Here is a 1,008,326-nt window from a genome sequence, read left to right as displayed (position 1 = left end):
AAGAAACACGAAATAACACCAAATTTTTACAATCAAAAGTGATTAAAAAAATTCCTTTGTTAATTATTGCCTTTTAATTTGTAGTAATTCATGAACGCCTTTTTAATCTGTAGTATTTTAGGAATAATTTATTGGTTTATGATTTAAAGTTTATTTTCAATTTTCTTTTAAACATACTGTCTACATCTTCAACGTTAGGGTTGCGATTTTACCTAATAAACTATTACTATATTATTATTATTATAATAGTCTATAACGGCACAGTGTCTGTTCGGTCTGTTTGCACCGAGTTCTGATATCGGTATATTACCAAAACAAAACACCCTAAAACAAAATATAGGCCCTATAGGTGCAGTTATATCGGCAATCGTAGAGTGGAAAAGGTCACCTCAAAATCCTATTACATGTATCAGACTCATATGTGAGTCCCATGTTTTCTATTTCAACGTTTTGACCAAGTTTAACTCTAGGCCTATCATTTTTTATTAGTTTTGTATCTACAGTATATAATGGGCAATAGGAGTCAATTAAAGCAACTAAAATACTAAACCCATGAGTTTAACTTATCTTTCAGCCATCCCATTTCAAAGCAGATTCTTCTATCTGCCACCAAAGAGTAGGCCTATACTTGCAAAATGAAAGCTAGAATTAACAGAATTCTACCTTACACCAACACATTCATGAACGAAAAAGAAAGTTAAAGAAAATTGCAGCCATATCATCTATGTGTTAATTTGCTTATCTATTAATTAATCTGTGAGAATACTACCTCATCTTCACCTTTTTAATTAACTAATTAATTTTTTTTTTTTTGGGGGGGGGGGGGGGGGGAGGAGGAGGAGCACAGAACAGAGTGATGGCCTAAAGACCATGGCTTGTTGCCAGTATCTTTAAAAAAGAAACCATCCAGCTGCATCCAATAACGTTTTTTTAACTGTTAAAGAATCCCTATGTAGGAACTATGTCGACTGATTATTTTCTCCAGGCATTGCCTTCATGCCGCCCTTTGCTTGCGGGCAAATGTTACCCTGTAAGATTACATCGTTAAAATATGCTTTATCATTTTATGATAACAGATTGATTAGAATTGCAATTTTTTCTAAATTAAACTGCTGGGATGATGGTTATCAAGTATGATTGATGGAGAAATTTAAACATTTTAGCTGTCTTCAAAACTTTGATGAATGCTATTTTTTAGATTTTTCAGTAATTTCAAGACACTTGTGCTGAATAAAACTTACTGATGTAAACTACCAATCAAAGGAATAACAATAAAGCCTATTATTAAAACATGCAAAAAACAGAATTATAGTATTTTTACATAATTAAGTAATTTTAGAATAATAATAAAATTAAATGATTATAGAATATTGATGAAATTAAGTAATTTTAATGCTATCTCTATCTTTCTTGCGAATTGAGGACGTTAACCTCGTTGGAATTTTATCGACAGTAAGAAAATGTTCGTATCGTGGGGGTGATCGTTTGGTAATTAGTGTATTAGACTGCCTCCTTTTTGTTTGGAATAAAACAAAGCTAGACTACTATTTCTTTTTATAGTGAATTTTTAAAGGCACAAATCCGGCTAATGACTTTAGTCATATTTTCAAATAGCCATTAGATCCATGAAATATTGGTCTAAGGATTCATTGGTCTAGGAGGGTTACTTTAGTAGCTTATTTGTGATATCTCTTAAAAGTCAAGGTCCTTACATGTTATGCTGAAAGCGTTTTCGAGATGTTGATATTCCACCGCTATCATACGTGATTTTCCCCCAAATTCTTATGGGTGTTTATGAATTTTATTAGCATAAAAAACATTGGATGAGCTTTGACTAAATGCGAAATATGTCCTAGAAAGAAGTCAACGTAGTATTATCAGCTTTCTCCATGCGAATCGACCACCTTAAAGATGAAAAATAACTATCATTAATCATTAAAGCCAATCAAGCTAAGCTACAATTATGTGGTCGAGGGCACCGGCAAAGGTCAATTCCGGGTTCAGTTTTATGTAAACAGTACTCTACTCACACGACGTTTGTCACACTTTGTCAAATAAATAAATAAATAAATAAATAAATAAATAAATAAATAGTTAGATAAATGAATAAATATAAAGCACTTTCTGGAATGGAATCGGTAACACTCAGAATTTTCAAGGTTTTAACCCCCACCCACCGATGATTGGAAATCCCGGTTTCCAATGGAATGTGTGTTTTCCCTTGCCTGCCACTCTCTTCATTCCCATAAGAGTGAAGTGAATCATCTTAAAACGCAGACGCTTCCTAATTAGATGAGGTCGAATGACGTGCAATAAAGTTCAATATAATGCATTTTTAAAGTATAGAACATATTTTTGGGCCCGGCTTTTGTCGTTTGTAAGGCCCCATCCCCAACCCCTAGTATTCCAGGAATTGATCGTGCTATGCGGGCTGGGGAGCATTTAACAAACATATTTCTGAAAATAAAAATTAGTGCTGCTTCGAGCGGGTCTGAGATCCAAAGTCTGGTATGATAATTATGTTCTTCTAACACTGTATCATTCAAGATGGTTTATGGTAAATATATGCTTCATCGGGTATTTCTGACCTTCAACTGGATTTCAGGCAAGTACGTTGTGCACCATCCCGCAGCTCTACAATCTGCCAATCCCGGGAGTTTACGGCGAAACAAAACCGCAGAGATATTCAAAATAAAGATGAGAATTAGTTTAGTTATACCATGGACCGTTTCTCCATATTTTGTTCAAACAAACTTCGTCTTCATAAAAGAAAACAGAAAATAAGTGAATTGGCTCTGGAATAAAGTGGACCGCAGGACGTATTGATTTAGCGAAGATACAGGTGCACTCGGTCGAAAAAAGAGACAGAGAGACTCCAGCCCACCTGTGTGCTCACCTTATTGTACACAGATCACTTTTGCTCTGACGGGGCTCTATTGTGACATTGAATGACGTAGATATGATTCAGTTAAACGTAATTTAATACTGACATCGAGTATATTTCCGTTTAATAATTGTTTCCGGATAACAAGTAACGCAGGAGAAGAAGGGGGATACAAATGCTATAGTCAATCTTATAAAAGTGACATTCATCCTCAACGTGCTGTTTCCTAAACATATTTCAAATATCATTTTATACAAGGAGGATCTCGCCTGAAATAAGTGAAATGTAAGTTAATATTTTAACATTTAAAAATGAAAGCATCTACGTCAGTCGCAGGGAAACAAGGCAGAAACAACAAGTTTCCAACAAATCATGAGACATAGAGAAGAATCTGTGTCTGAAAGTCTCACATAATTGCAACTCTAAGTGTGAATGAGGGACCTGGGTGTACACCTTTTTTATCATAATACTGCACTATTATGATAATATGATACAATCATTGTGTCTTTCATGTAAGGAATCAGAAGTATTATAAATATGTAGACGGGCATTGTCAATGGCTTACAAGGCACCCTTTTCCATTTTCATACAACATTTGTGCAGTGAACGTGAGAGGCTTTAGATGATGTTTTGACAAATTGGTCCTCTTCAGCGAAAACAGCAAAAAAAGAAATTGAAATAGGCAGCTGTTTGAGTCAGTTATTATCTGGGATTGCGATCGATCATTTATCACGAAATGAATTATGTGACATGGTATGCACTGGTAAAAAAAACTGACGCTGGTCTCTTATACTGTCACACCCAGACGCTATTTATATACAAATTAGATCCAAATTAACCTGTCACGAATAAGTCCGTAATATTCGTCACCACAATGACTATATATATTTAAGACGGCACGACGGACACGGAGATCATAATTGCTTTGTATTTCCAGAGATCAAACATTCAGTTGAATTCCATTGCTGAATACCACTTATTGCTACAGATGTTGGAGCGTTCTGCGTGCCCCAAGGTTTCTTGGCTGTGGGTTCTACTGGCTTGCGCCCGTTTCGTCACTTCGTCATCCGAGCAGTGTCCATGGCTTGATGACCTTACGCCCTGGAGTGATGCCACCGCCTGGCCGAGCAATCAGGTATGGGTTGAATACCTCATCTTATAAGTTTTAACACTGTTGTTTCAGGGAGTATGCATACATATTAAGATTGAAAGCTGAAACCAACCTGTGGCTACGGATCCAAATTAAATATTTCTTATGCCCTTAACTTTTTTTTCATTTTTTGTCTTTTCAATATTAATTAATTGATATTGATATTAATTAATTGATAAGATGATGGCGAAATAGTACTTAACGAACGTTTATGATTCATTGCATGCAAAATCTTTTTATTAACTAATTACCTGTACTCTAACATCCGATTATTTATAAACGCTTTTTGCCTATTTTTGCTCATTTTGTCGTGCTTATATAGTTAATATTAAAGCGTCTATAACATAAATGAAAAAACGAATGTATACATAAAGGTGTCACCGGTAGCTATGTGGAAATTGTCAAGCCGCGCTTAGTAAGTATGAAAAACTCAGGTAAAATAATCTAAATTATATGCATAAACTAATCCCATGTTCAGCATAAGTGATATATGCACATCATTTGGCGTTGAAAAAGAATGTGCGAATTATAGGAACAAATTTCGTTTGGAAGCCCGTGACCTTATGGTGGAAAAGGTCGCTGGTCAAAGGTTCCGTATCAAAATTGTGAGAGCACTAACGGGCGCGAACATATGAGAGAACATGTTCTGTATGATTGTCCTCTCACCGCAAACATTAGGGAGAGGTTTATTATTGGACTCCAGAAAGGCCACAACCATTTGGACAAACAGATATCGTGGGAAGAAAACATATTGTTAATCTTAAAAACTTGGATTCCTGCTCACAATTCAGAATAAATGAAATATCTATCTATTTATCTCTCTGTGGGTGTGGAAATAAAGTTTCATGTGACTCTACAATACTGCATTTATTTGGCAGAACTAGTGACTAATGTTATTCTGTATTTCGACGTGAACGCTGGGTCACGCGGGTCGTTCTGTACCATTCCCCCAATCATGTTTCTATTGTGAGTGTGACAAAACCAGAAAACGAATAAAAAACGTCAGCCATACAAATGTTAATCTTCTGGGGGTATTCAGTGAATGATTTACTTATCGGGCGGATTGTGAAAGATGAACTTTCAAACTGGCAAGTACTAAGGTACGTTAACTGAGTATGTTGTGCGTATACAGGTTATTGAACTTTGAAGCACACCACAATTTTTTGCCGAATAACGAGCATATAAACGTTATATTCATCATTTTTAAAAAAGATAAGCACTTAAAAACATCAGGCCCCAGTTTCATCTTCACTGCATGGCGCTATCCTCTGGATACCACTTTCCATTGGGTGTAATTATTATCCTCTAGACAGTTAGCTTGTGGGTGAAGTAATGTTTCACAAATGCTGGATACTTATATTGCTCTCCAGTGGTTAATATGGCTGCTTTCCTCTAGGATATCTTTGATGAAAAAGTTTTGATCATGTTAACCCAAAACAAACTAAATAAAAGAACAGAGACCCCAAGATGACGTACAGTATAGTGTAGGTGACACGTTACGTCGTCGCTGAAGATCTATTTGAATAAACATGCCTCCTGATGATCGGACATGCCCATAGGAGTTGGGGGTATTAAATACGTCTTAGTTTTTTTATAATCGTGTAAGATATGTACAATATAAGTCAGATTTTAAATCCGCCAAGGCGAGATTGAAATTTCAGTAATCCTGTCATATCTTTTTTGCGTTAAAAAATCTCCAGGGCCACTTAAAAATACTAAATATAGAAAAGGGGATAGGTTTTTACCGTGTCGCACTCCTATATTGCAGGAGAAGTAGGCCTATTCCGACAATTCACGCAGCATTTCTGTTTCTGTTAGCCTATCAACAAATGTTCCACAAATTCAATTCCATTCTGAAAAAAATCAAAATTATATACAAATTAGATTAAAATTATCCATCATATTTCAATAACTCATTTATAGCATGCAATTTTCATTCTCTCTCTCTCTCTCTCTCTCTCTTTCTCTCTCTCTCTCTCCCTTTCGCATCCTTGAGGAAACTTGGTGGAAAAAAAGATACAGCATTTGCCTATGAATAGAAGGAAAAGAAATGTACGGTAGCAATTGAAACCAAGCCTTTAAAACCCGAAAGGAAAACAGCCTGTATGCTGCTGATAGTATCCTATAAACCGCAGCGCGCTGCACTTGCTAAAACCCACTTTACACTGGACGGCGTCCTTTTTGCGACCTTTGTGCGACCATGAAACTGGCATCGCTGTGGTCGTAGAAAGGAGCGAAAGCATCACTTTGGTCGCAGAGTGAATGCTCAATGATCCTCCAGTTGTCGGCACTTGAAGTGTTTTTTTTCTTTCGCTCTGGTCGTACTCCGGGACGCAGAAAGGACGCTGTCCAGTGTAAATGGGGCTTAAGTGACGTTAAATTATAAATACAGAAAAAAAAGCTTTGGGTTATATTTAACTAGAAGAAGCCAAATATATAATAGCATTTCTACTGCTTAAAAACAATATTTTTGTTATCAGTTTCCTTGGTATCAGGGATGTTTATATATACGTCCTGCCGAGTAGATATTTAACAACTGTGCATTTCTGATCATAAGTTAGTAGTCACTCTGATAGTTGTATAACCTCCATCGCCTTGGTAAAGACAGGCAATAAATTCGATTCTCTCTCAAATATAAAAAGTGGTAGTGACACCGGTAGTGATCACACAAAAATCTCTGCAGATATTTGAATATGGATCACTCGAAGTAAGCCGTTGATTTCATTTTTACAGCAAAATAAAGCATATTTTGTTACTGTTGGTAAGTTTATTTATTTGTTTGTTGTTTTATACATATATCCTTAATTTTATTCGTAGTAAAATAAATCAAACTAGAGACACTCCTAATGACGTAAGATGACAACGAAATTTAAATTGATAATGTGTTAAAAAGGATAACGAGATTATCATCACGATCAGACAGTTAACACATCGAGATAAATAAGATTCATTACATCAAATAGCATGGTCCTTGGCTGCAAGGGAGGAGGAAGCCCTTTCATATTTCACAAAAATAATTTCTTGAGGATCTTTAAAAAGAGCTCCTACTATGAACTAAACAGCCCCCCCAAACACACAGACACCGGTTTCTCTCAGCCTGCAACTCAGAATAGTAATAATATTTGATTTGTAAGAACCTGACATATTTCCAATCTAAATAACAATTAATATTTAATAAATATCGATAGATGACCTGGGGGATAATGACTGGAACTGATTAAATTAACAAACAGGATAAATCTAATATCAGTGATAAACTCCACCATTGTTTGAGAGGAAATTACAAAGTTTATGAAGCTATTGCCGTGATGTGCAATAATGTGTTCAATAAGTACCATTGCCATTATTGCCATGGAAGCCTGTAGGTCTAACTTAGAATGCAGTTTGTTTTGTCCTGCGAGCTGTGATTGGTTAAAATGCTCCACTTCCCTATTCTACGGCTTCAGGGTACAACTTGTTTTAAACAACCATCCATAATTTTAAAACACGTCCTTGAAATTTGAAACTATTTGAGTTAACTGTTTGAGGATTACGGGAAGGGTATCAAAAGAGTCCCTTACAATCCAATTTAGCTTTATTAGTCATCACCTTCCTTAGTCATGTTGACAACGTGACTTTACCTACAGGACCCAATGAATATTTTACACTGTACACGTGTGCTATTTTATTGTCAAGTGTAATTTATGTTATGAATTTCAAGTAAGCGCTCTTAAAAAAAACGTTAACCAGGTGCAAGATGATAAAACCATTGAATTGAGCACGTGCGGGCTTTTTCACGTACTCTGTAAGTTGGCATGATGGAACATCAAGTATTATTTATTGAACGTATTTTGTCATCTAAATTACCGCTGTCACCACCATTATTACCACTACCATCATATACTCCGTACTGTTTTAGGCTTTTTTTTTATTGAGCAACAATTATCATTCTACGTCGGTATTTGAGTGGTCGTAGGAATTGTAGAAAATCTTTAACCCAGTCTTACGAATTTTTGCAGTAGGTGCCATTTTCATCCCTGAACAAGATTTTATCACGAAAATTGGCAGAGTTGACCAGGAGAGTATAGGTTACAATCCCGTGCCGCCATTTTGGTTTACATGTTTTTGTGATGAAGTTAGGAGCCCCTAATTACAGATTTTCCTTAAACAAATGCATCATTTTGCTATATCAACGATAAAATCTGAACTAAGACTTTAGAAAAATCGCTGTCACGGTTTTGGAGTACTAAATGGTGTCATTAAATCGGCGTTAAAACGGTGATCGTGGGTGCTCAAGTAAAAGAGAAAGAGAAACCGATTTTCAGTTTTTACCCCAAAATCGCATTATGATGTCACCCTTAATAGAACATGTGTAAATCGTAATTTAGTCCCTGAGCACTGAAGATTTATTTATTACCAAAAAGAATGTATGTAAGGCAGTAAATAAGGAGTTTTGGGGGAATGGTGACAATATCCTTAAATTGAATATTCTCAGTAACTTAAACTTATTGTGACACACATTCATTTTAAGGATATTGTCACCCTATTTTGAAAGTCTATCAATAAATTACATGCATTTTCGTTTCACAGATTTTTTTCAAACGAATAATAAAACAAATAAGCTTTAAATGAAAATATATAGCAGTTTACAAAGACGCGGCTTGATCCTGTCTGTGTAAGCCTTCCTACTCTCTATACCAGGAGGCCATCTAGCTGGTACAAAACTGGACGAGGGGCTTCTTTCGCCCATATTTGTAATATCTGATAGAGTACTTACTTATTAAGGTGTCTTATAGCTAGAAGGGGCCTCTGGTGGAGAGGCTGCTGACGAACTGAGGTGTCTGCACGCGTGACACGAAGAAGTTTATTATAAAATTTACACTTGTGAATAGATTCTCCGACATAAAAATACGGATAGCAATTTTTTTTCATTTCTTTATATGCCATCTTTCTCTATATCGTAAACCAGTTTATGAGAACAAAACTGTTTAATACCCCTATATAATAATAATAATAATAATAATAATAATAATAATAATAATAATAATGAAATTATGTCGATATATAACCATCTCTTTAATGATCAAAAATAAAGTTCAGTTCTTGTATTCCGTACTCCACAGGAGTCTCTGTGTGGTTTACATTCGCCTGGTTATTTTTTGGCCCCTGATACAGACTGGATGTTGATGCTCTTTCCTCCGTGAGGAGGATACAGCCGTATGAGACTCAAAATAAAAATATCTTTCACGCAAGGACTCATGGAATGGCGGGATAAAATGATCCCGACTTTTTTTTTTTTTTTTTTTTTTTTTTTTTTTTTTTTTTTTTTTTTTGACAGAAGTGTCCGGATAATAACATGAAAAGAGAGAGAGAGAGGGAGAGGGAGAGAGAGACGCGTTATAGATAGCAAGCAGGCAACTTTGCCGCCAGTAGTCTCGTTCACTTAGAAATAATGTTATAATTATCTTGACAGATATATGATGACAAAAAAAGCCGAAACTGTGCATTATGACATTTTTAGATGTCATGTAAGCACGCGTAAATGGGAAACGCTATTTGAACGCGATTTGAGGCTAAACTCAAAAAATAACTCAGCTTTGTCACTAAGATGATTTATAAGGTATATAATCGCTTTTTGCATGGGTGCTTAAGATTTTACAGGCATGATAACTGTTACAACTTAATGACGAAAAATGACTAAAACATATCATCATTTCATCCTCATCTTTCAAGATGCCAAAGGGAAATGACACCCTGGTGAGTGAGGATAATCAAAATAATCTTGTATATGATACTTTTCGAAAAACTTGCGTGCTTGCACATGTCAAAACTAGAATCCCCCGCCTCCAGGGACAGCCTAGGAGACTCCTAGGGTCTTACAGGTGTATTACTGTTGATCCTTAAAATAAAACACACTATTACAATGTAACATCCAACGTTCCTTTAAGATCCATTAATAAAAAACATGCCATTTTAAGTCCATGCTGAAAAAAATTAAATTACCATGCAACAATGTTTTTGCCCCCATGAAAGTCTATGCCGCTGCCTGGGAATTGACAATTGATAACAAACATGATAATAACAACTTAAGAAAACTGCTTTCATGCATGGGTATTTATGATATCAATGAAATTTGATTATGTGAAAAATGAAACTTCTCTACCCGCATGGACAGCACCCCCCCCCCCTAGTAACATTAAAATCCACAAAGTTATACAAACCTTTTTTCCATACCAGAACACGTCAAAGTTGTCTCCGATACCAAGACCAGAGATAGATTGGGATCGTAGCGATATTTGTTTAGTATAGTAGAATACAAAAATATTCTATTTTACCTGTGTTTTATTCAAGGTGCCGCAGGCAAACACCAGCGTAATAATTGACAATCGTCAGATTCTCTTGGACGTATCCCCGCCAGCTCTGTTCAGCCTCACCATACGCAATGGAGGGCGACTTGTCTGGGGAGTTAATGGTGACCATGAACTGCGAGCTAATTATATTCTCGTGGAGGAGATGGGGGAGTTGGAAATAGGGAGTGCTGTGTGCAAGTTTCCACAACACAGAAAGGCGACCATAACTCTGACCGGTAATCTTTAATGGAAAGATACGATTTTAAAAGGAAAACTATCTCTCTCTCTCTCGCCGCGAAGGCTTACAATAATTTATCATTTGCAAATAAACATTGACTATGATTTGCAAATTATTTGTACTTTGGTTTTACAATTATAGGAAAAAGAGACGATTATCCCGATGTCGGCAACTTTGGTCAAAAGTTCCTTGGGGCTCGAACCAATGGGACATTGGAAATTCATGGAGCAAATACTTTCACTTGGACCGTGCTCACCCAAACTGCCAGAAAACCAACCATTGACGACGGGCTGATATGGGATCATGATGTAAGGGCAGTACTAGCATAAGTATAAAACTGTTTTAGAACTTCAAATGGCACATGTACCAATTTTTCCCTTTCGATAAAATTGCCTGACCTTACTTTTAAACTGATGTCATTTTAGATCTCATGCTCGGTATACATATTACGATAATAGAACACTTTACTATGTGCACACTAAGTGAAATGTCCTGCCCGAAACTATACACCATGAACTGATCGCAAAATTTCACGCTTTCTTTAAAGCTATTCATCAATTTATCATTTATGTAGGTCAATGGTAAATGGAATGTATACATATCTGGAGTTTATCTCTATACATTTGAGCCCAATCACGGTAATATGACGTTCGATGGACAGTATTCGAGCAATCAATATTCCTCTCTTGCAAATGACATCGGCAGTAAGTACCGTTTTTTTTTTCATTAACGTAACACACATTTATATAACGTCTTATAACACACGCCGTGGATTGTGTTGAACGAATTTGTGTTGAAACTTGTATAAGTGCTCAAAGTCATTCAAACGTTCTATGCAATATATATTTGTCTGGTCATAATACTGTTATCAACACTTGGCGAATGAAATATGCCATTCTTGCATTGCTCATTTATTGTAAGAATTACTGAATTAAGCATTTGTTATATATTTATCTGTACGCTATATACTAAAAATGTGAACCTTTTCTTACACCTTTAAACACCCCGGTTTAAGTTTTACTTCTATCCCCAGATATACCGCATGGTACGATCGTCATGCTAGCAGTGCGGGGGAAGCCATTAGGATCAGATCGCACAGTGTTTGATAATGCCATAGAGTCTCTAGGTTCCACAAAAATCCGGGAATTTGTCAATGGCAACGCGTTTGCTATGGTGGCAGTTAAAGGTAAGTGTTCACTTGTATGATTTACTCAATCTGCTCTCCTTTGGTTTTTAGCTTAGACCCGTTTATTTATCCATTTACGTTCGTGATTTACAATTGTTAGACCGTTTCTGTGTATAAATTGCATTTAACTTAACTTTTAACTTTTATCATAGCCACAGTTCATTTTTCTGGAGTATGAATAAAAACCAATGACAAGTCTACATTTTGATGGCTGGCATAGAGATATGATCTTGTGAGTGTTTTCACTTACAAGTCCTAGCTATTGAAAAACGAATTGTGACTATGATCTAAGTACATAACTTATGATACTATTTAATCATTGAAGATATTGAGTTGAAACCGACAATAAGTATGTTTTGAATTAACCCACAACTACCTATCAGGATCATTTGACATGCAGGTGACTCCAGTTTGACAAAAGAGACGCTGTCATCGGAGATCGGGTTCACCCATACATCAACTGGACCTGTGGACATGACCACGGGAACACTCCGCTTCATTGCTGAGAGCGCTGTTTCTGTCAGACACATGACAAAACTTAAGGCACACCAGGCAAACTACGTACGATTTCGTGTTATTTTGTCGACAATGCAAACAATATTAAACGTTTTGGATGACGTTTCCTCCTTGTCAGAAGGTAAGACGGCCTTTTTGTCAACTTTGTTAGGCCTATATCGTTCGCACGTGTATTCTCGCCTACCTCACTACACTAGGTATCAAGTGGGCGGAGAATTCTGTCTCAGCTGAAAAATGTTCGCGGAGACACTGTTAACTTAATTCCCATGTTTTACACCATACCTTTCAATTCCTGCGTAGATCTCAATATTGTGTAAGCATTTACTAAACAGAAATAACTAACATGATGTTCTTTAAAAAGATAGATAAAGATAAAAATTCAACTCACGAAAACCCTAACTGAGTGTTAAGAGGTTAGTATATACAGTCATGTTGGCACATTTGTTTCACAGTCAGTAGGGGATAGCCAATAGTCCCAGATTTCAGTTTACAACGTCCCATGATGATAATACAATATTTCTACATGTAGAAACCAATCTTTTTTTCAGGAGACAAACTGGTAATTAGTTCCACCGATTTCGACATGATTCAAGCCGAAGAGAGAGTTGTTGTGCCTTGCCCAACATGTTCTAATTATCAGGTTGCAGTAAACGGTAATAATATAAACGAGATGTGGTGACCGTTGGTAAACTTCCCATAACAAACAGAAAGTAAAATAAAGAGCGCTTGTCAGTCAGAACATTATGTACGGTTTGAAGCCCTTTCTTGTACTATTTTTATTTATTTATTTATTTATTTATTTATTTATTTATTTATTTATATAGAAATACATATATGGACCGGCAAGTTAGAAAATGTTGTACTTCTACATGATAAGTCAACGAAAATTAGGAGTTTTACTAGTTTAAACAATTTTACTTCATTTTTTCGATAAGAGGAAAAAAGACTGAATTAACTTTCCCTTGCAGTTCCCCTGTATTATACTCACTGGGGAGAGGTGACCAATAACGTTGACATGCGGGCAGAAGTGGCACTACTCAACAGAAACGTAGTCATTCGCGGCGAAATGCAACCCAGGTGCTATGGCAACAACCCGTGTGCTTTCTATGACATGGACACATTTGGCGGACATGTTAAGGTATAAGTGACCTTTGACATTGAAAAAAAAACGTAGTTATTTAGTCGCTTATCAGTGTGCACTTGAGAAGAAAAAGTGAGACAGTTTACAATATCGAGAAGTTTTGACTATTTGCCCAAATTTACTATTTTAAAGGGATAATAACTCTTCATATGAGATCTATATTTCACAATAAAAACAATGTGAATAACTCATAAAAATATAATATATTCTGTTTTACCACAAAAACGGCAGTTATAACTATTATTCTGATATCTGAGCTTGTCTTTAGACCACGTGACCTCCATTGATGGTTATACTCTGTTAAAATCTCTTAAGAGATTTTAACAAAAAACCAAACTTTTTGGAAAAAAACAGGGACTAACTTTGAATGTAAAAATGGATTCATTAACCATTGGTAAGAATGGGAAAATTGTTGTTTACTCCAGGAAAATTCATTTTTTGGCCGAAACGAAGAGTTATTATCCCTTTAACATATGTTTGACTGTGAAGAGAGAGGGAAAGAGAGAGAGAGAGAGGATATAAATAAATATTTTAAGTGATACAAAATTATTCTCTTTTAAAAGGCTGATGGTGGATCTTTGAACATAGAAGGAGTTGAGCTGTACCACATGGGTCAGGCAGGCGTGCTAGGTAAACTTTCCATTTGTGCTTTGCTTTGTTTTTATCAAGCGGATAGTCGTCTTGCTTTCTTTCACAGATTAAAAAGCGTTTCGGGAAACCAAATATCGGGATTTAAATCGAATATAATGAGCTCACTTGATTATTTATGTTGTTTACTTTTTCATGTTGACTTTCATACATGCATGCTCATTGATAGGGACATGCAGATGTCGAAGTAATAGTGAAGTAAGTTAAAAACTTGGACAGTGGTCGAAATTAATTTTACCGGATTATGATGAAAAAGTGCATGAAGAAGTGTACATGTAGGACTAAGGTATTCATGTAGACAGTTTTAACAATACCAATGTAACCTTGTCGTACGGTTTGCTTTTGCAATACAGAAATAGCTAGTCTTTTTATTGCAATTTTATAGCATCATATCCCATCCATTACCATTTGCTGCTTGACGATGCTGGTGCCATAGTCAAAAATAACGTGGTACGTCACTCGTTCCAGCGGTGTATTGTTATCCACGGTACATTCGGGTTGCAGGTATGTATTTTTTTCTTCTCTCTCTCTCCCTTCCTCCCTCCCTCCCTCACTCTCTCTCTCTCTCTCTCTCTCTCTCACACACACACACACACACACACACACACACTCACACGTGGCACCGCATAAAGGTATACTTTCATCCATTTGCCGAACAAAATCAGATTACATAGCTGTAGTTGCCGTTATTTTATCCATTAATTTTTCTTGATGCTTTAGGTTATGGATAACATTGCCTACCTGCACTTCGGTCATTGCTACTACCTAGAGGACGGTGGAGAACATGACAATGTCCTGAATGGAAACCTGGGTTTGGGAACATTGAGCGGCCATTTGCACCAGGCTGATAAAACGTAAGTTATGTCTTTGGCATGAGGAATTATAGTTTTCACAATTTATACACTTGTAAGAACTGTCAAGTATACCCCATTTGGTTAAAATGTTTAAAAGGGATACATTTACTTTGATACTGCTGGTTGTCTTTTTCATGTACTTACATATTTTATTCTAGACCAGCAACATTTTGGCTGACAAACCCGTATAATTTCATCAAAAACAACGTTGCCGCAGGGTCAGAAGTACGTATATCTATTTCCCCTCTTTATTTGTAAAATTTATATGCCTTAAACCAAGACTATAATAAAAGATAAACGAATTTCAGAGGTAGCTATTTCTAGTTGTGGGAACTTGCTAAATTTAATTTGTTTTACATGGTTTTGTTTTAGTATTAATTTTCAATGAATATTTTTTTTCACAAATTTTTATCTGAAATTAACTTTTTTCTATTAATAATATTTAAAAAAAACGCTTGTCTTCACAATATATTCTCTTTGCTAATTGTATATTTTCTTCAGGAATGGGGTTTTATGATCATATTTCCTAAGTATCCGAAGGGTCTGTCAGAAGGTTTAATTCATCTACAATCAAAATCTGATAGAACCGCTCTTGCACAATTTGAAAATAATAAGGCACATTCAAATACGGTAAGAATCTTGTTTCAAAGTCGAGTATTTTTGGGTACTGATATGACTCCGACTAAATTCAAAATGAAATCGGTATGAATAGAGTGGTGTATGCCACTAGAGGCTTTTTGTACATGTAACGGTGTTTTGAAATAATGCAACCCAGCTAAAGTCAAACGGTTCAGAAAGTCGCAGTCCAGTGAAGAGTTTGTCTACTTTTTCCAATTTTCTTCATGAACACATCACGATTTTTACCCATACAGATAGGAACAAAATTTTCTCATGCCATGAGAAGATCTCTACACCTATTTAGACAATTTGCTTTCTTAACACAAAACTTACTTCATGTGATGTTCGCATGGGTCATAGCTTTTTGAATGTTTTCATGTTTTTTTAGGATGGCCTCTTTGGTGATTTCATACTCCAAGGAGATTTGACATCGGAGAGCATACTGAAAACTGGGAACAATTACAAGCCTAGATCTGAGGCTCAGATAACAAGGTTTACAGGCTACAAGAACAAACATCAAGACTCCTGGTATCGTGGAAGTCCTATCCATTTATCTCAAAGCTCGTAAGTGGTATAGGATGGCACTTTCTGTTTTTCTTGTTCAATTTTACGGCAGTGAGCCTCTGTATTTGTAGTTTTGACATGAACTATTTACCAATATAAAGCTTTCTGTATAAACCACACGCTTTCTTTGGTCTGTCGGTCTGTATAAACGCAGACGATATATGGTCGAATGGATATGGATTTGCGATCATTTTGTGTTAAAAATGACAATCTTCCATACTTTGATATCCTAATTCTATATGTGCACTACAGCAATAATCGTTTTTACCTATGCATGTGAAAATACGTTTTCAGATACATACTCATATAGCGTGATGAATATTGAAGTTGTTTGTGTAGTGTTTGCAATGTTCGTCTTTCCAGGTTTTCAGACAGTCCCAGGGGACACACGCACGCGGTGTAAGTACGGCAAACATCTGAACCGTTTAATTTTTAAAATGTCATTTTAATTGGATATACTGAATGTTATACTTATTGAAATATAGCAGAAAAAAATCTGAAATTCCGAAAAATTCTCCCCTAATTCGACATAAATATGTAAATGTTTATGGCTATAAATTTGTGGTTCTAATTTTATTCTAATAGCGTCATTAGTAATTCGTCAGTTTATATCTACAGCACTTCGAAAGAATTTTTAATAAATGTCTTAACCCACCACTGTGTTATCTATAGTGCTGGATACAGAAGGGTCTGGATAGAGAACTCTGTGTTTGTAGGCCAGTCAGACAATCTTGGAGAGCCAGAGATCTATTATGACCGTACAGCTTCTGCTTGGGTAAAACTACCGAGATCGTTCCCGTCTAGCTTGTAAGTGGCTTTTAGTTTTCCTTGAATATAACTGAAATAAATCCAATGGATTTCTAATTTTGCTAAGATGTCCATATATATAATGTAGCATGCTAGCGTTTTCGTCGGTATACATACAGTGGTAATTATTGTTGTAATTATGAAAGAATCGTTTTAACTGTGCTCCACATTGAATGTGACTGTTCACATCTTCTTAGTTGAGTAATTTTTTAAAAACATGTTTTCATAGTATTTTGAATTTTGCATTCGACTGCCGGTAGATAAGTGACACCTATCAAGGTTGTTGATAAAAATTTATTAACACCAGAGCTTTTCTACTTTTGATTTCTTTCGCATCGATCAAGCAGGAACGTCTTTTAAAAAAAAGACCAGCTACCTTGTCTTATATTTGAGATGAATTTTCTAGATCACTTTTGTTGTATCACTCTAGGGGAACACAAGTGAATGGTCTTGTTATCTATGACTTGAACATCCATTTGAGGAACTGCTATTTCAATGGTTTCCAAACAGATCAATACAGGAAAGCCGGAGGAATAGGATGGAAGAGAAATGCTGGGGCGTCCTTTTATACGTATAATTCTGTGGAAAATTTAACATTTGGATTCAAAGATGGAGAGGTATGCTTTAGTTTAAATAAAATAACAGCGCAAGATTAAACACGTGTAGTCAAATCCACCAATTCAAGTATAGAAACGTTTGTAAAGAACTACGCTCTAAATAAAAAAATTGTAGATCGTGAACGATAACTTCACATGTTTGTTTTCGGTTTTCCATTAGTTTCTTTAAGGGTGAAGGCTACCCAAGCAGTCTGGTTCTTTGTCTGAATTGGCGTGCATTGTGGAAATAATGGAATTGAAAGGGCAGAATATCCTCTTTCCTTTTATTTAACTGACAGGGACCTCTCCTGGCAAATGATGTTTTGCGAACTATTTTAGATGTAAATTTTGATAAAATTTTCGTTGGGGTAATGTAGCATTCACTGGCACGACGTTGGTGCCAAGGGTTGAATATTAACATGACGGGTGCCACTTGGGTTCAGTATATTTTACATGTAAAATATTGTAAATAATTACTTGCTGATTGGGTTATAATACGTAGATAACAACACTTGCTAGAATCTAAAAACAGCACTGACAAACTGCAGGGAAATGAATTGTACTCCATGAGAAAGGTTGTATTCAAATGGTTTTCTGCTATTGTTGAGCTCGATAAAAAAGTGTTTATAAATTCTCGGGGGGGGGGGGGGGGGGGGGGGGGGGGGACCGTTTTCCCTAATATGTCCATCATTTTGTTTATATTTTGAGTTGCTTTGTAGGCTACAGGAAACCGTGTCTTTGAAGAAAGTGGAGGAAGAAATGGCAACAAAGGCGCCATGGTAGTAGATATAGACGGGTCCTTGACAGGCCACGCCGGGGCATCTGTCGTGAGAAATGAACCATTTTACTATACCGCAAACTGCTACGAGAAAACAAACTGGAATATGAGAGTTTGTCCAGAAAAGTATGGAAAGGTATTATTAGCAGTCACTCAGATAGGTTAGAAATGATCCACACAATATTGTGAAATTTATCGCCAATTTTGTGATTTATCGAAACATGCACAGAACAGAGTGTTTGATAGTAGATCATATTCTAACTCGGAATAGAAAAACATAGGATAATAATGATAAATTATTTGTAATTAAGAAAGTTGTCTTTAAACGATTTTAACCATTTAAATTCAGATTCGCATCCGCTACATGAAAACAAGCACGAATACGTTGTTCAAGAGTGACGTTCAGATGGTCAGAGATGATCTCCACCATCACAGGGAAATTTTTACCACTCGTGGTGGTATCATTTCCGTTAATTTGATTTACAACCATAACTACACGATGCAATTTATTGGAAAGGCACCAAACAAGATTAGGATTGAAACCTATGGCTTTGAAAAATACGCACAGTTTACGTAAGTGTTCATCTTTAGACTCGCTACAGCATGTCTTTGGTGTCACAAATAATATAAATTGAAATAACTTGTATTGCACGAGAAGAGATTCACCATTGAACACTCTTCTGATATTAAGTAGGGCAGTTACCCATTAACAACAAATACTTCTGCTTTTAATTATAGAAAAATTAATTGATAGTGATCAAAACACATAGGTCATTTTGGAATGATTACAAAGTCATTATGCAGTCATATTCTGTTATGAATTATCATGTTCCTTTTGACACATAGAGATAAGCCAGATTAAGTATATATTATCGCTTTCGTCCAGGGCTGGGGGTCGTGTCCGTTTGGGCATATGTTTCCCGAAAAACTCGGCTTTTACTAAGATTATCTACGCCAGAATGGTCGTGACTCTGAAGGCAACCTGGGAGCAGTTTGAAGCCGCGTCTCTTACAGACCAAGCAGTAGCCTTCTGGGACAATGATACAGGGTATGAAATCCATCATCAACGCATTCTTCACATATAGCAACACGCCTTCAGTAAAGCATTTGGTTTAGGTTTTTATGCACAGACACAGTATGTCTGAGCGAACAGTCAACACCTGCTCCGCGTCTGTCGTCTTTTTGGCATGATATTTGCATGATATTCGCCATTGTTTCAACTGATGTTTCCTGATATTTAATAACAGTTTTATTACTATAATTTTTCTTTGAATTTAACAGCTTTGTTGCTTTGTTCTCTTTTGCGAGAGAAAATAGAACTTTTTACTTGTGTCTTGCAGGTTGCTGTTCTTTTATCTCCGAGGTCAACGTACTCGTGATCCCACCGATCTTCTAAGATGCCCAAGGGGTGCCTGTGCATTCCTTGACATCGAGCGCACGGGACCGTATGAGGTGGCTGACTGCTACCAGGACGCTTATGGGCCGTATAGTGCAGACCCGCTGGTATGTTGAACACTACACATTAGCAAATCCTGCTGAGAATGTGAGATTACCTTTCCATAAATATCTTCAAGTGGACATGACATTATGTTTATCGATGAATATATTTATGGATATTTAATATTGTGACATAATATTGGAAACTCCTTAGAACCATGGTCAAATGTTTTAGGTAGAGAATGCAAAATTAAAAAGTGACAATGTGTAGGACCGGTTATTTTAATATGAGCATATTTTAAAGGACACTTATTTTTTCAGCCTCCAGACGAGAATGCATTATCGGACATGGTTTTGAACAGTTCGCCTATGCCATCGGGGGTAAATGATTTTTATCATTTTGGTGTTGATTTAGAGTAGTTTTAACAGTCCACGTATTAAAAATAGTCTTAATGAACATATGTGATCGTCATCCGATTTCAATGAACAAGTTGGCAGATAAGGTAACAATAAACACAGAACAACGATATCATTTCTGAACCTACATTTGTTACAGATAGCCTGTTGCTGTTTCAGGTTGGAGCCGGGAGAACCAGAGAAGCCAAATGAAAAAAGAAAGGGAAAAGTTTATATTCGGATGGATTGTCCTAATTCCATATTCAAAGTGCATTGTACATGTATATTCCACTTTGCAGTAATTTGTTTGCCGCACCTTTTTTGTAATCAACCTTTTTTTGCATCAGTCTGCAATGTTTTTCTGGTGTCTCACACTTTATTAATAACGTGACATGAAATATCTCTTGTTATGTAACCAAATGCATACAGGACGTTGCTTTACATTCAGTTATATTTGACTTTTGACTTACTCTGCCGTATGACACATATTTGTTCATGAAAGCCTTATATGCGAACATCAGAATGTCTTCAAATCGGGGACATGGTTCTGGGGCATGGAAAATTGGAGTCACAGATAATAGACCAGAGTCTGAAAGGAGAACAAAGGGTTGCTGTGATATCCAGGACAGCTGACTTGGGCCAATTTTTCTTCTCTTCAACAACTGTCACAAAAGTAACTTTGTTAAAATCGAATATCATTAGAGAAACACAGAAATAAACACATGAGCTTCAAATCTCTTCCATGCAGTCTCAATGTAAGTGGTACACATGTAGTTGCAACAACATTTAACCTTAATTCTGGTGAAATTGTTTTGGGTTATTAAGTCTCTTTTTAATCTTTATTCCAGTGTTTTTTATTGTTCACTGCAAGACTTTCAACCTAAGATAAAATGCTGTGCTTTTAAAACGCACGTGTTTATCTATTTGTTTATTTGAACTTCTACTCTCAGATATTATTGTCAGGAATATGCATCAATCGGATTTTGCAACTTGCGTTTAACGTCAAGCCTACGTTGCTGTCTCACCCTGAAACTTTTCACTAGGTAATGACCTAGATGGACTGGTCACCTCATTTAGTGACGTACATTCACTCGATCAAATATCTTTGTTTTGTGTTGGCATTGCTAAAATGTAAGGGGGTTAAGGGCGAAGTTTAGAACTCTTCTCTGTCCGTTCTTCAAAACTTGATCGTGGCTGGGCTATGCGTTTTCCTGTTTTTCTTTACCGTTCTCCCTACTATGACGTGTTGAAACACATGTCCAAAAAGGACTGGGTACTTTATCAACGCAGGCGACAAGAAAGGGGGGCAGTCTTTGGTCCATGCAGTTGAATGAATTTAAAGCTATATAACTCTCTTAAACATAACCGCAAAGTCATTCGATAAAGAATTTCTGCATAGAGTTAAGTTCTCCTGTACTTTATAGGAACTCGGATGACTTCTAGCCTTCAGTGTTCTGCATAAACTAGTTCCATCTCTGGCTGAGATCAACCCAGTCCAAGACAGAAGCGTTGTGCGACCTCTCTTTCCTACAGCCTGATCTCCTGTGTCTCAGCAGTGCTCTATCATCTTCAAATCGGGTAAAGCAGCAGGTCTGTCCAGATGCTCAGTCTCTCTGAGGAATTATGTTAGGTGAGCGACGTGAAGTGGGGCAGTGGCATGTTGGAACCGATTCTTACGATCAAATGGGCTCTAGCATATGGCAAACATTTTTCATTTTTGTTATCAGAGCTTGCCTACAAACGCCAGCAGTTACTTTTCCCTTTAGTTCGCCTCTATAGTTAATGACAGTCTAAACGTAGAATGTCAGTCTCTTGTTAGAAAGAGTGTATTAGAACTTCAAATGAACCCGCTGCATATATATATATATATATATATATATATATATATATATATATATATATATATATATATATATATATACTTCAAATTAATCTTACACGATTATAAAAAAAGTTTAAACGGTGAATCTGCATTGCGGTGACGACTCAATCTCTTCAAAAGGGAAATTGTGAATTTTACAGATACTGTATTTCTAAGTCTAAAAAATTTTTGATCTGCATATTCTTATTGAGTGTTAGCAAGAAAACTGAAAAGCAGGGTATTTTATAATATTATTCTACACTTATATTCTATGATAAAATCACCACAACTGCTACAGAGAAATATATTTTTAACGATTTCAAAATTATGAAAGATGGCTAAAGATGGAATCATTACCGTACATGTAGTATAATAAAGAACAAGGAGTTTTGGATCACTTATAATTTACCAATAAAGGTGATCAAACAAAGTACTGACTGCTACACCACTTATAACAGTTATAGCTGTCGATATATGATGTGGCCTGTTTTTTTTCCGTGCATGTTCTTGTGGAATGAAGCCTAATAGTAAGGGGCCTTGTCCACTTCTTGAGTTAATCAGCACACACACACATATGACAGTCATAAATATATTGCATTATCGATCGAGATCCCAGCCAACCGATGACAAACTTCAAGTGCATAATTTTTGCTGTTATCCAGCTCCCTTTGTCGCTATTTATACCTTTTTCTGAATATTTAACTCCCGCTACTGAACATTTGAAACTTGCTTACTACGCACATGGTCTGAACTTGGACATAATGACGAATATTCGTTATTATGTCCAAGGTCTGAAGTAGTAGACACAATATAGTAGCCTGTAGTAGTATGTAAATCTATTACAGAGGAAGACACATATTCATTTTGCCAATCCTCTTGTATTTGAATTATATCCATTAAATTCTTTTGTCAAATGTATTTATGAACAAATCACGCAGGCATGGTGAATATAACATGAAAAGTAAACCAACCGAGTGATGATTGACTCATGAACAAGGTGATTGTTATATCCTCTCGAGCTGAACACTGGTATTGCATATATGAACAATCCAAAATATCTTATATTGCTGTACTTGGCTAGACTGTAATGAAATAGCCGAAAAACCGCCATTGAGTATAAATGGCTTAGGTTTTGCGATAAAAAATATGAGCAGGCACTATTGTGTTAGTGCTGACGGTATAGCAATCTCAAGGACAACTGTCTTAACATTTGCGGTTATTTAAATCAATGCAAGAGCTAATAACCACACAATCCAGTATCACTGGTATCGTTAACCAATTCCATGGACTTGTGCACTTATGTACCCCCTTTTCAAAGTATTTTAATTTGAAATATTTAACCCCCATCTGTTTTTTCATTGATGTAATAGTAATAACGTTATAGGAATGGTAGGCATAACGGCGTTGTGGTATAGTATGCAAAAAATAATAACAAAACCTAATATAAAACAACATTTAAACAACATGCACTTTTTATTTCAATATATGTGCACTTTCATCATACTCAGTTTCTTTTAGTAGTCGTAACAGCCGTATCCGCCTGGGCAGTGTGTTGGTCACTTATATTTGGTGTGCACCCATAGGGTTAAAGGATTCCCTTCTTTCCCATTTCTGTCTGAAATGTCACATAAGTTGGCTGGGTTTTGTGGTAAAGTTTTTCTTTGTATACTTTTAAGAAATATGCGAGAATTTTCCAATATTTCGTTATAGATAGACTCTGTTATTTGTCATCGTTACAAGACGCAATGGTATTTTTTAAGAGAATAATCGATGACATCTCTTAAACTAGTGAAAAGGTATGAATAAAGAATATCAACATTAGTTTTTTTAAATATTTATTTAGTTTTCTTTGTAGTGACCGTGCACCGTATCCTTCCCTTTACCAAATTATGCGTCGTCGTGACACCTGCTATTTATAACATTTTACTGCATATTTCAAAGGAAAACAGATAAAGCCCTAGATTAATGCATTAATATCCTGTTTTAAATATGATGAACTCACATCTATTATTAGTGTTGAAATCACGCTACGAATAATATCTGGGTTTCAAGACCGGTATTTTACTGATTTTAAATAGAAAAAAGATGGCACTGAATTTCGCAGACTAAAAGACTAGGAGCACGAACGCACGCACATGACGTAGCGTCCCATTTGGAATTTACGCACGTAGGGTACAATATGAGCATGGACACGTAGGCCCTTTTGACGGCGAGTGGTCCACTTCATATCATCTACTTGGTGAGGTCTTAACATGTCTTATGTTCACGATGTCTACACAAGTTGGCTTCATGCAGTTTAATAAGGTTAATCAAATGGTCGTGTCGATCGCGGGGGCCCCGTTAAGGTGACTATCTTAATTAATAGTTAAGCTATTAAGTTGTCAATCTGTCACAGTGGACCGGCCCAGCTAAGTATTCACCTCAATATGTTCATTTTAACAAAAGGCCATCGATCATTGTCAAACTTGATGGTGACAGCTTATGATGTTTTGACCGAGGACATGAATATTCTTTTACTTTCCATTCATTTTGTATTTAATTTATGTGTTTTTACACAGACATGCTGTTGACAGTGATATGGGTTTATACTGCACGGTTGGCGCACTGCACGGGCAATTGGGACTCTTGCATTCCATAAGTACATTGAAACTTCTGTATTCCGCTTCACATTTCCAGTCATTGCAGTTTGCGATTTCATGCCTGATAATGAGAAAGTAGATCGTGAACATTTGTTTGACAACTTGTTAATTCGTGTTTATCCCTATCACAACACAATGAGATTAATCTCTTTTCTGCGAACTATAATGTTTAAGATGAAAATGAGGAGGATATATTTCACTTACAGACACGCTTTAACTGGTAGGACTTGAAGCATATCTTCAGGTTTCGGGTTGGCACAGTCTCCTAACTGGACTGGTTCCCATGTCAATGTCTGCCCATCGACGGTTTCTGTGTAGGTGTCGAAGTCAGCATTCGGGCAGTAGTAAAATGAAATCCTAGAAAAATGAATTTATTCATAGCAGCTTGGTTATTGTTTTTTTTTTCATATTTCGTTCTGAAATATTTATAATATTTAAAAAATCCAACCCTTGAATTAATGATTTATTTTTAATCAGTCGTAATGTTTTAAATGAAAAAGTGATCTTCTACCAGCTATTGGAAGGCCCTTTCTCACCTCAGATGAAGCGATTGGCACACTAACACTGATAACGAAAGCAAACGGCTGCCATAGTTAGCAGGTACAGTCAGCAATGCACCAATGTCTGAATCTCCCTTGTCATGGAAATTAGCGTTTTTCCACATGTATGGTCTTTGCCTGACTTCATTGTTGCTAATGCATATTTCTTACGCTACATTTAACGATTTAATATAAATGGCATCGTTTCATCTTGCACAGAGTAAAACTAAAACATTAAAGCAAATAAATAAATTATTTACCCGGTACAGCATTTATTTCCATCCAGATTCAGAATGCTTGACGATTTTTCTGGTGTAAAAAGTGCCAAAAAGAACCTTTGCAATGTTCCTAGCACTCGGTAACGATTGAATAGTATTGGCCTTGGCCGACGACCAGCTAGTCTGTCCATACTGGCAATTTCAACAGGGGTTTTGAGAAGCCCCGTTGCAAAGTTCAAGGCGTCTGTCTTGATGAAGTTTCTACAAAAAAGGCCTCCAAAACATACGCTTTGTGTTTTTAGATCGGAGCTCTTGCAATTTTCTCCCCTCGCCACACTGGATATGAATTCGGAGAAAACAAATATCACAAAAATGACAGAACAGCTATCTAGGAGCCAGCATTTCATTCTGAACTTTTTAACTTTTCGACTACTCTATGATCAGGTCCACAGTAAACACCTATGAGGAAGTGTGCGAGAAGCATTCTTTGTTGCATAGAAAAAGCTTAAAGTGGCTCTTAAAGGAAAAGAGTGTGTCACCTTGCGGTTACCTATGATGATTTATGGATGGGATCGACCGGTAATTGCTTTACAAAGGGCATAAGTCACATTCTAGTTTATTCTTTCCGACGCCATTTTTTTAAAAATAATAACATAGTATGGACAGGAAATCCCTTTATTTTCCTACACTTATTCGGCTCACAAATTATATTTATATTGTATGGCATAAACCGGCTGAGTTACGAAAACAAAAATATTTTATTATCATTGCTGCGGGTCTGCAAAGATTGTCTTAATTTATTCCGACTCGAGTAAAAATCAAATTCCTGTTGCCGTTTGCACGCATTTTGAGAACATATTCGACACCACGCAGAATTACCATGACAGGTTTGTGCATGGCACCAAAACTTCTTTCCATTTCATCGTCACATCGCTTGTGCTCTCCGTACATGCTTGATTTCCTTGATCACGACTTCATTTTCCGGCGCGTTGTCAATGCAAGATCCGTGTAAAGCTGGTATACATTAAGAACGTTTAAAGTGTTTGGCAAAAAATGAGAACTGCACAAAACGCAATTATAAAAATCTAATCAATAGAAGTAAAACAGTGTGTAAAGGAAGCAAAAGTTTTTAAAAAAAAAATGCTTTTATCCAGCACATGGAAGTAAGATTCAAAATTATATGAATCATCAAATTAAAGAAACATAAAACATTTCACCTTATGAATTATACTGTTGTAGTGGATAAAAATTCCTCCCAGATAGTGTTTATCAGTTTTTCAATCTTTTCCGGTTAACTGATGGTGTTTGTCAAAATATCGGCTTGTTCACGTATCCGTAAATATCGCCTCAAATCACACACTGAAGCTACTCCGTACTCGTTAACATTCCCAAGGGTGATTTACTGTCAAGTTGATGGTGAGCAAAGAATCCATTTGGAGTTGACTGCCTGAACTACAATCTATACCTAAGAATAATATATGGCCCTTATGGATGGGGTGTTTTAAAATTATGAATGAAATACATAATAATGATAATAAAATGAAATTAAATTATGATGAAAATCAACGTTACATATACAACTCAAGAATAGGTGGCGCTAGCTCGTAACTGTACAAAGCTCTTGTTGGTCCCGTGAGGAAAATTTAAGTTGGACAGAGTTTAGTTGCTCTGTGTACTTTGTAAATAAAAAGTCTTACTTTTTTAATACTTTTATTTGACACATTGAAATAACACAGATTTTGCTTTGAAGCAACGCATTACACGTGACAGAATTCCAGAAGAATTATCATTTGGAAAAAAATCACTGAGTTTTAATCACGTCAGAACAAATTGGTTTCTTATGCATGCTCTGAGACTAGACTATTTAACTGGAGCTGCCACAAGGGATGCAGCTGTTGACCGGTAATTCATGAGAAAGGTAATTGGGTGTATTGCATGAGAGATCTGAATTTGTTTTCTCTTTCCTGCTTAGATGGCCGTTATAGCATCAACTAATGTCTCCTAATATCTCACTGGGTTCGAGTCCGTTCAACAACATGCACTGCACCAAATTTGCACGAACCATCTGTAGCGGACAGTCCAAAAGGCGCGTGACCTTTATCAAAGAGTTATACAGTATAACTCCTTCCTTTTATTTGGAAAAAAATCAGTTTGGGTGTGATTGAATGCGAAAGGCTCACTCAGTCAACAGGTGATCCCCGTATGCTGCCATGGGATTCAACGATCAGGTGGTCCCCAATAATAAATAAAAGCTATAAGTGAGGCTAACTCAAAAAAGAAAAAAAAAGTTCAATAAAGGCTTTTGCTACACTTGATACACAATGGACGGGCATCAATTGAGATACATGTGCTTTTCGCTTACAAAACTATAAATAAAAGTTCGAACTACGTTAAATATAATACTAGTGTAAGGCAGTGACATCAATTACATAATAAAAAGGCATGAAAAGCATATATAAGGCATCATTTTACAAATCACCATGAGTACAATGTTTTGTGGCATTATCAGGTAATCGGTATAACCTTCCTGTTGTTTAAAAACCTCTCACATCTGCACTTGGTGGCAATAAAGGCTGAATGTTCTGTTACTGTGATGGTAAGACATGCCTCGTCGCACGATGTATCACTCCTCAGTGTGTATCTCATTACCACGTTGGTCAAATATAAGAATGTACCTGAGACGAAAACTATAAATACTTAAAGAACACTTGAAATAAAGAATATGACGGCACATTTCGCAAATTCTTCCGTATACAAATGCAGAATTCAAAGTACACTGACTAAAGATAAGATATAACAAAATTTTGTGTCCTAAATGATTGGGATTTTCCGATTTACAACAACTGCTGAATTAGAAAGACACGCACATAAAAAATAAAATAAACGTGGTCGTCTCTTAAAAAACGACGTATCTAATGCACTTTGAATTTTCGATTAATTTTCTTTTTCCGCGGTGGTGGCGCTACTAGTGGTTCCAAACAGGAGGCTTGACACCGTTTGGCGGAAGCGAGCACTGTGCCAAATATGGATCCACGGATAGAAACAGGTTCCCAGCTTGGCCGACACGGGAGCATAGACCCCAACTATTTTCGGCACGGTCTCAATGCTGGCAAACAATGGCCAGGCTGCCGCCAGACCGTATGGAATCCAAGCAATGATTGACACGAATATACACCAACCAATTACCTACAAGAGATTCATAGAAAGTGAAAGGAAGAAATGGGTAAATAGGAGGACTTTATTAGCATAAGCTAATTTTTGTACGAGTCCAGAATACGAAGAATGATATAATATGAAATCTAAACTATTAAGCTATAGTATATAAATGTAAATATAATTAAAAACTTCAGCCTTCTTCGTCGCGCAAATTGCATAAATACCAATACTTTGCCGGCCCGCACGGTGACCCCCCACTTACCGTGTTTATCTCCGGGTAATTGGACCAATCTTTGGGATCAAGTTTTTGCTTTGGGATACAAGCAGTGCTCTTGACCCAGTTGATGGACAAGAAGTAGGGAATGACAAAGCCAAATGCCCAAATCATCACGGCATAGGTGACATAAGACACATTTACCACCTGCCAGTTAAAAGTGCAAGAAACACCACCTGCTTCTATGCCATAGCTGCAAGGTAAATAAGAAGTATTCACAATAGCAATCATCGTGTGTGGTTTTCCATGCGGTGGGATAAATGGTTATTGTGGATGATATGGGTTTAGTGTGGTCTGCGGCTTTTAAATGTTGAAAAAAACCTTTAAAGCAAAAACCGTCTTTACCTGCTCCATCCAATCAAAGGACCAATTGCCCACACAGATGCAAAGAGCCAGCCAAATAAGATGGATCTCTTACGAGAGTCGGCATCAGCATCAACTGAAGTTAGAGAATGAAAGTGTGGCATAACTACTCAGAAAATTATCATGAGAAAAAAAATGTCATAAGCAAACGTCTACCGGCAATTGGGAAATCAAATAGGATTTCCTGTTAAGAACAGGCTTCCTAAACCATAAGCCAGTTCTGACTTACATTTGCAAGGATAAAACGAGATTAACAAGAGCAATGGAAAGAACTTACCATTTGCCTGTCCCCATGCTAGGGCCGTCAAAGCTCCTATTTGGCCCATGCCAGCGATCATGCCTTCAAACCCGTACGACTGGCAGGCAACCTCACCATACAGCCATCTAGTAAAAAACTTTTTTTCATTACAAAATTTTGATTCGCTATTTAGATACATTTTTATCCACATGGCCTCTTAATGCTGAAAATAAAAACAACAAATTGTGGCCCCCAAAACGTATTTGCATTTGTATGCAAATGTGGTCATGTAAGTAACCCATAAACCAAAATGTCGTCAAACACAGATATGAAAGTTATAGGAGGAGAAATATTATAAATAGTTAGAGCATCAAGTGTTGAATTTGATTATAGATATAAACAATATTTGTAAGAAGATCTTTAGATTTCAGAAAGATGGCCTAAAACAGCTCCTCAAGGCAGAGAGTGTCTATCTCGGCAGAATTTTTTGTCGAAAAGGAACGGTTGCGACAGGATTAGACAACCGATTTTCCAAATTCTAGATAACCTTCAAGTAACAAAACTGCTTTTAAGTCATTTCAATGCTGAAAATTTAGAAAATAAATTTATACAGGATGTACATAAAATCAAAAATAAAATAAGCTGATTAATGTGTATCAACGTCAATCTTTGAAATATGATCAGGCGATTAGATTTTCATTTTATAAAAACTGTAAAATTTGAGTTTTAGCCATGTAAATGGAAGGATTGAAACCACCAGGATTGTTGATTTGATAGATATGCCTGGCCAAAGAAAAGAGTTACTTAGCTTTATACGATAAGTGTAAGCAATCAGTTATTTATATAGTTCCTATACAGTAACGTACAAATAGCATACTGTACAGCGTAACCGGGTTAGGCTAAAGGTCACTTCGCCTTGTTCGTGGACCGCCGTGTATCTAACCGTGCATTCATTTCAGGCGGACTGTAATATACTGGGTAATACACTTAAAATGCTATTTAAGTGGCTTCACTACACAAAAATATATTCTTAAATTATTCCGCCAATAAATAAATAAATAAATAAATAAATAAATATATAAATATAAATTACGTGAAACTCACCACTTAATAAACGACAAATAGGCCAACTTCAAGTGGCAGAGGCACTGACATGTAGTAGAATTTTTTGATTTTTATAATATTAAAATCTGAAGTTATTATCCACCTTTTATCCACCTGTATTTCAATCTTGTAATCCTTAAACAGTTATAGTTTCATTCCCGAATTCTATCATTCATCGTAATAGTTAATATTAATCAGAAAGGTTTACTGCACATTACGTAAAATAACGGCTCCTTGGTACCATAAACTTGGCATAAGAGCACAGACATGCAGTAAGGAAAGAACCCAAACCTTTTATCCTCCGGTTTTGAGAGGTTTTGAGAAGTATGGAAGGTGTTTTGCAGCAGAACAGCGCAGGCACCTGGGGGCTATGCATTCAAAGCGGTCAATCACATACACAACAAGTGGCATTCTGACAATCAGGTGCTGTTTCTAATTTCCTCAGAGAAACACTTTGAATGCTAAATTGATTCCGTTTGACGAAAGTGCGTCGCTCAGTGCGAGATAAGAAGTAATATGATACTCTTTCGATCTCCTGAAACTGCCACTTGAAGAAAAAAATGGGATAATATAACCTTTAAATGTCTTATTATAATTTTTATAAAAATAAAATCTTACCTTCCAGCGAATGCAGATGAAGCCGGAAAGAAAAATACGACAACAATAAGTATGTTGGACAGAGCAAAATTCATGTGCAACCAGGCACGGCATCCCAATTCCTGGAGTCCCCGGCCCCATGTCACGAGAGTCAAGAGATTCCCAGTAGTCCCAAAAATACCTGAGAATAGAAAATGTGAGTAGCTCCAAAGCATATACAGTGTACAAGATAAAGCAATTAATCATCACTCCGCACTTTATGTAAAAGGTGTCATTCAATCCGAGGAATCTTAATCAGGCAAACAAGATTTGAAATCAGCTCCGCCAGTCGTATCGTCTCTTGCATGATTCAGAACCAGATTGAAACAGCCACTGTGTTATTCAATTATACTGTGGTTCGTTTTTATATATGGAATATGAAATCAGATTCCTATATTTATAATTATTAATTGACGCACATTCAGTTCAAACACACCAGCATACACACACGCGTACGCACACACACAAACACACACACACACACACACACACACACTATTGACACACTGATAAAAACGCATTCTCAACTTCAGTGTTTGCTCTAGACTATACGATCAAATAAGATCTGAAGGCCTGCGGTGGTATTTCGTACAGTTACTAGATCACAATGTAACGTGTAAGAGGTTAAGCTTCGCTTTAATGCATCCATCAGCATCGTTCCAATAACTGGATACAGTCCTGTCAGTTGGTTCCCCTAAGTTAACATATAGATAGGTAGAATGCAGGTATAATGCAATTGGCGTCAAACCTTTTGATCTAGGCGGTAATCTTCGCCGCGGTGTTTTTGCAGAAAACACGAATAGTGCAAAACCATTCAACTACATCATTTTCATAAGATTGTTACTCACCTGCAATAACGTACAGGCAGCCTAGAATACCTCGCTCCAAGCCAGTCAGTTCCCAGAGCCCCGGCATCGTTACTGTCTATGTTATTGGCTTTTGCGGCCGTTTATATGAGTCTGCAGTCCGTAGCGTGCAGCCTGATAATGAGGCGGCGATTGTGAGAAAGTGTCGTTGCCATGGAAATATTTCACTTATGTCATTTACGACCTAGTGCAAATCTCTGCGATTTTCTTTTGCCATTTTGAGATGAGGGAATATCCGGTGATAAACACTATTTTTCACAAGACACGAAAAAAATACTGCCATTATTTCCAGGGTTTTCCTAGAATCACGTTAAAGTGCCGTTTTATGTCTTATATCATAGGTTCATTTCCACAATCATCTCTGATAAATTGAAAGATATGATATTTATTACTTTAGAGGCGCATTGAGAGCAGTCTGGGGGCGAAGAATGGTGCAAAATTGCTAATACATAGAAATAATTGAAGGTTCATAGATAGAACTTTCCTGTTGAACGACCTCGAGGTTAACGTTTTAATAGCGTTTAGGGGGTAAAATGTAATTGTTGCTTTCAAGGTTTTCAGCCCTTGGAGAAGTTTAAACCATATCCTCAGGACATGGTATAGCTGGGGAAGGACTACGAAATATTTCTCAATATCCTGTTGAAGATGACCCGCAAAACACCAAATTGTTAAAATCCCCCTCACTGGGATTCTGGGAGTCTTTGGAATGTGTTTTGATCTACACGTTCCTTGGCAATTAACCTTTAAAACATCCTAGTTTTATCGTGATTGGACTTCGAGTTCTACTTTAATATTTTGTAATCTCTTTCCAATTCGGAAAGATGTTAGATGGAGCAAGAAGCTTAGGGACAGAGTCCATGCCAACTTGTATGAGCCCTTCTCTTTCTTGAACAATGATTAAACAATTGGTCCTTTTAAAAACCAACTATAAGAACCTCTCAGAGACCAAGGCAACTCGCATCTCATTATTATTCATTATTAATTTGTCAGCTCGTAGATAAAGAGTCAAGCTATGTTTCAGATAATACACTGTCACCTCAGCGACATACGCCAGAATGCTGCGAGCGTCAATGATATATGTTCAAGTCATAAATCGCGAAACAGTGTATTATTTGACATGTCCACCGACAGAAAGTACTCACATTTCACCGAAAAAAACACCTAAAAAGAATAGACCGTGTATAATAACATCTCTTGGTATGTATTTAATTGATGCATAAGTGGCATACAAGTATACCATCTGATATCAGGGGCTTCTAAAATATTACGCAAAATTAAATAATAAGCTCATGTTGAAAACATCCATTTGACTGCCTGGTGTTATGTAACTACCCCGTCCATGGCCGCCCCTTAAACACTGGCTCAGCACAGAGTCCCATACAATCATTTTGTAACAGACAACCAGCGCAGTCTGTGGGCAGAGAAAAGGTTAAGTACGGTCATGTTGACCTATTGCAGTGGGCGGAAGTTGCAAATGGGAAAGATTGGCACTTTACTTTCCCCACTTTAATGATTGTGTTTTCGTACCATCAAAACCGCAGCAAGAATATGATAACTACCGCTCTCGCCATACCAAAATCACATAATCATCAAAACTAGCAAATTATTCTTTAGTCGATATGTGCAGATTATAAATTTTTAAAAGTAACGCACGTTGCATCAATCTCGACTGAGTATTCAATATCCATGAGAAGTCAGAGGGCTGGAGGTCATAGTCCATATGTTACAGGACGGATAGAGAAAAAACACGCAGACGGGAACTGTGCAATGTCGCGTTTTACTGATATAAATAGGAAGGATGGTGATACGGATCACCACCAAAATGTATTCACTTTTTTAAAACTTAAAAGTTTCTGCATCTGAGACCTATCCTGAAAATTTCATCAAAATCCATCTATGACTTTTTTTTGTAAGCTGGTGAAGAACAAGTAGACAGACAGAAAGACAGACAAATGGATGAAAAACATATATCCTTGGCGGAGGTAAAGAAGACCGAATTTCTTTTTGTCCACACAGATATTCAGTCAGCGGGCCAGCTCGGACAAATAGGCGTCCTACATATAACATGACAACAGACTATGTGCATGTGAAGACAAACAGGCAGACAGACAGACAGACAAATGGTCTTTATACATTAAATCTGTTTGGCGTTAAAACAAGTACGGTGATGTATAGTGTTCCGTTTCATTGCTCTAAGAACACCCTCAGCATTAGGAAGAGAGCAGAAAGCAATGGTTGTCTCATTAAAAGTGTGAGATGTTGGTAACATTAATCAAGACAAAGAGACAATCGATAATACGTTTCCCTTTGATTTTTACGCGCGAGACACATTCTGAACTTATTGTCATGTTATTCACTGTCGAAAAAAATTAAATGTCATTTGATTTGAAGTGCATTTTGGGGCTCTTTACAATGCTGACAATTTTCAGAGCTCAGACAGCCGGATAACATATTTTGCCACATACAGTGTAGTGTTACTTCCGATAACAATTATTTCAATGGTGTGATTTAACACGTTAACACGCAGATGCAGATAACACGCAGCTCCAATCATTGAGTACAAAATTCCCAGAAAGCCTCTGCTTTGGAATTTGGAACAATAAATTTTCAGTGAATCTGAGTGCCTACATATCTAGTCATTACCAACCACTACCACTACCCTAGCCGAAACTGAGCAAGCCTTGCGTGATTGTGTGCGCGATTGAAGCAGAGACAGTTTCATTGTTCATTATCTCTCGTCTGACTACCATCTCCATACCACCATAGGAAGATACGAATAAATCAATAAATAAATAGGCAACGATAAACTGGAGCGATCAGTTAATGCAGTAAATTTATTGTCATCGATGATCATCTAATGAAATAAAGAGAAAACGAATAGTTCATACAAGTCAATTTAATTCTGTTCAGTTGATTTTTGTCGAACAAATACAAGCAAGATAAAATCAAATATTCAGGAGCATGAATCAATAATAACTGGAAACAAACCATTGAACTTTAATTAGGATATCTCCTACTCTGTGTGCTGAATATTCACAATGTGTATGATCTGTTATTAAAAAACAAAACAGGGATTAGACATTTTTAATGTCACTATAAATGCAGTACTTACAAAGAGAGGAAGAACTTAATCATAAAAGACAATTCAAGAATATTTTATTATTTTTTCAACCATTCTGTGAGATTTCAGCTAAACTGACGTCGTCAATAACAAGGACAATCTCTTCACACACTCCTCTTAATATTTGCCAAATCTTCTATGAGGAAGCAGAAATAAACGAAGAATTAAAGACTTGTGTGAGGAGCCATAAAGGTAACGTTTTGTCAGTACATAAAGAAGTTCAAACAACGTCGTCAAAAAATATATGCTTGATTAAACGTGCCGCGTGCCTGTCCAAGCGATCTACCTGCGATAGAAAAAATATTTTTCTGTCGGCGTCTAGTGTTAAAATAATGTTTGACCCTGTCATCACTCTACACATATGCACCCGGAGTCGAGTTCCGCGTGATAGAACGTAGTGCTGCATCCACTCTGACACACCACTGGCCAGACACAGTGCACGAGGAGAGGCTGGGTGGAGGTGGTATTCTGGCACGTGCCGCTGCAACCCCCAGGCTCGTTGCTAGAGTAAAATAATAGAGATGATTTATCAAATGGAAATTCATTTTAAAACACTGTTGTGTAGATTGGAAAAATAACACTGAGGTAGAATGATTTTGAGTGACCTTATCTCCTCCTAAGCAGTCATAGATACAGTTATAATATCGTTTTATTGTAGTTTACACTTTACATTAGGAGGTTTTCAAAAGGAATTTTTCAAAAGCACAAATGATTTGAAACAGACAGTTATGATCTGGCCAAACTCAATAATGATTCAGAAATATTTATCAAACTAGATCATCCACAGTTACGTGTGAGAAAATACACTGTCACCCGAGCGATATATGCCATAACACCTCGAGCGTCAGCGAAATGTGGTCAAGGCGTTTACCAAAATGGGTGACATTGCATATATTTGACATACAAAAGTTCTCGCATTTCAACGAAAAACAAAAAAAAAAAAAAAAAACAAAAAAAAAAAGAAAACCCGAAGAAAAATATATCGCCACGGTCACATTATATATGTAGGTATGTATAAGGTTATCACCACTCTGAACTATTCTTTAGCTGCATTACTGATTTTAAAACAACTTACAGATTAAAAGAAGAAGAAGACGGTTAGGCTTTACTTAAAGGTTACCCATCGTATTATATTAAATAATTTTCATCACAAGGGGGATAAGTATTTCCCCTTACACTATCTACTGAATTGTTTAATATCGATTCTAAGACACATCTGACTCCATGTACGGCAGCTTAAAAAAGAACTCACTGGCAGTGTGCTATGGAGAGGACTTGATAATTTCCGCCGCTGACGTCTTGTACCGGGTATATTGTAATGCCGCTTTTGAGCACGAGTGTCGACGGGGCCAAGTAAAATTCATAGCTGAAAAGAATTAAAAAATTTAGAGAATTTGAGCAAGAATACATGATACAGTATATTAAAACACACTGTATTGATATTTATTTTATCTGTATGGGTGAACGCTTACTTGCAGCAACTCCATCCTTATTCCTTTTACAATTCTGTAATAAAATTTTCTAACAAACAAGATTGACATTATCGTGACGATTACATGTATCTTTGAGATGTATGTATATTTTCAAGCATCTCAACAAGTGTTGATTTCTATTTCAATCAGTAAAGATTGAAATGGTGTAATGTGTAGTAATGGAAACTATCAACTGTTACTTTTAAGGCCCCTTTACACTGGACGGTCCCGTCCCGTTTGAGATTAAAAAGCAATACTTTACGTGTCGCCAACTCGCCGATCATTGAGGATTCATTCAGCAACCAAAGCAATGCTTGTGCCTCCTTTCTACGACCACAGCGATGCCAGATGCATGGTCGAACAAAGGACGCAGAATGGACGCTGTCCAGTGTAAAGGGGGTTTTACGTGTTGCAATATTTATGCCCGCCTCCTATATATATTAACCAAAATACATATCGCTTTTCAAATTATGTCAACTTACGCTGGACAACAGGTGTCCTCGCTTTGCACGGCTCTTTTACTGATATGGGCAGTGTTGCTTTTCAGCGCTTCATTGGCTTCTTCATAGGACCTGAACAGACTTCGAGAGATACCATTGGTTTTGCTGTATCTCTCAAGTTGTCTTCTTGTCTGAAAGAATCCAGGCAATAAAGCCTCCAGATCAGAGACTTTCTGAGCACCACCATCAGCACTACAGGTTGTTACCGGACAGGAATTGCTCGAGACGGCTACTAGGTCTTCCCCAGTTTCTGTCCCTGTGGTAGTTGGCGGATATCTGTTTGACACCGGAATCCGTTTATTGAGAAGATTGCGTAAGTTCTCCGTGGCTGATGTCGCTTGTGTCGTGACATAGCTATAGGTTAGTGTAGACAGGACCATCAGGGCGGTGATATAGATAAACCGCATCTAACATGAAATATAAATAAATAAATAAATGAATAAATTAAGGAGCAATAAATAATATCGAAATTGTGTTTTATTAAGCTGGAAGTATACAGTATTCTCATCTGAATCAGAATTATAAGTTCAGTACAATATTTTTATTTTGGAAGTTTCACCAAATTTCTGAACCTGATTACCTTTCTCTGCTCTTATATCTCAAGACTTTATGTTTTACATTAAATCATATAGCACATTTAAGTAGCATATTTATTTTGCAGTTTTGTATTAACACATAATTTTTCACTTCAACTGTAAACCAGGGCAGCCTCTGTCATAATGTTAACATGTTGCTGCACAGTACAAGGTTTAAGTGGGTTCCATACGTTATGGAGACCTACATTTGGCAAAATAGCTTTTTCCCCCATTTCTTTTATGTAAAATACTTAAATTAATAATGGTGCAAAAACGTTGATACTTTTAGAACAAAAACTCTATTGCTGTTGTATTATTCACAACCACCCGCGCTTCTGTACAAGGGATGGCCAATCTTTAATTGTCATTTTTGTAAGATAGTGATTGGTTTCCAAGGTACCCCTGTACCTAAGTAAAATATTATCATGGAAATTGGCAAGGCTGTGAATTACAATCCGGTGACAGAGATTTATTTTGTATTTTTGTTTAGGAGATATAAGCCCCTAGGAACTAAGCTCAATCAATCAAAGACATTGTTTTGCCTCTTTTCTGAAAAAAATCGGAAGTAATCCTTTCAAGAAAATTTCCTGACACCGGAATGTATGACTTATTGTTGTGATTAGATAGGCGATGAAACGGCTTTGATAGCTGTTCAGGTGAGAGAAGTCTGTTTGAATTCGATTTCACCATGTTAAAAAAACGCTGCTGTTATATCATCAGTTCGAATTAGCAAATTCATCCTGATAAATCTGATATATGATATGACAGCATTATCTCATTATATGATATTATTTCCACATTATACGGGAAGGAAGAAATCCCTACATATCAAACCCCCTTCAGTATGCCCTTAAAATGACCGAAACCACAAAACCGTTTTCTTCTCTGTTGAGGTCTAAATCAATATCGTGGCGAATCTAATGTCACATCGTCGGTTCCCTACCCTTTTGTCACTGCTGAGGTTTTATCGTGTCGGTTTGGCCTAAACACGACACCCGGCAACAGCATGGCGTGATGTAACATTTTACATTTTGTAAGAACGTGCATTAATATTTTGTAAAAAATGTCAACTGGTTTAAGCTTACATGAAGTAACATGATATACATTTTCTTTGCTTCAACCGTCGTGTCCTGTGATCTTTTTTTTTTTCGCGGTTTGATGACTTGTGCAGGTATCAGTTCCGTTCTTTGAAGGATCGGCCTTTAATTTGTGCGACTGGTAAAAAGTCAGATCACCCGTTATTTTTTTGCTAGCCACAAAAATCTTGATTAGTAGCTTGAAATGTAAGTTTCGTTTTAGTGTACCCCGTGTAACTATCTAGGTGGCTTGTTTAATGGGCTAAAAGTAAAGCACAGGCCTACTTGTGAAATGCAACAATCCAATTTTCTCTTTAACTGAAAATTTGATTGATTGATCTGCAAAAGCTGAACTGTTTTACTTGCTATGTTTAAGTTCTTATTTTATTATTGTGACAATGGGTAGGCCTATACTCCCGGTCCCATGGACCTATTTGTCACAATAAATCATGTTTCTCAGGGACAATTGTTTATACTAAATCAAAAATAACAATGATACAACAGTATGAACCACTCCGGGGATTAAAAAGCCAAAAAGGTTTTCATTGCATGTTTTCAGTCGCTAGAAGCCACCCTAAAGTGGGTTCAATTGTTTGTGGTCAGAATGTTATTAATGGCGACCACACGGAGGAGTAACTACCCTGTATAATCTCATATTTCTTTCTTATTTTCTACCAGCTCACATGATATCTTAAAAAAGAAGTAATGTCAAGCAAAGGACGGAAAATTACACCACAAGTACCCCTACCATGATATTCAAAACAGGGAAAAAGGTTAAAAGAGAAAAACATTTACAGTACCTTGACAATGAGAGAGTTTTTCCCTATATGTTTCCCACCTATATTGAATCGCCACTTGATGTTTACATGTACATCGTCAGCGCTCCACAGGACAGGTTTGAGACAAAGATTGTTCGTGACTTTTACTTAAACTCTCCAAATTACATGCTTTGTGAATCGGGATATCAGCACATCTCCGCTCTAATTACGGGGATAACTCACCACACTGGGATGGCCAAGAATGCTTGCTTGTGTCCGTTCCATCTATTTTATGATCTAAATGTAGTTCTGGTCATGCCAAGCTTATAAAAATATGCTTTTAAAGCCTTCTGTTCTAAGGACGCCAGTATTAGTTAGGTCGAATTATTTCCGGGTTGCAAAAAAATGAAGGGTGAGATTAAATGATTAAATTTAGACACAAAAGTCCGATATTCTGGTGACTTTGGACCCAAAGGGATGGCTTATAAAATAAACATTTAAAAGAAAATGCGCTCCTGCAATGTTGGATCCAATGCCGGTATATAAAGTCATAGATATATATGTACATATACTGGTATTATGTAAGTAACAAATGCATCATTCCTGCATTTTTGGACCATGATTTTTGTATGGGGTGCTAGAGGATTTTTTTCGCTTAAAATGGGTAGTAATATATCCTCTAAGGCTTATCTTTTCAAAACTAAATATTAACATTACAATACGATGACTTTTCATTGCAATGTTAGCTTTTTATGACCATTCTAACATCTTGATTTATCGAAAATAACATCGAGTTTATTATCGCCCAGTAACCACTTGTACCAGTACTGTACATGTACTTGTATACTTGAACGGTGACCGGCCCACGGAGCAACAACCTTGCAGACCTTCATGTACATGTTGGTAACAAATTTTGGTGCGGGTTATGTTTTAAGTAGTCCAACAATTATTATATCAAATTACAACTTGAGTAATGAGCGGTATGATAATTTAATTTTAACCAAATATTAGGAGTTTAATAAGTTATTTTATTTTGGATTTAACATATTGGAAGTTAGATGCTTAGGAAGTGTAGGGAAGGAAGTGGGTGTGAGGAGACAGGGCATGGACCCGGTACTTAAATAACGCTGTTTTGTATATTCTAAACCACAACTTGTAAGCCTATAATCTTGCTGCTGACGACTGCATTTGTCTACACCGGCTGAGTTTGACGCAGGGATATGTTCATGTGACAGTTACCAGTAATTTCGTATGGATGGAGACGGGGGGTGAGGGTGGGTATGGGGGGGGGGGGGTATGGGGGTGCAATATCTATATGTGAGCCCCAGCTTGAAATTAAAAGCACGTGTGCTCGTGTACACAACGCACTCCAGTCAGTATACACCGTGGAACATACTGAGATGAAAGCATGTCGCGTGCTTACACTATCTGGGTGAACAATCTAGACAAACAAAGGCAGTGGCAGTCTCCAGAAAGGGTTTGGCAGGATTGTACTACGGTAATTCAAGCTGCTACCGTCATCATGGGTGTTTTTTTTTAAAGTCTGATTAAAATCAAACTCGGGTGCCAGCAGATATTAATCAGAAATTCATAAAATATACTGTAAGTAAATGCGTTCTTTCGTTCTTTTTGAACATTAGTCTAATAGACGACTAAAATCTACCGCAAATGACATGTTTGTCAACCTCTGCCAAAATTGTAAGTACAATTTGTTGGCAAAATTGAGCCTTTATTTTTGTTGTCGAACTCGTCCACTTTACACTGAAATGTTAATTACCTTGCCGATGTTTCTGGTTTCAACATTAGGTGCGCTCAAAATCAAACTGTCGTACTAGGTCGTTTGAACTAACTCTTCATTAACTTGCAATGTAATCTGTTTATGTAACTGAAGCAGGAAAGCTAAATTTTAAATTCAATTTTTTCTGTATCTTAGGGTTACTATTCTCAGCGAAGCGTTAATTCCTATTGCGATTGGTAGTGGATCGGCATAATTAATCAACATACAAGTGACTAGTATACAGACTTATCTTAAAAATTTAAAGTAATAAAACAAAACACATTTTAATGTGTATTTTACATATTTAAAAAAAACCGTCTGCAACTTATTGGTCACAGGGTTGGTACACCTGTTACTATTACATTTCCATCCAGACAAGTGTCCTTCTATTTGCAATTTTAATCTAAAGACAGTTAAGAGTTCTCACCTTCACTTTTAAATTAGTAACTTATGCTAACTAATTGAGGGAATTCCCTGCAGATCATTAGTAAAGCAGTTGCATTAATGGAATTTATTGCAAACAAACTACCAGTTACGACTAGTTACGACTAGGTTACACTTTCCGCCAGCTACATGTCCAAGGCAGCGTTTCAAGGCGAGGTGATATTTTACCATTACTTTGACCTTATTCACGCGTTAGAAGAGTTGTATCAAATTTAAGCTACCTAATGTTTTGCCTTATTGCACATTAAACTATTACTCACGACCAAAAGGTGCCATAAGCTTTCATGTTTTGAAACATGGATGGCAAGATATATGTAGGTTTGCGAAAATTTGTTATGAGGCATGGTCGAGTGTTACGAGAAGAGGCAGACGCCTAGAGATTGGGTTATGCGGTACCATTTTAGGGTACATAACATGTACATATCGTGATTTTCAAATTCGGGTTGTTGCCTGGCGTCGTAACTGATCTTGGTGGCCTGCATTCGATACCCATCCCGCTATTGTGAAAATGTTTTTTAACCAGATATTATCTGTACTTTTGTAAGTTTTGGTGATGGAAATCATCCGTCGATGTTTGCCGCCATTCTACACTAAATAAGATGCGAGAATCCACGTAAAGTGTGGTGAACTTAAATGCGGCGAAGGTGAAACTTATGCGCCGGGAATGTCGTCTTAGAAAACAATATGCAAGAGACACACAAAATATACAAAATTCACCCTGTTGTGACATAGATTGCAATTTCTCGTAAAAGAGAAAACAGCCCTAAAAATATCTGTTAAAGATTTTTGTCAGGTTTTATCCGTTGCTGCACCACACTCGCTTGTAGATCACTACCAGTAGCTTGCCAGCATTTCTGACCCCACTTCCCCTAAAACCCCTTAAAATCTCGCTCGAATTACGCTAATGCGGAGATTCAGACTATCTCGGTAGATGCAGGGATGGAAACGGATGGCAGCACATTGAATAATGCCCTGAGGACGTTCTTGAAGATATACCAGCCTGCGATATAAATGTATCTATTCTAATTATTCAGGATAATTAGTGCCGCAGTGTCGTAATAAAACCAATTAGTGGAGAAAGTTCCATATTCTTGCATGTCAAAAGAAGCCATTTTTGACAGGTAAACAAGACAGAAAAGAAGTCGTTAGTTGATTACGTTGATAAACTGATCGTGTTGATGTACATTGATCGTGGATTTTTGAGCTTCATATGGCTATGTTATAAAGCTCGAAATTCACATGGCCATGTCTTGTTCGTGATTCACTGAGACCCATAGATGCGAAATTGACCAGGCCCGCGCTGCATTTGTCTTATATACTGTGCATCTTATAAAACACGAAATTGACATAACCATGCTTATTTCGTAACTTGCTGGCTCCCGTAAATGCAAGATTGCCTTGTGCCAAGTCGCATTTGTTTTTTTTTTACTGTGGAATTTATGCTTTTAAATGACAATGTTATAAAACACGAAATACACATGGCTCGCGTGATTTTCGCAGTAGTGTCAATCTAATTAGTTCAGTAAGTGGCGAAACAGACACAGCCATGTCATTTTTGGGGCTCAAAAGCTCTGTAGTAAAAGACGTAGAATTAACGCCAAACCATTTATTAGGTGGACTTTCGTTCAAACTCTTTTTAATGAAATGAATGTCTTCCTCAATCAGTTATTGCTACTTTAGACGTGTTGCATCTTCGATTTTGTTACAGCGTGACAACATGCGTTGTGAAAACAGAGATCTTCTAGCTGTTACAAACTTGTGGAACTAAGACGTATACAGTTTTGTAACAGCTAGATGAGCTCTGAAAGACAGCAATCAAATTCCTACATCAGAAAAATGAGAGATTCTTTCGTTCGATCATAATCCTAAACTGGGCTTTGTCTTTATCACTGTGGATATTTCGAACAGAACAGAAGAGCTTACATACCCCAGCAGTACTTTATTGTTATCATATTTGTTTTATTATGGAAAGAAGATCCCAACAATAACTATTTGCAAGAACAGAATGAATGAAACTAAGAAATAGAAGTTATACCCAGTTTTTACATACAGGGACAAAATCAATAACATACAAAGTGTTTATAGCAGGCTTATGTCTTTGGTTGCTCAGTGGACGCCAGGAACGCAACAGACACTGAACTTGCGTGCACCCGCGATAATGATTGGCTTTAATGAAGCCTGTACCCTTTACCGGACTCACAGATTGGTTTTTTCACTAGATATTCCCAGATATGGCTTTGGCTCATGGCACGATTCTCGCGCTGGAGACAAACGCCGTGGTTTATCTTCGGTCCCTGTAGAAGGTATCAAGCCTGTGCAGTCGGGGCTTATAAATAAACGTTTGCGATTCAAGCCTCGGATTTGTGAGGAACGCCGAATTTACGCCTCACGCTGCGATATCATGGCACGGACGTAAAATAAATGGTTATGAGCTACGCACTACCAAGAAGTTGTAACATCTTGTCAGTACAAACCACTAACCGTTAATCCGTTATCACAAGTTCGGTACGTTCCAAATGTGCAGCGCCGGCCAGAGATTGTCTAGAACGCATTACTTTCTATTAATTACGCGATATGGATAGTAGATTATAGCAATACATCATTTTTATATGTTTTGAGGCTTCTTATTTATTTTTTCCATTGATAAATATAGAAATTTGTTAGATGATGGAAACAATAGTGGAATTGATTTTCAATTTACTCTTTCGTTTAATTAGTAGAAAAAGGAGAAAATATCACTCATTTCCGTCTTGGAATTTCCGACAGCTCCAACGTGCAGTTTCTTGTATCTTCCGCCATACTGAAAACAGCTTGGGTTCAGAAAACGGAGAGGCCTGTCAGCGATAGATTGATTCTAAGACCAACATATGGACATACATGAACATGCATGCATTTCACACTTATATAATGACCCACTTCAATTATTTGCCAATTAAGCAAATAACCAATTAAACTTTATCTTTTAATAAAAGACACTGATTTCGAAGAGAAAACCTGAAAGGGGTTCATTTCACACAATAAATTATTTAATATATTGATAAAGACAAAATATACTATCAATTAAAGATATTTCTTCCCTTCTCTACTTATGAACTGATCAATTACTGATAACTTTGAAAATTTCTGATAACAGTAACATTATGAGTTGCGTTAAAAATTAAATGAATAAAAAGACTGAAATATTCATGTACTCACAAATTTAATAAAAATACAGTGACCAAAATTTAATATCATTATAAACCAAAAGTTATACTTTGTGCAATTTTTAATTGAATTTTACTTTCATTACTATATGACAACACTCTCTTAATAATTTTCAATCAGTGCATTTTAGAAGTTTTACAGAAAAATGATTTATCTTATGAGATTAAGTTTTTTAAGTATTGACTAAGGTACTAATCACAAAAGGAGAAAATATTACTTAAATGAGGGTCCCATTGGGTATTTTCGTTGGCCGTGAAAGCAACTTTTTTATTTCCTGAAATGTGTGAAACTTACATATAATTTAGCACGAAACACCTCATTCCCATGACTCGTGAATGCAGCTTTTTATTCTTCGCCCTTCGTGATGTCCAAGGTGAAATCATACCCGGCGATTCAAGATTTCCAGGATTTTCGACTGGCACTATCAGTAAGATATGAATTCTGTGATTTGTGAATAGATGATTTCGTTTCCAGTGAACTCTGATCACTACCCCCTCCCAATTGAATCCTCTTCAATTTATAATTCCATTCAAACTAGCAGCGATGCCATATTTCTGCTTTCTTTGCTTACACAATTAATTGCTACCTTAAGGCACCCACAGTTTAATTATGCATGACATCCCAACTGGTTGATATCTTACTTGTACCTGTAAATTTGTTAACCTACTTATTTCTGCTGTTAACATAAGATTAGCCTCAGCGGATCCAGCATCTGCCTATATTGGGATGGGAACTGCAAAATACATACTTAATTCATATGTAAAACAAAAAGAAAGAAATCATTATCTATTCCAGAATGCGGTCCTTCATTTCAAGTTAGTTGATGCCTTCACTGCTCTGTTGAAAACCACAAAGGATTAAGACAGTAATTTAATATGACTGCTAAATTTACCACCCTTAGTCTGAAAAGACAGATAACTGATATAAATGCCATCTTCTCGGGGAAACAATTATTCTCCCAGGACGACCTTTATGCTACTTTTTACGAGCCCATATCACGCGAGTTGATGGGTTTCACAAAGCGTTATCAATTTCTCGGCTGACAGCTTCAAAGAAATCGGGTTTTCATCTCAAAATGTTATCTCAACCTTCATAGCAAATACCTTATCACCCTGGTGTGTTAGAAAAAGGTAACGGTTCCCTGTTACGCCCATTTGATACGACGTTTATCTTCGCCTGATGCAGCTCAAGTACCGGTAATCTGGTGCGCCTCCCCCCCCCCCCCCCCCCCCCCCCCCCCCCCGTGTAATCAGGCCTTACGACATCTGATACTGCACATAAAGATTTCGTGTTGTTCTGTCAAATGCAACTCGTTACACGCTATAGAAAAATATAACTGCACGAAGCATTCAAAGAACTTTTTGATAATCAAACAACTTAATTGTTCCTCACTTTGTCACTCCGGCACATTTTTCGACAAAAATAGATGCTGGCAGGTAATCTCAAATCCAATTCTATGGGCAAGTATCAATATCTGTGTGCCTTTAAACATAAGCCATTGAAAGAAACCTGATTAGTTGGTGGCAATAAATCAAATTTGTGGGAATTCTGACGGTATCATCAATTTCAAGATAATCAGGTAGCTCTAAACAGAAGGAAAAAAAATGATAAAACACTGGTGAAACGACATGTTGTTCGTTTTATTTAAATTCAGGTATATTACTGAAGTGTCAAAAAAAAGTGAAATACAATAAATAGTATCACAGGCACAAAAAAAACCATAGCACTTTCATTCTTAAAGATTGTGGAAACAATAGCAGTAACGTTAAGTCCAAAATGACAACAAACGGTTTAACAATGTCAGTGCACAAAATGTTTTTTTGTCAATTAAGATGCAATAAAACATACTGCATAATTTGTAAGAACGACCAATTTTGATTTTTACACTACTGAGTTGCCATTTTGAAGGTGTAACAGGCACAGGGCTTCATGCCCAGATGACTTTAAACCAATACTCAGAAAATGCCAATTTATGAAAACCTCTTAACCTTAAAAGAAGGAATCCAATCAGGATGATTGTTTACTCTAGATTGCATTTTAGTCCTGTAAAAAAACTGTTATAGTAAGTTTAAGGATAACAAATAACATATTACATCTATTGCAATAAGAAGACAAAATGCACATCAATTCTGATGCAACATTACATAATATCCAAAAGCATAATCATAGCCACATTTCAGTTATATATGACTGTTACAGTGGACATTTCAGAAAAAGTCTAGTGCAGGGCCGGTTTAAAACTGCTGTATTTTGATCCTTAATCATTCTGTAAATTTGGGAATAATAAGTTAAATGGTTTTTTAGTCAAGGACAACAGACACAGGTGACGTCTATAGGTTCAGATACTTAGTGCCTAGCCATATAGAGCAAAAGAAGCTAAATTGCCTTAAAAAAATTACCTAAAATGACAACAAAATAGTTTATTAATAGAAATACATTTTAAATGGTATTTTACATGTAAGATATAACAACACATTTTTACTCCATATCACATAATTAGTAAATAATTAGTGGTATAATTATTAGTGACATAGAGTTTTATAGAATGTTTAGTTTCTCAGCACCATATCAGTAAACAAAACTGTTACATTAAAAAATATTGGTGTAATAAATATCCATATAAGTTCTTTACAATATTTGCTTTAATGGTGTCTTAAAAAGAATTCAAATTCCATGAAACAAAAAAAAAAAAAATAAAAAAAAAAAATAACACCAACCATATGGCATTTGAAAACAAATGTTTTTTAAAGGCAACAATGAAATCTCTCTCTTTCTTAACTTAAACACAATTTCACTGAATAAATTCCATATATTTACATAATGCAAACCATACACATGTATTTAAGAGACTTATTTTCATAAGGTTCTTTGAACCTATCGTTAAATGCCTTACTAATTCCTCCTAGGGTACAGGTGTGAATTCTTTGAATTATTTCTTTATGATGGTCGCCAGCCTGCAGAAGGTCTGTCTCAGTACCTAGGTGAGGCACTCCTCTGTGCCCCAGGCACCTCGCCAGCCCCTAACTCTTGGTATCTGCTGGGGTCCTCAGGTCTGGGCTTGGGTTGGCGATTTGGGCTGTGGCCAGCAATGTTCTCCAGTAAAATGCTTGACAATTTCAGTATGGTAGCATGCAGCATATACTGCAAGCAGAGAGCACCAAACCCTTTGTAGAATCCAAAAAAGCCCTCCTCCTTTACAATATGTTTAAAGCAGTCAAAAAGTCCATCATATGCAGTGGTGATGGGTACCACCTCCAGTCCATTGTCTGTATTATCTATGATGGTGCGGGTGCCCTGCATGAACAGCCGGTTTACCATGGTTTCTAGTGGGAACAACATCACATCTGCTACCAGATTAGCTGTGAAGGAAGCCAGGAGTTCTGGGAAGTAGGTCTCATAAATACTTCTCTGGGCATGCTGTAGCTGATCCTCATGCCTTGGGTCCTGAAATAATGCAATTAAATTATGTTACTGGTCTCATTAATACTTCTCTACTGGTAGGCATGTTGCAGCTGATCCTCAAGCTTTGAGTCCTGAAATTTATCAAAATTTGTAACTGGTCTCATAAATATTTCCCTGGGCATTATGAACTTGATCCTCATGCCTTGGGTCTTGAAATATTGCAATTAAAATTTGTAACTGGTCTTATAGATACTTCACTGGACATGCTGTACCTGATCCTCATGCCTTGGCCCCTGAAATAATACAATTACATATCAGTCCCTAGAAAGATAATCGCCTTGTATTGTGAGCTCGAGCCTTGTGATCATGAACACTAAATTACAGACTCAAACCATGAATTCATGGCAGTGATGTAAAAGTAACAGGCAAGGGCATCACATAAAAGAGCCCAAACAATTTGGTTAGCCTTGTTTGCATACAGGTTCTTTTTATGAGCCGTGAACTATTTTCAACATGACTCTTGATATACACAACATATTGAAATGGTATGTTAGCAGTTAAACCATTCTTGTTTTTTACACTGCAGTGTTCCCAACCACTAGTTCTACATTTGCACCATGAATTGTCATTTGAGTTGTTACTTTGGCAATATGTGAAAACCACAAATCGAAGCTAGACATAACAAACTACTATTTTGCTTATAAGGCCTGTATATAATTGATGCATATAAAGGCTTCGTTCACATGCAATGTCTATTTTCTAAATTCTATTTTCGGTATGTCTTATGATCACGGTCTGTGCACTGAATATCCCGCGGCGTAATTACTGGCAGCGCGAGCCAGTTACTATAAGTTACTATAAGTAACTGGCTCGCGCTGCCAGTAATTACGCCGCGGGATATTCAGTGCACAGACCGTGATCATAAGACATACCGAAAATAGAATATAGAATTTAGAAAATAGACATTGCATGTGAATGAAGCCTAAGGCTAAGGTGATCACAGTTAGACTGGGTTCCCATCCCTAGATTGATCTAACAGGATTGGTCCATCTCCAAGGGGTTTCTCACTAAATTGCTTTCAGCTTAAGTGGCTTAGCTGTCTGGGATGCCTACTAAAGCTGCTAAACAATACTTAACTAGAGGATCAGAGAGGCGATACCGCCTCCGGATATTGTACCACCAGCTGGAGTAAGCGCATTTGTATGCCCCCCCCCTCCTAAAAGGGACACCATCACCAGTCTTGTGTTTGACAAGCTCTATAAGATGCAATCAACAAGAGTTCTCAAAATATGCAAAAAAATATAACTAAAAATGGTACAATCAAGCAGATTTTCGAATTGACTTGCATTTTCCTACCTTTGATCACTACTGTATTCTCTAGACAAAAGGCCTATTGGTTTTCCTTGAAATGTGTTGTCAATGGTGCATATATGCTGACAAAAGAGAAAACCTATGGGAAACATGGGCACATCTCTGCTAGTTTTAAAGATATGAGAGGCAAGAAAATATGCAAAGCTAAGTTCATGGTGAAAAAGTAGGTCAAAGGTCAATTTCAATATCATAGTATATGAATTTCTATTCAAGTTCCATAGCAACCATGGGCATTTCTTTGCCAATTTTGCAGATTTAAAGGCCAGAAAACATGCAAAAGTAGGTCAAAGGTCAATTTCAAGGTCACAGATTGCTAGTGTATTACTTCCTATTCAAGTTCAATAGTAACTATGGACCTATCTCTGTCAGTTTTGAAGATAAAGGTGAGCAAAAATTTGCTAAGTTCAGTTCATAGTAAAAGGAAGGTCAAAGGTTAATTTAAAGGTCACACTTAGATAGCCAGTATATGACTTCCTATTTAAGTTCAATAGTAACTATGGACCTATCTCTGCCAGTTTTGGAGATAAAAGGGAAAGAAAATCTGCAAAGTTCAATTCATGATGAAAAGTAGGTCAAAGGTCAATTTCAAGGTCACACTTAGATTGCCAGTATATAACTTCCTATTCAAGTTCAATAGTAACTATGGACCTATCTCTGCCTGTTTTGGAGATATAAGGGAACGAAAATTTGCAAAGTTCAGTTCATAGTGAAAAGTAGGTCAATGGTCAATTTTAAGGTCACAATAAATTGCCTCTAATGACTTTCTATTCAAATTCAATAGTAACTTTGGGCATATCTTTGCCAGTTTTGGAGATAAAAGAGAACAAAAATTTGCAAAGTTCAGTTCATGGTTAAAAGTAGGTCAAAGGTCAAATTTAAGGTCACAGTAAATTGTCAGTATATGACTTCCTATTCAAGTTCAATAGTGACTATGGACCTATCTCTGCCAGTTTTGGAGATAAAAGGGAAAGAAAATCTGCAAAGTTCAATTCATGATGAAAAGTAGGTCAAAGGTCAATTTCAAGGTCACACTTAGATTGCCAGTATATGACTTCCTATTCAAGTTCAATAGTAACTATGGACCTATCTCTGCCAGTTTTGGAGATATAAGGGAACAAAATTTTGTAAACTTCAATTCATGGTGAAAAGTAGGTCAAAGGTCAATTTTAAGGTCACAATAAATTGCCTCTAATGACTTTCTATTCAAATTCAATAGTAACTATGGGTGTATCTTTGCCAGTTTTGCAGATAAAAGGGAACAAAAATTTGCAAAGTTCAGTTCATGGTAAAAAGTAGGTCAAAGGTCAAATTTAAGGTCACAGTAAATTGTCAGTATATGACTTCCTATTCAAATTCAATAGTGACTATAGACCTATCTCTGCCAGTTTTGGAGATAAAAGGGAAAGAAAATTGTCAAAGTTCAATTCATGGTGAAAAGTAGGTCAAAGGTCAATTTTAAGGTCACTGTTAAATTGCCAGTATGCGACTTCCTATTCAACTTAAACAGAAACTATGGACCTATCTCTGCCAGTTTTGGAATTATAAGGGAACGAAAATTGGTAAACTTCAATTCATGATGAAAAGTAGGTCAAATGTCAATTTCAAGATCAGAGTAAATTGCCTCTAATGACTTCCTATTCAAGCTCAATTGTAACTATGGACCTATCTCTGCCAGTTTTGGAGATTAAACGGAACCAAAATTTGCAATGTTAAGTTCATGGTAAAAAGTAGGTCAAAGGTCAATTTCAAGGTCACACTTAGATAGCCAGTATATGACTTCTTATTCAACTTTAATAGTAACTATTGACCTATCTCTGCCAGTTTTGGAGATAAAAGGGAACAAAAATTTGCAAAGTTCAGTTCATGGTGAAAAGTAGGTCAAAGGTCAATTTCAAGGTCACATCTAGATTGCAAGTAAATGACTTCCTATTCAACTTAAATAATAACTATTGACCTATCTCTGCCAGTTTTGGAGATATAAGGGACTAAATGTTACAATTCTGAGTTACATATTTTATGGCCGCTACTCCCGTGAAAATGCACTGATTGACCCCAAATTCATGGAGATGAAAGATGACCCAAAGGGTAACACTTTCCAATATAATTATTGGTTAAGTCTGTGTAGTGTCTGAATAACAGTGCAAATAATATTTTTTTTCGTAAAAAATTTCATTTTTTTGAAAATTTTGGCCCATTTGACCTTGAAATAAAGGTCAAAGATCTAATCCAAGGGCATATTTGAAATCTACACATATGACTTTTGGAAAGCCGTCTGTAGAAAATTTTCCCATAATTCCTTCCGTAGGGTAGATAATTGGCATTGAATTTTCAAAAATTTTGACAAGGGTGCATTTCAACTAGCGTCACGCCCAGGTCAATGCACCGACTGAGACAAAAAAACCTGGGGGTTCAAGTTGAGGTTATATGTGACCTAAATCCAAGAGATGGGGACAGGGGTCATTGCGGTCTAGGAGGAGAAGCGGTAACGGTGACTTGTATCCGGCGCCAGTACGCGGAGCCGGCGGAGCCAACGGAGCCGGTGGAGCCGGACGAGACGGGTCGGGACTAAAACCATGAGTACCGCCAGCGTACACGCTGGTGGTACTAATTACCCTCTATCAGCTTCAGTAGGCGTGAAAGACATCTAAGCTGCTCAAGTAAATTGCAATTAAGCGAGAATCCCCTTGGAGATAGTTCGATCCAAAGTTTGTACGATAGGGTCTGGGAATGGTCTTTTAATTTCACAGTTTACTGTATAAATCTTAATGAAATATGAAATTTTACCCATGTTATACAAAGAATATGACATAAAGACTTTAAAAAATGTAAGTTTGTCAGAATCTAAGAATTATGTTTTTTTGCTTATTTTTCAAAGTTTTTTGTGTCAGCTTACGGTTATATTGAATTAAAAAAAACTTAACTGAGAGTGATCTGGAAAACAACATATTTAGTGCTGCAGTGCAGAAAATAATGAGTTTCTGAGAATTATGCCTATCTGCTATCAGAACCATGGATCAAATTTGAAAATTAACTTCAATGAAGCATTGATGATTTGCTCACCAATTAAGGGCAGAATGGAAGTGACAAATCATTCAGTATAAAAACCAATCTGAAGAATGGTGTATGTAGACTAGTCACAAACAGTGGATGCACAATTGAAAAGATAGAATATTCTCTATGTGATAGTTTAAAAGCATAAAAATTGTACTCACATTTGTACTTATTTAACTTCTACTTATAAATATTAACATATGCCTGATTTCCTAACATATATATATGGGCTATTGAAAAATAATGGCTTATTTTGTCAATTGTCTCAAATTTTGTAAAAACTGATGAAACGTTAAGCTAATTATATCATTATATCTCTCATTTAAGGTAGTTCACAGCTGCACAAATATTAAATTTGTCTCCAATAGTAAAAATAAATTACAGCTGAAAATAAAGCTATCAAAAGCCAGGCGTATAGTACTTTTAAGCTGAAACTGATTTCAACCTCTTTTTTTTTTAAATACGTAATCATATCATTCGAAAACTTTCATTGAGGTTCATTCAACATCTTGGTTGTTGTTTATTGACATGACTTAGTTTTTGTTTCATATAAAAAGTTTTATCATTTATGAATTCTTTCTTTGCTGCAAATGAATAAAACTGACCAAAGATAGAGGTAAAAATGTGTCAGGAGTGAAACACCATCTGAAACAAATTGTAGCTTACCTCAATGCTCTATTATATAAATGCAATTAACTGTCTCATTTCATACTGTAACAACAATTACACCAATTGTGTTCAAATGATCAAAAGACATAATTAAGCTATATTTCTCTATGGCTTTTCATTGTTATATCACAAACACTGCTTGATCATTTTAAAAAAATCTTTTAGAATGACATAAGTGTAAAACTGTCTTAAGGGATATAGCTGCAGGATAAAAGCTGTATAAAAATAATTTTACTACCTGAAAAAACTCAAAGCCTGGAGTTACTTGGTAGAAAATTAAAAGATGTGAGCTGGATGGAAACTGCTCCTCATATTAGACAGTTTTATTTACTACCCTCTTGAGGTAAATAGACTGAATAGCAAGATCTGCCCTAATCGGTCACTTGCCAATTTAACTACTAGTAACTTTTCCAATGTTTTTTCCCTCTAAGGTTGAATGCCCACGCCATTAATCATCACAAAGACTAAAAAACCTTCTATAACAAACTTGTAAAATTAGTTAAAATGGATGCATTTTTAGTAAATGCTTTCAATTTCTTTCAAAACTGCATTTGCTGCACTGCCTCTTTCTATACTTTCATGGTGTTATCACTCCAAGTTAGTGCATTGTTCAATTCAATCCCCAACAGCTTATAATTACAGACTTGTTTAACAGCCTCACCGCCAATTTCAAATAGGATCTTTACTGTTTTGATTCCTTCTGTAGTCTACAATCATCTCTTTTGTTTTGCTAACATTCAAGATCAAACCATTGTTTCTACACCAGTTAACTGAAGATGACACCTATTGTCTGTACTTAGACTCATCATTATAATGACTAATGTTGTATCACTGGCAATCTTCATTACACATCTGGGATGAAGAAAGCCAACATATGTAGCTACTACTACTGCATGTACATATCATTTTAAGTTAACTGTGGGTAAAAGAGACAAAAAGGCCAAAATTATCTTTCTACCTACCAAATTGTGCTTTTGGTTTGGTTCTTCTTGATTAAGCCAAAGGTAACATCAATTAGATGTAAAGATATAGTGATAACTCTGTTATGGCTTACAAAGCTACAGCATTATGAAAAATAAATCCCTTAGAATAAAAATACTTAGAATAAGTATGTAATAATGCCTAGAGTATCAATCCTAGGGTGTATTACATCATGGATACTTACCATTTCTTCCTCTTTTTCTGTCTTCATTGTATGCAGGGCTGTATATTGAGCTATGGCCATGGTTATGTAATGGGTAAGTCCAAGAAATACTGAAGGGACGACTAACTTCCAGATGGGTAATATCCTGGTGGTATGGGGAGTGCCAACACCCACTAGCCTTGCCAAGCCCTCCTTCAGACAGTCAAATATACCTGGGCGTTCACTGGCAATGTCACTCTGAATAAAAAAGGTGACAAGAACTATTACGTTATAAGTAATAATAAAAATTATGTATATTATACAGTTGTCTGGCAAACCTCTGGAAAATAGGTGGACATTATTGCTGTCACCAAAAAGAATGTCTGGCCTGTAGCCAGCAATTTTAAAATGAAGTTATTTTTTTTAAAAAGTGAACCTTTTATCATAAAACATACATTTTAAATTTAACTGGTATGTGTTTCCGAATCCCCTCCCTCCAAGCCTATGGACCTGACTGTGGAAACTGTTTTCAATTTTACGACAATCCCTGTTGTCTGGAGACTTCAAATCAACATGTAATGCTGGACTATGCAGTAGGAAATAGGAAGACTAACGATGATGTAAAATCAGTTTATGAGTCACATGTACCTGAACAGTTTCCACAAGGCTGGCTGCAGCAAAAGGAACAGTGATGATCAAGGCTAGTCTGGAACACAAATATATGGGTCTCACCATTTAAAATGTCAGCTGTACATTGTTTTAACATTAAAATGAACACGACATTATTTTTTATTCTGTCCTTGATCACTGCATCAAAGCAAGGCAAAAAATGAGAGAAAGATGATATCATACCATTTAATGCCAAAATTATGACCAAATTTACTTACTAAAAGGGAACAGTCTTATAACACTCTTATTGTTTAGAAATTGTTTTTTTAAATTAAAATTCCTTTTCTCAGGTTAAATATTCACTGTTATTGATTTAATATTTTGTCTTGGAAATATAATAATATTGTGTGGCCTAAAGAACACCTGCAGAATTAGATTAGCGTCTTACATTCCCCCTTTAGAAAACCTGGTATAGTATTTATCAATTTTATTACATTAACACTTGCAGGGTTTCTATGATGAAAGTTATTAAAGGAAACTTGGCAAGCTGGCAGGATGTGATGTCAAACAGAAGCATAAAAATAATAAAGGAACTCCTGTATCGCTCTTCAGACCAAAGACTCCTTTACTTCTCATTTTTTTTATTCAAATCTAAATCTCTGTCAAAATTGATTATTACTGAATACTTCTCAAGGTCATGGGATTATATTACAGAATAACAAAAATTTTACCTACCCTTTTAACAATAAATGTTGGGCCATTTTTTTGAGTGAGCTATGTCTTGAAACTTCCCTGATAAAAAAAGAAATTAATTATACGAAAATATATATCAATTGGGTATCTTTAAATGTATTCATTTTGAAATTTAAACATCACTTGATAATAAACACACTAAAACTGCATCAATGTGTTATATGAGCAACAAGATGGCAAGAACAGACATACAATGACAAAACTGATAGGAGTGACATCAAAACAGTCTTTTAATGATGAACAACCAATTTAATGAAAATAATAAGAATAATTTATTTAGCTTATTGCTCAAACACACACACACACACACACACACACACACACACACACACACACACAGGATATGAAATGATTTTATGCATGAAAAAACTACCAATTGTATTTTTAATGACATATTACTGTTACTGGGAACATTAAAAATTGAAGACATTCAGAGACATAGAATTGAAAGCCACACCTAGTAAATGTAAAGTAGTGAAATAAAAAAAGAAAACTTTGTTACTTCAGGAAAATTACTTTGTCAGATAGGTTTTTGAACTTAAACTGTATTTTAGTCTTAAAAAACATTCCTTTAAGTTTGAAAATAATTAATAGGCTAAGCATAGTTTTCCTTTTATAGTGATAGTATCCTGAAAAGGAAATTATATTTTCAATGACAGTGCACAAATTATTTTTTACAATCTTGATGAAATATATTATATAATGCCAAACAGCACAATCACCATCAATTCATAATGATTTACTACTGTTGCTATGGAAATTCAGAAAATGTGACTTGTGTATGACTTGAAAAATGACAATTTGTAGAAAAATAAAAAATTTACAAAAAAAGAAAAAAATCATTATTTCAAGGTAAGTTATCCAAGCAGACTGGTGTCCAAACTCTAGCCATATGTTAGTTGTGAGAATCATTTTTGTAATAAGTTTGAGAACAATACATAACATGAAAAGTGCACTGCAATCCAAACACTATGAGGGATGACAGGCACAGGTGATGGCTAAATGTCCAGACTGATATAATGTCTGTCAATAAAACTTCAACATTATTTACATAAAGAAAACTTACTTTGGAAATGGCGTAAATTCAGCTAGGACACCTTCACTGGCAAGTCCAATCCCTCTCACTATGAAAACACTTCCAATTCCCTTCCACAGACAGGTCATACTCTGAAAAGGAAATTATATTTTCATACAGTTAATTAAAAAGAAAACACATGCTCGAACAACTGCATCACCAAACGACATTCACCTCATACAGTGGTAAAATAAATTTAACGTATTACAATATTACCATGGCATGATGTAATACAATTTAAAATACATATATTTTAATGCTAGATACAATGATTGCACATGTGATCTCAAAGAACATCAAGACTAGAATTCACCTGACTTGTCTGTATTCGCCATATCACTGGCACTAGAGTAAATGGAGTCAAATGATAGTTCATAGACTGGTGATGAACCTGCAATTAAAGAGGCATGGATTTTAAGCTTTCCCAGTACATTTAGTTGTACATTGTAGTTGACAAAGACTGGTCTCTTTTTGTCACTTATAAAACATCATGACAGCAATATCCAGGTGTTAAATTGTAGTGGCAAATAAATCATGCTATACCCTTTTTTGAATTTTGAAAAGAAAAAAACAAAAACAGTTTAATTTCAATTCATTTAAAGATGCATACAAAGTCAATTTTTTGTCACAAAAACCAACCAAATGCCAGCATATAGTTTCAAGTAGTATAACTAAGAGAATTATCAAAAGGCATTGTTTAATTTTACCCGAAAATGATGTTTGAATGGATTTTTCTGCTGGCATTCTAAGCTGTATGTCAATGGGGCAGGAAAGTAGGTCACGAAAGTAGGTTAAATTTACAACCAAAAATTTAAAGAAAGGAGCAGTCTAAAGGTCTTTTATGGCTGATCGAGTGATCTATTCAGTTTATCCCTTGGCATGTCGAATTTATTTGAGGCATATAAGAATCTAGTAGAAGTGGTTTACATGCGTTACTGAAAATCCACGCTCCACTGATGCTCGGTTCGTATGTACCTTTAATGCCTTGATTTGAAATTAAACAGTAATCTTACAATCATACCTTCTTCCTGCAATTTCGTATCCAGAGATGTCTAATACCTGCATTATACCTGTATCAGTAAGATATTTCTTATTCTTTCATGTACATTAAATTAAAAAAAAAATTTGCCCACTAAATTTTACTTCCACTGACCTGAGATGACAAAAAATTGGGAAGCAAAGGTTCAGCTCACCTGGCATTGTCTTCTGAGCACAATACAAGGATGGGAAAGAACATTTTCAGCTAACACACTTGCCAACCCTACACCAAGACCAGCAAACCTCTGAAGTTGTTCTGGAGACAAGATAAATAATCATTATTAAGTTTCAAAACTTAAAGAATGTAGAACAATCTTAAGTATTAAAAATTCAGTTTTGGGGTAAAATTGTATGTACTGGGTGGCTCACATCACTCACTATAGCTCACGTTGAAAACTTTTCAAAATTATAAAAGAAAAGCAAAGCAATGTAGCTTATAAGGTAAAGATATGAAGACAAAGTCTGTACAGCTGTAGGTCATTTGATGGTTGTTTTCTTTTTCAGATAAAGATTTGAGGGTGCTCAAAGTGATAGTCATTTACCAGTTTTACAATTTACAAGGTGTTTACTTTTATGCATTAGAACATTGTGCACATTTAAGAAACCATAAATAGAAGTGCTAAAGCATGGGTTTCATGTTAGATTTTGTGCTAATTAAATCCGTGTTTAATTTCATGGGGGCTAACTGGTGGACAATCTGATTTATCTTATCTGGTGTCGAAAAGATAATGTGTTGGCTTTTCAGGAGTGTATAAGTTGAGGAGATGAGAGTTCAGATAAAGATTTGAAAGCTCTGGAATCACACTGAAGCCGCAAGTTTGTCATTTTAGGCACCCACATCTTACATGTACCCCTGTACATTGCATTAATTACAGTAGCTCAATAGTATATATCAGCGACTGTATAAAAGAGTGCAAACACATGAAATTTTGTGCTATATTTAGGGGATGAAAACCAAGATGGACAACTTTTGATTTGTAATTGAAAATGAAATCTTGCAATATTTTCAAATATGGTGTCACTAAATTAAAACATGAATATCTGATCTGGAGGAGATAGGTGCAATAATGGTGTGTATACAGTAGCGAATTTATCAAATTCAGTTGGAAATACTAACGTAGTTTTATGTGGTTGAACCACACAAAGAACTAGGTTTTACACTAATTTTATCCGCCTAACTAAGTGACAGCCGAGCTTTAGTACTCTGGGGGGGGGGGGGGGGGGGGGGGGGGCGGCTAGATGTGAAGAACGTGACTAACCGTTTTGTTGTTTCTTTTGTGTATTCATCAATATTTCGGCCTGACTTGAAACATCATATGGTGGAGCTCTTCTTATTACATTGGGGTCTGAAAATGTTTGCGGCCGTCGAGGCGAATGTTGACGGTCAACGCCGGAAAATCTGAGTTCGGATCCCATCATTGGTATACCGGAAGATGAGGAAGAAGTGCAAGGTGGGAAAAATCTTTTACATAAAAAGTAAAAAAACAACATGCGTTTAAAGGAAACTATCCTTCGTAAGCAAAAGAGCGCTGAACATGTCTTTGAACACAAAGTTGGATGAATTTTGTAGAAAATTACCCAAAGTAGTAAGTTTCATTGCAAGCACATTTGTAAATGCTCAGGTTAATGCAATAACTGTACAAGATTGTGCAGATTGTCAGACTGGGCTGCACACTGTTGAAATACGGCAGTGAATCGGGTGCCAAGTAAAGCCTTTACTTAAGGGGGGGGGGAGGGGGGTGATACGACTTTTTGTGGCGCGCGATCAGACCGTTGTGGTTAGACCATGCCCGTTATTATTATTATGATGATTATTTTGGGTATGAAAATACTGCAAAAAGAACCTTAAAACGGAATTTTTGTGAAATTTGGTAATATTATTAATATTAGCGTATCAGAGTGCTGATAGCTAGAGTCTGATAGACTCGGTCCCTGTCTGAATTTTTTGACACCACGATTCGCCAGTTTTTCAGTATGTTATTTTCATATGTCATTTTTATGCTTTACTCTATTTTCATCCCCTAAATATTGTCATAAAGTTTTGAAATTTGTCACTTAATGAAAGCTGTATTTATAATTATTTACTGGGTCAGATTGCTTACAAGTACTTGTTGTTGTTGTTGTTGTTGACTTTAGCTTCTATACCTGGAAAATTATGAACAATAAATGGCCATTACTATAAGTCTATATCTGTGGCCATAGATAGCTTCAGGTGATGCATTTATTTTGTATGCATAATTATATTTTCTTTCCAGGAATTACATGCTCATCTGAATGGGTCCATCAGTGAAGCCACTCTATCCAAGTTGATAGAAAGGAAACTGAAGGAGTTTCCAGATGGGGTTGAATTGGCTGTGGCTCAGAGAACAATAAACAAAGGACAAAGGAGAACTTTAGATGAGTATGTTCAGGGGTTTATCTTATTGTTGGTTCTGAATGAGTGAAGTTTTTGCATTTTCACCTTTATTACTTATAACATTTAGTAGAGTTGAAATTGTATGCATGCTCTAGACTGAGAACTTGTGTAAAATAACAAACTCAGTTTAAAAGAAGCAACCAGGTTCCAGGCAGATATATACTGTCTATACTGTGGAATGCCCTCCATTTTTTATTATATTCATCTTCAGTTACACAAAAGATAAAACAGAAAGAAAAGTTTATGTTGTTATGTTTTTATGTAAGATTTGATGGTTTAGAAAAGAAAGTTCACTGTCATGTTAACAGGTTTCTTTATATCATTTTAGGTGTTTTGCAATGTTTAGGATCATTCACCCACTTACAGATACAGCAGAGACAATATATATGGTATGAGTAGTTCATATTTTCACAAATAATACTTTCAACTTTCAATGTAGATAAGGTCTATTGTGATTTTGAAAGAAATGTTTTATCTGTACTGTACCTTAGTTTTAGAGGGATCTCAATAAATAACTGATTTCAGCCCTTTGCACTTTAGAACTAATGCCACGTGTTCATTTTACCTGCAACTGAATCTTCAGTTTATTTCTTAGGTGACCTGTGATGTTATAAGGGACTTTGCAGAGGATAATGTCAAATACTTAGAACTGCGTAGCACTCCTAGACATGTGCCTGCCACAGGAATGACCAAAGAAACATATGTCAGAGCAATACTTAAAGCTATAGAAGACTGCAAAGAATCTATGGATATTATTGTCAAATTTATGCTGGCAATAGACATGAGGAATACCCTTGAAGGGGCTGATGAAACAGTGGAATTAGCCAATAAGCTCAAAGATTGTTCTAATGGTGTTGTGGTTGGAGTAGATTTTAGTGGTGATCCCAAGGTAATTTGATGCAATTTTGTATAATATACAAAATTGTTTGGTGTTGTTTTGTTATTTAATAATATTTTCTGTGATTACAATAACAAAACAAGCCAATTTCTTTATAATCCTATTTCAATACATATTTTACATATATTGAACGCCCATTAGAAAATAATTTGAATGAAATACCGCAAAATGAAAACCCAGGTCAATGACCATTTCATTCATTTAAAATGCTGCATCTGCCTTGATGAAAATGTATTTTCTATCATGCCCCCCCCCCCTTGCTTGATTCCAACTAATGGAATATAAGTTTTAGGATGCTAAGCCTTACATAAGTTATCAGGCATAAAACTGTGTTTACTTTGAAACAAAAAAGCATCCACATATGTCTTTAAGTATACTTTATTTTTGATAATATGCAGGAAATCTTGGAATATGAAGCGTGACAGTGACATAAATTGTCTTCATATTGTTTCATTATTTCTAGGCTGGTGATGCACGGTCTTTTATACCAGTTTTTCAGAAAGCTCAAAGTTATGGCCTGAAATTGGCACTTCATTTGGCAGAGGTAAAAACTTTAAAGTAATAGATCAATCTGACTGTTATGATTTTGTCAATGATAATGTTGTCCTTCAGTTAGTTTTGATGTGCTTTTATCTGTCCATGCTGGATTGCTTTCATTTATTAAAATAAGTTTGTTTTTGTTATGAACATTGTCTCATACTGATTAATTAAATTTTTTCTAACATGTGTTATAAATAATCAACTTCATTTAAGTAGTGCAATAAAGCACAAATTGATCAGTCCATATTGCAAAAGGTTTCATTTACTGAAGCTTTCCTCCAAGATCATTTTGACTTGTCATGCAGTAGACAAATACTAGCATGCATGTCTTTGTATGTATGAGTGCAATATTGTGTGATCATAAAATATGTGTTTGTTGTTTTTAGGTGCCTGAGAGAAATGAAGAAACTCTTGAAGTATTAAAGCTTATTCCAGGCCGTGTTGGTCATGGTACATTTCTCCTGCCAGAAGATGGAGGAAACCAGGAGTTGGTGGATGTCATGGTGCAGAACAAAATTCCCCTAGGTAACTAAAGCTAGCTAGTATTAGAGCAGGACAGTAGACTAACAGATCCATGGACCAAATATGGCTGACCCACTGGAATGCTTGTTGCATAATCCCTGCGGGTAATCTATTCAGTGTCTAAGCAGGAATTAAGGGGCAAGCATTTTAGTGGGTCACCATTTTTGATCTGTGGATTTGTTAGTCTGCTGTTCTGAATGTGTTTTTACTCTAAATTGTGGTTGTTGAACATAGGGGATGTCACACCTAGCACATTGTGTTTCAAAAGAATTGATTGTTAATAAATAAGGTAAAAAGTGCCTTCATGAGCACAGATGTTAAATCAAAGCAGTCTAGAGATTTTGGTCAAGATATGACTTACACTTGAATGATTATTTACTATAGCTGTCACTATCAGTCTTTCAACTTTAAGATGACTGTGGAAATAGACAACAAAAGTGACAATAAGTTCTGATTGTGCCAAAAAATGATTGTGAAAATATTTTAAAGAACATTGAATGACTTTAATTTAAAACTGAAAATGTTTCATCAAAATATTTTTATATTTTTTTTTGGCATCAGCATTATTGTTTCTAATTTTTTTAATTACTGAAGCTTTCCCCTGCACTCTAATTGATGTAATTGTTTTGTTTATTCTTTGAGACAGTACATCGTACTATGAAATTCCATGTAGATGGAAATATACCAAAAAATAGAATTAATTGTACCCTGTATGTCTGTATTTACTTGTAGTTGTAAAGTCATGCTTGTTTATGCCCCAAGAATGCAGCCCTGGTCTTTATTAGCCAGTAGTCTGCGCAGTGGGGACAGTTTAGTCAGCAGGGAGACATAAAAACTGCTACTACACTATATTGCAGACTTTTGTTTGTTCAATAAACCTTAAGCATAATTCCAATGTATGCACACATGTTTTGCCTTATATTTGCACACAGCTTTAAAGGAAGTTATTCCTTGAAAAAATTAACCCCAAGTTTTAAAGTTTATGAAGTCTCACTAGTTGATACATTTTGTCATAGAAACACATTGTAGATAGGGTGGTACAAATGTTGAAAAGGGATTGGATTTGGAGTTTCAGTGTTTAGGTTAAGTCCTCTTCCCTTTATTTAGTAAGTGCACATGGCTACTGTTGGTTTTTGTATTTGTTTGGTTTCCAGGATTGATTTTGGTCGGGAGAAATGTATGATAAGATACTTGGATTGTTTTTACAATTTCTATCAGCCTTTCATTATAAGTGAATTTTAAGTTTTTTGGGCACTGTGTGTGTGTGTGTGTTTTTTTTTTTTGGAAAGATCATCAGCTTTGTCTCTTAAGTGTTAACCTCCAATTTCCATAGTTTGCAGCTTGTAAGCAGAGAATACATTTAACAGATGTTGAAGTTCGTCATTTGTTTTTGCTTAGAGCACATTTCATCTATATCTGCATTATTTTTAGCAAAACATCAAAATCCTTCTTTAAATTTTCAGACAGGTTTTAAGCCAGTGATGTCATGATTTTTCATAAATTCTTCAAGGCTAGTAAGGAAAAAAACAATGTTGACACTAAAAGATATGAGCTGCCTCAAGTACTTTGCAGCCATTATACTTATTTATAATAATTCTTTAAAATTTCAATTTATTCCATTTGATACAGTTTTTTCTTTTTTTCTATTTTTTTTTTTGGCAAAGTCAGGCTCTCCAGGATCATAAAGCAGTATAAAGTTAACATGCTATCCTGCAGACATGCATGATGTATAACCATGTCTGGTTTTCATTTTTTTAAAACTGTTTGTTTTCAGCAAGAAGTTTGTGCAGATTAGTTCACATTAGAGAGGTTAAATATTTTCTTAGACAGCTGAGTGAAGTTATGGGGGTGTAATTACTAGGGTTAACCTGACTGCCTTTTGTTAGTTGTTCCATCTACCAATTTGTGACAGAGTTGTCATGAACTAGGAGTAGTGTTGGTGATTACATTGATTCTCAGTTGAATGGGTGGAGATGGGGGTCATTTAAGTTTTTTTTGTCTGGGAATGAATATTTTCAATATAATAAATGTATCACTGAAAGGAGGTTTGAATGAAGGAAGTCAGTCAAAACTCTCTATCACAGTGTCTTCTGTGTACATTTTCAAAATGATTTGTATTGCAAATGATGATATACACTATTTATATGTGACCTTATGCCTTTTAAGTTACTAATATATGACAAACAGCAGCTACATGCTTTTAACAAGCATGAAAATTTTCCACCTTTTTTAGAAAGGTCACTCTTGAGATTTATGCAGTTCTGATATGAAAATAAAAAGGTTGGGGGTTGGGGTATTGTGTAGAATTTCTGAATTTCATCCTTTGGCTTTCTTCTGAACTGCAAATCTGTTTTCTATTTGAAAAATGATGCAAAAAATATATTGGATGAAATTAAATGTTTCAGTAAAATACAGTCATATTGTATGGTTTCAGAGTTGTGTCTTACTTCCAACATCAAAGGCCAGACAGTGGCAGCGTATGACAATCATCACTTCAAGAAATGGTATGACATTGGTCATCCTATCTCTGTTTGTGTAAGTATTAGGAATTTTCTTATATATATATTTTTTCAGTCATGAACATCAACAAATTTCTTATGACAGAAAAACTTAAGACTGAGAATTGGTTAAATTCTAGTCTAGTTAAATTCTATTCTAGTGATGACAAGAAGACAGGAGTGGTCTGCTTTGTGGTGTGGAAATATAATGTACTAGTTGAGTGATGGCACATTGCTTTCATCTATATCAGATTATATCTGATTAAACCCAATCCAGGCCCACTCAAATGAACAAATTTGCAAAATTTTCTGACCTTGCTTGACAAAATTCACAAACAGAACTGGTAAACTTAATGCAGGATCATTTTAGTCTAAGAATCAAAGTGGACAAAGTAACCTGTAACTGAACAGATTTGTAATGTCTTCTGACCTGGTTTGACAAAGAGGGATCAAAATTAACAAACAGTACTGCTATCATTTTTACCATCCTTTCTTTTTTGTCATTTCAGACTGACGACAAGGGGGTGTTCAGCACCACACTGTCAGAGGAGTATAGCATACTAGCACAGACATTTGAGTTAAGTCAAGAAAAACTCTGGGACATTTCCTACAAATCTATAGACCTCATCTTTGCAGATGAGAAAACTAAAGCTTATCTAAGAGGTGTCTGGGAAAAGGAGAGAGAAAATGTTTTCAAGCTTTCATGAATGTGGGATTCATTTGAATTGCAAAGAATCAAAATAGTGTCATTCACACTTATCTTTATGAATGCTTACTTAATAGAATTGGGAATGCATTTCAGGTATGATAACTACATGTAAACATAAGAATCTGCTGGTACAGTAGTGTACAATATGAGGAGTTATATGTCATTGTTACTAGTCACTAGAGCTGACAAATAGCCCCCGTCAGTGTTACGTACATGTATGTCTACCACGGCTGGTACAGGTATGTCACCTCCAGGCCTCCGGTCAATCCATACGTATACAATATCTATCAAAACACGGACTAAAGAAGGGTGGAGGTGGGGCGGGGAGGGGCTGCTTCACTCTAGTAGTAGCAAGGATCACACTTTTCTGAAATCCACCGTGTTGTTTGTTCTTCACTGTTGCGAACTTGGACCTAACAATTCTAAACGGAACTGGTAAAATTAGCGGGGGAAATGCTTTAGAAATTTGCAGAAAAACTCGCTGCCTTCTACCTACATGTTGGGTAAGATGTCTGCGTCTGTATGTACAGTGTGCATTGTGTGTTATATACCCGTGGGTTGGTCCTAAAGGGAAACTAACTTGAAGTCGGATATTATTTTCCTATCGTTATTTATGGACGGAAAATGTAAATAATAACATTTGCTTAGTTAAGGCGTCGTTCGTAATATATTTGAAATGATACAGACCCAGTGTTGTGGAAACAGTGGAAAACAATGAAATGGCTACATTTTTGAAATTGTTATCAAGCTTGGTCCTACATTTCGTTTATTGTTTTGCATTTTCGGTATCCTGTGCATAAACTTGCGCTGATATTTTTAAATGGAAATGGACAACTTGATAAAATGAATGTTAAATTCTTCGGAATTTTAAATTTTTGGTCATAAGTTGCATTGAGAATACTATTTCATGCACTGTTGCTACTACCACACTACTACTATTATTACTGTACTACTGGCAATAAAGGAGAAATGCATTAAATTCGACTGATTGTATTACTCTATTTTTAATGGCTAAACGACGAAGCCCACTATTGCGAAAAAGTCAAGGGAAAAGTGTTAGGCCTACTGATCACAACCACAGCGTCAAACGGGCAGGTCTGGCATCTTTTTATTACTTGAATCTTGTGTGGGTCCATAAAGGGAGTAACTTAATTACCTTTCTTTCAAGAGGAAATAAAAGTAAAGCAATCACCTACCGCCAAGAACTTCCAGGCAGATGTCAGATGTATTTCGGTATCAGTATGCACAGTTTACAGGTGTGAACTGTATCTTTGTGTACTGACAGTTGCCAAAGTTCTTCCTAGTCATCGAACGGCAAACACTATAAGATCGTAGCGGCGGTATTGTTTAACTCATTTGTGCGTAGTGTCATTAATTATACTGTCATTTACTAAACGCAATTACAAAACGCAACAATTATCGTGCACTAGTACAACGCAGCATATAACCGAATATCTGAACTGTTTCAAGCTTCGATGGAAAATCTTAAGATCGGCACGCTACTTTTCTGCCCACACAGGAACACGAGCGTGTGCACTCCACAAACGCACTGACTTTTACATCAATAACATCCGTCGACATATTTGCGAGAGACTAGAAGATGCATCGATAGCATAGATCTTGTGGAGTTACTCTTCGTTAGACTATTTTATCTGTGTAATATCTCTGACTTCTCTATGTTATTGCTTTATCTAACAAATATCTAGTACAACGCAGCATATAACCGAATATCTGAACTGTTTCAAGCTTCGATGGAAAATCTTAAGATCGGCACGCTACTTTTCTGCCCACACAGGAACACGAGCGTGTGCACTCCACAAACGCACTGACTTTTACATCAATAACATCCGTCGACATATTTGCGAGAGACTAGAAGATGCATCGATAGCATAGATCTTGTGGAGTTACTCTTCGTTAGACTATTTTATCTGTGTAATATCTCTGACTTCTCTATGTTATTGCTTTATCTAACAAATATCTCGTTCTCGTGAAGTCGCGTGATGTGATGAGGTGAAGATACTACACGCGAATTCTGAAATACAATTATTCTAGAACTACTACTGTAATATCTGAATTGAACCATTTTCGTAGCAGCCATAGCAGCCAAGTTTTTCAATACGTATTGGTCTTTGTATAGGAATTAAAATTACATTACCGACCGGCGGACGAACTCTCTATTTGTCCTTCGTCGTAATAAAACTCATTTGCTTCTTTTTATTTGATTTTGCCTTTTTTTATCATGCATTGTAAAATTCATTTTGACAAAGTTACCGCAGAACATTTCAACCTATGTCTTTTCTTGCATTTCAAGAAGCTAAGATTGATTTCACCCTTTCAGTCACCTTCATTAGTTAAAAAACTTTTTATGTACCAAGTGAGGACGTTTGTTTTTTAGGAAGTATGGCGAGTAGATCTAGAAAGGCTGAAGCTCCACGTGGAGTCGCATCAGTATATTCAGATATATGCTAAACGAGTTATCTCGAGAAGCTGTTATTCATCTTCCATCTCGCTCGGTAAGAAGAGCTCAAGGAATTCAGATGTATTTGTCCAATATAGCAAACGAGATACACACCTCCATGTACCAGTATGTAAGAGGAGAACATTTGATTTTAGAAGTAATTTCTGAGTATCGATTTGGAAGGGATTACGAAAAAGAAAACAAGAAGCCATCTTTAGTCCTTAAAACTACAGGCAGTATTCAGGCGAATTCTATAGGTTCAGTAAATGTGACAATGTGACATCTCAAGATACACGACACCTATGTCACGCCTTCGTCCCCATGGATGTTTTGATTACATTGTATGCGTTGTTTATCGTTAATAGCCCGACAAAAGTGGTTTGTTTATAGTGTTAATCATCTCTTGAACCGCAGTTTAGCTCGATGACATCTGTACCTCCTCGGCGTTGTCGTATGTTTTTTTCGTCCCCTTTAAGTCTAACAATTGTTAATTCAGTATACATGAGCTCACAAAGAAGTCACATTAGCACTACTTTTTCACTTACCAAGTCTATTTGATAGCCTGTTTAATTTGATATGCATCAAAATGAATAACTTTTATTTGGAAAGTATCGCGTTTAGTTTATAATCATAACAGAACCCCCGCACGGACTACTTTTTCTCTCGGCAGCGCACACAAATCGTCTTGCGGTCAACTCAAGAGGGTAGAGTGAAAGGTACCTTTAGCTGTGTAAAGCGTGCTCGCCAGCGAACTTTTCACCAAGACCACTGACTAACCAGAGGGCGCCTTATCACAGACTGTCCTGCAATGTAATGATACAACAGAGCAGAAGATACCGGATTCTCCCTACTGGTTGACGTAGATTTGACTAGCCGAGCCTACTGAGAGTCTGCCTTGGAAATCATGGGGAATTCAACGAAGAGACTTTTCCTGTCTTTAGCCATGCTATTGACAGTGTTTTTTCAAGGTTGGTAAATTGTATTGATATTTACAGGTGATAATTGGCTTGAATTAGGAGAAAGTCGTGCTTTTTTATTCGTCCAACGTGAATAAACCTCTTTCCTGAGGTATGGATGGTAAGAAAAGAACGTTTAATAATATGTAACACATTGAGATGTCCCTATGCATCCAACTAAGTACATATTTAGATAACGCACACGAAGTTTGCATAACCGTTGAAAACGATTTGTATGTCTGTGGTGCTTATTGTGCGCAGAGGAACATTGTTGACCATGAGTGTTTGATTTGTATTTCATTTTCGCTTGTAAAATAGTTATTGAAAAAATTCGATGCATTGATTTCACTTAGTTTCATTAAACATAGAAATTAAAAATAAAAATATGTGCTCTTTGCCGATTCTTAGTTGACAAAGAGAAAAGCAAAAACTGGCTGACTGCTACAGATATATATATATAAAAGTTACAAAACAGAGATCTCCACCTTTCTTTAAAAAGTTATGATACAGCAAACATTCGCTGGGACCGCTTGTTGAAACTGCTTGTGTTTGCCCCCCACGGGTGCGGTAAGAAGTTCGTTTTGTAAAGTTTATGTCAACACTTGCACCAAGGAGTACAAGAGAACACACGGAAACTGTGGAAAGGTTGGGAATTGGCCCAGGTAAATGCCCAGTGGCAAGGTAGACCTTATCCGCTGGGATAACATGCTAGTCATATATTTTCACCTGTAAGAGTTCTGCATATACAGGTGTGGAAACCAAAAAATATTCATTTTGAGAATTTATAGACACCCAACGCATTGGCTATTAATAGGTGATGTCAAAAAGCCCACAATTGCTGGAATGGAAATATTTTCGTATTATGTAAGAAGAACAACTTCACTGGGTATTATGCTCATCGTCTTGTTGCTTTTAAGTAGCACAACTGTAAAACCACTACAAAAGAATACAAAATCGGGGAAATAATTGTGTTTGGTTTATTCCCCAACTTTGAGATTGTAGCATAACATTGGCGCTAAGGTGACGAGAGACAAAACAGGGAAAATTTAATTGTTACAACACAGGCGTATAAATAACGAGTTTTCTTACTCCTATGCTTCTACACAGTTCGCTGGTCGAGGCATGTTTTTCTTGTCTCATTAGATAAACACTCCATTGGGGCCCTTGTGTTTTTTCTCCAACTAACCAATTTAAAGTTTATTACAAGCTCATGAAAGGCCCACATTAAAATAAATATAATGGAATAAATGCGCTCCGTTAAAACCTAATGGGGTGGAATAGATGTATAGAACTCGACAATCGGTCCGCTGAGCCAATCCGTGATTTTCAACCTGATCGACAGCGATTATGGGGATAAGATTTACTTATTGTTAATGTAAACGACGATAGTCCGAATATTTCACAAAACTGAGCCCCCGGAGAAGGAGTAGCAATTCTATAGATCTAAGCCAAAAATAAACAAGACGTTTAAACATCTACGCAATAATATGGTATTGTATGGTGTCTCGAGACTTCTTAATTCTTTCTCTAAAAGGTAACTCTTATCAGCTCAATAACAATGCGAACCAACTGTCACTCGTTCAATGATAGAACTATATGGACCACCACTTGGAAGGAGTTCAGAACAATATTGCACGAGGGAAACCCTGATTATCACGGTCACATGACTGTTGCTTTCAAGGCGCATAAATCACACAGGATACTCCGAATTTCTGTGAACATTTATACTCACGAAGGATCTCTTTACTGATTATATATAGAGACCCGTGTTTGAGTTTTTATTTTTGTAGAAATGTATTGCTTCAAATAAAAAATGAAATTAAACAAAAGGAAATTCTTGAAATGAAGGTTGTGATTCCGGGATGAAAAATAGTTCTTTTTATTTGCAAATAGTATTTATTCTGGAGAACCATTGCATAGCCACGAACTTATAGACTCCCGCTCGTGCGTGCTAAACGGTAAAATGTATACAGCTACCGTTAACAAAGATTACAAACCATTAAAGGGACCCCTGACAGATACCAGTTTATTTTTCTAAAACACGCATATTTAGAGTGTTTGCGTGTAAAATATCACACTTGATAAGTACCTCTCACCTACAATTCGAAACAGGAGTTAGGTTACCTCAACTACCCATCTCCTTGTCCGTAAATGCTTCCTCGGGTCAGATACTGTGCTTTTTTATTGAAGTCAGCATGTGCACCGGGGTGATGCATAAGTTACCAAGAAATATCTTCTATAACAGCGGTAAGAATATGTAACCTCATCATGACCCTAGAGCGGGGGGATAGCGACTGCTTTTAGATTTCTTTTAAGTGCAGTGGGTTTGCAACTTGTCTCTGGCGAATTCTTCACAAATGACTCGGTGGAAAGAAGGTAGAAACTCCGCAGGGAGCTCAGGCATATGAGAGAAAGTATTTGCTGCTGCACCAATCTATTATTTCCCCACCACAAAATACTCATTTGTTTTCCATGTATTGTTGTAAAATTGTTAAGAAAATATTGACACGCAAAATTGGAAAAAAATTAGAAGAAGAAAAGCAAAGAAGAGGTTCTTAAGCACCATTGAGAGGGTGGGAAAGTAAACACTTTCCACATGAACACCTGTGCTTACCTGAGATAGATAGATATTTCTCTACGTGAAATGAAAAGTTCTGATTATGAGGTAAACGGACCCCGTATTTACTGTACGTAGGGGTATATTGCACAAAGGGTAACTATACTGGACGGATTTATGGTTTTCCTTTAAGTTTTACAATATTATTTACTATAATTTATTCAGAGAGGATATAAAAATTTGAATATTTGAAACTCTAGGAGGAAACACTGTTGCACGAGGAAATGCTTTCCGTTGTATGCATCACGCCGAGAAAAAATGATCAGGGGTCATCTCTGGCAATTGCTTTGTAAATGAAACCTCCATGCGCTCATTGCTAGAATGGACACATACACCAGTGGAGTAATGAGAGTTAGTTACCGTCTATTTCCAGTCTGTCTGTTCTCTTACTATTAGAGAGAAATGTCATAAGAGGTGCAGGAAAGGAAGTAGTTTTCGTTAATATTTGTCGAAGTTTTTAGGGCTGCTCGGTTTTGAGATATTATAAAAATACATATTCTGTTTCCCTGCCTTTTTGACCCGAAATGACCAAACACTGCAGGTATTTGTACAGATGCTAATATGTGTGGTCGATTAGCTTCGTCAGCTTCAGGTGGTAAACTAGAAATCGTTAGAATGCTGTAACAACGTCTGCTCGCTGATATAACGTGGAGTTGGCAGCATGAAAAACTCACGCAAATGACTAGGAATCCCTGACCGCCGTAATGGAGTTACCAGATCTAGGTCTAGGTTTACACATTAGATTATGTCTTTTAACAAACATCTGTCAATTTGTAGTTTGATGCTAGGGTGTCATAGTGAAAAAAGTTAAAGCTCGAATACTTCGAATACATGCCAACGTATCTGTCCTCTCTCTCTCTCTCTCTCTCTCTCTCTCTCTCGGGGAGGGGGGGGGCGGGTATGCGTATTTGAATGCCCAAATTATCACCCAGGATTGAATTCTTTTAGAATATATGCATGTTTTCATCCGAACCCCAGTGCAAATATATAAACGTTTTTATCATATGATTTTACACGTCTAACAGTCTCAGATATAAATTATCACATCTAATTGGTTGTTGTACGTCTGTAAGATACCTCGCTCTCTATTCATTCTAAATATATTCATGATACATGAACTCATATCGTCTGCTTTGCCAAGTGCAACCAAATGCTCCATAAAGAAAATCACTATGGCGGAACCGATATGTTAAGGCCAGCTGTGCATGTCTTAATGTCGCATGTTTCTAGAAGTCTACATATCTGTTATCCTGCAATATGATATACACCTGCCAGGTGTGCCCTCAGAAAGAAATACGTAGAACTCTGCCTTGTTACCAGACATAGCCGCAAAAATGGTACGCCAAATTGGCAACGTCAGTGGAACATTGCTAATTTTTTTACATATCTCCAGTTCATTTTTTCACACTTTCTAAAATGTTCGTGTGATATTGTATGAAAAGTGCTATTCATAAGAAAACTTTTCATTCAATGATTAAATGCATCATACCTGTGTTATCAGTGTGTTATCAATTGGTTATCTCCACTGAACACAACGCTATGTTATTTTGCAATGCTTTAATTGTCTGTATGGAAACCTACATTTTAATACTTAAAACGTTTACTTCTTAGAATCTCACCAAGGAAAGCATGAGAGGAGACTGCTTGACACGTTGTTTGTGGATCGAGCACACAATGTTCTAGAGCGACCCGTTGCCAATGAAAAAGACGTGCTGAACGTTACGTTCAGTCTTACACTACAGCAGATTCTGGATGTGGTAAGAGGTGTTATGTGTAAACAATTTTTTTTATCAAAGCTGGATTAAAATCCATTTGCATTTTCTGTAACCTAGAGCACGTTTTCAAATTTTCTAATATTTGTCTTGAACTTAGCAATAAATGTCAGACTACATGTACCAGAAGCCCCCACTGTTCACTGTTGCATTTTATGTATATAGTGGTCATATCGCACGGCGCCCATACGGCACTAACACGACGATACAAATTAACTCGACCGACTAAACTTTCAATTTCAATTTATAAAGAAATGTTTTCTAGAGTTACATAATCGATGTCAAGCTCACCGCGGATCAGTGCCGTCGACGCCTAGCATTGTGTAAGGATATATTAAAGCCATTTTTGAGAATGCGGTGTTCGTATACATTGCAATTATTATATTTTCATTACAAACTCAACCCTGTCCAAGCTATGTTAAAGCAATGAGTTTGGTGGACTATACTTGTATTCACAGCTGTATATTATCCACATAACGTAAGTAAGGAATTGGAAAATGGTCAGCCTACATACTATGTGAATGAGAAGCATAACGGGTGATCTACATCCGTAATTGACAGTTTTAAGCTTTGTTTAAATTAGAGGCCAAACTATTGAAAACAATAGGTCCATTTCTAGTGTGAATGATTTTCATTGACTTTAACCGTTTGGGTTTCATTTGTAGAGTACATAAAGAATATATAAGAAACAATCTAAAAATTTCATGAAAGCTGTTTGCTTACTGTGGTTAAAATTACGTGCTCTATGTGCCAGGTTTACAAAAGAACGTATGCGGTAGGCTGGTCTTAACTTTATTACCGAGGATTCTAGTCGCATTTGACCCAGGACAGTGAAGTTGCAGTGCACTTGAAATAGAATTTTTGGACTATTTTACAAAAAGTAAAAAAAAGGCTATTGTCTAAGTCAGAAGCTTGGTTTATTCTGTTAGATTACCACAGATTTATCCTAAAATAAAGTGCACCGAAATTTCGGATTGAATGCTTCACATGAAGTTTGGACCTGTGTTCTTTGGTGAAGCTCTGCCTGTATTGTACATATTACCACACGCACTGATACCTGGAAGGTGTTTTTACGCGGCTACTTAGTGCTCGTACGTGTAGATCTACATTCCAACTTAACCTTTTATAATTATCTTCACTAAGATTATCTTATCATCCCTTGCGGCCATTTAAAAAAGTAGTCATAAAAAGTGTTTTTCAAATTCACTCGTGCTAAACCGCATGCTAATTCTGTGTATGTTTGCATTGCGGAGCATAGGAAAATATCTTTCCATAAGATAAATATACTTCCTTTTGGTATCATCGTAACAAGTGTTTTTTAGTGAGCGCTAAGCTGTTTTAACAGGTTATTTCAGCCCTGGATCACTGTGGTATAAATACTTTTGTATTGGTTGTCGGTACACAAGGGTCGTAGGTTCATGTTCTTATAAACTGCCGCTGTACCATAAATAACCGAAAAATAACAATTCTTTTGATTTAAATTTTAAAGATAATAGCATGTTGTAAAATATTAATTGTAACAGTAAGGTCAAGGGTTTCCTTAAGTAACCAGCACTTTCTATGAAAGCATTCAGCCGATAGCGGGTCATTTGGTGTTCTGTGTTCTTTCTTCAGGATGAAAAGAATCAGATTATCCACACCAACATTTGGCTGGACATGGTGAGTAAAATGCACTAGAGAAAGAGCCATCAATGTCTTCTCATTGATTTTAATATTCTTTGCACAAAACCAGATATATTGGGATTTGTTTAACTGGCTTCAGTTGATTGTAAAGCAGTTTAAACAAACTACTTCTTGTGAACTTTACGATGATACATTTATATTCATTTCTTTTACCAGACATGGACAGATTACACATTTATTTGGAATGAAGCAGAATTTGGAAATATTTCTGCAATTCGAATACCCGCTGGCAAGTTATGGAAACCCGATGTTCTTCTGTACAACAGGTAGGCCTATTTGTCTTGAGACAATTATATAACGGTACCCATTAGAAAGTTCTTGTTCGACAACGTGTATAAGATATACTTACATGTCCGATAAGCAAACTAAATATAGTTTTGTGCACCTCTAGCAACTGTGTGAACCTGTAAATTTCAAAAAGACATCTATTTTATTTTCCTTTCTCCTAGTGCCAGCGAAGCCTTTGACGGAACCTACCACACGAACGTTGTGATCTACAGTAGTGGGTACATGAACTGGATCCCGCCCGGCATGTTCGGCAGCTCCTGCCACATTGACATTACGTGGTTCCCGTTCGACATGCAGTTCTGTAAACTGAAGTTTGGCACATGGTCTTATGATGGCTCTCAGGTGGACCTGGTTTTAAAGTCCGAAAAGGGCGATATATCGTCCTTCATCAAGAACGGCGAGTGGGATTTGTTAGGTAATCAGATTGAAATGGATGAACTTGTAAACAGCAGTTTACTTTTAAACGAGAACACAGTTGCCGTCATAATATTGTCGTACAATGTTAATTTTGTTTGTTTTTTTTTTATATATAAATCATCATTATTTTTCCCTTATAAAAGTCAGAAAAATAATGCACACGCATACATCTTCATGCTACTGTACAAAAAGTTATATTGCTTTACGTGGGCCATCTAATATTTTTAGCGAACCTAGGATTAGGTTTAAGAGTCAACTTGTATATCAAATATATATTGATTGCGTTGACCGACCTACTGTAATAGCTTATTTACATGTTTCTTTTAGCAGCATGGGTATCAGCACCTAAAATATAGAGACCCCAGCTTTCGATAGATGCACCGTACACCCAGGAATCATTTCTGTCTATCATCATTGTTCTAACACCAAACTTCATATTTTGTCCTTTTGGTACTTGAAGGAATGATATTTCATTCTTTCAGGTGTCACCGCCAAGCGTAATGAGATCTACTACGACTGCTGTCCAGACACCCCGTACGTGGATGTCACCTACACCATCAACATTAAGAGACGGACATTGTACTATGGCTTTAACCTCATCATTCCCTGTGTGCTGCTGTCGCTGCTCGCCATCCTGACGTTCATGTTGCCACCGGATGCAGGAGAGAAAGTATCACTTGGTGCGTAAGGAGAAAGATTTAGTTCGAATAAGTACATTTATAAAATAATGTTTTATCTTAGAATATATATTTCTTATCACCTTCTGTGACAATTCGTTAAATGAGAGTGACAATCCATCAAAATATGAACACTCGAGTCAAACGCATATTTACTGAAGAGTTAAAAAATCATATACATTTTTGTAGAATGTAGAAAGGTAGACGTTTGATTTTCTCAGACTTTTAAGTTATTCAATTTTTTGTTTTACTCTATATGGTTTTATTTTTTAATTTCAATTCCTTTGATAATAACTTAACCAAATATAATGCTCTTTATGTAATCTTTTCAAATGTTTAGTAGCTCTTTGCTGATATGTGAATCAATGTAGCTGCATTATTATATTTTTATTATGCATAACACGCATGAATGTATATGGGCTTCTGTTATGTAAATTTGAATTCTAGTTTGCATTTTAACGGCAAAAGGATCTATAATTGCATGTATATTTGCTGAATTAATATCAAATATCGATGCCGATTTCTTGCGTAGCCATGTATTTGTGGTCACGAACGAACCAACAGGTGATTCCTATACTCTCTGTTTTTTTATCAATGGTTACAATTTCCAGTTAAGAAACTTGCATGTGTTGAAATTTTCAGCTGTGACTATAATGCTGTCATTGACCGTGTTTTTGATGATCGTGGCGGACGTCTTACCACCGACGTCCGATGCGGTGCCTTTGATAGGTAGGGGGCAATTTGCTGTGACGTTGAGAGACCGTGTGTCGCACCACTGGACGCACGCGTTGGTTCATTGGCCGAGTTTGACGTAGTGTGTGGGTTGCAGTGCTTGTTACATTCTGCTTGCTTTGGTTTCAAATTGATTTCAAAATATAGTGGAAACCATCTGGTATTAGTCGTGCAATTATTCACACAGCGTGACTGCACCAAATAATCCCCAGATATAACCTACCGTTTTATATACTCATTTTCACCAATTTTCCATTCCTATGAAACATTTTCATGGCAGTGCTAAAATATGACACTTACTTTGTTTTACCCTGAAAGGTTGGCGAGAGGATTCTTAGTGGGAACCCCCGAAAGGGTCTGGTGATCCAGTCTCTGTCTCACGAACGTGTTGCAGTACTTGGCTTGCAGCAGTTGAACCAGCTGCAATGCAACTAGACGCTAATCGTCGATTAGTTTGTTTCAGCTCTCAGTATAAAATAACATGCACTCCGTTTTGTTTATGGTGACGTTATGAACGCCCTGCCCAAGGCTAGGAAGCAATAAGCGTAGTGACGTAATGCTGCAGTAGTAGGATTTCATCTTGCTCTTCTTTTTGTTTTTATGTATTCTAACATACTAATATTTCTTCCTATGGAAGAGGTAAGTGTAGACCTCCGACACCAGTGAGTATTTAGCCTGTAGGTGAAATATAACCAACGGCTTGTATATTCTTTTTGTTGCTTTATTTCAGCCGTCACTATTATGCTGTCACTGACAGTATTTTTAATGATCGTAGCAGATGTGTTACCGGAGACGTCTGATGCGGTGCCCCTGATAGGTAGGGTCTACCATATGTAGACGATGCGGCTATTGGCAGTTTCCTGTACGCTGAGTCCCTGTAGCTAATTTAATGGCATCTCTAACAGGCAGCTTCTTGTCCCATTAAAAATCTTTTCGTGCGCTTGGAATGTTATGGTGCTGCATTCCCCCTGCTGCTTACTTCATTGCTCTAACGATGATCTTTTTAAATAACCTGTTTTGTTTTGAATCAAATAAACTTTTTTAAAAAAACCTTTTCTGTAAAAATTGTAACATTCGATTTACTTTAGTCCCTTGGGTAGCACGACATTGCTGTATTTTTTTATCTGTTATATTAACTTTAAATAACTTTTCTTTGTTTGATACAAAACTTTTATCCATTGCTTATGTCATCGCTCGTGCATTTTCTTGCAGATTTTGTTATTTAGACGAAATCGTGCAAGTATTTTTCTCTTTTGTCTTTGTTGGTAATCAAAGCACTCATTTTTACTTCTCCGTAGTTATACTGTCCGTACAGTAATGGTTTTATTACCGATTATTCTCGAAAGATATTAAATTTAATGACGATTCCCTCTAACAGATATAGATTGCCAACACTGTTCGGAACTCAACGTTCATGATCGTGTTTATTTGATAACTAAACTATTTACGGCAGTTGAGGGACCCCAATTGTATAATTCTTTATTTGGATGCGAGAGTGGTTCAGACATACAGTAGCTGTTTGAGGTCCATTCACGATCCGTGCTGCATAGTCCCCGCCTACCTTGACCATTTAGTTGAGGACCGGCGATATTACTCTATTACTAATATGCTGTTTTTCTAATTGACATAATGTTTACTATTGTATATAATGATCTGTTCATTACTGTACTTTAATCCATATGCTTACTTATTGATACAGTATCTTTGAATTTCACAGCGTGAATGCTCATTTGTCTATCCTTTTTAACATGCATGCTCCCTCCTGAAGACCAGCGGTAAGGGTTCTTCTGCTTTTGAATGAAACATAATGGATCTATATAAAATATGAAGCGTTTTGAATTAATAGTGATTATTTTAACTTCATTATATTTTGCTCTTGTTTTGCCTTAAGAAGTTTGAATACATTAAGCGGATTGCATGATCATAGATTGATCCTTAAGAAATTATAGCGTTGTGCTAGATAGTTACAAAAGGTTTTGCAGTATTCAATATTTTAGTAAGATTTTGGCACATTGGTTCATTAATCTGTTGGAACTCAAATATTTATCATCAGTTCATGATTGCTTTAACGCTTGTTTTTATGATGCCACGTATATCATGATTTTACCTGTATTTTCCATTTCACTGAGGATTAATATGAAACATTTAAGGAACACTGATGAAAAGACATGAATGAAGCACGAAAACGCTTTTGCATATTAATTTAATCCCAAGTCGAAGTTTCATATTCATGTTGTATTTTTTATTTGCTCTGTGACAGATGGACCATGGCGTTTTCTCTCTTTACTTTCCAGTGATATACTTTGGAATGATACTTGCCCTGTGTTCCATGTCGGTGGTGTTTTCAGTTCTTGTGCTGAGTTATCACCATCGCGCAGACGACACACACGACATGCCAAGCTGGGTGAGGAAAATTCACGTAGTAAACTGATGTTACAAAATATGAAACATGATTACATAAAACTTAATAGGCTCGTGCAGCATTCAAACCTTTGATTTATAGTCTAGGTATACAAAATGTCAGTCATCAGTTATGACTCTATAGAAAATATTTAGCGAAAAAGTATTCTTTTATTTTATCTCAATATAGTGTTTTTTTTTTTATAAATGTTATTCAGTAACTGATATATGATACACCTTCAGACTGATTATTATAATTATATGGGTGACTAATTACTTGCTCAATGATGTTCTAGGTGAAATATGGTATATGTGAGTGGTTGGCATGGATCCTTTTCGTGTCACGCCCAGGTAAGGACCTGTCCAGAAAGGCCATCCTACAGCGTCAGAAGCTGCGCAAGATGGAGGAGAAGCAGCGAAATTCCCCCAGTCTACTCGCTAACGTTGCAGAGGTCGACGACTACCACAGAAATGGTCTTATGGGCGTCAAAGTGGACCGCGACACCCGTTCAAAAGAACACTTCAGCTCCGACAGCCATGCATGCTCCACTCGTAATGAACTCCGCAATATTTACAAAGAACTCAAAGTCATTACAGACAAGATGAAAGACGACGACTCGAGTTCGGTGGTTTCGTCTGATTGGAAGTTTGCGGCCCACGTGATCGACCGTTTGTGTCTCATAACTTTCAGCGCTGCTATAGTAATTTGTACTCTGGTTGTGTTGGCATCCACACCACATGGTATCATGTAACCGTGTTATGTTGCTGAACGTCACTCAAATGGTGACTGGTTGCCAAAGGGAACAGTGGTGCATGTATATATATATATATATATACACTTCCATCGGTTTAAATACGACCAGAATGTACGTGCTGCCCACTGCCGAACGAGGACAAAATGTTGACTCGTAGCATGACGTTTTCAGGTAGCAAAACATGTCTCTGATCTTCGTTCATGTGGACTTCACAGTTTTTGGTGGGTGGCGATAAATTGCGTCGTTTTCTCTTTTATGCACAACGATCTTAATCCAGTGAAACTCAGCAGACGATTGTGTTTGTCTATCAGTCTTGGAACACATCCTTTGATAAAACTGTAAAATAAACCAACCCGACTCCTTTTGTATATACACATTGTATAACCCTGCCATTCCAGTTCAATAACTGCCATTCCCCTTGTGTGGTTGCAAGCTTTCGATGTTGCAAATATTTTCAGCAAAATCAAAATCAAATGAATATCCAGCGATGCCAAAGAATACATGTGCTGATAACAAAGTGAGGGTGGATTTCTTTTTGTGTTTTATTGTGCACGGCTGCTCTGTATTATCTTGACTGTCGTGTATCTCCCTTTTGCAAAGTGAGTTTTAGCAATTTAAGATGGATTTGTCCATATGTCTCTATTGAAATTTTCTAACCTGACTATAATACTCACTCACGGTTGTGCTAATTCTGTAAAGCTAAGTGCACATGTGTATATTAATATATAAATATATGTCTTATGTATGCACGCGTGGTTAGTGTACTATTATGGAAGCAATCCATGACAATGTTTGACTGAGATTATTAATTAAACGAAAAATGCATTAAATATCTTTCGAGATCACAGTTTTGACTTTCGTATAGTCTAATTTGTACCAGTTGCATTAATAAATCAGTTGACCAAATGTTCATTAGTATAGAGGAATCACAATTCATTTCTTATAAAGAATAAAGAGATTTGTAGTGTCTTCTTTTTTTCTTCTTTTTTACTTTTAAGATTTTTTGTCGTGTACCAGAAAGTCACCCATGACAGAGAGTCCGCTTCCCATTACTTTGTGAGCCTCGCCCTAGATTTTGACCCACATAGGTCAGACTAACCCTAACCATTATAACCATATGGAAGGCGGACTTTCTGTTACACGGACCCTCAGTTTCGTGACACCAGGCTTACAATCTCTTGGAGAACGGTTCTGGTATGAACGGTGACTCATCTCGTGCTAAACGTTTAAATTGGTATAGGTTTTATTAATTAATGTTGTTTATTAAGATTAATAGAAAACAAAAAGAAAAATATTCGTGTGTAAATTCTGTCAGTTTTAATTCATTGTCGCACCGCACTCGCTCGTCTGCCATCATTTGTCCTCCAGATCCCGGGAAACCTTACTTGATTCATGTATTACCCAAAATCGCAAGATGTTATACTGTATGTTATCCATTCTCATGGTCTTTCCCAACTGTTCATTCATGAATATAATATTATCCTAGTCAAGTTATCTTCACTTGACTTTCACCATTGGAAAGGTTTGATAAAATCAGGGGTTGTTAATGCAATATTTTATTTTATTTTCCCCTTGTGAACTATCTACAGTACTTGTGAATTGAGGGGGACGAGGTTCAGGCTGGCGGTTTACAGTGTACATTATGGAAATCCTAAATGAGGTGTTATAATGTGTAGACAAGTGTTCATGTATAGATACATGTATAGGCCTATGTTTGCTCTTGTTATAACTTATTACCTTAACGTAATGTTTTTGATAAAAGCTCGGTGACTTATAGGTCCATGAAACCGGGTGGTTTATATTTTAATAAATGTATATTCACATGTCACTTTAATAAATAAACACTATCTATCCATCCATCCATCCATCTATCTATCTATCTATATGTGCGTTTGCAGATTGTATTTAATATATATATTGTATATATATATAGTCCTTCGTTTCCCCCCACTCACTTTCTTTTCTTAATTATGTGTTTGTGTTTGTGGAACGTCTAAAATGTAAAGGATTTTACAGGAGGCAAACATAATCATATTTATCCATAGCATTACCAATGGTGCGATTCTGAATTCTGGAAGAATAAAAATTTAGACCATGAAATTTAATGACACGAATAAAAATTTCTGTTTATTGTACAATGTTTCCAGTTCAACTAGCCATTCCGTAAACTTGATAAACAAAAATAAAAACTGCATCACAAAATAGAAACATCCAACACAGCAAGCTGCGTGTAAATGTCACATAACAGAACATACTCTGGGGTATATTTATCATACTAACGTAATTGCAAACACTTGATAAGGGGATCTAGTGTGGGTATTTTTAATTCTAGCAGGTTGTCTCCAAACATGCGCCACAAGACGTCCGTATCAGAGACTAAATCATTTCAACAGCGTCATGATTATTAGTTTCATTGGTATTTAACTGACATTTCAACAATATGTCAAGCGTTAGTGTCCAGGCGATAGCTCCCTGCCAGGATCTGAGCCACAGGTCAGACTAAGCGTCCAGACCAGACGCTGGCCGTATCCTCAGCTCTCCCACCTGTAGGCCGCTGCGGGGTTCATACGGCCCATGTTTACTATGATCACAAAGAGGTGGCAATCTTACATACGCAGATTTTATTGTATAACCTGTATTCTAAAAACAACAGAAAGGCAGCTGAATAGGCACATTTTGGAGTAGATAAATGTCTGCAAATGAAAAATAAAGTTCAGCTGTTAATAGCGCACTGTTAGCTTGTGCTGGAGCCCGCAGAAGAATTGCCAGTTGAATGATATGGATATTTGCTCAAAATTCGAATAATAAGAAGCGCCTATTATTGATCATCGACTATTATATTTTGATTAACGAATTAAACATTCGCTGATTAAGATAAATGCATTGCGCAGCTGTGGACATGAACAGACGCCAAGTTCAATAGCCAGATCATGTAGATTCCAGCGGTAATCTTTTATTGAATAATAACGACTGGCTTTTGTGTTAGTTATAATTGTTCGCTCCTTGTTTCGCTATCATTTTTTCCTCCCCCAAGATAATCCGCGTGTGTTTGTGTGCTTGTGTGTGTGTGCGTGTATGCAAATGGTTACACAGACAACCTTATACGATTTTGACGTTATTTTCGTATTGAAAGGAGGACATACACAACATATATCTACACATGTGTTGAGGGAAATTACGCAATATTGGGCAATCTTATTCAACACATGTGAAGGTACAAGAGGATATCTATTAGTAACATTAGGCAGAACAACCTCCTGGAAAACAGATCACGCTTGTGGTAACTCAAAAATCAAAAGAGAAAATCGGTAATTAACACGCCCAGGGAGCTAAGCCTGAAAATTGCAATGCGAGTCCATCCAGTTGTCCTTTAACCCAACAAAGGAAAAGCATGCCCATTACGAAGAGTAGGCGCATTATTTTTTCAAGATCAATAACCAAAGGCGCGCGGCTTAATTAGTTACAACTATCTTGGGTAATTACGCTTTTTCATTCGAAAGACTGGCACCGAGTTGTTCATCAAGCAGGATTGAAAGGAGTACTGCTTTATTGACGGAGATAAAGTGGATTTAATTACTACCATAGTCATTTTGGTGACATTTGATACATTCAAAAGAGTGTTGTAAAAGAGCGCCAACATAGGAACGATTTAGAAAACATTACATGGAAACCACGTACATTACTTCATTTTGGAGCTTTTAAACTGCATATGTGTATAAATGAGAGAGAGAGAGAGAGAGAGAGAGAGAGAGAGGTAGAGACAGAGAGAGACTATATATACATATTCTGTACTTGAGGTTTTGGGTCAAGTCCCCCTTGAGCAGGTAAGATTGCACTCGTGATTTATTGAAATTACCATTGCAAGCAGAGTTAAACATACATATAGGGCGATCATATGCAGTAAATGTTTGCTCTCTGTATAACTTATATAAGAGATGCACACGATGACTGATAGTCTGAATATTGACTTGGCAACAATTTGACTAATTGCTGGTGTATGTGGGGAAATGTACAAATAATACATCGCACTCGGTTTAGAGAGAGAACAAGAGGGAAAAAGAGCGAGGGAGTGTGCGTAAATTGAACACGAGGGATTGAAGCCCGGTCATGATATACAAACCATCTGTTGAACAACAATAAGTTACGACAGGCAGGGATCAAAGTCGGAATGGAATATGCCACAGGCATCGTTCTGTAAGAAGTACTCCACATCATGACTGATACGGCACCATTTTCTACTAATCAAGCTGTTCTATTTTGACTGTTTTCCCTCAAGCCAAACTGAAACTGAAGAGGAGTCTCAATTCGATTTCCTATACATAAAAGATATACCAAGACTTATTACGCGGGAATCCATTGAAAGGCAGTAAGTAAAAAAAATATCAGTGGTTGGGCCACTTATGCATTCTTTTTAATCTGTAGGAGTTTAGGAACATCTATTTTCTCTTGCTGTTATGCATGGTATAAAAAAAGGCATTTTTATCAAAGTACCGGATTACTTTCTAATTCAAATGAAGTAATATATAACAAATTTGATATTAAAAAAATGGTCTGATTTGAATATATCAAAGATTAGTATATACAGAACTGATGACTAGTAACTCTGTATAGTAACAGGTAGCATTTCAAATTGCGTTGATCCGTACGTGTTCATTTGTATCTCAGAAGGCAAATACTAAAAATACGTTTTATTGTGAAATTGTTCCATGTGATAACAGATGCACATACATTATTTCATATGCACCAAGCATACATGTACATCTTATTAATCATATTTTTATTTAAGTGCGTACGTGCTTGCATGAAGTATAACACCAGATACATGTAGTTTCAAGAGCATTGAAAATGAAACACATTGGGCAATACAAAAGTATTGTTTAAGACAGTCTTCTGTCACTGATGACAGTGTTGAGTCTACATGCTCGTGTTACCCCAACTTTCCATTGTCTCTTTGCCTGTCACGTACATTTGCGTTCACAAGCCTACCGCAATAAAGTACCAAAAGGGTACAGGTACCTTTATCATATTTATTGACTCATTGTAACATTTTTACTTGTACAACAATCAGAGATGGTTTGGGGATTTACGTTTCTATGGCGCTCCTCATAAGACAGAAGCTTTGTGAGTATACCTGCAAGTTGGCAAATTTATGAAAAAAGGAAATTTGAACTCAAAACTGAATTTGAAATGAGACAAAATCAAAACAACAATAACAGCCACACAATGAAAAAGGCATGAGGCCAATAGTTCTTAATAATACATTGCTAAACAACCAATTCTTAAGAGACTGAGCACTGTTATAAAAGAAGCCACTTATGAATTCTTCCAACGGGAGCGCGACTAAGCAAATTAAGCTGTTAGGAGTTTTGCCAGAGGACAGCCATCAGGGAAAATGACGGTTCCACCGACGAGGAAGCCCAAATTACTTCCGCTTATGCCCGAAGTGGAACCCTGTTGGGTAAACAAAAGACATTCCTTTCCTCAAAGCAAACACACATGGTCTGTAGCCACCGAATAAGTGCAAGACGTGTTACACAACGACCATGTACAATTGTTACTGGGATTCAGTACCCATGGAAAGGAGCAGAACTTGATGGAAGGAAAATTGGATGACATCTAGAACAAATGATAATATTTATGATTGAATAGTGTTTTAGAACGAATTTGTCTAAAGACGACTGCTGAGATAATGAGCCTTTCTTGAGGTGTTTGATAATCAAGGCCTAAATTTGAAAAAAATGTCCAGTGGATACTGCACTGTTTGAGAGAGAGAGAGAGAGGAGAGAGTGTGTGCATAAGATGAGAACATCTACTTTAAGTCTTAAATCCGTACAAAAAATTTTAATATTGAACAAGAAGGGAATATAGGGGTTAAAGACAATGTTAATGAATTTTACCTGTGCATATATATGTATGTAGTCTATATTAATTTGGTGATAATTTATAAGCCATTTCCTTTTTCTGTTCAGAAAAAGAATTGAATGAAACGCGTGCTCGCAGAGGAAGCTAATGAAATTTCACTGAAATTGGGCACTGTGGTTGTGTTTGGGGGGGGGGGGGGTACACCCATCAATAGACTGGTAGACACAATGCTCTAAAACGTGATACTGTAGTTTTAATTACATTTTACGGGTTCTATATAAAAAGTGAACTGCTATACACCAGTTTATATTTTACAGAAGCGTGGACGAACGGATCTTTAGAATATAATATAAGAGACTTCGTGTTTGTTTCGAGACTGCTTAAATACAGTAAAAAACCGACAACGTAATGTCGACTTTGTGATATTGGACTAAGAGCATTTTGCGAACGATTTGGCTGCAACAGAGTAATTGCCTTACCTTCGTTGTCACACCTGGAAGTAAAACTAATTGCCAAGCCAATGGTCTTGGAGCTTAGATTAAACATAAAAAAAGGAGATAAAAAGCGTTTTGAATTTTTGTGGAACTTAGCTTACACGGTTAATAGCATTATTACTAAGAACGATTTTGGACTTTAAAAGTAGTTTTGATGAGCCTGTGTGTTATTTATAATATTGGATAGCTGTCTATCCATAAATTTCGTGCTATGGAAACAGACATCAGTTTACATGCATGGAGAGGGACATGAAGCACTCTGGCATGGTCTTATCATTCGCCTGGATTAATTCAGCCTTCAACCGCCAAGTTTATTCCTAATCATCCGCGCCCTCTGGTTAGAAATGCAGCCAGTTTCTATGATATTTAAAGATGATGACTATCGTAACTGTAACTCGTATAAAGACCCTAGCGGCAACTTGGTGTCATTGATATTGGTGCTTTTATCTGCAGTGGATACGGAGTTATTCCCCTAACCCACTGCCATCTACACCCTATTAGTTTAAATACGCTTCGAGGCACTCGAGAAACTTGTTTGAGAGTAAAAAAAGTATTTTACGTGCTGAACACTGGCCGATAATTGAGCATTGGTTCTGCAACCAAAGCGGTGATTGTGCCTCCTTTCTGTTTCCCTTGAGCGACGTTGCAGCGACCAACCTTCACTGAATCCTTTGTGCGATTGCCCTGTTCAAAACTTTGCGGCCACCCTGGCATCCACGGCGACCCGTGAACGTTCTGTGCGAGATTTGAGCGATCACTGAGACCCCTTTTAGCGTCCAACAGTTACCTGGCCAGTTTCATGGTAGCAAAAGGGCCGCACAAAGGACTCCTTTCAGTGTAAATTGGGTTTAATATATTCCAGTATTACATTTCCCAATAACAACGCCTTGATAATAATCTTGGATTTTGTGTATAATTCTGCACTTCAAAGCCAACTACCCTTCATTTCAGTGCATGTATGTCATTTTTCTTTTCAAGTACACACATAATTATGACCCATAAAACGTATAGTCGAATCTCAATAATATTTTGTGATTGAACTTTGTAGCTTGTATATCTGCATTACATCGCACATGTTGAATATCGGGTCTCGTGGCATTGTAGCCAATTTCATCACAGCTGTAATTAATACGATTTGAGACCAACAATCAAACACTCGAAATGAACGATAAGACTTTTAGGCAGGAAGAGCAAACGGTAGCATTATCATCTACAGATCTGGGATTTGGAAAGTGAGCTAACGATAGAAGTACACATTGGAAAAGGCAATTTATCATAGCTAGGTGATATTGTATAGTAATGTAGAAAATAATGTTAATTCCTTAATCAATTAAAACAGCAGATTGAACTTCCTGTATTTGTGTACGTGACCAGACTTTGACGCAAATTACACGTCAACTAATGACACCGCGGTACTTAGCGTTTAGGTAAAATGTTTTCAAGAAAACGCTTCTGGTGGTTTTATGGGTAGTTTTCTAGGATATCTGATGCCACTGGACAACGAAGTTATGAATGCTGCAAATCTATTTACTCCATACCATAGCATTTACTTAACATTTGAAGAATGTCTGCGCATCAAGAAAAATAACTTAGTCGAGAATGAGTTATTGATATTGGCCACGAAGATTTCTTGTCGGAGAATAAACCGCCTGTGGCTATAATCTCCTGACGAGGAAAGAAGCAGATTTTGGTTCATCTTAAAACTTGATATGTTTTCACATCCTCTCTGCAAATATTGTCATGGTCATGAATGCAGAACTCTGTGATATCTTGCATAATTTGACACTGCCAGTAATAATACCGAGAACTATCCGAAACATGATATAAACAAATCTTGTTTATATGGGAAATAAACTAAATTACATTGTTTCAACATGCGTTGGCAGTAAACCAACGTTTTGTTAAATTGATGACCCAATTATGGGCTAGCATAAGGGGAAGGTCATTTCACAGTGTACTGATAGCGAGCTGAAGCGATGGCCATTTCATGACCATTTCACCACTCATATCTGTGCACTGGCCGCTGTGGTCATATTACATGGGAATCTCGTAGGTAAACGCACTGATTGTGCACGGAAGGATAGATAACCCTTAACGACCAAATCAGCAACGGTGATATTCCATTCATTAAGTAGTCTGGCTTCCGGTGATTCTACAATGGCTAATTGAAAAAAGACAGAGACAGACACGTAATGGGGTCTGGTTTCGTTTGGCTATATTATCAAATAGCCTCTGACGTTAAGATCGCTTATGTCTTGGCAGTTTGGAAAGTAATTTTTTTATGATTGTTGTGCATGCCATCATCTCTCAGTTGCAAAAGTAGTACCTACGCATGCCCACGTGCTTAAAGTTTGATCTAAAGTGCCCGTCGCAAGAAGAATTTTACAATTATCTTCACCAATGCCGATTAAAACTTTACTAGCAGGTGCTATAGTTCTTGGTGGAATTAATGTTGTTGTGTCAGCGTGTCTACTTAACTATCAACTAAAGTATGTGTGAATTAATTTCATTAGGTAAATGTTTTCACTTGATATGATTATGCCAATAGCTTTTATTATCAATGTATTTGAACGAACGAAATGATAAAAGCGCGGGTCACATGTAAGGAAATAGTTTGTCACGTGTGGGAATGCACAAGATCACGATTATCGTCTTAACATATGTAACCCCCCTGGCCATCAAAATGCTGTTTAAAAACGCAGATAGTTCATATGTTTTTAAAAGAAGATAAACGGTGATTAAATTTTAAACAGTCCTGTGCGCCGGTCAACCACTCGGGTTTAATTCGTGACCATGGGAATTCCAGCTGCCACTTAAATAACAAACGCACGGCAATTTTGACGTTTTATTAGATAAAGAAATTAATTTACTGTGCCTGCAGAAAAAAAAAAGAAAAACATACGACGCCACTTGCATGACCATACAGTAGATTTCTAGGCAAATTTATTCTTGCAGTTGTCATGGTAATTGCATCAAATTAAAGGAAGTGTTGAATCATGTGCATAGAATGACTTTTTGGTTTCTTTTTTTTTTTTTTAAGAGAAGAGTGGTGTGCCATTATATATATATATATATATATATATATATATATATATATATATATATATATATTCTAAATGTTGAATACTGCCGAGAGGTACCTTTTACGGCGAACACAATTAACGAACACCCTTTTTCATACAATGTAAGACAAGTGCCTCATAAGGGCAGTGAAAAGTAAAGGGCAGAGATAATTCTGGCACTGTCAACTATGAAACAGAGCATCAGCATTAAAAACACCTATAGTATACTGTCATTGTCGGTTCAGCATTTTCACATTTTTACCTAAATAGTAAAAACAACATTTGGGGTATCAACATGATCACGAAGTTGGAGTCACCGGTTAGCGGCCTATATATGGCATATTAAATATATTGTATCTTTATCACTTCAAATATCTACTTACATGAATAAGCACATGTTTCAAAGTTAAGTGGGTAAAAACAACAATAATAAGTAGAGGTCTTGGTTCTCGAATATCCTGATTACTTACGAGAGCAAACAGTGCTATTCCTTTTATGAAATAGCCCCTTGACACCAAACCCGTTGTAGTAAGCTAAGCGAATTACTGTTCATTACTAAAATGCGGAGGGAAAAAAATTAAAAGCTTACACATGGGATAGCACCGATAAGCCCAAAGAGTGAGTTGAATCACGTAAATGCGTTATCACAAGCGGTAGAACTTTCTCTATTAATCAAAGCCTAAGAATACAAATCCATATTGACATACGTGGGACCCTGAGATTCCCTAATGGTGTGAATCATGGCGGAGATCTGGGATTATGCGGGGCGTAAACGCAGTTATCGATTATCATACAGTCTATGAGAGATCATAAGGTACCACGGAAATCCTAAAGCAACTGGAAACTATGATCCCTTTTCTTCTGGTAATCTTGTAGTGCTTAATGTATGCATGCGTAGGAGGAAGAAAGAACCGAAGCGTACCTTTTGAACATTTTCTGGAGATGGTTCTTAAGGCATGAGGCTACTTTTTTCACTAAAGTGCTAATTTGATATTCATGCTTGTGAAATATTTCTTCCGTGTGAATTAACCAGAAGGATAAAGTACCTTTGGATGTTAAAATTGATTTTTCTTGTTGTTAACCGCACTTTCTAATCTTTGATCGGTTCTATCCTGTTACATTTATTATGGGTCTTATCCTGCTCTTTATAGACTATTAGACTATAATTCATAGTGCTCTCGTGTGGGAATTAAAGAGTTATCAACAAATGTACCATTCATTTAATAAAAATGACGTTTCTTTTATTAAAAGAAAACTTTAAAACATGAGCTCTTGTGTTAAAATTTCAATTCAACTATATCTGCCACTGTACTGGACTTATTTTGGTAGGCTGACTTTTTTTATTTAGCGCTATAACTTGATAAATGAAAAAATATGCTTAGCGTTTTGTTTTTTTCTCTACAACATTAAGATGTATTTTAAAAAAGGCATTTCACCTCAGTTATATGAGACTTTGAGACTGATAGCTATAATTTCCAATTGCCTTAACCAGCGTGTCAATCATAATACCTATCGTTTTATCATTTAGAAATTATTCGCCGGCTATCTGTCTAGGTATTTCATTTAAACCAATCCTCAAATCGGGCGCCAGTGTTTGTGCAAAGACTTTCATTCAGATCTAAAAACATTTTTTTCTGTTATCAAAGAGAACACTAAAGACAACATATTTCTAATACGTCAGCCAGCGTTCTCTGTAAATTCAAAATAAAGGTATAGGGCGATATTAATTACAATAAAGTATCAAAGAGTTTCAAAATGCACACATTTGGCTTTCACCATGGTTCTATGAAGCGTCAACCATTCTTAATCAGATTGTTTCGATAAAACAGTGATATCTGTCTTCACCGCTGCAGATTAAGATTATTTTGATTTTACCACGACATAAAACCACATCGATACCAATTTCTGAAAGGAAAGTTTTTAAGGGGAGGCGTTCTGAAAAACGTTTATAAACAGGTAACACAGCGGCACAGCGCCTGTATGTTCTAGGACGCATGCGTGGAATTACCAGCGTTGATCTCCTAAGCGTGAATCAATGAAAAATCTTTGCCCCCCGACAGTGTATGTGCTAACAGGGATCTTGCATTGTTTTCAATCATCCGTCACGTGGTTATTGCGCTTTTTCTTTTCAGCTGCTGGTAGATAATACCGAGCATTGATTTCAAGATAGGGTCAAGGTGCCAGGGATTTTCGTGGTGATATTGCCCATCAGACAGTGTCAGGAATTAATCAATGGGAGAGTATCTGATGGGATGGAGATGCTTAAGAAGAACTGCTTGTGTACGATATTCCTACCATTCCTCATAATTTTTTGCTGTTTTCCGCCAGGTGAGTGTAGATGAAAGCATCTCAGGCGTTAAAATACATGTACGCGTTGAAGTGTGGGTTTGATCTCACATCCTTAAAAATTAAATGGCTAATTAGTAAAAGACACACAATGGTGCATAATGTTGACAAACTATTATATAAAAAAACATCTGTTTTTTTAATCTGAAACGACTCTTATAGCAACAGACTCAGTGAATTGTTATGTAAATTAATGTTGTTTCACGGTTAGACGGCTTAATTATTTTTACGTGCTCAGTATAACAACCAACATAAAATCGCAAAATAAGTTATTGTCATGTGATTTCGTAAATGAATGACCGAATATTGAAGCAATTACTCGGTATCATGGTGTACCAAAGACGCGCATTTGCTTCTCATGATTAGTTCATTTTATACTCATGTAGGCAGCGGAATTGCACCTAAATATTTCCGAAAATTGTTTTCAAAAAGCGTATTTACAAATGTGGTTCGCTGACTTTTTCAAATGCGATTTAAAGTTGCGAAAAGTGACATCTTCTCACAAACCCAGCCCGATATCGAGCTCCACACATTTGTGGCTTAAAAGCTAATTCAATAACAAGCACTTGACAAATTAACTCAAGCACGAATAACGAAGGCGATTAAGTTACATTGCGACTATTGTAGACTGCAACTATTAAAGAGTGCTTTCAGGTGATTGTTTAGAAGAAAAATACATTAGTGCAGTTTTGCACATGGTAGAAATGAATGAAATTTTGTAAAATCGAAAAACTGTAGGATCTACAAAAGAAAGTAAAAGCGGAAGAAACTGTGACAAAAGAGTACAAACACATAGCTGTTTATACAAAGATCGATTATGAATAGAACCATTATGGTTCTTGCGTCTCTCGTCTCCAGGAGTTTTTATACTAAATAGAACAGTAACTCAGAAAGGCAAAGGAAGTGTGGTAGGACAATTGATTATATGGGACATGCAATACAATTGCGATGCTTTATTTTCTTAAGGGTGCCTATCGCCATTACACCCACCGGCATTATCTTATATTAGGAAATATAGACTGAAAAATAAAATCAACTACGATCATTTGGAGGTGCATGCAATCGCATTTTTTTGAAAACCATTTCCATCTAAATGGTCATTAAAATGCGTGCAAGTACCTTTATGAATGTTGCTCTTTGACTTTTTAAAGCTGAACGCTCGCGCTTTCTGTATCAAATGTCATCCGTTTTGTTCGTTTAATGAACCCAAGTCTTCGATAAATTGTTTAGTGACATACGCTTTACAATGAATGCGCAGCCAATTTTGTTTGTTAGAAATATTGAAGATATGTTGCGCATTGAGTAAAGAGCTATTTCATTATATTAATTTGTAAAAAGCGGATATGATTAAAAAGAAACACACGTCGATACACATTACCTAAGGAAGGGAGAGAAGTCTGACTGATGTGCTAAATACCTATTACCATTTTTCTTTCAAATGTTGAATCGGTGCCGTCGTGCTTGCCTTTTAGCTTTGATGGGTAAAATAGGTGTCTTTTGATGATCGTTAAAAAAGATAAGAAGATTTTCTTATGTGATCATACCGTCCTATAAGTGATCATTAGTATAAGGTATAAGCATGGAACGGGTGATAGATTAAAGCCTAAAGCTGGCAGTACTAATGCCTATTTTTCGTTCTTGCTGCTATAATTCCAGGGACTCCTAGTAGATCGATGTCAGACATCAAATTGGATCAGTTTCAGTAGTGTGCTAGCCATGTTTTGTTTCCCTGACGATTTGATTATTCGGACACTGCCATCGACTGATGTCTAACGCATCATTGAAACATATTTTCCATTACATTCGTATTTTAATTGAAAATATCAAATACCAATTTATTGAAAATGCAAAAAAACAATTTAATCACAATAAAATGTTGTTATACGCCCTAATTGTAAGAAAAAACTCGATGATTTACCGCCTATAAGAATAGCCTGTGGATTTCCCACCAAGGTAAAGTGGAGAGGCGAATTAATTTTAAATCTGCCTATATACTAAAAATTAATTGACACATATTGTATAATTCTGTGTCATCTTTTTCTTTGTGTTTGCATTTAATGCACCCCATATATTTCTGTTTACAAGCTTCTCTTTTCTGATATATTCCAGGCACGGAACAAGGGTATCACCAAAGACGTCTTTTGGACGAAATATTTAAAAATAGGTCATATAACCTTCTTGAAAGACCAGTGAAAAATGAAAGTGAAGCCTTAGAAGTGACATTTGGATTAACATTACAGCAAATAATAGACGTGGTGAGTATTGGTTTAGCATTCATTCCTACATTACATACACATTAACTGTTGTAAAGATATCAAGTGACACTTTCAGTTTGCATGTAATTTTGTTTGGACCAGGATGATTTTATATAGTAAATAAACTATTGCCTCGTTTACACCGGGCTACGACCCTCTCACCACGATAACGGCGACCATGAAATTTTAAAAGCGCTCTTGGCCTTTGCCACCTGTTCACTTTGAAACCAGATGGAGAGCGACAAGAAACCTGAGAGACCATTTGCGATGGACAATGGGCCCAGTTCCATAAACTCGCATATCTCTTGGCGAACGATGCCAATGAAGTGTGATTGAGACCAAAAGAGACGCCATGGAAGACTATCATGATTACTTAAATCCCACCTTGCAACCCCAGGGCGATTCCCTGAGTCTGTTGGTGAGAGTAGGCCAAACGTCCTCCAAGCATCTCAAGTTCGATGTTAACGAGGTGTAATTATACCACGTGAATAAACAAAAGCTTTTCATTTAATCAAAATGATTTCTTCAAAGCACTTATTTATTAAATTGCTCCATCACAGCGTTCCAAAATCTTGGCAACATTACAGAACATTGGTTTGAGACAGAGGGCAAAAAGTCAGCAACCATTTATATAACTTAATTACAAAAGCCGGTCTTTACTTTTCTGAGCCTGTTGAATTCATTTAGTTACATTTAGCGGTTAAGGCTAAAATGATAAGAAAATTGATCAGATCTCCCTGCCAAAAACTGCTGCTTACTTTATTGTCAGCCTAAGCTCATCGGGCACTCTGGAAAAATAACCATTGTTATTTCACGCAGCGCAACTGCAACCGCATTCATTATTTGCCCTGTAGTGGGAGAGATCTGATTATTACTCATTACTGATGTCTCACAAGGGACATTTACTATAATTTGTGATTTTATTTTGACAAACATCAGACAAGCCTGATAAATTATAATCTAGTCCGGAATGTTTGGGTGCATTAATGGTTTCATTCATCATACGAATATTGAACTGGATTCTGTGAATTTGACGCAGTTTCAAAGGATTAGAGTACATGGGGAATATGTGGGAATTCTTTTTTGCTAGCGTGTGAAATTGCCTTGTTTTGCTAATTTATTCTTTGCTTAATTACACTGTTTGATGCGACAAATAGATCATTTCTAAGAAGCATATCTAAATTTAGATAATCACTGTACTGTGAATAAACTTTGCACTTTCTATCATCGTATTTTATTTTTTATCACATAGGATGAAAAGAATCAAGTTATCAACACCAACATTTGGTTGAACCTGGTAAGTCGAAGGTCGGTTATTTTGTATTTTTCATTGAAACTTAACGTTCCAGAAACATATTGCCAAATTTACTGTTATAACCTTACTTGAAGTGAGATAACGTAAATAATGGACATTTCAGTTCGCTAATTCTATTGCTCTGTTGTTTGTTAGATTGTTTGCGACTGAAAGATCACCAGTTATCAGGTCATTTACAGATCTATAATATGTTAAATGGTTGCAATTGAAGTATAAGGTACTGTAGTAATTAATCATGCAGTTACCGGACTCCTAAACTCTCATTAGTGGTTTCAGTTTTTTCAGTTACACGTGAAGAATGATGTTCATTGTATCTATTCATCTTCATTATATTTGCATGACAGTTATTATTAGGTTATCATAGCGGAAATGTTTTCAGATAATGGCTAGTCACGTTTTTCGATATACATTGGAGATAGATTTGTCATCGTGGTTCGATGAAAAGTTCGATGTTTCGTTAACTCTTTATATACACAGGAGCTACCTGTAAAACGTCCATCCTGCAACTTTTTGTCCCGAAATTCCGTGCAATATTTTGAATCATGATATTAAATTGACCCCATGTAAGATAATTATCTTGACATTTACACATAAACTGAAGTGAGGGTAGTAGCCTGACCTGTTTGGAAACATCCTCATGATAATCATATTAATTGATTGATGAGTAGTAGTCAGTGGCCTTTTTATGAAACATTATGGAAAAAATAGTCGCAATATGTCAAATCTTCATTCCGCTCTCAAGGGATATCCTATTGGTTTCTTAAGGCCACCTTTTGAATCAAATGTTTGCCACTGGTTTTATCAATGTTTCCATCTACCTGGGTTTTCTGATTTTTCCTGTAACTTCCATGTAATCACATACTAAAAACTGAAATAAAAAGGTATCTTTTTCAAATTTATATACATGCTAAGAAGCACATATATATGAATATGGCTGGGTATTTAAGGGCGGAAATATCGACCAGGAGATAAATTGTGTTGGGCCTCTTGGGAATAGGTATTTTCTCAATGTTTTTTATGGTTCAAAAGTTGGACTTCCAGAAAGATGGACTATTTGTCTATTATAAATGCATTAGAACTACTACAGGGGGTGACAAAAAGTATTGCACCATCTGTGTGAATAGTGCGCTATGTGACATGGGGAACCCGTCCTTGAAAAGTGACTCGCGGTGTACTCCTGGAGTACCCAAGATGATACCGCTACACCACAGGGCCAGGGCTGTACAAGAGTGACATTACCAGCATGGCATCAACAGGGTACATTGGCCTGCCCAATTACAAGATGCAAACCCCCAAAAAAAACTTTTGCAAAGTACCAACCCTTTACCAGAAACGCTCCAACCCAAAGTGTCTCCAGGGCCTGGGCCAACATAGACCCTAAAAGAATACTGAACCTTTATCAGTCTTTGCTTAGAAGGATGGTTGCCATATTGACATCATGTGACTATCCTACCAAAACATAAGTAGTGACATAATAACATGCGTTTACAAGGGCAAAGCACTGGTCTTTAACCATTTTTCTAAAAATTATAATTGAAAAAAAAATCTAGCTGTTGTTCACCGTTAAGCAAAATGGTACAATACTTTTGCCAACCCCTGTATTTTAAATACTCTTGTCTAAACCTAGTTATGGTCGGATGAAGGTTAAATGCGTCAGGTAAACATTTGTTGAGGAGACATACCTTTTTATTTATTTTCAGTACTGGCATGACTATACGCTGACCTGGAATTCATCAGAGTATGGCGGGATAACGTCCATTAGACTGCCAGCTAAATACTTGTGGAAACCAGACGTTCTTTTGTACAACAGGTAAATGAAGTCGTTGTATTTCTCAGTTAACGCAAGTATTCTAATAAATTGAGAATTTAATTTTTTTGACTTTTATTGTTTATATATAAAACCCTTTCTGCATACAGTTTGCTGAAATGATAAAACCATAGGGAAGCGCTAGTTTCATACCAAATAACAAACAGTGATTCATGATTATGAAAATGTCGATGTATGTATTATTAAATAGAAATTACTAAATCATTTCTTATATCTTTAAATTTTCTGGTTCATTTCATTTAAGTGCGGACGAAAAATTTGACGGCACGTTTCCTACCAATGTCGTAATCTACAGTAACGGTTTATGTCAGTGGGTCCCGCCTGGAATGTTCAAAAGCACGTGCAAAATTGACATCACATGGTTTCCTTTTGATGACCAATTGTGTAAGATGAAATTTGGTTCATGGACACACGATGGAACCCAAATAAATCTCTTATTGGAGAAACCGGAAGGAGATACATCATCGTTTATTCCCAACGGGGAATGGAACCTTATTGGTAAGATATACTTTAAGACACATACATACACATACTCATCATATCTTAATTTTTAGGATGATGGTCTTATTGAATGTTTGATATATATTTTTATCCCTAAGGCCATAACATTTAATACAGGCAACAATTTGTTATATTGTTAAAATTGTTAAAATCATTAGGATAGTGGGGTTATACAATAAAAGCGATCTTGTTTAGCCAAATCTCGAACAATCGATATACTTTGTTGCCTTCTTTCTTGTTGTGAATGGGACTATGAAAGTTTGCGGTACACTGGGATGGAGAAGACTTTAAATAAATGTTTACCGTACCGTAATTCGGCAGGTCATTTTCACCATTTAGTGGGTTATGTGTTGATGAGGTTTTATCACAAGGGATATTTTATTTATTTCTAGTACAATTATTGGTATTTTTTGTTAAATGTCATGGAACAACAATATAGCATGTTAAATTCTTTTCAATAGGAAAGTTTATATAGGGAGTTGAGACATCACAGAAAATATTTTTTGTGCATGTCGTGAATTTGTCTTTCATTTGTGCATTTTGTCAGTGTTTGTTTCTTGAGTGAAAGTTGTCTTGTTTTTCCTTTATTCTTACAAATATCTTTTGATTCCTGTCACTGTGCTTACGTAACAACATGCATACATTCGTTTTTGCTGTCCGTTTTGAGCAATAGTCAACGTACATGTACATGTACATGTAATGTATGTGCTGTACCCAAGAGGATTTAATATAGAGAACATCATTTGGTGTGTTTGCCTATATTTTGAAGGCGCAAGGAAGTATTGGTTGGACAAAATGAATGGTTTCTTGTGAAATTTCAAAGTGAAAATAGGGCACAGTAAGTATTCTTTATGACCGTATCACTAGTTTATGTTTACCATTTTCAGGAATGCCCGGGCAAAGAAATGTGCACTTTTACGACTGTTGTCCCACTCAACCATACATTGACAATACCTACACCTGTCACATTAGGAGACGGAGTCTTTATTACATGATGAATGTCATTGTTCCTTGTTGTCTTGTTTCTACACTTTCCGTGTTAACCTTTGCAATACCCCCTTCATCAGGCGAAAAAATTAATCATGGTAGGTTTCCAACGCACTTTCCCATTTCCCACTGAGTTAGCTTAATGATCCACTTCACACTATCTTTGGTTTCGTCCCTTTTTTAATGGATACGTGTTTTCCCAGTGGCATGTATGCATGTGCGCATGTGTAAAGTATAAATATTTTGATACTTTATTAGAGTAGATACATACCCCGGTTTCGTTCCATATCTTCAAAGGCTTATGAGGGGTGTCACCTAGCTACCACCGTTCACCCTTTAAGTCACGTAACAAAAGTGTTTTTTTTCTGTGATCATTTTTTATTTATATTATGGGCTTAGTCTTGTTACACGGCTGCATGCTTGTGTTTTAGGCATCACTGCATCAGGGCACTGCCTTTTGTTCCCGACAACACCTGGCAATACACGTGCTTGCTGAAATATGTTTCAGTTTCTTTTAAAACTGGAACTTTGCATGTGTGCATGTAATGGCTAATATTGCTGTGTATATAGAACTGAGTCTCGTTCTCTTGTAGGCGTGCCGGGGAAACGGAATGTCCTTCTGTATGATTGTTGTCCAGATAATCCGTACATCGATGTTACTTACACCATCCATATTCGTCGGCGAACGTTGTACTATGGGTTCAACCTCATCTTGCCATGTGTCCTGTTGTCCGCAATGTCACTTTTTATATTTCTTTTACCACCCGATGCTGGTGAAAAGATCTCACTAGGTAAGGCTAGAATTGGCAAAATACCTATGCATTCCATAACTGCTGTACCTGTGCACTGGTGCATGGAATGATATGAGCTATCACTTTGTATTCATTATGTGTCAGCATATTTCATGAGAATGACTTTCTTGTATGTTTATTGTCGATGGGATTTATGCTATTTAAGTGCTGATTGAAAACTTTTTTAAATGATATTGGCGATGCAATGAAGTGCTTTTACTGCAGATAGGAAATTGTTAAGGTTAAAATGAAAAAAATATTGTCAATTACTTAAAGTACTTCACTTTATTTTCATTCATAACATGACAGTTTTTACTGCACTAATTAGTCAGATGGTTAGATTTTTATATCAGTATTACAAAACTAGCCACTTACTTTCAGGTGTCACCATGCTGCTTTCTTTGTTTGTGTTCTTACTGTTGGTGGCAGAAACCATGCCGCCTACATCTGATGCAGTCCCATTGATAGGTGAGATTGAAATCAAGTTCAAATAAGAGACTCTGCTTTACAAAATATCTGACAGAATTTTGATAAACGCTAAACCCACTGCTATTTTACGCACAAACGATATGGCCTTCATTTAATAAAAAAAAAAACATCATTTGTCGAAGAGAAATGTTTTTGCTGAATAAAAAAGGCAAATAAGTCACAACCGTACTGTACATGTATATTCAAAAACAGATAAGAAAAAAACAGCAACAACAACTACAACAAGAACACAAGCTTCCACATGGATAAATAATTCCCTGTTTCCCTGTATATTTTTACATTTGGACATTTCTTCAAAAGAGTGAATTTTAGTTTAACATACAAAATTCTACACAACAGGAGCGCAGGTGACCAAGTATTTGTACCTAATTGATTCTTCCGAATGGGGAATTAAGTCCAAAATTAAAGTCAAAACCTTAGATTGATTTGGCTCGTCAAGTTGGCCATCATAGACAAAATAGTGGAATGAGTCCTCAAGGGAACTGTATCGACGGATGGGATAGGCACTGATTTCACTTTTGTAGTAATTGTTATCGTCGTTTTTTGACTTAAACTCAGAATCGTCTCATATGAATAAGATACTAATAATACATGTCATAATGATAATAATAATAATAATAATAATAATAATAATAAATTAGGAAATAGATTTTATAGTCAAAAAGGACTTATAGCTCTTACCATTGTGATTTATTCTAAAATTGACTGAGGTTTATCTAAAATTTTCCAATGTGAGACTGTCACAAAGATGAACATGTGATTTGGAACTGGACATAAACCTAGGATCTTTCTTGTCAAAATTCTGTTTAAATATTTCCTTTTATCTTTATGTTTTTATTGTAAAAAAGAAGAAAAACTTGGCGTTTATTATTTGATGCGAAGCATACCAATACCCGTTGGAACGGGAAGAAAAAAAACCTGATCCATCAAAGCGCGTCACAAGAAACGACTTTGTTATCTTCATCTGACAACCATCTAAGAGCTTCAGGTCGCAAGCAGTATGGCCAACTTCTTTTTGATTAGTAAAAGCCATTGATTTTTCTTTTGGTCAGCACGTGGAATAACGAATTTGCCTGATTTTTTTTTCATGATGGCTTACTTTGAGTGGTTTCTTGGCCACATAAAGAAAAGCTGCAGGGTTACTGTTAATTCCCCCCACGCATGACATGAACTACCGTTTGTTAAGCCCTTTATAGTATTTGTTAAGTGCCCAAACGACATAGTCTCCCTTAAAGAATTGCGCTCAGCAAGAAATAAAATCATCTATTTGCTATTATTAGTGTACTGGAGCAACAATTTATTATGGAAACGAAATTTTGAAGTCTCAACGAATCCATCCATAGTTTTCCTCTGTTAATCATCTAGTGTGATAAAACATAGTTAAAATGTAACACATCGGGAGGTTACATTATAATATGAACAATGACAATTTTCCACTAATTTTTTTCGTGTAATAAAGCCATTTTCGGGATCCCTAGGAAATTGTATGTTTTTCTGAGGAAGCCAAAGATGACTAAAGTGGAAACTCTATATTTTACAGTTATAAGTTTTATCTAGATCTGACAATTGTGTTCTGCGCATATTCAATTTCAATCAACGCTCGCTCAACAAAAAGAGATGAAAAACCAATACAAGTTTGAATGGATCTTCCAATTACCACGCTCAACTCGACTTACACATCTTTGACAAAAAAAAATTGATAAGATAAATGGATGAGTAATCAAATGTGAATAAAATCGGTGCTCTTCCTATTTGGGCGTATTCTTCTACTTTCAGGCATGTATTTTGGCTGCATCATGATCGTCTGCTCGTTATCTGTGGTATTCACTGTGCTAGTACTTAATTACCACTTCCGTTCTCCTGACACCCACGTGATGCCTAGATGGGTGAGTCTGTTTTAACCAGCAATGATAACGTGTGAACGCAGTCACGCAAATACACGAATTCCTGCAGACTTCAAGATCCATGTTTTCAGAGATACTACTCTATAGTCTTAGTTTAATAATATTGAATCTTGCCTTTGGATTTGTTATAAATATAACACTCTGCTGCTTCACTCGACTAAGGTCCCATTGGTCACGTAACAAATGGTAGTTTGATAATGATTTCAGGTAAAAGTTGGAATCTGTGAATGGCTGGCATGGATTCTTCGAATGACCAGGCCGGACAGAGAGCTGACCAGAGCAGCGATTATCAGAAGAAGCAATATGCGGGAACTGGAGATGAAAGAGCGTGCTTCCAAAAGTTTGTTGGTGAACGTTTTAGACATGGATGACGATCACATCAGATCTCCCAAAACCAATGGAACTCCATTCAGAATAAAAGTTGACAATGATATCAGATTCTCACCAACACATCATTCTAACCCCCATGCCTGTGCCACTAAAATAGAACTGCGTAATATACATAGGGAGCTCAAACACATATCAGACAAATTGAAAAAGAAAGAGCAAGCTGCAGAAGTACGTAGCGAGTGGATGTTTGCCGCCCGCGTCATCGACAGACTATGTATTTGGCTCTTTACCATATTTACTGTGACATCAACGTGTGTTATCATTTTCTCTGCTCCTCACCTGTTTGACTGACGGTGAGGTGTTTTTCAGTGGTCTTAAGAGGTATTGTTGAAATCGGTATCAGAAATTCAACCAAAGGACCGACAATAGTGGTCGTTGTCGTTGACATGTTACAAGCCCCAATATGCGTATGGTGCGGTCACACAAGAAAGATACGATTTTCAGTTAGGAAAAAAAAGTAGCGCAGTCCATCTTGAATAGCAGATGCACATTACATCTGGAAAATAACCTTAGTGCCGAAGTGCTAGAATTGTTTGGCGTTAAGTTACACCTAGAGGTGAACGTTTATAAAGAAGCAAAAGTACTAAAAGTTCGCTTGACTCTCCAGATACGTTGACTAGAAAGATGGAATGCTCTCAGTATGCAGTTTTTAATTTAGTATCTAAGATAAAAAACCCAGCTTAACTGTAAGTCAGATATTGGAGTGAACTATTTCAATATTAAGCTGTTGACTGAAGAAAAAATCACTTCATCCTTCCAAGTTAAATACTGTATAATCGACAATTCATATAAAGTTATCATGCGAATACCGCTTTTGCACTGACTCTGTATTGTTTTGTCGTCTATGGAATCGGTGTATAAGTAACAAGGCAACAGCCTGTACAAAAGACAATGAAGAAAATTCGATCTTGACACGGACTCTGTTACCACCACTGCGTACTGCATCCGGTGGATCCGGGCTATCTAGGGGGGAGGATGGGATGCTCCCATTCTTCAAAGTATGTCTTTCTTCTCTTTTGCTAAAAGTTAAAGTTTGTGTCATTTTGGAAAAGGGGTATGGGACGGCTTTCCCTTGTTACGCCTATAATACATTGTATTTTTGCTCAACCTAATGACTGTATTCATAGACTGCAGTTGATGCCAACCGTGTTTGGGTCGGTAGGGACGATAACTTTTTAGGTATAAATGTAACTATGGAGCACCGGCGACCATTGCATATGATGATATTCAATATTACTGAGCATTGGTGCTACTAAATGGAAAATGTATATTTATTACCTTGTGAATATTTAGTGCCCCAAATTTGATGTATTCAACGACAACCCAGATGTTATACATTCACTTCAAATGTCGTGAAATATATCAATCGTCTAGCCAATTTACTTTGCTATTTTTATATTCGGACAAAATGCACTTATGTTTTCTCTGTATGTGTATGTCTAATCATTTATATATGGAATATTTGCGAATGTCTGTGAATATCTACTCTACAAAAGGGACATTTATTTTATATATTCATGTAATAAATTAGAATGCTTTTGAGTTATTTAAACCGTAGTGAAATCTATGATGTACGCGTACTGTTGGATTTTTTTTTGAGATGTTGCGAGTATTGTGCTGTGAGGAATGGAGCTGTATATGAATGCGTTTGGTGAGATCCCGGTGTTACCATAGATTGCGTTTGTTACCATTTTAACGAAGTTGTATCTTGTTAAATTTGAGTGGGGTGTCTTATTTTCTTAACATCCGAAGAAAGCAATCACAACTTCATTAAAAATGTACCATTCTGATTATTTATGAATGAAGGTGTTCTTTTCCATCTCGTTCTTTTTTTTTATCAAATAAGTTCGCTGTTCAGGATGCGGTATTTCCACACAGTAGATTTAGTAACGTTGTAGAATGAATATACTGTCTGAAGATAGCACTGACATTTTTATGGCCACCACTACATAGTGGTTCCAAGTTCACAACATCTCATTTCTGACAAAAACTGCATCCCAACCCACACTGGTACAAATGTACAAATCCACAATGCACAAATTCATCAAAATATTTACACGGTGCATTTTAACGATTTACCGCATTCCAATACAGAATACCACCTAATGGTAGGCGAAGCAGTGTTCATTTTGTACAGCCACCAGATACACGAAGCCACACACCACTCTCTCTGTTTTCTTAGCTTATTGTACGGAACGTAATTTGCCGAACAAGAAAAATGAGTAAAAGCCGATGCCGTGAAGATAACGAGCTTTATTGGTACTCATTACTGGTGCAGTCAAAATAGTCCCTCAAAGGTTATCACACATGTTAAATAATCATCCATTCAGAACTGCGTAAAAGTTTTGATTGACAAAATTGGCAATTGCTGCTTAGAATAAAACATTTACACGAATATGGAATCGTTTTTATTGAGTAAAAACACTTCGCCCAGAACAGAAAAAATAACCTTGATGTGTTACACAGAGAGGAAATCGTTAAACGATAAGCATGTTTTATTCTGTATTATTCCCACAAAGTGAGTATGATAAGAAAATATCTCTCACAGCAATGAGAGAACAACGACCACAGATGTAGGGAAGGTATATGTTCAATTTTGTAGAACAATCTAGCTGTGACTTCTCTAAGAGTGGGTGATGAAGAAAATCGCCACGTAACAATGTTAGCAGCACTTCGCCCCGGTTGTACATTAAATGTGGTCGATTTCGAACGTTCGATACACTTGCTACCGTCGGGCAAAGGCTTTGCTAGCCGCTGACTAATTCAACAAGGCGTCGATAGAACACAAACTGTTTTATTTACTGAGCTGTTGCAGCAGCAATAAAGGCTTGAGAAGATACATGCGGCTGGATTAAGCGTCAGCTGCAGGCTTCCCCGCAGCGAATCGCGTGAAAACTATTCAAGCGAACTCATCTCGCTGGAAGGGTGCGAATTTTTCTATCGAGTAAAACGTCTTCGACTCAGGGTTTCAAAATAGATTAAAAATGCTCGAGAGAAGTCCGTTAAAGTACTGATACTCCTTTCTTAGTTGACTCTGTGAGAAAGCTAACGCGGTTCTGGCAAATTTGAACAATTTAACGAGGACTTCGGGGGTATTATATATTGGCATTGCTACTTAGGTCACATGGTGCACGCCCAGCCCGTTCTCGCTCAAACATACCGTGGCTAGAAATATCAATCAACTGTTTCTTCTTATCTACCTGACACTGGCAGCACGTGCCGCTATCTCAGTGACTATTTTTCCATTGAACCCAGATTTTGGACCAAATTTCCAAATACTCTAGGGAAATATATCCAAATTCTATATGGCATTAAGCTGGACATTCAACTGTTTCTTTTTCATACTTCGTCTGATGACAGACACTACGATGAAGTGACAGCTTTATCGACCTGCTGAAATCAATATCTAGGTTTGGTATTTTGACATTTAATTACTAATAGACTACTGGTCTTGTCCTGTAGAAAAAAAAACGCGTATGAGTATGAGGACTTCTTGTTTAAAGCCGCATAATGTAATTTTTGTACAGGAGATAAAAAAAAATTGATGCAACGTGTAAGAGCACTCTTTACTGCCAATGTCAATCCGCATGCAGGGTTTATGGCAATCCTGGTGTTAGCCAATACCAGTATTAATCTAACTTGTTCTAAATATAAACATGTTGTGAACGGTTTTATTAACCAAACTAGCATGAATATAAAATCAGGGTCTGTTTACCATGTGCCATCGTTTACACGTAAAAGTTGACATATTGAGCATAGCACGATAATCCCCCCTCTCTCTACAAAGGTAATTGGATGACATGAAAAGAAAGCACAATGTGGAGAACTGCAACGAGGAAGAAATATCAGCATTTGGTGGACCCAATCTTATATTACCCGCTTCTTTTGCTTAAATCAAGGTTGTGATTCTCGTGGACAATTGTTAACACGTTGGAGAAATTAGGGTCTTATTTCCAATGTTAACTTAATTAAATGTTCTCATTTAAAGACTATCCTCTGGCGTAGGTTGACATTTTGGTCTTATAGGAATGCTTTTGGCGCCATTATAATTGATTTGTTAATTAGATAAGCCACTATATAACCTCCATCATAAACGAAAAATAACAACAAAAGTGCATAATTGTAGAATAGTCAGAAGTGGGAAAATAGAAACCATATAATAAAAAAAAAAAGAAATAACTCCTTATTCCAAATTATCATTTATGTTAATTTTTGTTGCAAACAGCTTGTTTTGCATTTTCACCGATACAATGTTGACACTGTGTAGCGAGAAATATACTCAGGAAACAGTGATACCGCAATAATATCCGCAATAAAATGGCATGTGTGCATTCGCAGGTAAAAACAAACCAAGAACTAATAATTTTTTAGCTATTTTCTGCTCATATCCTTCAGGCAGCTGCTATCATCAATATCTCACTTCATGTATGTATCTACTGCAGAATACTGGTATTCCGTTTATGCTGAAATGTGTTTTCTCCGCCAAGATATATAAACGTTGCCACTCTATCGAGTTTTCTGACATTCGAAGTGGCATCTCGGTTTGCATGACGATATATTAGCATTTTAAAAGATAATTTCAGCGCGGTAACACTTCTGTAGGGTAGGGAAAACTTTGAAAAGATGGACCCATTTTAAAGCAAAACGAGGTATATTTGCAGTATCAAGACTATTGCTACTCACCCAATTTCAATATATCAATCAGTCTTTAGACAAGCCTTACTGTAACATAGCTTGCTACAAAACATTTTGAAACAGACAAACAAAACAAAAAACAAAAACAAAAAAAAAAAAAAGAACAAAAAATAAAAGAGGTCCGTTTGTACAGGTGAAATTACTCTAGGTAGGCCTATTCATACCCTTTTCAAGTCATTCCAGTATGAAAGTTACTTCGTGTTGCATTAACACAACAAAAACGTGTACTGCGCTAGTTTTGAAAACGACAAAATACATTGTGCATTCTTAAAACAGTTTTTGTGTATGCTGCAATGAATTGGTTAAACTTATTCTGATAAAACTGTTCATTTTCTCATGTACAAAGGAAGCGCTCCACTCATACAAAATTCAAGGTGAAACCCCAAATATTACATTGGAAAGAAAAATATTAGTTTTTCTGGTCAAATTATTACATCACCCGGGTATTGGGAATGTCCAGGGGATGTGATTGCTCGGTGTGTATCCGGGGGATTGTCCCAGAATAATATTTTACAGCATTTTTTCTGCCTCCATATTTCTCCGTATTCATATACTGCTCCATCGGTTCTTAAAATTTCCTGACATACTTGCATGAACACTGACTGTTCTCCCCTTGGAGTTTTTGATTTATATGGATATTTAAATGGCAGTTAGCACTGGTCTGCACTCTAACTTAGCCTTATTTTATTTGCTCCATCAGGCGCACACTGTCAGTGAGGGTTCATTGCCTCGTATCCTCGAATCATACAATGTGACCAGTGCAATGGCCCCTCTCAATGCTTTTGATGCTCTGCTTTCTTGGGATTTGGGATATCGGAAGGTATTGACAGTTCTGTTGATTGAAAACGATGCAAAACTGTAATCAGACGTAGTAAGATGAGGAGAGACGACAGAAGTGTAATTGCCAAAACACATCATATACTATCACTTCCAAAACAACACACTGGCGGTAAATTGCTGTGAGCTGTGGCTTGCTCCCCGAGGTTGGCCGTTGAATATTTTTTTAAAGGAATATGATTTCCATTATGATAAGGCGCTCTCTTATCGAATGCTGCTCGTTCAGAAATATTGCAGAATGCTGGGAAAATTGCAGCCCTGACGAAGGCTCTGTAAATATTTTTTTAAATCTTCCATAACTCCTCACACATTACCTTTGACAAGAATGTGAGAAAACGTAACTCCATTCTTAAAATTCAATAGCCAAAACTCAATACCCGACGAATATGTTTACATTCATTTAAATATATTATCAAGGGCCTCTTATTTAAAGTGCTTGCTCATTAATGAAAAGGAAACATCTGTTGGCAGCCCCTGGTTCTCCAAACTATTGATTTGGCAAGGGATATGCCTCTGTATACATCAGTGTTGTAAAGCAGGCGCGACTGTTCTGTTCCGTGTACTGTGTGCGTGTGGCCGGAACCACGCTATACAGGGCTTATTTCTTCCTTATCAAATTTAAGTTGTCTAAGTCAGTTTGCATTAGGATAGAAAATAAGAATAGAATTTTATACAGAATGTGACATTTTATTGAACGGTGCTCCATAAAAGTGGATTAAATATTGATATTATAAACAATCATCACATATTTGTAACAAGAAGAATTTCCAATTTGTAATTTAATTGCTGATTTTAATTATAAATTAGAGTAGCATAAATAATTTGCTTCTATCTTTGCAATTGGCAAGCAGGCTTTTTATCCTCGATATGTTTATAACTGGAGGGGGTGTATACCGACGACCACTCTAATGCTAGGACATACCGTTACGACCAAATACTAAAACTTTATAAATACACTTGGAATATACTGGTCCATCTAAGTCCTCAATCTGAACATACTGCACCTTCTGGAGATCCAAACCGGATACATGATAGGGTAGGGGAGGGGGTCCACGTGCCTGTACACTGAAACTTTCGACTATGCATTTCAAGCAAACACCATTCGATCGCCTTCACGGTTTTCCTACCAGCTTATTAGATGCCAGGCATCAAACGGTGGTTACTGATTTGATACACATCAATTCTTTTTTCTTCTTTGCCAAGTGTGGTCAGAATGCTCAGAACTGATTCATTACTAAGGAACTTCGAACGCTATAATTTTTTAACCAGTCATTTATTAATTAGCTGTTTGTACATGCACTTGCTTCAGTACCGTCGTTGATTTGCTCTAATTTCAGGACGAAAAAATTACACTACACAAGCAGTGTTAATATTAATAGAAGCATTTTATATTTTATAGTCTTTCTTTATCAATTGGGTCTATGTAAGTCGTGTTTTTCTATTTTGAAAGGTATCCCAACATTAAGTTAACAAGAAATTTAAAAGTAAAAAAAAATAATGAAAAAATACGTCATTAATCCACGCAATTAAACCGAGTACATGCATGTTATTCCCTTTCCCTGTGTTTCACAATTTTTCCACATGACTTTGTAAGTTCGACATATTTAAGTAAGCATCAAATGTAAACAGATTTTTACAGAAGCATGCATAATTAGAGTTACTAAATTAGTAATCGAATACCTTTGGGCCACTTCCACGGGGACAATTCAGCAGGAAAGACGGCCCTTAATGCCTAATGCGCCTATTGCGGTCTAATAAGTAAACATGTCTTTGATTGGCTGAGATGCTGTTATTGACAAATGTTGGATTGAAGCATTCGGCCCAGTGAAGACGGGGCGACTCTTTTGCAACTATTTGACGTTAAGACTGTATTGCATGCGAATCGAAGAAAAAAGATAAAGTAATCCTACCCGATGTTAGGATAATCCAGATCCATTCCTTGAAGGAAATAGTTATGCACATGGAAAAACAGAGTAATACAAACTAGAAAAGGTACCATTGTGGGGATATTTAAGCCGCTTGCCATGTTAACATTAATACACCAACACGCTGTGGCTTAAGATTTATTAAGGAAAGGAATAGGATACCTGCGTGCGCGTTCGTCTAGGTAGCCAGGCTGCTGCCTTGATTCAGGTGCGCGATTGGTCTGAAGTCGGCCCACAAAGTGAACTGGAGTACTTGGCTAGAGACATGTTTGAACGACGCAGGGGTGGGAACTGTAGGAAAACATGTCATTTCCACACAGGATGGAACACTTACTTGTGATATTAACACTGTTGCTGTCTCTGCTAGTATATAAAGGTACGTATCTAACACCGATCCAGCCTTTAAATTTCAATTGTATATGTGTAGTGATGAAATGTTATTAGTCGATGTATACAAACTCACATACTTGTGCTATATGAAGGTAATATAGATTTGTAAATATGATGTTTACATACCGGTTCTCCTTTAGCTTAACCTCCCAGGTTTACTTTTGCCCAACATAATACCAATACACATAACCCTTCAGTCTGGTTTCATTATTTTCCAGTAGATTTTTCAGTGGCACATGGAGTCGTGTCACTGATCACCCGATTATCATTATTTTCCAAATTTCATATTCGCCTTTTGGATGCCCCGTTCACTGACTTGCAAAAGTACCTTTAGCTTCAATGCCCTTTCATTCGGTTGTTATTTATCTATTCTTAGCCATCTCCGCTGTATTCTGGCGTATAGAGATGGTTTCTATTAAACAGTGACTTAAACATAAGATATTTGACAGGGTCAATTTCAGATAGGAATTCATATATCTGGTCAATTATAGATAAGGCTATAACGGGAAAATATGAGAATATAGCCGGCGTTTAACGTAGAGGTTTGGACTGCAAGAGTTTCCTTTTTAAAGATTAGCTAAGCCTCTCTCATTGACACTCCATAATTTTACTGTAGACTCGAGTCGAGAGATTATCATAATGGGAGAATCAATCGCGCAATTACTTCTCACGCTCGGAGTCTTTCATATTAACCAGACGGCCGTTCTATGTGAAATATTACCGTGATACACCAAAATTAGAGCGCTTTTATTACTTTGTAGAGCCAACGTCGTATTTCGCGAGTTCTATTAAGGTCGCGATCAGCCATGAGATCATTTTACGCAACTTTCCTTTATAAAACTACGTAAATACAGCAGCAAGCAAACAAGCAATGGCCTCCATTATTCAGTATCACAATATACCTGCAAATGCATATTATTGTTGTTTTGTTTTTGCAATTCAACCATGCATCTTCACCTTTTCTCGCCCCGTATTGTGGGTATTTGTCTGCTCTGCACGTCAACACAGAGGTGGTTTGCCAACAGTGATTATTTCTCTTTGGGAGCTTTATTACCTTTTCCCTTAATACTACAAAACGTTCTTTGTGGGAAAAAAACACGAATTTGGACCAGGCATAGTTGACTTGCGCAGACATTCATGTAATCTCCAACTGTAGTTATGCTAAGCACTTAAAATAATAAGACCGTGGCTTTCGAAACAGAAAGCTAAGTTTGTGATAAAAATATACAGATTAATGTCAGAGAATAAAACAGAACTTTTTGCTTATACACTGGGTACAGAGGTCGAGATGAATGGCAGAATGAGCCGGACACGAAGGAATTGTTCATTAAGGGTTTGCTAACCACCCCATGGATCGATTTTCTCAGACACTGTCTTGGTTCTTAAATGAAATAAATGATGGCATGTATTAACACTTTAGACTAGCTTTTATCTACGGCAATCTCAAAGATGTTATCAGAATCAGCATTTAGAAAATCGCGGTAGGGATTTCACGTAAAATATTCATGGGTTTGGTATTCTCAGGTCCTCAAAGCACAAAGCATTAGCTTCTGTTTATATATCTCCGAGGCGAGACCTCTCCGTGATACAAAACCATAAATCAAAAGACCTACGAAGAGAGAGAGAGGAAGTGAATAAAATCACCTTAGTAACATGCAATGAATCCGATAGCATGGATTTGGCTCTTATAGTTTAGCTCAAAAAAAAAAAGGCGTAAAAGAAATTTTAGCATGACAAAATTGCGTGAAATAAGCAGTGTAATCTGTTAAGACTAGCGTAACGGCTGTCTTCCAGTGGTAGAACAGATACATAGGCTTATTTGTTAACCACATGCCATTTTACTTTAACTTTAGTCGGCGTAAGTGAACAGAAGATATCTACGGAATATATCAGTATTTTTCCTACGTTTAATCGACTGGTCATATGCAGAGAGCTAAATTTTATACAAGCCTTAATCGTCTTTAATATTTCCAGAAAAGTATTGGCATTCTACATGTATTATAGATCTCAGTTTTGCCTTGGGGCGATATCGATTTGGTTCGGGCATTTCACACACGTTCACTGCTTGATCAAATTGAGCATGGCCCACGTGCCTACGAAAATTTGACCTCATTTCTCGTCTTACTTCCTATGAACAAAGAATCGTTCATGCTGAATCAAAATGTGAAAAACCGGGCAAAATAATGCATATCACACCCGAGGACAGGGGCATTGTACTATTACACTTGCTCAGATTATATTGGCAGAAACTGCTGATGGTGAAATTCGCTGAATTAGGGCCTAGTGAAGCAGAACAGATGTGATTCTGCATCTTATTTGATCTTTGGCCTAGTACGGGGCTTGGAGGGGATCAGAGGTTATATATGCGGACAATAAGATCGATGCAAGAGGGACCACTCACATTAATCATACTAGTGCTTTTCAGAAATCGCAAAAAATTCAATCTTATATATTATATTTTTCCAGTGTATGTATTAGTATATTTGTCCTGTTATTGTTAACTCGGAAAATATGTGTAGCTTTTTTTCCTAAGCTGTTATTGGAAAGGTTGATGGAATCGGTCTACCCGGTTTTATTTAAAGATCTTTTTAAGGTTTGGGATATATATATATATATATATATATATATATATATATATATATATATATATATATATATATTCCAGCTGTTTCAGAACTCCGAAAATGAATACATTAACATTGAAATATTACACGCGTAGAAACAGGCGACACACATTGCACATTCTAGACAATTAGTCAACAAATGCCACCAGTTCATAAAGGATGACAAATAACTTGTGACCGAAAACCAGTCGCAGAGGACGATATCAGAAAAGTAATTAATCGCACTCACTATAATACGTCTATTGATATGAAGATATTTTATGACTTTAATTCGATATCAATTATTATTCTTGTCAGGCTATCTCGCATATAATATGCTGAAGGAAAATCTCGTTTGGACATCATTTGAATCCATATACACAAATGAACTGTATTGCGAAATAAGTCGCATTCCTATACGCTTTTCTTTATCTTTTATAAACGGTTGCGTATGGCTTCTTGCCAAAGACAAAAAGTTTACCTTATTTTTATTGTGTTCATGTTTTAAGTGCCTGGAAGCTGCCTTCAGTATGTTTGTCTTTAGGGCGAATGTTGTCCCCGATTTGTTGCTGACATCATCTCCGATGTTATTCAGGGAACAAGATTAGACGCTGTGTTAGGTCTATTTGGCCCGAAGCTAGTGCCTGTATGCAATGGTCCACGTGTGGACTTAACGCTCGCAAAATAGAGGCCCTCAGCTATCCGTGTCCAAGATTGAAGACAGTAAAGAGGCGGATGGGTGTTTTTCAAATGGCGGCAGTTTTGATTGATCAGCGATTTGTTAAGGACATACATTCAAGGTTTTCTTCCCAAATACATAATTTTTGTAAATAATATTAATAATCTTAATGCTTGTACGTAAGCCTAAACATGCCTCGCTAAGCATTCAAACCTCATTTAACCATTTCAAATCATTTTAAACAATTTACACTATTTGAAATTTAGTCAGGTTTTGTAGTATTTGTAAATCTCAATATGTGCGACATTATGTCATGTCAAACCAGGAGTCATGATGAGAGTAAGGTGAATCACTCATTGCCTCAGCAAGAACCAGTGAAATCAATGAATTACACCAGCAAAATAAGCCTGTATGTAAGCACAATCACCCTGGCTTACTAATATACGGTTCGGTGCCAATGGTTTGTTAAATGGAGAAAAAATTTCTGTAAAACATTACGCTCTTTGAAACTAAACAGATACGCGCATCTTGTCTCGTCAAAGGCATTGAGTTAAAATACGCGCAAATTGGACATTTATCACCAGTTAATTGATCATAATCACGCCGTTCAGTAATGACGCGAGACTACTCTAACCCGATCTCGTTCTCGAACACTGGATAGCAGAATGTCTATAATAACTATTGCTTGAACTACATGTTGTGTTTTTAAGGGTTGTTACTGTTGCTAAATTGCTAACCTCGCTCAAGTATTTTATCTCAGTATTTTCTCTATTTATCGCGCCGCTCGGTCGTCAAGGTGTTCCTGCTCGAGCAACCCAGGGTGACTCCCGCGCCAACACCAACCAATTATTGAACCGGGCAAATAATTTCTTCCTCTAATTCCATATAGCAACTATGAAAAAGGACACGAACTAGATGGAACTACTGAAAATAACTGTCATTCAACCCTCTGCGTGTCTTAAACCGTTACACACAAAGTGTCAGTTTATGTCATTTCGATAATTCAGTCCACCAGACTGAAGTGATGTTTTAATCAAGAAAAGTGGTTGGCCTTGGGCGTAACATTCCTACTTGAACTCTTAAAATCCAGCACGGCATCTGTCTACTTAACTACGCTATCAATATCCCTAGCCTTCAGATACTAACTTAGGGTAAGGGCAAAATAGGAACTGAAAGCAGGGTGAGATCATGAAGCCCACATTTCACGCTAAATCAATTACAATTTTATAATATACTGAACCTCTATGCATTCACTTGCATGAGCAATTAGTTCTGTTGTCACTCTTTGTATTGGCTCAATGCCTATACTGGACGTCCATGTACGTCTTATATTATTCATATGCCGGTGTAACAGGAATGGTAGTCCTAGGAATGGAAGTCCGGGGTGCCATTTGATTAGTACAGGTTAGGGTTAGTCGGAGTATTGGGGTTAGTTTATGGGGCAAATGTCACCTGTGCAAAGTACTGGGGAACGGATTACGGTTCCTAGTGGACTACCATTCTCTTCACACCTGGTACCAGCACATGTAGTTCAATGGCTGATTCATCTTAATATACACTTCAAACGTTTCCCAATAAATTTAAAATATCGTTATTTGAAAAGTGGTTAAGAGTATTTGAAATTAATTTACCTATCGTTTAAACATTTCTTTTTCACCAGTTACTAGTATATCTCAATATGCGATATCAATTCCATTGATAAACCTGATTATTAGGCAAGTCTGCCTTTATCTACGACTAAGCAGGAATTTAAAATAAAGGGTATGAATACGAGTTTAACTTGAAGTTTGTTTTTAATATGTAACTTAAGGAAACCACGTAAGTGTGTGGTGTAGTGTTTCCACCGTGTGAGTGGACGTCTTGAGTAGAATATTTAAGTAAGTTTTTAGGATCATTAGCTCCATAGCATCTGGTATATGCAAACCATCATTCTTTAAGAAAATAAGTACTGTAAGGGCGATATTAATTTTAAACAGCTGTTTTAAAAAGAAAAAAGACTTTGGATTGGGCGTTTTCATCCGTTAGATTATTACTATTTACCTGCTGGTAACTCATACAAGCAACATTATCCAAGAGAGATTAAAATTACGATAAGGAATTTTGAGTTGAACATATGTTCGCCAAGCCGTGCGTAAAGTTTGTATTTATAAATGAGTCGGATATACAGAGCAAAAAAGCTACATATAAAGACCTGGTTTAGTTGCTCTCCACTCACCAAATAATCAACTTTATGCTATCTTGAAAATGCAGTATGGGCGGAGTGGTCAGCGCGGGAAATTAACTGCGCGTGCAACCCAGGCTAAAATAAGATTTTAGAAGGTCAAAAAATTATGAACGCTTTCAGATTTCTTTGATCTTATAGCACATCGCTATGACTGGCTTTAGCTACATTCTGCGCATTAAGCTACAGCAACTGAAGTGCATGCCAGGACATGCGTGATAGGGGCAACAGTAATTTCATTGTAATCAGTTTATATTAAGCATTCAAATGAGCTATTACGTTTGATAATACAGATAATCTTTATTTAACTTAAGGCCAAAAACCCTTATTTTGCTGACGTTATATACCGTGATATCTGAATCAAATCAACTGTGAAACTAAACAAGATTGACATTTAGTAACCGCCAGATGACGTGCCTTACCCGTCCGTCTCCCGATTTTCAATATCCCTGCTGAAAATAAAACCTGGCTGCCCTGCAAATTGTATGCTGTGGATTTCAGTATCTAACAGTATATTATTTTTATACGTGGTGTTCCTGGTCATTTCACGGGCAAGACATATGGGCACTAGTGCCTAGTGATATTGCTGAATAGATACAAATCAACTGAGCAAACATAACATTACCGATGTTAGTACTAAATGTTCGTGTTACCTGGTTCGATTTGTTCTAGGTAATGCCATATGGCTAAAAGATTACCTGGGAGCGTCATTCTGGTAATTGCATGTCTACAGTTTCTGATATATTTGACCAAACGCCCGCCATTGCTGTCGGTTATGCATGGGATAAATAAAGGAAACATGTGCTCCGTACGAACTTAAAGGGCTACGTCCAATCCTCTGGGTTCATTGTAGAAAAAGTTAACATTGTCGTCTAAGGTTGTCAGGACGCTTCTCCATGGTAGGGGCACACCCACTCACCGACTGCATCTCTCCTGCACATCCTTGAGCATGTCTACCTCCCGGAAATAAAATTTTAATAAACTACCGTCTTATAGTTAAATATCTTGTAACTACCCCGTACATCAATAAAGCATTCTTTAGGAGGATTAAATAAACATCGTTTACGTAGACATGGATTATACACAAAAGCGTCCTTGTTTAGATCGAGTGTTCACTTAAACATCGACATGATATAGCACTAATGGTAGTTCCTGAAATTGATTAATTGGAATGCTACTTTTCACATTTATTGTGGAGCTAAAACGAAAGATTTGTAATAAAGGAATTATCAAAAGCTACATGTGTGTTGATCTCGTTCTAGCGCTCCACATTGTGGTTAGGTAAAAATCCTGAACGATAAAAAGCAAGAAACTAACTCTAATACGGAGTGTGACAAACCAACCACAAGAGAATCAATTATGGATGTACATGAACGTGATTGCAAAAAAATTGCCCTGCTTTCATACGAAAACACGATGTCTTCAATGAATTGTCTTTTGGTCCACACAAACATTAGTCAGTCAGCCCAGTCGATAAACCAAATATCGAATGATGATTGACTGATCGATGAGAAAGTTATGGAGCAATGCACAGCTTATAACAAGTACGGGCTCACACAAACGCCTCCTCCCTACCAGTGCATTAGTGCTCAATGGGAGCTGAAACAAGTCCTTAGAGAAGCTTAGAATTTAATTAATCTAGTCAATGTGAGTTAGAGTTGGCAATCTCCCCGAGCAAAATAGAATATTCCCAAGGCAGGGTTATTGTGCTTGAAATTAACCAATTCTGAATGGATCATTCTGCTTATTAAACTATATTCAAATCAAATCTTGACTACGATTGGATTTTCGGAAGGGGGAAAAGTGGAAATTGAAGGAAAATGCTGTCAGTCCTTGTACATTTATAGTGCACAAGCTATTCATCTCTGAACTAGAAGTCGGCGCTTCATAACGGTGGCACATGTATGTGACCACAGCTTGTGTCTACAATGAGCTGTATTATGTACAAACTTTTAACAATTAATGAAGCAGATCTTGATTTACGCACATAGAAATAATCTAATATAGCAAAATATTTGATGTCAAGCGTGTTTGCTTATTTAGTTGCTTTCACTTATTACAGAAAACATATTAGGCAGACACATTTTGTGCAGATACAAACTTCAGTGATTCTTTCTATAGAATCAACTTATTATCATAACCTACTGCTGGGTTGATCTTAGATATAGTTCTTGACTGAAACCAAAGTCTAAGTTTCTTTACAGTGATTGAGTGGTCCATCTCGAGTTACGCTTCAGTAATTGAATGCGGGTTACACGTGATAAAAGCGATTAAGTTTCGATGTATACACATGTCATAACATGGAGCCAACACGTATTTTATACGTTTTAGGTATACGTATGTAATGATGGTATCGTGGAAATACGGCTTGGCAATTACAAATCTCATTTGCAGTGTGTGCGAAAATGCACCAATGTTTGGAAAAATATAAACTTTACATTACCCTATCGCACACGTCAGATTTATCACAAAAAAGATCGACTTCAACGATCACATGTCAAATTAAAATTTGACCGGAGAGAAAATCAATTTAATCCTTCACTAAATAATAAACGAAAACGGGAACAAGAAAGGTAAACAAAGCATGTATATTCGGCAAATCTATCAAGGAGTTCGGCCTATACAGCACCCGAGGAGGCGAGCCTACTACATGGAACAAAAAAAATAGTAGATCTCCGTTCAGGTGCTCAATATATTATCACAGCTCTCAAAAAGAACAAACCATAACACGCCGGGGCCATTAAGCTATCCGTGGCATTATACAAAACGACCCTTTGCGACCTCTGCTGCAGTTGAACTATATTACATTGTTTTCTTTGTCTCGATAGGAAAATAACTGGTAGAACACTGCTGCGATTTACATTGCATTGCCATTTAGTGGGGTAGAAATATAATGTTTACCTATTGCAAGATTGCCGTAAATAAGTTTACAAAAGTAAGAAATCAATCACCACCCTTCTTTCATATCATGAAGTAATCACTTCGAAAGTAATCAGCAGGTGTCAGGTTTAACAACACAACTAACCTTACAATATAAGGTATTTTTCGTGGCTCAAGATAGTTGATAAAGCAGAGTTATTCTTGATTTCAAGACTAACTAGCGAGCATTATATCGGACGTTTCGGTCCGCCCTTTAAGGACCTTAGCCACGTGAATAGTGATTTCGCGCCGTATGGCGGGTTTTTACAACCGATCCTGTTTAAATAACTTGCAGCAGAAACGGTGCGATATGATGCGCAGAGAAGTGTGCAAGCGGCAATCGTGACAGCGGTGCTCTAAATAACTGCATTCACTGGGATTGTGTCGGCAGCGAAAGCGTTTAGGTTGCGATGTCACCTAACGCATTGGTTTGGATTAAGTCACAGCACTGTTTTAGCGATTCGATAAGGCGATAAGGCCGTGAAGTAGCCCAAACATTGATCTTTATTTTACCAAGAAAGCTTGTGAATTGGCCGATGATACCATCTTAGTTGGTGTATTTCATGAAAATGACGAGTCTGAGCACAGGCAATCGGCGCCCTCTATAGTTAACTGGTTCACAGGTGACAATTTAACCTTGAATGTTAGCAAAACGAAAAAGATTATGGTAGGCTACATAAGAAATCAAAGCTATAAAACTCCTAAAGAAATTGGCGGTGAAGTCACTAAACAAGAAACGATAATTTATTGGGTGTTTTTTAAATTGAACAATAGTGTAACATGGAGTGATACAATGGAACATCGTGAAATTGAGAAGGGCAAGACACCGACCGCACTTCTTTAACAAGAAATTGAAATAGTTTAGCCCCTTATAGATGCGTTATAGAAAATATTAATTCTTAGGTGTTAACTGTACGGTATGCGTGTGTAACGATATTGATTATTTTATATAAATGTATAATTTGTTGGTAAAATAAATATTTATCTTATCTTATCTTTCCTTTGGATAAATGCAAAATATGCAAATTGTACGCCCTTTCCTTCTTTTGTCATTTCATGCCCAAGGAAAATAGCCAGCGTCCGCCTTTATCTTTCACCTAACGCGAGAACTTAACAGACACACCCAGAGCTGCTATAGTCAATACATGAAGAACCCGATTATAGTGTTTAACTGCGTGGATGGAAGTCCGATAAACCTTTAACAAAATCAGTCTCTTGCGAATACGTACCTTGAAACATTAGCCTCATTAAGTATCGTGACATTAAAGGTTTTATATAGGCGCATTTGGCATTATAAAACCAGCGCGGCAGGTTAAAAGCTTTCCTTGGTTTCTTGGGCAATGCAACAAGGAGTTTCAATTAAATTGATTAGTCAGTTTTCGATATATGTTCTTGGAAGTGGAGCATGCAGTAAACGATTTTATGATCTTCCGAGGTGAAGAATATCGACACTGTGTTGTTATTTACTAATGGATTAATGATTCCGGACCTGCGTTTATAAAAGTACATGTATATCTCAGTAGATGAATCCCGTTCCTCGCTTCTGTAATCTTTAACACAGCAGGATAAATTGATTTCATCTTTCGAAATGTAACTTGGTTTCGTCATTACTTAAATGCATGTCGGCATTTGTACATGTACCACTCATACTGTATATTGAAATAGCTAAATGTGGGTGCCAGATATCTTAAGACGGTAGAAATATTTAGTGGATGTGGTAAATACAAGTGACAAGAAGTTATGTTGGTGGTGAGCAGACACGTACACAGTCACAACTGTTCTTAATTATGCAATATGTTATTGGGAATGTTGATACGCACTCGACAATAATGTGTCTATATACTAGTTGTAATCAAGATGTAGGAGAAATATTAAGCCGTGTTGATACTCTTTGGGATGTTATATGTTCCCACGTGCCACACCATTGTCTGAAACTTTTATGATATCAAAGCTAATACACGTTAAGATCGCAAATAAACAATTCACGCGGGATATTCAATAAAAGTTAAAGGGCGAAGTTACCATGAATTAAATAGTACTAGATAGGTTTTGTGTCCTCTGCTTGCCGGGAGAATCAAGTATCGGCTATCGGATTTGATTGTGTGTCGACAGCGCGGTCGCTTCAATGCACACGTATTTATACAGCTGCAGTGCGCTTTTAAGAATACGGTCCCGTAACAATAGGAATAAAAGTTTCATCGACGTGAAGTTTCATATGCTGAGAAACTAATAAAGTTAATTCAGTCAACACCGAGGAGCTGAATTATTTCAAAGTCCCGGTCACATTCTAAATGGAAATTAGAACATGGTTAGCCAAGTAGAATAATTATAGAACAATTCAATAATCAGATGTCTAGCTGACCTGAAGAGCCGTCATATCCCTCAATTTATCTGTGCTTGCCAGACGAGCACAAGCGTTGAGTTTTTATGTAACGCGCAGAGAACAGATCCAGTGCCTGGGCTCAGCTCCGATTATCCACCCGATCCAGTTTTAAACAGTGAATAACACACATCTGGGCGATTGTTATAACATATGAACATACACAGAGCTTCTTTATCTTGCAGTTGCTTTCTTTGAAGGCATCTTTGATTTTTCTCCACAGTTTGCCGTAAATCACTCTTGAGAAAAATCGTGATGCTAGGGTTATTGCTTTTTGTATAAAGGAAATACTTATTGATAAATGCATTAATTGAAGAAAAGAAGCACATGTTATTAATGACAATGGCAGGTCATAAAATCTCGTCCTATCTTTGACTAAAAAAAAAAAAACTCATATGAAATACATATACTTTATCTTATTTGTATGATAACACATCGTCACTAATATAAATCTATAGAGCGTAGTTTCCATCGCATTTGGCTGCAGTAGATCAGTGATGCAATTTGCCCTAACACAATTTTCTCTTTCTGGAAGTAATTTTTCGCATTAAAGTACTACGTATGCATTCGGAATCAATTACATCCCATCTAATATCACACACTGCGCTTGTCGCAAAAGTCCCCGGATGTCCACTGATTGATCTAAAGAAAGTGACCATTAGCGCATGCTCAGTGCAGTAGAAATATTGATGTGTCGTTTGAGGCAATGGTGGAAACAGTGCCAGAACTAGACTATAGAATCAGCGTTACTCTGCCTAAGAGTTCAAACTATGCATTGTTTTTATCCTCTGGATGTCTGAATGCATCAGCATGAAATATGACGAGGAGTTGTATCGGGCTTTATTTTGTCTACGTTATATTAACATCTATACGAATCCAATGTTTTGTGTCCCGTACAGGTAAGTGGAATGTTTCTATCAGTGTATTGTTAACCAAAAACTATGTGATGCAGATTATATTGACATTATCTAATTACAGTATTAAATGGGTTTAATCAGGGTTACAAATGTGAATCTATCGGACGGATGAAATCGAAATACAAATTTTCATTAAATGTCTTTCTCAAAGGCAGAATCACATGATACCTTCCATTGTCATTTGTTGGAATAGAGTGTATAATGTATACACGTTAGAAAAACAACACACCGTACTGAATGTAAGCATTCTTTCAGAACCATGAAGTCAGTGATACATCAAAATGTCATATGCCAGAGAATTTTGGCAGCAAATCTATAACTGCAAGAGATCGAATTTTCACGCCTGTCCATGAGGCGTGAACTATGTCTGAGACTAATGAAGCATAATAAAGCATAATGAGAACATTGCATATTTCTATACGTGTATGGCTTAGTTTGAAATTGATCTAATTGTGCCAGTTTGGTTATTTCTTTTAATAAAACATGCTTCGTTTCGCTCTTTCTGGGCGCTTGTGTGAAAGGTTAAGTTATCTTGCCTCATCTTTTCAACAGAAACATAAGGTGTATGCACAGCCTTGAAATAACGGATTAAACGGGGACAATTCAAGCGTTCTGTTCTGGTCTCCGTAATGCGGGCACAGCTTGCTAAGGTCAGGCTTATCTGGTGCATGGGTTCGTGATACCTTTAGTTACCTCACCTTGTATTGCAATCTATTTTGAAAATGTGTAGAACCATTATACATGATAATATATTTACAACCTTTTAGGAGTGATCATAAATAAAGACGCAGATGTCTGATAACTGTGATGCACTGTATATACATTTATACGTGTACTAAATGCATACATAATCATCATGTAGACCTAAGTACATGGTATAATTTGTCCAAAACGTGCATTAGACAGGTAGGCTTCAATTCGTCAGTCGTGAAAAAGTGCCAAATTATTGAAACCTCGTTGCTCGCCTTTTCGTAAACTTACCAAAAACATCAATTGTGCGCCATGCATTGTACTATGGATATGGCATTTCTGGTGAAAACAGGGGTTTTCTATGCTATTATATTTAGATAATGCTTATTAAGCCAAATACTGTACAGATATTTCTTCAGAGCCAGCGATAAGGAGAATAATACAACACTATTGGATTACATGGTATGGAGTGCGAGAGAAAGTGCATTACTGAATTAATCATGGTCGACTAACAACCCACGGCTGTGGTATGGCGGACAAAGCCCGTCTTGAGGCGACGTGAGATAGTTCCTTAGGCGTAAGCCGAATTGTGTAACCCAGTCTCACTCCTTTCCATTAGTCCGGGAGGTACAGAACATTCCTTCTATTCATCTCAATAAATAATCGGCAAATATTGAACAGTGGAAGTCAAGTTGTGCTTCTCACCTGGTCCATTCATAACTGTATCTCAAATACCTTGAAGTTAAATATGCATAGGGCCCAGTTAAACTGCGAAACAAAACGAGGGTGTTAGTTAGTCAGGATCACCGATGTAACCTTGCACTGAGGGCAACATGTAGAAGGTGCAATGCGTCTGTACATACATCACATGCACCCTCTGCGGTCGAAGTTGAACGGATGATAACAATTGAACATGATGGATTGGGGCTACGCCTCGCGTAAGTTATCCCCAATAAACTACGTTACTTATCGCGTTTACTATCAAATAAAATTGAGCGTGAGCACCTCATTCATAAATGCTATTGAAAATATTGGTTATTATTGTTTTCTGTAGCACAAAAGGTTGATGTATAAATACAATACGATTCATGATAATGTCACAGTTTCATGGGTAGGTAGCTTTTGGATAATCGGCCTCCATTCGAAAAGTCGATTGTAATGTTTATCCCCCATTTGTTCTCAGTGCTCAATGACAACATGCACACGTGATCATACGATTTTTAATGGCGCGTCTGTCATCAATTAAATATATCCACCTTCCCCCTGTGATATAGGCTACGCTGTTCCCTTAACTCTTATCCAACTAAACCTAATAACCGCACATTCTCTCTCGACTTTTTTCTTCCTGGAGTTAATTACCATAAGGTAGCGAACTGTCGGCTTTCATAAAGCTTCATAACAAGAGTAAACAGATGACGAAAACAGACCGCGATAGTCTGAGCAGAGCTCCAGAAAGCTCGAGTCATGTTTGGGATCGCTGGCAGACGCACCCCAAACATTCAAGCTTCCTAACTAGGATGTTACTCTATGGGACTTTTGAAGGCGCTGTTGCCGTTCGGAATTGCCTTATGTAGTTGCCTACTTACATCTTGTATTCCCAATGTGGTCGGGCAGTCGGGACACGGGTGTGAACGCAAGGCCCCGAGGATGGGACGCAGGCCTTCATTCTACCGGCTTAACATCTTTTTTCAAAATATTATCATTGACGAGCTGTATTCTCTTCCATTTTTGCTCAGGTTTAGGTAGCGAAGACGAAAGCAAACTGGTGGAGGACCTCTTTGACAAGACAGGTTATAACCCACTTATACGACCTGTGCAAAACCTGTCGGACAAGCTAATGATCAATTTTGGACTTACTATGATTCAACTCATCAATGTGGTAAGTAGTTACTCATAATGTGTTTATGACAGCTAAAATATTCGAAACCTCAGAACTATGGTAAACGACGTGCTTAGTTAAAAGATTTAGAACGCAGATTTAATATCCTTGATTCTTTTTTAGGTCAAGCATATCTCTCTCTGTTTGTGTGTATACACACACACAGACACACACACACGCACACACACGTTTATTGTCTTTTTCGACTACTTTCCCTTATTTTCAACATTACTGCACCTTATATTAGCAGAATTCTGTGCAATTTCAAAGGAATCACATAAGTGATTATTGCACCGCATATTTTTGATTTATTACATCTTACTACGAATTACACATTAATTGCTGCTGTAGCACTCCTGGAGATTGGGACTATCAAACACCATCGTGTTAGTGTGCATTTCATTTCTGTCCAGAGGAATTGTTCAATAAAGCATCTTATCAGATTTACGGCTCTCGGTTTGCTTATCAACCAGTAAGTCGAGGAAGAAGATAGATCTTTACAGGACGAAATATGGCTGTCAAGGGTGCAATTTATATTAATATCTTAGTGTATATCTGATTATTTCATATTATAAGCATGAAGAGTTGCGTGGCAGAAGTCGGTGGGATTACTAGTGGAAGTAGTGGGTATGTTTTACGATTCTGATTAAAATATCGAATTCAAAACAAATGGGGCTTAAACCAAATGTGGTAGGTTATAAAGTGTACGCCTTCTGTGTACACCTCGTTGGTATTTTGTCATTTTAAAGCTACACTGATAGAACAAAAAAAGGAAAATAAAACACGACGTTGAATAGACAATACAAACCACGGCGTAATAATTAAGAACCAAGGGGCGCAGTATAACACGCTGATATAAATAGTATGTTTCGTGTAGACGCACAATAAGAAATGAAAAAATAGGTGAACTTCTTATCAGACTAATTTTTTGCTAAGATTATTTCCGTTGCGAGTGCCGTAAGCAGATCCCATCTCTAATGCATTTTGACACGTACAAGCTACCCATTAAAGGAAACTAACTAGAGGAATTTTCTTCCAGACATGAATTGCAGCAGTGGCTATCTAGCTCACATTATGATCTAAACAACCCTAAAATACGACACAATGTACCTATTAACCCAGAGTCAGTTACTGTGAAGGCTCATTCACTTGTGCTGCCACTGTGATTTCAATTCTGCCACCAGAATATAACGCCTGCGCAAATTGTCATTGCCTTCTTCAGCACAGAATACCCCGTTAATATTTAATAAACCTCTGTGTGGCGGATCAATCTGTTAAAGTTCTAGCATTCTTCACGTTCTGGTTTTACACTCGACGCACGCGCAAACTCGCAACACATTTTCTAACCCAACAGTCTGTTTGTTTTAATCCAACATTTTCGAAGTAACTGTTAGATCTCAATGATGAGGACAGATTTCCAAACAAAATTAACAAGCCTAAGGGTGCGTAAAGGCGCCTTGAAGTGGTTTCCACTGAGAGAAGTGATGTTGGTTTAAAGCAGGGCATGATCTTTACAGGAATGTTCAAGTAGAAAAAATATGTTTTCCTTTAATGTCTTCAGTGAAGAGCACATCTGCTTCTGCTGAAAGACGCAGTTAGGTGTTCTCACCATGCGTTGCTCTACTGAAAGGTTCGAGCATAGGAAAAAAACGCTACAAGTAAAGATATACAGCATTTGCTTTCAGACAGAGGGTTAAGATTTTGTCAGGAAGTAAGGTCATACAAAAACACAACTAATCAACTTCTGATTTGTGGAGGTTATTGTATTTGGGGTTACTCATTAGAAGTAGCAACTCAGCAACAGTTGCTGTACTGTAAAGAAGTTTAAAACAGTAATCCGAAGTGCCACTTGCCAATTACAGCTACCTGATACTTACGTGTGTTATCATGTTTCTGATTTGGCCTGCCATTGGGGCTGCAGGTTGTTTAAAACAAACTAACATAAAGCCAGGTGTACAAGACCTGTAGCAATTTCATAATCACAAAGCATCTCAAGAGAATATCAAACAGCGAAGGGTCTCAAAACATTTTCTCCCATTTTCTAAATTTGCAAAATGGAATTATTTGCGGTTGATTCTTCTTTGTAACCGCCATGTGCCAGATTGCGCCATTAGACTCGCTTTCCGCCATCTGGATATGACTTAGGGATCGTTATATGATGATGCGCACTTTTTGGTTGACATTAAACACAGAAGTTTCTGTATCATGTTATGTCGTGATCTTGAGAATTGTATTTGGTCTGGCGTATCCAGTTTATGGGATGTAACACTGATTGAACAGCCAAGGCCTGCTCAGCTGCTATTGGGGTGCATTTAAAAGACTGCCGGACTCATTATGCTATATAACAAGTTATCTGCAATTTTATCAGAAATTGTCCCAAAACACTTAAAACAAATTTTATCCATTTTACATGGTATAAGCGTAAGCATATACAAGTTGCGTTTCCTCAAAACTGTGTGATATTGTTAAAGTCAAGGGATTAGAAGACTTCTTGTACTCTAAGGAAGTTATGACGGGAAGTAGGTTGTACGCTTGCCAGTAGATAATAGTGAAACAGTTTGGTGAACTAATACTATTTGTTGTTTAATAACAACCAATGCTTCTTTTCGAACTCGTTCGCTAGCAAAGTGCGGTCTGACAATTGAAAGCCTCATTCAAAAAATATCGACTGGTCTTTTTGGTCGTCTTCCACCTGGTGCCCTTTCGTGGGTATAAGAACTACATGATCAATATCCTTCCGCGTGTTTATCAGGACAGCCTCAGACGCCCAACTTCCCACACTGAATCACGGCCGCATTTACGGCTAATCATAATTTATTGTTTATTGAATGTTCTGCCGTGTTTAATGATTTTTATAAAACTGTACCCATGAGAGAGAACGAAGGATCGCATAGCATCTGTAACATCATTGCGGTTCTTTATTGCTGATCTCTTTTTAGCGGTATCAGTTTCGGGTCGATTTGCTCGTTTCGACTGTCTAGACTATGTCTTTATAAGTGTTATATATTTTTAAAATGTTACTAGTTCGTGTAAACACCACATGTTGATTTAATTCTATTCTGTTATATCACAAAAACAGTTTATTATTTCTCTGGGTTAACGAATTGGCTAATTTGTACCTCTATTAGAAATGCGTGTATCAATTTTAAGACCATTTATCATATGAATGACGTCTTTTTTGCAGGACGAAAAGAATCAAATCATGAAGACTAACGTATGGCTGCAAACGGTAAGTGACTTTATTGACCAGTATTGGCTTAAATGGCCCTAGCGGTAAAACAATCTTAATAGATCAACTGGTAATATTCGAAGCTACTACTGTTCTTCCCTGAGGAGTGTAAATTACACATATTCATGTAATAACGACTTTAACATATCTGTCGACAAAAGGGCAGATAAATAAAAGGAAGGCATTCATTACAGTGTTTCATATAATTCAGTGGTTGCTTCTCAGATCGAATGTGTAGATATTTCAAACATCGAAATATACTTCAGAAAGAAATATACACACAGCAGTAAAAAAAAGAACAAGACATGTACACTTGCTAGCTTAGCTAAAATTCACTACGTATTCGTTTCCAAACTCAGAAAACCCGTTAATGAAGTCGACTATGTGATTATGACGGGTAAATATGCACTTGGGACTTGGAGTTTCTCGTCATTTCCGTATGACCTATGTCTAATCTGGAATTCTTGTAGCTTTGAAGTCGAATCATTGATTGTGGCGATGTGAACATTTTTCCACGAAACGGTATCAATTCTGAAAAAACATCGACAAGACAGTTCGTCTGGACTTTGTTGCCTTCATATAGCTTGAAGATGACCTCAGAATAATTCACAATATCATGTTTTATATTCAACCATTCCCACATACTGTTTATAGCTAACCAAGTGTGGTAAATTATGACTCCTCAATCACGCACATTTGAATAAATCCCATATACATGTATGCACTCTTGTAGACGCACATACATGTATATGTGCGTGCAAATATATGCACTTATTCATATGGTATGTGAGAATCGAGGATACAAGAGAACGCTCAGGCACATTACATACTGAGCACGCACGTACATGCAAGTGCCAGGTCATTTGCATACGTAGGCCTGCAGGCCCTGTGCAACATCAGGGCCGTAGCCTCCGGGGGGGCAGGGGGGGCAGCTGCCCCCCCTGGGATTTGAGGCGCAAATATGGCAAAATGGCAAAATGAACCCACAATTTTTGACTTCTGATTGAGCAATAAATAACAGTTAAAATGCACCAGAATGCAGTATTATACATACAGTTTTTTACAAATTTTCCACACCCACCCCACCCCCTCGGGGGCTTTGCCCCCTCGTGTCCGCTTACTGCTCCCCCTGGCATTTTGCTCAGGCTACGGCCCTGAACATGTACAGCCGCCCATTTTAACACTCCATTTTCACAATATACATATTGGTGAACCGCACCTTTCACGCCGCCACGTGTCTGTTTTACTCTACGTGTGAATCACCAAACACCCCAGGCTAAGTATTCTTTATCTGTGAGAATATCGAACAACAGCAGCAACATGTTATTTTATGTAGTCGTTCTGTTATACATTGTTGTAACAGGGAGTGGTAATATACCCACAAAACCCAACCGAACGTTCATACTATCCAAGGCAATCCTAATTACGAATAAATTGTACATGTATTGTATGCTTATGCATGTACTTGCTCAGGAAACGGAGTGAATAATTCAGGGCCGGGTGTTTTGGGATGTTAAAACAGAGGCAAATTGAATATAGATTAATGATGCGCGAAGAAGGCTTAAAGCTATTACAATGAATTAGTTTGGCGTGGGAGAATGGTTTGGCAGAACGTGCATAGATTTCATAATAGAGGTAATTCCGAACACAAGTGTAATGATCGTATAATGTTGGCAAGTGCCTGGTGTCGGTCACGGCGTGCAAACCAGTCTGAATACCAGAGGAAAGATCACATTTTTGGAAGAAAGAAGTCCGTGATCCTCATTTTCAATCATATGAGGTATGCAAGGAAGATGAAAGTCACACTGGTGGGTTTATTTTAACAGGTGCAGTGTATGGCATCGCCATACATGAGGCGCAGTGACCATTTATAATGGCTAGCGCAGACATTCGTTTCCTGATGTCTTTCTTTCGGTTATCTGAATGTTTATGTAATGCAAATCTTTGATAACAAAGCACCTGCCAAAATACCAAAACAGGAGGAACTTTTGAGAACTGAAATAACCTTTCTATTACAGCCATGCATTGTGCGCACCGAAATGGCGTGAAAAGACCAAACTAATTATTTGGTTATTTTAACCTAACGATTTTGATCAATTTCTCTGTCAATTATCTTACTACTTTTTATCAATATTAATTGAACCCTTGTCAGTGGTCTAAACCGAAGGTCGACAAGAGTCGGGAGACATCGACTACCGCCTTTTGTCGAAAACAAAAAGAACAATGCACACTAAATCTGATGATGAATTGTCACAATTCAGTGCCTAGCTTTCTCTTTTACTTGATTATGTCCTGTACTCGCGCCATTTTCTCTCTAAAATCAATAATTAAGTATCAAAGTATACGTTTTTCTGCTGCTGAACTCAGAAGACCTTATCGTGAAGCCTTCATGCTTAACATTTTTATGATTGATAGACTAATAGGGAACTATATACCTTTGACAAATTTGTAAGACCGTGCCCATTTAGAACGGTCTTATTCTCCTCCAACAATATGTAATTAAATGTATCTGCCCTATTTAATCTATTCTAAAGTTAATCAATAAGTATACATGACTGGGGATTATGCCCAAAGGAAACTGGGAAGTAAAAGGGCGTGCTTTATAGTGTGCACCTTGTGTATACAAACATAACCGATTGGAAATCATACTTATATACAAACATCATTCACTTTTACCTGTTAATGGCATCTTAAATGGCTATCGATAAACAATACGCTTTTCGATTGTTACACTTATAGATGCTATTGTGTTAAAATCGGATTACGAAAGGGGTGATTTCGCTGAGATTACATCGGAATAAATTACTATTGCCATTTGTGCACAGTGCAGTTGAGGGGTACTTTGTTTTGTCAGAAAATCCTTGTGCCAGTATAAATGAAGTCAGCGCAATGATTCTTGGGCATGTCAGAAGATTTTTTTGAGTTTCTCATTGGGTCTCATTTAACTACAATTTCTAACGGTTGCAACAAAATTCATCGAAGATGTGGGTCCATTGCAAGGTGAATTTCGTTCTCTGTGACTCTGACAGATCCAGGGCAGGCTCTGAGGTTATCATGTCAGCCATGCAGTTTCTGTCTGAAGCTTATGTGCACTTGTTTGGACTTATACAATTATTTCTATCCTTTAAATAATTAAAATAGATTAATTCATTGAATTTAGTTGTAAATTGAAAAAAACATTATCAATTTAGCATTTGCACAATAGCTATCAATTAGACTTCTCTTAAATATCCCAGGCAAGTTTTTTTTCTGTATTTGGGTTAATCCGATTCAGAAGGCCACTTCCATGCATAATTTTGTTCACATGGTCTTACTCTTTGATAAGTGGTTATGGTTAAAAAAAGTGAACACCTGGTGTGGTGAGAAAGTTGCCTGTTTTAAACGTGTTCATTTAAGTTTATAAACACAGCCTATATGATTATTTGTTTGCAGTTTTGGTGAAGTAAGCGCCTAAGCTCCTCGCGTCCTGCATGATGTGATACTCTCGAATGCCACCATGAATTTGTTTTATCTTTTTATTCATTTTTCTTGGAGGGGGATGGGTACTAGGTAATGCTGCTTTTGTTTGATGGTCATTAGGTAAAGTCGATTTCGTATTATTGGTGTGATGCCGTTTACGAACGATTGGCCCACAATAAATGTAGTTGACATACTTAAATGGGCTTCTATCCTGGAGAGAAAAACATCGCCGAGAAGATCATAGGCCGTAAAATAGGTTAGATACTTTGCGGAACGCAACTTATACAACATTTCCATAGATTTTTAGATCGATCTATCCCTGTGGGGAGTCTCACTAGATTACTGTCAGCTTGGCCGGCTTAAGCGTCTGTCCCGCCTACTAAAAGCTGTAAGGGGGTAATTAACTATGGTGCCCGCTCGGCTGACTGCAATTTAGCGTGAACCCCCAGGGAGTTAGGTCGATCTAAAACTTAATCTTTAGATCGATCTAAATCTCTGGGAAAGCACCCTTAGAGCTAAGATTCATAGCAGTTTTAAGCAAAGACCGATTTTTAACTTAAGCTGTTCTGTGAAACATTCCATCATAATAAAGTTTGTACTTAAATGCTACGTACCCTAATAAGAGACCATTCCCAGAGAATATCGTACTAACTTTGGATCGAACTATCTCCAAGGGGATTCTCGCTTAATTACAATTAACTTGGGCGGCTTAGATGTCTGTCTGATAGGGGTAATTAACTATCGCTTAGCAGCTTTAGTAGGCGTACCAGACGTCTAAGCCTCTTGGGCTGAAAGCAATTTAGCGAGGGACCCCCTGGAGATGGACCGATCCTGTTAGATCGATCTAGGGATGGGAACCCAGTCTAATCCAATCTCCTGTATCTCCCCCCAGGTGTGGTATGATTATCAGCTAGTGTGGGACCCTGCAGACTATGGAGGGATCTCGTCAATCCGCGTACCCATGGACAAAGTATGGACTCCAGATATTGTCCTGTTTAACAAGTAAGTGGTTGATATTTTTATAATTGCATGGGTGATGTATAGCCTCGTATCATGTTGTAAAACTCATTGTGCATGTTGTTATAAGTGCTATATTGGACGTTGTATGCTTGTCGACTTCACTTATACCTTTTTCCCCTCTATACAACAGCCACTTCTAACCCCCAACCCTGCTTGTCTACTAAGTAGTCCTTTAGTATTAGTTATCTCAGTTAGCAGTCTACGGAGTGCGGGATGCATACGGTATAGCATGTGATACAACCTAACCGCACGTCATTAAAACAAATAGACAACTATTTCGAGCTAGTCACTTTCGTACCACACCATTTATACTGGGTCATTAAAAGCAAATGGCTCACTGTATGTCTGCCGCACATACTGAAATAATACCTGTTTCTTTTAATGCTATCATAATCTAATAAATGATAATGATTTTCGAATTACCTATGCAGGCCATACAATGAAGCTTACGCTCGACCAAACACCTCCCACGCTTTTGGTCGCGCGTAGGCCTTACCAGTAACATTTCCTATAGTCGATTTCATTTGTTTTAGTGTATTCCACTGAACCAAAACGTAAATCTTTCATATTGTGATAAGGAGGCAGTAATATAGATTGTAAAAGGAGACATTTTCCAGCAAGCTACTTGTTAGTGCTATGCTGGGACACGGGTGTATTTACTTCCTCTACGTTGGAACAACGCAGCGGGTTTTCGGGGGTTTTGTCGAGCTTTTTTCAAGTTCCAGTTCTCATCTCTTCGTGTTAGTCTTCTTGGTGAAGGTAAGCCTTTGTTTTTTATGTTTTTGTATTACCTTTATTTTATAACTTTGAGTAATTTTGTTATATATCCATTAGACTTTTATTATTATTATTATTATCATTATTTATCACACTATCTGATTTTTGTTAATTTATAATGGTCGGCTAAGGCCATTTAACTTGTAAGGTGCTCTTGGGTAAAATAAGCTATACACGTCAAAATTATTTTAATAACATTTAATTTCTTCTGCTATGTGTTGATACTCTTTGTCATTCACGTTATTGATTTACAAACTTGATCCCCCCTCTAAAAACAAAGAAATACAAGAGTTTGCAGACGGTACAGAATAGCGCCATACACCAAAGTATGGATAATTTCACAGGAGGGCTGTTTTAGATATTTTGTTAGCATTTTGTGTTAGAGCGCAACAGTGTTTTCACTCTCTGTGTCACTTCCATGCTGCACCGTCCAAATGTAAACTGGTCTCACACTTGACAGTTCCTGTCTCTAAACTTATCTTCATAATCTTTTTTTATCATATTGTAGTCAGGCGACGTTTGTAGGTCATACTGGTCCAAATGTTTATGCACACATTTATTTGAACATCGTGGTTTTCCAGTATTTATAAGAGACGTAGTCAATGTTACATTCTTTTTAACCATTTTTGACGTATATTGCATGTTGTGCTAAGATGAAGACAATACACGTACTATCAGGTACTACATTTCATACTGCCAACACATTATATGAAAAATTACCTTTCGCTTGCATAACAAACACTTTGCAGTTTATGAAGAGAGTAAAATGTGCTTTGTTCCTCAGGTCATGCTTTGACGCATCAAAATGGCGAATCGGGTAACTCACGGGCAGTGACACGATGCTAGCAGGGAAGAGACGGGTTCTTTAAAAATAACAGATGGGGAATGCGTATTTAAAACTGAATGCAACACTGACCGCATACATGTACATGTATCAGCTGTTCGTATTAAATGTAATTTTTATTTCCAGTGCTGATGGAAAATACCAAGCTTCTTATAGATCTAATGTAGTAATCTACAAAGATGGACTCATGCTGCACGTCCCTCCAGCCATTTACAAGAGTGCCTGTCAGATTGATGTGCAATATTTTCCATTCGACGAACAAGAGTGTGAAATGCGAATGGGTTCGTGGACATTCAATGGCGACCAAGTCGGGTTTTTGTGGCACATGAACTTATCCGAAGTGGATTTTAATGACTATATGCCAAGTGGGACTTGGGATATACTAAGAGGGCCCGGGCAGATTGTCGATTTCCCCCCAAAGGACGGCAAACCAATGGAAACTAGAGTTATATTTACAATTAAGATAAGGAGAAAAACATTATTCTATACTGTGAATTTGATAATACCATGCGTGTTGATCTCCTTCCTAAGTGTCGGAGTGTTCTATCTACCATCGGACGGAGCAGAGAAAATAACACTTTGTATTTCTATCCTTATCGCTTTGGTAGTGTTCATACTACTGGTGTCTAAAATGCTTCCTCCGACGTCACTGACGATACCACTCATTGCCAAATTCCTGCTCTTTACGTTTATCATGAACATATTGTCTATATTCTCAACTGTGATCATCATCAACTGGCACTTCAGGTCGCCCAGATCTCACTCTATGCCAAAGTGGGTGCGAATTGTGTTCCTGAATTATCTCCCACGGCTCCTGTGCATGAAGAGACCAAACCACGAGGAGCAGTATCTTAAGGGCCTACGGCGGGCTGAGCAAAAGCAAGAGATATACACTCATATTGACCATAACAGGGACAGTAAGCCATATGGCCTGTACACGCCTAGCCCAAGAAACGAACTTCTTGAGTTATCAGAACTACACAATCTGGGTCGCTCCCCCTCACGGGATCGCAATAAGAGGACTTACGGTAACTCTCGCAGTCCTGAACATAATAGCTTGCCAGCGGACTTTTATGATGCCGCAGATAATGTCCGTTTTGTTGCCCAGCACATGCAAGATCAAGACGAATACAATGACGTGAGTATGAACAGTCTTTGGGCTTTGGACGGCACTATTGGATCCAATACGCACGTTTACCCATGGACGCTCATTAATTACTGTTCTGCTCTTACTTAAGAATATTAGAAGTTACTAGCAACTATTGGTTGGTTCCATTACCTCATGTAGAAATCCTTATGTAAGACCTTGGGACAGCACATCGGGCGCTTTCCAGCGTGATCGTCATCATGTTTTACAACGTGGTCCAAATACCTGAAAATACGACTACAAAGTTCAACAAAAAGTTATTTAAACTTTACAAATTAATTTTGATATTCCTTCTGTTTTAGATTTTAGAAGACTGGAAGTATGTGGCTCTGGTCATTGATCGTCTACTTCTGATGATATTCCTGGGTGTCAATATTGCTGGGACTTCGGGCATATTTCTTCAAGCTCCCAATATATTCACTGCTGTTGGAGAGGGATCAGTGAAAGCGCATAGCTAGTTAATAGACACTGTTCTTCCAAACACTAATTTTAGAGATAGTTATCAATTTTCCATTATGAGGGGCACTAGAAAAATCAAACTTTTGACTAATATATCGTGAAAACAATGAAACCCAATGAAAGTAGACCGTAATGAAACTAGTGTCTAGACTGCATCTTTTGGTGCGAGTTTAACACATAAAGTGTCCGAGAGGGCCAGCTACATTTTTGCTGTAGCTGTATCCTTGCTGTGGGCAAGTTTTATACATTGTGAGATACCATTACCTCTCTTGTGCAATTGTAATTTCAAAGTCAAATGTTAAATTAAAACGGCGCGTAATTCGGTAGTCTTCCGTTATGTATCCATCAATGTAAAGTGACAGAAACCATTTTATTTGTTTAATGGCTCTATACTCCCTTTGTTAGCAAAGAGCGGATCCACAGCGCCGTAGAGGTTGGTTATGTGTATAGTGATTGGTATAAACCCGTTTCTCCTTGGTGGTGAAAGTAGATGTGTGTTGTATATAGTGGTCAAAATTGTCAAGCAAATATACATAAAACGTCGTTGGGTTTCTGTATAGCAATTAAGGAAACTGATGTATAAGATAACGCCATGAAAGTTGTTATTCAAAATATTTTTATATGATTCAATTGTAAGTAATGAACTGTGTGCACGTGGAAGTCTCTTGTCGCGTATTGTCTTATTGTTGTAACATTAAGCTGTGCAGAAAATGGTGTTTGGTTCTTGAAGGCCCGCATTTAACGTAACAATTTGCGCTAATCAATTTTTTCTCGAGAGATACTAGTACTGGTGCATATAGTTGCCGATTAACAATAAACGTACACTATAAAGCCTTTCTAGATGCAGTGACGATATATAAGTATTTATCTATATGATTGTGATTTATTAGTTATTTTATCATTTGCACAATGGCAGTACGTCAACTTTGTACTATGAAATAAGATGCAACATAAAATGTTCTTTTTATCATATTGTACAAGAAGGTTCTCTTCTGATTATTTTATAGTTTGTCACAATACGCTATTTAGTAGACTTGGCGGACGTTAAACTACTATTATGTAGACGTCGTGAATATGAGCTTGGTTTAAAGGCACTGCAATGTGGCAGACGGAAATTGAAAACCGAAGATGACTAGTTGTGTACACGGGGAACAGATGAGACATCCCAAAAATCGAAGAACGAAACCGGATAATCATCTTTAAAAGGTACATATGAAAGTTAATTGATGTTTTGGTGGCATTTACATGGGTAAAAAAAATGCACACATATACTGTATACACTGTATACGTACTGTGATGTATATTCTTCCACGCGCATTTCGCTCTGTTTGTGTTGCAAGTCACAAGGTGCCGCCACAGGCCCTGTGTAAGTGTCCTTTTTTGTTGTTGTCGCATGCTTTCTGTGCTGCAGCTGCAATGTCGCACGTTTCTGGTCGCAAAAAATCGTCATATCGCCACCTGTTGTTTAGAATTTGCCTTTATGCAGTTAGGGCCACATTAGCTAGCCGGCGCAGCGTAGCTCTATCCCAATAGCAGAGGCATATATTTTGTATTTCTTGATTTATTTGGTACTTAGAATTATTATAAAAATTACCTATTATTGTATATCTATTTTAGGTTGTGAACTATTTTGATTTTTGGTTCATAATTGAAACATTTAGTATGTTTCTTTTTATTCCTTAGAAACTAGAATTAAATTAGTACTAATTCAATACAGTAATTTACATCAGCAAAATAATCTTTCCATATCATCTGTGCAAAGTCTCCTGGAGACATAGAAAGCGCTCTTGGTGCTCTTAGTATCAATTTTAAAACTGCGTAATGCGTTTGCTGATGCGGTCCGGTCCTTTTCTAGCGCTGACGGTAATTACCAGGTCTCATACAAGTCCAATGTGGTCATATATTACGACGGGACTTTGTTGCATGTTCCCCCTGCCATTTACAAGAGCACCTGTCACATGGACGTACAGTATTTTCCATTCGATGAACAGGACTGCCCAATGACACTTGGCTCGTGGACATTCAGTGGAGAGCAACTTGGATTCCATTGGTATGAAAGCGAGGGTCAAGTTTACAGCACGCTAGATCTAAGTGACTACATGCCCAGCGGGACGTGGGATATTATTAAGGGACCGGGAGAAATTATTCATATTCCAGCTCAAGATGGCAAGCAAACTCTTACAAGAGCCATTTATACAGTGCGAATCAAGCGTAAAACGTTATTTTATACAGTGAATTTGATTATTCCATGCGTATTGATCTCTTTTCTTAGTGTTTGCACGTTTTTCTTACCAACGGACGCCGGTGAGAAGATAACGCTGTGCGTCTCTCTACTTATCTCTCTGGTTGTTTTCATACTTCTGATCTCCAAGATGCTTCCACCAACATCATCCTCAATACCTCTTATTGCCAAATTTTTACTGTTCACCTTCATCATGAACATCGTTTCCATCTTCACGACTGTGATTATTATCAATTGGCACTATCGGTCGCCGAGATCCCACAGAATGAATATGTGGGTAAGAATATTGTTTTTGAATTATTTGCCTCGTTTACTCCTTATGAAAAGACCAGATCATTACGGCCAATATATGAGAGGTCTCAAAAAGAGAGAAGAAAAGAGAAAACAAAAGGAGAGAAACATTCGTGATATTAAATTGACTAGTTCCTCAGACCGCAGAGAAACTGAGAGTGCATACCAGGATAGAAGTGGATCCGACACAAAAAGAGAAGTGCTGGGTGCTATTGAAAATACAGACTTTATATCTCAACATGTCCGGGACCGAGTGGACCATTCTTACGTAAGTGTGCTAGAATACTGAAAACACACACACACACACACATACACACACACACGCACACGATCAAATTAAAGGTCTGCATCCAAGATGTTCATTTTTTATCATACAGGCCTACTGCATGTAGCAGACGTAATACTAGTTACAAAAATTGTGATGAAACCATCTTAAATATTGATTTTTAAAACCATTTTTCTATATGCCAAAATGGTAATCTAAGGCGTGACCAGTATAAGTTTATTTCAAGATTGGAAGTCTATTATTACAATATCGTGCCGTATAGGTGTATAACGAATCAAGTGATCGTTATGGCCATACATCAATCTCACATAATGCATCCAAAAACACGAATTTAATAAGGTGACGCAATATGTTTATTCTTAAATTTGAATTTGATAAATATTGTCGAAACTTGATCACTTGAGGCATGATCGAGACCCACCTTAGATCATCCTATATCATATTGGTTTGACCTGGTTGGTCCGAACAGAGGATATTTTCTCAGAATACCACTGGCCGCTGGGACATACACCAAGGTTTATCAGGTTTATTTGACAGCTAATCTATGTTTTCTATTGATTTTGCAGGTTCTCAAAGACTGGAAATACGTTGCCATGGTGATTGATCGGCTACTACTCTATATCTTTTTGCTTGTTAACATCGGTGGAACAGTGGGGATTTTCTTCAATGCCAAAACGATATTTGACATAGGAAGTGATTCTAAGTGAAATGCCTCGTTTTGAAGAGTTCGTTGTATATTTTACAGAGCTGTACACGCATGCGCATAGACTTATGAATACCACGTTGGTATCGATTGTGAGGACGTTATGATTATTATTTCGCAGGAGACACCTTTGGTGGTTCAAGTTTAGAACCCAAGATTATGTCTTGGCAGAGCGCGTAAATGGCGTGACATGTAGGATGTTGTGGTGACCCGGATGACTTCCAGCTCACCATTTCAAATGTGGGGTTATCCCTCGAAGCCGTTTTTGTTTTAAGTGCTTCGCAGGTGTTGCGCCCAATTGCTGGGAGATAAATAAACGGTGAAGAGAGAGAGAGAGAGAGAGAGAGAGAGAGAGAAAGAGAGAGAGTTAAAATTAGTGGATTCGCAAATTGCTTAATTTATAAAAAGAAAATCTCCGTTATCAACAGCCATAACGATTAAAATTATACTTCCGATTTCTCGGGGGGAAATTAATTTAGTTGTATAGTGTGAAATATCAAACGGGATGTAATACTCTCTTCGAGAATTTTATTCTAAATCACGTGGAATGCAGAGAACGTCGTTATTGTATGTATACAGTGTATATTGAGATATATACTCCCCTACTAAGAAAAAAAGTGTCACCCCTAACACAATGCGTAAAGTGATACAGAAAGTCATGCCATGAACATATATTCTCTATTCAACTTCTAAATAGAATTTTTTCACAAAAATTTACTGATTGTACCACCAATGAATAAACTAAGCATATTAAAGAAAACCAAAGCCACATTTTAGTATTTTGTAAAGTATCCTCTGGATTGGAGGACGCACCTGTCGCGTCTGTGCGTGGGGTCAAAAAGTTCTGTCATGTTTCGCAGTGATGGCGCTCCACATAAGGTGCAAAGATATCAGATCATTTTTGTTTGCAAAATTATCCCTCATTTATACATTTCTGAGGATATCCTAACACATTCTTAACGAGGTTTTGATCCAGGGAATGAGCTGACCATTGGGGGGTCTAAATTTGGTACGCACATAACCAGCCTACTGTTGCATTGGCTGTACATGGAGTAGCATTACCATGATAAGACATAAACGGGGGATAATTTTCCCCAAAGATATTCTCGACAGAATTCCTTAAGTTTCCTTTCCAGTACTTGGATGCAGGGGTTTGTGTTAAGGTTCCCACTGCCAGCTCGCCTACACCATGGTAGGCGATACGCCGCATGCATAACTTGGGTTGGGCGAGTCCTGTCGACCGAAGGCAGAAATTGGGAATATACTTCTTACCAGCTGTTCTCCAAACCCTTTCACGTCCATAAATTCTGACAACACTGAGCTTGCTTGCTACTGATAACAATTTCAAAGCCTAGTTATTGGCTGCTGTCCATGCCAGAGTTCCGGTATACCAGCTGATTCAAAGAAGACGGTTCCTGGCAGTGATGACTGGTCTCCTTAAAAAAAACTGCCAAAATATCGGCGATTGTGCAGACGTCTTCTGACGGAAGCTCAGAAACTTAGTTTGCCTTGTTCTTGTTAAATATTGCAGTCACGTTCCTAAATGTCATGAAACGTTTTCTACGAAGAGGGCGTATTGACATTTTTCTTTTCTTTGGGTACACTTCCTTCGGTCGGCCTTACCCAGTAATTTTGCCATGTGCCTGTTTCGTTATGATGTTGTCTATCCCTCTGAATGGTCCTTACGGAACAATCCAACCTTCTGGCAATTCGGAGGGTCAAAACTGCCTGCTATGTCAACCACTTGGTAAAAAATGTATCCCACTTAGGAGCTACATATTAAAAATAATTGGTTTTGGAGTATGTTACTGGTGACACTAGGTAGGTCAATGTTCTACTACTCACATCTGCAATTTACACGATGATCGGATGCCTAGTTGTTATGTAATACTAAAATTATAACTATTGATACCCTTGTAGCAAGGTGCATTATTGCGGTAGGGTTAAAACTTTTTTGGGTAGGGGTGTATAGATCAATTTGTATTAGATAATACAAGAATATGTTAGCATATTAGAGATACATTCTAAAACAGATTTGTTACAAATTAATTACAAGCATGGCGTGTTTTGTTTATACATACTTGGATACCATTGCCAAAGTCCCTTTCCAACTTTGTCATGTATATGAACAGCAGTATGGCATAGATGCAGTTACGCCGTATAGTATTTTACATACCAGTAATACGTATATTAAAATCATTGATGTGAAATAAAGTTTTTTTGTTTCATTATATGATATTCTCCTTTAACAATTGGAAAAGTTTCTTTAAAACATTTCCATTTTGCACCAATTATCGGAAATGTGAATTCGATATCTTCAAATTGCCGAAAATAAGATACCTGTTTTACCGTGTTATTTTTATAGGAATCATGCGTGCTTCTCAGTATTATACATGTGTTTGGTATCCACCCATATACGGGTATGGTAAAACTCTCCCTCTCTCTCTCCCACTCTCTCTATCTCTTTCCCACACACTCTCTCTCGTAATGACATGTGCTAATTAATAAATCAAACATGCTTTTATAAACAAAGGTAAATGTGGCTTTGATATGGATGACTAAGTATATCTACATATTCTCGGCTATAATATCTGCATCATGCTTATATTTTGAGTCATGGCACTTTGACAACCCCAGATAGAACTGTATTGGAGAAGCACTAATATATATATATATATATGTATATAAATATATACATAAAGCATATGTCTTAGCTCTTTCATGTAACTAAATCGTAAGTAACGTGACTTGTGACAGCTTTGCTGGCTTGATAACACTATTAGACCATACACTTAACTATGGAAATTAGTCGTCCAATCTGTGCAGTTGACTAGGACGCATGGTTTTGTTGAGAGTACACTGAGTGATAGCGATAATACAAAAGCCGACGTCTGTGATTTCAGTTTGTGTGATGGAACAGGCCCGAGACTTCGCACTGCAATGCCTTGGCCTGGATGGAAACTATAGTGAAAGATTATATACTACTGTAGTATGCTTAGCTTCTGACGTAGATTTTTTTCTAATAGCACTGAACTATAGTCTGCGATTGACTTCCAGTCACGGGTCTTCTTTCCATACTATTTTTTCTCATCTGCTGCACTTCGCTTGAAAAGAATGCAACGACAAACATCGTGTGCGAGAGTGTTATTTCTGCCTTATCGGATAGTCATTTTTGAACAGATTGTATATGTAAGTAGCAACTGTTTTGATAAGCATATAGGTATGACATAATAATATAAGAAAACCATTGGATTTTGTTTTACCGTAAGCTTATATTAGAACTTATCGCAATATTTTTCAATTGATTATTAATTGATTGATTGATTAATTGCACATGCTTTTATCTGTTTGACCTCTACATGTTGTTCATATTTTATTTTAGCGCCGACGGGAAATATCAAGCAGATTACCGCTCTAATGTAGTCATGTATAACGACGGAACAATGTTGCGCGTGCCTCCAGCTATTTTCAAAAGCTCATGTGAAATCGATGTCAAGTATTTCCCTTTTGATGAGCAAGAATGTGAAATGCATTTTGCTTCATGGACATACTCTGGCGACCAACTCACGTTTGTATGGTATAAAAACGATGACAAAGATTACAGTACTGTTGATTTGGCTGAATATATGCCAAGTGGCACATGGGACATCGTTGTAGGACCGGGGGCTATCATTAATAAGCCAGGTAGAAACGGAAAACCATCCCAAGAACGAGTGGTTTATTACCTGAAAATAAGACGAAAAACTCTGTTTTACATCGTGAACTTAATAATACCATGTGTATTGATATCATTTTTGAGCGTTGGGACATTCTACCTACCGAGCGATGCATGTGAGAAGATAACGCTCAGCATATCCATTTTGATCGCATTGACTGTGTTCATTTTGCTGATGTCAAAGATGTTACCCCCAACATCGTTATCAGTCCCACTTCTTGTAAAATTTCTTATGTTTACATTTATAATGAACATAATTTCCGTTCTCCTGGCTGTTATGACTATAAATTGGCATTTTAGATCTCCAAATTCGCACAGGATGCCAACATGGGTCAGGGTTGTGTTCTTAAACTACTTACCAAGACTTCTCCTTGTCAAACGTCCAGATCACGAAGGACAGTATCGTCGAGGCTGGGAGAAACGAAAGGGAGTTGAACAGGGTTCAGAAATGATGACCCCGGCGACTTCGAAGAGAAATATGCGAGATTTAGAATCAAAAGAAACTTCAGGTGGTCAGAGCACATGTGTACACTCTTACATGACGAACGGCCATAATGAAATGGAGGATGAAAACAACCCCCGCCGCTATTTGCCAGAAATCTACAGATCGGCAGATTCTGTCTCTTTCATTGCTAAACACTTGAAAGAAAGTGATGAATATGAGAATGTAAGTCTCTCTCTCTCTCTCTCTCTCAAGAAAAAAATACTAAGCCACTTTGCGGAGAATGTTTCTGTGCTAAATTTTTTCTTTTACCGTATATTTTAATTTTTTCTTTTTATTGCAGGAAGTACAAGATTGGAAATACTTCGCCTTGGTGGTGGACCGATTGGTTCTCTACTTGTTTTTCATAGTCACCGCAGGCGGGACATTGGGAATGTTTTTTGATGTTCCACACTTGTTTCATCGCCAAGAGGCCTTAACTGGATGAATCAAACGTTTCTCTCTCACACACATACGCGCGCACACACACCAACACGCGCATGAGCTGCGCGCGTTTTCTTACATGAAAAAAATCCAAACTCAAATATACATGAAATAAACTTACGTATTCACACTGCAACAACTGCCAACACATGGAAGCACTTGAATGCGTACAAGATTTACACTGCAGATACCTTTTTGGGGGACAAAAGAAGTGAATTGTTTTAAGCATCTGTTGTAACTTAGTTATAATATGCACGAACTTATACACGGTTCAGTCTCATTGAAATAAGCTATTGACATTGAAAATTAGCTTTTTCTAATTACATATTTTACATTACCTGTAAAATGTTGATATGGGATCTTAATTCTTATTGTGCCGAGGTTTTCCTTTACAGAATAAGTCAACGTAGTAAATTTATGTTGGAAAAACCTCAACTTGTCCTAAAATGCTTAATGATGCTGAATAATGTAGTATATATAGGTCCTTATTTGCTTGTAAAAATGCTTTTAAAGTTCACTTAGCGGTCATAGTATTTTTTACGATCTGAATAATACCCACGTAGGGAGCGTGGGGGTGCGTTTGAATCCAGATGCCCCCACTTTCTCCGCCTCATTTCCGGGAGTCACCACTTATTCCTGTTTTCTGCTTTTTATTTCATAAGGCTGCCCGGAGATAGTAGGATATATATAAAACTTAATGTTACTTTAAATTGAAATTACGGTGATTGTTAACGTAAATGAAGGTCTTTGATGGTGATATTTGTATGTTTGAAATTGCTGTACATGATATTCTACGTGATTGCAATATTTGTCAGTATTATCCAAGGGGATATTGTTAATAGGGGAACAGTTTGTGTATATCGTTTAGTCGAGGTATTTGAATGAAGTAAATTGACCTTGTTGCTGATATACAGCCGTTAAGGAGCCCCCCTTAGCATACTATTGTCTATTTAAACGTTGCATATACATGTAGTTAAATCCAATTTGAAATATTGTTAAAAAGACTTGTGTAGCCTATGTTTCGGGTCCAAAATATAGTACAAACATATGCATAGCGTGTGATACACGTTATGTTTGATAATTTAATTGTTGCACGGTTGTGAAAATAGTACATTTAGAGATAGAGATTTCAGGAGTTCTGTAGAAATCGTCATGGTTTGTTTCCTTGTTGATGTAAGTGTGACCACCGACTAGCTGACGTTTACTTGGTTGGGCTCAGTGATTTGCTAGGATTACCCTTTTTAGGAAGTATTTAGATAGAATCTTCAGTACTAGGCAAAAAAAGAAGACTGTATATTTCACCTCATGGATTGTAAAAAACGTATTCATTGTGTAGATGCAACTATACTTGTACGTGTACGTGTAGAAGAAAGGGGAGTTAACCAGCTGCTTCATCTAAAAACCCTGCTTTGATAGAATTGATAATTACAAACAATGGATATTTATTTAGGAAGTAGTACCGAATGCTTTTGCTCTAATTTCCTTGTATTTTGTATTACATAATAAGGAATAGCCATTTTACAAGCTTTTTGGTATGGGGCATACAAATGTTTAATGGAGATATGAAAAATACCCCGTACAGACATTTTATTCGGATTTGTCGATTAAAAGAAAAAGAAATGTATTGAAACACCAGATGAATATGATTTAGAAATATTTAGGATGCTTTTATTAATAAAAACAGCGACAAGGACCATAGCAAGCAAATCAAAGTCGCATCTCAATTGAGCCAGTTTGAAGAGATGTCAGTTTTTCGCCTAATGTACATCAATCATATTCAAGAATAAAAGCTTGCAAACGGGAATGCTTTATCCTTATGCCCGTTTTTTTTTATTCAACTCATTATCTGTTTTTTGTAGTTGAAAGCAACCAGTTTCTATTACATATAGATATTACATCTTTAAAATTTCTTTATTTTTGAATAACCACATTGGATGTACATGACCAGTTGTATTTAGATTATACTGACCACGTTTCATTGTTTCAACCTGCTCAACCTATATCATTCATCGACCAGTTTCTCCTGTGTGCATTTTAAGCTGCAGTCCCTGCTTTCCCGCCTTGTCGCTGATGTTGGCAAAATAAATCAGTTGATGATGATATGAATTTCTGCGCAATTTTATCTTTGTTAAAAAGACGTTCAGTCTGGACATACACAGTGTGCTCTAAACATGTCAACTTTGCACATTCATGTCGAAGCTGACTTGTAGGCCATCGGGAGAAGCGGCGAGCAGCAGAAAAGCCAAGATACCAGTAGAAAAGCCAAGATACAAACAACACACAAATATTTCCCATTATTATCCAAACAACTTAAGAAATTTTTGTTATGGAAATAACATAAAGATGCAAAATGCCATCGTTCTTCAAAACTGTTATTCTTCAAATCACTGTTACTTCACTGTGAGAGCACCTTACAGAAGTACATGTAGAATGTTATCAAGGTTATTTATCACACAGTTGCCACATTGATCTCCCAGCTGCACTCCAATGTTTTAACTCAACGAATATCTTATGCATGGATTTTACGTAGGTTTGTTTTTAGTAAGAATTGTATCTGTTAAAACTGTAATCTTTCTGTTTGTGTTGTCATTATTTGCTTACTCTTATGATTTCTAGCTATTGGTATATTGCAATCCTTTAAATACAACTTTATATTTAGTTTATTATGTTTTTAAGTTTTGTTTTTGTTGAGTTTTATTTTACTACTTTTAATTAATTCTAGTGCTGATGGTAAATATCAAACAGATTACCGGTCCAATGTAGTCGTATACGAAGACGGAACAATGTTACACGTCCCGCCAGCTATCTTCAAAAGTTCATGTGAAATCGATGTCAAGTATTTCCCTTTTGATGAGCAAGAATGTGAAATGCATTTCGCCTCTTGGACGTACACTGGGGAACAAGTTGGTTTCGACTGGTATTATCAAGAAAAACCATTTAAGAATTACAGTACAGTAGACCTGGCCGACTACATGCCTAGTGGTACTTGGGATATTGTAGTAGGCCCGGGGGCCATTGTGTATCGAGCCGCCAAAGATGACAAACCTGCAGAGACGCGAGTTATTTATTACATACGGATTCGAAGAAAAACTTTGTTTTACATTGTTAATTTGATCATACCTTGTATATTGATTTCCTTTTTGAGCGTTTCAACTTTTTACCTGCCAAGTGAAGCCTGCGAGAAAGTTGCCCTCAGCATTTCTATTCTTATCGCATTAGTAGTGTTCATCTTACTTATTTCAAAGTTATTACCTCCGACATCGTTATCGGTCCCACTAATAGTCAAATTCCTCATGTTTACTTTCATCATGAACATTGTATCTGTTCTTCTGGCTGTAATGACTATAAACTGGCATTTTCGATCCCCAAATTCTCACAGTATGCCAAAGTGGGTGAGAGTAGTATTTCTGAACTACTTACCACGACTGCTCCTTGTTAAGCGACCGAATCACGAAAACCAATACAGACGAGGCTGTCCAGCAGAGAAACAATTAACATCCGAGGAAAGGTGGATGGCAACATTGAAAGAGTCCTCATTATCAACAGAAGTCACGGGCACTAGCTTAAAAGCACCAAAATCTACAAAGGCAGAGCAAATATACAAGACGGCCAGCAATCAAAATCCGAAAGATGGCCGTGAGAGCAGTAAGCGAAATGTACCAAAAAGGTTGATGGATGCAGCCAATGACGTTGCATTCATTGCTAGACACTTGAAGGAAAGCGACGATACCCAGAATGTGAGTTTGTATCTGCTTCCTTCTCTCTTTATATTATCTCCACCCTTCTCTGTGTGTCCTTTCTCTTTTCCTTTTTTTTTCTGATCATCTATGGCTTATGAGATAGCGATAGCGAAGAACTCAACTCTGTAACCGTGCGCCTAGCCCTAGACATGCATACTACACAGTACATACATGTAAGTATGTAGGAATGCACGGTGCGTAATAAAATTTCATTAGGTTTCGGTATTACATGTCGATTACACATAATAGGATTTTTCTTTCTATAATTTCAGGAAGTTCAAGATTGGAAGTACTTTGCTTTGGTGGTGGACCGTTTGCTGCTTTATTTATTTTTCATAGTGACCATTGGCGGAACATGTGGATTGTTTTTTAATGTTCCGCATATTTTTCATAGGCAAGAAGCGTTAACTTCATAACATGGCGATATTCGATGATAAGAATGTCTCAACTGGAAATGTTTAGGAACGAAAAAAAAAAATAAAAAGGATGGAACTAGTATTTTTGAGCAGACTGTAACGTGGTTGTCAAAGAGAAAACTTTTACGGCGCTGTTATTGATTTTGGATTTTTACAGTGATTACGAAAATAATGAATACAGTAAGGGATATCTGAATAATTTTTTCCGTTGAGATGTGCATATTTCTTACCTGAATGTCGCTATAAATGGTAATAGATCTCTTGGACATTAGTGATAAAAATGTTAAAGTCGTAACGTTTATTTGTTTGTTTTCATTATGATTTCATAATTGACGACTATTTGTAGTCATTCATTATTATATAGTACACTCACTATATTTTCACTTGAGTAAAATTAGAATCAATAAAATGAAGCGCATGGCGTTTTCAAACCCTTGTTATTCGTTGGTTTTTGAAGCATTGGTAAACATTTGGCAATTCGTCCAAAAATTCGATGTACTTGCTCTTATAGAGATGCAAGAAGCATTTAAGTGAATCTGCACACAGGGTCTTAGGCAGTTTAATACATGTAGGCCTACCTCGGTTCTCAAGGAAACTATTTTGCACCAACCCCTTTCCTTTTTTGTATTTCTGCTATTTAGATTTTGAAATAAATTCAAGAAAATGTGCACTTTAAAGTCTGATAAGCACAAAGCACAAGCTTAGAATTAGCAAACATAGCGAGCTTTAAAAAATATACACTTTCGAAGCCGTAGGAGTGATAGATCGTATTTGAGAGAAAATGTGCTTAGTTTTGTTTTGTTTTGAAATTAAGAAATAAGTAGCAAGAGAAAACGAAGTCCACTGCACCATGCTTCACGCCCTTTTCTCCTCTGGCTTATCGTTATTGATCATGAAATAATAATCCAATATTAAACCACCTGCTGTTCTACTGCAGGGCTTAACAAAATAGCAATAGGCGGTTTGTGCTTTTGCTTTTGCTGGAACCCATTTGCAATTAACTTGGTTTGCCCATATTTTGTGACTCTTGCTTAACACCCCCGCCCCCTTCCCCCCGTCATTAAGCATTTTTGATCGACGAGACCTGCTACATACATGTATATTTACAATATTAGTGCTTGATGAGTGAAGCAATTGTTGATTTTTTCAGAAAAAATTATTCACAAACATTTAAGTTGTACATGTATCAATAAATTTCAAATTAACCGTCATGGGGCAATAAAAACTAGTGGGTGGCCTTAACGGTTTTGGTGTTACACACGCCAAACACGAAAGTTCCTCAACATTGTCATCAAAATTATACCTTTTTAGTCAACAGGGCCGTCATATTTGTGTTTCGAATTTCAAATAATTATTTAACTGTCCCTTTTTGAATAATCTTGAGGAGAATTTCATTTTATTGGACAGTTTTCAACGTCTGAGACCTATGTGGACAACGTACATATTTTGGTTTGACGCACTGCGCGCTTATCCCAACCTGTGTTAAAATTAACTGCATATCAGCAACACCCTTCAGTTCATTCTACTTTGATAGAACCAACACGCAAATGCTGTCCTTGCATGTTTAAAATTGATAATATTTGATATTTTACTCAGCGTGTATTATGCTTAAAGAGAAAATGAAGATTGTAGCACCTGCTTTAATCCTTGGAAATTTGGTCATTGCTATTAGCCGTGATGCTGGCAGTAGAAGTATTTTAATAACTACTAATCTATTACGAATCGGGTGATAAAAATTTCATAATACCACAAAGATTTACCCATTTAATGTCAACTACACACAATGGACAATAGAAGTGTCACCCCCTGAATCAGAGTAATCAAATCATAATCAAGTAATCAATAATCAAAGTAGGCAGATCTTGAGTAGTTATATTGCCCGGTCTACATTTTGTGAAATTTGATGATAATAAAATAATACCAGGAGTACATCATTCCACAGTCATTTATCTCCCCCAAAGTATTGGTTCAGTAGGGGTGACACTTCTATTGTCCATTGTGTGTAATTAAGAATGGCATCCGGCTATCATTTGACGTATACAGAAAAGCTGTAGAAATAAGCGCAGTCATCATTTTAGTTTGCTTTCGGCGATAATGGTGAAGCGTGAGTTCGTCCAAGACGGTGATAAGTTTTCTGTGCTCGACCTTAACGCTCCATGAGAAAGCATAAGATACTGGCAATCTTGGTCTGCTAGTGGTGTTGACTCCATACTCGACTTCACTTCATAATAATCCTTTTATGAAAATCAATAAAATCAATAATTTTTAAAGTTTTCCCCACAAAACTAAATTCAAGGATGCAACATATGCAGCGCACTTATCTCCATTTTAATTTTAACGCTGCCGACAAGAACTGCCTGGCTACCGGTTGATGTGGTCATTTACAAGAGCCCACATACGCCATTTCCCATTCGACGACAAAATCTGCATGATGGAATTTGGTTTCTGGACTTATTCTGCTGATCACCTTCAATTCGTCTACATTTAAACACCTCGACAGTTGACTTATTAACTTACTTGCCCAACCTGCCCAGCGTCTCCTGGTATCCTCCGCTAGGAGGCGCCACCACTAGGGGGGCCTACACAACATAACACTATAAAAATTAAACGGAGGAAATTATTCTGCCTGATTGTATCATACCGTGTATGTCTAACGAGGCGCCACCAATGTTCATATCATAGCCGTTATTTTCCCGTTTTCAGCTCTTTATATTAGTCCTCAATAACATATCAATCGACCATCATTACTAATTTCCATTTTCGGTCACCAACCTTTCATACATAACATACCCGTGTGAGTGCGAGCTTCGATTGTGTTTTTCCAGAGACTATATACGTGCTTCAAAAGGAGAAATATGCGAAGTTAATCTACCCACGTAACGAAACAGACACCGGTTATAGACTCAGTAAGACAGAGGATGCTTTACCTAAATCGAGCAGCAGCTGAAAGGGGGTGGGCACAACTTTTTTCTTTGACCATTAAGCTTTGAACCTGAACCGTGTTTCAGAGGAGAAGGTAGCGATTACGGCAGTAAAGCGCCAACTGAAACCAGTAACAATTACTCTCAACAACAAAGTTCCATGAAAGAAGAGAGATGTTGTGGTAGTATTTATTTTTTGTAAAACTACACGTGGAAGTCATTTGAATTTAGACTGGGACAAAGATTATTGAGATGGTACAAGTGATAAAAAACACGAAAACCTTTTTGTGGTAATCTTGCGAGTTTAAAGATGGCTTTGTTGTGGCATTTATGTTTTTAGCTAAGTATGCATGCTTTGCATGGGCTATGTGTTGATCTCACTGAAAGCAATATCTACCGTGCATTAAAAACGACCCTTTTTGCCAACAACTATCTTGTCAAATACGTTTTTAACCCTTTTAACTTCACATTTATGATGATCTTCGAGTGACATCATAATATTTAACGTTACCTTGCGAGTTTTAAAGGTAAAGCAACAATAACGTAGCAGGGGCAGATCCAGAGCTATTTTCTGACAGTCTTCCAAGTTATCTTTGTTGCTCCATCCTCTATTTTAGACTCTCTTCCGACAGAAAAAATTAGATATCCATAAATGTAAACTCTAAAATCTGACCGTCTTCCAGGAGACCCAGAAGACGGCCTCAATCCGCCCCTGCGTAGGTCGGATTTTAGCGAGACGGGCGTAGGCTGATTACAAAATGTAGAATGTGACATGCAATTAAAGCTGATGCTTTTCAATCACAGAATATAACAATTAAATAAACGATATGTTGTCGTAATATAATTAATTGATAACTCATCATAATGAAATATATCGATTGTGTCGATAAAATCAGAATGGATACCTAAGATTACTTACTTATTCACGTTACCGCCTGGCCTCATTAAAGGAGTTGAATAGCATTTGATTGAAGTTAATTTTACACAAGAAAAAGGACAGAATAACAGAGGTTTTGGTTTGTAAGCATTTTTTTCCTTATCCGCTTGAAGAATGCGTAATGAACATTGTGATGATATGAGATAATGTCCTCGCAGCAAACATACTGTACATTGGGGTGATTTTGCTTATTCGAGCTGATGACGTAACAGCAACGTTTTTGGGGTGAAAACTAACATCGCTTTCAAATATCTGCTTCATCCAAACAGCTATCAACACTCCGTTAGTTTCTCAAGTAAAATACTCCATCTACCGAAAATACAAAATAGGAAACATCTGTTCTCAGGGGATTATAGATGTCTCTTAACGCTTTACACAGTGCACATTTGATTATATATATAGATATGGTTGGGTGTGTGCAGGAGTGTAGGTGTGATGAATGCGAAGGTGCAGCATTTATGTGTTTGTTTCAAGTATTTTGTACTCAAATTGTGTTACTGATTATACATTATATGTAAAGCATATTGTATCTGCACTGTAAAGTGTATGTCTTCATAACATGTGTGGATAAATAGCTTAGGAAGAAAATAAATTAATGATCCTTTTCCTGTAATCTCGAAAAATGTGAAATGCAGAGTTGTTTGCATGCACATCCAGTTATGCAGTTTTTATGTTGTGATTTAATTCCTATACTCACGGTATCAGCATGTGCGTAAAAAAAACTTTACAAATAAATAATGTACTTTATTTTATACTTCTTCTCCCAAAGAATTCATTTTAGAAACACAAGTATGGGTTTTCTTCTACATCGTGGTTGTATAGTTTACTTTAAGAGACAGTTCTTTTATACCATCCTTTTATTTAAACCCTGATGTGTCATTTAACAGGTACCAGCTCACTATTATTAACCGCTATATTTTCTGTACTGTCACACGCGAAGTAAACACTGAATTGGTTGACATCCCCACATAAATTTTCTATGATTAAACTCACGCATTTGATTGAAGAGTCATTACGCACTTTTTGTTTTCTCTTGTTCCACCTAGCGCCGACGGCAAATTCTCAGAGGACTACAAGTCAAATGTTATCATATACAGTAACATTTCCGACACATCAGGTGGCTCGAATTATCTTCTTCGTGCTCCGCCCGCTATCTACAAAAGTTCATGTCAACTGGATGTCAAATATTTCCCCTTTGATGAGCAGATTTGTGATATGTATTTTGGCTCATGGACATACAATAGTGAAGAGTTTGGGTTTGATTGGTACATAAGTTATTACGCCGACGGGAGCGTCTTCTGGAACTACAGTAATACTGACCTAATGGACTACATGCCGAGTGGAATCTGGGGCATAGTCGACGGAGAGGGAAAAATTATAGAGATCGAAAAGGGAAATACTAAGACAACACGAGTAATTTACACTTTGAAAATAAGAAGGAAAACTCTCTTCTACATCGTGAATTTGATTATTCCATGTATGCTTATTGCCACCTTGAGTGTCTTTAATTTCTATCTGCCCGCAGAAGCAGGGGAGAAAATAACATTGACAATTTCAGTTCTCGTTTCTCTGGTTTTCTTCATTATTCTTGTGTCTAAGCTTCTGCCACCAAACTCAGAAGCAGTCCCTCTTATCGCCGAGTTTCTGTTCTTTACGTTCTTGATGAATATCATATCAGTCTTCAACACAGTCATCCTAATTAATTGGCATTATAGGTCTCCTAAAGCACATCGAATGAACCGCTGGGTGCGAGTAGTCTTTCTTAACTACCTCCCCAAACTTCTGATGATAAGACGACCCAACCACGACGCTCTGTATATTCGCGGATTGAAGAGGAGAAAAAAGTATCAAAAAATGATCAATCTTGCCTTTTTTGGAAATTCTGATCTGTCGCCCAAATGGGCGGATGGAGTTCTTCAGGTCCACGACGGGAGTTGCCCGCAGTGCATGGGTCATATAAAGAGTATCAGCAGTGACGTCATCGGTTCCGCTGAAAGAGTCGCTTTCATAGCCGATCACCTGCAAAACGTGGATGAAACAGCCATGGTAAGTGAATTATAATCAGGCTTCTTGTATGTCCCTTTTTAAGTCATTTAAAAAAAGTGTTTGTCTTCAAAAAGAAAGGAATGGATAGAGATAAAGCCTTTTGCTGAGAGATACTCACGTGTATTGATTTATCTGAATAACTCTTTCAGGTACTTCAGGATTGGAAATACATAGCTCACGTGATCGACCGTTTACTATTTTTCATCTTCATGATCGTCACTGCCGGAGGTGCAACTGGGATCTTTTTTGATGGGCCCCATATTCTGGCTGATCGAGGACCTACCAAAGCCTAAAAAAGAACTACAGTCGCCAATCAATAAGAACAATTGATCTGGATCCTCCTCGATATATATCCCCGTAGCGTTTTCTTTTTGTTTTATGCTTAAGCATTTTAATATTATTACTGCACACAATTGAACTGCTGGTCTTTCCTTCTTTCCTTTCTTCTTACTTTACTTTTTTTGTTTGTATTCAACCTTTTTGCTATGTTTAATTTAAAAATGTTGGTATCATGGTTTGCATATCTACACCACATAAAACACACTACTAGCATTCAAGATAAGCGATTTATTTGTATACTGAATTGCAGAAACTTATCAATTATAACAGCAGAGAATCAAATACCACAACGTGGCTTTCGAAGGAAGATTCTTTCAAAGGACAGGACACTGCTGGTGTCAAATTCTTCAAAACGATCTGAAATCTAAGATGTTTACATCCTGAATACTTCAAATTCTGTTATAAGGTATTACATTCATTGTTATCCTACACAATACAAAACATTTTCACCCAATACCAAGTACCTCATTACTGCAATTTTCCGACTGTCCCAAAGTCAGATATTTTTAAAATGTCTACATATCCCGCAAAACTACATATCTCTGCAAATTCAGACCTAAAAACGAAAATAACATTTCAATTTTCCGTCTGATATGTACAGTAGTATATGTCGTTCTTATCGTTACGAGAAATATTTAATACCTGAAAAATCCAAATTGTATAAAACACTCAATCCAAATGTAAGAGTCGAACAATGGTCCTTGAGTAGGAGAAAACTGCTTTTTAAAAAGAAAAATTCCGGATAAGATGCCTTTAATTTATTACCTCAAAAAAGCGTATCCTGGTACATGTACCAGGAAAACAAGATTAATGATTCCCCGTAAAATATTCAGCTTATGTCTTCGGGTATATTTATACGTTGAGAAACGGTTTCAATTCCTTGTAAACTGTATGGACCTATTCATATAAACGAAATTGTAATCAGTTGGTGTAACTCGACATATTCAAGTAAACTATCTCGAAAAGTTACTCGCCACCTTGAGAGGGCCTCTGCCTTCGTGAGTTTACGTTTTTCCACGGCATTATATTGGCCTATAAGTGCAAAAGGGGCCTCTTACACAAGATGATAATACAGTGTACACGAATAGCATTCTCAGTTATTTTATCTCTAACATTAGCGTGACATCAGTCAACATTCTGCGCTAACATTCTGTCTCTCTTCATTCCCTTATTATTCCTAAATCTCTTTTACCAGTCTTTATGTAAAGACACTATTTAGTTTTGTGGGCAATACAGCTCCTTACTGCTGACAATTATTTAATGAACTAGAAAAGAGGCAGTGGATCTATTAGCTATGCAAGCCTTTTTATAAAAAGAATAGCGTTTCATATGCTAGGCAACTGTTTTTGTTCTGATCATGAACAAAACAGACCTTTGCAATATTTTTACTTATTAGTGGGTATTTAACTATTAACATATTTATAATCGATTAATTTGAAAATATGTATTGTGTTTACATGAGCAATATTTCAATGCTGTTCATTTTACTCAGGTTCATTACGCTTTTAAACATTACTTAATAACAAAACTTTATAGTTTGTTAAAATTCAACTGATGTATTTTGCATGCGCTTTGTATTTCTTTTGTCGTTGATAATAAACTGTGTTTACTGTATCACTTTTTCAAATTTGTACGAACAAGGAATAATTCAACTTAAGATGGATTAGCATCTAGTTTAACATAAACGCTGCGGGAATGGTTTCAATTATTAACCCATTTACGCAAGAATGGGCCACAAATACGTATAGTATCTATATAATAAGCCTAATGTCAGCAACATCGCCACCGTTTTTCGGATAATCTAAATACATCGAATGTTTGAAGTAAATACGGGTGGAAAATCAATGATATATCACATCAAATTACGCTTCAAAAGTTCGTCCTGGTAAATGAAAACAACAAAAATGTTCTAGTGCTTTTCCAGTCGCGAGGATTACAACACGTTCTATTAATCGCAGTGTGTTAGGTGAGAAATCTCTCTCTCTCCCTCTCTCTCTCTCTCTCACCTAAGCTGCCACTGGCACGAACAAAACTGTCGTGCTTTTCGTTTCATTTTGTGTGTCTGTAGAATTCCACGGTTACTTCTTTATTCCATCATATCTGAATGCGTACAGTAGCCTATGCTTATAGAGTAAGTCACGATAAAGTATTTAGAGATAATCTGTCGGAATTTTTCGAAATATTTACACATAGAATCCGCCTACACATGTCATCAATCTATTGAGTAAAGTAAGATGAGATTACTCTTCCGCACAGAAATTTCATCATATCAGGTAAAATAATAATAATTTTAACCCAGTCTTTCGTTAATAAGAAGTCAATGTTCTCGAGCTCAGGTTTCTTTTCGGACTGGTGTTTGGCGACAAATATAGTTATGAATTAAGGCGAAGTCAAGTTAGCAAGAGCCCACTCAAGCATAGCATAATGAAATAAAGGAGGATCAATAGAGTGCTTGGGTAGTCTGTGTACACCGCACAATCCGCCTCTCCACTGGTATTTTCAATCAAAACACGTACAGTCAAATAGAATAATATATTAGGCACAATTGAACCTATTCCCGTGATATATTGTCGAAATGTGGCATTTAATGGCAAATACGCCATCTGAGGAGCAGTTCGCGGAGAGCAGCAGAGCTAATTAACTCTGAATATATCTCGCTTGCACAGTGTGTGCGCTTTCTCACAAGAGTGCACTGTGCAGTGGCTTGGTTACCAGGGAGATCATACGTACTTGTAAGCCTATTTGCGCTTTCAACCAGCTTTGGTTTGCTACAGCCGTTTGAACATTTTACAGCTACGTAAAATTTGGTGTCCTCTTGTAAAATCTTGATTCGTCAAACATGAGAAACGAAACGGTCTAAGCAATTGAACACATATAAAAATTCATTTCTACTACTACTATACAGATGGATGACTTAAAATAAATAAAGATATATTATGATCTAACTCAAGTTAAATTTTATCTTGTCGATAGTGTTTTTCCTATAGCCAGGATGCATAAGGTTGTGATCGAAGCATTGATCTCAATCCAATACTTCTACCTCGTTTCCACAAAGAGGCTCACTTGATCAGAAGGGGTTAGAATCTGTTTGTTTGCAAATACTCGACGGTTCTTTATGCAGGACTCTCCAGTCAGGTGTAAGCAAGATTTACCTCAAACTCGCCTTAAAAGAATTCATTGTGGAAAACGAAGAACGCGAGGTTGGAAATAAGTTCAAGTTGACACCGTTCACAGCATGAGTCCCAGTATCGCACAATATCGGTGTTAACCACCATTGATCAGAGTCGTTAGCAGTAGAAGAGGACGGGGAGAGACAATCCAATTTCCAGTGATTGCGTCTTACGCCGTGGGATATCAATTTTAATACATGGCAGTACTTCTGTTTATATATGCAACGCACAGATTTCTTCAAAAGTAAGTAGTCTGCTCTCAAAACCTTCTGTTTTAATCAACAAATGCCTTTAGATATAGTTAATTAAGTACATATCTGCGGCACCTACTGTATACAGGTAGACGCAGAGCTCGAAATAATTTCAACCAAACCCTGTGATATCATGGAAAACACGTTGAAATGATTTCGGAAAATTAATATAAATAAACCATTTTCATAAGTAATTAACAAAATGTGCAATACACCAATTCCCCACCCAGGGCCAGATAAATATGGCTTCCTATATAAAATAGGTATTGGAGAGTTAAGCTGTGTATAATGCACGAGCATCTCACCCAAAAGACTCTTTTTTAGCAATCAACGGAAGATTGGTAGCGCCAGCGTGCCCTATCAATCACCCAGTCTTGCCAGTCGATACTTATTCCAACTCGGCTACCGATTTCTTTAACTCTGCCTGCCTTCTATCCCAACGGCCATGTTGAGGTTATTTTCAATTAAAAAGTGTCGAATCGAAATGGGGCATTAGTATCCTTCCTTACTGCATTGTGAATGGATGCACGAGACTTCATTTCAGTATATACATGTTCTACACAGACTGTATTGAATATTGTGGGAAATCACTGCTTTGTTCAGGTACAGCTGTGGTTTTGTGCATCAGTTCTTCAAATCAAATCCTATAAATAATTTACCAAGAAAAGGCATTATCGTTATCTGAAATGCTGCAAAAGTGTACAGTGTCATGCTTCAAAGCCTAAATGTAAGGAAAACAAGCAATGGAATACGTCGTGTTTACAAAAATTGATAATTCCACTAATTATTAAAGAAGCTTGAATTAATCAATCAAAACACTATTGCCTATTGGGGAGTAAGACAGTATACCGTTTGTATCCATTGAAGCGGATCTTTATTTAGCCTGCGGTGAAAGTTAAATGATTGGCTCAATTTTAAAATCAGGCTTTTTTCGAAGATATCGTTCCCACAACTACAGAGACCTACATATATCGACTGTCAAACTAATGTCTTTTTATCATTTCTTGTTCAAAACACTTCGTCATCAACTTTGCTTATATTAACTGATTCAAATGTGTGTTATTTTCAGGACAATAACTTTGGATAAGTTATTTCACTTAAAAGTGAAAACAACATCAGTTTGACGTTATTTTTGGTATCGCCGAGGTTATTAAAAAGCAGGCTCACAGGTTGCATGAAAACTGGGAGATGCCACTGTCACAAGTGAACCATTGCCTAGGACGGGCCGTTCTTCTGCACATGTTGAGCCTTCTCTTATTAGAGTGTAGAGGTAAGGGTTTATTTTCATGCATGGCATGTCGGGAATGGATCCTTTTGACATGAACCAATAAGTGTTCTTTTTATCTTACAGAATAAAAAATACATTTTTTGCAGAGTAAGGTTTGTGACGATGGAGTGAAAAGCCTGTTCACATTGATTCGTCTCCAGACACGAGATATAAAATAACATAGCATATCGACCTATTCTCACAGCTGTGCCGTACTAAAGAAAATTTTCAATAAATAGGATACAGCAAATACTGAGCCGTTTTAACGACTCAAAAGAGCTCATGCTGCCAAACTGTAAATGTTTTACACCTAAATACTACTTTATACATGTGACTAGAATATCACCATTTATATCAGTAACACTAAGTTTAATTAATAATTTCATATAAGATATTATGTTTGATGGAATGTTTTATTTCTGCGACCCCAAAATCCGTAAACATGGAGTCTCCTAGATTTAAGACCGATGGCAGCATATAGTCCGTATAGGGGTTTAGAGGCACTTGTGGGAACAATTCAGACAACGGATCTGTATGAACGGCCTAATTTCAGTACACAATGTAAAGCGAAAATCTCAATTTGCGTGCTATATTTATACTACTCGTATGTCTACCTCCCGTGGGTATACAGCAAACAAACAAATATTGGCTCTGGATTCAACAGTCACGGGGTCACGGCGGGACTCAGGTGGCCTATGTTGCGCAAATATGCCCTATTATAAAAATAACTATAGTGTCTATGCACAGCTAAGTGGTGTCGTTCATAGCCCACACTGTGCCTTTACTTATGAAAACAATGCTACCATAATTTCTTCATTTATAAGTGACGACATAACAACATAAGTATCATTGTTATTGAGCAATTATTTTAAAACAGTTCAATAAACATTATGTTAAACGCACAAAAACTTTGATAATGTCTCTCTTTGTGCAATGAAATATGATATTTGTCGCAATGTATATCAGATTGTAATACTTATTACATGCACACTGAAATTCTTTGTTGAATTCCAAACGTGAACGTGGTGCAGTAAGGTCGGATAGACACATTTTTTTTTGTAATTAAATCTGCTGAATAAGCTGACCTGAAAACATCTATAACACTAGCTGTGGCAGTAATTATGTTTTATAATCCCTACGTCAGGCCTTACGTAGTTAATGGCATCGGGGAAATATAAATCTATGCCCTTAAATGATATGCATGACCGGTTACATCCCTATTTATTATTCATGAAGATATATCTGACTGGTGTTTATTTTTTCTGGTGGCTATTGGTGTCCATTTTCAACTTCTATAACAAATGCAAAAAAGTGATTGAAATTCCGTTCAAGGCACCGTCGGATAGATTTAAGTAATGTCGAGAAATCTTTAATCTTCTCTTAAGTTCGATCGTTAAATCATTATGCAATTGAACACTGAAACCCACTGGAAATGCGATGTTTGAGTAAAAGTACAGAAGTATAGAAAAAGTCGGAGTTGATAAGTTTAGGGCTTTTAATTTTCATTGTGCACTCAATTTTTCATCTAAACGCTTGAAAAGATACACACAATTATTTTAATAAAACATAAATATAAAACCTAGCAGTGCAGACGGACAGCACTGAGATCAAAATACATATGTAACCTGTGGGACTGCCTTAGCAGCTAGACTAAAAATCATCCAGTACAAAGCAGCCGTCGATCATTTTCGGTTTGGCCCCACAAGACGAAAGTTAACAGACCGAATAAGATAAGTAAACAAAGAACAAATAGAAAAGTTGCATTTTAACAAAATTTTGAAATATGCCACTTCTTAACAGACGTGCGTAATGTGCGATTATAGTTATTTTGTTTCTAACTTATTTTTAATGTATTTTTATTGCCAGAATGAACGTGTTTGTTGTATAGATAGTAAACCCAGATGATGGCCAAATGTATGTTAATATAACATAAACACTTCAAGTTGATCTTTAAGCAAGCACTGTTGTTTCACGAAAGCTGGCGATAACTGGTACATCTACCGTCAGTACTTGAGCTGTGTATTTTGGGAAGTGAGAGTTCTTATCTTTAGTTTACGTGCACATGGACACACTCATACAATTAACTAGTCCAGTCACTTTCTTTCTAAACAGCACACAGCATAGAGAAACTAACAGTATCTTTCATTTGGTTGATACCGATCCAAGTTCTTCACGGAATTGATTTATTTTGGGTACTCATTTTTTTTCTTTGGTATTCAGTGCGCAAACTGCCAGACTTAAACGCAGACGACTCATCACTTCGCGCGCTGAACTTTGGCATACCAGCAGGCTGCAGCTTACCTTGCTGAACTTTGGAACAGTGCAGTTAGCTGTATCTTGTTGGGATACCTGGGGAGCGGGATATTGATACCAATCAAGAAGCATGATTTGTCTGTAAAAATGTAGCGCGTGATTTATCATCGCCCCTTAGACTTTACTGTTTACCTTGTACCCCGTAGCGTTCTATCCACAGGAAAATGCTGCCACTGTATTTCTTTCCTAAAAAGTTCGTGCTACGCATCACCTGGACACATGTTCTGACGAGAAATACGGGCATCGCGGAGGTTCCTGCAGACGTGATGACAGGAACCTTCGTGAAAGACAATATTCGTAGTTGTCTTTTGAAAGAAGGTGTGAAAAGGTGCTCATTTCTCTAGGAAATTTAGAATTTAAAATGGTTATGTACGTTAATACTCATTATGACAAAAGTATCCTGCTCCCCTAAAAACTTGATAGCCATTAATCTCTTTAAACCAGTCTCTAATGCCAGCTTATAGCGCTTTAGTGAAACAAACAGCAAGGATATCCTCTGAAGCATGAAATAACAATAAGTCCCTTTTATTTTGCTTACAGGTAGGGCTTTTAAACTACAATGATAACACAATACCCAATAATTTTTTTCATAAATCTAAAACATGCCTGTATTAATTTTAAAATCTTTAAAGGGGTTTTAACCTATAACAATTAATAGTACGCATTTAAGGATTGTTGATTAATGACAGGTTCGAGAAGGGATTTCCAATAATCCCTTGAAGTACCGGAACTGCTATTGTTAAATCAATAAAACCATTCATGGTGGAACGCTATTTATCATTTGTCGACAAAATGGGACGGGAAAAGTGAGCTATTCCGAAGTAGTCGAGATCGAAGTGATAAAAGCAGTCTATTCCCGGTGGGGATATGATATGACCGTGGACATAGTCTTACGAGAAAGGCAGCTAGACGGAAGCTGCACACTTGTCTAGTCTGTCTTCATTGTCACAAAAAGTCACGGACCGCCGGCAGATCTGACGAAATGGCGGGGCTTCTTAGATATCTCTACAAATATTATAATAAAAAGGCATTATGCAGGATTGTCGATGTCGTACATCTTCCCGTTTTCTTTTGGGGTAACCTGTACCGGTACCGTTGTACACGGGTACGCAGCGTCTTTTTTACAGTAATGTAACAACTACTAACTCGTCCTCGCTTACAATTACATTTTTACGCAAGTTGAGATTTTGAAGGAAGACAAGTAACCTTATGCGATCACTTGGCTAAAGTGAAGAAATGTGTGCTTAGAAACACAGCCTGTCTGTCCAAATATTTAAACAAAGTTTCATAAGTTCAATTTACAACTGTCCTTTTTAACACAGTGCAAAGAACACTTTTAAGATGAAACTCTTATTAACGTTTCCCTGCAGCGGAGAGTTTCCAATTGCGGAATTTATTGGCATTAACCGCTGCAGATTGAAACCAGGCTTGTAATCTAATTAGGAGTGTTGATCAGTCGCGTATTCGGTTTATGTTAGATCAATTGGATAGAAGCAGCGAACGCTGAGAGCAAACCACTCCGTGCCAATGCCAATTAACCACCAAATTGGCTGCAAGGGGGGAAGGATGTTTTCCGTATCTTTTTACGAGCTCCTGTCGACCAAGAGAGTGCTTCGCCTGATTAAAGAGCTCGTATTTTGAAAAGAGAAAAAAGATACAAGGGCCTCCACAAAAACCCTTTCAAAGTGTAAATAAAATGTTATTAAACACATTGGGGATGAAGATTCTTGAAGGTTCTTAAAATGCCTTTTTCGATAATGTTGTAACAGTTGATCTGTTGAAAGGACTTAGATAGTAACGTATTCAGCGACGTGCTTCTTTTACCGATGCATTAATAGATACTGACATGATTAAGTTAGGGTCTTTTGAAAAACACTGCAATCGATTTACAAGAGAGAGCTGCTATATTGCAGCTATGCTGAATGATGCAATTCTAGGCACCGAGATTCTGAAAATCCATTATTAAATCCTCTGCTATTCTGTTACTACAGTGCGTGCTGGTTGTATTGTATAGATAACATTTTTTTGATAAAACTCGCTGACAAACAGAATGTATTTGCATAAATATGGGGATTTTTGCTGATAGATGGCGGTACTTGACGGTCTCTTTGCTGCAAATGATTGATTATATATATGTTACTTTTTTTGTGAATATTGTTTGCAAGCTATTAACTCTTAATTTTAGTATGCGAGGGGACAGTCGATGCCAAAAGACTTTACAGAGATTTACTTGAAAAAAGAGGCTACAATAAACTGATTCGTCCTGTCAGTGACAATAATAACAACCTCACAGTCAAACTGGGCCTTCGACTGACACAGCTTATCGATGTGGTAAGTGTGAGAATAGCGGTCAGTGTAGTGCAGTGCAGTGCGGCGCAGTGCAAAGAGAGTGCCGTTTCAATTCACCCGTGTATTTAGTCCAGCATCTGGTCCAAGCATGTTGGCAATGATTTTATAATAAGTTTTATTTACATGAATGTGAAGAATGGTGCTCCACGTTTTCTTAATTGGGTGTCTTTGCAATCACGATTTTTCATTACCTATTATATATCAAATACCATACATGTATATGTTTGTAGATATCTGAAGAAAACCATGTTGTAGTAAAATAAATAGAAATATAAGCAATTGATAAAATCATTATTTTGTTGATGCTTAAAAGGACTGCTTTCTGCCAAACTGTTGTAAAAAATTGACTTTCATGTAAATGTCTGTGCATTGAACCATTTTTCTTTTATAGGATGAGAAGAATCAGATTATGACCACAAATGTTTGGCTTACACACGTAAGTGCAGCTTTCAAATTACAATAGAAAGGAAAGTTTTATTGGATTCACACATTTAACACATACCGTTTGAAAAAAGAAAAAAAAATATTGAACTCATTTGAAGGAAGATTCCATCTGGCAAAGCATTGCTCCAATTGTTTGAAATTGGAACCAGTAGTAAATGTTAATATGAAACAAGATTCAAAGGTTATCACTTCAGTATTTCATTAAATGCCCCGTTTCGTGGCCAGCATAACACCGGCACAAGAATGCGTATCATTGTTTTCCGTGCTGCAAATCATTCTTCTCCCCGTACTTAGCTACCTTACCTTCATCATCTCACATCTTCTCGCCTACAAAAATAAAATAATATACATTTAACTGTCTGCTTATGCCAAATGTGATCTATTCTGGAGTTGGCAACTGACAATCTGTATTGGGTAATAATATGGATACGCAACCTAACGTACTGGTATGTGTGTGAAATCGCATGATGAATATAACTGTATAAATAAATGCACTGACTACATGGTCTGGTCTGATTCATGGGTTTGAAATGGGTCAGGACACCCTGGACGCACAGGGTATTTTTTGTGACAAATATTTTAAGTATTTAGTTTCCTAGATATAACAATTAGATTAAAATGCTATATTTTGTTCCAAATTATAGGGCTTATCTATTTACTCTTAAACTCAACATTTTTTCATATATTATTGTAACAAATTTCACAATGCTATAATGAATAACACACAAAGGAAATCTTCGGATTTGCTGTCAGGAGTTGTTTTATATTTCTCCTTGAGACCGTGAGCTTGAACCAGAATTTTAGCTATGAATTTTATAAAATGTTTCCTCTCTCTAGGTCCATCAAAAGCTTCTTACTTTACTTTCAGTCTAATCAAACCTTAGCAGTAATTGCGCTCATTTGAACATGCATAATATAGCAATCACATTAATTGTTCCTTAGGAGTGGGAAGACCTCAGTTTACGCTGGGATCCCAAAGATTACGGCAATATTGATGTCCTATATGTTCCTGCAGAACAACTATGGAAACCCGACGTGGTGCTGTATAATAAGTAAGTTATGAAAAAAATAAAACACAATGGGGCTATCCATCGCCACTTCGCTTATGTTTAATTTTTTCTTTTGAATAACCGTTTTAAGTAATGAGTGATATTTTGATACTTTGGAATGGAATGCCTATACTTATTTATTGAAATAGGTTTATTCAAACCGCATCATAACTAGAAATGTAACATTTGCCACATGTAGAAATACAAATATTAAATATGGGGTCGACATTTAGATGTTCCAAATCAATGACATCACTAACGTTGTGTGCAGCTATCTAAAGAGGAGCATGCAGCTGCAAACGAACCGCAATAAACAGCTTAGATTTGCTTTGATTTATATTACTGTGTACATGTATGAGTTCACAGAAATCAGAGCTAATCAAGTGCTGTTGTTTGAAATCCGTATTAAGTTTGTGTGTGTGTGTGTGCGTGTGTGCGCGCGCGCGTGTGAATCACTGCTACTAATAAACTGGTTTAAGCTCTCGTTTCAGGCTCTACGCTTTTTCAGCGATTTATGCAGGAGTGGCTTACTTTAACATTCATATCCCCTGTACAAATGTACTAGTATATATATGCATCTTTTGATGCATGGGTAACATCTTATCTCATCGTAGGAGTGTAAATATTATAATTAACAACTGCTAAGGATGTTGAGAGTATCAGCAGAGTGGAGATATACGACGTAATCGCTCAGCTTCGCTGACTTCTTACATGCATGCGCCACCTGAGAGAATACGTGTGCCTCAATCATGTAGCGTCATAGAATATATACATGTAGATGTTGACCATTTGGTCTTCTTTCGGGCATTCTATTACACTTTGGTGTATAGGAAAACACGATCTGTCTGTTCATCATTATTATTATTATTTAGCTGCACGAATGGCACCTCATATTTGTCTTTCTTGCTTTACTAAAACTACAATATGCCAGCACGTATTGAAAGATTGGATTGAAACAAACACAGTTTGTGGAAATTTTAACTATTGCCTGTTTCTAACCCACATGCTGACATGAGCAATGATACATGTAATTGCACACAACTTAAGTACGATTTGTGCGTACAGGAGTCACGCCTGTTCACCTTACCCGTGCGTCATACGCATGTCAGTATCTGGTGTATACCAAATGCATGTATGTTCCGTAACTTTAATGTTCTTATATGACCATTGCCTTATTTATGTCACAATCGGTAAATTGATAAAACAGAATTATTCTTAACTTAGAGACTAAATAACATCAGTCGAACACGACATTTCTGTCCGCCACCTTTGGACCTTGTGAATGTTGATTTCGCGCAGAATCAGCAGCTCTAAACACCTTGAGACAACAACTCGTAAAACTTAAAGACCGTACTCCAATCCAACGACAATCGTGGTATATAAATCACAGGTGATCAAAAACCATTACAGGGGTACGAAAAGAACATTTAAACATTTGGGATGCGTTGTTAAATCAGACATTCCTACGGGCATCAGCCAACATCTTAAGACCTGCAACCATACTGTCAGTTGAAAAACATGCTTCGATACTTGTGAAAGACGAAGATTGGTACGAAATGCTTTTTTTTATTAGACCCCCCCCCCCCAACTCCCACTCACTGCGACCAGGATCTACTCCCGAGGGTTTACGGTAGCATCCTGTTTACTGAGCGTCGTATTCTGGCAAAAAATCGTGATTAATTTCCGTGGGTGGTGGACCGAAACGTCGTGTTTGACTGATGTTATTTAGTCTCTAATTTAAGAAAATTCATCTTACAGCTGTATCTAGATAAACCTCTTTCCTAGCGGTATATCCAGGTAGTCAGAAAGGATATATATACATATTAATGTGTACCATCTTGGAAAAAAAATATCTATGATGTAACCTGGCGGAGACGGGAATTAAAGCACTTGACCTTTCCACGATGCATGGACTGCTAATCTTTTCATCTGTGGTTGCTTTTATATTTTAGGGGATACATCCTTCAAATTTTCCATGGGATTCTTTAAAAAATAATTGTTTTTTAATGTTCCAGCATGCATAATTCACGTTTTTTTAGTAGTAAGCTTAGTACCTGTGGTACCGATCATTTGTTGCTTTTTTATGTTCACTAACTCCCTTTCTGCATGGGGTTTGTTTCATTTATGTTTTATTGTCTATTTGCGGGCTGAGAGCTAGCTTAGGGATTATAACCATAGAATGACAAAATTCTTAAATTTATCAATTTAGTTGTCAATTACAATTTTCAGCGCGGACGGAAATTATGAGGTGACTTTGTTGACGAAAGCCACTGTGTACCCAACTGGGAGAGTGGAATGGGAGCCACCAGCTATATACAAGAGTGCTTGCCCAATAAATGTCGAATTTTTCCCATTTGATGAGCAGACCTGCACTATGAAGTTTGGGTCATGGACATACGATGGCCTGCAAGTGGATTTAAAACACATATGTGAGCTTGATGGTCATCGTGAAGAGTTTTCCACTGGGTACGGAATAGACCTCAAAGACTACTCTCGCAGCGTGGAATGGGACCTCTTAGACGTTCCAGCCAAGCGAAAGGCAAAATACTACAATTCCAAACCCGAGCCCCACCCTTTTATTACTTTTAATGTCACTCTGCGTAGAAAAACTCTTTTCTACACTGTTAATCTGATAATCCCCTGTGTGGCTATTTCTTTCCTTACTGTTTTGACATTCTACCTCCCATCAGACAGCGGCGAGAAGATTACTTTGTGTATCTCCATTCTGCTTTCACTCACTGTGTTTTTCTTGCTATTGGCCGACCTGATTCCACCAACGTCACTAGTTGTTCCACTCATCGGCAAGTATCTGCTCTTCACTATGATCTTGGTGTCACTTTCAATTATCGTGACGGTCGTGGTGCTGAATGTCCACTTCCGAAGTCCATCTACGCACGTGATGTCACCTTGGGTTAAGAAGGTTTTCCTCCAGATTCTACCGAGATTGCTGATGATGCGGCGGCCCACGCCGGAAGGGGAAAAGACGCCAAAGGTGATGGTGCGAACTTGCAATGGTGTAGAGGTACGGGAAATCTTCGGCGACAGGCGCCACAGTCGAGAAGAAAGTCTCCTTCGTGGACAAGATGACAGAAATTCCGTTTTGAAGAACCGAAAGTATTCTTCAGAGGTCCGGAGGGCGCTGGAAGGGGTTGCATTCATCTCCGACCATTTGAAAAGCGAAGATCTTGAAGATATGGTGAGTTCAAAGAAAAGGAAAACAATACATCGCGTGCTTCGTGTGATACTGTAGCAGCTACCTAGCTCTAACAGTGCTAGTGTTTTTTCTGCGTGCCTTTTACATCCATGTATGAAAATAACAATTTATTTACTGTTTTTCCTACATGTATTTGATTTCAGTCTCCACACCGAGGTTGAGAAATATTGTGTTCTTTTTATATCTATTTTTGCGCATTTGCTGTATAAATAATAACCCTTGTGCTTCAGGGATCATTTCATCGCACCAACCGGTAATCGTTTAAATAGATATTCCCCTGAACATTTGTAATCTTATTTCTTTTCATTTTACGCTAACTGCGGGTTTCCTTTTATTTTGTTGATCAAACAGCTTTTTATTTCAAAGTAGCGTTTTGCAGTGAAGAATTTGTTTTTGTATTTCGTTTGTGTGAACTAAATGTTTGATTTTTCTATGGGCCAGATAAAGGGTAAGTATTTTTTTATGATTTCAGCATTTTAAAAATGGCTTTACTTCAAAGTCGCCGTTGTGATTTCGCACAAACATTCAAATTCATTAGTATTATTTTATAATAAAGAGGCCATACACTAAAATTCAAATTACGTTTAGGTGAACCTTGACATGTAATACTTGATTAAATACACTTTAACATTGAAATATAAGACTGATCGATTGATTATTTAACTTTGGTAATTTTATTAAAAGGAATTATAAGGAGTTACAATGTATGTGCATGAAATTGGTGTGTGTGTGTGTGTGTGTGTGTGTGTGTGTGTGTGTGTGTAGCTACCCATATAGGGATGCTTATTTTTGTAGGTAAAAGAAGATTGGCGCTATGTGGCAATGGTGCTGGACAGGCTTTTTCTTTGGATATTCACAACGGCGTGTTTAGTTGGAACTCTTGGCATTATTCTACAAGCGCCCACGCTCTATGACGACAGAATGCCACTCCAAACCTCAAAACTTGAACTGTGCCGCGTATGACAAGTCACACTGTTTTACAAGCCACTACGCATGGACTGACTGGCTATCAGTGGACTCCTAGAAGAATGCTGCGGCTGTTGTTAACTGTATGATATGAAGGCTATATTTGTGTAATAAACTCTTGGAAGGAGTGGACAATGACGTCATTAACGCTATTCCTTTAATGATTTGCCAAAACAGAACAGATTGACCGTTGAGATAGTTAGAAGTGACATAGATTGATGCTGAGCATCAATAACTACACGTTCGCGTATATCATACAAGTACATTAATGAAGGCCTACCATCACAAAAAATGGCCAAACGACAAATCGTGGCCGAGATTTGAAGCCTTAATCATGGCATAAATTGATTTTTAGATGATATAAAACCTATTTGTAAAATAAATAAATAAGTAAATGAATAAATAAAATCCTGATGTAATATCTCTTACTAAGCGAATTAAACTTTCAGAAAAGTAAGGGACAATCCACTCCCTTTGCACGTACTGGAGACCTTACATGGTTATTATTGTCAAACAACAATTAGTACCGTTAGGTCGCTCTTTTATGACAAGCACATTTGACGCAATTCAGCAAACGCAATCCCTGTAGTAACCAGGGGCGGATCCAGAGATATTTTTGACAGCCTTCCAAATAATCTTGTTGGCTTATCCTCCATCCCCATCCCCACCCCCGCACGCGCTCACACACACACACACTCACGCGCGCACACACATGCACACAAACACATATATATATTTTTTCAAACTTACTACTTGGACTTACTTATTTGCAAATTCTTGTAGTCAAATGTCAAATATATCCAGTGTTTGCCACTAAGGAAAATAAGTTGCTGGTGGCTGGTTCGATTGGAGAGCTTGTCCTGAAGGATGCTGGACCAAACATCCGACGAAACATCCTTTCTACGAACACAGCGACCTTTCTGCGTCCTTTGTGCGACCATGAAACTGGCATCGTTGTGGTCGTAGAAACGAAACACAAGCAGAATAATGCTCAATGGTCGGCCAGTTGTCGGCAAGTAAAGCAGAAACGACGGCGTCCAGTGTAAAGGGGCTTTACAGGTATTAGTTTTACGCGTTCATTGCATCCTGAACAAGGAACATGCATTGCATAAGTCGTTTAAACTAAAGATGTCCCCAGAGACATTGCTCATGATATTTTTTAAATCTTCGTTTCTTTTTCTAACTTTTGAAACCACATCCGACTAACCAACACTGCCTCTTTTGGCCCAAAAGACATTGAAGGAATAACACCTGTTCATTTTGGCCAAAATGGATTTTCCTGGGGTTAACGAATATTTTCCCGTACTTACCAATGGTTAATGAATCCGTTCCGACATTCACCATAAGTCCCTGTTTTTTTCTTTTCTTTTTAAAAAAATTCGGTTATTTGTCATAATCGGTTAAGAAATTATTACAGAGGGTAGTCATCTATGGAGGTAACGTGGTCCGATGGCAAGTAAAGATTCCAGAATAAATGTGATGACAGCCATTTGGTGGTTAAAAAGAATTTATTGTATTTCTTTAAGTTGTTAACAATGTATTTATTGTGTAATATGAATCTGATACGAAGAGTTGCTATCCTTAAAAGAAAGACCAGAAGTATTTTAATACTTAAAAATTAATATATACATTTAAAAATAATTAATCTTTAAATTTGTGTTATTCAAAGGTTATCTATACCAATCAATGTTATCAATAATATATATATATATATATATATATATATATATATATATATATATATATATTTGCAAATATACGTAAATAACATAGTGTAAACAACATATTTTTCAAATCTGGAAAAACAAAAATAATACAGATAAGAGATCTGGTGTTGTCAAATTCAGCTCAAAGCCTGGGTCCGGTTGGGCAACACAACAAACATATCACAACATTTTTAAAACTGAGTAACCAATATGCCCTTTTCTTATTTCTGTGGGACGCAGCGATTTACATAATCACAGGTACAAATGTATATAGGTCTAGTTCTACCACACACAGGTGAGCGTGATGAATGCAGTAACCGCTAAGGGCGGATCCAGAGATATTTTCTGCCAGTCTTCCAAATTATCTTTGTTGGCTCATCCTCCACTGCCCCATCTCCACCCTTGCACACGCTCACACACACACAATTAGGATTACATGTAGGAAGCATTTATTAGAGCTTTTCCGAATCTTTTCTTTCTCCTCTTATATTACCGCTCTTTAATTTTTTGCGTTTTTCCTCAACCAAATTTTGTCATCTTCTTCCTCAAAATTAATGCCTGGACATGTGCTTGCTTCAAGATACACTGAAAGCGATCTATTTCATGAATATTAGCGACCGTGTTTGAATTCACTTGTTTTAAATATCGATATCAAAAGTTCAATAAAGAATACCAATAATATTACCCCATGAAATAAGGGGGAGATATTGAAAAAATATTAAAGCCTACCAAGAATCTTACAGGTCGAGTTACCTGGCATTACCTGGCTTGGGGAGTGTGACGGTGCGTATTTAACAAGTTCATTGTGTACGACCTTTAGCGTACCCTCTGATAAACTACCAGTCCTTTGAATTGCATCAGCAATTATTAAGCTTGTCAACTGATGATAGTTAATTTGGATGACTGTCAGCTTTTGATTTGATCTAAACCACTCGAGGCGACTATAGTTTCATGACATCTACATTCACCGGCGTCCTTTCTGCATCCTTTAAGTTATAGGTGAAACTTGCATTGCTGTGGCCGTATAGTAAGGAGGCACAGGGTCGCTTCGATTACAGAATGATTGCTCAATGATCGGCCAGTTGTCTGCACGTTAAGTATCATTTTTTTACTCTCAAACGGAGCCGTACTACGGGACGTTGAAAGGACGCTGTCCAGTGTAAAGGGGGCTGTAGAAAGTCACGGAAAGCAGTAACGAAATCTTGAAAAATCTTGACCGTCTTCCAATAAAAAATAGATGCCCGTTAATGTAAACTTGAAAAATTCTGACCTTCTTTCCACCCCTGAATAAATAAGTGATTTTCATGCACATGTGAAATGTATCAGAGTGATGTAATTGATGATAACTGAAATGAAAATAAGAGAATGGAAAATTTGTTTTCAAACAATACGGCGAGGACAGAGTAACTGCATGGTGGGCGGAAGGTTTAAAGGTGACTTTTACAATATTTTATCGTGAGGACAGGGCTTTTCCGAAACATTTGGGAATATTTTTTCTATGGAATGGAGATTGGATTGGTGCCTGCGTCATACACCACAACTGTAACAGCAAAACGACACTCATATACAGGGAGAGGGAGTAGAGACAAAGACCAGGCCTACCCAACTACCAGACTCGGCACCGAATGATCCTGAATTTACCAGTACATGTAGATCGGACCACACTACCCGTTAAAGTGTGCGTATAGATATAAATAATATAATAATAATAATAACTTTAGTTTTATTTGTTTTAATGTGTAGCTACCATTGTTATTAATAATGTACAAGATGGTATAGACAAAAATGAAGACCCTATAAAGACGGAGAGTTTGCGTCCACAGATATGGCGAAACGTCTTCCTTATGTTTTAATTTATACCAAAGCAAGCTATATTAATTAAAGCAGTAAGAAATTACGTTGGCTTATCGAGGCTATATGATTTCAATCTGTCGAGCCACAGAGTATTTCTTCGGCCACGATTGTTTTCATGACTTGAAGCAACAGATCTTTTGGCTAGTGTACTAACGAATTTAGTCATTCCGGTTCGGTAGCAGTGATGGGATGCACTCGATGTTACGGGAGCTGAAAATGAAAAGCCTAACCAGGAAGCCTGCATTACTTTCAATGAAATATTTAAATCTGACAAAAAGCAAGAAACCTGTAAGAAGGATAGATATAATACGACGATAACACTGATGATAATCATACATGTCGTTGATGATAGGCAAACCTCTGGGTGTTAGTATTGACCTATGTGGCACTAATATCTAATCTTGGTTCATCTATAATGCAGGGTATGTTATTTCAGGTTTAAGCTTAAGAAAAATGAAATTTAGAACAAAAACTGCATTAACAAGTTATTTTTATTATTCTACGGATGCATAAACATAGACGCATTTATCTCACACAGAAGTCTATTCATTGCATTTGTTGTGCAACACACAAAGGCTTTTGATAGTATAACGAATGATCTCGATCGAACATGCTCTCCGTCGCTTCACTAAAAGGAATTCATTTGATCAGGAGAGTAGTGGCGCGGCAGCTAAAATAATCGAAGATACTTCTCAATTTTAGCAGTTGTTCAATCATTGTTCGCACGGTCCGAATTAACCCTGGCACATTCATTGAATATACTGACTATAAAAAGTGACGAGTGCGTGTTTAAGATTAGTTGAATTAGACACCAGTTTGAGGACGTTCTCTGCACAGCGAGATGGTTTACCAAAACTGTAACGCAGCTAGTAAGAAGCTTTGATGAAATAAGCGAGGGTTGAGAGGAAACGTCTGGGACGATATCACTGCCCCGGGTGCCATAGGCATGATAGCGTAGGAAAACAGAGTTAACCGCGTGACATTGGTCAGGACAGAGCCTCCCAACCGTGGCACGGGTACACGAACTGGAACGTAAGTTATTTGTTTTAGGCGCGCAAACATGTACCTCAAATCATTCATCAAGTAAAATTCTTCTGCATGCATACATTTCGATGTAAAGCGACATATTCACGACCAGGACGAGAGTAGAACTCAGTAATAATAAAAATAATACCACATATACGTAATTCTCATTGTTTAAACTGCAATTTCTTTATTTATTTGTGGTGCATATTTTTGAAAATCACCAGTTTAGTAGCCCTAGCTATGATATACTGCGTAACCGTTGCGTAGTGATTTCATCAGTAAAAAGAGAAACAAAAATAAGTGGAATGCACCTCGTGTTGCTAAATGCGTTTTAAGTACGTATTCTGCAGGCACAGCAAAAAGTTGCAAAATGTAGTGCAGAGCATTTGACAGACATCCTTGATCATCTTAAAAATATCCGAGCGTGTGCCTTAAACAAAAAGCGCTTTAGTTGCCTAATGAACAGTGTCAGTTCCACTGTCCTGGTGTTGATTTTTCTATGATGAATGTGTAATCTATTTCTGTATTGCTGAATGTAGATAGTTACAGAAATTATAATGGCTGGTATAGGAACATACTATGCAATTAAAAGTTGTCATTTAATGAAAAAGTCCTGTTCAAAGAAAACGCTTTTTTATGTCGATGTGGCATATGTTTTTCCAGTAATTATTCCACGCTGGAGTAAAGAAAAATGATTATAGAAATGAAAAGAATTGTTTTTTCCTGTCGCAGGCATTAACGCGCAAGAGCTCTGACCACTTAGTCCAATGGAAATCACATGGTGAACAGAATGGTGTTCGGAGCGTCTGTCATCCTGTTGTTCACGTTTAAAGGTAAGTATATTCTCGGTATTACGAAAATAAACGCGTTCGCGATCTTGATCGATAACCATAACCTCTTTTCATTGCGAACAATTGCTGACACACACTATTGTCGTCCTTTAGACTGCAAATTGTGAGAGAAATATTGTTATAGTTGTCATTGATTTGTTATACCATGCGAAAGAATCAAATAACAGCTTATTGATCCCAGTATGAGGCAGCTGCCTTGTACCCAGGGTGTTTAAACAGGGGAGACCATTTGGTGAGGGTGTTCGATGACCCGATGGGCAGTATTTGATATAGATCAGCTGGAAAAATCAAGTTAGATAGTGCTATATTTTCCACTGTTTTTACTCAGTAGATTTAGAATTTGGGATAACAAAACGTGCACAAGAACATGCGACATGCATCAAAACATATTGCGGTAATTTACTCCTTATTTTCTGGTGACCGAAAAAATATGGCATAACTGGGTCAGCCAACCACTAGTACTAGTATACTGGTATTGAAATCCTAAGATGACTGCTTAATACGATTGCATATATATCCAAGTGTAGTCACTGGTCATAAAATGTTCCAGGGCTGAATGCCATGTAACCTCTAAAAATTATATCCCAATGTCGTACATGCATGACCTCGTTAACCACAAGTTTTATGTATGTAGATACCTTCAATGACGTCGAAATGAATCCACCACCCCCCCCACCCCCCCCATCAAAAATATAAAACAGTGATAATACAATATTTAAAGATCATCTTCGGAGTCAAAAGTAATGCCAAGCATAGAAAAATGATAAAAACCGTCTGATGAAATTTAAAAAGAAGTTTACTTAGGCATAGTTCTAAGCATAAAACGGATTGAAAATCTTTAAAATATAACGATGTTTCAAAGGAATTTTAAATAAGTTATTTGAAGCTGAAGTGTACTATGCGTTTGTTCTCCATTAACTCCCATTGCAGAGGAGAATCGCAATAAGCGACTGTCGTGAGTTTTGCTTACACCTCGTTATTTGTCTCATAAAAATTAAATGAAAATATTTATCAGAGTTCTCTTCTGTAGAATATTTTCATTATTCAAAGCTAAGAGTAGTTTTTGAGAGAGGAAGAGAAGAGAGTCTGACCTGAACGCGTAGTAACATATCGCGCAGAGATACCATTGTGGTTCCAGATTATGGAGATGTCCACTTATTGAGCCCATTGGTAAAACATCGTGAACTCAAAAGGTGAACTTAATCGATGGTTGTCTCTGCGCATTGCAATTTAACACTTGATGCACCCTTTGGACATAAATATCTTATCTTTACATGTGTTTTTTCACCTTTACTAGTACATGAATTATGGCTATACAAGTATTAATTTCCCTCAGTTTTCAGGATTCCTACAGACATCGGAAATATCATGAAAGAGGGCTAAATTTCATTTTAGTCGAAAACAACATTGATGGGGATTTTTTTTTCTTATTTTCTGAGGACGCCTGAGCATTTGAGTAAGAGCAAGTTGGCATGAGAAGTGAGATAACAACAATTGGTTTGCGACTAACTCATTGATTAAGTTGCATGTGCACATCACACGCACTAGATGCAATCAAATCTGATATTACAAATTATACGGAGATAATAGAGGGTAATGTGGAAGATAAGTGTAAACTTCACACGCTTTACCCTCTTAAAATAAAGATTATTATTTTCATTAATAATACAGTGTCTCTGTCGTTCATGCAGTATGTGTCTTCCCCTATCTTCGCTTGGGTTGGGATATCATTAACCAATTATTAATATTTCGACAATGAAAAAGTCACCAAAGGAGTTATAATTCATCTAGGAATAATGTTAATCTATATCCATTAATTATTCCATAGAGTCCACAGCAATGTGCACGTGAATACTTACTTTTATTATTAAATCAGCTGCTTATAATCAAATAGAATCCCTACGATATAAATACTGTCTTCGAAGAAACGGAAAGGAAATCAATTAGATAATAAATGACGCATATGAAACAGTGGCATTTGTATGCTGCCTTTCGTGATAATTGAAAAAAACCCTCAAATAATAATAATAATTGTTAAAAGACCGCGTGTTTTGCGTTAAAAAATTCGTACAATCTAAGTAAAACTATATAGGTCAACTAGTTAGCAAAATAGCAATTAAAATGACGCACAATATATACTGACACTTTTTTCTGTTTGGAGTATATTTCCAAGCATTCCCTCTGGGTCTGTCTAATGAGATCAGCTGACAAGAGCCTTCGTTGAACTCAGGGGAGTACTATCGTTTACAAGCAGCAAGAGGATATTTTTCTCTTGACAAAGAGAGCGATCAATGAAACATATTCAGACCCATACACTGGCTCATGAAAATGTGGTATAGAACGCATATCTTAATTGTTTACTCCAATAATATCTATAGTCACAGTTTCTTTTCAGCAAGTCGTCTGAGAATATCATACAAAAAATATTAAATACATGTACCTTGCAAAGAAAAAATTAAAATAATTAAAATAAAATTAATAAATAAAATAAAATAAAAATAAAAAAGAACCAAAACGTAAGTCAACGACATACACAGGTTAGCTAGAAAATTTCCTCCTGGCCTAAACACACGTACTAAGTTCAAAACCGCGGGAAAGAGATTGAAACAACAAAAATGTATAACCAACGTACATAATGTACATTATACGTATAAAGCTTTCACTTGCTACGGCAGTATCACTGGAGGTAGAGTAAGTACAATGAGCTAAATGATTCTAGCACAAATTAGACCCAGACCTAACCATGTCAAATGGTAACGGCTCCATCTACATGTATAATTCAAGTTGTAGACTACTTGAAAAATTGAAATATAATCAGATCCAGCATAACCCCGCCATGATCTTAGGTAAGTACCCGGTAGCTTGATCGTGCAGTAACGAGGCGAGGATAGTTAGAAATATGAAAAAGATTATAAAGATGATAGGCCACAAAAGAGATGAATGAGGAGAATGGTAGCTAAGGAGAGAAAATTGAAAAATAAGAACATACAGCTTGAGATGTAAGACACAGCAGCGACAAAGTGTGAACTATACGGCCACCCTGGAATTAATTATCTTCATGGCAGAAAATTTGTTTGAAACATCTTTCAAACCGACAATGACCGATAAGAGACGTCCTCCATGCATTCACATAGCTCTGGGTTCCGCACAGGCACTGCAGGCGTTTTTGATTTATGAGATTTATTTGAGCATATAGCTATAGATACATGTTTATATTCCATTATGGGTAGGGGGATCAATATTTGCGCCGTTTTTCCTTCCCTATGAAAATATCGGTGACATTAATTCTACGATTAAAAGATAATACACCGGTGATCAGTAGCACAATCTGGGGTATATGTGCTACATGAACTAAATAAACTTGGCATCTCTTCTGATTCAGAATTTCCTTCTGTTCGAACGAACTTAGCCCTTATTTTAAAGGAAATCGTGTCATTCTGATTAGTCAAACAAAATACACGTACATGTTTTTCTTCGTTACAGCTTTGTCGCGGAATTAACAACATATTTCCCCCGTATATCTGTAATGGAGTTAAGCAATGATGAAGGTTCCTTTTAATTCATTGAACTAGTATCTGTGTTTTCTGGCAGTATTTAGGACATACAGACGGGATCAATGTGGAAGAAATGCTGCTTTGTTTTTTCGCAAAGCGGGGTAGATTTCGATTTACTGTCAAACATGAAGAAAGCTTTGCACCTTGGGATGCTTATGACACGGTCTTCTTTATTTGAATACCAAAAAATAAGAAGTAGGCCAGATCAGTGCTTTCTAAAAATAATGTTATTCAAAAAGACGCATTTTAAAAAGCAACTATATTCTAATGCGCATGAAAAATATCTTATATATCTATATCCAGAGTTATCGATTAGAAGTTCTTCTTTATTTTACATTTCTGTCGTATCTTGTGGCATTTTTTTCATCCACTGCTACCAAATAATAAGCATTTGTAATAATTAGTCATTAAAATTGATTCTCTCGGTGCTGTGGGATATCCCCGAAAACACCTTTCAAATATCTACTGACTAGTCTCATTATACTTGTAACTGATTGAAAACTAGAAAATTGAGTTAGGGCCTCGTGAGAAGTATGTCTATTGATTTGCCCACTGGCAATTGTCTCAATGAACGTTAAAGAAGTAATAGACGAATCGCTGGCGGAAAACACTACACAAAAAAGTTTTAATCGCGTTTACGATGCATTTTTTAGAATTAAAACCCATGGCAAGCATTCAACATGCGCACTTTTCTTGTCTTATTTCATTTCTGTACTTCCGAACTAAAATCTTTGTTATTCCTTCGTCGTCACAAGTCTCTTGTGCGATCTCAATTTTGTTGTTGTTGTGATTAATCTTGGTCAAACATTTTAACGTAAATTATTTCCAAAATACATACACAAGCAATCTGTAATATGCATTGTTGTGCTACACTCACGGTAAAAGCTTATATTTATTACATGTTATCTATTAGTAATAATAATTTTATTGAGCATTAAAATGTGTACATTTACATTTTACAAGCTCTCTAAACTACAGTTTTACATAAATTGTAATTGTATACATTAGTATAATATTTGAGAAAAAATTTTGTTTTTTTTAAAGAAATATGATATATCTTAAGGGGTTTGAATCAGTTTATGGACACACAGTCGTGAAATGAATGTACAAAATGTTGTAAATCGCAATTTATTACACGCATCATTATATAATTGCTCTTTTACCCTATATAGATTTTGGTTGATGGATGTTAGTTTAAGCCTATATTCTCAATAGAGTTCTGGATGAAATCAGTGTCTGCATCTAATGATGTTAAGGTCTATCTGTTCCTTCACTTTATGTTTTTTTTTTCTTTTTGACATTTCAAGTTTGTGAGGGAACAGCAGATGCTAAGCGACTTTATGACGACTTGCTGTATAAAAGCGGCTATAATAAGCTTATCCGTCCAGTGGGGAATAACAGCGATAAGCTGACCGTAAAACTGGGACTCCGGTTGACACAACTGATTGATGTAGTAAGTATTCCCTTCATACTCAGTCTAGTTTAATATTCAAGAAATAATTTATTTCATTTTTGGAAAACCGCTTACGAAAGAAAATGCATATACATTGTCATCAGCGACGGAAATTAAATGCCAGTCGAGGGCATAGCTGCTGGAAAGAGTTACATGGTGAATTATTAGGTGAATTATTGCCCAATTATTGCCCAATTGCATAAGAAAGCTTACAGCTGAGTTCTTATAAAATTTCTAAATTAGAATATACCCAATGGCGATTAACGGCTCGTGCACAAATGCCTCCTTTAAACAATAACTCGAATCAATTCTCTATAGCCAAGAGCACGGAGAATATATGACACGAAATTAGACTAATCAAGTCCAATGATTTGGTATTCTCCTTAGGTTACACGAGTAACATTTTACATGTTAGATGATACGTTTTAAGGCTCAGGGGCGAATCATTGTCTAGAAACACTCCATCGAACGGATTTTGATAGCGTTTTCGATGCGTTTTTCTTCATGTTTTATCTCAAGTAAATTGCATGCCATGTATATTAATTGAACAACAACCTATTTCTCACTGATTTCTTCATTCTTAAGGATGAGAAGAACCAGATCATGACTACCAACGTGTGGCTGATGCATGTAAGTAGGTCTTCAAGGAGACCGCTTCAACAACTAATGCAATTCGCTGTCGATTTCCACTGGTCAAGCCACACAATGCACGTCGGCGGACTCCTTCCTGTTGGAGAGATTTGCGCATTTGGCATGTCCCAAGTTCTCAGAATCTATTCCTGTCGAAAATGGAAGTGATGATATATTGCAAATTGCAATTTTTTGGTCAATCATGCTCTGAAAAATTACTTTAGTTTGGAATTAAGTTTTCTGGATATATTCACTAATGTATAAAGAAATGTTTCGGTAAATTTAGACTACTACGGCAGTGTAAGCTAGCGCTCACAAAATGATTTTGTTTTTATTTTAAAACTTAAACTACCGAAAAGAATGTTCTTAAACTACAATTAAAACCACATTGTGTTATGAAAGTATAGATAACATATTCGCGGAAAGCCCTCAAACCTTTGATATCTGCTGTTTATAATAAAATCCATTTTGAAGTGTTGCACTAAACCTCTGTGCTGGTATACATAGAGCCTTGTTGCAACCTTGCCAGCTGATCAAACAGATGCTTCAGACGTTGTTGCCAGTGCCATACAAAGGGCAATATAAATTATATGTGTTTTTTGAATATACATTTACAAATGTTTTTTACACACTTACACCCTTGCTTTTGATGCTGAAGTGTGAGTTTTCGTCAACTTATTTATGATTGTTATGGATTTTGTCATCATTTAATTACGAAAATCAATAAGTACGGGCTGGAAAATGTCCTAAGAAAAATAGCAAGGAGTTAGGTTTCGATTTGCAAAAATAATTAGTTTTCCCCATAGCTATGTGAAACCTGAACCCATGCCCACGGACTGTGTTAGGGTAGATTCTTGCACTTTTCAAGACTCCCACTCTTGTGCTTAAACTTTTCTGAATTGTACAAAGAAAAAGTTTAACACACTATTGAATGTCATCAGAGTAAAAGCGAATAGGCCCTCCGCATATCTACGTTTAGCACTATAAATTGTAGCTGCAATTTTCAACCGTTATATATATATAGCTGTTACGTACGACCAGTAATATCTACACATTTAGCTTTAAGAATAAGATAATGTGTCAAAAATTTAATTTACAAGTGTGCATTTCATGTGATATGCTTACAAATTGGTTTCTCTAAACACATAGGAATGGGACGACTACAAACTGCGGTGGAACCCTAAAGATTATGGTGGGGTGAATATCCTGTACGTCCCTGCAGACAGAATCTGGCTTCCGGATGTAGTGTTGTATAATAAGTAAGTGACGTTGCTCAGCTCAACTAAGACGCACGACGTCTATAATGTAGTACTTTCACTGGTATATTTTAAAAGGTCGCTTCATAAATCGCTCGCCATTTCAGAAGTTTTAGTTTTCGATAAGTATTTGTCCAATCTACTGACATTCCCCTCTTCAACTAGATTTAGCTTTTGTCAGGAAACAAAAATCAGCCGATTATTTTCTATATGTCATACCCCGGTAGGATTGATAATACAAAAGATAAAGCTGTTGCTCGACCTTTGAAATCATCCTCAGTGGCAATATCATTTTTGCATTACAAAATCACATATGAAAATATACTAATGATGCCAGATACATTTCATGAAATTAGTACTTAGTCATGAAATCTTCTCAAGACAATTTATTTTTACATTAAAATAGACACTAATTAACGGCAGCTTTCAGTTCTGATTTCAGACTCTTAGATTTTTCAGAAGTACAAAAGCATCCTGAATATTTTTTTGCTGCAATTTGTCTTCTCGGGTCCCTTGGAATGCAGCCACATAAGACAGCAATATCAATATCTTCTTATAAGGAGAGGAAACAGAATGGAGATACATGACGTAATCTCTCAGTTCAGCTAGCTGGTGCAACACTAAAAAACTAAATTTCTATTTCATTTTGAATGTATAGCATTAGCACCAGCTTTAATGGACCATGCATGTCGTAAAACATACTAATTTTCGAATATATTAACTCTGATATCAATCAAAACTTTTCAGTCTTCATTCCCCCGATACGTTGCATGATTTATGTCATTAAAAACGATCCCATCATTTAATTTTATCTTCGTTGCCATGTTTCCCCATTTCTTTTACCCTTGTTCGTAGCATACATGTTTTGTTTGCACTGCACTGGAAAGAGAAAATCTTAAGTGTTTTGAACACATAAAGAGGATTGGAATAATTGAGTTAAGTTTATCCAGATAGTTTGGAAGCAAAACTCTCTACTTTACAGTTTATATTCCTTTGTCATTCTAACGCACAATCCTCTTTGTATGTGATGCCTATTGGGCATAACGCATAGCTATGATATATATATATATATATATATATATATATATATATATATATATATATAGATAGATAGATAGATAGATGTATAACCCATATGTTAGTGTACAAACATGTAGTTATTTAGTTTTGTTACATGTGACCCGTTGTCATGTTACCCAAATCCCGAAACTTCAAGGCATTGAATACAGAGTGATCGTGGTCGCCCCGTTAATACACGAGTAATCAGCCCAGTTGTTCATTGCGAATTTCAGCGCAGATGGCAATTATGAGGTCACCTTAATGACGAAAGCAACCGTTCATCCGACAGGAAAGGTGCAATGGGAGCCGCCCGCTATTTACAAGAGTGCCTGTCCCATCAACGTGGAATTCTTCCCTTTTGATGAACAAACTTGTATTATGCAATTTGGGTCATGGACATACGATGGTTTCCAAGTGGATTTAAAGCATATATGCCAGCCAGATGATTACAATGATGACTATGAAATCGGCTATGGCATTGACCTGAAGGACTATTCACGCAGTGTCGAGTGGGACTTACTAAGTGTTCCTGCCAGACGCAAAGCAAAATACTATACTTGCTGTCCTGAGCCTTATCCTTTTATTATTTTTAACGTAACCTTGCGTAGAAAAACTCTTTTCTACACTGTCAATCTGATAATCCCCTGTGTGGCTATTTCTTTCCTTACTGTTTTGACGTTCTACCTCCCATCGGACAGCGGCGAGAAGATTACTTTGTGTATCTCCATTCTGCTTTCACTCACTGTGTTTTTCTTGCTATTGGCCGACCTGATTCCGCCGACTTCAATTGTGGTTCCCCTCATCGGCAAGTACCTGCTCTTCACCATGATACTGGTATCTGTGTCAATTATCGTGACGGTCGTGGTGCTGAATGTCCACTTCCGAAGTCCATCTACCCACGTGATGTCACCTTGGGTTAAGAAGGTTTTCCTCCAGATTCTACCGAGATTGCTGATGATGCGGCGACCCACGCCGGAAGGGGAAAAGACGCCAAAGGTGATGGTGCGGGCTTGCAATGGAATGGAAATGCGAGACGCTTTCGGAAACAGTCGACAAAATTGCGATGCAAATCATATGGGTCACGAAGAAATCTTGCTCCTTGGGCAGGAGGAAAGGAACCCCGGACTGAGGAAACGAAAATATCCTGTCCACATCCAGAAAGCGTTGGAAGGTGTAACATTTATCTCCGACCACCTAAAGAACGAAGATGTTGAAGACATGGTGAGTCACCCAAAGGCTGGAGCTGGATGAAGAATGGCGCTTGCTTGTTTTCTTTTCCCCGCAAGTTTCTTTCAGCTTTACGGTTCTTTTTGGTTGGTATTTTTAACCTCTATCTTACGCTTGTTTAAATGAATTTTTTACTTGAACCTATGCTTTTCTATAGGAAGGGAATTAATTGTTTATATCTTCTTTTTATTTAGTTTAGAGTAGGTCTCTTCTCTGCCTATAGCATTACAAAATAATAAAATGTATGTTTTTATTCGCAAAAACAAAATTGTTTGTGCACAGAGTTATTAATTTTGTGAATGATTTATAAATTTGAAAGGTGATAACTTTTTGTCAGAGGTAAGTTTAATTGCGATAGGTGAGATCAATATTAGAAATGAAATCATTACAGCCAGGTCTGTACTCATCCGGACGTCACCATTAGGAGAAGCATTAAGCCATCAATTAGCGTCTTATTCGGTGATATTAAAACCCAGCAAGCCACATATTATTACATCTGCTTAGTAAATGGATTTAAATAGTGCATTTACGTCAACGACGCTCGGTTTGAAATGCGTTACTATAATCATACGTCTTTACGATAATTTCAGGTAAAAGAAGATTGGAGGTATGTAGCCATGGTGTTGGATCGGCTTTTTCTGTGGATTTTCACTACAGCATGCTTGGTTGGAACTCTCGGTATAATCCTGCAGGCTCCCACACTCTATGACGACAGAATGCCACTAAAAACCGCTTTATTACAGAGCTGTTTTCCTTTCAACCAATAGCAGACATCACACAATGCTAAGTAACATAATGCTTGGTAGGGGCTCAATGGAGTTTCACTGCGACTGAACCTTGATGCCAGTTTTTATATTTTACTCATTTTGTGCAATTTGTGTCGCCGGATTCCTTTAATATAAACTTAAGTACTTATTACCATATATTTCTTCATAAATCAACTAATGTACCAACTAAACTTGTAATTTTTTTCTGGACTGTATGGTGCATACATGTGTACATGTATCGTGAAGACGTACGTTTCTTGCAGTAAACTATCAGCATAAAATCCACTTTAATATATGCAATTACATGTGTGTAAATACTGAATGATGCAAATAACAAAACATATCGTCAATGTAATGTGTGTGTGTGTGTGTTGATTCAGCCTATTTAAAGATACAAGGATTAGGACAAGGTTATGAGTGACACAGTGTTTTGCCATATACTGTAGATCCCGACCACTCTAGGAATAAAGAGACGTTGACAGAAAGCAAATTATTAAAAAAATTAGTTTTAAAATTGCCGGCGAGGCACTGGAGCAAATGACATCGACGCTGAAGAATTGTATGTATATGAACCATTTCTGAATTAAAATAATTTAAAGTCATGGTAAACAAATAACAAATATATATGTATTTTTAAGGAACTCAAACTTTGTGCCAACTATCATTTAGTGTCATGAATAACTAATATAACCATACTGGCAATATTTTTATTTTAAACGGCGCTGTTGCTTATTTTTCAATACACAAACTTGAAAATGTTTTAGTGACCACAGCAAAACGATCAATTGTTGATTTTTGTAATTGTAGCAGTAACAATACAACCTGGAGGATTGGAATGTTAGATTAAAATGCTTCAGGCTTAAAAATGAATTCGGGTTTTTTAATGAATGCAAAAATGATGAAAAGAAACGTCAATCCGAAACAACCCGTAATATCGTCAGTTGTCTGCATTCATTTTATTGACGGTTTAACGTGAGCCAATGTCAACAGCGAGAAGTGTATTACTGATTTCTTCCTTGATACACTACCGGTGCATCTTCCATGGAGTGTACAACATGTATTATCAGGATGCATGTCTTAAAAGGATTTTCTTGCTTCGCAAAATTAATTTTGTTGTCGCGTAATTTTGACAAAAAATCTCTCGATGTGGCCTCTCCATAAGCCAGAGAACCAAATGACCATCCATTTATCTAAAGACATATCTGTGAATATCTTGTGTAAAATCAATCTGTCGTCCTGGTAGAGGGTATCCTCGTCGTGGGTGTAATTGTGTAATTTAATAGCATTAGAAGCGAAACACCATCGGTCTTTACATAAGTACATATTCTGATAATCTCTGTCGGTCTATGGCGTCGCAGTTGCTATAGCTGTCGCCATTCGGCAAATTTGCTCACACCATAAATTATTTTAAACTTTTGTTTAACAAAAAGACAGGTTAAGTAAGCGTGATTTCTTATTGGATTTTATGCATGTATTTTGTCGTTCGCTTGGTCTCTCTCTCTCTCTCTCTCTCTCTCTCTCTCGTGTACCTCTTAAATTTCCGTTGTTTGTTTGCTCTTAGTTTTCTGATATAGGTTAATGACAGTGTTACATGAACTGTTAAGTTGATTCGTACTTGAAACATGGGATATGAAATGATACAGTTATGGGTATTGATGTGTTTAAAAAAAACAAAGGAATTGTAAACAATGTAAGACATTTACTGCTTAAGCAGGTCACAGCTGTTGTTTGGGTGAAAGGTTGTGTTTCTTATCTGTTCAGTGTTTGTGCATTTGCCATCTTCGCTGTCTCGTTAAACATTGGTTTAAAAAAAGTAGGATACTGCTTCGCCACCTCCATGGCAAAATATCGTTGCTGCCTTTAGAAACCTTAACTAAGCGCACTTCATCTCATCTATAAGTTACATTTTGATTTAGCTAAATATTTCCACAGTTTACGCATTTTCTGGGAAGATAGGTATATCTTGGCTGACAGCAACATCAAGAAATTGTCTCAATGGCCCGGTAAAATTGGGTAGAATTGTCACATTTAAATGGACTAATCGCCTTATCCATATCCAGACCAAATCCCTGCAGGAGAGCCACCTACTGGCCTTAAGATGACGTAGATAGCAGGCTTCCCACTCAGTTTGTACGATAATGTATCCAATTATAACAGATTTCCCTTCCATAAAAGGAATGAGACCAGTCCACGGTTAAATAGATGTTTCAACGTGTCAAAAGTAACGGACGCTTGCTCATCATAAGTTTGGTCACCCTGGCTATATTGAAGGCTTTCATTTACAGGCGACAAAATCAAGTAAGTACATGTCTAGCAAGATGTACAGTTTGGAGAATAACGTTATAAGTCATAGATAAAAACATTTTAGTCAAAGCAACGGTTCACTGAAAGTTTATATAAAGTTATTAATTTTGAAAACTGTGGAATGCGTACATTTAACCTCACATTCTGCTCTCATTTGTCACACAGAGTTTCAAAATTTACAAATCGCATCCACCTTCACTGTATGTGCAATACTCAACTTTTTTGCTATAAAGCGGGTGTAGCACCATTTTTAATTGCCCCAATTCAGTAGAGAAAAATTAATAATACTGTTTATCAAAGGTGGAAAAACGTAGCACGCCCTAAATGGTAGCTATTGTATATTTAAGAATAATTCAGAAGTCGAACAATCACCAAAAAGGAATGGCGACCGTTAGAAGATTTCAGTTAGCAAGGAATTTGCCAAAATGGCTTTACTCCAAGAAAAGGAAAGGTGCTTTTGACAAGACTGTGAAGAACGCTTCTTCAACTAACCTTAATGCATCTCACCAAGATCCAGTTAGCAAAGTAAGTGAGTGCTGTACGTGGATTAATAATTTCTCAATAAAAAGTTATACCACTTAGGAATAAATCAACTGTTTTAGTTGGTTTCATTTAACTTAAGTATTTGATACTTTAAATTTAACCGGTATATAATCTGACTGGGTATACATTGTGCAACAAAATTCTTTCATAAACAGGTCTGAATAGACAATTTCCCTTTATTTCAGTGTCCCTTTGACAAAAGTCAGCCATCAGCGGGAGCCAACACTTCCACTGAAAACTCCTATATGCCTTCCGAACGAGTCAAATATAGACCCTTCCACGAGATCCCTGGCCCTAAGGGCTTGCCTATAGTGGGTACCCTGTTCGATTATATAAAAAAAGATGGATTTGGGCTTAATAGATTATTCAAGGTAGGCTTGCATTGGTTTATTATGCATGGATAAAATATGAAGTTCTGACCTGACAGCACGGTGGTGGATATCTCTCAGTGTCTGGAGCGTTACATGAAATACCGTTTTTCAACGCTGTCAAAATTACTAGTAGTTAATATTTGTCTCCAATACGTTGCCATACGATGTTGCATTTATTACTTAAAATCCCCTTTTTCCTTTTTTCCTTCTTTCTGTTCTTAGTTTTTTTTAAAATCCTTGTAGTCTGTGTTTAATATAGTTGTGTAATGCAAATAAATACTGAACATTGCATACCTGCAGAATTCTTACATAAAAAAATACATTTTTCCCGAAGGGCGATCACCTTCACCTTCTCATTGAAAGCCTGATAGTTCTTTTTTAGGATAGGGAGAATATTCTCTCGTTTATAAAATTCTAGAAACACCCCTGTGTTAGTAAATAAAACACTGTCAGAGTATTTTATCATTATTCCAATTCAAATACAGCTTTGAACCTGATTCCATATGTAGTAAAACACCGGTACCATTATTGTCATATATCATAAGGTGCAGCAAACACGCTCTCAAGAATACGGACCCGTATATAGAGAAAAATTGGCCACCGTAGAGAGCATCGTCATTAGCGACCCGATCGAGTACAGCAAAGTTGTCCGAGCAGATGGCAAATACCCCCAGAGAACGGAGCTTTTGCCTATAATGCACTACAGGAAGCAAAAAGGAATAGGGCTTGGGCTTGTTAATTCGTAAGTACATGTTTCTTTTAGAATGATGCATCTATGAAATTTATGTTGTAATTAAGAGTCAGAATATTGCGATGGTATCAGATTTATTTCTACTTATTGATGGTGAAGCTCACGCGGCTAATCTGGACTAAAACCCTTATATACATAAAACGTCTTTACAGTATCATGGTTAGGCTGTGCATTTGATGTGGCGAAATCATAACAAATAATAGTATTTTCAACAAAATAATTAAAAGAAACTGTGAAATTACAAGGCTTGAATTTCTCACTAGGCAAGGAGAAGAATGGCATCGACAACGCTCAGTCATCGGCAAAAAATTACTAGTTCCCAAAGAAGTTCAACAGTATATCCCGAGTATGAACACGGTCACTGATGATTTTGTCCAAAGACTACAGCAGATTAGAAATCATGAGAATGGAGAGGTGGAAAATATGGAGCATGAAATGTTCAAATGGGCATTGGAATGTAAGTTTTATCTACGCTTTTCTGCAATTTGTACAATGTTTTATTCTACCTGCGATCATAGTATCTAAATTCTAATTTTAATTAAAATGCGTGCTTCACGGCTAATGGCCGTTTATGCTTAATTTCTGTGCTTTACTGACTGTAGTGAAACAAGTACACGAAGTTTAATTGAAGACCAGAAATTTGAAGAAGGTGCAGTTTTAAAGTCCTTTTCTACTGCCAGACATGTTACAATATTAATTTTGCGTTTTATTTCACTTGGGTTCTATTTGTGTTGCGTAATAAAAACTGGTACTAATATATTATACACGTTACATTTACGCTAGCTTCATATGTGTCTTTGATTCATGTAACATATTGAATAAATTAAATTTTTGAAAAATGGGGAAATGGTTAACTGTTGATAGAGTGGAAGATCATTTCATAGGTCTTTAGTAAATACTTCATTTATCAAATGTCATCAGCAATAATTCTATTTCCATGACAGCGATTGGAACGGTTTTGTTTGAGAACAGAATAGGCTGTTTCGAAGACGTCCCTCTGGCTGATGCCAAAGACTTTATTGATCATCTCCTGTGTTTCTTCAAGTATATGCAAACCCTGGTGTTTGGCTTACCTATATATACGATATATCCCACAAAGACGTACAAGCAGTTTGAGTTCCATACAGACAAGGTGACGGCAATTGGTCAAAAATTCGTTGACAAGGTGAGATACAATCAAGCCTTCTGAAAAGGTTTGTCCTCATAATAAAAAATAATATAATAATAATTAATTGTTTCAAGTGGAAATTACTCAAACCACAGCATTTAAAATTAATCTTTATTTTTTAATTTAATCTTATCAAAAAATATATAATCGTATTTCAGAAAGTTCAGTCTTTGAACGAAACCAGCTCCTTTATCAAAAATGAAGAGGAAGGAGAAAAACTTTCGTTCCTTTCTTACCTACTTAGCTCGAAATACCTAACACCTCAGGAGGCAAATTCTCATGTTATCGATCTTATGATGGGCGCCGTAGAAACTACTTCCACGGCGACTATTTGGACACTCTATTGCCTCGCAATCAACCCGAATATTCAAGACAACCTGTATCAAGAGTTATGCAAAGTTTTTCCAACATCGACAGAGATAACTGCTGATAAACTGCAGCATTTACCGTACCTGAAAGCGTGCCTCAAAGAAATGTTCAGGTACGTATATGTATTATTTCAAAACAACCAGAAAATATAATGTTGAACACACGATAGGAGTGTAGAAGTGTGGTGTGTCAAACCCCGTGTGTTTCTTGCCCCTCCACATACCTAGGGGTAACATCCAGAAACTTCCATCACCGCTTTTGAGAACACACAAAAGATGTACAGGTCATAGTATTGCATGTCGCAGGACTCCTACTCGGCCTTCCCTCAGTATTGAAAATGACAGAGTCACCAATGACGCACTGCCTAATAAAGAGTTTTGTTCAAATACAAAGCATGCGACCACCTTGCTATTCCAAGTGTCCCATTACATTTTATGCACTACATTTTATCATCCAATATAAAAAACGTGGATAATATTTGTAATGAAAACTTGTCTGTTTTAGGTTGTATCCTATTACATTTACAACAAGCAGAATCTTACAAGAGGATATTGAAGTCTGTGGTTACCACATACCTAAAGGGGTGAGCATTTTAAAACATTAGTTTCTGTTTTAAATTTGTTTTTAAGCGAAATGGAGATTGGTCGAAGTGTGAAAAGATGTACACTTGATAAAACGTCTTTTTTTCTCGATGTAATGACAAATGAAAAAAATTGAGAATATTAAAAGTCATATTTCCTCAACATAACTTTAAAGCATAATTCTTACTTGTTAAAGAACATCGTTAACTCGATGAATAAACTAACATTTTTCTGACGCAGAAACACGTCCAGGCTAATCTATATGGCATGGGCCATGATCCCAAGTTATTTGAAGACCCCGAAAAATTCAATCCTGAGAGATGGCTCCGTGATGGCGCCCATGCCAGCATGGGTATGAAAATATTCTCCAATATGAGATTCGGACACGGCGCCCGGATGTGTATTGGCAGGCGTATTGCTGAACAAGAGATTTATATTGCCCTCGTTAAAGTACGATAATGTCAAAATATCTTTCTTAAACCGTTCATAAAAAACAAAGAATTCTATAAAATAACGAAGACAATTTTTGCACAGGCATGTTTCCTCTTTTAAAAAACAGAAATGTTCAAAATTTATATGATGCCATGTTTACATTACAGTTCGTTCATGTATATATCTTTTTATTGCATTCTTCTTTGTTTTTCAGATTTTAAAGAATTTCAAGTTGGAGTACCACCATGAGCCAGTGGAACCAGTGCTAAACCTAGTCATGACTCCAGACAGGCCAGTCAAGATCTCTTTTATTCCTAGAACACACTTAAAGACACTGGACACTGAATGACTGCATTTACATCATAAGAGTCAAATAGATGGTAAATCTGTTCTGCATTATATTGGATATCTTATTTTTTCAAGCATATTTTAAAGTTGCTGGCATATCGGCCGATATAGCCCATCTTCTTATTAACGCCATGCATGTTATGCTATTCAAGGACATCTTTGTGTCGCAGGGAACACGTTTTGGCAGAATTGTTAATCCTTGTAAAACGGGGGGTTATTTGCGTAAAAACAGCGTGAGTGCAATCTAATTTAGAAGCTGGAAAGCCCTCTGAAGATTCGTGAGCAAACGTGTGGTACCTGTACGTCACCGTCACCGTTAAGTACTGTTATACATGAGTAGGGGTGCGAAAGGGGGGACCACCGGGCATTACAAATTGATTGCACAAAACAACATAGTTTTAGCCCAATTATCTTTATGGTGACCAAAATCATAGAAACAGGGGGCATTACGACTGCTAGCATTAAGCATTATATCATGGCTTAGCATGTCAAAAGATTCAGAATGTCAGAGATGCAATCCTGGTGTGACAATGGTGAGAAAAAATTACATTTATAATAAACAATATAAAAAGCCCTTTGAGGATAGATGTTATTTTTATTAGTGTGCATGTTTGGGAGTCACCTTACATGTTATGTGAGCTGAAAACTGCAATATCAACTTGCAAGTCTTGTAGCAATTGTTCAACTGAGGTGGAACCATTGATGAAAGCACGTCATCATTTTGATAATCTGACCTTTTTTCATGAACTTTGATAAAGGCACTAAGATTGCACACTATGGACTTCATTTCTAAAGCCTGTAACCAGTGCTAATATCCTCACAGTGAGAACATTTAGAAGTTATCAATGGCTGGAATGTTTTCAAAATGAATTTGGACTTAACAGCACTTTCCTTTTATTATATGAAGCTTCCTTGTGCTTGTAGACCAGGGCTCCATAACTTGAAAGCATCACGTATTGTGAATAGCGATATCACATAGAGGCTACAATGTATTATATGGGGTGAGTATGGGCGAGTTATGGAATCTAGATGCTTGTGCTTGGTCGCAATGCACAATGCTTTTGAGTTACGGGGCCCTGACTGATAAGTTAACCTGGTTTCTGATTCTCATCTGACTGACGGGTGTCAAGAACTAGAAATGGCATAATACAATATTAAGGGTGGGTCCTGAAACACAAATAAATACAAAATTAAGTCAACTTAACCAGCATATTTTTAATTTGAGCAAACATTCAAGTAATTCAAGCTCAGAAAAGATGTTTGTAAATTTCAACCATAAAATAAGCATCCTAGAAATCTTTTAATAATTATGATTCAAATATACGTGAACCAAACAGGAACGAGAACCATTGCCTATTACTTCATTTTAAGGATAAAGGCAAGGTTCATAATCATCCAAATATCTTGAGACAAGTTTTAATATGTCCTATGTAATAAAAAGGCAAAGCAATCCTTAGATTACCTTTAATGTATTTTGTTAAGTACATTAAAAGTTTGTTTTGATAAAATTAAAAGCATAATGTGGATTCAGCAAAATACTTTCCATACCTTGTCTAACCAATGCTGCAGCCAAATCTGTTTAAGATTCCAATTGTCATCTAAACCACTGGCCTCACTACATGATATGGTAAGCTGAAATGTAACATCTAGCTGTTTATGAAAAATAACTTGGGGATGCTGTAAGGAATAAAAATGTGCTAAAGTACTGTATCTAGAAAGTCACTTTAGATTCCAGTTTACGGTAAAAGAGTATATATATATAAACAATCCACAAACATTCTCTATTATTTATATTGGGCAGCCAAGTTAGCAAGTACAGACACTGTTAAAACAGAAACAAGGCAGCAAAGCTTTCTGGACAGAAAGATGAATGACAAAAATGATAGAAACAATGACATGAAAATAATGAAGAAACAATATAACAATGGAAGTGCACAAAATGATATGTGTCAATGTTTATATCAAAACATCTCCAAAAACCTGTTTGTAATAGAATTCATCTCAGAACAGATTATTACATTAATTTTTTTTCTTGAAAAGTGTGAATCTGAATTGAAGTTATGATGGTGTGTTTCTGATGAAAATTTCCAAACAATACCCTTATAAATCTTTTTTACCTTGAGAGACTGAGACAACACCAGCTTTTTCCTAAGGAGTTTCTTAACATGTGCTATCCTGGTACGTGTGGAACATCTGATGAACTTTCTGTCCAAGGGTGGGATGTGAACTGGTTGCCCATTTATGTTTTGCAGTGGAAGCAGTAAACTTGAAGAAAGTATTTCAGTATATAGAAAGCATCCTGAATTATATGACACTTTACAATTCCTGAGATGCTAAATGCATCCTTCAAACATTACTGAAAAACAACCCGTTTATCATTATTCCTTTCCTTGTACACCATTCCAATGGGTTTTTTATCATTGCCAAAACATATGCTCTTCTAAAACTGACATTCCAACATCTTGTACATGAAAAAAGTAAACATGAGTTATATAAAAAAAAAAAGCTTACACTCCTACCTGTCTCTCTCAAGGCACAATGACACCAGTTCATCGTTACTATAGTGGTGGCCAGTGGGGCTATCATAAACACTGGTTAATGGAACATTTTGATCAGCTGAAATAAAAAGTTTGCTTGAATATTTTTCCCCATCTGATATATATTCAATATTTTTTCCTTAAATGCACAAATCATAGAATTTTTACACACATTAAAGACATAAAAAGCCTGTGCAAGTCTGTGCAAGTAATACATTTTGATGCTATTTTAATATCTTTTAAGAATTAAAATACTAAGAATTGATGTCACCAAAATAATCTAATTTATCACTTCCTGTAGAACCTGTTTACAAACTTGTCAGTTTTGTTTTGTGAAAAACACAGAAATAGCAGAATTTGAAAAATCCTTCTTCAAGCACAGGTTAAGGACTTATTAGTACAGAGTTACTGCCAGTGGCAGGAAAAGAGATTCAAAGGTTGGTTAGTTGGAGAAAAATAATGATTATCCCAATAATATTAGCTGAATGTGTTTTTGTGGGAAATTTTTACACTGGGGACTTTCAAGTCATTAAAATTAATTTTTTAAAAATGTGATGTTATATATTTTCAAAATCAATTTTCTTTTAAACGTATCTTAATGGTTGCTTGAAATACAGATTAACTATTTGAGAAGAACACACCTTCATTCAGCTCTTTGGCAACATTTATTCCTCTAGACTTACAGAATTCTTCTTTCCTTTTTTCTTCATCTGAAATAACAAGCAAAACATTATATTTACAGCCCGATTCCCAGATCAAGAACTTTTCATTTCTAAATTCTAAGTCAACGCATATCAAACACCAGTATTTTAAGTTCAATTAACATGTGACCATGTCAATATGCATTTCAACCATTAATTTATCTTATCTTGTCATGTATGATCATGAAAAAATTAATTACAAACTCAATAAAATATTTAGTGACAAACATGCAAATTTGAGACGATTCAATATCACTGGAAAGAGATACATTATTTACTTACTTTCAAATAAATTAGTCACCAATTTGTAGACTATGTCTTGCATCACATTATCTGCTTTGAGACCTGAAAGGGGCTGTGTTTCATGAATTTTGATGCCACACTGAGGGCAGTTTTTACTGGACTGAAGATATTTCACAATACAGCTCTTGCAGACTGAAAACAAAAAGGTACATAGCATTCTTCATCATAACAAAATATATTTCAGAGGTGGATTTCCATAGTCATCTTTGTCTTTTGGAAGATGGTCAGAATTTTACTGAATGAAATTCTTATAAGTGGAAACTTTATCTGCTACATGTGGCAGACTAGACAAATATCATAGGTAGCAGAAGTAATAATCTGAAATAATAATTTAATTTCATCAATCCATATTTTATATATTATATAATCTATATAGTTTCCATTTTCTCAAAACTGGCTCTCAGACCCAAGCAGTCTCAGATCGCATTCACAATGAGTTGAGCCAGGCTTTACAAATCCTGGGGACTAAATATGGCGGTCGTACATGAAAGAAAAACCGCCTAATCTTTTAAAAGTCTCTCCACCTCTCACACGCCTTCCCACACGTCGTCCCTGCGGGGGGACAGTCATTAAATCTCGGCTCCATTGGGATGACACATGGGGAGGCATGTGAGAGGCGGAGAGACTATTAAAAGATTAGGCAGTTTTTCTTTCATGTACGTCCGCCATATTTAGTCCCCAGGATTTGTAAAGCCTGGCTCAACTCTTTGTGAATGCGATCTCAGAATGAAGTGATTAGGTAGAGGACCCTGATCATGGCGATTTCATTATTTTCTTGTATCAGTTTTGTATTATTTACATGCAATGTAATAAAAAAATCTTCATTTGGGGTCCGATTATTTCGGGGCCTATCTTTAGCCTACTGTCACTGAGAAAATTTATAAACCGAATACAACTATTAATGTGTACTACGTTGAACATTACAGAAATAAAACTAAGTCACAGGAAAAGAAACAAAACAGTTCTCTGATTTAAAATTTCAATCATTCAAGACTTACAGGTGTGTAAGCATTCCCTTATGGTCGTAGCATCCATGAAGTAACCTGCACACAATGAACACACAATGTGCGGATTTAAGTTACGGATCCTAATTTTTAGAACCGGCTGTAAATAGAAGTGAAAATAATGCAAAGAGAGGTACTGATTAACGTCAAGATCTCGAGTTAAAGTCACTCACCGTTTCTGAATCTAGCCAACGAGCACATACACTGTACACCTGTAGAGGTTTGGCCAACCGCTGGCTTTTTAACGGTAACTTGATTTGTTAAGCAGACTGTAAATTAACCAAAAAAAGTCTGCCGCGCAAACGTACACTAATCACTTCATAAAACAAAGGACTAGAGTTCGCAGATGTCATTTTACGAGTGAAGTAACTTAAATGCAACTATCCCTGATAGTTTACATACCTCCATGTTTCTTTCTGATCGCACTCTACTTTTTGCCTTTTTCAAATAAGTACAACACGTTAAGCATTGCATTAGATGTACAACGGTGTGGACCGACCGTGATATGGACCAAAGCCACCTAGCGCAATATTACTTGATGAGTCACACTTCTCTATTTACAATTGCCTGACGTCACTTGACCTACTTAGCTTTCACGACCCAGCCCACATTTCATCCAGTCAGATCCGAAGCGGCTGCATCCCATTTCACGGTCCCGAAGGTGAGCGAGTAAACACAGGTAACAGAATAGCTCTAACAGTGAACCTTCTTAATATCAGCATTACTGTGCTTCACCTAACCTGCCAAAATGTATAATTGTGTTTGTAAGTTAATTTGCACTGGATGTTCGATGGTCAGACACACTGCATGGCCTTTACCTGTATTTCTCAATTATAGGGAGTGAACGCGGAAGTACATGTAGAATTAAAAGTCGCGTGTAATTAGTATTGCTTTCTGTACCGAATGATACTCATTGCCAGTGATATCAAGGTTGACATGGTTCATATTGATGTATGACCACTGTATGTTTTCACAGGGTAAATTGCTGCGTTCTACTATAAAGCTATTCTGTCTCTCAGTGAGTCACCACTGATAACATAAAATTTATTGACATGTTGGTGACCTGTTGAAAAGAAGATCATATCTACTATGTATTACAGTATCGATATAAAGCAGATATAGATTCAAAGGAGAAGACACTCGTGGTGACAGTTTGGGATTTGCATTATCATAATTAATGCCTTTGTCTGCACTTGGCAAAAGATAATAAATTGTTTATTCATTTCATTACTTGATCCCCTGCTGAATTTAATTAATCGTCTTTTTTAAGAGCTGTTGGTTTAAGTACACAATTGCATTTATCCCCAGACGAAATATAGTGGATTTCCTTCCCCTGCGTGCATAAAATATCGGATACAGCGTACCTGTCTGATATCGTGGCGTGTTGTTTTTGTCATTGTCGTCTGTCATATTTTCACTGCAGACTATTTTTTCCTGTGCGTGCAGACAGACGCCCAGAATTCCACGTTGCGTAACACAATATTTTCATCTTAAACCAGTGTTGGTTTGTTTCTGCATCATGAACCACTGACTTCTTGGTATGTGACCATACCAACGCACGGTTTGTCCGGAGTTTAAAATGACAATGTTATTTTTAATTCTAAAGGAATGGAGCATTGTGCAATTGTATATTTCTCTAGTATAGGGGGAAAAAACCTAATGCCATTGTCTGATTGACATGAGTATTGTAGTTTAGCTTGTGCGGCCAGAACCTTTTCCCTACTAAGAAGGACAGTGCATTCCGTCTGGGCCTCTATTTATGCAGTCATTTAGCAGAGGAGTGGTCACCTTTTTAGGAATGTGGTCAAGACCGATAACCTAAAGTGGGCGACAATAACGATATGATAATTTAGCTAGATGTGTATTTTTGTACCGAAACCATACCATCCAAAATGATAAGGGGTGTGCTGTAATGGTCACAATTCTCATTTTACTAAAATTTTTAGCGATCTTTGGGCTGGATGATAACATTTAATATGCCACTGAACTATTTGCATTATGCACCGATTTGTCATTGTAGGCAGATTAAATAAATGATAAAATATCTGTTTATTTACTCTTTTGTTACTTTTGTTACTTAGGTACCCGCACCTTATCAGTGTTGCCCACACGCCTTGATCGCGAAAGTAATTGATTTACCTGATAAGACTTGTCAGCGAGTAACGCCTACGGATCTTGTGACTAACGTGACCGTATGACTGTGTCTTGCAGGGGTAGGGCGGTGGTGAAGGGATGCCGAGAAATTTTTGTTCTCATTACATTTTGCATACTTCTTTTCACAGGAAATGTATGTCATTGCCGGTTGTTGCGCTTATGTCATTTACTTATTTGTATACCGACACTTTGAGTCGCAACTCCGTGATATTAGCTTCCCTTGCGCCATTGTAGCAAGGAAAGCAATAATGAAAGATAATGACCCTCTTTGTTAAGCCCCCTCGCTCCCACACTGTGAATCAGAACACCATATCATCCGCGATTGCAGAGTGTTGTCTAATATTGTAAGGTTGCACCAGAACTAGTGCCACCAGGTGAAGCATAAAGCAGCAGTACATCAGGATATCATATCGTGCGTTCAGAAGAATAGAATATGCCTGCCCTACTTGTCGTCGCCCATCTTACTCTGTTGTCGTTGTGTTCTGGCCCTCATAAGAGGTTCACGGGTGCACGTGCATTAAATTTATCCAAAAACATGCGTAACAGGATGCCAATGCAAACTGAGTTACATCTACATGGTGGATATATAAAAAGTTTTTTAAAAACTTTATTAATAATGTGTTTGATCTGGTGCATAAAGGGCATGTATATTGTAATTGCCTTTGAAATATACATGTAATTATATCATTTTTGACGGCTTGTTTTAAGTACTTTGCTGTACATAACAAAGAATTTGAAATTTTCTTCGGAAGTGTGTCATCGTTGCCCTTTACAATATCATATTATATTTGTATTATTCTTTCATTTTTCGCTGCAAGTCGTCAAGGATTTAATTACACTTTCTTTGTTTTCAAGGTAATATCAAGGTGAACAGACAATGGCAGGTGAGCTGTTTGTAGTTTTTCATTAGATACCTTATGAACAACGCAATAGCGTGACATTCAGAAAAACATATCGCTATAAATAGACTTTAACGAGTGCATTTTGATGTGCCCTAGAGTAAGTTTGATGTAAACACATGGTGTGACCTCCGTGTATAGTCTGCTACCGTAATTGTCATTTTTTTTTACATTATTTGCACACCCCACGCTTTCTATATTAAAGGCTTAGTCAAAGCGAAGAAGTATGACTGGAAGGATTCCAACCTGGCCCTCTTTGGCAGTAAACTTGAAAAAGATGTGAAGAGTGAGTATCGTTACTTTTCTCCTTTCTAAAGTACATTTCAATATTCTCAGATAAAGTCAAATTTTTTGATGTTTAGAATTAAAATATATCTAACAGTAAATGCCCAATATTTCCCAAGTAACCAGAGAAGGTATAATCTAAGGGTTAGTTGCCGATTTTCTAGTACGCCCTCTACGCAAGTCTCCCAGTCACTGCGTTTCCCCCCGTCATTTCCTCTACCACATACACTGTATGCAACTTCCGCTGTTTAGAGGAAATGAGTGTGAAATATGTCTTCCACATCATAACGACTTAAATACTTACACTCCAAAAAGCGGTCTACGATGTTTTCATAGTATTTGATGTCATGTGGTTACGGTACATGTTTATACGCTGAACTTTCCTTAATATTTCTTCGACCTCTCATTAGGCCTATTATAGATGATCTCATTATTACTACGGATAAGTTGTCAGGGCATTTGTCAGATCCTGTCTTGCTGTATGTAACTGTACCTGTAGCTGTAAAGAACGCGAGTGGTGTATGTCGACAGATGTCGCACTGATGCCCTCGTCAGCTTTATACCCCCACGCAGACTGTCACCACGAGACACCGGTGACAACACAAAATTAGTTCACCCGAAGAAAGCCTTGTGATCAAGTAGAAACGCCTTGATATTCGTTTTAACGTAAGATTCAGTATTATATTTAATTTTCTTATCATGTTATTATAATACAACTGGATGAATCAAAACATTCATTTTATTATTTATACCCGTCACTTGAACTTCATTGAATTGCCAAGGACGCGCTGTGTTTGCATCAACCAGCATCCCGACAGGTTTTGCGAAAGGCACGGTTATCGATCTATGTATGATTCAGGTATTGCTTCCTTTCCATTAGGTAGTCTTTTATCAGTGGAGATTAAGATGTGATTGTTTGACCTTCCTATTGTTATTTGATAAATAATGTACGTGTGTGTCGTAACAGGTTAGAACTACGTGCACTATTCATTGACGCTACTGTGAAACTCGATAACGATAAGAGAACATGAGACCGGAGTGTTTAGAGAAATTGTGCTCAGACATCAACTGTTTTAGACAGAAGATTAAGCCCCAGTGATATCTACCCCGACCCCCACTCGATACGAAAATTCAGTAGCAGTTATTTTTCTCTTTGCCATATTTCGTAGATCTCAGAGAATACCAATATTATTGCGCTGCAGTAATGCATACGTCTTGAAAAATAGTATGCTGATGGTAATGTTTTTTTTTTTTACATTTGAATGAAAAATATTAGTTTTTGTAGTTCTCGTCTTTGGGTTTTAAGGGGTGTCGTTGGATACCCTGGACAGGATATCTGCATTCCACACACAGAAACAAAATAGTACGTTTCAGAAGAAAACTTGAATAAAATAAATTAACGTATATATTCTTCTTCAATTCAGAGGAGTCGGCAGAGACAGAGCCTGCATGGCAGGGGGCCGGGCTGGAGGTTGGTCTGCAGATTTGGCGTATTGAGGTGAGTAGTCTTAATATCTCCTCGACACAGCCTCCCTTTCGATGGCTGCGAAATTTATGAGATTCATATACAAAAGAGACTTGTGTTTCTAACATAATCTTCACTGAAATAATATGCAGATGATGCCGCGTTATTTGTATACAGTGGCTAATGTAGTACTAAATGTATGCTTGGAGTAAAAAAAACGACGCTGTAGTAATGATGAAATTACTAATGGCATTTATGGTTGGTTACGTATTAGGAAGCTTTCTTTTTATTGGCACACGCCGATTGAGGTAAAGATAGTCACAGTGAGCATGCCTGTTTCATTGTTTTCCAGTAGGTATAGTGATATGCGCAAACACATCTCTCATAATATCTTTAATTTTTTCTTTCAGAAATTCAAGGTCAAACACTGGCCCAAGGATGAATATGGCACATTCTATAATGGCGACTCTTACATTATTCTGAACGTACGTTAACCGACTTATATTAATTTTTGTCATCATTTGAATGTGTGACTATGAATTGTTAACAGTTTACCAAATGTTTTTGAAAATGAAGTCACAAAAATGTGGATAAAAGCTCAGGTCGTTAGAAAATCATTACGATAATTTTGTCAAAAGCGCAAGCAAATTCCGTGTCGAAGAGTCCACATTGATACTAAGTATCATGTCTTGAATTACTTGCATGGCTCACATTACCAGTGCACAAAGTCTAAAATGAGTGCTTTTGTAAGGAAACGTGTGCAACTTCACCCATTTTTACAACTTTATTGCTAAATATTTCCCCCACTAAAAATGTAAGCTCTTGTGCTTAATTAGTTACGTCATTTTTTTGTCAAAAAGACTCATTAAATCACGAGGTGTAGGTGAGATGTACTGTCATGGTACCCTTTATCCCAATTATTCCTTTCCCTTTACTTAGACCTACAAAGATCCGGATACTGATGCACTGAAGTGGGATGTTCACTTCTGGATCGGCCGATACAGCACACAGGTGAGTTTCTAGATACAAAAACATAGAACATAAAGAAAATCGTTTCAGACGTCTTTTAAAAAGTCTTTTTCTGCTTCAAGTAATGTTTTTAAAGAAGTGATTGAGCGGAGTTCCTATATAAAAATTGACTATATTTTAATAACTGTTTTCGTAAGTCTTATGAAGTTATTAGATCCTATGGCGTGCTATCATCAGATGTTATCTCCCTCCTCTGCAGTAAAGTTTCTATTTTAGTAAGTTATATTCGATCAGTGTTACTAATAACCAGTATTTTAACACAATTTTTATAACTCTAGAAAGATAGATACATTAAAACAAAAATAATAAAGTTAAATTACAGAACGTGTTTCTCATATCCGTGCTGTAAGATATGAACATGCAGTAAGTTTTTATTTCTATAGGATGAGTACGGCACTGCGGCCTACAAGACCGTGGAACTGGACACTCTGTTGGACGATGGACCAGTGCAGCATAGAGAAGTGGAGGGTTACGAATCCGAAAAATTCAAGTCTTACTTCAAGGAGATTTCGTAAGTTGTGGCTGAAAACGCGCAAAGGGGAAAGGGCACGGATTTGCTAATTCTGAAGTAGAACGAGCAAGTACTTGTACGACATAGTTCTGCTGTACTGATCTGAAGATCATGATTGTAGGGCCTGCATTGAAAATAGACTTGATTAAAAGAGGAGTGTTTTCATGGTTTTCTAAATACTTTGTTACATAAAAAAAGAAGAAATCACCATAATAAGGCCTTTTGGTTGGAATTCAGTAATTCCGAGAATTAGAATTTGATGAGGTAGGCCTACATCTAACACCAAGAATTAAATGTTCCGCTGTTTTATATTTAGTGTGCTGAAAGGAGGATGTGACACCGGATTCAGACACGTGGCCCCCGAACAGTACGAGCCTCGTTTATTGCACTTCAGTGGCGCCAAGGGTCATATTGAAGTCAAAGAGGTGCGTACTCGAATGTGGTGAAATAGGGACCATTCCCACAGATATTTGGATCGATCTATCTCCCTGGGGAGTCTCACTAAATTGCTATCAAACTAACCGGCTTAAACGTCTGTCACGCCTAGTAAAACTGTTAAGGGGTAATTATCTTTACCCCTAGCTGATTCGGTAGGCGTGACAGAAATTTAAGCCTCTTGAGCTGATAGCAATTTAGCGTGAACCCCCAGGAAGTTAGGTCGATTCAGATGGATCGATCTAAGTCATAGAGCGACACCAGTTTGGTCAGACTTGGTTTGCACATTCTATTAGATCTCTGTACCTGTATCGTTAAAATTCCAAGATTTGATGCACATCAGAATGCCAAATTAAACTGAATTAGTATATATCAACTATGGTAGCAAACTTGAGAAAACTTGTTTACCTTTTTTATTTTTTATTATATAGGTATTTTTAATAGATGTATGAATGGAAACGACCATTTACTATTTTTTGTTTAAAAAATAGGTTCCACTGTATAAGTCGTTGCTCAGTTCTGGTGATGTGTATATTTTGGATCTGGGACTAAAACTCTATCAGTGGAACGGCAGTGGTTCCAACAAGGATGAGCGGTTCAAGGTAGTGTTTCAAGCGGATAACTCTTGGTCTTTTATAAGGCAGTCTAACCAGCTACTGCGGTGGTTTCCTATATATTGTGTGTTTTCTTTAGATTTATTGTGGGTAGGTGGGTGGGTTTTGAGATCAAAGTAATGTCATATGCATGGATTTCTGCATCTTCTTCCTATTCATGTGAAATACTTAAAAAAAATTACGTAAGATATGAGACTCTACCAGATGAGAGTGCGTTTGTTGTGCATTTTGTCATCAAGCACAGTTGTCTGTACTACGGGTAGCATTGAAACCAACTGAATATTTAGTGTTACAAACATGTGATACATATGGATAGTATATTACATTTAGTGGTTATTACATTGAAGTGAGGTGGGGTAATACGACGTGGAGCATGCCGTGCTGTTACAGATGAAGTACAGTGTACTTTGTATATCAAAATTTTGTTAGCATAATGGCGTGAAAGGTTGTATGTGTTTGCGTGTGCCTTAAGGAGATATACTTTATTAAATATACGTATGTGATAATTATGTACACATATACTTTTACATGATTTAAGTATATATGCTTATAGGCAGTGCAATATCTTCAAAAGATCAAAGACGAAAGGAATGGCAAAGCGTCTGCAGAGACTCTTGACGAGAATGATGTCTCTACTGCAGTAAGTATTCATTCTGTGAAATTTCTTTTTTAGGTTAAGGTCATGTTATACATTTTTGCTATTTATTCTTAGGTCCTTTGCTAGCAGCTCGAAGGTAAGCGCGGTGGTCGCGCGAAAAGTGAGCTTCTTGAAGAAATCAGTAAGTTGCGGTGTGACACTTTTTTGCATCAGTGTTCCTCGACCGCATGCAGTGAGCTGCACGATGTCAGCAAGACTGACATTTGAGTTTTATGCAGACCGTCATGAGCGCAATTTTGTCTCTTTTATCACTGAAGTAACTTGAGTGATATTATAATAAAAACTTTAGCAGTGCAATACTCATCACTATAGTTGCTGTGAAATCGTTTTATGTAAAAAGCGCAGTTTACACTCCATTTTGCAATTAGAATGTATACAGCATGCTGCAGTTTGGATCTCGCTGTAAACATTAAGGGCAAAGTTTTTGGAACATCATTCCCCGAATGCTATAATACGGTGAATTATAATCTATAATGTAATGAGTGCATCATACTGACAGGACTTACGTTTTAATTTTCATTTGTATTATACCTTTCAACAGTGTTGCAACCCTGTTGTACCCTTTTATAACATGCATGGACGAATTTGCTTCCCCAATAGTGTTTAAGCGAAAAAGTTCACTACTACATAGCATTGAAAATCGTCGTGATTGATTGCTTCTTATATTGAAGTGCCTGCAATCCATGACTCTGCAAAACCGACGAGAAGACTGCTTATATTTTATAGTTTAACAAGCATTCTCTCTCTCTCTCTCTCTCTCTCTCTCTCTCTCTCTCTCCTTTGTCTCTTTCTCTGTGTTTATATGTGTATTTTCACAGATGGCATGAATTTAGTGCACACTGTTATTTCTGCTGCAGTCTTAAACCCTAGGTTGAGTATAAAACTTTTTAATGGGCAAATTGAAAAGTTGGAAAATTAGAAAAATAAGTACAGATCATTGCATTTAAACGAAACGAACGTTACTGACAGCTAAACCCAGTCATGTCCATCTGAACTATCGTGCATTTTTATATCTAAAGATTTGATGTTGCAGCCCCCATACTTTTAGTTATTTATACGTAGGCCTATATGCACATGTATAAAAACGCTCAAACCTACATTTCATAGAATAAATTCGGAAATTTTACATCCTGACGTATATATATACCTTCGTTCTTCCCACAGCACGAATTCTACAGTCATCTGCAAGACGGCGAGCCAGAGAACGGCGATTCGGAACCAGCGGACACGGGAAAAGTGAAAGAACTTTACCGGTAAGTGCGCGTGCATATACCGTGTAAGTTAACGTTACAACATTGACATCATAAATGCAAACATGATGCGTAGATTTTTACTTCACCGTACATGGTTTGCAATAATTAAAGGGCATGTATGTTTTATTTGGCAGCTAGATATATGAAAAGAACACTCTTCACTGGCAAACTTGGTGTCAGATGATAATTCTGTGACGGATAAAAAGTTTTAAAATATGGTAAAATGCGTTTGGCACTGGTTATTGGGTACTTTGATGCCTCAGCACTTAGACGTCAAGAACATGTTTTTTGGATAAATTTGGAAATGGCATCATTATTCACAGTGATTTACTCATATTAGATTTACTCATACTTATCATAATTAAAAGGAAATATATTTAATATGTGAAACGAAAGCAGCTGTTTTATTTTCTTATTTTCCCTGATCGGTTTCGATTTCCAGTTTGTCAGACGCCGATGGATCTCTCGACATGAAACTGGAAGCAGAAGGAGATGCTGTGACGAAAGACCTTTTGGACCCTGCGGTAAAAAATTGCATTTGCATTTTTAAAAAATAATAGTCCTTTTACGCTAACATCAATTGAATTAAACTTCGCGCTGCTGTATATTTTCTGTCCTAGAGTTTGTATGCGCACCTGGTATTTCATAAAATCCGTTACCTACTATTGCTTGAGGGAGTTTCCTCCCTAAAGTATAAAGTTCTATTGGATCTAAAATTCCATTGTGTCAGCGGCGTCTTTTGAAAAGTAGATTATATGATATATATTTTACTCGATTTATTGTCTGCAATTTCATTTTGGTAGGATGTTTTCCTTCTGGATGATGGAAAGAACTGTATCGTGTGGGTAGGCGAAGATGCTTCTAAAGCAGAAAAGACCAAGGGCATGACAATGGCTCACGTAAGTGCCTAAAGGTCACGTTGCTCACGTCAAGATGGTTTTACAAAAATAAATTTGCCTTTTAACTGAATCAGAAAATGTGGATATCGTATTTTCCCAATGTAAGCTTACCATAAGCTTAACCTGGTGTGCCTTATTATTTGGTCAACCAAAGAATCGAGTTTAATTTCTGACATAGATAAAGCATAACCGAAGCTTCATTCAAGGTGCAGGCTTTATATGTGACAGTTCTTAAATCGATTGCGATTATTTTTACCAAAACATTAAAAAGTATAACACTGACCAGCTCTTGTATCGACAATAACTGTCATTAATACTGTAACAATTTTGTCATCTCACAGGTTAAAAAAAATTTTTGTAGTATGTTTTAACATAATTAAAATAATTAAACCCTGCCCTTTTTGCTGTGCATTTACTTCTTTCTTAACAAATGGTTTTTCTCTACCGCAGCAATATCTGATGAAGAGCACCAACCCCTTTATTCCAATAACCGTTGTAAAACAAGGTCAAGTGGACGCAACCATGGACATGGCGTTTGCTGCCTAGATATGAGCACAGAGTTCCTCTGTCGGTCACTTTACAAGGGATGGCCATGCCTTCACTACTAAATCATTTTAACGTGAACATCGTCCAAGATATACAGAACTAGTTATTGCTTATTCGATATGCAAACTTGCAATGGCGTCATGCTAAGAGTCGCATCGAACAAAAGCCTTAGCTTATATTAAAGCAGAACATTATGATACAATGGATACACTGGAAAACACATCATGAATATATGACATTTTCGAATCAATGACTTACTGCTGTTTTTCCCCTCTCTTTTCTATATTAACCGTTATTAACTTTGTAAAATGTGGGCTCGTGTAGGAATAAGCAAGAGATTATTCATTTTGATTGTTATAATTAATGTTGAATTTGCAGATCATGGATTAAATATTGTTGATTTTGCCTTAGCCTTCGATGAAATAGGCGGTAAGACTGGTTTTGAAGTGGAATAAACTTTTGGAAAAAGTTAATCGTCTAGTTATTGGTGTTATTGGGGTACCCTGTAATTTTTTTCAACTTTCAGATATTTTTATTTTCTTTATCATGGTTTGACCACCACTACACAACATGAATGTATGACATTTTTGAATCAATGCTGTTTTTCCCCTCTCTTTTCTATATTAACCGTTATTAACTTTGTAAAATGTGGGCTCGTGTAGGAATAAGCAAGAGATTATTCATTTTGATTGTTATAATTAATGTTGAATTTTCAGATCATGGATTAAATATTGTTGATTTTGCCTTAGCCTTCTATGAAATAGGCGGTAGGACTGGTTTTGAAGTAGAATAAATTTATGGAAAAAGTTAATCGTCTAGTTATTGGTGTTATTGGGTACCCTGTAATTCTTTTCTACTTTCGAAGATATTTTAATTTTCTTTATCATGGTTTGACCACCACTATAAATATCTACTCCATGCCAGAGGCCTGCTTACTAATGACAATTCCATACATAAATTCTCACTGGACAGACCGCGCATGTTTGTGAAAAACTAGTAATAAATCAAACTGTGGTCATGGTACAGTGTAACAAAGATCCTAGTTCACGGCCTAGAGTAAAAAGTTTTGTCACTAAATTGTAATTATGTAAGCATGTTTCTAAATAGAAACAGAATTTGATTTTAAAGATATTTATTCGAATGTTGTTATGTCTTGCATTATATCAGTAAACTTTTATTTCTTTATGGTTTTATGAGGCTACTTTTAAGCTTTTTTTTGTTGGAGGACACCCTTTCCACTTTTCACAAGCATTTAAAACTGGTTTAATGTACCTGTAGGTGGAAAACGAATTAATTTCACCATTAATTATTGTCGCTGGTACTTGCCACTGCGATTAGAAATATATTGGATTTATAATTGCTGTGTGCTGTTTTGACATATCTACATAATGCAGTGTAAGCTTCATATATCTTTAATTTAGAATAGTTAATGTTATGATAACGAATCGCGTGAAATGAGATATGCAAAAACAGGCTCATAAAAAAGGCATCGTTTCCACAGAACTATCAGAACGAAACACTTTTGTAGACTTTCACAAGATCATTTTCAAAAGATTTGCTATGTTTACTAGAAAACTAAAGCACGAAAATAATAAGATTTAATTGACAAATCTTTTCCTTTTGTTGCTTAATAAAATTTATTAAAACTGCATAATGACAGATAGAATTGCAGTAGGTGTATACACCCATTAGAGGTGCAGGACACAATTCTGACTCGAATTATACACCTACCGCAGTGACTGAATGCGTCAATCGTTTCCATTTACACGTGCATGACGTCACTTGGCCTACTTACCTTTCACGGCCCAGCCCACATTTCATCCAGTCAGATTCGGAACGGCCACATCCCAATTCACGGTCCTGAAGCTAGGTAAGTAGACACAGGTATGCTCTGAACAGTAGGACAAGAATAATATCAAAGGAAAACGTAAACTGAATCTCGCCTACAATTTGTAAGGCCAAATGGAAATATGTAAGGATCGAATGATTACGTTACACCTTATTCGCGATTCCAATTTCAATTACAATACTAGCGATTTCAATTTTGATGCGTCTATTTTAGTTGCAACACCCCCTCTTCAATCTTGCTTCAAACAATTCCAATTCATAAAGCGCTTGTTCATTTTAGCGAGCACGTTATCGTGTTGATATGACTGTGTGCTGTATACAAGTTTGTTATTTTGCTCTAGACTTTAATGTGGGTCAGGTCGAACTGACCTTTGTCGGCGAGCTTTAGTAATGTTGAGTAAAGTAAAACGTAAAACTAAAAGTTGCAAATATATTTACTATTGCTATGTGATGTCAACTAGGCCGACTAGGCGAGGTAGACGTTATTGTTTAACGATCAATTTACATTTTACATAATATACTTGGTTCTTTTAAGTTAAAACATTATTTTTGTGGGATATTCGACTCTGGAAGTCCATGAGTAATTGATGGTATAAAGCCCACTGCTATATGAGTGGTTTGCTGCTATGTAAGCGAAAGGGGGAGCCGAAGTGTTTATATTATATTTGCGATATAGACCTGCACCTTGGAGAAAAATGTGTGAGTCAACGCACCTGGCAAATGGACATCTATGCTATAATATGCCTGTATCCTTACTGATTCTCTAGTTCATACATCTGGCGTTAAGACAATATATTAACTAAAACGGTATATCACTCCAGTAAGCCTGTTCTGGCAAAATTACTGAGCTGTTTTAAGAACGGTTTCTTTAGGTGCACTACCCTCGCCCCAGATGAAATGTTATGATCTCCACTGTCTGCGAGTGTATGTCTACTAAGTCGGACTGTTTACATTCAGCAGATAATTACTACACTTAATGCGTTCTTCTCAATATTTTATGATATCTAGCCATGCCTACGCTTTTTATTACCGCCAGCCATATTTTTATTGGACTTTTTTCCTCCTCTACCTATAGACAGGCGCCAAAAATTCGTGGTTACGTAATGAGATTCTTCTGCTCAGATTTAGGTTTGTTCATTATGAGTCATTGAGTTTTGGGTATGTCCCGTTACCAAGTTGAGGTGAAGCTGTGCGAACAAAACTTGCTAATGTAAATTAAATTAACTTCTCTTCGCTGACAAGAAACACCTAGAAGCATTGACAGGTGTTTCTTGTCAGCTAAGGTTACCTAGTTTTCCTACCCTTTCAAACTTGCTAGTTTCGTGTACAAACGTTTCACCACCGAATAGAATTGTTTCCGGATATATCTATTTTAATTCTAATTTATATTAAAAAGTAGCACATATTGAGTCTTTTTAAATTGAGTACATAAAGATTAAAATCTTGCATGACTCATATTGTGGTGATTACGGACAAAAACAGCCTCAACCCAAAATAACAGAGTTTATATCAATTAACCAAGTTTATTTGATTTTTAGAGTTGGGGAAATGAATAAGCGAAATATGTGAACATCTTTAATTTAAATCTGCAGTGTTTTCATGGCTATTTACAGCATTAGCTCGTGACATCTTTAACTTTCCACTTGATTGACTCTTTTAAAATTGTCTCTTTTAATTTAAAAATCTTACTTGAATGTTTTCAAGGTAATATCAAGGTGAACAAACAATGGCAGGTGAGTTGAAATGTTTTCAGCATATTATGATACATAATGTAGATGTTTTAAATGCAAGAGCGTATCGTTTGTCAAAAAAGAACATTGACAAATAGAGACAGTAACACGTGAGTTTTAAGTAATGCGTTAACTTTTTAGCTCCCATATTATATACAGGTTTTTTAAAAAAATTATCTGAAATGTAGGAATTGCAATTTTGATTCTTGTTTAAAACTGATGAGACGGGCAATACGCCCCCCATTATACAACACGTCGGATGTGAACACTTCATGACCTCGCTGTCTTGTTCACAATCTTTCCTCTGCTCTGTATTGTAGGCTTAGTCAAAGCAAAGAAGTATAACTGGAAGGATTCCAACTTGGCCCTCTTTGGCAGCAAACTTGAGAGGGATGTAAAGAGTAAGTGTGGTTGACTTTTCCCCATTAAGTCCATTTTAATATTTCCATATTCTGCCCAGTCTGATTCTAGCTATATCCGGAATTTGTTATTATACATGTATTAACACATTAATACCCGTTATTTCCAGCCGTGTAAACCTATATATGTATAACATTCCAACTACGGTGGTCATCCTTGCACACGGGATTTTCATGATTGTTTTTCGTTCAGCCATTTCATTCTCGCTCCTAATTTACTTGTGTATTAGTTTTAAGTGCACTCTTGATGAAGTCTAGATCATAATGGGAGCAGGGAATTATTTCCTGACTAAGACAGAGATGAGGATAGCGTTACAGCGAAGTTTTGCTAATTAAGAAATCGGGAGTTTCGTAAAAATATTATAATCTGAAATAGGGTTTATTGGCCAATCATGATTTGCTTGCTGTCTCTGGCAGTGCCATGTATAACTGAAATATTAGTCAATGTTGTCGGTAAAGGCCCGCTGTAAAGCCCTATCTGATAAATCTCGTAGCTCGTGCTGCGTTTATGAAGCTTGGCAGATGGTTACCTTTCCGCTGGGCTTCAGCGTTTCTCTGTTAAGCCTACACTTAATCCGTTCCATATTTCATACCAGCCCTCTGCACATGGGTCTCGACTAGGTTTGAGCCTCTCTGGCAACACACATGAAAGAAGGGCTTTATCGGTCCAAAATGCATGGGGGTTTTATCAGTGTTAAATATGGATTGTGAATGGAAATGTTGGGAAATTATCTTTCCTACAGGTGTTGCAAATTTAAACATCCTGTTTATTACGTATAGCCCTCTACCAGTGGAGGTTTAAGGGGGTAAGTTGCATTTGTTAATTATTAAGGAATACCTGACCTTTCGAAACTTACTTAATGGATTATATAAGAATGACCATCATGCCTGATGCTCACCTTTGGCACTGATATTTTGTTGTTAATGACAGAAGTTTCCCACAGACTTTGACTTGTTTAGGAAGCGGTCTAAAACGTCAGACTTCTGTGTGTGATGCTTCGTATAATGCCGATTTTCGCTCATGGTCTGGTAGAGAGCACAGTGATGTTTACTACGTGCCTAGCGAATATGATGCTCGTTTGTTGTTGGGGAAAAAAGCACAATTTACAGGCCACAAGGATGTTTATAAACGTGCAAGATTGTGCTTAAACACTGATCGAACGGCTGACGATCCGGTATGATCTATTTTAACCCCATATTATATAGAAACCTTGACCCCGTGTGCGTGCATTGCAATCTTATGAATAGTGATACTATATGTCATTTTATGAATTACGACATATGTATGCACCCCGAGTCTAAATCCATATATACTAAGTTCTGAGATAGCCAAGTGCAACTGCAATTTCCAGGTAGGCTCTCAGAAACAGCATTCGGCCCTACTTCCAGACAGAATGAGAAAAAAACGAGTGAAGTGAACCTTCTCCTTGGCAGGCTGAGATGATTTCCTTTACCGATACCTACTAAAATGTGTTCATTGTAAACGAATAGCTGTTTTTGTCAGTGCAAAAGAAGACCCCTATATGAAGACGATATAGGAAGCTGTTACACTCGTTGGAGCCTCTTCCCAGGAGTTTTTAGGAAAATCATACTGTGACTGATATATCACTCTTGTAATATCTCCCGGTACTTACCCGGCCCCTGCAATAACATCCCGTAGAGCTCAAGATGCTCGTGCTCCCATGAAACGCGCGACAAGCACGCACACGCACACGAGGTCGTCTTTACACATTCCAAACATAGTCAGTAACAGAAAAAAATATCACAGCGAAATGAAAACAATTTGTAACGAGATGGGTGGACCAAACCGAATTAATTTGTATAATTTTCAATTCAGAGGCCTCGGCCGAGACTGAGCCTGCGTGGAAAGGGGCCGGGCAAGAAGTTGGTCTGCAGATCTGGCGTATTGTGGTAAGTAGAATCCGCTGTAAAACCCTGCCTCTTTGACTCAGTCCTACAATAAATTATATGAATGCCCTTCTACTTTGTTTGATAAACACAAGGGGATCCCTGCAAATACACTAAAGTGAAGATGTTGATAGCGTACAGCCCGCCAACTAATGTCATGTGTTTTGTCGCGATAAAATGATATCATGGGCACTCTTGGCTACCATACGTCCAGATAAGATGGCACGGATTTATTCGAAGGGTGCCTGCTTGAACTGATAGCTGGTGGATGCAAATTATAATATTAAAAAAACTCTGTTTTTTACATTTAGTTTCGAATATGCTCAGACACATGTCTATAAACTCATAATTTAGCATCCAAACGAGAGCTGTTTTTCGTCTGTCTATTGCACTCCTATGTAGGCAAAATCTGAACATTTCCCCCAATCGTTAACAGTCAGTGTCAGGAAAATCTTGCACAGTGTTCCTATTGTTAACCCAGTCTTTGAAAACTAATTATTTTAAAGCAATATCAACCTGATTACCAGAGAAATGATTAGTCTCATTAAGTCAGAAACATTAAAAAATGTACAGTTGATCTCCATGAAATGTAAATGTACCCAATAATGTGTTGCCAGCGAAACGTTTGCATCCCGTTTTTCCATTTTCCATCCGAAAAAGCGGTATTGGTAGAGTACACTGATAGCTCTCGCTTTTCATTTATTTTCAGAAATTCAAGGTCACCCACTGGCCCAAGGAAGATTATGGAAAATTCTATAGTGGTGACTCTTACATCGTATTGAACGTAAGCGTATCACGCATAGTGCTGTCATTTTCTCCTACCTTGAATTTAGATATAAATGAATTAAAAAAATTATAAATCAACAATTTGCAGGGAATAGAGGCCAAAATAAGGACAAAAGCTACCAAACCTCATACGAAATTCCCCCAAACAAAAGTCAGAACGCAGTTCAGGTGTGTACGGCTTTGTAAGATAACGGATGCGCATCCTGATTCACCAGCCCGCAAATTTTCCCCATGAGAAGGAAACTCCATAGATTTTAGTGGTCACGGTACGAAAATAATGGCCTATATGCTTTCTTGGTCCGGCTAGGCTCATTTACTGCAGCTGCGTACCTAATCATTTAAATAAAGGGTTATTTTCTCGTGCAAATGGAAGATAAAGTATCTGTTGTAGTCACTTGATCTTTATTTTTCCCTTTCTGTGCGATCAGACATACAAGAAGGAGGGTTCCGAGGAATTGAAGTGGGACGTGCACTTCTGGATAGGTAAATACAGCACACAGGTAAGTTTCTAGTTACAGCGTACCAAAATATAGAAAAGAAAGTCGATTAGTCATATATGTTCTTTTCTACTAATCTTATCAAGCCGAATATTAACAGAATTGAGTTTTATCTTATGGTTTATTATAAAATGGACAAGTGAATGTGTTAATCTTCACTCGTTGTTGGTCAGCCTGTTGGTCGGCCGTACAAGCTGATAATATAATCCAATTTCTTTGATTCGTAAGCTCCCAGAATGTTTTTTTCCTCTTCTCTGCGTAACTTTCTTCTTATAGTGCAATACCAGTCGAGCAGTGCGAGGGCTTTACAAATCTCCAGGGAGTTCATGAAGCGTGTGCTTCCAAGAATATGCGATTATTATCACCTAAGATATTGCCATTTCAGAAGGAAGTAATTTGTTAGCGGAACGACAATTAATATTGATCTCCTCAATTTGTTGTCCCAGCGTTTTAATGGTAATTAACATTCCCTCTCCTTTTTTTCGTTTTTTTTACACAAGAGACGTTTCTTTTCATGCGAAGTACCTGCACAGTGGCAAAACATGTAGTAATTGTTTTTCTTTAGGATGAGTACGGCACTGCGGCCTACAAGACTGTGGAACTGGACACCCTGTTGGACGATGGACCAGTGCAGCATAGAGAAGTGCAGGGCTGGGAATCTGATTTATTCAAGTCTTACTTTCAGCAGATTGTGTAAGTGAAATGCTTGCAGGGGAAGCAATTTTTAAATTCTTTTTTTTTTTCATTTATTGACAAAGCAAAGAATTGAAACAGAAAAAAAAAACAAAAGTTACAAAGAGCAAAGAAGACACAACATCATAATTTTACTTAATTTGTAATGTGAAGAGAGGGAATTGAAAAAGGCAAAATCACAGGGGGGAGTAACGTTTCAATAGATTTCAAAATGCAGTATTGTTGTTTTTAAAGAAATATTCCACAAGTGTATAAATTTGATTCAGTAACTCTAAAAAAAGGAACATCTTCATGTATTACTGGATATATGACGTTCCGTTGCTTTCAATTCAGTATCATGGAAGGGGGATCTGACACCGGATTCAGGCACGTGACCCCAGAGCAGTACCGACCGCGTCTGTTGCACTTCCAGGGCTCGAAGAGAGTAGTTGAAGTGAGAGAGGTAAGCAGCAAAATAGAGACACTCGACAAAGTAATTTTGATAAATCTTGTGCAGTGTCGCAACCGTATTGGAATAAGGTAATATACCGTTGTTCTCATACGTTCTAAGCCTGTTTGTGCATCTACGCGCACTAAAAATAGTTTTTATCCATCAGCAGTACGTATTTTTAATGAACAAAATGTATTTTAATAATTCCATTGTATTACATTTTATCGACAGATCCTACCAATTTTCATTTTATACTTGTATAAATATGACAATAAATTATTATTATTATTATTATTATCACAAAACTGAGGAAGGATGCATTCTAGAAGGTAGCGTAAGTCTTCAACTTTTAAATTGATGATGATTATCTCTCAGTAAGGAAAGTATTATTTAATATTTTTATCACATATTAAATAGGTCCCACTGAAGAGGAAGTCGCTAAACTCTGGCGATGTCTTCATTTTGGATCTGGGACTCAAGATCTACCAGTGGAACGGCACCGATTCTAACAAGGACGAGAGGTTCAAGGTAGTATTAGTCACTGTGTACAACTATCCGGACAATAGGAAGCTCTTCGCTCGCTCTCTCTCTCCTCTTTTTTTACCGATGCTCAGTTAAGATGTTCAGTAACTCTTATCTTCACAGCAAAGAGATATTTTTTACATGGTCACACGTAATCCCATGGAAAATTTTAATAAAATAAATAAGACTAAAGAAGTAAGTGCTTTCAAGCATTAGAAGTCACACCTAACTGTTCATAAATTTGGAATCAGAATGCAATTACATTTAAAATGAAAGGATATTTTGCTAGTTCCCTTACGTTCTTGCTAAAACATCTTGCTTTATTTTGTATTTTTAAAACTAGAAAGTTGTTTTATGAACTTATCTTTAACCATTTGAATCAATCACATTCACTTCCTAACTTTGGTGTATATTTTTAGCCTATGTGTTATGTGGCAGCCCATACTTATATTATTGTTCATGAAAGTGTGTCAGTTGAACATTGTTTTATCAAGCAGAGGTCAACTGAAACAATGATGCAGGTCTTTCATATATGTACATATCTCATACAGTATATGTACCATTTTAAAGTAGAAATGGGAATGGTGACGGGTGTAAATTGATACCCTAACCCAAAATAACGCATGTCATTAGTAAGAGAGGGCGAGAGCTAGCAAAGTACACATTTTATTTTATGGTTTGACAAGACGAAAGTACGTTTTGAGTATTTTGAGTATTATTGTGCGCCTGAGTGTGTATGCCTAAGTGTGGTTACAAACAATAAAATACATTTATTGAATGTAATTTTATATGCTCTATTATATATTTATTGTATAAAATGTTCACACCAGGCAAAATATCGGAGTTGAAGTATTAGTGAAAGATTATATTGCGATTTATATGTCATTGGCAATAATGATCCATATCCATAGGTAGCGCAGTACCTTGAACAAATGTAACAAACGACAAACAAGGTCGACCTTTCTACAGAAATAAGCGCACCTTCTGGACAGCTCTTTTATTGATTTGTTGAATATTACAATATTTCATTACCATTATTAGGCAATGGCCCTTTGCCAGCAGCTAGAAAGTGAGCGCGGTGGTCGTGCGAAAGCTGACGTTCTGGAGGAATTTTCCACGTCCGTAAGTTCCGGTGTGATATTTATTTGTTATAATACTCCCGAGCCAAACGCTGCGAGCTACACGCCGTCTTCGAAAAGGAAATTTGAGTTTTACACGATATTTCATTTCTTCGGTTTTGTTTCTTTTTGTAACTGTGGAGCGTAGAGTATAGTTAACAAAGGCTTGTACAGACAGTTAGCCCACGCCTCATTATTGTGTCTTAGTTGACGTTTCCCAAGCATGTCGTGACCTCGCAAGTAATGAACATGGTAACGCCAGCCATTTGTCACTTTGCCACTTCCCACGTACACTTTTACAGTGCCATTAAATCTTGCTGATAGAATAAGAGCACCATGTTTACAGGAATTATGACTAAACCGCATATACATGTAGCACCATTGTTTTTTTCTCGTGACGTAAATTGGTTGGAAGCCTGGGGTATCAGTATACTAAGTGCATGTAGGTTTAAGTGCTTCTCCTGTAGCTTCAACACGTAAATAAGTAGGCTTAAAAGTTTGTTATGACCTTGAAAGTTTCCCATGTTTCACTTCCCTCCACGCTGATCCAGAAAAATCACAATGCCAGACGTCTGACTGTGCATCAGACTGCATTTCATAGTTTAACCTGTCCCCTTGAAACCATCCAGATGAAGGCACAATTTCTACATATTTTTGACTTGCAGAGGTTATTGTGGAATAGTAAATTCATTGCATAGGGCATTCGAAACCAATGTACATATCAATTACCAAACCAAAACGGCAGTCGGCTGCAAAAAATACATTAGAATTGCTCGCTCTCTATCGCACGTGTGAGCTAACTTTTATTGGACATTTTAAACAAAAGAAAAGAACTTTACAATTTATTGTACGGTTTTGCTCATACATGAACCTTGTTTCTCCTTACAGTCCGACTTCTATGACGCCCTGAAAGACGATGAGCCAGATGAGGACGAGGATGATTTCGAGGACGTTGAAATCGACAGACAGCTTTTCCGGTTTGTTGTTATATTTTTAAGAATGTCAAAATAAGTACAAAATTCATATCCTACTGAAGTATTGTGTGCATTTTGAGACTTGCAAACTAAAAAAAATCAAGGTAACAGACTAAGTCCAAAACTTCCAAGTGTACAGCAATTTAGTCTTTTTTAGTCCCAAGATGCACATAATAAAAAGATGTCCTTGTCAATTAAAGAAACACCAAAGAGTGACATATATACTAATAAAAAGGGGTTTTATATCAGTTGAAATGGGACATAAATGTTATGCATTTAGCATCCTGGCGGTCGAATGGAATGATGGTTACTACTTTGCTTTTTCATCTGAAGCAAATTTCTTTAGATGGCCTTTTTGTACAGTGAGTCACTCGACTGAAAAATGTCGTTCGTAACGAGAAGAAAATGACATTTAAAGTAGAAAAAAAATGAAAATTGCAAATTTTGTTTTCAAGTCTGACAGACGCACACGGCTCTCTGGAGACCAAACTTGAAGCCACCGGCGCTGATGTGAAAAAAGATCGCTTGGATCCTGCTGTAAGAATTGCCACACTTGTTTTTTCTGATAAATTGGTTTTAAAATATAGCTTTTTGTAACATTGAAATTTATAGATGTTGCCTCACCTATGTATTTAAGTTTTTCTTTCCGCCAGTATGCACACATTTTTATATTTTAGAATTTTACTTCTTTCATTCGCGAAGCCTGACCGTCAATAAAGGAATGTTAGTACTTTGAGGCGTATCTGTTTCTGTTTAATTCTTACGCGTTGCTGCCATGAAGAATTTATCATATACCTCTTTCGTGTGTGTGTGTGTGTGTTTGTGTTTGTGTGTTCCCGCGCAATCAAATACACTTTCCGTAGCTCTTTTTTAACTTCGTTTGTCGTCATATTTTTATAGGATGTTTTCATCGTGGACAATGGAAAGACCTGTTTCGTGTGGGTCGGCACATATGCTTCTAAAAAAGAAAAAGCGAAAGGCATGGTGATGGCTCATGTAAGTTTAAACATTCTAATTATTGTTAGGACAATAGGTAAAAGAGCAGTTTAGCTTTGGACTCCAAGGGCTCATTCCCAATGAAAAATATCGTTCTATGTAGATCGATCCAAGTCCCCGGGGACTCTCACTGAATGCAATCAGATTAAAAGATTGACACGTCTCCTCCTGGCGTTGAATAGAAGACAGAAAAGCTGGTGATTATACCAGCTCGTTGAAAACAAGAGGAGGTGTGTTAAGCTGTTAAACTGATTGCATTCAGTGAGAGTTCCCGAGGAGTTGGATCGATCTACATAGATCGATATTTTTATTGAAAATGAGCCTTGTGCTGTCACTTATATATTATAGAAAGCTCTAGGCACTTACATTTAATTATTCTGTTTACAAACTAACCTTAAGTACCATTTCAATCTCTAAGGTCAATATCCATTTATAACTGTATTGGTGATTTGTTTCAACTCTACACATTGCCAAATCAATTTCGTATTGATGTTAATGTTATTGAATTTCTTGTTATCTTAGGAGTACCTGAGTAAGACCAAGCACCCCCTGGTCCCAGTAACCGTTGTTAAAGAAGGCCAAGATAACGAGGCCTTCGACATGGCATTTGCTGCCTAGATAAAGAGACAAAATCCCTGTGTCAGTGACTTAATAATAAGGAATAGTCTTACCTTCGCATTGGGACAACTTTCCTCCATACCATTATTGGCAGATATATAGACTACCAGTAATTGTTTGTCAGCGTTGCAAAATTACATTAGCAGCGTGTTAGGAGTCGCCTCGAGCAATGGAACTGGATTCTTGATAAGTAATTAAAGGCAAAAATCAATGGGAGTCACATCTTGGAGATATTATATTTCATACTCAATTGTTTGCTGTCATTTGTCCCTTTTTTCATTTCCTAAGAAGTACACAAACTGCAAAGTCGCAAAAGCAGGATGTTAAGAAAGATACACTGGCTACATTATAAGACAAAAGATCTTTAGATTATTTTAGCTAGCTACTTGTTTGCTTTTGTCCCTCTCCTCATTTTATATTACCGGTTGTTAACTTTGTGTTTCGTACCTGCATGTAGAGACACTTTGATTTTTATGCTCGATGTTGAATGTTTGTAGCATGGGTTATATTTTTGGTTAGACCATGTACATGTACCTTAGAGGCGGAAGCCGAAAGACTCGTAAAAATCTGAATAAAATTTAGAAAAATTTGATGCCACTAGTTATCAAGAGAAACTCAAAGACATATGGGGCAAACATATTTGTCTCAAAGCTCCATCACTGATTGGATAGCTTCATCGACTGTAAACTTGCGTGAATGAACAATGAATTCCCTTGCCAGCATAAGGAGATTTTCCCCACCAGCAATATTCATTAGTGACGGAAAATCCGACTTCAAGATGTATGTGTTGAGTAAAAAATTTGCAGTCTTCTTTTTTATTCAGTCAGCGCCCACATCAGTATCACAGGCGGTACAAATACTTTGAATACATGTTAATGGCAAGCCTTCGAAATCTGTCCCGTCCAGAAGCATACATATGCGTCCCCTGCCTAATTATTGCCGACTCTAGCGGCATACATGCGCATCCCCCTCAATACGTTTTCAAAAGACAATTATCTTTACTATAGGTATTTTCGCTTTTTCCAGGTCACATGTAATAGGAGCCATGCCTTGGTATTTTCATTCCTCATATTCCCTCAACAGCTTCTGGTTTATGTATTGTGTCCATAAAGAAAACTGATGTTCGTCAGATTGAGGTTTCCGTTTTTTATGAATAAGACTTTATTAGCCACAACCAACAAGGCTAAAGAAACCAGAACAGAAGAAAGATTATTTGGTTAGTGCAACAAACACTGCAAAAGGTCTGTCTTCCTGCTGTTCACGCCATTTACATTTATGTGAAGACCATACCAGTACCTTTCATGCTTCGACCATATCTCAGACCACATTGACCAAGGTATTAAACATGTTTTGCCAGACGCCCCAGAATAATTTTGTCAAGTTCCTCTCCATCAACGGAGAACAATGTTACTACCCGGCGGTTATATATTTTATGTGTTACCAAACTTTGTGTTTGCTTCTGTTTAGTATGAGCAAGTCATTGGGCCCAGCAATGAAGCGTCTATGTGTGTGCCCACCGATTTGAACGGTCACTTTATGTCAAGATCTGATACGTTGGGACATGTCATATCAGTAATTGTCTTGATTTTGTTCATTCTTCAGCAGAGGCTTAAGCTTTTACACAAAGAGGACATTTGATATAAATAAAGTCAGTGTTGCTTGCAAGTGGACTTATCGTGGTGATATGGACAACAACAGCAGGCGTGGGGAAATACCTGAGGCTTTCCTTGATTAAATATTTCCTTCCAAATATCCGATTATATCTGTGAACTCTGGTTTATCTATCAGAAGATCGTTGGAACAAAATAAATATATATAACATATAAGAAATATAACTCCCGACACTGCTTTTATCTTTACAAAAGTGGATGATTCGACTTTCTGTACATGTGAATATATTTCTTAGTCTAGTGCAACGTTTTTTTTCCAAAAAATGTCACGCATCATTATGCCATCTTTTCATAGCTATGTAAAAGAGTGACTGAAAGGTACGGAAAAAAGTGAAGTGTCAAGCTTTTCCATCCTTTCTTTACCTGGTAGGGCCTACTTGAATCGAGTGAACATTATTCTTCGTAATATTGATTTTTATTTTTTGCGTGTTTTATTGTTGGTAATTTATATATAGTGTCAACTTCAAATAACTTTTATTGCGACTGCCAATGGACTTGATAACCTGCAGATGAATTTAGGTATGTTAGAAAGAGATTTGCTTTAAAACACTCATTATTCCTTTAGTAATTGACAAACTGATATGTTATTGTCATTTTGAATTAATTAATTAAATGCAGAATTGTTTGCTAAAATCAGTTTGACTATATATGCGTTATGCAAGGCTCTAATACAGTATTATATGAAAGCTAGGTTAACCGACTGGGGCATAGAAAAAGGGGCAGACCCAAGACCACATGGAGGAGGACAGTTATAGCAGAATTGAAACAGCTGGGTGAAAGATGGGGGACAATTCAACACCTAGCGAGAGACAGAGAGGAGTGGAGGACCTTTGTTGACGCCCTAGACGCCCAACGGCGTAATAGGAGATAGTAGGTTAACCGACTGAAATTTGGCTAAAATAACCAATTGAAATCAGCTTTTACCATTTAAGACAAAGGGTAATGCCACACCACCAGTGCTGAATGCACACCTACGCTTTTTTTTTTTTTTTTTTTTTTTTTTTTGAGAAAGAGGAAGCAATGTATAACGGAGACTCGTCATACCTCAGCACGTTATGCACAAGTTTTTCAAGTGGGGAAAGTGTGACTCTTGGGAATAACATATGCGGTTTTAATGGCAGTGGGCGTTTTGAACGTGAATCCTTTTACGACTCCTGATTCCTCAATGAATCAATGAAATAGCGTAAATTATACAACTATAACTTTATTCAGATAGTTTTACATGTACATTACAAACAGCAATGGGGAAACGAAAGAGAAACAGCGTAAGGCGTACAAACATGGCATTACATGTACAAGCATTGCGCCATCTGCTCAGCTGCAACAGATAACTAAGAAATATCAATATGGAACATCACTTAATTAGTTTGTCATGGTGGTAATTACGTTTCACGTTACGTAGATTTGTCTGAAAAACAGATATTTACTGATAGATACAATATCTTTTGTGTGCTTTACTGTACAATGGCCTAAGATAGACCTTTGCCACACGACATGCCAAATCTAAAAGTGCAATGCTACGGAAATCTTCAGGATAGCTTGATTTCAGACAGAGTCCAAAGTAGCCGGGTGTTTGTATTTATAAAGCACTATTACACCTTTCACTAAGTGAACACCTGAATGGACTGGTCACTCATTCAATGTCGTATAGGTTAGGAAAGTCTCCAGTGCCTCGTCCCAGATGTGCGAGAGGTCCTTACAGGCATCACCTAGTGAAAGGTCCCGAGGTGAGACTACAACCTTTTTGTCGTTGAATTCTCCAAGGTAAGTTCAATTAATATACATGCATTTGGTTCTAATTCTACTGGATGACAAAAAACATTCACTCAGCTCTTTACGTTTGTTTATGATAATTTCACTTGAAAGCAGTATAAACAATTATACAAACGATGAAGATAAAGCTAAAGTCTGATTATTAGCAGTAATAAATCAAAGCAAAATGTTATCTGTAATCATGCAAGATAATGTCATAGCATTATATGTCATCTCGATATTCATTATATAACATCTCCATTATTTAGCATTGTCTTGCAGGTATATCACAACACAGCTTGAGAGCTGAAATATCTCAGGCCTTAAACAATGATTTCTTTGGCAATCCGCTCCTAGTCATTCGGTTTCTTATTCTGATAACGTCACCTGTTTCACTGGGTCAAAAACAAATCCTTCTTGTGGAATGTCACGCACAATAAGCTCAAATATGGATATCTGTTGTGACTGCCACGTAGGTGCAACTTACATTAAAGCCAGTCAGCTGCCATGGGGCCTAATATTGTATTGCAGCTGTGGGATTTCACACTAGCTACATATTTCTCTATTTTCGTTATTTCTGTCCGATTCTCCTGTCTTTCTTTTCGTTCTTTCTTTCTGTCTTCTTCGTTAACGCGCAGCATCTGAAAACGCGTGCCGATTTCTGTTTGTCGTCCTTTCTATTTACTTGCTTTCTTGCCTTTGATTTTTTTCTTTTTCTGTTTTTCTTCTCGTTGACGCACAGTAGTTATGTCTGTGGAATTTTGCGTCGTCTGTGCGAATGTTCATTACGACAGTTCATCCAGATATACCGATGCGTCCGAATAAAGTCACTTCCGTCGACATGTGCTTCTCAGTTTATATCCATTAGTCCTTATGTATGTCTAGGAATACGCGACACACGGATACAAACATATGATTCGAAGCGTTCTTATGTTTGTGTAAAGAAGGTGAGTGACATAATTATGGAATGTCTTCGCTACATTTGTCTTCAATCTTGGTTAGATATTCTGCTGATCTCGCTGTCTATAGTGTACGACCCTTGAGTCAGCTTGGAGGACTCACTCTGCCGCCTTTCATGTCTTCTTCTGCTGCCGCTGAAGTGAAAGTATCCTTTCAGTCTGTCTTTCGTAGAGTGAGACATTTGCCAAGATGCAAACAAAATCGGATTTGAGCACGTTGAGAGGAACCCAAAAAGGACGAATGTAGTGTAAGTGACGTCAAAATGGCTCGTATTTTCTTCGGTTTCAAGTACAAGGTTGGTTACCAAGTCAAGAATCTGCACTGGCCACCAACACAGCCCAAATGTCACCACCATGCAGATAAGGTACTTTTGGGTCTGCTTCTCTTGACGGACGTCCAAATCATCCGTCTCTTCTGCAAAAACAGAATAATTATTGGAATCTCCGCTATTACCTTCTGCTTCTATGCCATGGTTTCGAGACCAAGTTATCACTGGTTCGCGGCACGAGTTCTCGAAGCTGTTCGGCGTTTCTTGCGATTTTAGGTCAGCTGAAACCTTAACGAACAGAAAACTGATGAAAGCCAAAGGCAAAATGTAGAGTGTGACAAAAATAGCCCGTACGAAGTCCTCAGTGCGAGTTTCGTGGTTCAGGCCGCAAATAGCCGCTCCTTTTAATAACGGTAGGTAGTAGCCAATATCAAGGTACTTCACATATACGGCATAGGGTAGGACCAAGCAAAGTGACACAACCCAAATGGCAATGATGCACAGGCCCGCGGGTACCCGTGATTTCATTGGATACACAACCTTCCTGTAACGGTCAATGGCGATGACGACATATGTGAGCATTGAGGCGTGATTGGGATAACTCTGCATCATGGGTAAAAAATAGCACAAAAAGCTGCCAAATATCCAGTCCTGGAGAGTCAGATTCGAAACTGATATCGGCAAAACAAAAAGGCATTTAAGAATATCTGAAAGTGCGGCATTGCCTAATAGAAAGAAAAGAGGGTCTTTGTACATCCCCCGTTTGATGACAACAGCAATGATAGTCAGGTTTCCCAGTAGCCCGGACAGTCCCACCAGTACGAACAGAAACAGGAATACCGGGTAGACATCCTGCATTGACTTTTTGATATGCGGTGTTGTCCAGTCAATGTCGGAGTTGTTGGGGATGTCACGTTCATTAAGCCAGTGTAGCACTAAGTATCTGTCACCGCCATCAAGCTCTTCAAGGCCCATCATGCGTTACTGTCTGAATGCAAAAAATGTATAATTGAACAAATCTTAATGAGAAACATGTGACAAACGCAAAGATATCAAAGATATAAAAGAATAGTTTTTGTTTCAACTTAAAACCCAGTAAATCATTGAAGAGAATCTGGGGTTCACGTTTTTGTTAATAAACCTGAACCAGACCAATGAATAACATTTTGCAGTTCATATTCACAGCTGCAATATAACATCCTAATCAGCTGCATAGTACATCATAACCATAGAAAAAATAACCCATGTCACCGATGACAGAAAGAATTCAGTCTACCAATGGCGGGAATATATAAACAGTTCTGAACAAATTACTGGAGACACAAAAATACCTAATTTCCACATCGTCCAGCAATCTAGTTAAACAATAACGATACGTTGTAAACCTATGTCAACACTTAACATGGGTTCAGTCAGTATAAATAAGCATATTATTAGCTTTTAAAATGCACAAAGGTAAAATATGTCAAAAGCAAAAGAACAAACGCCAAACAACAACACACTTGGAGAACATCGTCTTTCTGTTTGCTTGATGGTGAATGGACTTTACAAACTTCAGAAAATGTATCAAATTGTGTGTGTGTGTGTGTGTGTGTGCGTGTGTGTGCATGTGTGTGTGTGGTTGGGTGGGTTGGTGTGGGTGTGTGTGTTTTAACCGATCAAGGCGACTGCCGAGCGTGACCTGGGCAGCGTTACTCTTTGATGTCGCCATCATTCATGTTTCTTATTATCATTTCCGGAAAAATTCTTGAGCATGGTCGACTAGAAAGGCAACCCCGACCGTATACATGATATCAAAGCTTTGTCACCTGCAATACGTTACACAATCTCCCTGTTAGGCAGACTAATGTGTCGTCGGTGCCATGGGTTATAACGCACTGATACTTGTAATAATCTTATCCAGGTAGCTGATATCAATTAGATACATGTAGCTACTTGAGGTGCCTTTTGGAGACCTGGCAAGAAATGCGTTTTACCAAGAAATATATGACTGCTGGAGGCATAAGAGATATTCTTTAAAAAACTGCCTGGTTTCCCCCGGATCTCCGTCCCTTATATAAGAGTTGCATTTAAAATTTGCGATAATATACAGTCTTATAGCTGAAAGGGTGATAGGTGACTTTGAGGTCGTAGACGTGCCACGTGAATATGGCGGTCGCTGCGAAAAAAAACTTCTAAGTGCGTAAGATGAGGTGGGAAACCAAGACAGTTGAGGAAAAAACGAAGCTAAAATCGCGTTTCTGATGAATAATGTACTTACGTTTTATGTTCATAAATACTTGATATTTAAATGAAAACTCCACGGGATTTTCCTGGAGTAAAGATATTTTCCTCCTACTCACGATTAATTGCTTGACCCGTTCTTAGCCTTGCACTTAGATTTGAATACTTTTAGAATAATTGCCTGGCTAATTATTATAAACGGCATTTGCCGTCACACGGATTGCCTCGTTTTCACACAGGTGGTTTGTTTTGTGTTACAAAACGATGAAAGCTGGCAATGGCTCTTGGTGAGACTAAAAAAATAATAACGGCACACTGTACGCTTCATATTAACTTTAATTCAAAGAGCTTTATTGGTCTTTATTTTCTTTACAGTCTGAAACATAAAAAACTTTATAGAACATACATGTGACTGTGGGTGGATTTGAAACGAGTGGAGAGAATCTCTAACAATTCATTTTGGCGGGAAATCCCATTTAACTATTCCAAACACCATTCAGGGGCCCTCTCAAAAACAACATCGGCACTTTTATACGCAACGGGGAAAAAAGGTCTCATAGCACTTAGAGGATTTAAAAGCCAAAGCAAAAATAGTTTTGCTACACGAATTATAAGTAGATTATACATCAAGGTAAACCATAGGGGTTTCTTTTGGGTTGCTCCTGGCATCTGGCAAATCTTTAAACGGCTATCTAAGCATGATAGCATGGCTATCTAAAAATCTGTAAGAATGGTTATCGGCTCTTTAGTCAGAAATGAACAGTGTTTTGAATATACAAAGTGGATAAAACGTCATTTGTTTTGATAAGAATCTTTTCCTGGTAACGAGTGTAAAGATTTGACGACGAAATGGAAGAAAATTGAAATTCTCCAAGGTGATAAAAACCATTACTGTATATAATGCTTCTACAGATTCTGCATTGTTTTCCTAACAATGAATGTTGCAGTAATAGGATTCTAATTTTTTTATCCTCAGTAAGGATCTTTATCAATGACCAATATATGACTTAAAAATGTCATGCATAAAATACTGTCATGTTATTACAGCAGTTGTACGTAAAACATCTAATTTCGAGATCGCATACAGATGTCTCCAACGTTTACAATATTAATGGATATCAGTGCGGATGACCGATATAAAAAAAGTTTGATCACCGCGTTTACGTAGCACTGGCATTACAGGAAAAGTATGCAGGTATAAACAAAATCGTCTTCATGGAGCATTTCGTTCCAGTAATTCGACGGCTATGCTTTTTATAAATTTTCTTATTATTGCTTCTCCCTACAGATTTCTAATGATATTTCCTATAGTTAATTTCCTTTGGACTCCAGAAAGTTCATGTAAAGATCCCCCGTGGGTTCTTATAGGAAATAAACAATGTTCCAAGCTATTTCTGTAGGTTCCACAATATCATACATGTATATCAGGTCTCCTTCGAAAATTATGCAGTTGTTTTAGCAACCCATCACATATTCTCCGCCACTACTATTTTGATCTGCAGGAGTACACACAATGGACAATAGAAGTGTCACCCCCTGAATCAGAGTAATCAAAGTAGGTAGATCTTGAGTAGTTATAATGCCTGGTCTACTTATAATGTGACTAATAAGTATAAAACCGCTGTACCATGGAATTGTATTGTAGGCATTTTTGTGAAATTTGATGTTAATAAAATGATACTGTTGTCCATGACGTTAGGTCAAATAAGAAGCCAAAAATAATGTCATGGACGTTTGGTATAAGACAAATTCAAGTAGTTGGGGGAAATGAACCCGGGGCAGCACAACAAAATCGTATATAATTTTCCGTGCGATTTTCTACATTGTAAATATCGACGGGCTACGGCAGTGGCGGATTTAGAGGGAGGACAGGGGGGGGTCCTGACATCCCCCCTCCTTCGATTTCTGGCCCCCTCTTGAAATTAGAATTGAGACTAGCAGAATCCTAGTTCTAAACTGCACCAAATGGCACCGTTCGCCCTCTAAAATACCAAAAATTTTCCAGGCCCTTCGGGGGGGGGGGGGGGGGGGACCCCGCCATTCAAATTATCCTGGATCCGCCCCTGTACGGCGTTTTGTTCTCCATCATGACTTTCAAGTCAGGTCGAGAAAACTCGGTTAATCGGTCGAAAGATGAGCATATGGCACCCCTTCAAACTCAGTGCAGTTGCTGTTCACCCTCCTTGATTTCCTTGATGATTGATACGTTATCGGTTGCAGTACCCGTACTGGAAATTTGCAATGTCATCTATGATATTGCTACGGCCTACGGGGTTAAAAATTTAACGGGAGTTTCATCTTGACTTAGAATCGTAAAGCTCGGGAGGTCGAGAAACCGCTCGACGCTACAGCAAAAAAATCTTTCAAAGCGTGTCATCGTCAAGGTGCTGCATGTTGGAGCAGTTGACAACCGAAATACAGCTGACGATCTCACACACGTCATACCGTACAGCGTGTATGACCCTTTTTTCGTATATTTTGACATAAAACTGGCTTTTTCGCGATATGCCTCAACTGAGAGTGACTATGCTTTAGCCCAATGCGGACATTACAAGTGACGCTACTGTGTTGGATATCAACGCAACGCAGTTAACGTTCTACATAAATGACATTAAATCGATTTTCTTCATCTTTAAGAGCAGAATTATGCACGTGTTTATCTTTCTGTCCGAGAGCAAATCTGTGACAGCATTCAATTAAGCATGTCTAAATGATAGTTAATTGAAGATTGACTTTTCGACGCTAAGGCGTCGGAATTTATGTCCATTGTTGCACGTCTCCCGTAAATTACTACATGCAGTATCCTCTGTGTTTTCATCCTAATTACTCTGTCTGCGTAGTTTCATTTTCCTGTCTATTTTCAATTACAGTCATGTTCTTTACAAGCCATTGCATCGCCTCAGTAGCTTCCCGATTCTCGACTGGTATTTCTAAATACGGTACATGTAGTTATTGGCAATAATCGACCCAGTGCGTTTGCTCTTTATTCTGGTTTCGTTGTGTAAAAAAAAAACAATTATGAGCAAACAACAGGGTATTCTTCAGGCATATTTCGTATTTATCAACATTAGGCACCACGTGAGTGATCTGCCTTTAGATTACCTAGGTTAAAAAATTGTATTCATTCATCTCGTGTGTGTGTGTGTGTGTGTGTGAGAGAGAGAGAGAGAGAGAGAGAGAGAGAGAGAGAGAGAGAGAGAGAGAGAGAGAGAGAGAGAAACGCGGTTCTGGTTTCATTTTCAAGGCGAGCCGTATCTTTTTTTCTTTTTTTTTCAAACGATCTTTTGTATGACCCTGATTGGAGCCAAATCGATGACCATCCGCTACGAGAAGTTTATACCATTAGAGTCGGTTCGTTTCCAGAACTATAAATATTGTCTGTTTGAATGTTTCTTAAGCCAATCTTTTTTCAAAAAAACTAATTCCAGCAGGTCTAAATAGGTGCTAGTAACATGTTTTTCATGTAGCGTAAGGTGAAAAGGAACATAAAAGCAGCATCTTCAAGCCATATTTTTATATTCACTGTTACCAAGAAAATCAATGCCTTTTAAAATAAATTACTGTTACAAAAGAGAGCAAGGCTGAGACTCTAGAGACAAGGTAAGGGAAGGAATTTACCTATAAACTTCAATTAGCGTCAATTTGAGCGACAAACCTACAATTAAATGGACCTCTTGGTTCGTGATACGAAAAAAATGGCAATGACGGCAAGATAAATCCTGCCTGCTAAACAACAACCGTTGCTTTGGAAACATGTTTTAATTAAGGTAAACTTCTGCTTCCTTAGCAGGAAAGTCTTACACAAGGTCTTAATGAGCAGTGGGCTGTAATTCTGGATTCTGTTCAATCCGTGGCTCATTCCAAGAAACCTGCCTTAAATGACGCTGACGCGTTAAAAGCTATCCATTTGATCATTAAAATACAGGTTGTTATTGCCATCGAATTTTTATAATTATCTCGCTTAACGCTGGTAATCTGAGTGGACGAACATAGAGAACAAAATATCATAACCAGCGAGGGTATCGATGTTTGCGTTAATGAAGTTTCACGCGAAACATGATTTTCACAAGAACGCGTTTGATCAAATTAATCTTAAATGTCGGCTCTGAAGGGTTAGATTGACACAGCCACGCTGTTAGTTGTTGAAAAATAGTAAAACATCGGCCGTGCACTTCTCAAAAAGTGCACTATGTCCGAATTTTTTATAGATGACAGATGCAACCTAACTATCATGGATTTAAGCATTGGGTGGTTATGAATTACTTCATCGAGGCAGTTTTACAAATGATATAGGCCAATGGTGTTACCAAGTCAGTTTAAACTAAATCAGATGTACATCTGGAGATTCCTTTAGTGTCGTCTCATTCTTGAATGCAGATGTCTCCAGATTTGAGTCTTCAAATTTTTTGTGCTACATGTATACACTACTGAAAAGCTAATAAAAATCTTATGCTTCTTCATGATTGGTTCAAGACAGCGGGGATCATTACTGTAGCAATAACAAATTGGTTGGCGGTTATTATTGAGGTAGGTGTGAGCGGAAAATTAGTTTGAGTTCTAACGGTGTTTATATGTATATAATAATCATAAACACTCGTATCACGGAGTCATTTTCCCTGAACACATCGATTCCCAAGAACAGGTGCTTTGAATTTTTATTTTTAGTTTTGTCAATATACCATCAATTAGGTGATGATAAATTGCATGTTCTTCATAAACACCCAGGTACACGTCAATAGGTTTTCGCAATGTCACCACGCTCACACGGTCAATGATTACAAGTTTATTGAACCTCGTGTAATTAAGCACGCAATTAAGCGCATCTTTACCAACCACCTTTGATCATGTACATAGCAGTCTGCCGTTCTTTGTCCTGACATATTTTATGAAGCAAGTTAATGGCCAAGTATCTGTGAACTGAAGCCCTATAACAAAGCAGATGGACAACGACCTTCCGCTCTAACGTCTTCTGATTACAGCGGGAAATCTAGTCTAAATCGTCTGCCATTTCTTGACAAGATTTGTCTCCCCGCAAAAAGTTCTAAAAGGAGAACATACAAAAGCCAAAATGAGAAAGAAATGATGATGACGACGAAGCCTACTAGAGGAAAGTATCAATTTCGTGTCGACGATCCATCCTAAAGAAAGATAAATTTGCAATTCATTATCTCAAAATTGAAAAAATGTAACAAGATCTTTGTTGTGGTTTCCATCCCTCTATAATTTCATCAGTTTCGATAAAGTGCTTTCCAAATACTTTAGAGCAAGAAACACGTTCTATATCATGCCAATTTTAAATACAAATTATGCACTGCAATACGGTCGTGGCAACAAAATAACAGCGTCAATAATTGAAGCGTGGACTTTTCTGACAAGAAAAAACAACATTTTAATCAACTTAATCTTAAGCCTTTACAGGAAGCAGAGTAGACTTTAATCAGAAATGTTATATAACTGTAAAACTGCAAGACTATATCTATTTCTAGATGTTTCCCTTCGTCCTAAAAATTTACTGGCCATATTTATGTACTGGTATTGACGGCAATGAGTTCTAAGTAGGACTCATGCGTCGCAATATTTGGACCGGTATTGTAACAAGATATCTGCATTTGAAACAAAAGATAAGGAAATACTTTCTTAAAAACCAGCAGAAAAAGCATGGATCTTGTCACGTAGAATAGCGTTTTTGAACTATAACATTCATTTGGAAAGAAAACCTTAAAGTCGCTCACCGGTTAATAAACCGTATATTTGATTGTGTACAATGTTACTGAGTTAAGTAAAATGAAAGAAAGAAACCCTACATCTCCTGTTGCCGCCAATATTTCAATCACAGATCCCAACATGACCTGTCTACTAGCAAGTACTAATGTGCATGGCCTGTAATATTGGCATAAAACCCTTTGTGTACAACCGCATGATGCGTTAAACCAAATTTTTCAGTTACGTTCTCTAGAGATATCTGTATTCAAACAGTATATGTTAGGCAAACTGCGATCTGTTTATCGATGTGTTCATCTTCATGATTGCAGCCGAGCGAATTTTCTTTAAAAGCTTAGACCACATTGAATGACAAATCCGGTAGAAAAGACACCGACTGTAAAATACTTCACCTTTAAAACGGGAATCAGCAGAATATCTTTGGAAAGAAAATGCGTGTATTAATTGCGCAGTCAGTCACAGATGGAACATTATCAGATATTGAGGAGCATTATTCGTTTCATCTGTGTCATAGACCATCGGCGTAGTAGCCGGAGTGTAGGGGGGAGAGCAATCCTACGCCCAGCAAGCAAGGGAGAATAAGCGACTCTGGTCACTTCTTTAATTAAGATGTATACTTGAATAAGCAATTTGCCTACCACCCTTTAGTCGCTATTTTTATAAACGGTTCAACAATCGCCCAACTCTTTACTATTTGCTTCCTACATGCTTTGATCAAAGATCCTTTGTAACAAAGTCAAGACCGTACCATTATTATAAACTACCGTCATCTCCTTTCAGTGATCTTTTCGATAATTAATGAAGCATAATAAATCATCTTCTAAAATTCAAAGAAATGCTAGTAAAATGAATGGAAAACTTGGCACAATATTGATATACACGGGTTTCTACTTAGTTATATCTAAAATAACAATCTATTTGGCTCTTTCTGTATTTTTATATCACCCAGAAGGGACAGGATTAAAATATAATATAATAGAATATATGTTTCTACGAGGTTGATATCTCGTGATTTTAAAGATACATTTGAACCGAGCGTGTATTCCCAGTAACACATATAGATAATGACTGCTAGTTTCTTATACAACTCAAATAAAGTCGACATGCCAAGGGATAAACCGAGTTTATCACTCGACAAGCCACAAAAAAAGCTTTAAAACTGCACCTTTTTTCAAATTTTTGGTCGTAAATTGACCTACTTTGCTGTCACGGTTTAAAAACAGCACAGATCCCTATCAAATATTATATTTTGGGTAATATGAAATGATATCCTTTGGTATATCTGTAAGTAACACTACTTGAAACTATATGGTGGTATTTGGCCATTCTTTGCCACAAATGACTTCCAATGCATCCTTAAAAAATAGTCTTAATATTTACCTGAACATTGGAAAGTATTGTTATGAATTTAACCATGTACAGAGACGATCCAGCAACTGGAAGGGCATTAATCTGTTGTGTGACCCTTCATTTGTCAGAGTAGGCCCTACTTGGACGTACTGGCATTCTAACGTAAATTCTCCAGTGCATTCTTCATATTTACTGGAGCGGTTATAGAAATTTCTGATAAGCTACTCTTCGTAATTCAATATGATATGAGCTCGATGAGATAACTAGCACTATGTGGAAAAATGAGTAATTGTCTCCTAAACCCTTTGCTTCATGTTTTTCTTAGGCGTTTCATTGTGGCACGAAAGGCTTTTATTTCATTTAACCTCGCTCTGCTTGACTCTTACTATGCGTATTTTCTAAAAACAAACCGATGTACTTCTGAACGATTTTGTACTTAAGACATTTTTACTGCAAAGATAACCGCCGGTAAAATACAATACTAATTTTAATCCATACAGTCATCTATCGTGACCACTATATGTTAATATCCTAACAAAACCAAAACATTGTTCTGATAAAATATATTTTCTTTGAGAAAGCCTAAGTTGCTGATTGCATTAACTAATAAAGCAGAATGAGAGTGCCACATTACTTTTGTAAGTCGGAAAAAACGTCAAACTTGAATGTCAACTAAACTAATAAAAAAATCAAAAGACCACAGTCACAACTTACATAGGTATCCCCAAAGTGCACGGCTTCAACTAGTTCGTTTTTCCCCCAAACATTCGAAAACCTTTTTCGGCAACAAGCTGCCAACCACTCGGCGTAGCATTTATGTAGACATACACTACGGTCCGCTATCACCTGTTGTCATCATACGCACCAATCAGATCGCTTGAAATCACACATACCATAGAGCAACTCAGAACAGCTCCAGCTTCAGCCATAGCGGTTGCCAAGGTATAAACGCTGTTTATGGATATTGCTGTCGTGAGAACTTAATCTCTTTGCGTGACAGCCATACCACTGTCAAAGTATAAAACATCGCTAACTTGAAAACTTCTGAATACTGATACTATTGTTGCGTTGATTCTTAAATACTAAAAGACAATGCTACAGCTGCTTAAAAAATGATGTCCTAAATGTGAGGAGAATTGTTAAAATTAGATTTCAACTTGTCGCTTTTCACCTTGTAAACTAGATAGCAAGCAGTACACAATGTCAAATAAGCATCTGCCTCACTACAAACTTAAAAAAACTGAAAATTGAGTATGGTGATTGTAAACCACTTTTATCGACATTGCCTTATTTTGTTGTTTATTTTGTTAGCTATCCATGTGATAAACTAAATATCACAAATGACAGGCTATAAGCGGCTTTCACATGCTAGAAGCAAACACGTTGGGGGAGTGAGAGATTGAGAGTTATAGAAACAAATTAAACAATTATCTTCCTTAAATCCGAGATCGTAAAACAGTTTCTGTTTTATGTGTATTTTATAATATTATTATTACAAAAAGGCTTTTGTTCATTGTTCTGGCCATAAGCCCTATTCAGGCGTATCAAATATCTACATCCCCACAAAATTTAAAGTGCATTTCGACACAACACACTGAATGTGAAACGTTTCCACTTGTCTCTGATTATTCAATAAATATCATAACAGTCAATAACTTCAGGTTATTCAAAAACTTAGAAATTATTAAGTCTTGGGGAGTTCCTATCCAGATGGATTGTATTACATCGTCACAGACTTGCTTCATGCTTTTCACCGTTACTCAAAGAATAATCAAGAACGACATGGCTTTAAATAACGCGAACCAAAGAAACCTGTTACATACACTATCAATAATTCCACCCGTCTGAAAATGAATATCTTGGATATCCCTTTATTCATTCGGCACACAAAGGACAGTCCTTTAGCTAAGCTCCATCATAAATTAAAAGCCTCACAGAGGAAAATAAACACCTAAAACGACATTAGGATGTGTGCCACCCTGCACACAAATGCCAGTGACACTGCATAAATGGCACCAGAGAGTCATAGAAAATGAAGGGCTAACCCCAGCGGTAGGCACATTTACTATCAGGTATTTGATTAGGAGGAACGAAGTAATCAGCAAAGGTTTAATGTCATACAGACCAGCGTCCCTTTAACACCAGCTTATAGATTCTATATCTGTCCGTCAGTGCGGTATAAAAATATATATTGTGCTTCAATCAATGAGGAAGGCTACTTCCAATACACTGCTCGAAACGCTTTCAACGCTGTTAAACATCTAGTCAAGAAATCCATTCAAATGTCAGAGAAATACAGCGGAAAACTGCGAGTGGCTGATTTTTCAGCGCCGATATGGAGAGACTATTGGGCTTCATTTGACATCTAAACGGCTTTAATTTGGCTAAGTATAAAGAAATGGTTTTTAGTTGGGGTGATGGCGTCATAAAAGCTTTTCCCAGAGTCAGAAGATAATAGTCCGTCTCCCATTTAAAAATGAAAATCAGTAGCTTGTTCTCGTAATCGACGTATGGTTTATTGATTATTTGCCAAATTTACCTCGTTTCCCCCTGAATTGTAAACAAAATATCAAATGAGGTTTTATTAATATCTGGTATTAAAGCGTATCGATAAGTATGTTGTCGTTTTATTTTAAATGCACCGCGAGTCACTTTGAATCTTTCTCTTTCTGCAGAAAGCCCTCATAATAAAGCATTTCTTTCAGTTCAATCAGCAATTGATGCCGCGGGCTTTTACTCTTTAAAAAACCCATCCATAACAGACGCCACAGATAAGAATTGCTCAGGGTGATTTCCAAGAAAAGTGTCTAGTAAGTATACTTTGGAAATGTTCTGTTGTTGAACTTCAACATGTTGTGAGCTGTGTTAAAACCCTGTATTGGTTTTGTCAGCCTGCTGGAGATGGCATTGTGTTCAAGAGATATTATTCACCACACGTTTTATCCAACGCCCTCGTTTCTTTCGTCAGTGCACTGTAGGTAATTGTAATGCTGGAGTTATGCCTCTTCATCACTGGTCTGACAGGTGCACGTACATACATTCATACATAAATGCAAACAGTCATACAAGCATATATATAAGGTACGCTAAAAAGGTAAGCACTCGCAGGTGCACGTGCATAGGCCTACCTATGCACACACATACTGTACATTTCAATCTTACAGTATGTTTATCGATGTTTCATGTGCAAAAGCAAGAATTAATACTTTCTATACTTCTTACTGTCATATGCATATTGCAATTATGTTTGTGAAAGATCAAGACTCAAAAGAAAAATGCAGAGCGCACATTGTATTTTCTTCCTCCTCACAGAATATGAAGACATTTAAATTTGAATGTAGGTGAGCATCATATGGGTGGTGATTGTAAAGTCGAGGGTTTTCGTAACAAAGCAACAATGTTGTCTATGACAAAGTACTGTATGCGCTGTCCAAGTTTCCAAAGTAATCAGGAGCAGAGTGGAATCTCGCGTGAGAATCTAATAGTAACTGTCAACAAATAACGGTCATTTGCGTTCTAGCGGTCTGCATAGCGTTTTAAGAACCTAATTCGACAAGGTAAACAATAATTTTCCCACAAAAACATTGAATCATGGTTGAAGGTTCGTTTTACCTAGATAATGCCGTTAGTAAGACGCGTGTCAGTTACTGCAGATATCCAGGCAACTTATTGACATTACTGAAGAACGAATGTCTTCAAGACAAACTCCTGCGTCTCATGAAGGAGATCTAATACAATACGTTTTAACTTCGTACTTTGCTGTCGGAGTTGTGCATCAGACTGTGGAATTTAAACTAACTTCTAAGCAGATTAATTCGTGTTAAAATGCTAACCCCATAACTGAAGAAATCACGCCACAGAAAATTGAATGCGTTCAAATAAGATCAACATTCTCATTTTGTGGTTACAGATAAGATAGGCTCTAAAGGTAATCTTTTGCGCAGTTTTTGTTATGTATGTGAAATTATGTAATATCGAATGAGGAGAGTGGCATTTCGGTTGAATCAAATTACTGCTTTAGACGTATGTTAAAAAGATTTGTACTGCTTGCAAGCTTTAAACATTCCACCACTATTATACCAAAGGACACCTTTAACATGTACATATACATACAGGGTTGCTACTTAATATGGATATTTTTTATCATTGTTATTTTTGAATGCTGATTAATTTTTTTTTTTTGGCTTGAGTCATTAAAAAAGTATGTAACTGAGTGATAATAACATCCAGTCTTCTGTTGTGAGATACTTTGGTCAATGATAATAAATCTGACATAAGATGCCATTCAAAAGAAAGGAACACCCCCAGAAAACCATATCAACAGTTTGATGTCAGTATAAACTTTAAGATAAGATATTAAAGAAAATGATAGCCTCCGGACAGTGATATGCTACACAGTCAAAGAACTCACTACAGTAAATCATGAAAAGTCAGTAATTGCGGGTATGACCTCCAGCTGCCGCTTGCAGCGCACTCATCCAACATGGCGTACCCTGTGACACGTTTTTTAGAGTTTGGGTGGGGATATCTTTCCACGTAGTGATATTTGCCTGTCGCAGTTCATCACTATTTACCGACCGAGGACCATAGTTATTAATTCTGTGAGTTACTTCCGCCCACAGATTTTCAATTTGGTTCATATCTGGAGAGTTTGCAGGCCAGGGCAGTTGCTGAACCCATTGGTTTTGAAGAAAAACAGTGATCTCTGCGGCCTCGATGTGGGGTTGCGCAGTCGTCTTGGTACACAAAGTTGTTCCTGAAGATGACTCTTACCAATCGAAGCATTGTTGTCTGTAGAATGTCTCTGTAGGAATCCTGGATGAGGTTGCCTCCTAGAAAAACCAACTGGTTCTGGGCACCGACATGAAATGCTCCCCAAACAGAGACGTTACCATCCCCTGCTTGCACCCTAGGCAGTACACAATCATCGTTTTATGCCCCTCGTACACGTCGGTGGACACGGATTCGACGATCAACCCTAAAAAAATCCATATCTGGCCTCATCACTGAAAACGACGTGATTCCAGAGTTTTGGCTGCAAATGCACGTGGTCCCCAGCCCACTGCAGACGTCGCTGTATATGACCTGCTGTTAACAGTGGTTTCCCTACTGGCCTTCGTGCAAAATAACCGACTTGCAGTAATTTCTTGTTCACGAGGGACCTTGAAACGGGCGTTTGAATGACATTCTGCCTCTCTTTTCTGAGGACACTGGTTGTCTTTGTACGACCAGCACGGCGTCCTCTAAGGAGAAAGCGATCCTGTCTTCTTGGTGTGATACGCGGACACCCTGGTCGAGGTATTGGAGTAGGTGCTCCTGTTGCAGCATTTCTTTGGAGGACTTCACAAACGGTTCCTGATAAATGTTGAATTACCTGGCAATGGCTGTCCGTTTCTGGCCATTTTCTCTGAGAGCAAGAATCCCATAGTAAGCTGCGTTGCTTAGCTGTCGAACCATATCTTCACTAAAATCCTGTCAAGTTTCAGAGCGATCCCTTTGTTGCTTCTCTAAACACACTCCAAAGATTGACCAAACCCATGCGTTTTTATACAAGGGCAGAAATTGCCGAAAATACCACCCCTCACATTTCTGACCACAGAACATGCAACTGCATGCATCAATTGTTTCGAGAGTTGTGTGGTAAATAGGTAACACACCTGGCTACACATGGAGTGACACCTCCGCTTTGGATTTAAAGTAGTTAGAGAGAAATTGAATATTTTGTAGAAAATTTACTCGCCAAAAATAATATTCCATATTAAGTGGTAACCCTGTATATATGCACAGCAGTGTTTAGCTTCTTGTCATAAAAACGATGGAAGGACGGTGATAGCTGTGAAGAGAAGCTGAAAAACAGTTTAACGTTTCAAAATTTGTAGAGAAGCGTTTAATTTCTCCACGCTGCCAATGTTCGTTTGCAGTATATGGACAATATGATTTATCTGAAGGATAACTGTTAACAGTCTCTGATTAATATAACTAACTAACTAAATAACTAACTACTAACCAGTTAAAAGTTAAGAAAAAATTGAGCAAACAAAATTTGCACATGAACCTCTATCACATAGTAACGGGTGGCTTGTTTCTCCAAGTAAAGGTCCTTCCACTTGGTCGAGAAATAACTGGAGGGAGCTGGGCTGTGAAGGTCTGATGAACTTTTCCTAACTTATCGAATGGCCTGCATTTCAGGTTCGTCAAATATCCGTTGTTTGCTGCTCATTTTATTTTAATATGGAGAAATTCTCATTTCCCTAGGGTTAATACAGCGAAAAAATAACAACAGCCAAGAATATACATGTACATATGCCTTGCCTTCGATACAACGATGAGTGGCTTATATCACCCTACGTTTAGCTTGCTTACATTTTTAGCAAGTGACAAAAGGCTTCTAACTTTTAAAGGAAGTTAGAAGTCTTAAAAAAAGTTTAACCCTCTTGCTGTTTCCAGTTTTAACTCTAATTTTAATTGTAATTATTAGCCATTTATTCTTATTAGCCATTTTATTTTCACATCTTAAACTTCAGGATTTTACTATAATAATTACTATTTTCATCACTTTTAATAGCTCCGTTGGTATTCAAATTGCTATTATATTTTGTGCATATATATATATTAGCTGAATAATAAGAATTACTATCATTATTATCATTATTATTATGTTTGTGTCAAGTTCCTGTATTTACCTCTCTTTTGTCTAAAATATATGCAGCAATATTGGTAATTGGCACTTTAGGCCTTGTCCTTACTACTAATACATGTAAATAACAGATTTCTTGCTCTAAATGTGAAAAGCCAAAGTTATGCTTGGTTTTTCACTCGTACATCTAACCGTAGTTTTGCAACGAGGGCAAAAGAGCTTTTTTTCCCCTAACGTCGATCTGCGGATGACAGCAGATGCATAATCTTAAACATAATACCTTGAGCATAAATCCCAATTGGGCATGGAGATTTAATTAAGATTTGACACGTTGTGTTTTTGCTACATTATAAGTCATAATTCGCCCCTGGACACCTTCCAAATGATCACCACACTTTATCAAACACGGCGGTGTTTTTGCTGCGCAACCTTTTCCAAGTCCTTAGACGTACAAGTTGCCCGATTATATGTTAAATCTTTGACATTTCAACATGTCAAATAAAGCTGCTTTATTCGCAACGTTAGTCATTTTGACGGGTGTTGAACCTCGGGGCCTACCGAGTGCTCCAGTGCTGCAGATATGCTAATCCATTAAAGATGTTGGTGACATTTGAAAATCACAATGTAGGTGACTTCAAACGTATCAGCTTGATCAGATGGTTTTGATAAAAATTGGACAATTATCAAAAGTCTAAAACAAATATCGTGAGAAATCCGGGCTTCTATTAAAATATATATTTCCTTAAAAAATCTCTGAAGCATCTTGATAAAACATGTTGGCTGCTCAGTAAAGAACTCATTGTTCCAGATATACCTGTAGGTATTCGTAATAAGAAAACCTTTATTATACTTGTACTTGGCAATGTTGACTTTACTTTGGCAGTCACAACCACACTTTTCCATCAACTTAGTTTATAGACATTATGACAAAACAAAACACAAAAAAACGCATTAGTTCTACAGTTTCATAAGTCCAAACAATTACAGAGACTGGTACACGTTAAACATACATTAATTAATTTGGCTAGGTCCTTGGCGGACAAATTGACCGTAGGCGTTTAATATACTTACATCTAGATTAAATAACTGGATATATACTGTATAATAAGAACATATCAAAATTGAATGATGACCACCTACATGATTTTATTCCTCTCCATGCTTATATACGGTGAAAGTTAATTTTGTTGTCATAGAGTATAACAATCAGAGTACAAGATGGGATTGTACATAATTAATAGCATTACATTCAAAAATGCAATTGTTTTAAGAATAGATAACATAATGCACAGCAAATAAAGTATTAACAGTAGCAAGACGAACCGCCACGTTTCAGTTCAAACAGATCTTATTAATAACGGGTATGTGGATATAATCAGCAGACGGTGGTTTACTGGTAAACATAACACACAATGGCCGTGGAAAATACTCCGTTCGTGAAGAAAATATTCCTCAGCAACCATAAGATCTCTAGAAACTGGGTGCATGCAATGAATTACGTAACCCAGACTAAACATTAAATTACTTGAAAACGATCTCATTGAAATTGCAGCTGAGGTTACTGCATTATAGAAACATACTTCTTGGCACTTATTAAAGGAAAATTTACATAATTAATAAATTATTTAGGGCATATTAGTTGTTCAAAAATAACTATAAAATAGATAAATATACCATTTTACGTGACGTTCCAAAAAAGAGCTCTGTCACCTCGCAAGTTTCAGAGTTGGGGCTCATGACTTAGAAATACATAAAGGTACATGGATATAGCAAATAAGTCTCAATAACCCCTTTTGAAAAATAAGTAAAATGCATGATGGTATTGAGGACGAAAAACATGCCCATGGGAGGTTACCATGAGACACACCTATACATATACTATGTGTGTGTGTGGGGGGGGGGGGGGGGGGGGCAGGAAAACATACCGACGATTCTTTTGTACCCGACTTAACAATCGAGAGTGTTTTTTTTTTTTTTTTTTGTTTTGTTTTTTTTTTATCTATTCATTATATTCTACAAGTATAAATCAATATGTTTATAACATAATACCGTTAGTTTCAGAGTAAATATGTATTATTCCCGAAACAGACAAAAATAGTCTTTTATAAAAAAAATACAGTTAAATGTGAAAAGGCCTGTTTTGAGTCAAAGTAAACTGCTAAAATATGATAGCCAACTTTGTAAATCGATATCGGCATAAGAGCGTTACACGAACGATTAGACTGCTAAGCCAAAGTCAGCTTCCGATGACTGTGCCGTGTAAATTGCTAGGCGATTTAAACTGAAAAGAAGCCACGGTATTATTTGATGGTCAATGGGTCATACGAGGTGAAACATTTAGCTGCATATTACAAAAAGCAAAATGTCTCAAAGATTGTCATTCAGCTCAAAGATTGTCATTGTCATCCTCACTGGTAAACCAATACCACATTTAATTAAAATTAATTGCTTTAAAATTAAAGGTGCAAACTCACAACACCCAATTTATACACAAGGTCTCATTAATTCCTTAGGCCATGAGACTAATATCAAACCTGTATAATTATTCGCTGACGCACACTCGTGAGATTTTCAGTGGGTTAATTGGTCTCACGAGAGGCAGTAGCCTTTTTCGGCCAGTAAATGAACGACTGGTGTTGAAATAAGAATGCTGAAAAAGATTTTTGAGCTGATTCTGGTTCATTTGTTATCCAACAGAGCACAGTTAATTCCCCTGCAGAATTCACACATGGTAAACTTTTTAATTATTCGCTTACAGGCCTACTGTGTATAACATAACCAGGAAAACGTGAACCATTCAAACTAAGTTTTGGTGTTCGGGTATGCAGGAGAGATGATTGAAAAAGTAGTCACAAACCTGTAAGATGAAAACAAGTGCATGTACCGGTAATGTCATGCAAATCCGTCATTGCGGCCATGGTATAAGGGTGGTCTAAAGACATGCTTTTGTGGCGAAAAGCAGTTTTAAATCATATTGTTAATCAATTATTTTTATGTACAGACACAGATGTGTCAGCCTATTGTCTTGCAACTCACAGGAGTGATCAGTCTGACGAATATGCAGATCCAGTTCGAAAATAAGCTTAATCGGTTAAGTTTTGATGAAGTTATGCCTTTTTTGCATATGAGTGGTTTTTCTTCAGATTTAATTGTTAGGCACGTTAACAGTCTCATTATTGAACTAATTAGATATAAAAATGATGGTAAACCTGTTATCCTTTATTGCGTAATAAAGTGTCAAAAATGAAAATAAACTCATATCATTGCAGTTTGTCAGAATGAATCATTCGCTATGTTCAGAATCTCAGAATGGAGCCAATTGGACATTTTAAATTGTTTTTCTGATATTTTTCGTATGTCAACCATTTTCTTAGTTGATCCTATAAAATGACTGGAAATTGATTATTTTATGTGAAAAAGGTGTTGAAACTGGAAATAAACTCATTACAGTACTGTTATTTCTTGTTTACATTTCGGCATTTTCAAGGTGTGACAGCTATATTGGATTATCATTTTTTTAATTGAATTTATGCAATTTTTGGTGAAATTTACATTTTTCTCATTCTGGCATTTTCTAGGTATAAACTTGAACTCTCATGGGCCTGAAGCCTTATGCTTTTACTTTCATCGGTATTACCTGCTGTGCATAATTAAAATTTGTTGTTGACTATGCAGTTAAGCATAACAGTATCCTATTTTTTGCATTATTATTTTCTGCTTTTTGTATGTACATTTGACAGCTTTGCTGCCTTGTTTCATCCTTATGTCAGTCTAAACATATAAATCTTTTTTGAAACCTGTTATCATTCTACAGTGTATAAAATTGAAAGGACAGTTTTAGTATAAACCGTTTTGGCAGAAACACAGGTTATTTAAGAAGACGAGAACTGTTTTCATCAAATTGCCGATCAAAAAGATCGGCATGATACATTTCATTATGTGTTTTTGTGAAATGTTATTAAATTCCCAGTGTACTAGTATTCTATTCAATAAGCTTTTGATGTCGACTCTATCCATGTAAAATATTGTAGTTAAAAAACTTGAATCCGATGCACTGCGGTCGGAACAGGGATCACCCGAAATAGCCCAAAGTATCGCAATTTAGCGTAAAGTCAGGTGGGATCTCGCGGGATTTGGAGTTGGGATCAGAAAAAGACAATGATTGAGGTGCGGCGGCGAATGAAAGCTAACAGAATTTATCTAAGGATATTTTCTGGCATGTTTTCGCTTGCGTTTTATACGTATAATTAGACGCATTTGAACACCAAAGCATATATTCACCATGCTTTGCATTTTACTAAACAACATTTCGTATTCCTAACAAGTTAATCCCACCTCACGCCGATTCTCGCACGTTTTCGAGTCTCGTATGACGCCATGCAATGCCCACAGCCTCGTTTTCAGCTGCCTCAAGATGATTTCCATTGACATTAATAACGTTTAAATAGCCAAGCTCTGATGCTCAGGGCGACATATTCTAGCTTTGATTAAAATAGACTTCCAAAGAATGAGAGGACAAATTAGTCCTCAGATCACTTATTCCTGAAACCATATGAAAGGAGCCAAATTGAAGAGAGGACAACAATTCCATGAATCAGCTAATATGATCGATATTTTGTCGACAGAAGGTTATGTCCCCTAAGCTAAATGAGAAATTAAACAAAATTCTTTTGCCATTTTAATGGCAATTTGTTTGAAAGAGGGGAGGCGAAAATATAATGCACAAAACGACCAAAATACAAAATTAGTTCCCGCAAAGACCACTAAAATTTGAACAGATAAGGTACAATTCACTTATAACATTTAGGGTTGTTTAGTTTGTTTTTAACCAAGGCACCCTGAGCGAACAGTCATGTCTTGTCATTGGTTATTACTCTCAGTTGTGACAAAAACTTTCACGCTTACGCCCCGGTGATACTGAACGTGCAACTGCTTTGAGAGCAAAATTCGTTCGCCAAGAGGTGACAAGCCCGGTGTAAGAGCTCTGTTACACCTGGCGTAAATGGGTACCTGTATGTACTTGTATGAGTATCGTATGCCAAACCGATACGTGCATCTATGAGTGTATGAAAGCAACCTTTTTCCAGCGTATGAAAGTGGACATTCCTGTATAAGCAGCCTATTAAATTGGTTTTTGTTCATGCTCAAATCATTTTATCTCCCTCTTCGTATGCGAACGTACACCAACGTTTGTCTTCGTACATGCGACGTATACGGCGTATGTCTAAGTCTAACGAACCGCTTGCAATTGGGCAATTTCTCTCAAACGTCAATGTTATTCGCTCAGTGTGACAGTACCTTATAAGGCCCTGTAACACATAGCGTATAGCACCAACGTACTGGAAAATTTACACATACGCAGACAAACATGAGAGATTCGTTTCTAGTATAAAGGTAAACGTTGGTGTACGCCCGCATACGCAGAAGGGGATAGAATATTTTGATAATGTTCATAAATTTTCAGCTTTTGCGAGCGTTTGAGTCTTCGTTATCCATACGTTAGCAAAAGGGATACGTAATGCATGCAGTAGAATAACATTAAAATTACAATAAAGTCTGTTTCTCATACAGTGACCAATATAGCTTTGCGTAGTAACGCAGTAGTTGCGAACGAGTAACGTATTGATCGTATTTGTAACCATCGATTAGCCTATTTTACGTATGCCTAACGCGTGATTAGCGTTTGGAAAACGTATCCCATCGATTTATAGTCTGTGGTATAAATATAGCACCATTATCACACTACCATCATAGCTCTGCCAGTTGGACAGGATGGGGATAGCTCTTTTACAACACCGATTGGAACCGATCCAGTTAACAGCCCACCATTATTATGGTTAAATTAAAAAAATGGAATTTATTTAAGTGTTGTCAATGCCAATAATGAACTGTATTTCGTGTTAAGTTCAATATCATAACCTTAACGTTACCTAAACGAACCAAAATATGGGGCACTCTCACAATACAGCGTGTTGCACTAACATATGAAATACGCAGACAAACACAGTGAGTTCGTTGTTTTACGCCGTTATACGGTTTGCATATACATGCAGACGTTGGTGTTCGCTTATTTACGCAGAAGGAGTCGTACGTTACCCGTATGTTACGCATACGTTAGGAATACGCTAGGCATACGGCAAATAAGCTAGACTGACGCTAAATATACGTAACAGCTAATTTTTAATTCGGTGGTTTGATAAATGCAGCGTATGGGAAGCGTATATGAAACGTAATACTGACTGACTAACTAGTAGCGTAATATTTTTTCATATTTGGCGATGTCATGTTTTTCCGATATGTATTCTATATTATTATATTTTTATTTATTTATTTATTTATTTATTTATTTATTTATTTATTTATTGCGATCTTGTAGATCTGGTAGATCGGATACTTGATGTCTTATCTTCCAAACATTAAGTAGTAGGACGAATTACTTGTGCTGTGGCGTTTGGCTGTGTTGTTCAAGCGAAAAAAAATGGAAGACAGAGCCTTTGCTTTGGATTCGAACCCACGGGAATAAGACCAGTATCTAAGCATACTTACCTACAACTACAATTTCGCAAGCTTCTGTTTTTTTTTTTTTTTTTTTTTTTTCGTATTTATAGCCTAATCTACTGTTGCATATTGATAGGACTTCATTATGAGAAATAGATTACAGTCATGTACCAGAAAGTGCCCCGCGACAGAGAGTCCGCTTCCCATTACTTTGTACAGGTGAGCCTCGCCCTAGATTTTGACCCACTTAGGTCAGACTAACCCTAACCATTATAACTATATGAAGGGCGGACTTTCTGTCACACTGACCCTCAGTTTCGTGACACCGGCCCCTACTGTCACAAACCTCACTAGACCGGTGTGACAGGAATGTTAGCTCTCTGGAAGTGCAGGGTCCCACATGATTAATATTAGCATAGGTTAGGGGCAGTGGGGGTATTAGGATTAGAATATGGGACAAATGTCACTTGTACAGGATAATGGGAAACGGACCACAGTTCCTAGCAGACTACCATTCCTGTCATAAAGGCAACTCAGTTCAGTGTCTATATATGTCTTTGACAAGTCTTTTGGTCTCTGTTTTGCAAAACAATTTATGCCTCAAATAGGTTTTGGCAAAAGCTGCTAAAATTACCTCAGACTGGGCCTCTTTTTCTTTTTCTTTAATCAGGGAGCAGGTCGCCGCTGAACATCTTGTAATCTTGTTTTTCCTGCAGCAGAGTCCTGTTTATGTATTGCTGCACTTGTGATTCATGCCTACACAGCGCCTTTCCTCATAGTTATCAAAATCTGTTTTTGCCAGTCTTTTATCTCAGATATCGAAATGTTACACAGACCTTCATCGGATTATGGTAATTAAGGCGTGCATTATATTGCAATTCTCGAGTAAGTTGCTTTTATTTGGTATCCTAGGCAGGTATTTAATTCTGTGCTAGAGGACATGAAAGCAATAAAGAAAGAAGGCAGTGGGTTCGGGGCAAAATATTAATCAATTTTTATTCTACCTACACTTGCTTTGATTTTTTTGCGATGGCAGTAGTGATTTATTGATATCAATCCTCTTGATATTTTAGACAAACGGTTCGTCACACGACACAAAAGCAACATTAATCTTTTTGACATAACTCAAGGTAATCAGAGGTGAGATATGAAAAAAAGTATTTTTGAAAGGAAGGATCTCATTGTGATTGTATACATTCTTGATCAGAAAATTGTCACACACTCAAGTCCATGTGTTTTTGTTTACAATTAATCACACCACAGCTGTAAACCGTTTGAAACGGTGTTTTTGTTTATTCCAATGTGGTGAAACTATATAATGATATATGGTTACATAATGGGATACGATTAAACAACACCTAATTAAGGTTTAAGCATATTTATTTTATTATTATTATTATCATTATCATTGTTGCTATTATATCTCTGTACATTTTCACCAGCTCAGTCTGGTGCAGAAAGTATGAATAAAGCATATTTATTTATTTCTCATTTTTCTAAAAGGTAGACTTTTTGGACCCTAAAAAGCAACATTATGCAAAGGCAGTGCGCCTGTGGTCGATTGAAATACTCTGTGCAGAGACAAACAGCCTGTTGTTGCATCATTTCCTCTTGAGTTGCAGAAAAACACATTGTTAAAGGGATAACAACCGTTCCTAAGATATCCATATTTCACAATAAATACATTGTAAATAACTCATAGAAATACAATAAATTCTATTTTACCCCCAAAACGGCGGTTAACACAAATTATTTTTGAATTTGTGCTTGCCATCACATCATGTGACCTCCATAGATGGCTACACTCTGTAATAATCTCTTAAGAGATTATTACAAAAAACCAAACTTTTTTTTAGAAAAAAAAACCGGGGACTTCTTTTGAATATTGGAATGGATTCATATACCATTGGTAAGTATTGGAAAATTGTCCTTTACCCCAGGAAAATTCATTTTTTTTGGCCAAAATGAACAGTTGTTATCCCTTTGAAAAATATGTCTTACTAACAATCTCTTACTAACAATGATGACTAAATCGAACTCGTACAGACTGACAAACCCAAACCTACAAGTTCATTTTGTTTAAGGAAGTATATAAGCTTGGGGAGATATATTCAGATGGTTTATCACTTTACTGGTCTGATAAATAATTCTTCAAGAAAAAGGGGCGAATTATTTGTGCTAAATACTTCATAAATCGAATGTTAAACAAGTTTTTTGTGTGTTTTTATCTTTATTTCTGAGGTAAAATTAATTTTGTTCGCCAATTCATTCTTTTTTTGTATTCTGGAATTACAAACTGATATTGCATACCTGACAACTGCATAAACATGCCTGATCCGGGCATGATTCGCCTCCGATGTGAGCGAATCACGTTTATTGACATGAATTTCTTTAAAAAAAGGCACGAAACGCATTGAAGCTCTAATTAAAAAAACTGGCATAAACTAAATGCTGCATGCCAGTTAAGGGTGAACAGAATTCTTTAAAAGTGTACATCTACATTTAACCGCTGCAGGACTTAGTTTAACCCACAATTTTGATGACGTCTTGGCAAATTCTACTCTAAAATTTCCTGGTATTTATTGGTGGAAACCCAGCTCTCTAGTAGCGTATAGTTTCCAACAGACATTAAAGCCGGGAAACAAATATCGTCAAGAAAATGTCTTTGAAGTGCGGGGTGCTTTAACTATATTTAGCAAACCTTTTTATCACCTACATGAAAGGGAAAATACATTGTATAACGGAAGACTTAGAAGGCTAAGATTTCTGCATACATCACTTGTCAAACAGAGTGCTGGTTCATTAAGTTCTTCTCTCCTGACTTCTAACAGACGTCAAGTACAAGTAACTACATAAGGTGCCATGTCCCCTTTCACTGCAATCTATTAGATATACATTCATATGCCGTTAGTATACCAATTTGTTTGCCATAAAACCATTATGAATGTCTTCGATATTAGACTCGTTGAGTTTGTTATTCATGACCGTCTGCCTGCAAAGGTGTACTCATTTCTTCAAAAATATCTGCAGTAAATAGATGAATAAATAAAATAAAACAAAATAATCACATGGATAAAGTAAGTACTGTAAAATTAATGAATAAATATACAAGCTGCCTTTCCTTTCAGAGCGATTGGGCAACACTGGATTAGGATAAATGCTGCCGTGTTAATTAGAGTCAAAATAGGTTCGCTGTTTGTTACTTCTGAAATGAAACATCGGCTTATTCCTAGCGGATCAGTCGAGCATAAATCAAATCAAGTTAATAAGACGAGCAATACAGCTGCTTAGAAATATTCTTAGTTTGTATTTCCGGATACAGTAATCTACGCCCACCATGCCTTTCGAGTAAGTTACACAAGGTATTTTGACAACTGTAACGATCAGATTTATTTGTCCATTCGTCAATTTTTCAAATGATATATCCTTACCGGAAGGTAAAATATGGTTAGTTTTCAAAAGCCTTACCCTATGCAGAAGTGTTCTCACTCTTCTTAAAGTTCGAATGTCGTTTAAGGGGGGCAAAAAGTGGATTCTTATTCATCCAAATGTGGAATAGTGTTGAAGCACCAACTCAACAAACAGCCAAAGGGAGCTCAGCAAAGAATTGTTAACATTTTGAATAATGTTGACAAAAAGGAGAAAACTATTGCAAATCAGTTTTTAAAATCCGTAGACAAACAATACGTAGACAACATAAAGTGTGACTTCCAGGAAAAGATCACATGTTAAATATGTTTGATGTTTATTTATGTTGTTGATTAGTTCATGTAAACAGGTCACGTCTGACCAAACTTATTCCATCTCTCCGTCCATTCAAAAGGACTTACAGTGGAATTGCATTAGCTGTGACCGGCTTTGGACTCACCAGATTATATGACGAAAAAGCATATATGTTTATGTTTTAGCAAGGACGTTAACTGAATTTAGTTCACGTCCTTGGTTTTAGTTAATAATTGAGATTTTGAATAAAATTATTTTAACAACAATGAAAGCCTGTGTCACGGTCTCAAAACATTGTCTAGTTCCGATACGTGCTGAAATCGTGACCGTCTCAGACAGTCCATGTAATACTGACTGGAAGCCGATTTGTTCTTAACTACGGTCGAAAATACAGTATATTTTGGTCCATAATTTGCATTCTTCCCACTGCCCATTGTGTCATATACATTCAATCGCTTTTCTTCTTCCACAATGATTCCAATTAAAATAGTTTTTTAAATATTTGTATCAGAAATAAGACTGAATCTTGACTGCATCAAAAACTGTCAAGCTCTTGCGCGTGGCACCAGAGTGCGACGACTTTCTTATTTTTTCTAAGGAATTTATATCGACTCGTTATTTTATATGAGAATAATGGTGTCACTTGGAATATGCCCGTCGATTTTCCGTGGGTAAGATGTTCCCCGGTACGGAAAGGAAGATTTTATTCTCTTAACTTAAATCGTACCACCATTAATTTCTGTATTTTTTTTATTTCCTAACAGATCTAAGCGGTGCCTTGTCTTTTCTTCAATATTTATGACAGAAAAACACAATTTCGAAAAATTCATTGAATATGTTTTTCATTGAACGCAAAGATTCCAAACATACATTTCGTTTTATATCATTATTTTGCAAACCTTCTGGAGCATTCTCACTCTGTAGAAGCATCTAATGTTCTATCTTTTTTCAATTTCTTAATTTAAATTTTCATGTCTACTTACACACTGTCTCCTTCTTCTTGTTCCCAGGATGTCACCTTTACTCACCTGACCCGATTTGCTTTCAAGACTACTTCCTTTCTCTGTCGGCATCATGCCCGGGTCGCTTGGTTTCGATTTGAGAGCCTAACCCACTGCGGCACCGACGCTCATACATGTACATTGCATGCATTGGAATATTTCCCTGTAGCAAACGTTATGCAGCATATATATTGCATGCACTGGAATATTTCCCTGTAGCAAACGTTATGCATCTTCCAACAAACATCATAAGTTTCGCTTACATCGACCGGTTTTCGATTAGCCAAGAGGCAGAAAAATAAAATAAAAAAAATGATAATGAAAAAATAGAAATTATACTTAACTATTACATCACCATCAACATGTCGTGATCTTTACAAGATTTTCATCGATGCATTTGCTGACGATCAAGCCTGAGTTTCTAAATGTTGTCACTTGGCAAATTGTCTGTTTTCGCGGACTTTGTCTGTTTTCATATTATTTTTTACCTTTCATAAAAAAGTTTTTAGCAACATATCATAGTTATAAATTGCCCTTTACCTAGCTAATTCAAAAATGAAGAAAAGGTAGTAGAGGCAATGCGAGGCAGTAATACTCTTTACCCGGGCCGCAGAGAGATTTTTCTCTAGAATGTCAAAGATATTTCTCTGGCTAATTCTGTGCACATTTCTGCACTGTGCCCAGTAAATGTGTTCAGCATTGACTCCATTGACATATAGCCCCTGGTAGAGAATGAGGCAGTGAGTTGAAAGCGAGAGCTTGTCACGTACACCTTAAATGGCGATAGCTGTAACACATTTAACCTCGACTGATGAAATTAAAGTAAGCGCACACGTAGAATGCACACAGGCTAGATATGCTATACCTGGGTTTTTTTACGATATCCGTCGTGTCGCGTTCTCAAACATGCAGTGCATGACTTTAAAAACGACCCTTGGCGTATTTCTTTTTGTTTGGTGTGTGTGTGAACAGTTTTTTAATCAACGTAATGGAAGTCAGCTGCTTTTGTTACTGAATGTCTTTTATCTTCTGAAGAAGAGCAACCACACTACTTCCTTCTTTTCACCGGACTCGACCTTTATGATGCAATTGGTGAGTCAATAAAGTTGTTGCTTTATATCTGTTTACTTTATTTCCCTTCCCTTCACTTATTGGCTATGAATAAAAGAAATTAAAGGGATAATAACTCTTCGTATGAGATCTATATTTGAAAATAAACACACTTAGAAAAACTCATAGAAATATGATATATTCTGTTGTACAAGAAAAGTGGCAGTTATAGCTATTATTCTGATGTCTGAGCTTGTCTTTAGACCACATGACCTCCATTGATGGCTATACTTTGTTATAATCTCTTAATTGGTAAGTGCGGGAAAATAGTTGTTTACTCCAGGAAAATTCATTTTTTGGCCAAAACGAAGAGTTATCCCTTTAAATGATCCGTTATCTAATCAATTACCACTTTTTCTTTCCTCTGATCATATTTCTATTTTCAGTCTTTTTTCTGCCAATAATTCGCACGGAAAACGTTATACTATCTCTTATTTATTTCCTTTGTCATTGTATTTTGTGGTTTAAAGGGTCGCAACACGAATGGGAATACTCGGGTTTCAAGAACTTAGCGCTTCTTTGCCTGAAGGGCAGCCTTTGTACAAGATATACAGAAATAACATCTAACATTAACAAGACCTTTACGTGCTCTAAACCATCATCTTTTCTACAGGCTTATATCCTAGGGTTTGACACCAGTTGAAGTAAATTGAGAAGCACAAAGGTAAGGCCGTATCATTGCTAAAGCACCTTTTTAAACTCAACATCCCACCATCTCTTCTAAAACCCATTCCTTAAGTAACTTTTTTAAAAGCTTGAAATATTAATTCTAGTCATTTTAGATGTATCACGAGCAGAAATAATGAATTGTGAATACTGAACTACAGATGCTCAGAGAAAGAACTAACAAAGGCCCAAGTCATATCTCATGTTGTTAGAACGCAATGTTTTATTTCAGTTGTTTTTTTTCCTTTATTGAATACCAGCAAAGTTGTTCATGCTGATGTAAATGAACCACCTTTTGAGAAATTTCAACATTTTTTAAGCTTAGAAATATCTTTGTATGAAATGTTTGTTTACAGTCCACTCATGTCCACCATAATAATAATAAAGTTCAAGTCTATTGGACAGTGTTGCCTTGGTGTCATTGCAATCATCATGTGGTCAGCACTGGACAGTTTACAACTTCAACTTTGTTCTTCTCCAGTGACGCCTCTTAGCATTGTATCTGAATAAACAAATGAACAGAGAGTCAATTTGTATTAAAATTTAATACATTTTCTACGCAACTTTTGTCACCGGTGTTACGAACACAACTGGTGGCTCATCTAAGAGAAGCTAACATTAGATGACACAAATGTTCATTATATTTGTGAATTGAAAAAGGTGGCCCTATTTGTACAATTCTGTGACAAGACGTGCTCTACCATTGAGACCGTCACCCACAACAGTAAAATTCTACAGAAGGATCCACCTAATCTATCTGATTAGTAAATGTAATTGGTCTATATGATTATGACAGTTGTATCTACTATGATTTACTGCAAACGTCTTTCCACAGATTTACGAACTAAAAAGGCCAAGATTTTATCCCATGTATACACATGCATCCGAAACATGATTTAAATAAAGACCATGAAAAAAAATTGACGTCCTTAGGTTACCATGACAACAACCTACTGGTAATAACCATCACTTTTAGCACTGACAACTAATATAATTTTGTTTTAATCCAGTGTGCAGAGACCAAAGGAAAAGTTAATGATAAATATGAACCATGATAAACCATGAAACCAAAATTTAATTGTTTAGCTTCAGAGTATACCTACATTATACAAAGTAATAGTTTTACCTGATCGTGTTGCCAGTTCTCATCCTAACCCACTGTGGAATGGGGCGGTTCTGTTTCATAGCCTTAGCCAGTTTGGTCTTTATTCTAAATGTCTTGTGGGCAGGCTGGTGAGAAAATGTAAAAAAAAAGAGCATTCAGCAATTTATTATCTTAGTGGAAAATAAAATTAACCTTATCAGTTATTATTCAGTCTTAAAAAAAAAAGACTCATAGCAGTTCAGGGGCTCCGTATCTCGAAAGGTTCGCTATGTTGCGCACGTGCGCAAGCATCTCGATTCCATGGCCCCGTATCTCGAAATAGAATTGGTTATGGAATCGAGACACTTGCGCACGTGCGCAACATAGCGAACCTTTCGAGATACGGAGCCCAGGTAATCAAGACCTAACAGTGACCTGGTGATATACAAAACTTTCATTTTTTAACTAGCCCAGTGCCTCTAGATGTCCAAGTTTCTTGGACTAGTGTCCAATGGTACAGCTTACAAATTTTATAAAAATATGTAAGTTAACCAAGACTGCCATACATAAGTATCAATAATTCGTCAGTGCTCAATCACCACCTCCTTTGAAAACATCAAACAAAATTGGATTCATTTGCACCCCCCCCCCCCCCCCATAACTCTAGTGCTTATTCATCATAATGAGGTTATGCAATGAACTTGATCCACGCTCGGCTGTCACAAGCTGACTCTATTTTAATGTCTCTATGGAGGTATATGGGGACTTTACGACATTCGGTTTGAAGGCTTTAACCACTTGTTATAGTTTATTTTTGCATTGTATTGGATTAATGTGGCAGTCTAAGGTTGTCCTAGGTGGTTTTCAAGTTTATGAACCCGGTTTTAATATCATTTAGCGATTTTACGACAATCGTTTACTATCCAATCAAGGTGACAGCCGAGCGTGACTTGATCAATATCTCTGCTATTCAAATAAGTTAAGAAATGTTTTACTCTATTAATATTTTTATTAACTTTTCAAGCTGTTTGACCTATGAGATTATAGCAAATTTTCAACTCTGTGGTGGCTTCTGCTCTCCAAATTTTACGGGCATGAATGTATTGGTAAAATACATTAAATTAGTAAATGAATTGCCAATATGACTTAATTAAATGGCAGAGACATTGCTTAAAGCCACCTCATCATTTTTAACAAAGATGTTGAGAAATATAAGACTTACAGGGTGGAGAGAATACTGCAAAATTGTCAAAAACTACATGTAAAAGGTGCATCATAACAAGCTGTGTGAAATAGACACGCACCCGGGCCCCCCCAAGAAAAATCAGTTTCAATCTGAAACATCTTTATGCATCAGACGCCAAAATATAAGTACACGATAACATCAGACATAGCTTGTCAGTTTCATGTTTCAATGATTACAAATATGGCCAACTAATAGCAGAATATGATGTTTGATTCGTACCATTTTCCTTTTGTGGTCAAACCACTATGGCGGATGGGTGCCAAAGAGGAAGTAGGATCGGGCTAAAATTCACACATCAAATCATGATTGTAGATTAAGTGACTTTTGTTTCAGATATGTATATATAAAGAAATAAAAAAGATTAGAATAAATTTAACGGTAAAAATATTTATGAATCAGGCCATATCATATAAATTACTCAAAAAATAATTAAGTGCGGTCTTACTGAGCGTGTAGCAACTATGCAGATCAATCCGCTTTTCTTATCTAATATAATAAAAACGTACTTAATAGCCACGAAACCGCATGTTTTAAAGACTACTTATTATTAAATTTAAATAATTTTGTAGGGTTTTGGTTTGGAACAACTATTTACAATTATATGAATGTAAACGTATTTTGTACTACTTTTCAGTGCGAGGGATGTGTGGCGGAAAGTGAGGTGCTCCACTAAAGTTGTACAAATACTGGCGCTTATATGGAAGGGTGCACTGACAGCACTTTTTATATAATAGGCTTGTTTACTTATTTACTTAACGATTTAAGTTTATGTTACTTGCAATTTATTATACAGAGCCAGTTTACTAAGCATAAACGGTAAACTCTTAATAGAATAGCACCGAAAACTTCGCCTTTGGCATTTTCAACTTTTCAGCATAGTAGAAGTTTGGACAAGTGAAGCACATGTATACGTACTAACTGTAGTATGGAGTTATATGACTGGTGTTTGTGGTGGTTAGATGAAATATTTTGAATGTTTAATTCTATCAATGGAATTTCATTACCGAAAAGCAAAAATCTGAATCTTGAAGAAGTTCTTTGAGAGTGAAGAATTTATGGAACTTTAAAATGGATGATGAATTTCGTTTTGATTTGGTAAGTAAAGTTTTGCCAGTCAAGGTTAACTTAGCTGCTTGGTAAGAGCTTTGGGACTTTTAACTCAAGAGGTTCAAGTGCTGGTGTGCTTTATCATTGGTAAATATATTTTGGTGGCTAATTGTTGACACTTGTTATTACCACTGATAAATCTGTGGCTCAAATTGCCATTTTGTATACCATACAAGCAATGCCACCCAAAAACATTGTTTCTTGTTTTGGATTTATCAGATAACTGTAGTGGAAAATACTGCAGTATTTCTGTCACAACTCCTACAACATTAAAGTGGAATATTAATATATATTTAGAAAATCAAAATGTTGCATTTAATTGACTGACTGTATATATGGGACTATAATTAAAAAAAAACCTATGATGTTGCTTGGGGATATCAGTAAATATATAGTACCAGCTGATCATCATTCAATTAAGTTCTGAATTCAGCAATACCCTGTAAATACACAGCAATTTAAGACATTTTTCTTCACTTAGTTGTTGCATTCCCTACATGTTCACTTTACCTTTAAATGCATGTTTAGCATAATATAATTATTTACAAGGTAAGTATTTGTTCATTAAAACATCTACTTGTTTCTTAATTAGAAATGGTAATATTTATAAACATAGCATGCAGTTCTTTAGCTGCAATGGTCAGAAGTTGTACCCTGCATGTTTTGTTAATATTATGATAGTATTTTACTGAATTGAATGTGTCTAAATCAAACCTCTTTTTTATTTTTTTATTTATTTTTTATTTATTTCAGAATCCATATGACAGTTTCATGAGAAAACATTTGGAACACTATGGATATTACACAGGTATAAATAAAGTGTGCCATTCTTTTTTTGTTAATGATTACATTATACTGTTTGCAAGAGAAAATCCTAGTATATGATCAAAAGGAGATGGAAATATGAAGACCTGTGGGATGTACGTTTGTCAGTCACATACCATACTTGTTAAAATGGATGTGTGTATCTTTTCATTGGAATGGGAAGAAGAGAATTTTTCCATTTGGTTTTATGGGGATAATACTAAGTATTTTCACAACACATACATACTGATGCCCAGGCTACCTATAAGAAAGTCATTGATCAAAATTACTGAGGTCAGGCATCAAGATTAAATTATTTTGAAGTAAACATCTTTTAAAAAATAAATAGAGCCTACATTATGAGAATTGGGATAAAAGAGCACTTTTATTGAGATAGCCAAAACATTATATTGTTATTATCAATAGACTTCATACAAGATGACAGCACAACTAAGCTATAAAATAAAATTGATGTTGTCAAAGATCTCTAGCATGCATAACCTTGGCCCATTTCAAGTTGAACCCCACCCCATGTAAACTGAGCATGAATTGTGACAACTGATTTGCCTTACCACACCCTGTCTGATGTTAATTTGTTCTTATTGGGGTATTGGTGTATGTGGACTGTCATTTTCATGTGATGCATGAACTTCTGGAAATATGTTGATGTGAAGTATACAGGTAAAAAGTATGATTTTATTTAGTAAAAATATCCAATTTATGGAGGGCAAATAATCTCGAGTAGGTACAGTATATATATATATATATATATATATATATATATATATATATATATATATATATATATATATATATCAAATCCTGGCCTGTTATTGGTAGCTAGGTGCCTTAGGTAAAATATAGACTTATTAGGCATATTGGTTTTTACTATGGCAGGAAGGAAATATATATTGATTGGGCATTGAGGCACATATTTGCTAAGGTCAGGAGTGTAACTTTCAGAACATTAAAAATCCACATAACTTCTGGTGGGTATATAGATCAGACGGAGACCCTGGTATTTTTCAGAATCTGGTATTGTTCACATAATGGCCCAAGGACAAATACTGAAATGCAGATGACATGCAGAGACACAATATTGATTAAATGAATTGTTGCGAATGTATAAATTGTTAAATAATGCCAATTCAAGATAACATAAAGCTTTTAGCAACCTACTTGATGCTTTGGTATCATCTAATATGTTGATATAAAATGGGGTAAAAGATAAAACTAAAGCTGTCACTTTAACTGTGGTACATTTAAGTAGGAGGCATTATTGAGCTAATGTACCTAGTACTGTTTCATTGATTTTTCTCCTTTAATTCATAACTAGATCATAACATATTTAGTGCACTACTCAACCATAGAATTATATCTTGTTTACATGGTATATAATAACATTTGATTAATTCTTAACAGTCCCACCCAAGAATGTAGTGCTAACAATCACAAGTACTGGAAAATTTATTTCTTGCAAACTTTGCATTAAGTTGCTGGCTTACAGTTTATGACTGCAAGAGCCTAGACCAGTCTCTAGAAAGGATGCATAGAACTGCAGCTAGGATATTACATTACAATTTAAATTAATCTTGCTAAGAAAATCAACCCTAATTTTTAACGTAGGCAATGGTGGAATTTGCCATAATTTAGTTAATTTTACTTTTCAACTTTTTTTTGCACCATTCCTTGGTAGTACATGTAGGTTCAACTTTTTCCAGTGTTTCCAACATTCTGTACATTCAAATATTGAACATGCACAGAACTATTCATCGAGTGGCAGCACCAGTTACACTGTATGTGTCTAGTAAAATCTTAGATCAATAATAAGCCACTTGATTATGATATCTTTGTGTGGAGATGTTTTGGTAGGTGGGAATAAAACTGCCCTGAATAGAACTCTGATAACCTGACACTTTAAACACCTAAGCTGCATTATATTGAATGAAAGAATAGACGAACTAGTTTATAAAAGAAAAATGAATGCATAATCATATGCATGTTATATTCAACTAATACATTTCTGTAATTGTATTTGGATAGCTGTGCTATGATATATTACAATACAAGGTTCTCAAGGTTTGTTTGCATGTACTAGCTGAATGCATTTGTATTTAGACAGACTATGAAGTTGAAATAAGGAAATTTTATGCATCATAAACCATACACTGATAACTTAATTGAGTTCAGTGTTAGGAAAATATTAGGGATAAACCTATGCATTTTAAAGATATTGGATTTTTTTTTCAAATGTAGCTTTGTGTACATAATCAAAAGTAGGATAAAAACCCTCCTACATATTAGCACAGTCATTTATGTAGAAACCAAACAGAATCATTAAAGTGAATTCTTTTAAGTTTTGTCTGAAATCATAGGCACAGTGTCATAAGCTCTGTTTATTAATATGTAACTTTTGGGCACAATCATTTTAAAATTGTGGTGAAATGTACCTTACAAATTGATAGATTAACTGACTGGTACCTACTGTAAATGAACTTTCAGGGTTGCATAACTAGTGACTTAGATCTTCAGGGAGACAAAAATAATCAATATGTACGAGTATGGGATTAGTTTGATGATATATGATGTTTTTAGGTGACTTATCTCTCATCTAGGAACCTTACCTGATCCTGAGGATTTAAGTATTCATTTGGTCTAGAAGGATGTAATAACATTAGACTTATCAGCCTTCAGTTGCTGCTTATTGCCATTATTTTATCTCTAAGACTATTTTCTGGCACCTCCAAAACCTACTCTTATTATTTTTTGGCAGTCATTTTTACAGCAGATATGAATTTTGTTTTGGATAGCCTTAAACTTCAAAAACATATATATGTTTGATTGATACATATTTTTTTGCATCAAAGGACACACATTTTTTTTTGCATCAAATTGAACATAAAAACTGCATTTACTAGTGTTGAATTTTAATATTTTTACATTTAGAACCTTGTTAGTAAGAGCGCATTCTCAACGAATTAAGCCAGGCTTTACAAAGCCGGTGACCTAAAAATGTCGGACGTACATGAAAGAAAAACCGCCTAATCTTTTAATAGTCTCTCCGCCTCTCACACGCCTCCCCACACGTCGTCCCTGCAGGGTACAGTAATTAAATCTCGGCTCCGAACATTAATATTTCCGTGAATATCTCTGGTGATATTATCTCCGTAGATAGTCGATTCATTGCTGCTCTACGGGCCAAATTATTCCTTTTTCGTCTCTGTTTTCAAAGATAATAGAACAGAAGAGCATGCGCACTTAATATTTCTCAGGTAGCTTCCGCATGGCGAACGGAGATGCGATTTAATTACTGTACCCCGCAGGGACGACGTGTGGGGAGACGGAGAGACTATTAAAAGATTAGGCGGTTTTTCTTTCATGTACGTCGGCCATTTTTAGGTCACCGGCTTTGTAAAGCCTGGCTTAATTCGTTGAGAATGCGCGTTGAGAATGAGAATTTGCATTGGGGCAAGTCCAGTGTGTTAGGTGTGCTTCAACACAATCATAAGACTGCCCAGTAGGATTTACTCAACTACAGCAAAGCATGTAACTTATAATTCAAAAGCCAGTTTACACAGCATAAATGGTAAACTCTTCATAGAATAGAAAAATCTGCCTTTGGCACTTTCAGCTTTTCAGCATAAATTCAAGTTTGGACAGTAGAATTGATCAATTATATGTACAAGTTGAAGAATGGAGTTAAATATATATGGCTGGTGTTTACGATTTCATTAATTACCCAAATTATCTAGCTGTATGAGAGGACATAATTAAAATACATTCATACCATTATCATTACTAAATGTAATTAATAATAATTTGGTTTATGTGTTGATGTAAATTCATAATATGTCAATCTTAAAAAGGTATAGCACTTGTTAATTTGATGTCTGTAATCCTTGTTATTGAAAAGACCATTTTTTTTATTTTTATATGTTTTTCTTAACAATGTCTTTTTTCTTACTGAAACTTGACAGCGGGGTTAGCTTAGATTTCAAATGTGAAGTGACTAAAATAAGAATAAAGGAAACTGCTCTGTTATGTGATGATCAATTCCATTTGACACGATGTTTTTCAGGTAGCTATATGTCATTTTCTCTTTTTTCAAATGTTGAATACGTTATTCTTAAAGACATTCATTTATTAAGTGCACTATTTACTCAGGAGACTAGGCTTAACAGTTCTGAGCAAATAAAATGGCATTTAGTTATTCAGGTTGTTTTCAATGCTTCGATTATTTTTGTTGGCCATTAAATCCTTCAGTCCGACGTTGCATACATTAAAGTCAGGTGAAGTGTTAGCCTTTCACTGCTGTGCCTAGAAAAGCAATTTTACTACTTATTACCTCTGTCGCTATGTTCTTCTCTTTTATATCAGTGTGCCACTTGGGTGATATAACTCATGCAGTGAGGGAAGAATTTCTGTTAGTGTCATTTGATTTGGCAATAATTTTGCTTTGAATCTTGATTGAGCATAAACTGCTTCAGTATTGGTGCAAGACTGCCTCTCAAGTTACTGAATAGGCTGTGTTTATTTTGTTGTTCGATTGACTCAGTTCAAGTGCAGCATTAGATTTGTTAGACAGCTAGGGCTCGGACCCATGGCCGGTGAATACGGTTTGAGGATCTGAGGTTGGATGTTCATATAACACATGGACTGAACCATTTGAGAATGCTAAAATGTGGTTTCATGAGATAGAGTTGAGTTTCAAAAAGGGTGAGTTTTTTAGTGAAAACACTGAAACAATTTTTGTTTTGGCAGAATCGAGATGGGGTAACTTCATTGTAAATATGCACTTAAAAGGGTATTTCAGACAAGGCAAATCTTGTATTTTCTATTTTAGAATGTAGTGCTTCATAGGTAATTACAGATTAATTGTTTGACTAATAATTCCATAATTTGACCAACCAAGATGTGCTTAGTTAGACTGAGAAATTTACAATTTACAAGTATTATCATATTTACTTTTGGTTTATCACTCAACAGTTTTGTTATTTCTGAATTGATTTAAGATTAAATTTAAGGCACAATAGTTAAAATTTAATAATCATTTGACCACACTTATACCTTTTTTCTTGCAGGTCGAAATGAGCGCTATTCCTCTAACCTTCTAACATTCCGTGAGTGGGATAAGACCTATAGCTACGATGTCAGCAGCAGTGATTCCAGTGATTCTGAAGATGAGGCTGAAAATAAAGACAGTAAGTACATGTATTCATTCTGTATTATAGTATTTTTAACACTAACAGATTTCTTGCTCTCTTACTAATTATTTTTATTTTCAAAGAAGAGAATTTTTTCTTTATTAAGTGATGTTACCAATGCTTAAGTTTTATGTTTGAATTATTGCATATTTAAATTGTCCATTTAAGTAATAAGTTAAATTAAAAGAGGGTTAATACATACCTGTTAGTTTGGTGAAAGCAGATGGAAATAGAAGGCTTTGCAAAAAAGTCCTTTTTTGTGTTTTGACCCAAAGCTTTACAGCATACAGGCAGCTCCTGGTGGCAAAAGTTTTGCCTTGCCTAATATTTTAGATACATTTGACCCAGTAATACATGTGAATTTGTGTAAAACCTGTAGTTTCATGCTTGAAACCTTGCAAAATGTTCTTTCACTACCAAAAAGGTGGCATAAATAGGGAAAAGATAGTACAAAGTGGCAGAAGTTCTGTCTCAGAACTCTATCTCAGTACCAGTGAGCAGGGAACTGATGATGATAATGATGACGACAGTAACAGTGTTCAAGAAAAATCTGCCAACAGCAGTGATTGTAATAGTAAGTGGCTGTGAGCTGCAGCTTAGAATCCTGGGAGCTGTGCTTGGGTGCTCTGGCTAGCTATACGTGGTAGTATGCCATTATATAGTATCTAAATAGGGAGGTTTGTGCTCCTTGTCTTGTCTGACAAACATTATTGCTTTGCCTTTTAGACTGCATGAAAGTGCATTCATTGGCAGTAAATTGAATATCAAATAGGTTGAATTTTAACTGTACACTATTTTCCTTAGATCTAATCTTATTGATTTTCAACATGTCCTATAATTATAAGAGTGAGGCGTAGGAGAAAATTATTTCAGTCATGGGAATTGTGTGTTTGATGGATGTGGAATTTTATAAAGAAGGGTTCTGAATAGTGTACTGTCTGTAACTTATTCTAAGAATTAACAATGAATTACTGATAGTTCCAGTAAAGGACAGGTTGGTTTAGGGGATTTCAGTGTTGTAACAATATATAAGAAGATCAATGAGGGTTAGTCTAGTGCTTACATTGATTTCTGAGGGATTTCAAGTTCCCCTGTCAAATCTTAGTGTACAGCAAGTGCATGGTTAATCCACTGGCTTTAGCATGTGGTTTCTGTGTAAGATTCACCCAGGGTTTAACCAAAATCAATTGCATGATATTATTATCCAGTGGAGGGGATGGCAATGGGAAATCTAGTATCTACTGACAGATCACATTGACTGTTTTGTAATAAAACATAAGAAGAAAGGACAATAGTTTGAAAGGGAATGCTAAGCAAACAGGCCTCCGGGCAAGGATACATGTAAAAATGGCCACTCAAATAGAATGTACTTTGATCGTTTGTTAGTTTGAATGTTTCTCATCTACCCTCTCCCCCTTCCAACACCAACTCAATATCAAGGAAATCCTGGAAGGAAACAATGTATTGTTTCCATTAGATCACCTGTCTAAAGAAAGAGAGATACATGCCGTTCTTGTAATGGATGTGTACAGAGAATTTGTTGGGTTTCCTTTGATATATAATGTTGATTGTAATTGTGAAGATAATGACGATGGTTATGATGAGGATGAAGATGAGGACACACTATGTAATACAGGTATTACCTTATCTGTACATATATACAGGGCAGGTGCATAAACCATTACAAAATATTTTAAAGTAAATATTTGAACTTTTAATACACTCTCCTTATCTCAAAGACTCATTAGAAAGATTGATTGTAAGGTAGGAAAGTGTATAGCCTCTGATAAAAAAAAAGATAGACCACTTACCTTCCTGGGTTAGAGGTCATTCATATTGTATGAATTTGATCTATGTACATGTACATAAAATTTATGTGCATGTTGGTGGGGAAGGGGGGTGGGCAGATTTTTACCTTGATTGATTATGCATTGATTATGGATTACTTTAAAAGAAAATAGTTATGTTTCTTCTGTATGTCATGTAGATTGAAAAGTCGATGTATTATTATTGCCAGAACTCTTCTATGAAACATTATGAGGTGAGCAGCAAGTGTTACTAGTGGCTTGTTATGCCCAAAGGGTAACCCTGACTTCAACTGTTTGCTCACTGGCTTAGCACAGGTCCACTGTGATCATGTTAGCTGAATAGCAAACTAATATTTGCATTAACTGTCGCACAGAAAGCTCTCTGATGTTTATCCAGGCTTAAGATTTCCAAATTTGCTGCTGAAAGGAATCAGTTATAATGGTTGATTCTCTCTGACCGGTAGTTTCATTCTGATGAAGTCTGCAATAATAATATAATTGAGAAAACCCGATTGTTGTGGTAACTTTTCAGACTTGTGAAGGGGACCTTTTTTGTAAAGCTTATAATAGATATGCGCATTTAGAATTTTAAATTATGCACAAACAAAAACATATTTTGTGGAGTGACTCTAAGCTTGATTCTCATAGATATCAGGTTGTGCAGTTATTCTAGTCATGTATACATAGTATTTGCTAGTTCACAAGAAACTGATAAAATCAAGGGCTAACACTTCAGAAAGATGGTAGTAATAAGGTGTAATGGCATTGACAGGGGTTATAATATGGTGGCAGAAGTTGAATTTTAAACACTGTATATTTTTCACTTATGCATTAAAAGTGTGAAATGTTTCCAAATGCTTTTGTGAAGTTGATGTATTGTGAAAATCTAGTTAAAAGATACAGGGGCTCAATAATTACTCAGAATTATTCTGTTTAACAACTTTTGATTGTGCCCTCAATACTTTCACTGTATGCCAAGAGTTGGCTTTGCTTTCTTTATTCATTCAAAACATCCAAATGCATCTTCTCAATTGTTTTTGAAATTTTATTTCACCAGTTTAGCTGAAGTTCATCAACATTTCGCCATAAAAAACCAGCATGCATGAGCTCAGATTTATACTTTTTAAACTGCTATTTAAACATCAGTGTTGTACACATGTTGATAATGACTATTATAAAGGCAACACCTTTGTTTTAAAATGAAAAAAGATTATGGTTACTAGTAAGCAAAAAGTACCTGGTGACTATATTTCATATTATTATTATTATTATTATTATTATTTTGGTCAGATGCTTGTTATCATGGTATTGCTATGGCTTTTTTTTATATGCTTGTGATTTTTTGTTTGATCAAAATATGTATTGTGACACAGATAATTGGAAAGCTTTGGGTAGAATTTTATGCTTCAGCTCTAGCTTTATTTCAATTCAGCTGCCTACTTGCTTCAATATTTTACCGCCTTTCTTTATAATTTTTAAATTAAAAGATAGGCTCTTTTTTTGAGAATATCTGCTATTCTTGAAAAACACATCAATTATACATATTAGGCAGAATGTTGATATTGATTTTAATTTAGATTTTAAAACATTTTTTAGACCTGTTTCGGGATGATTTCACAAGAACAACTCAGTTGGTATACAGTTACCAGGCCGGGAAAATGGTAGGGATCTTGAACTTTTCAGTTACTTTCCTGATTATTCAAGAAACATTGCTAAAAAATGTACAAGGGAAAAAAAGAAATAAAAGAAAGTAAAACATTAAAATAAATTTACAAAGAAAGTTGAAGTTGAATATACAATGTACTGTATTAGTATAGAAATGATGGAAGTCCTATTGTATATAATGGTATATCTCTGAGGCAAAAAAAAAGGAAAGTGTGTCTTTGACAGCTGTTATTTAAGAATGTTGGCCGCTTGATTAAAAGATGAATTATTGGATCTTACATTTGTATCAACTGTTCCAGGTGCCCAGGTTACGGGAGCCCAGGCAGCTGTATGCAATGGAGTTTGGACCACAACAGGCTGCAAGATGGTGAGTTGTGTTCTAAGTGCCTAGATAATGAGAGGAAACAGTCCTCCAACCTCCCTCCCTTGAGAAATGTTTTGTTATTTGTGCTAAAACCTATTGGATATATTGCCATCTTCTATTTCAAAATAGATCTATGCTGCATTTTTATATATAAATATACACAGAGATGATAACTTGAATATCAAGGTGACAGTTTTTTAGGTACCTTTGAAACCCCAGCTAAGTGACATGTTGTTCACATATAAATTTTGACTGTGGGTTTAGTCGCGTAATTCATTTATTGATATTTTTGTTTATTTATTTATACTTAATGGCTTGGAAAAAGTTCAAAATGTGGTCCACCGTCCAATGCATTTTTTTATAAAAAAAACTTTTGCAAATAGCTCTTGGTATTTGCAACAGTGCAGGTGATAAATGATACATATGACAGGTATCATAAGTCAAGTATGCATGCATGTCAGTTTTTTTCCACATGAATATTTCAACACATACATGTATATTGAATGCATGTTTTGTTTCAATCCCCCAGAGACTTACCAGTCCAATTAACTGTAGGGGGGTGGTTAGCCACCATCTTAATGCCACAGGGCTCAGGTATAGCAGCACATGTAATGGAAATGAATTGAAATATGACAGTGAATAGAAATCAGACAATACTAACTTCCTTTATCAGTTTCATCAGCTCAAACTTTATCTTCAGTGTCAGGTGTGCTTCCCTACATGTATAGAGTATCAGACACAGTGTAGGCAAATATCTTGTCTGAGGGTAAGATGATTTTGATGATGTACTTTATCAAAATTTGGCTTTAAAAAGTTCAGTCCTTCAATTATATTATTAGTGAAGGATGAGAAATCTAGGCAATTGACTGTGAAAAGCGTTATTATATAGAGGTTTCAGGTCATTGACGATTTTTTTACAAAGGGATTAATTTAATGATGGATGGTTTTGCAGTTTTGTACCATATGGCTATTATAAGCACATGTTTATACAATGGTAAAAACACCCAGTTACATATAATTTCCCTTTCCACTAGGTTTGTTCAATTTATCACAGTCTTTTCACCTCACTGATGTCTCCTAGAAAATCAATACCCATGCACATGAAAGCCCAGCACAGGTGTCTATAATGGACTTGTTAGATTTTTATGGATTGTCTATTCAGAATAGCTGTCATACTCTGCAAGGATTCATTAATATACAGCCCCAACATCTCAATACTACGGAAATGAAGTAATTGTCGTGCATTGTATTTAATTGATAGATAGCACGTATTCTATCATTAGTGCTGTGAAAATTACGAAAATAATTGGAGGCATAGTAACAGTGCTGGGTCCTTATTCAAAAGATTTTCATGTTATAATGACCAAATTCTGTTTTAAACAAGAATATATTGATGAGTTGGATCATATTGGTGCAATTCTTTTAATCTGGATACAATAGGAGAGCATACTATTTTAATTTTATTGATTATACTTTAGTTTAGCAATACAAGATTGAAGTACATGTACACTGTAGATCTATGTATGTTATAAAGATTCTAGAAGACAATTTAAGACTTCAACAAGCCATCTCAATCCTTTCTGATGGGCAATGGCAATGTTGTAAAATTGATCAGAAAAACAATGAAGAAAACCAACACAATGTCGTATGTGTTAAGGTGGAGGTAATTGAGGATGAAATGTTTACTGAGCAGTGACAACAGGAGTTTTGTTGTTAATAACAAACAGATGAATAGATGATTGTCAAGGGCAGAGAACAATTTAACTTGCAGTTGTCACTTGGAGTCATTTTCACCTGTCTGTTCTCGACAGTGTTGCAGATTTGAAGGGGGACAATATGTAATGGAGAAGTTCAAACAAGCTTGACTGTGGCAATGCTGAACAGTGCATAATTCTAAGTTAAAATTTGATTGTCTGTTGACTTTCAAATTGGTTCTTAATCTTTATTCATAAAATGAATGGCAGATTTTACTTCACTTTTGGTTTTATTCGCAGGCCATCAGAAATTGAAGTGCTGGATGAACTGATAAAACACATCAGTTATGTGCCACCTGAACCTGAAGAATTCTACCGTCCAAGTAAGTGTTTGCACAAATGAAAATAAAATTGCATCAGATCATTTAAAAGATGTGTATTGTAGTTACCAGGATCCAACTGGTTCATATTTGTATAATCTGTAGTTAAGTGGCTTGGTTCCAATTTAGCGCTTTTATTGTATTTTTAGTTGTCTTTATGATATACATACATGTAAGTAAGTATAGAAGGCATACTTACTACACAGAATTTTTCATGTAAATGTAGCACTGCTGTCAAACTTCAGTTTTCAGATCATATTAATGATTAGCTTTTAATGTTTTTTAATTGTATAAATTTGAAGGATTTGACTAATATTGAAAATTATTTTAAGAATTACATGATAATTCAGATTGCCTATTTTTTCAGCTGGCTCAGAACTAAGGCCTCTTGCTAAGGGAGAGGATGAAGGCCTCTGTGTTTATTACTATGATCCACAACCAGGACCATTTGTAAGTCTTATATTGTACTTAATACATGTTTCTTAGTAGTGGCAACAAGAATTATCTGCATGTTTGAGCAGGGATGATATTTTATACTGTAACATTTAAAAGTATATAACATGCATTTTAGATAATAAGTTAATAAAAGTTTATTGCTGCAACATTGCAAGAAGTAATGAAAATATGCAAAAAGTAAGTTCAAAAGTTTCATATTGTCATAATAAATTAATATTAAATGAGACAAAATGATATTTGTTTTATGCAGCTGTACATGTATGCTATTATTCATAAATGTACATGAAGAAGTGGTATATTGATTCTGACAGGTGTGTCTGTCCATGCTGATGATGTGTCTACATACATTAGCACCAGTAAACTCACAGTTACAAATAGTTGTAGTAGATTTCATACACAGAATATTTCTTGGTTTCATTTTAGTTCATGAAGTCTCGAGTTGGTGGGTTGAGAAATCCTCTTTCCAGTACAGCCTATGCTCACAAGCCTCAGTCTCCAGATGACACCACCCTAGTCTTTGAGTCCAGGTTTGAAAGTGGAAACCTTTTCAAGGTGTACAAAGTGTAAGTTTGTTTTTAGGAATTGTTAATGTTATCACGTTTCAAATTATATTGTCCTTCCTCTAGTGGCAACCATAGCACGTAATCAATAATTGTCTGCCAGCTCTAGCATGTTTGAATAATATTATGGAATGAATAGCAGTGATCATTTAATTGTCTGTTCATATGTAAAGAACCTTTTAACTTTTTTGTTCAACACGTGATAAATCCATTTTGGCAAAACTTTCACTTTAGGCACTAAACGGTGCAGGTGTAATGATGAATTGTGGAATTTAAAAAACCTGTGTCATATTTCTCTGTGTAATTTTATTATTCTGTTGTTTTATTTTCCAGTGGAGACTATGAGTATGAACTGTGGTTGAGGAATGACTTGTACACTAACAAGCACACACAGTGGTTTTACTTCCGTCTCTCCAACACCAGACCAAATGTCAAATACCGGTTCACCATTGTCAACTTCATGAAGGTCAGAACACTGTAATTTGAATCATATCATAAAACATCTACGAAGTGATAGCAAGTGTGGCATTACCCATTCTTTTATTTAGATTTTTACCATTATCAAGTTCTGTCAGGCTTGCTGGCATTAACGTCATCAACAGTCTACATTTCCATGACACTGCCTCCTAAAACAGTTCCAATAACAACTTTTCTTTGGTGGCTTAATTAATTATTCTCAAAGCAAACTTAAGGGAATGAAACAAAACTGTGTATGTTTTGTTTTATCACACTGAATATGTCATGTTATTATCTGAAAATATTTCTTCAGTAGCTGAGAAGTTTCCAGTGAGATTTTTGTGTCTGCTTTCAGCCTGACAGCCTGTACAACAATGGCATGAAACCCTGCATGTACAGTGATAAGAATGCTGCCAACAACAAAATTGGCTGGGTTAGGGCAGGCTCAGAAATCAAATACTACAGGAATAATCTAAAGTAAGTGCTTGTTCAATCAGTTAAATGAATTTATTTGTTTGGTGACTTTTGATATTTTGATTAGTTTTAGGAATGTCCTGAATTAATTCTGAAGTTGCAATTTGTTTATATAGGTATAATTTTGGCAAAGGAGGTGAGAGGAATTACTACAGTCTAACCTGGACATGGCAGGCTCAGTACAAGGATGACACTTGCTACTTTGCTCACTGCTATCCATATACATACTCAGACTTACAGGTGGGTGTGACCTAGTGAAGGGTGCATTGAATTGGAGTTGTACATCTTTCAAGTTTGCTTAGGGATATTTTTTCTTTTGCCAAAATTTGTGAAATAATGCTATTGGTGGCTAAGAGTTTTTTTCATATCTAAAATGAGTAGTTTTAGTCCTAGATATAATGTAATGATTTTGTGTTTATTTGAAAACCAAAACTAAAGCTATTGTCCTATATAAATTGTATTGCAGGAATATCTTATGAACATTGCAAATGATCCAATCAAGTCACGGATCTGCAAACAAAGGGTGCTGTGTCGTACTTTGGCAGGAAATCTAGTCTATGTTCTCACCATAACTTCTCCTGTGTCAGCCACCCAGGGACATGATAGTAAAGCAAGAAAGGTGAGTTAAGAAATCCCAGACATCTTCTCCAGATTATCTTGAAATATTCAGTTTAATGTTGAATTCTGCCTTATATGTCAAACTTTTCTATTGTCAGTTATATACAGTTATACTCTATGGACTTTTAGTGCTTGTTGTAAAATATTGGAGATGATATATACTGACATTATTTGATAATTGATATTATTATTATGTTGGTTATCTGTAGCTGAAGAAGGCAGTGGTGCTAACTAGCAGGGTCCACCCTGGAGAAACTAATGCTAGCTGGATGATGAAAGGCTTCCTGGACTTCCTTACTGGGACTTCACCTGATGCCAAGGTTAGAGAAGAGTATATTAATTCTTATATTTGAATTAAACCTGTAGTCATTCTCTGGCAATCACATCTTTGTGGAAAGTATCATCACTGCAAGTATCTCAATACATTTTTTAAACATTAAGATTATTTGATGAGTTTTATAAGCTGTCACTTTGAACATATGGATATTTGACTTTAAAAAATTTGAACCACTTGTTTTCTCTAGGAACTTTCAGTCAAATGAGCCCAATTCATTCTTTTATATTTTGTTTCTTTTTTATATGCAACTTTATCCCAAAAAGTGTAATTTTTCTTCCAGCTCTTACGTGACACATTCATCTTCAAAGTTGTGCCAATGTTGAACCCAGATGGAGTGATAGTGGGGAACTATCGCTGTTCCCTCTCTGGGCGAGACCTCAACAGAAATTACAAAACTATCCTAAAAGATTCTTTTCCCTCCATATGGCACACAAAGGCCATGATTAGAAAGTAAGTTAAATAATAAAAAAATTAAACAACTTTTTGAAATGTTGATTTACCATACTTGTGAGTGAAATTTTCTTTGTGAGAAAATATTGAAATTAAATTTTTTTCACACTCAGAAAATGATTTAAATGATAATCATTATAAGAAAAAAAAATTAAATGAAACTGACTAACATTTTAATAGAAATAAAATTGACTTTACAGTCTGTATGTGAATTTATACATATTGCCAAGAGGTGGTTCATATGAAGGGTTTTCATGATCATTAGAAAATAAAAACAACTTGTGTTCAACTTATTTTCTAGATTGAAAGATGAGCATGAGATTGTCACATACTGTGATCTCCATGGACACAGCAGGAAGATGAATGTGTTCATCTACGGCTGTGAAAACAAGTACAATCCAGACAAGAGATTTAGAGAGAGGGTCTTCCCAGTAATGCTCAGCAAGAATGCCTCAGACAAAGTGAGTTGTTTGCATTGTTTCCACAAACATTGTTATTATAATGTTGCATATTTGATACCTTACCTGTAAGGAAAGTATACCATTTAATAAAAAGACTGCAAACTGCACAATCACACAATGTAAGATGAATATTTTTTTTTTCATGTATTTCATTACTGTTACCAAGGAATTAGTTGTTTTTTTCTGTAAATTACCATTTTCTCTTGCTGTCTTAATATTTCATGGTTTTTGTTTCTAGTTTTCTTATGAGTACTGCAAGTTCAAAGTTCAAAAGAGCAAAGAGGGCACAGGACGCATAGTGATCTGGAACATGGGGATAATGAACAGCTACACTATGGAGGTTGGTTTACTCTTATAGTGATTATGCATATTGATCTGATTATGAATTAAAGAGAATTAAGGCATGGCCATTATCTTAAATTATGTTGTTACCATTTAAAGGGGTGTGAAGCTTAGTAAAGTTCACATGTAAGTAGGTATATGTATTGACATGTACAGAAAACAAACAAATGTAAGAAAAAAATGTTATACATACTCTACTCTAGGCAACATTTGCTGGTTCTACCCTTGGCAAGATGAAGGGGTACCACTTTAGTACTGCTGACTTTGAGGCCATGGGCTACCACTTCTGTGATACTCTGCTGGACTACTGTGATCCAGATAAAACCAAGGTCAGTGCCCACATGACCTCTGTAGTTTATATTTAATTTGAGAGCTTTTCAACATATATGTAATTTTTTTATATGAATGCATGTAGGCCATGTGGTAGACCATTCTGGCAATTTCAGGTCCTAATGGCAGAAAGCTGTGTCTTTGTATGTAATATTTTATTATTTTTTCATTTTACCATAATAATAGTGGTATGCTTAACTAGATTTGTATGTGAAATGAATTAAATGTCAAAGTAAATAGTTACATATATTGTGACATAGCAGTTGCTTAAATGTGCTAGTAGTGAATGTTTATGTATAATACTAACATGTATTGTGATCATTGTGAGTAATAACATGTTAAGTGCTTAATTTTATAGATTAATCAAATTGAAAAAGGATTGGTAAATAGCTCTAACAACTGTGTTGTTCCAAATTAACCTGAAGTGTGATTGTATTCTGCATTCTATGCTGCTTTGAGTAATATTGATCTTATTAGTTGAAAGTGAAGAGAAATCAAGAAGTGTGACAACCCTCTAACAATTTTGTATATGTTCTTTTTAAACTCTTGATGCTGCTTCCAATACAACATCATGGTAAAACTTTCCCTCTTTATTTGGTTTGGTGCACACTGAATTTACAATTTGTTTGGTTCTTTTTTATTACAACCATTCTTGAATATATTTTTGGGTCTTTTTATCAATAGGATTTAGACAATCTTTTGAAACATGTCTCAGTTTATGAGGATAGGCTTGATAAAGTCAGGGAGGGGATTGCTATAAGTAGAATTTCGGTAAGTTTTGGGGTTAAGGACATGAACAATATTGTGTGCAGATCTGTACTTAAATGAATAATGTGAACTTTGGCACCCCTGCCAGTTACCAAGTGCAAGTATTGTTTTTAGGAAAATAAGAAAAATAAGAAATAAAACTGGTTATTTTTATTTTGAATAATTTGTACATGCTTTTATTTAAGATGTGTTCAGCAATTTTTGTTGTGCTAATTTAGTTTTACTTGCATGTTAGCATATTTAGTATCTGGACAGTACTTATCAAAAATGCATTGCCTGAATTTATTGATTTGTAGATAGTGCATGTGCATGTATGGCCACATTGTAATACCCCTACCTTACCAGCACTAACAATGCATGATTCTTAATTAGGAATCCATTTGAAAATATTTATTTTTATGTGTGACATAATGTAGATGTGAAATGATTTCAGATACATCTATCTTTATCTTCATAGGAAAAAACTTTTAATTTTTTTTAGTTTCCTTAGAATTTCTATGATACCCATTTGATACTCCTTTCTTAGTAAGATGAGGTTATATTAATTTTGGTCTCTTTGCAACTCTTCATATTTGAAGTTTCTAAATATATGATTATTTGACTAATGACTTGAAAAGCACGATGTGATTTTAAAAATGCAAATTAATTCATCAATTTTTTAAAAAACTTAAATGTGAATAGAATAACCAAAATATGAAAGTATGATTCATCATTGATGTAATTACAAATATATGAAAGTAGCAGTATCCTTAATGGTGAAAATTGGGTAAGTATAATGCAAGGGTATGTCACTGTGATGCGTTTGGATATCTTTACTTGTATTACATGGTTACAAGAGCCTAAGATATATTTTGCTGTCTCCATAAAAGTGTTGCTACTGTCTTTCATGTCTAAAATTCTGCTATAAGGTAATACTTTCAAAAAAATAATATACATATCTTATTGAATCGTTTCAGTGTGACAACATTCTCCTTGAACTGGAGGACCGTCTGAAGCAGGAGGTTATGAAAAAGTTGCAGAAAGATGGCGGTGCAGAAGTCATCAACCTGGAGGATGACTTCACCAGTGAAATGGAGTCCAGGTACTGAATCCGTACTTGTCTAGATTAATTTGTGGCATATGATCGATGCATTCGTTATTTTAATGGAACATGGGTGTCCCTGTAAATCGAAATCCATTAAGAAAATAAGAACAATTGACTAAGTGTAGCACTTAAATTTGGCAAGTGTGATAGATGATGTGACAGGCTCACTCCTGTAGACCAGTACAACTTTGTATGTGTTATTTCAGTGATGGTGGCTCAGACAGCTCTGTGTCAGATGGGCTTCCTGTACATCTCCAGTACCTGGCTGACAGGGTGAGTGACGACATGATTTTGTTCAGTAGACTGAAATAAAAAGAAAGAAAATTGACACTCTTGAATTTCTGTGAGTTCTTGGCATTTGCTCACAATGATGATATTGTTCTGTATCAATTAAGCATTGTTAAAGTTTTCATATGCAGACTTTTTGTCATTAGTTCTTATCAATCTAAACAGTTTTTATATTTCAATGACCAATGTGTAATTTCCCAACACAGCTTCCAAAGAAAAAGAAAAAACTAAAAACTAAGAAGGAGAGAGACAAACACCAGTGTATTGCCACTAAAACAAAAATACAGGCCACACCAATATCAGTGGTAAGTAAGGGAAGCAGCTATTTGTTATCTTTTAAGATAATCAATATTCATTACTCTTAAAGTTAGATTTCAACTTAAGAATAGCACCAATCTAGCAAGGAAATGTGGCCCATTGAATAACAAGGAGATAAGTTTGACAAGTCTGTTTCCTGATCCGAGATGGATAAGAGGTGACATATTTCTATGTTGCATTATTAACTTATCATAGTAAATAACTTTTCTTTGATTGCATTCTCAATGATTTAACGCAGTAATTGGGTCTTCCACATGGTGTACCCTCTCAGCATCATTAGTTTGCTATATATGCATGCTTCCCAATTTCAGCCAGTGCCATCTATATCTGAGGCCACTAGTGCTAATACTAGTAATAGTACTGGTATTAAAGTCAAACCCAGGGAAAGTGTGCTGCCAAAGGTACCAGAACGGTTTGAAGCAGCCAAAATACAAACCACCGCTTTGTTTTTGATAATTTGCTAAAGCTATTTTTTTGCACTGGACAGTATATCAAACTGGCTGTTGACTTAATTGGGGTCATTTTATTTCATTTCAGACAATGAGAAACACAACTTTTGATATGTACCATTGCATGCTCATTACTTACAGTGGCTTAGCTTTTTTCAGTTTTATTAACTGCCAAGTGGGTCAAGATGTAGAATAGTTTTTTTAATGATCTAATAAAATAAAAATATATAATACATTTTAATGGAAATGCACATGCAGCTTTAAGATCACTGCTCTGAGGAATACATAATGCTATGTTTTAATACATAATGGCATTAAATATGACATGTACATATGCATCATAAAAGCCAGGACAGTCACTGTTCCATAAAAGCTTGGACAGTGTAAGCTTAGTGTGTATATTACAGTGGCAAACACATCTGCTTATTGTGGAGTTCATATGGTGTACAACTAGATATTTAGACAAATTGGGTTTTTAGTGCATATTGTTTTATGCTAAATGTTTGTATGTTACTAAAGTGGTTTATGTGAAGGTACAGGGGACAACATACATATACATTACTTCAAACAACACATTGAAAGTTATTTTTTTATTAAGAATTAAATACTATATACCTGCACATAAGCACATAATTTCATAGTTATTAAATGTCATAAAACCACAATTTATTTCTAGTTTGTTAATTGACATATATTTTATGAAGGCTCATGTCTGACATAATAATGTACTTCTCTGCTCATATGTAATTATGAAATGTTTATTTTTAGGAAGAGAAGAAGAAACCACAGGTAAAATAAATGATATAAAGTCTGCTGCACTCAGAAGGGATGAGCATCCCAGACCATAGGATTAGAATTATGCCATTAAAAGAAAAACTTTTTTTACACATCCAGTGGTTCAGCTTAAGATGCAAAGATTTAGTAGTGATTTCAGTTTTTAAAAATCCCATTAATGATAAACAAATTTTGACAAAAAAATCTGACATTCAGACTGATCATTAATAATGCCTTTAGGGGCTTTTAACAATTTTTTTACAGTATTAAATGAAAACAGTTCTTAAGGGTTTTATTCTGTCTGTAGCCTGCCATGATCCAGCCCCCACTCAAGTACACCACAGTGCCTCCCCAGCGCACCAAGTCGCGGGATGACAGAACCAACAATGGTATTCCTATCTTTGTACAGGAAAGGTGTGAAGAGAGAGCTACTAAGAAGGTATGGGCATTTAGAGGGTGATGGGAAAATATGTGACCTCAATATTGAAATTTATATCAAAATAACTATAATCCAAACATTTTATTAATACATTTTATATTGCACTTGGAAAATAGAGCTGACCCAGAATGGGTGTAGTTCTATGCATTCATCAGCACATTTACTAAATTTTTAGTTGTCTTTTTGTTAAGCATGATAATTTTGTCAAAGTATATCATTTTATTTGTAACATATTAACTGCATGAATAAAAAAAATTGACATTATGTAATTGCATATAGCTTAAAGAATTCGCACTCAGTAATACTAGCACCATATTAAATGTATCTTTTTTGACAGTTTAACAGTATGCATGATATAGTGTATTGGATTTTCAAGTTAAAAGAGGAAGCCATGGTTCGAAAGCATAGCAATATGGCCTTGCAGTGTCGCAGCGCAGCAGCTTATAGCTTGCTTATTGCCAAAGTTGTGTCGTAGATTTTAATAAAGTAAAAACACTTGTTTTTGTCTGTGTCAGTACAATTTTATGCTGTTATGCAAAATGTTTGAACTTCTGCATCATTTATCTGATTTTGAAACTGGAAGTATTCCATACTTTTGTATTAAATCAAATCAGTAGCAGATATTTGGATTGTAAGACCTGCATGAAGAGATGCTAGTTTTGGATTTTGGATAAATTGCATGGTTTCCTCTTGGTGAAAAAAAAAATTAGATAATGGGATAACATTTGCTTTCTGTGTATTTGTTATGTCTGACTTGCATCCGCTATATTTTGTTTCTTACCTAGCTGTTGAAAGAATTAGCAAAGAAGGTTTGTATGGTGTTGGAGGTAGATTTAATTTGTATGGTATTAATCTCTAACCTAGTTTGAAAAGATGTTTACTTTGATATTTTGAATAACTTTTGACTTTGTTCACGTTTGATGTTTTAACACCTGGATGTGCATTTGTTTATTTGACAAAATAATTTTACTTTTATTGTTGCTTTTTACACATAACTGACACCAGAAAACTTCATTTTGAAATCATTTTACTCAATTTAACAAAGCAGTTAGAGTTGTTAAAGATTCTGGCTTTGTCATTCTCTAAATGTACAAGAATCGCCACTAATATTTATGAAATGTTGCTGTAAGTACATATAAATTATCAGATAGTGTGGCTTCAGCTTACAGGTATTTGTCTTGTGACACTTCATTTCACAAAGACTGTGTGATTGCTGTTGTTGCATTGGATGAGGGGCTTATTATAAATTATTAGAACATGTACATTGTAGGTACTTGTATACAGGTTATAACATAAATTGTCAGGTACCCAGAAAATGTATGCAATGTTATAACTTACTGCACTGGAACTGAAAAACTTAAAAAAAATATTTGGAAATATAATATAAAAAGAGAAATGAAAACTTCTTAAATTGTATCACTCAAACACAATATTTTCCAAGTCTAAAGGTGTTTTTACAGTCAAAGTATTGACCAGTGCAGATGAGTTAGATAGTACTTTAATATCTTAAAGGAATAGTGAATCAGCTTAAAGTGATAATTTGACATAGTTATACTTAACAAAGTAGCAAGTATGATGACCTTATGCTGCTTTGGCAGTAGGAAAACATTAGAAGCATTATTTTATAATGATAATTAAGATGTCTTAGAAAATCATGATTTTTTTTTTAGATTTAAAAAAAAGGTTGCTTCTTAGTTTTAGAAAAGTCACTAAACAGGAGTAGTTGCTGACAGTTATTATTTTAGTGAAACAGAAGATCATTTGCCTCATAGATGAAAATATCAAAATCTTCCTGAGCATCTCTTAATTTTAGAGTTTTGCTTTTAAAATGCTAACTAGAGGGCTGGGAAAAATTCTTTGCATTGGTAAAATAGTTGCAGATATTAACCAATGATTTCCATTTTGAAATTCCAATTTGCAGTACAGTATGAAATAAAGTGTTTTCTGAATAGTTAAAAGATTCTGTTTTCAATGGAAGTCTGATTTTTAAATTCTGTCAATTTGTAGTATTGTTTACACATTTTTATTTGTTTTCATTTGAGATAAATATTTTATCCTCAGACTGAGTACCTTGATGCCTTGACCCAAGCTTACCTCAGAAGTGGAGTCCTAGTTTCCCAAGATCCCACACCTTTCAAAGGTAAAGATGCCTTCCTTGTCGCAGTTTTAGCTAGCTTGTGTCTCTGTTCTCTTGCTGTGCTCTATATGTCTGTTACCAGGGAACATTCTGGGTTCTTTAGCCCTTTTTGTCTCTGGAATGATTTCAGAACAGCCAACTTAAGGTCAAAGTGAATGTGGCTAGAGTCTAGATTTTGACTTTCATTAAGCTCTTTTTATGGTAGATAGAAACTCTGTTTGGTACTTTCTTTTTATAAAAACTTCAAAATCTACGTAAGTAGTCCTTTGAAAATTTGTATTTACTAGTAGTTAGAACAAGAGAATCTAGACTTGACTAGCTGTTTTGTTTTTATGTATTAGTTGAATGTATTTGTTTTTATTGTTTCTTTCTTGCACAGTACCTACTGCTAGTGCTACTTCTTTGCCGTCAGCAGTAGGCAATGGGGCTGCTGGAGTCACTCCGCACCTCCGCTACTCAGCAAGCGGAGACAATAATTATAGTAACCTTTTCCTGGAGAGTAATACTAGTAGCACTGCAGTCAGTGTCCCACCTTCTTCTGAACACTTAAGCCAACACCATGAGAGAGCATATGCTGCACACTTAATGAACAACCAGCAACTGCATTCTGTTGTTAGAGAAGGTACTTTGTGGGTGATATTGTGCTTGCACGGCATGTTGATATGCTTTGTGGTGGGCCTCCATGTTGTGCACTTACAGCTCCCAGCTATTGTGTTGTGTGTAGTGTTGGTGCTGTGACATCATTTTCAGAGTGAAAATTTTGAAATATGTAAAAATATCAATCCGTTTTTCATTGGTGGATGATAAGTATATCTGAAAAGCCTGTTCTTTTATGCAGTGTTATGAATTGGCTTTTAGCTCATTGCTACCATATGGTATTGCTTTAACCTATAGACCATAGATGTCAGTGCATGCTTTATAAAGAACATTTTAGGACTAATGTATGGTAACAGTGTTCTTGCAGGTTTTGATACACGATTTTTCAGCGTGCATAAGAGCCTTGAGCTTTTCATAAATATTGTATTTGGTACTAATTTCCCCCTTATTTATTTTGAAAATTTGTCTCAAATGTTTCTTGCAGATTGTATATCCCATAATACTGTTCTTAAACATTCTTCTTTTTATTGACACAAATTTGTTTTTTAAAATATATTATTTTCAATTATTTGTATATAATATTTGCAAGCAGTAGTTACACAGAGGTCTATTTTAATTTGGATTTCTTTTATTCATTTTATGCCTTTTTTACATTCTTATTGTTATGAATGTTTAGATAAATATTTGAGACATTACTTTTTAGAATAACCAAATTTGCTTTGCTACATATTTGTAGCACATGCACAATAAAAAGAACCCATAACAATGTCTTAGAACACAAGTGTTTTCAAATCTCAAACTACTCAAGCTGTAAAGTGCACTTCTTCATACTGTAGGAACAGTTAAGTGTTTCTAAGTATCTTATGTGGAATACAAGTATTATTTACATTGAATAGGAATACCTTTTTGGAAATGATCACGTTGCCCCTATGTGATACATCATGTTAACCACTATCTACTTACAGTGTCAGTTCAGTCTGTCCATCCCTACATTGTAAAAGTCAGTTGTAAACTATATCACAGTTTTGTGCCTATATTTATTCAATTGAAATGTTTAACCAGTTTTTTTTTTTTTTACAAATGTATGCATATTATATAACTGATTCTAGGTTAATTTTAGTAGTCTATATTGCAAAAAGCCTAAGTGATCGTAGTGCAATTTTATAACAGAGTATTTAATGCTATCAGAAATAGAAGTAATTTTCTCCCCTGTTGTGAATCATCAGGTGTTTGCACATTCTGCTTTTTATTTTGGTTTTCACATGCAACTAACTCTTTTTAAAACATCACAATAACTTAATTTTGTTTTTGATCTGTCTTTCTCTTGCATGTTTTGCTCTCACTGACTTTGTGTTTTGGGTTTTCCTGATCTGTAGCTTTGCATGATGTTATTCCTTGGCTTGAAGCACACCAAGTTCTGATGCATCCTAAGTACAGAGATCTCACTGCACAAAAGATTGTGCACCATATTAAAAAAGGTATTCAAAACTGATACAGCTACAGTTTCTGTATAGCATGTAAAATATGAGACTGGCAGTTTTAGATCCAAATTCATGCAGGTGTTTTGTTGACATGTTACTATCCTGCCAGAACACAAATTTGCAATTTAGATATTTCTGTTGAAGATTTAGTATATGAAATTCTGAAAAAAGGAAAGATGAAAATTAAAAAAATAATTTCACATTTGAAAGGTGAGAAGAAAAAACTATTTTAAGCTTGAAAGAAGCAATTTTGATTAAAAACAACTTCCGGATTATTTTTTTGCTATACATTGTGCAGACCAGCTCAGTTCAGCTTCAGATTACTGTAGTATAGTAAGCACATGATAGATTTCCAGTTAAAACTGCTATATTAGTAAGTAGCTTTTCTCTCTTCCATTTTATATTTTTTCCAAATATTTATTTTCTGTAAACATTTATTTTTTCAATCCTCATGATGTAATTTCTTGTTTCCCACTCTTATATTTCAATATAATCTACAAACTTTAAAAAAATTAATTTTTTTTAAGTATAAGGTCTGCCTGATATTATAGCATTTAAATTTTATAAGAATTTCTTCCCTGTTTCTCCATAGAAGATAGAGGTGGAAGTCGTGGAGGTCGTAACAGTGGCGGTGGTAGCACTGGGGGCAGAGACTCCACTGGGGCCAAAAGTGTCAGCAGTTTTTATCAGTGGGGACCCAGTCCTCCACCTGGTGCCAAACCGTCTTCTCAAGCAGGTGCCCCTGCTGCTGCTAGCGGTGGTGGCAGTGGTCGCCATGTTACTGGAGGGAATGGACTGACTGAGTATAAGCCTTCACATAAACACCTTGTAGAACTGGCAGCTGGTCAAAAGAGACAACAAGATCTGCAGCACTGTGAACATGGGAGAAAAGCAGTAATGACCTTAGATATTTTTATGATTCAGTGATGATGTAATTTTTGTAAGTGATTTGACTGTAAGTTACATGGAAGACCAGCATCATATCAACAGCAGTACTGTAGCTCATGATATGTTTTCTGAAAAAATGAAAAATTCATATGGCCAATATAAACTTAATATGTCATGTCAATTTCAAGAACTTTGTATGCTTAACCCTACAATCGGTCTTTTCAGAGGTCTACACCATACCTAACCTCTCAAGATGATGCTGACAAGCCGGCACCAGACGGACCAATCAAATTCCACCCCCCGCCCTTTGACCCCAACATCGATCATAATGCTGATGGCGGAGCCAAGAGAGGTATGACAACTCTTTTTTTTATATGATTCATATTAATGATGCAATTGTTGAAATTCAATAATATAATTTAATATATGTACCTTGAAAAGGGTCTACCTTTTTCTGTTTTTGATGACAATTTGAACTGATTGAATCAATCACCTCAAATGCTTACATGATGACAAACGGAAGGTTTTAATGAATATCACTTTTAAAAACAATTGGCTGTAACAGTTATAACTATTGCATCGTGGTTAAAATAAGTGTGTATATTCACAGGTTACTCCACTAAAGGAAGTCTGTCCAAGCCTACATCAGCATCATCTGTCCAGTCTAGAAACGCCAAGTCTCAGTCTAGCAGTGCCTCCACTGACAGGAGACTCACTGAGGCCTCCAGCTCAGAGCAGATCAATGGAGAGGGAGCCACGAGGCAGGCTGAAAGTAAGATGTTCACCTTGGTAGAATCCACTAAGAATAAACTGCCATTGTCAGTGCTTAAATATATCCTGTAGAATAAATTATGGTTTTAAAGACAAGCACTCATTTGCAATGAACCCATGAGTTGCAGTTGCAATCTACAGTTTCCTTGCAAAATTATTTTGGTGGTGCCCATTTTTATTTTCTAAAGTGCAAAACTATTAAGTTAACAGGGGCTTACTGAAAATTTGGTTTCTATTCTAGATAAGCCTAGGCAAGGTTTCTTAAATGCAGCGGACAATGGCACTGTTGCTTTGAGGAGGGGCAGTCTCTCTGGGGAGAGCAGAGTTAACAAAAGTAAGTATAGAGGTGAAATAGGCCACTATGGGACATATTAATATTACTGAAATAAAGATGCACCTGTGAGTATCCAAGTTGGGCCAGAATTTGATCAGTGGTTGTAGACTCTCTTGATAAAGAAAAACAATTCTCATAAGTTTTTGTATTTCTTGTAGCTAAAAGTAACATTTTTTTCTATATGATATGAACTTTTATTTTCAGTGGTTATTGAGACAGAGGATACATTGGCCATGTTGAAAAAAGCTAGCAGTGTTCCTGCTGTTCACAAACATGGTCACCATAAGCACAGGGCCCTGTCTGCTAACTCTGACATTTCCTCCACTATTGAGTCTATACAGGAGCTGAAGCAGTCCCTCCTGACATCTGCTCATAAAGCAAACTTAAATCCAACCACAGGGTAAGCATACACGTGCTTCAGTCGTTACATGTGTGTGCATGCATGTATGTGCATGTTTATGTGAGGTCTCTTTTACATTAAACAAAAGAAAATCAGAATTACAGTCCTTGTTTTGGTTAATTTTGAAGCATTGGTTAATTCTTATCAGTGATTATATAATTTAATTAAATTTTAAATGTGTTTTGACTTCCTTACAGGCGTTACATAGAGCGCATTGTGCATCAGACAGACAAAGAACTGGAAACAATAGCTGCAGAACTGAGAGAAGCTGAGGTAAGACTGAATATCATGTTAATGTCCTAAATATACAATCTTATTTTGTAAATTTTTAATTCCTTGTAGGTGAAACATTAACAGCAACTGTTTTGATTTTAGTTGGAGACTGGAGTACTCTAGCACTATCTAAAGTCTGTCATTACAACATCTGTGTTATAAGACAAGATACTACTTGTGTTATTTTTTTAAACCAATTTATGACTGAGATGCTAAAACACTCTTTTTAAATATGGGTACACATGTAATACATTCCAAAATTTTGTGAAAATAGGCATGAACCAAATATCATAGCTACGTATTTTGTTAATCATTGGTTTCAATTTCTTTAAGTATGAAAAGCAAATGGAGTCAGACTTTCAACAAGAAAGAAGAGAGTTCTCTGTGTCCAGTGACATGAAGTACAGACTCAGTAGAAATAAAGACTCAGTGGAAGTGACACTGAAAGGAGGAGAGTATGTTAAGGGGGAGTTTGTTCCAGTCCAGCCCATGGTGCATACAGCCCAAGGCAAACACAGTAGACAGTGGCAGTACTTTTCCAAAGATGAAGAAAGTGTGGGGACAGTAGAAAAAGGAAAAAATGAAAACAATAACAACAGTATGCAACAGGGACGGAGTCATAATAATAATGGCATGGGAATGGGAGATAAGAGTAGGAGTGTAGAGATAGAGGAATACCATGTGATAGCTGATGAAGATCTGAATGGAAGGTTTGGAAGTGGTAATAATGAGGAAAGGCAGCAGAGGAGGAGGTTCAGCAGCACAGACAGCAGCCAGGTTAGAAAGATAATAATGCCAAAAGTTAATGTAATTGATTTCAGCATTGTGAAATGTGATTTTGGTCTCGCACATATGAATTGGGGGCATTCCACATGTATTTTCTCTCTTTACCATGTGTTTTTTTTTAAAGTTAGATAATATGTAAAATTGAATGTAAGGTAATTTTTTTATGTATAAAATACCATATTTATACAAAATTAATAATTGAATATGATATACAAACTGTATATGTACAAATAAGTTTTAGGTGTCATTCAGTTAAAAAGTTTTTGGAAATGAATGTGAACATGTATTTGTATTGCAGATGGTCACCAAGTGCCGATCAAGACTTTGGAATCTGTCCACAAAATCTCAGAATTGTAAGTTTACTTGTATTTTACCTATTATATCTAGTGTAGATAAATTGATTAATTGGTATTGTGGTAGAGATGACATAACTTTGGTACATCTAACACAGCCATATTGTTATGTGTACGTGTGTTGTTGGATTTGTAAGTAACATTTTCTTTTTGTCTCTTTGCAATTTCTTTTTTGTAAATTTTTTTCTATGACATTAAGCTATAGACTAAACACTGAGGTGTAAATATTTCAGCCCAGCAAGCGCCCACAAAGATTTCTCTGATGATGACCAGAGGTCATGAAAGGGAGACAGTGGACGTCCCGTATGGAGGAACATTCCGTCCCATGTCCAGGTCACGCCCTGCACTGCTCAGAAACATGAAGCTCACATACAATAAAAAGAGGTAGCACATGCAAGACCTGGCATATCTGCTAGGAGAATACAACTGAAATGTAGTTTGAAGGCCATTTTTAGCACACATGTGACGCAATCTCAATTTTTTTTTTTTTTTTTTTAACAAAACAAGTTCTGATAGTAAAATCCAACTTGGTTTTTGATCATAATGCAGAAGTGTTATTGGTTCACTTCTATTTTAGATTTGTTTTAGCAGGTAATTGGTTTTTTTTTTTTTTTTTTTTTTTGGGTAGCTGAAGAGTTGAGCAGATGCTATAGTTCTGTGAAGGGTTATTCACTGATCAGGGAATTGTAGTGTTGCAATTTTTAAAAAAATGTGTAAATATGAATAACTCTGCTGTATAATAGAATTATCTGTATGGCAGAATATTTCCTTTTTATTTTTTGATTTATCACAAAAAATTGATTTTTTATGTATGGAAAGTACTATCAGAAAATATCATTGTTACCTTAAAGAATGCTTTTTATGTAAATTGAGAAAGTTATTGTACAGAGTTATTGCTACGCACAATCTTGTAAGGTCGATTTAGTAAATTTTGTAATTTTCATGTGCAACAATTTTAGAAGGTGCCTTCTAAAGTAGTGTACTTCAAAGTCTTTACTTTTGTGTTCAAGACTTGTAAATGCAAGCAATACTCAAACTGTATAAAACATTTTGAGCATTTCACACATATGCATACATTTTATCTTGTATTTAATTAATTTGTGCCATTTTATAATACATTAATAGGAGGATATTTGAATTGTCATATTTGCAGAAACTTACAAATTTTATTATGTGATATTCATGACAGCTGGTGCCAAATATATCTAACATATTTAGCATAAAGGAAATAATTTAAATCAAGAGTCTGAATGTGACACTATTATCAGTATGTATCATTGTCTGACATCTGCAATATATTCTGTATTTATTATCTTGTTATTGGTTTATATCTATATGTTGTAATTATAGACTGGCAAGCTGTAGTGTAGGACTAAAACTTTGATTCTTTTTAAAATCTTACATGTACAGCATCACCACATTTTCTTCCAGAGCAATTATTAGCATCTTCCTTGAGTATTCAGGTTAAAGTTTCATCTGTCAAATTGGGTATAGTATGAAATCATTGTTTTGATTTCTACACAAGTATCCACCTCCAAGTTAGAAGTATTAGGTCTTTTGGCATTTTTTTTGTTCTAGTCTCAAGATGGCTCTGTAGGCAGCACTGTTACATACTGCTGTGTTGTTTGGCTTCCAATGTATATTTGCAGGGGTTAAGTGTTTACATTTGAAAATACTAATTTGGTGATCAAAGGGTCAAAATGTGGCAATTTTGAGATTTCACCTTAAAGAAAGCAAGCTTGCTTTTCCTGTGAATTTTTATATTGCTATGTTATGGGTAAATTGCTGTCAATACGCAGCTTATAATTTTACATTAAAGGTATACTCCATGGGTTTGAAAATCCATCAAATACTTATTTTTGCCATTATTTTTGCCATCCACAGCTCCTATATGGCTTTACATACACCCTTACCCTTTAAATAACTTTTTCAGGAGAGTACCTGATGTTGATATTTCCATTGGACTTGAGGTACAGTAGATGGTCACTGGTTATAATGACTGGCCAGGCATTTTGAACTAAATCTTCCTTTATAAATACAATTAAAGGTGGAATCCAAGTGCAGAGAGGGATAGATACATAGCTCGTGAGTACGAGAAAAATTGCTTTTTTTCCCTGGGAAAATTCATTTTGGCAGGTAAATCCCATGGAGTTGCCATTTAACTAAAATGGGATATGTGATTGTTCACAATAATTATAGGGAAGATGCTTATTTTATAACATATTACAAGTAAGCAATATGAATAAAGCAAAAGGTCAACTGGGAACATTTATTCATATCACTTGACTACATTTTCAGGCTTTATAAAAGGAAAAACTTTCCTATTACACATGCATAAGATATAAGTAAATTGTGAAATATGTATCAAAAATAATTTCCATCTTAAACAGAAGTTTCATTTATTTTTTCCTTATTCTCTAAAGTGATTCAAATGTTATTTTTGTGTTTCATTTTACTCAAGTTTTAAAGCTGTCATCCATTTCATTACTGTAACACCGATATATAATAAAATAAATCATTTATCAAATTTAATGAGTACTTAAAAGTTTCTTTCATAAATTGCATCATTTAAATTTTTTTAAATTTAATATGCTAATGTTATTGATTCCCAATCAGTCATTTGCAGGGTCTAATGATATATCTCTGTGTACAACATCAGCAATGTATTGAGCACATAACAAGGTACAAGATGAAATATATCTGGCAGTTCAGACAAGGGAAAGAATGTAACCCTTCCAAATACCTTGTAAAACATGTCTTTAAATTCTTCAATACAAATCAAATGCTGATGCCATCAAAGAACTACACTGGTAACAATTCAAAATTAACCTGCTGTCTTATCTTTGGTTCATCATGATGACTTGTAACGCAAGTACAGTGTTATTTGTGATTTTAATTTCATGTAGACAAGATGTCAAAGCTTGCTCTGCTCCTCATCAGGAAATTCCACCACTATTTTTCCCACACTTTTTCCTGAATATAAATACTGAAACAAAAGAGAAAGCAATTCTGATCCAAAAAAAAAAAAATCTGTTGAATATTTCTAATCTTTGTATATTCTATTAATTGTGAGATCTTAATTTGTTACCTATTTATTGTAAATTACCTCCTTTTGTAAAGATAACACATTCAACTTACTTCCATTACTACAAATTAGTGATAGCTTTCTTTTTTAACTGGAAATGAAAAAGAACACTTGTTACTATTTAAAAAACTACTAATTGTTATCTCTTAACTCTTTTTTCACTCACATCAACAGCGTTTGGTATAGAGTCTAGTCCCCTGAAAGGTCCTGTTTGCCAGTGTCTGCCATTGTCCACTACTGACTTCAGTTTCCCTGCTGAAATCAGACTGATCATGTGTTGAAAATGGTTCTTGAAATGCTGGTAATGGTGGAACAGGAAAAATCCTCGCACACTGGCTGATTTGGGCAGGATCTAAATGGAGAAGCAAAAGATTTTGTTTCACAGTAAACTGTTCACTGTTGTCTACTGACAGAGATTGCTAGTTAATGGTCGCAACAGAAGCATAAAAACACTTTGAAAATTCTTTGAAAATGGCAATCAGATCTTTTTTCAACTTTTCTTAGTTATGGAGTTTGCTAGGACAAAACTCACCCTTTGTGGCAGAGTGGATAAGTTTGTGGGGATAAAACCAAGATCTGTTTCATAACCAGATATGAAACCAATAACAATGAGACGTCCATGAAGCGCAAGCCTACAAAAATTAATCAATAAGTAAGCAACAAAATTATAAAATATGTTAATGTGAATGTTACTTAAACTTGACACTAAAACATCTCTACATAAAATTCCAACTAATTTATACACAGGCCAGGATTTGCAAGTGTTTTCGTTTTACAGAATGTTATTGTAACCTACCTTCCTAATGCAATGTTAAACATTTCTCCTCCTACAGATTCATAAACAACATCTATTCCCCTCTGAAAATAAATATTACAACAATATTTTCTTGTTTTCTACTTACATAATATATTTTCCCCAATTTTTTGAAAATTTATTCATTTCTGTTATTTTGTTGTTCTTTTATTATGCAACACAATTATGTACATCTCTGGGCCAAATCCAACAGTGAACAATGCAAAGTAAATGAGATATTTTTACTGACATAAAAAAAAAATACTAACCAAAGACTGTTTATATGCTAATTTATTTTTGTAAATACTTACTGGATATTCTTTTTTTAGCACCTCATTCAGGTTTTCCTTCTTGTAATTGACTGGCCTGTCACAACCAATGCTCTGCAAAATAATTAATTAAATAAACAATAAATTAAATTGCATTTGTCCACAGTCCACAACAATATTGACTAAAAAGAAAGAAATAAAAGACAGAAATAAAATACTGATAATGCTATAAGTTTAATACAGAAGTACTTATAGATTAATTCCAATTAAATCAATGTATGACAAAACACCTTAAGAAAGTCCACTTTGTCATCTGTAGAACATGTTCCAATAACATGGCATCCAGCATTTTTGGCAAGCTGAACCTAAAGGAAAAGGTTAACCAATTAGTTGAGATAAATATAATCATAATAACCTTACATATTCAAACTTATCTTTAAGGCAAGCAAAAAATTAGCAAAATAGATTTTTCTTTTTTTTTCTTTTAAAAATGTTTGATTTGTTATTAGTATATTAAAAAATAAATAATAAATAAGTTACATACAGCAAACTGTCCTGTGCCCCCAGCGGCAGCTGAAATATATTTAAGTTCAAAAACATAATTAATATCATCAGCATTATGAAGTTTAAAACATATATAAAATACTTGTACAGAACCATTCCCCAGAATTTTCAATACACTCATTTAAATATCACTTAAATTCAGGAGAGTTAATGATAATTTCAACTGCCTTTATTTCTTTCTAACAAACATTTTAAGAGAGGAGAAAAAATTTCTAGAATGGCAAAAGTTTATAGAAAGGCAGACAAAAGAGACATAAATATCTGGAGTCTGTTACTATAGACTTACCTGTCACTAAAACTGTCTCCCCCGACTTTATTTCTCCAACCTTATCCAGGCTGACAGCAGCAGTCAACCCACTAACTAGACATGGCACATACTCAGCTTTTGCTTCTGGCAGTGGGAAGACAGTTTTGGCTGATAGGACCTTTCATTGTAAAAATCATTCAATAATTAAGTCACAATCAGATATTCAAAATCTATAACAATATTTCATTTGTAAGTTTCACCAAGATCCATCATCCATGAATATCTATAGAATAACTATATGTCAAATCTATTCAAATATTCAGAAATAAAACACATAATACAGATTGCAATCTGGTCACTTTCTATGCCATAAAATGGTTAATTAGTCACTGGGTTTTCATTCAACATCAAACACACACCAACCACATAATCAGCAAATGATCCATATTTCATGTAGCCTACAGGCTGCCCAAGACTGAAGCCTTTGCAGGCATCTCCCATGCCAACAACTACTCCAACACCCTGCAAGGATGAAATGAACATGCAAAAACATTTTGGCAAATCAAAGTTTGCATAACAATCTATTTCACTCAGTTTTATATCACTGGTACAATGACTTCACATCTTTAAATTACTTATATATCAAAGGGCTTTTCATTTTACTTTAAAAATAAATTACTTGTGAACATATTAAAATCATAAAGTCATATTTTTCTGCAAATTATGTACGTTGTTGTAAAATCTAAAAGTCCCATAAACAAGTTCCTGTAAAAATGTTTAAAAAAAGATCAATCAACTAAAAACAGTGACCTAGCTACATGTATACTACCAGTAGCACTGTACCATGTAACAGATTACGTTACCTCAAATCCAGCATCAAATGGTGGCTTTTTCTTGGGATCATATTTACCAGCAGTGTAGTTTATGTCCGATGCATTGATTCCAACAAACCTGAAATTATTGTGAATACAATGAATGTAGTATATCTTTTTTTTTTTAATTATTGTTTAATTTTTTTTCATATGATTTTTTTTATTGATTCAGAAACCTCTGCTGTAAACATTAACTAGGTGAAGTCTAGAGATATATTTGCCAGTCATTGTGGTACATGTGACTTCATGCACTTATTGTCTTCTTGTATCTAGTAGTATAGTGTCTTAATTCACACTGAACCAACAATTAAGTGACTGTTTACATTAGCCAGCAGCATAGTACCTTGTTTTGACCAGTAAGTCAGTAGGCCCTAACTGTGGTATCTGGACGGAGACCGTCTTTACAGCATCTCGAAACTTGTTTGTAATGTTGTGCACCACCAGTTTTCTCAAATGGCTTGGAATGCGAACTGTTGCCATTGTATACAATCAGCCGTACTACTACAGGGCAGTGACAGACTAAAGTTCTAAGGTCATTTTATTAAACAAGACGATCCTCTCTCAAGGTTAGGTAAACCCAAGAAAAGTAACCAAAAATAACATTCGTAAAAGCAGAAATTAAACATTTTCTAAAAAAATGAATATTTTGAGAGATTATCAATTCATCTGCCCGATGAATATTTACAATTTGAATAACAAAGTGAGTCTTGTCTTGGTAAAGGTCGGCTTCCCTGCCGGTGTTCGTCTCAAAGCCAGACGTTGTTTTGACTGCTGAGTTAGCTGATTAATATAACGATTTAGTGGCTAAAATGACGGTGCAGTTTGGCAGCATGGCTGCTTTTTGGTTTATTTCCATTCTGGCCGTTACTTATACCGTCATTCTGACTTCACAATTCGTCGCCTTCCTGTCTACGCAAAGGGGAATTCTCCTCACCGAAGGTACACGCACCTGCTTTTCTAAATTCTATCACAAGTCTACCAGCGCTGGAACACGATATAGCAGGTCAAATAGGTGCGCTAGGTAAAAAAGGCCACGACAGGGTAAAATTGATGGTTGGTGAATTAGCAGGTTAATACATGCTCGGCTGTCATCCAGCAACTGAGCAAGAAGTTCAATGTGTCAGCACCCTTTCTGGGAAATAATGTGGTGACAGGAACTTTGAATGCCTGTAGGAGCTAGTGTCAAGGCATAGATCTTTGTGCTATGCTGACACCTTGATCGGTCAATTAATATGAAAACAGCATTAACTAAATGGAATTTCAGGAAATATATACAAGTACATTTGTAGTTAGTGTTGCCCTCAGCTTTCAAGGAATAATATATATATATATATATATGAGTAACATTTTATTTTTATCTTCAATTTTCGGTCATTGATACTTATGAGTCCCAAGTCCTCAGCTGTCCCTGATAATATGGGACATTTTATTTTTCCCTTTGTCTGTCATAGACTCTAGAGAGACCAACACTGAATAAAATATATGAGTGGCATACACACACACATTTTGTTCACTACTGTAGCTGCAAGAAAAGTTGTGACCATGTAAGATTGTTTCCTTAGTTACTGTAACAGACCCACCAGGTGCTGTACATGTATGGACAAGTTTTTTTTTTTATCTACATCCATGATTTTCATAAAATGAATGACTGTTAGAACATAAGGGTATCTCTCACACCAGGTTTGTAAACCAGCAAGATAATTGGGTGTAAAGTACATGATACAGTATTCTTGAATGTTTATACTTCAGAGGAAGAGCCAATCTTCTTTCCCCTTCTTGTGGACAACCTGTTGATGAACCTATTCTTCTGGCAGCACACACTACTGGCACAGTCGTGGTGGAAGGGATTGTTGCATGGCTGGGGTCTGGCTGTGATAGACAGAACCATCTATAATGTGCTGACCGCAGTTACTCTACAGGTGAAATACACACGAATATGATAGGTTGACAAAATGATTTCCTGTTGACCCCATTGGTGGTATTTTTTAAATGTCAACTTTAGAATGTTAATTGTTTGCCTACAGTATGGTATAATCACTTCCACCCCCTTCCACCCCCAATAACTTTGCTAAATTGAACAGTGTTTATGTAAATATCTTTTTTACCTCTAACGTTTCAGTCTCTGTTAAAGAAATGGCAATGTTAAGATGAAAAAAAAGAAACTTGTGATGATAAGGGAAGGAAAAACACAACAAGGTTCTTTATTAAAATTAATGGTTCCTGTAAAACGTTTTCACTGATATCCCATCCCCCTTATTCTGGTAGCAAAATACTCAATTCCTACATGATTATTTAAGCATTCCAATCAATATAAGGAATCTGTGTTTAATATCAAAATAAGTGTATAGTTTTTTATTGGAGATGGTTCTAAAGTACAAGTTACAATGATAGAATGAATTATTTGTATTTTATATTTTGGGTGTGTTTGTTCTAACCCTTTAAATTTATTAGTTATAGAAATAGAGCCTGAAGTTTGATATTTTGATTGCATGTTATCAGTCTCTAGAGAAGGAATTTAAAGGAAATATGGAGTGCATCCATGTAGGTCTTTTTGCAACGCAGCCTGGAAGATAAACATCTATGTCCAAGATTGCGTGCATTTAGTTAAATTTTTCTTAGTTACTGGCTTGATGTTTCCTGTATATCTGGCAAAGTGAATATATCCTGTACTATACTGTGCAAGATATAACGTGCCAGATTAAGGAAAAAAAAAACAAAGTCAAAAATAGAGGCAGGAAGTTTTCATCTCTAATATTTCCGTTACAGGTGCATGTACAGTTAAATACAGAGGTGTTTTATTACAAAATAACAGATTCAAGGTAAAATGGGTCAGGAGATATAATTTGGATTTCTTTTTACTTCAGGTCCTAATGCTCCTCTGGCAGAGCCCTAACTATGCCCTGTGGTACATAGATACGTCAGAAAGCCCCACACTCTGGCTTTTTTTCTTCCTGATTCATTTAGTTGCATGGGCTCTCCTGATTGGTGCAACACTGACCATGGACTTTCTGGAATTAATTGGTGTCAGACAGGTAAGGGCTCTTTCTGTGAGGAAGTGTATAATAACTCACCTGCCTGTACAACCTACCTGTTTGAAGATCTGCAATCAATTATGTTCTTATGACAAAAAATTGTTAATTGTTTAAGATAGACTCCTCTTGTGACATAACTTGAAACTGATTATCAGATTTAAAAAATTTAGGAATTTTCTAAAAACGATATAAAACAATATGAAATTTAAAGCATTTTGTCCTTAATATTTTTTGATAAGGTGAGGAGATACCACAAAAATCAAAAGTAAAATTAAACAATATAAAAATATTTGACTGTTGCTCACAACCTGCAATATGAAAATAACCTACTGCTGGTTACACCCACCCACCTGTACTAAAGTGCATTGTAAATAGGCTCATAACTACTGTAAAGCTTGTGATTAACACAACAAGACCTATTAGTATGCACTTAGTATACCTTGGTGTGTTCCCCGTTGATGACTGGGGCTCAGTGTACATAAGCAAATGATACTCTGAGGCATTTTAACTGTTTAGTCATGAAGACATTTATTTACAAAAAACATACAAGATTGTTGTAGATATAATGAGGTGCTGGTCCTGCCAGATGACTGTATATATATTACTCACTTACTACAATGAGAGTGGCAAAAGAGACCAGCTGTCCCTTGGGATTAGACAATTGTGGCGTTTATGACTCTCCATATGTGTATGTGGATGTACTTGTATATGTTTACTTGTTATTATTTGAAAAACAATACATTAAAGAGCTCATATATGCTTTATTCTGTGCAATCTTACAGGGATTGCTGGTTACTCAATATATTAACAAGATGGGGTTGCATAACAGATGTCTTAAGAAAAAAAAACAATAATTATGTTAGTTTTCCCTACATTTTGTAAACCTGTACTAGAAACTTATGTCAATTTATTGGAGGTTCATCATCATATCTACTTTAATACCAAAGGTAAACAAGGCACTTTGGTTACTATAATTTCAGATAATGTGCATGTACAAAAAATGTCTTTACTGCTTTGGGCAAGCCCATATAAAGATGACGTTTACTTACCCTAACATAGCCTAACATAGCCTAAGATTTATGCCAGTCAGGCAAAGGTCTTTAAACTCTGGCCTGCAAAACCCATACTTATTCTTGTTTTACTATTTGCCTGCTTGCTCACACCAGATTAAATCACCTTTTGACCAAAGGTGACATTTTTTTTTCAAGTTGATAATACACTGTTTTCCTTTCTAGTAGCCCTTGTAATGAAGCCCAGGTTTCATGGGTTTTTGTATGTAGGTCAACTACATCATTTGCTATGAAAAAGCTAATGACAATAAAACAATAAGCAAACCCCTGGATTCACATCTTATTGTATGTAGATGATTTGCCAGGATATATATTGGCTGGGCTAGCTACCTTAAGGCAGACTGAGGTAGTTCATTATGCATTAAAAAGTTTTTAAAGAGCATTGTTATATTGATTAAAGTCAAGTTGACACTGTATATAGGTCATTGTGGTCACAGCTCTGGGCTTGTGTTGAAATAAATAAATGGGATATTTCCAGGGGGTTAGCTAGGCACTATTGATTTTGATGAAGAATGTAACAATTCTTTTATTTATGTTTTAAAGTCCATCTGTCATTGATATGAACAAAATTATTTGATTTGGCTGAGGTAAGGTACATCTTTTTGGCTAAAGAAAATTTTACTGGAGTGAGTCTTGGCATGATTGTCAATTTCTCATAGCGTCATAACTGCCACCTGCAAGAAACTTAGCTTTGGGCAAAGAAGTGGATGGAGTGCAGCCAAGGTTTTTAGACTGTGGACACTGCAGTCAACATCCAGAACACGGAAGTGTTTACAGTCTTATACAGTGCTGTTCTTAATGACCAGAAAAGATAATGCTAGTGTAATTACTTGAATGAATGAGTACTACATAGCTAAATTTTTGAAATGTTAGTGAGTCTAGATGAGAAGGAGATGCATCTAACCATACTTAGATGAAATCCGTTTCCTAAACCCTTCTTCCCTAGCACTGATAAGCTTTCAAGAAAGAATTTATACCCCTCGCCAATACATTCCATGTACATTTCTTGGTAAGTGTTATTCATTGGCTACTTAACAAGTTGCGTACAAAGTAATTAATGTGTTTTTTTCTTTTTTGGATAATGCAACTTTTTTGTGAAGAGGGTAAGGGTAACAAAATTTAAATAATTTGGGACTAAATCTGTTTTCCTAAACTTGAAATAAAACCTGCTGTACATTATACTTTCTGCTTTGTATGGTTAGAGTTTTGAGACATCCAATTTTTTTCAACATTGAATTGTCTTCACTTTAGAAACGCAGCCTACATGTATCTTTGGATATCTACAAAATCTAACAAGGTGCAGCCCAAAAGATGAACTGGCTAGTAGTAGTACTTAAGGAGATACCAACTTGAGACAAAATGGCTTTTTAGGTTCTCTCACATAAGTCAAGGCAGACCAGGGTAACTTGGATACAGTGTCCGCAAAGTGTCAAGACCTGCAGAGTCACCACTGGTCAGTGCTTGAGCCACAGGTAGCCGGATGTCAGGCTTTTGTCCTATGGAGGCCGTGTATGTTAGACTTTCATATGCACAGTGGTTGTTGATGTAGAAGTACTTCAGCTCAGCTTTACCAGGCTCAGTTTTGCTTTCCACCCAGAGCAAGTGTAGGCGCTGTTTCTGTCGACATGTTCCTCCTTCGGGGCAGCTGTGAAATAAGATGAAAAAAGCCACAAGATTAGTCATATTAGTCACAATGGGAATTGTATCTCTTTTGACAGTAGTTTTAATGGTCCTAGTTATTACCATGGCTGCCAGCTGTTGGTGACAGTATGTTGGTAATCAAATCCATGAAAAGACTTAAATGAACAGCATTGTTCTTTTGTCTTATGGTCATGGGTGTCATCTAAAGTGCTCATAGCTGCTGGTTTTTTGTGTCAGTTCCATATTGTTAATTTTGATAGCTTTCTATAGGACTTAACCTTTTGCCATTGAAAGATAAATGTATCAAGTTGGTTTATAATAACAGTAACAAACAAATAAGAAGTTCAAATATTTACTAATTTTGTTTCTGAATGATGACTAGAGGTCTTGTATTTATTTAAATTTCTTTAAGAAAAATTTGTTAGAATGGTATCTGACAAATTTTTACCTGTCACAAAGTGAAAATTCCGTACCACTGCTCTGCAGATATTTTACCTTGTCATGATTTTGATATTTTCTAAAGTAATGATTTATGCTCCTGAGTCTTAATGATTACATGTTATCAAGCAGAGTTTATAAAGTCTAAGTAGCTGTATCAAAATTAACTGTATATAGTGTATATTAGTGTTTGGCTTGGAATAAATACAAACATTCCAGCCAGAATAATTATGGAGAGTTTTTCAGAGAGTAAAAAGGAACTTACGGTGGTTGCGGATTCTCTGCCCCACAGTCTCCTCTGGCATAGGCTTGAAAGGTCTGTGCTCCCTTGAGAAAGGTGTATGGGCCCTCTCCCTTCCAATCCTTCATACTTTCAGGTGCAGAGCCAAACCACAGATTTCTTAAAGAAATTTAAAAAAATATATCACATATGCAAATGCCAACCATCAAATAGCACCTATCCAAAACTTTTCTCTCTTTTGAGCTTCTTGATGTGAATAAAGATTTCGCAACATTACAAAAATGTTCACCAAACTTTTGGTCAAAACTAAATTGTGTTATCTGATGTTGATGTTTCATAAGTTAAGAAGTTTTAACTTATTATTTGGACAATGCCTGTCATGGGGTTGTCAGAGGATGATCTGTGTCACAAGTTTTACATATCAGCCTATTTTAGCTTAATTCACATAGTATGGCACAGAATATTGGCAACCTTTTGAATAACCCTTAGACAGCCTGATATCTTTCTTTCATAAATTACTATTTATATGAAATGTGCCAACTTACGTTCTACAACAAATGTCAGAGTCCAATGTTCTTTTCTTCCTGTTACTTTGAATCAGGTTAGCTTTATTCAACACATTATTCATAGCCCTGATTTCTTTAGGGGTGAAAAACTGTCCAGGAAATTCGCCTTGGAGAATGGTATCTTCCTTTATACTTGACATGTTGCTCTGGGATTTTGTAGCAAGGGTTTTTTCAAGCTCAGGCACCACAATTTTAGGAAGTCCATACATGCTCTCTGGTTTAGACTTTTGGAGAGATTTAAAGCCCAGGGTTACTTTGTGTTTCCTCTCTGTAACTGGCAGAACTGCTCCATTTGATGTAATAATGGTAATGGCAGCAATGAAATGATACTGAAATCAGAAAATGTGAATATTTCTGAGATTTAAAAGAGGGTTTTCTTTTACAGTTTTTGACATCATAATGTGAAAAAAGTCTTCAATTGATATACCTGTATTAAGAAACACAGTTATTCTGAATGTTGCAGGTCTGAATATTTTGAGAAAAAATAGGTTTGAAAAAATATTTACAGCTAGAGCAAATCGTGTCTAATGATTTTTGAAAAATTGCATTTGTATATTCAATACTTTTTGGTTACTTTGCAGCAAAAGGAGAATTACTTTGACATAGTTTTAGTCTTGTAACTTGTTTGTTCGTTCATATTTTATATGATAAAAAATTACAATTGAAGGGGAAAATCCATTTATAAAACCAATAAATCATATTTACTATGAAGGGTGGACAAATTATGGTAAAAATTTACTAACTTGTACTTGATATAAATTATGTGTGACTACATACAATTTAGTTAATCAAAGCAATAAAGCAAAACCATTGCCCTACTATAAATATCCCCTTTGATTAAAAATGTACAGTACCTGGTCCCATTTTCCTCAGCTGTTACACTTAATTTCAGTTGTTAAATTTAATTATAAAGTCATTAATGGCCTGTACTGGCCTATATAATTACCTGCAATAAATCCATCTTCATTGAGATTTGTCTGCAACTTCTGTGAATCTCAACAGTGAATGGTGTTTAAAGAACAAACCAGCAATCCCCTTCTTATTTAAATAGCCACATGTTGATGGGTTAATCATACTGTTTATGATCTGAACTCTGATTGGCCTGTTGGAGGGTATGACACATGTTGAGCCGGCTGGAAGAGGCTGAGCATGTTCATCTGCCAAATGAATTTTGTGTGAGGGGTTCACCACTTCCAAAAATGATTGACAGAATGTTCAGCCACAATTTAGGAAATGAATTTTGAATTTTACTATGATTATTTTTTATCTGAATTTGACTGGAGAGAATGTGTCATTTAATATAGCTATATGTGAAAAAATCCTAGGCAGATACTAATTCTCTTTTACTTGGGTTCTCAAAGCATTTTTAGAATCTGATGTAAAACATGTATATATGATAAGTGGGGATTTTTATGTGAAAACAAGGCAGACATGGCTTTTCCAAATGTACTTCATTTACTGCTACCGGAAGCTGGAGTTACTCCAGCACAATTTTTGTCAAAGTCAAATAACTAAAAGTTGAAATCATATTCAGGTATTATCTTTTTAAATGGAACATATGCTCCCTGATAAGCATGTAGCCAAAGTTTTATGGATGTCACTATCACATCCACAGACAAGCAAAAAATATTGAGCCATTGAATACTTTATTGTAATTTTAACAATGGTACTACTGCAACATGATTTACATGTAGCTGCATGTTCTACCTGACTTTTTTCAAATTCTTTCCTAACAAAAAAACTGATAGTGCAACAAAAGAAAACACCACTCTTAATTAAAAGTATTTCATGTTTATAAAAAAAAGATACCATTGGTCAAGGAGTCAGTGTAGTGGACAGAGGTTAAGAATGATGTCAGTTGAAAGGGCAAGTCACCCGCAGCCATAATGTCGTGACGGTTTTCCCCTATCTGACTCAGCTAGGTTAACTGTGTGGAGCAGTGCTAGCCCCAGGTGGGCACATGGCAGCTCATTGGCTGCCTTTTTACTGGTATATGCAGATATATGAAATGTTTTCTGTAATGTGATTGGTTTTTGCAGATCTATCAGTGTGAAATACAGAAAATTAATTTTTATTTTCTTATACCAAAATAAAATTCTGGTAGTTTTTTTTTTAAAGTATATTGCCATTATTATTATTTTTTTCTTATTTTTATTTTATTACTTATGACAGTTTGTGTGCAGAAGCAGGTTTACGTTTAATTGAAATACACTGAGCCATACTGGAAATGCCTACCATAAATTGTGTCTTAATCATCAGTAAATATCTAAGTTATTTCTGGTGCAAAACTTTTGTTCAGGCACAATTATAATTTTTCACTTGGAAGTCATTATTTCTCATTATTTTGCAACCTTTTTCAATTGTCATTTTCCTTTGTAGATAAAGATAGTTTGTGGAAATAATTTGAGTCAGTGTGGTCAGATTTTATCTTTCCCATATTAGGGCAGAAAAGTAGTATTTCATAGCAGTTAAAGATTGTAATAAGATATGTTAATAAATACACAGTGATCAGTTAAAATATTTACTGATGTTATTCACAGGATGTGACATTTGCATACAATTTTATTCTCTTGAGATGCTATAATTAGTGTAGAACTGTGGATGCCTCCCATCTATGATCTATCACAACTTGCATTCTGTGAGAGAGGAAATGTCTGTGAAATGAGAATATGAAATGCAATTAAGATGAATGTGAGTGTAAGAGTTTGCTTTTACTTATATAGTCCTTCCCTCAGAAATTGAGGGGCTATAAGTCAAAAATTGTAGGTTGTCCTTGGAAGGTTCGGGACATGTACGAAAGAGAATAAAGTAGATCAGTGGAGCAATCAAGTAAACATGTTTTAATCAAAATATGAATATGAAGGTTAATAAGTACACGTGCTCAAGAGATTTAACTTGGTCTGTCCTTAAACATTGTCTTATCACATACACCTGCAATCCAAGCAACCCATCTCTTTGTACCATGTTGCTGAAATAACCTTTAACAAATATATTAAATCGTCAGTAATGTTAATACAGGCTTCTTGCCCTCTACTCCCCACCTGCCTCCTTTTTCATAAAAAATCTCAAAATAAGCAAAAAAAAAAAAAAAATGTTCCAGATTAAAAAGACATACTGCTGGCAATTAAGTTTGGTTATAACCATTTTCCTTTATTTGATTTCTAATTTGTATGCATGCATGCGTCTGAATGTTTTGATGTATTAGTGGACTTGATTTAATTGCGCCAGCCTCTGGTCACTTCCACCTTTTCATACATTTTCCAGGTAAATAGGTAATGCCAAATGTATTAGTTGTGCATAATCATCACTAACCCTTAGGGACCATTCCAATAACCCTATCGTACTAGCAGGATCAAAATGTCTCTGAGGGGATTCTCGCTAAATTGGATTCAGTTTAAGCATGCAAGAAAGTTAATTTCCCCCTTGCAGCTTCAGTGGCCGTGACAGAAATTTAAGCCGCTTAAGATGAATTCAATTTAGTGAGAATACCCTCGGAGTGGGATCGATCCTGCTAGTACCATAGGTTAATAAGAACCCAGTCTTTGGTTTCCTTTAATGCAAAATGAAGAACCTGGACATGGATACTCTCAAGAGGTTATGTAGTGTAGATAAAGTATTCAGTTGCCCTATGATTTAAAGGGAAAATATGAATGGATGATGTCAAAAGTGGTTTCTTTTTAAAATTAGAATTGATTTAAAGGTTAATTAAATTCAGCACAGTAAGTGCTTGGTACCTAGTCTTGGACATAATAACGAATTTGTTATTATGTCCAAGCTAGTGCATTTTGATCAACTATGGGTTGTCCCTGTTTTAAGCAAAACCTTAACTTTCTTTCAAAAGTTGCAATTATAGTAAGCATTGATGGACTGGTGTGCAATAAAATCAATAGTGCTGATCATCAGATTAAGCATTTTGGATCTGCTATATACATAGTTGAGGAAATAATTTCTGTGTAAATAGTTTAGATCTAACCTTTGCTTTTTTATCTTCACCTTTTTTTTTAATTTTAAGGTAACTTTTTTGAAAGTGGACAGTTTTGTAGTGTTAAAAACCTTGCTGTTATTACTAAGTACCAACTCCAACTTCCAGGACAATTATTTGATGTTCTTCATTGTAATTATAGTTATGATTTTTATAATTTTAATATATATTTAAAATATATTGTAATACATTGTTAGTCACAGTGTCTTAAGAGATTTCAATTTTTAAATTAGAAAGATATATAACTTTCAGGTGCATCATATTGAAAAGATTTTTTCACCCTTTTTGCTTTGAGTAGTGTGCTTTCACCATGAAAACCTTAATGAATAAATTTGCTCTAACATTTGAAAAGTTACCCAGTGTTCCAGTGGATAACGTAAAGAAAAAACTAATACTATTTTCTGTTAAGCTGTTCTCTGTCCCTTGTGCCTTGAAGGCTTCCTGCATAGAAACTAGAGTTAGATGGTGAAAATAGAAACATGGAACACTTAAAACCTTTAGAAACAAAGATGATCACATGCCAGAGTTCATGTGACTGTATATTTATTTAAGTTCAGAAAAGACATAATGTTGCTTTTATGATGTGGCCTTCAAACATTTGCCTGAACTGCTGTTATGCTAGTTTACTGGTATGTTTAAAGCCATCTTTTTGACTGCCTCAAGCTTTGTGTCACCGCAAGAAGCTAAGCAATGTCAATTCGTAGAAGTTACATAAACGTATCACATTCCTGCAGGTGTGCGATCACCTAGCATTGCTGCCCTAGGACATGTCAGTCAGTTAAACAAAAATGGTCTTAGATGTTGCAGGTGGTTAAGAAAATACTTGGAAAAGATTGCTGAATAGTTACAGAATTCCTGCCAAAAAAGTGAAGTTGACTTCAAGTTTGCAAGATAAGGGCGGGTTGTTTTTCCTATGTTCAGTTGAATGTTTGTCACAAAACATTCTTGTTGTATTAGTAAAGGCATTGTCCTGCAGTCTGCCAAGACTTACAGAGTAGGATTATATTTTCTTGCTGTCAATAAATTAATGATTTATATATGGCATCTTTATTTTTCTTTTGTTTAATTAAATAACTTTTTTCTTGCATTAGTTGTTCTATATATCTAATGAATATAGTTTACTAGCATATGTCATTTTATGAGCTTATCCAGATCTTTAAATTTTTTAGAGTTGTCACTCAAATTCTTCAAAATTATCAGATTAAAAAAACAAATACACTTTTGCATGAAAATTTTTAAAAAATCTTTTTACCCTGTCTTTTTAGGTTTATTACTACAGTGTTGGAACTGGTCCTCCAGAGGAACACACATCACGCAGCATGCAAAGACTGTACAAGCACATGCGTCATCCTGGAATCTCGTGTTTTCTTGTGATACTGTGGCTTCATCCTGTTATGTCGTACAGTAGATTCATCTTGGCAGTAACTTTCAGCCTGTACCTCTTTCTTCGTTTCAATGTCAAGGAGGAAGATTACTTTGAAGCAGTAGAAACTGTGTATACCTGGCACGAAGAAAGGCGCTCTCAAAGACAGCTGCGAATGTCGCGGGTTCATGCAGAGTGATAAAATATGTCATCTTTAATGCTCCTTGTTAATGTTAAGTATTTTATCAGTGTTCTTGATTGGGCCTCAATCAGAAATGATTAAATGTGAGAAAACATGCAAAGACTTGTGATATACATGTAGCTTTTCCCTGATTATGGCTATTTTTTTAATTAGTATTTTTTAAAACGTTTTATTGGAATAAGACTAATGGGGCAAAGTAGAAAAAATTACTTGCATAGTCCTAGATTGGTGAACTTGGGTATTTGTTATTAGTCGAAAACAAATGGGTCTATATTTAGTGTATATCAAAATTATATATATATATATATATATATAGAGAGAGAGAGAGAGAGAGAGAGAGTTATGGTATAAAGATGCATAATATTTTTATTAAATGCGTAACATTTCTATTGCCTTTATTGTTGCTTTGCTTAGGAAATTGCCCTTTTTCTTTGTTTGCTTTATTGGACTTCAGCATTGTATAATAATGTGTCCTTTTTGTCAAGAGAATAGAAACTGATGTAGAAGATATCTGGTTTATATATTTATGCATTATATATATTTGACTACATTATATATTTTTACTACATAATATATACATTTATTCATATTTTGTCCATTTCATAATATTACCACATAAGTTAAAGTTTGAAAATAATCTTGTTTTTTGGAAAATTTCATCCAAGACTTTTTAGTCATAAAGCCTTTTAATGTTTGCAGTTTAAACATTAACCAAATCGGCAGGACCTGTGGATATGATAGACGGTGATTGGAAGGCTTCCAGTTCCATAGTCTTATACAGTACAATGGAATTTAATGTTCTAGTGTTGTCTTATTTTGATATAAATATTATATAATAAATGGTTATAATACACTACAGTAAGCTTATTTGCAGAGTTAGGAAACTGCTGTTAGCTGTTGTAAGAAAACTTTTAGTGGTTTTTACTTTATACTATAAGATTGAAGCTGCTTTGTATTTTTCAGTTTCATTTTTAGTAAAATGTCTTAGTTTTTAGACTAAGTATAAGAAAACAAAGTAATGCATTTCAATAAAGGTTTCTTCCATAAGGAGGAATACTTTTAAAATGATACATGAATTTTATTCCATAGTTTGCATATTATTTACACTATACTTGGTTTGGGTATTTATTTTAATATACCTAAGTCAATTTGAAGAAAGTTGCTGAAAGCAAACACTATAGTCATGCTGGTACGTTGCTTCAGTTTATCATTATTGTAAACTAATGAAGGTTAATTGTGACATCTTGGGTCACTTTTGCCACATAAAAACTGATATCCCTTCTTTACTTGCCTCTGGGGTATTCATGATACCAATCAGGTGTTGTGAAATTGACAAACCCTCCTAAAATTATATAATTAGAAATCATACAAAACATCAAATCCAAGTGCAGGCAAAGGTTGAGCAATGGTTTTTAAGAAATTTGCTATTTTCCCAAGGAAAACAGTGTTGACAGAGTCTGACTGCTGTGTGACTGGTACTACATTAAAATAATATATTGACAAGATAAGAGGCACCTTAATCAGTTTGTCTGCACCCTGTTCCAAAAAGGCATTTGATAGTCTAAGATATACTCTGGCCAGTGGTCAATTCAACTACTAGCTCCTGAGGTGAAAACTCAGACAACTTCAGCCATTGAAATTAGTAGAAATAACACCTCAGTCTTCATAATATTGCTAACATTTTATTGCTATCAGTTTGCATTTGATATGTTATAAGTATCACAATCAACTAACATTGATAATAGCTAAACTATCTTTCCCCAAACAATTCAAACTCAATTTAATCTAAAAAAGCTTACCATATTATGTCTAACAGCAGTGAGTTTTGAAAGCATAAGAAAACCATCTTTAAATTTAGTATTCGTAATAATTGCATATGGTAGGTTTTATAAATGCTACTACTTAACATCTGTAATTAAATAAATTAGCCATATCTGAAAAAGAACCCTAAACCAGTGGCGTTTTACTTGTTTGGGAATCAAGTGTGCTACTTTGCGTATAATATTAGTGTCAATGGTTCTTGACAATACAAGTCTTTGAGTATTAACATGTGAAAACCTGACATGATCACTCAATCATTTTCAGGGTTTTGATTTGACTACAATAATAATAAAGAATTGAACCATAATATTTGCAGTAGTTTTGTAAATGATAACAGGTCAGATCTGCAAAATTTCCACATAACACCATTTGTTTTGTATCCAACGTGCTACATTATTCATCTTTAAAACATAATAACAGCAAAAACTAATATGTATAACAATAGTTTTGAAATAAATTTTAAATCAATTTAATAATAACATTATTATTTGCTCCTTATTGCTCATAAACTAACTTGATAATAAATATTGACAAAAATCAACAAATCAAGCATAAACATCCTACAAACTAAAGTAAAATAATATAAAGATGGAATCAATATTGCTTGGATGCACAAGAATCATGTTGAACAAGAACAGATGGCATGTATAAAGTGTAAAATGATTTTAAAAAAGGAAATGTTTTTTTTAAATCCCTCTACCCAGTAAAAATAATAACACAAAATGAGCTGTTTTGGTTACAATACAAAGTGAATATCTGGCCTGAACATCTAGTATCATAAAGTAATCATTTACATCTTCCTAGCATTCACAGTGACGAGAAAAACCCACACTTCTGATAGGCTTCACCATGATACTGGCTGTTCATCTTGTGTTCAAATTTAAACCTAGGACTTGTATGTTAAATTGTTGGGGATACCTTATTTATTGTAATCAGAAAAACAACCTTTGTAATTCCTCTGCAAACAACACAGATGATTAACCCGTGGTTGCAAACTATTATAGTGCTAAATGACTTGCTGTAATTACTGATCTTCAACTGTCTTGTGCCGGTGACAGCTAGAATATATGACAGTTGAGTCAATTTCAGGTGATATTGGATCTCAAGTTCTCTGTTTTGTTTCTAAAGAACCAGGGGATGAGAAAGCCTAATGCACAATATAAATGATGATTGTTTCATTTGTACACTTTAAGGCAGAACACTTAATTAAACAAAAATAAATCCCAATAATATCTTATACCTAAACAAAAACATGCAATCCCCTCTTTTTACATAACACTGATCACAATAATAAAAACCTTAACAAATATTATTTCTGGTGTAAGCATTCCCCTTCAATGGATTTAACTGATTGGCAAAAGTTATAATGGAATGCCACCATAATTCAATCAAAATATACCTGAATTTCATACAATTTGAATGAAGTATACAATAAATGTAAAATCTGATTTTACTTGTTATAAAATATCAACATAAACATGGCTATTTCATGTATTTGGAATGCAATTAATAATAACTAAATTCAATAATATATGATAGATTCATTATTAGAATTAGTTAAAAATGAAGAAATAAAACTAATATGATATACAGATATAAGGAGAGTGGTGTCAAATACCAAACTGAAGAAAGACAAGGCTGTTAAAATTTAATACCATCATAAAAAACCAAACTGATGTATAAATTGAATTGGGATTGAAGGAGTATTTTATAATAAGTAACACTTTTTCCACCCCAGTAAAATAATTTTAAGCCACTGGTGAAATTATAGTAAATCTTATTGCAAGGCCTATACTTCATTAATGAAATGATATTACCACTACAAATTAGTGCAATACAACGAAGACACCTCTGATAAAAATCACAAGTAAATAAAGATGGAAACAGTGATCACATACAGAATAAATCTTTTCGTGATTTATGTACAGAGTTACTTTGCACAGGTTCTAATTTTTAACCCTATATAATATAATATTAAACAACATGTAAAAATTCCAAGTCCAAAAATGAGGGGACTCCTTAATAAGTGAGTAAAAGCATCAGACAGTTCTGAAAGCTGTCCCATCAAAGAAATAGAACCTCCATTACATACAATCGTACCTTGCAAAATGCGCATGCAAAAGCACTTAGGTAAGCAAACATTGTAAACAAACAACCCAAAAAGTAGAGTTGCACAAAGGTATTCACCTAAACATAAACCCCCTCAAAAATAACTTTTCCAAAAAACAAAATAATAATAATAAACAAAGCAAAATTTAGTACTTCTTTTATCAAATGGCATCAGTAAACAAGGCATCCTCTGGTTATTACTTCAGATGAGCTTTCTGTCATGGAAATCTGTGGAAGACTTAGTGCGGTGATAGGAAGGTCAATCAGAAAGGACAGCTTCCAACTCCTCCAAACCTTAAAACAAACAGGTTCCAGATGAGTATAATATAACTTTTTCCCAGACAGACAAAACAAAATGTTATATATGTAATCTGGCATTTTAAATTAAAAAAAATTAATCATCTGATAAACTGAAGAATGTTTTCCTTATGGCAATGCATACCTTTTCTATTGTGTTTTACCATCAACATTACTGAAGATGCTGCAGGAATGGACTGGAAAATACAAGAATCTGATCTTAAGAAAATGTAAGACTGAAAAAATAAGTGCTAACATAACTTGTTAGTCATTTCAAATATTAATAATGATTAATTAAAATTATTTTCACTTTCCTTTACAAATGACATTACATGACATTATCACAGACAGAAAATATATCACCTTGAAAAGTTGTGCTGTCTTCACATAGGACATTCGGTCTAAAATGAAAGGATATGTACTGATAAATCAATACATCTGAATGATTCCAAACAAAATTTCTTTAAGTTAACATCAATGATTAACATAACATGATAACAGCAGAATAGAAAGAAATGTTCCAAGATCAACTGGCAACTTTACTTAACCACATATTTGAAGCACCAGCAGAAAAACAAACTGCATCAGTATATTTCTGGAACACAAAACAAAAGGGCTGGGAGACACCACTGGTCTTCAAAAATGAAACTTTGAAGAACTTTCACTTATTTGCTTTAACACCACTCAGTTGCAAAGTTTGAGAATTACCTATCTTCATATTATTGACCATAATAATCTGGTCTCCTCTGTACAGGACACCATCACAGGGCCCACCTGGCAGGATGCCAGTGACATAGGACCCTGTCTCTGTGGAGCCTACAAGACTGAACCCAAACCCCTGATCACCCTTAAACAACTCAACCATTCTTGGCTCTGAGGGGAGATACATCTGAAATAGTTAGGATAAATAAATCACTGTCTATAAACCTAAAAAAACGGTACAAAAATGGGCATGACAATAATCTTTCTTGCGCAGCAAAATTCATCAAATACTAAATGAACATCTGTACTTAAATTCCTTAAAACAGACCACAAACGTACCACTTTAAATCACCTTACTTAATTGCATTTTCATTCAAAGGGGCATTTTCTTATTATCTTACATGCAAGACACTAGTTCAGTGACTTAAAATCTAAAATAATAATTTGTGCTTTAATTAAAACACCAAAGACTGCAGTCTTAACAAACATTTTGAAGCACCAGTTTTTGAAGGCCAGTGATTCATAAACTAAGCAAACAGAAAAAATATCTGGAAAAAAAAACAAAAAAATATGTGTGACTGTATATTATTTGAAACTGAACCCTGGGCATTACCTTGCTCCTGGAATGATCTTTAGAACGATGACTTGGAGAATAGAATCCTTCATCCTCTTGTCTTTCCTCTCTGACATGTTTCTGTGTACTCTGAGTGCTGCCTGTCTTGACATCTGTGGGGCTGGCAAGTTCAGTGGCAGAGGAGGCCAACAACCGATTCAGGATGCCAACTTCATAAAAAAAATTGGGAATATTACAGCAAATGTTGCTTTCAACCATTAATCAAGAAATTAACATTTATTTTAAGATATTATATAAGAAAGAGACAAATACCTAACAGCAAAGCATATCAACCAAGGCAGTAAAATTTGCTTTTAAAAAAGTTACACAGGCATTTGTGGGTTATTCCAACAATTTTTAGTGCACAGTATAAGATTCATTTTATGATTAATATATATAAGTCAGCTGGGGCATGTAAAAGGATTTACACAATCATAAAAACTCATGACTCATCATTTAAAAAGAAACACTTTTTTCACAAAGCAGATGTCAATATTTTATTAAACAAAAGTTATTAATACCTGATTCACCCCCAGAAACCTGAGCACCCAGATCTCTGTAATCTTCCCATCGCAGACGTCGATCTTCAGGAATGACAGAGTTGACAGGATCACTACCACTAGCAGCATGGGCACTAAATCCAACATTAGCCTTGTTCCAAGTTACCTTTCTAATGTCTCCATCATAACTGCCATCCAGATGATTGTCAGACGAATAGTAATCTTCATCCTTGAAGTAAACTGTATCATCATCATGTGTAACATAGTCTTCACTGGAAAGTCTACTGTCATGGTCACTGTGAGTATTGCTTGATCTTAACCCAGATCTTGTGTGCGACTTTTTGGTACTCCTGTGACCCATGGAAAGTACAGGAGAATCCATATGACTGTGTCCATTTCTGTTCATAGAGATATCAGGCAAACTAGTTGCAGCGTCCAAAACCCTGGCCCCAAATGGACTACCATACTCTTGGTGGACACTGCTCTGCTGTCCAGGGTGTGGCAAGGTGGCTGAATTCAAAGTGTTTGCTCTTAAATGCCCATTTTGTCTTTTGTTTGCTACACTAGTGTGGGAGTGTCCATATACATGCCCACTATCATGGGAGTCACTTATTGCAGGTCTTGGGGTTTGTAATGTTAAGTGCACCTCCTGTTCCTGTGGAGGCAGCACATCAATTGTAGGTTGGAAGAACTCAGACACACTCCCTGGGGGTGTACTGAATGGAGACACGCCCACATCCCTGTGGCTCTGAGCAGGAGAGGTAACACTACCTTCTAATGAAATAGACTGCCCATGATCCTGTCGTACCCTTGGCTGAATTTTCAACATACCAAAAATTTCTTCCAGATTTGGGGGTGGAGGTGGAGGAGCTGCCTCCTGGATTGTCTAAAGAAAAAAAAAACAATAACAGAAGTTAATCAGCTGAGTGAATTAGAAAATGATATACTGACCCTGATTTTAATATGCAGACCAGGAATTAAAGGCCTTTCTGAATGTGACAGCATAATCACATAATCATGTGACCTATGATGCAACTGTAAGGGATATTTGCATTTTTGAGAACCATTAATGGGATTGATACAGGGTTTCCAATCACTTGTTTTGGCCATTAACATGACATGATATGATAAAGAGTTTTTAAAATAGTTTATAAATTATATTTTGACAATTTTTTCATTATAAAAAAAAGTTTATTGAACTTTGGTGCACTTTCTTTATCAATCAGATATAAACTGAGATAAAACTACATTATACAAAAAATGATGAAATATACACAATTCTTTGTTGGTGTAGTGAATGTACAACAACCTCAGTGCTGAATAATGCACAAAACATCCTTTGTAATAAAAGTGTTCAATATTCAACTTTGAAATATTAATTTTAGGTATTTTTTCAGAAACTAAGCGTAGATCACAACCCAGAAAATGTCTAAGCTACGTATAAGATGAACATCTCTACATGTCTAACTGCTAAACACTGTACCCCCCCCCCCCCCCCCCCCCCCCCCCCCCCCCTTATGACAATTTAACGTGTTAGCTTAATAAAGAGCGGGGACTGTAGCGTGAACTGTATATAGTTAGTAGTTCAATGACAGTTAATACGTGTGCATGTGCATGTTGTTTCTCAATGCATCTGTGTGGTAGTCATTTGACAGTGAGTGTGTGGCTGAGTGTGTGGATGTTGATAATTAGCTGTTTGGTTATACAATGCCACAATGTATTCCCTTATAGTGTGTTTTCTTTAGGTTATCCTAGACTATTAAGCGTCTTTACACATGGGTCACATTATGCTAGACCCTGGTATATCACAGTAGAATGCAGGTTTATAATTATATATATATGTATATATATATATATATATATATATACCAGCATATGTATTTATACACTTCTTTTCACTTTTAGAGCCGTATGAAGGACACGATAAACCCGATAAAGGTAGTCTCCTGTAATTGTCAAGGCCTGGGCACCCCGGAGAAGAGAAGAGATGTCCTAAATTTTTATAGAACTAAAAACTACCATATTTTGTGTTTGCAAGACACGCATTTTAGCACAGAAGATGAGAAACGAGCAGTTTTAGAATGGGGTTACAAGGGTTACTTTAACTCCTTTTCTACAAATGCCCGAGGGGTGGCCATTCTAATTAATAATAACTTCGAGTTTGAATTTTTTAAAGAACAAAAAACAAATGATGGCAATCTCTTAGCGTTGGATATTGGTATAAACAAAGTCCGATTTACTTTAATTAACATATATGGTCCTAATAGAGATAGCCCTGATTTCTACGAACAAATACGACAAACTATTGTCGATTTTAATAATGAAAACTTTATCATCTGTGGAGATTTTAATCTCGTTTTAGACCCGGTGCTAGATTCAAGCAATTACCGTCATGTAAATAACCCCAGAGCAAGGAAGAAAGTAATTGAAATAATGAATGATCTTGATATAATTGACTTTTTCAGAGTATTGTATCCAGGAGAAAGAAGGTTTACGTGGAGAAGAAGGAATCCGTTGAGGCAAGCTAGGCTCGATTTTTTCTTGATTGCCGATAACCTACAAAATTCTGTAAACAACATTTCTATAAATGCAGGTTACCGTTCTGACCACTCATCAATAATACTAGAACTAAAATTAAATAAATTCATCAAAGGCAGGGGGACTTGGATCTTTAATAATACTCTCTTAAATGACGTGGAATATGTAACTAAAATTAAGGAAACGATATTAAAAGTTAAGAGACAGTATACAATCCCCGTATATAATTTGGAACATATAGAGGACATTCCGAACAGGTCTATTACCTTCATAATTGATGACTCGCTATTTTTTGAAACTCTTTTAATGGAAATTAGAGGCGCGACTATATCATATTCCTCTTACAGAAATAAGCAATCCTGTAAACTCGAAAATGATTTGGAAAACTCAATAAATGAACTAGAAACTAATCCTCAATTCCAAGACATTTCAGATCTATTGGAAGCAAAAAAGACAGAATTGAAAAACATAAGACAGAAGAAACTAAAAGGTATCCTTTTGCGAGCAAAAGCAAGGTGGGTGGAAGAAGGTGAGAAGCCGACAAAATACTTCTGTTTTCTAGAATCTAGACATTACGTGAACAAAACTATACAAAATCTAGAACTGCAAGACGGTACTGTTATTTTTGATCAAAAGGAAATACTTAATGAAGCTAAATTATTTTATGAGCGTCTGTATTCCTCAAAAAAAGAATTTGTAGAAAAAACTGATCTTCGAGTCCTTCTTGACCAATTTAACGTGCCTAAATTAAATGATACCGAAAAAGAACTGCTACAGGGAGAAATCTCCAAGACAGAACTTCTTACAGTCCTAAAGAAAATGAAGAATAACAAATCTCCGGGTTCCGACGGTTTTACAACTGAGTTTTACAAATTTTTTTGGTCAGATTTGAAAGAATTTATGGTCAGAACGGTAAATGAAGTATTTCGTAAAGAAAGGTTACCAACTAGCCAGAAACTCGGCATTATTACTTGTATCCCGAAAGGGGACAAGAATAGAAAATTTTTACAAAATTGGCGACCTATAACATTATTAAATGTATTTTATAAACTAATATCCGGATGTATAGCTGAACGAATGAAAACTGTATTAGACAAACTAATTTCCCCTTCTCAAACTGGGTTTTTAGCTGGCCGCTATATAGGAGAAAACACACGGTTGATATATGACCTAATGCACATCACAGAAAAACGAAATATTCCAGGCTTGCTTGTTTTGATTGATTTTGAAAAGGCTTTCGATTCGGTTGACTGGGATTTTATAATTAATGTACTGGATTTCTTTAATTTTGGTGACGCAATTAAAAAATGGTTTGGGATATTAAATTTTGACTGCAGCGCCTCCATTAGTCAGTGCGGTCATTTATCCGAGTACTTCAGAATCTCGAGAGGATGCCGTCAGGGTGACCCCCTCTCCCCGTACATTTTTATTTTATGTGCTGAAATACTTTCGTTATTGATCAAGAATAATAGTGATATTACTGGTATAAAGATAGAGAATACAGAATTTAGAATATCACAATATGCTGACGACACTACCCTCATTCTCAACGGCAGCAGACTCTCATTTCTTGCAGCATTTAATACACTTGATTTCTTTTCAAAAATATCAGGTTTGGCGATAAATAAGAGTAAGACTAAACTAATTTGGATTGGCGCAAAAAAGTTTAGCAAGGAGGTGTTTCACCATGTAAGATGGAAGATGAATTGGGTTTATGACAGTTTTAATTTGTTAGGTATTGAATTTACATTGAATTTGCAGGATATGATAAAAACTAATTTTGAACAATACATCGTAAAAATTAAAAGAATGTTGCAACAATGGGAAAGGAGACCTTTGACGCCCATTGGCAAAATCACTGTACTGAAAACCCTGGTTGTACCCATGTTAAACCACCTATTCATTTCCCTTCCCAATCCAGATGAAACATACATGAAATTACTAAACACAATGTTCTTTCAATTTATATGGGGCAAAAAGACGGAAAAAGTGAAAAGGAGTGTAATAACTGGTAATTATGAACAAGGTGGTCTTAAGATGCTAGATTTATTTGACTTTATTGCTTCTCTTAAATGTACTTGGATTAGAAGAATTTATCAGACAGACAACATATATGCTCCACTTCTCCAAGCTATTTTTGATCGAGATGTAATAAGTTATATATTTACTTTTGGGAATGCATATCTAGACAAGCTTATTAAGGATTGTAGTAACTGTTTTTGGAAAGATGTTCTGGTTTCCTGGAAATTGGTGTTAACACGCTTACTAGAAAGAAAAAGTATAATATCTGTGGAGCCGATTTGGTATAATGATAATTTTAAGATTGGGGGCAAGCCTGTGTTTATAAGAAAATGGTTTAACAAAGGCGTCAAAATTGTTAGCGATTTTCTTGAAAATAACAGAATTTTAACAAAGGAAGAATTTGAACAAAAATTTAGCCTACAAAACTGTTGTGCGCTCACATTTTATGGTATACGAAACTCTATTAAGCACAGGCTTATGAATAAAACGCATAACGATGTTCTTGAGATCACCTCTCACCCTTTTTTGCCTCAAGCAATAGAGCTTCTTATCAAACATAGTAAAGGCTGTAGAGACTTTTATCAAACTCTCTACAAGCCAGCTACACGAATGACAAATGAAAAAAAATGGAACACAAAGTCAAATTTTGATGTACATTGGAAAGATGTCTATAAGAACTGTTTCGAAACAACAAAGAACACCAAACTGCAGTGGTTCCAATACCGCATAATACATAGGCTCCTGCCTGTTAAATCATATTTAAAAACTATAGGGATTGAAAACGATGACGTCTGTTCTCTTTGTGGTGTTGCAAGGGAAGACATTTCGCATACTTTCTTCCAATGCGCGTATAGTAAAAAAATTTGGGAAGAACTGAAAGCTTACATCTTTAACAGAACGAATAAAAACATTACCTTTAATGAAAAATGCATCATTTTCGGCTATCCAACAAACCCAAACAGCCCAATTAATTTTGTTATTCTTTGTACGAAATTTTATATTTACAAAAGTTTCAAAAAGAAAGAATGTATGCGTCTTTCTTCACTCATAAATTACATAAAGGATCAATTTATAATAGAAAAATTCAATGCATTAAAAAAGCTAAATTTAACAAACTTTGAAAAAAAATGGGAAAATTGGTCAGACATGTTTGAATTTAATTAGCTTCAGCAAACTAATATTTTGCACTTTTTGCTTGTTTAATAATATGTTGTAGTTATGGATGAATACATTGTGGTATCGATCTTTATTATTATTATTATTATTATTATTATTATTATTATTATTATTATTACACCTATTGTTCATGAGATTATAAACTTGTATTCGTGTGTGTGAGAGAGAGAGTGTGTGTAAGAGAGAGAGTGAGTATGCAGTGTGCATTTACCATACTTGGGTATATGTACTTTCTTATACTGAAATTTTTCAAAAAAAAAAAAAAAAAAACACTGTACCCCTTCATAGTCCTCATAGATGTCCACCAGAGCACTGAACAGCTGTGTCTTGAGCACCCTCAGCATGGACACCACTGCCAGCCTGTGGTGGGCATCAGCAGGGGTCCTGAGCTCTTCTGCCAACCATTCCAGAACTTCAATGGCTCTTCTGACATCTGAAATCCAGAAGATGGGTGCTGGGTCAATCCAAGCCAAGACATCCAGGTCATCTACCACTACATCACAGAATTCTCAAAAATATATATACCAAAGCAAGAATAAGACCTAATACCTATTAAAAAGCCTTGTAAATCTTTTTTAAAAAGTTATAGCTGTTTGAAGTACCCCTTTACAGAAAGATGCTAAAAATGGCATGTTTCTAGACCATCTTTGGAGCTTCATGAAATTGCCTTGCACTGAAAGACATTTGCCATTTTTTGAATTAGTACTCATTAATATGCATATTCCACATGTGAACAAAACACATGTATATGCATGTGCAATGAAGATTCAAAGGCTGACAAGCTTCATTTGCAACAGTGACTTTCTCACAGTTATGTGCACAAAATGTTATGACTTATCAAATAACAATCAGATCACTACAAAAATATACACTGTCACACATATTTAAATATCAAACATCATCTGATTTGCATTTTGTAATGGGGAACTCCATACTTGTGTATTACAAAATTTTCAACTAATTTCAATACTTTTTTCTTATTCTTTTTTCTAGGGCTGGCTGTTTGGCTGTCTGTGCAGCAAAGATATGTAGAGAATTCCTTGCAGTGGGTACCAGCAGGTGTCATTTCACGCTGTCCATAAAGATTATGTGATATGATATATGCTAAGGCAGTTCATTTAATAGATGACAAATTCTTAGGGGGGTCAATGAGATGAGAGGGGAGGTGTCATTTAACTAAGTTTAATATTATAACAGTACTAAGCCATACATGGTAAAAAGGTCTTCTTTTTCTGAAAATGACCCCCCCCCCCCCCCCACCTAAAATTGCTGGCAAGCAACAGGCATATTTACTGTATTAATTCACTCGCGAGTTTTATTTGAATGCATTGTTTTAATTCCAACAAGTATTTTATTTGTTTTACTTCCAATTCTCATAAAGGTTACTGCATATGTTGTTTTGAGAGTAAGAAATGTTTTGAATCATTCAGGCATGTAGAAATGCAGTAGAGGCAAATATTTGCTGAATGATGTTGTTACTGTGTATAAGTTGTGTGGACCTATTTGAGAACTGATGCTTGAAATATTTTGTGCACTTCAGAAGGGTGAGTTTGAATGACTGCTGGCCCTTTTGGGCCAATTCATCCCCAAGTTTTATCAAAATTATTTGATTCAGCATGACTGCATTTAAAACATAAAATAGTACCAGACTGATAAAAAATCTCTTTTATGTACATGTACATGTTCCTTTGTAGCGCGAAAATTCATGCGTTATCACTCCTACTGATGATTCTGATATGTACTGGCATGGACATAGGTATCTTATTAAATTCAAATATCCAACTGTTTTTCCCATTATGGTAGACTTGTGGTACTATTTAGTCTTTTTATGCAGTTTTTGGATTAAGTGACTACTAGTAATCAAGGTAATGCCTGTTAGAGGGTGTATTGATCGAGGAAATGGTGATTTTGTGAAGACTAAGAGAACACAAGTGCATTGCTTTACCTATATTTTTCATGCTTTAGCACATATATAACATATCAAAAAACGTAAACAGGGGTGCTAAAGCAAAAATTCCTGTGCTACATTCTATAGCCTACAGGCAACTACACGTACATGTATTAACCCAAAAAGGAACTTTCGGATGATGTTAACATTACCCCACACAATTTAATTACTACAGGGATAATTATCTTACCATTCTTTGTAAAAGGCATAAAGATACAATGATGCAGTAAAATAATGCGTCTGTCTGGCAATATCACGTCCCTTCTTCAACTCATAGCTAAAACTTCTGCACCACAGACCTATGTTTGAAAAACAAAACAACTGGCATCGATGTACAATGCTAGCACAAGATGGGCTTCTTAAATATAGTTCCCACATTGACCGTAAGCATCCCCTCACTAGGTATGCAGTTTTAACACAGTCTAAAAGCAGAATAAATTTTGAATATCAGTTACATTCTTTTTGTTCCTCGGTAACTGCATTATCCACTCAGCGAATCAGTTTTGATACTGTAGTTGACCTGTTAGTATCTTTTTTCCTTTATATATTTAAAATTCATTTGAGTAAGATGAATATTTTGGTAATTATCAGTGTAAAGAAACCTGCTGGGCTCGTTGAACATTGTAATAGTTATTTAAGCCCTGATACTGGAATCTACCTGGATAAGGCTATTACCTGTATGTAAAGTAGGCCTATGCAACCCAAGTTAACCCAGGTGAGCTTTAACCAAAATCTGACCACTGCTCTACCCGTGTAGCTTTTGGTTATAGCCGCAGTTATGCAAATGAATCAATACTACAAATGAATCAATACTACAAGTCAAATAAATGTGATTGGTTTATCTGTCCCTGCATAACCTCTGCAACGCAGCATTTACTTAACCATGATTATTTGATATGTCATTATAAACTGTTGCATAACCATTGCGTTAGGTCATCTTACACGTCTAGTACCTTCAGGTACCGTAGCGTACCTCAGAATATTTTGTTTCTAATCAATGACCCCCACTTGGCAAAATGATGCAACAGTTTTGAATGTTTTGATAAGGAATATGTAATTAAGGTCCACTGACCGCTAGTACATGTGGTTTATTACAAATTTATACTTCAATTTTGTTTGCTGTTTTAGAGGTCCTTGATATAAGAAGAGGGTAGGCCTACCAGTCACGAAGTCTGTCAACTTTTTTACTTTTGCACTTAAGTCCACTTTCTAACATTTTTTAGTTTTTCAGCTGGTTTTACGTTTTAATCTCATCATAAAATTCCGTTTTCACAGCGTTTTAAGTTAGGGCTATGTCTTAACATGTAATTATCCTTTACATTAGGTCTATTAATTTTAGTGTCTCACTTTCAATCGATTTTTTCTAAGGTCTTAGATTCTCTTTATTTTTATGAAAACAGCAATGAAATGCATGTTAAGTGCGGTTTTAAAATTATTATTATTATTATTATTATTATTATTATTATTAAAAACTAGAATTCTTTTAGTAAATTGTCGAACTATTATTTTTGAATAGAGACATTGATCAAGGTCAGTACATACATGTAACTGAATTTAGGGAAATATCGCTACTGGATTAACTGGTACGAGTTGGAGGTAGCTAATACTCCATAAGTAGGCCTACCTTATATATTTTATGCTATACTTAAAAGATAACATCTTAATTTCCTTTAAAGTCCCCATAAGTAAAACGATGTGCAAGTAATGCAGCATATACTCTGTAAAATAAGTTTATGTATCTGGCTTATTTCACAACGTACAGTATTAGTGCAAAGTCAGACCATCTTTAAAAAGTTCGTGAAATCGTCAGTGTCATTATTTGAGATATGTCAACAGAAATTAATAACAAAAAATTACAAAGAGATTTCTTTTATGTCAGCAACTACATATCGATCTTAATTTCCATTGTTGATCAATGATGAGCCCGACTGTCCCTTTATACTGTGACCTGTTGATATCTTTTTCCATTTATATATTTAGAATTCATTTGAGTAAGAAGAATATTTTGATATTCATCAGTGTAAAGAAACCTGCTGGGCTTGCTGAACATTGTAATAGTTTTTAAAGCCCTGATACTGGAATCTACCTGGATAAGGCTATTATCTAAAATAAACAACACAAGTTAACCCAGGTACGTGGTGAGCTCTAACCAAAATCTGACCACTGCACTACCCGTGTAGCTTTTGATTATAGCAACAGTTATGCAAATGAATCAATACTACAAGTCAAATAAATGTGATTGGCTTATCTGTCACTGCATAACCTCTGCAACGCAACATTTAATACTTTGATATGTCGTTATACACTGTTGTATAACCATTATCATAGGTCAACTAGTCCCTGCAGGTACCGAAGCGTACCTCAGAATATTTTGACCCCCACTTAGCAGAAATGATGCAACAGATTTGAATATTTTGATTAAAAAATGCACATGTACGGTACAAACTGTGCTTTTTATTACGCTCACGTTTTATTCTGTTGCAAAAAAGGCGTAACAAATACTGGGTACACCAAAGTTGATTTCTTTGCAAGGAATGCCAATGTCATATAGAAACACATTAGGGCTTCACGCCGATAATGCTGTATTTTTGTAAATGACATCAATCATCTTTTCGTTATCCACCAAGGTACATGTAAAACAACGTGAAATAAAGTCGTACCCTCTTGTCTAATTTAAAGCATTACAGTTTTTCGGGAAGTAGGCTATTAGACAACACTCTATAGTATTTCTTGAAAGGTGCATTTAAGCAAAGTTTTTGCCACAAACCCCGACCTAATGCCACGTAAATGTACCATATATTTACAAATCGCATAAGTTAAAAGAATACCGAAAGGTATGGTTCATATTTGCCGAAAATGATATTTTAATGGATATTTTCTGCTTTCTTTCTGTGCTATTATCCTCGGTTGTAACGACAACTCGTTTGAATTACTATGCTGTTGTACACGCAATAGTAAAGCACACTGCTTTACTACGTCATTTGGCAAATTTTTACGAACTGTAGGGACGGGTAAGTAAGTCAGATTTACGACCAGAAATTTGAAAAAGGTGAAGTATCCGCTAATAGTCTGACAAAATTATGTTTACATTTTATGAACTATTTTAGAGGCCCCTGATAACAGAGGGTACCAGTCACCAAGTCTGTCAACTTTTATTCTTTATTTGCCCTTAAGTCCAGTTCCTAACATATTTGAAAGATAGCTTTTTATACCATTCGAAAATCCCATAAGTATGTAAAAAGATGACAAGCAAAATGCACTGCAAAATGTGTCAGTATGGAACTGGCTTTTTTCACGACGTATTAGTTCAAAGTCGGATCATCTTGGTTCGTGAAATAATCAGTGACACAGTATCATTGTTTGAGATATATCAAGAGAATTTAATAAGAAACAAATCAAAAGCAGTCTCCACATTATCAGCAACTATATATCGATCCTTATTTCCATTGATGGTCAAGAAATATATAGCAGCAACACCACAAGTTTTTGCAGTCCCCCCCTAAAAATCTCTCATCTTCTAGTGTTAATATAACACGGTAGTGTTACAAATTTTAGTAAGAACTTAATTTAAGTTTTAAAAACATTTAAAATTCATTAGTTACAATAAGATTGCAAAAACAACATAAGTCTCATTAGACGTTCAAGCACTGACCAAACATAATAACCTTCCGATCTCAGGCCAGCGAATGAGTGCCGATATATAACACGGTAGTGTTACAAATTTTAGTAAGAACTTAATTTAAGTTTTAAAAACATTTAAAATTCATTAGTTACAATAAGATTGCAAAAACAACATAAGTCTCATTAGACGTTCAAGCACTGACCAAACATAATAACCTTCCGATCTCAGGCCAGCGAATGAGTGCCGTAATTAATGACCTCTAGTGGTCGGCAAACGCGTCAATTAAATTGCAAGCAGAGGACAGAGCAACAGCAGATATATATAGAAAGATTGATTATCTCTTGGTGTCATGTATTAGTATTTAATAAGCACTTCGCTAGTTCAGGAAAATGACCAGTTCCGGTTCGGTCAAAATTAAATATTAAGAATCAAAGAACCGGGCAAATCACACTATTTAAATCGAAGGTCTAGAATCAGTATTTCCAATAATTAAGTAAATGTTGAATCAAAAATGTCCATCCTTGACGTGAGATGTGAACCACCTGTCGCCCTAATTTTGTTATAAAAATGCAGCATTTTGCCGCATTCGGTGTGTTCGGTAAATGTTCTGCGAGTCGGGAAAGTAGTAGCATAGGAAGGAGTAACTGAGGGAGAGACGTTGTGGTCACATCTTCAACTTGATGTAGTCCGTGTGCGCAGAATAAAATTCCTTTTAGAGGAAAAAGAGAGTTGTTTATAACTTTACAGTGACGCGCTTTTATCACACGTAAAAGCCCCCGTCACATTAATCAAAGTTAAGTTATGTGGTGACTGTGGTCATTGTATCTGTCATTCAGATTTATTAGTTACGAAATTTACTCACTAATTTTTTTCATTAAACTTACATACTCTTTTTCCAATGAGATCAGAGCCAAATTTTCACACATTTCCAGCGGTGGCCGCGGCTTTCATAATAATATTTTGGATGGCATAAGGTTTCATGTAAAAAAAACATCGTTCAATTAATAGCTAGTTAATAAGTTGCCAAACTGATTTATCCTAATTAACTGCTCAAGTCACAAATTAATTTAGAGAAGATATAAAAAAAAAATCAAACACTGAAAGTCAAACAGTCTCTGAACAGAAGAGAACCTCTGATGATGATGAAGGTACCACAGCTATTATTGTAACTAAGATCCAATAGCCACGATTTTCTAGGACGATGCCATTTAAATTTAAATAAACGACGGAAACCCATCAAATCTCTTTAATGAAGTTATCAAAAATAACCGTAAACCATTAATCTTGACTTTCATTCTCTTTAAAATTTGGTTATTGGTCTATTTTCCTGAAAATGCATCAAATTTGACATGAAGTGACCATTGACTTCATTGGCTTACATGTTATTCAATGTTAGGCCTCCAATTTTTTTTACTGATTAAGTTAGAATTATATATCTTTCAGATGCATAATAATTTATAAATTATTGATTTATCTCACTTTATTTTCATATTATGGATGTTTTCTTTCCCCTACCCCCATTTTTTGGATGCGGCCAATTTACCAGCAGGTTGTTATATAATGACCATTTATGTGCGTTAAACTTTATGGACCAAAATAATGAACAAGGCTCCTAAGGTACGTTTTTCTTGGTTAAAGAAAGGGGCGGGTAGAGGTTATTTAAAGTAAAGTAGGTGTCTGTTTTACTAAGTTGAAAAAAAAAAAGGTACGACTTATTTCTACGTAGATGGACAAAAAAGGGGTTTGTGAAGTCATTTACAAGGACGATGTATCCATGAGCCTACTGTGTTTCAATATGACTTTGATATTCCTTTCATTAAAATTCATTTCAAGGGGCCTTAGTAAATAAGTACAGTCATGGGTAAATGCCACAGGTCAGATAAAATTCCAACCCAGTTCGGTCCTGTTCTGAACTGCAGTGGATTCTAATCTGGCCTGTGATGTAATACTGGTAGACCGTGCAGGGGTCCATCGGTAACCAAGGTTGATTGTTGTCATGTGAAAGCTCATTTGATCAAGAGTCAGTTACTGTGTGGAAGTACTATCAAATCAGTACCTCTCATTATGTAAAGACATTTAGACAAACTATATGAGGGTTATTCTAGACATTCTATACTTCTCTGCTTGCACTGATTTTTTTATTTGGTTCACCTTTAGAAAGCTGATCCAGTCGAGGTTGTTGTAACCCCCGCCTAGACCTAAATACTTGTTTTGCTTTATTACTAGCTTTATAGTGATCAATATGATATGTCATCAAAACTACATAAGAAGAACCTTTTGTCTTAATTTCATGTTTTTTTAAGGCTAAACCCTACACATATTGACCCGTCTCCAGACACAGCATTCTATTTTCAGTTAAAAGTAGGTCACATTAACCAGGGCAAGCAAAGCCGATGAGATAATATTTCCTACACTCCATCTGGTCATTCAAAATGATTCGGACATATGCTTTCGCGCGCACTTTGTACTGCCGGTCAGTGACTTCCAGCCAAATATGGAAAGCACCGAAGGGGGTGTGGCGAGTGCCTTGCTGCCCGGGCTTATATCAGAATGTCAACTGCCTGTTCGACTCGGGCAAATCTTTTGCCACGGAGATCCCCATTTGTAAAGAACGGGACTCGCATCACACAACACTAAACATGTGTCCTCACGGTGTTCAGGTGCGTGCTGATGAAAACACGCGCATGCTGCATGTTGCCTCGGAGGACGGCAATATGGCTAGCTTTCCATACATCTGGCTACGCGATAGTTGCTTGTGCAGCGAATGTCATTCACCTTCTTCAAGATCTCGGAGTTTGCTGATGGCTGAATTGAATGTGGACGTAAAGGCATCTGCCTTTCAGGTATGGAGCATTAAAAAAAGGAATAGTGATTGAATAAATATAGAAAAAGATATTATTATTGTCCGTGTACTGTTCGATTATGCATTTATTTATTGAGTTAGGCCTAATTTGAGTGTGAGGTAATGCATTTATTTATCAAGTTATGCTAAGTATATAAACATAAACAAATCTTTCACAGTACAGAACCAAGATGATATGTTATTTGTAAATGAAAGATAAGAATAAAGAAAATTTATTCAGGGATTTTAGCATTCACTTTTTACAGTGACCCAGACTGGTTTTCCAGGATCCAAGCAATTTTTTATTCTGAAATATTCATCAAAATCCGTCCATTACGTTTTGCGAAATGTTCTCCACAACAGTTCTTAAGGTTCTGCTCCTAAAAAGCTGATATACTCAGTAGATACAAAGTTCATATTTGGATGTTTATCTCTGACATTATGTGAATAGGCGCAGTAACCCAAAAGCCTAGGTCCCAACCGAACGTACGGGCTGTTACGTGTGGTTTACGGCCAAAAAAAATGGGGAAAATGTGGGAGTTCGTGCGTGAGGAGCACGTCCATTGTGCGACTTTTGGGAGGACGCAAACAGCACGTAGAAACTTTTCACCAATGCATTACTTGATTCCTTCCCTGCGATCTAGCTACGTCCTAGCCGGACGCAAGGAACCTAAAAACCGTGCGTCCAAAACGTAGTTGGGACCTAGGCTAAAGGGTAATGTGGGAAACTGTCTGAATTTGACAAAGAAAGTGTATTTGAAACTCCGTGGCAAAGGATGCCTATGATATAACCTATATGAGCCCTCTTTGTCATGTTTACAATGAAATTGGATTCTTTTTCTTGTCATTGAGTGCTGCAATGTAAATTATTTACGCTGCAAAACTACTTCATCGGTCCCATGGATGCATTAACATTATAAGTCTTTGATATCTTTGATCAAAAGCTGGGACGCACACAAGTGCTCTCTTACATAGGCCTAATCACGCCTAACCAGTCAGACTCAGGGGAAAATCCAGGTTTATTTGAAGAGGGGGGGGGGAGGGGTCTGCGGATGCGAAGCCGACCCTTAGCCCCCCTCCTCCTTGCGTTGGGTTTGGGGCCCACTGAAGGGCCCCGAAAAATATTGGTATTTTAGAGGGCAAACAGTGCCATTTGGTACGATTTAGACCTATGATTCAGCTAGTCAAAATTCTAATTTCAAAAGGGGACCATTCGTGTGACTTTTTTCAGAAATCGAAGGGGGGGTAAGCAGGGGCGGATCCAGATATATTTTCTGACAGTCTTCCATATTATCTATGTTTATCCATCCTCCAATTTTTGACCGTCTTCCGACAGAAAAAATTAGTTACTCATCAATGTAAACTTAGAAATTTGACCGTCTTCCGGAAGACCCAGAAGACAGCCTCAATCCGCCCCTGGGTAAGGGCCCCCCTGACACCCTCCTAAATCCGCCACTGAGACTGACCTGTCAACGGACAAGTCTGTACTTAGATTGGAAACAGGTGTGGTAACGGCTTTATGTATATAGTGTTTACCTGGCAAGGAAACCAGTCAAGTTTTCCTGGCAAGAAAGATAAAACGTATCACTGCCTTCGCTCACACTGGTATGGATGTTGTATTCTCATCGCACAGTAATCTCTTCTCAAGCTGCCCACTTCCAAACTCTTTGGACTTTGCTTTTAAATACAAATCCCAAATTTTTCTCTCACTAAGGCGTCAAAAGTGATAAGTAGCTCAGGACAATTTTCATTCCCAGATAGCGATAAGAATACCTGTATTGTAATATTACGAAAGATCTTATTTACACATTCATATTACATAATAATTCATTGCCACCTGTAATCTGGTGCTCAAGGTGAGGTGCGACTACCAGGAACGTGTAGCTATCAGTTTTTATTCCAAAATTTTCTTCTATCGAGGGAACTCTTGTTATAAAACAGAGCATCACTACAGCCGTCAGTATACTGCTATTCCGTACCAAGAGGATTTTCTCCGCTTACCATTGTAGCCAATTACGCTCACTTTATTGCATCTGATACGCCCTACAGTGTACATGGTAGTCGAAATGAATGGTTTTGGTGCTTGCTTTACAGTTACCTAATATAATAACGAAAAGGTGGATACAATTCAATTGGCGTTGCTAATACACAAATTTCTGAGGAAAACGTGTGGTCGAAACGGCAAAGGATATTATGCTTTTTTTCTGTTTTAGGTGGATCCAACTACAGGTGATATAGAGGTCACTTGGGACGATGGTCACGTGAGCACCTATCAACTTGACTGGCTTAAGAAACATAACTTCAGTGCTGAGGCTCGCCGCTGTCGTTTGAGTGATACCTACCTTAAGGGAGGTAAAAAGTTTTGGGGAGCCGAACTAAATGGAAACATTCCTAGATTTGATTTCAAGGAGGTACGTAGTTAAATTTTTTACTTCTGTTAAGTTTTTAATGAACTTCAAACTGGGATAGAGCCAAATTCAAGGACTCTAGCTACAGCAATGATCTTCAACAAATAAGATATCTTACTGTGTGTTTTCTGACCGCCAACAGTTTCATAAATGCTTTCACTTACCATGGAGTTGAAAAATCTTAAATGTAAATGCTATGTATATAGACAAAACATTATTTCCTTTAGTAAGAAGTTGCGTTGGATTAGAATACGCTTCCATGCCCATATTTGCAAACAAAAGTTTGAGTGCATTTTAAGTAAATTTCTACACTTAATTTCTGTTTGTGACTACCTGATAGTATTGATTACACATTTAAAACTGAATTGCTCATTGACCGTACAATCAGTTAACGGCGTCGGCATGTGGAAAATCATCTGTGATCGGCGATGTTGTCCTCACATATTTTGCACTCCAGGTAATATCTGACAATGAGCAAATGTACCGCTTTCTGGACACCATACGGGTCACAGGGATTGCGGTGGTTCATAATGCGCCACAAGATACGGGGGCTGTTGTCACACTCGGGAACGCCATAGCCTTCATTAGACCATGCAACTATGGGTATAGATTCGTTGATTTTCTCCTTAGTTAAGATTTACCATGTAAAGCATAATGCGAAACATTCCCATCATTTTTGTAATGAACTCATTTTTAATAAGTATTACATTTTATACATACTGTAATTATAACAGACTTTTGTAAAGTAAAAAGGGTAAAAATGAATTCAAATCTCGCTTAATTCAATTTTAAACAAATGTTTAAAAGTGCTTTCATTATTTACAACTTCATTGACTCTCAACTTTTCAACTTATCAATTTGCAATTTTAGGTCATGTAGAAACGTTTGCTTATCCATACTTAATTGTTTTCCTATATTTCCAATGGTTAGGGACACTTTTCAAGTATACACGCGTCCTGATCCAAAGAATGCTGCCTATACAGCCGGTGCATTGGAAATGCACACGGACTTATCTTATTTTGACTACATGCCAGGCGTAAGTTTACATTATTCTTTTAGTTTGTGAGACGTTCATAATACATTTTATAATTCTACAGAAATAGAGACAAATGGTCTCCCTTTCGTCACTTTCTTGCCATGTCTGTCACCTTTATTCTTCATTTATGCTTAGGTCCAGTTTCTTCATTGCATCAAGCAGTCGAACATGGGAGGAACAAATCAATTCGCCGACGGATATCATGCTGCCGAAAATATTCGAAAATCCAATTTAGCCGCCTTCAACCTACTCGCCGAAACTGTTGTCGACTTCCATGATATGGGGCACGACCAACATGTTGGGGATTATCTCCAGCAGTCAAGGGGCACGACCATACAGTAAAATGAAATGCCTTCTAGCTTTTAGTTTTAACCAGGGTATACACTGAAAGGTTCTCCAAAATATACGCCAAATTTTGTGGCCGCAATTCTGATATGTAAAATTAAAGCTGACGTTATCGCAAAGTCACATAATTTGTGGGACAATGTTTCGGTTCTCTGCTAAACTGGATAGTTTCCTTAATTCTTCAGTTCTTGACGTGCTTCTCATATTATTTATTTCTTACTTCTCCCAGACTGGATGGCGATGGGAACTACAACCATGTCCGCATATCAAACCACGGGAGATGCGACTTCTTAAATACCGACAAGGAACATGCTCGGGAGTGGTACAAGGCGTACATACTACTTTACCACTCCTTTTACGCCAAGGAAAATATGGTGGAATACAAAATGGAACCAGGTAAGAGGCGATAGTCACCACGGAGATGCCACTGGCTGCAAACTGGTCGTCTCATTTGATACAGTTGTGTGTCCAATGGGAATCATCCGAGGTAGCCCCAAGTCGCACGGCCTATTGTAAATGCAAGCTTGGTTAATTACCCCTAAGCCGCTTAAGATGGATGCAATTTATAGAGAATCCCCTCGGAGATAGATCGATCCACAGTTATAAGTACGATGGGGAATGGTTCCGTAGTTTGCTACCGGGGATGATTTCCGTTGATACGTTTTCACTGTTCAGTCGTGTTCAGTCAATTTTAAAGAAAGTCTATATAATTTCTATTGATTCAAGATTCACTCAACCATGCGCAGCGGGCCAGCCCCCTACTTAGCAATGGTCATTAAAATATTTTGCGGTAGCCAAATAATTTTTTCTTATACCCTAGTCACACTAGAGGCGGAATGAGCTTGAATGTAGTCGGAATGAGAATCCTTGTATATTCCTGGATATTCGAATTGCGTTCTAAAAATTCTGAGTGCATTCCAAATATACGGGCCCATTCTTGTGTCCGATCGGAATGTTTTGCTCATGCTCAAAACTTTCGAAGTGCATCCCAAGTGTATTCTAATTGCACTTTGAGTGCACTCTTAACATTCTTACGCCATTCCAACAGCATTCGAAACATTCTGATCGCATTCGAGGGAGAACCGAAATGGCAAAACGCTTCAAATCCTGCTAGAATGTTCTGCAGTGCCTCAAATGAGACGGAATGCAACTCGAATGCATCTCGATGGCTGCCGAAATACTATTTCAGTCGGCAATCGAACTACACTCGTACGGCATTCGTAGTGTATTCTTATTGTTCTGACTGCATTCTGACAGCATTATCGATATTCCTAGTTTTCCAACTACATTAGACCTGCATTTGAGTGCTTATACACCCGAAATGTGAACAAATCATTCCAGGCTGATTTAAGCGCATTCTGAGTATTCCAACAGTATTCTTATTAGGTCATCAGTATGTAGGTCAATTTGAAATTTCTTCCCGAATGTGGTGCGAATTTTGAAAATTCTCCATTCCAGCTCATTCTGCTTCTCATAATTACTAATGATTCGTTTGCCTACTGACATGCATGTATGCTTTGTTACAGGTGAAATTATCTGCTTCGATAATGTCCGTGTCTTGCATGGTCGCTCCGCTATCTTTGCAAACTTCGGTGGTGAAGGCAGTCTACCAGAACGTCATCTGGAGGGAGCGTACGTAGACTGGGATGCCTGGAACTCCAAACTGCGCTCTCTCAGGGAAGAACTGGGACGTTAGAGCGACCTCCTCAGGGCGCGTTCCACTATGTACTGTAACTGTGAAAACAAGGCACCCTTTCTTGGGTTCATGTTACGTCACATTGACATCTATACTTTTATCTTAGCTGGGGCGTTGGGTGACCTCCTCAAGACTCCGAAAGTGCACACAATGAACTTCTTGTTGTTTATGTCATATTGACATAATAATAAGTTTTGTTGTTTATGTCATATTGACATAATAATAAGTTTCTCTTTATTTTTAGATTATTCTAATACAGCAAGCCATTCATTTTGTTTTGAGTCAGGCAAATTATTATGAAGGCCCAAGCAGAATCCAGTTAATTTTAGAACTACACGTAGCTTAGATCAGGGCTAGAATTCTTGAATAACAAAGTTTTCACTTTTCAAACAAAATGGCATTTATCAAATGTTGATATTCTGGTTAATACCCTGATGAATAAAGACTTTTTTATTTACAAATTATTTATGAATGGTGTGGAATCCGAAAGGTATAATCCCAACATCACTGTCATGAATACATGTGCCATTACTGTCATGAATACACATGCAGTGATGCTTTCCTTTCTTATCTTGCCCAGGTGAAACGTTCTTTAACCTATTCCAAACAAAAATTCTGATGGGTCTAAGCTAGTTTCAAACTGGATTCTTATCTGGTCTAGCCTAAAAACACCTATTTGTTGAATAATGACACAATATTATCTATACAGCAACTTGCTACAAATTATGTTATCAGAATACAAATAGCCTTGCACTTTTTTCTCTGAGAAATATAAATAAAGCTATTTACTTTATTCAGTCACTCAAAATCAAGTCCTTATCAATGTTTATCACTAACAAGATAGTTTTGTGTTAAGCTAATAAAATATATACAAGAGGTCTTTCATCACTGGGAGATGAACTATTTCCGGATTCAACACATTATCCACCAATCCTTAATATTAAAATATTACATTATTAGTCATTTTTCTCCTTTGTAGGATCAGGTTCTTCATGTGGGCCTAAAGAGTCGGGATCACTGTATCCTATATCATTTTCTGCTTCCACACTTGTCCCTGGTGACACTGCTGGAGTCTCAATCTCCTCTTCTTCATTTTCCGCAGTCTCTGCACCTTTAGCATCTTCAATTAATTGTGTTTGAGATGGTGTACTTAGAGTCTTGTATATTGTCATTGCCTGAAAGTCAATGGGAAAAGTTCAATAATGTTTGGCTTTATAAAAAGCAATTTCTTTTTTCCAAATATCATGTGAAAGGACAACCCCTTCAGTTTTCTAAATGATTGTAACATTTTCCAAAATAATCAACTGACAGATTAGACGATGATAAGTTTTACCACAGATTATTTTAGCAATCTGTGTATGTATGTTCAGGGGCAATACACAACCAATGTGTACATGTCTGTATGCATGTGTGTGCATGCATGCTTGTGTTCATCCATAAACACATACAAAACACGTACCTGCCCCACCATGCTGCTTATATCTCCTGTGTTTGTTGGCAGAAGCACAGTATTACCAGTCTTTGCCAGATTGCCAAATGCAGAGATGTACTGCTCAGCAACAGTCATGGACACTGCATTCATACCATTCTGAAATTCAAGGCAGAGGTGTGAATTCACTAATGATTCCAGTCACTGGTTAATTTCAGTTTTCTTGAACATCTAAGGAATCCTACTCTAAAGACAATTTTTTTTTTGTGCAGAGTTGCTCTAAGTATATGACACTGGCAAAACTGTTAATAAGAGTCTTTTTTAACAATGCCAATGTGTGAAAGACCAAATGTACAACTTAATGCAAAGTACCAACTGGTTTTTAGTTTTTTCATTCAAAGATTTTTTCAAACATTTAACAATAGATTGTTGGTATCCTAGCAACAATTGGGGATATTACATTACCTGAGCTCCAATGGCTTTGGCAACTGCCCGTGTTGCATCTGCACGCGCATTAGCTATGGCTAAAATAGCCTCTGCTTCACCTTAAAGTACAGTTATAATCTATTCAGAAATCTTTTACAAGTTTCAATTATATAAGAGAAATGAAGAGTGTTCTCATTGTCTGTAATTAAGAAATTACAAATAAGATAAGATTTTCAGATTCAAATTTCTAAAACATAAAATGCTAGGAAAGGAGAAGTGGTCAACATGTGAGAGTAAGAACTGTACCCGAAGCTCTGTTGATATTCTCTGTCCGCACAGCTTCAGAGGCGAGAATTGTGGCCTGTTTCTTGCCCTCTGCTACGTTAATTTCAGCCACTTTCACACCTGGAGATACCAAGAATAACAATTTTCTTTTAAAATCTACTCTCTGACATTATGTCCAGGAACTAGATGTGATATTATGTCCAGGAACTTCATGTGATATTAAAATGGATGCTCAGGATTTATGACCCAGTCTGCATAGTTTTAGACTTGACTGTCACTGTTGAAATTTGTAAGACCCAGATCATAGTATTTTGTGTGTGAACAGATGTCTTCTGACACCAGCACGATGCAATAAATGTGTATTTCAGAACTAGATAAGCACTCAGAAAGTGTAGACCTCCACAAAAGTAAATCAGTCTACAACTCAGGCTGTTAATGATTGTGCTAGTTGTCCAAACACAATGGGCAAAAGTAGTACTAAGGGATACTTTCAAATTATGCACAAATGAGTTGAGCAGTGGACTTGCAAATGTATTATGGGTTCATGAGAAGTGAGCAGGGTGGAGCTTATGGTACATGTTTGACAGGATGGATGGAGATAATATACACAAACAAAGCCTTTGAAGTACTGCATTTGATCCACATAAATAGGGTGAATGGTGATCTAACCAAATCACCACCACAATCTAATCACTTTTAAGACAGCCCATTTCTTAGTTCTTGTAAATTTCATCAAAACCTGTCCTTTACTTTTTAAGTTAGGCTGGTGATAAACAGAAAGAAATGTAGGTGAGAACATTACTTCCTCCTTAGCAAAGGTAATCAAAACTGCTCATATATACAGCAAACCACATTTACTATATAGACACCGCACTAAAAAGTAAGAAGTCTTGAAAATCAAGTCAATATCACACCTACCTTCTGACTCCAGAATGGAGGCTCTTTTCTTTCTTTCAGCTTCAACCTGCAACTGCATAGCCTCTGCCACCTTTTCTGGCATTTTTATATCACCTGGTTAACAGCCAATAGATTAGTATGACAAAATAGCATACACCTTTTCAAAATTTCAAAAAAGTTGCCTTCAATTCAAAATGAACTGCAAGTCAGAAAATGTATTGACATACCCTTCAATAAAACGACAGGATCAAGAAATTGATGAAAAACAGAATTACTAGAACATTTTTTGTTGTTTTTCTAAAATGCTAATGCAAACAATCTGTCTTGTCAAGTAAAATGAGTTGTCTGATACATAGTATACAACAGAGCATTTTCATGATTACTTATGTCTTCCATACATAAGATTCAAATTTTGATTATTAAATCTATAATATGCATGGTTATTAAAATCTGCATTGCATAGCTATGCAATCTTTTGCCTCTTCCCGTCGCATTCTTGAAGGGTGAGTCTACATGTTGCACAACTGTCTCAAGGCTTTTGTGGATTATTTTCTTATTTATGACACAGGGACTACAAAAATAATTTTACTTACGAATTTCATATCTCAAACATTCAATTCCCCATGAGTTTGAAGCTTTGTTTATTGACTCTGAAATAAAAATTCACAAAAAGTCCATCCTTGTTATAAAAACTTAAAAGTGATATGAATAACTAGCTTTCTACCATTTACAAAATATTTCATGCATCTCAAGAGGGAATATAGAGAAGTGCAACAGTAAATATTATTCTATGCTTACACCAATACAATTAAACACATTAGATGAAAAATATTTTTTAGGACAGCCCACTCTTTTAGAAACAGTCCTGTTATATATATGAAACTTTAGGAAGTGAAACTGGTAGTTTTTTCTCTCATTTATAATAATTACCTACAATACATGTATTGAGGGTCTCCCTCTCCCTGAACACTGTATCTAGTTCAATTTTACCAATTTCTGATCTCATAGTTGTCTGGGCTAATTGTGTAATGGCATATTCTGGGTCTTCAACACCATAACTAGCCTAAATAAAAGAAAAGTGCACCTCTATTGCAAAACTCACTCATCAAAGCAACAAGGTTTCATTATCTTTGTTCAAATAAACTAAATTCATGAGAAAAAATACAAACCATACTTTATGCATAAATCCTTTATGTAGTGATAAAATCAATGGGTTAACATTTATCTTTACATAATACTTTGCTTTGTTAATATAAACCCATATGAAATAAAAAGAAACAAAGAAGTTCTAGTAATATCCTAGAAACTACTTACTTTATATGGATCCATTACTTTTAGGTACAGAACACCATCTATTGCTATGGTGACATTATCTGAGAAAGAAAATTTAATAAGCTATTTAAAAAATCAAATTTTTTAAAAAAATGTTAAAAGATGTTAATATGCTTTACGCTTTTTTGCTTTGGCTTTGTTGTAAGTTCACACTATGACAAAAACCTTTTTAAAAATAATAAGAAGCATCCTATCAGGGATCTCACTACAGATTCAACCATGATTAAAGTAGACTACATTTTTTGGTCTTCAAGTTAAGATCAACTTCTGCATTAAAGGCACTTACCTACAGTGATAGCACTTTGCTGAGGAATATTTATGGCCAACTCTTTCAAACTTTGGACATATCTAATGGAATCTATCACAGGAATTTGGAAATTCAAACCCTGGAATGAATAAATTGTGTGCCACTAGACCATACATCAAGTAAGCATTAGCAAAATATTACTTTAGGACCTAATCTTGGGGGTCCTAGTACTACTACAATATATTTATAAGCAGCACCTATGTGCCAACTGAAACTTCATTTGTATTGTGTTTGTAATAAAATTATTTTAATTTTTATTATTTTAATTTGTACAGAGGTTTGAAAATAAAATGCTTACAGGTTCTAATATTCTCAAAAACTTGCCAAATCTTTCCACTACCCAAGCTTCTTGCTGAGGTACAAATAACACCCCATAGTTAATAGGTAGGTCACTCCGGTATCGAGTCTGATGATGGTTGACTTGCTGTGGCAAGGGGCGAAGCATCTAAAAAAAAAAATTAAACTAATAACCATTTACTCGTATGATTGATGATTTCATCAAGTCTGCAGATAAATATATAAACATATAAATATCCATTTTAGTTGGAGTTTTCATAATTTTAGTCCAAACTAGTCAATATACAATGACAAATGCTAAGTTTTGGAGTCCATCTGGATAAGAAAGAAGAAACACACCATGAACAAAGATTAGGGAGCACACAATGTATTTGGTGACTTTTTTAAGCTTACCCTGGGGGTGTGAGGTCAAGAGGGACTAACAAGTTATCATCAAGACTGAGCTTATTACCTTTTCACCCTCACTTGAACAGGTAATTCAGCTATGACCAAGTATGTCAAAACAGTCAACAGCTAAATCTACTTGTGGATCTGTCATAAATGAAAACTTTTAAACTAAGCTAAAAAAAAATCAGTATTGAGCACTCTTCTTTACATTGAAAAAAGAAAAAAACAACACTCACCACCTAAGTTTGGAAGAAAGGTTCAGTTTATGTATCATTTATTTCCATTAAAAAAACTACCGTTTTGGAAGCTACTTATTTTCCCTTATCTGGAGTTCAACTGTTGCAAGCAATTTGCCATTAAATTAAATATATTGAAATTGAACCTACCAACACATCAACATAAAACCACCTGGTTAACTAGCCTACCAAATCCTAGAATCTTTCAATCCTATCATTAGGAAGATAATAAGTGCCATTAAATATTTGTTTACAAAAACTGCCATAATAAAAGTTCCAAGAGTATAAGATTTCTACCAATTTTCATATTGGACATTTGTATGCTGCCTTACAACTACTGCTATTGGAACTGTATATACTAGTATACGTAATTGAAACATGACTAAGAACAGCTAGTACTGACACATAGACACACATGCAGTAAATACCAAAAAAATGTGAATATATATGTAGACAGAGAAAACTTGGGTAAGACTTTCCACAGCTACAGCTATCATTATTATTATTATTATTATTATATGGGGCATAATACATGTAGTTAACAAATTTTGCTTTATGCAGAATAATTTTAATGAACAAATGAAAGTATTTAATGAAATGAAAGTTATCGCTTTTGTGATGCATTCTGGTGTTAAAAAACGTACAAACAAATTGGTTCCACAGTTGTGTTGACTGACTGTGAAGTTGTGAGGACACAACTGGAACAAGTGACATCACTCCTCAAACTTCAAAGCAGTCCAAATAACCAAATTGTAAGAATATATAAGAGGTCCATTTTTTCCATTTTAGGATGATACAACAGATATAGCATTTAAACGTATATGTTTATATGAACCTTAATATATTAAAAAGGCTGAAAATTAAAAATAATTTACTAGTAAAATTGCATAAGAACGTCCCTCAATAATTCGTAGGTAGACATCGTTTGCCTAAAGAAAACTATCACAGTTGCTTGAATAAAAAACAATATTTCACAAAAAATCAATCAATCATTTAGAGTCAACTTCTTGTTAACATACCCTTAAACGCAGAATATTTTTGGAAAGCATGATTACGATACGATCGTCCTCTCGGTCCTAATTTTACAAATCGCCATGTGCTTCCGGTCCAGCAGCCAATAAATGCTCTTCTTTTAGAGCTGTAGGTTTTTAAAAGTACCTGTTGATTGGTTGGTAATCACATTGCCCTTAACCTTGAGTGTAACCTAGATTATTGTTTTGTGTAGTTACAGTCATATTTTGAGGTTTTTATAGTAGAACATGCCGATCGCAGTGAAAGATTATACCTGGGAAGAAACAGAAAGTAACGTCAATATTGTAGTACCTCTGAAAGGAGTTAAGTCACACAAAGTTGATATATTTTCGACGGAGGAGTATCTTAAGGTGAGCATTTACTAGGAACTGTTTGTCTGAGTTTTACAATGAAGATCTTATTCGGGGCGCCTTATTCGTACATACAACCTGCAAGGTAGTTATAAGTCCTCTCTCTCTCTCTCTCCGTATGTGTGTAAACAACCCGATTTAAAAACTTACGCCACTGCTTAATTGCATGAAGTTAGATGAATAATAGGAATGTAATAACTTTTACTTACAGTGTATAACATAAATATCTGCACGTCCGGGATACTGGATAACAAAAATGGGAAATGGGCATAAAAATTTCAACATTCTGCCGATCTTATGAGCATGCTTTCCACTTACAGCATGCATCGTATTTTGCTTTATGTTCATAAATTTTGGTAAAGGTAACATGAAACATACTGTATAAAAATTATCAGGAAAGGATACTTAACTTCACAGAGTTGGGAAAGCATGCTGTGATCCTGAATCGGTGGTTAAACAACGATGACATGAAATCGACTCTCATGCGCATGCTTTCTGCTTAGAATATGCAACGTATTTTGCTTTATATTCATAAAGTTTGTACATACATGTACAGGTATGTGAACAAAAACCAAGTGTACTCATATGTGAGTAGAGGTACTGGTAATACAGGTACATAGGTTGAGTCAAATTGACCTTGAATCAAATTTTATTTCTAAATGTACTGACATGTTTTTTTTTCTGTTTTTTTCCACCCACATTATCTGTTTAGGTTAGCTATCCACCATATTTCTTTGAAGTGCTGTTATTTGCTCCAGTAGAGGACACAAAGAGTTCAGCACAGGTTGGCAATGGAGCTGTTGTTTTCAACCTTACAAAAAAAGAACCAGTGTTGTGGTCTCAGCTGCAGTCACCAGATTTTAGTATGTTCATTTAAAATTTTGTATTTATTTAAAAAAAAGTAAGATCCAGCACCAGGTTTGATTTAGTTACCATAACTCTAAAATATCTGGCATTCCATCATACAATGATTTAAGAAATGTAGACTCCAAATCCACATGTGTTTAAATTGGCAGTTACTTCTATAAGCACCAGTACTGTAGTTTGCAATTACAAGTTACAAGTTCAAATAATTTTTAATATATTCAAGTAACATATTTTTTAATGAATATCTTTCATACAGAACAAACTTACATATATTATGTGTCTGCCATTTGGAAGTTTGAAATAAAAGGGTTCACACCATTAAAACTGTTACAGTATTATTTCAATGATTTGTAAATATTTGTCATAGTATATTTTACCAAACAGACAATAAAGAATTCATGAGGCAGAAACGAGAAGATGTCATCAAGAAAGCCCATGAAAGAGCAGAACAAGATGCTAAAGACAAAGCTGACAAGAAAAGAGAAGCTGATAGGTTTTCTATTAAAGAACAAATGAGGGTGAAGTATTATTTTATTATCATTAATTTTTAATAATCTAGTTATTTAATAACATTTTTATAATAAAAATACTGAAAAGCACTTTTCTTGATAAAAAGGCACTTAATGATTCATAATACTAGCCATGTACTGTTACTCATTTCAATTAGAATTCAGGTCTAGACTATTCATGTAATGCCAAGTAAAGGAGCCATTCTGTAACTTGGAGGATAACTAACAAATTTTGCACTGAAGATGGATTTTTCAGAAAATGCATTTATTGCACCTTATAGAAGTAAGCATTACTTACCTTGTTAGTTTTATTTGGATTTGTTTCGTTTTTATAAGGTTGATGATGAGGAAAGAAAAAGGATTGAAAATGCCAAAGAAAAAGAGAGGAGAAAAGCTACAGAGGAATTAGAGCAGTGGAAGGCACAACAGAAGGCTCTTGCTGAGGAGGTATTTTTTGGTCTCTTTTACTCCCATTTTACACTTTATGTGTCCTGCAAAAAATGTACAGTAGAAAACTTTGAGACAAGTAATTTGTTCTGAAGGTAAAACTTAATTTAAAAGAAATTTTATCAAAGGCACAATTTGGATTGCTTCTACTGTCACCTAATTAACATTTTGTACCTGCCAATTTGGTAAGAGATGCTATGCAAATTTTTTTCTAAAAATATGCGTACATACTTTGGATCTGTTATTGAAAAGATTTTCCTATATATTAAGTAAGTCTTGTAACGTCTGATAATTTCCAAAGAGAAAACTTTATAAGAGAACAGTTTCATTAGCTCTGTATGTATCAATTCAAATTGTTGTTTTTCTTTTTATCAAGAGCTTGTAAAATATGTGGGTATTACCTCCGATATTTCTGTGCAAAATATTGGAGGTAATACCCACATATTTTACAAGCTCTTGATAAAAAAAACAAAACAATTTGAATAGAAAGCTTTATTTATTTATTTATTTATTTATTTATTTATTTATTTATTTATTTATTTATTACCTTTTTTTTGTAAATCTTTTCTGGAGATCAGATGGATCTATATGGAACCAATAAGATAGAGGTGATCATTGAAAAAACATACTGATGAACAAATGCCACCTTGTTTAATTTTCATTTCTCAATTTAAAGGAAAAAATAAGATTACTGGAGGAAAACAGGCTGAGAGAAGAAGAATTTCAAAGAGTCAAATCATTAGAAGATGAAAATTCAAAGCAAGAACAAATAAAGAAGCAACAGAAAAAGAAAGGTAGTAATTCCCAGATGAATCATAGTCTTCTAACCAAATGCTATGAGAATTAATTCTGCAGCTGTCAGTCACTTTTTTTGCTCTCATTGGTGGTCATTTCACTTGAAGAACCAGGTCAGTTGACCCTTATCATTCGTGCACCACCTCTTGCATTATACACAAATAGGTTGCTAACATAGTATTTAACGTAACCCACATTTGATAACAAAATATTTAGTTTGTATTAAAAACAATTTTGTTCAATTTTAGAGAAAAAGAAAAACATATTTGAAAGTGAGGCAAAAGGATCTGAAGTAAGAAAACCCGGTCACATCTCTGTCTCCTTCACAGAGCGGGTCTTCCCAACTGCAGCCAGGGAGTCCCAGGCTGAGCAAGAAGATGAGGTACTTCTTTTACAGCGTTGCTAACTCTGTGCCTTTGTAAGACGATCTTCATTTGTACTCTTGACTCATTTTGTTTTTTTTAAGGTGGAATAATTGTGAAAAATTTTAAGAACTCTTTTGTTTATGGTCTCATGATATTTTTAATGAAATCTGAAAAACACTTATATAATATGATTTTATCTTGTCTGTGTACAGTATTAACTCCATTTATTCTAACATTTATTTTATTTGATTCAAATGTTTTTAGGACATGCTTATTTTACTTAAAGTAATAATAACTCTTCGTTTCGGCCAAAAAATGAATTTTCCTGGAGTAAACAACAATTTTTCCATACATACCAATGGTTAATGAATCCATTTTTACATTCAAAGTTAGTCCCTAGTTTTTTTCTAAAAAGTTTGGTTTTTTGTTAAAATCTCTTAAGAGATTTTAGCAGAGTATAGCCATCAATGGAGGTCACGTGGTCTAAAGACAAGCTCAGATATCAGAATAATAGCTATAACTGCCGTTTTTGTGGTAAAACAGAATATATTATATTTCTATGAGTTATTCACAATGTTTTTATTGTGAAATATAGATCTCATACGAAGAGTTATTATCCCTTTAAATTTTTAATTCATTTGTTGCTGTATTTTAGATCACCTATGGTAATATTTTTTCTTACTTTTATCTTATTTATTATAATATTAGTGGTTAAGAAAGCAGGCAGAAACAAGAAGAATAGCAGAAATGTTTGACAAAGATTTGACAGAAGAGGAAAAAAATCCACAGTGGCTCAGGGATAAAGGAAGGTGTGTTGTACCAGAAGTAGTTTTAAAAACTTCTTTTATTTTGTAAATTTAAAATTAAGTTTTGGTTCCAGTTGTCTGTTGTCCTGCATGAGAGAGAGAGAGCAGAAAGAAACAGCCATATCAAGGTTTTTGGCACTTTTTGCTAAATTACCTGAATAATTTACAATGGATTATTGATCTGGGTCTTTATCAGTCACCAGTTTCAGGTACGAAAAAAAATTATAAACTATAGAAACTTTATTTTTTATTCCAGTTCATTCTTCAAGGCAGGGAACTATCATGCAGCCATCAATGCCTTCAGTCATGGAATTAAACTAGACAGCAAGATGCCCTCGTATCCTTGTATAGCAATTATTTCTGCATAGAAGTGTCCAGTTGTTTTAGAAGTGATTGGATAATTGTGCTATACTTCAATTTGCTACAAAGATATTGGTATTACTATTTTTTAGACAAGAATCTTTAATTTTTACCATTTTTTCCTGAACATTTTCACCAGACTATACTCCAACAGAGCAGCTTGTCACCTTAAGTTAGGAAATTTGATCAAATGTGCAGAAGATTGCACAAAGGTGAGAAAGCTTTTTCTCATAGCAGGTCTTACAAAGCACTTTTTATCTTTAAGGTCCAGGTGTTTAAAATGGTTTTCCGCAAGAAAAACTAAATTGCTTATGAATTAACCATTTCTTTTTTCTATTAAAAAAGTTGATGACCTGCACTTTATCATTTGGATTTTTTCTTTATTTTTCTATGTGGTTTTCACATTTATTTGGATGGAATGTTATAAAATTTATTAAACCCATTTCTACAAAGGCTCTAGAGCTGCTGACCCCTCCTGTTCCACAAAATGCCAACAGCAGGTGTAAGGCCCATGTGAGACGAGGGACAGCTTATTGTCACTTACAGCTATATGTGGAAGGTAAAGTGCTAATACTATGAAGCATGTTTTCTTTTACATAAAATATACTAATATATATATTATATATATTACTATATATTATATTTAATATATTTAAAAGAACATTGGTGTACTATATATTATATTTAATATTATATATTTAATATATTTAAAAGAACATTGATGCATATATTGAATTAAGAACAATGTTTTCGCCTTCCAACACAGATTAAAGTCACATGCTAAATCTCATATTTACAGGACTTATGGACTATGAAGAAGCTCTAAAAATAGATCCCAGCAATGAACAATTAAAAATAGACGCAGAGAGGATACGAAAGATTATCCAAGGCACTGAAGAAGTATGACACGTAATAAGCCTTTCAAGACGATCATTTGGGCATTAACCCTTCATTCCAGAATCAGTTTTGCAAACCATTCCAGTCAAAGATTCCAGAGGAAATGAGATTATTGAGAACTTAAAATGCAGGGAATCTGAGGCCAATTGAATTTCATTTTTGTCAGTAACAGAATTCCGTCCAAAATAAGACTTTTTAGAGTTTTTATTTTGCTGAAATAATATATGTAGATGTCAGTTATGTATATATGTGGCCAAATAAAAGATAAGAAAATTAACATTTTGGCATGTGATGCCTGAATTTATTACTTTCTCCTCAAAAACTAAATAACCAACACAGAACCATGATTGAATAACATTGCATTAATACCAAAGTAACCCCTAACAAACAAACCTGTTTAACATGAAATCCTTTGAAAATATTTAGTACTAAATCTGTGAAGGCAAAGTTTGTGTGCATTTCTTCTCATATGCTTATAATTGAACTATATCACATACTAGTACACAGCAGTAACAAGTCACTGTATGTAATTCAGTGTATGTTCCAACCAGACATTTTAACAGTCTCATACAGATCTTACGGTGAACAAATGTATTTTTCATAATAATAAGAGCATCATCAACAGGTGCCAACCTATTTCTATATTTGAAGGCCTGCAGTATGCTCAAGTGCTCTCCACCATCTTTAAGGATGGGAAGATTTCTAATATGCAGGACATATTACTTTCAACAGCAATAGACAGTTCTACTAGCAGACTAAAATGACAGATAAGTGTAGGAGCAAATCCATAACAATTACTGATGAAGGTGGGGTTGATTTACTTCAATTCTACAGAAGATAAATACTAAGTTGGTATAATTTCAAATTTACCATTCAAATATCATTTACTTTTTTGACCACAATACATAAAGGCATTGGCACACTATAGAGCTAACAATCACATAGTTGGGCAACATCAGAGACAGTACGAAATATGCAACAAATGGGTATTATGATGTATCAATAAAATACAATTTCACAATTAATTCTATCACACAACAAACAACATTTCAATGATTTATCAATTGTAAAAATCAGCAATGACAGTTCAAACCCAAGAAAAAAATGCATACTTGTTTTCTTTTGTAAAAGGTCACAAATTGAGGGATTACTCCTCTGACTAAAAAAGTCAAATATCATTTTGCATGCCAACATTTGAATGTGTGAATAAAATTGAACATGCCATTTGCAACCTAATTTCATCACTCTTTACAAACATATTATGTACTACTAGTTGAAATATCAAATTTTGGATTTTTTACAAGCTGTACAACTTATTTACAGAAAAATATAACATTCATAATTATCACTACTCTTTAAAATATATATAATCATAACTTATATTTGATTATATTAGATTTTAATTTTACTTATTCATGAAATTCAGTCAAATGACTTTAACGTATGGTAATCCTTTAAACCAATTGAAATTCAAATGTCTAAATAAGTAAAATATGTAAGTAATTTCAAGGGGGGGGGGGGGGGGTTAAAGTTCAGAACAATCAGCATATAAAGTTTTTGGTAAAAAAACAAGTTGTAAAATAACTTGTAAATGGTCTTTGACTATTCAAATATATCACTGAGTTTCCAGAGAGTATCAGAGGTGTTAAGCTGATTATCACATAGGTGGTCATTAAGGTGAATTATATTTAAGAACTTTGAACTTTTTAAGCAAATAATTGTTACTGTAAATACTGTATGATGAATAAATTCATATCAAATAGTTAAAAGAATGCTGTATACTAACAGATACAATTTATGTATAAAAATTCAGAAAAAATCAACATTTCCTACTCTATATTTTAGGACAAATTAATTCAGCATATTTTCATACTATTCTTCATACAGACTCAATATCACAACACTCCTGCAAATCTGTTTTAAGTGAAACACTGCACAAAATCCCTGCATCAATATTATTACAGGCAAGATATTGGGGGGGTTTTCAGAGCAGAATAAGAAATCACATCAAGCTGAGATGAAGTAAAATAGTAATTGATATTCTCATATGCAATTTTTATGCAGCTTTGCAAAACCAGTTACAAACCTGAAATATATTCAAAAAGTACCCAATAGTTGCTTGTACTTTCCAAAATGTGTGCATTCTAGTATAATGATCAGTATTTTGCATCATTTCACACCTTGCACCAGTTTTTTGATTCAATGTCCAGCCAACATTAGTATCTTGCACTATGCTATATCTCTGCATCTCAGTAAAATTGCATGTCTTGCTCAACAGGACTTGAACCTCAGGCGGGCCGGCTCGTGCACATGGCCACTTGCAATAAAGGAATTTCATATTCGCATCATACATTTACCTATGCAATATTTAAATCCAGCTTAATGAGGTGCATTGTTTCCTTGACTATATGGTATACTGACATGGGGAGGGGTCACACCTTGATGCAGGTGTTGCTGAGACCCAGGGGGAGGGGTCTGCATGCCTGAGTGTCCCGCCTGTCCCTGTCCCCTGGGGGGTGCAGACCCTCTTTGTAATATCATCACTGGAGAAAAATGCTGACCTGGGGATTGAGGGTTTGGGATCATGACCCCTCCTGGGGAGCCAGCAGCTCCGCCCCCTGAACCCTGGCTCATCATGGGATTGATATACAAGGGGTTGAACTGTGCTGCCATCTGCTGGGCTGCTGATGAATTGTAAAATGGTTGCCCGTGGTATGAGCCACCTGGAGAGCCACCCTGATGTCCATAATGTCCACTTATTTGCACATGCTGACCACTAGGAGATGTCCATTGTTGCTGCTGGTGATGGTCACCAGATTTGTAATTTCTGCCTGGAGAATTCCCCTGGGAACCAGGTCTTGCACTGTCCCCAGAGTGAAAGGGCTTAGATCTTGACTGAGGGGAGGTCTTGAACTTGTAGTCGGGAAGTTTATCCCACAGCTGTATTAACTGGGCCCCTATACTAGGCTCTATCTCCTTGAAATATTAAGGTTGAAATTCAGTGTCATTTTACATAAAATGTTCCAAAAATGTTTAAATGCAATGTTTTCCAATAAATAAAATATGGACGTATATTTCACAGTACCATTAACATACACTATAGTATTACATTTTTGAAACTTCTCCACAGTTTTCCAAAATGTATTAAAATCCAATTTGATAAACTGATCATGAAATTTCATAGAAATGGACAGAATGGCATAGTTGTAGTAGTTTACCTGTCCATCCCTGCTAATCTGTACTCTTCTGTTCTCATTCCAAGGGTTGGTTAAATGATGGGTGTTTTTGAATGGGAGGTTGGCCCTGTAAAACCCAAAAAATACAGAACTTACTGGCATAGGGCTTAAATTTTAGCCATCTTTTTCAAAAACGAAGCCTTCTGCTCCTGTTAATCTTGTACAAGTTTTAGAAATGAATGCATCCATATCTGATAGAAATCTGTACAAATAAAAATTCTATCAGGAGAGCAAATGGATAAGTCCAACTTCACTTTTCATCTTAAAAAGATTTATATCCCCACCTTTTAATCCACTGTATGCTAAGAGTGCCACCAAGCCCTGGGTAGTTGAACTCGGGAGCTTTCTCTTTGATAGGTTCAGCCAACATCTTGGCAAAACCCTGGAAATGGCCGCTGCCTTGAACTGAGAAGATCAGATAAACCACCTTGCCCTCCTGAAAGTTAACATTAAGTATGCTCAAGTTTTCAATGCAAAATAAGTGTTTTTTAAATGTTATTATTACAACATAACCAACATTATTACCATAACATACCAGCAAGTATCTTTCTGAAGAAAAAAAAAGTTCAAGAGCCATACCCCATATTTCATGTTATCAGTTCAAGATACTTTAAAAAAGCATCTCTAATTCACATACCCTGAATGCCTTGACAAGTTTCCTCTCAGTCTGTATCTGAGGACCCCAGATCCCACGGTTAAAGGAGGCATCCAGCTGTTTATCATTATTGCATTTGATCACAAAATAGCAGCAGACTACAGAGCCACCACTCCCAGCTGTAGATGGCGCCACTGGCTGACCTGTCCTGGCTGGGGAGTTTGGCTGCTGGGGGAGATTGCAGGGACTAGGACAAGGACTGTTACTGGCACTTCCCTTCAGGGAACTAGATGCTGACCCTGGGGCACTGTTACTTCTGGATGACCCTGCTGACCGATCATCATATCCTGATAGAATAAAGCATTATGCAAAACTTACTACATGTATATGTGATATAATCTTATATTCAGTGCTGATAAAATACTTAAAAAAATAAAATTTAACATTTACAATATCAGCTATCAAACTATATGCCCACTTCTATGCATGCATCTAGCTAAGTCAAATGAAACAGAGCTTTCAGTCTTAAACCAAAAATAAGTTTCCATTTTCAATGATAACACAATTTTAAGTAAAAAAAAAAAATCAGCCAGTTACAGAATTTAAAACAAAGTCTCCACTAATGTCTTATGTATAACAAAAACCATCCTACTCTTCCGTCTCCCAAGATCTTCCCTCCTCTGTCTACCATCAGAGTCATCTGACTGCTCTGATCCTCTCCTGCTGCCATCATGCATAGAACTCTCTGCAGCTAAAATGTCAAAGTCATCGCTTTAGAATAAATTTAAATAACAAACTTTTATTTAATAAAGACTTGGTCATCTTTAAAAAAACCTGTCATCTATATAAAAGCTATAATTCTTACAAAAAAAGTTATTTCACTTGACAGAGAAGAACGGAGAAAAGCAAAATCTGGTTGTCTCAATATTGGTAGGTATGAGGTTTATCTATCATTTATCTAGCTATAAAAATAGATGATATAATTACACATAGGTCTTGGTCTTTGGCCTATACCAGCTGGCTGTTGCAGTCCCAGGGCCTGCTCTTCACTGGTGATAACATGGGTTAGAGTGCGCAAGATACTCTGGAAAAATAAATAAACACAATAGTTCTGCTTCTACCAAATATTAAAGACTATCACTTCCCAAATATGTACATTAAAAAAGCTTTGAAAAGGCCTGAGAAAACTCCTGTGAAACACAAGGTCTTTCTTTTGATCCAGCCTATAACTGATCAACATAAAAAGGCATGTTTCTAAAAAAATCAGACTAAGACTACTAAGACAATTACTATACCTCATCAACTTGTGACCAAGGTTTAGAGGGTGAACGCATTCTGCGAAGAAGTAGGGAATGCCACTTTTGTCTCAGTTGCAGAGTAAGATTGGCAACCTAGAATAATTATGGAAACATTTACGGCATTGCTTTCAAATCTAATAATCAAAATACTTGAAATGAATATCTGCAGTTGTATTAAATAATTGTTTTCCCGCCAGTACAGCATTCAAACAATTTAGTCACAATAAAGGTGAATATTTTCGTAAGACATGTATAATGTACATAAACAAAGGAGGAATCAAACATAGATAATACATAGCCCCAACTTGTTTCTTCAAAGCATGGCATATAGCCCAGCTAGCCTACCTCAGGTTCTAACTTGAAGCCCACCCAGTCATCCAGCTGTAGTGAACACCTCTTATTGTCCTCCTTGTCTTCTGTTTCACTGTCACTGTTTTCTTCATGGTAACCATTACCCTGGACTAGCTCTGAAATACAGTACTTCTATCCCTCACTGCTTTGCATTATCAAAATGTTGCCACTAGTAGTGCAGAAAATAACTATGTTGGTTTTAACATATGCTTCTCTTCTCAGTATTTCATTATACACTTTTCCAAATATATATTCACTGTATGTTTTCATTCAACTCTGGTTTTTACTAACTAGAATAACAAACAACAGTAAAAGTACGGAGCACCCACCTTGTAAATTGCCCTCAGCCTCCTTGACCACTTCAGGAGGCAACTTGGATGGTCCAGCAAAGAGAGACACTGTGATTGGTGACACCACTGTACAACAGCGCACACTGGCAAATCTCTGTGCCCGTGTCATCTCATCATAGATGAGCCAGTTGGTGGGCAGGCTCTTCACTGTTTGTTTATGACTGCTGGAGAAGACTGTGGCACTGGTGGGTGCCGGACTACAGACTGACAGGTTGTGAAATTTGATGTTGTCCTCTGATCTGGATGTGAAAAGGATAATCATTCAAGGGGAAAATGTGCATTTATATTGGGAATGTTATGTCTTTCCATTTGCATGACTGTATGTTGCAATATATGTTGTACACTTAAAATATATTATACAATGGAAGACATCTTCACAAGAGTAAATTCTGAAGCCGTTAAGTGAAGTGTGGCCCTGAAAACATCTAGTATAATACAGGCAAGATCAAGTCTTATACTTACTGTGACATCAGCTGGTTCTTTGTTCTGTTTACTTGTATCAAGTTGGGATAAAGCCCAGCACAGAGGGCAGCTTTGACCACTGCCCAGTTCTCTGAATTAGCGTTCAGGTCACGTATGTCACCTCCCCCACGTGCTCGAACAAACCCTGAAGCTCGCAGCTGACCAAGTAGTTGTGTTCTGTAATTGACATTCACAGTTTTCACCTAAGAGCCAATCTACTGTATTTAACCTGCATATTAATACAACCAAAAGTCAAACCAACTAATTATAAAATTTGTCCATTTCTATCCAACAGTGATAATATAAGAACAAGAATAACTACCTCATTCCCACAATCATTTCCATAGTGGCTGCAGACAGATAGTTTCTTTCACAAAAAGATTTCTCCCAGCCGTCTGCCCTTGCCTTCTGCCAAGCCTGGAATGCTCTCAGTAATGTCATGTGGTCACTGAATGTACCAGAGGCAAAGGTTTTTCTTATCATGGCTAAAGACCGCTTCTGATATGGCTGGGATGGCAGGAGAACTGGCAGAAAAAAAAAACAATCAAATACAAGCAATTACTTCTCAGGACTTTACAGGTTTTATTCAGACAGGATTAAATAAATTGACGATAAAACAATTTATTTCTTAATTGCTTCAGTAAAACTTACAAGGCCTAAAACCCACAACACACCTGATTTAAAAAATTGAGCCAAAATGACACAAAGTATAAGAGTTATTAAGACTATTACAAGCTGATTCAACAGCAATTCAATTCAGCTTCAGTTTTCTGCCTCAATGTTTGGAGAAGAACATACTTTCCTGCCAAACTTACATGGGTCCTTGTAGGCCAGAGCACAGGCAACAGTGAGGATAGGATCCAGACACTTGAGGACCACTGAGAACAGGACCATCTTGCCATATTTGGGCTCTACTGGGAGATCAGACAAGTGGTGGCCAAGCTCTGTCAGGTCCTCCCACTGGTCCAGGGCATCAATTTTCTGGAGAATAATGGGGGTTTGTTTCGTAAAAAAAATTGATTGCCTTTTTAAAAAGTATACAGAAATAAAATCATCTCTTTGAATTTGACATTTTCATATCACAAAACGATTAATATTATGTAGGATTGTGATGCGGTGAATGCGCATACATATTAACTTATCAAGACCTGAAAATTACCCAGGAGCACAATGTACACATTTTGCAGTTATAACAGCAGAGTTCTGTGAAAAGATGTAAGCCATTCTCCCATGCCTCACCTGCAGCAGCTGCACAGCATTCATGGTGGTCAGGTAGGCAGGGGGCTCTGGAGCCTTAGCCAGGAAGTCAGCTATCGGGATATTGACAGGGGTCAGCAGTTTGGTATGCAGGCATAGTTCCTGGTATAAACGGGTTTAATTATTTATTCAATACATAATAGCAAATAACAACACACTAAATAACCAGCAAAAGCATGAACATTATTGACCATGCAAAATGATAGAATTGATGGTCTGGCTATCAACCAAAAAATTAGTTGCTTTATCCAGGACTGATATTATCAAGAAAGCATTAACATTTTGGATTTTTTTTTTGAAAAAGTGTACCAGGAAGACGGCAGCATGTTCAAGAAAAACCCAGCACTTACCTCAAGTGGAAACCGTAGTATTTCTGGCAGCTGGAACTCCTGCATGTTGTTGTAACGTATTCTACTAAACAGGTGATAGCATGTGCCAGCACGGCAGCGACCAGCTCTGGAGAGAGAAAAATGCATATTGTCACTACTATGACTAAGCATAAAAAAGACTGAAATTATTTTTATATTGTTGAATATATTGCGGACTTTAAAAAACAAGTCTTAATAAGAATTAAGTGTAATAAATGAGCACAATCAGCAAGAAGAGGTGGCTTTTATAAGTTCAAAAATCTTTCTGTAAATAAACCCTTATATCATGATTATTTACGTACATTTCACTGCATTTACATGGATGTTTTTTTCTTCTTTTTTTATTTATTTCTTTTCCTTTTTGCCATCTGTGAGTCTACTTCAAACAAAAGACTAAATTCAGGAATTCTCAGATATTCTCTGCCATGTGCAAAGTTCTCACCTTCCTTTCCTCTGCAGTGCACTAGCCTTGGAGATCCAGTGACACTTCAACATGGACACTGATGTCAGGGCATCAAATGATTTCTGCAATAGTCATGATTCAACATAAGACTACATTTCCATACACCAATTGTAACATGATGACATTTAATGTAAAAAATAATACAAATTATATTTAAAGCAACATGCAATGTGTGTTCCTCAAAATATTTTAGTGTCTTACCTCCTTAACTTTCCCAGAATCGATAACAAAGACAACATCATCAATGGTCAAACTGGTCTCTGCTATGTTGGTAGCCAGGATCTGGAACATAAGAGCACAGAACAGAACTAATACATCATCACATACAGCACAATATCATAACTATTAAACAGTCTCAGTAACATGGGAAACTAGTAGATGAGTTGTAACGAACAGGAATCAAACTTCTTTTCAACGAGTCTACTCACAATCTTCCTAACCCCTGCTGGGGGCCTCTTGAACACTTTCTTCTGATCTGTGGTCTGCATAGCTGAGTGAAGCATGAACAAAATGTACCTAAAAATAAAAGTATAAGGTATGCATAGTGTCTGTATAAAACATAACATGAACCCACAAATATGTTTATATACATATCAAGGTAAAGACATATAATGCTTTTTTTTTTCAGAAAAATAGATGGAAAGAAGGATGGAAATATACAAAATATCTTTCTTGTATAACATTTCCCTACTTGTATAAGCACTGCAAACATATCACTTAGTAAAGAGAAGTAGAGATAGTCTCACTTAAAACTATAATTTTACATTGAAAACTACTTCACGTAATATGCATCAATATCAATGTGTATATCAACAAAGTTCCATTAACCTGTTGCTGTCCCCAAAATGCTTGTCATCATTGATAATCCTGTCACGTAGACCAACAATTTCAACATAGCCAGGCAGAAACACCAGAATGCTACCTACAAAAACAATTTATAATCATATTTAATCATTCCAATAAACAGAAAACATATTCTACTTCATGTGTAGCTGTATTCCATTACATTTTAACCTTGCCCTGAAAAATCAAAATATCTAAAACTAAATGCAAAAGAGTGATCAAAATAATACTGTAAAAATCAAAATATAATATTTTACAATATTGTGAAAACCAAAACCAGAAACTCCTTGTACATCCTCACTATAGGTCACACACACATACAGAGAGAGAGAGAGAGAGAGAGAGAGAGAGAGAGAGAGAGAGAGAGAGAGAGAGAGAGAGAGAGAGAGAGAGAGAGAGAGAGAGAGAGAGAGAGAGAGAGAGAGAGAGAGAGAGAGAGAGAGAGAGAGAGAGAGAGAGAGAGAGAGAGAGAGAGAGAGAGAGAGAGAGATTGTGACAACAGTCACGTTCTTATTACAAATCACAACTGCGCCCCTCTTTTATCTGACATATACACTCCCCTATCAACATCAAGCTTTTTAATTAAAAATATTATCTATCAAACAAACAAACGAGGGTACAAATACTGTCTCAATTTTGATCAGATTCATTTCCCATTGATGCCTCTCCTTCTGCAAATTAAGTCATTTTCAACCACTCTAGTCATGAAGTTGATACTAATTTCCATTCAACTGATTCTGCTGGGTGCTGTCACTGCTCAGATACCACCTGGCACACCTATTCAAAGAACAGGCAGCCTTCAGGCCAGCCTACTCAAGCTGCATCTAACTGCCTTTGAAAACAGCAAGAACATTCAACAACTGGAGGACTCTTTGGCTGCTGGGGCAACCAACATCAGCCTTCTATTGGACCTGATCAACCACATTCAAACTGGTCAACAAACCATGCAAGGCAATCTTCAAGACCTTCAAAGTGACCTGGAAGCTGCAGAAAAGTTGACAAATGTGACAACACAGCACCTTGAGCAAAAACTGCTAGGACTCCTAAATCAATTGCAAGGTGTGGTTAAAGTGCAGGCTGATCAACAGGCCAAAGATAATGAACAACATGGCCAAATTAGAGGACTTCAAAATCAGCTCAAAACTATGGAGAATGCAACTGAACAGCTCAAGTCCAATCAACTGACCAAATGGGGCAAGTACAATCACCAGCTAAGTAAAGTTCAAGACCAAGTTCAGAATCTAGAAGAAAATACAACTAATACTGCCCAGATTCTATTCAAACAAGTAGAAATGGGAGACCAAAGGAATGGCCAGCTCACAGTGCTTCAAAACCAGCTACAAAATCTAGAGAAGATCACCAATAACACAGTCAAGGTTTTGTCCAATCAAGAATCCACACTTAACCAATATGGGCAACAGATTAATGATTCCAAGCAGATTACTTTTAATCAACAAACTACTCTCAATCAACATGACAGCTAAATAATTACCATGAACCAGACTTATATGGAGCAACAAACAACACTTCAACAGCATGAAACCCAAATCAACGCCATGAACCAGTTTATTTCCAAGCAACAGACCACTCTTAAACAACAGGAAAGTCAAATCAATGCCATGAACCAGCTTATTTCCAAGCAACAGACCACTCTTAACCATCAGGAAAGTCAAATCAATGCCATGAACCAACTGATTTCCAATCAAGACACAAGTGATAAAAATCAGGCAGCAGAGATAACCCAGCTGACTCTGTGGCAACAACGCCAGGACCAAACAGCACAGACAACAAAGGGATCCTTGAACGATCTCAGCAGACGGGTCACAAATTTCCAGCAATCTGTAGCAAACACAGGTAAGACACCCATGCTATGTACTCTGCTTTAGGTCATTTCTGTGACAATGAAAACTAAACTATTGGTTGAATTTGAAAAAGTTCCTTTTTCCCTTTTATTCATTCAATAACCTGGCAAATGAATTTCTGACCACTTGAACAAAAATGCTTTGAAGCACATGGAAAATAATGGTTTTTCAGCATGTCCCACACACACTGACATTTTTCACTGACATGATGGATAAAATTGAACAGAAAAAAAAATTCATTTGCTCCTTCTAATCAATCTATAAAATTCATTTTTCCTGTAAAAAGAAAATCAGTAAACGTTAATTTGAAATTTAGACATTAATATGGCCGAGTACTCTTGCAGACTGTCCAGTTGGTTTCATGTGGTCCATGTTTTCTTGCTACAAATTGTTGACCAGAAAAAAACCTGGCAGGATGCTGAAAACTACTGCAAGAGCCTGAATCCTGGAACCCACTTGGTCTCTATCAACTCTGCCACAGAACATAACTTCATAGTTACATACATTTATTCTTCAGGTTAGTAATGGCTGAATAAATTATGTTTTGGGTACCACTGGTTCCATATGAAACAAGGCAGCAAAGCTGTCAAATGTACAGACAAAGAACAGAAAATAAAGATGCAAATAAGTGAAAAATTAAATTTTCACAAAAAACTGTTAAATTGCCAGAAAAATTTACCAAACTGACTGCATTGCCTATTGAAGCTGTATGTTAGACCCATGTTTCTTTCCTGTAAGTTTGAGAACAGTAAGTGACATGATTTCCCTTAAATGGTCATCATAGGAGCAGTGCCCAAAATAGGGGTTTCTTCAAATTTTGATGCAACATTACATAATGTTTAACAGCATAATGACAATCAAATGTTATTAATAAAATATTAGTAACATGGACATTCAGAAAATGTGACAAGCAAAAGTCTTCAAGATCATGGAACTTTAAAGTCACACCTTGAAAATGCCAATATGTGAAAAATTAAATTTTCACAAAAAACTGTTTAACTGCCAAAATAAATAAATAAATAAATAAAAATACCAAACAGACTGCATTGCCTACTGAAGCTGTATTTTAGTCCCATGTTTCTTTCCTGTAAGTTTGAGAACAGTAAGTGACATGATTTTCCTTAAATGGTCATCATGGAAGCAGTGCCCAAAATAGGGGTTTCTTCAAATTTTGATGCAATATTACATAATGTTTAACAGCTTAATGACCATCAATTTTTAATTATAAAATATTTGTTTCACAGATATTCAGAAAATGTGACTAGCAAAGGTCTTCAGGCCCATGGAACTTCAAAGTCACGCCTTGAAAATGCCAAAATGTAAACAAGACAGCACTGTTCTGAAATGGGTTTATTTCCATTTTTAACACTTTTTTAACATAAAACAAAATAAACATTTTACTGCCATTTTATATGACCAACTAAGAAAATTGATGAGATGGGAAAAGTATCAATAGAACAGTGTTAAATGTCCAATTTCCTCCATTCTGAGATTCTGAACATAGTGGATGATTGAATCTGACAAACTGCAATGATATGAGTTTATTTCCATTTTTGACACTTTATTACACAATACATGATAACAAGTTTACCATGTTTTTTACATAATCAACTAACAATGTTGTAAAGATGCAGGAAATATCAAACAAACACTTTTAGGCATCTTATTAGTTAAATAATGAGACTGTTAACATGCCTAATAATTGAATCTGAGGAAATGTGAAAAACAGTATAACTTCTAAAATAATGGCCTGATTATGCTGATTTTCGAACTCAACCTGCGTTTTAGTAAGATTGACCACTCCTGTGAGTATGATTACAATTGGTCAATCCGTTTTTCTTATATTGTGTTATCAGTGTTGTATTTATATTGAAAATAGTGAAAAAACAGCATAAATTCCCTAAAAATGGCCCAATCATGCTGATTTTCGAACTTGACCTGCGTATTATGAATATTCATCAGTTCTGTAAGTTTCAAGTCAAAAGGTAAAATGGTTTTCCACTTATCGTGTTATCGGTGCTGCATATATGCTGAAAAAAGTGAAAAAACAGCATAAATTCCCTAAAAGTGACCCGATCATGCTGATTTTCGAACTTGACCTGCGTATTATGAATATTCATCAGTTCTGCAAGTTTCAAGTCAAAAGGTAAAATGGTTTTCCACTTATCGTGTTATCGGTAAAAGTGCACGGCGACGACGGCACCGACGGCGCCGACAGACGCAGATGATGGCTATATGTACAGACACATCTGTGTCTGTACATAAAAATTGCTTTTATATGTGTTATTTTTGTTACTAAGTTGGTTTCATTCAAACAAATTCTTTACATAAAAGCAAAAGCATTTTAGTTCAGTGTTTATGACTATAAATCTTCACATACATGGTAGCATGTTAATTATCATTTCTTTTGGTTTTATGAAGGTACTGTTACAGACAAGGAGGGGAAAATATGTGCCTTACCTTTCACCTACAGAGAAAAAATTTATAAAAGTTGTACTACAATTAGCCACAGTGCTGGTAACCTATGGTGCTCATTTGACATGAACCATATTACAAATAAGAGTCCCTGGGGAAACTGCATGGGTAAGCAACACTTCAGTTTTGTTCAAATTTATTACCAAAACAACTAAAACTTTGAAGTAAATCACTAATATCAATATCATTATTTTTCATTATCTCACATTAATTAAATGCCAGTTATATATATATATTTGATATGTTTAATTATATATTTTCATATACTCATATTTATCATACTTATTCTATATTATAAAGAATAAAAAATGTCTACATATAATTATATGAAATGCTAAATATATCTTATAATAATTTATATTATCAAATGCCTCATGCCATCAAGTACATTGCATACCATATTCAGGTCCTGCTGGTTGGAGAAGTGTGTATTTTTGGATAGGAGGGAATGACTTACAACAAGCAGGCACATGGAGGTGGGTTGCAGATGGACAAACTATGGTCTACAAAAACTGGAGGCCGAGAGAGCCATCTGGGGGCCATGAACACTGTGCAGGGGTATCTACACATCCTGCTCATTATAACCGATGGAATGATTTTTCATGTTACAATAAATATCCATTTATTTGTGAAATGAATAAAGTCAGAGTCTGGCTGCATGGTTTTTGGCAAAGGTTCATCACAATGCTTTCAAAAAGAGTTTGATCAAAAACAGTTCATAAAATTGACTACTGACTCCTCTTAAGAGTCTCATTAACTCCTTTTTCTATGATATCTAGATCAGATTACTGATTAGAAGTGATTCCTCACAGCACATAAAGCCAGAAATTAAATGTATTTGGTGAGAAGACTTAATGAAGAGCTGTAACGCAATGAAAGCCAAGCCTTGTCACAATTTCCTTTCTATCAATTCTAAGGAATGTGAGTGGCACATTTTGTGCAGAAAAGATCACAAGTGGAAAAAAAACAACAACCTAAGTTAGTTAATATATAATGCTATATTGACCCAATCTTTTGTAATCATTGATTTTTCATCTATAATAAGAGTACTTTAAACCAAAAGAGATACTTTAAGTAACAGACAGATAAAGAGATATGATGCTAGTCCCAACAGATATACCAACAATTACTCTATATAGTCTAAGTACAATGAGCCTAGGGGACAGCAGGATTTACTTTGCCCACAAACATTTAAAGACAGAAGACAAAATCAGAAATAAGAGTGATATAAGCTAGTGCAGTTACAAAAATTAATGCTGAAAGTAACATATAACCCAGAATATATACCCAGAGATATCTAATATTGAATCACAAGCATAGTTTAGAAAAAAATTACTGGTAACATTGGTAATACGCTATAATAAGAAGGTTGTTTTTTGAATAAATTAAGACTGCATATCTTTAACCTTTTTATGTTCCTAATTGAAAATTGATTTCAAGAACAAGACAATTATAAAAATACAAAAGAAAGTTGTATTTTATTTTTATTTTTTAAAAATCATACAGATAAAGATAATCACCACAGTTTGTATCAGTGATGGATAGCAAACAGGAAAACTAAAGATAAACCTGTACACCTTATAATGGACAGTTAGACAAAACTGATTCATTAACGCAACATATGCACACATTTAACAAAGCAAGGAGCCAAGGCATAAAGCCAAAAGTCTGCAGGTGGGGCAATTTTCTCCACTCTGATGGCAAGTTGCGCAAGCGGGTGTACTTAGATAAAAACATGTCAATTTTACTTTGATAAATGCTTACTTTGCATGTAAAACCTTTACCTGATTATCCCAGGTACAAAAAAATTAAGGTCAGCCTTGATATATTTATGACTGGAACCATCTTTCAACAATGAGCACAAATTCAAATCTTAGCGTCAGTCTACTTTTTTTCACATTTTAAATATTACTCAATGCCCAATACTTAAACACTGCTGTTTCTACCATTAATAAGCAACTGAAGAGTACATGTTACTAAAAATGCAAATGGCAGTTTCTTCAAATCCTTACTGTAATTCTTCCTCATTTTTTAAAGATTCAAACAGTTCTACTAACCTATGCATTCATACCTTAATGTGCTACTAAAAAAGTCAAGTAACAAAAATGTTAATTTTCTTCTTAATTATCTAATATCTTGTAAACCAAGGCCAATTTGTGCAGCAGGTTTTTTTTTTAGACCCCAATAGATATCATCAGTCTACATGGATCACCCAAACAGGGGCTCTCGCTAAGTGCAATCAGCTTAACTGGATGACACAGCTCCTCTTGTTTCCAATGTACTCATATAATCACCAGCCTTGCTGTATTTTATTGAATGCTATAAGGTGTCATTCAGTTAGGCTGATCACAGCCAGTGAGAGTCTAAGCAGAGTTTGGACTATCCATGTAGACCAATGATGTCTATAAGAATGGGGCCTTAGATCTAAGCCTTCCCTTGTCTCTTCAATGATTTTCTGTGTACTTTGAAACAAGTTTTAACAAAAAATCAGAGATGTCATTTTTTTCTCCACATACTCAGTGTTATCTCTCATATGGCTGACAAATTACATCTCATATCCCTTCCAAAATTAGAAAATGATTTAAAAGGTCAATAAAGCTTCCAAGGGAAAAACCAGGTGAGAAAGACAACTCTGCTTGTCCAGGTCATATCTGCACAGCAATCCAGCTTCTCTAGTAATGAATTACCAAGTGTAAGCAATCTTCCACTGTCATTCACATTAAGGTAAATATTCAAAAGTCTTTTTCATGTATGTATTCCCAATAAGTTGTCTCTTAATATCCGATACATCAATCACCCACTTCTCCATTCATAGAAACGTCTAACTTGATTTATTTAAGATGTCAGATGAATAAATAAACATAAAGGAGTTGTAAAGTATGTTATTTTGGCAAGACCAATGTATAAGCCCCCCCCCTCCCCCCTGCCCCCTAAATTCTAATATGGTTTAATATCCTCAAAAGCGTCTGTTATTAGTAACATCTATTTTGAACTCAGTATGAATGGTTTCTTTAAAATACATTTGACCTGTTTCCCTAAACTGTTCAAAAACCAGTTTGGTAATGCAACATTTCCTTAGATAAAAATGGGCTACATGGAAAGAATATATATCACTTACACATACAAGGAAGAGTTTTAGACCGAGTTCAAATCCTCTTGTTGCCTTCATGGTATTAGTTTCAGCCAACTTAACATCAAATCTTAAAATATAAGAAGAGGACATATGAAGAATTTAATTGAGAGAAATTCCTTAAATGAAAGTTTGATGATTATAAGGTAAGTCTGACCTGTTTGGCCCCCCCATCCTCCCCTGCTAGCCAAAACAACTTTACAAAGCACACACACACACACACATACATGTTACTGTACAGGAAGAAGAATGCAACTTGACAAAATCATATCAGGAAGGTGTTAAACAACTGGTTATCGCTCTCATGTGTCCCTTCTCGTGCATACACTTATTGCAAACACCTCACCACTAGATCAAGTTTAAAGCTGTATTTCTTTTCAGGTCATGCATGTTTGATAATCTGAGAATCTTTTTTGCCAACCTCTTCCAGGTTAATTTTGAAAGGTTTAGGTTATAACCCATAGAGAAGAACACAACCTGGTAATATATCAATGTTCCCAAAGCCAGCAAACAGAACAGTGATTAATCTCTTTATAAATTCCTGCATTTCTACATAATGGGGGTTGTACACTTTTTTTATAGAAAAACTTAACTAATTCAAACAACTTGAAATAAACATTTCAATCGGACTTCCTCTAAAATGTACCAGGGCCTGGTATCACACCAAGAAAACATTTGCTTCTAAATCAATCAATCAGTTAGGTATTTTTTTCAGAAGAATAAAAACTGACAATTTGGGGGTAAAAAAGTTAAATATTTCTATCAATTTCCTTCAGCCAAAATAAATCATGTATATCCACTGATAACAATTTAGTATCCTACTGAAAGCCAAGGGTCTTTCCTATGATAATAAATACCGGAGAGACACCAGTGTGAATACAGTATGCATATGACCTGAGTAGAGAGTTAAAGGTGACAGGGTGTGAGGGGACAGAATACCAATAGCTGACTTCTGTAGCTAGGTGACCAGGCAGACAGGTATACACACTGCTAAACTGGATCTTTACCTAGGCATGACCTAACATGATATAACAGCTCAGGTAAGATAATCTAACTGAAAGTTTTATTTCACTGTTCATTTATAGCCGCTGTTCTATAAACGTGCATGCTGCCAAAACAGTTAACAATACCATACTTTGAAATGAAGTTTCATATGGGCATGACATGTTTCTTCATTTTTAAAAAAATCTTACAAATGATATATATAGTGTCTCTTATAAGATGATCTTCAAAAAAAGTATTACGCTCTTTGATATCCATCTTGACATAAATATAGAATTACCTCCAAAAATATATATTGGTTAGATCATTTTAAATAATGCTATGCAATCTTTGTGCAACACAAATTTTCAACAAAAATGTGTGCAACGAGAATTTTCAACAAAATTTACTTCATACAATATAAAGTTCAAGAGGTGGAAAATGACATAAAAGCTTGAAATATTTAAAGAATAGCCACATGTGACACTAAGTGGATGCAGCTAGGGTAGTTTTCTCTTGCCATTCATTTGAAGGTGACATTTGAAGTAGTGTCTGGGTCCTTTATAAAGATGGACATTAATTTCAGTGTTTGCCTGCATCTATTAGGAGTTGATCACAGTGAACTATCCTGCCCCTGGCCTTAGTATCAGAGAGATCCTGCATTTCAATTGGTATCAACCTGGATTCTTTTGAACATTCTTCAAATTCCACTTTATTATTTTTTAACTTTATTTTAAAAAACTGCTGACCATCAGTGAAGAAAGAGAGGGAAGGGTGGGTGGGTTAGTGGAATGGGTTGGTAGACTTATAAACTAGTAGTTGTCTACTCAGACCTGTAAATTTAAAGTAATAAATGCAGCACAGTAGCACTTACATCAGGTTTATGTCGACAACTGGATATAAAAACAATAATTAAACATGGAGAATTTAAATTTAAATGAAACCATCATGCAATTAAATATAGTGAAGCACTCATGTACCATCAAACTTCTAATATATAGGACTATCTGACCAGGGAAGTATTGTGTATGCTTACAAATTTTCCTCTTTTTCTGCATCCATAAATACCAGTTTCTTTACCTTAGCAACATACTTTATGCTCTGTTTACCTGCAGATAACTGCAATTTAATTTGACTGAATCGATAGGAATGTCTGGTACTTTCTAGTTGTGAAAAACTGGCAATTTGCCATCATGTACACCTCAAGGATAAACTGGTCGCTAGACACATTCTTGCATTCATGCCCGTATCCCTGGGTGAAACTGTCACATGATGAAAAATAAATATGTTCAAAACAGCAGTATGTGTATTAAATTGACACATATCAAAAGAAACAATAGTTGGATGAGTATTGAGTGATCGGCAGAATAATATATATTTTAATTCAAAAGGTGTATGTGATATTGCCATGAATAAAAATATTCTTTCTTTCTTTACATCTACAGTATAAACAGAAAAAAATCTTGTTAATAAACTACCTTTTACTTTTGTAAAGGAACCCTAAATTGAGTATCGATGCATTATTTATTATTTCATTTTTTGCTAGTTAAATGTGAGTGTTAATATGTCAGTAAAACAAGTGTGCTTTTTTGCCAGTTCCCAAGACTATAAATGTGGACACCTGGTCTGCATGGCAAGGACATATTAAATTGTGGTCAGTTTGGTCAATGTGGCATGAATTGTTCCTTATTTTTCAAAACACTTCATAAATAATCACCATAAAACAACTATTTTCATCCTTTTTTATCCTACTACTCAAAGGTCATTATTTTAACTCCTGAATTTATAACCCAGTACTGATATTGCAGTTTTATATTTACATTATAAAACCACCCCCCATAATCACCATTTTGAGACAATGCAAAATCACAGGTGACAGGTAAGCAGACATATCAAATCACTGAATATTTATCCCTTTTTTCATTAATCACAGACATTTATAAACTAAGGAAACCACTGGGGCCAGCTTGGGCAGGATGCAAATAAAGAATTGCCACAAGCAAATATGATCTGACTGCTACCTGGAGCTGGAGGGGACCTAATCCAATTCTCCTATCTCAAACAAACTAAGAAGAAACTTGCAACATTTTGACAACTGTATTATTTTTCTGCGCAGGGTCATTCAAGTTTAAGGCTGACAAAGAAGATGGTTTTGACCTTTACCACTAAAAGCTATTAGCCATGTTTGAACAGATAAGGTTACGGCAATAAATTTATCTGAACATAAAAAAGAAAAAGCTTTGTATTTCCTAAGCATAAAATCAGCCTCTGCTTCCATAGCTAAACAACTGAAAAATCTGATGTTATTATCCCAAAGGCACTTTAGAGTACAAAAACATCTTTACAGCATTTTAAATTTGGCCCAGGTTATTTAATCAGAAAATGAACTTTTTCATTACAGTGTAAGAGCTAGATTAACATTTGTGATGAAATTGGACATGACACCAAGCAAACAACTACATTTTAAGATACTATTTGGGAAAAAAATTTTGGCATTTAATCTACCAGCATATCCTTAAATCCCGATGAAATAAACATAATATTATATATCCATAAGGGTAATATCTTTAATATTGTAACCCACTGCAAGATGAAACACTTTTGAAACATAGCCACTGAACCAAAAAGAGATGTCTTCAATTTTGTTCCCTTCACAACTTTCAAAATGGATCCCTAATCCCCCTGTTTGTACAGGTATTACATGGGGGCCAGTTCAATGAGTCAGTTTACCATGTAAAAGTATTTGATTTCATTTGAAATGATACTGTATTGCTAGGCCATCTACCACATGGAAAGTCATGTTCTGGATGGATGACAACATTGAGCAGTGGTGTCTGTAGGTGGTCAAACAATGACTAAGGACTTGACACCCGCTTCAGTTCTATCTTGTTTTTTTTTTTATTTCACTTTTTCAATGATCTGCAGTATGATGTGCTAGGGTGAGAAACCAAGGTGGTATCTTTAAACGTAAAAAAAAAGTTGTGTAGAGAAAGTGGAGATAAGTTTACAAGGAAGTTGCAGTGTAAAATAAAATAATAAAAATTAAAGCCAATCTATGAAGAACCCATTTTCCTATATGTTTTTGCAGTTTAGTTAAGAAATGGAGTTCAGGAATTAGTTAATAAATTGGATCCTCTTTAACTCTCCCTCTCTCTCTCCCTCTCTTCCTTTCTCTCTCTTCCCACCCCCTCAGATGTTGCACAAGCCAAAATATTATCATAGATTTTCATTTTCAAACATTATTACAAGTCCCTGTAGAAATCTGATCCAATACAATCTATTTCACAACATACGGAAATATTTAATTTGTTTTTCATTAGTGAGAAGCCAAATTCGATTTATCCATTTAATTATTTACCTCCTGCAAGCCAAATAGCATAAGCAAAAATATACAGAAATAAGAGTCTTCTATTCTCTAATGTCCCTTGGGTATTTCCAACTATTTACATGTATTTGTAAAAATAAATTCCTTTTAAGACACAAAGCACTTGGCCTGGTTGCCCAATTCAGCTCAGGCCAAATTTCCCATGATGGTGCCGACTTGGTGAGCGCATGATTTTTTCCCTCCTCCAAATTCTGAACATCAGTCAAAGGCATCAAAACTCTCTCATTCATACATCCTGCCAGTCAACTAAACAAATCAAAGGAACCAATTTTCAACACAAAAAAGTGTTTTGAGAAAACACAATTCCTTTAATTATGCCCTTTAGGTAACCAAAACTTGCTAATGCTTTCAACAGATTTTCTCCTAAGGCAATTCAGTAAGCCCCCTCTGATAAAAAGTCCCTGCTCCATCTCACTTCTCTCCATTATTTCAATCTGTTGTGACCCCCGGGTGTGTATTGCATACTAATGGGAACAGAGACAGTTAAGCAATGACAATACAGGAGTCATAAGGTTTCATCTACAGCACATAACTTTAGACAACACTACAAAAGGCAGCCGTCCTGACTGAATACGCTCAGTTGCACCAGACTTTATAAATTGTTGTGACTGCATTCAGCCGGGGACCAGAATGGCTGTGAACTGTGCTGTTTCGGGAGTGATGGCTTCATAACTTCCATCTTCTAGGTAGGTTGAAATAATAACCTCATTACTTCTGACAATCAACCGAATATACAGTAGTCAAGGTAACAGCAATAACTGGGTGGTTTGTTGAAATCATTAGTCATTTGGCTATTGTTTCTTTTGATATGTGTCAATTTAATTTGGATATTGTCACCAGCCTCAAGCTATCGGGTTAGAGTGGTGACAAATCGGCCAAAGGCTCACCTGGTTGACAATGCTGCAAAGGTTTGGAATCATTTCATATTTGGTGTATTATACTTTACACTAATGCTTCAATATTTTCACTAGACTCAGAAGTTATGATTATGACCTTGAGTGAAACTCTGACAACTCCTTGTTTTTTGAAGCTTGCCAAAAAGAAATGAGTCACAAATTGAAGTTATGGGCAATGAAGCAAATAATCAGCAAGCAATATCTAAGTCATGCTAAGAACATTATTTGATATCTCCAGAAATTCAAATGTAAAAAAAAACTTTTTTTCATTAGCATATCATTTTCATAATAAGTATGTCTCGACTGCTTTTAAAGCATTCACTGGTAATGAGCATGAGAGAGAGCTTGATATTTAAGCAAATATCAACAGTTTATATACCTTCTTTAAAATGGATGCAGTAAAAGCTTTAAATGAATAAGAGTCAACAAAATAAAAGTAAATGCAAAAGCTTTTGCAATATTGATTTTGAACAATTTGTCTAGAAGAAAGCTTTCTAGTGCAATATGTCACCAAAGTTTAAACCAACACAACCGAAGTTCCCTTTTATCCCAAATATCATTCTCAAAGTGTAGTGGTGAAAAAAAGAATTCTTGATGGGATTATCTTTAATTTTGGGGAACAAAACCCTTGAGGTACCAGGGACTTCTACACAGCAGTCTTTATCAAAAGACCAACCTAGAATGAATATTATCTGTAAAGAATTACTTTCAGTCACTTGACTCTGAAGTACTTAGTTTACTGACCATGGCTAATCAGGAATCAAGAGATCCTGCCTGAGACAGACACCCCTCTGTGTAAGTTCCCCTTTTCAAAGGCAGTCAAGGTAATGTGTAGACGGTTCTCAAATACACACCTACAAAAGTGGTGGTCACTTTTTGGTATCATGTGGTCAAACATTTGACCAACCACTGCCACTCATCATTATAGGTAGAGCCCAATATATCACACACTGTTGTAGTGTCACTGATGGAGCTTCAATCTACTCGATTACTGAAGGCATTACTATTGCTTGCTCTGATCTATATATTCTTTTTTTAAAAAAAATCCAATCCATTCTCCCAATTCCTGAGCTCCAACTGCCAATCGTTATCCCAGTAGGGTTCTTTCTAAATAATATTCTGAATTAGACCCATTTCAAAAGCCCAGCAATCAAAAAACATTTTCTAAACAAAATTAAACAGTCAACTGGAAGTGTAGGTTTCTAACCTATGTTATATATTTTTCCATGTTGCACTCAGTGCACATGCAGCCAAGGGGTATGTTTTTTAACTGACTGGCTTTTTTTTTTTTTGTAAGCAATTGACACAAGACATGACTACTTAAATTTTTGTGACCTAGGGCAGTCGCACACAGGGAAACAAGTTACAGAATGAAAACAGTATACAATCTAAGGCTGTATTCTCAGAGCTTTTAGATCGATCTATTCCCGCGGGGAGTCTCACTAGATTACTGTCAGATAATCCGGCTTAATGTCCGTCCCGCCTACTACAAGCTGTAAGGGGGTAATTAACTTTCGTGTCCGCCCGGCTGACAGCTATTTAGCGTGAACCCCCAGGGAGTTAGGTCGATCTAAAGTAGATCGATCTAATCTCTGGAAATGGGGTCTAAAAGGTGAATAAAGTAAGTGTTTTTTAAACAAACTTTTCTTTACCACTTTTCATGATATCCCCTGCATACATATTACATTTCTTTACAATTAAAGAGAACCAAACAATAAAGATACATACTCTGTCTACATGAAAAGATAAATGTACAATAAACTTTAAAAAATTATCTTAAATCTAGTGTGCCTACAATGAGCTGATGAAGTTGTACATGTAAAGGGAGGGCGTCTGCTTATAATGTTAACCTTTCCAAACACTCACCCCCTGACCCTTTAACTTAAAAAAAATCTTCTCCATCTTCAAACCAACATACTGGAACAATTTTGAGGAAAATGAATGCTTCTGCCATTTGTAGCATGAACTGTTAAAAGGATTACCCAGAAAGTAGCTTTGTACAAACTTCTGGTAAAAAGATTACTTTGTAACTATATACAGAGGCATGTCTGTAGAGACTGAAGTGATTTGGTGATCATTACAGGTAAATGTATAAAAAAAACTGAGCAGACATTTCTAGTCCCATTCAGCTAGACCCTGGTCTTGTTACTTCATCAATGGCAAAATGTCCTTTTTCAACCCAACAAAAAGAATAAAGAAATGGATTTAACACTTGTTTAAGTTTACTTTCATGTATGTTTATATAGCAATGTTTTTACAGGGGAACACATACAACTTGAGCATTTCAAGCACCCCTCCCTGTTGTTTATTAAAAGAGTGGAAAATTCTTACAAAATATAGTACGCGAAATATAAACATGGTAACCTAAAAGTTCACAGCAGTCAAAGTTTGTTGGAAAAATGACATTCACTAGCAAAGAAGGTAAGAATGGCCTGTATGTTTTTAGATACAGTTGCATTGATACTCTGTATCTTGATTTTTCTTTTTTTTTTGGCACCATGTCTATCAAACAAGATGATTCAATTAACAATTTACAGGGACAAAACATTAGGAAAACCTGTTCTTTTTGGTGATCATAGACAAGTTTGCTTCTACAAATTCATAACATTCAAAAGAAATTTTTTCAGTGTGCAAAAAGTAATAATACCCATGGTTTTTATACATGAGTTAAGCTATCAAAAACTAGATTAGATTCAAAGACCTCAGTACTCTGTGAGTGATTTATCACAGTCAATCCGTCGTGAAATGACAGAAGTGTCAGGTCCTCCTCCTGCTTAGCTGACGTCTGGCACACAGGGATGAATGATGTTTAGATCACAGAGGTTATAATATGGAACTGTGACAGACAGTTACATGAACTTATTAAAAGATGCCATAAATATATTACATTTCACATACCTGGATTTGTTACATAAGGGATCAAAGGTTTTATTTAAGAAAAAACTCACTTGCACAACAGAGGTTTTTACTGGTAAAACTGTAACATGATCTCACATGACTTTATTCAACTGAAGGGAGAAGGAATTTTTTGTGAATAAATTCCCTATTTAAATCCATTGCTGAATTGCCCTCAAAGATATCAAGTTGAACTATAAAAAGCCAAATGAACTGAAGTTATAGGCAATTCAGTACATTAGTTAATAAATGAGTAAATCAATAAATCATTACATAATCTTTTATTGGTATCAATTTATAACATTTCAGGACTTGTTTTGGCCTCCAAGGTCTTTAATAGGTTTGCACCAAAAGAACTTGGTGACAAAAAAGTCTTGTTGACGACACTGCTAAAAATTCTTTCACGCTGATGATTGACCTTTGCTATCACAATGACAAGAAAGGAAGAGATTTATGTGCTAACATGTAACCGTTGTTGCCACTTTTTCTGAAGACTGATATTTTAACAAATCAACTACATGGGACTGGATAACTTAAATGAATAACTTAATAAGCACAGTTATCATTCAATCACATATCAAGTAAGGAAACAACCATAAGAAATTAACTGTATCCACATGAAACTTAAAATCCCTATACCTTAACTCCAGTAAAAAATATGTTCATACACATATATGATGAACATCGGTGAATTTACTTGACATATTGCACTTATATAGAACACCATTTACTTTAAACCACGAGTTTTCTACAGGGTTAGAGGACAATGGAACCACTAGAGCAGTCTTGGCAAAATTAATTTGTGGTAGCTTGTTTATAAAATTTGGCACTAAACTGAAAAGAACATTTGACAGATCATGTTTTAGCCTCTGGCACAAGCCAAAGTGTATCACACATTACACTGATCAAGGCATTAAAATCAGGATCTGAAGTGACACAAGCTATGTTACCTCAATTTGGACAGAGTACTCGTCTGTTGACAGTTTCTGTCAAAAAGATCATTGTCAAAGCAACTTATTTGCCAATATCAAAATTCAAAGGGCTTGATCTTATTAAGCAATGGAAGTCTGAAATTTGGACCCTTGCGTCAGTTTTCATCTGAGTCTGCATGGAAGGATCCAACTTTCTCTCAGTCTCAGGAGAAATTGCTATATCTATATCTATATCTATATTCATGCATGGCTAATGACACCTATTTCAAACTGTAATACAAGGTATTATGTTCCGGGCAAGTTTCAAAGAAAGTAGAAAATAAAGATATCTATTTACATGCTGTCTTTGGGTGTGCAGGTTGAAGTGAAGTAGAAAACTTTGAAGGTGAAACAAATATTTCATCCTCTTAGATGAACTCATAAACCAAGTGGAAGAAAAAAATTCTAGTAGATGATTTGGGATAAATATCGTGTCATCATTTAAACTTGGTTAAGATATGTTCTAATTTCATGAATGTCTTTGAAATTAATTATAAGCATATTTTAGAGTTAAGAATTACTTTTTATTAACCACTATTTGTAATAGATATTCTATTTCTTGCCTGGGGCAACTTTTCACATTGCAATACAAGCACCCAGTTCATCTACAGGGAAACTATGTAATATATCTTTGATACTAAAGGTAGCAAGTACATGTACAATAAAGTCTGAGTTATGTGCTGTTATGCTGCAGCCATTCCCAGTGCTGAATGTACACAAATCTTGTGCTTAGGTTTACAAATTAGTCTCTGCAGGAAATGGGCCCATCAATACTGGGAGGATGCTGTAATGTGTTCTCTACCAATCCACTGTGTAATTTCTTATTACCTGTGCTCTCTTTTTTTTTCCCTCTTGTATACATTTATAAGCATGAAGCTACTTAATCATGGTAATATTTTCTTTTCATTCTCTCTTTTTACGTTTTTATTCTATTTGAAACTCGCTTTTTCACTCTTTATGTGAACCAAAGGTTATTTAGTCTATGCTTTATTTAACACCTTATTTTTCATGCAGGTGCCACAGCCCATTGTCAAAGGGGGGAAAAAAAAAGGTTGAATTCCATCATATGCAGCAGTCATTTGTTCCGAGCCAGGAAAGCTTTCTCTACAACATCTAATGGTTCAGTACACTTAATTGCAATGGTCACTCAAAGAGCAAATTTGTTGCACATGGTCAAGATGGTTTTAATTTTCAACATTTTTTTTAAAAACCAAACAACTAAAATAACAGGTAGCATTTTTTTAAAAATGTTTTCTGCAGTAAAACTCAGAATGACTAAAATTCCTTTTTGATTTGACTGGCCATCTGTAAATGTATTTTTGACAGTCTCTAGATGACGATCAAACACTTTTTAACATATGGGCCTAGAGATAAGCATGGGGAAAAAGCATATGGCCAGGGGAAATCAAGCATTCCGAAACTGGTTAATACTACCTGAAGAAGTAAATCACATAATCCCACGTAATGCAAATTACAGGAGCTACTGTAAAATATAGTTATCTGGAAGAAAATCATAGGTGTTATTGCCATTTTATTCTATGAGGGGAGGCATAAAGGGCAGAGAAATAGCATAAAAGCAATATGATAACATCATACAAATAAATTGTTTGCTTTTTGGTAACAAACACTGGAGTTGGCCTAAGATCTTCAAGTTCAACTCACTTTAAAATGAAAGCAAAGTTCCTTGGTGAGATCACCTTTTAGACATATAACTGATATGATTAAATTCTACACTGTCACCGTGCACACACGGAGCACACTGTTAGAACACTTGACATCTCGACTTGGGTCTTCAAGGCCGGAATGCCAAGATTAAAATCAGCACCGAATTCATTTTAAAACAGATGCAAATGCCATGGACTTTATAGCAAATATGTAGGCGGAGAATAGAAAGGTGTGTTCACGGAGCTCACTTCTGTCTGGCTAGAGCATCTTATGATCAATTTCAGCTTGGAGTTACCGCATGTGCTCGTCACAGTGAGTTCCCAGGTGCACACACATATATATATACATTATACAGGATCTGTTGGGGTAGCATTTGAGTTGCTGGCTACGGCTTACTCTATTCCTATCACTGAATGGGAATAACTACATATACTTTCAAGTAAAATACATTGTGCAAACAACAAGGACCAGCAACAAAGAGAGCCTTTTTTCTTAAGAGGACACTTGAAAACGGTAAGCTTTTTGAGGGCCAAAACTTCAGCTTATTTATGTTTCAGTGTGGATATTACTGAAAATGATAGGTGTGTCTCATTGTCATAGGAAATGAGGGGTGAAGAATGCAAAAAGGGAGGAACTTCTAAACAGAAAAATTTCACTGCTGAGTAATTATTTCATTTTGTCAGGGGTTCTTCCTCTAATTTTTCACCTAATCTTAAGTGTTTCAGGAAATGTTAGTGTTAAGTGTCTCCTTTTATGAAGTCTCTTTACACTTTAGAAGGCTGTTATTCCTACTGATCAGAAGAAGGCCTATGAATTGTTTAATTCTTCCGTCAAGATCTTCCTTGATGTTTTCTTCACTAGGTCCTTTATCATTTCTAAGATAATGTTTTTCATTATTTCAATTAATGCCCAGATTTAATCATATACCAAGAATGTTAAGCATGCTTAGGATTTAAATTATTTAAAACAATAATTACCAATGATGAATGTCTTTGATCCTCCTGACAATTTTAAATCAAGTTGTGGGTGTGAACCAAAAACTTCATGTGTGAGCCACAAACCCACTTCAACCTTTTTAGTAATTTTAACTGCTGGTCAGTTTTGAAGGAGCTCATTTGAGCTAGAAAATGAAAAAAGTGCCACACAGGGCAAAAAAGAAAAAAAATCATTTCATTTCAATGTTTTGACTTCAAACCAGTCCAGTTACTGAAGGTGAGTAAGAGAAAAAAAAATACTTAGACTAGATACATATACAGGGACTTTGTGGATAACTCATGCTATAAAAAACGATGCAGTGGTAACCCTGGTAAATTTCCACAACAAAGTAAAACGAGACAAGATAAACAGTGAACTTCTGGCAAATGACACCATATGGGACTATTTAACAGACATTGTTGTGAAAATCAAGAAACCATTTGGTAATTATATCACAGGAAAATATATAGTATCCACTGTAACACACCTTTAACAGCCTGGGAATGAAGAAGACCTTTGACATTAAGTGCTTCTGTCTAAGCTGAGACACTTAAAAATATTACATCACACCAGTCAGTTTGTCTACAGGTGAAATTAATCAAATTTTTCTTCCTGAAAAAAACAAACAAACCATCTTTACAGTGACAAAACACTGTTGTTAAGAGGCATTTTTCAAAATCAGTATTGAGAACAAAGTAGCATCTAAAGGACTGCAAGGAAGGTATCACCAAGTACGTGATCAACTTTTAAAGGTTCATTCTTCTTTTGAGATTTCACTACTGTACTGGCAGGAGTGTCAGGTGATGAAGTATGTGTCACAGGGTTCTTCAATTATTTGGGACGACGACGGTCTCACCTGGATAACTGTGGGGCTTTCAGTTGTCTGCTCAGCTAGCTGAGAATATTGAAATACTGATACAGAGGTGACATTGTTGTAATTGCTTCGTTCAATGTAAATACTGCTTTCACTGGGTTGTGAAAATCAGAGATGATCATGTTCCTAGAGGACTGAACTTAATAACTTTCTAACCAAGTTGTTATAGGTATTTTTTTTTTAATCATTTGTCTGAAGAGCATGGGATCATTTTGAGAAGAGTGGGCTCTTTATATAATGTTGCTTCACCTTTACATGTAATGCTCACACATAAATGCACATGTATGCACACGAGCATGTGCTCTTACTAGGAAAGTGTTTATAATTCAGTAAATTCTGATTTCAACCAGATGCCCCTTCATTTCCATCCATTATTATTATTATCATCAATATATATATTTTTTTTTGGGGGGGGGGAGAGAGAACAAAAGTAGATTTAATGTTCATGAACAATATCATAGGTGGTAGTGGGAAAGACTGATGAACAGCCATCCATGAAGGTATATTTTTAAGTTCATTATATTCCAAGTACATCATCCTATACGTATTTCACAACCTGACACCAGAGCTTTTACCATATGCACAGAGGCATACTAATGTACACATCTAGTGTTATCAGGTATTTTATCCTTGTAGTGTACGTGCCACAGGGGACAGTACTTGTACGTGTAGCCAGATATAGCATATCTGTAACTGTAACATTATAAGGTTAATCATAAGAGTTCACTTTCTAAATTTCTGAGACTTCAGTCTTATTGTTTTGTGGTGGTCTCTATTTTAAAACATTTTTCAGGTAATTCATTTCACATTATTATTCTTCTCTTGCAGCAAGCCACCCAGAGAGCACGCTACAGAAATGCGTATGATTGTGTGGGTCCCATGTTTTATGGCATCCTAATCACAGCTACCTAGGACATGTAACACATACACAACTCAGTGGTGATAAGATTTACAGCAACATTGTCAAGCAGCAGTAGCTACACAGCAGTCTGGATATAGGAACAGTAGCTAGAACATATACAGCACACTGAGAAATAAGTCCTCATTCTCTTTTACTGTGATATAATAACCAGCACCAAAATAATCAGAGACCATGGAATACCTGACAATACTGATCAGCATATGTATTTGCCTGCCTGCTACAACTCTCGCCCAATCCTACAGCAGGGCTGACAATGAGGCCCTGCCTAAAAAGAGGGGACACCAGGAAAAACTTAACCAGCTGAACTCCCTGATGAGGTTCCAGGGAGACCAGTGCAGTATGCTGCTAAATGTCCAAGATTTTCTGTTGGATTTGTACAACGATAACCGGAGATACAAGAAAAAGACTGCCAAGTTACAGAAAACAGTGGACAAAATGGCCAATGAGATGAAACAGCTGAGAGAGATTGTCGATCAGCTACGCAGTGGGAAGATGAACATTGGTGGGAGATCACAGGCAGACAGTGGCTACCTGTACGACCAGTCACCAACTAGTGTTCGCAGTGGGCAAGATACCTCCCAGATCATGCGTATTGTACACGAAATGACTGACCACAGTCGCAACATGACGCACGCCATGCTCAGTCGTACTGAACATAAATACCGTGTCTTGGAAAGAAAGATGGACAACCTTCAGGAGATTTCTCGTCAAGAGGCGAACAGGTTTAGGTCTAAGGAAGCCGAGATTAGAAAAATGAGAGAAGAGAATCATAAGAAAGCCAGGGAGCTGGTGAAGCAACAGGATACTATAGTAGACATGGAGAAGAGAATCCATTGGCTGGAAAGCACAGCAAACCGTGGCAACGACATAGCCATTTCTCGTGGGGATTGTAAGTATAACTGGAGTTCAGATCACTACATTTTAATAATAGAACAATCTTACATTATTTCATTATTACTTTAATTTTGCTGGTGAAAAAAATTAGCACTACATCACAAGGGTTCTACAGCTTGTTTGTGAAGAAACTGGTGCTTCAAAAAGTTATGTATTAAAAGATGTACTCTCCACAGGTAATTAAGGTTTATTTTAAAATTAAACATCCTCGATAAAGAAGTCAGTTGGCTTTCAAACTTACATTTGATCTTATTAAATCTGTTCAATCCTGATTCAATCTCATTTATTGGGGGGGGGGGGGGGGGGGGGGGGGGGGGCTACCTTATGGCAATCCTGACTGTTAGACTTATCATTCAAAACTTCCAACACCATCAAGACCAGGTCTTTAATCCCTGCTTCATCTTTTGTGCACTTAATTGTTTAGTGAGGGGACAGCCAGTACAATTTTCATAAAGGTCTCTCCCTTCCAGAAGTGAGCATTCTACCAGTAGATCAATCCCACTGGAGGTTATACGTAAACTGAACAATATCTGGCAGTAATGTAGCCATAGAACAACAAAATGTTCATTGATATAATACAGCCTTAGTGTCTTAAGCTGTTATTTTTCAAACAAAATTTATAAGATAATATCACAGCTACTTTATTACCAATGTCACAATGACAACATATGCCACACATAATTGAGCTGACTTTCTTGTGTCTATAAGATTTTAAAAGAAATGGGTTAAAATCCAAGTTTCTGGCCAATTATTTTACCGTTTCTTACTGCTTCAGACTACAGTTTTGTCAACTAAGTCACTACATTGTGCACAGAGGTAATTTTCACATGTGCTTTATACACTATTTTAAGTTGACACGGTGATTCACAGGGAGGTGAAAAATAATGAGTTTAAAAATCTGAGAGTTTGTTCTTTCCTCCTTGGTAAGCACTTTGTTCTAAAGTCAACACAAAGAGTCTAAAGTTTCAATCTTCACACACTTATATTTGGTTTTGAAATCTGATGGTATATTGACTAAATACTGTAACATGATTCAATAATATTTAAAGTTCCAAGTCTTTCTCACTTGATCATGTATATGATCAAAAGAAACATTCAAACAAAGATGAATGTGAAAAAGAGGATGGAAATATACACATTATTTATTAAGGTATCAGCAAGGCACACATTCCATCACTTAGAAAATAAATTATTTCTGGTGTAGTAAAGTAAAGACAAGTTAATTGGGCAACTACTTGATGGTATATTTGATGTGCTATACCTGGGATAGCCCCAGACATAGAGCAGGCTATTGAACCAGTTTTGACAAATGGTCCTTATTAGCATCATGAAAACTTTATACCATGTGTGCTAAACGCCAGGGTCAGGGGTCTTAGAACACTTTTCATCATGTTATCTTTTTTATTGCTTCCCTATCAATAAATGTGACAGTTGCAAATTCTGTGCAAGAGAAAATACAATTACCATCTAAAATACATTAAGAGCAAATACAAGCAAATCAACTTTAATAACTACAAATGTGTACTTGTATTTAAAAAAAAACAAAACAAACAAACAAACAAACAAACAAACAAACAAACAAAAAAAATACAATTCTCGAAGTAAGGAGAAAAAACATTTTATTTACTCCTTTTTTGTTTCAAAAACCCCATCCTTTGATCTTTTTCACCATCATTATTCAACATTGCCCCTCAAATCATTTCCCTCTAACACCACGAGTGTATACAACTGAGGAACTCTTGTGTGCTTAGATTGTCTGCTGTAAGAGTTCCCCAGTGCATGGGGGCAAATTAGTCATTTACCCAAGCCAACAGAAGTCCATATTTAGTCTAGAAATCCAGTTTGCGACTGAAGGTTATACATTAACCATACAATGATGGGTGAGGGAAAGACTTCTTTCAGGCTAAGACTTGCTTATTTTAGTCACGCGCTGCCTGGTGGTGTGTCTTCAGCCAGCAATGCCTTTTTTGCCCTGTGACACAGAGCGTCAATCAAACACCTCCTTGGTTCTTGTTCATTGCCTCAACACTGCTGGGCTGCAGATTGTAGTTCTTGATGTCTTGACACCCAAGTTTCATAGGTTTAGTTTCAACTAACAGCATTTTTTTCCCAGTCACACTCAAAATGGCAGGAGTCTAACCATAAAAAATAAGGTTCAATTTTTCACCTTAACATGCATTTTGGGATAACAACAATGTCTGCACGCAATTTTCTCCACTGCTTTGCCTATGTCTTTTTTTTTTTTTTTTTTTTGAATAAGTGGTCCATAAAAACCTCACAAAATTAGATTTTGAAATTAAAAAAAAAATCTTTTTAAATACAGAACAGCATATTTACAGCTACTTTGTAGATAAATTTTCCTGATAAGGATATGCCAAGTATTACTGCAAATCACTGATGACTGACACCATGAAAAACACCCTGGTATGCAAGCTGACTCCTTCTGGCATTGTCCTCCCTTCACCTTCAAATCCCCCATAGAAAAGTTAAGAAAAGAAACAAATTAGAAAGAAATGGACACAGGGTTTTCATTACAGATAGTATTTCGAAACTCCCCTATCTCTCTGTCCTAAGGCTAATTGTCCAGACTGTCACCAACCTCAGCTAATACTTGACTTTTAACTGCTGGATATCACATCACATCCTTTTACTGGGAGATATGGTGTGTTATACTTCTATCTGCATGTCTATTTTACATTTTCAAGCATAATGTTAATGTACACTAGAAGCTCAATCGAAGATACAACATATTTACAAATTCTCTACTTTTTTCTTTCTTTCTTGCAGTTTTCAAATCTTTTTGTCCAGTCATCTTTTAAAAGTTCTTTGTGACACATCTCATTCAGAAAGACAGCAGGGGGGATTGATTTATCAGTGTTTTCCATTTATCTTACAAACATTAATGCAATATGAATCCAAATTAGCAAGTCTTGGAGCAGTATTTTCTCCCATAGATAAAATGAGTACAAGCTTGTTAAATGCATAAAGGATAATTCACAATTCTTTTCCAACCCATTTAGGGGTATTATTCAACAAATGACAAGTTGAAAAAGTTTAAAAGGCAACAAAAGAAGGTAACTGTTTCAAAGGAAAAGAAGCAAAGAAGCTGCTGTAATTGTTTAAAATATCAAATTTTCTCCTACCTACTAGAAGTATTAATCAACTGACCACAAAATAAGCACTAGTATTTATCATAGGCTTTCCAGACAACTTCTCAAAATACATTAGCTCCATCACTGGCCCATAGTGATAGGCATCTTAAATGCCAAACTCTCATTAAATCTGCCTGTGTGCCATTAAAAAAGGTAAACACCATTGGGAGTTGAGTTAAAAAAGAAACCCATTGAAGTTAATACCTGTTTGATCAACTCATCCTCATTTCATTTCTATAAAGAAAGCTTAAGGTAGGATGATCATTGCGTTGAAAAATGAGAATCAGAAACCCAGTGACACAATTAAGAACTACAGAACTTTTTTCATTGGAGGACACTGGCATGGTGTGACACCTGGTCAGTTGAACAGATAGATACACAGAAGAGAGAGAGAGAGAGCACAGAAATAAGCAATTCTATTTCAGAAATGTCTATCTCTCATGCAAAAAAGTGGCAAAAATGGAATTTACTTTCCAAAATAATCACTGCAGCTCTACAGAGTTGATGTGTTTTGAAAACATCCACAATCAAATGAACAGGTTACCAAAGGCCAAACAAGCAGCAACTCCTTCAAAATATTTAGCTGTGGAACCTGCTCATTATAAACATAAAATTGGTCTTTCATGTTCTTTCCCTTGGCATTTACCTCAGTTTTCAAAGCGTTATACTGGGATTTTTGGCTGAATTGAATTAAAACTTGGATAATTGAGTACTAAAACTCGCATATATTGAAAATATGCCAAAGCTGTAAAACAGCCCTCACAAGTTCTATTGATCAATAAAATCTGAATTTTCATTTATTTTAATCATTTATTTTAACTATCCTTTGTATCATGCCATTGTAAAACATCCACTTCTATAAATGAAAGTTTTTTTTATCTCTGAACACAGCAAAACCTAACCTCCGGTCACTATTTCTAGCTGCATGTCCCGAGGGTTTCTTGCGCTACGCCCGCTCCTGCTACAGGTTTGGGAACACCACAGTGACATGGCTGAAGGCTGAGGAGACATGCCAGAGCCTGGACCCCAGGGCACACCTGGTGGGAGTGGAGTCCAAGGAGGAAAATGACTTCCTGATAGCATACAGGAAATACAATGCAGGTAATAGAGATGAATAGATTTGTTTGCATTAACAGAGAGTTTGGTAAAGCAGATATTCTTTTGTGTATTTATTCTTTATTTATTTTATTTTACTAGTGTGATGTTATCAATTTTATATTGAAGATGTAACTGATTTTAACAAATTGCTAAGTAAAAGATATGCTATTTGTCTTTGGTTAAAAGATAACATCTCCAGAAATGCTGCATCTGTGCTTTCATATGCTGACAACATATTCTGACTACTGTTTCCTTTTGTGACTTGGCATTAGTCCATTAATGATGTCATAAATACTGTTTGTATCTATTTATTCTAGTTACCAAAACCTCTGTATCTAGGGACACTATATTTAACAATAACTGAGCAGATTACCAATTATCTCTTCTTATATCAAACACCCTGTTACACATATCTTCAACTTTAAATGCATTTTATAAATATAGTCAATCTTTCATAAAAATATAATGACTTCATATAAATTTTTTTTCAAGAAAAATGGAGCAGCTCCTTCTTCTGGTCTGGAGGCAATGATCTCCACAATGAAGGGACCTGGACCTGGGTGGGGACTGGGAAACCTCTGACCTTCACCTTCTGGCTCCCCGGGGAACCCAACTCATTCCACCAGCACCAGGACTGTATGTACTTCACCGGAGATGGCGAACATCGCTGGGATGACTGGAACTGCCACTCACTGAAGATTAACTACGTCTGTGAGATAATATTAGAAGGGACAAACTAAAAGCCTTGGCTCCTTTTTTATTTCCATTTTAATCTATTAATTTCAATTTCGTCATTTTAAAAAGACTAGATCTGGTTTTTGATCAGATTGTCTAAAATGTCTTAATTTACTGGGGTAATCTGCTCAAACAACTATTTACTTGTTACATCATAGAGAAATTTCAAAGAAATATCACAAGGGAATGTGACATTTTCTGGAAAAAAGTACATATAAATGAGAAATATTACTAATCTCTAATAACACTGCTGCAATTTTTCATTACTAATCATATAAAGATGTTATACAATAATATCAATGCAAAAATGTAAACAGTATCTCAATACAGAGATCAAGCATAAATAATAATAAATATGTGAAGTATCTGAAATTCTGGCAGAATTTCAATCAACTGAAGAAATTTAACTTGACTATAATTCAGTGGAAATGGTTACATTCAGAGTGAATCCATGTTGAGTCCAGAATCAGAAAGCAAGCCAAATAACTAACTGCCTATACTTTTATTTTGTGCATATAACAATATTAAGTTATTATTAAGAAACAAGTTCTATATACATATATCATATAAAGCAGATAACCATACAAGGGTTTTAAATATCAACATAATGTAATGTTTTTTTTTTTTTGTAAATAGCTTTTTTTACTGTTCATCAAGCTTATTGCAGAACAATATGCTGCTACTATAAGAGAAAGTTCTATCTGATGGGCATAATTACTTTTTTATCTGATGTGTGTCCCCAAGTTTTATTTTGTTATCAATTTTGTAAAAGCTTTGTGTTTCATTAAAAAATATAACTATTATGTTATCATAACCGCTACTGAATTGTTTTATTTTATATTTCACAGAGATTCTGTGTTTGCTGTGCTCACCTTGTTGGCACATCCAAACACAATCAAGGATTCATTCTCAACACAACCACATCAAACACAATGAAAAACTCTGGGGTTTTTGGGTGTATTTCCCCATATGGGATAGCTCTGCAGTTCAACTGAATAGGGAGGGGGAGACGATTTTAAGACAGTGTGTAAGAGATTGTAGTAATTTTTCATAAAAAGTGTCAAGTGCCCCTAAATCATCTCCTACTAGAAACCCTGCAGCATGTTTGTCACAAAAACAGAAACAAAGATGATGTCTTCTCTGCTGGAAGCAATATATCACAATGAACACTGAATACAACTTTGAAATGAAAACTTTTTTCAAACCATCTTCTTTAATAAAATAATTGTGACCAACCCGAATTAGATAGAGAAAAACCTTGGAGCTTAATTTTATGTGCACAGGTGATAAAATAACATGTAACACAACACCTCATGTAATCTGACTCACATATGTGTCTACACACACCAGTACACACATACACAGAACCATGCACTTACCTACACGTTTTAAACAGACTGCCTTTCCTAGTGAATTTAGTGCAATTTACTCAGTTTAAACGTGTCCAATGTCATCCTGGTAAGGAATAAATCTAAATTTTTTTATTCATATTCTTCACAAATGTCTTATCTTCATTTTGTCTATTGTAACCTGACTAGGTGATTTTAATATACTGTTATTTGTCTTAAATATAGAAGAAATGAAAAAAAAAAAAAAAAAGAAAGAAAGAAAGAAAAGAAAAAAATATTAAAAACCTTTCTACCACTGTAGACAGAGGGACATAGATTAGATTTCTGAGTCAATCAGTATATATCTTCAGATACACCTTAAATTTCTCTAGTTTCTCCTCTTACAGGGCAAATTTTACATAATAAGAAGAAGAAGGAAAAAGAGAGTTTATAAAGGTTATTTACTGAGCCTCCTGTAGCTAAATCGAGACTTGAGACTGTTGTCTGACCATGTAATTTGAAGTGAGACACCCATAACACACTCATAACTAATATGATTACCATGTCCTGCTCATGATGTGCAGCTGTTGATACATTAACAATACCAATTGCTAATTCTACATTATGGTAAATGAAAAAGGAAAAAATGTACACTTTGCTCAGTTCATTATGAAAAAAATAGTAACACAATATCCTTATGCCAGCTGTTTTTGACAGGGTAACAACTGTCACAGTATTAATAAATCTTAATATAAATATTACATTACTTCAATGTTGACCTGTGTACTTATATCAAATAAATGGCATAATCTGTAACAAAATATCCTTACCAAAAACAAACAAAAAACATTACTTTGATTTTTGAATAAAAAATTTGATATTTCAAATTGTGCTGTGTAGGTATTTGCAAAGTTCATTAAAATGTTACTCTTTGAACTAAATATCTTCTATATATTGCCATCAGATAACAGCATGTCCTAGCTCCCCCAGTACAGTTAATGGGAATGTATTTAAAATGTTTTCCACCCTCAAGTTCTCTACTGCATTCTGACACCAGTTTCACCAATTTTAGCAAACTATAAGAAAGCTGCATCTAAGCTCGAGTGAGAGAGTGTAAGATAATTGCCTGAATGATTGAAAGTTACATGGCATCCAGACATACCATGTAATTAATTCTAACCTGATAAAAAAGATACCAGAGTGAAGAGCACCCCGTGTGACATATACCTATTATACCTTTTGACATCTGAGGCACATTATTGTAAGAAAACACTTGTAAGAAAACACTGCCATGGCAATTACCTCATACACCGCAAAATATCCAAATAGCAACAACACTTTCATGGATTAACACAGATATATAACAACAAATTTTCTTTTCAAATTCAAAATTCTTTATATCCTTATGAACCATATTAACATGCAAATTCAAAGAGTAGGCTCCAATCAGCAGTCTCCTCTCTCTCACTGGTGATGGCAAAGGTTTTCTGTTTAGTTTGGGCATTTAATAGGAAAATATAAGCTGGTGTGAAAGAGCACTTTCTTAGAGAAGATTTCAGAAGGGACAAACTAATAGCTACCAGACGTGTTGATACTTCAAAAACCCTGAAGATTCCAGAGCAACTAACAAGTGAGTAGTGTAAGCAATATGAAAAACATGTTTTAATGAATAGGTCATGCATGAAATGTGACAGTGAGCATGAATTCATTTTGGTTATATAATGATGTAACTAATCAATCTCTCTCTTTCTTTTCTCCCTCCTTCCATCCTATTCTTGCCCTACTAGACCTGCTCTTCACCATCAAGTTGGTATTCTGTTACATCTATCACATGTAAAAAAGCAAGGGTAAACATTTTCATCTTGCAGCCGGATCTTTTCAAACGAAATGTTTCAATTCTTTTACTAACATCTTCAATGAGCAGTAACTAAACATAATCTCAAACACAAACACACACGATGAATCCAAGCTTTCTTTTTAAATGCCAAGAAAAGACTTTACAATAATTAGATTAAATAAAAAGCCTATAAAATAAATCTAAAGTTGTAACTGAAGTATTAAGGCCATTACAATTGTGTATTTTTCCTATGTCTATTCTGTCTCCTGGTGGGGCCTCTCACAAATTCTGATAGTGAAATGATCAGTGAAGGGAATGGTGATTTGATGGACTTAAAGTTGCAAACCTTTTAGTGAAAATCAATGGGCCAGACAAATGTCTCCTTTTTCAAATCAAGCAACATCCGATTTTAATCCATTGTTCGCCACGTTGCTATTTTGAAAGACACCAGATATGTCATTTCATTCTATATTTTAATCAGGGGAAAGCAAGTTTAGGAAGATGATCATTCCTGCTTTTAAACACTAAAGAATTAATTAAAAGGCCAAAACCTTTTGAAGTACTCTTTAAATAATCATCACTTAAATGTCTATAGTCCCTGACAACATTGGATTCCAATGAGACCTGTTACTGTCTTGGGTGACAACTTAAACAATCGCAAATGAAATGCTCAGCATGAAACATTCCGCATGTTTGATCATCTAATAGGAATCGAAGATCACACAAGTCAATTTAAAGATCCAGATTCTTTCTAAATACAAGAAGTACAGATTAAGAGAGGAATTGGTCACATCACTGGGAATATACCACCAGCCCAAAACTGTATATTTATTGGGAAAAGACCATAGTGATAGGAAGCTAACTAGTGCACAATCAAAGCCAAATGTTGACATTTTATAAAATAGTAAACCTCAGGGTCACAATTCAATATATAAATTTTAATTTTTTCAAAACACTTTTTATTCAGATGTTATAGTACCTACAACTCAATCTCTTGTGATTTAGGAGATATTCAGCCAATTAATGTTATGCACTGTACCATGACAATGAGAGTTTTAAAGTTGAAACACAAATCAGTAGTAAACAAAAGAAAAAAGTCATTATCTTTATGGTGCCAGATTATGTCCCTTCTCCCCTTTTTTTTCTGAATTACCACATATATTTTATTATGTGATATAAAAGCTGTAAAACCTGGCAGCTACTGGTCCACAAATCAGGCAGATAAAACTGGTCAATTAAAGCGGGATGATTAAAAGTTAAAGGCTTTGTAGTATAATTGAAGTAGAAAAAGAGAAATAAATTGACAGGGTGGTCAGGCATTTTATAAATTAACTTCAGGCAATCATTACCATCTAGTTCCATAATGTCACTTCAGTAATGTGATATCAAAAGAGCAAGTGGTTAGCAAATTGGCACAAAACTACCCCAATTAAAGATAGGAAAAAAGCAAAAATGTGTATAGGCCCTTAACATATAAGTTAATAGTTCCTTTTTTCTCTTTTTTTTCTCTTCTTACTTCTTTTATTTCATTATACTGAATGTCAATTGAACTGAGTATTGTTGTAAATGGCAATGTGCCACACACATGTACTACTCTGAACAAAAACAGCAGACAACCATGTATGCCAATGCACTGTGTCCTCATGCAAACTTTCTGTTAATGCTTCATGTAATGAAACTGCAACTTGACAGTAAAACAAGAAAGAAACGTTGTTATATTTAGGCTATACTCATTAGAGAATAAGGGAGAGGATTTTGAGGGGGAAAAAGGATAATTCACTGAAAATCAAGTACAGGCATCACGCATAAGTTACTTGTAACAGAAGATGTCTGGGCACTTAAATGTCTTAAATCTAAGCTCCTTTACTCTTATCTAAAAGTTACTTTTTCATTTTGAGTTACCTTACTCCACAACACCCCTTTCTTTCTTGGGAATTAATACAGCAAGGGTTTTGTATTCATTAAAACAGAACGGCACACAGCTCCATTATTTATTAGCAGGAGGGAGATCCTGTACAATGTATTGGCAGAGGTCTTTGGTAAGGGACACTCCAGCCAAATAATAACAGGGCAATCCACAGTGAGACAGTACAGTAGTGTTACAACCATTTCATTTCCTGGAACTGATCAAATGAAGAGATTATAAAGGCAACTAGATTCTTGTTTCACATGAGAATAAGAGAGAGAGAGAGAGAGAGAGAGAGAGAGAGAGAGAGAGAGAGAGAGAGAGAGAGAGAGTGTGGGAGAAAAAGATGTTTTTGGTAATATCAGAGATAAGTTGTCCAAGAGAGGCTATTAAGCTGTTGAGACCTCAATTAAAGATAGGAATTAAATCAGTCATCAATGATATATAATCCACGAGAGCTATCAATCATTCTGCAAAACAATATTACGATCATCATTCAAAACAGATTATATCTTTTAAACTTGAAATATTAAACCAAAGTAATTACAGAAGGTGATAAAAAATACTCCTTACAAACAGATAAACTCAAGATACTGTGCCAAGTTTTTTTTTTCGAGGGGAACATCATATTCTTTCAATCCACCAGGGTGTTATTGATGACTAGGAAAGAAAGTGGATGTGGTTACTAAGTAGTGGATAACAGAAGACCATGGGATATCTGCCCAGCAAATCAGAACACGTTTGCTGATCATTCTACCTCACTTGAACTGAAAAAGATCCACTTAAAATATCTTCTACCTCTGCAAAACCACCCACCCCGTCACACAAAAATGGCGTGAAAAGAATCAGAAATCAACACCACCCCATAATCTGGGCTAAGGAGTAGATGTCAGGTGTAGTCCATTAGTTTACCAATCGTTTTCTTCTGATATACCACTGCTTTCATACGATTGCATTTAAAAAAAAACTGATTTTTAATTCCAGCAGCTGACATCAAATGTTCTAACCTTGCCCAACTTGGTTCAGTGATCTCAAACTTATATCTCAAAAAAAGAATAAAACATTAGTTAGATACAGAATTAGGTTTATCATCTTGGCTGAAAAGGCACACCTTTATGCATGCATGGCATGTTTTTAATTCAGGATTAAGCGTTTCATCCAAGGCAGTGAGTACTTTAAAAGTTAAAAGAAAATTAAATCTATCTGGTTAGTATCTCCTAATGTTTCACCTCCTGCCAAAGTGACACATGCAAAGTTCTTTTTTTTCTAGCCCCACTTCAGCTTGACAAATTAAAACCTTTCCACGAAACAGCTTGGTTCCAGCAGCCTATCAGTATGTGTTACTAGTAATGTGACAGTTCCCATTCTGATAGACTGTTTCACACACACAAATCTTATCCACCTGATTCATGTCCTTCCACTTAAACATTCTGCTCACACTGGTGACTGTAGAACAGGAACAGGAGGATCAACCTAGGGGAAACTACATGTATATACTAAGTCCACACCCAAACCAAAAAGGTCAATTTCTAAAAATGCACCATAAATCAATTTCCTAAGGTCACATTCTGATTTTTGACAAAAACGAAGGCTTAAAAGTCTTATCTACTTCAATCTATGCATCAAATAAAGCCAAATGTTGCTTTTGAGAAGAAACGAGATAGTTCTCTCCACGACATACAGTGTATACATGATTTAACCAAATTATACTTCAAAATTCAGTTGAAGTTTTTCACACTAGCATTTTATGTCTTGTATTTCACAGACATCGTCTCGATATCCTGTGAAACGGGACACTGTCTTAACAATTCTCAACAATTTCAACAATGTTCTAAGTTGTTTAAAATTCAAATCTTGAATCAGAAGCAAAAACGAAGTTTCATATTAAGTCGTTTAAAATTCAAATAGTGTGCAAAATGCACCAATCAAGTTTCACATACCAGGGTTATACAAAACTGGGCATGGGGAAAAAATTCAGTTAAAGTTATATGATAATGAAGCAAGAACAAAATTCATCAAAAGATTCCAAAAATTTCACTAATAATATTTATTGGAAATAATACAAAAAATGAAAAATAAGTTTTAAAAGAAATGTCAGAGATGATCAAAGGGTAACGTAATGCAAAAAATTATTGTTCAAAAAATTATTTCTGTTTGCACATTTTAAACCTTGAATTTCAAAGAAAAAGAATGTATCAATATAATCAAATCCATTCTATTTCACTATAGATTTTCACCACAACCAAGGAAAAACCAAAATAACACCAAACATTTCAGACTTCACAAATTCTTCAACAAAAAACCAGGTGGGTGGTTGGTAGAAAGCTGATCTCCAACATTCAGGATCGACATCTTGTAACACAAGCTTCACACTTACATGAAGACTCACGAAATGGAGGATCACGCAGAGATAAAATAAATGGACTTTGGGCTCACTAGCATAGCTTGTAAGGAAGACATCATCGTTGTCCCTATGGGCTTGCAACTTACTATTTACGTAGTCATAGTGAAGAAATTAGGAATGGCTGTTGGACTGGGGTAGGAGGTGCTTGCACAGATTGGTGGGATAAAGGGCAGTGACTGAAAATGTAAAATTTATAAAATAGACATCAAAACGACCATAAAATGTTGCCCTTTGTAACTATTTCTCAGTCATGCACAATAAATGTATTTATTATTCTATAAAGAAACTGCTGAACTGAAAAGCAGTCATGGCTTTTTCTACAGTTAAGTCACTCTAATTTCCTCAATGCCCCCTCCACCCTACTTTTCTGCCTGAAGACACGTTTTTATATAGAAAAGAATACATTCGCTCTCATCTGTTTGCTGGTGCCATTGTTTGACCTGCTCACAAGTGCTTACTCACTTCTTTGACTCTAAAATTAGCTTGCAGGGGAGTTGGAAGTTTTTGGCAAACTTGTACTTTCTCTTTGAATTGGTTTTGCCATGGGGCAGAGGGACCTCATTATCAGCTTGTGAGGTGGCAAGACAGATGTCAACATTCTAGAGTTCCGTGTCCCAAGGCTGAGGACAAACACACAGCAGACGGACTCACAACAATGCCAAGACATCCTCTAAACTATTTTTGAGTAGAATTTTGATTTCATCCATCTTCATCGAACTTGCATACAATGAAATTTTCTTCCTATTTTGTGGTGCTCATTTTTATTATCTATATTTTTAAAGCTTTAATTACACCCCAAAACAAAACAGAGTTCAAATTCCATACAATAGGAGCAAATGTGAAATCTCATCTCTTCTTTTCTATTAAAACAAATGCTTGCTAAATTTACAGAACTCACTAATAGCCACCAAACTGCTGACTCCTTGTAACACAACAAAAACTCAAATAATTATTATTCATTAGGGGATGAATGCCAATTCAGCATTCACATACTTCAGTGTCCTCCTAAGGACCACAAGGTAAAACTTACATGTTGAAAAAATTAAGATAAATGTGACACTGAAACAATAACATTCAAAAACTTTTTTCTACAAAAGGATAAACTGCTTAAAATTTGCATTCATAACTCAAGAAGAGAGGAGCAGGACTTAATTCTATACAAATGATGAATGTGCCATTTTAAATTTATACATAACAAACCATTTAGAAGATTATTCAGTTTCCAATTCTATATTATATTGTGTCTATGCATATGTGAAGACACAACATGCACCCACTGATTGATAATGCTTATGTTTGTCATGCATCTGTCTTTTTATATGTTCTCAAGTTTTCTACTATATACTATTTAAAAGCAACAATCTGAAAAGTTAAGGTGCTTCCAGAAAATGGTTTGTCATCATGCTGTCTCCCATAATATGGCCATGATATTAATATTCAGTTCACAACATAGATGTTGTAATCTATCATCAGAGCCTTGTTTTACATGAAAGTTACACGGTCATCATTGTAATACCTGCCAGATTGTCACAAAAATGGGGAGGGCATCAACTCCCATCATCTGATGCATGACTAGGAAAAAGCTAATGTGACCATTTAAATTTATGTTGAATTGTTTGTTCATTATCCTATTCTGATAGCAATTCTTTTGTAGATAAATAAGTATGGTGTACATGTTATAAATTTTACTTATAAAAAGATCACTTTCAGCCCACCAAGCTTTGATAGTTTTAGGTAAATGCCCACTGAAATTTTTGACATACGAATAATTATTTATGCCGAGAAAGTTGTTCAATTTTGAGCACACATCTCCTGTTTAACAAATGGGGTCATATTTTAGCAATCAGCAGCTTAAAAATATGTGGACAATGCCCCTCTTTGCTTCATCTAGACATCGCTTTGACAGTTTACTCTGGCCTGTCTACTTCACCCAGATTATTTCACCTGTTTGACAGTAAGTTTTCTGTTCAATGATGTAATGAGGGGATAGAATCTGCAATAACATACAGCTGATACCTTGAAATAGCATTTTATCTTCATTTTTAAAGCAATTCCCACAAAGAGGACACTGTACCATATCTTTTGTGCTCTCTCACAGCATGGTTTCTTGAACAAAATGAAATTTGTTATTATTATCCTGAAAGATCTGAAGAAGTCCATCAAATATTCCAAATATGAGACAAGGATTGAATGAATCGTAAAGATTTCAATTAGCAATCTACTTCCATCACAAGCATATTCTTAATGTAAAATCTCATTTGTATCAAAATTCTTTTGAGCAAAATTGAATATTGAAAAATAAAAATGGTAGGCTCTTGAACAAAAAGAGTAACATAATGAGCACTAAATCCATTACTCAATCAAAAACAAATACATGAGCCCTGTACTTAAATATCATTTTACACTACAGAATGTGTGAAGCACTGTCATCTGAGACCATCACCCTGGGCTTCATTATAACACCTGGGGCATGACCTATCACAGGGTGTGATCTATACTACACTAGCCATGTGTGACCTATCACAGGGTGGGATCTATCTGCTCTAGGGGTTCCTCACAGTCCCCAACACATCATTATCAGAGAATCCAAACATTGCCATCCAAAAGTAAAGAAGAAATCTTACAGTCTAATCCTCTTTGATCATAATCTCAGTTTACCTAGTTCTATTTCACACCTGCAGGACTTGATTGAATGAGGCCTGAGGCTTATCTGATGATGATGACAACTATATATGTACTAATATTTTCTTAAGCCAAAATCTTATTAATGCAAAAGTATGTGCATTGACAGCACGGGACACTGACGTACCAATATCTATCTAACACCAAAATGTCCTTTTATTGAAAGAAATGGCAGTGGCAGCTAATATGATCAACAGTGATCATACTCTATTATATTAAATTGTTTAAATTCCAGTGTGTTATGGATATTATAAAAACACTCCAAATCAGAAAACACTGAACAGGAGCTGGAGTATCACAAAAGTATACATCATATATGATGGAACATATTTCCTGTCTTACGCTCATATACCTCAGTTAATCATGCACAACTGTTTTCAATATCAGCAAACCCCTCCCCCTCCCAACAATTAGTAAGTTGAACCAAATATACTCTTCTCAATGCTTCTGCGTTCTAAGGGTTCAGGAAGTACAACTGGTCAATATTTACCAGGTCAGTAAATCTAGACGACCCTCCATTGGAAAAAAAAATTCCAGTCTTGGCTCCAATCTGAACCAAGAGGGGTTTTAATTTCCTGCAGCTTCCCACATATAAAGTGACCAAAAAACTTGTGCTCTTAGTGTCAATGTCCCTTGGGCTATTAGATTTTTAACAAGCAGGAAATATGTCTATACATTATATTGATTCTCTGCAATTTTTAGTACAGATTTCCTTCCCTGTGTGTATGTTATGTTACGAGCATGAACTTTACAAAGACCTGGCTCTTATGGAAAAAAGTTTTTGTTAGTCATTTTATCACAACCGTAGCTGTCAGGTAAATGCACTGAAACCTCTTCACAGTTATGTTTTAGTAATTGAAGGAAGTTACCCGATTAAATTACAATTCTAAACGTGCAAATAGATATTGTTGGTTCATTAAACCTGAAAATGTTGTATTGTTAAAAAAAAGTTCACTTCAAATGATGCCTTCCAATTTTGGAAAAAAAGTAAACACAAACTTTGGTAAACATTATTGTCAACAGTACATGTCAGTGTTACGAAATCTTTTGTATGTTTTCGCTCATACCACCTCACAATTAAGAATGCATGAATAAAAACAAGCAGCAGTTAGTAACTTAAACCTCTAATGAAGTCATTTCAGACTGAGTATAACTATAATCAGAATTTCATAATGACATGATAGTCCCCTTAGGTTTTTTATTCTAAAAGCAAATGGGATAAGGATGGCTTGTCACAGTAGTGGGAAGACCACCCATATTCCACAATCAATCTTGCCCCAACAAGGTGAGACTAAACAGTTAATGTTTGTATAACTGTGAACTTTTTCAGAGGCCAAGCATGACATCCTGACAGGCCATCGGATCTTTTAAGTCATCATCAATGTAATATTACAATAAATCTAAATGAAATACATTAGCAAGCCCAAATAATATATAAAACAAAAGAAAAATGCTATTTTCACTTTTAAAATGTCTTTTTACAATTTGAATAAAAATTCATTGAAAAAGTACATCTCCCGCCTACGCTAAAAACCTTCCACAACAACAGAGTGATCTCTCCCACAGGACATACTTATATCAACAAAGAGACAACTTTTTCCGCTGTTCTAGCAGGGGTGTGCTGTCAAGTGACCCAAAGATACCCTATCTATCAGCCCTTTCTCTGAGGGGTTCTGAATTGGTAAACAGAAATTGGAGAGCTGTACAAACTAAAACTATCTGTTGATGCTGCTTATCAGTTGCATGAAATTGACTACTGACTACCTATTTTTTCTTTTTTCTTTTCTGTCTGTAGCCCTTTTTTTGGGGGGGACAAACACCTCAACTTATGCTGAATTGGTTTCATTCACACACCTACAGGAAGCGGTGGAACAATGCTTGTATTTTGTTTTCTCTAGTGATAGGGAATGATATCTGACCATGCCGCTCCATTACAGCAAGGCAAGAAGTTCCCTTGTATACACTTCCACACTAATCTTCCAAAGTTTCTTTCATTTTATTGATTTTGAAACCAAGTCATGCTCAGGCAAGATTTCAGCAGTTTCAGACACTCATTTGTCCAGTATCTTTCTGTCAATCTCAGAAACACCCTGCTATCTTCTTACATTATGCACTTTGGCAATACATTAGAGCTTTGTAAAAACATTTAGCATAGTGCTAGAAGTAGCAGAAAATGGTTTAAATTCTAGTTAAGAGGTCAATTATTTCCGTAAACTCAACTTTCCCTTCTACTTTTGCTAGATGTTTCAATTCAACCACAGAATTTCATAAATACATAATGCAAACGTCCCCTCTATGAAATGTGACATTAAAGTCACAGGATGCAATTTATATGTTCAGCGTGTCAACAGAAGTTAAGTAAATCTTCATAATCGGGTTTCCTGAGGTTATCGACAATATCTACTTACTACTGAACACTAAAATGGGAAACTTAATATCAGTTTTTCTGCAGTTGACAAATGTATTATTGTCCCGTGAACTGTTAGACTTTGTGAATGGGTCTGATGAATGACTGTAGATTACCGCACCTAGACTATGAAATGGTACCCGGCCTGATTGCAGGACATAAAGGACCGAGCACCTCAGGCCTGCAGGCACAGTCTCTCCTCGGTTCATAGGACAAGGTAAGCTTAGCTTTATTTTGCCAAGGCCGATTTACAAAAGATTCCACTATACAGAAAATCTGTGTGTTGCACAATTAGGTTGGAGTCAGACTAGTTAGGAAAAGCATTTGTCAAATGATGCACATCTTGTCACATATTTATATCAGAATTAATGCATAGGTACAAAAGAAATGCCGACTTTTTTTCTCTCAGTGCAAGGGCATCTTTGTTTCTATAGGAGAAAACAGTGCTCAACAGGAATTTCTTGTGGGCATGTTAAAAATGCCTCGAATGGCTGTGTGGTTAATATAATTTAATTGACAGCATCACTGGGCAAAACCCATAAATTCCAATACAATTTTTTAAACAAAAGTAAAAAAAACTTTAAATGAAAAAAAAATGCAAAAGGGAAATCAGTGCATGTTAAGGTATTTGTGTGTATCAAATCTTACTAGAAATGAATTGTGTCTAAAGGAAAACAAAATTGGGATGGTCAGGTAGACAGACATACAAAGAAACAGATAAACAGCCACCCCACTTCCAGTATACACACTTCTTTACATATGTCAGGGGTAAAACTAGTTATCTTTTAATCTGCTGAATTTAAACATTTGTTGTTTTTGTTTTTCTTTTATAAGTTCAAATTCAGACAGACATGTATCCCTCAAATTCAATTAACTGACTACCATTCGACTAGGGAACAAGATCTACACGTGCAAATGCAGCACATGCGTTGAGATACAATACACAGAACAAATGAAGAGTGACTCAATATCTGTGAAGATTGACATCCCTGTAACAAACTTTATTCGGGACCTAAAAGTTATCAACTAAGAGATACAAAGTCACAACACAACCCCCTCTTTACAAAAATAAAGCTTGCAGGTGTACATAAAATCCCTCAACTATAAAAAAAGGAGAAATAAGAAATGTGATCCTTGAGAAGCCACAGAAATATCATGAAAGTGTATAAAGATAAACCCAGGGTCCCTTCACGCTTAGATTGCTAAATGCAAACAGTATCAAAAACCCAGGCGACATTGAACAAACAGAGGGAATGGTTATAAAAAAAAGCCAGAGGACATTCATGAGGTCTTACTCAAGGTTGCGGAAATGACCAGAAACTGAAAAGCTTTGAGGAAAAGAAATACTAGACCCAAGCTAAAGGCTAGCTCATTTACTTTTGTGTGGTTCCTGAACCTCAAGAGAAATAACAGACCACCTTCTTGTATATCAGTGGTATCGTAAGAGGTGTCATTCCAGCTGCTTCTCTATCACCACAGATACCAGAGAAGATCAGGTGAGAGATCTATAAATAGATGTGTACATTTCTAAAACACATGTTGGCAGATAAAGATTTGAAAAAGTTTGAAGCGTTGCTTGTGAGGAGAGCTAGGAACAGCTCACCTGACACCAGAGTAATAAATTCCTCTGAGGTTTGAATACAAGATTTATGTGTCTACTTGCCAAATTATGGATAAGAAGTTAATTCTTCAAAAAAATTCTCATGAAGCAGAGAAAAATCCAAGAAGAAGTCAGTAGGTACAAATTTCTTTTTCCGTCTTTATTTTACAGCTACAGGTTCTTAGAGATGTTTGCAATTAGGGTTCAATGCTCAGCAAGAATGTATAAATATCTCAAAATTCAGTTTACATTAGTTTGCAAAGATGAAAGTTTGGTTAGAGTACGCCGCACCGTGTGTGTGTCCTAGCATGTTCACATTAGCCGAGGGTTTGATTCTCAAAAGCCAACAGCTAGCTTTTCTGCTTGTAATGGCCCTGCATTATTACGGAGTTCTTTACCCTCATTAAGGTCACCTATATACAATGTAGTTTCTTAAGAAGTACGTTAGACTCTGAAAAGGCAGTGTATCACAAAAGGCCCTTAACACACAACCTCACACCCATTTCACATCTGGAAGTCAAAACATGACAGAGCACTACAAAAACAACATCCACAACGTGATGACAAACTTTTCAGCGGATCATAAAGATTAAAATCACATATGAGTCATTAAGATAACCTACCTGTGATTTGAGACCCAGCCGAATAAACAACACTTTTATGAATGAAATCACAAGAGAAGTCAAATGTAAAATGTATATGACAGTACAGGTGGAAGGAACTTTTTAGAAATATGTACCTGGACGTACATTGAAAAGTAGTTGAATTAGTAGAAAAGCAAACAAGTTTGTATACAAATTACCTTCAGCTTAATCCAAAGCTTCTTTTGGTTGATTTCGTCTATTCAATTACAACACTTATTCTATGTTTGGTAGATAATTCATTCATTTACATCCAGTTAATTGCAAAAAAAAAAAAAAAAAAAAAAAAAAAAAAAAAAAAAATGTTCTTTTACTTCTAGCAATAAAGAAGAATGAATAAGAAGAAATGCACAGTGCAAATTTTGCAGAATAAATCAATTTCTGACAAACATATTTCTGTATATTTTGAAGAAAAAATGTCCCCTAAAGGAATATCTTACAAGGATTATGTCACTTTAAATCCAATTGGGTTTTTTCATCTCTCAACATTGAAACCAAATCTTTAAGCCCCTTTACAAAATGTGAATGTCTGGAATAATGATGCATGGGTGACTGAAACCAGTATCACATCGCTTTCTTTCATTCTGAGACACTGACACCCAATCTGGAGGAGACAGTACCCAAAATACCATACTCTAATTACTATCAATATAACACCACATCAGTCAGGTATCCCTATAAACATCCAACTTAATGGTTAACAATTCTGCCCTGTAAGTTCACATAGAGAATACACAGAAAGGAAGCTCAAACTTTAGTATGAGCTTCTGAATAAGTGATGGTTTAATGGCAGATTTAAGCTGTGAGTGCCCATAAAGTATATAAATAGCAAATACCAATATGCTTTAGATTAAATATGAGAGTGTAAGAATCAATGCAGAGTTTTGCCATACAAATTAAGCTATAATTGGATTTTAAAAATTGAAGCATGCTAAAGAAATATCTGTTGAGGAGGCAAAATAAAAAAGCTAGCAAGTAGCAAACTTATTATAAATAAACAAATGAATAACTCAAATGCCAGAATATGAAAAAAAGCAAAGAAAAAAAGAGCAAGGCAGCAAAGCTGTCAAATGTACAGACAAAAAACAGAAAAAAAGCGCAGGAAATAGGATACTGTCAATTTTGATGCATTAATGTATTATGCTTACTGTAACTGCATAGCCAACATCAAATTCTAATTCTGCATAACATTGAATTAGGATGAAAGTAAAATGTGTAACAAGCATTAGACTGAGTTCCCATACCTAGATCAATCTAACAGGATCAATCCAACTCCAAGGGGTTTCTCACTAAATTGCTTTCAGTTTAAGCGGCTTAGGATTCTGGCATGCCAGTTTCAGTAGGCGTGACAGACAGCTAAGCCACTTACATTGATTGCAATTTAGCGAGAATTCCCTTGGAGATACATCGATCCACAGTTAGCGTGATAGGGTGTGGAAATAGTCCCTAAGGCTTGAGGCTGATAAGAGTTAAACTTTGGAAATGCCAGAATGAGATAAAGTGAAAATTTCTTAAACTCATTGCTTAAACTCAATTTAAAAAAAAAAATATATATATATATATATATATATATATATATATATATATATATATATTTATATATATATATAATCATACTTGTAAGTTAAAAAAATACAGAAAGTGTTACAAAGTTACAGTACAGGGCTCCTGGTGGATGGGAGTGATAAGTCACATCTTGAAAATGCCAGTTTGAAAAATTAAAAATTAAAGAAAAAATTACAAAAATATTCCACTAAAGCTCAATTCAGTCTAGCTGCATAACCATGATATGAATCATCCAACTTCAGTTTAAACAGTGTAAACAAGTCACAGAAATATAATATATTTTGTTTTACCACAAAAAGGGCAGTCATAGCTATTATTCTGATATCTGAACTTGTCATCAGACCATGTGACCTCCATAGGTGGCTATACTTTGTAATAATTTCTTAAGAGATTTTAACAAAAAAAACTTTTTAGAAAAAAAATTATTTGCCAAAAAAGAACAGTTATTATCCCTTTAACTGTAAAGTCAAGTTGCAAATATTGCACAACAGGTAGTATCAATAAAAGTGAACTGTTACATACCCTTGGGAGTTATAAGTCCCACACTGAAAATGCCAGTAGGTAAAAGATAAAAATTTCAAAAATATATACAACAGAATAACATGGTCAATAAGATTCAGTTTCAGGACCATATGTGAGACTTCAAATTCACATAATGAAAATCCCTATATGTGAAAAATGATGACAGTGCAAAAAATAATATTACACAATGTTTAAAGACATAAAAACCAACACAACTGCTAATGTGGAAAAACAAAATACACAGCGCTTCTGGTGGATGACAGTTGAAAGTGTCATCTTGAAGATGCTAGTGTTTGAAAAAAAAATTTAAAGAAAATGTAAAATAAAACAACAAAAAATACCAATAAAGCTGCTATTCAAACTTTTAATCTAGCTGTACAATTACTAACATGATATGAATAACCCTATTGAGTTTGAGAATAATAAGGCACTGTTATTCATCTTAACATTAATGTAAGCGTTACACAAAATTTTTCTTTTGTAAACTTATTTTCAATATTAAATAACATTTACCTGCATAATAATAATCGATTCCTAATTATGTGACACAGTTAAGAGAGCTAAACCTATGGGACTTTACAATGAAATCTCAATGTGTGTTTATGTAATCTCATTTAATGGCCACTTGAAAATCAATTAAGCAAATTATTTTATAACCCTGAAATAACTTGAAAATCAATTAAGCAAATTACTTTACAACCCTGAATTAACTGCCTACTATCCATATACATTTATTGCACCAAATAGCACTCTACTGCATTGCTTTCAAAACAGAAAACAATTACAATGGTTTTCCAACACAAGCTGCACTTCAGTCTTTTCAGTAAGGTTGATTATCATAAGTAACATGGTTTTCCCTTAATCGCTATCCTGGCAGCAGTGTACAAAGTAGGGTTTTCTTCAACTTTCATGCAATATAACATAATACTTACCAGCAATAAACCATCAATTTTTTTATAAAAAAAAAATAAAAGTATCATGGATATTCAGAAAATGTGATATGGAAAGGTCTCCAAGGACATGGAAGTTCAGAGTCACACTTTCAAAATGCCAAAATGTTAACAAGAGATAACTGTACTGAAATGATTTTCTTTCCATTTTCAACACCTTTTTTACATAAAACAATAATCAATTTACTGTCATTTTTATATGATCAACTAGGAAAATTGTTGACATAGGAAAAATATAAATAGAACAATTTATAATGTCCAATTTGCTCCATTTGGAGATTCTGAACATAGTGAATGATTGAATCTGACAAACTGCAATGATGAGTTCCTTTCCATTTTTGATACTTTATTACACAATGCACTATAATAGGTTTACCATCATTTTTATATAATCAACTAACAATATTGTTAAGAAGCAGAAAATGTTAAAACAACACTTTTACACATCCAATTAGTTCTGTAATGAGACTGTTAACATGCTTAAGAATTAAATCTGAAGAAAAACCACTTATATACAAAAAGGCTAATAACTTCATCAAAACTTAACTGATCAAGCTTATTTTCAAACTTGATCTGTATACTGGTCAGATTGATCACTCCTGTGAGTTGCAAGATAAAAGGCTGATTGGTTTTCCTTAAAATGCGTTATCAGTGTTGCATGTATGCTGAATAAAGGAAAAAAACAGCATTACTTTTGTTAAAATAGTCCAATCATGCCAATTTTCAAACTTGACCTGCGTATTATAAATATTCACCAGTTCTGTAAATTTCAATCCAAAAGGAAAAACATTTTTACACTTATCAAGTTATCGGTGTTACAAAAGTGCTGAAAAAATTGAAAAAAAAAAAAAAAAAACAGGATAACTTCCATAAAAATTGCCCAATCTTGTTGATTTTCAAACTTGACCTGTGTATTATGAATATTCATTAGTTCTGTAAGTTTCAAGCCAAAAGAAAAAACAGTTTTCCACTTATTGTGTTATCAGTGCTGCATATATGCTGAAAAAAGTGAAAAAACAGCATAAATTCCCTAACAATGATCCAATCATGCTGATTTTCGAACTTGACCTGCCTATTATGAATATTCATCAGTTCTGCAAGTTTCAAGCCAAAAGGTTAATTGGTTTTCCACTTATCGTGTTATCGGTGCTGCATATATGCTGAAAAAAGTGAAAAATTAGCATAAATTCCCTAAAAATAACCCAATCATGCCGATTTTCAAACTTGACCTGCGTATTATGAATATTCATCAGTTCTGTAAGTTTCAAGCCAAAAGGTAAAATGGTTTTCCACTTATCATGTTATCGGTGCTGCATATATGCTGAAAAAAGTGAAAAAACAGCATAAATTCCCTAAAAATGACCCAATCATGCTGATTTTCGAACTTGACCTGTGTATTATGAATCTTCATCAGTTCTGTAAGTTTCAAGCCAAAAGGTAAAACGGTTTTCCACTTATTGTGTTATCGGTGCTGCATATATGCTGAAAAAAGTGAAAAAACAGCATAAATTCCCTAAAAGTGACCCGATCATGCTGATTTTCGAACTTGACCTGCGTATTATGAATATTCATCAGTTCTGTAAGTTTCAAGCCAAAAGATAAAATGGTTTTCCATTTATCGTGTTATCGGTGCTGCATATATGCTAAACAAGATAGCACTGTTCTGAAATGGGTTTATTTCCATTTTTAACACTTTTTTAACATAAAACAAAATAAACATTTTACTGCCATTTTTATATGACCAACTAAAAAAATTGATAAGATGGGAAAAGTATCAATAGAACAGTGTTAAATGTCCAATTTCCTCCATTCTGAGATTCTGAACATAGTGGATGATTGAATCTGACAAACTGCAATGATATGAGTTTATTTCCATTTTTGACACTTTATTACACAATACATGATAACAAGTTTACCATGTTTTTTACATAATCAACTAACAATGTTGTAAAGATGCAGGAAATATCAAACAAACACTTTTAGGCATCTTATTAGTTAAATAATGAGACTGTTAACATGCTTAAGAATTGAATCTGAGGAAATGTGAAAAAAACAGTATAACTTCTAAAATAATGGCCCGATTATGCTGATTTTCGAACTCAACCTGCGTTTTAGTAAGATTGACCACTCCTGTGAGTATAATTACAATTGGCCAATCCGTTTTTCTTATATTGTGTTATCAGTGTTGCATTTATATTGAAAATAGTGAAAAAACAGCATAAATTCCCTCAAAATAACCCAATCATGCTGATTTTCGAACTTGACCTGCGTATTATGAATATTCATCAGTTCTGTAGGTTTCAAGTCAAAAGGTAAAATGGTTTTCCACTTATCGTGTTATCGATGCTGCATATATGCTGAAAAAAGTGAAAAAAACAGCATAAATTCCCTAAAAGTGACCCGATCATGCTGATTTTCGAACTTGACCTGCGTATTATGAATATTCATCAGTTCTGTAAGTTTCAAGTCAAAAGGTAAAATAGTTTTCCACTTATCGTGTTATCGGTGCTGCATATATGCTGAAAAAAGTGAAAAAACTGCATAAATTCCCTAAAAGTGACCCGATCATGCTGATTTTCGAACTTGACCTGCGTATTATGAATATTCATCAGTTCTGCAAGTTTCAAGTCAAAAGGTAAAATGGTTTTCCACTTATCGTGTTATCGGTAAAAGTGCACGGCGACGGCGACGGCGACGACAGCGACGACGGCGACGACAGACGCAGATGATGGCTATATGTACAGACACATCTGTGTCTGTACATAAAAAAATCTACATGTACCCCTATCCATACCAAAGAGGTTTTTCAATAAATCACGTTAGCAGGATCTTTATAAAGTTCTTAAGCCTAGATAACATTTGAAATGCAATGCCCGTAAGGCATCTGAGCGAAGGTAGACGGTGGCCATGCAAAATTGCATGGAATCATACTGATTTAAGGCCATCTAATGTAGACATACTCGGCATAGCCCATAGCTCCTTACGATTTCATAAAATCATATCGAAAATTTCATCGCACGGCGCCGTGTTAATGTAATTTAGGCTTTAGCACTTTCACAACCATAAAATGGACCAGCTACCCCCTATGCCACCCCACCTCCAATGTCATTTTTTAGCCTACAGCCCTGAATTTTATTTTGAAAAATGAAAAAAAAAATTATAAACATGTCTTGTGCCTTTTATACAACAACCTTCATTACTCAATTTAGCAATACATGATCCATGTATAACTTTCAGAGGGCTACAACAATGTTGACACATCACATGAGCAAGAAAGAATTATCACAACAACAGTAACAATATACCTCCCGTGAAAATATACCTTTGACAAAATTTGTAAGACACTTTGACCATGTTAAGGCAACACCTGTCCAATGAGCTCAAACTTCTTTTGATCCAAAATGAACTATTTTGAATAATGTTTATTCAACAATCAAGTAAAATTGACTTTCTTTTGTTAGCAACCTGGCAATACTTGAGACAGTGTTTTGAAAGGCAGGAATTAATTATTTCTCCTTGTTACACGATTTTAATATAAATATATGAAATGAGATGGAAAAGTCGAAACAAGCAGTGGACCCTACAAGGTGAATAGTCCCCACAGTGTAAAGACAATATATGCTCCTGGCACAGTCTTACAAGTATAATATGCCCTTTTAATTTTCAATTCCTTCTCCACTTAAAAAAAAAGAACTTAATAAAAGATACCTTGGTTAACTAAATTATGAATGGACAATGATAAGGGGTACATGCTATGCAGGAATACCAAAAAAAAAGTGAATAAGGAGTCATAAGAAAAGAGGATAAAAGGTCAGAATATGTACATCAAGGATATTCTTATTTAAACTAGAGCATTGGATGTGAAAATTCAAAAACAACATATAATTAGTCACAGCAATCAATCAATATTTCTTCTCCTAACATTAAATTTTAGCTGTCAGTTAAATCCACTATGTATTTTTTATGCTATGTGATAAACACTGAGTATTCTGGCAGCCAAATATACCTGTCGCAGACTCATGACAGTGATGGTGTGGAGATGTACAGGTACAGACTCTCATTTCCTGGTGAGGATTTAAGGAGTTAATTATCTGTTCATAGATTTGATTTGGTCCTATGGTTTCCAAGAGGAAGGGCCCTAGCGAAAGAAGATCTGTAATCTCACAAGGACGAGAAAGGGTTTAGTTTTCTTCTCAATATACTGGTATATGTTCAAAGATGATTAATCATTAGACTTTGCAGCCATTAAGATTTAAATTAAGCTTATTCTTCAATGTTATTTATATTCTGTTCAGTCAATAGGTGGTTACTGCTTATACAGCTATATCATTTCATTTTCATTTCTTCACAAAGAGATGAGGAAAGCTCTTTTCTACAAATAACCAATTTTACTGAAGACTAAACTGCTGTTTTAGACAGGGTTAAAGGGGTCTAAATACTTGAAATTTTATCATAGGTGAGCCTTCTTTAACAAAAAAGTTCAAATTACCTCATAAAACAGCTTGTGATCACATTTAAAGTTGAACAGTACATTATTGTACACCTAAACCATATATATCTTTGTAGAATTTAGATCAATTAAAAAATTTCTCATAATTTCACCTTAATATACTTTATCTCCAGACATCAATTTTGCTTTTGAAAAAAAAAACTATCAATTGTATCTTTAGGTTGAGATAAAATAATCTTGATATCAGTAAGGATACCGATTTCAAAAATATCCATTACATGATGAATGAAAAAACTTTTTGATTGGCATGCACTGCACATGCGAGACGAGACTTTCTTTAGAATCATCTGGCGTTAACTGTTATGTGACTGTAAGTTAAGGTTCAAATTGTTTCATAGCAGGTAATCTGAACTTTCTTTGTTGACATACAATGTCCTGTGATTCAATTATAATGTAATAAAATGACGGCCAGACAAAAGCTACCAGCAGCTATAATTCCAGTCATCGCTATGTAGCTACAGGGGCTGACATCATGAGAACTGCAGTGGATTGCCACAACAGAGCATCCTGACTACAAAATATAAGCTACTGTGTAACTGCATGACACATGGGTGGATTCAAAGATATTTTCTGACAGTCTTCCAAATTATCTTTGTTGATCTATCCTCCATTTTTGACCGTCTTCTGACAGGAAAAAAAATAGATACCAGTCAATGTAAACTTGAAAGTCTGACCGTCTTCTGGAAGACCTAGAAGACCGCCTCAATCTGCCCCTGTGACATGTGTATCAACGAAGGCACCCCCCTGCCCCCCTTTTTCATAATAGCAACCATCCCTCAACATAGTCACACTGGATTTACGCACTCATTTTTTTCCTCAGTTTGATTTGCTACTCTTGGATGGATTATCCACTTTCTCAAAATCTTTCAACACTGCACCTGAATCTGAGATCTTTATAGCCCCTTTTACACTTGTTTAGGTTATCTGGATAAGCAGTGAATTGGGGAAGCAATTACGAGATTTATATTTTTGGAAATTTTGCTAACAGAGTGGTGGATTGGTTCCAGATAACCATGGTGATCATAATCAAGACCCATCAAAATGACTGATTTCACCCTCTGTCCCATACCTGTGAACATCCAAATTTCACTGACGCTCTTGGATTTCTTGTTTTAAGCTCCTATTTCAAAATGTAATTAGACATTACCATTATTTAAAAAATTATGTAAATCTTTGAATTATATATCATTGTCACAGTGATAACTTCAAAAAGTGATCAGTAAAATTTTTAAAATATTTAGCAATTTTAATTAAACACTGGTACAACAATCAAATAAACAGATCTTACTATCATATTCAGTGACATCTTTTATGAACAATATATATATATATCTTCTCCATCCTGAGTTGTATGAGATTCTTTAGCAAATATATATAATAGGTTGACAATATATAGGTTATAATATATTTGGCCAGTTATTTTTGTGTATTTATGCCAAATGGGATTTTACAATTTTACTTTACAGGCAATCAAAATGATTTTTTTTTGTATTGTATTGTATAGCAGTGTATTCATTTGAACAGACACAGTCACGCAGGTACATAGAACATGGGCAGTGGTAACTTATAAAACATTGTTTAACTTTTGTAGAGGAGTTAAATCAGTTCTCTGATACATGTTTACAAATGTACACAGGTCGTTTTTCATTTTGAATTGGGTTCCCTACATATGTTCTTTAGGTAAAAAATACTGTAAGGCTGATCAATCAAAAACTTCATCTTCCCTATCAATATCTGGACATCCAACAGCTATGTTCTTTTCTACTGGTAACATGATATCTTTATTGATGATAACAATCATTTACAACTAGTGGCTCCTGCAGTTCCTTGTTTTTGAAATCTACAACACCCTATTCAGTATTTTATTTGGCATTTTCATCTTATATATCAAGTTATATTACAGATTATTGAAAGGCTATACAGGTATCTCTTATACAAAGGAATGTGCGTGCGTGCGTGGGGGGGGGGGGGGGGGGGGAGGGGGGGAGCTAACAAACTAACAGTAAATGGCTAACCTTCCAAAGGTGTTCAATCAGTTGTGAAATTTTCGTAGACCAAGATCCTTAAATCAACTTCACGCAGTCTATTTTACCAGTGAGGCAGTCATAACCACGCCCATGGAAATATCTCTATGAACTCCCTTTAAGGCCAGGCCACAGTTCTTAACAAGCCCATATAAACCCTCTGTAAATATAAATAAAAATAAAGCAATAAAGTAACGAACTGATAATTGCCGTTGAGTCATGAAGCGAATGACAAATGCTCTCATCTATAGTCTAGTCTGCCAATGATACAGTTGTAGTTTGTAAGGAAGGCGTTACCAATTGCAAGCAGTGGATCGAGTGGCAAGATGATTACTTAACTGGAGACGAAATATAGGTATCAAAAGAAAATATCTATTACTACAACAAAAACACACTAAAACCCCAGACTTAAGAGGTATTTAGATACAACAAAAACCAGGACCCAGAATAACTACAAGTGGAGGTGCCAAGTCCTTGCAAAAGGATAAAACGACTTGTCTGTCTGTTGACATCAGAGCAGTTTTTATTACTGTAAAATAGAAATTCACACCAAAATGCCAGACATCCAACCTGGATATAACAAAAGAATGTGCTGGAAATAAAATTATATGTGACCTTAGCGAAATTTTTCAAAATTTCAAAAAGGTTGCAAAACAGATGAAATCCTTCTCCATCTTATTATTTCCATCTGCTGAGAAGTCAAACTTTTGGTCAAAGATTCAAAAGAACCTGAGAACCTGAGAACATTGGTAGTAACAAAATCTCATAAATCATCCTTGTGGCAGTAAATACAAAAATAGGTGCTGATTGGTTTCCACCAAAACATGATTAATCTCTGATGAACAGTGAATAGATTCATTAAAAAAACTCACGGCTGTTCTAGTGTTCCAGTGTTTGTCTTGCTACGGCCATGTCTGGAGGTGTATTTTTCCCCATCTCACAGCTTGCTGTAATACGAGGCTTCCATTTAACAACATCAGCAAAACATCTTAACCTCAAGGTGTGGTCAATTCAAACTGCTTAAAAGTAATTTGATATTAATTTTTCTTCTTAGTGTCCAGTATGAGCCATAATAAAATGAGCCCTTACCAGCATATTTTAATTAAAATGATAACCCCAGGTTTAGTTTTACCAGGCACGACTCCCTTGCTCATGAAATTCCACCAACAGTATATAAGTGACTGACTGATACAATAAGACATGTATACATAATCTACTTTTCATGTCAATAGAGTTGAACCTCATACACTGAATCCCTGGAGGATAAGACTAATCTGTCAGGTAAATCACAGGTAGATTTTATAGTTTATTAATTTTCACAAAACTGAGTCATTTTGAAATACGGTTACTGCCACTAAGTGTACACACAAATGTAAAAATAAACATTATATTCATTTTGAATATTGTAAATAATATAAAACCAAGTACAAAATAAGGAAATCTTAACATACTGATAATAATTAGTAATCTCAGCTAGTAGGAATAATAAAACAACAAAAACCTTTTTGCATATAACTGGTTACAGGCTAGGGGGGGTTCGGGGGTTCGAAAGGACCGCCCCTTGTGGTGGGAAAAGGCCCACTCTGGGTAAAATTTGATCTAGGTTCATAAAGTTTTTATGGAAAAAAGGTCCACTTTTTCAGAAAAAGATCCCCCCTTTTGAAGTTGCTGGCTACGGGCCTAGGTTATTTAGTCTAGTAATCCAATGGGAGTATTGTAAGTTGGGTTTCAAGGAAATTTTATGCATGGCGTAGCAGGTTCACTTCAGGTTATATACCCTGAAATATATTACTTAATTTTTTTTTTTTTTTTTTTTTGGGGGGGGGGGGGGGGAGAACCAGATTTGCTTACAAACAAATGAGGACAAAGGATAAGATTTTCTTTTTTCTGGTAAAGGCTTCCTTGAATTATCATGTTTTAATCTTGTTAGGTACTTTTTTCCCTTTGTACAGCGCAGTTTACAAAGACAAAGCAAGTAATATAAATTATCAATGATACACAAAACAAAGATGGCCACATCCACAAGGTAGTATTGATACCATGGCATACGTGTTCCAGGATAATGCAGCTCAATCCAGGAGGTGAACAGTTGTTGTGAAGTCATAGGCTGATTACGATAAATGCCAGATAACTTCTTTGTGATCATCGTAATATAAATACTGTTCTCAATCACATCCTTGATATTATTTATCAGTTCAGTATAAGTGAAATCTAAAATATTCATAATTTTGCTATTCCCTTGTTATGAGCTCTGCTGCCATTGAAAACTTGATCTACAAAAAGAGGGAACCCAAGTATTGGAATGCCATGGTAAAGAGCTTCATGTGACCCTCCATTGCCACAGTGGCTTAGGAACAGCTTTGTATTATATTTATGTTTATATATTGGGACGAGCCAAGACATTATTCTATGGAATCCATGGTAAAAGTTCCACAAGTAAAGGAACCTGATCAGGCTTGGTGCTGGTAACTCTCCAGATGACTCCACACTTATCTTGTGCAAAAGCTTCCAGCATCTTGTCAGTGATGTGGGTAGGAAAATCGGTAGCCCATGACCCAAAGGTGACAATGACACCTTCTTCATGACTATCCATGAAAGACTGCAGTTCTCTGTTCAGAGGCTTTCCAGGTCTGGTATTCACTCCCCCAGCAAGAATGACATTAGGCACTGTTATGGGGGGGATAGTTCAGGATATTGTTTCCCTGTCACGGCAAATAATTCAGACAGAGCCATTTACTCACTTGAACTTGTAATTGCTTTTCCTAGTAAATATGCAGTGTAGTATTTGTTAGGAATTTTAGCAAGCAATTTTAAACATCAGTAGATTTGTTGTACGTTGTAGGAATGTCATCTCATCTGAGAATGGGCTGAGTGGATGTGGTATCACTGAAGGAAGAAGCAGTATCCCAGATATTGGTATAGGAAAAAAGGATGTAGTGATATAGCACAGACTCTGTTTGTAAGGAAGCAGATATGCTGTTGGGAAGAACGAACCACAGTTGTGCAAAATGACCATGTCCACTCTCAGATCTTCAATTCTTTTGTGAAATTTTGTATCCCTCAACATGGCTTCTATAAACTCTGTAAAAACAATTTCTCTTGTCTTTTCTACATATTTTGCCTGTTTGCGCGGGATCATTTTCTCAATGGGGTCATTGAAACAGGCCAGCAATCTATTTTTTGTGTCTCTGGTTTTTCAAACTTCATGGCATCTGCAGACCGAGTTTTGAAAGCCAGTATTTGTACCTTGCTGTCCACCACAACCTCCAGCGGTTTAACAGCAACATGCTCACCAGTAACCAGATAAACTTCTTGTCCCCTATCAGCTAGGCTCAGGAGAAGTGATTGAGTTTCTATCAACTGTCCCTTCAGTGGAAAAGTTATTCTCAAAATCTTTGCACTCTCTGCACATTGGTAGCAAGATAAAAAGTCTGAATCCCTTCCTTCTATCTAGTTGTATTTTATCTTTTGCACCATAGTTATCAGTGATATAATAATATTAGGTAACTGACTGCTGGAACACAAAATAAATTAGGTCAGACTTACTGGTTATGATATGTGAGGGCGTCACTGACCTCCCTCTAGCTCACAGCAATCAGTTCAGCAATACTCCATACACTGATATGGCTCATCTATTTTTTTATACTGACAAAATTGAAAGCACTTATATATCATTATTCTTTCATCTGTTTCTATTCCTCTTTATACTTTTTAACATTTTCTTTTCTCTTCTTTTTTTGTCTAGATATTGGGATTCTCTTTTCAAAGATTTAATAGATAAAAAATAAAGAGACATATGATACAGCTTAGAGATATGACCACACCAGAATAAGACAGAACAGACACTTAAAATTCAGTAAGTTTTTTGTTCACTGGAAATCATTATAAACTATAAGACATCGGTTTAATTCAGCTTTGTTAACTTCTTTTCTGATGGCTGATTGATCTCCTGAGCTGCTAAATTTGGTGCCCAATGAAAATTGTCAGAGCAAAAAAAAAAAAAATAATAATAATAATAATAAACATAATTATGTATAGGGTGTATTCTTCATTCAGTAACCCAGCCAATCAGAAAAAAAACATTGATTAGTCAGAAATGACGAATACATTAAAAATTGTGCTAGTAAAAAGAAACTGTAAGCATGATAAGACAAAGGCCTGTGATACAGGACAGTCAACAACATGACAGAATATATAACTTATGCATGCAAGAATGCACGTAAGTTACGCCCAGGATTTAAAGGAAATACTTCTCTTGTGACAGACATTGGGAAAGATATGGATAAGTGCTCATGTTTGGTGATTATTTCAAAGTAATGGCACAATCTCTTCTTGCCTTTCACAAGTTTGTGTAATTGGAGTTGACTCTGAGTGAGAAAATAATGGGCTTAATTGAACATTCCTTTTTGCCCACTTGCTCCAAGTTCAAGATCCTTTGATTAATGCTTTACTTTTAATAGTTTATAGCTCGCTCTACAACTTCATATGTGACCTTGAATCTAAAAACCAAATAACTGCATAAAACATTTTTTCATGAATTGAGCCTTTTTCAATGTCCTGTTTATACCTACAAAGAATTGCAATAAAAACATTTACCTTTTTAAACAACCTTTGGCAGCAAGTTTCAAATCAAAATGTTCTTCAAATCCTTTTCTCCACTATAACAAGTAATTTAACCATGAGGCCATCAGTTCTTAAGAAAAAAAAGAGAGAGAGAGAGAGAGAGAGAGAGAGAGAGAGAGAGAGAGGAAAAAAAGAAACCAAAATTCATTAAATAATTAATCAACCAGCCAAAGTCATTTGCAGATCAGTTTAGCTTTACTTCACTTTCAGATTTACATAATGAACTGTTTATGTATCTCAGAGTCACCGTAAGTATTGTGGATTGTATGTCACCAAAAGAAAACTTCAACAACATGGAGGTTATCTCAGAGACAGATCCCAGCAGCAGTCCCAGCTTGTAAATACACAGGATGTCAACTTGCATTGTGTGTTCAGGCTACAACCTGTGACACTGACAGTGAAATCATACAGAAATTATTGTGACCTTCACTTCTGGTTGCACTTAAATCACCGGACTTTAAACAAAACATGCTTCCTCTTTTGTTTCATTTCACGAACACCAGTAGGGTCAATAAGGGCAAAGAACTGACCATTTTCAAATCCAAATGCAATATATGTTTGAAAATGTTTAAGACAGAACAAAAATACTTTTCTTGTCAGCATATACATTCTCAATACTGTTCTGATGATCAACAAAATGACCTGTTTTTTAACACTATTGAGAAAAACATCACAAGGAAAGGATGGTTTGGATTCATTTTATAGCTGTCTTTTTTTATTCTATGACTTTTTTTCCAGTTCTTCAGTGTTATCCATTTCCCAAAATAAGAATACTTAATGTGTTGTCCTAAATGGGGGGACCAGAAAGGTGACACTCAGACCATTAGCATTGTACCTGAGTAAGAGAGCCAACTTAACACCAGACATTCAGTTGTGGAGAAAGGGCATCCACCATGAGGAAACCCAGGCATTAAAAAGGTTTAAACCAAAAACAAATCAAGCACATCACGGGTTAAACACCAGACTACACACACTTTGCCCGCCTTCAGTTATTATGGCATTATCTTACATGATTTCAACATAAATCGTATTCATTGCCCAATCACAATCTGATACTTACTTGCCCCTACTCTTGCTCTCGGCATTAAGCGGTGTCACTGGGTTAAAGACAATTGGTTCATACCTACCTCAGTTATACTGGCATCCAATCCAGTGGTGCACAGTTTCCTTATAAATATGTGTTATCTTCCGCTGCTATGTGACAGACACGTACTGCAGTTACACAAAGGCAACACCATGTAAGTTCGTCTCAACCGGCATGCATGTGCTGTGTTGGAATAGGCGTTAGTGCAAATGGTAGCGCAAATGGGAGATTTTTGCTGATGAAGGCAGCTTGGCTGTTTCTTAACTTTACTAGTTGCTTGCTTAAGCCAAGGTACTGTTGCTGTTAGAGCAATGTATTGTTAAGTCATACATCAGTATTGTTAGGGAATGCATCATTTATTTACAGAAAGCAACATGTAATATGCTGAAATTGTTAAGCGTTTATGTCTGTAGATTCTTTTTTTTTTTTTGTGCTGAGTGTTTGCTTTTTTAATAGTTTTATTTATGTTTTTTTTTTTTAATTTATGAGGTTTCCCTAGAATTAAGTTGACAGCAGATACAAATTCCTAAGTGTTTCCCTTCACTTTTACATGAACTGGTATATTATATCTTTTCATTTTATTACAAAGATGGCATGATGAATAGCAGTTATCAGTATTGTGCCATCAAATTTGCAGCACTGTGATCACAGCATCTTTAAAAACATGAAGAATATTCAATTTATGCAACTTTCATAAAAAAGAAATCTATATGAAAAACTTAAGTTATTTTTCTTCTTTAAATTCACAAAATCAAAAGTCCTTTGAATAAGTTAATCGTTTCTATCATATTCTAATTATATTTACTTTACATATTTCAGCTGCTGAGGCCACAGATGATGAGCTAGGCCAGATTCACCCGAGGAGGTTAAACATTGGACTATAGTTCAAAAGTGACACATTCATTTCATCCAGAAAACAATGGCAATTCCGAACAGGAGGCGTTTCAACATCTGTCTGCTACTCTTCATATGCCTACACCTTTCTTCAGCCAGGCATGGCAACAGTAAGAGTCACACAAAACATGAAAACAAAGCAAATTCAAGGTTTCTATCCCACACACAAAAAGACCAAGGCAGCAGTGACTCGCAACAGTCATATCTAGACTTGCAGAAGATAAATCTAGAAGAAGAGCCCCTCAAGCTCAAACAGTTTAATTTCTTTGAAACTGATGGAAATGCAGAGATCGCAGGGGAACCTAAAAATGCCATTGACACTATAAATAATTACAAAGACAGGCAGTGCCTGATTGTCGAGGAGGTCCAGAGCTCTGTGATACAGCTCTTACACACAAGTTATCAATACGGTAAATCAATTCACACCCTGGAAGAGCTGCTAAAAAAGTTACAGAGGGAGCTGCACAGAGTGAAAAAATTCCAACAGAATATCCAGAAACTAAAACAGCAGCGGCAGAATGATGTTGGTGACACCACCTATGCCGAGGCCCAAGTGGCCTCCAGCGTCCAAACCGGCCGCGTGTCTACCAAACCCATGGATTCCCCTCAACCTGCTGACATGGAGAAGAAAATGTTGGAAAAACTGGAAGAGAAAGCATTAAACATCACTGACGAGCTCCACGAGTACACCAACACCAAGTACCACAGCCTCTCCAAGAAGGTGCACCATCTTGAAAAGCGTGTGGAGAAGGACATGAAGGAGTTGGCACAAAAGGACCAGGAGGTGAAGACACTGATGAGGAAGCTGCACGATAAGGAGCAGATGCTAGTGGCGCAGGAGGACACTACCAAGGCGCTGCAGGCAAGGATGCAGTGGGTGGAGGATGCTGTGTTCAGGATGATCAGCAAGCCACAGGAACTGCAGCCAGTGGAACCCAAGAAAGGTGCGGTATCAGTATTACCATTCTTAATAACACATCTTTTATAATATCAGACTTAAAGGCGACACTTTTTGTCCCAAACTTCTAGCTCTCTCTCATGACCACTAGCATCCTATAAATGTGTAGGGGGAATGACCGAATCTTTTGTTTTAATGCTTTCAGAAAGCCATTTAATACTACCACAGTTATTAAAAATCAGGTTTCCACTTTAAACATTTTATTTAGATGTCCTCTATATCATAACTACAATGGTCTACAAACTGCTAGTCACTGCTGTAATAAACTCCACAGACACAGTAGTCAGTAAACCATGTATAAGAGCTTCGTACATGAGCAAAGAATCTCTGGGTAGGCTTCCTTGTGCCTCTGTTTTAATGTGAGTCACATGAAATGTCACAATCAACAATACTATGTGTTGACATGGAGTCATAGGACACCCTGCACAAAAATCAAAATGGACATGGATCACCGCAATTTGTGTAACAGCCCATATTACTGTGTAAGCACAGAACATAAAAACATCAAAAATACCATACTACCTGTCCACGCAACAATGGGAAATCTCTCAGCAAACAATTTCAGCAAAAAACATCACATTACAATGTACAAATGGTGCCTTATTTTGATAATGCAGAAATATATTTTATTCATTTATTTTAATAGTCTGTGTTTTCAAAACATTCCTTTTTTTAAAGGAGGGAGGAGATTTCCGGCTGTCGGCAATAATTATGACACTTCCCATAGGAATGACAACTTCTTACTGCCACTTACCATCACTTTCACTCTCTCATGACCACTAGCCATAACAAGGAAATACAAAGTACTGCTCTTGTGTACTTAAGAAGTTCCACGAAGCATACAAACCATTTAGAACTTTTCATAGCAAGTTCGATACTCTGGTGATCAAATTGCTATGAAAATAATTTACTTTAAGTTTTTAACGTTTTATTGCGAAAAAGTCTTTGTGGCTGGCCTCTATGCTTAAAATTTGACATCAATCTAAAGTGGAAATGTTTCAAATATTTCAAAATCACTCAGCTTATCTCAAACAAAAGTGCATTTCAATACTCCTATAACTTAGTTAACAAACATTCATTTTCAATGCTCCACCTTTAGAACACATTTTAAAAAACAACACAAGCTTATCCAATTTGTGTGGTAGCACTCACAATTCCATAACAGCAAGTTCGAGTAGTTGAAGTAGTTTTGTAGAGGAGATTGTGAGCCACAGTGCCAGGACCACGTGTGAACACCCAGTAATGAGTGAGAGTTAAGTGTGCACACTTATGTTAACTGGTGGGAGTTGTTTGATGTCTGATACCAGGCAATTGAAGGGTTTATTGATAGCCAAGTGCAAATTCTACTCTTTATTTCGCTTAACAACAAGTACATGACCACATGCACAGGCAAAGTCAAACTCAAGGCAGACAGTTGCTTTTAGAATGTCACCATACCAGATGACATTTGCACTTACTCAATCTCTGGTCAAAGAGCTAAGTGACCACCCATACGTCTATCTGAACTGTACTGGTCATAAGCAAATCAAGCTAAAATACTCATTTTCTTCCTTATACTACATTGATAATTAAGTCCCTTGATTTTGTTCTTCTTTCTTTCTCTTTAATATCGATTTTTTTTCTTTTTCTCATCATAATACCGAAAATATGCTTCCACTTCAGCTATGTTAATTGCAAAATGTTTCCACTCTCTTAAAAGTGATGCCCACATTGTAGCAGACAATGTACTATAACAAATATATAAAAAATTACTTGGGATTATTCAATTACAAATTCCTTCAAGTAAAAAAGCTATAGCAACATCCAAATATCTCCATAGCTTTGGAGTAACTTAAAAGGTTCAGGTCCCCAAACTGTTCACATCTGGTAGATCTAAAAAATGTAATCAATCACAATTTCTTCACTCAGTCAGTCTGCCAGTTAACAAATATAGAAAAAGGACACATTTACTATCCAAAATAAATTGTGATGTTGCATGACCAATGATAAATGCTACGTAAGGTCAGAGACAAGGTTCAGGTAGCCTAGGTATGGTATGCCAGATGAAAGGATTTCGGGCACCTTGGTGTGCATATGTTACAGGTTTTAACTCCATCATGAAAATATGACAACATTTCACATCAAACTAAATACCACTCTTGGCATGCAGTTAACATCCCTTTCAGCAATATCATGAAACTGAGGTCTTAGTAAGTTTTGGTTAGACTGGTTCTCTGTCTACCCAAACAGCTGCCTGGCTATTTATTTTCATCTATTTCTTAAAGTTCTATAGGATTCAAGAGTAAATGTGTTCTTTCTTTTTTTTTTCTTTTCACTGTTATATTTATACAGGAAACAGGATGTGAACCTAAATATCATCTTTTTTGTAATTTTCAATTTAGCTCCTAGCAATGCTCCAGACATAACAGCACCTGTGTGACACCTGTACAATGCAGAGGACACTTCACACACGTTTAATACACAGTCTGCATGCTAACTCTACTCCTACAAAGACAAAACACTTGTAACAACACATGTAACCTTACAGCAGTACAATGAATGTTTGTGTATGACCGCGACGTGATTTCCTACACGTATGCGTGCACGGTGTAGCAATCTCTTTAATATCTAACTACTGCACGACACGTCACATTTTGTCTTCGCGTGAGCTGCTGTGTACCTTTGTACTTGCAGATTCAATTCCATCCACTGTTGTGATCACGTCATTTATCTTTTGTTCAAAATTATAAATCTTTTCTCCATTTCATTGTTCTCTGCACAGCAGTAGACATATTAATTAAAATCAAAGAGCATTCAGAATCATAAAGTTCAAGTGACAATTCTGTCAAGACTCAATCAGATTCTGTATTTCTTAGTTCTGACATTTAAGCACTTCCCATGTTAACTTCAACAAACAGAATTCAAGGACCACACACCTCAAACATACCGATGTTATTTCACTGTCAAATCAGTTCACTACCCTCTAAACAATGACAACCACCTGCAAGTTTTCTCAATCGATAAAAAGATCTTACTGAATTTATGTTACAATATGACCAAACATCACATCAGTATTTCTTTTCACCTAAAAAACTTTCTTTAGTATTCTTTATCAATGTCACTTGACTCCCTCACATTCGTGCTAAATAAAAGCTTGGTTTAGACTACAGCAATATAAAATTATAATTCTACAAAATGAAGGCAGATTTCTATCTTTTCACATTTCCTGTCACACGAGAAAAGACAAAATCTGATTTTTTTTTCAAATGACTAATAATCCTCCTCTAAAATCAATGAATCATCCCCTTGATAGAATCTAATAATGGGTCTTGTTGCAGATTTTCAAAAAAGTACTCCTTTGATTTACAAGAATAAAACAGCAAAGAATATTAGTAAACTTCAAGTCACGATGACCAATTGTTTTAAATACAATATTCTCATTATATCTCCCAGAGTGTCCAGATGGGTTTTTCCGCTATGCCCTGTCCTGCTACAAGTTTGTGAACATGACAGCCAACTGGCCTAATGCAGAGGCCCACTGCCAGGGGCTGCACCCCAAGTCCCACCTGGTGGGCGTGGAGACCAAGGAGGAAAACGAGTTTATTTTGTCATATAGGAAATACAATCAAGGTATGAATGCCATTTAACTTGTTTTAAACAAAGTTTAATGGCATTAACAAAAACAGTATTTTCATGCCTGAAGGAAATGGTATAACTACACAATTTTGTATCTGCACATTTCCAAAAGATAATATTTTAAGTATTACCCTTGTGATACCTAAATATAAGCACCTCTCTTTCATTTTACCTGTGCACTTAATAGTTCTTCTCAATCACTGCACAATTCTATATTGTTTTCATTCTCAGCCAAGTGGACAAGCCCATGGTTCTGGACAGGAGGCACAGACAAGGAGAAGGAGGGAGACTGGAGGTGGATTGGAACAGGTCAGAAACTAACCTACACCTACTGGACCCCGCATGAGCCCAATGACCACACTGGACGCCAGAACTGCCTCTACTACACAGCCTCAGGGAACCAGACCTGGGATGACTGGAACTGTGAAAACCTTTACATCAACTTTGTGTGTGAGATAGAGTTAGAACAAAACCAATAGGATGGGTACTGAAACCTGTACAATAACTGTGTGTGAACTAGACTTAAAAACCAATGAGATAATGTATGGCAAAAGTCATAGAAAGTATACAATTGACTTTGGGTATGATCATAGTAAGTTGGACCAAATCAAAGAGATCACACTTTGCTTAAGTTGCTCATATTTCTACTCTGTTATGTATGATAGAGATGTAGCATGTTCAATTGATTTATGTCAAAGAGTTTTGGGTCAACTTTTGAAGTTAATGCCAGCTGGAACAATTTCAATTAAGAGAAATGTGATCATGTCACACAATGATTATCGTCTTTGGTTCTTTGTATGATGTCATGTTAAACAATATTTCAGTCTTTTGAAGTTGACATGATGTCATCATCAAAAGCCAGGATTGCCAGGTCAACATGTTAACACCCACTCTATGTATTTTTTTATTATCATTCCCCCTTTGTTCTCATGAGCTATTCTATTGTCAGAGACATGATACAATGTATCCAGACATTTTGGGGATTATAACACTGGCAACCATACAAAGCAACTTCAGCTGCAATCTCTATCCTATATTGAGAGGGAGCTCAAACTAAACAGCAATTGGCAAAACAATGAGATTGTTTCTAGCTGTTTACAAGAATTCATGCCATGCCTGTACATAAAATATTTGTTAGAAATGGAATTCAATTCTTCACTGCAGCGTCATATATATCTCTTTGTTGAAATATTTGAGATGTGTGTATAAATATAGTTGTTGCAAAGATATATTTGAATATTTGTATACAAAAGCTTTAAATTAGATATAAAAAATTATGTATACGCTAGCTTATCATTTTTAAAATCTATCTGTGTGCAGCAGGTTTAGATTCATAATGCTTCATAATATTTTACAAAAGAAATCTTTAGCAAGAAACTTATATATTGATCCAAGTTCTTATTATTTACCTCAGTATTTATAAAACCCATGTCATCATGAGCAGAGCATGCTTTAAATCCATGTTATAAACTTTCAAATACAAATGTTATTATATCATATCATAGAAACAAACTGTTTTAAAAACCAATCCTGATAACATAAAAACCTTTATGGAATAATCATTTAAGAAAATTTCCTTTGATGAAAGGGCCTTTGCCATAGCTTTGATACATAGTCTTCCACTGCATCCTACATTTGAATATACCATGGATTATACTTGTGATATAGTGAACATAATAAAGACAAAAGAAAATATTTTAAAAGCTTAATCTGACCTAATGGTACCATGCATTTCACAACCAAAAACCAAATCATATCTGAATTGTGTCACAACCTGAAAATCACACAAAAAAATTCTCAAATTCATATTTTCATGAAACGGTCCATGTTTTCATAATACCACATGACAATATAACCAATTTAAAAACAATCCAATCTGTCACTAACACATCAAACCAGAAATAAATGCTTTAAAAATACATACATTAACAACACTAAGAATAATAATAATAATAGTAGTTAAAAACAATTTAGCCCAATTCCTCACATTCTTCAAACCATCAATTTTCTCAAATGATTGCAATACATTATGCTCACACTGTCATAAACAACTTCATACAAAATTGACCAATGACCCAGCTTTCACTGCCATCAACCAGACAAAAGTCTCCATGCAGAACTCACCTTCCTCCTGTGAGTCTTGTATCTTATGAAGTAAGGCAAGAATGAGGTCCGTGTCCACCTTGTCATCATCAAAGCTGTGGTGATAAAGGTTCAGCAGCTGTTTATCCTCCTCACTTACTGTCATCTCTGAGTCCTTGAGAAGATCCTCATCATCTCCCTCCTCACCCTCCTCACTGGTTGTCCTGAGTGAGGAATAGGTGTAAGCTTTAGTTCTTAACTAATGAGGAGATCTATTCTCTCAGCTCTAAAATTCCATTTTGGATAAAAATACAAATACAAAGAATGCATATAATGAAAGTAAAGCTGAATAATTAAAAGCCAAATTAATTAAAAATTTAATCAACAAGATTTTGGAGATTTGGGATCAATACAGTAGGTGTTTGTAAGCAACAGAAAATTGAAATGATGAAAAAAAATTTATAAAAAATTATTATGTATCAAATTAATCAAAATATCCCTTAAGTCACACAAAGTCCATGCTCACATGTAGGCTTTCAAAATCTCAATGACATCAGTCCTCTCAAACTTTTCAGCCCAGTTCAGAGCATTCCATCCATTTGAGGCCTTGATTTTAATGTTGGCCCCAAGATTCAGGAGTTGTTCCACAACTGAAGTGAAGCCCCTGGCTGCAGCTATCATCAGTGGGGTGGCACTGGTCTCAGAGTGCATGTAGTCCACTGAGGAAGACAGAATGACAGTGACATACAATGAGGAAACTACTTTGATAAGAATATTTATAAATCTATAAAAATATATCAGAATTTTCAGTATTCCAGTATTTGGATAAAAGGCTGTTTACTTTGTCTTATGATTATAGCAATACCTGCACTTTCATAGCAATTTTACAAAACACCCATATAAATATGCACTTCTGTAAATTATCTAACATGACACATCCAAGTTAAAAATTCACAGTGGTTAAATTTTAACAAAATTTAGCCCTAGTTTACCTGAACACTTGAAGCCAATATCTTACCAGTGACATCCTCACTCATAATGAGATGGAAGATCTGTGTGAAGATGTCCTCTTCTCCTGTCAGCCAGGCCTCAGTTAGCAGTTTGTCCATCTCAGTCACCAGCCATGGTTCTAGTTCTTCTTTCTCTGGACCAAGCTGTTTTATAACATATAAAAGAATTTATTTTTATTTAAATACTACTTCATCAAAATATATTTTTGTTTTAAAAATAGGAAAGGAGACAGAAAATTGAGGCATCCAAAAAGTTTAGTATGGATTAATTACAAAAATTTTCTTTCGAAATGGATCGGATTTTTTATTTGGTATGTTTTGTTTTGAAACTTTTTCATTTGATGCCATTTTTAATTCTAAAGTTTATTGTTTTTACAAGACAGAAACTTCTCTCAGCAACTTGTACCAGGACTGTATGCATGCTACTTGTCTCATATAAGTTACTTCCTCACACTAACCTTGTCTACCTCTATACCATCATCTCTGTCTTCTATCACTCCACTGTCCTCCAGTACAGACTCTTCAGGCTCTGCTCTTTCAGCGCTAGGCTGCTGGTTACACCACTGGTCTAGATGGCGCTGCTGCTCAGCAACTTTTTCTAATTCACTCTTGTACTTGATCATTTTCTTGTTTGTATACCCAGTCCTGGAACAGTGAATTAGCAGAAAAAAGTTGCAAAAATATGTAACATCTTTTTGAAATTATCACAAGAAAGCTTTACCAGCACCTACTTATACAAATACTTCCGGTAAATATATTGTCACTTTCCAATGGGTTCATTTAAAAACTGTTATTCACTTTCTTGAAGATAAACAATTGATCATTAACCCCATAAATGAGATAAAATATTTCCAATTAATTTCCCATGAGTATTAAATGTAACAAATTCATTTTCTAGGTGATATTGTTACATACATCTTGAGAACATCTTCCAGAAAATACTCCTTCACTTCAAATAGCTTTCCAGGTACTGAAATAAAAAAATGTAACAGTTTAGATAGAAATCGAATAACACAGCCCAAATACAATGTTCAAATTCCAAACAATTCCATCTATTGTTTTTTCAACTTTGAATTTTTTTATGTAACTAAGCCCAACACAAAACACTTTTATAATATAAACTCAATGTCCTTCTGACTTAAATTCAGTACCTTCAATTATGGGACATCCACCAAAGTAATTGATAAAGAGCTGTGTATTGAGAGCAGCACTCATCAAAATAACCTTCAAGTTCTTGTACTTGGCCAGCAGATCTCTTAGTGAAATCAACAGGAAGTCACTAAATCTGTCTCGTTCATGAGTTTCATCCTAGAGGTAAACATAATAAATTAATTAGATATATATAACAATTTAGAAAAAAATAACATCCATACACATGCATTTATTTCAATTGCATTTTGAGTACAAAAATCATATCATATTTGATACATATAACAGTTCTCACTTACATAGGAAAATGTTTGAGGGATAAGAACTGTTCATTTTGGCAAAAAAAAAATGGATTTTCCTGGAGTAAACAACAATTTTCCTATGCTTGCCAATGTTGAATGAATCGGTTCCAATCTTCAAAGCGAGTCCCCGTTCTTTTTTTTTTCTAAAATGTTTGGTTTTTTTTAATAATCTCTTAAGAGGTTTTTACAGAGGGTAACCATCTACGGCAGTCATGTGGTCACAAATTTCAGAATAATTGCGAAAACCATGGTTCTGGTGGTAAAAAAGAATGTATTAAATTTCTGACAGTTGTTTACACTGTATTTATTGTGAAATATGGATCTAATACAAGGAGTTGTTATCCCTTTAAGATATTTACAAGTTAAAATGTCTCTGCTGTGGTAAAAATGCAAATATATCCTAGTTTATCACTAATTTGTCAAAATGTAGCATGCTCAGAGAAGCTGTTCAGGCCAGGTACACTTACAACAATAATGTGTGTGACAGCATTCATGGATGCCTCACCACCCATTAGTGTTCTGAGCAACACCCCATTGGTACAGAATGTCAGTAATGTTTTAGGTGAAACCCTGAACATAAAGAAAATCATTATTTGTAAATAACACAAAACAGACACAAATATGATACATTTATCTTAAATTTTAGTTTCTAGACTTACTACATCAACTTGAGTCAGCAATCACAGCAATTATTCAAATGTTTTTCCCAAATTGTCATAAATAACTACATAAAATGAGTCAAAATTTATGCACAAAACAATCACTTAGTCTAATACCATATTGCTTTAAAAAAAAAAGAACAGTAAAGAATAGATACAAATGGCTAGATCTACCTGCTTTCAAGTCTAATTTGATATCCTACAGTCTGTCCAATCTTTTCACCTCTCTCTGTAGATACACGCTCTGCCACAGACAGTGCTGAGATCCTGCGAGGTTGTGTGCAGAACATTCTACAAGGTTTGTTTCTTTGGTGACAGTCATCCAGAATCATCTGGGGAACCTAGACCATAGGAAAATTATACAGAATTTATCTCATACCATATGATAATCAATCTTCTCCCATAAATAAAAAAAAACATTTCTTGTTTTCTTTGAAGTAAAAAAATAAAATTTAAACAGGTAGAGCTACAGTACAGTCCCCAAATCTACCTGTGTTGTTTTTCCAGAGCCTGTCTCTCCTGATATTAACACCACCTGGTGACTATTTATGGCATTAACAATTTGTTCCCTCATCTGATAGACAGGCAGTGTCTCTCTAAATGCATTCAGGTCTGATGTTCCTCTTTTGGGAGGCACTTGAGATACCCCGTTGTTTAATCTTCCAGTGGTTGTCTTGCCCAGTTCTCTCATCCCTAGGGATTGTAAGTAAGCAATATGTTAATAGGTTTTATTTGAACTAAAAATGAAATTATCAGAGATGTGGTAAACATCTGCAGATACCCATTATTGGGAGAAATAGATATGAGGTCAATTTTTATCACAGATTAATAACAAACACAATTTGTCATTGGAAAACTACAGTAGAAGGCTGGATAAGATTTACTCCAAAGATAGACAAATGGATAGACAGTATGTGCAAGGGGGGGGTATGCCATAGGTAAAAAACCTCTCAGTAAGTTCTTAACAAATAAAAACCGTCTACTGTAGGAGATTAAAAGAAGCTTTTAAGAGGTTGATTGCTTAGTGACTTGGCCTTTCATTTAAAGATATCTTAATTCTTCAATCTTACCTGCAATCTAATTCAAAGAAATATGAGGTAAAACAAAGTCTGAGTCACCTTCAGATGAAGTGATCCTCTCAGTTCTGGGCAGCAGTTCATGCCTTTCCTTGCTGGTAAGAGGAAAACGCTGGATAAGATTGTGAATCTGCTGCCTTGAGTTGTGAGTCAGCTGAAATCTGGCAGAGGAATTGGCCGCTTTCTTGTCCTCTTTTTTGAAGACGGTTAAAAATCTATTAGATCCTTTTCTGAAAAATTAAAAAGAATCTTTGATGATAAAATTATCATACTTAAACACAATATGTTATCATTATTTAAAGCTTTACTTTATTTTTAAATAGTCTGTGCCAATGACAAGGTCAATTATATTTCAGACAAAAACATTTATAACTGAATTAAATTATCCATTGTATCAAACTTACTAATTTAATCAACATAAATACAAGATAAACATAAATGCCATATGTAAATTATTTATGTGACTGTAATGGGCTACGGACAGTAATCTGTAGCAAACTGAACAACAAATTCACTTTGTATTATTTAATATGTATAACCCTTATTGCTGATAAATATTTCAAAGTATTGTGTTGGGTGTTTATATTTTTGCTCAGTGTTATATTATTGACAACTTGAAAATACTGAAAACCTCTACTTCCCCGAAATTCATAAATTAAATTACCCTCTACTTTTTGACTTCAGTCCCATGTCATCTGTCAGCCTATGAACATATGCTCTTTCTGTTGCAGTGAAAGAAGAAGGAAATTCCAGTTCTGGAGAAAAAAAAACAAAAGAACAATAGCAATGTATACAGGTTATCTGTTACAATATACAAACGTAATTATACCTTAACCTACATGCATACAAGCATGCAAACCCACACACAATTATGAATGAAAGCAGGGATCAATCCAAGGCCCAGTAAAATATTATTGTTAACTGCCAATTTATGTATGTATGTATGTAATGGCAAACATTAATCAATAATAAATAAGATTAGGTCACATTGCTCATCAGAGAAGAAATGCACTTGCAAAAACAAGTGCTTAATCTGCATCCAATAATGAACTAAAAATTTCAAGTATATCAAATTTTGTGTTTTTGGTCACATTGATGTCTTTATTACCTTTCTGTTCTGGATTTAGTCTGAATTTCTCCAGTGCTATATCCACTGCAATCCTCAGCTCTTCTCCCACACATATTTCCTGGTTTGGTCGAGGACCCCTGGTTGAACTAGAGCTTAGGCTACTGCTCACACTTGCTGGGCGAGAACCTGCACTGCTGGGTCTTTGCAGAATCACCCTGGAAATAATTGTGTTATAGGTTTTCCTATCTCTGTGTTTCAAATGTAAAATTGCATAGTTCACTCAATCCTGTGGTTACTATATTTACTAAGTATACAGTAAACTGGGGATTGTTTCAGTAAACAATGTGTCCACTTGATAATCAGTATTAGCAAATCACACTACTATATACTTATATTTATACAATGATTCCTCCAAATGTAAGATGCTAAATGGTTATCTATATTCTGACAAAATCACTCTGCATCTTTTCTGACTGCATGAGGCCTACAAGTCCATATAACCATATTCTAGCTACCCTGTATATCTGTTCCCATACATACAATTCTCAGTTGTGCCAAAGTAGTCATATGAATCAAACTTTTGACTGGTGAATTCAAGTATCACAAAGTGTCAGTGTCATTTCTGATACTATTGGACTTATGGTTTAGACACATTAAGTTCACTGTTTGAGCAACAGCAATTAACTAGCATCTGGGGATGTGCAATTGTACAGTATGTACACATGCAGGCACAGTTCCAAATCTTGTAATTAAAACTTCCCCAAGGATTGTCTAACCTATATTATTAGAGTATGACCTGTGCATGTGCACTTAATATTGGAATAAACTCAAGCACAAGATTGAATACTAAAAAACAAATAGCAGAGTTCCTTTACCTTTCTATCCAAATGCAAGTCACAAGACTTGTACTTTTTTTAACTATTTTCAAATGCATCAAATACAGTACTTAATTTCCATCTATATGACTGAAAGACTGTGATCTAAAGTCTGACAACCAAAGAAAAAGCAGCCATATTTTAAAGGAAAAGATAAGTTATAAAACAAAAAAGTGTCAAGATGTTCGACTATTAACAATGGTTAATTACCGCAAAAATTCTGTCATTCCCAGTTTGACAGAACTGCGATAGCAGGTCATTTCGGGCATTTGTTTATAATATTTATTTTTGACAACAACGAAAACTTAACAGAAAAATCGCAAACAACATTGTGCATAAGTAGCCCATAAGCTGTATCTGTCAACATACCTATGTGGTGCGGTGCTATTGCTGCTCTGCTCTGTGCAGATTGGCACAGAAGGACTAGATGCATGTGCCATATTATCGTCTCGCGCCGCCATTTTCAATGTTCTGGGAATTTAAAAAACCGTAAGGAGAGTAGCGTCTAAGAATAAAGAAAAGTGTACCTCTATCTTTGTATAAATCAGTGGTAGTCTATCAGTACTGTTTTATGTTGTATAACTTTTATTATCAATTATCAAAAACAAAACAAATATGTTCTGTTGTAGCACAAATATGTTACATCATTATCTTGACAACCACATTCCCTTTCGCTCCCCACAAAATCAATACCAGGTGGCGGTAGCACGCGACATGGTAGCAAGTGCTTGGTGTAGGTAGTACAAGTGAATGTTTCAAAACGCTCCGTCGGCATAATGAAACTTCTCTGATGCCAAGAGCAAGACGGAAACCTGTGCGATTTAGAGGTAAGAATCGATTAAAATCCCATATTCCAAATACCTGTTAACCCACTGACTCCCTGCCAGTTGTCTACAGTCATTCTAAGCCAAGCATTACTGCTACAGGTACAAACAGGTACTATAGTATTTACCATTTTACTCTGTTAGTTAGTACTACTGGTACAACATACTTAAAGATCTGAAGCTCAGGAGATAAGAGTGGTCTGTAAAAGTAAGTATCAATAGCACGTAATCACACAATTTAGATTAATCAGCTGCTGTCCAATTATTCCTAAATCTAAAGTCTTTTTCAAGATCATAGATATCAGTCTTTTAGTCATTGGTCTTTATTGCAACCCTGAAATGATGTATAAATGTTCACAGGGGAAACTGTCCTGATGGGTATACATTTGGTATGTTTTGTACCTGGCTGACCCTTTTCCATAGGCGTTACGCAATAGTGTCACTAAACTTCACTTTCCAAATGCAAAGTAGCTGGTATCTTATTGTTTAACAGCATATACATGTAAATATAAGTGGAGGTTATCCATTTTAGCCTTTTTTTTTACCCTTAAGATATCAGTAAGAGTTTGTAGACTACAAGCAGTAATGCTAAAATCCTTAAGTTTTAGTTTAGCTATGCACTTTCCTTTTATTGGAAAATTGTATACTTTCACATCCGCTAATAGACACTGAATAGACTCCTGGTGAAGTATTCAAATGAGTTGGCCATATTTGACCCTCGGACCAGCTGGTCCACTGTTCTGAATGCATCCATTTTCATCATTCATAGGATTTATGTTATGCTATAACTGCATGGTTAATCCAGTCTTTGACGTCCATCAGTGAGTAGTAGACATCACATGCAAAAGATCTACACGGTTTTTAGAGTATATTATGTGTGTGTGTGTGGGGGGGGGGGGGGGGTCATTTTGGGTCCCAACTTTAAAAAATGATGCATTTCTTAGGCACTGTGCTAAGATAAGAGGACCATTTGTCATGGCAGTGCTCAAAGGACCCAAAAATATGCCTACAAAAACTTGAAGAATATTCTAACATAGAGTGGATATTGTGAAGCTTGAGGTGTTATTATACCCATTACATGGTTTTCATTGATCTCCAGGACTGAGATGTAGACATGTAGAATGTCAAAACCAGCCACAGTGAATCAGAATAAGAAAGCCAAAGCAGGTACAGTGTCATTTGTGTGATAAGCATGTCAACTTTTGAGTTTGCATGATAGGTTGGGTAGCTGAAGTTCTTGTAGGGATATATTGATTAAAATTGCATGTTGTTATTATATACTATAAAACCTCATTTGTTTGCAATTGCATGGTTATATACTGTACTTGAGTTAAAGTATTTGACAGCCTTTGCATGGTGACAATGTAGTAGAAATCTGATTAAAGCATTCTCCCCTGTGTGTCAGTTTGCATGCTAATTTAGTTTACAATACATATTACATAACAAACAATTTTTAGACTAAATGACATAATGGTCAAAATAGTTCTGTAAATTTGCATGTTTATATTTTTGAGTGAGTTTTGTATTGTTGAATTGTGAGGTTTGATATTTTGTTGAAGTTCAGTTTTGCTTTGAAATGGTTCAAAGGCATGGGCATGCTGTTCTTAATACTGTAATTTTAGGACTTGATGGTATATATGCCATTGAGGCTTTTTGTTTGTTTGTTTGTTTAATTGGATATTTTAAACACAATTAGAAGTATTTTACATTGCAACTTAAGGTGTTTAGAGACCTTACCTTGCCTCTGTTGCAAACAAATGGCTATCCGAGGGAGATACTAAATCTTAGTTGCATTCACATAGTAGGCAATATTTGTGTCATATCCAGAAAAGATATTTATTAAGCGATGCATGTTGTTAGCATTTTAAAACATTATCTTTTAGGTTTTGAGCATTTAAAAGAACAAAACTGTATTTTTTTTAATGATTAAATGTCATTTGATTGCATGATTGCATTTTCAACAGTGTTGTCCTTGTATTTATAACAAATTGTGATCTCTCCTAACACAATGCCCTCAGAGTTGTTGTGTCTGGACACATTAGCAGCTACTCTGCTGTAACACATGGCCACATATAACATATAAAAAGCAGACATAAAGTGATTAAATATTTAAAACTATTGCTATAGCAGCTGATGTCAAACAAGACCAAATCTTGAAAAAAAAATTTACGAGTAACTCATAAAATATACAGTGAAATGTAAGAGCTAACATTTCAGAGCTGCCTTGCAGGGTTATGGAGTTGCTCAATGTCTCCTGCTGTTTTGGTTAGATTTTCTTTTCTGTATTTTTTTTTTTTTTAAGTAAAAAAATTATTGGTGATTTTTAGCAAATTGAGTTTTTTTTTTTTTTTTTTCAGCTTCAAACTGTTGTATGTACTTTGATTTTTAGATTGTTAGATTAAGATATTCAGTCATTTGCAGAGAAATCTTTTGTTGTGATGATATAGACTTTTGTATTTCATTTAAAAAATGGTTTAGAGGTATGGTTATCAAGGTTTTTTGTGTGTGTTTTAGCATCAAGACAATGTTAGTTCCGAATTCTTGTTGAATTTTTAAAATCTGCTTTAAAGTACTTGTGTCTTATTTTGCCAATACCTTTGAATAGCATTTTCATCATTAAATCACATGTTCAGTTCCCGCAACTATTTTCACATCAAGTGACCAATTACTGCAAAATACCAATTTTAGAACATTACACTCTATGCATGTTGCTATGTTGTATTATTCCTTTCATAGGTCTAACCCGGACTCTTGGTGTGTCCCTATGAGGAGACCATGCCTCTCTGACACTAGTTCAGTTCATCAGCCAAGGTGAAGGTGATGATATCCAGACACGTCAGGGGTCGTGTAAACATATGAAATATTCCCCTAATCTAAAATAATCCTTTGAATAGTCTGTAATATTTCAGCCATATCATTTATACAAAAATATGAGCAGCACAGTCCCAGCCTGAGTGTAAATGTGTAATATATCAAATGGAAACACAAGCATAGTATGAGGGTATGTCATTACTAGACTTGCCTGCAGCTGAACTGTCTATCACAGTAGCATACAAGCAGTAATTCTTTTTTTAACAAGAGAAACAGTTGTGCACAGTAATACAAAGCAAGCGCAAAAAACATATATCTATCCTTGTGTAGGCTACCATGTGTTGGATGAATTATTGTGTTAAGTTCTGTTGATTAAGTCTATGGCACATGACCTGCATGTAGATTGTGGATTTGCATGCATAGACAATACAGTGATATGCAAACTAGGGCACCAGATTGCCCTCTCTTCTGGTCGACCTGTCATACCTCTCTGTCATCTCCCTTCTGTTCATTTTTCTCCCCTGTCCTATCTACGTAGTATCACATGGTGACAGGTTATCTATCTCCAGATGGAACATTTGGTTGATCTTTGGCAGAGTGTGCTGTGTTTGGACATTGAAATTTTGGCACAGCTCAGAGGACTTTACTACAGGGATGGTGTTGGATTTTGAAAATAATTAGTGTCACACTGCTGGAAAAGAGGAAACATTTTGATATTTAGGACTCTGGCATTTATATATATGTATATATATATGCTGAGGGGCAGTTGGCAGACCGTGCTTTTTAGGGTAAAGAATGGCTCTGTAAATTCATTGCTTGTGCATTGAGGTTGACTTTGTTGCATTGCTACAAAAATATAATATAACAGGTGAAAAGATTAACTCCACACCACTTTATAGCTGGAGTAGGAAGGCAACAGCTTAAGGGATTTTTCATACTTTTCCTTACAAACTTAAAGAAGAAGTGATAAAGCTGTGCATGGTGTGGTATTTTTATATGCTGGACAGATCTATCTAGTGACTAGTTCTTTTGGCTGCAGTATTGCTGGTGACTAGGCCATTTGCTGCACTGATGACTAGTAAGAGAGACAAAAAAGTCAACAACAGCTGTGACAAATCTTCTGTGACATGCTACTAGGAAAATCAAAAGGAGAGAATTGTATTACTTTTAGGCCACTGAAACACCGATTGTCCTTATAACCTGGAGGAGGCACATTACCTTGTGGGGTTTAGAAACATGACAGTCATTTGACAACAAACTGAGAGAACAAAAGGATAAGTGCTTCAGGGTACAGTGCCATGTTGCTGGGAAAACTAATAGAGGCCCGTCACTTGATAAAAAATTAAAACTGAACTGAAGTAAGACAGTTTGCTGTGAAAAAAAAAGATATAGAGGCACTGCAGACATGATCACAGCATCAACTAACTAATTTGCTTTGAAAATTGAAAGAGATTGAGGTTGTGTGATTACAGCAGCAACTGTGATATTTTACTAGGGAAGATAATAGATATGGAGTCGGTTGAAGAGAGCGAGGACAGTCTGGCACAGGAACTGGAAACGGGAGAAAAATCAGGTTGTGCATTCTATCATTGATATTTTTCTTACATTGCTGCTAACATGCAGATATATAAACACAGGATTAAAAAAGAAGTAACCTGTTTGTTTTCTAAATAGTTTACATGGTGGTGTGAATGAGGTGATGTTCTGCTCCAGAGGAAGTTGGGAGTTAATCACTCTTTTTATTGTATTTTAAAACACATTTCAACCTAGGATACAAATAGCATTAGCAGCAGGAATTCATTACTCAGATGAAGTTCAATCCAAACTCATTAAAGTACACATGTGGAGACTGTACATACCTAATGTAGCCATTAAAATGTATATTTTGTGAAAAACCTAGTAGATACCCTTAAAAGCACTTTTTGCCTATGGCGCACCAAGCAAGTCTGTAAATCTTAGATTTATTCTTCTGCTTCTCTTTCTTCGTCTGGCTTTTTGCATATGAGTAGTTTTTAACTTAGGACCATCAAGTTGAAGCCTTATACTTTTTTCTACAAAATGTGTATTAAACCAATGCAATATAAGATTAAACTATCATACGTGTATGTAAAAAAAAAAAGTCCAAAGCTCCTCATATATGTGGCTGAGGCTGGAGCATGCTGGTTGTTAATGTTACTCAATCCATTCCCTTTTTTTAATGAAGTTTTAAATGCTTAATCAACATCTTGTTTATTATTCACTGTTGGTAACAGCGTTTCCAGTGTGCTTGTTCAATATGTCTCAGACCTACATGTAGAATAGAAATGTTATCATTCCTGTGTGCCATTTCAATATGTCTCAACCCTAGAATAGAAATGTTATCATAGCAGTTATAGGGATGATTCAAAGTGCACATCATCGCAACAATATGAACTGATCTTCTTTGGGAAGACCTAGACCCTTCTCATCACTGATAGATAAACATCATTACCCAGGGTAGATTATTAAATTTTCCGTTTGGTTCACCTAATGCGGTAGAATATATTTGTATGCTATGTTAAGATATATCCCACACATATGGCATACATGTATCAATCAGATTGTTGATATGCATAATAGGTCCAAAATCATTTTTCAGTATCTGTTTAAAATTCAGATGATAAACCCCAGTACATGATTTACATTTTTCAGATTATAAAGATTATCACCTTTATATAGATAAATATCATTATTTCTCCTCCAGCCTTTAATCATGACGTCTAAAACCAAAAGAATGAAAAGCAGCTCCAGGCTTTAGTAGATAATAGACCATAAGAGAGACATTATTTCATGAAATGAAAGCTTACACCTTAAACAAAATACTTCAGGAAGTTCCCACCTCCAGCAATTTGTCCTGGTGACAGGTCGGATGATTACTGTAGAAAATGGCAGTCTATGTTCTTGCATGGTACTGGGGTACATTTACATAATAATTTATGATGTGTAATGATACATGATTATATCATTGGATGACAGTGTTATCTTCCCATTACTTCAGATTCTATAGACAGTGACCAAGAGAGTATCAGCAGTGAGAAGAAGACAGTCAGCTCATCCAGTCGACCATCCAGTCCTGTGACTAATAGACAAGGGAGCAATTCGAACCCTCAGGTACATATTGTTGTTTTCATGATAAAAAGAGTTCTAGAATAGATATATTTTGAGTGTCACTCCTTTCTTTCATCAGTTTTTACAGTAATAGTCTGAAGTTGAAAGGGATAGAAACATATACACCTGTTGTAGTCTTTGCATGGTTTACTGTTTGAACATATGTGAAAGGTATTAGTTTTGCACTATCTGTGAATCAATTTAAGACGAGTGAATGCACATGCTATGTGATGTTATTCTTATATATATGTACTACACTAATTATATAATGTTTAAATATACCTGTCTATATATTTTATTATATTTTTAACAAAATACCACCTAGGCTGACAGAATATCTACATGTAGCTTAGATATTTTTATATCTAGACACTATGCATTTATGGCCTGCTGTACAGCATGTGTTGTTCACTCTGTAACTTCCAAGTCATATTTTTGTGGCTCTGTTTGGAAAAAAAATGCTTCCTTTAAAAAAAATCTGCGTGATCGAAATTGTTTTTACAAAAGTTACTTATCTATTTTAGAGGGACTTTTTTTCTGTTAAATGTCCTTATATTTGCCAGTTTCACAGTCTAATTTGGTTTATTTTTGTCTGCTTAAAGCTTTCACTCTTTTTTGATAAGGAAAGGTTGAATGAAAATAGTTGTATGGGTATGTGGGGTGGGGGGGGGGATTGAGAGATCACTACTTTGAGGATAGAAAATAAAGTTACTGGTGAATGGAGTCTACTCTTATAAATTGTTTTTCTCCATTTTAGGACTCCTTTTTAGCCATATTGTTGCCTCTTAATAGTCATGACAATTATTGCACTTGTTGAAGTGAGTTACACATCAACTTACAATTTTACAGAAAGCTTGTACATTTGTATTGTAATACTGCTTAGAATTGCAGAAATTGTGATAATTGTGATGCATTCATTTGAGATTGCATCAGTTGAGATAAGAAAATTGCATCCCACCTAGCATATCCCACACACCTTAAATAAATGCTGGTCAAACTGAATAGATATTTAAGAAGTGTGAGGTGTGGAACCCTAAGACTTGAATATTTCTTGAGATACAGATAGTTTAAACCGCTAGAGTGGGAATTTATGATGTCATATTGTATATTTTGGTTGAGTTCAGATCCATCAAGATAAACAGAGGCTGAGGGTCTAGTTTGTTCTGTATTAATACTGTACTTAAAGTGTCTGTATATAGTCTGATCGACTTTTTGTCCTTGCCATCTGAAACATTGGTATAATTTGTAACTGTCAAACCATAATCATTTTCCTTCATATTTACCTTTAGATACATTGAAAATTAGTATTTAAAGTGAACTCATATTTCTGTTTTAGTTTTAATCGTTACAGATGAATTTCAAACAAGAGTGCAACTTGATTTATTTTTCTCAAAAGTTAGAACTCATCTTGTAGGATTAGGAGGTATTTCCAAACAATTCACCCCTGTAAAACCAAAGTATATTCTTTTGTGAATTTTTAAGGATGTTCTGTATTGTAACAATACTGAAATGCTTAGATGGACAGTTATATAGAAATTATTCTTTCGGAAGTTTTCACCAATTTACCCTTTATAGCAAGATGAAATGAATATGTATTTGAGAACAAGCTTTTAATGAAAAATTTTAATGCACTTAAAGAAACTGCTTAAAGGGATAATAACTCTTCGTTTCGGCCAAAAAATGAATTTTCCTGGAGTAAACAACAATTTTCCCATACTTACCAATGGTTAATGAATCCATTTTTACATTCAAAGTTAGTCCCTGGTTTTTTTCTAAAAAGTTTGGTTTTTTGTTAAAATCTCTTAAGAGATTTTAACAGAGTATAGCCTTCAATGGAGGTCACGTGGTCTAAAGACAAGCTCGGATATCAGAATAAGAGCTATAACTGCCGTTTTTGTGGTAAAAAAGAATATATTATATTTCTGTGAGTTCTTCACAATGTTTTTATTGTGAAATATAGATCTCATATGAAGAGTTATTATCCCTTTAACTTACATAATGTATACATTCATTTACTTATTTTTTGATAGGTTTCTCCTGGTGTTCAGATGAAAATTTTTGGCAATTTTCAAACGGAATTTTTAAATCTCTGTAGTTATCGATTTTTACAAATAGCCAGTGAATCTGTATTTTTTAACGTTAATGTTCAAAGCTTGTATCTATGCTAGCCGTAGTGTCTACTTCAATTTTGTACCATCATATTTTTTATATTAAAAAAAAAAATCAGTGGTGAATAATCAAATGTTTTTTCTTTTTTAAAATTATTTTTAGCATTTGGTAAAAATAGCTAAAATCCTATATTGAACCTAGATGAGATGGGTAACCTGGTGTTACCTTTATGACCTGTGATAACATAAAGAAAATGAAAAAAAATATCTCATTTTATTGGGAGTGAATCCTGATTTAGGAGAGGGTTCATAAGTTTATTAATATTGATCTCTTTGCCGGGGTTTCAGTGGGGAAGTCATTGTAGGGTCTCAGTTGCTCATGCATTTGAGAAGATTATTGTTTAACAGTGCACTGATCTTGTGAATGTCAATGTCTCTCTTTGGGGACACATTGGCAGTCTGCGAGCCCCTGTGGCAAACTCATTAGTTGCAAATTCATCATGCACTTTCCCTGACTGCTACTACGGCCTACAAGGCCCAGAATCTGGATGGGAAAGCATTTGGAACACCTCTGCATATTGATCATTCTTTGCTGCTAATAGCAAAAAACCTGGCACTTGACTAAATAAAGTGTAAATAATTTATAGAACCTTTCAAGATAGATGTGCTACCAGATACGAAACACCAAATCAGTGAAAACCTCCCACTGTTCTGAGGACAAAGGATTAGGCAAAAAAAGGAATCTTTTTTTGTAATTTCAATGTGGGGTAAATAATAAGAAATGAAAATGCACTGAGTTATTAACAATTGGCTCGCACGCCTTGATGAGCATTGTGTAAATCTTTTAAAAAAATTATCATCATAGATGGCTTAATAATGATGTAGCATGAAGTGGCTGCTTTGAATCAAGATTTCACCATGGGAGGAGGCCACAACTCCACTCATGCTATTCATAGGCAGGGGCAAAAAAGAATTGACAAGGTGATACACTTAGAAGACACCTGATACTTTCAAAATATATTTCTTTAACACAGCAGGACATAAATTGTATTGTTATTCTTTAAAAAATAAGGGAAGAAATTGAGAAGAAATTTAAAGCACATAAGTTGCTTTGTGTATGCCACTTGGCACGCAATTTCACAGTAGCATTTTTGTAAAGCATTAAGGTTAATGATAGGCCCCAATGCCAATGGTTTTTAAATTGACATAGTAACACTTATAAAAAACTCAGAAGTGGGTGCCCATTATTTTTGAGTATGCTGGTTAGTCGCAGTATCAGCCTCTTTTGCAAAAACAACATAAAGGAATTCCACTTCTAAGTCACTTCAATAGTGGTGGAAGTATGTGTTTTATATGTCCCATGCATATCATGTTTAACTAAGCTAATACCCTTGTTATAAAACAAGTTCTCAAGATTGCATTTTAAAAACAGGTTTGGACAATTGAGGTTTGAAAGGAAAATATAAAACCCCGATTTGTGGTGCTAAACAGCCCATTCAAGCCCTTTGTGTCACCCTCACTTGTGTGGAAAATTAGCATTAAGCCATTGCTTATGATTACTATGTTGGAAAATGAAGTTAAAATATTAGCTGTGTAAAAGCAGACAAGGCATTCAGGTGAGCTGAGGCAGTGTATGGGCCTCCATTTACCTGAGCAAATGATGCACATGATGCCCCGATTCAAACAGGCTGTCTCCACTACCGCAGACTGTAAATACCCTATTGAGACCCTCTATTGTCCAAACCCTACTCCGTCACTCGTCTATATTGATCACTTTCTTATGCTACAGTTATTAAAATACTTGAGCCAGTAACATGCATGTCTATCACATTAGAAAGTTCTATGCTCGGGGATACAAAACGGGCAATAGAGCACATATCAAATGATGTTTATTTATCTGCAGGACCTTTAGAAATCCAAGCCCAGGTTACTTTTACCTGGGGTAATCTGCTGACTGGCCTTATGACATAGGTGTAGAGCAAGCCTGATCACACCAGCAATAAGTTTACTGATCTTATCACCTGAGCACTACCAGGGTCTGCTACAGAATTTGTTGTAGTAGGTAGGAGACACTTGTATCTTGAGGCTTAGGAGGAGAGATAACTGTATACACACTGATGGAGAGCTGGCTTACTGACTGCTGAAGGGGCTAGCAGGGATTTTTCAGTGGGCTTAGGGCCTGAATACATGTGAACTCACAAGAGGCACACATCGTAATTGCATTATAAAGGGACAATAAGCACCACCTTGAAAGAAGGATTTGATTCATAAGATGCTGGCTTCTTTTTAGCAGTGTGGTCAATTAACACTATCAACTATGGGGTGCAAAGAATAGGGAGGAGGTGATTGTGGTAGTTTTAATGGAACACATCCTGGCCCGTGTAATTTGACCAGATTCTGAATTTCTGGACAGAGTTAGTTGTGGATAGGTGAGGGGAAGAGGATACCTACAAATACACAGCTTAGTCCAGGTAGCAACAGGAGAGGAGGGGCTCTGACTGATCACTTAATTTAAACCTGTGCATGCACCATCAGGAAAATACCAAAGGTCTCAAATCAAGACACTTGGAAAGCAAGTGGATGTTTGGATTAATTCAGAAACGTTCATACTCCCTACTAAAGGATTCATGATTTATCAAGTTATCAAGTCTTTTGCCTGCGGAAAGAAATAAGGACATGGTGGACTGGTACGAACTGGCAGATTAGGTTCACTTCTACACTGGAGTATATATACATAAATATATATTAACCCAGTGGCCAGCCAAGTTCTGTATCGTAGAATTTGTGTTTACAGGGATTATTGATAATCTAAGCAAATGGTCCGACTGATAGCAAATTTCCTCCTGGCTAGGAACGTGTAGTCGTACATCTGAATGTGATACGCAAGATTATTGGATCAAGAGTGCATTAAGATCCAATCGCATGGATATTTAACTTCTAATTGATACATCAGCGGACTTTATCATACATATTGTTAATCTCATCAGAATATGCTGTATCCGCTTCTTAATATTTCTCGAACATCCAGGTCAGAAAACTGAAGCCAATAACGTGACAGTTAATCTCATCAGAGTACTCTTTATAGTCTTCTTCAAAATTCTTGAACATCCAAGCCAGAAAATTAAAGCCATCAATGCGAGGAAATAGGCTTTATTTGTAGGCCTATACACTAGTGGATAATTTCCAGAGGTTTTGCTGATTTTTTTAATGTCCTGATATTTTAATCAAGAAAAGAGAGATTTATGAAGACAACATGATGATGGCTAACATGATGATGGTGCAGGTAATGGTAGATTCCAATGGGGAAGGATGGCCATGTTATAATGAATCAAATTAATTAATACACTCGTTGGCAGGAAAAGCTGAAATTGTTTGAGTTTAAATGATTGAACAGCCTTTAATGGGGATGTTATTGACAAAACGCAGGTTTTCTGTTTATGCACTTTTATGAAAGGTGTCCTGTAGTTTTTAATACAGTGATTCAAAGTGACATTTTTCCGTTTGTTCCCTCCCTTCTCCCTGTGATAAAAATTTGAGGGAACCTTGGTATAGCAGGCAAGACTTCCCTGAGGTAACACTAACATAATTCTTGATTTAGCATTAAAGAAAAAAGAAAAAAAAATCTCAGCAAAAGAATGATTTTTTTTTTTTTTTTTTTTTTTCATTAGTCAGCTTTTGGTGAACGCATCTGCATGTTTGTGTGAGCCAGGATTCCATTAATGATCAAACTTGCTGGGTTTGGGGATTAAAGTCAAGAAGAAAACTTCTAGTATATTGAATGGGATGAATTCAGCCTCACAATTAAATTGAATTTGACCCAAAAAATGAGAAATACCGTTAGCTTCAGACAGCTTATGACAAATAACAGAAATTCTTTTATACTTGAATAAACAGCATGCAACAACTCCATCATAGGATACAATCCTAATAATATGTTTGGATGAAGACTTTATGTGCTTCCACTGAACATAGCTTACAGTAATTACTCAATCTTTTCGATGGGGGAAAATTGTGAATTTTACAGATACTGTATTTTTTTAAGTCATAGTTTCTTTAAATTAAACAGTCCTATTGAGTGGTAGCAACAAAATTAAAAAGCAGCCTTCTCTTTTGTTCTATGCAGTAAAAATACCACATATGCTTTATAATAATATAATTTTTGTGATTATAAAATTATGTATCCCAAAGTTTGATCACTTTTGCCCATTGATAAGATCAAGTCATTACTGTCATGATATTTCTTGTAACATCTTTAGATGCCAAAACTTTTGAGAAGAGTTTAGTAACTATTCAGGAATATAAGTATTTTAAATTTTATATTACTATTTTAGTGTATGTCACTTGTTTGGACTGAAGTAGACAGGTTGGATTGCCCAGACTGGATTCAGAACAAAAGTGCAATTTGTGATGTTATCTTATAAAGTGATGACCACAAGGAAAATTAGGAAAGAATAAATCTTTGACTCTTCCTGGGGACTATTGATTAAGAAAAATGTCAACAAACTAAATCCATTACTGCTGTCTTTGATACATCAAAATTACAACCAATTAAGCTGTGTAATTACTCTGCATCCATTTTCATCACATTTATTGACCAGTATTGATATTGTTTATTTGCATAAATAATGACTGTTTTTCAAGTGCTCATACAGTGGTACAGACTGTTCTGTGGTACAGACTAGGTGTGTATGTCACCTAGACCTAAGGTCAGAGGAGTTTAGAAACTAGTATAAAGTGAGTTTTTCTCTCTTCTCTGCCCCTCTGGCTTGTTGTCTTTATTAACATCCTTTGAGGCAAATCAAATTGGCTGTTGGATTGTCCGTTACTTTTAAGGGCATTCTGTTTTGCAGGAATGTTTTCGTTTGTTGGTTTATTATCTTATTGTTTTATGTTATTGATTTTCTTGTTATTGATTTTTACTCATTTGGATGTGGTGATGCTTATACCTGTTCATCCCTTTATGAGGTTCTGTTTCTTTTGAATCACTGGCATCTCTTTCTATGGCTCACTTTTATCATACAAAAAAAGAGAGTGAAATAGAGAAATTCCGTTTTTACTGCTTTGAATTTTACAATTAAATTAGATCTTTTTGTATATATATCTCCTTATTGTAAATAAATAATGAGTATTTTTTTACCCTTTTCCCCAAAAAGGGCCCCACCCTAGATTGTAAAGAATGTGTGTGTATTGATTGAGTCTTCAGCGTCCTTCATTGCCCTTGGTTCCAGACTGTTTGTGCTTTATCCTATATCTGTCCAGATGGAGATCTTTGTTCCCTGACTGGAAGCCCTCTTGTCTCATTGAATTTGAAGTCAATCTCCAATTTCAACTCCCATTGGTAGCTGTACAGTTAAACCACCAGAGTGAATTCCAGCTGCCTAAGTGTCTAGCATCTCAACCGTGTCATTGATTGAAAATAAGGGAAAGAAAAAATGCGACCTACTTTTCCGTTTGAAGAGATTGAAATGTTGGTGTCAGGTCTTTGTTGAACTACAGTTTCAAAGGGATTTGTTGTTTAACTGTGGCACAAAAACCTCTGCAGTATTGTATGAAAGGGTGGGATGCTTTGACTTTTATTTGCAACAGTTGCATGAAAAGAATTGATGGTTTCATATATTGTGCAAGTTTGGCTTTTTCACTTACAATTGAGAAAAGTTCAAGGATTACAGTCTGGTGTGGCAGAAGATGAGATGATATTTAGAATACCACATTGCACTTAGGAGAATAATGTTCTTTTGTGAGGGATAGCAACGTGCAAGACCAGTGTATGTTTTCTTAAAAACATTGCTATTTACTGTATTGATTAAAAAATGCAGGTTCTGGAGTTCCTTTTCAGTTCAAGTTAGGCGTGTTGTATTGCATTCACAAAATAAAAAATCCCTATTGATTTTCTATTTCTTAGATACTGTCATGCTTATCACAATCTCTGAACAAAAATGAGTGGCAGTATCTTACTAATGGTTTCCATCAGGATATATCAGACATTCATGTAATCATCTAAATTAATGGTTGTATCTTATGAAATTTAAAGAAAAAATGTTTAAGAAAGATTGTGTAATTTCTTCCAGTATGCTGTATGAAGTCGTTCCGAATAACATTGTAACATCGAAGTGAACTCTGTAGTATCTTGAGAGTCTGTAACTTTGCAACCAAAACAATTTAGTTCTCTAGAAACTGTTTATTATTATTATTATTTTTATTATTATTTTTTCAGCCAAGCCCAAACAGCCTTCCAGATCTGGTTCCCCCATCCCTTCTACCAGGAGGTGAAACCATAGTGGCAGGGAACCCTTTTGACGACCCTCCTCCGCCGCAGCAACAGTTGAATATCACATCATCACAGCATCAGCAGCAGCAACAAAAACAGCAACAACTTCAACAACAGATCCAGCACCGTAACATGATGAATAAGATGCCACCCCCTCATGGTCCTCAGGGACCTCACCCTGGTGGACCGCACCCAAGTGGTCCTAACGCACAAAAAGTGTACCCTCCAAATCAACCAATGGTGTTCAACCCTTCCAACCCCAATGCGCCACCTATTTATCCATGTGGAATCTGCCACAAAGAGGTACATGACAATGACCAAGCAATTTTATGTGAAAGTGGATGTAACTTTTGGTTTCATCGTATATGTACAGGACTAACAGAGGCAGCCTACCAAATGTTAACACATGAGGTATATGCTGAGTGGGTGTGTGATAAGTGTCTAACTTCAAAGAATATACCACTGGTTAAGATGAAACCTTAATGAAAAGACTGCAGTTGCACTTTTACACCAATGGTTAAAAAAAAAGAAATGTGGTAAAAATCAAACCATGTTTATGTCATTCTTTAAAGACTTTGTAATGAAAAATATGCATATTTTTGTTTTTGTTGTTTTTATGATGGAGGAATTGCTGATTTAATCAAAAGTGTTCAGGCATGTTTACATGGCAGATTGAAATAACTAAGAGTTATAAACTGTTTTTCAGTTGTTCAGTTAGATACATATATGTATCTGGCATTCTTCAAATTACGTTTTTTAAATGAAAAATGTGATTTCTTTTAATCTTCCAATATGTTGGCATTCACAAAGTGTTTTGTTACATTGGTTCAGTAGCCACATGGCTTTATCAGATGTTTTGTGCAAGTATCAAAATTCTAGCGTTAAGGGTTTTTAGGTACGTTAGGTTTTTTTAAGTAGAGAAAAAAATTCACTGTTATCTTGATAGAAAGCATGTTCTCTTTTTGTACAGAAATGCCAAATTGCCAATGGTTCACATGGCAAGACGAGATCAGTATCATCTTCATCTGTTGGTGAGCAATTTAGATTTGAAGTGTAATGCCAAAGGGGAATCTCAGTGATTCAATTTTTTCAATAAAATTGAGGAAATATTTTTTTGGAATAGTGAAGCCAGCAGATATTCAAAATCAAAGTTTTCTACATCCTTCAAACATGGAGGGCATGTTTGACTTATTTGTGGGTTTTTTAAAGTTACATGCAAATTCACTATCATTAACCTTAAAAGAATATTTTTTCATCTTGTAAATGTTTTATATATGGTGTACATTTATAAATGTATATAAGATTTGTACACAAATATACATCTTGTGTGTTCTTAAAGACCTGTGTTTGTTTTTGTATTACTCACCACTGAAACCAAATGTAATAAGTTTATTCAGATGGTTTACTTCATTATGAATAAAAATATTTAGCAAAAAGTGGAAGTGTGTTACCTCCAGAAGTATATAAGTGGGAAAAGATCAAATGAAAAAGTGAAAAGAAATTACTATACCATGCAAGATTTACTATATATGAAAATGGTTGTGCAAAGTTATGAACTCATAAAGGAACTTCAAGTTACATATTAAGTCAAATCTTTGCTACTAAACCTAACCAAACACTATCACGTAGCTTCAAATAGCATAACTTAAAGAAATACCAAAGTAAAAAGAAAAAATATTAAATTTTTTTTTTTACTTTTTTTTTGTGCTATATATTTATAAGTATATCCCTCAACCATTTCTGCCAATGCTCATTTGAATATTTACTACATCATTTGTTGGACTTTAAAGAACTGGAGGGACAGATTAATAGGTTGAGTGACAAGAAATTTGAAGAAGGTGCAGTTTTGAAGTTATTCTTTGGCTGACCAAGAGATTAATTTGGTTTACCTTTTGGTACATCAACTTGATTTGAGTAGTATAAGAAACTAGTAGATGTGGTTTATATTCCTTACAGGGAATCTATCCTTGCTTCATAAGTTTAAGGCATAGTGTAAATTTTTGTATTTTAATTAAGTTTGTGACTAAAAAGCATTATATGATTTAAATATACCGTTCTTGACACTTGAACTTCATTGGTTGTAAAAAAAACGCATTGAAATTCCAGATCACGCTCAGGGATTTTCAAAGGTTAGAGATAGTAATGAATTTCAATGGGAAAAACTGAAATGATGAAAGTCTGATAAAGGCATTAAATGGCATTTTCTCACTGATAAGGTAAGGTTAAAGTTTTTATGGAGTATTTTGTACCAACAATTCAGCCCATATACTGTAAAGTGATGCAAGCCATGAAATAAAAATTCAAGAGGATTAATTATCATACAGCGTGGAAGCCACCTTTTTTTCCTGAAAGTGTACATAAATGCTCATCTTAAACTGGTTCAAGTGCAGATGTGTCTAATGATTTCTTAAGATGCTGGTAGTGTCACATTATTTTATATACCGTGTAATTTCCTGGATGCTTACTAGACCAGAGGAGTATTATGCACTTGGCAATAGTGCATTATGTCGTGTGATAAAAGGTCCACCTGTTAAAATATTGGTAAATGAAGTAAGGAAATTGATAGATGGCAGAGCAGGGTCACAAACTTGATGAAGATATTATATTACAGATTTTCAATTACCCTAGTAGCATTGGTGTATTGAGTTGAGAATTGTTTACTTTTGGATTTACATTACGTCACAATTTAGACAGCAACTTTTAACATAGACCACCAGAACATATTTCAATTGAAGTTGGATGTTGGATATTGCTTAATTTTCTTAATTTTAACAAGAAAAAGGAATCAAACTTTTCAATGCAATGGAAAGATGATGAAAAAAATATGTACACCTCTCTGATTATGAGACCTTGTCAGTTGATTAAGAAGGCAAACTGAGAATTTTCCACACATTTTGCTTCACAAGTGCCTTGAACATGATAATTATGGTGTATCATTTGTATGTTGGGAATCAATAGGTTCTATCTTACTGTCTGTTAGGTTGTTGCTGGTTGCATGTGGTATAATGTTGTCTCATGGCCAAAGATTGTCTCAAATAGTGGGGAATTTTTAATTTTTTTCAATATAGTTATATGAACTGCAAAATTTCACCAGCATTTAACAATGCAGGGATAAGTGATGTGTTTAAAATATCAGATGGAATTTTAAAGATGCAAGCTTTCCCATGACACTTATTTATCATTACTTTGATTAGATCAGATGTCAGATAGTAATATGCTGCAGACGCTTCTGAAAGTTGGCTTAAGGTCGTTAGTGCATGGGGATGCACTACCACGACCTATTGTTTTTTTTCCTCTTCAAAACTCCCTTGAAAAAGCTAATCAGCACAAGGAGGCTGAGGGTGATGACAATCTGGTCCTGCTGCCGACTTGACAGTGCACTACTTCCTGGCCAGAGACAAAACCCAGTCAATTCACACCTGTAAGTCAACCCTACACACAGCAAGTAATCAATGCTGCCATTCAAGTCAATATGTTGACAAAGTACTTGTTAACAGCAGAAGACTGCTGGGGTAGCTTGCGCACCCATCCTTGAAAGAACTTGTTGACTCGGGTTTTCCTTTGGTGTAAAATTTCAGCGCATCCCTGGATTTAAAGTCGATGAGATGTCAGGCTTCTTTTAGTTTGTTAATTGAACCAAATTGCCGCCAATTGGAGGGCATAAGGTAACATGTTTCTTTGGATAGCAATTTTTAAGAATAAATAAATAAGTAAAAGGTATGTTAACAAGGATGTGATTTTTAAAATATTTTTGCTGCATGATCAAAAGTTTAAGAGATTGAATAAAAAGAAACAATTTTCTGGAAGGTTGAGATCAATTTTCAAGTACTGAACTTCCAATACCATCACCTCTATACTGTTGATGTAAAACAACAGTCAATGTATAGACTGCTCTGTAAATTTTGCAACTGGCAAAATTTAGGGCTTCTTATGTTTTAAGTTTATGTCCCAAGAGTAGCTTTCCTAAATATGACCTTCATTGTATGTCTTCTTTTTCACAGCTGTCCATTAATGAAATTCAGCAGTCAATTGTCCAGATTCAAAGGAAAATTCAAGGATAACTACATAAAAACTGTTATACTTTTTTATTAAGAGGGATTTAAAGCATTCAAAAACATTTGGAAAATAATACACATTAAGAATAATTATGTAGAAATAAATACTCCTTAAAATGTGAGGAAAAGGTGAATTGATTTATTAATATTTACATAGCTTTAGTTTCTTTCTCTAAGAAACAATACTTATAATCATATCTATTAATAGTGCCTAAGAAAACAAGAAAAACATTTGAAGCTTTACTGCAACTAAATTTTAACTAAAAAAACTTGAACTTATTCTCATCGTGTTACATTTCTTTTCAATTCAAGAATAAACTGTTAATTGAGCATTCATAATTGCATCAAATCATATAAAGATCTGAAAAAATATCCATAAATATGAGCTGTAATACTGGTATGATAATGTTTAAGCTTTAAACAAAATCAACATAATTACATATATCAAAAGAAGATAATTTCATCTTTAAACATAAAATTGAAAGCCCTTATGAGGACAAACTCCGGACGGATATCAGCTACATAGGAAAAATTCTGTCCTACAATAATATATGTAAGTATATGCTAATTGTGAATAGTTAGAAAAGCTGTGTAATAATGAATGAGGTTTAATCACATGACATTGATAAGACACTGGCATTATAACCATGATAAAATTTCTTTCAAAGGTAGCACAGATTTTTATCTCTCTCCCACACACACACACACACACACACACGCACACATGTGCGCACCCACACACTCAGTCTCTCGTGAACACATCCAAGTATTCCAAATGCTTCTTACAAAACTGTTTCTTTAATGCACTTCACTTTCATTTTGATAAAGTCAACAACAGCAAACAATGTCTTTGCTTCAGTATAAAAAAACATAGAAACAGTGTCAACGGGATGTAGCTCCATCTTCCTTCATAAACCATGGTAACAGGTGAGGCCACAGGTACATATCATAAAAGAATGGCAAGTTCTGAGGTGATTGTGAAGACTCCATCTCATTGAAATCTGATGCTTAGAAATTGAGTTTTTCACATGGTTCTTATAAACTCAGCTGTACACAATGGCATGGTTTTCTCTCATCTCCATCTGTTTAAGTCTCATGTTATTAGAAGCTCCTCGTATCCTCTGTGACCTGGTGGACCTCCCAGGTACTGAGTCCACATTCTGCTGAGCAGTCAATGTTTTCTGTGCTCTATTTCCTGTGAGTTCAGGCCTCTGGACAACAGGTGCAGGCGCTGACACCACAGACAGCCCCTGGGGTCCGGCATAGGGGGTTACTCTGGAGGTCCCTGGGAAGGAGAAGGCTGAGGGCAGCCCCATGGGTGGCTGTGGCTGGAGTGGGAGGCCCATTAGCATAGGTTCAGCACCTCCCTTAAAACTGGGGTTTATGGCTGAAAATAAACCAAGCAAATTAATGACATGCTACTGCTGCAGATGCAAACTGACTCATCTTTTCTATGGCTAAGACAGTGTTAATAACAAATCAGCATTAGTCTTGCATGCAAAAAGCCCCAGTTCAAAAATGTCTCAAAGTTGAGCAAGCTTTACTCTTTTGATACACTTTTTTTATCCCTAATTATTTTTATCACCTACTCAAATACTTACATACATATATTCATAATATATGAAGCATACATTTTCACTATTAACTAATCTAATCTATTTTGGTGCATTTTATCCTAGCTAAATCCATGCTAAGTGCCACATGTAGGAGTCCTTCATAAATCACAAACATCATAAGATTCTAGTTTGGGAATTGCTGTTTACATTGGCAAATTCCAGTGCCAAAGTATCAAGTGATGCTTGTCGGCTTATAATGTCAGCTTATAATCACATACAAATATCCATACATTATAACTAGTTTTAGAAAATAAAAATAAAAAACATAAAGAAAAACAAAGAAATAAACATCACTATCACAAATATCACCCCAATTATAAAAGCTCACTGACAATATCCAACTTAAAGAAATGAATTGCTTGAATAAGGGGATCAAATCTCAATTCTCCATTGTGCATTGGGATGTTTTCATTTGTCAAGATAATACATTTCACAGAAAAGATTCCATTTAGCTGATAACATTTCTGGAACATCCATTTTTTCTCTGAACAAACTGCAAACACACAATGAGAAATTATTGAATTTCAGATTTCACTTTTGTTTTTTCTTGCTTCTTTTGAATTACTGGGTAAATAAAGGAAAAAACAAAAGAAAAGTCAACATAACACCTCATGCCACTCCCACAACATCTACCATGAAAACTGTGCTGTAAGGTGCACAAGGGATGGGGAGGGGTTCACATGCATTGTGTTCTGCTGTTTTACCGATTATCTCGAGCCTGTTGAAGTTTCATTATCTTCGTTAGCAGGACAAGGCCTAAGTATGATAAGAAGTTAGCAGCACTCTGACCGACATACCATATTCTTATAGTATCAAATGTGTCTTAAACATCACAAAATCACTTTTTACATCAGACTGAGCATTAATCTAGAGTTAATGACTTTCAACATAATGATAGCAAGTAAGGTTGTTATACTTCTCAATTTACAATATTTGATCATTAAACCTATAATATAGTATAATCCACCATTGCATTTTTTTTCATGCAAAATCTTTCATGATAGTTAAACAATTCACCATGTGCAACATGCAATTTAGTAAACACATAAGGAAAAGCAAGCAAAGTTCATAAACAAATCACTGGATTGTCGTCCAAATATCATAATGAAAATATAAAACCCCAATATTTATCTGTCCTGGGATTCTGCATGTAATTATGTAATGCAGCTGGGGTTACGGTTAAGCACACACAAAATCCGTTGTACAATCATGCAAGACATGCAAATTCATCTTCAAAAAAATCAACCTATTTACCTCTACGCAGTAAGTTCTAAGGCATCTTGCCAATATAAACATGCATCGTCATAAATTAAGTTTAGAGCAAGTTTCAAAAATGTTAAAGTCACAAATAGCTAAAATCTTTCACCCCAATCAATCATAGTCAAAGCCAAGCATTTATTTTCATAAAAGAAAAAACTCACTGTGAAGTTGTAGAAATATTAACTATTGTTCATGTTCAAAGTAATGAATACATGCATTTGAATATGAAAAATCACATGCAATCCAGAGATTATCTTGCCACAAGCAACAAGCTTATAAGATGAGGCCATGCCTATTGTATACTCTAAGAACTGTGACACCTGTATAATAATAATAATAATGAAGCTCTGCACCTGTGTTAGGTCAGCTTTGACCACCTTACCTCTTTCTCTGACCCTATAGGACTGGAGAAGCACTGCAGGACAAGGAGATACATGTCTAGTTATGTTGCAGTCACTGTATTGCACTGCATTCTAGGCAAGGCCCCAGACAAAAGTATATTTCTTCCTTTTCTATTGCCACACTTACAAACCTGAACTCATACTTTATAAACTTCTGGCAATTAATACATTATAATAGTGCTATTTTGCTATTTTTTTAACTGACCAAATGATATTGATTAGTGTGCCTACAGCTATTTCTTTTTTCTGTGGAAAACTGTCTTAAATCATCCTAACCAGACACCCCAACATTTCAGTATTACATATTCACATTCTAATAAGGCCCAATCAACCATATGTATTCTAAGGGACCATTTAAACATATTTTAAACTGCTGAAGTGACTTGAACTACATTTCGCAATATGTATGTCAAGCCCACAATCACAAAATTTAACAGTTAATTTTGCTAAAGAAATGAAAGTCGCAAGAAATTAATAAAATGAAACAAAAACCTCAAATGTGCTTACCCGCATCTTTCCTAGTACTGGCATGTGAGGAGTGTGTGGTGGCAGCACTGAGCGTCCTTCGCTGTGTCAGGTCACTGTAAGGCCCCCTCATCAGACCCCTGGGGTCAGTCTCTGGGGAGTACTTGTAGTCACTGTCTGAGTACACCCCCGAGGTGCTGTTACTGTAGGAGCTGCCATAACCAGAGCCTATGGGCTTCTTGTTCTGGATTTTGGCTCTCTGTGATAAATAAAGAAAAAAACTTATAACAAAGAGAAACAAAGAATGACATAAATTACTTGTAAGATTTATTAGCAGTGTTGTTCTAGGATAGTTTTTAATGCGTGGGATTTACCAAAGAAAACAATCTGTACATCTTTAAACATTTGTATCAGGATTTACCAAAGAAAACAATCTGTACATCTTTAAACATTTGTATCAGGATTTACCAAAGAAAACAATCTGTACATCTTTAAACATTTGTATCAGGATTTACCAAAGCAAACAATCTGTACATCTTTAAACATTTGTATCAGGAATAATCACCACATCTCAGTGAAAACTTCATAGAAAATACAGGACATCTGTCTAAATGCAGCATGGACAATAATCAACAAAGAGAAGTAGAAAACTAAGACAAGATAATAATCATCAATCTTTAAGTTAAAACATGCAGCAAGCAAGATGAAAAGGAACACTGAGCTGGTCTGTTCTCAGCAGTACCTGTAGGGGGACACCCCGAGTATCACTGAGCTGCCCCAGGCTGGTATTCCTCCCCCTGGGGATCTGCCACTGTGTTACACTCCCTGGCTGTGTGATGATGCCCTGCATGGGGTGCTGCAGTGGGCGCCCAGAGAACGTCTGTAAGGTACCGAAGGCAGGGGTGTATGGATTGTGGTTAAAGGCGGCAAGAGGGCTTTCTTGTAAGTGAGAGGCGCGGGTCACAAAATCATCATGCTGTTGGGATACAAAAGACAGGCATGTTTATTGTACTTCTATGGCGCTACGATATTACACTGAACAAACATGCTTCTTAATGATGTGAGTTGTTAACTGGACAATTAATAAGTTATGGCACATCAAATAACTGACAATTTGTGCAGAAAATGCAAGCCATTGTTACAGTGTATTACAATAAAATGTTATACCAACCTTTCAGAATAGTATAGTGACAGAAGTTATCCCTTAAACCCTACCCTCTTTAAGACATATTATTCATTTAACATTGTCCACCAATTGAAAAAAATAATACATAAAAACTGTATAGCTATCTACTTGGCAAGGTTTTCTGTTAATATTAGCGGCAGATCCACACTTTTCTACCTACATGTTAGGCCTACTGATGGTCTTTCTACCTAGATTGCAAATATGAGTTATTGTTTGCTTCTCTACATTAGTAATTACACTTTTTTGTAACTTAAGTGTTTGTCAACTTTGGCTTATTAAAAAAATGTCTACATTGGATTGGAGTCCATGTCCATGTGTACATCTACAATGCATATAACCACTGCAGATGATCTCTTTGGACTTCTATGTCACAAGCTACATACCCTGTATATATAACGTGAGCTGTATCTATGTCTACCTAGTGTAAGCATAATTTATATCTACCTTGTGAGTCTTTACCAGTATTCAGTATGTATTAATCCATGTCAGTCTGTCCTGTACTGTATGTACATGTAGCCTGTTTCTGATATCATGTCTGTCCACAAAGCAGCTAGGATATGAGTGACTGCTGTCCGTTCTCTTTCTGAGACATTTATACGTGAGAACCAAGCAACTACTTTTTCTGTTCAGAAAGAACATTCTAATCATGTGCCTGCACCTAAGACTAGTATTTGATTTTTAAACACAGCAGTGACTATCTAGAGTGCTTGTGCAATGATCTAATAGCTACAAAAAGCCCCTGGTCACTACTGACCTCCTGACTAACTGCTGCAATACTGGTTGCCACATAGCTTTCCTCTTTGTCATTCTCAATGTCATTTTCAGTTTGCTGCCCTGTGTTCTGGTCAGCATTCTGCTGCCCTGGTGGAGCAGGTACAGACACAGTGGCTGAAGACATGACAGAGGTCGTAGAGGAGCCCCCAGTTAATGTGTTCTCCAAGTCCTTTACTCTTAATGGCAGGTGTTTTGTGGGTTTAAACACCTCACTCCCAACAGGGGCTAGCTCTTTCACCTCATTTCCCAATGATGATGTCCCAAAGTTAATAGTCAATTTGTCAGCTTTAGAATCATCAAAGATGTACAACCGATTATCTAGGCCCCGCTGGCGATACCGAGATGCAGAGAGCACCTCTCGGTATGCACTGTATTTTTGTAAATTATTGATGCCCTGGAAATGAGCAAGAAAAGAGGCAAGACTAAGAAACCACACACTGCAACCAAATCAAGAAGATGATTTCACAGGGAGTCCAAGTAAAAAACAATGTTAAACACCCATGCTAATAATTCTTTCATTTTGATATGCTGAATTTTTTTTTTTTTTTTTTTTTTTTTTTTTGTAATCGACAAAATCAAAACTTTAACTTTTTCTCATAGAAAAATAAATCATGAAGATTTATAAAACTTTGCTGAGTTCAAGTGAAAAAAAAAAGATCAGAAAGATGTTTTTACTAATCAAGTATTCAGTGCAAACAAATGATTTCAGCTCTCAATCTCAGGAAGCACTGATTAGCTTTGAAGAGAGTAATTCATCAAACATCCCTGTAAAACCTTCTTAAAATAAGACAGCCAATTAAACAGTGAAGTGATGAGAAATCAATAGAAATCAGGATTAACAGATCAATCAAGTATTAAGTGAGAACTCAATTGCAAACAAGGAACCATCACTTCAACCTTCAGGTTGATAACAATACTTCTCTTATCTTCATTATTCAAATCATGCAATTTAACAACCAAACTAATTTATTGATGTAAAATCAACATGAACATTCCAAAGAAGAGAATCCATTTGAAAAGCAGTGCATAAGCGCACTGCAAACTTCTTCATAAATGACTGTTCCAATATTTCCATAATATATAGCCAAATTCACAAGAAATGTGTTTCCAGTTTCATTTGAAGAAGTTTACAGTATTAATTGATGATCTTCCAGGTGATCATCAGCTCAAGCAAAGCAGCAGCATGCAAAGAAGTCAATGTTTTTCAAAGGATACCAAACCCATGCAAGGTACAATTACAACATAACATTAGGCAGCATGCACTGGGTTTATTACGGATCAATATGACAAAATAAAAGCTGGCAATATAAGTATGGTAGTAGTCTTCAATGCAAACTTACAAACTGCTGACGAGGGTCGTTGCTCTTCATTACGCCCATGGTGCCCGGGGTACAGTGCAGTAGCCTGTACACATGTTCTACTATCCCCAGGCCCCGAACCAGGTTGTCACGCTGGAGTAGACCACTGATCCGCTCCAGCTCTTCCTCCTCCAGAATGTCTAATGGCTTGCTGGTGTCTATCAGTTCACTTTCAATGTTAACATGCTCTGTGCCCTATGAGAGGAGGTAAACAAGGGAGTGCATGGTTAGTAAGTGTATTGAGAGAATGGACCACGACCTTCTGACATATTTATATGCTTTTGTATACTGGTACATATCATTATGCAAATTTTGTCAAACTGTATGAATTTATCTGTTGGAAAATTTCTTGATGTTGAGGTGCAATTTCATCAACACACCAATTACATACTGATACATTACTGTTTAATGAATTCCAACATTGTGGCAATATTTCATCTTTGCCACTGTATAACTGTATTAATATTCTATATGCTATCCTGGCCATTCAGTCAATATTTAAGGTAATATTTGGTATTGACCTTACAATGCCCAGGTAACTAGGCCTCAGCTAAATACCAAACTGCTAAAATGTACTGTTATGTAACACAATACAACATGCATCAAGGATGGATAAGCAAATAATAACTACCAAGGTGGATTAAAATGTCTCTGCAGAAAGATATAAATAAGACCCTTTAGATATAATCATGAAATATTGACAAACTGCATGTTATCACATAATATTACATATCTAGAGCAAAGGCATGCAAGATCTATGAAAGGAAACTAGCCTACATTTGCTGACATTTGTTCATGAAAAAGAAATATAGTATAATAATTATAACCACCTAAATCTATGCCTCTAAAAGATTAAACATACTTTTTAACTGTATATAATGATGCAAAAACAGGGATAACCTGAGAGTAAATGAAACCTTTTTTTCTTTTTTCAATATAATTTTTTAAAAGTGATTTATTAAATCTAAATATCAGTATATCAGTATTACCTCAGCACCCTGCCTGGAGGAGGCCAACTGTCTCCTTGGAACACTTGGACGTTTAAGTCTCCTTTTTCTACTCCCAGGACTCTCTGGACGAGCTGCCTTCTTGTTTTTGTTCAGCATCATTTCCATCTTTTCTTTCTTTCTTAAAATCTCCTCTCTCTGTTGCCTAGGAAATCATATTTTAAAATTTTATAATCATCTTCTTTTTCTTGTAAGCTATTATGTTATATACATGTATCAGTGTCTTACAGCATGGTTTCAAGAGTTGTCAAAATTTTAGATCTAAGATTCATATTTTGTTTAGAATAAACTAGATTTGACATGACTTGATTTTTTGTACTATTTTTTAAATTGCCCCTTAACCGCAAGCCATTTATATGCGTAAGAAACATGCTCATAATTCAATTTCAATGCAGGACCTACATATATTCCCACTGATTTTACTACAAAGTAATGAACCAGGGAAAATTGCAAATCAAAACTTTTTGTCAAATTTTCAAATATTTACTAAATCAAATTAAAGATTTCACCATTTCACCTTTCAGTCTAGGTTTCAATTTTCCCAAAAGCTGCAATTTTTACATACATACACTAAACTCACGTTCTTTTTTTAAATTTCCTGTAAAAGTAATAAAACTATGAATTCAACATTGCTGCAAAAGTTTTTTTTTTCAATACAATCATATCTCTGGGAAGTGTTTTTTTTTCTATATACCAATGCATCAATACATTAAAATATATTTTTAAGTCAAAAGCAACAACCAAACCTAACCTATTTCCCAGAAGACATTATGCCACACTCACCTTGCACATTCACTCCTGGCTTTGAAAGCTGCAGTTTCCTGGAAAAGAGACCCTGCACTGTGTTGGAAGTATTTGTCATACTTGTCAGTGCCATGTGCTGGGTAGATCCTGCGAAAATTGCCTAGATGCTGGTCCTCATACTTGGTCAGTGACTCTAGCCACTCTTGCTGAGCCTGCTCCAGCTCTTCTCTGTAACAGAAGTGATTTCATTATACTGTAATATTACAGCACCATGGACTATAGGAGTATGCATGTTTGTTAGGTGCCAACAAAGTAATTTTTCTCGTCTTTTCTTGAGCATGTTTCTCAACTTCTATAAAAACAAATAAAATTCAACTTTGCTCCGACACATGAAGCCATAGGAATAATAATGCATCCAGCACTCCACAGGTGTTAAAGTGACAATATTTTTGGTCAGATCCATATGGGCAGGAAGGAAAGAAGGTCCCAGTCTATACTATTACAATGAGGTATACCAGCCCGCTTGGCGCCAGGTGTCGCTAGTGTGAATTCAGTCCTTACACAGTCGCCATGTTGGATATCATATACGTTGGACTGTGGCACTGGCCTTAATAAACATGCCTCAGTATTGTTGTGTACCTGAATGTCAAAGTCAGCAAGGTGGGCATAATTTTCCTGAGGATTCAGGGCTTCGTTTGAAGTGAAGGGTTGCCCATGTCAACACACCTTCCATGTTAAAAGGACAGTTACAACTTGACCCAGGCACAGTAATTAGGCCCCTAAAGACAGACGAGTTGCCTCAAAAAGAATACACGTAGAAAGGTTAATTGATCTTGGAAAAACTTATAAAGTTTTGGAAAGAGAGCTCCATAGCAAGAAAGTGCCCCTAGGAAGTATGATTTATCAAAGTGCGTTTTCTTATGTCCGTAATTTCAGAAGAGTTGTCAGTAAATATACAAGTGCCGGTAGCCTACTACCCGCATAAGGTTGTGTTATTAAGTAATATCCTTTTTTATTGATGTATTGAGCATGACCGGTAATGTTAATTAAATAATTATTTTTATTTTTATTTACATCGTAAGAATCATAAAACTAGGTATAGTTAGATAATTTATTTGTACATGTATAGATGCAATTTCTCAGCCAATGGAATAATGCATGTTTGGAAATCTTTTTGTAACAGTTTAAGAAATAAAATTTAAAGAAAGAAAACATTTTATAAATGAAGTTTTTATTCTTTTTTTACAAAATAGCACTTCTGAATTGTTTTACTTGAGTAGAAACACCATATTATTTCATCGCTCTGAAAATTCATTAAAAAGCAGCAAAACCAAATGTTTTATTTAAACAAAATAATTATTCAGTCCATAGTAAAAACCATGAAACCATATGTAATGTTTAGATAATTTATTTGTGCTATAACTTTCCTGATTATATAGCTGCAATTTCTCAGCCAATGGATTACTGTAGGTATGGAAAACTTTTTGTAACAGTTTAAGAAATAAAAATTAAAGAAAGCAAACATTTTACAAATGAACAGTTTTTTTGTTCCTTTTTACAAAATAGTACTTATGAATTATTTTACTTGAATAGAACCACCACATTATGTCAGCACTTTGAAAATTCTTTTAAAAGCAGAAAAACCAAATTATTTGCTGTAAATACAACTATCAAATTATTTCATCCCACTAAAAATACTTTACAAAATAGCATCATAGTTTTTTTTTTCATTACACTTAAATATTATTAAAAACAGCATAAACACATAAGTACTTTTTGTAAAGAATATAGCACCACCAAATTATTTCATTTTAGTTAAAACATTTTTTTTAAATGGCACTTCAAAATTGTGATTGCAGCTAAAACCATCTCATACAGGGGTACTTTCTATAAACTAGCTGACACGTACTTCCTATAGTGTTTTTCATTAAAAAAAGTTATCCTCGGCAAAATACATGTAGAAAAATATCCAGTGTCACTGTGTCAGAATGAATCAACCCCACAAACAGATCTTTGAATGTAAACACAACAAAATAGCAGAATGGGCGATTCGTAATGAACATCTGGCCTTCTAACTGAGTATAGTATTTGCAGGTTTTCTTTAGGCCCAGATTTGTGTACGAGATACACATTCCAAAAGGGGAAATCAGGTCCGGGTCCAACTGTCATGTGTCTGCAATGGTTTTGGACACAATGTTCAATGATTCATACAGTTTGTTTATATACTTCTTCTCTGTAGCTGCAATTATCTCTCCAAATCTTGAGGCAGTGATCCGCCATTGTCTCTCCTTGTGTCAGATTGCGCTCTTTCCTTGTTATAACTTGCTTACTCAGTGTCCTTCGCTGTTTGTTCCTTAACCTGAAATATTCATATCCCATTAAAGCATGGTAGATGGTTACAGCATTAAATAGATACAATTTAGATTAGTTTAGATACAATATTATAATTCTATGATGTCACCTATCACCTAGTTTGATAATTCTTTCTCATATTTGGGCCCGATTCTTAATAGCAGACCTCTGTTTTCACTTACATCATTCCCTCTATCCATGCTTTATTCTTTTCATGGCACTTGGCAATAGTTGTTGTCCATCACAGCCGCCTGCAAGTCAGCTTTAGGGTAGGCATTACTGGTGGCTACAGCAATCTTTGCCGCTGATGTGAAGTGATAGGTAAGATTCCTGAAGTAATCATTTTATCCTGCTCTTGAAGTTGGCTGTCCTGGGGTCCTGAAATCGACAGTTTCAGGCTTTGCCCCCGATATATGGGCCTTCTTTGGGTAACCTTATAAAGAAAATAAATAAGTACATTTACTAAGTATAAAAATCTTTCGTGCTACTAAAACAAAATATGAGCGTAGGCCTACTCGTACCTACAGTAGTCTACATGTACATAACATGTCAGATTTGACACACACACCTCGACTAATTTTTGATTTTTTCAAGGAAAATAGTCAGCATTCGTGTTTTTCAAGCACTAAATGAAAAGAAAACACATACCTTCCAGTCAATTCACATTTTCATCCAGATGTTATGGCACCAAATTCAAGTAAATTGCGTTTGAGTTGGTTCACTGTCAGCGACGCGTGCACACGCTCCATGTTAAACTCTGGTGTAAAGCCGCGAGCGAGATTCTGCGAGATTTTAGAAGGACTGCTTTCACCCCCACGCCATCTAGCGGCAGACCCTTAAAGCGGGTATTCCCCATTCCTATCTCTGCACATAAAACTTCTGCAGACAAAAGGCATAACTTACTTGGACTCTTTCTTGTACCCCTGTCTCTGGAACAGCCTCTCTTTGATTCTCCTGCGCTCCTCTTCAATGCACTTGCGCTTGTCAACAGCACCACAGTTGATCAGGTTCAGACTGTCATAGATCAAGGCCTCCTTGATTTCCTTGTCTAGCTTTGCATCTGTGTGGAAGCTTGGAGAGTGGTTCACCTACAAATGCAATGAGAAACCCATCAGCATCAAAATCACTATTAACAGTTAGTGTAGGTCAATATCAAGGGTTTGATATGCTTTGTGTTAAGTATCCCGAGATTTTCACAGGAATGAAAAGCAAACAGAACAATCCCACAGTGGCTTGCTTTTATCTGGGAAAACAAACCATTTCTCACCTGGCTTTATAATGACTGCTTTGATCTTCTTTGTAGGCAGTTTATCTGCTTCCTTTATAGATTTTAGAATATTACTCCAACAAATATGTCTACATTTCCATTACTTAAACTGCATAGAAAATGATACAATGTTAAGTAAATGTAAATCAAAACATAATTTTAAAATGACATTAAGAAGGTTATTCAAAGTGTAAATTTACCTCCAGAATATATGGCTTTAGTTTCCTGTCTAACAGCACATCCATGCCCAATATCTCAAAACAAGCACTCCCTTTTACATGATTAGGAAAGCAAGTCCTGTAATTATGCTTAAGTATGGGATGGGCAGATATCAGTGTTTTGATCAAGACATCATCAATATCATTCCACATTTTTTCAACATTGTATCCATGGTGTGTTAGCCACTTGTTCATTGTGATGATACGCCTGTAAATAAAATAAGAGTAAAAGTTCTATCAATGAAGGATCAGCAAGATATTTTCATTATACATCAATTATTCTTTTTTTTTTTTTTTTTGATAAAAAATTTATCTCACATTATACCTCTCTGTAGTAACAAAAGGCCTAAAAATATTAATTAGGCAAACTGACAGATTTTACGCCACTGAAAGTAGTATATTTAGGGGATCACCTAAACCTATAGAGTATGCTTTTACCTCTTACTTCCACCCTCTTCATCATCTCTGATAAAGTCTTCACTGTGCTTGTTGATGGCATAGTTAGTTAGATGCATATAAACATTGTCCTGAAATTAGAGATTAATTGATGACATAACAAAAAGTATTATCAGATCTACCACAGTTTTTATAAGTTTAAAACTCATGATTATTGCACAAAACATATACAGTCAAGCATATAGCCCTCGTACAATGAACAAAACACCAATCAATGTTATCATAAATTGCTTTTATTTGGTATGTGAAATATGGGTACTTCAAAATGACAAATATCCTTTTTCCCTCTCTCTTTTCTTCTCTTTTTCACGATTCTCATTTTCTTACAAATACTTTAGACAAAAAAGCCCACCAGGAAAGTATATCTAATTGGTCGACACCCAAAAAATATTCATAACAGTACAGGGACCTCACAATGGACCCCCATTCACTGACATGATTGATTATTATCTGTGTCATCAAACACACTGTTTACTGACAATTTAATTTCAATCACACAGTATCCTCCCCACCCCTGTTCCTATGTTAACACAAGGCTGTAGTCAATACAGTAAGCAAACATAATAGCCAGAGGTCTCAACTGATTGCTTCACTACCATGTCTTCTCCCAGTCTGGGGGGTAGACAATCATCATGTTTACGTGAAGGGCAATTTTCCAGTGAGCGAATCAAAAGATGCTTGTTAAAATTGATCCATTTTTACTGTGTACTCATCGCATAAAAAGATACAATATAAGGTTTGTTTGATTTTCAAACTCAAAATGTGCCTTTGAAATGCCAGTTTCTTCAGTGGAAGTATGCAAAGGGATATTTTATATTCAGGTACAACCCAAAATGATCTAAAGTGGTCATGGTTATGAAACTTAATTATGATTTTAAAGGTTGACAATATTACAAATAACTGCAAAAAAGATATACTGGTAAAATAGAAATGGCTAAAGAGTACCAAAAAAATCATTCTGTTCCCCTCAAACTTCACATAAGTCTCAGGAATGCTTGGTCAATGGCGTAAATTTTAAAAGTCACAAGTAGAGTGGTGATATTCTGTACTTAGTTCTAATCTCCATTCTTTCTTAATGTATAGTATTTCTTTAAGACAGGAGAGGTCTGCACCAATATTTTTGCCATTTTGTTACCTAGTGATATAATGAGGATTCAGGATGTGCACCATCAACAAACTTCACTCTGACCCACATCATAGCATTCACCTCAATTATATAACTATACAGGTGAAATGTCTCAATTTACACCTTAAACTAGTCAAATTCTTTTCAATTATCAAAAAGCTTTTCTATTTTGAACAGCATTACTCAACAAGACCAGCCAAGCAAAATCAATATGGCACTTATTCTGGCACAAGGTACATGTAAGCAGTTTTATGTTACAGAAATTTTCTTTGTCCTGAACTATTTTTAAAGTCTTTGTAAAGAAGATTTTCCTTTAAGGCAATGGAAATCAATGTCAAGCCTTAAGGCCAAAAACACAAAGCTTTTCAGTTTGAGCACTTCAAACATGTAGTTGCTTAATTATATTTTTATATTAATTTCTCTTTACAAAATTTTTCACAATTTCCGATAATTTCATCAGGGGCAATAAATGGAGGGAGCAATAAGGCTACCCTGCACTGACCATTTACACTAGCAGACTTGCATCCTTGATGATATGTTTGTTTTTTGTTTTTCTTTGTTTTGTTTTTTTAACAGATAACTATTTCATTAATTTCCTACATAAAATTCTTCTTTGAACCACAACCAGTCATCTTATATGTAAGCACAAAGGGGTGTCCATAGAAGTGAAATAAAAAAGTCAACGAATTATTACTTACCACATTATTCCCATGAGGTTCAGTGTACTTGGTTGTGGCAAACCTGGCAAGACCATCTTTAAAGACAAATATCCTAAATGGATCACAGGATGTGACAAGAGTGTACACACGAAGGTCAAACTTGAAGCCATCGATCAAGAAAGGCTGGAAAATAACAGTGATTATTATTATTTTTAATATAGTTCTTAAACTTTATAAATGTACTTTAATTTCAAAAGCATGCTACCGATTTTCTGAAGGGTAAATAAAATACCCTTGCACAAACAGATGAAGCAATTTTAATCTACATTAAATATAAACAAGATATCCATGAGCATAAGCATGAAACAATTTTAATCTCACCTGTGTCAACACTGTAATCATATTTTAAACAAGTCATCAGGTCATTAGGGATCAAAGCTCTCCCACTTCATATTTGACCAAGTTTTTATTCTACCAACATAAGAGAAAGTATGGGTTCAACTTTTGCTTACCCTTGAAATATATTGCTGACAAACCATATGTTCATTGGGTTTGATTTCCTTGGGGTTTTTGGTCACCCATATTCCCTTGCCTTGGCACCCACTCTCTGGCTTGAGAATATAAGTTTTGCTCTTCTTTTGCCTAGCAAAAGCTTGGAAGTCACCATAACTGAAAGAAAATTGTTGTTTGTTACCTTCTTTTCATAACATTCAAATGTTAGGATAGTGGCATACTTCTGATTTTTCTCATAGGGCGTGTTTCAATCATATAAAAGTTTTTAAATATATAAAGGGCCTATAACATTAAGAAAAACAATTACGTTAATCAATTAGATACTGATTTATACTAGCTTTCTCCAGACACACAACATCATCTTGGTCTGAAAACTTGATAACAATAAAAACAAAAGAAAACAAACTTACTCTGCAGGCAGGCACCATGATCTAGGGAAGATATTGTAGTCTTTTGGGAAGAGTTTCACCATTCTGTTCAAATTCCTGGATAGTAAATCTTTCCGACAGATTTCACTCATGCCCGGAAAATGATTGATTTTCTAAAACAAAAAAGAAGGTAAATATTCTTAATGCACCATAAGGACAAGGAACAAGCAATACAACTGACTACTTGAGACTGATCCAATTTCATTTCCTTTTGCTTGAAATAACATTACCATTAAATCAACTTTGTCTTTAGACCAGCATAAAATATTTGGTATAGTCAATGTCTTGCAAGTCTTGAAGATACAAGTACCAAGATACATAAATATTAGCCATTTTACCTGATACTTCTTCATTTCCATCACCCTCTCCAGGGCCACAGAGTAATCTGTCCAGTACAGATTCCATTCCTCATCCTCACTAACTTCTTTAAAGTTTAACCGCTTTGATACCCTTCGCACTGAGAGAAATAAATAACAGTTTCAAATTTGTCAGTGCACATTTGAATATTTTGAATTTTAAGTTATTTACTTATCAAAATAGTTACTAGTATTTCTTTTTTTTTCACAAAGGACTAACAAGCTAGTGGCATTGCATATTTTACAGAAATGTGTATAATATACACAAGTACATACCCACTTCATATTTGCAGTTAACTGTACAAATATATAGCCATCTGAAATAAAGGTAAAATTTAATTTTACAATTTTATTATTTTACAATTTACTCCAATTAAATTATTATTGGTATAAAAGCTTCAGAGGAACAACAATTAATCAAGTTAATAAGCATACATGTACCAGTATATACATATATTTTAGGGGACAACCATACAAAAGATACTACAGGAAACACAACAGACAAAAATATCTAGATTAGCTCCTTTTTCTACATGCAAGCCAGGCTTAAGACTTTTCGCATTTACTTTTGTAAATTCACTCCAAAACTTCCAATTTTTTAATCTCAAATTTTGCACACATGTCACTACATTTTGATTAAAATGTCAATGTTTACATTAACCCAAATATTCAAATTTCAAAATCTCTGTAACAGGTTTTAAATATCAAAGTTGACAAAATATCAGTAGAGTAACAAAAAAAGAAAACAGGTGAAGTACTTAATTCACACTCTTTTGTATATCAATCATTGGTCTAGGTAACTGTAATTTGATATAAAGCATAACAACACCTTTTATATTCTCTCTTAACAGGCTGGATTTCAAACTTCCCGTGGATTCAATCAGGCACAAATACCTTTCATTCTTAATGTTTGTTCAGAAACAATGGTGGCTCAGCAGAGGTTTACACTTGGTCATTTTATTGGGCACACAGACACTGTTCACTCAGGTGTACCATAAAACCAATACTAGTAACTGACTGCTAGGAATACTGACAGCAAACAGCCAAAATCCTCCATAAATCTTTGAATTATAAACAAATCTTTACACAAATCTACTTCAGATAAGTTACTTCATGTTTGTATTCTTGAATAGTAAGCGCTTAGCACTTATATACAAATTCAAATACCAAATCAATTGAGCACCTTTTACACATAAACATCACTGTTGCTATGAATTTAAAAACACCTTCGGCTATAATCATACAGTGTATTGGGTCTCAGGTCAAATTACTAACTACGAGCATGTTGTAAAATGAATTAGGCCCTTAGGCAGACGTTGAATTGACTGAGGTTCAGTTCAGCCCAGAACCCTAGGGCCAGTCTAAGCACAAAAATAAACCTGTGGAGATGACAAAAAAAAAGTCTGGTCTGCCAAATCTAGCTTATAGCTATGATCAAGAATGCATTACCATTCATTACATTTTGGTCATGATCTTCAGTAATATTTAACAATGTAAAGCGATCACTTCTACACATATTACACTTCAATGAAAATTACTTATTCTACACATATAAAATATGAAATAAGTTACATAAAAAAGTCAGATATATTTTATCACATGCAGAAAAAATACACTCAAGAAAAATCACTTGTTAAGACCTCATACCAGTGAAAATATAAGTGCTAGTTGAATCTATTTGGTTTTTCAAGTGGCAGTGGAACAATATTTGCTCATAACTTTAAATACCCACTTGTTTTCATTTGGCTGTTTCATAACTTTCAGAACTATACAATTTAATATTGAACAATCTGTCAGAGGCCAAATAACACTTGCATGCTAAAACTTTCCTTATTATAAACAACTACATAATAGTCTCTACAAAATAATCCACTGGCATTGAGTCTGTAAGTGCTCAACTGTTCTCAACTGAAAACCCATTTTACTCACAAGGACATGTCAAATTAATGTCTGTTTTTTGTTATTCAATAAGTTTTTACACTCAACAACATAAATTGAAATGTTGTCAACTTGCTATATCTGACCTCAGAATGACTGCCAAGTGCAATAACTTCACACACATATATATTGCTTTTCTTTGACCACAAGAAGGTAACATAAATTTGGACAGCCTGTTTCAAAATCCTGCCTAATCCCCCGTTTCTAGCATAAGCTGCAGAAAAGATAAAAAACGTGGTTACTATTACTCACTTTTTTCTCTTTTTCTTTTTCTTCTTTTGTTGAGCTTCTTCTTTTTCCTGATTTGTCTTTATTATTGCATTTTGTTTCAGTGTAATGGACGGACTAGTGAGGGGGACATCATCTCCCTCAGCTTCCCCCTCACCTTCTTCTTCATAGACTACTGTTTCTAAAATAGATAAAAAACAATATGTAGCTCACACCTTTTTTCAGATTTTGTATTTAACTGTAAGCTTAGTTTGTTAATTAACTTTATTTCTGTAATTTGAAAATGCAAATTTGTGTTCTTTTTGTTGCTGTTATTTTTACTAGTATCTACATATCTTTTATTTTTTTCACATCTTTTACAAAATGATGGCAATTTCAAACAACAAGCCACCATTTTATATATCATAATTATTATCAACGGAAATCATGTCAGCACTTCCAAACAAGAAAACGTGGGTGGGTGGGTGAGGTGGAGTTAACTTTTCAGCAATGGGTTGAAACTCTATATGCCATCATGTCATCTTAAAATTTCAGCAATACAATAATGTTGTGCAATAGACTATAATTTGATAGAACTTGAAAGAAAGTAACCTGAAAAGTTTCCTTGGCTTTCATTTAATTCTGCACTACAGTTGTATTATTGTTAGTCTGCCATTTTTTCTGGCCCCACTCTTTTCCAAATCCCACAAAATCTTTCTCTCGTGATTTTCAACTAAGTCACAATATTTTGGGCTATCTCAGATGCTTCACATCGAACTAGTACTTTAATTCAAATTAAGGGTATGCAATGCTACAGTAGCACATCATGCAGTATCACCAGTTTTTAAGCAAATAAACCCTGTTTATGTATTGAGGCAAATGTTATCACCAGTTCTGTAAACTTAAAGATTAACTTGAGTTCTCTCTAAAGATTATCATGAGTTTTGTGCCAAAGGCCAGGCCAAAAGTAATTAATTCCAAGTTCTCTGTGCAATACAGTACTTAATTATAAAGAACAACATTTTGGAGAGATGGGAGCAAACTGCATGCTGATTTACAGCAGTTATAATCACAACGATAAATGCCATCATTTGATTGTAAATGGGCCACAAATATGTTAACACAAGAAAGATTTAATTTCAGTTTCAGGGGGGAGGGGGAGGCAAATGTATCTGCCTACCTCTCAAAGTAAATGTCTGCATTTTCAGTGTACTTTTATTTATATTTTATAATTTAGCAACTTGGTCAACATTCCTTACCTTCTTCACCTTCCCCTTCTCCCTCCTCAACTGGGGGAGGTAGTAAAAGAAGTCCTTCATCCTCATCATCAAATAATGTCAACTGTTTGGCACTAGTTTCATTTTCATTGATCGCAGGTGGAACTCCTGTACGCGGCGTGTCCTCATCACTTTCAGTATCGGAGCTGCTGCTACTACTGGATTCCACATCACTGTCATCTCGAACTTTCATTTTTTACTATTTTTTTAGCCAGCACTTAAAGTACCTAAAATATATATAATGTACCAGGTTAACAGAACAGAAAGTTATATGACAGTTTTCTAAGAGATATTAATCATCATTTTCATTCCCTGCATGAATGATTTTCCAAAATAACTCCTTTTTATCTGTTTTTGAGTAGATTTTATAGCCATGGTTCACATTTTTCCATGTTGGTAAAAAGTAGCTCTTCATCCCCTGTTCCATTACTAAAACAAATCGACATAACACACATGGCAATTACCAAATTTCAATAAGAAACCCTGAACAATGATTTTATATATAGTCACACCTTAAGTTCCATTATTTTTGCAAATATTGCTGTAACAGAAAAAAAACGATGGCAATTTTTAAAGAACTTTTTTTTTTTAATTCACATATTTCTTTGCAAAATACCCCTACCTCTCTCATTTATGAGAACTTTGGAATGATCATGTGTATTTACATTAACCAAGAATAAGGAGGAAGGTCCAAAATTGAAAAAGTTGAAAATATGATGGATTTAATTCCAAGCCTCTTTAAAGATACCAAAACTATAACAGTTGGAGATAAACAGCCAAGTTACACTGCTACATAAAATATTCAAGCAAATGGTTTATAATAAATGAGGATTGCCATTCATTCTTTAAGTAGTCAAACTCATATTGACATGTGATACATGCATTTATGTTTGCACATGCTAATTAAATAACAATTTTACTTAAAAAAGAAGTCAGAGAGATTACCCTTACACTAAAAGAAAATCAAATTTTCAGTTTCTATCATGCTCAGATGTTGCCTCAATTGGTTAGTGAATCTCAAAATCACATATAAAGATTTAAGATTAAAATAAGTCTACAATAAGGAAACAAATACCAAAATCGGTTCAGCATTCTAAACAAAATAAATAGATCTAACAAAATTGTCTACGATAACCTGATATTGGGATGATTGGGCATACTCTGATTTTAGGGCAATAAAAACTTTCAGTGTTCCGATTCTTTAAAAAACAACAGTATACATTTGTTGTTGAAAACTAATCATGGCCCAGTAAATGGAAAACGTTGGCAATTCAAGTAACAAGACGATGTAGATTTTAGGGTAGTGAGGATTGTACTGACGTAAATTAAACATGCCTACCATGTTGTCAAAACACGTAGTTATGCGAATATGGTTACAATCCTTTCACGCTACTGGACACAGAGGTGCATTTTTAATGTAAAAAAAATCGTTGCAGAAACTACATAACGATATGAATCCACTTACCTGCAAATTGTGTCAAACTACATAGCTTCCAACCCATCGCCATTACGATATTCCTTGCGATTTTAACTGTAGCCTCTTCACAATGTAAACCAAAACAACATGCTACCGCGCTAGGAAAAATAGGGCAAAATTTATGCCAGCATCCCGACTTTCAAATGTGTTTTGATATACCCATGGGATGAATAAAAATAAATATTGTATTAGAACCCAGCATAATCAATCCAATCACATATGTTTATCATTTTTGAAAAATTTACATTACACGGTGTATTAATTTCATAAATCAAAGCATGTGCTTCTATTGGTCATTGGTTGCTGAGGAAAATCTCCAAGAGGAGACCAATTTCGATCTAAAATTAGTTTGAGGGGTCGGTTTTGTCAGGTTTGTATTTAATTATCATTGTGCACCAAAATTCTGTTTCACTTAATTCTTTCTTTAAGCTTCCATCCGTTTTATCAATTTCCAAAACAATGAATTTAATTTTTGGGACGATTAAAAATGAAAGTCTTTTCTGAACACCAAGCCCATCGTCAAAAATGGGTTTAACATTGAAAGTTCTATTCGATATCTAACGTTATATGAAATTCAACTTGCAGTTCGAAATATAAATCTCAATTTAATTTTAGAGGTTGCACGATCCAGAGTTCTGCATTTTCCAAAATTCTTGGGCTAAACTTAGACTGATAAAAACTAAAATAGTGAAAAATTAAAGTCGAAAATAGAATTTAAAGCTTGTTTCCAGCACACATGGAAAAAACTTTTATTAAAATTGATGAGAGACAATGGCGGCAGCCCTCCGAAAGGCGAAAATCATTCCTGAATCACATAGCACACAAGATCTATCCATTTAAAGCAAGTCCCACGAACGAACAACGGTGGAAATCTTTAACTCATGGGAATACACGCTGTTATATATATAAATTGCGACTGAAAAAGGGCTCTTAATAGCCTAATAATAATAATAATAATAATAATAATTTATTCAAATAATACATACATAATATACACGGATAATACACCACAAATTTCTTTCTGTCGGAGTTCTTAAAATGTTGGTAATTGATGGTCATGAAGTGAGCAAAGAGCGGGGAGTGTTCTGCAGAGTTCATTGACATATTCTCATAATGTGCAATACTTAAAAAGCAGCATTTAACGTAAACGGGGAAAAGGCCTCTGGAGATTGAAAAGAGGTAGAAAGAGAAATGGTAGGAAGCAAGGTGACACGGAAACCAACCGAAAAGTAGTGAATAAATTATATTAAAGAAGTTCAAGATCTTGTGGTTTCTACCTCGCGTAACAATTATAATTTGAGGAGTGGCCCTTAATTTGTTACATGTAAGTTGCCAGCAATTAAGGTTATATAATGTGTAATAATTTTGTTAAGGTTTGTAGCACAGAATAAATACTTGAATCTTGAATCTTGTTTGTCTTTTTTTTTATAGTAATCATATTGAATAATTTAATATTATTTACAAAAAAAAAAAAAAAAAAACAATCTGGGCCATATGTGGTCCATATCCGGCCCTAATCTGGCCCCTTTGATTTTGATCTGGCCCACATCTGGTCCACATCCGGCATGCCATACCTTTGCCAGATATTGCCAGATCTGGGCCTACATCTGGCCACATGAGCAAATGTGAAGTGGGCCAGATGTGGCAATGTTTGGGCCAGATCTGGCCCAACCATTGCCACATCTGGCCCACATGTGGCAAGCCATACGTGGACCATACCTTTTGCCAGACGTTGCCAGAGCCTGCCAGATCTGGGCCAGACATGGGCCAGATTACTGAGGCTGTCTGGGTATAAAGTCATGGTCAATACCATCGTTACAAAAGTGAAATATAAAATGATTTAAGTTTAAGAAGTGAAAATAAAACGATTGATTAATCAAAATACCCCACTGATAAATAATACAAGTCAACTAAAATAAGAGTTAAAACGACAAACAGCTGAAGAGTAAAAGCTCATAAAACCACTTACTGCCTTTTAAAGCCTCTCGTTGCTTATTAAAAAATTAAGCAAACCAAAAGCGGGGTGATAAAAGTAAGCTATTGTGTTCTCCTTCTCTTTTTCATTCTTTTAAATAAAATAGGAAGGTGAGTTTAAAAAAAGTAAAAGTCTATTCCAAGAGTATTCCCTTAATTAACAGAACACGTATGATTTTCCTCTTATCATCACTGACGTTAGACCCTATGCGCACATCTCTTGTTACGGTAAGAGTTTTTAACCACATTATTTAAGGGAAAACCTTAGCAAACCATGTTATTCAACTTGAGCGGTAGAGTTTTCTGAGTTGTTGTTAGAGTTTCTTTTCTTGCCATTCATGACATGCGTCAGTAAAAACACAATAATAAGGATGGTCACCAAAACAAACGGCACAATTACAGCAGTCGCCATCTGGTTACCTGTTATGGCAGCGACACCATCCGAGTGATTGTCATACCTTGAGTATTTTGTCCAGTTTCCTAAAACTAATATATAATTATTGAAAATAATCGGTTTTGGTTTTCTGTAATTTGGTTTTCTATAACCCTTCATATAGCATACCGTAAAAGACCTAAAGAAATTAAGACTTGAACCTTTTTATCGGGTAATCAAAGTTTCATACCCTAACATTTTTTATAACATATGAACTCAGATGGATACAGGTAAAGATCGAGTAACTGAATGTTTCTTCTTATTATTCTAAATATGAGAAATACGCGTATCCAAGAACTTACCATCGGTCGTCGTAGAAACTGGCGGATATGTCGGGATAACATTTTGATTGCAAAATTCGCTATCGCAACATACTGTTGAGTAACTCCATCTCGGCGAAATGTTGCAGTGGAACATAGCGGTGTGAAGGTGGTTATGACAGCCTCTCTGAATAATGTCTGTCTCTGAATGGATGGTTGCAAAACACTTTAAAAAGGTAAAAACACATTTTTTAGGAGTTGTCTCATCACCTGAATTAATTATTCGACAGGTGCTGCAATATTTCATTTGGTTATTGATAAAAAAAAACATTGTGTTAAGTCTCAGCTGCATCTGGTTTTAATTTTATGGATATGTTTTTCTTTTCGTCAAACAATTAGAAATAAACAAGGACCAAGGTGCATGATGCGCTTTTCCTCTAAATAAAATAAATGTTTGTGTGCGTGCTGAAATAGTGTTTCCATCATCTGTTTGACAGAGAGGACACCAGCTATATCCTACCCAAAAATCACGTAGTTCACGTTAAGACAAAACGACTTGCTGTCATAACCCGTGTAGAGTTGCAAGGACAACATTAAATAACAAACAGCACATCTGTAAAAACAATAATAAAGCAAAATATCAAAGTTCACCAAACTTTCCAAAGTGCTACACACAATATGCAAGCGTGAAACAAATTAAAAATGCTGTCTGTCAGCTGATTTATTTCATAACATCATCGAACGATCATATCTCATCGTCAAACCTGTCTGCCAGCTGATTTATTTCATAACATCATCAAACGATCATATCTCATCGCCAAACCTATTGTGTTAGCTTTGAAACGAGAAATCCATTAAAATGTTCAAAAATTGCCCAGATGACCTCACACGAACTCCCTTTGAATTTTTTCTCGCGTATTTCAAAATATTTCACTATTAATTAAAAAATTTAATCTTCTTAGACAAATGTTCCCTTCATAGTGTCCAATTTTGCTTTCGATGTCTCTGAGCCTCTATTTTTAAATAAACGCCATAAGATAACTGCAGTAAAACATTTTAGAAATATGCCTTTAATTCGTTTAGTTATAAATTAAAGCAGTCGAGTTGTGCCGTTTTAGGTTGGTAGATAACATTTTCGTTCAGTTGGCGTTTCTCTGTAACAACATTGCAAAAATGTTTTATTCTATTTCTTAATAAATTTATATTATTTGGTTAGGTTAAATAAAGAATCAATATTCAGTTGATAAGAAAAAGATAGGAAGATACCTAATATTTTACCTATAATTGTTAAGAAGAAGCTGTTAACTGCTATTGATTAATTTTGATTTAGAACAGAACACGAATACCACTACAATCAGATCTTCTATCATTAAATCCATTTTAAACAAGGCACCTTTCGCCTTACCTTGTAAGTTGTGTGGCAAAAATCTTTGAATTGTCCCTCCAAGTCTCTGTCACAGTAATGGACACGCGGATAACACGAACATTTAAAACCTGGCTGTGTTGTGCCATTCATGTTTCCGCCTTAATACTTGCTAAGAAAACTTTCCTTTTAATAATACCAGTTAGTAAAAATTTCTCGACCAACCGGAGCACATGCGACCTTGCTTTCCTCCACTATTTTTTAAATCAACTGTGCGCCAAGGACGCGAAAATGTATTTATGTAAATGCAAACTACTACTACAGATCAGAAGTTTGTTTGATCACATGTTGAGCCAGGATTGACATTTAACAAACAAAACTCTATAAAAGCAAGAGGATATTCCTTTGTGCCTTTCCAGACACTATCAGAAAAAAAACGTAGGTTGTAGTTTCACATGTAAAATGGATTGGAATATTTCTCGTGGAGAAATATCACTCCACTTCATTGTACACACTCCAAACATTCCAAGTTTATATTTGTCGACAACAAGGAACCCATCAACACAAGGTAGATTGCAAGATCAAAAAGTACTTGGTGAAATCAACGTTGGTAATTTCAAGAAATAGGTTGTTAAAATCAGGTTCTAAAGAACTCTAATATGCAGTCGTAAAGCCATTTAAAGTCGATTTCTGTATAATATAGCCCGTTTTCACAGATTTAGTTTTGAAGTGTCACTGCACAATGCGCGCCACGTTATTGGATTCAGGCACATCAAGATTTCACAGATTCAAATAATTTAGTGATGGCTTTTGAAACTTGGCCTTCAAAACATTATTTTCATTTCGAGTATGCAAAATTTTGTAAGAAAGTGATATTTCAGTCCCTTCACATAATCATACTGTATACATTTTGAAGGAAAACATTACACCAAATGAATGAGAGTATTTTGAACTCGACTTTAGCCAAACTTAGGGAAAATGGAAATGGGAATATTCTTTTATGCTTATTCTAGGATAATGATTGATACTTGCAGAGTAACACTTGAGATGCAGCTAATGCAGCAGATATTCACATATCAGCCTTTTTGAAAGTGCTCTATCTGAGAATTATGCAATATCTGGCTTAACAAACTCTACAAGATTATATGAGGTAGTCAGATCATTAGTTACCATTTTTTGACAAAACTGCAACTTCCCCTGTCATTTATTTAAAATATACAAAGACGATATCACATTCAGTTCTCTTTTTTACACCGATTTACAAAATTATCAAGTCATTAGCACATTCAGTAAAGTCTATCATAAACTTATTTACATTATTTTCTTTTTTAAAAGGGTAGAAAATATTTCTACTGCAAACATAATTTACAAAGGTACTCATTGCCAACAATTACAAAGGAGTAACTCTTCCAATGTATTTTAGCATTGGTAAACTGTTTTTTACTGCACACTTGTCATGTTTTCACATTCCTTTTATCAAGAATATTTCATTTAGAAGTTTCTTCAAAAAATGACCATATCTCCTTGGTTGGCATTTCTTTGCAAACATCAACTGCCTGAAAAAAAAAAAAAAGAATATTTTTTACAAGAAAAACATGTTTTATTTTTCAGACAAACATGTTTTTACATAACAAAAAAAAAGGATTAAATCTTATGTTATAAACTGAACCAAACTATTTTAGTTATATCACTTATATATTATTAAGAAACTATGTAACAGAAGTGGTTTATATGCATTACTGGGAATCCCTGCTCCGCCGCAAGTTTTATTCATCCATTGAAGGTGGTTTATCAATAAAAAAATTAATATATTTTCAATATCCCCGAATAATTAGGTTGCCTTAAACAATATTGTCCAGTATTCTTAAATTAGCCATTAAAATTAGTTCAAATCTCATCATCATTTAATTTTAAGGACTCGTTACGTGCAAGTAATTTTAATTATCACAAGAACTGCCTGCAGCCACACCTGATCCATCCCTTTTACTTTATTCTGCACAGCTTGTTGTGTGTTCAGAAGCTGACGTCTCTTTGATAACACTGCCTCTTTTAACCTAGCAGTTTCTTCCTCCAAATCCTCCAATATGGACTGTAATGTTTCTTTATGTACTTGTTTCACTTGTATTAAGTGGGACTGAATATCAGCTTCAGGGTTGCCTGTTGGGCGCCTGTGAAGTAACATAAAAAATACTAGACTGGGGTATTAACACACATGACATAATTAATGGAAGTGTCAGTGTGAATTTAAAGATAGCAGTTGCCAGCTAATTAATTAAGCACTAATTTCTTTGTCTTGGTAATTAATATAATTTACCTTAATAATTAACAAAAATTAATTTTACCAAGCTGGATGTTGTAGATCCAAAGGTGCTTCACTGATTAACTTGTCAAGTTCATTCATAAGTCCTACAATATTCTCCTCTTCAAACAGTGTATCTATTTCTTCCTGAAAAAAGAAAGGGAAAATGTGTTAAAGGTATTTCCTCAAATATTCCTCATTGTGACAAGTTGACAACACGGATAAACTAGTGTAATGCATTCATTTCTTCTTTTTTTTTTCAATATCAAAATTTACACATTCTATGCACAAATTTTCTGAGAATAATCCATATTTATTGACTGATCAAGAATGACAGATTTACACAAAGTCATATTCAGCTAGCAAATCAACTATCCCTTATTTTTTTATTCTATTTATCCTCTTCAAGCCATTAACTTTCCATTATAACTCAATTAAAAAAATCAAAATTAAAATATATTATAATAAGCATTTTGTAACAATAGCAAACTGACAATTTGGCAATTATTACCATTTTAAAATATCAGCATGATATAACTTACTGTTATAGCCGATTCCAGCTGATGCATAAACTGTGTGTGGATATTTTTCAAAGCTTTTGGATTTTTGTCATACACTGCTTTGAAGTTTCTAGCAAATGCAGAAAACCTGTAAAAATTAAATAAACCATGTATTATCATTACTTTTTTTCTTATATGAAGTAAATCCCAGTCACTAACTACATGTACACTGCCTGTAATAAAAATAGCCCTGGTGTCTGTTTACAACATGACATGCAAAAACAGGTTTGTCTTCCAAAATACAAGTTAGTCTCTTGATTACCAAGAATGAAACAAAACAAAGTTTTAATTGTATCTTATTCACATAGAAGTTACTGGCAAGACTGGCTGGATTTTCAGGATTGTGCAACTTCAGGAGGTGGAGGTCAGGGAAAGATGCGAGAGCTCCCTAGCTACATGCAAGTAAGTGACTTACTTGAAGTCATTATCATTTCTTCATTAGGCATTTATGTTCACTACTATTTTTATGTGTTATTAGTTATACCACATAGTACATTTATCAGAAACTGTAGGGAGTGCCAATGCATAGAACTTCATGCTACCCCTCTACCCAATGGTACTACTGGGTAGGGGGTGTACTGCTGCATAGCTTGAAACTTTACAAGCGTTATCAAACTGCTGCTTGAATCGATCCAAAAAGACTTTGAATGATATATTATCAGATGCAACGGAAGACAAACAGTGTCTCAGGATGTGGATATTTCGTGGAGATTTCGTAACACACAATGTTATAAGCCATAACCACGGTAAGTACCCAGCATGTAAGTTGTATCTGTAACTGGGCCAAAAACTGAGGTAACACTAACAACTTCAAATACCTGCCGCTGGACAGACATTTTTGCACAGTTTTCTCCAACGCTTGGCGTAAAAGAGTTGCGTGTCGACCTTCTGCCACATCAGTTGATTTGTTTTCTATGTTATCGACGGCTGCAGGAATCCTAAGGCCACTTGAGTCAGCAGTTGAGCCCGAATTATCTGTTGTGCTTCCCTCCATCTCTTGAATGTGCCGCAAAATATGAAATTGCCTGAAGAGGCCGCTATACCAAGAAAAGCTTTTTTTCAAAAATTTGAGGAAAGAGTGAAACATTAGGTGAAAGACATTCCAAGTGATCATTCTGAATTTCACACAACGACTTTATTTTCTTAGTTTTAACACCATTTTTCGAACTGAGTCAACAATGGATAGATTTTTTTTCGAGGCTTTTCAGTACAACTGTGGACATCTATCGGCAGATATACATACAGCCGGCAAGAATGGCTTCATATACAGAAGAAATGCAAAAATATTTCCAAAATAATAACAGAGTAAAAGAAAACCAGGCACATTCCGCAAAGGTACATTCAGTGGATTGGAGTTGTGATGGCAGAAAATTGGCATCTGGATCCTTCGACAAGACAGTTAGCCTCTTCAGTTTGGATAGAGATCGTTTGGTTAGTACAGTACAACATGCATACACTCCCGGCTGTCACCTGCCTTGATTCAGTGTTTGATTAATAAACCGAAAAGCCACAGAAAACGACTTTAGAATGCTATATTACAAGTCAAAATCATTAATTTTTTTTTTTTTTTTTTTTTTTTTTTTTTTTTTTTTTTTTTTTTGCTAGAATAGCCATATATACAACATAAACACTGTGCATTTACAAACTGAGTGAAGCTTCTGAAACAAAAACTAGGGAAAAAACTTTTAATAAGTGATAGAAGTTCAAATTAAATAGAAACTGGATCCCCCTCAGACCAAATAGTACTCCTACTTTTAATTACCTGGGGCTACATCCTCCTAATTGTTGTTTGCAAATTAATGGATGAAAATCCCAGAACCATGTCAAATGCGAAGAGTTTAAAAATACCCATTTGACCAAATTCAAGTTAAAGAACTTCACTCTTAAGGTTCATGGTGCTTAGCCATTTTGATCATAGAACACTTACTAAATATAAATAGAAACAAAATAAACAATAATAACTAATATGTCAGTGTCAAAGATAAAAGGTATGTGAAATTTTGCTATAATCCTATTAATTTATTAATTGAAAAATAATGTTTTGATTTGACAAATAGCATGGTGTGTTTTTTACATAGTCCAAAGAACATACATTCCGTGGGCATGGAGATAGTGTAGATCAGTTATGTTGGCACCCCACACACCCAGAACTTCTGGTTACAGCTAGTGGGGATAAAACAGTGCGGCTTTGGGATGCCAGGACATCAAAAACAGTGGCTACAGTTAATACAAAAGGTACTGTTTCAGTGCTCTTAAATTGGTTGCATTTAATTTTCAAGTCACCTTTTTTCTTGAAGAATAAAGCACAGATCATGATGTTAAAATTTTTATCTATACATTTTACATTTTGAATCTGATATCAATAACAACTTTTGCAACAGGATTTTTCAGTAGTAGACATACGTAGGTTTGTTGGCTTTGTTTACTATTTTATGTTCTGTGTTTTGCATTTCACTAAAAATTCAAAGAATGACTAATGCACTATTTCTTGACATATTTAAGGTGAAAATATCAACATATGCTGGTCCCCAAATGGAAACACAATAGCTGTTGGAAACAAAGAAGATTTGGTCACATTTATTGATGCAAAAACACATCGATCAAAAGCAGAGGAACAATTCAAATATGAAGTTAATGAAATCTCATGGAACAATGAAGGAGACTTGTTCTTTCTCACAAGTGGACAAGGCTGTATACATATATTAAGGTACTATTTGGGACTGCTGCAATAGGATGTGAATACTGGTTACTGAAAACACATTTTGTAAGATGATAAAGATAGTTTTACAGAGAATTGTACAAAACTGAATTATCCTATTTATTGATAAGCTATAGAGTAAGCAATCTAGATATCATAAGTCCTTATAAATCTTGATTTATTCAAAAATTTTGCTTTTTAACTTTTTATCTTAATTAAGTAATGCAATTAATACCACTTATTAAAAACTTCTAATGCATCTTATGCTCACTGAAGGATACACCTGGAAAATTTAATTGTATTTTTCCCATCAAAATCACACCGAATGCCTTTTAATTGTTGCAGGTCAAATTTACATAATATCTGTTCCACAGCAAATGAAGGAAAAAGGTTTTTCACGACAGATGCTCCCCATTGATTTAGAACATCATATAAAGTTAATGCTACAACAACAAATAAACCATGTCTTAACATTTCAGTTATCCTGATCTCCAGCATCAATATGTTCTCAATGCTCATCCTGCCAACTGTATTTGTATAGAGTTTGATCCCACTGGGAAGTACTTTGCCACAGGCAGTGCTGATGCTTTGGTCACACTGTGGGACCTGGAGGACCTGGTTTGTGTCAGGACATTTTCTAGGTAAACACTGCTGTTTAAATTAAATATAGATGTCACAGTTACAGCATCTATCCAAGCATGAAATTAATGGGGATATTGCAGTTATCAGTTATGTTTAAACTAAAAAAAAAAAAAAAAACACTCAGGAGTTGACATCCACAAAGGACTGTTCACTGATAAATTGTGGTTGTTGAGAGTACGTTCATTGCACAACAGGTCAATATTATTGGCCACATCTCACAATGGTGGAGAATCCTTTTAAAATTCTTGGATCCACACGATGATCTGGACCACCAAAATTAATAACTTTTAGGTCAGTCTGACCTGTCCTGAAATATTAGTGAAAATCCATCTTTAACTTTTACAAAATGGAGGTGAATACATCACCTCTTTGGCAGAGATAATGAGCCAAAATTCAGTCATAACTAGGCTTTTGCTCAAACATTATTTTTTGGCAGTGATTAAAACATTTTGACTGAAGGTAAAAAGATTGGTCAAGGATTCGTGTACTTACGTATGTAAAGGCAGATTTATCAAGTCTTTTTTTTTTTTGCTACAGATGCTCCCAATTTTTTTCATAACTGTGTCAGATTACTTTATTGACATTCTAGGTTAGAGTGGCCCATAAGGACAATGAGTTTTAGCCATGATGGAAAGATATTAGCATCAGCATCAGAAGATCTTGTGATAGACATTGGGAATGTAGAAACTGGTAAGAAATATAAGAAAAAAGAAGCCATGTGTAACTTTGATTTAGGTATCTTTTTTAGTTATAATTTACATATGTCATTTAATAAGATATCAAACTGCAGCTGCAGCTTTGAACATTCAATTATGTAATATTATTAAAATATATTATTAAATTAAATTATTAAAATATATTCAACACACAAATATATTTTCAGGTGAAAAGATAACAGAAGTCCCATGTGAGTACCCCACATTCACAATAGCATGGCATCCAAAACGACACCTGCTGGCATTTGCTTGTGATGATAAGGAAAAATACAATGACAGAGATGCTGGAACAGTGAAATTATTTGGCTTGCCAAGTGACAGGAGTGACTGAGGAAGGATAGCCTTACACTGGCATTTAATGGAAGCATGAATTCCATTGCAATTTACATGCTCTAGCACATAGTATTTCATGGCAGTCATGTCAAGTCTATAAGCTTGGTGTCAGCCATGCAGTGACTGCCATACTTGAAAAAACAAACAATCACGTCAAAATGAAGAAATTATAAATAGAAACAGCATGACAGTATGTTTATATAACAAATATAAGTGGTTATATTTCTGTACTTTTATTCTTTTTAAAATAAATTGGATACACATTAAATGATATTTAACTTTCTCATATCAACCGATTGAGATTAGTATTTTTGTGTGTGTGTGTGTGGTTTAAGAAATATGAATACATAGTTTATTAGATTATGTTTTAGTGAATCCATTTAATTACAACACAAACAATTGGAATGTGACACATAGATATACTCTGCACAGCTAAATTGGTCTTACAGTTCGAGAAAACAGTTGAATCAGTTGTCTACATTTATAGAGACTGAAATACAGCATTGCTAAAGAACACCATGCAGTTAAGTATATTTTGGTATGAAAAATTATAAAAATTATTTAAAAAAAAAAAGAACCCTTCTTGACATAAATGGTCTTGAAATGTTGGGCATCTAGATGCCAAAAAAAGTAAAAACGCATGTTGCCATCGTGATCACAGCCACATCATACCCAGCATCAACTGCCCAGCGTTCCAGGGAATGCCCAAGGAAGATGTGGTGAGGGACTGGGAGTGCTGCTGTCAGGAGGGCAAGGCAAAGGAACTTGCTTAACAAGGGGGCTTGCATATGGCTGCCATTAAAGAAAGAAGAATTCATAAAAATGAATGTTATTAAATTGAATTTTTAACTATGTTTCAGTCATCAGAGGTACTCTTGATTTTTAACTCGAGGTTTAGAAACTAACGGGGGATGACATAGTTCCAATAGAAAAGCACTAGACTGTTAGCCATTCTTTGCAAAATTCTCTAAGCCACTAAAGCTGTACTATTTTTAGCCTGTAAACAGTTATGTGGTCTACTGTGCTATAAAGTCGAGTACTCTGCAATGTTATCTTTCTTTTCATTTGAGTGAGTTGATATTGCATCTATCCATAGCCCAGCATCTAAAATTAGAACAGATCATGACTCAACACAAATTTTCTTAATATGTTTTAATATTCACTTGATATGTTCACAGAGCAGTTAGACATTAGAATTTCACTTCCTTGTCTTCAACCACTCCTTCAATAAAAATTTACAAAAGGGCAAATTTATCACCTTTCTGACCACTTTCTTCAATATGAAGAAAATATGTGTAAATCTCTCTTTTTCAATCAAATCATATCAAGTTTGTTTAATAAAATACAACTGCTTTTCATACATGTTCAAATCATTATGGATTTTGTGATAGACTAGCATTGTACAACTTTAATATGCTCTGGAATATTAGGAATTCAAAGAAAAGTATGTATCTAAAATATACAGTGGTCAAATTCCATATCACAATAGTAGTCAACTGTATCTGCCAAAAGTTTCTCCTGTAAGGTGAACAGAATATTTAGGTGTAAAAGCTATTCTATGCACTAAGCTACAGCAGCATTTTAACTTGAAAAGATCAAGTCAACATGATTTGTTTACTCATTTGCTAACAACATCAAAAATTATTTCATAATTAACCCCATACTTTTCAAAATATACAATTATGATAAAAATATTAACTCTTAAATGAGGTAAACATACAACCAAAAGCAAAGACATGATTCCCCTTTTAAAACAAACTGTTTGCCCAACACGAGTGATTTCCAGCTAGACAATTACATTTGAACCTTACAGTCTGGAAGTCTAGAAATATTATGCATGACAATTTCTGGAATTGTCAGTACTTGTTCTTAAGATCTCCTGGCCAAGGTGATCAACAGAAAAATAACAGTACTTATAACACTGAATTTACATTTAAATTCAACTGGAAGTATTTTGAGAGCATTTTGAAGTACATAAAAACATATCCATTAATGTTTAATACAACCTTATGAGATATTCCTTAAACAAACAGACATATGGACAGACAAACTATTATATGGAACAAACCAAAAAAAAAAAAAAACATGATATGCAAAAACTTAATTACAGTATCATAGCAATAAATAATGTTTTAAAAATTTACTATTCTTATTTCATCGAGTAATCTACTGCAAAAACGTGAATATGAAAAAAAAAAAACACTAAGCACTACAGAAGCCAGTCAGGCAAAATGTGAATACTCAATATGCTAAGCATTAGTCCCATGGAAAATATTGTTACTGCACAGTAGCCCACATTTATAAAAAACAATGTGAAAGAGAGTTCTTGAAATAAATACTGTGGTATTTGCACTGCACATATTAGTGTAGAAATGAGAGCAGAGATCTTCATTGCACCACCTAATGTTGATACGGCCATTACCTCCCTAATTAAAAAAAAAGAAGCGACACTTCTAATAATCATGTAAACTTCAAGTTCAATGTTTGATAAACATTTTATTTTCATACTTTGATTTGCAACTTTGGTTGCATTAAACATTAAAATTTGAATAAATTGATTAATTAGTTGCTCTATCTGAATGACAACTCCAGTCCTTATTGGACTTGTGCAGATTTTAAAAAAAATCTATTATCTTTGCTTGTTTCTTTAAAAGGTATGGGTAACAAGAAAAGGAGAGCGTTTTCTAGCTTGCATTAAATACTGCGAGTTCAGAACATGTCCAACTTAAATTCATGGCAAGAATTTATCAAGTTGTCTTGTGATGTGAGACTATTTCTTTAGCCAACTCTGAACTCATCTTAAGACCAATATACATTTGGTCTATAGGTTCCTAGACTGCAAAGAGCAAGACTTTTTCTAATTTAAGCTGGACCAATTCTGAACACATCTGAAGACCAATATAAATTTGGCCTATAAGCTCCTAAACTGCAAACATCTTAATATAGGGCTCTTACCCAAGTATATAGCACATCACTATGGCAATCACAGCATGTGCTATTGCTGCTATGATATAAGTCCTGCTGGATGCATTCTTGCCAATGTCTTCATATGATTTGCCAGGGAATGCATGCCTTGCCCAAACTCTGCCAAACAGCCACTGGGAATACCTGTAATTTAAGTAAAATTACCACTATAGTTTATTTGTGCATCAAGATATTATTGTGAATAAATATTTCAACATTACATGATGCTATTTCTTATGAACTATTTTTCTTGTGCATCACCTGCAGCAGCATTTATTCTGTGGTTATACTGGTATTACTCTATCCTTTGCTAAAATTAACTACTTTTCATTTGCTAAAAATTCATTCAACAAAGGATGAACATTTGAGGGCAAATATACTAGTAAAGTGTATATGTCAAATGGACCTTAAAAAATCACCCAGATTTAACATAATCAACAGCTTTTTTCCAGCACTACTTCCTAACAGATATCATGAGCTAAATTCCACCATAGAAGTGTGATTCCACATATAACAATTTTGAATTTTTCAGACAAAAATGATTCCTAGGTATGAAATCCAATTACTACATATAAATGTATATACACTGTATGCATGGTTACCATAGTACACCCAGTAACTGTGACAGGACAAAGGAAATCAGAACAGGAAGAATGGCTATCATCTGGATGTCTCCAAAGTCTTAAGCAACTGTCCTAAAAATAAAGTACCGTATTTCAAAATGCATGTCTCTTGCTCCTGAAGGTATCAAACCAACCATAACATTTCAATATTAAAACAAAGCTGCTCTTGCAGATGTCAAATAATTCTGGCCTCAGTAAATAAGTAATTAAAATTAGTGATGAAATAACACAAGTATCATAAAATGACAACATTCATAATATTGTATGAGCTGCTAAAATATTAACACGTGAATACAGGGTAGTACATCTAGGGCTGTAGATCTACAGGTGTACAGGTACAGTAAGTCAAAAAGTAACGCTCTCGATCTGCACTCATCTTGCTCACCGTCCTTTCTTTGGACTAGGTAAGATAAAATTGCGTGCACTGGTTGACTTCAACAGCAAAACCGTGGAACCTTGACAACGTCAAAATCACACAAAGATCGAGAGGCTTATATACCGCTAAAATGGAGCAGATGATGTGCTTTTTTTCATCCCAACCCTCTTCCCCGTGTTTGCCTAGGCCAAGGTCATTGTAAGATGGACTCGCCTTAAAGTGCTTTGCAGGATTTTTTATGTTACTGGATATGAAATCCATTCAGTGCATATGACATACCAACCAATTAGATCTATATCTTAAATACCTGTAAAGGTTCTTATATCTCTAGCAGCACGAAGAAAATGTGTGGACCAGTTATCACAATACGAACACAACGTAGTCTAGTCGTAATTTATCTAATAATAAACCGCTCCAACTTTGACCTCACAACAAACATGGCTGCGCCCACGCGGGAAGGCACTGCTAATGATGTGTTAGACGTACGGCAGTTTCTTGAAGGATGGGCGGGTCTTGTAGATAATTCACAACTGCAGAAACACGAAGATGATGACCAAGAAGCAAAAATAGCCAATGATATGTCTATTTCTCGGGAAATGGTTGAAGAGTTGGCTTCAGTTTGTAGGTCCGTCTTTAGCTCAGTCTAACCATAGTTCTAAATAGAGAGGTGAAGTCTTGTTTTCTTTAGCCCGGGCCTCTAAACAATGAGAAGTTTGACCCTCCCCTCCCCCCCCCTCCCCCGCATGCACACACACACACTGTACATTTTCTTCATTCCTTTTTCTTCTAACATTTGCGTTTGAATGTAATTCTGCCACAATTGAGATTTAGTGCAATTGCTGACGGAGAGTTTCTGGTGTTCTGGTAGCACTAGTGCTATGTCTTCATTCTGATATCACCTACGTGTTCACATTAAAAATAGATAAGCTACATTTGTTTTAGCTTTCTGCCAGAGGACATGCAAACTGCCAAAAATGACTCCTCTGCCTTTTGGCAGACTGTTCCACTAGATACATTATGTACCAGTCTTTGCATACCTCTGGTTGAAGAAAAAGCTATGCAGCGTCAGGTATGCTGTATCCTGAAAGCAAAGAATTGGCATCAAATGTCATTCTGTTGAAGTCCCTTAAGGTGCTGTAATGATGGTTCATTATCAACTTGTCCTTAATTCTCTCTGTGAGATTCCAGAAAGAAATAGTATCAGTTTGTCTACAAGCCCAAAGCTTTTGTTCTTGACACTCATTCTGTGGTTTTCCAAGAAGAGTCCTTTTAGATATCCTTGGATAAATTCTATCAGTTTTTATTAGTTTACCACTTGCTAGTGTGCCATTATTTCTTATCCCACTCTTCTACAAATCCCACAAAACCCCCATATGATTTAATGCTATGTCATAAGAATTTGCACTCTTTATTTCTGTTTCCCATACAACTGCAGACTCAAAGTGAACTGCAAATTACAGTACATTGACTTTTTTATTTGCAGTACTGACACATTGCTTTGTGGATCAGAGCCAGAAGAAGGGAATCTGACAGCTTTTCCAGAAGTTAACCTTTTGACAGTGAGGTGTGTTCATGTCTGTGTATTTTATTGTCTTCTCATATCTAGGTAGATTTAATGCTAAAGTTGGCAATAACAAACTTGAAAGACTGTAGTCTTTAATGGTATTTTACACTTTTTCTCTCAATAAACTGGCTGCAGCAATGGGATTTGGTATTTTCTTTGATGTCATCTTTGTTGGCACTATAATAAGAAACCTTTTCAAATAATATTGGACTGGTTAGTTAATTCCACTTAGTTCTTTGAATTAACACATCTATACCTTTATTTCAGATGCCAGGAAGAAAGTGTACAAAAAAGAGAGAATGATAATATATTTAGAACAAAAGTGTCCAGAAAGATGAGATATAAATATGTACAAACATTAGCGGTAATAGTGATTATAGTATATGATGTTGTGGATATGAAGAATATGAAAGATTTATTATGTAACATTGAAATTTAGTTTAAATGAGCAAATAATGATAAGGCAAAGTTAAGGAGCTTTCAAAATGTAGCTTCTCCCTCTCATGCTAATAAAGGAATATAAGCATAATTGTAATTTGCTACATTAGCGATAAACATATAGGTCACTTCAAAAGGAGTCCCTGTCATATTTTTCTTCTTGTTTTACAGCCCCCATGTCAGAGTGAAGGCAGTATTGAATGCCCAATAAAAATACCAGAGGTACTACTGAATGTTAAAATATTCAGACCATTATATAGTAAGAAGAAACAGGTTAGTAGGGGAAAAGAAACTTTAAATTGAATGTGGTTAGTAAATTTGTAAAATGTGGTTTATTTGAAATATGTGGTATGTGTAGTTGCTATTACTAGTATTTGTGCCACCATTACAATATATATTTCACATTTAACATGTACTGTGGTCCACTTGGCTCTCTTTATTCATTCATGTGTGATAAACACACCAGGAGTAAAAAAAGTGCTTGGAGTATTTTTTGCAATAGAAAAACTAGCACTATAATGCTTCTTTTTATCTTCCACAGACCTTCCTTGATCAGGAGTTCCAAGTCATAGGTAGTAATACACTAACAGATCTCCGTGACAAATACAGTTGTGTGGCAGATTTCTCTGTGCCTGGAGAGTTCAGTGAAGATCCAGACATGCCTCAGGACAACAGGGCAAAGGTTAAATAAAGCTCTGGAATAATCTGCATGATTTTACATTGATTTGCTTGAAAACTGTAGAAAAATACACAGTTCACCATCGTTTAAAATTCTTTGTCAGACTAATTGTACTGGGATGTACAGTACAGATGCACATATTACTTTTGTACTACAGTTATGTCCCCATTCCAGCTTAACTTTTTGTTTGTTTGGTCATTCCTAATCCTCATCTGTTGATTCCAGTTGGATCTAGATATATCTTCATACATTTAGATAAATCCAGATAAAAAAAGTTTAGGTGTGTTATATTACTTTAGAGGTAATTTTCCTGGCCAGTTTTGAACATTATGATGTTCTTGAAACTTGAAAAGAACATTATAATTGAACATCCATGGAAATACATTCTAGGTGATATGTGTTGCCAGATCTTGTATTGTTGTTGTTGTTGTTGTTGTTGTTGTTATGAATGTTATCATTAGTTATTTATCTTTTTAGGACTTATTCAAATCAGGGTTCTTTTTCATTGAAGGCACTTTCTATAATGATATGCGTTATGATGATTGCAGAGATTATAGCAAGTAAGCACTGTGAGAATTATTTTTCAGAAAATATGTTGTAGCATTTGTCAAGATATTTAAAGACGTAAAAGTTCCTCAAAAACTCACATATTATTATTTTTTTTTTTTTAGTTGAAATTGATCTGTTGTAAGTGAAAGTGCTTTTCAACTATTTGTTTTCTTTAAACATAAGTCTAACATTTTTGATTGATTAGGGTCATTATTGACTGGGCCAAGGAAAAGGAAAGAGGACTGGGACCCTACACAAGTGCCAAAATGGAAACTACCAGATTTGTGGACCTGAAACTCCGACTGGGTCAGCCCTATGTTTACCTCCATCAGGGGGAATGTGAGCACCTTGTTGTCTTCTCTGATCTCAGGTCAGTGACTCCTTGAACTTGAAAAGAAGGCCCTTACATAGTGATGCTGTTAAATAATTTTGTCATTTTGATTCCTAAGTGAATTAATTAGTTTGTTATCTATTTACTTACTTGTATATCTGTTTACTTACTTTATATATATACTTGCAAACAATTGTCTTTGTGTTTTGCAAAATTGACTGAACTACAAATGATTCTTATGTCATAAGAAGTGATGACGTATTTATAGTTGATATTTGGGTATTAGTTGTCAAAACATTTATGAACTTTTCAGCGTGTTTTATTTTCGGTGTGCTCATTATCTGTTCCAGGGTGTGTTAGAGCAAAGTAACAGAATGACTACCCATAAGTTATATGTTATAGAAAAAAGTGTTATTAGAGATTAGAGAGACAATTTATACAAATGTTGTTAAGGATTTTTACTTTGCTGAGTTAATACATCCTGTATAGTTTATAACATTAACATTTCCCTCTAGACTCCATGGTGCAGATGATCCACAAGATGCTAAAGCCTATCCTTTGTTAGTCCACAAATCAAAGCCCAGAAGGCAGTTGTGTATCGCCTGTCAAACAATGACAGCCAGGTAAAGAAAGCATTTGCCAAATTTCTTCTTTTCTAAATTTGTTATATTTACAAACTCTACACATTGTGACCAGCTGTATCTGTCCGTGTACTTCCTGCAGACACATTAATTTGCAATTAAATCATACTGGTTCTCTTTGAAAAAAGCATTGGGTAATGTATGGTATATTAAAAAAAGGGAGTGATGTTTTGTTTTTAATTCCATATAAAAATGAATAAAGTACAGAGTTTTTATAAAAGAAATTTGTTTGTACCGGGTATTATGGAATACATCATCACATGTGTAGTTGTCCAAAAGTTGGCTGTGCAGAATGTATCTTTTGTAGTAAGGTTAAAGTATATACATTCAGTTTCTGAGCTTGATTGCCTGGTGGATTCAAAACCAATTTAAATGGATCAAAATATTCCCACAATTGTCCACCATAGCTATGAGGAAAATGAGTGTGTCAACATTGGTGTCGAATTTTAAATTAATTAATTTTATTTACTACACAATAATGAATTAAAATATTGCCGAATTCCCAGTAAACCTTTTACACCCCATTTCCATAGATTAGATCGACCTACTTTAGATCGACTTAACTCCCTGGGGGTTCACACTAAATAGCTGTCAGCCGGGTGGACACGAAAGTTAATTACCCCCTTAAAGCTTGTAGTAGGCGGGATGGACATTTAAGTCAGATTATCTGAAAGTAATCTAGTGAGACTCCCCGCGGGGATAGATCGATCTAAAATCTATGGGAATAGAGCCTTAGAGCGCATTCAGAACAGATGATCCGCAGACTAACTGATCTGCTGACTAAATATGGCCAACCCCACTTCAAAAGCTATACTGCTAATTCCTTGGTGGTCTCCCCACCTCCACATGTGCTGTTGCAGCAGGGGCCAAGCAGTTAAATCTTGAAACCCAAATTTAATACATTTATTGGTGCATGTGGAGGCGGGAGACAATTAGGAATTAATGGCATCTCTTTTGAAATGGGTTCAGCCATATTTAGTCTGCAGATCAGTTAGTCTGCAGATCATCTGTTGTGAATGCTCGCTTAAAATCACAATTAGATTTTACCACAAAAAGCAATAATTTAAATTCAGTTCCAGCAGGGACTTGTATTGAAGCTGCTTGTTCTTATTTTAGATTTAATATTCAGGACATAAATACTAGATTCTATAAATAATAGATGTGTTTTTTTTTTAAGGTGGATCGTCCATGGCAGTCCTTTGGCACCTGAGGATCCTAGCCATTTCTGTGATGTTTGCTTCAAGATGTTGCATTATGACAAGAACAAACACAAGCTTGTAGAGTTTAAAGCATTTCCATTTTTGGACAAGACAGCTGTGTTCTGATATGCAACAAAATAAATGAAAAACAGTATTATGAAAGTTCTGAACATCCTTAACTTTTAATCAAAGTTATCCAAGACAGTGGAGCAGTGAAAATCTGTTTTGTTAAGTGTTAACTGGAAAAAATCATCAGCAGAATCAGAACTTGGAAAAATTAAACAGGTACATAAAAATTGAGCAGATACAATAATGCTGACACCATGTTGTGGGGCTCTGAGGTCATGTGATCGTGTTAAGCATACAGACAGTTCTGTTAGTTAAAAACTTTGAATGACTTAATTCCCAAGATCTGTGGTTATTTGTATATATTAATTGTGAATATATTTTTACTACCTAATTTTGTGACATTGAAAGATTACCAACGATGTCTAAACAAAAAATTAATTCCAATCAACTAAGTTGGAAATTTTGAGAGCATCCCGCGGGTGTTACTACTGTATATATTCATTTGTTGAGAAACACAGACTAAAAGCTTCCACCTTTGGCTTTGAAGCTGGTATTTGAGATATTTCAGCCATAAATCGTTAGAGATGCTTGGTAGAGGATAGCGCGTCTGATTCGACAAATTGTGCTAGCGGTGCTGTGAGACTGGCAAATGATGTTGAGCTGGTTGTGACGTGATTGTGCTTTTTAACATGAATATTCTAAAAATAAGCGATGTGAACGTTTTCTGAAGGAGAACTTCGTTCACGTTTCAAAAAAAAAAAAAAAAAAAAGATTAGGGGTAGTAGCTTCAGAATATTCAACCTGAATTAGAAAATGTGATGTTATTCCCATTTTGTTTTTAAAATACATCTTTTGAAAACTTTAAAAAGCGATGAATTTACGCAGTCCGCATTTATTCAGATGCAAATTACAGGACAGATCATTTATTTTCAAGGCTTTCACCAAAAACCATGAGCGGGATTTTTCTAAATGTGTGCTTCAACAAAACATCCATCAAAAATATCCGATCTGTATTTTTTATAAAAAAATTCTTGATATGTTTGTCGAAATGCCAAACGTTTGCTCTCAAAAAATTATCAGAAAGTGGAGAACCCACCACTTTTCCAAATAAGGATAATCATTTGTATATTGCTCAGGATGATGTGGTATTTACGTGTTGCAGACCCTTTGGCTACATCAGCTAGTCAGTACTTTAAAGATGATGCATTTTGTCAAAGGTTAGGTACAGGAAGTATGGGTTAGTATGCAACTCGGCGTTTGAAGCTCACAGGTTATCGCAAATTGAATCAAACGTTTCCTCGGTTTAAGTTTCTAAACTTGAGCGCGTGGAGTATCCCCACGCTATCTTCATACGTGATGTTCTTCTTTTGAATAAAAAATAAAGATGTTACATTTAGCACTGTTGCAATTCAACTAGCCTGAATGACGTAAATAACACGACCTCTAATTCTCTCAATCATTTAGTGGATATCCTCCGACAGATTTTTTCATTTAAACTGTCCTGCTACTTTAAACCCACACGTGCTGCGTTGTGCCCCTGAAGGAAAGAAAGAGCGCATTACTTAACCTATCCAGGATAGCTCGTGCAATACCCATATAAACCTTAGGTTACATTCTACCATCGCATGCTGTTATTAATACCTGTCTAACCGTCTGTTCGTTAGCAGGTGAACTCGGTGTTTTCCAGCCATGAGTTAAGACAGGTTAACCCGTACCATACCGTTAACAAATCCTTTGCGAGTAATGAATTTTGCAAGGTCTAAGGGGGTAATAAGCATCTTGCGGGGGAGATTGAGGTGAAAATAATATCCATCATTCTTAATTCCTGAAGGTTGTGCCCTCTAACTTGGGCCAAACGTGTATTGGTGCTAATTGCATTTTAAAATAACTTGGTGGCTAGTATTGTTTACAGCGGATGGGATGCTAGAAAAATAATACTATTGATAAAATTATAAACTACTGTACATTTCCTTCTTATACTTTTCGCGTGCTCTTTGGTCCTACCTATTTTTCGCACTCCCCCTCAAAGGGCTGAGATATTTGATATTTACACCTGTCTTTGAAATCCGTGTCTGGCAGCTCATGTATGGGTGATTTAATGGCATTTCCGCCTTATGTTTTTATACTACCCCTTCTGGATTATATCTGGACAGACGGGGGGGGGGGGGGGGGGGATAATTATCTTTTATCCGTCTTTATCTCCTTTCTCTTTTTACATCCCTCTTTTCTTTACGTCTCCTACCCCCACCCACCGTCGTTCGAAAAACTAAAAATCAAATTTAAGTCGATTTTGGAACACTTTTATAAAAATTTAGGTTTGTTGTCTTTCACGGAGAAATCGTATTTTATTACTGACGACCCAATCTGTTTTTCATCCAAGTCGTTTTTACCGCTATCGCTTTTGAATAATAATTCTGTAGCAGGTAAACAAGGACACGATACACAATTATATCTAAGTTTTTCCTTGTTTTTTAAATGCAAAATTATTTATTCACCTTTCCCTAGAAAGAGAAGAAAAAAACTTTTCATACATCATTATTGAGGAAGGGTATAGAAGATAACATGGACGAATTAGTGTATATATTGATGTAAATAAGGTTAAAACCAACTGATAATCTTGAAAGTTCTGTAACTAGGTAGTAGTGGAGTGTAGCAACATCCATTGACGGATTGGGCTAGTGGTATCTTAGGGCAGTTTTTTAATAAGTGTTGTAGAATGCTCACATGATAATTCTAACATGACCTAGTCCATTTTTACCAAGTTCCCTAAATAAGTCGTGTTGCACGCTAAAAACACCACCTTCTATTCTAGGCAAAACGATGCCAGCAAGGAAATGCTTGATAAATATCAAACTTCGCACACAAATTCAATGCTGTGACGCTTATTGGAGTTTTTGTAATAAATAAAGATAAAAAAGGAAAAGTTGTGGGTATGCTGTGTCTCAAAATATATCCGCTGTAAATTGTCTTATGTCATACTGAATTGGATCACGGTAATGAAGATCTACGAGATACATGGTTGGGGTACAGGTGAGAACTAAATTAGGAGCAAAGAATACAGCTAGGGATAGATATTGCACTCTAAACCTAGATAGTTATATACTATCCCACATTTTGATAAGCCAACCCTAATGCTAGGATTTCCAGCGATATTTTACGTCTTTCCCATATGACGTCCAAGTCATGACTAAGACCCTACATTGTTTTTTAGGACGTAGATAAAAAATAGCAACACCCAATTATACATTTTGAAGTTATGTTTAAGTTGGCAAGGTGAAAAGTTGAACTTATTTTTGTTCTCAAATGTATGTTCAAAGTTTCAATTGGCAATAAACTAGCAATGTAATCTAAGAAGTTTATTTATGTATACGAACAGAGAGCTGGGAGTATGAAAATAGTGAACGCATTAAGTAGAAATATTCTACGCACACGTACTAGGAAAATATATAAATTTGATGAGATCCCCTCTGTTATTTTCCGCTACCCTTTTGATTTATCCATTTTATATGAAATTGCCGGGTTAACTTGATCAATATATCTTATGTTCCTGTCAGCCTTGGACGCGTTGTATATATTATTATGCGTGTTGCATTCACTGATTCCTACACTATAGCTTCCGGGCACCGTTTTCACTAGGGTTCACGGCGCTTAGCATGATAGCATGATATACCTTAGGCATACAAATCAGCTGTAAAAACAAATGTTTTAAATCTGATTCACATTGGAAATCATTGCATTTCGCAGGCATGCCAAGTGACGCAAATAGAAATTGCTTTTTAAAAAAGCGCAACCCAAAATATATTTACTAGTTAAAGTTGTTAGTTTTTATTTTTAACTTCCAAGAATTTCAAATGACGTAACAGATACCTCGCACAAGAAAAATGTGTTTGTTTCAGCTATTTTTGCTGGCTTTTTGCCGGGGTTAAAATGCTCTTGGAAAACAATACTAAACATGGCGTTTCGTATTATTAAGTAATAAATAACTAGACCTTTTTTCGAGACAAAACTGTACTGGTTCAAATAGTTTTCTCGCATTTGTACAAAATGTCTTTTTTGTATAATTTTCTACACACTTTTCTTTTGACTTTTTCAAAAATGAATCTGAAAAATAAAGAAATAATTCAAGACACGATGGCCGCAACCAGGTGGATGCCAAGATGCTACCACGTTCCATTTAAGGCTCATGTTATGACAGCGCACCTCTTTATAGTCTGACGTAGGGGTGCTTGAAGGGTTCTAAAAGGTGGCATCGGGGGGAAAGGGTACTTTCGATTTCAATTTTACAGTTTATTTTTGCAAGTTCCCAAGACGTTTCTCAGTTGAACCCATGAGTTCAGGTATCCTCCCTAAGTAATATTAAGTCTGGGTGGTAAAGATTATAATTAATGTTTTCCGCAGTACGAGTTCCTGGGGATCCCCGTTCGTGTTGCTCAGGTGCGAGGTCATCTCTAGGAGGCTTCCTGCCCGTGTCTTGCCAAACAAGGCAGTAACTTCATCTGTTCCCGTGACGCATACTGCAGGCGTGTTTTCAATCCATCACAGAGCTGCGCTCTTATAGGCTGAATCTTCATACCACCTCATCTCTCTTCAGATCAGTTTACATTAAGCTGGCCACCATTTTTACCTAGCAGCTCACTCCTCCTTTCGTCCAGCTCAGTAGCCAGCTAGCTTGCGTTCAGTCTCCCAGTTTCTATAGTGTGTATTTTACGGCGGCACCTTCGACCAACAAACATCAACCATGGACGCCATCAAGAAAAAGATGCAAGCTATGAAGCTTGAGAAGGAGAATGCTCAAGATAGAGCCGAGGCATCTGAGCAGAAACTGAGAGAGGAGCAAGAAAAGAACTCCAAGGTAAGTAACGAAAAATATACCACTTATCAAAACGCACGCATTATATCCACTAAATTGGACCAAGTCAGTAACAAATGTGCATGCATGACTAACTGTGGAAATAACTTACTTTTAATGTTTTAATATTATTTCATCAGTGTTTAAAACAAACCTTGAAGAATATATATATAATTGTGTATTTAATTTCACAATACATATACAGTTAATTGTTTCTTTGCTATAGGCCTAGCATTTCCTTCTTTTCTTTTACCTTCTTACCATGTAATCCGGCAAACCACTTCAGCATCTTTAAAGAAAACTGTAACCAATGATTGGGAATGGAGAATGAGACATATTTAGCACAGCATCGTTAGTCCTTGGGTTTTTCTGCTCCGGGAAACCGCTGTTTGCTGGAAAAGGTCATTTACAGATACCGGCGTTCGCCATTTTGAAACTTGATCCGAGGTCACATCAAATTCCTGGCTATCTGATAAATGTTTATAAAACCGAGGGGGATCCAGTAAATATTTTCTAACGGTCAAGTTATTATTTATTCCAATCATGCTATGAAGTTTTGGTTTGTTTGTCAAATTTATAATGAAACACTTTTCATCAGGGTTGGATATTTTTCTGTGAAAGATCAACATCCCTTTAATCGAAATTAATGAAAGGTGACTGTGCCTGGCATTGTTTGGGTTTCTGCGTTAGATCAGTTTTCATTAGAATACAACTCTTTTCGCTCTGCCTGCCCAGCATGTGCGTTTAGCTGTTTTGACAGCTTGTCCGATTCACCTCTCACCATTTACAACACCGCATACCTTAGCAAATCCCATATCCTGCTAAAGAGAAAAAAAAAGGTTGGCCTCAAATGAGCCTACCGCAAAAATTATCACAAGCAGCATCATGGTTTTGAACGGGCCCAGCCAGAAACAATAAAATCCGGACATTGTGGTACGTAGCGCCAAACTGTGGTGTGTTGTACATATCGCTCCATAACAGTTGATATTATTAACCCCGCAACAACGTACTTCGACCTTCCCCTTTATGGGCCTGTCGATCGTATAGGTGGGTGTACCTGGATGCGTTTGCTTTGCGTGCATGAGAAAGCTAATAGCGTTTCTCTCGCTTTGAGCCGCACTACTCTCTCAAAAATTCGCATTTTTTTTGTGTCTTCTCTTGATAATCTTGAGTTCATCTTTATTGCCCCGACCTTTTTCTTAATCTGACAAGATTATTTTAAAATGTACTAGAACTGTTCCCTGCTTGCCAAACGAAAAAGGGAAAGACAAACAAATGCACATTTTGGCAAAGACCCACTGCCTGCATTTCATGGCATCAACGGGGACACTCCCACTGCCTTAGACCCCCACTGCCCCATCAACAAAACCTCATGTTCTTAGTTTATGCTCCAGATAAGACTTTTGTTTTCATTTTGAATTGTAAAATATTATGAAACTACAATAATCCATTTTAAAAGAAAGAAAAAATTAAGAGATATTCTCGCTTTGCTGGGAAATCTTTTTCCATGTTGAACAATTGGCCCGACCGTCCTACCCAACAGCTGATTTAAAAAGTCTACTGACACGTATGTAAAACAATATAGTTCAACCGGTCTTTCGTTTTTTATAGACAAAATAAGAGGCCTGTCCATGTTTTTATACAAACACACACACATATATATATATAGTAATAAAATCACACCTATTCTATTTTCCCTTTCTAGGCTGAGGAGGAAATCAACAGCCTACAGAAAAGAATCCAGCAATTAGAAAATGACTTGGACCAAGCTACTGAAAATCTACAAAATGCCACCACAAAACTGGAAGCTTCAGAGAAAGCCCAGGGAGAGGTAAGAAAACAAACATTAAATATACGCACATTTCATTCCGCTTTTTTCACCAACCCTTTCTGCCATCCACTCCAAAAGTTGAATTCACAAATAAAAAATTGCTAATCACTATCAAAACTTTTCACGTGCAAAGAAATATCTAATGTTCGTCATTGGATTTTTAAAAATCCTGTATAGAATGCGTTTCCTAGACAGCGTCATGAAGTGTATAGAATTCCTCACTGAATATCGTTTTAAGTCGAAAGAGCAAAGATGTGTCCAAACTCATAAAATGCCCTACTTGGTTATGAAGGAGGGACGATTTCAGTTCAAAGTGGTGTACTTGTATAAAATATGATGGAGGTCACATGAAGATTCTAGCACAATATGCATGAGCACTACGAAAAAATCGGGGGAAGGGGGAGGCGGGGGCGAGCATGCACGCTTAGCTAATACACAATTTATAGGCATGAACGCATTGTTATTGTTGAACCGTTCTATGATGGGCAATAGACTTTTTCTTGATAGTCTCGATTTTCTCGAGCTCTATTTGAGAATATAGACTGTATTGATGCACAGATGCATATTGCTAATGTCGCAAGTAGTACATAGGGCATTCTAAAAGGTACGCAAAGTGTTTGAGTTCCTTCGAAATATAATAAAAGAGACAATAAGTTAAATATTTGGTCCATATAGATAAATATAGGGCAGTGCAGACTTATGTTGTGCCCTGTGTTTTATTCTTACAGCAACTAGAAGAGCTGTTGCATTCAGTTGATTCGCTGTGATTGTGTTATAAACAGCCAGCCCTCACGTCTAAATAAGGCTGCCAAGTAGCGCAAGAATCATTCAGAGGCTGTTCCTAGAGAGAGAGGCGTTTTCTGCGATTATTATGACATAATTCCACGTTTTAAAAAGATGATAATATATACTATATGAAATGATATATATTCTACATATTGATATAGTGATATACAGATTCTAGACGGTCTGACAAAGTCGTGTAGCATTTGTAATCTGTAGCTTTGACATATATTTTTTATAAAATACTATGATATATTAGAGAAAATGTATATTATCGGAGGCTTAAATTAGTGTACACCTGGGGTTAAAGTGGAACTGTGCTATGCTTGGATGATAAGATAATGGGTGTCTTCTTGTGCGTGCACGATAATTGAGATACATTAGAAAATCACGAGTTCAGTCAGAGTTGAGTTTCGTTAAGACAGGGCGAAGTCTGTTTTTCGGTTACAAACTCCGTCCAGTCCTCCCCTGCTAAGCGCTTTCAGTAAAGGAGATAGAAAGTACTATCTTGTGGGATATTTTGGGAATGAAAGCACTAGTATATTTACTCGTAAACCGCATAGTGACGCCGCTCTCCATATATGGTATGTAACGCAAGGAATGCCGGCTGTGGAAGGGGAATCTGACTAAACGCTGTTCCAGTTATTGAACATCGCCCCTCTGCAATTTGATATTGGAATAACAAGGTGTGCTGCTTGGATTAACTGTACAGCGGCATAGGCAGTGGATTTTGCACGCGCCCTGCGCTATATACAAATGCACAATGGACGTAACAGAAGACTTGAAACGTCATAACCATGGCAACGAGGACTTAACGTTACCGCAACCTAGCGGTGCATCTGTTATTGAAAAAGAGGTGACAAAAGTTAATGACAGCGAGATTAAAGAAAGACAAACGCCAGACCCTACGGATACGACAGAATTAACAGAAACTACAGACAAAGTTCGAAAAAAGAAAAGAGTTAAAAAGGAAAGAAAAAAGAAATCAGATGATGGCTCTGTTGTTGATGAAGAAACAGAGGAAGAGACAAAAAAGAAAAAGAAAGTAAAAGTGAAAAAAGAAAAACGTTCCAAGTCTTCTGATCGCGATGTTTCTCTCCGTCCAGATCCAGAAGGCGGCAATGCCAGACCGCCCTGCAATATGGATGAATATGATGCAGTCATATATAGTAACAAACCTATCTTCTCTGATGTGGAAGAGGTAGAGAGTGACGTCATCAGTCGGGAGGAGTTACCAAAGCAACGGTCAATGCGTAACCCTAGTTTCTCGTTTGCCCAGATGCTGAATTCTAACACTATGCTCAAGTTTGCTATTATAGGAACAGAAATACAGAATATATTGAGAGTTTCATTAAGAACGGTAATAGTCTCTTTATGTTAAATGATGTGCATGATTAGCTTTTAATGGAGAAAAAAATACCACACGTCATGACTTGACAGTGATTTTAGAGTAGTGATATCCTGGTTATTAAAATTACTGGATATGTCCATTTGTACAGTTTTTAGCCTATTTGGAGGCGCTTATTGCTGTTAACATTTATATTTTGATCATTAATTAATTTCGTGATAGCAGTTAATATCATGCCGGAAAATGAATTGTATTAAACTTCCCTCTCACTCACTTCATTTAAAAATGAAAAAGAAAAGTGACATATAACTCAACTGATAAAACTTAAATTTTGCTTAAAAGGACTAACGTTCTGATGTCAAATAACTCCACCGTTTTAAGAGAACTCAGTCATACAAAAGTTTAAATGTCTATCGTGCAATAATCATTCATAATAGAACATACGAAGATTCTAACTTTTTGTATGGAATTTGTACATATTTTGTTATCAAATCACCGTTTAGATCTTTAAGAAATAAATAGCTATCTTAATGATGCATCTATGAAGATCTACTAAAAAGACGTAATATCCTACCCAATCTTTGTTTACCATTTTTTTCAAACCCCTGAACTAGGCCTAGGCGCCGAAAGCTTTGATAGGAAGTTAATTACATCTTTTAATTTTTAATAGATCTTCATATATGCATCATTATGATAACTTAGTTATTGCCACGCTAAACCGTAACAGTTGTGAGTTAGCATTTTCCTGAATGAAAATCTGAAAACTTTAAAAAAAATAGAAAGAAGAAGAAACCCGCAGAAGACGCGTCGTATATAATGCCTGTATTCAGTCAGAGGGGTGTCCCCAGCTGGTGACACAGCTCAGGTGTAAAATAGTAGTCACGTGACAAAGTCGGATCTCCACCCCAGCCTTCCAACATACGTCACCGCTCAAGAATACAATTTTTGTGATAAATAGGACTTCTGACTTCTCTTAGGGTTCATGTTCTGAGGTTGTGTTTGATTAAATACAAGCAGTAGAATTGAGCTTTGTCAGTGAAAACTTCGTTTCTGCCATAAAGCTATGAGGACAGCGCCTGATTTAGCGCACTACTTTTGAGCGAGTAACACAACCACCTGTTTGCTGTGTGATAAGGTCAAGCCGAAGCCGGTCAGCCATTTTTGATCTCTGAAGCCTAGATTTGTGCTCGACTACTTTAATCGTCAAAATGTCGGCCGTGAAAGGAGGAAACGTATTGAATGCTCTCAAACAGAAAATGTCTAGTTTAAGGGAGGAGCTAGACCAAATGAGAGACAAATACGAGATGAAATGCCAAGAGTGTGAAAATGAGAAAATTGAAAAGGAAAAAGTATGTATATAATTGTAATGTTATTCTGTTATTTCATACGTAAGGGGCTGGGCATGTGAGTAGAATCGGACATTACTTTGTCGTAAATGTAGATTAGTAGTACTTAGCTATTTTGCTCTGCATAAATATCTAAAGTTGTGGTCGAAAATATAAAGTTGGGGCATGGTTTGTAGCTTTAGTTTACACAGCGATCATATTTCTTAAATCTAGTTAGGGTCAAATGAGAGTGAAAATGCCGCCGTACAAATGGCGTGACATAAGCAAGAGATTTAGAAGCAAGGGCATCAGGCATTTTCTTTGATACTGGGGAACCCTTAAACTGTGAAACCCCTTAGGAATGCTGAACTTGTTATATGAACCGTCTGCAGTCTCCTTTGACGGCGTTTTTTTAGTCACAATCAGTGTCTGTCATGTCCGGAAGTAAGTTGAAATCCAGGTCAGATATCAGCCCTTCCTACTCATGACTCCATCTCAGTGAAAGCCACAACTATGCAAGGTCATTTCTTAAATAAAAAAACAGATATTAACTGTGCAGATAAAACATTTGCCCAGTTGACATTTTTATTGTCACCTTGGATGAACTCTTGTCCCCCATCCGAAATACAAATATAGACTTATTATTCACACCAGTGTCTGGGATCATTCTAAATTGTCTACTGCACATCATCATCCAAGAGGTGATGAGAGATAGCATTTTTGATTAATTATAGTTTTATACCAAAAGCTTTGCACAGATCTCATTATGTATTAACTATGAATTATCTTTGTTCAGTGTGTTATTAAGTAAGATAATGGCATAAATTTGTGATTTGTGTATAGACTAGTTGATATTTTTGGGATAGATGCCTAAATTAGAGAAGGTAGTGTGATCAAGATTTTATACAATCAGATAGAAACCTCATGCAACATAATGTATAGCTTTGTGTAACATAATGAATGCACTGGGAAAAGAATTTGAAAAACAAAACAACATAATTTGGAACTTCTAGCTCAGGAAATTTAATTATGTAAACTGGCTTAATTTAATGAAATGCAAGTAAAATTTTATAAGTGAAAACAAGTATTGAGAAAAAAGTAAAAATTTGCATAATCATACCATTTAATAAACTATGAATAATTTATACCTAAAGAAAAAGCAGCATGACTGGGTTTTATTGTCTCTGTCATAACTCCTCGTAACTCCTAAGAAATCAATTTGAATATGGGTCTCTAACCTTGTTTTAAAGGTAAGACACTTAATTGGGTATTAGGTGCCATTCAGATGACTAATCCCAATAGCATCATTGTTAGTTTGTCTGAGCATTTAACATTAAAGAACTTCATTCTCATTCAAAACCTGTAAATTGTAATAATAGTTTCAGATAACAGGTAGAGACACAAATTCCAAATTTGGGTCCTTACAGGTGCCTGGGCCCAGATTCCCATTTCCTCTTAAATGGTGTGTCATTATATAAAAAAGGTACTTTTTTCATTCACTCAACCGGCTAAGTGGAATCATCCACAAGATTTGAGGTGAAGAATTATTGTGTACAAATATGTTGTCTTTGTAAAGTTAGATTGGCCCACTTTGTACTTGATGATAAAGGAATGTTTGTTTTCTTATGAGCACTTGGTATTTTCAATTCTTTTCCTTTTTATCATCAGTATCCGACTAAGTGACCACAGTCTATCTAATAATACAACTACGGTGCACATATGGATGACTCAATCACACAGGCTGCTGGGGCATCTAGAAGGGGGTTTATGAGTCGAGTCTTGTTAGCATTTCAAAGAGAATTTAAGATCTGCTATTTGTATGCAGGTTTGCCTTGATAACAAAGCATTTAATGGCGTTGTAATAAAGTACAATAAAAGGGCAGTTTATGTCAGACACAGCTATGAATTATGCACTAAAGATATATGTAGCAATATCTCTTGTGAAGGTCTATAAGTTAAAGGGCATGCCAGGTTTAATTTTAAATAAATCACTGGTGTTTTTTTAATAAGCAGTATTTTTCAGTAAGGAAAATTAATACCTGGAAGAGTAGATACTATATGTTCTGTCTGGAAATGGGCTCCAATCAATGCTGGATCTGCATTTCAGTAAAAGCCCTTGCCAAATTATGAATGGGAAGTTTTTTTGGCTCCTTTCCTTGGTGTATGGATATCAGGATATAACTTTGTAGTATATGTGACCCTAGGGCATGGTTGTGTATATCTTTAACTTGTAAATGATTACTTGATTATGTGGCAGTTATATAACACGACAGGCATCTTAGTATACCACACGCTGTTAGGATGTCTGTGTTTTATCAGTTTTTGTATTATAGATATTATAATCAGCCCTTAAGGGATGAAGGTTTTCTAAAATATGTGAAGAATATTTAACATTTTCTTTACTCATGATAAACAGTTTAAAAATGTAAGAAAAGCACCCAATCCATCAAAATTTCCCTTACTTCAGATGCAATGAAAGTATTCACCACACCAACCTAGTGTTTTGCCAAATGTTTACAAGGTTTTTCTCTTTTATTTAAATGTTTTATTTTTGTTTTGTCATTGTTAGGCTGAGGAGCAGGTGCAGACACTGAACAGGCGTGTCTTACTATTAGAAGAAAACCTAGAAAGCACAGAGGAGAGACTCACTGCAGCATCATCCAAGTTGGACGAGGCTTCTCAAGCTGCAGATGAGTCTGAGAGGTATGTATTCACTTTCCCTGTAAATTTTATTCTTGATTCAGTTGTAATTTTTTTTTACTTAAGTATTTTTAAGCCCAAGTCAGATTTCTTTTGTTGTATTGCAAAATTATTTGCACCAGGCATGTAACAGCGAGCCCTAAATATCTACTTTCAATGGTGGCAACATGAAAAATGAGCTTAGAAATGCAATTAAATTTATTTTTGGACATTTATTCAAAAATTCAAAGGAGGCTCTTTTTGGATTTCTAAGAAGATTTGTGAATAGCTTATGGAAAAGCCATCAAGCACAGAAAATGTAATGGTTCAGATCTGTTTTATTGTTTGTTTTTTTCATTGCGTCAAGGGCATCATTTGCATAGGTTTGAATGAGTCATGGTCTAAAAAGAGGGGTGTGAAACCAGCAGCTCCAAAGGCATTCATTACTTCTTTGTAAAAGTATACCCTTTCCTCAAAGCTAAGAAAAAACATCCTGTTGAGTTGATTGCACAAAATTGTCCCCTTTTGCCATTGGGGTAGGCAGAATTTTATAGTACAGGTCACATAAGCTATTTGACCTCGTGTGAAAGGTGGGTTTCATCCTAAATCCATCTCTTACACACCTTAAACTATTATTTGGAACCTGAGGGATATTCATGTATATGCATTCATTTCTCCAACATAATGTTCCCTTTGTACTGGGCTTTTGTAATCTTAAATACAATGTGACTAAGGGATCTGGATATTGATGTTTTAAGTTGAGCTATATGTGTGCACACAAGGCATCTTTACTCTAGCTAACTCTTATCATGTGCCACTGATATCTTGGATGTAGGGCATAGAAATTGGCCAGTTTTATGGGTAGTTTGGTGTATATTGAAGGATTAATAGGGTCCGAGTACATGGATACCATAATAACAATAAAGGTTTGTCAAATGAAATTGGATTTTGGTAACTTAATGGCCTGTATTGATTCCATTTATGGCCACTTGCACATGCTGCCCTTGATTGTATGATTATCAAAAGCCAAATCAAATTGATGTGAGCAAAATTATGTATAAATGATATGTTAAGAATGTAGCTTTGATGATTGGTATAATTGTTGAAATTTGGTGTGGCCGTGTCAATGTGTATGTTGACCTCTTGTTGTGATTGTTGCGTTTCTTGTATACATCTAGGATTCTTTGCTCAAGAGTTCTCTGCCTACTGTACAGATAGATCTTGGCGCTCTTCTAAATGGCAAATTTTTTATCTTGCTTTCCAGTGCTTTTTTACTTCCTTCATAGATAACCTAAGCTGGATATCATATTTATTTCATCTGTGGAATATTATATTTCACTAATTTAAAGTGTGCACTTTAAATATATCAGCATGCCATTTTCTTCATCTGCATGTATTTTCTTTTAATAACCAGTCTTTTTGTTGCAACAACAATTAAATAAGTTGCCCTAACCTTTTTCTGCTTGTGTGATTCTGTCAGGAAGAATTTCTCTTGTGCCTAAAATAAGGGGAAATCAGAAATTTAGGAATTACTGTTGTTCCGAACATCATTTTGGCTAATGACCGCAATTTCTTCTCTTGGTGTTTGTTAATTTTTCTTATTGAAATTATCAACTCAGATTTGAAGCCTAATGCTTATTGAATGAATCAGATGGCCAGTTTGAAAACCTTTTCGTCTAAACACTGGGCACTACAGTCTTGACCCAGTTGGAGAAATTGGAAGCCAGTGAAGTCACTCGTAAAGGAATGTGACCAACATAAAGGATTATTGATGAAAATACCTTTGCGTTAACAGGCTATTACTTCATAGTACATCTGAAACATTTTGTAATGTTAAAATGTGAAAGTGGTCTTTTATTGAGTCTGTTACAATGTAGATCTTGGATAGATACGGGGTTTTCATATTATTTATACCATGGGAAAGAAGGGGGATAGCATGAGAGAAGTTTTTGTAACATTTACTATTTATTATTTAATATCTTGCTACCTGTTTTATTGTATTGGTATGACTTTTGTATCCAAAGTTAATTTTTTTCTATCAACCCTTTCTTGTTTTTGAATTTATGCAAGATCTTTTCCGCAACAGTTTCTTTTATATGTTAATCCATGTACAGAATCCACTAACAGGTAGCGCTTCAATCATTTTCTTGCATGCCTGGTGTAGATCCTGCAGGGTACTGCAAAATAGAAGTAATTTGGATGAGGATAGGATAGCACAGTTAGAACAACAGTTCAAGCATGCCCGCAGTATTGCTGAAGAGCGAGAGCGAATGTTCGAAGAGGTATGCATCAAACGCGGCCATCTTTTTAAATTGGAAAAAGTGTGGCATTTTGTATTGTTTTATGTCTTGCTGTTTTGTGTCTATGCACATAGTTTTGTGAACCAAGCAGTTTATATCTTCCTGGCGATATTATCATCACCACTCCTGCCTATACATAACAAGGGTTGCTTGAAGCAATGTATGTAAACATGAAACTGCAGACTCACTAAATGTGTAAAGATATTTCGTTGGGCTGGGTTTATGGAAATTTATAGTCCTGTCATTTAATGTCTGTATTGCAGTTGGGAGATCTGTTTTATGATGTTTTTTCGTGTTGGAAGAGTTAAACTCTCTGTTCACAAACTGTCTTGCATGTGTTGTGTTAGCACGTTTGCTGTGTGTTCATACAGCCTTGCATCTTTTCTTACACTAGAGCGCGAAAAGTGCTTGAGAACCGAAACAATATTGATGATGATAGAATTGGAATGCTTGAGCAGATGGTTCGAGAAGCCACAGAAACTGCAGATGAAGCTGAACGCAAATTTGACGAGGTATGTGCCTGTGTTTGTAGGTAACTCCAACTAACAGCATCTGGTATCTTTTTCAGCAATTTTGTTTTTATTAATAAAACTTTTCTGTATTTCAGGTGTTTTTTGTTTTTTTTTCACTTTAGGTTAACAGCTTTGGAGGCACATGTCTGGAAGGGTCATTTTAATATGCCCAAGTGGCAACCCTCCTTTCCCCCCAATCCCCTTTATTGATCTAAGAACAACAATGGCTCTACTCTGTCCAACTTGATTAACTGCCACTTTCTGTTCTGGCAAGTGTCTGTTCCTGCCTTTGGGTTTTTCACAGTTCTTTCTTTTGTGTCCCACCAGAGGGCGTAAAGCATTAGAGGGCAGGACACAGCAGGATGATGAAAGAATAGAGACCCTAGAAGCCCAGCTGAAGGAGGCTAAATATATTGCTGAAGATGCTGACCGTAAATTTGATGAGGTGAACACCAAGGCAACTCTTTAGGCATGTTGAGACTTGGTAGCTCATCCTCTGTCTCTCCCCCCCCCCCCCCCCCCCCCCCCCCCTTACACCTGGTATAGGCCCTGCCCCTTTAGGCCCTCTCCATACTAAATGTCACTTAGGTGGCTTGATCAATGGCACTTTTTTATTTGGACAGCTCCTCAACACACAAGTGCTTTCTTTTTTAGTTTCAGTGGGTGTATCTATGTCTTTATTTATTATTTTGCAATTGTCATTCCTGTTATTGTTATTGTACAACCTATTATGTTATTTTGGTTGGCTCTTTATTACTTCTACCTCCTACTTCTTTGTGTGCGTTGCTAGAGGTCGCAAAGCCCTGGAAAACCGTACCATGACTGATGATGAGCGTATTGCTGAGCTGGAGAAGCAGCTTCAGGAGGCCAAGTACATTGCTGAAGATGCCGATAGAAAATATGATGAGGTGAACTTTCCCTGAATCCCTTACCCCTCCTTCCATAAGTAAAAACTCTCAGAAGTTATCTAGGCAGAAACTGATTTATTTTCATGACAATGATCTGTACAGTTATATTGAAATCAGTTTTTCTCATTTCTCAAACATAAATTTCTAAGTAAAGTGCCCATTTTCTTCAGAAGTATTTGTAATGTACTTGTATGACAAAGTCTTGTTAATCTACTATGCCTCTTTAAGCTAAGTAGCCACTTTCCTCTCAATGTGCATAATGTCTCTCTAGAGATTAATGGCAGTTTTTTTTTACTGGCTGAAAGTATGAGGCATAAGCTATCATTTGTACTATCTCGCCTAGATAATGATTCTTGGTTGCATGACTTTGGATAATATATTTGTTTGGCGTGGTTTGCCTTTTTTTGTTGGCCTAGATTTGTTTTTTCGCCCTGGTTTGTGAAATAGAATGACAGTAGCATGTTCATTCATTCTTAAGACCTATTGCTTATACTTGAGTGAAGCCAGTTTTTGCTTCATGTTGAAGATATTCATATCTTTACAAGAGACTGGTAATAATTTGGATTGTTTGTTAGAGTACTTTGAAAAAAAGCTTTGAAGAAATTTGTTCTCTTCTGTACAAAGAAGTACAAAAGTATTCTGCCTCCTTTTGTGCATACTGCATGTGGATGCTGCTATGGTTTGAACAATTGCAGTGTTTTTTTCTGGAACCTGAATTCCCTTTCATTCCATTTCAGCCACATAGCATTGCCTTTGAAGTCTGCCATTTCCAGGCTGTTATCACCACACCTACATACAACTGTTTTCTTATTAACATAAGTGCACTTGATTTAACCCAAAATACATTACGGTGTTCACTAACCATGCATGTTGACTTCTTAAAACAGGTTCATCTTTCCCATCAAGAGCCATTTGAGATGCCCCTCGGGGACGCCACCATGCTGCTGATGATGATGAGCCTCATTTCTCATTCTGCACTTCATATAATGTCCTATGCAACTATGATATGGCATTGTTTGAAGTGCTTTTTATTTGACTTTAGCATGTAGCTTGGTTATAACATGATAATTGAATCTGATGAATTACCTTATGTAGATACAGAAGTCACATTGCCTCATTTTTATTTGAATTCCTTTCATCTAGACAAACCATTCTGAACTGCTTTGTGGGGCCTTTTGTAATCATAACTTCTGTGTCGTTCTAAAGCTATTAAGGAGGTTAAAAGTATAACCTCAAAATTTATACTAACTGGCAACAAATTTGACATTGAAGAAAATGAAATTAATGGACATTTCAAAATGCTTATAAACAAAATGTCAATATTTACTAGACACATCTCTACAACAGTTCACTTGAATTGTTACCACACAAATCGGACTGGACCGCTTTGTAAAGGCAAGCATCCTAATCAGTGGCCCTGTACAAACAGCAAGCAGCCCTATCATATTCTCACCATATATATGGGTTACTACAGGCCCTGAGAAGTGTCATAGTGACCTCTTGACCTTTGGTGACATTATTAGGGAAATCAGAATGACTTGTCTGTAGGGAATTTGAAATGTAGATTAGGATGAACTTAGAAAGAAAAGGGTGAATTTACACACAAATGGTCATTGTTTCTTGGCTCGGGTAAATATTGAATTAAATTGCTGATGTGATGTTGTTAAAATATTGAGACTTGTCAAAAGGAAATGATCATTTGTGGGTAATTATACCTTTTCACCAAATTTCAATAGTGTTATTGAACTAGACTTCACCTTCACTCTTCACTTTTCAATGACTGCATTGAAGATTTATATTGTTTGTCTTAAGAATTGGCATAGACATATAGATTGTTTACAGGGAGGTTGAGCTTATATTTGCTCTTTGTGAAGAGTAAATAGTTCAAGTACTCTCTCTGCTCAAAGGTGCTAGGGAAATGGGGTGGGAGGGTAACTGGGGATTAATATCAAAACCTTTTGCAGGATCATGGTTATGTAGTGATAGCAGCCTTTGAGAAGAGAGAATGGCATTGTTTGAAGTGATGTGATAAATATGAGTGAAACTGCATCAGCATGAGAGCAGCCTGACTGTTCGCAGGTTTTCAGCCTGTACTGTTTTTGAAATTTCACCCAGTCAACGACACAACAAAATTAAATTGCATGAAAATTTTGGCATGAGACCTACAGTTACACAGCATGTCCAGAGAATATGCAAGTTGTGTGCAATGAAAATGCACCAACTATTTTATACAAAATGAAATGAATTTTTGATCTTCATCTTATTATTGTTCGTGCACAGGCTGCTCGTAAGCTGGCCATCACAGAGGTTGATCTGGAGCGTGCAGAGGCTCGCTTGGAAGCTGCTGAGGCGTAAGTAATGAAATTTTTGCGAGGAGCCAGCTAGTGTCTGGTTTTCTCTGTTTGGGACAGTCCAGGCTTGTCCCCTGGGTCTCCCTTTACAGTGTTGCTGCTTTTGATGTGTATAATACGCACTAGGTGGCATATCATGTCACCAAGAGAAGCAGCAGCATTGTAATAACATGACAAAGTTCTTCAAGGTATTCTTTCTTGTTACCTTCATTCATGATTGGATGTGCCTTCTTTATCCTGTGAGGTCATAATCATATGGAAAAGATATGGGCTTTATCCTTTGAAGAACTTTGTCTTTTAGTTAAGGATTTATAGCTTAAAAAAGAACAATACTTAATTTAAATTTTAATGGATTTTACATAGGTTACGAGAAAATTAACAATAACAGAAGCAGACTTAGAGCGTGCTGAAGATCGTGCAGACAATGCAGAAGCGTGAGTTACTTCTTCCAATATTTGAACACAGTGGGATGTAGAGTTTTTGTTTTGCATCTGCTGCATGTTTTAAAACCTCATAATTTTTAAAGTATTTTCCCATTCAATTAATGAGAACCAAATTTTTACGTAGATCATCCCCTCTTTGAGCATGTCTGTTAACTGTCATTCAATTTACAATTTTAATTTACAAATGTTTACCTCAGTAAAAATCAGAATTTTAGTTTGATTTGTCTTACCATTAAATTGCATTATTAGTAGAAATTAGCTGTTTTTGTCTTTATAGAATATTTTGTTTGCTTAGTAGTTGAGATAGCTTAGAGGCATTATTTCTTTCAGTTAAAGTTAATTACTGCATGGTTAGGGACTTATTCTTTTTATGCATGTGATTAGTCTTCATTACCTAAGTTGAACTTGAAATGCTGTTTACTGTTTAAAAAAGAAAAAAGAAAAAAAAATGAACTTTTTTTATCCAAAATGTGAGGGATACAGATTATAATTACTAATGTGGAATAAGTAGTGTCTTGTTCTGGATTTTTGGATCAAATTCATGTTTATTGTTGAAAACGAGTGTTTCTGGTTTTAAGATTTTGAGTAAAATTCATATTTATTATCGAAAACAGAAAAGAAACTAAAGTTAACTTAATCAAGTATATCATGAAAAGGTTAAAAAAGTCAAATTGGTAGATTTTTGGGAAGGGAGGGGTATAACAATGATGCTGTGATTTCATGCTTGATCTTTCCTGGCTTACCATTGTTGGATGACAACAGTGTTTGTTATGCATTTTACAGCAAAATAAAAGCATTGGAAGAAGAACTGCATGTGGTTTCTCACAATCTTAAGTCCTTGTCAATTAATGAAGAGAAGGTAAGGCTATTGTGCCACTGGCAACCCCCACCCAGGTTGTAGTATAGTGCAGTTATCATATTAACTGTGAGTTTGTTAGGGGGTGTGCTTTTTGTGCATTGTGCTGCCATGCCTTTTTGATCCCACTGTGTTCTTATATACATTATTACAGCAAATTGAAGGAGCTGGAAGAAGAATTGCACGTCGTTGGTGCCAACTTGAAGTCGCTTGAGAATAATGAGGAGCAGGTAGTTTTAGTGAATGTGTCCTCTGTGAACTGGAGCCACAAAGGAAAATGAAGTATTTTTTTTTCTCAAAACAAAAGTTATCCCCCCTTTCTCCTTTTTTTTTTTATCGTCCACAGATTTTCAAAACTGACAACCCAGTTGGCCAAAATCCTTCTGATGAAGGGTTCCTATGCTAGGAAGAAACTGATGATTTTTAGATACTGAACAGATAATAAACTTTTTTGTTTTGAGAAAAAATACTGACTGGGTGCATCATCCCTGCTGTATAGTAGCAAAGATGGTGTACCCCCAGCTTTCCTATGTGTCCAGGTCCTATACCTGGCTATATACCTGTCTATATGTATTTAGTAACAGCTAACAGCTAAGTGACTAGCTGTCTGGCAAGAATTTATTCATTTCTTCTAGTCCGGCATTGTCACTGCTGCTGTAGTACTGCTCTTGCTTCTCTTTTGTTTCATTTCTCCATTCTCTCCTTGATTGCTTTGTTACAGTAAGATCCTTGAGCTGGAGGAGGAGCTTAAGGTGGTGGGCAACAACATGAAATCTCTTGAAATCAGTGAACAGGAGGTAAAAACATTTCTCTGAGCTAGTTGTGACTTTGCATGGCGTGATTATGGAGTGCCATCCAGTCACTATGCATGTCACATTCTGGACATCACAGTACAGTGGTGTCTGAACCAATCACAAAGCATGTCACATACTGGACATCACAGCACAGTGGTGTCTGAACCAATCACAAAGCATGTCACATACAGGGCATCACAGTACAGTGACGTTCATACCAATCACAAAGCCTGTCACAGTACAGTGCCAATCACAAAACATGTCACATACAGGGCATCACAGTACAGAGATGTCCAAACCAATCGCAAAGCATGTCACGTGCAAGGTGTCACCGTACAGTGGTGCACCAGCCAATCACAAAGCATGTCTTATCTGGTTGATGGATCTTGGACCAGTAAGGCAACAGTCCAACCATGCTGCACATCTCGTGGTTACATATGGAGATCCTAGTGAAAAGACGTCAAACTATCACAGTATACTTCTTGCACCATACACCTCGGTCTCTACTGCACACACAGAATCAATACAACCTGTTCACAGCATGTTGATATTGCTTAAAAACTTTGGGAAGACATTGCCTCTTAATCTTCAGTATAGTGCATGGTGCTTGCATTAGTGTTGCATATTTTAGACATTTGGCAAAGTAAGAACCTTTGTAGTTTCCTGTTATGAACACATGAAGACAACAATACACACAAACATATGCAGCTTAGTTTTCTCTTGTTATGTCATTGTGGGAGAAGCTCAGTTTTTTGCAGGTAAGTTTAGCATGGCAGTACAAGAAAAAAGAAAAGAGAAAAATCCCACTAGATTTTGCAATGCTCTTGTAGCATTGGTCAAAACTGCACTTTATTTCTCTATTTCCAAATGTTGGATAAACCATCCTCGTGTTTTGGACTTCATACTTGAACAAAGTGCACGCTCCCTAACAAAAACCCATCTGTTTGTTATCTGGATATAGGTAGTACTTGAGAAATTAACATGATTATGATGTTTTATTCTTTGGTTTGTATTAGTGCTGTTATCATTACTCTTATCACAGCTTGGGCAGTTCCCCCATCTGGTCTACTTCTCAATCCAGGTAGTTTTTTAGGTTCTGTCACTTTGGAGATCACAAAGGACACAAATGCCAAAGGCATTTTGTTGAGATGAAAGATTCCAAAGTGATTATTAGCAATATTACCCCGCTTTTATTCCTATATTATCATAATATTCAGCTAGATATTGACATGGATGTACATATATATTTAATTGTTCAGCATACCGTATTTTGTCTCTGATATTATGCAATGTTCCCATGTTTGGCTGCATCACTTTGTCTTTTTTTGGAAAAGATTATGTTGGTGAACATGTCAAAAAAGAATAGAAGAAGAAAAATATTGCCTTGGGGTAAAATTATCATTTCTTACATAAATTTTCAAAGTGAAGTTAACAGATTTTTCTTAGGAAAAAAGAAGAGATAAATGATTAATGTAATTTTCTTTTGCTTCCTTTTCACTTTCTAGGCTTCAGCGAGAGAAGACAGCTATGAGGAGACAATCCGTGACTTAACTGCCAGGTCAAAGGAGGTATGTGTACACTGCTATTTGGCAGCACTAATTTTTGTGATCAGAACTGATCTCTCTGCATGCTTCATATAACAATGTTAGTGCATAACTGACTACATGGGTAGTACAGTACAGTATGGGTAGCACAGTATAATGGGATTGGCTAAAATATCGACATTTTAAAGTAATGACTAAAATCGGTGAATAAAAATTTTTCAACAATTTCAGACTACAAGTCATTGAGGTGTAATTGGGGTAGGGGGATTAAACATGGACAGAAAAGAGAGCATGATGATAGCTCATAAAAGTAGATGGAAAATTGGTTGTGTTATTTTAAATTGTGAAAAGACTAGGATGAAACACCGCATGCTACAGCTTGTTTGGTTGTGATAAAAAATAAAGAATGTTGCTATCTTACTTGGAATATTGTGCTTTTCAAAAATTATTTTTGATGTAGAATGTTGTGGATGAATTTTTAAAAAAATATATATAACATGTTTTTGCAGGCAATAATGGAGTTATGTTGTATATTTATTTGTTTGTCTGTTTGTGTGCCTATTTGTATTGTTTTGTTGATTGTCTATACACCAGTGTAGTTTGAGAAGAATTAGATGAAAAATTGCCTATACTTTGATTTAGTCATTTCACACTTGTGTTGGGATGCACCAGTTCATTGTCTGTGTTCAAGCCAGTTATTAAGACTACAAGTACATTAAAAATTGCATTTGTAATTTGAAAGATGAAAATGATTCAGGTTTACAAATATGAATACAATTGCTGCTACATTTAGCACTAATGAAAAAAACCAATAAATACAAAAATCTGGCCTGATCAAGTCTTGCACAATGTTTAATTTACCTTGCAAATTGCATGCAAATTGACATGTACATATAGTTTAACCTAGTTGTTTTGGCAGGGTCTTGTGTGTGCTGCAGACTGCCCGCCACCAGCAGTATGAGACAGAAGTGAATGCACAGGGGCTACGCCCATAGTTACTGGGCAGGCATGGAGGAACTTATGTGCATGCAGGCAGTAGAGTGTGGGGAGGAGATTTTCACAGATTCATGACTTGCCTTATACATTTGCATGGGTTTTCTAGGCTCACTCTAGTTTGCTTATTAATGAGAGTTATTCATATTGATGAAGTAAGATGGGAAATTAATTTTTTTAACCCAAGTACAATAGATATTTCAAAAATCAATCTATGGCTATTGTGTTTCAACTGAAACTAAAATCATTCTAGCGTGAGCCTAGCGTTGTGGTTTTGGATGTTTTTTTCCTTATGTACAGCATGCTTCCTGTGTCTCCATCCTTCCATGTGTACACCACACGTAACCTTTTCATGATAATACATGTATTTATCTCTGTTATGTAGGCTGAACACCGTGCTGGTGAGGCTGAGAGGACAGTGGCAAAACTCCAGAAAGATGTTGATAATTTGGAAGGTATGAGCATGAAAACTGTGTGTTGCCATGCAAAAATCACACTTTGCCATTTCCAGGTCACATATTATGCCCCTCCTTCCCCCGTTACCAATTTCACTCAGCCCTTTCATTATTCACCATTTAGAAGCCTAGTATGTTGATGCTGATGGGGAAAAGCAAGGACAGGTTCGATAGCATGCAACAGATGAAGACCATGAAGGACAAGAACAATGACCTAATGAGTTTCAGGTGTTTCAGAAGCTGTTGTTGCTGCCATGGCAATAGCTTTGTTTTGGTTGCCAGGGTGGACATCAGCTGTTTGGCATGTGCATGTGGATTGCATTGTGATGGTTTTTTTGCTGATCTAGTAAGTCTCTTGCAGGCTGATCAACGGGCCGAGAATTTAGATAAAGAAGTGAAATGGTTGAAAGAACAGTGTGAGAATTTAGAAGGTAAGCCGGGAGTTGCTGTGAAACAACATATCTGGAAGCCTTTGAGGTTATGATGAACTTGAAGAGAACCAAAATTGGCAAGATTAAAGAAAAAAATGAAATTGATGTTTTGGTAACTGCTTCCGAAGGCATGTTTGGAGAAAGATAATTTGAAAATTGCCTAATTGTTCACATTCCAGATGTGTTCCACTTTCACTCCAGGTTCTTGAATTGTATTTTATACATTGCTGTGGACTGAGAGAATTGTGAGAGCTGATTTTGTTAATGTGTGAATGTTTGTCTGAATTAGAGGATGAACCCAAATGTAGAAGTTTAGATGCAGATAGGTATCCTGGACTTTTCCCATTTCCAATTTTCGATAGCCCTCACAGAAACTGCAAAGAAAAATTCATTTTGGTTTCTTCCCACTGCTTTGAATCCCATACAGTCTGAGCCTGTTTGTATAAATGCTATGTATGGAGAAGGGAACAAGAATGGGGGCAGCTATGCCAGATGATGTCTGACTCTAAGACTCCACATACTGCTCTGACACTTAAACTGCACCAGGAACCTGTGCTTCAATTTGCTATGTGGGCAGGCTTCCAGGTTCTTGAACCATAGGTGGGCTGTATTTTTACACAGGCCTGTCTATCGGCCTCTCTGCTGGGGGTAGAAGAAAGGTCAGGAAGATGAGTCAGTCAGTGGATTGGAGAAGAGGGAGGCAGTAAAGGCAATGGAAAAGCCCACATTTTGGCAGTCTTACCTGCAGGTTGAAAGGGTAAACCTGCTTTCCATCCTGTCTTAAATATAACATGTCTCTGAATGAACACCATCTGTTATTTGCATCGGCGAAAATCTAGTTAAGGCTTTTTGAACCAGGAGAAATTAAGACAGAAAAGGGCTTGTGTTTAGCTTTAGATTTACTGTTATGCTCACAGTTCGAATTTGCCGTCTCATTTGTGCTAAAATGTGATGTAAGCCTACAGTCCCACTTCCCCTCCTTATATAGCCCTGCGTGTGTTCAGAGAATGCCCGTTATATCCTAGATAGAGCAGTGTGGGCAGGCTGCTGGTTAGGCCCTATCTTATCATGATGAACATAGGCCAAGGATGTGTAGAAGATATGTTTTTGGAAGTACATATTATCTGACAAATAAATGATAACCTTGGTGTGTCGCCTGATAGAAATGTTATAGAAATGGTGAGGTGGTACTTAAATTTGGAGGTTCTGCATTGGACTTTCTCTATGATGCAACTCCCAAAGATCAGATTAGGTTTTGGTAATGGCTATATTGAATTCAGTGCTGCGGCAAGCCTTTTAAGATTTCTACATCTCCAGTCTTGAAGATTTTTATCTCCCAGCTCTCTTTTACAGTTACAGATTGCATATAACAGTCTGCTGACTTGCCTTCATTCAGTTTTGGTCACATAAAGAGGAAAGTAGTCCCAGCCATTGTATTGGTCTGGGTTGTGTTTGCTTAAGGATTGGGAATGTTTTTAGTGTACACTACGTACACAGAGATTAAAGGAGTGAGTGAAGCACCTTAATATTTGCCTGTCATTGTAAAGGTATAAGTCCAGGGTAAATTTACTGTAGGTTCAGATCATTCATTGCATTACCATTGCAGGGTCAAGTCTGGTAAATAGAAAAAGGCGGGAAAAGTTGTAAGAGATAAGGGAAGAAAGCAAGCACAGTAGATGACCCCTCAAAATAAAAACTTGAAATTTGAAACCAAGCATTAATTGTGGCTCCCCATTGTGACATTAGAGTTAAGTGACAATTTCCCTTAAAGCATCACAACTGTGCAACATTTAGTTAACAAGGGAATGGACACTAAAAAAGCTAATCCTCTTTAAAAGATTGTGAAATTGTGATATCTCTTTGCTCAGAAGAAAGAAAGTCTAGACTTCAGCAGTTGAATGGTTTCCCATACCTTGCCTAATGTACCAGACACTGGACATATTTGCTCTAGTAAGACTTTGGTTTAGCTTCTTGCCTTCCCCAATGCAGTAGACATGGCCTGTGTGAAGTGGGTTAATATTGACATGAATGTGGCCTGTTTATATTGTATGGAGTTTGTGTGGGTCAGTGTGCAGGAGGTGTGCCCAGGATTGTGATAGAAGACACACATGGTATGGTAGTTTAATTGACAAAGTAGAGTATTAGGTATGCCGAGGTCACACTAGCTTCTATTGTTTTCACAAATGGTGAAAATAATATTTTGGGATGAAATAAAAAGTAATAGAATTCTGTAACCATAACTGCAATTTTCATTTCATGAACTTTGTCTTGCTGAATAAAAATTGAACTATTTTACTTGAGCCAAAACATTGTTAGAGTGAGCTCGGTCATATAAGAACATCTGATACTAACAATTAGATATCCTTCTCTAAAGCCACCATTACCTCGACAGAAAGAGCAACAAAATGGCAGCCATGACCCTGTAGTTTTTTTCCCCTGTTCTGCTAATTTGAACATCCATCTTTGAATGGAGATGCTGTATTGTTTATCATGTGATTTCTGATACTCTGATGGTGAAAGTTGAGGGAGAAAATGCTGTAATGGTAGTTGATTTCACAACTGCAGTTATTTTTTCCACAGCTGTTGATTTCACATGCTCTTCATTTTCACCTCAGGCTACTTGTTCATGGACAGTGAATGCTTTTCTGATATAGATTGTTCACTTTTCAACTTAGTAGTTATTTGCAATTAGTGTTGATTGATACTGTTACTTTTGCATTTTGATACATTGAAATTGTTTGCAACTTATAAGCATGATTTTACTGTTGTTAACCCAAGAACTTGCAACTTATCCATATTTAATGAAATTGAAGTCTGGAAATTTATTAGTGTAGAATTGATTTTGGGAATACGTGCAATTGGTATTCTTAATGCTTTTGAGAATTGGAACCTGAGTGTAAACATAAGTGGTCCTATACTTCATTGGACTATGTTTTGGAAAAGGTTGCAGGGTCCTGGGGGTTGTTTGCTGCGTGATCTCACTTGACGTGAACCCTATTGCATGTTGTTTTCTTCAGACCAATTGCTAAAAGAGAAGGAGCAAACCGCCTTGCTTAGAAATGAAATGGACGCCTATTTCGCAGAAATTGCGACAATGTGAAACTTGCATAGTGAATGACATGGTTGGTACCAATAAGTCAAACTGATATTGCTATAAAATGGTTTTTTGTTAGTTTTGTAATCCATGTAAGGTTCACCTAACAATAAGGGGTTGGGTAAGAGATGAAGTCCAACCGAAGCAGTAGAAATATTTTGTCCAGTTTTCTGCAGCTTCGGGTGTGCACAACTACATGAATGCAGCTAGGCAGCCAAAGCCATCCTTTGATTTACTAAAATAGGAATCCGACCACCATATTAGTAGGGCATTATACACCTGGCCTTCTCTGTGCTATTTTTGGCAGAGCTCAAGGTTTGGTCTATTAGCTTACCTTGAAAGGTTTGGTAGTGGTATAAACCATTCTATACACATATCTTATCTGACTGGTTCTAACCAGATTTCATAGAGCCAATTGAATTGTGGTGAAATTTTCTACCTCGAGTCTCAATATATACAATTGGGAGTTAAGATGGGAGGAGGGGAGAGGTATATATTCTTGTTCGAATTTTATTATGGCACCTCAAGCTGCATTCAGTCACATAAGGACTTGATAACAATGGTCAGGTTTTGTCATATTTGTAAGTTATGTTGGGTACTGCATGAACCTTGCATGGCATTGAATCTTTATTTTAAATCTCTTACTTGTGTTGGTCTTTACATAACCTGTTGCAGCATGCTGCATTAATGATCCTCTAATCTCAAAATGAATGCCTCTTGTCACACTTCATCTCTCTGAAAGGGATATCAACTGTTTGGTTTAAAAAAAACATTTTCCTGGCGTAATGAAAATTTCCCATGTGTGCCAATAGTTCATGAATCCATTCCAACATTCAAAATCAGTACATTGTTTTTATTTCCAAAAAGTTTTTTGTGTATGTAATAATCATTTAAGAGATTATTACAGAAGTATTGCCGTCTATGGTTTAGGTGGTAAAAAAGAAATTTATCATATTTCTATAAGATGTTTGTGAAATGAGAATCTTATACAAACAGTTCTTATCCCTTTAAGAATTCCTGGTATTGAATTTGCTGACCCAGAAATTAAAGGTTTGTAAAAGTTATGATATTTCCTTAAGGAGGGACATGTAAGGTTTGTACATACCAACCCAATTCTTTCATCTGTCAAGATATTATTTGGCAATTTTTCAGGTTAGGTTATTTTGTCATTTCTCATACTTTCTATTATATTGTCATTTTGTTTTTATTTTCCATCATGTTGCTTTCTTCTTTAATTCACATTTTTTACGTGGACATGTGTCTCATTATCAATTCCTCTTCAAAGTGTCAGTTACTGTCAAACTCACCTGCACTCCTTCATTTCTGTCTTATAATTGTGATACTTTTTAAAGAAATTATTATCATATATTACTACAGATTCCTTTTTATGTCAAAAGTAGCAGTTATGTCATGTAATTTGTAGAAAGTATGTAAAAAGATTGGAGTCATTTTGAATTTTTGGGAAATTCAGTAAACGAGACGTGATACAAAAAAGAATTTAGTAATTTTGTAATTCATGACAGAAAAAAATAAACTTTAATGTTAATTAACTTATTTATATCATCACTAATAATTTCTTTGTTTTTTCCCACTTTGCAGGGGAACTGGAAGCAGAGAAGGAGAAATTAAATAGCCTTAGTGCAGAGCTTGAGGCAACCTTTACTGAACTTGCTGGTTATTAAAAGTTTTACATTTCTAACACAAGTCAACATTCATACCAGATTTAATATAAGAAAAACTTGGTGACAAGAACGGCAACAAGAATATTTTATGCACAATGATGGCATGGAAGACTACTTGACCACTTAATGTGGTAACATTTCTCACAACCAGTTCGGGAATATTGTATTTTCTAATCCTTTCAGCTTGTTCTTGGCAAATATAGCGGTTTAGCAAACTATATGCTAGCCAAAGCAACTGGGGGTACTTGTTATATGGTGTACAGGTCTTCTTCTTCATAATAGAGCTTATAGCAGTATGTATCTTTAGATGCTTCCATCTGGAAAGAAGGGCTGCCGTGATAGTAGGAAGATGTGTATGTGTTGACAGTGTACACCTGGCGGGCACTTCCCAAGTACCCTCAACGTGGTTTGGCTGGCAAACCGGGTTTTTGAGCAGGTTCCTCTCATAAGAAACTCTTCTTCTTTTACATTAAGAGACAGGACAATTTTTGCAAGTGGTCCAAAAACTTTGGTTCTTTGTACCTTCTACTTATTATTATGTATTTAAAATGCGATGGAAAATCTCAGTAACAAGGAGATATATAATTGGATGGATAGCTCTGGGCAATATCCACAAACCAACAACTGGATAGCTTTCACGGGACTGCCTTGATGTATTTACTAGCCCGATTGAACCCAAGCCCAGATAAACCATTATGTACAGATAAATCATGCAAAAGTGGCTTAGAATAAGACTGAGGTGATTGTTTACATGCTTTGTATAGTCCTGTAGAAATGACTTGACTTTAGTGTCTGTAGCAGGTAGTTTTGTGTATATTTCATCCATACATTTGTTTATGAAAATATAAAAAAGGCTAGTAGACTGGTTATAGGTTGCTGCTATGTTAATGAAACGCTCCCTTTGCAAAAAGCTGGCTTAGTAAGTATGCTTTATAAGTAACCCAGCAACTTGTAGAGCCAGCCTGTTCAAATCGAATAAATGTTCAACGGGCGATCCTTAGATTACTGCTTTTAGCGATCATGTATTTACTTATTTTCTATATTATATACTAGCACTTTATGCTAACACAGTTATAATTCGATTGGATATTGCCAGTTTGTTTAACCGTCTATAAAATTTACCTGAGTGTAATCTGAAGAGCAGGTTTATGCAGATTTATCTAGAGATCACGTGAAACAAATTTTATAGAGACAAATGGAGGCTTCCTATTGGAATAAATTGCTGGAACCGATAATTGTGTTTTGTTTTATTGTGCGAGTGAGTGAAATTGTCTTCGCATAGGCCTTATTATTTCGACTTGGATCTTCATTGATAATTTGCTTAATTCAATCTCGTTGATGAAAATTGATACACGGAGAGCATTATCATGAAAATTAACTTGTATTTGAGAGAAGTTACTTGATAAAATTGAGTTCTTCGTGAAATGGGGGAAAAACGATAGAATCTGAACCACTTGCCCAGCGCCTTATATGCGCACCGTTAAGAAAAGCACCAGTTCTTACAAAACTTGTGGGTGCTTTGTAGGCAGCTGTGTATTGGAGTATCTGTATATGTTGTCCTTAAATGAAGATGATGGGCCCTCGTTAATATACAAGCCTTTATTTAGTGTAATAGTATTCGAAAGTTGTCTTTTCATGCCAAATATACGCACCCCGGCGTAGCTACGTTGTCTCTCATTTGAATTTGAAAATAGCTGTATGAGTTGCTAGGAATCCGAGGAGCACACGTTTGTCGCATTTAGTGCTGTAATATATATAGAACTTCAACTAGCGCGATCAACACCCAATTTTACAAAACTAAAATACGATGATAGTAATTGTCAGAACAATTTTCAAAGATTTATAACGCATGGGTAGCTAAATAGCTTTCACTAATGTCCATTTTAGAATTCCCATGTATCATTTGTATACGGTTATCTTTCATATGTAAGTCAACATTTAATCGGGTTTTTTTTTTTTTTTCTACATGAATGTGGCCAATTTAACCGAAAAGAACTGACCGATTCTTAATGGCATTGCGGCAGGTGAGACTCGACGGAGAAGTGAAGTCCACATTGCAGCCATGTTCACCTTACGTGATCAAATCTGAAACGACGGAAATCATATGAAGAGGAATGCCGTGCTATATATGCCGTGCAGAGTAAAGTTGAATGTTAAAACCTGTCATTTTAGCGTAATTGTTCAAATGTTTCATTTACACTGCCATTAAATGCGAAAAATTCTGCTAAGTCACGAATCATGTAGTATTTGAAACACTCTGAAACACCTTTCAGTCGCATGTAACAGTACTTTTGCCAATAATGTTCCTTTATTGCGTTCTATAACCAGCCTCAACCATTAAGAGTAATATCAATGTAATATTACGGTTATGAAAACAAATTAAACGAACAGATAACGTTCTATCTTGGAAAGTTCATGGCAACATGGCGACAGTAAATTGTTTAATAGATTTAACCAACAGGTCTTCCTTATATGTGAATAGTTTTCTTCTAAGAGCTATTCTGAGGAAAATGATAAAGCACGCCTTTTCTTGGCTATTAAAAGCAAAAAAATTCGGGTGAACGTCTCGAAAGAAGCTCTGGTACAAATCAAGACATGGTATTAGAAAATAAACGGCTGAAGTATTTTTTGCGTATCTAAATTTTAACGACAGTAAACCTTAGTATTATTTGTACTCCAAACTGCATTTGAAATTTAACGAAATGATACCAGACATGATTATGGTGTCATGATCATTAATAATTATTATTATTCTATTAAATGGAAAAGTATATTGCAGTTGCATGTCAAAGTTCAATAGGGTACATTCTCGTTATTAAATATACATGTCTTACTTTGCATGTCAAGCCATACTAGAATACAGATAATGCCCTGTATGGCTCGTCATCGTCCCTTACTACATAATTTCAAAGTAATCAAAGAGACCCAGTACATGGGAGGGACGTATTCTCTGACCACAGGATGCGATAATAGCTGTTACAAAAATGTTGAAAATCACAGTGTAGTATTTTCGGGGGCCATGATATCAGAGGGTAGGAGGGACGGGGTACCTTTGTTTGTGGGTTATCATGTTGTGAGAAGGAACTGATCGGGGAATGATCAAGAGCAAACCAAAATGCAACTCCGCTAAATATTCCTTTATATTTCAACTTCTTTTTATCAATGAGTTACAAGTTGTTACTCCTTGTTTTTATCGAGTACACATTTACATGTACCTTTGTGCAGTGCAATTTCTGTTATCTTCAACGCTTTTTTTCTCTATCAGTGTAAATAATTACAGTAATGAAAAAATGAGTCAGAGGTCGCACGCGTTCATCCTTTCTTATCATTTTATGTATCATTTTTCAATTATTGTAGCAGACTATTCAGGGAAAATACACCAACAAGATGACTGATGACAGGGATTATCATATCGATTAAATGAAAATATGCAAAGGTTTCTTTTCAGGATTTTAGACTAGCATTCCAAGTTACACGAGCATTAAGAGCTAATTTTCTCTGAACAACTTCTTAATGGACCAATATTACAAATATAAATTGAATCTCAAAAGTGTTCCATTGTGTTTCTACCATGTGAATTTTGGTATTAGGTGTTCAAATGTTGTAGTCAGTAAATGAGCCTAATTTTGAAGAACGAAACATCTAAGATCGTATAGCGTAACTTCCCAATATTGCCTACCCCCCCCCCCCACACACACACAAACACCCCTTCGTTATTTAAGATGTGCAGCAAGCTGTCTTTGAGGAAATATAACCGACGTGTCCAGAAATATATGTATCTTTCTTCCTGTCTTTAAGTGCAAAAGCTCCTTTAAACAGCCCCAACTTTAATCTTTATGCATATAATTGTGTCCATCACCAAGCATTTTATAAAGCAAATTTAAAATACCCCCTCTTTTTAAGTATCACTTCAAATCATTTGCAAAAAATCTTTTCTCTGACAAAACTCCAAATATTGTTTCACAAAAAGATAACCTACCATGTCTGATTCTTTCTCTACAAGCTTCTCGGTCTCACTGCGTTGTGCCAAAAAGATTTATATTTTACCAGTGTACATTTTAAAAATCCCTCAGAAAAGGACATCAATGGCATAACTGTAAAACATGATCCCCAAAAATTAAAAAGGAAGAAACCTTATTAAGTTATTATATATTACTAATATTTGTCTGACAATAGTGAGAATGAAGAATCCTCATTGGGACAGGTTGTCATGGGAGATCTGTAGTAGAAATTGGATTTCAATTTTTTTAAACTTATAAAAAACAATCGGAACGGGATTACATTTTTTTATTTCCAAGTTGTTCAAGTTAAGATGTATTGTCCATTTCAAAAGTAGGCAAATTTAGTCTTCTTCTGGCACATACAAGAGGTGTATTTGTGCATTTAATTTTTTTTTCCAATAATCAAGACAAAATCATTTTGGTGACACTTCTGATTAAAATCATAACACAAGGCTAACAAAATCAGTCTATGTACAAAGTTTTATTTCCCAGTATGTATATAAAACCATATACAAAATAATCTGAGTAAGCTTATCTAAAGTTACTCTGGAAGTTACTGATTCTAACATTTCACCAGTTGAATACCACACAGAAGTTTTAGTCCAAATTTTCAAATAAGAACAAACATCTTGTGCATTTAATTAAAAAAAAAGTTGGGCATACTTCAAAAATATCTTCACAGTGATCTCTGAATAACTCTAACTCAGTCTTCATATATTCTTTTCTTCGTCTATTTTCTAAAAAAGAAGTATTTATACAAATAAAAATCCAGTATTTATAAGAAAAGTTTCTCCAGGTAGCATTTCAATTATTTCAGCAGAAGTCTCTAAATCTCTCCACTTCTGACTGTGTTCATAGCACCCAGTCAAATTCTACTCAAAGATCTTTTTCTGATGGTAGCGATTAAAAGTTGGCCTCTCCTTTGCTGTATTGCTTCACACTGAAAATAAATAATTTCAAATAGGACATTAAAATTTCATACTGAATTCCAATTAAAAACTTCTTAAGTATTAAAAAAATTAATTTAATTAAATGTATTTGAAAGCAGCCTAAAATTGCAAGCTCCTTCAAATGGGTAGAGGTAATTGGAAGCTTTATAATACTTTTTTATTTGAATTCAGGCATTTCCCAGTTGCGTCAATTCCTTAATTAGCAACCTTGCTATATGAGTAAGAATTTATAAACATTAGTTCTGCAGCAAGCAGTCTATGGCTATCATTAGGGTGCATGAATGCAGCTCTCCACCAGATTTTCCTTCTCCAGGGTTCAGTTTTGTCCTACTGGTGTAGCTGTATTAGTAGCAGGCAGGTTAGTTTGATGCTAAATCTATGCATGATTTGGGAAGATAGTGACTTATTGTTTTGCAAATGTAGAACAACAAAATCACTAGTCTTCCAAACCAGTCATGACATGCTAGGATTTAAAATGCAGCAGTAGCAGTCTCAGCAGCAGCAACAGACATAGCACTGAAGGTTCTACTGTTAGAAGGGCCTCCAGTTCTAACTAATTGTTCAAGCTATCAGTAGCTCTTCACACTGTCATCACTGGTAAAGAATTAAATTGGCATGCCGGAGTAAAAAAAAGTTCATCCAGAGGTCATTATATTGTTAATCGAACGGTATAGAACTGATGTGAGGAAAATGTCACTCGGAGTTATCAAATTTGCTGTCAGTGCAAAAAAACACTTGAGAAAACCACTTGACTTGTCACACATAAGGCTCTTCACTTCACTTCAACCATTTCAATGCAGAATATATGAAGCAAATGTATCTTTTGAAATCTCTTCAGTCTGAGATTTTTTATCTTAATTTGTTTCCAAAAATCAGTGTCAGAAGAGTGTAAAAAAAAAAGGTAATACACACCTTCTCTGTACACAGCCACACATTTTGATGCCAACCCAAATATACAGTCTTTGGTTTTCTCAACATGTTATGCGAGTTATTATTCCCAACCCAGTATAGGCAACTAAATAGAAAAGCAGCTAGCAATTAAGGACTGGTGTACCTCATTTGCAGTAGGTATTGTGCATTCTGTATGTGGTCCTGGGTGCCAGTGATGGTGATAATACGGTCAGTTGACCCAGGAAGAGCTTCATCTATAGTAATGCTGGCACCGGATCTCTGGCGGACATTGCGGATTCTGGAGCCACCTTTACCAATGATTGCTCCAGCCAACTGCAAACAGATACAAGGAATATGAGTAACGTGAATCACACTGAAAACCATTACACTTTCTGCAAAATATTTCACTAATTTTAAAATTATAATTAAAATGTCTTTTGCACAGCTGATTAGAAAAGAAAACAGCATAAAGGTCTAAAGAAAACAATGATAAGGAACAGCTTCAGGCTATCACAGGTATATATTCTGCCTTCATCCATGATAACCTTGAAAGTACTGAAATATGGTGAACTTACATCTTTGGGAATGCTAACTTGGGTGGTAGTGGTAGCATTGCAGAACATGTTGCCCACATCTCCCTAAAACAACATGGTAAAGAATTCTTAACATAAAGGTTTCAAGCTCACACAGACTGTGCTTTGCCTATATTTCTTGTAAAATAACAACTGTCTTTTGGCTTTATATCAAACAGATGACTTCTAGCATCTAGAACAGTAGAAATAAAGCAATCTCTAAGTACAACAGTCTTTAGAGAAGCTAAAAATGTATGCTGCTTACTTACCATGTTATCTGAGGCAAAATTCTGGTTCATGCCACCACCGCCGCCGCCCATGCCTCCTCCTCCTCCTCCGCTGCCGCCGCCCATACCACCTCCCATTCCTCCACTGCCTCCTCCGCCGCCCATACCACCACGGCCCATACCACCTCCACCCATTCCTCCACGACCCATGGCTGAAATGATTAAAAAAAATTCATCAGCAAATCAGGTTTTTACCATTGTAAAATTTTACAGGTTTTGTAGTGCAGATAATGGTATGTGTTAAATAATGGAACTGTCAGTTTCCCTAGAGCATAAAGTATATCTTTCTGTATTTGATCCTTTTACTGTTTTAACTTGGTCAAACTTACATCTCATTCCACCTCCCATGCCACCACCTCCTCCATAGCCACTGCCATTCATACCACCGCCACTGAAATCACAAACAAAACCATTAAGTGAAATAATGAACAAATGATTTACAAAGTGCAAAACAGAAACTTACTGTTCTCACAATGTGTTTATGAACTGGAGATGGCATAAGTACATGTAATAACTATTTAGAAATATATAACATCAGCATAATACAAGTGATAAGAAACTCAGCCACAAAATATTTGCTGTTTCACTGTATGTCATATGGCGCTAGTCAAACTCACCCCATGCCACCACCTCGGCCACCACGTCCTCCTCCAAATCCTCCTGGTCCTCCCATGCCAGGCCTGCCTCCTCTCATACCACGGTCCATGCCGCCACCGCCCATACCCATTCCCATGCGATCACGGTCACGGCCACCATCCATTCTGAAATATAGAATTTTTTTTGTGTACTGAATGAAGAAAGATGTTCTTTATTACAAAAAACAAATGTAATTTTAAACTGCTCCAAAGGAAGCAGTAGAAATTGACAAAAGTATCTCATTCTCCTTCACAAAAAAACCAGAACCAAAAACAAAACATTCCAAGGTCAATGCGGAGAAACAGTGTGAATGGGAAAACATCCAAAAACACTTTGGGTTGCATTCTATCCTCTTACCTTCCTCCTCCCATACCGCCACGGTGTCCACCACGGCCTCCGCCACGTCCACCTCCCCGGCCACCACCACCTCCACCTTTCTGGTTGTCAAAACTAGTGAAGCCACCATAATCCTCCACATAGAACTCATTATAGTCTTGTGGATTGTATGGGTTGTTGGCACCTTTAGGTGGAGCCTAAAAATATGGGAAGTCATTAGCGTCTCTGTTGCAGAAATGAGGTATAGATTATACAAATCAGGAAATATTTGGTCCAGGATTAATTTGCAGGTGGCAGCAGGTGCAGTGCTGCAGTAATCAGCTCTGAGCTTGTTAATGGGATCATTAGTTCAGGCATCCAGTCTTAAAAACAAGATTAAACTGTTGCTCTGTCAAAGTGAGGGTTCTTAAAGATTGCTGATGTATGATACATATTTTTTTCATTGTATTATCTTTTCTATCAAACTAAGCTTAAATCAGAACAAAAATTGTCTCAGAATTTACCAGATCTACCAACATAAAAACAATCAGTCACCAATAGCTCTAAATGCTTTATCATAAATCGAACTGACAAAAATAAAAAAAAGAACACGGCACATTATTTAACAAATAATTAGGGACTCAGAAATCATAACTCCTCTTCACAACCACCAATGCATCAATTTAAGAATATGATGAAGCTTATTATCCATATTAATACTGGAAATCTGCTTAAGCACCGGAAACCTCTTTTACATCATTAAGGAAATCCTTTGTCCTACACAGCAATCAATGGATACAAAAATTTCTTTGCATTTCAGGAGGAAAAGGCACACGCCTAAGTAAAAAGATGTCTACTTGCATAACATATACTGTCCAATACAAAAATTGTAATGTACCCATTGTAATGTACCAATATAAAAAAATCAAATAAACTTAGAAATGTCCTTGATGTTGACAGACAGACCAGGATTCTACTTACAGTTTTCAGCAGCTCAATGATTGTAGCAATGCAGTCTGCCACTTTTTCTGGTTTGCCTGCAATGGCGCACACACGCTCTGTGGATTGGGGACAGCACTGGGAGTACACCTTGATACTGGTGCTGGTTTTCTGAACAGACAAATAATACACTTTACTAATAAAAACTCCCATGCTATTAAAGGTATACGGGAGCATTCAAAATGTTTGTAAGTCAGGTCCACAGATTCAATGACAGCAGAATTACAAAACAAGTACTCTACTTGAATGGAAATCACACAGATCTGTGATCACATTTATAAATACATGTAAAGAGGACTGGATGCAAAGTCTGGATACCAGTGTTTTCAATAGGTATAGGTAGACTGAGCTTGTAATAAAACTCACCTCTCTCAGCTCCTTAATCTTGAATCCAGCTCTACCAATGATGCAGCCAGCCTGACTCTGGTGCACAAGAAGGCGCATCTCACAGTCAAAGTCATCTGAGCCTTTGTACTGCTGATACTACATTGAGAAAAGAAATATAAATACTACAAATATACACACACAGAAACATACTTTGAAGGAGCAGAGGTACATCCTATTCACAGAAAAAAAATCTTACATGTTGAGTGTACCAACCCTATCTGAATCACATTCAATTAAAGAAATGGATACATTTATATATGTAAGTCATACACATGCAAACACAAACAAACACATGTACACACACACACACACAAACATTATCATTCAGGCTTATATAATTTTCACTTTTGTCATAAAGTGACATGTAGAAATAAGCAGTCACAGGTGTAATCATAAGAAATCCTATTCCACAACAGGGAGGGATGATGATCCCTTCTTAAGTCATGGTTGCCCAGGAAACAGCATTTCTATCTACCAATTACCAGGAAGAAATTGTCCTGGAAAATATCTGCTGTATTGAGTATCAATGTTAGGTAAAAGAGTGACAAAGAGAAATACAAAAACAACTGAAACTACAGGAAGAAATCACTCACTGTTAGATGTAAATTTTATATGACAAACACTTCAAGAAGCTAAAAACATATTGATTTTAAGCATGTCACAAAAATGCTGCTCTCATTATTGTCATCATGAAGCCTGTCTTTTTTTAAAGTGTCTTCAATAACTGACAGGTTTCACTAGATGTGTTCTGTGTCATGTGCTCTCATTAATGGTTCAGTCATACAATCATACAGCTCAACAAATTCCAAAGAATAATTTAAATAAAGCCTCCATTTATAGCCGTGTCACTGATACAAGGACAGCATGTTAGCCCAAAGAACATTCTGTACCTGATAATCTAATGACAAAACAACAAACTTAAAAAAAAAAAAAGGGGAGACGTAGAACTAGAAAAACTATGAAGAACACTTATTTTCAATAAACATGGTATTAGGTATTGGAGAAGACGGAACTTTTTCAATACAACAACACAACTGTACTCTCGACTTGCACTCACTTCAGTACAAAATAAACAAAATGAATATGTTACAATCATCTGCTTGAACCAACAGCAGTTGGTAAAATCAATGGCAACGGCAGATCCCAATGAACAAGGAACAAAAGGCAACAGGGTACAGAGCATAATTATTTCATGATAAACCCATTACAGTTTCATTCTCCACCTTTGCTGAGCTAATATTGCAACAATACCCATTATCAAATATCAATAGTCAATTTGGCAAAGTCAGGTAGCTCATTAATACGTCATACAAGAACCACTGGATATGTCAATACTCTTTCAAACATGCATAAACTTGGGGTTCCCTAAAACCAAAATCATGGACTATACAATGTAATGAGAAAGTTGTGTGCTGGCAATGCATTCAGTTCAGCTTAATAAAACTGTGCGTAAATGCCCAGTTACACCCAAAACTATGTCCAGCAAATTGCAAATGAAAATAATCACAACTGAAACCTTCTTGAACCATTTATTTGTTTTTAGGGAGAGATCACATTATCTATTAACTACGATGAATTTGCTAAACATTAATTATATTTTCAGCAGTGTATGTTTTTTGACTGATAAAATTGGAAATTATTACTAGAATCCATCCACATGGATAGTGTAGTGATCTGATAACAAGGGGAAATGTTCAAGAAAAACCACGATTATAGCTCAATGTTCACATCTTCACATAAAACAAACATGCACTCCAACACACATGAATAGATCCCAGCATCACCCCCGAACTATACCAACACACACCATTAAAGTGAAAAACAAACAAACAAAAAAAATCTAAATAAAAGTCACTACAACATGCAAAATAGCACCTACACATGGCTTTTTTTTTGTGGTTGCCAGGGTAACAAAGCAAAATGAGGCTCAGTCATGATTTTGACATTTGCCTGAAGCCAGTCAATTAAGCCACATTTTAGAGTCTTCCACATCATGACGAAAAATTCAGTCTCTAATCTATAAAATGATATTTAATATCAAAATATACCTTTTAGCTATGTCTTATATCCTTGTACTCTCATATGAGGAGAGTTAAGACAAAAAAGGAATATATATATATATATAAGCTATCAAATGTTCATAATCTAACTTTTAGGAAAATCCAGGTGTACTTACATCTTCTAGGGTTGGAATAATGTCGAGAAGACATTCCAATGCAGTGCCCAAGTCTGCTCCTATTGTGAGAATACTAAATAAAAAGGAAGAAAAAAAAACTTGTTCATAGGTAGGTAACAGTAGATTGAGTCACTTGTGTAAATGTCAGGCAGGCAACTTACATCCACATGTCTGTGATTTCTAATGACTTGGAAAATGTGTCTTTATGCTCAAAGTTAACATTAAAATGTTGAGTCATGAAATTATATTCACTCAAATGATTCCCATTTTTTTTCTTTGGTACTATTAACAAAATGTTATTGCAATGAAAGAAAATACTGACTGTAAATATCTCAAATTTATGAAAACAATGCAAGGACCGGGCTAAAACAATGGCATTTTCCCCAAAAAATTGCCATACAGCTAAACAGATTTTAAAGAAATTGCACTTTTCCTTCTTGCTTTTCACATGCTTTATACTTCGGCCACTGAGGGGTCCTTTTTCTTTATTTATTCAATATAGGAGTTACCATAGTTACTAATATAAGCATGGTGAATAAAGGCCTGTGGCTGGCATACCGTTCTGGACCGTGGCTATCAGGGACAGTCACACTTGCATTGTACTGCAGCGAGGACGGACATGTTGGAGATGATCCGAGGTCAGGTCAAGGACATGTCAAAGGTCATGATGTGATGTTGGACATTACAACAAGATTGGATGTGTTGGAGATTGGTGGGCAGGGCCATATGGGAGAAGACAAAGAAGAGAGAATAAACAATAATCATTTGGTCACATAATAAAATAATATTTGTTAAAATTTCAATGTGGTGGAATGAAATATACAAAATAACCAACTATTTGGATGGTCATAAATGATATAATTGCAAGTCTGGGCAGCTGCTATTGCATGTACATAATCTGGAGAAAGAAAAGGACAATATTAGACATGGACTTAATTAAACAATACTTAGAAGGATGTAAGATCCCCCAAGGTAAGCTATATTAAACCAGTTGGGTCCTGGGAGAAAAGGATGGAGATGATTACTTCCTGTATAGCTTGGACACAAATTAAGTTAATTAAACTCTTTATTACTAGCATATTCAAGTCTAATCTTCTGGTCAAAGTATACACTTTTGCAATTCAATCTGTTCGGTACTTGAGTGTGACTCGGCATAAAACTGCTTTAAATCTAGTGGGAAAAAATGGAGGTGTTATCAACACAGAGTGCAAGCTTCAATAGCATGTGGGGCAACACATTGTGTGACCCTGGGCCCATGGGTAGGACCTGAGAACCCTGGGGATGGAGACCAGACCTGGCGAATGAACATCAGGAGGGCTGATCTTCTGTGGCGGGCTGGAGTAGAAGGCGACCAGTATTCTTTGTGAAGTGGGAGAAGACCTATAAAACTTGGGAGGAAAGGCAACTAAACTATCAGATAGAAAAACAAATACCAGTTCATTAAAAAATTGCAATAATTTCATGTTTCTTTAAATTTTTCTTCAATAAAAAGAAGGAAAGGAGAAAAATCTCAATGTTACAAAAATAGACCACACAATTTTTTTTCTTTTTTAAAAAAGAGGTTTTCAATTCAGCATAAAGGGAAATATGGAGTTCTTAAAAAAAGAAATTTGCAACTATAGGCTATCATATGTAATGGCAATAAATAAAACTAACAGTGGAATATAATACACATAATATTTGGAGACCTTTTTGTTACAAAGAATGGAAATGGCTACATAATAATCTACTTTATGGTGTATGCAGCTTCTTATATTAGACCTCTCTTCTCATTGATCACAGCTTCCAATTATTGGAAAATATACAGGTGATCTCACAAGTCATTAATTACAAGATTCTACTAAAGTGGAAACTGGTTTGTGTAAATTTTTGATGAAAACTGGGTGCCCCAAGCTTTGGGATCCTAGGCCAATTACTCTGATTAAAAATAGAAGGCACTGACTGGACCAAATTTGCTGACGTATGATAATGTACTTACATCACTTCTCAGCCTCTTGATATTAGAACCGCCTTTACCGATGATGGCTCCAGCATTCTGCAATTAAGGAGGATAAATCATTATTTTTAACATAATTACAAATATCTATATATTTTCTTAGAAAAGACCAAATACATTACTAAATGCAAAATGTCTCTCTGTTTCATTTCTCTTAAAAATAAAGTGTAGTTAATCTAAACAGACATTTTCTTACCTTGCTAGCTAACAACAAGCGCAATTCTGTTCTTGGACCATCCCCTCTCCTGGGCCTTTTGATTGCTCCACCTTCTTCCAAGTCTTCTGAGCTGGCACTGCGTTTAATTCCTGGAGAGAAAATCAAAAACTGAAAACTTATAACACCAAAAGCTCTACAAGGTGAAGGCCTTCAGAGTTCCTGCTAAGCATGTTATATCAACCAACAGTAGCCACAAGTTGGTGGTGCAAATAAAAAATGCATCAGCTGCAAAATAGTTAAAAATAAAAATTACAATAAAAGAAAAATCAACAAATCTCCACAAATTCCGTGTCTTTGTGCCATCTCATTAAGAAATATGTATCAGCACAAGATAATTTCAAATTAGCATGATCAACTCCGTGATGATGTAACAAATCTTCCTCATCCTCCAGCTCCGATTTTCAGCCACAACTTTCATTTCCTAGCACAGGATGCTGCTTGTAAACACCCAGGACATTATTATCACCAGCTGACAACAGAACATACAGATTTATTAAATCTAGGCTTATATCACAGTGCAGTTGGCTTTCCAATACAAATCCTTCACCTTTTTTTTCCTTAGGTAGAAACCAATATCATTTTCAACTACTCAGATGTCTCACATTGGCATAATCAGACTGGTATTATCTAAAAGATTGTATATCATTTGTCTTGCTCTGACGGTCATTATTATTATTTTCAATTTCTCAAAGGCCTCTTAATTCTATCCAAAGAATTCACTGAACAGAACCACACACACTAGATAAGCAGGTCCTGACTGAAGGCATTTTACAGGCATCAGACCTTTTTTTTTGGTTGTAAAAAAAATTTAAGGTCGAAATTACTTTATGGACAGGGATCTCAGGTTGCTTAAGTTACAAAAAAAAAAAAAAAAAAAAAAAAAAAAGCCAAGAAAAAATTGCATTTCTGCTTTACATCAAAGAAAAAAGTCTTAATTTCCAAGGAAATATCATATGTATTCAGGATGCGGATGCTGTCACTTATTTCTCTGCAATTTCCTCGTTTTCTAATAAAAAAAACATTAAAAAAACTACAATTTTCCTTTTTACAACAAACCAACAAGAATGTGTAGCAAGGACAGTTAATTGCATATCCATCAGATCTTCCTGTCACTAAGCTCACAGAGCTAACACATTGTTCTTGGCCATGCCACTAATTAGATCAATATCTGCCATGGAAAGCGGCACTTTTCAATATTGACAAAGCTATATGTGCAGTATAGGAAGTGACGCACAGGTTTGATTGTAAAAGACTAGGACATATTGATAACCAATTGCAGTCACCATAGCCAAATGGGTGAAAGCTTCTCTGACAGCCATGCCTGTGCAATAAAAATGGGTGCTGAAACTGAAACATCACCACATATACCTTGTGTGATAAATACCGCAAAACCTTCAGCTCCCTAAGACCATCCTCTGTAACCACAAAAAATGACAGTGCACTCATGACCAAGCAACGCTAGATAGTTTCCTGTTTCATTTCTCTACCTGAAACCGTCATATGGTTCAAATCATTTCTCAGAAAAAAATATCAGAACGGATTAATCAGAAACCCATTAACACCCCACTTCTGCCTTTATGATATTGATTGCTACTGCAACCCCCCTATTCCATTAAAGAGAAATATTAGGTCTGAACAAATTACCTGTGCTCATGAAAGCTAGCAACACTGTGTCAATATAAATGTCACAGGCATTAGCTCTGTCAGGAAATATGAATACAAAGATAAATCCAAATGATCTAGTTCGATAATCTTTCCCTAATCTCAAGCAATGAAGACTTATTCTCTTGACCAGCTTCAACCAAGCAAGCTTTTGACCACTGCTGTACCAGACTGTAAGACAAATACAACAGCACTTTGTACTAAAATGCCGTGTACAATGAGAACAGCAACTGAAGCAAACTACCAGATTACTATGATGATCGAACCATGTTATCGTATCATCTGAACAAGCCAACCGAGCCACCTGAAGTTAGTGCAGATCTTCAACATCCTCTAACCCAAGTTCCACTAATTGATTTTCTTCAATTCCTGCAGAACAATAGCTGTAATCCATCAACGAGTAGCAACAAGCCTTTGGAGACCAGACCATTCAATTTGCAGCAGATAACATGGATTTTTCACTCCACTGCACCACTCTATACGCTGACACATCTATTATTTCCTTACCAACCACATGCACACAGCTGCAGCAGACACCTGACCCAATGTTCTTCTGCTACCTGACATACAATCAGTTCTAAATACTTAACAATCATTGAGTGTTCTGGGAAAATTAGTTTTCCCTTGCCTCCTTGAATTTTTAGTATTCAGTTGGTTGATACACCCCATGAAATGAACTGGTGCTGGTGTGTAAAATTTGTATTACATGATTTAGAAAATCCCCCCCCCCCCCCCCCCTTGAAATCACTATAACATTTAACATTCCAGCAACAGGCAAATCACACTCGACTTCCAAAGCTCCAGCAAAATACAGAACACAAAAAGGCAGGGATTTCTTTTTATTTAATGCAAATTAAAATAACTTAATTTACTGGATAACTTTGCTAATTTCCACGTGTAAATGAAAGGCTTTTGATCAAGAACAAAGACAGAAATCCATAAAAGAAAATTGGAACAGGAGGTTATAGTTTATTTTTAATCAGAGGTGGCAAAGTTTACTAATACCAACCAACAACAGACAAGGTATCAAAGGCAAATAAATGGAATAGAAACAAATTTGCGCTGTATCACATTTCTCAGTCTCCCGATTTCCTAGCATAGCATACACATTTCAGAACAATTTCAGAAATCAATGCCATGTACATTAAAACAGCTCTCTTTAACAGTGCCTTGCAATCCCCTGACGTTCAGCCTACACTCAAGCCACTTGACTAACAAATACAGCTGTAGCTATTCTGCAGCAGAATGGATTGGAAAAGAATAGCTATTGATTTCTATGCCACGTCGACTACTACGGCTCCTCAGCTCGTTTGACATACTATATTGATATAAAATCATTCCTATAAATATTTTAAGATTCTTTAACCAATTGATTCCCAGCGGAATTTCTTTGGTGGAGTTCTTTAGGAACAGATGTGTGGCATTTCACCACCTTAATCAGCTATTGGAAATCCATAGGAAACTCACCTGCTGTAAAAAAAATTGCTGAGGCAGTCTAGAACTTTGCACTGCTCAATTTTTTTGTTAATAGAAAACAAAATTTTCAATAAAGAACTGAAACTGACATTGATTTTCACCACACAAAAAAATTCAAATTCTATTCACTAAAAGTGTTTTGCATGTTCTGTATGCAGAATTGATTAGACTGGGCTGATGGACTTACAAAAAGGGAGAATACTTTCATTCCTACTATTAACTCATAATGTGACCGCTGCAGTACCAGAAATGAGGCCTCAAACAAATATTAGCAAACAGCAAGTCAAACTGCTGGAAACAAATTAAAAGTAGTGGTCAGCCAAGTGGTCAGTTTCCTTCATAAATATGTAGAGCTGCAGTGTCAAACATTATCAGAATGGCAGAAAAGCAAACATGCTGAGTATAAGCAGCACAACTAACCATTCTTTAAAAAGTCAGTTCCACAGCTCAAAAGGTTACAAATTTACAATACAAGAAGCCCTACTAGCTAGAACCACTTCCCATTAACCTTCCCCACTCATCAAGACACATTTTCCAGCAATTATGTTCTTCAGACAACCTGTTCTGGCCATTTACACCTGAAATGTTTTCCTGTATTTATGACTAAAGACCTCATCAACATGTGCCAGGCAAAGAAGTCAATCCAAACATGGTATTTATCCTATGGCAACATGTTCTAATACTGAAAGGCTACAGAGAATACTTTTAAGGGCGATCTTTACTATGATTTCTCCCAGAGTTATAGTTTTTTTACTAACATGGTCTTTTGCTGCAGTATACCAAATGAACTATGAAAGTTGGCTTTAAGTGGCAAGAACTATTTCAAGGACTCTTCGAATCTTAACCTTAAAAAGAAATCTAAAAATCTCCTTCAATGTGTTCCTTTCACAGCACCTGAAATCAAACATAAAGCAAAACCAGATTCTTGAAATAAATGTATATATGTTTTTCAATAAAAAAAATCTTCCTGAAATGTTGATGAATTGGTATTCTTGGAAAATTCCATCTTGCATCTATGAATCCACCTGATGATCTTCATTGACACCTGGCAGCTGCAGCCTTCTATCTTACCTTCTCCCTCATTGCCATGGGGCATTACGCTCAACACATTTCCCCATTAAGACTTACCACATTTTTGTCAAATACAAAACACAAGGCAATAACATGACATAATGCATTAATGATTATGAAAATGCACAAAAGTAATACTTAAATAGTTCTGCACTGAAAGTTATTTTTTATCTTTGCATAATATCCAATCACATTCAAGAGCAGATATTTCCACTTTCAAATTTCTAATTCACAGTATTAAGCACAACAGTTCTTAGGTTTCTAGACAGCAACTTGTCCGAGAACAAGCCACTAGTCCATTCTGCAACTTAAAATGTTATCTTTCAGAAAGTTTCATTCACAACAATAAAACAGTAGGAAATCAAAGTTCTCACCTGACTGAATGTTGCTATCATCAGCCATCTTGCTTTCACTTCAGAAAAACACAACTGGGGTTGAATAAGAATTTCACCTGGCAGCAGCAGTCTTTTTCTGTGGGTCTTCACACAAATGACTGCCCTTTGTTTCTGCTGGAGACCTCTGAGGACCGGGGCTTGGGTCTGGTGATTGTGGTTTTATACCTGAACAATACACAATACAAGCCACATGTTAGCCAATAGGTGCAAGGCAGGCAGGTGATTGTCTAGCAAATTAACAAGCCCCATGTGACCACAATCAAATCATCTCATAGGCTATCACAAGTCGGTCTAATTATAATAATGATGGCTTCATCAATGCTGAACTCCAAATAAGGCAGATGGATGACGAGGATAAAGGTAAACATGCGAAAAACATCTTGTTTGCAAAATAAATATCCAGCAACTCTGCTATCCATCATTTCAATGCAGAAGAACACAAGTCACTCCTCTGGTGCGAGTATAATTTCTTAACGGCGAACTTAAACTAAGTTCAGGGCACAAATACATATCTAGAGTTTGACAAAAGGGGATTATTGACTGGTATTCAAATTAGCATCCACAATATAAATTTCCGACTGCTTTTAATGAGAAAACCCCAATCTTATCCAAACACATTGATTATAGTCAAGAACAAAGTGCATCTAGCAAAAGATGGGCAAATATTTGCATGAAAAAGACATTACAATGACCACGTAAAATGACATAAATCATAAATGGATTTTATATTATCATCTCTGAAGAAGTGTCGAGTGCTTTAATATACTGCTCTTGGTCCACGCCCTATTTACAAAATATATCTGGAGAATAGCTATATTAAGTGACGGAAAGATCAGCTACGGTCATAAGTATTAATATCTGTCATATTAAATCCAATCTTGGCATATCTATGCTTAACTTCATAAAAAAAGTAATAAAAATAAAAATAAAAAAGTGTTGTCTTAGGCCAGGCAAAATCTTATTTTGCAAAAATACCCATATAAGCACATGAGAATCTACAACCAAGTCAATATCATGTTTTCTTACTATTTAATCTCATTTCAATTCATCATCCACTGAACATTTTACTTCCTGCAATTCAGGAGTGTGAGACAAAGTGCACTACCTTGGGAACCTGCATTAATTAACCAGCAACTGTCACTCTTCCCTTTAACACTGGAGTGAGCAGTCTCCAATTCATGAAAGTTTTAGTATGCTGTGGTTGGCAAGGATACTTCCTTTTCTTGTGTCATGATGGGTATTTAAAAAAACCTATAGCTGATTTGCCCTTCTTTTTGACATTAATATACTAATCAGATCACTTGCATATCTTATATATGTTTAAGACAGGCATAATTACTTCACACTAACTACGTTAAAAATACATATCCAAAAAAAAAAAAAAGGGCCATTATTCAGGGAAGCAATTAACCATGACTTAAGATTTTACCTTCTATACGAAATCATTTACCTCTTATGTATTCCATCTTGAGTTCAAGGTGAGTTTCCCTACAGAGTGCAAATTTAACTTTATATTTAAATATATAATAATTGTCAATCAGAATTGCAGTATTTTGAAACAAATACTTTCCTATTAAGTTTGAGCAACTTCTACATTTACAGACCCCTAAGTCACAATCTTGACTAAATCAAAATGACTTGGCTCAGTCAAACCTTAAAAAAATGTTCATTTGCGCAAACAAATGTTGCAACATTTCTAAGCTTCCAATGACAAAATATGATGCATGACACACTGACAGTTGGGTGACCATATAATCACATAAGAATACGCAAACAACTGAAACCTCTGCACTTGCAATTCCAGGCAGATTAGTCTCTGCATCGCTTTCATTAAGACCAGGTGTAAATTATTCAGGAAGCCCCTGCTAAATTAACAGTTCTAGCACTAAAGTTTATTACCCACTCCAGGGAATCTTCTGTATGGTCAATACAGCAGGCATTTTGAGATTTCCATAGGTTTTGTATTGAACTAACAGACTGAGATCTACATTAATAAGATCATTTTTGTTGAAAAAATGTTACCTTGTCCCCTCAAAATGCTTAGAACTGATTTCTTCACATCTGTCTGAATACTCTTTTTTTTTTAATAGAAGGGCCTGTTCCCAGCACCCTTTTTTATACATTGAACAAGAAACCAATGTGTTATTTTTCTCAAGCTTCAGGGCATTTTAATGATTCAAAGAAAGCCACTTACTTTTCACAATATAATAAAAAACAATTCAAATTGATTACACCCAAGGCTTTCTCAGAAATGAAATGGAAACAATTTTTAGACTGGAGGATACAATTCCTATTGTTCAACATTAAGAACAGCGTCAGTGTGGATGTCATTTCTACAGTATAAATGGCACAAAAATATGACAGCTCTTGATTATTGCATAAAGGCAGACTAGAACATGTTAAAAACATGAAACCTGTTTATTCAACTAAATGTTACAAGCCCATTATAGCAAGTATTCTTTTCTATGCAACAGAAGTCTGTGCTTGCAATTTTATCTTGGAGAAAAAGTGAAAAATCTCTGTTACAAAAATGGTAATCAAGTCCAGAGGGTCTATCAGGTATCCACATTTACAATGTTTGTAGAGTAGGTATCCTCTATTAACATACAACTGTTTGACTAATTAAGTGATACCTGACATGATTTAAATAAGGCTAGGAAACAATTAAAATAAATCACCTAGTTTTAATCCTATCACAACTGACACAAACCACTGCAGGTAAGAAATATTCAGGTTTTATTCATAATATCTTTTCTTCACTACAAATTCACCAAAATGTTGCAAAATACATTGGAAAAGCACTTGAAGCAGGTTTGCCAGAGGCCATTTTTTTCTACGCCTCTCATCAATATAAGAAATAACCATTTTGTATCTGGTAAGCCCTCAGCCTTTTTCACCTGTACCCTGCCCCACCGTGACCTGGGAAATATAGGATATCAATACCTTTCCATCTGGCGACAAACAACCACAAACATGCCCCAGTCTACATCAAAGAAATGCTTCAGCTACAATTCCAGACAGAGGTCAATATCATTAATGAAAAATTCACAAAAATTGGTTAATATCAAATAGTTGGGCAACAAAGGAACTGAAGCTGCCATCACGGGTCATTTAACTGAGACTAACCACAGAAAACTATAGCAGTGCCAGTCAATAATGATAGATTTTTGGATACAACTCCACCTGTGCAATGTTGCATGATAGCTTCTACAATCTTGCCATCCACTGGTGCAGTTTTTTAAGCCTGCAAACCAGATATCATTCAGACATAAATTCAAAACCAACTCCAACTAACAGCTTGTAATAAGCCTGGTCTTACTTTTAAAATGCAAGGCTCAACTCGTCCCTCAGAATCTGTGGGTATGTTAGCCTTCCCCAACACTGGTGAATCTGTCAGAGTTACAAAAAACTGTTACAAAAAAATTTGCATTTATAAATAAAATGCACTGCTGGGAAATATCACAGTTTGAAAATCATTACATATTTTTTCACAAAAGAAAGGAATCATATTTTTTCTTCAAATTTTTCCTGTGTATTAGTTTCTGCATGTGCATGTATCATACAGCAGAAATTGCATCCATCCTCATAAAGGAATGGTGAAACATAGAATGTTCATTCATTTGAACTCAAATGAATGTGCAGTCACCAGGGTCAATAAAACCAAAGTTGGACAACGATTTGTCCCTTTTTTAATCATATTGATTTCCAGACTTCATAAAAAAATTCAATTCCTCAATACATCAAGAAGATGGCTAGAATTCAACAAAATTTCTTGCATAGGGAAAGAAAGGTAAATAGCTGAAAGTCACATCATTTAGGATATATTTTTTCCTTTCCTTTAAAATGCCAAGAAATGCAAAAGAGGGCAAGATAAATCATAATGAGACATGCGCCAGGATGCAGCAAATCAAGCTACACAACAGTCATATCTTGCTGATAAGAGAATGTTATCTGCATCATGAGATACCACTCTGCTCCCCAGCTGCCAATCACCTGAGAACCCTCCAATCATAAAAGGCCACATTATCTGTTCAATATTGGGTTGAGACTGTGGCTACACCGTGCCTTCACCAATACACGCAGTAACTAATGCAATAATGAGGACATAATCATGTTCTGGTTACCTTCCTTGTTCTGTCAATCCCTGAACAATGGGTCTGACAATACAATATACAGATGAAAACTGTATAATGTGACATTTAAAACAAACTCCAAGTACAGAGTCTGTGTGCTAATTAATGCAGTCCATAAGATACATTGATCCTTTTTTTATTATTTATTCTGTCATATTGAATACAGTCTGCACTTGTTTGGTGGGAGGAAAAATCAATTCCCAGTCCCCCAGCAGGTGTACATGCTCTACCTGGCAATACTTGATGACATTGTCAACTGAGAATGACACATTAACAAGTCCTTTCCATTTGCAATTTCTTCACAATAATATTATATACCTTATGCCCACACACAACAGTTCCATTTAATGAAGATTGCATATATATGTGTAGGTATATTTATATATAAAAGCTAACTGTTGCTAAGTTACGGTCACCCTTAGCCCTGATCCTGATCAATTTTCAGTATGCTTCCAATTTCTATTTGAAAAATTGCATGAAAAAATTTTGCTAACCACAAATGACAATATTGATTACAAAACATATCTTAAACATGTGACACTTTAATTCTTAATCATCTACTATACATCCACCTCTAAAATAAATTGCCTATTTAAAGCACACCTTAGTACATTTTAGTTCTGTATATAATACTTCCATTATGAACATATCTGAACCTGCACTTATATCATGTATAAAAATAAATCAGATATTGAATTTCTAACCTTTGAAAGCCCTAACAGTTATTGTACAGGAATACATGTTAATGCGAATATTGTACATGCAGATCAACTAAAAACTTGGAACTCCTGACAAAATGGGTTAAAACGAGCAGGTTTACATGTACACCATTTACATGAATAACACAGGAAAAAAATAATTTCATTAATAGCTATAATTTTTTCCCCGATTCAACTTGTCACTAGGAAAAACATACTAAAATCTAACTGAGACACCAACATTCATCAAATTCAATGATTCATTCAACTTTAACTTCATACAATGAAAATTTCAAAAATGAGTAACAGGGTTCATACTCTGTCATCGCACAGACTTCATTTTATTCATTTACACTTTCCATAGACACTTATATCATACATTAGTTTTTTTTTTTAAAGGGGTACACCAAATTCCTATCAACATATTGTCAATAATAAACAATTTCAAAACAGAGATACCCTCATTTTATACCCAAAAAGGGGGAAGGGGGGAATCAGAGAACTTTTCCTCAAAAACCTGAAAATTAGGCCAATTAAATGAATTATTGTATCCATTTTATGTAGAAAAAATATGTGACTAATAGATTAGTCTATTGCTAATTCTTTTGAAGTGAAATATCATGGATTTATCTTGTATAAAGTTCTATTCTGAAAGTGTTCCTAGGAAATACATTCACTAAAAGAATCTTACTTAAAGGGATAAAAACTGTTCATTTTAGAAAAAAAAAAAAAAAAAAAAAAGGGATTTTCCCAGGTTAAACAACAATTTTCCCATACTAACCAATGGTTCATGAATCTGTTCCAACATTCAAAGCTAGTCCCTGTTGTTTTTTTTTTTTACTTAAGTTATGAGATTGTTACAGAGGGTAGCCATCTATGGAGGTCACTTGGTCTGATGGCAAGCATGGATTCCAGAATAACTGTGATTACTTTATCACCATTTTGTGAAACAGGGACAAGATGCTGGTTTCATGATAAAAACTGCAGTTTAACTCAATCTTAAGGCAGAAAATGTTTTTCAACTTTGATATGAGTCAGTAGTATTTTATTAAAATAAGACCAATGGACTTGTTCTAAATACACACAAAAGAAAAACGTGTTAAGATGAATGACTTTTTGGTGATATTAATTGCTTAGGTGAGATGATATCAGTATTACACAAGTATTACGCGTGTAAGAATCTTAACTTTCATGGCTTGTTTCCAAATGTTTTTGCCTTGGTTGCATAACTTAGCTTGCACGTACATATGCACATAAACAAAGTATATTCAGATACCAATATTGTTAAATTTAAAATAACTATCAAGTGATCATTAAACTGAAGACTTTATCATTTATTTCTAATAGAATTTTTGTATACAAATGAGAACAAATTTTTACTAGTAGCCAATAACCATAAATTTCTATGATTTCCAGTTTAAACAGTAAAAATGAAATATGAATCCAGTTTTCAATGAAGTTTATTACCTTAAAAAGGAAAAACAACGACATGGATTTGAATTCAATTCAATGATATATTGTTCTATATGTAAACTATTTTTCTATGAATTATCTGCAGATTTCTTCTTAAAGGTATAAAACAAATTAAATGAAACCCAAATTACTACAAATTACTAATATATATAGCAGTGGAAGGCTTTGGAATACAAGAAAATGTCTTGATTGATTGTAAAGGCTTAAAAGGGCCCAGTGGTGGGGGGCATGTATATTGAAAAACATACAATTCTTACCATAATTAGATAGAAATGAACTGCTTCATCAGTTCAAAAAATTCAAAATAGAACATAAAAATGGTCTCCATTTTTTAGTGATACACTAAATTTCTGAGACTACCTCCTTCCCCTTAGCCAAGGAATACAAAAGAACTGCAAATTTGAAAGGGGTTGAAAGAAATATAATAAAAATCAAAATAAATTTAGGATATCAAAATATCCCTAAATGCTTCAAAAATATACATATTGTATACCGAGAATGTCTAATGGTTTCTTTTCTGCGTGTTATTGGTATTTTGGAGGAAAAATAGTGTAGACTTTACCTGAGACAATGCTTGTTCTTGCGGAATATCGCAAAATGGCCGCCGCGTGGGAACTTACCATATACCTCTCTAAGAAATAAAAAGGATATTTGAAAATCGTTTATTCAACACATCTTTTATCACAAATTTTATGAAACATGGAAAGTATAAAAACATAAACTTGATATTCATTTATTGATAAAATTGTCTGTAACTTCTAAGTTAAACACTTTTTAATTTAAAAGAACATGCGATTTTAAAGAACACGGTAACCGGCCTTACACTCTTTTGAAAAAGAAGTCTGAAAATGGCGCAAATGTGCGAAATGGATTAAAGTTCTAGTAAGTGTTTTTAAGAGAATGTATTTCATTCACATAAAAGTAAATTGGTTTAAAAAGGTAATTTTCAAAAACAATATTTTAAGTGATCGAGTTGAGAAGTTTAGGTTAAAAAAATTTTAATTAAAAATTATTCAGCGAAGGTCTGTGACTGTGAGATGGGGGATAGGGGAGGGGGCTCGGATTAGTTAGATTCACACATAAAATGCCTAAAATATATATTATCCACGTTTGAGACTGACCCAAAGCTGTGTTTTTCCTTGATACACATACTGCAAGGTCACTCAACTTTCCTCCAATTTAGACATTTAATTCAAAAGGCCAAACTATGTTTTCTGCCTGCAACGAAAAAGAACCCCTCCAAAAAAAAAAAATAATAATAATAATAATAATAAATAAATAAATAAAACAAAAATAACATAAATTAATTCATTCATTCATTAAATAATAATAATAATAATGATAAAATGTGATTTGGGTGAAGGGTCCACAATACACAATGCAGAAGCACATAGGCTAATTATTTATTTTTATTAAAAAATTGTCTGGAGACTTGGGGTGGGGTTACTTGGTGTGCTTTCTCCCTACAAGAACCCATGAATCCCTTTATGGGAGAGAGATAATATTGTGAAGAAAACAGTTTGATTCAAGCTAGTCTTTATTTTTTTCAGGGAAGTTGACAATGGAAAAGAAAGAAAAGGAAGGTTGCAGTGGCACACATTTTTCTCCAAGTGGTGACACATTCAGAAATCAATATAGTGGAACATTTTCAGTATACAACAATGAGAGGATAGTAGCCCGGAGAATTCCTAACCAAAATATTGTGTATAGGCTGTATCACAGAGAAACTCACAACTGTCGCCCAGGGTCACAGTTTCATGTTGCTAGATTATTTCATACTAATGTGTTTCCAAATTTCACAGTGGTGAATGTAGAAAAACCTCCTTGTTTTTTGAGAAAATTTTCTCCAGATGGGCGCTACTTTATTGCTTTTTCCTCAGATCAAACATCACTAGAAATCTATGAGTTTCAAGGCCCAGCAGCTGCTGAAACTTTGCTTCAGAACATTAAAGGAGATTTCACTGGAAGTGGCACAGACAGAGATTCTCTTAATATTCGCAGCAGTTTATTTGAAAAATTCTTTCGCCTCAAGAATGTAGTGAGTGTAGCCTCAAACGGGGAACATTTAAACCGAGAGTGCAGCTTATTCACAGATGATGGCCAGTATGTGGTTGTGGGATCTGCTGCATACATCCCTGAGGAGCCACATCCATATTTCTTTGACATTTACAGAAATAACGAATCAGTGTCACCAAACCCCAGGTCACCACTGGAAGATTACTCCTTGCATCTTGTAGACATGGTGTCAGGGAGGTTGAGTGACAGCAGACATTTTAAATGTGACAAGATATTTCTCTCCCACAATCAGGGTCTTTACCTATACAGGGACACCTTAGCAGTTTTGTCTGTGCAGCAACAAACAATTCATATATTTCAAGTAACATCCAGTGGCAGTTTTGTAGATGTGAGATCTATAGGAAGGTTCTGTTATGAAGATGATGAACTTGTTCTGTCAGCGGCTTTGACCCCCCAGACTCATCGCCATCCTCAGTCAGCTGCTCAACAGCGTAACCAACAAAGACCTTTTAGTGAGGTTACACTGAACTCTTTGAAACATAGACTTCTGGTGTATCTCTATTGCAGGGCAGAACAAGAAGGTACAGCATTGTCTCTCAGAAAGTTCTACCAGTATTTTGACCAGTTCAAGATGCTCAGAATGTGGAAAATGCAATTATTAGATGAAAATCACTTACTCATTAAATATGCCAGTGAGGAGGTTGTGACACTCAGAATTTCTGATCCAAATTCTCAACCTTCTTTCTTTGTTGTGTACAACATGGTGAGCACAGAGGTGCTGGCAGTATTTGAAAACACGTCAGAAGATCTGTTGGAGTTATTTGAAAACTTTTGCGATATGTTTCGCAATGCTACATTGCACTGCGAGGCTCAGTTCACATGCTCTGCCAGCAGTAACATTCATGCCAGGCAAATTCAGCAGAGATTTAAGCAGACAATCATAAATGCCAAATTTGGAGGACACACAGGTGAAGAAATATTTAAAGGGATAAATACTGTTCATTTTGGCCAAAAAATTAATTTTCCTGGAGTAAACAACAATTTTCCCATATTTACCAATTGATAACGAATTCATTTGTACATTCAAAGTTAGTCCCTGTTTTTTTTTCTAAAAAGTTTATTTTTTTGTAATAATCTCTTAAGAGATTATAACAGAGTATAGCCATCTATGGAAGTAACGTGGTCCGATGACAAGCTCAGATATCAGAATAATAGCTATAACTGCCGTTTTTGTGGTAAAACAGAATATATTATATTTCTATGAGTTGTTTACAATGTTATTATTGTGAAATATCTCATACAAAGAGTTATTGTCCCTTTTTAAATTATACTTACATTTTGCACAGAATGATAACTTTGAAAATGCCCAAATTTCAATTCTGAGTTTTTTTTAAATTTTATTCTCGAGATGGATAAAATTATTTTTGAAAAAAGGTAGGTTGTTTCTTATAAAATATGAGACAAGTTTCAAAATTAGGTACAAATTTTATATTTGGATATGACATTTTCATCAGTCAACAAAGAACATCTTTCTCTTTCAGAGGCCATCAAACGCCTCCTTGCTCAACTCCCCATTAGTGCCCAGTCTTACAGCAGCAGTCCCTACCTGGACCTGGCTCTCTTCAGTTATGATGATAAGTGGGTCTCTGTCATGGAAAGACCCAAGGGATGTGGAGACTATCCTATAAGGTACATTCAGGATGATTCATTTAAGTCATTTTATAAACTGATTAAGTTCTTGTTGATTTATAAGCCTTTTTAGGTTATCTTGAATAGGGAATAATTCCAAGAAAATTCTATTTAAATATCCATTGTAATTTGAAAAGCTGACAGTCTCAAAACCAGATGTTCAGTGCATAAGGACCCTAAAACTATACTAGTAATTTTGTTTTCTTATTATCATTTTATTTGGGGGGGGGGGGGGGGAGGGGGGATAGAAGGAACATTTGTTTATGGCTGATCTACATAGTGTTTATTTCTGTGATCAGTTTGTGAACTATTTAGTGAATTTTTTTATACATCTACCATATTGTGACATGTCGCAAAAGGTTTGCAGTTATCAAACCTAATATGCTAAAATCTCATCAGTTTTAATCATACCAATTTATTATCATAAGTTGGCTAAATTACACAGTTGGATTACATGATTTGTGAGAAATGAAGCTAGTTGTTGCCTGTTAAGGATGTTATTCCATCCAGTGATAGGATTAATTTGGAAAGCTGGTCCCACTTATTGAATAATCCTAGATTTTTTTCTTTTGTGTGTGTGTGCATGTACTACATCCACGTAACTAAATTGATTACATAATAATTTCTGTAGAAACAAGCTTGATTAGGACAGTTGTATGTTCTTAATAGTTTGGATTTTTTTTACAAAGGAAAGGTTTAGGTTTATGGATCATTTTCATGCAAGGATATACATGTCAGTTGATTGAGAGTTATTTTACTGTTTACAGATTCTATGCCAGAGACTCGGGGTTGTTGAAATTCAAAATTTATGCAGGAGTCCTTGGTCGTAATCCACCACCAGCAGCAAGAAGGCTTGTAGCATTCACCTTCCATCCATGTCAGCCATTTGCAATAAGTGTGCAAAGAACTAATGCAGAATACATTGTCAACTTTCATGTTAGACATTCTAGTGAATAAACATGCCCTTGTTACCAAAGTGCAAAATATGAAACAGAAGAGAATACTCTTGCACATACAACTTGCACTTCAAGAAAACTAGGAAAAATTCATCAAAGTGTAACTGTATTGTGGAGTAGAAATTTTGATGTACAGTGCCATAGTTTCTCCTCATGAAATTCAGTCAAATTTAGAACAATACAAGATGATGTTTTTGATTTTATTTGACTTTAAAATATTTCTTTTTTTCAATATCAATTTCTTTTATCAGAAAAAGAATGATAATACAAACAGTAAAACTTACTACATAATGAATTCAGGTTGCTGCAGCATCCAAGTTTCATCATCCAATTTTTATATTCATTTCATAGACACAAGTCATGCGACTTATGTAATTTTATAAAATTCTCTTCCAAGGTATTATTTGTAGGTTCTAAAAGGGATCCTTTTGCACACTTATTCAGTGACATAACAAAAGCAAATAAACATTGAACACTTATTTGTTAGTTATTTATTTTTAATACAATTATTGTGGAGGATTTTGCACTCAAACACCATTTATTTGGTGGTGTTAAGTAACTTGACCTATGCATATAATCGTATCTCATTGAACATCCAATATTGGTCTTACATAACAAAAGGGTGGTAGACCATCTTTTTTTTTACAGTCATTTATTCCCCTCATTTGAAAGCTTCCTGTTATATCTTGCTTGTTTACTGCATTCAAGTCCTAAGAGGGATTGTTTTTTTTTTAAAGCTGATCAAACTGTTGTAAGTTTTTTAGTTGGAATGTGGTAGGTGATCTTTCTCATTCTGTTGTGTACTGCTAAACTAACAACAATATGGTTCCATTTTTAATATTATATACTACACAGTTTTGTTCTTCTATAATATTTTTATTTACCTGGGTTGACCTAATTTAAGTAATTGTCATTTTGGTCTACTCATAAGAACAGATCATGAAAATAGTTGACTGCCTCAGTAGAAGTGGGAATTTCAATACGTAACCCAGAAGGCAAAACATTAAGTTCTTGTAAGGACAAACACATTTAATGGGACTGAAATGAGAAAGTCAGCATGAAATTTTGAGTAATTCTTTGTGCTTCCTTCTCTGATATCTGATCATTGTATCATATAAAACTGTGCCATGGATCCATGTGGTTGTAGTCATCTCAGCCTCCTCATGTATTGCTGCAAAGACTTAGAGTTGGCAAGACCTATGGCAACCAGTAACAGGGCATAACATAACACCATCATTAGGAATTTGTGTTCAGCCAACCAGGAAGGTTGAGAGATTCTGGAATTTCTGAAAAAAAATTTAAACGTAATTTGAAATGATTAAGAACAGTGGTGCAAAAGACTATCTAGACAAGAACATGGAATTTTTTCACTGTGACAGTGGTATATGTAACAGAACAAAATTCCATTTCCACTTTAAAACTTCTCATATAAATTAAAAGAAAACAATTCTGGAATTTTAAGAAGTGTAAGAGAATAATGTCAATGCCACTTACAAATGTTTCCTATCCAAGTAAAATATTGTGAATTTCACAATAAAATGAATAATGGAAAAACTGCAGCAGCCTAGCTTCCCACCATCTCATGCAACAATTTCAATTTAAAATACCTTTTTGCCTTCCTAAGAGCATTCTATCTTTGAAAGTTTCTCATTTATAGCTAGTGGTCATTTTGCAACATTGAACAGTGACCCTACAAACATCAATCAATATGCCTACCTTGTAGCAGTTCGGGTGAATTGTTTGTTTACATAGACCAACAAGTATTTCACTCTCAGCATCTCATTGTTTTGAACAACATAGTACTTCTCTGGCACGTCACCACCCATGCTGCCCTTGACACGTCTCCTGGCCTTCCCAGACTCCTCTTTGTCTCCTAAACATTTTATACCATATAAATGTGGTTAACATTTCAGTGAAGAAGAGAAACTAAGAATACACTTATACTTTTGACCTTTTTGTTTTGGGAATGATCCTACAGATGAAGCATTTTGTTGATCATACTTGTTTGTAGAAGATTGTGTCTTGTGACATACTGCATGAAAAAGCTATAATTAACTTTTATTAAACCTTCATTTAAAATTAGTAAGCAGAATGATCCTATCTAAGCATTTTGCAGATACTTGCATGTAGAAGATTGTGTCTTGTGAAGTACCTCATAAAACAGCTAAATTTAACTTTAAACATTCAGTTAAATTAGTAAGAAATGTTTAACTTTAAAAAAATTTTCGTTCTTCTATCTTGCCTTTCACTTGACATTTGACAGTGGGATCATCAATGATTTCACAGAGTGCTATAATGCTTGCACCACTCCCCAACATACTACTCTCCCACAGCTGCCCAGCAGGACTGTAGACTATGGACACAGACAATTCACTGGAGAGATAAGTACCTTCCCCAAAAAGAGAAGTCTGGAATAGGGAATGATGAATTTGTCAAATAAGTGTAAATATCATTTCATAAAAACAGAGGGTAAGGCCACCAGAAAGGACACTACTCAGAATGTGAAAGCAAAATTTTTAGCATCAATTTACAGAGTAACAGCTGATACTATCTTCCAACAGAAGGCATGGGTCCAAACAAGGTTTTTGGCAAGCTTTAAGCTTTCCCACTATGACCATCTCATTTTGACACAAGTTTGATTCAGTTACATCCCTTAACTTTTACTTCCCTGCACCGTTACTTACAACCAGTGAAAATGAGACACATCAAAAATAACTTTAAAACCATATTGGAAACCCCAGGACCCAAAAGTGACAATTTTTTCAAATTATCATTCAAAAATCAAGGAGGGGGAGAAACACTACAGGGATATATTGCAATGTTGTGGGTAATATCCTAATTTTGCTAGAGGGAGTTAAGATTTGCATGTTGAATTGACTAATGATGCAGCGAAGTGATGTTGCAGGGACATTAAGAGATGACCACTTTGATTAGTTTGCTATCACAAGTATGGAACCAAAATCCTACCTTCTAGAACAATATTACTTTTACCTTATTCATGTGTGAGTGAAGCCCGAGATTTAATATGGAATGAAAGTTTTCCACCCTACTCCCATGGTATGCATAGATTAGATCCCTGCCTTGGCAAATCTTTTCAAATTTTTCATTGCACATTTGGTTGTACTCTACTTCAAATATGTAGTTAGGGGCAGGCACTGGAACTATTTGGCCAGCCTTGGTTTGTATTGTTTGATACTGGAAAGAGATGCTTTAAAATGAAAAATAAAAAGCTGGAACCTATGTTGGTTACGTAAACTGCTTTAACTGCGATTGAGATTTGTATTGTGACAGTGAAAACTTTCTCACAAATTATTTTTGTAAATTCCAGAGGAAAGACATGTATTTCCTGCTCCCTAGATTATAATAATTCAAAGTGAAAACTTCATCCATTTTTTACTTTTTTTAGTAATATATCTGATTTTTACAATAACACTTACCATGGTTTTATCACAGGTTTTGAGGTGAAAGTTTCTTTCCAACACTGCCCAACTGAGGAGTTGCAAAGTATCATCATCAACCTGACTTTCAGCTGCTAATGCCTCAATGTTGGGAACTTGATTGGCAAGTTTGGTCTTGGAGAACAAAACATGTTGTTCAATTTAAATGGTTAAGAAAGCATTTATTTTTGAGTTCAATTTTGCTTATGTATTAAATACATAATCACATTCTATATAGTTACATATAAAACCTTAGGCTGCTAGGGTACCTTTATTTACTTACTTGAAATTACTAAGAAATTTAAGTGTAAATGTTTCTGCTTTTCGCTTTCAAATTGGTCCAAAATAGTTTTAACTTAAAGATTAAAAATAATTCAAGCGTTTTTAAAAACAGAACATTCTAAACACCAAAAGGTTCACTATTCTGTAAGCTCAATGAATCAATTTGAAGTTTGATTTAAAAGACAATGCTTTAAACACTGCCATCGGACCCCACCCCCTCTGTTTTTTCCCTGTTTCCATCCTTCCTAAATGCATACTTGGTACTAGTACTAATTATTCATGCAGACTGATATGTTTACTCACAAGCGCCTTATAATCTTTTTCGTCAGAGTTTTCTTCTTGGAACTTAGGTGGGAAAGGTCTAAGCACTGTGTCATGTCTATAACTTTGCAGCGCAGACATAAACAAACTCCAGTGCATATCCGCGGCCAGTGGGTCCTCTCTGACCTTAGCCAACAGATTCTTTAGCTGGTTGGCATATGCCATCTTCACCTCTTATTCTCAAACAATCAGCTCACCATCGTGATTCTTACATTTGCATTATTTCTGACAAAATTTAATAAAGGTGACAAAAAGTTGAAGTTTACGTGGAAGTAGACTTAAAAAGGGATTAATACAAGACCGATTATGCGTAAAACGGTATTTGCTCAAGACAGTGCAGAACTGATAGCAGCACTGAATACTTTGGGGGATTTCAGTGTTATTATTTTCCCTTACATAGTTTGTTTTTGTTTCAAAAGTATTGTATATCAGTTTTGGACGAAATAAAATAACTGATCCAGCGCAAAAAGTATTTTTACTTTGTTAGATTAGTTTGCTGACTTAAATTCCTGCCAAAATTCTTCTCAAATACACAAGTATGAACCAAACTTGAAATTTCTAAAAACAAATTCAATGCTTTATACACTTTACAATCATTTTCACTTTGATTAACTTTTTTTTTCTGTTAAATGTGCACTAAGGAAAGTCGAGTTATACTTTCATCACCAAAAAGATGAACAATTAGAATCAATCTAACACTAATTTAAGTACAAGTAAATATTTATTAGCTGGAAGTCCATAACAATAAATAACAGTAAGTAATGTTATGAATCCAACAGGTGGTACCTTATATATTGCACTGGTTAGAAGTAACCTGATTTCTTTGAATTAAATTAATTATAATGCAGTAGTTAGTAACATTTTGTCCATGCCAGTACATCTTTAGATGCTATCTTGAAATCAATATTGGCATGTATTTTAGATAATTAAACAGAGTCACCGTTGGCATGTTATAGCCATGGAATCAAATACTAGTACATTCTAAATCAAGTTTGTCAATCCAATAAGCATTGACATTTTAAATATGTTTGTACTTTTCTTATTTGTATCGCAATTCCTATTTAAATTGCCAAAGAACATTTCAGTATTGTTGAAGTGTACAGATGATGATATTGGCAGGTTGTCTGAATAGAAACTTTGCCCTTCTTAGGCAACAAGAATAATTCCTGTAAATCTCCAAGCTATTATAGTTGTAGTATATAAGAAAAAAAAAACAAAAAAAAAAAACAATAGTCCAGCATCTCTAATAAGATATCCTATGATAGTATCAGCATCACAAGGGAATGTTTCATTTTCCCCATTTTAACACGTGGATTATGAGCTCAAAACAAGAAACCAAATATGCTTGGGCCAGGTTCACTAAATGTAATCCCATCCTTGGGTGGCTTATTTCAATTTATTAATCTTTAGTACACCTCAATCAAGTGGCTATTTTATACAGTACATCATTGTACTATGCCACTTTTTCTATGCAACAGCTTAAAAATATATTAAACCTGTATCTGAACAGATATATAAAGACATCTCTATATTTGTAGTTCTGAGTTGGGACTGATTAGATGAAAACCCTGGCACACAAATCCATCTGGAATCCTATCACACTGCTCCACTCCAACCAACACACTGCAGTACGTAAGCTGAGGCACAGAAGATTGTGATATCACACATTACCTACACCAAAAGCTCACACGTTTTGAAACATCTTGACTAGGTTCACAGCCTAAAAAGGCGAGATTAACAGAACAAAAAAATCTTGATTAAGGCCTAGGTTACATTTGCCTTGTGTGCCATGCAACAAAATGGTATATGATTTTACTTGCAATTATGTTGGCATCTTACTGGCTACAGCATGTTTACATTATATACAAGCATAGTGCCCTAACTTGTACATGACCTAGAGGTTAGGTCAAAAGAAATCTATTTGCAGGATGAGCCTTGTATTCAACCTCCTTAACAATTCTTGCCACTTCCATGTTTTTGCATTGCTTCACAGTCAGTGTTAGTCCTATATGAGCTTTTGCAATGCAACCTTTGACACAGCTATGGGTAACATATTTACAATTTTAAAAATTGTCATAATTTTCAGCGGCTTGGCAAAATCAAAGATGCACAACTTTCTTTCTGAGGTTGCAGAGAAAGGAATATACTGGCATGATACAAGCTCCATATGCACATTGCATGTCAAATGTAACCTAGGCATAATTGAACAATTAGCAGTCACTGGTGAAGTCTGACATCTTCATATGTGTAATCAGTATAACAATCACCAAATACATTCTCCATCATTTTTTACTGCTTTTGGTTAGGTCTGTTCAGACAAAAACTCTACTCTTTTTTTACTTTAGAAAGCACAATTTGATTATATCTGCTTTTCTCCTCCATCAATCCTTCTATCATGGTGGCTGGGGTTTATACCATATCTAGCGTATATGGTATCTCGCCCTGGACCATTTTCCATATCTGTCCCTCCTCACTCTCACTGTCATCATCTCCTGCTCCTATCCCATGATGCATCAGTTCTCGGATCACGCCCTCCTCACAGGACTGCATGGCAGTCTCAGCCAGTTTCCAAGCTTCTCTAGTTTCCTCATGCATTGCTTCTTCACAGTCACCATTCTGCTGGTGCACATTTACATAGGGGGTTGTACTTGAATAACCATCAACAACATCAATGTAGCACGGCAGAAAGTCAGTTTTTACATCTGTATTCAAAGTGTTATGACAGGAGATCTGAAATGTAAAAATTAGTTTCTTGTGAAGAACAGAAGTCAAATTTCCACATATATATTGCAGGAAGTTTGGTTTTAATATTGTATGATAAAAATATATAAACAGTACAAATACTTAAAAGATGCATATTCAGCGAGTACTTATATCAAATTATTGCCGTGAAACAAACCAAATGCTGCCATATAGTTTCAAATAGTTAAAAGGAAACTTTTAATAAACTTAGTTTCCTTATATTATTTCCCCCAAAAATGGTATTCACACAGATACCTTTTCCTTACATTGTGTCATTTGGAATGGAAGGGAAATAAGTAGGTCAAACTTAAAACCAGAAATTTGGAGAGGGTGCAGTTATAAAGCCCTTTTCTGCTGCCCATGAGAATTTTTTTTGACTCATCGATTTTATTTCTGTTGTGTGAGGAACTGGCACTAATAATTCATATAAGTTGCAGGATGTTTACCCTCGCTTCATATGTAGCTTTAAAGCAATAACAGACAAATACTTATGTTTATTTCTGAGAGTCAATATGATATAACAATCGCTACCTACCAAAATGCACATACATTATATCTATACTATCTATGATAAGAATATGTTACATTTGAAGCTTGTTAAAGTACAAACAAATTGTTAAAACCAATAATACATATACATGTGTATACATACGACGTCAGCAAACTATAAATTGAGAAATTGGAGGGATGGAGGAACAGCCTTAGTGCAGAAATGGTGCAACTAAAATGACAGAACAGACACACAAAGTACCAACCTAACTATTCATTGAAGATTAAGGAGAAAAATAATTTAAATAGAGGAAATAATATGAAAAACTACATTTTTACCTCAATAAATCATTTTATGCAAATAAAACTTTTTTCTTTCATTAATTCTTTTTCTGAAATTAAAGATAAGATCACATATTTGTGTACTGCAAATAATGAAAAATAACTTTTTCCCCTAAAAATGCCTGCCTATCTCATTGTTACCTGACCAGTTTCTGCACTAATCTTTGCACCTTTGCATCTTTGACTTTGACCTAATTTGCATGCCCTAGTTTTACATGCATTTTCCTCCCTCACTCCAGTCTCCCCACCACCACCACCGTCTCCACAGACATGCATTCTACCTGCTATATTCTCCTGTTTACTAGGGGGAGTTTTGGGAGAGGGTTCTTCAAATGCTATAAAAGGGTCTCCTAGCCCCTTCGGCAGGTCATGAGGATGAGACCCATTCTGTTGCTGAATATTATTGTTCGTTTTTGATGACAGATCGATTAGTTCTTCAAAGTCTGAGGACTGCTGCTGTGGTGGTGGTTGGTGATGATCTGCATCTCCCCCACCATTACTCATAGAAGCCCCTTGTTGAGATGATAGGAGGCTAGAATAGAGAATAGTTTTATAAAAAATTCAATACACAACGACTTTCTTGTATTTAGGTTCTACACACTATACAATGAAGAAATTCTAAGTTACAAAGTTCTGTAATTTGCTCATGTCTATACTTTTTATATTGGCATTTTATAAGAGAATTATATACACAACAAACTGAAAATCATCAAGTTCAGTTTTCCTCTGTTTTACCCTCCCTGAGTTAAGGATATCGCAGTCTATTAAAAATATTTGTAAATGATTCCAGCTAAAACCATCTTGAACTGTTTAAAATTAAGGGCTATATACATGGTTAGAACCATCTTATCATACTAAACTAGTGCACTTTTAATGAACATTTCATCAAATTCCTTTCAATACATACCTTTCTGCAACAATCTGTCTCAAGTCTTGAGCAAAAGGATTGGATTCATTCATCCCATTAACATCACCAGTCTGTTCTGAGCTGCCAGACTCCTGTTCATTCACACTGATTATTTCCTGTGCATCATCATTCACAGATATTAAAGGTCCATTCTTTGTATCACAAGAAACTTGGAGGGTATGCTTATCAGGGCTAGATTCAGAGATTCCCCTCTCCGTTGATTCTTCACTTGGATTGAGAGGTGTCGAAAAGTCTAATGTCATGACACCCAAGCTTGCCAACTCAGTTGAAGGCTCGGGTTTCGAAACAATGTCATCTTTTTTGTGATCATGTTCTGTGCTTTCCTTAGTGTCTACATCCTTATCTTCATCTGCTTGAGAAACTTTTTCTTTTGCTTCTCCCCTTTGCTCTTCCTTTGCCTCTTCTCTATCAGCCAGTAACTCTTTTGAAGGAGACTGAGCACGATTTCCAATCTTTCCCCGTCCCAGTAGATTTTGAAGAAGTGGGGATTTGAATTTTGGCTTGTCACCATCAGCAGCGAGTGCAGGACTAGCAGGGCGCACTGCTAAAGCAGGACTGGAGGGGCGTGGACTTGCTGTGGGAGTGCTCTCCTCTGAGGACCCTAGTTCTTGTTTTTGTACAGGAGGTTCAACTTGTTCCTCTTGAGTTTGCTCTTTCTGTGGCTGAGGTGTTTCTGTAGTCTGTTGCACCTCTGGCTGTGATTCCTCCTGTTTTTGTTCTGGTTTTGGCTCCTCTGCTTTCACTGGAGTATTGTTACTAGCTGGAGTAGTGTTGCTGCTCTGATATTGCATGAGAAAAGTTGAAAGCACATTTGAAAAACATTAAAAATTGGATGCAACCCATTTCAAACATTATTTTGAAAAGATATGTGCTTTGAGTTTACATTCTAGCATGTCAACATTTAATTTTCAAACACATCACAAATCTGTCACAGTTAATGGCGCATTTGTAGTTGGAATTTATGAATGTGTTTCTAGAGAGGAGCGCATGTTTCATGAATTTCCAATACAAGACTGGTATTGTTCACCATTAAACATTTTTTCTTTCATATATCAGACCAGGAAAATAAATACCTTAGATGGAGAGGAATCAGAATTGTCAGTCTTCACCCTTCTCATAATCATTTCTAAGCGCTGAAAGTACAAGCAAAAGATACCAGTCCACCTATGTCACATACAGAATTTGAAGCAACTGTCTAATGAAGTCATGCAGCTTCCACAGATAAAACTTCTCTCATCAATGGAGTTAACTAGAGGCTAACAATGACATATGCTAACACCAAATAGAATTTCCATTACCAAATAACATTGAACTTGTTAAATTGACAGTACCTTCTTTCTCTCCAGTCTCTCCGCCTCCTCACGCTTGATTCTCTCCAGACGTTCTTTTTCCAGGCGCTCTGCTTCTTCACGGGCTCTGACTTCTGCCTCTTCTTTCTAGATACAACAAAATGTTTCCCATTAATAGCTAGTGCTTGATACATTTAAAAGAGATGCTATTTCACTTTTATTTTGTAATTTGACTAATTGACTAATGATTGGAAAGTGCTTCAAAATGAAAAGTTTGAGCATTCATTTTTTTATTTATTAAACAATGTATCATACTGATTATACCTCTTTCTGCTCTCTCTCTATCCTCTCTTCTTCTTCTTTCCTCCTTCTGTCAGCCTCTTCAATAGCTTTCCTTAACCTTTCCTCTTCAATACGTTTTGCTTCTGCAGCCATTCTTAGTTCTTCCTCCTCAAAACGTTTTTGTTCTTCTTCCTCACGTCTGCGCTTTTCTTCCTCTTGGCGTCTGAAGGTAAACACTTATCATCATAACCATGACAATATATTGAAGTTACTGGAACAGTCAAGAATCTAATCATTTTCTGTTCGAGCCAGCATCAATATATGAATCATTTCAGAAATATCTCTACCGGAAATTAGAACTAGACAATGAGGAGGCATAAATTAAGACATTAAAAAGAAAGAAATTACCAAACAGATTCAATGGATTCAAGGTTCTGAATTGCATTTGCCAAATTCCTCTGAATTAACTCAGAGTTTCTTGAGTTCACATTATCTGAACTTAATGTTGCTGTTGCTTGGTATGTATATGCAGCCAAGCTATTGATGATACCTCAGTTCTTCCTGCCTCTGTCTCTCTAGTTCTGCTTCTCTTTCAGCTTTCTCTCTGGCTTCACGTCTCTTCTCTGCCAGCTTAGCTTTGTAAATCTCTTCCTCTGTCAGAGGTTTCTCCTTGGCTGGCAGGGCTGGGGACTGAGCAGGCTTGTTACTCTCCTTCACTTTCTTCTCTGGTGTTGATGGTGGTGACTCTTTCTGTGGTGGTGTCTTTGTTTTCACCTCTGCTGGCAGTGGTGCCTCTACTTCTGGCTGCTTAGGAAGCACTGGCTCCGGCTTCTTTGTTGGTACTACTGGGTGTTCTTCAACCTCTGGATGAGCTTGTTCTTCTGTGACTTCAAGCTGTGTAGGTGCTGTGGTATCTTCCAGCTGCTGTGCTAAATGCTCTGCTAGTTGTTCTGCTGCACCTTTGTCTACTGCTATCCCCTGTGCTTCAGGTTCCTCAGATGCTGCACTAACTGTTATTTCTACTTCAGCTCCTGGAACTGGTGGGGGCAGAGGCTTCTCTTCTTTCACTATTAACTTTTCTGTGTAAAGAAATGGAATATTTTGAATTAAATGATTTAAAAAATATATTTGTATCTCCATCACCCCTAGATACAATCACTTCAGGTTTAAGTGCAAGACCTGAAAACATTCAGCTGAGATGCATAGCATGATTTATAATCAATATCTCTTTACTTTATGGCAAGACGTGGTATTCACAAGAAATTCAATATCAATTTCTCTTCATTACAAAAATAAATCTGTAAGGTTGGATGCCTTATATCATACCAAGCTTCTTTCAAACCTTACCTTCAACTTCAAGTGGCTTTTCCTCCTGGGTTTCTTTCTCAGCCCCTGGGGACAGTGCAGTTTCTGATGCCCCACCTTGTACTGAATCCACAAACTTGATGGTTTTAGACTCTTCTGGTTTGGGTTCTCTTGGGGAATCTCCACTTGACTGAAAGAAAATAGACACGTATAACATGTATGTTTGAGAGAATCCTTGAGCCTTTTAATCTAGTTTTAAATACTGCAGAAAATACATATAAACACTGCCATACAACCAAATGTCTTTAGGGTTCAAATGAAATAAAATCTGTCAGAAGGAGTCTTGGCAGTATTTGCAATGGGGTTAATCATATTTCTTTACAGCTACTCCGATTTCACAAGAATATTGAGACAATGACACAAAAACAAAGGCTGCACTTCATTTCTACAGCAGTTTCTTTAAGGATTTTAAAGATGACAATTTTATTTTTTTCACTGTGCTGGATTTTTCGCTGTATGGAACGTGTGATTATGTAAATAAAGGCATTACCATGAGTTTTAAATGTGGAAGCACTTCCAAATCTGAGAGTAAGAGATAAAGAAAGCCTCTGAAAATACCGCTTTTCTTTCCAGCTTCATGACACACAAAATAACTAGTACTTAGCAAATAAAAACCTTACACTTAGTGAAAAAAAGGCCTAAAAGATTAATCAAATTGTCCAAAAATGACATGACATTAAATGCAGTCTCTACTTTTAAATATACCAAAGCAGGAAGAATATCATTTGCAGAGCTCATCAAATGAAGCAAAAACATTCACAATTATTTAACCTATTTATCATTCATATCTATTGATTATCATTGCATATCAACCCTTATAAGCTGCAAGCAAAATGTCATCAAGAAATATAAATAAGAAAATACTTCTCGACATTTTAGTGAAACATATATAACATACAGGTCAACATAAAGGTATCTAAACATTAATCAGTATTTCAGATAGTCATGATATTCTTTCTAATATTCCTTAATATTTAACTTTCACATAAAGCTAATCTACTATTACAAACAAAGTAAATAGAAAATTTAGGCTATTTTGCATTACATACAAGACTAAAGCAATCTATAGCACATCAAGTCAATTTTTTTTGTTGCAACAACTAAATGTGATGATAATAATAAAAAGATAAATGAAGTGAGGAAAGATAGGAACACCAACCTTTTTGAGAATGGAAACTGGCGTTTTGTGGACTTTCACAGCACGCATAGGACCCTGTAAGCATGGCACAATTTGATAGCCAAGAAAAGAAAATTGCACACAAGCACAAGCACAATCAAGTTGGAGGGAGAATGCAAGTCGAGTCATAATGCACAATATCAATAGAAATGAGAAGGTCATAACTCTGTACTTATTTACATAATTATTCATATATAAATTTATGTGTGTTAATAACAAACAATCAATAAAGCGTCAATTTTGATCATATTTGTAGCAGCTTTAGAAGGACAAAATTATTGCACAAAGCATCAAAAAGCTCTTTACAGGACAATAGGGTTACATAAATGATCATCTTAAAACTGAACAAGTGAAAACAAGGAAATGTCCTTCTCATTGAAAAAAATAATATCAGAGATAATTTGGAATTGAATAAATCAGTTAAACAGTACTCCTATACATGACTAAAAAGAAAGAATAATTCTAAATTAAATAACATGCAGTAGGAAATCAAACACAAGGGAGGGGATGTTGACATTTGGTTCAAAGCTGCAAGTGCTTTGCTGGAAACACACAAATGAGGTAAGTTAGTTCTAGCCACGCTCGGCTGTCACCTTGATTGGATAGTAAACGATTGTCGTAAAATCGCTAAATGATATTAAAACCGGGTGCATAAACTTGAAAACCACCTGCAACAACCTTGGACTACCACATTAATCCAATACAATGCAAACATAAACTATAACAAGTGGTTAAAGCCTTCAAACCGAATGTCGTAAAGTCCCCATATACCTCCATAGAGACAATAAAATAGAATGAGCTTGTGAAACAAGAAAAATCCAGTTCCAACATAATAATCGAAATAAAATACTGCCGGGCATCGGAGCCCCCTAAAACTTGGCACGCTTACCGCTAATACTGCAGGCTACATCATTCCGTCGCTCGTTTGTAAATTCCGTGCATGGCATACGCACAATCAAACCGTAAAAAACAAATTCTCGGGGTGTCGTTGGCCAGGTCCACTCTAACCTACCATTACGAAAAAGAAGCCATGCCATTGGACAATGCGACCTCTGCGGTTACGTCATTTCCTGAATTGGATTGTTGAGTGGACCTAGCCAACGACACCCCGAGAATTTGTTTTTTACGGTTTGATTGTGCGTATGCCATGCACGGAATTTACAAACGAGCGACGGAATGATGTAGCCTGCAGTATTAGCGGTAAGCATGCCAAGTTTTAGGGGGCTCCGATGCCCGGCAGTATTTTATTTCGATTATTATGTTGGAACTGGATTTTTCTTGTTTCACAAGCTCATTCTATTTTATTGTCTCTATGGAGGTATATGGGGACTATACGACATTCGGTTTGAAGGCTTTAACCACTTGTTATAGTTTATGTTTGCATTGTATTGGATTAATGTGGTAGTCCAAGGTTGTTGTAGGTGGTTTTCAAGTTTATGCACCCGGTTTTAATATCATTTAGCGATTTTACGACAATCGTTTACTATCCAATCAAGGTGACAGCCGAGCGTGGTTCTAGCTACATAAATTAATAACATCATTACCTTTTGGGGAGTTCTCTCCTTGCTTGCTCTTTTAACATGAACAGGGGAACCTGTTTTGGCTGCTGAACCAGGGGATGCTTCTTCAGGGCCAGCTTTCCTTGCTGGTGGTACCATGCTGTCTATGGACTTCTTTTTCATCTTTAAATTTTCTTCATCTTTTTTACCTCTCTTTGCAGTAGGTCCTGGGGACACTCCCTCTTTAGCAGGAGCAGGTGATGCTCTTTCCCTTGGAGCAGGGGAGGCCCTGTCCCTAGCTGTCTTCTTGCTGGGAGGGGGAGTAGAATGATTCACTTTATCTTCTGCCTTCACTGGAGTTTTTGGCTGAGCTAGCCTGTCTATACTACGTTTAATCTCTGGCTTAAGAGGGGTAGCATGTTTCTCTTCCTCTTTGTGATCACTACTTTCTGAAGGTGGCTTTGAGGGGGTCTTGGGCTGAGCCAGTCTCTCTACAGTCTTTTTAATCTCTGTCTTTGTATGTGAGGGAGGTGTTGATGTTTCACCCTTGTCTTCCACTGTTGGCTTAGGGGGAGTCCTTGGCTGAGACAACCTTTCCATAGCACGCTGGATCTCTGGCTTCAAGGGCTTGTTTAAATCTTGGTGGGAGCGAGAAGTGTCACCTGCATAATTATTCAATATGACTTAAGGAACACATATAGTTTCATATCAACTGTCAGACTGACACTCAAGCCCTAAGAATATACAAATTCTAAAATATTTATCAGAGTACAATATAAAGCCTTTTTTATTCTTTCAATGTTTTATATGCTCAGTAAAGCACTACAAAAATCAATAATACATTAACTCAAGAGTAGAGGCTAAAACAGAACTTAATATCTTGGGAACACCTACCATTTTGATAAAACATCCAGAAAAGACAAAATCAAGTGATGAAAAATATTCACACATATCCACAACACCAATAATCAGACTTCTCATGTATCAAAATCAAATCACTTCCACAATAAACAGCACCACAGGCACAAAACACTCCTCTCTATTTCACTCAGACATAGATAGAAAGGTTACAGGGAGGAAACCATTACCACTCACAGAGTTTCGACTGACACCAATATTTAAAGACATGTTTTTGATGTTTGTTTTATAATATCAGGACTAGAAGCAGGTTTTTTTTTTTTTTAACAAACTTGAAAGTATTTTTTTATGTGAATTAAAGAGAACAGTAGAAGAAAAGGGAATAATTTCTGATTGTGTTCTGACCTGCTTTATGCCCTGCAACCAAAAGAACCCAAATGATCAATAACACCCAAATGCCTTCAGTAACCCTATGTTAGTACGGTTAATATACCTCTGGCCTTTCTCTCTGTACTACGGCTCTGTCTCACTCTGACAGGCGATGGAGGCACACCAGCTGAGGTGCCTGCAAAGCTACGGGGGCGTGCCTTACGCTCAGCCACCCTGCGTATAACAGGAATCCATTCAGGTTGCCCATACTGATCTAGACGGGTGCAGCTATGCGGCCGCCGATGTTGTGGGACATGATATTTGCATTCGACAGTACTTCTTTGCTCTAAGCGCGTAGTGCTGTGAGGGCGACGACGTTGATGAGAAACATAAGGGGCTAGAAAAGAGTTGAGGCGGATTTCCGAGATGGCCTTAAGACCTGAAGTCAGCATGGTGAAATAGACCTGTTAATAATGTTATTGCCTTAAAAAGGCCAAATCCCAACACCAACATTTTTTTCATTTCCCTCCACCATGCCACTTCCATTGCAATTAAGCTGCTGTTGAGGTACCTGTGTGTTCATGCACTAAAAACATGTTTTAGACAGAAAAGCTTTTTAAAAATTGGTAAATATGAAAATTATAGGCTGATATAACTATTCACTTTCAATTTTTAAGCAACAACATTTTTATGAATACATTTCTATTACAAAAATGTGTGAAAGAAGCTCCCATAAAATTTTTTATTAAGAACAAAACGTGCATGAGCAACTTGGGTACCGCCCCTTTTTGTCAGCCAGCCAGCCAACACAGAGATGGGAGAAACCAAGCATTTGTGATTAATCACTCAATAACCATATGTGACTGCTCTGTAGGCCACCTACACATTAAACAAATGAATGTCTGACAGCCACCAGCTGATCTCCAGTGTATGGCATGCAGATTTGTAAGTGTGACTGATTTATAAAGGAAAGAAGTGGTCAATAGCTTCTATTCACAGGGCATGCATCACTTTGTGTTTTACTTAATGCTCACTGCTGCACCTGCTATTGTCAGTCCAGTAAATATGTATAAACACATTTTCCCTTAGACAATAAAATCAGTGGTTCATTAAGTATCTAGTTCATTACGCAACTTGTATAATCTTAAAATCAAGTGTGACCAAATCCTAAAAATATGTGTATTAAAATGTTATCTAATTGTACAGAGATGCAGTCACAAGAGGCATATCAGTGATCAAGGACTACGCTTGATGGGGATATCATTGTGTACTGAAGGGAACACTGCTAAAAAAAAGAAGCAAAAATAAAGCAAATCCATGAAATAATCTCCAACTTTGAAAAAATTCTAAATATGTATGTGAGGAAAAAAAGTTTTTTTTAAATTATTCACTAACTGCTTCTATCAATGATCTTAATAGATTTACAATTTCAGAGATGGACAAAATTTAAATTGAAAACAAATTATTTAAACGTAATGCTAGAAATGCTAACTGTTGATTTTTATAAAACAAAGGGATGTCAATGGTTACGAAAATTGCTGCATGAGGTAACAATGACAAAATGACTACGCTATTTAACTCTGAGAAAAAAAAAGACGTGCATGCTACAAAGCTATATTGCCAAGATTGCAAAGGAAAAAGGCACCTATTATTGCATTGGTTTCTACTGGGTGAGGATACAAATGGATTCAATGACATAGAATAATGTGTGCAGCTCACTGCGCCTCAAACTGCGCCAAGCAGTGCCATAAAGCAGGTTAAGTACAACAATAAGCATGTGATATGGTTTTTGTGTCTGGTTGCTAAATGGTGGTGCAGTCTCCCAACCAAATCAGTACTGAAGTTAAACATGCACATTCAAAAAGCCATGAAGTAGAAATTTATCAAGCACATGCATAAATGAGTATGTTTTTTATTTGCATGCTCTCCAGCCAAATTGAAGGTAGCATTGAGAATATAATCATAAAATTGCAAACACAGCATACTCTACTTAATTCAAAATCATTCAAGAGAATATTAATCAATCAGTCAAACAAGCAGCAATAATCTTTTTTTCTGATCATCTATCCATCATGCTGGGTGTAAATGCTAACTATCATGCTTATCCCATTAGATACTGTGCAAATAATCAGACATGCACACTCATTATTGAGAGTTCTCACTGGCATGCACACAGCACATATTTCATCCTCAGGGGAGCCAGCACAAGACCTACAGCAACGGTCAACCTGTATTCCCTCTGTACAACAGGTAATGTTACACACCATTCCAGTTAGTCTACATACCAGGTGACATGGTTCTGGAACTACTACTGTCAGATGAAGCCAAGGACAGCTCATTTTTCTTACGAAACAATGCAGAAGTGGAGACAGATAAGTGAGTAGAGCCAGCCAAACGCTTGTTTTTCGTAGGCGAGGTTGATTCTGGGCTGGAGCCTGAAGACATGCAATCAAACACAGATATCATGCAGATTTTAAAGAAATAAAAAATGCATCTGTGAAAAAAAAAAGAAAAGAAAAGGCTTCTACAGAGAAAACCTAATGCAGAAAAGAGCAGCAGACAAGAACATCAGAACTATCAGAATGATCTACAGGCTATCTTTAAGTTAGTCTTAAAAAGATAAAAAAATTAAAGCAGCTAAAAAAGGAAGGCATACCTAAAACAATGTCATGCTATCAAATCAAGTAATTTATATAAAAATGAAGATCAGTAATTTTGTGTATTTAGCTCTATATTAATAGAGATATATTTGTATATATTTTTATCACTAGCAGTATGTGTAAATTGTAAAGTAGCATTTGTCAAGATGTTCTGGAACTGTCATTAATGAAGTATCTGAAAGACATTAGTACGATAATGCTACACACATTTAAAGCAAAAAGCAATTTTGTATAGAGGAAAGAAAGGTACATTCAAAGCAATTTCATATCTTTTTGCTCAAAGTGTTTCAATAATGATCTGGAACAAAATTTGAAAGCTTCTACAACAATCTGTTATTACTTAAAAATATGAGAAAGTAAAGGGAATAAAAAATTAAAACATACATAATAATTATCAATTTATGAAAAGCAAAACTAAAATGCATTTACCACTAGCATAAAGCCACTCAAATGATTACACATACAAGTAAAATTATTTGAAAATCATACTGGTTTGGTTTTTGACAAAATATAATCCAATATGCAAAAACTTTTCTCTCCCAGTAAAACATCTAACAACGGGCTGAAATAAGGCTTCCTTCACTTTTCAGATCAGCCTGTCACATATTGCATTTAGTCAAAAAGTCGAGAGAACATGACAATGCAGTTTACCAGATTTGTGTGGAATTTGCATATCAACATGATTTTCTGTCAATAATAATAATAATAAAATAAATAAAACAGCTTCATAAAGCCACAGCATACCACGCTTTTCAGAGGCAGAGGTTGATGTCACCGCCTTGCTACTATTGCTAGCAGGTTGTAAAAGATGCCATGCAGACACAGCTCGGCGGGGCATGCGCTCACGTTCACTATCTGAGGAGTCAGAGAACTCAAATGGGGTCATGCGATGAGCAGATAAATTAAGGCTAGATTGAGCACGCTTTGAGGCATTTAGAGTCTCACATATATCCCTGGGAGTGCCGCTGCCAAATCCAAAAATCCCATGTCTACTTTTAGATCTCAGAGAGTCTATGCGTGCTTCCCTTTCCACATTCTTCTTTAAAAGTGCCATTCTTTTTTCCTGCAAGAAATAAACAAAATTCATTTATTCAAAACAATTTCAATGATTAACACTGATCGAGATTTTGTTCTGCAATTCCTTATTTCAACTGACATGTGATACATCACGCTTTATAACCACACTAAATCTCAGCTGAAACATATTAGCTTACCTACATATCAATTAAATAACTCTAGATAGACCTATAATGACTGCAGTGATATTTCACTAAAATTAGGGATAAGAATAATCAATACAACAGACCTAACTAACGGATCAAGGAAATGACAAAGATAACAATTTGTGACAAAGTGGAACTCATAGCACTAATTTTGTCTCATATTGCAAAAAAAAAAAAAAAAAAAAAAAATTTGAAGCCTCCCTGCAGAAAATAAACAAACAAAAGAAAGAATTATGAAAACATCCATTAAAGTGTGCATTTCATGTACCATCAAGTATACTTGGTGGAATATGCTACCCTGAAAAACAGGAGATACAATGATAAATGCATATATCAAACTTAAATTGCATTGAAAAAACAGAAAGAGGATATGTTTGTTAAACAAAAACCAATTGATTTGCTGAAATGTGTACACAGTGCAAGCTTCTTTTCAGCATACTTAACAAGTTTTTTTTTGTTTGTTTGTTTGTTTTTTTTTTTTTTGAAAGGCTTTCCCCAAAATGTGAAGACGCATAAATGCCAAATCAGCAATGCTAACTGTAAACATGGTTCCTGTTTTCACCCTGTTGGAACATGTGTAATAATTAAATTAGTGGAAGAGGTAATCCTCATCCATCCTTGAGTGCAATCTTGAATACTTTCTGAAACATTCTTAGACGTGCAAGTCTCAATTTCACGAAAAAACGTAGTTTCAACTTATTTAAGACCAGGAAAATTAGAGTGGTTTGATTTAGGATAAATAAGATACAGTCCGCGAAAATAGGGATATTGTGTTTGTTTCACTGAAAAAGTAAAAACTGCTGAATGACTAAACAAATATACTGCTTGCTATGCTTATATTACAGAATCATCACAGATAACATCATCAGATCTGACTAAAGCTATCAATTCAAAATCACTGTTCAGAAGTTGCAATTTCTTACACAAGGGACCAAGGTGACTAAAGAACAATGATAATCCAACTTACTTTGCGGGAATAATATCTTTACACAGAAACTTAAGGCCATGACTCAATGGAGTTGCTGTCATTTTTCCATATAGACTACCATGACTCATCCTAAACTGAACAATTTGCAGCCAAGTATTCAAGCACCTGATATTAAAGATTCATACATTTTCCACAACTGCTGATAAGTCCAAACTGAAGTAGACAGAGATGGTCAGAGTTAAAAGAGTGTCACTTACCAGTAAAGTGAGCTAGATTTGAACATATATTTGCTTTCATACCTTACTATATAATCTGAAGGACTAAATCCCATTTACCTACATTGAGCATAGTGCATGACAGTACTCTTCACTGAGGCAATTAGGCTACCTAGAATAGGATGCTGCTGTGCAGGCATATTGACATATTGCGTTTATAAAGATGAAAATTGAACTTCAGATGTATGGATGTTTAGTTTTCTTTGGCTTTTCACTGTAATTACATATTGTCTTAAATCGATAACATGTTTGGTCAAATATCAAAATTTGTGATCATGCTAGTAAAGGCTTAAACCCTTGATAATCAAACACTTTTTTTCCAAAGAAAATCCTGAGACCAGACAGAGACTTGGTGGTGGTGTTTCATATAAACAGTGTAACAGTTTTTTTTTAAATGACATTTCTAAACTGTGATGTATTTCACAGACAAATATTCCATTAAAAAGTATGATATTTAGTACTTTGGTATTCCAGCTGTCACAAGCTGAAAGTGGCAATTTGTGTTGTGCTGAGAATAATTCCATTATTAATGTTAAATATGTTAAAACCTGGCCCGTTGAAGCAGCTGTCATTGCAAAAATACAACATAATTCCACTTTTTGATCCACACTTTTCCAATTAATGAAGTTTGCTATATAGCATATATAAATATACTAGGATTCCACATTTGATGTAAACTATCCATACCACAATGTCAAGCTGAAAAACATTCCACTGAAATCTCAATTTCAAAGCTCATCTTACCTAAAAACTGACTGATGCTCTGTCAAAAAATAAAGTAAAAGCATCTACTCATATACAAGCGGTCTTAACCAATCAACAATTGGTACTTTTTCTAGATTAAGTCAAAAATTAGGTCATCTTGGTGCCAAAAGACATCAAAGGCCTCATTCTACAAGGCGTGGCTAAAATGATAATCAGTAGAATCCTTTATTAATAAAGAAAACCTACTGGACTTTAAGTGGATGCTTTTATGTATAAATACAGATAACATGAACAGCTGGATAAGCTGTCTCATGTGCCCCAAGGTGTTTGCAATACCTGTTCCTCTAGTAATGCTTTTTTCCTCCTTTCTTCGACTGCCTGCCTTCTTTCTTCATCCCTCTTTTTCATTTCTTCAATTTTCTTGCGCCGCAGTTCCTGCTGCTTCTCTCTGAATTCCTGTGCCTCTCTCTGAGCTTTCTTCAACTCTTCAATTTTCTTTTGTCGTTCTTCAGTCTGCTTTTCTCTAATCTGCCTAACTCTGTCTTCTCGTTCTTTGATTTTTGCAGGATCTGGAAAGTGATATGGAAATATCCCATTAAAGTAATTGTCATAAGTGACAGTAATGTACATAGTTAATATAATCACACTTTGTGAGATTCACCATGGCATCTCTTTGGGTAGATCTACATCGAGGCAATTGCTGTCCTACCTAAAAGCACAATCTATTCAATAAAGAAAAAACATATTGGGTCTTGCTCCATGTCTCTATATCCTCACCATAACTCTCAGCCCCTGCACAACGGAAGAACCAGCATATAACTCTCCTTCGATCACTGCTCATCAGTTACATTGCCTACAGAACACTACAAACAATGGGCCTATAACCGTCTCCTCAGTGTCTAGGTTTATAATGGACAAATGATGTCATGTTCTGTGCTCTGGACTGTTATCCTTGCATGCATTATGCAAATAACAGCACATTATTGAAAAGCCAGCTGTGATGCCCTCTACAAACTCTCCCATCAGTCTGTCTTTTACATCTCTGCACAGCACATACAATGTATACTTGTGAATCATTTAACCTTGTGCGAGAATAATGGCATGATATTAATCAATAGCAATCAATTTCTCTTTGAACGCCATGTTAAGAACATTCTTAACATACAGTTACTTCATATAGTTATCTCATGTGGATTTCTAACCACAGGTCGCACCAGAATTTTTTGCCACTAACCTAAATTACTGTTATTTAAAAAAGGCCACATTTAGAAAGAGGGTCTGTCTTATTGCTGACCAGAGCAAATGCGAGCATAAGAAGTTGGTAAGTGCCAAATTTGCACCTGCAGCCAGTATGCCATAAACAAGTACTCAATTAGCAAAAATGTTCATTAGCTTGGTAGTTGGATCATATATCAGGCCTTATTAATTGATTAGGCGTTTACTAACACTACCTGCAGATCCTTTAGCACTGTCACCCATATAACCACATAACCTACAGATAAACCAGCACTACCAGAGTGGATGAATGTTAGCACCAGGTATCGCTTTGTTGGTGCTAAATAATTTTACTCTGTGTTGGCTAATTTGTTTTTTGTGGTCAATATGGGCGTTAGTGCTAAAAAATCTGCGGGTAGTGTTAGTGTTTGTATTGGAAATTACAAGAGACTAAGACCCCATTCCCATAGATTTTAGAGCGATCTATCCCTGTGGGGAGTCTCACTAGATTACTGTCAGCTTAGTCGGCTTAAGCATCTGTCCCGCCTACTAAAAGCTGTAAGGGGGTAATTAACTGTGGTGCACGCTCGGCTGACTGCAATTTAGCGTGAACCCCAAGGGTGTTAGGTCAATCTAAATCTAAATCTCTGGATCGATCTAAATCTCTGGGAATGCACCCTAAGACTGTCTTTCTCTTCTATCAAATGATAAGAAAATCTTGGTTATTTGTTTCATTAAAATGGGTTTCATTAGGATTATTACATCAAATTCTAATCATGCCTATGTGAAAAATAATGAATCAAGCAATGCTCAGCTTCCTTCAGTATATGACTATCACTGTCATTTCCCATCCATACATAATTTAAAGAGTTCAGTAAGTGGCTATATTCCAGACTCTGCCAGGTATAATCATATAACACATACATTCAATGGATGATCAAACTGGTCAGAAATAAAAGAGAATTTAACACTGGCACCATTATTATAAAAATTAGAGAAATTTGCAGTGAAGTATTGGGTACCTGACTGGCATGTGCAGGAAAGAAATAGGTTGTTAAGTGGTATTACACAGAAAATCTAGCAACTATTACTAATACCAAGTATTTGCTTATGCTCATTTGTTTTGCTCCAGTCTTTTTTAAACAATGTATATTAAAATACCACTTCAACAAGATTGATTATAAGTATATACTAAATATCACCACATCTGGTCTGAGTCTCTCCCACTAGTATCCTTATCAGAGCAACTGTAAAGGAAAAAACAGGAAGAATTTGGACTGGTTGTCTTCATCACGGATCTGTGAACCATTTTGAGAATTCAGATCAGCAACAGAACCATTATGACTCCTGCAGCTGCCTACAGACTATGTTAAATTTGCATGGAAATCCTTGTCATCATCATAATCAGTTTTGCAAGTTCATGCATCATGTCAAATGAAGTTTCTTAATCCCTTATGATTTCCAGAGAAGGTTTTTACAGTCAAGGCAAAACTAACCAGCTCCTGGCCCAATTTCTCAGCAGTGCACGCAATATCTAGTTGTCAGCACACCTATGGGTCAGAGTTTTTGTTGTGTTTGATAAGATTCAGAATGCTCCCTTCAAGAGGTGAAAGATTCTCCATAGGGTAAGATAAAAGTTGATGACATCCCCTCCCACAACAGGATTCTCTGAAATGTAGTCAATTTTCTCCTTGCCAGTTACACAGTGGAATGTTATTTGAAACCTGTGTCATCCTTAAAAAAACCTATCCAAGTGAATCTGAACATGGTTTTGGAAAAGTAAACAAACATAAAAGTTAAACCTATCTTACTACTCTTACCCTTCAATGACGGACTCCTGTGGAGTGTGGAACTGGTAGTGGATCCTGGGTGGCTGCTCCCTGGGCTCCCAGTCCCTGTATCCATTGTACTGGCATCAGCACTCATACTGAGTTCTAGAACAAAACAGAAGGAAAAATTCTATCAAACAACAGGTCACTCTGACACGATTCTGTGTCCTTGATGCACGATAGTACATGTATTACATGATAACAGAACTCGTTATCACCAACCATGTCACTATCACCCCTCCATGTCAAGAATGATGCCGTGCTTATCATCACTACTTCTACTACAACCAATGCTACTGTTGCTTCTACAACACTTATTCCCAGCACTACATCTAAGCAGAAATTTTTGGTTGCCACATGTCTTACCACAAAAATGCAAATCTGAAATAATATTACAAACAATAAAAACAGACATTCATTACATTTTTATCTGCATTACTTCTGTTTACAACATCTTAAAAGACAATCTGCATGAATACATGTATATGTAATGCAAAGTCAATTCCTTTATATTGAACGTCTGAAAAAGTAAGTACTACAATCACAGATCTCTGTTCATATTGGTAGTTATCTTCTGTACAACCTACAAATTAGCTCAGAATCCATGCCATGCATCAAGGCAGTCCCTAAGGTTGAGAAGTCAACAAGCATGTTGGAAATTTGCTGCTGGGACATGGTTGCTGGTCAAGCACTGTGGGACAAAGTAGGCTTTTACAGGTAGGTGCTTACCTAAGAACAGGGATGCCTCTATCCCCCAGCAAGCAGGTAAGCATGTGACCCAAGTATATCACTTCATTTCAAAGCATTAGAAATCAATTAATCACTTTTGGTAATTATCAACACTACAAGTGTATTTTCAACTGCCAGGTCAACATGGGGAAAAAGCTTGCAAAATCAGTCACTTGAAGTTGAAACTGCCTGTAGGTAATGTAAATATCAAGACAAAGGAGATATTTCCCTCAAACTGTCTTGGTACATATCCTATCTACAGGCTAAATAACAACTGCCAATCAAATGATGGTTAAATTATACTGTATCTTATCCATTAATGTATACCTATTAAAGCAAGAAAGACAATTGCACTAGATATTTTTCTCAAAACACTGACGACAACGTAAACAAATTCCACCAAAAAAAGCATAATGGTTTTGTGCATGTCATCATGTGCATTTCAAGCGAGGTTCTTGTATGTAATTCAAGAGGTACCTCCATCAAACAGTTCACAAACAATGCATATGTAATATATGAAACCTGGAAACACAGCTACAACAAGACCATGTGAAATCTCCAAAGTAGTCCCTGATACTTTTTTCTGGCATATATTCCATCGTTTCATTAGTAATGAAAAAACATTAAATAGAAAAGGTGTTGGGATCTTTGAGTTTCAAAAACATCTTCAAACTGCCACGCTTTATAAATGGCACACATTCAAATATAATTTCAGGCTCACACGTTTCACTATAACAAAAAAATCATTCTACAGCCTTGCAGCTGAGTTTCCAGTGGGACGAACAATACATGTAGTACATAGATACCAGTGTTATTACTGTCACAGTGCAGGTCAATCCATGCCGCAACCGCCTTTAAGGGGCTTTGGTCCACTGATGTGTCTAGAAGAAAGCAGCATAGTAATCAGAAACTTCTCGTTGATATTGTCCTGTAATGTTATGCCATCTACCACCAGGTTCCAGATTTAGTCTACTGCCCTGCATGCATTATGTAGGTATTACAGTTGCCATGGTTATGAAAATTTCAATAGGTAATATTGTCAATATGTCATCACTGTTTTCTTAAAATAAACTTCTGACAAGGGAAGTAATAACGTAAAAAGTAATAATGTATAATTATTACTTTATGTATAATTCAGAAGGCAGGGTATGGGTGCAAATAAAACCACCAATATATCCCTTTTACCTTACAACCCAAACAAATCAACTGATACTTACACAAGTCTGTATATATAGTGAAAACAAATAACAGCTATTAACCATAAACCACAGCAGACCTGAACTCCTATTTATGAACAGACAATAAACAGTTTTGTTAGTAACAAAAACATATACCTGGTGTTCAGCCTTTAACACTTTGCACTTAAGTACGATTAACTGAACTCAGAGCAATAGGATTCTTATACCTGGATTCTCAATTCCTTGATCAAGTTGCAGAACTGCACTGACCCCAAAATGACACTCCAAAATCTTTTTCTTTACATCAAATATATGAAGCTCAATATATTCCTTCTTAAATTAATGAAGGCATTCTGGTGCATGTTCATTAATTTTCATAGCTTCTGCAAGTTTTTTTTTTCTTAATGCTTCATGAGCCCAGTCCAGCAAACATACAATATCTCACAAAAAATCTTACTAAGTACTGTAAAAAAGCTCAATCTGCACAGAAGGGATTAAACAATAAAATAGCTCCACTCTAACATAACATTTTGTAAATATTTGGACAGATTAAGTTTTTCAGATTAAATTTATAAACAATGAAATCAGCAAATTGTTATATTAAAAAACCAGACTAACAAATATCAACCATAATGAGCACCCTGGTGGTTTTATCATTCACATCTTGCCACCCAAGCTAAGTGGCAGACCACTGCCACCCCCAAATAGAATATGGATGAGTACGGTAAAGTGCCATGAATTTCGAACGGCTCTTGAATTTCGAACGATCTTAAAATCGGCCGTCTGGAGTTTTTTCTGGACCATGAATTTCGGCCAGTCAGCAATTTTGCGCGATCTTGATTTCGTGAATTTCGTACACCTTAAAATCGGCCACCAGGCTATTCTCGCGCTTGTAAAGATCTAACAGTCGGCAATGTTGCCCTAGCGTACCTTTACCTGAGTACTACGTGTGCGGCCCAAGGTGCAAGATAACGATCAGTACAGTTAGTTTAGGACGCTAAACAACATCGTCATATCCATTCATTCAGATAACAGGAGATTCTATTAAGAGTTGTACTGTCGGGCTGTTGTTTCTTTACCGCAGTATTCGGTGTGAGATAGCGATCGGTAGTTTTGCTGAGGCGCACAATAGCATTGTTAACAGTAGAGACTTCAGTAACAGAACAAAAGAGCAATATTAAGAGCTGCAATAAAGATTACCATTATTGCTTTCTTGTCTCGCTCAGATCGTTCACGATCTCCCGCTGACGATCTTCCGCTAATGAGGTCCCTTGAAATGTACAAATGAGATGAAAAATATTTTTAAAAATTATAAATTCCTATGGGGAGGGATAGAGGGTTAAAAAACAATCGAAAACGATCTCCGGCTGACGATCTGCCGCAAACGAAAGCCACTGAACGAGTATGAGCTTTCTCGTTTCACTCGGATTGCGACGCTGATGATACGAAAATTGCGTTCTCGTCTCGCCCTTTGGCTTACGAAGTCTCTTTAACAAATATGAAAATTGCCTCCTGGTCTCTCTCGGATTGCGAACGATCTCTCGCTGAAAATTTGAAATTTTCCTTTTTGTCAATCAGCTTTGTCAGTTGCCGTGCGTATGAAGGTCCGGAAGGTGTCCCCTTTCACAAATTGGCCTGTAATTTGCTTAGTGTTTTGTACCGCATGAAGGTCACTCTTGTCACTGCTGCATACGGCGTGGAATGTGTATCTTAAGGTTCATAGAAACATTTTATTGTGTTTTGTAAGCTTTAGGAAGTAGTTTCGTCGTGACTGAATATCAGCGTACACTACAAAGTAGTACCATTCATCTGTGACGCATCATAAAAGCTAGGTACGTCAAATTACTCTAAGAAAATTTCTTACAACGTCCACGGCTGTCACGACAAGCCAAGACGTCATTAAAAAAAAAAGTCGCAAGCCGTCTAGCCGTCTTTGAAAATATAGGCCGTCCGGTGATGTCAGCGGCCGTCCAAATGACGACTGGACGGTTTGCTGGGAAAAGCCTTGCTCATAAGGGTATATTTATTTAATTAGGGGCTTACTGACATCACCCAGCTTACATGCGCGTGCATGCCTCCCAAAATTATATTAAAGGATAAAATTGTAATATATCTAAGTATAATTGTTTGTAAATTTTGTAAAAATTGCCCATGCCACCCCGTTAGTTTGGAGGGTTAAGCTGGATCAAGTCCGTGTCAAAATTCTTTGAAACTTTGCAGGAAAAATCAATCTTCCTTTGTTTCTCTGGCTCCTTGTTTATCCCGATGATCAGATTTATCTAGTGCCCCCAGGTCTGCTGGAGCAGCTCTTTGAAATAATACACAGGTAGATTTTTATCTGAGATAAATATCGCGTTCGATACACTCAAGACAAAAGCTACCTGTGAGCTGAAGGGCACTTTACCCTTTAATTAAGAGGTAAAGCAAGTTCCAGCTAGATGGACGATTAAGATCGGACTTCAGATGGTAACTAGTATTGTTTACCTCAGTTCTGTGAAAGCTAACGAGAAGGGTGTCAGAACAATGGTGCATATATAAATTATACAGAGAATTTGTACATTCAGGTGACATTAACTTATAATCGAAGGGGATTTTCGATAATATTCCTTGAAAAGTACACTAGATTTATAGAGAATAATATCATGGTTGGCCAAAAAATTATGTAGTAAATAATGCACTGTCCACGAGCCCGATATCACGATAGCAGGCCGAGCGTCAGCGAGGCATGCTATCGTGGATATCGGGCGAGGGGGTAACAGTGCATTATTTGTCATACATACAAAGGGACATCGTGCGTATTCCCCACCCAAATCCCCTAACTTTGAATAGAACACGCTGATATCACCGCGCATGGAGTGATATCAAAGAATGGACTTTCCCCGCGTATACCGCCTAATTGCGGTCACCGTCCAATCATTTTCATTTACGTGAATGGTTTGTGGTTGCGTGTGTCTTGACAGGGACATGGGTCAGTGGTTTTCTGCGAGTAGTTGGCTAATTTCCTGTCCATCTTTCGCACGTGGCAGTCACTCCGTCTCATTCATTATATCGGTCCCTGCAATCCTTTTGTTTAGATATCAGCCCCGTGGTATGTATATACGCACAGTGTATCCGTGCGTATGCCTGGTTACGCCCCTGTCGCAAACCAGCAAACCATATCCTGCTGACTACATGAAAATTGCCTTCTAGCATGGACAAAAAGTCCAAGCTTCTATGCTTGCTCGGATCGCTGACGATCTCTTGCTGACGAATATAGTAACGAAGTCCCTTGAACTAGTGTGGAAATTGGCTTATTATCGCGCTCAGATCGCTCACTATCTCCCATTGACGATCTTCCAGTCCCAGTCGTGACGATCTTCCACGAATATAGAAACTGCCTTTTCGGTTTACTCTAGATTACCTATCTCTCGCGTTTGTTTGAAGATGACAAAACGTACACGCTTTTCAAATGCGTACATTGACGCAACTATGCGCCAGGAAATCAGTTGCTGCTGCTGGTTAAGATTGGGTTGCCTGAGCGAAAAAAAAAAACGGCCCTGCACCCCCCCCCCCCCCCCCCCCCCCCCAAACCTAGTATATTTGATCGCAGACAACAATCAGCGGTCATCTTGGTCGCAGCGCACGACGGAGAGAGACCGTAATACACAGTTCGGCTGCCGTGGCGAAGGCTACCTGTGCGCCGCACATACCGATCTGCGGTCGTAGTGGCCTCCCCGCACGGAGGAGAGGCCGTAGTGCCGAGGCCGGCTTCTGCAGCGAAGGCTACGCATGCGTCGGAGACACCGACCCGCGAACGGCGAGATGAGGACGCATTCGCGCGTAAAGCTCCGCCCGACTTTAACGGTAAAGGCAACGAACCTGGTCGCGGAAGACACTTATCGCAGATGAAGGCTACCTGCACGTGCGCCATAGACACTGATCGGCTGTCGTCTCAGTTTCAGTGCACGGAAAGGAGCAACGGTAACACAAAGCTTCCATAGTAAAGGTTATCTGGCCGTGGCAGACGCTAACCGTCGGCCGTCTCTCCCTCCGTCCACTCCCGTTCTGAGCGCCAGGATCGTTTTTGAAAAACGACACTAGTTTCTGGCTGTCAGAATCGCTTTTGAAAAACGACACTACTGATAACGATGCTGTTTTGCGGCCCTAGACAAGAGTACCGCTCTATCTATGGGCCATACACAGTGATCGGGTGAAAGTACGTGTATACCTTTGGTCGCAATTACCGACACTCACACATCATACATTATGGTAACTCTAAATAGATCGTCGGGAGAAGATAACAGAAGGCCTAGCGACGAACAGACAACTTCCGGTCAAAATTGACAGAATTCCATGAAATTCGAACTTTCAGGAATTCTGAGCACCTCCTTTTCATGAATTTCGGCCAGAACGATCTTTTCCCAAATTTAATTATTTTTTACTGTTCGAAATTCATGGCACATTACCGTAATTCCGTTTAAATAAAGAGCAGCCGTATTGAACCAACTTCCATTCCCTTCTCATCTGGCTTTATCCTAGCTGTGAACATTCAGATGAATATACAATGGTGCCTTTTAACTGTATAAGAACCAACAAACCTAGAATAACATGGCAGTGAGTGCAGATGGACCTTTTCAGCTAAAATAGCGTTCTTTATGACACAGCTTGTACACCTTACCTCTATCATACTACTTTCTGACAATGAAAATCAAGTATAACTTTACTTAGGGTTTCAAAAACACCCAAGGGCAAAACTGATGTTGTTTGGTATATTATGACAGCAAAGCACAAATTCATACCTCTAGGTTGTCCTTCCTGAATTATGTAGCTGTAGGCTAGTTATATTGCCCGATGGATGAAAACTGCAACCTTCCCACAACTTCCTTGACTCTATAGTTATGTGGGGTTCGGAAGGGGGAGTTTCTCTCAGAGGTCATCAAGTAAAATTTGGAAGCTTATTATTTTGCTAACTTAATCAACCAACATATTTTAATGCCATTATAAAAAATGTGCCTCAAGAAATGAACTATTAGAAAAATATTCAGCAAAAGCATTGATAACACCATGTTTCAATCAGAAGACTCATTTATCTTTCCATACGCTTCCCTTATCAACCCTTGATATACGCCTTTTGCAAATATGGTTGAACTTGTACACCTTCTTACAAAAAATATCACTTAAAATGAAAATATCATACAGGAACATCCCCCCCCCTTCCCAAATACACATTCAGGTATATCCCATTCCTTCCTAATCAACCCATCTCTTGATACACAGGTATTTCTTGATGAGTCACACATTCAATGCTGTAAAAACACAGCATGAAGAAAAACAAACGAAATCATGTGAACACACTTCCACACTTACTACAGTTCCAACCATATTCCCAAGGATGCAAGAACCAGAAAATCCATACCTTGTCTAGACAAATGTATCATCTACAGACGCTGTAGCTGATTATAACCATATAGCCCAACTGTGTCAGTCTTTTTCCCAGCTGGTTTTTGGATCCAAAATCTATTCCCAAAACTAAAACATTGTAAGCAGTCAGTAAATGGTACCATTGCACTGTTATCCATGAACTAATGAAACATGGTACTGTTTTAGCTACTCAGAAAGTTAGGTAACTAGCCCTGTTGCTTGACATTGCTTCTCTACCAGCATTCTTCTATAACTGATAGCACTGTCCTGGATTACTGGAAATTAAAACTTCATCATGTGATATGGTTTCTGCAGAAAGAGTGAAATCATAGTTGGAAGACTACAGTAGCAGTGGATTGATTACCCTGGCTGATAGAGCATGCCTGTTTTCTTGTTTGTAAAGTTTATAATTTCATATCAACTTTTTCATAAATTCAAATTTGAAGCATACCTCACACGTACCTGAATGTACAATACTTTTTTACTTTGTGGATGTGGATGTTGTAGAAGTTAAAACATCAAATTTACTACATACCTTCTTCTTTAAGATGTACTGAAGGGTGTAAATATTGTGAGTGCATTTATGTCACTACAAAACAGGTTAATTTGTTGGGCCACTTTCTAATCAAGTTATTCATTCTGTTTCACTTTCCAGTTATCAATTCACGTGAATTAAATTTGACACACTTTCATAATTGATTACAACTGTTGACCTGCAGAAAACCATAGTTTTAACAAAATGTCACACTGTACTTAAAACAGACAGCACCCTTATGTTTCCTATACTGTAGGAAACCAGACAGAATTATTTTTATGTACAAACATATGACACATTTACTGTAAACATATGATTTTCCACTGCTGACTTTCCTTATAATGGCAGTCATCCCGTTTGTGTAATTATCATGATTTTTCTGATACAAATACATTCCAACCTATCTCAATATGTGCTTATGTATGACTTTCAGTCGTCAGGTTGATAGGATGGGAAATTTGTACAACATCTGCAGATAGGCAACATTAATTGTATCCTATATTTCCCACATTTATTATGCTTTGCACTTGTTTCTCACATCACTGGCATAACCAAACCTGCTATCATATCCAGTATACCTTACAAATTGGCAGGGAGCTCATACTGAAAGTCAGAGAAGATCAAGTACATGTGGGATGCCACCTTACCTTACAGAGGTTCTTCAACAGATGCCACAATGTCCAGCCATTGGATAGATTCCCTTCACCTAAGTTACCCCTTGCTAACTTATCTATCACATGCACTGTCATAGATGTGTACTGGTAGAGCAGGGAAAGTGATTTCTCATGTTATAAACATACAGCTACACACAATCTGTTACTGCTTGGGAGTCTCAGTTATGTTAGGTACACGTAAAAGAGGTTCCAGATTCCAGAATTCTTGCTCTGGCATTCTGATATACTGCTAAGATTATCGTGATCATACATTAGGTAAGACGATTGCACATACTTGTGTTTTCCTGAAATAATAAAAAAAAAACACATACATACATGCAATAGCTGACATATTGAAGGAACCAATGTTAACACCAATACCTGCCAGCTGTTCACACATTGGCATGCTGGAGATTCTGTGTCACTCTATAACAAAACAACAACTTTACCTCCTGGTACAGAAATAATACAGTATTACTAATGTGATATTTATGAAAAAAAATGCCCAGGTGATTGTTGTCTCACCCTCTTCATATAAAAATTATAGTAATTTTAAATACATTATCATAACATTGCCCCTTTTAAAAATGCACAGAAGTATTTATTTACCTGACCAGTCTTTATCAGCTCTGACCACTGCACACAGTTGACTTACCCAATTTCATCAGGAATGGTTCACCCAATCTATAAAAATGAATACCCCTAGACATGCAAACATGTACTTATGAGTGCATTATTACTGCTACTCCACTAGCCTGTCTCCGACTACAAGATTCCATGCATGACCATTACCTATAAGGCTGCAATATGTATGGCTACCATCTCATGACCAAGGTTCTGAATGACAAGGGTTATGTAATCCTGTTTTTTTTCCATTACAATATGGCGCAAAATGGTTGAGAGCTACTCTGAAACATCTTGCATGTATCATAACAATATTGCCAATGCATATAACTAACATCTCACATGATACGAATGTCATAATTGTAGCCAGAAGTCTTGGGACCTCAGCCCACCAAACAATGAACTTGAGACATCCGCATGGCAAGGTCTTTTTAGTAATGAAGTAATCGCTCCTTTCACAATCATCAAGGTAGAAAATTACAGTATCCAACAGGACAGAGACTTCGGTATTGGTGAATAAATGGCCACTGGCCCTTTCCAATGTTTAAATGTGTGTCAGTTCTCACTATCACACAAACCATAGAGATGGGTCCCAAAGATTATATGATGAATGTGGAAAGGGCAAAAATACCACTGAAGCAGATGACCTAGACTGGAATGCAGGTGCTACAAGTGAAATAGCTATCATTCTTTATTCTTTCTGCAATCCCATGCACACAATTGGACTTGTATTTCTCAGGGATATTTCACTCTATATGACCTTACTATGTCAGAGTGAGTCTGTACAGTAGGCAATCATAAAACTTATTTTGATATAATCCACATCTTTTTATATTGATACAATCCAAACTGCTAAAAGTTGAGAAAACTATTGCTTTAATTACTTTAATAAAATTAATAATGCCACTTCACCAAGCAACTGTTCATGTGATATTACATCAAAAACAGTTAAAATTGGAACATTAACTTATATACAACATAGCAAGAGCTATCTAACGTATAGATTGGTACCTGCATCTAAAGGAAACAAGCTGTTTCAGTTAAAACACCAAAAAAACAATCCTGTGAAACAAGACACCTAGCAATAAGAGTTTTACAAAAAAAGAAAAAAAAAACATACAGGAAATTCTGAATCCAACAAGTTAGAAACTACAGAATTTCTATTTTCCATATACTGTACAATGTTGAAATACAGCAAAATGCAACAATAGCAAAATACAGAATAATCCAAGAATAAAAAAAAATGATAAAGCCTATTTTTTTTCATGGGATTGTCACGTTATGGTTTATATTCAACTCTACAGAAAACTTTGTTAAGTTTAAAACTAAATAGTGACTCACTCCTTCTGATATTAAGATTTTGCAGGACCAAGAAAATTGCACAGCAAAGATGACAGCATCCTGGACAGATGATGGTTGATGTACAGATAAAATACTCCTATGAGATAGCACATAATATCTAAAAAGAAAATCTAGACTTAAACCACAAAAACACCACAAACCACCCTTTGAAAAACATCTACTTTTGCAACTCACTATTCCTACTGTTCAGATTCAGTTCACATAAATCCAATTAATTTACATTTCATCTTGACAAACATTGTGAAATATTTATTCTACACAGCCTGGCCACCACTGACTAAACTGTTTGCTCCTTCCTCCCCAGAGACATTCTCTCTATCCTCTTGGCTGATGAAGTTCTGAGTGGTCATATGATACATCAAATGCCAAATGAAGAAGTAATATATTCAATAGAAATACAGGTAACAAAACATTATAACAACCACAGCAGTAATCAGGTTAAACTAATTCCTGATCATTCATAATGGCTTAAATGACAACCAGGCTATAGAAACCTATACAATGAAATGAATCAATTTGAAATGTCATCTGCTGGGAGACTGGGACATTTGGGAATATAATAAATTATGATATTGCTGTATATTTTGAAAGATATGTAATAACACTAGACAATCAGTTGGATAATTTAATCCATTTGCCCTGATTACACCACACTAGGAAAGGAGAACTTGATGTGCATCACCATAGATATTTAACCATTCTTGTCTACAAATAAAGGGGTCTGCTTCATTATGATTTGCCAACACACCTTTGATGTATATTTTCCTGCAAAGTCACATCTTTTTCCAATTCAGACCTAAACAATGATAAAAACCCTCAAACAAAAGTAGCTCATGTATTTCTTTTAGTAATGTACAAGAAGACATGGGAATTTTAAGATCTGGCCAGGCATTTAGAACTAAATTATAACTTTAATTAGAAATAGTATAAATACTAGTCAAGGTGTTCCTGCTCGAGCAACACAGGGCGACTCCCGCTCTTGCCACCAACACCAACCAATTATTGAACCAAGCAAATAATTTCTTCTTCTCCTTTCATATAGCAACTGTAAAAGACTGAATTCAAAGTGGGAAGAGTCAAGTTATGATTAATTGACATTAAATCACTGTAGCTGTTTTTCCTCCGATAAGCTTGTGTGCCATACAATCTGACAAGTAAACCCAAAAACTGCTGACTTACAGTGGCACAGGCCAAATTTAATTAAAAATCATTCATAGTATATTATTTTTTTGTTATTATATAATAAGCATAATGGAATGAATTTTCTTATCTCTTCTGTTGCTTCAATAAACTCACTTATTTCTACTGATGTTTATATTGCCGTGACATTTATTAGCACCATGATACCACAGCCTAGGTTATGATCCTCCATATTTCAAGTACAGTCCATGTTTACCTGAAGATAATACCTGCAGTTTACCAAACAGGTAATACATGTTCACAATGGCAACTTCTTAACATGAGAACTTGGAATCAAAGCTTCCTACTATACAAATAAGCAAAACAAATCTTGATATAATTCACATATATATATGTAAACCAATAAAGTTAAATTTTCATTATCACTAAATGTAACAATTTGGCTTTCTTCAGTCATTTGTACAAGTGATACACATATTTTCTTACTGTATATTGCAAGCTTCATGTTATGACCTTTTACTTCCACTTTCAATGAGATGAGAATTTCTGCTGCTAGCATTAATCCTTTTTGTTCACTTTCTGATTGTCCAAATTTGTCCACAAATAATTTATTAAAATCCCTTTGGAAATATTATTTATACCAAGGTCCAAAACTGCAAGAATCACAAGTGAAAATTGGACCTCTCAATTCACAACCATGTGGGTGGGCGGGTGGGTGATGGAGAGAAAGAGAGAGGGAGCTTGTAGTTTTAAACAATTTTTAATGTGAATAAAACAGTAAATACAGATATACATAAAAGATGCCCTATGAAACAGAGCACATTAATTAATTATCATGTGTTTAAAAAATTACAGAAGACATCACAGACAGCCTCAGGCAAACTCAAAGACATTAGCTTTACTGATTACTTTGTTAAAAATAAACAAAAACATCTGTAGCAAGAAAAACTATATAATTGAGACCAATATTAATTTACTTATCGGTTCATACACCAAAATCGATATCTGATAACCCTCTTTTGCCTGGTATTTTGGTAAGGGGTCAATTAACAACACCATAAATATGTAATGCACATACACATCTAGTGTTATATTCATATATAAGTAGAGTAAGGAGGGGTGATGCCATAGATGACTTATACTGTACAACTAAAAGTGCAACTGCCAATTAAAACAAAGATATTATTTAGACCAAGACGGCAAGAGAGAGATTTGTTAGAATTATGACCGATAGTTTTATTTGCCCCTCCCAAATGTAACTAAACGCATAAACAATCATTACAAACCACTGTCACACATAAACACCAAAACCAAATGTTATAAAGAAATAAAATCATTGTAGATCCAGACACTTAAGCTATGCCTAGACTGCAAAGGTATCAAATGTAACTTGAAACTGACCCCGAATCTTGTCCATGGCTTACAGCTTCCGTCGTAACTTGTGTATTCATATTACATATAATATCCAGATGTACACTACGTATCAATGATGTTGCTCTTAACAATGTCATAAATGTCTACAAGCGGTTGAGTATTTGGTCCTATCAGGCCAGTTTGAATCTGAAATACTTACTTTTTTCAGTCGGCTGCTGATTTTCTTTCTCACCGCTGTCCGCCATTTTTGACGTTTCGTCATCATGTGACGTAGAACTAGCTAAGCCGACATGGCGGATGGCGTGCTTGTGGTGCAGGGCTAGATAGTTGTAAGTTTTTCAGCGTTTCAATCGCTGACAATCTTTTCTCTTAAGATGACGCAGTGATTTTGTCATCACTAGGAAGTTAAACAACACCTTATTCTGTTGAATATAGCTTGTTAAATGCATGTGCAGAAAAATCTGTCGTTGCGCTTCATGCCCATCATCAAATCATCAATAATAATTGATTTTGACGACCTCCTGTCCAGTTTAACTGTTGCTGTTCATCACTAGTTCATGGCCTGTCACTTCAGCAGTAATATTGTATGTAGGATGGAAGTTGTACAACTTACATGAATCAATCATTTTCATCCAGTAAACTTTGTTAGTGTCTGCTTTTGTCATTGTCCGCTTTTACTATAACTACCATAAGTATTGTTCTCTTTAATTAAGTGCTCACTGACATCTATGACAGGACATAGTTCTACGTACTTGTATTGTTCAAGTACTTGCACACTTCCCTTGTGTCACCGCCCATGCCTGTGTGGTAATAAGCCATTTTAACAAATGTTTTACACTCCAAATTCTGGAATTCCTCCTAGACAATAATTGACTTTGTATAACATAAAGCATAAAACAACACAAACAACATATAAAATGGACTATGAATTAATACTCATAATGTATACACAAGAGGATAACAGGAAGAGGACAAAAAGAGGAAGACCACACGTAGCCAGATGAAAAATGCAATGCTTACCAATTCTGTGTCCTGAGTGTACAACCTTGGCATGATGTGTTGCTTCAGGAAACTGAAATTTGGCAACTGCCACTTCTTCCTTGCAGTCAGGGTCTCTGCTGCAATGCCAGATATCTTCTTGTAAAGCTTCCCAACAGCAGTTCGCTGGTTTTTGAACCAGCTCTGAATCTTGTCATCTGAAGTCAGCATACATAAGGCAAATGTCAATATCAACAAAATTATCCCACATATATAAGCAGATTCAAAAAAATGCATGAAAAATGTAGCATGAAAAAATGATAAAAATTGTTATAAAAATTAATACTCACATTCTGTGTCAAGTTGACTGGCTATACCTTCCAGAAGCAGCTTCTTGTATGATACATTGCTATATTGTTGGGATGCCTTGTAGAAGCAGTCATAGGTGGAGAAAAATTCAACCAGCTTCTCTTCTTCCTTAGCCCTGAAGCTGTACGTCTGCTGTTGGTTTCTCTTCCCAGTGGAAGTGCTGGTCAAGTCTGAATCTTGAAGACCTACTCTTTCTGTATCTTCATCTTCTGCCTCTGCCTGTCTCTCCACACTGGCCTCCTCTCCTCTTCTCCCCTTCTTTCTTCCTCCTTCCTTCCTTTGTTGTTTACCTTTCTTACCCCTTCTTTTTGGAAGCATATCAAAGATTGAATTTCTCAATATTATAAATACATGGTGTACAATCCACCACCACTAGTGAAATGAGAGTGTGCAATGTGAACATGCCTTTGTTTTATATTACTGGCATGGGTGTGACTCAAACTGTGTGAAGTATTCTTGCAGTGCGTGCAATTTTTTTAAGTTGTGAAGGCATAAGCTGTACTCAACTCGCAAAGGGCACTTGCTCCTTCATTGCTTGCGACATGCGTCATAGATCATGGTTTATCTTCTCAGTACCTTTAAAATTGCATGTGTTACTTGCAAACTCCTTCCGAATTCCTTGCGAGAGGAGCAGGTTATACTTGCAGCCTCACTGTTTGCAAATTATTTGTAGAATCTTTTGGACATGTCTAATATCCTTCCTGCCTGCTTACAGGCTGTCTGCAAACTTGAATTTTTTAAAGATTCTGAGATCCTGCGGAAAATTTGGACGCAAACGGCCCTTACGTCCAGTTGTGACTAAGGCTTTACATAGGGAAACACCAGGATATCACATCCCAAACAGCTCTTCCGAGCTCATCTTTCTCGTACATAAAGGACATAAACACATCCCAACATGTACTAGCATTTGTCTTAAATCTTACATTTTTTTTCCTTTTTAGGATATCATTACGCGTGTTAAAATTCTTGGTTATATCTACCCTGCTAAGAAGTTGTCAGAAAAGAAACATTTACTTCGCTGTATTTTTGAAATTAAACTTGTGTATTGTTTATTGCAGATTACGAATGGCTCGAATCCCTCTCGGTCCCAGAGAGAGAATCAGACATCCTCTTTACTTCTGTTTCAATCTTATCCTTGGAGCCACAATCCTTATGTTTGGCCCTGGTTATGTGAAAAATAAATGGGCAGACTTGACACGTAGACCAAAACAGAAGAGAATAAATCAGGCTACGACAGATGCTTAAAACTCTCGAGGTATAATAATTTTTTAACATTACTTAGAGATTATTTTCCATGTAGATTCAAGTTTAGAGTCTAAATTATAATTTACTTATCTAGTTCTAATAAGAACAAACTTTTCTGATGGGTGAATGTGATCCAGTAGATTTAGAAAGAGAAATATGTATAAGTCTTACACAGAAACTTAAATTGGCAACTAACCAATGCTGTCATCTCAACCTGAGACCTGCATGTATCACTAGGTAATAACCTAGATGGACTGGTCACCTGTTTTGTTGATAAAGGACTGGGCATAGTCTCAAGTGCCTCGTCCCAACCTTTGTATGGAAAGCTTTGCACAACAAGCATATATTTGGGGCCATTCAAAATGAGAGGAGCCGAGTGCCAGCTGGTCCACGGCCTAAGTATGGCAGACCTACATGAAAGGAAGACCACTTAATCCTGTAATGGTCTCTCCGCCTCTTTCAGGCCTCCCCATGTGTCGTCCCTGCAGTCTCAATGCTACCGGTCAACAAGAAAGGAGGCCTCAGGTTTTACTTCTCATACATATGGGACTGGACCCTGGAGACTATTTCTAGCCATATGTCAACAAATGGGGTGACTAGTCCATCTGGGTCATTACCTAGTGAAAGGTCTCAAGTTGACACCACTATGTCGGTCAGTTGCTAATGTAATTTCCAGTATCAGAGTTATACATATTTTTTTAAAACTTTTCTGTTGTATCACAGCATATCAGGAACATGCCTAGACTCGCCCTTCAAGAAATCAACGCCTTCAAGAAACCGACAAAAACCGGAAGTACGTGCTTTTTTTTCGCTATTTTTTCCCGGCATGCTTTGCGTAAACTTCCTGCGTTGTCAAGTAAGTTGTAGCGTCTCATACAAAGTATCGAACGCAACATTTCAACTTTTGTTTATATTACAAAAAGCGTTGACAACGACCTTAAACATGTTGTAGAAGAAGTTAATTGAACAGAAATATTTTTTACTTACATAATTTTCTGTACTTTAATGCTCTTGTCGATGCCTATTATTTGGTCATCCTTCGTATGAGTATCTCAAATTTAATTTCTCATTATTTATTGTCGCCGGTGAAACTTTGCAAGTTCAAATGAAGTAGAAAAATGCCACATTCATCTGCTTTATATAATCTAGATTTTTAAAATTCTAACAGGTGCGTGTCCTTTGCTAGAAACATTACTGGCTGATTGATGTTTTCCACATGTTATCCCTGCCGTAATTCTCTATACTCTGGATGTTTATAACCTCTGTAGTACCGACATAGTATTACAGGTACAATGTACATGGCTTTTGAACACATTGCTTCAAACTTAGTGATGAACACAAACCTTGAAAAAAGGCATCTTAAGTATCCAAATGATGTCCTTTGTTTTTGTAATCGTCCCGATCAATTGTAGTTACGATTATTTTCTTGTTTGAGTCAATAAAATATGTGGCAACATACATACACGTACAGTTGTAGTAGTTTGGTGAACTGCCGCTAGAGACCCTTACAATAGTAATGTTACAAGACAGGTTACGTAACTGATCTTGGAGTTAAATTTAAGAAACATCCTTTAGAATATCCAACTTTAGCAAAGGATGAAGCTTAATTCTGTTTGTCTCAAAAGCTCAAATCATTTGTGTTTACATTTTAAAACACCATTAATTACACCCAAAAATGTCAAATCAGTTTTCAGAATGCCACGGAAATATAACTTAGAACAATTAGATGCAGCTGTTCTGTCTGTGCAAGAAGGCACGTACACGTTGACTGAAGCGTCATGCGCTTTTGGTGTGCCAGTAACAACAATTGGTGACCATGTGTCAGGTACCGAAGCTTAGAATATACGTGTAGTGGCTATAAAAGTAATGAATCGGTGAACAATATTCATGAGCATATGCTGGTAATGACGGTATGAGTTGCATTTTTGTTGGTATTAATAATAATAAAAACAAAGAAAAACTTAAATAAAACTTCGTAAATTATTTTGTAAATAAAAAAAGTTTTCTTTTTTAAGTTTTTATGAGTATTTGTTGTTTAATTCTTGCCTTGGCCAAATTCTCTTTCCTGTCTTGCTTTCAAGATTTATTCTGTTTCACTTCATTTCTCTGTCTCTTTTTATCTATCACAAAAGGAAGACTGAAGGGTACACCTAAGAAAAATACTATAATGACCCCGGACGACGAGGAGACCCTCATAGCCTATGCCATGCTTATGGCAGACTGGGGGTTTCCTCTGACAAGAGACCTGATGGGGCACTTTGCCAAAGCAATTATGAAAGAAAGGGACCCAACTGTCAAGTTTCTTGCGTCGGATGGATGGTGGTGGCGCCTAAGACAAAGGCACCCCAAGCTCTCTCTAAGAAAGCCGGGATTAATCAATAGGTGTGCCCGTGACTGAAAATAATAATGATTGTAATAATTATAATAAATAATTCATTGCAAATTCAATTTATTACTACCTAAAATGTTCACATATGAGTGTGGGCTTTTTTCCTCCATTTAACAAAGAAATTGTGTTTAAGGTACATAAAGGCAAAATTGCTGTGCTCTAACCGTTCAAGAAAATTATTTTTCAGAGGCAGAGCCGTCATGGCACAGCCTTGGATTGCAGAATCGCATTTTGATTTATTAAAAGAAACCCTCGCACTGCACAATATTATCGGTCCGAGTGAAATCTACAATGTAGATGAGACATATTTTCAATCTAAAGCAAGTGTGAAAGTTGTCGCAAAGAAGGGAAAGCAGTTCCCATGTGAGAGGGAGGTAACAAATGCCAACCACGTTACGGTCGTGGAGTGTGGTAGTGCTGCTGGCCAGCTGCTGCCACCGATGATTATATTCGAGGGCTGTTCCCCAGCACCAGAAGCCACACAGCAAGGGCCGGAGGACGCCCTTTATGGCTCCTCTGAGTCGGGGTACATAGACTCTAACATGTATTTGCAATGGTTTGTCAAAATTTTCTTGAAACACGCCCCCTCTGCCAGGCCCCTGATACTGTTTCAACACAACCTAACAGCTCATGCTTCCAAAGGTCTTATTGACAGTGCTAAGGAAAACGACATCATTTTATTTGATATCTCAGCCTACACTTCTCATTTTTTACAACCCCTGGATCAAATTTTTAAAGACCTAAAATTGGAGTATAGAAAAATTGCAAAATCTGCCAGTCTTTTACAGAAAAACCTTCTTATCACTAAAGCAACTTTTCCAGCAATTTTTAAATCTGCACGAAGGAGAGCACTCACACCAGTAAAAGTAGCAGCATCTTTCAAAATGACAGGGGTATATCCATTCAACCCACAGGCAATAAAGGCTGACAAATTCATAGAAAATAACAGAGCACCTAAGAAGACAAAGACAAGTGGAGATGTGTGCAGCCTCATATTGGAGTGCAGCGGTGACGACGAAGAGAGAAAAGACCAAACCACTCAGACATATTACGATGACAATGGACAGCCGACAGACAAGACAGACTCGATGACACAAACAGACTCTACTGACACGACACCTGTCTGTTACTGTGGTCACATATGCAAGAAGACAAAGACAAATGGGACGTGTGCAGCCTCATATTGGAGTGCAGCGGTGACGACGAAGAGAGAAAAGACCAAACCACTCAGACATATTACGATGACAATGGACAGCTGACAGACAAGACAGACTCGATGACGCAAACAGACTCTACTGACAAGACACCTGTCTGTTACTGTGGTCACATATGCAAGGTTGAGCAACACCCAATGGTGGAGATGGGCAGAGTGTCTCCAGCTATCGCGAAAGTGCTGATTGTACCAGCAGAAGGGGCGCCCTTGAGAAAAAGAAGATTTGCAACAGATTATAGAAGATCTGACGTCGGACGAATTGATGGCAGAAAAAAGAAGAGAGGAAAAAAGCCAAAGGATTGTTCAAGAAAAGCAGAAGAAAAAGGAAGATGCTGTTAAGTGAAGAATGGAGGAGGAGAAGAAAAGAGCGGGCGAAGAGAGGTAGAGGAAGAAGTCTGAGGTACGAGATCGAAAGGCACAGAAGGCCTTGGGAGGTGAAACATAGAAAATAATTAAGGATGCAGGAGAAAGAGAAGAAGAGATAAGGAAGAAAGCAGCTGAAAAGAAGGCAAAGAAAAAAGGCATCGTAGCAGAGGGAAATTTCTTCCTTGAAGAACCATGGGAAGGAACTGAGGCGCCAAGTACACCCTATCGGAGGGCACCGATCTGCAGCATTTGTAATGGTATGGAGCCTCCAAGCAGTAGCACAACTGAGTTGGTGGAGGAGGTATATGAGTTTATACGTACAAGAACAACTCTCTTGCGCTAAAATCCCCACATTTTTGGACGTTTTCCTGTGTTATAACTGCTGGCAGTCATCCGAATAAAAGAGAAATATTGGTTGAGTTCTTTTTAACATTTATTGTTTATCATTATTATTATTACCACAAAAGTTTTAAACAGACATATGTACACAAAACAAACACACATATACTTGTTATTGTGTTCATAGCACCAATGAGAATTACTTCTAAGAGCCATTTATAATGTAGGGCCTAATGTAAATAATTTTTGTGTCCCCTGATCTGTCTGCCGATCTGTGGCCGTTACTGAAGAAAAGGGACTCCCGTAGTCTGTGTTTGTTTGTTTGTTTATTGCAGATTTGTTTTCCAAATCATAATGTTTTAATAAGATCTGTGTGAAGTTATTCCATGTGTTGAACAGAGTTATCATTGCAGTACATGTTTGGTTAGGAAGATTAATATTACAGATATAGTAATGTACATAAATTTGTGCCCCTTCATTTGCTAGATGATTCATGTCTGTCATCTGTGATTGTTTTTCTGTCACATTGTTTTCTTGGAAATGATAACATGTGTGTATTCTTTTACCGTTTTGATCAAAATGGGGCAGTATACTTAATTAGGCCTATATTGTATGATTGTAGTGCAAACATGTGGTCTTTGAGAGAAGTAAAATCCCATTATGACCAGACACTATTTGTGGGTCTTGAGTTCATTCTCAGTACCTTTACTTTAAAAGTTTAATTTCGAATACCCTTTCAACAAGCATATATGACGCCTAACACACTCCAAACAGTATTAAAAGCCGAATTCGTGAAGCGTTTGCACTTTCTTGAAATGATATGAAAACATGAGACAACACTGAAATATCAATCGAATTGAAAAAACACAACGTAGTCTTAAATAGCTTTTTTCACTTGAAAAAACAATACGTGGGGTTTGCAAAGTCATTTACTTAATATTTTGATAAAAAACAAAGTCCTTCTCACCAGAAAATCAGCAACTTCCCAAACACCATGGAATGACGTCACGATGCACTTCAGGTTTTCGTCGAGATCTTGAAGGCGTAAGCATTATTGTTTGCAGCACATTCAGAGCGTTCTATCTCAAAATCTACACAAACTATTTTAATGAAATTTGCAACACTTATTCTTTACATGATGTCGCACCTATGTGTGAAATTTGAGAGCTTGAGCTTATATACTTTTTATATAGCGTCCATTCAATTTGAAAATGTGCTATTTCCCGTCGATTTCTTGAAGGGCAAGTCTATGGTTGATGATCATGTATTCTACTTGCATGTTAGTATAAAAAAAAATCAAATAAAACATTGTGAGCAATAAGTGCATGAATATATATTTATTTATTTATTATTATTATTATTTTTTTATTATTATTATTATTTTTTTTGCATTTTTTAAAGTGACTAACATGTTTGGAAATTTTTATTGCATATGTATAGATTAAATTTTTTAAATGTCAATCCTTCCACCCTATTTACATTGGTAAAACACCCCACTGCACAGGCTTTGTTTGCATGTAAGCAAGCATGTAGAGCAAAGTAGCTTAGGCACCGTTCACATGAAAAATCCAAATTCCAAAAATCCATTGGCGGTATCTAGTGATCACGGTCTGTGCCCTGAATACAATGCTGCGTAATTAACTAGCAGATCGAGCTAATTACTTCCAAAGCTGTAATTAGATCTTGGTTGCGCTCGGAGGAGATTCTGACACCTGGACGCATGCGCAGTAATAAGTTAGAGAGAACGAAAATGGCGGCCGCGGTTGCTTTGAAAAATGTTTGTCGAATTTGTGCAACAACAAGAGGAAATAGATGAGGACCATATACACACGACAGATATGAATGCAAACTGATGAACTCCACAGTTTAGAGATATACTGCGCATACGTCCAGGCGTCAGAATCTCCTCCGAGTGCAGCCGAGAATTAATTACAGCTTTGGAAACGACTCGCTCGCGCTGCTAGTTAATTACGCCGCAGGGTATTCAGGGCACAGACAGTGATCACTAGATACCGCCAATGGATTTAATGTGATTTTAAACACATAGGGATAAAAGTTTGAAATTCACAGACATACACACCTTTAAATGAATTAATATATTGCTTTTTTCCACCCTTCTTTTACAGTATAAGATATGCAGAGGTTTTTGAGAAAATTACAACGGATGCCAAAAAGAGATCTTGTTGTAATTTTGACTTTGGCTGTGGGTAGTGCTATTTATACTTGGCAACCCATGTACTTTGAAATACAAAGAATTGTAGCTCAACAAGAACTGGAAAAGTCTCAAGCTTCTCAAGGAGGTGAACCCAAACAGAAAAACAGTGAAATTAATACCGATTTAGAAAAGAACATTAAATAATAGCATCATCAAGCAACAGTATGCGCTCGTTCTTTATAGTTTTGGGTGGTTTAGCAGGTGTTGTTGGAGTTTTCTCTGGCATTACAGCATTGAAACAATATCAAGCTTCTAGGCAAATTGAAAAAAATGAAATAGAAATGAAAGAGTTTCTTATTCGCACGGGAAAGTTGAAAAAAGAAAGCTCTGAAAACTTGGAATGATAATGGTCACTTATAGTTGATTTTGACTCGATACTTTTGGACAGGAGCAAAAACCTTCACTTTTTTGCTGCAATGAATTGATAAGCAATCTTAGTTAAAATCTTTTTTTATAAAAATGCAAGTTTCTCTTTGCATATCTTGGTTTCAAGTTATGTCAAAATGGTAGAGCCACTATGTTAGGATCACATCTGCATTTGGTAGTAACTTTTCACACATGGTTTATCGTTTACAATTTCAAAACATTTTGACATATTGTATTTCTCCAGTATGTTTCTTTGCACTTGAATTTATTGTAATTGATATAACCAACTGTACATCTTTGAAATAAAATTGTTCTTTATACTGGTTTTGTAGTTAAATTTGTTGAAGGGCAAAATCGTGTATTTGACTAGAAGGAACAATCCCAATAGTTTTGGGGCCTTCATGGTCAAAAATCACCAAAACTTTTTTTTTTCATTTTTAAATATTTTATTAATAATTCCTTGATTTATTGAGTGTAAAGGTCATGTACAAAATGCACTTGATGGGCCGATAATCCAGCATCTGCCAATCAAATATCGTTTTTTAAATGTCAATAGCTACATTGGAAATTAGCTTTCAATGTTAAATGTCTGAACTGAAAAAAAAAAAAAAAAAAAAACAGTAAGCAAATTTACACACAACTTTCATTATTTTACTTTGTTGATTGGCCTATTTCTGACCTATCCTAACCTTAAATCAAAATCCATCGAAAATTTTTGGTGTAATGGTTTTTTAAAACTACAAACCAACAAAAGAAAAAACTTGACCTCTATTTGACATTTGTCATTTCTCACGTACATAACAGCAGACTACCCTGAGTGTCAGAGCAATGTAAAAGCTAGCTTGTTAAATATATACCTTGTGATGGAGTCGCTTTTAGTATTGTTGATATGGGTTATATATGAAATCAAGATCGAGCTGACAATACCGGAATCTAGAACCTAGGGTACAACAGACTGGTAGTTCACTTAATTGTTCATTGGGGCAGCACCTGACATTATGTCCATGGTGTATTTGTTCTGTGGTGACTGGTTTGTCCAACAATCTGGTACACCATTAAAAACTTGATGGTGCACACCTCCACAGAAATGTTGTCATAGTTTCTTTTTAAAGTGTTATGTGCCCATGTTTAAATTTACCAGAAATGAAATGTGATAACTGTTGCACAAATATCTTTTTATCAACTCTGGCACTGGTAGTTTCAGTCTTCTGACAATTTCAGTACAGCATCTCCCAAGTACTTGTACTCGTCAATTGTATTGTATATATGGGATGAGATCCTGACATACAGAATGCCTTCTACTGCCTTAATAGGCACCTGAAAAAATTCAAAGCAAGTTATAAATCTTAATTCACATGGATATCTAAGTTTTTTATTGTAAACAAGCCTAATATTACAGATCAAATAAAGACTAAGATTGGCAGCAAGAAAGTTTTCTTGTTGATGCTCTAGCCCAAGCAAAAAATACTACATTAAAAGAGTGCAGATTTGAACTTTGCAAATCATTTTTTGCAAAAATACAAAATGACAGACAAACTGAACTACCTTTTAACCTGAAATCCACACATGAGACTAAAGGGGCCCGCACACGGTGAGCATTCGGCGCGCGCCATTTGCGCTGTGCCACATGCTCACGCTCCTCAGCTCCCCGCAAACGATGCGCTCTTTGCTCAGCAGAGATGCCTCCTGGTCTGCCCCTATCGGACGCACCGCGAACTGTGGGATCATGTGATTGAGGAAACATTACATATTGTTGTTTTTTCTGATAGTAATGGATAATGATGACCACGTTAATCAATCAGACTAACTATAACTGTGTACGTTTTTGTTGACCTCGCTGGGGGCTGCCATTTTTGTTTGTTTCCGGCTACTGGCACGTGCGCATTGTTAGCATGGCGTGAGCAATCGGCGCTTGCACCCCGCACACACTGAGACATTTGCCTCAAGAGACCAAAAAAATCAAACACGTGAGAAATTTTGCTCAGCCGCGCGTGAGGCAAAAATCTCATCAAAATACCCCTGCACACGATGAGAAAACGGCGCAGCGCAAGTGGCGCGTGCCAAATGCTCACCGTGTGCGGGCCCCTTAAGAAATAGCCTGTCAAAGTTTAACATACCAAAAATTAGAACGGAACATTTTAAAAACACTTTTATTCCTTTCTCTTTATTAAACCATTAGTGTTTTACTTTTGAAACTCATTTTGGCCTTTATTGTATTTAATTTTCATTACTCCATCCTCTTTTACACTAACTTTCAGATGCCTGTGCAAAAAAAAAATTATTTTATTTATTTATTTTATTTATTTATTTTTTTTTAAATCTCATTAAGTTCTATTTGCATATCCTATATTATATATCAATATTTTAATTTGTAAATTTTATTCTTACTCCATTTTATGTATAACTTCAACCTTTTGGTTGTCATGTCTTAATAAACTTACTTACCTACTTAATAAGTTGTGGTGTATTCTAAAACATTTTGTCCCTATTGCAAAAAGGCTAAAGATGTTCTAAAGCAATATAATATCCCAAAAAGTGATATAGATATTATAGAAATAGCTAATGATCCAAAGTACAATGCCATCCAAACCAAACAAGTTAAATTAGAAAACAAAATGTTGCTTTCATTCTTAGAAAAATTAAAACCAAGATGTATATCATATTTGGATTGTAGATTTTGAACAAAAAAATTGAGTGTATGAAAAACACAACTTGCACCCACCTCAATATTAAATTTGTAATATAATTTATTTTGAATAACCTCTGCTTGCTGATAGGTGGCAGGGCTGCTAGAGTTGTACAGCGTGTCCGGAAGCCTTACCAACGACATTGAACCTACAAAAGGAATATTTTACAGTATCCATATATTTGATTAATATAGTTGTAAACTGATTATTAAAAATGACAACTCAGCTGTGTGTGTACAAGTGAACTGTGATAACAGTCACAGGCCCGTAGCCAGCAAATTCAAAAGGGGGGGTTCTTTTTTTTTTTTTTTTTTGAAAAAGTGGACCTCATACAATGAAACGTATGTATACCTAGATCAAATTTTACCCAAAATGGACCTTTTCCTGACAAAAGGGGCGGTTCTTTCGAACCCCCCCCCAGCTACGGGCCTGGGTCATCAGTAAAATGAGTAACTGTATAGTAAATGTACAGCATGGAGATCTCTGTCACTATCATGAACAATGTCTCTTTCCAGATGATGAAAATACATGTATACTGATTCCTGATTGTATTGTGAAAATTCTAACAAAATAACTTCTTTGTATATAAGAATCTTGAACAAAATGAAATGCAATAAACAAATACAAATTCAAATATTATGCTGTGCTGTAATAGAACAGTCCAACAAATGTTACCAAACATGTCAGCTGGTGCTATCAAGTCTGTGTTCCAAACGTGTACCAAATGTTCAGCTGAAAATTAAAATATGAGTTTCTACAAGAAAATATAAAGCACATATATTACCCAAAAATATGACAGAAAAAGTACAGTATGTTTGACATTGCAAAAAAAAAAAAAGAGAAAATACTGGCATAATAAAGAAAAACATGTAACCCCACTCATATACCAGTAATGTTATAAGCATAGCATTTCTTTTGTAGCATGTTGATGGACGATCTTATATAACTTCGCAATTGCTATTTTACCTCATGAGAATATAAAATACCTGCTTCATGACACAGCTGATACATATATTTCCTCATAGTGTCTGGACCAACAGTCTCCCAGAAATCGATAACTGTGGGCATTGATAAGAATGGACTGTAGTCTTTAAGACCTATTGTAAAAATGTATTACACTTTACAGACTAACATACAGAATATTGAATAATTCCCATACTTTAAACGTATCGTATTAAAACCTTTCATTAAAAAAGAGGATATTTTTATCTTATGAAGACAAGATAAGAAGTGAAATAAACTTTTCTCTTCTGTTTATATTAGTTATCATTAATAACAACAGATTAAATGGATCAAACTGGTTATGGGGTTTACCTGACCATATGAATTCTGAACTGAATCCTGAGCCAAATCCATGGGAAATAACTAAAGGCCTTATCACAGACTGAAGCTCCCTTTTTACATACAAAAATGCACATCCCTTAGGACAGCAGAACCATTTGTGTGCATTAGAGATGTAGTAGTCGGGTTTAAGAGATGCTATGTCCAATGGCAGACTACCCAAAGCATGTGCTCCATCAACCAGTACTGGAACCCCTCTATAGTAAGACATGAAGTAATTCACTGAGATATAAGCGAGCATAACTACAAGGGTAATTGTAAGGGAAGGTAAGATAAAAATAAAATTATAGTTTAAACATCTTAACTTGGCTATTGTCTCTTGTGACCATAGTATAAGAGAAACTGATAGCTGTATGCTCTGATATTTCAGAAGGTTTCAATTTCAGTTTCTTTTTACGCATTTTTTCTAAGACTGAAATTTAGGGTTCAAATCCATTGAAAAATAATGCCAAACTAGCAGGGCTGTCAAATGGACAGACATAGAAATAATAAAGTTGATAGAAAGAGTAGCACTGAAAAATAATGCTTTTTTGAGAAAAACTGGACATAACTTGTCAAGTAACATTGTCTTTTAATGTTGCAATGCAAGACATCCTATATTCACATTTTGTAATTCAAAGTTTGATAAACTCACCTCTTATGACAGATAGCAATAATTTCTTGAATAGGCATTATGAATGGAATGTTACTTGGAATGTGATCAAATACTGCCAGTTTAGTCACTTCTGGCCTGAGTGTGCTTTCAACAAGCGAAATAAGCTGTGAAATACAAAAATGACTGAATAAATTAAAACTGAACTACTGGTTATAGATTTTACAAAATTCACTTTATTCTTCAAATTAATACTTTTGAAGGCCATAGAATATTCAAGTTTTCTTTTAAGAATGATTTCAATGATTTATTTTTTAGCTCATTACAAATTAACTCTATATTTCAACAATAAAATGAAAGCAGAAAAATATCCTTAATCACCTGGTCCCTGCTTGTAATGGGAAATTGCACTGTTTCCTCTTGTAAAATACTTCCAGTTTCTGCACAAATATGTTTCAACAGTTTCTTAACTGCACCTATAATGAAAAGAAGTACAGATACACATATATTTTGTCAAGTTGAGAACATCTTTAAAGTCCCTACAAAGCATGTTGTTACCAGGGAATTGTAAAAAGATAATCTTCAGATATCAAAAGAAATCTAAAAAATAATGATTTCAAAAAATGAAAACTAAAATATCAAAGGGAAAGCATTAGAATGCACTCTTGATGTCAAGTCAGAGGTGAAATTATCATTTGATTCAACTGATGAGTTTTTAATTCAAAATTACCATAAGTTACACTCAGTGAGAATATCACATCCCCAGGACCAAGGCCCAAATTTTTTATAACACAGTTAATGCCTGTAGTGGCATTCTGCACCAGTAGGAGGTCCCTAGGGTCACAACCTGTGGGACAGTAAGTGACACATTTTTAAGGACATTTATGCAAATTTTCAAATTATTCACGCCACTCAGATAAATAACTGCCAATGACATGTACAATTTAATTAATGCAAAGATGCATTTTCCTGTAAAAGATACTGTCATTATATTTATATTAACCAGAAAATAATTGTATAGGCTATGCAAGGCAAAAACTATAAGCTACAGCTAATGCACGTGGCAGGAGTAAAAATTTTTCTCCACTCTTGGTAGACTACATACCTACAAATTTAGCCAATCTTCTTGTTACATATACCAGCAAAGGCAAGAGCTCTCGATCAAAAAATCTCAGAGGTTGCTTTTCTGTGTACATTTGCCATTTCTAGAACAAATGTAATTGACCTCTGAGAAACTAGTGGAAAACAAAATTATTCTTGAAAAAACAATTTGTATTTACATCTATTTATTTTTTTCTGTTAATGAAACAAAAAATATATTCTTCAGTTACCTGTGCTACTAACAGTGCATCTTTCAGTGTGGCACCAAAGGCTCCATGATTCAGGAAAGTGCATTCCTAGCAACAAATAATTAAATTTTGTTTCACATTGTTATTCTTTCATAAACTTTCTAATGCATTTTTAAAACAAAACTCTCCCAGCACCATAACCATCATTTATAAGCACATACAGTACACATTGAATACATACTCCAAACTGAAAATAAATTACTTTTGTCCAGGCCTGTAGCCAGCAAATTCAAAAGGGGGGTTCTTTTTCTGAAAAAGTGGACCTATTACAACGAAACCTTTGTGTTCCTAGATCAAATTTCATCCAGAATATACCTTTTCCTGACAAAATGGACAGTTCTTTCTACCCCCTGCCCCCTGGCTACAGGCCTGTTATCTACAGTATCTGTCTAGTTTTTCAAAATAATAATAATACCATTTATTTATTCACAGTAGTTTCATTACCTCTTCCAAAATGAAATATTTATTTTTTATTGACTTGCCAAAATGCAAGTCAGGTTTGATGTCCAAGAAATTTGGTCCTTGTACAGGTAATGGTGGCAGTTGATAATCATCCTTAAAAAGACAAATTTTCAGATTTTAAAAACATGAGATCTCACTTGATGTTATGCTACTTTGTAAGACTGCTGGATATCTTGGATTATGTCCATTGATTTTACAATATTAAGTCAATTTTCTGCATGGTGAACCCTTTATCTCGTTTCATATAATAATTATAAAATGCAAGCTGAAATTTTTCATACCGTTAGCTTATGGCCAACCTAGACATTTATCAGACCAATGACTCACATTTTTGCTCCTTTATTTCCTATAATTTTACACAGTTAAGGTTCACCTACATCTTTTAGTTCCAAAAGTTCTTGTACATTGGAGGAATGAAATGAACCAAAATCTCTTCTAACAGTTGACATTATCTAAGAGTCTGAAATGAGCAAAATGTTAATTTTATCTTGATTATGACTGCTAATTTTAAAGAGAAAACATACTGCAAAGAGCAAGGCAAAATAAATCTCCTGTGACATTTAACTAATCCAGATAATTATTTATAAATTGCATATATCTTCAAACATGTAGTAGTATCTTTGACTACAGTACAGTTGCTGTAGAGAAATACCTGTAGATGTTACTCTTTACAAAAAAAAAATACCTTTCATACGAACACAGTAGGAAACTGAAACAATTAACTTAACATTTGCACTATACACTGCATGCCAAATGCAGTAACAAGATGATTTTAAATGTTACACCACATTTGGATGTAAGCGTATGCACTGTAGACATCTTATACAAGTAATATTATTAGTGGTTAATGAAGCCTCTGCAACTGGGAGGCTCATGTTGCAGTTACATTATCACTCACATCAAATGTATTATACATAAGCTCTGTTAATATTTCGATGAGGCAAAATTAATTAGTCGATTTCAGTCTGGCAAATGAACAGCACTAAAATAAAACCGATTTCTTCAAAAATAAATGTGGAAATAGAATTTTAATTTCAGGAGCAATTTTTATCTTTATTGAAAAAGAATAGAATGCCCTTTAGTATTGCTCAATAACAAAAATTTGTACACAACTGTGCACCACTTTTCCCTACTATACTACAAGTACTTCTAGTTAAGTTTCACTTTCAATTTCAGTAGCCTCTTGTGTCACTGCCAAGGCTCAAATAAATAGACACAATGGTCGTCATGGTCGCTACTATATTATATATTCAAAACGTTTACAATATCGGTGTGAAATGTGCCATACTTTCATGCAAGAAATCGCCAGACTGTCCTTAAATCTACACGAGTTACACATGAAAGTAAAAAAGTTAATTTTATAGCAACCAGTTTTTAACTACACTGTAAACACTAATTTATTCTTCAGACAGTTTCACATCATATTTTGCTGATATTTATACTAGTTGAAAATATATACAAAAAACACCAGGATAACTAAATGAATTAATTTATAATTCTCTTTAATATATGGATTATAAAATCACAATAGTACCTACTTTTGGTAGAAATCAGCCGAAACAAAACAATAGTCGAAAACCGTCTTTGAGTGTACAAACAACGGATCTTTTAACACTAAAGAGCATGCGGAAGTGGTATGTGGTTAGATATGATGAGATAATATTATCAATACATGTTATCTACATTTGAAATGTTTTGCAAAATTTTTGATTGCATCTAATCAAGGTATGTTCAAAGATATTGTGTTACCAGTTCTGAAAATTGATGCAGTTCACTTATACAATGTTGCTGAGAGCAAGTAACTTCAGTAAGTCGACAAGACTGAATATTGCAATGTTTTTTTTTCTAGACTCTGGACTTAATTAAACTATAGTGTTATCTAGTTTTAAGACGTACATCGAATTTTCTTGTCTTTATGCTAAAACCTGAGTGACATATGTTACCATATATCTTTAAAAAAAGTCATAGATATCTGTAGTGGCGTTTATACCCACGTGACTGTAGATTGTGTTGAATGTTCTGTTGAATACATACATACATACATACATATATATATATATATATATATATATATATATATATATATATATATATATATATATATATATATATATATAGTATGTTACTGCCTCTCCAGGCCTTATAAATGCATTACATATTTGCAATATCAAAGCCTCGGGTTTGTGATTGCAAATGCCAAATTAAAGACTGAAACCAGAATATCATGGCTTGAATGTAAAATTAGTGGTTCCAAGCACTGGGATGCAAAGGGCAGACATTCATTTATTGTTAAGTTACTTTTAAATTTTGGCACTTGTGATCTCAAACACAATTGGAAAGTTTGTTTGCATTAACAGAGGTGCATTAATTGTGATCTTCAGTGGATGTGTATATGCATAGCAGCATGATTGATGGACAAAAAAAGTTATTAGTATCTTCTTAGTATTGTGCTCTTGACAGTTCCTGGCACACACAACATACATAAATGCACGTAGTATACTGCAATATAACACAATACACTCGAAAAAAAAAAATTACTCCAGATGTGATTTAACATTAATAAAGGGCATTTGCAAAAAGAGTAGGGTGAAATAAAATTGAAATGTATTGCTAGGTAAACGATATTGATCCCCCAACTTTACAAATCATAACGATTTGTTTATGAATTCTCGGGCAATCTGCCATATTGATACTCAAAAAAGCCTGTTTTAGTAGCTTATCTTGAGTTTTCAAGCACAGGAACAAAACAATGACGTCACCCAGATGATTTTAGCATGTTTTAGCCTGTAATTTCTACAAAATATCAATTAAGCTAATTCATAGTCCAAACAGAACAATTTTCTTATATATATTATTGTATTTATTATTAATGAAGATTCAAATAATAACCAAGAAGTATTTTAAAATGCGGAAGTAAAAGTTAAAAACATGTATCAGAAGGGTTTTCTCATATGTACTATAATTGACCTTCCTACAATTTTAAATGCATTTTGCAATAGCATTTTCACGAGTTCACATGGAGCAAAGTCTGATGGATTTACCTTTAACAAAACATTCCCAATATACTTTGTTAAATGACACCAGAAAGCAAATAAAATCAAATCAACCAGATGGTTAACATTCGCAGGCTTTGTCAAAGTCACCTTTTTGTTTATCTTAAAAAGTGCATTTTTTTTTGTATGTGTAGACTTTGGACACCTGTGTTGACTTTTTAAATATGGTGGACAACCCATTTTTGTCTGTTTATTTCTGTCTATTTCCCCATTTGTTTCTTTTGAAACCTTTTGCACTTTGTTTCCAATGTACACCTGCTTTTCTGTATTCTGCTCAATGGAGGTATGTAATTAGTCTGTTAATCTTATTGCTAGCTATTGCAACTTAGCTCATTCTAAACAGCCTTAGGGTTTTAAATTAAGTGCTTTTCAGTGAAAAAAAGTGTTATAACTAAAAAATCCTTTGTGTTGTTTTGGAGGCTTGAAATGGTCTGCTCAATTAAAGAAAATATTCACATGAAATATCATGATATCTGCTTTTGAAATCCATAAAATATTAATTGAATGTAAAACCATTTGCAATAATCATTATAATGATAACAAAATACTTAAAATCTATCAAATCTAAGAATATAGGTTGTGCCTCATAGTTTGTGTGTTTCATTGTATCTTTTTATCACAAGGATATCTGCTGTAGGCCATTTTATGTGTAGTTCAAAGTGATAACATGTGATTTATGTCACATGAGTATATAATGCTTCACTATATGATATCCAGATATATAAAAGCTGTGTTTGTTGAACATGCTATTTATTGAGCACCAGGCTTGCATACATTAGATTTAAACTGGACCAGAGGGCTAAACCAATTAATTCAAGTTGCATGGACTTTCTATGTACAAACTTATGTATAACAGACTGTCAACTGACAATGACATTTAATGTTTTGTAAGCTCAAAAAGTATGAAGCGAGCAGAGAAGAAGAAACTTGGTGGAGGCTATGCCGTCAGTGAACTTTTATTACAATAGAAAAAAAACAAGTGAAGTATAATCTGCTGCAAATTTTCAATTAAATCTTTTGATAATTGATAAGGTTTTGTTGAATGGATGTATTTGAATATTTGCTTCAAGTTCTTGTCAGTTACATGTTTTTATTGTCCTTTTAGTTTAACGCCATGTTTGGTGGCTACGCAGATGTGGCAGCTTACTATCACCCAAATGAAGAAGATGAGTCCATAGAAGAACACATTGCTCCTGATTTGCTGCCAATTTATGAAAAACCAGATCCATGGAACTTGAGATCACCCATAGAAAAAGATTTTGTGCTACTTGCCGAGTTTTCTGAATTAGAAGGACCCAGACCTGTGGTAGGTTCTGCTTTACTAAATTTCTATTGGTGAAAAAATTAGTTTGGTTGTCTTTAAATGTACACATTTTTGGTTATCATAAATGTTTATCAATGTTTATCAATCAGTTTGTTTTCACACCAGTCAAAATAGTAACTTTCTGTTATCATGAAATCTAATATGATTTCATATAGACATTTTAATTTCAGCATGCTATTTGTCATCAATAAAACCTTTTTGAATTGAAATGTGTCAATGGAATATATAGATATATACTATACTATACAGTATATCTCCAAAATTTGATGTTGTTTTATTTTTACCAGTTAACCATCCCCTATGGCACAGGTGGGCAGTTTGACAAAAACAACTTTGCTGTCAAGATTATGTCAGTGGATTACCACAACATTTCAAAGTTTGTACCCAATTTAAGATCTTGCAAGGCAGAAAATTGTTGTATGCTAAATTCCCAATGATAAAATATGTCTAGCAAACTATTTATTTTAGTTATCATACAATATATCATTTTCTCTTCTAAGCTTAAGATTTGACACTAAAATGTTTTAAGTGAAAATTGAATTTAATTAAAAACATATTTGTCTTTTTTAGTAATACATTTACTGTGTCAGATGATACTCAAGTTATGATCCTGGAAAACCGAGAAGGAGTCTATGCATATGTAAATGCCATGATTTCATCTTAATATTTCTCAAAAGGCTGTTCAACTTTTTTTTTCAAACATGCATTACACATTGATTTGTTGACATCTTAAAGGAGTAAAGTTTGCATTGTCAGTTTATGTTATTGTCATGTGAAAATATTAATCACTGTCTCACTGGTATGGTGTCCATCATTGTAGCCTTGTCTAAAGGGAAAATAATACTTGACAACTTAGTAAATTGTAATATGTGCAACTCATTGAATGTTGGTATTTATCTGTGTGTGTGTGTGTGTGTGTGTGTGTGGAAAGAGTGTGTCTTTATTTTTACCATATTTGTCCCTGATTATTGGTCAGTTTGATGAAATGCAATCAAGTTTATATTGTTTGTAGGTGCACCACTTCACACTCTACGATATTCATGCGCGTGGGTTTGTGCGACCTTTCTGCATGGCTTATGTAACAGCAGATGAAAAGTAAGATGCTTTGTATTAACCAACATTTTAGGGCTACGTATAAGGTAAAATTCACAGATGAGGACATGGCTATATTTGTTTAAAAGGTGTTTTATATTTATATTTTGTTGTGACTTTTAGCCTGTTTATTGTAAGTAAATGTTACTTTTTGTTTTTGATAATTGAAATATGAAGTGTTATGGCATGTGTCAGTGTGTTTCTAGAAAAAAAGGTTTCCATTGCGATTCTGAAAATCATAATAGCTAGCCCATTTTTAACCTTAATATTTATATATCTTTAATTTATATATAGTGTTTATTTTCACTAATATGTTTATTTAAATGCTATTTATTACTTTTCAGTAAAATGTTGAGTGCCTATGAAGACATGCTGAATGAATTTAGCAAGGTATGACCATTATGTATTAGTTAATCTAAATTAAGTAGGTCTGGAGGGTATCATTTTAGTTATTTAATATCTGCTTGTATGAATTGAATTCAATTTGTTATTGATAAATGATGATTATGATCTTGTTCATTTAATTCTAGGTCTCAAAATGTTTCTCCTATGCAAATAAACTTCTGTTCTTGAAAGACATCAAACATCATATAAAAAATTTGGAACACACAAAAGGTAAGATAAAGTCCACTGAAATATTTTGTTGAATAAAAAATATGAAAAAAAAGCTTGTCAGACTAAAGAACAACATTTGTACTAAGGACAATAGATCAATCATTCCAGTACATAAAGGTATCTGTAGTGTTTTAAGGTATCAATATTAACAGTGTTGTCACAAGAGAATATTATTAAAAACAGGGACAGATTGAGTCTGGGTCTTCTGGAAGGCAGTCAGATTTTCAAGTTTACATCGATGGGTATCTTATTTTTTCTGTCGGAAGACAGTCAACAATGGAGGATTGATCAACAAAGATAATTTGGAAGACTGCTAAAAATATTTCTGGATCTGCCCCTGAAAAAGAATATTTCAAATACACTGAAAAAGCAGCAATTATTTTACATTCATGGCCTTAGTCAGATGGTCTTCATTATGTTATAGATTTTAGTTTGAAATGTACAATGTAGATAAGCTGTTGGGTTGAGCCAGATTTTTTTTTTTTTTTTTTTTTTTTTTTTTTTTTTTTTTTTTTTTGTCTGTGATATTGTTTAGCAAAGTTTATTTATTCTAAATTTCACTTTTCATGCAAAATAATTTGTAAAGCTTATCATCTAAAAGGCAGGGTCTTTTCATCTTTGTAACCAGTGTGTTATAAAATGTCTTGTTCTTATCAATATTTTTCAGAATGTCTGCAAAAATTAGAAGGGGAACCTCCAAAACCCAAAGAATCTGATTCAACAGATGAAAATGATGTTTTATCAGTGAGTTTTTTTAGAACAAAGTCTCAATTTTTAAAGTGAGGGTGAATTGCAACAATTGAAATACAAAATTTTCTAATATTTGTTATAATTTGAAAGTGTAATATTACCCTGTAGTGTTGTTTATATAATTAATTATTTGCTGATAGAACTGCAGCATGCTTATTATGTCTGTGTACAAGAAAAAAACAAATGTTTGTTTTTCAAAATAAGCCATTTGATGAATTTTAAAATTATTATCAAGATCATATGATAAAATTCTCTTCACAAGGAACTAACAATTACTCAAGTTGAGAGTATGATTGCTGAGGCCAAGCATATTGAGAAGGTTATCATGCCACTGCTGGTATGTAGCTGAGTATTTTTTTTTTTTTTTGTCTTTCTGTTTCATTGAATTTAAAGGAAATATAGAAGTTTTGATCCTTTCCCTATTTAATCACTCCCTATAATCAAAGAAACTACCGTCAGTGGCAACAAGAATCATAGCATGCCATTTTCTGTTTAACTCACAGTACTATAAAGATTAACAAAATTGAGCTTTTTTTTAACAGACTGATAAGAAAATGGAACTAAAACTCAAACAGGCAGAAGACCGTTTTTTTATGTCAAGATCTATGGATTTTGAGGAAGAGCATGAGAGAGAAGAAGAAATTGTACAGGAAGAGATCAACACAGAGGAAAAGAAAGAGGATGTTAACTGTATCAAAGAAACACCCAGAAGAAAAGGTTTATTAAATATTTCTATGTATGTGCAACAGTATTAAAAATAATTTATGCTAATAGGATAGAGATCTCTCAATATTTATTTTTCACAACTTTCTGTTTGTATTATTTGGAAATGATAATGCAGATGTGAGACAACCAAGAGAAAGTCAAATAATTACCAGCTTAGTAGATCTGTTTCAAGGTTTATTTTTTTTATAATCATTTTGTTTGACATATTTTTTTTTCTTTTTGACCTTTACCTTTCAAAATATATTTTTAGCTTCAGTCTACAGTCTTTATAGTGATTACAAGCCCTGTCGTCTGTTTGATGAGACCAGAGAATATCAGGTAATGATAATTTTAATATATTTTGGATTATCAAATGTTTCAGCAGTTTCAGCTTTCACGTAACAATTTTAAGGAATAAAAATGTATCATTTTATCTTAAGCATAACATTCATTGTGACTGCAGAAAAGCTTTAGCCCAATCCCTGCTGTGTTAAGACAGTTGATTTTATAATGTGACAGTTTCTTTTTAGCCGCAGATTCTTTCAAGTGCTTTCTTCAGGAAAAAATTTGACAAACTGCTGCGAAACTTGCATGAGCTTTGTCCTTGGGGGTCACATAATGCTCTTCGCAGGCTACGGTGTATTCAGAGGGTAAGAAACCACCACACTAGCTTCATAATGTAAAACTCTGATTATCCTTACTTCTCTTTTTGCACAGTATTAAGATATGCATGCCAAAGCAATAAAATTTCCCAGTGCTTTCTGTTCATGACCATCAAGGTTTAAGTTCTCAGTTTATAACAAACTCTAGTATATAAGCATTTAGTATTAAAAGATATTAACAGGACTAGGTCATATATAACAAATATTTAATAAAGAAAAACTTGTATGAAAGGAACAAAGGAATGTTTTATATTGTGTATGTCTTCTAATGCTAACTAAGAAATATATAACAGTGCGTTATTTGTAGTACTTTAGCAGAGATCTGGCCACCCTGCAAATAGAAAAGGAGGAGGGAACACTGATAGGTATGATATACCCCTAAATGACCCATACCCTTACATGTTTCAATCATATTGTCCCTTTTTAATGATAAGGCCATGGTTGATTATATTTTCAATACTGTCATCTTCAGTTTTATTGTGGCAAGTTATCTTAACAGTACTCCATGTAGAAACCAAGGAGGCAGGTATGACATGCATTTACATGTACCTACATAAGCAGGCAAACCCAAGCTGACATGTTCAATAACATGTCAAGAATTTAAAGTTGAAACTCATGTTCTGTTCAAATAATTTTGTGACTACTGTCTTACCATTATTCCAGATCCTGCCGCTGGCCTCCTCACCATAGGAAGATGTGTGACATTAAACTTTATGCAGCATTCAGGAAGGTGAATTCTTGTGGACATTCACACTTATTCAATGTTTTGTTTTTTTTTGTTTTTTTTTTTTTGCTCATTTGTATTCAGGGGAAGGGGGTTGTTTGATTATATGATTTATCTTAGGCTCTATTCCCATAGATTTTAGATCGATCTATCCCCGTGGGGAGTCTCACTAGATTACTTTCAGATAATCCGACTTAAATGTCCGTCCCGCCTACTACAAGCTGTAAGGGGGTAATTAACTTTCGTGTCCGCCCGGCTGACAGCTATTTAGCGTGAACCCCCAGGGAGTTAGGTCGATCTAAAGTAGGTCGATCTTATCTATGGAAATGGGGTGTTAAAGGCCTACTGTGCTCTAGGAACACAGGGCGTTCATTGCTTTTTTTATAGTATAAAAACTATAAATCGACGTCAAAAAAATGTTCTTTTTAAGTTTTAGAGAGAAAAGATGAGATTTAGATGAGAAAATTCTGATTGGTCAGTTTCTAGTGACGTAACCCGGGGAGTAGCTTCCCACAGCTGTACTAGTAATAGTATATACTATGCAGTAGGCGACTAAACATCCAGGTGTCAGAAAAACAAATGCCGCAAAGTTGTGTTGCTCCCGGGTGCCGTAATGTAGGTTACAATAAGAAAGACATCTGCTATTATATCCTGCCTGCGGATGCCGCAAAACGTAAAATTTGGCTCAATTCTCTGAACCCCAGCACAGTGTCAAAACACGCGAGGATCTGTAGCGACCACTTCGAGCCGGAATGCTTCGTACGTGACCTGCGTGCTGAATTGTGCGGTGGAAAAGCACGGAGAAAACTTAAAGATGATGCTGTACCCAGTATATTCGATTTTTCGGAGTACCAAAATGCGACAGTAAATGCCAGAGCGCTGCCGACGAGAGTCTTACCTGTAGGATGTGTGCATGATGTGGCCGTCGAAAGGAAGAAGAGAGCAGCTTCTAGAGCCCAAAAATATTTCGTAGCAGAATTACGTTGTCGAATTTTTTGGTTATGTTAGTGAAAACTTTAATATTAACATGATAGTGGAATCAAATTTTTACTCGACATACTGCTGCACTGATCACGTGTAAGGCAGAAGTAGCGAGGTAAAATTAAGTTGCAGAGGTGTGAAATGTAGTGTCCGATGCTATCAGTCCGATATCTTTGGTCTTTTGTCCACTGACCTGGTTCTCCCGGAATGACACTGGTAAACTGCACGGGTGTGAAAAATAACGTTAGCTGTCACACCTGCATGTATTAGGTAACTTTTTCTTATCAGTCGGGATAAGAACGTTCAGCCGACGCGACAGATGGGCAATGTGTGAAAAACTATGTTCGCTGCCCTGCTTCCAAACCTTTACTGTTAACATAGTATTGGTGTATTTTGTTGGTTAATAAATGATAACCACGTAGGGAATTCATCTTCTTTTGTGTATCTATCTTCAAAAGATTGAATTTATAAATGATCATGTAGTGATCAATTGCGTGTATCGCTTTTAGTTTGCACTGCTAGCAAGCGGATAGCTGAATCGAATATGGCTTTCTGAGCCTCGACGCTAGTGACGTCACTCGCCTCAAAGCGCCACCACGCGGGAGTATCATAAACTACATTCACACCTGCATAAAATCGGCTTTAAAAACTAAATAAACGTAAGAACTTTTTTTCATTACTCAAAAATGACTTTTGGGCACCTAATGGATAGTTTTAACCCGTTTTTTCATCACAGTATACCTTTAAGCTTCATAGCTGCCTTTATGTGTTTACATGCATCATATAAATCATTTAAGTAAATAGCAAACTTATTATTTCATGAATGCCATTACCTAGTAAGCAATGTATTGCCAGGACATTTAAGTGTGTGCTTGAAAAGTCTGTTATGATGTTGCGAGCTTGATTTGTAGGATTTCAATGTGTCATTTGCATTTCCTAGACAAATATTTTAAGACGGTCTTCTTGTTATTAGCTGTAGTATGTCTTTTTTGTCTTTTTCTTTATTGTGGGACATGTAAACTAGGAACAGCTTGGGTCTTGGCATGTAACTCGGTGCACATACCGATTGAGATAAGACATTTTTGGGCCCTATTTTCTTAATTTGTATGTATAAACTATCTTTAGGAAACAGTTCAGAATGCACAAAATGGAGGTTAACAAAGACTTGTTACTTAATTTAGTACCACCAGAGAACTTCTTTAGAAATTTTGCAGACCAGGGCTTATACTAGCAGACCTAAAGCCGTCTTAGTTTCTTTTCTTTTGGAATGCAACATGTTGACTCTGTATCAGTGTTTGGTTTACAGGCTTGCAGATGGAGGATACGGAATGTCCTTACCTTCCAACAACCTTCTTCGTAGAAGGCTTTCTGTAAGTGTCTGTGGAGAAGATGAAATAAAAATTAAAGTATGAATGGCATGTTTTATTGCTCTTTTTAGGTCGAAATTGATTTGTATGTGATATTTTCAATCTAGTTTGCAAATGATTTGCTTAAGAAACAAACAATCCATATATATATATATATATATATATATATATATATATATATATATATATAAATATATATATACATAATTTTTTATCAGTATATGTCCATTTTGCATGTTGTCACATAAATTATTGTTTTCATCATAATTATAATTTTATCTATGAAAAGATTTTTAATTTGCAAAAATAGTTACATATTGGGGAAACATTTTTGGATGAAAGACTGATTTCTTTTTCATTTTCATTTCCCTTAATAATTATCTAACGGTGACTTTTAGAAGAAAAAAATATTAGTATATCATGTGTTTCAGTTTCACTTCATAACCTCAAACTGTGAAGAGGATTTGTGACTGATTTGATATTAATTCCAGGAAGACACGTTGGGCAGTTTTAATTCCAGTGAATCCTTCTACTCCATCCAAGATGACAGAGAGTCTGTCCATTCTGGTGTTTCCAGTGCAGCAGAGGTTGCATTTATTTATGCCAATTCTTCTCATTGTGATGAGTAAGTTGTCATCAACCATTATTTTGTTTTTAGAAAGAAATTATACAGGAACCATATGAAACAATGCAAAAATGTTCTTTTTCCATTGATTTAAAGAAACAAGTTAAATATGTATCCTACCCTTGTTTCTGTATAGTGAACTTTTACCATTTGTTCAAAATACTAACACAGGTATAGATTTAAAAGTGTTGAAAGTTCCACATAAAATTAAAGCTTTGGAAGGTAAAGGGTTGATATATGCCATTGGACAATTTTCAGACACAGTCCAAGAAACAGATACAGCATAAGTGAAGCAGATGATTACTTTGTCATTAACTATAAAGAAGGAGATGTTTATGAACCACCCAAAGCACGAGGTATGTCAATTAGAGCAAGTAGGATAGGATATTATCAAAAGAAATTTCTTTTTTGTTTTTTTTTCTGAGGGAGCATTGTTATTTCCATACGACCATAAATGTAGATACTGTATGCAATTTTCAGCATTTTGCCAAGACTTGGTGATAAATTTGTGGTGTAGCAATCCCCTGGATAGTTTTATGCATTAAGCTTATAAGGCAGCACATGGTAAGCAATTACTAAATGTTCACTGTTGGTTTGTCTTCTATTCATTATTTGTTATTTCAGAGAGATATTTGACAGGAAGTAGTGCTGGAACAAGCAGTGAGCGTAGTTTTACGACTGCTACAGATATCAGTTTTGGCACAGATGTTGACCAAGATTTGTATACTACAAGGAGATCCTTCTATGACAGAGCTAGTTAGTATATTTTGTCAAAAGATATTGGTGTGTGTGAGGGGCTATTTTAAGTAAGGTCCCCTTCTGATTAGCCATAAAAGTAGAAATTCTTTGAAAATTATTACACAGTGATTTGAAAAAGATGTAGCACAATAAAGTTAGCTTACCATGAGAAATAATTAAAATCATGTCAATTTGTCTAAATTGGAAAAAATTGGAAGTGCTTAGTTGCACTCTTTTCATTTTATAAAACTTTTCATAAAACAAAATGCCAAGATGACATTGTTATAATGGTTATTTTGCAGTATCCATGGACAGTAATTGTACCAGTGATGATCTCATATCATCCTCACCCACAGACCTAGAATCTAACATGTAAGTATACTGCACTCCCTGCTACAGACTGTGATATTTCCCTTTCCCACTGATTATAATCATGGTTTTCTTCCACCCACATTACTCTTGGTCTTGCAGATTCAATTTGTCAGCTTTCTTTCCTTTCTTCTTCCAATTCTTAATTGCACCTATTATTTTTATTAGTTTCTGAAAAAAAAATTCTTGGCTGTCTTAAGAGTTATTTAGATATTTTGATTTGTCTTTCAAGCCCATTTTGATAGTATTTGGAAATTTGTGTGCCAGAGTTTCGCGCGATGATGTTAGATTCCAGTTAAGTATATCCTCGCCTCTGCCACCACCCCTACCCCCATATGTTAAGATTTTTGGCTAGGCTACAGTTATAATGAAAAACAGTTTAACATGTATGTATAACTAGTCTCACTTGCATGGAAAAATTTTCACAAATAGTTGTGGATTATTACTCATTGTTCAGTATTATTAGATATATCCATACTCACCTTATCACTGACCAAAATATTTTTATTTTGTATTATAGAAGTCGAAAAGTTGCTGTGATAAGTGCAGCTGACCACATATTCAGTCTGAATTCCTCATCTATAGGTAAGTTGATTATCATGCAGTGGTGTCATCACAAATGTGTCAGCATATTGCAGACATTATTAATTTAGTCAGCCAGAAATGAGAACAACTTCATTTTTGCAGGCATAATTGTTATGTTTCTTTGTCATACATTCAAACATTCTTGTGTTTTTTATATATTTATTATAAAAAAACATGAGTGTGAAAATGCCTTTTTTTCTTTACTAATCACAATATTCTATGTCTTGTAATCAATGTGATGTAAGTTATTGATTTATGTTAAATTGATTTAAGTGTGAAGAGCATCTACTCAGTTATATTTATTGTGTGACCTGCATATTTTATAATGATTTTAAGAATAAATGTAGCATTGATTACTTGTCATTTTTGCTGAGATGTTATCTGAATTGAAGGTAATTAGAAGTTAGAGGAGAGGGGAAGAGTCAACCAATGTAATATTAAGTACTTATAACAAGATTTGTTGCACTGGAATACTGGTCAGGTGAAATGTCAAGGTCAAATTTTATGCCAAATTTCCAGACCATAAGAGCTAATTCAGTAACTCTTTATGATATATAAATTTTGAAAGTAAAAATGTAAAAACTGTTTGCTTTTTTTCTGATACAGGTCATGGTATTCTGAAAGTTTTCCAAGAATATCGCTGCAGCCCAGAAATCCTGGCAACTTTGCTGACAGGACGCCCTCTTGTTGTGCTTGGTGGTGCCAAAGATGAAAAAGCTGTAACAGCCATTGTCACTGCACTGTGGTTGTTTTTACCAGGTCATACAATGTATGTGGCATAGATTAATTACTCGGTCCAATTCACCAAGTTTTTAAAGATTTTCAGAAAAAAATTCTTAACTACATGTATATGCAGCACAAAAAAAAAAAAACACATGTGCCAATACTCTAATACCAATGTACTGGTAAATGAAAGGTTAAACATACTATATGATAAAGTGATATTTGAGTATTAAATATTGAAATGACAGTTCAAGGTACTTCTTAAATAATGAAATTAGTATCATGACTAAGATAATTCAAAATCTTTGAAGAACGTGTTTACATATCAGAGTATTTGCTGTTTCTAATTGCAAAAATAATTCACTCTTAGACACATCAGATTGTTTTCATTTGCATTATTTAACATTTCAGTCCAAACCATGCTGTAGTGCCATGTTTGAGCAAACCAAAACAAATCAAGATGGTTGACTTAGCTCACTTCAAACTACTTGGAATGTGCCGCCCTGAACGAAGAACAAGCAGTCCTTTAGTGCCAAGCTCTGTTAGGGTAGGAATACAGTTATATTGCTTCTGTGTGCAGGCACTTGCATTTGTGCATTGTTGGGGACCTTACTAAATGAATTATAAAAAGAGGAAAAACTGAAAATATGGGCCTTGTCACCATTGCTAGTTTGTTGCAGTTCTGAATAATGTGGTGCCTCAGTTGTGAACATGCAATTGTACAAATGTATGCATGTGCTCAGGGCCTGACATTAACTCTTTTCAGGCACTCAGCCCCACTCCAAAATAAAAAAAGTGCCTACCCAATCATAATAAAAATCAAAAAAAATTACAAGTGTGCATGATATGTCATTTTAATCAGATTCTTTGGTTGGTAGAAAGAAAATATATAGTTTTTGACTTTTCAGAACTATGTCTCTGTTCTGGATATTGAAAGAAAAATGCTGACTGCTCCAGCTTATAAAGTAAGTCCTGCTTTAAAATTAATTAAAAATGTCTCTTTTCATGTGTTCTGTGTTGATTAGTTGTAAAGGGAAATCAGGCAAGTTATTTGTCACAAAAATCAACCTTGTCATTTTAATACCAACATGTGTAGCTCTTTTTTTGTTCAGCTCTATAGAATGATTTGTACTTGACATCATGGTGGTTGACAACCTAATAAAATAATTATAACTTAAAGATCAAGATCACACACACAGATGTTCAAGATATGGCAATGGATTTCTCACTTGCCAAAAAAAAAAATCATTGATCTATCAAATGTGTTTGAGTATTGGACAAACTGAAAAAGTATGAAAAATACTTCAGTGGAATGTTTATGCCAGTAATTTAATTACTATTATTAAAGAAAAACATCTAAAAAAAAAGTTGATAGGAAACATGAGATTAATTAATAGTCATAATTATTTTGTGTATGATGTTTCAACATTTTATGAATGTAGAATACAAGGTCAGTAATAGTAACTTTGTTTTTTAAGGGACACATTATTAAAGATATATACAAACAGAGAAAGATATTCAAAACAGAAGACACTTACATTCCATTTGTCCACTGGTGAGAATTTATTTATATTATTTTATTATTTATTTTATTTGGTTATTTTTATTATTATTATTATTATTATTATTATTATTATTATTATTATTATTATTTTGTAACATGTTGTTGTCCATTCAAAATAATTACTTTTCAATAATAATATCAGAGGACGTAAATGTATGATGTGCACAATACAAGCATAAAACATCTTGTCATACCAACACTTTCTTTACTGGTGAAAAGATTACAATGAAGTTCATAGGCTTCACCATGATCATATTCCCTTTTATCTAACTTCCCACTTACAAGAGTAATATTACTGTGTCTTCTTTCATTTTGCTCAATTTACAGTGAACTTCTGGAGCTAGCCACCAGAGCATTTATTTACTATCATTGCTTTTGCCAGAAAGAACCCAGTAGTTTCCAAGACAATGATTTGTGAGTGTAGTACTTTCTTAGTAGATCTTTCCTACCAACATGGTAGCATTTATGAATATCATTAAATGGTAGAAAAAATAAATACATGTAATCTAGATTGAATATGAAACCCTAATTTTTGTGATACAAATTATTTTGATTAAGATACCATTCCTGGTCATGATAAGCATTGTTTTCATTATCTTTTCCATTGCTTTACCTGTGACTGAGATGTGATGTGGCTTTTCTCTTTGCAGTGCTCATCCTTTAGAAAGGGCCAATGTATACAACATGAAGTCCACGGAGTTCTGTGATACAAGATTGAGTGTTCATCCTGGAGATGTACCAGTCATTGAGGTAGGTGACTTATAGAAAGGCTAAATGGATTATTGTGTTTTCCTAGCCTTTTATAGATGATTGCTGTTTTGTAAAAAGCTGATATGTCTCATTTTTGTCATAAATATGAGATGTATGCATGAAAAACTCATATAACTCAATGCTGAAATAAATAAACTCTGATAACTGTTATTTATCTCAATTTCTTCGTTAGAAACAAATGTGTGTCTCCTCAAAGAAAATTCTCATACCTCTGTCATGGATTTGCACTTTTTTTCAGTATTTATCTGAAATTGTAAAAATGCAGCAGTATGATGAATGGGCAAGATGTTCATATTCAGGTATGATATATCTTATTGTTAAAGAACATCTTTCAAAATCATTATCATAATATTTTTTAAAAATGAAATATTAGAGATGACCTTGTAGAATACTGATGATCCTTAGTGAAGAATTTCAAGCAATTTACAGTGCTTCTTTATTTCAGACACATTGCCAACTTCTGTGAAGCTGGATCTCCGAGAATGCAAAGTGTTCAAAGCATGATTGGCAGGGAGATTTTTAGATCATGCTGATTATGTGCTCAACAGACAATTTTTGAATTGTTATAGCAAGACAATTCTACCCACAAAAGAATGCAATTCCTGTAGATTGACATTTGAATTAATTTGCAGAATTCATGCAGTTTGTTGACATTCTGAGGTAAAATTGAAATATTGATGAGAACAGGCATTTTTAGTTGTTCAGAGGTTTTTTTTTTTTTTTTTTTTTTTGCATAATAAGACTTTAAATTTGTGATAATATTGTAATTTGCGTGATACTGTTTAAGAACTATTATTAGTATATCCTGATTAACTTACAGCAAGGTGCTATGAGGGAAATCATGCACAGGAGTCTCTAAGGCTAGTTTGCTGTAAAAAAAAGCTGGGTTTTTAGAATTACAACAGAATCATATAAAAGTTAAGCAATCATTGTATGCCTGTAAGATACTGAAAAATGGTGCTACTAGTATAACTAAGCCTATGCAAGAACAAAATGTATACAGTATTTTGATAATGCCCAAGGGCTATATGTGAATTAAAATCTAAAAAAAAGTGAATTTCATCTTGAAATATTTATATACTGGCACTATACATGCCTGTATGTATTCTGATTATGGACCTCTCCTTGTCATTGCTGCTGCTGTCCGACACACTTGTCCCTGTAACAGTCTAACCATATTTTTTGTTTTACTGTATAATTTGCTGAATGGCTTAGTTAGGGACAAAAAGCAAGTTCCTTTCAAATATCTGTAAGATCAAATTATATGTACAAAAGTAATGTGTTTTTTGAGGGGAAGGATCATATTTTGGAGACTGTTTTCCCACAAATGTTAAAAAGTATTTTTCATAGTTACTATTGAACTTGAATAGGAAGTCATCTACTGGCAACTTTACTATGACCTTCAGTTTGACCTTTGACCTACTTTTCAGCGTGAACTGCACTTTGCAAAATTTCTGATTAGGAAATTGTTACTGGCCAGGAGGCTGCACAGAATACCTTACTGCTGTCATGCATCTATTTCCATGCTTCCTTCATACCCAGATTTATCTCTGTATTTGTACCTGCCAGTAAATATAGACAGACAGAGAATTTCTCTAACTGCTCCTGCCCAGTCATGTTCTCCTTTTATTGCGCCCCTAAGGTTTCTCTTCATTTCAGTTACACATGAAAGTATCAGAAAGTGTCCAGAAAAAAGTCTTATTTCACAAAATTGACAAAATCTACTAATAATATATGAATTTAAGGTTTTTTATCAGTAGTAAATGTATGTGCATATATAATTGATATCATTTATATTAATGGATGCACATCGTACAAGATAAAAATAGATAAATTGTATGATTTTATTTTTCATATCTCTACAAATATCAAATTGATCATTTAGCCTGCATCTCAATGACTTCATGTGTGAAACAAATACCAGTATATTTTACATTAGTTTTTGTTAAAGAAAAAATGTAGCTTGAAGGTATTTTTAATATAAGATATAACACACATCATTACTGCTTCTTTACAGAAACAGCTGGAAAGCGTGCGGGTGCCTTCATATAATGAGATAAAACCAAAACCAAAAGAAGAAAGCATATCACCTGATTGAATACAAAGCATGTTCTAGACCATTTATTTATAGCAAAATATGTTTTCCTGGACATTCACATTTGTTGTTTTTCAAATATCAAACCAGTATTGAACTTAAATATTTCCCATTTACTGCAGCATATTAATGGTATTCCACATGCTGTACGTATCTTATCACCCCTTCTCCAGCAAACAACATGTACACAAACCAACCATTCATATCTGGGAAGACGGTCAAATTTACAGCCAATCTGCGCCTGGCAAATTTGTGGTCTGTCTGCATTATCATTGCTGTGGCATCCTGTAGGCAAAAATTTGTGTAGAGGTCTTTCCTAAGGCCCTTCGTTGCCCCTTCTTCTTCCCCAATTTATGTCACATTCACAGGTATGTCTCGCATAACCTGGATCCTCTGTCACTACATAGTTCAACTAACTCTTCCGTTCTTGAGCTTTTGCGTAAGCTGATTGTGACAGTATCACTGTTCAATGAGGAATTATAAAATTGTGGGAATGAGCTATTTAAATTAGGGAACAAATTATTGAAATTGTGGGTGTTGCGGGCTGATCAAAGATAAAAAACAACAAGAACAAAATAAATATAAAAATTATAAATTTAATGTAGCGAAAAAAATTATACAAAATCTGATTAAAATAAAACAGTACTGTTGAGATTGCCATTGCTGAAGGTTGCCAGGTAGACCACTGCAGGGAATACCACTGAGAAGAGGGCTGAGAAAACCAATGATGCTGAGACGGTCTAGGGCTGCTGGGAAAACTGCTAAGAAAGGGTCGATGAGAGAACCACTGCCAAGAAGACCATGTTATCGTGGGCTGCTGGGTACCCTGCTGAGACGAGGGCCGCTGATGGAACCCCTGTCCAGAAGAATGCTATCATCATGGGCTGCGGGGTTAACCTCTGAGATGAGAGCCACTGAGAGAACCACACCGTGGGTTGTAGGGTACGTGACTGAGGCGAGGGCATGTGAAAGAACCATTGCTGGGAAGACAGCTGTCGTTGTGGGCTGCCCGGTAAACTGCTGAGACGGCTGTCATCATGGGTTGCCAAGACGAGGGCGGGTGTAAGAACCACTGCCAGGAGGACCGCTATCATTGTGGGCTGCCTGGTAAACTGCTAAGATGAGAGTAGGCAAAAGAACCACTGCTGGGAAGACCACTGTTTCGTGGGCTGCCTGGTAAACAGCTGAGACAAGGGCTGGTGAAAGAACTGCTGTCAAGAAAACTGCTGTCGTGGTAGGCTGCCAGGTACACAACTGAGATTGGGGCCAGTGAGACCACTGCTGTTGGGGACACTGCTGTCATGTTGGCATGGGTTGCTGAGACAAGGGCTGGTGTAAGAACCACTGCCAGGAGGATCGCTGTCATCTTGGGTTGCCTGGTAAACTGCTAAGATGAGGGCAGGTGAAAGAACCACTGCTGGGAAGACCACTGTTTCGTGGGCTGCCTGGTAAAGGGCTGAGACAAGGGCTGGTGATAGAACTGCTGTCGTGAAAACTGCTGACGTGGTAGGCTGCCAGGTACACAACTGAGATTGGGGCTGGTGAGAGAACTGCTGTTGGGGAGACAGCTGTCATCGTGGGTTGCTGAGATGAGGGCCGGTGTAAGATCTTGGGCTGCCTGGTAAACTGCTAAGATGAGGGCTAGTGAAAGAGACCACTGTCGTTGTGGGCTGCCTGTTGCAAGGCTGAGACAAAGGCTGGAGAAAGAACCCTTGTCATTGTGGGCTGCTTTGTACACCGCTGAGATGATGCCAGTGAGAGAACCACTGCCAGAAAGACAGCTGTCGTCGTGGGCTGCCTGGTTAACGCTGACACTGCTGTCATCGTGGGTTGCCGAGACGAGAGCCGGTGCAAAAACTGCTGCTGGGAGGACCACTGTCATTGTGGGCTAACTGGTATAAGGCTGAGACGAGGGCCAGAGAGAGAACCGCTGTCAGGAAGACTGTTGTCGTTGTGGGCTGCTGGGTACACAGCTGAGATGATGCCAGTGAGAACACCTCTGCCGGGAAGACAGTTGTGGTCGTGGGCTACAGGGTGCACCACTCAGATGAGGGCTGGTGAGACAACTGCTGCCGGGGAGACCACTATCGTTGTGGGCCACCAGGTATACTGTTGACACAAGGGCTGGTAAGAGAACAGCTGTCAGGGACTGCTGTTCTCGTGGGTTGCCGGGTACACCACTGAGATGAGGACTGGTGAGAGAACAAATGTTGGGAGGACTGCTGTCTTCCTGGGCTGTTGGGTGCACCGCCGAGACGAGGGCCGGAGAGAGAACCACTGCCTGCAAGGCCGCTGTTATTGTGGGCTACCAAGTACACTGATGAGAGAGCTAGTGAGAGAACTGATGCCTGGAAGACCGCTGTCAGGGTGGGCTGCTTGGGACACCACTGAGGCAAGGGCTGGTGAGAGAACAGCTGCTGGGAGACCGCAGTTGTTCTGGGCTGCCGAGTGTATCAGTGAGATGAGGGCTGGTGAGAGAACTGCTGCTAGGAAAACCACTGTTGTCGTGGGCTGCTGGGCATACCACTGAGATGAGGGCCAGTGAGAGGACCACCATTGGGAGGACTGCTGTCTTCGGGGGCCGATGAGAGAACCACTGCCTGGAAGGCAGCTCTTGTCGTGGGCTTTTGGGTACACTGCTGAGATGAGGGCCAGTAAGAGAACCAATGCTGGGAAGATGGCTGTCATCCTGGGCTGCCAGGCACATAGCTATAAGAGGGTTGGTAAGAAAACCACTGCCTGGAGACCGCTATTGGTGTAGGCTGCGGGGTACATCGCTGAGACACTGCTGTCAGGAGCTGAGACACAGTGCTGCTGATGTTGTTGAGAGTGCAAGCCGAACAGTACAAAATGCCCAGCTTGTATACATTTAGAACCTAAGATTAGAGCCTAAGGATGGGGTTGGATGAACTGTCAATGACAGCAGGAACTTTTATTATTAAAATTGTGAGAATGAATTGAATAAATTGTGGGAACAAATTATTAAATTGTGGAAAAGAGTTATTAAATTTTCGGAAAGAATTATTAAATAATGGGAACCATTAAAATATTTTAGGTGACCCTTTTAAATTTATTTATGCATGCATGCTCTACCTATCATATATTCCACAGGATATATGGATACTGAAGGTACAAAGATTTCATTGCTGGATTTGCCTGTTTTCTCCTTTCAATGAATAAAGATTCTGCACGAAAAGTCTTTCAATAAGCATCTGTTCATGGAGGACCATTACAAGACCAGTATCACACGAGAAAGCAATGTAACACTTGTAAATGAAACTGCACAATTTTGAAAATTCACAAGGAATTTGATGTCGCTCGTAATAGACCTATGCCACCTACAACACAAGACTGGCTATACTAGTACATCGCACTTGCCATGAAAAAATTTGGGAAGTATTGCAAAGCAACCAGCCATGCCCTAAAATATGCAGCAACTAACATGGTTGTTGAATTCAGGGTAATCAACTTTGCAAAACATAAATAAACATGCATGCAGCAGTTTTTGTTTTTCAAGTATGGGACCAAGTCTTTTATTTATTTATTTATTTAATTACTAATTAATTTATATATTTAGAGCCTAAGATTAGAGCCTAAGAATGGGGTTGGATGAACTAGCTGTCACTGACAGCTGGAACTTATTATTAAAATTGTGAGAATGAATTGAATAAATTGTGGGAACAAATTATTAAATTGTGGGAAAGAGTTATTAAATTTTGGGAAAGAATTATTAAATTATGGGAACCATTAAAATATTTTAGGTGGCCCTTTTTAATTTATTTATGCATGTATGCTCTACCTATCATATATTCCACAGGATATATGGATACTGAAGGTTCAAAGATTTCATTGCTGGATTTGCCTCTGTTTTCTCCTTTCCATGAATAAAGATTCTGCACGAAAAGTCTTTCAATAAGAATCTGTTCATGGAGGACCAATACATGACCAGTATCACACAAGAAAGCAATGTAAAACTTGTAAATGAAACTGCACAATTTTGAGGATTTACAAGGAATTTGACGTTGCTCGTAATAGACCCATGCCACCTACAATGTACACAAGACTAGCCACACTAGTACATCGCACTTGCCATGAAAAAATTTGGGAAGTATTGCAAAGCAACCAGTCATGCCCTAAAATATGCAGCAACTAACATGGTTGTTGAATTCGGTGTAATCAACTTTGCAAAACGTAAATAAACATGCATGCAGCAGATTTTGTGTTTCAAGTATGGGACCAGCATTGAAAAATGGATTTTTCCCATTTACTGCAGCATATTAATGGTATGTCCCATGCTGGATCCACTGTCACTATATGGTTCAGCTTACTCTTCCATTATTTATCACTATTTTCAATGTGGAATTTTTTAAAATTATGGGAACGAGTAATTTATATTGTAAATAGTTTCAAGTGGGACGCACTCTTATCTTTACTTGTAACAGCAGCTCTTGTGCTATGAGCTGAAAGCTGATCTTTGTCAATTCCTGATGAATAAAGTACATCTTTAATCCACCTTGAGATAGGACTTTAAGTCACTGGTTGGTAAGGCTTTACTAAAAAACAAGTTTGAGGATTTCTTGGTCTTACTAAAGTACCTGTAATGCAGAAGAGCAGACGCAGCACACAATTTCACATTGTCTCAGACCGGGTTGGTGAAAACCCCTCGACAGGTGTGTGATCATACTCGATGTCATACCACTGACAATTTGTAAGCTGTTTTTATCATGTGCTAAAGTCTTCCACTGGTCAATGAAATAATTCATTCTATCTGCTATCCTGCCAGGCCCACAGTGAGCGGATTTATTACAATAATGAAGTTTATGTGCACTCACTGATGTGTATACTGACCCTAGTACCAGGTTAAGCTCTGTCCTTCGAGACTGAGTTTGCAATTTAAGCTCTGATGCCATAACCACAGCAGCCTGGTTTGTCACTCTTCTTCAGCAAACCCTCGGTCTCAGGTGGGAATTCAGGTGCTCGTTTGTCATGTCTGCTGTCATTGGCCTTAGGGTAGGGGGTAAATCTCTTAGGTGAGGAAAATTTAATTTTCCTGAATATTTGTTCGCCATTCTTAATGACTTAGTTTTAAAATTCCTTAATTGCAGTGGGCAGATCAGATGAAATTTGTAACTGGCCAGGAGGCTGCACAAAATGCCTAATTAGTGCTGTCATGCATCTCTGATTTCCATACTGTGTGCAGATTAAGCTCTGCATTTGTACCTGCTAGTAAACAGACAGTCAGAAAGCTTTTCTAACTGCTCCTGCCCAGGTGGCATGCCATGCTTTCCCCTTATATCTCCCCTAAGGTTGCTCCTCATTTCAGTTACACATGATGTATAGCAGGGTGTCCAGAAAGTGTCAAGAAAGAAGTCTTATTTCACAAAATTCACAAAACCTACTAAAAATATTTGAATTAGCTGTTTATAGTTATCACTTATACATGTATGTACATGAATAATTGATATCATTTATATCAACAGATGGCTGTGCATAAGATGAAAAATAGTCAAATATTGTACGATTTTAGTTTGTAATGTCATATCTCTTCAAATATTCAATTGATCATTTAGCCTGCACCACAATGTTGAAAAAAAATATAGCTTGAAGGTATTTATTAATATAAAATATATCATTACTGCTACTTTACAGAAACAGCTGGAAATCATGTGAGTACCATGCTACATAATGAGTAAAACCAAAAAAAAAAAAAAAAAGAATATCACCTGACCGAATACAAAGTATGTTATAGACCATTTATTTATAGCAAAATATAATTTTAATAATAAGTTTCCCTGGACATGCAGCGGTTGTTGTTTTCAATATCAGACCAGTATTGAACTTGAATATTCTCATTTACTGCAGCATGTTTTAACATTAAAATTAACATTAAAATGGAAGGCACTTAATTGTTTGTCCAGTATGCTCTCGTAGGTCTAAGGGTAGGGGATAAATATCTTAGATGAGGAAAAGGTAATTTTGCTGAATATTGGTTTGTCACTTAGTATGTTTCAGTTGTTACGGTTTTGATCTGCAACTTCAGCTGCAGTGGGCAGGTCAGATCAAAACCGTAACTGGCCAGGAGGCTGCACAGAATGCCTTAGTGCTATCATGCATTTCTGATTTCCATACCTCCTTCCTATGCAGATTTATCTCTGTATTTGTACCTGCCAGTAAACATAGACAGTCAGAAAGCTTCTCTAACTGCTCCTTCACAGATGGCATTTTATGGTTTCCCATTACTGCTCCCACAAGGTTGCTCATCATCTCAGTTACACATTTATCAAAGGGGACACTAGGCCTGGATTACTTGCCCAGCAGGAAACAAATCAGCTATGATACATTTTCCAGCGATCAACTAGTTTCCATTTTTATAGTTGAAAGGAGAGGAAAAATTATTTGCTTGGTTCAATAATTGGTTGGTGTTGGTGGCAAGAGCTGGAGTCGCCCTGTGTTCCTCGAGCAGGAACACCTTGAGTGAGGTTGGCCATTATTGAAGGTGGGGTCAATAAAGACGCCATGGAAGGACGCAAAAAATGTAATTCACCAATTTTATATATGCCATGAAGTCCAGATTGCAAAAAATATTGCCCCATTCTCAGGCTATATATGATTGTAGCCATATAATTTCCTGTGAGTACTACCTTTTCATTGTCCATTTTGCATCTATCATCCAAGCAACCCCTTTCCATCCGGTTGTACCAACTAACACAATCCACTAATACGATCTTGAGTTGTAACAACACATAAATGTTTTAAAAAAATAGAATGCAACTTTGAATTCATTCAATTATATTTTTTGATACTTCAGCATGTGAAATGCACCTCTATATTGGGTTTGGGTGTAAACCGAATGGAAAGCCTTATTGCTTCTCCAGTAGGATACCTTATGAGATTATTATGAAAAAGAATTTATATATTTTAAAATATATGGTTCAATTAACTCCATTTCCATTAGTACTTAAGCTTTTGCATAAGCTGATTGCAATGTTATCACTGTTTAATGAGGAATTATTACATTGTGGGAAGGGATTATTTAAATTAGGGAAGAAATTATTTAAATTGTGGGAATGGTTTACTTAAATTGTGGGACCTAGCTATTACGTAAACATATTGCAAGCCTATTATCTATTTATGCCTGCTCTGCCTGACATATATTCTATTTTACCATATTCGACTGTAGATGTGAGTTAACCAATGACTCAATGATCCAGTATAGTATATACGTGCAGGCTTTCTGCTAAAAAGATTGGAACTTTGCCTGAAAGAAGATTTCCCATCTCACAACATTTTCCAGTACAGTAGAAATGATCCTGTTCCGTAACTTGATGTTTATTGCACTTCCAATATTGATTTGCCTATCATTAACCTGGAGTGGGTATATGATCGGCATTTGGATGGTTAATAATCAACAGGAGTATTTCTCATTTTCAAAGAATATTTTACTTTACACAAAAGGGGACATACATCAGAATTCCACTTGTTTTGTTGCCCAGGAGAAGTGCGCAGCTAAAGCCAAAGACTGGGACCTTTGGTACCACTTGGGAAGGTACAATTATATCGTAAATGTGCCATGCAATAAGGAAGAAATGCAGCCTTTTATACTGACATTGGTTATTGCTGATCCAAGGGACCCTGCAGAAAGACGTACATTTCGCAAAAACTGTGGAAGTGTAAAAGAACATTTGGGGAAAACAATCCGAACTGTTTACATTTTGGGGCGAACTAATGATTTGCTGGTAGAGGAGAAAGTGGGCAAGGAAAGTGCTCACTACAGAGACATAATCAAAGTTGATTTTCATGATTCCTATGCTAACTTTACTTTGAAAACTATTTTAGCTTTCCGTTGGGCATTGGAGTTTTGTCCCCATGCACAGTTTGTTGTGTTGTGTGGTAGTGATGTCACTCTTAACTATTATTCCATGGTCCAGTACTTGAAAAATCTGAAAGAACCCCTTGCCAGCAACCTGTACATGGGCCACCATTTCCCAGCAGGATATCGCGTCACGCGGAACATTAAGCGAAAATTTTATCAGTCTTTTAGGCAATACAGATATCGAAGGTACAAAGATTTCATCGCTGGATTTGCCTCTGTTTTCTCCTTTAAAGTAATTAAGATTCTGCACGAAAAGTCTTTCAATAAGCATATGTTCATGGAGGACCATTACATGACCAGTATTGCACATGAAAACAATGTAACACTTGTAAATGAAACTGCACAATTTCGAGGATTCACAAGGAATTTGACGTCACTCATAATAGACCCATGCCGCCTCAAACACAAGACTCTGGCTATACATCGCACTTGCCATGAAAAAATTTGGGAAGTATTGCAAAGCAACCAGTCATGCCCTAAAATATACAGCAGCTAACATGGTTGTTGAATTCAGGGTAATCAACTTTGCAAAATTTAAATAAACATTTTGCATGAAGCAGCTGTTTTCCAGGTATGAGACAAGTATTGAATTTGGAATTTTCCCATTTACTGCAGCATATTAATGGTAATATTTCACATTGCCAGATCCACTGTTCAACTGTTCAACTAACTCTTACATTAGTCTCTGTGTATGCTGATTGCAATGGTATCACTTTTTATGTGAAATTATTAAATTGTGGGAACAAATAATTTAAATTGAGGGAATTAATTATTTAAATTATGGAAACATATTATGTAAATTGTTATAAGTGGGACACATTTGATCTTATCTTTAACTGTAGCAGTGGCTCTTGTGCTATGAACTGAAAGCTGGTCAGTGTTCATTTCAGTGTCCATACCTCTTACAGTTTGAACTAAACAGCAAAGCTGGAATATATACAGACACCAAAGAGGAAGAAACATCAACAAAATACATGCAAAAAAAAAAATTATTACCTTAAAAGGAAACAGAAATATGGTTTGTCACTTAAATATGAGGCAAGCATCATCAAAATTGAGCAAAAAAAAAAAAAAAAAAAAAAAAAAAAAAAAAAAATCAAGGTAAATGTAAAGCAATCATGCTGATTGTCTAAAGCAACCTGCTTCTTTACCAAAATAGTTTCACAGTTATGGGGCGTTGAACAGCGATAGGGAAAGCATATCAGCTATCTCTGATCTTTTCAAATACAAAGTATTCTCTATATATACTGATACACAGTAAGAAGCATATAAATACATTTAAGTGATTCCTATAGTAAGAGCTATTGGAGCCAATAAAGACATATCCATTTTTGGAGGTAATTATAGAACTAACATTTTGCTTTCTTTTTAAGATGCAGTTCTTGTCGCAGTCTTTGCTCTGCAGAGCATAAGCCATTCTACACCTCTGGCTGACACTTGGGCACTACTAGAAATTGACAATTATCTGCTTTGATAAAAAAAATTTTTCATCTCTGTGGGCCACTGATCAGAGATCCCAGTAGACATCTTAACCTGAGCACTACATGCCAACAGTGCAAGATAAAGATCAGCACAGTTGGGCTTGTGACGCAAAATAGGATTATTTTCACTATTACAGGGGTATCATTAAGATAACAGGAGGATCAATAAAGAGCACATTTTCCCAAGCAGGCTGAGATAACAATTGTTAGTTTTGCTTGAGGTGCACGATAGCATCAAAAACAGTAAGAATTTCATCACCAGAATATCTTTCTTATACATCAATCTGACCTAAAAACACCATAATCTGAAAAGCACATCATAATCTCCCCAAGCCCAGTATATTATGTAATTTATTCAATTCCTGCCAATTTTCAAACCATGTCACACTGTAAATTTTAAGTAAAATAAAAGTTTGGTTTGGCAGCAATAGGATGAACATTTGGCAACAGCAACAACAGGGACAGACACTGATCAGATTATATACAGACATATACAGTCTGTATGTAAAAAGCATCAAGTTTGACTTATGAATTCTATATTACCCCTATTTCAAACCCATATTAAAGAACTGAGACTTAATCATCTTTAAGCATACTTTTTTAAAGTTCAGCATTCTTTTTATCCTTCTAAGTCCTGTAATAAAACCTTTGGCACAGAGAATATGTCATCCACAAGTGCCAAATATTACTAAAAACTTTGAAGGGGTATTCTTAAAACTTTTTTTAAGCTTATGGGAGTGCAGGACTCTTTCAGGTTTTGATTTCCTTTAATATTATTCAATAATGACAAATACATAACATTCTGTAAAGAAAGCCCTTTTACTGGGATGTTAATTACCCGAAAATTATATTTTGTAGTAATTCATAGTCCCCAATACACCAATGTGGTCTGCCTCATCTAGTATTGTAGATAAAAAGAAAGCTTGAGAGAGGAGGATAATAAAATACTTGAGAAATGAGGAACAGAGCTGATTTATCACGTCTTTTTTTCACCTAATTATAGGGTAAATCTTGACTTTAGTTAGGTCTCCAAATTTAGCATTAATGGCAGTACATGTAGTTAAATTAGTAGTCCTTGTTGAAAAAGGGCCCAGGTGTAATTGATAATAGTTAATAAACTTAGTTTATTCATGTTTTCCATACAAAGGAATGATCATACAAAGGAAAACAGCCCAGAAAAAAATTATAACTGAAAGTCTGGCAAGGTGAATTTTGAAAATATATCCTCTATCTAACATATAACTTTTTGAATAGGAGCTTTTGATGAATTTACATAATGCAATAGGCACCATTTCCATTTATCTTGATCAAAGCAATTTTCATACAACTTGGTTTCATTAGATTCATATCACAGTTTTCATTGGCAAAATTTGCAATAACTGGGCAATAATCTTTGCAGAATGATGTCATAGTCTTACTCACTTACTTACTCATAGATGAAACATATTCATAACAGGGCTTATTTTATTGTTTGATTACAAATAAATGAAAATTTGAGTATAGTCATCTGCTGCCCATAACATCTTGCAAATATGGCCCAGAGTCTCCTTTTAACAAGCCCTTCCACATATCATCAAATGCAAATTCTTGTGCCACTTTGAACTTGGTGACAATGTCTTTGCAGCTCTCCAGTAGCCTCTTCATGTTACTGGCACTGCTGCCATTTTTACTGCCTTCACGTCTGTACCTGGAATAATGAAATCTACAGTATGGTCATCAAAACGTTTGCTTATTAAAGGATGCACACAATTACCTTATTTTCATTTGCTATAACATATAAATCACAACTTGTGTAGTGAACAGAAAAAAATACTTCTAAATGTCATCTTATAATAAAACATTCAAAAGTTCAATTTAAAAAAAAAATAACAATGTAAATTTGAAATTTTGGTAAAAATGTCAGATGGACACACAGATAGTGAAACTGGTTATTTCTACAGAATGACCAACCTGTCAGCCACCTCCAGTATCACTGCTGTGTTGAGTCCTATGTGTGCCTTGTAGTCCTGGAGATATTTCAAGTCTCCATTGATTATTACATGCTGGAACAAGGCTGAAGGCCAGATATTCTTGCAGTTGTAGGCCTCTGCCACTATGTAGGACTAACAGAAAAAACATATCTCTATTGTTATGTTGAATAAACTTGTTATTTTTCAATTCCTACATTCTTATATCATAATATCTCTATTATATCAACAATATAAACATGTTAGAGGGCACTTAAACTACACACTTGGTCTAACAAACCTGATATTTGTTCATTTTTCTTGAGACATTGTGTCTTATATTTCAGCACCTACCTCATAAAACTTGTTGTGAGTTGTGATGAATTTGGTCACATCCTCAGTGTGTAGGTTAATCACTTTTGTACCAGAGGGCAAGAGATGCATCTGCAGAGCCACCAACTGAGCCTGCTTTACACAGCTCTGTGCATGGCGCAAGCAATCCTCCTGGGATAGAATTGCGATATTACCCATATTACCCATCATAGCTTTATAACAATTCAAAATGAACAAGTAGGAAAATTTGTTTTAAAGATGATCACATTTGGAAAAAAGTTTTTTCAAAGCTTTATCTATTGAAATAATTTACATGCAAAAAAAAAATTATCCAATCTCAAGAAATGTTGAAAGAGTATAGCTTGTCTGGTTAAATTTGCTGTATGACATATCAGACTAAAAAAGGCCTGCACTCTGCAGCTACAGTCAGACCAAATTTTAACTTGGACTTGATTTGGTGTTAAGTTAATTTGTCACTCTTTTTAAAACAGAATAATTCATATCTTTACAGTGCCTGAACTCACTGATTACTGTGCACATCAAACTCTTTGTTTACCTTTAGATAGCTCTCAGCAGCATCTGAATATAACTGTATTATCTCCTTCAGTTTGTTCTCATTATCTGGGCTGTTGTCTGAAACAATAAATAAAAACTAAGACAGGGTTCCCATGCCTAGATCAATCCATCTGGATCGGTCTAACTCCCTGGGGAGTCTCACTAAATTGCTATCAACTTAACCGGCTTTAATGTCTGTCACGCCTACCGAATCAGCTAGGGTAAAGATAATTACCCCCCAAGAACAGCTTTACTAGGTATATCAAACATTTCAGCTGGTCAAGTTGATAGCAATTTAGTGGGACTCCCCAGGGAGAAAGATCAATCCAAATATCTGTGGGAATGGTCCCTTACAAAACACAAATTTCTCACTAACTATTAAAATAAACATCCAATGAATGCATAACTAATGCTCCATTGTGGGAGATAAAAAGACATACTACTGCCACACCATTAGCACATCATTGTTATTTTTAATCAAATTTTGAAATCTAACACTTTTATTGCCATGATGCGGCAATGATAGTGGAAATAAGTAGACTTAAATTTGCAGATAGATGTATGCGAGGTGACAAAATACTGACCTAAATGTTTTGATATCCACTGTTTTAGCTGTTTCCTGGCTCTTTCCTCCAACATCTGTGCAATCTCTCTGTACATGGTAAAATGGAGAGACACCATGGTATATGTATCATTGTCAGTTGGGTGGTAGCGTTTCAGGTACTCCAAAATGGCAAGGCGGAGCTTGTCTTCCTGGAATACCATTCAAAAGCTGAGAATAGATTGCTTTAAACTCATTTATAAACACGGTTTTACAAGCTTATATGTCAACTGGTCCCATATTGTTTATATTCAGATACTGGCCATTCTTTTCATGACAAAAAATGAGCTTTCTTGGATACTGCAGAGTATAGCAGAATTGTTATATACTCCACAAATTTTTGAATACCAACTCTCATTTTAGTTGTTGTTCTGTTAAGTTAGTAAAGAATAAACAATAGATTCAAATACTGAAAACTGAAACTTGAACAACCTTAATTTTACTATATAAATGGTCATAACAAAAGAAACATTAAAATTCATTTCACTCCTTCACTAGGCATCACTTTTTTCTTCCAGTATAGAGGCTTCAGTACTGACAAACATGAATAGCAAATGGCTGGCCCTCATTATGTTCACTATGACACCAGTTCAGGCAAATATTGTTTAAATTACAATAAACAGGTTGAGGTAAGGTTTTGTGGAATGGTAAACATCAAATGCAAAGGTGGAGTGTTTACAGATGGGAATTGTAAATCATAAAAAGTTACAGGTATCTTATGAGGAATTATACAATGTCACAATAAGTATTCACAAGTACCTTTATTGCAAACCCTACTGCCTGTAAAATATCAAGAGAGATATGTCAAATGAAATAAGTTTTAATATGTCACAAAAAAAGAAAATTAATTTAACTGTTTAAAAAGCAATAGATGGAAATGTTTAAGCCAGAATTTCATACATTTTGATTCAAAAGCAAATTATAAGACAAGAGGTTTTGACAATTTTTTTAAACATTCCTAGCAAAAATATAGCAAAGAACAAGCAAAGGTACCAGCTGGTGTACTGCTAAGCACACTGTCCATAAATACCTTTTCACATAATTACATTTTTAAAATATAAACTTTATCAGGAATATGTTTAAAATGTTTTCATAAAAGCTCATTTTTAGGTCCACCATTCACAACATGTGCACTAAAATTCTGAACTCCTAATGTGGTACTTAGTCAAATAAGTTGCCATTTAAACTTTCTGTAACTTGGTTATATCTTGTTATCTTGTTGTACCTTGATATCACCCTGTTATGTACATACCAAAGAGATCAAAATAGTTTACAAGCAACATATGTCTAAAAAGTTTGAATTGGCAAGCCTCTTACATATGTGATAAAAGCTGTCAAAATGTGATCAAAACACACTGACAAATTTCATGATTAATCCACTTTTACATATACACAATTCTTTTCAAACTTAAAAGTGTGGATACATTTCCACCCCTTCAGTCCTTAAAAACCAGTTTTACAAATGGTGGCCCTGGTAGATTGAAAAAACATAGTTATTAGCTGCTATTACAGTTTATTTATTTCAGAGAACACTGCCAAAATGCTCTTGCTCTAAAATGGAAGCTGTCCTAGAAAACTGTAAGATATGAGAAGACACAATTCCATATACAATAGAAGCATGTAAAACAGAATAATTATATGTATACATAACTGTATATTTTATCTACATGTCTACAATATTGACTTGAATTTTGAAAAAGAAACTAGAAAGCAAAGCTAGCTATATACAGGCATTGAACAAAAACATTTGAAAAGGGTGGCAATCATAGGGTGAACAAATATGTCAGATAGAAAGGATGAGGACACTTACAAATTTCTGTAAATAATAGTGATGTCTTGTTTTGATAGTAGATAACTACTGCATATATTTACTGATTTTGCACTTTGTGCCAGTTCGCTAAATCAATGTCTAGATCAAAAATGTATGAGTGAAAAGGAAGAAACTTTAATGAGGTTAAAAGTTTACACATACAATTTTTAAAAGCCTGCAGGTATCTCATCTGCAGAATAAGGGGCATTTTACTTCATGTGGGAGAACATGATAAATAAAAGATTATTTCAACATTCATATTTTTTCTATATAAAAATAGGAAAATATGGATTTGACAGACATTTTAAAGTTATTTTTGCATTCAAAACTTTGAAAAGAGAATTCTTCAGAAAAGTGATTTCTAGAAAATACTCGAGAAAAAAATATAAGAGATGATAAGAGAAAATGTAACTGTGATTTGAACATGGGCTTTGATAGCTGCTTTTAACCATGTCTTCTAATTCAATGTATAACATTTTGAGATTTCCTTTACAAATAGGGGTTGAGTAGAATATACAGCATAAGTATAATGTCTGTAAATAAGGTTAACCACTATTTACATTAAGCTCAGGTTGAAAATTAAGATTTATTGGCCATATACCATCAGAAAATGAAATATAAATGTGTCAGTAAAGGAGTTCAACTAAAAGCAGACGTGCCAGAAAACTGTGTGTGTGTGTGTGTGTGTGTGTGTGTGTGTGTTTTTGGGTGTGTCCCCATGCCCCCCAAAAAGGAACAAGATCCCAAAAAGCTACAAGTCTTGTAAAATGTTTGAAGATGAAATATATAAATAAATTAATAATTATCTAAAACATTAATTTATACTTTTTAAAAAGTTTTTCATGAGACATGAATTCCCAATTTACTTATTTTAATTCAGGAGACACAATGGGGCACAAGGTGCCCTATTTTGCATTCTTCTTGACTTAATAATTCTACTAGAAAATCTACATTTAACCCTCTTAGACCAGTCACCTACATTGCAGATTGTATATATCATTTGATAGTATGTATCAAGCTGTATGCAATGTAATCCTGTGATGAGAGGTCTTAACAGCAGTTACACAAGACTCAACTTTGTGCATTAACAGATAAATCTAAACAGGAAAACAAGGTCAATGGCAGTAGTAAGCTTACAAATCTATATGATCAGTATATTTATCAATCTAAAACTAAATAATCTAAGAACACAACCAGAAAATTTTTGTTTTGTATTTTTAAAAGTTTTAAATACAATTTTGCTTTCCAAGCTATGGCACTTATCATGAATCAATAAGATTATCTTAGTTGTGCACAAAACACAACATTATCTGTGCTCTAAAACTGGAGTCACTGATAAGTCAGAGATAAATTTTCCTTACCTTTTCCATGCCCTTCCTGAAGAGCAGCTCAAACTGATGATGCTGCCACAAGATGTCAAACACGTATGTCATCTCACTGAAGCGACCAACACCAGTGAGGAGTCTCAACTATAACAAATATCAAAAGATAAGTTGTTATTACTATTTTAAGGCACCCTGTTCAAAAGTCATGCAAATTTCTTATAACTTGATGATTATATTTAAGTAGATTGGAATAACTGCCTGTGTAAATGTCATAATGGTGTGGACAATTTTACTTCATTTTTGTCACTCTAAAACAATGGCACTGACCTAATCTGATGTGCAGTCATATTGGCTTGAACTTACCATGAGTGTAAACTCCTCTGCTTTTGCAAGCCTCTCTGACAGGACTCTGGCTGAACGTAATATGTTAGCAATACCTTCCATCTTGCAGGCTTTTGTGAAGCAGTGATGGGCCCTTACTAACAACTCGACTTCCAAGGCCAATTCTACAGAAAATTACAATAAAATCAATAAATAATTACAATTAAATCATATCATACAATAAATCTATAGCTAAATGCCTGTATAGACTCTGTTTAATTGGTATGTATAACAGATATGTCTTTCTTCAAATACCCACATAATTTTAAGAAAATGTTTGAAAAATTCTGCTTTTTAATGATCTTTGATGACCAAAGTGTACCATGTTACCTTTAGAAGACAAATCTGTGTCACTTCCCAGTGCTTTAGCAGCATCAAGCAAGCAGCTTCCCAGTAGTGAGGGGTCTCCACACAGGTCAATCAATGATGGAAACACTGTCGTGGAACTGGAGGGCTTCACAATCAGTTCACTGCCACTTCGTGGTATGGAGCTTTCATCATCAGAGCTCGCTCCAGTCAGCACCCTCAGTGAATAGAGGATCTGGTCAGCAAGAAAAACACAGAGCTAAAAAAAAACAAGAAATATCAAATGTTTTAAATTAATAAATATCAATTATAGTATTACAACAGATAATAATACAAAGGGGTCTAGGAATAAAAGGAACTTCTTGGCATTATATAAATAAATAAAATCAGTTTTTGCATAAGGCCCTCTGCGATGTCTGGAATATCATCTTCATAATGCAGAATGGTGTACTTGGATTTTCAAAGTATCCTACCACATTCTTACCTCAGAGTCTGCTAATCCACTGGTCTCTATGTAAGTTTTGGCAAGAGTGAATCTCTCTTCATTTTCACATGTTAGTAAACTGTGAAGCAAGGTGAAGTGGGGTTCTTCCATCACACGCTCATAGTTATATTTAGAAATCATCTGAGGGGAAAACAAATTATAACAACTAGAAGTAATTATAATCAACAGATCTTCCATTCATCTTTATAGTACTTTATATTCCAGTATGTTATATTTGTTTTATTTATATGAATCAAATGCAAACCAGATTAAAAATATAAACAGCTTTCATAAAACTAATGCCATTATTTATTTGCAAATCAGAGCAATTAACACAAAAAAGTAAAAGGAAACCAAATACAATAGTCAAATAACCTATCTATTACCTGTGATATTCTATAGGCTGTCAATATCATCTGACAGCACTGTTGCCCATGGTTACAATGCTGCTGTAATTTCTCCATTGTTGCTAAGATACCTTTCATCTCCACAGAAACTGGATCAAGGCTGACAAAACTTGTACCTGTAACAATTCAAATTATTTTAGGTAAGTTATTAAGGTTAGTGGTTTTTTAATTAAGTGCTTTGTAGACTCCAATGTTTCTTTATGATGACATAACCATCTTAATATGTGAAAAGACGGAAAGGATGAAAAATCAAATTTTGTACATATTGTTTAACAACAAAGTAGACTAAAAATGCAGCAGATGTACAGCATATCAATTGACATACCACTTCCAGGTCTACTGAGGAGGGTGGACTTCCGTTTGGGTGTCTCTTTGTTCAGCAGTTCTTTCATACTTTCATCTATATCCTCAGATGCAATATTTCCATGAGCTAACCGCATGCAAGTCTGAATGAAAAAAATTATATCAAAATTTCAATTAAGACATTTCTTATTGATTTTAATAGTTAATTTAGATATTTTCTGTAATGTAATCAAATAAGAAGTTTATGAAAGTATCTTTTTCTGGGATTAACTTTTGAAAGAATGAATGAAAAATTGTGAGTAAATGTATCATATATACTGATATGTATTCAGGTCAACAGGTCTACATAGTAAATGGTTATGTTAGTTCATCTATACAGGTACAAATATTGCTAACAAGCTCAAGTTTTTAAAACACTGGACAAGTAACTGAAGTATTTTACTTTCTGCTTCAACTGCAGTCTTGTTCATAATGTAGTGGGTAGTTCTCATTTCACCTTCAGGACGTTATAATGAGACGGGTGAAAAGCACATCGAGTCAAACACTTGCGGGACTATAAATCCCCTCCAATCCCCATTTCAATATTGTCAATTTTTTATATATAAATAAATTCTCTCACTCCCATTTAAATCATTTAGCTTTTATAGTCATGAACTGAACATTCTACTCATTGCTTAAGTACAAGCATGCATCATCAAACAAGTGACCACCTACCACCACAATGGCCAGGTCTTGACTGAAGTATCCAAACTGACTGGCCAGTCTACTGGCCTCAGAAATCTGGCCACTGTCCAGCAGTGTGCCCACCAGAGCTTCCAGGGCTCCTATCTCCTGTGGAAGAATAAAACATAGCTTACATAAACACTCATATCAAAATAAAATGGAATAAAATAAATTATATTTAACTAAATACTCATGTTTAACTATTATACTTCCATTAAAAAAATTATACTAAAATAATTATCAACTGGCTAGTTACAAGTAACTTGGCTTATAATAAATATGTCAAGTTTTTATTTTAACTTTCTCCACATTTGAACTACATCTTAAATAAGTTACATCTTAAATAGTGGCTTTTCAAATTTAATTAACACCACACACCTTAGCTAGAAATAAACACGCTTGATGGGTATGTAAAATCAATGAAAGTTAATACCTTGGCAGATAAATCTGTCATTTTGGTGGGCTCACTACGAGGCATCTTCCCAAAACCAAGCAGCTCTTTCTTTGTCTGCTGTAAAACTGCTTCTTGTGACCTGTGTGGAGCCATTACAATATCAAATGATGGAATAACTATACCATTTTCGTCTTTTTCCTAAAATAAAAAGAAACAAAAAATATAATTCCAGACCTTAACCCTTTTTTTATAAGAAGAACTTAAAATTCTTCTACAATTTTGGCAGATCTTAGCTGAAATAAAACTGAAACCACTTTTCATAATCATTAGTCACATTTTCAATTTATATTGAATTAAGTTAACCAAAATGTAAGGTTTTCTTATCACAGAAGTTGAACAATACCATTAGCCACATAAATAAATATCACCTGAAGGTGCAAACTATTTTCACAAGTATCTTACTTCCATATTCTGTAGTTGCACCTGTACCCGACACTTCCAGTAAATGTGCTGCAGTCTGTCTATGGTTAGCTGGTGCTCCAAACGATTGTTCTGCAGCCACCAGAGTGCTCTCTGGCACAAGACAGCCTGCTCCCAATGTCCTGCTGCCAACTCTACCTGACCCTACATTGAGAATTTTAAAATTGAGAAAATGGAAAATATGTATGTCTTCTGGGCAGACATGTTTATCACATAGTGCTTGTTGCAGCAGGAGGGATATTTTAACTTGATATTTTTAAAGTTAAAACTTATCAATCAAGAATCTTAATTCAGCTATGTCATGCATGCGCACTGGTGGTACTCATGGTTTTAGTCTCGACCTGTCTCATCCACTTGAGTTCTGCTTTCATCTTTGTGAGTTTAGGGGCAATTGATGCATTTTTACAGGACCCAACAGATGCCAAAAAATGAAACTCACTCTAATTCTGGAACCATAAAAGCTAGAGACCTCTTGTTTGCTTCACTGCGTAGAGCTTGTCAAGCGCAATAGTGGAAGTGATATCCATTTTTTGTTTTACATACAGTTTAGGAATTGCAGTATTTCAAGAAGTAAAATGTTGCAATGTTCAATGCTGAAATTTTTTCAAAGTAAAATGTGAAACACTCCAAAACTAGCAGACATACACCCCTGTTTACTGATGAACTTGAACAGCAAGTCATATATTGGTAATATCAATGTGACCTTGAATTTGACCTTTGACCTACTTTTCATCACGACTTAAGCTTTCCTCATTTTCCCGCCTTTATATTTCCAAACTGGCAGAGATACACCCATAGATACACCCACAATTAAAGGTGAATAGCAAGTCATGTACTGGCAATCTGAATGTGACCTTGAACTTGGCCTTTTGTCTTCTTTTTACCATGAACTGAACTTTGCATATTTACCAACCCATACATTTTGTAAACCCCTCTCCACAACTTAAACAGATACATCCATTGCTACCATTTTACTTGAATGAGCTTAATCTCGCTGGTAGTAATATACATGATATCACTGCTCTGATCCTTAAGTCATTAATTCCTTTATTTTACCAAAACTTTTATAGACAAACACACTATTAAAACAATAGCAGTAAATTCCACACTGAAGATTCACCTTGAAAAATGCTGCTGCTTTGTCCACATCAATCTGATATTTCTTCATTAGTTCATCACAGTGGTTCCAGAATGCAACCCGACCTTGTTCTGATTGCCACACACTGGACTGTTGCAACTTGGCCAGTTCTACTTGAAGCTGAGGAAGAAAATGATGACTGAATCAAAACATCAACTCCATGCAGCAGTTAGTTCCCAAACAAACACTTTTTGACTGTCTTATTTAGTAAATATTCCAGATCCTAACAAATTCCTCTCTCCTAATCAAATGAAAAGGTTTGTGAATTTGTAGTACACTTGCATTTCAACAGTCAGACTAAGCTATGCCTTACCTGCTTTATAGTAATCTCGTCTTTAGCAACTCCTGATATTTCTGCAAATATTCTGGCCTCATTATAGAGTTGCTTCTCTTGTAACTTGTTTACAATATCCTCACAGTATCTCGTATCATTTCTGATCAAACAATCAAATTCCACCTGGATATCTGCATTATACAGAATGTTGTACAGACGACAAAGTTTGTTCACATCAGGAACTGAAAAAAATTCAATATTCAGGATGTAAATTCATTTACATATACAAAATTGCAAATCAAAGGAAAAATGTCTACCATTATATTACATGTTATCCTAAAAGTAAACAAGCAAGGAATAAATAGGGAAAAATTCTAATATTTCACATTTCATAAAAACATACCTTCACATCCAAATGCTCTGGTCACTGCACTCTGGTCCACAATTCTCAGAAACTGAAGCAGATCATGAGCAGACGTCATGTTTCTGAGGGCAAAGTTCACCATGCTGCTGGCCTGCTCTTCTACCCACAATATGTCTCCAATCAGCTCTGGTGGATATTGAGTCCTTGGGCTTCGACGCCGATACTGAACAGTAAAGAAAATATGCACTTTTCAATGATATAACAAAAATATGAGTAAGACTTTAAGGGGGATTATGCAAAATATATAGAGAGTGATTCTGTACCTAGTTTATAAGATGCTGACTACCTTAATGTGAATATATTATTAAAATAACTGGAATATGATTTTTTATTGTTATAAAGGACCAGAGCAACTGTTTCCCAGTCTTTCATCCTGCTGAAAATATACATGTACTTACCTTTAGCATTAATTCTTTAAATTCCTCTAACATTTGAGAGCTCTTTTCAAACCTTTTGTTCTCCATAAAATTCCCATAAAAAGAAAGGAAGGGAACCAGCGGTGATTGCTGCAAAAAGAACACCAAATTTAACTGAAGGTGTACGCTTATAAAAAAAACACAGCAGTAAAAACCAGTGATGAAATTGTCAGAAAAATACAGATATCACATATTTCTATAAATCACCATTACAACACATCCATCTTCCTCATCAGTGGAGATGCCTGTATATCTTAAATTGAATTAAGCACAACTATTTTACTAAAATTTCTATCTCCAATCCAATATTGTGAACTGATACCCTACCACGCACAAAAAGTTAGATAAGTATCAATATCTGAGAGCCCCCCCCCCAAAAAAAAAAAAAACTCATACAGGCTGAAAAATGTAAAACCCAGTGGCTGCCATGGAAACCCAGTTTTTCTGCAAGTAGAAATGAAGAAGCAGACTGAGGTCCTCCATCTTGAAGAGAGAGTTGTTGGAGTAATCCATGGCACTGAGAGCCTCTCCACAGGTCTCCACATCCAGGGAGGTCAACAGCCAGGCACACAGGCAGTCCAGGGTGGAGGCCCCCTACAGCAAGATATAATGGAAGAAAATACTTCAATATTTCTGTTCAGTAGAAACTGATACACAGATATGAAATCAATATGGTTTAATTATAATCTATGAATCAAGTTCTACAGAATGGTCTTCGAAAGAAGCTTATTTTCTTTTTAAAAAGCTCATTTCTTTTACAAATGCTTAAGTCAGATTATTCAAAATATAGCCTTCATCAAGTGATATGTTACTTCTACCTTCTATGTCCTATGTTGCCATGTTTTCCAAATTAAGGTCTTTAAATTAAATTCAGTAACAATAATATCAATTTTATTTCTACGGAAACAATTTTATTCCATGAAAGAGACAACAAAATCAAAAAGACATTTTGTTTTACTTTGTTATATTTTCAGAAGTCACAATCTATTATGTCTTATCTCTTTTTTCTCCCATTTTTTCAGAACCAGTCTCACCTGAATACATGCAGCCAGCAGAGCAAGTACAGGGTTCTTCAGAGCCACACTGTGGGCTATCATGGCTTTCCAGGGACAGGGCTGAGCCTGGCAGGCAAACAACACACCAAACACATCATCTGGTAAGACATCTGGGTTCAGCAGGGCCTCCTGCATCTCCTCAGGTGCTGCTTCCTCTTGGTGTTGTTGTGCTGAGGCCACTGGAGGTTTTGGTGAAGATGTCTCCTCTCCTGCTTCTTCATCACTACTGCTGCTTTCTAAACGCCAGAAAAATTATTTTTAAAATGTTGGCAACACTTTTCTCTCGTGATTACAATTAAAATATAGTCTACTTAGATCTCTATACATGCTCAATTTTTGCCAACAGATGGCGGTAATTTGGTGAAAGAATAAAGAAATTTTACGAGCAAGTTTGATCACTGAATCAGTCAGAAAAAAATTTGATGGTGATCTTTTTTCTCACAGGCTTCATCAAAAGTTAAAGCAGATGTCAGTTGTTTTGATCCCTGATATTCTCACAAGAAAATAAATCCACCATGTAACAAAACCCTCACCTTTTTCTTTGTTGGAAATTCCAAGGGCTGAATACAGGGTTGCTCTAGAGTCTCTGGACCTGTTGGACTGTGCCTGTCTCTTACTGCCCCCTCCCACACCCGAGTCTTCCTCTGTCTTCACACGGTCTACTTGTACAGTTTCCACTACATGTCGCAGGTGTTCCCTCAGGTGAGAGCTACGGAAACTGGAGACCACTTCAACCAGCTGGAAGAGAAGTAAATACTGTGCATACCAGAAGAAAATGATGTGGAGGTGAAAAATGTTGCCCTAAATCTGTCTAAAATAACTGTCTTTATGATAACAATATCAAGTTTTAAAAGCTAAAACCTAAAATGGCACAATGTTTTAAAAAAGCAGATTTTATCAGTTTCACAATGGTAAGTTTATATATATCTAATAACTATATCACTTTACAGTAATTACACTGTCATATACACTTTTTCCTATAGTAATTTAAGTCAAAATATAAAAAGCTGCTGAGTGGCCACAAACTGACCAGTTCCTTTGGATACTGATACAACTGAGCAAAGTTGAGGAAGCGGACCCAATGGTCATCTTTTGCACACTCCAGCAGGTACGTGGTGGTCAGTTTGAGCTTCTGGACATGACAGAACAGTATCACTATCAGCCACTCCTTGCTGGCATCAAGACTGGTCCTAAGAAATACAGAATATTTGAAAAAAACCTTTGAAAAAATGCATCAATTTTTAATCAAACCAAACAATTTGAAGCAAAACTGATGTCCTAGCTGATAACCTGGTAGTGCTTAAGTAATAAACTATTTTTAAAAAGATTAATTTTGATGTTTAGTCCATCATTTAAATTGGCCTGCTATGAGTCCTTCATATAAAGTGACACAAGCAATTGCAGTAACAATGTATGTGCACAGCTTTAGCCGTGACTCAGCTTTGGCAAGAAGTAGACTAGTTTAGATCGCAGCAAAATGTACACCAGCATCTTCAAATAAGAAAGTCAAAATAAACTGGGTTTTGCCACATCTGTATTAAGCTGTTTCTCTGCCAGATTAATTGGTAATTCAAAGTCACTCCCATGTTTATCTAAGCAACTTACTTTTTCAGCTTATCATGATCTATCTTCCAAGCCACGGCTTCCTCCAACAAGGAGAGCACCTGCATTGCAGACTTCCTTCTATGGTACACACAGGGCAGGAGTAAACTGCCTGGATAGTTAGACATCATCAAAATGTTCAAAATCAAGGAAACAACACACATATATATATATATATATATATATATATATATATATATATATATATATATATATATATATATATATATATATATATATATATATCAGTGTATGAAATTCGAGGAAATTACTAGCCAGACCGCCGGGCAGGTAACTCTGAAAAGTTACCAGCCCGACCATGTAGTTACCTGCCCTAGTTATGATAACCCCTAGAGTTAAGAGAGGTATGCTGAGGGGGTCTAGAATGCACTCTTGGGAGAGTAATTTGGAAATGAAAGGGCAATATCATGCCTTATGCATGGACATTTAGAAATTGGTTGGAATTTCTTCTGAATGATAGGCCTACCTTGTCAGTGTTGGATTTAGAGGGGGTCAGGGGGCTCGATCCTGACGCCCCCCTTTTAATTTCTGTAAAAAAAAACTCATCTCTTGAAATAAGACTTTCACTAGTTGAATCATAGTTCTAAACCATACCAAATGGCACCATTCACCATCTAAAATACCAAAAATTTTCAGGGCCCTTTAGCGGGCGGGGGAAAGCGGGGGTAGTCAATTCAGTTTATGTTCACCTTGCAGGCTGTCTCATTTCTTCTTCAATAATTTATTCATAACTTTTATTCCAACTTCGTGATATCATTTGATCATAATTTTTGCTTTTCTGTATAGCAACAAGTATGACCAAATATATATATATATATATTGTTGTCAAATAAATCGATCTCTGTGCTAACAATAAAGAAGAAAGAATTTAGCACGTAGGGTCCCTTTGAATATCGCTTTTAAGCTTTAAAAAGCGGTCGGGAACGGTCCTGCACGCTAATGGCCCATAGACAGTCCTGCAGGGCCCCGCATCTCGAAAGCATTGCTTATTGAGAATAGCTATATATATCACATAGAGGCTACAATATATTAAATATACGGGGCGAGTATGGGCGAGTTATTGGATCGAGATGCTTGCGCTCGGTCGCAATGCGTGATACTTTCGAGTTACGGTTTTACAAAAAATGTTGCCGCTCGACTAATTGCAAATTGAAGTCACCTTTCCATGGGTCCCAATTTGTTCTCTTTCATTTGGTTCTGTCGTAATCTTTGTTATTTTTATTTCTTTCCTCAATGTTTTTCTTTTGTGAACTTCTCTATCGGACTTGATAGAATTTTTTCATTTTTGACAGCCCAAGATGAAAGCACGTGAGAAAAGAACTACATCTGACGCACGGCGTAAACTCGTACGTTCACTCATGATTTGGGGATTCAAATTTTTTGTAAAATTCTCCTTTAATTTACCTCCGATGCCTTTATTACTGTTGATTATAAGCACTTCATGTACCTATAAGTCTATTTAATCAATATTATAACTTTTTATACTTTCACATTTTTATTACTCTCAACCTACAAATTGCTACTCGCGGTATCTCCTCTACACAAAACAATGACGTAACGTTATCTGCTGTGCACTGAAGCTGGTTAAGGTAGATCGGTCGTTACATGTTCCAACGTTCGAATTTTTTTAAATTTTTTTTTGTTTGAAGAGACACCCAAGTACATTAAAAATTTGCAAAAAAAATTGGGGGTCACCGACCAAATAAGAGAACTAGCCCCAAATATGATACACCCTGCATATCGCACTAGTCCCCATTCAAATCAGTGGGAAAATGGGTGTTTTCTCACTAAAGCATAATTTTTTATGACTTTCTGAAGTTCGAATTTTTTAAAAAATTTTTTGGTGTAAAAAGGCCTCCAAGTACATTTAAATTTTACCAAAAAAATTGGGGGTCATCGACCAAATAAGAGAACTACGCCAAGTTGAAGTGCGTTACACCCTGCGTGACGCACTAGTCGGAAGTCCCAATTGAAATCAATGGGAAAATGGGTGTTTTTGCACTAAATTGTTAACTTTTTTTGTGTGTGTGTTTGTGTGTGTGTGTGTGTTGAGAGACATCTAAGTACATTAAAAACTTTCATTATGTTTAACAGTTGAAGTGAGTATACTCAGCTATTTTCAGATTTGTCATACTGATGCGAAGGTGTAAGCCATTAACTTTACAACAAAATTATTGAAGAGAGTAATAAGGGAAATACTCATGCATATGAAAATAGTTTATTGCCATTGTTATTTATTAATGAATATAACATGAACGTGACATTGTAAACACTGTGTTGTCAAGTAAAATGAAGCGTCTGATACAAAGTATCAAATGCGGCATTCACGTGCTTGCTTGCGGTGCATTCAGTACACTTTGTTTACACTGACACTGACAAGTCGAGGTCAGAAGTGCACAATTTTTTTCTGTATAATAAAACGCAGTTTCAATTTTGATTAGTGAATTTTCTTCAAGCTGTATGGCCATTTTCTGAACATTTGTATAAGCTACGAAATATTTCTCAGTCCAAATTTCTCTAATGAGTGGCGTTACGACGCACTTCCGGTTTTCGTCGAAATCTAAGCTACCTCAAAATGTAGGCCTACGCAGCCGCTTTGATTGGAATTTACAACACTTATTCTTTACATGATATAGCACCTATGTGCATAATTTGTGAGCTTTAGCTGTCATACTTTTTCTAGTCCCAATTCAAATTGGAAAAGGAGCTATTCCGACGATTTCTTAAAGGGCAAGTCTACGAACTTGCTACAGTTGTCGTATGGAATCATATAGTCGACAAATGTTGTCGAAAATCTGTATCGATCACACAGAGTTACAGACAAGTTGATAATGTGTGTTTATCTTATAGATAATTGTTTTATTTCCTCAATTTGATAAAACAGACTGAAGTGTCGTTAGAGACGATTGACGATGCGCTGAAATTGCGCAAATCGTCAAATTACGTAACGATCGATCTACCTTAATTAAGAACAATGTGCCTCGTTTCAAATTGTCTTTCAACTTCATATCACATAGACAGAACTTAGAAAACGAGGCCACTGAGAGGGAGACTGTTGGTTACAATTCAATACGAGCGTTCGATTGCAAGCTATGGTTAGTTCTTTGCTTCTATGAAAGTGGGTGAAAACAGTTAGTTTATTTGATATTTTGCTGAAATCGCTTGTGAACGTAGACAAAATAAAAGGTGAAAATAGGCTGTAAAGATAGCCAGCCCGTCGGGCGGGTAATTTGCAAATCTTACCCGCCCGGCCTGAAAGTTACCAGTCTCGGGCTGGCGGGCAGGCGGCCATTTCATACACTGTATATATATATATATATATATATATATAACTAACACTGAGCAGATACAACATCAGAAGCCAGCAAAATAAGCTGTGACTAAGAACTGGGTTTAATCCTAAATCAATCAGAAGAAATCATTATTTTGCAGTTGAAAGTTAATAAAGAAAGAATAAAACTCACTAATCTCCTTCTCCGTGCATACTCCTGCAGCCTTTCTTTGATACAGTGAGCTGGAGACTCCGCTGGTTTTATAAGTATACAAAGTCTTGGCAACCTTAAATAAAAATAACTAATCCATGTATAAGAAGTCTTAAGTAAGCATTGGATTCTATGGTTATGATTCCCTGTGTAGGGAATAATTCTGCTGACAAGTTTTTTTAAATACTTAAAAATAGGTCATTTTACCAATTTTTATATCAACATAGAACTCATGATAGAAGACCTTAGTATTTTCCTCATCAAAAAGCTTTTTGTAAGAGAGTGACAGGTGCATACCTGCAGGTGAATTCTAATTGTAGTGCTATCTTTTCCTATCATTTCTGCAAATGCCACACATGCTGCAGCTACAACTGTGTTATTAAACTGCTGAATAGCCAGAATATGTGCTCTCTGATAGGCCATTTGCTGTCTGAAAAAACAGTTAGAATGTAAATTTTTTAAAATTATTATCAACATTTTCAGCAACAAACCACAAACATACAGTCTTTCTAATGCATATAGCAGCCAAAGTGCTAATTCTATGTCAAAGTACATTTTCTACTTTTTTCAATGTATTTTAGTACAAAAAAAATAAATAAAAGATCAGGACTATCACTGTGGTTATGTGGGAATGAAAAACATGTTTATAAGTCACCATGGCAATCTCCTGATTGCACAAAAAAATAAAATATTTACCTAAACACTAGTGAGTTACCAAGCTCATATATTTTTATAAGATAAGAGCTCCCCTAAATAAGCTTGTGTTCAGTAATTCAAAGAATAATATCAAATATCACTGTCAGCAAAAATTTTATTTAGTGGCATTCACTATGACCCAGTAAGTTCTATTATACCTTCTTGGCATAATTGCAGTTGCTCCATCCTGGATTTCCCCTGTGATGAACGCATGAAAGGCAAATGATGGACGCCCATGTTTGAGATAATAGGTGAAACCAAGTTGTCCCTTGTAAGAATATTTGCTGGTCAAAGACGGAAGGGAGAAATGAGGGAGTTCTGTCTCTTCTTCTGAAATTTTAAGTAAGATGCCTGCTATTGAGAGATTTAGAATAGTGATACTAAGCTCTCTGTTGCCACTTGTTCAGTAATCAAATGATGTTGTGTGCACAATAAAATAAAACAAATGATACTTCACTTTTAGAATTCACTTGCAAAAAAAGGACTTTCTATCAAATCTAAATGGATGTCACTATAGATTCTTTCTTTGCAGGGAAGCACGAGATCATTATTTCTTATTGAACAGCATGTTTTGAGCAGATCAAGTATAACTGGAGTATCATGTCTTCACAGTAATACAGCTACAAATAAACTTTTTTACCTTGGAGTGCAAAATTTCTTGCCATGTAAACTTATGAAATCATAAAATCCTTACCATCAGCTGCCTTCACATTATTAGTGGTCTGCCAGAGGAAGGACTTGGAAGGGTCAAAGTGTGTGGTTCCCTGCAGGAGTTGATACACTGTGATGTCCTGCTGGGGCACACTGTCCTCAGCTCCCATAGGAAACAGGGCTGCCTGCAGCTTGGGGTAGATAGCCAACTGCTCACGTAGACGCTGGGGATCTATCCGTCCAAGCCTGTCATCTTGGACAGATCCTGACAGCACCTGAAATGAGTCAAGATCCATGTAAGGTCAAGTAGTTTTCAGATAACAAAAGTGATCTAAAGGTTTCTCATTGAAAGAAAAGAATGTTAACAAGACTACAAATAACAGATTTGGTCACTAACATGTTTCTGGTATGTTTGTTTCTTGGGAGAAATGTCATCAGTTTTATGACCCATGCCACGTTCAACCATTAAATAACCTTAATTTACAGCTCTATCTAATACTTTCTTTCTAAACAAACACATCTTCATATCTTCGCTGTTTCCCCATTACCTGATTCATACTATGTTGAGATGTGAGTAGCATTCCCATGGCCCAGACAATGTGTCCTGCCTCCAACATGTCCTCCACAGTGACAGTGCTGAGGTGGAGAATATGACGACCACACGCCAGGCTGGCGGAAAACACTTGACTGGGATCTAAAACAGTAAAAAATCATCTTCATAATTTAATAATGAGGTCACTCCAGCAGATACATATCTGATTTTTTATCAAATCAAATATAATGTTTTCTTACAAAAAAAAGCACAAATCCTTACACATTTGTAAAACTGCTAATGAAGCATATACTTCGTATCTGATTTTTTAACGTTTGTGGTTAAGATCATCTTCCAATCTTCTACTAACACAAAAACATTGAATTTGTTTAAATTATAAAACCAAGAACTATTTTGTTCTTTCTTTTAATTGCTAAAAAAAGTAAATAGGAATTTAAATGACCTAAGCTGCTAAAATAAATTAAGAATTGTCATATCATCACCTGTGTAGTTATGAGCCAGTAGTCTAAACTGGACAAGCATTGCCACCCAGGTCTGCTTGGCTGTGGTGAGCCCCAGCTTGTCTAAACTGTCCTGGTCAAGACCAAGTCTAAAGGGAGAGATATGCAGCATAATCATTTAATCCAATAAATGAGCTAAATATAAACAATTAAAAAGGAATTTAATATCAACAAATGAGATGAGAGGCTGCTTCTTCATCCTCCTGATATTTAATTGTTAACAATCAAACAGTGCAAGACTGCCATTATACTAAAAACATCCTTGATTCATCAAATCATCATACAATCTTATATCCCAGAATTTGCTATATGATGCCCTCACTGAAATTATTAACAAAGGTCACCCTTTTATACAAGGACACTTACCTAAAATAATCCAGGTAATAGTACAGCACCTGGGGCATATACTCCTCTGTAAGGAAATGTATCATTTTCTTATGGAATGTCAGTTGATTGTAACCCGACTTGGTTTGCCGAAAACATGGATTGTTTTTTGAAACAGACTGATGAATCCTTCCCAATCTTTTTAACAACTGACTGAAATCTTGAAGTTCACTTGGAATGAACACACCTCGTCTGAAAAATGTCAGAAAGAAAAATGAAGTACTCTTTCTCATAAAGGCATTACAGTAGAAACAAAACAATGTCCTCCAAAATATCAATTAGCACTGTAGGAAATTTATATTAAACTGCAAGAATTAAGCAAACTGTATTATATATCTAATAATGTTTCATCAAATTGCGCCACCAAAAAGCAATGTTGTATACAGAGCAACACATGGTTAGAATTGAGACATACCTAGCAATTTCATCTAATAATCTTTCCTTGAAGTAGGGAATACAATAGGTCGAGTTCTGGATCAGGTCAACAGTCAGGGGTTTCTTGTAAGGCCACATGACCTTGACCTCTTCACCTTCAGTAGGGAAGCTGGACTGAACCCAATGCAGCAAACGTGCATAGTCATTGTGGCTAGTCAGGTAGTCAAAGAGAGTCTGAGGGGAAATGGGTATGTTGGTTGAGTCTACAAAAGAAGAAAATTTTTTTTTTTAAATTAGAATGCAAAATTATTCTGTGGAGCTCCAGTGTTATCTGCAAAAATTGTAAGAAAAAATTCCTTTATAAGACTCATGAAAATATTGCTAGAACCATGGCTACTTTTCACCTAACTTCAGCAAGGTTTTTTTTTTTTTTCTATAAAACTATGAAGTACTGCTGATTGCAAAGGAAGTCTGGGAGTTTTATCCACCAGACTTAAGTATATAAAGCTCTATATCCCCTAAATTTAAACATAGAGGGAAGCTCTTGAGACTTTGTAGTAGAAAGACAGCGATGATTAAAAAAAAAGACAGAGACAGACAAATAGATGTAAGTGACAGGACTATTTAAAATCAAAAGATCCAACCTATTACCTCTGCCACTGCTATAAAGAAGTACATCTAGCAGAATGCGTTCCCTGGTGCTGGTATCCCAAGTATGTACCCAGTCCAGCAGAAGGTGTGCATAGTGTGATGTCTCACTGTTTTTGTCCTCTAGAGGTACCAGGTCACCACAGTGACTCAGCAGTTCTGGGTGGGATTCATAGGAAGACTGAAGGCTTAGAGGATCCTCCATACAACTAAGAAGATATTTTTCTTTCAAAATTGGTAATTATGCACTGAGAAATATTTTTCAAGAATAGCTGACATGAAAATTATATTTCTTAAATCATTAGAGCTTATTCTTTTCTAAATATTACTTCATTTTTTTCTTTATAAAAAAGTGAGAAAAATTTCAAAATGGAAAAAAAACTTGAAAGCTGTGACATTCTCTACTGTATAGAAACACTATACAATGGCACAGGCTTCTACAGTGAAAAGAAGTATAAATTGAGGAAATATATTATAATATTTGCTTGCCTGCCACCTCCATCCTTCTTGAGCAGACATGACTTTTCAAAGCTCTGACATGTGTACAGTGTCTCCACCTGGTGTAGATAGTTAATTGTATTGCGTTCTTCCCTTCTCCACTGCTGTGCCACCAGGAGTTCTGAAATAAGGTGCTCTCGCAGCTCTCGGTGAGGTGTAAAGAAGCATATCTGCCTAAGCTTGGAGAACACATCAAACCCCTGCAAGAAGAAAAGAAACTATCAAATCTTTGATTTCAAAATTTTAACAACTTAGTTACCGAGCATCAATGAATAATGTATCATTGGTTATTTTGTGTACTGGTTTTTTTTTATGTGACATTAAGTAAGTCTGACATGAAATGTGGAATTTTTAGTAAGTTATAAGTTGTAAGTAAGTTGAAAACATATAGTCCTATTTTAACAAGTTTGATTTAAGCATCAGTAAATTTGTGGCCTTATGTCCCACATGGGACGAAGAGCATTGATTGATGATGAAATTTTTAGAAGTCTAGGACATTGATTTCATATGCAGGCCAATAAAAGGTTTATAACATATTGTTTAATATCAAAATAGAAAGTCATAATCAAGTTAGTGTGTATTTTCTATTTTTCTTTATCACAAATATACTTAATTTTTTTAGGATTGGTATATAGAGAGACCACAAAACATTTTCAAAAAACATTGTATTGTAGAATTATATCAATTTTCAAATTTGATCATAATTACCTCCGCCAAGAAGGCTATGTTTTCACCCCTGTTTGTCTGTCTGTCTGTTTGTTTGTCATCAACATAACTCAAAAAGTTATGGACCGATTTTGATGAAATTTTCAGGGTAGGTGGAAAATGGGTTAACTTAGAAGTAGTTAGTTTTTGGTGGTGATCCGGATCAATAATCAATAACAATCAAAAATTGCTGCCTTGGCAGAGGTCTGCGTTCTCGGAGAGCTTTTCTAGTTTTATATAAAATCTTACAGAACACTTCAGGCAAAAGCTTGGAAGTTATATGGGGATAGCAATACTTTTTTTTTTTTTTGCAAAATACCATTTAATGTAAAAACAAACTTGTATAAAAATAATATGATTAAGCAGATTATCTTAAATGATCCACATTTTTCCATACAAAACCTACTAGTTAATTTACGAGCCAAACAAAAAGAAATGTATAGGGTCTTATAGGGGGGACTAAAGTGTACATGGACAAGGACACCCTATTTTGACATAAGTATATATAAACAGGTAATCGTAAGTGCCGGTATATTATATTCATTGAAAGTGTCTGTAAATAATTACTATTGTGAATAGGTAAATGTAAATAATACGAGTGTGTGTGTGTGTGTGTGTGTGTGTGTGTGTGTGTGTGTGTGTGTGTGTGTGTATATATATATATATATATATATATATATACTTAGTGTGTATCATGGTCAGCTGATTAAAACTGTTAAATTCTTGACCCCCTCAACCGTCTGAGTCATTCTCAAGATAATAACCACAATGCACACCAAACACAAACTACTCATTCAACATTACATTGAACATTTTATGTTATTTTAATAGCTTATACCACTTAAATATAATTTCCTTCTTTTCATTTTTTATTCAGATTGGATTTCTTTGTCAAATGGACTTAAAAACCCTTAAAAATCACAGTAAAAGTACATATGACACTACATATCTGTCAGTTTTATATTAACAGTTTCATGGTATGTTCTGTGTCCACAACAAGACTGTTGCCACAACCCTGGACCAAGAAATAGAACACTAACTCTGATATGGTGCCTTGTTTTAGATGACCTCTAGACCGTGGACAAACATCATATGACTACTTATATCACCTGAGATATGTAAATAAGTTAGGTATTAGCAACACAAGGCAATGTGCTAAAGATTTGACATGAGTCTAGTAGCAGAGTAACTGATGACAACAATTTCTGAAACGTATAATCAGCAATGCAAATTTGAAAAAAGATTAAGGGTATTTTACAGGAGTATTTCCGTGTTTGTTTGACTTCATACTGAATGATATGTAAGAAAGGAAAAAATATGCTAAAGGCGCAAAGCTGAGCAAAGACAACAAAGTAAGTTCAACCCTGTTACTACAGAAAAGAGGAATATAATCAAGAGTGACTCTGCAGTATGCTAGTAGATGAAATGTAGTATATACAATGAATGTATAAAGAAAAATCTAGTCAGCCATCTTGCTGTCTGTTCTATAGCCACAAAATAATGTTTTATTTATTTATTTATTTTTAAATGATATAAGATGGATTAACATATTTGCAACATCATGTAGGTTAGGGTGTCAGTACAAAAGGATTTTTTTTATCTGCTTAAATAATACAAAAATGAACATAGTCATATTATAAGATAATGTTGTTGCATCAAAAATTTATCAGGCTGAATTTGCCAACTAGAGCTGATAACAGAAGCATTTTTGGGGAAAAAACTGTCATATCAATTTCACACAGATCTCCTTCATCTGAACAGATATCAACACCATTTTAACACCTACAGTGTAATCTGTTTAGGTAAGTCATGCAGCTAAGTGAAGTCAAGTACGGGCTGTACATTCTTTATTAATGGAGGCCTGATGTGAGTGTGTCTGTATTCCCACCATTAAATAGTCCACTTCTTGAAATGAAAAATATGCAGCTTCTGTGAAGATAAGCCTGTAATGTTGTATTTTATTTCCCCTTCTTTCCCTATTTCTGATACTATAGCAACTGCCTCATAAGATTGCAGCATGCTGTTTTTTTTTCACCTTGATTATTTATCAACTGTATATATGTGTTATAAATACAACACAGTAGTCCGTAGACCTATTCGAATGACGTCATTACAAACTGATCACCAAGATGTGAGTACTTTGATTATATGGTTTATTAAAAAAGCTAATACTACCACTATTTCACAAAATAATTTTTTGTTCCTGAAAGCACATCGCACAGTGACAGCACATTCTTAGGTGACTACTCAACATGGAGAGGGAGGAAGAACAGCCATTGCTGTCCAGTGAGAAGGGCAGTGGGGGGACCACAAAGTACGCCACAGTTGTGGACACCGAGGATGAAAACAAGAAAGATGACAGACCAAATTACGTCCCCAAATGTCCAATTACAGTGGAGCCATTCATGTTCCTGTACTTCTTTGCCCTCATTGGGTTTTCACCTCTCATGACTCAGTACCTGTACAAGAGACTGGGGGAAGACAACCAGTCCCATTCAACTAACATCTCCCGCTGTGACCAAAACACCTCTGATCCATACTACATAGCACAACAGAAAACACAAGCAGAAGCCTCAGAATGGTCAATGTATTTTTCCATAACCTGTGCTATACCATCTATGGTGGTGACTGTCTTCTATGGAGCCTACAGTGACAAAGCAGGACGTAAACTTTGTCTAATTCTTCCAGCCATAGGAAGCCTTCTCCGTCAGGGTGGCACCCTGGCAATAATATATTTCAACTGGCCTCTGTATTGTTTACTACCTGCATACTTTGTAGAAGGATTATTTGGGTATTACACAACAGCCTTTATGGGATGTTTCTCATACATCGCCGATATCTCTACCGCTAAGAATAAGGCCATCAAAATCGTCATTGGGGAAGCATGTTCAATGCTTGCTGCATCACTATCAGAGATTGTAATAGGATATCTGATCAAGCTTTTTCCAGATTTTTCTGTACCAACAGTTGTTACTATAGGTAAATAGCTAATTTTTTTGTATACTTCCTTAATACCCTTTTCTTACGTGTTTTTAAACTACATGTAACGTTATATATTATCAGCTCCCTATTTAGTATATTTCAGGCTTTCTACTCCATTGTGACCAAAACAGGGTATATTTCCAGTACTGCCCTCTATAACTATCAGCCAAAAAAAAAAAAAAAAGGATTTTATTCATGTAAGATGAATACCTAAACACTTGTCATTGCAGGCAGTATTCTCCTGGCTTTGCTCTATGCAATATTTTTCATCCCTGAACTGGTACAGAAGGACCCTGAGGCCAAACTCCTTGACTTCAGTAACTTGCTTCAAGTGGTAAGGCTGTTCTTCCATGTGCCTGATGCTGGACAAGAAAAGCTCATTTCCAAACCAGTGCTACCTGATCACCAGACTCCCCATTTACCAGCTGGTAATGTGGCTCCACCCAGTGACAATATCCAAACATTCCCTGCTCAGCAATCAGTCTCTACTGGTTCAGTGGAGGCAAACAGACAAATCTATAGCTCAGTGTTGGGAGAAGACCACTCATTACCACGCAGAGACATTTCACAAACTGAGAAAGATCATATGGTGCTTTCAGCTCCCCCAGGAAGAGTATGGAAGTTGCGAATGTTGATATTAATTTTGTTTTTAATTGCAATTCCAATGATAAGCTCTACTGTGGACACATTATACGTGCTCAATCTCCCTTTCTGCTGGACAAGTGAAAAGATAGGCTGGTATAATGCAATACGAATCATGATCATCCAGGTGATTAAATAATGGTCAAGAATTTTCATTATTCATAATTTTTCATCATCCTCTGTTATGATAAATACTAGTAATTAATAACAACAATAGTAGCTGATATAGACAGGATACATTTTAAAAATCAATTCCTATATTTTCACCAACTGACAACATCACCCTTCTTTAGCAAATAAGTTGCAATGAAAAAGATGACTAATCTTGCTGCTTTTTTCATCTACCACAATTTTTAAAATGAGTAATCATAGGTTAAATGTCTAAACTAATGGATTTTTCTTGTTTCACCAGTTGGCCAGCATGGTAGGTATAGTGCTGATGCGTAAGGTGTTCAAGCTGTCAGAAGTTACAGTGGCTATGGTTGCCCTGCTAAGTTATATATCATCCAAGATAATCATAGCATTCGCCCAATATGACTACATGATGTATGTGGGTAAGTAAAAATACATGTCACCAACCAACATCATTTGGTTTGGCTTCAATAAATACATTTTGCTTTAAACTGAGTCTTTTTAGAAAGACAACCTTTGAACTAACTGATCATGTTTATCCTTTTTTTTTTTACTTCCAGACACTTTGCATTCATCTTTTGAATGGTTTCATTCTTTTTTCTCTGTAATAAGAATTCCCCCACTGACTCCGCATATCTTATTTTAAAAATATTTACTATATTAGCATGATATATAACATTTTAATTCGCTTCATGACATACAAAGTCAAAAGTCCAACCTATTTATGCACTCTTATCATCTCCTTCACTGACACTGAAGGCACCAACACAATCCAGTTTTCAATACATCTTCCATTTCATATTTCCTACATTTTTGTAAATTTTTATCTTCTCCTTTACAGGTGCTAGCATAGGTGCTCTTTCCTTGCTGTCTATAGCTATGCTGAGGGCTGCCATGTCTCAACTTGTCACCCATCATGAACAAGGTGACAGGCCACATTCATACGTATATTTTGAAAACGAAACCATTTTTTGTTACTTATATGAAGTACATTAGGAGGTTGAACACAACATTCTATGATGACAATAAATGTCAGTTGTGCAATTTGTATTTAGGTTTTTGAAGTGTTAACCATTACAACAAATGTTCCAGTTACAAATAGTGCTTTATACTTCTCATTTGCTAATAACTTAATTTTTCCACAATTTTTCTTAGTTATGTGACTACATTTTAATTTCAGGGGCTTTATTTGCCAGTATTTCTCTAGTAGAGAGTGTCTGCACCCTCCTGGGAAATACAATATTGAACAGTATCTATGCTGCCACTGTGGCCTGGTTCAGAGGCTATGTGTATTGCATTATGTCTGGACTCTGCCTAATTGCTCTGATCATTCTTGGGTAAGTTTTGAAAGTTTTGTGACAAAATCATACAGTATCATTAGTAATCATTTAAAGGAAAACATTTCTGTTATACATACAATGTTACAATTTTCAGATGCTAAATACTATGTTATTTATGAAAAATAACCCTTTTTTTTTTCTTTTCAGAATCTACCAATTCAAGACTTTGAAAAGAAAATCAGCCAATACAACTTCTAAGCTTGCAATAAATTGATGAAAACAATTTGGCAAACTTTGTCTTGGAAACTGCACACAATGAAGGTGTTTCATGAAAATGTATATTTTTCATAATACTACAAACTCAAGTACTGAATGATATGCTCCTTCATATGAAAACACTAAAATGCTTTATAGAGGGTAAAAAAATTAAGCACTTAGTCATATGAATTGTCACTAATGACATTAACCAGTCAATGCTGAACATTCTTTGATAACACTTGTATATCCTACATACAGAATACCTAAGAAGACGGTTGTCAATTGTTATACCAAAATGTTTTTTTTTTTCCTTAATCATAATTCATAATATATTTTTCCATGTTTTGAACTAGATTATCTTCATTTAAATATATCAGTTTGTCACAATATCATATGCTAGGTCAAGCTTTATCTCATTACACCTGCATGCAAATATTGTTGTTTTCATTTATCAAATAGTCATCAAGTGTTTCAGTTGTTGGGTTGCCATATAATAGTATTTATTAAAAACAGAACATTTCTACTATATGTGATTATAATATTCATCCTTTAAAATATCCAAATATGGTTAGATGAGACAATTTCCACTTTTTTCTTTTTGCCTGATAAAAATATCAAGATTATTTTAATCTAATGTCTCTCAGCAACTGTTCCAATGCTCTGAATAGCATTTTTGACACCAATTCTGGGGTCATTCCATCATAGAGTTATGTTTAAGCAAAGTAGGTCCTTTTAAAACAATGATAACTTTAAAACACAATAATAAACTGTTGAAAACAACCTTTGCGTTTCTTATCTACAATGGCCTAAGAAAATTGCTTCAGGAATATGGAAACAGAAACGCATAAGCTGAGGTGAACACAGCTACTACAAACTTACCATGTTCTGAAGCAAGTGGCATGCCACAGGGAACTTCCTGGCCCATAGTTGCTGTATGGTATCATTCAGCCCTACTTGTAGTATACGTCGCAGAGAGACATCCTCTCCCAGTGGTTTGAGGTATGCCTGGACAAGTGGCATGCAGTTCTGGGTGATGCCGTCTAAGATTACTTCCTGGAAGGCAAACAATTAGTTATGATATAATAAAAAAAAAATCAGAGGTCAAACCTAAAGGATAATTAATAAGATGAAATTTTCAACTCAAATTTTCTAATGTGCTATAAACAGGCAATTTTTTTTAATGTCAAAAAAGATTTGACACTTAGTCTTCAAAACAAAATGTTTCATTGCCAACTTGCAAAAAAATGAGATATGAAACGGTAGTTGTTAAGCATAGAAATGTTTCAATACCAATGCACATGACTGAACAATTAGCAAGAGTCCAATTTCACTGGATTAACAGCTCCACAATTCTACCTCAGTATTCATGTGCATCCATCTTAGAGTATACCCTTCCATTTTTTCATCCATAGCAACAGGCTCCTGGTCCTCCCTGTACACAACAGGGCCAACCCTCACCCCAGCCTGTCGCTGGGTCACCCTGGGAGCATCCACCATCAGTTGTCTAGACTCTGAAATGTAATCTGTCAGCTTTTCTATGGATCCTTCTAGTTCTAGTCGTTCTTGGTAAGCTTCAGAGTCACCTGAAAAAAAATATAACACGCAAACATGATGCAAACAACATTTTTGTTTCTCCACATCAAATTTTGTGATTTTATATTTCAACTTCTGAAATTTGTCTCAAGCATGTCCACACCCAGCTACAGACTTACTTATGCCCCACACTTATATAAATACATATAAAGCCCTTAGACTTGGTTTCAAGTTGTGTTATAACTAAGTGACCTTATTTACCCTATATCCATTCTAAATTGATCTGGTTGTGAACTGCCTTTCCTACTTACCCCCCTGGTTGAGTAAGAGGTCATTAAGAGCCAGCAGAGCATTCTTCACCAGGCCGTGGAGGTAGTCCAGTGTCAGGTGAAGTAACTGCTCAGCAAACTGCACAGATCCAGTGTCCTTCATAGTCTCCTGAGAGCCAATGGCATGGAAATAACATTAATCTTGCTATCACACTAACTGTATTAACCGACATTGCATAGTCCAATGTATAATATATTATATCACAACACCAAACACACAAACATACTCCTTGTTTAACCAAAATTTAATCAAATACGTGAAATTTTATGGTCACTGTATGTTTTAAAAGTATGTAAACAAGGAATGCACATGCTGTTGTGATTACCTAAAAATAAGAGATACTTTAACTTGGCAATTTTAAAAACCTTCACTTACTTAACAATACTGAGTCAGCAGTTTCAGCATAACAATTAAATGCAAAACAAACAAAACAAATGTCAAAGATCATATCACTGATCGCTACAAATTATTTACCTTAACAGTTGCTATAAGTAGTTGAATGGCGCCCTCCACCTGCACCAGGTCACTGGGCACATGGTGGGCAAAGAAGGGTTGTGTCATGGTTCCAGCCACAGGGGACAGTATACCTGTTGGACTCTGGGGAGTGGTGGGCTTGAACTGACCAACCCTCCCTACACCCTTGATAACTGGCTTGGAAGTAAACACTGAAAATAATACATGTCAAAAATCATGTACTTAAAGCTATAATGTAAAGAACAGCGATCGCACTACTCCAGACGCAATCATCCATTTTATTCCTCAACTCACAACAAAAAGGGGTAATTAATACAATACTCCTCATTATGTTATTGTTACCTGTTTATATCATCATTCAGTAAAAATACTCACAGTTCTCCCTACTCTTGAGGAAGAAGGCCACAGTGTCTAGCTGCCTGTGTTTCAGCCCCACCTCTAGAGCATGTATGGGAATAGAGCACCTGTCCCAGGAATTGAGACGACACAGGGTATCTGCTACTGTGGCATTCTCATACAGCATCAGCTAGAATTAAGGAGTTTAAAAGTTTACAATCATTGACTTTGGGTGAGGTAAACTCAAGACTATATTTGACTCCAAGCTGGGATAATTGACCAAGGTAAAATCAATGAATATGAGAGAGGTTATATATTATTAATATAAAAAACTATATAGCTTCATGATATAAAACTTATCTGACAGTTGATTTCCAAAGAAGTAAAAACTACATTATCAAGAAACACTGCTTCAAAAAGATCAGAAATTAATATCTATTCTTTGAACAGGCTACTTGATATATAAAACTTGTATGAGAATCTATTTTATTAAGAACATACATACCTTGTTCACAAGTTCTTCTTGCTGACAGTTGAAAGCCACAGCAGACAGAGTGGTTTCACTGAGGAGGAAGTGAGGAGAGCTGAGGTATCTTGACAGCAACACAGCAGTGCCAGACTCCAGCCTTAAAATAAATCAGAACAGTTCATTTTGCTCTGTTCCATTCATTTAACTTTATGCAGTGTGTGTGGGAGACTCTGGTGTGTGTTCATGCACCTAATATGCGAGTTTGCTCGAGTGTATGTGTGTGCTTAAATTCATGTCAGCACCAAAACATTGAGACAATCATGTCCAATCAAAATATTACTGTAAACAAGTAAAAAGCCTACACCATGTCACGAGTTAATATTACCTATGTTTGCTGCAGCTATCTCTTTGCAAATCAAAAGTGCACAAGAAACCATTAGTGTCTCCCATCCACCAAACTGCCAAGCTATCCAAACCAGCAGCCATATCCTTGATGGACATCCCCTCACAACAGACTGGTACAGACAACACATGTACTACATCACTCCAGCAAACTTCCCTGGCACTACCATCTTCACTGGTCTGGTTGAAAGACCTGCTCTCAACCCCAAGACCTGTGACTACATTTTTAGAGTCCCATATCTTAGAGCTCTCTGTCCTAGTAGATGTGAAATGAAATGGAAATGATGAAGAAGGTGGTGATGATGAAGAGCTTGTTTTCTGCCACCGGGCCCCTGCACTTGAATCACTAAGCATGGGCTGCAGTGCAGAGTGTAAAGAACCTAATGAATGTTTCCACAATGGATCCCCATATGTTGCAGTGTCCATTTTATGAATGGTGCCTGAAAGATCTACCTGATCTTCATCAACTTCAGACAACTGACCAGTCAGGGGAGGAATGGTATGAACTTGACCGTTAGATCTCAAGTGATGTGGGTTTACATTGAAATAAGCACTGAGTGATATCACAGCTAGTTTGTTCTCTGTATCCACAACATTCAATGTCTTTAAGTTTTTTGTGACTGCAAAATGTACTGGTTTGTGAAGGGACAGGACTGTCCTGGTGTCCACCACTGCCACCTGGTTGCCATTTACAATACTGTAGAAAGCTGAGAGATATTAGTTAAGGTGTCATACTTAATCAATACGAATAATGAACAAAGAGTGGCTGTTAGCAAATAACCTATGGGGTTAATGGTAAGGAATAAAGACAAGAAATGGATCCTAAGTACTCAAAATAAATCATTAAATCACACACTACGTAGTTGAAATTATCTCTATGCCTCCAAAGGAAAAATTAAGGTGAACCTTGAAGTCACAGAAGAAAAAGGATACCAATAAGTCCTAATTCATCCATAATAACCAGCCAGTCTCCCTCCATTTCCATGTTGATCACCGTCTCCCAATGCAACGGTAAGGTGTCATCTGTTAAAGAGCACACAGTGGTGACATCTGGTGGCCTGTCTTTGTACAGCAACAAATGTAGGAGATGTGTTTGGTCTATCAATATGGTGATGGCACTGTTTCTGTACTGCAGGATTGATATGCTAGACTGTTCATGAAACTCTGAAATCATAATTCATGTCATTATACAATTCTTTTTATTTTTTTTGTCTACACAAAAGGAAACATGATGTAACATGGCACCATACCAACAGTTCAGTTAAATCCTATGTACACCAGTTAGGCTGTAAGAACAGACCTTACATCTGTTCATTCTATGGAAATCACAAGAATTAACACACAATCTAGTAAGCATACATTTAATTACGCATGTTTTTAAAGATTTCATTACGACCAAAAACATTTTTAAGTCTGCAAGAAAGTGAAAACACACAATAATTTTATCTACAGGCTTTGACACAGCTACTATTCTCACCAATGCATAGCTCCAGTAAAACCGTCTTCAACGTTTGGCACTGACATCGTGTGACATGATTCAATACATGATAAGGTTCACCTGAAAATGAATTGAACTCAAATATGATGACATTGTTGTAGACCACAAGAGAAAAGTACATATGAACTTTATATAAGCAATCAATTTAATTAACTTCAAAGAAATTCATTTCAGTATTTAAAAAAACACTATGGCTAGAAGTATGTCTGCTTGTTCTGCATATATGCAGCATACAGAATAAAACTTTTTGTGGGTTTTCCATCTACTTTCCTTTTCAATGTTTATTACCTATAAACCTTAAACCTCAATTATCTTAATGTCTTAGCAGTATGTTATACATGTATGTACCTGCTTGGTTTACTCCTACTGTCATATCATATCCATAGATATCATTCTCTTTAGTGATGGTGACAAAAGAAGTCCTTGCTTCATCATCTAACTGATCTTCCCACTGGAAACTGTAAAATAGGATTTATTTGAAGTGTAAATACCACTAAAATCTGCTTTGAGCAAATATCATGATCATGAAAAACATTCCTTCATGACATGTTGCTTGCTTATCATTAATAACAGAGCTTCATATAGAATTGCAGGATCACATTAATAGTGGCTTAATTTAGCAATTTCTCTAATAGCCCAAGTTTTACAAATTAAATTACCAGGGTACAGTTAAACAAACCTTATAAAATTATGAAAACAGCAATAACTGACAATGCATGAACGACATCATAACTGAATGAACTAACACTAACAGTCACGAGTTCCTCAAAACTGTAAACAGTCGGCTTACCGTAGAATGTTTGAGAGAAGGCGTTCAGTATACAAAGCACTGAGTGGGCTGAGAAACGATAGGTACCCATCTTCATCTTGGATACACACAGGGGACTGTTTCTGGCCAATATAAATCTTCTCTGTACCTTTTAACTTCCTATTGCCGGTGTATTTAAACAGCGTTAACCGTGTACCCTCCCCACTTCCTAACGCCATGTTTTGCTTGGGAAATAGGTCGTTCAAGACAACCCACATGTTAAGCATGTCAAACGCGCATATCGTTGGATTTAATCCGGCAAATCTTTGCTTTGTAGCATCAACTTTACGAGAGAAAATATCACATGACAAAGTAGAACCTTATCATGAAAGGACGTGTGTTTTAAGGTAACTTTCTCCAAATGTTAAACCCCTAGCGGCGGACTGGCTAAGTTTATAACTTTGAGACTCGTTATGTCGGATTACGTGTGTACACAGTGGGTCCAAGTATTAGGCATATACTCGTACTAGAAATTGAGCTCGAGGGAACATTGGTTTGAATACTGTTGCCTGATGTCAGGGTCTCAAATTGTCGTGGTTATCAGATGTCGTTAAAATATAAGACATGGATTGTTGTCAACATAGGCCTATCTTAATTGATCGTAATTAAGATATGATTACACTTTTAGTCAATTAAGCAACAACAAACTTTTATAGCAAAGTTAAATAAAAATACTTTTTTTGTCCCGATCATTCTCACTCTAACGACATAAACACTGATAAATCATTGAGTACTATAAGGAAAAAACTAACAACGGTTAAAGACCACATTTTTTTGACATTTTTTCTGAATTGAAGTCTGCGAAAAAATCAAATATTAATTTGAAATATCTCAAAACATACTTTCAGATGCAAGGGGTCAATTACTGGACCAAAATATGCAATCTAATGATGGTGTTTCAATGCTTTTTTCAACTCCAACTTCATTCATTTCCACAGCTTTTTTTTTTTTTTTTTTTTTTTTTTTTTTTTTTTTTTTTTTTTGACGTCGTCATCATTATTACTTTCCAAAGAAAAAATTCATTGGCATCTCTCATTATTACAACATACATCCTCAGCGCCTATTATCAAGTTTTTCATCATAAAACAAGAAAATACTAAAAGACAGATTTTATAACAAATGCATGACATATGGCTACTAGTTAAGTATATAGTAGGCAGCCGTCGGACTATGTCCATGACATAGCGCACTTGCGAACACATTTACTGGTGACTGATCAAACCTATCCTGAGAGGCGAATGCGGCTACAGTCTCACGATGGGACTGTTCGAGCTTCCACCTTTTCCTCCCTCTCTTTCCGCATCAATTCCAGGATTCCGCTTTGTCTCGCCAGTTTCCAGTGACTGTTCGCAAACGATCCTCCATTTGTCCTGATCTGTTTCTGTCCTCAGATAAGAGATTCCCAGTTGTTGGTTGGTATATCAATCGTTAGCATGTCTCGTTTACTTCTTTGAAATGGAATTTTGGGCAACCAACATCTCTAGACCCCTTTTCTAGCTCACCCTACAAAGGGTCCTTAGGGATCCGACCGTCCTCCATGCAGCGGGCATGGCCCAGTCACCTCAGCCTGCGTTGTCTAAGATCTAGAAGAATGTATATTGATGGAATATCTGCCATCCAAGAATGGTGAAGTCTTTCTTGACAAAAAAAAAAAAAAAAAAAAAAAAAAAAAAAAAAAAAAAAAAAAACCTGGAGCGAATTTGGCATCAAAGAAACTATCTAGGGGAAGGAGGAAACCCGTCATTTAACAAGAGAGGTGGCCTTAGGGTGTACCTCGCACGCATATGAGACTGGGCGCTGGAGACTATTCCATGTCGAATGTCAACAAATGGGGTGACCAGTCCATCCAGCATTACCTAGCCAGGTCTAAGTCAGACCCAACTACCAGACTTGGCACCGAATGATCTTGAATTCACCGGTAGATCGGACCACACTACCAGTTTTCAAGGTGTGCGTCAGTATGCGCTTCGAAGTATCAGTCGCGACACCGCTCTTGCTTGATAGTGATGATTCTCAGCGGGGTTGGAAAGTAGTGCATCTCATCTTAAAATTTGTTCTGGGGTATGATACTGTGAAATGCGTACTGACACCAGGCCCGTAGCCAGGGGGGCTCGGGGGGTTCGAAAGAACCGCCCCTTTTGCCAGGAAAAGGTCCATTTTGGGTAAAATTTTATCTAGGTACACATAAGTTTCATTATAAATGGTCCACTTTTTCAGAAAAAGAACCCCCTTTTGAATTTGCTGGCTACGGGCCTGGACACACACCTTGAAAACGGGTAGTGTGGTCCGATCTACTGGTGAATTCGGGATCATTCGGTGCCGAGTATAGTAGTTGGGTAGGCCTACTAGTGAAAGGTTTCCGATTGAGGCCGCAACGTCAGTCAGTTGCTAATGTAAGTTCTAGTATCAGAGTTATACACATTTCTCACGTTTTTGCTGATAGTTCTGCAATGCAATTCTCTTTTTTACAATAAGGGGATGGAGGATTGCAATGTTGGCATCAAACCAATCCTGGTTTTTGCAATACCTTCTTGCCAAAGACCTGAAGTGCAGCAGCGTGAGTGGTGTCTCCGATGTAGTGCCAGTGATCACAGATATCGAGATCCTCACAGGATTTCATTTCTTTCCTAAGAATGTCTTGGAAGAGGTTTCTCCTGGACTGTAGTGGTAAGAATGGTCTGTGTCGCAGCCTGCGCTATGGCATGCTCTCGTAATGAAAACATTATTGAGATGCTTTCGACGTGCGATGATGAGATCTAGTTGGTGCCAATGTTTAGATATATAAACGCTAAAAATAGCTGAATGTATTAGCCATCATTGCGGTATATGGTTTATACGCTGCATATTATGGAAATTTGAAAAAGAAGACGAACTAGTGTTGCAAACTAAACCATTTTGGCGAATGGGCAAATTGTTTTATTTATTAACACCATCAGGCCAATACTGCTATGTACTGGCATATTAAATGCACTCTCTAATCAGTTCAACATTGTGGCTGAGTGTGTGTGTGTGTGTGTGTGTGTGTGTGTGTGAGTGAGTGAGAGAGAGAGAGAGAGAGAGAGAGAGAGAGAGAGAGAGAGACGCACACTTCAATTTGCATTGAAAATGGTGTTTATATTTGCTACCTCAAACTACTGAAAATATTTACTTGTTAACAATCTCTTCTTTGAAGACTACCAAAGGCAACCATATAAGTTATATGAAATCAATCAAGTTTATCTCAGTTTGTCAACCAAATGTTACTGTAGTTCCGTGCATAAGAAGACGCGAACAGCGTCTGTTGGGGAAGAATTGAAGCGTTTTTTTTTTTTTTTTTTTTTTTCAACACTCGCCCTCTTTTTTCTTCCTTAAATGGACATACAGCACATAAAAACTTAAGTTAATGTTAATGATGAGCAAAGATATAACATGTCATTTTTATCAAGTGAATGCGCGGCATTTCACAGTTTCTCCTTGCCTTCAAGTTTCTCTAGTCCAGCAAGGTGCACCGTTAGTTTTTCCACAACTTCGCTCATTGTGGGGCGTTCCCGAGGTCGCACTGCCAGACAGTCGTCCACCAAGCTGGTTAGACAGAGCATCTGACCAAGACGAGCGCTCTTCAACATGGCACCAAAGCTGAACACATCTGACTTGGTCGAGGACCTCTGTCCTTCCCAGATTTCTACGGCGTGCTGCGGGTATCTTAGCATATATTTGTTCCTTTCCAATGGATCGACATAATGTGAATACCAGAATTTAGATCCAGTGAATGAAACTTTCCCGAAATCGATAATGTATATATCTGGGTTTGTTTCGATGGGTCCACTTAGAATGACATTTTTGTTGTGCAGGTCATTAAATATCAGGCCAAGCTCGTGTAGTTTGGCTAGTTTAACAGCCAACTTAAACAGCAGTGTCGCCCAGCGGAGCAGAAGACTGATGTCCATGACCAAGTATGTCTGTCTGGGCAGAGTTGCCAGTGCTTGGCTAAGGGTGATAGGCTTTCGTTTCACAGGATCACCCACAAACTGTGTCACCATGCCTATTTCATGGTATTTACCCTTTTTGATGCCTCTCTTTAGAAACTTGGCTTTGCTTAGGTCCACTAGTCCGATGAATTTGGGCACAATCCCAGTATCACTAAGGGCGGCTGTGATGCGCGCCTCTCTCACAGCGCTGTCAAAGTCGCCAACTGTGTTAAATACTTTAACGGCGACGAAGGAACTAGAGACCATTTCTTTGGCGAAAAACACTTTCCCAAATGTGCCCGCCCCAAGCAAGACACCCCTTCTACGCAGAAAATTGAGGCAACTGAGTGGTAAGAATTTCGGGACATCGTCAACTGAAAGTTTGCGCGAATCCCTCTCGTCCGTCACAGCAACGTTTTTTACACGGCGTCTCAAACCTGAAATGACAAATGAAGAATGTTGCAACCATTCCATGAATTAAAAAAGCACAAAAATCATATAAATGACTTCATTTATTTATTTGCATGCTTAAATTGTCTTATGGAAATAAACTTTGTATTTAAATCGAATTATACAAAAGTTAATTCGCAATCCAAACCCACCTTCATATTCCTTATCAAACCCACTGTCATTTGAGTTGGGTTGATTGATAGGGTCAAATGACTAGTTGAAGAAATATAAGAAAGGAAAAAAGATAAAAATAAACAAAGGAATAAAAGAAAAGAAAAGACAAAAAAGAAAGAACATAGAAATGAAAAAAAAGGAGAAAGGGAAAGAAAGAAAAAACGAAAAAATTCAGAAAAAATATTATCGCATTTCAACCAAACGGAGGAGATTATTTAAGCACTAATGCGATGTCGTAAATATTTCAATAATCGCCTTACCTTTCTTTCGCCTTTTCTCTTTTTTCTGCCATTTGAACGGCTTTGAGGAGTACTCTGTGGATTTCTTCCCACTTATGGAATAAAACAAACAAATATTTGAAAAACCTCATGTTGACGAATTCCTGTTGACCTCCATAACGTAATTTTGATGTAAAAATATCCACTTGTCAAATGTCAATTTTCTTCTACATATAGACTTACGAACGGTTCCTTACACGCTAATATTCAAAGGATTTATATCTCATTTTATTCTCTTTTTGCACACATTTATCCACAATCATTTTGCCTAGTAAAAAGATCAACACCCTAATAAACTGCCTCACTTACCACAAACAAAAAGTCCTGCAGCCAAAGATATGAAATTGCGAAAACGGCTCAACATGGATGTTTCGTTTCTTTGAGTCTGAAAACAGACAGAAGATGTGCTTACATGTAACATGTAGCTGATTTTAATCGTCTTGTATAAAATATTGTACGGAATCATAGTCTAGATCTTCACCTTAGGTGAAATTTTTGAAACATGGCTTATGTTCTTAATTGATATTTTCATTTGGAAATGTTTGTGAAAATGTGGAGCACTTACCCGTGTTGACATGATCATAAATAAACTTAATATTCTACGAAATTTGCTTTCTTGGCGTTATTTTCATAAGCTCACACTTCGTTCATTCACAACCGCCTCCGGCGCAACGGTTGTCTGGATACTAGACTTTATGACGTGGAACAGCAAAATATGACGTCAGCAATGCAAAAAATATTGGCCTAAGTAGTTTTTACGTACTTCACGCGCCGCACGTTATGTGCTTTGCAAGTAAACTCCATGTAAGCAACTAGTGGTGATGCTTGTAGATAAGTGCTATTTTCGTTAATAATCAATTAAATGAAAAAGGTTTCTAAAGATATCGAGGCATTAGTGGAAGTAGACATTGTTTCAAATTTTATTCGAATGCAGTATTGCGCCTGCAAAGCGTATGGCTTGGACTATTACCGGATTTACAACCATACGGCTAACTACAGACTTTGCAATTTAAATGATTTGATAGATTCGTGTGTGTAATGAAATAATATAAAATAAAGGATTTACAGTAAACGTAATACTTAAACAGTTATTCACAGATTCTAATATAATTCTCTGGTTAGATGGGTGTGCACAGTAAATAAATAAACGAAACAGAATGATACCATCCTATATTATGTAATTAATTTTAGCCAACAGCTTTTGCGCCTTGCTGAGCCTTCTACCTTATATTTCTTTGAGAAAAATTCGACTTCGTGTGAAAATCCTGTTTTTCCATTTTTTTTCTGAAACCGGATAAAAACAGTTTCTTTATCAAACGTCTGTCATTTTACCTGAGCCTTTAAAAAAAAAAAACAATTCAAATGCAAATTGAAATTTGCCATTGCTGTTTTTGCACCTTTTCTGAACGTTTTACTTACTGAAACGTTACACAGAAGTGAAAAATTCATACGTGTTTTTAAAAAAGTCTTGATAGACAGATATTATGATATTTAACATCTTCAGCGTGATGGGAAAATTTGATGTAATTTATGTATTAATACTTGTCTATGTCTACTAGTCTGCATCTGTATTACTTTTAATCTTAGTGTGTGAACTCCTTCTGGTACTGTATAAGACAACACTCTTCATTCTTGTTATCTTCATGATTTTTGTCTTGTTTTTGTTGACATTTAGTCCAATTTGCTTTGCATTTTTTGCAAGGTCTTCTGTTTTTATTTCTAGGTGTATGAACCTGTGGGAGAGTAGACACACGTCATCTGAATAGTAAAGATCTTCAAGAATAGTCCTTAGTTCTCCACAATTCTTATATTAGGAACGCTGAGACGATAATTTTGATCACCAATTGATTTTAGATGTCCAAGTGTAATATCTGTTTTCAAATGGTCAGAAATTTGCTCGTTAAGCAAAGATAATTTGTTACTATAGGCGATATCCAATGATATAAAATAGTCAAAAATTTTGTTGGTTTGTAAATTCCAAGTGCACTTTGAAGACAGAGAGATCATCAGCAATTTTGTTCAATAGATGTTTTATCTAAAAGTACAATTTAATGTGTTAGAAAATGGTACACAACTGGTTCATTGATTTACAAATTTCAAATGTTCTCTTTAGACCAAGTTGCTATTGGGAAAGATTGACATTTTGTCTCCTTATATTTTAAACACAATTAAGGTTGCCTAAGGATCCAGAGAATTGGTTTCTGATTGAGGTCAACAGTGCTGAATTCCCAACCGTAGATACTATTACTCCTCCATTTCAGTTCTCAGGTAAGAAATAACACAACAGGAACTATGCTGTATCTTTCTAAATGAACAAAATAAAACATCTTTATTTGGGTTTAGACTTGATGGGCATGAAGTAATGTGATTTTTCATTTCTAATGCAACATCTAAACAAATTTCTGTTAATTCTGGCAGTCTGCATCTACAGGTTTCTTAGTAGTGTTAGGAAGCACATAATGTATGGGTAAAATTTACCACACTCCAATTTATAATTACTTGTAATTACAGTTGAAAGTAAAAATATTACGCCCCAAATCACACATTATACCACATAAGACCATCTAACTACCTAAATACATTTCACAGTATGTACACATACAAATAAATAAACAATACCTTACACTGTACAATAAATAAAACAAGGCATTTTGATCAATCTTATCAAGTGTGCTTTACAAGTTCTCCTTATTCCTATCACATGTCATTCCTTCATTTCTTTTCTCAACATAAAAAATTTAGGAAAAAAGTGAACATTTTGTTGCAGGAATATGTATTAACAAATTACATTAACTGCCTGTATGTCTTACAGGTTTGTTTTTTTAAAAAGAATCCTGATCAAAGTGATAAAACACATAAAAAAGAATAGAATATACACAACATAAATGTCACATCCAGTGTGCTCAATTATGCTTTGATCTTTGTATTAAAACATATGATAATCACTTCTTGTTTTGATCCAAAGTTTTTTTCGTGATTCTACATATTCACTGTTATTACTTGATAACTGCATTCTATATCCCATAGAAATACAGCCTGATGGAGTTCAGTCTGTGTGATAAGACTTGCTCCCTATAGACACAGCTGCTATTGCTGCTTTTACTTAATCTGAATGAGTTACTGTGACATTGCTTTGGAATCCCTGCATAGCAAAGTGTACATCAACATATATGCTACATAGTTACACACAGAAATGTATATAAAAACTGTGTAGATGTTCTGTTTTAGTAAATATTTATTGTACAAAGCACCAAAACTTAAATATTTAGGATGTTGGCACATTCTGTATCATTGCATTGCTTTTTTTACAAACTTGATACTAAATACTCCTGTTTGCATTTTCTCTCCACAATTTTGTGCACTTTAAAAACACACTTTGTACAGAACACCTCTCTCAACTTGATTCTGTAAATATGGGACTTTGATCTCTGCAAGAATTTCCCCTTGCAGGCACTAAGAACATTTACTTTTGAGATGTGAAATAACTGTCATTGTATTTTAATCATACACTTCACTCAAAGCAAATCTATCTTACATGTTCAAAAATCTTGAATACTAGCTCAGATTGCAAATATGGTGTCACATACACCATGCTTGCTGAATATCTGCAGTTTATACTGATGATCCACAAGTCTACTAATAAAGTGCATGTGAAGTTACTGGTTTCCTGTGTTGTACTGATGAATCACAGTCAGGCATGCAGTTTTTAACCTTGAGCCTGAAAGTTGGGCCAAGGAGACTGAATAGAATTATTTCCATGGTAACTGAAACTTCGTCAACAGTGCCATGGTTACTGGTAGGACAGTCACTAACTGCTTCATCCAAACTGCTACCACATATTTCACTTGCATGGGCACCTGGCAGGATTATACAGCAAAATATTCATCAGTTTCTGGCAGTTCAGTTTATACAAACATTTGAGAATGTCTTGTGTTTCATTTCTGTTACTGCTCCTGTCTGTTCAATACTGATCTAGTGATGTCTGGTATTATGTCTGTTATATTGTGGACTCTACAGTGGCATTGGAGATGTCCTGGATTCCACTGCTGAGACTGCTGCTGTGACTGTCCAGACTGGTGGAGTCACTGTCCTGACTCTGAGGACTGGAGTAACTGGCAGCTTCTTGGAGTCTCATCAACATATTTAACTGAAATTATGAGACATAAATATCTTATCAGCATCTTCAGTAGTTGGTATTAAAGATGCACTGCTCTTCTTCATCAACACAACAAAACTTACTTTTCCTTGATGTTTGAAGAATTTTCAAATTTAAGATTAATAATCACAAGCCCATTCTCTAGCTGTTCGACCATTAAATTTACCATCAAATTCTTATTAAATCATGAGATGTATCAGAAAATCAGCAATTAGAATAAACTAATTTACATTAAAAAAAACTTACTAATGGATCTCCCTCAGATTCACTCTGAGCAGCACTCTTGGGAGCCTTCTGTCCTGCAGGCAACCCCTGGGAGTCGTAGCCAACATCTTCAGGCCTCAGTCTCAGCAAGGACGGCCCATCTCCCCCATCATCTTTCTTTGACCATGGGTAACTGTCAATGACCCACTCTGCAGGGTCTTCCCAGGGGGCACGACGCCCATACAGCTGTATCCCCTCTCTGACAGCCTCCAGGAGGTAGGGCACAATGGAATAGTTCCACAGATCTGTGAACCACACTTGGGAACCATTGACATCCATTGGACAGGACAGGAACAGGCGAGGACCTGGGAACAAGAAGGTTGTATATACATAAATAATAATGGAAATATTTGTAAGGTGTGAAAGCATGAGAAACCATAAAGGTAACAGGGGAAAACTATTTTGAATAAAATCCTTATATGGCTTAAATTAGTTGAATCAACATATCGGATATCTAAAAATTCTTGCATCAATATATATAATCAATATGTGTAAATTGGGAATTCTAAAACAAATGAATACCTATTGTTACATCAGAAGAGCTGTGTGTCTCTAAGAACTTGTTGAGGTGTGCCCAAACTTTTGGCATCCATTCAATGATCTTAACTAAGTCATTGTTGCGGATTCCAGTAACTTCTGCTTCAATGAGTTTTCTCTTCAGATACCTTCCCAGAAATCCTTTCACTGGTTCCATGTGGTTTGCACACAAGACCCACCTAGAATGTAAATGATAACAAATTGGCAATGCTTTTTATGGAGAAAAAAGAAAACAAAAAGACAGCAAAGATACTGAAATGATATTCCTGTGACTTAACTATATTCATTAAGCTTAAGAGGCATTATTCTTTTTACCAGGTAGATAACACACACACACACACACACACACACACACACACACACACACACACACACACACACACACACACACACACGTCTTACAATATGAACATACCTGAAGTTGTGGTGAAGCTGGAGGTTGGTGGTTGAGCAGGTAGACTGATTCATCGTGCCTATTATGTACGGACTGAAACAGAAAATACTTGCTTAAAATACAACAATAATCAGACACAAAGGAGTTCAGCACAGAATAAGTACAAAGTATTACACAGGCAGACATGTGCCTAGGTTTAAAAAACCTCTGAACATTTATCATGGGACCCAACACCTAACCTTGACGAATCTCAGGAACCATCAGAACTGAATTTAAAAAATGAGGAATTTCGCTTTTCTGCAGAAAAAGCTCATCTGCACAGGGGTATGCCAAAACACATACGGTAGACGTGTGCAGTGCACAACCATCCAAACTGCTACTCACCACTTCTGATATTTACAGCTGAGAAAGCCATTGAACACCTCTCCCAGTGAGCTGACATTATGGAGGTTATCCAGGATGATAACACTGGGCAGATCCCCCACATTGCTGCTCTCACACTGGTCAGCTATGTTGGCCAGATACTGTCGCAGCTCTTTGCTGGACTTGTGGTCAACATTGAAGGTGGCTATTGAACCCATGGACAACTCTTTCCCTGATCTGGGGAGAAAATGTTTAATCAACTTGTTATCAATATGTAAGGTAACAGTAAGGGCTTTTACAAATTCTTTTTCATGCATTTATATTTTTGCTTAGTTCCACAGAATAATTACAGAATGCATTAAAACAAAACAATGACAAACTCATATGCATCATCTAGTTAAACATGGCAAACATCTTTTACTTCTGTAGTACTGTCTCCACATTTGTATTGGATACTAAATTGCAACTTCAACCAATTTTCATTATTTTTTCTGTATACATCAAAATTTCTTTGAAAAGGGCCTCTTAGTTCTTAAACATTCTTAAGTTTACTGCTGAAAATGACAAAACCCTATCTGCCACTCACCTGATAACCAAGTGTTCGGCCATTTTCTGAGCTAGATACGTCTTCCCCGTGCCGCTGGGGCCACACAAGATAATCCTGCGATGCTCCAGCAGTAACGAAACATAGCGCTGCATGATGGACTTTGGGATGAGGGTCTCGAAAGCAGCGGCATCTACACTGTTCTGGTAGACACCTAGGAGAGTAGACATTTGGAATAAGTTTATAGACTGAATTTAACAAACTTAAAATGTTTGAAGATTTGATAAAAAAAACTATTGTCACAATTATTTTCATTATCATTCTTTCAAAGAAAGCAGTTGCAATCTTTTCAACCTGTAAGAAGAAATATATATACTGTGTCCCCTTTCACTGACAAATATTTCATTGCCTGTGATTTATTTGAATGCATGTCCCTTGTAAATATACCCACCTCTCAAACTAATCTGTATAGTGGTAGTATCCCCCACCAAGTAGCCACAGGGCAGTAATTCAGGCAGCCCAGAATCTGAAGATGAACAGAAAGTCAATATTAACATACTAGAAACCATAGATCAGATTCTTTTAGCTACATGTGGTTGCTTTCGTTTGTATTGTTTCCTGCAAAACAGGATGTTTGGGTAAAGAATGTGGAATGAGCTGCACACATCAACCCTTATAAATAAGTCATGATTCTTTTTCTTTATTCCTACTTCATAAACATAAAGTAAATGTGACAAACAGAGACAGAAATCAATCCAAGATGATTAGAAAAGGTTCTTAACATAGCTATATCTGAATAAAAACAAGCAGACAATAAAATATTAAAAACCCTACCTTTTGTTCTTGTGATTTCTCCTATATGATAAGCCAGTACACTTTCAGCATTAAGGCCAAGGTTGGTGACAGGATCCACTCTCAGCACATATTCTCTGAACATTCTTCGCACTATGGAGTCCAACATATCCCACTTCATCTTCCCACTGACAGGGATGGCTCCTATCACCACTTCAGGCTGGTTACTGGCCTGGAAGTAGAACAGTTGGTGCTTGGTCAATTAATGCAAAAAAAGTTGCTTTTTGTGGTGTCATTACGCAGTATTTGTTATGCAGTTCCTAATAATTGATAAACTAAGGCTGGTAAAAATTGCTTTCTGTGTTATTAATCCAAACAAATCAAAGATTTCAACTTTCAGAAGCAGCTGTTCTTCAGCTGGAATACTGATAAAAACAATATGTAGCATTCATACCTCTGTTACTTTTCCAATATCCCCAGTAGGTGTGAGTAGCACAGTTATAGCTATCTTCCTACCCTCAGTTTTATCAGGACTTTCCTGGGACAGCAGCATCTCCAGACTGGGATGCTGTCCCAGCCCAACCTTCCTCTCCCGGTCTAGGGATCCTGTGCTCCTTCTTTCCCGCTCCAGGTCAGAGCTTTGAGAAGAGGTCAATGACTTGCTGTTCATCATCCGCTGCAACCTGTCATTATCAGCCTTCAGTGAGGACATCTCATCCTGAGGGGAACAAGATGAAAGTGAAACTTCAGACTAAACTTTGTTGCAAAACTCTAAGATAAAAACTTCACAAATAATTTTATCTAATTTTATCTGAGTTTAATTTTCAGGGTGCTAGTTGTAAAAAAATAATTTAAACCTATGAATTCTATGTAAAAGTAGCTGCAAACAGGCATTATTATATTTTTGTGATTAAATATAAATGTGACAGCAGGGGAACACTACATGAAAACAAGACAGAAACTCTCCTCTACATTTTCTCATTGCAGAACATTTGAAAACAAAGCACATTAGAAAGAAAGTGAGAGGGTGAGGCTGGGGAATGTCATCTAAGGTTAGTTGAGAATGATAAATAACTAAAGATCCCGTACCCGCATCTTATTCATGGTGTCTCTGAGTTGATCTAACTGGTGAGCAGACGACAAGGCCTCCAGCTGAATATCTGTTAGTTTCATATCCTTCTCACGCAATTGCTTCTTTAATTTGACAACAGATTCACCAGATGCTGCTCCATCAATGCCATCATATAGACTAAAACAAAAAATACTGGGCCATTAAAATAGTCTTTCTTGTTAAGATATACATTTGAATCTGGGAAGTTATCATAATGGAAAAGAAGCCAATCATAAAATAAGTCTTTATCGAAAATTCTTTTCAAAATTCGTAATGGTAAAATTTCTTATTGTTTTCATACCTGTACAGAGTGTTAAATGTAAAATTTTAACTTGAACTAAATTCTGTGTATTTAAATTGCATGCAGATAAAATGAAATCTGAAGCCAAATCTGAACCTATTCCAGTTACAGAACATTAAGTTATCTTACCCAGAGGCAGACAGCGAGGGTGTGACGGGAGTGTTTGGTCCATTGATCATGTGGATCCCGTGGGGCATGTGAGTGGACACCATGGGGGAGTTGGGCACCGAGTCCGCTGACCGCATGCTGGCTGTGTCAGGCTCCACATCAGATACAGACCCGTTCTTGTTTTTCTTTCTAGAGAATGCTTTACTAAAGGAGCTGCGTAACTGAAGGTCAAAAATAAAGCAATGATCACTACAGTTACAAGAGCACTACTGTGCAGTTCACATCAGCTGATTGTTTTTTAAATTGAAATCATTAATTTTTGTATTCCCAGAATAATCAAATCCGCTGCTATTCGTTTCTTCTTGTATTTTTGGATTTCATTACTGGGTGAAGTGTACTGATTAGGTAAAATGATATTGCCAGTCTGTTCTAAAATAGCTGAGCCTAAGGCTGCTATTGGAAAGACACCTAATTTGAAATTGAGTTACATCATTATTTCTGCCATGTTCTAGTTTGATGCCAAGATTCTGCATTAATGAAGCTGTGACTCAAGCCTGATTAACCACAGGCTCCACAGAGATCAAAAGTGGAGCTAATTTTACACGAACATGTAACATGAAGAAAGAAGTTAAGAAGCACAACATGATTTGATATGATACTGCTACCAAAACATGCTGTCTTCAGTACGACGGAAAGGATGACTTTTACTTCAAGGAACCAAAAATTGCAGGATGACTGATTTTGAGTGGTCAGCTTACAACCTATGATAGTCTCCCTTTTGAATAATTTTATGGTTGATTAAAAAAATTACCACATATAACAGCGAACTGTAAACCACAATACTTTAGAAATGCTATGCAACTTACCCATCCCCCCTTGCCTTTCTTCTTCTTCTTTCCACTCTCAGTATCTGTGGTGGAGGACTGCTGGCTGGTGGCACTGCAGGCACTGGACATACTGTTTAGACTGGACATGCTCTCAGAGGACATCTGACGACTTATACGGCCATTTCCTGATGTGGCATTCTCGCCGCCGTATGCTAGAAATATACAAATTATTGAAAAGTTTAACATACAGATTATAAATAAATCTTTCTATTGAATGACTTCAAAAGTCATGTTGGCAGGGAGCATCTAATGTTTCAAAACATAATGACATGTAAGGTAATGAAAATAAGAAAAACTAATTTATTTTACTGTATTTACAGTTATCCTTACAAAAAAATTAAAACCCCACTTGTTTTCAAAACAAAACCCTCGCAGTAAATAAATATCAAACACAAATTAAGCCAAACTTGTTTGATTTGATTATGGGATCCATTTTTGCAGTAGTCATATAATGAAAGCAATCAATTCTAGACATGTCACAACATTCATCTTTCTTTTATCAACACAGACATCTCATCCAACCATTACTGTCATTATTTGTTATTCTCATGCTTCTCCTGCAAAACAACTGAAATATTGCGTCTGACATATATATGATGCCATTACATTCAAACGTGACTGTTGCCTAACCATGTCTGTCAGGTAGTTGGACATGTAAAAGATGTGCAAGCACTAACTATTGACCTGCACTGAAGGAGTAATGTTATAATGAGCAGAATTAACTTCATATCCTGAGTCTGAATGGTGAAAAGTCTGCTGTTAATTAAATGTGCTCCCGGCATCAAACGTTCATGTTGGCAATAAATGCCATTTTTTTTTTACTGAGGAGTACAGATCTCGTGTCCAACTTAGCTCACAACATAGACAGCTAAAGAGCTGGTGTTTTAACTTAAATATGTTACAACTAAATATTAAAAAAAAAAAAACAAACTTACAAGCATGTTCATAATTTTGGTTTAGTCTGATTTAAAACACTGACACCAACAACATTGTATAGTCCTTCCTGATTAATCAAGTAGAAACATGAACTTCTAATCATAAATTGTGCAATAAAACTCTCCAGATACCAGACACAAAACAATTAAAACATTCATACCTGTTGTCTTATGAATTCCAAATGAGTCTTAATCCCCGCTCTAGTTTGAAATTAATAACATCTGATTTTCCTGAATTCTAAGAAAGATTCATGTGAATAAATCCTAGAAAATCCCCATTATTGAGAGCAGCTTGCATTCTTCAGATAACCAGTATGAAGCTTACTAAAAGATGCAATGTATCTTATATTGCATCTCTGCCGTTGGAAACTGTTTTGGGAACGCATGCTGGGAGTTTTTACCACTGGAATGCGAACATCTACCTGCAGAGCCACTTATTACTGTTCCTCGTACTCAGGTATACAGTGTTCTACCACTAACTACCTTCTCCCAATCCCGGGACCCTGATTTCTGTGATTCCTCAGATTCTTCATAACAACTCTCAGTATCCTGTTGACATTTCAGATGTTGAGCATCCTCACTGTTGCCAGGCAACCACCCTGTACATCACTGCGTGTATGTCAAATTAAAACTTGCTTTACATTTTTAACAGCAAAACTTTTTTTGTTATAAATGCCTTTAACTCTATGCAATTCTGCATACATCCATTTTGTTTTGAACATTTTTTTTTCTTTGCAAAACAGTATGCGAATGGGAAAAGACCTTTCATTAATTATTTCTACAAAAATATATCCTCTTACCTTCACTAATACTAACAGCTGATATTAGAGTATGTGATCATGATGCAAGTTTCCTGGGATACCCGTGGTACCATAAACACAGTGGCTAATGTTGGTATGAGATATAGTGGCAGTAAAACATTACAAGATGGGGAAGGATGCACGGCTCATTTGACACAATTATTTCCAAAGGTCACCAGGAACAGGTGCATTCCTAATGGACATTTTTATTACTGCAAAGAATTTTTTTCTCAGTAACATACATCTTTTTGCATTACGACTATAGACAAAAATGGTCACAGGTGATCATAATGTTGCTTGTGTGCGCAAGCACGTGTGGCTGTACAAACATACAGATACTAGTAAGCATGCACATGTATATACATAACAATTACCATTACTTCAGTTTGATTACAAAATGTATCTGCTAGCCTTTGCACTGATTTCACCTGTCCAGCATAACACAATGGGCTATATTTTGGATTCAGGACATATAGGTTCAACTCTTGTGTGCCAATCTGCTAGTGGCAAACATTCACATTGCATCATATCCCTATAGCTAGCAGACATGACATGGTAAAGGACAACTTCAGAGGTTGCCATTACATAACATCACATTGGATGACGCCTCTCTAAACAATTTGCACTGTCTGCAAGCTGACACACCCACGTTTTATTATATCAGGCTGTCACATATAAGTCTGAGGCTGCATATATATCACTACAGTGATGTTGGTGACATCTTAATTCTGCTCATGGACAGTATGCTACTCCAACATTGCATGTGTAGCACTCATTAGACTCACATGTATTCGTACCCTTAAGGTATTAATAAGTAGTATACATTTTAGTACTTTTACATTAAGTTTTATCCATTGATTTTTTTAAATATCTAAATGATTCAGTCAGAAAGTATTCACACAAAGATATAATGCTAATGTAATACAATATCTGTTAACAACAGTTATCTTCCATGTGTATATAAAATATAATGATTTGCAATCTTTTATGTGCCAAATTAAAAGAAGGTAAACTTCTCTTAGGGCGAATCTCCAGTTCATCTGACAGTATCAGTAGTGTTGTAACTATAACACTTTATAACTACCTTTTATCACTCTTTTCTGCGATTACAACTGACAGCAAGAACCGCATCCCAGAATCTCCCAAACTTTATGAAATTATGTCTTCCTTAAAAAAAAACTTATTATAACACAAGAGACAACACTCAGTTACAAATACCTTTTTAAACAGCAATCATCCTTTATTTGTACTCTTTCCTCATGTTCACAGGAGAGTAGCAGTATGACACTTCTTTTCCCTTACCATGCTCCTATGCTAAAGACTATTCAAACACACATCCCACACTAACCTCATCAACATTTCATGTCACACATACAATACCTGGACTTGCTTCACTCCATTAACTGTAATTAACAGTTAATGAGCCCTTGGCCCCATACATCAAGTTAGCTTATTTGAAGCCCAATCAATTAAAAGTGGAATGAGATAATGGCAGAATAATCTAATTAAGATGGGCTTAATCTTACTCAACTGTTATTGGGCTTCTTAATTAGGTTGGTGGGAATGAGTCTAATATGTCACCATTATTGCTCTAATGATGGGAGTCTTTCTAAAATATTAAAGGCACTGCCATGGTGATATCTTTAATAATTTATTAGGTCTTATTAAAAGCTACTGTGTGGTCTCTTTCATCAAAATGTTACAGGAATTTGAGATCTCTTGACTCCTGTAGGTAATTAGTCGACATTTTCAACAATTTGGTTAGATAGATTTGTATCACATTAAGTGTCAGTAGATATTCTTGTTTTATTTTCTAGTCACTTGATAACAATAACATTTGTATGTTGAATTTTTTACTGACAAAAAAGTGCCCAACATCTCTGTCTGTGCCCAAAAGCAAATAACAGAATTTTTCTTAGTGATTTACATTTCTGATGAAATTTGTACTTTGATATATTTTTTAAACAACAATGTTTATATCCATTTTACCCTAGCTTAGTTACTTCATTATAATACAGAATACATATGAAACCAGAGGGTGCAAGTTCTGCCAACCATGGGCATCAAAACACATCACATCCTAATGGGCATTTCTTAATGACAGCCAAACAGTTGAGGGGCAAATGTCAGGACTAAATTGATGTAAGATTATTCCTGAACTGCAATATGAATGCTAATTCAGGTAACAAGAACTGAAGTAAATTGTTTTTCCAGGCGTCCGCTGTCAAAAACGTCCAGTGAAGTTCAGCTGGGATGAAATTTGATTGAAGATCAAAAGCTGCGCCATGTGGCTGTAATCATAAATAGAGGTGAAATATTTCATGTGCATACCAGTTGTGGTTATTTGACTAATTTGGAAAATATCTAACGGTCATCTCAAATGCAGTATTTAGCATCTAAAGCTTTTTTCCCCCCTATGGTTTTAATTCTCATTACTTTTAATGGTTATTTATTTGTACTTGAAGTCAATCATAATCACATGAAGTAAAATCAACCTGTCGCTGCAAAGTCTGAAAATTAAACTGTGTAAAACACTAGAGACCCACTTTTTTCAAACACTGGGTTAAAAAAGTAAGAAAAAAAAAATCCCCAAATACCCTTTTTACTCCTGAATGTCAACAAACACTGCTCAGTCTCTCTGTCCCTGGGTGGCCACTCCTCAAAGTTCTGTCATCATTATTTCCAGTGCAACTTTACCTTAGCCAGCCTCCAGCACCCCTGTGGTGTGTGTCCCCAGATTCCAGTGATTTCTCTACAGATTACAATCTGATGATAAAGTGGCTGTCCTCTCTCTGATTCCCTGTCTGCCTACCAGGACACAGAAATGACTAAAAGCCATACCGGGTGAACTGAACACAGCAGAGGACTTTTATCTTATATCACAGTGGTACATTATATATTAATGTCGCCAATGTCATAATTTTTCATTATTCCTTGTTGTTATTTTTTGTAAATATTTTTACTTGTCTAAAATGACAAATGGCTTCTGTATTGTCAACACTTCCACACACTATAATTCAAGGAGTTGAGAATGAGGACTTGGCTGCTGTCTGGGAATAACTATGTATGGTGGTCTCCCTGGAGTAGACAGACACATAGAGGTACATAAGGAAAAGACGTACCACTCACTTCATCAATTCTCTGTACATCATTTCCACTAGACAACTGTCTGTCCTACAGCCATAGATCTAGGACCTCTCCACCTCCTCCCCTTTCTCTCCTTCAAGTGTGACATTCTCTCTTTTTATATCCTGCACACATTTTGGCAAAGGAAAGCCAGTCTGGGAGGTAAGTATCATGTCATTAAGGGATCTTGGATATTAACGAAAAAGTCCAAAACTAATGCAGCTAATGAAATTTCCTATTAACTTAAAGAAAAGGTCTAGCAAGCCAAACAATTTTTCAAAGTTTGTAGTCACAGTGTAACACGAGTGACGTAATATCAGCGTTTTGAGGCTGAAATTGTCTTTTTTTTAATCAAAAATTTCTCTTAAACAAAAAGCCCTATTAATGCGATTGAAATAGCTATCTAAAGGTTAGCACAAACTCCATTAAACTCTGTCAGGATTTTCTCTTTTTATTTTTACTTTTGATTTTATTTTGATAAAACGTGAATTTTACGAAAAATATATGGACCTTCCAATTTCAGTATTAATAACTTCAAAAATAAAAGGTCAATCCAAAAACCAAGACTCAGACGACTAGATATTATACTGAAACGGAGACACATCAAATTTCATGTCAATCTGACAATTACAGAATGAGATATGGGGATTGAAGTTTAGACTATGTTATCAATCTTCAAAGCTGAGAAATCGCTCCTAAACCATTTTGCTCAGGTAATTGGGCTATTTAAGCAAAATAATTGTACCTCCACCTTACCTGTTATCATCTTGTTGATCGGGAAGGTCTATACACCATTACGTGTTAAAATTGGGTTGTTTGTTTCTATCTAGATGCCAGAAAATCTTACTTTTGTACGCAAACTTATTCGTACCACGAAAGTCGCTCTTCCATGGGAAATGATTGACAGCTGAGTAGGTCTACCTACTCTCGTTTCACTGACGTAATTAATCATAATTGTGCCTGACGCAGTAGGAGTCTGTGCACTGTCTAGGAAGTGTCTAAGGAAGCGCTTACAAACAAAAAGAGGATTACTTGGTGTGCCAGCAGAGGACAATGCCACCCGTCGTGCGTGGGCGCCGCTCTACACACCAAGACGCGAAAATTGAGAAAGTAAAGCAAGATTAACTCCGAGAAATGGCCGAAGGTGGGTACGTATATGCCATGATGCCACAGAGTGCCAAGACCGTAATATGCGAATTTGAAAATGTTTTGGGTGGCAATATTACTGTAAAACTTGCTTGCTATTACAATCTTTATTGTGCATAAAATGATTGCCTAACGATTTTTTTCTGACAACCCCAGACGTTGTACGAATACTCAGCAGTTCAAGTGTGATCTCGAGTCTTTACCGCGGGGTTTCTCCATCCACCAGAAGCACTCTCTTTCACAATTCTCTTGCTTTCCTCGCTCATCCGTTTTCTCACGACTTTCTTTCTTCCCATGACTGTGTATATAACTGTGTTCTGCTTAGCTGACGTAAGACTTATGAGCTGCCAGGGCACGCGTAACAGCTTAAGAAGTTAGACAACCATTCTTGCCCCGCCCCCCATAGTAACGGTGCTTGACAACGGAGGCGGAGCCTAAAGCCTGCCACCCGTACCAGTCAGAACAGGTAGAAAAACTCGTCCAAATGTATATTTTTAGTCCGTGTTTCACAAATATAACTTAATTGAGTATTAGATACAAAATTGATTATTTCTAACGTATAAAAAACTAAAAATCGAGTTTTAGACGTATTTTTAATATCCTAGACCCCTTAAGTTGAACAATGAACTCTTGTCATGCCACATAAATCTTTCATCAACTTGCCTAAAATATCACTTACTTTTGCCCTCGTCAATCCTTGCAGATTTTTTTACTCCGTCTTCCATAAGTTTTTTTTTCTTTTCTTTTGGCATCATATTTTGTTATGTTTCAGCAGGACATCTTATTTGTGTTTATTTCCAAATATGAACTGTGTTGCTGGGTGCCTATCAAGCTACCAAATAACCTTCTTACATTATTCATCAAAATTACAAAACTATATCAATTATCAGTTGCCAAAACATGTCTGCACAAGTACCCATCATTTTTTTTTTTGATACCGAGTTGTAACATACACATTTTAATGAATCTTAATTATGTATGCTGCCTATCAGTGTTTTTGATAACCTATATCACATAGCATTCCACATCTTTTATATCAAATAAAACCTACATTTCCTTGTGTCAGCATTAAACAGCACTTTCTCACCTCAGACTGTGCCAAGAGATTCCTCATTAAGACACACACCTGGTGGCACACAGGCGTTAGATGTAGTTATGACTTGTATATCTTTGCTTGCCAATATACTCTAACATTAGAATACATATCAATATCTAGTGCAAATGTTGTAAAACATCCTCTATATCTTGCTGGTGTAACCAGAGAGCCAAAAGTACAACCACTACAACTTGTTGTATCACATTGAAAGTACATACGTTAGGTAAAGAGATGCATGTAAATATGTCTATACAGACCCTTACAGCTAGAACTCTGGTATATCACAAACATCTCCTTTGTGGACTTTAAAATGATTCATTGACAAATGTAATGTCACTATGATAAAAAACATGTCATACTATGAAATGTAATGTTACTAACGTCAGATCACATCTATATTACCTTTTCAGTTCTGTATGTAGGTTGTCTTTACACACAACTGTCTGGGCTATCTGTCTGCAGCCATTCCCATCTAACACAGATGATTACCTAAGTTATGTTTTGTCTCTTTAAGTACCCTTTCCTCCTTGCGTGAAACAATGTCATAAAGATAAATCAACATGTCGAGCTAGCCTAACCAGGTTACATGACACTGCACCATGACATATGAACAATTCATACAACCAAGATCGGAAATTAGATGTACTTTTTCAATATTTCCCTCCCAAAATAGGGCAAATAACAGTGTCGCATGCCACAAATTGCATTTCTCTTATGCTTAATCTTTTCTTCTAAAAAATAATATTCAAACTTACATGCAAGTGACAGAATTTTCTTTCTTCCTCCAAATGCACGTGATGTACACAATCCTTTTTTTTTTCTCATGTCCTATCAACAAGATCAACCTATTTTCGAGAGGCAACATTACTTTTTCTCATTTACCATGTACTTCAGTGGCTTATCAATCACATTTGGTGCAATAAGAGGCACTCTACCAGACATAACAGATACCTTCTACTTTTAACATTTTGGCAAAGTTTCTATACTCCTTGAAAAATCTGTGTAACATTCTCCAAAAAGAAAAAAAAAGAAGTCTTTCTTATAAAGTTGTACTCAAGATCTTCTTGTAGCAATTTTCCCAGATACTTTATAACCTCAAAAAGCACGCAGTAAGTGTTGACAAGAAAAACATCCAAGTGCAGTAAATATCGAGTTGATCAGACAGCTAGCCTAGGGGAACCACATTTTTGATTTACAAGACCAGGGTTACAAGTCCTTGCACTTTTTTTTCAGAGATTACTGCAACTGACAGAGGAAAGGCATAGTAAACATCTGTGGTGTCTGGACAGCTTTGTGGTTGGGAAAAGAATGGAATTCAGAGACACAGCTGCATCTTATAAATTATACCCTTTCTATTTTCATTTAACCTATCAATCTTATGCAATTTACACGAAAGTTTTTTTTCATGTAATGCAAATTACGTATTCTATTCATCTTTTACATGTAAGTCCTTTGGCATGCCAAACTTAAAGTTAGTCATTCTAATTCATCTGTCCATTCAACAATGTGCACTAAAAAACATCATAGCCACAAGAACACACACACAACTCTCACAGCTTCTGTTCTACCTACCTGAGCCAGTGGATGATACAGATGCATGTCTACGCGCACTGTTGGGGCTGAGAGGGGCATCTGCTAAGTTGATCTGTTGGAAGGGCAGAGTGGTGCTCTGTTTCTTCAGTGCCTCAATGGTAGCACGCAATTCTGCAAGTTCAGTGTCCTGCAAATCAAATTATAAATGGCATAAAATGCAATCATTTTTGCACTGTTGAACTGGAAAGTGTGGAGTTTATACACAGAAATCACCCATGTTTAGGACTGATGGGGCTTGAAAAGTTCAGAATGCCCATCTCTTCAGTTATTTGTAAATCTTACATCTTACAAGCCATCTGATGTACCCACAAGGAGACTAAGCTTTTCATTTGGGATTTATCTGATAGCATTAAAAAAATTTTTTTTTTCATAAGTGGCAGCGACCAACTACTGTTTTTGTTTAAAATGTAACTGACAAAATCCAAATGTGCTCCAGCAATGATTACAAACTCCAACGTAATGGAGGCATCAAGAAAACACCATATTTGGTTAGGTTCTAGTTATTAAGTTGCACGCCTTAAAAAAAAAAAAAGGAAAAAATTTGATATGTTCATGTCTTCTCCTGTTAGTCTAAACTGAATACCAATCAGCTAGCCTTACTAAAAACTTGGAACATGGAAAAGGTGTTTATATCCAGGAGCTAAATTTGGTTATGTCTGACATCCTACTGCTAATGTTTTACTAAATGTTTTTTATTAGAATATAAATAGTCTGAAATTAATACAGTCCACATGCAAACAATCAACCCTTGCCATAAGAAGAAAGTAAGGAGGAGGAGAGGGGAATATACACAGATAATATAGTATCCCACATAGTTATTTTCTAATAAAAATTGCACCTAGAGGTTTCTCAGAACAAGGAGATAATGTCTGTGAAATGAAAAGTTGTGGCTTTTACTGACAATCAGAGAAAGACTCAATGATCCCACCACTTTCCCAAAACCTGGTCTTAGGAAAATTATATAGAGCAGTGTAGGGCTGATCAGGGGATTTGGGGGGAGGGGGGAGGTTACCATCTTATTCATCAAACACTTATTCATCATACAAATGGCACATGACATACACTGTGATGTTATAATATGTGCTATATGTATACAAATATGTTTGCACAATTGGAATAACAACCGAGTAAAGTACAGTATTATAAGATAAAAAACATACCAACATAATAAACATTGCACTATGAGGAACCAGGGTGCACAGAGCTGGCTGTATGCGTGGCACATTCCAGATGAGACAGGGCATGCAGGGAGGCAGGCAATCAACTAGTCATCAAGGCATGCAGTTAACACATTGGGTTGTGTTAAAATCCCAGAGCTAAGGGAAGCTAAGCTCTCAGGGTTACAGATCTAAGCTACATGTACAAGATGATCATAAGAGAAGTTCTCCATGGGAGATGGAATACAGTGGAATCTGTCAACACTCTCCAGGCTGAGATAACTCAATCATTTTTAAAAGAAAATATCTGATTTTTTTTTTTTTTTTTGCCTTTTGAAATAAATATGGTTGTCATAGTTTTGAGGTTCTATGGCAACCTTACTTCACCATCTCCACCAATCAACTATTACAGTTGAAAGGTGGATTAACACAAGAAAATGTAGTTTTGTCCCCTTATTTCCACAAATGAGTTTGTTGTTAAAACATGCTTGCAAACATTTAGCAAAAAACAAGGAGGACGGGCATTTTCATGGTAGGCATGTACCAAAAAAGTCCATTCACCTTGAATGAGGAGGAAGGGAAACAGACAAATCTAATATAAATATTATCATAAATATTTTGGAACACACAGGGGTTAGTAAAAGGATTATAAACTTGGTCAAGCCTGGATAGAGCTAAAAGATCTCACTTCAGCCTGTTTCCAATCGGTGGACATCATATTTATGCGGGCGACTCGTACAAGAGCTCGCTGGAGTCGCAAGGCTTCGATGGTTTTAAGGATCTCATCTGTGTCCTAGAAATGAGCAATCAGTTCACAATAAATAGCCATAACAAGATAACAAGAGAGAGAAAATAAAGGACGGGTGGTAGAAACTTTTATCAAATAACTCAAATAAAATTTTCTACTTCTACCAACAAAATCAAATCTCAAGTCAGAACTTAAAAGAGAGAGATAGAGAGAGGTTCATGCTCCAAGCTTGTTTCAATCGATGGGATATTAATGTACATTTTTCCCCCTCATAAAATGTTCTGATGCCAAGGGGAATAGTTCAAGTGAGGAAGAAAAAGCATGTTCTTAACTTTCCATTTATCTTGTTTTATAAATGGCATGAACAACACTGTAGCTAGCACTGAGAAAAATAGCCAGAAGTAGGAATACATGTGAATTGTAATTCTTTGAATGATCTTCCCTCATGGCACAAGTTATCACACAATATCTCTTCAAAAGATTAGATTGTGCAATAATTTTGCACTTAGATAATATTCAACACAAAAACCTACCCCATCGTGGTAAAAGGACATCTTTCAATCCCAGTAGTCACCTAAGTAATGAGTATGCACAGAGACAGGATTTCGTGTCAACAGCTTGTTTTCATGTCAGGTAGGATAAGAGATGTTAAAGACAGCTCATAACTATCTCATATGTGACTCCTTGACAAGAACTATACATCTTTTACCTGTCATCAGTTACCATCTCTGGAGAACCTGACAGATTATTTGGGGGAGGCACCTTGGTTTTCTTTTATACCTCCCCTATTACTGACAAAATTTATGATAATGTGTGTACTGTTTCATTGTATGTTCATGGTTTTTTGATGGCAATAATAAAAGTCTGTCATGTTTTTCCTTGTAAGAAAATAAAGTTGCAAGAGACCTGTGTGAGAACAAAAATGGGGGTTGACTATGGCCAGGTTAAAGCTGAACTTGGCCGCGTAAGCAAATGGGTATTTGATGGCTAATTATTAGCAGCACATGAAAAATCATTGAGTAGTCAGACAAATTTACTTGGCAGCAAATTAATCTTGCTGCCTGTCAGGCTATGCAGTTACAAATGTTTTATTTACTTGTTATATAGTTAAATATATTTGTTCCAACTGACCCTCTTGTCAAAATTGAGTTATTTCATGTCTCAATCCAATTCTTAGCAGGACGGACAATTCAGTGTCCTGTACTTATTGTGACCATCCTTATTGGATGACAGCGGAAACACAGGATAGTTCTTTAAATACATACAACTTTGGTTTGGGTGTTATCTGGTTCACTGCCCAATGAGTAAATATATGTATTTGTGCCCCAGGATAAGCTCCTCACTGACTACCCTAGTCATTATCATTGACCAAAATAGACAAAAAACTAACCACACATAATCATCAGAAATCATATTTGAAATTTTGACAAGACATTTCACTCTCTGAGTTTCAAATAAATGAATATTACTGTACAAACACACCACCTATGATCAATATTGCCAGACACAGTTTAACAGACCTACCATTTCTGAGATCAATTTTAGATTGTGGAAAATTTATGGTAGCCAGCACATACTGATAATTTGGTCAGTATATTATGATGTTGACTTGACCCAATGATAGCGAAAAAATAAATTAAGTTTTAAAATCTATTATTGGACTATGTATGTAGTATGTCTAGCATTAGATTAAAAAACTTGATGTAAATTATAACTGGATGACTAATTTGCACTTGTAAGAACAGGTATTTCAAATTCCCATTTAATACATCCCCAACCAACTTAAGACCTAGTGTCACCCATAACTCACCTTTGCCTCTGCTGTGCATGTCAGGTTTTGAAGGCGGGAAGTCATGTTAGACAAACTCTGTTCAAATGCAGCAACGACGTGAGCCTGAAATGATGAATAAAAATATCAATGCATTTTTCTTCCTTTTTATACCAGAAATCCTCAATTTTCAGATAAGCTTAAAAAATTCTGCAGGTCATACATTTTGTGAGATGGACAGACAGAAAAAAACAAAAATGTATTTATAAAACAATTTTTTGAAAGAAAAATCACACTCAGATAGGAGGGACAGCTAGCTTTTAGTTATTTTTTCATTCGCAGATGAAAATTACATTTCCCATTCAATGTTCCATATAATATCTCAATCTCTCAAAGTAAACTGTCACAAAATTGTGTATACATGTGCTACAATTGACTTATAGCTCTATTTTCAGCATCAGACCACCAGAATTGACATTTATGATATGAACAACTTGATAAGCCTAGAGAGTTATTTTCCCATCAGCTCTCTAACGTAGCCTTAACTGTGGATTTATCTTGGCATAATATTCACAAACACAGACATATTTATTGTAAATTAATTTCCAAATTGATATGTTTGAGATGGGCATTTAAATTCCCTTCCAAAACTAATCTGAATGTAGATTTGATACCAATGGGATATACACACACAATTGCAAACATAGTCGCGACATGGTATTCTATTTATTTCAAACCAATTTGTCCTAGTTTCTAGATGTACTTACAATGCCAAACAAACAAAAATTACTTAAACAGAAAAGCATATTAAGTCAACCATGGTTTTCAGTAGAAAATGAGCAGAATGCGCTAAAAGCCAATATGCTTAACCTAAACAAAGGCTTGCCAACTGGAAAGTTGATAAAGGATTGCTCCACAGAGATGTCCTTCTGTCCCATAGGACTATCAGCAATCATTTGAAGGAAACCCTTTAATAGAGAGATCACGGCTATGGTGAATAGGACCAATGGTTGAAATGAGCCGACTAGCACAGGAATGGTCATGAACTGAATATGTCTTTGTTCATTTTCTAAATAATTTCTAACAATTTTGTTTGGGAATTATTTGGGTCTTTCTTATTAAAAAATTACAGAAAAAATGCGTCCATCAATGATGAAAATAAAATATTCTACACTCACAACTTGTTTTGATTGAATAATGACAGTGGTTAATAAACATATGCACGATATTTCTTAATTCACAATTATAACAGGTGTGCATAAATATAAAGAATTTCTTTAAAACCCATTCAAAAAGCAGGTGGTAAAAAGACAGTCAAAAGTAAATTGGTGCATATATCACCTCCTTAAGCCCAGAGCCTACCTATTAGTTACAGCAATCAAATTAATGAAAGGTGGAAATAGTAATTAAACATGAATAATAGTCCACCTGTACCACTGTCCCTTTTGTTAGACTGGAGTGGCTACATCGTCTAAGGACATACGGACAAATATATGGACATAAATCAAGCCTTGTTGTTATACTGGCATGTGTAGCAATACAAAAGGTAGCAAAACGGATTAGTCTTGATATAGCCACCTAACTCCCAACACATAATAATACACCTCAAATCTTTTCTTAAAATATTTGTTCCATGATATCATAGTTCTTGACATCCAAACACAATAGTTTAAATCTTTCTAAGTGTATTTTGATAAAAACCAAATTTATACATGTCCTTAGAGTAAAAGCCCTAGATATCTTTGTTGAAAATGTTTTTTTCAAGTCCTGAAAACTGTCTGTTTGAGAAAGTTGTTGAGAGGTTATTGACAGAAAACATTCACTTAGTGATATGTCAATAGGATAACTGAAAAAAAAATGTATGGTTTAAATGTAAGAGAGAAGACATGGCAAGTAACTGCATGAGAGAGAGAGAGAGAGAGAGAGAGAGAGAGAGAGAGAGAGAGAGAACGAGTTAAAAATGGAATGCAGCAAATCTCATTTCACAACTAGTACCTGTCAAACACAAACAGGTGCTCCTATCCACATACAGAACCAAAGAAATCAATTCTCTTGCTTTAATTGCTTTTTAACTGACATGCTTATGATTCCATACCTCTATACTGCTCTTAATATACACTACATCAAATGAACTGGAAATAAAATATTCTAGGTTTTTAAATCTATCTTTTCCCAAAAACATCATCTGCAAGTCACCTGCAGGAAGAAATTCACTAAACAGGTGTGCACCATGGCTATGTTTAGATGCTTTATTTCAGTTCTATTTCATACTGTGGGGAGTATCACTTACTGTCAGTTATAACTGTTTCTCTAACGTATCTTCCACATCTAAGCCGTGCACAATTCTTACATTTGACTAACCAATTCACTTATAAGAAATCTCTTCAAGAAGTAACTTAATATGAACATATCGAAAATGATCAGCTTCATCAATATAAGGTTAAATCATCTACTTTCCTTTCTGAATGTAAATTTGGAGATTTTTTTTATTTATTTAAAATGTATTTTCTACTGTACAAAATAAGGAATTCTGGAACTGACCCATCCAGTGGGAATTCTCATAATAGAACACAGTAATTATATTGATATTCCATTTTCACAATTCAGAGCCTGATCCAAAGTTTTCATTGCTAGATCCGATCATGAAAATATAATTTGGCAATTTCACTGCATCTGGCTCTTGGCAATAATCGGTTCAATAGACAGATTATCAGATTTACATATTACTGAAGATATCAGTTACCATGGCAACTAATGTCAGAATCAATAGCAACAAATTAGTTTAAGTCACTTTAGATTAAATATTTTGAAAAATTGAGACTCCCTCCATTTTGGCTTAACATGTTGCTTCCACCACATGCGAAAACTCCATTGCCATAGTTTAAGTTATGACTGTTCTATGATATTATGTCCAGTGTTAATTTCCCCCCATTCTTTCCCCGAGGCAAAGAGGGACAATGGAGTCTACATTATGTTGCTATGCTGGTATCAAAGAAGAACAAATGCCTACAAGTTTATAAATACACCTAAGATCAAAGGTTTACGTTCAAGTTAGGCGACAATGACAAATAAAAAAATTCCTAGCAGACTAGGTCAGATGTAGACATACTAGTACCGAAAGTGAAGATCAAAAGTTGACACATTTGAATTATAACCTGCTAAAATCTATAAATAAATTTGCAGTCTACATTAATGGAAAAATTGGTTGGTCCAAAGAAATTGTTTCATAATTCATCTAAGGAAAAAAGTAAAAATACAGGGCATACTAACCATATAAGTCTCCGTGACATTGTCACAGAGTTTTTCATCATCATACTTCTCATAAGACATTGTACAAAAGCAGCAGCAACAGTAGTAGTAGTAGCAGTAGTGAATGATAATCCCAGAACTAAATCCTCAGGTTATTATGTCCTTCATATTTTTCCAAATATGCTTTCCAGGTAAAAAAAAATCCTATATGCAAGTCTTAGAACTAGACATACAGCAAAGTTTTCAATTGGTATAATTCCATGCAATTTCTAAATATTATCAAGAAAACAGAAGTTGATAAAAAAAAACTCCATATATCCCAGAAAAAAATGCACTGTGAAGTCCTGCTGACGTAAATAATGAAAGGTAGCAGTCAGTTAAAAGAGGTGAACTGCACTGTAATCCTATTGTCTCCTCCTTAAGCAATTTGTCACATCTAGGCAACTGACAATGTGCACTCCACACACGTGATGATGACAAATTAACAAGGAACTGTCAATATGTGCAGGAGACCACGTTTTTCTCAAGAGATGTTGAACTCATTGATTTTTCTCCTCTCTCCCGCCACACATTCAATAACAAGAGCTAAAACTCAAGCTCACTAAATGAGAAAAGACCAGTTTCTGTTCACAATCAAGCCTGATTCCCCATCCAAATGTCTTGAGGGAATGAAGGCATGATTTGATCTTCCTGCTGTTGCTGCCTCAGTGCCTGCTTGTTGCCTGCAGTAAACACAACCCGTCCAATCAATCCCCAGGTAGAAGGCAGCTCCCTACCACTCTGATCTCTCTCTACCAGAATACCTGGCTCTTATGCTTGATTGCAACACAGGCAGGGCTGTCCTATACTAGCTGTCTATCCCCTCACCTGGCCTTGCTGATCAGACCGAATTAGAAAACTAGCCACTCAAGTCTCATGTGGTGTGTGTAGTGAAGTAATGGGGAAATCATCCCCTTGTCAAACATTCCATCTTTTTGGATAAAGCATACTGCCCATCTGGCCTCAGCAGCTATACATGATACATGCAGCAGGAGGGCTGCCAAACAGCTCAAGGAAGTTGTTTGTTACAGTGGTTTTTAAAAATATGTTTATCATACGAGGCCAGGTCAGTTATTGTAAACCCGAGTTGTGTTCTTCCTCTTTACGCAGCAATACTTTACATCAAGTACTTTTTATTTTCCCTCCTCCTCTTTTATTACTGTTGGACATGGTAGTATTCCCTAGAACACCTCCAGGTCTGCACTCTCCACAGCTTCCTTCTACCAGGGCATACCTCCACTACTTGTACACAGGACAAGATACCTGTGCTTCGCACTACCAAGAATGACCTTTTCTGATTATGGATTCTCTGAATGCCTCCACGAGCCACTTTCCTTTGCAAATGACACTCAAATAATCTGAGGAATCTAGATTCGGTTTTTCCCCTGGAAATTTATGATATACATGATACTTATGAAGAATCTGGAAGGCTAGCAATTGCTCTATGAACACCATACACTCTTCTGCTTTTCTCAAAATGATGTAAGAAACGTCATTCAGCCTGTTTTTTATAGTTTATTTTTAAATCTTAATGATATTCACTTCAATTTTTCTTCTCAAACCTGATGACTCAGTCTTGATGAAAAGACACCAGCTGCACAAGGTTTGCAAGGGACTTCCTTCCCCTGTTGTTGCATTCAGGACTTACACAAAAGACCAATACCGCAAACAGTTCTCTCTTTCTCTCTACTCCACTGCCTTTTTAACAGCACTAGGGCTGTCACAGCACACTCTCAGCCATAAAATATATAAACCCCAACTCTTCAGTCTGATCAACTTTGATAAAGACCAAAGCAAGTAAATCAGTAATCAAAAGTTGATGAATAGCTTAAGCATTTGGCGAGCAAACTGCAATAAATGTATTTTTGGTTGTGTAAGCTTGATAAATGTCTCTGTGAGGTCCTGGTGCATAAATAATTCATCAGGGGATGCCAAATTGGCCTGTGGTTGTGTGAATCACACTTTTTATACCCCCTGTTAATCAAGTAAATGAAGCAAAACAAGAACACAATATCAGTCAGGACTTGGTAACATTTTTTTCCCTCAGAACAAAATTAAATGTCTCTGGAGCAGGTGCTTTGTACTAGGTCAAGATTGTTTTGTTTCAAATGAACAAAATGGAATCATCCCCTACTTGGTCTTCATTGAAAAAAAATTATTTCCGCTGGTCAAGTTACCTCTAGGCTAGTTCCAATATTGGAATTATTTGCACTGAAAGTGAGAGTTCAATACAGTTGTTTTTGGCTCTTGGACTCGTCTTTCTCTCAGCACAATCAAACTAGTATTTTCACTGGTGTTAAATTGTCCATTCAAGAAGTTTACGCACAGACACAACTCTTTGTGCATGCAGTATTTTTTTTTTCAATTTATCGCTTGTTTGAAGCTGAGAAGTGACAATGAAAATAACACCTAGAGGTTAACTTCCATCTGCCTTCTGTTTCCTTTGTCCCACTTCAACTTCTAAATGTGAACATCTCCTTCATTTGTAAAGAAACATTTGATTTTTTTAAAGTAAACGGCAAAATCAAGAACTAAACATTTTTCTTCAAATCCAGGCAAGTGCCCTCTCCAGGTATTCTCATGAAATCAAGACTGTAGCATTTAGATTTCTCAATGGTCCTGTCTACTTACACAATCAATTTGAAACAACATAACTTGTGCAACCTGAGGTAATTACACCATCTTCCAGCTACCTTAGCTACAGAATTCCCAACTTCCCTTCTTATCGTGGAGATACAGCAACTCGATATATAAATATTGACACAAAAGCTTCAACAGTGTCTGACTGCTGCCTGTGTATATATACAGTGCTATGGCTGTCAATTTTACCAGGTGAGAATTTTAGCACATGGGAGTTACATTTTTGTTCGTCATAAAAGAAGAACAGTGCCAATAACAATGACCTGTTAAGTAAGTATTAACAATGTATGTTTTTGGTATTAATTGGCACGGTGTAATTTTAACACTGTTACAACAATGCAGTTGAAATGGATCTAACTTGAAGATGGAATTTTGACATTAAAAAAATTTACTACTTTAAAAAACAAATGATGCATCCTTTGAATAAATAATGGATCCTTTTCATCTAGACCCACATGCTGGTATGAGGAGAAAATACTAAATTTCCAGCTTCGTTTTTCATTAGCATGATGCAGTTTCAATGCTCATAATGCATCAAATCAGTTGAGAACTGTAGCAGATGGAACAGATTTGTCCTTCAGCAAAAAAACCCTGCAAATCAAACCACTTAGCAACAGCTAAATCCATCCAGGAGGCTTCTAAGACAAACATTCTGATTCTCAACTTTCACAGTACCTCAACTGCTCAAACAATACCATGTCACTGATGGATATTGTGAAATTTTTATAACAATGCCCCGAAGAATCCTGTGTCCCTGTCCTGACCTCTGACAGAAAAAATGAATTATTTTTTCATCTAACAGTGCCAGTCTTTAAACTTTGAGGAGATTACCCAGTGAAGTTAATGGAAAGGGTAATCTGTCCTATTCTCTATCACCTTAGTGGCTCCTCAAGGCACACAAGTCACCAGTTATCCCCTTTGTGTCTGCTTCTTGACAGGCTCCACAGAGCAACATGTCACTCCAACAAGACAATCTCACCTTGGGGACAAGGGGTACAAGGGGAGGGGGGGATCACCAATGTGGAATATGGAAAGCTGACGTTAAAAAAACTGGCCAAGTTGTGTTCCCTTTGTCTGTAAATGCTTATTTATCAATCCTTTGTTCAATTTTAATGAGAAGTTTTTAAGTCAGAGTAAAGAAAACATGTGATGCATCAAATAGCAATTATTTATCAACAGATGCTGATTGTCTTGTTCAATACCTGCATGACTTCTGTTTCTAAAAGCAAGTCAAATTTAGTAGCTGTGCATGACAAATATGGCATAAAATTTCCTGTTTTTCCTTTTTTCTTCCTCCTTTTTTTGTTATTTAGGAAAGGGGTGTCTTTGATCTGTGATCCAAGCATCATAGAAGTTTTTTTCTTGATAATTTTGAAATTTACACTTTACAGATTTCTCAAGCGTAATTCTATTTTTGACTATAATAAGCAGTTTCCACTTTCAAGAGCCTCTACAGACATCCTGAAAAACCTGAAAATGACATCACAACCTACCCATCCATGACAACACTGCTATTAGACCCACCTAGCAAAACAGAAAATCCCTTTGATTTTCCAAAATGCCCTGACCTTTGGTTATTCTGTGTGATTCACTCCAAGCTAGGGGCAGCCCCCTTATTGTCATCTACATTTTTCAAACCAATTTGAAAGCATTGATAAACTCTTTCAGAAAGATGAGGAGACAGGGTCACAAATGTCAACCACATTAAGTCCCAACTGTGTAGGGTGGGTTAGTAGGGACTGGATGGTCACCAGCAAAATGCACGGGGTTTTCATGAGGTTCCTGCATATGCTTGAGACAAGGCTGTCAAATTACATGTATATTGAATGGGATCAGTGGACTCCTTGGCAGAACGATTCTTAGAACTTCACGAAAAAGTTGGATTCCTAGAAACAGTGCATACAGAAGCCAGGCCAACTATAACACAAAAATATATATGAAAAACTATTCACCAACAGCATATAAATCAAAAAGATACCAGAAGTTCATTATTAGTACTAACAGCTGTGGTAGAAATCTATCATTTGCAGTGGCAGATAGATCTTACAACATACAAGGTTAATCTTCCAAAATACATAACATCTATCTCTCCCTCCCCTCTCAGCAGCAGTGTTGGAATTTTCAAAATATTTTACAAAATAAAGATGTGTACTCATATTTTTTACTGTATATTTGTTGTGGAGTTGATGTTGTATACTGATGTTAACTACTTTTTTATGGAAACAGGCATTTGTATTTTATGGTCTGCAATTTATTAGTCATATCTTCAAGCATTTCACCTGGTTCACGCAATGAATTCAATATGAGCAAGATGGATGCAATTCAATAAGTTTATGTCCCTTATTTTCACATCAGTCCTTTTGATGCCACAGTAAATGACCACAATTAAGAGTAAACTTGATTATCCAATATTTATATCTGTTTGCCACACTTTTCCATGCTACCAAAGAAAACAATAACAGAAAAGCGCCCACTTAATGTGCCTTTGTCCCTTTGTTTGCATCAAACTTAATTGCAAAATTTCTGTCTGATGTAACTCCGGTTGAACCACTTCATTTTCTTGGTAATTCAGTTATGTGATTAGTGTAGATAGTTGTCTCATAGACCTTTTGTGTGGTAAAAGGAGTATATTCTATCCCAAATGAACAAATAAAGAAAATGGTTCTAGTAAATTTGATTTCTGTATCTAATGAAGACCCTTTGATCTGTGTTCCAGAAGCCCAGTCAAGAACTACACTATAGATTTTCCAGAACCAAATGAAAAGGATCCATACAACTATGTGGGCATCATGGGTTGAGGCTGTAATTCCACACAGCACTGTTGTCATGGGGTTAAAGAAAGATGAGGCATGACAAAGGACTCAGCACGAGCTCCATTATTGTAGCCTACTTGGTGCAAACCCATTAGTTTCACTTCAGATTTTTTGTTTACCACACCAACCTGGACCAGTCGGACTTAACAACAAAATCATCTAAAACTAGAGATGTAGTTAAAAGCATATTCCTGTTGTGTCACTGAAAGAGGTGATTTATTTTGTAGAAATTGTTTTCTTTCAACCAACTGTAAGAATATTAATTATTCTGACCTTAATTGGCTAAAAACTAAGAAGGAAATTTACCACTCAAGTAAAAAGTCTGTCATATTAACTAGGTGCACAAAATTCTATTTAGACTCAAATGGATTTGACAATAAAATATATGTGTAAAAAAGAAAAATCTGAATCAATATGAAATCATTCCGCTTGCCAGTTTGATCATCAAACAGGCTTACTTAATGGCACAGCCTTCCACTGCACCCTTTCAGCAACTGGGTGACAATTGATAGGTGAATTACTGATTGAACTGCTACATCAATGAACAATTACTGCAACAAGATGAGAGTAAACACGTCAACCTTGCATAACTCTGCATCTTTTGGCACAATAAAAGAATCACTGATTACAAGTATGTCTAATCTTCTAACACGCCCATCTTGTCACAATTATTTAAAATTCAGTCCAAAACACCTGATTCTGTTTGAAAAAAGTGGATTATATCTTTTTTGCATTCTTTCAGCAAGCGTATAAAGCTTTGACAACTAAGACTACAAAATTATGCAAAGAATTTGCACAAAGTAATACCAGCCAGATAAGTTTTATAGTGTAGTGCATAACATGTTTTGTTTCTTTTTTTCCCCTGCAAACATCAGCTTTAGATAAAGCTAAAGAAAATAACAAAGATTTAGTTGACACTTACCACTTGTCTTCTCTCCCATATGTTAGGCATGATAGTTCAGAAGTGTAGGGTTTGGTAAGTACAGGGTTGTATATATGTGGCCTTTGAGAAACACTTCACAAAGTTCAGGTTGTCACACTATATCCCTCCAAAGTAAAACACAACAAAACATAAAATGTAAACCTGCTGCCAAAACAGTAAGGACAAAGCATGGAGACCCAACCCCCCAACACCTGCCCATTAAAACTTGCCAACAAGCAAAAGAACAAACAGCAAAAACCCTGGGCAGGCTATAGAAAAGGCATCAGTGTCAGTCAGCACAGTCAGGGAGCTGGTAGGAAACAACTGTTCTAGGAATAAACATAGCAACTGTATCCCTTTGTCCTGCTGTTTAAACATAGCAACTTTCTTGTGTCTCATAATACTAATCTGTTGCCAAAGAAACTTGTTGGGGGGTAGTATAGGTTAGACCCACTTCTCTCGTTTGATGTTGTAAGGATTTTTCTCTTAAGTTAAACTAATAAATTGACATCTTTTGGCATTTTTTTCCTCCCGAGATAAATAAAATATTACTTTCGACCATTATTTTTTATTTTCTTTTGACCAATCAATTTCTTTGCAGGTGTTAGTTAGGGCCTGTCTCACTAAATAAACCTTGGCAATGTAGGAAACTGGTGTTACACCACTGTATACACAAGTCTTGCTATTTCTCACCCATCACTCAGTCACCAAGCACACCTGCAGGACCAGTGATGGTCAAATGGTTTATCTCACTGGCCAACACCTGTACTGTAATGAGTCAATCTTTTCAATGAGGAAAACTGAGAATTTAAAACTTATTGCATTTTTTAAAATTTATAAATTCTTACAATAAGGACATTCTCATCTAGTGGTAGAAACAAAGTGGAAAAACAGACTAAACTACAGTTCCATTCAAAACTGTAAAAGCATCACATATGCTATATACTAGAAATGTAATTTTAATAATTGTAAAATTATAAATGTGAATATAAATTGAAAAGATTGAGTCATTACCATTTACAAGAATTAGCTTTTGCCCAGTATAGTACAGAAATAAAATGACACTGAGGATGGTACACATAAATGATAATCAAGTCTATATCATGGTATCAACAATCAACTGACTGCAATCAACATTTATAGGCATTTGATCAGTGAATATAGGGAAGCATCAACATTTACATTTGAAATCTGTTTAAGATTTGGGTTTAGAAATAGTCTTGTTTGAACAGATGCACATCTGGTCACTATTCAACTATGAACAATCAAATATCTCTTTCTGATCCTAACTTCATCTATTCTTTTTCTTTTCTTCTCTATAGACAAGTGCAAGGGTGGGGGTTACAGGAAAGGATCTGGTAGTGATACACACCTAGATACAATGTATTGCATTGTCTACTGAACTTTTCTCCCTTCCACTGCCTGGTGCTCGCCCTCATACTTCAACTATGGTCATATTGTCCACAAGCTGTTTATAATTGACCATGTGATAGGCACATGTGGGTAGATACAATACAAATGGCAAAATGATCACAAGGAGCTGAGGGTATAATGAAATTATTTTTCTGGAAAAAAAGCTAAATTTGGAAAGGAGATCATACCTCCACAGCGTATTTTAAGGCCCTTGACTGATTTTTCAATTGATTTACAGCCTTTTCTGAATATTGCTTCACTGCCTTTAAGGTTTGATTTAATAAAATGACTCTTTAATTGTAATGAAATGAGGGTAAACTTAGGCCCACCACAGAATCAAACAAATGACCAACTAGATATACTAAAGTGGATCGATTCTAACACTAAAAGAAAGTGCAATAAAACATCCATTTTAACAGATCAGCTGTGCACAGTACATTAACAGACATTCATACTCAGCTTATAACAAACCTCGACTGACCTGTATTTAAAACATAATAGGAATAATCAATGCGATAAATGAAAATTAGGAGATGGGATAAATGAAGGACAAATGGTGGACTTATTACAGGAAATTATTAAAACCATTAATATCTATTCATATACAGATACTGATAAGGGTCAAAAAGTACAACTTTCCAATATATGAATTACTCGTTTCACAGTACCAAACAGTGGCTCAACTGGAGTTTGATAAAAGATTGCCCTCACAGATACTTATCTAGCAAAAATAATATTCAGAATGGAATGGTTATCTGGGAGCTCTATTCATCTCTATTCACAGAGATGTAAAAGGAGGGGGAGGAAGGTAATACAAAATAATACTGGGGATGGTACACAGTAATATAGCAGATTGTATTTGCAAGTGTGGCTTCAGAGCAAATGGACAGGAACATCTACTAACATGCTGTTTATTCTCATACACTTCTAATATCCAGTTTGCATTTATCTCATATCAGTGTATCACTGTTAAAAGAAAAAAAAAAAGAGATACCCCTCAAGACAAAGAAAAAATCTGCAATTCATCTGCAGCTCATTTCCCAAAAGACTACACAAACACTAATGATCTGGTCTCAAGTTTCTTCTCAGTATCTGTTTTCAAAAGTATCATGTAGTAAGAATGATAACAGTGCTTCCAGTATTGTGTATTGAACTGAACTAGACTATTTGAGCTGCATCTGAGGTGATGGTTTTTCTTGCTCACAGAAAGATGCATATTCATGTTCTTTACATTAAGAATTTCCCAATGCTCCCATGATGAACTTAGATAACCACATTTGTTGAATAAATTGATCTCTTATTACCATATCTCTAAGATTTGGAACATGTTCAAGTCATGGCTGTAAATGTAATGCATTTATACTAAAATGATTTAAGGCCTCCTTTAAAAAGCAGCCCTGTAGTTGTTTGTATCCTTTGGGTTGTGCTTCTCTTAAATCATATTTTTTGTGATTTTTTTCTTTTTCATTTTTGGAATTATATAGCGAATCAGATGTTGCCTAGCTTTCCGTCTTAGGTAATTACTTTTATCTTGTGTTTTATGGATATGCCAGAACAAACACCTGTTAATTCTTTCAACATGCAGTTTGAGTAGAGAGATGAAAATTGCTCTAGTCATGCCATTTCCTATGACTAACAAAATTTTACAAACCTTTTGCTTTATAATTCTAATAAGTGGATTTTTCAAAGCCATAAATTCTTTTTTACTCTGTTTTTATGGAAACAGATTACAGCATGCAACTACTGTTACAAAGCTTTAGAACTGAAATTCAAAAGCAGAAAAAAGATGGTAAACATGAAATCATTTCAAACTGTTGCAGAAAAAAAGTTGAGAAGCACTTGGAATAAAGAGCCTTGACTAATGGAATGCGTCACACTTTCCAATCCAAATTGATCTTGAACAGTAAGGTGGTTAAACTAAACGGCACAACATAGTGTAACCTCTTGACAGCTAATGCCACCTACTTACCATAGAAACACATCAACACCACCAGGAGTTCTCTCTCACTCTTGCCACAAGATAGTCCTTGTTCAAACTGTATGAGCATACATTAGTTAAAGTCACAGTAAAGAACATAAATGAACCACTCAAAAAAGAGATTTAATATCCATTCCTACGTCTTCACACTAGGAGCCACTTAGAGATGAGTTATTCCAGCCAGACTAAAAAACTTGTAAAATAGCTTTTACTTTCATTAAAACCAGTCTCCACCATGCAGACAGTCTGTAGACTTATCACGGAGCAATTTCGATGGTTCAATGTCTGGTTTTTGTTTTCCCTTATCTACTGGCACAAACAGTCTTTCCTTGCAGATGACAAAAGTGGCCAAATGAACAGGGTCTCCCTGGTGGTCAGTTTCTATCAGAAATCTGTATTGACCCCTAATTTAATGTCCACCATCCATCATCAGCTGCCAATAGCAGAGGGGCAGCTGGCAGACGGAAATTTGTTTCCCTTCCCCAAACGTCAATGTTGGATAATGATCTTGACAGGAAGATAGCAATATAATCCCAAAGAAGTTTGAAATTTAACTTGAAATTTAGAAGAATTTGGCACCTCAATTTAGAATCTATCTCAAAATCAGGTCATTTCCTTGATAATGACTTACCTAAGTAAAAAAATACTCATACACTGTATGTCAGTATGTCTCAAAGATCAGTACCTGTGGCTGGGATAAATTTTCTGCTAATAAAACTACCATCAAAAACAAAGAAAAAAGAGCATTTTACCCACACAGACTTCCCCTGCTTTGGTACTCTACCATATCATTTCTAACTATCCATCATATCTTAGAGACCACTGAAGAGGGACCCCTGAGGAAGAAGGTAATGACCCGAACCAAAACAACCCATGTAGCTTCCTGTCAACCTCAGAACACCCATAAGAGAGAAACAGATATATCTTTTTTTTCCCCATATCTTTCAATCTTTATCCTTTCTCTGAACGTCTGTCCTTAAACCTTCTCTCACCTCAATCTTGCTCACAATTTTGGTTTTCTTTCCAGATAATTTTCAGTTATTATTGTCTATACCCTTGCTGTTCCTTTCACTCCAAGCGATGGAGACATACTGTTATCCTTCTACCTCCTATCTTTCTAACATTAAGGAATAAACGAAGTCTACATTTTTTCCTTCTCCAGTTCACTTCTACATAGAACTCTTCATTCATTGGATGTTTCATGGAGTAATTAGATTACTGCAGGTTTACCCAACACCTAGGGGCCAGCATAAACAAAAGTCTGCCAAAATTTATTTGGAACCTTTTCTATCACCAATTAATAGATCAGAAGATAATCTCCAGTCATAACAAATGAAAAGAATTTCCTCCATTATTGGCCAAACGAGAAGGTCTTACCTTCATGTGGCATTCGACTCAGAACTGCGCTCTGATACATTTAACTCTTCAACAACTAGAATAGTTTGTTTTTATACCTGGATTACCTAAGTAAAAGAGGTCCAGAATAACAAATAACCAAACAGCGTCCCATCACTTAAGGCAACAATTCCTTACCTGAATACAGGTGTTACAAGCCAATGAGAGCGGGTGGTCCGAACTAATAACTTATTACTGTAACAACTAGTTCATAATGTAATATAATGCCGAGGTTCTTTAGTACATCAGGGTAGCACATGTCAACTATTTCAGAACATTGGCCACCAAGGAGACCTTGGATCTATTACTATTATAACTACCTGCTACAAAACATACTGCTGTGTTCTAGATAAAAGGTGACATTAGTGTTACCTAATGGGGGTTACAAATCCATGAAATGAACATTTTAGAAAGTGTACATTTTTTAAAAAATTTTGTCACTTTATTTTATCTTACAATGGGAACCTCATGTAGTGAAAGGGTAAGCTAAATACCTTGAAAAGCATGAGAAACCATCAGCCACCATAAAGGTTAATGAAGCAATTAAGCCTTTAAAAAGATATAGCAATTCAATAAAGTAGTGAGAATGCAAATCCAAGTTTTCCCAGACAAAATGTACGCCAAGGGCACAGGGGCATCAGTATATCTAGCTAAGAAAGCTATTCTCAGTTACAATCCAGATGGGTGGCCCTGGGGGTCTACCTCAGAAACTCTTTCACAGTAAACCCCAAGATTTAGCCAACTGCCATTCTATAATATGCACATGTCACTTGACTAATGCATTTGTCTGATCTAGGACATTTTGAACTATTTCTCTGATAAAATTTTGGGCTGTCTTTTAATTTTCTATATCATATCTCATATGGCAGGTAATCTTGATGTCTGTAAGTGGTGTCATGCATAATGTATTGTCATAAGCAGTTCAGAGGTACTTAGGCTTCGTTCACATGCAATGTCTATTTTCTAAATTCTATTTTCTATTCGCGCTATCTTATAATCTCAGTCTGTGCCCTGAATATCCCGCCGCGTAATTACTGGCAGCGCGAGCCAGTTACTTATAGTAACTTATAGTAACTGGCTCGCGCTGCCAGTAATTACACCACGGGATATTCAGGGCACAGACTGAGATTATAAGACATACCGCGAATAGAAAATAGAATTTAGAAAATAGACATTGCATGTGAATGAAGCCTAAGACGTTTTAAACTTTATCAACCGCAAAAATGAAGGAAATAATATGGAAACCTAAATACAACCGGCAAGGTATTTCTTTTTTAAGCTTTATCGGACTCTAAAAATGGAACAAAATGAAAGGGCCTTTCTCTGAGTGTGAAGCCTATCTAACAGCTGTGCTTTCTGAATGCAATTAAATCAAAATATGAAATAGGAAAAAAAACCCAGGAAATCCACAGGAAGTATCCCTTGAAGAATACATCCATTCACATCACCTAGTAGATGCTATATCTTTTTGAGCTTTTTTTTATCTTCCAGGCCCATCATCCTCTGCTGGTTGCTTATTCCCTCTGATAACAATATTTTGCAAGAAAAATAAATCCTGGCCATGTGTTGATGTGGAAGATAGAAGCACTCCTGGAGGTAGTTTCTTCAAACAGTTATCTGATGACCAGTGCTGTTAGGTTCTAAACTTCTGAGAAAGCTAGTATATACAATCTGATAACTTTAGGTTATATAGTAGAGTGAAGAACCATCCCAGATCTTTAGCATATGATGACGGTATCTACAAAAAAAAAACCTGTTGTAAATTCTCTAAGGTTGTATTATCAGCAATAATCATAGCGATTGTTTTAATGGTTCAATATTAAAACAGGACTTCTGTCTTTTGTATATCCGATGTACTAGATTAATAATGAAACGCTCTACACAAACTGATAAAACTGGCATAAACCACAATCAAATTGGCAGACCTGGAAAAAAACCAAAATCTGCTTGAGGATCAAATACAGAAATTGTAGAAATGATATAATATTTTGATTGAATTCTCCTTTAATGATGTGTGTTTGGCTTCCATGTAAAGAGAATTTCCCTTTTTTCTCTTTAGCACCAGTAGTGTACCAATTCAATAATCCCCATGGCCAGTAATAAAAGACATCCACAGTTCAAGCTGTCTGAGTTAACAATTATCGGCTAGGGCTGCAGATTTTTATAAACCCTGTTAACTGTCATTTGAAACTCCTGCACTTTCAGTAAGTCAGCAGAGGGAAAGAAGCACCAAGACTAAATTAGGAATTTAAGGAAAGGCAATCAATCGATGGTCAGCCACATAATATCAAACATGTTTCTCACCTTAATTGCCATTAGATTAGTAGTTAGCTCCCATCTTTCACTAGAAAGAATTTAACGCCCAAGGGTCTTTCCAGAATTAGGGGCACATGTTGCTTGTAGAAAGCTTGTATCTTTCATACCAACTGGACTCCAAAAACTTATACATCAACATACCTAGGCATTTGAAAAATTCACTGAAACTTACAAGATATGAATGGATCAAAGATTTGATTCATTGGTGTGTGAAGATGATCTTTACAAGCACTTTTAGAAATTTGGACGAACTTTTAAGATATGAACTGATCAAAGATATCCGACATCAGAGGTTGAACATGATCTTTTTGCTGGAATGTCTTTTAGCTCCAGAGCTATTTGTTTTTTATATGGATAATAACAGTTTTGTAATTGCTGACATGATTTTTGCATACTGTAATGTCAAGTACATATCTAGGTTTGAAAGACTAGAAGTTCAGATTACCGAATACATATTCGTCTACATGCCTACATTTGGTCTTCAGTTAGTTGGAAAAGCTGTTTACAAAGTGTTTGCATTGGCTAACTCTGTACCTTTTATTCTAAAAAACAATATGTTCATTTTGTTTTCTTATTCATTTACTGTTTGACATACTCTTGTGCCTAGTTTTTATGTTCATTAAACAAAAATGAGCAACACTCTCCATGCCCAAGTCTTTTCAAACAATTACGCCTAATGAAGAGCACATAGCTAGGATACAAAATGGGCCCATCACACAGATGAATGAACACTCAATAAGTTAAATATTATCTTCCCTATTGATTTTCCAGGTAAATAATAGGACCTAATGTACAGCCTCAGGTAATATATAAAGATTTGACCTCCATTCACAGAAGTAAAATTACATAACTCGGCAAATATATGTCCTTTTAGAGTCCATATTTTTCTCATGCATAATAGACAACTGACGTTGTTTCTTTGTTGTTTTTGGTAGCAAATGGAATGAGAATAAATAAAGTAAACATTTGAAATGGAGCAAAATCAAACATATACAAAAGAATGTAAACAAAATAATAATATTCAAACTTTAATCAAATAGCAGAATAATTATGGCACTTAAGTAATTGTGATTGATAATTACTTCATTTCAGACCCAGATATCTTGATAATCTCAGTTTCTTTAAATGTTATACATTTTTATGAAAGCCTTTATCAAAACCTGCCACATTGACTTTTTTCCCAGCTGTATTTTTCTTACAGACCCTTTGGATTACTATCAACGTAATAACATGTCCTTATTTATTTTACAAACAACACACCAAACTAGAAATTAAAATAATAATAATAAAATCATTAACATGACAAAAAATTCTATCTTCATCGAAATCTATCATGATAAATGCACTCACACAAACAAATACTATCTGATGCTGCCAAAACCCAAGAAACCTTCTACACTTACATTTGTACTCAGCTGATTGGTTAGGGTCGAGACTTTCTCTGTGGCACACTCCAGTTCTCTCTTCAACTTGCGTATCTAAACAACAGAAAACAAAAACCTCAACTAAATCTGTACTACATGGAAAAATCACCACTACAATGTACATTACAATACCAAACCATGTAAAACCAGAATAGAAACTGCTGATTGCATTCTCAACCAAACACAAATATTTCTCAACTAACGCAACAGTAAAAAAACCTTCACAATTGTGCTTAGACTGCTACTGCAATGTGTACCATGCAGAACTCACCTCTGCATTCTGCTTCTCTTCAGCCTAAAATGAACGGTAAAATGGGTTATTCAACTATTTAAATAGCAAAATGATTTTTTTAAAAATCACTTCAGAAATCTATTTTAAAACATTTTTGTTAAATTATAGTTAATGACAAACCTCAAACCATCTTTTCAAAATTTAGTTAGATTTCTAAATGAGGTACTTACAGTTGAGTATATTGAGGATGATGAAGACTGCAGGGAGAGTGACGACCCATGCACTAGAAAGACAATGTCAACATTTGTACATCCAACAGTTAACTTTCTGTTTCAAAATTATTTTTCCCAGCCAGATAAGGCAATTCCCATTTGATTTAATTTCCTGAAACACCTAATTAGCTTAACAAGTGTAGATGGCTGTTAGATAATAACAAGGTCGTTGAGTTGTGTGGATATATAACCATACTTAATCGGTATTCTATTGGCTCTAAAATTAAGGCAATCTGACAAACCAAATAAATTGCATTTAGTTAATATACCGAGCCTAAAAATCAGACAACTCACGGGTTGTTTTTTATAAAGTATCAGCAGTTGTTGCACATTTATCAAGGAAATTAAACCTGTTTTCTGAGCCAATTCAGAGAAGAGACATGAAAATATTTCCTTAATACTTAATCACTGCTGTTGCTTACTTATAACTTGAGTATTAGTCAGTAAAAATCAATCTTATTTCTTCAACACCTCCTTAGAATATAAGGTTACTGAAGTGAGGTGAGAATTCAAGAGTTGGTACCCAGAGACAACTGTTTGCTTTCAAGTTAACATCTCTCAAGAAAAATACAACTGATATAGTGAAGCTGTGTGTATTCTTATTATGAAATGTGGATATTTCTGGTAACATTCTTCACTCTGCAGGGTTGCTAGAAAATTTACCAACGAACATTCCATGGAATTCACTGTCAATCAAAAATATAGTTAGATGGAATACTCCTAGGAATCAGTTTTTCATTTTATCTCTTTTTAATCATGCATATTTCCTAGAAATTCCAGATGCGATGTTTGTTAGCCCAGCAAAGGTATGCTAACAAACCGATCTTCCATGAGGTGTGCCAAAAAATTGAAAGGTCACTCTCTTAGCACTTAGAGCCAATGGGTCCACTTGTCAGTCATCACCATAAGATGATCATCATGGACTAGGGCTGGGCAATTATCACTTCACACATTGTTATTTCCTTGCAGCAATCTTTGAAAGGAAAAAAAATTAGACTGGATATGAAAATAGGTCTCTCGTATTTCCTTTGAAGGCATTTCTTTTGTACACATCTTAATTGAATTCTTGTGTGGCTGCTATTATTTTTCATAAGGGTTACTGAAAGAGCTCTTGTGCTGCTTTCGTTTAAAAAAGATTCCAGGGGAGGTATTCAACAGATCTGTCAACAAAAGGCGAAATACTGGTAAAATATTGATTTAATTTGGAGATAGGAGGGTGGAAGGTGAGGCAGTAAACCTTAAAGCCATTTGGGTGGGGGTTCTATTAGCAGACATCTCCCATCCCATAACACTGCACAGGTGCAAGTGTCTTAATTGCTACCTTGAGCATGGCATATTTTTTATACAGTCTTTCGGGGTAGACTAAACTTATCTTGCAAGACCATCTTCTGTTCTAATAAAAACCAAACACTTCGTCATAAAATATCAAGTATCTTGGAAAGAATTAAATCCAGGGCATGCTCAAGTTAAATCAGAGTTTGGATTACTAAATTTGGTTTGGTTTTTCTCCTTAATTTGAGGTTCACGATTGCTTTTTTTTCATGGAAAGAGAAAAATTGCCTCGAGCAGTCATTTTTACAACAAGAATATATGTAAAAGGAAGCCCTATTAAAAATGGGAAACAGGTATGATAATATTCTGCTCAGGAACACCTCAGCAATGGATCATGTAACAGGATCATTACAAGATATACCAGCTGTGAGAGATTACATAGAAAAATAATCTAAAGAGCAGAACACCCTGGTGGCTACAAGCACACACAATTGAGAAAGGCGGACTTTTTTTTTCAATTCCACTTAAAAGAATTAATCTGAGCACTAAAGATTACCACTGTCTGATCAAAATCAGACTTTCTGCCCTCAATTGAATAACACTGCCATTGTGTTACAGTAATGGGTGGAATTGAGGCAATCAGGGCAAGCAGGGGTGAATTTATTTTCTCCTGCTAAGCCAGTTACCACATACACTGTTCTTTAACCCATGAGGATAAGGAACTAGAAGTTCAATGTGCCACTCATCTGAGTTGTCTTAGGGTTAATCAGACCACGAATGGAGATTTTTGCAAAGTTCAATATTTTCAATTTTTTATGCAATTTTTGCAATGAAGAAAAGATCTCTATACCATCCGCTTAAAAACTTCCTGAGAACGAGACAAAACAATCCATTCAATATTCAATCACTGTTAGTTCCAAAATCAAGAGCTAACTGGATTTTGTACAGGAAAACTCTCTTGCCAAAAGAAACATGTCTTGGAACTACAGCCAATCTCTCCATCAATATATAGCAAATATGCAAATCATCCGTTTGGGTATGCAAGCAGGCAGACGGGGAGATTCCACTAACTGTCTGACTATGAAAGAAATTGAGAAACATCACAGATAAAAACTGGGATACGTGGAATAGAAGTTGCATGATAGGTTAACATATATTAGCTTTCTAAGAAATGGTCAGAAACTTGGGTTAAGGTGAGGTTCAAAATTATTTTGTAATACTGGAAGTTGCAACTGTCAACTTTCGGCATCACATCATAACAGTGACATCTACAAAGAACTTAAACTGAGGATATTTTTACTGGATTTATGAAATAATAAAGGCATAGTACTGAGGTTTCACATAGGATTAAAACTTCCAATAAATTTTAACAATTTTCTCATAATCGTCATGGTATACCATAACCTGTGTTCAAAAATGACCTAAGTAATATAGCACGAACCTTCTCTCAACCCTTCATAAGCACCAAGCTTAGCCAGAGTACTATACTCACATTCGTCATTCCTGTTCCCCAGTTGTGCCATGGCCAGGAGTCCACCAAAGGGCAGGTTTGAGTGGGAGCTGTTTGAATGTACCATTGAGCTGGGAGTGCTGGTATACATAGAGCTACTGAGGGCAGTCAGTGGGTAGGTGAACCTGGAGGAGGACTGGGAACTGTTGCTGGGAGTTGGACTCACAGGACCACCACCATTATCCAAGTTGCCATATGAGTTTGTACGAGGTAGATCAGGGTTGGTTTGGCAGTTGACAGGGTAGCCTCTCTCGGACTGAGAAGATTTGATACTGTTTGACCTCTCCACGCGCCCGCCGTCTCCTGCTGCTCCTCCTCCACGGGCATGGGCCAGGATCTGAGCATTGGCCAAGCTCAGAGCCCTTGCCTGCTGAATCTGAGCTTGAATACTGGAAGAAGAAGACAGCGACTCCATGCTCTCTGTGCCTGACATCTGCTGCATGCCGTTCTGTGCAGATCTCAGCCAGGCGGCAGGACTGGTGGGATCGGTGCCATACATTCCAGAGCCTCGATGGTTCTGCGCATAGTCCGGAGACAAAAAGTCGTTCATGAAAGGCAAACCTTGCTTGCCCGATCCAGGTATTCCAGAGTCTGACCTCCTGCTTAAGGTGGCATGTGGGTTAGAAATGATGGTACTATTGCACTTGTTTGTGGCTTCATCGTCTTTTTTGTTACCACCTGTCAGACTGGACCGACTGCCAAATAACCTTTCACGCAGGGTGCTGTCACCAGGACGCCTGCGTCCCAGGGTGCTAGATTTGTATGCATCGGGATCTATTCGGTCATTGCTGGTTGAGAGGCCAGACTGAGTCTTTGAGGAGGCCAACCCTCGGTGCCTTCTATCCAGAGAGTTGGAACTGAATGCATCAGGATTCATATCAGTCACTGATTTACTGCCATTCAACATATTAGGAGAGGCATATGGACTGTGGGGACCATTGGTAAAAGGCCCAATGTTTTCATAATTGGGTCCACCCACCATCCCTGCATTGCTGTACCTTCCCGAGGCTCTGGAGCCATTGCTTCCAATAGAACCAACACTGGTGCTGCTGACTGGCCGGCGAAATCCATACCCAGGACCACTGCTGGCTCTGCCATTTTGATTCCTTTGGAACATGTTTGGACCATTTTCTCCATCCTGGCCCAGCCATGGGGAGCCCTGACCTGGTGGAGAGCCTCCACTTCCTGCAGAGTTCTGCAAAATATCATCAACTCTGTCATAAGTTCTGCTCAACCCCATGCCAGGTCTCCTTGGCAATGACCCATAAGCACCTGGGCTGCCGGCCTTTAAGTCAGTTTGTTTTATCCATGGACCCTCGTTTCTGGGCATTCCACCACTAGTCACCCCAAGGCTGCCATCTGAGTATTTTCTCCAGGGTAAACCAGCGGCCATCATGGCAGGATCACCATGGATGCCACCATGTGACTTAGGTGGAGTGTTGCCATTGGTTAGGGCTCCTTGCTTGCTGCCCTTGGTCTTATGTTGTGGACTGCTGTAGTTTTCGTCAGTGCTGATTTCATTGATGGTGTCACTTATGTCCCCACTGCTGATGGAGCTGCTGTCATCAAAACTGCAAGGATAAGATCAATTCATGTATAAAGACCATAGCAGCTAACAAACTCATCACAGCAACAAAGTGAGAGCAAACCTGTCTATAGGTAAACCACATAACCGGAAATTGAAAAATTGTGAGAATGAAATCCTATAAATAATTGACACTGAAAAGATAAGATATTAATTTTACAATAATTCCCAGTATAAAATATTCAATAAATGTAGCAAGTGTTCCACCTCTTCCACTGCTCTGCATTGTCCATGGCAGCCAGCTGAAATGAACTGAGGTTCCAGTGAGCTGGCCACTGCTATAAAACAGATACTGTAAACAAGAAAATATTTTAATGAGTAAAAAGAAATAGACAAAACAAAATATGTGGCCATGAAGGATAGTGCTAAGGAGAAATAACTTGATCGTGATCACAATCTGAAACTTCACAGCAGGATGGTAGGAATTTAAAACTTTTGATAAACATAAAATTTGCAAAATCTGGACAGTTGCAAAAAAATAATGACCTAGAGTAGAAAGACTCATCCAAACAGAGAAAATTCATTTAGGTAATTAAATAAAGTCAATTTTTGCTGCCCTGACAGGTTAAGGAATCAATGCATTGCATTTTCTAAATACCAAATATTATACTTGGGTAAATATTACTGCCATCAAGGACTAGCCCTCAAACCCATGAGATGGAGAGGAAGCAAAATGGCATTGAAATGTGCAGGGTTAACAGGAAAAATAGATTACCTTGAGAAATCTTCATTAAAAAGCAGTATTCTCCCCTTTTCATTGCAAAACTAAACTCAGAAGCAAAACACCTCTAACCCAGTGTTCTCATGACTGCAAGGGGCCAAAAGAAACAAAATATCCACATTTCTCGATTTCCCCCTTCTTAAAACAACAACATATTTGTGACATGTCTGCTTACTGAAAAATGAATACACCACCTTCTTGAATTGGAATCCTTTTAACCAACAGGATAACAAACAAAAGCCCAAATTCACATTCCACAACACTGCGAAATCATCCCCCTGATCACAGATAACCTGTCCACCTTGTGGGTATTTCTCACTAAACACAAGCTGCAGAGGTGCTGAACTTTCCCCAATTTCCTGTTAACATTCAAAACCCCCACTATATATCTTCTAATGGATTGACCATTAAGATCTATGGGAATAGGTAGATCTCATTTTGATGAGATCAACTGATTTACAGACATGATCTGGTTGAGGATGAGGTTCATCTTGATGCCCTATAGAAAGAATTTCAAAGATTCCCCCTTGGCAAATTTGATCAGTCAAAACCCACACCTTACATAGGACGAAAAACTCAGGCTGGCTGTGAAGCAATGGGAACAGTGGAAAAAATCCCAGAACACATTCATGAAGTGAACAAAGACATTCTAGAAATCTGTGCTTTTTACCAAGTTCATAAACAAATTTCCAACAATCCCACGGGAGGAAGCATAACTAGATTAAAGATACATTTGCACGCAATTTCATTCTAAAAACATGCCCTGGTGTCTATATGGCAAATATCCTCTGAAACAGCTCACGGGTGAAAGACCTCAACTTTTTATCCTAGAGCCTGGCTGTCTGTCATTGATTGCACAGTGAACTGTAATTTGCACAAGTATTGATTCTATCTCTAGGAATTCTACAAAATGCTGAACACATATATAAAACACTTATCTACCAAGCATTAATTCACTTTAAAATCAGTCTGCTTCTTGGAAATATTGTTCTCAAAAATTCCTTCTAAGTTCATTTGTTTTGATAGAGTCAATTTTTTTCAATTTACATGAGCAAAATATCAAGAGTAATATAAAAGACCAGCTAATTTATACTGTCAGAAGCTTTACCAACTAACTTCTTGTTGTAGATATCTCACCTCCCTTCTTTACCAGCAGCACCTGCCTCAGCTACTAAATATACACAATATACTCCACTTTTGTGTATACATAACAGCATTAGCAGCTATAGGATAGCTTCAGGAATTAATTCTGGACCTACAACCTGTTTGGTCAGCAGCGATTTCTCTGAGTTTGACCAAATGGAGAACAGTATGAGAGACACTTGATACACTTCTATTGTCCACAATCCACTTTTGTGGGACGGTAGTATTCTGTAGATTGCATGACTGGAAGCAATCTGTTTACAAATTACTGAATATGCTAGCTACCCACCCATTTATTATCCGTGAAGTACCTTACCATGAATAAGTTTACAGTTACTACCCCAATATAAAAGTGTACAACTGCTCTAAAATGTACCCAGTACAAATATAATAGAATTTTTTGTAAAGGAAAAAATGTGCCTGCATTATTATTTCAACACAAAAGGCATTGAATAAAATTTATAATATAAAAACATCTTAGTATGGTTCTGTCTTTAAGGAAGAAATTCACCCTTTTAATAAAAATTCAATACATCATATGATCAAAATGCCCTCCTATGTAAAGTTATATTACAAAACTATGCACTTTCCTATGAAAAGAAATTGCTGTGCTTCAAAATTGAGAGAGAATTAAAATCTACTCAAATTTCAGATCAAAATCATAAATCAACACTAACAATTATTGTCAATCTTCTTCTCCACAAAATTATACAATAAACATATCCACAAAACTGGCAAACTTCAGTAATCTCAGTGGTCCACCCTACCTTGGTTTTCTAGTCCTGATCCTTACACTGCCTCTTAATACTTCACCTAACTCAGGTATTTCTTCTCTACTCAGAAAGGGTTCCCAATGGGAAAACTGGACTTGATTGGATATTTACCCCAAAAATATTCAGCATCATGATTCCTATATAGGCAGCCTGCTGTGTCCAGCCTGCTGGCTGTCACCAAGAGGAATCCCATATTTCTTTAACTTGTTCCTCAAACACAAATAGAGGAATTTAATTAATTGCCATATTTAACAAATCACTGTTTTTTTTCTACATTTCTTGTATTGACTCTGCTCAGGCCCCAAGTTTAGCAAAGAAATGTTGTGAATAACTGGACCAACTGCCAGGCAGAAAATATGTACTTCTTCATTTTTCAACCCCGGCTCTATGCATACAGCCCCAGCTTTGCAAACATCCATCCATCATCTTGCAACTTACACACAGTAAAGTTTATGACTTATTAGTCTCCACTTGATACTTGAGCTTATAAGCATACAAATCTGTATACAAAAAAACTTTCTTCCCACAAAAAAAAAAGTTTACATACCTACAAGTGTCATATTTCAAGTTCATTCACGTAGATGCCTGTCTGTATGTACGTCATAAAATTTTTGAGAAACTTGGGAATAAATGTGCTTTGTTAAAAATTTAAGATCACAAGTACCAAAGCCACCAACAAGTCCAGATGTTGGACACCTCTACTACCACAATAATGTCAAACAGAAATTTCAGATATCCACATTTGACAACTGAATTGATGGACATGGGACATGTTTATAATTATTTGAAAGCTGGATGTGAATATAGTACCATAAAATAACCAAAACTGTTGAAAATTGTCGAAAAACAAAAATACAAGCTGTTATCTTGTAGATGATACCATTAAATATTCTTGTTCTGGTATATAATTCTATAGCTCTAGATGATTTTTATTCAGTAATGTTTATCTTAAAGGGCCCAAGGTAAACTAGCTGGTATAGTCATAAAAGACTCAGTCACCATGCACTGGACTCCATGCTGTTTTTCAGTGCCCCATTTTTTGGGCCAATGCTAATATCATACTTTATGTGTTTTGGTCTGATGGTAAGGCTAATGTGTCATGATTGATTTAGTTCTACATGCCGACTTTCTAACCTTTCACACTTGAAAGAATGTAGGAGACTTCACAAGCTATCTCAATTTAACACTTTCTTGGTCTTGGTAAAATGCCCAAAGCAAAATATTTTGTATCTATTTTCCATTTTGTTTCATCTTATTGTCATCAGTGTTATATGTGTTTATCTTTGTGCTTTTAAGATATCAAAACATTTTTCTTGGGTGTCTGATAATAACCAAAATATCAATGATCTATTGACACAAAACAAGACAAAAGATGTGCACTGTGACAAAAGTGTGTAAAAGTAATGACTCTATTTGGTTCTCAATGTATGAAATAAAACAATGGATAAAAACATAATATTCAGAAATGGGAACAGTAAATGCTAAAAGACAACTCTCACCTAGCCTTACTTTCACTTGTCTGCAAAATTTTTATATAAATCCAGCAATATTCTACACTTTTAACTTTCTAAACAAAAAGGAGGATAACCTTTGTAAGATAGTACAATATACATCTCAGATATTCTGTGACTAGCTGAAGTAAAACAGTGCCATCACTCAAATCAAGAGTCTAGTGCTAAAAGGATTGTAAATCAATAATTCTACCTTATAGTGGCATGGCATGCATGGAATACAGTAAGTTCTCTATAGATGTCCAGTAATGTTCAGAACGCTGTCCAGCTCAATATACCACTTTGACCAACCTCAGTTTAAACCTTAGATAAGTGGGAAACACCAGTTGTGGAAAAATTCCAGCTACTCTCATGTGCAATGATGCTGAAAACAGAACCTTGCTTAATCCATTTATCTAATCCTCCATCCATTTACATCCATACTGTCGGAGTGGTCAACATTTCCGCAAGTAGCCCCCACACAACATGTGCCTCCCCCACCAAGCCAGTGATGATACAGGACTATAATTAACAAACATGCACCAAAAATGTGTTATATCAGCTCTGAACACAACCCCTGCCATATTACAAATCTTAAACAAACTTTGTAAAGTGGCTTGGGCTGTGCTGCCATTGGTCAAGGGAGAGAAGTTTGCTAGCAAATTTGGTAGGCTCAATCATGTACCAATTTGACCCAATCTAAAAAAAAAATTAAATCTTCTGAAAAGAATTTTAGAAGAAAGCACAAATGCACAGAGTCAACAGTATGGCACATATCTCAGTCAATATGAGGATCAAACCCAAAAATAATTCTGCTATCTTACCACAAAATGAAGTGAAAGTGATGCAAAACCATCAATTGATGTCAGGTATATCAAAAGATCTTTTGTATATCAATGCCTAGAAAAAAATCCATAACTACATGATAATGGGCAATAACAGATTCACAAGTATAAAATGGGTATTGACAATGACATTTTTTATGTACAGAAAAGCAGTACTTCAACCTGGTACTCACTAGTGCGCCATTGTGAATGGCACTTTTTCTATGACCAGCTTATTGAGTAAAACTATTGGAATGGATGAACGAGAGCTCTTAATGGCAGAGTTACAGTGTGGTAGTATTTTCGTACCCAATACATCATTTTGGAAACATGTCTTGAAGAAAACAAATATCACCCAATGTTTCGAAAATATTATTTTCTCATTTTGATATCCTCTTTCCACATAACCCCCGTGCCTCTTTTAAAAGCAAAGACAATTGGATACACTTGCAAATATACCTTAGAAAAATCCTCAAATATTCCAGACCTAGCTGCTCCCACACATACATTTTCAAAAAATCCAAAATCCTTCAGGTTTTTGCACCTAAATGACCAGCACCTAAGTAGTCTCAGTGGTCAAATCTGCCTAAAAGGTAGATCTAGTCCACCTCAGCCCAAATGAACACATTGATACTTACTAGTATAATGAACAGCTTTGCCCAACATGGTATTGAACAACAACAATAGTTGACGGAGAGAGACCACCTCCCTACCATTAAACCCATTTATTGTCACTAAGAAAAGTGCCATGGCTAAGAGGAACTAATTGCCTAGTACTTGTAATTCACTTCAAGACACAAGACAAGGTTATGTAAGAGAAACTTGATCCAGTATTGTACTAATACTGCTCCTATGGAATGAAGTACAAATGAACCTTCCTATTACATGTTCAAATCACAAATATAAGTGGAAAATAGATGGAAATTAACTGACTGATAATTTGGGTGATACAGCCAGCTTAACTTGTTACAGATAAGATATTTACAAAAGTCTAAAATCAGTGCTCAAATACCTTACACTGTTGCCTGATATCACACATTCAAGAATATGCACTAATACACAAAGTAATATTTCCCCTTTCATTTCACTTTGGTCAGAAAAAGTTAATCAAAAGTAAAATCCTACTTACAAACTCATTGGAACCACTGGAAGAGAAGTATTACACAACACAGAGAAGTAACTTCTTTCTTTCAACAGGCCATCAAAACTTGGTTCCACGTAAGAGTAAAACAATACAGCTGTTTTCAAAATTTATCCTTAAAATTGGTCCTAAATGATTTGCACAAGCAACAGCCAATGTTCCTTTTTCATAATCAAGGCTTTTAGTCTTGTAACAGCAGTGACGTGTAAACAATTGCCATCCGAAAGTCATAACTCACCACGATTTGTAACATGAAAAGAAAAAGCTGAAACGCTGACGAAGCAAACACGTAACTTTATAAAGCAGGTCTAAGAAATGGAAATATCTTAAATATCCCCAGGTTTCCAAGATAAAGGACTAACAAAGAAACAAAACTGGAAATGGAAACAAATGTGGCAGAACTTTCTTGTTACTTCTACACACACACCTACCTTTTGCTTGTAATGTGCAAATGCCAGTGTCAGAATTATATTTTTAACAGATCTAAACCTGCCAGCCAGCTCCCTACCTGGTGATAATAGCAGAAAATATGTGAACCTATATGGATGATACACTAATGTTGGTGTTTAATTTGGGCACATATTTCAAGGCACCTGGAATGTGTACCCCCATTATGTGTGGCCAGGTTAATACACGGCTTTTAACTATAAATAACTAGTAAATTCATTGTTAGTCATTTGTAGGCTAAGGTAATACATTTCAATTATACTAGTTAAGTCACGCCTGCTCAAATTGAAATAAAGCATGATGTATATTTTACAATACCACACTTCTACTACACTTAAACAGTAGTCGAGCAGCAATACAAGTTCTTTATATACAAAAGCCAAGTTTTTCTTAAAAATACAAGAAAAAAAAAAAGATTTGAACTCTCTTTTTTTTTTTTTTGTTAATTATTATATTCTGTTATACATACAAGACATATAATTGCCCTGGAAGCTTCTGAGTAGTACTGAAACCATAGCGACACTAATCACTTAGTTTCTAAAAAAATATATACACAACTTAAAAAACACATTTTGTATCAATATTACAAAATTTGGTAAAGATCAGTGTGTTCTAATATGGAAAACTTCATTTCTGGTACTTTACCTGCAGTCACCAGGGTTGAGTGCAGTGCTGACAGTAGTTATTTAGAGCTCCACTGACTGCGGTCACTGGGGTTGAATCAATGACTGACAACAGTCTCACCTATCTTTATGTCATTTCACCTGACTCTGTCAACCTGATCTGTGTCTTGAAAACCTGCCAATCATGACGGGACTTTGAAGTGTTTCAAAATATCAAATTTTAAAAGCTTTGTTTACAACAGTGCTTTGTTGTGATAGACAAAGAAAGTACCTCTATGTAATCGTTACTAAAATATAGGTCCTCACCCCAATATAGAACTGAAACCACTGCCCTGGAAGCTTCGTAATATAGTAATTATCCTTGTGCAACAGCAGTTATTAAAATAATCATAACTTCAAATTTCAAAGGAAAAGCAGCCTTACCTACAATTCGAGTATAAAAATGGAACTGCTTTTGGTTTTCAAAAATCCAACTCTACAGGGAGTTTCTTGGCTTTTCCTCTCTCCTGGTTTTGACAAATTAAAATTCCCTGAAGTTTAAGGATACCCCTGACAACTAACCACACACAAAAAGAACCATCTGTTTTTCTCTTCAAAAATCAACCTCTATAAGCTACTGGTAACCTCGGCACAAAAATGGCCCCACAGCAAAGAAAGTATACCCAACAGATTACTATAGTGATAAGGAAAAGAGACCTTATGGTGGAGAAATCTGAAGCAAGCACTCAGTGCTATGGATGCCAGCTAAAGTAGTTGATCCCAGTGAACCTCTGAAAGGAGCTGCTGACCCTGAACACAGTGCAAGTTCTATTCTCTCTAAGTACTGATATTGAACACAAATAAAAATTGGCTATTGACTGATAATGCTTGTTATCTAGCATTACAAAATGCAATGAATTCATTATAACTAGTTTCAATTATGTCCATGTTTCATTTTTTTTTTTTTGAGGGGGGGGGGTAACTTATGTAATTTATTCTGTTATTCATATCTATTTACTGGATGCAGAACAAAGTCTGAAATCACTTTTGTGTGCTTCTACAGAATGCACACAGTAGTATAGCAGTCTTAACACCTTGTAACTAGACCTTGTTGGTGTCAACTTGATGAACTGTGTTAGTCTGATCAAAGACCCCTGGCACACCTGAACACAATGGGACTACACATTAGGTGTGCACTGCTGGAGACGTTTTATCTTTTCTACAGAAATATTGGTGACATAGGTTGGATAAAAGTTTGGAGGAGCTTCAGCATGTAGCCAGTATACTCTCTTCAACAAATCCCATCATTCAGCTCATCTACTTCTTTTAACCACATCTAATAAAATTTGGCAAAAAATATTCATTAATGAATATATCTTATTTTCTTCCTATAAACCTAACAGGCAACAATCATCTTTTTCTCTTCAAATTTTGATATCATTTTGTTTCCCTCCTTCTTTAAAGGCCAACTGTTTCTTCCCATTCATCAACCAGTCCAGCAGTTTGACCTTCTGTCTGCTGACCACCTGAGCTGACCACCTGGAGCAGCATTGTGTCAGGAGGAACAGCTCCCATGGCTGTCTGGCAGGAAGGATGAATCATGGATGCTGGTGCAGGTCTCAGGGTACAACTTATCTCTGGTACAATACTGGCCCAGCAGGTCCCCCTGGTTAATGAAGTTATATTTTGTGGGCACACCATCTGACAAAACAGACGTTGTGGGGTGAGCTAGCCTACGCAATAGATAGTGCCTACTAAAGAAAATAGTGCTTGAACAATAAACTTGAAAGCTTCTTCTCAGCGCTAAGACTTCATCCTGAGGTTTAAGTAGACAGGCACAAAATGTTGGCAGATTAACAGTGCCATGTTTTTTCTTCATTATTTGTCTTCCTATGCTCAGGTTATCAACCAGATTCAAAGGGGAAAACCTTTCTGTTAATGTCACTCACTCTGTCTTTGCAAAGCACAAAAGAATTAACAAGTAGAACAACATAAATGCTACATAAATTATCAGTATATCCAAATACAAAATAAAATTACTTAAACATCACCAAAACTTACTTTGACTTGTCTCATATTTCTTCAGCTCTCAATATGAATTGCACATACTTATTGACAGTATAACCACTTTATTCCCAAAAACTTGAACAAAAGGCATCAAAAAACAGAACATCAATACAGTCTAGACTAAACACTTAAATACCTTAAACCTCAATTTTGGTATGTAACCTCACACTAAAGTGAAATAAAAAAAGGGTTGAATGCATCTTTTCTTTTCTCTTCCATTCAGTATGGTCTCTTTAAAAAACCTCATCATGCAACCAAATACGTTTGCTAACACTTTTTCATGGAAGTAATTAGAGATACTCATGCATATATGGGTATCATGAACTAGGGAGCACTTGCCTTGAAGGAAGACAAAGTGGTTTACAAATGTATTGTAAGGTTGTTAAACAAACAGCACCTCTAGTAATGGTTTGGCTTAGAGGATTTGACAACTGAAACCAATTTCTGGCAGTAAGTCAGGTTTTTGTAATAACCAGTTTAAATTTCGTTGTGATTGATAATGAATGACAAGAATTTTAAATTTCATACATATCAAAGTCATTGAAAATGATTAAACTTCAAATTACCAGATGTCAAGAAAAACCAGAGTTAGAAATTAAGAAAACAGCAACTTTAGTAAAGATAAACCATCTGAGCCACAGGTATGTCACCTATATTGATAGAATTTTTGTTAATTATATTATTCTAAAAAGTCATTGCATTCATGTATAAGGTTAACCAGCTGGTCAACAAGTAGTACATGCATGTCCAAGGGGCAAGCAAAAAACTGTCCATCTGCCATTCAATTCATTATCAAGTATGTCCACAGTGTTTTCACTTCACCCGGAAGGGGAATACTTGGAAGTTTGACAAGATAGAAAATATCATCCATACCAGCAGCAAGCTCATTAAACCATGTTTGCACATAGCTTGGGCCAGCAAATTATCACTCAAATGTGCATGCAGTAATTCAATTTTACATCTTGGAATTCCCTGCATAAGTAAATGATCTGGTAAATATCCAAGAAGAGATGTGGTTTTAAAAAATTTGGGCACTTTTGATTTTTTAAAAATGCATTATTAAAAAAAAAAAATTAGCACAACTTGGCTGAGATAGCAAAAAGAAAAAAAAGTAGTATAAAAAGAAAAAACACAAGATAGTAGCAGACAATGAACACTATCTGAAATCAAAACTAAAAAAATTATCTAAAAAAAAAACATAAAAACCAGTCCATGTGCACCTTAAGTTGTTGTCTACTTACTGTGTAATAACCATCTCAAAACAGTAAGTATCATTCCTACTACATAACACTGGAAAATAATAAATCATAACTTCTGGATCTGATAGCACCAGACTATGGAGGAGAAGCAGGTGTGATTGCTGAACATTTACAGATCAAAATCAGCAGCATAGTGAGAAAACTACTATTTACAAAATTCAAATTGCACATTATCCACAGGATTAGTGGTTATCATGTAGGTGGTTTGCTGATGCTCTGCTTCAACCTTCGACTTCTCTTCATGGGATAAAAAGAGTTAAAAGAGACTACTAAGAAAAGTCTCATTGATACCTAGAATATCAGGTATGCAAACTGGCATCCAAAAATCCATTCAACCAATGCTCTGCTTGGGGAACAAGGAAGAAACAAGATTCCCAGTGTGATCCTGATTGAAACTGTTTTGTACTTGTTCAACTTATATCTCCACATAACTAGTGCAACTATATCCTAATATGCGAGTGCCAATACCAATAGCAATGATAAGGAGAGAGGGAGATGGGATGGGGTGGGATTGCAAATTTGCACTTCTGAAGTTTATGAAGATAAAACCAGAGAATATTGTACATTTAACCCTGGATTTCCATTTGGCCATACCATCAAAGCATCTGTGCAGTCTCAGATAAATAATTACTTGATTAAATTAGGAATAAACATGCCTGGTTTATATATATTTCAGCTGTGCCAGAGGTAGTACATCCTAAAATTTACCTTACACCTGTGTTTAATGTACACTTACTTGAAAGACTTGAGGCGAATGGGTCTGTATTTCTGTATACGGAACCCAAACCCCAGAGCACTTTGAGGTCTTTTCTGAATCTTGGGGTTCTGCTTACTGGTTAGGTCAAGATTCCCGTCTGACGTGAAACGCAACTCTTGAAGTGACATTTCAACCCAGTCAATTCATCCAACCACAAGGTTATACAAAATATTTCTAATTGCTGAATAGGTGAACAATAATAAATAAATTCACAACTGTTTAACCTGAAGCTTTTGTTTTGACTTTTTTTTTCAAAGTCCAGTTTCAAAGCCAAGAGCACATGGTCTGTCCGCCTGCTCTGCCCAGGTGTCATAAAAAAAGTGATGTCAGAGATGGGGTCTCTGACACTGAAAATGAATATGTCCACACAGAAGGTATTTTCAGTCAAAACATATAACTGCAGAGCTGCACTCTCGGCCTTTCTTTTTACTACACCCAAGAAAGGATTTGTAAACACTCCCCATACAAGCTGGGCCCCGGCCCATACATAACACTGACGGCTGCGCCTTGCTCCTTGCACTTGACTTGGGTAACAATTAGTTGAAGAATAGCAAAACCAACATGCAGCATTCCAAATGTGAGGTGGCCTAGAATCCTTAGTTCCACTACTGCTAGTACACAGTAAGGTTCTCTACTTATAAAGAGCACTAACTACAACATGAGTCTAGGCATGCCAAACATGTGATCTTGCAGGCATTCTGCTACCCCTCCTCCTCTTTTCTCCAGCATACCTGCAGCCTTAAAGTTAGCCGGTATCAAAATGCTGACTTTAACAAATAATGTCTCTTCTTATCTTCACAGGTGCCCTGTGCCTTTCACTCACATGGTAATTGGCTGCAGAACTAAGTGGCTGACCAAAATATATATATTTCAAAATTGAAAATGCATGACTCTGGAATTAATCCTGCTGTAGGGGATTTCTAATAAAATCATCAAATAAAAACATAAGTATCAAAGTCTGGTATATTCCTCATTTGTGATGGCTTTTCAATTTCCAGCAAAGGTTTAAGTACTTTCAAATGAGCCTGCAGCACGTGCAGTGCTGGAATTAATTTGGCGAGGGCTAATACTTAGGCTAAATTTAGCCTTGTAGAAATTCAATTACAAAAGTGAATGGCCAAGTGTTTGGAGAATATTATAACAATATACTTTACACACCAAAGTCTGTTTATCAAGTCAAATCCCCAGCAGTCACTCTTGTAACTTATCTAGAAAACAAATAGCCAATTCTTTATTTGGCATTTTTCACAATTGTCAAATATACCGCACACAGATCGAGATTCCATCTTAATTCAAAGAATGATAAAACTTTGGGTATATACACACATTTTCTATCATAACCATTTAAATGATAAAATTTTTCTTCCAAATATCAGCAGTGAATCATTTTTATATATTTAAACACAAGTTTAAAGACAGAAAAACAAATCTGACCAAATTCTGGACTTCCTAATGTACTTGACGCTGGATCCCACCCACTTCCTACAACCCTGAGTGTAGCTATTGTTTTTGTGGTCAGTTTGGCATGGGTCAAGAGATCAGGCACTCTTCATTAATCAAGCTTCAGCCGTCAACTCGTAGAGAAAAAATCTTCAAACTATGGCCCCTTCAATCATATATTTTCTCTAAATGTTCATAGCATCATCAGTGGCTAACCAAGCACAAGTCATATGTTAACATGGCAAGGTAAAGTTAACTTGCATTACTATTTGCAAAAGGTAATGCATTCAACTTGGGTTGCTTTGAATATTTGCATTCACAGGTAGCACAGTTTTGGGACAGATGCAGCCTGAGTAAACATAAAATATCTGATTTTGGACATAGGAAAAACTGAAATGCCCATAAAAATGGTGCCTTGACTAAGTAAAACACCCATTTAAACAGTAATAAAATTTTGGAAACAACAGTCTAAATTGATGGCCATTTGACCTTTGAAAAATGTTTGCCTCTAAATTGCAGTCTATTTTATTCACATCACAGATAGCTGACATTTGAAACTGGAGATCTAAATTCCTCCTACACAAGACATTCACCACAGCACCATCATCTCTTGTAGCACAAAAGAGATAAAAATGCCACGAAAAAAAATAAAAATATATCTTTATTTCCTCTTGTCCTCTTGGCAATGCTGGTGAAGTCAACTGCTCCTACTGCTGTTTCAACATTGTACCATGGCTTTATATGGACTTTAAAAACTGAGCTAGTTAACCAAACAATATTTTTGTCATAGTGTTGATAGTAAGACATTATGCCATGTTACCTTTACGCTCAATGAAAGGCATTGCGCATAAAAACCTATCGTCACACATAAAACTACAGAAAGCCTCATAAATATCAACATGTATACAAACATTTAATAAAACTGCAGCCCTTCTTCTTATCTGTCCTTTAAATAGATCTGAAAATACCTGGAAAATCTCCGATGAGACGAGGTTGTCAAATCCTGTGGAGATTTACTCCAAAGAGTTCCCATAGTGTGCAATAAATGTCTGCGTATCTGACAGCCTCCCTAGCTTGATGTCTACTTATTTTTTTACGTATACAAGATCAAAGTTAAGGTGCTGTCAATACCTTCTCTGCAATGTGTCTATCCTAAACAACTATCTATGAAGAGGGCCAACTGCAACTCACACTAATCACGCCTTCTCATTACTGCAATGTTGAAACATATGTAAAATGTGGCTGTCATTTCCAATGTATTGTTTTCAAATTCACATTTTCACGAAACTTCTGTTTCTTTTTTCTTCAACCCCGTTCATTTCAATACTACATAATTATACATGTCAATGCAAATGCATTGTTCACAAGTGTGCAAACACTCAAACATTCTTTTTTCCTCAAGAGAATTCAAAGTCAAGGGTTGTGTGTGTCGGCTCTAATGTGTAGTTAACAACTTCACAAATCACACTTTTCATTTCTTTCAATAGATTCCAGTGCTACAATCAGAACAAGGAATCAAATGAGCTCACAGTTGGCCATGAGACATGCAGTCTGTAACATATCAGCCAACCAAGACACAATGAGCAACAAGCATGAAAACCTTTCAATTCCATTTGTCTTCAGGAAGCAGGGAAAAAAAATGGTTTACATACTGTAGGTTGTTTTGTAGACAAAACGCTTTAGCACCTTAATGTAGGAACAACATGCATTCTCGAAACAATTGCACTTGTAATTACCAAAGAATCGTACCTAAAATTAAAGAAATTATTACAGATTATTTGAAAAAATAATAGACACTTACTATTCTGAACTTTTCTCTTCAACAGTTTAAAATAGCCAGCATGCAAAGCGAACATGCTCCCTCCTTATACAGGTGCAACTTATACTGAGAAGGGGTTAAACAACAGTTCCTATAAGTACAAAAAATATTTTGGCACGGTTTTTAAATAAGCAAAAATGCAGCACATTAGATGTTTATATTAGAGGGGAAGGACATGTCTACCTTACACCATTAGCTAGCTTTAACAAGCTCTGAAATAACAACCAAACCAGCAAAGTCAATTGAGAACCATGTTATTTGGTGGGGCTTGGAAAAAAGTTTATCTTTGGGGCATCTATGGCACTTGACCAGATTTAAACACAGGTGATCATCACTCCAGGTATGAAGTGAGCTGGAGAGGGAGGAGGAGGGGTAGAATGCCTATCTACGAGAAACTTTAATACAAAACCAGCTCATTTTATCACCCAAGCAATTTTTATGATTCACTCATGAAGGGGGTTGGGATTTGGGGTGGAAAAGAGTACTAAAGGCAGTGACTGTATTTTTAGAAATTTTCTATTTGAATTTGTGTTGTAGGTGAAATAGGGTCATCCTATACCTGGATCAATTTCACACTTAGTCAAGTATTTTTAACCCCATAGAGCCCGTCACCGCATATGTGCGGTTCAATTATCGCTTACCCCAAACGCCCAGAACCGCATATGTGCGTATCTTGGAAAGATCGTCTTCTGTACTCTTTTGTATTGTGAGTCATGAAATGATATATAGTTTAACATCCGGGTATGTTTCTTGTCTCTCATTGCCACCATTTTTAAAGGCGATAGAAATATATATGAGTGAGAAAACGGCGATTTTCAAGACTTAGTTGGAGAAAGTAAAATCAAGATGGCGGCTCCTCGCTACGGTAGGGACCTGCGAAGGGATACTGTTATTGAAATGATTGAAAATCCGGACTTTGAAGAGAAGTTTTCGTGTGACAGTAACATAGAAAGTAGCGTTGATATTCATTTATTTATGATATAAAGGACGATAGAAATATATATGAGCGAGAAATCGGCGATTTTCTAGACCTAGCTGGTGAAAGTAAAATCAAAATGGCGACTTCTCACTACGGAAGGGGCCTGCGAATGAATACTGTTATTGAAATGATTGAAAACTACGACACCGATAAGGTGTTTTCGAGTGACAGTGATATAGACAGTGGGGATGATATTCCTTTATTCATGATATAAGTTTTAAAGATGTTTTTGTCATAGATGGTGAAAAAATTTGACTTCTATTCAGCTCTGGCCACGATGTTCAGGTGAGCTGAAAAGCTGGTATACCTGATAGCAAAACGATCATAACTTGAAAATTGATAGAGATAAATTGCTGAAATTTCCTGGATTGAAAGTTACTATAATTGACATCATCCCTGTGAATTTTCAGGCAAATGTATGTGGAAATAAACAATTGATGTGCATAAGATAAATCAACTTTGTTTTATTTTACCCATTACCAAATGAAAATGTAGTTTTTAACCGGCTATAACTTTTGAAAATGCATGTAAAATTTAAATGTAATTCTATTTTCATTTAGCCTGAAATATTGGCTTTTTAAAATGTATACTTTGTATGGGTAATAAAGGCAAACAAATAAATTATGACCAATTTACTGAGGTGACCCGGCTTTTCAAGGCTAGCTCACAGAATTAATCGGGCACAGCAGAGCTTTATGGGTCAGCATTAACTGGATCCTATGGGGTTAAAGCAGAAGAAAGGCATGGCTTTTTGAAAAAAAAAGGCCAATATTCTCTTGAAAAGCTTCTTTAGTAAGATTTTTTCTGATTAGTCTAAATTTGAAAGTATGGCCCCTGTAAATGGCTTCAGGTGCACCTGTTTATTTTCTATAGGTAAATAAGGGTGGGTGTGGTGGAGAAACTTAAGCTGTGCTTTCACTCGTTTTAAAAAATAAGAAAAATGCTTTATACCTAACTTGAGGAGGCAGATGCAGATTCTCCTGCCTCCTCACACGAAGCAATTTTTCAGAAATGCCCAAGAGAAGCTGACAACACAATGGTGGCAAGGTAATAGAGGTATTACAAGTGGATTGAAATTGAGCTTCCTGAAGATAGGGCTACAAAACTCTTTGCCAAAGCCACGAGAACACATCTTTAAAACTACCAAATTAAAATTCCATCACAACTACAAAACTTCATTCCCATTGATGTGGAGTACCTTTTAACAGTTTATAATACACCATTCTATTGAACAAGTCACAAAATGGAGCAGCCATATCCCTTTTTTTCTCAACCTTTATTAAAGGCGCTTCATATTTAGTAACAACCACCTAAATCTCGCCAGGATCTATCTCCCTTTCCACATGAATGTTCATCTTCTTAAATCCTATCATTACCAGTCCATTTGGTCCCAGTGGGACACCCAGATCTTCTAAAGCTGGGATCAAATGTCTCCAGACCCCAGTGACACTGCTGTCAACTTGACACACACACAGGCCATTTCAGGACGCAATGCACCGAGCAATGCAGAATTTCCTTGGTGGAAAGTCATGAAAAAAAGTAGTCAAATTATTGACTACTGTTGGCAGAGTATAATTCTCACTATTCTTGTTAGATGAATTTCTTGAATAATAATATGCTTTTTTAAAAATTTTCTTTGCTGAAATGTTAATGTTTCCTTATTCTTTTTCAGGAAAAACATTCTGAACTTAACAAATAATATGTCTTTTTTACATTTTTTCCAGTGACATGGCCATATGAGTAAAACATTAACCTTTTTCTAAAAAAATCAATAGATAATTACATTCAATAATGCTAATTTTTTTTTATTTCAACACATCACCTTGGGTGGTTTTTTTTTTTTCTTTTTTTAGATCCTTTTGAAATCTTTAACAACAAGAAGATCCTGTGTGCCCATTAACATGAGAACAAAGGAAAGAAAACACCAAATGCCTGTACACCATTGTCTAGGCAGCCTGCAGCACAACTCAACATGTTCACCTCTAAGAATAGCCGTGTACAGCAGTCAGGGGCTAAATTTAATTCCTAAGACACAAGCCTTTCATTTCAGCTTCCACCCTAACAAAAGGTTAACAAGATGCAGGTATCACCATGTAAGCAAGGGGGAGCTGCTTCATATGTCTGAGACCCTGATACCTGGACAATAAATCACTTCACAAGGATGGCCTGAAACATAATAAGGTGACCACAGCATCTGAAAATAATTATTTTTCTTTAAATATCAATATGCACGGTCGAAATGATATATCACTCAGTTTATCAACAGAGTCAAGAAGACTGACTGGATCAGTGTATTGCGCTAGGTGGGATGAAATGTCTCAGCCAGGATTGTGTTGGAATGTGCTCTAGTCTGAAACTAAATGTACATTCACTGTCATTATAAAGACAGAAAAACAGTTCAACAAATCAACACATTTTTGTTTTTTGAGTAAACTGAATAGCATAACAATAAACATAACAATTTTACATGCACAAATCCAATATTTCAAAGAACATAACTAAAGGACTGAAGAACGCATCAAATAATCATAGCATATCATCACAGCAATTGCATATGTATTATTCAAGTAGTTTTATTTACAATAATAAAAAGAAACAGATACATGCCAACCAGCACAAAATCCAGAGAAACTTACCTATCATCATCGTCGTCAATCAGCCCAGCACTCTTCTGCATACATTCCCGCACAGCTTGCATCCCTTCACGGAATCGTTGCTGCATTCTCCGTGCATACATGGAAGCCCCACCTTCACTGAGATAACCACTGAAGTCATCAATTCTATTACTCTTCAAGATGTCTCCATCTGACATGTACCCTGCTGTCATATCTGCATAACACTCAACATCAGAGTAGTCGGAATAATCTGACGACATTCCGTAATTAGAGCCCAGTCTTCTCTGTGAGTTAGCATACACCTTGACTGGGTCCAGCAAGGATTTGTTAATCCCATATCTACTTGATGTGGTGCTGAGATAGTGGGGTACACTCTGGCCATTAATGGGTCCACTACCTTGGGGTCCCTTCTGACCACTACCAGACAGTCCCTTCAAGTATGATCGTGACAGAGGCTGCATGGGTTTGATGTCAACTGTGTCCTCAGCACCTCCTTCTAAATCTTCCCCTATTGTGGTTTCCTTGGAGGGCTGTTTTGGTGGGGTGCCCCCTTGCTGTCTGCTTTCAGTGCTGGGTCCCAAAGACTCCGTTTTAACATCATTGCTGAATGTGGTCTCAACTTTTGTGTTACTACTACTGTTTATACTGTCACTGTTGGCTACCCCACTGAGCTGAGCATTTTGAGCATTTTGTTTAGATTCAGAGTTTGACACACAGGCAGTTGTTCTACTGTTACTGGACTGTTGAGACCTGCCTGGGCTGCTGTCACTTTCCACACCAGACATATCGTCACAGCTGGAGGGCTTATAAATTACACTGTCATTTGAAGATGTCGTGCTCTTACTTGTTGACGGACTGGAAGAGTCACTGCGTTTTAGTCCTGATGAGGAGTCTCCACTACTCATACTATAAGATGGAGAAGACCGAACATTATTGAGATCTTTGCGTTTGAGTGCAGGGCTGCTGCTGCCCGAGCTTCTCCCTGGTATATTACTCTTTGATTTTACACTGTCCTCTATATTTTGCTTTGGTATTCCACTTTTCTGGCTGTGAATTTTCTGCAGAGCAGATAAGTTGGTCTGTGTGCCTCCACTACTGACCATCTTTGGCTGAGCCAGACTACTGCTTCCAGTCTGTGTGCCTCCACTAGACTTGCTCACACTACTTGTGGCACTTACATTATTGGTCTGTGAGCTGCTTGTTTTAATACTGTGATTTGCAGTTGACCCCTGGCCAGCATGGTGGTGACCAGACCCCGCCGAGGAGGCATTTTTGTGTCCAGCACCCACTGCAGAGGGGACAGCAGTGCTATTGTTTTGTTGAGCAGAAGATTGCACTGTTGATGTTGGAACAGTCCTCGCCTGTACCTTGCTGGAAGAAGTTGTTTGAGTATTTGCATTGTGATCAGCATGTGTTTTGTCTAGCAGGCTCTTGCCTGGAGTCTGCTGTTGGTGCTGCTGGAAGGTCTGCATTCCCTGCATGTGTCCAGGTGGGGGAAGCTGACTGCCACTGCTCTTTGAGCCACCAGCCAGGGCCTTTGCTCGCTGGGATGCCCTCAAACTTGCAGAGGTGCCCAGCAAAGGTCTACTGTGTGGAGCAGCCAGTCCTGTCTTTGTGCTTCCCCCAGCAGCAGCACCACTGCTATTACTATTACTAATACTGCTAGGACCTTTCAGGTCCTCCCTACTGGCCCCTTTTGTACTTTTCCCTACCACACTCCCAGGTTTTGGGATGCCTGTAGATGCAGTAGGGATACTAGTCTGACTACTCACTGGGGACGTCTTCCCCACTTTACCAGGGGTACTATTTTTAGGAATCAAACTTGCAATTTTTGATTTCCTTGAGCTGCCAGGACTGCTTTGTCCACTGCGTGCACTGGCTGAAGTCCTATCACTTTTGGCACTTGCTGTAGATTTGTAACTTGTAGCTGGTGACACACGGCCAGAATTTGGCGGTGTAGTCCGTCTGTCCTCACTCACTTTAGAAGAACTGGGTGACCGCACAGCTCCGACCCCACTGCGACCAATGGTCTTTTTAACTACCTTTCCAGCAGGCTTTGGAACACCTTTGGGATCATCAGAAACAATGGAAGATGATCCATCGCCCCCACTACCAGTGCTACTCCGATGTGAGGAACGGTCAGAGTCACTTTTATTGGAGGAGCTTGTTGTACTCCGAGACACACTTTTGTTTACTCCACTTTTACTTTTGTCTTTAGAATTAAAGAACTTGAACTTGTCCAACATAGAGTTCTTATTTCCTGAAACTGCAGACTTCTGAGCCCCAAGAGACACGCCCTTGGTTCCTTTCCCTAATGAAGAGCCAGAACTTGCTGAACTGGTACTTGTTGACGTGGGAAGGCGGTTAGCGTTCTTGTCTGAAGTCTGAGTTCTACTGCCAGTCAGACCTCTGCCCCCAGGGATTGGAATATTGGAAGTAACACCAGGGGATGTGGACCGTGTGGTTCCAGACTCACGGAGATTGCTGGTCTTAGAAGTTGGCAGTGATGAACCTGAAAGGTCACAAAATAATAATAATTATTACTCATCATAAATTAGGATTCTTTAATTGGCAGCTTATTATCTAGCCCTAAAAATCTTCTTCTTTTTTTTTTTTTTTTAATTTACCGCTCAGAAATGAGCAACTTCAACAATCAGTACTTGAAATAATTAAACTACAACTTGTTAGAAGATCTTTCCTTTACAAGATTTATTACCAAATAAACAAAAACCCATCCATTACTGCAGAGTTAAATATATATTTGCACCACTGAAGTAAGTCAGCACAATCTAAATCTTGGCCATGTCTATTATCTTCCATAAAAAATATCAAAGCATCAACTTTAATATTTTCCTACTTTGAGAAATGTGATATGTATGTGAAAAACCACTGTTCAACGTAGTTCACCCTGACACCTCCCTCAAGGCATGGCACAGCAGTGGCATGAACCTTAAAACAATGTCAGCTGTGTTTTTAAACACTAGCCTCTGTTTTTTCTCAGTCAAGACTTGTCCATTATAACAGCAGTGGATATGTTGCTGCCACTGCACCAGTTTCTTGGTAAAAAAATTTTGCGTTGATATATCCTGCGTATGCCTTTTCTGATACATTAAGCATTATATATTTTTTTATCCCTACATTACATGATAAAATGTGTTTTAAACATAAAAAAGAACACATTCCAGTACTCATCTTTCTGTTTAATTTAATCTAAGGTATAGTTATATGACTCGCCCCCATATTATACAGACCCCAATGCACCAATAGTGATACAAGATAAAAGCAAGAAAAGCATCTCACACCTTATAATTTACCATGAGATAAGACAATTTTTGCTATGGAATATTATTGTCCCTGACATGCTGAAAAAATGTTGTCAAACACGCTTTCAGTCAATGCTACACATTTCTTTCTATTCTGTTTCCCCATGTTTCTCTTTATAATGTTAACAACAGTGATATAATGACATGCATATTTTTACTGTGGCCAACAAACCATGACCAGTCTACAGTTGAGAGACTGGCGTCAGGCCATTAATATCCAAGGTAACAGAACAAAAAAAAATATGTGTAATGAAGCTTGCCTAAAACAAAGGCACAAAACCTGCAGTGAACCATTCACAAAATGCATTAGTTTGATGCAACAATATGACAACAACCATGACAACATCAAAATACTCGACTTATCACATACCCTAGATCTATCCCAATCTGACAACCTATCAAAATAATCTAGTTAAATCTTGTAGAATGTATTTTTATCCCTTTAGCCTACTGTGTGCATATATATATATATATATATATATATATATATATATATATATATATATATATATATATATATATATATATATATATATATAAACTAAGAATATCACGTTAGCCAAATTCCCTTGTGTTTTCTACATTGAAATTCACCCCAAGACTACAAGGTCATATATACCTCACATAGCTACTGCTAGGTGAAACTCTTCCCCCTCTTTCTACACATTTATCTAACAGGTCACAAGCTCTTACCCTCTTTTGTGGTATTCCACACCAACAGCCTGAGAAACATTTTCCAGAAATTCCTAGAAAATAACTGGTAACCAGAGACAGCTGGCCAACCTTCACACTTGAGGCAGGCCACAATTTTACATATATGACTGTGCAGTATTTCGTGCGTGAAGAACAGCATGAAATTCTTCATAGGGTTTACAGGGGTTTACGCTCTGTCACTTAACCTCAACAAAGAACTCAAGTAACTGTAAACTTTAATCACTGCGCTTTCTGTCACAGGGAGGCCTAATTGGGTTAAGTTCTCAACCCTTTCAAGGTAATACATTTAGGAAGATGTCTTTGCAGATCAAATGCCTTATGTCACCTGCAGAGCATCAAGCTGCCGCCCAGGTGGAGTACGTAAAATTGAGAAAAAACATCATATACAAAAAATATGGTGCTTCACATGAGGATGCCTAGGTAAAAATAGCATTTATCTTCTAAAATGACTGCAACAATATATTTTCCCATCTATCAACCTTCAAGTACCCCATAAAAAAACAGCACACAATCTATAGACTTAATATTGTTTACCTTGGGGACATTTTAGCCCTCATCTACTTTTAAATTATCCCAGTTCCCAGGTGTCATAAAATTATACTCCAGGCTCTAAAATTTTGCAACGTAAAACTGACACTCGTTAAAGATGCACGTTTTACTTAATTGAAGTAAAATCATTGAAAGATTTTCAAACTAAAGCATATATCAAAACGCTAGTAATATTCAGGCAATACCAATATAGAAACGTCCACTTACCACTGCCTCCTAAACATACTAAGAAAATGTACAAAGTTAAATCATTAAAAAGGCCAAAATGGATATTTCTTCTTAAATTTCAACTTTAAAAGAAAGATGAAACAAAGTGTGAAGGTGCCTCATTTCCTTGTTCACTTCCTTTCCTCAAAAATGTTCATAAACATCTATCAAGACCAGATTTCCTTTTGTACTTTTTAACCCAAGTTATGCCAAGAATGTCTGCTCGGTGCTTCTTCTCATTAGTGGCTCTTCAGCTCCAGTCAGCCAGCAGATATTCTGTAGATCAATGCTAGATTATCTGTCTATTAGCACTACAGACAATATTTGGTAAAATTCTTATGTCCTGTGGTTGTTAACCTGTTTTATAATCCTGATCAGTGCACTGAGTTTCCCACATGTATAAAATATAACTCTCATATGATTCTATTGTCTCAATATTTTTTCCATATCTATTCAGATACTGAAAAACTCTTGGCCTTGTGGTATCAATATTCTCTGCTTATGCCAATGTGACACTTGGAGTATTTCAATTAAAACTACCCAGGGAGATGGTAAGCCACAAAGGAAATTACTTTCAACAAAAATACACATGCCCGAGAGGCCAGAAAAACCAGCGTCCAAAGACACCAGTCGGACCAGAACAAGTATTTTTTAATTATGCATGGACAACTCTTAATCATCCAAAATATTACACACTTAATAATATTATGGTCTCTATGGTTTATAAACCCCAATATCCAGAAGTAACAGTAGCAGCTAACAAAGCATAATTATACATGAATGTTGATTAATCATGGAAAATATATCAGTTTCAATAAGGCACTGTCATTTGATTAAATTTAAGCAACCAAGAAAAACATAGCAGATGATAAATGGTGGTTCTATGATCAGAAGCAGTATGGGGCTATTTATGAGACTGATACAGGTGTTGGACCACATGCTGCTCATATGATGAGATCATCACCATCATCCACATGCTCACAAATTATACTGTGCTTTCATAAAACATTATGGACATTTTCTATCATTATATTGTCTCAGTACTGTTTTCTATTTAAAAAGCTGAACTGTGACATTTTGTTTTTACTGTTACACTATGTATTCCTTTTTTAAGATCTCAAAGAAACAGTATTCTCAGCACTTATTATCATTTTCCATTAATAATTCAGAATGAAAATCAACTAGCAACATTATTTACCATTATAGGTAATCGTTAAAAGATGCGCACACCAAAACATTTCTCTTCGCTTATATTTTGATAAGAAAAATTGAATCCCATGATTAAGTACTTCTTCCTTCGATTGAATGTACTTCATATGTGACTTGATGATGAATGCAACAATGACTGTATAGTGTATCACTGATTCTGTACTTGTGGAATTTTCTATGCTATAATGACACTTGTTTAATTATCAATAAACTTAACCTGAAAAGCAGTCTCAGCAGCAATAATAAAAATTAGATTCCCTTCATATATATACATATATATACCCAAACAAACAAAGACATTATTCAACAGCAGCCTTTAACATATAAAGCACAAGACAAAGAGAAGCTATCTCTATAATATCCCACTGTCTATTCATCACTAAATCAACTTTCTATATAGGATATTGACCCTTCTATGATTATTTTACAAATGCAGCCCCCAAGTTGAGATATGTATTTTAGCAATCAATCCTAACTGAATTTTAAAAGCAGAAAGCCTAGCTAACAGCATATTATGGACTATCAGTAGAACATTACTGTATCATAACTGTAAGCCAATTTTCTTTTTTCAATAGGTCATTAAAATAAATACAAGGCAGACCCTCCAGTTTCTTTATCCCCACTGGTACCTGCCATGCAAGGTAATAATCAACAACAGTGAGTCATCTTAATCATTGCATACTATGTGGTATGTGCCTGGGTTTCCACGTACATTATGAATAGATAGGAAAAAAATACACAAGTTGTATATGAATACTTCCATTGTGTAGCAATCCATTCTCCTCATGTTGACACTTGTTATACTATGTTGTGTTCATTTGTTCACTGCGTATCTGAACACTATGAATAACACGCTTGAAATTTACCTTTCAACATAGTATGACTTCAAAAAACATGTTCATATTTTACCATCTCTGACATGGTTAAATAATTCATGCACTGCAGGTTTTCTAGTATACTGCCAGTCAATACAAAGGCACATCCTACAATAAGACATGATGCATCAATGAAGGACAAAGGGACTTCACATCATCACACTACGTTTTAGTAAATCTCTACTCAATCAATACATTTCTGATGTACTGATTTATGTAAAGAAGATATTTCATTTATATGTACACACACACATACATAAGCATATAAAAATAACAATTGTTCATATTACCTGTTTGTCCCCACAAACTTCATCCCAGAACATAGGAACACAGAAATACCAGAGGCCATACCAGCTGTGAAGCAAGCTATACTCTCTGTGCTCGAGTTCCAGATCCTGCAGTACTATTATATTCCAATCAAATTCAGAAAAAAAACTGCACTTCAAATTTCCGTTTCAAAGATCAAATATTAATAGAAAACTCATTCAGCTCGTACCATGATTTATTGCTGCGTGCCAAACAGCAAAACTGCTATGTCCGTCGATCAATTCTATTGGGCTTATTCTAAACACTTTCCAAAGCCATTTTTCTGCAAAAAAGGCAGCATTTCAAATACTATGTGTATTCAGCGTCTATGGGATCTGTTTCAGTCATGGCCACAGAAATAGGGCAGAATTTATCTGGATAATCACATTAACTTGATATCACTTTCATTGAAGTTGCAACTATGATTAATTACAATATATGGCAGCCTCAATACAGTCTTCCATTTTGAAATCTTTTGTATTTTGCAGAAGATTGATATGCCTCTTTTGTTTAACTCTGTCAGGAAAAAAGCCAAACTATTCTTATTTTTAGTTTCTGCAATTGGAATGACATCTAATCTTTCTCCAGCAATCAATGTAAATTGAATGTTCCAATTGTTGCCCAAGGACCATTAGGCAAATTTGGTTTCCAAATTCAAATATGTCCATTTGATTCTCCATTTAGTAGCAGCCTTATAAATCTTGAAAATGAAGCCAATCTCTAATGCTTTTTTTAAATACCAGAACTGAAGGGCCTCCTGCAAATGGCATCCCTGCACTTGCATTCATTGTCACAACTAACACAATGGATGGCTCCCACCTCATCCATAGGATACATTAGGAGAACAGACAGCTTCTCAGGAGCTATAACATTGCACAAGCGATAAACACAAGGATAAAATGATGATCATTCAAACTGACACTGACATGCCTTGGTTCCATTCTTTGATTATACTGTTGTTTGGGTTATATACTTTCTCCCTTGGGGAATAGCTGACCTGACTTCCTGGTTTTATTAGATACTATTACCCCGTTCACACTACGCTCAGTTATCCGGATAAGTTGCAAATTAGGTCACAATTCGAATAAATGCAGTAGTGTGAACGCAAGAGGATTTTGAAAATGCGCATTTTCAAAATCCTGCAAGCGAGGTGGATTTCTAAGCGCGATCCGGATAACTTACCGGAATCGACACCTGTACAGATCTTACTGCGCATGTGTGCAGATAAGTGCTGGTATCTATGAACGCTGGTTTATTACTTTAGCGATTGCACCAAACGTGTCACCACTCACTACAACATGAGGAAACAAACTTATTTTGCCCCCTTATACTTCTCAAGAATGCTGGAATGTCTTTTGAGTTGCATTTGTCGTCACAAATTTTTGTTGATATTTTAAGATTTCCTGTGCGGCGCATGCGCGAGTGTTCAAAACAGGAAGTTTAACCTGAAATTTTCAACGTGGGATTCGGATTCGCTTAGCGAGTGTGAACGCAATACCGAATCGGATTCCTTACGAAAAATCCGAATTATAGAAATGCGCATTTTGGCAACTGTAGTGTGAACGGGGTATATACTGACTGTGATCAAGTGTGTCACAACTCATTTCCCATGAAAAACAGATCTGGTGAAAAAAGACATCCTTGCAGGTCCAAATGCTATGCCTGCTAAACCTACTGCCTAAACTGCTCAAAGCATGCTTGCACAAAAATAGGATAAGACTAAGATTGAACTAAAATTTATATACTGCCTTTACAACCAGCAAAAAAAAAAAACTTTTTCCAGGAAATAAATCAAAAACTCATCAACTGAAGAACAGCATCACCCAAAGTGAAAATAAAATTTTGTTTCTACCTTAGTTTTTCTTACAAGTGTTGGCAGCTTGTCACTGCTAGGAGGAGAAGTTATCAACTTTTTTCATGTAAAAATGCCAAACACTCGATAAAAAAATCATATGACCTACAAAGAAAAAAATTCATTAGATACACAGTTGTACAAATAAACCGTAAAAATGTGCAAGTTTTTACCAAGCAGAAGCAGATCAAAGGAAACCGTTTGAAGAAGATTTGTAAACACAGGAAGGCACCAAGGCTTGTCTTGTCTCCAGTACAAACTAATGACTATACATCATTACCCCTGCACACCTTTTAGAGGACTACACATATAATAGCTGTGAGGGTACATTGTTTGAGCACTCCTAGCTATATTTTCTGCTTAAATTTCTTCATTAGCTGAGAACACAGAGAACCTGTTTTCCTGCCAAAACATGGAGTCACACAAAATAAACCACCACTTGCTTTTTCAGACTGTTATCCCTGATCTTTTACTTAATTGTGATGGAAACAATATGGGACATTTAAAATATACCATTCTCTTTTAAGTCCTTTGTTTAAGAGTCTTCATATCTCTCTCATTCATTTCTAACTTGATCAACTTTCAGACTTCAGCACTTCAGATGAACAGCAATCAACAATCATTAAAACTGACTTTAAATTATGCATGGGGGAGGGGGGGTTACCATGATTCAGGTGAGAAAGAAGATGGGGGCAACATAACAACAGACTAATATAAATAAGAGAATGAATATTGTCTTTATAAACATCAACCATACATTTCAGAGACTGATATATCACAACCTGTGCCGATTTATAACCAAATTTGCCAATAGTGATCTATATTTAGCATCCAATTTGTTTTTCTGTTCATTAAATAAAACCTTATCTATCTTAAAACCTAATTCCTTAGTTGAAAAATCCAAGGACAATTTGTCAACTCAAGAAAATTCACTTAAAATAAAACATTGAGTTATAAATAGACCATTGTTGGTCCTTTGCTAGCACTCTCTAATTAAGTCTTTCATTTGTCTTCATTTTTAATATCACCTCGTATTCAAGATCATTCCCTTGATCAGTGATATATTGCTGTACAAGAGAGAACTCTCCAAGTCACTTGTAATGCACAACGCTGCCATGTTGAGGTTAGTGATTTCACGCACTATTTTAGCACAGATGTCTAAATAAAGACACAATAAGAAATAACCAAATGGCAAATTCATTACAAGGTCTTTAAATGTTATTGATCTTTAAATAAATATTTTGTGAGTGAGTACTGATCATATTATGTTTTCCATTCTATATACCTAGAAAAATAAAAAAATTCAAATAAAACATGAGGAAATCTGGTTTTTAAAAAATGACATCTTTTTTCAGAATGTTGAAACTCTGAAGTTTACTTCTAAGCAAGCCAAGACTTTCAAGATTTTAGGGAGCAGTTACTTTATACAACCAAACATATTGTTGAAACACAATCTGAAGGGTGTAAAATATGTACCAATGTTTCAAACAAACACAATTTAGGCTGGTCTAGCTGTGCCAACAATATATCTACATAATCTGGCTCTCAATAGGGCCTGTCCCGAAAACATGTTCAACCTGGGTCTCTGCAAAATAACATTCAGTAAACTGTCCATCAAGTTCATCTTAATACTGCCATGACCTAAAGATTTCAGAACCTTATATCTTCAACCCTATCCTAAAACACAGGCTCCCTACAGTTTTACATAATTCCTTTCACCACATTTACTTTAGAAGAGCTATACTTTACTCTACCCGGAATGCCCCCATGTCTCACATGTTCTTGAGAACAAGCTTTTTGCTCTTCCCATTTTATAAACAAAGAACCACAAAACTATAAACCACTGGGTCTGAACTTCATAAGTGCAGTATATATCAATCTTCACTGACCTTCTATCCAACTAAATTCTTCAAGTTAACTTCCTAAACATTTTTCAATTGTTCATGATTCCAAATAAAAAAATCTCACCTTAGTTTTGCATAATAAAGCACTAGACAACAGATGACACAAACTTGAGAGAAAAAGATGTCAAGGCAGCCCTGTAGTGGAGAGGAAAATCTACAGGAGAAAATTACATGGCAAGTGGTATGTGGGTTGCTGTCCAAACAATGCCCCTGGGCAAGAGCATGTGGTTGGGGTTAGAATTAGTTACAATTCCCTCTAATCTTACTACTGGTTGTTTTCACAAGACCAATGTGGACTTTTCTTCCCAAGGGGGGAGAGTGATGGGTGGAGCACTCACTAAGAATCTATCTTGATTAATGCAATTAGTTTAAATGCATGTAATCACAAAGTAAAAGACTGGTGAAAAACAAAAAAACTTTTTCATCTTTAAAGAGTAAACCATCAACATATATAAACACTTCTGACACTGCCACTTATTTCCACTATCAGTCCTTCAGCCATCATCAGCAAAACTTTTCATATGATCCCTGCCATTGGTCAAAATTCACCAGTCTTTTAAGGTTCTCCTTGTTTTCAATCCACAGGAGGCAGAGAGAGGGGAACAAAGGCTGGTCATATCAGTGGGGCTCACCTGTATAAACCCCTCCAATGGAGAAGTACAGTTACAGTATATTTTATTTACATTCCTATTTCAACAAGTGGGGATGGTAAAAAAAGACCAATTCTAAATAGTGAATGGAGGTCCCCAATAGTCTCCTGGCTTATCCAATTACCCTGGAATTAAAGCATACATTATTGGCTAAACTTAGTTTTGGATCTACATCAGTAGTCCACCCCACTCACCAACATGGCATCATGCATTATACCTTCACAGAGCAATTATCTATATTTAGGGCCCTGAATCTGAATAAAACCTGCCAATATAGCACAGGTGTGCCTGTGGTAAAACAGGTAATTATCTATTGTGAGAAATGATTTGACATTTAAACCTTTACCAAGTGTTGTCAACAGACCAGATTGTGCAGTGCTATGTATATATCACACATGAAAGACCTTTCCTGGCCTACAATGCTACTTATATTTCATTCCCTCTATAAATTGTGATTTTTAATTTGAAAATGAATTACATATTGATCAAGTTAAAGGCAAACATTTAGAAAGGGACATTTATTGATCGATATTTGTGCCAACACAATGAAATACTTAGTTTTAATAAATTCAAAATTTCTGCCACATTTGCTGTAGAGGTTTACCACAACCCACAACAAAGACCTATCAAAATGCATCATTATAGCACTATTCTTCCTCTGACTTTCTATTCAAAACAGGATATTTCCAAACTGCCCTCATTGTCCTATGAATTAATTATGCAAATAGCCCATAATTCATTTCCATTACCCTATTGTCTTGTAATTAATTCTCAAAAGGTGCATCCCGCCTCATCATGTAAGTTCTGTAGTGCCTCTGTTGGCTGGTAAATATAAGAAAATGCATCAATCATGTACCTTTGTGTTGCAATACTATTATATACATTTTATACAAAGATCACTGACATCAAAAGTTTCACATTTATGTAACCAAGCAAATAAACATTAACAATATATGTAAATATGGCAATAGTTTGAGTACAATAGATTTCCATGTGTAAGGAAGTTTTAAAACAGTGTATATAATTCTATCTGTCCACATGATGTGTGTGTGTGTGTGCAGGGCGTAACCAGACCATTTAAAATTGTACGCACAGATTTTGAAAATTCCCAGGTACGATTATATTCCGTAAAAAATACACTGAATTTATGGAGAATAATATCATGGTTGGCTCAAAAAATTGTACGCACAGTGCATCCGTGCGTATGCCTGGTTACGCCCCTGTGTGTGTGTGTGTATGTGTGCGTACGTGCTGGTGTGTGTGTATGGATGTACTTGCGTGCACAGCAGACCAATTGTTTCATACCAAGTGCACACACAGCCAGGACTGGGGCCTGACATGAAGCTAGACTAAGATAACAACTGCCATTTAGAGAAATTGACCAATCTAACACCTCATTAGACACCTTCATGCTACATTAGGCCATTTTCTGCTAAACAGCCTCAGCGTCTTTACAATCCTGTGCCTTATGATCTGGGGGCCATGGCGCTTAGGGCCCATCACACTGAAGTTTATTTTTCTATATGACAACTATGGAGTTTAAAGCAACAAACAATTAATTCTGCATCATTTCATGCTTACTTGGGGTTCATTTTGAAGTCTACCCTGTAAGTTTCATTTTGGCATTTCATGATTTGCAAGGCACTGTATATCAAAAAGATGGGCACTACAGGGTCAGGTGACTTATTCATTATATCATGTTCCAAATTTTAAGATTAAAAGAAGGTCCATGTAGATGTTTACTGATAAAATATATCCCTTTTTGGTTTTATTTCATTCTGTTTCTTACAAGCTAAAAAAAAAAACTATTTGACAAAGAAAAGCAATGTTCAATCAAACAGTTAATTGAAAATTATCCATCACAACTTTTTCTACTATCAAGAATATAGGACCAGCAGTCTCCTAGACTTCCTCTTATGTCACCAAATCTTGGCTCTCTCTCATTAAAAGCTGCTTGTTTACCTGCACCTGTCATTAAAGATGTGAGTCAGCCTGTATAAAAACACACACACTGCATGTGCCTCTAGCAGGGAACTGCTTTCATGACAACGATTTATTAACGAAATGTTTGGCATGGGGATATATATCATTTTAGGCCAATTTACATTAAAAAATCACAAATGTTTTGGTAAGTTAAATGCCAATACAACTTATGTTTTTTTATATTAAAACAATTATATTCATCACATGCTTTTTTTTTTTACCATCACATCCCAAAGGAAAATGGAAAGGTGATATGTCATACCAAAAAACTGATGTTTTTTCATCAGTTGTTGAAAATCCACACAGCTTTATTATCAATTTCCCACAAATTATATCCACGTGAAAACTTTCCTGCAAGCGTGCGCCAGGTGCAGCAGACAGTCATCTTGCTTCCTTTTTTTCTATTTAATTTTTCCCACCTGGTGATATGTCATCATAGGAAGGAAATGTTTGTGGGGTATCCATACCATTTTAAGCACTACATCAACTTATATTTCTTCATCCTATAAAATGTGGTTGATTTAAACTGACACTGCAAAAAAAGTCTCTTTATTCTACCTTAAATGTTTTGATGAATCACGAAACCCTTGGCTTAAATTGACATTGAGAAAAGGTTTAGATAAGCTCCTACATGGAGACTATGATTGTGTAACGATGATGATACAAAAATTTCTATACAAATTGATGAAAGTCTGAAAATATTGCTGCACCAGACTTCCAATGGCCCTAAGTTAGTTAAAAGTTTGAAAATAATTCTTAATATCCCTTCATCAATATTCATTCATTTTTAAGTTTAAAAAAAAGTATCATGACAAAATGTATCATAAAAAAGTATCATTTACATTATGTTGAGAAAAATGGCATAGCAAAAAGTTAAAAAGCGAGTGATCACCTCTCACACTGCCATCCTATGTAATGTAACAGTAACAATGTCAATCATTAATCACAGCGTCAAGCCACTAACCCAATACACACATGAATGGCAATTTTCTCCAATCACTGCTAGCCTTGAGAAAGACTGTTTGCCGGAGTATTAGAAAAGTCTGAAGGATGCCCACCAAGTAGTCCACATCTCTGTTTACCATGATAAGATGGGAGCTAAGATGTCTACCAATACTTCACCTCTGTGATATCAAAAACTGACATCTTTTGTTCCCTCTCCATCTTGTAAAGTCAGACATAACATGCCTGGATTGAATCGCAATAGTCAGCAGACCTTTCAATAAATATACTTGTTTGAGTTTATAATGACTATTCAGAGAGAGCAGTTTATACTTGTTATACTGTCACTGAGAGAAAAGTTAAACTGAATATAACAAGTCTGGACTGAATGATTGCAATCATTGAAACTTTTGGCTAATATATGTTTTGGTTCAATCTATTATTTGAAAAAATAAAAACATTGATGAAAAAAATGTAAAAATTATAGTAGGCTAAAGTGGAGTCAAGTAGACCTGGGGTCATGCTGCAGCCAGACTATAAAGTTGCCTTGTCCACTCTAGTTACTGACCATGGCAGTGAGCAGCACAGAGGGCCTGCCTTGGGTCCACCTCCTGCCATCTGGTCAATAATCCTGCAATGATTTTCCTAGCATGATCAATATAAAAGTATGGAGGAATCTGATGGAGCTAAAGACCCAGAATTACCAGACATGAAAACTCGTGGAAGATCTTGCGTCAATGTCCATAGAGAAAATCAATGAGGGATATGGCATGTCTTAACTAACAATCCTAGTTGCCCACTTCCTTACCACTTTATAGCTATTTTTATAAACCAACAGGCTTGTAAAACAGAAAAAATTAATAAAAACAGATATAAGCCATTGCCTAAAAAAGTCCTGTTTTGCATCTTTACCATGTTTTTAATAACTGCTGAACTATTTGCTAAAAATAATAGGCCTTTCTTTAAAAATAAATTGTACTTAACTGACATCTGACACAAAGACAATGCAATTTTATCTGTTGGTGTTCAATGGAAACTGTAACCCTTACTTAAATACAGGACAAATTGTTTTAATTGCTGAAATTCCACACATAATCTGTGGTAACATCTTGTGTAGTAACAAAGACAGATCTTATGCATAAAGGCAGCATAATCACAACTGTTTTAATTTCTACCACCAATGGCTACTAATTAGCATAAAAAATCTCCCTTGAAAAAAATTGTTTTGGTAATTTGGAAAAGATCCAATTTCACCTAGTCTAGTGACTTACAATCAAAAACCCTGTCACAGGTAAAGTACGAGACATGCAAAAAATCAACAGAACTCTATTGATCACGCATTGGACCCCCAGACCCCTGCCCCCTTTTTCCAAACAGCCTTACCTTGCCCCATCGTAACTGCACCACTGTCAGAGACCCCAATATTCCTTATTCCACATGGTTCTCAGCCAATTTTGCGTAACTTTTCCTTCTACTCCCCTTTCCTCAACTGCTGTGGTGGGATTTGTATATACTGGCATCGCCAAAGGGGGAATGCAATTGGTTGTACTCTTTATCTAGGTTGTTATATTATGGGTCTTTAATTCTGTCTACTGTAAATCTCCTGGTATTCCGCAGCTGGCTGCTGCCACCACATATAGCCACAATCATCGATGAAAGAGTTAGCTGTGTGCATGTGCTTCACTGTGTATCTACACATATAAAGTGTATCATCAGGCAGTTATTCTAGGTGGCCAATAGGATTGGCTGTTGACATCTCACCTGGCCTGACCTTGGAATTTATCAACTTTAAATATATATACACATACATATATATCTGTGTGATTTCTTTTTGACATAAAGTAAACAGTGACTCTATCTGTGGTAATGCTATCAGTGTTAATAAGCAATAATGACAAAATTAAGAAAAATGATATCAAATCTTACAAAACAGGCTGATATTCTTCTCTGAAAAAAAATTACAGCAGCTGCAGTTTTTACAGGTGCATTAACATGCATGCGTGGGTGCGTGCGTGTGTGTAAGAGAGAGAGAGAGAGAGAATATGAACCAAGTTAGGCTAAGGTAGAAAAAACACATTTTTTAATTCCTTACATCTCATATGGTCAGCCTCAACATTATGGAACATGAAAAACAACAACACAAAATAAAAACATTATCTTTTAAGAGAAAAAGAAAAAAGCATAACTAGCCCTTGCTCTGACCTATGCCCTGAATTCAGGCACACAGTGGGTTGTTCACTTGCAGACAAATGACTGTGACAAGATAAAGCAGTGGCATTTAATGCTGGAGAAGTCAGCTGAAAACTGATTACAGTGGTATTTGAAAACCTTTTTTTTTACTGGGAGGCTTTATCAAATATAAAACTGTAGAAAGTCACCAGCACTGTTGCTTATCTGACTTTTGTCACACATTTTACCTTTAAATTACCAAACAAAGCAATATTAACCACATTGAAAAATGATCTGAAATGCAATTTTAGCTGGATGAAATGTTTTAAGGAAATTTAATTAAAATCTAAATTCAAGTTTTTCTAGAACATAAAAAAGTCAAGTCAGAGTGTGATTATTTTTCTGTCTGTCCCCATGCTTAATCTGCTTAATTTTATTAGGTCTATCTGAGGATAATTTCACTTTTTTCTTTATTGCAATTCTAAAACACCTGTTTTCAACTTCATTTGCTTGACATTTTGAAGTTGAAAAACAGAAATTCAACCTTTGAACAATTGTTCCACTTTTAATAGTTCAGGGTTAGCTGCAGAGGGCGGTTATTGGTTAATTTGTTTGTTTTTTATCAAAACAAGTAACATTTCACACACAAAAATTTAAAAAATCAGGCAACACTAAACAAAACTGATCCACTCATACTGAATTACAATGCATACTAAAGAATCTAAAATTCAACATCATTTCAGCCTCCATACATCAGACATAAAACATGCTAATGAACATAGCATCAAAATGACAGGCTTGCTGCAAGCTCTATAAAAACGGATACCTTTTCACCATCAGCAACCAGGTATCACCGGGTGCAGAGTCATTTTCCAGTTTGGCAGCATACAATATACCTGCCTTCTGTCACTTACAACAATGATATAGCCCATCAGTCTTTTATTCCAACAGTATGATGTAATCCAGGAAATCTTAGAAGACCTTTGAAGCAAACCGTTCTTGATGCCAGGTGATAAAACTTAAGAGGAGCATTTTCTCTCAAGCTCTACTTCAGATTTTCATTCATAAGATGCTTTTGTATTCTCCGTATTTACTATACAATGTAATGAGATACAGGGGTCAAATGCACATGCATGCTGCTGCTGCTTTAACAAGCAGGCGTAGCACTGAAGAATGGAAGCTGTCCAAACAATGCTAAGCCATCACCAACCAGGAAATACTTCATATTGACATTAACCCACTAAATAATTACTGATTAAGTTTTTCCATTGCTTTCCTTGCCAGTACATTCTGAAGAGGTGAAGTCAGTCTGCATTCAAAATATTAAACAAAGTTGTATTGACATTTGAAAAAAACAATGAACTTCTTTTTTCCATTATTTCCAATATTCAGCCACACTTTCAAAGACCAAAATACTATATTACTTTTAAAACCCTCACTGTTGATCATTTGTACATTTCCATTATCTTCCTTTCAGTCACAGATATAATTTTGCATCAAGCTGCTTTCCATACTCAACCAGCATGAACAAGCCATTTCCATCATCAAATCAATGAGAAACCATCTAAGATTTGTTACCCAACAGGACAAGGGAAAGTAATGAGGCTGTTGGCTCATAATGAATAGCTATGATAATGCATTTTTGTTGCCCACACAGTACAAGTTGCTCTGCAAGTCTGACTTACTTTATCACACAAAAACACACAAACACACACAGACAAACAGAAATATTTTCTGGAAATTTTCAAGCTTTAACAACCACCATCCCAAGAGTGCAACACTTCTTCACAGGCTTTTCATAAATCAATCAGTTTACATTCAAAAAGCTTATTACAAGGCAATCTCATATCATGATACTTTAGAGAATACTACCCATGACTGCAGAGCAAGTGGATTTCCCCATAATATCTATAAAGTTTAACAAACATCTGTCCAGCTCATCTCACCAATTGCGATAGATGAGAATGCATGCTTACAACAGCAATCCTCTCAACATGTCTAGCATAAATACTAATGCTTGTGGAACCAATACGCAGATTCAAGGGGGGGGGGGGGGGGAAGGCTGGCCATTTTTCTGGTAATCTAAACCTGTCAGGGGGTAAACATCCTTGAATGTTATCATGTGTCAAAAGCAGAAAAATTTAAGACTGCTTTCGTAAATCTGAAGGAATTTCAAATTCAAAAATGAACAGATTTAAAGCTGATATTCTGTCTGCTATTTAAGAGTAATGCATATCATTTGGGAAAAACTACTGGTGTAAGGGGCATATCCTTGTGAGTAATAAACAAAAAGTTAAATGGGAAACATGCTATGTTTGAACACCAAAAAAAGGATGAAAATACTGATTTTAATATTAATATTAATGATGTTAATAAATAAAATCCACATACCATTTTCAAGGATGTGTACTAAACCTTCCTAAAACAGTCTAACAACAAAATAAGAAAACCATATCCTACCTGTAACTGTCTTGAAACTATCAATAATTGAAGAACCTATTGAGCTTAACCAGTCTATGCAACAAGAGAACTGTAATTCACCAACAGAACATATAAAAATAAACCTTAGCCCAGTCCCAGACCTTTACTTCTCTAGGACAATCTGTGTCTCTGGTTCAAAGTCACACATTATGGAATGCTGTTCCTCATACCAGACATCAAGCCCTCTGGGATATATTATTTAATAACTCCTTTCAGCTAGACTAGTGCAAATTAAAAGCCCTTTCACATTTTCAGTTCATTGCAGGATGCTAGGCCACCAGCCCAGAGGCAATAGTCTAGTGATGTCTTCTAGTACCTTATTGACAAGAATTCTTCTTTATTTCTTCCTAATTCTTTCAAATAGTGAAGTGGATGTGGTATGACTATTTCATACATAGTTCAAAGCACATGTTCTAGCAATTAAATATCAACTGATAGCACTTAACTTCCAAAACCTGGCCTTTGAAAGTATGCTCTCTGTCTACTGATCACACCAGAGATAAACGAAGCAAAATGAGACTAAGAAGAAGTTGTGGTTCTTATGCCGACTCTTAAAAAAGACCCAAGTGCCTCTGGGGATCTCTCTATTTAAAGTACCACCAACGCAGTATGATTTAACCAAGGAGTCCAGAGGCCAAAACTCACCCACTTCCTATTGCTCTTACCTGTCCACTTCAGGTCACTGTGGTCAGTTTACCTGGCTGGCCACTACATGCCAGGATGTGGGGGCCATGTGATTTACACCAGTTCTGATGAGATATCCCATATCTGTCACCTCATCAGCATAAGTTTGATGATATCTTTTGACTTGGATGAAGTGTGTACTTATTTATAGTCTTTGAAATGAAAACTATGGTGTTTTACAAGCCCAAAGGACACGAAAAACACTCATATGGCACCTAAAAATAATCACAATTGTAGCTCCAAAATCCAAAGAAATGACAAAAGCATAATATTTTGACAATCTCCTGCTCCAAAATGTTATCTATGTGATGCAGTGCATTATGCAAGGATTCCTAAAATTATTCACAGATACAATTCAACAGACACCAGGCTTTTTTTCCTGCAAAACCTTTGTCTTAAAAAGGTTAAAACATACATTTTCCCCTCTGAATTACCAAACAGGATTCATCAGTGTCACCACCTTGCAGAGTATAATTTGGGACCTAGCACAGGATGCAGTATTTATGATTTGCCCTCACAGTGCAAGTCTTGAGGGAAAGTGAAAATCTAAGCATCATCTGCTGATAAGTGCTTCATTCCACTAGTTTAATCTGTTTAGCCCAGCTTACCAATGATATAGCGCAACTATCTCCAATCGTTCCTTTATACACAGATCAGATCATGATAGCTTACTTGCAAAAGGCTTGATAGGATTGAAATATACCAAAAAAGAAACAATTAAACAGCTCACAATTTTCTTTAGATGTGACATACAATTGTCCATCCAATGTCTTCTTTTTGCTATTAAACTTCTTATATGTGCATTTGTGCGTACGCGAGTGCATGCACATGTAAACTTACACTTGGGTAAAATTGGTTCCCAGTTATCTCTTTTCTCTTTACTCGTCATGCAATTACAAATACGTTCAGGTTCTACCTAATCCCATGCCCTTACACTATTTGCATTCTGATAGCTCCTCCACTCATTACTGCAGATGGTACCAGTACATATATAGGTAACAACTAAACAGCCATTCACGTCTCCTAGTGTTCTCAGTATAATTAATGCAAATGTTCACAGAAAAAAATATCAAAAACCAAAGACTACCTGGTGCAATGTACTGATCACTAGTACACACTCCTGTTCTTCTAGTTACATTGGTGTCCTCAGAGTTGCCTGTCTTCTAAACAGGTGACTTAAGATCTAGTGGACTTGCAATCAGGTTATCAGCGTAGTATGACCTTATATAACTACCACTATATATGTATGTATGCTCCAGTGCTTAGTGTCTCACAGATACTGGTTGACTTCCCAGCACAGCACAACACATTACTGACTCATATGAGATACAACATATACTCCCAGCAGTGGAAATGCGGAGACCTGAAGATCGATAACCTTCTCAAACTCCCAAACGCCACCTGTCAGCATTATCACATTTTCATGGATCTGTCACCTGTTACCGGCCCCAGATGCCAGATATGATTTCTTTATAATTTGGTTACCATTGGAAAAAATATTGCTTTTTTCACTGGAGTAATCTGGCATTTACTTCTTTTTTTATTGCATGCAGGTCGTGATGAATTGTGAGCCTGGTGGAGGTTGACAACAGATGCTGCTTTTAAGACTGCTTCTATTCAAACTGGGAACAAGATGGTACTAATGTCAACCTGTGGTCCCACCATGTCATAGTGCTTTTACAAGGTTTTATCTACCTGATTATAATACACAATTCTTTTTTACTACATGTTTTTACTATAAATCTCTGCTCTTTCAAAATAAATCATTCAACAGTTTGATATATCTGCCAAATTATATTTTCACAAATCTAAGTCTCTGAATCAAAATTGCTGCTGACAAGAATAAATCATTTGAATTCTTATTAAAGAAAATTATAGTGGAATTTTTCAGATAGAAAGTCAAAAGTTAAAGCTGTATTTTATTTTATAAAAGGCAAGCATGCAAATTTGTCTTTTCAAGAAACAAACATTACAATGCAAAATATATGATGAGTTCGAGTTACTTATAGTTTTGACTTAATAAAAATGTAGGTATTGTCAAAAGAACATTTCCCAGACTACAGAGTCATGTCCAGTATATGTTATACAGTGGTCAGTTCCTAAGATGTCCAAAAAACTTCCATCAAGGGGTCAATCCACTAGACCTTGCCAACACAGATCATTAGAAACAATAACACATTGTAACAGACCCTGGGAGCCAAAACGTCCAGACATATCTTCTTATGGCTTTTTTTACAACTTTTAAATTGACAAAATTGCTTTTTCTCAATTTTAGACCCATAACTACTCCTTCCTTCACTGTTCATCTTAATTGCCAATAAAATAGTGATGGAAAAAATGCAATAAGAATTAAAAAAAAAACACAGCTCAAATTTGAAAAACATTCCATATTGATTTTGGCTAGTTTTTCATAACATATAGTCAACAAAATATCACCAAAAAACACAAAATTTAAGTATCTCATAATTCATTATAGAGCAATCTAATGAAAAACATTTTTAGCAGATACTCACCAAAAAATTTTTTAATGTTTATCATAAAGAGAAAAAATACTACCTAGGAAAAAAAGAGTTCAGCCCACCCACAGCACTCACCTGAGGTGATGGTGTTATTATTGGTGGCAGCCTTGCTGGTGCCCCTGGTACGATTCAAGTTGCTGGGGATCTCCCCATTGAGATGATGTGCCTCCTTTGTCATTGAGCCTTTGCTGGAAGATTTGAATGGTGAGGGTAACCTGAGGAAATGAAAGAAAGAAGGAAGTCAGTTATGATAAATGACGAATAAAAAATATGATTTCCCTGTATAGGGGACAGGTGTCATTAATATTACTGAACCCAGTGGTACAAATGGCCTGTGCATGACTGAATACTAGACAGTGCATGCAATATGGTTTTCTAAAACAACAGGGGGTCATAATCATGTTTGACAACATAATTTCCGTCAAGTTTTGAGACATGCACCTCCATGAAAACTAATGAGAGCACCTGCATGTTCTGACAGGCCACTCTTGTCTGTGAAAAAAGATTTCATGTTTAATAGATATTTAATCTTATTCTTTTTCTTTGTTGCTGTTGTTTTTTATTTGTTTTGTCGCTCGTGACACAGAGTTGTACTCTTTTATTCAATGTCTAGAGAAAGCAACTGACACAACAAACACCATTTAGTTGTTTCAATCCATGGATATCACGAAAATAAATAAAAAAATCAATGATAATTTTACTGAAATATAAGTCGAAATGAAGTTATTTGGACTTCTCAAAAATGATCATCAACTGATTATTAACAGTATCATTTAAATTTGTCCACCAATGCAGCAAATATAAAATCTATCACATTCATACCATTATACAAATTATCAATTTCAATTTTTTAAAAAATTTTGTTTGAAATGTTATGTCAACTCACTGCCAACAATTACATAATTGATATCATAATGGTGCTATTGACATTCAATGCAACATTACACAGTATTAAAATCAAATCTAATGCCATCTCATAGATAACCCCAACACCAGCGAAAACAACCAACAATTCATAAATGTATACCTAACAAAAGAGTTATATTATCATCATCATCATGTAAACCCCCAGGTCCAGGTAGACCTGTCTGTGTGGTATACCAGGTGGTGTATAGGACAAATTAGTCCCGAGGTGTCCAGGTCACCAGAATGGTTGTAAAAGAGCAGAGTTTGATTGCAGGATACATGCAACTCCTGTCAGTAAGACCACACAGATAGGATGAAGACTGGGCTCAGCTCTTATGAATAGAAAATCTTAGGTTAAAGGCACCATGTGGAATAATTGTGGCTTGCATCTGCCTGATATCAAATTAGATGCCCTGTGTTAATATCCCTTTGACAGTAATAATCTACTGCAAGCATCAAAACATGGCAAATAAAATACAGCTAGGCACTTTGGTGAGTGTTCTTCGACATCAGAAAGTATCTCTGGGATAATTGAAATTCACAAACGCCATAAGTACCAGACAAGAAAGCCATGCAAGCCCACTGTTCACTCAGCTTTTCAACGGGAATTTCATTCTCTTTAATCTTTGACTTACAATCCTGCATGTAATTCTTTTATATAGTATGACCTCTTATAAATAAAACTTACTTATTAACTAAATTTCTATTAAAAGAATTTTTAGGTTCATTTGTTGGTTTAATCATAATTGGACATCTAAAACTATTGCCATTAATATTTGTGGCATCAAAAACTTCAATATCTATTATTTCCATTATTCCTTTAATAAAGCAAATTTCACACTTAATATTTTCAATCATCTGATTTTAGACTAATTCAATACAAGATTATTTTGTGGAAAACAGACTTAGAAATCTGAGATAAAGAAATTTCATTTCGTTGTCCAATGAAATGCAGCAGATAAGATGCATCACACCAATGTTTCTTCTCCAAACACATTCATAATCCCACCTACCACAATGGACTGACTAGATAACCTCAGAAAACTGTGAAGACCAGCTAATGCTCTTGAAATAAATTAGTGCTTGCCAAATAACCAAACTGGCACAAATGATTTTGTAGATGCTGTTTATAAAATTTAACTTAACTTTTCATTTGCAAGCAATTTCAAATGCTCATCTAGCTTTAAAGGCCCCAATAATTTTTTTTATAATATAAGGTATAATATTCATGTTTACACTTCTTTAGAAATTCTCAGTAATATACTAATGTGAACAATGCCATAACTGACCATTAAGCTCCCTGCCAGCAACCTGGCCCTAGTAGACTTTCCCTGACCCCAGTAAAACACCCTTGACCTTTCAAAAAGGTGATTCGAGGTATTATAGGTGTCTGGCAGATGTCTAGGAGAACTGCTCTCTTTTGTAGCTGGCTGCATAGGGTGTAATATCAATAAACATGAACCCAGATCTTAAGAAAAAGTTCAGTGCTTCCTGTCACTGTGGTCAAAGATGGGTCTAAATGCATGGGATACAGAAATTGTACTGGGGAGATGACAGATGTCTGAATGATATGATTTCCTATTGCTGTGCTGGGGAAAAATCAGGTCTTTCCTGTCTCTTTGGCCAAAGATGAATATCAATATTATTTTGGCTAGCCTTAAAATGAGAACTTGGAAACAGTACAGTTCTCAATGACTTATTGGGCTGTTGTAATATTTCTGAAACTTCCCATTAATGCCAGAGGATCTAGAAAATCACAATGAACATTTTAAAGAAAAAGAGAGAGAGAAAGAGAGGGGGAGGGAGGGGCTCACTCGACAGCCTTTTTAGGAAATGACTTACCTTGAAAGCATATCCCCTCCGTTAGCTTGAGCTGCCTTGCCACTGTCTTGTCTTGTTGTTGATGATGTATTTGTGACCACCTGTTGTTGTTGTTGCTGCTGCTGTTGTTGCTTCTGTTGCTGTTTGAAGCGAGATAAACTAAAGAACAGCCCAAGTATTGCCTTTAAGTTGCCATCTTTTATATCTGGAAAAGTTAAGATTAAAAATTATAAATGACTGAATTTATATAAGGAGGAAAACAAATGTCTCAACACCCCATAGATAATTTGTGTATCCATAATGTTATCACAAGGCACTTTACCGCAGAGTGATTCTACATGATATAAATGTGATCTCTTCAAGGAATCAAAAAAAAAAAAAAAATCTTCAAACATAAATGTATTTTTTATTTTGCAATGCAGATTCACCAAGTTGGAAATCATACATACAGCAAAGAAAATGTCTCCAAGTTAAGTAAACATACTGAAAACAATATCACAAAATAAACAAGGAAATTTCATTGTTTCTTTTTAACTTTTGAAAACAAGAATGCATGGGCGAAAGTTGTAAAAATGGAAAATTCTGAAAACCTACATGCAACTTGCAATTTCTCATCACATTTGGACCATATTAAAAGAAACATTCAAAATGAAGATTGAAAATCCTTAAATCAGGCATAGTCCTGAAAACTTTCACCTAAGGAAGTGAACTGCTCTTATATTATATGTGCACTTTGGACCAATCAATAAGGAAGATCCGGTGTGCTCTAAAATTATATGTACATTGTCACAATAAATATGTTGATGTGATGCAATAATGATGTATACTCCTTTAATACCACATGCATTTTGTTAGTAGCTTATGCTGCAATACAAGTAATAAAAAAGTATCTCTTGACTGAAAACATTGGGGGGGGGGGGGGGGGGGGGCAAAAAGTAAAGAAAAAAATCCCCCATGTTATGAAGGAGACAAATTACCACCTCCATACTAGTCATTTTCAAAAACACATTCAGTCTTTGTTATAATACAAAAGACCAAACTGTTTCAAATAATGAAATCTGCAAGTGGACCCATAAAACAGTTGCTCAATATTACAGATATCACTGTGTGCGACCTTCCAAGTTACACATAACAGATTTATGAATAGGCTATTAAAACATCTGCACTTACTAGCCGATTTAATGACAAAATAAATCACATTTTAGCATTCTAATAGCTCTTTTTTATTAGGATAAAGGCTTTCACAAGCATATGTATGATTTTCATAACAAAACTAAATTTTTGCCATATGTAACTAACACCATCTTTGCTCCTCTCTGAATCAGATTTGCTGTGGTATAACTAACGCCCTTCTTTTATTAAAAACGAATGACACTTTAGATTGAAGGACAAGGAGCCATTGTTTTTAACCTAAACATAGACAAAATAACCAAGCACAATAATAGGCTATAATAGCTAGGCTGGCTCTCCAGAACTATAAACATGGGACCACACACTGTAACATTATACAGCTGTTTGTTCTTCACCAAACCAATTGTTACAGACAAATGTTTAAGTGTTGTAGCATTTAAATCACCATTTAGACTCAAACATACTTCCTATTTAAGTAAACACTCCTGGTAACAACACAACAGCATAGAATTTATCAACATTCTTTTCCTCATTATTCTAAATACATTTCAATATTGAAACAAGCCTACATTACATGGCACCTCTATACAATTCAACTAGTCAATATTGGGTATCAATATTATGAGATTATTAGGGAACATCCGTCAAGAAATGTTCTATTTGAAAAGGGCCAGCCATGCACATTCTATTCAGGGGTACTTCTGGTACAGGTTTGGTGTATCACTGGTCAGGACAGGAAGAAAGTTAAATGCAGAAAATAATTTCTAAACTAGAGAGGGGTAGATGGGATAGCAATTTTTCAAATAGGATAGGACCAAACAAAAGCAATGTTATCTAATAAAACAACTTACCTTTTGCACTCAGTCCTTCTACATTGACGCCAAGATGGGCCAGGAATGTGAGGCAGGTGTTGAGATTCTCTATCTGAAATAGCAAAACCAAGAGTCAGAGCACGTATTGGCTGGACTGCTACCACAGTGATCTCTACAGAATTCTAACTATATCACGGTTCAGATGCCATTCTACTCGCCACTCGAAACATATAGCAGTTAGCTATCTGTCTTCAGTTTTCAATGTTTTCGGGTACGTCTCCTTTTTAGTTATATATATTATGTTAATAATAAATAATCTAAATATATAAATTCCTTCTTCTTAGAATTTTTCACATCAGAAAGCAAGATTGATACTGTCCATAACTATGAAATAAGTTCATGCTACAAATATGTCTATATAGCTGTTCACTTTCACCTATCAGTACCTGGTATCTTTATCAATGGTTTGCCATCAGAATCACATCAATGCCAGACAGTTTATAGCATTCTATAAACTATATATTGCAATAAAGCATGCTGTTTTCACACAGGCACTAAGATACATAAAAGGGGTATATTCCTAGAGAACCCCTTAAGCTGACTATTAACATAATACTGTGGCTCAATAAAACACATTACCCAAATACTCATTTCAGTTCAATGTTGTCACAGACACCATATAATACACTGTACTTAACCAGCAGACTCTGTTCCCCAAATCTACTGGTGACAGAGAACTAGTATCACAGAGACTCAAACAGTATCCTCCATTTGCCACAAAGCAAAACTATCACAGTTTATGTCATTATTCCCAAACTTCCTCATTACAAGGTACCAACTCATAACCTGTCACATTTACCATGATCCAGTGCAATAAATCACATAGAGTTGATCCAATATGCAGGTGCTATAGACAGCAATATTGCATCATTGCTGGTAATCCCCCCCCCCCCATGGTTCTGGATTTTATTATCTCTGCAGTGCACTGATCATTTCTGATGTAAGGAAGATACATAGGGCCATGTTTTTTTTTCTATTGGCATACACCTGGAGCTGATTTATATTACATGATAATGCTCAGAAACTTATCAGAAAAGTTTATAAGAAATGGAATTAACCTCACAAATGCAGGGTTTCCCACCAAATGATTTAAGCCTGTAGGTTTGATATCATAGTGCTATCTAAATTACACAATGAATAACATAAATCTTTTCTGAAAAAAAAAAAAGGAATATAAAAAATGCAAAAAACAACTCCAACATTGTTAACTATAAAAGAAGTTTCACAATGGCTTGAAAACTAATACCAAGCACACAGTGAAATATGTTTGATAATGTTGAAATTCATACTATGTACCAATGTAAATCCCCCATTCCCTCTCCTCTTACCTGTTGGGAATAAAGTCACACATGGCAACAAACTTGAGGAATAACTGTAAACAAGCCAAGCAATCAAATACTGCCAGTATAAAGACCAGTTATTCAGTTCACTGGGAGGACATATTCTACTTCAATCAAAATCACCGCTTCTTCATTCCTCCCAACAGACTGACAGTAAAAAGAATCAGGTCCTTTAGAAACACCTGACAAAACCCCCGTCCCACCATAGAATACTGCATTACATCACTGCTATTAAACTGACTCAGTCACAAAAATGACACTCCGTTTCAATTTAAGGGAACAATAGCCTAATTCAATCTACAAATATAATACCTTTAACTGCTGGGGTACCCTGTTTGTTTTCTTTTTCTTATTCAAAGTACTTGAAACCTGCATTTTAATATGGTTTAATCTTTGAGGTAACTCTTGAAGGACTTTTCTAACTGTTTCATAGAAGTTATTGAAAATAACTGCTATATGATCTAAAGTGCATTATTCATGGTGAATATGATCCAATTTTGATAACAATATTCTCCCATTTTTACTCAATAAATCAGTGTAAATCAATTGCAAGCTGACAACATAAACCATGTTTCATGTCCTGATAAGCTTAACTTGACATTAAATTGTAAATAAAAGCATCTTCACAAGTATTGATTTAGCAATAAATACAAATATCAATAGTAATATTTCTGCTGCAACTGAAAACATTATTTTTTTTTGTCACCAGTAATGTCTTTTCCATAGTTATTATCAACACCATCTACTGCGCAGCCTCACTGTTACCCCCCAAAAGTAACTATGAAATATGTGTAATAAATTGAAACTACAGGTAATAAAGGAAATGCTTACCAATAAATCTAACCATGTTGCTGTCGTAGTTTTTCTGTTGTTATGTAACTCAAGTTAACATTTTTTTAATAACTCATTTATTACATAACACGTCCAGCCATGCTGGCTAACTGGTAGAGAAAGAACAATGCATTATGGGAGATATGTTAATTACATTACAATATGCAACATCTCCCTTTTTTTTTTAAATAAAAATAAATCCTGGAATTATTTTTTTTTGTTAAAGTTGCTAATAAACATAATCAGTTCACTGTCCGTGTTGTCTTTGTCTCCAAGACATTTCAATGTTCACAGTTCATAGGCACATGTAAATGTTTTTTTTTTTTGTTTTGTTTTAACACAAAAGTCAACAGAATCTCAAGTCCAGAGTTCATAAATGAAACAATTATGATTTAGCTTATTGAAATTACAGTCAATTTTTTTGACACTTTCACAACTGACTTGTTACAGTCACTATTACTGAATTTATTCATAAGTTCAGTCTCTCTGGAGGTTTAATGTTCCTGCTTGATCTGCGTAAGGGTTGAGATTGAGGTGTTTCACATTTTGTAACAGTCTCTGTGTTTGTAATGTCAACAAGAGGTTCATCAGTTTCCTCAATCTCATTGTTTCTGAAATCAAAATGTTCTTTTGTCTTATGAATGTGTTTCCTGTTGCGTCGGTAATTTCCACCATTGGATTCCACATAATAAGATCTGGGTTTGTCTGATACAGTTTTAACTTTGGCAGGTTGCCATGTATTATTCTGAGTGTCATACATGCGAACAAATTCTCCTTCATGTAAAGGTGCAAGTGGTTTGACATGCTGATCATAGTGTGTTTTACTTGCCTCCTGTCTCTTCTGTAATGCTACATTGTAGTCGGAGTTCAACTGTGACTGTCCAGCGGGAATATTTGTTTTATACTTCCGGTTATTCAATAACTCACAAGGCGCTGGTAGGTTGTGATCAATGGGTGTTGTGCGAAGACATAACATGGATAGGTGGGGATCTGAATTTGATTCCCATGCTTTCTGAAATAGACTTTTAACAGTCTGTACCATTCGTTCTATGAATCCATTTGACTGCGGATACATAGGTGAGGATGTGATGTGCGTAAATCCCCAAGTGTTTGCGAAGTTTTTGAATCCTTCTGATGAAAACTGAGGTCCATTGTCAGTTTTAAGAATCTCAGGAATGCCATGCTCCTCGAATATGCTCTTTAAGTGTGCAATTACACTGCCTGATGATGTACTTGGAAGTTTCCGCACTAAGGGATATTTGCTGTACTGGTCAGCAACTAATAAGTAGTCAGTTTGTCTCCAATAGAACAAATCTGCTGCTAATGTGTGCCATGCGCGGGGAGGTACATCTGCTGGCAATAAGGGTTCCTTACTGTTGGCAGCTTGGTGTTTCTGGCAAGGTGGACACAGTCCGACTGTGTGCTCAATATCATTATTCATGCCAGGCCAGAATACTGATGATTTTGCACGTAGCTTACATTTCTCCACTCCCTGGTGGGCATAATGTAGCTGTTCAAGTAGGTCAGGGCGAAGTACTGTAGGAATAATCATCCTATTCCCCTTCATTATGATTCCATCTGCGATGCCTAACTCATCACGGTAGTTCCAGTATGGGTGAAGAATTTCTGGACACTCGCTGCGTGTAGCTGGCCATCCTACAGAAATCATTTCACGAAGAGCTGCTAGCTGTGGTTCCTTACTAGTTTCCTCGCGAATTTGCTCAATGCGTGTTGGACTTGCGTTCATGTACGAGTGTAATTCATGTACTGTAATGTCAAGTCCTTTGATATCGTCACCATCACAAGGTTTCATGCGAGAGAGGGCATCAGCTAGTCCTATATTTTTGCCTGGGACATACACAATCTCTGTGTCATAACACTGCGTTCTCAGCAACATGCGGGTCAGACGCGGTGGTGCGTTGTGTAGGTGCTTCTTGAAAATGGCTTCTAGAGGCTTGTGATCAGTCTCTACTTTAACATGTCTACCATAGACATAATGGTGAAACTTTTCAAGACCAAACACTACTGCCAACATCTCGCGTTCAATGTTTGAGTAACGTGACTCTGTTTCTGTGAGTGCTTTGCTAGCATATGCAACTGGGCCTTTATCCTGGATTAAGGCAGCTCCTAATCCATAAGATGAAGCGTCAACTTGGAGTGTAAGTGACTTGCTACTGTCGTAGAATTGTAGGTTGGTTGCGTTTGCTATTTCTCTTTTAATCTCATTGAATGCAATACTGTGTTCAGCATTCCACTGAAAAACACTATCCTTCTTACACAGGTCTCTGAGACTGCTTGTAAGTTGAGACATGTGGGGAATGTATCTGCTTAGATAATTGGTCATCCCAAGGAATGTTTGTAGTTCCGATACATTTCTCGGCTCATTCATTACATTAATGGCTTCTACCTTTGCTGGGTCTGGTTTTAGCCCGTCTTTTCCTATAATATGACCGAAGAATGGAATTTCCTCCTTTCTAAGAATCATCTTGTCTTCATTAAAGCGTATCCCCTTTCTTCTGGCTGTATCTAATACTACGCGCAGAGTCGCATCGTGGTCAGATCCGTCTTTCTGCCAACCTGCTATGATGAGGTCGTCGGCGATTCCGGTACACCCTGGAATGTCTTTGAATAGTTCTTCAATCTTGGCCTGGAAGACGTCTTGAGATAGCGAGAGGCCAAAGGGTAGTCTGTTGTATCTAAATCTTCCGAAGGGCGTATTGAAGGTAGTCAGAAGAGAACTTTCTTCATCTAACGTGATATTCCAATACCCACTCCGAAGGTCAAGTATACTGAAATAACGTGCGCCACTCAGTTGAGGTAGGATGTCATCCAGTGTTGGTGTGTAGTGGTGTGGACGTCTAATTGCCGTATTTAAGTCTTTTGGATCCAGGCAGAGACGTATTTTTCCATTGGGTTTGGTAACACATACACACGAGTTTACCCATTTCGTTGGTTGTGTGACAGGTGACAGGATCCCTTGCTCAACGAGAGAGTCCAACTCCTCCTTGAGTGCTGGCTGCAATGCAATAGGTACACGCCGTGGTGGGTGAACAACAGGAGAAACAGTGGGGTCAATATTAATGTGATATTCCCCATCCAATTTCCCTATACCTTCAAAGACATCCTTATACTCTGATAGTATGGACTGTCTTGTCACTGTATTTATGTTCAGAGTAACAAGTCCCAGTTTCTGACTGGTTTCCATTCCTAGTATAACTGGTCCTTCACAGTCCACAATATAACTGTCTGAGGTCACCATGACCTTGTCATTTGTGAATGTCAATGTTGCTATTCCACATACTGGTAACTTACTGCCACCATATGCAGTAATCGTGTCATTTGTAGGCTTTAGCGGTTGCTGAATTGCAAGTTTTTTGAAAGAAGACAGTGGTATTACATTTCCCTCAGCACCAGTGTCTATTTTGCAACGTAATGTTGAAGTAGAGTTCCCAACTTTAACTTCAATGTCAGCAAATGGCTTGACTGGGGACTGTTTTGACTGAATACTATCTACATATACAGAGTCAAAGTATACACTGCTACTGCCACTTTCATTTGCTACTGAATGCACAGTTTTACTATGGGTCGATGCAGTTACTGTTTTTGTTCTACATACCCTTTTCCAGTGATCTGGCTTGCCACATTTGAGACAAATTGTACCTTTAGCTGGGCACTGTTGAAAATCATGTTCAGTTCCACACTTACCACATTCTTGCAGTGGCTGTCGTGAGCGTTGCTTGCTTGGTACCTTTGATTGAGTTTGCTGGCGAGGAGTGCGATGTTGTGGCTGTCTGAAACGCGGTCTCCCTCTTTGACTGTTTCCACTTGGCCGTAGTGTGTGAATTTCCTTTGCCGATGTACTGTGAAGATCCTCAATCTGTTTCTTAGTTGCTTCCTCTGTTCGTGCAATAACAAGAGCCTGATCTAGAGTCAAATCGTCCTCTCTTTGTAATAATTTCGCCTGAATTCTCTCCGAGTTAGTGCCAAAAATCAGTGTGTCAATTATGTGTTGATCAACATCGGTATATTTGCATTCATTTGCCACGAGTCTGATTCGTCTGACAAAAGAATCAATGCTCTCACCTGCTTCTTGTCTGCATGCTCTAAGTTTAAATCTCTGAATTCGAAAGTTACTCTTGGGCTTCGTGTATTCTTCCAATTTTTGCCAATACGAGGTCAACACGTCTGGATCATCAATGTTAAAAGTTTTCACAATTTCGCGGCCTTTTTCTCCGATCCAAAGGAGAAGAAATTTCACTTGTCTTTCCTCTGACACAGCATCTAAAGGTCCTTGGAATATCAATTCACACTTTTCCTTGAAAAGTTTGAACGTACGCGGTAAGTCCATGGATTCCCAGTCCATGTGAGGCGGCTGTATCCCATACATGTGGTCCATTTTTTTTTTTCCTTTTTTTTTTTAGTGATTCTAAATCCGTTTTTATCTTGTAGTTTGTGGGTCATCCAATCTCCAAATTATGCTACATCCAATGTAGATCCCGATTCTGACACCATGTCGTAGTTTTTCTGTTGTTATGTAACTCAAGTTAACATTTTTTTTTTAAGAAAACTACGACAGTTGCCAGATTTATTAAAATATAATTTAATTTTATATTAATCATATTCACACATATTGTGATTCCTAATTTTGAGCATCTCTAATATGACAAGAACTAAAATGAATATGTTTAACATATTCAATAATGGATACAGAAATATCAAACAATACAGCCAGAGAATTTATACTCTGCTTACTGATATAGGCTCAAAATGGAAAACATATAAACTAAATGTATACTGAATTAAGTACCTCACATCTCAGGTGGAGATGAGTGTGCAGTCTTTTTATTGTAAAAATATATGTAAAAATATAGCATATTGTTCAACCCTGTAATATTTCCCAATACCAGCAGAATTCAGTTTTAAAAAAATCAAAAATAGGCTGCACACTCACACTTACCTGCTTGCATATGTCCCATACTGTTCATTCATTGATGGAGTAAAGCATGTTTATATGGCATTAGCACAGTGACAGACTAGATAAATATCTTAACTACACCTAATTATAACTTTGGTGGCTTAAATACCTTGATGTTTCTTATCTCACAACCATCATTTTTCACTCTGGAAACCAGTGTTAAATACTCTGTCAAACCAAGTCATTTCCAGTAACTCCTTTGCTTAAGTGTGCTGACATAGATATGTCACCAGGTGAACAACGTTGTCAGTCACTGTCCTTTTTCTCAGTCCACAGGTGTAACACAGTCAATGTACGCTTGATTAATGTCTCAATTATCTGCTGTGATGCAGGACAATATGTCCTCTGCCCACTGTAGGATGTCAATGGTTTCACAGATACAATCTACTGGTATTGGTGATATCAGATAGAATAGTGTGACCAGCTCGGCACTGGAGAAGGAGACACTGTCACATATTTTAGCCTTGTTCGCAGATGAAAATCAGAAAAAAGATTGAATACACTTTGACGCCGTGTGCGTATTGATGTCCTCAGGCATTTATTTCATTGACTGACTATAAAGAATTTAGTAGGTCCTTTTTAAACTTTTTTCTTTACTTAAATCCTTCTTCTTTCAACTGAATCTTGATGTTGATATTCCCACAAAAGGCTTGAGTCATTCTCTGTCACTCTATAATGTCAGTCTATTCTTCCATACGTCTCCCCAAAGAGATTCTTACAATGATGAGCAGATACCAGGTGAAATCCACAGCACAATAGTCACTCTTCAGATGTATGTTAAGTATTCCCAAACTTAGGTTGTTTCTGACTTTGTTTGATTACTATTCCCAAGATGCTGTTTTAACTTCCAGTACTCAAGGTATTTACACATCAAAAGAAACTTCTTCACTTTGCAAAAACTCTTCTTCACATAATGAAATTTGGTTTCATTCCAGACTTTCATGTGACTCAAACTTCATCTCTATGCCAATCTGAAAGTGTATCTCTCATGAAGAAGTTTCAACTTCTTCTATGCCTTATTTCTTTGATATCATAATACATGCCTCACATCTCAAAAGAACAAACTTTTCAGTCGATCCCTTTGATTCCATCCATGGCATATTTCTACAATGTTTCTTCTTTGTCCCAGTCAGCTGATCATAGTGAACCTCATAATACAGCAGGCATGTATCTTATAAATAATCCACATATCTGAATTGTCTACAGAAGAGAATGGACAAGAAGACAAGTGTTACCCAACTCCCCATCTTCTCTGCCTTCACTTGCTTTGCATTCACTGCTACTGAAGCTTGTAATGTATAAATACAGAGGGGAGCTGATGATTCACGGGTTTTCATACTTGATTAACAGATGCTCTGGTCAATTCTTGGTCAAACATGGCCTCAGGATGACCAGTGCCATTAATCTGAGAATGGATTTCTCAATATTATGTGTAGACTTCCCCCAGAGGATAATCACTCAATGTTTAGAATCAGAATTTGTGGCAGAAGGTTCAAAATGGAGTAAAATACAGCAGCCAATCATCACATATACACCTGTACACATTACTGCACTAAATGTTGTATTCATGCATTTGTTGAAAGCAACCATTTTTTTGTATAAGAAACACTGTACACATACTTTTTTTTACTGACACAGTGTTCATTGTGCCAAAAAAAAAAAACGCCATGCACAGTAACAAAAACAAATACAACATGAGTGACGATGAAGATGGAAATTAAACCAATCACTTGTGGTTTGAGTCTCTATTTGATCTTTACAACAATATGGACATTTTTTTTTTTTTTGAAAAATGTGCTACAACTCCATGGCATCAAACTAGCCGTCACCTAATAATGAAACTATTTTCTTTATCAACTCCTATTCTTCATCAATTTTGTTTAAAGCAAAACAAGTACTTACTTGGAAGAAATTACAATGACAAACTTTCCATCATAATTAATGTCTTTAGGCAAAAGTACCATGTTGCCAAAACAAATACTTCTCATAAGAAATCAAAGATCACCAAACAATCTCTTGCCCTTCTTTTCTCAATCCTTCTCCTTGTTTGTAACAACTTCTCCCATCATTATTCCCTGTGGGAATGTCCAGCAGTTCTGAGGAATACTACACTGTCCATTGTCAATTAATGGAGACATCTAATTCAATAGCATTGTTTGTAGAATAATGACTTCTGTCTAGGGACATAATCGAAAGCTGTCTGGACTGTGTTTATAAAGCCCTGCAGTCTATCAGTAGTTCATCATTAGGCTATTTAGAAACTCATGACATTTTAATCTCTTCAATTCTTTGTGCTAAGACAGCATACCTGATGTTTGATGTACCTGACAGAAAAATACTTAATAGCTCCCATCTAAGTTGCTGGGTTTTACTTGAAAAAGTTGTTAGTTTAATAGACTTAGAAGTGTACACCTTAAAAATAAACTGAACTCTCTTTCAGTAAATACAAAACTAGATTAACTAAACCAACTTTCATAACTTATTGTACAGAATGTAATCTAGTTGTCATTATCATTATTAATTTATTTACAAGGATAATAATGAGTGTTCATGAATATTTCATGATAATTAACTCATCAAGCTATCTGTGTATTCAGTAATTGTTAAAGCTGTACTCAGGAGTCCACAGCAGAACACTGAATGATGAAATGAGGTACATATATCACTGACTACAAGTATACACATGGTGAACTGTGTCAGGTGTGACAAATACCTGCATGCTCATCTCAACACAATGAAAAACAAGATTGGCATGCAAAATGAGAAAATTGTATATGAAGATGATGGGACAACACCTAGATGTTTTCCAATGTTGACATTGAATTGAATAGTTATAAAAAAACTTACAATGAATTGCCACTAAATAAAGCAAATCTGATATGATAATTATGCATCATTAATAATATAATAGACAATTATGTATTATAAATAAATAAAGAGTTAAATTCATATCAAATATCTAAATTCAAAAGGGCTACTGAACAGTGCATTAATGCTCTATAGAGCCAGCCATATGCCCTGCTATATACACAGATAGGATTAGATAGGAAATCAATGGGTTCACATTATGTGTAGACTTCAGAGAATATGCTTATTAACCTAGGTGTCAATTCTGCCTGCCTTAAATTCACCATTATAATACAGTATCAAACCCTATTCCTATTCTCTCAAGCTTTTTTCTTAACACTTCTTGTAAACTATTTATTTCATTCTGCAGCAAACAATTTTCCCAAAAAAATTAATCTTTATACTTTAATCAAAAAGACCCAGCAAGTGAACAAAATCTGAAAAATCAATTTCCTCAACCAATTTAGAAGTTTAATGTGAATTTCCTCATGTCAACAGCAAAGTTTTTTTTTCAGAGCTACACAATTTTCCTTACCTTCCTGAATAGGATGCTCTAAACTCTACAACTGCATATTTATATCAGCACAGACACACATCCCCCCACTTAATAGTTTCCTTTGCTTTCCCTATAAACTTGTGAGGGTAGAGGAATGCATGAGAAAAATAAGCTCTGTTACAAATTAAACTAAGTTGTCATTAACACAATATTCCCTTCAACTTACAGATACTTTCATAAACTGCTGCAGCTTGTTCTCTTAAGTGTCATCTGTATAAATATTCTCTTCCTCTTTCCTTTCCAACTGAATTACATGGAAAAATCAGCCTAACTGGTCATACTGAAATTAACATTCAAATTTCCTATCCACTTCTCTGCTGTCTCCACACTAAATACCAGACATCCGCCCATTTCATTACTGAATGAAAATAAAAGAACTCTGGAAAATCTTACATTAGACCTTTTACTACCCATCCGTTTACAACCAGATAAAACACACATGACTGTGACAGTGCAAATATTTTCTCCCATAAACTATGCCTAATATGTCTCTAAAGACCTGTGTTTACAAAACATGAACATTCAACTACAAATATTATTGCCTGACCTCAAAAGACCTATTATAAATGATCAAACCCTCTTGGGCATAGACCTAGCGAGATTCTACAAAGAAGTGCCTGTCAGCTAAGCAAGGGACCAGTTTAGAGCAGGTGGGGTGGAGGTGGAGAGACTGGACTAGAGCTGTTTGCACAAATTTAAACAATGTTTCCTTCTCTAAGGCATGAGTTGATGTGGAACACCTAGACTGCACCTAATCACCTAGACTGGCGTGAAACATCACAATTCTACTTTCAGCTAATTGAAAAAAAAAACAAACTTATACCACTTGCTAATACAAAAACTTGACCAAATCGATTCTTTGTCAAATTATCAATTAATACATTTCATATTTCTTGCTTAAAATAAATTATATTTTAAGTCAGTTTAAGTCAGGTTTACCAAAGTGACATCCTATGAGGTTGATCTTGAAGAGCTTTTTTATTATTAGTCCCCTCCAGTCTGTCTTGATTAGAATGTAAGTAGGTTCACTGAGTCAGATCAACTAAACAGGAGGAATATTGAAAAGTGGCCCAAATACCCTGTAACTCAATAGTCAGTTTTTCATTTTTTTTTCTTTACTGGACTGGTTAGACAGACAAATATACACACAATCTTCACATTAGGGTTTTGAAGTGGTTTTAATTTACCTTCATTAAGACCAGAAACCACATGGCACATGACCAGCACATGTCCCAGTGGGCGGTGGATTCAAACTGTATCTGCCATTACTACTAAAACAAAAGTCTTTATGATTAGTGTCTGGTCCTACCCATATCCTTCCTTTTTGTCACTGGACCAACCTTTTCCTTCCCTCCAAAAAGGACTAAATCTTGGATGGTTCACCTCATACAGGGACATGTATCCAAAGATAAGATATTTCCATTCCTCTTAATATCCTTTTAAAGGAAACATGGTTTTATCCTTCTAAATTTGTTTTTATCTGAAACATTTAACTCATATTCACCAATGCGGATAAATACTATATCCATCCCTATGAACACCAAGTACAACTAAAAGAATCTAATTTACTATCACAAGAATCAAAAACCAAAGTAAAAACTACAGTTAGTTTGATCTCTATCCAGTTGACTTCGTTATTTTAAGACACTCACTGCTAAACTAAAACTGACCTCCAAGAGATACTTGGCCAAAACTTGGCCACTTCAATCACATTTCACCTATTGCGTGTTACCATAACAGAAAATGCCAGATAACACCCCTACCCCACTGACTTTGTGATCTACACAGCAAGTGTCCCTGCCAGACAGCCCACCAAGATACTGGACTTACCTCTAAAAACTGGAGAGGCAGATAAAGAGCAGACTTTCAACTCACCTGTTGGCTTCTGTCTGTTGCCACAGGATATTAGGTGTACTTTGTTGCACAGAGCACCCATCTGATTCAGCAGCAAGCTTCACCTATCTGAATCATGTTCCAACTCCTGCCCACGTGAAACCCAATACAACAGGGCTGACTATTTGTTGTTGATGTATTGCCACACAGCATGTGTGTATATAGGATATACATAGCACATTTGAAGATCACAGTAGTAAATAAGCAGGAATTTAAAAATGATCAATATTCATATGGGCCAGTTAACACAACTTCTAGATTCAGTTGCCCACGCTTCAGCTATTCTCCAGAAACACAATGAAGTCACACAGGAGATAAGATAGGAAACGAGCACATCTGCAAATCCAATAGGAAGCATAACCCCATGTTTTGTTACAGGCTTCACTACACAAATGTCCTAACACATCAGATAATGGGAATGGAAACATGCCAGTGCATCTTTCTAACTCATCAATATTTTTTACTGTGATTTTTTTGCAGTTTTCCCAGCATGAAGATCTATATGTGCTGTAGCACACTGTCTGGGTTCTTTTCTAACCTGTTCTGATACTGGGTGAAAGCCAAATGTCAGTACATGCAGTTATTTCAACCTCAAGCCCGGAATCTTGGTGAAGACGCCCCCTCTCCTTCTTGCCCTTCAAGAAATATTTTGAATAAAATCACACAACATTCTTGAAAGAACTCCCATCTAAAACTTTTAAGGCACTCGACTCAAGTGTTTTCCCCTTTCATTTATACTCCGAATGGTTATTGTTGTGCAACAATGCACTACTGTGACCCAAACCTTATAATCCTTTGAAGCAGTTTTTTATCCCAAAAAATATGATCCTCTCTAAAATATGGCCCATCTCCTGACAAGTCAAAGAAAAACATCCTAGTTTGCTGGTCGTATGATATTGATCCTTCTCCTCCCAGTGCTATGCAGCTATCACACAGGTCATGGTGTGATATAAGATGATATCAGTCATTTACTTACAAATGATGCATCTTTTCATGCCCTGCAGCTACAAACAGTCACAGATGCACAGTTCTGTAGCCAGTGAAGATGAAATCCTACTTGATAATTAGGATAGTGAATATAATTGCCTGTCGTGAGAAGTAATTAATATAACATGCAAATATTTCATAATTTCCATAAGCATGGGCTTAGACTAAACATTTGAATGAAAATCACTTCTGACTAACTTATAAATATTGGATAAAAGGGAAAAATTAAAAAGTATTTGATGTATTTTAGTATAAAGGTAATTAATATATAAAGGTATTTTATATTAAGGTATTTAATAAAGGATGCAATGAGAAATCCAATAAGTGATTAAACTTATTAAAATATATAGTTTGCCATTAACTCATTCTGTCATCCTGGGCTCCGTATCTCGAAAGGTTCGCTATGTTGCTCATGTGCGCGAGTGTCTCGCTTCCACAACCGATTCTATTTCGAGATACGGGGCCATGGAATCGAGACACTCGCACACGTGCGCAACACAGCGAACATTTCGAGATACAGAGCCCTATTCTACCCATATGACCAAATATTCCAGTTCCACATCAGCCAACCCTGTCCTACCCAGTGAACTTTGTGTCTGAACAAACCCAGGTCATCACTAAGAGCCAGGATGGGAGAACTAATCAATGGCACAGACATATAATTACCCTGAACAACATGACACTAACCAATCTTCTGTCCAGGTTGTAATTTCCAAGGGGGAAAAGGACAGTTTTTTTTCAGCAGCCTTAGGTATTGTTATTTTCATAACCTGTGTTTATTTCTACAAGACATGTTATATTATTTACAAAAAACAAAAAACAAAAAAAAAAAAATCATCCCTAACTTCTGGCAATCTCGATATAGCAGAGCTGATTAGATCTCCATAAAAACAAATGAAAAAGCCATAAATATCCCCACTATCAGACAGTGTTCATTGTATAACATGGCTGTTTTACTCCTGCCCTTACACACACACCAAATCAGGTGTATAGTTAGTCTGCCCCCAGGTACAACAGCTGTTCTAATGGTTACCGACCTTTTCTCTAATTCCGAGTCTTTTACTCTTACCTCCTTTTTCTACAAATTATGTTTGATGTATATTAGATTGCAAGCTCAGACTGGAAAAGTCAATCTTTACCAGATTTCCCACCAATTGCTTTTGCTGGTTGTCCCACTCAAGGAGAAGGCAATAGGATTTTTTTTTTTTTTAAATTTCTGGACTTGAACCAAATCTTGGAAAGTGGATTTACTCTAGTGTACTATACCCAGCCTCTCAGAAATTCAATTGACTGCTGAATAGTGTACAGCACTAACAGTCTGTTTAATGTTACATCAACAAAATCTGGCTGTAGTTTTTCGCATTAGATGTCTGCATCATCATGACGCTGTTCTCCTTATAAGCATATGCAGTATAAATCATATATCAACCTGGCCCAATTGAGCCTAGAGAAAAATAGACATATCTCATACATAAAATAAATTTTATGTTCAGAGAATATAGTACTATCTACTGCAACTGGTTTGCACAGACAGACAACCTGCATGCCATTTAATAATCAGAGAGCCTTAACCAAACTGTACTGCACTGCAATTCCACGAGCTGCCGGTGTAATTATGTGTGCAACATCCAACATTAACATTTTATATAATTATATACATGTAGATACTCCTTAGAAGTTTCATCAAAAGGAGGTGCTATATCAACGTAAAAACAGTACTTTATAAAAACCATAAATATAGTAATTATAAGCTCCAGACATCAGCAATAAAATAAGTTATTCGTATTTCTCTACACAAATAGGAAAGGATCATTGAATTTAGTGCAAAATGATAACAATTTGCCAACAGTTCATGTTTTCCCCATGGGCACATGACTACAGGCCGGTAACACAGCATGTACTTCCCAAAAAGCAGCATGTTATCTTTAAGTACCTACCCACCCATTTACAGAAAAAAAAAAAAAACAAAAAAAAAAAAAAAAACAAAGCAAACTTTCTGAAAGTATATTTCTATCCATATTCCGGGTAATTTCACATCAGCCCCGGACTGCTTCATATAAAAATATTGACCCCCACACATATATTTTTTTAATAAAATACATGTAGCATATCTTGTGAAATTAAGTACTTACCACATAAAACTGATAATGTAAATCCAGGAAATGGTAAACTCATCTAAATGAAACGTACTTTATAATTATTCCAGGTAATACTTGACTTTATGTCTCCTAGCTGTGAGAGACTAGTACAAATGAAGTCAACCTAAAATAATAGTACACTTTGTCTGTGTATGTCTGTGAGCTGACTTCCCACCAGAACACCTATCCAGGTAGGGTGTAATCATAATTACCCAATGCATGTGTTTCTAAGAAAACTGCCCAGAGTCAGACTTACCATCTGTGAGGATGTCCTGGGCTTCTGCTTGATGTCCTGCACCTTCTGATTGGCTGAAAGGAGAGCAAAAACATGTAAGATGATCCATGGTTGGCTGACAAGGATATTGAACCTGGTTCACATAAAGATCCCACTGAACCTTGCTGGCATGAGTGTGTGTCTGTTCAGATGCAGTAAAAATATACACTATATTACTCACTTGCCACTGCTTGTTTACTTTATGAAGTGTGTGCCCTGCAGGGATGAGATTTGTGCAATATGAGGATGGATATATGTATGTGTAGAGATGATATCAAACATGACAAGAGCATGCACATAAAAACCAGTTAGATCATTTTAATGATTCATTTCTATGTGAACAATCTAAATTTCCCAGATTTCAGAGTCCCCATTACATTGCAGTGATGAGTTGCCACATACACATAAATTGCGATTTGGCATTTTTTCAGCTTAGATAGGATGAACAAGACAAAGTCAACTCTTTACATCTAACATATAAAAGCCATAGAAATTTGCCAAGTTTCATACAGTGTTAACTAGGAAAAGTTACCAGCATTTTCCATCAGAAAACACATCAGCAGCTTGTTATTTGTAAATTTGTCTCCAGACTTTTTATTCATGTGCTTATATAGATATGCTGAACATGTGGGTGCCAAAATACGTAACACGCATTGTCATGGAATTGTTTTAAGATGGTTTAAAAACAAGTAAAATCTATGTAATTTCTGTTCTTCTTGTTATGTGATAATCAAAAGAAAAAGTTTTTGAACAGTAATGCTCCATGTTATCTTGGAAAGAACATCTTTAATGACACAAACAACCCTAATGTCCTATGTACATATTATAGATTTCCATATTCTTTGATGCAGCAAGTTAAATTCATGCATTCAATAACATAAAAAGAAAAAAAAAGAAAACATGATGTCATCTTATGGCTCAATACTGTCAGTCTAACAGTAGATATAAACCATGCTGACAAGCCCACCATGCTTTCATCAAAGGTACAGACCCTTCAAGGTGCTTGTGGTTTGATCAAATTCAAGAGCAGCTTTTGCTGTCACATCTCATTGGTGAATAAAACATCTTTGCCCTACACTAGGTGTGAACTGTATGATCAATTTGCCTCAATCATTTATAAGTTGAAAGTCAAGTCAGCTCCCTCTTTAGTGAGATGAAATAACACACCAGGGACATCACTTCAGAACTAATTCTATTATTAGGTAAGACCCTACCTTTCAAAACCAGTCAATCAAATGCTTTGCAAAGAGTACCAACATGTCAAATGTTTTCTCCATCCTACAAATGCCATTTTTACAGTTGGTATCAAAAGTACTAATCCCTGCCTATCACAAAAAAATTACACCAATGTTAAATGTACCCATTAAGTTTGTAACAAATAATTAATGCCTCTTAACCCAAGCCCTTTTCTGCTGCATCATTTAGCAGTTTGACCTTTCAGTAGCCACAGGCATTTGGGCAATGCAAATATATTTTAGTTAATTTTCTGAAAGTTTCCTTGGTGTAAGACTATTACATTTCACAACACTGGGCAAGCAAGCAGGCCATTTTAAAGTGTTGGCCAAATTTGGTTAGGTTTCCCTAAAGTAACTAAAGATCTAGGGTATCAATATGTTGCTACCCTTTCTAGTGTACCTATGAGTTTGAGCTTCTGTATCAGAATTAAGGCATATTTTACCAGGACACAAAAAGCACAGGAAACAAAAAAGGTGAACATGCTTACAAAGATATTTTTTAATCCGTCTCGAAATTAATTACCTTTTTTAATCTGAAAAAAGAGCTGACATTACACTGTGAATGTACCAGATATATATTCAAGGAATACATTTGCCAGATTTTTTTTTCAGTGCAAGCAATTTTATATCCCCTTGAGGATTTAGAAAACATGCCCTTGTATGATGATTCATTGCAGTCAGAGAGTAGATTTCTGTTTTCAGATATGTATCGATAACTGTGTCATTAATCAGTCCATAGTCTTTTAATACTTTAACATTGCATATTAAAGCCAGCTATTGATTAAGATAAAGAACTTGACTGAGAAATGCATTTTCCAGTTAATCAAGCAGTTTTGTTTTTGTGGCTCTAGCATTTTAATAGCAAATACTAAGCCGCTTATCAGCAGCCTGCAACAACTTGGAAAAGTCTTTTATAAACTGATAGAGATGCAGAGATTAAACAAATGTTTCCTTAGGGAAAAGGTAGAAAAGTTAGTCTTATTACCTGCTCCTAGAAGTTAATATTTTGTCTCCTGTATTTGCTTATAAACGTTTTTGCCTGTGATAAGATCGACTCAAACAACAATATAAAGTTTTTAAAGAATACCTGAGTTTTTTCTGATTTATCAAGGAAGCAATTAAGTAATCAGAAAAAACGTGTAATAGATTATATGGGAGGGGGGGGACCAAGAAGTGCTGATGTTTCTCTATTTGGACTCTTCTCTGACAAATCTCTGTCTCAATTCAACCATCCAAAAAGCCAGCAAAGAAACAGCATGGTAAGGGAATGCATTATTGAAGAGCATCAAGTTGAGTAGCTCCTCTAATCAGTCTGACAGCCCTGTCAATACCCCTTGACTAATGGACCATCTTGACAGATAGAGGATTTCACAAGTTTACATCTCTTAAGGCTCTTAAACAATGAATCACCATCACAGAAACAGGGGATTAAACATCAATTTCCCCCCTCAGAGGCAAGAGGATTAATATTTTTTTATAAACCCATGAAAAAACAGATCATTTTCTTCTTAAATCAACGTATCAGGTTATGGGATCATACATCAAAATGTTCAACATAACGGGTTATCATGAGATACCAAACTTGGGATTGTGGGTGAAAAAAATACCCTCTGCTAATAGATCATCTACTGCTAAAATCAACATATCATATCCAGATTTGTTTTTAGACCAACATACCAACCTACAGTATTAAATCTCAAACCTGCCAATAAAGAGGTTGTGCAATCAGCTGTAAAAATAGAGAAAAAACAAAGCACATGTTTTGCGACCAGGTCTGATCAAAGCAACGTTAAGTCATGTGAGCAAAAAGCAACAAGGCAAAGACGGTTGGTGTTTTCACAGGTCTTCTGATGTAACCTTCAAAATATGAGCAACTGATGGGGTAGCTTTGTGAATCTTTTATCAACATCACTGGTTCATTTTTGATTCCAACAGAGTGATACATTGTGGTTAACCGCTGTTAAAGACAATTTTTGTGGTGATTTTATGGTACTGGGAAATATTTCTCTAGTAAGAAGGAAAGTGAATGTTCCTACAGTTGATAACATGGGAAAAAAACGACTAAAATTTTGAAGAACATCCCAGTGACAATTCTGACACTACATGTATCTGGACATTTGCAAATTTTCAAATATTAGTGAGAAAGGAAGGATTCTGTTAGAACAGCTGTCCTCACCTCAAATGCCACTTCCTCTCTTAAATACAGTATTACATTTTTCAGGTAAAATCTTCAAACCTGGCATCGCCTTGCCCCTGCACATGAGTTTTTATAAGGTAAAACCTTTATAAGAACTGTTTCCCAATCAAGCAAGAGAAACAAGCAGCAAGCCCAAGCAGCTGACAGACTGCCAGAAGCCCCAGCCGTTTACACCTACTTATATTTAAAGTCACATAAAATTACAATCAAAGGCTATCCAAGACACCTAACTTAGTTGCCCAACAGAGCCTGCATCCTGTGCGGAGACTACCTCGCATTATGCTTTGGAAAACAGTTGAGCAGAAGTTGAATGTTTAAAGCTCAAATTGTGTTACAACTTGAGAAGTTGTAGTTCAGAAAATAAACTTGAGGACAAACAGATGTTTATATCTGGCAGTTACTACTGGTCTTTTAATAGAAAATCTCCCACCATTTGGACTTCCTTTACACCTCCAGGGGTCATACACATGCCAGTATAGCTGTACATCCTGGTACAGAGACTTGTATTGTGGCACTGAGGTAAAGCACAGGTCCCCAACATCCATTTTCTCCAAGATCAAAAGTAAAATAGCTTCACTATTTTATTTTCTTCAACAGACACATCTTGTGAAATGATTAGTAAGACTATTATACTAATACAAATATATACACCTGCTTCTCAGCAACCACAATCTAGACTGTGCAACACTCAGGAAGAACACCTTTAAAAGCTTTCTTGTAGGTTTGCTCCATAAAAATGTAGTCTGATGCAAATTTGTTAAAAAATCAGCTTGCTTCAAAAGTGTGTCTGGTAACTGGTCTTTAAATCACAAACACTTACTTTTTAACAACAAAAAAATGCATGGAAAAGCCAATTTTAGGTATTCTTGTCTCTAAAAACAAACTACAATAAACAAATAAGTCTACTTTTTGTTATGTGAAACAAATTTTCTATCTAAAACAGGTGCCATACAAAAATAGAAATCAAATAAAACAATGCTTTTCTTGGCACATGTTTGGAGTTACAAATAGAATTCAGTATCCCCATATACCCCTTTTACAAACAATTGAAAGGAAGTCTTAAAACAATGTGCTTGCTTGAAGAGAAACATACAACATGTATTACCCAGAGAACTTAAAACACCTGCAGCTACTGTATTACAGGGGGTTTATAAAGTCTGTGGACATTGATAATTCTTTTTGCCAATGTGATTCCCATTGTTTTCTTCTAAATAATGTAATGGTAGTGCTCCAAGGAGGTCCTCTACCACTGTTCATAGATTGCCCATACTGTTTTCACTCTAATTTACCCAACTGTATTACAGCATATTAGAGAAGTTTCTTTCTGGTCCGCAGCAAACTCATTAGAGCTGTAATCACACAGCCAATTAACCATGTTTAGACAAGTAATCAGTGACAGTCTGGGGGATTTGATGTCTTAATCATTTAAGCTCCAAGCATGCTGAGTAATATCCCTCCTAATGTCTCTTACGTCCATTTTCAATACCTTACAAGGAATACAATTATACTCCACTATCACAATCCTGGTTATAATTTTACCCTCAATTTAACTTAAGTTCTGCTCTATGCCATAGAGAGGTAAGGTAGCTTGCAATTAATGAAAGTGGGGAAAATGATCAAATCTTTTATTTCTGATCAGAAAAAGTCTTCATATTATTTATTGTGTGTCTCTCCATTCAAATGCTGAAAAAGCCAACTGTATGCTGTTACCTTTCAAATGGGGTTTTAATTCCCTTTCCATCAATATTTTCATTGATCAATAGCACTGTCATTGAGATACCAAAGCAATGCACATATTAACTTTGCACCATACATACATAGCTCATGCCCTCATTCATAATTCCTTTAAAAATCATAGTACATATAGATATATAGAGAGAAGTGGCATACTGTATTTTGCCAGTTGAGAATGGGGCTACAGCAACTGACACACCATGCAGGGCTGACCATGCCAAGATTTATAGCTGAGTGCTGCTACTTATGGCCAGGAAAACTACCATGTTCAAGAAAAGTGGTGGGTGGGTCCAGACAATCATGAGGCCAGATGATGGACTCAGCCTGTCCGATTACAGGGTGTATCGGTCATACTCCTTTCCTCTCTTTTTATTTCATAGACAATTTTTTTCATGTGGTTTAAAAGTTTCATTTACTGTCTACTAAAATGATGTTGTTTTTTATGCACGTGCATGTACCGGTGTGTAGAATGAGTGTGCATGTGCATATATTGTATCAATAAATGAATATATGTAGGATGGATTTTTACCACCAAATATTTTATCTTTACTGAATGTGATTGCAACTGATGCAATGAAGTATGAAAAATAGGGCAGCATTGAGCAAGAAACAAAAGTGGCAACAACTTCTTACATTCTGGCAAATGATATATCCTAAACCTGCATGTATACCTCCAAAATAAATGACCAATCATCCTAGTCAATGGTTAAATGTAATTTTACAGAGCAAAAAAGATCTCCTGGTCACCCTACACAAAAGTTACTCATTTAAGTTCTACTTACTGACAGCTTCAATAACATCAGCCAACAGAACCCCATCAGTAATGTCATGCTGCAGGTCAGTGATGAGGCGCTTCTGCTTGTTCTTCTCTAGGTAATGATTGGCCCAGTCTGTGTAGATCTGAAATAGGAAATGACAATTTTTTATTACCTTAAAACCCACATATTACAACTATCTCAAAAGATGCTGAATTCCTAGTAACTATATGTTATTTTATAAAAGGACTTTGACCACATTCAGATTCAAACATTGTACCAGCTGGATCAACCCAACTCTGCAGGGGAATCTCGCTAAAGTGCATTCAGTGTAATTATCCTAATTGTCTGACACGCCTCCTTAGTTAATTACCCCCTTGCAACTCCGTGGAGGCATGTCAGATATATAACCCAATTATAGTTATTGCACTTTGGGAGAATCTCCCATGGAGTTGGATTGATCCAGCTAGTACGATGGGTTTTTCTGAATGCTCCCTATCAGTTGCCTTGCATAGCTCTGAAATACACATGGGTATAAGCTTCTTTTATAGACATCTACTTTAAGGAAACATCAGTTTGCAAACAAATGTGCTCTACAATATTTATCTTACAGCAAACCACAATCTTTTCTGTCCAGAATAAAGACACTCTCTAGACTCACTAAATATATTTTGTCCTCACTGAATGTGCCTAGTCTGTCACATCATTTTTCTCTCAGACAATGTCACATACTCCTCTGTTTGTCATCAAGTTAAACTTTCTCACACTTTGTACACATGATGACTAATAATTATTATATTTGCCAAAAATAAATGAGTAATATGTAATGAAATGATTGTCAATGGAAATATATTGTCTTTACATAGTTGCGACACCAATTCACTTCATTACAAAACGGCCTGATTCTTCTCTTGATGCTTACAAAGTTTGATAAGGGTTTGATACAGTTTCCCTTGAGTATAAAATAAATAAATACGGTTGTTGTCATACAGAGATTAAAATGCACCATGACCAATACCATGCGGTATGGCCAATAAGTAAGACGGATATTAAAATATAACCATCTTATCAAAAAATATACCATTTTTACCACAGGTAACAGTCTTTGTGAACACTGTGGACTGGACTCATCATGTCATAAAGCCATTACTAAACACACACTATTCAGGATACCCTGGCTCCTGAATGCCTTGTGACATCTCTAGACACTTCCTTCCATTGTGCCAAGACCATACTACTTTATCATACACCACCACTAAACCACAACAGACAGCTTTCAGTGTGCACGGCCAGATTATAATACAAGAAACTGTTAAATCTAGGTCTTACAAAGAGAACTTAAGACATTTTAAACATACATCAGATTCATACTTACTGGCATTTCTAGTCAAAAAGTTTACAAGAAAAACACTTCATTTACATCCAGGTCCCCATTTTCTCTGAGACTTGCTTTATAATAACTGTAATTGTTGCTAGATATGTTCTGTACCACAGTGACCATCCTGATAGTTTTCACTTCTGACCATCCTCTGCATGTCTGTGTCAGTTATATTTACATACATGAATCAAACACCAAGTATCACTAAACTGTGGTTAAGGAGAAACAGAATTTTTCCATCTTGGTGAAGCACCTCTCAAGTGGTTGAGGAAACTGGTGTTGGGCACACTTAACTATATCCTTGCAACTTACACAAAGCCTCTGTTGTTTATATTTTTAGTGATTAGCTATATTGTAAATTGAGTATCACTATTAGCAAGGCACCCTAAGACTTTTTTTTCAACTTTTCAAAGATTTAAATAACCTCATAAAATGTGGATTTTTATTTACAGTACTAGAATAAGATTGTTGGAGGAATAAAATAAATACATAACAATATTGTTTTATACAAACAACTCCAGGCTTAACACTTTTCTTAACCCCTAATACCACCCTGGTTGTTTGGTAAAACACAATCATTGTACTGCAGCTCTCAGTAAGAGACACAACAAACACTTAATTTTTGCTTTTTTGCAGAAATTTGATTCAGCTTCAAAGCAGCCAGTGTAAGGGCAGTGAAAACAGCCCTGTTACCATGCTGCTCAAGTTGTGACATTATGAGTAGTCCACAGTATTCCCTGTCTATCATATTTTATAGTGGTGGACAATGTTCTGTTTATTCAAATGTGATGGGACCTGTACTCACCCCCATGCATACTGTATATATATATATATATATATATACTGAAAGAGAGGAACATAAAAAGAGGCATATGATAGTTTAAATTCAAAAGATTTATCTAACACCTTCTTTGCTAAAACAGATCCCCCCCCCCCCCCCCACACACACACACACACAAAAAGCTGTATACACACAGATTCAGCACAGTGAAATATTTCTTCAAATACTGAACATTACAGATTTTCATAACCATAGGCACTAGAAATGGGAACTACCAGGCATTCTATTGACTTCTTCAAAAACTCCCCAGTGATATTACAACAAATTGACATAAGAATGAGAAAGTTGAAGGGATTTCTTTTCAACATAAAAACAAAGCCCCAGACATAAAATCAATCCACTCACAATTCCAATCTAATAAGTTTGGCATTAAAGCATTATGTGTCTGGCAAAATATTTTGTACAATAACCAACAGATACTTAGATACTAAATAACATAAACCAGAAGACACCAGGCAAGGAGATTCTGGAAAGGCACTTGCACATACATGGATGGATTGCCCAATTCAGATAATGTTTCATGTTTGATAACTTATTTCTCTCTCCCCCCCTCCCTTCCTCCTCCAATCTTCAATCACTTTCTCCTGCTATTTCACATTTCATCTTATCCTACAATTCTCCCTCTCATACCAGTCTCTCTACACTTTATTAATATACAAAAACTTAAACAGGGCTGCTCCAACCCACCCTTTCTTCATGTGCCAGCCCAAATCTGAATTATAATAACATGATGGAGTATAAGTGCAAAATTCATCAATAACAAAAGAGAAAGAGGAAATCGAGTCACTGCTGTCGGATGAATTAGAAACCTTTGTTGAATTCTCCTCTTCTGGCAACCAAAATTGATCATACAACAATGTTTTATCATACACGGACAGAGAAAATCAATTCTTTTCACTGACAAAGCAAGCTGCTAAGGCTAACTTTGAATAAAATGAAGCCTTATTTTCTTGATTTTTCAAATATAACTCTAAACTTGTTTCATTTGTATATTTTTCCAAACTGCATATGTAAACAATAAATAGGAAGAAGAAATTGAATTTTTCTTCTACATATTTTCAACAGTAACATTTAAAATGGATTTCATCCTCTTTCATATATCAGGCCCATAGCCAGCATTTCTTGGTTCACTTTGACAAAGGTTCGCTATGACAAAAGTCCACTATGCCTAAGATTTGTTATATCGAAATACGTGTACAGGTAAAGACAACAAACAAAGTATAGTAAACAAGTGCTATTTATGAAGTGCTGTGCACAGTGTTAGAAATTAAGGCTGGACAACTTTCAGAACGGGCTGAGAAGTTTTCCCACCCGGCAGACATTCGAGCCAGCTACTTCTCAAGATGGCTGAACTTTCGGTCCAGCAACTAATTTTCCTAAGAGGCAAACACTGGCTGTGCGATAACATCCACATTTCTTTGGAATACCCAACCTTTGTCACAAAAAACCCTTCCGAATACCAAACCATGTGCATTTGGTGTAGCTGGCCTTTATCTTAGTGACTCCTAGATTTTAGAGGTAAAAAATATTAGCCGTTGCTATAAACAAATTTAATGGACCTTCCTCATAAAGAACCTTCATTACATAGAGCTGATTCTACAATGTCAAAGTGTCTTTTTAGGAGAAAGTGGACCTTTTACCATGAAACCTTTGTGTTCCTAAGTCACATTTTACCCAGAGTGGACTATTTCCCATCAAAAGCGGTGCTTTGTTTCGACCCCCCCCCCTCCCAACCCTGCATAAAGGCATGTGTGTGTGTGTGTGTGTGTGTGTGTATGTGTGTGTGTGTGTGTGTGTGTGTGTGTGTGTGTGTTCATGTTCCTAGTGATAACTTTTCTCTACAACTTCTTTTTTTGGGATGTGCATCTTAATGTAAAAGGAGTGGACACTTATACATAGCCAAGCTTTAGTTGCCACCCTGCCAATATTGATAGTTTTATCACATTTGTTCTCTTTCTTACAGGAAATCTTAAACAGTCTATAAAAGCATAATTTATCACATATAATTTACTGAATGTGGCACAAAGGATAAGAACACTTAGTGATGAACATAGAAATATAGGAGGGTAAATAATGTGTACGATATTCTCTGCAAGAAAACAGAACCCTAGGAAATGAAATTTTCACCCAATTTAAGGCATCAATTATACAGAATGAGACTGAGGGGAAATGAACAGAGTTTAAGCATACAACTGATAAAGAGCTCCTCTGACTGTTTTGTTCATCAAAGTACTCTTTTTAAATTCAGTATTGATTATTTGTAAAAGTCTGTCTGTGTTGAGAGCAAGCCAGCAGTCACAGCTTGGAATTCCCTGCACCATAATAATAATAAGTACTAACAAACAAAGCACAGAAGTTCAAAAACACTGAGAACATCCTTGTATATTCCAAGGGTACTCCACTGTGTAATTGAACTTAGAGGTGCTATTGAACTGAACTTGAAAATCAATCAAAGGCAAACCTCAGTCTTCTAGAACAAAGCAGAAATGAAAATCCATGGTGTGCATTCACCAGAGCACAAAGTGAAGTTAATCGTGGATGTTTATGTATGGGTGTTCAAACAACCTAACTTCAAAATAATGTGCCGCAAATGAAAGCAAATTGCAAGCAATTTTTCAAATTACCATGAAAAGCTATCGCTTGCAGAAATACAAGCACCATAATTGTCTCTGAGAAGTTATTGCATTTTGCTCCCACTTGAGCAAATTGGGGGTTATGCATGAAACAGAGTAGCACAGACCTAACATTAAAACGATTACTGCCATATCAACTCTGATCCGACTTAACTGAACGTGAAAGTTATCTCTTCCCACAGATATGATTGAGAAAAACAGCAAACAGCACATATTTTTAGAAAGTCATCAATGAGAGCTGTACCTATGGCTTTAAACCCAGTAGCCCTACTGACCTTACCTTGAGTTTGAATCGCTCGTTAAAAACTGCATGGTTATTGCTGCGACTACTACGGAGAAGAGGAAACAGCACACGGTGGGAGAACATGGTCTTCAATGGATGCAAAGAAATTTTAACTTGTTGCAGAATGTCATACACAGGATATAAATGTCTTGCTGTATTCCAGGAAATCCTCCAATTCTTGCCAAACAGCTCCAATCTTTTTAAATAAAGTGTTTTTTGATGAAATGCACATCAAATAGATGACCAGATGCATGAAATCTCCTCAATTTTTTACGAGTTCTTTTCCACCAAAAAAGCCTGGCTGAAATTCAGCACAATTAGCACATTTAAAAAATATTGCAAAAAAATTTCGCAAATTGTTTGGATTCTCTCCTTATTTCAGTTTTGTTTTAACAGAAGACAGTATTTGTCAAATATAGGTTTTTTAACAGTGCTATTACAATGTCCAGTAATGTGTAATTGTCCAAAAATTATCAATTGTTTGAACTCCAGTTTTTCACAGGCAATTACTTTCAGACTCCAGAAGTCAGAAATATCTTTAAATCTGCTCAGTACAAAAGAAGGTACTGTCCACCTGGTCTGAATTGGTCACTATTCAAAAACTTGTGAGGAAAAAATGACCACAGCTGAATTTTTAACCCTCAGCTTCCACTACTGTGTTCTGCCTACAGGTGAAAGCTTGCTTCTTGCTGTCTGCTGCTTCAGTCAGTAACCTTGTGTCACTGAATATCAGTCCAATCCAGGCTGGGATGTGCAGTGTTTAGATTAAAACAGACGTGAATCAATCAGTGTAAATAAAATCTACTCAAGTAAATCATTCACAAATCCTCTGGCCCATCTCAGGTTGTCCAATTACCCAAACTTTGCTGTCTTTTTAGAAAGGTCATGGGTGCATGAAACACTGCACTGTTAGCATCTGGTCCAGTAGCAAGCAGGTATTAAAGCCAGTCCAGGTAGATGGTTCAGTATATACAACATGTGTGATACACCCTTTGGAGGAACTAGGAACTATCTCTGTTAACACATGTATACAGAATACACTGGGAAGCCTTATCTGTCAGAAGCATGTGGTAGCAGCTCTGCTGGTCAATCGTGGACGTACTGGTCAATGAATGCCCAGGTGAAGAATACCCAGGTGTTTGGTCTGAAGCCTTATTAAATGCCCCTCAGCATATGTTTAAACTATCAGAAAAGGTGTCTTCGGTCAAGTCTGACTGGGCATAGGTCAGTTGCATCTAAATCCACTGAATCTCTCAGCCCTTTGATCTATAAAACTCGAGTTGATGAGAATTCTCCAGCTGCATTAGTGATAAAATAGTAGCTGTGCTGTTATCTCCCTTGCAACTAATGACTCCCCTGCGTCACTCTCCCCTGTTGCCCGCACTTTCCCCTCGCGTCAAGTTCCTCAGAGTCAGGATGTGACAAGTGGTGCTATCGCAGTGTTATCATCCACCCAGTGCCCTTCTCTTTCTTTCTCACTATGATGTGAAATTAGTCAAGTCTCTTTTGGTAATCAGTCCATTATTTGCAATATTAGAGCCTTGATCAATAGTAATTAAGTTGACAGAAAGCTGATGATCCACCTAGCTTCCAGTTGTGGCGTCCCCCTTATCCTTAGGTTTTAGGCTTCTAGGAAATGACTTCTTCCGCAAATATTGTGTCAAGCATTACTGTGAAAAAAAATGCTGCTGACTGTCTGTCAATTCTCACAGTCTGTTCATTTACATTACCAGAGATTAATTAATAATACAATAAGCAGCCAGCTTGAAGAAGACAACACTGGCAGCAATTTGTGTTCGCTCTTTCAGTAAATTTATGATGGAAACCAATTTGAGCAGAAACATCGCCCCAATATTCTGTAATCATGAATAAGATTTTGCACATGGCTATATGCCTTATTCATGGAATCCCTCATTGAATCTGTAAGGGTGCTTGTATTGAACGAGTATGGAACTCTTAATTATACATTATTTGTTAAACATGTTCACAACTGGCTTTGTGTCCCTTAAATATCCAACTAAGGCTATTTATCACACCCAATTGTACATCATACAGTCAGAATATTTTTGTTTCCTAACCCCTGGGGTAACTATGGATTTTTTGGGAATGGAAGAGGACTCAGAAAAGAGACGAAGAGTGTCTGGTGCAAAATGAATCAATAAGTGTGATACAATGATAGGCCAATCCAACAATGATAGAACTGAAGTCATTTTCTGAAGCCTTCAGTTACAGAACTTGATGTACTTGATGGTTGTAATCTGGCTAATGGGTAGAATGCTTAAAACTAAATCAATATAACTACTTGGTATAGGCCAATATTACACAGGCTTTTTATAAAAGCAACGTTGGCTGCTATGTGGTAAAATGATGAGGCTTTTGAAAACACATTCGGATAGAGGTAAAAGCATGTTCTTAATATCTTTTTCTGTACCTATTTCATTTATTCTCTAAGGTGTCTCAGTTAATGACACACAGATCAATGAAAATATACTGTGAGTGCCATCAAATGTTTTTCTTAAGTCTCCAATTTAATTTCATTAATAGTGTATACAATATTTGTTGACTAAAATTATTGAATGACACCAGCATTTAAACATGCTAAAGTACACGAGTATACATTGTCTAGACATTTTTAAGTGATGGATTAAAGACAAATGATACAGTTTCTGCAAAAGCACACTGCTGCCAGAATACATTTACGCATATCTGGCATATCTGGGACAATAATTTACCTTTGTTTTCATATTATATTATATTATATATACCTGAGCAACAATGAATCTGGATATTCTGAAAATAACCAATATTAGCAGCATTGTACAGATCTGTAGCTAGGGGCAGGTTGGGGGAGGGGGGGTTAGAAAGAAACCACCCTTTTTTGCTGGGAAAAGGTGTGCTCTTGGTAAAATTTGAACTAGATACATGAAAGATTCATGGTATGTTAAGGTTCAATATAGAAAAAGCCCCCCCCCCCCCCTTTGAAATTGCTGGCTACTGCCCTGTTGTGTTTCTTGTTAGGGGTGGGGTCATGGATCAATCTGTCCTGACTGCCATAAACAAGGCGGAGGAGTTTTAAGACAAAATGTTTACAAGAAAACGTTTGCTCTGGGTTGTCTTCTGAAAATCCTACAAGCATGTACTGCTATAGAGGTGTCTGGGATATGTTTACCTGAAAATCACCAGCTCTTGTCTGTTACAAGTACCTCAGGAAAAGTAGCTTTTTAACACACCAAGTGTCTGACTCAGCTGTAAGAGTTTTTCAAATTCTTAAGTTTCCAGTCATTTTCTTTTCACTTGAACAAAAAACATACTGGTAGCCATTCATCTCATCTTTTGGCAATGAAGGTAGCTTTTCAGTTTAAGGTAGTGCTTCTTGCAATTTTTGGTGCACCTGTTGTTTTAAGAGCAGCAGTGGAAAAAATTTTTTTTTCTTTCTCAAAATCCACAATATGCACTCAGAACCAGAATAGTCAGCATTGCTTTCATCAAAACTTCTCAATGCATGAGGCTCCTCTGTGGCATTCGAAACTCTCAGAAAAGTGCAAGTATTCATAGCTGAATTGAGGGATGCACCGAACCTTCAGAAACATTATACTGACTTATATGTATTACTAGTTCCACTGCATTACCTGGATTGAAGCTGCACTGGTTTAAATATGCTAACTTGATTTGTAGCATTGATTTAGTTGTACTTATTGCAGACATGGATTTTTTATTCTACATATTTTGCAATGAACCCATAAGCTAAAACTGATTACATGTATAATACAATCATATAGTCTGATAACAGTCTAAAGACTTTCAAACTTTTTAAATTGGTAGTAATCAATACAGGGATTGCTGAAACTTTACCAATCTATGTATATTTCCTATTAAAATATATTTGAACTATAGAATCGAGCTATGCATTTTTTTTTTTTAATTTACATTTAAACTATAGTTTCTCTTATAGAAATGACATGAATGAGCTTGCTTTGAACCAGTACACAAATGGTGCGAGTTTCAAAATTGACAAAATGACCCTCATCCAACTCTGAGGCACAAAACATACATTTGCTGATTAATACCTACAATTTATGAAAGAGTTTGTGGCAAATCAAGCTGTGTGGATTATCAGAAACTTTTGTTACAATCCCTTATGTGATTAATGCTTAATTGCAACTCAATCATCCTATTCCCTAAGACACACACCAGACACTATATGACAATGTACATTACTGTTCCAGGAGACATGGAGACTTTCACCTCTCTGAAAAACACAGGGTTTCAACAGCAAGACAAGTGAAAGCTTTTAGCTCCCCAATCCCCAGGCTCTGCTGGGAGTGAATCATACACCACTTCACCATCTGTTGGCTCGATCTCTATCCCCTACAGACTGCAGCAAATTCCTTTAGAAGCCCCTAAAAGATATGGCCTGTCACATAATTTGATGCCTCATTTCAGACAATCTTGCGGATGTCACTTGTGGAAACTAATTATTCACTGATGAGCTAAAACAGAGGTTACATGTGTTACATAGTGGAGTTCACTTTTTTTTTTTTTTTTTTTTTTGTAAGTTTTCACTATCAAATTTGGACAAACTGTGACTGCACAGGCCACAATGAAATCATATAAGGAAACACCATTTAACTACGAAAAATGCAAGTGTTTTTGTCAGTTTTTGTTTGTGCTCATGTACATAGCTATTCAAGTATACCCTGAAGTACAAAAAAAAAAAAAAAAAAGGAAGACATCTTCCTGTTGCTATACGTAACACATGATATATGTCAACTGACTTTACCTATGCAAAATAAGACTCAGAAGACTAGGTTTTAGACCAAATCTCTACCTTAGATTTCTACAAATCTGGCAAACAAGCATCTCTGCACATGTTCATGTTTGCAAACAAGAGAACAGCTGCCTGGTGCCAATTCCACTCAATAGGTCAATAAATCGTTTACCTATCAATCAAACATACTGAATTTGATAAAAACAAATGTTGATCTACCTGTAATTCATGATGTTAATGTGCAGAAAGTTGCTAAGTAATTTAAATATTCTCTGTATAGAGCAAATATGCTGATTTTATGTGCCAAATGAACTAGTACTGAATATGCTTGGTTTTCTTATTGATCTTATTATTACATAAGTGATATCAGCATATTATAGCACAAGAAAAGAGTGCTGTCTGGCCAGAAATCATAATTCAGCCTGTACAGAGATTACAGAATATTCAAATTCTGCTTTGTTGCAAAATGCTGTTGGGGTATTTCAAAGATCTAGAAACCTTTTTTTGTTGGTGTTAGATCTGCCAAAGAAGGTCCTGCACAAAGAACATGCAGCAAGGGCAACAAGGAATGAACAAAATTTTCGACATCTTTTTATTTAAATTACACAGCCACCTCAAAACACTAAATGTGGAGTAACTGAAGGAAAATAACATAACATTTTGACACAACACTGACTCTGAAAGTTATCCTAGGGTGTTTTCTTTTACAATTTGACAAGAAATCCATGGAATGTGAAAACAAAATAGTGTGTGGGTGCCTGGAACCAGTGCAATGTCCATGATCTAACTGTTACAGCAAAATAAACAACTCCAACAAAAAAGCACTCCTCAAGAACCACATATCATTAGAAAACTGAAAGATGGATGAAGATTAATTAAATTTTTTTACAGCAAGACCACCCACATAGTTCCAATAAAATAAACAAGTTGACAAAAACAGAATAAGCAACACCCAAACAATAGTTGGAGTGAACATTTGCTACAATGTGAAGGTATAACTAATGTTATTTCTACTCAGTTAGCAGCAGCTGAAAAAACTGCTAAAAACACACGAAGATCAATAACTGATATGATAATTGCAAAAATTATGTCTCCATGGACATGTTATATTGGGCTGCACATGGTATGGCACAGTACCTGTAATAAATGATGGCACATGTACTGTAGATTCCTGTTTATTACATGCACATGTTTACAGATAATGAAGACCCTGATATGTAAACAGTTCCCCCTAGATACTCCCCAACCAGCCCCAGGTGTACACTAACACTTGTCCATCTTGTTTCTTCTATCAGCCTAGCTTGCACAGATAAACGGCTTGATGCAAGAGATGTGTTTCCAACATATGTGAACCTATTTTAACACCAAGGTGCTAGCATTCAGGTAAGATAATATAATATGCACCTGGGATGTCTGATTAAATAAATACACACAGCTGCTACAACATGTAATGGGTGGAATTAATCTTAAGTTTTAATTGAACAGCATATCTTCAATTACAGAAGAAAGGACATAAAATCTGTTTTGCCTAAATTAATTTTCAATATAAAAAACTTTTAAAAATTCAAGGAGTAGTTACATTAAAATTAATGTAATAATTTATCAATGATCTTATACATCTTATTAATAAAATTAATGTTATACACTGGGTTAATTAGATAGATTGTTACATTTGATAAGTAACCTGAAAGGAGAATTCCATGGATTCAGTGAAACAATTCTGGTGTCTCAGCAATTTTCTAGTATGTACAACATAACCAAACACAAATTCAATAATTTGATATTTTCACTCGATATCAGCAGTGTGAACCTTCCTATCCAAAAGTTGCCTTTTAAGTTCCATAAAAAATATGCTTTGAAATCTTTCATTTTATTTTTAAATGGAAGTAACAGGACTATTATATTTCAAAGCCATAAGTGTCTATAGCCCCAGGTGAAGTCAGATGTCCAAGCAGTCCAGCCAGATGACCTCCTGTCTCACCTATCACACCTGTGAGGGAACAGCTAACATAACCCTCCCAGCATACTGGTGGCATGGACACTGAGTCTACCTCTACCTGCTTGATACTGCAATGGCACTGTGTCCAAGTTGACACAGACTGTGTTTCCTCTGCACAGTATCTTTTCCTATATTTATATCTAGAAATGCATTTTTCACTACAAAAATATTTCATAAAATTACACCCATGTATCTTTATCTTTAGTGTGCTTTCACTGGCACAATTAGAAGAGGTGCAAAAAGTTCCATCCAGTCACTGCTCTAACGATCTAGAAGTTACCTTATCAAAACTATCAAACACACCTTTGCCACAGAAAAGTTTTTTAAAAACATCAAATAAAAGCCTGCTCTTTCATCCTAATTGAAGTGTAAGTTGGTAATTACTAAACAGTTTTAAATTCAGAGTGAAGTAAGAGTTCTATTACTCTATTTCAACTTCAGGATCATTAGCTGTCTTACCTGTAGTTTGCTCATCTCCACCATACAGCTGCAACTGCTGCTTCACCCAAACCTCTTAACAGAATGCAACATAACCTGCAGAAAATCCTAGCATAACATGAACTTGCCACAAAGATATCTGCACATCTCAAAGAATGTGGCAATGAAAAACATGCAATTGTGCCTATAAGATTAGCTGGACCCTTCTCATTACAGACTGTCTAATAAAGTCAGACTAGAGACATCTTGAGACTCTCAACAACTCAATGCAGTGGGGAAAAAAAGGAATCTCTTGCGTCCCCATCAATCACATTTTTCCTTTTTTTACTCCAGTATATAAGGAAAAGTAAATATATCTTCCACTATATATTAACCTGATGCCCTACATTCTGATAGTTTTAACATTTTGTGCATTTTTTTTTCTTGGCAAATCACACATCAATGATTTTTAATACAAGAAATAAGGCGGAGTAAGTGTCATGCAATATTCTCTTTACACCTACAATGGCACACAACACTGCATGTGGCGACAAAAAGAGACAGTTGAATTTTCTCACCTGTGCCTTTTGCCCAAAGGCTGAGAGTATGCTAAGTGTTCCATGCTTAGAGCTTGCTAACTTTCATCAAATCTACCACCAAACATGAAGTACCCAGGTGTGAAATATAATTCCAAACAAATATTGGGTACACTGTGCACTAGGAATAATATACTCTGTGAGTTTTAGGTGAGCTTCTTGGACACATAATATTATTTTGAACGTCACAACTTGAGGTACTTGCACAAAACAATGCACAGATTATGATACAGATCATGAGCAGACTGTCTTTTTAAAATCCCATAGGGCATGTTTCTCCAATGCATTCCCACGTTCTTTTTTAATTGAAATTGACATCTTTTATAAAAGAAATAATCTATGAATATATACACCCTGCACTTCATAAGAGGCCTCTATGCAGTTAAGACATGCATCTTAAGAATCCCTGACATATAGTGTGTAAAACTGGGCAGTAGTAGGAACCCAAAATGAAAAAGATGCTTCAAATGTGTGCAATATCCATCTTAATATCTTACATAAATTCTTGTCTATCTTTCTATTCGGTACATTACTCATACTTGCCAAGATGACCCTTAACGCAGTTAAGTAATCACATTAAAACTGCAATCTCCAAATGATCTGATCATTTTTCAAAAGTGAAGCGGCATGGCTATATTTGGACTGTTCAGAAGAAAGAAGACCAGTAGTTGTACATTAATCACCCTTAAGGAACCCTGTTTAAATGCAACCTCATAATTCAGGTGAGCTACACTAGCTATGAAGATAGCAACTGGATACCTGCACAATTTACTGTGATAACTATTAAAACACATTGGCATGTTCAACTTTCCCTTATGTTCCATTACATTCTGGCCTCTTAAAGTTGGGAGTGCTACATTCAACTATAATATATTTAAGATGAAGTGGCCTAGTTGAAAAAACCTAAATTTGTTGTTATTGGGCAGGTAATGTCATCACTGTGCACTGGCCAGCATCCAATATTAAAGCACATTAATTTGAATAGAAAGAGTAGTATTCTTATCAAAATTGTCCATTTACACTAAAGGCATAAAGCATTCTACAAGTTTCCTTTTTATACTATGCTTCAAACCAGAAGGGCCAATATATTACTTGGTGTATAGCATTATCTTCAATTTTTGAGTAATGTTTAATTTCATATCACATACATGCCCAATTGATTTCTGCCAGGATAAGATTGTTCTATACACCTATGTAAGATTATGGTCACGCAATTACACAAAAAAGAAAAATCAATAATTATCAAAGTAAAAACATATCCAATACAGTCATGCATCTATATACTGCCTACAAGACCTTAAAACTGAGGCTGCTGCTTTATTGTAAATTTAGGATATCAATATTTAAGTTATCTAAATTCCCCTGCAAATTGAGTTTTACTTGAAAAAATATTTTTCCTACTTGAGAATCATTTCCCAATCATCCTTGTAATTGGGTTTTTATAAAACTTTTAATTATACAATATAATTCTAAATGACTGGCCAGTCACTTAGACCACCACGCCTTCCTGTATATGTCATAAGGAAATATCAATATCAGGTACTTTTTATCAATTTTAAGGTTTGGATTTGAAAGATAATTAAGTACATGTAGCTTTGCAGAATATGCAGGCTTAGAATATAATTGGCTTTGGACATTTTCCTATGCAGAGAGTATGCCTTTCGAGTTTTAAGTAGCTGTTCAAGTTAGGATTACCTACATTGCACATTGCATGTCAAAAATGGAGGCACAATTTCGAGAAGTACACCACTCTGGTGCATTATGGACATGAACAGCGCTGAACACACATTTAGTTCTGATTCATAAACTACACCTGGAGGGTGATATACATTTAATAATTCCATGGGGCCTACTGACATTTCCAACAGCTTGGATGCTTTAGTGATAATATATGTGCCTACTTCCTTATTGCATAATATGGACAAGTAAAAGCCAGCATGTTACCAGCGTCATGCTGGTCTGAGTCACAATCATTTAGATAAAGTTTGCAAAATGCCTTGAGTAGGTACAGAACCTCTTCTTCTTCTTCTTCCTTTCTCTCTCTCTCACACACACACACACATTACCTTAGCTCTCCTCAGACATACACCTAATCAATACATATGGTTGAAGGTATATGCAAAATTTCAGACAGAACTTGATCTGCTTGTTGAGTGCAAGTATTTTAAACTACTAAAAGTATACAAATTTCCCTTATTATCATTTATATTCATGACTTGCTGAAAAATATTCCTATTTCTAAGAGTCTGGGGGTGGTCAATCACTCCCAAACTTTGCGTTTGCATTTATTTGGATCTGCCATGGATCCCTCTCTTCCACCTAAATGACTGTAAAGGACCTTACAGCCGACATCTTTTTTAAAAAGGAAATAAACATATTAAAAAGAATTAATCGGATAAGAAAATATACAATTAGCATTAATCATGCCTTCCAAGTTTGCTCTATATCCTATCTGCAGGTGTTTATCGTAATCATGGTTCATGTCTGGTCAAGGTCAGACCATGTCATGTTGGACATCAGTACCTACAAAGGGCACTGGTCATCTGGAACTGTGAACAGAACCAGTGGGGGTGGACTATTTCAGGTCACATTGATTTTCACTTAAACTGACCTCCCACCCATCAATAATGAGACAAGTACATTAAACCAGGTGTGGACCAGCAGAGATGGAAAGCTTTTACCTTCTTTTCATAGAAGGGTTGACAATTTGATTTGAATTAATATTTTAGCAAAAGGTATCTAGGTTGCCTTATAGAAATAAGGCATCGGGTTAACAATTCAATATAATTTCAAAAGAAATAAAACCCATTTAAATCATAAAATCAAATTTCAAATCAAACCAGAGAAGACCCATTGATAACCAGGGCAGATCAACTCTCATTCACAGTTACATATATGCCAGAAATCCAAGTGATTCCATGAATTACTACACCATCAAATAATTTATCAGCTGCTACTCCTAAACAAAGCGCAGATATATTTAAACGCAAAAGAGATGGCACACTTACTTCCAACATACCAACTATGCTCCCTCTATGGCAAACTATTTCAAGTTTTTATTTCCAATATAGACATTGTCTATTTTTTTTCTAATTAATGATGCCTAAATCTCATCATCTCTTGATTACTACAAAAGGACAATAATGCATTACAGGAGATCTCCATTATGCACTAACAGATGGATTGTGTAATTGCATTGCCGTCATTTTCCACTTAATTGCTCTGTCTGGAGCATCAAAGCTACCTTCTACAGGAAATTATGGAAATATCCAGGTTGTTCAGCATATAACACTTATACATAGGAAGTAAGCAAACAGAGAGAATAAAGGATTTTGCAATATATGTTTCATATTCAAGTGAAAAAGTTAGAAGCAATATTTTTCAGTAAAAACTAGAATTACTACTGACTGAATTTCAGACCTAATACATGTATATATAAGACAATCTCCTTGGCCTTGAAAAGTTGTTTAAGGTAAACCATTTACCAATGCATCTAGCAGCTCTACTAAAGGCTTGTGCTTAAAAAATAGGTCGGTCCTAGTTGGCCCATTTCTCACGTAATTGCGTTGGAAAGTTTAACAATTTTCCTTTTTACAGCAATCAAAACCATCTAATTCTCCATATGTGGACATGAACAAAAGAATAAATATCATGAATCAGAAACAGATTGAAAATTATGAACAATGCACAAATACATTGATCCCTTCCCCTTACCTACCTCCATTTAGTATCTATTTCCAAAGGTAAATTTCATTAAGGATTTGGTTACCCCAAATATTTTGGGGTATTTTCCACTCAGATACTCTGTCCCAGTGAATTTCAGAAATTTTCTGTTCAAGAGGAAAATTCTTGAAGTTCGCTGAAATTTACTTGCAGTGTTTTTTTCTCCTTTTTTCTCATGATGTAAACTCTCCTAGAAAAGTATTTTTAGGAAAGATGTGGTCAACCAACCTCAGTGTTCATCATGGTGTATTCATCACCTGGTCGTAATGGTGCAGCTCTCTTCTCAATGTCAACCTAGCTTTTAACTTGAAACTTTTGGTGCACCACTTCTAGCCTGGTCTACTCTTGTCCACTTATTAGTTTTCTAATGAAACTGGACATACTGATCAGTCCACCTGTCACCTTAACAGTGTTAACTCCATCAACAACTTCGCTCTTTCCACACTTTAAAAGATCTACCCCAACAGGAACCTGATAGTGTTATTAAAGAAGGTTTGGGTGTCTGGATATATATAACAATGCTGATTTCAGTCATCTACACATGATGTGTTTAAATTTACATTTTTAAAGGATTAAATACGCACTTCTAGTTAATCCATCTGCCAAGCCCATGACAACATTGAAATAATCATATCAACAAAAGTAAACTAGAACTACTAGAAGTACACCAAAGAGACATTTAATCTGCATACAGTTGCAGCAGATTAAAAAAAAACTTGCCATATATCTTCTTAAAGTCAGGTAGTCAACTTAAAGTGAATTCATTCGATTAAGTAGGCTAGCAAACTTACTGACAATGACTTTTTTAATGATCCTTAATGTGTTTGATGTGACAAGACCTGGTAAGGACAAACTTGCATAAATAAACAAGGGGAGGAGAAAGGAAAGGGCATAAAACAGACAGGTGAATACTATATGTCAAATACAAACCTTTTGTTTTTCAGCTTCTTCAAAATAACAAAAAGTTCTGAGGATGCATATGGAACAATGTAGGGGAATTTTTTTACACAGTGTGAAGCAAAGGCAAATATGATTTAAAAAAAACATCTCTCTGTAAGGTGTAAAACCATAAGAAGCGAAGTGGAACAGATGACAGGCATGAAATTAGTCCAAGTGAAGTATTGTCAGTTGAAAGGAAGATCAGCTGTGCAGAAAATTAGGAAGTGACATACATCTTTAGGTTCAATAAAGTCAGCAAGCTCTGATAAAAATGTCTTTGAAAGTCAATTCTCACACTAGTCCTGATGTTTTGTACTTTCATATTTTACCACCATACATTTTTATAACTTTCATTTCATTAGTTCTAATATGAACCTTGTGTCAAAAAGCATTTACTGAAAAGATAAGGAATGAAAAGTAAGAAGTAGTGATTCTATGTCAACAATTGAAAGGAATCCATTCTTTCTACTGTAATAAACATGTTGAAAATAAGGACATATTTAACAGAGTCAGAAGGTGAAGACTACACAAGCAAAAAGCTATGGGCAGCTGCATGTGCAAAACCATGACAAATAACAATAATAAATCTAACTTCTCCACCTAAGAGAAGTGGGAGGTCTTTTACCAGTTTCAAATCACAACTATACCATTGTCCTGAATGACAAAATTTTGGTAACATGTCCTTTCTAAGTGTCATTTATAGGTTGGCAAGGGAGTGATTATGTTGTCAATTGTCAGAAAAGGTGACACACAATATCACCCAGGCAAAGTGACATTTTCAAAAACATCTGGGGCACTGTAAGGCCCTTTTTGTCTCTTCCATTGCGTTTGTTGCTGCACTGGTAAGTGCTTAACCATAAAAGACTATCACACAATAAAACAACTTGCAGTGTATAAGGAAAACAAGTTGTCCATAAAACAAATATCCCTGTTTAAAAAATAATGTCAAACTCCAATTAATGAATATGATGAAAACTGAACACCAAAAGCTGATAAGAGCAATTTGCATTACCTTTTGTCTAGACAGACTATTTTCTGTATGACAATAGTCTTAAAGCATACATGATTACCTAAGTGCAGTAGACAATCTTTTTGCTACTACTGCACTATATACCTTAAAAGACATTTTGACAAAGTCTTTAATCCAAAGTGCTTCAGACCCCTCCCCTGCTCCACCCCACCTTTTACCACCTGTATCACCCTCACCTCAAGAGAATTGATCAGCCACTCCCCTTTTCACACTAACTACAGCATACTAATATATTGCCAATACAATTTAACTAAATCGATGCCCTTTTCTCTCCCTGACGACACCTCTATTTCTCTCCCTACCTGCACAGTCTTAGCAGTCTCCCCTGTCTTTGTCTGCTTGCCAACAGTCACTTGGACTTTTCTTGCCATGTTCCTTTCTGACATGGTCATCAAATATTGACCAGTGTACTAGCCCTGTACATATACTAGGTATGTTCTGGGGTGTGATGATGATAAAATAATCAACATACTGTGTTCACAGTGATGGTCTTGATTAACAGGGGTGCATTTCCCCAATTTGCACAGTTCGCTTCCTACTCAGCTAGGTACTTAGTGTGATCTCTGCCAGACATCTCAGTGATTCAGTGGTGATGTATGCCTATCTTGGAAACCTGCAACATCATACTGGACAGAGAAAACTCTGAAAACTAGACTCTTTTGTGTACTCACTGTTAAGAATTATCCTCAATTCCACTTTCTTTGGATCAAATAGTGTCTTAATGTCAAAGACAAAGTGATACACAGATCAGAAACAGTTCAATCCACAGAAAAAAAAACAATGTCCCACAGAAAGTCAGTCATGTTATGGCACTGCCACAGGAAACTGATGTCAGATTACAGAAAGCTTTTAAAATGCCATTAAGTATTTCAGTCTTCTCCTCTCAATGTAAAATCGATGGAACAAAGGTTTATCTCTTGCCAAAAAAGAAAAAAAATAACAAATTCGATGTTGTTTTAAAAGCAATAACTGTCATCCCTCTGGGAGTTCTCTTCTTAATTCCTCAATGAAATTATTCTGTAGTCATAAGCATTACTTAATGGGATTAAGGTAATAAATTGAATCTCAGGAGAATTGGTCGTCTTTCACCAGAACTAACAGTGTCAGGTAAACCAGTGGCATCAGTTTTTTCAATTAAGCTTCAAAGAAAAGAATGAAAAAATCACAGCTTTCCAGTATAATTTGCTGTCTGCAGACAACTGGAGGTTCATCTTTTCATTTCAAAAAGTTAAAAAAAAAAGGAAAATGAATAATTTTAATATGTTTCCTAGGACACTGCAGGATGATTTCCTCTTCATGATGCATTTATCCTTTGATAGTTATCAATATCATATTCCTGATAATATTGAACACTGATCCATGGAATTAAGGCTGTCAGGCCACAGATAAATATGCTCCTCGTCTGTAGCTCTTGAAATATGCAAATCAAATGGTCTTTTTTAATGGAACCCACGACTCCTCTCACAGACAACAGCACTATGCAATTTCACTTCACTGTCACGAAGCCACTCTTAGCTATGATATACGCCCTCAGAAAATCTATTCTGAAACTAGGATTACACAGAGAAGAGCTATATATGATGCTACAGTACTAGGCACGTATACAAAAACATCCTGATGGAAGTTCTCGTGATTCATGTCCTGCACACCTAGAGATATGCTTTACTCCGTCTTCCCACAACCAATCACGGGGGATCTCTTAAGAGTAAATTATTACAGCAAACGTCTGCCCTTGGTAATCAATTTAGTTTCTATGCAAATACGCAAATCCCATCTTATGAATCCATCAATTTCACACCTGACAATAAACACCACATTATCCTTCTCATAATTTTGTCCCGTTTTTTTTTTTCAATTAGCGCTGATCCAACAAAAGAGCTGATCATGTCTCTGTAACCATGGCATATTCTTCAGGCTTGTAATACTTGGTCAGTAATACTCCATATCCAACACCAATCAACTATGAACTTGACCAGCCTGGTCAGCTTTGCAACCCACATAGCACATCAAGTCATTGCATTTTAATTAAAATGGGCACAAAAATGCCTTGATATACTGACCAAGTGCGTGCCACCCTTTTATCGGAAATACTGTTCGCAGTAACTTATGTTATAGGGAATCTTACACAAACTAGATATTGTTCCCTTTTGACTTTTCATTACAACTATTCATCTTTCCATCTTTGTATCTTCACGAAGCCTTGAACATCATAGTAACAGCAATATGAAACTGAGTGAATCAGCTGAAAAATCTTAATTCGATCAACCTGCAGTACAAGCAGCACTTCTTTCCTGCCTAGGGGAACTTATCCAAAATGGATTATTACTTCAAGCAAATGTCTCAGTAAGTAGTGGTCTTGTCAGTTCTAAATACTCTATCACCAAGTGACTTACTTTTACCTGTTTTGTGTTAGGCTGCTTGACAGAGTAATGCTATTATCTCTTTAATTATGAAAACTATACTAAGCAGCAACGTAATATTTTAATTTAATGTCACTTTAAATTGCACTTTATTTTCAATCTTTCTTTTTCAGCCTCAGCTATTTAGGATATCCTTATGTAGCCTATTTGACGAATGTCTCAAATATCAAAATAAGCCAGTAACTAGATATTTGGAAAACAAAATGAAAATCAATTTAAAAAATAAAATAATGAAAAATAAATAAATGGTAAAAATGAAATTAATAATACTATGAAAAAATCAAGGATCATCATGCAAATAATTTTCAACAGCTACTTTACCTTTTTGATCTGTTCCCTTAAACAGCAATCATCTATCGTCAAGGGAGAAGCTGAGAGGAAGGATATGACTATGTGCACATTGAAGATAGAAGATATTAGCTATATTGTAGCTGCTGTAGTTCAATGTGTTACAATACATGCAATCTTAAATGGACTGTACACATATTTTGAGCACGAAAAAATTAAATTAGCGAAGTTTTTTTTTACGATATTCAAGTACTTACTGACCTGCACTACATCAAGATTCAAACTCAGAGATTCCCTACATTCTAAAATCACTTTTTTCTTCATTTGGCTTAGGTTGATTGAACTATTACAAGCATTTCCCGCACTTTCACTTTGTGTTAAAATTCACTTTTTAATTGGGTTTTCAAATTCATTTTTGTGAACATAGGCCATTTTGAAAGAAACAAGGACAAAAAACAACATGAATGGCCCTCAAGATATTCTGCTACAAACTACAAGTGCAGCGCTTAGCAACTGATATCTTTAATCTAAGATTAACAGATTTGATCAAAGCAGCCGTCAGGCAGCCAATTATAATCACAGTTTATGTTTTAAAGGGATTCTGATTAGCATTTACCATTATCTGAACAGAAAAAGGATTCCCAAGTGAATGATCACTTTGAGAAGTATTTCTTCACCTGTTGGAAGGTTAATGCTATATAAAATATAAAACAAATGCTAGTTCACAAAATCCAATCTTAAGTTCCACTGCAAAGCTGTTTCATTAATAATGTGGTGCAATATCAAACTAGCTGCTTTTAGAATATTTTATCAATCTCTTGCAAAACTGGTTTTCACAGTAAACAAAACCTCATGCACCAAATAAATAAAGTTTTTCAGAAATATATAGGTTGGCCTCACAACAAAATGGTAGAATCCCATGACAGAGTTGAACAATGCTATCTGAGATGAAATTATCACTGCATTCTCCATTCTACAATAAAAGAATACTCTTAGTGTTTTTTCTTAAATAACAAATGTCTTTTAATAAAAGCAATAAATCTAGCAATAAAATAAATATTCTACATTTCTACTACTGAATTATTTCAATCCACATAAGACTCATCTTGTACTGTACTACAATAAAATTCACCATAGTAACAGACACACCTACAGCAATCAATGAGATCAGGAAGAGAAGCCCCTCTCTGTAGATTCCTCTGCTTGACAAACAAATTACTTTGGCTAGAGGCTAGTGCAGACAGACAAGGTCAGAAAAAGTCAAGGGTTAGGGCAACCTCCTTATTTTACCACTCTCAAAGCAATTCTAAAAGATTTCAAAAACATTACAGGCACTTGTTTCCCTACAAAAGCCATTTGATTTTTACATGCTCAAGTAATCACAGGGTTGAAGTATGCTTTTAACAAGTGAAATTTGCATGAGTTCTAGAGCAGCTACGAACCAAACATTGCCACATATTATGATTGGTTGTTTCTGAGAGAATATCATCTTTATCAGCAAGATGTTTTGAAGTTTATTTTCATCCTGTGGGAAAAAGCCAGCAGCATTGCTCAATTACACCATATGACGCCATAATGGCATAAGGCACAGTTTATGTTGCAGCTGGTTACATCATGAAAGCATATTTGATATACTTTTCATGTTTTCTTAGAAAATCTATCAAAACACTATTCAACAGGTCATAACGGTCACATGTCTGCCTGCCAAGAATCCAACTTCTCCATATTCCAAATGCCTTTTGAGATTGGGACCACTTTAGAGCTGAGATCAAACTAAACTAACATCCGTCATCAGAAAAATAAGATTGATTAACCACCAGTTAGGTGTCTGTGGTGTAGCAGAAGCAGCAGGGGCGGGGGGGGGGGGGGGGCATTATGTGATCCAATAATGATGCAAGACAGTCCCATGTCTGGTCTATCCTAGAAGTCTGTCGAAACAGACCTTAAAGGTATTCTATTTGGGATTTTTATGCTAAATCTAATTTTATCATACTAAAGAATCATTGCTTGATCCATCCTTGAACTTAGATTTGATGTTTTATGCCATTTTTAATTGGATAATTTAGTTCTCAATGTCTGACCAGACATTGACACTGTCATAGTTTTCCTGAAATTTCATAAGGATGACGTCAGGTACTTTCATTTGAGGGTAAATGTATTATTTTAAGGTTTGAATTAGGAAGGACATATAGCTTTACAAGATATTTAGACAAAAATAATTGTGGGACATTTAAAATGTATATAGTACACAGAAAACCTGTACTATATGTATAATGCACAAGGACACGTGGTTTTCCTATTGTCCTTTAGAGGAAGAATTAGTACACTGAGGAATAAGTCAATAGTATTCCTAAGCTATTGTATATTTCATAGGATGACTTCAATGTCCTAAAAGATCCATGCTTGGGTAATCATGTACAAATAACTGTCAAATATTGTCTTCGTATTTAATGCATGACCATGAACATTAGAAGACGCATTGCATTTACCAAATAATAACCATGTTCATTAATACACATGTAGCAAAATCTTTGGCATAACATGTATCACACGATTCCATCAGCCACCAAATATCCAACTGAATTACATACACGTATATGTAAAATCTGTTGTTTTTTTTAAAGATTTTTTCTTCATTGTGTTATAATTTGCCAGCTGCTAAAACCATTTATAATGTTTACAATACAGCAGTGACATTTATGGTGGCTCACTTGAAGGAGGTACTTGACACCTTCACATGCAGTGTAATTTCATTTGTGATGGATAAATGGCTATAATGAGTAGCTATAAAATGTTTGATAGGCATGCACTGTTATGTTATGACTGTGTACATGCTGATTTTATTTGGGAGACCTTCATGCTTAATTTCAGAAAACCACAACTTCAATAACTTTTTGTAAGAAAATGCAAATTAAGGTGCTTTTAAGCTATGATGAAATTCTTTGAAAATTAACAAGTGGTACTATACTTTTTCAGACCATTTCCCACAAAAAAGGGCTGATTTCTTTCAAAAATAATAATCAAATGTAAATATGTGCCTCTCACCAACATAATCCATGTATTGTAAACAATGTATATACCACCACAGTCTCTACCTCAGGGGACACTTCATAACAAAAATTTGTCAGCAAAAATGACAGTGTACATCTGCTCGTGATCTTTAGGTTCACTTTTGCTTTCACCAAACAATGACAAATTTAACAACTTTCATAAATGACGACAAGGTATGACAGGACTGAGGGTTTAACTAATATTTTTCATTTGCGTCAAACATGTCTGCTGGAGTTTTCTCCAATATTTTTCACTGACACAAAACAATCCAAATTTAATATCTAAATACTCAAATGTATGTTCTCCAGTAGACATGTACTCCTTTTCCTAACTTGGTCACTAAGACAAAGTTTGTTTTCAGGCATATAGCAGTATAGTAATTTCAATTTCAAATGAAACCAAATTAAGAAAACCCATGCTGGGATATAAAGAAGCACATGAAGAGGTTTATTGTTGTTGTTTTTTTCACTTTTGATTTCTAGCTGTCATGCCTTTTTCTATAACCATGAAATAGCCTTTTATTATTTCTTCACATTTCATTTTATCTTGCCTTAATTGCCCTCTAGGCTACATGTGATTAGGATGGCCGACTGCATAGATCTATTGTTTAACATGCTATGAACAGAATTACAACTGAAACATGGGATTTAATACTATAAAAATATAGACTGACTTGATGTGAAAAATTGGCAACCTTGTATGATAAAAGACAATTCAAGCCCTTTACAGCAAAAAAGACCAAAAACTTGACAACATTCTAAAAGAAAAAAACTAATGTAAACTTACCCTTATATTCAGCGACATAGACAAGAGGTGGCAAGACACACCACTCCAGAACACCACCACAGCTCCAGTGATTATAACAGTATAAAATATAAAGAACAACAACAAGGCTATCTTTATAGAACAGATGATCTCTTCACCCACAGAGCAACAGACTGATTGCCAGACCCCAAGATAAAATGGTCCACTGACACTATCTATTGTGAGTAATGAAGAAATCTGCTAGATCTAGCAAGAACCTAATATGTAGCATGGAGCTGTGTTTAGTAGGAGTGTTGTATTTGACTTGGCAGAAGTCTAGTTCTGGGAAGTGGGCTTGTTATAGCTGATCCATCCATGACTAACTGATATTCAGTTTGGATTAAAAACACCTTTTTAAGGCTGATCCATTTAAAAGAGACTATTGTATTTCCAAAGTGTTACTCTAGACAATTTGTCTTTTTTTCTTATCTTTCTATAATAAAATTCAATTAAATTTCCAGAGGATAAAGGAAGTGTTTCTGTCCCACTGGCACCAGATTGTGTTATTGTTCTAGAAAGTCTAATTGATTTGTATGTTATACAATTAACTGCCAAAGCAAAAACAAAGTGAGTTTCACAAGTAAATACATTCCTTTTTTCCTTTTTCTAGTTTATAATGTTCTATGTATCTTCCAAACAATGGTCTGGGGGGGGGGGGGGGGGGGGCATAACTTATTGGGGGAAATACATGCCAAATGAATAAAAACATTGTAGTTAAACATGTTTTATTTTCATAAACACTAGTTCCATGTTTCAATCCAAGATAAGGGGTGTCTTCAGATGAGTGATATTTTGCATGGAATGAAATCTGTACTATCCATATCACCTTTACCTCCATATTGAATAATATTATGAATCGAAATATAACCTAGCACGCATGCACACACATACACAGATACTTTATGCAAATTAATATTTTGATAAAGATAACAAATTTGCAAGCAAGCTGACCTATCACTAAACAGCATTTTACACCTGATTTGTTACTTTTGCACCTATTAGCCCAACTGACTAGCTAATTTATAAGGCTAACGGTGCCAATTTCAGTTATTAATCAGGCTAGGCTAACAAATGATAACTGTCTATCCCTGCATACATGGGAATATCCAAGACACACTCTCAATCAGGTCCTTCCCTGTTGAGGATCATGAATTATGGGGCTTTCCATTCTATTGACCTGAATTGAATGTCCCTGGAAACTCTGGGCAGCATCTAATTAGCCTCTAGAGCCACAGAGGCCATTACAGCATTAGTGTCTGTGAAAAATCAATAGATGCCCTCAATATCATTGAGGGGCCCAAAGGAAAAAATCCTCCACAATATGGACTTTGACAGATTACCATTTTCATCAGCTCCAAAGTTGTTGTGGTTGTGTCAAGTGGATGTGTTGGAAAGTCCAATAAAAATGGAGATATTTATACTAACACAAATTTGGAAGATATTTTTTTACTAACTTTTACAAATTTAACAACCAAGATGAATCTGAGCTAAGCATAATCTTCCATCTTAAATGTTGAACACTGCACAGTTGGCGGTGTAACAATGATTGCACTAGCTGAAACAGTAAATTAATGTTTGTACATTTATCATATTATCTGAAACAAATAAATTGGGTTGTAAAAAACAATCAGAGTTTTAATCAAATCTGGGGCCCAAATAAAGATATTCTTGTTGTCCAAGTCCATTATTTTAAATTATGTGCAAAAATTCCCAGATTTCTGGAGTATGGCCTACTATATACCTGCAACCATTATTTTACAATAACCATGAAAGTCATCACTAAAGTTAGTGCTATTAAAATTTCTTTTACTTTCAAATCAAAACTAGAGTTATCAGCCACTGACATGTTAATTAACTACTTATACCAATCTTCACCTATCAAAGGAATCCCATTCCACTTAAGAGTAAAGTGTCTACAGGCACAGATAATGGTAAAAACTTAACAAGGAAAATCAATTACAAAGATCCCTATCATGTTTTAACATGGCCAACTCCAAACATTTTTAATTTCATGGTTAGTTTCTGCAGACAGTTCTCTGCCACACTTGGTATAAATCACAGTTATGGGAAGAGAAAGAATGAACGAGGCAGTCGAGAAAAAAACATCTTTAGCAGATGACAAAAAGGAGACCCATTGTGCAAGTTGGCACATTTATCATCATACCACAGGCATTTGTCTCCTCAGTTTTTAACTCAAAAAACCTCTTTGAATGTTAAACAAATGAGCTTCCCCACAAAAGAAAAACTACAAAGAAAACATCATCTATCAAACACCATCAGACGAAGACATTCTTAACAGTTCATCAAACCACAAAAGAAGCTGTTTTAATTGCTACTGACTTTGATATACGGCAAAGTCATTTTATTTGTTGTTTTTATTAGTCCTTTTGTTGTGAAATCTAGTGAAGATATGAGTATCAGTACCAAGGGTGGTTTGGCCCTAGCAGGGTCAATGACAACCATTCAGTAATCAATTTCTGTTTGCCAATGTATTGTCTGGCATGTAATGACGATCAGGTGCTTTTTAAGACAGTCTGGAAAACCTCTCTTTGTTGTGGGTCTAAGTGTGTGTACATGTATCTGTGCATGTGTGTGTGTGTGTGTGTGTGTGTGTGTGTGTGTGTGTGTGTGTGTGTGTGTGTAAGAAAGAGAGAGAGAGAGGAACGCCTAAGGAAAGCCAGTGCAATGCCTAACAAAAAGTTTTGTTTTTTTCAATCTCACCCCAGGAAATAGCTCTTTAAAAACAGAGTTGAAACAGTATCTACCAAATGTCCTTCATGAAATTCCTGTTCAAGCATGTTCTTAGCCTTGCATCACATTGTTACAATAAACACTTGCTCCTTTAGGTTTTCTGAATAGAAATTAAAGTTGACAACATGAACAAAGGTTATAAAAACAACTGCAACTATGTCAAGACGCCATGTGTAGCTACATCTTCTTGATTAAAAATACTGCTTTTGTTGTGCACATCATCCTGTGCCATCTTTTTTATAATGCTGCCACTGACAAACAACAAAAACATGACTTTTAACCAGCATTCCTCATGTAACTTTCAAGATACATTTTACTGAGAAGTGGTCCAGGTTATGCTACAATAATTCATTTTAGGAACAGACCAATCCAATAAGGTTCAGTAAGAGTGTAATGAGTACTTTACTCAGACTACTCACAATATTTCCATATATGCACTTGCCAAATGTCTAAATAATAAAATTACACATGACATATGTATTTCCTAGTGCTAAGATACCAAAATGAAGTTCTATGGTAACTCAATTAATACCTTTCAACATGAACACCAGTCTGTTTGATTAATTAATTAATTAATCAAAGAAAAAATGTGAGAATCTGCTGCAAACACTGAAACAGTAATTGAGTTGTGCAGGACATAGAGCAAGCACAGTCCAGAGAAAATGTGTTTAATCAAATCAGGTCTCTAATTAAGCATTAAATTACTAGAGCAATACCTCCCTGGTGGCTAAAATGATGAAACTTGGAAAATAGGAGGCCAATCTATGACTTTGTTCATGTCAAAATAAGATCAACTATAAATATGTACTACATGGCTATAATTAATGTTTATCAGAATATTCCCACCTTATATAAAATGATTCATTCCAAACATATTTGCCTTGGTATGTTTTACATATATACAGAAAAGTTTGCCTTTTTTTGTCAATCTCAAAGTAAACTTACAACTTTTGTGTTTGCACATATTGCTACTATACAGCTAATATTAAGTAGTGTGCACATATGATTAGATTCTCACAATAAGTGTTTTCCAAGTACTTTTCAGGCACAATCACATGACAGTAAGCCTCCATTCACATGCTGGTACAGTCTTCCTTTCTTGATCTATCTTTTCTTATCAAGCTGATCTAAGGCCAAACATATCCATTTCTTTAATAGGACTCTAATGACCAGTGTAATGAGTGTCTGTGTATTGTTATGTAACCCACTAGGGGAGGGACACAACAGGTGTAACTGATATAGTACTCCACATTTTCCATAGTGTACACACATACACACACACACTCTGACACCATTCTGCCTGAGCCAAGAGTAGGTTTTTGTAAGCATAAGCCGTAAGGTAAAAGGTTCCAATTTGTTTTTACTACTTAAAGAATGTTTAGAGATTAGCTTTTAACCCCCATTCAACCCCAACTATAAAACATAATAAGGCTATGTTACATAGGGTTATAAACCTTAAACCCCAATAACGTCTGTCAGGGAAAGTCTTATAAACATATCAAGCTTGATAAATACCTTTCCATACTAACAATGAAATTATCATGTCTAAGCTATATGAACAATCTGAACCATTAGGTTAACAAAAATCTTATCAGTTTAAGTAGCTCAAACATTCCTACACCTGAGACATTACTGATCAACACACATGTTGATGGACAAACTGTTCATGGCTCAAAATAGTACAATACCATCCTTACTTTTTTTACTCCCATATTATTAATAAAAGTAACCACTGTTTTTCTTGCTTCATTAAAATGGACACACACACACACAAAAGCAGTGGGTTTATAGAAACTTGCTGACAATCAGTGCCCTAGAGCAGTCATAACAATGAGATTACACCAGTCAGTAATATGATGGACAGGGTGTAACTGAATTATACTCTCCATATAATTTTAACACTTAAATTTGAATATAATGAACTATAAGGCTAATGTCTGACTAGAAATACTGAACTATGTATAAAAGGTATTAGTTTTTCAAAATCAATCCAAAGTAAAAGTTTTTAAATTGTAAAAATTTGGACAGCAAATAAGTGACTGATTACTTCATTTTCAATATCTATTTCAATTGCTTATAGGTGAAAGTAAATAAGAAGCAATTCATCATGTCCATTTCTTTGACTTTGAGGTTTAGTTACTCTTGGAGCACAAAGAGAAAGTTTTCTTAGCTTTAGGCACCGGAATACAACTACAGCCTAGCATAAAAAGCCAATGATTTCCCTTTGTGTTTGTGTGCTCAACTAAGAAAAGTAGCACCGAAATACAAAAGGGGGTATTGATTCTTAATACACTTATCACAGCATAGTAGAAGCCCCATTTTGGAAAAATTGGCAAAGTAAATGAATGATTAATGTTGGCAAATAATTACAAGAATACAAATGAGGTGCCCATATCCAATAAATTATACAGATATAATACAAATCAGCTGATCCTAAATCATTTACCACTCTTTACCTCTCTTAAGAAATTCTCAATGAATCTATATTTAGGCATCACTTGTTTTCCACCAAGCACCCTTGAGTAACTTCCTTAAATTTCAATACTGTGCAAATCTGTGACACACACACACACACACACACACTTGCACACTCCTCACTTTACTATAAGTCCTAAATTAGTCTTTTCCTTCCCTCCCCCACCTCTTCTAGAAATGAGGGCCACATGTTCAGAATGCTGCTGCAACCTGCCATCACTATAAAGCATATCTTCCAAGCCATGCTCAGATAATATACAATGCTGCCAAGATGTTTTTAGAGAAAATCAAAGATATCTAATGAAAGAGTAGTTCAAGAACCATCTGTTTTCATAATAAGCTTTCTCATTCATTCAAGACAAAAAAGGACAGAACTTCACCTAATATATATCACTTAAACATTTTCCATGTAACCATAATTAGTGAAAAAAATTGACAAAAAATACTTTTCAGAAAGCCCATAAAACGGGTTTGAATCCTTTGGGCAGAAACTTAAGCTGCAAGTAACCAAAATACAGAAAACCACCATGAACCAAGGGGGAAAAGTTCAGCCTTAATTAAAAACCTCTAAATATAAAGCACAGAGTCATTTCATTCATGATTAAAACAGCAGCTCTAGCCTTAATACTCCATCTTGATTAAGAAATTGCCCACACACTGTGAAATACTCGGCACACGCATTTGTCAGGTGATTAATTAAAACAACCTCTCTAACCAATCCCTTTTCATTATTCTAATGGCCTAAGTGTGTCCTCTGCCACACTATCAGCTATTGACCGTGGGCAGTTCTTCCTTTTCAGTGTTCAATAGTTTTAATCTACTAACACACTTATGTCAAGACATGTGAGGCTATTGAACTAGAAAAGTGCTCAGCTGGAAATTTTTACATTTCCGGAATGTTTTGGTGATTTCTGTGCTTCCGCTCCATGGTTTCTGTCCACACCAAGCCCATGTTTTGATCTTGATACTCTGCCACTCTTGTGTTTAATGTGCAGAAAATGAGTATAGATTTTGGCAAATACACAGGACACAAAACATATACTGAAAGAAAGTGTAGAGTAGATAAAAGGTATGCTCCTGTCCAGTTTCTATTCCAAATAGTATGAACCTCAACTTCTGCTTTGGGCAATAAAACAAACCTGTTGAAGCATCATGAACTAAACTTATTCTACTCCATTAAAGCTTTTAACACAAACACTAAACATCATAAAATATAACTTTAACTGTAAACAATATCTCTTGGTTGATTTTTTGAAGAGAAATTTCTAAATGTCCAGCAATGCCCTTATTTCAAGACAACTGTACTCAAATTATGAAACACATATCATCTAAGGTGATCTTTTCTCTGGGGCAATCTTCTCACCTTTCATACATAAAAACACATAGCCTAAACTGATTGTTTTCATTAGGCTGTTTAACTTGATTTCAACCAAAAATGGCCTGTCACCCAATCCCCATTTGTAAAAACCACCTTTGCCGCCCTTGCCTGAAGCCTCAAAACAACAAAATAAAGCAAGGGAAGGAAGGTAACTGTACTGGAGACAAAAGCTGCTCTGACAAGACATAGTAAAAGGCTGAATGACTGTATCTTGGAGACCATAAAATGACTTCATTTCAGCTTTTAAGAAAGAAGAAAGATTGCCATCATCCCCTATCAACAATGACTTAGCTTCAAGTATGATAAAGGAAATTACATGTTATATAAACAATTGGTCAAATAAAGGACACTGAAGCTAAACATCCCATATAATTCAACATGTTCAATAACTTCAACTCAAGGAATACACTTTACCTTAGTTCTTCCTTGTGATGAGTATCACTTTTTTTAAAAAAATAGCAGCAAAATGTACAGAAGCATGCTTTTGCTCTGCTAACATCTTTCAAGGTGCACATATATTTTTATACAGCCTAATCTCAATACAAACACACTTCTCCAGCACTAACCTTTTTAATGCGCACATTATTTTTCTCCCAAGTCCACAGCATTACACTCATGATCATAGCGCAGCAGGCAAGGGACACTTGTTAGAATATATCTAATCCACCTATGCCTTTCTAGTCATACTTGTAGTACTGGTAGTATAAAGAAGAAGTATGTGTATAAATCCCCTTAAACAATCCTATGGCGCAATTCCTAGATGGTACTGATTTTCCTAGTGTTGACTATAAACAACAATACACGTTATTACAATAATATTCCACAGGCATTGGTCACAGTGCTGATATTTCCCATGGCTCTATTCCCAGGTGGTGGATATAGGTAGGTGGCTCTAACTGGTGGGGTCTGAGAAACAATGAAATATATCCGAACAGTCCTGGGAGTAGGTTTTCTACGTAATAACAATATCTTCACAGCACATCAGCTTTAGCTCCAGAGGCCCAGCAGTCAGCTCTGTGCTGTAATCAAGTCCAGCACGGAGGCTCATGACCACCATGCTGAGGCAAACTAAAAATAAAAACACACTTTTCCTCTTTTCACAGTTAGTCTTGTCGTGGCTTTCATCATGTGCGTGTGCATGTGTGTGTGGAAAACTCTTACAGAGTGCTTTCCTCTATAATAATCTTGCTGGGCAGTTTTCCCTTGCCAAGAAGATGTGGTGTTCTTTAACACAATTTTCCTGTGTACACATCCCCAGGATGGGATAGGATTAATAAATGTTCCATATTGGACACTTCTATAGGCAGGTCCCCATCAATGAAATTGATCTTGCACTGTAGTCCGTGAATAGCAACAGCCCTCCCTCTAGGCCTCTCTCAATGTTCTTTATGGATCTTTATGGTAATACTGGAGGTGGGGCTTCATGATCATGACATCCAATAGTGTTCTGCTATGATCTTCAAATAAACACCAACATTAACTGTATGTTTTTCTTGATTTACTACACTGAGCTCCCACCCCTTTTGATGGCAGTTAAAGAACATTCAAAATTCCTATCCAAAATATTTTCCTGTCCTCTCTCTGGCTGCTATTTGCTCTCTTCACATGTGTAGCCGTATCCATAAACTTACTGCCTTGCTGTACCAAACATAATGCAAAGTTCACTTAGTTCACACTTTTTAGTATGTATGCCCTGCACTCAATTTTGATCAAATGTCTCCCTATAGATCTTGGGTCCCAAAGGGGTTTGGAATGATTAAAATTCCTGATAGCAATTCTTATAAGCCAATGACAGTCCTGCTGGTAAAACTATGTAAGTGATACCAGAGAGTGCTGAATGCTCCGTCAGCTCTCCACCACTCCTGTCTGTTTCATTAAAGAACAATGCAGCTGACACATCGACCAAGAAAGAAAAAAAAACAGTTCCGTCAAAAACTTTCAAATGTACCTGCCATCTGGATACCATTTGGTTCACCTCAGCTAGAAAGTTCTAAGAGCTAACCCTTTGGAAAATTAATTCGAAAAAGGTCTAATGTCCAGATTTTTCAACTGACAAGACTCTTCAATAAAACCATAAATTAAATTCATAAAACTGACTGGTCACACTTGTTCCACTTGCACCTACAGTGCTGCCACCAAGTGGGTAACAAGCAAACACCACAATGTTCATGCTAGTGCATTCTGCCTGGTGAATTATGATACTAATGAAACTGTATCAGTGGATCTTGGTCAAAAGCCTGCTGGATTCTACACATGCCAAGTTAAACTGATGATTCCTGTGATACTGTCATCTCTTAGCTAATTAGTTTTTCTCCCCAGAAGTTTCTTGGCCATCACCTGTCAAATATTTAACACTTGGGAGAGATACCAATGAATTCAACATCAGGTTAGCTTAACAGTGTATCATACTATAATATAATTGCACTGCCACTGCTGCAATCATACCGTAACAATACACTACACAGTGGTAGCAATTGATATATAGGTTGTGGTCAAAGGTGGTACATGAAAAAAATGAATTTCCTGAATTATATCTGAATAGGATGGAGGGTTTATCATGAAACTTAACATAATATCACATGAATATTTTTACTTCTTACTTTCAATATTGACACTATTTTCATGTAAACAAATATGCACATCTCTTGTTCTACCTTTTATTATATACATTCACTCAGTCTTATACTATTAAATCATGTGTGTCGCCTCAATCAATTGTGGGCATAAATTTTGTAGGAGACAAATAGGAAACATAAAACCTGGAAAGAGAGTAAGCTTATCATCAGACTGAATGTCAACACGTCTCCAATCCTGCACACAGACGGCATCCATTGACCATATCATTGCCCCCTCATTACCTACCACCACTAGTGGCAGCCATTGGTAATGATCCACAACAGCAAAGAGTATCAAATTGAGACCAATTATTACAAACGTCAGTCTGTCCCTTGTCTAAATAAATGAAAAGGTCCCCTATATGTGACCTCTGGTGAGTCAATCAAACGCAATCTGAAACCTCAAAACACTCCTGGCTGTAGGAAATATTAAGTGGCGTTACCTTAACTGTAAACTGTGGTCAACTTTAGAGACCACGAACACATAACATTGTCACGCCACTGTAATGGACACTGCAAGCAGTCATAAAATGTCTCAAGACTGATGACAAGCTATTAAGTTTTAGTGCTCAAGTACTTTCCCAGCTGCTATACTACAGTTCTTTCAAAAATTTGTTTTCTTTGGCCTTACAATCATTCTATGATCTATTTCACATTTAAAGGATGACTTTCAATAGACAACATAAATTAGCCTTCCTCTTTGTGTTTGATTATCTTTTTCACATATAATTAGAGGAATTTACATTATTATCTGGAAAATAGAAAATAGAATTTTTTTTCCCTTCGCCTTAACAATTATTCTATAATCTATTTCACATTTAAAGATTGACTTTCAATAGATTACGTAAATTAGTCTTGCTCTTTATGCTTAATTATCCTCTACACAAATAATTAGAGGAACTTACATTATTATCTGAAAAATAACCTCTTGGACTTATTTAAGGACTTATTTACCTTTAATAAAAAAAATGTGATAATTGAAAACTAGGTTTTCCCAAAAACATTCTTGGTCTTCCTTGTTGAACATTTTAAACATTTCAGTAAAAAGTGTGGCCTAAGCCATGCCAGTGGTGAACATCCTACATAATCTGAGGCTGGAGCAACTGACATTTTCACAGTGAAAAGGTAAACCTGCAGACCTTCTCTCCTGAAAATCCAATAATGAGTTTCCCTGAAACATACACAATGCTAAGCTTGGGGATTGCATCCTCTTGGAGAGTAATAGTATGGATTTCAAATTGGAAAGTGTTTGAAATGATATCCCACAGTAAAATTTTGTACAACGCAAATTTTTCATTAGTTAAGTACTAAAACTTTTATCATTCTTTTCAGAAATCTCCTAAAATCCCATTTGAACTTAATGTGGGTACAGCCTGTGTCTACTGGCTCTCTGAAATTTCCTAATTATTCACCTTATAATTTTTAAAAGAGTGCTTTGTAACTGATTGTCTTCTTATTAATCTGACTTACATACTATGATTCTCTACTGCTTTATGCATTGTTATTATTTTTTTTTTCACAAAGTTTTATTAGATTACAAATAAGTGCATAAAAATGCAAAAGCACTGAGAATAATGAGAATGCTTTATCATAATGATACTTTAGAGCAAGTCGTATTTCTATCCGATCTGGATGTTTTTTTCCCAAAAATGAGTGAGGATTAAGATTTAGCATTAACATTTTAAAGTTTAAAGGTAATGTAAAAGCAGATAAATGAAAAATTTTCAAGTCGCCCAGCTTTGCCCCACTATATGCATTGCTTAATTCTTCCATAAATAGTACATCTTATAATATAAGAAATAGTTGGCCTTATTCTGAAACACTGCTGAATGTGAACATTCTGCAAATGAAGTGAAGTGTTTTGTTCAACAAACATAGATCTTCAACTTTACTTGACTCACATTTTCTTTCAGAAATGGACCTCAAGTATTAGAATAATAGTTGCACTTTTATTTGGTTTTAAGTAAATTTCACTTAAGTTGTTTAGAGTAATAGGTGTACTTTTTTCACGTTTAAGCATAATTGTCACAAAGGTTGTTAAAATGAGAGGTTTTCTTTACCATTAATCTTACACTTAACCATCACGATACTTGGTCATTGACGATACTTGGTCATTGACATATTTTCAAGTACCAACCAAGGTGCTCATCATAATAGGTGTGTGTTTGCAGTCTTAATGTCAATTCACCTGGATCATCCTGCAGAGCATTTCTGTTAGGCTCTTGGTTATTCCATTGTGACCCAGCACATTGTGCTGGCCCAAATATGACTATCCTTCATTCAAACACACTTCGCTGATATCAGAATCTGTGAAATGTAATGCACTCAACCTATAGTAAAGTTTATCTATATGAATGCACTAAACTTGTTGCAGAACAGAAACGATTCATGCTTATTTGGTCTTCTCCACCAAAGACTGTTCTCAGAGATTAGGATTATCTCAGAAGAATAAATTCAAGACCACTTCAGTCCAATGGACATGAAGAGTTTTCCTCAAGAGTAAGAACACTATAGTGTCACTGCTCGGTCATTTGTGAACCAAAGATACTTTCAAGGAGATTGATTGTGGCTGTTCTTACATACGTTGAAGACAGGCAAACAATTCATCTAATCTGTGCCAGACTAGTTTATAAAATATCCATACTTTGTGTCACCTATTGTATTTAAAGTTTCCATTATTTATTCAAAAGCAAAAATGATAAAATTCAAATTCCAATAAAAAGCTGCATGAATAGGACCACAGAGACACACTTCACCAGAAACCTGATCATAAATGAAGGATGTTTCCTCAGCTTCAGGTGTGTGTCAAATTCAGCTGCTCTTTGAGGTAATCTGGGTCGTCTTACTGTGTTGATTGTTTGCTTTCAAAACTTGCCTCAGACAAATGCAATTAGTGATGATCACAGCCACTGAGTGAACAGATCAGGCAAAGAAGAAAAATTTGACCACACTGCATGACAGGTATGTACAGAACAAGTGTACAACAATTTAATGCTACATGATGCATTGTGTACAGGCATTAGAAACAGGTGACACTATTATTTGATTTTCTGAAAAAAAAGCCATTTATCTTTAAATAAGCTTTTTGGATTTTAATAATATAAAGATATATCCCTTTCTATACATTGGCAATATTGGTTTCTTATTCCTCTTGGTCATATTTAATGTACCATTTTCAGGCCTGTAGCCAGCAATTTCAAAAGGAGGGGTTCTTTTTCAGAAAAAGTGGACCTTTTACTGCAAAATCTTTGTGTACCTAGATAAAATTTATTCAGAATCCCCTGAACCCCCCCCCCCCTGGTGAGGGGCCTCATTTTGAAAGATCCTTTTTCTTGCTTGCTATAACCTGAACCTCACATGTTGAGTCTTAGAGAAAGACATCAGTTTTTATAGTATCATGATAAACCACTGCTAATTGAGAGGTGTAAAAGACACCCAAGATGTCCAGATTGAACACAATTTTAGTAATAAAAGGAGAAAGAAAGGAAAACATCCCACATTACACTCTACGGGGCACAGTCACACTTTTGTGTAACAGGTGTGTATAGAAGATTTTATCAACAGATTGAAAAGCATCCTTTTTCATGTCAAAAAAAATTTAGTTAATTCAATTGTGAATCACAGCGTTGACAAACTCACTGCTTTTCAGTACATAGAAGAAGACCAATCTCAAAGAGATGGCAATTTTGACATTTCTCCCCTATTATATTCCCTCCCAATCTCTTTTTAACTTTGGGTAACTCATTGTGATGCCAGAATTGTGTAGCACAAGTGGATATTTTAATGGGGACTAAGGAACACCCATGCTTAAATAATTACAAAACTAGAGGATCAGAGAGGCGATACCGCCTCCGAATATTGTACCACCAGCTGGAGCAAGCGCATTCGTATAGACCCCCACATACACAAAATAAGGGACACAGCCACCAGTTTTGTGCTTGACAAGCTGTAAAAATGCAATCAACAAGAATTTTTAAACTATTGCAAAAAATATATATGGTACAATCAAATTTAAGTTCTTCGTAAGGTAGGTCAAGGGTCAATTTCAAGGTCACAGTAAATTGCCAGTATATGACTTCCTATTCAAGTTCAAGAGTAACTATGGACCTATCTCTGTCAAGTTTGAAGTTAAAAGAGAAAGAAATTAGCAGAGTTCAGTTCATGATAAAAAGTAGGTCAAAGGTCAATTTCAAGGTCACATTTAGATTGCCAGTATATGACTTCCTATTCAAGTTCAATAGTAACTATGGACCTATCTCTGCCAGTTTTGGAGATAAAAGGGAAGAAAATTTTGCAAAGTTCAGTTTATGGTGAAAAGTAGGACAAAGGTCAATTTTAATGTCACATTTATAATGCCAGTATATGACTTCCTATTCAACTTCAATAGTAACTACGGACCTATCTCAGCCAGTTTTGGAGATAAAAGGAAAGCAAAATTTGCAAAATTCAGTTTATGGTGTAAAGTAGGTCAAAGGTCAATTTTAAGGTCACATTTAGATTGCCAGTATATGACTTCCTTTTCAAGTTCAATAGTAACTATGGACCTATTTCTGCCAGTTTTGGAGATAAAAGGAAAGCAAAATTTGCAAAGTTCAGTTCATGGTGAAAAGTAGGTCAGAGGTCAATTTCAAGGTCACATTTAGATTGCCAGTATATGACTTCCTATTCAAGTTCAATAGTAACTATGGACCTATCTCAGCCAGTTTTGGAGATAAAAGGGAAGCAAAATTTGCAAAATTCAGTTCATGGTGAAAAGTAGGTCAAAGGTCAATTTCAAGGTCACATTTAGATTGCCAGTATATGACTTCCTATTCAAGTTCAATAGTAACTATGGACCTATCTCTGCCAGTTTTGGAGATAAAAGGGAAGCAAAATTTGCAAAGTTCAGTTTATGGTGAAAAGTAGGTCAAAGGTCAATTTTGAGGTCACATTTAGATTGCCAGTATATGACTTCCTATTCAAGTTCAATAGTAACTACGGCCCTATCTCAGCCAGTTTTGGAGATAAAAGGAAAGCAAAATTTGCAAAATTCAGTTCATGGTGTAAAGTAGGTCAAAGGTCAATTTTAAGGTCCTATTTAGATTGCCAGTATATGACTTCCTATTCAAGTTCAATAGTAACTACGGACCTATCTCAGCCAGTTTTGGAGATAAAAGGAAAGCAAAATTTGCAAAATTCAGTTCATGGTGTAAAGTAGGTCAAAGGTCAATTTTAAGGTCACATTTAGATTGCCAGTATATGACTTCCTATTCAAGTTCAATAGTAGCTATGGACCTATCTCTGCCAGTTTTGGAGATAAAAGGGAAGCAAATTTTGCAAAGTTCAGTTTATGGTGAAAAGTAGGTCAAAGGTCAATTTTAAGGTCACATTTAGATTGCCAGTATATGACTTCCTATTCAAGTTCAATAGTAACTATGGACCTATCTCTGCCAGTTTTGGAGATAAAAGGGAAGAAAATTTTGCAAAGTTCAGTTCATGGTGAAAAGTAGGTCAAAGGTCACTTTCAAGGTCATAGTAAGATTGCCAGTATATGACTTCCTATTCAACTTCAATAGTAACTATGGACCTATCTCTGCCAGTTTTGGAGATAAAAGGGAAGAAAAATTTGCAAAGTTCAGTTCATGGTGAAAAGTAGGTCAAAGGTCACTTTCAAGGTCATAGTAAGATTGCCAGTATATGACTTCCTATTCAACTTCAATAGTAACTATGGACCTATCTCTGCCAGTTTTGGAGATAAAAGGGAAGAAAAATTTGCAAAGTTCAGTTCATGGTGAAAAGTAGGTCAAAGGTCACTTTCAAGGTCATAGTAAGATTGCCAGTATATGACTTCCTATTCAACTTCAATAGTAACTATGGACCTATCTCTGCCAGTTTTGGAGATATAAGGGACTAAATGTTATAATTTTGGAGTTACCATAATGTGCCTTAAATTTCGTACAGAAAAAATTAATTAAAATAAAGAAAATGTCATTTTGGTCAAAATTCTTGAAATAGGAGGTGCTCTGAAGTTTCAGAAGTTCAAATTTGATGAAATAATGTCATTTTTGAACACAAGTTGTCTGCTTTGCCAAGCCTTATGTTTTATTTTTCCAGAGTTCAAAATTTATTATCCATTACCGTACTGCACATTTTGCTTTTACCACCAATATGTACTTTTTGATACAGCGTAACTCGAAAACCGTATGGAATACAAAAAAACCGAGACCACCTCCAGTGTTGGGCTTTACATGCTCTACAAAATGCAAAAAAGAATGGGTCTCTAGCATTAACGGTTCCCGAATTAGAGACAGTTTTCAGTTTCGGTATCTTATGGCCGCTACTCCCGTGAAAATGCACCGATTGACCCCAAATTCATGGAGATGAAAGATGACCTGAAGGGTAACACCTTCCAATAATATTATTGGTTAAGTCTGTGTGGTGTCTGAATAACAGGGCAAATAATTTTTTTTTCGTAAAAAATTTCATTTTTTTGAAAATTTTGGCCCATTTGACCTTGAAGTAAAGGTCAAAGGTCAAATCCAAGGGTATATTTGAAATCTACACATATGACTTTTGGAAAGCCGTCCATAGAAATTTTTCCCATAACTCCTTCCGTAGGGTAGATAATTAGCATTTAATTTTGCCATTTTTAGACAAGGGTGCATTGCAATGAGTGCCACACCCAAACCCCAATACCGACAAAGCCCAAATTTTACGTGGAACGAGTTGAGATTATAGGTGACCTAAATCCATGAGATGGGTACGGGGGCCCTTACCGTCTAGGAGGAGAAGCGGTAACGGTAGCCGTCCGGCGGAGCCAACGGAGCCGGCGGAGCCGGCGGAGCCGGCGGAACGATCCGGACGGGACCGAAACCATGTGTACCGCCAGCGCTAACGCTGGTGGTACAATAATTCCAGACCCACTTGTTTCTGTTGTTTCTTGGACCTGTTCTATATCTCTCTGATTTCATATGCTAAGGTACACATAATCACAACCACCTGCAATAACCTACATAACACTGGGCTCTGGAAGGAATAATGGATACTTCTAATGGAAAATTCTGAAGCAAAATGTTGTTGCTATATCCTACTCCAGTCTAGGATCTGATCATTTTTATCAGATTTAGTAAATTTGCTACATTATTGGAAAGACATCACATATCCTTTTCAAGGTATTACAATGCACCAAAACATGTTATCACCAACTCTCTGATTTTGGAAGAGGGTACACGTCACATATTTGACCCAGTTTTGAGACAGCAAAAATTTGCAAAAAGATAAAATATTTCAACATTATAAAAATCTGCTTATTAAAATCAATTATCAAATCAGCTTAAGACTTTGGGAGAAAGGTTGGTATACATTAGAATGTTGTTTCCATGACCTAACTCCCCAGACAATCTTTTTAGAAGCATGTCCTACCTGTTAACAGTTTTGTGATTATCATATAAGCCTCTCTAATTCATACCATACAAATGCAAAATTCTAGGCCTTCTTAGGCTTCCTTGGGATAAAAGAGGAACTTAACATATGTCATGTTTTTAGCATTTCTCTTAACCCCAAATAACACATCCTATTTCAGTTCCTGAGCAGAATTGTGACATCAGGGTATGGCCAAGGCTGACATTTCCTTCTACGGTCTTCTTTGATACTTTTTATGAAGCTTGGTTTTCAATCAAAATTTATATATTTAAATCTACTTTGAGTGATATCCAAATTCATAAACATGTAGATTCAAGTTTTTTTGCCATCTATTAATTCCCTGTAATGCAAGTACTAGCACAATGCAGAGATTATACAAACTAATTACGATCCTATAAGATTATCACTGTGAATGAAGGAATTAATCGCTCATCTTGACTTCAGATTCAAGGCAATCCATTCTAGATAAAAATGATACTTCATCTAAAGCAGTGCTCAATATTACATGGGAGGGACTGCAATAAATCTTGAGAGCCACAATACACAGAGTAATCCCAGAGCTAGGACAAGACACTCTCTTCCTTTTTTTTATTATTTTACTAATAGATGGTTGCCTGGAGCTCAAATAAATGGAATCAATAATACCTTGTGTGTTCAGCCTTACATGTCCTCGTCCAGACGATTGGTAATGCAATAAATTACGCTATCAACGCTAATACACAGGGTTTCCGTTATGTGATCTGATTATGTCTTGACGGCAACCATATGCTTTCATTTCAACTTTCATTTCAACCATCTTTTTGTTTTGCTCACTGAATTCTCAAATATCAAAGATTTTTTCACATTATTCACACTGAAAATTATACTGCTTACTGCTTCATCTCCATCCTATACTATTACAGCAGGCAAAAACCTTTGGCATCAATCATCAAATGACATCAAAAAGAAAGACAACAATAGGACCTACTAAGCAAATTGTAACATGCTCTACAGAAGCAGTTATTCCACATTACTGTACAAATAATCATCTGGACTTTTTAATAGCCATCTGCTATCAAGGATGTCAACTGATCATTTGCGAACATTTTACTTGTTGCCTTTTTAGGAAAAAACATAAATTGCTAATCAAGCCAGTCAGTCCATCTTACTTCCAATACAATAAGTTTCCATTAAATACAATAAAAGTGTAATAAAGAGTTACAAGTGACATATGCACCTGTTAACAGATGTGCATTTTATTCAAACTTGTGATAGATGACATATTTTGTGTAGCATCCAATGATCTAACAAACCTACTCTCTTCTATCAATGCCATTAATTTTATCTATAATAATTTCCATCACAATATAACTGCTGTATGCTTCACTTCTTAATTTTCTTCTTCAAAGGCATTAGAATCATCATGCCTATCGCTAACGACAGAAAAAGAATAAAATTATAATACATTCTTTTCAATATGCAGCACTAAAATGGTAGTTTATTAAAAACAGAAAATAAAAATTACCATAGCTAGATGCTGTCCTTGCATGCGAAACACATGCACTGGGATCCCAGAGGTGGATGGAAGTTGTGGCGGAGATGTGGGTGGCAGCTGATGTGTGGAGGTGGAAGCAGAACTACTGGTCCCGTCTCCTGCTGCTTCAGCCATCACACACTAACACAACATAATGTACATCTTTTTAACTCCTATAATGCACCTTGGATGTTTCCAGATGAAAAGACAAGCACACACCCCCTTCACCCAGATCTAAAACAAGACCTGGGTAATGCTTCTAACCTGCACTAGGCTACTGTCGCAGTATTTTTTTTTTTCCTTTCCAGACACAGAGCGCATGAAGATTATGCCCGACAGTTCGTGCAGCATTAAAAACCTCTTGCCAGCACTTTGGTGATCAAGCCTTACAACTTGTATACTTCCCAGCCAACATCATGTCATTGAAGCTTATAATAAGGCATCAGTACTCCATTTACAGCTTACAGGCCGTTGTCCCTTCCGGTAAATATCAATACTGATCACTTTACCCCAGCATGACATACACCAAACTGCACAATAATCTGTTAATATCAAGTGTGGAGAGAGATGAAGACCTGTTTACATCACCAAACAATCTTGTCAGGTTTGAAATCCAAATTGAGGAAAGTCAATATACCTACTAGTCATGCTTAGCACGTGTACTGATAGAAAATCCATACATAATGCAAAATACAGCTTCAAAAGCCTAAGATCCCATCAGTCCTTGCATGGCACACATACGCATATACTAAACATTATTCAGTTTTCCTTCCCCCGTCCACCTAACATAAGCACCTAACCACGGCAATAATTACCCAGAAACAATTCTAAAACTAAATGTCAAGCATTTCCATGGAAAACGTATTGATTACTGAGAAAATCACCATCAAAATCAAGACAGCATGGAAATAGGGTTGCTAATGAGCACAATCTACCAGTGCACACTGGACAGAGTTGCAGGCCCTTTTACTTTACAAGAGGACAGTCCAGTCCCAGTAATCTGCATATAATTGAAGTCTGTTGTGAAGTGATATGTCTAATCTACTGCAAATAAAAGAACTCAATAATTGCTAGCATAATCTGCAAGAAGAGGCTATGTGAAATATCTTTACTCAAAAGCACATGAATTGTTTAAGTGGTTGTTGGTTTTGTTAATTGCTTCAGCTGGAGTCAGGTAGGCGAATATTTCATATAACCTTTCAAAAAGGGAAAAAGACCAATCTTTATTTGCACAACGTAACAAGAGTACAACATACGAAGAATGAATTAATTGCTTTCATCAATGTATGTCCGGATAATCAGGAACCGCCTAAGTTTGTAATATCAATTTCTATATACTTTCATGGTATTCTCCATGGAGCTTTGTCGTTAAACTGATAGCACACAAGAGATTTGGATTGTACGCATTCAAAACATCTATTTTTTCCCTAGAAGGCTCAATAACTTACTCTGGGACAAAATACAACCATAAAATCAATACTGGAAGGCTGTGCCAGGTAATCAACATGTGGCAATGACAGAGTTGGTGGGTGGGGAAAGAAAAGCAGTACATTAACCACAACCCCCTTGCAGATAATTCTAAAGAAAAACCTTTGTCATCTGTGACCCTAGAAGACCATAGCAACATATTCACTGGATCAAATTACAAAAGGCTCGATTATCTCACTTTTGTTCTCTCCTACACTGCAAAAAGATATTCACTGTTCCAAGAAATGTGTAAAGTTTAACATCCAGTCCTTATTGTACAACACTAAGGATCAACAATACCTGGAATTAAGCCTTTAATTGGTTGCTAAAAACAGGAAAAGGACTGCATTGCTTCAATGTGTACAGTGTCAACTACGACAAGGCTTAAAATGAAACATTTGGCGATATTTGATCGTAATCTCCTCAATACAATAACCTGCACGATCCTTCCAAGGTATCATGGTTTTGATGTGAGTCATCTATTCAACCGAAAACAGTTCTTTTTTTCCATTTAGCGAGCTGGATTAATGTTTTTCCCTTTATTAAAAATTTAAAGATTTTAATAAAAAATTGTCAATATGTATTGCCAGACATGCTGATTCTGTTAAGTTGTGTTAATACCTTTTTTGTTTGAATTATATCTGATTGCTACAGAGCATCTGTAACGCGTGTGGTAATTCACAAAGTTGTATGTTAGGTGTATGTTTGCATTTATGCATTATTCTTATTACTGACACATCAACAAGTCCTAAACTTTTCCTGAACAATACATCAGGATTTGCAACCTTAATGGGAATCAGTTTTATGCAAGGGTTTAAAACAACTATGCATAAACAAGAGCATTAGCAATCTATACAAAAAATATAGACAGACAATTATGGGAACCCTAGGGAAGTCTTTTCACCTTTGACTAATTTGCCTTCATCTGCAGTCCAGCACACTATGGCTGCAGGGCCCAGAAGCTGAAGCTGTGTGAACTATTTCGAAGGTCTGCAATTTCATGCCTTAATGATAGACAAATAGGCAACACACGCTGACAAGATAAGTTCTCACCTTCGCTGCCTTAAGTCAACATTTACTTTATCATGTGTCATACTGGTGAGACAGGAGTGTGATCTGAGGTGAACAGTCAGTGTGGTGTAAAAAACCATTTCTAACAAGATCAAGAAATAAATCCTGTGCTAATGTAAAATCCTGTACTTAAAAATCCTTTTTCCAACTAAAAGTACAAAACTATGAAGCATATACATGTACAAAAACATCTCAATGACATACTTGTCAGAAACATGTACCTTTTTAAAAAACAAAATCACCCTTAACTCACCTTAATTTCCTTGTGGTCTGTATTAGGTACTTTTGCCTTGTAACCACCAATGTAGCCAAAACAACCCACTTTCTGTGGCAGCCATGAGGGTCTGATGCTCAATGTTGTACTCATCTTCAAGTTTATTCAATAAATTTGTTGAAAGTTCAGTTTTAAAGCTGTATTTAAAAACTTCACAGAAGAACTATATCAGCAGGTATCTCCAGTTACATTTGCCTCTTTATAACTTCTCAAAAATCTACCAATAACAATTCCAAAAGAGAAGCTATAGAAGTATCTTACAAAACTAAATGAAAACCTCTTTTATGCTCCAATACAGGTTCCTTACTCACTGTCACTTTTGGAAATACAAAGCCTTAAAGCAGTCTTTGCAAAATTGACAAGAATTTCCAGGAAGGAACTGCTGGCTAGTTCTCCTCAAGTAAAACTAACACATAAACTTCAGTAATCCACCACCACGTATTCCCATTACAAGAGTAAATGGTGGAGACCTACAGTGTACCTGCCAGAAGTCAAATTTCAAATTTTTCCACAGAACTGCGAGATCCCAGCAGATTTTCTTTGATAAAATGAACCTTTATATGACATTAAAAAAGTCTTGTCACAAACTTGTCTAATTGGAACAAAGTCACAGAATCCTTCTTCATTAATATGCAACACTGATGAATAAAACTTCTCCAAATATTCTATGCAATCTTCAGTTAAAACAGAAATAAAATAAAGATCTGCAAAACTCTGAAATCCGTATGATATGTTAGTTGCTATTCCACCTTAATCGAACACATCCTTCAGGAAAAACACATCAAAAAACTTAGTGTTGCAATATTTCTTTTATCCAAAGTTCAAGTGAAAACCATCCCTGGAAGGAGGCAGTTTCTGTAGGTCTTGTTAAATGGTCCGAGAAACAGTCTGCTGTGCGCTAAGTAAGAACACCTTGCTATCTGGGAGACTGGTTCTAAGTAATGAAGGGCAAAGTTAATGGTCCATCTTCCCCTTACCTGCCTCCAATATACTATCTCTTAACTTCCTGCTATAATTGCTCTCCAGACTTTCCACGGCCTCCAACAAGCTTCTTTTAAAGGCCCAGGTTAATTACTGTGGTAGTATATGTGTTTTTGATTCACCAAGCTGGGAATGTATCACTGCATTTGCTTGTTAATAACGTGTGAATCCTCTAGTTGCTTGTTTCCTGCAGTTGCCTTTCTAGTTAACATATATCTCTTTCTAGTTTTTTTTGTGTTAAACTTGTATCCTTAAATATGAACACAGTTTTATTGTAACATTTTTAATGAACTTCATTTTTGCACAAAACAGGAGCCTATTCTGACAGGTCCTAGGTGACAAATACCATCCTCTGATTCCCCTCACAGCAACAATACAGCCTATACATTCCTCCAAAATGCTTCACAACAATAGGATCATAAACAAGTAATAATGCCTTTAAGTTGGTTGTCTACACTTCAATTCAACCTAAAGCTTTTTAGATTTGTGCCCAGTCGGTTCTCTACCTGTCATTCTGTTGACCGTAATGTCTGTTATTACATCAAACCAATGGTGCTATATGGGATTAATCAGCTTACATTTCTTTCTGTAATCCTTGTTTTCAAATGTCATCACCTCATATTCCCTGGGAAAAACAGTCCTGGCACAATTCATTCCTTTTTCTAAACAATGTCCACAGATTAAATTAGTGTCAAAAATATTTTGATAGGTGGATTAAACAAAACTTGTAGATTTATGGTCTAGTTAATTCAAGGCTTTAATAATCTCAGTAAATAAGGCTTAACTAACTGAAACAGCCCATGCCTGAGGATAGGTAGGTGCTTTAACTAAACAAAAACTGTGTTTGCTAAAACAACCCCACTGAATGTACACTAGGACATAAAAGGAGTTGACACAATACTTGAAATCAAACACATGTAACAACAACAGTCTGAAACTCTGTCCCTCGTTCTCTGACTCACTATGGCTGTGTGCACAACAGGCCTAATTTACAGCAGAAATTGTCTAACTGACATAACAAGATAACCCGATCACTGCACATCTGGTTTTAAAATTTACAAGTCCCTATGTATTCTGACCATTGGTTGAAGTCAATTATGGTACATCCAGTTTAAAAAGTTGGTCTAGTTAAAAAAAAAAAGGTTTCAGATTACCCAAGTAACATCATGCTTCCCTGGTACAGATATTGTCCAATACTTACATTTCCTGTCTGGAGTAAGTTTTGCCAGAGGCTACCCCAAACATGGTTTCTTTATGTATCCCCTAAATACTGTGGTCCTATTTCATCTCAAGCTTAGCTACAAGATCCTTCATATCTTCTTACATCAGACAACATTAAATTCAATACATTTACTTTTAAAAGTGCAAAAATAGTGAACAGACACACAACACAAGGCAATTTCAACTCTTTTACGTTTTAGATATTTCTTGGCCTTTAAAAATCATATATCACTGGAAAAGATAAAATCAATTTTATAAAATAAGAAAAAATCACTTGGCATTTAAATTAAATTATTCAAAAGATATCTGTATCATTTGAGCTTGTAAAAGATGCATAATTATGCATCAAACAAACCAGAAAGCTACCTATTGGTTTTTTTTCACAGATCCTTAGTAATGCAATCTTTAAAGCAATAGAACCTGGTAGGAGAAGCTACAGACTGATTGTGCTGTCACACCTATAACACTTAACAACTGAACACAATCTTATCTTTCCAATACCAACTGTAATAATTTCTTTGGGATAATAAACATAAGGATATAAGACGCAAAATCATTCTTTTTTACATGACTTACCTATGGCAATTAGCACAGGACACGTTAAACAGGACTGTACTATCTTTATATAAAACTGACAAACAAACTTCTCTACAAGCTATGCCAAATATTACAATTCAGTTCTAATCATATTTACAGAAAGAGTTAAAATCAAATTTAGTGAAATACTGGTCAAATGAAAAAAAAAAAAAAAACACCAAACCTAAAAGATTATAAAGTTATTGTCCATGGGAATATATTGGTATGATATTGATGTATATGGCTATAAAGGTCAAATGGCTGTCCAACATGAAGATAACTGGACTTTGAACAAAGAAAAGCAGAAGACAAATAAGCTACAATTAAATAAAAACCTGACACCAAATCTTAATTATTTGATGTCTTTCAAATGACTTATAATGAAAATGTTTTTGGTCCTGTCCTAATGGCACCATTTCCTGAACAGATTCATATTTCATATTGACCACTTCCCTTTCTCCATTACTAAATGCACTTTCATTATTTCCCATAATGATTTTGTGTCCCATATCACATCACAGAATTGTGGAGTACTAGGAGTATTGAAGTGACATTTGATTTCCATGTGGGACACTAGTCCTCTGCTATATAATTTGTATTTTTTCTTTTGACCTTTTCCAACCATTGGATGCATGACTTTATTTGATTGAATACACATGCAATAGGGCAATATCAACACAGTGTGAAGTTTTTGCTAATGAAATGAGAGCACATCAAAACATGAAACAAAAATTTTTATGTAACATTCAGTATTTTTGTAACATTAATTTTAAATGCCACAATAAATATCTGCAGAAATCATGCTCATAAACTTTGTAATTAAATTATATTAGTCAAAATTACATTTTCTTTAAGAGATGGTCAGGATGATTCAACTGAAGTCAAATTACTGTTAACTGGATATCAACTGAACAAATGAGAAAACTAAAACTGAAATAATCAATTTTGTTCTTATAGCAATGATGCTACAGTTTCCTATCCAGCATGAGTCACTTGGAAAATAACAATATTCATTTGCATCAAAATGGGTTTACCTTTAGTTAAATAGAAAAGAAAGAGTGACTCTTTTAAATTAGCAACAACTTCTCATTGATATGATTATTAAAGTTGAATATCAACAAGGCATGATAGAGAGTGAACAACATGACAGTTTGTCTTAAAGGAAAAAGGTTACAGAAGGTTACGACAAGGGCCAGCAAACCATTCCTGCTGTTACCCAAACATCCTTCACTGACTTGATATTGTATCCTACACCAGACAAATGCTAATGATTTTATGGGAAAGAGGCAGTCTTAAGCAAACACTGGACCCTAAAACCACTTATTAATTATGAATCAACACAAATAGAGAACTGATCACAAAAACAAGAAAAGAGGTGTTCAATATCGGATAGGGAGTAATATCAGACAAAGGGCACTGCACATTGAACCTTTGGACTTCATTGGAATTATTTACTGGGTGACAATCATGAAATCCTTCACACTTAAAACAATTTACCGAGCTTCATTTATGAATATCTCAGAAGACACTGAATACCATGAATATTTGAAAGCCTACTCATCTACACATCAATGATTTCTGAAATACATAGCAGTCTAAGGATGTCAAATTTTCTATTTTCTAAAGGTGACAGTTTACTTCTCTACATCTTGGTTGAACAATTCAACATCTGCATCCACACTATTTCCATGGAGATTTTGATTAGGATTATCTAAATTAGGTTATGATCTATCTATCAACCATCTTTTAAATCATCACTGCATACAATCAGCTTCATTAGATATTGATTTTTTTCCCCAAAACCAAGTGTCAAAGCCAAATCTGTCCAAGTGTCAGCCATGACGTACCATAACTGAGACTGATCAAACACAAAAATCTGGGACCAATTTAATTAACTAATGGAGAGAAATCTACATATCAATATAAGCATGCGAGGGCAAAAACAAAGACTTACAACTGTGCCTTCCATTTCCCCCCAAATTGTGAAATTGTTCAAGTGATATTCAAGTGAACTGCTTTTTCTTATAAAAAGACTGCTCCTGACACAGACAGTGCTCTCTGATACATGTTCTTTCTGTTTGATTCAGATTAATTTTACCCTTGGGATGCTGTAACCATGTAGACAACTGAGCAAGATGTGAAGCACTGCCTCAATACATTTAGACCTGGACTTAACGAGAATTAAATTGAACTGAATCTTTCCTGTTGTCTGAATAGTTTTATACACAACTGTGTTATGAGTTTTGAAGAGAACAGCTGATCTTATGGAGTTGTTGCAGCCAAATTGATATCATGGTTATGTTTGCAAATCTCTAGGTACACTTCATAGCTGTGAGCATACACCAATAAGAAAATTTTACTACAAGTTTATAATAGGTTATGCAATTTACTTTCATCATTTTTGATGATTAAAGAGCTATAGTTACTGTAATGAACTGGTTGTGAGTGTGTGTGCAAAATGAAGTCATGGCCCATGTCCCTTGTCTACTCAGCCCAACCCATAAACAGCATCTTTCTCTGTAAGCATCTCTTAACAATCTAAAGAACAGATCAATGATCCACAGCCAGAGAAAGGTAAAAGCATCTAGAGCTACCTCTAAATGCCCAAATTGACAATCAATTTAAGAAAAAAAACATTTATTTATCTATGATTTATTTATTTATTTATTTTAAACATAATGCTATGTGGCGATCATCTTTTCTCTTTCACAAATACCATTGTATTAATTCATTCTATTTTTCATTGTTCAGACTACTGACTAGCCTCTTTCAAACTAGCCTCTTTATATGGGGTCCGTACTTCCCAATATTCTACTAGTACCTTAACCAACACCATCATTACACCCTTAATACACAGACATATCACTAAACAACTTCAATGGTTACATGGTCTCAATTCAAACCAATTGATTCAAAATCTAAGTCCATCTTGACACAGGTAATCAACAGTGATGGTTCAGCTTAACACTTTATAACAAAAGTAAAAATGGATGTAGCTTAACCAGATTATTAAATTTTACTTCACTGCATGGAATATTACTATACATATTTATCCTGGATCAAAGTAGATTACAATTTTGGACTTTAAAGTAAAGCCCAACTGATGCAGAACCCTGCAAATTTAATACATTACAAAGAAAATCCCATGTATTATCCAGCCAGATCTTAATTTGTATGAATACAATTGCAAACACCTCTAGATATCTTGATCAGATTAGCAATCAGCTAGCCTTGTTCTGTATCAGAAAGCACCCAGGCAGCGGTCTGGCCTTATTGATCCCACAGACCAGGACACAATAGAATGGCAGGAACACTGTACTATGACATCTGGCGAACAGATAGATTTACGTATTGTTTGTCTCTATTATTTTGTACGTGACCATTGCTGCGCTTGCCTTGAATCATCTGGAAACAAACTGGGGCATTTTATTAGCGTACTCATGGGTAATAAAAAGATGACATGGGGTATAGAAAATTGACATATATTTTTACAAAGCGACATACTTGTTTTATTCATCTTTTGTCCATTATTAAGTTTTAAGTAAATGTATATTTATGCACTGGAACATATTGTGCACTATGCAAATAGTAAGAGATAAAGCCAGTCAGCAGTATAACAGAACTGCATTGTACATGCTATCCCCACCTTACATTTCTTTAAATGAAAAATACAATAACCCAACAATACGTAAAAAGAGAACAAAATAAAAAAAAATTAAACTATGTGAGTAATTATGTGTTTTTTCTGGGTAGGTCTACTTAGCAGGCTTTCTAACTACTTTATGAAAACCTGCAAAGGCTCTGGGGGGGATAGGACGTACTAGGGCATTCTAGATATCAATGTGAAATCTTTCAACTGCAGTGCTGGAATAAATGAAGGCTCGATCTCAATAATCATTGTGAGTGGTTTAAAAATCCATGTATCACAAATCCCACTAAGTGCAGTAAAATGAAAGGTGTTTCAATCTTCATTACAAACTCAATCACAATAACGTCAAACAAGAACAGGAAATTTTCTGCTATATTTGGCAGCACTAAGCAAACATAGCGCACTGATTATACACTCCAATAATGCAAAAATTATTTCAAAGTAATATCAGATACAAAACAAGTTCTTGGAAAGAGGAGAATTCCTACTGCCTATTTTATACAAAAAAAAAATTAAGCAAGCAGATAGGTAACTCAATCCACATTAGCAACTCAATAATGATAAAAAATGGCAAGGTAAAGAAACCCCTCTCCGTCTTATCTGGCAGTAGTTGACAGTGATGGTGTGCACAGGCAATAAAAGCCAAGTGGTGTGTAATCAGCATACGGGATATTTACACTGTCATCATATCTACTGTGTGCGGAACACTCCAGGAGTGATGTTCCTGGAAACATATTCTTGGAAAATGAAGAAACAATGGTGAAATTTATTGATAACCTGTAAGATTTGGACAGAGTGGGGAGTCTGTGTTGTGTGCTTTGTTTTATTTAACAGTATCTTTTTACATTTTAGTGTAAAATACATGCAAAGATACCTTCTTCACATAAAGGAAAACTGTTTTTATCCACTTAGTATTTCTGCAGTAGCACAGCAGTTGAAATCTTAGTAACCACTTTATACAGTGCAGAAGAGTGTGTTCCTAACTGCCCGTCCATAGAGCTGGCCTACATGTAGGAGCCTACTTTATTTCATACTAAACAGGTTGATAAATGCCTTTTTATAGCAAAATACCTCAATGTTTTTCTGAACTTCTAAGACCCAATGAATCCTGGTGTGTATTCAGTTATATCAAGTATAGTTTTACACAACTAATGGAAGCAAAATTACATTAGTTACAAGATTATGTAAACAGACAGAGAAATCAACTCAAGTGCCACAGGTACAGACATTGCTGAGCATGTTTTCTACCTTCTTGTAGTAAGCTACATCGCCTGAAAAGAATCCAAAATGGTGTGTTCTAATTTAAGTGCTTGACTTGGTTTATAATGATTTTCAATCAGTCTCACATTATTATTGAATGCACGGTGCATAATATGAGGAAATGATCAGATCATTCATCACAAATGGTGGGCAGAAAAACTGAACCATGTTTTCCCCAAACATTAAAACGATGTATTAATCATTTTATGCTAGAAAAATCTATAAAAAAACAAATCTAACTACTCCGTCGCATTAGGACCACTAGTTTCTGTATAATCTCAGGAAATACCTTTATGGAATACTGCTGGAAAAAACTATAATTCATCTTTAAGTGTCAAATAAGAAAAGAATCAAATATCTGTGCGTAATGACCTTTGCATTGAAATCACCTGAAGCAGTAGCACATGATATATCAACTCTGACATTTTTGCAAATAGAAAGGATATATGATCAAACAATGGTGTGTCAAACGTGTAATATTACAGCTGTTTTAAGATCCTTTTTTCAAGAAATATCTTAATCTTTCTGAGGGTAAACTATGATAAATGTTGAAAAAGACCTGCCAATAATATTTAGTTTAATTAGTGCATTTATGCAGCTCTTACTCACTGATACCAAAACCATTCTACCTAATTGAGATGTTCTATTTATGTACTAATACATATGTTTCTCCATAAAAAAACTACCACACAATAAACAACTCTGCTTCAATATTAACTTCTATTTGCAAGAAAACCAAACAGGAATAATACTCATAGTTGAATTCTCAATCTTTCTCTCACTGACATTGGGTGACACCAATTTTATTGACCAAGACCAAACTGAATATGGTAATTTTCCCAAGGTGCTTCAGGTATTGAATGTTTCAACACAATTATTACGCTCATGTAGGGCAATATCATTTGGACGTGTAATGGCAAACAACAAAAGAACCCCAAATAAACACATCTGCATTTCTTCTGTAACACCTGCCTGCAGGGCCTTAAAGAAACCAAGCAATGACAACAAAAGAGAAAAGGAATATGGGGACGGAAAATCAATGATAATTCTTCCTAGCTGCTGCTGCTTGTAGAACCATTTATCTCAATCAACTGCCATGTAAATTCATTGTTTAAACCCTGCCCTCTAGTTAAATTCCACACTTGAGTAAGGTTTTGGCAAGGATATAACAGGACTCTATCTGGTTCACCTGCTTTGTCATAACATCACAATAAAACAAAGGCCGCAGCTAGTAGTCTATAATGAGAATGGCCTGATCTTGTATGTATTTCCACTATCTGTGTAATACTTATTTCCTGCATAAATACATTTCTCTTGCAGTCAAAATACCTGGCATTCAGTAGTTCTGAAATCAATCAAACTGAGTAAAAAATAAAACACAAATGGTGTTTACAGGCAAGAAAGGTTCAACAGAGGTGCTTCTCTAAAAACAAATTCCTGCCAAAAACGAGTAATTCAAACCTGATATTTTTCATTTGAACATCTTTTACCTGCTCATTACTTATTTCTGCTGTGCATTAGCACCACGCGCACACGCACATTATTTCATTCTATCACAAAACACTGGAAATTTATCCATAATTATATTTGAGACCATCGGGTTTTTTTTCTTATTCCAACAATCCCCACCCACTTACAACATTATGCATCCACCACAAAATAACACATCAGAGTCGTCAACTGGCTCTCAGCAAGTGCTATAAAAAGAGATGTAGCAATCTATCCCCAATCTAGACTGGATAGAAAACTGAGCTAATAAAGCTGCTGCAATAATTGATGCATTGACAATCAAATATTAATGTCACTCAATTAGCACCTACCCTGACTGTCTGGGCCACGCTGTACTGAGACTTTTTCTTTCCATCTTTCTTCAGCGTCTCTGAAACTGATGGTGATGCTGCCATCTTGCTCTTCCTGGTGATAATATATGCTGCTTTACTCAACAACTATGCAATAACATCTTCTTTGGTAGTAGTAATAATCCAAAAATGCAGGAAAATCTCTGGCCCAGAAGATCATCTCGTTAATATTCCAATCCTCAAGTTGACTCACTGTGCATGCCTCCTTGGTCAGTGTATGAAAACCTGTGGTTCTCTAAGAGGTTTATTTCTCAATATACTGAGACCTTGATGCTAGTCGTCCTCATGAGCCATGGTAATATATTTTTCCTTGGAAAGAAAATACAAGTCAACCATAGTTTGACATTCAGAAATAAAAAAGTCAGTTTAGTCATGTGTAAAATGAAAGCCTACTTTTTCAGCTCACTTATTCAATTCCCTGGTGCATGCTTGCTTGCGTGTATTAGTCCACAACATGTATCCTGGAAGCTTAGACCAGTGTCTATCTACATAGTTAATGCAAATTCTCAGAAAAACACCAAAACACAATTTGGAATGATGTTACTTCTCTCTGGTAGTAATATCAATGTGGCTTCATGCCTAGACTTTCTGAATATCCTTTCTACATTTCCCTGGGTTTTGATGAGTTTCTCTGGTCAGACAGTCTAAGTGCATGTCATCAGCTGTCAGAGAACCAGTCACTAGAAGGGAAACATAACAGTATACTCAAGAGCTTGAATAATTCATAAGCTAGGTGATAAATAAAAACAAAAAAAGTTTCCTTCTCGAGTGATGCTCTCTAATGAGGAAGAAACAGATTCCACCTGGCAACCATGTACTAGGAAAAATGACAAGTCCACTAACAAAGTAAGAGTTGAACTGTAATTAGAAAATTTACACAAATCTCTGAGAATGCAGACTCAGTCAATACCCAGAATTGAATGTCAACAAGCAAACGAAAAGCAAGTAACCACAGTGGTGAGTCATCTTTTCCCATTATCCGGACTGCCACATTACCAAACGATTTCTAACCACTTTCTGAGTGGCAAGCTCACAGCCTCATCACAGCTCTGTATGGCTCCAGGAAATCAACAAAGCTGAAATGATTCCCACATTCTGACATAGTGAACTCCCTCAATGAAATTTTAGTGTTTAGTTTTAGTCCATAGTTTTGGGAATAACACTGAAAGAAGGCAGCAAAGATGGGGGGGGGGGGGGGGGGGGAAGGCAAAATTAAAGTTTCATGAATCCAACAAATGTAATTTGTTACAAATTAAGACAAGCATTGCATAAAGATACTAGATTCTAATTGTTTAATTTTTAAATCTTTGAAAGGATTTATTAATAAGGAAAGGAAAGTGAATTAAGTTCTACATAATTATATAAACTTTTTTGTAAAAAAAAAACTCTCTCGAGTGAGTTCTACTGACCAAATAAAAGTGTCTACAGATGTAATTAACTTCATTTTGCAAAGCAGCAGATACACTGAACTCTATCATGATGAAAGTTCTGTTAACAGTATTATATTTAAAATTATGCCACAACATTTTCCTGCTTTAGTACTTACTTGAAGTAATTCCATCACATCATGAAAACCCTCAGAAAGGTACGCTAGTGCCACACAGGTGGCATTTCAGCGAGTGATGATGAAACTCGGCAAAATTCCTGGAAGAGAGAAAAAATCCCACACATGCACTTAAACATATATACTACATAGTTCCCTTGAAACAGCAACCAGCTTATGAATGGTGTATATCCCTTAGCTATATTAATTCAATGGAAGTTAAATGAAGTCAAATGAAATCCTATGGCAATAACAATAAATTTGCTATAGTAGGCAGATAGATGGATGTGCACTTGTATGTCTCTATACTGTAGCCTTCCTTGGCTTGAAGCTGTTTCCCGCCTGTTTTAAGAACTATTGAGGTTGCTTGATTCCACAGCAATAATAAGCGTACTGAACACAATTATAGCCAGAGAAGAAGTTTATCTTAAGATCCTTCGGGAAACGCTGTCATGGTAAATCTAGACAAGTTTTCCTTCTTATGATCCTTCCTTACTGTGGTATATGTCCAACCTAAAACATCAGGACAATACGAACCGTTGTTCATCAGGTGCTGCACTTAACACCTTGTGATTGAAATACATCATCTTCCAGGGGGAAGACAAGTGGAAAACACAATTGCTCTTGGAGAGGATTTCCTTTCTGTCTGATTAAGGCATAAATAATAGCTTTGCCAGAGAACTCATCTGCATACTATACATATTGATTGGCCATTGGGACACTGCTCCAACCTTTGATAGCACAACAAGACTAACGGCCACTTAGTCATCGGACTGGTGGTGAATCAACGCAAGTCTTCCAACAGAATAATCACCATCATTAATACTTTGTTGATTAGAGATCCTCCAATGCTCTATGCTGGCCACTATGGATTTTTCTTTGTTACAAGGTAAAAGGATTAGCTAAAAGCATTATTGATTATACAGGTTGGAGGGCCTGCTGCTTTGATAATTGTTTTTTCTATGTGAATAATGAATTTCTTATGGCCTACCTGTGTCTTTTAGCTGATTAACGAAGTACATTAACTCACCTTTTGTTCAATTAGGAATGTAAAGAGAAGCCCTAGCTGTAATATGATCTGAAGACATCTAAAAGACAAAGAACAATAATAATTGTTTCGGAAGAACCACAGCTTAAGGGGAAAAAATCACCAAAAATATCATTTAAAGTAACAAGACTATGACTTTATAATTGGTGGGATTTTTAATTATACCCTGATAAAACTGTTTTTCAAAATCTTTTATTAAATTAAACACCAATTGCCTTTAGGCTACCTGATTACAGTATGATAAATGACATTTGTGAGCAACTACATGTAACATTTGTTTCCCCCTAGGGAATTACTGCAGTTTAATTGCTGTAATATAAAGTCAGTTAGACAACCTCTTGTTCAACATGCATAATGAGGCTTGGAAAAAAACTGGGTGAACTCAGAACTATTTATAACCATAAAAATACATCTAATTTAGCTTATTTGTCCCACTTAAAAGCTGACACATGTTTATTTCCCCAATAACGCCACATGCAGTTGACATGAACCAACCTACATTACATATATAAAAAAGCTACAACCGTTTTTCGATTATTGAACTTAAAACTTTCAATGTATTTACAATCTTTCAGAATCATTTTTGCAGGGACTGACTGTTGCAATTAAATTTATTATTTTATACTATTAGGCTTTTTTTTAAATTAAATAAAATTTGGTTAATATATATTTAAGCCTACAGACATCAACCTCGAGTCAACCGCATACGAGGTAACCGAGGGCCGCTCTTTTCAAATTCCACTTGATTCAATTTTAAACAAGTTTCACATTTCATACTGATTGTGATGAAAAGTCTTTTTTTTTTCTAATTCAAAGTTTTTAAATCTATTGCAAAGGCAAGTGTTTCGCCACTTTCACATTTCCAGCGCTGCGACAATTGCCATGTATCAAATGTCTTGAAAAGAATGCAAATGATAAATCTCATCTCATGACAATTTCATCAAGAGAGCTTGCATTAACGAGACTTATTAAATCAATGACATTTTCAAACATCAAGATATAACGAATGTTGAAAACTGTATCGGATACATGCATGTATAAACATATTTACCTTTTCACCCGCGACAACTTGGAACTACTACCACGTGCGCTCGAGGAGAGCGTCACTTTCGTCACTTCCTCTCAGAGACTCTTGTGGTGCTTTTTCTTGGGGAGAGGGGGGGTGCGGTGGCGAAAGAAATAAAATTTAATGTGTTTTTAAGCCTATTAGCACGATTATCTTTAAAAAACACAGGACCTTTTCGTTCTTTTTGTTGTCTGTGTACATATTCCAATTTTTTTAGCAATTACTTCCGGTAAGTTCGTCGAGCGAAAAAAAAACTCAAAACTGTGCCTCAAAATCTTGAAGAAGCATTTTAACTAAACGAGTTCTCTTATTTACAAAAAAAAAAAAAAAAAAGGAATCGTAAAAAATTCAAAGAATTCCCATTCTACCACTTGTTAGAAATAACATATTCCTATCTTTTCAGAGAAAAAAATCCATTAGATGCGTAACACATGAAGTAATTTGTCAAAAGCTAGTATTGAAATTGTTGTTTACCTCCATTACTTTATAATATATTGAAGGTAAACAACAATTTTAAACCTAGCTGTTGATTGATGAAAAATGTTGCATTATTATCCCAGATTTTCATTTAAATTATTCAAAATTCTACCAGTGGAATAATATATCGTAACAATTAAAATATTTTTAACAGCCAATAATTTTAAGGTACTTTTCTGCACTGGCTTTTCCAGCAAAAGAGCAGAAGGGGAGTACTGGTGTAGTAATTTATGTATAAAAAGACACAATTACCTTATTCTGGTAAAAAAAAAAAAAAAGGGCAGCATACACCTAAAAATCGAAGGTATCCTATGCAGGATTATCAAGCCAACCCGAATTTTCCTCAAGAAATTTGAGCTATGCACAAATCATTCCTCAACTTGCCCCAGCACTCAGATTCAATGTTTTGTATTCTGATTTTGTTTTAAATAACTGGGCAGTCATTTAGCCTGTCACGTCTTCCTGTACATTTAAGAAGAAAATATCAACATAAGATACTTTTATATGAGGGGTTTTATCATTTTTAGGGTTTGAATTGAAAAAGATTAATAGCTTTGCAGAAGATGTAAACATTTGACTCTGGGGCATTCCCAAACATGGATAGCTTACCTCTAAACATTACCAAAAAGTTGATCAAAATCTAATTCCTGGTATTTGAAAATTGAGGTTTATAATACAAAAACTTTAGAGTCCAATTTTGCGGAAAAAAATTGCTAAAAGACAAAGGGCTGCTCATCTTAATAAAAGTCATTATTTATTGTTTCAATTTGTGGTACATACAAACATTGTTTCGTTCCATTTTTATCTATAGAAATGGCTCTCATATGATACTGTGATTGCTTTATTACAATCCAAGTAAATAACAATTTGCAACTGAAAGGAAAATAAATTATAGGATACATACAGATATTTCATAATTTTTTAATGAAATCATACCTCGTACTTCTGGCTCCAATGGTGAGTAAGCCCATTATCGCTATACCTGTCTATCCCCTTCAATTAACTAATAATATGGTTATACAAAGGAGTTCTACAGTAAAGCCATTATAATACATGAGTACTTCAATGCAGAAAAAAGGCCTTATGCTGTTGCCTGGCCCCAATATAGCTTGAAAATATTAGAGATAGCAGTGACACTGCCAGCGAGCAATATATTATATGAATATCCAGACTCTTATATCTTCATTCTCATAATACTTCTTTTCTTTGTTTAAACAAAGAATATTGCACCAATACATGTAGTACTAGCAGGTGAGCAGCAAGAGGCCAAAATTTTTGGATTTAGTATCCCTATACCTGTATACACAAACCCAAACCGTACATCATTTGAAAGCTGAGTCTGATGGTCAAAGTTAGCCATGATGACCATAGGGTATATAACCATTACATGAAAACAAACAAAATCCATGGTGGCCACCTGTTTTGTTAATGTTTTAGGTATCTTATTAAAAAACCAAAAAACTTAAAACAACATTTTCATAAGATCTTAGCATATGGGTATGTCAAAATTTTTCATATTTTTCATAAATTCAAGAGTGACACAATATCCAAATTGGCAGCCATTGCAAATATAAGTATTAAAAAAGTATATCATATAAACACAAAAACAAACGCCTCTAAAATTTAGGGACATTTGTCACATCTTTCATGAAGGTGAAAAGCCTGTGATAAATTACATGTTATGTTATACTGATATAAAGAATGCTGTAATATGTTACTTCAAAAAAATTCCACCACTTCAGTGCAAGATGGCCTCAAAATCTGATATGGCCACCCTTTTATAATTAAAATAACATTATTACATTTTGCAATGCACAGATGCAGATTACGTCTATACATGCAAAAATAATTAGAATTTGAGATGTTTTATACTTTCTCATTAGATAAAGATATATATTATAGTAAGATATTAGGAGAAATAAATATAAGATTTCAAATTGCAACAAAAATGAACACACAAGTCTCCTCTATAATAATGTGTTGCTTATAATATTGTTAATGTGCCATTTCCCATCATTCTTTTACGTAGGTCGCATCCCATAATAACAAGTGGTTCTCAGCAAGATAAATTTAATAAATAATGTTCTTTTTGTATTCATTATGAAAAATGAAACCATACTTAATGGAATATAAATAATGTGTGATTACTAAGACATAGGTTAATTAATCCTAAATAGCCTGATGAAGAGTATACATAAGGAGATTAAACCCTTCCTTATATCAGTTGTTTATCATTATTATATGAGGACACATCAATACATTTTATCTATTCTTTACAGTATTCTTCTTGGTGAATGGGATGGCCACAGATATGAAAAACAGACAGGTCACAGACAAGAGTTTGCCTCCAAGATAAAAAAAGAAAGATGCAGAACATCCGCAAGAAATATCTAGGCATTTAGTGAACAATTTGATCAATCTATTTGATGCAGAAGATCACCCAAATGTTCTAATCAACATTTCTACTGGTCTCCATGCTTCTTTGGCACACACCTCTCTACTAAGGCTCCGTTCACATGAAAAGTCTATTTTCTAAAAATCTATTTTCTATTCGCGGTATCTTGTGATCCGTGCCCTGAATATCCCGCGGCGTAATTACTGGCAGCGCGAGCCAGTTACTTCCAAAGCTGTAATTAATTCTCGACTGTGCTCGGAGGAGATTCTGATACCTTGACGCATGCGCAGTAAGAAGTTAGAAAGTTAATGGCGGTCGCGGTTGCTTTGAAAAATGTGTTTGTCAATTTTGTGCAACAACAAGACGAAAAAGATGAAGAAGCTATACACACGACAGATACGAGTGCAACCATCATGATCGGATGGCAAGCGATGCGGCAACGGAGGATGAGATTTTATAGAATGCGAGCACAGCCGAGAATTAATTACAGCTTTGTATAAGTAACTGGCTCACGCTGCCAGTAATTACGCCGCGGGATATTCAGGGCACAGACCGTGATCATAAGATACCGCGAATAGAAAATAGATTTTTAGAAAATAGACCTTCCATGTGAATGAAGCCTACGTACCCTGGAGACTGGTGAAGAAAAGCTAGCTTCATTTGTCCAAAATATACTTGAACCTGGCTCAGTCATCTTTAATAGTACAATCAGCAAATCACAATTAAGATTATTTGCAGACGTGATAAGAAAGGCTAAATTCAAATTGGGATCCACAGTGATATAAGGGACACTAAATCCAGAGAATGTTTTCTGCAGAGACTTATCACTGTCTATGAGTCAAGGAGATGTTTCCAGAGAAACAATCCCAAGTTATTCCGTGGGTCCAGTGCCGACATCAATCTTTAGTACTGATGGCACAATGGGGAAAACAAATAAAGCTGAACTAGGAAACCAATTGGAGAGTCTCTGTGAGCAAGTACCTGATTGCCCTCGTGGAAACCTGTCAGAAGTTGTGTACATACAGGTTGCAGTGGCAATAATCCAGATGATGTCTGGGGGCAAATAGCACACATTTAATGAATTTGCTTCCTCACATCTTAAAATCCTTCAGGCAGTTTTTTTGTACAAGTGTCACTGTTGTTGTTTTTGATAGATGTGATTGTCCTGATTCAGTGAAAACTGCAGAGAGAGACCAAAGATATGGACCACAGTTAGGGATGAAGCATAAATTGCTAAATACAGCTTCCAACAAACAGTCACTAGGTATGTTTCTTTGTACATATCTGATCAAGCATGCCCCCACACTGGATGCAAAACCACCCTTATAAGAGGCTTCTGGTTGTTGGAGGATTTGCCAAAGGAGAGAGGGTGATGTCCATCACGAGTACAGGTGTGGTTCTACAGGCTTCAAGCTTGCAAGAAGAGGCTGACACAAGGATGGTTTTACATTCTGTATTAGCTGATAAATACAGATTGCACTGTATTATTTTCCTTGCTTGCAAAATGTGACTTTCATGTGGATAGCGACTAGTTGCATTGGTAGTACAACAGACAGACAGCAACTTGTACCTGTCCATGCACTTTGCTCAGCCATTGATTCCGAGTCATGCAAGATTCTTCCCGCTGTGCATGCTACTACTGGATGTGACTCTGTTTCTTTTTTATTTGGGATTGGGAAGAGAGCAGTCATGAAGGCTACCCAAAAGAAAGAGGCAGAGAGTTTGTAGGACCTAAAAATGATGGGCCAATGTGCTAAAGATGGTGCCACTGATGAAGCACGAAAACTAGTGGCTCTGCTGTATGATAAAATAGAAAAAGATCTACACAAATCTCAATCCAAACGTTTTAAAATAGCAAATAAGAAAGATCAGGCAACTGCAAAACTGCCACCATTTGAAGCTAGCTTTATCGAACACTTGAAGATAGCTAACTGGAAAACAAAGATGTGGTGTAACTCACATGTTACAAATCCAGATCTTGGATCCCCACTTCAACATGGGAAAGGGAAGAAAAAAAGCTAGTTCCTGTTTACTTCAAAATAAATAAATGGCACCTCAGTTGCTCAGGGGAATTGTATGCTCATGCTCTGTGTAAATAAGGGACACTAAACTCCAAAAATAAAACAGTTCTTGGGGATTTGCCGCTCACCTCTAGCATATCCATATCATTTCAAATAACAGTCAAACACTTAACAAGATCGTCAACAAAACACAACTCCTGATATACCATCTGACTAGTGCTCAGTTCATAAAGATTTTATGACATTTCCACTGTGACACATTGTGCTGCACTGGCATCAAATACATGGTGGCTTTTTCTTTCACTGAATTCACCTGGATTTCCTGCATCTGTAAGGGTATTTGAAAAAAGAGAAGTTAATGTTGTATGGCTTAAACAGTCTGTAATATTTGACATCTTTCTCTCTCAGACACGAACACAAATCCATGTAAGCAATACAGTTAATGCAGTATTTCCATTCTTTCTGCAAAGATGATAACATTTCTTTATAGTGACAAGTGCAAATTATGTATTTTATTCTATTTCTACACTAAAATTAAATGTTAGGAAAGGATATTAATGTTCAAAGGAGAAAGGGTGCAAAAAATTCAATTGTCAAGATGACATTTTGTTATCCAAAGTACATCATTATAATATTATTAAAATGACATGATTGAAGAGGTAGATAAACACATCAGTTAAAGTAAGTAAAAATATCCCAAGATACAACACTATATAATAACCAACATCCTCAGTAACTCAAATTGCTTTATTGTATAATAGTTGATAACCAAAATGCAAGCAACTTTACTTTTAGAGGCATTATACCAAAAATATATAAACAGGAAACAACAGTCTAAAACTATAATAATGATCGAGAAAAATAATATATCTTCAACATCAAAGCATGGACAGACACAAAAATTTAAGACAACAAGCATCTGTATATGAGGAAGGGGAGTACAATGAAAGTGCACTATGACACCTAGAATAACAAAATTTGAATGCAAGACATACCTGATATTTTAATGGAAGGCACTGGGATATAACCACACTGGAGTGGTACCACTTTCAGGGACATGTGCCCACGCCCATTTTGTAAACCTATTTCACCTATTATTATAAGAAAAAATAATTATATTCTAAAAGATCAAATCAATAACAATTTTAATAACATGTAAAATAACCATGGCACTCTATTTAAATTAACTTGACTTTATCATATATAGTGTACTAAACACTGACACACACTGACACACACACAATGCTAAAAACAATTTAGGATGTAACATAAACACATATACAGTCTGAGCAAAAAACACTAATTATAATTTTACCAGAATAGACTGTCTAAAAGGAGCAAATTACATAGTGATCTTTTAAGTAAAAGCTTGGATAACAATTTTCTTTACACTTCTGCCTGAGACAATTTGTTTAAGAAGCAAAAATATAGATTTTACTGATTACTTTCACAACTCATAAGAAAGTTTGCCAATTAGCTTCCCTTGAGATAATACTAATCAAATTGTATAAGCATTTTCTTTCTATAATTTCTCATTTCCTTACTGAAATACAGGCGAACCAAGAAAATCGCCAAATGCACTGATCAACTTAATACAAAGTAGTTTAAAAGAATGCAAATTGAATTTTCTACCATGATATGAGTGAGAATAGTCTTGCACTTAATTAATTGGCAACAGCAGCAACAAATTTTTGGAATAGTAGAACCTACTTCAGCAATTGCAATGATCAACTGACTTAACCAACAGCATTACTCTTTTAGTTTGTGGTACAAAAATGACATTACCTGAGGATTCACACAAAACAGCCTAAAAAATCCACATCTCACGTGTTAATAATTACTAATGAACAGCTAATCCATACCTGCAGTCTTTCCCATAACAACCCAACATTTCTTATCCACTTCTATCTGGTAGGTCAGCTGCTCTGCCTGGTGGGCATTTCCCAATTCCTGGATATCTACATTTAAAGTACATGTGCCCCCTGATTTAACTGGTCCTTCAGAGTCACTTCTGATGGAAGTCAGCATGCCATACCTCATCTTAAAAAAAGAGGGGAACTGATTAGATGAGGAGAAAGTGCATATAGCATGCTGTTGCGTGACACTTGAGTTTCACAAGGAAAATCAACAAAAAATGAAAGTAACACCCAACATGGTAAATGACAATAATTTTATATTACATGTTTAATTAATAACCCTTATTTATTTTTCAAAGCAACTTTCAATGTTGATTTATTCCAATGGATTATGGATATGTAACTTGACTGCATCTGATCATACGATATTGAACAAATGCCCTTGAAAAATACCTCTTCATTTTCTAGCTTGAAATTATAATCAGCATTGCACTGTCTGCCAGTAGGATCCTGCAAACCCAATACCAAACTACAAGACAGTGTCTGCATGTTAGCTGGGATCTCTTTTAACTGCCACAAATATGTAGCACTCTGGTTGGCTGTTAGCACCTAAAAGTTAAACGTAGGATAAGAATCCTCTGCATCTACGCCTTTACACAGAGACACTAGGCCTCAAATATTTATCTATCAATGGTGAATACATTTCATTGTCTGGTGAACCTATTATACAGAGTATTTATAGCTTGTCTGAATCCAGTTCAGGTTCATAGCAGAATGTGTTACATCAGTCCTGTAGACTCCTGGTTATTGTGCCTCTGGCATACAATATGGAAACAACATTGAAGTACGGGTCACTGTGGTTTACAAGCAATTTTCAAGCTAACTGCCAACTTGCTCAGGTACAAACTACATACACAATATTCAATAATTAATTATGTTACAGACACCATATATTCCTATTGTCTCACCATAGGAGCATCGGTGTAGAAGGGCACAATATTTTCATCAGCTACACCTTGTATCTTCAGAGATGTGTGGTTCACTGTGATACTCAGTGTTCTGGTCGCTGTCATTGTTAACTCCACAAACCTCCTAGAAGCAAAATAAAAAAAGTAAAAGAAATTCTTTCAGAAACACAGACTTACAAGTGTCTGCCAGAAGATTTATCTAAAATAATAGAATCGTTTTACAGAGGTTTTACATTTGAAAAACACTAGTATTTTTCTTTTCTAGATACAGTCCTTACTTGCTGATTGTGTTCCTCATCTTGCATTTGAAGCAGAAAGGTTGCTGGAATGTTAAGCTCTGACATAGGATACTGTTGTTCCAGTCACCCTCTACATCAACCTGGATAATAAAAAAAATCTATTTCTTCTTTCCAGTCTTAACCACTTACTATAGCCATTTTCAACAAAACAAATGGTTCTTTCACAACAATCATTGCATGCTTTCACAAGTGATGGTTATTAGGTTAAAAAGTATGAACCAGATTATATGGAAAAGTAGCATCATATTCAAACCCCCATCCATATATAAATGCCATCACTATTTTTTGTCAGATTCTAGGAGCAGCAATACTTTATAATATTTTTCCAGAGAGATGGTCTCTGCACAGTATCAGTATATAACAAAACTGGCTAAGTAGTGTAATGGAGGAAGCTGTTAATGATTATCAATTACCAAATGTTCTTCTTCATCAACACTCCCCAATGCTGCCTTGACAAAGATCTTTTGTTCCCATGTTTCATAAGCCTTTAAGGCTGGTAATGTTACAGATGTCAGCTTGTTTTGGCCTTCATCCTGAAATATCTGTAGTGTCTGTGATGATACATGAAGAACAGCGCCCTCTGGAATTGTGTAGCTGCCTGGGTTTACAATCAACTCTAGCTCTTGTACAAAACCAGCTAGTACTTGCCCTGATGGTGGTAACATATGAGAAAATCAAGTTTCTTCAAGCAAAAACATTTTACAATATAGACCTTTTCAAAGATAGAAACAAACACATTTTACAAAAAAACTCTAAAAATGGAACATCTGCAGGAAAAAGTTGTCATTAACACAAATCTATCAGAATGAGAATATTTTAATATTTGTTTTTACACCACACAAGGCATGCCCTTAGCATTTTAACTTGGATGCAGCAGTTGGCAGTTTCCTCTCCAGATGCTTCACAGTTGTTTACTCACCAGATGGAGACTTGAGACACACAGTGGATGCATCTGCTTTAACTTGGAATTCTATGAGCAACTCCTGCAGTGATTCCACTAGCTGTATTTGACAGGCCTCTGCACACAATTGACTCAGACAGTAGCTGCCTAAATCATCCAACTGAAACAATAAAGAAATGGAAAAGAGTAACTTATGGTTCAAGAAGGCATAATGAGTAAAGCAACATATATTCTATAAGCTAGACATATCAAAACCTAACTTTGAGGATGTACATATAGAAATAGCTGGCAGTAAAAGGTACAGTGATACACTACTTATAAAGCGTCTTACCTTTGTTGACAATGAAAAAGTATTATGTCCAGGCATCATCACAACATGCTCTAGACTTGCAGATATAGTGTAATCATCCAACTGTACATCTTTCTGGGTCCCAGAATGGTTCAGTCCTATCTGTTTATCCATCGTACTGGCATCATGACACTGAAGTCTTATAGTTTGCACCTGGCCATTACTAGTATACTCATACTCCTCAAATACTTTATACTTCGTAGTATCCAGACACAGCTCCATGCTGCTAGAGCTGGTGCCACTGTGGTGCCGCACGTGATGGTGCCCATGCAGCGCACGACTGCCTGAGGGTTCCAGGGCAATGCTAAGCATGTTGCATGTGATAGGTCCTGGGAGGTGATTGGTTACACCTAGTGTTATTGTGATGTGGTCACCTATTATACAGACTTGCTTATCCAGGATAGGCTTGTCAAAGGTCAGCAAGGGGTAGGCTTTCAGGGTGTATGGGCCATCTGAGAAAGAAATACACATGAAGTAATTTAGGAAAACCCTATATTGGCAATATTTGAAAGTTTTATCAGTTTTTGCCTATTAATGAAATTCCTATGATGATAATATGTGGCTTTATCATATTCTATGTATAACTCAGGCAAATAACAACCTGTGTTTTATGTGTACCAGAAATAAGAAAACAAAAGGTTCTGAGAGGCTATTAAAGTTGATTTACATATTTTAAGCCACGGATACCTGAGACATCTGTTGTTAGCTTAAGTAGTTTTCTATAGTAATCCATTCTCAAGTCATCATCCAAGTCTTGGCTGCTTGCAATACACACACATGAACGAAGGTATCTGAGCACAGTGTAAAGGATGTCAGATAACCCACTGTAATGTAGCTTTTGTATATATATGCAATTTTACATTATACAAAGGACTGACGTTAGTGAAAACCATCGGTTTGGTTGCTTACAAATTATTAAGTTTACATTTGACTGCCTTAATACTAAAACTTTTTATCACCAAAAAATATCTATCATACTGAAAGCCGTATTTATAATGTTGTTGGCATGTACAAATGCTTTTCAAACCATGGATTTATCATGGTTTTCGATAAAAGTTTCATGGATCAACAACAATTCACAGATACACACTTATGTCCGTTTCATTAGACTTAACACTGGTGCAGGATATGAAAAGTGATGAATATATCTGTCTTGCCAAAAATTAAAAGCCCTTGAGGCCAATAACCATCTAAGTGTACCTAATCCTGCATAACAGACAAGGATACTTTGATATTGATCCCTCTCTTTCCTGACACTGAGCAACCTTGACCCGGATATGGTCTGCTATGCTGGTCCACCTTTCTCTTTTGTACATCTTCAGGGCATCCAGCAAAAATCCCTCTGCCTTGCTGTACTCACCAAGTCCCCTGGATTAAACATGATATTACAGAAACATTTCCAAATCCAGATAAAAGTTACTAGTCATACAAAAGTCTACTTTACTATGGAGTCAAAAATAATATAGTATAAAGTATAAAACTCAATAATAGGATAACACTTTGCTCTATTTTTTTTTTGTTAGGAGTATCTTTTCACTTCACAAAGATACTTTGAAGTAGAAAAAACTGCTAAGACAGTAACATATCCTTTCACCAACAAAGATTTTAGTGAGCTTTTCTCCTACTTTATTTAGATTTCTACAAGGAGAAAAAAGTTGAAAAATGTATTTTCAGATGTATTAAAAAGTACATGTAAGTATTTTTGAAATATTAAAATACTTTAATCAAAAACATAATACAGACATTTATTATCAAGCATATGGGCAGTATATGGACCACCGTTATAGTTCAGAGCCACTGCTGCAAGGCTCTATTGTGCACTTACATGTAAAAGTCTGCCAAATCTTGCCCAATCCGTTTGGCTGACCTCATCCTTCCAATGTGTTTAAATGTTCCCATGGCTAGTTCTGACAGTTCCTAATTGTGAAAAAAATATTTTCCCTAGACATGTTATTTAGCCTTGGACAAAATATTAGAAAGCAACACAACTAATAACACATTTCATACAAAACTTTCAATCTCATTTCCTGTGGTTTTCTCCTTCACTAACATCCCCTTTCCTAATCAAGTGTATCACAATATTGTAACTTTGTAATTTTACTTACAAGATAATTCTTTTGAAAAGCTGTCTGTGATGACAAGGCTTCTTGCAGCTTGGATTTCGGACTCTCCCCCTCCCTCTGTTCCAGAATTCTCATTCCAGCAACTAAATCTACCACAAGATGGAGCTGTTCAGATGATGGGGTCATTCCTGGTAACAGCCCACATAGTTCACCTAACTCATACAGCTGAAGTATATCATAAAACTACATAAATCATGGGCTAAACTAGATTTTCATTATTTTGAAGTTTCATAAAAAAACTTTGCAACACTAATAATATTTAAAGATATATTTCCAAAGTGTAGCAATTAAATGTGTGAAACATGAATGCATTGACTTTTCCAGAAATATCATCCAATTATCTACATATTAAACTTATGTAATATCAGACCACAGTCCCCACTTTTTTCACTGGCAAATTCAACAGTAATATAACTTCATTGTGCAAACCAAAAAAAATAACATTCCAATTCATTAACACATCAACAGTAATGTTACCTTCTTTCTAGTGTAATCCCACAAGCTGGCTGTATGTAAAGAGTATGTCGCCACCTGCCCAGATTGACTGAACTTCTCACAGGCCTGCAGCGTCTCCATGCAGCTGAGGAACACCCAGCACGCCAGAGAGCCTGGAGGGGTATGAACCTGGTGGAGACAGAGAAGTATATATGTGTGCACTGTAGAATGTTTGAAGGGCATTTGAGGTATATAATGCAGACATTGAAATAGGTATTTCAGTCAACAAAAACAAAACGTGATTCAATTTTATCACCTTTTTCATGATTTTTATTTAATAACAGCAGTTAAATGTTGTATCAGCCTTTAAATAGGAAAGGCAATTTCTAAAGCAAATTCCTACATTTGAACAGAACAATAAATATGCTAGAGACAACCACAAGAATGTAGACATCAAGGAAAAGGGCATAAAGATCCTTTTAAAATATTAAGAGACCCAGATTCATTCAAAACTGTTATAGCTTCTTTCCCTCCTGAAAAAAACTATCCTGAAAATCTCAACAAAATTTGTTAACAACTTTCTCAGACAGCTTGTCCACTAACAAACAGGAATCTTCATAGTGGAGGTTACAAAAACAACTTCAAGCTTCATACTCAATTATCAATTATTTTACAATGAGTAAAAATGCATATGTTAATACCTCCAGCAACTCCACATCCTGTACACATGTCTGCATGAAACCCATGGACCTCTGTGCCACTTCCCAGGGTCTGTACAGCAGGAACAGTAAGGCACACTGCCTGGAGAACAGGTAACTTCGCAGGTCAAGGAGGGTGATTTTGTTCAGCTGGATCTGATACCTGAAGCAGAGACATCACTTTGACAGTGAATATATTTACAATAAAATAATATCACTCAGTTTTTTTAATTTTCCATTGTAGTAAAGGGACCAGTATAATATTGTATCTCAAGAAAGAAAGTACTAACTAGACTTGGTGCACTTGAAACACTATTACTATAACCATACCTTTTTTCTTTATCCACAGGTCGAGAAAGGTTTAAACCCTCCCAATGTTCACAAGGTTTGGTCAAGTTAGTAATCCACTCAGCAGTAGCTATAACAAAAAAATTAATATAACCAATTTTTCAATCTAATATGATTGTTTACAAAATAATCAATAGTTTGATAAGTTCTCTTTCAGGTAATGCTGCCCAATAAATTTAGACCAGACCTAGAAAGAACAGCAGTATAAATGAATGTGGTAATGAAAGGAGTATTCTTGAAAGGATATATCATTACCTCCAGCTGCGTGGTTCAGAAGAAATTGGCTAAAGAGGGCATCCAGTTCATCATATTGGATTAAGGCATCTTCATACACACCAAGCATTTCAAACATGAAAGCTAGTTCCTCCTGCAAAATTATTGAAGAAACTTTATCATCTTTTTTCCTCAATCACAATTTATAAGCACATTTATTAACATCTTTCGAAAATCTATTTCATCACATCATATTAGTTAAAAATGTAATTGCTGTCTCATGGTTATTATTCACCTGCATGAGAAAATATTGGCAAAAATCCCATCCTGCTTGTGTTCTCAGTTCTCTCTGTGACCTCAGTTTTTCTTCAAATTTGTTCAAAGAAATATTGAATGACTCTAAGATCTGCACACGAAACTTGTTGAGGAAATTGTTCCAAGACTCAGAACTTCGGGGATCAGACTTCAAAGGCTCTGCCAACATAACACACCTGTAACATTGTATATTTACTTAAAATATAGAAAGTTGAAAGTACCAAGAAATCCTACATGTCAGTGTTGTCAGCCTGCCATACAAAGATATGCAAACACGTTGTGTACTAAGCATTTTTTCTCTACAGTTTCTTACTGTTTTTTTTTTAACAATATCAATCAATACCAACCCACTTTTTTTTAAAGTGGGTTGGTATTAATTGATATTGTACAAAAAAATATACAAAAAAAAAAAAAATATATATATATATATATATATATATATATATATATATATATATACAAAATATACATTTAAAAATCATACAACCACTGCCCTCATGACAAAAGTCAATAAAACTAAAGCCTAGCCAGGCTAGGCTTTAGTTTTATTGACATTTGTTAGTTTTGAGCATGCAGATGCTTTGACCTTAGTATCCCAAAAAATTTGCACTGACTGTTTACATGCCAAAGATTTTTTGCAATATAGATTTTCCATAATTGTACAATCGACAACTGACCTGTCAGCATATTTCCCACAGAAATCATTCTTCACTTTGTCATACACATTAGTTCGTGGAAGTAATTTGCTCTTGACACTCTTTTCATCATGGGTCACCACTATAATCATCCAATCACTAATACCATAATTCCTTAGAATACTCAACCAAGTACTTATGTGGTCTCTAATACTGGATTTGTATGTGTCCAGATCCTAAAAGTTGTGATATATAAAGCAAACGTTAATATGCAAAGACAAGAAAAGAGTCAACAGTTTCAATAAACTAATGACTCAGTTTAAAATTTCCATTACAATAACTATCTAAATAGTTAATACCTGGAAATAGGTAAAAAGAAACTAATTTCTTTCATCTTTGATAGCAAAAAATAAAGTAATCAAAAGTAAAGAAAACACAGTTCTATGAACAAATGAGACATACACAGTCTGTCCAGTACAAGTGAAAGTAAGGCAGACTTGTCAACTGGCAGAAGTCATCAGCTTCTTTGGCTTTGAATATCTCTGCATCGAATGGAACAAATGTGGCTTCCACGCAGACTTTTCTTGCTGGTCGACCATAGGACCTTAAAATCATATATAATTTCACATAAACCAAACATGAATGTGAACCTGAATCACAGTTCAACAGTGGTAACATATAAGCAATCAGTAGGAGCCACCCCTCTCAAGTCCACTAAAATTCATAATAGGCATTTTAAAGTAGTTAACTCATACGGTACTATGTAATTAAAGGTCAGAGTGGTTACCCTTCATAAAACATATCTCACAAAAAACAATCTCACACTTGGCTTTTATCTTTATTTTCATGTCTAATATACTGCACATTGCATGTGTTTTGGATCCTACCTCCTCCATTCCACAGCAGCCCTGGGCAGCATCTCTGTAACGGCTGGGCAGAGGGAAGAGTACAGCGTCTGGTCCCCATAACCTGTGAAAATAAGAGGAGAAAAATATGAGAAAAAGCATGGAAATTATCCCCAACATCTGCAGATGGAATACTTTAAAGTGAAGAAGAACCAAGTAGCAATATGAGTTGGTAGGTATACTGGATATGAGGAAGCCTAATGGATTTTTGTTGCATGTCGTGTTTACAGCAAGTACTGTACATGGCGTATGGCCATTTAAATTTCAACCAAGCTTTCATCATTTATGACGGTGTTTGATGTCACCAACAATAGCACACAGCCCTAAGTGAATGCCATGGGTAAATTTTGATGATCTAACAAAGTTTAATGTTGCTTACAAGTAATTATTGGTCTTTTCTCCATTTTGTCAACCAATGTTACATTAGCCAAGCCTACATCTCTCGTCAGGCATCACTCACTCATCAGCCAGATTGCACGTCTCATTGCTGAATTACTGCTAAATATACCATTATGCGTGCTTAATTATATAATTTTTTCAGTTCTTTGAAAAACAGTACTAAGCATATGCATGTGCATATACAAAATGCCATATAACTTTAGAAATTCCGTGTAAAAAATCAACTAGTCTACACCGACTTTGCTCTTTCGTATTGAAGACAGGAAATGTTTATTTATTATTGTAGCGCGTAAAAATCTATTGAGTGAGCACAGCTGATTTTGTTTTAAGAAAATTCATTACCATTGCTTAGATATATATTTAATAAGAAAATTAATTGAATATTTACATTGTCTATTTTTTTCTTTCAGCTATACGCCCAAATTAAAGGTTCAACTAAAAATAGGTGTTTGATATTTACACGCGCGTATTGTAAATTATAAAGGTAATCTTCCTACTTCACGTTCTCCCAGTGTGGTATCATGGATGCAGGTCAATTTGCTCTTACCACAGCGGTCTCAACCGCTTCCCACCCGTTTACCTATGCAAGGGTTTTAATACAGGTGAGTCACATCCCTGTGATACTCATTGCTTCTGCGTTTCATAAATTAGTGAAAAAATTCCACAAGACAAAACGAGCATCATGATAAATTCCCATATCATCATCAGACCGGTTCATCCTGATCAGCTTCGTCTGACCGTTTTATTTATATCATTTTACCTGTTTTCACTGAACAGTGGTGTATAATAATCAAGACAAATGAATATTACAGTGAAATCCCATTGTAGTCAACAAAATAGAGGGTGCCAAGCACATCAAAACATAACAGGCATAACATTGTGATTATACAAAATGAAAGTAATTGCATCATACATTGAATTTTCTTCTTTTTTTTCAGCTTGGACATGAACCTTTATCACCATACCAGACCAAATCTTTCATCTGGTTTGGTAAAGACATCTTAGCTTACCCAGGGGTGTTCGCCTATGGTAAGTTTCAGAACAAGGCTGTTAAACCACAAGATGTCTTAACTTCCTCCAAACTAATTAACTTAATCAACTTTTGTGTACTTATAGGTTGTGTAACTTGATGTTTCAGTGTAAAGTAGATTGAGTTTATTCAATTTTTACACTATTTGTTATGTTGAATGGTCATTACTTTTGTCATCTATAACATCATTTCCCTGGAAAATTTTGAATAAACCATTCTTTGAAATGCTTTTGAGGTAAAGTTGTTAGGAGTGGAAGCTACTACAATTTTTTTTAGTAAAAAAGCTACAAGGTCAGGAAAATATGGAAATGCACTTTTGGGATTTTGAATACTGGTATACAAATTTATTAAAGTGTTCAGAAATATATAATTGAATCCTTGTTACTAAGTGGCACTAATTCTTGTGTATTTTAAATATGTGACTAAATATGTCATTTATTTTCAAAAATATGAATGGGCTTTTTTCTTCAGTGGGTCACATAAGAAGAACTGATGGCTTCACTGGTCTATTTCGTGGCCTGTCACCTAGGTTGATAAGTACACTGACTTCCAACTATGTTGGAGCTTCAATAAGAAAGGTAAGTTTTTCTCTTTGTAATTTTAAGTGCAGCCCCTATGTTTCTGAAAACATCAACCATTACTTGCTTGCCATTGCCAACATTACTTGTTATTCTTAAAGTTATAAGAATGATTTTTTGGGACTAAAGCATATCCCGAGTTTAAAGATTGGATTAATTTTTTTCACACATTTTCACGGTGTGACTTCAAATTTCATTGGTGTGACTGTTACATTTTAAATGTCCACAGCAACAGCAGTACATAATTAAACTTTGGTGATAAATATGTTTAAGGGTTGTTGTATCAAAATTGATAAAAAAAAACTACTTTGTACACTGCCTTCATAAACCCAAGAAAAGGAAAACTTATAATTTACAGTGCTAAGATACAGTTTGAGTTTGAAAACAACCCAGGATTATTTTTCTTATCTCAGCATTCCTTTCAGTAATTTTGGCCCTGAATTTGTAGTAGGCGTTTGGGCTGGGCGTCCAGGCCTAAATTTTATTATTTTGTCACTTTTCCGTGTTTACTCCTTAAAAGGTTTTCTGTCTATATGTCAGCTTTAACTAGCTTTTTAACATCTTTAAGGGAAGAATGCAATGGGTCCACTTTCCAAAAGGATGATATCACTGTATATTGCTTAGCCTTGTTTTATTTTTATTTATGTATTTATTTTATAAACAGCAAATTCAGTTCAGTCTTGTAAAGCCATTATTATGTAAAATGTAAGAGAACAGTTTTATCCAAAGGAGAACAATGTTACTGCTTTTGTTATTACAAAATTTGCCACAGATTATTAATAGATTGTGTGATTACTATTGTACCAGGTACTAAAAAGCAAATGGACATTAGATGCAAATGAGCCAGAGGGATCTGTGAAGAAATACCTCCTTGAGGTAAGTATACATGAACAACTCATGTGTGCAAGGTTTTACCACATAGAATTATGTTGGTAAGTTTTGAAGAGAATGTTGATATTAATTTGAGATATATTTCAAAACTCATGAACCATGTTGATCAACAGAAAGTTGAGCAGTAGATGTGTAAGTTGATTCATTTGATTGCAGAATTTTGTTGACACATTCACAAAATCAACATTTCCATCTAAAGTCTGGAAATTATTCAGATAAAAAGCAATATTATACTCTTTCAGACTACACAAGACATGATTGCCAGGTATGCAGGGATTATCATAAGCCATCCATTCCAAGGTAAATTATACAAGAAAAGATTTTTTATAAATAGGCTCAAGCAGTTCGATGGGAATCTCAGGCCCTGTTTAGTATAATATTGCAAAGTTTTATTTCAAAATCCATTCCTAGAAAAGCTTGCAAAAGGACTTGTTAATATGAAGAGGCCCAAGTATTATATAAGAACTAAAACTACACGTAAATTAAAAACAAATATAACAGTTATTAAAACTAAAAGATTAAGTTAAGTTTGTCATTTGTACATCTGCCTCTCTCTTTGCAGTGATAAGTTAATCAAAATATTTTTAATTAAAAATTTTTAAATGATAAGAGTGATTAAGAGACACATTTGATTTGTTAAAATAAGACCATAAAATTGATGCTGCAGGCTCAAAACTCCTGTAACCATACATTTTAAGTGTCTTTTTTGTATCTGAATTTGTCCACTGGATCCAAGAGTTCTAATGGTACTTGCAAGTTGTATTATATTGTTCATGTAAAATATTTAAAGATTTTCATTAGATGAGCTAAGGCTTGCAAGAAGACATTTTAATATATAAAGGCTCAAGTATTATATTTTAAGAAGATTTTCTTTAGATGAGCTAAGGCTTACAAGAAGACTTGTTGACATAGCAAGAGGCTGGAGTATTATATTTTAAGAAGATTTTCTTTAGATGAGCCAAGGCTTACAAGAGGCTCAAGTATAATATTTTAAGAAGATTTTCTTTAGATGAGCTAAGGCTTACAAGAAAACTTGTTAATAAATAGGGGCTTAAGGATTACATATCTTAACTAACAGCAGTATAAAGGTTTTTTTAATCTTTTGGAAGAATATTTAGATGTTGCAGTAATGATGGTGTCTCATGTTTGTCATTTGTACATCTGCTTCTCTCTTTGCAGTGATAATGGTGCGATCCATGGCAGAATTTGTAGGAAGAGAAGATATTTACAGGTACTTTAATTAAAAATGTAAAATTTAGGACAAAGTTAAATGGAAAAATGTTTCATGATTTTATATGTTTCATCTTATTGTAATAATTCAACCATGTTGAATTATTACTTTTTTATTAAATAATTTATTAATTTATTTATTAATTTTTTAAATTTTATTTTAATTTTTTCATGTTGTGTCTGTACATATAGCCATCACCTGCATCTGTTGTTGTTGTCACCATGCACTTTCAGAGACCACATTTTACCTTTTGCTCAAACTTACAGAACTGATGAACATTCATTAAATACAGTAAAGCTTCTTTTTTTTTTTTTTTCCAGCATACATGCAATGCAGATAACACATTAAGTGAAAACACTTGAAAAATTGTCTCCAAACTTACAGGATACAGGACAATTTTGAAAACCAGCCTGATGGGGTTATTTTTCTTGAGTTATGCAATTTCTTTGTGAAATGTTCTTTTTTCACATATTGGCATTTTCAGGGTGTCACTTTGAACTTCCATTCAGACCCAAATTGCCCATATTACTTTCAAGTTGTTCAGCATTTGTGAGAAATTGCCAAGTATATTTTTTGTAAAATGAGTGAAAATGTGAATGAATGCTATTATGATATCAGATTGATGATCAAAATTTTTTTTCAGTGGATGGCTGACACCATATTCTGAGATATATCAAAAAGAGGGGATTTGGGGGTTCTTTGCGTAAGTAGTTTTCAGTTTTCCAAGCATTCTGTAATATATTTGATATAACATAACTGTTGTTTGCATTAGTCAAGACAGAAATAATATCCAAGCATAGGATGATGATGATGTCTGTAGTTAGGAAGCAATCTACTTCTCAATGTATTTGATATTTCATTGAATAGGTACTGTTAGCTGGCAAGGGAGGGTTTATTTACAGCCTCACATACCTTAGAATGATAGATTTCAGACTACCCTTAAAGTCATTAAAACTACAGAAATAAGAGGAAAAATATGAAGTGGTGTTTAAGTAATTTTGCTCGTTTTATAACTAATATATTTTGCACGTATTAGGGGTCTAGTGCCACGCCTGATAGGGGACACCATCTTACTGTGGGTCACAAATACCCTTGTGTATCTGATCAACAGTTATATAGTGAAGGACAAGGTTAGTTTACAATTATCCAAATAATGTTTCTTTTATTCTTGTATATATATATTACATACGTTTCTTATAGTTCTTTGTTGAGGTGCATGTGTTTGTCAAAAGACTGTTTGGAGACTGCGAATGAACCTGTTTTGAAGATTTTCAAGTTCTTTGATGGCTACTAACTGGAAGTATATTTGGTATAAATCTTTTTAGAAGCTCCTATTGTTATCTTTTTCATTTCAGGAATTACAGACCTATACTTATCCAGCTTGCACGGTATGTATTTTTCAAAAACCGGGCAAGGTGTAAACTTTTCATATTTGGTTAACCTTATTAACAGTTGACCATGCACTAAAGCTTTTGTTTTGAATTGGGCTTCGTTCACATGGAATGTCTATTTTCTAAAAATCTGTTTTCTATTCGCGGTATCTTATGATCACGGTCCTGAATATCCCACGGCGTAATTACTGGCAGCGCAAGCCAGTTACTTATACAAAGCTGTAATTAATTCTCGGCTGTGCTCGCATTCTATAAAATCTCATCCTCCGTTACCGCATCGCTTGCCATCGGATCATGACGGTTGCACTCGTATCTGTTGTGTGTATAGCTTCTTCATCTTCTTCGTCTTGTTGTTGCACAAAATCGACAAACATTTTTCAAAGCCACCGCGACCGCCATTAACTTTCTAACTTCCTACTGCGCATGTGTCAAGGTATAAGAATCTCCTCCGAGCACAGCCGATAATTAATTACAGCTTTGGAAGTAACTGGCTCGCGCTGCCAGTAATTACGCTGCGGGATATTCAGGGCACAGACCGTGATCACAAGATATACCACGAATAGAAAATAGATTTTTAGAAAATAGACTTTCCATGTGAACGAAGCCTTACATGGTATTACTAACAGTATCTCTAACAGCATATACAAATAAGGATTGTGTAATTTCCAAACTTAATGTCCATAAGAGTTCAGGTTACTTAAGGCAGACATGCAATGTGATTTTTTTTTTTCAGCACATTACCACCCATTTCACTTACTCCTTCACACTGGTGAGCAACATCATGGCAGTGAACAATGCAGGGTAAGGGAATATATTGTTTTAATGTAATGGGATTCAGTTTAATATCTGTCGTTATGTATGTTGAAGTGGTGCCCTGAAATTTGTGGAATTTAATACTGATAATAGAAGATTAATGGTATTCATACTAATGCTAAATAGAACTACGTTTATAGAAGTTTGTCTGAGCAAACCTTGATTTAAATCATAAAATATAAAATTTATAATTTCTCCGCTTTTCATATCCATAGGCTTGCTTTGGCTGCTCCTCCAATAATTCCAGCATTTGACAGCTGGAGAGACTGCTGGTCCTATCTTAAGTCTAATGTAAGTATTGTCATTATGATAACCAGTGCCAGTTAAATATTAAATTCATGTGTTTGCTTAAAAGTTTTATGGACAGACTACATGTATGTATGTATGTGCACACACACTGCCTTGACAGGTCTCTCATGTTGTATTTTTCATCTCCTCAAATGTCTTTTTCTATATTTCTTAATATAAACTAATTGAAATAAGATGAAAAATGTAAATCAAAGATAATCATTGTCAGTATTATATATGGCATTAAGTATAATACAGTTCTTGTCTTTATTCAGAATGAGCTGAAGAGAGGAGCTTCTTTGCTGTTTGCCCGCACTTGTAATATCCCAAAAGCAAGCCACCATCAAGCTTTGGACTTCTACATGCAGCGATAAGAAAGCCACAGGCATAGCAAGTGATACTTGAAATCAAGTAGAACAAAGTGTAAAATAAGCAGAACATTATATATAAATTGTATATTATAAATCCATAATATTCAAGAGAATAATTGTACAAGGACAGTAAGCCACAAGAGGGTTAATATTGTTTCCAAGTTTTTTAAGGATGTGTAAGGTTAATATCAAGATTCAATGAACAATGAGTGGATGATAATTTTCTTCAATGAAATAATGAGTGAATGCGACATTTCTTCTTGATTTACACTCGTTTTGTCTACACAGCATGTCCTGCCTAAGTATCTACATTGCTAAAAAAAGCACATCTAAGATGTGTATTCTACTGATGACTGCCAAAAACTTAAATACCTAGTAAATGTGGGACCTATACAAAAAGACAATGAAGTTTTTTACCGCCAATTGTCACTTATTTGCTGAATAGTAGCTTGAGAGTGTTAATATATTTGATTCTTTTAATTGAGTGAATGAAATAAAAACACCCAGACGGATAAAATAGTAATTTTAAATTTTTCAGATTCCTTTATGCAGGTTAACTCTTTTTTTTAATTATTTTGCATATGTTTGAAATGTCCTAAAACCATATTTTTTGCCCTGTAAAACTTGTCTTTCCAAATTTGAGCCATAAAATGATAAAATGCCTGAAACAAAAGATATCTGATTCAGAAGAATGTATTTCCTTTCAACCCATGGCATCTTAACCCACACAAGAAAAAATTGCTTACTGTAACAACAATTTCTGTGAAGAATTAGAAATAGTAATTGAAATATCAATTGCAAGTAAAGGAACAGTTCAAGTAATGATTTGCAAGTAAGAATTTTTTTTAATTGGACCTGATGCAAAAAACATAAGGATACCTTGAACTTCAATTAATCCTAACATTTTATTAGAGACAATACAATATACATTGTAATCAAACATTTCTGAAAATGGCGATTATTGCATTAACTAGGCCAGAACGGCACCTTACTAAATACTGTAATTCACATCTACTTCAATAAACAAACAAATAGTTTATGATAAATATGATATAAACATTCCAAAATAAGTCACTCTTCTCCTGTCTGAAACATTCCATTCAACAGCTATGAATTTCAGTCAATGTTGTCAATTAAAGATATTTAGCTTTGTTCCTTTAAGTTATACTTAATTCATTCATTACACTTTTCTAAAATAATAACAATATAAGGATCTTTGAACTGTGCATAGGACATTAATATTATCTTACAACATTCCAGATATTCTCCTGTATATTTGAAAATATCACTTCTGTTTGGTTACCCTATATTGTATTAACATTTTTATTACACCAGCAACATAATTTTCATAATATTTTAAAATGTTGTTGACCTCTTTCAAAAAGGTAATAACTTTGAAGATTTTATGATATGCAGTCCAGAAAAAAAAAAATGGTTCTTGTTAAAGGAGTTACTATAATGCTTCAATCTGAAAAGGTTTACCAAAAACAAAGTACAAGTTATGGCTTTCATTATTTACCATGAATTCAGGTCATTTAATATAAATAAAGTTAAACACATTACAGTTATCTTATTATAGTTGTAACAATTAAATTTTATTCAACCATGGGACTTGAATATATACAGACTAGACTAACAAGATAGGATTATGAAAAAATGTTAAGAAAGGACACAAGGAATGTTTAAACTTCTACAAAATGGATGTAAATATAATATTATAATATAAGTTTTGTAAATGTACATAGACCAATAGATCACTTTGATGGGTAAGGAAATTCTGTCTTGCTTTTTGAAATAACTGCTTTAACCACTTTCCTTCCATTTATGTCAGGCTCTCAGCAATAACTAATATTATGGAAACAATGGCAATAAAACCATCTAACCTTACTGAGACAATGCTTCAATATGAAACTCTAAAAATTACAGGTCCAGTACAGCTACAACACTGATGCTGTTATGTTCCCACAATTACTGGAAATATTTATTTAAAGGTTAAAAATATTATAGAGATATATGTTATTATTGTGGTATATGTATGTATAAAAATGAAAATATTTCTCCCTATCACAGATGACTACAACTCCTTATATTATTAAGGTGAATAACAAAACAATGAGTACATTACAATGACCTTTTTAAAATATAAATTCCTTTGTATATAATCTGTGGTAAGTGTTCTTTTAAATAATTGCATTAAGTATTTCACCATGAATGAAATGACTTACAGATCCAACTGGTTCTTCATATACACATGGATATACACTAGCAAATATTGTGCAAGCTGAGAGAGAAGTAAAGGCTTAAAAATTCATTTTAACAAATCTAACCTGAGTATCTACTGGTACAAGTAATTTTCTTTCCAATCCACTGAAATGCTCTATGGAACAGTAAATATCTTATTTACTATGTATATGACATCCTCAGTTTCAATCAGACTCACAATTACATGCATGGGTGATTATAAAGTGCTATCCATATCATTTAAAAGTGAATGTGCCACAGCTTTAAATCAGCTCCAGGACAAAACCAGCTCCTGTCTCCTGATAACTGGTAAATATTACCCAAGGTGACTGACCAAACTCTTCACCAGCTACAGACAGGTCAACTGTCGGCCAAACTTAACAACAGCACTTAAATTCCCAGAGATGCCAAGTTGAGTTCATCCTGGTCATCCACATCATCCTCTTCCTCCCAGTTGATCTCATTATGCTTCATCAAGGCAGTCATCATGGTCTCAATGCGGTCAGTACTAGACTTGAGGGCCTTCACTTGACCCTTCAGCTTCCAGATGTCAGTTCTGGTCAACTCCTGCTGTTCCTCTATGTAATCCATGCGGTCCTGGAACAAAGGAAAATTAATGAATCAAAAGCTATTGTACAATTTTTTCTAGAAATCTATTTTGTTTCAATCATTGCTTCTTTATCGTATGGCAAAAGGCTGAACATATAATTATCTAAATATCTCTGATAGTTCTGCACAATCCAAAATAAGGGTGTTTTAATATGAAGAGTTTTCTGTGAATCTGTGTGTGTATCCCAAGTTAGAGCACAACAGTTGAAAGAACTGAAGCTACTGAAAGCAGTTCAGTGCTGCATGTAAGACCAAAACTTAATTGGTTATTTTAGCAGATTACACAGATATATTAAAAGTTTACAATAGAGTTTCACAAAAGTCTACATATGATTATGAAAAATTTTACCAGCTCTGGCTGCAATGCCTGTGCGATGGAAGCAGATGTCAAGGACTTATCCTTGGTAAACCAGCTCTGCTGGTTAGGCTTCAGTGCCTCTTGCTTTATTACCATCCTTCTCCGTAAAAAGCCAGGTATTTGATTCTCCACATCTAATGCCAAGTCAATCTGAAATAGGTGATTTCTTCATAAAATGACCTCATTTCCAATGGTACTGCACTGTACTTACCAAGTTAACTTTACATTATGATATTTAAACTTATTGTTTTGCCATTTACATAAATCTGTATGTGGTAAATCTTAATCAAAAATAAAATTTTTACTAAATCAATTTGTAAAACATTCAAGTAGAATCTGTTGAAGTAAATGTTTCACCTGCATAGCCAATCTTTTCAGTACAGCCTGGTCCTGGACAGCCTTGATATCATCTACAGCCAAACCAACCTGGGGGGAAGATGGTGTCATAAAATAGTGATCCTTTCATCTAATAAATTTGTTTTCATTTTAATTATAATTCTCTAATTTTTTCACTAAAAAAGAAATTGACACAACTTTTAAAAATGCAGCGAATATCAAGCTTAGTTTGCAATAGAAAATCAGTATAGTGAAATGAATATGATCTTGAAATAAATATAGGTTCATGTGCTATTTGGAGGTTCACTGGCGTAAAGGAATGTCACAGTGTTTGGAATGTGATTGAAAAAAAGTGTTTTATTTTCTGTTTCCGCAAACTGTGATTCAATACACATCAAGTTCAAGTTCAGTATTTACTCAAGGCAAAAACATGTCTAAACACACATATAAATTCAAACCTCAGATTCAACTCACCAGTAAGTTCATGATGAGGATGGACATAAGAACCAAGAAGAGAATAAAGATGGCATATGTAACCCCCTCATAGTAGACTTGATCACTGTGCATGTTTTGCCCCTCAGGTGTGATCTCTGTAGTGTACTGAGTATCAAACTCAAACTCTCCTATCATCATCACAGCTGTCTTCAATAAAGATCTGGCTGGAGAGCTGAACGGTGCCTGAAATTTAACAGTTAGTGGTGAGAGGATAGTTCCTAATCAACTATGATCTAAGGTACAAAGCTACAGTTTCAAATCTCAATAGTTCTTTTATTTCCCAAATATAAGACTTGGATTTAATGATTTTTTATAACATTTGACTATTACAATCATGTAGATTATTTTGCACAACAAAACATGGCTAGTTTGTATGGTCTGAAGATGTGCAAGAAAAATGATCAGGAAGTACTTGGAAACTTTTGTCCATCTTACCTGGTTTTTCAACAACACATGGAAGGTCAATCCAAAGGCCACTATGAACAATACAAAGACAAGGAAGAATTGGCAGAAGGTCCAGAGGATGTCTGTGAACATCACCACATAGATTCCAAATCTTGGTAACTTTCTTATGAACAGCAGCAACTCAATCCAGGCCAGGAATAGTGCAATGGCCCCTACGTTCCACTGCCATGGCTAAAACAGATAAGATTGATGTTTTGTAAACAGGTGAACACTCACATTAACCTGTTTAAATTGAAAGTAAACAAACAGAATGAAACAAAGGGGGAGAAGCTTAGAAAAGTATGGACTGCTTCTATAATACAGTCTTATTTCATTTGATTAATCAGAGTGGAAAAATGGTAAGTCACTGTCATATTTCATTCTTTTTCATCAAGAATGCTGTTAAGACAAATAAAAATGGAGCACAATTGCACCTTTACTTACATGCCTGATTTGAGGATTGCTCATCTGGCATGAATCCCAGTCTATCACCAGTAAGATTGCAGGCACGTATATCAACCATTCAATGAAGTTTTCTACATTCAGATAGTTCAGCTTTGAGTAGCATATTTGAAACAACTGAAAAGAAATATTCAAACTTTCCTCATGTTCATTTAAGACGTATAGTTTATCATTATTAAATTTTAGTTGCAACAATAATAATTGGGAATGTACTCAATCTCACATTTCCTATAAACAATATACAGTGTCTACATTAATATATCTTATCTTCAACATATAAACACACATACATAAACATACTTAACTTAATTCATATCAAAAATTCAATTCCCAGTTGGCTTACCTCTCTCACTAATGTAAGCACAGCCAGGGCCAGAACTAACCACTTCCCTATGGTTCCAAACAACAGAAATGCTATGGGATACTGTACAGGCTGGTGTAAACCAAAGCTGGCCAGTTCCTGACATGACACTGTATAGATATCAGTCCCATTCCATGCAGTGCTGGAAATAGTGAAAATACAATGCAGACACTGTCTATTCAGTTTTAAAATTAATTCATGATACTTTTGCTTTAAAACAGCACAAGTGATTTTGATACAGGTTAAGTCTTTTCACTCTAATCTTCTCATTTGGCCAGAATTTATAATTTTAATCTTATCTATTAAGGTCTTCCTACATTAGGAGTTAATAAAATAGTAGGGCATATTGCTTTTTTTTCGTCTGTGATTGTCATCAGAAGAATACATTTCTACAGCAGAACAGCAGGAAATGATATTTTATCTACACTGACCCTCATGGTACTTATGATTTCAATACTCACTAGTTCACCAGCATATAGGGAGGTTCATGGACCAGCATATAGCCAGTCAGGAAGGTCAAGAAGACACAGTAAAAAATCAGATTAATATAGTAGAAGGCAGCTCCAAATTTATGCCACTTGTGTTTCAGAAGGCTGGATACCAGTGGGTGACTCAACAAGTCTTCTCTTTTTGAGGACACCTGTAATACATCAGCTTAATTAAATACATCACAAACTGGAGATCTGAGAACATATTTTATAATTTTTTCTGACATTTAGTGCTTTTTTGTTTGTTTTTTAATGTTTGTTTGTAATTGTAATTGCAAATTTTTTTAAAATATCCAGTGCAGGTTTTGTACTGGGCAATATTTATATAAGGTAGTACATAATAACATACCATAATCTGCAATGGATGGTTTTTCTTCAAAATCCTTGAATCCTTGGAATAGGGACGAACGTCAGGTTTGATGATATGAGTGTCTTCATCATAAATTGAACCTGAAAGACCAACATTCAGGTCAAAATTCTCAAAATTCTCTTCCTTGAACAAGTTTAAGTCAGCTGTAACTTTATTGCTCCTCACCTTTGCATTCTAAATATTAACAAATTGTTTTTATGGCCACGTGTTAAATCTCATAAAAATTGTCAAGTACAAGCACTACCCCCCTTCATCCACAAAATTTCAATGGGTATATGTAATACTGAAGCTTGAAATTTTACCTTCAACTTGGCTTCTATTTAATAGGGCAAACAGAAACTTCTCACCTGAGCTGGATCCAGCGTCACTTGTCCCCTTTTCACCCCAGTCCGCATACATGTCATCCAGGTACTCGTAGTTGAATGTTATTTCACAGTCTTTGTGTTCAAGGTTGGTCATGTTGGGTTTCATGCAGTTGTTAAATACTTTCTCTGCAACATCTGCTCAAAATTAAATAATCAATTAAATTCTCATCCTTTTTTCCTATTTTTTTACAGTTTGGATGTTTTCTTAATATATATATATATATATATATATATATAATGGCATTAAAACTTCCAACTAAAACAATTCAACAAATGAAAACATATTCCAAATTTTCTGACACACCTGGCAGATATTCATCAGGCTGTTACTAACTGGTAAGAATTTTTTCATATCTCAAAAAGAAACAATCTTAACAATAAAATTTTACTACTTGCATCATGGTGTTCAACCTAAACCTCCTTACCTGGCATTTTGCGGATGAGTTTCCGAAGGGGAGTATCCCTCACCAAACCTTTGGTCACATCGGCAATCTGGTTTTTCATAGCCTCCTCCCACTTGTCTGTCTTAACAATTGCCATGGCAACATTCCTAAAATAATCAAATAACAGCCAGTTATGTTCAATACTTGCAACAAACTTCACTAAGGTAGCAAATGTCTGAAGGACAAGAAAATAATCCCAGTTTTTGTTCAAGTGGTCTCTACATAAAAAATTATAAAAATGACTTTACTGCAAATATTTTGCAAACAGTGTCATTTATTTTAATGGTGAATTCTACTCACATGTATTAATTTTAATCAAAATCTCAAACAGTCACACTAAAAGTGTTACTTTTCTTATCCTACTTACTCATGGTTGCAGTCTATAGCCATATCCAGGCAGTTGAGGCCATCGTGGTCTCTCTGTGCAACATTTGCACCCATCTTGATAAGAAGTTCCACCAGCTCTGTGTGGCCACCCTTAGCAGCCAAATGAAGGGGAGTAACCTGAAAAGACAGACAGAATGATAGGTACAGTTGTTTTCAATGAAATACATAATTTCTACTTATTACAATATATTTTCAAGCCATTATATGGCAAACTGGATTTATAACTTAGCTAAGATACTTGAAGATGATATCAAAACATTTATTTCTTTATGAATTAGAATACAAAGTGGTGTATAACATAACAGAGAAGTGTTTAAAAAAAAATGAAAGAGACAGCTTTGACTTTGCCTATTGCAATTACATCATAAACCTTATTTCTATATTTTTCCAAAGTTGTACTTAATAAAGATAGTAAAATATATTTAGAAATAATTCCAATATTGTGAGAAGAGCTTCTTTCCTTTGTGTATTTACCTTGTTTCTATCAAGTGGATCAATAGGACTGTCTGCTTCCAGCAATGTCTTTGCTGCCTTCACCTTGCCCATATAGGCTGCACAATCAAGAGCTGTCCAACCTTTAGCATTCCTAGGAATCACAACCACAAGTGAAAATAATGAAGAAAATGGTTAGTTTGGTCAATATCTATAGTAAAAATAGGTTTGCTAATGTTAAAACATTGCAGGACAAACCTTTATAATTGATTACATTAGATATTCATTTGCCTTTGCGGCATGTTTCAAACACTTAAAGCTTGACTTGCTGTCAAAATTAATGTCAAGTCCTAATTCATAGATATTAAACGATTTTTATGAAAATTGCTGACAATAGTTCAAAATATCTTGAGAAATGAAGAGATCATCTATTGGAAATTGGAATAAACGCACAAAATGAAAGGGCACACAAATGCACACACACACGCACACACACACTGTTACCTAGCCTCCACGTCTGCCCCAAGGTCCAGCAGCACGTCCATCACTTTCTGGTGACCAGCCAAAGCAGCCAGGTGCAGGGCTGTGTTTGACTCTTCATCTTCATCATTCACTATTGTCTTCTGCCTGTTCACTAGCTCTCTTACAACTCTGTTTTAAAATAGAAAAGCAATGATAATGTTTTGTTTTACAATTGGTTGAAGGGATTGTTGAATAAGATATGAATCATTCATATAAATAATTAGGAGGGGTAAATAATTTCGTAATCTTGAACTTATTTTTTTACTGTTAATTTTCGTGATCAATTTTGATGCATAAGATCTCAAATCTATAATTTTTCAGCTTTGAAATACTGATAAACAAAAACTTTTAGATGCTTGAAAAACTTACAGTGTTCGACCATGCATTGCAGCTAAATGCAGTGGTGTCTGTTCATCTTCATTTTTGTCGTCCATCATGGCATTGTACTCCATTAGCAACTAATAATACAAGAAATTGCAAATGAGTTCTGGCATAAAAATAAAGAATGCAATCAGACAATGACAATGCCGGATAACAGCAATGTTCCAATTTTTGGTGTTATCTTGGTAGACATTGACATCCAAGTATTGAATTACTTAACAAACCAAAATAGACTTCTTTTCAGTCAGTATGTTGCTTAGCTGACCTCACAAAAGTGATACCTGCCTCAGCTTCACTTTGGTCAATATCACTTTTTACATCAACCCCATACTGACCTTAGCCAAAGTCAGTAACTGTATATCACACTGGTACCTTAACACAGTTAATATGTCCCAACTGTGCAGCAATATGCAGTGGGGTGTTGCCATAGCGATCAGCTTCATCAATCAGTTTTGACACTTTTGGATTTCCCAGAAGAACCTGAAACACAGAACACACCACGTTACATTCAACAATGGATTTACTGACACAAGGTACAGGCTGGAAAAGGAAATGCAAGGAATAGTTGTAAAATATATTGAAATAAGGCTGGGGTAATGAGTGAAGCAGATCATCTTTGATGCTGAAGTACTATTTTCACTAAGCTCTGAAAGTTATATCTGTCTTCATTAATTGGGCCCATAACCTGGGCAATGAGTATTTTTCATTTTCAAAAAACCACCTGTAATTCTTATGACCAAACAGAGCTGAGTAATGTTACCTGAAGACAGCTGACATGATTGTCCTCCGCAGCCCAGAAAATGGCAGTTTTGTCATTCTTGTCCACTGCACTAGGGTCAGCGTTGTACCTGAGTAGAACCTTGACCACCTCAGGGTTACCCCAACATGCTGCCAGCAACAGTGGGGTGAAGTTATCCTTGTCACGCTTCTCAATGTCTGCATTACTAAAAAAAAGTTTAAGAAATGGAAAAATTAAGATAACAAATACCTTAGTATACACCTTAATATTAAAGTCATTTTGTGTGTTGAGTTCCAATGGACTCTGATTTAAGTATTCTCCTTACATTTCTGCAAGAGAAACTAGAAAAGGCAAGGGGTACACAGAAACTAATTCTAAATAGTAATAATTATTTAATTACAAAAATCAAAAATTAAGTTTTTCATAAACAACATTTAAACCACAGGATGGGCAAATCCATTACCTTTTCAGTAACAGCTCCACTACTTCAGGGTGGTCATTCTCTGCAGCTTTGTGGAGTGGGGTCTCCTGGTTGTGGTTAAGAGCGTCTACTCTAGCATTACTATCCAGAAGCAGCTGCACAACCCGTACATCTCCACCAACAGAAGCAAGGTGGAGAGGAGTGGAGAAGTTATTGGCTGTGGCATTAGCATCTCCACCTAAAATAAAAGAAGTGGAATCAACAACTGTAAATCAAAGAAAGTGACCATTCATATTGTGGAGATATGACTAAGATTATAAACTTTATCCATCAGAGATAAGATCCCCAAACAAAATATATTAAGGTTCATTCAAAATACTTGGATATGCATGTAAATGCACGTAAAAATCAGTTTAAATTCGCCATATACATATATGCACACACCTTTTTCTAGAATTAATTTAGCCACTTCATAATGACTATTGTTGACTGCAAGATGAAGGGCTGTGCTCTTTTCTACATTCTGATCTGTTACCATCTAGAAAATAAACAAGAGATTAGGAAAAAATTGACAAAATTTTCATACATTAAAAAAATTGAAAATTAAATACATAGAAATAATAACTGCATATAATGAGTGGAAAAATTTAAATCCTAACTGCCATTTTTAGCAGTCTTTACAATACTTTCTTAAAGAAGCAGGCACTACCTCTCTTGGTATGTCTACTTTCTTGTGCATGTAAAAAGATATATACTTCTGTACAATAAACACTGAGAATTTTATATAACTTGAAAAGTATTTCTCACATTAGTTTTAATTGAGACAGGATCAATTTAACCATAAAACTCCACAAATATCTTTAGTTTATACCTGTGACAAAGTAACCCAGCCATCTTTTTTCTGTCCTGCCTCAAACAACATCCTGACAATCTTGATATTGCCTTCCTCTGCAGCCAGGTGTAGAGGAGTGGACAACTCATCATCAATACAACGCAGGTTTGCCCCAGCTTCTATGAGGATCTGCGACACCTCCACACAACTGTGGGTGGCTGCTAAGTGCAGGGCCGTCATCTGCTGCTTGTCTGTGGCCTGAAATCAAGGATATTGAATAAAACACTTATCAATTTACATGCTCCAACAGTCTATTTAAGAAAAATTATCTTACTATAACAGATAATCATATTAATTTGCACATTTCAACATGCCTAATTAATACCACAAAATTGTTTCAAACTTCCAAATGCCTATAGGCTAATTAATACCATTAAATTGTTTCAAACTAAGCTTTCAGAAATTATAAATTTCCACTAGGTCAGAGGATACTTTTGAAGACATCTATCCAGCAATTTAAAAACCATTCTGACTTGTGTCTTTTATCTGATTCCAATCTGCTTACCTCGATGTCTATACCTCGCACACTCAGCAGTTCTCTGCTGACCAGGTCATTGCCCCGCATGGCAGCAAAATGGAGTGGAGTCAGACCATAGTAATCCTGTGCATTAACTTTGGCCCCTCGTTCTACTAAGTATTTTACAACACTTGGCTGATTATCTAGTTCATCATCAGATGTTACCTCTTCTCTCACCTACAACAAAATATTTTTACACCATTCACTAATAACAAAATATTTTAGTGCTTTTAAATTGTTTGCTTTCTTAAAATTACACACAGTTTTCATAATTAGTTCCAGACATTTTAGTTAAACAAATAATAAAACAAATACTTTGAACAATATACACTGTTTCAAAGAAACGAAATTCAAATGTTAAAAGAAACATTATTGAATTATTTACAGGTGGCAGCAAAATCAAAGCAGAGACAGGGGACAAGCAAGTAAAATAAACAAACTGATAATATATATTCCTACAGCCCTTCAAATGTTACAAAATCCACCAACACCAACATTGTGCAAAACATGAAACAATGTTTATCACAGTGACTGAAATATGGACTTAAACTGAACTGTAAATGTGCAAAAATTATGATTTGAGGCAAAACATGTAGCTCCATCACAAATAAAATAAAATGATAATATCATAAAGCAAAAAATATATATTGATTTCATCTGCATTGATAGGTTTATTGTAAACCTTTTTCTGACAAGCATTTAAAAATAATCTTTATTATTCCAAAAAATTACAATTTTCTTAGGTTTCGGTGGTTCCACTTGCTTCTCCTCAGGTGCTTCATCCATCTCCTCCTCATCTGCCCTGACATTCACGATGCTAATGTATGGTGTCTGTATGTAATTCATAAAGCAAATTGAATCTCAGTGCCAATCAATACATCATCAAAATGGTCTACAAGTATGCAATCATCTCATGCAAAGCAGCAGCCACAAAAATGAGGGAACAATAAACATTTTCCAAAGTATTTGGCCTGTCAAGTGCAAAACAATTACTCCATAATCATATCTCAAGAAAAGATTGATCAACAAAGAGAAAAAGTGGTCAACTTAAGCAGAGAATAAAAAGAAAGTTTCAACAATAATACACAGAATCATCTACACAAGCAAAGGGGAGCTGCAGATGAATTTCATGTCGTGGGGCAATTCTTAAGTTTTACTACCAATAATCAAGAACTTTAAATAATTTTTTCTCGTCCTGCTGTAATGAGGCTCCGCTTCATGTTTCCAAAGCAATCTGCTTAAGTGGAAAACTGGATTTAGAGATAGTTACGGTATCATATTGGGTTTAACTTAATGTTTTGCTCTACCTCAGAAACTAGACATCTCAACCCCATAACACTTCAGTTCATGCAGCTTAATGCAAAACGTAACCAGAAAATGGCCTACTCTATTCATTCACAACAGGCATAAATCAATCCATTAGATCACTGCTCAAGAATAAGCAGCACTTAGTGGGCAACCTGAGTTTCAGAGCTTTGAGTTAAAACTTCTGTTTCTCAAAAAGAATTTTATAAAACATCCAAAGAATTTTATAAAACATCCAAACCAAAACTTGAGTTTCTTGGAAAATTACAAGTCAACCAATATCACATCAAGAAACTTATGATAGAGTACAAATTTACACATTAAATTCCAATCAACAAAATCTGAAATTCAGGGTGTAATTTCTCTTCAGCAGGAAGGACATTTCAGTGATGAATAGGATATTGGATATAAACAGTAATACCGCTCCATTGGGCACATTCTCCCCATCTGCTCCCTCCTCCTCATTGCTCACTGCTGTTTCCACTGTGGCCTCACTACTAGGAGTCAGCGGTGCACTGCTGCCCTCTACCTCATCCAGGCTGTCAGTAGATTTGATGCGCTTCATGCGCTTGAAACGGGCTGCGAAATGCAGGGGAGTCAGATCATCCTCTCCCTTGTTGTTCACATCTGAAATGTGTTTATTAAAACAAGGAACCAATTATACTTCCAAATGGTGTCTATCCAATAAAAATATCCAAATGAATATCAAGTTTAGTAGTGAAGCCAGTAAATAGTCTTAACCATAAAGACAATGACATTTTCTCAAAAAGAGACTGACATTTGAACCATTTGCTTTTTACTGGATAGACTAAACAAATGTACTATATCCGGTTATCAGGGCTGTCTTCTCTGACATTTAGAATTTGTGAACATGCAATAACTTAAATGGCAATCTTGGTTATTTACAGACGTTTTTAAGTGAGATTTATGAGTGGAATTGTGGCTGTTATTAATGAGGCAAACCTTATGCCAAATCCAAATCTAAAGTCTAAATCTTATGCTCTTTTGAAAACTTTATCCACTGGTTCCTCCCCAAGCTAATTCTATGCAGTCTTCAAAGATTGATATATTAATTATTTATGAGCAAATATTTCTCTACCTGCTCCTCTCTCCACCAGAATTCTGACCGCTTCAAAATGATTATACCGGGCTGCATAATGAAGTGGACTAAGTTTGTTTTCATCATGGGCATTGATTTTCTTTTTCACATTTCCAAGGTAGTCCAGGAGACGACGCAGCTTGTCTGGGTTGCCATCTCTGGCACACTTAAAAAACAGAATTTTTAAATTAATACAAAATAAGAATGATAAAATCAATTCATATCATTAAAAAACCAAGATATTTGTTAAGCAGAAATGGTTATTTTCATTCTTGTTAACTGAAGTCAATGCAAATATTTAAATAAAAAAAATAGATGACATTGCTCAATAGATGCACAGACACTGAATGAGCTTTCTTCAATAAAACTTTCATCAATTACATTTAGTATGCAAAATATAGGAAATGGAAATTAATAATTCAGCATGCCTAAATAACTTGAGATACATTTCCAATACGCGACTTGGCAATAACGGTCTAAACCGGTGTCTTTAATTACCTAATTTTTTTTTTTTTTTTGGGGGGGGGTATTTTCCAGACAGAGCCAAAAGTACTTAAGACTTATTAAGTACGAAACAAGTATATGTAAAATAGCATTAACAACTTAAAATGCTCTTTTTCTTAACTTTTAAATAAAACCCAGGTAAGCCCTTATATAAATATTACAAAGGACAAAATACCAATGTTGACAGGTAGAAGTTGTTATGGTTGCTTATTCATACAGTGCGGAAGAAATGCACACTGATACTCAAGGTCAAAGTTGATGGTTCATTGGCCTACAGTTTCACTATCTTCAAGGTTAAGAATATGAAGGATCATTAATCCAAAGGTTCACTGGTCCAAAAACTCAAAAATCAACATTCATTTTCATTTGTTAAAACCACCCTTTGATATATTTTTCCAATGGCAACTGCATTATTACCTCCTCCAAGGAGGTTATGTTTTTGTTTCCGTTAGTTTGTCTGTCTGTCTATATGTTTGTTAGCAACATTTCAGAAAAAGTTATGGATCAATTTTGATGAAATTTTCTGGAACTGTCAGAAGTGGGCCAAGGAACAGATGATTAGTTTTGGGTGGTGATCCGGATCAATAATCAATCCATAATCAATAATCAAAAAACTAAGTTATGGACCAATTTTGATGAAATTTTCTGGAACTGTCAGAAGTGGGCCAAGGAACAGATGATTAGTTTTGGTGGTGATCAGGATCAGTAATCAATCAATAATCAAAAAACTAAATCATTATAGAATGAAAATTTAGGGGTGAAACGGCATTGGGTAGAGACTTTGCTGCCTTGGCGGAGGTCTGCACTCTCGGAGTGCTTTTCTAATATATTCATACTTTCATGCTTAAAAACAACTGATATATTGATGGACTAATTATCTTTAAGACTAGTCAATTATTGGACTAATCTCCAATTTCTGGGCTTTCAAACTAAGGCCATAGGATATTTCCACCAAGGATTTTCAGACTATCAGGGTATACCCACAAATGATGTAATCCCATTTTCTCAATATGGATGAGGCCCTATCCATCAAAATTGTTCCATCTAGCACATATGCAGATATAGGTATTTCAGCCTCAGCTATGTAGTCTCTCATTGAATCTAATGCAGCAGATACTTTATTGCAAAGTCTTCACTAAAGTGTTAGTCATTATGTTTTGTTTGTTTTTTTTTTGTGATTTTAATCATATCAGATAAAAAGGTAGAATCAGACTTTATTAAGAAATAAATAATTTAAGTAAAATTCTCTTTTGTAACAAGTATAAACAGAGATGGTGTTTGACAAATAGGGAAGGGCACACCTACATGATATTTCCCATTACCTGGCACAACCCACTTTATATCCTCTTACTACAGAGGTGTCAGTAATCTGATATACCTGACCTAACAGAATATATAGCACCTGTAACACATATGCCTACTGGTCTTTACAACATAGCATAAAAAGCTACAGCTGGCAGTGACCACTCTCATTTAACAGTAAAGAATTGGATAGTAAGACTAATCCCAGTGAAGGTATAATATATAATATATAATGCTATTAAAACCCCTCATTTCACCCTTTCACCACATTTCACAATAGACAATTTGTCAATAAATACTATATCGGCTGAATTGGGTCATGTGCTAACAGAGCATGGGTGGTGCTGTTGACACTGTGGATGCATAGGTAAACGTTTATTCATCATGTTACCAGCACAGTGCAATAGGTATGAAATACAATATACAGAATATGTAAAGGTATAAATACATGAACTTTGAAAAGCTTTGGTTCTTAAAGGCTCCCTTAGTGTAATCAAGGTTTATTTTATATTTCATTTAATCATCATTAAGAAATATTTTAATTGGTTTAACTCCTAAGAATAAAATTTAAATAATTCTTCTATCATTTCTTATTTTCTTTGTCATATACAAAGAAAGAATTAGTATGTCGGATTAACAAATACTAGTACAATACAGGAAATAATTTTAATGATTAAATTTTAAATGTATGATACCACATACCCCTCATTTTTTGTTTTAAAGTGTGTTGACATGGCCTAAATAAGCAACATCTAATGGGGCATTATGTTTTACATCTCACTTTCCAACATTACCCTCAAATACAAGGTAGTCTTAAGCTACTACCCATCGTTTATTTCAGTGCAAACTTTTATATTATGGAATGAATGAATTTATGACAATCTACAGTTTGGGGCAGAAAATTTTCGTCTATTCAACAGATTTTTGGATGAAGTTCAAAAGAGAAAACAAATGGTAGATGTTTTCGTAATGATCACATTTGGCTAATTCTGGTATCAGCAAAGCCCTGGCACTTCACTCTGAATTACAATGAATGTATATTTAATACAAAATAGGAGTGCTGGGGACAGGCAGTTGGTCTCACATAAAATGATAAGCAAACACAACAGTTCAACAGGATATAAATTATAATAAGTAGGGACGTATTACTTAGCATGGAAATGATGTGAATCAGAGTTCAAGCTATACCCAAAACTGAGTAAATGCCCAGAACTACAAATCTTACATGCCTTTACTATCTCTAGAGACGTCAGTTAACTCTATACCTTATAAACAAACAACTTACCTGGTGGAGCGTTAGGTTAAGAGTTTCCATGGATTCTACTCTCCGCAACCCAATGTTGGTCGACATTTCCATGTTATCCCTGCCGTGCTGTGGGACACTCCTTTTCGAGGCACCGTCGGGCTCACCCTCTGGAACAAAGAAATCTACACTTCCCCTGGGCATCTTGTGGGTTTGTTTTGCCTTGGGTGTGTCGTCAGTGGCCGCTTCCACTGGGGTAAGATTGCCGGATGATCTGGACTCTACTCGCTCTGGAAACGGACCCGAGATATGTAGAAAATTATTACCGTAGTCTGAGTAAGCACTTCTATCATCTACTGGTTGTACGCGACCTGAAAAAGCCACCGTTTTAGTGGGTTCAGTAGTACACGAAATAAATGGTTCCTTCTACCGATCGCTAGACCGTGTTGGTTACTTTGACCTAATTTCTAACCGATCGGTCAGGAGAAAATATAAGGTCGTACGCCAATTGGTTAAAATGTTATGAGTGCGACGTAAACATTAACACGACGTGGTTCACCAAAATTTTGGCAGTATGAACGGTTCCCTAGTCGCCTAGACTATATCTTTGATCGCAATCGCTGAAACACGCGTTCATAAGGTAAACAAGGTGTTATAGACTTTCTCAGCAATGGGCATGTTGGCATTTTTTTAGTTTCACGCTTAGAATATTTTTTTTATCAGCTGATCGATCATTGGATGTACTTGTACAGAAAGTGCATGCATGTACCCATGCTAAGGGTTAGACGAGATCTCGTTATTTAAGTTTCCTCTTTAGCTCGAACAGCACTAACAATCTCAGATCACCGTCACTGTAGCAATGCATTTCACTTTTAAGTGGCAGCATACAGGGGTATGGGGTGTGGCTGCTAATCAGAATAACTCACATACAGGTATAAGTATTTTGGGAACATTTTTTACACTAAAAAGAACTGCCAAAGTCATTTAGCTATATTTAGTTTGCATAATCACCAAAACAGCAGCAGTCTTAGGCCTTTATAGTAACGGTTTGCCCATTAAAAACTGGTTTGCAGCTTTTACTGTGTAATTGTGAAACAAGAAGAAAAACTACTGGTACATGTATAGGTACATGCACAGTACATGTGGGAAGCCATTGAGTTTCTTCATGAAACACAACATAACAGGTTATGCTAAGAATGTGTTTTGACTTCATATTTTGTATTAGTAATGGGACTTTGGACTTCAGTGCCCTAAAGGGTTTATCATAGCAGAATTGCAGTTTAATGTGACCAGTGTCAAAAGCATTAACTAGAAGAAACAATGCATTGAAACATAATCATCTTAATGTGATTGCCAAGTAATGCTTATATTGTAATCATATATGTAATATTTTTATGCATAATACTAAAAAAAGAGCCTAATAGTCTTTTTTTTCATGTTGAGAATGTCATACCTCTAACAAGTGTCTGTAAGGGTCATTCTGTAAAAAGATAAATATTAAATCTCCTCAGTCACTTCAGTGATGCACACATTCTGTGTGATATTCTGTTTTATGTCACTTTTTAATACAAGAGATGAATTTCTGTTTTCAGGAAAGCAAACAACCTCTTCAGCTCAAGAGCAAGAGCTTATACCTGTGAGGAAAAGTAATCATTCAAAAAAAAAATGTAGTGCAGAATAGCTTCAGCACAGAAAGAGATGAAGCTCATATTGCTGTTTAGAGCAGCTTTAAATTATGCAGTGGGGAATGTGTAACTGACTTACCATGTCCTTTGTTGAAGAATACTTCAGGTTCATTCACACTCTAAACCATCGCCTGGATAACTTAACTCTCAAGTTAGGGAGTTCTAATGGCAAGCAGCGTATTCTGTACAAGGCAATATGGAAGAGTGACTACAGACAAGTCCAGAAGATCTTGACTGCTGGCTATAGTAAGATTGAAAATGATATGAAAGCACTGGAAAAAGCAGCTGCCAAAGGGGACTTGGGCATTGTGCAATTGCTATTGGATTATGGATGTATCCCAAAAGATCGAAAATCTAAGGCCTTGGACCTGGCAGTGTTGAAGGGCCACACAGATATTGCCTTGTTGTTAATAGAGTGGGGTGTTGAGTACAGGGGAAGAAACCAGTATAATGAGACCCTGCTCTATGTAGCAGCTTGTGGAAATCATGTGGCTATGATCGAAAAACTGGTTCAACTTGGGTGTGATATGAATGAGACAACCCGCACCTGGACCCCATTGCATGTCACAACCCAACGCAATCACACAGAGTCTCTCCTATGTTTGTTGCGGCATGGGGCAGACCCCAATGTGACCAATGTGGACCATCACACACCCTTAGATATGGCAGTGTGTCAGGAAAGTTTTGAAAATGTTAGATATCTCCTATTTGCTGGGGCCAAAGTAAATATTCAGCATATATACAGCTTACCAGGGGTTCAACAGGTTTTTCAAAGAAACCCAGAGATATTAATGCTTCTCAATGAGAACAGTCGACAACCTCCACCTCTCATAGAGCTTTGTAGAATTGCCATCCGCCAAGGCCTGGGCCAGCAGGTCATGTTTGTATTTCGGAGCCTTCCCCTACCAAAGATTTTACAGCAGTATATTGCTATGCTTGATATTCTTGTGAAACCAAAGGCTAGATCAAGAGCAACGTCTTGTTAGATACGCTTGTGTTAACTCTTAAATATTTGATGTCTTCGCTGCCAAAGAAAGTTTTTTGAAATGGACATATTCAGTAACCAAAAAGTGTGAGCAAAATGTATTTGTAATTTGATATTCAGTGACAGGAGGGCAGAGTGGATGGTTGTCGCAACATGTATAAGGCGGACGTAATACTGTGACACCAAAGCAATGCCCAGATCAGGTAATGGTCAACCGCTGCATAATAATTGTATAAACTTGCACTTGTATATTTTTGCCAAATCATAGCATGAGTTTAATCATTATCATATGTTACCAAAAAAATGTAATTAATTTTTTTTTAAACTAATGTGACTTGAATACAGTGGCACTTTTTTATTGTAAATGTAAATAGTACTTGCTGACTTACAGTAAAGATGAATTGCAAAGAGGTGGTGGTAGATTATTTTTAAATATAGTGGATCCTTCACACACCCCAGAAAACAGTGTAGTGCTACAACCATGGTGCACAGGCCAACAGTCCTCCAAAGTTGGACAAAATCAGACTGTCTGTGGCTATATGGGCTTCCCACTCTTGAGTTGTATTTACTTGTTTTCATTCAAGCATTTCAGAGATTTTTAACACTGTTAACCCACAAAGACCATGCAGGAATACAGCTGTATGAAACAGATGGGGTCATGTCGATACTCCCAGGCACCGTTACTCCCTCGCACCGTTACTCCCCCACACCGATACTCCCCGGCACCGATAATCCCCCTTAGAAATTTTTTGTATTATGCGCATCGATACAACCCCATATCGATAGATCCACGCACCGGTACATCCCTGCACCGATGCTTCCCGCACTGATACTCCCCCTCAGTATATCTGTAATTGTGGGGGAGTATCGGTGCGGGGAAGTATTGGTGAGGGCAGTATCGGTGCAGGGACGTATAGGGATGCAACCAAACAGATTGTCTGAATCTAGTTACTATATTTTCAAACCACCATTTTATTACAAAGATATTCTAAATATATCCAAGAAAATGTATTAACCAATAAGTAATTTATACAAGTAGTAATATGAATGTAAAGTCAATGAAAACATTTGGTTGAAGACATCTTTAGTTCTGGAGCTCACATTGACAAGTCATATTTTGTACATAAATAAGGACATGTATACCTATGATGGTGTAATTCAGATATTGTGTTGCATATTGCATAATAAAAAATTTGCTTTCGTTTATTCCATTGTCTTTTTTTTTCAGGCTGTTTTTCATATAATAGTAATTTTCACTTCAGAAACTAAAGGCACCAGCCTTTGATATCACTTAGATAACTATTTTAGAGGGCGAACAGTGCCTTTGTTTAGAACAATGATTCAGCTAGTCAAAATTCTAATTTCAAGAGGGGCCATTGGTGGGATTTTTTTCAGAAGTCGAAGGGGGATTCAGGACCCCCTTGACACCCTCCCTAAATCCACCAAGCCGCTATAAGAAGAGGCAATCATTACAAAATGTTCAAACATGTAAAAGCAATTGCTATGATGCAAATTTTGAGAAAAAACATATTTGACAAATATTTCTGCCAAGAAGATACCATTTTTGTCTGTTGAGCACAGTTTACAGGTGGTACATGACAGAGGCAGATCCAGGAATTGAAGGGGAGGGGGGGTCAGTTTACAAATGAAAGGCCTTGGATTCGAAGCCGACCCTCGGCCCCTTGTGGTGGGGTTCGAGGCCCAATGAAATGCCCAAAAATATTTTGGTGTTTTGGAGGGCAAACAGTGCCCTTTGGAAGGTTAAAAAATATAAATCAGTCAAAATTCTAATTCCAAGAGGGGAATATTAGTGAGGTTTTTTTTCAGGAACTGAAGGGAGGGTCAGGACTCCCCTGACCCCCCCCCCAAAAAAAAAAATCCGCCAATGATATGACAGGAGAGTGAAATCCTCTCTTATGTTGTTTTCTAGGTGTTGGTTTCAAATGCGCTAGTTGCGAAGATCATGGCGGCTCCTCCCGCGAATTGTATGTGCCATCCCTAAGCATTTCTTTTGATGATCAAGAAATCAAACGTCAAGTATATATGTTTATATCAAATTGTCAAACCAGGATTTCTACTTGGATGAACGCGAATAGATCTAACATTACGCAATTAAATTCAAAGGTGCAATTTGAAGACTGCTTGAAATCAACGATGTTTCATGCGTCAGACAAAGCCTGTTATTATGCTCCACTGGTATTATAGATGCGAAGAGGCGCTGCAGCTTTCTAGGAGCTATAAAAAAACAAGATACATACGATAGTATACAATGGCGAAAAGTAAAACGGGTGATATTGATTTTTCCCTGACGGTTCCCAGGGGAGATAACAATTGTGTGCCGTGGTAAACATCTCTCTGTCAGACAATTTGAGCACGACTACTTTTTAGCCTAATCTTTTGCAACAACCTGGTTAGAAAATGGTTTTCACAGCCGCTTTCTGTTAATCTACTTTTCCACAATGCCAGCAATGCGACAAGATTTATGGAGACAGGGATTTTATTGTTTATGCCCAAAATTTGAAAATACTTTCCTTTTATATTATAGCCAAAAGTAATAGTAGACACTTAAAAGGTCTCTAAAAACCCCTTTTAAATATTTTTATTTTATGATTTTTAAAATTATATTATCATAATTATTTTGTTGTATTTTATAGATTTAAAGTAAATTTTAAAGTGAGCTAGTGTATTTTTAATTTCTAAGAATACTTTTGGTCTTATGTATGTACTGGAAACTGGAATGTGCATTAAAACTTTAACCAATGCGCTATACAAGAAATATATATCATTATTGTTTTCATATCTCCAACACGTACTTGCATGACATATAAGCCATTTGGGCGGCTTAGATATCTGTCACGCCTACTGAAGCTGCTAGGGGGTAGCCTAATTATCGTTTCAGTAAGCGTGCCAGAGATCTAAGCCACTTAAGCTGAAAGCAATTTATCGAGAAACCCCTTGGAGATGGATTGATTCTGTTAGTTCGATCTAGGTATGTGAACCCAGTCATGTCACTTGACCAAAAAGGGAAATACGCGATTTTATCACTGCTGTGATTCAATTCAATTATTTAAAGGGCCGTAGAATACTACAAAGTACTTTTTTACCTCAAAATCTCCCCAAATGACAATAAAGCAGGTAGAGCAACGGGAGAACAATGTTAGCGTTAGGTCTGAAGAAGGAAACTTACACCTTGAACTATCAAAAAGTGCCGTCTGCCATCTTTTGTTGACAAAAGGGCGTGACTGATTTACTTTTCGATTCTTCTAAGAAAAACAAATGATCAGTGGATCAAGTTGACTGACATCCTTTCCAGGCAGGGTCCATGTGAATTGTGTCACATTATCTTGGGGAGCCACGCCAGCAAGATAATTGCGTGGGTTCACTATTGTGGATCTTATAAAGAAATAAAACGGAAGTATCGATTCAGATAATTTATTTCAGATATTAAAATTCAGTGCCCTTCTTTGCAACTTGTGACATAAAATATGAAAAAGTCACAATCTACTACCTTGAAACCCCCAAGTAGTAGTGACACTATGACGTCATCAAGGTGAGCAGTTTTTAAAAGGCGGTTCATTCAAGTTGGTCGGGGAACAGTCAAATAACAGCAGGTGGGGCAACACTTTAGTTTGAGCCTTTTCAAGGGTCCGTCGTTTGGAGGGAAAGGGGTTTGCTTCCACGTTTTGCCATCTGCTATGTTCTCAGCTTGAGAGTGTCATCCAAAGGTAGGTTTTCTGTTGTTTTGGCACTCATGATGTGTCTATATCTTTAGAGAAACTACAGCTTTGAGATGTGCAGTATCATATACTATATCACAAGTGACGGTGGGAAGGGCGTGGTTATCATTGCTTTTTAGCTTCTGCAAAGGTGAAAGCAACATGTGCAAGTGACCGTTGGGCCTTCTTAAGCTTCCGTTTTGTCATGAAGTATCGTTTTGCCAAGACAATAATAAGAAATAAACTAACTACCTAACTGATATGTTTCTGATCAACATGTGCAACCTTTTGGTTATCTGATTTCAAACCCGACCTCTTCGTGGAATCTTTTCAAAGACATTCTCTATGCTTCTCTATGCAAAGGATTTTGATAACGCTACACAATCATTCAACGACAACCACGTTTTCTGAATCTAAATTTGTTAACGTCGGAGGGCCTGTTCGGCGTAGAATTATTTTTGGTCATTTTGACCTATATTTACTACAAAATTGAAACCTACCGCCATCTCTTGCTTTTACAAGCTTACTTTTTATCTCAATTGATTTCTTTTCGTTTTGAACAGTGAAGTTCAGGGCTCCGTAACTCTAAAGCATCGCGCATTGCGACCGAGCGCAAGCGTCTCGATTCCATAACTCGCCCATACTCGCCTCATATAATACACTGTAGCCTCTGTGATATCGCTATTCGAGTTAAGGGGCCCTGATTGCCTTCGCCTTTTTTATTTCATACCGCAGCAAGTTTTAATTAGTATTCTGTAGGGTTTTAGGAAAATTGGTAAATTGATTTGTAACGTTAACCATGTGCATATATTTCAGATAGAACATGGCTGGTTGGAAGCAAGTAACATTACTTTCAGCAGTCTTTTTCACTATCACGTTGGCTGGTGGTAGGTATAGAAACTAATGATATATAGTAACTTGTTTTAAAACCATGAAATAAAACGACGCGCATTCTTGACAATTCAAAGGTCATCAGGTAATGTAATGTTTGTGACGTTTCTGTGAATTGCATAAAAGTAACACTGTAACCTTTTTATTATCAGTTATAGGGTATCTGTATTTAATAGAAAGATGGAATAAAAAATTATAAATTTGACTTTTACTATTAATTTCGCAAGGTATATCTCTGAAAAAAATCTAGAAAACTTAGTGCGCGTGTAAAATTTAAAGATATCCTTCACCGTGGATTTGTTTGAAATTAAAGGTAAATAATACATAGGGAGACCAGGGCTAGTTGGACCCCGGGGGAAGTTGCCCCCCCCCCCCCCCCCCCCCCCCCCCCCCCCCCCCCCCATCAAGGTTCTTTAATAAAGTTACTTTCAGATGCTAAATTATTTCATTTGGACTCACTGCCGACGCTTTCTTAGCACTATTGGATACGGTCACTTTACAAAATGTGATAAATTCTTTTACCCCATAGTAACTTTGTCATGAATTGATGGTGGCCAACTTAACCCGGGGTCCAACTAGCCCCTGTCTCCCCTAATCCACAGGCTCTTTTTTAAAATCTGCTATCCCTTTCCAGATTTTATTGTCACGGAAATAGACAGTGGGGGGCGGGAGTTTATGCTGATGTTCATGGAAAACCGAGTCGAAAACCCGAACAGTTTTAATCTGGAGCTCTTCATCACACCGGTGGATTCCAACACCCTACCTTTACGAAATGTTAGCGTGGCACTTCATCAGATTTTTCAAAGCAGTTCCTCAAATCAAGTTGTTACATTCTCATCCAACACGGTGGGTCACATGCTCATACCAGCCGAGTTCAGAATGCCACGCGATTCGTCATTATCTAATAGAGGTGTCCATATAGAAGCCTCAGAAGATGTGGTTATTTATGGGGTTAACAAAGAGGAGTTCTCCACCGACGGGTTTTTAGCTATACCATCTGATGCCGTTGGTCAGGAATATTACACGGTGTCTTACGCCCCACCAACGTACACGTGCGAATTTGGTCTTGCTGCTTTAGAAGATGGCACCGTGGTTACGGTAACGTTTCCCCAGCGCCAAGGAACTGGACAATCCATTGGAGTCAACTTTTTAGGTCAAGTCTACACAAATGGCGACTCTTTCAATATTACAATGAACAAACATCATACTCTTCAAATTCAAAGCGGGAATCAAGCCGATTTGACTGGAACCCACATCATGTCAACGAAGAAAATATCTGTATTCAGCGGTAACGCGAGAACTAGTGTCAATGGCGTCTCTCGCGATCATCTGGTGGAACAGCTCCCACCTGTTGAATCTTGGGGTAAAAACTTCTCAATAGTTCCAATTCCGGATCGACCGACCGGAGATCTCATTAAAATTATCGGTGGTTCTGCCAATACTATTGTTGGCATAACCAACACCAGTGGTACTTTCCTCCACAATATTGCACGCGCCGGTGACTTTTATCAAACCATCATATCCGGGAATTCCTATGTCTTTGCCACCAAACCAATTTTGGTGACACAAATTGTGTACAGCCAGACGAGCAATGCTGATTTGGCCGATCCGTCCATGATCATTGTCCCGCCGATGGAGCAATATGACTCCAAGTACCAATTTTCTCTACCGCAGGCTGCGCGGGGCACTTACGTCAACCACTTTTTGGTCACCATTCGCCAAGACCAAACTGCTGGGTTGCTGATTAATGGCAAAACGCTCCAGGCGTTCGGAATAACTAGCATTGACTGGAAGCCCATTCCTGGGACACCATATATGGGGACCGACTTCAATATCCCAAGCTCGTCTGCATCGTTTGAGCTTTCTCACACTAGTGGTAGTGTAACTTTCATGGGTGTCCTGTACGGAGCAGGTGACAAAGAAAGCTATGGGTTTCCACTGGGGATGCGACTCGTGACCCTCAACCCAATAGTAAGTTTCAGAATAATTTTTAAAACATGTTTTAACCATTTTGACAGTGAAACTCAATACTTTAAATTTTCACCGGGTATCTTGAACATTTTCTTTTTATTACTTATTCTCTTAATTTTAGCCTACTACCCCAAGCCCTGTTGTCATTGTTGGTGCCACCGGACCCACAGGGCCTGCTGGAGCCACAGGGGCCGCTGGACCCACGGGACCCACAGGCCTTCAAGGTGGCCCTGGCTCTGTGGGACCTACAGGACCATCAGGTGCCGCTGGAGTTGCAGGACCAACTGGTGCAGCCGGACCCACGGGACAAAGTGGTAACCCAGGTGTACAAGGTAATTTCTGCATTCAGAGGTACTGGTACAACTGGTGGCCAGAGGCTGTTTAAGTATTTAACAGGCAATTTTTTTTCTTAAGTGCCTCTAGATAGTGTAGATTACGTATATAACGTAATTATGAAACATATAATTACATTTATGCATGTAAGCCTGATATCACATAAGTGTGATAATAGGTCTAGATATATTTTACATGTATGTATAACACAATTAGTTAAGAGGGCCTGCAAAATGTACTGAAACATTTTAGTGCTCAATAAATTATTATTATTATTATTTTTTTGTATTCATAGTGGAGATTTGCATTGTAATGTATTCTTTAGCCATAGAAAAGTGGAGGGACATCTTTGCAGATTATTCATAATGATAAGCCCAAGTAAAAAAATATTAGCTGAAGAAGAATAGTTCACTAAATAAAACCAGCAAGAATTGGTTATCAACCGCTGACAGCCATCGCTGACGTGACGGTTTGAGGCAGCCCATGGCGGATGCAATCGAACGATTCTTGAGAATTTTTGATTCTATAATTAAGTAGAAGTTCTCAGTTTTTATTTATTTAAGTGATGATAAAAATATACCAATTTTGCATGTCGGGAATAGTATTGTTGAAGGATTTCCTACTTGTAACATTCTGTAACAAAGTGTATCCGTATTTTCTTGAATCATCGTAGGAATGACTGGAAATGCTGGCCCTAAAGGTGAGAAAGGTCGGGCAGGAGCTACAGGGCCGCCTGGCCTGGCAGGGCTCAACGGAATGACTGGACCAAAGGGAATTCAAGGTAAGGAACAATTTTACAAAAACTTTTGTCTTTAATAAATAATAAAGTTTTTTTTGTGCGATGCAGCAATTTTCGCAAAATTGATTTACTCATGGAATAGTGAAGATGGTTATATTATTCTAATTCTAAATGTATGATGAATGATATAGGAATTATTTCAATTAGTTTTAAAAGCACATCCTTCGGTTTGTTATGATACACATAATTGAAGGTATTACATCGATCGGATGTTTGATTTTTCCTTCAGATACCTTTCCAAATAGATTCTCTCTACATACCCCAAAATCTCAAAGCAAAATAAATATTTCATTTATGATGAATATTCGTGTATTTTTCATATAATTTCAGGTCCAACTGGTCCTCGAGGCACTAATGGAAGGCCAGGGCCGACGGGAGCTATAGGTAATACTGGTCCAGTTGGACAAACCGGACAAACAGGGGCAGTTGGTGCTACAGGTCGTGTTGGCCAAACCGGTAAGATCCTAAGTTATACATGTTACGCCTTTGCTGAGCGTGTATAGGAGACAAATATAAATCATTTTCACCAGTGGGGAGCTCCTATGTTAATGGAACGCTTTTTTTTAACGGCGTCCTTCTTTGCTTTGTTATGCTTAGTGTGCGACTTTAAAACGGCTAACATTCTAAACTTGCCTTTTCTTGATATGTAAAATTTTGTTAGATAATAAAAATCAGAATGAAGTAAACCTTTTTAAGGCCCAAGGGGCGAAACTGGACAAGTCGGAAACACCGGCCCACGAGGTGCAAGCGGCCCTACTGGTGCTAAAGGTGATGAAGGTATAGGAATTCAAGGACGAACCGGTCCCACTGGCCAGACTGGTCTGAACGGAGTGGCTGGAAGGACTGGGCCTACTGGTGCCACAGGACAGCGGGGGCAGACTGGAGCTGTCGGTGCTCAGGGGAGAACGGGACCAACTGGATCCACCGGTGCGCGGGGTGTCGCTGGACAGACGGGTGCTGTTGGTCAGACAGGTGCGTTTTCTTTTTCTGTAAAAATTAGAATTATACTACAATCTTTTAATGGGCATAAACATAATGTTAAATAGGTGAATTATGCACCTTCAGTATTTAGGATAAAGGATTTATAGCTTGATGTAATTGAACCATTTCGAGCGCTTAACGATCTTTAGATTTTCTAATTCAAAATAAATTTCTGCCGTGCTTAAAGCATACAACCCTTGTTGTGGCATCTATCACTCAGAATAATTCATAATTGTAACATTCAGCTAGATCTTCACATTGTGTGCACTATATGTGATTGGTAATTAAATTTTCAAGCACCAGTCTTCCCAAAATATGAGGGCCCAGGTGTGGTTTCTACAAGCCGGCAGGCATCTTCCTCTATTTGTTTATTTTGTTCGGCTGTTTCCAACTCCGCTATATATATATATATATATATATATATATATATATATATATATATATATATATATATATAAGATGCAGTATTATTCAGCTCTTTAATACAAGTTTATTTATTGTAATAGGTCGCCAAGGTAATTCTGGTCCAACAGGTTCAGTCGGTGCCACTGGACCTAAAGGGGAGAGAGGTATGATTGGAGTAACGGGAGCAACTGGACAAAAAGGTGCCATTGGCCAAACAGGGTTAACAGGATTGGCAGGTGAGCTGCATAATTAGCGTCGTGAATGTGTTTATATATATTAAATGGTTTTTGTCAGGCTAGTTTTTAGAGCGAAGAACAGGATAATCATTTGAAGATTTCTTTATGTATCTGTTTTATATAAAGCGGATGTTTGATTCAATTCTCTAACTCCAATCATCTCAATAAAAGCACGCTGTTGACTTATAAGTGTTTGCACTTCGTGACCAGTGGTCCCTTCAGTGCTAAGATTTCTAAGTTTCTTTACACCTTTTAAGGTCCAACTGGCGCACAGGGTGTAACTGGGAATACCGGGCAAACCGGACCAAACGGCCCCGTTGGATCAACTGGAGCACAGGGAAACACAGGTCCGGTCGGCAGAACAGGAGCAACAGGACAAAAAGGCAACCAGGGCAGTCAAGGTGTCACTGGCCCATTTGGTAGGACTGGAGCCACAGGACCCACTGGCGCACAGGGGAGAACTGGGGAGAAAGGCCAAAAGGGGGCACAAGGTGTTTCTGGTGTGGTTGGACCCACAGGGAGCACTGGCGCACAAGGAGATGTTGGTGCATCTGGACCGACCGGGGCCGCAGGACAAAAAGGTCAAAAGGGAACACAAGGTATACAGGGCGTTAGTGGCCCTGAGGGAAGAACTGGTTCTACTGGCCATCAAGGTGCTGTAGGATCTACAGGTGCTCAAGGAAGTTCTGGACCGACTGGCCGGACTGGGAGCATGGGGTCATCAGGTCCTCAAGGACGAACCGGACAGACTGGAATAACTGGCGCTTCTGGACCTACAGGAGCAAAAGGCATGATTGGTGCGTCAGGCCCCACTGGAACTACAGGACCCAAAGGCCAAAAGGGAACTCAGGGTGTTTCTGGAATAACTGGACGGGCTGGTCCTACTGGTGCAAAAGGGGCGAAAGGGCAACAAGGAGTAAGTGGTTTAACCGGGGCCATGGGACCCACTGGAATGAGAGGACAACAAGGAGCGTCTGGTATCACAGGTTCAGCAGGTCCAACTGGTCAGAGAGGCATGCAAGGGATCCAAGGACAGACCGGTGTTCCTGGACGGACAGGGCCAGTTGGAAGCACAGGACCCATGGGTAGAGTAGGGATACAGGGGTTGACAGGATCAACAGGAGCTCAAGGTAATTCCGGGCCCACAGGACCAGTTGGACCAACAGGTGCTAAAGGTGTCCAAGGTAACTCTGGTATAACAGGAAGACTGGGACCTACTGGCCCAGATGGTCCCACAGGCAGCCAGGGGCAGAGTGGGCTAACCGGCAGAACAGGATCCACTGGACCGCAAGGTATAACTGGTAATGCTGGACCAACTGGAGCACAAGGTACAACGGGCGGTAAAGGTGTAAAGGGTGTCCCTGGATTAACGGGAAGAACGGGCGCTACAGGGCCCACTGGTGCGGTTGGTGCGACGGGCGCCCAGGGGCCTACTGGACCAATTGGACGCACAGGGGCAACAGGACCCACAGGAATGAAGGGAATGAAAGGTGAACAGGGTATATCAGGACAACGTGGACTTATTGGGCCGACTGGCGGCACTGGAGAGAAAGGAGCCAAGGGAATTAAAGGTGTAGTTGGAAACACGGGCGCTTCTGGACAGACAGGAGCTGAAGGCCCAACTGGCAGACAAGGAACGACAGGACCAGTCGGTGAGCCTTCCCTTATATATATATATATATCCCCCCTCTGTATATCTCTTATTGAACAATTCGTTATCAGATTTAAGACTGTATTGTCAGATTTGTGCAAATAATAGTAAGTATAAAAAATGATTGAATATTTCCCCTTATAGGTCCCACAGGTCAAACTGGTGCTCAAGGTGCAGTTGGGAATACTGGGCCAGTGGGTAGGACGGGTAGCACAGGACCAACAGGCGCAAACGGTCTCACAGGTGCACAGGGTCAGTCCGGTGTAACTGGCGCTACAGGCAACACTGGACCAGTTGGGAACACTGGTCAAACAGGTCCAGTAGGAGCAACCGGCGCAAGGGGTGCGAATGGCTTAACTGGATCTGTTGGCCCTACTGGTAGCACTGGGATAAGCGGCCCACATGGTCGAACAGGAGCAACGGGCCCAACCGGGCAAAAAGGAGAGCAGGGTATAAGTGGACCACATGGTCCAACTGGCCCAATTGGAAACATAGGCCCTACAGGTGCGACAGGGCCTGCTGGACGCACTGGGATTTCAGGTCCCATTGGCTTTACTGGACAAATTGGAGCTAGAGGTCCCACGGGACCCAAGGGAGAAGTTGGGGTTTCTGGAGTCCGTGGCCCTACAGGTGCTGCCGGATTAAAGGGTGATAGAGGTGTATCTGGAGCCACTGGTTCGATGGGCCCTACTGGACCTTCTGGTAATTTCTTTTGGCAATTGAACAACTTACACATTGTGCATTAGTTCCACGTACATTCATTTTGTTTCACAGACTACATTTTTTTCATTAAAAAATTGTAGCTCGAAGTGCTTTTGTGTTCATGATGATTGCAAACTACAACTGGCATTTGTTTTGTTATGACGACTTGATACCGACACTAACTGTCCTTTTGCGTTGCAGGCGAGGTTACAGAAGACACAGACGAATGTCTTGTGAACAATGGCGGTTGCTCCCAGATCTGTGTGAACACCATCGGCAGCTTTTACTGTGCTTGTCGTCAGGGATATTCCTTAACCCTAGCGGACTTAACAGTATGGCCCACAGATACAGAAGCCAGCGGGTGTGCAAGTATGTATTGTTACTTTTATGTTTGATTTTATTTATATAATCGAGTCTGGTACTAAGCAAGGACTGTATGTCTTTTGGAGAAAAATATAGAACACCCCCCCCCCCAAAAAAAAAAAAAATATATATATATATCCTGTTTTTTTTTCAGGAAATGTGTGAACCATATACAATTAAAAGAAACCAAAAGATGAAAGTTACAGTACATGTATTATAGTATTGTAAGAATTAAAACCAAAAGCAGATATTTTTCTACATACATTTTCAAATCTTGATTGTTATCGGTCTATAAGTTTTACGTGTATCAGTTAATATTTTGTTGATTTTTGTTAGGGTTCCCAACCCCAGGAAATAGGAGAAAACGAGACATCCCAGGTTAGCCCTTGATTTTTTTTCCGGTTTTTCAAGTTTTATATCAATAATATATATCACTAAAGATGAACAAAGAAGTATCGTCAATTTTTTCTTCACAAAATGACATTGAGGTATTGTTTAATAGCTTAGGCAATGTGCGATATCCAAAGTTCAGGTTTCCAGTAGCTTCTTTAGTAGATGTTTATAAGAATTAGAAATTAAGTTTTCAACCTTGAATTGGATTCCAGCTTCAATAACAATAAAGGATAGTGCAGGCACAGAATTCGCCGTTATGTTCATGGAAAATCGAGTCGACGAATATGATACAACGCTGGATCTTGAGCTTTTCATCGCCCCGGGATTCAATGCAACGCCACCTTTCACATTCAATATATCGTACCACCTCAATGGTAATTACATTGCGCAGTCAAAAGAACTCTTACCCAATAAAGTTTTAATGGTCACTATCCCATGGGCTATGAGAATGCAAGGCACCGCTTTGGATAATAAAGGAATACTGATACAGTCACAACAAGAGATCGTCGTGTACGGCGTCAACAAGCACAAGTTTTCCAATGACGGTTTCCTTGGTCTTCCAGCCAGTGTGCTGGGTTTGGAATACTACACTGTCTGCTACTCGCCAGCGACGTACGCTTGTGAGTTTGGCATAGCTGGTGTTCACGATGGGACATCTGTGAGGATAACGCTTCCTGCCAAAGCCTCTCCTCCCGTCAAAGTTGCTTACGCCGGTGTCGAGTACGGTAATGGCGGAGTCATCAATGTCACAGTAAACCGATACTCAAGTTTGGAAATCCAAAGTGCCAAGGACACCGATCTGACAGGTACCCACATTGTGTCCGACAAACCCATTGCCTTATTTAGTGGAAACATCAGGACTGTTGTTGACACTGGGATATCAAGGGACCATCTCGTTGAACAAATACCCCCCGTTCAGTCCTGGGGTAAAAATTTCGCCACCGTTCCCATTCCCCAACGAACCGTCGGGGACCACTTCAAGATTATAGCAAGCCAGGCTAATACCAAGGTAACGCTGAAGAGGTCAGCAAGTGTTGCCGCAGAGATCTACAATATAAATGACGCTGGCGGTTTCAGGACGCTAAGCATTGGCTCTTCAGAATTCACTCATATATCGTCCGACAAACCCATCCTGGTAGTGCAGTTTGTGAAAAGCCAGAGAAACCCGTCCGAACCTGCAGATCCATCCATGATTGTCGTCCCTCCAATCGAGCAGTACTCTTCACATTATCGCTTCGCCACTACATCTTCTGCAACCAGCACCAGCTACACCAACTATTTCATGATGGTCATTCCGAGGGGAAAGGAGACTGAACTACAACTAAACGGACAGACCATCCAAGCAACTTGGACTACGATAGGAGACACGGACTATGTGGGTGGTTTTGTTACTCTGCCCGCTGGCACTGAAGAGCAGGCCCAGACTCTGATTCACTCTGACTCTTCTGTTCGTTTCATGGGTATTTTGTATGGCGGTGGAGACAGGGAGAGCTATGCCTATCCCATAGGCACCAAACTTGAAATTATCAATCCGGTAAGTCGCCCTTGTTTTAGAACTAAGAAACTTTGTACCAGAATATACATGTAGCAAGTAACCCATTCACTGGTATAAAAAAAACTAATACATATAATAATACATTATAATATTAATTGTTACCGATATTTCCATAACTCTTTTTGAAAATTGCGTTATAAATTTTATTTGTTGTTGCGGTTTCATTTTCCAGCTGGGAGAGGGACCTGTAGGTAAGTTGTAATGGGAACATTTCATATTCTTGTGGCTATAGAGTCGCGGTTAATTCTATTATGAAAATTTTTCAGTTTTACGGTTTGTTTTACGTATTTGCTTAGATACTTGTGAAAAAGCGTGTAATCATGTAGCATCCGTTCTCCGTAATTATTTTTATCTTTTCTTCCGATTTGCTTCCACTTGAGTTCTTACTTTTCATGCATACGGGAAATACTGTGAAGTGATCCTGGTATAAAGTATTTTAATACGACATCCAAAACCAATATAGAAGTGCATTTCACATGTTTAAGTATCAAAGAATAAAATTGAATGAATCCGAAGTTGTATTCAATTTTTCAACAAGTGTATAGAACAAAAATCCACGGCTGTTTGAATTTTACACCGACATTTATTTTTGACCACATCTATACATTATTTAAGGAGCCTAAATGGTAACGTATGTTTAAATTTATTTATTTATTTATTTAAATTTTCATATCGCGTTCCTATATATTTTGTAGTGATTTAGTCAAAGTAAATATATGTGACGTAAGGATGTTTTTATAAATATTTTAAACTGTTACTCACGGGCTTTGCGTCATGGCTAATACTACGTCACGTATGTTCCCCAGAAAAATGTCGGAAAGCTTCATCTTGCCCAAGTACTAGTTGCTATAGGAAACGGGGTTTTTGTTGCTGACTGAAAAACACTGTGATTTTATAAAAGTTTAACACATCTGATATAATATTTGGACCGCGAATGGAAAATAGTTTAGAAAATATTTAGTGTTTATTTTACTGTCAGTAGGGTAACAAGCAAACTTTAGTCTTTCAAAAAATATGAACTGCTCCATGCAGAAGATTATCATATTTTTTACAACGTTATACTTGTAGGAGATAAATTAAAGAACAAAACCAGTGACGATTGATTTTTCAAATTGAGTTAAACGTTTCCACAGCCGGACGTTTTGCATTTGTTAAACGATGAATTATTTTTTATTATTCATGGTTACAGGAGAGTTAAAACTTTGATACAAACTATTTGAAATGGTACCATAAAATAATCAAACATAGTTTGTAATCTGTGCACTAAATATTTTTAAGAGCATGCCTGTGACCTAATTTGTACCTCTATATTGGGTTTGGGTGAAGAATGAGGCTCCATAGGTGATAGTAGTGCTCAGTGACAGTTACGTCTTATCTTTCAGTCACCTGCCACAATGACGCAAGCGGCTCCTACTGCACTTGCTTGATGGGAGATGGTACCTCGTTACCGTTTAATGGCAGTTATTGCTTAGGTAAGCAATAACAAGGTAGTGATTGTCAATTGTGAGACCCGCTAGCACCATATCGTAATCTATATAGTTTTGTTGATAAACCGCTTCACTTGTCTTTTCTCAAATCTAAATTTGGAAACGGTATCCATGCATAATTTTATTTAAAGTGCACTCGCATGCGGTATCTTTTCTGATAGGTGTAAACGTACGGTTATATGGTTTTTCATCATTTATTCTTTTGTTTATAACCACCACTTAATTTGATTAGTGTTGTAATAAAAACCGGAAAAGGAGCACCAAAACCAGTTTGAGGTTTGCCATTCTAGTCTAAGACCCCTTTCCCACAGACACACCACTGATCTACGTAGATCAACCAAACTCTGCGTGGATTCTCGCTAAGTACAATCAGCTTAACTGAAAACGCCTCCTCTTGTTTTCAACGTACTCGTATAATCACCAGCTTATCTGTATTCTACTTAAAGCCAGGAGGAGGCGACGTGTGAATGCCGCACAACATATAATGTCGTAGTACCTGTTAAAATGATTGCACTCAAACAGAATCCCCGCAGAATTTGGTCTCCACGTAGACCTACGTGTCTATGGGAATGGGGCCTAATGGTCGTTTGTCGCCCCTTGTAATATAGCCATTCTAATTATTGACGGATGACTACTTTGTATTTCTCTTAGATCAAAACGTTGACTGTGTCGCACGGGAACAAGAATACACAACGTGTGAATGCCGCACAACATATAATGTCGTAGTGCCTCTGAATATGTCAACTTGTCACAGTAAGTACCTTAAAAGTAGTTAATGCTGGACCAACCACATAAATTTGAATCGAGGAACACGTAACAGTTGATAGACACTTCCAAATTTTGGTTATGACATTTTAATGCTACTTACATACCACATTTTTTTGTTAGATGTAAACGAGTGTGCAAGGATGAATGGCGGGTGTGAACACTTTTGCAACGACACGGTAGGCAGCTATTTCTGTTCTTGTCGAGATGGATTTCAACTTAGCAGCGATATGCACGAATGCATAGCGCCACCACCACAAGCCGCGGACGTCAACGAGTGTGCAATAAACAACGGCGGCTGTTCCCACTACTGTGTCAACACAGTGGGAAGTTACTACTGCGCGTGTCCTAGCGGGTACCATCTCTCGCGTGCTAATGTTACAGTGTGGGACAACGAAACTACAGCTGACAAGTGTGAAATCGCTGCTGCGCCAACTAGGAAAAAACGATCTGCTTTTTCTGGTAAGAGAAAGGAGCCGTAACTTAAATATTAATAAACTCCGAGCAAAAAGATTATTTTAATGCGACTGTAAGAACCCATTGCACGTTTACTTTCAGGTGATTTGTCGCAAGAAATCATTCACACTAAATTTTTAACTGAGAAAATATTGACTTCCAGTGTTTTTTCACTCAAACGCCCATTTGCAGGCGTATTTTCCAAACGTACTTGATCACTCCCATAAAAATATACCATCTGTCGCGATCATAAGTTTTTTTTTCATCTCTGATTCCTGACTTTTTGAAATCTGTATATTTAGCAGATTTAATTTATGAATTGTTGTCAAATGTTCCCCAACTGTTTTGATGTACAAATATCGCACCCTCTGTGTTTAAGTAAATTTGCATTAATTATTTTCAGAAATTGTTACTTTTGTGGACAGCAGTGGGAAGGATTTTATGCTGATGTTCATGGAAAACCGCATCGAATTTCCCAAAAGGAATCCCCTTGAACTCTGGGTTACCCCCAGTAGCAAGGTCACAAATAACGTCACGGTGAACGTGAGAACTGCAATGAGTAGTGTCGTCCGTTCTATCACTGTAAGCCCTGAAACGGTGAACAAAATAGACCTTCCATATGAATTAAGAATGAGCGGAACCAGAAAGACCAACCAAGGTATTTTGGTAACGGCAAGCGATGACTTGGTTGTATACGGTATCAACAAAGAAGAATATTCCACCGATGGCTTTTTAGGTTTACCAGTCGACGCTCTCGGAGATGACTATTTTGTTGTTACATACGCTCCACCGACTACAAATTGTGAAATTGGGCTTGCCGGAGTTCACAACAACACACAGCTCACCATAATATTCCCTGACGACGCCGAACCTCCCATCTCTGTGTTTTACGAAGGCATAGAGTACTCCAATGGAAATACCCTTCAGACAACCATCAATAGATTCCAGACCATACAATTACAAAGCAACAATAAAGGAGATCTTACAGGGACATTTATTCATTCAAGCGACCCCGTTTCTGTCTTCAGTGGCAACGTGAGAACTAGCGTAGGCACAGGCGGTTCACGCGACCATCTGGTTGAGCAAATCCCACCCATTCAATCCTGGGGCAAGCGGTTTGCGACAGTGCCAATACCAGAGCGTACAATCGGTGACGTGTTTCGCATCGTATCCAGCAAGTCAAATACTCGTGTTAATATTTATAAAAATTCTGGCAACCGAGAGGAAGTCATAGCGAAAAAAGGGGGCTTTGTCGAAATGATCTTCAACTCCACGGACTACAGTTACATCACTGCCAGTGAGCCCATTTTGGTCGTTCAAATTGTTCAGAGCCAAGTAAGTTCCACTGCTTCAGAAGAGGCGGATCCTGCCATGATTCTCATCCCACCCATTGAGCAATACAGCAACAACTATCACTTCGCCACAACCTCTGCCGCCATAGGGCAATACCGAAACTTCTTCATGATCGTCATCCCTTATGCATACCGTTACAAACTTCTGTTAGACAAGAAGATCCTCTCCTCCGTACGTTGGACCGATATCCCGAACACCAACCCTCCGCTCTCTGGTGGCTATATCCAGTTGAACGATAATGTTCCCTATCACAGTCTGACCAATGTTAACCCTGAAGTGACCTTTATGGGCATTCTCTACGGAGCTGGGGATAGGGAAAGTTACGCCTATCCCATTGGCACAAGGCTAGAGATTATCAACAGGATTCCCCTTCCCGTGCAGTGTTTCCAGGACGAAGTCGGGGAGTATTGCACTTGCCCTGTCGGAAACCGCGTGTTACCATTTAATGGCACATATTGTAAAGGTAAATTGCTCATATCCTTCCCAAGCTTGCATTTTTCTTTTGGTTAATTGGGACTTTGTTAGAAACAAGCACGAATAACCGGTTCAAAATTTACACTTATTAACACAAATCCCTACGTTCGCTCCTTAGATATTTCAGAAAAATGGAGAACAGAAATGAAAATAATAATAATGAGTAGGCCTAAGAGTCTGTTTCCTCTACTTAATTCATACTTTCTTTTAGATGACACTCATTAATTAAATGTCGTTCATGGTAGCCAGTAAAGTACTTTTGTCCGTTTTATAGCAGTAGATACTATTTGTTTGAAATAATGTTAAATATTTCATGTGTTCACAGTTTCCGATGTGCATTGCTGGCACCCGGAATACCACGAGAAGTACTGTGCGTGCCATGTGGACGGGAGAATCATCCCACTTAATAAAAGCAACTGTGAAAGTAAGTCCAGATTATCGATTTGTTTGTCACGACGGATATTAAAAGAGATACCATCTTTATATATATCATGTGTGTTGACTCTAAATGTAATTGCACATTCTGTCACGTAACGAAATGACATACCCAGTAATTTAATGTCCTACTTGGCCTTACACATTTTCAATTATATTATAATTTAACCTGTTCAACATTCTTTTGTAAATGGTGTGTTCAAGTTCTCTGTTCTTGAAATATTTGAGGTTGGAAAGTTTAAGACTCATCGGTGGCGATTTTTTTAAAGATACCAATGAATGTGAGATAAACAATGGAGGCTGTGCCCACATGTGCAATGATACGGTGGGGAGCTATTTTTGTCAGTGCAAGGATGGATACATGCTGGCAGCGGACAGACACTTATGTCTGGCAGGTTTGTAGAATTTTCATTTATGATCAATTATGTACTGGTAGTACGATGAAAAAGGATTTTTTATGAGCAGAAATATGGTGGTTATATTTGACGTAGCATCAAAGGGCGGTGCACATTGAAGAGTATGAATAGCTAAGCGTCGCTTAAAATCAAAACGTGTATAACATTTATTTGAAGGTACAAAAGTAGTGAACTTTACAGGCACTTGAATGTTTGTGTGAAAAATTTGAAAATAAACTGTACTTTGTTTTTGTATCCTCAGAGGACCGCTGCGGCGTGGAAAGAGGATTGTGTCAGGTCCGTTGTGTCAACGTGTATCCGGGGTCATATAAATGCGAGTGTGATCCGGGCTACGAACTAGCACAAGATAATTTTACGTGCACAGGTAAGCGAGTCCTTGCCTACGTACAAAGTAATTACAGGTGCGTACAAAGAAGTGACCTTTGAATAGGTTTGAGGTGCCACACCCCAAAAGCTATCAGTATAAAATATTCACTGATTTATTCATGATTTCGTGTGATTTATATAGTACAAGTCTCTTAGTATAATCGCGGTGATGGTTAGAACATTGTTTACTATTTCAAAATAAAGATAATGAACTCACTCACCGTATATTGTAGCACAGGTGGAGTAGATATTACCATTATCCTTGAGTTATCAAAAGTGAACGTGGTACCTTGCTATGCTCTAAGCTGTGAATAGTAGGCCTATACTTAAATAGTTTCTGCGATTCGAAATTCGGCAATATTAGTAACAATACGCCAGGGACATTTACGTATTGCTAGCTAAGGCGGTCAAAACCAAATGCGAACTGTATTTACAAAGAGTATTGATGATAACATTGTCATAGCCAAATCTATAACAATAAATTAAGGGTGTTCAAAGCTAACGTTGGGGTATTGACAATAATATCGACGTTACCATGTTCACCATACAATGATCTAAATTTGAATTGAAATTGTACTGGATGGAATATCTTCTGTTTCAGATGTCAATGAATGCCAGCTAAGTTATCCTTGCCAGCATAAATGTAAGAACGTTGTTGGAAGTTTTAGCTGCGAGTGTGATACAAATGGTTTCAGGTTGAATGTCGATGGCAGGTCGTGTGACGGTAAGACTGACCTTTCAATAATAGCGTTTGCGTCAATTTTCGTCAAGATAGTAATTTATGGGTTTAAAATATTACGATTGTTTTTGTAGAATAGTTTTTATGTGACACCTGTTTTGACCTTGACAGTTTAAAATAGAGCAGTAAATGAAACACTTTGAGAAACACATCGCTATATACTTGATTCATATATAATATGGTTGAACAAATACGTTTTTGGTCGCCTTACACGTATTATTTTTAGTTTTATATATTTATGATCGTAACAGTAGCAAACAGTGATCCAGCCCTATGGGCTTACGAAGTCACCTATTATACAACTCTTTGGCCTTAGAAACCTCGCTGTACTTCTATGGAGCTCTGTAAAGAGCAGACGACGTCTCCCCTCACTTCAGAAAAAATAATTTTACCCAATTTTCAATTTTTCAATGAGATTATCATGGATGGAGCAAATTTTTAAGTAATACTTGTCTTCTACTCCTTAGCTACTACAGGCGTACAAAGTCCTTCTTCGATCTTCTTTACAAATCACGCTGTTGCAATACGGTACTTTTTTTAGCTGTGCAGTGATTGACCTTTCAGTTGGCTTTGGATTAAATCTTAGATAATTTTTAGTTCGGTATTTGCTTGAAATATTCTAAACCCATAGTTTAGTTTAGTTTCTTCTTCACACAAGCTCTCCTGGGGCAATGCCACAGGTATCTAAGTCAAAAAGCAAGTGGCTCAATTTATCAATCGACAAAGAATGAAAAAAACTTGGTCAGACCAATTACTGTCCCTTTCTCTTGCATGATCAGTCTCTAAGAACGATTTTGCGTAATCATTTCATTATTCATGCTTATCAACCTATTCCACGTCTTCCAAGATTTAACCAAAGGTGCACCCTTCTTTTATATTTTGTACACATCCCCCATATTACCTTCTATCACCAAGAGGTGTAAACCGGTGCAACCCAAAGAATGTTATGGCAGTTCTGTACTGAATGTTATCTAACTGCCTGTGGTCAGTATAACCCCAACCCATATCCTTGTATTTTTACTGGCACAAAAATAAAGCTTGGTTTATGTGGAATACATGTACCTTTGCAATTATAGAATCAAATGTCATACAGTGTATCTGCGACATTTGGCCTCACACCCGTAATTCTCAACATGTTTAAATTGTCTCTGACAAAGGTACGCCAAGGTATTAAAAACGTTTCATAAGTAAGAACCGACCATCCACAGTTAAATTTTATATCGGCGATGCATATTTTTTTCTCTGGTTTGCAAGCAAACTCCATCTAGAGACCATTGACTTAATCTATCAAACATCGCTTTTCAATTTTCTTTCAAAACAACTTCATCCGCATACAGTAATGCATCTACAAAGTTATTACCCGTATTAACCTTTCGAAAAGACTATTTCCTCCGCCATGTTATTTCATTGCCCTTGTTGGCTGTCATTGTGCAACCTTGATATCGAGATCAACGTGGTACATGTATTACATCTTTACTTAATTGTTTTTGTGATGGGTCCTGAGAGATTTTGAATACGGTGACACTAAACGACTTAACAGGCGATATAAGTGACAATGACAGCTTACGTCAATTGATAAATATTTTCATCGTGACCGTATGATTAAATCTCTTATTTTTAATGAATTATAATAGACGAAGCATAAAGATCTCCCCAGGGAAACATTATTAAAGGGAACAATCTGAGTAATTTTCTTTGATAAGCATTTAACAATCAATTGATCTGATCTTAAACGTAATTTTTAGGCGAGATTGGTCTTCCACTGTTATCAGGGCGCATTTAGAGTCCACTCATATAGATTTTATTTGGTAATTTACCATCTCGGCAAACTTGTCATTGCAATATGCAGAGTTTAATTTTTCTTACGAAAAATGTTTGGACAAGTCAACAATAGTTTCCGTTGCTGTAATTTAATTAAAGTTCAGGTTATGCCTTATAATTCTTTTCAAACTGACTCAGCGCATGTTTATTATTGAACTATATTGCATTTCAGATATCAATGAATGCAACGAAATTCCTGGCGTATGTGGCAACGGCACATGCGAGAACAAGTATGGAAGTTTTTATTGTTCAGATCGTACGAGTGGTGTAAGAGCTCTACCAAGTAGGCAGGGTAAGTTTGTCGTGTAACTGAACGCGCGGTTCGTGTTTTCTTGCTTATGCCCCATGTTCATGGAGGTTTATGTACAGACGGCGTCCATGCATATAGCCATCACCTGGCTGTCGGGGTCGTTTTCATGCGCTCTTCACTGCTTACGCAATGTTTTTATTTTTAACAAATTGGTATTTTAAGCATCAGTTGCATTTTCTAAATATCCGTATTAACAGTAGTGTATACTTGAAATTTAGTTGTAATTATGCAGTGAAGCATTATTAAATATTACATCAGAATCGACAAAAACATCTTTTTTGTGCAGGATCATCGTTTATGCTATCAGTAGAAAACACACGATGCATTATTTACCTCAAGTTTACCAGAGTGATTTATGGCACTAAAAACGGGTTATTTTTCTGCTTTGTCTGTATATTAGACAGTTTTTCTGCATAGGTCACCTCTTTGAAGATAAATAAGAGATGTTAAAATGAACATTTAGTTGCTCAGTGGTTTAACATTATAAGATGTGTACACCCATGATATCGTAGGAGGTTTGGTGACCATCACATTAATATTTCAGCTTCTGGGCAGATGGGAATAGATTCGACAGACCTTGGCCTGTGGCTTACCATCATTAGCGGAGGGGTGGGCGTGGCACTAATGGCCGTCCTCGTTATCGTTATAACACAATGTAGGGCAAACGCCCGAGGTAACAAGTCCGAGAGGCTGGAGGAAGGAGATCACCCAAGCACGTCAGGAGAAGTGTTCCCAAGATTTAGTCACCCAGAGCGCGAGGAAAGCAGTATTCGATATGATCAACCAACGACGGACTCGGAGTCTGGCTCTCGTCAAGCTGATTGCAGACTATGACTGTACAAACACATATTATATAATTAATAAATATATATATATCATGTCCTGTTACGTTGTTAAATACAATATCCAATATTGAAATGAATATTTATTTGTCTTTTGACACCTAAGTTGAGAATTGCTCGAATAAAAGTCCATAAAATGAAAATTAAAACCTATCCAGTTTCGAAGTACATGTAGGTTCAAAGCCTACGCTTTGATTTTTCTCATTAAAAAGCATGGAATAAATTTTTGGACTTTCACCGATTGTTGTAAAATGGATGCACATGGCCGGTGGTTAATAAAATGTACAATTTCCAGATGTGAACAGACTAATATCGGCATGTTTCGCCTTATTAGACGATAAAGACGAAAATTGGGACACGCACTGAAAGTTAATTGCACCGGTGATCTAATAGAAAATAGGAAATTGATGCCGGGAGTTCTTTATCAGCTGTGCAGAAATAACGTGGAAATTCTCACCAAGATTCGGAAAGAGAGGTAACATTATCTTCAGAGATTAATTTTGCACTGACCAAAGAATAGTCGACTTTGAGACCGCTACTCCTCTCGCCTTTAGGCGAAATGGGTTTTCATATTTTCGTTTGATTTATAAGAAGGAATATTATTTCGTGTTGCTTAATGGCTTTGGCAATTAGGAGTTTGCTGTCGGTAAGGAACTTGAGGTTTATAGGTAAAAAGTAAGCTTGAACCTAAAGTCCTTTTTTTAAAAATATCTTTAATGTAAAAACTACGAGCACTAAAAAATGACGACTAAAAGATAAAAATTGTCTTGAATGGCTAAAGATTTCTACTGCTTTGTGAAGAAATAATGCAGGTGTTTCTAATGTTAAATAAAGCAGCCTAGCACAGTAGCCTCAGAAACGGCCGCGCAATAATAATAATAAGCGATACACGAAGAAACCACAATAATCATCGATATATCTTGGTATCGTGGTATCCTAATGAGTCCGTTTGGTTTCTTGAAAGGCGATTTTTACAGCCTAATCTGATGATAAATACTCATCCTCTTAAAAAAGCGGCTGTCTTTTATCAAAACCTCTCATGCACGCATATTAGTCACTGCACGTTTATTTCCGAATATGGCCCTCGCTGTGTTGTTTTTGCAAGTGCGGCTGGATGGGTGGTTACATCGTTTAGCAAAGCAATGTGTAGCTGACATTTGGAGACACGAATATTAAACTTTGTTTGTGATAATGATGAAATATATCGTATTCTCCGAGTTATAATGAGCAACATAACATAATTAGCAGAACTTTCAAATGCATTGCGCCCGTCTCATAGCCTTACGTCAACCAACCACAGGTCGATAAAATTCAAAGTCATGCTATTCCAGAAATATTGAAGTAAAGTAGTGGAACTTATGTCTTACATTTGCGTTCAATTTCGAAGATTATATTCCATGAGAAAACGCTCTGGTACCATGTATATTCTTAACATTTCCTAATACAGTTCCAAATAACTGTAATTATAAAAAATACGCTTAGTTTTGGCTTAAGTGCAAAAAGTGCGTGACAAAGTTTGTAATTGTTTGAAAACAATCTTCAGTTTAAAACAGAAAATCGAAAAATCGCGAAAAAAAAAAAACAATGTCTCGGAATAACCCTAATTTGAAAACTTTACACTTAATTAGCTTGCTCTTGGAAAACTAGGATTTATCATCAATCCCAAGTGGGAGTCGTGGCTTTGGTGTAAAATTAGAGTACGTAAACACGTGCTATTTTATGTAAAGGTAAAACGACTGAAGAGTAGAAGGTTAGGCAATTGCACGTAACAATAGAAGAGTATAAGGGACTGAGTTTTTCAGAGATACTTGGGAACAGGATATATTGATCACGTGACAATAAATATGTACCAGCAAATATAACCATGGTTTCGATAGTCATATATATTGCAAACATGCTGATGCTTCTAATTCTCAATACAATTGAAATACATGGAATGAACAAGAGTCGTGCATTATTATTTTCTTCCATTGTCCTGTTCATCACGAATCAAATTATAAAACAAATTGAGCGATTCCCATCATCACTTGGTAGGGGCATATATATATATATATATAATATACAGGTATTTTGTACAAATTTGACGTTTAGGAAATGTCGTACTGATATATATATATATATCAGTACGACATTTCCTAAACGTCAAATTTGTACAAAATACCTGTACCTTAAAAGGATAACAATGGCAATGACATTTTACACAAACTGAACTGGTTTTATGTAGCGTGAGCTTTGTTCTCAGGGATTTCTTAGTATTCTTGAAAACCATACTCATCGCCTCTTCGTGATCATGCTCATGTTTTGTTTATTGCAAGCACCATTCTTCGAACATATCGATTTGTGTCATTTCTAATTTTCGAATAAGAGAAACGGGCTCACAAAAGATGCACATGCAATAACTATGGTGTACATGGTTATTCCATTATTCAACTACAGCCAGGTGTTGTAAATTTATATTACCATTGCACTGATTGGTTAGGTAAAAGAAATCAGCATCCTTATAGGCATGTGTCGAAAGTATTTGGAATGGTCGACACATAGATAGAATATGGCGTGTTTTTCTAAGCGTACCTCTGCGGACGCGAGAGTTCTTGAACATTCTCACACGTCCCTAAACATTCTTGTAGTTGGTGTATCTGCAACACAAATAAAGAACTAGTAATCGCTTCTAAACTGAACAATTGAACACAAAACAAACTGTTCACAAATTTAGCAATATCCCCGACAGGTTTTCAAAAAGATTCTGAAGTCTTTTTTTTTAATTGTACAAATAAATACATGCCCAGTCAATGGTTCCTATATTTGATAACTTCCTCTTTATTATTTCACTTCTCGAAATAGCAATTTAGGTGATTCGAATAATTAAATACCCTTTTGTCAAGATATAGGCCTACATGTAGGGACCGTATTTACTCCTTCCTTCCCTGACTAGTGTGTGCTAGAGATGAAAAGCGGACGAGCAGATAAAGATTAGGAGTTCACAATATTTATGAAAAAGAATATGTAAAATATTTTAACATCGAGATTAATTACGCCATTTGACAGTACTTATGGGTGTAATTTGTGTTAATTTATACAGTACGTCACGAATTAGCAATAAGCAAATCGAGAGAATGAAAATATGAAGTAGCATTCTGGTAGATAGATAAGTAAAAGTACAGCACAAATTGAATTCACGAAAAATAAGTAAGCACATGTTTACATGGTTAAGTATACATGGACCCTGTAAATAGTGGTTTGGTTGAAGAATTTGTGAAGATATGAAATGGAATCACATTACAGAATGATTCTGTGTGCTTCCGTCAGAAAACCGCATAGGTGAGTTCGATCGTACAATAACCAGGAAGGAAAAGTTAGAAATATTAGAAAGAACGGCTCATGAACTAACCGTTTACAGGGTTTATCTGGAAACCGCATGATAGCTATCGATGGTAAATTTAGGATATATTTTTCATGACCAACAATTATCAAGAGACTTAATATTATATTAGTGGAGTTTTATCTGATTGTTACCGCCTTGTGTCTTCAGCCTGGGTTGTTTCGGAACAGGTTTATCTTTATCTAGACCCTCGTGCACTTTCTCAGAGGACATAGGCTACCTCTGGAGAAACGGGTGCATGTACAGTAGAAGGGTATATTAGCATCTATAACCTCATTACATAAAACTTTAATGATAAAGAAATATTGAAATACAATCACTGATTTTAGATGCTGTGTAAAGAAACAACACTTTAACAAAAAGGAATCTAATTAAAAATCGGTTCGTCGAAACAGTTTACAAGTTTAAAAGATCCAGTTTTCCATGGAGAAGATGGATACCAAAACTCTACGTTTGAGCATAGTTTAGAAGGCTGTTAAACTTTAATACGACTACGTGAGGATAACTTTTGTTCTTTCCCAATGCCATATCTTCTCTAATAATCGCAGGAAACCGACAGCAAATTTGATGCAACTCACATCATTCTCATCCTGCTTCCCAACCATGGACTCTATAATACCAAATTGCTCCCATGGGGACCTTTGGGGCTTTCCCTGTAACCAAGATTGGCTCCATGTTTGACCTATGCACGTAGAATACCTAAGCCTGAAACCGTGGGTTCTACATTGATCCCGCATTGAATCAAAGTGTATCCATGGTAGATACTGCAAGCAAGATTTGTAATTTCTCAAATTCCTATTTGACCAGGATCACTCTGCAGCTTTATATTAACAGCGAAATCTCAAATACTTACTTCCCCAGATCGTTAATTGTGGGAAAACAGCTTTATGGACAACACATAAGTGTGTACAACATTTATTCTCACACTTGATTGCATCTAATGCAATTGCTTTTTGTCATGAAATAAAGTAGAAATTTTGCTGTTAGCAGTGTATAGCGACTTCCGTATGCTTTCATGTATCCATAGCAACATTTAAATCAAAGCATCTGCATAATATGGACATCACGCCCCATATCGACGATATCGATTATTCCATTTTTGGTTACTTTATGTTTCTTTGTTAATTTGAAAACACGAGGCGCCTCCTTGAGTCTTAACCCTGTTTTTTTCCTGCGCATGCCTGACAAATTTGCTCATATGCGACACGCCGCTGCTTATGTGCCATACTTTTGAGAATCCTGCGTTAAACACATTATGAAAATCGAAACTACCAAAACATCATCTTAATATAAGGATGGAATATACACGTCCACAAATAGGTCATTTTCGTATCGATTTGTGGAAAATTTGCTATGAAATTATACTGTCAAACTTAGAATCAAACTCAAAGGAGAAGCGTTTGCAATAGTCAAATGCAATGTGTCCGTCAGCACGGAAAGCCTACATGGCGTTTCTCAGTTCATAGTGCATACTGTCTGCATTTGGACACGTGGGAATGATTAGAGCAGTACTTCTATTCCATAAAGGTAAAGGGACAACGAAAAGATAAGGTAAGCATATCAATTACATATTTTGTCAGTTGTTGTCCTAAAGAAGGTAGACAATGCCAGTTAAAATGGACAAAAATGCAAGTTCCTTGTGTGACATGATTAAATGACAAAGTAAGAGAAGTCCATGTTTGTAAATTATACTTAAGTCTACTAGCCTGCATTACCTGACGGTGCTTGAGAAGAAATAATTATAATTTATTCTCACACTTGATTGCATCTAATGTTTCTTTTGGTCGTAATTGCTGTGCTCGTGAAGTAAATGAAAACACATCAAAAATAATATATTTCAAACATTTCACATTGTTCTTCGCTGACCTTAAATGAAGATATAAAATTACTGTTCCACGATATACGTTTGCAGTGCCCTTATAAAGTTGGTACTAATGGTTGGAAGAGCAGAAATACTGGTATCAAATTACCACAAATGAAAATACTGGGTGTAGTTAAAGGGTTATTTAAAAAAAGTTAAAAACAATGCAGTGGATTAAACGAACATTTTATTTTGCGAAATTCACAAGAAGTACCATCAAATTAATCATTGACAAAAAGTGGGGAAAATGATCTGTTTTAAATGCGTCTATTGTCATGAATTGTCTTACAGCTACCATTTAGTCTATGCACAGGTCAACTTAGCACTATTGCCGTGCTTGATGTTTTGCTTATTTCATCTAAAATAGTCAAAGACGGCGGCAACGGAACATAACCGTGATGCTGGCATCCTCACCTCTTCTGCCTACGCAGTTAAGACGTAAACGTGGAGATTTTATGATTCGTTCAGCAGTTGAAAAGGGGGAAGCTTTATATGTATGTAGATATGTAATTTTTTTTGGCACAGGTAGAAATGGAATCACATTACATGGTGAACACTTCAAACCAAAGCACAGCGCTGTTACCATACGAACATAGCTTTTGGCTCAATTTCCCAGACGCACCAAACAGCGTGAAAGTCGTCTTAGGAGTAATCGTGCTGCTCGTAGCTTTAGCCACAATAGGAGGAAATTCCTTTGTTATATGGATTTTTTGCAGGTAAGGTGAACCGATCCTTCTCGTATCAAGGTATAATTTCCAGTCAGGAGCACACATTGAGTACACACTGCTGTAGAATGCTTCCCTTCTCTAAGATTACATGTAAGATTTCACAACGTTATTGTTCTAAATAGGTGTTTTTAGAACTAAAGGGGTTCGTTCAACAACAGATTACTTTGATCATCATTCATGGCATATCATTCTTCACCGTATATAATATTCAAATGTAGCACAATGATATAATTATTATAAGTTATATTGCATCAAAAAACAAAACATAACGGTTGCTTTACAGATCGAGTATACACGTTGTCCTTAGATCAGTTATCCATTCATCCGATTCATTATCTTGTTATTCCGCGTTTCTTGACACTTTGAGTGATTCAAACGTTAAGTTTGGAACATCCAATATGGTTACCTTTATCTACTCTAAAGTTCTACAAAGACCACACAAAGATCTGAACCGAGGGTGATTAAAAAAAAAACGGTGTTATCCTCATTTTAAAATTCAATGTAAATCACAAAAGAAGGAGTAAAAACCAATAATTTTAGATAACAAATCTACACCAGATTAAAATAAAAATTGAAAAGAAAATGAACACTAATTATGTCGCAAGAAATATAGATAGACTATATGTAGTTCACATTAGAAACCGTTTTAGTATTTGGTCTCACCAATCCAACACGTTTACTACACTAACGGTAAACTGGTTTAAACCAGTCCCAGGTTCAAGAGTTATGTAACCGTCCTACCCGTAGAAGTTGTCACGTTTAGGGCAATATTAGTAAAAGTCTGTATCAAGTTATCAGTTTTATTAATGTTGTTTACACAAAGGACACAAATTTATTTTAGTAGGTCTATAGCGCTCCGTTATAAAATAACTTTTAGTCATTTTCTAAGTATAAGCCATAGTTATGTATATACCTTTTCTTGGTGAAGTAGTTATTCATAGACACATCCACTATATGTGTGGCACGCAGGGCCCCATGCGATTTTTATATAAGATATTAAAGTCACTGATAGGCCGCTCTTGCCTCTGGGCTACCTGATGTAGACCGTGTGCGAAAAATAAAAATTTGAAAGTTCTACAACAGGTTGCAGCATTTTTTACAGGATGACATAGCGACAGATCACTGTAACCACCTCAGGCCGAAAAATATCATAAAATCACAGAAGACTTTTAAACTGCCAAGGCAAGACTTCACGTAAAGCAAAATACAATCCTTCCAAAATTATTGACAAATGTTTATCAGTGCACAGGGAAGTATACCCGAAGGAACTTTATTAAGTTCAAAAAGAATAAGTATGGATACGGAGGGCTTAAGGTGCATCAAATATCAAATGTGTATCCTGTCGAAGGCCTGTATCTGGATCATTGATTTCGTAGAGACGCTGAACACTCGTATTTTATTAGACTCATTACCAAACAGCCCATCGTATTTTACACTGCTACCCGTCATCAAATTGTTTATCAAATTTCAGAAATGAAACAAACAGCGAGATTTCGTTCTTTTTCGGACTATGACTGCTACAATAGAGCATGATGTTTGAGTCCAATTCGGTTGTCAATTAAGTGATCAAAACATCATGATTCAATGAATCAAAATTGAAAAGCGCCTACATAACGATTGGAATGAATTAAAAAAAAAAGAAAAAAACGGAGCATGAAACTTTAAAGTGCAACTAGCATATATCAATAGAGGAAAAATGAAAGAGCAAACCCTAACAACTGTCTGAGTCTGTTGATAGGGTTATGTATATTGAGGTTTTAAAAAGTATCTGTACATAATGCATTTGCGTAAGGCATTTTTGTCCAACCTTTTCATTTTTAGTGTTCAACACATACACACACGCGCGCACACGCACTCACACACCTATGGCCAAGTCCAAAAACTTGTCTCAACAAATAAATTAATTCAATGGAGTCGTTTCCTGGCTCCATAATCTCTTCACTAAACATTAACATTATTGATGTCTAGCTGTTACATGTAGAGAACATTTACGTGCGGTTCCTTGTCTTCGCCAAAGTCGCAAATCCTTTGAAAGAGCGCTAGTAAGGATTCGTATTACAGTTAGTTCTATCTCTTGTCAAGGGAACTCCATTTCTTGCACAGCATTGATAAAACCCAGTGCTTATAATCAAAGAATACACACATTAGCTTATAGATCGAACGACAAAACAGATCTACATGGTTGCCAAGTACTCGGCATAGGCCCCTATGTGCGTAGTGCCTTGTTTGTGTAGACTTGACTTAAAAAACACAAAGTTAACAGCTCCACGAAACTCATTTCTCATATTTCCATTCAAAATGTAATTTGCTATTTGTTGTCTTCGTGATGTGTTACTGTCGCATTTCAATCAATACCAATAACATTAAGCAAACAGATTTTGATTAAAAAAATCAACAAAGAACAACACAGCTGTCGTCATTATATAGTCATCAGAGAAGTAAATTAAAGAGATACTTTATGTTTTGACAGTTAGCAATTTTTCATTTCAGATCCAAGGCTCTTAGAACACCAGGGAATTTCCTCTTGGTTAATATGTCATTTAGCAATGTAATGATGTCAACGGCAGTGCCCATGGTAACAGTGGCTTCCTTTGAAGGTAGATGGCCTTATGGGAAAATAGGTGTGTAAACTGCAAGATGCGAATTTTATATGGTGTTGTGTATGAATTTTGCGTCCTTGTCAAAGTTGACATTACCACAGCAATATATGCATACCGCATATTTTAAATGAAAATATATTCTGAAGTTTACAACTGAAATCAGATCTTCAAATGTGACGAGGAAAACCACCACCATCCCACTAAACTGCTGCTGGGGCCACTCTAGCCTCTGTTGCATACTTACCGCAACTAGACCAGTACTGTGGTCACGAAATTATTGAACTATTAGTACAGAAAAGTAATATACTTTGGGGAAAATCGTGAGCTTATTTGATACAAAAAGCGTGTTGCGGCAATTATAAGTATCACTGGCAGTCTGCAGAGATACAGACTGCGGTTTTTGTCGTTCAGTTTTTTCCTCACCGTTTCTGCCTATTGAACCTTAATTATCTCATTCCACAGGTTGTGACATCCATGCAGTTATTATGGGAGGGTTTGGCCTCATGACAATCAACACGATGGCGGCCATTGCGGCAGAGAAGTACTACGCAATCGTTCGAATGTCGCAGATTCAAACGTCGTGGAAACAACTTGTGAAATATCTGATTATGGTCTGGATAAATTCTGCCCTATGGGTCCTCTTGCCGGTAGTTGGCTGGGGCCGGTACATCCTCGAAGGGCTTGGCACAGCTTGCTGTTTTGACTTTCTCACTCAAACCTCCAACAACCGCGCTTTTGTAATGGCCCTGGTGGCCGGAGGAGCCGTTTTGCCTCTCTCTGTCATTGTGTCATTCTACATCGGTATCTATGTGCACGTGCGCTCGCACTCAAACAAAATGCGTAAAATGAACGTGCAAAAGCACGATAAGAAGTTTCACCTCAGATCAGAGATCAAGATCGTGCAGATGACTTTGATTCTTTTGGTAATATACCTCATAGCGTGGACGCCATATGTAGTCGTAGCTTTAATGGGGATATTTGGTTACGAAGAGAAATTGGACCGCGTTACGTCCACAATCCCGGCCATGGTGGCAAAGGCATCTGCTTTGTACAATCCAATTGTCTACTTGTGCTATCATCGTGGGTTTCAATCTGAACTCAGGCGCATGGGAATCTGCTTGTGTATGCTGAGACGGAAATTATCTACACAATTTTCCGGCAGTGACCAAATTAGATGTGAATCTACGAGCGGTAATATTCGAAGAACTTGGATAGTAATTGATAGGTCGGCCAGTGGAGAGTATGCTTTTATTTGACTTAAATTGAGAGGGATTGAAGCAAGAAAGAAGAAAGTTCATTTTGTGCATATACTTTAGCCTAAGTATGCATTTAGGCGCTTTATCACTTCCTTCTTATAACCGATTGGATGGATTGGATGGCTTTGTGGTTAGAGTGGCCGCCTCCGGAGACACACACCAATCCTTCATAAAGCACCTGCCAAGCAGTAAAATAATCTTATTCATTTGCTGGCTTTCAGCGCCTCAAACGGTAGCTTATCATCAGCAGGGCGAAGAGAAAGTCTACACCTAGTCTGAATTAAGACCAAAAAATAGCATAATATTGTTATCTATTCTAAACCGCAATGAAACGTGAGTGCGGTATACAGTGTACAAGAACCATACTACTTTGCTTCACAAATGGACAATCAGCTTTTCTGAGACAAATTTGTTCATTTGAGAAAGCCTACACTTGACGTTCAGTGGGACCTATGACTTTCAGTTTATCATTATGTGAACTGGATACCCCTGCTTTAATGCTACAACATATAACGTTTTTAATACACAGATTACTTAAAAACATCGTAATTCCATATAATATACCCTTATACCACATAAAATAATATTTCACCATGTAATATTATAGAACCTATCCCGTAACTTGCTTATAATTAGCATAGCACCATCTCTGTTAAGTTCGAAATAGGACCACTAGCAAAGGCCAATCCCTCCCTGTTATTTGCCATTATTACAACTTGCTATATCAAGGTGGTATGACAACAGAAAAAAATAAACAATGATAATATGATCTATAATTTTCGAAATATTCCCTTATTTTAAGCAATTGGGTAGAGAGAATAACAGCCTGAAGTAAGCAAAAGTTAAGGGCTTGTGTGTTGGCGGGGTGACCATAAAAAATATCGACAGGGGCTGTATGTTTTGAAATTACATATTAATACATTTGGATAAAAGAAGTGAAGAAGCAGAGAAAAACCTGTTGTGAGTGCTGTGAGTGAAAAATTTCAAGGGGTTTTAACCCCGCCCCCCCTCCCAGCCTCAATAACGTTAGTTTTTATTCACTGAAAATAATGTTATTGAAACATTCATTCATAATATACAGGCGCAAATCGTTGCACGTATTCACGGGCTTAGGAGGGAGATCACGGGCATCATGAAAGTCTAGTGTGTACATACCCCTCCATCATTCACGCACACGTACACGTGGATAAATACTTACAATGCAATGGAAATATTTAGTGGGCGAGTTGCTGGGTCAGAAACCTTACGTGACATTTGTGTGGTTTTCAGTGCTTTTAAAATGGAAAATTCAGTTTGGGAACCTCGAATAAATATATACTGTAACTTTGAAAGTTCGTATATGCTTTTCTTTATTGATATGAAATAAAATTCCATGAAAAACGATTTCAGTCTCTAGGAGTCGAACCAGGGTCATTGCTACCCCCCCTCCCCAGTTTCTGCGTTTATGGCTTAAGATTGTCATTCCCGGATCAACTGAGCATTGAGCAATCTTCTGCGTCAATTTTCACTACAAGGGTTTCACTGAGTCAATATACGTAAATCTACTTGTTTTATTACTTGCACTGAATAGAATGAGAATTATTAGCAGATTTTCTAGTGTAAATAGTTGGAACAAAGTTGAGTCCCTTTTCGTTTTTTTTTCACTAGACCATCGTGCCTTTGAAATTAAAGTGATCTCAGCCAGGATTTTGAACGCATTTCATGTACGCTTCTTCTGTACTTATCCGAGGACAGTTAAAACTTTTAAAACGTAAAGTGAGAGAGTTTCTAAATATCAGGAAGTATAGTCAATGGAATGAATGGGGTATCTGGATTTTGAATGGGTTTTGATCTTTGGCTTTTTTCCCAAAAATTGTTACAGAGTTATGGAGAGTGTCAGAAAGGAAGATTAAAGGTTGTTTGGAGGTAAAATGCTGTTATCCCCAAGTTTACACTGGGAAAAGCCTGGCTTGGAAGGCTTTAATACTAATAGGGTCTTTTCATGAAGCAGACAATAACACAAATGCCAGAGACCAATCAACCAACTAACCAACCAATCTTCAGTCATTTTGTTGAACGCATTAGACTAATCGATCATAAACAAGATTCCAGATACATAAAAAACCTGCAGCATTGCGTTGAGAGCAATAAATACGTGTCTCTCGATCCTCTTTCTGTCACATTGTTAACGATGTTAAGACACATTTGTAAAGCAATCAGTTTTTGTTTGAAAATCACTGCCTACGTACCGTCGTTTGGAAAAGGTCAAATGCACTCTATTTCCTATTGAACAAGTTATTCAGGTTTCATCAAATAACATTTGAAACGTTCTATGCATACATGTAAATAACGGTAGTAGTTTTAGATATGAAAAATAAATTAAATTCTAGACCAAATGGAATTCAAGTCGAAGCTAAATAATATACAGCTCAAACTCTTACGCTCCGATATGACGTTCTATCCGACCAGAACACAGTACTCTTATTTCTTAATGCAGGTAATGACGTTCCTTAAAAGAACAATAGTAGTAAGTATCATTTAAAGCAATTGTATTTCATGCGCTATTCGTACTTAATTCGTAAGTATTATCACAGCAGAAATAAAAATAAGAATTAAATGGATAGTGTTCACTTTACAAACACAGTGGTCTGCATCTAAATCTCACTCAAGTATTGAGATCAAGATTTCAAGGGTTGGATTCCCTCAAATCTTAAATAAAGGCTTATTGAAATACATCAAAAGTCAACAGGTATAAATTGAAAAATGAAGTGAAGTGCACGTTCGGTGATACGGACAATCGTCTACCATTGATTTTATTAGGACAGTGATATAATTACCAGGTTTTCAAACAATACTCCTGATAATGGCCTGATCCTAATGCATTAGTCGTTGTTATTAACGGGTATATTTCATTGTTTGCCATTCACTCGAAATGAATTGAAAAATGCAATGGTCTCATTTTCAATCTCTATCATGAACAAATTGCATTATCTTTCCTTTGGCGTTAAAAAGCCCATTAGTTATTTTGCACTTGGTGGTAGACCATACAATAGAAAGGCACATACTTACTACTTGCCCGTGCTTTTGAAGGTTAATATAAAAAAAACGAGAACAGATATAAAAATTGCTGTATCATTCCAGTTTGCAACAGTTGATTCATTTGCACTTTGTGGACAGAGAGCTCAGCAGGTAGTTCATTAGGAAGCGCCACTTTGTGGTTTATGATGCTCCCACAGCTAATGTGCTAACAAGACCGACTGGAGGACAGAAAACATGTTTCTCGGAATCGTTTTAGTCGCTGATGTGTTTCTTCATATGTTGACTTTTGAGAGTCTCTTCCATGGGTGTTCAGGAGTACGAGGTTTGCTTTCACTTCTTCTAATAATATATATAAATAGAAGTTTTCTGTACCTTTCGTTTTCGATTTTAAAATTCAGTTTTAGGATTTTTTTACACATTTGGTGTTAAGTTCGATTTTATTTCAGATAAAGACGGATAAGTTATTCTTAGGGGTTTTATGTTAAAATAAATATCAGCGTTTTTGTAATTATTGAGAATACACCTTTGGCGTAATCTACATTTTTCTTTATCTTCTTTACTTGACATCGCCAGATGTGTTCAACCAGTCTGCTGAGTACCGTCTTAAAGAGGATCTACTGGCGGGATACAATAGAGACGTCAGACCAAAAATAAACGCTTCAGAGGCACTTGATATTGACGTGAGAATTAACCCAAAATCAATTGTTAGTCTGGTGAGTGCTTGATCTGGTTGGTCCAGCAAATGGTCAGCTCAAAGACACGTCACTTTATCGGACAAAATCAGACTCCAGTTTAGGGGACATTTCAGAAGTTTGCAAGTTTTTGTAGATTAAATTTTCCAAAAATGATGTGCAGAATTCTAAAGCCATGTTAATAAGTTAGATAATTATTTAATAGTTACTAATGGTTATAAGTCCTTCCACTTGTTGGAACCACGGCTGTCAATTTAGTTAATCGAATTATTGTAAAACCTCTTTGAACAATATTAATACAAGTCCCGATTTTTGCATATCAATTTCTCACAAACTATGCACTTTAATTTAAAAATGGCGTTGCCTCTGGTACACAAGAGTTTTTGCTCGTATAGCTTTACATGATACCCGCCATGCGACATTCAATAGAAAAAAAAATGCTAGTCCAAATATGAAACGCTAGGATAAGACCTTTTATAGCCTCCTAGATAATGGCCTTCTTCCATACTAACATAATTGTTAATTACTCTTAATAATCAAGATAGGGAAACATTCTACTCCATAAAGGGCACATAAGAACATTTTGAACAAGACGTGACTCAATTCATCAAGATTAATTTTTCACTGAATGTACGGTACCCTGTTTGTTATCTAAACCCACAGCATTCACCCGAACATTTGGCCTATCAAGCCGTGCAAGATTGTGGCAGTAGAAGTACGATAATAATAATATCTGTATACGAGCATCAAATGAACCCCTCGAACCATATAACCATTGCTGAAGGTGGGGATTCTTTAGCGCATGTAACAAAATCATAAGAAATTAGAATAAGTTTGGCACCTCCTGCTGAAAGGCGAAAGGCTTGCAGCTAACACATCATTGATTTTAGAAGCAGAGTTTGTATGTCTCTTCAAAGATAGGCTTAATTACCGAAGCACAAGCAAGAGAGAGAGATAGAGTGGTCGTGAACTTAGGAATGTCGATATTACTTCAAAAAAGCTGGGAGTATTGCACCTGAGCAAATTAATTGAGAACGGTTGGTTTCTTAGCACCAGAAATTTCTAATTAATATTCCATGTATATTGAAATGAAGGAATTAATGGAATGATGCAACAACGGGTTAAACTAAAAACATAGGTGACAATAGTATACATCGTGTATGGGCCTGGTGGTTTCACGTGTGTATCTTCAGGAATATTGATTGAAAACTGTAATAGAAAACGTCCGAAGAAATTTCCTTTATGCTATATTAGCATTTTAGCTTTTAAAAGTTAGGAGAAAAAATGAAGAAGTCTCTGAATGAACGACACAGATGTATAGTAGTCTTCCTGGTAATCGGGTTTCGATGGAATTGAATGAAAGCTGTTGGTCGTATGGGGAGAAGGCAATGCTTGATTGCGTCCACAAACTGACGGACAACTAGCCAGACAATTATACTGACTGAGCTACCAGATTTCAATATTCTGTATATATATACTTCATCCTTCGTTTTGTTGGAAGTATGATGATTATTATTGTTTGCCAATAATTTATTCCAGGACATCTTTGTTACAACATGCTTGTCGTTATAAGGCTGTTATCAAGAATGTAGGCATTGTTTTTTTGCAGGGGCGGATTGAGGCAGTCTTCTGGGTTTTTCGGAAGACGGTCAGATTTTCAAGTTTACATTGACATGTATCCATTTTTTAAGTCGGAAGACGGTCAGAAAATGGAAGATGGATTAACAAAGATAGTTTGGAAGACTGTCAGAAAATATCTCTAGATCCGCCCCTGTTTTGACACCTCAGACTGGCGTCCAGCTCAAAATTAAAGTATTCAATTTAGAGAAAACATTTTGACATGGCCCACCATTATTATTGTTTTGTTTTTGTAATTATCCTTGTTCATTCTTATTACATTCTCGATGGCTTTTCGTTTAATTTCCCAGGTGCATTATTTCCATTATTATTGCCGAGTCAATCAACCATGCACCTGACAGTCATCACCTAATTAAATTTTCACCGTGGGCAGAGTTTTGCTTTGTATTTTGTTTCACCTATTTGAAAATATGGACGATGAGGATTCATCCACCAGAGTTGTATCTTAAAAAGCCTTTCCTTCATATAAACACTGTGTAGGGCCTCTGTCTGCTTTACCACAAGTACATGAAAATTTTTTAAATGATAAGTCTGTTCTATCTTTTCAGGAGGTGCAAGAGCAGGTGCTCACTCTATCGGTGGTGCTGGAGGTGGTAGGTTAATGTTGTAACAATATTGTCAGTTTGGTTTCAGATCGTGCAGTATCTGAAACCAAAGCCTCCCTCCTACAGGGCGGCATAAAAGATCAAACTGATATCTTTTTTATCAAGAACATAAAAGGTGTGTTTGCTGATACAGAAATGGGCACAATATCGCATGTCTTACGTAGGCTTACTTTTATTAAATTGCCTTTCCACAATCTCGCAGATGATGTCACCGCAGCGTTATTAAAGTGTGGATGTTTCATTGTCACGTGTTGATTATTTCTTCAACATTGTATGGCTATAGAAAAAAATACTAAATAAATCTTTTCAACAATTGCGAGGAGAATACAATCGTAAAAAAAAAAAAATTAAACGTTGAACAAAAAACCAACTAAACAAACAATTTAGTAGCAGGCGTCGATAAACATAATTTAATATAACACTAATATTGATACATTATTTAAAAAGGTAGAAATGCTCGCAAATCCGGTACAGAATAGCACCTCAATATTTTCCATAAACAGAAAGTGAAAGTGTGATGCAGGCTTTATCAAAGTTAAAAGAAAAAATGTATTTCACTCATATCGATAACAATTGGATACTGAGAACATAACTTTGGAACATGGTTTATATAAAAAAAATCTTGCATAAGATTTTTTTCATTACTCGTTCTTGAAAAAGTCACCAAAATTTCATGATTTTTACCTGGTTACAGTTATGCTTGAAACCAGTTTTGATCCTTACCCTGTTACAGAAATAAATAAATAAATAAATAAATAAATAAATAAATAAAGATTTGATTTTTTTTCAACGTCTCTATTTATTTATGCTTTTAACATATAAGATGAATGGAATTTGGTTTTCACAATGAACTTTTTCTATCAAACGTATACGTCAATGATTGATTCACTGTAAGAATGAAGATCGGTGCAAATCGATATATTTACGTGATGTTATAAATGTCACTGAGAAAACCATTAGAAGAGGACATTAACCGCTGTGCAGATTACAACCGCTCTCGCCAAGGCTCCATCGAGCATTATATGATTTGAAGACCATTTTCTTATTCAGGATTGGATCACGGGTGGTTTTAAGCATAATTTGTGAACCATTAAAGACAAAATTATAAAATATCCAGTGATTATCAGGGAACATGTAAAGAATGATAATTGATGTCAAACCTTTGACGTCTTTTGTTCCAAACTCAGGCGTATTCATTTGACACAAATACTTAGTTCTAGTAAGATCTTTACTTAAGATGTTCTGCTTTAAAGGGCTAAAATATTTATGGCGAGTGGCAAGTAATGCTCGCACTGCGACTTACACTGTGCATACTTCTACTAGTAGTACATAAAAAAGAATACTTTTGATAGCGACATACTTTTTCATCTTTTTATAAAATAAATTGAATTTCAAATTCCATAAACGGCAATACACAATTCTGTTCTATTTTAGTATTGGTACGACGAATTTCTTACTTGGGATAGCAAAAACTACGATGGAATTAAATACACATCATTTTCCGGTTCCAGCATCTGGCTTCCAGAATTAATGCTCACCAGCAGGTAATTTTTGATTAAAAAGAACATACTTGCTAATTACCACCGCCAAGGAGGTTATGTTTTTACCCCTGTTTGTTTGTTTCTCTGTCTGTCTGTCATCAACATAACTCAAAAAGTTATGGACCGATTTTGATGAAACTTTCAAGAACTGTCAGAAGTGGGCCAAGGAACAGATGATTAGTTTTTGGTGGTGATCCGGATCAATAATCAATCAATAATCAATCAATAATCAAAAATAAAAAACTAAATCATTATAGAATGAAAGTTTAGGGATGAAACGACATTGGGTGGAGACTTTGCTGCCTTGGCGGAGGTCTGCGCTCTTGGAGTGCTTTTCTAGTTGCATGTATTTTTGAACGCTTCTGTTCTTAATTCCCTCTTCCGCCCCTTCTCTGTCTCTCTTTGCGGGCGCATGTTTGTGCACATGTGTGTGTGTGTGAGCAAGAGCGCGGCAACCAATCCAACTAGAGATTTCTTCTGTTTGGAAGAGTTGTGTATTGATTTCAAAATAATTTCTTTAATTTTTGATTTAATCAGCCCAGATGATGTTGCCAAAATAAACTTTCCCTTATCCAACTATCACGTCATCGTCCATGAGAACGGGTGGGCATCATATGTCCTTCACACACATTTCTCGACTACTTGCATCTTCAACGTGGTTATGTATCCGCTGGACACCCAGGTGTGCGAATTTGACGTGCGTCCACGCATCTCCTTACCCAGTCTGGTCAAGATAAAGAACCTAGAGGTAGACAACTCGCATTATGCCAATAGTTCTGAGTGGGAAATGGGCGAAACATCTTGGAATATATATGGTTTTGAAGAAACCGACACCAATACCAGTGCTTTTGATAGCAAGGACGGCATGAACATGACGTTTATAGTTAACGATGGCAAGGCAGTCATAAAGTTTAGATGGAAACGGATGGCGGGATACCATTTTGTTACCATAATTGTACCAACGGCGATAATAGCGGCCAGTACCGTTATGTGCTTCTGGTTACCACCAGATGGAGGAGAAAGAGTGTCAGTGGGCCTCACAGTGCTGCTATCCCTTATGGTGTTTCAAGAATTGGTGGCGAACTATGTCCCTGTGTCCTCTACAAACATGCCTTTGATTAGTAAGTATCCTCGGTTGTTGATCTGCTTAAAATTATGTGTTAGAAACCATCAGAAGTGATGGAAGCTGTAGAATAAAATATATTCCAGAGGCATTGAGCTTTTTTTAAATCTCGTTTGGATGTTTACAAAAACATATGTGGAAGGTTTCATCAAAAATGGTAATTTGAATCCTATCACTATCTGTTCCAGTTGTCTACATATGCATCTTAACAATCTGTACGAAGGTTTCTCTGGTATCTTCCATCATTGTCATCAACATTCAGAATCGCAGCCAACTAGGGCAACGTGTACCAAGGTGGGCGCGGCAGTTCATTTTCAATTTCTTAGCATACATATTGTGCATAAGAATCCCTGCTCACGTGCGCCGTGACCTGAAGAAACGACGCTTGAGCAAAAATCGGGTAAACAGTCAAGCCTCCACTCCTTCTCATGGCGTCAGAGAAGTCCCAAAAAGTGGAAATTCGCCAGGTTGCAGCAGAAAAATCCAAGGAAACTGTGAAACCGAAACCGTTGCAGCAAACGATGAATCAAATTTGCTCGAGACTGAGTGGATTCTTGCTGCTAAGGTCACCGATTCAGCACTGTTCTGGAATTACATCATACTACAAGGTAGCGCCATATTCTTGGTGATTGGAACGCCTCTCATTTACAAAGATTCGCCGATTGGTTCCTTTATTGATTAGTAGTAGAGGATGTTTGCTTTAGTTATGTACGAAGATAAACAAGACAGTTGGAAAGACAATTGGTTTTTGGTCCACAAAGCCCACCCATTCAATATTTAAAAGTAAAACACATCTTTTCGGCCGCCAGCTGCGATTTGCCATATCTCGTCCTATCGAGATTTTTCGATGACAATTAATAGTGCAATAAATTAATTTGCTTTCTGATTGATAAGCATTTATATGACTTAGTTATGCGGTGTTTAAAATATTTTAACTTCGGTAGTAGTAATAGTTGTAAAACTTGTTATTGTGAAAGTTTGCGTTGAATTTCGTATGGCCGAATACAAATGAAGAAATTATCTGAACATGAAATCGTAGCTTTTATTCACAACTTATATATCTTATAGCTTACATATAGTATGTGATTACGAATTATGCACACGTTAGAAATGATGGTGAGTGATCAAACGTTCCTGGAATTCGCTTAAATTTTGAGAAGTTGTCCTTCACAAATGTTCATTTTCAACGATTTCATAGTTTTCAACTACGAAGCTTTAAAAAACTGACCGGTCCCTCCCCCTTCTCTCTCTCCCCCCCCCTCCCCCGTTTTGACGTCAATTTTCTACAGGTTCTCTCTGTGGCATTATATAGCCATTTAGCTAACCTTCATGTCCAACCATAGGTTTATTACATGGTAATTACATCCGTAACTGATGCTCACGGTTTCCAAGAAGGTGTTGATCTCTAAAAATATACCTTACACTTTTTCACACCCTTGGTACATGTACATAATAACCCGTGGTTGTGACAGAGAACCGTTGACAAAATGTGTCTGTTGAGACGTCAGAAAAGTTGATGAATATGTCTGTTGAGTCGTCTTGTTGATCTTAACGCTCAAGGTACCCTGCCCAAGTGGTTCCCGGCTCAGTTTATTATTTGGCTCCCCACTATAAAACGCTGTAGCTCACCCGATTGCAATAATAATAATGATAATAATAATAAAAATTATCTCCGTTCTCATAGCGCACCGGTTCTCGAAGAACTTTACCGACTCCCAACTCGCCAGAGAATCATTTTTCAAATATGGTAGTTTATAAGGGTTAAAATCCCACAGTATGTTAGTCATTATGTTAAAGCCGGCCTCATGAAATCTCAGTGTTGGTACTAGAAACAGTAGTTCTACCGCTCACTGATGCTATGTAAGGGAATAACTGTATAAAGAGCATTCTCAGTTTATCCCGATTTTATGGAATCGGCAGCCTTAACTTTGAGTTACTGAAGCTCCTACCGATATACTTCAGATCTTAACACATTTATATTTCAATGCATTTTGACGGAATTCGCATTTTGCTTCCAGCTTAAGTTTCATAATGAATGTCTATTTTTTTAGTATTATTTGCATCTTTAATTTTAAGGTTTGGTCTTTTATTTGGATATTTTTACTTTAACTGTAAATGCCACTGCAACACATGTTAAGTGCAGTTTAAAGAAATAAAAAATAAAATTCCACCCTTTGAGTCGCAAAGCCTTTTCAGATCAAAATAAACGTAAGCCTGTGGGCAAAGATTACAGTTTATAGGGAAAACACATATGGGTGTATCCTGAAGAAATCTTTATTTTTGACTACAAAGCAGCTCACTGTGCACAAACAACGTGGGCTTCTGAAAGCTGAATAATTTTTGCACTCCTCTTCATCAAACTTAGTACCAACAGCTGTGTGATACATTGCTGAATCGAAAGGGTTTGTTTTAGCAAGGATGCTTGAATATTATCAAAAACTATCTACAGAAACAGTCACGGACCTTTTTCTAGGCACCTTCTTAAGGTAAATATTCCTTGTTACAGGGCTGGTTGGCAAAACCATCTCTTCGAAACTGTAAATTTTGTAAACAACACTGTAACAACAACTGATAGCCAATGAAGGTTTCTTGGTCTTGGCACAGAGAGGACTGGTAAAATGTCCTGCAATAAAAGCTTATTTCTTATACCATTGCAACTGTTCTATCTATGTGGTGAAGTGTAATAGCTAATATGTCAAAGGCAAGCACTGCCTTATAAATGCTTCAACTATTCAGTTCAGTCTTATCAAATATTAAAGATAGTACCCAGCTGAGCTTTCACATGACGAGGGTTCTGTACCTATTTGAAATACAGACACTCAAACCTATGCCTACTAACATACATTATATAGAATATATAAGATTACAAGAGATATAAGAATAATTGCCAGTTAATATATCAAAATATGACTATTCAAGTCATTTCATATACCACTGAAAAATCTGTAGTCCACAATATTACTTATGACATACATAAATAAATAATCTAAATGTTAATAATAAATATATAACACAACTACCTACCAGTTTCCAATTCATTTCAAATTAGATTTTAATTTTTTACATGAAATTTTGGCATATTTTAAACAACAGTAAAAATGTTTGAGTCAGATCCTGCATAAAATATAACTGAATGTGAAATATAAAAAGCGTCTTTTTTTTAATAATTAGTTTTGGTTCAAACACGTAATATATGCTGTGCAATCATATCCTGTATTTAATCTCTATTGCAGTTTAAAACAAAAGACAGTGTAGGTATCCAGCTAGTGTAAAAACAACATTTTCTCTTCTAAGCAACAAAAAATCCACTAAAAGCTATTGTGCACATGTAAAACATCTTTTTTCCTGTTGAGATAATTTATAGAAAAGATCATTTTCTCAGTGTGCAGAGAAATTAAAAATAAAATTTGTTTAAAAAACATCAACATTGGTCAAGACCATTTCAAAAGCTTCGCATCACATGTTAATGATATCTCGACTGATTCCTGAAAAAGTGCAGATATGATACCCCTCATTTCTTCACCACGGGCCAAAAAATTTGTAACATTTGCAAGGAATCTGTCAGCCTACATCACTGTCCTGTAATGCTGCTCTTTTTCACGAAAGGGGAGATCTTCACTTCTTGGTAATACTGTAGTCCAGCAATTCAGTCCAAAGATTATTTTTATTCCAATTAGCTTGAGGACACTGTCAAGTTTGCATACTTTTTGATATATAAAATCCTGAAAAAGGGTAAAGATCTGTTCTTAAAATGTGTTATTTTAGGAATGGCAGTTCTTCTTGCATTTTTCAATAAGTTAACAGCATGTGTCTTTCATATATACAATTCAGAAGCATCACCAGAGATAATTGTATGTTTAATTAAATAAACAATCAATGGAAATGTAATCTCTTTTCTTTTTACTGGAATGGTACTTATGCCTGTTCATTTAATAAAATCAAACAAGGTAAAAATTCCGTAAATTTTGCACTAACTCAATTCAAACATTCATTAACATCTGACACTGAAGTATAACCTAACTACTCACGCCATAGCTGCTCCTACTGCTGCTCCCATGACAAAGACACTAGCATGAGTGCAGAGTAGCAGCCTAAGGTTCTCCATGCTAAACAAGCCAGCCTTTCTGGGTCCTGAGCTGTGAACTGTGGCTCTTCTGCTATGCTCTGGGTGCTTAAACCGGATATGCCAGTCACTGCAGAGAAGGGAAATATATCAAATCAGCACCAACAGACTCTTGAAAGATAAAACATTACATGGTGTGGATAAAACATATGCAGGGAATTTACAAGATGAGACAACTTTCACCACATAGTATCCTTGCTCAAAATACCAATACCAATTCATTGCAAATGTAGGTCTGATGCAGACAATGTTGAAGATAAGCACAGCACAGAGACTTTGCTACTTTTTTATTGTGGCTACTGGCAAACGTGAACAAAGCAGAGGTACCCATCAAGTGCAGACCTACTGGGCCAAGTGAAAATAATGGTATTTTTTCTACCCCCTTTATAATGTCTACATTAATATCTTGGTTTCTCCAGTGGGTTAGGATGACAATGAAAAGCATTAACGAAGTTTGTAAATTAAATTTCACAAGGCTGTGTAAGGTTATACTTTTAGGTGTCAAATCTAAAAGATTGACTGTGTAATTAAACATGTCACTGATTCATTTGCCAGGTTCACTGTTACCTTGGTGGCATCACTTCAGGTCTACTGGACCAGTCCCATATCCAGTCGGCATTCTGTAGTTCTTGGTGACTCTGAAGAATGAGGATTGAAACTGAATATGTGAAAAGCTAAACATATTGTATCTAACATTGTCTTTGGATATTCTATATTTCACTTTCTCTGAGCAGATTTCTCCCAAAATAGTGATACTTATCTGAGTGACCTTAACATACTCTCTGCTCCTTTTATCTATATACACTGTATTATGCTTTCATTTCAGCTGCAAACGTAATTTAACAGTATAACAGTCACAGCTTTATGGACATTTATAATAGCCATAAGTTGTAAAATAATGGACTAAAGTGCATTAAAGAGATAACTGGAGAAAAAAAACACCATGTTTACAGACAACTTGATGTATTTCAGCACCATATGGTGCCTAATTTGAAACATAAGAGATATAACTGCCTTCTTTAGTACATCAACAACTATCTGGATTGTGGGTGTATATATCAGGTCAAAAATTCATATTTTTTTCAGTGTTCTAATGTATGTATAAAAAATACACCCATGTATTTTAGAAGAGAAATCCAGTTGAATTATCATTGAGATAACTCAAGTGTAAATTAAGAATGTAATCTATTTATGATTAATATGTCACATAGTTCTAACCTTGACCCATGTGTGGAGTTAAAAGATAAGGATATTGAACAACACAAGATACTTTGTTTTTACATACATACTGTAGTAAGTTGGTATCCAAATCAAAATATAGACACTTAAGACCTACCTCATTTGGACTTGGAGGGCCCTTGGGACTAAAATGATAAACAGACAATTTTTTAATAGTAAACTGCAAACATTTTTCACTCATACTCATAAATATTAGGAAATATCCGGACACTATTTTGAATATTCAAAGCAATAATAGAGGATGTTCAGCTAAATCATATCTTTTAACATAATTTGGAAAGGAAGACACATCAGCTGGTTAAAAAAACCCAATAAAATACTACAATTAAGCTGGCTGATCTACAGAAAGTAATTTCAGCATCTTATGCATTGGGTATTGAGTGATTTGGATGATATGCTATGTGACAAATCTATCAACACCACAGTTCCATATTTTTCATAATTAAAACTTACAATATTCAAACTGATCTTAAAAAGAATAAGGCTAGTGTCTCCTTCACATGACACTGTTGTATGTCTAGCAAATAAAATCTACAGTACCAGTAAATATAACTTTCTCACCTTCCCCGGCTAGATGATGAGCTGGTCACTCGAGATGATGCCCTGGAACCTTCCTTTTGTGCCTCAATCAACAGCTTCTCCATGTTCCCAGTATATACTGAGGTGGGCCTACCGTTTGTCTCAGACCCAGTGCCACTTCCATTCTGCTGAAAATGCAGCTCCACCCATGAGTCTGAAATATAAATCAAGAAAGAAGTTTGTACTATGATATTGAAACTAAATATTTTGATTCATTATGAAGAAGTAACAGAAGTAATTTACAAGAAAATATGTTACATTTGTTTTCTTTTCTGTCAATCAAAGCATGGAAAGACCATCTGAGGAAGAAAAAGCCCATCTGGTGTCATACCACTTTTGAGGAAGAAAAAGCCCTTTTGGTGGCATACCACTTTTAAAGATGCATAATATGATATGCATAATAACTATTAGATCTCAGTTTTCAACATGTCTGCTTAAAACTGGCATTCAGCCAACTCAAAACTCCGGGATCATTTTCTAAGCATACTTGCTTGCCCCTTCCATGCAGCATTTATGGTGTTGTTTGATAGGCATGATGGATTAACTATGGTAGTTGGCTTTCATCCTTCTCACTTCCATATAACATATTACAAAATGGAGTCCTGGGCAGACCACAAAACCACGTCTTCATACAACATCTTTGCCAAATATAACCATCTTTTGTTGATAATATAGTCATAAGCAACTTCAAAATTGATTGACCTCCACTGTTCTATGACAAAATATATCTATTCATTCAATATTGATTCTATTAGTTGTTGTGCCAAAAAAATTCTTCTAACCAAAAAGAAGGCCTTTCAGACATTACGGATTTCGGATTTTGTTCAATGTTTGGATCTAGAAGAATGTGAAACATGACAGACGAAAGTAATTTTATCCGTCTGCAGCAGCGCAATATATGCGACAGTTCAGGGACACAGACAAAAATGTGTGACCTATACCTGACCTTATAACATCTCATCAAGATAGCGAGGGTCAGGTGCGGTAACCACCTGCACGGGTAGAGATACACGGCACTGTATATATGAGTGAAAAACAACAGAATTGACAGAATGGCGAAGTTCACGACAAGAAACACGTACCATTAAATAATGGATTGTAGAAAATTTTTAACTATTTAAAATACACTGACATAATATTGTAGACGTGACACACAGTAATAAACTAGTCTGTTATTCAGGGCGTAGTATATGGACATGACTGTCAGCAGGTCTGTTCATGAACGAGGTCAATTCACTCCTGTCAGTCTCAGTGTCAAAAATGGTACACCCTGTTTTCTACCCATCTCTTTTTATGATCTTATCATCATATTGCAAAATTTATGTTTACCATTTAGAGCTTCCTCTTGACTAGACTTCGGAACCGCCGCCATTTCAAAAGCTTCCTAAAAAGCAGCAAACTATGGCCTGGAAATGCAGTACATCCAAAGTGGCACGTAAACTTTGTTGATGTTGTGAAAATGACGTAAATTATTGTTGTCACGTGGTGTAGAAGTAAGATGCAAGCCGTAAACACCGTGGCGCAGGTGCACTGACTTAAGTTAATATTGAGCAATAATTTAGAGCAAAACCCAAAGTAACCAAATTAACTGCACATTCTCCAAAACGAAAAAAATTACTGGTTTATAGTCATCAATTATTAATGAAGTAGCCTTTATATTCAAAAGAATATCATAGATGTTAGATTTTTCGCATGCTAAAAGAATGTATTCATCCGCAATATTGTCAAATTTTGTTACATTATCTTTCTAATATCAAAGCACTTTTATGGCATGTGGCTCTTTTTTCATACTTTTACCAATGAAACATGGGAGTGGACTCTCCATTTATCTCCAACTTCGAGTAATAATGGATATATACAAACAGCTGGGACTATGGTTCCTTGGCGTATGAAACTGCTTCTTGAAGGTGGTTAGGTTACAAACAAGGTGCTTGTGAATGGAGGGCTTTCGGCAGTGGTGGTGGAAAAAAGAGCTTAAATTTGGTGTATAAGCTCTTTTCAAACCAAAGGTAAATTGCATTTTGTTAGTTCTATGTCATTTATGTTAATTATTTTATAAAACAATTTAAATTCTTCTTCTTCTGTGTTGGAATGCTGATAAGTATATCGATCTGATTGATCTGTCAAATGGCAACTCAACTGTAACCCGCTGACTGTTTTGAAAAAAGTTTCTACATACTTGCAAATTTATATGGCATCTCTTTTCTTCCAGAAAATGTTTCTTCAATTTAAACATTAATATTGCCTCCAATGGTATTTTTTTCGCTGTTGTTACCAAACGATGAAACCCACTTTTCAGAAATTACCCTGTACACATACAAGAAATCGCAGGGGGAGGGGGAGCTGAATGAATGGGGCACATGGTTTTGTTTCACATGGTTTTGCATTTACTTTTTTTTGTCAAGAACCAAATGTGAATATCTGGCAAATTTTGCAGAAAAGGTCTTATATAACAGTGGCAGGCTTGAAAAGAAAAATTAACTTTTGTTTTTTATCTTCTAATTAGGATCCATCATTATCAGTTGACTTAAGGTACCAACTGTCACTGATCCACCATGGCTGCAAAACCAAAAAAGAACATTCCCAGTGGCCAAGATATGAGCAGATCCCTGTCCTCATCAATGTCCACAATGCTGTCCATTGAAACACTCACTGAACAACTGAAGCAGACCAAGTCCGACTTAGACAGAGAACGAGGAAACGTGAAACAGCTTCAGCATGAAAAAATTGCAGAGGTCAAAGCAGCTCGAGAACAAGAACAGCGCAAAGCATCCATAGCTCTGGGTGACCTGAAGACGAAACTGCACCAAGATAAACTGAAGGAATTTGATGCACTGAGGCAGACATTGATGAAAAAGTATGATCATGATATGGAAAAGGCAGTGAAACTTAAAGAAGTTGAAATTACCAGACTTGAGATAGAAAATGCCAGAATAAAAGCAATGTCTGCCTCAGATTCACCCATTAAAAGCCAATTTAAAGATCAGCTGGATAGCGAGAGGAACAAACTCCTTCAAGAAATCTCTGATCTGAAGCAGAGTAATAAACAATTAGAAGAATCACATGAGACAATATCAGAGGCTGAAAGACAGCGTCACAGTGATCTGAGAAAAACCAAAGAAGACTGTGAAATAGAAGTTGCCAAAATCAAAAGGGATTTACAGCAAGAGATCAGAAAATTGGTAGGTGCATATGTGCCTGCAGTGCACATGTTACAAACTGACTTTCCTCTGTGTATTATATTGCAGCTAATCTTTTATGAAGGAGATAAGGGCTTGAGTCACTTATAGCTGAAAAGCTTTCATGATGAGCTATTTCCCATATGTTCTGCACTTCATCAGGGGATCCCTTGTTTTTGCAATTACTTTGTAGACACTAAAACCTTTTTGCCTCGTTAGCCACAAATTAATTATTTTGAACTGATGTTCTCTTATCCTTCAATAAACAAATTAGATAAATTAACGTGAAATCAAATTCAATAATCCAAGGTGCCTACAAGAATGCCATATCCAGTTAAAAACAACCTTTTTAAAAGACAACCTTGATATTGATTATTTTATACTCCAGACGAGCAGTGTATGAAGGTTAACTATTTGCGTTGCCTATCTTCTTGAGAGCTTCTCTTGCTGAGTGATCCTGGTTATTTAGGGAGTGTGCCAGGATTGATGGATGTGTAGATGAGGGGTGTATTGTCAGGTAGTGAGATCGGTGATGATCAGATATGGGGTGCATTTACACTAGGTTGTTGGAAATCTCTCTAATTGACGTAATCCCTGACCCAGTAGTTATAATTGCAATTTATCTGCATGCAAATGGATTTTGCAATGATTTCCTCAAAATAAGTTAAATTCACACCAGATTGATTAAAGTCATCAGTGATGAAAATGAAGTCCACATAATTATTTCACATTGATCCGTCTGGATCTTATGTGAATTCACCCATGGGCAGCATGTAGATGGCTAAGCTTATTTCTATCTAAATGTTACACCTGTGGGGAACACCTGTGGGTCATACAACTTAGCGTGGCAGGTCCAGTAGTTGCAGTTAGTCAGAACCAGCAGCCTACTTTAATGATTCAAACAAGCGTAGTTAGAGTTAAAAGATCTTAAGAGAAAAAGTGAGACTTTCGGCCTGGTTGGGTTAGTGAAAAATATTATGCAAAAGAATGGTTTGAATATGGATAAGGTTACAAGTGAACAGCATTTTTTATCTGCTATGAAAGGAAAACCAGCAGGGACTGGGCATGTAGATCAATCTTGGTAAATGATTATGGAACACTACACGCATATCTATATACATCCATTTTTATAGCCATTTATATAACCACTATGATCATTTATATATTTATCTATTTATTTGTGCTCTGTTATAGTTAGTTGTTTTGTCATGGGTTGTTCCTTGTATGTGAATGTGTTTGTCAATAAAGAATCTGAATCTACAGTAAATATTCACATTGCTTGACACTAAGAATTCCTGTACCTGTTCTCTCCTTCCCACAGTGAATACTAGATTCTATTCCATTGTTCTAATCCTGGTCCACATCAGTGCAATTTCTGTTGTGCAATTAAATAAATAAAACACTTTTCTACTTTGTTTTATGACGCATGTTTAGCTCTGCATTGTCCAGAAATAGAGCTAATACAACAGCATATTCTGACATATATCTCCCTGTGTAAATACATTGTCTTGTATTGGGGTTTATCTCTCTCAATATAAATACAAACCCCCACCATGTTATCAATGCCAGAATGGAAAATCTTGCTTAATCTCAGCAGGAAGACATGGGCCTATCAATTTCAGATGTGGCATATCAGGCTTTTGTAAATAAGTGCATTTTAGGTACAAAACATTAACAGATTTTGTAATTATGATGTACAGATTTTCTTTGTTTTTTTTCCACTTATTTGGTCCATATTTGATTCATGGGGAAGTTTAAGGGTTGCTTTATTTTCATTTTTGCTTTTTATTAGACTATGTTATATTTGATACAACTGTGGAGAAACCATTATATTTTGCATAATACATGGAATTGATTGTTTTGTTGCTACAACTAAGTCATTATTTGTTTCTTGTGGGATATATGAGTGAGAAAAACACAACTTGTTTCTTCTTATTTTGTCATTACTTTCAACACATATCATGTGTGTGCAATGATACAAATAGTAAAGTTTGCAGAAGAAATTAACAAAATCTGCATATATCTAGTGTGAAAGATATACATTTCACCATGCATTTGTACTTCAGTTTATTATATAATTCACATAAAAGGTATTATTTGTTGTAAGTAAACACACTGATCAATCATATTATATTTGACACCACTGGTAGACAATTTAGTGTGCAGTATGCTATCTATTCAACCTATTCAACCATGAGGTCTTTCATTTTAATCATGACCACTTTTCTATCAAAAAGTTGCCATTGGGTTCACAGTTATTTTATCATTGCCTTTTCATAGGTTGAAGAACTGAAAACCAAAGACAAGTTGATCTCTGGGTTGGAGAAAGACCTGGGTCTTCAGACTGGTAACTATGTACGGCTGCAGTTGGAAAGGAAATCTGAAAACAGCAGTCCAAGAACACTGAGCACACCACAGCCAATGGACAGGGATTCTGAGGTAGTAATATTGTGACATATGGAATATTCATACTTTAATATATAATATATCAAATTACACTGCATTTTAAAAGTTACCTGCAGTATATTGAGTGTAACTGTGAAATTTATAAGTTGATAATTTGAACTGTGAATAAATAGATTTTATCTTGTAGATTGAACAGTGACTCTTCTGAGAAGATTGTAAAGTCATGTTTAAAGATGATTATGATGCCTGTACTTGATTAGTGAAAATATTATCCTTTGATTGTCATAGATGTCCAGTTCACTTGATGAAGGAGACAAATTAAGGAGCAAAATTGGAGACCTTAACAGCAAGATCCGTAAGCTGGAATACAAAAATGCAGAACTTGTCCAAGAAAAAGCTGAACTGGTAAGCAATGTTGCCATGTGGCCGAGTGATTTTTGTGTTGATGGATTTTGAACTCTGTTGAACAATTGTGTTGTAACTTGTAATGAGTGGATGTGTGTATGTGATCTATATAAAGTGTTTGAACCTAGAGATGTACTAGTATTGTTTAAAGATCAGTTTTATTAGAAAGGGTATAGAGGCTGTCAATCTTATATATATAAGAAACCAAACTTTAGGTACTTCACACTTAATTAATGTGCTGAATGTGGTTCTTTTAAGTTACAACTAATATGGATATGGTGAGGTAAGATCACTCCAGTTGCACATATTCTGAAGATTTTGTATTATATTTTAAGAGTTTTCACCTATAGGCACTTATATGAAATCCTAGAGTATTTTTGGTTATCTCTCAGATATATATATTCTTGTGAAATAAACCTTTCAATTTTCTTCTTTTCATTTTTGTGCTGCTCTGAACATATTTTATAAGTTCTTCCTCTGTATCACTGATGGTTGATATAAAAGCTGAAGTTCCTATGAATAACAGATACCCATGCTGTGTCTAGGCCAGTGCTTATGAAACATCAGAGGTAATGGGTATTTCATTTTCCACTAAGAGGTACTCCCTGCAAGTCTTTAGAAAGTCAGTCAAGTTAAAGACCCAACCACTCCCAGCCTTGGTGGGCTGCTTACTAGCTGGCTCCTTGTTACTTTCATGTGTTTATATTAGATGAGAAATTTCTAGTTTATCTTTGAAGGTGAAGTTTACATCAGATTTTTGCCTTTGAACTAATGCACTTACTGCAAGCATAGCAATGACTTTCAGATCATTGAGATAAAATTCTGAAGGCAAAGCATGTATGCATCCATGAATACCCTATATTTGGATCTAATAAAGGTTGCCTGAAATTTAGTGAGGAATTCACATACCCTTACATTGCCAGTCATGTTAGAAAGTAAATGAACCCCAAATCCTAGCAATATATGTAGAAGTTGGCAACACAGGCTTATTAGATAAAGGTTGAACATCCTTCAGAAATGAACTGGCATTTCTTCACAGACACTCAATATCAACAGAAAATTAGCCCTTAAACCAAGCAGTACCAAGCAGTCCCTGTCTTTCTAAATATCCCAATAAGTGCCCCAATTATATTTACAGTTATTTATAATTATCTCTGTTGATTTGGTTCTTTGATTAATTAGGTATAATGCAACTACGGAATGAATATGACAGTCTTAAAGTACAAAAAAAAAAAAAAAAAAAAAAAAAAAAAAAAATCAATTCTTCTTCCCAAATATCTGAAAAGTTAAGATAGAGGATTCTTGTTCCCAGTTTACCACTAAATGTTTTATATATGTGCATGTATTTTAGGGAAGAACAGGTAAGAAAAGAAAAGAAAGAAGTGAGAAAAATGATTATTTACTTTTATTGGTATTCCTTTGTAGAGATGGTACTAGTATGCTCATCCAAATCTGGACATGTATCAGATCTTCTGGTTATCATTCTTGTTTATTAGTCTTAACAAGCTGAAGCTCTTGATATATATATACAGGCACAGGTAGGCAGTACTTGTTGAGTTAATTATTGTAATGCAGCCTTCAAAGCCAAGTAGCACCTGTACAACAAGCACATGCTATGGCAGACAGTATAGTTATAATAGGCTTTGTTGCAGGAGGTCTTGTTTCTCCAGGTAATTTGTTTACTGCAGGGATGTAGCTGGGGTTTGTAGGTAAACAGTTAAAGTGATCCATGAATAACTCAGGGAACTGAAGCCCTGTAATTCTCATGCTTTACATATAACTAGTTTTTATCATAATTAATGAATGACGTCAGGGGAATAAAGATAGGAGCGTCAAAAAGGCATATGTAGTCTGAGATGCTTGAGAGAAGGCTCTCTGTACTGTTAATACATTTTCTGCTAATGTCAATATATAATAATAATAATAATAATAATTTATTCGAGCATTAAATGTGACAGTTACATTTGTTAGCTCTCTAAATATACAGTTCTAAGAATGATATGAAATAGAAATAAAATGATGAAAGGTATGATATGATTCTGAATAGCTTATCTTGTGATAAACCAGTCTTCATGTTCCTTAATACCTGCCAGACAGCTTGAAAGATAAAGCCCAGTGTTTTAGCAGGGATGAAGTACTTAAATATATAGCCAAATACCAAATTATGGATTCATATGATTGATCCTTAGAGAATGAAGCTTACATTAGCTTATAACTAGCTATGGACTTGGTAACAGCTGTGTATGTTCTTCACCAGCATATGGTGTCTATCCACCTGATTACCCTGAATCTCGTAAACTGTATCTCTCTTCTTGGGGTAAAGATCAGTCTGGGTGAGATAATGTGAGGCTGGAGAACTGAGTTACTGGTATATCAGCTGGTTGCTACATTACATCTTAGCTGTATTCATCATTTTACCCTCTTCCTCTTCAATATTGAACAACTATATAGCTCATGGTATTTATACATATATACAAAACTATTGGTAATAGATCATATGATACATGAAAAATTGATTAAAGGAAAATAGGATTGGTATATATTATAAATAAAGGTTGTTTCAGTATACATTAAATTTTGCTTGTAAGTACAGTTGAGATACTTAATATCTTTTTCACCTCAATATATCAGCAATCTAAGCCTCTGCCAAACAAGTTATTTTTGATGCAATGAATTAGCCATAATACATCATTGTCTCAGTAACAGAATGATAAATTTTTGTTCAGCTAATTTATCTTAATATGTGTGAGCATTGGTGGCTGGGTAAGCATATTGCACCAGGTGTCATTTTGTCACATGTTGAAAGAAACAGTTGTGGAATTTTGGAACTGGTATCATTCTTTACATCTTATGAGAAAAATGCAGAAGGCAGGTTATTTGGAAAGGTATATACATAGAAAAGAGGTTAGTTTCAAAGTACTATAATTTGGAATTTTAACATGAAAATCTCTACTTCTACTTCTAGATCAGTAAAAAAGTATGAGAAGGTATTTTATTTACATGTATTTTTATAAGAAATTTCAGTTCCATGATTATGTGTTACAGCAAAAAATAACTGCTGAAAGTGTGAAGATATCAAAATGTTGTTCCTCAGTGTTTATTTGCAGTCATCCAAATACTGATTATACATGTTGCAAATTGTTCTTTCAGCTACGGAGAATTCATGATCTGGACAAAAAATGGAAGCCACTACAGGACAGGAACAAAAAATTCCTGGAGAAAAACATGGAACTATCCTCCATTAACAGGCAACTTGAAGAAAAAATTAAGGTCCTCACAGATGACAATAACAAACTCAAGAGCCAGATGAATGTAAACAAGAGGAGGAGCCTGGCATTGTCTAAGCAGTTACTGGGGAACACTGGGGCTGGGAAAACTGGTGGGAAAATGGAAGCCTTAGAGAGCCTGCCTGCCCCTAGTGTGGAGCTGGAGGACCTGAGACAGCAGTGCTTGGAGCATACAAAACAGATCAATGCTCTCAAGCAAGCATGTACTGTAAGTATCTGTCTGGAGAGCCAAACTTTAATATCTGAATGGTATCATATACTTCTGAATATACCATTATTGAAAGCATTATCATTGTGACTTATCTATATATGTTGATAATTCAGGATTAAATGTCCTCAGTTTTGGCAAAACTGAATCCATGTGAATTTTTATTTTTGAATAAAGGTTTACAAAGTATCTAACACAGCTTTTTCAAAGGCATATCCAATTTTTCAATTAAAAATTTCTCTTGCATTAAGAAAAGTATTCATCATTTTGACATGTACCTGAAAAAAAAAGTGTTTTTTATGGTGGATAGGGTCCAACTATCACACGCTTGTAACACTATCTTTTAAGTCTGTTGTACATGTTTTGTTATAAAAGAATGTGTGGTGTTAACTGGATATGAAGTTTTTGTATCAGGTTCATGCTCAGTGATGCACAAAATTTATGGTTTTTTTTCTTGAATTCACAAGTGGATTTATCTGATACTGTATTGAAGTCCTACACAATGAATACTATTATATGTCAATCACATTTTAGTATTCAGGTGTTGCTGTGCATGTAGTTTAGTGATCATTTGTTGGTGTGCATGTAGAACTCTCTTTTGTTTCACAATTCAATGTTTTGACGGGCTTTGTGTGTTAGTTTTTGTTTTGAATCTTTATTTAAGATATTCAGAAAAAAATGGATGCTTTTAAATGTGGCATGTTGTTTTTACTTTACTTTTTAGAATGTTATTCAATGTCTTAATGTCAAACTTTTTGACCATGACATTTATTTTGGTTTTATTACTGATTGTAGGAAAAGGATCGCAAAATAGAAATCATAAAACATGCAAGACAGAGAAGCAATACATTGCGAGCACAGAACAAGGTGAGTCATTGTCAATCTCAACTCATGTTCAAAAGGAAGGAGTTAGATCCAAAGAATGACAAATTAATTCTCCTTAGACTTTTTATTAGATAGCTTACATACAGTATGCATGTTATTGGTTCAATTATCAAAAAAATTCTATAGCAGAATATTTTTGACTGCATAAAAGGTTAAAGTAATCGGTATTATAAAATAAGGAGAGAAAAAATCATGATGAATATAAATTTGAGAGACATATGGAACCTAAAATATACATTATTGTCTATTTCCAGGCTGCTGGGATAAAGGAGACCTACTATGGCTATGATGAAGACTCGTGTTCTGTGGACTCTGAATTTTCGGTGGCTTCCATTCCCCTTGACCCTCAAATAGAAGAGGAGTTTTGGGATGATGTGGGTGGACTAGCCATCTTGTTCATTGTTTATTCTGACTGAAGACAGGATATTTGGCCTGTAGAATATGTCCATAGAGTGTTGATACTAGACAAGATGTTAAGATTTAGGAATATGTATATAATTTGTAGAATACCCCAATAGTCAGGTTTCTGAAATGGTCTGTGGCATTAGCTACTGGTTTGAAACCATTGACTAGTAAATTTGGTATCAGTCTAGTAAATAAAAAAATGAGATACCTGAAAGTTACCCATCTGATTGGAATAGCAGATATTTTAGTGGTTATTTTGGATGAATTTTCCTTTAAATGTTGATTCCATTTCAAGACTAGCGAATTTTGATTCAGTCTTCACTTCTATCCCTAGACCATAGATTTCACACTAATACTAGAAATATTAACAGATGCTTATTGAAGATAAATGTATTATTTAAGAAAAAATCTCACCGTTAAGCATGCATATTAAATGGAAATTTGCTTATTTCATTAATAATGCTGAGGTTGTGTGTTTAGATTACTCGTGAGGAGTTTGAGAGAAACTACCAACGCCTGAATAAAGAACACATGGAGCTGGAGAAGGCTTATGCCTTGCTACAGAAACAGCAGGGCAGTAGCCATGTGGACCCCCAGAGGGAACACAAAGTAAGTGAATTTCTATGTTATTATGACAGAATGTGATAGCAAAGGGTATTTGGATGTAGTGATTATCTATTTTATCTCAGTACAAGTTATACTTGTAAAGAAGGTTTATTATGTGAGACTTTAATTTAGTAACAGAAGATAAAAAAATATTGAAAGAAACATTTGCCCTTTCCATAGAGTGATGTTAAAGGTTTTCAAATTCTTATTGAATGGTGGGTGAGTGTTTTCAATAAGTGATGAATGAGGATGCATCCTCACCTTGTTTTGTGTAGCTTTGTTTTATATTCTTGAGTTTTCTTTTATACGTATTTATCTTGTATTTTCAGTTAAGGACCCAGCTTGAAAATGACCTTTTGGCCTCTCAGTCAAAGATAGAAGACCTGGAAAAGATAGTTCAAGGCAGAGGAGGGGTAAGAATCAATGGGAATCAGTGGTGGATATATATTTTAGGACCAAAGCTGCACCTTGGAGGATCCCTTTGTCATTAACTGTTTTTATTGCTATGGTTTTCTTTGCTTCATCAAACCTGCTTTTACATTGGGGTAAATCACAGACATTTACAAGTTTACTAATTATTTTACAGGACAGCAGCTGGGTCCATGAAAAACAAAAAATGAATGAGGCCAGTTTGCTTCTTATGCAGAAGGTGAGGAAAATATAGGAAATTTTAAAATATAGGAAAACGGTCAATAATGATTTTTTTGTTATTAAGTAAATGAAATATGCATTTTATTCTGTAAAATAGTCTCTTCTGTACCTCCCCTCTTCAATGGCCATCTTACACTTAGCATAGATAATATTGTTCAGCTATCAAATAATAATTTGACCTTTGTTTAGAATGACTTATCATATGTTTCCTGTTTTTATACTTTTCTGCATTTGAAATGCAATACAGATTCATATTTGTGTCACTCAAAGCAATAGGAGATTGGCTGCAGGGGTATTATTAGAAGTATGGTGAACCTTGCTTGATGTGGGATTTCAAATGATATGTGTTATTATTTTGTAGATCAAAGAAGCTGAAGCCAGAAACCAACTATTGAAACATGAATTAAACGAAAGCCAAGAACAAAATGAAGTGCTGGAGTTTAGGAATTTAGAGCTTGAAGACAAGATTGAAAAAGTAAGTCTTTAATGATAATTATTATTTTTGCATATACTCATTCCTCTTTAATTTAAAAAAGGGATTTAAAATGAGATGTTCAATAACTTAAGCTTGATGAAGGTTAGTTCTCATCAATTTAATTATTTTTTTTAAATAAAAAAAATTTAACGTGATGCTTTCAAAAGGAAAAATAATTGTTAAAATTGACAAGTTGGTGTTTTTATTATTATTATTTTTTTTTTAGTACCTGTAATCCATTTGAAAATATGTATGAAAATACACATTGAATGGAAAAACTGTTTCATTTTCTTTTAGCTTATTGAAGAACTGAAGCACTCAACACCCTATCATCTCCCCCCTGTCATTACAGAGGCTGGGGTACTTACAGTACAGCATGATTCCATAGGAGTTATGGTATAGTTATGATTTATGCTTTAAAGGCATTTTCACCAGTTGATTTAATTGATTACTGTGTTAAATTAAAACGGCTAAATGATAATGTTTTTATTACACAGTTGCATTTCCTAATTTTTATCTGCGATCACATTACCAACATGCAGACTACTTGATTATAATGTGAAGCTAAGATATATTCTAGCAAAGATAACCTGCTCTTTTAATCACAACAGCTGATTTTCTAATAATTTGTTGGTTTATTTTAGGAGGTCAAAGTGGAAGAACTAAGAGAAAAAATATCTGATCTAAAATATGACCAGGTATTGATCATTTATTTAGTCACTCTACATGCATGTCTACAACCCTTTTGGGAACTGTCTTTGAGACCATTTATTTTTTATAATAAGCAGTCTAATCTTGTTAATTGCAAATCGGTTTAGATGCAAATGCCTCATGTATTATTTCTAATATACATTTGTTACCTACAACTATGGTTGTATATTCAGGATGCAGCTCTGACTCCTGAAGAAAAGCTGGTACTTATCCAGGTACAGGCTTTGTTGGATGTTACAGAGAAGGTATGAAAACTCTTTCAGTATTCTTTTAAAGATAAAGCATAAATCCAGTGAAACACAATGCCATGTTGTTTTGCATCATGTGTTCATATTGAGAAATATAGAGAAAATTTCAGGATAAAATATTGGTTTTATCACTGTACAGCTCTACTCAGATACTGTAATCATGGACACACTTTGCTTTTTTAGAAACTGAACAGCATGACAGCTGCCCAGGGCACCTTAAGATCAAGAATCAAGGAGCTTGAACAAGAAAAGGTGAGTTGAATCCAAGTGAAGTGAACATTGAGGTAAAACAAATGCTTATACATATAAAAACTGATTTGAAGTAATATACTTTCATGATGTGTCGAAATGAATTAGCCCTATTAGTGTATGAATAAACTGCTGCTTCCTGTTTGTTGTTTATTCAGGCTGATTTGCTGTCAGCTGCCACCGGGGTCTCCCCTGACATTGTACTGGAGTATGAAGAGGTCAGAAATAGCCTCATGGAGGCAGAGATGGTATGTTGTCATGCTAGAGAGATTGGTAGGAAGACTAGTGGTTCAAGAAATGTGAATAATGTCATGATTTTGTGTAAATCAGGACTTTATATATCAAAATAAAAACATGCCGCCTGGTTTGAGAAATGATGGTAAGGCAAATACAGCAACAGCAACTACATGGTCAGTTCTGAAAAGAGAATATCTAATCTCAATTTTTGTGACATATGTTAAAATATTTTCTTGAATCTCATCTCTAGAAAATTCAACAACTGGAGAAAGAGAATGAAGACCTGAAGCAAGCTGAAGCCTTGTACAAGTACACAGATGATTTCAACCAGAAGTCAGAGGCCAGATATAAGCAGGAGATAGAGAGACTGAAGAAACAGCTGGCTAGCATGTTAGAGGGCAAGGCATTTGAGTCTGAGTACCTGCAGGAGAAGGTAGAGCAATTGAAGGCTGCAGAACAGGTAGAGTACTTTGCCTTGAAAAATTAAAATTGAATATCAAACTGATTAATTGTTCCACCAACTTATAGTTGGATGGTACTCTGTATATGACCAAATTTGTAAAATTGTCAGCCAAAGCATTTATCTTCCTTATGTGTGTATATATGTCATTTAATAATTTTTGTATTGTATTTTATGTTCTCAATATCATTGTTGTTGCCTATTGTTATTGCAGAGGAATCAAGAAGTGAAAAGAGAGCTTGAAGTATTGAAGCAGAACAACTCTGAGCTTCAGGACCAATTACTCAACAAGCAGGAGGAACAATCAGAAGCTGAATGTGACAAAGACATGAACCCTATGACACAAACATTGCTGGTAGGTCATATTACAGTAGCAAATGTTGTAATTAAGTGTAGGCTTACAGTCTTAACTCATGTAGTGAGTGAACACATCGTTCATCATCATTTAGATTTTTTAAATCATTGATTAATAAACATTTAAATTATGAGTTTTATACAAATTGTGGAAAACTCCATCAGACTACTGATATCATTACTATTTATCTGCTTTTAGCACAAAATCTCAGAACTTGAAAATGCAAGGAGAGAGCTCACTGCACAAAATGAAGAACTCCAGGTGAAGATATCTGGATTCACAGAAAGATATCTGCAATATGAGCAGAATGAACAAGAACTCACTGAGAAAACAATTGTATTGGAGGAGGAGCTGGAGGCTGCAAGGGCTCTTCTTTCTGAAGATGGACCAACAAACCGTGCCAACAACAATCAGGGAGACAAGACAGAGCAAGACACAGCGCTGTCACCATCAGAAACCAAAAAATTGCAACAAGAACTCAAGATACTCAGGGACTATGCAAACAACAGAGAACAAGAGCTTCAGGAACTGCACAAAGAAAATGCATCACTGAAATCTCAGTTGGAGGAAAATGTGAAACTTCTCAGTACCAAAGAATATGACTATGATGAGGAGGCAGGCATGGAAGTTGAACATGATGATGATGACATAAGCATACCTCAAGAGCAAACCAAAGACAACCAGAAGAATTCTAGTCCTACAATCACCAAAGCACTTCTTCAAGATGAACAAGATGGAAATTCAGGTAATAAGAAACATAGTAATGGAACAGATAAAGAGGAGGAAGAAGATGAAATAAAACTCCTTCAAAAGAAAATCAGTGACCTCACCATCACACAGCTGACCTTGAAAGGTCGTATTCACGACCTTGAGACATCAGAGGCCATTCTGCGTGATACCATGGAGAAGATGGATAGAGATGAGGTTGAGCTTAGACAGCAACTCAAGGAGCTCAGAGACAGTGAACACAAAAACAAAGACAAACTGGCAGAAAGGGAGTTGACTGAGCAGGCACTGGAGGAGAAGGTAATTTTTGGGTACACCTTATTACCACAATAGGCCTTGTTTGAAATAGACTGATGATTAATATTGCAGCTAGTCATGTTGCTATTGCTAAAAAAATTGATCATTGCCAATGTTTATATTGATGAGAAGTATGGAAGATCGGTAGATTTTTTAAAAATTAAATTGTGTGTGGGTGTGTGTGTGTTTGCAGATGACATGCTTATTATCCCAGGGGTAGAAGGTTTATGAGGCATCATGAAAAAAGAAAAAGTAATTCATTCTTACTTGAAACAAAAAAGAAAACTTCTTCTTACAAATTTGCCATTTTTTCTTGCCAGGTAAAAGTTCTAGAATTAGCAGAACATAATGCTGTTGAAAAGCAGCAGGCCTTGGAAGAGGTAAATGCACGTCTGCAGGAAAAACTGGCCCAGTTTGAGGAGCTGGAGAAGGATGTCACACTTGTAGAGACCCTTAGAGATACCATCAAGAAGAAGGAGAAAAGTATCCGAAAGCTACAGGATCAGATTGTGGCCCTGGAGGACAATAATGAAATCCTGAAGGAACAACTGGAACAAATCACCCAGGGGGACACGGACAAGATCCATGTCCTTGAGGATAAAGTTCAGGAATTGCAGGAACTTAATGACAGATTAGTCAGTGGGGACACAGAAGCTCTTCAGACAAGGAGTATGGTAGATAGTGCACGAGTTAAAGAACTGGAGGCAAGTATTCAAGAGCTTGAGACATCTAAGAAGGCACTACAGGAGCAGTTGCACCAAATCTGTGAAGAGAAAGATGATAAGATTGAGAAGTTGCATGAGAGAATCCATATGCATGAAGAAAATGAAGCCAAGCTGTCAGAGACCCTTAATGAAATGGAATTCAAGGAAAAGATGATGGAGAGTAAACTGTCAATGTCTTTTGGTGGTGGAGACAGCAGCTTTGTTGTTGCACAAGAGCAGAAGTATGATAGACTTGAAAGCTTTGAATCCGATATCTCTGGACAATTTCATGATATGGAAAACCGGATACATGAACTTGAGGAAGAAGAGACAAAGTTAAAAGCAAAAATTGATGAATTAGAAAAAGCCCAAGTAAAATCAGAAGAAGAATTGAGACAAAAAGAAAAAGAAATCTCAGAATTGGGTAGCAAGGCAGAGGATTTGGAAAGCAGTTTGCAGTCCAAAATTGAGTCTTTGACCTCTGAGATAACCAGTTATGAGCAACAAGTACAAATGCTGAAAGTAGATATAGCTACTAATGAAAAAGAACACAAAGCTGAAATAGATAAACTGCACTCTACAATAGAATCTCTCAAGAGCAGTGCCAAGTTGACTGAAGATAAAGAGCTTTCTTCCAAAATTGAAGAATCTCTCATTATGAAAGAGTCTGTCTTAAAACTGGATCAAGAAAAAGCAGAACTATCAGAGATGGTTACTAAGCTTACTTCTGAGACTGAAAGTTCAAGAGCAAAAGTGCAAGAACTAGAATCCAAAGAGAAAGATGTACTTCATCAACTCCTGCAGTTGGCAAATTCTTTAGGTTTGCCATATGACACCTCTGATAGCACATGTTCAAAACTATGTGGTTCAATCACACAGGAGGTCATGACAACCAAAGAGAAACTAAGTGGACTAGAGGAAAAGCATGAAAAGCTCTCATCAGAACTAGAAGCAGAGCAAGAAAGAATGAAAGAACTGGATTTGGTTGCACAATCCTCTAGACATGAAGTCCAGTTAGAAGTAACCAAAGTTAAGCAGGCATGTAGTGATCTGCAGGAAAAACTGCATTCTTTAGAACAAACAAATATTCAACTTATAAACAAGTCCAAGGAGTTGGAAACAGAGAAAGAAGCTACAACCTCACATTACAATGAACTTCAGATGGCAGCAAAACTCTGGGAATCTGAAAAGGAAAAACTTGTACTGGATTGTAAGAAGGCAATCCAGAAAGCTGATCTTGTGGAATCTGAGAAAGAAAAACTTCAGGTTCAGATGGAGGAGATGGAAAAAGATGCCCAAACACTACGGAATAAAGATGACAGGAGGCTGAAGGAGTTGGAAAATGAAGAGAAATCTCTCCTTTCTAAGCTTTCTGCATTCCAAGACATTGAGAATGAACTAGAAGCTTTTAAGACCATATCAAAACAACAAACTCAGGAGCTGGAGAACAAGAACAGAGAACTGACGAAAGCAAAGGGAGATCTGGAAGAAGAAGTGAAGAATCTAGAGCTCAGGAACTCTGATCTTCTGCGGTCTAATTTGGAATTGAGAAAAATGACAGCTGAGCTCGAGGAAAGAATCTTAGGCTTGGAAAGCTTGAGTGAGGCACTGAATAACAAAACAGCTACAGCACTTTCTAAGGCAACACAAATGCCAGAAATTGAAGCCCAAGAGTCTGAAGTATTACAACACAGTATTACTGCAGAATCACCACAGTCACCTCATTTCAAGAAAGTTGAAACTTTGGAAGATGAAATCAGACACTTGCAAGTTCAGAACAATCAACTTCAAGAGGAACTAGCTGAAGTTACTGCCAGACTGGAACAGGAACAACAAAAACCACAAGCCCAGCACATCAGGATAAAGACAGCAGATGAAACTGCTATAGGAACCTCTACAAATCTACATAAGAAGGTCCACCAATTGGAAGTGGAAACATCAGCCAAGTCCGTGCAAATAGAAGAACTAGAGCAACATCTGACTTCACTGAGGACAGCTGTGGAGCAAGTGATCTCTGCAGCAGATGGGCAAATGAGTCTGGAAGACATAAATAAATTCTCAACACCAGTAAAGGTATGTTTTATTTCTCTCTAATCATGAGTCATGTCATAGATACCATATGTTTGGAACAATGTAATTTGCCCAAGGAACAATTGTCATGAAAGACGATTATATGTAATTTCTAAACCTGTGGGTATTAAAATCATTACATTGCATTCTAATTTTTTCACATATTAGTTGCATGTTCCTCAAGGTCTATCATAACATTAAGTCAGCTTGTTCTTGTTCACTTATTCACTACGTCTTTTACACCCATTTTCACATATTTAAAACCGAGGATATTTGTGTTGCAGGCAGCTCCTTCTAGTGGAGACTATGAGGCCAGACTGCAGGATCTGGTAAGATCAGAAGCAGACTTGAAACAGAGGCTGGCCCAAATGGAGAAGAAAGAGAAAACATATAGGTAAGGATATGATTGAGGAAATAAAATAACATAGGGACTTTTGGGTTTACTTACAATTAAGGAGCAGTTTAAAATAGTTACCAGTGATTTTAGTAATCAAGTTTATAATTAGATTTTACACAAGTGGCAAAGAAGATCTAGTGCCAGAATTGAGGTCTTTTATTTGTCACTCATCAATTTAATTAGAGGATCTTATTTTAATGCTTGCATGTTTTCAACCTAACAAAAATGAAAAAAAAAATGAAAATGTGAAATAAGAAAATTAGAAAAATCTGTATTTCATATTATAATAATAGAAAATCAGTTCCCCTCATTTCAGAGCCAGTATACAAGAAATGGAGGAAGCAGATTCAGAGTACAGAAGCCAGATCACTCAGCTGCAGGAGAGAGTTGCAACTATGGAGGCTGCTGAAGTCAGGTATGGTTAATTGTGTGTATTGAGGCAGAATATGTATAGACAAATACTGAAAATACAATCCTCACATCCCTGTTAAGTGTTAAAACTTTAAATCTATTGTTAAACAATTTGGTCTTCTGGTGAAGTCGGGCAGTCTTTTTTTCTTGTGTAAGTTACTCTGGGTGTGAACATGACAGTGTGCACACATATAAAAGGAGAACTAAAAAGTCATATTATTGTTAAGTTCACTTGCATATTTTTCCTGATCTGAATCTAGACTTGTTTAATGTTTAAAGAGATACATGATTGCACTAAAGTGTTATTCATCATAAATTGATAAGTTTTTCTCTAACATAAGGGAAGTTGTTGTAATTACAGTTCTTGTGTGCAAATGGAACCTGTTAGTAAAACAGAGTTAAGAGAAATACAGTTATGCAAGAAAGTAGGGTTTTTAATTCTTCTTGGAATTTTTTTTTTTTTTGAAACTATTTTTTTGAAACTATTTCAATAAAATACATCTAAACCAATCACTATAGTATAAGTATCTGTGGCCCAAGATTTATTTTGAACAAAACTTATGCAGATAAAACATGAAGGTGTTTGTGTGTGTGTGTGTGTGTGTGTGTGTGGGGGGGGGGGTGTGGGGGGGGGGGGGAGCAAAATGCTGTTTAGGAATACCAATATGACCATTTTGGACTGTTCAGACAAGTTGTTCATATCAATCCTACAAACCTGCGTGAGCCAGACAACATTAAGTCTGTACCAGTCTCAGCATGTTAGTTTGTTTACAGAAAAGTAGACAAAAGATGGAAGAGAACAAATACCCCAGATTTACTGAACTGGTAAGAAAAAACATTTATCTAGCTGCTTTATCATCCCTTAAAAAGTTTCTAACAAAGAAAAGAATAGGACATTGGACAGGTGTTTTGGAAAACTAAGACTGCGTGAGGTTTTCAGCGGGGTCTGTCTATTGTGTGGATAACAAATTACCAGCCAGACACGCACAATAATGATGCCATCCATCTAATGTCATGAATGACAAGATTTCAATGCTACATATAGAAAAGGGCTTGTTTTGACTGATACCTTTTTTTGGTAACAATACTTTTTTTTCATACCCTAGCTTGTTTTCTTCTGCATTACTGAAATTTTAAACCAAATGCATTCATTAAGTTATATCCTTAATACTTTACATGAATAAGTTGGGTGTAACATGCACTTTGATATATAATTGGAGAGGTTTTTAAGGTCGATCGGAGTCAAACTTGAATAGTGAAATTTTATTTTCAAAGTTATGTTTTTACTTTGGTTTACCTTTATAGCATTTTATCACTTTCTAAAATAAAGAATGCAGAAGAAAGCACCACTTATGAAAGTTGCTCTTCAAGAATTAGGGCCTCAATATATAATAGATTGAATTGATCATCTAATGTTAAATTCACAAATTCTCCTGGATTTTACATTTATATTACACTTGGTTATACCGATGGAAAATGAATGACTGAATTATACACACATGTAGGTGTGTACCTCTGGTGTGCATTATTTATTGATGTGAACTGTATTGTTTGATTACTGCAGGAATGTGGATGGTTTGTCCTTTCATCTCCCTCGGTCAAAAGTGTCCACAATAGCATGAATGCAATAAACGACCCAAACATTTCCCCGGCTCTCATTGGAAAACAGCCATAGCTTTTGTGTACAGAGGGCCTTAGCCTGTTTTCTTAGGCACGCTGCACAAAAGGTACTTTGCAATTAAGACTTGTCTGTATTGAGTCACATATACCACTGAGCCGACCTACATCTATACTGAGCAGAAGGCAACTAGCTCACAGGTTTGTGTGGCTGATAAATTGACGGGGGAATTATAATCAATGAACTTGATTGTTTGCTAATGGATGTGTATGGAATTTTGAGCTAGGTTAAAGTCAGCGAAACCTGTGTATAGAATGGAAAGATATTCTAAGTAATTTCATAAATATTGTTCATCAAGCAAGGAATTCTTATGGATTCTTACAATACAAAGCATGAGACCTGCTCATAGGTCCAAAGATGGTGGAAGAATCGAGATGACAGGTAAGTTAATTGATGTCAATTCACCTATGACGTTCAGTTAAAGTTATGTTGCTGTTCACGCAAAAGGAGGATTCAGAAGGTTAGAGTTATGTTGGTTATGTGCACAGCTGAAGTACCATTTGTCTCACCTAGTATAACAGATATATTTTGCTGCCAGAATGAATATTAATGGGTGCAGTGATGAATAACACTGCATTTGTGTGTATGACAGGCACCATTTACTTTGATAGGTAAGGTAAGGTGAGTTTGGTTAATTTGACTGAAAGATAACTAGGAAAAATTCAAGCATTACACGCAAGTACATAAAAACTTTTTTGAAACATTTTGAAAAGGGATGCTTCATATCCCGCATGTGTGGACGTGCAAATCATTCTAATAGGACTGGAAAATTAATGGGAGTTGGTGTTTTATTTACTCAGTATGATTCAAGGCCTATAATGATATACTTCAGTTAAGCTGCTTTGGAAGATCACATATAGGTGGTGCAGTTAAAATTTTGATCAAGAATTTAATATAAAGAGAAACATTTCAAGCAGGTTTATATGATATGTTTTTACCTGGCAGTTTTCACACGTTATTTGATATTACCTCACCATTGGACTGCCCGCTAGGTTTGATATAGTGTGAAAAGAGTTCAGTATTGATCTCCACTGTAAATATGATGTGCAGATAGGACAATTTATACTACTCACCTGAGTGTGTGGATAAAATGTTTATAGAAGACAGGTAGACACACGCTTAATACCTGAATGAAGAGGAGTTGCCAGTTTTGATAAGATAAAGGGTGAGGGAAATATCGAGATTGTTTGCTTTATGATTCTGAAGTTTAAAAAGGTAAATAGAAATTATACCATTATTTTCTGGATCTTTTAACTAGTGTAAAAAGGGTTGTAGAACAACATGTGGGTATTTTAATATAAGAAATACATCTCCACCCAAAGCCAGTTATTATGTAGCTATTATATATGTTATTGCTACGAAGGGTAATAATATTTAACCTAAGTGTGACATATTCTATATTTGCCTGTGAGTGAACTTTTTTGTCACATAACTTGCCTCAAATAAAGCTTTGGGGTAATTGTAATTGTTTGATGAAAAAAATTATTAATACATGGGTAAACAAGGTAAAGTAAACAGTTTCTTAGGATTAAAGACACATCAAAGATGAGCAAATTATTCAGCATTAAGTTTCAGGCCAAGCAAACTTTTAACTGGGTCAGTAACTCTGAGTCTATTGGTCGAAAGGGCCAATTAGATATAAAATTATTCTTAAAGCTGGCCCTTTTTCTCACAGTGACTGTCAGGTTTAAATTCTGAATTATGATGGATCCAGTGATTATGCAATGAGTCAAAACTTTAGGCAATTTTCCAGAGGCTGAACAAATATACTAAGTCTAACAAAGTTAACAGAAATGCTTACTCTTACATATAATATGCATTAACTGTGCAAAGAAGACGACAGGATAAAAGTTGAAATGCCTTTAAAATTTGAATTTTTTTTTTTTTTTTTGATAAATGTGTGTGATGGTTCATGTTTTTGTAGAAGTAGTATTTTTATTTCCACCTTTGGCCACCTATATTTTGATCATGAAAAAAAAATTAAATATGTAGTAAGTAGAATGGTCATGTGAGTTTCAGTTCTAGAACTCTTCTTACCCATGCAGGCCCAAGTATTGCATGTTAATTTGTTAAAATATCAGTAATCTAGGATTAGGATGACTTTTCAGGAACTCTTAAAGGAAAATATATGGCTGTGTGAGTAAATATAGTCCTGCATCAAAACCCAGAAATGGTAATTATGGATATAACCTGGAAGATATCTTAATGGTTAGTTTATATTTTGTTTCTCTGATTTCAGACTAAAGAGTAAGTTAAAGCAGACCAGGAAAGAAATACAGCGTGGGTCTGAAGCTGAGGAGAGTGACGACTTGAGCGCAGAATTTGGCCAGTCACCATCAAAGAGGTCAAAAACATCAGAAAACGCATCTCTCCATCGCCAGATCGACCAACTGAAAGAACAAATTCAGGAGCATAGATCCAAGGAGGAGGCCTTGAATGAAAAGCTTGCCAGCCTCCAAGATGGCGACGGTGCCGTCATCACAGAGCTGCAGGACAAAGTCTGGGAGTTAGAAGCGGCCAATAAAAGTCTTAAACGCAAAATTCAGCTGTTGGAAGACGATAGAGAACAAAACCCAGCAAACCTGCACCTGAGCTCTGTCACCATGTTGGATACACCAGAAGACATCTTGAAACAGAGGATACAAGAGCTGGAGAAGATGGACAGGCATCTCAGGCAGCAGGTAACACTGTTTACATTGTGTACTGAGTAGTATGTTGACTTGTTTTAAAGATCATTTTCAAAGTTAAATGCATTACGCACTGTTGCTGTTTGGAAGTAATCTTGATTACCTCTCTGGCAGTAATTTGATAATTTGTTTACAGAGAATATATTTGTGTTCTTTTCTGTTGTTAAGTATCATTTTGACCAAAAGAAAAAATGAAGAATTTATTTAAAGTAATCAAAGAATGATTTAGAATTGATTAGATGATTGATGCATTCGATTCCTGGAGTTGAATTTGAAATATGTAGTATAATAACTGATTGGGGATTTCATTAAAAGAATTGGGATCAACTTATTTGACTTTATAATTTGGGATAATATCTTCAGGTGATGGACTTGGAGCAGGACAGAGAAGAGCTTCATCAGATTGCCAGGAAAGATAAAAGTCTCATCCATGAGTTGAATGTCAGAATCAGAGAGTTGACTCTGTCAGAGAGAAGCCTTCAGGTACTTTGCACTTCAACGTTATTATAAATAAAAATGGCTAAGGCTTAAGATGTCATATCATGTCTCAGAGTTTACATGGAGAATGTTTTGGAACCACTTTTTTTCAGCAGACTTACTGATCAAATTTTCACATGTAATGCCCTGCTCCTTCTTAGATAAAATTTTGGATTCACCAGTATTACCTATTAATAGATAATTTATGGTCATGTGATGTAGCTAGCTCCATATTAGGGACATTTTCGTGAATTTACTGTTGTAGAAAAAAATTGGCAATAATTTCTTTTTCTTTGTAGCTTCAGGCTTCACGCTATGAAGACCAGGAGAACGACCTATATGCGCAAATAGACCGACTAGAGGACAGGATCTCTGATTTGGAAGATCAACTACAAGATGCCAGACATGCAGAGAAGAGATTGGCAACCAGTTTGAATGATTCCCAGTTCAGTTTGGAAGAATTTGAAAACAAGGCAGATATTCAGGCTGTCAGAATAGAAGAACTGCAGGAAGTGGAGTTGAAACTGCTGACCAGATTGCAGGAGATGGAGAAGGAGAAGATTGCGTTACAGAATAGCCGTGACAGGTTGAACATAGAATTGGAGGAGATGACTAACAGAGAGACATCACTATCAAATAAAATAAGGACACTTGAAAATGATAACATTGTGTTGGAGGGGAAAGTTGTGCAATTAGAATATGCTGACTCTGCAGCACAAGATCGTATAAAAGACCTTGAAAGGCGCAACACTGATTTAGAGAATAGGAACGAGACTGCTTTGATGAAGGTTCACCAACTTGAGGAGACAAAGGCAAATTTGAAATTTGAGGTTTCAGACTTGCAAATTCAACTTCAAGAATTTCAGCAAGAGGTGGAGAAGGCAGGAGATGTTGAAAGTTCCTTGAAAAAACAAATTGTTGCTCTACAAACGACATCCAGAAACATGCAGGATTCTCTCTCTGACACCAGTGCCCGAGAGATGGAACTGCTGAACAAACTGCAGGAACATGAACAGCATGAGGCTGTACTGAAAGAAAAGATTGTAGCTCTGGAGTCCAGTGAACTGAAACTCAAATATAAGATCCAAGAATTAGGTGCTACAGTGTCCACAGCAGAAAATAGGGTAAGTTAGTAATAACTGCATTAAAATGGATTTCTTATCATATTCTGGAAAACTAACTATCAGAATATAGTGGTCATTTTATATTTTAGTGAGACGTCATGAATGTTGATGAGGGTTTTGTATTATGACAATTAACTTTTGAATAACCATCTTCAGTAGATAGTATTTCTCCAGAGTGATCATGCAAACTAATTTTCTTGTGTTTAGTTGAAATGTTTCCTATATTGATAGGTGGGTTTTTGGTTAGTATAGCAGTTTTCAAAAAAAAAAAAATCTATACATAATTTGTTGTCTTGGTATTTTCAAGTTGATAAGGCAAGGTTGCCCCCAATGGCAAGATGTTTTTATACTAACTGGTGTTTTTGAAGTAAATGTTTTAGTTGAGCACTAAGCCAAGTTAGGTCAACAAGAACATTTACTGATATCACTTAACATTTTTTGTCTCCACTACCTTTTAACTTTCATTTTTTTTTTTACCTTTTTGTAGATGTTGAAGGGTGTGGTGGGGGGATTTTGATGTGTCAATTAATTATCAGGTTATTAATAGCATCTTGTTTCTATCTTGAAAATAATTGAACAATTCTTAGTTTTTAAAAAGTTGGGTGAATTATCAAAAGATGTAAAAAAAAAGAATAAAAGTTACTAGACTGACAGTGTTCGGTCACCAGCACCTTGGCATTTCGTGGTTGACTGTTCTTGCAGTGCAAATTGCCTTTGAAGATAATAAATTTTTATTGCAGCCTTACTTTATAGAGAATTAGCAGTATCATTTATCAGAATCTGTCTTCAGTTCCCTCATTCTGAATACTAAATGGTTGTTGACAAATTGTTGTGCATAAACATTTTATTGAAAAGTCACTTTAATTTGAATTAAACCATTCTCTAAAAGAACCACAACTACAGCCTTGCCCAGCTTGTCAGGAGCATTGAGTATGCCATTTCTTACATTATTCTCTTTAATGATATATGAGCATGGGTTCAGGGGTCACTCCTTTGAAGGTTTTTTGGTTGGGCATTATATCCTTCGGTGTACCAGTTGAAATTGATCTGTTTGAAATGATTTGTAGGTCACCTCTGCTAAGAACTTGGAGGAGGAGAACCATTTGTTACACAGGCAAATAGACGACCAGCAGAGGAAAGTGAGAAACTTGGACCAAGAAATACAGACATTAAATGAAAAATTGGTCGCATATGAGAACCCAGGGAAGTCTAATGGGTTTGTCAGGGTCCTGGCCAAAGAGCTGTCAGAGCTGAGAGCACAGAAAGCCTGGGTGGAGGAGGCAGAGAAGACTGTAACAAGGCTTGAGAAGTCTGAGGCAAGGTTGAAGGAGACTGTACAGCAGCTGAGGGAAGGAAAGGTTGGTATTTGTATGTAGTAGGGGAAGTAAGTTTGTTACCAAGTTTGTATAGGTTAAGGCTAGGTACTATGCAGGTTGCCCTTGATTTAAGTGGTAGAGGTACCCTCTGATTTAAATCAGCAAATGTATTAAACTGGTTTGTTTACTGTAGCATAAATCTCCTAGTTTTCCCATTTACTGTAACAGCTGTCTGGTTATTGAGCTTGTTTCTTTTTATACTGGTTAAAAAGAAACATCTGTAGCGGTAAGTGACAAATCATGATATGTGAACTTAAACTAACTCTTCTCAGATTACAATGGTAACCAGCCAGAACACAAATAAAAAATGTACACTTTGGTTCCTACAGTAGTGTTATTTGATGTCTTTTGAAATTGATTTGAATTGGAAAAGTACCTGTCACGGGTAGACTTAATTTTGTGATTCACTGAATGCGTCACACAACAATAAAATACAGTTAACTTAACAGCAATTTTTTTGTCCCTGCATAAAAAGTTGAAGAGCTTCAGTAGGTTCTGATAATTCACATGTTATATATGAGGTGATGTACCTGAAACATTTTAGGGTAAAAAATTAAGAAGTCATTATTTTGTAAAGAATCAACAGCAAAAAATCTTCGATTCTTGTAGGATGTGTGTGGCCACGAGGGACAACTGAAGGACCTTAAGGATGAAGTGAACAGGTTGAAAGCTTTAGAAAAGGTAAAGTAATGGATCTCTCATGTTGAGAGAATTGTTAAACGAAAATGTTTTTATGCATATCAAATTTCATGTTCTTGGGTTGAAAATGGGATTGAAGTTTTTTACACATTCAATTTTATCCCTATATATTTGATTTATGTGTCCTTTAACCACATTCAGCTAACTGTTAAAAAATATAATTCAGCATAAAAAAATGATAAAAAAGGGGAAATTGTTAAGAAAGATATGTTGTCCTTGAAATACCAGCTTTCACTTTTGGACCAAGATGAAAACTTGGGAGTTGTGCCAAGGTCTAAAAGGCAATTGCCTGTAACAAGGCCCTTTTCCTCTGTAATTTGAGAAGTATTCCTACATGTGACTACATGTAACAAGTGCCTATTATTCTTGCAATATTACACTTATTGATTGGTGCCAGTTAATTAACCCTCATTAATTATGTAAAAGCTCCATGCACTGCTGCCTTCCCTAGGCTTGCTGTGTGCTCTATACACTTGTATATAATAACAGATAAACTCAGAACTGTGAACATTGATTACTGACCAATACTGAGGAAGTAACCTCAGCTTTAGTGGGGAATTATAGATGTACTTAGATATTCTTATATTGCTATGAGAAAAAAGAACTCTTATCCAACAATCAAAATGATTTTGACTCCAGCAGCAAATGTGAAATGAATAAGAGCACAAGCCATTTTATGTGATATATCATCATGTCCACATCTTGAATGGATTTAAGAAAGACTGATTTCATATCAACTGGTGGATGATTTTAGCTCATGCAAAAATTTGCTCTGCCCAAATGCTTTTGACATCTGTTCACTATGTCAGTGAATAGTGAGGGGTGAAGATCGAGCTATTTCTTTGTGGTAATTTCCCTTCTTTCCAATATATATCAACACAAGTATTAGTATACATTTGAAATAATGGAAGACACCATTTATCATTATATCATTATACATTAGTTGTGGTTGTGAACTCAAATGCTCACTCTTTGTTCAGAAAAAAATTTAGTCATATAAAAGGATGTTTCTTTATACATAGTACTTCATATTAACTGTATTTATGCACATGCTTCTTTATAACATTATTATATACATCTTATATTATGTTTTTCATTAATTTTCCTTGCATGTCTATAACATAATTACTCTGAAAAATGCTCTGCAGTAATAAGTAACAGCATGATTTTGTTTGGTTTGTGTCCTTTCCAGGAGACCAGTTCATTGCACAGAGTTTTGTTAGCTAATCACAAGGTAGTGGTTGTATTGGGTGCACATTGTGTTACTTATTGTAGTGGCTGTAGTAATGTTGTCAGTGTGGTGTTGGAGTAGACTGAAGTAGTTTAGGCTTAGAAGTTAGACGAGTTAAGTAGTAGAAGAGTAGCAAGATTGAGTTTGATAGGTTTTAATAGCTGTGGTGGTGGTAGTAAATTAGTGAGAATAATGTGTGTGAACATGTGAGTGTAAATATCTTCTAGCACTTCTAGAACTTTAAATGCTTTCTGAAAAATATGCTGTCTGCAATTATTCCTCCTTTCTGTCATTTTACATGTAGTCTAGATGAATCTGTTGGCATTTGGTGCGGATTATTCTATATGACCTATCAAAATTATTGCCACAGTGTATTTCAGGCACTGTGTGGGTTGAAGACAGCTCTGTTCACACAACTGTGACATTTGCTGTGAACTTCACTATTGTCTTGTGTGTAGAGTGTTACCTAGTAATAGTGTTCTATACATGAACTGTGTGATGACTGCAGTAGATCCACCAGCAGTCAGCAAGGTGTATGTGATATTCACCAGTGTGGAGGAGGAGGAGTGGTTGTCACATACACCAAATTACTAATGAGTGGTTTCTGTATTCTACCATGGTCAATGTCTAGAGCAAAGGAGCCAGGTGAAGTGTAGCTCATATTTGTTTTTAGCATCCACTTTGGCATAAAATAGCTGCTGTAACTGGTGGATTTTTACTTGTATCTTTCGAACACATTCCCATCCCCTCTGTTGCTCTGATTGTGCTACCTTGAGCACAAGCCTGGCCGTAGTTTGTATTATGGTAATATGTATATTAGAGTGCATTTCCATAGATTTTTAGATCGATCTATCCCGTGGGGAGTCTCACTAGATTGTTGTCAGCCTGACCGCCTTAAATGTCTGTCCCGCCTACCAAAAGCTGTAAGGGGGTTACAATTAACTTTTGGGCGCGCCCGGCTCTCGGAACCTGACAGCAATTTAGCATGAACCCCTAAGGAGTTAGGTTGATCTGGATAGATCGATCTAAATCTATGGGAACCCAGTCTTAGTCTACTATACAAGGTGTAGTGTGAGTTTGTTAAATAAAGCTTTTGTCTAGCATGTACATTTGTAGTATAGGTACAGTTTTCATGCACTCTAACTTAATAATTTATATACCTATATATCAGCTTCAAACAAATATTCTGGGCTCACTGTCTCATATACTTGATTTTAACCAAAAAGCTAGCAAATTCTTCTTAGATGGATTGAAATTTTTATCAACACTGTGGCAAATTGACTCTTTCTTTGCCACAATAAAATATACCTGGCGTTTTTGTTAGAGTTGATAAGCTGAGCCTAGAACGTGAGCCTAGACGTGATCTTGTCCCTGTTTAAATAAATTTGACAGATTTGGCTTCTGACTATTTGAAGTCTTAAGACTTTGCATGTCTATAATATTTTGTTTGTTAACCATATTGATGTTTATTTTTATTTTTTGTCAATTGTAGGCTTATGACATGCTCCAGGATAATTACAGCAAACTGAGAGAAAATTTCACAATATTATATCAAGGTGTCAAGGTAATTTCCTTTTTTATAATTAACTACTCAAATGATTTTCTTCTGATTCATGTTGATGAATATTTAACTACATTTAAACACTTTTATAATTACAACTTTCACATTACAATTACCCATGACAGTTTTATTTTAAATCCTGATTAAAGATTGAAAGTGTTATATGGTGTAAATTTTAAAAAAATTGTTTATTTTGATGACTGTAATATACATCTGTATATATGATTGGCCTGCCAGGGTTGGGTAAGTCATGGGTGATGCTGCACTGTATGCTTCCCACATAATAAACTACTGGAGGTGATGTCCTCTGATAGGAAAATCACTTTTGTGTTGCACATTATATAAAGGTTTTTTGCTTGTACAGTTACAGTATGTTAATCACATCCTTTGAGTCCTCATCACTATAAATAGGTACTGTACAAAAAGCAAAGGAAACTACAGAATATAATGTACATTTTAATGGCAATGAGATGATGATAGAAATGAAATATTCTTTATGACTGCTGTTTCAAAGGTTAGATCCAGTGTGAGTGTCAATTTCATTTCCATCATTATCTATATATTATACAACTAGATGAATCAAAACATTCACTTTGATATTTGAGGGCACTGTTCATCCATTAAAAGTGATAATTATATCTGGCAGAATACTATAAGTGAATAAGAGCTAAATTTAATGGGTGAAACTAAATTTTGAAACTGCCCAGTATGGCCCCAAGTTAACTGATATTTTCTATAAACCATGAGATGGGGGAAAACTCACATTGCCAACATTAACAAAGTTTTAAGATGATATTTTGTTTTTAGAAAAATAAATTGTTGACTACTTTCTCTTTTCAGTCAGGAGATGTTAAACTGGAAAATATAACATTACCACCAGACATCCAATCACCAGATAGTAACTTAACTCCAAGAAGTCAAGCCATCGTGGACTTTGTAGACCAGCTTCCATTAGAAGACGTCCCGCTGCTGTCTGCAGTGGCTCCATCTATGAGCTCTCCAGCAGGACCAGGAGTCATTGAAGAAATGGAGTGGAAACAAATTGAAAATACAAACAAGTCTTCCACCTCTAAACTGGCTGAGCTTAGCGACCTGTGGGGCCATATTGAGAAGACCACAGCAGTGAGTTCTGCACCCAGTGAAAGTGGCCCAGCCCCTGCAGTGCCTTCCAGTAAACCCCCAGTTATACCAGGGAAAGCAACACATGCTGATGGAAGTGTTATTGAGGATTCATTTTATCTTCCAAGTACTCAGGTCCCAGAGGGAGATGTTGACAGTGCAGATGAAGCTCCCAGTTTGGCTGAGGACATCCCACTGTCAGGACGGGTACCACCACCTTTACCCAAGTCCAAACCTCCCTCACCACCCACCTCTGGTGTGACTGGCTCTGTGTCTACACCAGCCACACCACCTAAAGGTAGGTCTTGGTTTTCAAACCATGTCATTTTGATCATTTTGAAATAAGCACATAATGGCATATGCAGCAGCTTGTGTTGTAAACTCCCCATGGGGTTAAAATCAGTTTCAGGATTGAATGGGATCATATAGACCAAAAAAAAAAATAAAAATAAAAAATAAAAAAAATAAAATTAAGGTCAGCCAATCTTGTTATGTAAGAATATCTCCTTTTGAACCCAACCTTTATTTTAAATTATACCTTACTGTTTTCATCCAGGTTACAGACCACCAGTACCTCCTAAACCTCCCACTCCCTCCTGGCTGAAGCGTAGGTCCCACATAGACCAGCTGAACCCTGACGTGATCCTCCTGGAGAGAGTCCATGCCAAGGAGATCAAAGACTGGGAGACTAAAGTGGAGGGGTTGGAGAGGAAACTGAAGGTGAGGAGATAAACTTTGTCCTGGGGAAATTTTTCTGCCTATTTTGCCTTTCACAGTGTCTTAATAAAAAGGCTGTTGAGTCTTCTCACTGATATTTGTTTCATATTTTTTCCCTACTTTCCTTAAAGATTTTTTACCATCAAAGAATCAGATGTGGATTCTTTCCATTCATTACCTCCTCAACCATGCATTGCTGCAATTGATAAAAGTGCCTACATGTTGGCACTGAATAAGTTTCTTATCTCTGTTGCTATATCATCATGAAGTTACTGAAATTATGTAAAATGTTTTGTGCTTGTTTTGTAGAACCAAGAGAGTGAACTGAGTCTGTTCAAGGATAGTTTGCCTGCGTCTGGTGCCAAAGGTGCTAGTGATCTGGCCATGTGGAAGGCCAAGGTAAGTTCTTTACTGTTATTGCAATCCAAGTTTATTTTAGTTGAGTGGACCACCATCTTGCCACTTGTTCTGTATGTGCATTGAGTTGCATGTTTCTTAAATTTTGTAAATGGTGCCTAGTAATTATCCAGTAGTATTTTTATTGAACCTCTCTTATTTTGATGAGAGTATACCTGTATGAATATTTTATCATTATTTGTAGTTGAGAGACAGGGAGAGACAGCTTGAAGTCAAAGAGAAAATTGTAAAAGACCAGAGGGATCAGATCTTGAAACTGGAAAAAGAACTTGCGGAAAAGAGAAGAGAACTGACCTTTGCCCAAGAAGAAATTTCTCGCCTGGACAGACTTGTTCGCTCAAAGGTAGGTCATTGAAAAATGTTAAAAGTTCCTTTGTCACAAAACAGTGTTTTTTTCCAGTGAAACATCTAGGTCATGGAATGTTATATTGATTCAATTTTGATGAAACACTATTAGCAAATTCACTTATCATTTGAAAGTTGTAATTGTAACAGTGTTTAAATGTAGTTAAATATGAAAATAACAAGTAATGTTAAGGGTATATTTTTAAACTGAAGATCTAGAAACATTTATCATGATGACTTAAAATTATTTTGTAAACTCCAGAACCTAGTTGGTCCAGACAGCCCCCTGCCTAGTCTCCACAGGATGCAGAGAGAGCGGCTAGCAGACACAGGAAGAACGTCAGAGAAGAACATGCTGGACTGGCTGGAGACAAGCAGGGAGGAACACCAACTCAAGAAAGAGCTGCAGAACAAAGAACAGGAGCTTTTCTCAAAGGTAGCAGCCCATTGATTTTGGTTGTGTTTTATAGGCAGTACACCCACCTTATCATGTAATGTGAATTTATAAGTTAAAGTGAAATTATTTTCTTTTCAAATATTATATCGTTTAGAAATATTGTCTAGTATTTTGCAAATATGTTCAGTTGAATACCTAAATTTGAAAATATGATGCCTTAGATATTTTAGATTCTATCTGCATTGCCTTGGTGCTACTATTCTCAACTTTCACAACAATTTCAATTTATTCATTCAGAATATTGAAATAGACCAACTGAATAAGAAACTCAAAGACAAACAAGAAAAGGTTGAGCGTCTCGAGGCTGAGATGAAGCAGCACAAGACACCAGAAAAGTCTGGTCTGAAGTCTCGGGAAGCCTCGCCTCCAGATGGGTCATTGTCTGCTAAGATTAGTCCCAGTAGAACGGAAGAAGATGGGCAGAGTGTCACTGCACAAGCTCAGTTAGAAGCAGAACAAAAAGAACTGAGAATACGACTCAATAACACTTTAGAGGAGTTAAGAGATAAGGTATAATATTAAATCTGTTTGGATTTCTTTTAGGAAATGACCCTGTTGTCAATCTATATTATGAAAATAATTGTTTATAAGAAAATAGGTTTCTTTGATTACTTGATTGTTTGTATCAAAACCAACTACTAAAATAAATTAAGATGCCAGCTCACATGGTATTTGAACGATAATTATGTTCTTAGTGATATTTATTGTTCATAACAGAAAGAAGAGCTATCCAAAGCCAACAATACCATGACACCTTTGAAAGCCAAAGTTACAAGATTGGCCAAAAAATGCAAGCAGAAGGTAGGGCATTAGATTTTATTTGACATGTGGAATTTGCATTTGCATGTTATTTATATTCATGAGTTAATGTAGGTTTTGAATGCATAAAATGTAAATCCTAAATGCATTTGTCACTTGTAATGTTGTATGGCCTGATTGCTGCATTTTCTATGCACATCTGTTTGATATGCACTTGAATGCAGTTACCCCTGTTTAACTGCATATAGACTGATAAAAATAAACTGTGATTGAGAAGGTTTCCTAGTGAATTAACATCTTGCATTCCTTTCAAAATAATAACCCCTGTAGTGTTTTGCCACCTAAAGACACTGCATGTAAATAGCTAGTGTGATGAGTTCTATATTTGATTAGGACAACCTTCTGCATCGAGCTGCTAAAGACATGAGTAATTGTGGAATGCATGGCCGCCTTGTTTCCAAGATAGAGCATGAGCTGGAAACTTCAAGTAATGGCAGTGATAGACGTTCTTCAGAGAAGGTGAGATGCAGTTGGGTTATTCCAAAAAAAAAAAAAAAAGTCACTCTGAGCCATGTCATTGATGTACACTTTTTTGTCATTTGCATACATTCTGCCATACCCCATTATTCAGGCTGTTTTATACTGTAGTGTGAAAGGAAATTAACAATAATTAAAAATGATATAAGACAGTTCTGCAAATGTGACATAGAGTGTGTGCTCATTTTTTTTTGTGTGTAAAGACACAGTTTGACTTTGTTGATACCCTCGGCATCCTTAAGATAACTGACAGTTTATAGTTTTACTTGATGGAATGCAACAAAGTTGAGTTTTGTTTGATAGAAGAGAATAATTAATTGTATTGTATATCTACCATGTAGAGGTCTTGAAATGCATGTTTCACTTAATTTTCACTTAAGATTAAAGTTTTTCACATTTATTAACAGTGAAAATCTTTGGGGCCATTTTTTTTATTTAGACGATTTATTTATTGAAATGAATTTTATCAAATTTGCCTGTGATATTTTGCATTGTACTGTATCATGCCTTTAAAAGTTCTACTTGTACTAGACACCCTGAATTAAATACTAATGGTACATTTCAGTTTTCAAGCTGCAGCTCCAGTCCACCAAAAAAGGCAAAAAAGTCCAACACCAAGAATGACAGCCATGACCACCAGACAACAGATGACCAGACTGAGATGGACAGTATGGTGTGGTCACTGGATGACCATTCTGACCACTCGGGAGAAACATCAGTGGCCACAGCTAGTGACTTTGATGACCTACCTTACACCACGAGAGTGAAATCAAAGCACGGCCAGCTGAATAATGAAAGAATAAAGAGACATCCAACAGAACCGCACCAGAGGACATCAGAGAAAAAGAGAAAATCAAAACATGGCAAGCAAAAGCCACACGGAGGTGAAGACACAGATTTGTTTAGAGCAGTTTCTGACTACAGACCTGAACTTTTTTCACAAAGCAGGCATCCAAATTTAGAATTGCCACTTAAAGAGGGGGAGCTAGTGCAGGTGCTAGGTATGAGGAAAAATTAAATAAAATTATTTGCAGTTTTATATTATTTAGAGAAACTGTTGCCAAGTAATTATATTTAATATATTGTGTTTGAAAAGTGGAACAACCTAGAAAAAATGTATTAAAATTTTAATTTTTTACCTGACTTAATTCTATTTATAGTTTGAAGTGGATATAGTTGTTTGCTAAGCAAATTGGCCAAATTATTAATATCCTATGCTTTAGGCCCACCAGACCAGGATGGTTATTATGAGACAAGGCTTGGAGGACGTGTTGGGCTGGTCCCTGCTTCCTATCTCCAGCCAGTCTATACTGAGAGAACTGTGGATGACACCAGGAGAGAGAGGAGCAGGCCAGGGGAACTGGTATGTGAACCACTGGGAGATCCAATGGGGACCAGTTTTTCTACCTATCAAACCACCTTTAAAGCAATTAACCATGAAATTTAAAGCAATAGTTTAGAATCTTTTAAACAAATATAATTGTGTTTCAGTTATTGCAAATATTAAATAGGAAAATAGATAATTCTTCAAATACTTTTATATTGAATTTTTGTAGAATTGATACACAAGGAGAGTATAAAATGGCACTTTGCTATATAACCTAGTGTATGAAAATACATAAAGCAGCTTGGCATGTGGGACTGTTACATCACATTGGAAAGATTTAAGCCCTGAACATCATCATCATCATCATCATGATCTATATCCCTGTAATGTGTTTTTGTGCTTGCTTCAGGCATTGCCGTCTCACCTTGACACAAGTCCTGAGCAGATCCTGGGGATGCATAGTGCCTTAGAACAAGCCTTCCACCCAGGACCTTACCCCATTGGCCACGGGTTTGAGACAGGAGACAACATGGTGGAGCAGCAACTGCCAGTCAACCTGGCTCTATCACTGAGCCAAAGCTTACAGTTGCCTCCCCCTTCCATCATGAACCAAAACATGTCTCCTTTCAACCAGTTACAACCACAACAACAGCAGACTGCCAATGGGCAGTCATCTTTGGGGAATTATTTGCAAACAGTGCCATCAAATGATTTAGTTTCTCCAAATGGTGCAAGCCTGAGAAATGGACTGGGCCATGTGGATCAGCAGCAGGCTTACAGTGGTCTTTCTGGTTCAAACTTTCCATTGAATTCAAACAACACTGATAGAAGATCTAATAACTCTTACCACCCAACCACTAGATCTAGAGTCAGCCAGAGGACTGCAGGTATGGTATATTGATTTTTCCCCTTTTTAAGTTTTGTAATTGTATTTGTTCTCTATCTTATCTGATATCAGTATTTCCTTCTGAACCTAAGATCCTTAAACGATCTGTGAAAATCCTGGTTAAGATACTTTTAACATAAATTATCAAAGAAAACAAAAATTAATGTCATGAGAACATTGGAGAATTATCTCTAAAATGGTGAAGTTAAGCCTAAAACAATGAACTAATTGTTCCTTCCAGGTAATCCTGATCCTCCCAGTCAGTTCTCTATGGAACAAATTCTCAGTGACCTCAGTGTTCTGCTGAGCTGGCAGCCTCCTGAGATGGATGAGTTTGGAAGAAACAATGACTCCATAGTCAAAGGATACAAGGTAGATCTAAATATCAGAATATCTTTCTTGAAGAGTCTTTATGTCATTAATTTGGAGTCTTTTTGACTCAGATTCTTTTAAATAAATGATATATTAAATTTGAATATTATATTTTTAAAAAGTATTAAATCCATGAATGAAACATTTTTCAACTCTTTTTGGGTTAGATTTTTTAATGCATACCGTTTTGTTGTGAATCCATGAAAACCTATTGTTCTCATTATATTCTTTAAAAATATATATACATAAATATATATGTTATTGTATTGTAGATTCTTGTCAATGGTCGTGAGGCAGAGGTGGTCAGGAGTCCACATCAGTGCAAGGTGCTTATAGAGAACCAGAACTTGCGCCGACCAGTGCAGTTCAGCATACAAACTCTGGCAGAGAATGGACGCATGTCTGCCACCACTGATCTCATGCTTGGGGAGTTTCCTCGTGCAGCATCTCGTAATAGTATGCCACCACACTCAGCCACTGAGGAGGATGGGGACGTGGATGATGACGATGATGTAGCCTCGTTTGTGTCTAATGATGATCATTACAGGAAAGGAGAGAGAAGAATTGTAAGTGTCTTGGTACAGAAATGGTGTTTATAGGAAGAGATTGATGTCTTTCAAGCACATCTCACAAATACTGTTTTACAACAAAAAAATCTACATAAACTTAGAGTCCACTGTATATATAATTATGACTTTTAGTATGCTCCTTCACTGCTGCTTTCACATGTCAACTCTTCTTTGTCTTTTATAAACATCATAATCAAGTGAAGAAATATAAATAAGTGTAATAGCATATTAATTTTGTTTGATATTTGCTTCAGTTTGTAGCTGTATATGACTACATACCTTCTCGGCAGTCCCCAAACAAAGTCTCTGCATATGAATTGGTCATTAAGGCAGGGGATGTTATTACAACATTTGGTCTCCAAAGAGCCGATGGTTTCTTCTTTGCTGAGGTAGGTTGTGGGTGCAGGTTTGTGAAGAATACTCACAGGGCCACATATATATAGCCATTTGTATGGAAATCAGCATAAAGATTAAAGAATTTATTCAACACATAGCAAATACATGACTGTTTAAAATTATAATTTTTGTCTTCAAAGATGCCAAAATGATGTGAAATAATTTACTATAGATGCTGTCTGCTTCCAGGTAAATGGCAGGAGAGGTTTAGTACCTGCAAGCTTCATTGAGGAATTTAGCGCAATTCAAAAATCAAATTCTAATTTGGTCAGCAGGAAAGCTGGTAAATTGTCCAGTCACAAAAACAGTGAGCATTCTTCTTCTGAGCAGAGTAACGTGTCTACAGGAAGTAGGTCTAAGGGACAACCAAAGAGGATGGAGAAATACAAGGATACACGGTTGTAGAGTGTATCCTTGTATTAAAAATGATATCAGACAAGAGAGGTGCAAAACTGAGACTATAAAGACTATGACAAAGCATCAGGGAGTGATTTGTCAGTTTCAATGAGATGTCTTGTACATTCGTGGATCAGTCATTGAACTTCATTTTCGCAGTGTTGATTTAGCAGAAAATATGATATACATATATACCTTAATGAGACTACCTAGATTTTGCTCAAATTTGCACAAGGTGAAATGTTCCCAATGTCAGGTTGACAACCCTTAATGAAATGAGATGTGGATTATCCATTCTCATTTTTTATATAATGGCAGATCTTATTTTAAAAAAATGCCTTTTGAGATTGGAGATCAAAACACAGGGTTAGATTATGAGAGATTATGGTAAATTGTTTTTGAGATTGGATGCCAAGGATAAGGGCTCATACAATGTATCATATTGACAATTGGTCAGTTATTTGGGGAGCAAGAATTCAGGGTCAATCAATTTTATTTACCAAGGATGAAGGGTTAACCCAAATTGGTGCTGAAAATTAGGTATTAATGTTGTCTTCAGCTCTATTGCATATCTCTTTGTTGTATATAGAATTAGGATTTGTAATCTAGGATTGATGCTCTAGGCAGTTATTTATTATCTAGTGTTATATATTTTTTACTTCATGTGTAAATTTATGTTGATATTTATATGCAAAGCAAGCATTTCTGGCCAGATTTGATGGCAAACGGTTTTGTCTCATAAATTACAAGTTTTAAGTGAGCCAAGAACACACTATTTATTTATCATGTTATGGTTTAATATACTGATATCAGATTTTTATTGTTACTTTGTATAAAGCCTTTTACTAGCTCTTCTTACATGGAAGGTTTATCTGCACACTATAAAAGTTGTCACAATCAAGATCTAAATCGAACTTTTGCTAAGATATGTTCATATATTTGTAGGGTAGCTTTATCTGCATTGACACCCTCTAGCATGTTCCCATCCGTCCTATCATTCTTACGAATTTTTTTAAATACCATTTTTACAATCAACACTGCCATTATTTTCATACATTTCCTCCATAAGCTACCATTGTGTTACCATACATGTTATGGTTCAGGATTTATTTCTAGGCTCACCCAGTTGGGATCTATGAGTTGTGAGAATATTTATATTTTTTATTACCTTTGGTTATTTTTCAAAGTTATTGACATTGCATAAACAATAAAGTCAAGCTATGTTGCTTTTTAACCAACTTTGGCTCGAGTCCATAGATAAGTAAATCACGCACATCAAATAAAAATAATTATCTATTATTTTATTTTCTAAAAGCAATCTATATTTTACCAATATGGTGACATGAGGTATATACAAATGAGAGTGACAAGAATAATGTCAGTTTCTTTTCAATTTACCATCTGTTATGATTTTCTTTTTTAAATTCAGAGCAAATGCAACTCTTTATAGAGGTTACATGGTCAAAAAACTAACAGAGATCAACTATGGAAATTACTGGAAGAATTCAATAACTGAAGTTGTTGCTTCTAAAAAAAATTAAATTACACTCATTTCAATACAAAAAAATAAATAAATAAATAAATAAATAAAAGATTTCAATATATTGGTAAACAATTTCCATTCTTTACAGCATTACTCAATATATCACATATTCACTACAGTACACACAAGTTCATACATATTCCTTGGCTACCCGTTCAGATCCAGCTTGCAGTAGACAAGATTCAGATTCTACACAGGAATATCCTAGCCTGTGCACGTGCATTATAATTGTGTCTCCTCACAAATCTGCACTCATCTTGGTGTGAGATTGGGCTACTCTTACTGTGAGCAGGGTCACCCGCAGCCCCTTCCGTGTCAGTGGAATATTTGCTCTATCCAATCTGATATATCATCTACAGAGTTGGAAAAATTTTTGCTATAACCTAGATACTCCATGGAAAAGTTTTTCATTCAGTGTGCACACCTAAAGGTGTTGGTGCTTCATCAATTCTTGCACGCTTGGTGGTGGCCTTCTTTTTACTTGTCTTGTCGTCTTTACTTGAGGAAGTACCACTTTTGTGAGGCTGGTTTTGAACATAGCGTGTCACTGTGGAGACGCCATCAACAAACCGGGTTTTGAACAGGACATTGGCGTTGTTGAACATACCATCTTTAAGTGAGACTATAATGAACTGTAAGTAAAAGAATTACAATGTTACACAAATTTGAAGATGTGAACATTACCTAAAATGTGCAAAATCACAGTTTCTTAAGATACTGCTGGTAGACTGCTTTTACTGAAGGTATTGTAAAGGTACCCTTCATATTTAAGATATTACGTGCAAATGATTTGAAAATAAAACTGTAAAACATTTTTTGAAAACCACAAGAACAAAGTAGAACATCTAATCACTTCAGTTCAAGTTTGTGTTACCTGTGAGTGTTTGAAGTGGGTCCTCAGCATCTGTCCAATGTTCTGTGTGTGACTGGAGTCAAGAGCAGCGTCCACCTCGTCTAGAATGTACAGCGGGGCTGGCTTGAACAACAGCAGTGACAAGATCAGGGACAGGGCTACCAGAGACCTGGAATTATAAACCAGAGAGATATGTTCAAGTATGAAGGCAATTCTTTGGGGGTAAGGTTTGTATATTGGCATCACGTGTCAAAACCATACAAGTATCAGATTTATATAAAATGACACCAAAACTCTTACAATTTCTATATTAAACATGACCGTTTTCTTTCACAAATGAATGCTTTGATGTTGCCATCAAGGCTGACATAAAATATCAAAAGTTTTGTATATATCAAACATAATGATGCATTAAAAAAAGTCCAGCACAGACCTCTGTCCTCCACTGAGTTCTGTGAGGGACTCCTTCCACTGACATTTCTCTCCAAATGCCACTTTCACCTCTAGACCGTCCAGAACACCCAGCCCTTCAGGTGGCGCCAGCTTGGCCTTGGCTCCCACCAGCAGCGTGGAGAAGATGGAACCAAAGTCCTGGAAGACATAGGCAGTTCAGATATGATACGTAAACTAAACATCTACATCAAGTTGTATCCATAAAAGAAAATAATTGAAAGATATGCACATAAATGACTCTGAATCTCATGTTTGAAACACACACAAAAAGTTTCACAAATACAAAATTTTTCCTACAAATCTCAATAAAAGTAAGCTGTATTTCTTTATACAATTCATACATCAACTGTTTGCATAAAATTTAAAAACTAACTGGATGCCCATCATCAGAGTGATTTACAAACAACCAACATACTTTGTTAACTTGTTCATACGCTTTCTTCAGGGCTTCATTTTTCTTCTCATCCAGTTCAGCTATAACAGCAGCAATCTTGGCCTTGTCATTGAGAACCATCTTTCTTTTCTTGATCAGGTCATTGTACTGAGCAAGGAAATACATAAGAAACATCAAAATACTCTGAAGTACAGTATATTGCACAAAACCCCGAATCTGTAAAGCGATAGTGTAAAGCGATTTTTCAAGTCTGAATGAAACCAGTAATATGTTAACTGACAAGTATATTTCTTAACATTAGGCAAAAAAGCCCCAAGCAAAATGGAGATCCCCATGTAATTTGGGCACTCAGTGATCACTTATGTCAGATGCAGTTTATCAGGTTTAAAAAAGCAGTCTTTTACTAAATCCATGCAGGGCAGGAAGCATGCTACGGTGCACTGCCATATGCTTTTTCTCTAAATTTTAAGCAAGACTAGTGAAGTAATTTAAATAATCTATTCCTATAATAGTCAATCTGGTTAAATAGCTAGTAACTGATCTGATGGCATCAGTAACAGTCACTTCTTCACTTGCCTGTTCTTCTGCTTTCCCCAGCATATTCATGGCCCTCATGTTCACATTCTTGGAGAGCTTATCCTTGGTCTCCTGCAGTTTCTGGATCCTACGGCCAGCCTCTTTGGGGTCATTTGCCTTGAAGTCATAAGCTGTGTTTGCCTGCCCAAAATATTTCTTCTCGTCGGCAATCCATTCATACTGCTGCAGCATTTGTTCGACCTGTGATCAAGAAAGAGATTAGCACCAAAACATACATTGGATTTATCTCAACATTGAACAATACAATGGCAGCAGAAACCAACATAAGAGAGCAAACAACCTCAGATCTGTGAATACAATTCCTAAGAAGTACATTTCACAGATTAGGCATTTGACACTTTCTCTGTGCACTTTCACATTAAAACATAGTTTATCACCTAATCACACAGTAATTTCAAACAGAAACAACAAAACTGAACTTTTTTCTTCCAATGCTTATGATAAATTTGACCCAAGGACTCACCAGTTTAGCTGCATCTTTGGATTCCCTGTTGTGCTTGGCAATCTTGTGTTCCATCTCCTGCATCTTCAGCTGTGTGGCGTTGGTCTCCTTCTGCAGGTTTTTCTGCTCTGTGTGTTTGGCACTTATCTCCTTGTTTCTAGCCTTCAACAGTTCCTTCTGCTTGTTCACCTCGGCCTGGGCTTCCTTAACTGCAGCCTAAAATAATAATAATAAAATAAAAAACATGAATGTAAATCCACGGGTTAAAGTGATTTGCTTAATGGCCAAAGTTACCTTGTAAGACAGTTAAATAATCTCACAATATTAAAAGCTAAACCTCATTCCTAGACCTAAAGCAGTATCAGCTTTTCCCCTCGTTCTTTTTATCTGGCCTAGGCCTATTTCTCACCTTATGCTGTGCAGCAACTTCTTGTAACTGTTCTAGTTGCTCCTCAATTCCTTTGATGGCTTCGTCCACTGCCTTCAGTTGGTCTTCATATCCAGCTATTTCCTTCTCCAGTTCTTCACACTCCAGCTTTAAGCTGTCATGATCCTGAAAATAAGGCAAGTTTTATATTTTAGGCTCTATCCTTAACAGCTCTTTTTCTTCTTTCTATTTTCTATAATGGACATATATCCAACTTCTAGAATTATGCACTAGACTGTGATGATAATCCCTTTGTAATCTTTCTCATTGCGCTAACCTTGTCCCAATCTAAAGAAACTCAGGCATAGAGGGAAATAAGGTTGTGCTGTGTCTCTGCAAAAGTAATTAATAAGAGGAAAAGATAATTATAATTACGTATTTACCAATAATACTAAGGATACATCCCCTCACATCATTCTATATGTACCTGCTGTTTTTCCTTCAGTTTTTTGCTAGACTCTTCTGCATTTTTCTTGGCCTTCTCAAGAGCCTTTTCTGATTCTTTCAATTCCTTTTCCCTAATAGACTTGGCATTCTTGATCTTGTCCTCAAGTTCTTTCACCTTTTTTGTGGCTTTGTCCTGGGTTTCTTTGGCCTTCTTCAACGTGGCCTCTTGTTCATCTATCAATTCAATATAAAATCAGAATACAATATTTACCCAACATCTCATTTTCTCTTTTACTAAATAGAATAGTAGACATATCTTTAAAGCATACATGAGTTGCTGAATACAATGTGAAGTATTAATATATACAAGTTTATATATAGCAAGCAGAAGACAACTCCATCTAACTAAGAATATAATATATTTAAACAATAATGTACCAATGGAGCTCTGGAGAGCATTGATATCCTCTAGCTGCTGATGATGTGTTCCCTGTTCCAGTCTTGCTTTGACCAGTTCAGCCTCATGAACCTTGAGGTCATATTGCTGCTTTAGTTTCTGATATCTGGAACAAATGCAATTGTTCATGTCAGAAACAAGAAATAAACTTGAACTTAACTTGGATAAGGGTAATTTTGCAGGATCAGGAACTGAAGAACCTAATAAAAACAACATATTTCGGTCCTCCCAACCCGATCCCCATTATTAATACAATATGCAATTTACATTCTAAACTATTTTCATATAAAAAGGATAAGAGAATCCCTGCTGTGAATATTATCAGATAAGATGGCACTTCTTAATTTCTTAACTTCTTTATGACACAAAGAAATTTCAGGCCCTGTCAATTCCAAAATGCATCTGTATATTTGCACAGGAAATCAAACTTACTGATCAGCAACTTTAGCAAGTGACTGCAACTCTTTCTCCACAGCATCCAGCTCCTTCTCTTTGGTGGCCAGTATGCCAGCTGCCTCCTGGATCTCCTGAAGCTTCACCAGGATAGAACTAGTCTGGGCACGGGCACCTGGGGGAGAATTTATCATTTTTTACCTGGTACACTTAAAGACAATGAAAACTTATTTGAACAAAAAAAAAAAAAATAAATAAAAAAATCATAGAAGTGCATAGACTGGCAGCACTGCCTTTAAAACACATCTCAGGAGTAAAACTTTTGTCTCAAATGATAAATAAGTATAACTCATAAATTTTAAAAGTATAAATATGGCCCAGTTTAAAATTCATTTAAAAAACTTCAATTACATCAATATTCACCTTGCCATTTCATAACCTTGTTCATTTTGGGAGAATCTTTATCCCATCAGACCACTCACCTCCAGTCAGCAATCCAGATGGATCAAAAGAGTCTCCATCCAAGGTGACAGACTTTTTCAGCACCTTTTCATCATACGTGACCTTCTTGGCTGTGTTCATGTCAGTGCAGACAAAGGCAGAGCCAAACACAAACTCCATAGCCTTCTGGAGATCCTTCTCATAGCCAACCAGGGACAGGGCAGTGTGAACATTGTCTTTGCCAACCTAGATTTAACATATTCTACATGTAATAACCATATTAAAATAATAATAATAATAATAATAATAATAATAATAATAATAATAATAATAATAAAACAAATCTTACAATGTTTCACTGAAGGAGTTCTGCAGTTTGAAATATTCCAACTTTAAAAATACACAATGTTTTCCAAAGAAATATATATGCACATTGCACAGTCACCCAGGAAAAATAAGTTTAGCATTGGTTTCCTTAAAAGTTTCATATCCCTTGTTTTTTTTTTTCTGGCACTGAAACTATCAGCCAGCACTTACCAGCTCCTCAGCTCTTTTGATGGTTGGAGCATCAATGCTCCTGGCAGAAATCTTGTTGAGTGGAATGATGGTGTAGCGCATCTTTAACTCTCCCTTCTGTAACAGCTTCTTCCCTGTCTGTTCTGTGTCAACTACAATGTTGTAAAGCTGGAACACAGTGATGAACCTTTACTATGCAGAATAGTATTGAATCATAGTTCCCAATGGACCCTGAACACTTAAAAATCACTACTGTGCTTATACTTCTCATAAACAAACCACATGAATATTTTCAAGTTCCCTGCACTGTAAAGTGACTTTTTGACTTTTTAAAGACAACAAACAGTTTTTAACAACTAAAGCAGCATTTTTCATATAAAAAAATTTCACCTTTCCTCCTGCAGTAACCTCTAGAGCAGTTGCCGTGCTGACATCTGGCACCTTTACTAGCTTGCAGACAAGACCATGCACCTTGGACCTGTCAAAGTTCTTCTCAGGGTCTTTGTATTCGAACTGAAGTCTTGGGAATCTGCATAATAAAAATTAATTAAATACCTCACTTAAAATATCTTATTGAAAAATGATAGTGTATATAACCAGGGACCATATCCTTCAAGTTCAATTAAGCCACTGATGCTATACAAATATAGCCTCCTGGGTAACTTTAAAGGGATAATAACTCTTCGTATGAAATCTAATATATTCTGTTTTACCACAAAAACGGCAGTTATAGCTATTATTTTGATATCTGAGCTTTTCTTTAGACCACGTGACCTCCATTGATGGCTATACTCTGCTAAAATCTCTTAAGAGATTTTAACAAAAAAAAACAAACTTTTTAGAAAAAAACCAGGGACTAACTTTGAATGTAAAAATGGATTCATTAACCATTGGTAAGTATGGGAAAATTGTTGTTTACTCCAGGAAAATTCATTTTTTGGCCGAATCGAAGAGTTATTATCCCTTTAAGATCAGAAATAATGAAAATACACTGATGAGACTTTTTTTAGTTTGAATCCCATATTGTCAACACCTACTTGGATTCCAGAGAGTCAACCTTCTGTCTAAGTGACTGGACCTCTTTGGTCAAGTCCCTTCTTCTTTTTTGCAGGTCCTCTTCTTTGTTCTCCTCAAAACCAAGCTTTTTCAGCTCTGCCTGAAAGACCAGGAGATAAGGTAAGCATAACATGCATCCATCATTATTATTTCTCATAATTCACTACATTATGCAATTTTAGGTTGAATTTAATGGTCTTTGGGGAATGTTTCTTTGTGTGTATTACAGTGCCCTAGGGAGAGACATAGGCACTATAGGCAAGCGAAACTGAATAATTTTTCTTACGGAACATTGAAGAAAACTTGCATTCATTTGGAAATTGTTAATCTTTCCCCTTACTTCCAATTTCTGTAGGTTTTTCTCTAGTGCATCATATGCATCTTTGTCCTTCTTGTAGCCTTGCTCAGTCTTCTTCAATTCTGCTTGCTTCTTCTTGATTTCCTGCTGGTTGTGCTTCAGTCTGAAATTTAGAAGAAAATACATAGATATATACATATTAAGAATTTTCAGGCACTTTTTTTGTAATCTCGGCTTTCAGATTTACACACAACATACTAGACTAATGGAATCTGAACAAGCTTATGGTCCATGAAGCATAGCCATATCTGAATAGGATAAAGAAAATGCACAAGCTCTCTACAAACAAAACTCATAAACTAATTATTAACCACTAGGACAATTTCAGTCAAATACAAAGTTTGAGAGGAGACTTACTTCATCTGTGCTTGTTTTGTTTCTGTGTCTGCATTGCTGATGTCATTCTTGGCGGCTGAAAGTCAGAATTAAGATCATCTACTTTACTCCATGGTGTAGAAATATCTAACCAGCAGTTAAAGGACAAACCATAGAACTTATTAAAACATCAGCTTGTGCGGTCATTTTCTGGACTCCCACTTGACTGAAAGTTTCATATAATGCTATGCCTAACCTTAAGCTCACAAAGAACATACATGGTTTATAGGAAGGCTGAGGAGTAAAAATGTTCACTTAATCAGATATATGTTTTGTCTGAAACTATTACCCATGAGCTGGTCAGCCAGAGTGGCAGCCTCTCCTTCATCATTACTGGACAGTCCAGCACTGACTGCATGGAAGTGTTTCTGTGCTGCAACTATGGCCTCCTCATCATCCTTGCTTTGCTGCAGCAGCCTGGAGTAGGTCTCATTAAACTTCTCTAGCTCTTTCTGCTTGGACTTGAGGACTTTCACATCCTGATAAAAATCAGAAAATATTTAAGTTTCAATATACCTCTTTGGTGAAAATATATCTCAAATATACTGCTCCTTGCCATTTAAAGAAAAAATGTTTTTACATATGGCAGTCCATTGAAAGCACATCTTTTCTGCAACAAAAACATTCCCTGAGAACACCAAGTACCTCATCATGCTGCTTAGATGTCTCTTTCTTCTTCTTCTGCTCTGCCTTCAGTGCCTCTTTCTTGTGATCCAGGGCACTCTGGGCCTTAGCCTCCACCTTCTGTCTCTCACTCAGCTCTGTCTCTAGCTCCTCCATTTTACCACCAGACTCCTTAATAAAGAACAATTACAGTGCTTTGGTGCCACTTATTCTTTATGTTTTTACAAATAAACTCAGGAAAAAAAACAAAAAAAAAACAGCAAAATGATTTAAAATTAAATTAAATGCTCCTCTACTTTCAAAACCAAAATGTAGTGGGGTTTGTCATTTTTTGGAAAAATGAAAATAATGAGAAAAGCTTTCCATGTGTCTAATACATAGATCATTCAAGAGGGCAGGTCCATTTATAAACCCAAACAGAATTAGATGGACTTCACAGTGAATGTATGTCCCATGTTTATATTTTAACATAACTGTGTACTAGTCCAAATGTAGGAACCATATACTGACCTCATCCCTTTTCTTTTCCAGTTCAGCTATCTCTTTATTTAGGCCCTCCACAGTCTCTTCAATCTGAAAGAATTAAATATGTGGTACATGATCAAATTCACAAGATCTTCTTATCAAATTTCTCATGTTCCACCCATTTTCACTTATCACTGGTACATTTGATGAGCCATAAAGTAACTTGTCTTTAAATGCAGAAACATCCACATACTGGAAACAGGAGTTTTCATGTTGAAAATGCATACAGTTGCATTTTTCATACTGGCATGTCATGTGTCCAATTCATATAGCTCACCTCCTTTAATCTATCAGTGAATTTCTGCATGGCTTCTTGCATCTCAGCTAGCTGTTCAACTGAACTCTGCTTTGTCTCCTACAAATTTAAAAGATTACATATGTTTTTGTCCTAATGTTTTTATATAAAGAAAAAACACTTTGAAAATGTTGATTTTTTTCCTATCAAACATACATTATTTGATTATTAATTTTGTAAGCAAATGAAATGTAAACCAAAGAAAGAGGAGTTTTACTTCAATGATTTCCAAGAAGACCACTAAGTTTACCTCAGCACACACAAACTTGTAGGCTATATAAAGTTTGTTTAGGTGTTCCAGCTCACGGATAACCTTCTGGTACTCCAGGTAAGACGATCTCTCTTCTTTCAACTTGGTCAGGGTCGGGGTAATCTCTTCAGCTAAGATCTAGAACAAAAGCTAACCTCAAGTTCCTACTGTATAAGCTGTACCATATTCACAACAGCAAGTAAAAACTAATAAGCTGAGAAAAGTGTATTCCCTCCTCACACACACACAAAATAAATAAATAAAAATTAATAATCTCTTCTTAAAATACTGAAAATAATAAAAACTTCATCTGCTTTTATTTTTTATTCTGTGACTTACAGTGTCAATTTCTTTTAGTTTAGCATCCTTCTTTTCAATGGTTCTCTGAGCTGATTCCTTCTTGCTCTCATACAGTCTGGTCCCAGCTGCTTCTTCTATCATTGAGAGAATCTGAATAGGGATTAAATATGTTATCTTACAAAGAGATCAGAATATCTGTTTGAAACATTGTAGCAAACAAATATTTAAATACATGCACTTACCCTGAAGAACCCAGTCTCAAAATGTAGTACACACCAAGTTTAAAAAATGGGCTTTATACTATATAGTTTTTAACACAAGTTAGGCTGACATATACTGCATCACTGCACTAACTAGATGGTTTTTAATTTAATAGTATTGCATATGAGTTTCTAACACTGGTAACCTTCTACAACAGTCTTACCTCTGGTGGTTTCATGTTTAAAACTTTGGTGATCCTCCCTTGCATGATGAGGAAATGTGGGTTGTTGACGTTGAGCTGCACAGAGCGAAACAAGTCCTGGACTCTGATGTTATTTGCATTGCTGCCATTGATCAGATATTTATTACGCCCACCAACCACAACCTGCATAAGTTTTAAGGAATATAGAAAGAGCAAATTCTAAAATACGTTACTTATTTTCATCAAAAAGAATGACAACTATGTTAAAATGATTGAATTCCGTCTGCTTTTGCTCATTAATATGAATATAACATATTTTCTAAGAAAAAAAGTGTTGCATTAGGCAAAAGTATTTCACTACAGCATAGGCCAAAGCAGAAGAAACAAACCTGTCTAGTCACAGTCAATTCATCATACTGCTCATATCCAAGCGGACTTTGTTTTTTGTCACTGTTGTCAAAGATGATACTGACAGTAGCTTTGGTCACTCCTGCCTGACCATTTTTATAAACCAGTTCTTGAAGATTTGTGGCCCGGACCTGACAAAAGATAAATTGTCATAACAGTATATAAAAAATAAATTACTAAACAAGTAGTGTATGTCATGATCAAGCAGATATTTCATTTAAAGCCACTTTCACTACTAGTCATGACATGCCTTAAAATTTGATGCACTTGTCCTTCCAAGTTTTAGTAGTCTGAAGGTTTGATATTGTACATCTCTATGCAATTACTAGTATTTCTTTAGCAAATGAAGTGTTCCCTAAATTTTATGAATCTGACATTAATTGATTAGACTGCCGAACTGAAGAAGCTATAGTATTACCATATCCCTGAATAAGTTTGTAATGCAATAACCTGGCAATAACAGTTACTACACATTGTACAAACTGGGTATAGAGTGATGTCAAAAGATTTCACGAGGAGTAGAAGTGAACTGACAACAGTATAATATGCCGGTAGGGTGGAAAAAAATCCAGTTGGACTTATATTAAAACACACTGCTCTTCCAAATTTACAATCAAATAATTATTTTAAATTTATTTACCTGATCAAGTTTAGAAATTCCAAGTACAAAGCAAATGGAATCCAAAATGTTTGACTTTCCACTTCCATTCAAACCAGTGATGGCATTGAACTGCTCATCAAAGCCGGTGATTTCTGTACGCTGAGCGTAAGATTTAAACCCGTCTAACACGACTGATTTGATAAACATTATTTACGATTGAATGCAGTGTATATCAAAACAATTTATAAATAAATTCCATTAGATTATGTTTGTAAACAACAGTTTCTCGAAACACCAAGTCCAAAATGTGGCGCCGAAAGATTCAGTTGGCTATTGATGCGCATGCGTGTATTTAAAATTACCCATAATTCTTTTGCACAATGGAAAGAAAATTGCAACCGATGTAACAACACGCGACCTGCGAATGGAACAGGCGTTTATTTGCTACCCGTTCCATCTACAAAAAAGTACAATTTAGTGTTGCAGTGATGTGATGACAATTTCACCATCGACTTCGAAGAATATCAACGGTAAGAAATTATTTGAACATAATAATTTCAGGCGAAAGTACACTGACACGGTTCTAGAATACGGTGGATTTACATGCCTGTCTTTCCTTTTCAGTGAAAGTCCTAGTTTAAATAACGTTAAATTTTTCGCAATTTCCTCAGTGTATTCTCTCAAGGATGTCTATATTATGACACGATATAACGGTTAATGTAGTTAACATCTAAGAAGCTAATTTTTTTTATATCAAGACACAAACTCGTTTTGTTAATACTTGTACTTAGAATGACAAATATTTCTGACAGAATTTTAAAGTTGCAATTAGATATCAAGTTAGGAGAGAAACTGATTGAAACAATCTTTAAGTAAAGATAATCTTTGGTATATTCAAAATAAAGTTTCATTCAGTATTACTGATATTTCTATGAAGTTATTTGGATGTAAGAAATTAATTTCTCTTTTAGATGTCGGTTGCATTCAGCAGCAATGATGCTGATGTTATTCATAGAAATGTTGAGATAAACTTGAAGTCTAAAAAGCCCACAGCTCCAGATCATTTGAATACTGTTTATGAAATACAGAGAAGTGCAGAATGGATAAAGAAAAATAAGTTCAAGAAGGTATGAAATCAATAAATGCTCATATGAATTTGGTTAAGACTGAGTCGATATTTTATTCATTTAACTGTACATAGAGTATAATATAAATCATTATTTCTAGTACTCTCATAGTTTAAGATTTATTATCATGATGATGTAGTAATAATCATATTCTTGTATTTTTTACTGTTAGTTTTGAAGAACTAAAGCTTATAGTAACTTCTAAAAATTATGTTATATTACAGGTTGCACTGCAATTTCCAGATGACTTACTGCTGGATTCCACAAATGTCGCCAAGTGTTTGGAAATTGAGACTGGAGAAAGGGTCTTCATTTTAGGAGATACTTCATATGGAAGGTATGATTAGTTGAGGAAGTGCCAGTGCATGCATGTGTTTATTTTGCACTGCTGAACCCCTGAAATGAAGTATTACTTGGACAACACATTTTTATGGTGTGATATACAATGTATGCTCCCCTTTTAATTTTTACAGTAAAACTTTCTCACATTATGTATTCATATTTTTTTTCTTTCTTTCCAGTTGTTGTGTGGATGAGGTTGCAGCTCAGCACTATAGTGCAGACAGTGTTATCCACTATGGAAGGGCTTGCCTCAGTCCAGTCACAAGGTATCCTGTGCTATATGTATTTGGTAGAAAGGATATTGATGTCCAGTACTGCTGTGAACAGTTTCAGAAACTCTTCCCTGACAAGACACAACATGTGTTAGTGTTGTATGATGTCGTGTATAGTCATGCTATTGGTGAGTGACTGCTTCTTAAGCTCTTACTTAATATTAAATGGATGTTGCATGTAAGAATTGTATTTTTGTTAAAAAAGTCTATGTATTGGGCTCTTGAAGACCAATCTAGTCAGTTCATGAATTCATACTGTTTTCCCCTTTGAAATAGTGCCTTGGCATCTTAAGTTACTATTTCCAATGTGTTTTAGTTAAGCAGTGTTTATCAATTAATGTGTCCATTTTTCCCTAGGTGACCTAAAGTCAAGACTGCAAGGTTCTTATTGCAATGTCCTGATATCTGAACTCAATACCACAGAAAAAACTGGTGAAGGTGTATCCAATGTTCAGGCAAACTCCAACACTCAAGAGTTGTTTGGAAGAACAGTCATCATTCCAATAGAGAAAACTATAAAGGATTACAAAGTTTTTTATATTGGTGCTGAAAGTTTTGCTTTGACTAATTTTATAATGACATTAAATCAGTGCACATTTTACTCATACAATCCAGAGACTAGGACAGATAGGGGGGAGAGTTTGAGTGTCAACAGGGCCATTATGAAAAGATACTACATGATAGAAAAAGCAAAGGATGCCAAAATTGTTGGAATTGTAGCTGGCACTCTAGGAATTGCAGATTATTTAACAGTCATATCAAGGTTGAAAGAGATTACGAAAAAGGCAGGAAAGAAAACGTACACATTTGTTATGGGAAAATTGAATCCTGCAAAGATGGCCAACTTCATGGAGATTGATGTGTTTGTCCTGGTGGCCTGTCCTGAGAACAGCTTACTGGACTCCTCAGAGTTCTACAAGCCCATAGTGACGCCATTTGAGATGGAAATTGCTTGCAATCAAGCAAGAGAATGGACAGGAGAATACATAACAGATTTTAGGAAATTGCTACCAGGTAAAAGTTTTGGAAATTAATTTATCAAGTAATTTGCACAAAAGAACTGCTTTTATATGCTAGGTATTATAAGAAAATCAATCAAAATCCGAGTTCTTAAAATTAAGTTAATTAACATCTGTACACTACTTCAAAAACTTTTGGTTAAGAGGTTGCCATTGATATTTAAACAGGTTCCACACATTTTGTTGAGCTGTCAGAAGCATCCCAACAGCAGGAAGTCTCCTTGTTGACTGGTGCCATGAGGAGCATAGGAACTGATGACACAGCAGACGACAGTGAGGCTTCAAGTACAGCAGTCATGAAGAGAGATGATGCACTGACTGTAGCCAATGCCTCAACTGCAGGTAACTAGTTTATGCCTCATCCTGGAAGGGGTACGAGGGGATCTGCTAAAGGTTTTTTTTTTTCTTTTAATTTATATAATTTATAGCAGTATTCAATATGCTTTGGTACCATTCTTAACTTTCAAATAGTATCATGATGTTAACAATGCTTTGTCTTTCTGAGCAGGGAAATTTAAACAATAAATAGTAGTCTTCAATATGCTTTTGTACCATTCTTAACTTTCGAATAGTAGCATGATTTTAACAATGCTTTTTCTTTCTGAGCAGGGGATTTTTTGGCATCCCGCTCTTGGCAGGGACTAGAGCAGAACTTGGGGCAAACTCCAGTGACTAAAGCAGTAGAAGGGATTAAAGGAATTGCATCAGGATACACACATGAACAGAAAACAGAAAAACAGCTGAATGAGAAATTGGATCTAGACTTTTAATATATGTGTGGATATTTAAATGCATCATGGAAGCTTGCAAAAAGGCAAATGTGAAAAAAAAGCTGTTTATTCATATTTTCAGCACATATGTTTACAACATAGAAAATATTTTTAATGTGTTGTGTGCAATAGGCATGGAAAGATATCCCTACATTTACTACAACTAAGCACTTTAAAAGGAATGTGGTTACTTGGAACGTGCTATAGCATGAAAAATGTCTCTAAATAGAGCCAGCTGTTCAAACTCTAACATTAACCATTAAATTTTTGTTTTGGTTCAAGTTGTACAATTTATGTACAACACAGGCTAAATTACCAACAATTCACCAATATGAGAGAAGAGTTTCATTAGCTCTGTATGTATCAATTTAAATTATTGTTTTTCTTTTTATCAAGAGCTTATAAAATGATTAGGGGCAATTGACCTGGATTTTCATTCCAGGTGAAATGACCCTAGTCATTTACTCCCTGATGATGGTGACTGACAGTCACAGAAATATTGGAGGTAAAACCTACATATTTTATAAGCTCTTGATAGAAAGAAAAACAATAATTTAAATTCACCAATAGTTTTGCCTTTCATCATTTACAGTAGTAGGATGTAGCCAAGAATGAGGAATTTTCAGTGAACAAAAATAATCTGACAGCAAATGAAGCTCTGTGCCATACAATTTTGTGACATTTTTAAAGGATGCATTTTAAAATAAACACTATTCATACAAAAGCTAAAGCTGTAAGTCTTTTATTAGTTCTTCTGCTCTATCACAGTTCCATCCTTTGCCTTTCAATGGTCCTTTCACAGCATTAATATAGAGCTGTAATGCATTTTGTCCTATTTCTCTTGCTCTGAATTGATCACTTTCATTAGATGTATGGTTCTGGGAAAATTCTGCATACCAGTGACACATCTCTCCAGCATACATCAGGGCTAATAAATGAGTGTCACTAAATATTCCTGAAATGGTAGGAAATGTGCAAAGAAGACATCTTAAAAATATCACAATACGATATATTTTTATTGAATTTCCATATTTAAACCACATTAAAAAAAAAAGCTGCCCACTATAAACAATGAGCATTCCTGCATACTTCTTTTTGAAATTAAAATTTTAAAGTGGTATTTATTCAAAATTACAATAATATAGTATTACAGTAATATACCACGGTCTCTATCCCTTTCACTGCATATTATTCATGTGAAAAATCAAAGACCTTACCTTTGCTTAATAGCTCCATAGTGTCATTATCATTAAATACTACATTAGCACCATTTTCCACTGGAGCACGGACTCTAAGCATAGACTGCAGATAGCCAACTCCTTTTTTCACATTCTAAAACAAACGCACCAAATAGCATTTAAGCATTATCAAAGAGATATCAAAATGTGGATAATAAAGTATTTTCATAATTAAACATAACAAGGTAGTGAATGTTCCTTCATCAAGGCTGCTATGTTTTGGATCCTGTGGTAAGTGTAATCAAACTGGTGCAAAGACGCTGCGAACTTCCTACCTTTAGAAATGTGTCTCCATTCTTCTCTCTGCGGTCTTTTTCTTCATTAATTGTAAAACAATACATGTATAAAAGTGCACCTTTTCTCCAATATATGCATTCTGTCAGTTCTTCTCCTAATATTGCAGCTATCTAAAAGTTAAGGAAAACATTTTTCAAATTATCTAAAACAGTTTTGCCATTCTTTTCAAAGAAAAATGCAAAGTTGCAAACAATATCTTAAGTCTACATATTATCATTACAACAATCCTAACATCTTTTATAATTTCATTACTATTGTAAGAAGCAGAATTATTTTGCTTTTACCTCTTCAGCATTCCTGTTATGAAGATCCACAGTTTGTAGAGCACCATCTAGCTCTCCTGAAATTTGAATTTAGTCAATCTTCATTAAATGGAAGTAAAGCCACTGAAATAGTAAAAGCCCACATACTGGATTTAGTTTCACCTTGTCACACAAATTGATACAATTAAGAAACACAATGCCCTACCAAATGTTGAAGTATTTATCATATGTATGCATGTACTGGTAGTTCAAACTATAAAGATCAAAATCCAGAAAAGAGATCATTCTTTTGGTATTTAAAGTTATGCTTGATATATACTAAAATTTATATTTGAAATAAACCTAAAATGTCCTGGAGTCTGGCTTCAGCTGTTACAGCTGGAAAGTCTTCATCGACAAGCTTGCTTTCTTTATAAAATGTATAATCCAGTACAGCCTAGGAATATAATAACAAAACAACAATTGTTAATTGCAAAAGCAGGTCTCGTGATATTATCCACACGAAAGTAGAACTTTGCAGATCAGTTATTTTTATGATTTGAGACAAGGGATATTATATTTCTTGTCCACCTGTTAAAGTATTCCCACTGCCCCTATATATATAACCTCCACAACTAAATGCAGTATATATTGCTTAAAATGCATAATTACGGAAATCAATACTTGTACCTACTTGAGTATAATTTTGAAGAAGCACATTGTAATCTTCGCTTCCAGCATCAATTCCTTGCAAACCCTGACCGCACTTTTCTTTTGCTTTTTGCAAAAATATATCACCTAAAAATGATTCAGATTCTTTATTGACAAACACCTTCACATAAAGGTACAATACTAGTAACTATAACATAGAACAGACAAATAAATAGATAAATAAATATATAAATATAGATTAGCATATGGTTGACATCAATGGCTATACAAATGGATACGTATGTCGCATTTCATAATCACTTTACCAGGTTTGATCTAAACGCCCAGTCTCTGCTGACAGCGCACAACGGGTCACACACTGGTATCATGATCTGGTTTGGACATGCGCAGAAAGACTTACTCTCTTCTCCATGCATTTCTGTACAAATATGAGGAGGGGCGCAATCACGTCCATTTCTTTTGTACTCATGATGTGTATAAACATATCCGGGGGAGATAGGGCATTCGTATTACAGAGGAAACTTATATTTTCGAAGAAGGTTGCCCGTAATTCTTTATAAGCCTCGCATTTCATAATAAAATGCACTTCATCTTCAACCTCTCCGGAATTACAGATTTGACATAATCTTAGATGGGGCGGGGTTGGGGGTTTACTGTACCTCCCCTTCTCGATATGGAGTAAGTGAGCGCTGATTCTTAGTTTACAAAACATAGCCCTCCGCGCTTTATCAAAGGTCAGCGCATAATTTTCGGTCTTAAAATCCTTCTTGAATTTTGTATATGTTCTCAGTTTGCTACTTTCCTTAATTGCCTCCCCCCACTGAAGGTCATACACTTTCTCGAGAGAGACTCGGGTATTTTTTGTTGAGACATTATTCAGTTTGGCTAATGGTCTATCCCAACACTCAACTTCACCACTAAGTTGGAGTATTTGTTTTATTCCAAGGGACCAGGCACCACCTTTACTTTCAAATCTGTCTGAGTCAAGGGCTAAGGTGGCCAGGGATTCTTTACCCATAAAGTTAAGCTTATTGAGGTGAAACCAGTATTTTGTTGCCAGGGCAAGCATATGAATCAACACTGGGTAGCTTCCTAATTCGCCTCTGGCTGCTAGATTAGATGCCTTCCTGTGGACCCCCAGGATTGTTTTACAGGCTTTAATGTGGACATCTTCAGCAGGTGGTCTGTCACACATTTCCAGGAGGTTATTCATGCTAGACTTAAAATGTAACATGTAACATTCATCGTCATCACCATAATAAATTCAACGAATCCAACCACCCTCCCAAGATCTACATTTGCAACTGCTATTCTGAGCGATACGCTTAAAGATATAACTACAGTAGCTTAAAAATAAAAAACTAAGTTTACCTTGGGATTCAGAGTACAACTTGTCAATCTTTTGACTAAGAACTTGGAAGGTTTCTTTCAATCCCGATGCATTCCCTAGCAGCCGCGCTTCGGTATTGCACTCCGCCATTTTGAACAAGTCACATGATGAAATTTGTTCGACTAAATACAAGATGGATTGTCCTTTACATGGAATAAAATAGATGATATTATTGTTGTAATTTTGAGTTTTTCGCAAAACAGTTTGGAAGAAATAATCCTTTTTTAGATATAAACCCCTAATCATTATCACCGTATCAGCAACTACTAGATTAGATTTCAATCTTAATCGCTTTTATCACATATTTCGGGTTAATCTCAAGCAAACTCTCAAAAAATGGCGCCCTCCATGCGGCGGGAGGATGGAATGTGAAAGCTATTAATTAAGGTGCTTTGTTCGATTGCAGTTGTTTCTTTCGGTGAGTTTTACGCTTATATATTAATTTAACAATGAAAGAAAGTATGTGATGGCTGATTATCACCAATCTGCCTTTGAAAATATTGAAAACCCGCGTGACGACACAGTGACAGTCGTTGTCACACTTGTAGATCTCTGTTCTGTAGAAATATTCATCTTAATTGTCATCTTGTCCAGAACGTGTAAGTGACCCAAAAATGGGGTTTGTGACCTCAATTAAACTAGCCACTCTTTATTTCTGTTGATGAATTTTTTCTAAGTGAATCCAATGGTTCTTCAGACTCGGTGTCTGTTTTAAAAATTATGCACTTTTGCAGTACATTGTCCTTAATCAAGCACACGTGTAACTTGTATCTATTTTCCTCAATTTCCGCCCAAGGTACAAGTAAGTGCCTAGTATGTCAGACCGAAAATAGGCAAATTTTTATATGATTGAATAAATGATAGAAAGACTGGCCTCAATCTTTCTCCAGTCTTGAATTGCAGTGAGTGCAATTAAGATATTAATGGAGGATGTAGAACTGACATCTCTCAACCTCACTGTATGACATCACTTGTGAATTACAAAGTAAGAACAGCCATTTGGTTGATAAATTTCAATTTTCAATCTTTTTTTCTTTCAGATTGCAGGTCTTAAAATTTTGAGCATTTCTGCTTGAAAGCAACATGTCCTCATCATTTCTGGGTAATCAAACCTTGTCTCAAGCCAGCCTGGCTGATGCAGTGGAATCAGCTGCTGGCATAGTTGACAGACAACTACTAGCAGATAAAAGACATGGTGATCTCACAGACTTACTCAAAGTGCAATCTCACAGTAAGTATAGTGCTTTTTAAAAGATTCTTTTGTTGGTGATAATTGAGTTTTTGAATATTGGATTATATTTATCAATTGAAATGTTCAGTTCAAATTAAATGCTGTTATTGTTTTTATTATCCAGAAAGATGGTTGTGAATTTAGCTAGTGTAAACATCACAGCCATTTTCTTTTTCAGTTTATAAGGTATCATGATACTGCTTTTTATTTGAATTTAAAATCTTCATTTCTATATTTTCTAGAACTGCCTACAGCTAGTGGGTTAAATGACTATGACTATCCAAGCATCACAGATACCAGAGCTGGTCTCGTTTCACTTCCTGAACTTAGCACAGTCAAAAGAATTCCTTTGCCTCCTGAGCTGGTGGAACAGTTTGGACGTATCCTTCAGTTGAATCTAAAGCTTTACATGTGTTTCTATGCTCAGCTTATGAATTAGCATATTAAAATACCATCATACAATTCCTAATTATGAACACTGAAAGATTGGACTTTAACCTGAGCAAAATCTATAATATTATTGTCAACTTTTAATTTAAGCAAACTTAGAGAATACCTCATATATATTATGAAAAATAACTATGTTACTTTGCTATAAACTTAAGGTGTAAATGTTAAAAGCTTAGGCTGGTTTTCCTTAACATTCCCCCAGATATGCAGTGTAACTGTATGATGGGTCTGTTCCCAGAAATCAGCAGAGCCTGGCTGTCCATAGACAGTGATATATTTGTATGGAACTATGAACATGGGTAAGTTACTTAAGTTCTCTATAACAGATATGTATTTGAATAAAAACTTTCATTTTTTATCTTTTCCTACTTCGAAGGAGATCATAATATGAGGTTTTTGTCAGTCACAGATGCAATTTTTATATTTCAAACCATAATTGTGACACTGTTTGTTACAGGGGTGATCTTGCCTATTTTGATGGTTTGAATGAAACCATTCTCAGTGCAGGTCTTGTTAAACCAAAGCCAGGTAAGGAAGTGCTGAATTCAGGGAGTTTGTTGTGTTTGTGTAAACAGCAGATTAAATTGAATCTGACATTCCACCTGAGAAGATATAATTCACTTGTATCTCAGAGATGTAAACAGGATGTAAACAAAAAAAATCAATACATATTTGAGATACCCTTCATTGCAAATAATCTATTTGATGTTTCTCACAGGAATATTCCAGCCTCACATCCACTACCTCCTGTGTCTGACCACACCAGTGGATATTGTCCTTCTTGGGGTCAGTTTTTCAAGTCCACATCTAGGTGAGTATATCCTTACCGTACATAGTAAATCTTTATTGATATAAGTTTGTGAAACTATAATTTTTTATTAATTTTTATTCATTTATTTATTTGTGGAAAAAGTTTTTTATATATTATAGTATGTGAAAAAGTGTGAATAAGTATTGATTATTTGATGGTAAAAGTATGATACATTGAAAAAACCTTTCAGTTAAGTCCATTAAATGTGTTTACTCCAGATGCACTTTTTTTTTTACTGGAAATTTTCCCACTGATTGATTGATTCTTTCAATTCACAGAGACTTTGTGATAGCAATAGACTTCCATTTGGGTTTCTTTGATATAAACTGTGACATGAATTAATTCCAGATCCAATCACAGACCCAGGTTTTGGGGAGATGCACCTCCTCCCTGATCCTCTGTTTACTGTTCCCACAGATAACACCTACATCCTGAGTATCTCTGGCACAGAGAGTGGAAGGATCTTCATGACAGGAAAAGATGGCTGTCTCTATGAATTGGCATACCAGGTATTTTTAAGCTTGCTACTTCAAAGCATATTGATGATAATAATAATAAACATAAATGTTTGTATGACATGCATTTTAGTTAGATTATGCCTCGCAACATTTTCATCACATTTTAAGGTGAAATGGTTTGAACTGTATTTAGAATTCAAAGTGGTTTAGCAACTTGAAGTTCTTTTTGCATGGACATTTTCTGATGTATATCTTGTGTTTTGTCTTTCCATTATTCAGGCTGAGGATGGCTGGTTCAGTCGAAGATGCAGGAAGATCAACCATTCTACAAGCTCTCTGTCCTTCCTGGTGCCATCATTTTTAAACTTCTCATTTGCTGAAGATGGTGAGTTGATGAGTTGACCCATTGTATTGACCTTAGAAATATCTTAAGCCTTTGGTAATATTATGTTAGCAAGAGATGCCATGCTGCATGTTCCTTGTCCATTTATGTGGGCTTTTTTATTCATTTATTTTTTATTTGAATTTGAATTTTTATCAATTTATTTATTTGTGGAAAAAGGATTTTATATATTATAGTGTGTGAAAAATTGATTATTTGAAGGTAAAGATATGGTACAGTGAAAAAACTTTTCAGTTAATTCCATTAATTTGTTTATTCCAGATCCACTTATCCAAATCAGTATAGATGAGAGCAGACATATTCTATATACAAGATCAGAAAAAGGCACTATTCAGGTCAGAGAAAGTTAACGATGTCAGCTTAATGAATTTTTTAAATTTCAATACTGTATTGTGAGTAATTTTTAGTAAACATTTTTTATTGAAACAACATTGTTTTTATGGGAAGAAACCATGAACTTGGGATATTTTTGCAGGTGTTTGACTTGGGAGAGGATGGCCAGGGAATGAGCAGAGTTGCTGCAATCACACAGACAACTATTTTACAGAATGCTGCCTTAGTAGCTAGGTAAGTGGAAGATTTTTTTCACCCATTTCCTCCTGTCAGCCTATGAGAGGAAGATAAAGTGTCATTAGCCATATTAAAATAATCTGTTTTTATAGACCTAACTTAGCCCATGCAAAAGTATACTGATCATAATTGGAAATATTTTCAATGCAGTGTTTAGTCTGTAGCATGGATTTTCTAATATGAGGCATTTTTTTTCTCCCATTTATTTCAGAACAATTGATCGTTCAAATTTTAAACCTATAATCCACATAGCAGCTGTCACAAGAAATGAGTCAACAAATGTCCATCTAATTGCTGTCACACATACAGGTAGAGTTTGGATCTGCTTTGTTCTTTGTCACTAAGTAATTAATTTTTTATGGCAACAGCATCATTATCACAAATATATGGATGAATTGCAGTATATTGTATCTAATGTATATTGACATTAATTTATTGTCATGTTACTTCATGATACTTCTGTTATATTAGTTTATCTGATTTTATTTTTCACTTTTATGCTTTTGACAAATCACGATCACATAAAGAAATATTTGTATTGAAAATTTCAGGTGTAAGGTTGTATTTCACTACCTGTTACTTTGGTGAGACACGTAGTCGCCCAAGTATGCTTTCACTCCTTCATGTACGCCTGCCTCCTGGATTTTCTGCCATTTCTACACAGCAAAGACCAACAAACTCTCACATGGCACATTATAAAAGAGGTTAGATTTTGTGTTTTTGCAAAGGAAAGAAAACATTTGTAGTTAATGCATACTTGATTTTAATATCAAAATAATCATGTTAAAATATTGAGATAAGGTAAAATTTACGTATTTATTCATATTGCCATTCTCACTGTTAACATATTTTGTTGCTACTTAGAAGTCATTTTATTAAATGTCATCTAGTAATTTGTTCACAACCACTTTCAAGCCACTGTTGTTTATCAATGTATAACATTTTATTCCCAATATGTGATGGTTGAATATAAGATGACAACTTTTCCAATAGGAACCCTTCTCCTGGCAGCCTCCCAGTCTGAGGATAATGACCTGTTGTGGGCCCTCAGTCCAGACACCTTTCCTTTCCAATCCCAGCTGATGGAAACTACTGCCTCTGCCCCTATAGATGGCAGGACCTGGGCTATATGTGAGGTCCCCCTCCCCCTGTATGGACTAGGGGTACCCAGTGATCCCCTGGGTATGCCTACCATTGACCCCCCTCTGGTGGTCACACAACACATGGAACCTGTGAGGAGATTTGTGCTGCTAACTGCTCAGGTATAGTTAAGATGTATGGGTGAAACTTTTCAGGATTATGCCTGGTTTCAGGATTTTTGGTGCTCATTTTGATAGAGCTATTTTTTACATGGTTTAAATGCAATGAGACATTGCAACCTAGGTTTTCAGGATTTTCAGTTTTTACAGCTTTCACCCATGAATCTGTGATGTATAGGGAATGATATTAAAGAGAATTATATTTCAATGATTCTACAGATTATTTATTTGTCAGGAATCATATTATGAGATTTTATCATTTTATGGCTAGTTTTGGTTTCAAGGTTCAGTAAAGATGTATGAAATTATTTTGATGATGGTAAGCCTGCAGTGAGCATAAATTATTTCATAAGAAAAATGCAGTTGGAATTTCTTCTCTATTTCTTATACTTTGTTAAATACAAACTAGATACAAAAATGAGCTCTACTGATTTTCTTTGATTACTTAGGGAAGCCATCTAATGAACAAGCTACGTCCAGTTGACCAGTTGAGACAGCTGTTGTTAAATAACAATGGACCAGACTCTGAAGAAGTCAAGGCTTTCTTTAAACTACACAGGGTAAGCAGTTTAACAATCGCAACACTTGGATGAAAATCCATATTATATTTTGTATGTAGCTTTTTGTGCTATCTAAAAATGCTTTATGAATATTTTAACCTTTTCCCAATATTTCCAGGCTGACCAGGCTTGTGCTACATGCCTCATCTTAGCCTGCTCCAAGCTTGCTGTTGACAAACAGGTAGGATTTATGAAACTTTGTTTAGAGACAAGAATATTTACTTGGTACAAGAAGTCAAAATGAGAAAACCAATGATATGTATATTTTAAATCCTTATCAGAATATATCTGAAATAATCAAAATATTGCTTTGCAGTTGTTAATACAAAGGATATAGATGTGTTCATGATAAATAGATCATAATGACTTCTTTGATGGCATAATTTTTCTACAGTGCATATTTAATTATTTATTTATTTATTTATTTATTTATTTATTTATTTATTTATTTATTTATTTATTTATTTTTGTAAATATAAAATGTTGTTTACTACTAGGTTGCAGACTGGGCTGCAAGGGCATTTTTCCTGTATGGGGGAGAAGCCCAATGCAGCCTAGGGGGAAATCCACCACCAAGCAATATAGGACCCACTTTCCATGGCAACACTAGCACTTTAGGTTAGTATAAGCTAGTACCTTATATAGTAGTTGTAAAGTAGTTTCAAAGGGCCTTTTCAGCTCATGACATTTTGCATTCATTATGCTATTATCATTGTTATTTGTAGTTAGAAAGGTTAATTCATTGTGACTCCCCTTTAGTCTTGCTTTTTTTAGTTAGATTGGTTAATTCATTGGGTCTCCCATGTAGTGTTGCTTTTTAGAATGATGCAACACCATGCATTTTTTGTCATAATCCAGTGATTTTTTTCTTCTAGCTTTGAATGTCAAAATGAATTATGAGAATTTAACCAAATATTTGCACTACATATTAAACCTTATGTGTGTATGTTGCACAATAAATGGTTTGTTTGAGCTTTTACCATGCTGTGTTAACAGGCACTAGTGGCTTTGCTTCCCCAGGCCCCGGACAGACAAGCTTTAGTGGTTTCACAACTCCTGCACCAGGTAGGCATGCATGCTGCTGTGTATGTGTGGCTAATACACTTATTGATCATCTTTACAGTGCTTGAAGTTTAGAAACTCTTTCATGGCAACAAACTCTGCAGCTTTGTTTGCAGTTTCAACAAAATCAATGTGCTTCTGATTTATAGAAAAACCCGAAAGCAGATTTTTAAAAATGCCTTGTGCTAATTCATGATCTTTTTGTCTTACCTAGGGATGCACCCTAATCAGATGTCTACACCTATCACAAGTGGTTTTGGTCAACAACCACAACAACAGCAACAACAACAACAGCAGCAGTCAACATTCACCAGTGGCTTGGCTCATGAAATGATGTTCTCTGGTAAACATGATGGCCTGTGTCTATATGTGGGGAGAATTGTACGGTAAGATTCCATAAAAAGTGACTTGGCATTTCTCAATCCTGTAAAATTGGGTGCAATGAATTATTCTTTTGGTTGTAGTATGGGTTTATCCCCATGATTCAGTGCCTTGAATAAATCAGTGTATATGTATATGAACTGATAGCAAGGTCTGCATGAAATCTTTGAAAGATGTAGTAGTCAGATGTGTGCCGTTTTCTCAAAAAAGAAAAATTTTGATGGCATATATATATATTTAACAGTTTTTTAAATTATTTCTGGGTTCTTTTTTGCAGACCCCTCTGGGACTATAGGGTAGTCAACACTTTCACAGTTCAAGGCAAGCAAGGACAGAAAGAAATTGTAAGTGTTATTTGGTTGTCTCATTAAACACTAGAATTCACAAAAAAAGTAGTGTGTTCGACAATGTCAGACATGTAATGAATAGTTTAATATTACCCCTGCAATGTGAGCCTTTTATTATATGTTTATGTCGTTAATACAAAATAAAAGGTCTACGTCTTATACTATAGATAAGTTATGTTCCTATCTTCCAGATTGGCAGTCGCCTGAGCAGTGAAGACCTGGGTTGGTTTACGGAGCAGTTGTCAGATCTAAATGATTTCATCCAGGCACATTCACAATTCACCATTCCCGTCATGACAGACAGGTAAATTTTATTTGAAAAGAGAAAAATTCCAGTTTCTTCCAGTGAATAGCAAGTTGGTGTCAGTTATTTATATAGAGTTTGTTAATAAAAATGTAATGAAAATGAGTTAAAACAATTTTTTCTTAATTTTTAAAGATTGAATTTTCAGTTGCTTTTACAACTGAGAATCCACAATGTGTATCTTGCTGTGAAGCATCTAGTATGCTTCTAAAAGATTATGAATATGCTTTAAAGTTGCATTTTTTTAAAGAAATGATATAATGAATTCCTTTATGGTGCATTACGTAAAAAATAATAGTGTCTCACAAAATATCTAGAATAATTTGGTGTGTTTCCATTACAGCATGACCCCAGGGTTCACTCCAAGGGGTACCCTCCCCAGACCTGATGGTGCCATGGATGAGCAGGCCAGGCGCAGGTATCAAGGTGAGAATATGTGCATCATATATGGTTAAATGGATTTTATGTTTAAAATATCATTCTCAATTTAGGGCATTAAACTGAAATATGAAATGTGTGTTCAGTACTGCAGCAGCCACCCTGAGCTTCAGAGATAACTTGACACTAACCTCTTCACTATTAGCCTATCTTCATCGTGTCAAGTTACCTCTGACGAAAATAGTTTGACCTAGTTTATATAAGCCAATCGAATCCATGTTTCAAAATTTTTCACCAAAGTTTGGTGAAAACGCTGATTGGTTGACCGTCAATCGGCAATCCTCGGCTGATTCCGCAAGCTCCATACTAACAACATAGTTATTGTCGAGTGCGGAGACATCCGAGTAGTTCCGAGTGCATAACCGTACACAAAGAAAGCATGGAGTATATCGGAATTGAAACCAGAGCAGTTTGATGCCCTGCATAATTATCTACTGAGGGATGATGTATTTTGCGTGCTGCCCACAGGTTACGGCAAGTCCCTGATATTCAGCCTTATCTTTGATTGGTCCGGATTTGAACAAAGCGCGCTTTGACTCGTTCGCGTTCATTGGCTAGATCGTTCAATGAGTCATTGAGTGCGGGCTTTAAATTTGATTGGCGGGCGGCGGAGGCAATCGAATGTGGTCAGAGATAACTTGACACGATGAAGATAGGCTAATAGTGAAGAGGTTAGTGTCAAGTTATCTCTGAAGCTCAGGGTGGCAGCAGCATATGTGATTTACCATTTCAGAGTTATAGTGTTTTCTCCTAGTCGTATGTACTGGCATAAGAATAGTACTAAATGAGTCAGTCTGGCTTCTTGGTTAACCCAGTTGACTACCACATACATGGCTACCGTTTGTATGTTCAGAATCTTTTTCAATAAGTTCAAAAAGTTTTTTTCATTGACCTTTCTGTATTATGAAAATGCATTGTGCCACTAAGGGGACACTGAGTCCATATAAAAACCTTTTTGCTGTGTTTAGCTGAGCTGCAGACTCAAGAGAAGATCTCCACACAGCAGATGGAGCAGCTGATTGAGAGGATGTGTGAAGTCCTGGGGCTGTGGAAGATAGTGTGTGACCACCAGTTCCATGTGGTAGCAGGAGAATTAACACAAGTAGGGCTTTTATGAATTTCTTTTTTTTTTTTTTTTTTTTTTTTTTTGCAGTATATTTGTTGATTTTTTTCAATTGGTGTTATGATTGTATTTCAAGGTAAAGGAAGGAAGGATTGTTGACTACTAAGTTCTACAAACCATCAAGAACATGCAGGAGACAGATTTAACTTTTTTAGATTTAGAAATTTAAGAACTAATTTCAAAATATATATTGTTTCTCTGTCCACAGGACCAACAAAACCAGCTCAGGAGCATGACTTTTAAAAATTTTGTAGTACATGGGAAAGAGGTGAGTTCAGGGTGATTTGATCGGTTGTTACTGGGCTTAGAGTTTCTATTTTCACCAAGGCACATGTGTTATCATTGTGCCATCATCTTGCACCTCGGTGTTATTCTGGATTATTTAAAAATAACTGTTTGGCCTTGGCCTAGATAGCCAAGTGGTGATGTTGATGTGCTAATTACAATTTTCAGATCTGTTGTGCACTCATCAGCTGCTTAATCAAGCGTTACCTAGGAGACAATGCTACCACGGATGCAATCAGCAGTAAGCTCAGAGAAGTGTGTCCATCTTTGTACAGTACAGAAGATGCTGTAGCATCCAAGGTAAGTTGAAGCAGATACTCAAGGTGATCTTTGCAGAAAAGTAATGTAATTTTCATTTAATAAAGAACAAATGCTATTTTGCAAAGTGTGTATAAATATGTTTTGATTGAAAATTAGCTCTTTAACTGCATCATTCATGACATTTTACATTGTGATAAGTTTGGAATTTTCAGAAATACAGCGCCTATGCTATTATCACTAAGATTATGAATTGATAACTTCATAACGTGAGAGGCATATTTTTCACTAACATTTTGTGTTCTTAAGGCAAATGAGCTACTTCAGTCAGCAAAAATCACTCAGAACAAGTATGAAAGAGATCGCTTGCTCAGAGAAGCTCTCCTGATGTATAAACAGATCCCACAGCAGTTGGACTTGCCTGTAGTGTGTGGACAGCTGAGCAGTGTAAGGTATGTTTGGACTTGCCTGTAGTCACAGAATGAGGTGAATATGAACTTTGTAGTAGCTAATGCCCAGATTTTGAATTGGCTGTTGATATAAGGCATAAAACCCCAGTACAGTCTATGACTGATAATTGTCCATATTGATATCATACCCTCATACTCGGTATGGTCACAACCTGGTGTGTTTACTGAGTAAGGACATCAAACTTTTAAAACAATGAACTCAGATTAAGATCTCCTTTATCCAGATATTGTTTTTTGACTTGAATGATTTGTTAGTTATATTTTATATTTCTATCATTAGGTACTATGATGGTATAGTGGACTTGTGTCTGACGGCTGCCAGTAAGAGGGACCCCCAGGGACTAGCACTTCATCACTATAAGAATGGTGCCCAGCCAGAGGACACACAGGGGTGGCAGGCTTTCAGTCTAAGGTGATGCTAAATTGAATTTTCTGAATTTCACATTTTCATCTTATAACATGTTTAAATACTGAAAGTGGATTAGTTTGCAGAAGAAACCTTTCATACATCTTCAAAAGATCAATTTCATCTTGCAAACTATAAAAATTAATTGCAATGTTGATATTTGTTTACAGGATGGACTGCTACAGGTGCATTACAGAGATGCTGAGTTACTTGTTGTCAACCAGTATGTCCCACCCCCAGGCCCCAAGTGTCCCCAGATCTCCCGGCCCCCCTCCAGCCCCTGACCCTCACAGGCTGACCAACACAGAGGCAGAGCAATATGTAAGGAGAAAGTTTAGATAAGAAACTGCAGTGCTTTCATAATTTTTACAAATTAGCAATTTAGTATCTGCCTTTATCATTTCACTGTATTGTTATTGTTAGTTAAAACTAAACATATAGACAAGCATAATGGGGGTGGTGCCTTTTGGTCAGTAGGATATGCCCATACACATAATGCTACTCTATTTCATACTTCCAGACTGAGCAGGTATTCAAATTGTGCCTGAAATCAGAAGATGAAGTGTTCCATGTTGCATTATATGAGTGGCTCATAGCTGAGAATCTTACAGAGAAATTATTAGAGGTATGTGATCAAATATAGTTCAGATAAAAGGACAACTGAGATATATAGAATAAATATAATTATCGAATGTTTATGGACTTAAACGAAGAATGTGCGCAAGTTTACAGGGAATTTTCAAAATTATTTTCAGATTCTGTTATTATTTGGGTTTTACTTTGTGACACCAAAGACTGTTCAAAATTACAGCTTTCTGTTCCTCTCTTTCCCACGCCAGGTTCAATCCCCTTTCTTGGAGACTTACTTAAAGCAGACAGCCAACTACCAGCCAGACAACCTGGACACCCTGGATCTCCTGTGGAAATACTATGAGAAAACACGCAACTTTACTGCAGCTGCCAGGATACAAGCCAAGCTGGCAGAGAGAAGAGGGTGGGTGTGACATTTTTACCCATTTTTTTAAAGATGTATTGTTATTTGTCAATATGCCAACATATTAAAAGCATGTTTAGCTTATTACTTTTGAAAGCAAAGAAAATAATTAGTCCAGGAAATTGGTGAAAAATTGTGCATTTTTTACCTACAAGCATGAAATTTGGCACACTTATGGACAATGAAATTCTAAGCAAATTTGGATATATGGGCATGTCTGAAAATTCCAAAATGGCCGTCAAATCCAATATGGCCACCAAAATACCTTTTCAAATTAAAACTTCAAGTACATAGTCTTCTAATGACTTGAAATATCATATAAAGGTTAGAAAACACCATGGTATGAATCCTTCAGGTGTATCAAATCCAAAATGGCCACCAAAAGTAAAAAAGCAGACCATTTATTCAAGATATCCATTTGAATGGGGAATTCATCAAGCACTTAAAACTACAAGCATAAAATTTGGCAGGTTTGTGGAAAATGAAATTCTGAGCAAGTTTGGATGTATGGGCATATCCGAAAATTTAAAAATGGCCTTCAAATCCAAGATGGCCTCCAAAAATACGGCTTCTAATTAAAACTTCAAGTATATAGTCTTTTAAGGGCGTAAATATCATACAAAGGTTAAAAAACACCACGGTATGAATTCAGAATCAATATGTGCTTTTTTAGGTGTATTAAATCCAAAATGGCCGCCAATAGTAAAAAGTATCTACTAATCCAAGATATCCAGCAGAGTGGTTAATTCATCAAAAACTACAAGCATGGCATTTGTTACAGTTGTAAAACAGGATTCCAAGCACTTTTGGATGTATGAGCATGTCTAAAAATTTCAATATATGGCCCCCAAATCCAATATAGCCGACACAAATACCCGTTCAAATTAAAACTTCAAGTATATATAATCCTATAATAACTTAAGATAACATTTTATGGTTAGAAAAGACTATGGTATGCATGAAGTATCAATATTTTATTCTTTAAATGTATAGAAATCCAAAATGGCCTCCAAAAATAAGAAAAACAGGCCACTCACAGCAGCAGTATGGTGAATTCATCATGCACTTGGCTCAATTGTACAGAACAGGAATCTAAGCAATTTGTTATATAGGGACATGTCTGAATATTCTAATATGGCCACTAAAACCCTTTTAAAGTAAAAAAAGACTACTATATAATCTGACTGACAACAGTCTTTACTCTTTTTTGGTTTTTCGCTCCTTTAGTTACATTTAGACACAAATGACCATAAAAAATGGACTAGGACTCCTTTTGGTCTAGTTGTGACACCACATGCAGCAATTCTATTAATGTCAAGGATATGAAAATGTCAAGGTATTTTCACAAATAAGTTTCAAATTAACGAATGTTATTTTATCAAGTAAGTGTTGCACATTTTATGGGCGGTCAACCTTTTACTTTAGTAAATGGACAATATCTCAACAGAGGATAAAAGCTAACTACACCGAAATTTCTACTTATTTGGTTAAATAATTTTCATTCATTAATGTGTGCCTAGCTTTACTAGTAGTTGTGTTTCCATCAGCTTTCCCAGTATTTCCTTAAAGCTACAGCACCTACATGTAATCCACTTTCCCCAACAAAATACCAAGAGGCATTGGTCGTTTTTAACACCAGAAAGCATCAGTTTACATGCATGAGGGTCAATAGGAATATGAAAGTGTGGTAGGGCATATTAGTAGATGTAGGTTACTAGTGTGAACCCTTATAGGACCATTCTTCCAATGCTTCTGACTCCCCTCATAGCAACTGCACACATAACTACAAACAGATGTGGTAGGAGCTACCTGGTAGATTTTGTTAGCTGGGTAAGTGAATACTCCTCATGGCTTCATTCTGGATTGTCCCACAGAGACAATGATGCTGGAAATCTCATGAATTTTTACCTTTCAAAGTCCATATTGCACTAATTTCTTGGTGTAATGCTCAGAATACACCGTTTTTTGAAGTTTTGTATGTATTAACAGTCTGGAGGATTTTAATTCTTTTATTTTCATGTTCAGTTTTTTGAAAGTATAGGTTTGTAACTAAACAAGTTGCCAAATGATCAAATGAAAACCAAAGTTTGGCGCCTATCAGTGCTTCTTTTTTAGTGCACGAAGTGTGAAGCCTGCAATGCAACTCTTGGATACAACACGTATCAACACCTGCCCTCTGTTTGGGGTACGGGGTACAGGTATTTCTTTGCTCATAAATTTCCACTAAATTCTCGGTAGCCATTACTGCGAATGTACTAAAGCCAATTTTTTATATAAGAAGCTTTTCTAATTTACTTTTGAAGCACACGATAACATCATAACATTATCGAGTGCAAATGTGCCCCGCTTTTTAGTACTTTACCAATGAAAAACACCAAATTGTGAGACCTGTATGTTTGATTAGCTGTCATTTTTGTTATATTTATGAGCATTTGATGAAGCGCCATGCACTGATCTAGCTGAAGAATCATAACCAACAGACAAAATTGGTACACCCGAAGTTTTTTATATTTGCCTCTTTAAGGCTAAGTAATTCTGGTGTTTCTTTCATATTTTATGGATTTTGCACGATACTTTTTTTCTTAGAAAGGGGGAGTCACTCATGAGTGCCATATAAGAAGATTGGGAATTGATCTAAATGAGAATCCAGAGCAAAGAGTCAAACTACTTATGTTGGTTTATCAAAAGAAGGACTGTTTTCAGTACATAATAAATGTATCATGCTTGATGGTTTTTTAAAAACTCTGTAGAATAGCTCCTGCACAGGTAGGAATATGCTGATTATACAGGTAGTTTGCAAAGCCCACATGCCTATTCACGAGTGATTACAATTCAATAGTTGTGGTCTGCTGACTTTTGGAGGCCATTTTGGAATTTTAAAACCTTAAGTGGCAGATACTGATACTTCATACATACAATGGTATTTTCTAACCATTAAATGATATTTTTATAAAAGACTATACAAATAACTTTCACCTTGAAAGGGTATTTTGGGGGCAATATTGAAATTGGCTGCCATATTGGAATTTTCAGACATGCCCCTATATCCAACGTTGCTTAGAATCATGTTCTACATAACTGTGCCAATTTTTATGCTTGTAATTGTAAGTGCTTGATGATTTTACAAAACTGCTGCATATTTTGCGTAATTAAACTGCTTATTTTACTTTTGGAGGCCATTTTGGAATTCTATACACCTGTAGAAGCGGATATTGATAATTCATTCATAGCATGATATTTTCCAGCTATAAAATGATATTTTAAACCATTTTAGGACTATATATTAGATGTTTTAATTTAAAAGAGTATTTGTGGCGGCCATATTGGATTTGGAGGACATACTGGAATATTCAGACATGCCCATATATCCAAAAAAGCTTAGAATTTCATTATCTACAACTGTGGCAAATTTCATGCTTGTAGATAAAAAACGCACAATTCACCCTTTTTTCTGCACCAATTTCTTGGACTAAATTGAAGCAGCAGAACCAAAACAAAATCCATTATACGTAAACCACCATTTTTATATTGCAGGACGGACATTCCTCTCCCACAGAGACTGGAATACTTGTCACGTGCAATCATGTGTGCTAAGAGCTCCAGCATGCGCACCAGCTCTGCAAATGAGGGCGAGTTTTTGCATGAGCTTGAAGAGAAGATGGAGGTGGCCAGGATACAACTGCAGGTGTTGGAGATGGTTTCCAAGTTGCCATCACATCACACTGAGGACAGCGTCTCCAGGCTGAACTCTGAACTCATGGACATTACAACAGTGAGTATGGTCTCCAGATATGTGCAGCATATAACTTCTAGCCCAATACAGTTACTGTTTTCTTTAGTGGGGTTTTTCTAACTTGGTCTGATGCCATTTACAAAAAGTAGTGATTCATTTTTTTTTCATTGACAAATTAAAAATATTTAATTCCTTTTAACCCCAGCCAATAACAATACTGTTGTTTTCTATTCCAGCTTTATGGAGAGTTTGCAGAGCCATATGGTCTGGCTGAGTGTAAGCTAGCCATTGTCCATTGTGCTGGACATTATGACCCAACACTGGTGGAGTCCCTGTGGCAGGACATTGTGGATAAAGGTAGAGTTATACAATAGGACAGGACGTATCTCCTTAATTAAATTGAAGTGGGTGTGTTGAATGTTATGTCAAGTCCATTTTCTTTTTTAATCGAGAAATTGTGAGATAGTGAAAAATATTAAGAAACCTGATTTGGTATTAGAGTTACCTACATTCATATACTTTTTTTTTTTTTTTCAGAATTTGAACACAGTCTGGCGTCTGCGCCTCAGACACGCATGGCCACTATAAGCAAGAAATTGGTGATACTTGGAAAGTTGTATGGTGCAACAGAAAGATACTTTCCATTAGGTATGGCTGTTTATAACATATTGCTGCTATATTCATGTCCACAATGTTTATTTTGACATTTTGATTGTGGTTTAATAATAATAATAATAATAATAATTAAATTGACGAAGCAGTGTAATAAAATTAAGACATTTTTGAAGAATCCTCCTTTTGAAAGTGGCAGTAAACTTTTTCTGTAATTGTTTTTTTGTACAGCTTTCCTGGTGAAATATTTGGAGAAGAAGAGCTGCGAGTATAGCTTTGACTCCAAGTGGGTGTTTACCACCTTACAGCAGATAGGTGTGTCCATGCCAAAGCTGCAAGAGGTTTATGACCGACTCTTCAAGTCAAAAGTAAGATATAAAACAGATTTCCACACTGTACTCTGTAAAATGCTGCAGTTATTGAGATATTATGTATATATATATATTACCAGGTTAGCATTTGATTTATGAAATGCATTCAAATCTTACAAACTTCATGTGTTATTGTGAGGTAAATGATGTTTTTCATATGATCAAATCTTATATATACTAATCCTTTAAGTTTCTGGAATTCTTCTTGTTATATGACTTCCTCTAGAGATAGAGCTTTGATACAGAAATTAATTTCATTGACCTTTTAAGGACCCCTACTGGCAGGCCATGAGGAAACCACTGCATCTGTTGACTGTGCTACGATGCCTGGTGGAAAGCTATACAGATGCACCAAACACTGTGCCAGCATATGAGAGGTAAGAGAAGCGTGGATGTTTTCCTCCACCCTGGACTGTGCATTGCACTTGAGACAAAATATAGACTACAAATTTCTGTAAATACAAACTTTCAGTCCATTCAGGTGACATTTTTCAGTCACGTGTAGTAATATTTTCAGATTCCATCCACATTCACAAACATGGCTAAAATATTGCACACGAGGTGAATTTTAATCTGATCAAGCAAAAATCATTGAGTCATAGTTAGATGAAAAGGGCAGTTTTCAAGGTAGGTATGTTTTGTTCTTTGTTGAATAATAAGACATTCTGTTGTAGTTTTTATTCATTTTTATTTCTTCAGGCGTGCCTTCACCACCACCTGCCTGGACAATGTGGCGGCCTACCTGGTTGAGTTACAGTCCATTGTTGGGGGAGACACCACAGTGAGGACTCTTATTGCAGAATTCAAAGGGGTCCAGGCAAAACTAGAAAGACTACAATGTTAAATCTATTGTTCATAATATCTATGGAAAATGAAACTATTTAAATTGTAAACAGAGATCAGAGAACTGGGAAACAACAATAGTGATTGTATTACCAGGGTTAAAGCAAAATCAACAAATATTATGGTTTTTCTATCATTCACAATAGAAATGCTCCCAAAACCAGGAAGTTGATTGTCAAGAATGCTTAGAACATGTGAAGTACATGGTTTGGCCTCCCTGCTGTGAATATACAGAGAATGGATCTGTGTGTTACACACAGCCACTGTGATGATTTTGGAAAATGTCGATGTTGAACAAATTGGCTAGTGTTTCCAGACATTTCTGGTATTGTATGCAAGGTAGCATAATTGGAAACAATGATACTAAACATTCATTTCTCCATCTTTATGAGTATACTTAAACTGTCTATAAATTGACAATGAGATGCTTTTCTAAATGTAATTCTTAATGGCAAAATCAAGTGTTTTGTTTTATTTTTCTAGATTGAAAAGCTTATGAAATTCAGCAATATCCAAGCTTTAACAAATGATATGTACTTTTGTTGTATTGTATAATTTCACATAATAACTTCTTATTAAGGAGTTTAAACGCTGGAGCAAATTCTGTAAACTGAATACAAAGTTTACAAAATGTCAATAAAAATTATTTTGTATATCTTTCATTAGTGTTGTTTTGTTGTAGCTATAATATACATCACTTAAGCCATTAAGAAATGCATGCTAGTATAAATGTGTAAAATTGTATGATGAAATTAAACTTATAATAATAAGAAAAATAAATTAACATTTTAGATAAAATGGGATGATCACTGGAGAGTTGATAGAATATTTGGAGAAAACAAATGGAAATTCATCTTTACAATACAGAGAGGCATCCCATCCATGCCACAACAAATACAAGGACTAGTTTCTATTCACAAACATTAATTCAAAAATTCTTCAAGGCTATTGGCTCAATTTTAGAGCCACAAAGTAATCTTTCGAGATTTTTTTCTGCAATATCCATTTGGTAAGGGTAAGTTGGGTCAATTCATGTTAAATAACAAGGATTAGGATTGACTGAGTGGTCTGCAGTGTTGGCAGACTTCTCTTCAGTCAGATCTGAACTTTTAACCCCTGGTCTTGGTAATCCCAAAGGTGTGGGCCTTGAAAGTGTTACATTTGAAGTTTCCAATCCAGAAACAGTCGTGTTTGAAGGGTCTGATAGTGAAAATGTTCTAATAACTGGGACAAATCCTGGCACTTTTTGTGCTCTTTGACATGTGTGCATATGTCTTTTAAGTGACCCTTTCCATTTGAAAGCCCTGCCACACAGCTGACAAATACACTTGGGAGTTTTATGCTTCAAAAGATGTTGTCTCAAGTTCTGCATTCCTGGAAATTGTTTCCCACAAACATTGCAGTTGAAATTTTTCTTTGAACTCGGGGACCACAACTGTGTGCACTGCGCTTGGTGTTGCTGTAGATCTTTCACCGTCTTGTAACTTTGACCACATTTGGTGCACAAAAACTGACTCCTATTGACCCCTGACAGAGTATTCTCGGTAACAGGTTTTTGACCCATTTTGTAAGGCAATCCTCTGCTTTCCTTTACAGCAGCAACATTGGAGACATTTGGCAATGCATGTTTTTCAGCAATATATCTCCTGGTCCCAGAGGTCCTAAACATGACAAGTCAAATTCAAACCATTTTGTAGACTGTATTTTGATTTTTACAACAACAGAATCTGCTAATCAAGCTAACCAAATGTCAGTTAAAACAAGTAATAAACTGCCAATGCTTAAGTCATGAACTAATTTCTAAAGCTGTTTTTGTCATCTTTATGCAATTTTGAGTACTTACATTCCATTGCCTGAAGTCTGTGAACGCCATAACTGGGTTGGCTGGCCTCGATGTCCCTTTAGGAAATATTACACAACATAAATTTCAAATTTCTCTCAAACGTATTATATTTCAGACAAAAAAGCATTACCGTGTGAAAGTAATGCCTTTTCTTCCCTCAATTCTAATAAAAGATTAACTGGCAGATGGAGCTGTTAGAGACAATCATATTTTAGGCCTGTCAAAATAAGCAATTTATCATAAATAGAGGATACTTTTGTTGAAGTCTATTTAGAATAAACTAATCAAACAAAATGAGAGCCTGTAAAAAGCTTTAAGCTGTTAATATATGAATAGCTGTGAAACAAAAGGAAAATATTTGTTTGAGACCAATAATGTGACAAGATATTTAGTTTGCAAATCAAAACATGTCTAATTTCAGATTATATTGTATTTTTATTTCTATAATAATCATTGTAAGAGCTGTATACACAATCTAAATAGAGTGTAAAAATCTACCAACCTACTATCTACATAATACATGATAAAATATTGAGGTATTTGCTTTCACATTCTCACCTAATGTATTTCAATAAAACTTAAATTTGATCATTCTTATGGAATTTTGTTCTACATAAATAGCATGCGAAGACTGATGTTTCCCCATGTTCAGTATTGTGCACACCAGAAACAGCTGCTGTACATGCTTGTATCATGTTGTCCATGCTTTTATTATATTACACAAGATTTACTTTTATTTCAAGTATTCCATGTAAGTGTTTTGGTGAACTTTTATATTTATGTTTCTTTGCTACAAAATATATAAGAATTAACCAAGCCTAAGCAGAACTGTAAGATATGGTGATGCCATAAAACTACAATATAAATTTTCTAACATGAGCAGACCCACAAACATAACTCCATGACAGGTTTGGGTAGGGACAGGGGGCGGAGGATGACATGAAATTCCTTATTGATGAAACTAGTAAATAAATATAATTTACATAACAAACAACATTTAATATATCCAATAATTGCAATCCACTTTTTCACTGTTGCAACAACTTCAGGTGTATCAGATCATGTTCCACCTTGCTACTTTCAGTATAGTATCCATGACAGATATCACATCGTATAGGTGTTATCTTATGGACAGCCTCAATGTGTCTCCGTAGATTAGAAGTTTTACTGAACTTCAGAGTGCCACAAATGGAGCACAGATAGGCAGGATTGCTCTTGTGGTATGCTTGTATGTGTCTCTCCAAGGACTGTTTATACACAAAAGATTTGTTACAAATGTCACAAGTGGGTAGTTTGCCTTTGTGTATTTTCATATGTTCTAGCAGAGAAGTGTGCTTTTGGAAGATCTTTCCACAGGATTTGCACGAGTATTGCATGCCAAGATAAGACATGGTAAAACTGGTTTTCTTGCCAGTAGGATATTTCTGTAAGGCGAATTTCTTCTTTTCCTTATGAAATAATGTAGAAAATTGATTGAAAGAAAAAAGGCTCCATTCCACAAATATTTATCTTTTTTATTTTTAATGTAATAAAATATGAAGTAAACATGCTTTTAAAAGAAAATTGATTTTTTTTCTGCATTCATTCTCACCAGTGTTAATGCATCACTTTGCCAATTGCAATTATTATCAGAAAAACATACAAAATTAGAAAAATTCAAGGTTTCAATTGTTGGAGGCAGTTTTACAAACCCTTGTTCTGAAATTCTTGTCATACAGGAAAAAGGGCTGGTCTAAATTCCAAGCAGGCCAATTCTCTTTCATGTGACAAGATTGTGAGAATCTGAAGCTCAAGGTAATTATTTTTTCTCCCCTAACATGAAATTTAGTTATTCGAAGGCAAGTGGCCTATGCATGTTATTAATTAAACTTGTATTTATAGCTATCATGTTTAGTCACAAAGGGTTATTTCTTGTCAAAATGGCAGGAAGTGAGAATGCCCAAAGAACAGTTATATTATGGCCTACCAATATTCCTCCAAATCTAGTAATTGGTTGAGCAAGTGACTCTTCTGTCTAAGGACTTGGTAAATCTACATTTTCATTCACAGGGGCCTGTGATATGTCTACAATAATAGGGCCATGAATCACGTCTGGAGTCACTAAGCCTTCACCTGTCAAATGATCAGCTCTCTCTGCCATCAAGTTTCCTGTTAAACTTTTTCTATCATTTTTATCACCACTACATTTATGATCCCTCAATCCATCTTCAGTGAAATAGCCATGACAACCTTGGCATTGGATAGCCTTCATTTTATGGACTCCTTCAATGTGACGGCGCATGTTGCACTTGCTGTATTTGACAGCTTTGCATATGGTGCATGTGTACGCAGGGTTACTGTTATGACAGGCGTCAGTGTGTCTTTGCAGTGATAGCTTGTACACAAATGCCTTGTTGCAGATGGTGCAGACAAAATCCTTTCCAGCACTGTGTATCTTCTTGTGACGCTGTAACAAGATGTCACTTTGGAACCCCTTTCCACACACCAGACAAAAGTGCATCCCATGAAGTCTCATGCGTGCTGGCGAATCTCCAGGCCATGGGCTTCTCAACTTTGGGTGGGTATGTTTGCCCTTGTTAAGGGAATAATAAATATGTCTTCATGTGTTAGAAAGCTACCAGCAAAATAATGGAGATTCCGCATTGAGTATAATTATACAAATTTTATAAACTGGCTATCCAGAGCATTTTGATATATTTAAATAATTTTTCTGGTTCAGAAATGATAATTACTTTTCCAGTTTTTTTATATAGCTAACTAATACACACAAACTATACAACTTTCTTTTCATTTAAAGATTTTGTATAAATTAATTTACTGTTTTCTTTCATCTTCTCACCAGTGTCATTTGGAAACCTTGCCACATGGAGGAATTTTTTTAACACATATATAAATTTTTCTACAGGCTGATAAAAGTTCATCTACACTGATAGCTATTTACATTACAAAGTTACGCTTAAAAAACTGTAGATAAAAGTTACTAAATCTTTGTATGCTGCCCACTCCACCACATTAAGTTCCTCACTGCCAAAATGTAGCAGTAGATATCTTGTAATATGTCTTTTCTAAGTCTTACCTTGTAATATGTAAATATATTTTTGTTTCAGGTACATACTGCAATATACTGTCAACAACATCAACTATCATTAGAAAATAGCAGCAAGAAATATAGGGCCATGATTTTCGAAGGTTCCATGTTGGTACCTCAACCCTCATGCACCATTTACATTTAAGCATTTAATGTGAAATCATGATGAAAATTCTTTGTGCTGCATGGCCATATGAATCCTCAAAGTTGATCTGGTGAAGTATACTTGGCAGACATTACATCTGACAGCCTCTTTTCTGTGGACTGTTTCTATGTGATCCTTTATCACATCTGGAGAAGACAGCACATTCCCACAGATACAACAAACACATTCCTGGTTGCTTTGGTGATTGCGTTCTACATGCCTAAGCAAGGACTGTTTATACACAAACTGTTTGTTACACAGGAGACACTCATATAAATTCCCTTTATGAACTCGTAAGTGTGCCCTCAGTGCAAAACTACTTGAAAATGACATATCACAGTACTGACAGGAAGATTTTGTTTCTCTCTGTAGATGTTTCTTCCTGGACCTCATCAGGGGGTGACTGACAGTTCTCTTGAAGAAAAGAAAGCAAAAGTGCTTGTCAAAATATTCACAACTTGACTTAAACCTTCACATTCAGCTGCCCCATCGGGTTCCTGATGTCATGCCATGTTTGTCATTAGTATCCCATATAACAAAATAAAATGTTATGAAAATATATTTCCTTTAGTAAGGGATGTGTTTCATTGTCATTCACCTCTCTTTAAGGTGTTTTAAAATTTTCTCAGTTAACTGCTTTGCTCCATTTCCTTGCTTATTCTCACGAGTGGTTGCCAGAACACTAACCTGTAGAAAAACTCCCCTCATTTTTTCATTGAACTCTTTGCAAATCTTGTCGAGTTATAAAACCTAACATAAAATGGAATGTTAAATAACCGTGTACAGATTAATTACATGGATAAATATTTTCATTAATGATCAGTGTTCCTCCTTTTTCCAGATACACATTTTAAGTCTGCTGATCCAGTTTGTGTAAACTTTTGATATGAGCTTTAACCATGTATGGAGAGGCAAATGATTTGTTGCAAAAGGAGCACATGTATGCCGGATTTGAATTATGCTTTGCCTCAAAATGCCTATGTAACGAAATCTTGTAGCCAAAGCTCTTGTTGCAGATCTCACACGAATACATTTTAGATTTATGAGCAACTCGCATATGCCGTTGCAAGCTAACCTGTGTGGTAAAGGTGGCATTGCAAGCATTACAGCATAAACTATCCTTGTGGTACAAGTTCAAGTGTTTAGTCAGTCCTTTTCCAGATGTAAAACTTTGATTGCACACCTTGCACTGGACTTGCCTGGAACTACCCTTGTCACACAAATGTTCTTTTTGGTGAGCTGTCAGAGACAAACTGTGTAGAAATGTTCTACCACACGTGCCACACTGGTATTTACTCCTTCCTTTCTCTGCTGCAACACTTGGCGTCACACGCTGTAGTTTTGACAATGTATTTGTCACTCTCCTTGGTGAAATAACTAAGTTTCTTCCTTTCTTTAAAAAATAAAACAGAAAAGGCTCTATGTCATAACAGATTTGCCCCCATACAAAATATGCAGGCTTAAACCATTTTTACCACAAGCATGTCATTTTTTGTCATAAATATGTATGTATGCACAATACTATGGATTTCCTTCTTGGCCAGTCTGTGAAAGGCTGTTTTCATTTTTCAGTCAAAAATTTTGGAGGACTCAACACTGGTGAGAATAAGAAAGCAAACAAAGGAACTGACTATAGAATATATATTAAACATTATATAATACAGTTGTAAGTATATTAGTGGTAATATACTAAAAAATAATAATTTAATAAAATTGTCCCCCTTGAGATACTAGTATATTAACATAAAGGGATAACAACTCCTCGTATGAAATCTATATTTCAAAATAAACACATCGTAAACAACTCATAGAAATATAACATATTCTATTTTACCACAAAAATGGCAGTTTTAGCAATAAACCTGAAATCTGTGCTTGCCATCTGACCACTTGACCTCCATAGATGGCTAAAAAAACAAACTTTTTAGAAAAAAAAAACATTGACTAACTTTGAATGTAGAAATGGATTCATTAACCATTGGTAAGCATGGGAAAATTGGCCAAAATGAACAGTTGCTATCCCTTTATGTGATGTACAACAAGACTAACATTTAACAAATTAACAATGTTGTATACCTTACTATACTATAAGCATACTAATACAAGGCTCGACATCAAAACTTTTGACAGTCAGTTTTTACAGATGGCAATGACAAAATTTTTACACTGTTTTACTTTGTCCACCTTTTTCTTTTTGTCTCCCAAAAGTATCTGAACAGCAATTTCATTTTGGATGTCTTCTTTTGCTCAACAAGAAATGAATTACTTGAATATAAAATCATTATTTAACATTCAGTTGTATGCGTATACCCCTAACCATTGCTCAATTTTTACTAAAAAAGCAAATAGAAATATAAAACTTTATGGGAAAAACAAAAAATAATATGTTTTAACATTTAGTTTTAAAAATCATTATTTAAAAAATATAAAGTTTTTTTTAAAATTAAAGGTATTCAGTCTTTCCAATAAATGAGATAAATCCCACTAAAAAAAGTGTCTAGCCTATTCTATAATGTGCTTAACACTATACAGAAGAAAGCCCTTCCCTTCATATCAGTCAATTTGTTTTCTTATAGGCAGATTCTTCCACAAATATTCTAGCAAGTAGTTCTTTGCTGCTTTGACTAAGCTCATCAAAGGGACGTTTCTTGAAAACTTTGACCCGCCCTCTCGTCTCTACAGTACCAAATCCCAGCTCAGACACCTTCATCAGATATTCAACTGCCGACTCAGTCTTGTACTTGTTTTTGCAGCCAGGTGTTTGCATAGGTGGCATAAGATGTCTCTGTGCCACACAAGAGGCGCTAAGCTCTTGTAACCCATAAGTTAACAAAGACCTCAAATTGCGCTTGTGTTTGGTAGTGAGATGGTCAAGAGGATTGACCAGAGGTCTTGGGCTTCCAGCTGAACTACCCTGCAGTGTCCTGGGGGCGAACTTCTGACCTAGCATCATATCTGAATGATGTTTGACTTTCTTTTCTAAAATCTTGGCTTTCAACTGCTTAACCTTCTCTGCTCGTGCATAATCTAAAGGCCTGACAGGACTATGATGTACCTGTTAAAGAAGTGAAGTGGCAAATTTACTCATAATGAGAGCTGAGTTTTTGATCTTTCATTTAAGTTAACAATCTTAGTGTTATGTATATCAACAGTTAATATCCTAATTTTGCCAGATTTAAAATTTCTTTTTTTTAATGACACCATTTTAAAAATAAAATGTTGGCCATATACTAGTAAATATGTACTTATTATTTCTAGCTTCAGAATAATTCTGTAGAACTTCAAGCATGTCTTATCTCTGAAGAAACAACTGTCAAATATCATAATCCAAAGCCCGGGGAGAAGCAAGGCACAAGGGGGATGATTTCTGTGAGACTCTCTCATAAAAAGATTTTGTCTTGAGCTGAACTATGGCCTAGGCCCATATATTGTCAGCATTAAAGGATGCTAAGAACAAACCCCAGTGACAAAATCTTCTACCTTAAGCAGTCAATCTCTCTTAAAAGAGTCACTACCAAGCTCTTGTAGTGGATAACAATTTGTTTGTATAATTAAATTACAACTACACAGTAACAGGTTTGAATGACTAACTTGGCACCTTATAGTGTGGAAGAAAGGCCAACTCGTTCATGTACACCTTTTCCATTTACCACATTATTCCTTTATAACTTCAAATATTCCTGAAATATCATCATTTACTATTATGAAATATATTCTCACTCAATGAACAATCAAAAGTTTTATGTCGAACCCTGTCAAAATATAACTAAAATACAAATGATAACTCTTACCTGCTGCATCCTTGCCATCTTTCTGTGAAGAAACATTTGCCCTGGTGTGGTTGGGGGAGGTGGCACGTTAGAACCCACTTGAGAAGTTGAAGGTTGAACTAACTGTTCTGTGTTTGACATACTTGTGATGGTGGATGGTGCATTCAAATGCACTTGTGATAAGCTATAAGGGTATATCTGCGAAGGCTGAGAGGAGCTGGGCTCTCCTGCAACAGAGGGCTCAATTGTGACTTCAGCTACATTTTTCGACCTCCTTGATATCATATCTTCATCTTTCACTACAATTATGTCATCATCCTCTTCTTCAGCTGTGTTTGAGTTGACACCTGTATTTGGCAGCTGTCTTGGTTGCACGCTGGTAGTCTGAGAAACATTTTGAGATGCTGAGATTTCCTTTGAATTTCTATACTGTGTGTTTCTGAACAAGTTCACGGCATCTGGACCAGATGTTGGAGTCACAAGTCTCTCATTTGAATGAGTGACATTTGGCGATTGTTTTTCAAAACTACCACGTGAGGTTACTGTTCCAACATTACTCGGCTGTTGTTGTGATGGTGCAGGCTGTTGCTGCTGAGATTCCTGTTCTGGCGCCTGAAAGACTTTAAGAACCTGGGCAATCTGGGCCACAAATCTGCCATCTTTAAATGTTATCTCCAAATTGGATAGTTCAAAGTTAACAAAGTGCTCCTTTTCACTCTTCACTTCTATGGTATGCTGGAATTCACCTGAAACAACATTATCATAGCTTGATATAAGCATTATAAAAAACAACTTATTATGAAGAAATGTCATTACACAAAAACTTCATTCTTGTATGAAATTTTGTCCAGATACTCCAAAGAGAAAAGAAAGAAGAGGAACAGTTTCAACAGGCAATGATGTCAAAATTTTCAACCAATTAACCTATGGTCCATTAAAAAAACTTTGTTTGGCGTTAAACTACTTATAATGAAATTTTTTCAGTAATAAAAGACATCCTTGAACTTAAAAGCATTTACAAAAATTGATAACTGCAAAGGTTTTTAGTAGAAGTAGTTTGGAATAATAATAAAAATAAAAATAAGCTTACTAAATTATTTACCTTCATTATTGGTTGCTATAAACTTGGCAAGCTCTCTTTCTCGCAGAGCAGCACAAGTCTGGACAAGCTCTGCAGGCAACTTTAGATCAAATCTAGAGATCTTCAACATTCTGATGCCACTCTTTCCCAATCTTAAATAAAAATGTGTATTGTAGTTTGGGCATGTGCTATGAAAGCAACTGGTAAGAGGTTAAAGCATAAGAGATAAGGGACTCATTCTTGGTAATACTTTTTTATCATTTTTAATTTCTAAATGACATAAATTTATGTTGCCAAAAACAATCTCATTTTTCACCATCTGACAAAGCTTGCCATCTGTCAACCATCTTGATACAGTTTTGAAATGCAAGCAATCCAGAAATCAGTCCCTGAAGTGATGGCAGAGTGTGGACAAAGGACTTTTCAATATTTCCAAATTATTAGTAGCACAGAGCTGAGGAAAATACTGTTTACTTTAAGAAACTGCCCTACTGTTCATAAATGTATACATCAAAGGTATATGTTCTGGATTTTTTTGCAAAATTGAACTTTCCCCTAACAAACAAACAAACAAAAAATTATCCTTTTCACAATTCAGTACTTGACTTGTTCTTGCACATGGATTTTCATGTTTTCTACCATTTTAATTAAAAATTTATTTGCAAATAATTCCCATAATACTGGAATTAATATAAGAATATGCTTACTAATTTTCTGATATTTTTACAATAACGTTTAGTGCTATCTGAATAATGGGATTACAGCAAATATTCATCCTTGCAATAGCCTTTAGAAGCTCTCATAATATTTGAATGGGCATGAAGTTTTTGACAAAAGCTTTTTGAAAAAATTAGTATATGAATTGCGAAACTATTTTATTTAAATGGCGGAGACATTGCTCTAATTCACCACAGAATATACAGAGTAATTTAGAAATTAGAAACACTGAAATTGAAAATCAAAGACTTATAGGGTGCAGAAATACCAAAATATCGACATTGGGTATTTTCATTTGAGGGGTTTCTGCGTTTTAAAAGGTCTAAATTGGGAATGATAAGTAGCTTCGGGGGATATGTATAGACACAGAAAATACTGTACGACTTGGGGACATTTTTAAATGCGGACAGGATACATGCCAGAAAATTCACAAACAAACAGACTCAGCACTCGTCTTCCAGTGCATAATGAAAAAGAAACTCTTACCTGTAAAATGACGTTTTATATTACTGGTGAATGCTGCACTTAAACCATATAAAAGCTAAGAGAGAACAAAGGAATTTGGAAAATATACGAAAGCTGTAGGACACCAACCAAAATACTAGCTTTCGATGCTAAACAAAGAACCAAGACAAGCCACCTAAACAACACGAGTTGATTTTCCAAGTTGTTGTAGAGCCACTTCCTGCATAAGTTGTTGTTCTTTAGAAAGAAGCACATTCAATTAAAAGTACTTAGAACTGGGGAAATAAGGACCAGAAATGACTGTAGCACTTCTTAATGTTGAAAAGGAAAACTGAACAATAGGCCTGTCGTAACATGAAGTTTTTAAAACTATTCAAAAATAATCAAATATGCAATTTATACTTAAATCAGAAAAGTTCAAAATGGAATGACTTACTAGCAAATCATAAAATTATTACCAACATTGATCAAAACATAATAATAATAATTATTATTTCTAAATAACCCATAATTGAAAAAATGACGATTTTCTCGAATATAGGTCCAGGATTGACGTCTCCCCGGCCGGGCCATCCGTCCCAACTGTAACTACATGTAGGTGTACTCAGTGAGCGTTGTAAATGAAATATAGGCATTGTGTTACAGACCTGATCATGGTTAAATTTTTAATGAAAGCTCTCGGGCAAAATATTTGTGCAAAATCAGCTTCCTCTAATCATGAGACTGATTAATTTTTTTTGCGTCAAAACAAAAAGAGATTTGTGATTGAAAATGATTATATGATTTAAACAAGCTATCTAATAATGACTCTTGAAAAGCATTGCTTGAAAATCATGAGGTATTGTAGAATTCTTCTT

The 1,008,326-nt window shown here is 36.0% G+C and overlaps 59 protein-coding genes and 3 long non-coding RNA genes across 195 annotated transcripts; 32 read left to right on the top strand and 30 right to left on the bottom strand.

Annotated features, from left to right (window-relative positions):
- The first annotated feature begins 2,553 nt into the window (after positions 1 to 2,553).
- On the top strand, positions 2,554 to 21,053 carry LOC106171125 (cell surface hyaluronidase). The gene is made up of 24 exons (XM_013551283.2): positions 2,554 to 3,169; positions 3,822 to 4,019; positions 10,365 to 10,599; positions 10,743 to 10,909; positions 11,176 to 11,305; positions 11,635 to 11,787; positions 12,188 to 12,424; positions 12,852 to 12,956; positions 13,272 to 13,441; positions 14,008 to 14,074; positions 14,478 to 14,596; positions 14,813 to 14,946; positions 15,105 to 15,171; positions 15,448 to 15,576; positions 15,953 to 16,128; positions 16,492 to 16,527; positions 16,801 to 16,935; positions 17,366 to 17,552; positions 18,251 to 18,445; positions 18,659 to 18,882; positions 19,196 to 19,357; positions 19,650 to 19,812; positions 20,068 to 20,127; positions 20,323 to 21,053. The coding sequence occupies exons 2-24, from the start codon at positions 3,873 to 3,875 to the stop codon at positions 20,353 to 20,355; spliced, it is 3,231 nt and encodes a 1,076-aa protein (XP_013406737.2). The 5' UTR covers positions 2,554 to 3,169; positions 3,822 to 3,872; the 3' UTR covers positions 20,356 to 21,053.
- A 3,231-nt stretch (positions 21,054 to 24,284) lies between these two features.
- LOC106171143 (uncharacterized) lies at positions 24,285 to 25,894 on the bottom strand. Its single transcript, XR_015332170.1, has 3 exons — positions 25,442 to 25,894; positions 24,847 to 24,999; positions 24,285 to 24,703 (listed from the first exon to the last, which is right to left on the bottom strand). It is a non-coding gene; the product is annotated as an uncharacterized LOC106171143 (long non-coding RNA).
- Positions 25,895 to 27,571: 1,677 nt separating this feature from the next.
- On the bottom strand, positions 27,572 to 32,263 carry LOC106171147 (visual pigment-like receptor peropsin). Its single transcript, XM_013551305.2, has 6 exons — positions 32,019 to 32,263; positions 31,153 to 31,312; positions 29,470 to 29,576; positions 29,175 to 29,268; positions 28,818 to 29,022; positions 27,572 to 28,585 (listed from the first exon to the last, which is right to left on the bottom strand). The coding sequence occupies exons 1-6, from the start codon at positions 32,083 to 32,085 to the stop codon at positions 28,334 to 28,336; spliced, it is 885 nt and encodes a 294-aa protein (XP_013406759.2). The 5' UTR covers positions 32,086 to 32,263; the 3' UTR covers positions 27,572 to 28,333.
- A 2,588-nt stretch (positions 32,264 to 34,851) lies between these two features.
- Positions 34,852 to 39,740, bottom strand: LOC106171142 (uncharacterized). Its single transcript, XM_013551301.3, has 4 exons — positions 39,581 to 39,740; positions 37,112 to 37,536; positions 36,410 to 36,523; positions 34,852 to 35,659 (listed from the first exon to the last, which is right to left on the bottom strand). The coding sequence occupies exons 2-4, from the start codon at positions 37,534 to 37,536 to the stop codon at positions 35,506 to 35,508; spliced, it is 693 nt and encodes a 230-aa protein (XP_013406755.2). The 5' UTR covers positions 39,581 to 39,740; the 3' UTR covers positions 34,852 to 35,505.
- A 6,842-nt stretch (positions 39,741 to 46,582) lies between these two features.
- On the bottom strand, positions 46,583 to 59,476 carry LOC106171193 (mitochondrial outer membrane protein SLC25A46). Its single transcript, XM_013551411.2, has 8 exons — positions 59,314 to 59,476; positions 58,210 to 58,310; positions 57,330 to 57,407; positions 57,008 to 57,108; positions 55,924 to 55,980; positions 55,228 to 55,285; positions 54,622 to 54,837; positions 46,583 to 48,407 (listed from the first exon to the last, which is right to left on the bottom strand). The coding sequence occupies exons 1-8, from the start codon at positions 59,471 to 59,473 to the stop codon at positions 47,934 to 47,936; spliced, it is 1,245 nt and encodes a 414-aa protein (XP_013406865.2). The 5' UTR covers positions 59,474 to 59,476; the 3' UTR covers positions 46,583 to 47,933.
- Positions 59,339 to 66,621, top strand: LOC106171194 (N6-Methyl-AMP deaminase). 3 transcript variants are annotated; one of them, XM_087000883.1, is made up of 8 exons: positions 59,339 to 59,505; positions 60,310 to 60,455; positions 60,799 to 60,859; positions 61,066 to 61,359; positions 61,832 to 61,912; positions 62,295 to 62,433; positions 64,865 to 64,965; positions 65,438 to 66,621. In XM_087000883.1, the coding sequence occupies exons 1-8, from the start codon at positions 59,488 to 59,490 to the stop codon at positions 65,633 to 65,635; spliced, it is 1,038 nt and encodes a 345-aa protein (XP_086857009.1). In that variant the 5' UTR covers positions 59,339 to 59,487; the 3' UTR covers positions 65,636 to 66,621. The 3 variants fall into 3 exon arrangements, with proteins under 3 accessions (XP_086857009.1, XP_013406866.2, XP_086857010.1); XM_013551412.2 differs by having other exon boundaries at positions 59,481 to 59,640; XM_087000884.1 differs by lacking the exon at positions 59,339 to 59,505 and adding an exon at positions 59,860 to 60,026.
- Positions 66,622 to 68,768: 2,147 nt separating this feature from the next.
- Positions 68,769 to 81,361, top strand: LOC106171172 (neuronal acetylcholine receptor subunit alpha-7). Of its 4 annotated transcripts, none has more exons than XM_013551366.2 (9): positions 68,769 to 69,063; positions 73,280 to 73,425; positions 75,055 to 75,099; positions 75,280 to 75,389; positions 75,573 to 75,826; positions 76,311 to 76,508; positions 77,968 to 78,054; positions 79,532 to 79,641; positions 79,934 to 81,361. In XM_013551366.2, the coding sequence occupies exons 1-9, from the start codon at positions 69,000 to 69,002 to the stop codon at positions 80,387 to 80,389; spliced, it is 1,470 nt and encodes a 489-aa protein (XP_013406820.1). In that variant the 5' UTR covers positions 68,769 to 68,999; the 3' UTR covers positions 80,390 to 81,361. The 4 variants fall into 4 exon arrangements, with proteins under 4 accessions (XP_013406820.1, XP_013406821.1, XP_086857007.1 ...); XM_013551367.2 differs by lacking the exon at positions 77,968 to 78,054 and adding an exon at positions 77,148 to 77,234; XM_087000881.1 differs by lacking the exon at positions 77,968 to 78,054.
- A 2,512-nt stretch (positions 81,362 to 83,873) lies between these two features.
- LOC106171171 (neuronal acetylcholine receptor subunit alpha-7) lies at positions 83,874 to 104,168 on the top strand. Of its 2 annotated transcripts, XM_087000878.1 has the most exons (11): positions 83,874 to 84,758; positions 91,943 to 92,138; positions 94,266 to 94,411; positions 95,664 to 95,708; positions 97,427 to 97,536; positions 97,799 to 98,052; positions 98,943 to 99,140; positions 99,636 to 99,833; positions 100,215 to 100,301; positions 102,099 to 102,208; positions 102,434 to 104,168. In XM_087000878.1, the coding sequence occupies exons 2-11, from the start codon at positions 92,063 to 92,065 to the stop codon at positions 102,905 to 102,907; spliced, it is 1,698 nt and encodes a 565-aa protein (XP_086857004.1). In that variant the 5' UTR covers positions 83,874 to 84,758; positions 91,943 to 92,062; the 3' UTR covers positions 102,908 to 104,168. The 2 variants fall into 2 exon arrangements, with proteins under 2 accessions (XP_086857004.1, XP_086857005.1); XM_087000879.1 differs by lacking the exon at positions 98,943 to 99,140 and having other exon boundaries at positions 83,892 to 84,758.
- Positions 104,169 to 109,950: 5,782 nt separating this feature from the next.
- LOC106171170 (acetylcholine receptor subunit beta-like 1) lies at positions 109,951 to 155,861 on the top strand. 7 transcript variants are annotated; one of them, XM_013551360.2, is made up of 6 exons: positions 109,951 to 110,449; positions 124,609 to 124,751; positions 127,936 to 127,980; positions 132,332 to 132,441; positions 134,207 to 135,218; positions 135,530 to 136,964. In XM_013551360.2, the coding sequence occupies exons 1-6, from the start codon at positions 110,377 to 110,379 to the stop codon at positions 135,683 to 135,685; spliced, it is 1,539 nt and encodes a 512-aa protein (XP_013406814.1). In that variant the 5' UTR covers positions 109,951 to 110,376; the 3' UTR covers positions 135,686 to 136,964. The 7 variants fall into 7 exon arrangements, 6 of the variants coding, with proteins under 6 accessions (XP_013406814.1, XP_013406813.1, XP_086857006.1 ...); XM_013551359.2 differs by lacking the exon at positions 109,951 to 110,449 and adding an exon at positions 121,939 to 122,164; XR_015331914.1 differs by lacking the exons at positions 109,951 to 110,449; positions 134,207 to 135,218; positions 135,530 to 136,964 and adding exons at positions 137,542 to 138,487; positions 139,072 to 142,397; positions 142,591 to 142,732 and having other exon boundaries at positions 124,204 to 124,751.
- Positions 155,862 to 157,285: 1,424 nt separating this feature from the next.
- Positions 157,286 to 169,714, top strand: LOC106171191 (acetylcholine receptor subunit beta-like 2). The gene is made up of 7 exons (XM_013551408.2): positions 157,286 to 157,661; positions 158,738 to 158,938; positions 163,434 to 163,579; positions 163,989 to 164,033; positions 164,984 to 165,093; positions 167,320 to 168,286; positions 169,100 to 169,714. Exons 2-7 carry the CDS (start codon positions 158,857 to 158,859, stop codon positions 169,265 to 169,267), a joined length of 1,518 nt encoding a protein of 505 aa, XP_013406862.1. The 5' UTR covers positions 157,286 to 157,661; positions 158,738 to 158,856; the 3' UTR covers positions 169,268 to 169,714.
- Positions 169,715 to 173,405: 3,691 nt separating this feature from the next.
- On the top strand, positions 173,406 to 185,008 carry LOC106171192 (acetylcholine receptor subunit alpha-like 1). Of its 2 annotated transcripts, none has more exons than XR_015333132.1 (7): positions 173,406 to 173,862; positions 174,589 to 174,689; positions 179,569 to 179,714; positions 180,300 to 180,344; positions 181,494 to 181,603; positions 182,893 to 183,972; positions 184,477 to 184,627. XR_015333132.1 is itself a non-coding variant. In XM_013551410.2 (7 exons), the coding sequence occupies exons 2-7, from the start codon at positions 174,635 to 174,637 to the stop codon at positions 184,651 to 184,653; spliced, it is 1,521 nt and encodes a 506-aa protein (XP_013406864.2). In that variant the 5' UTR covers positions 173,410 to 173,862; positions 174,589 to 174,634; the 3' UTR covers positions 184,654 to 185,008. The 2 variants fall into 2 exon arrangements, 1 of the variants encoding a protein (XP_013406864.2); XM_013551410.2 differs by having other exon boundaries at positions 173,410 to 173,862; positions 182,893 to 183,880; positions 184,477 to 185,008.
- A 139-nt stretch (positions 185,009 to 185,147) lies between these two features.
- Positions 185,148 to 192,094, top strand: LOC106171145 (cytochrome P450 10). Of its 3 annotated transcripts, XM_013551304.2 has the most exons (10): positions 185,148 to 186,951; positions 187,305 to 187,482; positions 187,686 to 187,871; positions 188,417 to 188,613; positions 188,886 to 189,079; positions 189,567 to 189,787; positions 189,949 to 190,271; positions 190,664 to 190,742; positions 190,981 to 191,190; positions 191,387 to 192,094. In XM_013551304.2, the coding sequence occupies exons 2-10, from the start codon at positions 187,339 to 187,341 to the stop codon at positions 191,519 to 191,521; spliced, it is 1,689 nt and encodes a 562-aa protein (XP_013406758.2). In that variant the 5' UTR covers positions 185,148 to 186,951; positions 187,305 to 187,338; the 3' UTR covers positions 191,522 to 192,094. The 3 variants fall into 3 exon arrangements, with proteins under 3 accessions (XP_013406758.2, XP_086862300.1, XP_086862279.1); XM_087006174.1 differs by having other exon boundaries at positions 185,148 to 187,482; positions 190,981 to 191,092; XM_087006153.1 differs by having other exon boundaries at positions 185,148 to 187,482.
- A 1-nt stretch (position 192,095) lies between these two features.
- LOC106171178 (polycomb group RING finger protein 1) lies at positions 192,096 to 196,576 on the bottom strand. 3 transcript variants are annotated; one of them, XM_013551380.2, is made up of 8 exons: positions 196,468 to 196,576; positions 196,060 to 196,165; positions 195,041 to 195,193; positions 194,699 to 194,767; positions 194,040 to 194,136; positions 193,638 to 193,785; positions 193,069 to 193,152; positions 192,096 to 192,687 (listed from the first exon to the last, which is right to left on the bottom strand). In XM_013551380.2, the coding sequence occupies exons 1-8, from the start codon at positions 196,537 to 196,539 to the stop codon at positions 192,646 to 192,648; spliced, it is 771 nt and encodes a 256-aa protein (XP_013406834.2). In that variant the 5' UTR covers positions 196,540 to 196,576; the 3' UTR covers positions 192,096 to 192,645. The 3 variants fall into 3 exon arrangements, with proteins under 3 accessions (XP_013406834.2, XP_013406838.1, XP_013406836.1); XM_013551384.2 differs by lacking the exon at positions 196,060 to 196,165; XM_013551382.2 differs by lacking the exons at positions 196,060 to 196,165; positions 196,468 to 196,576 and adding an exon at positions 196,239 to 196,461.
- Positions 196,577 to 196,588: 12 nt separating this feature from the next.
- Positions 196,589 to 219,944, top strand: LOC106171179 (gelsolin-like protein 2). 6 transcript variants are annotated; one of them, XM_013551379.2, is made up of 14 exons: positions 196,589 to 196,726; positions 199,075 to 199,103; positions 199,324 to 199,404; positions 200,828 to 200,901; positions 201,279 to 201,353; positions 201,808 to 201,879; positions 202,281 to 202,408; positions 202,725 to 202,833; positions 203,335 to 203,445; positions 204,011 to 204,097; positions 205,280 to 205,368; positions 205,811 to 205,892; positions 206,172 to 206,267; positions 206,718 to 207,286. In XM_013551379.2, the coding sequence occupies exons 2-14, from the start codon at positions 199,097 to 199,099 to the stop codon at positions 206,811 to 206,813; spliced, it is 1,107 nt and encodes a 368-aa protein (XP_013406833.1). In that variant the 5' UTR covers positions 196,589 to 196,726; positions 199,075 to 199,096; the 3' UTR covers positions 206,814 to 207,286. The 6 variants fall into 6 exon arrangements, with proteins under 6 accessions (XP_013406833.1, XP_086862332.1, XP_086862327.1 ...); XM_087006206.1 differs by lacking the exons at positions 199,324 to 199,404; positions 200,828 to 200,901; positions 201,279 to 201,353; ... (7 more) ...; positions 206,172 to 206,267; positions 206,718 to 207,286 and adding exons at positions 210,712 to 210,792; positions 212,648 to 212,721; positions 213,428 to 213,502; ... (7 more) ...; positions 218,639 to 218,734; positions 219,257 to 219,944 and having other exon boundaries at positions 196,638 to 196,744; XM_087006201.1 differs by lacking the exons at positions 202,281 to 202,408; positions 202,725 to 202,833; positions 203,335 to 203,445; ... (3 more) ...; positions 206,172 to 206,267; positions 206,718 to 207,286 and adding exons at positions 214,567 to 214,694; positions 215,028 to 215,136; positions 215,542 to 215,652; ... (3 more) ...; positions 218,639 to 218,734; positions 219,257 to 219,944 and having other exon boundaries at positions 196,638 to 196,744.
- A 1,818-nt stretch (positions 219,945 to 221,762) lies between these two features.
- LOC106171133 (QRFP-like peptide receptor) lies at positions 221,763 to 234,194 on the bottom strand. The gene is made up of 2 exons (XM_013551292.3): positions 234,011 to 234,194; positions 221,763 to 224,990 (listed from the first exon to the last, which is right to left on the bottom strand). Exon 2 carries the CDS (start codon positions 224,978 to 224,980, stop codon positions 223,763 to 223,765), a length of 1,218 nt encoding a protein of 405 aa, XP_013406746.2. The 5' UTR covers positions 224,981 to 224,990; positions 234,011 to 234,194; the 3' UTR covers positions 221,763 to 223,762.
- An 18,937-nt stretch (positions 234,195 to 253,131) lies between these two features.
- LOC147763990 (large ribosomal subunit protein eL39) lies at positions 253,132 to 255,562 on the bottom strand. Its single transcript, XM_087003105.1, has 3 exons — positions 255,481 to 255,562; positions 254,058 to 254,161; positions 253,132 to 253,433 (listed from the first exon to the last, which is right to left on the bottom strand). Exons 1-3 carry the CDS (start codon positions 255,481 to 255,483, stop codon positions 253,385 to 253,387), a joined length of 156 nt encoding a protein of 51 aa, XP_086859231.1. The 5' UTR covers positions 255,484 to 255,562; the 3' UTR covers positions 253,132 to 253,384.
- Positions 255,563 to 255,812: 250 nt separating this feature from the next.
- LOC106171188 (uncharacterized) lies at positions 255,813 to 285,404 on the top strand. Of its 15 annotated transcripts, XM_087003012.1 has the most exons (38): positions 255,813 to 256,356; positions 257,122 to 257,176; positions 262,254 to 262,373; positions 262,801 to 262,950; positions 265,781 to 265,845; positions 266,149 to 266,216; positions 268,208 to 268,290; positions 268,655 to 268,737; positions 269,167 to 269,306; positions 269,637 to 269,769; positions 270,115 to 270,236; positions 270,350 to 270,473; positions 270,700 to 270,852; positions 271,061 to 271,171; positions 271,469 to 271,638; positions 271,940 to 272,099; positions 272,338 to 272,439; positions 272,645 to 272,770; positions 273,130 to 273,153; positions 274,496 to 274,620; positions 274,830 to 274,896; positions 275,118 to 275,216; positions 275,541 to 275,630; positions 276,447 to 276,467; positions 276,760 to 276,891; positions 277,677 to 277,700; positions 278,953 to 279,031; positions 279,408 to 279,650; positions 281,002 to 281,103; positions 281,699 to 282,000; positions 282,220 to 282,346; positions 282,605 to 282,766; positions 283,007 to 283,099; positions 283,304 to 283,499; positions 283,697 to 283,772; positions 284,106 to 284,549; positions 284,857 to 284,911; positions 285,145 to 285,404. In XM_087003012.1, exons 1-38 carry the CDS (start codon positions 256,330 to 256,332, stop codon positions 285,297 to 285,299), a joined length of 4,608 nt encoding a protein of 1,535 aa, XP_086859138.1. In that variant the 5' UTR covers positions 255,813 to 256,329; the 3' UTR covers positions 285,300 to 285,404. The 15 variants fall into 15 exon arrangements, with proteins under 15 accessions (XP_086859138.1, XP_086859182.1, XP_086859152.1 ...); XM_087003026.1 differs by lacking the exon at positions 277,677 to 277,700 and having other exon boundaries at positions 255,815 to 256,356; XM_087003067.1 differs by lacking the exon at positions 279,408 to 279,650 and having other exon boundaries at positions 255,816 to 256,356.
- Positions 285,405 to 287,166: 1,762 nt separating this feature from the next.
- Positions 287,167 to 291,300, bottom strand: LOC106171144 (prostaglandin reductase-3). Its single transcript, XM_013551303.3, has 11 exons — positions 291,085 to 291,300; positions 290,733 to 290,820; positions 290,293 to 290,391; positions 289,909 to 290,047; positions 289,603 to 289,631; positions 289,349 to 289,423; positions 289,101 to 289,172; positions 288,793 to 288,854; positions 288,529 to 288,628; positions 288,163 to 288,348; positions 287,167 to 287,897 (listed from the first exon to the last, which is right to left on the bottom strand). Exons 1-11 carry the CDS (start codon positions 291,219 to 291,221, stop codon positions 287,826 to 287,828), a joined length of 1,059 nt encoding a protein of 352 aa, XP_013406757.2. The 5' UTR covers positions 291,222 to 291,300; the 3' UTR covers positions 287,167 to 287,825.
- A 149-nt stretch (positions 291,301 to 291,449) lies between these two features.
- Positions 291,450 to 304,344, top strand: LOC106166419 (nurim homolog). Its single transcript, XM_013544979.3, has 4 exons — positions 291,450 to 291,680; positions 292,491 to 292,660; positions 293,606 to 293,773; positions 302,977 to 304,344. Exons 1-4 carry the CDS (start codon positions 291,551 to 291,553, stop codon positions 303,271 to 303,273), a joined length of 765 nt encoding a protein of 254 aa, XP_013400433.3. The 5' UTR covers positions 291,450 to 291,550; the 3' UTR covers positions 303,274 to 304,344.
- On the bottom strand, positions 294,515 to 298,866 carry LOC106171122 (uncharacterized). The gene is made up of 4 exons (XM_013551280.3): positions 298,676 to 298,866; positions 297,709 to 298,058; positions 297,188 to 297,322; positions 294,515 to 296,488 (listed from the first exon to the last, which is right to left on the bottom strand). The coding sequence occupies exons 1-4, from the start codon at positions 298,694 to 298,696 to the stop codon at positions 296,230 to 296,232; spliced, it is 765 nt and encodes a 254-aa protein (XP_013406734.1). The 5' UTR covers positions 298,697 to 298,866; the 3' UTR covers positions 294,515 to 296,229.
- A 598-nt stretch (positions 304,345 to 304,942) lies between the features above and the next one.
- LOC106171195 (uncharacterized) lies at positions 304,943 to 317,347 on the bottom strand. Its single transcript, XM_087003090.1, has 8 exons — positions 317,193 to 317,347; positions 315,333 to 315,487; positions 309,340 to 310,204; positions 308,819 to 308,988; positions 308,212 to 308,392; positions 307,867 to 307,904; positions 307,649 to 307,700; positions 304,943 to 307,500 (listed from the first exon to the last, which is right to left on the bottom strand). The coding sequence occupies exons 1-8, from the start codon at positions 317,209 to 317,211 to the stop codon at positions 307,466 to 307,468; spliced, it is 1,515 nt and encodes a 504-aa protein (XP_086859216.1). The 5' UTR covers positions 317,212 to 317,347; the 3' UTR covers positions 304,943 to 307,465.
- Positions 317,348 to 323,014: 5,667 nt separating this feature from the next.
- Positions 323,015 to 329,415, top strand: LOC106171134 (gamma-butyrobetaine dioxygenase). Of its 2 annotated transcripts, none has more exons than XM_024077735.2 (7): positions 323,015 to 323,467; positions 325,680 to 325,877; positions 326,332 to 326,477; positions 326,805 to 326,910; positions 327,046 to 327,248; positions 327,485 to 327,651; positions 328,782 to 329,415. In XM_024077735.2, the coding sequence occupies exons 1-7, from the start codon at positions 323,057 to 323,059 to the stop codon at positions 328,949 to 328,951; spliced, it is 1,401 nt and encodes a 466-aa protein (XP_023933503.2). In that variant the 5' UTR covers positions 323,015 to 323,056; the 3' UTR covers positions 328,952 to 329,415. The 2 variants fall into 2 exon arrangements, with proteins under 2 accessions (XP_023933503.2, XP_086855871.1); XM_086999745.1 differs by lacking the exon at positions 323,015 to 323,467 and adding an exon at positions 325,365 to 325,523.
- Positions 329,146 to 335,695, bottom strand: LOC106171160 (stomatin-like protein stl-1). Its single transcript, XM_013551330.2, has 11 exons — positions 335,567 to 335,695; positions 333,926 to 334,072; positions 333,607 to 333,706; positions 333,303 to 333,361; positions 332,919 to 333,051; positions 332,582 to 332,638; positions 332,010 to 332,102; positions 331,113 to 331,211; positions 330,846 to 330,925; positions 330,411 to 330,539; positions 329,146 to 330,126 (listed from the first exon to the last, which is right to left on the bottom strand). Exons 1-11 carry the CDS (start codon positions 335,594 to 335,596, stop codon positions 329,908 to 329,910), a joined length of 1,146 nt encoding a protein of 381 aa, XP_013406784.2. The 5' UTR covers positions 335,597 to 335,695; the 3' UTR covers positions 329,146 to 329,907.
- A 12-nt stretch (positions 335,696 to 335,707) lies between these two features.
- LOC106171159 (dynein axonemal assembly factor 4) lies at positions 335,708 to 341,252 on the top strand. Its single transcript, XM_086999747.1, has 11 exons — positions 335,708 to 335,929; positions 336,642 to 336,792; positions 337,181 to 337,314; positions 337,642 to 337,752; positions 338,429 to 338,546; positions 338,796 to 338,929; positions 339,621 to 339,721; positions 339,975 to 340,055; positions 340,218 to 340,290; positions 340,532 to 340,637; positions 340,878 to 341,252. The coding sequence occupies exons 1-11, from the start codon at positions 335,807 to 335,809 to the stop codon at positions 340,982 to 340,984; spliced, it is 1,239 nt and encodes a 412-aa protein (XP_086855873.1). The 5' UTR covers positions 335,708 to 335,806; the 3' UTR covers positions 340,985 to 341,252.
- LOC106171136 (3'-5' RNA helicase YTHDC2) lies at positions 341,249 to 421,384 on the bottom strand. Its single transcript, XM_086999737.1, has 31 exons — positions 421,251 to 421,384; positions 420,046 to 420,221; positions 419,602 to 419,692; positions 418,980 to 419,167; positions 418,352 to 418,554; positions 418,036 to 418,202; positions 417,670 to 417,772; positions 416,903 to 417,059; positions 416,667 to 416,721; positions 416,210 to 416,396; positions 415,760 to 415,895; positions 415,268 to 415,460; positions 414,784 to 414,965; positions 350,184 to 350,277; positions 349,784 to 349,871; positions 349,557 to 349,637; positions 349,335 to 349,417; positions 348,875 to 348,980; positions 348,507 to 348,626; positions 348,083 to 348,248; positions 347,590 to 347,791; positions 347,268 to 347,444; positions 346,785 to 347,044; positions 346,450 to 346,571; positions 346,102 to 346,197; positions 345,794 to 345,890; positions 345,459 to 345,557; positions 344,849 to 345,153; positions 344,496 to 344,647; positions 344,194 to 344,278; positions 341,249 to 343,951 (listed from the first exon to the last, which is right to left on the bottom strand). Exons 1-31 carry the CDS (start codon positions 421,340 to 421,342, stop codon positions 343,355 to 343,357), a joined length of 4,860 nt encoding a protein of 1,619 aa, XP_086855863.1. The 5' UTR covers positions 421,343 to 421,384; the 3' UTR covers positions 341,249 to 343,354.
- On the top strand, positions 357,660 to 377,924 carry LOC106171162 (uncharacterized). Of its 6 annotated transcripts, none has more exons than XM_086999752.1 (4): positions 357,660 to 357,811; positions 371,136 to 372,118; positions 376,167 to 376,376; positions 376,866 to 377,924. In XM_086999752.1, exons 2-4 carry the CDS (start codon positions 371,401 to 371,403, stop codon positions 377,111 to 377,113), a joined length of 1,176 nt encoding a protein of 391 aa, XP_086855878.1. In that variant the 5' UTR covers positions 357,660 to 357,811; positions 371,136 to 371,400; the 3' UTR covers positions 377,114 to 377,924. The 6 variants fall into 6 exon arrangements, with proteins under 6 accessions (XP_086855878.1, XP_086855877.1, XP_086855875.1 ...); XM_086999751.1 differs by lacking the exon at positions 357,660 to 357,811 and adding an exon at positions 358,555 to 358,705; XM_086999749.1 differs by lacking the exon at positions 357,660 to 357,811 and adding an exon at positions 362,491 to 362,717.
- On the top strand, positions 379,880 to 414,354 carry LOC106171158 (uncharacterized). Of its 6 annotated transcripts, none has more exons than XM_013551324.2 (4): positions 379,880 to 380,066; positions 408,012 to 409,030; positions 412,477 to 412,653; positions 412,891 to 414,354. In XM_013551324.2, exons 2-4 carry the CDS (start codon positions 408,112 to 408,114, stop codon positions 413,136 to 413,138), a joined length of 1,344 nt encoding a protein of 447 aa, XP_013406778.2. In that variant the 5' UTR covers positions 379,880 to 380,066; positions 408,012 to 408,111; the 3' UTR covers positions 413,139 to 414,354. The 6 variants fall into 6 exon arrangements, with proteins under 6 accessions (XP_013406778.2, XP_013406779.2, XP_013406780.2 ...); XM_013551325.2 differs by lacking the exon at positions 379,880 to 380,066 and adding an exon at positions 389,642 to 389,889; XM_013551326.2 differs by lacking the exon at positions 379,880 to 380,066 and adding an exon at positions 390,905 to 391,168.
- A 166-nt stretch (positions 421,385 to 421,550) lies between the features above and the next one.
- On the top strand, positions 421,551 to 436,550 carry LOC106170619 (uncharacterized). 4 transcript variants are annotated; one of them, XM_013550579.3, is made up of 4 exons: positions 421,551 to 421,708; positions 422,805 to 422,872; positions 427,533 to 427,645; positions 435,965 to 436,550. In XM_013550579.3, the coding sequence occupies exons 2-4, from the start codon at positions 422,827 to 422,829 to the stop codon at positions 436,499 to 436,501; spliced, it is 696 nt and encodes a 231-aa protein (XP_013406033.2). In that variant the 5' UTR covers positions 421,551 to 421,708; positions 422,805 to 422,826; the 3' UTR covers positions 436,502 to 436,550. The 4 variants fall into 4 exon arrangements, with proteins under 4 accessions (XP_013406033.2, XP_013406036.2, XP_013406032.2 ...); XM_013550582.3 differs by lacking the exon at positions 422,805 to 422,872 and having other exon boundaries at positions 421,556 to 421,708; XM_013550578.3 differs by lacking the exons at positions 421,551 to 421,708; positions 422,805 to 422,872 and adding an exon at positions 425,024 to 426,089.
- A 3,538-nt stretch (positions 436,551 to 440,088) lies between these two features.
- LOC106170573 (tubulin polyglutamylase TTLL13-like) lies at positions 440,089 to 461,323 on the bottom strand. Of its 7 annotated transcripts, XM_086999741.1 has the most exons (20): positions 461,147 to 461,323; positions 459,664 to 459,908; positions 458,450 to 458,606; positions 456,536 to 456,576; positions 456,242 to 456,360; positions 455,886 to 456,016; positions 455,475 to 455,631; positions 455,002 to 455,145; positions 453,160 to 453,248; positions 452,704 to 452,929; positions 452,140 to 452,324; positions 448,924 to 449,112; positions 448,123 to 448,285; positions 447,116 to 447,328; positions 445,756 to 446,169; positions 444,558 to 444,791; positions 443,858 to 444,074; positions 443,332 to 443,364; positions 442,394 to 442,445; positions 441,266 to 441,460 (listed from the first exon to the last, which is right to left on the bottom strand). In XM_086999741.1, the coding sequence occupies exons 2-20, from the start codon at positions 459,872 to 459,874 to the stop codon at positions 441,442 to 441,444; spliced, it is 2,994 nt and encodes a 997-aa protein (XP_086855867.1). In that variant the 5' UTR covers positions 459,875 to 459,908; positions 461,147 to 461,323; the 3' UTR covers positions 441,266 to 441,441. The 7 variants fall into 7 exon arrangements, with proteins under 7 accessions (XP_086855864.1, XP_086855866.1, XP_086855865.1 ...); XM_086999738.1 differs by lacking the exon at positions 442,394 to 442,445 and having other exon boundaries at positions 440,089 to 441,460; XM_086999740.1 differs by lacking the exon at positions 442,394 to 442,445 and having other exon boundaries at positions 440,089 to 441,460; positions 444,558 to 444,695.
- A 140-nt stretch (positions 461,324 to 461,463) lies between these two features.
- LOC147763989 (uncharacterized) lies at positions 461,464 to 466,197 on the bottom strand. Its single transcript, XR_015331782.1, has 3 exons — positions 465,231 to 466,197; positions 463,868 to 464,051; positions 461,464 to 463,618 (listed from the first exon to the last, which is right to left on the bottom strand). It is a non-coding gene; the product is annotated as an uncharacterized LOC147763989 (long non-coding RNA).
- A 177-nt stretch (positions 466,198 to 466,374) lies between these two features.
- Positions 466,375 to 469,079, bottom strand: LOC106170613 (polyamine-modulated factor 1). Of its 2 annotated transcripts, none has more exons than XM_013550570.2 (5): positions 468,854 to 469,079; positions 468,030 to 468,135; positions 467,531 to 467,634; positions 467,158 to 467,356; positions 466,375 to 466,744 (listed from the first exon to the last, which is right to left on the bottom strand). In XM_013550570.2, the coding sequence occupies exons 1-5, from the start codon at positions 469,039 to 469,041 to the stop codon at positions 466,676 to 466,678; spliced, it is 666 nt and encodes a 221-aa protein (XP_013406024.2). In that variant the 5' UTR covers positions 469,042 to 469,079; the 3' UTR covers positions 466,375 to 466,675. The 2 variants fall into 2 exon arrangements, with proteins under 2 accessions (XP_013406024.2, XP_013406025.2); XM_013550571.2 differs by having other exon boundaries at positions 468,866 to 469,079.
- A 173-nt stretch (positions 469,080 to 469,252) lies between these two features.
- Positions 469,253 to 472,722, top strand: LOC106170612 (THO complex subunit 3). Its single transcript, XM_013550569.2, has 6 exons — positions 469,253 to 469,478; positions 470,126 to 470,282; positions 470,550 to 470,754; positions 471,225 to 471,386; positions 471,977 to 472,077; positions 472,271 to 472,722. The coding sequence occupies exons 1-6, from the start codon at positions 469,302 to 469,304 to the stop codon at positions 472,432 to 472,434; spliced, it is 966 nt and encodes a 321-aa protein (XP_013406023.1). The 5' UTR covers positions 469,253 to 469,301; the 3' UTR covers positions 472,435 to 472,722.
- Positions 472,647 to 476,851, bottom strand: LOC106170614 (uncharacterized). Of its 5 annotated transcripts, none has more exons than XM_013550572.2 (4): positions 476,409 to 476,615; positions 476,003 to 476,095; positions 475,392 to 475,544; positions 472,647 to 473,228 (listed from the first exon to the last, which is right to left on the bottom strand). In XM_013550572.2, the coding sequence occupies exons 2-4, from the start codon at positions 476,062 to 476,064 to the stop codon at positions 473,051 to 473,053; spliced, it is 393 nt and encodes a 130-aa protein (XP_013406026.1). In that variant the 5' UTR covers positions 476,065 to 476,095; positions 476,409 to 476,615; the 3' UTR covers positions 472,647 to 473,050. The 5 variants fall into 5 exon arrangements, with proteins under 5 accessions (XP_013406026.1, XP_086855897.1, XP_086855896.1 ...); XM_086999771.1 differs by lacking the exons at positions 472,647 to 473,228; positions 476,409 to 476,615 and adding exons at positions 473,574 to 474,862; positions 476,707 to 476,851; XM_086999770.1 differs by lacking the exon at positions 472,647 to 473,228 and adding an exon at positions 473,574 to 474,862 and having other exon boundaries at positions 476,523 to 476,617.
- Positions 476,837 to 482,260, top strand: LOC106170610 (snRNA-activating protein complex subunit 3). The gene is made up of 9 exons (XM_013550566.2): positions 476,837 to 477,024; positions 477,883 to 477,963; positions 478,231 to 478,327; positions 478,573 to 478,674; positions 478,943 to 479,083; positions 479,558 to 479,640; positions 479,835 to 479,999; positions 480,476 to 480,583; positions 481,779 to 482,260. The coding sequence occupies exons 1-9, from the start codon at positions 476,837 to 476,839 to the stop codon at positions 481,924 to 481,926; spliced, it is 1,113 nt and encodes a 370-aa protein (XP_013406020.2). The 3' UTR covers positions 481,927 to 482,260.
- A 4,190-nt stretch (positions 482,261 to 486,450) lies between these two features.
- LOC106170578 (tropomyosin) lies at positions 486,451 to 512,282 on the top strand. Of its 22 annotated transcripts, none has more exons than XM_086999763.1 (10): positions 486,451 to 486,721; positions 488,424 to 488,549; positions 494,575 to 494,708; positions 498,287 to 498,404; positions 501,119 to 501,189; positions 502,209 to 502,284; positions 504,354 to 504,416; positions 506,202 to 506,271; positions 509,289 to 509,393; positions 510,965 to 512,282. In XM_086999763.1, exons 1-9 carry the CDS (start codon positions 486,608 to 486,610, stop codon positions 509,369 to 509,371), a joined length of 855 nt encoding a protein of 284 aa, XP_086855889.1. In that variant the 5' UTR covers positions 486,451 to 486,607; the 3' UTR covers positions 509,372 to 509,393; positions 510,965 to 512,282. The 22 variants fall into 22 exon arrangements, with proteins under 22 accessions (XP_086855889.1, XP_086855887.1, XP_086855888.1 ...); XM_086999761.1 differs by lacking the exon at positions 506,202 to 506,271 and adding an exon at positions 505,771 to 505,840; XM_086999762.1 differs by lacking the exon at positions 502,209 to 502,284 and adding an exon at positions 501,982 to 502,057.
- Positions 512,283 to 515,510: 3,228 nt separating this feature from the next.
- LOC106170577 (heterogeneous nuclear ribonucleoprotein K) lies at positions 515,511 to 536,092 on the bottom strand. The gene is made up of 15 exons (XM_013550471.2): positions 535,945 to 536,092; positions 529,058 to 529,243; positions 524,454 to 524,563; positions 524,240 to 524,296; positions 522,820 to 522,863; positions 522,262 to 522,334; positions 520,065 to 520,181; positions 519,681 to 519,809; positions 518,742 to 518,917; positions 518,366 to 518,509; positions 518,078 to 518,139; positions 517,731 to 517,900; positions 517,465 to 517,527; positions 517,053 to 517,222; positions 515,511 to 515,988 (listed from the first exon to the last, which is right to left on the bottom strand). The coding sequence occupies exons 2-15, from the start codon at positions 529,083 to 529,085 to the stop codon at positions 515,952 to 515,954; spliced, it is 1,380 nt and encodes a 459-aa protein (XP_013405925.1). The 5' UTR covers positions 529,086 to 529,243; positions 535,945 to 536,092; the 3' UTR covers positions 515,511 to 515,951.
- Positions 536,093 to 536,132: 40 nt separating this feature from the next.
- Positions 536,133 to 540,522, top strand: LOC106170620 (DET1 homolog). Its single transcript, XM_013550583.2, has 4 exons — positions 536,133 to 536,264; positions 536,933 to 538,366; positions 538,940 to 539,087; positions 539,855 to 540,522. The coding sequence occupies exons 2-4, from the start codon at positions 536,944 to 536,946 to the stop codon at positions 540,042 to 540,044; spliced, it is 1,761 nt and encodes a 586-aa protein (XP_013406037.2). The 5' UTR covers positions 536,133 to 536,264; positions 536,933 to 536,943; the 3' UTR covers positions 540,045 to 540,522.
- Positions 540,520 to 544,380, bottom strand: LOC106170621 (protein mono-ADP-ribosyltransferase PARP16). Of its 2 annotated transcripts, XM_013550584.2 has the most exons (6): positions 544,066 to 544,379; positions 543,481 to 543,615; positions 543,035 to 543,238; positions 542,286 to 542,451; positions 541,760 to 541,916; positions 540,520 to 541,329 (listed from the first exon to the last, which is right to left on the bottom strand). In XM_013550584.2, the coding sequence occupies exons 1-6, from the start codon at positions 544,246 to 544,248 to the stop codon at positions 541,191 to 541,193; spliced, it is 984 nt and encodes a 327-aa protein (XP_013406038.1). In that variant the 5' UTR covers positions 544,249 to 544,379; the 3' UTR covers positions 540,520 to 541,190. The 2 variants fall into 2 exon arrangements, with proteins under 2 accessions (XP_013406038.1, XP_086855862.1); XM_086999736.1 differs by lacking the exon at positions 543,035 to 543,238 and having other exon boundaries at positions 544,066 to 544,380.
- A 405-nt stretch (positions 544,381 to 544,785) lies between these two features.
- Positions 544,786 to 577,609, bottom strand: LOC106170589 (uncharacterized). Of its 14 annotated transcripts, none has more exons than XM_086999717.1 (17): positions 577,453 to 577,562; positions 565,794 to 565,868; positions 564,250 to 564,363; positions 561,551 to 561,783; positions 558,828 to 559,146; positions 557,709 to 557,858; positions 555,548 to 555,862; positions 554,242 to 554,858; positions 552,680 to 552,733; positions 551,503 to 551,650; positions 550,706 to 551,234; positions 550,198 to 550,378; positions 549,916 to 550,020; positions 549,658 to 549,717; positions 548,564 to 549,363; positions 547,798 to 548,188; positions 544,786 to 546,813 (listed from the first exon to the last, which is right to left on the bottom strand). In XM_086999717.1, exons 1-17 carry the CDS (start codon positions 577,496 to 577,498, stop codon positions 546,493 to 546,495), a joined length of 4,458 nt encoding a protein of 1,485 aa, XP_086855843.1. In that variant the 5' UTR covers positions 577,499 to 577,562; the 3' UTR covers positions 544,786 to 546,492. The 14 variants fall into 14 exon arrangements, with proteins under 14 accessions (XP_086855843.1, XP_086855844.1, XP_086855850.1 ...); XM_086999718.1 differs by having other exon boundaries at positions 555,548 to 555,820; XM_086999724.1 differs by having other exon boundaries at positions 559,029 to 559,146.
- On the top strand, positions 577,469 to 587,056 carry LOC106170592 (uncharacterized). Of its 7 annotated transcripts, XM_086999733.1 has the most exons (7): positions 577,469 to 577,582; positions 579,659 to 579,855; positions 580,569 to 580,638; positions 581,014 to 581,132; positions 581,533 to 581,670; positions 581,978 to 582,227; positions 582,422 to 584,821. In XM_086999733.1, exons 5-7 carry the CDS (start codon positions 581,541 to 581,543, stop codon positions 583,491 to 583,493), a joined length of 1,452 nt encoding a protein of 483 aa, XP_086855859.1. In that variant the 5' UTR covers positions 577,469 to 577,582; positions 579,659 to 579,855; positions 580,569 to 580,638; positions 581,014 to 581,132; positions 581,533 to 581,540; the 3' UTR covers positions 583,494 to 584,821. The 7 variants fall into 7 exon arrangements, 4 of the variants coding, with proteins under 4 accessions (XP_086855859.1, XP_013405977.2, XP_086855858.1 ...); XM_013550523.2 differs by lacking the exon at positions 581,014 to 581,132; XM_086999732.1 differs by having other exon boundaries at positions 581,014 to 581,670.
- A 339-nt stretch (positions 587,057 to 587,395) lies between these two features.
- Positions 587,396 to 594,780, bottom strand: LOC106170594 (uncharacterized). 3 transcript variants are annotated; one of them, XM_013550529.2, is made up of 13 exons: positions 594,703 to 594,780; positions 593,542 to 593,624; positions 593,147 to 593,257; positions 592,685 to 592,750; positions 592,459 to 592,558; positions 592,084 to 592,200; positions 591,735 to 591,829; positions 591,396 to 591,520; positions 590,735 to 590,958; positions 590,407 to 590,517; positions 590,096 to 590,152; positions 589,456 to 589,568; positions 587,396 to 588,050 (listed from the first exon to the last, which is right to left on the bottom strand). In XM_013550529.2, exons 2-13 carry the CDS (start codon positions 593,611 to 593,613, stop codon positions 587,934 to 587,936), a joined length of 1,308 nt encoding a protein of 435 aa, XP_013405983.2. In that variant the 5' UTR covers positions 593,614 to 593,624; positions 594,703 to 594,780; the 3' UTR covers positions 587,396 to 587,933. The 3 variants fall into 3 exon arrangements, with proteins under 3 accessions (XP_013405983.2, XP_013405982.2, XP_086855860.1); XM_013550528.3 differs by lacking the exon at positions 594,703 to 594,780 and adding an exon at positions 594,453 to 594,585; XM_086999734.1 differs by lacking the exons at positions 593,542 to 593,624; positions 594,703 to 594,780 and adding an exon at positions 594,453 to 594,578.
- On the top strand, positions 594,749 to 610,869 carry LOC106170591 (guanine nucleotide exchange protein smcr8a). Its single transcript, XM_086999730.1, has 28 exons — positions 594,749 to 594,798; positions 597,323 to 597,523; positions 597,829 to 597,917; positions 598,112 to 598,181; positions 598,554 to 598,636; positions 598,978 to 599,023; positions 599,164 to 599,248; positions 599,916 to 599,992; positions 600,261 to 600,335; positions 600,541 to 600,715; positions 600,975 to 601,042; positions 601,234 to 601,353; positions 601,673 to 601,730; positions 602,029 to 602,095; positions 604,377 to 604,476; positions 604,929 to 605,062; positions 605,321 to 605,418; positions 605,687 to 605,818; positions 606,103 to 606,172; positions 606,690 to 606,754; positions 607,361 to 607,523; positions 607,889 to 608,024; positions 608,386 to 608,442; positions 608,956 to 609,032; positions 609,369 to 609,455; positions 609,692 to 609,791; positions 610,051 to 610,111; positions 610,258 to 610,869. Exons 2-28 carry the CDS (start codon positions 597,332 to 597,334, stop codon positions 610,314 to 610,316), a joined length of 2,544 nt encoding a protein of 847 aa, XP_086855856.1. The 5' UTR covers positions 594,749 to 594,798; positions 597,323 to 597,331; the 3' UTR covers positions 610,317 to 610,869.
- An 11,489-nt stretch (positions 610,870 to 622,358) lies between these two features.
- LOC106170608 (spatacsin) lies at positions 622,359 to 636,324 on the bottom strand. 2 transcript variants are annotated; one of them, XM_013550561.2, is made up of 24 exons: positions 636,222 to 636,324; positions 635,647 to 635,806; positions 635,150 to 635,354; positions 634,596 to 634,852; positions 633,958 to 634,155; positions 633,544 to 633,651; positions 633,125 to 633,308; positions 632,761 to 632,963; positions 632,430 to 632,567; positions 631,292 to 631,453; positions 630,869 to 631,027; positions 630,427 to 630,543; positions 629,735 to 629,855; positions 629,389 to 629,525; positions 629,003 to 629,143; positions 628,543 to 628,777; positions 628,195 to 628,337; positions 627,868 to 627,975; positions 625,456 to 625,476; positions 624,680 to 624,848; positions 624,097 to 624,173; positions 623,562 to 623,711; positions 623,212 to 623,363; positions 622,359 to 622,948 (listed from the first exon to the last, which is right to left on the bottom strand). In XM_013550561.2, exons 1-24 carry the CDS (start codon positions 636,284 to 636,286, stop codon positions 622,765 to 622,767), a joined length of 3,594 nt encoding a protein of 1,197 aa, XP_013406015.2. In that variant the 5' UTR covers positions 636,287 to 636,324; the 3' UTR covers positions 622,359 to 622,764. The 2 variants fall into 2 exon arrangements, with proteins under 2 accessions (XP_013406015.2, XP_013406017.2); XM_013550563.2 differs by lacking the exon at positions 625,456 to 625,476.
- A 3,323-nt stretch (positions 636,325 to 639,647) lies between these two features.
- Positions 639,648 to 656,067, bottom strand: LOC147763988 (spatacsin-like). The gene is made up of 21 exons (XM_087001695.1): positions 655,858 to 656,067; positions 655,416 to 655,525; positions 655,047 to 655,127; positions 654,503 to 654,733; positions 653,553 to 654,276; positions 653,204 to 653,324; positions 652,738 to 652,888; positions 652,363 to 652,553; positions 651,870 to 651,996; positions 651,382 to 651,608; positions 650,905 to 651,078; positions 644,018 to 644,226; positions 643,532 to 643,737; positions 642,921 to 643,143; positions 642,488 to 642,697; positions 642,104 to 642,210; positions 641,617 to 641,762; positions 641,112 to 641,343; positions 640,576 to 640,747; positions 640,019 to 640,151; positions 639,648 to 639,797 (listed from the first exon to the last, which is right to left on the bottom strand). Exons 1-21 carry the CDS (start codon positions 656,052 to 656,054, stop codon positions 639,648 to 639,650), a joined length of 4,122 nt encoding a protein of 1,373 aa, XP_086857821.1. The 5' UTR covers positions 656,055 to 656,067.
- On the top strand, positions 646,943 to 650,805 carry LOC106170609 (lysosomal proton-coupled steroid conjugate and bile acid symporter SLC46A3). Its single transcript, XM_013550564.2, has 6 exons — positions 646,943 to 647,710; positions 647,944 to 648,482; positions 648,768 to 648,909; positions 649,329 to 649,412; positions 649,668 to 649,824; positions 649,975 to 650,805. The coding sequence occupies exons 1-6, from the start codon at positions 646,984 to 646,986 to the stop codon at positions 650,039 to 650,041; spliced, it is 1,716 nt and encodes a 571-aa protein (XP_013406018.2). The 5' UTR covers positions 646,943 to 646,983; the 3' UTR covers positions 650,042 to 650,805.
- A 2,817-nt stretch (positions 656,068 to 658,884) lies between the features above and the next one.
- On the bottom strand, positions 658,885 to 662,851 carry LOC147763987 (uncharacterized). 2 transcript variants are annotated; one of them, XM_087000653.1, is made up of 5 exons: positions 661,290 to 662,851; positions 661,034 to 661,109; positions 660,707 to 660,777; positions 660,425 to 660,485; positions 658,885 to 660,259 (listed from the first exon to the last, which is right to left on the bottom strand). In XM_087000653.1, exons 1-5 carry the CDS (start codon positions 661,305 to 661,307, stop codon positions 659,316 to 659,318), a joined length of 1,170 nt encoding a protein of 389 aa, XP_086856779.1. In that variant the 5' UTR covers positions 661,308 to 662,851; the 3' UTR covers positions 658,885 to 659,315. The 2 variants fall into 2 exon arrangements, with proteins under 2 accessions (XP_086856779.1, XP_086856778.1); XM_087000652.1 differs by having other exon boundaries at positions 661,034 to 662,851.
- A 171-nt stretch (positions 662,852 to 663,022) lies between these two features.
- On the bottom strand, positions 663,023 to 830,840 carry LOC106170586 (neuron navigator 2). Of its 14 annotated transcripts, XM_013550494.3 has the most exons (28): positions 830,781 to 830,840; positions 829,754 to 829,851; positions 828,169 to 828,887; positions 772,574 to 772,691; positions 766,608 to 766,660; positions 750,764 to 750,836; positions 748,803 to 748,986; positions 746,130 to 746,269; positions 723,709 to 726,199; positions 704,008 to 705,596; positions 701,202 to 701,254; positions 701,011 to 701,034; positions 700,719 to 700,793; positions 682,593 to 682,676; positions 680,723 to 680,827; positions 678,857 to 679,004; positions 670,161 to 670,333; positions 669,316 to 669,515; positions 668,864 to 669,023; positions 668,229 to 668,492; positions 667,817 to 668,006; positions 667,434 to 667,508; positions 667,025 to 667,196; positions 666,460 to 666,675; positions 666,097 to 666,168; positions 665,667 to 665,860; positions 665,127 to 665,449; positions 663,023 to 664,871 (listed from the first exon to the last, which is right to left on the bottom strand). In XM_013550494.3, exons 3-28 carry the CDS (start codon positions 828,250 to 828,252, stop codon positions 664,722 to 664,724), a joined length of 7,410 nt encoding a protein of 2,469 aa, XP_013405948.2. In that variant the 5' UTR covers positions 828,253 to 828,887; positions 829,754 to 829,851; positions 830,781 to 830,840; the 3' UTR covers positions 663,023 to 664,721. The 14 variants fall into 14 exon arrangements, with proteins under 14 accessions (XP_013405948.2, XP_013405950.2, XP_013405953.2 ...); XM_013550496.2 differs by lacking the exons at positions 828,169 to 828,887; positions 829,754 to 829,851; positions 830,781 to 830,840 and adding an exon at positions 804,887 to 805,289; XM_013550499.2 differs by lacking the exons at positions 828,169 to 828,887; positions 829,754 to 829,851; positions 830,781 to 830,840 and adding an exon at positions 797,699 to 797,864.
- Positions 688,483 to 691,694, top strand: LOC106170588 (uncharacterized). Its single transcript, XR_001239216.3, has 2 exons — positions 688,483 to 688,748; positions 691,195 to 691,694. It is a non-coding gene; the product is annotated as an uncharacterized LOC106170588 (long non-coding RNA).
- A 5,785-nt stretch (positions 830,841 to 836,625) lies between the features above and the next one.
- LOC106170603 (trafficking protein particle complex subunit 10) lies at positions 836,626 to 847,462 on the bottom strand. The gene is made up of 22 exons (XM_013550551.2): positions 847,182 to 847,462; positions 846,785 to 846,866; positions 846,360 to 846,501; positions 845,940 to 846,133; positions 845,243 to 845,438; positions 844,990 to 845,101; positions 844,717 to 844,804; positions 844,390 to 844,549; positions 843,731 to 843,877; positions 843,236 to 843,418; positions 842,956 to 843,047; positions 842,358 to 842,498; positions 841,818 to 841,921; positions 841,113 to 841,582; positions 840,800 to 840,941; positions 840,294 to 840,529; positions 839,860 to 839,960; positions 839,582 to 839,705; positions 839,067 to 839,222; positions 838,620 to 838,797; positions 837,753 to 837,848; positions 836,626 to 837,085 (listed from the first exon to the last, which is right to left on the bottom strand). The coding sequence occupies exons 1-22, from the start codon at positions 847,204 to 847,206 to the stop codon at positions 836,994 to 836,996; spliced, it is 3,261 nt and encodes a 1,086-aa protein (XP_013406005.2). The 5' UTR covers positions 847,207 to 847,462; the 3' UTR covers positions 836,626 to 836,993.
- Positions 847,463 to 847,645: 183 nt separating this feature from the next.
- LOC106170602 (mitochondrial carrier homolog 2) lies at positions 847,646 to 854,317 on the top strand. Its single transcript, XM_013550550.2, has 12 exons — positions 847,646 to 847,803; positions 848,140 to 848,230; positions 848,703 to 848,809; positions 849,617 to 849,685; positions 849,943 to 850,000; positions 850,880 to 850,931; positions 851,575 to 851,634; positions 851,968 to 852,061; positions 852,287 to 852,319; positions 853,056 to 853,123; positions 853,351 to 853,426; positions 853,699 to 854,317. Exons 1-12 carry the CDS (start codon positions 847,723 to 847,725, stop codon positions 853,795 to 853,797), a joined length of 888 nt encoding a protein of 295 aa, XP_013406004.1. The 5' UTR covers positions 847,646 to 847,722; the 3' UTR covers positions 853,798 to 854,317.
- Positions 854,318 to 854,680: 363 nt separating this feature from the next.
- On the bottom strand, positions 854,681 to 870,962 carry LOC106170600 (transient receptor potential cation channel subfamily A member 1 homolog). Of its 2 annotated transcripts, XM_013550546.2 has the most exons (25): positions 870,553 to 870,962; positions 867,462 to 867,627; positions 866,784 to 866,989; positions 865,790 to 865,888; positions 865,046 to 865,234; positions 864,520 to 864,738; positions 864,093 to 864,186; positions 863,691 to 863,886; positions 863,249 to 863,432; positions 862,861 to 862,968; positions 862,477 to 862,565; positions 862,090 to 862,236; positions 861,628 to 861,739; positions 861,134 to 861,270; positions 860,749 to 860,873; positions 860,306 to 860,458; positions 859,938 to 860,038; positions 859,562 to 859,740; positions 859,083 to 859,242; positions 858,722 to 858,856; positions 858,269 to 858,469; positions 857,813 to 858,016; positions 857,360 to 857,428; positions 856,994 to 857,152; positions 854,681 to 856,632 (listed from the first exon to the last, which is right to left on the bottom strand). In XM_013550546.2, exons 1-25 carry the CDS (start codon positions 870,712 to 870,714, stop codon positions 856,426 to 856,428), a joined length of 3,801 nt encoding a protein of 1,266 aa, XP_013406000.2. In that variant the 5' UTR covers positions 870,715 to 870,962; the 3' UTR covers positions 854,681 to 856,425. The 2 variants fall into 2 exon arrangements, with proteins under 2 accessions (XP_013406000.2, XP_013406001.2); XM_013550547.2 differs by lacking the exon at positions 865,790 to 865,888.
- Positions 870,963 to 870,980: 18 nt separating this feature from the next.
- On the top strand, positions 870,981 to 875,775 carry LOC106170601 (ankyrin repeat and SOCS box protein 16-like). Of its 3 annotated transcripts, XR_015332189.1 has the most exons (3): positions 870,981 to 871,150; positions 872,103 to 873,383; positions 875,111 to 875,775. XR_015332189.1 is itself a non-coding variant. In XM_013550548.3 (2 exons), exon 2 carries the CDS (start codon positions 872,276 to 872,278, stop codon positions 873,179 to 873,181), a length of 906 nt encoding a protein of 301 aa, XP_013406002.1. In that variant the 5' UTR covers positions 870,981 to 871,150; positions 872,103 to 872,275; the 3' UTR covers positions 873,182 to 874,386. The 3 variants fall into 3 exon arrangements, 2 of the variants coding, with proteins under 2 accessions (XP_013406002.1, XP_013406003.1); XM_013550548.3 differs by lacking the exon at positions 875,111 to 875,775 and having other exon boundaries at positions 872,103 to 874,386; XM_013550549.2 differs by lacking the exons at positions 870,981 to 871,150; positions 875,111 to 875,775 and adding an exon at positions 871,315 to 871,442 and having other exon boundaries at positions 872,103 to 874,386.
- A 963-nt stretch (positions 875,776 to 876,738) lies between these two features.
- On the top strand, positions 876,739 to 896,676 carry LOC106170605 (uncharacterized). Its single transcript, XM_013550552.2, has 24 exons — positions 876,739 to 876,905; positions 877,713 to 877,783; positions 878,422 to 879,758; positions 879,880 to 880,090; positions 880,765 to 880,872; positions 881,221 to 881,346; positions 881,587 to 881,862; positions 882,378 to 882,512; positions 882,770 to 884,164; positions 884,308 to 884,865; positions 885,067 to 885,234; positions 885,565 to 885,606; positions 885,834 to 887,155; positions 887,349 to 887,367; positions 888,559 to 888,648; positions 889,315 to 889,416; positions 889,552 to 889,890; positions 890,288 to 891,700; positions 892,037 to 892,135; positions 892,416 to 892,541; positions 892,804 to 892,926; positions 893,530 to 893,652; positions 895,661 to 895,780; positions 896,343 to 896,676. Exons 2-24 carry the CDS (start codon positions 877,720 to 877,722, stop codon positions 896,630 to 896,632), a joined length of 8,586 nt encoding a protein of 2,861 aa, XP_013406006.2. The 5' UTR covers positions 876,739 to 876,905; positions 877,713 to 877,719; the 3' UTR covers positions 896,633 to 896,676.
- An 8,953-nt stretch (positions 896,677 to 905,629) lies between these two features.
- On the top strand, positions 905,630 to 907,413 carry LOC106170571 (rhodopsin, GQ-coupled-like). Its single transcript, XM_013550466.2, has one exon. It carries the CDS (start codon positions 905,694 to 905,696, stop codon positions 906,462 to 906,464), a length of 771 nt encoding a protein of 256 aa, XP_013405920.2. The 5' UTR covers positions 905,630 to 905,693; the 3' UTR covers positions 906,465 to 907,413.
- Positions 907,414 to 909,500: 2,087 nt separating this feature from the next.
- LOC106170582 (neuronal acetylcholine receptor subunit alpha-7) lies at positions 909,501 to 917,231 on the top strand. The gene is made up of 6 exons (XM_013550489.2): positions 909,501 to 909,804; positions 910,056 to 910,195; positions 912,361 to 912,405; positions 913,852 to 913,961; positions 914,496 to 915,079; positions 915,270 to 917,231. The coding sequence occupies exons 1-6, from the start codon at positions 909,717 to 909,719 to the stop codon at positions 915,761 to 915,763; spliced, it is 1,461 nt and encodes a 486-aa protein (XP_013405943.2). The 5' UTR covers positions 909,501 to 909,716; the 3' UTR covers positions 915,764 to 917,231.
- A 108-nt stretch (positions 917,232 to 917,339) lies between these two features.
- Positions 917,340 to 922,539, bottom strand: LOC106170584 (BCL2/adenovirus E1B 19 kDa protein-interacting protein 3). Its single transcript, XM_013550491.2, has 6 exons — positions 922,352 to 922,539; positions 921,005 to 921,176; positions 920,541 to 920,568; positions 919,772 to 919,842; positions 919,110 to 919,274; positions 917,340 to 918,803 (listed from the first exon to the last, which is right to left on the bottom strand). Exons 1-6 carry the CDS (start codon positions 922,392 to 922,394, stop codon positions 918,755 to 918,757), a joined length of 528 nt encoding a protein of 175 aa, XP_013405945.1. The 5' UTR covers positions 922,395 to 922,539; the 3' UTR covers positions 917,340 to 918,754.
- Positions 922,540 to 922,888: 349 nt separating this feature from the next.
- On the top strand, positions 922,889 to 960,762 carry LOC106170585 (uncharacterized). Of its 4 annotated transcripts, none has more exons than XM_087000033.1 (44): positions 922,889 to 923,031; positions 923,529 to 924,204; positions 926,482 to 926,640; positions 926,896 to 927,012; positions 930,163 to 930,507; positions 931,303 to 931,374; positions 931,647 to 931,766; positions 932,278 to 932,406; positions 932,733 to 932,816; positions 932,990 to 933,052; positions 933,416 to 933,529; positions 933,827 to 933,925; positions 934,174 to 934,227; positions 934,414 to 934,485; positions 934,672 to 934,740; positions 934,896 to 934,985; positions 935,225 to 935,434; positions 935,649 to 935,789; positions 935,988 to 936,815; positions 937,133 to 939,589; positions 939,871 to 939,980; positions 940,300 to 940,398; positions 944,312 to 944,753; positions 945,123 to 945,242; positions 945,536 to 946,360; positions 947,428 to 947,718; positions 948,346 to 948,417; positions 949,628 to 949,669; positions 951,159 to 951,230; positions 952,068 to 952,644; positions 952,903 to 953,066; positions 953,373 to 953,462; positions 953,665 to 953,823; positions 954,088 to 954,261; positions 954,520 to 954,792; positions 955,000 to 955,083; positions 955,435 to 955,560; positions 956,144 to 956,579; positions 956,802 to 956,941; positions 957,315 to 957,792; positions 958,033 to 958,163; positions 958,436 to 958,729; positions 958,987 to 959,121; positions 959,318 to 960,762. In XM_087000033.1, exons 2-44 carry the CDS (start codon positions 923,578 to 923,580, stop codon positions 959,531 to 959,533), a joined length of 11,400 nt encoding a protein of 3,799 aa, XP_086856159.1. In that variant the 5' UTR covers positions 922,889 to 923,031; positions 923,529 to 923,577; the 3' UTR covers positions 959,534 to 960,762. The 4 variants fall into 4 exon arrangements, with proteins under 4 accessions (XP_086856159.1, XP_086856158.1, XP_086856160.1 ...); XM_087000032.1 differs by having other exon boundaries at positions 940,285 to 940,398; XM_087000034.1 differs by lacking the exon at positions 949,628 to 949,669 and having other exon boundaries at positions 940,285 to 940,398.
- A 42-nt stretch (positions 960,763 to 960,804) lies between these two features.
- LOC106165728 (structural maintenance of chromosomes protein 2-like) lies at positions 960,805 to 971,969 on the bottom strand. The gene is made up of 25 exons (XM_013544054.2): positions 971,662 to 971,969; positions 971,003 to 971,152; positions 970,635 to 970,796; positions 970,250 to 970,360; positions 969,911 to 970,048; positions 969,643 to 969,720; positions 969,351 to 969,413; positions 968,862 to 969,011; positions 968,506 to 968,695; positions 968,199 to 968,253; positions 967,824 to 967,944; positions 967,465 to 967,583; positions 966,818 to 966,956; positions 966,449 to 966,595; positions 965,953 to 966,157; positions 965,510 to 965,645; positions 965,059 to 965,183; positions 964,661 to 964,854; positions 964,216 to 964,359; positions 963,828 to 964,022; positions 963,344 to 963,544; positions 962,789 to 962,914; positions 962,354 to 962,511; positions 961,942 to 962,089; positions 960,805 to 961,699 (listed from the first exon to the last, which is right to left on the bottom strand). The coding sequence occupies exons 1-25, from the start codon at positions 971,827 to 971,829 to the stop codon at positions 961,475 to 961,477; spliced, it is 3,648 nt and encodes a 1,215-aa protein (XP_013399508.2). The 5' UTR covers positions 971,830 to 971,969; the 3' UTR covers positions 960,805 to 961,474.
- A 21-nt stretch (positions 971,970 to 971,990) lies between these two features.
- LOC106165726 (2-(3-amino-3-carboxypropyl)histidine synthase subunit 2) lies at positions 971,991 to 975,882 on the top strand. Its single transcript, XM_013544052.2, has 7 exons — positions 971,991 to 972,152; positions 972,594 to 972,749; positions 972,974 to 973,086; positions 973,271 to 973,491; positions 973,721 to 974,377; positions 974,551 to 974,724; positions 974,992 to 975,882. Exons 2-7 carry the CDS (start codon positions 972,594 to 972,596, stop codon positions 975,150 to 975,152), a joined length of 1,482 nt encoding a protein of 493 aa, XP_013399506.2. The 5' UTR covers positions 971,991 to 972,152; the 3' UTR covers positions 975,153 to 975,882.
- Positions 975,206 to 979,154, bottom strand: LOC106165725 (RAB7A-interacting MON1-CCZ1 complex subunit 1-like). Its single transcript, XM_087000039.1, has 7 exons — positions 978,973 to 979,154; positions 977,624 to 977,727; positions 977,293 to 977,386; positions 976,972 to 977,027; positions 976,666 to 976,797; positions 976,370 to 976,484; positions 975,206 to 976,107 (listed from the first exon to the last, which is right to left on the bottom strand). The coding sequence occupies exons 1-7, from the start codon at positions 979,079 to 979,081 to the stop codon at positions 975,878 to 975,880; spliced, it is 840 nt and encodes a 279-aa protein (XP_086856165.1). The 5' UTR covers positions 979,082 to 979,154; the 3' UTR covers positions 975,206 to 975,877.
- Positions 979,155 to 979,299: 145 nt separating this feature from the next.
- Positions 979,300 to 997,022, top strand: LOC106170606 (nuclear pore complex protein Nup155). 3 transcript variants are annotated; one of them, XM_087000037.1, is made up of 35 exons: positions 979,300 to 979,409; positions 980,032 to 980,222; positions 980,465 to 980,602; positions 980,875 to 980,971; positions 981,130 to 981,200; positions 981,391 to 981,483; positions 981,832 to 981,992; positions 982,221 to 982,326; positions 982,606 to 982,679; positions 982,820 to 982,911; positions 983,126 to 983,223; positions 983,466 to 983,618; positions 983,908 to 984,176; positions 984,623 to 984,733; positions 984,852 to 984,914; positions 985,231 to 985,351; positions 985,754 to 985,798; positions 986,010 to 986,181; positions 986,454 to 986,520; positions 986,715 to 986,827; positions 987,171 to 987,253; positions 988,234 to 988,367; positions 988,597 to 988,656; positions 988,842 to 988,973; positions 989,241 to 989,383; positions 989,682 to 989,813; positions 989,978 to 990,128; positions 990,328 to 990,432; positions 990,647 to 990,801; positions 994,336 to 994,573; positions 994,771 to 994,891; positions 995,072 to 995,182; positions 995,378 to 995,514; positions 995,788 to 995,894; positions 996,217 to 997,022. In XM_087000037.1, the coding sequence occupies exons 2-35, from the start codon at positions 980,075 to 980,077 to the stop codon at positions 996,359 to 996,361; spliced, it is 4,146 nt and encodes a 1,381-aa protein (XP_086856163.1). In that variant the 5' UTR covers positions 979,300 to 979,409; positions 980,032 to 980,074; the 3' UTR covers positions 996,362 to 997,022. The 3 variants fall into 3 exon arrangements, with proteins under 3 accessions (XP_086856163.1, XP_086856164.1, XP_086856162.1); XM_087000036.1 differs by having other exon boundaries at positions 979,301 to 979,409; positions 985,730 to 985,798; XM_087000038.1 differs by lacking the exon at positions 985,754 to 985,798.
- On the bottom strand, positions 996,818 to 1,007,634 carry LOC106170607 (uncharacterized). Of its 7 annotated transcripts, none has more exons than XM_013550554.2 (5): positions 1,007,491 to 1,007,634; positions 1,006,309 to 1,006,439; positions 1,005,228 to 1,005,952; positions 998,204 to 998,259; positions 996,818 to 998,021 (listed from the first exon to the last, which is right to left on the bottom strand). In XM_013550554.2, the coding sequence occupies exons 2-5, from the start codon at positions 1,006,415 to 1,006,417 to the stop codon at positions 997,391 to 997,393; spliced, it is 1,521 nt and encodes a 506-aa protein (XP_013406008.2). In that variant the 5' UTR covers positions 1,006,418 to 1,006,439; positions 1,007,491 to 1,007,634; the 3' UTR covers positions 996,818 to 997,390. The 7 variants fall into 7 exon arrangements, 6 of the variants coding, with proteins under 6 accessions (XP_013406008.2, XP_013406013.2, XP_013406010.2 ...); XR_001239220.2 differs by lacking the exons at positions 996,818 to 998,021; positions 998,204 to 998,259 and adding exons at positions 1,000,609 to 1,000,775; positions 1,001,280 to 1,001,850; XM_013550559.2 differs by lacking the exons at positions 996,818 to 998,021; positions 998,204 to 998,259 and adding an exon at positions 998,619 to 999,651.
- Positions 1,007,635 to 1,008,326: the final 692 nt, after the last annotated feature.

Source organism: Lingula anatina, chromosome 1, assembly GCF_051362555.1.
Source record: "Lingula anatina isolate TDL-2025a chromosome 1, LinAna3.0, whole genome shotgun sequence".
Lineage (NCBI taxonomy): Eukaryota > Metazoa > Brachiopoda > Lingulata > Lingulida > Lingulidae > Lingula > Lingula anatina.
This window is presented reverse-complemented; position numbering and strand designations above follow the sequence as displayed.

Excerpts from the sequence above, each read along its gene's own strand:
- LOC106171194 (XM_013551412.2), top strand. The coding sequence starts at position 59,590 with ATGTCTTTGAACACAAAGTTGGATGAATTTTGTAGAAAATTACCCAAA. Across the intron at positions 60,456-60,798 it reads CAAAGGAGAACTTTAGATGA|GTGTTTTGCAATGTTTAGGA; the intron begins GTATGTTCAGGG and ends ATATCATTTTAG. Across the intron at positions 64,966-65,437 it reads GTCATCCTATCTCTGTTTGT|ACTGACGACAAGGGGGTGTT; the intron begins GTAAGTATTAGG and ends TTGTCATTTCAG.
- LOC106171195 (XM_087003090.1), bottom strand. Across the intron at positions 307,905-308,211 it reads GGTCAATAATATGAAGATAG|ACCGAATGTCCTATGTGAAG; the intron begins GTAATTCTCAAA and ends CTTTCATTTTAG. Across the intron at positions 307,701-307,866 it reads AGACAGCACAACTTTTCAAG|TCCATTCCTGCAGCATCTTC; the intron begins GTGATATATTTT and ends TGTATTTTCCAG.
- LOC106171170 (XM_087000880.1), top strand. The coding sequence starts at position 124,473 with ATGTGGTCGGGCAGTCGGGACACGGGTGTGAACGCAAGGCCCCGAGGA. Across the intron at positions 124,752-127,935 it reads TGATTCAACTCATCAATGTG|GACGAAAAGAATCAAATCAT; the intron begins GTAAGTAGTTAC and ends TCTTTTTTGCAG. Across the intron at positions 135,219-135,529 it reads ATCAAGACGAATACAATGAC|ATTTTAGAAGACTGGAAGTA; the intron begins GTGAGTATGAAC and ends CTTCTGTTTTAG.
- LOC106171179 (XM_013551379.2), top strand. Across the intron at positions 203,446-204,010 it reads ACAAGGATGAGCGGTTCAAG|GCAGTGCAATATCTTCAAAA; the intron begins GTAGTGTTTCAA and ends ATATGCTTATAG. Across the intron at positions 204,098-205,279 it reads AGAATGATGTCTCTACTGCA|CACGAATTCTACAGTCATCT; the intron begins GTAAGTATTCAT and ends TTCTTCCCACAG.
- LOC106170614 (XM_086999771.1), bottom strand. The coding sequence starts at position 476,064 with ATGATAGCCATTCTTCCTGTTCTGATTTCCTTTGTCCTGTCACAGTTA. Across the intron at positions 475,545-476,002 it reads CAGTTACTGGGTGTACTATG|GTATTCCCAGTGGCTGTTTG; the intron begins GTAACCATGCAT and ends CTTAAATTACAG. Across the intron at positions 474,863-475,391 it reads GTGATGTGCTATATACTTGG|GGAGGTAATGGCCGTATCAA; the intron begins GTAAGAGCCCTA and ends TTTTTTAATTAG.
- LOC106171136 (XM_086999737.1), bottom strand. The coding sequence starts at position 421,342 with ATGGCGGCGCGAGACGATAATATGGCACATGCATCTAGTCCTTCTGTG. Across the intron at positions 349,872-350,183 it reads CATTTTGGGGACAGCAACAG|GTACATTTTGTTCATGCTTC; the intron begins GTTAATGGAACT and ends TTTTATTTTTAG. Across the intron at positions 343,952-344,193 it reads AGATTAGCAGGGATGGACAG|GAGATAGAGCCTAGTATAGG; the intron begins GTAAACTACTAC and ends TAATATTTCAAG.
- LOC106170608 (XM_013550561.2), bottom strand. The coding sequence starts at position 636,286 with ATGCAGGTGCTCTCCTTGTTGGAGGAAGCCGTGGCTTGGAAGATAGAT. Across the intron at positions 632,964-633,124 it reads CAGAGCATTTGGATGTGAAG|TTCCTGATGTGAACAAACTT; the intron begins GTATGTTTTTAT and ends AATTTTTTTCAG. Across the intron at positions 631,028-631,291 it reads TGCAACTACAGAATATGGAA|GAAAAAGACGAAAATGGTAT; the intron begins GTAAGATACTTG and ends TTTTTATTTTAG.
- LOC106171145 (XM_087006153.1), top strand. The coding sequence starts at position 187,282 with ATGGTAGCTATTGTATATTTAAGAATAATTCAGAAGTCGAACAATCAC. Across the intron at positions 189,788-189,948 it reads GTCAAAAATTCGTTGACAAG|AAAGTTCAGTCTTTGAACGA; the intron begins GTGAGATACAAT and ends ATCGTATTTCAG. Across the intron at positions 190,272-190,663 it reads TGCCTCAAAGAAATGTTCAG|GTTGTATCCTATTACATTTA; the intron begins GTACGTATATGT and ends TGTCTGTTTTAG.
- LOC106171147 (XM_013551305.2), bottom strand. The coding sequence starts at position 32,085 with ATGCCGGGGCTCTGGGAACTGACTGGCTTGGAGCGAGGTATTCTAGGC. Across the intron at positions 29,023-29,174 it reads CCTTTGATTGGATGGAGCAG|CTATGGCATAGAAGCAGGTG; the intron begins GTAAAGACGGTT and ends TTTACCTTGCAG. Across the intron at positions 28,586-28,817 it reads ATTACCCGGAGATAAACACG|GTAATTGGTTGGTGTATATT; the intron begins GTAAGTGGGGGG and ends AATCTCTTGTAG.
- LOC106170573 (XM_086999738.1), bottom strand. The coding sequence starts at position 459,874 with ATGAAAGTTCGAGATGACAGTGATGTGGAATCCAGTAGTAGCAGCAGC. Across the intron at positions 456,017-456,241 it reads TGGAAATGAAGAAGTATCAG|AAAATCAATCATTTTCCGGG; the intron begins GTAAAATGGCTA and ends TTTTTGTTTTAG. Across the intron at positions 449,113-452,139 it reads GGGTACAAGAAAGAGTCCAA|AGAAGAGCTGGAGCAGGCTC; the intron begins GTAAGTTATGCC and ends CTTCTGTTACAG.
- LOC106170584 (XM_013550491.2), bottom strand. The coding sequence starts at position 922,394 with ATGGCGGCGGTTCCGAAGTCTAGTCAAGAGGAAGCTCTAAATG. Across the intron at positions 919,843-920,540 it reads GCCCTCCAAGTCCAAATGAG|AGTCACCAAGAACTACAGAA; the intron begins GTAGGTCTTAAG and ends CTCATTCTTCAG. Across the intron at positions 919,275-919,771 it reads CCTGAAGTGATGCCACCAAG|TGACTGGCATATCCGGTTTA; the intron begins GTAACAGTGAAC and ends CCTTCTCTGCAG.
- LOC106171178 (XM_013551380.2), bottom strand. The coding sequence starts at position 196,539 with ATGCAATGCTTAACGTGTTGTACTTATTTGAAAAAGGCAAAAAGTAGA. Across the intron at positions 195,194-196,059 it reads AAGGGAATGCTTACACACCT|TCTGCAAGAGCTGTATTGTG; the intron begins GTAAGTCTTGAA and ends TTTTGTTTTCAG. Across the intron at positions 193,153-193,637 it reads TGTTGTCTCAGTCTCTCAAG|CTTACCATATCATGTAGTGA; the intron begins GTAAAAAAGATT and ends GTTACATTTCAG.
- LOC106165728 (XM_013544054.2), bottom strand. The coding sequence starts at position 971,829 with ATGTTTATCAAATCAGTCGTGTTAGACGGGTTTAAATCTTACGCTCAG. Across the intron at positions 970,049-970,249 it reads AACTAAAAGAAATTGACACT|ATCTTAGCTGAAGAGATTAC; the intron begins GTAAGTCACAGA and ends CTTTTGTTCTAG. Across the intron at positions 963,545-963,827 it reads CCAAAGATGCAGCTAAACTG|GTCGAACAAATGCTGCAGCA; the intron begins GTGAGTCCTTGG and ends TCTTGATCACAG.
- LOC106170585 (XM_087000032.1), top strand. The coding sequence starts at position 923,578 with ATGGCTGCAAAACCAAAAAAGAACATTCCCAGTGGCCAAGATATGAGC. Across the intron at positions 931,767-932,277 it reads AAGAGGAGTTTTGGGATGAT|ATTACTCGTGAGGAGTTTGA; the intron begins GTGGGTGGACTA and ends TTGTGTGTTTAG. Across the intron at positions 944,754-945,122 it reads ACAGGCATCTCAGGCAGCAG|GTGATGGACTTGGAGCAGGA; the intron begins GTAACACTGTTT and ends TAATATCTTCAG.
- LOC106165726 (XM_013544052.2), top strand. The coding sequence starts at position 972,594 with ATGTCGGTTGCATTCAGCAGCAATGATGCTGATGTTATTCATAGAAAT. Across the intron at positions 972,750-972,973 it reads AGAAAAATAAGTTCAAGAAG|GTTGCACTGCAATTTCCAGA; the intron begins GTATGAAATCAA and ends GTTATATTACAG. Across the intron at positions 973,492-973,720 it reads CGTGTATAGTCATGCTATTG|GTGACCTAAAGTCAAGACTG; the intron begins GTGAGTGACTGC and ends ATTTTTCCCTAG.
- LOC106171192 (XM_013551410.2), top strand. The coding sequence starts at position 174,635 with ATGGTGAACAGAATGGTGTTCGGAGCGTCTGTCATCCTGTTGTTCACG. Across the intron at positions 174,690-179,568 it reads CCTGTTGTTCACGTTTAAAG|TTTGTGAGGGAACAGCAGAT; the intron begins GTAAGTATATTC and ends TGACATTTCAAG. Across the intron at positions 181,604-182,892 it reads GATGTAGTGTTGTATAATAA|CGCAGATGGCAATTATGAGG; the intron begins GTAAGTGACGTT and ends TGCGAATTTCAG.
- LOC106171125 (XM_013551283.2), top strand. The coding sequence starts at position 3,873 with ATGTTGGAGCGTTCTGCGTGCCCCAAGGTTTCTTGGCTGTGGGTTCTA. Across the intron at positions 14,947-15,104 it reads TTGCACCAGGCTGATAAAAC|ACCAGCAACATTTTGGCTGA; the intron begins GTAAGTTATGTC and ends ATTTTATTCTAG. Across the intron at positions 16,528-16,800 it reads AGGGGACACACGCACGCGGT|TGCTGGATACAGAAGGGTCT; the intron begins GTAAGTACGGCA and ends TGTTATCTATAG.
- LOC106171171 (XM_087000878.1), top strand. The coding sequence starts at position 92,063 with ATGGAGATGCTTAAGAAGAACTGCTTGTGTACGATATTCCTACCATTC. Across the intron at positions 94,412-95,663 it reads TACAGCAAATAATAGACGTG|GATGAAAAGAATCAAGTTAT; the intron begins GTGAGTATTGGT and ends TTTATCACATAG. Across the intron at positions 98,053-98,942 it reads CGGGGAATGGAACCTTATTG|GAATGCCCGGGCAAAGAAAT; the intron begins GTAAGATATACT and ends TACCATTTTCAG.
- LOC106170582 (XM_013550489.2), top strand. The coding sequence starts at position 909,717 with ATGTTTCTCGGAATCGTTTTAGTCGCTGATGTGTTTCTTCATATGTTG. Across the intron at positions 909,805-910,055 it reads TGGGTGTTCAGGAGTACGAG|ATGTGTTCAACCAGTCTGCT; the intron begins GTTTGCTTTCAC and ends TGACATCGCCAG. Across the intron at positions 915,080-915,269 it reads TACAAACATGCCTTTGATTA|TTGTCTACATATGCATCTTA; the intron begins GTAAGTATCCTC and ends TATCTGTTCCAG.
- LOC106170601 (XM_013550548.3), top strand. The coding sequence starts at position 872,276 with ATGTCCTTTGTTGAAGAATACTTCAGGTTCATTCACACTCTAAACCAT.
- LOC106171160 (XM_013551330.2), bottom strand. The coding sequence starts at position 335,596 with ATGCTTTCCAAAAATATTCTGCGTTTAAGG. Across the intron at positions 333,362-333,606 it reads GCAAAGTGCTATCACTGTAG|ATAATGTCACCATAGCAATA; the intron begins GTAAGTGCCTTT and ends TTTCTTTCTCAG. Across the intron at positions 331,212-332,009 it reads CTCCATTCTGGAGTCAGAAG|GTGTGAAAGTGGCTGAAATT; the intron begins GTAGGTGTGATA and ends TGGTATCTCCAG.
- LOC106170605 (XM_013550552.2), top strand. The coding sequence starts at position 877,720 with ATGGCTGGTTGGAAGCAAGTAACATTACTTTCAGCAGTCTTTTTCACT. Across the intron at positions 877,784-878,421 it reads CACTATCACGTTGGCTGGTG|ATTTTATTGTCACGGAAATA; the intron begins GTAGGTATAGAA and ends ATCCCTTTCCAG. Across the intron at positions 888,649-889,314 it reads TAATGGCAGTTATTGCTTAG|ATCAAAACGTTGACTGTGTC; the intron begins GTAAGCAATAAC and ends TATTTCTCTTAG.
- LOC106170606 (XM_087000036.1), top strand. The coding sequence starts at position 980,075 with ATGTCCTCATCATTTCTGGGTAATCAAACCTTGTCTCAAGCCAGCCTG. Across the intron at positions 982,912-983,125 it reads AATGCTGCCTTAGTAGCTAG|AACAATTGATCGTTCAAATT; the intron begins GTAAGTGGAAGA and ends CATTTATTTCAG. Across the intron at positions 995,895-996,216 it reads ACTGTGCCAGCATATGAGAG|GCGTGCCTTCACCACCACCT; the intron begins GTAAGAGAAGCG and ends TTATTTCTTCAG.
- LOC106165725 (XM_087000039.1), bottom strand. The coding sequence starts at position 979,081 with ATGGCGGAGTGCAATACCGAAGCGCGGCTGCTAGGGAATGCATCGGGA. Across the intron at positions 977,028-977,292 it reads CAGACTCCAGGACATTTTAG|GAGAGCTAGATGGTGCTCTA; the intron begins GTTTATTTCAAA and ends TTCAAATTTCAG. Across the intron at positions 976,485-976,665 it reads ATGGAGACACATTTCTAAAG|AATGTGAAAAAAGGAGTTGG; the intron begins GTAGGAAGTTCG and ends CGTTTGTTTTAG.
- LOC106170578 (XM_086999763.1), top strand. The coding sequence starts at position 486,608 with ATGGACGCCATCAAGAAAAAGATGCAAGCTATGAAGCTTGAGAAGGAG. Across the intron at positions 488,550-494,574 it reads CAGAGAAAGCCCAGGGAGAG|GCTGAGGAGCAGGTGCAGAC; the intron begins GTAAGAAAACAA and ends TGTCATTGTTAG. Across the intron at positions 506,272-509,288 it reads ACAGTGTGAGAATTTAGAAG|ACCAATTGCTAAAAGAGAAG; the intron begins GTAAGCCGGGAG and ends TGTTTTCTTCAG.
- LOC106170589 (XM_086999717.1), bottom strand. The coding sequence starts at position 577,498 with ATGGCGGACAGCGGTGAGAAAGAAAATCAGCAGCCGACTGAAAAAA. Across the intron at positions 550,021-550,197 it reads TAGAGAGAGAGCAGAAAGAG|AAAGAAGAGGCAGAAGTCAG; the intron begins GTATAATCAGTA and ends TGTTGTATCTAG. Across the intron at positions 548,189-548,563 it reads AGACAGATTGTTGCAGAAAG|CCTCCTATCATCTCAACAAG; the intron begins GTATGTATTGAA and ends TCTCTATTCTAG.
- LOC106171193 (XM_013551411.2), bottom strand. The coding sequence starts at position 59,473 with ATGATGGGATCCGAACTCAGATTTTCCGGCGTTGACCGTCAACATTCG. Across the intron at positions 57,408-58,209 it reads TGCTCAGAAGACAATGCCAG|GTTCATCACCAGTCTATGAA; the intron begins GTGAGCTGAACC and ends CTTTAATTGCAG. Across the intron at positions 57,109-57,329 it reads GGCGAATACAGACAAGTCAG|AGTATGACCTGTCTGTGGAA; the intron begins GTGAATTCTAGT and ends TTTCCTTTTCAG.
- LOC106170592 (XM_086999732.1), top strand. The coding sequence starts at position 581,442 with ATGAAGCTTAATTCTGTTTGTCTCAAAAGCTCAAATCATTTGTGTTTA. Across the intron at positions 581,671-581,977 it reads AATTGGTGACCATGTGTCAG|GAAGACTGAAGGGTACACCT; the intron begins GTACCGAAGCTT and ends CTATCACAAAAG. Across the intron at positions 582,228-582,421 it reads AAGCCGGGATTAATCAATAG|AGGCAGAGCCGTCATGGCAC; the intron begins GTGTGCCCGTGA and ends ATTATTTTTCAG.
- LOC106171188 (XM_087003012.1), top strand. The coding sequence starts at position 256,330 with ATGGATGATGAATTTCGTTTTGATTTG. Across the intron at positions 257,177-262,253 it reads ACACTATGGATATTACACAG|GTCGAAATGAGCGCTATTCC; the intron begins GTATAAATAAAG and ends TTTTTCTTGCAG. Across the intron at positions 282,001-282,219 it reads GTGAACATGGGAGAAAAGCA|AGGTCTACACCATACCTAAC; the intron begins GTAATGACCTTA and ends CGGTCTTTTCAG.
- LOC106170571 (XM_013550466.2), top strand. The coding sequence starts at position 905,694 with ATGGGAGGGTTTGGCCTCATGACAATCAACACGATGGCGGCCATTGCG.
- LOC106171144 (XM_013551303.3), bottom strand. The coding sequence starts at position 291,221 with ATGGCAACAGTTCGCATTCCAAGCCATTTGAGAAAACTGGTGGTGCAC. Across the intron at positions 289,173-289,348 it reads ACAAAGTGGACTTTCTTAAG|AGCATTGGTTGTGACAGGCC; the intron begins GTGTTTTGTCAT and ends ATTATTTTGCAG. Across the intron at positions 288,349-288,528 it reads TATCCACTCTGCCACAAAGG|ATCCTGCCCAAATCAGCCAG; the intron begins GTGAGTTTTGTC and ends TTCTCCATTTAG.
- LOC106170619 (XM_013550578.3), top strand. The coding sequence starts at position 426,026 with ATGGAGTCGGTTGAAGAGAGCGAGGACAGTCTGGCACAGGAACTGGAA. Across the intron at positions 426,090-427,532 it reads GGAAACGGGAGAAAAATCAG|ATTCTATAGACAGTGACCAA; the intron begins GTTGTGCATTCT and ends CCATTACTTCAG. Across the intron at positions 427,646-435,964 it reads GGAGCAATTCGAACCCTCAG|CCAAGCCCAAACAGCCTTCC; the intron begins GTACATATTGTT and ends TTATTTTTTCAG.
- LOC147763990 (XM_087003105.1), bottom strand. Across the intron at positions 253,434-254,057 it reads AGAACTGGCAACACGATCAG|ATACAATGCTAAGAGGCGTC; the intron begins GTAAAACTATTA and ends TTGTTTATTCAG.
- LOC147763988 (XM_087001695.1), bottom strand. The coding sequence starts at position 656,054 with ATGGCGTTAGGAAGTGGGGAGGGTACACGGTTAACGCTGTTTAAATAC. Across the intron at positions 642,698-642,920 it reads TTATTAGATGAAATTGCTAG|ACGAGGTGTGTTCATTCCAA; the intron begins GTATGTCTCAAT and ends GACATTTTTCAG. Across the intron at positions 642,211-642,487 it reads TATTACCTGGATTATTTTAG|ACTTGGTCTTGACCAGGACA; the intron begins GTAAGTGTCCTT and ends CTCTCCCTTTAG.
- LOC106171122 (XM_013551280.3), bottom strand. The coding sequence starts at position 298,696 with ATGAAGATGGATTTATTGCAG. Across the intron at positions 298,059-298,675 it reads TGAAGATGGATTTATTGCAG|TATCATTTCATTGCTGCCAT; the intron begins GTAATTATATAG and ends TTCTGATTTCAG. Across the intron at positions 297,323-297,708 it reads TCTGACATTTGTTGTAGAAC|AAATCTGTGGTTTGGCTCTG; the intron begins GTAAGTTGGCAC and ends AATTTCTTTAAG.
- LOC106170610 (XM_013550566.2), top strand. The coding sequence starts at position 476,837 with ATGGCTGCGCCCACGCGGGAAGGCACTGCTAATGATGTGTTAGACGTA. Across the intron at positions 477,025-477,882 it reads GAGTTGGCTTCAGTTTGTAG|TACTGACACATTGCTTTGTG; the intron begins GTCCGTCTTTAG and ends TTTTATTTGCAG. Across the intron at positions 478,675-478,942 it reads TATATAGTAAGAAGAAACAG|ACCTTCCTTGATCAGGAGTT; the intron begins GTTAGTAGGGGA and ends TATCTTCCACAG.
- LOC106170577 (XM_013550471.2), bottom strand. The coding sequence starts at position 529,085 with ATGGCTGATGATAGCAACATTCAGTCAG. Across the intron at positions 519,810-520,064 it reads AGATTAAGGAGCTGAGAGAG|AAAACCAGCACCAGTATCAA; the intron begins GTGAGTTTTATT and ends TTGTCTGTTCAG. Across the intron at positions 518,918-519,680 it reads TCATTGAGCTGCTGAAAACT|GCTCCACCTAAAGGTGCCAA; the intron begins GTAAGTAGAATC and ends CCATATTTTTAG.
- LOC106171162 (XM_086999752.1), top strand. The coding sequence starts at position 371,401 with ATGGAATACCTGACAATACTGATCAGCATATGTATTTGCCTGCCTGCT. Across the intron at positions 372,119-376,166 it reads AGCCATTTCTCGTGGGGATT|CAAAACCTAACCTCCGGTCA; the intron begins GTAAGTATAACT and ends CTCTGAACACAG. Across the intron at positions 376,377-376,865 it reads ATACAGGAAATACAATGCAG|AAAAATGGAGCAGCTCCTTC; the intron begins GTAATAGAGATG and ends TTTTTTTTCAAG.
- LOC106170613 (XM_013550570.2), bottom strand. The coding sequence starts at position 469,041 with ATGGAGGGAAGCACAACAGATAATTCGGGCTCAACTGCTGACTCAAGT. Across the intron at positions 468,136-468,853 it reads AGCGGCAGGTATTTGAAGTT|GTTTTCTGCATTTGCTAGAA; the intron begins GTTAGTGTTACC and ends TAATTTTTACAG. Across the intron at positions 467,635-468,029 it reads AGCTGGAATCGGCTATAACA|GAAGAAATAGATACACTGTT; the intron begins GTAAGTTATATC and ends TTCTTTTTTCAG.
- LOC106170612 (XM_013550569.2), top strand. The coding sequence starts at position 469,302 with ATGGCTTCATATACAGAAGAAATGCAAAAATATTTCCAAAATAATAAC. Across the intron at positions 470,283-470,549 it reads GGCTACAGTTAATACAAAAG|GTGAAAATATCAACATATGC; the intron begins GTACTGTTTCAG and ends GACATATTTAAG. Across the intron at positions 470,755-471,224 it reads GGCTGTATACATATATTAAG|TTATCCTGATCTCCAGCATC; the intron begins GTACTATTTGGG and ends TTAACATTTCAG.
- LOC106170602 (XM_013550550.2), top strand. The coding sequence starts at position 847,723 with ATGGATGCAGGTCAATTTGCTCTTACCACAGCGGTCTCAACCGCTTCC. Across the intron at positions 850,001-850,879 it reads CATAAGCCATCCATTCCAAG|TGATAATGGTGCGATCCATG; the intron begins GTAAATTATACA and ends CTCTCTTTGCAG. Across the intron at positions 852,062-852,286 it reads GTTATATAGTGAAGGACAAG|GAATTACAGACCTATACTTA; the intron begins GTTAGTTTACAA and ends TTTTCATTTCAG.
- LOC106171191 (XM_013551408.2), top strand. The coding sequence starts at position 158,857 with ATGCCACTGTCACAAGTGAACCATTGCCTAGGACGGGCCGTTCTTCTG. Across the intron at positions 164,034-164,983 it reads CAAATGTTTGGCTTACACAC|GAGTGGGAAGACCTCAGTTT; the intron begins GTAAGTGCAGCT and ends ATTGTTCCTTAG. Across the intron at positions 165,094-167,319 it reads GACGTGGTGCTGTATAATAA|CGCGGACGGAAATTATGAGG; the intron begins GTAAGTTATGAA and ends TACAATTTTCAG.
- LOC106171158 (XM_013551324.2), top strand. The coding sequence starts at position 408,112 with ATGGCAATTCCGAACAGGAGGCGTTTCAACATCTGTCTGCTACTCTTC. Across the intron at positions 409,031-412,476 it reads GCCAGTGGAACCCAAGAAAG|AGTGTCCAGATGGGTTTTTC; the intron begins GTGCGGTATCAG and ends TATATCTCCCAG. Across the intron at positions 412,654-412,890 it reads ATATAGGAAATACAATCAAG|CCAAGTGGACAAGCCCATGG; the intron begins GTATGAATGCCA and ends TTTCATTCTCAG.
- LOC106166419 (XM_013544979.3), top strand. The coding sequence starts at position 291,551 with ATGACGGTGCAGTTTGGCAGCATGGCTGCTTTTTGGTTTATTTCCATT. Across the intron at positions 291,681-292,490 it reads GGGAATTCTCCTCACCGAAG|AGGAAGAGCCAATCTTCTTT; the intron begins GTACACGCACCT and ends TTTATACTTCAG. Across the intron at positions 293,774-302,976 it reads AATTAATTGGTGTCAGACAG|GTTTATTACTACAGTGTTGG; the intron begins GTAAGGGCTCTT and ends CTGTCTTTTTAG.
- LOC106170620 (XM_013550583.2), top strand. The coding sequence starts at position 536,944 with ATGGAAAAGAAAGAAAAGGAAGGTTGCAGTGGCACACATTTTTCTCCA. Across the intron at positions 538,367-538,939 it reads CAAATTTGGAGGACACACAG|AGGCCATCAAACGCCTCCTT; the intron begins GTGAAGAAATAT and ends TTTCTCTTTCAG. Across the intron at positions 539,088-539,854 it reads TGTGGAGACTATCCTATAAG|ATTCTATGCCAGAGACTCGG; the intron begins GTACATTCAGGA and ends TACTGTTTACAG.
- LOC106170586 (XM_013550493.2), bottom strand. The coding sequence starts at position 791,545 with ATGACCATGTCAGAAAGGAACATGGCAAGAAAAGTCCAAGTGACTGTT. Across the intron at positions 766,661-772,573 it reads TGATGTTATTGAAGCTGTCA|CCAATCAGAAGGTGCAGGAC; the intron begins GTAAGTAGAACT and ends CTCTCCTTTCAG. Across the intron at positions 665,861-666,096 it reads CAGCTTCACCACAACTTCAG|GTGGGTCTTGTGTGCAAACC; the intron begins GTATGTTCATAT and ends TTTACATTCTAG.
- LOC106170603 (XM_013550551.2), bottom strand. The coding sequence starts at position 847,206 with ATGGAGAAAAGACCAATAATTACTT. Across the intron at positions 846,867-847,181 it reads GAAAAGACCAATAATTACTT|GTTATGGGGACCAGACGCTG; the intron begins GTAAGCAACATT and ends TTATTTTCACAG. Across the intron at positions 843,878-844,389 it reads AGGATGTGGAGTTGCTGGAG|GTTCATACCCCTCCAGGCTC; the intron begins GTATTAACATAT and ends TGTCTCCACCAG.
- LOC106170607 (XM_013550554.2), bottom strand. The coding sequence starts at position 1,006,417 with ATGTTGAAGATCTCTAGATTTGATCTAAAGTTGCCTGCAGAGCTTGTC. Across the intron at positions 998,260-1,005,227 it reads AGATGGCAAGGATGCAGCAG|GGACATCGAGGCCAGCCAAC; the intron begins GTAAGAGTTATC and ends TATTTCCTAAAG. Across the intron at positions 998,022-998,203 it reads CAGACTTCAGGCAATGGAAT|GACCTCTGGGACCAGGAGAT; the intron begins GTAAGTACTCAA and ends TGTCATGTTTAG.
- LOC106171159 (XM_086999747.1), top strand. The coding sequence starts at position 335,807 with ATGCCGATCGCAGTGAAAGATTATACCTGGGAAGAAACAGAAAGTAAC. Across the intron at positions 338,930-339,620 it reads AGGCTGAGCAAGAAGATGAG|TGGTTAAGAAAGCAGGCAGA; the intron begins GTACTTCTTTTA and ends TTATAATATTAG. Across the intron at positions 339,722-339,974 it reads TGGCTCAGGGATAAAGGAAG|TTCATTCTTCAAGGCAGGGA; the intron begins GTGTGTTGTACC and ends TTTTTATTCCAG.
- LOC106170621 (XM_013550584.2), bottom strand. The coding sequence starts at position 544,248 with ATGGCATATGCCAACCAGCTAAAGAATCTGTTGGCTAAGGTCAGAGAG. Across the intron at positions 543,239-543,480 it reads AAACCTGTGATAAAACCATG|TATCAAACAATACAAACCAA; the intron begins GTAAGTGTTATT and ends ATCTCTTTCCAG. Across the intron at positions 541,917-542,285 it reads TGTCAAATGTCAAGTGAAAG|GAGACAAAGAGGAGTCTGGG; the intron begins GCAAGATAGAAG and ends TAAAATGTTTAG.
- LOC106171172 (XM_013551366.2), top strand. The coding sequence starts at position 69,000 with ATGGGGAATTCAACGAAGAGACTTTTCCTGTCTTTAGCCATGCTATTG. Across the intron at positions 76,509-77,967 it reads AGGAGAGAAAGTATCACTTG|CCGTCACTATTATGCTGTCA; the intron begins GTGCGTAAGGAG and ends GCTTTATTTCAG. Across the intron at positions 78,055-79,531 it reads TGATGCGGTGCCCCTGATAG|TGATATACTTTGGAATGATA; the intron begins GTAGGGTCTACC and ends TTTACTTTCCAG.
- LOC106170609 (XM_013550564.2), top strand. The coding sequence starts at position 646,984 with ATGGAGAGGGAGGAAGAACAGCCATTGCTGTCCAGTGAGAAGGGCAGT. Across the intron at positions 648,910-649,328 it reads TGACTACATGATGTATGTGG|GTGCTAGCATAGGTGCTCTT; the intron begins GTAAGTAAAAAT and ends TCTCCTTTACAG. Across the intron at positions 649,413-649,667 it reads TGTCACCCATCATGAACAAG|GGGCTTTATTTGCCAGTATT; the intron begins GTGACAGGCCAC and ends TTTTAATTTCAG.
- LOC106171134 (XM_024077735.2), top strand. The coding sequence starts at position 323,057 with ATGATTCGGACATATGCTTTCGCGCGCACTTTGTACTGCCGGTCAGTG. Across the intron at positions 323,468-325,679 it reads TAAAGGCATCTGCCTTTCAG|GTGGATCCAACTACAGGTGA; the intron begins GTATGGAGCATT and ends TTTCTGTTTTAG. Across the intron at positions 327,249-327,484 it reads TCAAGGGGCACGACCATACA|ACTGGATGGCGATGGGAACT; the intron begins GTAAAATGAAAT and ends TACTTCTCCCAG.
- LOC106170591 (XM_086999730.1), top strand. The coding sequence starts at position 597,332 with ATGTTTGGTGGCTACGCAGATGTGGCAGCTTACTATCACCCAAATGAA. Across the intron at positions 599,993-600,260 it reads ATGAAAATGATGTTTTATCA|GAACTAACAATTACTCAAGT; the intron begins GTGAGTTTTTTT and ends TCTCTTCACAAG. Across the intron at positions 608,443-608,955 it reads TGACTGCTCCAGCTTATAAA|GGACACATTATTAAAGATAT; the intron begins GTAAGTCCTGCT and ends TTGTTTTTTAAG.
- LOC147763987 (XM_087000652.1), bottom strand. The coding sequence starts at position 661,190 with ATGATTCCGTACAATATTTTATACAAGACGATTAAAATCAGCTACATG. Across the intron at positions 660,486-660,706 it reads AGAGAAAAGGCGAAAGAAAG|TCATTTGACCCTATCAATCA; the intron begins GTAAGGCGATTA and ends TTCTTCAACTAG. Across the intron at positions 660,260-660,424 it reads GTTTGATAAGGAATATGAAG|GTTTGAGACGCCGTGTAAAA; the intron begins GTGGGTTTGGAT and ends TTGTCATTTCAG.
- LOC106171142 (XM_013551301.3), bottom strand. The coding sequence starts at position 37,536 with ATGCGGTTTATCTATATCACCGCCCTGATGGTCCTGTCTACACTAACC. Across the intron at positions 36,524-37,111 it reads GAGGACACCTGTTGTCCAGC|CTATGAATTTTACTTGGCCC; the intron begins GTAAGTTGACAT and ends AATTCTTTTCAG. Across the intron at positions 35,660-36,409 it reads CTCTCCATAGCACACTGCCA|CAACGAGCCTGGGGGTTGCA; the intron begins GTGAGTTCTTTT and ends ATTTTACTCTAG.
- LOC106170600 (XM_013550546.2), bottom strand. The coding sequence starts at position 870,714 with ATGCCCAGGGGAAGTGTAGATTTCTTTGTTCCAGAGGGTGAGCCCGAC. Across the intron at positions 861,271-861,627 it reads ATCCACTTGATAGAAACAAG|GTTACTCCCCTTCATTTGGC; the intron begins GTAAATACACAA and ends CTGTCTTTTCAG. Across the intron at positions 860,039-860,305 it reads TGACGCTGGATCCAGCTCAG|GTTCAATTTATGATGAAGAC; the intron begins GTGAGAAGTTTC and ends TTGGTCTTTCAG.
- LOC106171133 (XM_013551292.3), bottom strand. The coding sequence starts at position 224,980 with ATGATGGGCCTTGAAGAGCTTGATGGCGGTGACAGATACTTAGTGCTA.
- LOC106170594 (XM_013550529.2), bottom strand. The coding sequence starts at position 593,613 with ATGTCAACTGTTAGAAGAGATTTTGGTTCATTTCATTCCTCCAATGTA. Across the intron at positions 593,258-593,541 it reads AACTTTTGGAACTAAAAGAT|GATGATTATCAACTGCCACC; the intron begins GTAGGTGAACCT and ends TGTCTTTTTAAG. Across the intron at positions 592,559-592,684 it reads ATGCACTGTTAGTAGCACAG|AAATGGCAAATGTACACAGA; the intron begins GTAACTGAAGAA and ends CATTTGTTCTAG.